This window comes from Pleurodeles waltl, chromosome 3_1 (genome assembly GCF_031143425.1).
Source record: "Pleurodeles waltl isolate 20211129_DDA chromosome 3_1, aPleWal1.hap1.20221129, whole genome shotgun sequence".
NCBI classification, from domain to species: Eukaryota; Metazoa; Chordata; class Amphibia; order Caudata; family Salamandridae; genus Pleurodeles; species Pleurodeles waltl.
Window position 1 is genome coordinate 1995056243 of NC_090440.1, and position 1153433 is coordinate 1996209675.

The 1153433-nt window shown below is 45.5% G+C and overlaps 2 protein-coding genes across 4 annotated transcripts; one reads left to right on the forward strand and one right to left on the reverse strand.

The window, feature by feature from the left end:
- The first annotated feature begins 188639 nt into the window (after positions 1–188639).
- On the forward strand, positions 188640–912231 carry CLTC (clathrin heavy chain). Of its 2 annotated transcripts, XM_069226425.1 has the most exons (33): positions 188640–189192; positions 317925–318132; positions 328785–329053; positions 341799–341960; positions 342446–342559; positions 351367–351540; positions 364926–365123; positions 392648–392848; positions 443477–443629; positions 444651–444773; positions 446532–446669; positions 447202–447366; positions 483095–483275; positions 535236–535399; positions 570807–570932; positions 572422–572564; positions 611728–611962; positions 621954–622076; positions 626557–626702; positions 638902–639085; positions 679863–680055; positions 698367–698524; positions 712577–712741; positions 713211–713318; positions 747591–747758; positions 766747–766896; positions 767084–767215; positions 767355–767465; positions 789455–789625; positions 789951–790172; positions 846754–846774; positions 898187–898262; positions 911178–912231. In XM_069226425.1, exons 1-33 carry the CDS (start codon positions 189151–189153, stop codon positions 911300–911302), a joined length of 5049 nt encoding a protein of 1682 aa, XP_069082526.1. In that variant the 5' UTR covers positions 188640–189150; the 3' UTR covers positions 911303–912231. The 2 variants fall into 2 exon arrangements, with proteins under 2 accessions (XP_069082526.1, XP_069082527.1); XM_069226426.1 differs by lacking the exon at positions 846754–846774 and having other exon boundaries at positions 188649–189192.
- A 151388-nt stretch (positions 912232–1063619) lies between these two features.
- Positions 1063620–1075179, reverse strand: PTRH2 (peptidyl-tRNA hydrolase 2). 2 transcript variants are annotated; one of them, XM_069226427.1, is made up of 2 exons: positions 1075042–1075179; positions 1063620–1064240 (listed from the first exon to the last, which is right to left on the reverse strand). In XM_069226427.1, the coding sequence occupies exon 2, from the start codon at positions 1064217–1064219 to the stop codon at positions 1063701–1063703; it is 519 nt and encodes a 172-aa protein (XP_069082528.1). In that variant the 5' UTR covers positions 1064220–1064240; positions 1075042–1075179; the 3' UTR covers positions 1063620–1063700. The 2 variants fall into 2 exon arrangements, with proteins under 2 accessions (XP_069082528.1, XP_069082529.1); XM_069226428.1 differs by having other exon boundaries at positions 1074988–1075151.
- Between the last annotated feature and the right edge of the window lie 78254 nt (positions 1075180–1153433).

Genomic DNA, 1153433 nt, shown 5'->3' on the forward strand with positions numbered 1-1153433 from the left:
TCTGTTCCCCGTATACAAGAGGAGATGCACTGACCACTCGGTGAACAGCTGAGAGACACCTGCTTTGAAGGCTTCCTTCAAATTTTTTCTGCCTGCCGTCAGAGGCAGTTAGCATGAGGCTCACTGAGGTGTGTAGCGACCCCGCCAGCTTATCATCTCATGCCCGTAAACACTGAAGAGCATCACCCTGAGGCATTCGCCTGCTACCGGCATTCAGTCCCACTGATGTGATCCCGTAAAGCGGGGTTCGGCTTCCTTGATCCTTGATCAGCGCAGATCTAACATATTCAACACTAAGCTGCACCGCCTTAGAGGTACTATCTAAGTGGAAAAGATTCTTGTGACTCTGGTTGACGCCCCCTACTCCTCTCTTAAGTGCTCATGCAGAGGCCTGGAATGGGTCCATGCACCAGGTTTGCTGAAATTGAGCTGTCTATGCGGCATACATAAACTCAATGAGTTTGTGTAGGAGCTACAAACAGCACATGTCTGAAACTTTTCTGCAGCTCAAGTTGTAAATTATAAATTTAGGGGCATATTTATGAGAGGCTTGAGACGGTGTTGCACCACGAATAGTGATGCAAAAGTGGCGTAAACCCAAAGTCATATTTTTAACACGAACACATTTGCAAAAATTCATCATTTTGTAAGTGCTGTGCAAGGCAAAAGCTGTGCCGAAAGCAGATGCGTCATACAACATTTAACATATGCAGTATAGCTGTTGCCCCGCAAATTCCGATGCAAATGTAATGCAGTAGTATTTATTATTTTCACCACTGTGTTACGCATCTCTGGGAAGCACAACACAAGCCTGAAATACACCAGAATTGCTGCACATTGGCAAACTAGGAGTAAGAATTGATGCTGTGGCTGTGGGATAAAAACCTGAACATCACAAAACACTATGGCAAGCTCAACTACGCCATGGAGGTCATCTTTCTACACGTAGGAATAGCGAGGAGACCACCTCAACCACGTAGGCAGTGAAGGAGAAGAGAGTGTGTGTTCCAGGAGCGCATATCCCTCATTGAGCGCAGGGAGGAGGAGATCATAAATTCCATTTGTACCATCCACTGTAAGTGTAGGCCCAATTCACATGTGAATGTCAGTTCCAGGTACACGTTTAAAACCAACAGTACAAAGTACACATATGTCCCAACCATTCATACAGCCTAGGCCCAAACACACACAGTCATCAACTCACACTGACATACTACACGAATGTATGATGGAAGAACTAATGCGATAACCACGCATGCCTGAACAACGCAATCGGGACAATGACTGTGTTGTTTCCATGCATGCTTTTACCACGCATGCCTTTACAACGATTTTTTGTTGTAAAAGAATGCCTAGTAAAGGCATGTGTGGAACGGCATGCATGTTTCTAGCATGCCACCCCCCACCTGCACTAAAAACCAGACCCTGCCCTAAAAATACAACTACCTTTGCCCCCCCACCTGCCCTAAAAACATAAGTACCCTGACCCCCACCCACCCTAAAAATAAAAAACTACCTGACCTCCACCACACCCCCTAAAAACATAATTAACCAACCCCGCCCTAAAAACACAACTACCCTGCCCCCCACCCACCCTAAAAACAATATTACCCCTCCCCCACTAGCCCTAAAAACACTACTACCCGACCCCCATCCACCCTAAAAAACATAACCACCCTGACCACCCACCCTAAAAACATAACAACCCCAACCCCACCCCACCCCTTAAAAAAAAAGGTATCACTCGCCCTAAAAACATAACTACCCGACCCGCCCTGAAAAAACATCTACGCTGAACCCCTCACCTGCCCTAAAACACTACTACCCCGAATGCCCACCCACCCTAAAAACATAAATACCCCAACCCCCGCCCCTTAAAAAAAGGCACCACCCGCCCTAAAAACATAACTACCCAACCCGCCCTAAAAACACAACAACGCTGACCCCTTCACCCGCCCTAAAAACACTTCTTCCCTGACCCATTACCCACCCCAAAAACATAACTACCTCAACCTCCCACCTGCCCTAAAAACACGAGTGCCCCGACCCCCCTCCACCTGCCCTGAAAGCATAATTACCCAAACCCCCACACTAAAAAACATAACTACCCCAAACCCCACCCCAAAAAATGGACCAACTACCTCAGCCCCACTTAGCTAACCGCTTCCTCTCCCGATGCACTCTCCCTTTTCTGTGCCTTAACCACACATGTGCGTTGTTCAGCACATCCATGGTTAAGACAGAGAAAAATCCCTGCATTCTTCCGGCACGCATCATTCCGCTTACGATGCAAACAACATTGTTGTTTCAGACTCGTTGTTCCGGATGTTTCCCATACTAAATCAGTGTCATAGATGAGCAGTTTGTTGCGCAAGATGGCTACAATTCCTATAACTCAGTGCATCATTTTAAAAGTCACAAAGTCAAACAATATTCTATCAAACATGTCATACACCAGTAATTAACAGAGAAAAAATGCAACCAGGGTAAGTTATCACAGTATACTCAGGATCCCAATCTCAATGATGTCACAATCAAGGCATTTAAGTACTGATACACGTACAAGTCAAAATCACATTCATTTGTGTGAATTTCCAAAGTGTTGTGTCCAGATCTGTAGTAGAAAGTTACTAGTATCTACATCAGTTTGCCCTATATAAAAATGGACTACATTGCCACACCTATGTGGCAATCTAAGTTCACCACTAGCTACATAACTATCCATGTTGCATGTTGGGAATTTACTATATGAACTAAGCATATAACCATGCTACAATTTAGTGAACCAATCCAAAGCTGTGTTAATCTCATGTAGGCAAGTAACTAAATCAGAGGTGCCAAAAGGACAAATACATGTGTGAGTGTCAAACATGTCTGCACAGTCACAACCTACATAGGGCTGAATATATGCCAGTGAATCTGATTATTAGTTAGTCACTTTGCACATAAAACAAGTGCAAACAACATAGAGCTGTAAAGAACATCCCAATGTACTTATCAAAGATATCTACTTCCTAAACATGAAAGTCAGCATGTAGGAATGTCCAAAGTATCAAGACATGATCAACATTTGCAATGAGACATAAAAGATAAATGTGTAAACAAATGGTCAACAGTATTTAATACCTATTGTTCAAAACTGTAAGAAATATGTATGAGTTTGCCAGCATGCATAACACACATGGACAGTTATGTTTCTGTAACAATGTGCATAATCCTTTACAGTTGCATTTTTGTACCAGCTGACCAAGGATATGAGTTGTAGCCACTGGTCATGACCCCATTCACCCATCCCCAGATGGAGGCAGAAAAACACTATAAAAGTGCACACAGCAGGACCAGTAATATTAAGGAGAAGCCTTTTTGTGCTCTAAAGTCCAGGTTCAGATGCCTGGATATGTATGGGGGAAGGCTGTTGTACTCTTCCCACCCCCACCCCATAGTCTGCAAAATAGTCCTTGTCTGTGCTATATTCCACATCTGTATTAAAAGAAATGCCCCGGACTTTGAACCAATACATGCAGTAGAAAAGGACGAGGATGAAGACAATAAAGGTGACATCCAGTACACATTGGCAGGTCAGCAGGGACATGACCAGATTGACCAGATTGTGGCTAATCTCTTTAGCTAAACAAATCACCGGATGGTATAAGATAGAAATTATGTCAATTTATCAACATCTAAATAACATTTTGAACTAATTTCATTGTGTTGTCTCTATGGGAAAGTCAATGTAAAAACCAAGTCACTCTCATCTTCCCAACTAGATGCAGTCCTCAACATGTAACAATCATGTTATCTGAGCTGTGGGTCAACATGGGGCCATAACTCAAAAAATAATTAAATCAATGCAGCAACCCAATGTGATGCAGTGTACTGCATTAAAGGGGCAGGGCAGGATTGCCATATATCTACATATTATTGGTCATTTCCTATCCTCACGCAATTCAGCAGTACAGTTCAGCAAAGATAGACGTCTTCCTGACTTCTGCAGCAGCAAAGTGTGTTTCATATGGTAGTCTGTGATTGATGGAACACAAATCTCCCAAAATGTCAGTACCTGAGGTATACCCCTAATTCTGATTTGTCTCACCAACGGACTAGCATGCAGAATGTCAGCACTTTGCAGGAGCAAATGACGCAGATAACATCAAAGATGATTAGTGGCAGTTGTCATGGACAAAGGCCTAGTCTCAGGTGTCAATGTTAAAATGTCATATGTAGAGAAGGCGTACATTTATGGTTGGAGATCCACTAAACACTACACATGTGACTCCTTTCTGGGACAGATTGATGTCAATCAAATATCTTGTCACAGTTGACAAAAAACACATTTACCATGCTTTACACAGCAATGCAAGCAGGGTCTAGGCCCCTAACAGAACACAATAACCAGATGAATTAGCAGTGTCTGGCATTAACCAGAAAACTAAGACAAGGGAGATGTTTGCCAAACATCACATCACCTCAAGCAAACTGAGATGGTAAATGTGTGAAGCTTCCATATTAAAAGTCAAGCACAAATGTATGTGTACATACAGAATCTCATTGAATATGGTGCAATAGAGTTCCATGGTACGAAATTACCCTTGCATGTTAAGAGTACTGTACCCCTGCCCTCAAGAGAGTAGCCAGAAAATGTAAATCCCCTTTCCCCCACTTTGAACCAAAGCTCTAATGGCACTAAGCAAATGAAGCAAGTCATCACAACCCTCCCCAGAAGAGCTCGCTTGTCTCTTCCATCCAGGCATCTATCCATTCATCCTTTCATCCTTTTATCCTTTGATCCACCTGCTGATATCCACAATTTCACCTTTAAATTCTGTCATTCATTCATTCTTTCATCTAGCATTTCTTCTTTCACCATTCTGTCAGTCCACCAGGCCATATCTAAACCTATACATCCTTCACCATGCCTATCTATCTATCTATCTATCTATCTATCTATCTATCTATCTATCTATCTATCTATCTATCTATCTATCTATCTATCTATCAATCTATCTATCTATCTATCTATTTATCTACCTATCTATATTCACCCTTTCATTTATCCATATCTCCAGCCACCCTTTCACTCACCCATCCACCAATCCATCCTTTTACTCACTCACTCACCCACCCATTCATGTTACTTATGAGTCTTTAGCAAGTTGCAGAAAGAAGATGCCCATCAAGCACTCCACCCCTGCTGTAGCTGCTAAAATTAGGGGTTGATGTCGCCCCTGCGTGCGCTGAGTTTAGAACCACATAGTTGTGTGGCTCACCAACTCATGTATATATCCAAAGGGCAACAGGGAATATGCATGTGTGCCTTGACCTAAGCCTATTTTAAGGATTGCCGTCTGTTTGGCCCAGAATAGCCACAAAAACGCCTGTCCTTGTAATACCTGTATGGTACTGCCTTTGCCAGGATTAAGGCAGAGCTAAAGTGGGGATGGCAGTCGGTTGTGTTGTGAACAGTAGTAGTATATATTAGCATTTAATCATGGGGAACTGAAGTTAGGCCTACTTGACCATACACCTCTTCAAAAGGTCTGGTGCTGTGTGTTACACTGACCCCTGCACAACACCAGTTTGTACAGGGAATGTGAACATGACACAAAATGTGCAGAATGCATATGCCTGAGCAAGACATATACAGTGTGCTCATGGATAGTGTGTTTCTGCTGGTACTTTGGGTTCTATGTGGCATACTCTAAAACAGTTCAAAGGTATTGTCGAACTAAACAGTGGTGTTGAATATAGGTATGGTCATGAGGTTCTGCAAGTCACCTTGCTGTGCTACACTGCATGAGAGGGAAATGGCAGGAATGCGCTGCATATAAATATTATTGTATATACCTGCTTTTCCCCCTCCACTAGTGCAGTTTTGGCTACCTAACACCAACTTAGACCCCCTTGCACCATGGTGCAAGGGTGCTTGTTTTGCATCCAAGAATGCTTTCTATGCATGAGGGGCCCCCTTCAAGCAAATTTAGATTCTTGAGAGGCATATTGCTTGAGCTACGTATGCGGCTGGATGCAGCTCACATTGATAAGGAAAGTAATAAGAATATTTACATTAATTACTCCTTGTTACACTTCTCCTGGAGGTGAGGCAGCGCTGTGATTTGTGCTGTGTTGCTTTAATCCTGATTTATGTCGCCACTGAGAGCCACACAAAGTGGCCTTGTCTGCCTTCATGAATCTCTCTTAGGACTTGCGCTGCTATTGCACCACCTTGTGTGGTGCAAGAACAACACTAAGTTGCTTATAAATATGCCCTTAAATGTCACTTACATGAAAGAAAAACAAACCACCCTGCTTCAGCACCTGGACATTGCCATCAGTCACTTTGACCTGAGAAGTGGGGCCACCCCAGTCCAGGAACTATGGAAGTGGTCCTGATGTGTATGATCCAGCAGAAGCCAGGCTTCTACTGTAGATCCAGTGCATTGTTCCTGTTCTGTGGCTCCAAACCCACACATTACCCCTGCTGCGCAACTCCAAATCTGTGCATCGCCATGTAGCGCAGGTCTGAACCCACTTATCGCCCATGTTGCCCAGGTCTGTTTCCGCACATCACCATCATTGCATGCAACTAACAGTACTGCAGAAGTGATACTGTACAGTGTATCCATCACTGCATAGCAATGCATCAGAAAAACCGAAGCAATTGTTGGAAAGGTGCTGGACTCACCCAGGAAATGACGCAATGGGTGTGGGAGGCTGCATACCAGGAAGTGTGGAAGTTAGTTTTACTTTCACTCACAGTCTGTTAGTATGTTGTGGGTGTTGGAGGTGTTTTGGAGCGTGTCTGGTTTTATACAGATTTGGGTCTTGTTGGAGTCTGATCTACCCCTGTCTTGTGTGATTTTTAGACCTTTTGTGTCTTTTAATATTGTATTTGTATTGTTGGGTGTATGTCTTTTAAGGGGTTTTATAAATTAGGGGTAGATATAGTTTTAAGAGGTGTTTCTTCTGGGTTTTGTAAATCATGGAGAGAGGGACATGTTGGGAAGGGCTAGGGGATAAAGCTTTTCAAAGGCAGAGTTGGGTGGGATCCTATGGCTCATTGTCCATTATCTGCCCTGGATGTTGGCCTCTGGGGGTAGACTTAGCCACAACTATCTATCCAAGGACAGGTGGGAGTGTGTGCACTGGCACCTCTCTAAGTACTTTAGCCTGGATCAGCCTGTCATCCAAATAAAACATCGTTGGGCTGATGTGGTGGCATGGGAGGCTGATCTTGTAGACCGGCTTGTACTGAAGATAGGATGCCCAGTAGGTATGTAAGTATTTACCATCTGCATGTACTAATGTAGTTATAGCAGTCATGCAAAACACAACATTTAAGGGACATTACTTGAATTGCTGGATTTTTCACATTGCACCATGCAATGTGCAACATGTGCACTGCAATTAATTAATGTAAAGAAATTAAGCTACCTAAGGGAAGTTTGTGTGCCTCATATTGGCTACATTAAGTCAGCATAAAGCAACACAGTGGCATTAGCTGCATTGCCATAAACTGGCACAAGGGGCTAATCAATGGGTTGTGGGTGACTGTATAAAATGAAAATGCTTGGAATTCTGACCATTTCCTTATTGAACACACATGAATGACCAGGGAATTCTGCCAAAATGCCAGAGCTCCACAATTGATGACTTAGCAGAAAATATATGTTCAATCTCCATTTAGGTTAAATGGTCCATGTGTGCTGCATTGTGCTGCACACGTACACAGTTTAATATTCCTCAGACAAATGTAAATGTGCAAATATGTGGGCCTTACAAGAGAACAAAAAACAAACCTGCTTCCAAGGCATGCATTCTTGCACAAGGTTGAAAGGTACCAAGACTTTCCGCTAGTCAGCACTCCGTGCACCAGTGCCATTAAAAATCTGATATGACCTTTACAATGTCACATACACTGTATACCTGTCCTTTCCCATCACAACACTACTTCCTTCAGCCTAGGGCCTATGGAGTCACCCATGTGTCATCATACAAAGGGGCCTGACATGATGCTGACCAGTATTACTTAAAACAGCTCATGCCTGAGGCATGCTTCAGCATTTGATGATAAATTATGATAAACACCGTTGACCTTCATCATCCAGCTAGCTCAGCCTTGCAAGCTGGCTAGCTGAATCCCATATTAATACAATGTATTCATCTGTGTGTCAAGAGTGTTGGATATATCTGAAACACTGGGATGATATAGTTTTTAACACTGAATTTTGACTGTGTGTAACTGCATTATTTACAATGCAATGTCCAAATATTTTTCTTTTAGGTGGTTATCTCGCATACAACCAGGGTGAGGTGGACAACTTCAGGGACCCCAGTGCTACCAGTTAGTGTAATAAGTATATGTATCCAGCTTTTTGACGTCTGTGTGTGATTTATGTGAATTGTAACATTGTGATGTGTTTTGGGAGGTGTCAGTCACCTACAACCAATTTACAGTCAGTGTGCCAATACAACAGAACTTAGACAGAATTATTTGGAATGAACAAAGAGGCATGCCATTATGAATGAAGGGTCAATGTAAGCAGGCCCACAGCATATAAACATCTTTACATCTGTGGGGATGTTAGAATATCTACAGTATTGATGCTTTTGGCACATGGACAATCATCTGGTGCATACTCTGCAGTTGTTCAACACAAAGAAATGTCTTTGTACCACAAATAGCACAAACATCAGAAATCCTGTTTCAGCTTATGTAGCAGCAAAGTCTATTGAACATTGATAGTCCTCTCTGGGCAGGTTAATGTTGCATATGTCCAGAATTGTGTATGACACAGATGCTGATGTGCAATAATAGTATACATACACTGTTACCAAGTGTGAAAATGAAGGTATCACAAAATAAGAGTAACACAAAATGTATGTCAGTATGCCACATATTTGCCTTCATCATGCAGCATATTATGGTCACGCATTCACTTGACTTCTGCTGCAACATAATTCCAGTGTGACTGACTATAGGTATAGCTAAAGATACCTGGCGTGGAACACTGAAAAAGTTTGCTGACACATACCTGTCCCAGTGGCTGTGTGTCAAATCAAATCCTAATTATAAAATCAAGCAGGACAGTGTCAGCAGGATAGCCATCAAACTCTATTAATTTAGACTATGACAGATGCTGAAAATGTTGTGATAGGGCTAAGTTATTCAAAATCATGGATCTGAGGCATGACAGAAAATAAAAAACACGGCAACATGTGTTTCTGTAAGAAGGTTAGTACATTATCCTACAAACTTTTACAAAATCAAAGTCTCAAACAAACCATTGTATGGCTGTTATAATCCAGCATCAGGGGTATGTGATCCTTCCTGAGAGTAGGTCATATCATCACTAGTTGAAATGGTGTGCCAAAGGAACATGTACACAGCTGCCCAGTGGGCTGGAAGGTTGTAGGCCTGTTACCCTAGGTAACCATGGTGTTGTATAAATCAGTACCAGATTGACTGATTGATGCACATAGTGAGGGTGGATGTCAGGGTTTTGGTCGTATTGTCTGTCAAGTCTTAACTGTAGTCAGCCTTCGGATCTTTGTGCAATGCATATTTTATAAGCACATTCTGCTATTCCAATTGCTGTAAAACCTATGGAGTGTCAGAAGGTCTCAATACATTGATTCAGTCTAATTAACATTGTGTGGCCAGCTAGACAAACAGACTAGTCCACACGTGGATTGGCATTGTAATGCCAAACCAATGACCTCTATATCCCTTTATATCCCATTTCTTGGAGGGATTCATAGAATGCAAGGTATATCGTAATGTTGCTGCACCGTGTAAAAGTTCACATGCAGTAATTCACATACAGGTGGGATACGTTAGACTGGCTAGCACCAACATAATCAACCTACATCAGGGTGCAAGATTCCCTGCATTGTATGCCACATTGTTATTTTACAGGTGAGTGCTCCAGCATGCATACACACACTACTTAGATGCATTGTCTTATTTAAAATGTGTGCAGACAAATGCAGCCCTGGGGGAATGAGTGTATCAAAATATGAGTAAGTAAAAGTCAACATGTTTTTTGTACAAGTGTATACCAGAACCTATATGTTGGATTACAGTCCATTTGCATTAGGCTAAATTGGAGAAATGTACATCAGTAATGATTTGTAGGAGATTAACCACTATCCTTATCCATGATTTGGCTACCTGACACTGAGTAAGTAAAGTCAGCATTGTGTGCTGCATTGTGTGACCCATGATGAGTTATGCAATGCAGAGGCAAACTACTTTGACTGTTTTACCTTGTAAACTTTCTAGTGTGTAAATGAGCAAATTTCAGTCCATTTGCATGATGCAATACCAAAACCTGAAGTTTCAATTTGTGTGCCATGTGTCTAATTTCAAATAAACAAATAAACCTCTGCTCCTTTCTACAGGAATCTAATTTTCTCAACTCCATCAGGCAGGATTCCAGCCAGCCCACTCTACTGAGGCGGTCATCCTCTCAGTCATGGACAACATGCGGGAAGAATCCAACAGAGGCTCTACCCCAACGTTGGTCCTTCGCAGTCTGTCTGCAGCCTTTAATCGGTCGTATCATGGCTGTAGGCCTACAGGACTCAGCTTTAGTCTGGGTCACATAATTTTTAAAGGAGCATTCTCAATCTTTCTGGCTATCTCAATTTAATTCCCCCAGTTGTATCCTATCTTTCTAATCAGTATATTCGACCCCTAGTGCTTTCCTTAAAGAAAACGCAAGTCACAATCTATAACTATGTGGATGACATGCAGCTGCTACTCACCATTTGATAATTCTCTGGAATTCTCAGAAACTTACCAACATACTATGTTGTTCATATGAGATTGGATGAATAGCAACCAACTAAAACTCAACTCTGATAAGACAGAGATTGTTCATCTATAAATTCAACCTGTGGAACTCCTCCATCTGTGCCCTAATGATGTGTACACCCCCACAGCCCAAGAACTCTGTAGAGTGTCTTGGAGTCCTCATCAATAAGAATCTATCCATGAGGCCCCAACTAGGAGCGGTCACGTCTTTTACGGCTGAGTAAAATCAAGAAGATTGTCAAATTCCCTACATTTGAAACCTTGGTTCAGGTTATCTTGGCCCTAATCATCTCCAGGCTAGATTATTCCATCCCTCTATATCTTGGTCTCCCAAAAGACTTAATTCATAGACTTCAACTGGTTCAAAATCAGGCAGCCAGGCTTATTTGTCAACAGCCTAGATGCCCCCACATTACTCCACTGCTGAAGATGCTTCATTGGCTACCAGTAGAGCAACGTTCTATTTTCAAGATAGGCTGTATTATTTTTAAATCCCTTCATGGTAAATACCCTGTTTTTATCTCATTTATACATCCCCTATAGCAACCTAAGATCTGTTAACATGAATCTCCTCTCATTAAAAAAAAGAGATTGGGAGGTTCCAGATTCTCCATTCTTGACCCCCACATTTGGAACTCCCTTCCCCTAGAGCTGAGATCCACCCCCAACTATTTGAGATTTCGGAAACTTCTGAATACTTGGCTTTTCAGACAAGCCTATGAACAAGCTCTGTAAGCTATGTGCTGGTTCTGTTGCCTAGCGCCAAGAAATCTCCCTGTTGTACGAGCACTCTAAAAAACCCAGTAACATAACATAACATATCATCATGAGTGTGGCTCATTAGTCTGATTGATATGGTTACAATAATATTGTGACTACATTTCCATATTGTGCACCTACACTGACGGCGATTGACTCAGTTTGCCATGCTCAAGTAGGAGATGTCTTTGTTCTGAAGGTATAATGTCCCTATCTCTATCTCATCATTTTGAGTTGGCCTGGACAGACACATATGATTGTATAATGTCTGCCTGTTTTCACACATATCATGTACACTTACAGATTGAGCTAAACATTTTTTAACTTACCTCCCTAGATAACATGAAAGCTGACCAGGCAAAAACATTTCAACTACGAAAGGATCGCTACTGCCACATTAGGCACATTTCCAAGGCCTCCACGAAGTTGGGCAAACTGTACAAGAGGGCCAAGGCAGTGGGGTCCTGGAAGTATGACAGACAAGCCCAACAAGCAGCAGCCTGGGTTTCCAACATCACTTCAAGTTTGCAGCATCTGCCAGCCCAACCTCAGGCCACACCAGGAACATCTGCTGCCTCCCAGACACCAACTGCACAGTCCAGGAAACCAAGATGAGCCTGAGGATCTGTCTTCAAATATTTAATCCTCAGGGAACTCAGGAAAATCAATAAGAGGATGGACAACATACAACAGGGGCAGGCCAGTCTGTGAGAACTTGTACTGAACATCCAAGATGCCATGGTACAGGTTTCCAAACTGATGTGACATCTTTCTCTGGACATTACCCTTCCCTTTTTAGGTTGAGCATAGCAGCGCGCAAGTTTGTATGTATCTGGGCTTTTAACCACGCCCACCGCACACCCATCACTATCACTCGTTTGTAGGCTTGCCTTTCAAAAATCTTTCATTTTTATTGGTAAAAGCTTTACGTTTGTCCCTCCTTGGAGCAGTTTGGTTACTGCCTTGGGGACCAACCCTGTTACATCGCTAACTGCACTTTTGCTGATAACTTTGACTGTGAGCGAACTTCTTTTTCCTTCTGTGTCTCTCTTTTGCGAACACACTCACGGCGGCAGTGGCGCTTTGAATCGGCTCACTTATGTAAAGGGGTCAGGTTTTCTCAGCTACGCCTATGTCCTTCCGTTAACGTCACTATGTTTACAATTAATACGTGTGCTCTTTTCTGCCTTGGCAGTTGAAGTTTCCTTATTTACCATCCTCACCCTTCCCTTCACTAACTCTGTTTTAAGAGAAGCAACCTCCGCTCTGCCCCTGTTGTTTCTTATGTTTTGTAATCGTGCCAGGTCCGCACACTTACGCAGAGTTTTGAAAATTGTATTTTGTAAGTTTGCGCCGTTTTTGCGTTAAAAAGCGGCGCAAATGCGGCGCTAAAAAAGTATAAATATGGGCCTAAATGTGCGAACACGGAACACTGAGGCAGAGTAATCCTGAAGCCATCTCAGGCCTCTTCAATCCACTTACAGCCACTCCCTGGCCCTTCAGCTCACTGTTGCAGCTTTCTGCTTTCTCCTATTGTGACGTTTTTTCCTTTTTCTCTTCCTCCATCTTTGCCATATGTGTGTTTTGCTCGCAAGAAATGCGTGAGGCAAAAAAAAGTGCCAGCCCGCAAAAATAAGTGCCGGCCCTCAAAAAACGTGCCGGTGCTCTGCACCGGAAACATCAAGCACGAATTAAGCACTGGGAATAACTTTATATTGCTATGTCTACCTTTCTCCATTAAGCGTGTCCCATATTTGAAAGAAGGCAGCGTGGGAAGAGGTCTCAGGCTTATAGGGAGAAAGGGTGCGAGAGTACCATTTCCCTGTAACCAGGTGGTGGGGCTTCCATTGGTGCAGCACGTGCAGTTGCACCGGGGTCCAGAGGCCAGAGGGGCCCACTGATTATTTCTGTATTTCACTATTTCTCAGCTGAGAGGAGCCCATTTCCTTCCTTGCACTGGTGCACAAGACACACTGGCTACGTCACTGTAACAGATAACGTAGTTAATCGCTGACGTGTCTGCGGTGGTGCTGTCCCATGTGGTGTTAGGTGCAGGCTCCGACGGTCATTCCTCGGCCATCTGGGTTGAAAAGATGCGAGTATGGCCACTCACTGAAGGGCAGTTGTGTCATTTCAGTCGTGTCTCTGGCAACACTTTTTTCTCATTAGCCCAATAAGATAATCAGTACACGTATGAACCAGGCACTTCCCGAGGCACATGTGGGAATTTGCACGTGCTATCTAAAGTGAGCTGGCTGATTCCTTCCGAGACTTGTTTGCAGATCTTGATATGTAGAGCTTATCATCCATAAGGGGAACTAGGGGTGCATGTATAGCAGTTTATTTTTTTTATTCAATTACATTTTTTCCATTGGTAAAATATTCATGGGGGATTTGTCCTAGTTTAACAGCGACAGAGAAGATGCAAGTTTGCAGCAGGAGAAGACTTACGCCTTCTGCCAGCCGTGAGTTGCGCCACCACAGCGTGAAACGCCTAAGTACCCCCAGCCACCCCACCACTACCACCACCCCTCGACCGCCAGGCTTTATAGGGTATGGTGCGCAGTTTGTTCAAAGACCAACTTTATTTATGAAGCTAATTGAACAGTTTTCCGGCTGCAATGTTCTTTCTTTTATGTCGTCTTTAATGCTCACAGAGGGAGCGAGAGTGATTAATCTCATGCTGAATACTCATAAAGCTGTTGTTTAATTTGAGTATTTTTGATTAAAGTGACAGGCGTGTTTGTCTTTGGGCAGGGATTCTCTGTGCTTCCATATATGCCAGTGCTCTAAAAGTCAGAGCAGCGTTTAGTTGTTTTTTCAACTCGGTGGGGCATATTTATACTTGTTTGCGCCGGAATTGCGTCGTTTTTTTTTATGCAAATCCGACGCAAAGCTAACTCCATATTTATACTTTGGCGTTAGACCCGTCTAGCGCCAAAGATCTTGGAGTTAGCGTCATTTTTTAGCGTGGACACCTACCTTGCGTTAATGATATGCAAGGTAGGCGTTCCCGTCTAAAAAATGACTCCAAGGCATGTGCGCCTTATTTAAACTCCCGTGCAAAAATGGCGCACGGGAGTGGGCGGGTCAAAAAAAATGACATCCAGCCGCTTTTGCGTCATTTTTTAGCGCCTGGTCAGGGCAGGCGTTAAGGGACCTGTGGGCTCGGAAGGAGCCCAGAGGTGCCCTCCCATGCCCCCAGGGACACCCCCTGCCACCCTTGCCCACCCCAGGAGGACACCCAAGGATGGAGGGACCCATCCCAGGGAACTTAAGGTAAGTTCAGGTAAGTATTATTATTTTTTTTTTTTGTGGCATAGGGGGGCCTGATTTGTTCCCCCCTACATGCCACTATGCCCAATGACCATGCCCAGGGGACAGAAGTCCCCTGGGCATGGCCATTGGGCAAGGGGGCATGACTCCTGTCTTTGCTAAGACAGGAGTCATGTCAATGGAGGGTTGGAGTAAAAAAAAATGGCGCAAATCGGGTTGAGGCAGATTTTTTGCCTCAGACCGACTTGCCCCATTTTTTGACGCCCAAGCTCCATTTTCCCTACACCGGCGCTGCCTGGTGTGGGTAATTTTTTTTTACGCACACCAGCCAGCTCCGCCGGCTAACGTCATTCCATAAATAAGGCGCCCGCATGGCGCTTTGGAATGGCATTAGCCGGCGTTAACATCTTTGACGCACAACTGCGTTGGTGCAGTTGTGCGTCAAAAAGTATAAATATGGCCCGGTGTCCCTGTGTGACGTATTTCATTGCAGTCGGACTCAGTCATCAAATGTGGTTTCTTTTCCAATATTTCTTTTACAGGAATACAGCATTTCGCATGATCTATTGTGATAAAGACCGGGACAGAAATATCCAGAGCAGTAAAATATATTTTTGTCGTGAGTGAATCTACCTTACCTTTTAGGTCGCCAAATCAATCGCCGATGGGAAGAACACGGGGTTTATTATTACATCTCCCATGGCAAGAAAAGTGCAGTTATGCATTTACAATGCCAGTAGCTCTAACTCACGTAAATGCGAGACCAATTGCATTGTAAATGCTTGTTTATTCTGTTGTACTAGGTCTTCTGTTTTCAGGAATCCACAGCTGGTTTCTTGCAGTCTTGTCTGGGTGTCTTCTTTTTCTTCTTTTCCTCCTTTTGGGTGGTTTGGGGAAAATCCAGTGATTTACTCCTGCTTTCCTGGTCGCTGGGGGATACTGTGTTATTTACCTCTGTGGTTTTCTAGTATTCCCAGCTCCCCTCTACACATTCCACTTACCTAGGTGGGGATCCTGTGTTGGCATTCCATTTTTTAGTATATGGTTTGTGCTCCCCAAGGATCACTATTGGTTATTACTATTTGCACTGTTTTCTAACCTTTTCTATGTCTATTTCTGATTGCTAGTGTATATATTTAGTGTATTACTTAACTCCTGTTGGATGATTGCCCTTCTAGTATTTTGTGGTATTGTGTTCCAAAAATAAAGTGCCTTTATTTTTGTACAACTGAATGTTTTCTTTTATGTGTGTAAGTGCTGTGTGACTACAGTGGTTTTGCATGAGCTTTGCATGTCTCCTAGATAAGCTTTGGCTGCTCATCCACAGCTACATCTAGAGAGCCTGGCTTCTAGACACTGCCTACACTTCACTAGGAGGGGATACCTGGGCCTGGTATAAGGTATAAGCACCTTGGGTACCCACCACTCACCAGGCCAGCTTCCTAAAGCCAGCCTCGCTCTCGCCCCACGAGTCTGCCGCAGCGGAGGTCGCTCCTTCTCATACCTTGCAGCCAAGTCCTGGAAAGCCCTCCACCTCTGAACCGCCCACTCCCTCCCATATTTCAGGAAGAAGCTCAAAGGATAACTTTTCAACAACGAGAGGCTACCAGCATCAAATGCCCCAGTGCCTGGATACCCCTTGGGGTGATAAGCCGCGCTTTACAAATACCGATTGATTGATTGATTGACTGATAGACAGGACACAGACTTTATTTTTGAGTTTTTCTGGGTATCTAAGGGCCCACACATGAGCAGCCAACGCCTATTATTGAACTCCACATGTCATTGGCCACACCACAACCCACCAGAAAACAAACTGGGGAAAACTTAGCTTAATTTTGTACACACATAACACTAACTTCTGCCCCAAAATCGAGAAGCAAAATAGTAAACACTCAAAACTGGTACAGACCCTAAATTCCTAAACTACGGACTTAAGTGAAGGATTCCACTAACCAAGTCCTTGTATTTATGTTGTGGCGAGCGGTTTCTGACCTCAGGTACTACTCAGACTACACATTTCAGTCAGCAGTGGTGGTTCCCAAGAAAGAACACAGCTCGGCCTTTGCATGGCAGAAGTCAGACTAACAGGGTCAGAACTGGTTGGTTCCAAAGAGTGAAGAACACTCATACATTCTGCAGGGTTCCAGATGAGACCCATGCAAGGGATAAACTAAAAGGAAACGCCTAGAGCAAACTGACACCTGAAACATTTTAGAGATGTAATTCGAAAGCACGGCGAATCTTGCTTCCTAGGTGATAGTCTTTTGACACCACTCAGATATCCTGGTCACAGGCATTACGCCTTACACTGGATCTTTGGTTGTTGCCTTTCCCGTGACCCAGTGTGGCTCCACCATCACTGGGTAGGGAGTCCAATAGGTAAGATGTGGAATGGTGTCTGCCTTCTTCCTCTTTTCATACACAGCTGAACAAGGGCGCAACCAGTGGTCAGGTTAAGGGTGTTGCGACACTCTTGTAAAAATAATTAGATGGACCACATCACAAGGTAACCAGGAGCACACACAATTTAGATGGTTTTGTTCAACATATGCATGAATCTTCTCTCTGCCACATCATTTACCTGTGATCTTCTTGGCGTTATAGTGATGTGTCCGATGAATGAAGATTTTAAATAGTCCATAAATTCATGGCTTTAAAAATGCGACCCATTATCAGTCTGATATGCCTGTATAAGACCATGGGTTGCCAAAATCATTTCCACCTTAGGAATGACATCCTAAGCTGATGTGGGTGGAATGATTTAGATCTCACGACATTCTGAACAGTCATCAGTCACTGCAAGGAAATGCCTACCATTAGTAAGGCTGCAAAAGTCAGCACTCTTTCAGATCCATGGAATGTAGGGGATGTACTCTATGAGAAAGAAGAGCAGAGGGGTCAGGATACGAAAGCGAACAGGTTGCACACTCTATTGTTTCTAAATGTTTATCCAGCTTTGAAAACCAAACCTTGCTTCGGATACACACTTTAGTTTTTACCACTCCCTGATGCCCACCACATGGTCAAGCTGCAGTATTCTTGCCATTAATGGTCATGGTTGTGACAAGGTGGGTATGACAAAGTGGTTACAACAGAGCAAAAGTAGATCTTGCTATCCTGCAAGGTCAAAGCAGATATAATGTGCAGATGTTCTAATCTTGCTAAGCGTCGTACGTGGTCTTGCAGCACAGTCTTCTACCCTCTCTTTTGGGTGGCGTAGATAACTAATAGTCATCTGAGGTGGCTGGGTTTCTTGAAATTAGGTCTTGAGTGCCATGACAAATAGGTAGCAGGGCTGAGAGAGCCATGCTTGTAAACAGTGAAAGAGTACTCCAGAGGCTGAAGTATCCACTTCACAATTTATTCCAATAGTTTCCACATGGCACAAGCTGGCACATGCACAAGCTGACACATGCACTACTCTTTTTTTTATAACCAACTTTATTGTTTTAGATCAAAAAGTCACAAAATGGTGCAAACACATTAGACATGTTGAGCAATTTTCGAAGGTCCATGCAGACACATATTTAGATATGCTGTAATACATCTTGTAAAAGGTCGATAACCCATTGAGGTCCCGTCCAACCATAGCCCCCGCACATGATAAAACAGTATAGTAGCATTTACATTCCCACCATGATCATGCAGTCCCCAACCATTTAGACCAAATTTTATCGTTCGGTTCTGGCGCACCAATCCAGTACCCGCCTCCATTGTGACAAGGAGGCAGGAGTGCTCAGCGCCCACCGTGTAGCGATATCTCTGTTAACTATAAGCAGCGCTATGCCCAAAAATGTTTTTTGCGCCTGTGAGCCATTGACTTCCTCCATCACCCCCAGAAGAACCGTCAACGGGGAGGGCTCAAGGCTGAGCTCCAGCACCGCAGAGAGTTCCCCTAGGATTTGAAACCAGTAACGTGTCATGACAAGGCAGGACCAGACTACATGAAAGAAATCAGCAGGTGATTGGGCGCATCTCTTACATTGCAAATTGGATCACAGCCCTGCTCGGTGGAGCCTGTTAGGGGTTAGGTATGCGCTGTGCAAATAATATGTTTGTATTAGGCGTAATCTGGCTGATATGGTGAGAGTATTTGGTGCCATGAATGCATCTCTCCAGTCATCGCCTTCCATCGGCCCAATCCATGTCTCCCTTCAAGAGCTCATGGGCTGGAGAGATGAAGAGGCATTCAGCAATAGGGAGTGATGTATTCGCAACCCCCCCCTGCACCCAGGGCCCCCATCATTATCTTGGCTTCCATGGGGTTAAAGTCAGGTACAGTAGAGTCCCTAGGACTACTGACTGCCAGTGAATGTCTCAGTTGTAGAAATTTGTGGGATTGTGTCTTGGCCAGTGCATATGTTTGTTCGAGTTTCTGTGATAGCAGTCCCAGACACCACCAACTACAGTAAGGCATATAGGCCCTCATTACAACTTCGGTGGTCTTTTGAAAAGACCGCCGAAGCTACGGGCGCCACTATACCGCCAGTGCTGGCGGTATATCTGGCTCCCTATTATGACTTTTCCGCTGGGCCAGCGGAGGGAATCAGCGTTTCACATCAAGCCTGTTGACGGTGTTACCGCCAGCTTACCGCCGGCCGTTAGGATCGTAATGAGGCCCATAGTGTCCCATCTGGAGAATCCCTCTATGGCCACCACTTCCTGCAGCAGTGTCCCCTGCCATTACGGAGTGCATTTGGTGCTCCAGTTCCACTATCCCATATGCTTTTGGGCAGAGCACCATCCGTTAAAGACTTGGCACGTTATCTCTGGAATAGTCCTGGGGATGTAGTTCCCATACAACATACCCATGATACCTAAAAACCCGATCGTTGAGAGCTCTAGGCGGTAGGCCGGGTCATCCCACCCTCCATTAAGCCATTCATTAAAAGTAAGTGTGCATGGCTAAGTGGCAGAATTACAGAATCGTCATGCCTAAGCCACCCTCATAGGTATCTCGCTGATATACATCCCAAGAGATGCGTCACCTGCCATTGTGTCAAATAAATGCATGGGCAGCCACATCCATCTCTCGGAACCACTTGCGGGGGAGTTGAATGGGGAGATTCTGGAGGATGTACTGGAAGTGAAGTAGAACTAACATCTTGTATAAGGCTATATGCCCTGTTATATTCCGAGGCAATGTTTGCCATTGCCCGAGGTCAGTCTTCACTCTCTTGACAATGGGGGTGATATTTAGGGACCATGTCATGGACGGCTCAAGAGCGTCTTTGATTCCCAGGTAAGTGAAGCTGAGGCATCGGATAGGATTATGTGATTGCCAATCTATAGTGTCAGTGGAGCTCGTGAGAGGGATCAAGAGAGATTTCCGATGGTTTACTCAGAGTCCTGTGGCCTCTTCGAAGACCCGGAGTAAATACAGCCATCTGGGACCGCTCACTGCCGGGTGTGATAAATACAGTAACACATTGTCGGCGTAAAGAGCGATGCAGTTCTCCTCTCCTCCAGTCCACCTCCACCCAGTAAGAAAGGCATCTCGATGAATTAGATGTGCTAGGGGTTCTATGGCAAGGGAAAAGAGGAGGGAGAGCAGAGGTCAGCCCTGCTGTGTCCCTCTACCCACTGGGAAGGTCTCTAACAGTACTCCGTTATCGAGAATCCGAGCACTGTTGCACCATACGACGGAAGGTGCTTCCCAGTCCCATTTTCCAGAGAACTGAGTCTAGGTATCCCTAGTCCACTGAATCAAATGCCTTTTCAAAGACTATTAATAGCAAGGCCAAGAGAGAGGAAATGGTCTGTCAGTGTGCCGAAACAACATGCAACCTCCGTAGACAGTGTTGAGTCCCACGGGTGGGCATGAAGCCCCATTGATCATGATGAACCAGATGGTGTAAGACTGTCTTTAGGTGGGTAGCTAAGATAGTGGCATATATTTTTATCTCTCCATTTATTAGTGAAATGGGTCAGTATGCAGCGCCTGATATGGGAGGGGGTTGAGATTTTAGAAGTACTACAATTGTGGCCTGGTCTAGATCATCGGGTAGAGCGCCTTTTTGCAGTGCCTCATTGTAGAGGTCTTGGAGGTGGGGTATCAATATGTCGCTAAATTTAGAGTAATATTCAGCGGGGTAGCCATCCGGGCTATGGGTCTTACCCCACTTCAGGGGCATAATAGCCTCACCCATCACCTTGGGTGATATGGGCTCTTCCAGAGTTCCACTGACCTCTATCGGGAGGCAGAACAGGGAGATATCATGTAAGAGTGGGGCGTCCCATTCAATGGTCGGTCTGGGGACAGGAGTATAGAGAGCAGCGTAGTATTGGGCAAAGGTGGAAGCTATACTCCTACGACTGGTATGAATTGTCCTGGCTGTGTCCCTCACCTCAGGGATCACTCGCCCCGCCAATGGTCCATGGGCCAGGTGGTATAGTAGTTTGCTATTTTTATCTCTGAGCCATATATGCACTTGGGAGGCACACCAAAGCTGCTTCGCCTCTTCGAGGGAGAGAGTCCTGAGCTCCTCTCTTACCAGCTCTGGGGCCTGCTCCCGGCCATTCCAACAGCAGCGTCCAGGCCTCAAGCTGTGTTATGTGTGCTTGCTTCTCTTTTTCTTGTCGGCGCAGGAGAGCCTTAGCGCGACCCCGGATAGCAGCTGTGCTTGCTGCCCATAACCTTATATTGGACTGGACAGTACCCGCATTTTCCCTAAAGCAGTGTTCTATTTCAACTAGGAAACCGGCGGAATAGGCCGCATCTTGTAGAACCCAGCCGTTGAGGTGCCACATTAGCCTCTGGGTGGAGTCCGGGGAGCCCGTTGTTAGGAGTAAGGGGGCATGATCAGAAATACCCCACACAAGTATCTGTGCTTGGGTGAGCTTAGGGAGATCAGCAGCCGGCATAAGGAACATATCTATGCAACTATGTGTGTCATGGGCCACCAAGGTATGAGTATATTGCCGGGAACGAGGGTGCTAAGTGCACCACACATCACACAAACCCAGGCTCAAAAGCCATTTATTAAGAAGAATGGATTGCCTGTGACGGATTTGCAGGGGAGAGCTGGTAGTATCTAATTCGAAATCAAGGACTGCATTCATATTGCCCGCTATGATGGTGGGGCCTGTAAGCATCTGAGCAATTATGTCTGTTAATATAGTAAAGAATAATTTGAGCACCTCCCGTGACTGTCAGACCATGTCTGGCGCACCACCACAGGGTAACTGTGGTGTAGGAGTATTGCAACTCCCCTGGCTCCGTGCGCGAATCCAGCATGGTATACCCAATCAGAGCCGTATCAGGCAAGAAATGGGCAAGAAGTCCCCGTTAGATGTGTTTCCTGAAGGAACAGGATGGAGGGGCGAAAACGCGGTGAGTGTGGTAGAACTGCTGCCCTTTTTATTTTATCCTGGGGTCAGTTGACATTCCACAACATTATGGCACAGGGTGCCGTGGAACTTGGGAAGATAAGAGTGGGGCCCAGGAGAACCGCCAGAGGGAGCATCCCCGAGGCCCAGTGAAGGAACATGTGGTGTGGGTTTGAGCGTGTGCCTGGGTCCCATCAATGTGTAAGTGTTCAGTACCATGTGGCACCAACATAATAAACAAGAAATATCAATAGTCAAATAATAATAAATTCAGGTGTACATCACCCAACAGCCCTCTCCCTACTCTTCCCTCCCCAACTGGAGAAGCATCTGTCAACCTTCAATAACGTCTAACAGTAACTAAGGAGAAGGTAAAAAGAATTAAATGGTATGAGTGGTGGACCCCTCCAAGAAGTAGGATCTTTATGGCTGTCTTGCCCTCTGACACAAGCAGCCATCACCTTGTGGCCCCCAAAGTCAGTCAAATTAGTGGTGTTTGACTCAGTTTCTCTCCCTCAGACGGGGGGGTCCAAGCCGGCCGGATCGGACTGCAAGGCGCGCCTGTATGCTGTGGAGTCAACAGGCTAGGAGAACTGGGACTGGATGATCTTGAGAGCTGTGTTTTTTTTTGCCTCCCTGGGCAGGATCGAGTGCAGGAGCACTTGGACCAGGTGCCTTCTCTTTCGATCACGCCAGGGCCACAGGTCGAGAGATGGCCGGAAGGACCTGCCGCCCCCGGACATGATTGGAGGAGCTGCTCCTCTGTTGCCCATTCCCATGCTGATTCAGGGGTATCAAAGAAGTGGGCTATTCCGGCATGCAGGACCTTAAGGCAGACAGGAAAAAGGAGCATGTATTGCAGATGTAATGCTTTCAATTTCTGTTTAACTTGTTCGTAGGAGCGCCTCTTAGTCTGGACCTCACAGGAGTAGTCCGGAAAAATTAGAATCTTTGAATTTTGGAAGTGCACTCCTTCTTGTCGGTGGATCTCTGTTAGAATGAAGCCTCGGTTGCGGAAGTTGAGGAAATTGGCTAACAGTGCCCTGGGGGAAGCACGGGGGGGGAGGCTTCGCGGTAAGCACTCTATGGGCTCGCTCCACAGTGAACCATGAGGACAGTTTATCGGAGGGTATCCATGTCTTGAGCCATGCTGCAAGGAAATCACCAGTCCGGGAGCCCTCAGCTCCTTCTGGAAAGCCAATGAAGTGCAAATTATTGCATCTTGATCGATTTTCGGCATCTTCTGCCCATCGCTGCAGTTCATGAGTGTGAGTGAGTAAGTAAGTGATTTACTTTAGTCTTTAACTCTCAAATCTCATCCTCTACTGAGGAGACAGGCTCCTCTGTTTCAGTAATACGGGCTGTGGCATTTTTAAGGTCCTACGGTAGCAAAGCCATGTCCACTCTCACCTCCCCAATTTTGTGTTCAACTGCCATCTACGACTCTGCGTTCTCCCTGCCCTGGGCCCCGCCAGTGTGGTATATTTATCTATGCAGGTCTAAGAGGAAGAAGGCAATGCCCATTTCTCCTTCCCCATGGTCAGGCTCATTGGGGCACAGGAACGTGCCCACTGTGGAGCCCTCTGCCTGATGGCAGGTTCACAAGTGGCTGGGGAGGTGCGGAGTCTCTGGGGGTATAATCGTGTTCACTACATCCAGCCGGTTCTGTCTTCCTCTCTGGATTCCTGCACAGAGGTACTGCATCTGCGGGCCCCTTGCACTCAGGAAAGGGGGCAGGATCAAGGCCCCATGGGGTCGACCAACTGTTGTATTTCACTCCTTAATGGCTTCTAGGTCGCCGTCACAACAGCCCTGGTGTAAGGCTGTGAGGGGGAGAGTCCACATGACCTCACTTGCCCACAAGCCCCACAGCGTGTCACCCCCAGCAGCGTGGTTCGACAATATGCTATCTCCAGATGACCACAGGCACCTCTGTTGCATGAACTTTGGCCTCTGTATTTGCTATAGATGGGACAGCGACTCCCGTGCAGAGCCACTGCCCGGGAGTCAGCTCAGTTTCAGCACAGTGGGGCGGGGGGAAGTGACCCCCTGTCATCTCAGGCGACCGGGAAGGTGCGGCTGATCCGGTTCCGCACCATGCAGCTCCAGGGCTGGGGCGAATCCAGTACGTTACATCACTCCGCCAGGGCTCACATCGACAGCCCTCCTTCCTCAGGGGCGCGCACCACCCACAAAACCACCCACAAAGGCCAATTGTATTATTTCACCCCCCAGACCGTTTAATTGTCAGCACAGCAGCCCCGGCGTGAGGCCGCAAGGGAGGAAAACAAAAGGGGGGAGCAGCAGACGTGCACTCACTTGCCCGTGAGTCTCATAGCCCGTCTTCTCCAGCGGTGAGGTTCGTCAATGTGATATCTCCGGACGACCACCGGCACCTCTGTTGCATATGCATATGCTCTGGCCTTCCCCCTCTCCCAACTCCTGAGGCAAAGTCACTGTTCTTCGCTGTAGGCGGTGGGCAGCCAGGAAGGGGCGTCCAGCCCAATCCCACACCATGCAGCTTCAGGGCCGGAGTGCGCCCGGTGCCTCGCAGCACTCCGCCGGGGCTCACATCCACAGTCCCTCATCCTCAGAGGACCTGCACCGCCCACGAAGGCCCGGGCCCACTCCTAGAGTCACCGGTACTCGGCGGTCGGCACAGCTGCAGTTAAGCACAGAGGGCAAGGGCGGCCCACCATCAGTCAGACCAGCAGGCTGCAAACCACTCCAATGTGGTTGCGTCGTCTGCGTTGCCTTGGCAGGATGCCCAACTGCTCCAGATGCAACGAGACAGCATAGCTTGTGGCGTATGACAGAGGGGTCTGGACCACTCTTAGAGTGCAACCGCCATTTTGACGCCCTCCCACATGCACTGCTCTTATAGCTAGATCTGGCAGGAGCAATAACAATTTTACCTCACCACAAAACACTATCAAGAACCAGATGTCATGACTCTAGTCCTGAAGGGCTCTCAAAAGAAAGTGGAATGGGAGTGTGAGAGAGAGAACTGATTCAGAACGTGATGGACAGCAATGCCGAATCAACCCAAACATTCCTACAGGTGAGATTGTCCTTAGAATGGGAAGGAATAACTTATGTGCACTTTCCATAAATTTGCACATTCACTAAATCATCACTCCTCTGGCATCCTGGTCAGCATCTGCTCGCTTCCCTCTGCGCAGCTCCACCTGTTGCTGTTGCTGCTGTGAATCAAACTGAGAGCCTGCCTGACTCTCAGTTCGAGGCCCACCTCCACCCGCAGGCACCCGCCTGCACCTCATCCTTGGTGGCCTAGTGGCCATCTGTCTGCGTGTATCTTTTGCTTTCCGTCATCTATATTTTCTTCCTGTCTCTTTTTCTTTTTCTGTCTAATTTTTCTCTTTTTTCACTTTTTGTGCCTTTCCCTCTCCTGGCGCTCTGTCACTTCCACTGCTCCCCCTACGGCCAGCCCCTCTCACTGCGAATCGTTTTCCCACCCTCCCATCTGACTGGACCCTCCCACCTCCATCCCCTTCTTATGGTGTTCTTAACGGTGGCTGTTGTGCAGCTGCGTGCAGCGCGCGCGCCACCAGCGTGCCATAGGCAAGCCCGTCTGCACCCGTCCAGGCCTGGATAGCGCCCAGCGCCACAAACCCTGGTCCTCTGACCATCCATTGCTACAACTCAGAGACCCTACACCCACCAAACACAGGATGCTCCACCGCCTGCCATCTTGCATCACCCAGAGACACCTGTGGACGTTTCTCCTGATTCTACTACCACCACACCCTCACCCTACACCAAACGCCAGACCCTTCTGCCATTGGACAATCGAACAACCACCCTGAGCGCCTCAACTTCATTCTCCTCAACATACGCTCCCTCCATAAACACGCTGTAGACCTCTGGGACCCGCTAGACTCCACCCGCCCGGACATCTCCTTTCTCACCGAAGTACGGACGAACCCAGCGTCAGCAGTGGACATCACCATCGCCATCCCCAGTGACTACAAACTGCTCCGCATAGACCGGCCCTCTCGGCCAGGAGGCGGCCTGGCCATCATACACAGATCTACCCTCTGTATGGCAACCAAGGCAGAAGAACACTTCCCCCTCATGAGCACCTCCATTCCCAGCTCCACGTCACCACTAAGTCCACCTTCTATGGCACCCTCATCTACAGGCCACCCGGCCCCTGCCCAGCCTTTAGTCACTCAATTGTGGACATCATATCTCCCCACGCGCTCGCCTCCACAAACTACTTTCCCCTCGGCGACCTCAACTACCACATTGACAACTACAAAGCCCACAACACTGCTTCCCTCCTCGAGAACTTCGCCACAACAGGCCTCAAGCAACTGCTCATCCCGCCATCACACATCGCTGGACACACATTCAACCCCATTTTCTCCGCCAGGAACAACATCATTGTCGACAACACCTCCACGCTACACTGGACCAGTCACCACTGCATTAATTTCTCCATCACCACATCTACCGTCCACCTCCACGCCCTCTGCTCCCCATGTAGGAAATGGAACCAGATCACCAAGGAACAGCCCACCAACACGTTCAGCAAGTCACCTCCTCCCCTCGCCACAGATGCAAACATCTCAGCACGGAACTGCCGCCAATGGATCTTTGAATGCGCCAACACCCTAGCACCTCTCCGAACTACCTCACCTAAACACAGCCTCAAGAAGGCCAGCTGGTTGGGGGCATGGCTTTGCAGGGAATGGCATAGGGTGGCGAGCTCCGGTGTGCCTAGCCCCACCTGACCCTCATCCTGCTGCCAAGGCCACAAAGAAATGCCAGGTTTGTGTCCTCACCAGTAAGGAGGACCCTCCAGAGATGGTCAGCACCCGAGAAGCACGGACAAGGAGGAAACTCAGGCTCCGAGCAGCAGCAGCAGGAGAATCCAAAATGGCGGGTGCGAACTGGGCCGCTCCGCAGACCTTGCGCAGCTGAAAAAGAAGCGTGGGAGGAAGGACCCAAGCGAATGAGGTGGCTCACTGGCACTGGGACAGATCTTGGGGGCACAGCAGCGAACAGATACTACATAGAAGTAGAAAGGTGGAGCACCCTGCCCCCATCCGGCCCTGGACGGCTCACGCCGCGATCAAGGTGATCTCACTGTCGCGTGGGCTCTCATTATCCTAAATGAGAATACTGGATTTCTAGGTAGCAGGATCGTTTCTGGTGTGGGGGACTGAGTCTGACCCACTTAGAAGGACCTCTGTCACCCTAAATCCGGTTTTGCTCCAGCTAACTAGCAGTGCCTCATCTCTCCCATGGGGGAGGGATGATTGGGCAGCCGAGCGCATGACATCTTTGGAACTTCTCAGGGAAGTCGTGGTCACTCAGATCCAAACCAATTCTCTCATTTACAGTATGATCTCATATACAAATGACAAAGGCTGTTTGAGTTTTATATATTGTTTCAATAAAACGACTGCATTTTAGATATTAAGGCGTGAGCCACAATAACCAGAACCATACAACACAGTAGGATTGAAATAGTCACGAGGAGAGTGAAACATAAGAATAACGCTATCATGGTGTTAATAAATTCTACTCTCTCTCAGTTAGTTATATTTCGAGCACAGCATGTTAAGCTCCTAACTTGCCTTTTAGATTCCCCGGGAAACCATCAACCCTCATAGATGAGCAAAGACCTGTGATCTGGTTCAGCATCTGCAACGAGGCAGTCAGCGTCTAGTTGTGGTTCCCTGGTCGGAATCTCCCTCTCCCTCGTACTAGGACTAGGAAGTGTTTTTATAACTAACACGCCGGTGTTCTAAGAAACATCCCTACGTAAGAATGTATACTTTCTACGAACCCTAAAGACTAAACTCCTACCACGTCTATCGGCAATGTACCAGACTGTATCCTTGACTGAAGCACAGAGCGAGCAAGAATGTATTGTTTGAGAACTCCGGTGCTGAAGTAAGCTAAACAGTGTGATAGAAGAAAATAAAACAAGACCGTAGAACTGGTTATTTAAAAAATAACAGTACGAAGCTGAATAAAAAGCATATAGAGCAAAGTGCACAGAGGCTCTATGCTGCGAGCAAAGGAATAAAATACATCCAGGGCAAAGTGCATGAAGGCCTACAGCCCAAAGCTAACGCGCAAAGGATACATGAAACTAACCAAACTACACCCTCCCCTTTTCGGTAGCAAGTGGTTCTAATCAAAATGAGAAACAATAATATGCCCCAGATACAAAAACATACAAAATATATTTCAGAGGACATCAAAGCATAAATGTATGTCTAAATTTGTAAGCATGTGACGGTAAAGCCAAATCATTAAAATGTCAATTTCAAAAAATCCAATTCTTAAATGGAAGCCACGGAAAGCAGGAGATCCTCCACCTCGACAGACGTCAACACTGGAAAATCCACGCTAAATACTATCATGGAGCAGGTGTGTTCCAAAGCCCCATAACTATCCAGGGCGGCACCCCGTGCAGGGCCTATGAATGAGACAATACCATCTTCCTCCAGGAAGGGAATCTCATAAACTGCCTCACGAAGCAAACGCAACCGCAGTGCACAAGTCTGGGAATGAGCCCTAATCGGGAACATCAACAGATCAGTATCAACCACTGGGGGGCGCTGCAGTGAGAGACAGAGAGCCAGTGCGTGTTCAAACGAGCACCAAAGGCACCGAAACACGGGCTGCACACAATCCAAAACTGGTCGGAATGACAGAGACCAGTCACACTCCAACTGTCCTAGGAGTGTTGCTCCAAAATGCTGCATCATGCGTTCACGACACAGCTGCGCTGACGGGAGCGCCAATATGGGATCTCGTTGGGTTGGGACAGGCATTGCGGAAGAACAACAGCAACAGCAAAACACCAGCCAACAAAGCCAAAGTAATCGGAAATCCCCCAAAACTGCTTCCGAAAATAGAATGAATAGCCGAAGGTATCAAACCAAATATGGAAGAGAAGGAATGAGTAAAACCAACACCAACAGCTTTGAAAAAATGTGCAATTCCAGCAGTGCTGGACGCATTAAATATACGTCCCACGAGTTCACCAAAGTGGCACGGAAAGTTAGTATTTAATAGGGACTGTATTTCTGCCGATGACCTCGCCACCTGAAGTGTGTAGGTCTCGCGTGCAGATGTAAGGGGCACATGCTTTTGAAACAATAGAGCCTTTAGTCGACTCAACTTGTCGAAATTCACCTTGGAAGTAGCAATGTGAGGCCAGATGTCCGCTACCTCCCTAAATTGAGTGGGGGGAAACAACACATTCCCGCAGCACGTAACGGCCTTGGTGACAACGACTACGTAAACTATTCCGGCATGCATGCCACAACAGGCTTCACTGTTAAGAAGGACGTAGCTGCCGTTTGAAAGCACCTGGAAAATGTTTTTAATTACTGGAACTGGAACTCCCTTAAGATAGCAAGCCAAGTTCGCAACCGAGGCATTACACACCCCATGCAAAGTCAGCTGCTTACAAACCATCGAATGGCTGACAGAAGTTTCGCATTCGCTACCGCTAAGAAAAACCTCCCTCATACCATTAAGACATCTGTATAAAAAGGTAAGCTCCCACACCTCATGTATGTAACTGTCTCCCAACTTCTCATATCTACCCACCGGAAAATGTTTCAAACAAGAAGTGAATTGCAGAGCGGAAATAGGCAAATTTATAACCCTGTGAATCAACCACTCAGCAGACAGAATCTCAGCCACAGTAAAAGGCAACTTCTCCAACTTTTCAATATGTAACATACCATACGTCGCTTCCTTTTTAGCCATCAGCTGTTGTTGACGTGTCAAATTAAAAGAAAAAAATATCTCCCTGGCTCGGATGTGCTGCCACGGAACACGACCTGCCTTTAATGTCTGTAGAGTCCAACCCAACTGCATGATGGACCGCGTTTGACTCTGCCCATGATATAAAGAAGACATATCTGATTTAATAATGTCTATAGCAGAGGAAACAATTTTGTCAATCGTATATACACGGTCGGATAGGGTATGCATTCCATTATCCACAACAGACAATGCCTGTTTTAAATTTTCCTGATCTATTTGCCTCAATCGGGCCGCCGCCTCTTGTTGTGAAAGTTTCCAAATCTCATTGTACACTTCATACAAAAAACGTTTCTTCCGGGGTACTTTTGGACCTGACAAAAAATCTTGCAAGTCAGTATTATTAGACAGTAACTTGAGATGTGACTTAACTGCATCTAGTGTGGATGACTTTAACCATTGTTGACAAAGCTTCCCCACGCTATATGTAGTAATGATATCAGCATGTTCTGTTGATATGTAGCGAGGGTCTGCCCTACCAGTCCTGAACCCCCCGAAGAGGTGTCAAAACGTTAATGACACTCATTAGTGTCTACGGGCCACAATAACCACCCGCCCGGACGTGTAAACGAAGTGTTAAGCGTACCATTCTGGACCCAGTCTGTAAGCTCACTAAACGTGGCATTAACATATTGCTGCCAATTCTTCAATTTGGAAGGGACAGGTATGCTAGGCAAATTCAAGTCTCTAATTGTTGCTAAGCCCAAACAGCTAGTCTGTTGCACAGTGTCATTTAAGAAAATCATTTGGACTGGAATAATACATGCCCTGAACAATGTGTCCCTACCCCGCATTTGCCAGTTCTTCGTTCCCCAGACACTTTTCAAATCAACAGTTTTGGACCAATATTCATACCCCTCAACTGAAAGTTTGGATACAAACAAATTTGAATACAGTAATTTAGTATTAGTCAATAACATTTGCTTATTAGTATGCGGAGTAACCTTAAAATAGTAAGACTTAGCATTCTGTTGATTATGCCCAGAAAAATATGCGAATTTATCATAATAAGTTTTAGAACTCCCCAGCAGAGGAGTCGGGCAATGTTCCCATTGCATATATTCAAATATCGTTTTCGGGCTACTGGCTTTATGAATAAAGTGCTGTCCATAATAATTGTAGCAAAACATATCACCATAACTATCTCTAAATTGGTAAGCATCTTCATTTTCATAGACAGTATAATATTGCAATTCTGTCAACATAGAATCTACTGTCTTCACATCCCAATCATCAGATACAATGCCTGGTATAACGATATCATTCAGTGACAATTTGAGAACATACGGTATTTGAATTATTTCAGTGGGACCATATATATCAAACATTACTCTATCCCACACAATCCCATCCGGAATTGGTACAGCAGAAATTTTCACAAAGGACAAGTCTCTTCGGACCATATGTGACGAAAAATGTGGTTTCAACACCTTCTCCACGGGCTCAATGTCAGATCGTTCAGGAAGAAAATGACCATATATCACCAGAAAAAAAGTAACAACAAACCCCAGCCACAGAAAAAAGTCATCACAGCCATGAAAAGCCACAGATAGTTCCACGGAACAACAAAATATGTATGTTTGAGCCAACACAGGATCTTACGTGGACCCAGGGTTGACGTAGAAGAGGACGAAGAGTCCGACACGGTATCATCAGTGGTGTTGAAACAGCCGGAGGCAGTTCTCGCAAAAGGTGCAACCGTAAACAAAGGAGCAGATTGTGGCTCTCGCCTTGGTACGCTGTAGACCACACTTTCAGTGACCTCAGCAGTACTCATAGCAACTTGATCAAAAGATTCCAAATTATGCGCCGTTAGTGGACCAAGTGCAAGATCAGGTTCCACCCTCCCCAAGCTCGGAGAAGAAATATTGTCGGTGCAAATCACCTGCAGCGGAACTTCGTCCCCAGTAGTGAGAGGGATTCTGGAACTACTTGGCGTCCCTCTTGGTCTGCTGTGCAGAATCGGCCACATGTTGTAACTTGACATTATCAATGGAAACAAAGCGATTTCCTTTGGCCCCTTGCAGCGGTGGCAAAATCACAGTTCTCGTGCCCTGGACCCCCAGCACAGGGACTGGCACTCGATATGAAGGACCAAATTCTTTTTTCACTGCGACCTTTTCACGCACAAGATCCCCAATTCTGGGAATCCAACCAGTAGGCGTTACTGGTTCATCCTTAATTCCTGTGGCGGCAGCACTGGCAGAAGAGTTATCTTCACGGAATTGTTGTAAATCCTGCAAAACAGTGACACGATCGTTTATGTCAAAGGGCGTATCTGCCGTCTCCACACCAGGACCATCTAGATTAGGAACATACATTTGTGTTCCAAACAGGCACTCATATGAAGTACGACCCCCCAGGGACCTTCTAGGCAAGTTATTCAGTGCTCTCTGTACTCCATACAGGTGGGCTAGCCAACTACGACCCGTACCTATAACTCTGGCCGTTAAGGATTGCTTTAAATCGCGATTTAAACGCTCCACGACAGAATTTCCCTCGGGATGAAATGGAGACGAGAACTGGAGTTGGACCCCCAACGAAGCCATGGTGTCCCTGAATGCCTTAGAGGCAAAAGCAGGGCCCTGGTCTGAATGGAATGCCGCAACCGCATATGTATCGACAAAGATGCGCAAATCTTTAATAACAGTTTGAGCGTCAGCCGAGCGCTGTGGCCAGACCCACACAAATCTGGAGCACGAATCTACAGCTACCAAGATATATTTGTATGCACTATCTGGTGTCAGCAGACCACAATGATCCAAGTACACACACTGTAATGGTTTATTCGATATTAGAAGGGGCGTCTGCTGCGGGCATCTAGCCGTAGAAACCTTAATTTGTTGACAAATGTCACAACAAAGTACATACTGTTTTGTCTCTTTATAGAGACCAGGCCAACAGTAACGGGCCTGTAAGAGTGAAATTGTGGCAGCCACGCCAGCATGTGCAGACGCCGCCCCCTAATGAGCTGCAGTGATCAATTGAGGTCGCTCAATGTTATTGGGCACATTACGTACACCAACGCCTGGGATTTTAACTACAGCGTTCAGCATCCCACCCATGCAGTAACTATATTTAGAAGGGAATCCTTTAGGAAATGGCGGGCCATCAGCCATAGCCTTCACGGCAGCCAAAATCTCTGTGTCTGGTTTGGAACTCGAACGAGTCACTGCGGCCAGAGTGGCAATTGCCACTGCCGACTTTGCCGCTTCATCAGCCAAAGCATTTCCAGCTACGTGTATTCCAACGCGCTGGTGTCCAAGTGTATGTACAACATGGACCTTAGGAAGCGTCTCCTTCAGATCCGCAACCTTCCCCCACAGTAATTTGTGTTTAATGGTGTTACCCTTGAAATCTCTGAACCCATTCAACCTCCAGTAATGTAAATATTCATTGAAAGACTGCACACAGTAATATGAATCACAAACAAGCAGTGTAAACTGTGCCGGATCAGCATTTTCCAAGGCCAATATTAGAGCTTTCAGCTCAGCCAACTGTGCCGTACAGTCTCCCAAGGTCTGCGTATACGTATGTTGGGGGCAGAACCTCTTCCCCTCCATATGGCCGCTCACCACCGCACATGCAGCAGAATACTGCTGTTTAGTTCCCACCGCAGGTTGCGCGGAGCCATGAGTGTACATGACCACCTGATATCGATCAATAGGTAACGTACCAGCGGGAACTGGGTATTCCATTTCATATTGGAGAAATTCCTGTGTCTGCAGTTTCGGGTCAAATATGTAATCTACATCAGTGGCTGTCAAAGACGTTGCCCATTGTATCCATCGCAGGTGTAATGCTTTCGAATTAGGAACACTCGCTTTTGTAACAGCCTCTAAGGCTGGAATCGGGGAAACGACAATGATGCGTTGGCCCTGGGCAAGAGGTCGTCCTTTAATCACAGCCATCTGTACAGCAGTGAGAATTTTCTCAGTTTGTGCAAAACGTTGTTCTGCAGCAGAATACAAGTGGGACTTGTATGCTATCGGGACTGTCTCATCCTCATTAAAGGTGACATATGTAAACCCAACGGCCCCAGCTAAAACCCTGATGACCAGATGTGTCTTATTGTCCCGTGTGTGTAAATGCTTTACCGCTAAGAGATCAGTTTGCAAATCTCGAAGAATTTGTTGTATGCTCAATCGTCCAAAATCTACTCGAAAAATTTGGGTGAATCAATTTGTATAATGGTTTTATACGTGTAGCATAATCAGGAATGTAAGTTCTGCCAAAATTGAGAAATCCCAACAATGACTGGAGTTTCTTAATCGTATTAGGAGGTTGCAACCGTGCACATTTTTCCAAAAAGTGTGGCGCTAAGCTCTTGCCCTCATTCGACAGCTCATATCCCAGGAAAATTACGCTGAGGAAGGCAATTTTTGACTTTTGGAAGTTAAATTTGTAGCCAATATCGGCAAATCCCACAACAATGCGGGCTACCCAACTTAAATGTTGTAGTAACTCATTGTCTGTCAGATATATGTCATCAACATATGACAAAGCTTCAGGGTCCAACTCGTGCAGAATTTCAGTTACACGAGCAGAAAATAGTCCTAGGCTATTCTTATACCCCTGAGGCAAACAACAAAACTTTTTCTGAGAGCCAAACGCACTAAAGCTCGTATAGTCCCTACTTTCGGGCGCTATATTCTGGCAGAAGAATCCATTCGAGATATCTAAAGTCGTTTTGTATTTCTTACGTACAATATTATTCATGAGCGCTGCGCTGTGTGAATTTTGTATTGCATATGTGCGTGTATGGCCATTTAAATGTCTGTAGTCCACCACTATCCTATAAGAATGGTCTGGTTTAGCTACAGGAAATAAGGGATTATTCATCGGCGAGACACAGGGTTCAATAACTCCCTGGTACTCCAATTGTGTAAGTATTTTCCTCACCGATGCCCTCGCTTCAAATTTTATAGGATATTGCGGTTGTGGCTGAGGCTCGCCATTAATTGGAATTAAATGGTAAGGTGAATCCCTATCCCACCCCACATGATTTCTATATAAGGTGGGTGCTTGCGCCAGAGCCCATCCGATGCCATAGGACTCCGCGAGTTCTCCCGGAACAAGTGGTGAGAATGAAGGTGTACTCACCTCCTCCCCTACTGGGCAAGCGCGAACAAAGTCTGGGGGCCAATCTTGTTCGGCCAGCAGAATGTCATACAATTTGACCACACGGTCCCAAAAGATGGCGTTTATACTGCGCTCAATGTCCCCTTCTAATTGTAAAGTTACTGTATAAACTCTATCGGGATCAGAGACTCGCATATCTGCTGTTTCAACTTGTATGAAGTCATCAGTTTCTTTCACCTCCAGATGCTCTAGAAGATTCAGGCGAACTATTGTGACCTCGGCCGCACTGTCTAACAGTGCTAGTGCCCATGTCTTGTTCTTCAAGAGAACTCTCTTCTTGTGTGGCATGTCTAACTGAGACCGCCGCCACTTTCTTCTTTTTAAACTGCTGCTTTTGTTGGACCGGTTTCTCTTCCTTCTTGACAGAAACCTCCGATGAGCGTTGCGATTCCTGTCTCGGTTTCACGTACTCTGTTCTCCGCTCTGACCGCCCACCTCTCTCATTTCTCTTTTCCGATGAGTCCTGAAAGGAACGAGATTGGCGTGTATCAGTATATTGATATCTATCAGGCGTCTTCAAGTTATCCCTATTCCTGAGATTATACCTAGCCTGCGGGGTCTCCGGTCGCGGAGATTCTCCCCTATCTTTTTTAGGTGTTTGTTGTTTTTTCTCCCAGCGCTTTTTAGTACCCTCAGGTTGTTGTTGTTTAGTAGTATCCTTACTACCTTTACCCTGAAACTGTGGTTTCTGCAGTCTAGCCCCCAGGCTATCACGACCGATACTTGAATATGTTTCCGCTATTATTTTCGGCAGCTCCCGCTCTTGATTAAGCTGCGGGAGGTCTCGAAGACGCATACGCACCGCTAGTGCCACTGCCTCCCCTTTTAGATTACTCAATATGATGGAAGAAACCGTGGCAAAATTGCCTATCAGTTGCATCCCTAAATCTAAGGCCGGGGCAGCCCCATATTCATCTTGAATTTGTTTGAGCACCTCCAGTAAATTAGCCAATGTCGGTGTACCGTGTGCTGTAGTGTAGAGCGCGGCAAACACCGTGCCCCAGGTATTACAATGATCCACAGTAGGAACCATTCCATACGGCAAACACATCGTCAATATTCTATGTTTATCCTGAGGTCCCGTATGGGGAAATACTGCTTCCAGCGTATTGATTTTTTGTGCCAGCCAAAATGGAGTTTCCTCTCGTTTAGCCGGTTCCTTACCCATAACTGAGTGTACAGTGGCCGGATTGATACCCGGAACCACTGCATGTGGTTGTGCTGGAGCAGCACGCGCTGGGTTTGTGTTAAGTGTCTGCATCACAAATTGAACTAACAGTCTATATGTAGCCGTTAATTCTGTATATAATCGACGAACTTCAGCCACCGCCAATTGAGCAACCGCTGGATGTGGTGTATATGTAGCCAATAAAGGCCAGGTAGGACCATCGTTACTTACTGGACTTAGCCTAACAGGTGCTATGGTATGGGGTAGGGCGCCATCAAGCCAATTAGTATGTTCTTGGTAAGATAGAGGTATTTCTAAATATGCATATGCCCTGTATTGTCCAGGGACATTTGCCAAAGTGTAATCGTGAAATGTGTTTGAATTCCCATCAACTGCTGGAAATATGACCCAAGAATAAAAAAGTTCTGTTCTATAGGCTGCATGGGCGTCCACCACAAACGTAACTGGACCCCCCTGGTTTGTCAAACCATGCGCTAACAGATGTATCGTGAGCGGGTGTCGCATATTAACTGCTATATTCATCACCTGGGGATTCGTCATTATGAAAACAGCGCTAGTCCAGAGAAGGCACACCAATATCGGGGAATTCCTTTCAGAGTTCAAGCTTGAACAACCGACCACAAAACAATAGGATGTACCTATATTGTGGTGGCGGAAAACTTCAGCGCCACGGACGTCTCCGTTAACGGAACTGAGGAGTCAATATATATATGAGACCGAGAGAGTCAGCCGGACCCGAAAATTAGAGCCAGACCAATCGTTGGCGGCGCCATGTCGCGTGGGCTCTCATTATCCTAAATGAGACTACTGGATTTCTAGGTAGGAGGATCGTTCCTGGTGTGGGGGACTGAGTCTGACCCACTTAGAAGGACCTCTGTCACCCTAAATCCGGTTTTGCTCCGGCTAACTAGCAGTGCCTCATCTCTCCCATGGGGGAGGGATGATTGGGCAGCCGAGCGCATGACATCTTTGGAACTTCTCAGGGAAGTCGTGGTCACTCAGATCCAAACCAATTCTCTCATTTACAGTATGATCTCATATAAAAATGACAAAGGCAGTTTGAGTTTTATATATTGTTTTAATAAAACGACTGCATTTTAGATATGAAGGCGTGAGCCGCAATAACCAGAACCATACAACACAGTAGGATTGAAATAGTCACGAGGAGAGTGAAACATAAGAATAACGCTATCATGGTGTTAATAAATTCTACTCTCTCTCAGTTAGTTATATTTCGAGCACAGCATGTTAAGCTCCTAACTTGCCTTTTAGATTCCCTGGGAAACCATCAACCCTCGTACCTGAGCAAAGACCTGTGATCTGGTTCAGCATCTGCAACAAGGCAGTCAGTGTCTAGTTGTGGTTCCCTGGTCGGAATCTCCCTCTCCCTCGTACTAGGACTAGGAAGTGTTTTTATAACTAACACGCCGGTGTTCTAAGAAACGTCCCTACGTAAGAATGTATACTTTCTACGAACCATAAAGACTAAACTCCTACCACGTCTATCGGCAATGTACCAGACTGTATCCTTGACTGAAGCACAGAGCGAGCAAGAATGTATTGTTTGAGAACTCCGGTGCTGAAGTAAGCTAAACAGTGTGATAGAAGAAAATAAAACAAGACCGTAGAACTGGTTATTTGAAAAATAACAGTACGAAGCTGAATAAAAAGCATTTAGAGCAAAGTGCACAGAGGCTCTATGCTGCGAGCAAAGGAATAAAATACATCCAGGGCAAAGTGCATGAAGGCCTAAAGCCCAAAGCTAACGCGCAAAGGATACATGAAACTAACCACACTACAGCACGGGGCGACGAAACAGATGAGGCCTACCCAGCCAGGGGACTTGAGCCGCGCCCCAGGGCCTCTCCTGAGGGGAGAAATGCTGAATGGGCTGAGAGCACTAGCTGCGTGTCCACATAGGATGGCGGCAAGGGCGTGAAGGAGCAGGTGGGGGAGCAGCCCGAGGCAGATAGAGAAGTCACTGCCTGCGAACAACACAGGGGTCCTGTCTGGCAGAGAAGGAGCCAGCGAGGAGGATGGGGACCACGATTGCTGGTCCCGGGGGGATTGCACTGCAGTGGTGAGGCCTGACTCCACAGGCAGGGGGTGAGCAGATGCAGCTAGACCCTACTGGACGAGGGGGGTGGCGAAATGCAGTGTAAGCATGAGCCGGACCCCGGGGACTCCTGCAAACATCTTGACGCCCGGGGAGCTGTGAGGGCGTTGGGCGCAGGACTGCCCAAGATAGCAGCCGGGGCCTAGAAGAGGGCTGGAACAGGGAAGTGGGCACTGGGAGACACAGGGAAAGCACTCAAAGGGCTGACCTTAGGCAGATTGAAGCCACCAGCAGGGAGAACAGTCCAACAAACGGGAGTAATAGTGAGGAAAGCAAGGCCTCTAGCCACTGCCTTGAATGATAAAGCAAAGGTGACCGGCACCACGGCAAGTACAACGATAGTGGCATCTGAGGGACACCCGAGACTCGGTTTTCAGGACCTTAAGAATGTGAAATGGGTAAAGCTCTCAAAAAGAAGAATGGAGACTTGTGGGGTTCCCAACGCATGGGGACCATTGGCAAGGGTTCGGAACAAGTGTTGCCTGCGTCGGCAGGGACGGAGCCCTCAACCCCCACCCATCAAGATGTGTTGCAAGCCATAGCGGCATTGAGGGAGGCCCTGGAGGTCAAAACTGATACGCTAAGACGAACACAGGCGCCTATCAGACAAAGTCACTGAGACTGAAAGGGAGATCTCAGAGACAATACCTACAGTAGCTGCGGTAGGAGGATGAATGGACGCATAGGACCTCGACTACTTGTTCTAGAGAGCAGAGCAGAAGACATGGAAAACAGAATGTGCCGCAACAACATTAGAGTGATAGGACTACCCGAGAAAGTTGAAGGCTCAAACATGGTGCGCTACTTGGAAGAATGGATCAAGAAGGAGGTGGCCTCAGAGGGTCTTTCCCCCTATTTTTCCCTGGGGCGGGCGCATAGTGTGCAAGGTTGCTCCACTTTAAAAATAGAGATTACATTCTACAGTGGGCTCAGACAGGCAGAAACATTGTGGTGGAAAACAGTAAGGTTTCCATATTTCTAGATTTTTCCAGGGAAGTACAGCGCCGGAGAACTGCCTTCACGGCTGGGAAAAGACATCTCCATGCTAAGAGAGAGCCCACCTGATCGCCCCTGCATTAGCCGTCACCAGGTAAGCTTTATAATCATGACAAAGCAGTCTTTTAACCTTCTGTGCTACTTGTTCTCGGGCTTCTATGACTAACTTTTGAAGCTCTGGCACCCCTGGGCAACTCGTGTTCTGCTTTTTCAATGTCATGTAACTCCAGGAACTGGAGATAGTCTATGCAGTTCCCTGCGTTACTCAGACTAGTGACACTCACAGGAGTGCGATTCTTCTCTACCCGGCAGGAAGCATGGGACTGGGCGGAGAGGCAGCACAACCCGAGACCAAGTGATTTACCCCGATCACAAAAGAGGAAGCGCTGCCCTCACTCACGGCGACAGGGGCCAGTTGCACCGACTGGACACCCCATGGAGACAGAAGTGCAGAAAGGATGACAGGAGGCAGTCACTGCAGCTGCATCCCTGGGTGGATCATTGCCAGACCCCAGATCTTCGCTCAGAGACGTAAGTGATGATGGAACTGATTCAGATAGAGATTCGGATGCCTCAGCGCCCTCCAGCTAGACCCTGCTGGTGTTTACCACAGGAACTGCAGATGAGATTATCTAGAAATCTGATCTAGCAATATGGACGAACACCTACCCTGAAAGATATTAAGTCTTAGGAATCGGGTGGGTGCCTGAGAGGCCCGGAACCCTAAGCCACAAACTATTTGTCTTCTTACCCCCCTGCAGACCGCAGCCCGAGCGTTAGAGGGCATGAATATGTTTGATTATGGCTTGTTTGACAGTTTGGGCAAATGGGTCATACCACTTTTCCTGGAGTGTGGGAAGTGGGAAATGTTTGAATCTATTAAGAAGGGGATTGTTCTCTGCCACCTATGCCTGCTGTTAGTTGTGTTAATTATTGGAGGGGCCCCAGTTGGAGGAGGGATCGAACCATTATAGCCACCCGAACATCACTCCCTGTATATCCAATGGCTGATTTACTAGATATTGAAGTACTCATGTGGGATAGTAAGGGGATGCTCACTGTGTAAACGCCATAAGGTATTTTCACACCTCATCAGACGAGGGATTCATATAGCCCTACTACAAGAGACGTATTTAAATGCTAAAGAGGGGAGAGCTCTTCAACATTAATGGCGGGCCATGTTTATTATACTACCTATTCAGCCTATGCCCGGGAGGCCCTTGTATGGATCAAACCAGGAGTACCTTTTCAGCACATCATTTCCATCAGCAATCCGCTGGGGAGGTACGTCATGGTCACAGGAAGGCTAGATGGGCGGGAGGTAGTGATAGGGAGTGTCAATCATGATTTTTGAGGACCCTCCCTGAGAGCCTCGTCTCCCACTTTATAGATTCTGTGCTACTGGGAGGAGAATTCAATTGCATTTCTGACACGACCCTAGATAGATCACATCCCCCTTTACATGACTCCCTGATTAAGCGAACCACTAGGGTATACCAAGACGGGCAACAAGAATGGGGGTTGGTAGACTCATGGCGGACTCAACACTTAGGGAGCAAGGATTACTTCTTCTATTCCCCGTTATATGACCTACATGTGCAGCTGGATACATTTTTGTGTTCCCTAAACATCCATGAATTGACAAGCTTGACTGAATACCTGAGTAGAACAATCTTGGAATATATTCCCTTATTATTAGGACTCAACTGGGTACGACCATGACGCCCGGTCCACACGTGGAGACTCAGGCTGGAACTGTTAGAAGACCAGGTCTTTAGATATGCCATTGCAGCTGACAAACTACCTACTTTGGAGTGAATGAGGGCTTCACAACCTCACGACTCCTGGAGTGGGATGCTTTCAAAGCGGTGATAAGGGGGATATGTATTTTGGCGGCCAAGGGTGTCCAACACATGCTAATACATGACATTGAAAAAGCAGAACACGAGTTGAGGATACTGGAGCAGAGGTGCCCAGAGGAGCCAAAGCTTCAAACGTTAGTCATAGAAGCCCGAGAACAAGTAGCAAAGGAGGTTAAAAGACTGCTTTGTCATGATTATAAAGCTTACCTGGCGAGGGCTAATGCAGGGGGTGACCAAGCGGTCCCTCTCTTAGCATGGCTGGGGAATCCGGCGAAGAGAGGGTCAGTCATAGTTGAGTTAGGTACATCCCTCGGTCAGACGGTCTATAGCCAAGATGCAATTAATCAGGAATTATATACTTATTACTCAGACCTTTACGCAAGCAAAGTTCAACCATTGCTGAAAGACATCCAAGAATTCCTCACTCACCTCACTCTTCCGACGGTATTGAAGCAGCAGTTGGACGCCCTAAGGAAGGCAATCACAATCGCGGAAGTGAAAGCGGCTGTTGCTAGCATAGCGCGAAACAAGACCCCAGGACTAGATGGCCTGCCAGTTGAATTTTATTCTACTTGTATGACAACGCTGGGGCCCCGATTGGTTAGCATGTACGAAGAGGCCAAGATAACGGGACCCTCTCTGCATCAGCGCAAGAAGCCCTTATCATTCCCCTGTTGAAACCCAGATAATCACCCAATGAGGTAGCATCCTACCGACCTCTGTCAATGTTATTGGTGGATTACAAAATCCTTAGCAAAATTACAGCGACACACCTCTTAACCCATATGCCTCACTTGATCCATAGAGATCAAGCAGGATTTATCTCTGGATGACATACGGCCCTCAACAAACGTCAACTACTTTCATTGCTCAGTGACGACTGTTGCGATAAAAAGAGTGCAGTGGTCTTTGCGGGAGATTTTGAGAAACATTTGATAGCTTAGAATGGTCATACCTGTATGAGGTGCTACGCAAATTTGGCCTTGGCGAGCACTTTGGCCCATATTTATACTTTTTGACGCTAAACTGCGCTAACGCAGTTTAGCGTCAAAAAATTTAGCGCCGTCTAACGCCATTCTGAAGCGCCATGCGGGCGCCGTATTTATGGAATGGCGTTAGCCGGCGCTAGCAGACCGGCGCTGCCTGGTGTGCGTGGAAAAAAACCACGTAGACCAGGCAGCGCCGGCGTAGGGGGAAAATGGCGTTAGGGCGTCTTAAAATGGGGCAAGTCAGGTTGAGGCAAAAAAATCGCCTCAACCCGATTTGCGCCATTTTTTTCGACGCCCAGACGCCATTTAAATGACTCCTGTCTTAGTAAAGACAGGAGTCATGCCCCCTTGCCCAATGGCCATGCCCAGGGGACTTCTGTCCCCTGGGCATGGTCATTGGGCATAGTGGCATGTAGGGGGGCACAAATAAGGCCCCCCTATGCCACCAAAAAAAATTAAAAAATATACAAAATTATACTTACCTGAACTTACCTGAATGTCCCTGGGGTGGGTCCCTCCATCCTTGGGTGTCCTCCTGGGGTGGGCAGGGGGGGTCCCTGGGGGCAGGGGAGGGCACCTGTGGGCTCATTTTGAGCCCACAGGCCCCTTAACGCCTACCCTGACCCAGGCGTTAAATAGTGGCGCAAATGCGGGGTTTTTTGACCCGCCAACTCCCGGGCGTGATTTTTGCCCGGGAGTATAAATACGACGCATTTGCGTCGCCGTCATTTTTTTAGACGGGAACGCCTTCCTTGCATCTCATTAACGCAAGGAAGGCGTTCACGCAAAAAAATGACGCTATTTGCCCATACTTTGGCGCTAGACGCGTCTAACGCCAAAGTATAAATATGCCGTTCGTTTTGCGCCAAATTTGCGTCGAAAAAAACGACGCAAATTCGGCGCAAACGGAGTATAAATACGGGCCTTTGTATCCTGGACACGGCTACTTTACACCATACCAAGAGCGAGAATCCGCACTGGAAGCACTATCTTGGGAGATTATCAAGTGGAGCAAGGCACCAGGCAAGAGTGCCCGCTCTCCCCCTTCTCTTTGTCCTTGACAAAGAACCCCTTGCGAGCCTAGCAAGAGCAGGCACTGCCAAGAGGAGCTTGAGAGTGGGAAGGGACACCCATTACATGGCCTTATATGCTGATTATCTCTTGTTATTTCTGGCAAATACAGATGATGCACTTCGGGGAGGGAGATGTCTGCTGGACCGTTTTGGGTCATTATCGGGCCTTCAGGTTAGCTGTCATAAATCCAGTCTATTTCTTATGACAGCTGACCGAGTGGCCCCTCGGGACCTGAGAGGTCTTCAATGGGAACCCCGATGTCTGACATACCTGGAAGTGCATGTATATCATAATAGAGCAGACCTTTTCGAAGGGAATATAGGACGATCATTGCACGGACTGCGCAGTAATACTCCTTTCAGTGGCAGGTCGAGCTGCTCTACTGAAAATTATTGCTCTACCCTGACTACTTTATTTTTTGTCACAATTCGCTATGGATCCCTTGCGTCTTCTTTAAGAATTGAACTCAATAGTTGTATTCCTGTGGGGGACAGGTAGACAACGACTTGCACTTGCAATGCTTCAGAGATCTATGGGAGAAGGAGGACTGGCAGTCCCAGATTTTGAGGCCTATTATTTAGCGGGTCAACTGCAATGGTTGACCCAATAGGTAGCCAGTCACGTGACACCGGACAAGGTGGTAATGCCGTTTACCCCGGATCTCCGGACCTTAGCCAGAGTAGTCATTCGGCTCGGTCCTCCTGCCACGACCTTATCCGCGGAACTGAGGGTACTGTGCGACTGTTGGCTGCAATATCTCCGCAGATCGGGTGGTGCTGTGCCTTATGCCACAGAGATTCCACTACAATTTTTATTTGTATTACCCCATAGTGGTGACTGGAGAAACTTTCTAGCTGGGTAGAGGCGGGAGCAACATCGATGGGAACATTATTTGAGGCCGATGCCCTACTACCATTTGAGGAATTTAGGGCCCAATATGAACTACGCCAGGGGCACTTCCTACTCCATGGAGCAGTCACTGAGGAGATCATTAAACACTGTCGAACGGGACAGGCAGAGCCCCCCCCGAGTATCTGTCAATACCTGACTAGCAGTGCAGTCACACACAAGGCGGTTACACTCCTGTATGGGAGAATGAGAGTGGCTCTTTGCCAAACCCTCATGAACCTTAAACAGAAATGGGAAGAGGACTTGGGTACAGCAATCACAGATGACACCTGGGGGAACATACTGGCCTGGGTCCCTAAAGTCTCTAGAAATGCTAGATTCAGGCTCATTAACATATATGTACTACGCAGAGCATATCTGACACCAGGTAGGTTGCAGAGGCATTTTAATCTGATAGAAGCCATGTGTCCGAAATGTAGAGAAGAGGCAGTAGAGTTTTTTTCATATGTTTTGGACTTGCCCAGGCCTGGGGGAATACTGGACTTCAGTGGTTGATACGCTAACAGAAGTAATTGAGAGAGAAGTCCCATATGACCCCAGATATTGTTTGCTCAGCTGGTATCCTCGCACAGCCGACAGAAAGTGACTAACCAGTTTCAGGACCTATCATTGCTGTTGGCAAAGAGAGAGATAACTAGAGATTGAAAACAGGTGTGAGGCCCCCAGATTGCGACCTGGAAAAGGGAAGTATTGTGATGGGTGAAAGCTGAAAAGGTAGTGAGAGACAGTGAGGTCCAGCGAGGTCAGGGGTTGATGGAGAGAGCTCAGGCCTGGAGCGCCTTAATATATTTTTTAGAGAACTCAAATAATACACTGCTAGACGATGTGCTATTCCCCTCAACACCATGACATGAGTTATATCCCAGTCATGTAGGGGATACATTGTAAACTTTTAATGAGAAGTACATCCAAAGGGCAGGCAGGGGGTAAGGAAAAATATCCACTGGGGCATCCCAAGCAATACCTGACATTGGACACACTAGAAACACGAGAGAGTTGAGACGGCAGGAACATGTGGGGAGGGAGGGGGAGTTAAGAATAGACACTTGATACAAAGAGCAATTAAGCTATGCAAGAACATGAGGGATGGAAATAGGGGTGCAATAAGGGACTATGGAGTGGTACCTCTAACAACAATATTGAAATGTATGCCCCCAAAGTAAGGATGGCATAGCCTAGGCATCCCAAATGGAGATCATGATTGCTGATATAATAAATGAACCTATAATGGTGAAAGTAATGTCATATATGTAAAGCTCTTGAGTGTCTTAACTGTTGGGAAGAAAACCCAATAAAATATGTTTAAAAAAAAAAAAAAGAAGGCCAGCTGGATCTCCCCCAGGCGCTCTTGCAGACGGCTAGAAAAAAGATGGGAAAACAGCAAGTCCCTGGAAGATCTTGCAGCCTTCAAATCCACCATCAATTCCCACCACGTCATCAGATCCACTAGGAAAGCCGCCCAGCAGGACCACATCAGCGCCACTGCACACAACACAAAAGAGCTCTTCATCGTGGTTAAAGAGTTTGCCATACCTCAATCTGAAGCGGCTAACATCCCTCCATCTCAGGTCTTCTGCGAAAGACTAGCCACTTTCTTCCATTGAAAAATCAAGAACATCTACAATAGCTTCAGACCACATGTAGTGAAAATAATTATGTTTGACCATTGACTTTGTGTTTCACCACTGTGAATATTAGTTGTTCAATGTTCATCAGTAGCACATTACATTTTGTATTAAGTTTAGTTGCCTATTGGCTTTAACGTGGCATTAAACATTACATTTTGCATTCAGTTTAGCTGCCTATTGGCTTTATCGTGGCATTAGACATTGCAGTTGAGACATTGCAGATGAGCTGTGTTTTTCCACATGGTTTACTAAGCTTGTGTTTTTCGTATTTTCTCTTACCGAACACAATAGCATGATAAGGAAGCACATATTTTGTGTTTTTCAGCCTTGGGAGAGACAGCCTTGAAAACATAGCCACCTTTCGACGTTGTTTCTTCCAACTCTGATCTACAGTAGCCAGCATGTTTTGAATATAATAAAAAGTGTCCCTGGACAGCAGCGAGGGGGAATTGTCCGAGACTTGAGTCAGGAGTGGACGTCAACTGCCTGGCCTGTCCCATGAGGGTGGAAAATCTCTTTCTCGCAGTTGAACAGGGGTCATCAACTTGCTGGCATGAGAAAGATGACGAGCAGTGATAGGCCCTACGGTGATGAATTTTGACTTTATTCTTTGCTTGACAGTTATGCTATACTATAATCATATATATTTGCTGTGTACACTGCAGTTGAGAATCCTTTTATTGCTGTGACTATTTTTAAACATGTGCCTCCAACCTCCTAATCTCCTTTCTCATGAACCTTGTGGTGAAGTAATAATAAATGTAAGTGCATTCCAGAGATTTTTGTAAGCTTGGTCATTAGTGAAAGCAAAACATTTTGGAGTAGCGTCAGTCTGGGAGTGGAATTGGAGATTGGAAGTGCACGATTTAAAAGTGTAATTTTTGTTTTTGTTGTTTAGAGAATTAAAGGAAGCACCGCAGACCATATTTGAAAATGCATGTGAAGTTAAACTGCCTTATGGTGCTGTGACAAACATGTTTTCTTGTTTATCAGGACTTTCTAAGTTCTGGGATGAGTGCTTGGATAAAACAAAAGTGTTTTCATATTCAGAAAAGGTGCTTTTTGAAAGGAATGATGTCCCTTTTGTTCTTGACAGAAGGGTTTGGATACTTTTGTCTGCTTACAGAAAAATACATGAGAGATGTAAACAGTTAGAACATGAAAATAAGAATTTATGTGAGCAAATTAGCCAGAAAAAATTATTGCAAGATAAAGCTGAAATTTGCAAAGCTGTTATAGGAGAATCTGACTTTCATATTCCAGTAATGAGGAGGTTAAAAAAGGTGGGGCCAATGTGAGCCTCATGAGCAGAACGTAGATCTCCGTGCGTAGAGCAGCCCACAGTTTTTGGCAGGAGTTGAAGTGCATTCTTTAAAAAATTACACTGAGCAAAAAGTTGACAATGTTATATTCAGACCACTTTTGCAAAGTACGATGTGTAAAATTAATTCAGCCAAGACAGAGGTACTGTCACAAATTCTGCAGTTTCTGGGAATTCGGTGGAATCCAGAAAATCGAGAGATGTTGTTACAGGGAAAACAAAAGACTTTAGAGTTTCTTACTATTTGCACTAAGCAAGAGATACTGAGTTTCATGAAATTGTTTGATTTTTGGAAACAGTATAGCCCTCATCTGAGTAAAATCTTAACGCTTTGGTACAAAGTAACTAGGAAAAAACATGAGTTTGAATGGAGTGAGAAGCAGCTGCGTGCTTTTGATTTGGCAAATGAAATAAATCAACAGACTTTAGATTTGTGCGCAGTGCAAGAGGGAAACACTGATTTACATGTAAATCAGAAACAATACCCAACTTAAGTATGTGGCAGAAACAGGGGAGGAGAAGGGTGCCCCTGGGGCTTTGGACTAGAAAACTATCTGACTTTGTGGAGCGCTGTACTCCTTCTGAAAAACAGCTTTTTGGCTTGTTATTGGGCTCTAGTGAATACTGAGCAAATTACATCAAATTATAATGTAATGCTGAAATCTGAAATATCAATTATGCAGTGCGTGATAAGTTCACCTAAATCTCACAGTATAGGACAGGCACAAGAGGCTAGTATCATACTTTGGATCTGGTACATACAAGATAGGGCTCGAGTAGGACCGACAGGCACTGCAGCCCTAAATGAACAGGTGTCACAAGCCCCTTTACAGGATGAGGATAGGGTGCAGGGAGTACAATAGGTAAAAGAGTCACCAGTGAAATTGAGTGCGCCATTTGAACTCTTGTACCCTGAGGATAGAAATCGTGTTTGTCTTACTAATGATTCATTGAAATACGTGGATACTAAAAGACATTGGAAAGCAGTGTTATATAATCCAGTTACTGAAAAGCTGTTGCCTACCACAGGAGAAGGAAAAAGTAGCCAATATACAGAGTTGTACAATGTGTGTCAGACTTTAAAGCAGGAGCTGCCTGAGATGTGTCATTTTTAAACTGATTCTTGGTTCATTGCCAATGGATTAGCCATTTGGCTTTCCACATGGCTTGCGCATAACTGGTTCATTGATTCAAAGGAGATGTGGAGCAAAGAGTTGTGGCAGGAAATTTGGGAAATGTTAAAACAGAGTAAAGTCATAGATGCTCATTGTCCCATTGACTCATTAGAACTCTGGTTCAATTCCCTTGTAGACATCAAAGACAAAAGTGCAGAGGCAGAAGTGTCAACCCAGAATTCTGACTTGGTGGGGATGGCTAAGTGGGCACACCAGAAATGTGGACATCCGGGAGAAAAAGCCACTTACAGGTGGGCAGAGATTAGAGAGATGCACATTCCCCTAGATTTGATAAAAACTGTGATTTTGCAATGTCCTATTTGTCAGCACACACAACAGAGATCCGTCCCACAAATAGTCAAAGATCAGTTGGGGAGAGGAAAGTTACCATGACAGATATGGCAAATTGATCAGGTTTTAGGGGGAGTGATTGCTGCAGATTACCAAGGCGAAATCAAAGTTATTCTGATAACTAGAAGAGAATATGATTCATTCATACAGATTGGAGACAGAAGTGCCCAACTTGTCATAACTGCAGTGAAGGGAGGTTTGGTAAAGAAGGAGCCTGCCCCAGCCCTTCTGACAGTGCAAGAAAAGGGAAGCTGTAGTGCGGCAGATAAAAACCTCAGTGCTAAGGTGTGGGTTGAATCCCCAAATGGCCCTCCAGAGCCTGCAGGAATTATAGCAAAGGGCCCCAATAACATCCTGCTGATTATAAAACAAGGAAAGGAAAAAGGAGAGCACATTTCGGATGACAAATGTTATTTGCAAGAAAAGTCATACTTTTTTCTTTTGCAGATACTACTAGGACTCGCCACTGACCATGAGTGTGCTGTGTGGTTTCCCTTCGGGTGTTTGCGTGTGGGATTGGGGAAGGGACCGCACCCCCAACCTGAACCTGATTGATTAAAGTACAAACCCCATGGATCCATTTTGCGTAACTGCCACCTCCGGTTCAAGTTCTACATGGGATCAATACAGAGTACCATTGCAACTTGTTTGATTACATTCTTCCACTGGAACCAACCCATGGTTGGTTATTATCTGATAACTGCTGCCAGTCTCACTAAGCAACTTTGCCAGTTAGCTGTCTGTTTTTCGTGTGGAAACCTGACTTTCACTTACATTCCAGCAAACCTTTCAGGTGGACTCATGATTAGAACTCATGATGTTTCCATCTAATTCTACACCAACTTGCTATATTAGAGACACTATTCAATCAGTTCAGTATTTTCATTGTAGGTGTATCTGATTTGAAAGGTTTTGAGAGCAATAGGTGTATCCACTTCCATTGCTTTACAGTGATTGCTTTTATCATTACATTATGTTGTTGTATGCAATGCAAACCTGATTTGCTTATAATGATTTTGTTTTTTTTGTTTTTTTCTTTGAAATAAGAGAAAGGTAAACAAAAGTCATTGGTCAGAGAGTGGAGATGTGGTGAAAATAATTATGTTTGACCATTGACTTTGTGTTTCACCACTGTGCATATTAATTGTTCAATGTTCACCAGTAGCACCCAACATTTTGTATTCAGTTTAGCTGCCTATTGGCTTTAATGTGGCATTAGACATTACATTTTGTATTCAGTTTAGCTGCCTATTGGTTTTATCGTGGCGTTAGACATTGCAGTTGAGACATTGCAGATGAGCTGTGTTTTTCCACATGGTAAACTAAGCTTGTGTTTTTCCTAATTTCTCTTACGGAACACGATAGCATGATAAGGAAGCACATATTTTGTGTTTTTCGGCCTTGGGAGAGACGGCCTTGAAAACTTGGCCAACTTTCGACGTTGTTTCTTCCAACTCTGATCTACAGTAGCCAGCATGTTTTGAATATTATAAAAGGTGTCCCTGGGCAGCAGCGAGGGGAATTTTCCAAGACTTCAGTCAGGAGTGGACGTCAACTGCCTGATCTGTCCCGTGAGGGTGGAAAATCTCTTTCTCGCAGTTGAACAGGGGTCATCAACTTGCTGGCATGAGAAAGATGACGAGCAGTGATAGGCCCTACGGTGATGAATTTTGACTTTATTCTTTTCTTGAAAGTTATGCTATAATATAATCATATATATATTTGCTGTGTACATTACAGTTGAGTATCCTTTCATTGCTGTGACTATTTTTAAATGTGTGCCTCCAACCTACTAATCTCCTTTATCAGGAACCTCGTGGTGAAGTAATAATAAATGTAAGTGCATTCCAGCGATTTTTGTCAGCTCGGTCATTAGTGAAAGCAAAACACCCCTAGACCCCCTGAGCCCACCAACAACCCTCAAGCTCAGATCCTCTGAACCTTCACAGATCCTGCACCGCTGGACCACCCTCACCACAGACGAGACCTGCTCCATCATGAGCAGCATCCACTCCGGAGCCCCGACTGATCCCTGTCCTCAGAACATTTTCAAAAAATCCAACACCTCCATCGACCCCGAGCTCCGCCACACTCTCAACTGCTCCATGGAAACGCCTACCTTCCCCAAGGACTGGAAGCATGCCGAGCTCTGCTGCTCCTGAAGAAATCCACGGCCGACCCCCTGGACCTCAAAAACTACAGCTCCATCCTTCTGCTGCCTTTCCCAGCCAAGGTCATTGAAAAGGCCGTCAACGCACACCTCTGCAAACACATTGAGGACAACAACATCCTGGACATCTCCCAATCAGGCTTTAGGAGCAACCACAGCATGGATACCACCCTCCTCGTCGCCACAGATGGCATCTGCTCACTCCTCAACCGTGACCGAACAGTAGCCCTCATCCTGCTGGAACTATTGGCCACCTTCGATACGGTCTCCCATTGCACCCTCTTCTTCAGACTCCACGCTGCTGGCATCCGTGGAAAAGCCATACAATGGATATGCTCCTTCCTGACCGGCAGAACACAGCGAGTCAGACTCTCGCCATACCTGTCAGAACCTATGGAGATCATCTGCAGAGTATCCCAGGGCTCCTCCCTGAGCCCCACACTCTTCAACATTTACCTGGCCCCACTTGCGTCCATCGTCAGGAACCACAGACTGAACATTGCTTCCTATGCCGACGACACCCAGCTGATCATCTCACTTATCAAAAACCCTACAACTGCCAAGAAGTATTTCCACAATGAGATGGAAGCCATTGCCACCTGGATGAAGGAGCGCTGCCTCAAGCTCAACTCTGACAAGACTGAGATCCTCATCCCGAGACCCTCCACATCAGCCTGGGACGACTCCTGGTGGCCTGCTACACTCAGTTCCCACCACAACAAACCGCGCACACAACCAGGGCTTCATCCTGGATTCATCACTCACCATGACATGCTAGGTCAACTCTGTTGCATCCTCTTGTTTCCACACACTCTGACTTCTCTGGAAAATCTTCAAATGGATCCCAAACGACTGCCGCAAGACCATAACCCACGCCCTGGTCTCCAGCAGACTCGACTATGGCAACGCCCTATATGCCGGCACACCCAGAAGAACCTGAAGAAACTACAGCACAACCAAAACGCCTCCGCCGGACTCATATTGGATGTTCCCCGCCGGGAACACATCACCAGACACCTAAGAGACCTCCACTGGCTCCCGTCGAGAAAAGGATCAACTTCAAACTCCTTGTCCATGCACACAAGGTTCTCCATGACCTACGACCCACCTACCTCACCCACCGCATCACCTCCTACTCCACCGCCAGACCTCTCCGCTCCACTCAACAGGCACTAGACACCATACCCCGCATACGGAAGACCTTGGCTGGAGGAAGATCCTTTGCCTACCTTGCGGCAAGGAGCTGGAACACCTTGCCTCTTCACCTCAGGCAGTCACCATCATTACCTCAATTCAGGAAGGACCTTGAGACATGGCTCTTCGATTGAAGCAAAGAGGATAGACCCCCCACTGCACCTTGAAACCCTTACGGGTGAGTAGTGCGCTCTACAAATTCCGATTGATTGACTCCCTAACAGGCAATCAAGGCACATTGATTGGTATGTGGCGTTCCTTTCACTCTCCTTATTTGTATGTTAACAAAGGTTCTGATGAGCCTTTTCAATCCAACGTAAGGTAACAGTGCCTCCTTCCACAGTCCAACCTCCTAAAACCCAGGGCTGGCTTTAGGGGGTGCTTCCCTGGAGAAGCGGCTCTGACCTGTGGGGGGAGAGGGGTAAATGGCTGTGTTGAGCAATAACTTTCAATTTTAAAACACGTGCTGCAGAGTTCCTTGTGCATCCAGGTTTCAGGCAGCAATACAAATGTCAACCTAACTCTTGTGATTATTGTTCCTGCTAGAGAGAGAGATTTTTGTCTAGTGGCAGCTCTAACTTGCCATAAAGTAGCGCAGGGGGTTAATATGCTTGCTGCACAGAACAGATCTGTATTTGTTGCGGACAGCTGAGTGGATTAGTAAAGTCAGCCTTTACCGGTGCTTTAAAACAAATGAAATGTATGAGAGAGGGTCTATGGAGAGATGAGGGGCATCTTTGTCATGTAGTAGTGAGGGAATCCGAGGTGGACGTTATTTGGGGAGGGGGGGGCAAAAAAGACGGTCGCACCAGGTGCCACCAGGACCTAAAGCCGGCCCTGCTAATACCTAGTAGGAAAAACTGCTACTAAAGTCTTTGAACTTGTTTCAAGTCTTTTGAAGATTTCTTCCCTTGCATCTGACAAAGTAAGCGACCTTGCTAGGCTTATCAGTGCGAATTTAGAGCACTCTATTGGTCTGAGTTAGTTCAGCAGCTCGCTCATGCACTCCACAGAGGTTTTCTGATTGCCCTCTTTGATTCTCTTATGTACCTACCATGAGGGCGAAGTGTTGATGCACGACATCTTCCAAGCAACTAACCTTTTCATGACTCCTTGAAGATGCAGGGAAACTTGGAATCTCAGGTGTCATGTAAGTAATCAGTTATCACTAATAAGTCAGATGATTATTGAATGCCTGGCAAAGCAAAGCAACTGAGAATGGGTGTTGTTTAATTAGACTGGCCCACAAAATGGCCACTGAGACTCTAATGCCTAGCTTGGCCACTAATTAACTTTACGTATTTATCATCGAGTTAATGAAAACTGACAGTGCTGAGCAGCAGGCAGCACAAGAATTCCTGATCCCGTGCATTCCTCAGTGCCCAGAAAAAAAAGTCTTGTTTTGCACTGCATTTTGCCACTGGAGGGAATTCCTCCGTGCCTACATTTAGAATGTCAGATTATTTTCTATTTCAACATAGATATGGGTTTTTGTTGGTCTGATGTGGATGCTACCATTTGCTAGGTTAAGTTGGGCACTGCAGTTTTGTGCACAACGAAGACTTTAATGTAGGCATTTCACAAAAAAACTGAAATATGGCTTGGATGCAACTATAGAGTTCGGTGCGGCTACTGACAAGCTGATCGAAGCTCTCCAGTCCTGAAGTCTTCCAGGCCCGTGGTTTCTTATATTATGTTTTTGTAGCTTAAAACACATGCTGTTTGATATGTGCATTCACAGTTACGGTTTCTGCATATGGCAAAACATGCCCTACAGAATTCTGAGCAGCATGGACATCACATTAAAGGCAAGATGTATGTAGTTTAGCGTTTGCGATTTCCTAATAGTGAATCTTAGCGGTTTGCTAATAGAAAACCGCAAACTGAGATACATGACAGCATGATTGACACTGTCATTGATTTGAAATGGGTCGCAAATGGGCCCAACTTATCAATATTCACAAGGCAGGTCACCCATTGTGAATGGCTACAATCACATGGATGGTGGCCTGCTGGGGTCAGCAGACCACTGTGTCTGTGATTGCTTTTTAAATAAAGCAATCTTTTTTTTGTAATGCAGCCCGTTTTCCTTAAAGGAAGAGATGCATTACAAAAAGAAAACTGAAAAGTTTTCTTTTCTTTTTTTGAGAGCAGGCAATGTGGTCCCACCATTGTCCGCTCTTAAAAAATGTTTGCACCCCCATTCACATAGGGGAAGGCATCCTTGGGGACTCCTTCCCGTTTGCGAATGACTTACCACCAACTTGAAGTTGGTGGTAACTGCGAATGTTTTACGGCAGCATTCCCAGTTTCAAAACATCCATTCCCCTGCGACTGCTATTAGGAAGGGACGCCCTTGAAACTCCCCTTCCTAATAGCAAGTTGCAAATCCTATTTTGCGAGTCGGTAATAGGTTACCGACTCGCAAAATAGAGATGGTACATGGCAAAAAGCTTTTTACAGGTCACAAACAGCCTGAGGGGCCGTGCCCTAAATACACTACCCACAGCAAATTTGCATTTGTCAGACTGCGATGTAATTTCTTTGTCTTTCAAAATGCACAGAACTGTGGCCAGAGACCTATCAAGTGTACTGATTTGCTGAAAATGATATGGCCTGGGACCCAACCACCCATTCTCCTCTCTCAGCCTTAGATCAGTAGAACGACTGATCCTCAGTTCCCCACATCATTACTGAGGTAGGTTGCCTCATGCTATGTGCTCCTCTGTGTTAAGTTGCGATGTGTGACACTCCATTTGGGAGTGGTTTCCACTTCGGTTCAGGTTGTGATTCCCCCTGCCTCCAAATGTAAGGTGGTGCCCCCCTGATGTAAGGGCGAGGAAATAAAGATCGGCTTTGGTTTTTGGCGCCTGGCATTTAACCTACTAACATCGTGTCTTGTTGTTTGTTCCCTGCGTTACCGAGCTTCTGTGCAGCCCGGTAATGCAACAAATTGGCAACGAACGTGGGCACCCCCAGCAGCGCCGCAAGGTGTCCCTCTGCCATGGGCATGCATATGCACAGTGGCATCAGCACTGGTGGTGTTTGTGCCTCGCCGATCGGACGCGCCTCACACGCGTCCTGCAACGTAGCGTCTCTTGGCCTGGGGCACAGGAGTGAAGATCCAGGCAGTGGAGCTCAGAGCGTGCTCTAGAGAGGATCGGTGGCCTGTCGCCCGCCCCCCCTGAGCACTAGGCACGCCGAAGAAAAGCACACGGCCTGCCCTGCCGGCAACTGAGAGGGGAACTCGTTCTCCATGCTCTTCTGGCCTGTTGATAGACAGATGTCTGCTAAGCTGCTGCTGCCCCTGAACAACGCAGTAAGTGTATGAAGCACTCACAGCCTCGGGCAGCCTAGAAATTGCACTGTTGGAAGGGCAGTGGGGACCCCGGAGGACTGCACAAGGCCAATCCCTCACCCAGGAGCACTCCCTCAGTCAATTTCACCCATTTCACCACCTGCAGTCTACTCTGAGGTGGGCCAACTTCAAAGAACCTGTGTAATACAGGCAAAGTACGGAGGCCTCAGTCCGAAAGTCCGGCGAATGCTTATTACAGGACAGATCTCAGGGAGAGGCCCTAACATCGCTGGTGCAGCGTAATGTTGGCCATACTGGAGCTGGATCTCTTCATAATTGATGGCCCACCATCGGCCCAGGCAGCTAAGTGGAAAGAATGGGTCGAAAGAATGGAGACATACTTTGCGGCTTTCGCCCTGGACAATGACCGATGCCGTCCCATGCTCTTACATCTGGGAGGAGCGGCCATCCACAAAATCAGCAAGTCCATCACAGAGGACTAAAGTCCTTAAAGAGAGACCTTACCGCCTATTTTGAACCCCCAGCCAACCCGGACTACGAAAGGTTCCTCCTGCGTCAGGCTCGACAGCTTCCTGAGGAGTTGGTGGACATCTTTTACGCAAGATTCCGGGAATTGGCGAGCACCTGCACTGTGCCGAATGTGGAGGATGAGATTCGAGTGCAATTTATCCCAGGTTGTCACTCAGTAACGCTGAGGGAGAATATTCTACAAGTACCGGGGATGTCTATGGCGAACATGCTCACACTGGGGAGATCTAAGGAGCTATCGAAGGTGTGTGCAGCTCATATGGAGGAAGCCTTGAAAAAACAGTAAAAACTGAACCGGTGAACACGGTTAACACCGCCCAAGCGGACCGAAAGAAATCATGGCAGAAGGTGAACGCAGCGAAACGGACCTGCTACATGTGCGGAGGATCATAACCTCATCAAGGACAGTGCCCTGCTCAGGGGAAACGGTGTACGAATTGCAATAAACCAAACCACTTCGCTAAGGTCTGCAGGTCCACCTCCTCCAAGAAGTCAAATCAACCCAAGACAGTGCAGGCCGCACAGATCCACACATCAGACGACGGTGATGGAGATATGGATGACGAGGAATCAGAAGGCACCATTCACGTGATTCATGCCATGGAACCGGGAGACAGTCTCAGGAAACGCATCCCCAAATGCAACATACGAGTAGGGGGCAAGCCAGTTGTCACCCTCATAGACACAGGAGCCTCAATCAACATCATGGCTCTCCAAGTAATGAAGACACTTCAACTTAAACCGATGCTTCGTACCACCACCACAAGACCACACGAGTGTTTGCATATGGGTCATCTACTCCGCTTCCTCTGGCAGGAGTGTTCAGGACTGACATCACACATGAGAATCAGACCGTTAGCACCAACATCTATTTCACCAAGACTGGTGCGGGCATGTTGCTGAGTTGCCGGACGGCCGAGAAGCTGGGTCTGGTGTTCTTTGCATTTAGTTTACATCAAGAAAACATTGAAGGGCTAATAGCAGAACTCTCCCAACTGTTCCAGGCAATTGGATGTTTGAAAGAAAGACTGATACACCTCCACATTGACAAGTCCATACAGCCAGTGGCCCTGAAACATCACAGGGTCGCATTCCATCTGCGCCCCAAAGTAGAGGAAGAGTTGCGAAAACTGGAAGCAGCTGGCATAATTGAGCGAGTGGAGGACCCACACCCTGGGTCTCGCTGACTGTGGTCAACCGGAAGCCCAAACAGCCTGGCGAGGTGAGGATCTGTGTAAACATGAGGTTGCCCAATGCTGCTATTCGTCGTGAGCGCCACCTAACCCCAACCATTGATGACATTGTGGCTGAAGTGAGTAGATCGAGGTGGTTCTCAAAAATGGACATCAGGTCAGGCTACCACCAACTCATGCTCGACCCCGAATCCAGAGCCATCACCATTTTTTCCACACATGGAGGGCTCTGGAGGTATACCCGCCTCAGCTTTGGGATCTCCAGTGCCACAGAGGTGTTTCAGGATACCATACGAGGGGTACTAGCTGGGCTGGAAGGGGTTAACGTAAGTGATGACATATTGGTACATGTCCCTACCATGGAAGGACACTTGGAAAGACTTTGGACCACATTCAAGCGACTCCAAGAGAATGGCTTAACGCTGCACAGAGAAAAGTGAGCGTTTCTACAGACTCACATTGCCTTCTTCAGATATCACTTCTCTGACAAAGGAGTAATGCCAGACCCGGAGAAGGTACATGACATCCAGACGGCGCCTGCTCCAACATCGGTCACCGGCATAAGGAGTTTTCTGGGCATGGTCACGTACTGTGGCAGATTCATTCAGAATCTAGCATCTCTCATGGCACCTCTCCGACAACTGACAAAAAATAACCCTACCTGGGAGTAGGGACCTGCACAGAAAAATGCCTTCCGTGCCACTAAGAATGCATTGTTGATTCAGACCACCTTGAAATACTTTGATCCGGCAAAAGAGTCTGAGCTCTCTGTGGATGCAAGTCTGGTGGGACTTGGGGCCATTCTGTCTCAACGCAGTGAACAAGGGGAATGGGCACCGGTGGCCTATGCCAGTAGAGCTTTGACAGTGACGAAACAACACTAATCCGACATTGAAAAAGAGGCCATAGCGGTCCACTGGGGTTGTCGCCATTTTCACCTCTAACTATATGGCCAGCCTTTCACCGTGGTGACAGATCAGAAACCTCTTGTTCCGCTCTTCAACAGATCCACATCCGCTTCTCCCCCTCGGATAGAAAAGTGGATTCTACAGTTACAAGACTATCAGTTCAAAGTGGTGTATCAACCGAGATCCCAGAATCCCGCAGACTATCTGCCGAGGCATGCCCGATCTGCCTCAGCCCAGGAGAAGGTTGAAGCAGACACTGTGGAGTATTACATTCGTTTGGTGGTTGAGCGATCATAACCATTACCGGTGTCAATGCAGGAGTACACGGAGGCCACTCATGGAGATGAATGCATCCAACTCGCAATAACAGCTGTCCATACAGCGAGGTGGCATGGGATGGTACACAATCTATTAAGATGGACTGAGGAGGCTAGACAAACTTTAGCTACGCTGCATCACGTCTGTCAGGAGCTGTCGGTATGGTCAGAGGGGTGTTTGCTCCAGGAACTGTGACTGGTGGTTCCCCAGTCCTTGCAATTACGGAAAGGGGGTTTCACGCATGCAGCTCACCAAGGCGTGGTCAAGACGAAGGCCCGACTCCACTGCAAAGTATGGTTCCCAGTGCTGGATCAGCAAGTGGAAAGTGTGGTGCGACACTGTCACCTTTGTCAGGTAGTAGGACCATCGAAGCCTCCTGAACCAATCCCTTCCCAGCCAAGGAATCGTGCTAGTGCAGACCTGACGGCAGGCACATGCTGGTGGTCATTGATGACTTCTACAAGTATCCAGAGGGGGAGATACTAGACACCACAACAGCTGGACAGGTCATTCCTCGGATGGAAAAAATAATGGTTATGCATAACATCATTCAGGAACTCAGAATGGACTATGGCCTACTGTTCTACAGTCAAGAGTTTGCGGAGTATCTTGGCATGCATGGTGTTGCCCATTGAAAAATCACTCCCTCCTGGCCTCAAACCAATGGTAAGGCTGGGCATTTCATTTTTTTTGCATGAATCTTTTTATTGTTTATTGATAGTAACAGAACATAATATTGCAGTAATGTCATTACTTATAACAGAAAAGCTCAATAGTCACATATCGTGTGAGGTGCATGAGAATCACTATGGTTGGTATAGTGAAAAATAACTAGACTAGTACGAGGAGCTGGTGTATTGGCTACCAGAACATGTGAACTACATATTACATTCAGTGGTGTCTATGGAGGCTTCAACGTTAATGACTCATGCATTAAATGGTAAACTACATGTGTTCGAGTATAAACCTTAAAGTATTCAGCAACTCTATTGCTCCACTAAATGACAGTGAGAATGACTATGGATTTGTGTGTAAATGCGGATTCTAGGGCAATGTTAAACAAAACAGTAACATGCAACAACAAAGGAATTTAATGGAGTAAAGAGTCCAAAACAAGCAATTCAGTGCCCCCATATGCAAGGAGTTCCCCGGCAAGATTGCGGGTATATCAGCACATAAAGTGATTAACTCGTGTCTAGATATGCAGCACCACCACTGAACCAATCTGGATCGATGTGTTAAAGTGTAATAAATAAGCAAATCGCCAATGACACTTGCAGCACATTGAAAGAAGACTATGGCTGCTGGGCTGCTGTAAGTCATTGAGTTACTGCAATGAGGTCAGTGACCGTTTCCGGAGTATGTAAAGATGTCAACATCGTGTCCCAGCCATCAGAGAGGGGATATTTACGTAGGCCAAGTGTGTCCTCTTGTCTCAGCGCCACCCCCTGAGCTTCCGCCCATGTCAGGAAGGAGCGTTTCCAGGCCAACACAGTTGGTGCTTTGGCAGTCTTCCATCTCCGGGTTATCAGCCTTTTGGCTGTTAAAAGCCCAAGGTCTAGGAATCGGGCGGTAGCCTTGCAGTTCATACTTCTAGGAAATAGGCCTAACAAGCAAGCCTCCCATGTATGTGACAGTGAGTGTGACGTGCATGTCGACAAACAGGCCACAACAACGTCCCAGTAATTATGTAAGAGGGGGCAAGACCATATCATGTGGAGGACATCCGTATTTATGTGTTTGCAAAGGGGACAGGCTGCATCAATGCAGCAGAAGTATCTTTTAATGCGGGCCTGAGTAAGATATGCTCTATGAATAATGTAGGATTGTATAAGTCTGAATCTGGAGTTGCAGGGAATAGTTGTGTGGCTGGACAGGACCGATCTCCATTGCACATCTGTGAAGGGAGTGCCCGAGTCCCCCTCCCATGCAGTGCGCTGTGCACTGTGATCATGCTGTGTGTGAGTCCGAAGTGCGTCTGTGAACCATCTAATCAGATGTCTGCCCTGCCCCATGACCTGTACATATTGTATTAGCAAATGAGTTGGAGGTTCGGTTGTTAGGTCCCCCCATCTACTTGATAATGACCTCAACAACGAGTTATGTAACAGGAACTGTCCCACCGGGAGACACGTTTCAGCCACCAAAGTAGGAAATGGAGTCAGTTTGCCATCGCTATAAAGGACGCCTAGTGTATATAATTCTACAGCATGCCACTGCCGGAGCTCAATGATACATGTGACTACAGGGCCATGAGGTGTACCCAGCATCGCCAAGGCCGGGGCGAACGGGATGGTCCCCTTCGTTGTAGGCACCTGCGGTAACAATGATGGGCCACATTAAGGAAAAGCTCCTCAGGTGGTGCTGAGTGTGTAAATGGATAGAAAAGGTGCGTTAGTCACGCAAGTGTCCAGGGCTCGGAGGTGGTCACCGTGTCGGAGAGATGAAGTTCCGCTAGCCATCGGGACACCCACTGAAGCTGTGAGGCCAAATAGTAATGTTCCAGGTTCGGCACCGGAAGGCCACCGTGCTCCAAAAGTAAGTAAAGTTTTTTCAATGCTACTCTGCAGCGACCCTTATTCCAGATGAACTTGCGTAGTCTGGGTTCCAGTTCCCTAAAAAAACGAACTGGGATATTGAATGGGAGATTGGAGAAATAGTATAATAATCGCAGTAGCACGATCATCTTCAGGAGGGCAACCCGGCCTGCAACAGAAAGCGGCATCGATTGCCAGAAGGTCATTTGGGAGCAGATGGATGTCGCTGCCCTTCCAAGATTTCCATCATATAGATCCTCCTTCCGATGATATATTTGGATGCCTAAATACCGGAACGTCCGTGGCTGCCAAGGGACATCAACTTCAGATAAGGCACAACTCCAGATTCAGAAGTTCCGGGTCTAAGGGAAAAAGGCATGATTTCACCCAGTTGACACGCAGGCCTGAGAGAGTTGCAAAGTGCTGCAGAATAATCCCAATCGCCAAAGTGATATTAGCAATGTCTCTGAAGTACAATAGGAGATCATCAGCATATAGTGATACGGTATGTAAACCGTCACCCAGCGCGATATTCCAGTGGAGGCCCCGGCTGCGAAGTTCTATGGCCAAAGCTCCATCGCTAGGGAGAACAGTAACGGGGAAAGGGGGCAGCCCTGTCTCGTGCCTCTGTGCACTTCAACCCTGTCCAAAATGTTCCCACCCATCTTGACCCGAATCATAGGGCAGGTATATAAAAGTTTAACCATTAGCAAGAAATCTGGGCCAAGGCCAAACCATCGTAAAGCTTCAAAAAGATACAGCTACTCCAGTGAACCAAAGGCCTTTTCCAAGTCAAGGACCAGACACCCCGCTCGCGGCCAGTCTTGTGTTGCGTATCGCATGATACGGAATAGGCGTCTGATATTGTGAGAAGTATCTCTCGCGGGTACAAATCCATTTTGATCAGTATGAACCAGGTCCGAGACCATGGGTGCCAAGCGTGTCGCCAGAACCTTATCTAGAATTTTATCATCAGTTTTGAGCATCACCAGTGGTCTATAGGAGCCAAGTTCCGATGGGTCCCTGCCTGGCTTAGGGAGCGATACCAGCAGCGCCTCTCTTTGCGATACTGACAGAGATGCTACCTGTAAAGATTCCTCGTATGAACGAAGGAGGTGAGGCGCAAGGGTTGCAGAGAAGGTCTTGTAGAAGTCATCCAGAAGGCCATCAGGACCGGGGGTTCTGCCCGCAGATAGAGCATGAATACTGCCCTGGATCTCGGAAAGCGTCAGCGGTTCCTCCAGGTCCTCCAGTTGAGCATCTGTTAAGTAGGGCAGGGTGATTGATAAGAAAAAATCCTCGCAGGCTCGTAGGTCCAGCGGTGCAGCATAGCTGTAGAGTATGCAGTAGTATTGTGTAAACTCAGAATGGATCTCTGAGGGGGTGTAAAGTACACTCCCGGTCATTGAGAAAATCTCCACAACCGTACCCTGGTCTTGCTCCCGCCGGGTCAGCCAAGCTAAAAGCCTGCCCGACTTATCAGCAGAAGCATGTGTCCGCGCCGAGTGAGCCACATAATTTAAGCAGCGTAGGCGCTCTAAGAGTGATATATGTTCAACTCAGATTGATGATAATTGCACCATCCCTGTAGGACTTTGAGTAGCATCCTGCTCAAGTTGCAGCAAAGTCCGTTCCACCTGTGTGAGAGCACTTTCAACAGAGCATCGCAGATTCCACTGCATACCCATGCAATGGCCCCTAACGAAGACCTTAAATGCATCCCACTCAATCAAACTGGAAGACGCTGTGCCTGTGTTATGTTCGAAATATTCGGGGATTGCCCTATCCAACGATGCTCTAAATGCTGCGTCCTCCAGGAGCTCAGGTCAGAGCCTCCAGGTAGGTATACTTGAGGGAGAGGTGTCCCATTCCAGTCGCATTAGATGTGGGTTGTGATCCGAATGAGTACGACCCAAATAATCCATATCCAACACTGCAGGATAAAAATTAGTTGAGCATAGAAGTCTATCAAGACGAACATGCAATTGATGCGGGTGGAGTACTATGAGTAGACTCTGACGGTAGCGCTGCGGTGGCGCCAAATGTCCAACAGGCACCAATTCTGGAGCCAGATGTTTAGCGCGCATGCAGCAACTACAGTAGGCGCCTTGGGCAATGGATGGAAGGATCGGTCCAAGTCGGGATCCAGCACACTATTAAAGTAACCCCCTAATAACCAAGGGTAACCACTCCATCTCGAAAGCTGACTGGACAGGGAGTGGAGGAAGGAGGCTTGATCCGAGTTTGGTGCATATATGGAGCACAACACCAGGGCTCGGCCCGCAATTCGCCGTCGCACCAAGGCATAGCGCCCCTGCTCGTCAAAAATGTGATCCTCTGCTACAAAGTTGGTGCCCTGCCTGATCCAAACCAAAGCACCTCTGGTGTAGGAAGAGTAACCTGTTGCATAGAGCTTTCCCCTCCATCGCTGCTGCAAGCGAATTACCTCGGGCTGTGCCAGATGTGTTTCTTGTAAGAAAGCTATGTGTATTAAGTGTCTTTTGAGATATGAGTATATGGAATATCTGCGCACAGGCGTGTGCATGCCGCGCACATTCCATGTAAGAGCGGAGTATGAGTTCATGGCGGGTCGTGGTAACGAAAGCGACTAAACAGCTGAGTGTCACGTATGTGAGAAGCTCTATAGATAACAGCAGGGCTCCAGCAAATCAGTGAGCTGAGAAGTTCCGGACTCCATTCCAAAACTAACAAAAAAAATACCATAGAGTCAACCCGTAGAGTCAAAACAACAGGTATGACCAACAAGTCTCCACTATTAGGAGAGTGGGGAAGGCCAGGTAAGTTGTAGGTGATCATAAGGTAGAGCAGGTTCCTCGGATAACAAGAATGGAGGGGGGCCAATGGATGTAAAGCGAGTAAATGCATGAGGGATACAGGAGTGTGATACACCCCACAGGGGGCTCCCGCTGGCGCCCAAGGATGTCAAGAACCGTTTCATAGCAGTCAGACTCTCCGTCGGGCCATGAAGTAGGTAGTACAGAAAACATTCCCAATTATAGAAACTGCAACAATTGAGGTGAGAATCATCCAGGAGTGGTATCGGCAGGCAGAGGTTCATATAAAGACGTTAGAGCAGATCATCTGCCGCCTGAGGTGTCACTTCTAGGTGCGCCGGGGATCCCGTCTCGGAGGAATGTTTGAGAAAAGAAGGTTCCTCACTGTTGGACTGTGAGAGTTCAGTCTCCGCTTCTGAAACAACAGGGAGTACATTAATAGCTGCTGCCAACTGCAGCGCGCAGCGACTCTCCTGAATGATCTGTTCCAGATCAGGGACATGCTCCACCTTCCCGGGGCGGCCGTTTGATTTCTGCGGTGTTGTCTATGCGGGAGCAGCGGCCCTGTGTTATTGATGGATCCGTCTCTGGGTCTCGTCCACTGATACGACCAGTAGATTCCAGCCACTCCCATGCCGACCCTGATGTGGTAAAAAAGTGAGACTTGTTCTCTGCTATTATGCAAAGTTTGGCTGGGAATAAGAGGGAGTACGTGAGGACAAGGGCCTGGAGCTTACGTTTTAAAGGCAGATATGAGGCGTGTTCTCTTTGTATAGTCAGCGTATAATCAGGAAACAGCATGACCTGGGCATTGTCCACTCGGATGTGGGGCGACGACCTGACCATCCTGAGGATAATGTCTCTGACTGCATAATGAATTAGACGGAGCAGAAATGGCCGCGGTCCGCTCCTTGGTGGCCGCGCCCTGGTAGGGACCCTATGCGCATGCTCCACCGAAAAGAAAGGAGTCAAGGATCCCTCCTGTACCAGCCCCTGAAGCCAGGATTCAGAGTAGGCGACCGCATCCCGGCCCTCCACACCTTCCAGAAGGCCTATGACCTGAATGTTGTTCCTCCTGGTGCGGCCCTCAGCGTCCTCAACAGGGTATTCCAGCTCACCTATTCGGGTCAGAGCATCCTGCAGCGAAGTCTCCAGTCGAGACATCGTGGGCACCAGCTCACCAAGCCAATCCTCGAGTGTGCATGTTCTGTCTGCTAGTTTGCGGTGGTCCGCATGCAGCAAGGTAAGGTCGCTGGTCACCTTATCTATTTTGCCCTCCAGAAATGCGCGGGCCTGCTCCAAAGAAGTGCCTATGCGCTCCACCGCTGCCAACACAGCGTCCAACTTGTGACTTTCCTGAGGTAGTGCTTTCGATGAGGACTTAATGCCAGTTCTGGAGCGGAGGCGGCCAGCGCCCGCCATATTTGTGGCAAGGAAATTAAGTTTGTTGCTGCAGGGCATCACTGGCACGAGCCAAGGCTCAGCAAATGTGTTGCACGCGTCGTCTGAAGGGAGGACGCGGCAGCATGAGCAGCCCCCACCCCGTCTCGTCTGCGCCACAAGGTAGGTCAAACCGCATACAGACCTGTAGGAGGCGGGCAAGGTGCCCAGTCAACGTAGCACATCTGGGTGCCTCCAGGCAGAAGTAAGTCGTCTGCTCTCCGGTCCACAAAACAATAGTAGGCAGGAGGTCAACAAGGAGTCCCCCCGTGCAGGGCACAGTCATCAACAGGGTCGGGCGTCGGCGCGTGGGCGATAAGCGTAGGCGCAAGATAGGCCCGCTTGCTTGTGCATCAAAAACAGAGGGGCGCAGAAGCACGAGCAGCCTCTCCGCCCAACACAGCACTGTCCCAAAGGGCGTTTGCTCCAGGTGTCTGTGGCGTGCGATCGCGGCAGTACTCGCCGACAGCCTCATGGTGTCTAGGATATGGAGAGGTAGGGCCACGTTCCACTTAGCTTGCACGTAGAGTCACAGCAAGTCCCAGGTCCGTCCCAGATCACCAGAGTGAGTATCAGAGGCGTGCTGGCGTTACCAGGTTAATCAGACATCGAAGCACCAGCTCTACAGCCGACGTCCACCCAAGTGCCGCTGCTGCCACAGGTTGTGCGTGGACGCGGTGCATTCCCCCAGCCGGGCCTGTTCCTCCTGCCTCCTCCAGGGAGGCCGCCGCCGGCAACCCCACACGCGACGCAGCAGCTCCAGCAGAGCTCGCGGTTTGTCTCACCACCGCAGCCGGAGCCGCCGATGAGCCGGAGGTTCCCTTCAGTGGAGTGGGGGGCAGGTGGCGGTCATAAGCCCCCGTGCCGTTATTCGGGCGGATAAACCGGGAATGAGCCGCAGAGCACGATCAGATCGCGCCTGCCATCTTGGCTCGCTAGCCACGCCCCCTCATGAGGCCGAGCATTTCATGGGAACATTGAATAAAGTCTTGAGGATAGTGGTGGCTAAAGCATACAACATTGACTGTGCCCTGTACGCATTCTTGAGGGAGTATCGACTCACACCTTACACCACCACAAAGATATCACCAAGTGCTTTGTGTATGAACAGACAAGTGGAAGACACCATCCTGCAGTGAGACGTTCCAACAGCCCTGCAGCAGCAAGTGAATGAGAGATTGCGTCAGAGTGGATCTGCCAATGACCGAGTGTCAAGAAAGAGGTGGGGGAGAGTATTGCCTCTTCAAGTAGGCGACCAATTGTTGATCAAGAACCAGAGGAAATTTTAGACTCCCATTTGAGCTGATGCCATGGACTGTCGTGAGGATTCAAGGTACCATGGTCACTGCAGCAAAAGGCCAAGAGTATGTGACTCGGAACATTTCATTTTTCAAGCACTATTGATCCGAAGACACTCTTGCAGATTCCAACTCCCCCACACCACCACCTGATTTTGATAGTAGTGAATCAGGGGATGATTGCCTCGACATCCCGGAGTCAGGGCCCCCGACACTCCGAGGTGACTGCCCAGAAGACAACATGACCACTCCAAGAGTCACAACTGATGGACAAGAGGGGGACCGTCAGCCACAAACACTGAGACTGAACAGTACCGCAGAGATAATGGTGAATGTTCCTCTACGGACTAGAGCTGAGAGATACCACCTCAGGCCTCGGTCGGTGCCGTCCAGTAGGCTGCAAGATTTCATATTCATGTAATAAAGTACTATGCTGAAATGTATTGATAGCACTATGGGTGGTCCAGGGATTGGTTAAAGGGATTCCTGTTGTGCGTGGGCAATCACATTTGTTTTTTTTTTAGTTTATAATTCTGTTTTGAGATGTTCATTTTTTGGGAGGTAAAGGAGGAATGTTGCGATGTGGGACACTCCATTTGGGAGGGGTTTCCACTCCGGTTCATGTTGTGATTCCCCCTGCCCCCAAATGTAAGGTGGTGCGCCACTGACGTAAGGAGCGAGGAAATAAAGATCGTCTGTGGTTTTTGGCACCCGGCAGTTAACCTACTAACCTGGTGTCCTGTGGTTTGTTCCCTGCGTTATCGAGCTTCTGTGTGGCCCGGTAACGCAACGCTCTGAACGAATATAGCAGTGTAGATGCATGTTTCATATGACTGCCCATAAGCAGTCCTAAGGGCTGCTGGAATTGGGACAGAGAGTACAAAATACAATTTTCTCTACAGGGGTCAAACTTGATGCTACTGTTTGGCTGATCTGTAGTCCTGACGCGTTCCACTGCTCATTTCACATCAGTGGAGGAGGAGTTGCATAAATGAAATGCAATGCTGGAATAGAGGGGTCTTCTGGGCAGCTAAAGAACCATGTCTACGCTGGAATGTTAATGTGAAGGATTCTGTAGAGTTCAGTGAAGATGAGCTACCCTGCGAATTGTTTGATGACATCCAGCTACTCAACAAATCTCTTAAAACCTCACCTGGAATTGAATTCTTTCATCCAGTGGGAGTGTAAACGTTTCTCAATGATTCTCAGTCTTTTTTATACATCCTTATTGGTTTCCATATATTTCAGTATTGCAGTGGGCATTTAATACGGCAGATATTTGACATTTTCTGCATGATACATCTTAGATGAACTGCATTCTCTGCCTGTAGTATACCTGCAGCATATTTTAGTCTCCAGTCTCTGGTACTAGTGTCAGCCTAGTAGTTGTTAATCCTAACTCCAATGGGATCAAAACAATCAAACGTTAAACCCAGCTTTACCCAGTATTCCTAACAGCAGCCATCTGTATGCTCTGTAGGAGCCTCATCCTCTATGGGTCGGGGGCAGAACAAGCTAAGCACGAGAGGCACTCTGATCAGGTAGGGCGGTGGGACCACCACCCTCAAAACTACTCCGTGTATACCTCAGGGGCCCTGACTCAACCCTGTTATATGGGATATCAAGATTCCAGTTGTGCCGCCAACACCAACTGCTCAACACCTAGAAGTGTCACAAAGTTCAGAGAGATCACCATTACTACTCAAGTTCTAGGAAGCTGGCGACCACCTACCCCTGCAAATCTGCTAGTGGCCATCTTTGCATCCCTTTGTAGTGCTTGGCCGTAGTGCCTCCCCTTCAGCTGTCACCCAGCTTCTCACCTCAGCCTGCAACTTACTATGGTGTGGTCCATGAGGGGATTTCCAGTGACAGGCTATATCCCTATGTGCCACGCCCAGCACTAGAACCAGAAATCTGTTGCCTACTTTTCACTTGGGACGCCTGTTGTACAAGCCAGGGAGGCAAAGTTCTGCTGTACTCAAATGTTCATGGTTTAGGGTGTGTTCCAGATATCTCGTAACATACCACCAAAACAGTGCCACAACCAGGCAACCCCAAACCATGAGAAGGAAGTCTGCGTCAGCTTGTGCACATATAGGGAACCTCAGATTCTCTGTTGCAGCAATATGTTGAGCCACTGAGGTGTGCAGTATGTGTATTGCAAGTAATTCAACTACATTTATTGGAAACTGGTGTTGCACGTTGAGGCATAAGTGTGCTTGAAAATACTGGGCCATTCTTTACCTCGAAAGGGCGTGCATATAATGCCCTCCCCCCTAGTTCTCAAAGTCAGCAAGTTTCCTCTTCTCATAGAGGCACAAGACTAAGGGCCTCATTACAACCTCAGCGGTTTTCTGTGAAGACCGCCGAGGCTGCGGGTGCCAGAATACCACCAGTTCTTGCGGTATTACTGGCTCCCTATTTCGACTTTTCTGCTGGGCCAGCGGACGGTAACAATGTTACCGTCCGCAGGCCCAGTGGAAAAGTCACATCAACATTACTGCCGGCTCGTAATAGAGCCGATGTCAATGATGATGTGCAGCGGGTGCAGTAGCACCCGTCACACATTTCAGTGCCTGAAAATTGGGCAGTGAAATGCACAATGGGACTGTGCCTGGGGGCCCCTGCCCTGCCCATGCCAAGTGCATGGGAAGTGCAGGGGCCCCTAGGGGCACCCCGAGTCCTCTTACCGCCAGCCTTTCCATGGCGGTGTCTACTGCCATGGGCAGGCTGGCGGTAAGGGGAGTCGAAATCCCCAGGGCAGCGCTGCTTGCGGATTATGACCGCCGGGACCGCCATGCCGGTATACCGCCGGTTCCGGCGGTGTTACCACGGCGGTACCGCCACAGTCAAAATGTGGTGTGCAGTACTGCCAGCCTGTTGGCGGTACTACCCCCACAATAGCCCTGGCGGTCACTGACCGCCAGGGTTATAATGAGGGCCTAAATGTTGGCCCTCTCCAAATGTTAGGACAGGTTGGAAGAGTTCATGGGTAGGAGGTTCCGGCTCCAGTGCCTCGTACAAACGACTCACTGCTCTGGTTAACACCCTCTACGCCAATGACTGTGTTCCAGGTATGACGTCTTTGGTCATGAACACCTCCAAGGACTGGAGGGAACTCTCAACGTAACAGTCCCCAATGGTCTCAATCCCCACTTCTGTTAAGGATGATATGCATCTAGCAGTAAAGTAGCCTCCAGCACACCATGGCTTCTCTGGAGCATTGAGGGCTACTTGGCCCGCCCACTGGCAGGCCTCCTTCCAGCATCGAAGTGCTATGCAAAGAAGTTTATGTTGATGGGGCAAGGCTATCCTGACACCCAAAAGCAGAGTCGACAGCACCATACCTTTGTGCAGCTCGCCAAACTCTCCTAGCTCTGCCTGGTTACGTCCTGCCAGCTATTGGACCAGATACTGCAGTTAGGCCATATAGTAATAGAATTCATAGTCAGGAACCCCCAAGTCCCAAACGGTCAAAGGCCTCTGTAATGTATGCAGCAACACCCTTGGGTGGACCCCATCCAAGATCAGCTCTCAAATTAGTACATTGAGGGATCAAAAACAAGTTTTGGGCACCCATATCGAGAGGTTAACAAAGTAATACAGGATGAGCAGGAGTATCAGCATTTTAGTCAGTGCTACACAAGCCTGGTGGGGTGTTGGAGCCTATTGGCCAATACTTTGCTAAGAATTTTGTAATCGAGATTCAGCATTGGTAGCGAATGTTAGAAATGGAGTTCTAGTTGGCAGGGTATGTGCCCTGTCCAAGTAGAGACCACAATCTTAGTCAGGGTAAACCTGTTACACTCCTTAAATTAACCTGTGCTCACCTCCTGGTAGCTTGGCACAGTGCAGGCAGGCTTAACTTAGAAGGCAATGTGTTAACTATTTGTGCATCACATAATTAGAGTAACACAGTGAAAAACACCACAAAAAGACTCAACACCAGTTTAAAAAATAGAGAATATTTATCTGATTAGAATACGACCCAAACAATAGAAATCCAATAAATCAATCAGGCGATGTACATTTCAAAATAATTTAAGTAGAGCAGTTCATATGTCAGGAGGTCATCCACTTACGTAGGTTACCCCCAGGATGTTGGATTAGTGCCCGTGGGCAGTGTTGGAAATGGGACAGCGACTTCCTTGAGCCTCCCACTGCCCCCCGCATGAACGTGAGCAGTAATTGCTCTCAGTAGCCCTCAAGTGGGGAAAACATGAGAGCGCTCCCTTTACGGGAGTTTCAGTAGTCAGGGATCCATGCAGCTGGGTCCTGAGCAAGCCGTTGGGACCTCCAGGTCCAAAATAGGGGAAACAGTGTTGGCGTTATAAGAGGCCCATCTTAATAGGGGAACTACAGCACAGTTCCTCCAGCTGCCTGATTTCTGAGTCCTTGCAGTGCAAATACGGCCTCTCGCAGAGAGACTGCAATGCGGCTCCAACAGGTGATCCCGAATCTTTCTGGCACTCCTCCAGCTGTGGCCGATAGAGGCCGCAGTGTCTGATCCTCGTGCTGCTGCACCGCCCCAGGGCTCAGATGCTCCATCTCCGGGCGGGGCCCGCTCTTCAGGCCCATGACATCAGCAGGGAGGGAGCTCTGACACTGCCTCAGGGAGGTGAGGGTGTCAAACGTTATGATTGTCAATTCCAGCAGGCTTGGGCACCAGGCCTGAGCTCTCTGGTTTTAGTGGGTTGCGGCCCGTGTATAGCAGGGGTGTAGGAGACGCTACATTTCTGAGGGGGGGCAGGGACAGCCTTGGGGACTTTTGATTGACCCTATAGAAAGTTGCAGTTGTCTAAGAGCAGCAGGCCTCGACAGATGTATACAGTCACGTAGTTCTGAAATGCAATAGCAAGAAAGGAGGGCACGTCATCACAGTCTATAAGTATGCTTTATTGTTAATTACATTCTGGAAAGCAATTAGAAAATATGTGAAAAAACCATGATCTTTGCTTCTTTATGCACCAAGCAACAAGGTTGGGAGAGAAAAAAGGGAAGAATAAACAACATTTTCTTAGCGACATTCATAAACCTCAAAAAGCAACTAGATTAATCAGAAACCATGCTTTCTGCTGCAGGTAGTTATAATAAAATACTGACCTTATGTTTGAAAAAACTAATATTTTCTCGTGCCATTCAGTGTGGAGGACACATTATTTTGCTATTGTCTGTATGTCAAATGATTCCATCATCTCTTTATACATGTTGCATATGGCATTATCCAGTCTTTTCTGTAACATAATTGACCGTAACTAAGTTTTCCATTGGTGGAGTCCAATGAAGTTTCTCTCACCCTCAAAGAAGATAGTGGAATAACTAAGATGACCTGTTGTAGACCCTCAACCTATGTTTGAAAAGCTCTATGTCTTGGAAGTATTTTTTCAAATTATGATTGCAAGTTCTGGCCTTGAAGAGTAGTTAAACATACGTGATAATACAGTTAACTGAGGTGAGTAATAGTCAATTTCTTCGTAGAGAGGAACGGTGTCTTGTGTGTGTCTCTGTGCCCATTTTTGAGATTTCAATCCATGCTGTCACTCTCTACAATAAGCCCTCAGTCTTTTAAAAGACAAAGCTGTAATCACTCATTGAATTTTAAAGTGTTTGATTAATGTATCATGCTGTAAGGAAGTCACCATCCCTCTATTAACTCAACTAAACCTTGACTGCCCACAGTTGCTACTCTTTAAGACTGAGCTGTATAAAGGCTTAGTGAATTGGAATTTAGGAGCATCTTAGGCAATGGGACACCAATAAGTATCTGTGGTACTTATCCCCCAATGCAGGATCACTTCGAAACATTTTGCCTTCGCCCCTCCTGTTTTCCAAACCTGATTTTGTTGGCCATTAGGACTCTGTGCACTTTACCACTGATAACCAATAGTAAAGTGCTTGTACTTTCTTCTTTGCACATGGTAAAACTGGATTACTCCCAATTGGCACATTTTATTTACTTATAAGTCCCATGTAAAGTGGTACTACACGTCCCCAAGGTTTGTAAATTAAATGCCACTAGTGGGCCTGCAGCACTTATTGTGCCACCCACATATGTAGTTCTTTCCAAGGTGTGTAGTTTTAAGCTGACATTTCAACCTGGCAAAATAAACCTTCTGCCAGGCATAAACCTTCATTTTTCATTCATGTGTCACCCCTAGGGGTAGACCCTAAACAGCCCATAGGATGGGGTGGAATGTATTTAAAATGTTGGCCATGTGGTTTTACGTTTTACATGTCCTGGTAGTGAAAAACTCTTAAGTTCATTTTTCACTACTGCAAGGCTTGCCTCTCCAATAGGATAACATTGGGTTACCTTGTTACTTTTAATAAGTGATAACTTCAATTAGGAATAGGTAGGAAGCTCAAGTTTGGTGTCTAAAGAATTGTAATTTAAATACATTTTTTAAATGTTAAAGTTGGATTTTAAGCCTCAGTTCTGAACATACCACTTTTAAAAGGTTGGCATTTTCTTGTCCTAACCATTCGGTCTCTGCAGCCTGTGTCACATGACAATGTACTTGGTCTTTGTATATTCCTCCTAGACAGTAAGACAAAGGGGAGTTAGGTGTTGGCAGAATGGGAGGGAAGGAGCTGTTCCCTGGCCCAATTACATTTGGAAGGGGCTGTCTCAGCACACTCACAAATAACTTGACACCAGTCTATTTTCACCCCAGGTCCCTTGGGAGTCTGGCAGGGGAAGGAAGTCAATTCCAGAGCCAGATGAGAGAAGCCTAGAAAGTTCTCCCACTTCAACGTCTGGCACCAGCTATACAGCTATAGATACTGGACCCTCAGGTCAACTCTTCAATACACTCCTGGTACTGTGGAAAACTAAAGGGCTGTCTTGTACTTCAGGGTCCTGCCTTGCTGCTTGAGGCCTACCTTGTTTCTCAGAAGACTGCCCTCCTGCTTGAGACCTGCCTTGTTTCTTGGATGGCTGCCCTGCTGATTGAGGCTTACCTTGTTTCTCTGTGGACTGCCCTGCTGCTTGAGTCCTACCTTGTTCTCCAGAGGTCTGCCCTGTTGGTTGAGGCCTGCCCTGTTCTTGAAAAGACTGCCCTGCATCTTGAGGCCTGCCTTGTTGCTTGAATGAGAGAGGACTACCAGAGTTGCTCTAATGGTCAGGTGGCTGACCTCCTTTTATTGGTTACAGGGACACAACAAGCTCCAGGAGCCTCACTGCACCTGCCAAACTGACCTGCTGAAACTGGCCCTTCCTGGACCTGCCGGTGCCCTACTGGTCTCTGCTGGAATGAGTTCCTGATCCCCAAGAGGTGCCCACTCCAGGTCCTGGACCATTGGCTGGCATTAGTTGAGCTCTTCCTGTGATATCCTGATTCTTTGAACTCTGTGCGCATGACAGGGACTAACCTTGTCCCTGAACCTGTCCCACACTCCATCTTGTTCAGTTTGAATGTATGACTTTGTCCCGGTCTACCAACCAGATAGCCACAGTCAGAGCTGTCTGCTTCTTGGTGCTATTTTTACTTAAACCTGTATAATTGCATATCTCCAGGTCTACTGATAGGATTCTGTCATTTTGGTCTCACTTTATTTATTGCATTTTACTTTGTTTTCTACATTGGTATGGAGTTTGTCTTGTGTTGTGTTTTCACTTCACTACAGTTTGAGTGCTGCATAAATACTTAGGGCAGTGCCTGTGAGTTAATCCTGACTGCCTTTGAGCCAAACTACCAGAAGGTTAAGCACAAGTTAATTTAGTGACTTCTGTTGTTCACCCTGACCAAGACTGTGGTTGTTGCGTGAGAAACGAGTTCACCCCACTCAAACAAAAACCCAATTTCTGACAGTATCCATCATTCAATAACCACTTTGTACCTTAGGCCTCTAGAAGAGGCATGTCAGAGAATGAAAGCACTTAGAAACAATGCTATTAAAATATCCTTGATCAGACCTCCAGTTGGCAAATCACTAGCACTAGCAGACAGAACCACTCCATAAAATGTGGTTGTGTGTGTATGTTTTAGCCAAAGAACTATAATATTTCTAATCCCAGCTTCTCCCTTTTTAATAAAAGTATGATGTAATAAGCACTGCATTAAAATCTGCATAAGACTCCCAAAAGTCGCATTTCTCCACAAGACAAAAACAAAATGCAGTGTGTGTGAGAGATGGGTCATACAAACACATAATGCATAATGCTTGCTCTATGGGACACAATGTACCATATGTCGTGACATGTTTGAAACAATGAGAAATGTGTCACTGGCTTGTGAGATGCTCAGAGAAAATCAGTATAGTAAAATATGCCAAATGAGATGAGGGTGGGTGATGCTAGGTTAATAAGCAAATCTGAGGTCTCCTTTGGAGCCATTACAGGCTTTAATTCATAGAATCATTTGAAGCTTCATGGTGTCAGTTATTCTTTTTTGAAAGGCACTCTAAAATGACTACAGTACAGGGAAGGTTTGCACTAGGTAAAATCCGAACACTTGTGCTAAAAAAAATATTTTTGAAAGCACTGTAAGCAATTAAACATTAAGAGGAAAATTTTTCACTTTTGATGTGGCATAGCACAGTAACCAAAGTTGCTTTCCTGCATCAAGAGGAGAGAGTAGAACAGTACCATATCCACTAAGATAGGACGCCAGTTTTATCTCTCCCTGCACTGCCGCATATTTGTCTGCCTTGCGTCAGTGCACACAGCCATGCACTTTAGTGTACAGGAGTGTTTGTTTGATGTCAAGCATAGGTTTTTGTAGTGTAAGGGTACCCTTCTGAACAAATTCTATGCTTTAACCTAGGTTACTATTTTGACCACTCTATGCATTCTGCAAAGTGCTGTACATATATAATGTTTTAAAGGTTTGGGAAAATAAAACCTTACTCATTATTTATGCCTGCCTCGAGGAGGTGTAAATGTTTGGCACAAAGTCCTATCTACTTTAATAAGGCTTTGCATCAAAAACCATGAATGGTTGTATAGAAATTAGAGGTGGGCGAGCCACTGAAAGCTCAAGCCAGCCTTGTACTGGAAGCTTGGCTCTGGCTCAGCACGAGGTCTTGTTGGGAGCTCGAGCCACTAACAAGCTGAGCATTGGCTTCTCCCTGCCCCCTCCCTCTACCCAGGATATGGCTTTACAGTCAGAGCTGCAGACTGTGGAACTGGGAAACTAGGTTCAAGTCTTGCATTGGCTCAACATCCTGTGATTCTGGGCCAATCACTTAAACTCACCATACCAGTAAACAATACATGTGATCCTCTATAATGTAACTGGTGCTCATTTAAAGCAATCCAATAGCTTTGGGTTGAGTTTGTACCAAGTTTCAAAAACTGCAAAAAAATGCACTAAAAGGTCTAAATAAAGTATTAACATAAGGATGAATAACATTGAATTGAACAATTCTAAAAGAAGCACAGTGGAAATTGTGTGTGTTGTAGATACCCAGAAATATTGAAGACAGGGTAGATAAACAAGAAAGGTTCCCATTTATGGCTCTGGGGGTCAGTAGTAATGGTATACAGACCCAACACAGGTCAAAGATCTTCCCACAAGAAACTATAGCTGGAATATTGAGATACAAGGAACTAGGTGAATCATTGGTGGTAACATAAATATAGTAATAAATGGGATCTGAGACTAAACTAAATGTAGGGAGCATGGCATAGGGACTTTATCCCAGTACAGCAAAGACTGCCCAGTTCCCTTGCTCTTAGTAGATATATGAATAGAAATAGGCACAAACAAGGCAGGCTCGCTATTATCCAGCCATGTGCACAGTCTACACCAGACTGGATGATTTCCCAATTAGCCACATTGAGGGAGAGGGTAGAGGAAATTGGCAGAGGGAACATAACACATATCACAGTCCAGTGCACCTCTTACTGAACCTTGGCAAACAGCTTTGTCCTCAAAGCTTTTGGAAGCTAAACAATGGCTTTTTATGAGATCAACAGGAGCTGCTGAAATTACAGACTATTTGAAGTAGATAAAATAAATACCCTTCTGTTGAAATGGAAAAGCACAATCAGGAGATGTGGACCTTCTGCCTCCACTGAGCATCACACTGTCAGATACCTTGTTACAGAGTTCACACTTGTGATTTGGGGTGAGGGTGATAATGAAGACCTACACCCTCCCTCACCTTTTGTAAGTATCCAAAAGACCATAGCAAGAACTTTGTTTATTGGGATAATAAGACTATTGAAATGATTGGGGAACCGTATCGAAAATCTAAAAGCAAATGCAGTGGCACAGGAGAGGTCCACCATGGTGACTCTCAGATACATATGGATACATGAAGGAGCCAATCAATATTTATGTGCTCTAGCACATTCTAACCGCAGCTGGATTCTATAAGGCACCAGTTCTCAACCTGTGGTCCGGGGACCCCTAGGGGTCCGTGGAGCCTCCTCACGGGGTCAACGACTGCTTAGAAAATTAGATAATATAAAGAGATTTGGTCTCCAGCTTTCACTAATGACTCAGTGGAGAGGTCCCCAGATTCCCATAATGATTCAGTGGGGGTCCCCCAGTTCCAGTAATGATAAAGTGGGGGGTCCACAGAAATCAAAAGGTTGGGAACCACTGCCGAAAGGTGATCGCTAACATCTGCGATCTGCAATCAAGAGGCAGTACAGAGTACTGAGAATACTGAGAATACTGCACTATCAATGTACCTTCCTTAGAGGCAGCATGCAAAGCAGGTGGTCCATTCTATTAATAAACTTACTGATCAAGAAACTGATTTTTAATATTCTTTTGAATTATCTTTTCAGAATGTGTTTAGCGGCTGCATGTTACTTCTCACAGCTCGGCATGACATGTAGTACATTCACTCTCCTGATGGAGGGTAATGAGCTGCCCCAATGCATTAAGATATTAATACATGGGACTGAACTACAGCACCACACCACAAATTATACAAATATTGTTTTATAATGAATTAATTAATACAAAGATGTATACAAGTGTTTTAACTACAATAAAATGAATTGATGCATGCCACTGAAATCATTGGACTATGCAAAGAGGTTTTGTTATAGTAGAATTAACCCCGGCGAGTGTTAGCGAGCTGTGACGGGTCCTCTGCATCAGGATATAAGCAGCGCCAGTGATACACTGGGTATGCAATGCCTAAAAGAAAGAAATATGTGAGCACTACAGGTTATATATGGGTACAGAAGATTAGGTGCCTCTGAGACAGAGTTCATGATCAACGTTGAACTACGTCCTGGCAGGACTGATTGGTATAAAGTCTGCATTGCTGTGGTCTGGGGTTCTCCAATAGAAGTGTTTTTGATTATTCACGTTTGCTCATTTGCTGGCCATGTCATCTTTTTATGCCTTCACTGTACATTGTGAAATTTTATGACGGATTGCAAACAAGAGTCTGCTAATAAATAAAGACTGAACAAAAAGAAAAAGACAATGTCAGACACTGTGACAGATCTTAACCCAGTCGCCATCAGCTGATGAGAGAGCTAAACTTTGCCCTCAAGTCCCAAGCTTCAAGATCAACACACAAAGGCAGAGCTTCTGAAAGTGAGGGCAGTAAAGAGAATCGCAAATGATTTAAGCAACTCGCTTTCTCTTCATTCAGTCATAACCTTTGGCGAAAGCAAGAGGCATTTTTAGTAAGAATATGCTGCAAAGAATGATCAATGGCTTGCTTCAGTGATGTAGGGGATACTGTGTGTAGTGTGGGATTCGCCATGATCTCATTTAAAAAGACTAAGGGCCTCATTACAAAATTGGCGGGCGGCTACTGCCGCCCGCCAATGCGGCAGCACTCCCGCGGTGCCCATTTAGACATCCCCGCTGGGCCTGCGGGCGGAAACCAAGTTTCCGCCCGCCGGCCCAGCGGTGATGTGGGCCCCAACATGGGAGCCGGCTCCAAATGGAGCCTGCGGTGTTGCGGCCGTGCGACGGGTGCAGTTGCACCCGTTGCGCTTTTCACTGTCTGCACAGCAGACAGTGAAAAGCAGCATGGGGCCCTGTCAGGGGGCCCCTGCACTGCCCATGCCAATGGCATGGGCAGTGCAGGGGCCCCAGGGGCCCCACGACTCCCCGTACCGCCAGCCTTTTCCTGGCGGTTCAGACCGGCAGAAAAAGGCTGGCGGTCGGGGAGTCGTAACCCCTGGGCAGCGCCGGGGCTATTGTAGCGGTAAACCACCGGCCCCGGCGGTGCGACCGCGGCGCTACCGCCAGGGTCATAATACGCCGGGAGGCACCGCCAGCCTGTTGGCGGTGCTCCCGTCGTTTTGGCCCTGCGGTTGTAATGCCACCAGGGTCATAATGACCACCTAAGATTGGTCTTGGCTATGAGACTTACTCGTTTAGTCACTGGTTTAGACTTACTGCCTTCGTCCATGTTGTCCAAAATCGGCAAAAATGCCGAAGTTTTACAACATGAAACAAAAGGTCAAAAACGTTGGTTCATTTTTTAGATGCGTGCATGTATCATTATGTAGACGTGCCCTTGCATCATGGTACAGGCACACAACTCTAGCATGAAGTCTGCTCTATTTTTTTTATTTTTATTTAGTGATCCAAGATGGAGCAGGTTGGGGGTGTGTGTAAGGCAAGGAAGGAAAAAAAAGCACACAAGGGAGGGAGCAACAAGGAAGGTATAGGAAAGGCACATGGAGGAAAGAACAACACAGGGGTGAAGAGAGAAGCAAATGGGTAAAAGCAGCACAGAGAACAGAGAGAGAGAAGCACATGGATGAGAGAGAACAACCTAGAGCATGGGGAAGTACACAGGCTAGAGAGAGCAAAACAGGGTATTGAAAAGAGAAGCACTCAAGGATGACAGAAAACACATGTAACCTCATGAAAGGCTTCACCCAAAAAAAAAAAGTAGGTCCTTAAAAGTGAGCAGTGGAAGGACAAAAAAGGCTATGCTCCAGGGGAGGGACAAACACAATATAGTTAAGGAAAGCCATCAAAAAACAAAGCAAGCAAATGAGACTAACAGTAAAACCAGCCAATGGTAAGCAATGGATGGGCTCTAATCCTACTGTGTGTACTTGATAAGCTGACAATAAGGCTCTGTACGTGACGCGAACTGAACGTTATTAGCGAGTTCCAAGTTGCCCAGTTACTCTAGTTCACCAAATGGTGCCCGAAATCAACAGAAAAACAAATGCGTTTTGCGTACTGTATGACTGCAAGTAGGCCTGTGGGGTTAGCCACGTACGTCTACTAAAGAGATTCCCACACATCACCTTTCTCAAAGCATTTAATGGGCTGCGCCAGGCGAGGCGCTGCCTTGCTGAGGTAACTTTGGCTGTGCCTTTGAAATGAATGAACCACAAACCAGGCTTTTGCTTCTGATTCCAAACTTGCGTGCAGCGCTCCGATGTTCTTTGGTCATGTTCGCGCTCTGTAAAACACTTCAAATAAATAAATAAAATAAGTAAAACAACTCAGCATATTTATATGCGAAGTTCCTCTGAGGAGCTTAAAGTACAGTGGAACGTCAGCAACGGCAATGATATAACATCATTCTGTTTAAATATTTTATTAGGGTTTCAGTAACAAGAACAAATCAGCAGAGATACGATCAATGAAAACAAAACGTATGCCGACGACCAAGTCGTGTCTATTATTGCATCCTGCTGAGGTGACAGCCGGCGGGACGCAGGCAGTTTACAGATTACACAATTAATATTAATTCCGAACGTTGTGTCTGTTCATTGACATCTGTCTCTACAACACACGTGTGCCAGTCTCCAACACAAACCCTGAATCTGAGCAGGTATCATACTCTGTGCCAGTTTAGACACTGGCCGGTTGTCATGGCACATTGGGGTCCGTTGCGGAGATAATAGGGGCTCCAGGGGTGCCGTGGCCCAGTCTTGCTTGTCGTTTGTTCTCGAACTTCCCGGCGTGCCACTGCTACCTGGTGTGGCGGGCCAGTAAGGGTGTTTGCATCGTTAATTTCATTGTTTAATTTGCATTTAAGTAGCAAACAGTTTATTTGTAAAAATCGGGCCAAGTACCTTCCATTTTACAATTAAAAGTGCTAGCATTTCAAAATATAAAAGTGCTGCAGTTCATTCTGTTTGAAGGTTTTCTCAGCCTCGAACATTTAGTTTGTCGTGTCAACACATCAGCTCAGGTCTGGTGTGTGCTGGGCCGTCAGTGTCCCAATCCGGGGAGGGAAGCCGGTCAAGGACAAGGGTGCACCAGGTGCAGTTTAGACAGACTTGCTGCTGGTTCTGTATGCTTGGTTCGCCAGATTCTCTGGTGCAAGAAGGGAAGCCAAATTGTTATGTCAGATAAAAAGCATGAATTCAATTAATAATATGCAAAGTGACAGTGCTGGGTCTAGAAGAGTGAAGAATGGGCCTGTGGCTGAGAGAACATTTATGTGATGGCTAATTAATCAGAGTAGAGTGCGACGGCTTTGGAAACCTGCAACTGGATTTTATCTGCAATGCAAAACGTGAGAACACCCTCTCGCAGGCACCCCTCCCACCACTGCTGGTCAAACCCCCCCACTAATATTTAGGTCAGGCCACATGCACTGTCTCGAACAAAAGCATGCTGTATCTACATCTGAGCTTACAGCCCACTCATAGGCTTCCCATTTGCTGGTACCATCGCCACTCTGTTTCTTGTTCTCCCCATTAGAGATGGTCATGCATTTGTCATGCCTCTTCCAGTGTTCAGCCCTTCCTGAGCGCACAGCCGAACTATCTTTAAACCTACGCAGCATCCGTTCTAATGCAGTGTTTTATGTTTAAACCTACGCAGCATCCGTTCTAATGCAGTTTTTGTGTTTAAACCTACGCAGCAGTCGTTCTAGTGCAGTGTTTTATGTTTAAACCTACGCAGCATCCGTTCTAGTGCAGTGTTTTATGTTTAAACCTACGCAGCATCCGTTCTAGTGCAGTGTTTTGGGACTACTTTTTTCTTTAAAAGCGCTTCTGTTAGTACTCGCTCCTGCTCGTGCCGCCGGACGAGGAAGTGCAGCCCCCCCACCTCCAGACGAGGTTCTTGACAGCATTCCCTTCACTTACACTCCTCAAAGTGACTTGAGAGTACTTCGCAGGAGCACTAGTTTTCACTCACTCTCTTGCTCGTGCCGCTGTACGAAGGGCAGCCCCCACCCTTGTCGAGCTTCTTCACAGCATTCTCTTCACTTACACTCCTCAAAGTCACGTGTGTACACATAGCTGGAGGCGAATGAAACCCATATCTTGATGTTCTCCCCTAAGAAATAATCTCGTGCCCCCCTCTCACAGCTATTTTTTTTGCTTTACATCGTTTGGGAACATGTAAAAGTGCAGATGTCTGTGTGCAACAAAGAGGTGTACGGCTGTCTGCCTATGCCGCCGCGCGTGCACAGAAGCTTCCGGGACGACGTGCACAGCTTCATGCACATACTGCTGGAGATATCGGGTGAGTGGCCTGCAGTGTGTGCCGTGGTATCTGCAGACTCCTGTCTCGGAAATGCTTTGCTCCTCTAACATTTCATAATCGACGCACATAACTCCTCCCCCTTCTTTCATCCTCTAGAAGACTGCTTTAGTGCTTACCCTATATTTTTTGCCACGTCGTTGACCCCGCCCCCACTCACCCCACTCCCTCCAATTCAGCGCAGCATCACAGTTGTCATACTTATTTTAATGCACTTTGAGCACTGTATAACAATGATCTATGGGAATGGGACACTCCAGTATTTACGATCAAACCAGGTTTTCAGGCATTGCTCCTTTGCAGACTTTTCACTGGTAATTACATTAACTGATGCTTTGAGTCAACAGTTGGTCACAGCTATCAGGTACAACTCTCTGTTAAACAATACAGCACTCTGTTAAACCCAGTGGAAGATCTTCTGTGGTCATTTCAAAGAGGTGCCTAGGTCTGCACAGATGGCTCTGCTGACATCACAAGTAGTTTCTTGTTCCAGTGCTGAGCATGCTGTTTTGCAATCATCAGGCCACACCTCTTTAACATGACACAATTTCCAGCTTAATGGGAAGGAAAGGTCACATCTCTATTGACACCGTTCTTTGCTCTATTGTGAAGCGCTGGGACACCTCTAGGTAATGTCCACGCTATAGAAAAACGCATAAATAATGCACCTCAAATTAAGTTGTGAGGCCTGGGGCTTATTCTCATTATAGAAGAATTTCCCATTCTCATACCCAACCCAAGGATTCTCCGGTGCTACATGTAGGAAGCTGGCCTGGTGTGTGGTGGACACCTTCGGTGTTGTCACTTTATACCAGGTCCAGGTATCCCCTATTAGTTAAATGTAAGCAGTGTCTTTGAAGCCAGGGCTCTCTAGAGGGAGCTATGGATGAGCAGCCAAAACTTGTCTAGGAGACATGCAAATCTTATGCAACACCACTAGAGTCACACAGCAGCCTATCACACATGAAAGAACCCCACAGTATTACAAAAATAAAGGCACTTTATTATGGTAACCCAACATTAAATTACTTACAGGCAGTCCCCCCAACTAGAGGTAAGTACACACTAGATATTTACACAATAGCAATCAGAAATCAGCATAGAAACAAAAAGCATTGGTAATAGTTAGTGAAAGTAGTGAGGGCCCTAGGGGAGAGACAAACTATATACTATGAAAGTGGAATGTGAGATGCAGTCCCCCGCCCACCGATGTGGAGTTGTTAGAGGGACGCTGGAAGTACTAGGAACCCTCAGAGGTGAGTACCTGAGTGACCCCCAGCAACCAGGAGAGCAGAGGTAAGTACCTGGTTTTCCCAAGGACTAACATGAGGATTTAGAAAAAGGATTATGGAAAACAGGACCAGTCTAGGAGAAACCAGTGGTGGATTCTGAAAGAAGAGGACCTGTTAAAGAAGGGGACAGAGTCCAGTCTATAATGGAGTGTCCACCAGGTCAACGGGGATGAAGAAGACCAGCTGTGGAGTCCAGCAGCTGAAGAGGAGTCCTTGGAACAGTGCTGATGGTGTCCCACGTCAGGTGTTGGGTTGCAGGTAGTCAGTGGTGTTGGAGAACCACCAACAAGCCTGGGCAAATGCAAGAGGAGCAAAAGAAGAGTTGCAAGGCTGAAGAGGACCAGCAAGGCCTAGGGGACTGAACCCAAGGAGGGGAGTTCGGGGGGACCCTCAGCAGCTGAGCAAGCCAACAGAAGCAGTTGCAGCCCCCATAGGCAACACAGTGGCAGCAGGCACAGTAAACCGCAGAAGAGGAGCCCTACGTCGCTGGAGCAGCAGAGAGGAGCCCGTGCTTGGCAGGAAGAAGTGCTGAGGGCCGGGGCTATTTGGAGCCTGAAGATCCCTTGGAGCAGGACACAATAAGCACTGGTAGTCGCAAGATAGCTGTGAACAGAGGCACTGTCCTGCAAGGAGAAGCAAGGACTCACAATCTCCCAAGCTGGACAGGTGGTAGAGTGGACCAAGGGGACCACTCCAGACCACCACCTGTGATGCAGGATCCACGCTCTTCCAGAGGAGAGCAGATCCATGCGGCCAGTTATTGTTGCTGTAGGTGCCTGCAGATGCAGGGGAGTGACTCCTTCACTCCAAGGGAGATTCCTTCTTGCTGCAGGCTGAAGTCTCGCTGACTTCAGAGGACGCACAGCTGGGGCTATGTTGCAGTTGCTGGAAGGAGACAGAGAAACAATGTTGCAAAGTGAAGTTGTCGCCAGAGCTGCAGCTTTGTGGGTTCCTGAAGAGTCCAGTTGCGGTTCCAGTAGCCAGAAGTTGAAGTAAACGATGCAGAGGAGTCCTAGTGGAGTCTTGCATGTTGAATCTGGGGACCCACCCTCAAGGGAGTCACTAAATAGCTCTAACAAGGGGTTTGGTCTCCAAGCAAGGTAACCACCTATTGGGGGGCTGTGACATCACCTGCCTGACCTGGCCACTCATAAGCTCCCAGGGGTCTCTGCACATCTTAGTTTCAAGATGGGAGAATCAAGTGGCCACCTGGAGGAGCTCTGGGCATTACCCCTGGGGTGGTGATGGACAGGGGAGTGGTCACTCGCCTCTCCTTTGTCCATTTTTGTGCCATAGCAGGGGCTAGTGCAAACTGGTTTATGCAAGGAGGGGACCAAATGTGTCCTTCATAGAAAAACAGTTGATTGCGGATGCTACCCTTCCCAAGCCTTGTAACACCTATTTCCAAGGGAGAGAGTGTTGCCTCCCTCTCCCACATGAAATCATTTGTTCTGCCTTCCCCTGCTTGAGCTGGTCAAGCAGCAGGAGTGCAGAAACCTGTCCGAGGGGTGGCAGCAGCGCAGGCTGCCTGAAAAACCCTGGAAGACTGGTAGGAGCAATAATCTATGGAGTCCCCAGAGGGCATGGAATCATACATCCAATAATGGCAACAGTATTGGGGTATTATTCTGATATGTTTGATACCAAACATGCCCAGGTTCGGAGTTACCATTATGTAGCTGGACCCAGGTAGTGACCTGTGTCCAGTACAGGTAAAATGGCTTTCGGCACCTACAGAGTCTGGTACAATGGAACTGGATTTCTCAGGGGTGCCCTCACCCACAGGGCATGCACCCTGCCCTCTGGGCTAGGAGGGCCTACCATAGGGTGACTTACAGTGACCTGGTGAAGTGGCCTGTTGTGAAAGGGTGCATGCACCTTTTCACGCAGGCTTCAATGGCAGGCCTGCAGACACATTTTGTATGGGCTTCCATGGGTGGCACAATACATGCTGCAGCCCATGGGGAAACCCGTTGCCCCAATGCCCTGGGTACCGAAGTACCATATACTAGGGTCTTATAAGGGGGCACCAGTATGCCAATTGTGAAGTGTACAATCCTAGGCAGCCAAATGTAGAGGGAGAGAGCACAATCAGTGGGGTCGTGGTTAGCAGGATCCTGGTGAAAACAGTCTAAGCTTACTGATAGCAGGGAGAAAGAGGGGGTAACCATGCCAAAAATAGGGTACTTTCCTACACAACCCCCCTCCCCAAGAAGAGGACAATAAGACTAACCTTGCTGAGTTGAGTCTTCATTGTCTAAGTGGAAATATCTGGAGAGTCCATCTGCATTGGAGTGGTTACTCCCAGGTCTATGTTCCACTGTACAGTCCATTCCCGGTAGGGATATGGACCACCTCAACACTTTGGGATTCTCACCTTTCATTTGCTTAAGTTATAAGAGGGGCTTGTGGTTGGTCTGAACAAGGAAGTAAGGGCCAGATGTAGTAAAATTCTGAATTGCCACTCGCAAATTGCGAGTGGCAATTCAGAATGTAGGACGGTGTTCCTGACACTATCTGCGAATCGCAAGGGGGTCGCAAAGGCCCACCTCATTAATATTAATGAGGTGAGTCACACTTTGTAACCCCCTTGCGAGTGGCAGCACTCACAGGGATGGTGGCCTGCTGGAGGCAGCAGACCACCATGTCTGTGACTGCTTTTAAATAAAGCAGTTTTTTGTTGTTGTAATGCAGCCCGTTTTCCTTAAAGGAAAATGAGATACATTACAAAACTAAAAAATTAAACGTTTTTGTTTCAATTTTTCAGAGCAGGCGGTGGTCCCTGGGACCACCGCCTGCTCTGAAAAAATTTTGTTCATGCCATTCACAAATGGGAAGGGGTCCCATGGGGACTTCTTCCCTTTTGCGAATGGGTTATCACCAGTGTGACACTGGTGGTAACTGCAATTGTTTTGCAACCGCATTCGTGGTCACAAAACAATACAGCATCGTGTTGCGACTCGCAATTAGGAAGGGGTCATTTGACCCATTCGCTGACAGGCCTTTTCCCCTCCTGTGCCGAGCCTTTCTTTGGCTATTTCGGGCAGTTCAGGCTTAGTCCCTCATAACTTTTTGTCCACATAAGTTACCCACGCCAAATTTGCGTCCTTTTTTTCCAACATCCTAGAGATTCTAGAGGCACCAAGAGTTTGTGGGTTCCCCTGCAGGAGACCAAGAAATTAGTGAAAATACAGCTAAAATTTTCTTTTGTTTTTTAAAAATGGGAAAAAAAGGGCTGCAGAAGAAAGCTTGTGGTTGTTCCCTGGAAACAGCATCAACAAATGGTTTGTGTTGCTAAAATCACCACCTTCCCAGCTTTCAGGAACAGGCAGCCGTAAATCAGAAAATCACATTTTTTAACACAATTTTGGCATTTTACTGGGACATACTAAATTTTTACTATTTTTTGGGATTTCCGTCTCCTTCCAGTTAGTGACAGAAATGGGTGTGAAACCAATGCTGTATCCCAGACACCTAAACATTTCCAAAAAGTAAACAAAATTCTGAATTCAGCAAGGGGTCATTTGTGTAGTTCCTTCAAGGTTTCCTACAGAAAGTAACAGCTAAAATAAAAAATATTGAAATTGGGATGAAAAAAAGAGCCATTTCTGTCCACGTTTTCTTCTAAAAATCTGCTGTGGAGCTGTTGCAGTGACCACAGCAGGGTCCGGACCAGAGCCCAGCACGGTACAGCCGTAGCGGGGTGAGATATGCACCATGTAGGTAGTACGTTTGCACCAGTCTCTGTTTAGAATTCTGAATTCAGCAAGGGGTCATTTGTGTAGTTCCTTCAAGGTTTCCTACAGCTAAAATAAAAAATATTGAAATTGGGATGAAAAAAAGAGCCATTTCTGTCCACGTTTTCTTCTAAAAATCTGCTGTGGAGCTGTTGCAGTGACCACAGCAGGGTCCGGACCAGAGCCCAGCACGGTACAGCCGTAGCGGGGTGAGATATGCACCATGTAGGTAGTACGTTTGCACCAGTCTCTGTTTAGATGAGATAGTTGACAAATTGACATCAGCCCAAGCTGAAGTCTCCAAGTCGTAACCTAGCAGACACTCCACTGGTAGATCAGGGGACACTACAACTTTCTTAGGGCCATTAACCCCGCACCTAAAGTCAACTACTGCAATCGGGTGACACTCAGTGTTGTTGTGAGCATCAGTCACTTGATACGTGTGTTCAAGTAGGTATTGTTCAGGTGACACCAGTTTTTCAGTGACCATGGTGACACTGGCACCTGTGGGCCTCAGCCTCGACACCATTTATCAAGGGATGCTGCCTATACTTATCCATATTAAGGGGACAAGCAGCTAGGGTGGCAAAGTCAATGCCACCTTCAGAGACAAACAGCATCAGTGGTCTCCCTGACTAGCCCAGAGCCCACTACAGTCCCCAAGGTGAGCCCAGCTACACTTTTGGACTGACTACTATTACCACTATTGTTGCTACTGCTAGGGGCACTAGGGGTAGAAGTGGTAGTAGTAGTGGTAGGAGGCTTGGTGCCCTTTTTAGGACAGGTGTTCTCACCTGCCCTATGGCCTTTTTGCTTATAGATGTAGCACCAATGTTTCTTGTAGGCAGAGGAAGAGGATTTAGACCCACCCCAGAAAGTTTTGTGGGCATGAAGACTCTTTTTCCTTTTGTTTGTCCCGACCCTTGTACTGATTCTTACATGAATCCTCCTTCTTGTGGTCAGCCCCATTGTGAGCTTTCCTATCCAACCTGGTGCGGACCCACTTATATGCCTTCTTTCCATATTCTTGGGGAGCTGATCAGAAATGCAATTCTTAAGAATGTGCTCTCTTAAAATCCGATTGTACAAGCCCTGATAGTCACTCACTTTGCTTCCATGCAACTAGCCTTCCAGAGCTTTAACAGAGCAGTCCATGAAATCTATCCTATCCGGGGAGGACTCAGTTTTAGTCTCCCTGAAATTGATTCTATACTGTTCAGTGGTTAACTCAAATCCATCTAAGAGTACAATCTTAAGTGCCTGGTAGTCATCTGCATCTTCTTCTCTGACAGTGAGGAGTTTGTCTCTGCCTTTGTCAGAGAAGAAGAGCCACAAGATTGCAGCCCACTGTCTTTGAGGGACCCTTCGTACTTTACAGGCCCTCTCAAAGGAAACAAACCATCTATGAATGTCATCTCCCACCTTGTAATGTGGGACTATCTTACCCAGGTTCCTATAGTCATAAGAGTCGTCCCTGACTTTGGTGTCCCTGAAGTTGGTATTGCTGCGACCATGGGGAGCTAGCCCCAAATCCTGTATCTCCCTCTCCTCTGCTACGACCTCCTTATCTAGGCCCCTGCTGCAGTCTCAGTTTAGCCTCCTCCAACCTCAGCTTTTTGAGTTCCTTATCTAGAGAATCCTCCCCTAATTTGGAGTGGTGGGTCCCATCAGACACTGACGAGACATGGGTGTTGACAGATGGGGAGGACCCATCCCTTCTCCTGGCGACTCTCTGTACCAATTCCCTAGGAGTAAAAATGGGCCTACTTGAGTGACTCCTCTTTTCACTGCCTAAAGTGTTCCTAACAGGACTGTGGTGATCCCCAGATGTTTACTAACCCTCCTCAGTGTAGCCTAAGTCTACCCTGTCCAGGATTGGAGGGCCAGTTTCCATTTGTTCCTCCTCCTGGCTGCCTTAGTTTTCCTGGTCAGCCTGGAATAGTAACCCCAGAAGTAGACTCTTGTTGGGATTTCCCCCTGTCCTTAGCTTCCTGGAAGCACACATCTCCCTCAACTCATGAAAAGTACAGCTTTCATATTGAGAGTCTGGAACCTGAGTTGTGTTTTCCACTGAAGACATCTTGCTAGAGTGGTGTGGGTGCACCTGACTAATCTAAGCAATTACACTCTCTGAAGAGTTTGTAGAAAGGGCTATGTTAGACCACCAGCTTATACAAACTAGGAGACCAGTGATCCTAATCACTAAGTGCAGTGTGTTTCTAATGACTAGTAGTGGACTTTTCTGTGGAAAGTTACTAGTGACAAAGTTGTAAGGCAATTGCAAGTGTCTTATCCCACCGCTGCACCACCAATGTAGGAAGCTGGCCTGGTGTGTGGTGGACATATATGGTGTTGTCACCTTACGCCAGGTCTAGGTATCCCCTATTAGTGAAGTGTCTAGGAAGCCAGGGCTCTCTAGAGGTAGCTGTGGATGAGCAGCTAAGACTTATCTAGAAGACAGGCAAAGCTTATGCAATACCACTTTAGTCACAGAGCAACTTATCACACATGAAAGAACAACACAGTGGTACAAAAATAAAGGCACTTTATTATGGGAACACAACACTAAATTACTTATAGGCAGGCCCCCCTAACTGGAGGTGAGTACACACTAGATATATATACAATAGCAATCAGAAATTAGCATAGAAACAAGCATTGGCAATAGTTAGTGAAAATAGTGATTGACCTACCAGAGGGCCAAATCATATACTAAGAAAGTGGAATGTGAGGTACAGTCCCCCCACCTAAGGATGCAGAGTTGATAGAGGGGAGCTGGAAGAACTAGGAACCCCAAGAGGTGAGTACCTGAGTGACCCCCATTGACCAGGAGAATAGAGCTGAGCACCTGGTTTTCCCAAGGAGTAACAGCAGGACTATGCAAGAACAGGACCAGTCTAGGATAAACCGGAGGTGGATTATGAAAGAAGAGGACCTGCAAAAGAAGGGAACAGGGTCCAATCTACAATGGAGTGTCCAGTGAGGGGAGGAAATACTACCCACCCTTCTGTGGATGACGAACCAGGTTGACGGGCGTGTAAAAGAGCAGCTGTGGAGCCCAGGAACTGAAGAGGAGTCCTTGGAGTGGTGCAGATGGTGTCCCACGTCAGTTGTCGGGTTTCAGATGGTCAGTGGTGTTGGAGAATCACCAACAAGCCTTGGCAAATGCAAGAGGAGGAAAAGAAGAGTTGCAAGGCTGGAGAGGACCAGCAAGGTGCAGGGGACACAAACCTTAGAGAGGAGTCCAGGGTGACCCTCAGCTGTTGGGAAAGCCAACAGAAGCAGTCACAGTCCCCACAGGCAACCCACCGACAGCAGGCACAATAAGTCACAGTGAGGCCCTATCAGCACATCTGAAGAGGAGTCCCACGTTGCTGAAGCAGCAGAGAGGCGACAGTCCTTGCCTGGAAGAAGTGCTGGGGGCGGGGCTACTCGGAGACTGAAGATCACTTGGAGCCGTAGACAACAAGCCTTGGTAGTTGCAAGAGTCACAATGCACAGGAGCACTGTCCTGCAAGGACAGGCCGGGGCTCACCGTCTCCCAAGTTGGACAACTGGTACACAAGACCAAGGGGACCACTCCAGATCACAACCTGTGATGCATGATCCATGCAGTTCCAGAGGACAGCAGATCCACGCTGCCGGACGTCATTCCTGTAGGTGCCTGCAGATGCAGAGGAGTGACTCCTTCACTCCAAGGGAGATTCCTTCTTGCTTCTTGGTGGAGGCTAACGTCTCGTCAACTCCAGAGGATGCACAGCCAGGGAAATGTTGCAGTTGCTTGAAGGAACCGGAGAAACAATGTTACAAAGTGAAGTCATTACCGGAGTTGCAGCTTTGTCGGTTCCTGAAGAGCCTGGTTGCGGTTTCAGTGGCCAGAAGTCGAAGTAAATGATGCAGACGAGTCCTGGTGGAGTGTTGCATGTCGAATCTGAAGACCCATCTGTAAGGGAGTCCCTAAATAGCCTTTTGGTCAGCTAGCAAGGTGACCATCTATCAGGAGGGGGCTGTAACGTCACCTGGCTGACCTGGCCACTCAGATGCTCCCAGGAGCCTCTGCACATCTTGGTTTCAAGATGGCAGAATCAAGTAGGCACCTGAAGGAGCTCTGTGCACCATCCCTTTGTCCGGTTTTGCACCAGAACAAGGACCGGTTTATGCAAAGAGAGCACTAAATGTGTCTTTCAAAACAAACCGGTGGCTTGTGGAGGCTACTTGCAGCACTGCCCTGGCAGATTACGACCGCAGGGACTGCCATGGCGGTATACCGCCAGTCCCGGCGGTGTTACCGTGGCGGAACCGCCGTGGTCAAAATAAGGTGACTAGTACCGCCAGCCTGTTGGCGGTACTATCGCCACTATAGCCCTGGCGGTCACCGACCACCAGGGTTATAATGAGGGCCTATGTGTCAATATATGTGACAAATCACGTGGTAAACAATGCATCGTAAGAATTGTATAAATCTATTGGCCTTTCCCACTGTTTATCAACAATTTTATCAGAGAAGGTAAACAAAGCCTAAATATTATAATTATAATCTGTGCCCATTGTTAGCTGCACACAGCTTTTTAAGCTAACTACCACAAAATAAATATGTAACATTAAAAATACATCACGGGTAACAGTCTAATATTGTCCTATATTGCTATCCAGGGAGTCTGATGACATCAAAAACTGTGAGACTTAAGGCCAATGTTTCGTACAAGCCAGTGGAACTGGGAAGATGGCAATGTTGGACTGATTTAAACTTTGTGGTTCAGCCACACTTTTCATTTTTTTTTTTGACTATAAGTTTGGTCTACATGGATACACCTGTGGTAGCATATGCGTAACATATAGATCTAAAGTCCGGTATGCTAAATTTCTTGCATTTCTGTCTATAAGGGAAGAAAAGTTGGGCTGGGTTAAAAGGATCTGTTTTCCCATTTTGGCTCCTGCTGCTCATTTAATATTCATGTTTTTCTTTGAATATTGTTAGGGCTGTCCCAGTGTTCCCCAAGGATACCCACATTATAGATTGTGTTTAGGGGCCATGGGTGGAGCCCCAGGGCCCCTGCGACTCTGCCAGCAACCCTGCCAGCATCCACCCTGGGAGTCAGCGGGAACCAGCAATTATTTTATCTTTATTTTTACATTACTGGGGACCGGGGCAAGCACCACCTTCTCAGAGCCTTTACAGCAGGTTCTCTTATCTGCTCCTACAGAGTGGCAGCAATCTGAGTTTCCACACCTGCAAAAGCTTAAGAAGGGAAACACATTTCTGCTCCCATTCAAATGGAGCATTTTTGCATGATTGAGCCGGCTCGAGGGGATGGGTCTCTGGGGCCTTAGGAGGCTAGGGGCGAGATGTCGTGCGCCCCCCTACTCTTTACTAACTATGCCAGGCCCTGGGGTCCCCGGGGTTGTAATCGGCTTGTGGTGGGGGACCACGCTCCCCCCTCCCTTTTCATATGTATGCAAGGTCAGGGGAATGGGGTCCCCGAGGCCATAACTGTCTGGAGACCTCCATCTCCCTAGGCCTTTTTTTGTGCAACCTCCCCCCCCACACCCAAGCCTGTATGGACCCAGGGACCTCATGTCCCAAGGCCATTAAGATTTTTTAAGGGGAGAGAGATGTGCGGCCTACCCTTGTTGGGCCCCAGGGACCCCATTCCCAAGTGCCTCCCCTTTTCTTTTTATAAGGGATATTGGGGCATGTAACACCCCTTCCCTTGGCCTTTAGGTCCCTTAGGACCCCATCCCCCAGGGCCAACATACATTAAGAGGGAAAGGGGCAAGTGGCCCCATACCACTATGGGCCCCAGGGACCCTATCCCCTGGTAACAACCTTTTTTATTAAGAGGAGAGAGCAGAAAGCCCCCCTCTCCAAGTAACTAAGATCCCGAGCAACCATACTCCATGCACTAATTTTCTCACATAATACATCACTTGTGACATGTTCTTTGACACCACTGATAAAGTCACTGCAACCTTTGCAATGACATCAGTGATAGGAAGACTATTCCTGGTGGGGGCTCGAGTTATAGTTATCTTAGTGCATGAGTTTTAGTTACTAGAGATAACTATAACAGTGAATTTCAGTGGTATTTTGAGTTTTAAACGTTAAGTTGTCACTGAAACTTTCACCTAACTATAAAGTCACATTAACCTTTGCGAACACACACACATATATATATTCACTGAAAAAACAAAGGTTAAAGTAACGTTATAGTTAAGTGTGATAAAAGAACCTTAAAAAAAAAAAAACTTAGAATTTCAGTGAAAAAACAAAGGTTAAAGTAATGTTATAGTTAGGTGAAATTGTCAGTCACAACATTAACGTTTTCAACAAAAACAAAAACAAAAATTCACTGGTTATTGTTAGCAGTTAACTATAACTTGTGCCCGCACCATGCACTTCTTATGACCTCACATATAACATCATTCATGACATGTTCTATGACATAATTTCTGACATCACTGATGACATCTCACGCGGACCCCCTCAATAGGCCGACTTCGACCACGGGGACCCCATCTCCCGGGCCCGACACCATACTGAAGGGGGACACGCGGACCCACTTCCTTTGGATCCTATCACAGGGCCCAGTGTAAGAAAAGGTGGGTGCCTGCCCAGGGCATCTACCACACCACACTGGGGCCATTTAGGAGGGAATAGGGTGAGGTCCAAAGCCCCTGTGTCTCCAGCGAAATCCTCGCATCAGTGTGACCCTGCATAGCTCTTGCCCGCAGGGAGAAGCTAATAATGCTGCTCCCTGTGGGTAGGAATAATATTTGGATCTCTTTCCCTGCCTGCATCACTGTGGGCAGGGAAACAGATCTAAAGACCACTCCAAGTGGGCAGGAGCAGTTTTGAAACTCCCACCAGCTGGGAGGGGACTTGGTGTCTCCTCTCTCTTGGGGGGAGATTTAAAAAGGCATCTGCCATGTGAGAGGAAACACAGGTTTCCCTCCTTACACCGCTACGGGCAGAGAAATCACTATGTCCCGGGGATGGGCACCCCAGACATAGCTGCTGAGCCGGCCCTGGTGGTGGGCTCCCAGGTGCCTTTTCAGGCTCAGGAAGGGGCGGGCGCGTGGCCCCCTACCCATACAAAATCAATGTCGGCCGGGAGGAGTAGGCTCCCCGGGGTCTCTTGAGATAAGTGGAGGGCGGGAGAGGGGGTACCCCGCTCCCACCCTATAATAAATAGAAAGATTGCCCAGGGCTGGGCTCCCTAGGGCCTCTAATGGCTCAGGGACGGGGGGAGCTTCCCGACTTCCCATAGAAATTTGTTTTTGCTTTGGGGGTGGGCTTCCCTCTGGAGACTCAGGGAGGGGGGCCACACAGCCCCCCTTTCCTTTATAAACACAGCCCCAAGGGTAGGCTCCCCAGGGCTTTTAATGAATAAAGGCGTCCCAACTGCCATTTTGTTTTCTGATCCGCAAGATTCTTCTTTTTTTTTGGCCCCAGAGAAGTGTCCCTCTGGGTCTCTCCCATTGGGGCTTAGGAGTTCAGGGTATCTTTTTCATTTTTTTTTTAACAACTTCCGGAGTCCCCGAATACTGTAATGGCTGCCAGCAATATTTTCTAATGTTGCTGGCAGGCAATCAGAGCGCACGCTCTCGCAGGAGAGCCTGACTCCTGCAGGATCGGGATGGCCCAAGGGAAATAAAGCTCCCTGGGTCAATCAGAATGCTCTATTTTAAAATTGTAGCTTCCGCGTGAGTCTCTGAGACTCATGCAAGCCCAACTGCCAAAATATACATTTTCAACCCTTAATTTCTCAATACTGAACGTATATACACTAAATCACAAAAAATCACAATCTATGGCTCAAGATCTTCCTTCCAACCACATTTGGTGTAATTCCACTCAGCAGGTTCTGTTGTAACCTGTCTTAAAGAAGTCTATGAAAAATCACTGGGGATTTTGTGCTTCCCTTTTTTTGCTCTGCCCCCTCTCGATGGATCACCCCAAACCTTTCCAGGAAGGAGCTGAGGTGGATGAGCTTTTTGGGGGAACGTTTGGTGAAGAGTTGTCAAACAGGGCCAAAGTTAATAACAAACGAAAAAAGCACTCTTTTTATGGGAAAGCAGACCTGCCTGACTGTAACTACCTAGTGGCGACCACTGTGTGTATATATATATATATATATATATGTATATATATATATATATATATGTATGTATATATATATATATATATATATATATATACACACAAACATATATATATATTATACATATATATATATACACACACACACATATATATATATATATATATATATACACACACACACACATACACATATATGCACACATTACAAACATACACATATATTTGAATTATCAACACAGAAGAAAAAATAAATCTCCCTAATGTGCACTCTACGATTCCACATTTCCAAAGGAATTTATTAATCAGCGACATTCATGAGTGGAAATGGCTGACGCCTTTCAATTAGAACACAACCTTTCTCTTGGCATGAGAATCCAATGATCCTTCCCCTGTCGCTATACCACCAATGATTGACAGTGAAAACGTCACATTAGGCTTCGAACTGCATGTGTTAAATACCAATGCAAAGCCATTTTCCAACAAAAAAATTCACATTAGTACAATGGCCTAGGAAAAATAGATTAGATTTCTTAATAGCAACAAATCAGGTTGTTTTCATCAAAATCATATATAAGATACAAAATAAAAGTCATGCCCAATCAGTCACACTGATAGGAATTGAATTAATCACGAATGGAATGACAGTTTAATGGATTTAATTTGTTATAAGTTCCAATCCTCTAACTTCAGTGTTTGGCACAGAATGCACAGCTATCCATTAAATTACCACATGCCTGGTGCCAATCAGTAAAGCCAATCCAATACTACATGACCACAATCCATTGAAATTCCCGGTAGCTTGCTCCATTAAGTAAATTCCAACCTCCATGGCTATCATGTAAAAGAAAAGCATCTCCTAAGTGGTTTTCATCACTATTAGTGATGTGGAACCCTGGAATTAAAGAGTGACAACCACAAACAAAAATCATATATATACGTAAAATGTACATGGCATCCACTTACTGCATCTAAAATAAGAAAGGGAAGGAAAGAAAAGAAAAGAAAGGTGTACTGACAATTCTTCATCCAAGTTAAGACCATCGAGGGAACTTGATCTTTAAATCTATAATGTATTTGAATTTTAGTCCCCTTAATTGGAGAGTTCGATCTCCACCTCTGGGATCTCTCAGTACCCGATCATGGCCAAATCATCCCAACAAATCACTATTATTGTGATGTTACTTGTCTAGCCACTGGATAATTTTCGTCCATCTTTTTGATGGAACGTAAGTGTTTAAATATTCTTTTTGACATTTGGGGCACTGACAGGTTAGCACATGGACAGTGTAGTCAGAACAGCATGTGAGGAATTTTGAAATGTTCTTGTTTCCCAACTTTGAGGGGTAAATGATATTAATTTCTAGGTAGGTAGGTATCAATTTATAGAAAAGAAGTAAAACAATTACAATAATAAAAGCAAATAACCATAAATAACAGTAAAACAATAAAAGGCTACATCCAGGCAAACACAGTTAAAACAACGGGGGATTAAAATCGGACTTTGACAACAATGAATAAGTACAGTCCGATTTAGATTTAGAACTTGGCGGACAGGTATATCCCATTCGCCGAAATCTATGTCCCATAGGACATAATGGGATTTAGATTTCAAAGGATGAGATATCCTTAACCGTTGTGACGGAGTAACCCTTCTGCAGAGTTCTAAATCTGTCTCTTAATGAACTTTTTAAAAAAAACTTCAGTTTATATGGTAAAACAGATATTAACTCCCCCTTTCATCACCTGTACATTAGCAGCCTTAAAAAAATCACGTGCATACTTATTGCAAAAATATGATAGTGCTGGACAAATTATATGTACCAGCGATTCCACCTCGTAGCCACAGTCTGTACACTTTGGACTTAATGCCTTTAAGTTGCCATGAATCATCAAATCGCAGCAGTGGAATGTACAAGATCTTAAGACTCAAGCAAATATTTTTATATGTGGTTTCAAGGCAAAAGTTAAAAAAGCCTGAGAACTACAGAGGTACGTACCACCTATGTGGAACAAAGTTCAGTGTGATTGTACTTTAAGGAGGCAAACGGGTCACTGAAACGATTGAAACAGTCTTCTTTATAAGCTGCTTATGTGATGGCATGCTCATTGAAGACAGCAGACTCAGAGAAGGAAGGCCATGTTTTGTTATGGAGTTAGTGATATTTTTCTCATTTAAATTCAGGTTTCCAACATGTTTTTGCTTCCATTCAGAGAAGATTAACTCTTTCAGAGTGTTAAATGGAGAATTTGGACAGGCATAGAAATAATTGAAGACAGCACTAGCATGTCATAGAGTAAGTGACATTGGACTGAACTCCAATCTAAATAAACAATGTGGAGTTGCAGATCTAGGTTTTAGCAAAGGTCAGATGATTGGATATACATTTTATTCAAATTACTTATGGAATTTGGTTTCTGCGCTGGGGATGCAAAGAGAAGAACAGGAATTAATCTGGCACGCAGTGCTTTATGTGAAGGAATTATGGCTCTTCTGCCATATAACTGAGCAAACCACATGATCTTATTGGTGATAACAGCTGATCTGGCTCTCTTCTTTGCCATATTTGCATTTCCCATTATCTTAACATCTATGGTGATTCTTAAATAGTCCCATCCAGTTACTTGGTCAATTGGGTTTTCATCCAGTGTCAGTCTTAAATTTTCAGCCTGCACAGTGCGTGCTTGTATGCTGTGCTTGTGAAGTCTTTTGTTCTTAAAAAATGAATCTTAAAAGGGCTTAGAACCCCACCCCTGATTTACCTGAAATTACCATTGGCTTATTGTAACATCGCTTAGGTTTCCTTGCTACTAATTGGCAAGCACATTGTCAACTTTTACTCACGTGTTGTTCCTCTCTCGCTGCTTTGCTGTCCTTGCCTGCTGTGGCTCTTGGACCAATTACAGCTTTCCATCACTAGTGGGGACTGGCCAGTGTCCATCCTCTGACAATTCACGCTGCAGACACTTTTTTAACACTCACCAACATGCACTAAATGCGAGTGTATCTGCGTGCCCTCTCTACCCTCCCTACAGTCTTGCACCCTCTTCCTGGGTAACACCTCTTTTCTTTCCTCAGGTATGCATATACCTGCAGTGCTGAACAAAAACATGGCATCAAAAGAAACCCTAAATAACTAGTTAAAAAGTTAAAAGTTTAAAAGTTAGTGAATGCAAACAGGCTCGTTGTGCACGATTCCTGAAGGCAGATCACATGAAAGGTGTGTAAGAAGTTATTAAGGGCTACGTCATTGTGAGCGAGTTGCCTGTCTATCCCTGCGAAGTTCCAAGTCCATCTTTGTAAAACAGTGGGCTAGTGAGGAACGTACTGTGAGCCCTGTTAGGTAAAATAAAAAGAGCTCCCTGCCAAGGAAATTTTGCCCCTACAAGACATGAAGAAGTGATTGTTTTGCTTTCCTTATCTTATGACTGAGCTAACAAAACTTCTCTGGAATGCACTTCTTAGTTTAAAGAAGACATTTATTATTATTACTTCACCACGAGGTTCCTGAAAGACGAGATTAGTAGGTTGAAAGCACACGTTTAAAAGTAGTTGCAGCAATGAAAGCAAAATATATCAAAGTACTTCTCAATTGCAATGTACACAGCAAATACATGTGATTATATTATAACGTAACTTCAAAGCAAAGAATAAAAGTCAAAATGTCATCGCCGTAGGGCCTATCACTGCTTGTCATCTTTCTCATGCCAGCAAGTTGATGACTCCTGTTCAACTGCGAGAAAGAGATTTTCCACCCAAACGGGAGGTCAGGCAGCTGACGTCCGCTCCTGACTGAAGTCCTGGAAAATTCCCCTTGCTGCTGCCCAGGGACACCGTTAAAAAGCCTGCTAACAGGCCCCTTAATCTAAACATGCTGGCTCAGTGGAGGAACCGAACAAGAGTTTGGAGAGTGGCCAAGTCTCCAAACTTCGCTCGTTTCCAGGCTGGATTGAGAGGTAAACACAAAATATACACTCTCTTATCACGTTTGACACAGCTTGGTCTATCATGTGGAAAAACACAGCTCATCTGCAATGTCTCAACTGCAATGTCGAACTCCACGTTAAAGCCAATAGGCAGCTAAACTGAATACAAAAATGTAATGTCTAATGCCATGTTAAAGCCAATAGGTAGCTAATCTAAATACCAAATGTAATGTCTAATGCCACGTTAAAGCCAATAGGCAGCTAAACTGAATACAGAATGTAATGTGCTACTGATAAACACTGAACAACTAATATGCGCAGTGGTGAAACACAAAGTCATTGGTCAAACACAATTAATGGCATAACAGTGATTTATCTGTTAAGGTCATATTTATTACCTAGAGTTATTTGTAAGATATCCTGATTGTTAAGGCTATGGTGGTGTGAGCCTTTGAAATGATTGCTGTCAAACGAGTATTGTTTAATCAAATCATAAAGAGTTGAATGTAATCACAGGCCGTAAAGCTTCAAGATATTTAACTCTTGGTGGTTGAGATACCACATGACCCCTTGCCTGGATGCGATTGGCAGTCAGCTCTGAAATCCATGATCTGCAAGTAGTAGTAACATTTATCTCCATCAAGGAATTTTATACTTAGTAAGTCACTGGATTTGATCGCATTAAATTCTGTGAAACATTGCAGAAGTTTTAAAAGGTTCTGATGATTTATGTTGTCATGAGCACCTTCTGATGAGTACAAGGGAGAGAAATCCAAAGTAAGAGGGTCCTACAGGTTACTGAGAGGCCAACTGGTGGGGTAACAAGTCACTCAGATATTGGTACAGGAGGTTTTATTTTTGATTGAGTTTCAAGAGGAGATTCATGATGCTCACAACTTTCAGATTGACTAAGTTCAGTATCAGTGATGTTATTTTGCTATTTGATCCTCAAACATCTAACTCTTTGGTTAGGCTGGACCCAAACATGTACCTAGATCTAAAGTGTAGATATACCATTAGTGGCCTGCTTGAATTGTCATGTTAGAGAAGTTTAGAATTAGATGAAATGCTGCTGATACCAGCAGAAGACACTGAAGATGTAGAAAGTAGAATGACAGCAGTCAAGGATAAAGTGGAGCGATCCAAAGATAAATTGTTTGGCTTGACTTGTAAACTTTGGCTTGTCCCAGTTTCACCTGCATTAGGTCTATTTAAGTCAACATATAGATCATGTGCTACCATTTGACCAAATGAAACAGGAAGCTTCTACTAAACTGAGGAAGGTGGTGGTATCCAGAGCTGAGAACAACAGTTCTGGTTTGTTCTACAGATCAAGCATCTGAGGAACTAAAAGACAGAGAAGCAGTTTGAGTTGCATCATCAGTTGTTGATGTACCCTGTGCTGGAAGCTGATTTGGCAAAGAGAGTAAATACTATGGCACCATTTAAAGATGACCTACTGGAGAGAAATTGAGAATTATCTGACAACATCTTTTTTTAAAGTTTTCTCAACTTCCTAAGGTGACATTTGCAGGTGGAGACCATCTGAAGATAACTCTTTCATAGAATCCTGGGGCTGAGCCTTACCAGGTGGCTTCAGACTCACGTATTCTATGAATGAATCCGTATTGTTAGCTAAGCTTAGACCATTTAAATTGGAACTGGGGAGAGAATCCATTACAGTCGATGAGGGGTTGTTACTTCTCATATCCGTTTAAGAAAGATCTGAAAATTGGCCTGACGGAAGAGCAATAGCCAATTTGTGTTTTAAAAGTTATAATACATTTACAATGTTATCAATCCAAAGTAGGTTGTGAAAAAATGGCTTAAAAGATCCCAAGGATTTGCTGATATTGCCTAATAATGATAAGCTTTGCTGCCAGGTCGCTTGCTTTTCATGGTTTTCAATAGTGAGACCTGCTCTGTGAGGATTTCTCTGTACTATCTGGTATGGCTGGGAAGCTCTACCATTCTATACACTTAGAAATACTCTCTTGGGTCCAGTCAGGCACACTTATTTAACCTTAAGCTCAACCATGGGTAGCTGTGGCTGCAAGCAGTAAGGCGTAGCAAAGGAACAATGTGTAGAGCATTTAATAGCATCAAACTACAGAATAAGAAAGTCACATGACACAAAAGAGACAAGACACTGATTTATAAAAATAGAGCCGATTTTTATACATTTGTAGAGACCTTAATCATCAAAACCCACCAGAAGGTTCAGAAGATACAGATTTTAGAAATCATAAACAACTTTTATATCAACCGCAAACAAGCACTGGCCAACAAAAAGTTTGGAAACTTTTGAAAAGTTTGTAAAAGTTAGTATGACAGCTCCGGCCCGAGTTGGGCGACCAATTTCAGCAGGACAGATGTCTAGGGGGCAGAAAGGATACTTTGGACAGTTACCTGGTCACTAGAGCATTTTTAGAGCAAGATCCAACCTTTACAGGATGATAGCCATAGACGACAATGGAGCGATCCTGTTGCTGAGGGGTGCAGGTTCAAAGATGCTCAAGGATGCTCCTGATGCTGTGTGGTTGATAGGGGTGAAGTCCTGTCGAGTCCTCGGTCCACAAGTGAGTGGGGGCGACTCTGTCCCGGGATCTCAAGTCCCCACAAAGTCCTCTTTGCAGAGTTCCAAGGGCTGTTGATGCAGACCTTGCGCTTTTGCAGAACAGTTGTCACGGGGAAAATCTTTGGATTTGTCACCCAAGAGGAACACCAGCCTCCACCAATCAATAGTAACACCCATAATTCCAGCAGACACCTTTTGGCTATCTCTGAATTGTCCTTTAGGGTGCCCAGCGTCTGGTAGCAGCAAAACTTCTGCTGTGGCTACCAGAGTTGCATCTTGGACTCTTTCAGCTTTTATGTCCCCCGTTGCCATTTTGGGGGGCAGTCAACTGATCACTGGAGTCTCTGCTTCAGACTGGGGCTGGGAATCAGCTTTTCTCTGAGCCTGGCATGCAGAACAGGATCCAAACTCCACTAGCCCAAAGTGCAGGAGGTGCAGTCCCTCTGGCGCCGCAGCCTGTCTTTGTGTGCTTCCAAAGGGTGCAAAGTGGTCTTCTTCTTGTCCTTCTTCCAGGTCCAGTGCACTGAAGGTCAACACTCTAGGGGTGCCATATTTATTCCAGGAAAGTGCACTGGGGAAACCACGTGGCCACTAGCCAAAGGGCTACTGGGTCCCCTCCTATCTAGTGATGAAGTTCCTGTGATGTGTGTATCACTCAACTAGCCTGGGCAAACCATGAACTAATCCTTCTGTCCGTTGAACAATTCAAAGGTAATTTCAATAGTAGTGAAATGCGGGGATGAGTGGTAAGTTCAGTTTTCAGTTTTAAGTTCAGTTTTCTTTCTAAGTTCTACTCTCCAATTCCCTCTTTACCCGTCTTGTTAAAATTTCCAACATTCCATCTGTTTCTGAATGACAGGACTAATAGATCTTGTGAACAGTTCATTTTGCCTTGAGAAAATTCTCCATCTCCTTATAAGCTAACTGCCCCCCATTTTCTGTCAATAAGCTCTCATCTTTTCTTTGAAAGAATTGATCTAAGAAATTGCCAGATCAAGTTATTTCACTACCAACAAAGACCTCCGGCCACCGCAAATACATGTCTATAGCTATACATATATGCTAAGAAACTCTTTCAACATACTCATGATCATGGATATTGATCCTGTGATCCTGAGGCACGCCTCTTGCAAACCATTAGAGCATTTCTTGTATTGTGCACTTTATCACTATGTGCACACACTGCCATCACTCTCTCAAATACATTACTGGACATCAAAATCTCCCCTCAAAGTTTCTTTGGTTTTACACATATGCGAGGCCAATCAAGCTTTTACTGATGTTGTTCAGTAGCACTACTTGGGTATCTCTAAAAGTAAACCTCCATGTTCAGACAATTCATATCTCATAAGCTAGGGAATCTAATATCTGTTCTCTCTCTTGCTGCACTCCATCCTTTTCTCACACACCTACTATAACTACAAAACCCTAGTCATTTCAGATACTCATTCTTCTGAAATGCTGCACTATCCATGATAGCACCTGATGCCTTCTTCTGATAAAGGCAACCATTCATGATTCTGGCTTCCATCTTTATTCTCAAACAACATTGATAGTCAGTAGCATTACTGTTAAAAACAGTAATGCACTTCCTTTCAAAACAAAAATCCTGCAAACCTATCATTCCCCTGCAGATTCTGGACAATAACTGATTCAACCCTTTAATAAAATTTCCTTCAGTGGCTTATGATCAATTACAACCTCAAACGATGCACCTCAAACAAAATGCTTAAAGGTCTTAATTATCTAGAAGACAGCAAGAGCCTCTTTTTAGATTGTTGCATAATTCTACTCAAACTCCTTCAACAACATTGCCCCAAATGCAATTGTGTTCATACCACCATCGATTTTCTTCATAACTACAATACCCAAACTCTTCTAACTAACATCTGTAGAAATGTGCCACATTGCTCCCAGTATGCTCCTTAAATTTGGAGCTTGCGTCAAGTCTGATTTTTATTGTACAAAATCTTTGATACAGTGATCTCTCCAACACAATTCAGCCCATTTCATAAGTAGGTTCCTCAGTTTCCCTGTCTTGCTTTCAAAGGTTTCACAAATCTGCTAGAGAATTCTACCATTTCCAGAAACAGGCTGACTTCCTCCTTTTCAATAGTCGTCATTCTCTGTATCACATTTACCAACTTGCCCTGTTTCACTCCATCTATGGTAATCTTGTGGCCAAGATACGTAATCTCTTCCTTGCCCTAGGCACAGTTCTTCACTTCCAAGGTTAAGCCTTTCTCTGTCATGACGGTCAACACTTTTTCTACCCTTCCCTTGAGCTCTTCCTTCCAAAAACCAAAACAGTCTATGATACACTTGCACTTCTTCCATTTTTACCAAACAGACCATTCATGGTGTGCCGAAGTACTGATGCAGCTAACACCAACCTAGATGGCATACATACATACCTGAAGACTCCAGGAGTCACAAAAGGGGCTGGAGCATCTTTGGAATCCTCATTCAAATATGATGATATGCTGAGGTTAGATCCAAATGTAGAGAACATTTCTGCCCTATCTCCTTCATATTTGGAATTGGATATTTATGTAGTACAATACAACCATTCAGCTACCTTTGTGTATACAAAGCCTGACTTCTCCTCGGATTTCCACGCCACAACAACCAAAGCCAAACACTTTGCGGCTTTCACTGGCTCAATTAACCCACCTTTTCCAATCCTCTCTACCTCACATCTAACTGTCTTTCTGCTGTTTATTGGAATATACCTAACCTTGATCACAACCTGTTAGGCACTTTCCTTCTGCCTGAGCTTTGCCCCTTCCTTCAAACATAAGGCAACATCCTTTAACACTTTAAGAACCTGGTCAACAAATTTACTCATTCCAACACTATCACCTGAGCTGGAAGATAGGTGTTCAGACTTAACAGGAATGCCAAGTCCTTCTGATAAACCAGATAGAACACAGACCTTTCCACAGTATGCTTTCTTCAGACAAAAATACACTTTTAGCTCAATTTGTTTACTGCCGTATCCACACAGACTAACATCTGGTGTCTGGAGGGTAAACTTCTCCTTACATTTATTCTCATGAACCTCATCAGACACCTAGGTCAATTGTGCACCTGAGTCCTTCATCACATCTACACAGTCACCAATCAACCTTTCCTAATGTATAGGAAAGCATCTCTTGGGCCCTCTTGAGATAGTGTTTACTTGCAAGAGAATATGATCAGTTCCTTTACTTACTTCCTGCACATTCATCTTCATACTCAATGTCTGCAACACTTGAAGTAATGTTCCCTTTTGTTGCAGTTCCTTCATGTTGCTTTCCAAGCAGGACACTCTTTGGTGTTTTCTATGTTTTTCACAACACCACACCTGAAGTACGTCCTGTTTAGGCTCCCCTTTTCACCACTTTACGTTTTTTGTTTGCAATTCACATCTTGAATACTCAAGCTACAGCTGCTTCTCTCTATCTCCTCCACACACACACAAGACAATGTTCAACACCATTTGCAACTGTCAGACCGCACTCAGATCTATATCATCCTTAAGCCAGAATTCTTCTAACACTTTGTCATTACTGCATTTAAGCATGAGTTGGTTCCTTGTTTTTTCAGCATTTCCCCCAAATATATATGCTTAGGTTAAGGTTCTTACAAAGTTACAAACTTCTCGTTTTCATCTTCACGTTGTTTCCTCATACCAAAATTATATCTTTCAAGGATTGTCCTGACGTTAAGTGAGTAATGTAAGTCAGTCTTCTTAATGCATGTTTCAAAATCATTTAAAAATATCTTTTTGTTAATTTTCAATGGACTTCATTAAGGACTCCCAATGAGTTATCATAGATTCTGCAAAATATAATATTCAATTTAGAATACAATATAAAAAATAGCTGCGTATATGATATAAATACAGGGCTTGATTCACAACTGCATTTTGTACTACGTAAAGTATTTTTACAATAGTACTGTTGTGTAGCCATTTTAGTTATAGCTCCATGCACGTTATTTTAACACACTAGGCCGCTGTGCACTTTAACCTAGATATATTTTATGCGGCTTTGCATTGTTATTTTTACAATAACCATTTTTACGGTCTTGTTTTATTTTCATCTATCTAACTGTTTTTGCCTAGCCCAGCACTGTGTTTTCAAACAAGACATTCTTGATCACTCTGTGCTTCATTCAAGGCTACAGTTTGGTACATTGCCGGTGAACGTGGAAGAAGTTTAGTCTCCAACATTCGTAGAAAATACACATCCTTACGTAGGGGCATTTTCTCAGAACATCAGCTGTGTTATTATAAAAACACTTCCTAGTCCCATTACACGTTAGAGGGAGATTCCAGCAAGGGAGCCATGACTGTATGCTGATTGCTGAATGCTTCACTACAGATGCTAATGCAGACTACAGGCCTTTGCTCAGGTATGAGGGTTGCTGTCTTCCCGGGGAACCTGAAAGGCAGAATTAGAGCTTAACATGCTGTGCTCAAATTATGACTTAGATAGGAAATAATCCATCGATCATAGTGACAACATGATAGCGTTGTTTTTATGCTTCACTCTTCTCGTCACAATTCTAATACTGTCATGATGTGTCGTCCTGGTTAATGCAGCTCACGCCTTGCTATCTAAGATGCAGTCGTTTTATTAAACTTATTATTAAAAAAAATACTGCCTCTGTTTGTCGTTTATACATGAGACTGAATTATAAATGAGAGAACCGGAAGAGACCTGAGTGACCACGACTTCCCTGAGAAGCCTAGTATGTCATGCGCTCGGCTGCCCAATCATCACTATCCCCTGGTAGAGATGAGGCACTGCTGGTTAGCCGGAGCAAAACCCAGATTTAGAGCGACAGGTGTCACCCGCAGTGGGTTAGATTCAGTGTCCCACACAGTGGATGATTCTGCTGCTCAAAATCCAGTAGTCTTATTAGAATAATGAGAGCCTACGCGACAGTACAACTTACTAAAAAATGCAGTTCACCAAGAAGAGTGCTATAGGACAGTGAAAACGGCCTTTGGCTTCTTCACTGTGTAGTGCTGATGCCTCTGCCTCCACCCAGCGTGCCACTGCCATCCTCCAGGCAATGCCTGTAGGAAGGGCTATGTTTTTCTAGCATATGGTCACAATGCATTTCGCCAGGGCCAGATTGGTGAAGCGGGATCTCATCTTATACTTCTTTTGGTACTTACAGATACTGAGGGTGCTTGCCTCCCAAATATACAGAAGAGGGCAGCCTGGGGTTGAGGATATGGCGAATAGGACATCATTCAGAACTGAGCCAGGGTCAGGTATACCATAAGATGTGCTGGAGATCTGCCTCTGGGGCTTGGCACCGGGCGAAGGTGTCAGGGAAGTTGGGGAAATATGGTGCAGTCGCTGTGGCAAAAGGTACACTCTGTGTAGTATACAGAATTGGATCAATTGTAATCTGATGTTACTGGAGATCTTGTACTGTGCGCCAATGCCTTTTGCCATTCCCTGTCATGAAAGGCCCGGTCGAATTCAGCCTTCCAGGTGTGTGTGTGACTTCATATCTCTTGTAAGCCAGGTTATCAGTCTCCTTCCACTAGCTAATATGTGTAGGGTATCTACAGGCCATTCATGGGTGGTTCAAAGGTATCGACCTACCAGCTGTGTCTCAGGACGTTGCTAAGGAGATCATAGGTCAGGAACTGACCCTGGTGGAGTCCATACTGATCCTCCAGTTCTTTGAACGAAAGGAGGTGAACACTGGTGAATAGATGCCCGAGAGATGATAGGTTGGCTTGGTGCCAAGCTCTGAGTGCTCACTTAGAAAGGGGGGCCAGTTCCGTCAGGAAGGCCCAGTAGGGGAATAGAAGGAGCATGGACAGGAGAGCTGTGATTGAGCCAATAACTTCTTTGCCGACAATGTTGTGCCACCTGAACCAGGCACTGAAGTGTTCAGGAAGGCCTAGCTCAAGGGTCCAAGAGTGCCAGAAGTGCCGCCTCACACAAGGGAGGAGTGGCAGCACTGGTATCTGCCAAACTGTAGCATGTCAGCCAATGGGCCAGCCATTGCAGCTGTGCTGCTAGGTAATATAGTTCAAAGTTCGAGGCTCCAAGACCACCCAAATCCGGTGGTAGGTGCACTCTGTGCATGTCACACTGCCAGATAAGATCCCCTAGAGGTTGATGCTATCTCAGTCGGACCCATTGTACCCCAGGGGGACTAAAACACAGAGCACTTCCAACCCGGAAGTCCTCTGGGCAGAGACCAATCTTATTCTGCTTCCGGGTGATGGCAGGCAGAAACAGCAACTTTGCGCCGTCACCTGGCTAAAAAGGGGGGGCAAGACGGATTGAAAGATTCCAACGCGGGAACCGGAGGAGACACCCTTGGCGAGGTGGCAGAAGGAGAGGAAAACGAGGACTACAACAGAGGTGTTCCTGACGACGGCCGTGGCGAGACCAGCGGCGAGGACCTCGGAACCAGCGCTAGGACGGCAGAACAGTGCAGAGGCCTGGGAGGCACTGAGCGCAAACTCCGGCCACGCTCAGGGAAAAGTGGGGCCATCACAGGTGCGTGGGATATACATACGAAAAGTGGGAAGGTGGAGGGGAGAAAGGAAGGAGGGGAGTAAGGACCGTAACAGGGAAGGTCGAGCTACATTTATTTTGGGGTTTTACTTTTTTTTTTATGCATTTTGTTCTTTTGTTTCCATTATTTCCTGCTGTTCTATTTATCAACTAAGTTCCCAGCTTTTGTTTTTTTTCTGTTTAATTTGTTAACACAGGCACTAAGGAATCAAGTGACATATGATGCAGGGAAAGTCGCTTAAAAGACAGTGTATGAACGCGCAAAAAAAAAAAAGAAAGTCATAGGAGAAACAGAGGGAGAGCGATATATATTTGTCATACAGCCGAGATACAAAAGAGAAAGCTACGATCAAGAGAGAGAGGTTGAGAGAAAAAATGACAAAACATACAGTAGACAGAAAGAAAAGGAAAAGAAACGCCCTACAGAGAAGGCCGTGATACCTACGGGAAAAAAGGAAAAGGACAGAGAGCAAGTAGGAGAGAGAGAGAAAACTTAAGATACTAAAAGAGGAGCAGAAAGAGGAAAACAATAAGAGAAAGACAGGTCTCAAACCAGACAGAACATATACTGGAGAGAGAGAGACAGAACAGGAAACAGAGCTAAGAATAGGAAGAGAAAAAAAACAGTCACTAGTAGACCACTTACCACTATCTCTTTCTGTTCTCTTCCCACATGCACCTCCTGTGAGCCCTGCGAAGAGAAGACGACAAGAAGATTATCAGAAGAGTAGTGACCACCTACACTCATAAATCTAAAAGCTCCTTGAAAACCTCTTAACAAAAAAAAACTTTACATATTATCTAACCACAGGCTACTTGTCATCATTGCCCCACCCTGTTACATGTGGTGTCAGAAGTGGGAAACCTTCTCCGGAAGCTCCCACAACGTAAGGGAACGCAATGGAAGAAAAACCCACCCTCGCAGACATGATAGCCCAGCTGGAAGAAGGTCAACGGCACTTTCAATTGGTATGGGAGGAGCAGCTGAAGGATGCCAAGGAAGAAAGGGAGGCACTGCAGACCACCCTGAAGATTCAGGCTACAATCATAGCAAATAATCAATTGGTCCATGAAACCGCCTTGGGAAAACTGACTGAAACCATAGCCCAGACCAAGGTACCTTCTAATGTTCCAAGCAGTGTTCTCCAAAAATATCAGGACAATGAGGACCCTGATTCTTTTTTCACTAATTTCGAGCGTGTGGCCAGCTCCGCCAATTGGCCAACAGACGAATGGGGAGAGTACATAGCCCCACTTCTAACGGGCCATCTCCAGGCAACTTATCAGGCGGTAAATCCGGGAGGCGTAACCCCTCACAACGAAATTAAAAAGGCAATCCTAGAACGGATTAGCTTGGATCAAGAGAGTCATAGTGTCAGGTGTTAGCCACGGCGCCTACATTGCCGATCGGGATAACATAGTCCTTTTGGACTACATATCCCATGACGCCTAGAGGGGAAGAGGTCGCTTAAAAAGCAAGCACATACAGGAAGTAATGTGCGTTATTCGTTTCCTAGAAACCAGTCGGATGGACAACGAGGGCTCTTGCTGTCGGCGTTTCCGAGGTTGAGTTGTTTGCTTAGGAGGTTTAATTCCTCCTCCGGTTTTCCGTGGAGCCTGGGACCTTCCCAATATCAGGGGGAGTGTTGAGTTTATTTTCCCAGGGGAACCTGCCACGAAGGAGAGGTGGTAAGCGGTGAGACGATTTGGTGCCGGAATCCCTCGCCTTTCTTTTTTCAGTTCGACAAGGACACTGGTAACTTCTGAAGCACGGCGGTCTTTTGTTTGAGTTACCAATAAAGCATGATTATCCTTGGGGCCAGAGAACATTATATGTTTGGCTACGACAAGGGGTTAATGTTTATTTTTGCGGGAATTGAACTGCCGGGACGATTTTTCTTTTCAATACGTAATGAAATAACATCGGGTTATTCCTACAAATTGCGTGACTATGACATGGGGCTTAGTGGATTAACTGAGTCATAGAAAGGACTACGAGATATGTTCTTATCATCGTTAATTTTATTCCCTTTCTCTTCGTTTTTGTCTCCTCATTATTTCGTGACTATCTTGTATAAATGTGGGTGTTGAGCAACCCATTAGAGATCATCGGTATTTAATTGTTGGCTTGGGGCGTCCATCTATGATTCAGATGGAGCACAGATAGGTGTTGGACTAGTTCTGCCCTCATGAGTTAGGGGCAGGTACGGTCGTTGGTACTTTAGCGAGACATTGCGAGAGTAGACAGGCAATGTGATATTAACACTGTGTATTCCTCTCTTTACAGATATCCCGTCCCTGCTGTTCCTTCCCCTTCCTTCCCTCACCCGATTACTCCAATGCACCGTGGTTTATATAGGTGACTTGGTGAAGTCAGGAGGCGGACCCTTATTTGCATCGCGCCGAGTCTGAGGAGCATCTACAACGTGACAGAATAACGCACCCACGAATAACGCTCCTCCCGCTCGGTGTGATACAAAGATGGCGTCTATGGATGATGTATTACAGGCGTTAGTAGTAGTGCAACAAGAGTTGGCTAATTCTAGGGTGGAGGCAGCAGCGTTAAAGGAAAAGGTAGAAAGGCTTACTAGGAATCCCTTCGATGCTTCAGCATCCACACCACAGGTAACCGTGAATGTCTCCCCTCCTATCCCTTTGGCCAGCCCGGAACGGTATTCAGGGGACCCCAGGAAAGTTCAGGCCTTTCTAACTCAGTTGTCTCTACAATTCTCTTGTAGACCCGCGTCTTTTCCCTCTAATCTTTCCAGGGTAATGTTCGCTATTTCTTATCTCTCGGGAGACGCAGCCAATTGGGCCGTACCATTAGTCAGGAACGATGACCCCTTGTTATTGGACTGGAATGCCTTTCGGACGGCTTTCAAGAGGGTGTTTGATCATAGAACAACCACTTTTAGTGCTGACAGGGAATTACTGGAGTTGAGACAGGGGAGGTCTGATCTGGTCTCTTATCTCACGACCTTTAATAGATTGGTGGCAGAATCAGGGTGGCCAGAGGAGAAGAGAATGTCTCTCTATTATCAAGGTTTACGAGACGACATGAAGGATATACTCGCTCAAATAGACCCGCAGCCTTCCACTTGTACAGATCTTGTGAATCTTACCCTGAGACTGAATCACAGATTAGCAGAAAGAAGGGGAGAGCGTAGAGCGGGGGATAGGCGACCAGGCATTCCAGAAAGGGAAGTGCGATCTGTTTCTACTCCCAATGATATAGGTGGGGAGCCTATGGACGTGGGAGCCGTTAGGGCACCCTTGTCGAAGTCCGAGAAGGAGAGTAGGAGGGTACAGGGGTTGTGCATGTATTGCGGCAGGAAGGGTCATTATGTAAGAGAGTGTCCCCAGAAACCACGTAAGAGATTCTCCTACTCCCCCACTCAAAAGGCAGCGGTTACGGCAGGAAAAACATCGGAGAAAGAGGAATTGCCCGTTATAGAACCCCAACCGGTGTTACGGTTAACTTCCTTAGCCCTTTTTCCACAGGAGCAAAAGGCGTCCCACCTTTTGTTAGCAGTGGAGCTGGTGTCCAAAGAACGAAAGTTTCCAGTATGGGCGATGATAGACTCCGGAGCCACGGGAAATTTCATAGATGCAGGGGTGGTTAGGAGATTGGGACTTCCTAGCATTCCGAGAAAGGACCCCGAAATAGTGTTGGCGGTTGATGGTACACCGCTGAAATCTGGGCCCCTTACAGAACATACTGAGGACGTTGGGTTGATCTTCAATGGGGTATCTCCGGAACATAAAGAAAGAATTAGACTGGATATAATAGAGGCTCCTCAGTATGAAATTATTTTAGGAATGCCCTGGTTAAGAAAACACAATCCTGTTATAGATTGGCAAACCAAGACGGTTAGTTTTCAGTCCTCGAGGTGTGAGAATAACTGCTTCTTGTATGACGAATCCCCCATGTTAGCATTGGCTCAAGGGTTACAGTTGGCCACAGTGATGGAGAAAACAGTGATATTGCCCTCTGTTTATGCCGAGTTCAAGGATGTGTTCGACGAAGGTCAGGCTGAGACATTGCCACCCCATCGTGTATATGATTGCAAGATAGATCTGATTCCTGGAGCTCTCCTTCCTTCCTGTAGGGTATATGCTCTATCAGACCCAGAAACCAAGCATTTGAGAAAATACTTGGATCACTTCCTGGAGATCGGGTTCATTAGACCATCTTGTTCTCCGGCAGCCTCTCCACTCTTTTTCATAGCTAAAGCTAATAAAGAGTTGAGAACCTGCATCGATTATCGAATGCTGAACAAGAATACAGTGAGGAATAGATACCCTCTTCCTCTCATTCCTGTGTTATTGGAACAGGTGAAAGAGGCGGTAATCTATACAAGGTTGGACCTGAAGGGAGCTTACCATCTGGTCAGAATCCGCGAAGGGGACGAGTGGAAAACGGCGTTCAAAACCCGTTATGGTCTGTTTGAGTACTTGGTAATGCCGTTCGGGTTGTGTAACGCCCCAGCGGCATTCCAGTATTTTCTGAACGATGTTCTCAAGGAATACGTAGACCGTTTCGTGATCGTTTATATAGATGACATTCTGGTGTATTCCACATCCCTGGAGCGCCACTCTGACCATGTTTCCTTAGTACTCCTAGCATTGCGACAGCATAGTCTTTTTTGCAAACTGAGCAAATGCGAGTTCCATGTCCGGAAGGTTGAGTTCTTGGGGGTGGATTTAAGCCCTGAAGGGTTTTGCATGTCGACAAGAAAAATACAGGCTGTTCAGGAGTGGCCAGTACCCACTAGTGTGAGAGACGTGCAATGCTTCCTTGGGTTTTCCAATTACTATAGAAGATTCATCTTTCATTTTTCTCACATTGTGTCACCTATAACAAGGTTACTAAGAAAGGGGGTGTCTTTTGTTTGGTCAGAGGAAGCAGAGGAGGCCTTTTGCTTTTTGAAACAGGCCTTCTGCTCCGCACCTATACTTCAACATCCACAGCCGGATGCCCCTTTTATCGTCGAAGCGGATGCCTCGGATATAGCGATAGGGGCCGTGTTATCACAAAGAAACAAAACCACCGGACAGCTTCATCCTGTTGCGTTTTTATCTAGGAAACTATCGGCTGCGGAACTTAACTATATGGTGGCAGAAAAGGAATTGTTAGCCATAAAAAAGGCATTCCAGGAATGGCGACACTACCTATGGGGAGCTCAACACCCGGTCACGGTATATACTGATCACCGAAATCTGCAGTATATGAAGGAGGCAAGACAACTTACCCAGCGGCAAATGAGGTGGATGCTGTTTTTTTCAGAATACAAGTTTGTGGTGACCTTCCGTCCTGGGGTTGACAATCGCAAGGCAGATTCACTGTCTCGACAAGAGGACGTGAGAACCATCGCTTCAAGACCTGAGGAAGCAATCATCAAACCTGAAAGAGTGCTTTGTGCCCTTCATATCTCCCATTTCTTAGAAAAGGTTTCTAAGCATAAGTCTGCTGCTCAGTGGAAGAAATGGGCGGAGTTAAGTCAGGACCGTACCCTTAAGCATGGAATACCGTTGCAAGGTAATCGTTTGTATTTGCCAACACGTGAACTCCGAGTGCAAGCCTTTAATTGGTGTCATGATGCGGTAACGGCTGGTCATCCTGGTTACACCAAAACGGCGCAAATAGTTCGACGACATTTCAGGTGGGAAGGTTGGGCTAAAGACGTTGCGGCCTGGGTGGCTCGGTGTGAGATATGTGCACGGGCCAAGGGAGAAAACGCGAAGAGCCAGGGCAGACTGATACCTTTGCCCACTCCGGATAAACCGTGGCAAACCATTAGCGTGGATTTTGTGGTAGGATTACCAATGGATCAGGGGTACAACGCTATCATGGTGGTAATCGATAGCCTTACCAAGATGGGTCATTTTCTTCCTTGTAGAAATCTGCCTACAGCCGGTCAAACCGCCCATCTAATTTTGTCTCAAGTGGTGCGGTTACATGGTCTACCGAGAACCATTATTTCGGACAGAGGCCCCCAGTTTGTTGCTAGGTTTTGGCGTATGTGGTGCAAGGTACTGCGCATTGAATCCGCACTGTCCACCAGTTTCCACCCACAAACCGATGGCCAGACGGAGCGCCTCAATCAAACCCTGAAAAAATATCTGAGGTGCTATGCAAAGGACGCTCACGAATCCTGGGTTTCGTTGCTATGGCTGGCAGAACTATCATACAACAATGCTTGGCATAGCTCGATACGAGAATCTCCTTTTCGTGCTAACACGGGGTTCCACGCGGAAATGTTGCCCATAAACATACCTAGGGAAGTCACGGATCAACCTACGGTTCATGCCATGATTAAGAATCTCCAATCCGTGCAAAAGAAGATACGACTCAATCTGGAGAAGGCCAAAAAACAGTATAAAAAGTGGGGTGATGAACATCGGCGTGAGGGGCCGGCATATCAGCCAGGTGATAGAGTGTGGCTTTCCACCAAGTATATACGCTTCAAGATGCGTAGCGTCTTTCATCCTCGTTACATTGGTCCCTATGAGGTGTCACGCCAGATAAACCCTGTGGCTTACCGTCTCAACTTACCTGCTTCCTTAAGGATCCATCCGGTATTTCATTGCAGCCTTTTGAAACCGGCTCTTTCAGCGACCCGGCAGGCGGTGCCTCCGGTGGTCAGAGATGGGCAGCTGGAGTACGAGGTGCGCAGAGTGTTGGATTCCAAACGACGGGGGGGTAAGCTGTGGTACTTGGTTTCATGGAAGGGGTACAATGCTGAGGACGATTCATGGGAGCCGGAAAGCAATGTCCATGCCCCTAGGGCAGTACGGCTGTTTCATGCCCGTCATCCCTCTAAACCTGGTCCTAAGAGGCGCTTTGGAGGCGGGCGTACTGTCAGGTGTTAGCCACGGCGCCTACATTGCCGATCGGGATAACATAGTCCTTTTGGACTACATATCCCATGACGCCTAGAGGGGAAGAGGTCGATTAAAAAGCAAGCACATACAGGAAGTAATGTGCGTTATTCGTTTCCTAGAAACCAGTCGGATGGACAACGAGGGATCTTGCTGTCGGCGTTTCCGAGGTTGAGTTGTTTGCTTAGGAGGTTTAATTCCTCCTCCGGTTTTCCGTGGAGCCTGGGACCTTCCCAATATCAGGGGGAGTGTCGAGTTTATTTTCCCAGGGGAACCTGCCACGAAGGAGAGGTGGTAAGCGGTGAGACGATTTGGTGCCGGAATCCCTCGCCTTTCTTTTTTCAGTTCGACAAGGACACTGGTAACTTCTGAAGCACGGCGGTCTTTTGTTTGAGTTACCAATAAAGCACGATTATCCTTGGGGCCAGAGAACATTATATGTTTGGCTACGACAAGGGGTTAATGTTTATTTTTGCGGGAATTGAACTGCCGGGACGATTTTTCTTTTCAATACGTAATGAAATAACATCGGGTTATTCCTACAAATTGCGTGACTATGACATGGGGCTTAGTGGATTAACTGAGTCATAGAAAGGACTACGAGATATGTTCTTATCATCGTTAATTTTATTCCCTTTCTCTTCGTTTTTGTCTCCTCATTATTTCGTGACTATCTTGTATAAATGTGGGTGTTGAGCAACCCATTAGAGATCATCGGTATTTAATTGTTGGCTTGGGGCGTCCATCTATGATTCAGATGGAGCACAGATAGGTGTTGGACTAGTTCTGCCCTCATGAGTTAGGGGCAGGTACGGTCGTTGGTACTTTAGCGAGACATTGCGAGAGTAGACAGGCAATGTGATATTAACACTGTGTATTCCTCTCTTTACAGATATCCCGTCCCTGCTGTTCCTTCCCCTTCCTTCCCTCACCCGATTACTCCAATGCACCGTGGTTTATATAGGTGACTTGGTGAAGTCAGGAGGCGGACCCTTATTTGCATCGCGCCGAGTCTGAGGAGCATCTACAACGTGACACATAGAGTGAGGTTCTGTCAGACAAAGTGGATGTCGCAGTAAAACCCCTGCACCATATATTATCGGGTATATCACGCAGGAGGAAAATGGCTCCATCCCACTGAGAACACTAAGGATGAGATGTTTGATGCTATCATTCTCGAACAATTTCTGGATGCTCTCCTGACTACCACCCGCAACCATAAGGCTATTGATCTAGCCTGTGCCTTCCATAGGGCTCCCGGTTTCGAGGGGTTCACCCAAAACCCACTTCCTCGGTTCCGCAAGTATCAGCTTCCAAACCAGTCTACCCCCGCCGAATGTCTCTCCGTAGGGGTTATTCCTAACCTCGGTGAAGACATGATTATAGGCACCGACTACAAAGACTTTGCCTACTTATAGGCTAATGCCAATCAGGATCATATGATGCCTGGTGGAAGGAAGCCACTTTTGTTTCCTCCGACATCGAGGAGTCCAGGGACAGACGGAAACTCAGTAAAAAGAAGAAACACGAACAAAAGCAGAGATATCAGAACAAGGGCGACGAATCTACACCATTGACCTCTATTAATCCAACAGCTGTGATGTCCGTAGCAGGTAGCTTCCGACAGGCTCAAAGAGAGGATCCAACTCTGAAACATGCATGGCAAAGTGCATTAGCCCCGGATGGGCCCTCGGTAGGTCCACTGTTCACCGTTACCAATGACTTGTTGTATAGAGAGTGTCAAAACACTCCAGGGAAAAAAACATAGTTAGTAGTTCCCCATTCCTATCGAGAACAAGTGCTCCACTTGGCACACGGAGATAACGGGGAAGGTCACTTAGGGAGAGAAAAAACAGAGGCAGCTATTCTCCAAAGGTTCTATTTGACGGGCATATACGGAGACATTAGAAAACATTGCCAGGTGTGTCCTAAATGTCAACTAATCAATCCATCACCTGATCGTACTGACCCTTTACATCCTTTGCCCGTAATAGAAGTTCAGTTTTCACGGGTAGGACTCGATTTAATGGGACCCCTACCCCCTCCGTAAAGGGGCAGAGATTGGGAAAGGAAATTGCCACTAGTCCTCTACGCGTTTCGAACCCACATACAGTCTTCTACCGGACATAACCCCTTTAAGTTGTTGTTTGGCAGACAGCCACATACCCTACTGGAAATGCTGGCTGAACAATGGGAGGAGTCTGAGGATGAGATAAAGGATGTTCTGTCATATACCAAAGACCTTAGAGACAACTTACATTCCATTTGGGAGGAGGCTCACAAAACCCTGAGAGACGCTCAAGCTAAGCAAAAATCCTATTACGACACCCATAGTACACCCCGTAACCTGACCGTGGGGGATAAAGTGCTGGTACTCCTGCCCACTAGTGAAAATAAACTTTTGGCCCGATGGCAAGGTCCATATACGGTCTTAGAACAAGTCAATCCCACCACATATAAAACTGAGATACCCAGCTGGACGGGCAGGGAGCAAATCTATCACATTAATCTTCTTAAAAAATGGTATGAGAATACTGAGACTCCTGAAGTATTATACGTAACCACCGAAGGCAAACAAGAGATTCCGATGTATCCCGATACAGGAAACACCCAGAGTGACACCCCAATGCCTCAAATTAATAATTCCTTATCCCAAAAACAAAAGAAAAAACTAGAAAACCTAGTCCTCTCTAGCCTAGACGTATTCTCCAAAATTCCAGGCAGAACCCATTTGGTACAATACCCTATACGTATAATTGGGGATAAAGTAGTTCGACAACAACCCTATACAATACCAGAAACCAAATTGCAGGTAGTGGAACAAGAGGTGAAGACTATTTTAGACGCGGGTATAACTGAGCCGTCGTCTAGCCGATGGTGTTCCCCGGTAGTCCTAGTGCCAAAGCCAGACAGCTTTGGCACAGAATCTGGGAGCACCAGATTCTGTATAGACTTTAGGCAGGTAAACACTGTGTCTCACTTTGATTCATACCCAATGCCCCGAATTGATGAACTCTTAGAACGTTTAAGACAGGCTACCTATATGACCACTCCGGACTTGACAGAAGGCTATTGACAAATACCCCTTAGGGTTGAGGACAGGGAGAAAACGGCATTCTCCACCCCCTCAGGACTATATCAGTTTACCATTTTGCCATTCAGTCTTCACGGGGTACCAGCCACCTTCCAACGCCTTATTGATATGATCCTTCGCCCCTTCCAAGAGTATGCCGCTGCATACTTAGACAATATAGTTGTTTATAGTGCTACCTGGGAGGAACACCTTGACCACCTATACCACGTAATTCAGGCATTACGGGCTGCTCACCTTACCGCAAATCCCAAAAAGTGTAGATTGGGACATAATACCATAAAATACCTTGGGTATGTCATAGGGGAAGGAAAGGTTCGACCACAGATCGAAAAGGTACAAGCCATTACCAATCTACCCCTCCCACGCCCAAAAAAAAAGACATCCGAGCCTTGCTGGGCATGGTGGGGTACTATTGTAGGTTTATTCCCCGTTCTTCTACCATTGCGGGCCCCCTCACTGATTTACTGGGGAAAACGAAACCCAATCACCTGGCTTCCCTTTCTACCCAAGAGAGACATCGTTTGAGCATCTCAAATCCCTCGTAACCTCTGAACCAGTACTTCGTTGTCCAGATTTTAACAAACCATTCCTTGTTCAGATTGATGCCTCTGATGTAGGGCTAGGGGCAGTATTATCTCAAGCTGATGAAGAAAGGGTCCTACATCCTGTTGTATACATCAGTCGGAAGCTGTTACCGAGGGAGTACCACTACCCCACCCTGGAAAAAGAGTGCCTGGCTATCAAATGGGCTGTAGAGTCCCTCTGGTATTATTTGGCTGGGTGCCCTTACACTTTGATAACGGATCATGCTCCTCTGACATGGTTGGCTCGCCATAAGGACACAAACGCACGTATCCTCTGGTGGTTCCTTTCACTGCAATGTTTTTCCTTTCAGGTTCTTTATTCCCCAGGATCTTGCCTGCTCAACGCGGACTACCTGTCCTGGTATCTGTTGGACGTGTGGCTCTATCAGCCACTTTCTAGGGGGAGTGACTGTGACGGGCCCACGCTATCTCAGTCAGACCCGTCGAACCCTGGGGGCACTAAAACACAGAGTACTTCCAACCCGGAAGTCCTCCGGGCGGAGACCAATCCTATTCTGCTTCCGGGTGACGGCTGGCAGAAACAGCCACTTTGCGCCGTCACCTGGCTAAAATGGGAGGAGCAAGACGGATTGAAAGATTCCAACGCGGGAACCGGAGGAGACACCCTCGGCGAGGTGGCAGAAGGAGAGGAAAACAAGGACTACAACGGCGGCGTTCCTGACGACGGCCGTGGGGAGACAAGCGGCGAGGACCTCGGAACCAGCGACAGGACGGCAGGACAGTGCAGAGGCCCGGGGGGTCACTAAACGCAAACTCCGGCCACGCTCAGGGAAGAGCGTGGCCATCACGGGTGCATGGGACACACATACGAGAAGTGGGAAGGTGGAGGGGAGAAAGGAAGGAGGGGAGTAAGGACCGTAACAGGGAAGGTCCAGCTACACTTATTTTGGGGTTTTCCTATTTATTGTTTTTTATTTATTTTGTTCTTTTGTTTCCATTATTTCCTGCTGTTCTAGTTATCAACTAAGATCCCAGGTTTGGTTTTTTTTTCTGTTTAACTCATTAAAACAGGCATTAAGGAATCAAGTGACATACGACGCAGGGAAAATCACTTAAAAGACAGGGCAAAACAAAAAAAAGAGTGCAACATTAAGAAAGTCATAGGAGAAACAGAGGGAGAGCGGTATATATTTGTCATACAGCCGAGATACTGAAGAGAAAGGTACAATCAAGAGAGGTCGAGAGAAAAAAATGACATAACAGACAGTAGACAGAAAGAAAAGGAAAACGCCCCACAGAGAAGGCCGCGATACCTACGGGGAAAAAAGGAAAAGGAGAGAGAAGAGAGAGAAAACTTAAGATACGAAAAGAGGAGCAGAAAGAGGAAAAGAAAAGAGGAAGACAGGTCTCAAACCAGACAGAACATATGCAGGAGAGAGAGAGAGACAGAAAAGGAGCAGAGCTAAGAATAGGAAGAGAAAAAAAACAGTCACTAGTAGACCACTTACCACTATATCTTTCTGTTCTCTTCCCACATGCGCCTCCTGTGAGCCCTGCGAAGAGAAGACAACAAGAAGAGGATCAGAAGAGTAGTGACCACTTACACTCATAAATCTAAAAGCTCCTTGAAAAACTCTTAACAAAAATAAACTTTACATATCATCTAACCACGGGCTACTTGTCATCATTGGGCCACCCTGTTACAGGGTGATTGACAGGGAATCACTGGGAGCGTAGTGAAATGGTAAAGCAGGCATGACAGCATAACCATTTTTGCAGAGGCTATGCAGCCTTTTACCGATAAATGGGGGATTCTCCAGAAAGCAACTTGAGCTCGAAGATAGAACAATGTTTTTGTCAAATTACCCATCAGGAGATCTGTGGCAGTATGATAAATGTTGACACCCAGATATCGAGATAAGTGTTCTTCCAATTGTAAGGGCAACTCAACCATCACCAATCGGTAAGAGGGCAGTGCAGGCATTATTTGAAAAACACAACTTTGTCTAGCTCACCCAGACGCCTGACAGATTGGCGAAGGTGGTCAGAAGTTTTGCAAGACTGGAAATGTCCACAGACATATCTCTGATGTAAAACAATACATCATTGGCGTATAGGGAGATTATATGTGTGCTATCAAAGAGGCGTATTCCCTATGGGTTTCCTGTATGGCGAACATGGAGGCTAGTGGGTCAACCACTAAAGCAAAGAGGAACGGGCCAGTGGACATTCCTCATGTGTGCCCCTCCCCACCGAGATAGGCCAGGACACAAGTCCTCCTGTTTGGACCAACACCATGGGCGCATTGTAGAGTAACCTAATGTGTCTAGAATGGCCCCCAAACCCAAAGCAGTGATACACTGCAGAGAAATACTAGCAACTGAGGAAATCAAACGTCTTCTCCAGGTTGAGAACCAAGGCGGCTGCACAGGGCCATTTGAGCTGCTCCCCTTCCACAACCCGGAAGAAGCTTTGAATATTATTTACAGTATTACGACCCAGAATGAATCCACTTTGGTCCACATGAATCAGACGTGAAAGGAATATTTGGATTCTAGAGTCCAGAAACTTGGTGAGGTTATAGTCTGTGCTCAAAATGGATATGGGATGGTATGAAGAGGGGTTTTGGAGATCTGTCTCTGTTTTAGCAGGGAGACTAATAGAGCCTCACTCATAGTTCGTGGGAGGTTATCCGACTCCAATATGGAGTCAAACAATTTGACCTGATGTGGGGCCAAAATGGTTGCCTAGTGCTTATACAATTAGCTTGGAAGTCCATTGGTCCCTGGTGTTTTTCCAGTCGCCATCTCCAAGACTGCCTCCCTGACAAATACCACTGTAATGACAGCATCTATCTTGAGCGCAGAGAGGGTTGAGAAAGAGGTTGCGTCCAAGAATCCTTGTATGTCAGCCTCTGGAGTGTCCAGGGGGTGGGGGGGGGATAACAGAGTGAGACATAGAAGGAGTCAAAGGCCTCGTGAATGTCTTCCTGGGAATATAGGTTGACATCATCTACCCGACGGAGATGTGGTATAGGCGGCTGTTGTGATTCATTCCGAATAAGCCAGGCTGGGTGCTGGCCCAATTTGTCACCCTTTAAATGTGATCTAGCAATGTACACCCTATAATCCAAACAGCAGAAACGCTCCATTAATAGTGCCTCCCGGTGTCAGGGAGGTCCACTGCTCCGGGTCGTCTAGTTCCTCCCTCTCCTTCACCATGTAGGGCTGTTCTGCCTGATGCAGGACTTCCAAGAACCTACTGCATTCCCCGCTGAAAGTGTGGATGCAGGCCCTTCTGAGGACCACCTTATAGATCTCTCATTTGGAGTTTGGGGATAGGGGTAGACCCTTCATAATGCTCAAAGTATTCTGCAGTCTGGTTTGAGATCAGCACAGCAAAGGCGGAGTCCTCCAGGGCAGCAGGCTGCAGTTTCCACAAGGGGATTTGGAAGGGTGTTTTTCCCCACCGGAGGCCCGTCACCAAGGGGTTATTGTCTAATAGCTCCATCCCTAGGTAGTCAGAGGAAGAGATCAAAGAGCAGATTGAGACAGAGCATAACATGCAGCCAAGGCATACATTGAGATCCTGGACAGTGGAGTAGTGTGAGAATAGTCTGCCATGACTGTTGAGATTTTGTCAGGATGTCAGGCTATGGGCTGTAGCTAACTGTTCTGCGTATCTTCAAACTAAGAGGGAACAGGGCTAAAGAAGAATGCAAAGGATGCAGCACTCTTAGTCTGAGTGATGAATTTTTTAAGGCACTTCCCAGGGCTCAAACTAAAGTATACAAAAATATTAACGTGAATGCATCAAAACACGTGCAGCTACTAAAATAATCACGGCAGTGGAATAATAAGCAGAAAAATGCAATATATCAACAATGAATATGTATGCGAAGAATATATATATTTATGCATGCACAGAGTAAAGCTAGATAATTAAGAATTAAAAATGCGTCACCCTATGGAATGAATACAACATCATCCTTGTCTTTGCCAACATCACGCTGTCGAACCCTGGACAGCTGAGACAGGAGAAATTTTCCCCAATCGGACTTCTGAGCAATGTGTCCACTCTCAGAAGTTAGTTTCTTTTGTCTCAGCACCAAGTTTCCCCACCTTTTATACCTTAATCAAACTTAAGAGGAATGTTCTGGTAACCTCCCTCCTCCCTTCGAGTAAGTTGTGAAATTCAAGCGTGGGCTGTACTTGGTCAGTGCTGAAAACACACACAAAAGGATTGGCCAGATCCCAAGGTGTCTTTCCAATACAGAGCTGTACCCTTCTCTGCTATGAACATTCTCATCCTTGTACTCTCTTATCATGGTTTCATCCCCCATGTTATGTTCCATTCCCTGGCAAGACACATTCAATGTAGAGGACAAACTGTGCGAGGAAAAATACCTGCGCCACTGATGTGACAGCATTTGAAGTTAAGCTAAGCACAAAATGGAGTCAGTGGTCAAGATGGAATTGGTGGAATTGGTGGTTAAATACAGGAAGCGTTACATTATTGTAGGGACGGTTCACAGAGAGGTCAAAGACGCAGTTAAAGCCACCTGCCCCATAATTCATGGCAGGTGTGCCCAACAAGCCAGGTGCATTGGCAGGCGGTGGAGAAAGGTCATCTGGTCGAAATCTGGGGGGTAAATGTTGACAATCCGAACGGGTGTGCAAACCAATCTAGCCTCTAGAAGAACAAAGCAGCCTTCTTTGTCTATCTCCTGGGCTAGGACTTGTAGGGGAATACAGGCTCATATACAAATTAGGGCACCTCTAGCATATGGCAAATAACTGGTGGAGTGGACTTGGCCTCTCCAGCACCACTGGAAATGGACAGCCTCTGTACGTGTATTGTGAGATTCTTGCAGGATTCCTATGTCAACCAATCTGCGTTTAAGGTAGGAATGTCTTTCATAGCGGGGGCAGGTGAGTGCATGTCTTGAATATTCCAGATGATCTAAAATGTGAGGGATGAGAGACTTATTACTGGTCGACCGCCTGTATATTCCCATGAGGGTGTAGGAGTCAGAAGACTCATCCAAGGCTAAGGGGCTCCAGGGGTGGGGAGGCAGGGGTGCCGGGAGGGCATGTGGGAAACAATAAAAACCAGTAAATGAGACACCAACAGGGTGTTATTAACAGAACACACTACGGACAACAGGCCCAGAGGGTGCCATCCAAACCTCAACATAACCATCCCAACATCTGGTCTGTGTGCTGTAGGTGGGAGTGTAAGTCTGTAATTGGACTGGGCTCTTAAAAGGAAAAGGTGTTGTTGGTGCTGGGCAGGAAGGTATGGAGAAGGGTCGCAGGTAGAACAGAGGCACCACGGTTCGGGTTTCATTTGGAGGATCAATCTCCAGGTGCTCTCAGGGCTCGTTGTCTATCCGCCTGTCAAATCAGCTGTGTGGCCAGGGCCCTAGAAAGGGCAGCCCCCTCCCTCCTCAGACAGCTTGCAAGGGGGGGGGACGGCCTCATCTGATAGAGTCAAATAATGGCATCCGCAGTCTGTGGGGTCACTTGAGGCAGGGGGCTGAGGCCCCGAGGGGTTGAAGAGGAGGTATTGTCACTGCTCTCACCTCAAGAGGTCCAGAAGGCTCCAGGTGGGAACTGTGAAATCCTGCAACTGTGTCCAGGGTGGAGCACTGGCTCTCTAGGGCCTGGGTTGATGAAGGCATGGCCAACATCACTCACCGCCCTGATGTTCCCCCCCTGGGATAGATACCAGTGCATGCACGGGGACCTCAGGGGCCTTGTCGGGGACCTGCTGGCCCCCGCAGTGGCATCCAGCTCCTCCACCCAACTCCAGACGTCCTCTAGGTCTATAGATTATTTTGGTCATCTGGGATTTTAAGTTTCGCTGGAAAGAGTAGAGCCTAGTCAGACCTAGGTTGCAAAGTCACTGCTTGACTCCTAGGAAAGATGCCCTCCTTCTCTAGACCATCAAGGTGTAGTCCAGAAAGATGAGGATGCAATGATTGTCCTTAATGATGGGGTCTGGTTATCAAGTCCTTTGGACAATTGCAGGGTCCTCCTTATAGTGGAGGACCCTGGCCACCACGGGCCAGGGCGTTGCCCCCAGTGGAGGGCACCGCGTGGGACTCTATAGGCTCACTCCACTGAGAATTATGTGGCACGTTCCTCCTCAGAGAGCAGCTTATGAAGCCAGGAATCCAAGAAGTCTTCTGCTCACTGACCCTCAGTGCCCTCCAACACTCTGATGTCATTGCAGCAGGAGCGGCCCTCCGTCTCCTTCAGGAACTTGACACAGTCACTGAGGTCAGCCACCTGTGAGGGTGGTCAGGGTCTTCTCTGACTGAGTGACTGGTCCAATAGCTTTCGGTGGTCATCATGCAAGTGAGTCAGGTCCTCTGTCACCGAGTCAATCTTGGCTTCAAGAGAGATTCAGGAGGTTTCAGTGGCCTGGAGGATAGCGTTAGGTTTGGCAAATTCCATTGTCTGAGGTGCAGGCTCTGCAGGATTAGGAGAAGGTTGGTCCAGTTTCAGTGATCTGGTGTGCACCAACACAGGAAACAACATGAGGGTCCAGATGCCTACTATTTAGGGGAGGGGTGGTAAATTGCAGTATGGGCCCACTTGCAGCTACCAACACGTGAAGGTGTATATTTTGCATAGCGCAAGAAGACAGTCAGTCCTGGATGTGATCCCAGCTACAAACAGGGGCTCACTTTGCTCAGACAGGGCTGGGCCCTCAACATTAGCCACCCCAGTGAGGTCTGTTGGCAGGGTCTTTGAGGGGACCCACCCTCCTCCAAGGTGGTCTCTGGGGTGGGCGGGGTCATCAAACACTGCCCACTCCCCTCCCCTCCACTCCCGCAGTCTGGGACCCCCACCAGAATCTGGGGCTCCTCACACAGGACAGGGCAGAGGCCATCCAGACTCCTCAGGCACATCGGTCTGCCAAGTGCCCCCCGAGAGGGTCACTGTCCTCAGGAGTGGCCTCTCTGTGCTCCACTACTGGCTGCAGAGATCTAGGGTGTCCCAGGTTCTGGTAGGGATCCAGCCCAATTCCCCTCTAAGGCACACCGGATTGCCAATCACCCCTCCCCCATGAGGGGGAGCCTAACTGCCCCAGGGGGAGGCCGTAGGTCTCCCTTCTAGTTGTGAGCCACAATCGGCCTCCACCACCTCTAGGTCCTCGGCCAGCATAGCTGGTCTCACCCATCCAGGTACAAAGGCTGCACATGCAACACCACCAGTGCTCACATCCCCAGCTCTGGGGCAGGCCACTCACCATCCCATCGGCGCCCGAGGCAGACAGGAGTGAATCCGATCCTGTGTGGGTCCTGCAGCCCTAAACCGCCTGATTCTGGGAGCACTGCAGGCTGCAAGCTCCATCAGCTGCCCCTTTCACTTCCCGGCTGGGACAGCCACTGCTGCAATGGATGCTGCGGGTCCCCTGCATTTGCCAGGGGGCCGACACCCAGGATATTGTCCGACTTTTTATCCTGTAATTAGAGCTCAGCCCTTAGGTGGGTGTCATGTTGGTCAGGCTAGCCAAGCACCCCATCACTCTCATTTATTTGCTTCTCTTTGGTCGGCAAAGTGCTGGCTTCATTTCCTATTTGTGTGTTTGCACCTACCCTGGAGCATCGCTGTTTTCCTTTCCCAGTATCCTTAAACTGCGCACCACTTTCAGAGGTACTTTTTTTCTTTTTACTTGCACCCCCTTATACTCTACCATTTCAGCATTGTTGCTTGTCCCACCTCCCACACTCATCCTGCATTAGTGCTCTGTCACTGGCCATTTCATAGCATTTTTGCTTTCTAACTTTCAGCCGCCCTGCTGTACAACATGGCCAAAAGGAGTTAACAAATACAATAACTCTTGCATAGGTGAGACTTATTAGCTTTGCCAAAGCGTGCTTTTTTATATGCAGTGCTGACAGAGGGTGTCAGCTCAGGAGTTTGTGAATGCCTCCTGGAAGGAATTCAATGGCTCTGTCTTTTAAAGCAGCCACTGTACAAAGCACACACATTCCCGGACTGTACAAATACATTTGGCAGGGATTCTCATTCTGGTTTCTAGAAGCAAATGGTGGTAATGTCTCATGACTTGCATACTCAACTTATGGTCATGGTCAGCTGGACAGGAAGGACCACCTACGCACAAGAGTGGCACGGCCGAGAAGCTTTCCACACACGGAGACCGCAAACAGAACACTGAGATGAGGTTGGGGGGGCCCTGACGGATAGTAATAGAGTCATCAAAAGTGACTTCTTGATTACTGCCTCACAAACCATTCTTCTGATGGTGCATCAATATTATCAGCTTTATTTCTGAACGCATAGCTGCTTGTTTTCTCAGCTCTGATGGCTACATGCAGCAGGCTCGCCGCCAGTTCAGTTACCTTAGCTGATTTACGTATTACTGGTTGCCACATGTCCAGGGAGCACAGAGGTATGTGAGATGGTTGTTTTCTACAGTCTTGCAAAATCAGTTGTTCTATTAAAATCTGTTGCTAGTGAGAGGGGCAGATATTTAAAGTCAGGGATCTCTATGGAGACTGGCAATTTGGAATGAGGGAAAGGTTCAGAGTTCACAGGAGGCAAAACATCTTGCAGTACAAAGGTAACATGACAGCCCTGGGGAAAGTTCATTGTTCATTCACAGAAAGGGTGCAGCACTGGCAGAGCCAGCTTTCTTCACACAACCAAAACAAGGTCAGCTTGGGCAGCAGTGCTGCAAACATCATTCATACAGAACATGCAGAGTATAAACAACTGCAGTGCATGTTTTTTTTGCATCGAAATGTTTCAATCCAGGCAACACAAGTTTCATCCCCCCCCCCCCAAGGAAATGCACAGCACATGTACGTCCAATACAAGTCTTCATTCCTGCACACTTAGGTAGCATAGGCAACCTTTCTGTGCTCCATTCCTTCCAACTCAAAAAGGCATGCAACACTACTAATCGCAGTGCAAATCTTAAACATACAAACAGCCAAAGCTGATTGAAGAAGGCAGTGCACCCTTCCTTAAGCTTTGCTCATTAAAAAAGGGTGCAACAAATCCCAGTACAAGCTTATTTCACACATTAACTCGCACAACATGGGCCACTAAAACATAGGATTCCCTCACAAAATAAAGGTACCGCCTGGCAGTGGAAACCTCCCCCACACAGAGACAGTAGTAGATGCCTCAGCAGGGCCAGGTTCCTCACACACAGAACAGGTACAGAAATGCAGTTCTGCGCCACTTTAATAGAAATGTATTAACAGAGTATTTTCCTTCCAAATTCACTGTAACATGAATGCTAATAGACACTTATTAATGTTGGATTTATAATTTGTGTGTTAGATGTGTTTTATTTGAGTATGTTAATATGATGTTTTACTTCACTTGCATGAGCCAAAGTGAGGACTGTCAGGCACTGTATTTGTGATTGTGCAGAACATTTCTACTCATCTAGTTAATGTGAACCTTTTTTCCATTTTCTGTTTTCATGAGAATGCTAGTTTGGTAATAGATGTCTATTATTCTACGCAAGGTGAGCCTGGGAATTTGCCCTTGAGGAAGACACATTTAGTACTGTGGACTGACAATATATACATTGTTACAGTCTTGCATGGAAGAGTACAGATGGATACCGTTCTCATGACAAACCTGAGAATCAGCACTCAGTTTTCAGTTTGGGTCCCAAAATTGATTTCTGTTGGATGTTACACCCTAAACGTCTTGTGGAACGATGGACTGACGAATCATGTTGGCATATGAACTGTAATATATCTTTCTTCAGCTGGACTGAGAATCAGAATCCTTTCTGCCATTCCGCGTCGTATGCTGAACACATTAGACTCTCAGAGGTACAATCCTCTTTGCCCATGCCCCTTTGAAATGCCTTGCTGAGACTTGGAAATTTTTCTTTAGCTCAAAAAAGAAAACTTTTGACCGAGCTTCTGAAATGTTGATGCCTTCCCTTTTAACTTATTTGCCTATTCTAGTTTGTGACCTGTTGCCCAAGATTTCTTTTTTCCACATTCATTTTGCTCTTTTGTAGAAAAATGCCACTGTTTGCATGTTCACCCCCTACTGGTCACCCCCCACTTTCTGCCTAGTGATGATGCCAGCTTTGATTGGAAGTGTGCTGGGACCCTGCTAACCTGGCCTCAGCACCACTGTTCTTTCCCTAAAACTGTACCTTTGTTTCCACAATTGGCACAGCCCTGGCACACAGTTAAGTCCCTTGTAAAAGGTACCCCTGGTACCAAGGGCCCTGTGGCCAGAGAAGGTCCCTAAGGGTTGCAGCATGTATTATGCCACCCTCACAGACCCCTCATTCAGTGCATGCACGCTGCTTTGCAGCTTGTGTGTGCTAGTGGGGAGAAAAGACAAAGTCGACATGGCACTCCCCTCAGAGTGCCATGCCCACAAACCACTGCCTGTGGCAAAGGTAAGTCACCCCTCCAGGAGGACTTACCGCCCTAAGGCAGGGTGCACTATACCACAGGTGAGGGCATAGCTGCATGAGCACTATGCCCCTACAGTGTCTAAGGCAATTCTTAGACATTGTAAGTGCAGGGTAGCCCTACTGATTATATGGTCTGGGAGTTTGTCATTACAAACTCCACAGCACCATAATGGCTACACTGAATACTGGGCTGTTTGGTGTCAAACTTCTCAGCACAATAAACCCACACTGATGCCAGTGTGGGATTTGAGAAATGCACACAGAGGGAATCTTAGAGGTGCCCGTAGTGCAAGGCTGACCGGTCTGTGCCAGCCTGCCACTTCCAGACGAGTTTCTGACCACATGGGATGAGTGCCTTTGTGCACTCTATGGTCAGAAACAAAGCCTGTCCTGTGTGGAGGTGCTTCACACCTCCCCTGCAGGAACTGTAACACCTGGAGGTGAGCCTCAAAGGCTCATGCCTTTTGTAACAGCACCCCAGGGCATCCCAGCTAGTGGAGATGCCCACCCCTCCAGCCACTGCCCCCACTTTTGGCGGCAAGGCTGGAGGAGATAATGAGAAAAACCAGGAGGAGTCACCCACCAGTCAGGACAGCCCCTAAGGTGTCCTGAGCTGAGGTGACCCCTGCCTTTAAAAATCCTCCATCTTGAGATTGGAGGATTCCCTCAATAGGATTAGGGATGTAACCCCCTCCCCTCAGGGAGGAGGCACAAAGAGGGTGTAGCCACCCGCCAGGACAGTAGCCATTTGCTACTGCCCTCCTGACCTAAAGACACCCCTAAATTCAGTATTTGGGTCGACCCAGAACCCAGGAAATCAGATTCCTGCAACCTACACAAAGAAGAAGGACTGCTGACCTGAAAGCCCTGCAGAGACGACGGAGACGACAACTGACTTGGCCCCAGCCCTACCGGCCTGTCTCCAGACTCAAAGAACCTGCACAGCGACGCATCCGACAGGGACCAGCGACCTCTGAAGCCTCAGAGGACTGCCCTGAACCGAAGGCCCAAGAAACTCCAGAAAACAGCAGCACTGTTCACTTACAGCAAAATTTTTGCAATAAAGAAGCATCATTTAAAGAGCTCACTCTTCCCGCCGGAAGTGTGAGACTTCACCTTCTGCACCCAATGCCCACGGCTCGAGCTCCAGAGAACCAACACTGCAGAGAGGACTCCCAGGCGACTGCGACCTCATGAGTAGCCTGAGACGACCCCCCTGCAACCCCACCAAGCACTGCACCCACAGCCCCCAGGCCCGAACGGAACCAACCTCCAGTGCAGGAGTGATCATCAGGTGACCCTCTGCCTAGCTCAGTCGGTGGCTGGCCCGAAAAGCCCCCCTGTGCCCTGCATGCATCGCTAGAGTGACCCACGGGACCCTCCATTGATTTCTACAGAAAACCCAATACCTACTAAGCACACTGCACCCGGCCGCCCCTGTGCCGCTGAGGGTGTGTTTTGTGTGCCTGTTTGTGTCCCCCCCCTAGTGCTCTACAAAACCCCCTAGTCTGCCCTCCGAAGACGCGGGTACTTACCTGTTGGCAGACTGGAACCGGAGCACCCCTGTTCTCCATAGGCGCCTATGTGTTTTGGGCACTCCTTTGACTTCTGCACCTGACCAGCACTGTGTTGCTGGTGCAGTGAATTTGGGGTTGCCTTGAATCCCCAACAGTGGGCTGCCTATGCCCGGGAAACTGAACTTGTAAGTGCTTTACTTACCTCAGAAGCTTAACCTTACTTACCTCCCCCATGAACTGCTGATTTTTGCACTGTGTCCACTTTTAAAATAGCTTATTGTCATTTTAACCTATACTGTGTATGTTACTGCTCTAATTGAAAGTTCCTTACTTACCTGCTTGGAGTACCTTGCATTTTATGTATTTACTTCAAATCTTGAATCTTGTGTTTCTAAAATAAATTAAGAAACAATATTTTTTCTATATAAAAACTATTGGCCTGGATTTAAGTCTTAAGGTGTGTTTAGGCCAGGAGGGCAGTAGTTAAGTGAGTGTGTGTTCCTCATTTATTGTCTGTGTGTATACAACAAATGCTTAACATTACCCTCTGATAAGCCTACGAGCAATAGAATTATCTAATTTTTCCAGTATCAACCTCTAAGGGGAAACCTTGGACTCTGTGCACACTATCTCTCACTTTGAGATAGTATATACAGAGCCAACTTCCTATAACGCACCTTTCCTCACCCTTCCGCTCCATCCCCTGTGCCCACCCGGCACGTGGACCATGCAGGTTGCGACCCGCAGTTCAACAGGACTCTCAGTAGTGAGGAACTACCTCGCCTGCTACAGACCTAGGTCTGTGTTTCTTTTCCATTTTGTTGTGCCTCAAGCTTCTTATTCCTCTTTTCCCTGTCTCCCCTTCCAACTGTCCCTCCGCTTTCTGTACACGCTCTTTCACCCTTTGTGTTTGCACGCTTGCACTCTTTCCCCACCTCCCACGTATATGTTCTGTCTTTCTCTGCTCTTCCTTTTCCTCTCCTCCTTTGTCTGTCTGGTACTCTCCTGTTCTTCGACAGAGGGTTCCCCCATAGTTCCCCCCACTTCTTGCCTACCCTCTTTCAGCACACACGTGCTCTGCGCTTTGCTCATCCCGCAATAACCCCTCATTTGGTGTACTCCCACATCGGAGGTCATCCGTTCCCTGAACCCGGATCAACTCCGTTCCATAATGGGATCGACGGCCCCACTAACGGTCCTCTCCTGGAACGTTCATGGCATGACGCACTACATCAAACGGCAAAATGTCCTATCTTACCTACGATCCAAACGAGCAGATATTGCCCTCTTACAGGAAACACATCTCTCCCCATCAGAATCAGAGAAACTGAGCAGGGACTGGGTGGGTAGGGCACTCTACAGCGGGACACCGTCAGTGCACGGCGAGTTGCAGGGCTTGGGGCGGAGGTGTGGGGTGGCGATACTCATGCGCCGATCCTTGCGATTTAGGCTCCTTAAGACATGGTGTGATCCAGAGGGACGCTATGTCCTCGCAAGCTTGTACTGGGTTCCTCCACAGTTTGGTCTTGATGAGGGCAATAATGCGGACTGGGCCCTCCTAGGAGACATCCTGTCGGACCACAGTCTGCTGGACCACTGGCGCCTTTCCCACCCATCCGACTGCGAATACACCTTCATTTCCCCAGTCCATGGGACCCAATCCAGACTAGATTACTTCCTTGTCACTCATCGGCTATTGCAGGCGATTAGGGAGTCTGTGATTCTACCGTCCGCCTTGTCTGATCACTCTCCGGTTTTATAGGCCCTGGAGTTGGGGCTGGCCTCCCCTGGTCGTAAGCCTTGGCATCTCCAAACTTCCCGATACCGAATCCCGAAGGGGAAGGAGAAGCTCCGATCCCATGTCACCACCTATCTCCAAGACAACAAGGGCTCAGTCTCTTCGCCTCAGTTACTGTGGGCTGCGGCAAAGGCGACGATCAGAGGGCAGCTCATGAGGGACTCTGCCGTTGCCAACACCAACAGAAAGCTCTGGAAGACTGTATAGCCCAGACTACCCATGACTACACCCTAACCCCCTTTCCGTCTCTCCGCCGCCGATGCCTGGAACAGGACAAATTGGAGCTCAACACCCTCTTCACAACATGTGCTGAATATGCATTACAGCGACTGAGAGGTCATCACTACGTGCATGTAGAGAAGGCAGGTCGACTATTGGCTGCCCAACTCCGTCAACACAAGGCGGCACTGGCCATACCGGCTTTACATAGCATCACCGGCTCGCTCATCATGCAGCTCCAGGCAATCGCTGATGAGTTTGGTCGCTTCTACTAGACCCTCTACACTCCGGAAACAGTAGAGGACCGGGGCAGGTTGTCCACCTTTCTCAAGAAGGTGAATCTACCCTGTCTCCCAGAGGAGGGCAGGGGCCTTCTAGAGGGAGACATCAGTAAGAAGGAGATTCGGCAGGCAACTGCCAACATCCCATAACATAAAGCCCCTGGTGAGGATGGATACCCGACAGAATTTTATAAGTGGACAGGGGCGGACACAGTGGATACCTTATATGAAACCTTCTGCGTGGCTGACCAAACAGGTTCTTTAAATCCTCTATCCAACAAAGCTTCTATAATAGTATTACCCAAACTAGGTAAGGATTCTCTTCTTTCCGGTAGTTACCGTCCCATATCCCTCCTCAATGGAGATGTCAAAATCCTGGCGGGGATCCTAGCGGCTCGTCTTAAGAGGGTCATACCTTCCCAGGTCCATCATACACAGGTCGGGTTTGTACCCGGACGATCTTCAAAGAATCACCTCTGCTCACTACTTCACGCTCTCTGGGTGGCACAAGACTCGCGAGAGGAGGCCCTCACCCTCTCCCTGGACGCTGAGAAGGCATTTGATCGTAAAGAGTGAAGGTACCGCTTCGAAAAACTAAGACAATTTGGCCTCGGGACTAGCTTTATCAATAGGGTGTGTTTGTTGTATGACTCCCCGACAGCAAAGGGCAACTGTGGTGGATTCCTCTCCGACACCTTTTCTGTACGTAGGGGGACCCGTCAGGGCTGTACCCTATCACCATTACTATTTCTATTAGCTGTCGAACCCTTGGCAGCTATGATACGTGGCTCCAGTCTCATCTCCGGAATATCTATCCCTGGTGGTTGCTCCACCATTTATTTATATGCAGATGATATCCTGCTTACCGTCACCGACCTACCTAACTCCCTGCCGGCTCTTCATGCCATACCAGCTGAATTTGAACTTCTCTCAGGCTACCAAATCAATTGGGATAAGAGCGAGGCGTTACCGCTATCCTTAGTAACGATGAGCGCGTCCATTCAAGCCTTCTCTGTGAAATGGAAACAGTCTTGTCTCCAATACCTGGGCATCTACATCAATAAAGAATTAGAAAAAAGGGTGGCTGAGAATCTGGACCGCTGCTCACCAGTATGAAATGAGATTTTGATAAATGGACACACCTGGGCCTTTCTATGTGGAGCAGAGCACAGGCGGTATGCATGGTGACCCTGCCGCGATTCCAGTATGTTCTGGGTATGCTACCTTTACAAATTCTCCTGCCTCTTCTCCGGCAGATAGACTGTCGCATTCGAGCCTTTGTTTCGGGGTCGTTGGGCCCACGGCTGCCCAGAGCTATGTTACTCGCCAGGCGTGAACACTGGGGGCTGAGTCTACCCTCCATGGAACATTACACGCTGGCGCTACACCTTTCACAGCTAACCTACCTGCTACCTAGAGTGAGGGACCTGCCACTTTGGGTGGTGGTGGAAAGGACTGTCTCGCATTCCTCACCGGGATTCCATGTGCTTTATTGTACAGGATCTACTCCCCGTTGTATTGCCAACCCCATGATCAGAGCCATGCGACACTCATGGCGGCAGGCACACCGCTTACTTAAAGTGGACCCGCAGATAAATGACAGAGCCCCACTGTGGGGGAATGGGGTTTTCTCATAAGGAGTCAAACTGTCTTTTGGGAGGAGTGGTGTTCAAAGGGCCTCCTATGGCTTGATCAACTTCTAACCAGGGGCAGACTGAAGTCATTCACAGAACTTAGGGAGGAATTTGATCTTCTGGCACACCACTCGTGGCGTTTTATACAGCTTAAACACTGTTTGGGGAACCCCCCCTGGCGACTCTCTCAATTCCCGATACTTCACCATTTGGAAACCTGGGGATCCCTGCAAGGAATAATATCCAGACTGCACACACTGCTGAATCGTCACCTCTTTTCCCTCCCACTCCTGATCTCCTTTAAGGACAAGTGGCAGGCACGTCTCCAGACGGAATATGAACTAGAGGACTGGGCAGAACTGATTGCGGCCAGAGACCGCGGAGCTAGGGATGCTTGCCTAAAATTCAGTCTTCTCAAGATGTTACACAAGGGATACTGGACCCCCCAGATGTTACGCTCGGCAGGGCTATTACCCCACGCCTCGTGTTGGAGATGCCCCCACATCCGCTGTGATTTGCCAGACACATATCCTGCATGATTGCCCAGCTGTACAACCTTTCTGGCGGATGGTGGGGTGTACCCTTCGGGAAGTGTTACTCCTACTGCCTTTTCTCACCCCCTCTCTCTTACTGTTGCATGACACCAGTGATCTATGCAACCTCTCCTAACCGCAGCAACGCTTATTACACACTGCGCCGGCTACTGCCAAAGTGTGTATCCTCAGGCACTGGCGCGCAGAAACTGTCCCCCCCTCATGGGGAATGGATCTCTGCAATGTATCATGCAATGTATCATGCTGCCTCCCATGAGCAGCTCATTTATGGCCTCCAGGATAAGATGGTTGTGTTTCTCCAAACTTGGACTCCATTTCTCTCTGCGCCTGTTTTGCTTCCACTAATGACCGAGCTGACAAAAATCTCTGGAATGCACTTCTTAGTTTAAAGAAGACATTTATTATTATTTCACCACAAGGTTCCTAAAAAATGAGATTAGTAGGTTGGAGGCCCACGTTTAAAAATAGGCACAGCAATGAAAGGAAAATATATCAAAGTGATTCTCAACTGCAATGTACACAGCAAATATATGTGATTATATTATAGCATAATTGCAAAGTAAAGAATAAAGTCAAAATTCATTACCATAGGGCCGGCCAATGCTCTTCATTTTTTTCATGCCAGCAAGTTGATGACCCCTGTTCAACTGGGAGAAAGAGATATCTACAGGTGTCCTAATTCGAAATACCAGGTGCTGGCATCCCTGTCTGGGACCCGCATAACCACACACCAACACACCAGCACGCTACCCTTCCTTCCTGCTTGGCTCCGGTTGAATGCTGGCATGCGCCTCCATTTGGACATGTCTATGTTTTACCCTGGGTAGGCTACCCCTCCCTACACCCTCCCCCCTCGTTCCCCTCACCCCTTCTGCCACTTCTACTCTCATTAGCTCAGCTTCCTCTCCTTGACCATTCCCTCCCGATTCCGTCCCCCCCTACTTCTCCCCCCTTGGTCACTGTCACTCCCATCAACCTTCCGCTTACACTTCTACTCTCTCTCCTCTCGCCTACCTTCGCTCTCCTTCTTCCTTTTACTTTTACCTTCCTTTCCACTACGAATAATGTCCTGTTATTGCACACCTCTTCTTCTCTGCGGCCCTCGCCTTTCGAAAAACCGAGCTACACTCTGCCACGTACTTTTGACACACCTGGTAGAATATACACCCAGTATCCCTTGTTTAGCACTTACCTCCCTTCCCTCTGATACTCAGTATTTCTGGTGTTTGCACTGCGTCCTGCTCCATCCTCATGCTCACCTCTGCTATCTCTGTCCCCCGCTGCATTGTATTGCGTGCAACCCGCCATCGCTCCCCCTTCCTCCCTCTCTCTCCCATCTCTCCAGCATTTCTCCTTATCTCTTCTCTTCGGTCCGTACGCTACCCACCTATCCCCGCCGTCCCGACCGTCTCTCCCCGCCACCAGCCTGTCCCTTTCGCTTCCGTGGTCCAGCGGAATTGCCCAATCTCCCTGACTGTTTACTCACTCAAAACATCCTCATGTTCCCTTCTTCGCTTACAACCCCGGTGGTGGATACTGGGGTCTGGGAGATCCGAGGGAGAGACAATGAGCGGGGTTATGCCCAGTATACTGGGTCCTTTACATATACTGCCGCTGGGGCATGAGCAGGTACCCAGGTGAGATTCCGCACAATGACCAGTACATCTGTTCTATATTAATAGTTGCACTGTACTCTTGAACCGCACCAATTGTTATTTAGTCCTGTTGGACACTGATACTTTTCAGACTACCTTTTTCTTTACTGTATGTTTGACATTCTCTGCACCAATATGTTAGAATTCACTGTGCGCTTTGTGCCTGTATCGCATTGGACGGAATTTTGGTACAGTGCCACTGATTTTGAATAAAGAATTACAACAACAAAAAATTTACTTGTCAGACAGCCTTTTACACTCCCTTGAAAAACCCGGGCAGTAGCCCTCTCCCAAAATTTCTGCTTAACTAGAGAAACAGCATTAGCTGGAATCATTTTTGGATCATCCAAAAATTGGGGAGACCAAGCTCTGCCCATGTTAATTTCATCTTCCACAACCAGCTAACCTTCTCCAAGAAATTTGCTTGCCTCATTATGGGCCTGATTCTAACTTTGGAGGACGGTGTTAAACCGTCCCAAAAGTGGCGGATATACCACCTACCGTATTACGAGTCCATTATATCCTATGGAACTCGTAATACGGTAGGTGGTATATCCGCCACTTTTAGGACGGTTTAACACCGTCCTCCAAAGTTAGAATCAGGCCCTATGTCCCTTATGCCCTCCCTCTAAGGCTCCAATTCCGCCATCTTCCAGAGGTGGATCTAATAGAGTAGGGCCCTTAAAGCTGCACGATCTGTAATAGTGTGCAGCCCACGATCTAACCTTAAAGGCACCAACGGGGTGCCTCTCTCCATCCCCACAATGTTTCTTAAAAATGATTTTCCTTATCTGCGAGGATATTCAGGATTCTGGAGCACTGCAGTTCTACACCATACAGGGCAGCCCTCCTGACCAGCGCTTTATATATTCCCATTACAGGGTTTAATGGGGGACAATGGGCAGCTTTAGCTTTCTGACCTAGGGCTGCCCCCCCCCGCCCCATGACATACTATAAGAAAACTTTTCCTAATATGGGCATCCCAACCGCCAGAATACATTAATCTTACCCCTAGGTAGTCAATCTCAGTGACTCGTTCTAGGTTGACAAAATTCATGGATATTTTGGCTTTCACCTTTTTCTTCCCATGGTGACAGACCATTAATTTATTTTTTTCTGTATTAACCTCAAGCCCATAGTCTTGACAATACAAGCAGAAATTGTCAACTAAGTTCTGGAGGCCCCCCAAAGTTTTAGCAGGATAAGTGTATCATTCGCATAGAACAACCCTGGTATTTTCCGACCAGCCAGGCTAGGAGAATCAGTCACGCAATTAGTTAGATAGTCAATGCAGTTGTTGATGTACAGGAGGAAAGGGGTAGGGGCCAAAACACATCCTTGCTACACCCCCCTCTCAACAGTACTTGGGTCAGTCAATGCACCACTGTTGCTACATTTGATTAGAGCATATGTAACTTCATGTAAGCAAATAATCAGATTAAGAAGTTCAGATGGAATGTCCAATCTCTTCAACGTGCCCCACAGCTTCCCCCTTGGAACTAAGTTGGAAGCTGCTCGAAGGTCAATAAAAGCAACATACAGATTCCCTCCACCAACATCCACAGTCTTCCATCTGACTGACAAAAATCTCACAACTTGATCTATTGCACTAACTGCGGGTCTGAATCCAGCCTGCAGGCTGGAAATAGCCCCACTGTCCTCAATCCACTACGTCAGACGCTCCAAGATCTGCTCGTCAAAAATCTTTTGACAATTGTCAATCAGACTTATCGGCCAGAAATGTACTAGGATTACCCGTTTGGAACAGAGGGGCTATTACTGCCCCTTTCCAGGCATGGGGAATAGGTGCACCAGCAGCTACTGCATACAGATATCAGGATTAGATTTATAAAGGTTGCCTGGTATTTTATTGAGAGCAAGGCTTTGCCCCATCTCCAGGCCTGTAAGTCAGTCCTCATCAGACAATAAAGATGGAGCCCTCTGTTGGCCATTTCTATAGGGGGATGGACCACCACCTTGGCCTCTGGCAACTGAATATTCCCTAGGGGGTTGCAATCCCACGGGGGGAAGGAACCTAAAGGATCTAGTCATGGGTAAAAAGCTGCAAGTCTAAACAGGGAAGGGCCTCTAAATATTGAACCAGTCTTGCAACAATTCTAAAAGAACTGGCTGACAATTGAGGGTGAATTAAAATGTATCACAATACAGTCCCCCTAACATTGCTTGTGCAACAAGCCCACCCAGGCCACCCTCTTCACCATTAGTATTGTGGATACTAGGGGGTAAGGAAAGTTGGCATTTACATGGAACCACTGTAGAACTTTGCTCTTCAATTCAATGAAAGATTCCATGCTACTTGACTTGGGGCTAGGAACATTTGCAATTACTGCCACCAGAGGACTGGCCTCAGGTGGAAGATGAAGTAGTCCATGCCCTTTTTCGCAACCCCCTACCTCCTTGCTAGGCTTTGCAACCTGACAATTAGCAGCCTCCCGACCACCACTGATCCCTGTATTGTCCCCACCACCACCCACCTTGTTTTGATCTATGCTGTTCTGCTGGCAGTGTTCCATGGCTGGCACAGTAGATAAAGCCCCATGCACCTCAGTAACAGATCCAGGGGAGGGAGGGGAGGTGGTCAGCCTCACAATGAGGCTCTGAGCACACTGTAAAGGGGTAGGAACTCCGGACAACACCCCTGCTGAGGTGGAACTAGACAAGGACAAGGAGTGAAGAAGAGGAGGTTTTGTCAGAAGATCGTGAGTAAGCAATTGTACAACTTTCCCCAAGTTCCCCTCAAAGCCTGTTAGGCGCTTTTCAATTGGGCGGTGTTAGAAATGGGGTCTTTGGTTGACAGTCAGGTTACCCCCTCTTCAAGCAAGGACCCTCACTCTAGTCCGGGTAAAAGAGAATCACCCTCCCCTAACCCCTGCTTACCCCCTTGGTAGCTTGGCAGAGCAGTAGGCTTAACTTCAGAGTGCTAGGTGTAAAGTATTTGTACCAACACTCACAGTAACTCAATGAAAACACTACAAAATGACACAACACCAGTTTAGACAATTTAGGAAATATTTATCTGAACCCAACAAGACCAAAACGACAAAACTCCAACATACACAAGTCAGGTTATGAATTTTTAAAGATGAAACTCAAAAATAACGCTTAGAAACACAAAATGCTTCGATGAGGTGTTAACACGGCGTTGTGACAGAGTCATTCCCAACAAGCCGACACCAGCGGCGCCAGACACGGAGTCGCGTAGACCCCCAAGTACAGTACTTTTGGTGAAGAGTGAAAACAAGTCGATGTGCGAAGTCGGGGATTGCGGCGCCTGTGTGAAACGTTGAATCCGCGCACTTTGTGCGGCGTCAGTCACGACGTGGTGCAGTGACTTCCACGGAGTCGTGGACTTCAGCGGGGCTGCAGCGGTGTCAGTCCTGGCAGAGTCACAGAAATGGTATAAGCAAGAAAATGCTCACTTTCTAAAAGAGGCATTTTCATAAACACAATCTAAAAATCAACTTTACTAAAAGATGTATTTCTAAATTGTGAGCTCAGAGACCCCAAACTCCACATGTCGATCCGCTCCCAAAGGGAATCTACACTTTAATCAGATTTAAAGGTAGCCCCCATGTTAACCTATGAGAGGGACAGGCCTTGCAACAGTGGAAAACGAATTTAGCAATATTTCACTGTCAGGACATATAAAACACATTAATATATGTCCCACCTTAACCATACACTGCACCCTGCCCTTGGGGCTACCTAGGGGTGCCTTACATGTAGGAAAAGAGAAGGTTTAGGCCTGGCATGTGGGTACACTTGCCAAGTCGAATTTACAGTTAAAACTGCACACACAGACACTGCAGTGGCAGGTCTAAGACATGATTACAGAGCCACCTATGTGGGTTGCAAAACCAGTGCTGCAGGCCCACTAGTAGCATTTGATTTACAGGCCCTGGCACCATATGGAGTTTGGGGTCTCTGAACTCACAATTGAAAAATACATATTTTAGTGAAGCTGGTTTTTAGATTGTGAGTTTGAAAATGCCACTTTCAGAAAGTAGGCATTTTCTTGCTTAAACCATTCTGTGAATCTGACTGTTTGTGGATTCCCCGTCTGGGTTAGTTTGACAGATGGGCTGTTGTGAATTCTCTCTAGATAGTGACACAAAGGGGTCTGGGGTGTAGCCTGCATATCCTGATGGGCCATTTGAGCTAGAGTGGGAAGAGGAGTGGTCGCTTACACCTGAAAGGACTGTTCTTGCCCTCAAACAATGCAGTCTCCAACCCCCTGGTGTGCGTCTGGGGCCTGGCCTGGACAAGGAAGGATCTTGCAAACACTTGAGACTTTGCTTTGAAGTTTGCCAATTCAAAGGTAGAACGGGATATAGGAAGAAGACCCAGACTTGTAGAATCTTTCTGGAATCAAGAGGAACCGCTGCCCAGGAGAAGACCTGAAGAGCTGGAAATGGAGTACTGTTCCTTTGCTGGGTTGCTTTTCTAGACTGGCCTACAGTGGCTGTTTCTGCCTGACAAGAGCGCAAGGGGCGAACTTTGCTGTGTGTCTTGCTTGAGAAAGTTCTCCAAGGGCCTGGAGTAGAGCTTGCCTCCTGTTGGAAGTCTCAGGGACACCAAAGACTTCAGTTTCCTCAACCTGCAGCACTGGGAACTATGTATTTTGTGCTGTTCGAGAGGACAAACCACTGCAACACTGCCAACGATGACACTGGCCTGCACCGTGACCTGCTGATGCTGTACGGAGCTGCACTGCCCGCTTCGCACCGCCATCGGATGATGTCATTGAGCCGCTGCTCACACTGCGACGTGTGGACCTCGCACTCCGGCATTGCCTTCGCACCGCAGCCCTGATGCCATCCATGCCAGCACCCCTGACTTCATCAGCCTGGAGTTTGATCCGCAAGGTGTGTGACTTCAAGGGTTTGACGACTCCCGCGCCGACTCCGTAACTGACAACGTAACACCAGCAACGCTGCTCTTCGGAGCTCACCATGGTGATCACGATCCCCTGCAATTCCAAAGGTACGGTTTGCGGGTCTTCCCAACACTGTAGCTGGCCTGAACTATTGGTTTTGTTGATCACAACACCATGATTGATAGCCCCAGGTTGAGCTTTCGACTTTAAGGAACTGTATTTTTTAGTAAATCTTGCAGAATTAAAATATTTATTACTGTATGCTGGATTTTTATCGTATTTGGTCTTGTTTTATATAGATAAATACTGGTTATTTTTCTAAAACTGGTGTGGTGTCCGTTTGTAGTGTCTTCATTTATTACTGTGTGCTATGTGCAAATGCTTTACACATTGCTTCTCAGATAAGCCCGACTGCTCGTGCCAAGATACCGAGGGGGTGAGCAGGGGTTATCTGAATGGGTATCTCCCTTACCCTGACTAGAGTGACGGTCCCTCCTTGGACAGGGTGCAAACCGATTGTCAAGTAGAAACCCCATTTCTTTTTTTCTTTTTTTGATAAAGAAATTTTTATTGATTTGCATAGAAATAAAGCATTGATACATACATGTAACTTGGTGCCAACAGGCACCTAACGGGTGGTCAACCCCAATGTCCCAGACAACACAATAGAACGAGAGTTGTGCGCCGTTTTGTTAGAGTAACCCCATGGATGTCTCTCACCGGTTAGGGGGGAGGGGGAGAGGGGCTCACGCCAATCCTCCCTGGTGTAATGCTGTTCGATAATGTAGGGAGGATTCACACTGCGGCCTCCCACTTCCCCCAAACCCTGTTATATTTGTTCGGGCAACCTCTGGCCTCATACACAAGTTTTTCACATTGTGCACACCAGTCCACCCCTCGCCGCCATTTAGTCAAAGCTGGTGCACCTCTGGCTTTCCAGTCAGCTGCTATATCTCTTTTGGCCACTAGGCATGCCACCCCAAGGAAGATTCGGTACGGTCTCCTCATCCCAATATCTCCCATGACCCCCAGCAGGGAAGGCTTTGGCGCAATCTCTATGTCCTCCTGCAAGACCCCGGAGATTCCCCGCATGACCGCCCTCCAGTAGGCCGCTATGACTGGGCAAGCCCATACCATGTGGTAGAAATCGGTTTCCGGGTTCATACATCGGGGGCAGTCAGCTGTGGACTGAAGACCCGCTCTGTACAGTGTGGTGGGTGTAAGGTAAGCTGTGTGGAGGTAGTAGGTCTGTATCAAACGGAAGCGAGAGGCCATTGTTAAGGTTCGTGGGGCCATCAGTGCCTCCTCCCAGTCCCCGTCTCCCATAGAGCCCATCCATCCCTCCCCCCTCTGGCGAAGCCCCTCCAGGGAACAAGCAGTATTGGCCACCAAGGTGCGATATATCTGGGAGACACCTCCCTTGCCCAGGTTCCCCATCAGTGCCTTAGCATCCATAGGGCTGTACTCAGGTATGTTATCCCCAGCTTGGACGTGTACTAGTAGGGCGTGGCGGAGCTGGAGATATTTGTGAAATTGTGTCTTGTTTAGTGAAAAGAGTTTCTGGAGGTCCTCAAAGGATCGTAAGTGTGACCCGTCCCAAACGTCGCCCAATGTGGAAATACCTATGTTGTCCCATTTCTGGAATCCCTCCAGACCCACCACCTCCACCAAGTGTTTCCTATACCATAGCGGGGTCTGCCGGGTGAGGCGCCCCCACCACCTCGACACCTTCTGGGCCGCTCGCCATCCCAGAAAAATCACCCTGGTCACATCTGGGACCTCCCGGGAAATCGGGCCCCCGTACAGGGCATCAAAGATCCGAGGGTAGCTCAGCATCTGAAGTTCTAGTCGGAACGCCGGATCTGTCCATCCACCCTCCATCCAGTCATTAATCACGAGCAGGTTCATGGCAAGGTGGTAGTAATGGATGTTGGACATGCCTAACCCCCTATCGTAGACATCTCTCTGGCAGGTTTTGAGCACCAGCCGGGGACGGGTGCCATTCCATATGAATTGGCGAGTTGATGAGTCCATCTCCTTGAACCACTTCATGGGGATAGGATGTGGGAAGTTTTGTAATAGGTAAAGGAGCCTGGGAAGGATCATCATCTTATAGAGTGCTATTCTTCCAAGCAGGTTGAGGGGGAGGGTCCTCCAGCGCTGGAGGTCGTTTTTGATTCTTCTAGTTAGTGGTGTGATGTTGAGTTCCCATGCTAGTTCAGGGAGTAGTGAAACGTGTATTCCCAAGTATTTATAACTGTTCCTCCGCACTGGGATGTTTTGTTGCCAGTCCACACAGTCTCTGGAGTGGTGGAAGGGGACCAATAAGGACTTCCTGGGGTTTAGGACCAGCCCTGAGGCCTCCGCAAAAAGGCCCAGAATCTGTAGAATACGGGGGCCACTCTTGGCTGGGTTAGAGATGTACAGTAGGACATCATCTGCGTATAGTGCCACACGGTCCTCTGGGCAAGCAAGCCAGGACAAGCCCTCAATCAGGGGGTCCTCTCGTAGTAGCATCGCTAAGGGCTCTAATATTAGTGCAAAGAGTAGAGGGGATAGTGGGCATCCCTGTAGGGTGCCACGGCCAATGGAGAAAGGGTCAGAGACCACCCCATTCACCTGAACACGAGCCGTCGGATTGGAGTAGAGTAGCCTCACCAGACATCGGAATTTAGGTCCGAGTCCGTTTTTTTGTAGCGTGAACTCAAGGTAGGACCAATCTACCGTGTCGAAGGCTTTTTCAAAGTTGAGTAAAAGCAGAGCCAAAGGGGCACAGGACAGGATCTTGTGGTGCGCCAAGGCCAAATGTAGTCATCTAATGCAGTGCCTAGTGCTGCGGGTGGGCATGAAGCCACATTGGTCAGGATGCACCAGTGTGGGCATTAACTCCCTCAGTCGGGAGGCGAGGATTGAGGACAGGACCTTTATCTCGGTATTTAGAAGTGAGATGGGCCGATATGCCGAACAGTGTCGCGACGGGGGTTGGGTCTTGGGGATCACTACAATTGTAGCCTAATCGATCTCAGAGGGGAAGCGGCCTTGTCGCTCAGCTTCCTTGTACATACTGAGCAGGTGCGGACCCAGAATATCACCGCATTTACTGTATAATTCTGCCGGGAATCCATCCGGCCCTGGGGTCTCGCGTTGGCAATTTCCGCGAGGCTAATCGGCTCATCCAACCTGTTCCTAGCCGCTTGGGAAACTCTGGGAAGAGTTATATCGTTTAGAAGGGGAGACTCCCTTTCAACGGTGGGTCGGGGGTGCTCCGCGTATAAGCGTGGGTAGTAGGAGGCAAAGCTTTGTGCGATTTCAATGGGAGTTTTAGAAAGGGAACCCGAGTCCTCCATGATTTCAGGTATGATTCTATTAGCCAGAGGGTGGGTGGCCAGCCAATGTAGAAGTTTCCCATTCTTGTCCCCCCAGCCATACACTCGGGCAGCTGAGGCCCTCCACATATGCTTCGCTGATTTTAGCACTAGTTGCTTGATTTCTTCTCTAACAATGGTGATCTGCCTCAGGTTAGAGGCCGACGCTGAGGTCGTTTGCTGGTGCTCCAGGTTTAATGCCCTGGCCTCCAATTCAGACACTCGTGAGTTTTGAGCACGTTCACACGAGCGAAGGAGATATTTGGCGTGTCCCCTGAGGGTGGCTTTACAGACAGCCCATATTTTACCTGGAGACCGGACCGATCCCAGGTTCAATTCGAGATATTGAGTAAGATGGTCCCTAACCTCGAGAGTGTAATCGTTGTCTTGCAGGTACCATGCGTTCAGGCGCCACGCCGGGCGCATGGGGAGATCTGCCCCACCCAGCCGGACCCGCACCGGTGCATGGTGTGAGACCCCCCGGGGTAGTATCTCCGCCCCGTGACATTGATGATGTCTAGAGCGGGCATAAAGACGAGGTCAATTCTGGAGTGTGACAGATGGGCGGCCGATGTGTGTGTGTATTGACGTTTCCTAGGATGCCAGGTTCTCCACACCTCACATAGGCCGAGACTCTCGGCCCAATTACCAAGACTCGAGGCCCGGCTGGATCTACCAGCAGTAACATCGCCGGATACGTCCAGTCTGGGGTCGAGAACGGCGTTGAAATCCCCTCCCACCAGGGTGGTTCCCTGGGGGAGTCCCGCAACTACCTGGCAGAGCGAGAGTAAGAAGGTATCAAGCCCCGCTGGGGGGGCGTATGCACATACAAGATTTAGCGGCGATCCATGGAGTAGCCCTGTGACCACTACAAATCTGCCCTGTGCGTCGTCCTACATGGCTGTGATCACCATAGGTAGTGAGCGATGAAGTAGAATGGCCACCCCCCTAGAGCCTCTGGAGAAGCCTGCGTGAAAAACCCTGTCATTTCCTCCTCGCGTGAGCATGGGGCACCTAGACACAAGGAGGTGGGTTTCTTGAAGTAGGACCACTGATGGGGAATATCTACAGAGAGTATTAAATACTGCGGATCTCTTAATCTTGTCTAACAGGCCATTTACATTCCATGAAATTATCTGTGTCAGTGAGGACCAGGCGTGGGTAGTGTGGGTGTTATAATTTGGCGAGTGTTTGCCAGTGGACATAGGGACGACCGTTTCGAACGTAACCATGAAATGTTAAAATAACACAAAAAACGTATCAACACATTACTATCTAACCCCGTATCAAACCTCTCACCCCCCAACCTCCCCCCTCCCCATACTCCCACCCAGGAAGCATCTGTTGCACAAATACCCAACCAGAACAAGACAGCCAGAAGGACTGTCATTGAAGTGGAGTGGTGGACCCCTCCCTTGAGTCGGATCATCTGCAATCAACGGTCAAAAGTAAAGCCGTGTGTAGTAGACATTAAAGAAGCATTGAGTCACTAGTGGGGCTCCCTCAAGGGTCTGCAGGTGCGAATCGGGTGGCTCCGGCCACCCCCCATACACCCCGACAGGAGCCCTGTGTCTTATCTCAGCCGAGCACCGGGGATTGGCTCAGACGATTGTCATCAGCGGCTCGTGCCGAGTCTCGCTCTCCCGTGGACCCGCTGGGGGGCCCCTCCATCTGGGAACCAGTTTCCCCAGCCGTCTCTCTGTCCACAAGAGTGTCTGGGTCTTTTCTCTTCCCCTTCCGAGATCTGGTACGCTTCCGGCTCCTCTGGGGGCTCCCTAAAGGGGGGGGTCCATCGCAGGAGGACTCTCCCACGGGTCTCGGGGGGCCCCTCCTGGCTCCAACGGCCCCCCTCGGTCAGCCAGTCCCACGCTTCTTCCGGGGATTCAAAGAAAAACGCCTTTCCAGCCATAAGGACTTTGAGCCGTGCGGGAAAGAGGAGCATGTATGAGAGTTGCATTGCTCTAAGTTTTTGTTTGACATGCTCATATGACCGGCGACTGGTCTGGACTTCATGGGTGTAGTCTGGGAATATTAAGATCTTATGATTCTCCCATTGAAGATCTTCAGAGCGCCTAGCTTGCTTAAGGATATTGTCTCGATCTTTGAAATTGAGGAAGCGTGCAATCATTGGGCGTTTTGGGCCGCCCGGCGGGGGGTGCAGAGCAAGGGCCCTATGGGCACGTTCAACTGCAAACCAGGGTGAGAGAATTCGATCTGGCATCCAAGTCTTGATCCAACCCTCCAAGAATTCAGAGGGCTTGTTTTCCTCTGCACCCTCCGGGAATCCAATAAAGCGCAGATTGTTGCGTCTTGATCGGTTTTCTGCATCTTCGGCGCGGCGGTGCAGCTCACCGGTTCGAGTCTGCAGCTGGGCCACTTTGGTTCTAAGGTCGGCTAATTCGTCTTCAGTTTGGGAGACCCGGCCCTCCACCTCGGTAATTCGGCTCACTGCATTTCTGAGGTCTTGCCTAATAAGGCCCATGTCCTCTCGGACCTCCCCGATCCTGGTCTCCAAAGCGGACTGCGAGGATTGGATTGCTTGGAGGATGGCACTCACTCCGTCAAGTGCCGGACCCCCATTAGCCACGTCTCCTTCTCCCCTAGGGCCAGCTGGCGTTGTGAACTGGTCGATCTTTTGCTGGGAGGTCGGGGGTTGTTTGTGCGCTCTGTCCTTCCCCATCTTGTCTCAAGGGGCTGGGGTCAACTTGTGTTGTCTTTTGTGGTGATCCCGCTCAAGCTCTGGCACTTGAAGCGCTCTCGTACCGCCGGGGACTCAAGGGGGGGTATCCCAGAAGAGGGCCACCAATGGTCTCAAATCCCCACCCGGAACCGGACCGACAAGCGGGGAAGGGAGGCTCCGGAAGGCCACCCGGACCCACGCAGGACTCCGTCCGGCGCCACCAGTTCAGGATCACCAAGGGTTTCCAACGTCAGGGGCCCCTTCTGCCGGAGGGTAGTCACGTCCGCGTTCCTCTGAGCTCCGGGGGACGACGGCCCACCACTGGTCCCACAAGGGGGGGTCGGTAGATCAGCCCGTCCTTGGCCGTCCACCCGTCGCACCCCCAACGCAGCGGGGGAAAAGATGAAGGAAAGGTGCCCCCTTCCGCCGGCGCCCCACCTGCTTGGTCTGACGCACGGGGATCTAGCTCTTTACTCCCTCAGGACCCGGTGTGCCCCTGATAGGCCCACAATCGTCTCCGTCAGGTCACAGATCTCTTCAGTCGAGGTTGGTGCATGAACTGAGCCTCTCTCTATCGGCCCGGGCCAAGGTCGGCCCCTCGCCCAGAGCACAGCTGCAACAACAATCAGCAGTTGGTCCCGCCGGTAGGGGAATCAGGGCCACCAGACTCACTTTACATTTTTCTCCTTTTTGGTGTCCTTGTATGCTGGGTTTCCACTGGTTTCTCCTCTCTTTTCCCTTTCCTCTCCTCCCCACTCGGGGGAGCCCTCTCGCCTGTCAGGTGTGTCGCCTCGTTCCATTCAACGCGCCGCAGCCCACGTCTGGACCACAGCGCAGGCCTTGATGGATCGGGTCGCCCCTCTGGGGGGTTCCCGCGCCCCCAGTGCCCGGCGTGCTCCCGATGTGCCGCTCACTCCGACCCAAGCGCCGGGGTCCAGCGACCGGAGGCGCGCGCGTCCTCTGCGCGCCCGCCTCGCCGCTCAATTTAAACTGAGGAGTCCTCTCTTCAGGTGGCTCGCGGACCTCTCTTCCCACCCCGGCCCAACCGCCGTGAACCTCCTCACCCGGCGCCTCTGGGTAGGAGGGCAGAGGCAGCCCGGCCGCCGGGAGTCCCTCCTAGCGGATCGACGCCGCGTCGCCCCCCCCCAGTCCACGTGGTGCCGGCTTCTTTCGAGCCGCTTATGGCGTCCCGGATCCCAGACGGCCACACCAGAGGGCCAGAGGCTCAGCTTCAGTCTCGCCGGGGCGCTCCGATCACGGCTGCCATGTTGGTTCTTGGGCCGATCGTGCCGCGACCAGCGCCCGGGGCTTACTCCTCGCCGCCAAACTCCTCGGCAGGATCCGCAGGGATCAGAGAGTCCGCAGGGACAACCAGGGAGGCACCACCAGGATGCAGGACAGCAATTTCTTCAGGTGGATGACAGAGGAGTCCAGAGCACTCTCAGAGTGCGACCGCCATCTTGACGCCCGAAGCCACGCCCTCAGAAACCCCATTTCTAACAGGCAGAGGTGGTCATTCTGACCTCGGCGGTAAAAGGCGCCTACCGCCGGTCAGAAATCCTCCATAATTCCGCCGCGGTCGCGGTAACCCGCCACGGTCATTCTGACCCGCAGCAGCCAAACCTCCGAAAATCCGACAGCCACAACAGACCGCCAGACCAGCGGTCGGCGGAAAAGTGGAGGTAACCAAACCTCCACCGTCACGCCATCAGAAATACGCCCATGCCATTACGACCCACGAATCCACGCGGCGGTCTTTCAAACGCGGTTTTCCATTGGCGGTACACACCGCCGCGGTCAGAATACACACAAACGAACAAAACTCAGCCACATTGGCCGATTTGAATTCCACACACCTGATACACATACACACACCACTCCCACACACACAATACAATATAAAACACACACCCACATCACCCACAAACCCCTTCGACTAAAATCCAAAAAGAAGCACTGAGAGACACAGCAGCGATCACAGAACACCATCACACAGAGGCACACTACACCATCACCCACACAATATCCACACACAAAACAACACACACCACCACACTCAACACACTTAACTACACATACTCCACCCCACACATCATACACACCACTCCATGGCACCCCAAAGACACCCCCGCTTCTCAGACGAAGAACTCAGGGTCATGGTGGAGGAAATCGTTCGGGTAGAGCCCCAGCTCTTCGGCACACAGATCCAATACACCAGCATTGCCCGGAGGACGGAGCTATGGCAGAGGATTGTCGACAGGGTCAACGCTGTGGGACAGCACCCCAGAAATCGGGAAGACATCAGGAAGCGATGGAACGACCTACGGGGGAAGGTGCTTTCCATGGTATCCAGGCACAACATCGCCGTGCAGAAGACTGGCGGAGGACCCCCACCTCAACCCCCACAATTTACAACATGGGAGGAGGAAGTCTTGAACATCCTGCATCCTGACGGCCTCGCAGGAGTCGGCGGAGGAATGGATTCTGGTAAGTTGAAGCTTCAATACTGCTTCCCCCCCACCTGCATGCCAAATCATACCCCAACCCTCACCCCCATCCTCGAACCCCACCCTCACCCCCACCCCCATCCTCACCCCCACCACCATCCTCACCCCCACCACCATCCTCACCCCCACCCCCAGCACACCTATTCCCTGCCAATGTCTCACCATCACAACCCACACATCCCAAAACCTAGGCCTGCATGCGTCCACTAAGCATGGACACCCATCACCAAAGCATGCACAATGCATATACACATCCCCCCCACAAGCCACCCTCACCAAAGCCCCCACACACGAATGCCAGCACTTGGGGACACGGGAACCCACAGATACACCCATATGGCACACATTGAAACTATAACCATACCTCTATACCCCTGCAGGACCCGACCGCCAACACACCGCCACGGAGGGCCCAGAATTCTCCACACCCCCCACCCAAGAGGCCGTCAGCGATGACAGCAGCTCTGTCGACCTGGACACTGATGACCAGCCCGGACCATCGGGGACCTCTGGACAGTCGGTTCCCCTCACACAGGCACAGGCCACTACAGACCCAAACCCCTCTGGGAACACCAGCACAGCTCCCACCCAGCGGGCCCATGCCTCTGTCTCCAGGGCGCGTCAATCTGCGGTGTGTCTACCACTACAGGGCACCCAGGATAACCCACCACCCCAACAACAACAGGGACCTGGGGGCAGTGGTAGTGGGCACACCGGCCAGGGGGCAGAGGCCCAGGGAAACAGGGCAACTCGGAGGGCAGCTGTGCGACAGGGGGGGGACGGGCCCAGGGAACCCACTCTCCACGAGGCCCTCACCACCATCATGGGAGCATACAACCGCTCCCAGGAGACGATGGCGACGGTACTGGCCAGGTTCCAGGAGATCCAGGTACTGCAGGAGGAACACTATCGGGGGTACAGGGAGGACATCAGAGCCCTCACCTCCACCCTGGTTACCATGGTAGGGCTGCTGCAGGAACTCATCAACACCAGGACGGACACTCAACAACAACAAAGGGCCCCTGCCACTAGCCTGGACCAAGAACAGCCAACCACCTCCGCCGGCGCTAGTGGACAGGAGGCCCCCGCACAACAGCAGCCCACCAGACCCCCACCTCCTGCTGGAGAAGAACCACCCCGCAAGAGGGCCCTGAGATCTCGCAAGAAGACAGAGTAGGATGTCAAGACCCCCGCCAGCAAAGGATACCACCTGATGTCATCCCACTGTCCCACATTGTCACCCTGTCCATCCTTGAACTGCCCATGCTCCATCTCTCCACAGGCCTATGGACAATGCACCTGTGTGACTGTTACTCTGGACTCTGCCATGGACATTCCTTCACCATAGCCCCCACCCCCTTGAAACCACCCATCCCATTTTGAGCACTGAAATAAACACCTATTTTGCACAAAACTATCTGGAGTCTGGCTGTGAGTTCAAAATATTGTAATTGACATGACAGTGCAAATATGTCCTTGTACATAGTGAAGTCAACAAACAGCTGCCACAAAGCTGTAGTCCATGGGGAAACGAAGCACAGGACTCGTAGTGGGGACCCCAGATCTGAAATAGGGAGGGAAAAGCCACAACTCAGTCATCATACACTGGGGCAAATAGACAGGCAGCAGAGATGCAGGAGAGTATTTTACATTTACTAAATTATGTTTGAATTGTTACCTGTGTCCTATTGGAAGTACTGTGCAATGATTCTGTCCCTGTTGTCTGTTTCATCCCCGTCGTCTTCCTCCTCTTCACTCTCCACAGGTTCCACAGCTGCCACAACACCACCATCTGGACCATCCTCCTGCAGGAAAGGCACCTGGCGGCGCAAAGCCAGGTTGTGAAGCATGCAGCAGGCCACGATGATGTGACACACCTTCTTAGGTGAGTACATTAGGGATCCACCTGTCATATGCAGGCACCGAAACCTGGCCTTTAGGAGGCCGAAGGTGCGTTCGATCACCCTCCTAGTACGCCCATGGGCCTCATTGTACCGTTCCTCTGCCCTGCTCCGGGGATTCCTTACTGGGGTCAGTAGCCACGACAGGTTGGGGTACCCAGAGTCCCCCAATAGCCATACACGATGTCTCTCTAGCTGTTCCATCACGTAAGGGATGCTGCTATTCCTTAGGATGTAGGCGTCATGCACTGACCCAGGGAATTTGGCATTTACATGCGAGATGTACTGGTCAGCCAAACACACCACCTGGATGTTCATGGAATGGTAACTTTTTCTGTTCCTGTACACCTGCTCCCTGTCTCTTGGGGGAACCAAAGCCACATGGGTCCCATCAATGGCACCAATGACGTTGGGAATATGTCCAAGGGCATAGAAATCACCCTTCACTGTAGCCAATTCGCCCACCTCAGGGAAAAGGATGTAGCTCCTCATGTATTTCATCAGGGCAGACAACACTCTGGATAACACCTTCGAAAACATGGGCTGAGACATCCCAGAAGCAATTCCCACTGTTGTCTGAAATGACCCACTTGCCAAGAAATGGAGTACTGACAGGACCTGCACCAGAGGGGGAATCCCTGTGGGTTGGCGGATGGGGGACATCAGGTCGGGCTCCAGCTGGGCACACAGTTCATGTATAGTGGCACGGTCAAGCCGGTAGGTCAGGATAATGTGGCGTGCTTCCATTGTCGACAGGTCCACCAGCGGCCTGTACACGGGAGGATTCATCCGTCTCCTCGCCAAACCCAGCGGACGGTGCCTAGGAAGGACAACATGGAGCACACAGTCAAGCAACCCACAGGTACGTACTCACAGCTTGCACAGTAAACGATTCTCTATGCAGTGAATGGCGTGTCTGAGTGGCTATGCAAGGCCTAGGCCTGTGTGACGCAGTTGAAATTGAGCCATGTGGACCCTCGAAATGGCGGCTGCCTGACCTGTGAAGTGTGACAATGGGATGTGAGGTCAATGCGCTGGCGTGGCACACCGCGGCGGTCGGCGGTCGAAGACCGCGGCGCGAAGCCGCATTGGTTAACATTGAAGCCTATGGGTTTCAGGAGCCAATGGCGAAGGGCGCCGGCGGTGGCGGTACGCACCGCCGCAGGCGTGACCGCCATTTTCTATCTACTTATTCACTCGCGACTTGAACTTTCACAGGAGAGGACCTATACTGCAAGTGTTGCTGTGACCTCGGTCTGGAAGGGACAATGGCTGCTGCGCCTGGGGAAAGGGCCCCTGCCTTCACTGGAGAAGAGTTGGAGAAACTTGTGGATGGGGTCCTCCCCCAGTATGCGCTACTCTACGGTCCTCCAGACCAACAAGTGAGTTTAATTCAATATGGATTTGGGGCCACTGGCTGGCTTGGGGGCCTGGCGGGGGGCCTGGCGGGGGGCCTGGCGGGGATGGGGGGCATGTTGGGCCTGGCGGGGGGCCTGGCGGGGATGGGGGGCATGTTGGGCCTGGCGGGGGGGCCTGGCGGGGATGGGGGGCATGTTGGGCCTGGCGGGGGGGCCTGGCGGGGGGCCTGGCGGGGATGGGGGGCATGTTGGGCCTGGCGGGGGGGCCTGGCGGGGGACCTGGCGGGGATGGGGGGCATGTTGGGCCTGGCGGGGGGCCTGGCGGGGGGCCTGGCGGGGATGGGGGGCATGTTGGGCCTAGCGGGGGGGCCTGGCGGGGATGGGGGGCATGTTGGGCCTGGCGGGGGGGCCTGGCGGGGGGCCTGGCGGGGATGGGGGGCATGTTGGGCCTGGCGGGGGGGCCTGGCGGGGATGGGGGGCATGTTGGGCCTGGCGGGGGGGCCTGGCGGGGGGCCTGGCGGGGATGGGGGGCATGTTGGGCCTGGCGGGGGGGCCTGGCGGGGGGCCTGGCGGGGATGGGGGGCATGTTGGGCCTGGCGGGGGGCCTGGCGGGGGGCCTGGCGGGGATGGGGGCATGTTGGGCCTGGCGGGGGGGCCTGGCGGGGGGCCTGGCGGGGATGGGGGGCATGTTGGGCCTGGCGGGGGGCCTGGCGGGGATGGGGGACATGTTGGGCCTGGCGGGGGGCATGGCGGGGGGCCTGGCGGGGATGGGGGGCGTTGGGCCACTGGCAACGAAAATGCAGACAAACTTGAACGTGGTATTTCTCCCTCCCTGTACGTGTCACATAGGTCCGCGCCCATGAGAAGATCGGGATTTGGCGTGCCATCGCCAAGGAAGTCCGGACCCTGGGGGTCCACCATCGACGGGGCACCCACTGCCGCAAGAGGTGGGAGGACATCTGCCGCGGGACCAAGAAGACCGCCGAGTCTCTGCTGGGGATGGCCTCCCAACGTAGGCGGGGTGCCTGCCGTCAACTGACCCCCCTGATGTTCCGGATCCTGGCGGTGGCCTACCCTGATTTGGATGGGCGCGTGAGGGCAGCACAGCAGACACAAGGGGGTGAGTACAAGCATAATCTACTCTGTTGTCGCGCAGTGGAGGTGTCTGGGTGGGGGAGGAGGGCTGTGGGTCCCCCTAGGCCAGGGCGATATCTGTAGGCTGGGCACCCCCGTAAGCCCCTGTGTCCCCAGCCACCACCCTCAGTAATGTGCCAGTACAGCCATCCCTGGGCCGTGTCATCCATGGGTGCAGTTGTCAACTCTAGGCGTGTAGGGCATGTTCCACGGAATGCGTAGGGGACCCCAAGTGCGCAACTTAGTGCAGGGGGCATCTGTGTCTGTCATGTCCGCTAACTGTACCGGTGATCCATGTACTCAAAATCTCTTTATTTCTCTCTCCCCCCCCTTTTTGTTTGTCTTTCTGTGCTTGTGTGCATCAGCATCATCAGGCGGAGGAGAAGTGGCATCGGGGCAGGAGGGAGCTGCATCTCACATGGCCCAGGAGGGCCATGCCACAGAGTCTGACTGGACCAGTGAGACGGAGGGCGAGGGGAGCTCCACAACGGGGACGACTGGACCCTGCAGCGACACGGACACGTCCTCGGAAGGGAGCTCCCTTGCGGGGGTGGCACCATCCGTGCCCCCCGCCATTACAGGTACAGCCGCCACCCAGCGCACCATCTCCGCCCTCCCAGCAGCCCCTCAGCGTTCGCCCCGTGCCCGCTCTGCCAGGAAGCCGGGCATCTCCTTCGCCCCAGGCACCTCAGGCCCTGCCCCTGTTACCCCCGCTGCCCTCAGTGAGGAGGTCATTGACCTCCTCCGAACGCTCATTGTTGGGCAGACTACCCTTTTGAATGCCATCCAGGGGGTGGAGAGGGAGGTTCATCGCAGCAATGCGTACCTGGAGGGCATTCATTCGGGTCAGGCTGCCCATCAGCGATCGTTCCAGGCTCTGGCCTCAGCACTGACGGCAGCCATTGTCCCTGTCTCCTGCCTCCCTCTACTAACTCCCTCCTCCCAGTCTCCTGTTCCTCTGCCTGTCCCACCCACACCATCAGACCAGCCTGCACACACCTCAACACCCAAGAGCAGCTCATCCAAACATAAGCACCACAGATCACGCAGACATTCACACAAGCAACATTACGATGCAGACATGCCAACAGTCACTACCACCTCTGTGACCCCCACCTCCTCGTCTCCCTCCTCCCTCCCTGTGACGTCTACACTCACACCTTCATTCACCTCACCATCAGCCAGTGTTTCCATCACCAGCACACCCTCCAGTACAGTCCGCACACGTGCAGTCACCACCCCCACTGCCATTTACACGTCCCCTGTGTCCTCTCCCACTGTGTCTGTCACCCCCTCTTCCACACCACACAAATGCAGCCACCCACCCACCCAACAGCCATCCACCTCACGACAGCCTCCCGCTCCTGCACCTGCACCCAAAGACAGCAAACTTGTCTCGCCTACAACCACATCCTCTCCCTCCACTCCCATACCCACTGTACCTACCACTATCCATTGTCCCAGGAAAATCTATCTCTCTACTGCTACCTTCTTTCCTGACCCTGAGCCCCCCCCTCCTTCTCGTCGGGGTAAGAAGAGCACCTCAGCCACCACCAGCCCTGCAGCCCCCTTGACAAGGTTGCAGGGGTATTGGAGCCCACCAGCCCGCAGGTCTGGATCTTCGCCCAGCAGCAAGGGGACAGCCAGCCCACCCCCTGGGAAGAGGAGCAGAAGGCGGAAGGGCCGCCGCAGGAGCCCGGGTTCTATATCCCCCCAGGACACTAGCCAGCCACCGTCAACAGCCACAGCTCCAAAGGGAGGAAAGGGCCACAGACTCCCGACTAAGGAGGGCAAGGGCAGCAAGGCGGAGAAGTCAGGCAGCAGGCCTGCTCCCCATGGAGGACCCGTCACAGCTGCCCAGGAGGAGCCCGCAACCCCCATAGCCGCTGCCCAGGGAGGAACCGTCACAGCTGCCCAGGGAGAGCCCACCACCCCCATAGCCGCTGCCCAGGGAGGACCCAGCCCAGCTGGCCAGGAGGGCGCCACCACCCACAGCCCAGGTGGGCATTGAAGGAGCACCATCCCCGCTGCCCAGGAGGGCACCACCAGGCAATGAGCAGTTGGCCATAGAATGGCCGCCATCTCCAGCACCGCTCCGCTGGGGACCGCCGTCTCAAGAACCGCTGAACTGGGCCCTTCAAGGCAAGAACCGCTGAACTGGGCCCCGCCGTCTCCAGCACCGCTCCGCTGGGGACCGCCATCTCAAGAACCGCTGAACTGGGCCCTTCAAGGCAAGAACCGCTGAACTGGGCCCTTCAAGGCAAGAACCGCTGAACTGGGCCCTTCAAGGCAAGAACCGCTGAACTGGGCCCCGCCGTCTCCAGCACCGCTCCGCTGGGGACCGCCGTCTCAAGAACCGCTGAACTGGGCCCTTCAAGGCAAGAACCGCTGAACTGGGCCCTTCAAGGCAAGAACCGCTGAACTGGGCCCTTCAAGGCAAGAACCGCTGAACTGGGCCCCGCCGTCTCCAGCACCGCTCCGCTGGGGACCGCCGTCTCAAGAACCGCTGAACTGGGCCCTTCAAGGCAAGAACCGCTGAACTGGGCCCTTCAAGGCAAGAACCGCTGAACTGGGCCCCGCCGTCTCCAGCACCACTCCGCTGGGGACCGCCGTCTCAAGAACCGCTGAACTGGGCCCTTCAAGGCAAGAACCGCTGAACTGGGCCCTTCAAGGCAAGAACCGCTGAACTGGGCCCCGCCGTCTCCAGCACCGCTCCGCTGGGGACCGCCGTCTCAAGAACCGCTGAACTGGGCCCTTCAAGGCAAGAACCGCTGAACTGGGCCCTTCAAGGCAAGAACCGCTGAACTGGGCCCCGCCGTCTCAAGAACCGCTGAACTGGGCCCTTCCAGGCAAGAACCGCTGGCCCTTTGGCAGACGTGGCAGGGCAGGATCTGTCTCGGGCAGGGCTGCAGGATGTCCTCTGGCCAACATGCCTCCTCCAGTGGCAGTGGAGTCTGTTATGGACTGTTTGGACTGTGGCTTTGCACTCCCCAGGATGGCCCAGTGGGCAGGCCACCCACTGTATGGACTGTATGGACTGTGGCTTTGCACTCCCCAGGATGGCCCAGTGGGCAGGCCACCCACGGTATGGACTGTATGGACTGTGGCTTTGCACTCCCCAGGATGGCCCAGTGGGCAGGCCACCCACTGTATGGACTGTATGGATTGTGGCTTTGCACTCCCCAGGATGGCCCAGTGGGCAGGCCACCCACTGTATGGACTGTATGGACTGTGGCTTTGCACTCCCCAGGATGGCCCAGTGGGCAGGCCACCCACGGTATGGACTGTATGGACTGTGGCTTTGCACTCCCCAGGATGGCCCAGTGGGCAGGCCACCCACTGTATGGACTGTATGGACTGTGGCTTTGCACTCCCCATGGACTGTATGGACTGTGGCTTTGCACTCCCCAGGATGGCCCAGTGGGCAGACCACCCACTGTATGGACTGTATGGACTGTGGCTTTGCACTCCCCAGGATGGGCCAGTGGTCATGGAGTCCCCTCGTGGATCTGGCGTCGTGTACTCAAGTGGCTGAGGTGCCCCCCCTTCCCTTCCCCCTGAGGTGCCTGTCCTTTTTTCTTTCTGATGCCCCTGCAGTGTTCTCTCCGTGGAGTTCTTGTCGTGGGACTGGGCCTTGCCCCTTTGCTCAGGACCCCTGTGGTCCACGGACAGTGGTTGGACTACATATAGTAGATGTATATATTTTGTACATAGTTTATTTATTTATTTGGATTACTGCTGTCCATTTTTCAATATATCTGCCCGTTTAAGATCTCTTCTTTTGGTCTTTGCATTATTTCGGAGGGGGGGGTTTGTGGGTTGTGACAGTGATCTGTGGGAATACATTGATGTGTGTGTTGTAGTGGGTGTGGGTGGTTGGGTGTGTGCCGGTAATCTTTTCCCTCCCCTGTGTCGTAGGTGCAGTACTCACCGATGTCTTCCGCGCCGCCGGGCGTGCTCCTGGTACAGGAGCAGGTATAGGAGTGCGGGGATGACCTGTAACTCGGGTTCCATACTGCCGGAATCTCGCGTGGAGTATGTGGAGGTGAGCGTTTTCCCGTTCGTAGTCTGTTTCTGCCGTTTTTTTATCGGCGGTGCTCCCGCCCCGGAAAAGGTGGCGGATTGGTGGGTCGTGATAGGGTGGGCGGTACATTGTCTGCCGCCTGGCTGTTGGCGGTGACCGCCGCGCTGTTTGTTTGTTCCGCCGTGGCGGGCGGAGTGTTAATGCGGCGGGCTGTGTTGGCGGTTCCCGCCAGGGTCAGAATTGCATATTTTGGACCGCCGGCCTGTTGGCGGGTTGGCCGCCGCTTTATCACCGACCGCCAGGGTCAGAATGAGGGCCAGAGTGTCTTATCTTTCTCCTCTACAAGCTGCTCCACCTTCAAGACTGTTTTTGTCCTAAACAGCATCAGCTATCGGGGAATTTGAGAGGTTAACAATCAACCTTTCCTGGAGTCAACTTGCCCTGCACACTGATGGCTAGATAGCAGGATGGATTGAGGCATTGGAGAGGGCAAGGGGGGCGTTAAAGGGGCTGCTGGGGGAGGCTACAGTAGACAGCCATCATTCGGCCGACTGGATCTCCCTTTCTAGGACTCCAATAGCCTTCTGTAGAAACCCATCCAAGGTGTTATTCCCTGATGACTTGTCATGTACTACAGCTGCTTTACATTTTCCCATCTTGCGCAGAGACTGGCCACCACCTACTGTAAACACCGGGCAACTGTATGCGTTAGATGGGTGGCCCAGCCGAGCTTCCTCTGGGCGAAGACGAGCCTGCTCTTGGCCTGCACCTGGCTGGGGTTCGTCCCGTGCTGCGCAGCCGACTACAACTTTTTATGCGCCTCCAGGCGCACTTAGTCCTCGCGGCAAGCATCCCATGTGCAGGCTGTGCTGGAACTGTATCAAGGCCTCCCCAGCTGTTGAGATGTGCGTCCTGAGGTGCTGGGCCGACCGCCCATTTTTATGCGCCTCCAGGAGCTTAGTCTTTGTGACAAGAGTCCCAAGGGCAGGCTGTGCCAGGAAATGTAGTACGGGCTGTATCAAGACCTCCCTCGCTGTTGAGAAGCGCGCCCCGCACTGTGGAGCCGACTGCTCCTTTATATGCACCTCCAGGCTCTTAGTCCTCGCGGCAAGCATCCCAGGCGCAGGCTGTGCCAGGAAATTTAGTACTGGCTGCAACAAGGCCTATCCCACAGTTGAGAAGCGCATCCCACGCTGCGGGGTCCACTTCCCCATTTTATGCACTTAGTCCTTGTGGCAAGCGTCCCAGGGGCAGGCTGTGCCGGGAAATGTAGTATGGGCTGTATCAAGGCCTCCCCCACTGAGAAGTGCGTCCGGCGCTGCGGGTCTGACTGCCCCTTTTTATGTGCCTCCATGTGCTTAGTCCTCATAGCAAGTGTCCCAGGTGGGAAATGTAGTATGAGCTGTATCAAGGCCTCCCCCGCTGTTGAGAAGGGCGTCCCCAAATTCACATTCTATCCACACCTCTATTGGAATACAAAGTTGCTTTGTAAGGTAAGTCGCCAGCAGTTATGCAGGCGTATGGTAGTATGCTGCTTGAAAAAATGTACTTGTGTTTCCTACAACTTCCTCGGATTCTCCTTTTAACAAGTGGTCACAAGCAAGAAGGTACTGACTATCTATCTCAGCACAGGAGTGGTATTATTTTTAAAGAACTCTGGTGGTCATTACAACCCTGGCGGACGGTGGAAAAGGTGCGGTAATACCGCAAACAGGCCGGCGGACATAAAAAGGGAAGTATGACCCCAGCGGAAACCGCCAACAAAGACAGCCACGTTAACACACCACCCGCCACGGCGGTACAGACAAGCAGCGCGGCGGTTACCGCCAACAGACAGGCGGAAGACAATGTACCACCCACACCATTACAACCCGCCAATCCGCCACGTTTTCCGGAGCGGATTCACCGTGGATAAAAACACGGCGGAAACAGCTTTTGCTATGGGAAAACGCTCACCTGAACACATCCCACGAGGAACGACGACTCCATGGACCCGGAACTCCAGATACTCCCTGCCCTTGTCTTTCTGCTCGTTTACGACCAACAGCGACGTAGGCGCAGAAGATACCGGTGAGTACTGCATCTACGACACAGGGGAGGGGGGGGCAAAAGTCAGGGGGATACCCACCAAACACCCCCACCCCCACCCCCGCATATTACAACATACACACCAATGCATTCAAAAATATCACATCAAAAATATCACATTAACAACCCACAATTCCCCCGGAAGAATGAAATCACAAAGCGAATTTCGGTCAAACATTGTAATGTGCCAATATACATGTCATACAAAAATATACAGATATATATCTCTAAATCACTCATAATTATATATACAATACAAGAAGTAGTGCAGATATGTACACAACAATGTCCGTGCACCAACAGTCCAAAAATGCATGGGCGAGGCCCACAATAGATACCTGGCCAAAATCGGAGAGAACACTGCCGGGGCATCAGATAGAAACACTACAGGCACCTCAGGGGGAAGGGAACGGGGGGCACCTCAGCCGGATGACTGCAAAGCCAGATCCACGACGGGGCACCATGCCCACTGTGCCATCCTGGGGAGTGCAAAGCCACAGTCTCTCAAGTAGATGCAGGTCTCCACTGGTTCTGGAGGGGTACTGGTGCCCAGACTGGATGAGTCTCCCCGTGAAAGTTCCTGTCCTGTCACTGTCCCAGCTGCACATGGGATAAGGATGCCTTCATGTGGCGGTACATTCATTCCTACACGGTGCATGCCCTGTTCAGCGGTTCTTTGCCATGGCGGTCTCTGCCCTGTTCAGCGGTGCTTCGACATGGCGGTTCAGGACTGTTCAGCGGTGCTTTGACATGGCGGTTCAGGACTGTTCAGCGGTTCTTTGACATGGCGGTCTCTGCCCTGTTCAGCGGTGCTTTGCCATGGCGGGTCAGGACTGTTCAGCGGTGCTTTGACATGGCGGTCTCTGCCCTGTTCAGCGGTGCTTTGACATGGCCGTCTTTGCCCTGTTCAGCGGTGCTTTGCCATGGCGATCTCTGCCCTGTTCAGCGGTTCTTTGACATGGCGGTCTCTGCCCTGTTCAGCGGTGCTTTGCCATGGCGGGTCAGGACTGTTCAGCGGTGCTTTGACATGGCGGTCTCTGCCCTGTTCAGCGGTGCTTTGCCATGGCGATCTCTGCCCTGTTCAGCGGTTCTTTGACATGGCGGTCTCTGCCCTGTTCAGCGGTGCTTTGCCATGGCGGGTCAGGACTGTTCAGCGGTGCTTTGACATGGCGGTCTCTGCCCTGTTCAGTGGTGCTTTGCCATGGCGGTCTCTGCCCTGTTCAGCGGTGCTTTGACATGGCGGTTCAGGACTGTTCAGCGGTGCTTTGACATGGCGATCTCTGCCCTGTTCAGCGGTGCTTTGCCATGGCGGTCTCTGCCCTGTTCAGCGGTGCTTTGACATGGCGGTTCAGGACTGTTCAGCGGTGCTTTGACATGGAGGTCTCTGCCCTGTTCAGCGGTGCTTTGCCATGGCGGTCTCTGCCCTGTTCAGCAGTGCTTTGACATGGCGGTTCAGGACTGTTCAGCAGTGCTTTGACATAGCGGTCTTTGCCCTGTTCAGCGGTGCTTTGACATGGCGGTTCTGATACTGACATTGGTGTGTGGCATGACGATCTCCACACTGGCCATTGGTGTGTGGCATGACGATCTCCATACTGGACATTGGTGTGTGGCATGACGATCTCCACACTGGACATTGCTGTGTGGCATGACGATCTCCACACTGGACATTGCTGTGTGGCATGACGATCTCTACACTGGGCATTGGTGTGTGGCATGACGATCCCTACAATGGGCATTGGTGTGTGGCATGATGTTCCATCATTGCCCAGCGGGGCTGTGGCATCCTGGTCCCTCCTGGGCTGTGACTCCGGCGGTGGTTTCTGGACCAGTAACAATACTTGTGCCCTCCTGGGCTGTGACTCTGGCGGTGGTCTCCTGACCAGTGACGATACTTGTGACCTCCTGGGCTGTGACTCCGGCGGTGGTTTCTGGACCAGTAACGATACTTTGGCCCTCCTGGGCTGTGACTCTGGCGGTGGTCTCCTGACCAGTAACGATACTTGGGCCCTCCTGGACTGTGACTCCGGCGGTGGTTTCTGGACCAGTAACGATACTTGTGCCCTCCTGGACTGTGACTCTGGTGGTGGTCTCCTGACCAGTGACAATGCTTGTGCCCTTCTGGGCTGTGACTCCGGCGGTGGTTTCTGGACCAGTAACGATACTTAGGCCCTCCTGGGCTGTGACTCCGGCGGTGGTCTCCTGACCAGTAACGATACTTGGGCCCTCCTGGGCTGTGACTCCGGCGGTGGTCTCCTGACCAGTAACGATACTTGGGCCCTCCTGGGCTGTGACTCCGGCGGTGGTCTCTGGACCAGTGATGATGGTGCTGGCGGTTGTGTCTGGACCGCCGGAAATGATGGCACACTTCTCCGCCGTGACACTCACAACAGGCTGGGGAGACTTCCTCTGGACCGTCCCCACCTTCTTTGGAGTAACAGCTGACTCACCAATTGCCTTGGATCCATTTCACTTGTTGTCCCATCAGGAGTCTTGACACGGTCCCGTCGTCCACTCCCCAATTTCAGAGCCTTTACAGGGGGTAGGCTGCCAGTGCCTTGGCTCAGGGTCCTACTGCCTGCCCTGGTGGACGGTTCACTCCAAAAACCTGGAACACGCACCACTGGTACTCGAGGCTTTTTGGCTGAGGCGCTACGACGGGACTGATGAATTGGAGGGGGGGGGGGGTGGTGGCAAAAGGGTTCATTTGACATAGGGACAGTTTCTGACGGACACTGGGATGGGTAGCTGGAGGGGGTCTAGGAGTGGAGGAAGAGGAGGTGGTTGTAGGAGGTGTCACTTTAGGTGTTTGGGTGCAGGTGCAGGTACTGGAGGCTGTCATGAGGTGGATGGATGTTGGGTGAGTGATTGCCGGCGTTTGTGTACTTTGGGAGGGGGCGTCACAGACACACTGGGAGAGGACACAGGGGACGTGTAAATGGCAGTGGAGGTGGTGAGTGTAGGTGAGCGGCTTGTGGTGCTGGGTGTCCTGGTGCGAGTCCTAGTGCCTGTAGATGTGGTGCATGTAGGTGTGTGTGTAGACGAGACTGGGAGGGAGGAGGGAGAAGAGGAGGAGGGGGACACAGTGGAGGCAGTGGATGTTGCTGTGTCTGTATGGGTGTGATGCTTGTGTGAGTGCCTGTGGTGTGTGTGGTGCCTATGTTTGCTTGAGCTACTTTTGGGTGTTGACTTGTGTGCATGCTGGTCTGTAGGTGTGCTTGGGATGGGCTGGGGTACAGGGGACTGGGTCTGGGTGGAGGAAGTTGGAGGGGGGAGGCTGGACACAGGGACAATGGCTGCCATCAGTGCTGAGGCCAGAGATTGCAGGGTTCGCTGAAGGACAGCCTGACCAGAATGAATGCCCTCCAGGAATGCATTACCGTGTTGCAACTCTCGTTCTACACCCTGGATGGCATTCACAATGGTAGACTGCCCAACAGTGAGTGGCCTGAGGAGGTCAATCGCCTCCTCACTGAGGGCAGCAGGGGTGACTGGGGCAGGGCCTGAGGTGTCTGGGGCGAAGGTGATGCCCACCCTCCTGGGTGAGCGGGCACGGGGCAAACGCTGAGGGGCTGCTGGGAGGGCGGTGCTGGTAGGGGAGGTGGTGGCTGTACCTGTAGAAGTGGGGCGCACAGATGGTGCCGCCACCACAGGGGAGCTCCCATCGGCGAACGAGTCTGTGTCGCTGGTTGGTGATCCGGTGGCCGACGTGAAGCTCCCCTTGCCCTCCGTCCCACTGGTGCATTCAGAGTCTGTGGTGTGGCCCTCCATGGCCATGTGGGATGCAGCTCCCTCGTGCTCCGGTGCCACTGTACCTCCGCCTGATGATGCTGATGTACAAAAGGACAGGGAGAGCAGGAAAAGGGGGTGAGAGACAGAAGAAAGAGAGTTTTAGTGCATGGCATACCGCTACCATTGGCAGACAAGACAGACACAGCAGCCCCATGCATAACGCCGTGCTCCTGGCCTCTGCACATGCAATTTCTGGGATATGGCCTACATGGCAATGGTTGACATCTGCGCACATGGATGCCACAGGGGCAACTATACCTCAACTTGCCACTCTTCTGAGGTGGGGTAGAGTGCCACATGGCCTACATTACGGAGGGGCCTTGCCTACCTAACTCGCCCTGGCCTAGGGACACACACAGCCCACCTCCCCCACCCAGACCCCTCCACTGCACGCAAAGTCTGCAGAATTAGGTTGTACTCACCCCCTTGTGTCTGCTGTGATGTCCTTAAGCGCCCATCCAACTCCGGGTAGGCCACCGCCAGGATCCGGAACATCAGGGGGGGTCATGGTGCGACGGGCACCCCTCCCACATTGGGAGGCCATCCCCAGCTGAGCCTCCGCCGTCTTCTTGCTACAGCGGCGAATGCCCTCCCATCTCTTATGGCAGTGGGTGCCCCGTCTCTGGTGGGCCCCCAGGGTCCGGACTTCCTTGGCGATGGCACGCCAAATGTCCCTCTTCTGGTGGGCGCTGACCTGCATGACATGCACAAGGAAAGAGGAACAGTCATTACCAACTGCACCGTCAATGTGAGTGGCCCCCTCCCTACTCTGGCCATGTGGCCCATTCATTCCCATGCATTAATGTTCTATCAACTCTGTCCCCTTCCCTCTTCCACCCAGCCCTGTCCACCCAGGCCTAGCCCATACAACGTGCTCCCTGTGTACTAACCTGTTGGTCTGGAGGACCGTAGAGTAGCATGTACTGGGGGAGGACCCCATCCACAAGTTTCTCCAACTCCTGTGCAGTGAAGGTAGGGGCCCTTTCCCCAGACGCAGCAGCCATCGTCGCTTCCAGACCGAGGTCACAGCAGCACTAGCAGTGTAGGTCCTCTCCTGTTGAAGGTCAGGTATCTAGTGATTGAACAGATAGAAAATGGCGGTGACGTCCGCGGCGGTGCGCATCATCACCGCCGGCGCACCTGTTCATTGGCTTCTGGGACCCATAGGGTCCAATGTTAACCAATGCAGGATTGCGCCGCTGTCTACGACCGCCTACCGTGACGGTGTGCAACGCCAGCGCTGTTACCCCCACAATCCCATTGTCCCAGTTTAGAGGTCAGGCAGCCGCCATTTCAGGGGCCCACATGGCTTCATTTACTACTGCGTCACACATACCGAGGCCTACACTCAACACACATCCAGGAAGGGTTTATTGTCTGGTGTAGTCTTGTGTGTGACTGTGGGTACATACCTGGAGGAATAGTGACTGTTTCTTCGCTGTTGTCCTTCTTAGGCACCGTCAGCTGGGACATATGAGAAGATGGCGGAATCCTCCGGTGTATCGACCGCTGGTGGACCTGTTGACAATGGAAGAGAGACATTTAATCGTCACCTACCGGTTTGACCGTTCCACAATCCAGGAACTATGTACCCAGTTGGAGCCAGACCTGATGTCACCAATCCGCCATCCGACTGGAATCCCCCCTGACGTGCAGGTGCTGTCAGTGCTCCATTTCCTTGCAACTGGGTCTTTTCAGACAACAGTGGCCATGGCATCAGGGATGTCCCAGCCTATGTTTTCCAACGTATTGTCCAGAGTGTTGTCTGCCCTGCTGAAACACGTAAGGAGATACATAATTTTCCCTGAGATGGAGGATTTGCCTACAGTGAAAGGTGACTTCTATGCCCTTGGACATATCCCCAATGTCATAGGTGCCATTGATGGGACCCATGTAGCTCTGGTTCCCCCCCGCAGGAGTGAACAGGTGTACAGGAACAGGAAGAGTTATCATTCAATGAATGTCCAGATGCTCTGTTTGGCAGACCAGTACATCTTGCAGGTAAATGCAATGTTCCCTGGCTCTGTGCATGACGCCTACATCCTGCGGAATAGCAGCATCCCTGATATGATGGGTCAACTCCAGAGGCACCGTGTATGGCTATTGGGGGACTCTGGTTACCCCAACCTTTCCTGGCTACTGACCCCAGTGAGGAATCCCAGGACCAGGGCAGAGGAACGCTACAATGAGGCACATGGGTGGACTAGGAGGGTTATCGAACGCACCTTCGGCCTCCTGAAGGCCAGGTTCAGGTGCCTACATATGACAGGTGGGTCCCTATTCTACTCACCGAAGAAGGTGTGCAACATCATCATCGCCTGCTCCATGCTCCATAATTTGGCATTGCGACGCCAGGTGCCTTTTCTACAGGAGGATGATCCAGATGACCGTGTTGTAGCAGCTGTGGAGCCTGTGGACAGTGATGAAGATGAAGCTGACAACAGGGAGTCAGTCATACAGCAATATTTCCAGTGAAACAGAGGTGAGTACATTTTCAGGTTTCACGTTATTTTAACTTTCACACGTCTACCTCTATCCTGTACCGACATTTCACTCACTATTTGTTAACTGAGTTGTCCCCTTCCATTTCAGTTTCACAAATGTGGTAACCTATGTGTCAACTGCTTGCATCCTTGAAGGGCTAGTGATGTGTGACATTGGTATGTTAGCCTTCCAATGGGTAACCCATTATGACACTGTAATTGATAATACAAAGTTCAAAATCCTAGACTGACTCCATTTTATTTAGTGTTTCAAGGGTGTTTATTTAAGTGCTAGAAAATGAAGAGGGGGTTGTGAAATAGGGATGGGTGATGGTGGAGGAATGTCCATGGCAGAGTCCAGTCTATTAGTCTCACAGGTACATTGCACATCTGGCCATTGGAAGTGGAGCTGGGGCAGTTCCAATTTGGACAGGGTAACAAAGTGGGACAGTGGGGGGACAATCAGGGTGGTCTTATTTCCTGGCGGGGGTCTTGCCATCTTGCTCTGTCCTGTTCCTGGATCTCAGGGCCCGCTTTCGTGGTGGTTGTCCGTCTGCAGGGGATGGGGTGCTGGTGTGGTGGACCTGTGGCGGGGCGTCCTGTCCACTAGCGCCGGCGGAGGTGGTGGGCAGTTCCTCGTCCTGGCTAGTGTCAGGGGCCCCTTGGAGTGCCACGGTGTCCCTCAAAGTCTTTTGAATGTCCGTCAGCACCCCTACGATGGTGCCCAGGGTGGAGCCGATGGTCCTGAGCTCCTCCCTGAACTCCAAATACTGCTCCTCCTGCAGGGTCTCCTGCAACTTGTCCAGAACCGTCGCCATCGTCTCCTGGGAGTGGTGGTATGCTCCCATGATGGAGGAGAGGGCCTCGTGGAGAGTTGGTTCCCTTGGCCTGTCCTCCCTCTGTCGCACAGCAGCCCTCCCAGTTCCCCTATGTTCCTGGGCCTCCGTCCCCTGGACCGTGTGCCCACTACCACTGCCCCCAGGTCCCTGTTGTTGCTGGGGTGTTGGGTTAGTCTGGGTGCCCTGTAGTGGTGGACACACCGCTGATTGACCTGTCCTGGGTAGGGAGGTTTGGGCCCGCTGGGTGGGTGCTGTGCTGGTGTTACCAGATGGTGGAAGTTCGGTGTTGGGCTGTGGCTGGGCAAGGGGAACCGACTGTCCTGAGGCCCACGATGGTCCGGGCTGGTCATCAAGATCCAGTAGGGCAGAGCTGCTCTCGTCACTGTGGGCCTCTTCTGGGGGTGGAGTGGTGTTGTCTTGACCCTCTGGTGTGGTGACGTTCCTTCGGGTTCCCGCGGGGGTATAAGTACATGATTATTGCATGTATGTGTTTCATGGTGTGCAATGGTTGGGTGTGCGTGAACCCCAGTGCAGGCATTCCTGTGTGGGGGCTTGTGTGGTGATGGTTAGGGGGTGTTCTGGGTATGTGCAGTGGGTATGCTTTAGTGATGGGTGTCCATGCTTAGTTGTGTCATGCAGGTCTTGGGGTTGGGATGTGTAGTTGGTGTTATGGGTACATTAGTGAGGAGTTAGGGTGATAGGGGAGGGTGTGAGGGTGGGCGTGTGTGATAGCATGCAGGTAGGGTGGGGGTTATGATAGTGAAGATTTGAATTACCAGTGTCCGTTCCTCGGAACGACTCCTCTGAGGCCCTCAGGATGCAAGATGGACAAGACTTGCTCCTCCCATGTTGTTAGTTGTGGGGGAGGAGGTGGGGGTCCGCCGCCAGTCCGCTGTACCGCGATGTTGTGCCTGGAGACCGTGGAATGCACCTTCCCCCGTAGGTCGTTCCACCTCTTCCTGATGTCCTCCCTATTTCTTGGGTGCTGTCCCACTGCATTGACCCTGTCCACTATTCTTTGCCATAGCTCCATCTTCCTGGCTATGGATGTGTGCTGTACCTGTGAGCCAAATAGCTGTGGCTCTACCCGTAGGATTTCCTCCACCATGACCCTGAGCTCCTCCTCGGAGAAGCCGGGGTGTCTTTGGCGTGACATGGGGTGGTGTGTGTGATGTGTGGGGTGGTGTAGGTGGTGATGAGTGTGGTGAGTGTAGTGGTAGTGGTATGTGGTGTTTTGTGCGTGGATGTTGTGTGGGTGATGGTGTTGTGTGCCTCTGTGTGATGGGGTTCTCTATTCTGTGCTCTCTATCTCGCCTTCTCTCTGAATTTTTGGTTGGAGGCATTTGTGGGTGATGTGGGTGTGTGTTTTATATTGTATTGGTTGTGTGGGTGTGGTGTGTGTATGTGTATCAGGTGTGTGTATTTTGAATTGTCCAATGTGGCGGTGTATTGTAAATGTGTGTGTATTTTGAGCGCGGCGGTGTGTACCGCCAATGGAATACCGCAGTTGAAAGACCGTCGCGTGGATTCGTGGGTCGTAATGGCATGGGCGTGTTTCTGTTGGCGTGGAGGTGGAGGATTTGTTTCTGCATGTTTATCGCTGACCTTTGGTGTGGCGGTATTGTGTGGGTGTCTGATTTTCGGCGGATTCTGTGATGTGTGTCATAATAGCTGTGGCGGTCTACTACCGCCGCGGCAGTGTATTGGCGGTCTTCTGCACGGCAGTAAGCGCCTTATACCGCCAATGTTGTAATGACCCCCTCTGTTTGGATTATATGCCTTTTCATGGAATATTGTTGAAGAAAACTGGGCTCAACTGCAAGTCTGGACTGAAGCAAATGACTGGATTTAACTGAAACTACACTGAGGAAGACTGGGAGATTTACTTTTCAGGATATCAGCAAAAATATTGCGGATGGCTTCAACTAGTAATTTTAGTACTCACAGCATTATTCAAGTGTGCCACAAACTTTTCACATGTACCATCCTCGCACAGCTTCACGGTCTCCAACACACATCAATACTGCCTGCATGTAACGTGTGCTGCCCATACTGTGACGTATCCTGTCACACGACCAATACACATGCTCAGCAGACGCTGGTGAAAGGAGCACTAACACGCAAACACACTGTTGAAGGAACATCACAAAAAACATGTATAAAATAAGTGATGTTACAGTACCTTATACTGCCATACTATAAAATATTTACTGATTTACCAATAAGAAGTTGGAAAAGACTTGTGCTTATCGATTGTGTACATTGGCATCCATCATGCAATTTGATCCCACCAAACCTTTTACAAATGGAGACCCTCCATTGATATGGACACGCTGGAAATGGGAATTTTTACCTACATGACAGCAACTGAGGATGACAAAATGGCCACAGAGAGAAAGGGAGAAAAACATATTTCTACACTGTCTAGGGTCAGACGGCCAAGTGGTGTTCAAAACACTGTCAAAAGTCACATCACTGGAAGGACAAGGAGACCTTGGTGAATTTAAAGAAGCATTAAAAAGCACAATAGTGTAATTTGAGTACAGTGACGTGATGTGGCCCCCTCACCCTACTTGTAGGTTGGTCCCCACAGCTATTGTTATGCTACTGATGGCAGCCACAATAGGAGATATAGGCCCTCATTATGACCCTGGCGGTGGGTGATAAAGTGGCGGTAATACCGCCAACAGGCTGGCGGTAATTACCGCCAAATTATGACCATGGCGGTGATATCTCCGATAGACAGCCAATGTACCACACCAATCGCCAGCGCGGAAACAACAGCCACTACAGTGGTAGCTGCCAACAGCCAGGTGGAATTCAAAGTTCCGCCCACCATATTTTGACCCTGCAAACCGCCACCTTTTCCGGGGCGGTACCAACGGCAACAAAAGCCTGGTAGAAACAGAGCACAGAAGTGGAAGGACTCACCATTGGAGACACAGGGAAGAACCACACTGCCATGGAACCCGAATTGCAAGTCTTCCCGGTGATCTTCTACATTATGCTCCACTTAGAACACAAACGCCGAAGGAGACGACGACGGTGAGTACAGCCTCCTAGCACAAAAGGGAGGGAGGGAGGAAAAGGACAGTGACACAGACACACACCATACACACAACCAGCTGCACTACAAAAACAATTTGACCCCGAAAATCAGCAGAATAATGCAAGGACAACAGGAATTGACAAAAGTGATTGTAATAAGTTCAACATCAAAATTAATAATCGGATTTGGCAATGAAACAGATATGTACACATGTATTAAAAAAGGTACCCTGCCCAGTCCAGAGTTCAAAGGGCTCACATGGCCACAGGGCACAGTCAAAGGCCCAACTCTAATCCTGACCACATCGGGATAGGACACTGCAGGGGCATCAGTATGCAAATGGGCAGACACCTTGGTGGGGGCACCTCAGCCGGATGTGGGAACAAGCTCACTGGTTCTGGAGGGGGCAAAATGCCCATTGCTTTGTCCTGGGGAGTGCAAGGCCACAGTCTCTCAGGTGGGTGTCTTGACCACTGGTTCTGGAGGGGGCAACATGCCCATTGCTCTTTGTCCTGGGGAGTGCAGGGCCACAGTCTCTCAGGTGGGTGTCTTGCCCACTAGTTCTGGAGGGGGCAACATGCCCATTGCTCTTTGTCCTGGGGAGTGCAAGGCCACAGACTCTCAAGTGGGTGTTTTGCCCACTGGTCCTGGAGGGGGCAGCCCGCACAGTAGCCCCTGGAGGGTGTACTACATGGCGTCCGCCGCCGGTGATGGCTGCATGCTGGTCGTGGTTTGGGGGGGGCTCCTGGGCAGCCCCTGCACTCACTGATGGCTACATGCTAGTGGTGGTTGGTGGAGGCTCCTGAGCAGCCCCTGCACTCACTGATGGCTGCATGCTGGTAGTGGTTGGGGGAGGCTCCTGGGCAGCCCCTGCACTCACTGATGGCTGCATGCTGGTGGTGGTTGGGGGAGGCTCTGGGGCAGGCCCTCCACTCACTGATGGCTGCATGCTGTTAGTGGTCTCAGGATGCGTGTTTCTGGTCCAGGGAGGACCTGGCGTAGCAGTTCGGGCTGGACTGTTCCTATGGGGTACAGGGTCAATCTGATTTGCATATGGCTGGGTTCAAACTGGGGTGGCATGGTAAGCAAAAGAACGATGGATTAAACCCAGATCTGTGACTAGGGGTGAGTATTTGCATTGTTCAACACTCCGTCCATCATCCTTTTGTGTTGCTAAAGGGTGGTTGGGGAGGCTCCTGGGCAGCCCCTTCACTCACTGATGGCTGCACATCCACTGCTGGCGGAGCGGGCCCTGTGACAGCTGCTGGTGGTGGCGGTCTTTGCCTGACAGCTTCTGCTGGCATAGAGTGCCTCTTGTCCCCCTGGTCATGGGTTGGGGATCCCTTATCCTTCCTGGCAGGGGTGGATGGGCTCTTACCCCCTCTGCCTGGTGGTGCAGGCTCCTTTCCTTCCCCTTCTTCACAGCTGGTGCGGGCTCCTTCCCCTTCCTCACAGCTCGTGCAGGCTCCTTCCCCTTCCTCACAGCTCGTGCAGGCTCCTTCCCCTTCTTCACAGCTGGTATGGGTTCCTTCCCCTTCCTCACAGCTGGTGCTGGACTCTTCCCTTTCATACCAGGTGGCGCAGGCTTCTTCCCCTTCCTCACAACTGGTGCTGGACTCTTCCCTTTCATCCCAGGTGGTGCTGGCTCCTTCGGTGTTGTTGGTCTGGTATCCCTACCACCACAAGTAGGTGGTGCTACCACTGTCCCCGTGGACTGTTTGGCTGAGGTGCAGGGCTGTGTCCTTGCTACCCTGCCCATACGTGCAGGTCGGGGGAGGGAAGAGGTCAATCTGGGGAAGGCAAAGCTTTTTAGGGATGTTGGGGCGGAAGAAGGGAGGAGTAATGAGAGTGGAGGATGAGGGAGTGTTTGTTGGAGGAGTATGTCTGCTGGATTTGGGTGCAGGTGCATGGGCTGTATGCTGTTGTGAGGTGGATGGCTGTTGGGTGTCTGAGTGCTTGTGTTTGTATCCTTTAGGAGGGGGGACAGACACAGTGGGTGAGGACACAGGGGGCGCATGCGTGGATGTTGTGGAGGTGTCTGCCAGTGAGGTGTGTGTTCTGCTTGGTGTGGTGATGATGATGGCAGTGGATATTGATTTAATGCATTCAGGTGTGAGCGTGGACGTAACTGGGTGGGAGGTGGAGGAGGAGGAGGAGAAGGAAGGGGAGACTGTAGGAAGTTGGCTCTGTATTTACTATCTCAAAGTAAGAGATAGTGTGCACAGAGTCCAAGGGTTCCCCTTAGAGGTAAGATAGTGGCAAAATTAGATAATTCTAATGCTCTATTTTGTAGTAGTGTGGTCGAACAGTTGGGTTATCAGGGGGTAGTGTTAAGCATTTGTTGTACACACACACGCAATAAATGAGGAACACACACTCAAAGACTTAACTCCAGGCCAATAGTTTTTATATAGAAAAATATATTTTCTTAATTTATTTTTAGAACCACAAGTTCAAGATTTGAAGTAACTACATAAATTGCAAGGTACTCCACACAGGTAAGTTAAGAAGTTTGAATTAGAGCAATAGTATATACAGTTTTGGCTAAAATGGCTATGGCTTTTTTAAAAGTGGACACAGCGCAAAAATCAACAGTTCCAGGGGGAGTAAGTAATGGTTAGTTTGTCCGGTAAGTAACACACTTACAAGTTCAAGTTCCTGGGCATAGGCAGCCCACCATTGGGGGTTCAAGGCAACCCCAAAATCACCGCACCAGCAACACAGGGCCGGTGAGGTGCACAGGTCAAAGGAGGGCCCAAAACACATAAGCGCCTATGAAGAACAGGGGTGCTCCGGTTCCAGTCTGCCAGTAGGTAAGTACCGGTGTCCTCGGAGGGCAGACCAGGGGGGTTTTGTAGAGCACTGTGGGGGACACAAGTAGGCACACAAAACACACCCTCAGTGGCACTGGGATGGCGGGGTGCAGTGTGTAAAGCAGACGTCGGGTTGGTAATAGAAATCAATGAAGGCACCCGGGGGTCACTCTAGCGGTGCAGGCAGGGCACAGGGGGGCTTCTCGGGCCAGCCACCAACTGGCCTAGGCAGAGGGTTGGCTGATGGTCACTCCTGCACTAAGGTTCGGTTCCTTCTGGTCCTGGGGGCTGAGGGTGCAGTGCTTGGTCCAGGCGTCGGGTTCCTTGTTACAGGCAGTCGCGGTCAGGGGGAGCCTCTGGATTCTCTCAGCATGCGTCGCTGTAGGGGTCCAGGGGGGTCGTCTCGGGCTACTTACAAGGTTGCAGTCGCCTGGGAGTCCTCCCTGTAGTGTTGGTTCTCTGAAGCTCGAGCCGGGGACGTCAGGTGCAGAGGGTGAAGTCTCAAGCTTCCGGCGGGAAGAGTGAGGTCTTTAAAAGTTGCAAAGTAGTCGCAGGATTTGAACAGAGCTGCTGTTCACAGGAGTTTCTTGGTCCTTTGGTTCAGGGCAGTCCTCTGAGGCTTCAGAGGTCGCTGGCCCCTGTTGGATGCCTCACTGTTGCAGTTTTCTCAGGCAGGGAGGGCTGGGGCCAAAGCAGTTGTTGTCTCCGTCATATCTGCAGGGCTTTCAGGTCAGCAGCCCTTCTTCTTGTTTCAGGTTGCAGCAATCTCCTTTCCTGGGTTCTTGGGTGCCCCTAAATACTGAATTTAGGGGTGCGTTTAGGTCAGGAGGGCAGTAGCCAATGGCTATTGTCCTGGAGGGTGGCTACACCCTCTTTGTGCCTACTTCCTGAGGCACATCCCTAATCCTATTGGGGGAATCCTCCAATCTCAAGATGGAGGATTTCTAAAGGCAGGGGTCATCTCAGCTCAGGGCACCTTATGGGCAGTCCTAACTGGTGGGTGGCGACTCCTTGTTTTTCTCACTAACTCCTCCAGCCTTTCTTCCAAAAGTGGGGGCAGCCACCAACCACAGCACTGAAACCGCCCTCATCTCAGTCACTGACGACATCAGAACCCTGATGGACAACGGTGAAACAGTCGCCCTCATTCTGCTCGACCTCTCGGCTGCCTTTGACACCGTCTATCACTGCACCCTAATCACCCGCCTCCGCTCCACCGGAATCCAAGGCCAGGCCCTGGACTGGATCGCCTCCTTCCTCTCAAACCGTTCCCAAAGAGTTTACCTCCCTCCGTTTCGATCAGAACCCACTGAGATCATCTGCGACGTACCCCAAGGCTCATTACTCAGCCCGACACTCTTCACTGTCTACATGAGCCCCCTCGCCAACATCGTACGCAAGCACGACATCATCATCACCTCCTACGCCGACGACACCCAACTTATACTCTCCCTCACCAAGGACCCCGCCAGCGCCAAGACTAACCTACAAGAGGGTATGAAGGACGTCGCAGATTGGATGAGGCTCATCCGCCTAAAGCTGAACTCTGAAAAAACGGAAGTCCTCATCCCCGGCAACACCCCGTCCGCCTGGGACGACTCCTGGTGGCCCACGGCCCTCGGCACCGCACCGACCCCCACAGACCACGCCCGCAACCTCGGCTTCATCTTGGACCCTCTTCTTACCATGACCAAGCAAGTCAACGCCGTGTCCTCCGCCTGCTTCCTCACCCTCCGCATGCTCCGCAAGATCTTCCGCGGGATCCCCGCCGACACCAGAAAAAACGTGACCCACGCTCTCGTCACGAGCCGCCTGGACTACGGCAACACCCTCTACGCCGGGACCACAGCCAAACTCCAAAATCGCCTGTAACGCATTCAAAACGCCTCGGCCCGCCTCATCCTCGACATACCCCGCAGCAGCCACATCTCCGCACACCTGAGACACCTGCACTGGCTCCCAGTCAGCAAAAGGATCACCTTCCGACTTCTCACCCACGCACACAAAGCCCTCCACGACAAGGGACCGGAATACCTCAACAGACGCCTCAGCTTCTACGTCCCCACCCACCTCCTCCGCTCTTCTGGCCTCGCACTCGCTGCTGTCCCTCGCATCCGCCGCTCCACGGCGGGTGGGAGATCTTTCTCCTTCCTGGCGGCCAAGACCTGGAACTCCCTCCCCACCAGCCTCAGGACCACCCAGGACCACTCCGCTTTCCGGAGACTCCTAAAGACCTCGCTGTTCGAGCAGCGATAACCCCCCCTTTTTCCCCTAGCGCCTTGAGACCCGCACGGGTGAGTAGCGCGCTTTATAAATGTTAATGATTTGATTTGATTTGGCCGGAAGGGCGGGCATTTCCACTAGCTGGGATGCCCAGGGGTGCTGTAACAAAAGGCATGAGCCTTTGTGGCTCACCGCCAGGTGTTACAGTTCCCGCAGGGGGAGGTGAGAAGCACCTCCACCCAGTGCAGGCTTTGTTTCTGTCCTCAGAGAACACAGAGGCTCTCACCCCAGGGGGGCAGAAACTCATCTCAGTGGCAGGCTGGCACAGACCAGTCAGTCCTGCACTGAAGGATTGGGTAACATACAGGGGGCATCTTCTAAGATGCCCTCTGTGAGCATTTTGTAATAAATCCAACACTGGTTTGATACCAAACTTCCCAGTATTCAGTGTAGCCATTATGGAGCTGTAGAGTTCATTTTGACAAACTCCCAGACCATATACTTGATATGGTCACACTGTACTTACAATGTCTAAGAATAGACTTAGACACTGTAGGGGCATATTGCCCATGCAGCTATGCCTTCACCTGTGGTATAGTGCACCATGCATTAGGGCTGCGGTTTCTAGGGTTTATGGTTTTTTCAAAACTCATGCTCTTTGTTCATGATAGTTAATACATAACTCAGAATATATACGTTTATGTTGTGCATTTACATCTTACAGCCTTGAAAAAGTCTTGTAGATGAAACACGTGTTGGCTGGTGCTTTTATAGACTGATGCTATTTGTCCTCTTCATGAACTACTTCAAGGATCAATAAAGAATCACGGAGATTACACATTTGGACTTATGGTGTTTTTCCTCTTCATGTAATTATTAGAAGGAAAATTTAAGGATTACAACTTCATATTTGCACTGAATTCTTATCTCCAACAACCAAAAATATTATGGACTATTATGGTGTGCCCTAGTGTGAATATTATCAGGATTTGAACCTCCTGCTGCAACAACAAGAGATGGTCTTCTGAACAAAACGAAGGACATGGAGGGATGGGAGGGAGAAACTCCTGAAAAGGAAGGGCATATCCTTTCCTCACAATATTTAGAACCCAGGAGTCTGATGTGGCTAACTCATACTCATGGAGAAAAAGACGTAACCTTCCCCCTACAGGAGAAGTGTGACTCAAAATGGGTAGAAAAATAGGGCTGCTTCCCTTATTGTTGTGCCCCAGAGGAAGAGGGTGATGCAGGTTGCTGCTGGGTGGCCCCTCTTGTCTGAACCCTCCCCGCTCTCTAAAGGATCTAAATGGGAAGCTGGCAGGCTGTTGGACTGTGGTCTGGGGCCTCCCACAATAAACGGCTCCACGCCCAAACCCCCTGAATCTCCGAAAGGACCTGAAAGGGGTAGTAGTAGAAGCCTGCAGACCCAAAGACTTCGCTGTGGCCCTACTGTCCTTGAAGCGCTCTAAGGCAGAGTCAGCTTTGGCTCCAAAAAGCTTTTCTCCATCAAAATGCAGGTCCAATAGAGTGGTCTGGACATCTGTAGAAAAGCCAGAAGACCTCAACCACGCATGCCTCCTGGTAGCGATTGAGGTACCCATCGCCCTGGCCACTGAGTCTGTTGAATCCAGACCAGACTGGATAATCTGCTTAGCTGCAGCTTGAGCGTCTGACAGGAGCTCACCAAACTGCCCCTGCATATCCTGCAGTAAGTCTGGAACTACAGCTTTAGCCGTGCCCATCAGGGCGTGTGCATATCTCCCTAACACACAGGCAGCATTTGCCGCTTTTAAGGCCATGCTGCAGGATGAAAAAGTCTTCTTGGCTGACTTCTCCATTCTCTTGGACTCTCTGTCCGAAGGAATAACAGGGAAGGAGCGTGGTGCAGAGTGTGCCAAACATGAGGCCTGGACTACTAGACTCTCCGGAGTCGGATGCTTTGATAAAAATCCCAGATCTCCCGGATCCACCCTATACCGTCTTGCAACAGATCTGTTCACAACTAGCGATGACACAGGCTTTCTCTAAATCTCCAATATAGGCTACATAAGAGCATCATTAATTGGAAGCAAGGGTTCTGCTGAAGCCGAAGAAGGATGCAGGACCTCGGTCAAAATATCTGTTTTAACCTCAGCAGCCAGCAACGGAAGGTCCAAGAAATTTGCCGCCTTCTTGACCACAGAATGGAAAGAGGCCGCTTCCTCTGTAAACTCCCTGGAGATTAAAGATCCCACTCCGGGGAAATGTCCAGCCCACTGGCTGAGTCTAGGCCCTGATAATCCCCCAAGGACTCAGAAATCTCTCCTTCTTCTAGCAGCTGTCTTTGGTACTCTTGTTCTTATAAGAGCCTCAGTCCTCTTCTCCGTGACCTCAACCTGGCCTCCAATCTTGGCGTCGACATTGAGTTAGCAGACGTCGATGACACCGGCTTCCGGATTGAATGACGCGGACCAGGAGATGAAGGATACACACGATCCAATCCAGATCCATTCAGCCCCAGAGCTGATCCCATCGGTGCCGTGAACACCTGAGGTTCCGTCATCGGCGTCGACTGTGTATGAGGCAACATCAACGGCGCCGCAGGCCTATAAGGCGATGTCATGGGCACTGTAGGCCTATGAGGTGAAGTTTTTGGCGCTGAACCGGCATCCTTAGCCGGATAAAAAGGCATGAACAGCTGACTTATAAGGGGCCGGAGAGCCCAATTAGAATGCCAAAGGACCCGTGTGACCAGCCGGTGCACCGGCAGGGGCCATAGCACTGAACATGTTGAACATGGCATTCAAAAATGCCGCCGGATCTGCTCCCGGAGCAGGGAAGGCAGGATACCGCTGATCTTCCTGTGGCACTTCCGCCAGCTGGGCATCAGAATTCTGCGCCCCAGGCGAAAAGCGAGGACTCTTTTGGGGTGCAACCACCTGGAAGACCGATGGTGCCGGAGAAGCCTGAGGGCTTTGAGGCTGTGGAGTCACCGTAGGATAAACCTTCCACATTGCATGACGCCGTCTAGATGGAGACTTGAATCGTGAACGACCTCAAGCCGAACGACGCAGAGAGTTGTGTCAGCGCCGCTTCTTATGCTTCTTCGAAGAGGTACGTGAACATGATCTGCGATGACTTCCATGGCCTTTCTTCGCCTTAGCTAGAAAGAGTTTGGCTTCTTTCTTCTTCAGCGCCTTCGAATTCATGCTTTGGCAGGACACACACTCCTCCACGTCATGCTCCGACATGCGATCCCCGCACTCCCAGCAAGGTTTAAACCCTGACTTTCTAGGAAGAGACATTTTAACCAGAGACAAAAAGGACACCTTTGAAACAGTAACTAGAGCTAGGAGAAAACCGTTAGCGCTGAAGGCACGGAAAAAAGGGAACTGACGTCAGCACGCTGGCGAGGACCTTTTAATGCCACTGTGATGCCAGACGGAGTCGCGTGCGGAGCCGTGCAATTGTGACGTCCTCGTCGACGTGGAGAGCTGGGAAAAAGATTTTCCATTGAATGCTGGCGCATTGGGAGAATTCATTAGGTGAGGAATCCACAGGTAGTTGTATCCATCAGCATGATAGCTAATGTACTCACACCCTTGTGGCTGCTGTGATGCCCTCATGCGCCCATCCAGCTCAGGATAGGCCACTGCCAGTATGCGGGCTATCAGGGGGGTCAGGGTCCGACGGGCACCCCTTCCTTGTTGGAAGGCCATCCCCAGCTAGGCCTCCGCGGTCTTCTGTGCCCAGCGTCTCAGGTCCTCCCACTGTTTCTGACAGTGGGTGCTGTGCCTGCCACAGACCCCCAGGGTCCGCATGTCCTTGGCGATGGCACGCCATATTCCCTTCTTTTGATGGGCGCTGACCTGCAGATGCAATACAGACAGGAGAACACTATTAGACAAACAGTCCAGACTGTCACACAAATGGCTCACCATACCAGTTTCCATCACCACTGGCACACACATAGCTCAGCGCACATGTACACCGCCAAGAAGAAATCTACCCCCCCATACGATGCCTTCACACACAACTCCATGCATTCATGCCATATGCATCGTGGCCTCAGTGTACTCACTGTTTGGTCTGGAGGCCCATACAGCTGTCCGTACTGGGGTAGGACCCCATCCACCAGTCGCTCCAACTCCTCCGAAGTAAAGGCTGGGGCCCTTTCCCCGGTCACACGTGCCATGATAGGTTCCAGGCACAGGTCACAGCAGCACATGCAGTGTAGGTCCTCTCCTATGGAAGGTCAGGAAACAAGTGACGAATGTGAAATAAAATGGCAGTCACATCCGCAATGATGCATTCCGTCACCGCCGGCGTAGATCCCCATTGGCCACTGTACCCCATAGAGCCCGATATAAACCAATGAGGAATTGCACGGCAGTTCATGTCCGCCTACCACCAAGATGAACAATGTTGGCGGCATTACCTCACTTCCACCTGTTCCTCCACACAGGACAGGCAGTCACCATTTCGGGGGGGGGGGGGGGGTGAACAGGCCTATTGATAATTTCTGCGTCACAAGATATATAGGCACATACTTTTAAATTACACTGTCACAAAACATGATTGCATGATGTGGACTACTGTTGTGGTATAGTTGTTCAAATTATGACTGCCTACTCACTCTTGTGTCCCTTATATACATACTGCTGCAGATGAATAGGAGGTGGAGACATACCCCTGTGTGCAGACCCTGGTGGACTTGGCTACACTGGAGGACAGGCACATAATACTCACCTATAGACTAGACAGGGCCACAATCACAGAGCTGTGTGCCCAGTTGGAACCTGACCTGATCTCAGCTATCCGACTGGGATCCCCCCTCTTGTGCAAGTTCTATCAGTGCTCCATTTCCTGGCAATTGGTTCTTTCCAAGTGACAGTGGGATTGGCAGCAGGAATGTGACAGCCAATGTTCTCAATAGTGCTGGCAAGAGTGGTGTCTGCCCGATGAAACACATGTGCAGCTACTTTGCTTTCCCCCAGGTGGAGGGTTTGGCCACTTATGCAATTGGACACATCCCCAATATAATTGGGGCGATTGACGGAACACATATTGCGTTTGTCCCCCTCCTCCCCCCAGCAAAATGAACAGGTATGCAGGAATCGTAAGAGTTTCCACTCCATGAATGTGCATATGGTGTGCCTGGTGGACAAGTACATCTCCCACGTCAATGCTAAGTATCATGGGTCGGTGCGTGATGCCTTTGTCCTAAGGAATAGCAGCATCCCATATGTGATGTCCCAACTACAGAGGCACATGGTGTGGCTAATAGGTGAGCCTTGGTCCCCTCCCAGTGTATGTTGGTGTATGCCTATGCTGTTGGCCAAATAGGATAGTGTGTGGCTAAATGTTGTCCCTCAATATTTGCATGTGACTCGGGTTACCCAAACCTATTGTGGTTGTTGACCCCTGTGAGGAAGGCCAGGACAAGGGCAGAAGAATGTTACAATGAGGCACATGGGTGAATGAGAAGGATCACTGAGAGGACCTTCGGCCTCCTGAAGGCCAGGTTCAGGTGCCTCCATCTAACAGGTGGTCCCTGTGCTACTCACCCAAGGTCTGCCAGATAGTAGTGGCATGCTGCATGTTGCACAACCTGGCCCTCAGACGCCATGTACCTTTTCTGCAGGAGGAGGAGACTGGAGATGCACCTGTGGCAGCAGTGGACCCTGAGGACAGTGAGGATGAGGAGGCAGAGGATGAGGATGTGGACAACAGAACATTAGAGATCCATCAGTACTTCCAATGACACACAGGTGAGACAGTGCAACTTCACATTTCTATAACTATTGGTGTCTTCTGTGTGGCATTGGCATGCTGGCATTACCCACTTATTTCCCCTACTTACTGTTACCTATGGATATTCATTTTACAGATGTTGGTGATATGACAACAATGTCCTGATGTGATCACAACAGCTGGCGACAGGTCATTAATTCTATGCTCACATTATGTACAGTTAATTTGCAATGCTTGTAGCTGTTTCAATCAATACAAATTTAAAACCACATGAAATACTAGTAGTCGAATTTTCCAAGGGTGTTTATTGTAGTACTAAGAAATTGAGGGGAAAGTGCAATGGAATGGGGTGATGATGGAGGACAGGGTATTGTTTCAGTCTGTTTGTAGCACAGGTGCAGTGTCCATGGGGACATAGGAAGCTCGCAATGGCAGTTCAAGGTGGACAAGGTGACTGAGTAGGACACAAGCGGGACAATCAGGAGAGTCTCATTTCCTGTCGGTGGTCTTGGCAAGTGTCTCTGGCTTCTGTCTTGGTCGCAGGGAACATTTGCAGGGTGGTTCACCTTCTGCAGGGGGAGGGATGCTGGTGGCCTGTGGGACCTCTGGCGGGCCTCCTGGCCTCCAGCGACAGTGGAAGTGGAGGGCTGTTCAGATGACTGGCTAGTGGTAGGGGCCCGCTGGTGTGCTGTTGCCTGCCTCATGATGTCGGCCATGTCTGCCAGAACCCCTGCTATGGAGATCAGGGTGGTGTTGATGGCCTGCAAGTCCTCCCTGATGCCTTGATACTGTCCCTCCTGCAGCCACCTGTTCTCCTGCACATTGTCTAGGATCTGGCCCATCGTGTCCTGGGAATGTTGGTAGGCTCCCAGGATCTTGCTGAGTGCCTCCTGGAGAGTTGGTTCTCTGGGCCTGTCCTCCCTCTGGCACACAGATGCAGGTATGGGGGTGATAATTGTTAAATGTTGACTTACCAGTATCCAGTCCTCCGGCAACTCCAGTGAGTCCCTCAGGATGCAGTTTTGCCAGTACCTGCTCCTCCAATGCTGTGAGTTGTGGGAGAGGAGGCGAGGGTCCACCGCCAGTCTTCTGTATGTGTGATGCTATTAATTGTGTTTGACCAATAACTTTGTGTTTCACCACTGCGCATATTAGTTGCTCAGTGTTCACCAGTAGCACCTTTATGTGTTTTGTTCAGTTTAGCTGCCTATTGGCTTTAACATGGCATTAGACATTACATTTGGTATTTAGGTTAGCTGCCTATTGGCTTTGACATGGCATTAGACATTACATTTGATATTTAGGTTAGCTGCCTATTGGCTTTAATGTGGGGTCAGACATTGCAGATGAGCTGTGTTTTTCCAAGCTGTGTTTTTCCACATGGTGGACCAAGCAGTGTTTTTCATACCAGACCTTAGCTGATAAGAGCACGTAGGTTTTGTGTTTACCTCGCAATCCAGTCTGAGAGCGAGTGAGCTCGGGAGAATTGGCCACTCTCCAAAGTTCTTCGGTTCTCACACTGAGTTTGCTCTTAAGGATGACTCTGGGCTACAGCAGGGGTCATTGAATCTGCTTGACTTCAGACAGGAATGGAGACGTCAGTTGCCTGTCTCCCGTTTGGGTAGAAAATCTCTTTCTCGCAGTTGACCGGAGTCATCAACTTGCAGACCCCAGAAAGATGAAGCTGGGCTATAGGCCATACGGTGATGAATTTTGACTTTTATGCTTTGCTTTGAAGTTATGCTATAATATAATCACGTATTTGCTGTGTACATTGCAACTGAGAAGTACTTTGATATATTTTGCTTTCATTGCTGTGACTACTTTTGAACGTGTGCTTCCAATCTACTAATTTCGTCTCTCAAGAACCTTGGGGTGAAGTCATAATAACAATAAATGTCTTCTTTAAACTCAGAAGTGCATTCCAGAGAGGTTCTGTAAGCTCGGTTATGACATAAGAGCAGGAAAGCAGAACAGTATGGCGAGCTGGTGTCTTGCTGCTATGGAATGTACCTTCCCCCGTAGGTCGTTCCACCTCTTCCTGATGTCATCCCTTGTTCTGGGGTGCTGTCCCACGGCATTGACCCTGTCCACGATTCTCCGCCATAGCTCCATCTTCCTTGCTATAGATATCTGCTGTACCTGTGCTCCAAAGAGCTGCAGCTCTACCCTGACAATTGACTCCACCATGACCCTTAACTCCTCCTCAGTGAAATGGGGTTGCCTTTGTGGTGCCATGGGTATTGTGTGATGTGTGTTGGTGAGGGTGAGTTGGGGAATGTGGTGGGCTGTGTGATGTCGAGAGCGTGAGGGCTGTATGGGTGTGAGTGGTGTGTGTGACTAGTTGTCTCTGTGCTCTTCTTCTCAGTCTCCTGGTGGCAACTGTTGTACGTAAGGGGTTGTGGGTAATGTGGGTGTGTGTTTTATAATTGTGTGGGTTTGTGGGTGTGGTGTGTGCATGGGTGTCAGGTATGTGTATTTGGTGTTCTCCAAAGTAGTGTTGTTTTGTATGTGGGTGTCCATTGTGAGCGCGGCGGTATGTACCACCAATGGTTTACTGCCGTTGAATGTCCGCCGTGGTGATTCGTGGGTCATAATGTGATGGGTGTTGTTTTGCTGGTGTAGCAGTATGGGTTTTGGGACTGCCACTTTAGCACTGACCTTTGGTCTGGCGGATTTGTGTATGTGGCTGTATTCTGTCGGATTGGTGTGTGTGTGTCATAATATGGTGAACAGATATTTGCCAGCGTAGCGGTAAGTTGGCAGCCGTCAGTGTGGTAGTAAGCGGGATATACCGCCAATGTCATAATGAGGGCCATAGTTTCTGAAAAGTTTGAGAACATTTCTAAAGAGAAGTGGACAGAGAGCAGAAGGATTTCTGGAAATTATACCATTTTGGAAAGTTTCTGGAGAATTGGAAGTTGAAGGAGGGATTGTTTATGGGAAGGAAATTAGATCAGCTGGCTCTGATGCAGAAAAGAATTGAGTCCAGCTTAAAGCTCAGATAATGGAGAGGTTTCTTCACTATTGCAACATTCAGCTTCTAAGGGGAGCTTTAAATGAATCTCAAGAGTATGGTCAAGTAGAAAGGTTTAACTGAGTTTTGAAGGATAGCATTGTATGGGCTTGTGATTATGGAGTGGAATGAACAAATGTTTTGTGTGAAAATCTATGGTTGCGCCTCAATATGCCCCACAGCACCAATGCAGTGAGACATTCTAAGTTGTTGAAAGGAAGAGATCCAGCATCTAGATCGTGTCCATGGTGATCTAAGAAAAGACAAGGTGAACGTGTGGAGAGAGTTGATAATAAAGTAATTGCAAGGAAGGTTCAAGAAAAACAGGAGAAAGTTAAGGAAGCTTAAGATTTTGAAGTGGAGGGTTAAAAGGGCAAGCTTCATTAAAGTTGATTAACAATTGCCATATTTCCTGGGATATTTTAGGATTGCGTGGGAGGGAGTAATGAAATGCATATGAGCTCTGAATATACTGTAGGTAACCCATGCCCAGCATGTGTGGTAGGAAATATGTTTAGAGGTTTCCACTCAATGAGAATGGTTTTCACAGCTATAGTTAAGATGAGATCTAGAAGGTAAATGTCATTTTTCGGTAAAATAAGAACTGCAGTGGAAAGCCACAGCCTCAAAATCACAGTTGGAAAATCAAGCGTTATAGTGATATTAAATGTGTTTGTAATTTGTGCATTAATAAAGGCTTTATTATGTTTACAGCTGAAGAACATGTGTTCAGCATTGCCTATCTCAACCTTGCAGTCCCTGCACTTGCCTATTTCTGTTAAACACTCTCCGCTTGTATAAAGGCTGTGATGTGGTGATTCAAGATTTGTTCGCCATGTACATGGCTCTGTGATGCTCTTTGTCCTTGATTTTTGTCCCCTCCTTTACTATTTTCTCTCTCACCTTTCCTTTCTTGATCCAGTGTTATAAACACCACCTTCTCACACAACATTCTTAATTCTCAATTGTAAGCTCATTGCCATGTGCATTTTAAATTTTTTTGTAATCTAAATTGTACATTACTCCTTGATTCATTTCTCATCTTTCGTGCTCTGAGATGTTGTTTCCCTATGTTATAAGAGCAAGATGATCGCATTTACTCTCTAAGACTAGTTGCTGTAAATGTAGTTAATGTATTTAATAGTTGGACATATGCGCTTTATTGCTTTATTTCTCTTGCTCCCAGACCATCAAAAGTAGGGCTAGTCACCAGGTTACGAGGACCACTCTAGAGACATCTAGGAATGTTTGAGGGCTGTGACCCCAAACAGCCTGTCCATGACCTTGTCTAGGTTGAGGGGGAGCTCTGTCTGGTAGGGAAGGTTGCTTCAACGCCTGCACATCTCATCATTGATGAGGAAGGAGCGAATTGTTGATGCCGAGTCCTTGAACCAGCTGTTTGGGATTGACAGGGGAAAGTTCTGTAAGATGTAGAGGAATCGTGGGAGTATCATCGTTTTGAAAAGAGCCGCTCTACCAAGCACGTTGAGTGAGAGTTGTGCCCATTTGTGAAGGACAGCCTTCATCCTGGCTATGAGGAAAGATAAGTTCATCCCAGGTCAGAGCGGGTTCAAGTGCTAAGTAGATACATAGGTACTGGAAACTAAGCCGTTTTATAGGGATGAATGTCTGCCAGGACATGACTTTGTGGTCTCCTCGGAGCAGAATCAAGAGGGATTTACTCGTATTTAGCTTAAGGTGAGCGGCTTTCTCATAGAGGGACAGAAGTCGTAGGCAGTACGGCTTGGAGAGGTGGGTTTTTGAGAGGACTAGGAGATTATCATTGGCATATAGAACTATTCTTTCTTAGGATCCTCCCTCCCATCTCCAGCCATGTAGTTGGACATCAAAAGTCACAAGACAGGTGAAGGGCTCAATAGTCAACAGAAATGTGAGAGGAGATAACTGCCAGCCTTGCCAGGCCCCCCATCAAACGAGAGGCGTATCAGACAGGACCCCATTCACTAGCATGTGTGCTCGTGGCTCAGAGTAAAGGAGCTGTATCTGTGGAATCGCAGTACGAAACGTATGTATTTGAGAACCGTATTCAGAAAGGATCAGTCGACAGAGCTGAATGTTTTTTCAAAATCAGACAAACAGGATGGCACAGGGGCCGTGGAGTTCATGCAAGCAGGCCAAGGCTATGTAAAGACGCTGGATATAATGTTGGGTGCTGCAGCAAGGCATAGAGCTGAATTGGTCTGGGTCGACCAGACTACCAAGGACTCCTTACAGCCTATCATCTAGGATATTGATCTTGGTATTTATGAGAGAATGAGGTCTGTGTGCCGTGTAGTGGGAGGCGGGGGTGGATTTGGGGATGCCCACAATGGTTGCAGTATCAAGTTCTGGGAGAGAAGGCTCCTCTGTCGGTTGCTTTCGAGTATAGTGGAAGAAGGTGGGGGAGATGGTACTCCTGAAAGTACTGTAACATTGGATCTAGGCCAGGTGTATTCCTTGTATTGCTTTCTCCACCTCTTTGATGGCGACAGGGGAGTTTAGAGGTGTTCTCGAGGTCATCGAGACGGAAGGGGATGTTTGCTAGAAGGGGTATATATGACTCATAGGGAAGCGTTTCTCCTTTTCCTATGTTTGGTAATGCCCTGATTACTTACCGATAATCCTCATTAATCTCAGTACTGCTCATCCTCGACCCAGTCATAATTCACACCTACCCTACCGATATCGGCCTTTTGTGGTTCTTTTTATTTCAAGATGTGATAAGGTATGGTTAAGTTAATTAATTATAACTTAGCTGGAGAGCTAGTGGGGTGAGCAAGCGTTTGCTGTCCCTGCTAAAACAATTTCTCATTTAGTTATGACTGGGTCGAGGACAGGTAGGGCTAAGGGCAAAGAGGATTACTGGTAAGTAATCAGGGCATTACCAAACACAGGAACAGGAGTCACCAAATGTGGAATTCCTGCGCTGTGTAAGTAAGGCCCACATGCGGCCATGTAATGATGCTTTTGCGTCACTATTAGGATGACCAGATGACTCCATATTACCAGTTCATCAGTTTCCCGTAAGTCATTTTTACATGGGTTACTACTGTTGGCCCAGTGGAGACAAACCAATCTTTACTGACTATCCTGAAGGTACCCGTTTGTTAACTTAAATCCTAGGACAAGAAATAGTGTGACCCAGTGACTCGGACTCACCTGGTCACCCTAACCGCTATGTGCCAAGTGTGCATGCGCTATACCAAAGCCAACCCTATCGGCTTTAATGATGGACCTTGGTGGCCTGCACTGTTTTTTAAGAGGCTAAAAGCTTAATACATTTACAGCCGCCAGACGTCCACAATGACAGTTCTCGGTGAAAACAAGCAGTCTCCTGGAAGTTCAATGTCACACGCACCTTCTTAGAAGTGGAAGACAGACTATGCTCGCTAGCTCAACCTTACATAGCGCTTGTCACATCTTGCCTGACGAATTGACCTTCCCGTCCCCTTTCTATGTTTACACATGCCGGAACTACCTGCCTTTCAACCTACGAACATAGCTTAACAAACGGCAATTAATTGAGAGAGCTCCCTCTCTGGGCGATAAGTAAAATAAAAAAAGCACCATGAATTGCGGGGAGTACAACACTTTGCCCGCAAATAACTGAACCTGCAGTGGGATGTGGGGTGCTTGAAGAAGAGTACAGGGCGTTCGAGAAGGCAGAATCAATGAGCTCCAGCTGTCAAACTAACTCCGCCTACTGCTCACCAAACACAAAAGAAGGACAAGGTGCCAGACCGCTTGTTACTAGCGCAACATGGAACGAAGGGCCAATTTGGACCATTGTTTCTGATGAGCATAGAGCGCGGGACGGGAAAAAAAGGAAAATATGATTTTTATGGCGTTTGTTTTGAAAACGTAATAACAACAAAATATATGTACAGCTGTTGCTCGGACTTTCACAAACAAAAATATAACTTCCAAAACCTTCTATAATTATAATGATAAAACTAAAAATTAGTTAACCTTCCGTTGGTCAGAATACAAACCTGTCTTCGCCTCTAGGTAGTCTATCTTTGCCGCATCAAGGTCCTACTTTTGTTTCATTGTATGTGGTAACTCAGGTGACCAGGAAGCGGTGGGCGGTGCGGTCGGAAATGACGCTAGTGCACTTCTCGCATGATGTGGCAGAAATCAAAGGGCGACATCGGCTCATGTAAAGTAGTTCTTAGTAATAAAAAGCGCTGTTTTATGCAGTAACAGTGAGTATAAGGCGAATGCACTTTAGCACGCCACAGACCGGTCAAGCCTTCTCTATCAGTCGCAGGATCAACTAGTAAACCCCTTCACTCAAAACGAGTCCCGGAGAATCCTTCCGCCACACTTCACTGTCGCTTCCGGATTAGTTGGATAGCAGTTCCGCCATTTGCGGCTTGAGGGGAGGGTCAAGCTGAACTCCACCGGGTCCCCAGGAGGCGCTGGATCGCCCACCGAGCTCCGTATCCCTCCGCTGCGTTTGACAGCAGCTGAGCGCGCCGGCAGCTAGTGACAGGTCCAGAGCGCAACAGACACCGAGTCTGAAGTCTGAGAGAGGTGGGACCGAAGCGACAGAAGGAACCGGAGAGACAGCAGGGCCTTTGGGTAAAGAGGAACCACCACCACCAGCAGCCATGGCCCAGATTTTGCCCATTCGCTTCCAGGAACACCTGCAGGTAGGTGCTAGTAATGGTATTCAGGGGAGACAGAAGTTGGGAGTAGGAACACGATACAGATTCATAACCCATACTGGGGAGTAAAGGATGGCTTCCTGTCGCTGCAGAAGACAGCCGAAGGTATTCATAGTTATGTCACCCTGAGCCATTGAGTAGAGGGTGACATGCAGCGGGGCGGGGGCGAAGGTAATGAGGAAATGGCACAGGTAAAATGCCGTTTGAATGGATGGGCGTGGTACATGGGCTGGTTGGGAGTAGCGAAAATGAACAGTGAGCAAAGGAAGGATTAACAAACCAGGATGACCAGTGTGGCGGAGCGCAGGCTCTAGCTAGCGATAGATATAGTAACTCAAAAGACGTAACGGCTTACAGTAGGACACGGAGTGTTTACCGCTTTATGGCAAGAAAAAGTCGTGGAGGGGAGCGGGCAGCAAGGCAGTGGGGTTGTCAGACGAAATGAACTGGAGAATTCGTGTTTAGGTTATATTGCAGTATAATATAGCGACAGGTGGGAAAATGAAAAGTACAGTTGTTGGTTGGAGAAGTGACCGGCTTGGCCCTCATGTCCTGTTTTATCACTTCAGTACCCGATTGGAAGCGACAGGCAGGTACAGTTAGCAAGGGAACCTCCTGAAGGACACGGTGCGTTGAAAAGGCATAACGTCAAGTTGTTCTGTGGGGCTTAGAGCCCTATCCCGGTGGTAGGTGCATCAATCTTTGTCGTTTGTTCCCAATTCCTAGTTAGCTGGTGGTAGTCTGTGTACAGTACATGGTGTTGCCCGTTTTTCGCCAAGATGACTTTGAATTACTGAAGTAGGACATATGTTGTGCTAATGATGAACACAGTGGTTGCTGTAGCCATTTTTACCTCAGTAATGTGGGATGTGCATGCACAGTTGCCAAAGGCGCTGCATGCTCTTTGGTGTTAGGTTATTGTTCCTCTTAAGTATATTGAGCATAGTTAACTATGGGACAGGGGCAAGCACATACAACCGCTGTTGTTAAATGTAACACTTGGCAACAAAATGCACTGTTCCAAAAAGAAAGTAGGAGAAGGAAGTCCTAATTCTAGGAGCATGAATCCTCACACACCCAAATGAGTGTCATGCTTCATCATCGGAAGTGCTCCTCATCAGACTGGCGCTGCAATGTCTGACGGGCACCCCCTGTGGGGGGGCTCTTTGCCGGAGATCTTTACTCGATGATGCCAAGGCCCCACAAGTGAGCTTGGGAAGAGGAGAAAAAGAAAGAGAGGGTGTTTAAAATTGTCTCTGGACCCAGCACCAAGGGATAACAATTTTATTTAACCATGAAGGGTAGAGGCCAAGACTAAAAAATAATGAGGAGAGTGAAGTGAGTATAATGGTCAGAACACTCTCAACCACATGTAATGGAGAAAAAAGAGGTGGGACACGTGGAACTACCAGACCACCCTTAACAACAGGGTCAACATGTTTCGCGTCTTTAATGGTCCAAAAGGATCCAGCGACGCTTCTTCAGGACCAGGTGGGAATGTACTTCTCCTTCTATACAACTGCAAAAAAACTCCTATATATTAAGACTATCCGGTGACAATATTCCAGTCAATAACAACCGCACACATGTAACTGCACATGAGAGTTAAAACTGTAAAAAAAGAAAGTGTCGGTGATGGTGAAAAATACACACAGTGTTGGTGCAAGTAGTGGCACACTAGTGCATAAAGGTCTGTTGGTTAGCTTACCCTCCCATTGAAGAAACAAGGTTCATGGGACATCTGTGGCCCAATGGCCGGGGGTAAACTATCTAATCTATGAATAAATAAACACAACAAGGTTGTCATTAAGGGCAAACATTTGTCTGATACCCCCAAATTACAGTAAACTGAACAGAGTCTGGCAACAAACAGGACATATTAATCCCTTATAGTAGGGCTGAGTAGAAATCAAAAACCACGCAACATTAAATCAATAGTTTGTAAGGTAAAAAAGGTTAGTCAAGACTAAATCAGCTGCATTGTATAAAAAATGAACCCTCTCTAGTGTGAATGGTTGATTAAGTATACATCGCAATATTACATACTTCCAAGTTATCCTGACGCTCCTGTTTTGATATGTGACCATTTACATACACGTCATCCCGATCATCCACTTCTGGGTTAAAGAGTTTTTCTCCACCATGCTCCGCGTCTTCCATATTCTTACGGGAGCGCGGTCAGGGGTAGGTTCCCTGCCTGAGCGTTGGAGCATTGCAAGTAAGTGGGGGCATACTGTGCCGCTTTTTGGATTGCGTTTAACTATGAGTGACCAGCCCTCTGATAAATCGGGCGCTTCATAGCAACTGCCCCTTTTGCGCGACTATTTTATTTGTGTGGTGCATCATTATACGGGTGTCCCAGTCTCTCTTCGTCTTTTTTTGACCCAAGTAAATGAGGATTCCTCGTTCTTTTTCTCATATGCAGTATAACTAAAAGTATAGTTTACGCCCGGCCATTGGGCCCCAGCTGTCCCATGAAGCTCGTTTCTCCAATGGGAGGGTAAGCTAACCAACAGACCTTTATGCACTAGTGTGCCACTACGTGCACCAACACTGTGTGTACTTGCACCAACACTTTCTTTTTTTACAGTTTTAACTCTCATGTGCAGTTACATGTGTGCGGTTGTTACCTGTGTTCTTTTTTGATTACAGGGCGACAGTTAGGAATAGGACGTTCTAACCACACACAAACATTGTAAGTGACTGGAATATTGTCAACGGATAGTCTTAATATATAGGAGTTTTTTGCAGTTGTATAGAAGGAGAAGTACATTCCCACCTGGTCCTGAAGAAGCGTCGCTGGATCCTTTTGGACCATTAGAGACACGAAACATGTTGACCCTGTTGTTAGGGATGGTCTGGTAGTTCCACATGTCCCACCTCTTCTTTTTTTTTTTTTTTTTTTTTTCTCCATTACATGTGGCTGAGAGTGTTTTGACCATTATACTCACTTCACTCTCCTCATTATTTTTAGTCTTGGCCTCTACCCTTCATGGTTAAATAAAATTGTTATCCCTTGGTGCTGGGTCCAGAGCCAATTTTAAATACCCTCACTATCACTCTTTCTTTTTCTCCTCTTCCCAAGCTCACTTGTGGGGCCTTGGCATCATCAAGTAAAGATCTCCAGCAAAGAGCCCCCCCCACGGAGGATGCACGTCAGACATTGCAGCGCCAGTCTGACGAGGAGCACTTCCGATGATGAAGCATGACACTCATTTGGTTGTGTGAGGATTCTTGCTCCTAGAATTAGGACTTCCTTCTCCTACTTCCTTTTTGGAACAGTGTATTTTGTTGCCAAGTACATTTATATCAGGGAGGTCATACACTGGACCATTATTCCTCCCCATCCCTTCTCTTATTGATCATGAGTTAAATGTAACACAACCGCTCTTGCATAAGTACAGTTTATTAACATTTGCAACAATACCAATTTTGCTATTTTATGATTCAAACATGATGAAAGATCATGCGGTATAATTTTCTAACATTATCAAATGCGTAGTCAGATTATTGTATATTTCTCAAATAGTATATTTATCAAGAAGTTTCCACGCAGTCTTCCTTTGTACAGAAAATGTAGTAATTAATAACCATTGTGTTTTACCACTAAAGTTTATTCCACGTTAAACCAGGGACCAAGACTTTAAACTATATTCATTACGTTTTCAAACCAAGTTTCATTCATAATTTCGTTCTGCCCTCGTTGCAAGGTCACGGTTTCTTTTTGAATGAACAAGTTCTCGTGTAACAAAACAACACGGCATAAACATGTTGAAAAAATTCAAAGGTTGCGGTCCAGTACCAAGACACAGATATAAGGGGGATTGCAGGATATATTACAATAATACATATTGTTTGGTAAAACAGAAGGTGCAGCAGGTCTTGATGAATTTCTAAAATTAGGAACTTGGTATAGAAGAAAGCCTAGCACATGATGCATATTGGGACTGCTCTCTCAACCAGAAGGACTATCAAAGTTAAAGGCGGCTAAGCTCCTAGTCGTCGATGGGCTAGGCAAGGCATATTAGCTACTGAACAATATTTTAATCTCTTTTATACAGCCAGTGTAAATTTACAACCCAGTAATAGATGAGGTTACTTTCCCATTTAAACACCGTTACAGCGCTGCTGATTAAGTGTAAATTTGTATTCTCTCACCTCTTGTGCATTTCCTCCCTTCTGCCGTATGTATGATTCCTAATCTGAACTATTTTATTACCTGTGTCAGACTAAGTTCTATATGTAAAGCCAGACAGGGCATGTGGGTCCTCCGCACACGCTGTCATGTCATAACCGTGCTGATACAGCATCTGTTTTCCGTTCCTGTCAGTTCATGGGTTTTGTGCCCTTACCCTGCCGAATTGATTAAACACAACTGATTAGAACTCTAACTGAGCATCATCGCATTGCTGGTAGTTGAGTCAGAGCACTGTCTTAAACTCGCTGTGCCTCCGAACCTCTTTCATACTTCCTCTAGCTGTGGGAGGAATACAGGCCAACAATTGTATCGTCGTTTGTCCGCATAGTAGGAGCCATTAATCCACATCTTTCTGTACCTCATCAGCTCCTTAGTGCAGTATTCCTACTGGTACTATAATAATTATATAGTGCCTCTCAAAACGCTGCCCTGCCACCCACTTAGAACCCACATTGGGAACACCTACACAATGTCTGTCTATTTACTGTGCTAATTTTCTTACCATCATACAGCTTTCCTTGCACGTTGCTCTCTTGTTAATTATACTAAATGAATGTACCTGGTATTGTTGGGCATTACTCAGTACGATTACATAGCCTACAAACATTCCTCCACACCTCATTGGGTCGAGCCTAGGCAGGGCGCATGAGCTGTCTTTTGACATGTTGTAATCTACTTCTGTGGACTTTAATCTTGCTCATTATTTTCATTCGTTCCTTGGCCTGCCTTTCAAAATTCCTTTGGTTTGTTTGGTGAATGTTTAGGTTTGTCCCGTCTTGAGACTGTTCTGTTACCGCCTTGGAGACTTACCCTGTTACATGGATTATTGCACTTTCGGCCATATACCTTTGTGTCGGTGCACTACTTTTTTTCTTTTGCTTCTCCACTATGTTGTTTCTTCCTCTGGCATCTCTCAATTGCTTTGCGGTGTCTGCGCCCTACAAGGGCTGCAAGCCGAGGGGGAATTCCTTTTTTTTTTATTTGCATTTTTATATAGCACAAACTTAACCGGAAGATAGGAGTGCTTTACTTGAGCAGCAGTTAAATTTTCAGCCCCTTTCCTAAATTCTTCCCAAGTTTAGTAGTTGAAAAATATACAAACTGGCACCTTTTTAAATAGAAGAAAAAACAAAAAGGGAAACCTTCAACACGGCTCGCCCCGGCACAGCAAGAGAACCGATGCTATAATATTCACTGCACTTGGGGAAACTCACCCCATAATGCTTTGTCTGGCTTTCCTTTGAAAAACACATTTTTGCCCATAACTCTGACTGTGGTGGTCCTAGGACAGTGGAAACGCCACCAAAACCTTCAGCACAACTTGATCTTTTCTGTCCAGCTCATCCTCGGGGTCCCCACACTAGGTTGGGGAGGGGCAAAATCATAACCTCTACCACCATTCAATGTCTTTCTAAGCTCTCTCATGACTGGAGGTTGTGCTGTACAGCTGGAAGTAGTTTGTGTTCTAAGGGTCTTATTTGTAATAATATTCTAGTAGGCTGGCAAGGCATGGAAATGTGTAATGCACTATGTCCTGTAGGTGCTGAATATGTGGTTATATTGCAGTGCTCTCTGCCCTTTTCTTTTCGTGTGGTTATGCCCTCTTGGGGCTGACTATATGGTTACATCACCATGTTTCTTCTGAATGCTATTTTTATTGTGCAGTCTAGGGGATGTTTTGACCATTAGTCTCATGCCAAGTGTCTGAAGAAACGCACAAACACAGTTTATTTCTGATAAATATGTAATGTGCTGCATGGCTAAATATTTATAAGGTCCCAAAGGCAAGACCTGTTAGCTATACCAATTCTTGTTTTTTTCCCGTCAGACGCTGAGTTTGCTTCTTTTTTTAAAAATTGTGATGAAACAACCCATCACGTAATAAGGCCTGCCTTTTATTTCGCGGTTCTCACTTGTGAGTAGTGTGTCTAAAAGTGAAAAAACACGTATACTGTTCATCACTTAGTCTAAACAGTGGATTCCAGTTAACTAGCCTTCTGTTAAACCTAGACATGTGGTGAATTATTAGGAGTGATTTTTGGTCTACTCATGAGTATGAGTGCAGACGAACCACACTTTTTCGGTGGGTTTGGGTGGGGCGTCTCCTGTACATGCCTTGCCTTGTGTGAGGTTATGTAGAGCTGTGACGTGGGTGGCACTGTGCTTCAGTCACGGAGCCGTTGCTGGGTAGTGCTGTGTCATTGAAGGGAGTGGTTGGGAGTTCCCTGTCAACCCCCTTTGCCTGTAGGTTCTTGTCATAGATGTTACAGAGCCACTCCTGTTTTTCAAAAGTCGTTCATTTTTCACGTTATTTCCGTAATATGTTGCTTATGAAATGCATGTGGAAGTTACTGTTTAATTGTAGTGTTTTAGAACAATATTACATTTGTTTGTTCAGACTTTATATATTGCTTCTATTCCTTCTGTTAATGTTCCTATTAAGTACTAATACTACTTTTTGGCTAGGAAGCATGCAATGGATTAATTCTATTCTGTATAGTATCTCGGCAGTGACGCAGATGATTTGCCTTTCTCAGTGGCTTTACTGTAAAAGTTGCTATATGATTTGCCACTGGTAAATATGGTGACATTTCGACGAACACACAATTTTTCCATATTCCCACCACCAACTGGGTTTCTTGTTCAAGAATGTTGCATTGATTCCCTTCACAGATCACTCTTATTTGCAAGCAGTGAAAACCCATAGAATTGACTTTCTCCGCTGGCGGTACGGCATTTTCTTGTTTTTCATAATGTTATATATATATATTTTTTTTATATCCGCACATTAGACAACCCTTTTCACCATAAGCATTTCTTTAATTCGTAGTAGTTTTTTCATACGACAGCTCCTGCAGCGTGGGAATTGCTATACGGGTTTTACGTTGCAGATGTAATGAAATCACGCAGGTAGTACAATACCCGTGTGCCTCAGCAAAAGCTCGGAACACCAACCCCGCTATGCATGGTTAAGATTTGTCTAGTGCCGTTTAATGTTTTGAGGAGTACGTTGGAACAGAATAAGATCCTCCTTTATTTAATTGATGCTCAGCGCGTCCATTTTTAGCACTGCACCAGTTTTTTTTCTGGTGGAATTGTGTGTCAAGTGGGGCTGTTGGGACAGCTCGCATCAAGATGTGTGAACCTAGTTAGCACTTTCGTAGGTGTGTTATTTTTTCTGTTTCTAGCATCTTGACATTGCACCCACTATTAATAAAATAGTGTGGCCTTCTTATGGTCTTGTTTTTAAGAAGCATCGCACAACGTTTGAGGCGTTCGATTTGCAGTTCATGATATGATAATTGGTACAATTTTGAATGAAAATATAAAAGACCAAGTACTCTCTATCCTGAAGTACCACTCAAAGCATTTCGGGGGGACTGCTAGTAATCCACCTTTCAAGTTAAAATATTGCAGGTCCTTCGTGCCTGTGAACATAGGCCCATTTAAATCACCAATTGAGGGTTCAGTGTTGGTTAGTGAATTTCGATTTTAAGGCTCCTTGGAACCTTTTCATGAGAGCGGGTCCAAGTCAGCGAAATTAAACTAATTCAGCGACTCTGTTTACCATTCAACTGTGTGTAAGGTAAAAGTTGATTGAAGTGCTTCTGTAATTTATTTTCCTTTACTTAAAGTTAAAAAAGCAGTATATATTTTTTTTAATCCGCAACATATTGATCGTGTTAACGTAAATGAATAGCAAGTTAATAAAACATATGCATTAATCAGTTCTTCACCGGATATTGTGTTCTCCAAAAGTGTTTTTTTTTTTTTTTTTTAAATTAAGGAAGTTGATTGTTGCACCCTTTCAATAACATCGGAGTAGAGTAACTATTGTTTTGTAAATGATACCACTGTGTAACCATCACCAACAAAATCCTTGTTTTTTGTATTTTATTTCCTCTACAATATTGATCGGTAAACCACACACTGATGGCCTAGTGCTAAGTTTTTAAATATGAGGGGCTGTATCGTTCTATCGTTTTCCACTAATTTATTGGTTTTCCATGTTTAAGGACAACTCTTATTCAAGTCACCTTATCACATATGTATTGGGCTAGAGTTTACTTGTAGTGCTTCTTCTGTTAGTTAATTACGTAAGCATAATCTAGTCAGGTAATGGGTGAGATATTCTCCCATGATTATCTAGTTAAATAAGTAAACAAACTTTTTTGTTTTTGTTTTATTCTTCTTGAAAGCACTAATTAAATAACTTACGTTTATGTGAAATGAGCGTTTTTATTTATAATGCCGTGCATCGTTTCACATTTGTGTTCTGATTTTGTAAATATCTTTTGATGCTTACATAACAAGCTTGTTCAGGCATCGTGGGTCACGTATCACAGCATCTCATTAAAGTCTTTAGAATGTCCTGAAGAGATCAGTGTTTACACTGTCTGGATCCCTGCTTTGCTGATCTGGGTGCTGACATAACCTGATTAGTCTGCTCTGTGCAATTACACAAGGTCATTTCCTCCACAGAAATCTCAATGAAAAATACATTGATTGACATGCGTCAATAAATGTGAGCTACCACAGCAGAGTCTGTAGTTTCGAATGGAAAAGCACAAATCATTCTGGTGATAGGAGTTTTTTAAACTATAGCAACGGGCTGCAGAAATTGTGGTTGTCCTGCAAATGTAGTAACATGCCACCAAAGCATCTCTTAGACTTCAGTAAACAGAGTGCTCTAAAATCAGCATAAAACTGCAGCTTTTCTATTGCTATTATGTTAGCACCAAGCACTGCTGCACCTGAATTCTTCTTTTGTTCGTTGCCTGTGATGGGAATTCTACACTAATGGATTCATGAGATTCTCTAATGCCAGTAGCAAAAGGAGGAACTCGCACCTGGTTGCTCTTAAAGTATAACCTGACCTGTTAGCATAAGTGCCACACAGTCCTCTTCTTTCCTGACAAAATGAAAACGCACTGTTCCACATTCCATGTGTACTGTCTCTGGTGTGAAGGACGACGGAAAGGTTGTGTACCTTTGGAATGTTTTGCACCACCTTGTCTTGGTGCATTTGCTAAAGAACTTGTAAAGAAGGGTTCCTGGCCCCTGTCTCTTCAGGGAAATGTTGCAGGCAGTGTAACAGTGAAATTTCTGCCTAATATTTGAGAACTGAAAATCGGGAAGGAGATGGGGAGATGACTCCTTTGCTCCTGGAGAGATTCAGCTTGCTGATACCCGAGCCTATCAGGTCACAGATATGAGGCAGGGATGAGAATTTTGTCGCTGTTGGCATTGCTGCTTATTGTGTGGATGTTCTTGTATTGAGGCATTGTTAAGTAGGCTGTGCTAGAGTCTGACGGGATGCACCCAACCTCCATGGGTTGCATCAAAGATTGTCATGAGCATTTCAGGCTTATAGGATGTTAGAAAGTTCCACCTTGAGACATTGGAACCTCTAAGTCTTAATGGCAAAAGTCAAACATCACAGGAGGAAATGAGGTAGCATTGACTTGTGTACGCCATTATCTTTCAGAGATAGTGTGGTTGATTGCTCTTGTGAACCAAGAAACCAAGACCTCACCAGTTGCAGCAAGTCTTATGTACACAGTTATCAGGCAAAAATCTGATGTGAAGTAGTAATCCAAATAAAAGTGATGTGCAGTAAGGCGGGTGTTGCCACTGCACTTTTTTCAGTAACCCATAACTGGCAATACCCCCATTGAAAGTTTCCCACTCGAACTGTAATTTGGTGATCATAAGTGAAATGACGTACTAGAGGTAATTTTCTTTCATAAGGATAAATTCGACTCTTTATCTGGTGCTAATAAATGAAAAATATAAACAGTGTTTAAATGAGGAAAAATCCGCCCACAAAGACCTCTCTACAAAAGAAAAGTGACTGCAATCCAGAGAACCCAATCTTCCAATTCTAGTTGAAGTTTCTCAAATTCGATAAAGGAATTATACAGTTAGATTGACATTCAAGTATGCATAAGGTAGAATATCTGATTAATCTGAACGCTACAGGTGCCAACCTGTTAATTGTAGTTAAATTGAGCCTTCATATGTGGAACAAGGAAGCATTGCAAATACACAAGGCATTGCGAAAAGTCAGTGATGTTGAAAGAAGTACATTATGGGACTGTTGGCTGGAGTGCATGGAGGTTGATAGCCGGGGTTTAGCTTAAAATGTGTCCCAAAGCTGCCGGATCTTTTCACACTAGTGAAACTGGCCTTTACAAACATATTTGAGTAAATATGAGAGCTGTGGGGAGAGAATAATTACAGTGGTCAAGGTGAAACCACAGATCTCATTTGAGAATAACCGGATTCGTGCCCCCCTCCCCTCCGACTTGAATCCCGAAAGTAAGAGGAAATCTGATGCAGATATTGTGGAATGAGAAGCAGTACTTATTCTGAAAGCGTGAGAGGGTAGACGTGCACTTGATTGGTGCCTGGGAAAGAACACTGGAAAGAGTGGTAACTTCACAGCACCAGGGGCTGGTTATCTGATTTTAATGTCGTCTTGAAGAAACTATTTGAGCAAGGTTGGGTCATCCCCGCAAAAAAACTTGTTAACATGGAGAAAATGCCTGTTAAGTGGGTGCCAATTTTTTTCGAACTCATGAGTTTTCTTTAGTGTTAGGATTTTACTGGGAAGCTTGATTGATGGTAATATTGCACATCTATTTTTAGTTTCTGTAAACGTCTCTTGCTGCCAGAGGAGATATTTAGAAATGACAAGGGAAATATTTTCATCTCTATTTCCCATTTACGTGGACTGTTTTAAAAGATGGCTGAATGTTTTAGACCATGGTACGCTCTGCTTGGTCTGGGGTTTGGATTTTATAACAGTGTATTCATGTTCAAAGAATGCCCGTTGTGATTTCATCCACTTTGTGAAGTTTGTTATCCAGTTGTTTTTGATTATCCTGGTACTTGATTCATACCAAAGAAAACTGAACAAGCATTGACAAAGCCGGAGAAAATCATTAGCTCTGCCTATGTCTTTTCCTCTTGCTGTACAGCATCAAAATAGATGTAAAGGAAAAAAACAATTAAAAAAAAAAAAAAAAAGCACCACGATTTGGCAGCTTGACCGTGTCATATTGTAGGCACGCGCAATTGCTAAACGCATATGTGCACATCTGTTTTTTTTTTTTTTTTTTAAACTATTTTTATTTTATTTTTTTACATTAATTGGGTTGAGTAGAATTGGGATCAGCGAAGTACAGGAGTTGGATGAGACCACAATTAGGCCCTGGCAGCCAATAAAAAGTGCCCACATTTGCAGATCGCACTCTTTCACAACAAACTGCCTGGTTAGGATCATGGAGTTAAGTGTTGGCAAACATTTGCGGTAAAGGCACAGAGTTAAATTGCTTTTCACACTCGCCAGGGCATTTAGATATTTATATTTTTACATTACTTGACAGGGGCCCTCCAATGCTCAGACTTTTGAAAGGTGTATGTCTCTTTTGTATTTTTTTTTCTGCTAACTACGTTCAAATAAAGGCAATTAAGCTAGTATGTAAATGTTTAAAAAAAAAAAAAAAAAGTATAACTTTTCTCAGATACGTGCAGCTTTATATAACAGGAAATTGGCGCACATATATTGAAGTGCTTTACATGAGCACCTGATAACATTACATACTGTCAGATTCATTTTCTGGGCTCATGTAGATTGTGATTTGCCTAGAATCACAGGATGTTGAGCTAATGCTGGGGCTCAAATCTGGTTTCTGTTTCCTAGTGGGATAAGGCCACAATCTCTCCCTGTTGACAGCAGTAATAAATTGATTTATGGCAGGCAAAGGAGATTAGCAGATACTGATTTATCACCTGTTCCGAGCAGGGGAGGAAAACACAAATAACTGAAGAGCCCCCTTGGCCTTCACCAACCCTCCTACAACCTGCTCCAGTACTTTACCCTACCACGGTCCCTGCAAATAAGTGCTAATGGCTTCTTCATCAGTAGCTCCTTGAGGCCTCTGTCACACGTGGAAGGAGCCAAGGGGCAGGAACAACTCGGGCTGTACAAGCCGGAGCAGCCCATTGTTGTTCTACTTTTGACAATGTGTGCATAGGGTGGGGTTCATTTGGATGCAAAGTCTTTAACTACAGCCTTTGACGTTGTGCCAGAGGGGCACCGTAAAACCTGTCCATCATTGGGCCTCAACCACAGGCCATTTGGCCCGTGGCTGATTGGCCTTCTTGCCAATCCAAGGCTGAAGCAGCACATAGGCAAGAGATGGCAGCGTGAGTGGGTTATAAATCACATGAACAAAAGAGCGGAGAGCAGCATGGAGGAGAGTGGGGAGACACGTGCATAAACACACAAGGGAGACAAATGGGAAACACGCACCCTTCCATGGAGTGCTTAAAAAGAAAAGTAGTTCCCAAAACTCGAGCAGTGAAAATATACTACTACTTTGGCCATGCTAAACAACAGGAGGAAGTAAAGCTCATTGAAGCAGTGGGCGGACACTAAGCCCTCCGCAAGCTATCAAAATGTCTAGCAATAAACAACCCATGCACTGTTTTATGTAAGACCTAAAATGTCGTGCAGCAAAAAATTAGAGGACAGATTTTAAGAATGCCGAGGTCGAGAACATGGAGATCAGGAGCTCAACTATCAAGGTCTGACAAATACATATGTAATTCTACACAACGGCCTGTCTTAAAACCCAGCAGGTGAATGAATTCCCATATGAATAATCTCATGAATAAAACAAAAAAATGGGCATTAAACTTCTAAAATACTCTGTATTAATTTTTTTTTAACTATTGTTACCTTTCGGTAGTGTATTGATGATAACTTTTTTTTTTTTTTTTTTTTTTGGGATGGTGCTAATGTAAATGAAAGTAGCATTGCATATTGTATGTTGCACGATTTAAATATGGAGATATTTAACTCCTGTTAGGACCCTTTGCCATACATTCAAAAATATTTCTTGGGTGTATTTGTATATATTGGTATTGACAATATTTTAATATGCTTACTCTGCATTTACCCATTAGAGAGAGATGTAATTCTAGCAGAGCAAGCACTTAGTTCAGTGACCCTAATTGATACTTATGTATTTGTTATATGCATTTTGTGTGTTCCTTACTCGTTTTCAGTTCTCACGCCCCACTGCAATTTGCACATACTTCCAGTTGTGCATACTTCATTTCCATTAGGGGAAATCTGTGTATTGCAGCACCCTTCAACAATGATATTTTCTTAAAATATTTTTTTGCCATACAATAAGTTGTAATTTGTGCAGAGGCACAACAATTTAGTCCTTCACATGTTTCTTCATTAAGGATCTGTTCTCAGTAGTGTATGCCCTTGCTCTGTATTCATAAATACATCAGTGAGGATCCGTTTTCAGCTGTTACATTCTTTCTTCACTCTAGCCTAAAATATTTTGTCCATAGACTATCATTTCTGGAATGTTTTGGTCGAAGTCTCTGTTAACACTCATGTGCACTGATCCAGGTCTATGCACCATATGTCATGGTTTGGGGGAATTCACATTCCTCTATTCCCTTGTTGTGAATATAGAATACAGTTTACTTCGGTATCCGATGAACCACTACTCCAGCATCCATTGACGGCATGTCATAACATCTGCCTAAAATCGGTGTATAATGTACCAGCTCCATATGGTATGTATAGTTAGTATCTCTCATATTTGAGGCAACGGCTATTGGATACTAAAAACATTTTGTGTAATCTACTCCCATTATAATAAGCCCTGCAAAGTCGGCAAGCTGATCTTTGTAGTGCCCTCTCTGGGTGTAGTAAGGCCACACAAGTCTGAATCAGATAGTGGACCAATACCTTTCTCTTATCGTTTTTTCAGGCCAGATTATTGGTAATCAGTGTCTTACAAATCTAAGGCATGGCTCCCTTTGCTCATTGTTCTGCAAGGACTCCACTCTATAGGGCAAATGTACCCAGTCAATGGAATGCACAGTCAAGACGTGGCAAAGCTGAAAACCTCGATATTCCTGTGTTTGCGACCATGAACATCCTTTTCTGCTGCTTGTGATTTCTCCAAGCAGGGGCACACAGATTAGGTCCAGTTGTTGAAATCCTTCTACTTTTACTATTTCTTGCAAACATTTCCCTTTCTGTATAGGGGTTTTCCTTTTGTTCTTATGTTCTTCCATCCTTACATCTGTGGTCACCCCCCAAGTCTGTCACTGCCTTTATAGCAGCTGGCATTGGTGTTTCTAGCTTACCCTTATGTACGTAATATAGACAGGAAATAGAATTTAGGTATTTAATGGTTCCTTGAGTGGGGGAGGACTAGAAATCCAGTAGTATGTTTGGTAGCCAAGTATATACATTATATACCTTCTTGAACAGCGAGGCGAAGGTGAAACTGGGTTTACCACATTGTGTACCAAGCTTCCCGATTCTCCTTCCAGACATTTATAAAAAAAAAAAAAAAAAAAAAAAAGTATTTTTGTAGCCGACTTCTTTTTCAAGGCATTTAAACCCTTCCTGGTTCATGTGAATTCCACACTAGACCACAGGCTGCATCCCCAGTCTGTAACAGTCTGCATTGTGTCTTCTGCCTCCTCCAAGGTGATATTTTCCTCAAGGAGATAGCTCTTCTCATCTGATCGTCTTGAGATTCTAAGTTCTTCTAATAAAGCCCTCTCTTCCTCTCAGACCTTCCCCTCAGATCTTGATATGATGTGGCAGTCTTTGCTCTTTTGTTATCCTGTCCACGAGCTGGCCTTGACTAGACAATGCTATTTATTTCTCTCTCGTGCTCTCTCTTGCCCTAACCAGAATACTTTACACTTTGAAGGTATCACACAGTCTTTTCTTGACACTAATATAGTATGCCCTCCTTTCCTTCCTCGCCCTGCCATGGTATGCCTTGAGCACAGCCACAAGCAGTTGCTTTTGTATGAATTAGAGTAGTGGTTTTCAAACTTTTTAATGTCTCCCACATTCCCCCAAGTGGGGGGGGGGGGGAGGAGAAATCGGGCCCCCTCAGAAATTTTCACAATTATTCTATTAAGTTGGTAATGTTTAAATATGGTTCGGCTTATCTAAACATTGCTTTGAAGTTCTGTTGCTTTTTAAAAAATGCAATCAATTATTTTCTGGTTAAAACAAATCACTGTTATCTTCATAGTGTTTATTTTGGCCAGAGCCTGGCGCCCCCGCTCTGGTATCACTTGGGGCCCGCCCCCCAGTTTGAAGACCCTGAGTTAGAGGATTTCCTAATGTTTCCTCCCACTCTAGGGCGTTGTCTTTTTGAGTTTGGATCTGTTGTAATTTTGCTTTCTTTTTTGCACTTGAAACTGTGTGAGATCACCCTCTAACGATTGTCTTGTAGGTTTCCCCAGTGCTAGTCCTCTCATTCTCAAGGAAGTATTGTGTAGTAGCGTTTCTCAGCAACAAACCTGTATCCCTATCTCAGTTCTCATGCACTAAATCTCTAGTCATTTTTCCTTTGGTGATCACTCAAAAGGCGTGGTGAGTGATCAGATATATGCCCCTTTCAAGGTACTCCAGTTTATAAATGTGCAAAAGAGCAGTATTTGGCATCAAAATATGTTCTCGACTGAAAAACGACCCAGTGATTTCTGAATGGAAGGAGTATTGTCTATCCTGGGAATGCTTAGCCTGGCATATGTTAGGAGCTCCAGAGTTTGTGAATAATAGTAGACCTCTGGATGTGCCAGTATGCCTAGCAGAGCTGATGGAGCTATCGGGTTCTCTGGATATTGTAACACTTAAGCCACCCTTCACAATAAGTGTACTCAGTGGGTTGTCCAGGAGTTCAAATCTAGCTAAAAAGTGTGTAGTGTAATCTGTCCCACTGCCCATTCACTTTCACGTTGAGTATGAACTGGGGCTGCTGGGAGAATCTGTCCACATCTTTGACATTATAAAGGGGAGTTTTGATTGCTAAGAGTGGTCCTTCCCCAGGAGCCCATACTGAAACCAACATAGACAAGTGACCTGTATCTTTGACGCGCCAAAAAGCACAATGTATCATTCATATATTAGAACCCGATCACGCCCACTCTTTTTAATTATGGAACTGTGGCTCGACATTTAACTTTGGCCTTTAATCTATTCACATTTAATGTCAATATGTTAGTCTGGACTATCTCCTCCATCCCCAATGGCCAGGTAGGTATACTTATGTGTCAGCATGGCGCTCTGTGTATAGTGCAAACAACTGTCTCATTGCTTTAATCTCTAGAGCCGTCCTGTGCCTACTTGCCCTGTCCTAAGTGTGAATGTGTCTGCCTAAAAAATACAACCAAAAAAATAAATAGTAAACTGACATAACTGAACAAAGAACCCCTTTTAGCCTCTACTCCAATACTGTAAGGGTCTGTTTGCTGCTCTTCTGGCCGTCACATCCCTCCAGGATTTGTGGCCTGACCTTTGCACCTCGTGTGTGCTTGAATGTATGCATCTATTCCTTTTTAGTGCACAGCCTACCAGACAGTGCAACTGTATGCTTTGCTAAAGACATCTTAGGGACTTTTAGACATTCGCTTGTTGATTACCATTGGCTTTGTAACTTGCTTTCCATTTGCTGGCTTTATTTTCTGTAGGCTCTTCAGGTTCAGTTCGCCCAAATCGTGCTTTCTTTCTCTTTCCATGAACTGGCTTTCTGTCAACAGGCATTTAAATCTTGTTCTTAACTCATCATGTTTGCTGTGCATTCAAAGACCGAGGTCTAACGTCAGGTGCTGTCTTCCAAGGGCGAATTTACTTTTTTATACTTTTCTTTCTCCAGCGTCAAAGGGAGAGGATTTCTGTGATAATCTTGCTAGAAACTCGAGGTACGAAAGAGTTTTTTTTCTTAGCACGTGACCACTTTTAAATAAACTGCAAGTATTTAATAATTTATTGGAATTAGGAAACAAATACTTTAATATAATCAAACCAGGTGATGCAATTTCCACACATTTTCGTCCATGCACTGTATAGTTTTAGTAGTAAAACTGTATGTCTGTGAAAAATGAATGGTCATTTCAGTAGGAAATATTTTGTCTCTAATGTCAGTGTGCCACCACACCATGAATAGCCTGTCCTACGCCACTCTACTTTGCACTACTCCACACCACTACACTCTACTCTGAACCACTTTACACCCCTCCACTCTGCACTCCACTGCACTCACCACCACTCTACGTCGCTGCACTCTACACCACTTCACACAATACCTCTACGCTACCTTGTATCACTCAATTCTATGCCAGTGCACTCTTTGCCACTCTATTCTACATGCACTCTACACCACTCCAGTTTAGGCCATACCTATCTACTCTGCACAACTCCACTCTATGCCACTGTACTCTACGCCACTCTGCAAAACTGCACTCCATGCCAATGCACTCTACACCAATGCACTTTACTTTGTAGCCCTTAATCCTACACTCGAAACCACTGCACTTTACACCACTTTACACTAATTTGTTAGTCTAATTTGTTACTCTGTTCCACTCTACGAAACTGCAGACTACCCTGCATTACTCCACTTTACGCCACTTCACTCTACTCTGAAACAGTCTACACCAGTGGTCCCAATCTTTTGACTTCTGTAGACCCCACTTTATCATTACTGAAACACGAGGACCCCCACTGAATCATTATTGGAATCCAGATACCCACCTTCCCAGGTCATTACTGGAAGCCGGGGACCAAGGCCCAAACATTGTTGATTTGATCTGCAAAACCATTCACAAAAAATACAGAAGAAAGCATTCCATCAAACACATACTCCAAATGATTACCCATTTTATTTAATTTACAAACAAAATGAAAAAAACTTTCATAGGAAGGTTGGAGATTTTTTTTAATACAATTGAAGACACACATCATCCATACTATATTATGTTTGATTCACTTGCACTGTTTCCCCGAATCAATTTGAGGATATTCATTTAATTTTTAGCCTCCAATTTCCTTGACATTTACAGTACATTTAAAAATGTTCAATTGTATATGTATCCATTGTTTTTATGTACACTTTATTAATCTGTTAAGTTAATTTTCTATACAGTCACGGACCCCTTGAGGAGGCTTTGCCGAAACCCAGGGTCCAAGGACCACAGATTGGGAACCACTGATCTAGGCCACTCTACTCTATGCCACTGTACTCTGCACCATTGCAGTCTGTGTTACTTTACTCTGCACCGCTGCAGTCTACGCCACGTTACTCTACCCATGCATCACTGTGTTCTACACTACTGAACTCTACACCACTGCACTCTGGCACTCATCTCTATGCTTCGCCTCTGCGCCCATGCACTCTGCAACACTCTACTCTGCGCCTGTGCAACACTCTGCTCTGGGCCAATGCCCTCTGCAACAATCCACTATACTCTGCCACTCTATGCAACTCCACACTATGCCGCTCTGATACAAGGCTCTCCAGTGCAAGGCACTCTTTGCCATTCCGCTCTACAATACTCTGCTCCACTTTTGGCCGTTCAGCTCACTTTTTTAGCCACGCTAAACTGCAGTCATTCTGGTGAACAACATGGCTAAAACTCATTGTCAAAACCAATAACTCTTACATAGGCAAGAGCTATTGGCTTGCCAGTTCTTGTTAGTTCTCACATTCCAGACAGTACAAGCTGTCTGGTTGCGAAAGAAATATTGTGTACTTACTGTGGGCTTATAAACGGGGCCACTGGAATTATGCAATTGTGCGACTGTGCGAATTTTGCATAAATAGAGATTTGCTGCATTTGCCACATAATCCATCATCTGTCTCATTATCTGCAGATTAAAAAAAATAATAATAATTCTAGCTCAAACAGTTCAAAAGTTACTAAAAGTGCAGTGACGTGTTGTTCCACAGTGAAAGGCCCTTTGCAAAACCAGAGTGTTTACCTTTTTGTTGCTTATTGCTATGTTTGTGTATTAAAGTGGTTCTAACAAGGTGCAACCAATGCCCACAGTGTTATCAAGTAAAAAAAAAAAAAAGTTGAAGTAATGAAGTAATTTTACAAAGTGTGCTGCATTATTTACCTTTTCCTGCAGCATAATTTACTAAACCCTGCTGCGTAATTTGGCCCTCATGCTGCATAATTCCAGTGGCCCTGCTTATAGCCCACGTGTTCCTTACCATTGGGCTTTCTTTTAACTTGACTTCTTGCGTCTTATCCGATGGCTGCCTTCCTCATCTTGTTTGTTCTTCTCTTGGTGCATAGCTTCTATACCATTCTTTGATTGGTTGACTTGTATCTTCCCCTCTGCGCACATTCAGAGAATTCCTGTTTTTTCTTTTTCTTCCAGCACTTCATGAGAGCATGTGTTATGTAGTTCATAATCGCTGTACACACTCCTTGCCCTAATCTGTTCTAATATGTGTTTAGTTGTAGTACACATTCGGTTTCAGTGTTTGATACATGACTAATCTGGTCAAAGTCAAAAGTATACAAATGGGAAAAAAATATATATTTTTTTTTCTTCGAGGTCTGGGCAATGGCGCTGTCTGTAAATCTTAACCTGTACACAACATGCTGTATCGGCTTCGGGATAGTGTCAGTTCCTCCATTTCCTCCATTGTCAAAGGAAATCCTCAGGATTCATCTCTCCAAAATCTTCAGGATCTTCATACTTCACCAACGGTTTCCTGGTTTATTGCCCGTGTTCAGGACTTCTGCTCCGCTTCCCTTGCTCTAGCAATTATTGGACTCATTTACCCTTTGTTTTATGACTCTATTTGATATGCTCGCTCAAGAAAAGAGGGCTGCTTGCAGTCAAGGGTAGACTCTATGGTTTGGAGAGGTTCCCTTATTGGTCTAACTTTTGATTCTGTTTGCTCCCATTGGCTAGCCTGTTGCTAGTCCTTTTGGGAGCTGTAGTTCTTGACTGCTGCTGTTGAAAATAAAGTAAGAAAAGAATGCATAATATTCGCCTCCGTGTCTTTAATAAAATTAAGACTTTCCGTCATAAATTACTAGGAAAATCTATATTTTATGTCCAGACCGGAGGCTCTATTATGCAAGTTTAAAGCTTGTCAACAGCTAACGAAGTTGCAGTTCTAACAGGTTTGCAATAAAAGGTTTTAATAACATTGTCATTTGACCAATCTGCCGACCTGAGAATGTCCTCCAAACTGGAACCCAGGGAGAATGCCTTAGACGCCATCGCTCCCCTAGAAGTTCCCCGATGGGCCTTCCATCGATATTACAGTGGTGCATAGAGATAGCAGATCTATAAAGGTTTATAGTTCGATAAGACTTACCTGTACCCGCTTGAGCAGCTAAGAAATTAATAATTAAGATCAGATCTGCTGAAAAGGGATTGGCTCATTTTCCTACACAGCAGCCTGACCAAAGAGACCAGGCTGATCTGTAAGCTCGTCTTGTACCGGGTGCCCAGGCATTACTAATGAATTCCGAAGCCTCTGTCGAAATAGGGAAGACCTGTTGGGAGAGCCGGAGATCTTCCAGGCTGAAAGGGTTAAAGAGTTGTTGAGAATTAGATTGTGGGGACAACCGGAAAGGTCTAGGAGAAGAGACGGAAACACTGGAAGCAGAATGGGGAAATCTATTGATAGCTTGAGGAGAGGAGAAAATCAGACCTGGGACTGCCAAAAGGGAACTACCAGAGATGCTTTCTGACGCCTGACCTGGACCAGAACTCTGTTGATTAAGATGAAAGGAGGCAAGGCATAGTTGAGCGTCTAGGACCAATCCTGGAGAAAAGCATCCGTAGCGATGGCCAGAGGATCGGAACGCCAGCTGAAGAAGAGTGGAAGTTGAGAATTGAGCCGCGACGCGAAGAGATCTATGTGAAAAGGGCCCCATTTCTTTACGAGGTGTTGGAAAACTGACTGGTGCAGCTTCCATTCGTTGGAGTCCGTGAGATGGCGGAAATGCCAATCTGCAGTGGAATTCAAGGATCCTGGTATGTATTCGGCTAGAAGGGAAAATGTGTGGGACAGACAGAACTCCCAAAGGCTCTTGGCCAGAAGGGGGAGGGGTCTGGATCTGGTGCCTCCAAGATGGTTGATGAATCCTACTGTGGATATGTTGTCCATACGGAGAAAGATGGAGCATTGAACTCTGTTTTTTGTAAAACTTTTGATTGCAAAGGAGCCTGCAAGAAGCTCTAAACAATTTATGTGCAATTTTGACTTCTCTGTGGACCATATAATGCCAGTCGAGATCGAACCACAACGGGCGCCCCAGCCCGTGCAACTTGCATCTGATTCTAACACAAGATCGGACACAGAGGGGAAGATGGATCTGCCGTTCCAGGAATTTCCATTTGCGATTCCTCGTCTAGAGACACAAGGTCGGAAAAGGCCAAGCCTTGTCTAAGATGAAGGATTTTTAGTCGTTGTAGAGCGCGATAGTGGAGCGGCCCCAGGAAGATGGCCTGGATTGAAGAAGAAAGAAGACACACAACCCTCGCGAGGGACCTGAGGGAAATTAGATCTTTTTGAAGCGGAAGAGTCAGTTCTCTTTTGATTGAGGTGATCTTGGAAGAAGGGAGGAGAAGAGAGGCCGAGATAGTTTATTTGAAATCCTAGAAACTCTATTTGTTGGGAAGGAACAACCATAGATTTCTCGTGATTTATAAGAAAACCGAGCTCTGTGAGGAGTGTATTGTTGTATGGAGATGAGAAAGAAGCGAAGCTACGTTCTGGTGCATGATAAGAATGTCGTTGAGATAAATTATAAGTCTGATGCCCAGAGACCTCAGATATGCTACGACAGGTCTCAACAGTTTCGTGAAGCACCAGGGTGCCGACGACAGGCCAAAAGGAAGGGAGGAAAACTGATACGTTTTTGACTTCCATTGGAACTGTAAGAATTTCCTGTGAGCAGGATGAATAGGAATGGTAAGATAAGCGTCCTGCATATCCAATCCGACCAGCCAATTGTATTGAAGAAGAATATCTCTGAGACGGATGATAGTTTCTATCTTGAAATGTCGTTAGACCACAAACTGATTGAACGATTTGAGATTGATTACCAGTCTTAGTTTTTTGTTCTTTTTGTGGACGAAGAAAAGGAAACTGATGAAACCGGAAGAATCGGGGACGCAAGGTTGTATCGTGTTTTTGTCTAGAAATTAATGAATTTCTGAAGAAATGAGAGAGGACATTGCCAGAGAGAATCTTGGTGGGAGGGGAAGATGGGATTGGAAAGGAGGAGAGAGGAGCTTGATTTAGTAATCCTGGACGGTGCTTAGAACCCAAGGGTCTGAAGAAATTGACCTTCACTTTGGAAGGAAATAACGTAACCGGCTCCTACTGGAAGGCCAGAAATTGGCTTACCTTGAGCACTGGTGGATCTAGCGTAGCGGTGTCCACGGTTACGGAAGCCTCTTGATCTTTGTGGGTAAAACTGCGATTTAAATTCCTGACCATAGGTATTGAAGGAATTGGAGGAGCCTCTTGAGCCTTGGTTTCGATATGCCTGGCCGGTAAAGCGGCTCCTTCCTCTACCGGCCCGTGCAAAAACCTGTTGGTTAAAGACCTTTTTTAGCAATTGTTGGGCTTTATCCAAAGAGGAAAAAGTGGAGACATAACGGCTGAGGTCTTTAATGAAAGAATCGCTGAATAGTTTGCCGTCAGCCTGGATGCCGGGGTCCAAAGTGGCTAGGTTAGCTAGCTTAGGGTCCATCTTTAACAGGAGACCCTTCCGTCTCTCATGGATGTTTGCCGATTTAGCGTTTCCCAAGAAGCAGAAGGCTCTTTGAGTCCAAAGAGAGAGATCCGAAGGATCGATCGGAGAATCCTCCAGTCTGGCTGATTCAGCTAAGTCGAAGTCCCACTACATCCAGGAGTTTGTCCTGGCACGTCGTCCAGGCCTTGTCAACCCCTTTACGGGGATCTTTGCCAAATTTTGTGAAAAAAGTTATGAGCGACTGGTCAATAGTCGGAGTAGCAGTTATGTTAGAATCCAATGAAGGTCTAGGGCATTCTGATCTCCGTTTTGATCGTGTTTGCTTGTCCAAAGGAAGACGCAGACTGGATGCTATGTAATCACCTACGTGATCCAATGGAAGCCACTCAGTGGAGTTAGGGTATTGAATCAGTGAAGGATCAAACATCGGGACACCCTCTGAATCGACAACACTGGGTGAGGGATCACTAAGAGAGAATTTGGAACGTTTGGGAGGAGTTGAGGATGGAGGAAAAAAGTCATCAGGATTATCAGAGTGCGACAAATCGTCCATGTCCTCATCAGTGTCCAAAATTTTTGAGACAATCTTTTTTGGCGCGTCAATATGCTTTGATTTAAATTTACATTTTAAATGAGAAGACGAACGTTTTTTAGCAATATTCCTCTCCTTCATAGGAGGCCTAGGAGGAATCAAGTCCTCAGTCTGATGTGAGGCAAGCTCACTGTCCAATTGCGCTCCTTTAACAGGTTTAGTCGCAGTCTGTTTGCGTTTTCTGCCTTCCCCCGCAGAATGGGCCAGAGAATTGGACAACATGGACTTTACAGTATGTTCAATGTTTTTTTACATTTTGTCCATGGATGCTTGTAAAGCATGTTTTACTGATGTCTGAATAAACATTTTCAAATCCTGCTTAAAAACTTCCTCACCCTCACTGATATCAGGCATACTAGGGGAACTGTCAGGATCCATAGATAAGGAATGGAAAAAATAAGATTTAGTCCAAAAAACGAAGAAAAACAGAATAAACGAATAAAATTGGAGGCAATATGCAGAACTGGTCAGGCAGTGGTTAACAGAGCTAACCGCAAGCTTCTCCGGTGAAGAAAACCACTCCCGAGGGCGGGGCAGCACCAGGAAGCTGGCCAAGAGAGAAAGCCGCGCCCCCAGCACTTCGCTGCCAGGCAGAGAGCGCAGCGTGATAAGCCAATCCAATAGAGCGAGGCGCACGTCGCCTGAAGACCGACTAAACAGGAGAGAAAGCCGTCCCCGAGGTCAGAAGTGCAAGACGAACAGCTGGCTGACAGGAATCGGCGTGAAGCGGCCCGATAGAACGCGCGGCAGTTGGAACGTAACATTTGCTCGTGCTAAAATGTACTTAACAGATATTTTCTAGGAATAGGATTTCCTACCCTACTTGAAATTCGTGAAAGCCATAAATCTGCACTAATGCAAGGACGCATACAGTGGGTGCACGTTTGTGTTTTTTTTTTTTATTTATTTATTTTTTTTTATAAAAGAATTGCAGAACTTATTTAGATCAGGCATTAACCAAGACCTTATGTTTTTATTAAAATTCTCTCTTTCTATTGGCTTGCTTCACTGTGAGTGGCAGAATTCTGCTCTTTCATAAGTAGCATATTGGCACAAAAAGTAGTTTTGTTCACTGCCAGGGAATACTGACGCAATTTGTGCTTTCTGGGACCAAAACATTTTTGCTTTTTACAAAACTTTGTTTTGAGAGCTGCCAAGTGCCCATATCATAATAACGTTTCAGAGTGGTATAGCACACTTATTGAAATGTATTCATTAACGCTCTGTCCATATTGCTGCTGAATATGGAAAGAAAATAAGCATTTGGAAAGTCAGTTCTTGTGTTTTAATCTAATACAGACTGTGTAAGCATATTAAAGCCAGTGGGAGTGGACATAGTGGCCTATAATTGTAAACGAGTCTCGTGCAGTTCAGTGCCAGCACTCGCGTGGCTATGGAAGCACACAACCAAGCAGCCAGTGGCATTAGTGGAGAAATTCTCCTCCGGCCTGAGTCAAGACATAATTGACAAAGTCTCAAGCCAGTGGCTAAAAGCGGCTAGTCGAAGAAAGCCAGTTTATTGAAACGCTTAAATCCAAAGCCCACTCCTTACCTACTGTAAGCAATGGTCTCTTTAATTGCTTTATTGTGAAATCCCAGACTTAGACTACTAATGTACTGCTTTACCGGTATGCCTGAAAGAACTTTGCCTGTTCTTTTTTTGTTAGCAAGCAGGCTTCCCTTTGCTTACATTGCATAGCTGTTTCAGATTAGCAACCTTGGATGGTAGACGGTCAGTCATCAATATTTGTGTAGTGTATTTTATTCATGTTTTAAAATATTGCTTTGCCACTACAGCCAGACAGAAAGATGCAGAATTTGATCAAATAATCTGAATTGTTTACCAGTGGTGTTAGATGGATTTTCTGCTGGGAACCATTACATCGTTTGTGTGCATAATATCTTTATGCCCTTTTTACATTAATTACAGCGACAGTGTGCATTAGTTACAATTTGTGCAGACTTCATCGCCTTTAAAATGCATGCTTCTTTAGTGTTAATTGTGTAGTTCACAAATCACCTGAGCTTCTTCGTGCAAGACCAAGGGCGGGTTTGGTGCAGTGTCAGAAAAAGAAATATGTGCACCAAGACAGATAAGAAAACTCATTGTTTGAGGAGCGTGCAGTGTAAATGTTTTTAATTTGTTAGGCTTATCTTTTTATCGGGAGTGCTGCCGTTTGTGAGTGTTAAATTTGCAGACCTCTTCTGCTTTAATATTTCTTTGAGCATGAAGTTTGTGGTTGCCTAGATAACATTGGCATTGCCCTAATAGTGAAAACTTGAGTATAACTTTGCTTACCTAGAAAGTTATAGATGTCTTAGGCTAAGCCACAAGCGAAAGTTAACTGATTAGTGGTGAATTGTGATAGTGAGTTATGTTGGTAGCTGAATCCTTCTCCCATCCAAAACAAATCCATATTTCACAAGTTTGGCGTTAACGCGGATGAACAAGCCATAGTTCTCCTTGTGTTTTTCTTCAGCTTACTTTAAAAAAAGCAATTAGTAGTCACATGTGTAGTGTTAATTGAACTGCAATTTTTGGCCAGTGAAAAGACAAACATGTATTAAGTTTTCACACCACTGTTAAGTCATTCGGTCAAACTTGAACACTAGAATAGTTAACCTCCGACTTTGGAGGTGAGGTGCGTTGAGAAGCCATCTCAGTATTCTGTTGGAAGGCCATCCAGCAAAGGGGTCTTGTTATGGGTCAGGTCATGCCGCCGCCTTAACCTTGGCCACTGTGGTTTGTCCATCAAGTTCTTTGCGTTCAATGGCATTGATGGAGGGTAAGGGCAGAGGGACGAGGAATCGCTCGATTGCTCCAGGGGACGGATCTGGAGGCGCCCTATACAATTCTGAATAGTAATGATTAAACACCTGTAGTATTGCAGATTGGGAGCGTAAGGTGGGACCTGTGCCTGGGGCTGTTTGCATTATTGGGGTGTGTGGTTCTCTTGGCAGGCGAGCCATGCTAATACGCGACCAAGTTTATCACCTAAGGCATGAATTTGGGCTGTGTAGTCGACATAATTATAGCAGTGAAGGTTCTCTGTCAGAGTGGTGTGCTGCGCTTAGAGAGAAAGATCAAGATTATTATTATAGTCTCACCCCAGCAGCCAGGGGATACCCACCCATTGGGCAAAAACTCCAGATAGAGCAACCCAGATCACCACCTGCTCAGTGTTTGGGGGTGTGAATGCAGCCAAGGAGTTTGGGGTCACCATCCAATTGACCCTCCGAAAATATATCTCCCCTCCTTGTCAATAACCATGGTTTGGGTTTGAAGGGGTGTCCCTGGACGAATCCAGAGTAGGGTGCCCTGTGCATAGGTGGAATATGTTGTGCCTAAATCGTACCACTCCATCGTTTACTAAGTTGCTGAAGTTCACTGACTGTGAGATGGGTTTCCTGCAAGAAGCTAATGTGTGCTTGTTTCTGCTTGATGTAGGAGAATACTGAATAGCAACAGTGCAGAGTGCATACCCCTCAAGTTAAGTGTTTAAGGCATCACAACCCTGCAACAGATTCCTAAGGTGTTGTGTGGCTATGCCATGGGGAAGAATGGCTGGGGAGGGCATCCCTTCCTCTGTGTGCGCTCCAACCTGCACAAGGGGAGATGATGCATCGCTCGTGCTGTGGGGGGAAAAACATGTATAGCAAAGAAAGAAACTCTAACAACAAGAGCATACAGCTGGTGGGTGCAGGCCCAACTAGTCACTCGCAAACCAGATTGTGCATAAGGGGGGTTGTGGAGAACGATAGCTGTGTTTCAGAGGGGAGATGAGGGTGGCAGACAGGAAATACATGAAATGGGTCATATTAGCGAGCGGTCCATCTGTGATACGTGGTGGAGTGGGGTGGCAGTGATCCAGTGTCAGATGAGGGTGAGGGGGGAAAAAAGGGGGGGTGGGGGGTAGAGTGGGATCCCTGGCCAGAGGACCCTCTCAATACGGGGAGCAGAGAACAGCCTATCAGCCGGCCACCCCGACCAGTTCTCTAGAATGTGTGCGTTGGGCAGTGGGCATTCGATCATGTCGTCCACTGATCGTGTGAAATATTGGTCAGCGAACAGCTCCATGTTCCCTGAAGAGCCAGAAGCGGTGCTGTCTTTGCTTGTTGCCAAGCTGCAGTCTGTTTCTGATGAGGGTGAGGATTGGCGAATTGCGAGTGCTGCTGCAATGGCTAATTGTTGGTTCTGCCGCAGTTCCTGTTGTGAGGGCACCCGCAAGCTCCCCATCCTGTTTTGTCACATGGACAGTCTCCCCAGTCCCTCGCTGACCTGGATGAGACATATTGTCCCTGTCACGAAGGGGCCCTTCAGGTGGTTTTCTACCCAGTCCCATGCAGATGCAGGCTCTGTTTAAAAAAAAATTAAAAAAAAGTAGGTGAGTTGGTCATGGATGATTTTTAGCGTCGCTGGACAAAGCAGTGAACACTGGATGTGAGGTCCTGGAGATGGTTTTTTACACAGAGAAATTAGTACATTGAAGTTAGGTCGGCATGGTGTAATCGGGGGAAAATCTAAATCCGGCTGTTTTTATATTAGAGTGCAGTGTTGTTTGCCTAGCTGCCTGCACTTTAGAATCTCAGTCATTGTAATGAAGGAGTTTAGCAACTACAGGGCAAGGTGGGCTCCCGGTGGAGACTGGGGGTGGGGCATAGGGGGAAAATGATTGGGCCAGTGTAAAGGACTTCACCCATTCCTCCAGAAACTCTACTATTGAGGGGGACTGCTCAGCCCCCTCAGACAGACCAACAACCCATACATTATTTCATCAAACTCTCTCCCTCAGCATCCTCCGCCCTGTGTTCCAGCTGCTTTACCCTTTCTAGGTGGTCCCACTTGCATTTTTCTTGGTCTGCTAACTGTGACTGTCGTCAATGGAGCGTTCTGTGTCCAAAGCCCTAGTGATCAGTTTCCACTGGTCATCAGGAAGCAGGTCGAGCTCCACTCTAACCTGTTCTATACTGAATTCCACAGAAGGTCTCGATTGCATGAAAGATACAATCCAATTTGTCTGGGGTGTCCTGGGAGTGGATGGGACATGAGGCTGCGGGTGTTGTTCGGTCTAGGTGATAGGCGAGGGGCACCGTGATTGCCCTTTAGTTGGTTTTTGATGGCCCATATCTGTTGGTGGTGGATTGTGGGTGATTGATTGCGGGGAGGAAGGGGAGGAGTGGTTGCCTTTTGTAGGGCAGGTGAGGTTGACTGTAGAAGGTGACAAGCAGTCTGGTTTTCCCCCACTGAGATTATGTTGTCCCTCACCCATCAGTGGCTGGGCCTGATGGATTGGCCCCTGAAACTGGATCCAGTAGCCCCCCTCTGTGCTAGATCCCACTGAGTCTCTCAGGGTCCTGGTGTTGCCAAACGGGCGTGCAAAGTCTTGTATTAAGCTAGTTGTTGCCCTCAACAACTGAGGACGGAGGGCTACCTCCTGTGCCTACAGTGAAATTGCTGCAATGTGGCGAAGGCGCAAGCACTCACCGGACTCATTTATTTGGGGGTGGTAGGGAGTTAGGCCCCGCACAAACCACTGGTCGCTGTCTGTGTCCTCACTGGTCTAGGTGATTACTTCCACTTGGCCTTATGGCGAGCACCTCACGGTGGAGCCCAAAGGTGCTGGCCCTGGTTCAGGTCCCTCAGTTTGCCGTGGGGGAAAGGAGACACCCTGTGACTCTGAGGAGCTGCAGGTGTCAATCAGTGGAGATAGTGGTAAAGGACGGTCACTGCCACTTGTCACTACTGTGTCTTGTGCCGCAGGGGCTCTGCGTGGCCTTGAGGAAACCAAGGGGAGGTCTCCGCGCTGGTAGATGGTGGGCTGTGCCACATCCTGTTCATCTGACATAATTAGTGGACTCCCGGGGGTTAGGAGCTCTGTTTTGCATGCCAACTGCATGCCGGTCAGCCTCCCCGAGGTGCGAGGGCTAATGAGGCAGGTGAGCTTGCGGGCAAGTAGTGGGGGGTCACAGGCCTGTTGATGCACAGTGGTTAACTTGCTGGGATACAGCAGCCCCAGCTGGTCTCCTCAGTCGTCCCCGTCTCCTGGGGGCCACAGCGGCAGTGTGTCCATGGCTGCTGTGGGCCAGGTCAACAGGATTTTGATGGATTGCACTGCCTGCTGGCCCAGAGCTCACTCAACAGCTGTGTGCCATCTTCGTTGGCTAAGCCACGCTCCCCCCCCTTATTAAGGATCTTTGTTCACAAATGCTGCATTTATTGTAAATGAAAGTGTTTCAATCGTGCTGCCATTTTAAAGATTTTTCTCAACATCTGTTTGAGCGTATTACATCTCCGTGCATGCCAAAGGCCATACAAAGAAATCGTGATTGATAGAGATCTAAATGCACTATTTATAGCAAGCACCCGCGTAGCATGTATAGTACTGGTTCCTGCATAGTTATATGGGTGCTAGAAAATGCCACAGGAAGCAATGGAAAAAAACAAAGGAAACTGGAGATAAAAATGTACTAATAAAAAATCAAATCTCCCTCCTTACTCTACTATGTGTAAGATGAAAATATAATCCATGTCCTCTGTAACTAGACACTTGAGTGGCTGGGGCCCACTTGCCACATTCCACATACCCAGATTTCCTTTCATCCAAAACTGATGTATGGGAAACTCCGAAAAACAGCTAATGGGTTTCTGATCGTTAGAGATGCCAACGAAGACTGGTTGAAGCTCTCCTAGCTAGCAGTTCATTTCTCAGAGAAGCTGTAGGTACACGCAAGTTGGCAGTCTCAAATGCCTTAAGTTCTTGATTTCTGTGGACTTTCTTTCTCTCTGCAGTGGATTCACAAGATTTCCAACAAGATTGTCACCTCAGGGCCCTTATGTAGGAAGCTGGACTTCTCTGTGCAAGACCTGATGTTTTAGGGTCACCACCCAGCACATCTGTCCTGAAAAGTTGAGTAATGGGGATACTGTATCCACCCACTCCTGTCAAATGTGGAACCTCTGAATCCTTATCTGTGCAGCTCTGGCCAAATTGTGCAGCATTTCCTCTTACTGTTGCCACCTAGTTAATTATGCAATTCTCTGTGTTAACAAGAACCGCACCATCCTCTTCCAAACAAACTCTGGTCTATGGTGACATCTTGAGTTCAGACTATGTGCCTGTTTCTGTGTGCATCACTTTTACATTTTCTCTTGTGATATCTCAACTTGTGAGACCTTGTATTCTTTGATAGTTGAGCTGAACCTCTGTAATGGTTTCTCTACAGAGTCCAGACTAGTATCTTTCAAACCCTGTTTATCTCCTAAAGTTCCAGTAAATGCTGCAGGTGCAAGACGCATGATGTATACGATTCCCCAACTCACACCAGCAGTAAGGTTTAATAGGCAAACCTAATAATTTTCAGAGCCTCGGGCTGAAACCAGGAATGAAAGTTCTGAGTAACGGCATCAGCATCTTTCCTAATGAAGTGAATAGTAGATAAAGCTGCTATGGCCACACTATCGAATTGAGGTGTGGATTTTAGCCTGAGCCTGTAGCAGCCATTCTGGTGGTGATGTATCCCACTCAAAAGAGCTTTGACTTCGGCTGCTCTGGCATTAAGATGTTGCCTTTTTTCCAAGGTGGCTTTCTCAGTACAGCAGGAGTTGGGCAGCTGCTCTGGGAAAAGGCACAGAAAGATGGAGAAGGGAAGATTTTGGAGACCCTCCCTCTTTCCATGGGAGGTAGTAAAGAGTCTGTGCTCCGTGGGAGAGGCTACGTCAAACCGAACAACCTAAAACAAATAAAGCCAGCTAACACAAAGCATGCAAGTGTGAGTCGCAAAAGGCAAAACCAGTGGTATGCAATGGGTGTAATGCATTTTTAGGTCCGCTTCCAGCATGCCCCCAGTATTTTTGCAACCAGACAGCTGAGCTGTCTGATAGGTTTTAACCTGATAAGGCCAGGAAAAAGGGAGACTTATCTGCGGCACTGTGCTTAATTTCCTCTGGCGAAATCTGAAGAATTAAGTCCACCTTTGGAAGGCCCAAGTGGACTTCTATACCCATTTTTTTAAATCTGGATTGAAGAAGGAAATTTAGAATGGTGACTAGTTCTTTTGTCCTCAAGCAAGTTGCTCCATCCAGATCTGTAGGCCTTATCTAGCATGTTTTTATATTTGGGGTCCAGCTGTCTAGCATGTTTCTGCAGGCTATGTTTAGCCTGTTATGTTCTACACACCTCCTCTGGAATATTTAGTCTGAGTGAGTGCGCTTTACATTGGAAATAAGTAGAGATCTGGATCGCCAATATTGTGGTGAATGACTTCTTATGCTGGTCAGCATGAAATATTACTTTTAAATAGCCTTTGCTTCTTAAACTTTGCACTTCATGAACTAAAATCTGCCTATATCTGCACTGTGTGTTATGTTTCCCACCTGAAAATTATTTTTAGGTTGGGCCTTCGAGACAGCACGCGTTACCTGGCTACAAAATACATATTGTGGGCTTACTAAGAACATGCAGGGGTGTGGAACCCACCATTGCTTACTACTAGTTTCTTTCCTGTTGCTCATTTGCCTGCTTCTTAATAGATTTTTTTTTTTTTTTACAGTTTTATGTTTGTCCCTGCCAAGTACCATAGTCTTCTAAGTCAGGGCATCTACTTTTTTATATTGAGCATAGCACATGCAGGTACTTCTCTTCTCGACATGTTGTAATCTATTCTGTGGGCTTTAACCACGCCCATCACTTTAATTCGTTTCTGGGCCTGCCTTTCAAAAATCCCTTGATGTTGTTGGTAAATGCCTTGAGTGTCCTGCCTTGAGGCTGTTTTGTTACTGCCTTGGAGACTGATCCTGTTACATGGATTATTGCACAATCAGGCATGTACCTTAGTGTGGTGCGCAATTATTATTTTTTTTTTTTTTTTTTTTTTTTTTTATTGTCTCGCCTCTTCGTGCTCATGTCGGTATGTTTCTTCCTCTTCCTTGTTTTCAGGCATCTTGCTGTTTCTTTGCGATGTCTGCTGAGGCTTATTTTTTTAAAACGTGTTTTCAGTTTTATGTAGCACGAACTCGACACAAAGGTATTGGAGTGCTTTTTTTAAAATGTTTTTTTTTTTTTTTACACTTTTATATAACATGAACCCGATGCAAAGGTATAAAGGTATTACCTCGCTTTACATGAGCACCGGTTACATTACGCAAGAACACATTCATTTTTGGTAGTAAGGAGAGATTAAGTGATTTGCCTAGAATCGCAGGATGTTGAGCTGACGCAGCATATCAAACTGTTCCCCAGCTCCAAGTGTTATAGTAAAAACTAAAAAAATAAAAGTTATTGCCAGACCACCCCCACACACACCCCACTAAGATCTCTGGGTGAGAGGATATGGCATAAGGGCCAACCCCTTATGCCATATCCTCTCACCCAGAGATCTTAGTGGGGTGTGTGTGGGGGTGGTCTGGCAATAACTTTTATTTTTTTAGTTTTTACTATAACACTTGGTCATACAGGTTCTGCCATTTCATAGCACTGCAAAACAAGTTACATTACCAAAATAGTTACAATTCATTTGCATCAAACTTGCGGAAATGAAGAGGTGAAGAAGCTATGTCGGGATTTTAATCTGTGACATTCTTGTTCTGTCAAGACCTCTGCAGTGGCTTGAGTAGAGCTTAACACTTGCAATAGCATGTGCTCTAGATAACTTCTTGAGGGTCACCAACCAAGCACGTAGGTTATTTCTAAGAAAGAAGATGGCCAAAGGTGTTGTCTCCTAAATTGGTGAAAAAGGAGTTGTGACTCCAGACCCAAGCCCCTCCTGGCCTCAAGGTCATAGAATAAACAGCTAAGCTTTGGATGTAAATTAGGCCTCTTCAAATAGAGTTCAGTTAGTATAGGCAGCCATTTTCCTAACCCTGTAGCACAAAGAAGCTAACATAAGGGTGCCACAGGTAGAGGAGCAGCATATCATATGGCACAAAAGTTGAGCAAACTATCACTTCCTCCTCTCAGAATTTACTGGTGTCCAGGCTTTGACAATCCCCTCACAGCTACTGTGACCTTGCAGATGCCACTTAATGAAGCGCTGTCTAAAACGTTGCTTGAATAGCACTGCTTCCTGTTTGAAGAGGCCTCCACCTTAAATACCCCCCACAGGCGCAGAGTTCTCTGGGCTCCTGTGTATAATGATACACGCATCGTCTGTCACAGTCCAGTAATGTTTACCTGCTCTCCTCTGTTCCAATCCCAGGCTTCAAACTACTCCACTAGGTTCCCATGCATCATTTAAGGTAAACTCTATGCGTTATTTCTGATTGCTGTGGTTACCAAATACATGAAAAATCAATGTCAAAATATCTTTCTGACTCTATTAAGTGGCCCTTTTCTCACTCCTGGTTCTACGGGTTTTCCTCTCAGTGCTTCACCACGCCTTCCCATGTCTATAAGAATTTACGTGTGTGCGTTTTATATAGATACCCACTCCAAGGACTACATCTCAAGGTCACTCCCGGACATGAAAGTAAAGACTATAGGTAGGAGAGGTTTTAAACAGGAGAACTGTTTCACAAACCGTGGACACCATGCCCAGCCACTGCTTATACTTATGTAACCCAAATGTGTTGTTGTGACTTGATTCTTTTTTGGTATAAGACAGCAAAGAAAGACTAAATATAGATGCTATAACAAGTCCAGATTTGTTGCTGGCACAATATTGACAGGTTATTGTAATATGGCTCGCACTGGGCCACAGTGGAAAGACCCTAGGCAACTTGCAACAATTGGGGTTTTTACATAATTGCATTACATTTTGTTCACATTACAAATATTTGAAGTTTGAGGTCCTGGCATTTAAGTGAGGGTAGCCTGAATATGGGCTCAGGTAGCTCACAGGCCCATTGTGTCCTCAGCAAAGATCTTTGTGGCAGGAAGGATTACATCTTTGATTCCCAGATGGGCTAGCTTGGCCTTTCATCATCCAGGGTGATACCACCAGAGTATTTGAATATGTCGCACCATCCCTGCAAGGAGGAGACTGGCTGTCACTGAACTTCATACACTGAGCGCAGACCACCACTATCCCAGTTAGTGAGAAATTTCAGAACCCAGTAGAAATATATATATATATATATATATATATATATATATATATATATATCTCTATCTATTGATCCTTTCCTTGTCTTGGAGTCATGTCTGTGTGTGATGCCATGTGGTTCCTCATGATTTTATGTCAGCTGGAAGCATGAGAAACTACTCAGGGAATGAGGTGATAAGATCACACTGCTGGTAGGACAATGCCACAAACATGACTGATCACCTACCTTCTGTACTGACTTACATGGTTATAAATGCTTCAACACGTGTATTTGCCTGTCTCATGTACCGTGCATTGGTGTCTTCTCTTCAGCTCACCTATTATCAGGGCCACTGGAATTCTGCAGCAAATGGCTGGCAAAGGTGCGTGACAGAGGTGCCTGAATTATGTGGCTAGAAAGTACATTCAGCTGCTTAATGCTGTGCTTACAGTGGCAACATTATTTGGCTGTTTTCATTTAACCCACAATACGGTCTGAGCAAAGATTTCTCCTTATTAGTACCAGTTTAACGCGTGACCACAAGAGTCGTCAGTGAAAAAGTGACCAGATGACCTCTGCAAGGGATCTGCCTCTCTGCAGAATGACAGTCACAGAACTACATCATTCCAGTGGCCATTCCTCTCACTAACATGCACCAAGAGGAGACACTGCATGCTTAATGTGGACTACATAAATGACGTTATAATTTTATTATGGTATTGCATTAGTTGTATGATGGGGTTATGAAGAACAATCCATCTTTACGACTGCACTACGTATACATGATGCAGTCTAGGTTTCCAACACAGGAATTCATATTTTCTCTAAAGTAATTCATGATTCCTATTTATGCCTTGGAAGGCACTGGGGATTTGTTTCTGGCGCAACATCCGTTTGAGTCAGACTTGGACACATCTACTCTCCGCATCATCACAACATTGATCTGTTTCAGAGCAGTGGTTCACGACATCTTAAATACACACAAATATTTCTGTCATGTGACCAGGCTGTTTCTGGACATCTTCTTTCACTTTGAGAGGTCAGAGCTGAGTCACTGCCTTGGAGGGACATGACTGTCTTAGCTTATTCTCATTGTGTGTTCTATGACTACATACCTGAAGTGCACTAATGCTGTATGCTTTAGATTTGTTGCATTTGAGGATGCACAAGTTCCCCTTCCAAGGGTATATGGTCTAACCAAGCCCTGTGGTGTAAGGACTGCACCATTGGCACAGGTTATTTTGCCTGAGGAGCTGAAAAGTGCATTGCGCGCTGGCCCAGCTGTTCCAATAGAACATCCATTGAATGGCTGGGCCAAATTAATTCTCACACGGTTTGTCCCAGCCTGTAGAGGCACAGACAATCTGAAAACGATTGAGTGGAATGTGCCTCACCATGTCTCAGAATATTGTATGCGATATTACACTTCACACACAGCTGCTTGCCAGCTGGAAAAGGTCTGTGTGATTTCTCATTTACGGCTGTGCCACACAACCAAAGTGTGTCAAAACCGGAAAGGGGACCAAGCGTCAGCATGAGATAACATAAGCCACCACCACTGCGGTGTCCATGTTCACATCGTGGTCTGCAGGTACATTTTGAATGCAAACATTTTCCCAGCGCCTAATTGGGCATCATGAGATTTGTCAGGTGATTTCCTGTGAAGCAGGAAGTTGGGCTTATATGCCCCATAGCACTCATTGTCCGATTCACAGTCATTTGTGTGTATGGTTTCAACTTACTTTTGTAAATGGCTTGATTTACAAAAGTGGAATATGAATTTGAACTTATAACTCCATTTACACATACATAATATAACACTTGTACTATGCAGCATTATCAGCGTAAATCTGCTCTTATGGGTGTGGAGTGTGCTTTCCACGGTGGGGATACCATAGAGAGCTTGTGCACACTGACAAAAATATATGAATTGGTAACTACGCATAAACATTCTCTGCCTGGAAAAAGTTAGAGACTTAACTGTTGTTACAGGAGTAAATCATTTCTCAGTAACAGAATGAGGGGAACATCCCTAAAATTGGTGGCGTTGTAGGAGATGTGGCTTCTCCCAAAGGAAAAACATTTTCCCAGTGGAAAATGGGTGCGGGGTGAAGAGTTAGAAAAGTTAAATGTCCTAGTAATCATTTTTTTCATATGATATTGTTTTCCATGAGCAGTTATGTATGTGTAGCTGCTTTGGATTGTGAGTAGTTCCGAAAAGTTGTGACTGTTACACGCTCCTATGATTACTTCTGGGATTCTTCGTGAATTCCAAAATCAGAATACAATATCTTCCCTTAATGTAAGAGTAAACTTAAGACTGTAGGTTGTCTTAGTGAATGGAGCCATAACTCCAGGCCGGGTGGCAGCCTAGTGCCCCCTCCTCCCTGTGAAAATGTATGTTACTGTTGCACTTCAGTAATTCTAACTTGCTATTTAAAATGAAGCTTGCGATTTGTGGTCAGACTTTCTGTTTGCTTCTGTACACAGAAGTTAGGCCTAATTTGCTAGTTGCATGTCTTGTATAGTGAAACTGGCATCTGTGGCATTGGCTGCAAAGTCATGGCTGCTTCATAGCCTCTTTGGACTGGGTAACTTTTCAGTTCATAGTTCATATGGGCCTAAAGTACTTTTATTTTCAAATATTTTTAACACTGGATTTTTTCTACCTGCTGGAAATGCTTGCTTTGTGCCTCTGTCATCATTCTCCTTGCTCAGAGAGGAGAGCCGTTGGTGACCTCACAAGCTGATAGTGAGTGACCTATTTATAGAACACAAGGTGATACAGAAAGCAGTGCACTACAAAGTAGCCTTTTCATTTTTTATGTTGTGGGTCTTATGTGCTATATACATATTATTATAGGTATACGTTGAGGCTCTCAGAGCACTTTATTTTATTTCATTATAGAACATGCATGTCCATTGAAGGCAGGATCCATGCCCGGTTTGCAGGGTAACCACTATGTAAATAAGTTCCATATAAATTATTTTTACATAATTTATCTTATGTGGGTATCAAGAAACTCTGACATGGTTCTGGACCTTCCTTGGTTTCCCAAGAAAAACATACATTTGAATCCTTTTCATAGCCCGAAGGAAATGTCAGTGAATTAGCCCTGTAGAAGCCTCACTGGGCACCACTGGTCTAGGTGAAAAAACACTCTATTGTCCAAACTGAGGCTTCCCGGACTACTCTGAGTTGTCCAAATGACAAGGCCAAGACTTCAAATCTTGAGTAGCCACTCCAACAGAGATAATTCTCACTTCAGAACCATCAGCCAGTGCACACATGTATGCACCGAAAAGGCACCACCAACACCCAGGAGATTCAGGTACACGTATCTGTTCTACAGAGTCCAGTCCTGAGCCAAGGGCCCTCATGGGAGTATTAACCCAAGGAACTGCTTTAAATGAATACAGAGTACCAGCCCTTCTGTATTTCCATTTAAAACACTGACCCAGGGTCACAGATGTCACATCTCTGGAACCTAGCCTTTTGGCCCATCTACCACTGAAGTTCTGTTTTACCAGTATGCACACATTTGAAGCCTCCAGTTCATTTAAGTTGCCTCCTCTGTTTTTTCTCTTTGTATACATTCAGTGTTTTTAAAAGTTAGGCTGGTATTGCCAATGTACAGGAATAATTTATTTCAAAGTTTAACTCAGAAATATATGGCTACCCCCTTTACTTTGCTCCTAACTCTTTTGACCCCCCTCATTCGCTTGGTTAAATACCACAAAGGTGCCTCTTTGTGGATTGCTTGGTGCTATAAAAGTTTACGTAAACACATTAGAAAGGGTTGCATCTCTAGGGTATCATAGTCCGCCTGCTGGAATGAGGCAAAAACGCTTTCAAGATGGTGGTCTTATCTCTTCTCTCCTGCAGTGATGGACCTGGCATACATCCACTACACTTCAAACCAAAACACATAGGTATAATACTTTGTCATTTACAGTGCCAGTAGCTCTAACTCTCACGAATGCAAGACCTATTGCATTACAAATGCTTGTTCTTTTTGTTTAAGGCACTCCATGAGAGTGCATGTAATTTCCTGCTGTCTCCTTTGTGTGCCTTTTATTCCCCCTCACTTTGTGTGCAGATGCTTCTCTCCCAACACTCCATGTTGCTGTTCAACTGTGTGCTTCTGTTACGCCCATTCCACGAACCTCCGCCCATGTTCTCTTCCGTTTCTCCCTATCCATTGTGTTGCTTCACCCCCCCCCACCCCCCACTCCTGCAACAAGGTCTTCCATTTTTTATTTTTTCAAAAAGCAATCGCCCTCAGTTTTAAGAGTGCTTTTGTGCTACTTAGTAAAATGTACCAATCCATCCCTCAGTGGTAAATAGACAAAACTGTGCCCTTTGAAAGTGCATGTGTTTGGACTGCATGCAGTACTGTTCGACATGGCTAGAAACATTAAAAAGCCAATAGGTCTCTGTATGTTTTAGTAAAACCTGGGAAAACATGTTCAAGATGCAGTATTGATGTTATCAATGCTTGTTTTTTTTTTTAAAAAGAGGATGGCCTGGTGGCTAGAGATTTTTGATCCTTGAAGAACGCTCCTTGGGTTAATGTACCATCCCACCTCTATCCAGAACTGAGCTTGTTCACCTTTCTATTCTCGTTTCTCAGGCTACTGAGAAGGTAAAAGTGTAGGGAGAGGAGTAATGGGTATAAAAGTACTTGACGTTGCCTGCTTGTGTGTACAGGCTAATCAGCTACAAAGTGCTAGAAATTTGGAACATGATACGATTCAATTGCTACCTAGAGGGAGTGGTGGGATCCTCGGTGGTCTGGCATTGACCTGATTTTAGAGGCTATTTAGGTGCAAGGATAAATAAATAGGGTCCTCTGCTGTATCAGGTTCTCATTGTGCACACTTAATCCTTTTCACTCAGTCTGATAAATATGTTAATTGAGACCACTGTTAAATAAAGAAAACCCCCATTTTCACTTTGTTTTTTTAAGGCTTACATTTGCATGTTCAGTGCTATTAGGCTGATTTCTTCTTCGGGTTACTAGCTCATGATTAAGAACCACCACATAAATAGGCGAGATTGAGGCTAAAAACTCACAGAAGACGTTTTCTATCAGCCCGAATTTCGCATGGGGCATCTTCTCCACTCTCGAAAATGTCTCTTCAGAATATTCAAAGGCAAGCCTGTGAATGGTGACTAATTAAATTTGTCATTGATCTATAGATTTTATATTTTGGAATATAAAATCCATTCAAGGTTCATATCGTGTATTTTTTCTTTTTTTTCTTTTTCTGGAACAGTTACAAATGTAATTACCCCCGGTAATCTAGTTGTGATTACTTTGCTTTAAAACTATTATAGAGGTGTATGGACTGTTGTAAAACACATTTTCTTTATTTTGGGACTCATGCTAGCTGTTTCAGCAAATAAAATCTCATGCACGGTTATTAACAGTGTAAAATATTTTTGTAATTTTGGTTAATAACTTGTGAGTTAACTTTGAAACCGACGGCTCCTGGTGGAAGTTTGCGTAAAAGTGCTGATTAGTGCTCACATAGTATAGAAAGGTAATTGCATATTTTGTTTGTATTGGAAGGGTTCGCCAGCCAGTTTTTAAGAATTGCTCCAAGTCTTCCATTCCTCTTCCAAGCTGCCCTCATCCATCCTTCCTTTTTTTTTTTTTTTTTTTTTTTTGGTCGAGTGCACACATGCTCAGACCTGTTGTAAGCTATCTGTGGGCTTTTGACCGTGTCCACCGCACGCCCATCACGATCACTCGTTCCTGGCTTTCCTTTAAAAAATGCTTTATCATTGGTAAATGCTTTACATTTGTTCCTCCTTGGGGTGGTTTTGTTAACGCCTTGAACACTAACCCTGTTACATGGATAATTGCATTTTTGCTGAAAAGTTTGACTGCACACAAACTTCTTTTTCCTTTTGGGTCTCTTTCGCGCTCATGGCGGCCATGGTGCTTTGGATCAGCTCATTTATTTCAACTGTTTCACTTTTCATTTTCAGTTTATGTGGCAAGAAAAGTCCTGTTGGGAATTTATAAAACTAATAGTTCTAACTCAAACAAACGTGGGACCCATTGCAGTGCAAATACTTATTTAATTTCTAGGGGACATAATCATAATTTTCTAATTCCTCCGTTCACAGGGCTGAAGGAGGTGTCCTTTGTGAGCAGACATACCCTGTGTCTCCGCAGGATTCATGAGTTATCATTGCATTTTTGTAGTAAATCAGCCTGAATCCTGCGTAACTTGTCCGGTGTGGGCTGGCTGATTTGCTGTCTTTGGTGGCATACGCTGTTATCAAGTCCCACCACTGATTTAGTTTTGGCTTTATCAAACTTTTGCCGTCAACTTCATTTTCAGCACCTTAATAAAGCTGCACCTCTTTTTCAATAAAGAAACAAAGATATAAGGCAAGATGTCTCAGTGGCTGGTTAAATGCTCACAACTGACATCTGTGACCTGGGTCATGTTTTTGGATCATAGCCAGGTCAACAAAGGTCACCATCCTTATGAGGTCGGTAATTTGAGTAATATACACATTTCTTTTTTTTTTTTTAACCTGCTCCCCCTCCACCCCCACTGTTTTTCTTATATTGAGTCAACATATGTGTATAAATAATTTTTTGGTCTTTTTTTCATGCAAAAGCTAGGTGGGGGATTACATTAATGAAACTCCGTTTTGTTTGTATTTGCAATCAAGAATAGCACGTTATTTACAGCAACTAGAGATGTCAAAATGGTAGTTAAACCTGTGCATTAAAAAAAAAAAACTAATTTAAACACAAAAATTATGTTATAAGGACTAGAAGTGGCGGACAGCTGAGGATTCCCCAAGCTAAAAGAACTTTAGTAGACACACTCCTTTAATCGTTTGAACGCACGCACCTAAGTTAACATTTGCACAAAAAGCTAATCCTTCAAGGTAACAAAAGATAAGAAAGTAGCATCATTTCAAACTTCCATAGATATCCTGCTAGTAAATTCCCTGAACCTCATGCAACATTCATTGAAGTGCTGTTGTGAGGCAAAGTTGACACTTGTGGACATCCTGTTCCTGCTGCACTACACTTCTGAACAGGGCCTTTAGTGCTGCTACTGTTTTAAGATATAACCGTGCCTTACAAAATAAGCCAGTTGTATGTCTTTGATGGCTGCCCTGTTACACCACACAGCTTTTGTCTCCTTTGCATAGGAAAGGAATGGAGATGCCTGGGGCTTGCCCTCTCCCCTTTAGGAAGCTTTCAGGGGGATCTTCACTCCAGCGACCTTCCAGAGTGCTCAATAAGCATGACCATACTAGGCAGCTGTCAGCCACAGGTCATTGAACTACTCTAGGAGTACCCTGGTAGCAGCAACAAAATCCTAGTGATGGGGAAGAGGATACTAATGTAAAGGTTGCATGGACACTATTCTCATTGTCCTCTAAGGCTACTTTTGTCTTGTTTGTAATGTTTTTGAGTTTTGTGATTGTTCTTCCTTGGAAAAACATATCATTGTTAAAGTTTAAAACAAAAAAGAAAACACTGTAAAGCATAGGTAATTGTGGCTGTGAAGGTCAAGTCAAACTGGTATGCAAAGCCAATACTTTCTTCCCTATTCTTAATGAGACAGCTGTATTTGAATGGGTTGTTTGTCTGGGAAACCATTGTTTGCTAGTTGTAAAATACACTTGATTGGAATTTAATGGCCATCTCACAATCCACAATTTTAGTTTGAAAGTTGTATTTGTATCAGTGAGCAAGGACAGAGCGGATTGCAATCCACAATGGGTTGAAACAGGACTGTTTACTGGTGCACCTGTTTTACTGTTCAGAGATCGCCTTAAGCTCCTGAATAAGGTAAGAGGGTTATCCTCCAAGTGCTACAGGAGCCCTATAAATTCCCGTATTTATCCAGACGATTTATTAGTCCTAGAATTTACTCCAAAATGTTTGCTGAAACAACTGGATGCCTTTAATTGTTATAGTAAGGTTAACAGATGGGCAATAAACAGTATTAAAAAACCAAGGTACTCTATTTTTGGCAGGAAAAAGACCACCTTCATGTGGAGAGTGTGACTTTTTAAAAAAGAAAATGTATTCAGAGCTTGCTTTTAAGTAGCATAGAAACTGGGTTAGCTACAGGCTTATGTCAGTTTACCAGGAAATGTTGTGAATTGCGCCAGTTCTCTACCGCAAATTGATGGGGTAAACTTACCTGTATTGGTTTCTGGTGGGGTTTTTTTTGTTGCTGTTCATAGAGCATGCTCCAAATTTTGACATCTGCAACTCTTAGAAAAGTCTTGGGACTTCAACAAACTTTTTGGTTGAAACATTTAGATAGGAATTGGGTATTGGCTTGTTAAACTGACAGATTGAGATTTCAGAAATAAAATGGTAGCCGTTAAAGTATCCTGAGGTCGAGTCCATTGTAGGTAAATGGGATTTATATACCAGTTAAATTGCATCTGCAATAAATTGTAGCTAGATGCTGGTTGGGGGGGGGGGGAGAGAGAATTGAGAGAGAGAGAAAGAGAGAGACTGACCCTGACAGCTAGGACCATATTTTCCATAGACAGAGCATTTTTTGTTTTGCTAATAACTTTGGCGCTGCTTAATGAATCTTCATGAAATTTTCAAAAGGTATACTTTGATCGTTTCATTTGTTGTGTTGAAAGTTTCGGGTGATCCATCAAGCGGGGCTGAGAAAAAGGGGTGTGCCCAAAACACATTTTCCCCATTTTACTTCAATGGGATTGTTCAAATTTTGGAATAAGACTAAAGCCCAAAGCGCTGAACGGAATTACACCAAATTTGGCAAAAAAAACAGGTCTTGGTCCAGAAAGCCTGCTTTTTGTGATTTGGTGTTAATCCCTTCATTAGTTTTAGAGAAATTAGAGTTTAAAAAATCTAGAGATATACAGGGATGCGGATCCTCTGCAGATCCAGCTGTCCCCATGATATTATCGGATTGCCTGCTAACACTTCAAGCAGGAAGTGCTGGCAGCCATCTTGGGATTCAGATTCAGCAGAGTCCCAAGAAAAAAAGGTAGAAAAGGGGTCAGGGTAGGTACCCTAACCCCTTAGCTCTGGTGCAAGGCTAAAAAGCATTTTTTCAAGTCTCTCTCTCTCTCTCCCTCCCCAAGATCTTTGATAAGAATATTTATAGTTACGTTTGAATGTAAAGCAGTCACTTATGGCCTAGTAGTCAATGTCTTGTGCTGTCACTCCGTAGGCTGAAGGTTCAGACCCTAGTATCGCTTGGCAGTGTGTTTATTTTCTAGTGTTTTCACAGTTAAACATGCCTAGTGATGGAACATTGAAGTCTTTTTCCCCTCCATATCTGTGGGTTGAATGTCAAAGCTAAGTCTGGACACCTCACTGTAAGGAGCTACCTCTGGCCTAGTGGTTAAGGTCTCAAACATGGACACTAAAAGTTACAGGTTCTAGTCTAGGTGAGTCTATGGTTATTTCCTGCTTAAGTTTCTTTTCAGCTATAAATATTTGTTACATACTGAAAGGTGATCTCACTTTTTTTTTTTTTTTGTAATTGACAAAAACATTTTTCTTTTCAATTTGTCTGGAAATATCTAATTGTAGGTATCATTTGTCAAAGCCTAAATCACTCTATCTCTTGCTTTCTCCCAGGGTTGGGTGGTTGGGGGGGGGGGGGGGGGTTGCCCGCACAGACTGGCTACATGCCAGGGCCTGCGGCCAACCCCACTTTGGCCATGCGTGGTGCAAGATGGGTTGTTTATTGGGTGTCTGGCCTATGTTCAGCTGCTGCTGTGCGCGGCTGTGGTTGGATTAACGTATAGTAACGAAAATTACTTTTAGTTAAAAACCATAGGAATTCACTGAAAAGAAAAAAGAAAAAAAAACACAAAGGTTTCAGGGATGTTATAGTTAGTAAATAGAATTAAAAAGAAAAAAATAGAAATTCACTTAAACCACAAAGGTTACAGGGACGTTATAGTTAGGCTCACATTTTAATCGTACCAAACCATAGAAATTCACCTATTATAGTTAGTTATCTCAAGTAACAATTACTCAGGCCCTAAGGTAACCATAAGTTGTGCCCTTGCCATGCACTGATACTTGCAGCATAAATTCCGGCACTCATGACATCTTTGATATCATTGATTATATCGATGTAATATTTGCAGCAAAATTTGACAAAAAAACTATGCATTGCAGGGGTGCCAGTTATAGTTATTTTGGGGCAAGAGTTATAGTTACTTGAGATAACTATAACAGGTAAATTTCTATGGTTTTGTACGTTTAATATGTGAGCCTAATTATAGCGTCCCTGTAACCTTTAGTTTTTTTTAAGTGAATAAATATATATGTATGTAATCTAAACTTTGTCAGGCAGTCAGGTCAGATCATAATTTGTGTTGATAACATGAAGTTAGCAGAACAAAAGATAATTTCTTAACTCTGATTTGAACTACAGAGAAGCTAAAAGATCGCTGTAAGAAAAACATAGAGTAGTGCAATATTTATTACACTTGGCCAACTGCCACTTATTTTGATCCAAGGTTTGTTATTCCAGCTGTATAGCCCCCAGAAAATATCTGGGATCTTTATTTACATGTCCCAGGAATGTGCCAAATGAATTGTCACTGTACTCACAGCTGTTATTTTAGGTCGATGTATTTGCTCTGGAGTTTGAAAGGGTTGCCATGTCAGGCGCATTTTTCATTTTCATAAATGAAATTGGTTGATTGTGGCAAATGAATGCTTTTTTTTTTTTTTATAAGATTGTTTTAAGTGTCTGTGTAACTTTTAATCTATGTTCTAACCCAATTTTATGTAATTTAGAATGTGTTTGTATCTGACAAACATTTAATAAAAAATATATTGCACTGATAACACTGCATTCTAAAGCAAGATTCATTTTCGTACACAATTGAATATCCGTACTTTTTATAACTGGTGAACACACTCTTATGTTTCCAGCACAGTGCTTGTAATTTAATTTACAATGCTCTTTTTGTGTCCCTCTGTGTTCTAGAGACCAACTTCTGCTACAATTTGGTAGCGAGAGGCAGTGTTTGCGTCTTGAGGTTGCTGACCTACAGTGACAGTTGAGGGGCAAGAAACAGTAGCTTCTGGCTGCCACTCCAAAGAGATCAGCATCCGCGAAAGAGCCTGGTCTGCTTTTTGAGCTCCGCTGTGTCTTGTGGTTATGCATCCTCCTTGAGTGTATTTAGAAGGGGAAACGGACGGGGCAGTATGTGTGAGAGGTTCGTCCAAGTGTAGTCCGATCTGGCAGCAGTCGACAGGAAAGTCAAAGCGGCATAGATTACAGAATGTAAATGCCCCACTCTGGTGCCGGGTCTTCCTCTGGCATCATCCCCACGGAATGGCAGGGGAAACGGGAAAAAGCTGTCATCAAAATAGTGTTCCTTCGTCATGCAGCTGTCATAGGCAGGTGTATGATACCCAACAGAAGTCTACTGCATGGAACATTTTGTAATGTATTGTCTGAACGTTATTATTTGTTCGTGTCTGCTGTATGTAATGATCAAAGTGATGCGATTTTATAAAGCATGCAATTACCCCAACAGATGCGCTGGCGAAGGGACAGACCGATAAGCAAGTGACAAAGACGTGGCAGAGAAATGTCAGAACATGAATCTTTTGAGTTTATTTTTTGAAATATATATGGTTGGTAGTTCTGCTGTACAAGGGCAGGTAGTTCACAGGTCTGGCAGAAAGATAAGAGAAGATTTTACCTTCTCTCCTGGCTTTCTTGATGAACAGATCGATGACTGATCTAGAGGAGGAATCGAGACGGGACACGGGGGTCTAAACACGAGCGTTAGATGTGAAAGACGTAGATTGAACACCACTCTGTAAGGCAAAGATACTTAAAGGAAAAGTGTTTATTGAAAGAGCCTGTGAAGTTGTCTGAGATGAGAAGAAATCGAGGCCGAAGCAGAGACATGCAGAATCGATATGGCAGGTAAGTGCTGTACCACCTTCGGCCGGTGGGGAAGGTACTAGGTGTTAATTCTTGTAATTGAGACTGGAAGTAATCCGAGTGTGCCACAGTTTTCCTAGCCTCTGTGGGAAGAAGAGGAAGGATGCTACATGTGTTAGCAAAGTCAACTCCAATCGGCCGCAGTCTGTTGCTGTGTATCCGATTGAGGCATGTGAACCTCCTTAGCTAGGCAACTAAAGCTTGCGTTTATTGCTCCCGAGGGGCCACATAACGTGTTACACATTTTAGATAGTCCTGTTCTGTTTTGCCAATAGTACTTTGCAGGCTTGCTTTTTGTGCCCACATTTCTATTTTCAAATGTGAAACTGCACTCCCAAAACGTCCTCATAGCTGACTAAAAAGCAAATGCATAATGAAGGTAACTTTTTTTTTTTTGTCAGCTTTGGAAGGCAACCCTTATTTTTACTTCCCAGCATACATTTCAACATCCCTAAAGATAAGAGGACCGTTCTCTTTTGAAAGTTAGAACTCTATTCCGTGGCTTTATTTCAACTCCTTACGCAAAACGGATTGATCAGAGGGACAGTAAAGGTGATGCTTAACCCTTGCAACATTTCAGTTTTCCATTGTCAGTCTAGCTTCAAAGGAAGTGCTAGACTAGAGTGCTATCCTCTCACACAGTGAGCTCATGGAGGGTGCCTACTGAAGGTGAAAAAAACTTTACAATTATATGTTTTCTTAGGCAGGCGGCCAGATTTGTAAATGAAAAGGTTAGTCCATGCTGCTGCAGTGTGAAGTTACAGGATATAACAACAAAGCATCCTTTAATTGTTTATGCTTAATTTACAGCAGCATAAAATGTTACTTGTCTCAAACGAAGTTTTCAGCTAAGAATTTCGTTAGCATGACTTTCTGTGAATGAGTACTCCAGAAATATAAAGGACAGCCTGGTTCTAAAAGACTTAATGAACTATTCAAATGGTAATGTTTACATATGCACACAACATACCAGTGTTACTGTAAAATTGCATATGAATTGATCATGGTGTTTAAAAATGTGCTTATTTAGTGCTTAGTTTAATAAACCAGGCGGGTCCCTCTAATGCAGTGGTTCCCAACCTTTTGACTTCTGTGGACCACCACTTTATCATTACTGGAACCAGTGGATCCCCTCTGAATCATAATTGGAAACTGAACCACCCCCAACACACTTAGTCATTACTGAAAGTTGGGGACCTAATATGTATAATCTGTTAATATTTTTTAATGTCCTAGGCAGCCGCGGACCCCCTGAGAAGGTTTCGCAGACCCCCAGGGGACCCTGGACTACAGGTTGGGAAACACTGCTCTAATGGGTTGAATGTCTCACATTTGGAATTATCTAGAGCACTCTTCCATAACTGGACACTGCTCCAGTTGCTGCCTTACCAGTAACCTGTTCACTGGTAATGCAATCCCTTATTCTGCTGTACGTAGCTCTTCCCTACAGTCCACTGCCTGTGCTGTACTAGTTCTGTGAGTGAGGGGATGTAGCTCTGATGGCACCCACGCAGTATTGGGTAGGCGTCCGTGGGAAGCTTTCACTGTTACTACAAAGTTATTGGTCCTGTTATGAGGCTGGATTATGGTACTGTAACCTGATAGTGAATGGCCCTTGTGCTGCTGTCTTTGCAGTGCTGGAGCGCTGTCCTGTGTGAGTAATGCTTCCAGCATCTTCCTGAAAAGCATTTTTTTGTACAGAGACAAATTGACTGACTGCGTTTCTCAGTTATTGCTGTTACGTATGTGCGCGCCTTAGTAAAGGCACCTATACAGGCTGGATTTTAATTCAATAAAAGGGGGCTGATCTCAACCCTTCTGTGATATCAATTAGGATTCCACCTGGAAAGTGTTGGAGTGCCTACTGTTCCCTAGAAACAGCACATAGCCGCTTGCAGCTTGTTTTTCGAATTCCTCGTCCATGAATCAATGAGTTAGCATTTAAACCGTGACTCTTGAGTGGCCCACATACAGGCATGATGGGGAACGCTACTATATAACATAGAAGATGCTTCAATTATATTATTTACTCATTTGAAGCATACATAGAAAAAGTGCACAACATTATCCTAATAAGATCACCCACACTTGCTTGTCTTTTCATAGTAGCGAAAAGACACCTGTTGAACACTACAAGATCTGGTTAATGCTATTAGTTCCTGCGTACTGTTTTTGAAAATATTCCAGTATCTTAGTTCTAGGTTATTTGATTCTGCAGCCAAATGAACTCTGTGGTATTGTTCTAAAAAAAAATAGTGAAAAAAACACAAAGCCTAACGGAGGACTAAATTCTTGTCTTTATGAAGACACTGGCTTCGAATGCTTTCAAACTTTCCTTTAGTTATTGGCTTGCTGCTGTATGTACCAATTCATCTTGAGAATGTTTTAGAAATTCTTCAAACATTATAGTAGAGCCTAATGAGACATATGCATTGCTACAACCAACTGACTCTACAAACTCCAGTTATCCAGTTTTTGTTCTGAGAGAATATCGTCTGCTGCTGCGCCGATAAGTGGGCTACACGTCCTTTCTGAATATGTAAGATGCTCCCCACTGGACTGAGGCTCAAGTGAAAGCCCCTCTTTCCCCACACATTTCCTCTTCCTACTATGGCTTTCAAGGCTTGAGGGTGACCATATCCATCCCACCTTGATGTTTATTGGGCCACCATGGAAATTGACTTATTCGGCATCAAAGTACATTGAGGCACATTAGGCAACCTACAATAACTACTTACATTTTTTTTATGCACAGTATGTCCCTGGATCTTACTGGTATGATTTGTGGGTGAGGTTGCCGTGGTAAATATTCTGGATTTAACATACTGTTGCTGTGGATTAGCATGCACATGGACCTACAGTAACTCCCCACAGAAATGAATTGACACAACTGACAACCCTGTCTTTTTGACATTCTGTACCCACTTCCTGTGGGCCTTGAAAAGCCTCCATGATCCAAGATGCAGTGCACGTTTTCCATTGTTTTGTTCTTTCAGCGGTTACCCTGTCTTTGGCTGTTTGTGCAGTGTTCAATTTGCTTATTTTCTAGGTCCACAGATTGATAATTGCAACATTCAAGTATCCATACAAACTAGAGGCAATTTCAAGCATTTTACAGCGTACCCTGCCCATAGTTTGCATTGTCTCGTTTTTAGGTTTTAAATACCAAATGTTAATGTGTTTTCAGCACAAAACAAAACCTCATATGTACGACCCATTAATACCGTTATTGTCATGAAGTATGGATAGGGCCTACAGATAGAAACCGTATTCAGTAGGACCTCTCAAAATATTCTCGAACCTCTGAACATTCCAGAGTACTCCCGCCACCATCCCCATATTTTGACATGTTTAGGCAGCCAGCCTCTGTAAATCTGCTCCTTCATCTTGCTGCACCAGTCTGTGGCAGAACCCCCAGTCCAACGGTTTTGGGGAGAGCCTCTCTTTCCAGCAGTGAGATATATCCTGTTTCGCCAAAAGTGAAAGTTGTGTTCACCACGAGGGCCCGACATCTCCTCCTTGACACCCAATAGTGCAGTTCTAGTGGTCGGGATGAGAGGAGTCTACAGCGCCTGGGTCAGCACTGTTTCAATAGATCTCCAGTATGTCCTTACCACTGGGCAGGACCAGACCATATGAAAGTAATCTCCATTCGACTCTGGACACTGGAAGCAGTCCAGTGATTCAGTGCTACAGGCACCCTAGAGGCATCATGGTGTGTAAATAGTGTCATTAGATGAGGCACAGCCGCAATAAGATAGCAGGAATCCTAGGAGCCTTACGAGCCTGTCAGCCTTACCCAGTGTGCCTCCATACACTTACCTTTTGTGTTTAAGGACAGTTTAGTGTCTGGGGAGGTTCGGACTAATGATTTATAGATTTGGGACTCCACCTTTCCCCAGCTATCCCATCTGCAGCTTGGCCTCAAGTGGGCTGAATTTAGTGGGGATCATGCAGGTCTGGATGGTGGGCTTTGAGTGCATGTCTGAGCTGCAAGGGCTTATGGAACTGTGTGGTAGAAAGGGAGAAAAGATACTTTAGCTCTTGAAATGAGTCCATTGTTGTCCTGTGCCATACATCCCCCAAATGGATGAGCCCAGATCTATCCCATTTGGTGAACCCTTCCAGTTGGGGAGTTACTTGTGTAAGCTTTTTTTATCCCATCCCATCCTGTCATTCGCAACGCTGTCCTCTAGATCTGGAAGACCACTCTGATCCGTTCTGGAAGATCTTGGGATATGGGCACGCCATACAGCTGGTGCATGATATTTTCAACATGCAGGAGAGGGAGAGTTCTGCCTCATAAGCCGGCGGCGGAGGTGTCGCATTGGGATAGATGACTGCCCTGTATTCTTCTCCAAGAAGGATGAGTAAAGACTTTGACAGTTAGTGTGATGTCCTGAGGGCTCCATTTGGGTTCAGGATGCGAAGCATGCATGGTCCGAAGTCTTTATGGTTGGTACGGTATGGAGGGACATTGTCAGCATACAGTTCTATTCTCTTCTCTCCCATTGACCCAGTGCCAGCCTCTTATTTGAGCTTTGCATCTTATAAGTCTGGCCAGGGGCTCTATTACCAGAATGGAGAGGGGGCATCTTTGTTGCATATCCCTCCGGATGGGTAAAGGATGCAGAGAGTGCCCAGTTGACACCCACCTGCAGTAGAGTGTAATAGTTTCACATATTGAAAAGCACGTGGTCTGATTCCCCCACCCTTTCCAACATACTATGGAGAGGACCAGTCAACAGTATTGAATGTCTTCCCAAAGTCTAATGGAAAAACACTCCTAGCTCCTGGAGTTCCCGGTGGCGGGCCAGTGCTAGATTAAGGCGCTGTGGCTTCATGCCATCCCGCAGTGGTCTTGGTGTATCAGGGTAGGAATTATCTAGATAAGCCTGCAGGTGGGGAACATGGCAAAGATATTCAGTTCTGTATTTATGAGCTATATTGGTCTATAGGCGAGGCAACTTTCTGGTGGGTTCCCTGCTTTATGGATAAGCAGAATGGGGCCAGATCCAGCTCCGAAGGAAACTAGGCAAAGGCCACTACCTCAACATAGAGGTTCAACGGGCGATGGGAGGCAGCACCTTGTGGAATTTGCAGTAATATTCAGACAGAAAGCTGTTCGATCTGGGTGTTTTCCCCCAAATTCGTGTTACTAAGGGTGTCTCCAAACTCTTCAGACACGGGAGAGAGAGGTGGGTGGTTTGGGTTGTAGTTCCACCCTCTGTTAGCTTGAAACTGCGGGTGTCGGAAGAGCTGTTACAGTGGGACGGGTTTATTCAGTGGGGGAAATCGGTTGGTGAGCGTACAGCATGCTGTAATAGTTGTCGAATGTTAGCACAACAGCATCTGCTGTAGTGTCAGTGTCATCCATTATCACTAGGACTATCCTACACATCATATCTTTTGTAGTGAGCTGGAAAAGGAGTTTGCCTGGTTTATCTCCATGTTCGTATAGTCACTGAGTGGATGCTTTCCAACATTGGTGGGCCTCACCAAGGGCTAGCTGGCAGAGGCAATGTTTATTTAGTTCAAGTTGATAATGGAAGATGAGCTTTGGGCCTGCAGCATATTGCAATGATCTTGGTTTTAAAGCTTTGTCATAAAGCTCTGCTTCTTCCACTGTTTGGGACAGAGATTGACTTTGGCAACACCTCTGACGGAGGCTTTGACAGCTGCCCGGAGCGTGCATGCTGAATTGACGGATCCCTGATTGATCTTAAAACGCACCTGGATCTTGGAGGCCAGAGCGTGCAGCAAGGTAACTATGCCTAGGTCCATCTCCACCTGAGAAGCTTGTTGGTGTCTGGGACCATCAGAAGCAATCTTCTACTGTGACTGGGGAGGCAGTGCCCGACAAGAAGTTCAGGAAGGATGGCGGCACCACACCGCCGAGATGTACTGCAGGTTAGTGCCGCTTACTGCGGCTGGCAGAAAGCTCAAGAACTAGACACCAGTGGGCCCTACCCCCAGGCCGCCCTTGCTCTTCATCCAGGGTCACTCTGCAAAGGGGTCAGTCTATCCAGGAGCCACGCAGGGTATTACGACCGTATTTAGTCTGGCGATCATTGCTCCGAGGGGCCCCAGGATGGCAGTGGGGGGGCTAATGGCAACACTCACAGGTCCTTGGTGACCCTGGGTCCTTAGGGACTTGCAGGATGGCGGAGGACATATTGGAGGAGCTGTAGCTCACATAAAGAGACCCTGTTATAAGCATTAAACGTGAGGGATATATATCCTGTTGTTGTAAATATGTATGTATATATATATATATATATATATATATATATATATATATATTTTTAGTGTAGATATATAGTTATTTTAAAGATGTACATATTTAATGTCCTTATGCGTTAAAGTAGTACGTTCCACTCACCTTAGAATGTTGGGTCTTTGGATCAACCTGGAGTTTGCCATAGAATGTTGAGATGTGTAGAGCCAGTTGGTTGTGAGGAGTTGAGAAATAAACATCCTTTTTGCTTGAGCTCCCTTGTGTGATTACTACAGTATAACTTTATTTGGCGACGAGGATGGGATGCTGTTGAGATTCATCTACTGAAGAACTGCGCAGGGGCAGTGTGACTCCTCACCCCTGTACCTGATGTTCTGGAGCTATTTTGAGACTATATTGATGCGTTCCTCTGAAGACACTGAGAAGCCCTCCACCTGTGTTACTCAGGCTTTGAGACGTCTATGTTAGGAAGCGGACTTGGTATTTTGGCACAGGTAGTACCGACGCAAGCTGCCAAGCAAATTTTCAAGTTGCTTTCACCGCCACTCGAGATTGGAGCTGGAGCTGGCGCTGGCGCTATTCTATTGAAGGGAGTCACCTGGTAGACGCCGTCACGGAGGCACCACTTGAAACAGTGGTGTGACGGGCAACCTCCGGAGCAGCGTTGATGGTGTAGTGTGGGCACCACATCGGGGGTGCCTCAGGCGGCAGGCTGAGAAGCGGTTTAGGCTGTGGGCTTGGCCTGTTTGGTCAGCTCGACGGCGTTGCACGGTTGCGTGTGGGTGCGACACTCCCTGAGTCTCATCGGAAGGCTGGGTCCTACCCGGACAGCTTGACGGCGTTGTACAATTGCACGCTGGGGTGGAGCTTCCTGGGTCTCATTAAGAAGCTGAAACCGACCTCCTACAACCCCCAGCATTCCTGGTTGACGCACTGTGACGAGCGTCATCAGGAGGCTGTTCCCGATCCTCTAGCACTTCGGCAGCATTTCGTATTGACGAAGGGGACATTCTCCAAGCGTCGTCGAGAGTTAACCCCTGCCTTCCCAGGACGGTATAATCTGCTGTAAAGGGAAGGTGAAGTCCTTTACAGGGAACATTTTTGAGTATCTTTATACTAACGCCAAGCAATATTTTGTTAATTGATCATTTTTATGTTCTTCCTTTTCAAGGGGTTGCGTACTGACTGAATAATTTAAGTGAAGGGACGCAGGAAAGAAAACAAAACATTTTTTTTTTACATTGAAACAATAGGTAATTTATATGTGGATGTATTGAAGAATATCAAGCTAAATGCTTCTGGAATTTAATTATTGTGGATTTTAAAAGGATATATATACACAATAAGTAGATATTGAGTAATAAGGATAACTGGTAGTTGCGGGACATGGCTGCAGCTAGTATTTCTCAACCTCCTCCTTTCTTAAATGATATTGGGGAACCCAGTCTACTATGGAAGGACTGGAGACGTTTGTTTGAACCTTACCTGATAGCGATTGGAGGAGAGAAGTTTTCCCCACTAAGGAAACAACATATTTTACTGCACAATTTAGGAGTACGTGGGCGTAAAGTCCATGACAATTTGACAGATTTTGGGGAGGAGGAGGAGGAGGAGGAGGAGGATGAGGACGAGGAGCTGGATGTGTATGAAGAGACTCTAAAAAAAAATTGGAAGGACATTTTGGTGTAAATGTGGTGTTCGAAAGACATCAATTTTTCAGTAGAGTCCAAGGGAGGGATGAGAGAGTTTCAAGTTATATAGCCAGTCTTAGGGGTCTGGCTGCGACCTGTGACTTTGGTAGCCTTGAAGATTCTCTTATCAGAGACCAATTGGTGAGATGTACCAATAATAGCAAAGTACAGGAGAAACTGTTAATTATAAGCCCTTCCTTGAAAGAAGCTATTGAGGTAGCTAAGAGTATTGAGCAAACAGCAGAATGCATAAGAGCTTTTAAAAATTCCTCCATTGTGGATGAAGTAAAGGAGGTTAGAACTATATCTAACCAAGAAAGCAAGGAACCTAGAGGAATTGAGGAACTCAAAATTCAGGAAATCACTAATAAGAAAAGTACCATTGGGAATTCTAGGAACAGGTGTGGTAATGCGAAACATTTGGCTAACAGCCTGGAATGCCCAGCCCGTAATTGCGTATGCAGAAAATGTGGTAACAAAGGGCATTATGCAAGAGCATGTAAGGGAGAGAAAAATGAGAATTATGGTAGGAAAGTTGTACATAAAGTGGAAGATACTCAAGACAATCATAACAAATTTGTACTACAAGTGAGAGAGGGCAATGAGAACACAGGCATGAAGACCACGTATCCGTCATGTGAAATAAATCTTAATGGAGAACGTGTAAGAGTATATGCGGATTCCTGTTCACCATTTACTTTTATAAACTTCGATACTTTTGAGAGTAAATTCAAGAGTAAGGGATAAGAGTAACAACCAGCGGACATCTGTCCAGGTGGTTACAATAGTGATCCTATACCTCTGAAGGGAATGATGTCCATGCACATAACCTTCAAGGGTAGATCGACTACAGGTAAGGTGTATTTTACCAGCAAGGGCTCAAATTTATTAGGATGGGAGCATCAGCGTGATTTAGGTATACGCTTAGACCCTAACAGGGAGGAACCGGTGTTGCTGGTGGGAAATCCAGAAAATGATTATATTGTATGCAATGAGTTTCCAATCCTTTTCGAGGATAAACTTGGTCGATTAGTAGATTATCAGCACAAAATCATAGTTAAAGAAGGTGCAATTCCAATTGCACATAGGGCCAGGCCTGTACCGCTCATGATGCAAGAACCTCTCAAACAGGAATTGTGCCGTTTAGAGCAGTTAGGAGTTATTGAACCAATTGACAGTGCATTATGGGTTGCTCCGGTTGTGATCACTAAGAAATCTGGGAGTCATGGAATACGTGTTTGTGTAGATCTGAGGGATTTGAACGCTAATATTTGGGTAGAGAGGTTCCCTTTACCAAAAATCAAAGAAATGTTAAGCACAATGGGACCAGCCAAAATATTTAGTGTCTTGGACCTCTTGTCAGCGTATCACCAAGTGGAGCTTCATCCATCTTCACGCTCCCTCACCTCATTTATTTCATCTTTCGGAGCTTACAGGTACCGCTGGATCCCCTTTGGATTGGCCTCTGCTGCGGCTGTGTTCCAAATCATCATGCAGAGTATATTGAAGGATGTGGAACAGTGCTGTGCTTCCAAGATGATGTGTTGATCTATGGTAACAGTAGGCCTGAGCATGATGACACTCTAAGGAGTGTTCTTCGAGCTCTACACAAAGCAGGAATGACAATTAGGAAAGAAAAATTTCAATTTGGGGTGTCATCAGTTGAATATCTGGGTCACAAAATTTCAGAGGAGGGTGTCAAACCTAAAAATGATCTGGTAAGAGCGGTAAAAGAAGCTTTAGCTCCCTCAAACAGACAAGAACTTACATCCTTTCTAGGCCTAGCTGAATATATGGTGACATTTGTACGAAATTTTGCTATAATTACAGCCCCTTTAAGAACACTTTTGAAAAAAGATACTCAATTTGAATGGAGTAGTGAATGCCAACAAGCATTCTGCGACATTAAAGAAGCCATAATTCATTCACCACACTTAGGTTTTTAGTTTAGGATCAAATTTTCCTATGTATCGACAGATGCCAGCGGTCAAGGGTTAGGAGCAATGATATGTCAGAAATCTAATGGGCAGGAAAGAATTGTGGCTTTCGCTTCAAGAGCATTAAATGAAGCAGAAAAAAGATACTCAACCATTGAAAGGGAAACGTTGGCTTGCTTCTGGGCCAGAACTCATTTTAAATTTTTCTTATGGTGTTTACCGTTTGTAATGAAAACAGACCACAAACCTTTGATCAATGTATTCACTACGCAAGGCAGGGAACGTGCTACTCCACGGATAGCCAAATGGTTATTTGGTTTGGAGGGGTATAATTTTAATGTGGAATATGTGCCGGGTGACAAAAACAACATCGCTTATTTCCTGTCCAGATCTACGGGAGGTAACAGAGTAGATGGGAAAGTTGCAGAACAAGAAGAGGATTTGCAAGTGGTTGAATCCATATTATGGATAGATCTTGCTAGCCTCACAAAAAAGGAATGGATAGAGGAAACAGAAAAGGACCAAACATTGCAACTAATCAAGAATAAAATTGTTAATGGGTGGCCCGATAAGGCAAAAGATGTGGAAGAACCTTTAAAGAGTTATTGGAATGTCAGATTTGAACTTCATGTTTCAAATGAGTTGGTAATGAGAGGCGAAAGAATTGTACCTCCTTGTAATCTGTGGACCAAACTGGTGGAACTGGCACATGAGGGACATTTAGGCCGTAGTCTCACGAAAAACAAGCTGCGTGCCACGTACTGGTTCCCCCAGATGGATAGTGAGGTAGAGAGAGTAGTGCGGGTTGTTGGGGATGTGCTGTGAGTGATAAATCTCACCCAACACGTAAGGCTCCACTGTCTCCTGCGAACATTCCTGTGAAGCCATGAAACAAGCTTGGTCTTGACATTTTGGGGCCTATGAGTCACCTAGGGAACAAGGGTCAGTACATGTTTGTCTTAGTTGACTATCATTCACACTGGACTATGTTCAAGATAGTTAGCCAAATAACCACAACCGAAGCCATTAAGTTTCTGACAGAAGCGTTCCTGAGAGAAGGTATCCCAAGCACCTTGGTGACAGATAGTGGAGTACAGTTCACCTCGGACAACATGAAAGAGTTCCTTAAGAAATGGGGAGTGTATCATTTTAGAACAGCGTTGTACAATCCGAAAGCTAACGGTTTAGTTGAAAGAATGAATAGAGTGGTAAAAATGTATTCAAAGAGCCAAAATATCAGGTATGCAAGGCGAAGTAGCACTGAATGAGATGCTGTGGTCATATCATAATACACCGAACTCAGTCACGGGTTTGTCACCTTTCCAATCATTGAAGGGAAGGCAGCCCGGTACCAAATTGAACCCTAATTGGTTAAGAGGTGGTGAACATGTTTGTGAACAAAGAGATGTATCTGCAGAGTGTTTTAAGCGTAAACAAAATAAGTATGTGGAGTGGTACAATAAAAAATTTGGAACCAAAAACAGGTCATGGTATGTGGGTCAATGGGTGAAGGTTCGACTTCCTAGATGTTATCATGGTAGCGGAAGTAAATTTTCTGATCCCATTAAAATCAAAGAAATGCATCGTAATGTAGTTAGACTACAGGATGGTAAAGTATGGAGCATGGATCGCATTGTACCTTACGATGGAGGAGAAGACAGGCGCGGAGAAGAGACTGGAATTATGGACAATGCTAGAGATGTTTCGAATACTTCTCAGAGAAGAGTAAGTTCCCATGACCGAAGATCTCCACTGTGGCAGAGAGACTATGTACTCTTTTCGTAGGGGAAGGAGATATGTTATAAGCATTAAACGTGAGGGAAATATATCCTCTGTTGTTGTAAATATGTGTGTGTGTGTATGTATATATATATATATATATATATATATATATTAGTGTAGATATATAGTTATTTTAAAGATGTACATATTTAATGTCCTTATGTGTTAAAGTAGTACGTCCCACTCACCTTAGAATGTTGGGTCTTTGGATCAACCTGGAGTTTGCCATAGAATGTTGAGATGTGTAGAGCCAGTTGGTTGTGAGGAGTTGAGAAATAAACATCCTTTTTGCTTCAGCTCCCTTGTGTGATTACTACAGACCCCCCACCCCCAAAAAAAAAAAAAAAAGTATTGGCAGAGAGTATACTCTCTGTGGCATATAAATACGTATTAAATATGACAGTTCTATTTAAGTTGATTTGCTTAAGACAGTGGAACTAATGTGTTGTCGTCATCATGTTATCAATAATATTTTTCTTTTTTTTGTGTTTTATAAATTTCCATTTTGCTTCAACATAAGTTTTCTGAAATTAATGCGATACTTTCAAGATGTCGACGTAGTAGATTTTCTGTGTATAATAGAACATTTGTGAAGTATTTCAAGATGGCCGACACGTTTCAATGGTGTTTATTTTGTTTTGTAAGTCCTTTGTTTATGTTTAGTATAGAGACAGTGCAAATGGTTATTTAATGGAATTGTAAAACGCGACTGTTAACCTGTGATCAAGGAGCTTTTGGCTCCGAAACGTGTATTAAAGCGTAATTGGTGGCCAAAGTTTGTGTTGGCAGAGAAATTATTAAAGTGCAATTGGTGCACACTCTAGGTTACAGCTCGTCGGTTTGTCATTCCGAGTTTCTCGGAGTTACGGGACGACGGAATTTTTGGTGTGTACATGTATGTGTGTTTATATGTATGTGTGTGTATATATGTGTATGTGTGTATATGTATGTATATATATATATATATATATATATTATTTTTTTTGTACTTGTTAATTTCAGCTACATTCATAGAACACATCAGTCAGTCTTGTTTCAATAGATATAACCATAGTGTCAAGTTACTCTTAGCATGAACGTGTCCACTTACACTTTTTTTATATTTATTTAAGACCAGAAAGCTGAGTCCTGGCTAATACAGCGCAGAGGAGGTTATGCAGCTCTTCTGTAGGGAGTTCGCCTATCTTTGCATCGATTTCTTCCCAAGCAGCTTTAAATAATGTAAGGGGTGCCTGACTGTAACTATAGAGGCATATCTGGTTACGTGTGTGAGCTAGTGCCCGTTTCTTCTTTCTGAAATTTCTGAACACTGGATATCCTTTGTCCTTGGGCCCGGAAGAGCAGTCTAAGTGCATTCTAGCATTTCTATGCTTTCTGTATCTTGATCTACTTAGAATGTTATCTTCATGTAGATGCATTTCCATATTTGACAGGAAAGATCGAAAGTTTGTGTAAAATAAAATTGTAACATGCTTAAGTTTCTTACATTTCTTCTATGTTGGAGGGTGGGTTCTACCTGTCTTACTGACGCAAGAAGAATACATGTATTTACTGTACTCAAATATGTATTGAAAACCTTAATAAACTTGCTTGAGGCCGACCTGTCCTTGAAAGCAACAAAAGTACAATACACCAAGTAGCACAATCATTAAAACAGTGCTACATGAGTTTGCTGATGTAAGTGTTGTTTTTAAGCATGTTTTATATTTTTCACTTAAGAATCTCTCAGTTAATACATTTATAAGCTGGTTCATTTTGTGACTTGATGCTTATTTTATGCAGTTGATTGGGGCCTGTAGGGTAGGTAAGCAACGATATAAGGAAGGGTGGGGGTCTCTGCCAGGGCTTTGAATTCCGTTGGCCGAACAGAATGCTACTGCTATTGCCAGTGATTTTAAACTAGAACCAAAGTTGATGGTTTGCTGCTTGTATTTGGACCAAAATGACTATTTTGTATGTGCTGACAATCCCTTCTTGAGATTAGTATATTGAACATGTGTTCCACATCATTTAATCGGTGTTGAGCATGTCCGTGGACCAGGGAAATGATTTAAAAAAAACAAAAAAAAACGCATAATTCATTGGCTTATGGCATAATTGTTTTGTATGGTAATGTACTGAATTTAGAGTTGCTTCTTAACCACTTGAAGTGGCAATTTATTACAAGTTTTAATGATAATCAAAACAAACTTCAGACTGTCTGCTGCGTGCCTTAAAGGTAACCTTAGGCTTGAAGTGGAACATTAACAAGCATTGTCCGTGTACCTTAACAAATACTTAATTGTTTCTTCAAGTGAGCAGGGAGCCTGTTTAACTCCAATGCTTTCTTGTATGTGTATGCCTTGAATGAATTTCATTCTTTTATCTTACATGAATTGTCAAAGGTTTTTACAAAGGTAAATAACAGCTGGGTTGACCTTGTCCATGTAAACTGTTATTTTTAAAGAATTGGCGGTATTATGGGAAAACAGGTAGCACAGTACCTTTGGAAGTTGGTTTTACTGGATGACATAATGCTAAGCATTACTGTCCGTTTTAATCCGATCATTATGGAATCAATAGTGTAAAAAAGCAGAGAAAACAAGCTCGGAAAGAGGCACTAGTAGAGAGGTCACCTGCATCAGAGCATTCGGTCTGTTCATACACCGCTAACTGCATGGAAAGAGAAGGGGAGTTCCAGAGGGTGAGAGATAGAGGAATGAATAACTGGCTAAAAAAAAAAGTTTTATGGTGGTTTGACAAGTTGCAGTTAGGCATCCAGTCTTTATTTGCCACGTGTTTACTGTTGAAGTATGTGCTCAACGTGTTATCCACACCTCTGGTGAATAGGACGCATTTGCACCAACCGTCAACAGATACATGTTTTAAGTTTTTTTTTTTCCTTTCTGATAAGGTGGATTTGATCCCCCAAGTTGACCATAAGGTCATGAGTAGCAAGTTGTCTTTACTTGGAGTGGGGGCTAGCGACAGAGAGAATGCACTAAGAGTAATTGAGGGGAAGGTCTGGAGCCCAGTATATCTTTAAGGTTACTTTGGCTGCTCACGTTATGCAAGAATGACTTGAATAGGGTGCAGTCCAGTAACATCCCTAAGGTCTCAGAGTTCATCTGCACATTTCCACCATTTGTCATATTCGATAAGGCTAAGCTTGTGGTATTTAGTTGATATTAGTTAGTATCCAGAATGTTTTATTTGCACATTGTGAGAGCAGGAGCAATTTTTGAGACTCTGAGAGCTGGCAATATTTATTCCATGGGATGACTGAAGTTAGCTTTAAAGGATGTTTTTAAAATAAACCTCATTTTTCCTGTAATTTGAGTAATTATTCTTCTGGTGTTTAGTAATTTGTACATTGTGGCTCCACAGTGACCTCCATGAGTACGTTTCTGTGCCAGATTAGAGGCATTGGACTGGTGAGGTATTGTAATGTTCAAGTGGATGACCTTTTAGTTTTATAAACTTTTTTATTTTTTCTAGGATTTTTTTTTTTTTTTTTAATTAACAACTTTATTCGTTTGGCAGAACAACTTAGAACTCCAAGGTCACATCCGCCCCTCAGAGGCACAACATTATACAAATTCCACATACGTAACATGAGCACGTAATCCATACTGACCGTACTAGCCAGGGACAGGTCGCACCGGAGACACTAAGTCTACAGGTGTGGTAGCTGAGCAGATATCCCATGTCCCTGTCCACTTCCTTAGTTTTATAAACTTGTATGAAGATCGAGGTTGTCAAGGTTGTATTTGGTTTAGAAGGCTGAGAAGGGAATCTGTTCTTTGGAATTGAGTTCTTAGTACATTAATTCCCTTTTTATACACAATTTTCCAGGTATCTTGTTTCTCTAGAATTGTAATCTGTTAATTGTGCCATATTGATGATACAGTTTAATGTGTCCTCATTTTGGCGAATGTTTATGTAGTTTGCGTAGAGTAGTACAATACTGATCATGTTGACAGAGGATACTGTTTTGGAATTATTGGCTTGTAATCCACAACTCAGTGGAAATCCTGTTTTCCCAAAAATGCGGTTTCAGATTTCTGAACGTCCGCTAGATTGAGAGCCTCTGTATGTTTTGAAATCAAAATTTGAGTAATGAGATTCTCTGTGTTCACATAGATTGGTGATTTCAGTAGATTGTCTTTTTTGATAATGTGGCTGATGAGTCTGGTATCGTTGGAGATTAGTCTCTTTTTCGTAAAGTTTATCGAAGTGTTGTATTGAGGATTATGTGAGACATGTTATGTCTGCTTGCTACTATTTTGCATATATTTATCAATCTAGATTGATGAGGGACTTTTTGTCGGGGATGTTTCTTAGGAATTACCACATTGAGGCATGACATTGGGAGGTATTGGTTTTTTAAAAAAAATTTTTTATAGATCTATGCCTTTTCCCTTCCTTGGGAATTACCACTGGGCTGGCATCACCAGGATGTATCCATGGCCAAACGGTATTGTTAAGGGGTTGATGAGTTTACCTTTCCAAGTTTGGTAGAAACTCAGTGGAAGGACATCCATACCAGGTTCCTTCACCAGCTTAAGGGTGCACATGGTTGTCTGGAGTTCAGGCATCTTTAAGAGTCTGTTGAGAAACACCTGTTTTCCAGGGATATTGGTGGGGGTGGTGGTATTGTTTTTGATAGTCTGTGCAGGACTCACAGTTGGGTAGAGAAGTATTGGCGGAGAAGGGTAGGTTATAGAATTGTCCAAACATCTAAATTATGTGTCTCATGCTCGTATAGACTACTCCTAAATCATCCCTAATTGTGCAGCTTTGAACTTTGGGTTTATTGCATTTTGGATAGGTAGCTAGTGTTGTACCTGTTATGTTGCATTCACAGTATTTCGGAGCTATGTTAGCAACAGTTACATGTGATTTTGAGTTTAAGACTATGTAGAATTAGTGGTCTATGAAATGCCAGTTGCTCTTTTTCATCCTTTGACTGCTTAAGAAGATAATTCAGATTAGTCGCCTGATAGTAATCTGCGAAATAGGGGATCCAAAGTTCCCCTATTGCCAATGGTTGGAATGAGATCCTTGCTTGCTACCCTTGCTCTTCTTCCACGCCTTATAAAGCCTAGACCGGCCTTCTGTAGTGTTAGTATTTGTATATTGATCTACATTGGAAATATTAAGAGCTTTCTAGGAAGTTTTTGTTTTTATTAAGCTGATGTGGCCATGCACAGCAGGTGGTTCTGTATTTCCTCTCACATTGGAGGGAAGTAAGCATTATATGTCCTGGTATTGTCGTCACCAGTTGTATTCCTGAAAGTGGAAAGTCTCCAAGCTCTAAGAAATGGGTTGTCCTTTTTTGGGGTGTTAAGTCTTAAACCAGGTGACTGTCATGTTAAGCTTGAACAGCTGAATGAATGAAGCTCCTCCATGGGGGGTGGGCGGGACGCGCGTCATGGTGCAGTGACGTACTGAGTAAGCCATTCTCACCAATATGTAATTTGCAAATAATGAGAGTTTAGATTTGCCTCTATCCACACATTATAGCAATAAAAAAAAAATCCGATTGGAAAGGGGGTGGACCTGGTAGTCTAGTGGTCTTTCTGCATCCCACCCCCCGCTGGGGGCAGATTAGAGGAAGACACCACCAGTCTGCCCCTGATGGGGATAAAAAAGGCTGCTGGGTGATGTCAGTGTGTCATGTGCACCGATTGTCATTACATTGGGGGGAAGAAAATGCCTAAGGCTGCTGGGGAAGCTCTTCCCCCAGCTCCAGAGGCTAAAATAAATAAAAGGAAATCCCACTGGTGCTCGCACCACAGGGTTCTTCTGCCTCTGGCAGCACAAAAGGACTTTGTGGGAGGATAGCACGGAGCCCTCTGACGCACACAAAGGGTAAATGGGTGTACTGACATGGCAGATATAATTTCTGTATTCATCTCCCTACTTAAGAGCAGTGAGTGCTGTCTGTTCAAGTAGTTTGTCTATACCATCCCTCCAGAAGTCTTGGACCTGTAGCTCAGAATCTACATATGTTCTAATAATTCTGCTTCCAGAGGTTTTGAGGAAGAACACTTCCTGACATTTATCACCCTTACGGCACTGACTTCCATTACATCTAAGACTGTAAATGACTTACTAACTTTCAGCAAGCTTTCAAAAGCCCATAGCCTCTGTCGGACCTCTGTCTACCCCTCCATGCTGCAGGATTCCAGACACCTCAAATACATATTTATGACTTGGGCCTGCTGAGGTCGATACTGACTCTATGAACACTTCAACATGTTCCATCTCAGAATATTTTGTATACTGCTCACCCTTCTCAAGAATATCCTTTACTTTAGTCCCCTGTACTAATATCGGTTCATAACGCTCTAAGGCCCATCCCAGTGACTTGTAACATTTATAGAAAAATGCTAAATAAGCGAAAGGCTGGATTAAGATGCTTGATTGTTCAATAAGACATTTTTTCAATCAAGTTAACAAAGCACCATTTTTTTTTCTTTGTGGGTTTGGGTCCATTTTAGGCATGTTAAGTTTGAGACAAATAACTCATTTTTTTTTTTTAGTTTGAAGAACTGACATTTTTCTCAGTGTTTTTAAAGTCTGGGACCTGAAGTTGATAATGGGGGCATATTGTCATCTTCACGGTGTTGGTAGATTTTCAGTCTGGTTGATCTTGGTTCTGAGGAAGGTTATCTTGGTCTCGAAGATGTGGTTCTTTTCTTAAGTGTGTTTTTGTCATAGGGCTTCAAAGATGTTTCATGGGATCTTTATGCCATTTTAGCATTCAGTGATTGTGAGTTTGTCTTTCATTAACACTTCAGTATATAATGTATGGAATATTATTTCTTCAGGGCTAGTAGTGATTTATTTTAAGTTCTATTTGAGCTGTTTTTTTTGCTTAGCTGGCATTTTGGATTTTAAGACCAATTTGAGGTTATTGAGGTTTCTTACTCGAACTTTATTTTTGGTTCAGGTTTATATTTTGGTACATGAAATGGATGAAAGCACAACAAAGTGAACTGGCCAGCCTAATGTTCAACACCTCATCATGAAAAGGATAAGTCCAAGATCTTCCTTCTCAGAAATAATTAGATTTGTGGCTTTAGAGAAAAAGAGACCGTTGTGAAGATGCACTGTCAATTGTGTAACTCTAGTGTAATTTGAAGTCTCCCAAGAAGATCTTTGCAGTGGAACTGGCTCTTTCCACCATAGGTTCTGTCACTCGTTTGATGAACTGAGGATTTTACCAGGAGCGAGATTAGATGGTGTGGAATTTAGTGGGTTTTGTCAGATGTCACTGAGGCAGATAACTATTGCTTCTGATGGTTCTGGTTTATGCAGTCTCTACTGTGAGGTTGTAAAGAGCAGTAGCATTGAAAGAAAGGATCAGTTCTTTGTCTCTATCGGACTTGGGGGGGGGGGGGGGTCTTTTAGGACATAACTTTATTGCTTCATGGGTATAGCCCTTAATAGAAATCCTAGTAAAAAAGGAGGATGAGCAGGCAAGTAAGTGAAGGTTAACGCTTTTTTTAGCTTAGAAATTGTGTTCCTTTTGATTGTACAGGGGGAATGTAACAGCTTTTAATTCTTGAAGAAATCTAGATTTTGTATTATGTTTTGGTTCAGTGATTGTGGCTGATTGGTGGCAGTAGGGATTCAAAATAGATTGGCATGTTTTTCTGAGAGTGGTCAATATCTGTCAGAGTAGTGGTAACAAAGTGTTGCATGTCAATTCAGGATTAGTTAACTAATTTAAGAGAGCATGTTCCAAAAGATGGCCGGTTGTGTGCCTGAAAGACCATGGTTGTCTGAGAAACCTACACAGTAAAGTTAATTGCTACTAGCCAAGCATTGGGAGGGTAGTGGGGTCTGTTTCGTGGATTGGGATCATGGATATCATGTTCTTATGAGATGGCTTGGTTCATCCCCTGGTAATGGACGTTCGAATTTGGATGAGGAAAGAGTTGTATGTTGTAGAATTTCTGGGGGTACCAGGCCCTCTTCAAATCTCAAGCTCTTGGATGTCAGCTTGTGGCCTGTGGTAGAAGTGGATTGCGGTATGGGTTTAAGCATATTCTCCTGCATTGTATGAGAGGAAAGTAGGGTTATCCAGTATAGGGACTTATTGTGGGTGGATAAAGAAAAGTTGGAGGAAATATGGGAGTGATATTGGAGAGTAGAAAGGAGAACAAGTATTGGAGATAATATTTGGTCCATGGAGAGCTCTTTGAATTTACTCTTGAAGAAAGTAAGAAGTTAGTCTTTGGAATTAATCATTTATGAGCATAGATCGAGCGACTGATGGTTTTTTGTTTCTGCTGAGGAACTTTCTTTAACTGTTCAACATTCAGCTCTATTATGAGGACTTTCTCCTTGTGGGGGGTTTGGGAGTGAAGAAACGATCTGTTTTCTAGCGACCCTTTTGGCTACAGTGATAATTCTGAGCTAGACCAGTTTCTGCAAATTATTTCCTAATTTTTTGGTTCAGTTTTTCATGGCAATTTTTGGGAGGCCAGGAGGTGGAAAGGATTTTGTGAGTTTGGCCCGGATGCGTTAAGTATCCTATCGAGACTTTTAAGATTTAGCAAATAGTCTACAACCAGAGTTGTTTTTAATGAACAGCCATTGACTGCTGGGAACTGATGTACTGGCAAAGATGTAGGTCCTAGGACTATGCAAAGTAGTGTTTTGATTCTTCCATGTTGTATCTTGAAAGTGTTTAATGATTTCACGTTGAAATATCAAATATTTAGATCATTTACAGTTTATCGTATGTATTTTATAATTTACTAAATTTACTTATTTGTATTGCATCTGGTTTACCAAGTGACCAGGTGTCTATCATGGCAACGTGCAACCCACCCAGCTTGTCTCACAATTTGAAAGCCAGGTCATTTCTCTGACGTTCTTATGTAATACGGTGTTTGTTATTATGGGACGTTTTTTGATGAGTGAACTGAGTTTCTTGACTTCATAAATCTATCCTTAGCAGGTTCACGTTTGCATATGAAAAAATAATAATCCTGCAAGACATTAATTTTCATAGTGAATAAAACAAGATGCAAAAGACTAATTGTGATTGACACACCACATCTCATCATTTGCTGGAAACATACATAATGTATTTAAAGCCCTGGCATTCAAAATTATATTTTGTAAGCTTTTTTTTTTATTTTTTTTTTTTAATACTAGTGAGGGCCTGGCAGCTTTCACAACGAAAACATTACGAAACAAAACGAGCCCGGCGAAGCCAAAAGAATAACAACCGGCGTCCGACCGATTGACTTTGCCAGTGCTTGGTAACCTCAAGAGTCTGTGCTGTTACTGCTTGTGCTTTGCTCAGAGTACAAACAGTTTAGTTTGAAAGAACGGTTATATCCCCTTAATGTGCCTTGGCTTGAACAGATGAAAATTAAGTATATTTGTTACACCTCCTTAGTGCAGCATTTGAGGACTGTTGTGAGACATACAAGATAGTCATTCATTCTTAAAACATTAAACTGTAAATGGCAAAGTGCTTTTGTAGAGATCATGTAGGACAGGAGAGGGAGTACGATTGTTGCGGGTGTGAGTTTCTGCCGCTCACCGCCCACGACATTTTTGTCGTATTCCTTGAGCGGCCTGTAATTGATTCTGGTGATGTATTTTATTTTGTTGAAGTGGTGACATTTGTGCTGTTCTTGATCTCTTGTATTCCAAAATGTGTGCCATCCATTAGGTCTCGGCCAGACAGCGCATGCGCTATTTTAAAGAGCTGTACTGTGTTGTGTTCAATCTGTGGGCGTCACATGAGTGCTTGCGTTTTCACAAGCTCCGGCTCCAGCGAAGTCACAGCTTGAGGAGCAAAGTGGCGCCTGTCCCTTTCTGTTAGTACGTGAGATGGTTGAACTGGGCACAAATCCGCTATACGTGTCCGCATCACTTTGAATATTTATATTGGTCATGCTCAGTTTATTGGGAATTTCAGTCTGCGCTTTAGTGGGGGATTTTACGAGAACGGGCATCGCTTTTCACAAGTGCATTCAGTCCAATTTCCTGGTGTCCGCCTCTCGTGCTGCGTGCCTTGGAGCCCACTGGTTGTTTCTTGTTGCTTCTATGGCATGCTCTGTTTTGGAGTGCCTCCCGCCGGTATGTTAAGGAGACTCGTATTAAACAATACAGTCCCGACGGCGCTTGTACAACAGCACTAAAGAATGCAGCACGTCAGATTCACCAAGAGAACAGGTTGACTCGGAACCCCGTGTATTGGAAACTGCCAGCTACTTTACACATGCGTGTTGGGTACGCGAACACTGAGGTCCGGCATCGGTGTGATATGATTGGGCTACTGGGATTAGCTAGCTCTCGCTTCTAACTACTTTGGAGCACTCTAAGCAAAGAGCCATAGCGCCGCGGTGGGGAATCTAGGCTGTTTCAACACACACGTGTGCTAATACACAGTAGTACTTTAACCTTTACCTTTCCAGAGAAAGTATTCTTGGTACTGTTCGTTGGCGGTTCTGTGCTTTGGGATATTAAAGCCCCACCCCTTGCCCATACGCGAGCCAATCGGAGTTGCCCCTGAAATTGGAACAAACCGCGATACAGTGGAACTGTTTAGGGAAAATACAAAGTAAGCGCGTTCCCCTTTCTGTATCTTGGTAATGGCATTCCTGCGACCCTGCCTTGTAGATCTCCATCAACAATAGTTGGAGAAACCATGCATTTCAGGAAGTTGAAAGGACCCATTTCAGGGAGTAGAATAGAAACAATTAAGTATGTTTTATTTACATATATTTAGTGTTTTTCTATGCAACACTTATGTATTGCTTTTCTACGCGATTTCCAATGTGTATGTGTTGAATGTATTTAAAAATGTGTGCGCTTCGTCTGGGGTAGAAAGCTATGCACAAATATTACTACAATACAGTATGTTGGCAAATACTCAAGCTTCAGTTGTGAGCATTCAGAAGTTCCACACATTTTTTCATTTTCGTGCATAAAAGCTCTTTCCAATATCTGAGTTCAGAATACAACGCACTCTGGGTCACAGCGCTTTTTCACATGACTTTCAGCCATGCTGAGCAGCAGCTCTGCTGGTAAAACATTGACATTGCCAGTAGCCCTCAGATTGCAGAGACCTACCGGCTTTCCAGTGCTTGTTGTTTAGTTACTGCTTTAGAGTGGCCTTGTGTGCGCACACACTCCCTCTTACTGACGTAAAGCTCATTCAGCAAGTCTCAGCCCCCCCCCCCCCCCCAGGCGAAGAAGCACCCTCGAAGGTGGCGGAGGCAAGTTTTTCGTTTGAGGGACAGAGGCCATGTGCAGGCCTCCTAAATGTCTTTAGTGAGCCGGCATCATGGCCACGTTAGACACCTCCGTTGCGGTTGATTGTTTTTGCGGGGGTACAGACTCGAACCTCCCTCCCCCCCCCCCCCCAACACTCGATAGAGAGACCTGTAATTGTTCCTGTTTCTTATTTCTTATTTTTCCCGGCTTTGGTCTGTTGTACGCCTAGTTTATCCTTATGACACCCCTCAACTTTTTTTGGTAGCTTGTGCTTTAATCTGGTTTTGTGTACTCGTGCTCTTTGTACTGCTCCCGATGCATCCGCATGTCTTTGAAGTGTCATCTTGCTTCTTCGAGATGTGCGTCTGCCATCTTGGCCCAATTGAGATTTGTGGAAGTGTTGTAGAGGTTGTAAGGGTTTGGCATTTGCAGACCTGCCTGACCCATTTGTTTAGGGAGGCAGGATTGCTACTGCTTATAGACATGGCAACAACCGTGAAACGGCTGAGTGATGTTGGCCCTGGACTGCAGGAAACAATGTCCATTCAGTGCATTCGATATTCCTTTCTCTATACCTTCAAACTTTATACTATTTCTCTCTCTTTCATGTCTTTTGATGCAACTAATAATCCATTCTCCAAGTTGGTGATGCAGTACAACGAGAGTAACACATTTTTTACCTCTCATTTGAAACAGTAAGCCACTGTATTCTCATGCTATGTTTGAAGTAGAATGGACTTGGAGGGGTCAGTAGTCTTGTGCTTTGCTTCTGCTTCTTTTCTAGGACAGTCAGTCTGTTAAACTTGCAGAGTCGAGCATGGAATTCTCATTTTATCCACTTTTTAACATCTGTCTGACCTCTCTGACATTATTCACTTTATCTGGGGCCAAGCTGTATTTTACGCTGAACAGATCTGCGGATTTGCTTTCAAGCAATGATTGGGTTGGATGTCTTTGGCCTACCAGCAGGGAAGATGTTCCATGGATGTTTTTAATACCTCCGTAGCTCGCTATGAATTTAGAAGTGAATGTAGTGGACTGAGCCTGTTTTTATGTGCTCTCCCTAATTTGCTAGCATTTCCCCTTCCTTCCATCGTAGATGCATACCCCGGATGGAAAAGCCTATTCAAGGGCGTAGTCTTGCCTTTTCATCCTACGGACCTGTGATTCTGTATTCTGCTTTAGTCTGTGTACATTTTTACGGGTTCGTGGCATGCAAAAAATATACGCTGACTAACGCGGAGTAGATATGCCCGCCTCGCGGGAACCGCCATATGGCCGCTCCGCGGTCGAAAGACCGCGGAGGCCATTCAGGCTTTCCCGCTGGGCTGGCGGGCGACCGCCAGAAGGCCGCCCGCCAGACCCAGCGGGAAACCCCTCCCCACGAGGAAGCCGGCTCCGAATGGAGCCGGCGGAGTGGGTATGTGCGACGGGTGCAGTGGCACCCGTCGCGTATTTCAGTGTCTGCATAGCAGACACTGAAATACATAGTGGGGCCCTCTTACGGGGGCCCCTGCAGTGCCCATGCCATTGGCATGGGCACTGCAGGGGCCCCCAGGGGCCCTGCGGCACCCCCTACCGCCATCCTGTTCCTGGCGGGAGACCCGCCAGGAACAGGATGGCGGTAGGGGGTGTCAGAATCCCCATGGCGGCGGAGCGCGCTCCGCCGCCATGGAGGATTCACACGGGCAGCGGAAAACCGGCGGGAGACCGCCGGTTTTCCGCATCTGACCGCGGCCGAACCGCCGCGGTCAGAATGCCCTGCGGGGCACCGCCGGCCTGTCGGCGGTGCTCCCGCCGACCCTGGCCCCGGCGGTCTCTGACCGCCGGGGTCAGAATGACCCCCTAAATGTCCTTACAGAATCCCTACCATTTTCTAGGAACCGGACATTTTTCTTGTGCCCATGATTTGTGCCATCGTAATCCCTCCGTTCTGAAAACCTGTTTCTGTTGAAATGCAGGTATCGCTGGGACTGATAAGGAGATTGATCAGTAAGATGCTCGGCACCCAGGCTCCGCAATAAACTGCTCCGCATGTTCGAGCTCAAGACTCTCATTACCAAAGAGCTTTGAAACATTCATATTTTTTCCTTTATACTGTCCAGCTTCCCCCCCCCCCCCCATGTTTGTTATATTCTCGGACATCAAGAGGCGATTGCTGGCGCGTGTGTGTGTGTGTGTGTGTGTGTGTGTGTGTGTATGTATATATATATATATATATATATATATATATATATATATATATATATTGTGTGTCACATTCACTTATATAGATTTCCAGCATAATCTTAAACTAAAAAATAGCTTTACAGTATAAACTGTCCGGACGCTGTCATTGAGTGTGCCTAACTTGGGGATTTTGGGGAAGGGAACGATTATCAGAATTATAGATACTTGGATAATGCTCGTAAAATTGAAGAGTGAGAAGTGGTTAGGTATTAGGTGTCCTGTGTCCGGTTGACCTCCTGGAACCTTTTTGTGGATCTTATTCAAACGTAAATTGAGAGTTTGTTTAATTACTTCTGACCATAAAAAAGACTTGCCAAAGTTTGCACCGTTTTGATGTTGACACTATTTGGTTTGTGATTTACCCCTCAAACCTGCTTAAAGTGAGAACTTTTCAAGCTAAGCAGCTAAATGGCTGCTGTGAAGCTTACTAAGCAGGTTTGGGCTGTTCTTAACTATGAGAACAATGCTTTGCATCCTGTTTAGATGCGAAAGTGCATGGCTCGTGCCTAGTCAGCTTTTAATACCCTTCCTCTTGGTAGCGGACAGTCGAAGAAATGTGACAGATTACTTTTGATCCCTTCCAGGAAAGGGTCAGTATTCCTTCTGACTCCGTGGAAAATATGCTGATAAATAGCAGATGCGTTCCAATGGCTAAAAAAACAAACAACCACCAAAAGTCAAATCTTGATCTAATGGGATGTTTAGGATTCATTTGTATCTACTTGACTAAGCCCCTGTTTAGTTGTATCGAAGTAACAAGGTTTCAAAATTCACTTACAATTGTATTGAAATACTCCTCAGATGCAAATCTGACTTAATTCACTTCATTCAACAAAACATTTGTTTTGCTTTTGACATTATTGTATGGTTAACTCTTAAATTGTACATATACAGTGTTGGTTCTTGGACGAATTTGCCCTCATAACCACCTGGCCAAGTGCGGGCAAGTCTTTGAGATACTTACTTGTTTCCCTGGGAAGGGATAGCAAATGAACATTTTAACAGGAGCGAGTTCAATCACCTTCAACTGTGTGCAGTGACTTGCATTGTTAGTTCAAATTGATTCCATGGCACAGTAATATTTTCTTTGTCTTTTGGTTTTACTCCAACAGCCTCAAAACACTTTCTTATCCCATCTCCCTCCATTTTTTAACAGACATGCTTCAAGGTGTCCTTTGCTACAGTTCCACTGTCAACTAAGCAGAGTTTTGTCATTATTATTAGTAGTGCTGCCATACCATGTCCCACCCATTTAACTGACCTGTGTATTTAGAAGTATTCTTAAGTTTTATATCGTGGATAATGCTTGTGGAACCCACACTTTATATGCTGCTGTTCGTATCCTAGCAGTATCTAACAAATGTAATTCCCTGGCACTGGTTCCTCCATGGTAACAATGGTTTCTGTGGCTCGTGCTAAAATTCCATGACGGTTAATAGTGTGAAAGCATTGTTAGTTTTTAATGCTTATCAAGGTCCAGATTTTCCCCTTAAGTTTAAATCTAGTATAACATAAGCAAAATGAGACCATTCATCTGCACCTCTGTTGCTTTTAACGGTCATGAGTGGCCCAACAATATTGAGAGCTTGCTTCTTCAAAGCTATGGTATGGGGTTGCTTGGCATTCATCCACATCATCAATTTCTGAATATGTGGTCAGTGTTGTCAACTTTGGAGCTAGGCTTTGGAGGAGACTTACTTGGAAAACCTCATTACTCATTTATGCTCCCTAATATATCCTACCAAATTTTTCGTTTTAATTTTCCACTCTAATCGGGCATATATATGCTAGTTATGTCCTTTCCAGAAGTGAAGAGAATGGACGGGGGTTCCAGAGACATTTCAACAATATAAGGTGTGGCAGGGCGTGAAAGAGTTAAGGCCTTTTGACTGCCTTACATGTTTAATTAAAGCCTAGAAGGTATGAGCTAAAGTAATTCTTATAAGTACTCGATTTACCCCCCAGCTCCATGCACTTCACAGAATTAAAACCAGCGAAATATGAACGGAGGTATTTTGTAAATCTAATGTTTATTACAGTAACAAAACCGTGATCCAATGCTGGGGCAGCCTATTTTGAAATGGCTTTACCTTACTTTTGTTCGTACAGGAGATGTGTTTTGCTTAAGTCATTCATTTTATAGCTATCTGATCGGTGTAGCGGTTATTATGTATAGTCCTGTGCGCTGCCTTACATTTACTTGAGAGGGCTAGCTTTGCGTAAGAAAGTCTAGATGTAACACAGCAAGTTAGTGTTCAGTCAGTGAAAGGAAACTCCCTGACTTAAGTTGTTCCCTCACCACCTCCAAAGTGGTGTAATTTGGCTCATCATGGACGCATGGATTTAGTGATTAAACAACCTGGGTTTCTAGACTCCCAGTAACCTAAGTTCATGTATCAGCAGTTCAGGGCTTGTTAGGTGATTGGATGTGATAGTGCATAATGCAGCACCTTGCTCACTGGTAGGTGGCATTCTACGACTCAGTGTGGCGTTGTCCGCGCAGGAAGTGACATGTGCAGTGCCTACAAAGGTGCCACCCCTGCGCTATGTCAGTTCTTTTCTTTCTGCGTCAGTAAGCACAGATTCGGACTGAGCTGCCCCAAGTCATTTTTTGACTTTCATTTAATTTTTTTCTCACTTCTGTCCTGGTGTTGCATGGATGTCAATGAGGACGGCTGGACTGAAGCCCTGTAGCACCTGTCACCGACAAATGTTGCTGATGGACCCGCACCTAGTCTGTCTCTAGTGCCTAGAGCACAGCCATGACATCACCTGTTGATTGTCGTGCCATGCACCCAAAGGCTTTGAGAGAGTGATCCCTCTAGCTTCTTGCTGCTCAGCTTGTGACACCGCAACAGTCTAGATCCTGTTCGAGAGGAAGGTCCCAGCTCGGTCACAGAACCATCAATTTTCGTCGCAGTATAAGTTGTCCCATTCCTGTAATTCCCACAAGAAGTTGTTGAGCAAGTCATCGAAGAAGTCTTTGCCTTTGCCCCGTCCTTCAGTCATCTGACGAGGAAGAGTAGATTCTGTAGGCCCTGCTAGGTGGTTGAGCCTGGGCCGAGGTGATGCCTACCTGAGTTTAAGGGAGCCAGAGTGACCCCCACCCACCTTTGAGATGTTTGAGGCCATGCACCTCATATATGAGAGGCCTGTAGGTTAGGAAGGGGCCCCTACTGTTCCTCCGCTGGCAGATTTTCCTTTGGTGGCAGTCTGGCCCATTGGATCCACAGATGGATCTGGACCAGCACTGGTCAAGCCACCTCGACCTTTCCCCAGCACCAGCCTGCTGTCAACGCTCCTGTTTCCCTGCCTATTCTTATGCCCAACTCCGACATGCACCCAAATGGGCATCATCTGACACAGACTGGCGTCATGCCATTCAGGCCGGAGCTTGTTTCCTTTTCCTACACTCAAGGACTTGGGGAGGATTTAGAGGAGCCATGGACCCTGAAGAATACCAGCCGCTGAATCCCACCAAGGACCTCTGTAAGGATTTAGTGGATGCAAGTGTGCTTGACACTTCCCCAGATACTGGCTTGGTCTCTTCTCTTACTGTGGCTATGGAGGAGGGAGCCTCATTTTTTATGGTGGTGAGGGTGGGCGAGGTCCTTGACCTTCAGGTGCCTTCCGTGGTTGTCAAGACAAACATCTTGATGGTGCTTCAGCCTGAAGTCATCCCATCTGAATCGCTTGTCCCATTTAACAAAGCCCTCACAGATTTCCTATTCTGGACCTGGTCCAAGCCCTGCCCAAGGGCTCCTGTGTATTAGACCAATTGCCCGCTGCAATCGCCCCGCCCCAGAGGACCTCAGTTTGCTCAAACAGCACCCCACCCTGGAGAGCTTGTTGGTCCTAGCCTCCACTTCCAGAGTAAATCCTGGCGCATTCCCTACCATCCCACTGGATAGGGAATACAAAAAATGGAAACCAGCTCAATGTTGCTTTTTCTGCCAGTCTGGCACTGCAGTCAGTGAACAGCGCATGCCTTTTGGACAGTCACACGCATTCACGAAGGACTTCAGTTGTGTGTGCGCTGCCTATGGTCCCGGAGGAGGCCAGGGCAATACTGTCCCTAGCTATTGCTGACTGGAAAGACGCAATTAAGTTCACAATTTGATGTGCGCTGGTCACGACGACTCTAAGAGTGGTTTCTTCGGTGGCCTTACTGCGCTACGCCTGGCTTTAGATGACTGGCTTTTCAAAGGATGTCCAGGCTTCGCTTCTGGAAATATCCTTTCATAGCTCCCATCTGTTTTGGAGACGAGGCGGACTCTGTGCTGAAGCGCTTCAAGGAGTAATGGTAAATTTCCATGGCCCCTCACTAACCTCAGTCCGCCTTTCATGGCCACAACTCACCCAGCCACCATGGTGCACAAGCTTCTCAGCCCCTGTGTGGCAGAGGATATGATACCAACAGACCATGTGGCCCAGGCAGTCAGAGTTCAGACCAGTCCACCACTCCCCTGGCAGATGCATCTTTAGTTTGCCTTCTGACCACCATGGGCACCCATTTGGAGGCAGGATACGCCATCACCTGCACCACTGGAGGTCAATAATATCCAAATCCACTGGGATCTCCAGATAGTCTGAAAGGGCAACTCCTGCCCCTCTGTAACTACCTCTCCACCCATGCCACCCACTTGCAAAAGTTGAAAAAGGACCATCCTTCTGTACTCCTCCAGGAAGTGAAGGATCTCTTGGCCAAGGTAGCCACAGAGAGGGTGCTTGCAGCAGAAGTAGGACATGGTAGCTAATCACGCTGCTTTGTTGTCCAATCATCCTATCCTAGACATTCGTCCTCTCAATTTCTTACTGAAAAGAGAAATCCCAAATGGTCACACTTGCTCAAGTCCTGTCTGCCGCGGACCTGGGAGACGTGATTTTAGCATTGGACTTACAGTACGCAAACCACATTCCTGTCCTGCCTCTCCACAAGCGTTACCTGCAGTTCATGGTAGGTTACGAGCACTTTCAGTTCACTGTGGTCCCGTTTGGCCTTAACAGTACCCCTCAGATGTTCACCAAAGTGATGGCGGTGGTTGCAGCTCATCTGTTGAGATCGGGGGTGCCAATCTTTCCCTATCTTGATTGGCTGTTAAAGGCTGGCTCATCCCAGGTAGTCATCTCCTACCTCCTGACTGCAGCAGACCTCCTGCATTCGCTGGGGTTCACTATAAACATGGTTAAGTCACACCTGACCCCTTCTCCAATGCTGCCTTTAATCCTAGTTGTTCTACACATAGTGCAGTTTCAGGCATATCCTCCTGAACGGTGAGTTTAGGATATCAGGCTATGATACCGGTGTTTCAGCTGATATCCAGGGTTTCAGTGAGACGGAGTCAACTGGGCCTCCTGCATGTGACACTTTGCTTTTGGCATATGAAGGCTCTGCAGTGGGACCTGAAGTTCCAGTGGGCGCAGCATTAGGAGAATCTCTCCGACATGATCCAGATCTCGCAGGGCACCACAAAATATCTGCATTAGTGGTTAAAGAACTGCGATTGGGTCAGAAATAGACCCCTCTCACCGCTCCAATCTGATCAGACTGTGATCGATGCGTTACTTGGAGATCAGAGGCCTTTGGTCTCTGGCAGAGTTTGGACTCCACATCACCCTTTTGGATTTTCGAGTTATCCGGCTGGCATTGAAAGCCTTTCTACCCTCCATCAAGGGTATCATCAATACCAATAGCCATTATTGTAGGTGTTCATGAACAATGCCACTGCTATGTGGTACTGCAACAAGCAGGGTGGGGTGGAGCCGTAGACCCTTTGTCAAGATGCCCAGTACCTCTGGACATGGCTGGAATGTCAGGGCATTTCTCAGGTGGTTCAACACCTGGCGCAGCTTTCTTAACTTAAGAGTGGAACAAAGTCAACGATGCTTAACGGTCCGCAAATGGAGTCTCCCTCTGGAGGTGGTGCATTCTTTCAGCATTGGGGGTGAACCTTGGTTAGATATGTTTGCCACAGCTGGGAATGCACCATGTCCGTTTTGCTTGCTGGAGTTTACAAGGTGGCTCTCACTCGGAAACACTTTTGTCTCAAGTGGAGCTCAGGCCTCCTGCACGTCTTTCAGTCCATACCACTCTTGCCCTGGAACAACCAGGCTCGAGTCACCCTGGTGGCACTGATCTGGGCTTGGATGGTTTGGTATCCTGAGCTTTTGAGCATGGCTGTCGGTCCTCTGATCAGACTGCCCTTTCTGTCGGTCCTCTGATCAGACTGCCCTTTTAAGAGGATCGTCTTTTGCAGCAACAACGGGAGGGGGGGGTTCTCCACCTGTACCAGTCAGCCCTCCACTTTCTTGTGTGGCGATTAAGGGGAAACAGTTGACCGCTTTCAACCTTCTGCCTGAAGTCTGTTATCTTGGTAGCTCAGCATCCCTTAACAAGATGCTACATGCCGGCTGTTGGAATTAATTTATGGCATGGTGTGCCGAGAAACAGATCGATCACTTAACTGCTCCCCTATACCAAGTTATTTTGTTTATCCATACTCTGGCCCAGCAGGGCTCTGCATTGGGCATTTCTAAGGGTTATTTATCTGCCATGTGTGCTTTTCTGTGGCTGCCATATCGGCCTTCTCTCCAACTGCCCTATTGTAAATAGGTTCTTTAAAGCACATTTCCCTCATCTCCCTTTGCTATGCATCAGTGGGACTTTAACATGGTTCCTACTTTCTTAATGTTCACTCCCATTGAGCTGCTTCATTCTTGTCCTCTTGGGCTCCTCACCAGGAAGATGGCCTTTCTGGTGGCAATTATATCTTCTGGGAGGGTCAGTGAGCTACAGGCACTGTCCTCAACCTCCCTACATCTAATGTTTCCCAGACAAACTGGTCCTTTAGATTCAAGCATCCTTGCTGAAGGTAGGCACCCGTAGACCAGTCCATCAGGTTTCCTACCTTCAATGCTCTGCCTCTTCCCTCTAAGGAAGATGAGAGACTGCACCCACTGGACCCAAAAAGGGTTTTCGTTCTACCTTGACCGCATAAAACATTTCTGGGTGGACAATCAACTCTTCGTTGGGGTAATTTAGGGCCAAGAAATCAAAGGCTGTGCAGAAATGGGCCTTCCCCAGACGGATTGTGCTCTCCATTAGAATCTGCTACGGATTGGCCAAGAAGCAACTCCTTGTGGGTTATATTCTAAGGTGAGGAATCTGCAGCTATATGTCCCTGTCAGATGAACAAGTTCCCTTCAGTAACACCTTGTTTGGTAGTCTCTCTCTAGCCACAGATTCCTTACTGACTCAGCCATCCTACCTGCACTGTGAATGGATTTCTAGAGATGGGGTTTCCTCTTCCAGGGCCCTCTTGTTACAACCAGTGGTCAGTGTTCATGGCTCTGCACTCCTGGTGTGGAATGGCTTAAAAAGAAACTGCCATAAGGACGCTGGGGTGCACCACTATTTAGGCACCGCGCACGTCATTACACAACTCCACACAGCCAGTTGGATCCAGTCGAATGCCTGAGGATAATTCTAAAATAAGGAATCTGCGGCTAGATAGTCCCTATTAGAAAAGGCATTGCTGTAGGTAATTAACTTGTTCCTTTCATTCATTGGGTGCTTGGGAGAGTTGGAATGCTATGCGGACCTCCAGTTTCATAAGTGTGTGCTTGGATGTTTTACTGTGACTGTCATAAAGATCTATGCAAATGGCTGCGTATATATGCAGGGCCACTGGAGTTATGCAGCAGTCAAGGACCAAATTATGTTGCAAGAAAGGGCAAAGTATGCAGCACCCTTTGTGATAGTATTACTTCATTAATTTGTCATTTTTATGTGGCAACACTGTCTGGGAATTGATTTCTCATTATTAGTACCAATTTAACACCCAAAGACAGCCAGTCAGCCTTTGCGAAGGTCTTCCAGTGCGCAGGGACACGTGTCTCCATGTTTTTAGTAGCTCTTGATCCGTGTCAACGAGAAACAAATTTTGTTTTGTTAAGATATGAAGATACTGCAGAAGGTGGTGGATTACATGACAAATGAAGCAAATCCATAATTGTGAAAAATGCTACGGATGTAGAATTATGTGATTCCAGTGTCCCAGTATGTACATTAAAAAGTAAGCAGAATAGGTCCTTTGTGGTATTTTGCAGATTGCAGCAGGTGATGAGGATCTCCTTGACCTAGTAAGAACAACTCTTACTAGGTCAAGGATGTAATCCCTCCCTTCTAAACAGCAGTTTCAGAAACTCTAATCCGTTCTACTAGTGCTCCCTGCAGACTGTCAGTCCACAGTACCGTGGGCCTCAGTGAGGTTGAGAATGAGAGCTAGTTATTGATTTTCATCATGGGCAATGTAGATTTACCTCGGCTCAGGTTGATATGGTGCTCTTGGGGCTGAATAGTGAACTCCCTTTGCATGACCTTGCTTGGGTAGGTTAAGGTCAGTTATAAACTGATAAATGGATTGATGCTGTGGGCCAGCTAAGTATTTCTTCAGAAACGTATAGATATGAGGCCATGTTATAGAGACCTAGTAATGATTTTGTTCAGCAATGAAGCACTAATCACAGATGTAAAGTGTAGGAAAGTGCCTCTTTTGACATTGTAACTCCATTGTAACAAACACTTGTTTGCCTGGTTTCTGCTCTAATTTTGACTGAAAGTGCACTTGGGTCCCTGCTAAACAGGTCCTCAGTGCCATATCTCTTTCCCTAAAACTGCAGTTCGTTTTTCCCAATTGGCAGACCTTTAGTTCCTACTGTAAGCCCCTAGTACCTAGGGCATGGGGTACTAAGGTGAGGCCACTGAGGGCTGCAGCACAGATTGTGCCACCCTCAGGACCCTCTTACCGAAGTACACACAGTACTGCCTTTGCAGGCTGTCTTGGTACAGACCCAAAATGAAAACCCAACATAGCATATAGCCTGTGTGCCATGTCTCCTAACATTGCATGCAATATATGTAAGTCACCCCTATTGCAGGCCTTCCATCCCTAAAGGCAGGACACATTATATCACATGTGAGGGCATGCGTGCATGAGCAGACCTGCCCCTGCTATGTCTGTGTCGATTCTCAGACATAGTAAGTTAACATTGAAGCCATTTTAAGTACAAGTGCTGGACACTGGTCATTACGAGTTCCCCAGCTACACAATGGCTTCACTGAATATAGGGATGTTTGGTATCAAACATCTCTTATTAAGTCCTCACTGAATCCAGTGATGGATTTATTAATGCATGCACTCAAAAGGCACATTGGAGGTGCCTCCTGCAAAACCTTCCAACTCATAGCATGGGCACTGTCTGGTCAAAATCAGTACAGCCACCTTAAAGTTCTGCCCCCCTGAGGTGAGAGCTAGTGCTCTCAAGGGCTCAGAACAAAGGACTTCTCTGGGCAGAGGTGTGACCTCCCCTCCAAGGCCGGATGGGAATTCCATGTCTGGGAGCTTCAAAGGCCTTGACGCCATTGAAATGTGACCCATCCTCTTCAAATGGTGGAGGAGGTCGACCTTCCAGTTCCAGACCTCACATTTGGGAGCAGAACTGTCTGGAAAAATAAATTGGGAGTGTCCACTTCATGCCAGTCCCACCCCTAAGGCAGACATGCTGAAGTGGACTCTACTTTTTAAATTCCTCCATCTTGCCTAGAAGGAATTAGGCCAATAGGGTTAGGGCTATGCTACTCCCCAAAGGAAGTGGTCAGAGAAAGGGTGTAGTCACCCTAAAGGTGAGTAGCCCATTGGCTACCACCTGACACTCCAGGTAATGCTCCTAAACTGAGAATATAGTAGGCACCTATGGACCCTAGAATCTGAGTCCTGTGACCTAAAAAGAACCGGACCAGTCACCTGCAGAGAAGACTGAAGACTCAGACTAACTTAGCCCCAGCCCCACCGGCCTGTCTGCAGCATTCAAAGAGACCTGCACTAAGAAGACAACCGCCCTGCAGCCCAGCGACCTCCAAAGCCTTTTGAGGACTACCTTCCTTAGAAGAAGACTAAGAACTCCCTTGGACAACGGACCGGTCTACAAGAAACCAGAAGAGGAAGCCTTCCTCAGGAACTGTGAAACTCAACACCAGATGTGACCACTGCACCCAACGCCCCTGGCCTGAGTCAGAGTGGCCCACCTGTCCTGTGAAGGTTCCCCAGCGCTTCTGCCCAAGAGTCCACCATGGGCTGACCTCTTCCAGACTTCTCAGCGATGCATGCAGCCTAATTCTGAGGGATAACACCCCACCCCCGTCTGGTCAGCTGATTCTGACGTCTAAAGACACCCCTGTACCCAGAGCCCCTGGGCCTTGGGGAGCTGAACCAACTGTGTCCCTATGACCCCTGGCATCTCAGCTTAACGGGTCAGCTGTGGGCTGACCCCCCCCGGCCAGATCCTGCAGTACGTTTCTGGAAGCCATCTCCCCCACTGAAGTACACTGGGCACCTGATGCTGTGTTGGCACTCTGCACCCGGCCACCCTGAGTCGCTGAGGGTGAAAATTTGGTGCTAGCTTGTGGCCCCCCTTGTATTTTTCCTCAACATCAAGAGATTGACCCCGCTTTACTCACCTGTGAGCAGCACTACAGCAGATACCCCTTGTCTTCATTGGAAAGCATTGGTCGCCCGACACTGTGTTGGTACTCACACGCCCCTGTGCTGCTAAGGGTGTAAATTTGGTGCTAATCTGTGCCCCCCCCGACAAACCTCCTCCCTTCCCGTTTTGCTTACCTTAACCCACGGAGACCAACTTCTGCCACCGCTGGTACTTAAGCTTGAGCAGCACGGCAACTCACCCCCCCCCCCCCCCAATCTGAACCTTTCCCGTTGCTAGTCTAAATCCCTGAAGACTGGGATCATAAGTCGTGTACTTACCTACAAAACTGCATCTTTCTTTCCTTCCATAGAATAACACTGAGCACTCTGATGTTTCAAAAATCGACAGTGCAGTTTTCAAAGTATTTTTAATTTGAAAACTGCTTACCTTATAACTAAGCTCTTTGGTTGAAAGCATGTGTAAAAGCGACTTATTTTTCTAAAGTCTTGGGTTTATTCTTTGTATGTGTGTCATTTATTGCCACTGTGAGTAAAATGTGCTTAGCACGACTTCCTGATAAATCTAGCTGCTCACTCACACTACCACAAATAGAGCTCTAGACCGAACTATTTCTGCCTCTGCACATCTTTGCGGATCTACTGGACTCTCTGCACAATGTACTTCATGTTAGTACACTAAATGGAGAGCCAGAATCCTACATGAGGTCCATTTGAAGTGCGTCATACTTACTGCAGTGCAGGGTGTTACTAGATAGATTTTTATTTATTTATTGGGCTATACTTAACAACTCTGCCTCAGGATTTATCCGAAAGTCATTGAGACTGAATTGGGACTGATGCATCAATTGGAGTGTAAGGGTAGGTGTTTGACTTTCTGGAGATGCATTTCAGAGTTTGCTGCGTTTGGCAATGTGATCTGTAAAGTTATTTCTAAACCAATAAATACTGTGAACAGAAATGGTTGTGGCCATTTCTGCTGGTTTCATATGCTATTTTATTTCCCTGAGCTGTATTTTAACCCCGGACTTTCCTTTTATTTTTATTAAAAAAAAGTAATAATAATCCCGATTTAAGCTTATTTAATCTGATTCTACCAGAACTAAAGCTCCCTGAGTACATTAGATTGTTAAACAAGGGTCTTGACTAATGGTGTTCCTGGTAACCCTGTTCTCAGTCTGTCACTGTTCCCATGTCGACAAAGATCTTGAAGGTCCTTTCTAATTAATCCCAAAATTAAGCCAGCCCATGAAAAGGATGGTTACATAATAGTGTTTAACCTCTAATAAATGGAGAGCTCTTGTGCCAGCATTGAACTCCATACAACTCATATGGCTACTCGTTCATTGAAACACATAACCAGTAGCAGGCATTAGGGACCTATCCAGCCTTCATTCTGTTCCATTTGAAGATAGTGAGTTCAGATGGTGATTGTGAATTTTAATTTAAGTATTGTTTTCATCATTACTGCAGTATATTCAAATCGGTCTACATTTTTCTGATTTTGAACTCTTCTCTTGGTTCTCAATGATAATACATTGTTAGTGTTAATTGAGGAGCGTAGTGTATTTTTTTTTTTTTTTTCAGTGCTTGCTGGAACAGTGTCACTTCACTTAAACTAGTGGCCATGTTGCATGGCTCTAGTTTTCCTGTATAAACGAAGTGGAATATGTTGAACCTGGCCTTTTCTGCAGGGTTGTCCCAAACTTTGTACCTTCTTCTTCCTCCTCTTTTTTTCCTGGCATGTTTGTTGGCTTTGGATTCTGTGCATTTTACCGTTGCTAACCATTGCTAAAGTGCATATGCTCTCTGTCTAAATTGTAGTGGTGATTGATTTCTGTGTGATTGGCATATTTGATTTACTAGTAAGTCCCTAGTATAGTGCACCAGGTGTGCCCATGGCCTGTAAATCACATGCTACTTGTGGGCCTGCAGCATTGATTGTGCCACCCATGAGTAGCCCTGCCAACATGTCTCAGGCCTGCCATTGCAGTGCCTGTGTGTGCAGTTTTAAACTGCCATTTCGACCTGGAATGTGCACCCACCCAGCAGGCCCAACCCGTCCATTTTACTACATGCAACTCACCCCTAAAGTAGGCCTATAGCAACCCCATGGGCAGGGTGCAGTGTATTTTAAAGGTAGGACATGTACTGGTGTGTTTTACATGTCCTGATAGTGAAATACTGCAAAAATCTGTTTTCAGTACTGTAAGGCCTATCTCGCCCTTAGGGTAACATGGAGGATTGCTGTGAAATATATTTTAAGTATATTTTCCCATTGGGAGCAGATGGAGATAAGGCGTTTGGGGGGTCTCTGAACTCCCAATTTAAAAATGCATCTTTTCGTGAAGTTAATTCCTGAATTATGAGTTTGAAAATGTCACTTTTATAAAGTGATAAAACACAAATTACCCTGACCTAAAAGTAAAAAAAAAAAAAAAAAAAGAAAGCACAAAAAAAGTACAAAAAACCCACTTGGCATTGAAATGCAAGTAAATGAATGTTCTTGATTTATGTATTTATTCACTACTTATTTCATGACATTCTGTGTTATTTTTTGCACTTCAGCACATCTGTAAACCACATTCAAATTATTCAAAAAACCTTATACAAAACTACGACAAACATGAACAAATATTCCTATGACCAGTCTGAAACTAAAACTGCAGAGGTTATAATTACTACAGTTATTTATGCATTCCCTCTTGCTCCTAGTGTCCCTTGGGGGGTCTGAGCCAGTTCTGTTGCAGTAGTCTTTTACAGTTAGTGTCGTTTTTTAGATGTCTGCTATGCTACTTAAATCCAATAAAGAGGGTCCTCCAAATGTATCCGTCGATGCATTTCGAACCTCTTCCTTTTGCGTTCTCCTCAGGAGACCGACTGGTTCAAGTTCTGTGGAATAATAATACATGAAATGTAATAACTTTCCTTCTGTTCTTCAACAGATTCAATAATGCTTCTTTCCCTTTGATTTAGTATATTACCATGTCTTAATGGGATATAACACATGCTATGTATTTTTTTTGCAAGGATTTTTCTCTTTCAGGAGTGGTTCCCGTCTGGCCTCCTTTTGAGATCATATTCTGAAAAGAGGATTATATTATTATAAGACTGAGAACCAATTTAGCCAATGTTATCAGAGAATTAAGTCTTCTAATTGCTTTTTACACTCTTATAAGAACTTACATAGCAATAGCATTCTTACAATGAGCTTATAGCTACTAAATCAATCGCTACTTTGTGTCTTTCTACTGGCATCAATGTTTTTGTTTGCTTGGTACGTTGCCGACGCTTGTGATTGATTTCCAGTGCTTAATTTGTAAATAAAAACGTACCAGTGCTAAAAGCCCTCCTCTTAAACACGCGGCTGATGCAATTCAATGTGGGAACACAGAATACTGAGTCAGCTTAATCATGAAGCCATCTCGAACCTCTTTCATCTATTTAAAGCCACTCCCCGCCCCTTCAACTCACTTGTGCAACTTTCTGCTTTCTCCCATTGGGACACTTTTTCGTTTTTCCCTTCCTCCGTCTTTCCATATGTCTTTTGCCCGCAGCAAATGCTTGAGGCAGAAGAATATGCGCCGGCCCTCAAAATTAAATGCCGGTGCTTCGCACTGGAAACAACCAGCAAAAATTAAGCACTGTTTATTTCCCAAAAACTAGCTCTCCCTTCCAGCTCACAAGGTTGAAACACTGATTAACATGTCTCATCTTAGGTGAAACTTCTTACTTCTTATGAGAACAATGCTGTAAAAATGGCTAATATCTTGGAAGCCTTTCTGTTTTCATGACCATCTGTCTGTGACACGCTTCACTTTTTAAAGGTTAATGCGACGTGGACTGACACGTAATAAAAGCTTACTATTCATGTATTCCGAAGGTATAAAAGCATCATAAATCTTCATACCGTTCCTATTAAATTTGTAACCACTTGAATGTTACAAACTTCATTCAGATCCCATCAGAGCTTGACGTCTCTCCGGTTAATGCTGGTACCAATCTCCTGTGTTTCTCTTTGAAAAATCTTTGAAGGCCTTCAATCAGACCAGAATAGTAGATCGCTCATCGCATTGCACTGGTGCATGCTGGAGGTTGTAGTGCGCTTGTATCCACTAATGAATGCAAAGATGTTAGATCCATTCTCAATTGGCATATGTTTTTAACTATTTTCAGGACCTGGAAAAGGGATTACTCACCAGATTTAACTGGTATGTGCTGTTGATTAAAGTGCTAGGAGTGCGCTATGGATATACAGCCGAAGGCGGCTTTCATTCATTACTGGAAGTCGTGTGAGGGATGACTCATCGCGTCGGCCTGTTGCTTGCTGGTAATTGTAGTGTGCGTGACTACTGAAAATTAAAGGCAGTTTGATGCGTTTTCAATTGCCTGATGCACTTTTCTGTTGCTGTGAATTCGATGCACAACCACTGCTTTCCACATCCTGCTTTCCAAGGGCTTGGACTGAGCTTGCAGCCTGTTAAGAAGTCTCAGGGCCATCATAGACTTCACCTTCCAGAACTGGGGTTCTCTTGCTGAGAGTCCTGACTTGCCAAATTGTGCCAAATCGAGTTTGTGGGCTCTTGTGAGTGAGTTCTGGTGTTACCAAGAAGAAACTAAGTACATAGACTCGAGAGCAACTTCGGAACCAGCACTGCTGTCCAACTCCATGCCGCTGCATCAGAGCCATGGCCTCAGCTCAGTGCCTCGACTGTGACTGACGCCGCAGGTCTGATGTCCCCGCAACACCTCCGAAGTCCCGCCACAGCATGAGTTCTGAGTCCCGTGTCACCGACATCCATGACACCCATTTCTTTTCCAGCACTTGTGGCCCAGTGGTTTGATCGCAGCACTGCAAAGTCGACACCTTGTGTCTTGACCTGTTGGATTGTAAGGAACCAACACCTTGCCACTTAGGCCGCATCACCGCCCCTGCCACTGTACGGAACCTACACCTCACCTCCCCAGTAGCAGTAAGGAACTGATGCCGACCTGGCTCCAGCGATGCTTCACCTGCCCAAGTCCGTGCGATGTCTTTGTTTCCTCATTTTCGAAGGTACTGTATCTGGGGTCTGTGTGACTCTTAACACCCACACTCCCTCGCGAGTGAAGTTGGACCGTTGAGAACGACTTAGTCATGGTGTCGTGCTAGCTGCAGTTGAAGATATTGTGGTTCTAACTGCTGTACTGTGATTTAATCTTTTATTGTTGTTTTGGTCGTATTTTACTCAGATATTGGCCTTTTTTCTAAAGTGGTGTGGAGTACTATTGTGGTGTTTTCACTGTTATACTTTGTGTGTACAAATACTTTATACATTGCATCTGAGAAAAGCCTGTCTGCTCGTGCCAATCTACCAGGAGGGTGAGCAGGGGTTATCTTAGCTCTGTGGCTCCCTCACCCTGACTAGGGCGAGGGTCCCTACATGGACAGGGTGCAAACCACTGCCAACTAAAGACCAAATTTCTAACAGAATGTAAGTGTCGGCAGTAACACTTCACAAATGATAACCTTGGGTTTTCACTTGTGACCTCATTTATGAGTGGTAGAGCCTTATTGACATTATTATGGCCTTCTATTTTTTTTGTGCCTTAGTGACCCCTTGCAAATCGAATGTGATGTGCTTAATCACAAACTTTGTTTTATAGTAAGTATCTGTTTAGCACAGTTTTTTATTTTTTATTTTGGCATATTTTGGTCCCGCTGCAATATTTTGGGTACAACGTGCTTTGCCACAGCAGACGCAGTGTTATTTAATAAAGCAGCAGACCGGTGCAAGCAACCACATACTGGAATTGAATACAAATGCTTGACAGAACAATACTTTTTAAGTATCTCTAATATTTTAAAAACTTGAATTCTAGCTGATACACAGTAAGTAGCACACAAGTTACCCCAAAACACTTAATTGTAGCTCCCGTACACTATTGGAAAAATAGATGCAGGAAATGTCCGTATCGTGGACAGAGGTAATATGTTGGCTAGCAGCAGAGGCAGACTTCTAAAGGTAGCGAATAAGGTGATTTTAGGATTGTTAACATAGTGTTGAATTGAACAGCAAAATCTGAGCCACATTAAGCAGGACTAAAGTTGCAGAGATCAGCCAGTGGGGAAGTGCATATTCATGGGTTCCTGACCTTCGGGTCAAGAACTGCCTGGTCTGATAGAACTAGTGGAATTTGAATTGTCACTTAGGAACAGTGGATGCTTGGATCTTGGCCTTGAGGTGTCAGTTTTATCTTCAATGAAAGCTAAAAGGTAGTGAATCAGTTGGTGAGAAGTGTCCCCTTTGGGAGACCAATTTAAGCTTCTAGCATTAGTTTGCTATAGACCTTTGATGAGTTCACAAACTGAACTGTCAGAATTATGACAAGAGACCACCACAGCCACCTAAAATGAACAATTAAAAAGTTATCACCAAATTATAAATCAGCAAGCTGTGGGGAAACAAGGTATTGAGAAATTGACACTCTGGAAAAATGTGATGTTTCTAGCTAAACAATCTAGAGAATTAATAATTATTGATTAATAAAGCTTGACTGTGTGGTGATTATTTCAACTAATAGAACATGAAGCACTGCACTAATTTGACACCATTGCAAGTCCCTTAATATTGAAACTGGTATTGCAGTTTAAAAAATATATATATTTATATATTTTTAAAATTATTACTAACCCCTAAACTGCTGGGTCTGTTCCCCTGAGCTATTTTTTTGCTATTTGGGGTAGTTTGTGCTTAGGATCCTATAACTTTTTGTCCACATAAACTATCCACGCCATATTTACGTCCTTTTTTCCCCAACATCAGGGATCCAAGAGTTTGTGGGTTCCCCTGGAGGAGTTGTAGAAATTAACCAAGATACTGCTTAAATTTGAGTTTTTTTGGGAAAAGTGCGGAAAAAAGTGCTGCAGATGAAAGCATTTGTTCACCCCTCCCCCCCCTTTGCTAATGGGATTAACACAGGGTTTGCGGTGCTAAAATCACCATCTTTCCAACTTTCAGGAACAGGCAGAACCAAATTTTTCAACACAGATTTGGCATTTTACTGGGACATACCCCATTTTTACTATATTTTGTGCTTTCAGCCTCCTTCCAGTTACTGACAGAAATGGGTGTGAAACCAGTGGTTGATTCTGGACAGCTAATTTTGAATTCAGCAAGTGGTCAATTGTGTAGGTCCTTTAAGGATTTCCTATTTAAAAAAAAAATAAGCAGTTGAATTAAAAATATTGAAATTGAGTTGGAAAAAACCCACAAAAAAACAGCCATTTCTGTCTACGTTGTCTTCTGTAACCTTTTCCAACTATGGCAGATTTTTTAAAGCAATATACAGTTACCTCTGCTGGACCCTTCTGGTTTTGGGGATATATAGGGTTTGTAGGTTAAGAATCCAAGGCACCAAGAACCAATAAATGAGCTGCAAGTTGCAATGGGTTTTCATTGTATACCTGGTATACAGCAATTCTTTTGGTAATGTATAAAGAGTGAAAAATAAGTATTGAGGAAACCTATGTATTTCTGAAATGGGTACCAGATATGGAGTTTATACGCAGTGGTTATTTGCACATCTCTGAATTCGGGGTTAATGCCTTGTAGCATGTGAATTACAGGGCATTTCTCAAAATGACTTCTTTTTTGCACACTGCCTTACATTTGTAAGGCCCAAATGTAGAGAAAGACAATTGGCAATAACAGTTGATCTTCTTCTTTTCTGTGATCCTCCAAGTCTCCTAATAAAAATGGTGCCTCAGTTGTGTGGGTAGGCCTAGTGGCTGCGACAAGAGACGCTCCAAAAAGAAACGTGGCCATATTACCAAAAACAAGTCCGTTTTCATTCGAAAAATGTAAAATGCTTAGCTGTGCGTGTTGACCTCTAGCTCAGCCGGCACCTAGGGAAACCTAGCAGGCCTATACATTTTTTGAAAAGTAGATGCCTAGGGGAATCCAGAATGGGACGATTTGTGGGGCTCATCCGGTTCTGTCACCCAGAATCCTTTGCAAACCTCAATTTGTATATATATAAAAAAAAAAAAACATTTTCCTCACATTTCAGCGATGCAAAGTTCTGGAACCTGAGAGGAGCCACAAACTTCCTTCCACTCAGCATTCCCCCAAGTCTCTCGATTAAAGATGGTACCTCACTTATGTGCCTCACCTGTGTGGATATGCCTAGTGCCCACGACAGGAAACTCCCCAAAACACAACGTGGACACATCACATTTTCCAATGAAAATGGATGCGTTTTTTGCAAAGTGCCTAGCTGGGGATTTTGGCCTCTAGCTCAGCCAGCACCTAGGGAAACCTAGCAAGTTGTCCCAATAAAAATGCTACCCCACTGGTGTGCCTGGGCCTAGTGCCAGTGAGAGGAATGGATCACACAAGGGTCAAAGGTAGAACTTGCATGAGGGCTACTGTTGACCCTGGAGAGATCAATTCCCGACGCAGGCACTAGGCACAGGCAAACAAGTAGGGAAATACTGGGTGGTAGGAATTTTGTGGATCCCCGCAAATTCTTGTAGTTTGTCTCAGAAAAGCAAGGAAAAATAGTGTTTAGAATAGTTTCACATTTGCAGGGTATTCTGGGTAAGAAAACTTGTGGAATCCACACATGCCACACCTCTATGCACTGCCCCGGTTGTCTGGTTTTCAGAAAAGTCTGGATTCAGTAGGTTTCCTTACATGGCCTTGAGCCCAGGACCAAAGACACAGGTGACCATCTAACAAAACCAGGCTGTTTTGGGATAGGACATTTTGATGTCTCCACAATACGTTTTGGGCACTTCCCTGTAAGTCATTTGTCCACCCACACAAGTGATCAATGTTTGTCTCTGGAGACTTCAGGGAATACTGGGTGGTAGAAAATTTGTGGCTGTCTGCAGATTCCAGGACTTTCCCTCAAAGAAATGCAAGAAAAAAATTGTTTTTAAGCAAAGTTTGTGATTTCAAGGGGATTCTGGGTGAAGGAAAACTGATGAGATCCATGCAAGTCCTGCACCCTTGGGCTCCCCTGGTACTAGTATGTTAAAGTTAAACCACCACTCACACTGGTTGGTTATAGCACCTCCAGAAATTCTGGTTTCAAAGCATGAATACTTATCAAAGTATCTGAATATTGAAACCAAGCCTTCTGAAGGCGAGCCATAAAGCCACTTCATGGCACCAACCTCTCAATGGTCCATCCACATGCCATTCACGCACAACACACAACACTTTCATACTGCTGGCCACGGGCCCAATCCCTATCACTGCACTCCCATCACATTCATATGCCACAGAACGGACTAAGACTACATTTTATCATATGTCAAGTAACCGGCTGTTTCTTCCTGAATATTACAGAGGTCATGCGTAGGGAACTTTAATGGCTCCCATGACAGCCACATGAGGCTCAGGCAGATGTCTTTTTCATGCGCCGTTAGTGCCCTCACTGTGCTAAACCCAACTCCTTCCAGTCTGGGGATGCAAGTTGGGGTTTTCAGAGTATGCCTTGTGACGCCTATGCCTTGAACTGAGAGAGCATGTTTGCCTTTGAAACTAAGGCAGACATGCTGGGGTATTTTCGCAAAGTTCCCTAAAGAGAACGTCATAAACTATGAAGCTGGGTAGTGTTTGACACACAGGGTAGTCCATGAGAACGTAGCATCCCAGCCCCGTTATGTGCAGTGCTGTGACTGTAATGCACTTATCATACAGCGTTTGAACATCTACTAAATTCTGTCAGAGGATGAACATGGCAAGTAGGTCAAACACTGACCCATACGTGTCATTGTCCTTTAGTGCCTGTGTGGCACCCCAATGTGTTTTAATCCATAGGGGTAGATGATGTGCATGTGTATTACCTTTACTTTCTGTCTTCTACCTTTGCAATATCCCTGGCAAAGCACACCTACCGTAGGCTTTTCTTACCCTTTAATGTCTCTGTCCTCATCAGTCCTGACTAATCCTGTATAATTACCAAGTGAACCTCTACTAATGCCCTCTGCCATTAGATACTTGAAGCTCAAGAAAACATGTCTTTCATGCGCCATCAGAGCACTTACTGTGCTAAATCCGGCTCCTTCCAGTTTGTGGATGGCAGTTGGGGGTGTTCCAGTATGCCTTGCGATGCCTAATCCTCGAACTGAGTGAGAATATCCACTGTTGAAACTAAGGCAGACATCATGTTGAATGCTACCTAAGGTTTCTAAAGTAAGAAGTCAAACAAATATCCTGTGGGACTCCTTTACCAACACTTCTACTTTTTGCTTTTAAAGTGAAGCTACTAAATGAGTTTGTTCACTTTCAAACAAGTAGAAATGCTGGTTAATATGTCCCACAGGACATTTGTTTGACTTGTTACATTTGCTCTGGTTATTATTGGCAATCATGGTGGTCCTTGCGTAGAATACATAATTTCCATAACAACCACTTCAAAATCAAGTCATGCCTTTAACATTTTGCCACGCAGGATATTCCATGACAATGTGGCATATGTTCTGTCCACTAGTATGTGCAGTGTGGGGACTATAATGCATGTTAATTGAACAGAACACTACCACATTCTGATGGCGGATAATGGTGTCAAGCAGGCCACAAGGAAGTCCATGATTTCCTGAAGTAGATCAACTAAAATTCTGTGGCTCATGGATGTTCTGTATCCATGCACAGCCACTGAAAGGTTTACCCAACGGCAGCTCCGCCTCTGTCGATTTCCGAGAACTTTGCTTTAATATCATACAACATAAAGCAAGTAGGGAAACTGAGGCCTGGATGAGATGGGCACTGGGGACAGTAATAACTACTCTCCTGCCGATTTCCATGCTTCAAGCACACTTTACAGTGACAACATGGACGATCCTTTCTGGGTGTTTTAAGAATGCCATCGGCAAAGTGTCGCTTCTGCAGCCTTGCCACATCCTCCAGAACATATGAAGTGGAGGCTGCTGCTTCTGTAGCAGCATTGAGGCTTTCAATTACAGACATCTGGAAGTTAAGTTAAGACATGAATCTTACTGTGGTTGTCTGACAATAAAAAAATATATGCATTGTATGTTGTCATCTGGATCAGGTGGGTAAACAGTTTCTTGTACCAAGTGAGTTTGACGACGTGCAGTGTATGGTTGAAGAACGTGGTCGTTCTTATCCACTCCGCCCATCTACTTATTGTAATCAAGTTCCCAGGCGGCCATCTGATCCCAAACCGTGATGGGGGAACTGCTCTCATTATGAATTGTAGTGAGCACATATACATCACACCTATCTGAGAACTTTACTGTGAGCAGTTTGGTGGTATGCAACGCAGTACTCTGGGATCTCTGGAGCTTCTTGCTAACAGGCTTCTGCGGGAATCCTTTGCGTTTACAGCTAACTGTACAGCAGGCCACAGTGCCAGCTTTGTAGAGCTCCTGGAACAGCTCTACTCTTGTATAGAAATTGTCCACATAAAGGTTATAACCTTTGAAGGAGTGGCTGAACGAGCTCCCATAAATCTTCCCTTTGCCCCCTATTGTGGGAGGGCAACCTACAGGGATTAGCGTGGAGTTCTTCCCTGTATTCACTCTCAAGCTGTACACATAGCCAGGACAGCCCTCACACAGCATGTACAGCTTGATGCCATAGCAAGCTCTTTTGCTCTTAATGTACTGTCTGAACAGCAGCCACCCTCTGTACAGGATCAAGGGCTCATCGACTTCTATATCCTTTCTAAGAGTATAGATATCTGGAAGCCTGGCAGACAAATGTTCCACGACATGCAGCATTTTGAACAACCTGTCATGGTCTGGATGGTCCTGGGGCAATGCAGCAGAATTGTCATTGAAATGCAGCATGCTCTGCAATAGGAAAAAAATTATCTCTGTTTATTTACTGTGTGAAGATGGTTGTTATCCAAACCGTTTGGGTTGTCCAGTAGGACTACAAGGAGAGTTTCTGCACTAACCCCATTTTGAGCTTAAGGCCCAAAAATATTTTAAACTTGTCCACCGAAGTGGGAGTCCACTGGCGTGCCCTACAACAGTCTTAGAAGACCTCCATGCTTCCTCAGAAATTATTCTGTGCACAAATTTGTTTGCCGCACAACTTGCTGAAGGAAGTCAACATCAAAAAATGGATGGACGTAGTTGTCTAGCAAAAAGTTGGCCATATCGACTTTACATCCAGCGTCACCAGAAAAAGATGGAATTTAGGGCTGAACTAAATTGGGGGGCTGCCAAGGGAGCACTCTAAGCTTGCTGCTGCACGCAGCTAACCTGCTGTTGTCCCGCTGCACAAACTGTGCTTGCAAAGGGACAGCATGACTGTCCTTATCGTCTCCCTCAGAATCCCTAGAAGAGGTGCCGTCTGATGGGACTCCGCCGACTGAAAAATCACTCCCAGATTCTGCTCCATTGTCCTGTCCCTCAGATGCTGTCTCAGTATCTTCTGTTTCAGTCTCTGATCCTACCTCAGAGCTGTCCACCATAACCGGAGTTACGGCTTAAGCAGCAGCCGTCTGAGACGTGATCTCTGCTACTGGCTAAAGTATCCCTCTAAAACACTAACCTACATAGAAGGCAGATAACTTGTCAGCAAAATTACTGGTGTGGGTTTGTGTGCAACAATAAATGTCAGTCATCTTACCTTCGGTTCTTCCTTTAATCAGCAGGTTCTCTAAAGACATAGAAAAAAACAAAAAATGTCACACTATTACTTTAGGTTGCCACATACCCATCATCACAGCCTTTAGTGCTAGTGGCGCCCAGTGCAACAATCTTTTTTTGGTGCATCAGTCCCATGACCGCCTCCTTGTATTCCCTTACTACCATCCAGCAAAAGTGCCATTCATCTCTCCATAACTCCCCCCATCCCCCCCCGACATACATTTTATTTGTTTTTAAGTGCAGGTAACGCTGGCTTTACTAATCCACTCAACTACTCACATATAATACAGATCTGTTATTTGCAGCAGGCATATAAACCTTCTGCACAAACTTTATGGCATCAAAACTGCCACTAGACAAAAGTCTGATTTCTTTCTGTAGAAGGGCATAATCACAAGTTATTGTGACATTTTTATTGCTACTTGGCAGCTGTCTGTGCCTAAAATATACCTAATTTTAATAAATAAAAACTATTAAATATATATATTTAGAGAGAGACGATCACTTTCTTTTAATAATCTGCTTTCCCTGTGGGCTGATTGCCCACAGGAAAATCACTCAAAATCTCACACTCACTCACTCACCTCTGTTTTTTGTTGTTGTTTTTTTTAATTTAATTTTTTATTTATAACACATTTGGTTTTCGTGGGGGCCAATCGCAACCCAAAGTGAAACCAGGTATTAAAAAAAAAAAAAAAAAATACGGGGTCAGCCAGTGACATTTTTTATTTATTTTTTATTTTTATATATATTAGATTTTTTTTAATCTCCTGGGGGACAGATCACCCCCAGGGGAGAAACCCTTATCTTTTACAAAAAATATTGGGGTGGCCACCTTACACAGGGGCACTCCCCTTTCCATTAATGCCTCCCTGGCATCTGAGCAGCCCGTTTTGGCCTTTTTTTCCCCCAACGGAGTGGAGAGAGGAAGCTTACCTGCTCCTCCGATGGGGAAAACTGTGACGCGGTGTGCTGACGTCACAGCTGTGCGGGAGGGAGGTGGGGAGAAACGTAGAAGCTCTTCTGCATCTCCCAAGGGTATTAAAAAAAAAAAAAAAAAAAAAAACAACTAAATTTGGGTGGAGGATTTTTTTAAAGCCCTCCCTGGTGTGTTCCAGAGAGGGTGTGCCACCATTGACCGACACACGTACAAATGGGGTTAAGAAACCATTGTCAATGGTCCAAAACTGTTTTGCCTGCACTAAATAATACATGGTAACCCGTCAGTTAGAATTGTTGTATTAATAATAACCAGGTTTATTTGCCCTTACCGTTCCTAATGACCAGAGCACATACAGGTATACCTGGTGGTATTCTGTTAACCAGGTCAAAGGAGCTAGTGCATTTCGTCTGTGTGCCAGGTTTGGAGCTCACCAGTAACAGACTGGTAGAGATCCTTTTTCCATATAAATGAAATGATGTGGAAACAGTTTGGCAGTTGTTGTAAAATGCAGCATTGGATGAGGCCACCTTGTGCTTGAGCAGGGAGGTTTGGTGTCACCTATCGCATTTCATGACTGTTTTACAATGCTGCTAAAGGACACCATCTTTGGTGAAACCATTTTCACTCTGGTCAGGCATCCAGTGAGGTGAAAGTGGAGCATCTTGTTAAGCAAAGGAGGATTTCACGGTTTAAGCTAGCGTGCCTGAAGTGCAGTTCTTTTGGGTGTCGAGTTGAAGTGCATGGCAATGATGTGTATGTTTTAATAGTTTGTATCTAGAACAGGCATCTTCAGCATTATGGGCAGTAGATTTGTTTTTGGTCTTGCATTTTCTTGCAGTAGTCATGGTCAGACCAGGTAAGTTGCAGGTAAATAGATATGCAGAGGGCTGTGATCTTATGAGATCTGTGGTGTTTCAGCCACTCAGGTTGGGTTGTTAACTATTCTTGTGATGCAGAGGTTGTCCATGTGGTGAACCTCTTCCTGGTCCACACTGGGTTCAGGGGGTTCCTTCCTGCTGAACACCTGTAATGTGGCAGATTGTGTGCTATATAAATTATAACTAACAGTAAAAGATTCATTGGGTCAAGTTGTGCACTTTACCTACACATGTTGGACATTTAAGGTGGGGGAACAAGTTTCTTTAAAAGGGGATTTTGCCTTTAAACAAGTCGGGAAGAATAGGCGATGAAAATGTGTGACAGGCATCCGTAAGTGTAAGAATATACAGCCCAGAGTCTTCCATAGTGTAGTTGATATTGCTATTCTTCAGTACTCGATATTAGATCTGCTTTTGTATGACTGTTCTAATATGTTGTCACTATTAGAGATATTTAAGACGGACTGTTAAAGAATAACTATCATGATGGATTTCGTGGAACTTGGTATGCATTGAATGATTGTCCAAACCAAGTAGTCTTGTACACCGTTCTTGATAGATGATGTCAGAACCAGGGTGTGGATGATGTGGTGGCATTATGATGTCTCAGCACAATAACGTTTTTAAGCAACCATACAAAAGGCAGGCTTATTAGCAATATTGTATTTTCTGACTTTGATACAACGTTGGAACAATTGAACTCTCCAGTGGTTGTCAATGTTTTCTGAATTACAACCAATAATCGATGTGGTCTGAAAATGGTGCTTTCTGCAAATATATCAGTTTGGCTGTATTCTTTAAATATATCCTTGCAAGACCAAATACTGAAGTACATATGTTTTTATGCATGTCTTATCATCCATAGTCTTTTTGCAAGAAATTTACTTTTAAGCCATCAGTGGAGGTAGGAAGTAAGACGATTAGGGGAATGCATCTGCAGATAAATTGTTAGTAGCTTGTGTGAACATGCTGGTGCAAGGTGAGATTATTAGTAGGAGAAGCGACTTGTGTAACAGTTAACTACTTTTTAGCAGCCGATTTTCCTTAAAATGCATTCATTATTAAGAGTCATCTCGGCTTGCTCAATTTTACTTGAACATTTTAAAGTACTTGCTTTTGGCAGCTTGTGCCGTTGGTGGCCAGGATTATTTGAGGTTAAATCTGCCTCCAGTGCAAGTTGCTTAGCTACTGTATACTGCTCGATTCTGTTAACATAACCGGGTAACACCATCTGCCACCAGTTAAACCTTACAGACATTTTCACTTTGTATGTTCAATTTCTTTTAGCTTTTGGTGGTGGCTCGGCTTGCTTAGCGAAACACTGATCACTGAATTGTGGAAAAAAAAAAAAAGTCATACTTGCCGTTTGTGGGCTAGCCATAGGCTTTGTAATGTTCATGTTTTATGTTTGCGTATTGCCTAAAACAGGAGTAGAGAGAGCATTCAGTCTGCAACGCCTCAAATGTGTCCAAAAACAGACTGAAGAATTTGGTAAATTTCACAAAAACAGGAATTTGCTACACCCTATTTTTCTGTCGCATACAGTAGAAATAAAGGTAACGATACCAGTGCTAAGAAGTGACCACTCTGCTGTTGAATCTGATATTCAATGTATCCCAAGTAACTGCAACAGGACGGATTTCAGGAAGTCCACATTGGAGACAATGCTCTCTAATCCAATCTTTAATTAAATAATGCCCAGATGAGATGAAGAAACCGTTCATTAACCAAGATCAGACATACGAGACAAATCATGGTAAACTGTATAACTTTTTCAAATGGGTTAAGACTTGTGGCTCAACACTAAAAGCAAAATAATAAAAGTGCTTTTCAGAATTGCCGGCAACAAATTAAGACTGGAAAAAAAAATCCACTCGTCTGAGCATGTTGTGATGTGCTCTTTCTAATTAAGTTTTCACCGTATTAAAGGACATTTCATCTCCCCTGGTGACCAATCCCAACATTTCTCCCTCGCAGGATTTGTGTAGCAGTTTAGCATCCTTATTTTGATAATTAAATTAATATAATTAGCCTGGACGTTTTAAAAAGTAAAATACCTCCCCCAGATGGTGTGATAATGTAATTTACATTGTATCTACATTATTTTAAAGCAGTCTCTTCTGAATCATTTTTAATAACTATGGAAGCTTCTGGCTCTCTGAAAGATCTACATCATGGTTAAAAAGATATTCTCAAACCTATATTTAGATTTTAAATGTATTATTAAGGTAAAAAGTATGTTTTGTTTATGGAAGACTACAGTGGTGAAACAACGCCTGAAAATATCTTGGGTATTCAAGTTTTTAGTAACTGTCATCCAATATCATTGCTGCTTTTCCTAGGTAAGGCCCTTCATTTTATTGTTGAATCCAAAAGTAATCTTAGTAGTGACCAAACTGAGTTCCACCCAAGAAGAAATGCAGAGCTTGTTGAAGTTCTGTCCTAGATCTGTGTTTAATTGTTGACAGTTGACAAATGGAGGAGAGGGAGCGCTCGAATCTTTCTTGACTTGTTGGCAGCCTTTGAGACCAACAATCATATGATTTGGTCTCAAGATGGATTGCTGACATCTGTATTACCAGCACTTTTTGAAGTGTATTTTATAATTCCTAATAGATTGTAAATAAGTCAAAGCGACACCTCCTTTCTGTGCTGAAACTAGGGGTTCTAATCTTTAGAGTTACTAACTCAGGCTTACCTTCTTTAGACAGACAATTAAGGGCCTTGCTTCAAGGGTGGATGTCATGAAGTTTCTAGTTCCTTTCCAAAATGCCTGCCCACTAGTTGATGTTTGGCAAATGGCAGCTGTCAAGCCGCTTCTGGTTCAGTTCATAATCTTTGTATTGAGATTGAGGCAAACTTAACTTTTTAAATACCAATGTTAAAAATGTTGCTTTTGTCACCTTAATATGCTAAAAACAGTACTTGTGTTCAAAGTTTCTAGACCCAATGGAACTGTACTGTTCCAGTCAAAACTAGATTAAAGAAACATCATTGCTTATTCTCTCCACAAGAGTATTCCGCAGGCTTCCACTGGTTCAAAATAATGCTGCACCACGTATTACCCATAACTTGAAAATAACCTGTAAAACTCCCATCTTGCTCCATTTTCATTGGTTGCCAGTAGAAAAAGTCACTTTTAATTCTGTGGCAATTGTCGATGGTATAGTCCATCAAGGTTTTCTAGTCACCAAATTTTCTCTGGACTCAGGTAGAACCTTACGAATTACTTATTTTCTTTTTAATGTGCCCAGTAGCCACTCGCCATTACGGTAATTTTGCTTTTTTATTTGCGTTGCCAAGGATATGGAAAACTTACTCCAGTCATTGCGTTCTGAGTCTAGTCTCTGTCCGTTCAGGAAACATTTAAAAAAAAAAAAAAAGAAGAAAACCTTTCTTTTTAGTCTTTGCGAGTATGATGCTGAGGTGTTAGGGTTTAAGTAGCTATTTTCAGTGCCACAGGACCTCAGCAAAAGCACACTTTCAAATTATATTACTAACGGGGCTCAGGTGATAGATGCAGCTTCCGTTGTAAGATTCTCCTTTTTAAGAAGTTTAAGATTTTGTTCTTAGGTTACTGTTGAAGATCTCTGAAAAATAAATAATGTATGATTGACTTGAAGAAAGATAATGGCCAGGCAGTGACATCTGAATATGAAAGTATGAGATTTGATTAGCGGTGCACTTCCATTTGAAACTAATCAATCTAGAATGCCTCTTTTAGTGTTTTAATCTGTATTCAGTAGCCTGCATATTTTTGAAAGCCATTCCTTTGTAATTCACTAAGTAGGTGGTCGTTCAGAAAAGAAACCATCAAGGCCCTGGAGTATGTTGCGCGACAAATCCAGTTCAAGCTCAATGTTGACAATGTTTATTTTTTTTTGTTTGTTTCCATATACTTAGTTCTTTGATTTAAGTCCTGGCTTGACATGCCTGTTCCAGTTTCCTATGCCCCTTCTGTGACCACCTTCTATTTTCTCCTTTAACCTTTACATTCTCTTTCACACTTCCCAACCACCTTTATGCGAGTAAAGACCTTCAGTGAGAAAGTTCAGACAAAGACTAACCCATAATAAAATAGAAAAAGATATAGCTCCTTGTACAATTTGAGGCAAAATCCAACTCTTCTTTTTTCGGGCCAGTGTCTAAGCTTTGGCATCCCAACAGTGAAGGCAGACTTCAAGACAAACAGGTCATGCATGTTTTTTTTTTTTTTTTTTTAGGTTGACCAGCCGTGTCAAAATGCACCCAATCCCAGTCTCTGTTATGGCAATGTACAAAGGATAGCAACATCTTTTTCACTTTACTTTGAGTTGATGTTACGTGATGACATAGTATGCACCCACCGAATTTAAGAAAGTCGTGGCCAGTCCTGTACCAGGCACAAGATACAGTCTGTGTGGGAACTCTGTTTTAAACTGGAAGGTTTTAGCTAGCCTGGTTCTAAGCACTGGTTGGCAACCCCAGGCATAATTTAGACTCTTCCTTCGACCTTTCATCTGCTCACCTTTTCTGTCCTTTTCCTTTTTCATTGTGTTATCCTGGCTGTCACTTGTTTTGCTCCCCTTTCTTTCTAGCTCCCCTGCCTCAGCTGTGGACAACAGCCATGGCTTTCCTGCCCAACAGATGCCAGTGACCTTCCTCCTTTGTCAAGCAATCACCAAACTGTCCTCCTCTGTGGTCTTAAATGCTCACAAGTATACCTTGATTGGTATCATTCTTTTCAGTTTTGTGGACTAATCAACTTCAATACTATGCCTCTTCCAGATCTTTAAAATCTTCCACTCAACTGTTACTCAGGATTTCCCCAGTTTGGTGCGCATATTTGGGAGGCTGATTGTAAGGAAATGGCACCCTGTTGCAATTACCTCCGACTTTCTGCCTGATACTGATGCTGACTTGACTGAGAAGTGTGCTGGGACCCTGCTAACCAGGCCCCAGCACCAGTGTTCTTTCACCTAAAATGTACCATTGTCTCCACAATTGGCACAACCCTGGCACCCAGGTAAGACTCTTGTAACTGGTACCCCGGTACCAAGGGCCCTGGTACCAGGGAAGGTCTCTAAAGGCTGCAGCATGTCTTATGCCACCCTAGGGACCCCTCACTCAGCACAGACACACTGCTTGCCAGCTTGTGTGTGCTGGTGGGGAGAAAATGACTAAGTCGACATGGCACTTCCCTCAGGGTGCCATGCCAACCTCACACTGCCTATGGCATAGGTAAGTCACCCCTCTAACAGGCCTTACAGCCCTAAGGCAGGGTGCACTATACCACAGGTGAGGGCATAGGTGCATGAGCACTATGCCCCTACAGTGTCTTAGCAAAACCTTAGACATTGTAAGTGCAGGGTAGCCATAAGAGTATATGGTCTGGGAGTATGTCAGAAATCGAACTCCACAGCTCCATAATGGCTACACTGAATACTGGGAAGTTTGTTATCAAACTTCTCAGAATAATAAACCCACACTGATGCCAGTGTTGGATTTATAAAAAAAATGCACACAGAGGGTATCTTAGTGATGCCCCTTGTATTTTACCCAATTGTTCAGTGCAGGACTGACTGGTCTGTGCCAGCCTGCTGCTGAGAGACGTGTTTCTGACCCCATGTGGTGAGGGCCTTTGTGCTCTCTGAGGACAGAAACAAAAGCCTGCTCTGGGTGGAGGTGCTTCACACCTCCCCCCTGCAGGAACTGTAACACCTAGCAGTGAGCCTCAAAGGCTCAGGCTTCGTGTTACAATGCCCCAGGACACTCCAGCTAGTGGAGATGCCCGCCCCCTGGACACAGCCCCCTGGACACAGCCCCCACTTTTGGCGGCAAGTCCAGGGGAGATAATGAGAAAAACAAGGAGAAGTCACCCACCAGTCAGGACAGCCCCTAAGGTGTCCTGAGCTGAGGTGACCCCTGCCTTTAGAAATCCTCCATCTTGATTTTGGAGGATTCCCCCAATAGGAATAAGGATGTGCCCCCCTCCCCTCAGGGAGGAGGCACAAAGAGGGTGTAGCCACCCTCAAGGACAGTAGCCATTGGCTACTGCCCTCCCAGACCTAAACACACCCCTAAATTCAGTATTTAGGGGCTCCCTAGAACCTAGGAAATCAGTTTCCTGCAACCTAAGACGAAGGACTGCTGACCTGAAAGCCCTGCAGAGAAGACTGAGACACCAACTGCTTTGGCCCCAGCTCTACCGGCCTGTCTCCCCACTTCAAGAAAAACTGCAACGGCGACGCGTTCCACAGGGTCCAGACACCTCTGAAGCCTCAGAGGTCTACCCTGCATCTAAAAGGACAAAGAACTCCAGAGGACAGCGGCTCTGCTCCAAAGAAGAAACATCTTTGCAACAAAGAAGCAAGTTTTAAAGAACACATGTTTCCCGCCGGAAGCGTGAGACTTTGCACTCTGCACCCGACGCCCCCGGCTCGACTTGTGGAGCAACAACACTACAGGGAAGACTCCCCAGCAACTGCGAGTCCTTGAGTAGCCAGAGTTGACCCCCCTGAACCCCTGCAGCGACGCCTGCAGAGGGAATCCAGAGGCTCCCCCTGACCGTGACTGCCTGCTTCTAAGAACCTGACGCCTGGTAAGGACACTGCACCCGCAGCCCCCAGGACCTGAAGGATCCGACCTCCAGTGCAGGAGCGACCCCCAGGTGGCCCTCTCCCTTGCCCAGGTGGTGGCTGCCCCGAGGAGCACCCCCCCGACACCTGTTTGCACTCTGCACCCGGCCGCCCCGTACCATACAAACCCCCCTGGTCTGCCCTCCGAAGACGCGGGTACTTACCTGCTGGCAGACTGGAACCAGGGCACCCCCTTCTCCATTGAAGGCTATGTGTTTTGGGCAACACTTTGACCTCTGCACCTGACCGGCCCTGAGCTGCTGGTGTGGTAACTTTGGGGTTGCCCTGAACCCCCCAACTGTAGGCTACCTTGGATCCAACTTTGAACCCTGTAGGTGGTTTACTTACCTGCAAAACTAACAAACACTTACCTCCCCCAGGAACTGTTGAAAATTGCACTGTGTCCCGTTTTAAAATAGCTTATTGCCATCTGTGTGAAAACTGTGTATGCTATTTTGCTAATTCAAAGTTCCTAAGTGAAATACTTTTCATTTAAAGTATTGTTTGCAAATCTTGAACCTGTGGTTCTTAAAATAAACTAAGAAAATATATTTTTCTATATACAAACCTATTGTCCTGGAATTGTCTGAGTGTGTGTTACCCATTTATTGCCTGTGTGTGTACAACAAATGCTTAACACTACTCTCTGATAAGCCTACTGCTCGACCACACTACCACAAAATAGAGCATTAGAATTATCTCTTTGCCACTATTTTACCTCGAAGGGGAACCCTTGGACTCTGTGCATGCTATTTCTTACTTTTAAATAGTACATACAGAGCCAACTTCCTACACTGATCTTTTACTATTCTAGCCCCTAAAATGTGGTAGGCCCTATCACTATCTATTAAGGTTTCTCTTTTTAGGAAAGGCTTAAAACTTGGCTTTTCCAGTAGTGTTGATCCTCCTCTTCTTCACAGTCTGCAGGAACGTCTTTTGACAGCTGTGCACTTTATAAGTGGCGTGTTCACTCACTCACTCACCCACTGTGAATGTACAGATGTAGCATAGGGTCTGACCTCCAGTAATTAATTTAGCAAGCTACATTATTACAAAATATATTAAAGGTAAGGAATTCTGTTTGTTACATAGCAACAAAAAGCATCCCTTCCAGAATCTGATTATTTTGCTGTTCCCAGCTGAGACAGCAGTTGACTTGGCAGCAAACAGTCAGGAAACTGCTTTCCATATTGGTCAACAAGAGGTCAGCACTAGGTCAACCTCGGAGACAGTCAAAGAAATAGACTAGCAGGTATGAGGTACAAGACTAACCAAGACATAGGGGGTGATTCTAACTCTGGCGGGCGGCGGAGGCCGCCCGCCAGAGTTCCCCCTCCAGAATACCGCACCGCGGTCATTAGACCGCTGCGGGTATTCTGGGTTTTACACTGGGCTGGCGGGCGACCGCCAAAAGGCCGCCCGCCAGCCCAGTGTAAAACAACCTTCCCACGAGGACGCCGGCTCCGAATGGAGGCGGCGGAGTGGGAAGGTGCGACGGGTGCAGTGGCACCCGTCGCGAATTTCTGAAATTAATTGTGGGGCCATCTTACGGGGGCCCCTGCAGTGCCCATGCCATTGGGCCCCACGACACCCCATACCGCCATCCTGTTCCTGGCGGGCGAACCGCCAGGAACAGGATGGCGTTATGGGGTGTCCGCTGCGCCGCCATGGAGGATTCAGATGGGCAGCGGAAAACCGTCGGGAGACCGCCGGTTTTCCACTTCTGACCGCGGCCGAACCGCCGCGGTCAGAATGCCCTGCGGGGCACCGCCAGCCTGTTGGCGGTGCCCCCGTCATTTTAGCCCTGGCGGTCGACGACCGCCAGGGTTAGAATGACCCCCATAATTTTAGGTAAAACTAGAAGGCCAAAGGTTTCCCTCCACGAAAAACATACTTTAATAAAGTGAATAAAATTTAATAAGTCTAACTTAAAAATTTAAGCTGTATCATAGATCTTGAACCCAAGGCTATCTGGTAGTTGAGAGCAATTTTCACGTTGCCAATCCTCCAACATCTACCCATGTGTGATTTGGTGGTGTTTGAACACTTGCACAAAGTATGAACGTCAAAGTTATAAAGTAGGCCCAATTTAAAAAAATCATGCAGTCATTAAATATTGGTCAGCCACTGGTGTATTTTTTGTCATTTTTCAGGTATTCACCAGCATCAATTTACATACATAAACATCTTTTGTATACGATTGTTTCCATAAAGCAGTAGTTAAACAGTAAAAAATATTAATCAAAGAAGTGAGCATTTCTCTTGAAGAGCATTAACACTGTAAAGGAACAGCCATGGGAAGAAAATCTCCACTATTAACCAATGTGCATGGAATAAGTTCATAACCAGGATCTTGTAGGTACAGCCTTAAAAGATGTGTGTGAATACTATTGGCAAGGATGAATACCTTGTTGAGTGAAGTTTCCAAGAAAGCACATCTATGCTGTCCCCTAATAGTGGATGAATAGGTAATAGTTGATAAACACAGCCATCAAAATGTAACTAACGTTGTTGATTACGTGGGGACAGTATGTAGAAATAGTTGTTTAATATAATTAAGGCTAAAGTGAAGTAACAAGGAAGTGAAGAAAGAAATGGCCTTAATGCAGTAGGGGTGCTGTAAAGATACTTAAGTCACTATTGGGTAAAAAATAATAAGTTGTCATGTAGTAAAAGAAAACACAGAAGGGGGTATAGTCCAATTAGTAGAAAGGGAAAGACTTAATCTGTATAATGTGGCAAACAAACGGTTTAGTTTAATTGTATCCTAGGAAAATCATCTGGTCGTCGGAACCACGCCATTGATCATGCAATTCAACGAATAGGTTAGCCAGGTCACTTCTTGTTATAAGTCTGATGGGACCAAGTGGGACGTTCATGATGCGTTTTGAGGAGATATGATTGCAACAAGAAATTAAATGCATGAATATGAAGAGTGCCTAGACAACAAGTGTGTTGCGTATAGTAAGTAGGTTAGCTGAGTATTGCAGCAAAATGTATGAGTTCATCGAGAACTGAAAAGGTAAAGTCGAATTCTATAAGCTAGGGAACAGATATAAATCTGTGAAATAGGTTAGGGTATGGCAAAGGTTAAGACCAAACATTAAGAACAAGAACCATCTCATGAGCTGTGAAGCAGGTGCAGTACATATGGTAGTGTTATTGTCTAGTGTGCCTCCGTGAATTATTAATATATAAGATATATATATATATATATATATATATATATGATGTATAGCTTAAATTTTAACTTGTTTAGGAAAACGACATGCAGTATAAGTAAAAAAGCATATTTGGAGGGGAGGGGAGTGGAGTTGAATCACCATGTGAACCAATGTGGAGAAATGTGATTGTGATAACTTGATTTGTAACTTGATTATATTTAAATTGTGTATTTCTGTATACTGTCCCCAGTTTTTCAGTCATATGTATTTTTCTATGATATTTATTGGAATTACATAGGCTGAACATGACATTACTGTTGAACCATAATGTGTGACTGAAATTGGTAGATCTACAGCATGGCAAGATCATGAAAATAATCCTCAACTTAACCCCCACACCATCACTGTTGTGCAGTGTCTTGTACAGTAACATACAGTAAGTCTGAGCTAGGAGAGATTTCAACTTCCAAATATGTGTTTAGATTGTATACAAAAGCCCATTTCCCAACCTCAGGTCACTGAGGCAGCACCCCAAAAGGCCCCATCGAAGGAGGATCCTTCAAAGAAGGAAATATAGCTGCCCAAGCTCTCAGATTATCTTTGACTTTGAGCTTTCCGTCCGTACTGACATGTTTCATCCGGATTTCCTCTGACGTAACCCTTTCAGAAACATCCATGAACCAATTTCTGTATTTAGGAGGAGCCATACCAAAGCACTTTATAGCTATCCGGTGTTTTGCCAACAGCTGGCTTAATAGGATATATTTCCTGCTAAGTTTCCTGGAGAGGAGAGGATCAGACCTAGGAGCATCTGCTGTACATTCAGGTGTATGTGCCAACCAGCAGCTATGTTGAGGTTGACTAAAACCTCCTGCGAGTGGTAGGTGAGTGGCTGCAGCTGAGCTCCCACAGTGGGGTGGGGAATATAGTGTGTAAGAATTTCATTGATTTTAGTCTGTAATGGGCCCTCTGGAAGAATACTGCACAGTGCCCTATAGATGCACTACACAGCGTCATTCTCTGGTATATGTCACCCAGAGTGTTACACCCTCCATCCTTCCGCCTCTGCACGGCTCTGGAATCTGCATTTTTCCTGAATGGGTATAGAATCCACAGCAGTAAGTCCAGGGCATAAGGGGCACACTGGGCGTCTCTCCTGGGCAGGGTGATCTCTTAATGGGTGCCTTGGGGTGTATACAGACATCTAGGGAGCAACACAATTTTTACAATGTCAATTTTGCCCATGAGGGTTAGCAGAAGGTCCTTCCTGAATCTCACAGATACATGAAGTCCCTCAACCACTCGCTCAGTAATAAGCTCTGGAAAACGATTGCTCATTATGCATAAATAGGATCCCAAAGTTGTGGACGTTATTCAGTTCCACAGGGAAGTCATCCTTCTGGGAGCAGCTCATGCAGAACTCTAGACAGGGATCCCAATGGGAGCAATTCAGATTTAGTCAGATTGATGTGGAGGTCTGAAATCTCCCAGAACTCCTTCACCCTGTTCAGGAGTATGGCACAGAGTGGCTGCCGTAAGTAAATCAAAGTGTTATCTACTTAAACGGAGATCACACTAGTGGTCTCCCTGACTGCGATCCCCACCCCAGGGGCTAATTGCTCTGCGTAATCCCTCCACTATCGACTCAGTCGTGAACGGGAGTGGCAACAAAGAGTAACCCTGCCTTGCCCCCTCTGTAGGTTGAAAGAGTCTGCGACCACCACCCCAAGCGCACCCCAGCACAGGAAGCTGCATAAAGCAGTTGGTCCCTTTGTATGATTGTGGGGCCTATAGTTTACCAGTAATCCTAAGTACTTTCTAGCTGGTCTGTGTACCAGCTCACATCAGGGGCTAATCAACCACATTCTTCAGCCCCGAACTAAGACTGCCCTTTGTCATTCATGGATATTCTGAAGTTTATTTAGGATATGGATAGCTTCAACTTTCTTTTTCCATGGATTGACCTGCTCCTAGCAGACGGTTTCTACCCTGAGCCCACCTCATGCCTCCTGAAAACTGTGAACCATAGGAAACTGCCTTTGCCTGATTGCTTCACTACTCCCACTCTTGGCTGGTCACCTTTTCCATGACAACCCTCATTGAAATCATATTTTCTTTTCAACTATGAATGCCTAATCATTGCAATTTCTGGTTTGTATGCCTATGGATTAGGTTGTCTCATTACTAGTGGCACAATATACTGGACATGGGATGGAATGAACTGTTGAGGCCAGCCAAATAATACCCCATATCTGATGAGCATCTCTACAACTCTCCTCTCGTGAGCTATCTTCAGCCTCTAGATGGACCTTCTGATTGTACTAGTGATAGATATGGAAGTCTGCATTCACCAACATGTGGATGATATGCCCCTAGCTGCAAAATCACACCAAGTCGTAGAGTTTCCTCTGTCGTACCAGCCTTCATTGGTAAGATAGATAAATAGAAGAGGTGCTAAGATGGCCATCTGAGTGAATATGCCCCTGCCCCAAAAACACCATTGAACCAGTGACCATGAAAGGAGGAAGGTGCCCCCCACGACTGTGGGACCGGAGGTACCCATGCTGATCTCTGGGAGGTCAAGGAAAGGCGTGGATCTGGGCCGCAGGCAGAGAGGCGTTGCAGACTGGGGTAGGCTCGGAAGGTGCCAACTGGGGAGCACAGTGAGCTGGTGGCCGCAGAGGACACTACTGCAATGGAGGAGGCAGGGACAGGGTAAAATCACACACAATGCATCTCAGAGCAAGTGGCCAGCTCTGATGCGGACAGGGAGCCTAGAACTAAAGCAGATGGAGTGGGTGAGATCATGGAGCGCACGCTACAAAACTGACTGACCATGAGTGCCGCCTGGAAATGCAAGACGCCAAACTAGTGGACTTGAGGGACAGGTTGCGATGCAATAATATCCACATATTGGGGCTGCCGGAGGTTACAGAGACTGTGCCGGTGAAACAGTTCCTAGAATTCAGATTGCCGACTATCCTGCTGGGCCTTGAGAGTGAGGGAGACCTACAGGTGGACAGAGCGCATAGAACCCCAGGGTAAACCAAAACTAGGTGCACCGCACGCATGCTGATTGCCAGAATGCAGAGATATAAGGACAAAGTGAATGTTCTAGCGGCAGTACCCACACAGGGGACATGGAATACAATGGAAACAGGATCTCCTTCTACCTCGAAGATGGTATAGTAACACAAAAAAAAAGAAAAAGGTCATTTGTGGCGGTCATAAAGAAGCTTTGGGAGCGCGGCTTGGCATATGTGCTACTACCCCTGTCGCAGCTCTGTGTGGACATACAAGGGAAGAGGCATTTTTTCGACCAAGCTGAGGCTAAACAATGTTGAATGGTGTTTGAATACCAGTTGACTGAGCATAGATTGAACATCTGAGCTAACCATGTAACCCAGAACTCAGGGAGCTCTCCTTGTGTGCATGTTCAGCGTGCTATGTTGGAGAAGTTTGTTTGCTGTTACTTAAAGGGATCTGGGTGGACACTGACAGTCAACTGTTGAGGCCAGGTTGGGCCACACGGGGGGTGTTGGGGTGTTGGGGGGTGGAGTTCAGTTAAGTTTTGGGAATTTGAGGATGAAAGTACACAAAATGAGCAGTTACCTCATGATACAGGAAGGGCACCGGACAAGAGAGGATTATATGTTCGCTACATGGGGATGAAAATAATGTTGTGGAATATTAAAGGGCTACAGAATCCAGTCAAGCAACAGATAATATGGCCATATCTGCACAAACAACAAGCAAAGATAGTAATGCTACAGGAAACACACCTATTACCACATAATTTGATCTAAAAGGGGAGGCCAAATATGGCATGCCAGCTTTACCTCGTCATTCAAGGGGTTCTACTGTGGGTGAATACTAGTGTTCCTCTTAAGGCAAACAGGGTATTGAAAACAGCAGATGGTAGCTATATAGAAGTGGTGGGTGAAATTGGTCGCAGTGCACAGTGCTTTTTAATACGTATGTGCTGAATATAGACACACCTGAGTTTTACGAAGGGGTGACACGCCTACTGACACCAACGCCAATTATGATATATGGATGGGGATTGCAACTGTGTATTGAAGAAGGAATTGGATAGCTCGAGACCTGCAACATGACTAGGTAGATCACAAGCGCTATTGGAGGGATTAGATATACTACATCCGGTGGAACTCTGACAGGTAAGATATTGTCAAACATGAGGCTACTCCTTTTACTCCCCACCACACTGGACATTTTCCAGAATAGATTACATGTTCAAACATCCTGAGTAAGTGGCACAGTTCAGGGACATACAGTACCTAGATCACACTTTATCAGACCATGCCCCTCTTGCTGCTGAGCTACAAGGCCTAACTTAAATGACCTCAGTGCCGCAGTTGCGCTTCCAGTCCAGGTCCCTACATGACTAGGTCTACATGGAGGACATCTGGGAAGTAATACGGGAATATCTCCATCTTAACACAGGTACAGCCCAATCTGCGTTCGTACTGTGGAAGGTCTTTATGGTGACCATTAAAGAGAAATGTATGGCTTTGACATATGGGGCGCGAAGGTCACTGTATGACACGGTCACATGACTAGAAAAGCATATAGTAGACATTGATAAGCAGGCCACACATACTGACAAGGTCTAGGAAGTGAGACCCAAACTAAGGGATGAACTGGATGAGGCCAGAGAAACTGTTGAAAGCATGACCATTGTACATACCTGAAAACATGAACAAGGTTCTACTGCTGGTCGGCTACTGGAATGACTGGTTAACAGAGAGAGAGCGCGAGGTGTGGTGGTAGCCCTGAAAGATGAAAATGGTGGGATGCTGACACCCCAGGAGGCGATCCTGAACCTCTTTGCAGAGCTCTGTTTGGAACTCTATGCAAGGTGGGATTGGGGTGCTGAAGCAGAAATGGATTCCATTCTTGACGAGTCACAACTACCCCTGGTTGACCAGGAAATGAAGGCCCAGCTGAGTGCATCACTGGAGGAAGCAGACATTAGATGGACTATATGACATATGAACACCGGGAGGGCACCGGGCAACGATGGACTGATGGTAGAATTCTAACAAACTTATGTAGATCTACTCTGCACGCCACTGGTAGCTATTTATAGGGAAGCATTCGAAACAGGAGTGTTTCCTGCACCATTGAGGGAAGCGCATACAGTGACCTTATCGAAAGATCCTGCTGACTGCTCATCAAACCAACCGCTATCTGTGATTACAGTAGGTGCAGAAATATTGGGGGAAGATTCTGGCCCGGAGATTGGCGAAGATGGCCGAAACAATCTTGTGTACTGACCAGGCAGGATTTGTCCAAAAGCATTTCTCTTCACAGAACAAGCCGTGATGAGAGGGAAGCCGTGTGCTCTAGCTAGCTTGGATGCCCATATGCCATGTGATTCAGTTGACTGGCTGCTCTTGGATAGGACAATGCGCAGATGTGAACTGGGGGGACTATTTACGATGGGTGAAGCTACTGTACACTGACAGCACAGCTAGAGTGAAAGTAGGTCACATAATATCCGGTGCCTGGCAGATAGAGGGGGGGACCCGACAGGGATGTCCACTTTCACCCCTGATATTTGTCATGGTTATTGAACCATTAACACAGATTATACATCAGAGACACGCAGATGTCGGTATTTTGACAGGGGGCAAGAGGGAAGTCATATCGTAGTATGCAGACAACATCATATTGACCCTAGGGAACACGCTGAATAATTCGGCAGTGCTTTGACACTATAGCTGAGGTAGGGGCTCATTGAGGCTTCATCTTAAATGCTGACAAGTCAATGCTTTACCCGATATCTGTGGGCCAGGAAGGGGTTGCGACCACGCACACCATTGAAGTTCAGACCACACCGGTTAAATACTTTAAGGGTATACCTGAGCTCAGACATGCCAAACTTATGAATAAAATGTGGGTAGCTCACTGGTGAGCCTGGTAATTAGATGACTGCAGTTCCCCATGTCACTAATTATCATGCTACTACCCAGAGTTTTATAGGTACTTGCAAAATTACTCAGACTACTTTACTGGGGGACTGGTCAAGCGGGGATAGGTCTAGCTGATTTGAAGCGGCCCTGGGAACGTGGAGGGATTCAGGCCCCAGACTTATGAGCTTATTATTGGGCTTCCCATATATATTGGATGTTAGTAGGTATGGTTGATGTTATCTTTGCAGATGTTGCACAGCCTGATCAGACTAGAATTGTTGCTCTCAACGTTCATAATTTCCTTAAGAATGGTAGGTATTTTGTGATCTTGGTCAAGGTTCGTCCATTGTCATTATTTTTTTTTGTAGTTATTGGAAACTGTCTTTGTTAGAATAAAAGGCAAAATCTTGGCTAATATACTTTGCATTACATTTTATTTGCCCCATACAAGACTGCGTAATTTTCTGTTACAAGGTTGAACCAGAAAAGATTGATTTCTGTGGATGTTCATCCGTTGTAAGTTGTACAGGCTCGCTATTATATCGGTGGCTAAGAGGATTGTTCCTTCTCACTTAGAAAATCACTGCTGAAACCATTTCCATTTAAGTAGCTGTTTTATTCACTGTCTTAAATTTATCAGCACGTACGCTGAGTGACCTGGGTGGGACATTTTTGTACAGTGGTAAATACAAAATTTAGTCTTCACACTTATGTAATTTTCAGTTGCCACAAACTGGCTAAAGTGCCTTTTGTTCTGCTTAGGTGGGAGGGAACGGTTGTGGTTGGGGAGTGGAGGGAATTGTCATTAAACATCCAGCTACTTCAAACTGAAGAGTAACTTGTAGCCTAAGGCAACAGTCGGTTGACACTACTAAAAAAAAAAGCTCCTATTCGGAAGGTAAATGTTAAGAAATGTTCAGATGCCCCAATGGGTGGAATTATTTAATACGTTGATGCGTTTTTTTTCCTATTTTTCACAATGCATTTTTACATATTTCTTCAGTCAATTGATATCAGTTTTTTCTTTTACCTACTTTGTACCTACTTTGTAAGCTAGTGTTAGTAAAGCCAGTAGCTTGAAACTCCTATTATAAAGGTGAGTACTATTAGCATGGCAGGTACTTGTTAATTATAAGCTCTAAAGTCTGCACCCTAAGTTCTGAACCATGGAACTCCTGACAGTGAAACTCGCCATTTCTGCACCAATGTCCTTCTAATTACAGCATTTCTTTTTAATGCAAATAAACATTTTCCTAAGCAGCTGCAGAGGCTTTTATTCCGTTCAGACTAAAGCACATCGTTTACATCAACTCTGCTCCTTCCCACTCGTGTCTTCTCTGACCGTGAACACAAAGGCATTATATAAAGCTCTGCCAGTAATCACCTTGTGATCTTTAAATCAACTAAAGTGATCCACCCTGTTAGCAAACTGGAGGCTATGACTGCTTCCTGTTCCACTGTACACGGGGCAGAGAGGCCAGTAGGCACCAGGGGGTATTTTATTTTGTTTAGGAAAGGGTGGGGGCTGCCCAGAATGGGCACAGCAATCTCTCCCTCTCCCCCATTATAAAATAAAATAGGCCTGCGGGGCACAAAGCCCACTAGACTCCAGGTATCGCAGCAAGACGCTTTTGTATTTAGAAAAGGGCTAGGAGCCCTGTCAACTTCACGTCAGTGTTTTTTATTGGTTTGTGGGCTTGCCTAATAAAATCTGCTTGCTTTCATTAGTCGAAGGCAAGCATACGTCATGCCTTTTCTGGTGGCTAGCCCTCCTCGAGCGCAGCACAGAAAACATGCAAGGCCCGCTGTTTTCCATCAGGCTCGTGGACTTCTTTTTCTCTAATTTACGAGCGCGATCGCGCTTGGCAGAAGTCGAGCGCTTTACATAGTTAATTTCACCTTTTTCGGGTTGTGTACATAAATGCACTTTTGCCCGATAGGTGAAAAGTCGGGTTAGGTGTTTACAACGCGATCAGCTCTAACATGAGCAAACGCGAGACCGTTGCATTGTAAATGCTTGTTTTTGTTTATGAAAGGGTGGGAGCTGCCCACCATGGGTATAGCCATGCCCCCAACCAACATAAATGGGGAACAAAGTCAGTGATTTTATTTTTTATTTTTTTAAAAGAGGGGTTTGGGCTACCCACCATGGGTATGACCATGCCCCTACCTCAAATACCCCTGTCGGGCAGACAGCCCACTAGAAGCCAGAGAAGGGTGGTAGACTGTTAGAGGTATAGGGTGATAGGGAGACAGAGTAAACCTTACAAGAGTGTAATTTTTTTTTTGTGTATTTTTTTTTTCTCTTGTACACTAGGACAAGAGTAATAAACCAATATTTACATATGTAAATACACAGTAAGGAAATATATGTGTAAGGAATATAAGAATCAGTATAACATTTTGAGATTTAAAGTTTAGTTTTGTATAAACAGGCTTCCAAGATTTGTAATATTTGAAGTTAATTTAATTGTGTACTTTTCTAACATTATTTCATTTCCTCAGTATTTCAATGCCTGCAGATAAATAGTTAAGAAAACATTTGCTCATTGTGATAGATACAAGAAAAATAGAGACTTATCTAGGAACTGTGCAATGATTTATGAACATACTAAGTATAGAATAATATACATACACTATGTATATATACACACACATTATATGTATGTATATATATATATATATATGTATGTATATATATATATGCACACACACACATACATTTAACTGCGAGTAAAATATACATTTGTTTAACAGGCTTACATAGTATGTATATATTTGAAGTATTTGTTCCACATGGTTGACTTAATTTTGAATACCTGCTGTAAGAGAGATTACGGAGTGTCTGGACCTGCTTTATTTTGTCGTGCATAAGAGCTACACTTGGTGTGCAGTCCTATTACATTAAATTCCAGATGGATTTATGTTGGAGCCGTGGAGTCTGACAGGTGGAAAAGGCGTTGATTGCGACTGCACTGTGCCTGCTCCAGCCATCTGTTAACCCCTTTGCTGCCAGGCCTTTTCCCATCAGGTGCCAGGCCTTTTTTTGGCTATTAGGGGCATTTTGCGCTCAGGCCCTCATACCTTTTTCTACACATAAGCTACCCATGCCAAATTTGTGTCCTTTTTCCCAACATCATAGAGATTCTAGAGGTGCCCAGACTTTGTGGGTTCCCCTGAAGGAGACCAAGAAATAAGCCCAAAAAACAGTGACAATTTCGTTTTTTATTTTTCTCTTTTTTAAATGGGGGGGGGGTAGGGGGGAGGGCTGCAGAACAAGGTTTGTGTTTTTCGAAAATTGCATCAACAAAGGATTTGCGGTGCTAAAACGACCTCACCAGCTTCCCAGCTTTCAGGAACAGGCAGACTTGAATCAGAAAACCCCATTTTTCAACACAATTTTGGCATTTTACTGGGAAACAGCCCATTTTTACTATTTTTTGTGCTTTCAGCCACTTTCCAGTTAGTGACAGAAATGGGTGTGAAACCAATTCTGGATCCCAACAAACTAAACATTTCTGAAACGTAGACAACATTCTGAATTAAGCAAGGGGTTATTGTGTAGATCCTACAAGGTTTTCCTACAGAAAATAACAGCTGAAATAAAGTATTGAATTTGATGTAAAAAACAACCCAGCCATTTTTCTCCATCTTTTACTCTGAAACGTTCTCCTGTATGTCAGATGTTTTAAAGCAATATACCGTTACATCTGCTGGTCTCTTCTGGTTGCAGGGATATATAGGGCTTGTAGGTTCATCAAGAACCCTAGGTACCCAGAGCCAATAAATGAGCTGCATTTTGCACTCTATGTTCACTCTGTACCGGGTGTACAGCAATTCATTTGATGAAATATAGAGTGAAAAAATAGTATCAAGGAAACCTTTTTATTTCCAAAATGGGCACAAGATTAGGTGTTGAGAAGCATTGGTTATTTGCACATCTCTGAATTCCTGGATGCCCATACTAGAATGTGAATTACAGGGCATTTCTCAAATAGACATCTTTTTTACACACTATCTTACATTTGGAAGGAAAAAATGTGGAGAAAGGCAAGGGGCAGTAACACTTGGTTTGCTATTCTGTGTTTCCCCCCAAGTCTCTCGATATAAGTGGTACCTCTCTTGCGTGGGTAGGCCTAATGCCTAATGCTCGTGACAGGAAACGCAACATGGACACATCACATTTTTACATTGAAATCTAACGTGTTTTTTGCAAAGTGCCTAGCTGTGGAGTTTGGCATCTAGCTCAGCCGGCACCTAAGGAAACCTACCAAACCTGTGCATTTTTTTTAAACTAGACACCTAGGGGAATCCAAGATGGGGTGACTTATGGGGCTCTCACTAGGTTAACTTTTTCCCCACTTTTAGGTGACAAAGTTCTGGAATCTGAGAGGAGCCACACATTTCCTTCCACCCAGCGTTCCCTCAAGTCACCTGCATTTTTGGTCCTGGGCTCAGCAGCCATCTAGGTAAACCTACCAAACACAGACATTTCTGAAAACTAGAAACCCAAGGGAGTCCAGGGAGTTGTGACGTGCGTGGACCCCCAATGTTTTCTTACCCAGAATCCTCAGCAAACCTCAAATTTAGCTTAAAAAATAAATAAAAATCCCCACATTTCTGTGTGGGATCACCACACCTGGACAAATTTCCTACCACCCAACGTTGCCCACAGTCTCTCGGTAAAAACGATACCTCACTTGTGTAGGTGGGCAAGTGCCCTGTGACAGTGAAGAGCCAAAAACATGTCGAAATTGAGGGGGAACCAAAGCGGGTCCAAAAGGGCAGTTTAGAAAAAAAAAAAACATTTTTAGGCTCACAAGTGCAGCAGAATGTTTATAGTATAGATGAGACAATGCTGGGTGGTAGGAATTTTGTGGATTCCTACAGATTCCAGAAGGTTCCATCACAAAAATGTGGGAAAAATGTGTAATTTCCAGCAAAGTTGGAAGTTTGCAGGGCATTGTCGGTAAGAAAATGGTGGGGGGTGCATGTGAAGCACATCACCCTGGATTCGCCTAGATGTTTAGTTTTCAGAGGTGTCTAGGTCTTGTGGATTTTTGTACATGGCAGCGTCCCAAACTCCAAAAAGTGCAGCCCTCACCATTCCAAGTGGGACAATTTTGAGAGTTAGCCAAGCTCTCATGGCCGAAATGTAAAACCAAAACCCAAAATAATCAAATGTCCTCTTGCTTGCCGTGGGATAAGATGTGTTAGTGTGCGGGGGAGAGCTGCAAGACTGTTACCCCCTTCAGTTGGTGTGGGGGCATAACCAGGCCCATACTGGTTGGTAGCCACCACCCCACCGTTTTTTTTTTTGTGTTTTTTTTTTTATTCCATGATTCCCTGGCATCTAGTAGACTTTCTAACCCCCCCCCCCCCCCCCCCCCCCCCAAAAGAACAACTTTGGCCCCACTTATTTGGGGTGGGGGTATGGCCATACCCCCACCCTCTTGTTTTTTTAAAACAAATCTTCCCTGGTCTCTGGTGAGCTTTCTGCCCTCCTTGGGGGCCAACAGTAATGTGCCCCCATGGGGAGTGACCCTTGCCCCCGCCGCCACCCCCCCCCCCCCCAACAAACCACCCCCCCCCCCCCCCATCCCTGGTGCCTAAGTGGTTTGGCCTAAAATAAATTTGCCCCACCAGGGGAGTGACTCTTGCATAAAGGGTCGCTCCCCTTGCGTGAAATTGCCCTATATAATTACAAATCCCTGTTGTCTAGTGGTTCCTGCCCCCCTGTGGGGGCAGATTGGCCTAACAAAAGTAGGCCGATCTGCCTCCAAGGGGAACAGAAATGGCCTATATACAATTTCCCCCCAAGGGGAGCGACCCTTGCCTAAGGGGTTGCTCCCCCTATATAAAATAAAAAAGCATAAAAAAAAATATATCCCTGATGTCTAGTGGGCATTTCTGCTGCCCGATAGCATTGCGATCGGGCCGTATAAATGCAGAGAGAGACATGAAAGGAGAGGAAAAGCCTTTCCTCTCCTTTCATGCCTCTCTCGCCCCCTCCACGTGATCGGAGGAGAAATGCTTTTGCATTTCTCCTCTGATCTGTGCTGAAAGCTGAGCTTCCTTGAGCGGTGCTGCCCAGGACGTAACCGTTACGTCCAGGGCACCCAAGGGGTTAAACAGAGTCTTGAATGCAGTCGTTCTGTAGGCCAGGGTCTGTATCTAAGGCCCATCACATGCTGGAACCACTGAAGGAGATTGTTCTCATCATACAAACCAACAAGCGTCATCTCATTTTGGAATGGGTCGTGCTATTTGCTAACCATGCAAATTCCCTAAGATTCTACATTGACATCAATCTTGAATTCAGTATATTTGGTGCATCCAAGACTGTTTGCATGGCATCAGCTGTCTTTGCTGCTTCAGAGTGAAGCTCTTCATACTAGAAGACAACCTATTTAACCTTCATGGTGGGAACGACCCACCTTATCAAAGGGTTTTGAAACTTTGGCAGGGTGGAGTCAAAGGAGAACCTCGCTGTTTCGTTGCTGCATCTTCTGGAAGTAAGGTAATCAGCGGCTGTACAGGGTATAACGGTTGACCAACATCAAGTTATACACAGACCACGACAAGGCTTGCAGGCTTATCAGTCTGGAATCCAAAAAGGGTAGCCAGGAAAAGACCAGACACCCGGTTCAGCTGCTGCCTACCTCTCTCTCTCCCTTCCGATTGTCTTTTTTTTTTTTTCTTTTTCTCCACTACCTCTGACTGCTCTCCTGACTTGCCAAACTTCAGTCCTCATTCCTTTAACCCTCTGACAAAATTAGACTCTAGTCTGCCCTTGCCATGCTATATTACCTTATGCTTTTCAGTAAATAACTTCTTATAATAGTATCGTTATACTGAATAACTTGATCATAGATTGATAATTCACTCCTTTCCCCTTATTTACTGTACCACACTCAATTGCATTCTAGATAAGTTCTGGCTTAATAAGTGCATATATCGATTTGGGCCCCAGTTTTATTGTGACAGAGCAAGCAATGTCCAGGCCCCTAATCCAAAAGGTAAGGATTAATCTATAGTAGGTATCATATCTCTTTAACCAGCTTGAAATCCATGAACTAGTCTAATTAACCATCACCTTCCAACGATGCTGTACTCTGGGACAGTGTCCTTGTGAGACCACAAGGCCACCTGTAAGCCTCATGCAGCAGTTGTAGTTCCTCTAACTTGGTTGTGCAGCCATCTACATTATATGCAATGTCATGTGTTTGTAGTTGGTTTTGTGTGCAAGTAGGACATCTCTCAGGGACGTTTTGATTCATTTTGTGCTACAACTAACATGAAGTATGTGTTTGTAACTAGTTAAAGTAAGTTACTCAAATGCGACCTTCCCCAAAACTTTTCTTGTGAACCTAGTATCTTTCCTATATGTTGTTTGGCATTTCCATACTGAACTGCTGTTGCAATTGATTTTAGACTGTTTGATGATCCATCACCTTCCTGACAATGATTTTTTCTTTTGACTACGGCACCAGCTGTTATTGGACCATCTTCCCACTTAGTTGTATTGCAGTCTGGGTATTACATTTCTTCATGAGTTCTGCAAAAGTTCTGAGCTTTTCCTTTTATTATTATTATTTTTTTTTAAATAACCAAACAGGATGTTCATCTTATGGCAGCCTTGTGGACCCCACAACATTGAGCTAATTTTCTTGTCTGCCTTCAAAATTTGACTTAACATTAGAGTGGATCAGCTGCATATGGATTGCTATATATCAGTTTTCTACATGATTGTTATAGGAAGTGGTTCTGTAAATACTATATCAAAATGAGGTATAGTGTTCACAGAGCCCAGGGGTTCCAGAGAGGCTTAACAGAGGCAAAAGTAGAAAATACTAATGCATGTTTTGTGCTAGTGTTGTCCAGCAGCTAGGCTTATGAGGGTAGTGCAAGGGGGAGTGATGCACAGGTCCGCACCAAACACACCCTCAGCGGCGGAGGAGCCGGGTGCAGGGTGCAAACACCAAGTCGGGCTCCCAATGCTTTTCAGTAGGGTGGGGGATTCTCCAAAGATGCTGCAAGCTAGGTCCGGTGGGTTGGTTCTGAAAACCAAAGGCTAGACAAGGAGGAGCGCTGCTTGCTGAACGTTGCTGGACCGGTGGTTGGATCCTCCAAGGCCAGGGGGATGCAGGTGCTTTCTCTTGTGGTCAGTGGTGTCGTCTGGATTTAGGCTGTAGGTGTTGTTATTGTGTTGGCCAGGAGGGGTCAACCCAGGATGGAAACTAGAATTGCCTGGAGACCTGCTCTGGACCGGTGGGCCATCTGAACACGGTTGGTGCAGAGTGGGCAGGACTCACAGATTTGGAGCAGTTCTGGAGTCCTTTGATGGAGTTTCTCTCTGGACAGGGCTGCTATCCACGAGAGATCTTGGTCCTATGGGGTGCAGGCAGTCCTGTTGGTGCTTTTAAGAGGTCGCTGGTCCTGCAGGATGAGTCCTTCTTCTTTTTTTTTTTTTTTTTTTTTGTCGCAGGCGCTTCAGAAGCTGGAGAAAAGCTGGTAGGGCTGGGGCCAAATCAGTTGATGTCTTCAGTCTTGTCTGCTGGGGGCCAGTTTAACAGTCCTGTTTCTTCTTGAGGTCTCCAGGAATCTGGTGTGCTGGGTTAAGCGGTGCCCCTAAATACTAGATTTAGGGGCTTTACAGAGATCAGTAGACACTGGCAACTGCCCCTGAGGGTGGCTTCATCCTTCCTGTGCCTACTCCCTTGGTTGGGGGGGGGAAAGGGGGACACATTCCTTACTCTTTTGGTCTTTGTCCTCCATCACAAGATGGAGGGTTCTGCAGGGAGGGGTTCATTTCAGCTCCTGCCTTAGGAGTCGTCCTGGCAGGAGTGCTCACTCCTTATTGTTTTAATTAATTTTCCTGCTGGACTTGCTGCCAGAAGTGGGGCTTTGCCCAGTGGGGGTCGGGGGGGGGGGGCTCTTCACTAGCTGGAGTTCCCTGCAGCACTATAACAGGACACCTGAGCCCTTTGAGGCCCACCACCAAGTGTTGCAGTTCCTGCAGGGGTGGTGTGAAGCACCTCCACCCAGAGCAGGCTTTGTTTCTGCCCTCGGAGAGCACAAAGACCCTCACCCCATGGGGTCAGAAACTTGTCTGCTAGTGGTAGGCTGGCACAGACTAGTCAGCCCTACACCCAAGGGTTGGGTAAAATACATGGGGCATCACTAAGATGCCCTGTGTGTGTTTTTACAATAAATCAAACACTGGCATCATTGTGGGTGTATTGTACTGGTAAGTTTGATATCAAACTTACCAGCCTTCAGTGAAGCCATTATGAAGCTGTGGAGTTCGTTTTTGACAAACTCCCAGCCCATGTACTTAATATGGCCACACTACACTTACAATGTCTAAGAATTGACTTAGATACTGTAGTGGCATATTCTCATGCAGCTATGCCCTCACCTGTGGTATAGTGCACCCTGCCTTAGGGTTGAAAGGCCTGCTAGAGGAGTGATTTACCTATGCCACTTGCACTGTTTTGTAGGCATGGCAACCGGAGAGGGATGCCATGTCGACTTTGTGTGTGTTGGTAGGGAAAAAAAGGCAATCTGCAATGGCAGTGTGCATGTGTTTGGTGATGGGTCCTTTACGGTGGCATAACATATGCTGCAGCCCTAAGGCACCCTCCCTGGCCACAGGGCCCTTGGTACCACTGGTACCTTTTTATAAGGGACTCGTCTGTGTGCCAGAGGTGTGCTAATTATGTAAACAGTGGTACAGTTTTAGGCAAAGAACACTGCTGCTGGGGCCTGGCTAGCAGGATCTGAGCACACTCTCAAGTCAGCATCAATATCAGGCAGAAACGTAGAGGGTCAGAGGGGTGGAGCGTTCCTACACCTGGTCTCAAACCTTGCTGGCTGCAGGTGTTTTGATATAAACTTTAATACACTTTCTGGTTTGGCTAAAGGTGCATCGAATTTCTAAGGGAAAGGTCCATTTCTTTTAGCAGCACCTTATCAGGGATGTTGTTTGGTGTAAAACGTTGGGTTGCACATTGCAGTTGAATAGCCCATTAATTCGGTTCCTGTTTGGATAAACCATATGGGTGTTACATTACACTTTGACTCTGCTTCTCACGTTTGACCAGCACCTGCTGCCTCAAAAGGTGGTTTACAAGCCCAAAGTGACCCATGTGCAGAACATCCATGACATCAATAAAGGATGTGTATCGGTGCTCCTCTGTGCATTGCGCTTACCATCATGGATGTTTCATGAAATAACAAGCAGTTTTTCAGCCGAAGCAGTGTGGTTCTAGAACTCATTAACATAGATAAATGCAAATTTAGAATTGACGAGCTTTGGCAGCAAATGGTGAACCGGGTGCAAGCGGGACTATGAGTTAAGGCCAGATGGTGGAGCCCTCTGATGTACTCCTGTCTTGTTCCAATCATGCCTTTCCAGATGAAGCACAGGAATTAAGTTGGGAGTCTAATGTCCACGTAAGGCGGTCTGCGTGCATCTCCTTGCATGGTTGAGAGACTGCCGCCTTAAATGACGCAGAAAATTGCACATTATGCGACATGCCGTCGTTTTATCAGAGTTTACAATGGAGCAGACTTTGGAAGATGATTGTGTAACCAGCAGTACAGCTCATAGTTAATAACTGAGTAAAGTTAGCTTTGCCCTTTAATGCGCTTTACACTTGCAAATATGCACACAGTCCTTGATTCATTCAAGCAGCAGTTTAGGGACGAACAACACATTATGGCACCGTCAGAAATACATTCCGGGCTTATGTTGAGTCTTTGTACCATTTCTGTGGCCGATATTCACCAACTTCGGTCATCTGGAACGTTTCTGGCGTGCCATAGTAAGACCTTGGACAGTGCACTTCTTACTCTCACTAGTGCAGGCCACACTTGTCTTTTTTTTCTTTTTTTTAAAGGTTTCTTGTCATACCCACAAAACCTTTTAATACGGGGGCTCGAGTTGCCTAAATCTTGACAGGTAATTCTCAGTTAAACATGAACAGAAGTGTACTAGCAACTATCCACTGAATAAAAGACCAACTAAAATTAAGCAATTGTCTCCCCACCCCCCGAGACGCGTTGATTTAGTGGGTTTAATCTCGACAGGATATACTTTGCTAGCTGTCTAAATAGATTGTCTCTTCTTGTGTGTAATAACCGAATTGCAGACTGACTTTTTTGAAAATATTTTTCCCCAGTAGCCTGCCTTTTACTAGGTGCTTTGAACAGGCTTTTAAAAATGCCAGAGAATTGTCTAGCACATAATAATGGAGGTAGTCACTAAAGAGCTGTTCTAGCTGAACCTGGAACCCGTGGTTAAACAATCATGCTTCAAAGTGTCCAGTGTCGTCTTTTTTTTTTTTTTTCTTCAAATTACTTTCCTCATCAACAACTCTTTACAGAACGTGAGTCAGCTGTTAATGGAACCCCAGAATCGACCCTCCCCAACACACCACACCAAGGTGTGCATCCGACAAGTATTTAGTCCAGGAGCTGCTGGACCCTGTCAGTTGGCCCTTTAGACCTGTCTACCCCGTGGGCTCAAGGGGCAATATCCTCATAATCACTGTATTAGTCCCATATATTGTGCAATTGCGCGAACATGCTTTGTAGATAGTCAGTTCTGCTCATTGACACCATTCCATATTTCTTGTCCGCACTGTCGCACTCAGCGGATTCAGGGTCCTCTCCGAGAAGCACTGTTAAACCTGGCTATGACCAGGTGTGCATCTTAAGAGGATATATTTATTCACGTTTCATTTCAGGGCATGTCTAACTTGCAAGTACTGGAGCCTCTGGCTTTCAGCAAGTTTGTATTCCTTATGAAGTTTAGTGAAGGGTGTCATACGTCTGGACCCCCAAGCGTCTCTATTTGGAAAGGACTACCAAGTCCTAGTGCCTATGGCATCCTATATATCTTTGGTCTAAAAGTATAGCAGAGTCCCATAAGGACGCCTTCAATGTTACCTTACCCCGACCCCAGTCCCAACTTCTTGGTTGTCCTCCTTCAAACCCCCATCTGTTGCAGTGCGCATCGGAAGGGCATGCCCTCCCTGTATGAGCTCTCCTTATAACTTCTCTCGCTCAGTGCTTGCTGTCCGAGAATATTAACAGTTCTTATTGGGTGGAAATCCCCCATTCATTCACTATGAGCAACTGAGCCGTTTAGTAATCATCAGGCTGCTCCCATTAAGTGATCGAAAATAGTATTGATTTGTGCAAGTTAATCCGTTTGCCTAAGTACCTCCCAAAGATCAAGTTTTCTTTTATATGGGGATCTGGGAATTCGAGAACCGGGAGGTAGAGCAGCTGATCAACATAAAGGGCGATTGTATCCTCTTAGTCACAGCCCCAGAGAATGCCCCTCAGTTGGGTGTTAATTCTCGCCCAGCATGCTAGGATCTCAATTGCCAAAGCGAAGAGACAGTGGGCAACAGTGCCTGGTTCCCGTAGCCAGTGTACTCTTCCAAGAATGCCCCATTGATCATGAACACAGGGTTGACCTACAGTAATCTCTCCCAGAAGCAGAAGTCTGGGCAGAAATCCACTTTCTTCAAGATGGCCTACTCTTATGGCCACTCGAGGGAGCTGAGCTCTTTTTCTGCATCTAACAATAACACTCTGGGTGCTTGGTAAGCAGGGATATGACAGGATAACCCAAACAGGCTCCTGAGGTTTCTCCCCTTACCAGGAGAAACCTGAAAGGACCAACAACCCTGCCCAGTGGGTTTCTTGTCAGAGGATAAGGAATAAGGTTGGGTTTTGCAGTGTCTGGAATTTAAACTGCCCTTGCTGCTTCAGTCTACTACCTGGACTGGAGTCTGTGGCTTAGTTTGTTTGTGCCTCCCCATGTCTTCTCCAAGTGATACTATGAAGGTGTGTATGTCTCATCTCCTTCAGTCTTGTCTGTAGTATCTGGTACAGTTGGTTCTTTCGACTCTCCTACCTGCCTTCCCCTCCCCAAAGCAAATATTCCCCACCCTAATATCTCATCCTGTGATAAACATCAGCTCTTAAAAATCATAACGTCAACTCTTTTTATGTGCTATGTTTCTACTCTTTATTTGCAGTCAATACTATGCTGTCCAGTGTTAAAGATCTAGAATTTGGTTAATAGTTCAGTTGTTTGCTGCTGGCCTGTTTTTGTAGGTGAACTGTTGCCTACTCAAAGGCTTAATCCACATTCTCTTGTCTGTAGTTGGTCTCCGCCCCTCTTGTCAGTGCCACTTCATTCTGGCCCTTCTCCCCAATGTCTGCTCATTCTGGCACCTCTCCAGATGTGTCCCATAACGCCCCTGTGGTTCCTGAACTCATTGGGCTGCCTGCTGTCTAGCTAGTCCCATGCCTCATTAAGTGCTGAAACAAAACGCATCCTCTCCCTCCTCCAGCATCCTTTACTCAGCAGGGAGGCAAGATCATGGCAAATTGTTCATGTTTGTGCAACCCCCTTTACCTTGTCAAAGGGGTGTATTTGTGCTTTTACACTGCCTGAGTGAAATCTGGGAGGACCATGGTGGTGTGATTTTTGTACAGAAGTGGGCCATGTTGCCTTCGTGTTTGGAGGGTTGTGTCCCCATTCCCAAAGTTGAGCAGCTGTGCTATATTTCAATGGGGCCCGGGTTTTGGTGGGGTCCCTGGTATTTGATGTGCCTACTCCACCACAGACTATGCGGAGACATTGCTAGATTTCACCATGCTCGGGATGAAGCATTCCACATTACTGCTTTATGTCCATTCTGGAAATCCCACCAGGCAAATGTTATTTTGGCGTGATCTCCACACTTGCATCTTCTGCTTGAATGCCCAGGCAGCTGGCCGCTTCCTTGAGTTGGGGTTGGGTGGGTGGACATGCACATTTTGATGGCTTTCTTTACCCATTATAGCACGGTCTCTCATTCCGCAACAAACAACCAGAAGACCTTCCTCTGACGGGGCTGCACAGCACCACCGGCCCAGTCTGGGTTGGATCTCATGGGCATGGCCCTGCACAGATCAGCTGAATTGAATGTTGGGTGACTGCTCCAGGCACTTCATCCCCAGTACCCTTGGGCCATCCATGAGACTGTGGCTGCTAGCTGCCATGTTGAATTGCTGCCTCCTGACAAGACAGGGTTCTGAGCTGTAACTTGGCTCCAGGATATTTTCCATCTGCCGCAAGGTCCCAGTTACTGTTCCTTATGGTGCCTACTGGATTGGCAGCCTCTTACAGGCTAGCCCCCTTAGGAGAAGTCAGATTGTGCCCTGTGAGGTGATGGTGCACAGGTTAAGTTAAGTTCTAAAGTGGGTACTAGCCTCTATCCCTAGTAAGATGGAAACATTGTTTACTAGTCACCAAGCATTTCATTGCAATCCACATGGGCCACCACTTGAGGTACAACTGAGACTCACTTCTGCTAGGAAATGGTTAATCATCAGAGTAGTAGACATGAGCTAGCTACACAGAACATGTCGGCCTGACAGAAAGCAATAGCTGTTAAGAGAAAAGGACTGGTAGACAACTTAGTAGGTAGAAGACTAGTCCTACGTGCATTATGCAATCCTAGGGAAAGCTGCCCAAGCAGAGAGAAAAGTGATCTTCTGAGTACCAGTGAAACAAACCCAGTAAATATCCAGATTTCCTTTCATGGTGACATTGTCCTCTATTCCCATAAACCTCTGGAGGGCAGCTGCAGGTTGATCACTCAATATACGCAGTCTCCAGTGAAAGTGGTACACAAGCACTTACAATTGTCTTTGGGTGACATGCCAATTTCCCAATCACCTGGACATACCGCCCAGGTCCATCCTTGCAAACCTTGGAGGCTATTATTGGAAAGGGTCCACTGATCAAGATGGCCACTCTTCTTGAGTCCCTAGTGAGTCACAAGTGAATGCACAATTTGTGCCTGTGAGGTAAGTTTTCCGTCACAGAAGCAACTCTTCTGGTTGGATGAGGTATGCACACTGTCCAATCAGGAACCACAAGATAAATTCGGATAAGTCAGATACACACTGTAAATTGACCCATGCTCACCCTTTGGTAGCACAAAGAAGGCAGGTCTTAAGAGGTAATGAGTAAAGTATTTGTGCAACACAACACACAGCATAATGAAAACAACTTGCAACTTCATCTGCATTTATTGTAGTTATCCTAGGATCTAAATTACTCATCATGCCACTATATTTTGTCATTTTAATGCAGAGCTTATACCACCCTTAGGTCTTCTAAAAGCCATTTGAAACGCTTCTTATCTGTTTACCAATACTCATTCTTGCAGTTTTACTCCGTTAATTTTTTTGGAATGAAACTTGCTATGTTTTGAGGACACAGGGAAAATCAACACCTTTTCCAAAGCTCTGGAGAGTTTTGCTTCAGGAAAACTAGAATACTGGCATGGAAGAGGGATTGTGGAACATGCCCTGGCTGCCACTGGTTTCCATTCATTTTAGTTTCATCTTTGTGAAGCATGAGTATTGTTGAGTTTTTACAGAAATAAAGGTGCTCACAACTTGTAGGGCCTTGGTCTTTAAGGCATAAAAAGAGGCAATCATTTTACAGTGGAACCAGTTAGCGAAGGGTGGGTGCAAATGGGCAACACATGCTTGCGTGCAGATGTGTATACTCTTAGAAGGGACAAAGATAGTGGAAAATGGTTGTCCACTAGTGGTGCTATGTGTAGAGGATGTGGGCATTTCCACCAATAAAGGTGTATTCCTTACTGGTTTTGGGTGGATTTCAGGTGCTTGTTGCTAAGAGGTCATAGCTTCTGTTCTAGAATGGGAGAACTCACTTTTGCATCTTATTATGACGGTGATGAGCCTAATTAAGAAGGACATTACATTCTATACTAAAGATGTATAAATTGAGAAGGATTACATCTGGGTGTGTTCATTTTAGGAATACTTATCATAAACCGAGATTGGAGTTGGGTAGCACAACATCCCCCAAAGATCTTCCTTTTTCAATAAGGAATGTGGACTTCTGGCCAGTTGAATGGTAGCTCTTTGGTAGTTTTATACTGGTGTCTTTATTAATTGCCGAACCCAGCAGCTCAATTGCATATTTTTGAGTGGAATACCCAAATAGTGGCTTCAGAGCCAGACTGATTATTGGTAGGATTGGGGAAACCATTTGCTTTTACAAAACTATTGGAAGAGGAATGTCCAAAATGAAAATAAGAAATCTGATATTGTCACTTTGAGGTACTACCTGCATAACCTTTTGTCATAGCAGGAGAAAAATAACTGTTGAAGATAGGCTTCCTAAAAATAACCTTTCTGAAATAAAATCTGACCTTTTGCGGTGTCAAACACCCATTTATGTAAATGAAAAATAGATTGAGTTTACTCTGTAGCATGTAGATTGTCATAGTCCATCTAAATTGTTGCATGACGTTCCTTCTACCTGATGCCTCCCACCATGCATAAAACAGTTTAGCTAAAATAATTGTTTGTGATATGCCAGTAGATGCAAGAGGAGAAGACTATATATTGTTAAAATACTGCTGTTGCTTTGAAAGGATATATTGTACCACTGCCAACAAATAAAACACTTGTGTTCTTTGTGCACTATAATATTAAGATGTCTAAGGTTTCATTTTCATTTGGCTTTTGTTTTTGTTTTAGCTCCAGAACCTTGGTATAAACCCATCGAACATTGGCTTTAGCACCCTGACCATGGAATCCGACAAATTCATCTGCATTCGAGAGAAAGTGGGAGAACAAGCACAGGTGGTAATAATTGATATGAATGATCCCACTACCCCTATTAGAAGGCCTATATCAGCTGATAGTGCCATCATGAACCCCGCCAGCAAAGTCATTGCACTAAAAGGTATGAGTACTCTGCTATGAAACTGTATCATGTACATGCTGTGGGCTGAGCCGAAGAAACGAGGCAGGGTTTTAGAAGTCAAATTGTTTAAATAGGTTTGGTTTTTAATGGGTGGGCTTTATTAATGATGAAACATCTTCAACAGTGTACAGAGGTCAAAACTAATTTTTCGTGTGGATCTTTAAAAAGTGGTTGTGAAGAATTATTAATTTTGCGTTGTATGGCACCTTCTGACAGGTTATGTGAATTTTAACTCTGATCAAAATCAAAGATGATTGCACTGCAGATGAAGTGAGTGGCACTAAGCCTTTCTGTTCTTCTACAAGAATATAAAACCCAGGAGTATTAAGTATTTTGTATTTATTTTATTTATTGTTTCAGTTAATTAAAACCATAACAATTTTGCCAAATTGCATGATAAAAACATTCTGATAAAAACTAAAAGAAGATTTTTAATACAGAAAGATTAAATGTAAATTGGTAAGTCAGAAAAAGAGGGAAGGAGAACAATTTTACGTTTTAGTGTCCGTGAAATAAAGAAAAAAGTTGTCTCGCTTAAAAATGGGAGATAGAAGATATACAGGTCCGTAGCAATTCACTTTATTACTGTCCTGGAGCTTAAGAGAAGTCATGGGTACTTATGAGTCTTCCAGGGTGTGCGACTGCTCGACCCACTAGAGCGAAGAACCTGAATATTGCTTTTTTTGCATGACGTGTTTCAATAATTTGACAATCTTACAGTTTAGCTGGAGTTCATGCGGATTGAAGCAGGCTATTATGGCTCCCCTGCAGGTCCTAATAGCTCTGTCGGTGAACATCCTCTTGAGTAGTCTCTTCCGAAGGTCTAACTAACCCAGACAGATGCAGTGTGTGTGTATTAGGTCTTCCTTTTGGCATGCACAGTGCCTACACTGCTGCAAGACGATGTCCTTCCATGACGGAGCATTGGCCAAGGTTGCAGGTGCCTAATAGTATTGTCATGAGATTATGTTGCATGTGCGGTGCAAACGTTGTGAAGAGATAGGCAGCCGGTTCAAGTTTAACATGGTACTCCATGGTCATCCACGCATTTGACTGGGCACTAAATTTGACTTGATCTTCTATGAATTAAAGCATTTAGTGACCTTGGTACTCCCTTTGGAAAATGATTTGTATGTCTGGACTGCCTCCCACAAGTCCTTAAGTCTTAGTTGGATGATCGAAGGTACTTGTTGTAGGCGGAGTACTGGTCATGTTCTAGTGCCTGCCAGAGAGCTTCATTCAATTTGTCTGCTGAGTGACTGATTTTGTACCAAGCTTTAACTTCCTCTGCTCTTGCGGCCAAGTCTTGCCGTACAAGTCCGAATTCAAGGCGGACCTGTGCTGGTAAGGTGGAGTTTGGTAATTTGAAGACTCGTCTGAATACTTTGATCTGTGTTTTGTCTATCAGGAGCATACCCTGACTGTGCATTGCCAATCTTCCGTAGGTTTGTGTGGGAAGCAGTTTGGATGAGATGACTGTTAGCATAGGATGAAGTGATGGACCATGTAGCTGTTTGGCCAGGAGAGAAAAAACGTAAATTAGTGCTGGGACTCTTTGCGCGATGTATCTCTTCTGTTGACTGAAGAAGCCCTGGGAATCTAAAATTACTCTGAGATATTTATAATATGGCACCACCTCTAATGAAACGTTGCTTAAGGCCATCCTTGATCTAGGAGTGCAGCCTACACACATTATTTTTTATTTTGACACATTGATTTCTACCTGGTTGAACTGAATATAATCTGCGAGAATGTTTAGGGATCTTTGAGCCTGACTTTAGTACAGCTGAGCAGTGCCAGATTCTCCACATATAGTAGGTGTGTCAGTGAGAGCCGTCCTGAACGAGGAGGGTGAACATTTCTGGCGTCCAGAGCTGAGGTCAGGTCTGCCATAAATGAGTTGAACAGGTGGGCGGCGAGTACACAGCCTTGTTTTAAGCCGAGGGTTGTGGGGATTTTCCTAGAGAGCCTCGTGCTATCACCGATCTTTATGCATACCCATGTATCTGAATGTAAAGCGATTATTGCTCCAGAGTAGGTCTCTATTCACACGGTTGAAGGCAGCTTTAAAATCGATAAATACAAGATGTAGTTTCCTGTAACAGCGTCTACTCTATCAAAAATGAGGTTATTAAAATGTTTGTCGTAGTACCCACTCCCTTCCTGAAGCCTGTTAGGTTAATTGGAACGATGTTATATTTTTCAGTCCATGTTATTTCAACCAGGAGCAGGGAGGCAAAGTTTGTTGCCTCAACGTCGATAAGAGTGGTCAACCTATGATCACTCGGGCTGTCTCTGTTGCCTCCCTTAAAGAATGAATTGATTATAGAGCCTCACCAGCTCTCAGGGATGCCCCCTCCTAGACTTACTTCCTGGTATAAGAAGGTAAGCACTTCTGACCAGAAGACAGCTTCTTCCCTAAAGATCGCTTTTGGAATTCCATTAGGCCTTGGGGGCTCCTTCACGGGCCGTTAGAAGTGCGCGGTGTGTCCTGTAAGTCGACAAGGTAAATTAAATGTCTCCCTGTTGTCCGGTGATGTGGTTTCCCATCACAGGTGTCCATGGTGGCAATTGCAAGGTTTTTCCATGGGGATCGCACTTTGCTGTGAAAATTGTCTTGAGATGACTCACCCAGGTCTTTTCAGGGATATTAGAGTTGTTTATTAAGTTTCCTCGGATGTTTAGATTGTTGACAATGCGCCAAAATTCCCTGGGATTTTTCCCTTTTACATTGTGTATTAATTTTAGCCAAAAGGCGTTCTCATCTTCAGTCTTGTCTTTGCATTTTTGTCTTGTATACTCTTTCTTTGAGTTATTCAGTTGTTCGCAGAGTAGCTGGTTGCCTGGTCGAGCCTTCAGGTGTCTCGCCAGCTTCCTTTGAGCTTTTTTGAGGAATCAGGCTTGTTTTGAGAGAAGGGCCTGGGTGATTTGACAGATTGGGCGTGATTGGTTGCTAGGAGAATGCATGTCCAGTATTTTCGCTTGGAAGTCTTCCCAGGCATCCGTTATATGTTCATGGTTTTTAAGACTCTCCAACATAAGCAGTTTTGCTGATAAAGATAAGGCTCCTATTGTGGCAGATGACCAGCGTAGTCTCTTTAGGCTTATTAGCTCTATTGAGCCCATTTGTGCTGGGGCAGGTTCATGCACAGTCAAAGAGGACCTTAAGGTCAGTATTTGGTAGGAGTGGTCACCGGAAGTGGTATATTTTATTTGAAATTTCTGTACCAAAGGAATCAGAGGCAATGTCACTAGGGTGTAATCTAAAATAGACCATGAATTAGGCCCGTGGAAGGTGTAGCTTGTCGGGGAGTCACCAATGAATCTCCCGTTTAGTACCCGTATTTTGAGGTATTCCAGTGACGTCACCAATTGTGGTCCCTGCTGATCACGATGAGTAAAGGTCAATGACACATGTTTCGGGCAGTTCCAGTAGAAGTTGTTGGCACCTAGTATTTTGTCTTACTCTTGTGCTTTAATTAAAATAGAGTTAAAGTCTCCTGTCAGAATGATGTCCCAATCAGGTTAGGTCTGGCGGTAGTACGTAATCATTGCGGTTAGCCTTTTTATGCGGCTCGTTTGCGAGAAGAGCCGGGGTGTACTTAGGCATTGACAAGCAGCACCTGTGGCCTGTTGATGGAGGTCCAGTTGCAAAGTTTGAGCACTTGGCATTCTTTGTTTTCTTGTGGCAGCTCTTCTGTCTCCATTTTTAGGGTTAATGAGAAGTAAACTGCTAGACCCCCACTTGGCCTTTCGTGTTGCTTGTGTTTGACTGCGTTTATTTGAAAGGACGTGAAACCAGACCGTGGAAAAACCCGTTGGGACCAGGTTTCCTGGAATGCAATTATATCCATTTTGTGACAGGCTTTAGGTGGGGAGCCTGTTTCCAACAATGATTGAGCACCTGCTATGTTCCAGGATAGAAGCCTTAGATGTTTTTGGTCTGGCCATGCCCATAGTGGCAGTGGTTCTCATGCGAGGCGAGGTGCATTAAGAGTCACCGGCAGCCACTCCCATCTGGCTTCGGCAAGTGCTGTTTGGATTTGAGTTGGGTGATTTCTTTAGTTGCCAAGAAGCGTGGAGGAAACACCTAAGGTGCCCCTCAAGACCATTGTGGGTTTTTCATCCGCTACCATGGGAGTGTTCGAGCTTAAGTGCGGATACGGATATCTGTCCCGCTCCGGCCTGGTTATCGAAATCCCCCAGATCACAAAGTGTGAAGCAAATGCCAGAATATCATCTACTATTTCTGCTGATTCCCAGGTTGTTAGGGTGGCTTCTGGGCAGTTGTCCTTGACTTGTTGAAATTATACAGTTATTAGATCTGTGGAGGACAGGGTATTAAGCTCAGGAATTGCTTTTAGGAGCCTCACTGTTACCTCTATTCAGGATGTCATGGTTCCTTTGAGAGGTGTAGTGTGGTTGAAACCACAGCTTAAGGGGGAATCCTCTTGTGCATTGATGGTAGTGATTGCCTAGGAGATGCATTATGTGCAAGTGCCAAATTTGGTGTTTTGTGGTGCACAAGAGGGCGTGGACGAGGAGTGGAACCTTTTGAGATGAGTGCCCTGTCAGATTTTGCTGGACCTTGAATTAACTGACTTTGATTCCTGTGGAGGGGAGTGACTGTATGCATTGAGGAGTCTTGCCTTTGTGGGGTGACACATTTTTGCACAACTGAGCAGCCTTGGGTACCTTTGTTTACTATTAGCCTACTGTTTGAAGGATGACCAGTTACTTGTTTCGCTGTGTTGGTTCTTGGAGGATCTGTGTTGGCTAGTTGATGCCCTTGGTCAGTGGTGTAGCCTTTTGACCTGGTATTAGTGTGTTGGTCACGTTTCCCCTCTGGGGTGGGAAGGCTGTGTAATATTATTGTGATTGCATCACTTGGCATCGGACGAGAGACTGGATAGGATATATGGGCCTAGAGCGATATTTGTCCCGACTGCGGTCTGTGTTTGGTTGAGTTCTATTGGGCCAGCTTGGTCTGAATGAGATTGTAAGGTAGATCTTGCCCTTTTACGCAGGGGCGGGTTGTTTGTAAATATTATCTTGGTCTCTGATCCTGCGGGTTGAGACTGTACCACGTGGTTTCGCCGGTGTTGCTCGGGATTGGGGGTGAGCTGTTAATTATTTTTGATGCTCTTGCAAACCTGTTGCACCCCAAGCGTGATTGTGGACTGATGACAGCTTATTCTTGATCTTGAGTTGGTTCTTTTTTGGAGAGGGCGGTGTCATCTGATATTGATCCTGTGCAATTCAGATAGCTAATCCCGGCTAAGCGCTTTCCACATGGCTGTTTAAATTGCTGTTGCTGTGTATCACTGCAGTGCATTTAAACTGTAGCCTAGACAGAGTGCGGTGGTTCTCCTGGCAGGAACCTATTTTTGTTATACATTTGGGTGGTGTAAATACATACTTTAGCCCCATATGACAACTTTCAAAGCCAAAAGTGCACTAAACGCACCAGTGGACTTCTAGGGAAATAGACCAGACGGGGACTTCTCATGTGCAGCACATGCATTAGAGAGCAAGCACGGGTACTTAACTGCTTTTTAGTTCTAAACCCTGAAAATCCAGACATGAAAATATTGGAGGATTGTGACAAAAATGGGGACATTTTTTACACCGAACATCAGCTCTTTGATATTTATTGACTTAGATAATGAGGAGGCACTAATAAGCATGCCACATTTTCCTTAAATTCTACCCCACATTCCAGGCATTTGAAAGTGGTACTTCAATAATCCATGAAGCTATCTTGACGCTCCATGATGTTTCCGTGATTCCTCACCTAGCCTTCCACTTTCAGCAGTTGTTGCTCCATCCCTCACAGATGCTCAGCTTCCTGACCAACACTTACTTTTAGAGCTTGCCGACTCCTTTATTGGCTGAAAGGTCTCATCTGTTTTTTTTTTTTTTTTTTTTTTTTTTTTGCATGATTTGAAGTCCTTAAGTAGGTCATGGAGCATATTACCACCTGAGCATGTTGGTGTTCTATCTGCGGCACCGTGGTGCTGGCTTGAATTAAGGTCTGCAGCTGGTGAAAGGGAGAGGTCATAACACAACAAGATTATGGACGGAATGCGGAAACTTCAAACACTCACTCCCTGTCAAAGATCTGGGTTAAATCCATTGTTCTTTTGCTCACCATGCCACCCAAGTTTTGGCCCCAGCCGCATGCAAATCTCTCGACCCAGCTCCCCATGGGAACAGTCCAGTCCGAACTGCCAAGCCTTTTCCTCCCTGGACCGGAAACAAGCATCCTGGGCACGGGTACAGTTGATCATCCCTCAACAGCCAGACTAGCTTGAATCCAATGGCACAGTAAGCCAGGGACCCACATCTGGGCATACCCTGGCCACTTACGGCGAACATAGCAACACATTATGATGTTGGATAGAGTGTTGAAACTTTTCAAACACACCCCCAGTCACAGATCTTGGTTAAATGCATTATTCATTTGGTCACCGTGCCACCCCAGTTTGGACCCAGCCACATGCAAATCATTCTTGACCCTGCTCCCCATGGGAACAATCCAGCCTGAACTGCCAGGTCCTCCATGGACTGGAAGCAGGCATCTTGGGACCGGTTTCGGGGTCCCATGGAGAGCAGGGTCGAGACTGGTTTGCACATAGCTGGTTACAAACTGGGGTTGACGTGGCAAGCAAAATAACAATGGGTTAAACCTTAATCTGTGACTGGGTGAGTGTTTGAAAGGTTTCAACACTCCAGCCATCATTTTATTTTGTGATGATGCTATGTGTGCTCTAAATGGCTAGGGTATGCCCAGACGTGGGTCCCTTGCTTGCTGCACCACTGGATTCAAGCTAGCCTGGTTGATGAGGGGTGATACCCCGAAACCGGTCCCAGGATGCTTGTTTCTTGCCCAGGGAGAACCTGCTTGCCACTTCGGGTTTGACTGAGCCCACGGAGTGCAGGGCTAAGACTGATTTGCATATGGCTGGATCCAAACTGGTGTGACGTGACAAGCAAAATAACAATGGATTAAAACCAGATATGTGACTGCGGGTGAGTGTTTGAAAAGTTTAAACACTCCATCCATCGTTTGTTGTGATCTTGAAAGTGAGAGGTCTAAAGGGCTGAAATTCCAGAACTCACTGGCCTTTAGCAAGTTGAAGGGATTTGACTATCCTGTGCTCAAGTAGTGCTTGCCCACTGTTAACTCTACAGGTGTGGTGTAGGATCTGTGCCGGAGCTCTGATTTAAACATATATCCACCCATGTGCCCTCCATAGTCCATCCGTTGTCTGTCACTTCGTTGTTCAAACAAGCTTAAATGCAGTGGTAGCTATTAAGTAAAAGTTAGTAGCATTGATAGCATTTACTATGGACACGAATCCAAAACCTGAGCCACTTCACTGGCATTGTTTGCACTTTTTTCACACTTAAATCCAGTTGTGTGCACTCTACCACCAGCACAACTAAACACATCTTGTTGAGTCACCTTGCTGGACACACCCACACGTGTCTTATGTGCATGAGGGCTCGTCACCAATGTAGATAATAGGTGTATGAACAAAAAAGGCTTTGGGTTTTGGTGTGCTGCGTGGATAGCTCACAAACTGTGACCTAACAAATTCCATTCCGTGATTGTGGTGTCGTCGTTCTGATATTGCTCAGTTTGGAGCTTTAAAGAGTTTAAACCACGAAGACCCCTGAGTGGCTTTCTGCTTAGTAGCCTTTTACATGGAAGCCAATTATTGATAGTAAATGGTGGCTGGAAAAGCTAATTCAGGCTTGTCCCGTGTAAGCCAGGGGTGTCGGATTTTCAGTAGAACCACCGAATAAGATTGATTTTCGTTTCGGTTAAATGTATGTATACGTAGGTGGAAATTGTTAGTCTGGCAATATCTGTCTCTTGGACCCCCACTGGACTTCCTGCTATCTTCGTTAAACCTTTGGCTGAAGTACCACTGTAGCCTCTCCGCCCAGCTCACTTTAACTGACGAATCCCGCTGCTCAGTCTCTCGAACCTCTGATAAAACGAAACACAAAAAAAAAAAATCTGAGAACACACCTGACAACTGAAAAATAAAATTATTTTCTGGATAAGATTCTTTTTCTTGATCTGATTCGCAATGTGTGGCAAATTAAATGAAAGCTAGAATGTGTGCTGTGTTGCAAGGTTTTAAATTGAGGTTCTAAAAGCTTTTAGGCCGATTGTTTTTCTGTGGTGTTGTGCTTTTGTGTACTCATGAGTTATTTTTCCTTTTTGTTTTCTTTTATGCATGTGTGAGTAGTCTTTTATGCAGCTCTAAACGTGCAACTGATTCTCGTGTCAGTCACTCTGGGCTTCTACTAGCCCCCCTCCCCAGCCTATAGCTTTTAGAATGCCACTTATCATTCTTTTAATTTGTATGGCAGTCCAGTATTTGATTTTTTTTAAATTGCCTTTGTAGATTTAGAAATAATGATGTTTTTTTAATGTTTTGATACTGTTTTGTTGTCTGTCACATTTTTTTAATGCTTTCTTGTGTTTATGCAGATGGTGAGTTACCTCAATATAGGTTGTATTGGTTTTTGTCCTGTTTTATGAAAAGAGAAAGCAATAAAGAGTGCCAAATTGTGGGCGGTGGATATTACAGAGCAATGTAGTGACAGTCACAGATCTGTACCCTACTGGGCATTTTCTGTAAGTAGCAGTGCTGACTGTAAGGGCAACAATTGAAATGGTATTTTTCGTCCTTACACCTCTTAATCTTCGTTGGGAAACTTCATCATTTTTAAAAACAATTTACACGTTTTCTGGAAGTAGACATTTTCATGCAACACGTATTTAAAAAAAAAAAGTTGCATTTGTCCTGCTTCTATAGCTGTATTCATACCTGGATACAGTAGCCATATTGGGTTATCCATTGTGTATATACAGTCTTTGTCACGGAAAGATCTGGCAGTAACAGGACCCGCACTGACGTTTTCTCCTTTTACAATACTTGGTCCGTATGAGTAGATTAATTTAAAGAAAAAAATGTAAACTGCGAAGCGCTATTAAAATGTGTGTGTTGGTATTGTATTTACTTTGAGCTGTGAACGCAGTTAACAGTGCATGCTGCACAAATACGTACTAAGTGCAGTTCAATTGCTTTAAAGGTACTGGTTAAAATGCACTTCATGCTTTTTATAAACAGGACTCCAACTTGTACAATTTCTTTTCAGTCTGGTGGATTCCCCTAGTGTAAATTGCATATTGTTTTGGATGGAAACACGTTTTACCTGTCCAACAAAATCAGTTTCATTACAGCCCAAGGAATATAAATACGGATTTTCCTGCTGTTTTGTAATGTCTTCAGTGCAATACAAGAACTGCATGACCTGCGCTCATTTTAAGGCATAAGATGCTTATGCCCGTGTCCATGTTGTCAGTTTAAAGTTTTCGTTTTGTGATTTTTTATTTTTTTATTTTTTATTTTTTAAATTTATTACAATGCCTCTTTCACATAGTCTTGGACCTGTTAATTACTGCATTAAGCAGTTTCTACAAGTCATCTCATGAACATCGCTAGGCTTCGTTCTAGAAGTGGCTGAAGGCGCACTTGTGAATGTTGAACATTTCGAGTTGAACAGATGGTGTTAGAGGCTTAGGGGAGGGGTGGAGATGTAGTCGGATATCACCAGTAATTATGTAAGCTCAATGTGGCACGTCAAGAGGAGAAATAGAAGTAAAACATAACATGTAATTTTGTGGAATCTTGAGCTTGTTTTTTTTTCTTACACTCAGATGTGAGGTGAAGAATGTACTAACTCCCTTTATTTGCGCTAGCATCATCTATAGATGCAGGAAAGGGGTCAAGTAATTGGCCCTCGAGGGTTACATCACTCAGAAGTGTAAACACTGGAGTAGCAGCATAAGTGCTAATGAGAAACATGGGCCTTTGCATGAGCAGAAGCCCTTGTCCTGTTTTCACAGGTGACTTTGCGTCGCCTAGTACTCTTACCATTCTTCACCTGTCAGCAGTTTCATTAATACGGGTCATACTTCTACCTTCCTATTTTTTGCATTGATTTTCTTAAGACGACATTTCAGCTTATATAATATCATAGTTTGGGGTCGAGTCATTCTTTTAGCCCCAGATATATTTTTTTCTAGCTTCCTTCTACTAAAAAAATCTTAGATTGGGGGCGGTTTCAACACTGAAAGCTTTCTAAATGTTAAACGTATAAGTCGTCAGCTTTTAAGGTAGAACACCATTAGTTCATCAAATGTAGTTGGACCGCTGTTTAATAAAATGCTTCCAGCACAAAACACTATAAATTGGTTCTGTGTTTGCAGAAACCTATTTGCTTTTCAGCCTCTCTAGCGCCATCTATAGAGCACATGCAAGCCTCTTAGCAGCCAGTTTTGTGTTTGGAAAATGGATCTAGTTGATCACTTTTCTTTACTGCTATGTGTTCATGTAAAAGATGCATGGTTGAAGGTGAATCTTAATTTCTACTTTTACATAACAGCTTCCATGTGCGTATTTGTGTAAAACGTAGTAAAATGGTGTCCCCATGCTCAAGCCATCAATCATGAAACTAAGTAATGGTGATGGAGCTTATGAAATAGTAAGGGGCACCTGTGATATTTCAAATATTGTTCTGATTTTCTTTTGCCGTTTAATTTCCAGCCGGGAAAACGCTTCAAATTTTTAACATTGAAATGAAAAGCAAAATGAAGGCCCATACCATGACTGATGATGTCACTTTTTGGAAGTGGATCTCACTTAACACCGTGGCCCTAGTCACTGACAATGCAGTGTATCATTGGAGCATGGAGGGAGAGTCGCAGCCCATCAAAACCTTCGACCGACATTCCAGCCTGGCCGGGTGCCAGATCATTAACTACCGTACCGATGCCAAGCAGAAATGGTTACTTTTAACTGGCATATCTGCCCAGGTAATGCACTGGCAACATGGCTGTGGTGTCTTCCAAAGTGTTGTATTGTCCCATCAATTTATCATATGTTGCATAATGCAGAATGTATTGTATGTTTGTATTATACTGAAGTGCTTTCATCTGTTTCACACCCAGCAGGAATTGACTCACCATCTTGTTAATGATGTACCTCTAGCCACCTTGTCCGTGTCTGACAAGGACCTGCTTGGCCAGTCCCATACTTTGGAGGTCAAAGTGGCCTCTGTAGATAGTCAGCTGAGCAAGAACCCGAGTTAGTATGGATTCCCGGCCAAATACTAAGTTTAAATTCACATTTCCCCTCCCCTCTTACATCTATACCAAGAGGTAATTGAAAAGGGCTGCTTCCCCCTTGAACTAGACATAACCACTATTGACATCTCCACAAGGCAGGAAAGCAACCAAAAGATTGTGCCACATACCGTCCAGTCTTATTGATTGATTGATACCGAACTGAAGATATATACTAAGGTACTTGCCATTAGGGTCCTGTCACTGATTACCACGCTTATATACCCAGACCAATGTGGCTTTATGGTACACTGTAGTAAGAGTCATATTATTCATGTAGTTCATACCGATCTTGCTCACCATCTTATACTCACTGACCATGCCACACTCCTATTTCTTGATTTTGAGAAAGCCTTTCACTTCATAGATTGGTAATTCTTATTCCAAGTCCTCTGTCGAGTGCTTTTGGGCCCTATTTTCACTTATGAAAGTGCTCGATGACCAGGGTCATGCCCAAGTGAGGGTCAGTGGCACTCCCCATTGGCCGAGGAACTAGGCAGGGATGCGCTCTCACTGCTGCTGTTCGCCTTTGTGAGTGAGCCATTGGCTGCATGGATCTGATGTGATGCACACATATGAGATTTGCATTGGCAAGATGGCTTTGAAGACTGCATTGCATTATGACCGGACTCCTCCAGGTACTGCATCCATATAGGGAGGCCTTGGGTCTCTGGATCAATTGGATAAAGTCACACTTTGTCCTCCTCAAGGGCAATAATACGACTGTTGACCGGCAATCCTGCATCACGATTGGTCACCTCAGTGTTCAGTACTTAGGGATCTACATTGCCCTAGAATTTGTGCTAACTTGGAGCCTCAACCTTAACCCTCTAATGGCACAAACTAACTGGGATATGGCCTGGGACAAGCCCCCTACTTAATGTACTTGGGCGAGTGACTGTATTCAAAATGACGGTCCTGCCTAGGCTTATCTGTCCTGCAAAATGTCCCCTGCTCATTCCACACACTTGGCTTGAGAGTTTTCTGGCCAAGATACAAGCCTTCCTTTGGGAGGATAAATAACTCAGGATCACCTTCGACAAATGCACACAATCCACATATGAGGGTGGAATGAGTATAGCAGACCCACATCTCTACTACCTGGCTTCCCAAATCCAAGTGATTCACGACTGGCTATTTGGGGGGGCTAGGAAGACCCTGCAGTTCAACTTGAAGGTGTCCATTTGGCTGGCAACACATTGATGGACTGTTGTATGTGATCCCCCTTTCTAAGTGGCTTCTGGAGGTCACACAAATGCCTGTCTTGTAATGGTGAGCGGGCCCTCGGGTGGATCCAGTGGGATCGTAAACATACACAGGAAACCCTCTTATGGCATGTAATCTGGCTGCTGCAGACAACCAAACTGGTAAGATTTAGTCACTGAGACTTCATCTGCATCTTCAAATTAGGTGATTTGGTGAGAGTTTCACAGATAAAATCATTTCTGGAGCTGCAGGCAGACTTTAGGCCTCATAAGTTCTAATTCTATAAATTCTTACAATTATGCTGTTCTTTAACAACATCAAAACCTCCTCTGACTGCCCTCCCAGGGTACAACCCCCTGGAACCCAAAGTTACTCTTGGTCCTTTAGGTCGGGGAGCCATCTCAACCCTCTATCAGTCTTTGGTAGCCAAATCCCAGACCAGTTTGAAACTCAAAAAACAAAAACAAAAAGTGGGAGAACTGGGTGGGTCCCCTATCAAAAGCAATTGGTGAGATGTAAAGATGGCTGTAAGACAATTAGTCATCTCATTACAATGAAATACCTCCACATCTCATACTTTATTCCTGATGCATTGAGAACATGGATGTGCCTTTTGCATCTGCCTGTATCAGGTATGTTAGTGATGACTCTGGTTTTTAGCATGTGGTTTGGGAATGCCCGAGCATTGCACCCTTTTGAACCAAAATATTATGTACACTCGCCTAGATAATAGCGCACTTGGTTGTTTGTTCTTTGCATTGCCCTACTGGGTATCCTAGATGATGTGGGTGCCCCCAGAGGAGAGCATATGTTCGTGGGCATTGATGTTACCATAGCCATTTGAGCCTATGCGAGACAGCGGGAATCTTATCTAGCTCTTTCTCACGCCGAATGGAGGACCATAATGGACTGGTGCTTCAAAACCGAGAAACTGATCTAATCTGCATGAGGCTGCCCTCATAAACATGGGAAGAATTGGGGAAGGTGGTGGTCTTACTGTAACATACTTGTACCTTGAATAATACGTAATACAGCTCTGTGTCTATCTGATCTGCTCTTGTTCCTTGCTATGACCGCATCATGTCCTTCAAGTTTGAAATCAATAAAATTTGGTTATAAAAAAACAAGATCTCGTGACTGGTGACTATTAAATTTCCTGATTCACATTCACAGGGTAGGAGTAGTACCTCATCACAATAGACAGTCTAGAGGAAAAGGCCACTTAAAAACTGATGCCCTTTCTATATGTTACCGTTAGTTGATGTACCCATGTTCATCCTTCTTGATGCTGTGTGAATGCTCCACAGTTTTGTTTTATCAAGCTGATGCTCATATATTGTGAATACTCGTACATATAATCTTTAAATCAAATTGCCATTGTATTTATTTTATATTTGAGCGCTGCCTTGGACATAGGTACCACATACAGCACTTCTTTCAGAGTTCTAAGTCTGCCTCTGATCACCCAGCCCTACCCCTGTTCCCTTGACTGTGATCACTTTGTGCCCAGACTGAGATGGTGCTTCCAAGAAGACCTCTTTTTTCCACATGAATTTGGTGGGTTGGTCTTTTTTCGTGACCCATAACAACATGTGTACATGGATAGGTCACCCTCTTTTTTATCACTTGTATTGTTGAAGGGGTAAAGTTCTAAAAATAGGGCTGTTCAGTACTCCTCTGTTATTTTCTTTTTTTTGTTTGTTTATTAAATGTGTAAGGGTTTTCACTCTAAACACCAGGCTTCATGATTTAAATCTAAGTTAGTAGGTTGGAGGCCCCTCTCCACATGTTATAATTCTCAATGTGGTGCCAGCTAGCTGCCCATTCTTTTATGGCCTCTTTAACAGGCTGTAATGGCATTTGCTGACTCCAGGCATTAGTCTGGCTTCACGATTACATCTATATTGGGAAAGAGTGCACATGAGTTTCACCCATGAAGATCGAAGTCTCTGCCAGTTAACCCTGAGGGAGGAGAGTGAGCCAATACGACACCCCTGTGGCCTGACAGCAGTCCAGCACCACACACCTCAACCACCCCCTGTCCCCCAAAGTTCACTTTAGTTATCTGCACCTTGGGGGATTGAAGGGGGGGAGTGGAGTATGGCTTGTTCTGGATGCACTTCAGCTTTTAAAGGTGCTATTGCAGTGTGTGCTCTGAGTGGCAGGTCCCCACTTACTATCAACACCACAGTTATTGTCTCTCTGCAGCACGAGACCAAGGGCCTCATTTTCCCCTTGCTCCTCACTTCCATGCCCAGCTCTTTCTCACACAGAGGCCTTGTGCAATGTGCACCTCCATTCTGCTGTTTTGCAGACAGCTTTTGGAATGTCAGAGAGAAGAGCTACAGCAGCTCCATTTTTCTGGAAATGCCACAGCACAGTTCCAGGTATAGCTAAATAATCCTTCATTTACCAGGTACAGTCTCCACTTGTTCTACTGTAAATAACCGAAGTATTTCTGCAGGATACATTGCTCCTGACCAGAAGCAGAGAAACTAGGCAAACTTATTTTGCAGCTACCCACCCAATATACATTCTTTTTTTGACAGTTTGTTGCTCTTGGGAAATGGTTTTACGTGGTGGGTGAGAGAAACCATGGAAAGTAAATGTGAACCTGGAATTGATCCATGCCAGTGGATGTAATTTTCCCCCCCAACTGTTACAGATATTCTAGAGGTACCCAGGGTTGTTGGAATACCAACTTATAGAAAATGTCTTATTTGAAAATAGAAAATAGTTCTATGCATGAAAGATTATTATTTTTTTTTAAATGGCGTCAGTAAAAGGTTTGCTGTGCTAAGATTATAATCTTCCAAACTTTTAGGAACAAACAGTTGTAAAGAAACTGTTTTTTATTGTATATAAATGGTAGTTGAATGTTCTCCTTTATTTTGGTTTTTACCTGCTTTGGTTGTGGTGGAAACAGGTGAAATCCATGGATGAACCAGGAAAACTACTTTAAAAAAAATGTAAAAAGATCTCATTAGACCCAAGCAAGCCAGTAAAAGACATCAACCACATATCATATACTAACACAGAATTATGAATTGTATATGTTTAAACATTTATGTTCCCATCCTCCTGTCTCCTGCTTCTCCAATCATATCGTGTGAGTTAGGATCTTGTGAAAATATTGCCACAAGGTAGTTTGGAGGGTTGGATCACAGAGACCCCCCTCCATTTGCCCCAAAGTTTAGTCCACTTTAATTGACAACTTTGGCTTTCATATATTACTCTCTCTATCCACAAACCTAGGCTAAGAAACGACTGTTGAATTATATTTCGATTGTCTCGTAATATGGAAAATGATCCATTGAGGGATAAAAATAATACCTGTAATATCAAGGGCTCGGACGTCTGACACACTCTTGCAGGAGATCAAACACAGCAATATGGCCAACTTAGCTGATAACTGCTTCCTAGGCAGATAATTATTACTTGGCAGTACCCAAACAAATTAAGTGCTGAATTAACGTCCCACAGGGAAGAATACCTGGGGTAGGGAGGGACCGATCATCTTACTCTCCTCATCAATTTCCTTAACAAAAAATGATGATCCACTGGAAAATCCTGTATGGGGAGATGACCTGCTGATACAGTTGAACAACAAGTATTTACTGACCTGTAAAAGCCATACCTCCGCTCACGATTGCAGCCAAACAATTCACCATAAGAACAACTACGGATGCCATTGGATCAACCACTCTCTGCACGTGCCAATGCACTCATCTTCCCAGCGCAGTCCAGTATCTCTTATTTGTGCCATCTGCTCAGGATTTGGAGAAAAGGTCTTGAGCTTCTGCCGAAAGTCCGCTGACTTTCCATCTAGACCTGTAATCCTCCACACCAGTGGTTCCCAACCTGTGGTCCGGGGACCACTGGGGGTCCGCGAAGCCTTCTCAGGGGGTCCGCAAGAGCAGAGAAAATTAAAAAAATATTAACAAATATTGAGAAATTAGGTCCCCAGCTTTCAGTGATGACTCAGACGGGGGTCCCCGGATTCCCATGATATTTCAGTGGGGGTCCCTGGGTTCCATTAATGTTAAAGTGGGGGTCCACAGAAATCAAAAGGTTGGGAACCACTGCTCCACACCATGAGCAGAAGCTTCCACGCCAGAACCAGATGGTGAGGATTCCCCAGCGGATCCTGCAGAATATCCTGTCTGTGGGTCGATGAATTGGAAAATCCCAAGAAAGTTCCATTGTCACTGGAAACCACACTTGCGAGCTCCAAATTTGCATGATCACCAAGCTCTCTTGTTGCAGTCTGACTTGCGTGACTAATTGCATCAACATTGCAAATGGGAGAAATGCATATCCCTCTTCCATGCTCCAGTTCTGGAGGAAAGTATTAGTTGCTTGCGCCAGCAGATCCGGCCTAGAACTGAAGAATTGGTCTTGCTGATGGTCGAAACGAGAAGCAAAGAGATCCACTGAGAATGGCCTGCAAACTCTTCAGAGAGCTCGAAACACCTCCATTTGCGGTTGCCAAACACTGAGATCCTGAAGACAGCGGGAATGCCAATTGACGACCTCGTTGAATTTCCCTGGAAGGTATTCTTCAGTCACCAAAATGTTAGGATCCAGGCAGTAGTTCCGGAAACTCTTTGTCAGATCTGCCATCATCTTCGACTTAATTGATATATCCGACGTTGTCCATCTTTAGCAACACAGAGCAGCTCGCCCTGTTCTGTGTCGCACAGTGGACTGCGAAAGAGCCTGCCATGTGCTCTAGGCAGTTGATGTGTAGCAACTGCTCTTCAGATGACCATTTTCCTCCTGTGGATACACCACCACAGCTGGCGCCCTAGTCCGACTTGCTGGCATCTGACTCGATCACCATGTCTGGGGCGGGACCGAAAATGGCCCTCCTGTTTCAGGCATCAATGTGCTTCAACCTCAACTGCATTTCAACCCTGGCCTCCTCCGATAGCGGAACCTTTGTCGAATGCGATGCGCCTTCCTGAAGATGTTGCACCTTCAACCGTTGCAGTGTCCTGTAGTGCAGGGGACCTGGGAAGATCACATGAATGAAGGATGCTAACTACACTACCAAACAAGCCAGCTGTCTTAGCGATGTGTGTGAGACCTGGTCATTGTTTTACTGATCTTGTGACGAATATTTGCCTGCCAGGAAGATTAGTGTTGACTCAAGGGAATTGATCATAAACCCCCAAACCTTGTCTGAGCCGGAACCAACCGGGATTTGTTTAGGTTGATCACGAATCCCAGATGCTCCAAGTCCACTGCCATTTAGAGATGGGTGGAGAGAGAAAGAGGACATTGATCCATCAATAGAATTCGTCGAGGTACACTATCGAACAGATGCCCCTGCCATGGTGGAATCCCACCACTGGTTTCAGCACCTCTGTAAACCCCCCAAGGGTGGAAGGTAGGCCGGAAGGCAAGATCTGAAACTCGAACACCTGCTGTTTCCAATTGCACTGTAAAAACCATTGATGTGGCGGGAAGAAAGGAACCATTAGATATTGATCTTTCAGGTCCAAACAGACCAGCCAATCCCCTGGATGCATAAGGTCCCTCAGAAGATGGATTCCCTCCATCTTGAAGTGACGATAAACAAACCAGTGGTTGACCTCCCTGAGATTTAGGACTGGACATTTACACCCATCTCTTTTGTCCACATTTAAAATGTTACTGTCAAAGCTAGATTGTTGCAGCTGTGAAGGCACGATTACCCGTCTTTTGACTACTTCTTTTACCTCCTGATTTACAAGGGCCGCCTGGCTTTCTTTAAAGAACAAAAGCTGGGGAACACACGCTGGAACAGGAATCTCCACGAATTCCACTTGAAAACCTGGTTTGTCTGTAGGACCTACGCATTGGATGTGACCTCCATCCAATTGTCTGCAAACATAGACAATCTTCCCCCTACCTTTAATTGGGAAGAATGGAGAATCCTTACTTTGGTAGATCCACGACCACCTCCTCTGCCACCACAGAAACTTTGGAATCTTCTGGAGGAACAAAAGTTACCGAATCATGTGGTGTCTTGATACTGCCACTGGTGGGAGTCTTGGCCTTTGGGAAGGTGTTGGAGATAAAAAAGGCTGGATGAGCACCACCTACCACGCCTGACCCCAGAAAAAATCTTAGTGTTTTTTTGTGGAGACCTGAGCCTTTTCCAAAGAGTTAAACATAGCAGCGAACTTTCCTAATTATTTAATGAAAGGCATCTCCAAACAAACCCCCTAGTGAAGAAGGGCCCACCTCAGACTGCCAGATCCCCCACTTTGGATCCAGTTTAATCAAAAGTGAATTCCGCCTACTTGCAGAGTGTGCAAAGTTTGCATTGGCCAACAAAATTACTCCTCTCTGGGCCCAAATGGGCAGAGTTTCTGGAGAGATAAGGTCGCCTGACTGCTTGGCTTCCTCAGCCATTTCCCAGATCTTCATGATTGGTCCTGTTGGATCCAATAGCTTGTCTTGACAAGACCGCCATGAGTGATTTATGCCCTTCTTGGGGGTCCCTGATGTATTTTGTTAGTGACCATGCACAAATCTATTTCCAGAGTAACGACCACCTTGCCCTCCAAGAATGGACGTGAGCACTCTCCTCGCACGTGGGCTCTAACCTTATCTAGCGATCTGCGCAGTCGTCCCACCATGTAAGCTGCCACATTTTCTTTTGGGGACCACAAAGCAGACCTAGGATGAAGATGTGCATCTAGATCCACCACTAAGAAATCTGAGGCAGCCAGTGGGACCTTGGGGTTAGAACATTTCAGTCGACAAGGCCTGGAAGGGCCCAAATCCCCCTCCAAATAGCCCTGCAACTCATCTCCCCTGGGAGTGAGAGAAGACGGAACCTGTGGTTCCAGCGCTGGCGTTTGTGGGGTCACTTGCAGGAAGGCCTTTTTTTAGGTGCTTGAACGCATCCAAATCAGCACCCTAATCTGCAGAGTGCTTTGATGCTTGCTGCTGAATCTTGCCATGCCGAGCCTGCTTAATAATGGGAGCAGTAATAACAACTCTTCTGCCACTTTCGTTGACGAGCGCAAACTTTGCATCATCTGCAAAATCAGCCGTTCCCTAGGAGGAAGCCATAAGCCTATTCTCCCTTGGCCTAAGAAATTTTCTTGAAATGCACAAATATACACATTGTTCTGTTTATTTGTTGTACATTGTTTGCCCATGTATAGACGTTCAGTTTGTAGGTGCTCCAAAAAGTGGAAAAGATTGTGAACAGTGACAAGGTGAATAAAGGTGCACTAATGCGATTTACAAGCGAAATAGGCCAACATTGACAATGCAATTTATAGAAAAGTGACTGAAAATGAAAGTATAATTTTCAAGCACTACAATGAATGCCAGTCAACAAATAACTGTGTTGACCCTCTCCCTAAGAATTATTTTGCTGTGTCTTCATCAGGACAAAGATCGTAGCAACCATATTTTTGGTTAACTGGACTCTAGTCATTGGGCTCCCTAAATTCAGGACTCTGTTGTTGATCAGCCTAATGGACAGAGAACAAATATTAATCTATTAACTATGCTCTAGTGTTTTCCAAGAGCCTGTATTTGGACAGAAATACTGGACTCTGTGTGCAGAAGCTCAAACTCTGCATCAGTGATTTGGACTACTTTTTTTTTAATCTGTTGCAGGAATGTGGTCAGCAACGCGCCGATCCTGGTGCCTTACATATTTAACTGAAGTAATGGCTACTGCTGCTACAGCAGTAAGACTATCAATAACGGCCAACTGAAAGTCAAGGAAAGACATCAGTCTTCCCATGTCTAGTGATAGATAACATAGGCAATATATGTTGCCAACTACATCTGGTGGACAACCAACAACTTATACCATATGTGTGAGTTTTATGTAGCGCATAAAATGGTTGACAAATCTGCTCATTTTTGTCATCTCTGATCGTTTACTTGGTGTAATCTTGTATTCAGCTGGACTTGTGCTTTTCTGTGAGCTGAGCTATCTGCTCTCATCCTGAAAACATTAATTTTGTTGCCTTTCTGAGAATTTGATAGCTACCAGTCATTTGCAATGCACTTTTCTGGCCTTTTAGAATATTTTTTTTTACAAACACTCTTGAGGGAATCCTTTACAGTAACTTCTCATTGTATTGCAAGTCACAGTGCCAGCATTGTACAGTTTGCTGAATATCTGAGTTCTTACATAGACGTTGTCCACAAAGGTTATACCTTTTATGAAGAAGTGATTATGCATGCCCCATATAATATTTTCATTAATTCGTGCTGTGAAAAACCATTCTGCATGAATTGTACTGGAATCCTTCCACTTCACACACTCAGGCTGTATACATTACCACTGGTGTTCTCACATAACATGTGCAGCTTGATGTAGTGTGCTGTTATGCATGATAAATACTGCTTGAAAAGCAGCCACTCTTAGTACAGGAACAGTGATTTGTCAACTACTGTTTTTCACAGATGTATACATCTCTGGATACTTGGCAGAGAAATGTTCTACAATACAGACTTTGATCAAGTTGTCATGGTCTTGGATGGTCCTGGGTAGCGCAGCACAGTTGAGATTTAAAGTGCAGCATACACAGCAGAATAAAAAACAGATCTCTGCTCGTGACCGATTTTTAAACTGTTGCTCAAACTGTACAGGTAGCGCAGCATTCCTGTACATTTGATTTGTGCACTTTTCCTACAGGAAGTTTTATCTCCCTGAGTGAAGTGGGAGTCGACCACAAGTGTGACTAAGAATACGTTGCCATGGTGCCGCCATGCTCCCTCAAACTTTGTGGCCCAGAATTATCAAGGAGCTACAATTCCACAGAAAAAAGATTGAAATGGTCAGTGATGACCAAATTTTCAGTATTGAATAAACATCTACAGTATATGTACGAATTTGCATCTGGAAATCCGATAAGGGGCTGCCAATTGAGTACTGTCCCTGTGCATTATGAGGTGCTTGCTGGCACTCTAGATTATTGGGTTACATGGCCATTGTCTTTTAGCAGCATAGATTGTGCTTGCGAAGGGTTATCACAACTGCTGGAAGCCCAATTGTTCCCCTACAAGGTAAGGGAAAACCGTTGAAAATGAGTTATGCCTCCTTGGCGACGGCCTCCCCACCCCCCAAATTCATGGTTTGGGTAAACCCATATTTTTGGAGAAGCTGTTGGGCCATCGTTAATCCTAAGAAAGTTTGGGTAAAAGCAGTTATTGTTATAGTAAACCTCGACACTGAAGGAAAGTACTTTGTGTGAGGATGTGATCCATGTGAAAGGGCAGATTACCCTCAGTCACAGTGAAGGTAGCTAATGGCTAAAGTGGACTGGGCCATTGCTACATGCTATAGGATATAATGAGCCAAATACAAATGTGAATGACCCAATATATCCAAGAAAATACGATTGCTGGCTGGAAGACCTTGTAATTTAGATATTGCTTTTAATCAGTGAAATTAGCTGATGCCTGAACTGGGCTCACCCATTTCCCCATGCTATAGTGTAGCAGAGGTACAGAAATTATGACTGGTAGTTCCAGTGCTCCATGCCCCTTCTCGCAAGTGCTCTCTCTCTCTCTCCCTCCTCCTCCCCCCACCAAAATCCTCAGAGCATGACTCCATGGCAGAAGGGCTCCATTATAAAACCAGCATTTGCAATTCAACGGCTCTCACATTTCACCAAGTTAGAGCTATTAGCGTTGTAAACTCCTAACCGGACTTTTCTTGCCACATTAAATCGAAAAATAAAACGAGCGCAATCACGCTGGGAAATAAAGAGAAAAAGTAGTCCAGAAAACATGGAGCTTCGTATGTTTCCAGTAGTTGGCCGGTGCGCTCGAGGAGGGCTAAACACCAGAAAAGGCTTGACGTAGGCATGCCTTTCACTAATGAAAGCAAGTGTTTTTTAAAAGGCAAGTCCACGAACCAATATAAGGGACTACCATGACATGGGCGTGGTTAGAATCGCAAAGAGAGATTACAGCAGGGGACCGAGCGCTTTACGCTCGCCCCTAAAAAGACTCTCCTTTCCAATGGTGCCCCACATGTCTGCTGGGTTGCTGCCCAGTGGACAGCAGAAAGCCCCTGGGCAGAAGCACAGATAGTAAATTTCCCTTTGATAGGGTGAGAGGTGTTAATCGTTCCTTGCTAGGGGGGCCCTACTTCCCCATATCATGGTGGGGCATATGACATGCTGACGTCTTTGATCGGGGGTGAAAGGGGTCTCTGGCTCGTGTGGAAGCAGTTCATGTGGAAGCAGTCCTGTGTTGGCCCCAGCCAATATTTAAATTGGACGAACACATTTTTGCTGTGGATTTGAATAATTCAGTCATTGAGGACCTGACCTCAGCATCCTGATCCCTGCAGGCATTAATAGATACTTTTTGCATAACGACAATTTCATAAATGAAAACTAACGTTCTGTGTCTGTATGCAGAATTTAAACTATACTCACATCTGTGGCTGAAAATACTCCACAAAAAGCAAAAGGGTTTTAAATCGTATAAGAATTACATTTCTTCTTTTAGCATGTCACGAAAGGGCCACAGAAAGATTCCTCCACTTGTAACCCACTCAAGATACCCAGACCTCCCACCGAGGAAAAAGGCAAATCATTGGGATCCCACTCTTCTTCCTCCACTTTCCACATCGCGTGTTGTCTGCAATCTGTTGGACTTCGAAACGTAATGTGGGGTTGAGATCTCAGTTGATGTTGATCACTTCTTTGAGTACGGACTGCAGTAAGGAGAACTTTGATGTCAATAATCCCCTTCAATTTTGAGTCAAAGGGGTTTCTTGGGATCATCCTCGCATATTAACGGAATGCGTACAGTGAGAAAAGAGCGTTGTTCCTTCACCATTAGGGCTTAACAAGCTAGCCTCACTCACTTGGTCTGTCAGAAATAGACACTCCTTTGCTAGTATATTCCTATATCTTCCTAAAATGACTGGGCACAGGTAGGTGGCAAATGTCTGCCATGCAAGAGGCAAAGTGTTCTATTGGGGAAAATTAATTTAGTAGTCTGTGCTTTCTGATATTGCACTACTTGTACCCTTTGTGTTTAAGTAATGTAAGCCCCTTTAAATATTCCATTCAGTAAATTATTTTTCAGTTATTCTAAATAAAATCCTGATTGTGTTAAAATGTTGTTGACTTGGAGCAAAAAAAAGAAATTAATGTATAGTCCTCAAATAATTATGTACTGTAATTTGTCATAATTGAAACCATGAAATGGCCTGCACTCAATTTAAATTTGTTTTATTTTTATACAGCAAAACCGCGTTGTGGGCGCCATGCAGCTCTATTCTGTAGATCGAAAAGTGTCTCAGCCCATCGAGGGTCATGCCGCAAGCTTTGCGCAGTTCAAGATGGAAGGCAATGCAGAAGAATCAACTCTGTTCTGTTTTGCTGTGCGAGGACAGGCAGGAGGCAAGGTATGTAGTAGTGAAGCAAATGACAGTGAAATGTATATATACTTATATGGCCCAGAAGGTTATATTTTACTCTTATTTGATGCGTCAACTGCCATTATTATATTGTTCAGTTAAACAAAAATACATTTTTGGTCGTCGATAGCTTGCCATTGTAGTGTTAAATGAAAAAATAAATCCTCAGTAACACGAAAATTATACATCTCACTGATGGTTGTACTGATGGGATAGTATTTGCAGCAACATCGGGAGTGTCAGTGGTTAGATATATGGAATAGTGTAGTAGAAACAGGGGCTGTGCAAGCAGAAGGCCTGTACTTTCCATTTATGCTATGGACTTGAGTGAATGTTACCATCTCACCTTGTGATTTGTATTAAGATAACGGTGGGGCTGTTCCTGTCTTTACGGATAAGCAATATCTTTCCCAAAAATGTGTAAAATGTTTTATAGTCTTTCATTCATCTATAATCCTTTTTTTATTCCTTAGTTGCATATAATTGAAGTTGGCACTCCACCTACAGGAAACCAGCCATTCCCTAAGAAAGCAGTGGATGTGTTCTTTCCCCCAGAGGCACAGAATGATTTCCCCGTTGCTATGCAGGTATAGTATACACATTATTACTAAATGGGCTGCTGCTCTTTTCTAAAATAAGTTTGGATTTTATTGTGTGAGGTTTGATTTAAGAGTTTGACGGAGTAGTAAATCCAAGGCTTTTTTTAGCCCTAACCCTCTGTTGGTGAGTAGGCAAAGTAATGCTTGTTGACTTCGTAAGGCGCAAGTAGTCATTTGCTAAGCGACTTGAGGCATTATTCAGTTAGCGGACACATACATATGGCAGTAGACATGCCAGATATCCTCTGTGGATGTGTACAGTCCTGCAGGCTCGTCTGTCAAACACCTAAAATATTTTTTCAAACCTGATTGAAAGTGACACTTTGATGTAAAATAGCAACGAATCAGTGCACACTGCTGACAGCACCTTATTCGCAAGCCTCTAGCCTTCAGTGAAAGCCTCACTACAGTCTGCTGAAAGCTCTACAACTCTTTTCCAATTTCAGGTTGTGCACTATACAAGCGTGGCATGAATGTGTGATTTGCCTTACAAACACTGCACGATTAATTAACATACTGTACTGCGAAGTGCATTCCCCATGAAATGCATTTATATGAAGGAATTGCATACGAACAATCAATACTGATTTAAGCTCTGGATATTGACGTTTTAATTGGCAATCCCCCACTTTAGTACCAGTGATTTGAAGAAAAGTCACTGCTTTTTTTTTTCTCTTGACATTGTCTGCTGAATACAGCAATCTTAAATTGACAGCTTTCCCTTTATAAGTGCAATGTAGAGTATCACTTTAAGTGGAAATAAGGTATGAAGAAGTGTAACAGTGTAAATCGTGAATGAATTGCAAGAAATGGGAGTGTAGAAAAATCGTTCCTTTATAACCTGCAGAATAAAATGTCCCTAATCTGATGCTCCTACCACAGAGATCCTGCAGGTGCTAAAAGCTCGAGCCAGAAGCCCAGCTCTGGCTTGCCTAGGAGTCCTTTTAGACTCTTGAGCCTAACACGGTCCGTGCACAGCCTGAGTCAAGAAATGCAAACACTCACACATTGTCTATTTGCATCTTTTACCCATATATGCCCTTGTAGCCTTTTAGCATCTCACTTTAAAAGACAGTGCGTCGGTGTTGTTGTTGTTTTTTTTTTTTTTTTAAGTTGTAACCGAATGTGGTTGGATGATGTGACACTATGGCCAGAACTGTCGACTTTGGACCTGAGGAACCAGGTTTGAGTCTCAACGTAGCTCAACATCCTGTAATTCTAGGCAAACCACCTAATCTCCCCATGCCTAGAAAATGAATGGTGCCTTGTGTAATGTTACTTGTGCTAATTTGAAGCACTCCAGTATCTTCACGACGAATTTGCCCTGTATAAAATTGCAGAAAAGAAAAAAAAAATTGCAGAAAAGAAAAAAATGTTGATTTTCACAGGCTGTGAAAAGCATCATTGGGCTAAGACTCGAAAGACATCAACACTATCGCACTGCCTTTTAACACGTCTGTCTAAAAGACAGTGCTCCTGTGTTGGTGTTTTTTGAGGTTGTAACAAAGTTGGTTTTCGCAGGCTGTGAAAATCTGCATTTTGCTAACACTGTAAAAACAGCCACCATGAGAAGGAAGGAACTGCCTTTGAGCACATCAAAGACCCTCAGTCCAATACCCTTGGAGGAGGCCTATTTTAATTACATTCCAATCAGTCTGTCCTGCTCATTCTTCAATTGTTGAGGGTCTTGCAGCTGTGGGTTACATTTTCATGGTTCCCGTGCTGATATATTTTTTCTGGGCTTGGCTCGTGCTTAGGCTCTTCGAGCCAAGCCGGACCTCTGGCTCGTCTTGTCCCATGAATTCTTGGGCTCACCCACCTCTTGTTAATGCATAGTGTCACTGTGGAGGACACCCCTTTTCACTGCCTTCTCTGTTTACAAGTAGAAGTTCAGAAAAACCTAGCAGTCTTTGGGTATATTCTTGTGCTGTAGCTATTCTTGGTTTCTACTTAGCTATGTGACTTATTGTAAGGTAATCATCGGAATGTCGTTAAGTGCTTAAGAAATTAAGAAGCCTATCAGCAAGACCACTCTTATAAGTCACAGCCATAAACGTGGGAATTATGGTCATTTTACTTTATGGTTTTTGTATCTCACTATTTGATGCTTATGGATGCCTCAAAGCGATGTACGTGGCTAGGTGGAGGGGGCACCGGAACCACAATGACCTAATTCTTCTAATACAATATTGTGCGCAATGATTGTGAAGTAGCCCCACTGCAGCAATCCTTTGTTTCAGGTCTTTTAATGCTATCCAAAATCATGTTTCTATTAAGAGTACCAGTATTTCAACTCCTTGGTGCAGCAAAGAATGTTTCCATCAAAAGGTAGAACTATAACTATTGATAAAAATGTAGATTTTGTTATTAACACCATTTACATGTCTCCAACATATTCAAACCTGCAAGAGGTCAAAGGGCCTGATGTACGAAATCACGGGTTTGCGATTTCCTAACAGCAAATTCTAGCGATGCGCTATTAGGTAATTGTAAACGACGATGTACTACAGTATATTTGACACTGTTGCAATTCCCAGTGGGTCACAAATGGACCTGCCTCATCAATATTCATAAGGCAGGTTGCAATTTGAAATCCATTGGGAATCTCCTGAAATCACAGGGATGATAGCCTGCTGTGTCTGTGATTCTTTTTCAGCAAAGGTTTTTTTTTTTTTTTTAAATGCAGCCCTTTTTTCTTAAAGAGAAATGGTATGCATTTTAAAAACAAAAATGGAAAGTTTTCTTCATTTTTCAGAAGTAGGCAGTGGTCGGTGGGACCACTGCCTGCTCTTATAAAATGTTTGTGCCTACATTCACAAAGAGAAGGGGTACCTTGGGGCCCCTTCCCGTTTGCGAATGGGTTACCATCTACTTGAAGTAGTTGGTAAACTGCGAATGTTTTGCAACCACATTCCGGTCTCAAAACAGTTCATACATCTCCCTGCAAGTCCCTGTTGGAAGGGAGACCCAATACTGAATTGCTAACTCAATTTGCGATTTGGTAGTAGGTTACTGAATCGAAAAATGGGTTTGGTACATGAGGAAATGCTTTTTAGTGGTCACAAACAGCCCGATTCGCTGTTTGCAACCGCTAAAAGCTTTTGTACATCTGGCTTTTAGTTTATTATGGCTGAATTTATTAACTAGTTCTGTTTAAACGAATTCTGTTTGTTTAACCTAAGAAATTATTAAAATTTTTAAAGGTTTTGTAGCAATATGTTTGATGGCATGTGTTGCTGTAGATACACATGCTTTGCATGAGTTCGCCATCTAGTGTTGGATTCGGAGTGTTACAGGTTTTCTTTTTTCTTCGAAGAATCTTTTTGCGTCACAAGATTGAGTGACTCCTCCTCTCGGTGATAGTGCTCATGGGCATCAAGTCCTTTGTTAGATTGATTTCTCTCCGCTGTCCGGTTCGGATGTGTATTCTTCTCGCTCCAGTATGCCTTAGCTCGGTTTATTTCAAACTCTTCTTTCTTTCCTTCAGCGACGGTATTGTATTTCGATCGCGTATTCTCTGACTAACATGTGAATCTCGAATTTCTGCGTCAGTGGTCAGTTTAACCGCCCTTTGGGGTGCTAGCCCTCATCTCGGGCCTATTACACCACATGGTGTTGAGAAATGCAGGGCTAATGGAATGCACTCAATTTCGATTTTGCCCTCGATGCCATTGAAATTCCTGCACACTGATCCTCACTAGGTGTGTAATCTCTGCTTGTCCCTGGACCACAGGGAAGAAACCTGCGACGGCTGTCTGTCTTTCTGCTCAAAGACCCTACGAGACCGAAGAGCGCGTCGATTAGAGATGCTGTCGAAGACGCCGGATGACACCTGTTAGGGGAAGAGCATGTGCAGTAGGAGATCCACCAAGAAGAATCTTTTTTCCATAGGAGATTCAAACTCAGATGTTCAATCGAAAGCCAGCCTCTTACCTTGGCGCAGCCTGTGAGTACTACCCGAACCTCTATGTAAAGACTTTAAAGAAGCCACTTAAGGCGGTCGTCAATCCATCGCTGCCTTCAGACCATGGTCTGATCCAAAAATTACATTCGGATGCCCCACCTTCAGGCTCTGCACCGAAAATAGCCCGGACAAAACAGACTTTGGCATCAGTCTCCGACTCGACACCTCGTTTGGCCTTGGGATCAAGTCGCACCATCGAGCAGAGTGTTTGGCTCCGAATAAAAACCCATCTACCTCTGTTTGAGTCAAAGGCTTCCGTTCAGCAAAAGGCTCCAGAAGTTTTGGAATTGAAAATCCCACCTTCAAAAGACTCAATTCTTTCCTCGGACTTAACAGTGGAGCCTACCAATGGACACTCATAAGCACCAGCTTCATACCAAAAAAAGAATGGGATGAATTATTGCTTCTTCTCCATTTTCAATTAAGAGGAAACTTACTTTCCAGGAAGCTTTGGGCACATCTCTGCCACCTAGAAGCTTTCCAAAGACATGGCTCCAGAACAATCTAGGCCTTGTCCTCCACACTCTCCTGTACTTCCTCTTACTCCTCCACCTCCACAATCTCCTCTACCTATTGTGGAGTCACAATTCTCTCCACAGGGTTCACCAACCCCTCCGGGAGATGAAATGGAAGGCATTCCACAGGACAAAGACCCTTGGGATTCTTATGATATAGATCCCATACTCCCAAATGACCCTGATTTATTTCCTGCACAGCCTTCACCTCCTGAAGACGCAACATTTTATCAGCAGGTCATAGCATGAGCAGCTGCATATCGTAATGTCCATGTGCATTCTGACCTAATTGAGGAAGATTTTCAATTTGACACACTATCTTCCACCCACAAGGAAAGTCAATTTCTTCCTATGCTACCAGACATGCTTAAACATGCTACAGACATTTTTAAAGAGTCTGTCAGATCTAGAGTAATTACTTCAAGAATTGACAAAAAATACAAGGCAGCTCCTACAGACCCTAAACACATTAGGGCACAATTGCCCCTAGATTCCATTGTGGTTAGTGCAGGATGTAAGTCTGTCGACATTCAGTCAACAGGAGATGCACCTCCTCCTAAGGAAAGTAAAAATTTAGATGCTGCAGGTAAACGGTTAGCAGTAAAAGCAGCCAATCATTGGTGTATCATCAGTTCCCAAACTCTTCTAGCACAATATGATAGGGCCCACTGGGACGAGGTGGAAAACCTTCTCCAGTATCTCCCAGAAGAACGCTGTAAAAGGGGACAGGAGATAGTTTCTGAGGGCCAGACTATTTCCAATTATGCCATTGGGGGGCACCACTGATGCTGCTGATACAGCCGCACGGGGCATTAATACTAGTGTTATTATTAGAAAACATGCTTGGTTAAGATTCTCTGGGTTTAAGCCTGAAATACAATAGGCAGTGCTTAATATGTCTTTTGACAAGGAACATTTATTTGGGCAACAGGTTGACACCACTATAGAAAAAATGAAAAAAAGACTCAGACAGCAAAGGCCATGGGGGGGCCTTGTTCACTAAACCACAAAGGGGTACTTTTCGTCACCCACAATTTAGGGGAGGCTTCAGGAGTGCATCAGCTTAGCCTTGTACCTCCCAAACAAAACAAGGCGCACACTTTTACGACAGAGGTTCCTATAGAGGTACCAATCGTAGAGGAAAGGCGTCCACCTCTAGAGGTTCTGCCTCAAACATATTCCAGTGAGTGGCTACACCTTATGCTGGCCCACACTTCTCCAGTAGGGGGAAGACTGCTCCATTTCTATCCCCAGTGGTCCAGTATCACCACAGATCGATGGGTTCTATCAATTATCCAACATGGTTACTGTCTAGAACTCATTTCCATGCCACCAAATAGTCCCCCTTACACTCAGATGTTTGCATGCCCGTCTCACTCTTAAAGGAAGAAGGCTATGGAACCTTTTCCGCTATCACAGCAAGTGTTAGGTGTATATTCCCTATACTTATACCAAAGAAAGACAGCTCAGTAAGACCAATTCTGCATCTCAGACCTCTCAACCTATACATACTTCCAGGCCATTTTCATGTGGTCACTCTACAAGATGTTATTCCCCTATTATAGCAAAAAGATTACAAGACCGCATTAGATCTCAGAGATGCTTATTTCCACATTCCCATACATCCATCACTTTTGCAAATATCTCAGTTTTGTCATTGCGGGACAACATTATTAATTCAAGGTTCTACCATTCGGGATAACAACCTCTCCCACGGTGTTCCCAAAACGCTTAGAGTTGCTGCATTCTTCAGAAGACAACATATTGATGTTTTACCATACTTGGATGATTGTTAATTGGTATTGGCTTTGATGAGCCAATGTCAGAAACCTATCCAGTACACAGTAAACCTTCAACACACTCTGGGATTTACAATCAACTTTCTCAAGTCCCATCTCCAACCCTTACAGATATAGCCTTGCCTGGGAGCAATTCTCAATACTCACCCAGGGTTGGCACGGATTCAGGCTTTCCAGGCTCTTCTGTCTCAATGACAAGAGAACCATACTTGCACAGTCAGACCAGTGATGCAGCTATTAGGGGTGATGGCTTCCTGCATTACCATTGTTCCTCATGCCAGACTTCACATTCGTCCATTACAGTTGTCTGTCTCGTCAGTGGTCTCAGTCACATGGTCATCTTCAGGATCTAGTGTTGTTGGACCACCAGACTCACTGCTCTTGGAATTCCACCAACCTTTCAAAAGGGTGGCCCTTTCAAGACCCTGTGCCTAAGATCACTCTCACTGCAGATGCATCACAGATACGTTTGGAAGCTCACCTCAGCAACCTCACAATACAAGGCAGATGGTATCCCATGCAACAAACCTATCACATCAACTGCTTGAAGTTGCTGGAAGTCTTTCTAGCACACAAAGCATTTCTGCCATAACTCTCCCACAAAGTGGTTCTAGTCCGTACAGACAACATGACAGCTATGTATTATCTGCAAAAACAGGAGGGGGCATACTCATCTCAATTGTCCCTTCTGGCACAGACAATTTGAAAGTGGGTAGTTCAAATTCACTTTCTGTTACTGACAGAATATCTCCCTGGAATCGTCAATCAATTTGCAGACCTCTGAAAGCAGGACGCAGCCACAATTCTGCAAATGGAAACTTCACCCACAAGTACTTCACCAATACTTTCACATCTGGGGAGCACCAGAAATAGATCTCTTCGCCACAGTAGAAAATTCAAAATGCCAAAGCTTCACGTCCAGATACCCAAACCCTCAGTCCAAGAGCAAAGCTCTATGGATGAATTGGTCAGGGATATATGTTTACGCTTTTCAGTTTCTGGTTCGCAACCTGAGACAGACATAACTCACCATGATCCTTGTAAGCCCCCACATGGGCATGGCAGCCTTGGTACACATCACTATTGGATGTGTCTGTGGTTTCCCACCACAAACTTCCCAGCAGACCAGACCTTCTGGCGCAAAAGTGAGGTCAAATCAGCCATCCAGACCCCAAATCAGACATGTTTCTTTGTTCAGAATTCCTATAATTTAAAGTGTTTTGGAAGGATTTAAGAGGGTAATTCCTCACAGGGTTCCTCCAGTTCCAGTATGAAAGCTTAATATTGTCCTTACTAGACTTACGGGTCCACCATTTGAACCAATGCATTCCTGTTCTTTGCAATTTCTTTCAAGGAAAGTTGCCTTTTTAGTAGCTAACACTTCTCTATGACGTTTGAGTGAATTACAAGCTTTCACTTTAGGAGAACCCTTTTTCCAAATACATAGAGATAGTGTAGTCCTTAGGACAAACCATAAATTTCTCCCAAAAGTAGTTTCACCATTTCACATTAACCAGTCAGTTGAGATACCTGTCTTTTTCCCAAAGCCAGACTCAGTCGTAGAAAGAGCTTTGGACATACTAAATTTTAAACGAGCTCTTATGATTTTCATGGACAGAACTGAAAGTTTTAGAACATCTAAACAGCTTTTTTTTTTTTTTTTTTTTTTTTAGCATTTTCAACTCCTCACAAAGGCAAGCCAATTAAAAAAAATAGGATAGCGAAATGGGTAGTCCATTGTATTCAAACTTGTGATCTCAAAGCTAAAAGACAGTTACCTACAGTTCCTACAGCACACTCTATCACAAATAAAAGGTGCGTCTATGGCCTTTTCAGGAAACAATCCAATAGCAGATATTTGTGAGGCTGCTACTTGGTGTACACCACACACATTTACTAAGCACTATTGTGTAGGTGTTTTAGCTCGCCAACAAGCAGATGTTGGCCAGGCAGTGCCCAGAACACTTTTTAAAGCTACTCCAACTCTTACAGGCTAGCCACTGCTTAATTGGAGGGGACTGCTATACAGTCTATGCAAAGCATGTGTATCTACAGCAACACATGCCATCAGATGAAAAATGTAACTTACCAGTAGACATCTGTTCGTGCGATGTAGTGCTGTAGCTTAATTTGCGCCCTCCTTCCTTCCCGGACGCCTGTAGTCGTAGTAAAATTCTTGTACAAATATTGTACATATGTATATGCAGTGTATGGACATCCTTTTTTATATTCTATCTAGCTAGCTATCAATCTGTCTTCTTGTGACTTGAAAAGATTCTTCAAAGAAAAACAACTTGTAACACTGCGAGCCAAACACTAGAAGGCGGACTCATGCAAAGCATGTAAATCTGCAGCACTGCATGCCATGAACAGATGTCTACTGGGTAAGTAACATTTTCCTTCTGCAATGTGCTGTGGTGTTTTATTGCAACTGCTTCTCTGCCTGTGGAATTTATTTTGTATAGTTACAGTGTTTGTATATTGAATCCAATTTCTAAATGCTTTCTTGCTGCGCAGATAAGTGAAAAGCACGATGTGGTATTCCTGATTACCAAGTATGGCTACATCCACCTGTACGACTTGGAAACGGGAACTTGCATCTACATGAACAGAATAAGTGGAGAAACCATCTTTGTCACTGCACCCCATGAAGCCACAGCAGGAATCATTGGTGTGAATAGAAAAGGACAGGTAAAGCATCGCCGATTGCTGCTCATCTATATGTAGATGCTTTTATTTTCTGTTGGGGCCTCCAGACTATATTTCATCATTGCTTCAGGCATGGCATGTTTAACTTCAGTCACCGACAGTGCTAGCAATTTTACTGAGCACAATAGTTTTTCTTGTTAAGTTTTTGTCACCCTGAATAACTTTAATATTTAATTATTCATCTAACAGTTTTGTTTTTGGCGTGATTTTTCTCTGTTAATATGTTTTATATTTGGTCATAGACTTTCTGACACACTGACCTTTGCATCATGCTATTGAACTGATCCTCTTGAATTTAGCATTTCTATTTGCTTCTTGGTGCAGATATTCTAATCAGTTGGTGCTTTACCTATAAAGACAAAATATTGTTTCTTCCTTTTCTGTTCCCATGCCTACCTAAAATAAAAAAATTAAAATACAAAAAGGAAAAAAAAGCAGATTTGGGTGCTTTCGTTCAGACTATGGTCACACACAGCTTTGATGTCACCAGCTGCGTTTCCTGGTGTTTTTTTTTTTTTTAATGCTAAGAGCTTATCTATTTTACCACTCTCTAAATCAGTGGTACCCAACCTTTTGACTTATGTGGACACCCATGTTAACATCACTGGACCCCAGGGACCCCCACTGAATCATTATTGGAATCCATCCCCCCCAACTGAGTCAGTACTAAAAGCTGAGGACCTAATCTGTTAAGCTTATTTAATTTTTTAAGAAGTTGCGGACCCCATAAGGAGGCTTTGCAGACGACCTCCCCACCCCCAACAGATTGTAACTATTACGAATTGTGGTTCCCAAAGTTGTAAAGAGAATATGGCAGTTGGCAGGTGAATTGTTATTTCATAGAACAAGACGTTTATTAAACAATAAAGAGGCCTTATGTTGCATTCCTTAATGCTCAAAACGTTCTTCATATTTGTGCTAACGTGACTTTGACTAAAATGTTTTCTTTCACAGGGAGCTCCACGAAGTACGTTGCCATTCTTCATGTTGGGGTTTTTTCTTAATCTTGTTGATAACAGAATCTAGTTCATGAAGCCTTTTGTGTAAACGGACAAATGTTTAGAAGATGACAAAATGATACTTGGTGTTAAGGTACATGGCTTAAAGACAGATGCAGATATCTTGACTCAGCATAGCAATATGTAATGGACCGTAAGATGTTTGGGTGAACACTTCCTTCTTGTTGCATGTTACCTTACATTTCATTTTCAATTGTACTACTTAAGGAAGTAATATCTTAGGATAAAGATCTTAATGCAATTCATAGTGAATTGCTGGCTTTGTTTCTTTAGCCTTCAGTTGCATTCCAAAGGACTGGTAAGCATTTCAGTTTTTGAATGTCATCCAAGTGAAGTCCACATAATCGTTGCATATCTGATGCGTACTTCGTAAATGCGTGATACTTTCCATTAAAGTCAGTTTTTCAGCACTGGAGCACATCTGGATTTTACAGTGTAAACTGTTTTCTACAAGATAATTTATTCAGCTATGTAGTGTTTGTTAGGCTCTCAGTTAAAGATTTTTAAGAATGGAGAAAATGCTAACTAATTCTCTAGCTTTATCAGTGTGAAACATCCTTCAATAACAAAGTGATCTTGCTGTAACACTCCTAGAGTTTTTTAACATGTTTGTTTATTAGTATTTCAGTAGGTACATCACCTTAGTCAAAGGATAAATAGAACTGATACAGCCATACAATTGACATGTTCATGACAATTATTGAACAGCTAACAATCACATCTCTCATTTAGTGTGCCTCCCACACTGAGGACTAATCCTCTTCCTACTTCATGTACAAGTGGAACAATTACAGTGTGGGTTGTCGATGGTCCTCCATAAGTAGTGGCGAAAAGTTGCCCCTATTAGCCTCTGACTGTTTGAGGTGGGACTCCTGTAGGAGTGCCACGTGGATCCTCCTCCTCTTCATATAGGTCAGTATATTGTGCCGCTTTAATCCCCATCCCTCGAATGTTCCAGGACATCAATTTACTGTACTGTTATTCAGCATTTTGATTCATGAATTGCAGTGTCCTCTGATCCACTCCTCCCAGTCCGGCCCTCCCAAGCCCCCAAGCAAGCCACACACCTATTGCATATCTGGGCCACAGCAAAACGGAAGAAAGGAACCAAATGCAAGACCATAATCCCGAACCCCAGGACCAGTCCTGCAACGCCCAACAGCCCAAACCGGAGGAAACAAACTTTTACAGTATCATCGGCCCCCTTCTGGGGCAATCCAAAGGTGAATAGAGGAGGTAAGGTGTCCGGAAGCTTCTTATAGTCTGTGAAGCTTGACTGGGCCGACCCTGTCCAGCTGCAAGTCTCCTCACCAGCCAAGGGCCAGTAGCAGAGCGAGGGTAGCCCCACCCCCCCCCCCAACAAATATACCGCTGTCTGGGGTGTTACCCAGGGGAGCTCCTTGTTCTCACTGACCGAGTCAAGATCAGACGTGTCTTCTGTTTCATGGATATCAATGAAATAGATCCTATCTCTGTCTGAGACAGGCGACTCAGTGATGTTGTAATCTGGATCGCTGAGCGTTGTTCCTCGGTTACTTGAAGTTGCGTAGGTCGCCTCAGGCGGTCAGTGACAGATCTATCCTTAGAGCGATGCCGCTTCCGCCAAAGGCCAGCAGCACTTGGCGTACCCCCTGGACAATCAAGTTTGCCTCCTTTGTCGGATTCAAGCCAGTCCCAGGCTTCTTCCGGTGTCTGGCAAAAGTGCATTTTGCTGTCCCATATTACCTTCAGCTTGGAGGGGAAGAGCAGCACGTAGCGGACCTCTTCATCTCGCAATGCCTTCTTCACTGTTAAGTAGGAAGCCCGCTTCACCTATACTGCAGCTGTATAGTCAGGAAACATGTTGACTTTGCTGTTCTCTACTGTAAAAGGGCCTGCCTCCTGTGCTCTCTGTAACAATATGTCCCGGAGACCCTGAAATGCAGCAGTTTTTCCACTTCTGGTCTGGGGGGGATCCGGCCAGGGTATAGGGGGGGGGACCATGTGTGCTCTTTCCAGTGCACAAAATGAGGTGAACTGTTGCTTGCCAAGGATAGTTTTCAACCAGGGTTCCAGAAAGGCCACCTTATTGGCACCCACAGCCTCCCCTGGCAGCCCCACTATGCGTGCATTGTTGCGGCTATGGCCCTCAGCATCCTCTGCTCTGTACTCTAGTCTCTTCAGTGAGGTGGGCTAACTGTGCTTCCCGTGTCCGCTGCTGGGTTCTAAGGCTTGTCACCTTTTCCTCTGTAGTCTTCACTCTGTCCACGAGCTTCTGGTGGTCAGCCCGCAGGTGGCCCAGTTCTGTCGACACCTTCCCGATCTCTTGTCTAAGGGTATTTCTAGAGTCCTCAATTGCTTCCAGTATCTTTTGGAGAGTAGCTTCCATGGGGTGGGGGTATGCAGGTTGGTTTAAAAGCTGCTCCTGCACACCCTGTTCGCTGTCGGGGCTGAGTGGTCTATGCGCCTGGGTCTTAAGGCGTTGCTTCCCCATTATGCTCTGTGGACAGACCCTCAGTTGTCTGGCCGTCCCCTGTGCGGGGCAACTGGTGAGGGACCACCAGTGTTAGTCCCCTCGCCCAGTCCCTTCTCAGCCGCCATCTACCGATGTGTAGTTAAGTGCATTCAGCACATTCCAGGTGGGACCGTTCCTCTCCAGTCCCTGCGCAGTTCTGGGGGGCACTCTGCTCACCGTCACTCAGCAAGCTGGAGGTCCATCAATAGACCAGCACTCATCAAATTCCCCAACCCCCCCCCCAAACAAGACTGCTGCTTCAGGGGCCAAGGCTTCTCTGCTCCTATTTCTGTCTGTGCCTCTTGTTGTCCCCCTCTCACAAGCCCCGGGTGCCAGTCCCAGCAAGGGGCTCCTTAGGTTGACGGCGAGGTAGCTGCGCTCCCCCCAGCTGCCACCGCCTCTAGGGTATCACCCGTGCCGGTCCTCCCGACCACTCCTTTTTCTTCTTTGAGGGCCTCTCTGTCCGCCGGAATCAGATTCTGCCTTTCTGCTGGGCGGAGACGTATAGGCCCTGACGTGCAGGATGCCCGGGCCTCTTCAAGACTCTCTGCGCTAGGGGGCATGATGTCAGACTATGCACGCCAGCCATTTTGCTTTCCAGTCGGCACAGGTTTATTTTCCGCCCATAGATTGTAGAACCGTTTATCCAGCTGGGGGACTCCTCTCCTTGCTCCTGGCTAGGGCGTCAGTGGAGAAGATTCACTTCGGGTCAGACAGGAGCTCTTTTACTCTGCAGCCGCCATCTTTCGCGGTTGGCTCCGCCTCCCAACACTCCTGGAGTTTATGCCTTTTTTTTTTTTTGCATATTAAGCATGCAAAACAAAGCTAACTTTGCAGCTCAAGTACCCAGAAGGTAATTATGATTTGACCTATAGATGATAGTGGACCAAAGAAAATCCATGTATTAATAGTATGTCTATCTTTACCAGATCCAGGTAGACGTAATAAACCCTACACATAGAGGTTATTCATTGGGACAAAGAATACATTTGATATAAGTACTTGTATAAATTAGAATTTTGATGGTATAGCTCAAAATCATGATTTGTTTGCTTGACAATTCAGTGTGGCACTTGTTCACGTGTGAATTCCTTAATTATGGTGCACTGTTGTGCTGTTTACTTGAAGACCAACTGTGCCAAAAAGTGTGAAGCTCTTTGCTTTGAATTTGTAATTATTTCATCACAAAAGACAAGCTTGAATTGAATAATGTATAATGTCCTTTCACAGGGAAGTTACCAGACTTGCTGCTTAACAGGCACATTACAATTGATTTCAAGGTTCTTAAATAACCAAAGCTTTGTCGTGTTCATTTAGTTGAACTACTATTGATTTAGAGGCTTACTATTGACTGTAGGCAAGGTGTCAAAGATCATATTTATTTCCAGGTCATAGGCTTTGGCTGTCTGTGTGATGCATGTTTCTACCCCCAGAATTTTGGAGTTTGATGTAGCGAAATTAAGCTTTTGCTCGTTCATGAAATTACTGTAATTTCCAGCTCTAGACCTTTCTTCCCAATGTGATCCCTACTTGAATCGGACTTCAGTTCCTTGGCTACAGGAAAGAAGAAACAGGTGGCACAGCAGCAGTTGTCCTGAGTGAGATACTTATTTCTCCTTTGTGAAAAAGATGGCCAACTCGTTTCGGCTACGATCTTCGACAGGACCATTGAGTCCATGGGCTAGCTTCTCTATTTAAAGTGAAAGCATGCATATTTAAAACGTCATACCAGTTAAAAACATCTTGAATGCCGGTCACTTGCAGAGATGTTCCTTTTAGTCCCCAATTTTACCCTTTTGATCAGCAATAGCAGGTACCAGAATTATATATCATATGACAATCATGTTATTTCTCATATAAAGTTCAAATGCAACTAGTTGTCACCTGAAAGTGTGCACAATTAAGAACTAGTGCAGATTAAAACTAGGCAATTGAACATTGTCATTGCTACTGTAACGATTGACAAATATCAGTTTTCACATGTAATGATGGCTGGATATTTAAAAATCCTCAGTCAATTACCACATTGAGAAAAATGCTGTTCCCAAAGATCCTGTATTTAAAATGAGGAAAGTGTAATGAATGAATATATACATTGTGTAGAACTGCTCATAAATAGATGTTTGCAGCCAAGGAAAAGTCTAAATATAGCCCATTTTCATTTTAAAAATGCACCCCGTTCTATACAATAGCCATTAAATAAAAGTGAATGGAAAATCTTTCACAAAACGTTTTGAAAGGGAATGAAGGGTAATGTTACTGCAATGCAAAGGGCTCACTGTACCCCTGTATCCCATCATGCCCCACATGTGACAGTTAGGTCAGCTAATTTTTCTGGCTTCTGGAAACATGATCCTGGGATACTGAGCTTTGCTCTGCATTATTGCTATTGGAAAGCATTCAAAACTATTACTGTTTTGTTGTCTTTGAAGACCTAGAGAACATTTTAAAGGATTTTCTGACTGAAAATATTTTTTTCTACTAGCATGCCAGGTTTGTGAGGTGCACTGTTTTTGGAAAGAAAATGTCAGAATCAGAGTCTGTATTGTTTGCAGTCTTGCAAACCAGTGTCTTGAAACCTGTAGCCACTGTAAAGTGTTCTCCTGGTGAACTCTTGAAGACTAAGAAGAAATTGAATTACATAGCCTACAAGAAAGATGTCTGAAATAAAACCCTGGAACTTCTCTGGGGCGGTCATCCAATTAAAGCTCTCGCTTCAAGACTCCCCTTGGGTAGAACCAGGGAGAAGCTTCACCAGAGGAAGAGGTGTCAATCCCAGTTTACATCAAGAAGCCGGTTGCCTGCGTAGGACAGCATACCCATTTGTTTGCCATCGAAAGGTACTTTGTTGAAGATAGGTTTGCACCATCAATCACAAAACTGTGTTAACAATCAACTTTGAAGCATCCATCGATGTTGAACCAGCCTCACATAGGCAACCATCAGTCACGTGCCATTAAAGTCTTGCTCAGTGTTGATTATCATAACTATCAATGTCGACCTGCATTAGTTGCACAGTGGCAAAAAGAACTAAGAAAAAGGGAAGTACCTCTGACATCTGACTTGGAGTACTCTTGAATTATTTCCTTTCCTTTGAGAATGCTTAAGGAGCAATCTGTTCTGTTTTTTTCACCCAGACATGCCAATTCCTCAAGAGCCTTTGTCATCCCCTCGGCTTTCTTGCAAATGTTCCACCAACTCCCAGCTCTGCTCCTGTATCCCACACAGTGCTGCTATCACTCCAAGAAGACATTCAACCAAGGGTCCCAGTAGAAAACGTATCCTGTTCCAGAGGGCAGTTCTGGAAGGTCTTTCAGAGGAAGATCAGTCTCCCACTCCTTCTGTAAATACTACAGTGGGAGTTGATTCATTGCAAAGGAGACTGTCCATCTTTTGCCTTTTTCTCACTCCTGTCATTCTTCCATCTGAGATTACCCTCCAGCATTCTGATTCACCTCCGGCAGGAGTCTCACCAGTAGATGGCCTTACTACATTCAGTGAGGTACTGGTTAGAAGAGCAATGAAGTAGAATATCACAGTGCCCACTCCAACAACTACAGCTTCAGTGATATTCAAGATCCTGCATCACAAAAAGCATCCAAACCTCCCCTTTTGCTGGTTCCTAGATTGCTTGAACCTGCAGTTATTTCTAACACCTGCTTCAACAAAGTCTGTACCATCTACACTTCAAAAAAAAAGTACAAAGCACTTGATCTGAATCTTCTTTTTCTAAGAAGGCATCTGATTGTTTCTGCAGCAAAACAATCACATTTAGTTGCTACTTGTGTTCCATCGGACAAACAATGCAAGATGATGGGTTCAATAGGAAGAAAGGTGCAGACCTGCCGCTACAACAATGAAGTAATTACTTTTCGGAAGATACACCATCTCTCTGGGACTCTCTACAAAGATTTAATGAGACTACCAAAGGAAGACAGGCAGGGTTTTTAAGAAATCCTTAATGAAGGTATGCTCACCTCCAGTCAAATAATTGGTGTAGCAGCAGACATTTAAGACGTGGCTGCTCATAACTACTGTCACTGCATGTGTCTCAGAAGGAATTCATAGTTGAGATTGACTGGTATAAAACCTAAAATTCAGCAGCATATCATGAATTTACTATTCTCATGAAACTCTGTTGGATGACTAGAAGAGTTGCATGAAAACAGAAATGCAGGCAAGAAGTTTGTCTCAAAGAATAAGAGTATGAAAGAAGAAATAAACCATATGGCTAATGCTATCCTCCCCCCCCCCCCCCCACCCCCCCAAAGGGTTCATGCCCCTCAACAGTCACACTACCAAGAACATCAGAAGCAGCCTTACCAATCTCATAAGCCTTTCGGAGGTAGAGGCCAGTAACCATCTGAAACCAGTGGGAAACCCCTGCCATATCACGATTTTCCCCTTCCCTCCTATCCATTAGCCAGTCTGGTGGGAGGATTCATAGTCAAAAGAAAATAAACATCTTGCAACAGAAATATATGGATGAGGTTCACAATCACCAAAAAGTAATTGGGATATATTCCTGTTACTTTCTGGTTTAAAAAACAAAAACAAAACAAAAAAAAAGTCCAAATGAAGAATCCAGACCTATTCTTGATCTCAGAATAATGAACAAGTACATGAACCGATTCAGAATGCTTGCATTCCACCAGATTTATCCTCTATTAGATCAACGGAACTGAAGGTTTGCAATAGACCTTCAGGAAGGACACCTGTTTCCACATTGCTGTAATAAAGCATTGGAAATTCCTACACTTCTAATGGGTATCCACCAACCTCCCATTCGGCCTAAAGTGAGTTTCTTGATTATTGACTAAATGTATGGCTGTTATTGCAACACATCTGAGGAGGCAGAAAATCTTCATCGACCCTTACTTAGACAATTGATTAATAGTAGCTGCATTGTCAGAGGATACCTTGAAGCACTATTTGATTATGACACCCAAGGAAAAGCCTTTGTTTGAATCTTGCTTGGCGACAAACTCCCAGAGATCAACTTATAATTTGACTTCCAAATGCCAGGGCCTCAGACTCTGTTCGTGGCCACATGTCCCTCGTGTTTGATTCCTTCGTGGAGAATGCTCACAATGTACTGGAATTAACACTGTTCCGGTACTGTCCCTGTCCCACCTAAAGTTCTTGTAGACTGACAACCATGAGGTGTTTAACCTGCCTCTTCCCCAACCACAACTTTACTTCGTGCAAGTCCTGCTTAGCCTTCCACTGAAATAAAAAAAAATAAAAAAAAGCTCCAGGACAGGAGGTCAGTGCACCAGAAGATACCATGGCAAATCTCTGACAGTGCCCTCTACATCTTCTGAGAACATACCTTCCTCGACACAGTGGAAGGTGAGATCGTCGGCCCCTCTTGCATTCCACTCCATCAGCCATTGCCAGTCCCAAGGTGACCTTTTTCCTCCAAGTCAGTGGAAGAACAGGAGGTTTACCTCCCCTCAAATTCATCCAGGCTGCGGACAAAAGCCTTGACTAAAACTGAGAGTATTTTATGCATTGAAACCATCACTAAGCCTTCTACAATGCCTTTGAGAATGTCCCTTGTTGTGGCAGAGCTCCCCCACCCAAATTGGATCTGTTGCGCCCCACATCTAAGGTGGAATATTCTTGGCAACACTGTCTTCTGACTCTGGTACGAAGGCTTCAGTGCAGATTACGCTCCTACACACTGGCATTGACCCTTCCTGGTGGTTTAATCCCAAACCCTTTCAAAGCCAAAAACATCCTCCACTCTGAAGTCTTTTTTTTGCCAAAGATTCTATTGGTGTTTCAGACTCCATCAGCCGATGGCTCTGAGTATTTGGAGCAACCAATCTAACATCTGCCCCAGGAGGAACTGGATGCAAGACAACAAATCACTGTTTAATCACCCCAAAGCAGGGAAGACTTCAGCAAAGTTGCTTCTATCAAATCTTACTAAGTCTTTAACTCATAAGAGGAAGATCAGGTTTGTGGAAGAGCTCGCTTCAGAGTCCCCTCCAACTTTGACATGAACAAACCCAACCTTAGGGGCACCTGTCCTCTTATCTACGTTCTACATCTTCCTCTACCTCTCACCAGTGGGATCCCACATTTCTTCTGAGGAAGACAGCCCATTCTAGCCAACTTACCCTTGTTATGCAGCATTCGGCTGGAATGAAGAACTCCAATACTGGGCTGGGGTTGCTTGTGGTTTACTTCGGAGAGAATATGGCTTGGCAGATTAGGCTGGACTGTTCCTGTTGGAGTGGGTGTCAAGACTGATTTGCATGTGGCTGGATCCAAACTGAGGTGGTATGGTGTGTAGAATAATGATGGAGTGGGATGTGGCCCAGAGTTACTAGTAGCTGAGGTAAATGCAAGCATTTTACCCATAACTTTTTGTATACTGCAGTCCACAACTGATACTTACATTTCAAGGCATGAGTGCACCTTCCACAGCACATTGTAGGGACCTACAGGCAAGTTAAATTTGCCAATCAGGAATATTTCAGTTTAACCATGCTTAACTGTAGAGCATGGGCACTTTAAACCCAGGATCTATAAAGTGTGACAAATCACCCATGAGGGTCTCAAGACACTGAATTGTAGGCAAGGGGAGATTAAGTGATCTACCCAGAATCACAGGATGTGGAGCAGACGCAGAGAGACAGACCTGGTTCCTTTAGCTCCAAAGTCGACAGCTTGAACAGTTAGGCCACATCCTCCCCACATTTTGCTGGTAACAACTACTTACCAGACAAAGTACAAATAGTTATGAAGCCAGCAAAAATATGATCCAGCAAAACGGGAAAAATCCAGGGTGACCATGCAGCAAAGATGGATTTCCTCAACCCACCATGTTGCATTAGTCGAACATATGTAACAACATGGTACTTTCTGTTAAAATTGGCATATAATCCTCTCCTCTGTCCACTAGAAGACGCACTACTAAATGTATTGTTTTAGTTTAATCATTTTACCCTTTTTCCAGATTAAAAAAAAAGATCTTAAATATGGATGCTCCCTTGAAGGTAAGTGGTGCCATTTTTAAATGTAGACAGCGTGTGAAAGATAAGTAGCGATGATTAATTTTAGGTATCCATCAGCATTGCTGAGAGCTATGCAGTACCTTCTCAAGAACAGAGTGGTGTTCGCTGGAGTGCGTGTGTTCTCTGGAACTGACCTGCCACTGCAAACCACTCTCCTCAGTACTGCACATCAAAATACAACTCTGTATTTCCCTTGCAGAAAGTCTGTAAAGCCTTCCAGGTGTTGAAAAATAATCAAACAGTAGAATTATACAAAGCTACTAGGTGAGAAGTCAATATAAGATGTAATAGTCCAGTACCAGGAGTATGAGGTGCCCGTTCCTAAGAAGGATTACATATGTCTTATCTTTTGCAGTGCATTAAAAAAATAAAATTGAAACTGCCATACACAAAAGGCACAAATTTTAGCCATTTACATAGTCCTCATGGCTATCAACCAAAACGCAAAGCAGGGGCTCTCCAATTTGAAGAGAGGCTGTCAATTACAAGTTTAGTCTGTGCATCTTGGAAGGCTTGGTGAATCTTCTGTGCATGTAGATGGAAATCATAACCACTGTCTTCCGGTCCATGGTCTTAGGAATTTAGAAGGAGCTCTGAAAACATGGGCTGCATTTCTTAAAAATTCCTCTAGTAAGTAAAAATCGACTGGATGACCAAACCTTGTTAACTGTGTTATTCTGAAGCTGATCTTTTGTTTGCTGCCTTTTGTATACTTTCATCGCCCTCTGTAGATTAGTAATTGAATCTCTACCAAATTGGTGCAATTTGAAAAAGATTAACTGCTGCAGATGCCAACTTATTTACTAAGTCGAGCAGTACTCAGTGATGCTTTCTCTATAAGGTAAAGAATGAAGAAATCCTCTTATCAGAATGGACCGTGTTAAAATGGAAACTCAGCTGATGGTAAAAGTGTCTTCAATTTTGTTTTGACTGGCATTAGAGAAATAATGCAAATGCTGTTCAAGGATCTAGTTCACATGTTCATTCTGCCCATTAGACTCTGGGTGAAATCCAGAAGGTTCTTCATAAATGTGAACTGTATTAGGTGCCTCTATCACAGGCTTCAACAAGCCTATGAGCTACTGGTAGTTCACTGGCTCCTTGCAAGTTGCTGTCCTGTATGCAGCCCAGCCTACTAAATTTGGAGCTTTTGTTTTGTTGAATTAATATATGTATCCTAATCGAAAAGCATATGTTCAGGATGAAAGCATCTGCTCATAAAGTGATGTTTTGAGAAAAATGTATTTCTAAATTATATTTAAAGCTGATATTTTCATGATAAATCCTGTAGTGTTGGGAAGACTTATTACCAATATTAACGTGGCACTAGGGCATTGCAGCTGTGGCTGTCAAGCCTAACTCATGTATAGGCATTCCAAATTGCTAAAGCCTGTTTTTTTTAATTTTTTTAACATTACTGATTTTATTAAGGCTTTACATTACTGGATGCATTGAGGTAGCCTCTGCCAGTAATCCTGCATGGTGTGGCCACTAATGTAAACGTTTTTGAGCTGGGAACTATTTCACCACTAGTAATAGTAGCTCAGGATGATTTTCATTGAACATAAATAATGCTTACGGCAGAAAAGGTTAGAGACTCCTGCTCTATCAAAAATGATTTTACGAGGCAACACATGTAGTAGTTGGTGAATTACGCAGTGGACTAAAATGAGCCATCGAAGTGCATGTGTCAACAGTGACCATATCTGCTGTACACCCTTCTGAGTCAATCTATCAGATTGCCCACTTTTTTTCAGAATGCTTCTAAAACAGCAGAGCAAGTTCTGCATTTTTTAGATGTGAAGATAGCACCCCGGTATCATCTACGACCAGTTAATGATCTTGAAAGTTTTGGACCACTTTGTTGCTTACCTTCCTGGACAGTTGATAGTGAGGGTTTGTTGTAATGAATTACTCACTGCGTTAAGGGTTTTCTTTTTTTTTTTTTTAATTTAAAAGGAACTAAGCTCTTCCACGATGATAAAGAGCCTCTTCAACGTGCATTGAAGCTACATAAGCATTTACTTTGCGTAGTAGATCTCTAGTAAATGTTTGCAAGAATGAGGTTTGTATGTACTTTTTTCTAGCTATTACTGCTTTGATTCGTATTCTGGGCCTGACAAGCAGGTGAATCTGGCATCACATCTGTTTAGGTAGTATCCTTAAATTGTCCCGTAAGCCCTCTGATTCTACAACATTTCTATAATTTGTCACGGTAAAACATTGAATTCAGAATTTTCCATTCATGTTGAGCTCTTTGAGCCCTTACTATCCTACTCCTATAGAGATCAGTCTCCCTGGCACCCTTTTTTTTCAGAGCACTGTTTTTGAATTAGTTTTTCTGGTATGAGAAAATATTAATGATGTACAATCTGGGGAAAAAAAGCCTTTTAAAACAGGAGTTTCTAATGTCTGACGGGCAGGAATTAGTTTAAAATTAAGAATCTGAAAAAGATATTTGCATAAAAACTATTTAAAATCATAAGTAACTTACTATAGTCTTCACTTGTGGGGAAACAAGGAACATTATTATTTCATTTATTAAATCTTTTTAGGCATTGAAACTGTCAAGTGATTGCTGTAACACCTCCCTGTTCTGGGTTTCGTAACGTTTTTCAGTTGTGTTCATTTATCTTTTGAAGTAATACTGATAAACCCACTGGAATTTGTGTTACTTTGTAAATCCTGAAAATAATAAAGTTGTTAGCTCTGTATCAAATGAGATATTTAGGCACAGTCCGCCAATACTAACCAGGATGGTGCCCCTTCTTCCTCAGAGGTGCTGTGAATGGTAAGACGTGTGCTAATCTGTGTTTTACATTTCAGGTGCTGTCGGTCTGTGTCGAAGAAGAGAATATCATCCCATACATCACCAATGTTCTACAAAACCCTGACCTGGCTTTACGCATGGCTGTCCGCAATAACCTTGCAGGGGCAGAGGAGCTTTTTGCCAGAAAATTCAATGCTCTATTTGCCCAGGGAAACTATTCTGAAGCGGCTAAAGTAGCTGCAAATGCACCAAAGGTATTTATTTATAATTCTTACTTGTCAATGTGATGGTAGTCAATACTTTTAGTGTTTTTTTGAGTGCCCAGAATAATTCTGGGAGATTTTGAGGATTGGTATGCTTGGGTGTATTTGTCTCATTTTAGGGAACCTCTTGAATCATGGCTTTATGGATTTTCAGACCTTGATGTGAAGGGGGTTTATGCCTTGGGAGGTAGACATTGATCTTAAAGGTTTGGATGTGTAAACCTTTTTCTTTTATCGTGATTTAAGTTTTCTCCAATTTGAAATGAGGTCGACCTTGCTGCAGTGTGTGTGTGTCATAATTATAAATATGTAAGAGATATACTTTGTGAATCACAAAGGAAGAACCCCATGAAGAGGATCAAGAACTTGAGTATTAGTGCCTAGTGTATTTTCTCAGCATTTTCCATAAATCCGGAAGAGAAGACAAAAACTGAGCCAAATTCAGTTAGCCTTATATGGCCAGTCTAGATTATTGGCAACAATCTATCAGTGTAAACTGTTAACATGTTATTACACATTTAGCATCAGATCTGTCATCTTTCCCATTTGTCTCTTCTCTCTCTGCCGTAGTGGGAGGTGAGGGAATCACTGGCCTGTATTCAGCAGGATCGCCGCCATGGGTTGCATGCTTATATAAACATTTCTGAAAATGTTAAAAATAAGACTGCAAACTGCTCTACAATTTACATCTAAGTGGTAAAATATGTATGAATAGATCTTAGCCAATGGAGATCATAGTCTAATTATGAAATATGTACCTCTCATCCCATGTAACTTTAATAACCACACTGTAAGGACATTTGTACCTTTTTTTTTTTTTTTTTGTCTTTTTTTTTTTTAATGATTTCTCATTCCTGTGGAGAGGTATTAAAATGTGTTGTGTTAAGTTAATGTTGGATTTCCTCTGTTCAGCAAAGCTGATAATACAGTTTATGGTATTTTCCCCCTGGAAAACTATATTATTTGTATGTCCTTCCTCGTGCCCATTCTCAATGTGCGTGCACTTTGACACCTAGTGCTGGGGGAAGAAACTGCTCCTGGTACTTGATACTCCACACCTTTGAACATACAATGAACACTGCTGCTTTATTGTGCCCTCGCAGTTCTTATTACCTGCAGGACAATTAAAAGGTGAGTGAGTACATTATTTAAATGAATTAATCTGTTCAGAAGAGCTGTTGTAATACATTTTATATTATTTAGTTTGGCTTCCTGGAAAACTATACTACAGTTACTTCTGATGAATTCTTCTAACCTCAGGTTCCTCGCCTTGTGTATAATCCCCAGGCGCCATAATTCATCCCAGAAACACTTGAAGTAGTTCTCTTGCGAGCTGCTAGGTGGTGTCATGAGGCTCCGCACTGATGTTGCTTCTCTCCAGAACTACTGAGGTGAGCCGTGTATATGCACCACTCATGCTCTTTGACGTCAGTTCCTTTAATTTTGTGCCTAACACTGACCCAGAGCTTCTCCTATCAAATTTCATCCAGTGCACATGGGAGATGTCACTCTAAAATTACATCGCTTAAACTGTGCAGGGACTGTCACCAACAGATGTCTGTGACTGCCCCTCACAAAGACCATGAGTCCGAAGTCTGTGCCAACTGAACCCAGATGCACCTGAAAGCCATACCAGAATGTGAAGCTAAACTCTACATCGCCAAACACAAGAAGACATTGTGCTGCAACTGGTTAAAATAGAAAGGACTCTCTCTTTCCATATGTCACTTCTGCGGCAGTTCTCATTTCGGTTAAAGACTTTTGCTTTGTATTTGTCTCCGTTTGGAATTCCGCTCATGTCTCTGCATTTGGCTCAGTCTGTGCCCTTTGGACTTGTTTCAAGTTCTGCACCGATTGTGGTGCCTGCTTCAGTGTCATGCCCTTCGCCAGCCCTGCTCATACTGATGAAGATGTTATCAATGTTTACAGATATACAGCCTATTGTGCTATGTGGTTCTAAAATAAAACCACCTTGACCAAAATCATGTCTGGCGCTGACTGACATGCTATCTTTTGGCAGTTCTTTCTGTTTCAGATACCTTGCCCTTACCACATGGTAGGGGCCCAGACTATACATAACTCATTAGGCACAGATTCTGAAAATGACAGTTATGATGACTGGGACAATTATTTTCACCAGTTCGGAGAGGATAACTAGAATGGGGAGTTTCAGTTCGGGATGCCAATGGGCTTGACACTTTGCCTGAAACTGTCCTTGTGTCCCCCTAAGGTCCTTTTAGACAGGAAAGCACCTCTTGCTGTTGTGATAAGAATGACACCTGAATTGTTAGAACTGCAATTGCCAACTATGTAAGTGAAACATTTTTAATTGACTGAAGTGTTTCAGCCTAGTCAGGCTCTCACTGAGCCGCTGTTACCATTTATTGAGGCACTTAAACTGACACCCTTTTTGGCTCCTGGGCTAAGTCCTGTTCAAGGCCTCTCGTTTTAGACGGATCTCCCTGCACCTGGTGATCTCTCTTTTCTAAATTAGCATCCAACTCTGGAAAGTCTAGTGATGCCGACATTCACCAGCAGGGTTAACCTCAATGTCTTTCCTACCACAAAAAAATAGATACATTTAGCAAGAGATTGTTTTTCCTTCATGGGCCTTGCCCTGTGATCCGTAAATGCCAGCTATCAGATCATTTGTTAATCCCATGCCCTATAGTATACAATGGCTCAAGTTTTACCTGTGGTTCCAGTTGACCTTCAGGCTTCTCCTACACAGTCTATGAAGACAACCAAGACGAGGCAACATTTTTTTATATACTCGGGCCCGCAGGCGGCTGATAGTCTGGGACATGCCATGGGTACCAGTGTGGCCTTCCAGCGTCACACCTAAATGAGGCCCAGATGCTTCTTTAGGAACATCTAGTGCAATTTAGTGGACATGCTTTTTGAAGGATCTAGCCTGTTTGGTGACAAAGCCGGCTCATCCTTGAAGTATTTCATTTAGAGCAAAGGCAGAACATGTTCCTTCAGCCCTTCTGCTCTCACATGGCAGTTCATCCAACCATCCTCCAACCCCAGGCTCCTCTTCCCCAAGGCTTCTCAGCCTTTTTGTAGGTGAAGTTGTGGCACTCTGACAATGAGGACAGCAGAGTCCTAATAGTGCTGAACCTCTTTAGTGTCCTTCCTGGCTCATAGTCACCCTGTATCCAGTATTTCCTTGGGGATGGCAAACCATTATGACTGACAAGTGGCTTCTCTAAATTGTCAACTGGGGCTGTGCTCTTCCATTTCTTTCTACAGCACCTTTTTCCACCTACAGGGCGGCTGACAGAAGACCATCTGACTGTTGTATAGCAGGAAATGCAGCCCTTTTGACCAAAGGGGCTATGGAGGGTTTTAGCCTCAGAAGTAGGAACTGGGTGTTAATCTTGATATTTTCTTGTGCCAGAGGATGGAGACCTTCATCTTATTTTAGATCTTCACCCTCTCAACACCTTCCTATGGAAGGGCAAATAGAAAATGCTTACACTAGCCTAGGACCTGTCTACCGTAGATCCTGGAGAATGAATGGTGGTGGCAGCGTACCTGCAGGTGGATTATTTATTTGCGCTCACCTTCTCTGCAGACCCACAGGTGAGGTACTACCTGCTGTTCATGGTTGGCCAAGAGCGTTTTCAGTTTTCAGAGCTCCTCTTTTGGCCTCACCAGTGCCCCTCAGGGTGTTCACAAGTGATGGTGGTGGCCTCAGCCCATCTTTGGTGGTCAGGGTACCAGTCTCCCCCGCCTTTTGGTTGACAGTTGAAGGACTGCTGCCCCCTTGGCCCCAGCAGCTGTCAACTACCACCAGACAGTGGTGAACCTCCTAACATTGTTGCGATGCACTATCAGCATGCTAAAGTCACTTCTATCTCCTTTGCCGATTCTGGCATTCAATGGAGCCACTCTGGATACAGAACAGTTTCATGCCTTTCCCCCATAATAGAGTCCAGAACAATTGGGCTATAATACTGTCTCAGTGCAAATGACTGAGGCAACTGGCATTGCTGACCTCCTACATCCTGTGGTGATTCATACCAGATGGCACATGCAGGTTTGGCAGTGGGACCTAAAATTCCAGTGGGCGCTTTATCAGTCGGTCTGACCCTGTTCAGGTTTTGGAGGAGACTGCAAATGGTTTGTAGTGGTAACCGCTGGACTATGATTGGGTCAGATGCAAGCACCTCTCCTAATTCCACCAAGAGCTGAATAATTCTCAGATTCATTACTGCTAGGTTGGGGAGGCCATCTGGAAGAGACTGAGTCTGGTGTAGACTCAACTCCACATACATTTGTTGGAGCTTAGAGCCATTTGTTTGGTGTTGAAAGCCTTCTTACCCACCACCAATAGATTTGCTTATGCATGAACTCACAAGCAGCACTGTGTGTGAACTCTGGATCCTGTCAGGGGGCCTTGTACCTCTGGAAGTGACGGGACAGGTAAGGCGACCAACCAGGTGGGGATCTTTAAACTCCTGGGTGAACAAACTCAGTAGCAGGCACCTAGTGGATCTTGACTGGCAGTTGCGCCCATTGGTGGTACAGGCAGTCTTTCAGCTGTTTCCAGAACCCTGGCTAGGTCTTTTTTCCGTACCCAAGAACTTGGTGTCAGTACTTCTACACATTGAAGTTTCCAAGGTAGCCTTCTGTCTACAGTGGAGCTCAATACTCCTGTATGCCCTCCCTCCACTTCCAGTCATGCCCAGAGTTCTAAAGATCAAGGCCAAAGTCATCCTAATGGCACCTAATTTGGTCAGGAGAGTGTACTACCAGTACTCCTGGGCATGAGCATCTTTCCTGCGATCAAGCTGCTTCTTTGGAATGATTCTGTCGCAGCAGCAGGGAATGATGTTGCTCCTGGGCTGCACACACTGCATCTCCATGCTTGGAGACTCAGCTGTGACAGTTGACCTTCTTATACTGCATCCTGAGGTCGTTGAGGCCAGATTTATGGCTAGGTGTTTCTCCACAAACAGTATTCCAGCCGCCGGGAGAAACGTATTATTGCGGCGCCTGACAAATCGATCCTTTTACAGGGAAAGTTGCCTGAAGTTTTATTGTTTGTTCTATCCCTAGCCCATCTAGGACTTGCCTTGGGCACGTTTAAGGGCTCCTTGTTGGCTCTTTTGGCCTTCTTGTGGTTGTCTGATTATCCTTCCTTATTCAAATTGCCTCTAAAGATGAGGTTTCCAAAAGGTTTGCAACACTTGTTTCCACCAAAATGCTCCCCTTGGGACTTGAATTCAGTCCTCGTGATTTTGATGTACAACCCTTTTTGAGCTGCTGCACAGTTGTTCCTTTAGACGTCTGACTTTAAAAACTAGACAGTCTTTTTATTTGCCATGACATTGGCTATAGGTGAAGAAGAACAGCTTGCAACACTCTTGACCCCACTCTAGATGGCAGGAGTATGAAGAGCATGTAAATCTACAGCACTACATGCCATGCACAGATGCTTACTGGTAAGTAACATTTTCCTTCCCGTGATTGCTCGAGCAAACTGAGAAATCCTCTCTGACCCGCTCACCTCCTGGTTCTGTGAACTGGACTCTTCTCATTCTAAAAAAGATGTTTAGCTGTCTGTACACTGGTAACACCAGTTTTCTGATGGACTCTATCCCTTAGGGCACAGACAGCATGGAAACCAATTGAGGCCTGCGCAAATGGGTGGCTGTTATATGCAGCGCCTCTCTTCACTTCCAGATTGGAGCGATGTCTGTACCAAGCCAGGCTATGCCACCTAGTGGCATGTGGGTGAATGTCTGAGTTGTCAAACCCAGTCTGACACCTACTGGTTATTCACAAGATGATTAATAAGCGGTTAGTTTATCCATCAGAAAGATTGTTACTGAAGGCAAGTAACTTGGTCATAATACTATAATGTTCTAGTGGTAGAACAGGGAACTTCCACAACAGATTTTAATACAGTGCTCTACTCCAGTACTTAGTGTGTCATACCTGGTGCATAAGCCATATCCTTCTTAAAAGTACATCCTCACAATTCTTATTTACTGAAGTTCTATTTGATTTAAACCAACGGGCGGTGGGGGGGGGGGGGAATTGGAAAGACTGTCATCTCCACTAGCTGGGGTGCCCTGGGGCACTGTAACAAGAGGCCTGAGCCTTTGAAGCTGACCACCAGATGTTACAGTTCCTGTAGGCGGGGGGTGTGAAGCACCTCTACCCGTTGCAGGCTTTGTTTCGTGCCACAGAGCACAAAGGCTCTCATCCCATGTGGTCAAACTCATCTGGAAGTGGCAGGCTGGCACAGACAAGTCAGTCCTGCACTAGACATGTGGCTAAAATACAAGGGGCTTCTCTAAAATGCCTCCTGGGTGCATTTCTCAATAAATCCAACACTGGCATCAGTGCAGGTTTATTGTGCTGGGAAGTTTGATACCAAATTGCCCAGACTTCAGTGAAGCCATTATAGAGCTGTGATGTTTGTAATGACAAACTCCCAGACCATATACTTTATATGGCCTCACTGCACTCATACGTCTAAGAATGGACTTAGACAATGTAGGGGCATATACTGCTCATGCAGCTGTGCCCTCACCTGTGGTATAGTGCACCCTGCCTTAGGGTTGCAAGGCCGGCTAAAGGGGTGACTTGCATATGCCACAGGCAGTGGTTTGTGGGCATGGCACCCTTTCTTTTTCTCCCCACCAGCACACACAAGCTGCAGAGGCAGTGTGCATGTGCTTAGTGAGGAGTCCCCCAGGGTGGCATAATACATGCCGAAGCTCTTGGGGACCTTTCCTGGCCACAGGACCCATGGTGCCATGGGTACTTTTTACAAGGGGCAAAACTGTGTGCCAGGGGCATGCCAATTGTGGGAACAATGGTACACTTTTTGGGAAACCAGGCTGGCGCTGGGGTCTGGTTAGCAGGATCCAAACAGGCTCTCAGTCAAGTCAGCATCAATATCAGGCAAAAAAAAGGGGTGGAGGGGTTTAGTAACCATGCCAAAGGGAGCACTTTCCTACACTAGTGCAAGTAACCCCAGAGAAATCGCACTGCAAGGCAATTTGTTCTGACCAGAAAATGTTTCTGTCCTGGGAAGTGAATGTGTGTGGCTACTATGAGTGTGTTAAGTGAGTCAAATCCTCTCTTACCCTGGGGACTCAGGTTCACTGCCAGGTTGAGCCCAGCTACTTTTCTGAGCCTGAAGGTGTTGACCTGCTGTTGCACTAAACCTTTGATAGTCTTTCATGAGTTCGGTGTTGCAGCCCAGTTGCACCAAAGCTAAACCTAGGTGTGCTTTTTAAATAAAGTCTTATGGTGGGGAATCAGCCTAGCTCCATATGTGGGTAGTCTGTTACGGTCTCCATCTGACATGGTAAGCCTCTTGACACTTTATCCATACCCACGTTGAAGCTGTGCTCTCGTACTGTGCGAGTTGCAAGTTGAGGGGAAAAAGAAAATCGCCACCCACAGAATCCTTGGTTCAAGAAGTGCCTCTTTGTGTTCCCTGACACAGTACCTTTCTCGCCAGAGACACATAGACAAAGTGGGAGCACAGCCTGTAAGGATGTCACCCCTGAAACAAGAAATGCACTGTTCCCAATTTATTCGACTTTGCCACCCTCCTTGCTGCTGCAGTCAATGAAGGGACAGAATTTGTCACTGGTATCACTGCTGCAGGACTTCCAGAAGTGCGGTCCTGTAGTGATGACCTGACTGCAGAAATCTGTTCCTTATGGACTCTCCTCTTGCAGTCCTCCCACAATGGTTGCGGACACCATGACAGGCAGATCAGATTCACTTCACCATTTGGACCATGAACAGGTAGCTTAGGATTTGCAGCCTTTCTGAGCTTCCAGCAATCAATTTTCCGGTTTTCCCTTCATTCTTTCACTGATTGACAACTCAAATGCTTGCACTGCAGTATTTAAGGTTGGGAGCGGTGAGGGAGTAGGGGGCGCCGTAGCTCCTTACTAGCTGCTTTGTCTCAGGTGCTGTTCCTGCATCTCTGGTGGCCCAAGGTACAGTTACACCCTGATCCAGTCTGTGGCCTCCAACACCAGATTCTCTCTCTGGTTCTGACTTTAGTCCTGGGTCCTCCAACTAGGCTGTTGTGGGAATTATTTTTTCCTCCATTCTTCAGAAGCTACCTGGGGTGATTCCTATAGCCTTCCTGTCTGTGCACCTGTATTCGGATGGAATCTGAACTTTTGGAAGGCAAGATATTTAGGTTGTGTCTAAAATGGACAGCGAGTTTATTGTATATAACTGCAGCAACGTAGAAGTACTTATAAGCGTTTCTAAAGTTTCTGATCTTTGCACTTCGCAGGGTTCTACTAAAAGAGTGGGTGATCTGAAATTTGCTCGCAGTAATGGAGGAGGAATTATGGACTGTTCATAGTGGCTGCAGATCTTGAAAAACCATCAGTCCGCCTTCTGTAAGCCAGCTAAATCGCGTCCTCATTGTAAACTTGGCAGAGGTGTCTCAAGATGTGCTGTGTGGGCTTCTGATATTAAAAGATGCATTTTTGGGGGCGTGGCCGAGGAGGTCAAAATGCCGGCTGCACTTTAGAAGTGCTCCCAGACCCCTGCTAAGATCCGTCCACTTTTTTAGCCACTGAAGCACCAAAGTTATCTCAACTGCCTCCCTCTACCACCCTTCAAAGGCTCCAAGTATCGGGCTGAACGTTTTCCAACTTAATCTCCCAGCTGCTGCCTCCTACCAGAAAATCACGCCCTCAATCCAAAATGGCGATCGAAGCCCACTGACTGAGCTGCCAAGAGACGCAGGCTGCCCAGGAGAGGAGCAGCGAGTGAGGAAAAACAAAGAGGGGGGGGTAGGGGTAGGGGTAGCTGCAGACCCTGATCGGAAAGCAGACAGATCGCCATAGAAGGGAGGATTTTCTTTTTTATTTCTTTCCCTTCTCTCCCTCCGGTACTGGCCTGAAATACTGAGGGGGTCGGGCGAGGTGAGGTACCAGTGGGGACGTGGCCAGTGCCACCTGGCTGCCCCTCTCCAATACCATCTATTCGTAAAGCTGTAGTGAATGCACCCCTTGTACCTGCAGAGCCGCTGCGGCCACCCACGATTTTCCTCCTCCTGCGTGTTAGGTGTTGACCGCGTGATCCGTCTGAGCACCTGTGACAACTCAGAAGCCACTGGTGAGAGCAGAGCGTGCAGAGACCAGCTCCAGGTCCGACACTTCATTTCCCGCCAACTTAGGAGTGGCCTCAGAGAGTAGCTTGGCAGTAACTATTCACCACAGCCCCCTGCATAATACACACTCAAAACACGTGGGTGAGATCAGGCCTCCACCACCACCTATCTTCCTAAACATTGCACAGGAAGCCTCCGCTTTAGGTGTGGGAAAGGGACATCTTGATAACCCGCATCGACGAGAGACACAATACTGTCTACATTCACAGTGACTAGCGGACCACTGGGAACCTCAGGACCTTGTGGGACCATGGACATAACCAGGTGAACTCCCATCTGGGACATACTAAAGGAGCCCTAATTCCACACCACCCCATTCGCTCCTGTGCCAGTGTAATACCCAAGTGGGATCAAAGTCAAATACAACATGGTTTGACACAATCACGTCTTACTCCCACACAGGGGACTGCTGCAAAAAGTTTTTAACCTCACAGGTTTAGAGACTTAGCTCAGGAGCGGAGCGATCTTCCCACTGAACCATGAACCGCTGTATCATCAAAATGGGTTTGTTTGGGGGAGTGGGGGTGTTGGTTGTCACTGATTGAAGCGTCCCACCTCCAAACATTGGACTCCACCAGGGACTGATCACCCTTGAGACCCATGACACATAGTAAGGATCACACTGCTATTTGGGGCATCAATAACCTCATTTGTCTGGCTGTCTACGTGATCCATTCATTGAGTTTACCAGTTACTACAGCTCCTTTCATTGTGTCACCTATTCGGGGTTATAAGCCCGCACCCTATGACACATACTATGACATAATCCTCAGATAAGTCCAGCTAGAACCTGAGGTGTCTTCTCCGGGGTACTGCAGAGGAACAAGAGCCTCGAATCCCACAACCTGGCCACTGACCACTACCACATTACTTTGTTCTCAGGCAGAGATGACCCTCAGCTGGCCCAACCACACCGGAGGCACTATCACAGTGAGAAGTAAATCGAAACCCTCAGTAGAGCGGGAGAGACAACATCACGAGCTATGGGCAAAGAGAAAGCCGCCTGATCATCCACCCCCCATTGCACTGTACAATTTACTACAGCCACTAACATGGGAACCCTTGGTGAGACACCAAAAGGGAAATTGCCAACCCCCTTACTACCATCCTCCAAGCAATTCATTCCTTTCAAACATCAGTAGAAACTAAAATAGGCGAAGTGGGAGAATGTGGCACTGCTAGGATCGTAAAGGCTACTCTGATACATCCTGACTAGTGCGGCTTCATGCCGACACAAAGCACACAATGTTGGCTCAGTCACCTCCATGTGGCTCTGGCCCACCGATACCAACTTCATACTGACTTGGTGCTGCTCTTTCTCGATCTTGAGAAAGATTTTGATGCGGTGGACTTGGGACTATCTAGTGGCAGTCCTGACACATGCTGGACTAGGTCCACGCTTTCGTACATTTGTGCAAGCTCTATACACTAACCCCACAGCTAGAGAGCAGATCAATGGCATCCTCTCAGATGCCTTTCCTATTTGGAAGCAGACAGGGTTGCCTCCTCTCACCCCTCCTATTTGTGCTCTTAATCGAACCACTGCCTCACCTGATTAGCTCTGATGCTCAGATTCAGGGTTGAAACTGGGGGAATGGTGGTGAGGGCTGTATTGCGTTGTACAGGCATAAGGTCTTCCTCTACCTAGTCAGCCGGGTAATCATAGGCCCCTGATGTCTCCACATTCTTCACTGCTTCAAGGAAGCCTCAGGTCTCTGCCTGAACCCCTCCAAATCGGTCTTGATGCCCCTGGCCCGTACAAGAGATTACTTTGACTGGCAAACCAATATACCACTTCATAGGCTTAGCTTCAGCTATCTGGGCATCTGGATGACTCTACACCCAGACCTCATCTAGACTCTCAATTTAGAACCACTGGTGAAAAAGAATAAACAAGACCTCACTGAATGGCAATCTCTCCCACTCAATGTGATGGGCCGCATTGTGCTTTATAAAATAATGATTCTACCAAGATTTCTGTGTTCCAAAACACTCTACTCACCATACCCCAGAGATGGTTCCGGCTTAAAGTTTGCACTGCAATATTCTTTTTGTGGCAAGGCACCCTATCCAGACTAGCTCTTAAAACCTGCCAGTGTTAACCATTTGATGGTGGTCTTGGGATGACTAATTTATATCTTTATTACTTAGCCTCCTACTTAGTGGTGGTGCATGAGTGGTATAGTGGTAGCTAGGCAGCTCCTGTATGTAATCTAGATTTATCATTAATGGATTCCCTCAAATTCTATCCATGCTATACGGAGCTCCAATTCCACACACCACCGCTACCATTACCAGCTTGGCCCTATTCTCCTGGAGAGCTGCACTTCGACACATGCAATGGATGAACAAATTGACCAAACAACTCTGGTATGGTATTTGGTGCAGGGAACCTGCACAACTGAAGGGCTTTGACTGATAGGACATTATGTGACTGGGGGACGTACAGTCAGGAATGCACATGAAGTTTTTTCAAGATCTCCAATGCAATTATGCACTCACATCCACCCAATTCTATAAGTACTTACAGTTATGTCATGCCCTCTGTGCTCAAGTTCCCTACACTGACCCCCTTCTTAAATTACACCCACTAGAAGCTAAACTTCTCTTGGGGCAGTGGGTAAAGGGAAACTATCCCAAATCTATTGAACACTCATCACAAATACCCTGGGTAACCTAGATCATCCTAGACCCTGCTAGAAAAACTGGGCAGGACCATTAGAGGAAGAGGACTGGAGAGAGGCCTTAATAACACCTAGAACTGTCACTATTTCCTCCTGCTTGCGACTGATCCAACAGTATTACTTGCATGGTGTCTGTTGGTCATCACAAAGATTACACCGGGCGGGGCTCCTTTCAGAGGCTGGTTGCCATCGATGTAAGATCACTCCAGCAGACTTCTACCACATCTTGGTTATCCCCCAGTTTCAAAGATACAGGTCTGCCATAACCACAGAACTCACCAAGATTTTTGGATGGGAGGTTCCACTGTAGTCTCCATCTTCAGAGTTCCAGAGGTCAGGGGACTCATTTTAAGGACTTTTTCATATATGCCTTAAAGGAGGACAAGTCTGCTTCATCCTGGCACAAGCATTTTGTAGTTGAAATCAATCTTGCACATTGCAGTGAATGACATTGTGAAGAATTTGGCAGATGAGCATGTTACCTTTCAAAAACAGTAATGCTTTATGTTCTTCACTTAATTTATTTGTTTTGGATGGTATTCCTATATATCATTCCAAGTCTTTTAAACCTGTTATTACAAATGTTTTCTAGTCCACAATGAAAAGTGATTTTCCTGCTGTCTGTTTTTTTGTAAATATACACCTGGGTTCCTATTAAATGTTCTCAAGTTATTCCTCCTTGGAGAAGGATTGCATAATGCAGCAGTTGGGTCAAACTCATTTACCCCCAACCTGTTCCATTGCCTGTCTGCATTGGCTGCGATGTATAGGAATGAGAGGCAATGGTCTCCAATAGTAGCCCCACTTCCTTTGGTTGGATTCTCTTTTCCAGAATGTTTGTCCCTATGGGTTTAGGGTTGGTTTAGATCTTGAAGAAGGAGCTACTCCTTAAATCCCATACTGTTGGCCCCTCCTTCCTTCTGTTAAGCTGATTTTCCATTTTGGTACATTCTGAGGAAGTCCCTGCCCACCCCTCCTACCACCACCAATTTTCCTCTGTCAGGCATAGCAGGAATGGTACTGGTTCCCTTTCGCACCATTGACTTGCTGCCATTGAACATGTGGGAACTGTTGTGTTTGTCAGGATCTCCTCAATATTAGTACAGAGTGCTGCAGTGGGGGCATGTAACATGATGTCTGTGCACTTGGGTGTATCCGATATCTGTCCCACTGGCAGACTTGGGTGAGTACAGATGGTACGCCTCTTTCTCTGACGGTTTTGGGAACGTTTTTACTCCACATTCCACAAGATCTGGCAGAAAGAAAGACTGTTTAGTTTTCATATTGTTATACTTCTGTATCTGTACCAATGAAGATCATGGCTACAATGTGTCTTGGTAAGTCTGTGTTGCACAGTGATTGCATGCTGCATGAAAAGGCGTCTAGACACTTTACTTCTCCCAACTGCTGCTAAAGAATTTCCTGAAATTATTCACAGATTTTCTGACCATTTAGCCCCTAACTCAAATATCAGCTTAATGCATTTCTTTGCATCTGTACACTTCATTCTGAACAGTTTGAGCATTCATAGTATTACACAAGGTTGTATATAGTGAGTAGGACTTTGAAAGCTCACCAAGTGCTTTATATTAAAGAAGTTATTTGAACAGGGTCATTTCCTTAACTGCGCTCTTTTAGTAGTTGGCAAGTGTAGGAGAGAGAGCTCTGTACATAGTCAACATAAAGGGCCGCTTGGCTATTAAGAACAGAGCCCTTAAGTGATCTGTACATTGCTCCAGTATCATATCTTTCATAGATTCACATGCTTTAATCATTCCCCCCTGTCGAGATGGGGGTCCCACTGTACTTTAGAAAAGCAGTGCAATGATAAGTATATACTAGGAAGGCCCTAGGCCCTTCAGTTTAGTAGTGTATCATAGTCCTTTTTAAAAAAGAGACCAAACTTACGTTTTAACTGATCATGTTACACCACCCTCTGGAATACTCCTGTGCGAAGCTCTAGTCCCACAGATTTTCCTCAGCAGGTTGTGTAAGCGAGCCTCCACTGAGCTCTGCTCAGTTCTGTGTGTTCCAGACTTGCCCCAGAGTATTTTCAGTGTTTATATCGCTTCCCCCAAAAATATATTTTCAATGGCATGTGTGGCTGTAGATGCACAAGATCTGCATTCTTCAGCCATCTAGTGTTGTGTTCGGATGTGTACAAGTTTTTTTTCTTCAAAGGAGTCGTGAGTCACAAGGTAAAGTGACCCCTCCTCTCCTTGATACTGCACATGGGCATCGACTCCATTGTTTGTTTTCTTTCTGCCATCGGGTTTGGACATGTTCTTCGGTGCTCCGGTTTGAGCCCGTTTTGGGCTCCCTTTGGGACAACTTGCAATCTCATACTCATCGATATTGTTTTCGTTTGCAACCCATTCACATACAGCGAACACAGGAAGCAAATCTCCCTTCATGGGGTCGACAACTTTAATTCGCTCCTTCTGCCTTGCCCTGTTGGGCCTCCATTATTTTAAAGCTCAGTATGCATTAACAATGCACTGCTGATGTAAAGGACACCTTTTCGATTTTATCCCAGGTGTCATTCCAAATATCCCCACGCAGACCTCCACTCAGTTTGCAACTTCTGCTTATCGCCTGATCACAACGAATAAAATTGTGAGGCTAACCATTGTTTTGTTAGAAGAAAACCCTGCAGGATCTTTGGAAATAAATGCGGCAAAAAGAACTAGAAGAGACACCGAACATCTTCGGTCTCCAAGACACTGAGCTGCCGTAAGAGATCCATGAAGCTTCGACAGCAGAAGAGGAGGCCTTATGGATTCCAGATTCAGACTCTGACTCTGAGAATGAAACCAGCGTTCAGACACAAGAAGTTCCATCGGCCCAGCACGCAGTGAGTACAAAGGCCCATATTACACCCGCCAAAAAACATTCAGCTTCGGACGAACATAAGATTACTGGGCCACCACTGCTGTCGGACCATGATCAGCACTGTGCAATTGTCATGGATGCCCCGCCTTCCGACTCAGCACCGAAGACCAAGCCCAAAGACTCCACCCACAAACTGTCTCCGAAGGTTTCGCCATCGATCCAACCAAAGCTGTTTTTGGTCCCAACAACATTGGCGCCTTCCATTTCAACACTGAAACTCAAGTCCTCTTCAGCATCGAAAGTTTCAACACTGATCAAGAATTACTGTTGGCAAGATAAGGAAGAACACACTGGGATGAGATGGAAGATCTTATTCAACCTCTCCCAGAAGAGTTTAAAAAGAAAGGACACCAGCTTGTACAAGAGGGCAAGTTAATATCTAATAACTCTATTAGATGTGCTTCTGATGCTCCAGATACAGCTGCAAGGGGTATAAACACTGTCTTACTACATCAACACGCATGTTTGAGTATATCAGGTTTTAAAACTGAGGTTCAACAAACACTTCTTAATTCCCATTTTGATCAGGAACACCTTTTTGGTCTGGAGGTGGACCACCTGTAAGAGAAAATGAAAAAGGACACTGATGTTGCAAAGTCTGTGGGAGCCCTTCAAACTCCTGGTAATCGAGGTTCCTTTCGCAAACCTGCTTTCAAACATAGTCCTAAGCAGACACCATCCGACTCCTCTGCCTCTTTCCAGCAAGAAATCTCAGCATCCTCTGCTAGAGGATTTTATAGAGGCTCATGTAGGGGAAACAACTCCAATGGTCAAAGAAGAGGTTTCTCCACACGTACCTCCCCTTCAAAGCAATGACTCTCTTCTTATTCCCCCTGATCACACAACACCTGTCAGGATGCCTACAACAATTTTTTGCCAACTGGCAAAACAAAACCGGCCATTGGGCATTGGATATTATCCAACATGTTTATCACCTGGAGCACATCAACACACCTCCAAACATACCACCCAGAAACCACAAACTCTGTGTAGAACATTCACAACTGTTAAATCAATAAGTACAAGCTCTCCTTTAGAAAGGTGCAATAGAGTTAGTTCTCATTCATCAAAAAAGAACAGAGTGTATTCCTTATACCCAAAAAGGATGGCTCCTTTCGTCCAATTCTTGATCTCAGACCATTAAATGATATTCTGTCAGAACACTTTCATATGGTCGCTCTCCAAGATGTAATACCACTGCTACAGCAAGGAAACTTCATTGCTGCTCTAGATCTTAAAGAATGCTTATTTTCACATCCCAATACATCCAGCACACCGGAAATAGCTCAGATTTGTCATACCAGGCAGGCATTACCAGTTCAAGATACTTCCTTTCGGAGTAACAACTACACCTCATGTTTTCACAAAATGCCTCTCAGTAGTCGCAGCACATCTACACAGACAGTGTTCATGTCTTGCCACATCTGGACGATTGGCTTATCAAGTCTAGTTCACTACAGCAGTGTCTTCACCATACACAAACAAACATTCGCCTCCCTCACCACTTAGGTTTTACCATCAACATCCAAAAATCTCACCTCCAACCATCTCAGATACAGCCCTGGCTAGGAGCTGTTTGAAACACTCAGTAAGTTAGCCTACCCCAGTGCTCTCAGGATTCACAATATCGCAACTCTAGAGTCAAATACTCCTCAACCAGCGGATTCTGGTACAAACAGTTCAGAGAATTTTAGGGATAATGGCATTTTGTATTGCAGTAGTGCTATATGCACGACTACACATACGTCTGCTGCAGGAGTGTCTGGCGACTCAATTGTCTCAAGCACAGGGTCAGTTACAAGATCTAGTGTTGGTAAGCAGCTGCATGCACTCTTCTCTGCACTGGTGGAATTCAAAATTTTACAAAATGGTGGCCGTTTCTAGACCCTGTTCCCCAGATCACTCACTGCAGACTCATCCCTCACAGGTTGGGGTGCCCATCTACACAATCTCTCCATACAAGGTCTATGGAACACCGAACATCAAGCTGTACACATCAGTTACTTGGAGCTTCAAGTCATTGATCTAGCACTCAAAGCTTTTCTGGTTCACGGGCAACGCAAGACTGTTAGTCTGGATGGATAATAAATCATGGCTGTTGTATTAGCAGAAACAGGGGGACACACACACTACAGTTAAAGTAAAAGGAAAATTGGTAGAGAATGCCACTGTGCTTGCACAACAGCACAGGTTTCAAAGCAGTGTCCTTATATCAGTCTTGAAGCACATTCAGTAATCAATGTCCAGTGGGTGCCAAACCGTCCGGGCACCTCCCACCATAGGTGTCCACGATCACTGACTGGACGATCGTCAGTGACCATCAAATATGCAACCAGCAGGCGAGGGCACACCAGACCAAGTTCCGTGTGGTTGATCCAAGTAGTCAATCAAGTGGCATCAGTCCAGGAAATAGGTGAGCATGAAATGTCTTGATGAGTGTACAAGTATGGTCAAAATACAGTTCAATGACAACATATGAAAAAAAGAATCCGAAAAACAGCCAACAGCCGACACGTGTTTCGTCTTCTAGACTTTGTCAAGGCTTTGAAATGTGGGTAAAGCAAATGGGAGTTCCACGCAAAATATGCCTGAGTAAAATCTCCAAACAGATCAATGAAGTTTAGCAGAATAAAGGCAGTAACTGGCCATGATAAGCCCGCGATAAGCATCGGGCACGGCTCCATGCTTACCGCGGGCTTATCAATGGAGTTGATGCCCATGCGCAGTATCACCGGGAGGTGGGGTTACTTTATCTTGTGACTCATATAACTTCTTCAAAGAAAAACAACTTGTACAGATCAAATGTCAGCAAGATGACGACAATTAATATTACGACAAGGGGTACTATGCTGCTCAAGAATAATTCCCCCAGCAATATCAAGAGATGTTTTTCTCTTCCTTCATCACAGTTCATGCTAACAGATTACTGAAGGAGTTTTCCACCAACGTTAGGCAGACTCACCCACCTGCAAAGTCTCAACCACTGCAGCCGTCAACCCCTCAGCTCCACAACCATTAGTTCTGCTTTCATCTACAAGGCACACTCTGCAAATTGTTCCTCTCCAGGATCCCTCATCTTCAGACGATGGCAGAGACGAGAGTGATCTGTGTAAGGCTCATACTGAATGGGATGACTGTCTTCAGCCATCATCTCCAACTCTGCCTCCTGTGGATTCTCCTCCTGAGGACATAGGGGGGCTTCCATAACTTTCTAGAAAGTGCAACAAGGAGGCTTGAACTTCCCATGCCTACAAAAGACTGCCTTTTTTCTTTACGATTTTAAGGAGCCCTCCTGCTATGCATCTGGAAAGAAGGCATAAAAACAATGACAAATCTGGCTACAATAGCTGCTGTACTACCACGCCTGGACAAAACAAAATGAGCCCCAGATGATCCTGCATGTCTCACTGGGCATCCCAAACCTGAATCCATAATTACTGAAGCAGCCCAGCGCCATTCCAAAAACCCTTAAGCACCTATTTCAGCACCTCCCAAGAGGATAGGTGCCCTGTTAACATAGTGAAGCGTTTTTCTTCAATATCGGTGCTTGTAGTAAGAGCAGCGAACTCTTTGGCTGGTCTTGGAAGATACAATTGCCACATGTGGTCTGATATTGTCCAATACATAGACAAACTTCCCAATGGTGTAAGGGGCAAAGGCAAAAACGTCTTGCATAATGTGAACACCCTTCATCTGAAATCAGTGATTGTGCCATGGACATTGGTAGTGCTGGTTTCCGACAACTAGCAGGAGCAGCATTTTTAAGACAGGGCTGGCTCATTGCCACCTTCTTTAGGCCAGAGGTTCAAAATAATATCTTAGACCTTCCTTATGATGGCAAAGCCCTCTTTGCCAAACATGTTGATGAAGAGCCTCCCAGGCCGCCAAACAGACACTGACACGGCCAAATTATTGATGACCCTGCAATACGGGAAAATGTATTTTCAAGGTGCTTGGGGAAGAGGAAAACCCTTCTATAGGGAAGCCTACCAGTCCTATTTCTACCCACCATATTCAATAACTTCTCAGACATTTTGTCTCCAGTACTAGCAAAGACAACCACCACAAACAGTGTATACTAGACCACTTCCAAGAGGAAAGCTGGGATGGCAAGGAAAAGATAACGCCCGCCATCAATGACCTGTTACAGGAACCAGCTACTTCCCTATTTCCTGCACCTTGCCTTGGAGGGAGGATAACTCCTTCAACGCTGGCAAGAAATCACAAAAATAAGTTCTTAGACCTTATTCCATTCGGCCATACATTAGAATTTATACAAACACTGCCACCAACTCTGCCCCAAGCCTCTGCAAAAAATATCTGCAAGTTGGTCAAAACCATGCTCCGTAAAAAAAAAAAAGCTATAGAGCGAGTTCCTGTAGCTCAGAAAGGGGAAGGTTTCTATTGCTGTTTCTTCTTGGTCCAAAAGAAGTCAGAGTAGCAGAGACTGATCCTAGACCCGTGAAACCTAAACTCCTATCTCAGGAAACAGTCATTCCACATGGTAACACTGAAGGACATACTGCAGCTTCTAAACCAAGGAGACTATATGTCAGCCCACGATCTCCAAAATGCATATTTTCATGTTCCCATTCACCCAAACACAGTAAATGTCTAAGATTCACAGTAGCCCGCAGCCATAACCAGTTCAAGATGCTCCTGTTTGGCCTAACATCCATCCCTCGCAATTTCACAAAGTGCTTGGCACCTGAAGCGGCCTTTCTGAGAAAACCCAAACATCGGGTGTTTCTTTCTCCTGATGACTGGTTGGTAAAGGACCTTCCTGCCAGGCCGCACAATGATCAGCAACCGCCTACATGTACCTCTTCAGCGAGCTGGGCCGCACACTGAATCCACATGTCAGCTCTTCAACCATCTCACAGAATAAAATTTTTAGGGGCCACACTATATACCCCACAACAGATAGACAACTAAAATTGATAACTCCTATAAAATTGTCATAAAGAAAGTAATTGTCCATTCACCGGTGTAAGTCCCTCCTAGGGATGATGTAATCTTACATTCCTTTAGTGCCAGTCTGCTGTCCGCACATTCATCGGCTGCAAGAGGAATTGGACTGACAATGGATAAAAGCCCCAGGATCTTTCAACGTCCTCATCCAAGTCACTCTAGGGATGATCAATGCCTTATCCTAGTGGACGCAGCAAGCACACTTGTCAATCGGTTTATCTTTTCTGCCTCAGGCTTCTCTTTTGGTCATCACCTTCACCACCCACGCTTCCCTAGAGGGGTTGAGCACTCACCTCCAGGATTTACAAGTCAATTTCAAGACACTTTCTCAACTACTTCTCCAAATCAATCTGCTCGAGCTCAAGTCACTGCATCCAGCCTTGCAGGCTTTTCTTCCCAGGGCAAGAAATTCGGCTGTGATCATTCACACAGACAATACTAAGTGAATTCATTACATCACCAACCAGAGTAGCACAAGATCTCACCAGCTGTCTTAAGAAGCTCAAAATATCTAGGAATGGTCGATCCGTCACAAAGTCAATCTACAAGCTGATCATGTCCCAGGAAAGCAAAATACCATAGCTGACCCACTCTGCAGGCTGACGACCTCTTGCTATGCTTGGGAAATTGATCCGAAAATCCTGGACAACATCTTTCTCTAATGGGGCAGACCGGATCGGGACCTCTTTGCAAAATGCCGGTACTACACAAGCTGGCATCCTTGAGCTGAGTCATGGGGGAATGTTTTCGATCACATGGTTTGGAATCTTTGCCTATGTCTTTCCTCTCACGCCTCACCTCCGAACAGTTTTCATGAAAATGACAGCCGAACCATACAGGATCATTCTCATAGCTCCAACATGGCCAGGCCAATATTGGTTCATTGAGTTACTCCTCCGGTCAGAGAAGCATCATATCCATCTGAAGCCACTACCCTCTCTGACAATGAGCCAGGGTCAAGTTCTGACTCGGATCCCAAGTCACTTCACTTCTGAGCCTGGATCCTGAATTCAACAAATTTGCGCATCTAAGTGTTCCACCAGACTGCAGGGACATCTTAGCTCGAGCAGACAGTACAAATGAGATTTATTGCCTCCAATGGAAACTATTTCGCATTTTTGTGCTACAGTGCTAATGTACACCCACTTTCATCTTCACCAGAAGAAATCCTCGTGTATCTTCTGCACCTGGTACAATCCGGTCTTGCTCATGCGTCCATTAAAGTCCATTTAGCAGCCATTTCCTACTTCACGCAGTCAGCCACATCACCATCATTATGGTCTAGCAGGCTTGTCAAACAATTCCTCTAAGTCTTTTTCGGGGTTTTTGCACCAGTTAGGCCTTCTCCACCTCTTTGGGAATTACATACTCTACTTTCACAGCTAAAGAAAGGCCCCTTTGAGCCCATCCAGAAAGCAGATATTACATTTTTGTCCTGGAAAAAGTGCTACAGAAGAATGCTTGCAAATGACAACAGTGAAGAGTTGGCAATGCTAAAATCACCACCATCCCAGCTTTCAGGAACAGGCAGACTTGAATCAGAAAACCAAAATCTTCAACCCGGTTTTGGCTTTTTGCTGGGACGTATCCTGTTTTCCCTATTTTTTTGTGCTTTTAAACTCCTTCCAGTTAGTGGAAGAAATGGGTGTGAAACCAATGGTGGATCCCGGAAAGCTATACATTTCTGAAAAGTAGGCAGAATTACAAGGCACTGCACAACATAGGACCAGAATACCTCAACCACCGCCTCGCCTTGTACGTACTAAACAGACATCTTCTCTCCTCCTAGCTCCCCCTCGCAACCCTCCCTAAGATCCAGAAAAGCACAGCAGGAAGAAGATCCTTCTCCTACCTGGCAATCTGGACATGGAACACACTACCTCTCAGCTCAGGCAGATCGCATCACTGAAGCAGTTCAGGATGGACCTCAAGAACTGGCTCTTTGACTGAGCAGCACGCACACAAACAGAACCTTGAGATTAGTCACGCTTTACAAATCTTTGATTGATGTATGAAGGGGTCATTTGTGTAGATCATATAAGGTTTTCCTACCAAAAGTAACACTTGAAACAAATATTAAAATTGAGTTGAAAAAACTGCAATTATTTTTCCCCGAGTTTTCATCTATAACTTTCTAAGTATGGCAGATTTTCAAAAGCAATATACTGCCTTGTATGCTGGACTCTTCTGGTTGCGGGGATAAATAGTGCTTGTAGTTTCACCAAGAAGCAGAGATACCCAAAGCCAGTAACTGAGCTGCACCTTGCAATGATTTTTTATTGTATACCATGTATACAGCAATCAGTTTGGTAAAATATAAAGAGTGGAAAAATAGGTATCAGTAAAACCTATATATTTCTGAAATGGACACAATATATGGAGTTTAGAAGCAGTGATGATTTGCACGTCTCTGAATTCGGGGTACCCGTACTAGCATGTGAAGTAGAGGTTATTTCTCAAAATGATTTATTTCTTGCACACTGTCTTAAATTTGGAAGATGCAAATGCAAAAAAAGACAATTGTTAATAACACTTATTCTGCTATTCTGTGTTCCCCAAAGTCTCCTGATTAAAAAATGGTTCCTCACTTGTTTGGGTAGGCCTAGTGCCCCCAACGAGAAATGGCCCACAATGCAACCTGGACACATCACATTTTTCTACTGATAATCGTTTTTTGCAGTGTGCCTAGCTGTGGATTTTGGGCCTTAGCACAGCCGGCACCTAGGGAAACCTAGCTAACCTGTGCTTTTTTAAAAATTAGACATCTAGGGGACTCCAGGACGGGGGTGACTTGTGTGGCCCTCACCAGGTTCTGTTACCTAGAATCCCTTGCAAACCTCAAAATTTGTCGTAAACACATTTTCCTCATTTCTATGATGGAAAGAACTAGAATGAGGGGAGCTACAAACTTCCTTCCACTCAGCATTCCCCTCAAGTCTCCCAATAAAAATGATACCTCACTTGTGTGGGTCGGCCAGTTGCCTGTGACAGGGAAGGCAAAAATGTGTAGAGTTTAAGGGGGTACCAAAGCAAGTCTAAAAGGGCAGTTAAAATTTTTTTTTAGGCTGACTGCCTTGGGCACCCACACAAGTGAGTTATCAGTTTTTATCGGGGGACCAAAGAGTACGCTGGGTGGTAGGAAATGTGTGGTTAATTGCTGTTTCTGGGAAGAATATAGCACAGAAATGCAAGGAAATGTGGTTTTAATTACATTTTGAGGTTTGCAGGCCATTGTGGGTGTGAAAACTTGTTGGGATCCACGAGAGGCGCACCACCCTTTACTCACCCTTGAGTGTCTAGTTTTCAAACATATCTAGAGTTGGTAGATTTTTCCTAAACAAGAAGCTGTCCCAAACACTCAGTGTGAAAGAAATGCCCTTAGGTTTTGTTTAAAAATACCCCTCACCCCCTTACCTAGTTGGTGGCATGCTTCATCTTTGGGGTTCCATCCGAGACACCTAGAGTGTCAGAGATGTGCTTCGACGCCAGATCAGTGGAGCGTTTTTTTTTCATGAGTTGAATTCCCAATTAAGACGAGTAGTGCCATAAAATGGTCTTGTGGCCTCCAACTGTCCTTATAACATATACATGCTGGTTGGATTTAACACTAGGGTGAGTGATGGGTCAGTATATAAAATTTTATTAACAACGATTTCACAAAAAAATAAATGCACTGTTTATAATTGAAACATCAAAAAACTGAACCAGTGGCTCCTAGCTTGTGAACTGTAAAGCCACGACAAAGCACCAGCCTCTCTTCAGGCCATTCACACACCTTTCATATGTGACACAAACAAGACCATTCACACTGCCAGCTGCAGGCCCAGCACATTACACCACTCAGTGATCTTGTTGAAACGCTAACGCATTATCCACAAAATGCAGCATCCAAAGCAGAAGCAAATGCCAATCATGACTCATGGTTGTAGGAAACAGATTTTGCCATCAAGGGACTAGTAGAGCAATATGAAGACAGCAAGAGCTTCCCTATCAAGGCCATCAAACAAGTTAACCCTAAGAACTTCGGCTCATCCAGATTTGTGGGAGTCCACCGGCTAGCTCTAGAGTAGGGCTTAAGTCTGGCACTATTGTCCCTCAAATACTGTTCATCATACAGATTAGTCTGCTCAACCATCTCATCTGAAAATATATTGTCCATAAACAGCTGAAACAAATTTATAGGCAAAACGTTTTCAGTATTCACTCTACACCCTGCAGCACCAGTAAAGACAGGCAATGCCAGCTGCACCATGTTTGGGGCAATCCAGAGTTCTGTTCTTCTAATGAGAAGCCTTGCAGCCCCAGACTGCAGTCCATATGCCTTTTGCTGTACTAGCCATACATCATTGTCCTGTTCTAAAAGTGGATCTTCCTCCGCACTGAGTGGCTTCATCAGATGATTCCTCTCTGACTAAAAACTCACTCCCAGAATCTTGCACTTCCTCCACTGCCTCAGGTGCAGAGGCAGTCTCATAATCCTGCTAAACCGTAATCCTGTGGCCAGCCATAATCCTTATTAATAAAAGTAACTTGTCAAATAAGTCACTAATAGCCAGCACAGTGTAAAATAAATAATAAACATAGCGTGGCTTTAGTGATATCCCACTAGAAACGAAAAGCAAAAAAAATTACCCCCAAGACAACACAAAACACATCGTGCACAAATTCAAGGAGAATTTCACACTGAATAAAATAAAAGCTAAACATGCTGCTATTAAACCATTTACGATTGTAGAGCAGGAATCAAAAAATAAAGGCACAGAGGGAAAGCGCCCCCCCCCGCCCCCCCCACCAAAAAAAAAAAAAAAAAAACACGGAAGCTCTTGCCTTAAGTGTGTTCTTCTCTCAAACACGTGGCATCATCACATCCTCTGCAGCTTCTGAGGATATCGGTGCTCCGTGTGCGCTTATGTCATTGGTTGCCGATGGGGGGGCAGAGGAAGCGCTTCTGTTGCCATCCCTGTTCGGAAGGGTGAAATGGGCGGCCCACGTGGGGAGTGCCAGCACTTCCCCTGTGGGTGGAGGCAAGGATGGAATGGTTCCATCCTCAGCACACGCCCATTGCGGCTGAAGGTGGAACCGTTCCGTCCTCAGCGTGCAAGGGGTTAAACATGATAAATCATAGGATAATGATAAATTTATGTAAGTTATCGCAACAGTTTGACAAAATGTTGGCTAAATAATAGACAGGATGGAGAAATCAGTCATGCACTAGCTGTAATTCCCATTGTCTCTTATGGGGCACAGTACTCTTTCATAAATATAATGATCTAAGTGCATGGATTCAGTCCACCAAGAGATTATCCTCCATGGATTTCAATTATTAGTCCTAAGTACTGAATTATCCTGAGTATGCACGGGATCCCATAACACTTAGAAATATAAATTTGCAAGACTTTTCCTGTGGGACTAACAAGTTCTAAAAGTAAAACAATATATATTTGGCTATACTGGGCACTCATGTACTTCTTTATTAAAAAGCAGCCAAAATCTCAGGGGAAAAAGTCAGTGTAATAAATGTGATTTATCCGCAGAAAAAGGAGAGAGGCTTGTTGAGAAGTTTTATGCTGAAAAATAGTATCTGTAATGTGTATCAAGGAAAATTATAGCTGGTTCAGTTATGCCTGGAACCTAACTAGCATTCTCTGGCACAGCTTTGTTCTCAAAGCCTCTCTAAAACAGAAGCTTTAAGCTGATGGTGTTCACATAGGCACCTAGGGCATTGAGGGACCCCTTGCAAGTATTTCTTAGATGTTCAGTTGGACAGATGTTGGAAGATGGACATGTTATGAGTGTTTGAGACTACCTGTGACTCTAGAAGACCTATGAAAGGTTGAAGTGATTCTAGGTGTACAGACCCATGATGTGCACGATTTTCGTGATCACCTGATCTAGAATGTCGAGAGTGCGGAGGAAGTTGCCTCTGAAAATCTGCTTGGTGTGCAAAAACATTTCAGGGAAGTATGTTTGGCTGTTATATCTCACACAAAGAATTTGCCAGTGTGGTTGGTTGTAGTGCAGCTAGTCCTGTTGGTGTGAATGATTGATGGTTTGAAGGCAATGGTTGTGGAAGTATAACAAGGCGACGACGCCTGTCATGAAGAGCGTTTAGGTGACCTTGGTGAAGCCCATATTGTTGATTGGCAGTGGCAGAGCGTTCCAAAAGTCAACAGACTTCTGATGGTCCCTTATTACTCTACCTTGAGGATGTACTGTGCTTCTGTAATTGGTCACCAGTACACCAAAGTAACAAAATTACTGCTACCCATCTTATTCAGTGTTCTGGGTAATCCACTTTGCCCACTGACGTTAATCCTGCCAATAGAAATAGGTTGACCTTTTCCCAGGTAGTCTTGATATTTCTCCGCAGTCTTTAACCTCAGCTGAGAGTGTAAATGGCAATATGAGTGGATCTGTCAGAAACAGTACAGTCATCTACATATGTGGACCCTAAATGTGGCCCATTGGCCCACCCTAATGCCCCAGACTTTCAGCCAGTTTTCTAAGTTGATATGCTAGCGGTTCAGCAGCAAATGCAAATAGCAATGATGATGGGAGACCATCTCTCTGTGTTCTTTTCTGAAGTACCAAGCTGTCTGATACAGTGTGACCAGTTTTCGCTATGTTGTTCAGCAAGACTATACTATCCACATCTGTGTGAATGTAAACGGCCAAATTTAATGTTGTATCCCATTCCATCCATCATTTGTCTGTCAAAACCTTTACAGGGTACAGCACTGTCAATATGTAGTTAATTTCCATACTTACCAGTTTATGAATGATGGGCATCAAATGCTTTAAGTTGTGTAGAGAGGGACAAATGCAAATTGGTTGCTATTTCTCAAGGACCCAATGATCTTTAGGGGCCTGGCATTCAGTGCTTAGCTGCATATTTTAATGTCAAAAATTACAATTGTTAACCATGTCTCGTTCGCCTTCGTCTGTACTTCTTTTCCCCATTTAATGCACTGACATTTGTTGACTATTGGTAGAGATGGACAAAAATGTAAACCATTCGGAGGGGGAGCCATGATAATTCCTTCAGAGTTGGGATGATGTTGTTAAACCTATTCGGGCTGTGGATCTGCTTTGTGTTAGGATGCCTTTTGGGTGTGCAGTGTGGTCGCAGTGAGATCGCAGAGCAGTTTTGCCTGAGTACAAGTGCGAGGGGACTTAGGTCTAGACTCTTGTTCTGAAGTTTGTTTTAGTCGATAGATTTAACTTTTTTCACAAGATGAAGTGCTATGTTTTCTTGGCTTTTCAGGTGATATATTTGAAGTAGGTGGGATCGTGGTTTGATCAAAGTGATTTTGCATTTAGTGTCGGTTAGGGAGCAAATTTCTACAAGTGTATTTTGAAGAACTGTTTGGATTTATAGTTATTTGGTATCTGGGAACAGAAGGAAGTCTGTCTTTGAGTGAGTTTAAGGTAGGCACTTGACGAATTCTAAATGAGTTTGAGACAGGTTGTGTCAGTATGTTGGGGGCTGGGATTTTCAGGTGGCATTGATATTATATTGATGTATCTTGGTGCTGTTCTCAAAGAACAGGGTGCAAACATTGTGTGTCAGTAAGGTACTTTGGTTGGAGAAGCATTTTTATGCCTCACCTGCAGGTAGCGCGCATGCACTCCTGCTTGGTGACAATCTGTTGTGTATAAAAATGATGCATGTGTCAAATATGAAGACTTTTCTTCATTTTCATCCTGTATTTTCTGGATTTCTTGTGGTTTACTATATTCCTTTTCAGCTTGAGTGACTAGAATTTAAGTTCAATGTGTTTTAACTCCTCTAGGGAATTCTCCGTACACCAGACACAATTCGCCGATTCCAGAGTGTTCCTGCACAACCTGGCCAAACATCTCCCTTGCTGCAGTACTTCGGAATTCTCCTCGACCAGGGCCAGTTGAACAAGTATGAGTCTTTGGAACTATGCCGGCCTGTGCTACAGCAAGGTCGTAAACAGCTGCTGGAAAAATGGCTGAAAGAAGATAAGGTAGTGAAATTATAGTAAAGCTGCTATACTTTTTAAAAAATGTTTATTATACGTTATGTTACTGTCTCCCAGATCTAAATCTCTGCATTATTGAACATTTCAAAGCTTTCACTAAGTTTTGAATGGAGGTTACTGTTACAGCAGAGCTCTAAAAAAAAAAGAAAAAAGAAAAAGCCCCTATGGTGGTGGATGGTGTTATAAGTAAAGGGCATAAGAGGTGCTTGTAGTCCCACGAACAACCTACAAGCAAACTACTAAAGATAATGCAAATTATATCTGCTCCTCAAGAACCAACAAGGGCTAGTTGAATATTTACATATATGCTGCCAGTTACCTAGCACTGTTAAGACATTTAATGATGAGCCAAGGATGTGCTATTTTCGGGGTCTGTCACCACTGCAGTATAACATGCAATTTCAGTCTGAGAAATGTAACCCTGAGTCCTTTCACAAGCTGTTACCAGTACTGTCGTCAATATTGTTTTGAAAAATAACTCCTACCATGGAATTATAACCTTTTGTTGTAATATCCAGTCATTATAACATTAAAAAGTCTGCCAACATATGTCATCAAGGATAGTTTATTTGGTTCCCATCCCTATATGGAAAGATAACAAAGCTAGTTGATTTATCTCTGACACATTAGAGGTGAAACACTTGAAGAAAGGGCTTTGCATTGAATGTCATGGTTGTTGTAATCTGAAGTAGCTGTGTTTACTTTGTATGTATGACCTGTTCATCAGGTCCTGGGGCAAGCACGGATTACTAGACACCATCTGTTCTGGATGCTGTTTGCTACTGGGGCACCTCTTCTGGATAAACACCGTATTCCCTTTATTTTCAGATTGTTAGTAATAAAATGCTTTAGTTAATATTTAAATGCTCAAACAAATGCCTTAGTGTGCTAGAATTAAAACAGCTAATGTATGTTTAGGGTTTACTTGGTAGTTTTGCAGCATGAATCTTTTCTGTATTCACATACTCTGGATTATTCTGCTATCTCATATTTGGGTCTAGAAATGTTCCAATTTTTTGCACATTTTGTGAATCAATCAGATTGAGTCCGTTCCCATTGGTATTGAATGTAAACCCACAATGCCACAATGTGTCAATCTTGGAAACCTTTTTTCTGCTGTTTGGTTCGAAATCAGTATCAGGAGCTCCGGGTCGACAATTCAAAGATGCTTTGGCGTATGGCATGAATTAGGAGTATTAATGATGATTGAAGAGCAATAATGAATGAAGGCAACTTTGAAAAACACAGAATTGTGGAGAGACTCGCATTGAAAACAGAACAGGTTTTTCTAGTTGGACTTTGATTGCAGAAAGCAATGGAGCTTGCAAAAGGTGGGGGGCGGGTATCATTTCTGGTTCTCTTCTGAGTTTTTCGACCAGGATTTGTGGTCACATTGCCATTGTTAATTAATTGGCATAACAAGATTCAACTAAAGAACAATACTGGACAAAAACCCCATGTTGTATGTTTAACTAAATGTAAGGGAGTTACAGAACAAAGCCAAAGGGCAAAAAGCTCAAACTCACCTAGTTGGAGGACAAAATTACACAAAAGGCACCTTAAGATGGCCACCGTTGAATATTCAACTCACTTGCTCTAGTTATTCCCTCTTTCTTTCTCCAATGGAATGTAAGGTGCATGCTGTGCTCGAAGCGGCGCACTTCACTGAAGAAATTCCAGTGAAAAAACTTCATAACTGAGTGTTCATTCTGTTGTTTAGACAGGGTAGTGGCGTAGTTTTAGGAGGTGTGGTTTAGAGCGTCTTGGTGTCCTGAAAACTCAAGTGAATAGCGTTTCCAGGCATAGCTATTTAAGGAAAGTAGTCTCTCTCATTCTGCGCCGACTTTCAGCAAGAAAATGTCTCACCATTGCGTTGACTCACTTGCAATCACTTTGTTTCTGGGCCGTCTCACAACTGTTTGTTCCAGGAGGCATTGTTAAAAACTCTGCCAGACTCTGATAGCAAAGTGTCTCTCCTCACGCGTCAGCTCAGTTTACAACATGCATAATTTCTGGGCCGCTTCTAGCAACTAGAGAGCAGCGTCTCCGAAACGCTTCGTGTTTCTCTCTCTAGCAAGAACTCACCAGACCAACTCCTGACTGAAATTGTTGCCTCATCCAGAAGGTGACTTCAGTAGACACAGTTCTTGGTTACACAAGTATCTCTGTTGGGCTGGTGGGACATAAACACTAGTTAAACTTGTTTCCATAGACAAGTTGAAAGACAAAATTACATGTTTGAAGTGAATTAATTAAGAAAGATTAAGAAGTTATAGAAGAAACGTAAATGAGAACAAATAAGAAAAGCCAAAAGTGTTTTTAAAAGAGTTAACCAAGATAGTGTTTAGTTGCAGTTCATCTCTTTACAACTACATTGCAAGACAAGAAACCAGAAGATCCGGACAAAGGCAGTTTGGAGAGTAGGAGGTTTCAGGAAGGAGCATTGGGATTTAGTTATCATTCTGCTCCCATGTAAGTTGGGTATGTTTACAGTGTCCACCTGGACAACATTTGTAGCTTGTCTTCCATTTCGATTCTGTCCTCGGTGTCACGCAAAATTTCCATACACCAATCAGCACTCTGCATGCAATCTTTTGTCTCCAGACCATAAAAGACTACCATTGCGATGCCTGTAGATATTTTTGATCTAAGCAGACTCTTCGAGCCCTTAGAGCTAGTCGTCTCGAGATGGCATTGAAACCAACAGTAGATGCACCGGACATCTTCGGTGAAGGACATGCCCAAGAAGTTCAGCAGGGGGCAGTCTTTTTCCGTCCAAGACTCCGACTCCGGAGAATAGTCAGATAACTACAGCCACTATGTGCCTGCGGCGCAGTACATGAGTACAACTGCCCCATCACACCACACAAAAATGACTAAAAAGACTCCAGCACTGGTCGTCGATCCTCCACTGCCTTCAGGCCATGGTCAGACTCCAAAAGAAAGTCTGGATGACCAACCTTTGGGTTTTGCACCAAGATATAAGACTGTTGCTCTCTGCTTCGAACGAACTGACTCCCACACCAATCTGAGTCTAGCCGAAAACCTAAAAGCACATCTTCGGAGCTGAAAAGATCAGCACCATCTTCGGAGCTGACACTCTCGGTTCGACCAAAACAAAACATTTCGGAGTCGAAAGCCATGGGTAGTAAAGAAACTACTTCTACCCTGGAGTCCATAGACATTCAACCTATTTTAGAGGTGATGGACACCAGACAAAAAAAAAATACTTATTCAGAAGGACACAAGAAGAATAATTGCCTCCCCTTCAATGTCCTTTAAAAGGAATTTCTCTTTTAGAGACACTTCAAAAGATGCACCTCCATCAAAGAAGGTCTTCAAGCACAAACAGTGAGAGACTTCAACATAGAAACAGCCTTGAACACCACCTTCTCCCGTTCCTCCTTCCTCACCACCTCCATCACCATCACCCACATATGAGGCACAATTATCTCCACATACATCCTCATTTCACCACGTAGGGATAATTTTAGTGATGATCAACAGAACACAGATCCATGAGATTCATATGACTTTGATCCCATTTTACCAAATGACCCTCAGTTATATCCTGCCAGACCCTCACCAGCAAAGGACACCACAGCATATAATCAAGTAGGGGCTAGAGCCACAGCATACCATAATGTGCAAATGCACACTGACCATATAGAGCAGGATTTTCGGTTTGAAACACTGGCATCAACGCATAAGCAATATGAATGTCTTCTTATCCTCCCAAGCATGCTCAGACATGCTTCTGATATCTTTGAAGCGCCTGTTAAAGCTAGGATTATCACTTCTAGAGTGGACAAAAAATATAAACCAGCATGCATCCTCAGACCCTGTTTAGAAGAGCTCAACTACCTCCTGATTCCATTGTAGTTGGTGCAGCGAGAAAAACAGCCAACATTCAGTCCACAGGAGATGCCCTCCTCCCGATAAGGAAAGTAGGAAAATAGATGCAGCTGGGAAAAGGGTGGCCTCACAAGCTGCTAATCACTGGAGGATAGCCAATTCACAAGCTATTTTGGCTAGATATGACCGAGCACACTGGGAGAAAATGGAAGAGCTGTTACAATACCTCCCTCCATAACACCAAAAAAAGAGGACAGCAATTAGTTTATGAAGGGCAAGTAATATCTAACAATGCTGCTAGATCTGCTATGGATTCAGCAGATATAGCAGCTAGATCAGTTAACACCAGTGTGCTTATTAGAAGGCATGCCTGGTTAAAATGTTATTTCAAACCTGAGATACAGCAAGCAGTTTTAAACACGCCTTTTAATAGGCAGCATTTATTTGACCCTGAAGTGGACACAGTAATAGACAAACTCACAAAAGAATCAGAAACAGCTAAAGCTATGGAGGCTTTGTATACCACACATACCAGGGGGAATTTGCGTAGACCCCAATTTAGAGGAAGTTTCAAACCTTCGGCCACAGAAACGCAATCCTCACAATTCTACACTAGAGGATCATTTAGAGGCTCCTAGAGAGGATCCAACGGCACAGGAAGAGGTAAACTCTCCACATCCAGAGGTTCCTCACAATCACAGTGACTTTCTCACCATCCCGACAGAGCACACATCTCCTGGGGCGCATGGGGAGACTGGCAAATTTCTATCCACAATGGCACAACATCACTACAGTGCAGTGGATTCTGTGAATTATCCAACCTGGTTACTGTGTAGAACTCATTTCCACTCCACTGAACATTCCACCTCGTTCACACAAACTAACTCAGGAGCATCTCATAAGGTGCAATAGAGGTGGTACCTATAGCTCAACAAGGGAAAGACGTATATGCTCTATACTTACTTATACCAAAAAAGGATGATACTCTCAGACCCATCCTGGAATCCGACCTCTCAATCAGTACATCCTCTCAGAGCATTTCCATATGGTCACTCTTAAGGATGTCATTCCCCTGTGATAAAACAAGGCAGTATGACAGCATTAGATCTAAAAGATGCTTACTTCCACGTTCCCATGCATCCAGCACATCTCAAATATTTAAGATTTGTGATAGCAGGCAAGCATTACCAGTTCAAAGTGCTACCCTTTGGAGTAACAGCACCAAGGGTATTCACCAAATGCTTTGCAGTGGTTGCAGCATACCTCAGAAGGCAATTCATACATGTCTTTCCCTATCTGGACAACTGGCTCATAAAAGCCAGCACCATTCATACCTGTCAACAGCACACACAATACACAATTAATACCCTACACAGACTAGGGTTCACAATCAATTACAAAAATCTCATCTCCAACCAGCGCAAATACAACCGTGTCTAAGAGCAATTCTGAACACTGTCAGCATTAGCATACCCAAACCCACAGAGAATTCAAGCTTTCCACAATTTCATATCACAGCACAATACAATCAAAGTTACCCAGTAAGGTTTATCATGAAAGTATTTGGAATGATGGCATTGTGCATAGCAAAAGCACCCAATGCACGTCTTAATGTGAGACCCCTAAAACAGTGCCTCTCCCAACATTGGTCTCAGACACAGGGTCCCTTCCACAATATAGTATTGTTGGACCGCTAGACTTACACCACTCTGCAATGGTGGAATCTCACCAACTTATCAAAAGGGCGGACATTTAAGGACCCTGTGCCACTGACCATAATCACCACAGATGCATCAATGACAGGTTGGGGAGCCCATCTCAATAATCTTACTATACAGGGAGAATGGGACTCAGTCCAGCAGACTTACCACATAAATCATTTGGAATTGCTAGCAGTGTTCCTAGCTCTCAAAGTATTCCAGCCACAGATCACACACAAGTGTTAATGAGAACAGACAACATGACTATATTTTATCTGCAAAAACAGGTGTTTTTTTTTTGGGGGGGGGGGGCGCACTCATCCCAATTGTCCCTTCTAGCACAGACAATTTGGAAATGAGCAATTCACAGTCTCATTCAACTACTAGCAGTGTACATCCCAGTGATACACAACCAACTAGCGAACCTCCTAAGCAGGACGCAGCAACAAACACACGAATGGGAGAGTCCCCTCCAAGTAATTCAACGTTACTTTCACATGTAGGGAACACCAGACCTAGACCTTTTCGCAACAAGCAAAAACGCAAAATGCCCAAACGTGGCATCCAAGTACCCACACCCTCAAGCCAAGGGCAATGCTGTATGGATCAGGTGGTCAGGGATATTTGCTTACGCTTACCAAAGGTGTTAGAAGAGTTTTTCCACCTAGAGCTCCACCAGCTTCTGCCTGGAATCTTAACATTGTGCTCACAAGGTTTATGGGTCCACCATTTGAACCCCCATGCCTTGTGGTGCTCTTCAATTACTCTCATGGAAAGTTCCTTTCCTAGTAGCAATTACTAAATAAAGGAGAGTTGGTGAAATTCAAGCATTTACTTTAGAATAACCTTTCTTCCAAATTCACAAATACAAAAGAGTACTTAGGACAAATCTGAAATTCCTACCCAAAGTGCTTTCACCATTTCACATCAGTCAGTGGAATTGCCAGTCTTCTTTCCACAGCCAGTTGCTGAAAGAGCTCTCCACACTTTTGACAACAAAATAGCTCTCCTGTATTATATAGACAGAACAAAAGATTTTAGAAGATCTAAACAACTTATTGTGGCTTTTCAGCTGCCTCATAAGGGTAATCCTATTCCAAAACAAGGATTGGCCAGATGGATAGTAAAGTGTATTCAGACTTGCTATCTTAAAGGTAAAAGTCAACTATTAGTAACTCCTAAAGCACATTCTACTAGAAAGAAAGGAGCTTCAACGGCATTCTTAGGAAGTATACTAGTGGCAGACGTATGCAAAGCAGCCACATGGCCCACACTCACACATTTGCTAAACACTACTGGGGGGATGTGCTATCTTGCCAAAAAGCAAATGTTCAAGCAGTGTTTAAAACACTATTTCAAACTGCTCCAACTCCTACAGGCTAGCCACCGCTTATTTTAGGAGGGGACTGCTTTTCAGTCTATGCAAAGCATGTGTATCTGCAGCTACAAGTGCCATAGGACGGAAAATGTCACTTACCCAGTGTACATCAGTTCATGGCATGTAGTGCTGCAGATTCACCTGCGACCTCCCTCCTCACCCGATACCTGTAGCTGTTGTGGTACTTTCTTATGTAAATATGTGTTCGATGGCATGTGTAGCTGCAGATACACATGCTTTGCACATCCCGCCATCTAGTGTTGGGCTCGGATTGTTACAAGTTGTTTTTCTTAGAAGAAGTCTTTTCGAGTCACGAGATCGAGGGGCTCCTCCCCTTTTGGCTCCATTGCGCATGGGCGTCGACGCCATCTTAGATTGTTTTCTTTCCGCCATCTGGTTCGGACGTGTTCCTTTTCGCTCCGTGTTTCGGTTCGGAAAGATAGTTAGAATCTTGGAAAATTTGACGGTATTGTTTGCGTTCGGTATCTGGTTAGTTACAACAGATCAACACCGAATTTTGAAGAGCTCCGGTCGCCCTTCGGGGTTTTTGATCCCCGTCAGGGCCTGGTCGGCCCGACCACGTGTCTCTTCAAGGCTAATGGAACGGACCCCATTCCGCTTCTGCCCCAAATGTCACAACAAGTATCCTTATACAGATCAGCATCTGGTCTGTAACTTGTGTTTGTCTCCAGAACACAAAGAAGATACTTGTGAAGCCTGTCGAGCGTTTCGGTCGAGGAAGACACTAAGAGACTGAGGAGCGAGAAGACTACAGATGGCGTCGGCACCGACAGGACAAAAACACTTCGAGGAGGAAGAAGAAACCTTCTCCATCGAGGATTCGGACTCGGATGAGGTCGATCCCGAACAGACGCCGAAAACCGTGAGTAAGACGTCGACACACAAAACTCACGGAAAGACCACTAAAGCCCAGGGGACGCCACCGCCAACAGGCCATGGCTTAACCCGGAAAATAGGTGACCGAACATCGGCACGAAAAAGGGCATGCATGTTTCTAAGGCATCCGACTCCGGGCGAGATACCGGCACAGAGCAGACTTGACCCCGAGACAGTGGGTCAGCGCAAGTTCGGCACCGAGAGGGCGGCACCGAAACGAGTCTGCACCGAGAGACCGGAACGCCAAAAATTAAAGTGTCGTCGGAGCCGAAAAGGACTGCCGAAAAAGTTTCCATTCCGAAACATCCGGCCTCGGAACCGAAAACAAGTTCCTACACAGAGGAACAGGGACTGTCCTCACAAATGCAAGGACGTAGGTTCGGACAAGAACTAGAGTCAATGGAGCCAGATTACACTCAGAGAAGGCTCCACATCCAAAAAGACATAGGGAAGATAAGTACTCTTTCCCCCAATTCGGATGAAAAGAAGACTTCTCCGCCACGCTCAACACAGACATCACCGGTAGCCACTCCACCACTGATGCAGTCCCCAACTCATACTGGAATGAGTCAGGATGATCCCGACGCATGGGATCTTTATGATGCGCCAGTATCAGATAACAGCCCAGACTGTTATCCAGCGAGACCGTGGCCACCCGAGGACAGTACAGCCTACATACAGGTGGTGTCAAGAGCAGCGGCGTTTCATAATGTCACCCTGCATGCAGAGCCTATTGAGGATGACTTTTTATTTAACACACTATCCTCCACACATAGCCAATACCAAAGTCTCCCTATGCTACCTGGAATGCTAAAACACTCCAAACAAGTGTTTCAGGAGCCTGTGAAGGGCAGGGCCATAACTCCAAGGGTGGAGAAGAAATACAAGCCACCGCCAACAGACCCTGTATACATCACGCAGCAATTAACACCAGACTGTGGTAGTAGGGGCAGCTCGCAAGAGAGCAAACTCACACATCAGGAGACGCACCACCTCCAGACAAGGAGAGTCGCAAGTTCGATGCTGCGGGGAAAAGGGTTGCAGCACAAGCGGCCAACCAATGGCGCATTGCCAACTCACAGGCATTGCTGGCGAGATATGATAGGGCTCATTGGGACGAAATGCAACATTTCATTGAACACTTACCCAAAGAGTTCCAAAAAAGGGCACAACAGGTGGTAGAGGAAGGACAGAGTATCTCGAACAATCAGATACGCTCCGCATTGGATGCAGCAGATACAGCTGCTAGGACAGTAAATACAGCAGTGACCATAAGGAGACACGCATGGCTGCGTACATCAGGATTCAAGCCGGAAATACAACAAGCCGTGCTGAATATGCCATTTAAGGGACAGCAGTTGTTTGGGCCGAGGTGGACACTGCTATTGAAAAACTTAAAAAGGACACTGATATGGCCAAAGCCATGGGCGCACTCTACTCCCCACAGAGCAGAGGCACATTCCATAAAACACAGTTTTGAGGGGGGTTTGAGGACAAAGCACAGAGCCCTCAACCTCGCAAACAAGGCCCACTTATCAGAGCCAATATCAGCGGGGAAGTTTTCAGGGACAATATAGAGGGGGCCAATTCCAAAAGAGTAGAGGGAAGTTCCAAAGTCCCAAAACTCCTAAAAACAAGCAGTGACTTCCATGTCACAAATCCCCAACACATAACACCTGTGGGGGGGGGGGGAGACTAACCAAGTTCTACAAACATTGGGAGGAAATAACAACAGACACTTGGTTCCTAGCAATTATCCAACATGGTTATTGCATAGAATTTCTCAAATTCCCTCCAAATGTCAAAACAGACAACATGACAACGATGTATTATCTGAACAAACAGGGACCAGGGAAACTCGGAGTGTTACAAGTTGTTTTTCTTCGAAGAAGTCTTTTCGAGTCACGGGACTGAGTGACTCCTCCTTTTCGGCTCCATTCGCATGGGCATCGACTCCATCTTAAATTATTTTCCCGCAGAGGCTAAGGTAGAAGTGATAGAGTGTAAAAGAAAGAGATGACCATGCAATGGAATATAGATGTATATACATATGTGCAAATTTAAATGTAACTTAAACTGCTACAGGCTCCTGGGGAGGAGGGAGGTCGCATGTGAATCTGCAGCGGAACATGCCACGAACAGATGTACTCAGGGTAAGTGACATTTTCTGTTCAATGGCATGTGTAGCTGCAGATACACATGCTATGCATAGACTACAAAGCAGTTCTCCTCCCCTAAGCGGTGGTCAGCCTGTAGGAGTTGAAGTTGTTTGAAATAGTGATCTTAGTACAGCCTGTCTTACTGTGGCTTGTTGTGTTGCTAGCACATCTACACAGTAATGCTTGGTAAATGTATGAGGTGTTGACCAAGTGGCTGCTTTACAGATTTCTGTCATTGGTATATTTCCTAGAAATGCCATTTTTGCTCCTTTGTTCCTAGTGGAATGTGCTTTTGGTGTAATTAACAGCTGTCTTTTAGCCTTTAGGTAACAAGTTTGGATACATTTCACTATCCATCTGGCTATGCCTTGTTTTGATATAGGATACCAGTATGGGGTTTTTGGAATGCGACAAACAACTGTTTAGTTTTCCTAAATGATTTTGTTCTGTTGATGTAATACATTAAAGCTCTCTTAATATCTAATGTATGTAGTGCTCTTTCTACCACTGAGTCTGGCTGTGGGAAGAAGACTGGAAGTTCCACTGTTTGATTTAGGTGAAACTGTGAGATGACTTTAGGTAGAAATTTAGGGTTTGTGCGAAGTACAACCTTATGTTTGTGTACTTGTATAAAGGGTTGTTCAATAGTGAATGCTTGTATTTCACTAACTCTTCGTAATGAAGTGATTGCCACTCAAAATGCTACTTTCCAAGTTAGGAATCGAATCTGACAGGAGTGCATGGGTTCAAAGGGTGGACCCATTAGTCGTGTGAGTACAATGTTAAGATTCCATGAAAGTACTGGTGGGGTTCTTGGCGGTATGATTAGTTTTAGACCCTCCATGAAAGCTTTGGTGACAGGCACTCTAAATAGAGATTTGGTTTGTGTATTTTGCAAATAAGCAGAAATTGCTGTGAGATGTTTCTTAATGGATGAAAAAGCTAAATTAGCTTTTTGTAGGTGGAGTAAATAACCTACAAAAAAAACATCCTTGTTACTCCGAGATACAGGATACCGGGCCACCACTGCCAACAGGCCATAGTTGGCACTGGAAAACAGATTTGGATGCTCTGCCCTTGGCACTGAAATACAAGCCTATGCCGACTACATCGGGTTCAAGCCGACAACCTCTACCTTCGGCATCAACCACTTCTGCTCAGCAGTTGGCACCAACCACTTTGGCATTTTAAGATGTGTTTCATCCAGTTTTGGCATCAGCCGTTTCAGCACCGAAACACAAATCCTGTTTGGTTATGAAAATACTTAAACCGCCACCGAAATCAGAATCGAGTGCATCTGTCGAACTAATACTTTTCAAAATGAAAAAAATTCAGTGCCAAACAGAAGCAAGTTCACATACAGCCTCAAACTGGTCATATTTTGGCAAGGACTGTTATTACAACACCTTCTTCAACACAGTGACAATTTTCTTTTGAAGAGGCCATCAATTTTCCAGTACCTGCTAATAATCAGAGGATTGATAAAGACTCTGGCACTTTTCATCCTCCTATACCAGCCTCTCCTCCACCCCCACCCCGCCGCCTCAACCCTCTCCTCCTCATTTATAAGGTCCATACACACTTTCAGTGAGGAACATGGGACAGGGGATGACACCTTTTGACATAGCTCAACCCTCTGATCCTTGTTCAGCTTATGATGTCGATCCACAACCTGCCAGTGCCCCAGACCTATATCCTGCTGTAGGATGCTGGCTCTGTATGTACTATATCAAAATTAGATTTAGTGTGCATAGAGTCCAGGGGTTCCCCAGAGGCTTAATAGAGGCTAAAGTTAATAGTAGTAATGCTCTCTTTTGTGGTAATGTGGTCGAACAGTTAGGCTTATCAGGGGGGAGTGCAAAGCATTTGTTGTACACGCACAAGCAATAAGAGAAGAACACACTCCATCTCAATGAGTAACTCCAGGTCAATGGTTTTAAATAGCAAAAATACATTTTGTTACTTTATTTCTAGAACCACAACATTCAGTTATAAGTACATTTGTGATTATCAGACATATGTATCAACACCACTTTGTTTCAATTTGGAAAGCTAAACGTTCTTTCAGAAAATAGCAAATATCTGTTTTGAGAGATCACAGTGCAATTTCTAAACCAGTTCCAGGGTGGAAGAAAAGTTAGCACAGTTTCAAGGTAAGTACAAGACCTACAGTTCCAGTGTCCGGTTCTTAGAATGTCCACAGGATGGGGTTCAAGTTAACACCAAACACCCAACAACAACACGGACCGACCGGGTACAGATGGCAAAGTTGAGGTAGATTTAACATGGGCTCCTATGGAGACTGGGGGCACTCTGAATCAAGCCTGCTTGCAGGTAAGTTCCCATGTCTTTGGAGAGCAGACTTAGGGGCATTTAGAGGAGCACCGAGGTTGGCCACAGGTCCGCCCCAAACACACACCCCTCATCGGCACAGGGGCAGCTGGGTGGAGGGTGCAAACACAACTTCTGGCTCCCAATACTTTCCGATAGGGGAGACCCAGGAGATCACAAGTAGGCTATAGGCTGAGTCCAGTAAGACGGATTAGAAAAACCGTAGGCTGGACAAGGAGGGCCACCGGCTGACTGTTCCTTCACCAAAGGTTAGATTCCCTAAGGCCAGGGGGCTGCAGGTGCAGGGATACCTTTTGGGATCAGGAATTTTCATCCGATTCTCTTGCGGTCAGGGGTGTCCTCCGGATTTAGGCTGCAGGTGTCGCTGTGTTGGAGAGGAGGGGTCAACCCAGGGTGGATACTATGTCAGAATCGCCTGGGGACCAGCTGTAGTCTGTTGGGCCTCCTGGACATGGGTCGCGGGTGTTGGGTGCAGAGTGGGCACGACTCTCAGATCTGGGGCAGCCATGGTCTCTTTTGCTGGAGCTTCTTTTTGGAAAGGAGCGTTGTCCACAGAAGCTCTTGGTGCTCTGGAGTGCAGGCAGTCCTCTTGAGACTTTTAAGAGGTCGCTGATCCTGCAGGATGTCGCCTTGTAGCAGAGCTTCAGAAGCTGGAGACAGGCCTGTAGGGCTGGGGCCAAGTCAGTTGGTGTCTTCAGTCTTCTCTGCTGGGGGTCAACTTAGCAGTCCTTATTTCGTCTTGAGGCCGCCAGGAATCTGATGCACGAGGTTCAGGGAAGCACTTAAATCCTGGATTTAAGGGCGTTACAGGGGCCAGAGGGCAGTAGCCCTCTGACTATACCCTTCCATTGTCCACTCCCTTTAGTGAGGGGGGACACAGCCCGTACGTACCCTGTTACTCCCTGTCCTCCAAACCAAGACATAGGGTTTTGCAAGGAGGGGGGGGGGTGTCACTTCAGCTCTTGACACCTTAGGTGTGGTACCAGCTGAAGAGGTGACTCCTTATTGTTCCACTGAACTTGCTGCCAGAAGTGGGGCTTTGTCCAGGGGGCAGGCATCTCCACTAGCTAGAGTGCCCTGGGGCACTGTAACAAGAGAGGCCTGAGCCTTTTTTGAGGCTCACCACCAGATGTTACAGTTCCTGCAGGGGAGGTCTGAAGCACCTCCACCCAGTGCAGGCTTTGTTTCTGGATAGAGAGAGTAGAAAGGCTCTCATCCTGTGTGGTCAGGAACTTGTCTGGAAGTGGCAGGCTGGCACAGACCTGTCAGCCCTATGCTAGAAGTTTGGCTAAATAACAGGGGGCTTCTCTAAGATGCCCTCTGGGTGCATTTTAAAAAAATCCAACACTGGCATCCGTGTGGGTTTATTTTGCTGACAAGTTTGATACCAAACTTCTCAGACTTCAATTATGATGATAAACTCCCCGCCCATATACACAGTATGGCCACCCTGCACTTACAATGTCTAAGAATGAACTTAGACACTGTAGGGGCAAATTGCTTATGCAACTATGCCCTCACTTGTGGTATAGTGCACCCTGCCTTAGGGCTGTAAGGCCTGCCAGAGGGGTGACTTATCTATGCCGCAGGCAGTGGTTTGTGGGCGTGGCACCCTGAGAGGAGTGTCCTTTTCTCCCCAGCAGCATACACAAGCTGCATGGCAATGGGTATGTGCTTGGTGAGGGGTCTTCTTTGATGACATGATACATGCTGCAGCCCTTGGGGACCTTCCCTGGTCACAGGGCCCTTGGTACCTAAAGTACCTTTAACAAGGGACTTAACTGTGCCAATTGTGGGAACAATGATACAGTTTTTGGGAAAGAACACTCTTGCCAAGGCTTGGTTAGGAGGACCCCATCGCACACTATCAAGTCAACACCAATATCAGGCAAAAAGTGGGAGTAACCATGCCAAAAGGGGCACTTTCCTACGCCTGCTAGGCCATCTCCTCCAGATGACACCACCTCTTTCCAAGAGCCTATTGGTAGGGCAGCCACATGCCAACAGGTTCCCTTTGATAAGGAGCCCATAGAGGATGATTTATTTTTATTTGAAACACTTTCTACTTTACATAGGGCGACACAGTACCTCCCTATGCTCAAAGGAATGTTGAGGCATGCAGATGATATTTGAAAAGACCTTGCAAGGGCCCGTATTATTACACCACAGGTAGACAAATATAAAGCTTCACCTTCTGCCCCTATTTTTATCAGAGGACAATTTCCCCCCTATTCATTAGCGTTATCCAGTGCCCATAAAGGGCAAATTCCCAAGCTACTGGTTATGATACTCCTCCTGACAAGGAGAGCAAGGCTTTCGATGTCCCCTGGCAAGCATTTTGCAGCTCTGGCTGCCAATCATTGGCTTATAACCAATACTATGGGAGTCTTGGCAGGTATGATAGTGCCCATTGGGACAAAATGGAGGAGCTCCTCCAGTGCCTCCCAGAGGAGCACTGGAAGAAGGAGTAGGAAACAGTTAATGAGGGGCAGTTCATCTCTAATAACTCTATTAGATGTGCCTTAAACTCTGCGGACACAGCTGCCTGGGGAATCAACACAAGTGTCCTGCTACGTTGTCATGCTTGGTTCAGCATATCAGGCTTTAAACCAGAGATGCAGCAAAATATCTTGAATGTTCCTTTTGAAAAGGAACACCTTTTCAGCCCTCACATTGACCAAGGGCTTGGAAAAAGGGCACTGGTTGAGAAATACATGGGCACACTGCAAACACCTGGTTCCTTTTGCCGTCCATCTTACAAGCCAGGATCCAAAACATCATCTGACCTCTTGTTCTTTAATCAGAGTACAAAGTCATCCGTCCTCTCTTAGAGGCTTCTATAGAGGTACTACAGGGGAAGTAATTCAAAAGAAATGGGCAAAAATGCTTTATCACGTGGCACAGCACCTGCCACAAAACAGTGATGCCATTCTCCTTTGCCCTGACTATCCTTCACCTGTTGGTGGAAGATTGCAAGAATTCTTCCCTATGTGGCAAAACATATCAGATCAATGGGTGTTGGATAGTATCCAATATGATTACTGTCTGGAGCTCCTTTCCACACCTCCAACTTTTCCACCTTGGAGTCACCAAGCCTGCTCAACCAGGAAGTTCAGGCTCTGTTACGCAAAGGCACTATAGAACCCATCCCTACATATCAAAGTTCAGGAGTATACTCCCTGTACTTCCTAATCTCTAAAAAGGACAGATCTTTATGACCAAAATTAGATCTACAACCATTAAATCACTACATCCTGGCACCCTATCAGAGCATTTTCATATGGTCTCCCTCCAGGATGTGATCCCACTTCTCTAACAGAGCGATTTCCTCAACACTAGACATAAAGGACACCTATTTTCACATCTCCAATCAATCAGGGATTTGTAAAGCCCCCCTACTCACCTGTGAGGGTCTCAAGGCATCTCCATACACCAAGCACATCGCATAGACCTCAGATTTGCAGTGTCAGGCAACCACTATCAGTTCAAAGCTCTCCCATTGAGTCACTGCTGCACCTTGCATATTCACAAAGATTCTAGTGCAAGTAGCAGCACATTTGTGCAGACAAAACCTTCATGGCTTTCCATATCTGGATAACTGGGTCATCAAGGGAAGCACTCTCCCACTTTGTCTCCATCGTACCCAAACTACTATAGATTTTCGACATCAACTAGGCTTCACCATCAATTTCCAAAAATCCCACCTTTCGCCCGTGCAGATTCAACCCTATGTCGGGGCTATTCTAAACACCCAGCTGGGATTAGCCTATCCCAAGCAGTACAAGTACAGAATTTTTAAAACACAATCTTTTTCTAACCCAATCAGCAAGTCACAGTAAGAAGTGTTGTGAGACTTCAAGGTACAGTGGCTTCATGCATCGTCATAGTGCTGAATGCACGACTACATATGCGTCCACTGTAGGAATGTGAATGCCTAACACCACAATGGTCTCAGTCACAGGGTCAGCTTTGGTAGACCGCTGCGCCCATCGCTTTTTGCAGTGGTGAAACAAAACCAACCTAGTAAAAGGGCATCCTTTCCTCAACCCTGTGACAACACACGCATCACAGATGGGTTGGGGTGCTCACCGTCCAAGATCACTGGGAATACCAACCAGCGCAGTCTCCACAAACTCCACATCAACGACCTAGAACTTCTCGCTCTTCAAATAGTGTGGGGGGAGGGGTTGTCTGGCATCGGTTAGGTGCAGTCTGGCACTGGGAGCTACGTCACAACATCCACCTACTAGCGGAACACAACAATTTTGCCAGCCTTCTCAGTAGGTTGCTGCAACAAGATTAGAGTGGGAACTCCACTCACAGATCCTACTTCCTTACTTCAAAAGTGGGGGTTTCCAGACATCGAGCTGTTTGCAACGGTGGAAAACTCAAAAAACCCAAACTTCGCCTACAGGTTTCCACACCCTCAATAAAAAGGCAGTTCTCTATGAACTGTTCAGGGATGTTTGCCTACTCTTTTCCGCCCCTCCCTCTTCTTCTCTTTCTGGTTTGGAAGCTCACTTTAATACTAGTGGATCCCACATGGGCTCGACAGTTCTAGGAGGGTGATGAACCAGGGCTATCAGTGGTTCCTCATGAGAAACTTCCCCTCAACCTAGACTTTCTCACTCAGAACCATGGACAGAGTAGGCACCAAAATCCAAAGAACAAAATGTTGCTATCTCTGATCTTTTTATTTTTTATTATTTAAGCTTTGGTTCCAAGTAAACACATTCATATAGCAATTATCACTATAGTTTGAATCATCATCACTGCACATTTTGAACAATATCCACATACATTTACTTCACAGGTCTACTCATGCCAGACAGGTGTCCTTTTGTAGTCTTGGACAGTTAATTGCCTATCATTGCTTAGCCATACCTCTATTCTCTGGTGTGTCTAGCCGATAGTTACATTGTGAATGAATCCTAAATGTCCGTTGGCCTAGAGCTTTGAGGTAGCTCCTCTGAATATATTTCTAGATGGTATCGACTATATGTCAAGACTTTCAGCCATTGAGGCACCTTAGGGGCCATGCGACTGTTCCAGCAGTACGCTACTCTTCTCTTTGCCAGCAAGAAGGATATCGCCGACATTTTTAATGAACTGGTTGCAGCGGTTGGACCAGGCCCAGCAAACACATCTTAGGAATACACTACTTTTTCAGAGATAATTTCTGTGAGGGTCTCGGTCACACATTCCTAAAATTGAAACACCCTCCGCAGCTCCACACCATGTGCATGAACCTACATCTCCTATTCCGCATCTTACACATGCTGCGCTTTCCCTGAGACCATATTTAAATAATTGTAATGGGATGTAACACATGTACTGCTGGTATTAAAAATTAATAATTCTTTTAAGTTATATTTGGGTGTCAGCATCCCCGTCAGTGCGCAACATGATTGCCGCTCGTTGGGCTCAGGGTCATCTAACAGCTTATTCCACTTCTCGTGAGCTAGCTGTTTCTCAGGCTTTGTATCTTTTTTATATAAATATCCCATTGTCTTTAGTCTGTGTTCTTTTAGAAGCACTACTATACCTTTTTCCCTCATCACTCAAAGGTCAGAATGAAATTGTAGTGGCAGGGCTGGGGAATAGAGTGAATTTGTTTGCACTGATTCCTAGAGCTTCCATGCCAATACTGTGCAGTCTACTGCGTTTATTTCATCAGTCAATGGCCTGCGATGAGTTAATTTTGCCGACAATGGGATGGGGTGGGTATCATCTGCTTCAATGGCTAAGTGCGGCATGGATTTTGGTTGCTGTGTCCAGTAATGGGCGAAATGCGCTTGAGCGCACAGGTAATAGAAGTTGGGAGCATTGAAACCGCCTTTGTCATATGGCAACGTGTCCCATTTTATTTGGGTCTGTTTCCCCACCCAGATGAATGATGATGTGTGTGGAGTGTTCTGAAGAATTGCTCTGTTAGTCTGATTGGCATGATAACTAACATGTATAAGAACTTGGGGAGGATGACCATTTTGATAAGGGCTGTTCTATCTGCTAATGATAGTGGATGCCGTGCCCATCTTGTTATCTGCTCCTCAAGTTTTGTGATTGCTATACCATAATTTGACCTGATTACTTGATTTAAGTGCACCCATATCCCTAAGTATTTCACCGGTCTTTGCTCCAATCTAATGGAAGATCTAGTGCATAGAGCTGTGTTGCAGGTGTAAGTGGAAGGATTGTCGATTTGGACCAATTTATACCCAGCCCAGAGTATCTTTCATGCCTTTTATATTCCTGTGTGATGGGCGCCAAGTGGGTCCGCAGTTCCCTCATGTAAAGGACCATGTCATCTGCATAAGATGATACGCCCAGGGGTCGCTGGGTGAAACGTAGGGTTGCCTTATAATACATGGCAGGGGCTCCAGCGTCATGGCAGATAGCATTGGTGAGAGCGGACACCCATGCCTCATACCCCTGGAGATCTGGAATGGTTCAGAGGTATGTCCATTTATGCGTATCTTCGCTAATGGGTCAGTGTAGAGAAGGTTTATCCATTGTAGAAATGTCTGGGGGGACCCTATACGTTGTAATATTGTAAACGGAAACACCCACTCTTTGGAATCAAATGCCTTAGTGGCGTCGAGCAGGACTGCTGTGGTGTGCATGTCAGGGTTCAGCTGATGTAACAGAGCGAGAATGGTGCGTAAATTGTATGAGGTGGAGTGGTGTGGGATACTGCCAGCTTGTTCTGGCAGTATCCTATTAGTGGGAAGCAGCTGTAGGTGCTTAGCTATTATTTTGGCTAATTTTTTTGGTGTCCAGGTTAATTAAGGAAAGTGGTCTGTATGACTAACAGTGTTAAACAGGCTTATCAGGCTTGAGGAGCATAATTAATAAGGCCTCTCTGAGGAAGGGGGGTGTAGCTGTTTCCATATGTATGCCTCCTCATAAACATTGGCTAGGTGTGGAGCTAAAATAACAAATTCTTTGTAGAATTTGTGCGTGATCCCGTCTGTCCCTGGGGCATTCCATTTGGGAGAGAGTTCACAGCCTCGTTAAACTCATCCACTATGAGAGGCTGGGTCAAGAGCTATATCCTCAAGGTTTTATCAGTTTAAGCTGCAGTGGCTGTGCTGCGGCTATTATACAGGTTCTTATAAGTGTTTAAAGGTAGCTAGTATGTCTTTTGTGGTAAAGTAATGCCTACCATCCTCTTCCTGCATATGGTTGATGCACGTGTTCGCCCAGGGTTCCCTTATTTTGGTTGTCAAATGTCTGACCGGCCTCCCGCCCTCACCCGTACGCCCAAGCTACATGTCGCTTTGTGAGGTAGCAGAGTTCCTGCTCCGCTATTTTGATACTTTGTTTAATGGTCACATATTTTGGCTAATAAATGAGGACTAGCAGTGTTTTCATATGGAGTCTCAAGCTCTTTTATATCCTGCTCCGTTTTTGTAGCAGTGTGTGTATATCTCTTAATACTCCTGCCTGTAAACTGATACAGATCCCCTAATGTGGGCCTGCAATGCCTCCCAAAGGATAGCGGTGCTGCTCACAGAGCCAGTGTTGTGCTTAAAATATTTTAGTACAGCTTAATGTAGCTCTTTATTGAACACTGGGTCCTTCAGTGCAGCTGACCGAAACCTCCATGTAAAGGGGGCAGGGACATATGCTGGCAACTGAATCAGCCTCACCGGGGAGTGATTAGACAATATTCTTTGCAAAGGGCATATCTCCCCAGCCCACGTGCTAATCTCTTTGGTTGCTAACCAGTAATCAAGCCAGGGCCATGTGCCGTGGACTGACGAAACCTATCTCCCCTCCCTAATGGGTTGTGCAAGCGCCAAAAGTCCACCAGGCCCCCATCTTCCATTCCGCCTCTCAGGATGCGAGTCAAATGTTTACCCTGCCAATAGCCAGTGCCTGATTTGTCCAGATTAGGATCTAAGTAGGTATTTAAGTCACCTCCTCATAATTTGAGCACCGGCTGCAGCCTATATAGTCTATTCCATACCTCAGTACAGAAGTCCTGGGTCATCTGTTTTCAGACTGTGTTGTCAGTAGGGTGAGTGGTGTATGCAGATCCTGTCTTGCATTATGGTCAGTCTCCCAGCTTCAAGCAAGACACCTTTCTTTATAAGAATCCTCACTTCTTCCGAGTATGAAGAATAGTTGGAGACTATTCTTTTATATGCCCATCTGGATCCTACATTGCCAACTGTGTGCCTGGTAAGGTGAGTCTTTTGCAATACGACAATGTGCACACTGTGCCTGTCTAGATATGAGAGCACCTGTCTTACTTTTCTAGGGTTATTCAGCCCTCGATCATTCCAGGTAAGAAGGACCTGTTGTTCTTACCTATCTTTGATTTGGAGTTCATGTCTGGGCTTATGGTTTGCGCGCCCCTGCATGGTAATACATCTGGTGACAGTCCATGACTGTCAAGTGGTGTATGAACAAAGCTCTTATGCAACCTCCCTGCTGCCCACCCACTTTAGTAGCCAGATTTTGCTAAAGACATCAACATACCTTCAGATTCCTAAATAACAACTTATCACAGATAGAGCAAAAAGAGGCATTTCAAACTGTATCTCTGGTGTGGTCACAAGACTCAATTCCCCCTCCATATAGCTGGAGGTGACTAGTAGTAGTGTGTATTAGGCTTATTCTAACAAGAGGCACAGCAGAGTAATGAATCCAGAGGTCTGTGTTTAAACAAATGCGTATGTCATTTTCTCCCATGTGTCGGAGCAGAGTGAGTTTTTCCCCCTTGTGGTTGAGGGGGAGGCTGCGGATGTAACCCCCATAAAATTACTAACCACTTGTGTGCTATGTCCAGCATATATTGACATGGCAGTATACTTGGAGTGTAGTCCCATTTACTCAGTCCCTTGTGAGTTCCATATTGAACAGTATCTTGATAGTCCCCTCTTCAATGTACTATGGCTCTTGCAGCTCTAAGTCATCTGCTGCCTGATCCCCTCGCTGATCAGTAATGGTCTTCACGTAGTCCCAGGCTTCCTTAGAAGTTGCCACTATTTTGTGTAAGCCCCGGTGTTTGATTCTGAGCCTGTACAACATGGCATACTTGCACTCCATCTTGGTTCAAAGGGCAGGTGCTGTTGAGTTCTTTCTGCCTTCCCCATTACCTGCCTGAGTGCAGTGTGGATATCAGTAGCTGATTGGTATGTAGACCAGTCACTGTGCCCCGGATGAGCTTAAAGCAATAGGACCCTCCTTCCTTCACGGGCTGCCTCTCACGTTGCAACAGTTGACTGGGCCACTTTCCCTGGACACCGTTGGCCACTCCTGATGTACACCTTCATGTCCAGCTCCTTCTTTTGTTTTCAGGCTGCAATCCTCTGCTGCCTCAGGAAATGGGGGAACTTCTCTGGATCTGCTACTTTGTAAGGGACGGAACCCAGTGTCCCTGGTGTTCATATCTACTGCGCTCGCTTGAAACAGCAGTTCGCCAGGGATAGCGTGCACGGCTCTGGCACCCAACTTTCTCCCCCAGTCTGGACAAGTAGGGGAGCTGCCCCTGATGCGGGCTCTGGATCTGGAGGTGCACGAAACCAACACCAGGTTGCAAATTCTCAATAGCGCAGATTTGCTGTTCCTTCTTATGCTGGGATCTCTACATCTTCCAGGGTACCATTTTCATGGCCAGCCTCCGTAGCGCGGCAGCTTGCTGACAGCGAGTTCAGTGCTCCTTGTTTCTCCACTGCACACCTCGATGGCTTAGTTCAGGACTCCTCGACGTGCTGTACCCTTCTGTTATTGTTTCAGCTAGCGATGCCTGCCTTGGGCAATGATCTTGGTCGGACTGCTGTGCGGCTGGGGGTGAGTGTTTTAAAAGTTTCAACACTCCGTCCATCATCCTTTTGTGTTGCTAAAGCTGCCCTAAGTGGGAAGGGTATGCCCAGACGTGGGTCCCCTTACTCACTATGCCACTGGATTCAAGCCAGCCTGGCTGATGAAGGGTGATACCCTGAAACCGGTCCTAGGATGCTTGTTTCCGGTCCAGGGAGGACCTGGCCTGGCAGTTCAGGCTGGACTGTTCCCATGGGGAGCATGGTCTAGACAGATTTGCATATGGCTGGGTCCAAACTGGGGTGGCATGGTGAGCAAAAGTACGATGGATTAAACCCAGATCTGTGACTGGGGGTGAGTGTTTGAAAAGTTTCAACACTCCGTCCATCATCCTTTTGTGTTGCTGACGTGCAAGGCAGATACATGGTCTACACCCCACATATTTACCAAACACCATTGTGTGGATGTATTAGCATGCCAACAAGCTAATGCAGGCAGTGCTACATACATAGGAACCCCCACAGGTTAGCCTCTGCTTATGTGGGACACTGTTTTCTAGTCTGTGCAGATCATGTGTATCTACAGCCACACATACCATCAAATAAAAAAAATGTGTGTACCCACTAAGCATCTGTTTTTGGCATGTAGTGATGTGTAACATACAGATGCTTACTGGGTAAGTAACACGTTCGATGGCATCTGTCGCTGTAGATACGCATGTTCTGCAATAGCTCGCCATCTGGTGTTGGGCCGGAGTGTTACAAGTTGTTTTTCTTCGAAGAAGTCTTTCGAGTCACGGGACCGAGTGACTCCTCCTTTTGTCTCCATTGCGCATGGGCGTCGACTCCATCTTCGATTGTTTTTTTTCCGCCATCGGGTTCGGACGTGTTCCTGTCGCTCCGAGTTTCGGAACGGAAAATTAGCTAATTTCGGAAGATTTTCGTCGGTATTGTTGCGTTCGGGATCGGCGTACTTAGATTCCACACCGCATCGAAGATCGAAGAGCTCCGGTGCCCTTCGGGGTAGTTTTTCGATCCCCCGTCGGGGCCTGGTCGGCCCGACCGCGTGCTGAAGAACGCCGATGGAACGGACCCCGTTCCGTTTCTGCCCCAAATGCCACAATAAATACCCCTACACAGACCAACACTTGGTCTGCAACCTGTGCCTGTCACCTGAGCACAGCGAAGACACCTGCGAGGCCTGTCGTGCGTTCCGGTCCCGAAAAACACTCCGAGACCGTCGAGCCAGAAGACTTCAGATGGCGTCCGCACCGACAGCCCAACGGGAGTTCGAGGAACAGGAAGAGGAAGGTACCTTCTCGATCCAAGACTCAGACTCCGAAGGATTCGACGATACACAAACCGTGAGTAAGACGTCGAAAACCACACAGAGAAACATTTACAAGGCCCAGGGGACGCCACTGCCATCCGGCCATGGCTCCACCCATAAATTCGGTGACCGACCGTCGGCACCGAAAAAGGCCCAAACAGTGCCGAGGTCGTCCGACTCCGGTCGAGACACCGGCACGCAGCCTTCTCGGGACCGAGAAAGTGCTGGAGACAAGCCTCGACACCGAGATGCCGGTGTGGACACGGCTCGACGCCGAGACAGCGGCACCGAAGCAGATCGACGCCGAGAGGTTTCGGCCCCGAAAAAGAAAAAAGTCACCTCGGAGCCGAAAAAACACGCAGACAGGGTTTCGATGCCGAAACAAACTGCAAGCGACCCAGCTTCAGGCTCTTATACAGAAGAGCACTCGCTAACCTCCCAAATGCAAAAGCATAGGTTTGAGGAAGAGCTACAAGCAACTGATGTGGACCATACGCAAAAGCGTATCTGCATACAGCAGGGGACAGGAAAAATAAGCACCCTTCCCCCCATTAGGAGAAAGAGAAGGTTGGAGTTCCAGACTGAACAGACACCACAACCAAAAGTGGTGAAAAGAGTTACCCCACCACCCTCTCCTCCGCCCGTGATTAACGTCTCACCAGCACAAACTCCATCACACTCCCCAGCTCACACCACCATGAGCCAGGGTGACCAAGATCAGGACGCATGGGACCTATACGATGCCCCAGTGTCAGATAACAGTCCGGAGGCATACCCTACGAAGCCATCTCCACCAGAAGACAGCACCGCGTATTCTCAAGTGGTGGCTAGAGCAGCACAATTTCACAACGTAAGCCTCCACTCAGAACAGGTCGAGGATGATTTTTTATTCAACACTCTCTCCTCCACCCACAGCTCATACCAAAGCCTGCCTATGCTCCCTGGTATGCTCCGGCACGCAAAAGACATCTTTAAGGAGCCGGTCAAAAGTAGGGCAATCACACCAAGGGTGGAAAAAAAGTATAAGGCGCCTCCTACAGACCCGGCTTTCATCACTACACAGCTGCCACCAGACTCTGTCGTTGTAGGAGCAGCTAGGAAAAGGGCCAACTCTCACACATCTGGAGATGCACCACCCCCAGATAAAGAAAGCCGCAAGTTCGATGCAGCTGGTAAGAGTCGCAGCACAAGCTGCAAACCAGTGGCGCATCGCGAACTCCCAAGCACTACTTGCGCGCTATGACAGAGCCCACTGGGACGAGATGCAACATCTCATTGAACATCTGCCCAAGGACTTACAAAATAGGGCAAAACAAGTGGTTGAGGAGGGACAGACCATTTCCAACAACCAGATCCGCTCCTCCATGGACGCTGCAGATACAGCTGCATGGACAATTAATACATCTGTAACTATCAGAAGGCATGCATGGCTCCGAACGTCTGGATTTAAACCAGAGATTCAACAAGCAGTTCTCAATATGCCTTTTAATGAAAAAGAACTGTTCGGTCCAGAAGTGGACACAGCGATTGAGAAACTCAAAAAAGATACGGACACTGCCAAAGCCATGGGCGCACTCTACTCCCCGCAGAGCAGAGGGAATTACAGCACATTCCGTAAAACGCCCTTTCGAGGGGGGTTTCGGGGTCAGAGCACACAAGCCAGCACCTCACAAGCAACACCGTCCAGTTACCAGGGACAGTATAGAGGAGGTTTTCGGGGACAATATAGAGGAGGGCAATTCCCTAGAAATAGAGGAAGATTTCAGAGCCCCAAAACCCCTACTACTAAACAGTGACTCACATGTCACTCACCCCCTCCACACAACACCAGTGGGGGGAAGAATAGGTCATTATTACAAAGCATGGGAGGAAATCACTACAGACACTTGGGTTCTAGCAATTATCCAACATGGTTATTGCATAGAATTTCTACAATTCCCTCCAAACATACCACCAAAAGCACAAAATTTAACAACACACCATTCCAATCTCCTGGAGATAGAAGTGCAGGCACTATTGCAAAAGAATGCAATCGAATTAGTGCCAAACACACAAATAAACACAGGAGTTTACTCACTGTACTTTCTGATACCAAAGAAGGACAAAACGCTGAGACCAATCCTAGACCTCAGAGTAGTGAACACTTTCATCAAATCAGACCACTTCCACATGGTCACACTACAAGAAGTATTGCCATTGCTAAAACTACACGACTACATGGCAACTTTAGACCTCAAGGACGCTTATTTCCATATACCAATACACCCATCGCACAGGAAATACCTAAGGTTTGTATTCAAAGGAATACATTACCAATTCAAGGTACTGCCTTTCGGATTAACAACCGCACCAAGAGTCTTTACCAAATGTCTAGCGGTAGTCGCTGAACACATAAGAAGGCAGGAAATACATGTGTTCCCATATTTGGACGACTGGCTAATCAAGGCCCATTCGTTCATAGAGTGCTCAAATCACACAAATCAGATCATACAAACCCTCTTCAAACTCGGGTTCACCGTCAACTTTACAAAATCCAACATTCTGCCGCGCAAGGTACAACAATACCTAGGAGCCATAATAGACACATCAAAGGGAGTAGCCACTCCAAGTCCACAAAGAATTCTAAATTTCAACACCATCATACAACGCATGTATCCAACACAAAAGATACAGGCAAAGATGGTATTACAACTCCTAGGCATGATGTCTTCATGCATAGCCATTGTCCCAAACGCAAGACTGCACATGAGGCCCTTACAACAATGCCTAGCATCACAGTGGTCTCAAGCACAGGGTCATCTTCTAGATCTGGTGTTAATAGACCGCCAAACTTACCTCTCGCTTCTGTGGTGGAACAACATAAATTTAAACAAGGGGCGGCCTTTCCAAGACCCAGTGCCACAATACGTAATAACAACAGATGCTTCCATGACAGGGTGGGGAGCACACCTCGATCAACACAGCATTCAAGGACAATGGAACGTACATCAAACAAAACTGCATATCAATCACCTAGAACTTCTAGCAGTTTTTCAAGCACTAAAAGCTTTCCAACCAATAATAGTTCACAAATACATTCTCGTCAAAACAGACAACATGACAACAATGTATTATCTAAACAAGCAGGGGGGGACGCACTCCACGCAGTTAAGCCTGCTAGCACAAAAGATTTGGCGTTGGGCAATTCACAACCAAATTCGCCTAATAGCACAATTTATACCAGGGATCCAAAATCAACTCGCAGACAATCTCTCTCGAGATCACCAACAGGTCCACGAATGGGAGATTCACCCCCAAATTCTGAACACTTATTTCAAACTCTGGGGAACACCTCAGATAGACTTGTTTGCGACAAGGGAGAACGCAAAATGCCAAAACTTCGCATCCATATACCCACACGAACAATCCCAAGGCAATGCCCTATGGATGAACTGGTCAGGGATATTTGCTTACGCTTTTCCTCCTCTCCCTCTCCTTCCTTACCTGGTAAACAAACTCAGTCAAAGCAAACTCAAACTCATATTGATAGCACCAACTTGGGCAAGGCAACCCTGGTACACAACGCTGCTAGACCTATCAGTGGTACCCTGCATCAAATTGCCCAACAGGCCAGATCTGTTGACACAGCACAACCAAAAGATCAGACACCCAGATCCAGCATCGCTGAATCTAGCAATCTGGCTCCTGAAATCCTAGAATTCGGGCACTTACAACTTACCCAAGAATGTATGGAAGTCATAAAACAAGCCAGAAGGCCATCCACCAGGCACTGCTATGCAAGTAAATGGAAGAGGTTTGTTTGCTACTGCCATATTAATCAAATACAACCATTACACACAACTCCTGAACATGTAGTGGGTTACTTGCTTCACTTACAAAAATCTAACCTGGCTTTCTCTTCCATTAAAATACACCTTGCAGCAATATCTGCATACCTGCAGACTACCTATTCAACTTCCCTATATAAGATACCAGTCATTAAAGCATTCATGGAGGGCCTTAGGAGAATTATACCACCAAGAACACCACCTGTTCCTTCATGGAACCTAAATGTTGTCCTAACTAGACTTATGGGTCCACCTTTTGAACCCATGCACTCCTGCGACATACAGTTCCTAACCTGGAAGGTGGCATTTCTCATCGCCATTACTTCCCTAAGAAGAGTAAGCGAGATTCAGGCGTTTACAATACAGGAACCTTTTATACAACTACACAAAAATAAAGTCGTCCTAAGGACCAATCCTAAATTTTTGCCAAAGGTTATTTCACCGTTCCATCTAAATCAAACAGTGGAACTTCCAGTGTTCTTTCCACAGCCAGATACCGTAGCTGAAAGGGCACTACATACATTAGATGTCAAAAGAGCATTGATGTATTACATTGACAGAACAAAAAACATCAGAAAGACTAAACAACTATTTATTGCATTTCAAAAACCTCATGCAGGAAACCCAATTTCAAAACAAGGTATAGCCAGATGGATAGTTAAATGCATCCAAATCTGCTACCTTAAAGCTAAACGACAGCTGCCCATTACACCAAGGGCACACTCAACCAGAAAGAAAGGTGCTACCATGGCCTTTCTAGGAAACATCCCAATGCAAGAAATATGTAAGGCAGCCACATGGTCTACGCCTCACACATTCACCAAGCACTACTGTGTAGACGTGTTATCCGCACAACAAGCCACAGTAGGTCAAGCCGTATTAAGAACATTATTTCAGACTACTTCCACTCCTACAGGCTGATCCACCGCTTTTGGGGAAATAACTGCTTACTAGTCTATGCAGAACATGCGTATCTACAGCGACAGATGCCATCGAACTGAAAATGTCACTTACCCAGTGTACATCTGTTCGTGGCATCAGTCGCAGTAGATTCGCATGTGCCCACCCGCCTCCCCGGGAGCCTGTAGCAGTTTGGAAGTTACCTTCAATTATTTATATATGTATCATCTCAACCTTAAATAGGTGCATACTTAGTCACTCCATTGCATGGGCACTATTACTACAATTCAACTCCTACCTCACCCTCTGCGGGGAAAAACAATCGAAGATGGAGTCGACGCCCATGCGCAATGGAGACAAAAGGAGGAGTCACTCGGTCCCGTGACTCGAAAGACTTCTTCGAAGAAAAACAACTTGTAACACTCCGGCCCAACACCAGATGGCGAGCTATTGCAGAACATGCGAATCTACTGCGACTGATGCCACGAACAGATGTACACTGGGTAAGTGACATTTTCATTTCCTTTCATGACAGTGCTGCTAGCAATACTGCCTTTTTTCTTTACTCTGAAGTAAGCTTGTACGGACCCCACAGTATATTACAACATGGATTTGGAAATTTTGCGGCTGAAAAATGTACATTTTTCAGCACGTGATTGTGTTTTTTTGTGGCAATTTTGAGCCTTTTTTTTTCCCCCCCGCCATGTGTTATTCATATTCAGGAGTTGTTATTTAGGTTGAAACCAATGGTCTCTAATCTAAATACCTGCCTGGTGCTTATTAGGACACCTTCAATCAGTGCTGGCTTTTTAGGAACAAGTACTTTGTTGTAATTGCACAGTCACATGAGGGCTGAAGTGATTGCGAGAAGAGGATTTTGTAGGATCTGGTTTCACACCTGAAGATAAGGACCCTGGTATTCCATGCTACTGGGGTTTCCTAAAATGGCCTCCTCTGCCTGTCTGGTATTTTGACCATAAGGTTTGGCGAGGGGGACATCAATAGTTTCTTTACAAAGTTCATATCCTTGAATTGCCATATTCTGATTAAACTCCTCTAAATAGCTTTGTTTGTTAGCAGTAATTATGTTTTTCAGGAGTTCTGTAAAATAGAAAACTGAAGGATGGGCCCTGTCCTCACTATTAAAATAAGGAAATTCTTCAAAAAAGTGGAATGACTATCAAAGGGCAGAGACTCACTATGTTCCCACTGTGTACAGTTGTATACCTGTTGGGATTAGCTAGTTTGTATGTAATAGTATACATAATGATGACAACAATAAATGTATTTTTAATTAAGTGCATTTAAATGGCGATCTCCCTTATCCAGGGTTAGATATGCTTGTCAACAGACACCATGCTTTTTGCAGTTTTTGTCCCAGTAATTTGAATTAAAACCAGAAATAGTCACATAATTCACTGATCCGTCTAAAACATTGGGCAATTGCAATGCCTGAGTGGGTCCCATAACCTGATAAGGAACACTTTTTCAAACCATGCCCACGGGCAAAGGATAAGCTGTAATGTTTGCATTTTTCTTGCCTCAGTCATTGGATATCTCTACGTTAAAGTTGTAGTTTGTGAACCACAGGTTGTGATACTATTCTTTAAGGGACATAAGTCTATTAGGTAACAGCAGATCAACAGTTAGCATCATAAGCCAAATTTTGGGAAAAAAAAAAAACTCCTGTGGCAATCCAATCATAGGACCACAGTGGTTTTAAGTACCTGACACAAAACCAATGAAAAGCAAGAAGAGATCGATGGCGTCAGTGCAGATCTCAGATTTATTCTCTTAAAGTGTTGTTTCTCGGAAAGACATCATCTTGATTAATGTTGACTTGTGGGATTTGATAGTAAACCATGGCATTGTTCAAAGCATTTGCAACTGTAGAAACTGGAGCATCAGCTCCTTCGATTGGAATCTGTTGTAAATCTGGGGACACAGTAGGCTCTAATATCCCCGGATGGGAACTCTCTAACAGGTTTTCTGTTTTGTATGGGCCAAACACTCATTTACCAGAGGCTTCTCTCAATCTAGAACACTTTCTTGGGGGAACCCATCTGTCAGCACCTAGCAATACCTTCTCACCTGTTGCAGCTTCAGAATGCTTCAAATGGGATAGCTTGTATCTGCCCTCTTGTATGTTCTGTGAAATATTTGTATTGGCCCTGGTCAATTTTCTTCCACCATCTTCCCAGCATTATGTAGGTCAGACACATAAACAGGTATTCTAAAGAGTGCTTTATGTGGCGTGTGGCCACCCAGCACTAATTTAGGCAAGTTATGTCTTACTCTCTGAACTCTGTATAGTTGATGGTACCACTTAAGTCCTTCAACTCTGCATTCTGGCAGTCAGGGTGTGATTAATTGATCATTTAGATCACTCGATTATTTGATCTAATGGGTTGCTGAATTGCAGATATATTCCCAGAACAGAAATACCTGTAAGCCTTTGAGACGAAGGCACGACCATTGTCTGAATGAAATGTATGATCTGCTCCCATGGCTATAAGGCACTGCAAGCCCTTTTTACTACTCGATCATCAGCATTTGTTTGAGGCCAAACCCACAGGAATTGAGAACATTAACTGATTTCTACCAATATGCATTGATATTGGTTAACCAAATTTATTGGCCCAATATTGTCCAGATATAAAACTACAAAGGGTAGATTAGAGACAGAGATGGGAGAGTCTCCTCTTGTCTTCTAATACACTCTTTATTATGTTGACAAACATTACATTGTCTTATGTATTCTTTGGCTTGTTTAGGTGAGCCTGGCCTCTAGTAGCGTAGCTGTGACAGTGCAACTGTTGTATGTATTCCAGCATGAACAGACGCTAACCCTTCATAAACTGTTTTAATTATGCCTAATCCACACTGCTCCTTAGGAACTACCCTGTCTCGCACTTTGGGTAGGAAAGACACTGGAGCGTTATCTGAATTGAAGGTGGAGTGGTATCTAAGAGAAAGCCTTCTGGTAACATTCCACTTTTAACTGTTGCTTGTATTGCTGCTAGTAGATTTGTGTTCATCTTCATTTGAGATCTGATAATCACTGCTTAACTGCCTGCACCTCAGGATTTGCTTCAATCAGCAGCACAGATCCTTGTGGTGAGAGTCCCATCACGCTGATTGTCCAAAGTGTTGCATGGACCATTTGAAGCATGTCTTGTAAGGCATCTACCTTTCCCCACAGCTGATCATTTTTAATTGCTTTCCCTTTTGAATCTTTGATTCTCTTCATGTGCCAGTTATTTAAATCTACATTGTAACCTTGTACACAGAAGGATTAATCAGACTCTATTAGTGCTGGAACTGACTGATCAACTCCTTGCAATACAAATATCAAAGCATGTTGTATTACGCTGCACCTACAATTTTGGTGTAGATGTGCTGTGGCTTGAATTTGCCATCTGTAATTACAACCTGCATTTCTGTGCAGACTGCTGAGTACTTTATTGCATACCAATCGAGGTTGTGCTCAGCTGTCTGTTTAAAATATGCTGTGACATGACTCAATAGGTGATGCTGGCAGAGTTTGAGGTATCGTTTGTTCATATTGACCAAATGTTTGTATCCGAATACTGATCGCATTCTAATTTTACATCAGCTGCACCCATTGAAGAGGCCACTGCACCCAATCACTCTGTAGTGTGTGGCAAATACGTACACTCAAAGATAAGAAATTTCAATGGGGACTTTAACTTCTTCAATGCATCTGGAGGCTTGTAAGTTACCACATTAAGGAAACCAATAGGGTGGCAGTCCTATGCCCTCCTTGGATAATTCATACCCATGAAAAATCAGACAGTTAATTTTGATGTCAGTATTGTCAGCATCCGGTCCACCACAGTCGGGTGTGTTTAAGTCATCGTCTGTGAGTTAATGTCACTGATGAAAAATAGGGTCCCAGGATAAGGGTTAGAAGATTTCCATAATACGTTGCGAAAATAAACCAGGACTATTCCTATAACCCATGGGTAGTCTCTTCAAGGACTATTACATTTTATCAAAACTGAAGGTGGTTACATAATTTTTTAGGTACTGTGGTGTGACTAAAGTTAATTGGATTTCTGTTTTTTCTGTACCAGGTTTGTCATTGAGGCCAGTGCTGAGAGCGTTTTGGATGATGTATGTACGTTTGTGTTCAGATTTCTATAATCTAAAACTATTCTGTTGACTCTGGTTTTAAAAAAGGAAGAATAGTATTAATTGGGGAATTACAAGGTGCTATAATGCCTTGATATCATAGTTGATTTTATATTGTGCTTTGTTTATGCCTTCATAAGATATTGAGTATCTAGGGCTCACTGTGTAAGGGAATAGCATGTGGACTAGAAAGCTTAACCCACCCCGCTTGGTTTCTGTACCAGGCTGGGACTTGTTTTGCAGCCCACACGCTTGGTTACATTTTCCAGATATTCTTAGTTACTATAATTAAAATGCTACATGTTTCACTTCCTCTCCTCTGGGGGCTTCCCTAATGACTACATGGGGGTAGTCATCCTGTGCTAAAATGATGCCATAAACTTAAGATTAATTTGGCAATATGACTGCTTTAATGGTGTGCGGTTTATAACCCTCAATCTAAATTATAAACTATATCTGGAGGATTTAAGTGTTTGTCTGATGTTTTAACTGGTATGAGTTTGTTAGTTGGACTCCATCACAAACTCCTGGAGAGTGTGATGCACTATCACCTCTGCTATGCTGTCTAGGGGCATCCTTGCACTACTTTTCCACAGGATTATCCGTTGCTTGAATGGTATGCTTCATAGAAAGACCTGACACTTATTTTTTTCTTAAACTGAGTTTTCTCTCTTTACACTGACCTCAATTTCTGGTCCTCATTCACCTTTCTGCTTGCTGTATTATTCTCCTCTTTGGTACTCGGTCCTGAAAATCTTTTAAAAGAACAGTAATCTGAATACGGATACCTTTCTGATTTTCTAATTTCATTGTGTTTCCTCAAATTGTAACCACCCCAGCCAGACATCTGGGCCACCAGAGATCATGTTGATATTGTTTTCGATCGTTCCCCCATATTTTGCATGTCAATGAGTAGCTACACTGATCATCAGACTGCAGCCTGTTAAGGCCTTGCCCTTCGGGGACATCTTTGCCAGGCATCCTCAGTTCTCTAGAGAATGCCCTACTGGGTATGGAACGAACACCCTTCAGGTTCTGCCCTGGCTGGCATGCAAAATATTCACAAACAGACTTTACCAAGTCTGTAACCTGTCTGTCCCCATAACACAGGGAGGCGGATTGCGAGGATTGTCTATCTTTCTGTTCCATGAAAACTTTACAAGGTCATCAGGCACATCATTTCGAAATGTAAAGGAGAAACCTCAAAAACACTCGCAGCATCTTCGGCTTTGAAGAAGTCGATGAACAGTAGGAACAAAACCTGGATGCATCCGCTGCAGAAGATGCGTTCTCCCTGGAGGGCAGTTCCAACTCCCATCTTTAAGTCAATCTGGAGGTGCGAGAAGTTACATTTGCTCAACAGCGAGTACAGCTCTCCCTCTGCCCCAACCCTGTGATGCCCACTTGAAAAAACACACAGCTTCCTCTGATCAAGAGGCCCTTGTTCCACCACTGCCCTCCGGCCATGGTTGGTAGAGAGTAACTGTTTTGGAGGCCCCACTCTTGGTACCAAAACACCAACCAAAGCCGAAGCTTTCGGCATCAAGCACCTCAGTGCTGAGCCAACTAATGGTGCTGAGCTGACTGTCGACGTCTACCCCATCGACTGGAACACAAATATAGCTCAGACCCGAACATTTCAAAGCCGTCTGAAACCTGACTCCGATAGGGCAGTAAAACCTGCCTTTCACAAACTGCGGGTGAAATTGAATGCTAGATAGAAGCAAATACATTATCAGTCTTATACTGGCTGTATTGTCACAAAGACTGCAGCCACCATTCGTCTAGCACCTAAAAGGCAGAAGTCCTTCCAGGAGGCTCTGGATGCTCCACTACCACCTAAACAAAGGAAGAAATCCGACAAAGCAACCAGTCCTTTTTCTGTTCCACCTTCCTCATCGCCATCGCAACCTCCATGACTGCCTCCACCTCCATGACTTTCACAGCCACCACCACCCTTTTCATTGTATCCACCACATTATCTTGAAGGCCCCTAGATATTTCTCTCCAGATATCCACGGTGCAGCGCTTGTCACCTTTGGGAGACCACCACACAGTGACCCTTGAGATGCTTATGATGTAGATGCTCCAGGTAATACGTACTCAGACCTATGCCAGGCCCTCCTGATGGTTCTACAGTTTATCAGGAGCTAATTGCTAGGGCTACAGCTTTTTATGATGTACAACTAGACAAAGAACCTTAAGAGGAGGATTTCCTCTTTGGGACCCTTTCAGCTACACAAAGGTCTAACCAGTACTTACCCATGCTAAAGGTCATGTTGCACCACAGTGAATATATCTTTAATGACCCAGTTAAGGCTAGAGTAATCACACCTAGGAGATATACATCTCCGTAGCCTCCTCCTTCAAGCCTATATATATATATATATATATGTGTTTGATGGCATGTGTAGCTGCAGGGCTCGAAGTGTTACAAGTTGTTCTTCTTAGAAGAAGTATTTTCGGGTCACGGAATCGAGTGACGACTCCTCTTCGGCTCCATTGCGCATGGGCATCGACTCCATGTTAGATTGTTTTCTTTCCGCCATTGTGTTCAGACGTGTTTCATTTTGCTCTGATAGTTCGAATCGGAAAAGTTCTACAACTCGCTAATTCTCACCGGTATTGTTTCGAACGCGTACCATCTCTCATCAACACTTCGGTACCGCCGGGTCAGACATCTTTACTCGCCCTTCGGGGCTCCCGCTGCCAACTCGGGCCTTGTCGGGCCGACCTGCGTGGAAGCCTCATGGACCTGACCCCATTCCGCTTTTGTCCCAAATTTCTCCAAACAGACCAACATCTCGTCTGTAATCTGTCTCTCCCCAGACCATTGGGAGGAAAATTGCGAGGCCTGCAGATCCTTCCGTTCGAAGAAAACTCTCCGAGACAGAAGAGCACGAAGACTCGAGATGGCGTCGAAGAGCACCGAACGTCTCGATGTCATGGAAGAGGAGATTATGCATACCGCAGTCTCCGTCCGAGGGTCCGACTCTGAGCAGGAGTCTGAGGAGGACAGACCGGTCACGGCAGGACAGCACGTGAGTACGCCTGCCCCTGTTCCAGCCAAGCCCAAACATAAGGCCTTGGGAACACCACTGCCGGAAGGGCAATGGCTTGGCCCGTAAAAAGACCTTCGGTGACCAACCAACAACTTTGGCACCGAAAAAGGCCACGCTTTAGGTGCCGAGGCCAACATCCACTCCCAGCCTTTCGATTCCCAAAAAAAACTGCTTCAGGGCCAAAAAGGCCAGTTTATACGGAGGAACATGGACTTTCGAAAGTACTTAAAGCCATAGAATTTCAGAGGAACACACACAGATGGAGGCTATAGATGAAAGGCAAGCCAGAATTCATATTCACAAGGACACTGGCAAAATTAGAACTGCACCGCCTCTGAAGACTAAGAAGAAGCTGGCCTTTCAAGAACAATTGGACACTGCTCAGCCACCAGCTAAAGTGCCAAAGACTAAACAAAAATCTCCACCTCAACAATTTTCTCCTCCTCGTTTTCCTCACCTGCTTGTCTCTCCACCTACTACTCCCACACCTGTACAATCTCCTGTACATTCATTTGATTCACAACAAGACAATGTGGATCCATGGGATCTGTATGATCCAGATAACAGCCCAGACTGCTATCCTTCCAAACCATCACCACCGGAGGATAGCACCGGATATACTCAGGTTTTAGCTAGGGCGGCATCCTACCACAATGTCGCCATGCACACTGAGCCCTTAGAGGATGATTTTCTTTTTAACACATTATCCTCTACACACACTATCAGTCCCTTCCCATGCTTCCAGGCATGTGAAAGCATGCACACCAGATATTTCAAGAGCCAGTCAAGGCCAGGATAATTACTCTGAGTGGAGAAAAAGTGTTAACCACCTCCCTCTGATCCAGCATTCATTACACAACTGCCTCCTGATTCTGTAGTTGTAAGCGTGGCCAGAAAGAGGGCCAACTCCCAGTCATCTGGGGATGCACCCCCACCAGACAAGGAGAGCAGAAAATGTGATGCTGCGGGCAAAAGGGTAGCATCAGACATCATCGCAAGCAGCCAACCAATGGAGGATAGCCAACTCCCAAGCACTATTGGCTAGATATGATAGGGTCCACTGGGATGAGATGAAGGATATCATACATTTCCCCATAGACCAACAAAAAAGGCCACAACAAATAGTCGAGGAAGGGCAGGCTATTACCAATAACGAAATCAGGTCAGCACTAGATTCTGCAGACAGCAGCTAGAACAATTAATACTGCTGTTACTATATGGAGACACGCATGGCTTAGGTCTTCAGGGTTTAAGCCTGAAATTCAACAGGCAGTCCTTAATATGCCATTTAACATAAAACAGCTTTTTGGCCCCGAATTAGACACGGCTATAGAGAAAATGAAAAAAGACTCGGACACCGCTAAAGCCATGGGTGCTTTGTATATGACACAATATAAGGGGCCCTTTCGGAAACCTCAATACAGAGGTGGATTTAGAACACAAACACCTGAGGCATCCACCTCCCAATCAGTCAACCTACCAACCTCAATACCAATGAGGTGGGTTTAAAGGTAATTACAGAGGCCAATACCCCAGAGGCAGGGGAAAATATCAATCAACCAAACAAGCCTCACAGCAGCCAAAACAGTGACTTACTCCATCTCTTCCCAACTCACACCTCACCTGTGGGAGGAAGACTGCAAAGGTTCCACAACAATTGGCTACCCATTACAACGGACAACTGGGTATTATCTATTATCTGCAATGGCTATTGCATAGAATTGGCACAAATTCCCTCAAATATTCCACCAAAACCACACAATCTCTCCACCCAACATATCTCAATGTTGCAAGAAGAAGTAAGATCTCTATTACTCAAACAAGCGATATAGCTTGTGCCGCAAGATCAAATAGGAACAGGGGTTTACTCACTGTACTTCCTTATTCCCAAAAAAGACAGAACCTTGAGACCAATATTAGATCTCAGAACTCTCAATCTTTACATCCTGTCAGAACACTGTCACACAGTAACACTACAGGATGTGGTCCCACTGCTACAGCTGCAATATTTCATGACAATATTAGACCTCAAGGATGCGTATTTTCACTTACCCATCTATCCAGCGCACAGAAAATACCTCAGGTTTGTAGTTCAGGGAAAACATTACAGTTCAAAGTGTTACCCTTCGGGATAACAACAGCTCCCAGAGTATTCACAAAATGCCTGGCAGAAGTAGCTGCCTACCTAAGAAGACAACACATTCATGTCTTCCCATATCTTGACGATTGGTTAATAAAATCCAACAGTCATACACAGTGTCAAAGCCATACACATTATGCGATACAAACCCTACACAGCCTAGGGTTCTCCATAAACTACCAAAAATCCCACCTACAACCTGTGCAAATTTTACAGTATTTAGGAGCCACACTAAATACAGAAACAGCACTTGCAAGCCCAAGTCCACAAAGAATACAAGCATTTCAAAATGTAGTGGCACAAATTCAGCCAGGCCAACGGCACATTGTAAAATTTGTAATAAAACTGATGGGCGTGATGGTAACATGCATCGCTATTGTCCCACATGCAAGATTAAACATGCGGCCTTTACAACAGTGTCTTGCACAGCAATGGTCACAGGCACAGGGTCAACTTTATGATCTAGTGTTGATAGACCGCCAAACACACATTTCGCTTCAGTGGTGGAATTCCACAAATCTAAACAAAGGGCGGCCTTTTCAAGACCCTGGGCCTCAGACCATACTTACAACAGATGCATCAATGATTGGATGGGGGGGGTCACACCTCAACAATCACAACATTCAAGGACAATGGGACGCCGAACACAGTTTCACATAAATCACCTAGAATTGCTAGCCATATTCCTAGCATTCAGAGCTTTGCAGCCTCTTCTGACTCACAAGAACATCCTTATCAAAACAGACAACATGACAACAATGTATTACCTAAACAAACAAGGAGGGACCCATTCATCTAACTGTCCCTCATAGCCCAAAAGATTTGGCAATGGGCAATCCACAACAACATTCACCTGATAGCACAATACATTCCAGGGATACACAACCAATTGACAGATGTTCTCAGCCGAGATCATAAACCTTTTATATAAAATTTATAAAATATTCAACACAGCTCTTTATTTAGAGTCCCTGTTATCAAAGCCTTCATGGAAGGATTAAAACGCATCATACCCCCTAGAACACCTCCAGTGCCTTTGTGGAATCTAAACATAGTGCTCACACGACTCATGGGTCCACCATTTGAACCTATGTACTCATGTCAGATTCAGTACCTAACATGGAAAGTTGCCTTCCTAGTTGCAATTACTGCATTAAGAAGAGTTAGTGAAATCCAAGCTTTCACTATTCAAAAACCGTTCATACAAGTAGTACACAAACAAAGTTGTACCTCGAACAAACCCAAAATTACTCCCAAAAGTTATATCACCGTTTCATATTAATCAAACAGTGGAACTACCAGTCTTCTTCCCACAGCCAGACTCTGTAGCAGAAAGAGCCCTACATACATTAGATATTAAGAGCTTTAATGTATTACATAGATAGAACTAAATCATTTAGGAAAACCAAACAGTAGTTTGCAGCGTTCCAAAAACCAAATACTGGTAAACCTATTTCAAAGCAAGGGTTAGCTAGATGGATAGTAACATGTATCCAAACATGTTACCTAAAAGCTAAAAGGCAGCTATTAGTTACACCTAAAGCACATTCCACACGGAAAAAAGGGGCTACAATGGCTTTTTGGGAAACATACCAGTGGCTGAAATTTGTAAAGCAGCTACTTGGTCAACACAGCATACATTTACCAAGCATTACTGTGTAGATGTGTTAGCAACACAGCAGACCACAGTAGGATAGGCTGTACTAAGAACATTATTTCAAACAACTTAAACTCCTGCAGGCTGACCACTGCTTATGGGAGGTAACACTGCTTTGTAATCTATGCATAGCATGTGTATCTGCAGCTACACATGCCATTGAACGGAAAATGTCACTTACCCAGTGTAAATCTGTCCGTGGCATGTTCTGCTGCAGATTCACATGCGCCCTCCCACCTCCCCGGGAGCCTGTAGCCGTTATAAGTTCAACTTTCACTTGTACATATGTATATGTGTGTGTGTGTGTGTGTGTATGTGTATATATATATATATATATATATATATATATATATATATATATATATATATATATATATATATATATATGTATGTATATGTGTGTATGCATATATATATATATATATATATATATATATATATAGTTTTTAGAGTACAAGTATCACTAGAGTCCCTGCTGATTACATCTGCTCGTAAGTGAGCCAGTTCACATGTCAGCGAAAGGAGCCCCATCGCCCAATGAAGAAAGTAAATGTATCTATGTGGCAGGGAAGCGGGATGCAGCACAATCCAGTAATCACTGGTGCATTGCCAAGTCACGGGTCTGCTTGAACGATACGACCATGCAACACTGGGCTGAGATGAAGGATCTTCTCCGGTATCCCCAGATGAGCTTAAGAAAGCAGTGACAAGAGCTTGTCTCAGACGGCAAGCTCATATGGAATACCTCCAGATGCTGTGTTGGACGTTGCTTATACCGCAGCAAGACGTATCAACACTGGCATTATACTTGCAGCGCATGGCTACGTATTTCAGGTTTCAACCCAGAAGTGCAACAGTGTCTTCATAATGTCCCCTTTGATGAAGAGCATCTCTTCAGTCCATAACGACCAGACCCTAGAGAAAATTAGAACACAGATGGCACAATCAATGGGGGGGCCTCTAGACATTACCCCCAGTGGCTCTTTCTGCTGCTGTGGTTTTCCTGGAGGCTCCGAGGCCTCCAACTCATACCAACGCAGTCAGTCAACCCTCTTCCCCAAGAGGTTACTTTAGAGGCTCATACAGAGGCAATAATGGCAAAAATGCTTCCCCATGGGGTGGAACATCTACCACTAAACAATGACTTCCCTGTACTCCCACATAACCTATTGGTCGAATTCAGGACTTTCTACTCACATGGTGAACAATTACATCAGACCAGTGGGTGTTGGACATTATCCAACATGATTATTGTCTGGAGCTCACTACAACATCCCCCAACATACTTCCTTGCACTCACCAACATCAAACATTACTCGGGCAGGAAATCTAAGTTCTTCTCAAAGGAGCTGTAGAACCCGTCCCTCTTCAACACCAGAGTCAGGCGGTGTATGCCCTGTACTTCCTCATACCCAAAAAAAAACATTCTTTGCGTCCAATCCAAGATCTAAGGCCACTGAACAAATACATCATGTCAGAACACTTTCACATAGTTACTTTGCAAGATGTGATTCCACTCCTTTAACAGGGCGACTTTATGATTACACAAGGTGTAAAAAGCAGATAACGGTGAGGGCATTCATACACCTACTAGGGGCGATGGCCGCCCGTATTGAAATAGTTGCCCATGCCCGCCTACACATGGAATGTCTAGCTTGACAGTGGTCTGTCAGTTAGACGGTCTAGTGTTGATAGACCGCCAAACTCATCACTTTCTGCAATGGTGTAATACCAACAACATGTTTAAGAGGTGGCCTTTTCCCGACCCTGTTCCCTGCATATCTGTCACAGTGGACTCATCACTCAAGGGCTGGGGTGCACATCTGAAGGACCTCACAGTGCAGGTTATATGGGACACAAAACACCAGGATCTCCATATCAACTTCCTTGAGCTTCAGTTTCATCTGGCACTGAAAGCCTTCCTCACCTCATTCACAAGGTTGTCCTAGTCCAGACAGACAACATGAAATCCTTATATCATCTTCAAAAACATGAGGAAACGCGGTCTGTGCAACTACCACAGACTAAAACATTAATCTGCTAGCAGAATATCTCCTAAGCACAAACTGATTGTGCAGACCTGCTCAGCCGGATGCAGCAACAAGTCTACAATTGGGAACTCCACCCACAGGTCCTCCTCCCATACTTTCAGAATTGGGAGTTCCCTCAGATAGACCTTTTTCGTACAGGAGAAAATAAAAATGCCCAAACCACCTCCAGGTTTCCACATCCATTATCCAAGGGCAATGCAAAATAGATGTGTTGGTCAGGGATATTTGCCTACACTTTCCCTCATCTCCTTCCAGTTCTGGTTCAGGAACTCGGGCAAATATCTCTCGCAATGATCTTTGTAGTTCCCACCTAGGCTCGTCATCCCTGGTTCACAACACTAGTAGACCTCTCTGTAGTTGCTCACGAGAAGCTCCCCAACAGGCTGGACCTTCTCACTAGAACCATGGAGTATTCAGGCACCCAGACCCCAAAACGCTCAACTTGGGAATTTAGCCCCTGAGGCCATAGATTGGTTATCTTAGTTTGCCCCCAGAATGAATGAACATTGTTAAAGAAGTTGGTAGACCTACCACTAGAGCTTGCTATGCAGCAGAATGGAAACGATTTGTCTGCTGTTGTCATTCATAACGCATTGACCCTTTCAAAGCCACTGTACAAGACGCTGTCTATTTGCTTCATTTACAAAAGGCTGGGTTAGCCTTTACATCCATAAGATTACAGGTCTGATTTAGTTTGGTGGAGGAGGTTACTCTGTCACCGACATGCTGGATATCCCGTCCGCCTTTGTAGGTCATGGAGACAGTAATATGGCGAACAGAATATCCGTCATGTTTGTGACAGAGTAACCTGTTCGTCAAACTCTAAATCGGGCCCTATATCTTGGTTGCAATGGCTGCCTATGTGTAAAAAAAAAAAAAAAAAAGCCAACCTGTCTTTATTCAAAATACAAGTCATCAAAGCCTTCATGGAGGGGCTCAGAAGAGTTATTCCACCATGGGTTCTACTTGCACCCTCATGGGATCTTAACGTCAGATTTACATGACTTCTGAGCCCTCCATTTGAACCCCATCACAAATTTCCCCTTTAGTTCCTTTCTTGGAAAGTGACATTTTTGGTCACTATCACCTCACTTAGACGTGCTATTGAGGTCCAGGTTTTAACTTTGGAAGAACCTTTCTTCCAACTGCATAGACAGGGTAGTTCTTTGCACCAACCCTAAAGTGGTTTCCCATTTTCACCTCAATCGAGTTACCGTGTTTTTTTTCCCACAAAACCCGGTTCAGTTGCAGAGAGGGCTCTTCACACATTAGGTGTAAAAACGGCCCTTACGGTCTACATTGTTAGAACTAACACTTTCAAGAAAAATAAACAACATATTTGTTGCTTTTTCACCTCCCCATAAAGGAAACTCTATACCAAAAGCAGGCATAGCCAGACGGAGTATTAAGTGTATTCAAGTATGTTCTGCTAAAGATCAGCTTACCGCTCAAATACTGTGGATTTCTGTCAGACCCCTGACTTAGTTTCTTGGACAAGCCCCCTCACCCCTCAACTGCTTTACGCAATCATCACATGCTCAGACCAATTTTTTTTAACTTTTATGTAACAAAACAGTGCCCACCTTGTGACCTGTAATCATGAGTGCTTGTATTTCAAAACAAACAGCTCTAGACTAATTGACCTGATTGTTGTGCCGAACATCAGGCTGTCCTGCAGCCCAGCTCATCACAGAGAAACCTCCACATTATCTTTGGGGCTTTGGTTGTTGAGTCGTGGTCTGTCCAGCTCAGGCCACTGCTCCTAAGTAAAGTATTTTAAGTTTCTGGCTACCACCCAAAATCCTCACCTCTGTTTGGATTGAGCCTGAAAGCTTTTAAAAAAATAAAATAAATAGCCTGTAAATTATGGAATCAATGAACCAGGGGTACCCCTGAAAACCCTCTGGGTGGTATGCTTAACAGGTACAGGCAGGATACATATTTATACAGTAATACCGGTGATGATAGCATCCTGCATTGTGTTGGTTGCAAATGGGTGGTTGCACATACACCCATTACAGGAGTGCTTTGCAGCGACCACAAGAAACTGAGATGATCTAATGTTGGCCTGCTTAATATGAATCCATGGTTTCCAGTGCTCTGATACTCGATTGTCATCACCAGCACTAATGACATGGTGTCATGTTTTTCTAACTTAGAGATTAGCACAGTAGTTGATGTTAATTCAATATGCTTTAAACATTACTGATACCTGCCCCTTAAGCCATTCTCATAGCCTAGGGGGCCCGGAACAGTCTGAATTGTCACACTTATAGCTGTGTGTTATTGCTGTAATTGGCGGGCAGGGGCAAGGAATGGTGCAAGCTGCAGGGACCTCTTGACAAGGGCCCTCACACTTATTTGTTTACAGATTAAGTACTGGTGTTGGTGGAGCCACTATTAAGCACAGATCACTGTGATGGCCCAAAAACTAGGGGAGGAGTTGATTTCAGACCCACACCCGCACAAGACCATCAACACATGCTTATCCCTTGCATGCTAGGGGGCCAGAATGACCAGTCTCACCATGCAAGGGCAGTGGTCTCTGGTGGAAAGGCTTCTAATTAAGACTGTGTTGAAGTTCATGCCAATTCAGTCTCAAACCGAACTTTTCAACAAGGTGTTTCTAATTCAAACTGACAATATTACTACCATGTACAGCATAGAGAAACAAGAGGGGAGTACACATTTTCTACTGTTAACCAACATAGCTCAAACAGTCTGGCCCTGGTCACTAACACAGCATATACCTCGTGGAGCACTTGCTGGCAGCAGACAGTGACTTTGACAATCTCAGAAGGATTCATGAACATACTTGCTAGGGAGAGATGGCCTGAGTTCTCAGCATAGCCTTTCTATGTTGAAACACCTTAATAGTAGATTAGTTTGCTCCTCACATGAATGAAAAAAGCCAAAACCCAGGTACCCGTACTCTGTCTGGGGAAATACTCTGGATATATTGGTCATTTACTTATGCTTTTCCCCTGTTCCAGTGATACCTTATTTAGTCCATAAAATGTCAGACATAAAGGACACTATTTCTAATTGCTCTATCATCGGCATGCTAATCCTTTTGTTAGAGCAGTCAGTCCATCCACACAAGAAACTGCCTTTAGTGTCCAACATGTACTTCCACCACAGAGATACCCCAACCTACAGTCACTCATTCAGGTTATCTGTCCCATATGGTACTTGAAGCTGCCTCAAAATGTATTAAAATTCTTGAAGAAGCTAGAAGATGTTCTCAAGAGCATGTTACACAGCTAAATTAAATGAAATGTTTTAAAGTAGCTTGCAATATAAGTTTTCTGATGGAGGCAGTTACCAGTGAATTACTCACCTTTAGAATTCTCTAAATGCACCAGCATTCGACGGAAAGCTATCCATGTCAACAAGGACGTCACAATGGAATGGCTCCGCACATGACTGACTTCATCGGAGCCAAATGAAGTTCTCGGTGTCGTGCTGATGTTTTCTACCTCTCCAATTGTTACACTGTGTCAATGGAGCTTCTTCGTATGAATATTCTTTGTGCGACAATGTCTTCACCAAAGAAGCTGGGCTTTAAGCCTTGTAGGGAGTGTGGAGGTCATATGTCTGTCAATGACCCGCACGAGAACGGTCTTTGGTGCCAGAGATCTGACCACAATGTCAAGGGATGCTATTCATGCCAGAGTATGAACCCGATGGCACTTAGAGAAGCAAAGCTGTGCCTAGCGAAGGCCAAAAAGGAAAAGCGAGTCCATCGACGATCCAGGCCTCGAGAGGAGTTTTCATTCCATAAATCTTCTCGTTCACATAAGAAGCGATGTTGCCACAGTTACCTGTGTCGCTCATCTCGAGATAGCCCTAGATCTTTGTCACCGGCATTCATGTCACAGCGCTGTTTGACCTGGGTGGTGAGCCCTACCCTTTCACCTCCACAGGTCGACAGATGTCACCAACGCCGTCTTCGGTCAAGATCTCGGCATCTCCCGCAAGTCCTACGATGCAGTTCTCTCCTGTTACTCCACCAGAACAGGAGATTGAGGAGTCCAGTGCGGTCCAGCCTCAACCAGAATATCCGGCCTTTCTGGCTCCTGGTGCAGATCCATCAGCCTTTTGCAATGCTATGTTCAGCTTTTTTAAAAGGGCCATGACCCCTGCTGGTGCGCCTGTGGGCCCCCCCAGGTCCATAGCCTTTAATCTAGGCATCCTGGTGCCATATAGACAGCTCCTTTTATGCCCTTTTTGCCTGTGGTTCCATCACCTTTGGGGATGACGGCGCTGCTGGTGCTGATACTTATTCTGAATAATACTTGTCATTGAGTCATTCAATGCAGACACCGGCGCAACGTATATCCTCGGCGTCAGATCATTCTTTATCGATTCCGAGCTTGGAGTCTAGACTAAGATCGAGAAGAGAGGCATTGAGACTCTTAGAGGAGCAGCAGTAGTTGGAGGAGCATCAGGATTTGGAGGAAGGATAAATCCATTTGCATGTTCATGGTTTTGAATTGATTGGGGTGGCAAGCGGTCTCGACACTTCTCCTGAGTGGGAATTGCTATCTCCTAGAAGCATTCCTCCCGAGCTTACTTCATATCACAGTGTGATCAGGAAGGCTGGTGACCTTTTGGAGCTGCCATTGCCAACACCGGAGATAAAATCCAACAAACTGACTGAGGTTCTCCACTCCAACATCAGAACCTTCGCTACTCTTTAATGAGGCCTTCTTGTAGCCGGTTCTGGATTTCTGGCGGAAACCTGGGTCAACTCCTGCTGTAGCCAAAGTCGTCGCTAAGAAATACAGGGCTGCACCAGGTGGCCTGCAATTCCTCAGCCAACATCAGACACCTGAAAGTCTAGTGGTCCAGGCTTCTTGTTCTGCTAAAACAGCTCTTGGCTTCTTCCCTTATAACTCCTGCAGACAGGGAATCGAAACGCATGGAACAGTCTGCTAAAACTGTGTTTTCGTAATGTAGCATGGCATTGAAATCGCTGAATGCTACATTTGTCTTGGGCAGATACATCCATGCGCTGATAGTCTGCTAAGGGGGTGGTTCCTAAACTACCACAAGATGTGCAAGGAGTTGCTGCAGGACAGTTGGGCAGAGGCTAAGCTATTTATCCAATCGGGCCTGGACACTGCAGACTCTATTCCCAGGGCCATGGGTACATCCGTGGCTAACAGAAGACATGCATGGTGAGTGGTTGTTGAACTTGATGTTCAGTCCGCCTTAATGGACCTCCCTTTTGATGGGTCGAGACAACTGACTCAGCACTACAGAGGTTCAAGGAGAGCTAGGCCACAGGTAAGTCTCTCGTCTCTCACCACTGTCTATAGACCTTTTAGAAGGTTCAGGGGGCTTGGCCACGGGTCCTCCTTTAGTGAAGGCTGTAGTTCCAGGGTCAACAATCTGCCAACACCCTCAACAGGTCCTACAGGGGTCAGGGGAGACTTGTAGCAATGTGGTGCTGCCCAGCAGCCTTCCTCCACTTAATTTTCAGCTGAAAGCCTGTCAGGAAAGCAGCCCTAGTTCTCTTCCCCTTTCAGCAGCATGTGGTGCCTGTAAGGGGGGAAGATTAATTCATTTTCTCCATGAGTGGGAGCCAATAACATGAGCCTCTTGGGTGTTGAGCATTGTAGGACGTTGGTATGCCCTTCCCTTTCTCGAGTTTCCTCCTCCCTTCCCAGCATTCTTTTTGTTCAGAGGATCACCTGCAGTTGCCTCAACAGGAGGTACAAAATCTACTGTTAAATGGTGCAGTGCAGTCGGTTCCTGAGCAGGAAAGGGGTTAGGGGTGTTTAAGATATTCCTGGATCCCCAATAAAGATGATCATTTGAGGCCCATCCTGGACCTGAGGACTTTGAATTGGTTCCTCAAAGACGGGAAGTTCAAAATGCTGACCCTAGCTTGGGTGCTTCTGGCGCTGGACAGGGAAGACTGGGTGGTTTCTAACGACTTGCAGGATGCGTATTTTCACATCCCCATTTTGCAGTTGCGCAGGAAGTATCTCCGGTTCATGATAGGATCTCAGCACTACAAGTTTGTGGTCCTTCCTTTTGGTCTTATTTCCTCACTGAGTCTTCACAAAGGTGAAGCGCATCTCAGAAGGACTGGAATATCGGTATTGGCTCAAAGCCAAGACACCAGAATGGGTACGGCATCATTTTCAGCTGACAATCCAATTGTTGTTCAACCTGGGCTTTTTGTTGAACATGGCCAGATTTCACCTGGAGCCCTCTAAGCTCCTGGTCTAAGGGGCAGTATTGGGCACAACATTAAATCATGCCTACCCCCTCTCAGAGGATTCAGGATATGATTCCAAGGTTTCAGGATGGAGCGGTTGTTCTGGTCCTAAAGGTCCTATGCCTGCTCGGTCTGTTCGCTTCCTGCATTCTGTTGGTCACTCACGCATGTTGGCACATAAGGGCTTTCCAGTGGTGCCTCCGCCAGCAGTGGCTTCAACACAAAGGAGATCTCAGAGTCAATAACAGTCTCCAGAGACCCTGTAGTGGATCTTCAGTTGTGGAGTGTAGACTGCAACCTATCACAGGGGATGCCGTTTTATCTTCCACTTCCGGTGACCACAGTCAGATTGGATTCTTCCACTCTGGGGTGAGGAGCACATCTGGTGAGTCTGTAGATCAAAGGTCTTTGGTCTTCACTGGAACAGATGTTTCACATCAGTCAGTAGTTACGTGCGACACCGCTGCCTCTCAAGGCCTTCCTCCCTTTCATTCGCTGTCAATCAGTTCAAGCCTTGACAGACAACACTACTGCAGTGTGGTACATCAAGAAACAGGGAGTGGTAGGGTTGTATGTTCTCTGCAGAGGCGCTCTACGACTCTGGTCCTGGGCTCAGCACCATTGGATTTGCATAGTAAAAAACCATTTGGCTGCAGTGCTCAATGTACATGCGGACAGTCTCAGCCGTCACTTTTTAGTTGCTCACGAGTGGTGTCCCCATCTGGTTGTGGTTTAATGTCTTTCAGCTGGGGATATGCCTCGGATAGATCTGTATGCCACTCACAAAAATGCGCACTGCCCGCTGTTCTGCAGCCTCCAGTATCTTATACAGGGAGCATTGGGGGGATGCGTTTCAGTTGAGCTGGGGGCTAGAGTTTAAGATGGACAATCATGTCTTTGTTGGTTACGTGGGCAAGATGAAGGGCAAAGCCATTCACAAAAGAATGCTATCAAGGTGGGTCATGCTTTGCATTAAAATGTTATGCACTGGCAGAGAAAAATCCTCCTGAGGGCCTTAGAGCTCATTCTATCAGAGCTAAGTCTACTATTTATGCTTTGTCTAGAGGTGTACCTGTTGTAGATATTTGCAAAGCAGCAACTTGGGCTTCCCTCCACACTTCTGCAAAGCATTACTGTTTGGACTCGGAAGTGAGTAGGGATGGACATTTTGCCTGTTCAGTGCTGCAGGATTTCTTGGTATAGCCAGATGGCACCCACCTCAGAGTGCAGGCCTATGTTGGGATTCTATTCAAAAGGTGAGGAAACCACAGATAGATGTATCCATCAGAAGAACAAGTTACTTATCCTCGGTAATGCTTTTTACTGTATCCACCAGAAAATGTATTACCAAAGGTAAGTAACTTGTTCTTCTAGTACTACCAGTCCAGTACATTGCGTATGACCTGCTTCATTTACAGAAAATAGACTTGGCCTACACTTGCATACGTCTACATCTAGTGGCAACCTCTGCATACCTCCAAACTAATTTTAAAATCCCTGTCATAAAGGCTTTAGTGGAGGGGCCTAAATAGGCAGGACTTCCCACAGTAACCTAGCTCTATCATGGGGTAGTCTCATGGTCCTCAGTAGGTTAATAAGGCCACCTTTACCCAGACCGTATTTCTGCATTTCTATCTCAAAAGAAAGCTTGGCTAGATGGGTTCATGAGTGTATCCAGATGTTATGCTAAAGTCAAATGGACAATGGCTTGCACCCCAAAAGTGCATTCCATGGGCATGAAGGACCCACAATAGAATTCTTTGGAAACATCCTATTAGTAGACACATATAAAGAGTGTCTTTGGTTTTCATCCATACACACATTTATCTAATACCTATATCCTTACATTCATGCTCTCCAAGGAGGAAATGTCAGGCAGATTGTTATAAATATTATAGTTGAAGCACCCTCCTTCTCTGCTTACAAACCACTGCCTTAGGTCTCGGCTATTGATTTTCTGTCTGTGCACAGCATGTGTCATAGAGCATATATTGCATATAAGTGATGTTTTCCGTTTGCAGCGATCTGTGGGCAGGTTGTAGTGATGTAGATTCATGTGTTTCACTCAGCTCTCCAGGTGTGGTATGTGTGATACAGGATGTTCACTGTACAGAGACTTCATAAAGCTTAGAACCTCTAGAACATCCTATCACAATGGGATGTGTATTTTGTGGATCATTGTGAGTTTCAGCAGAGATCTCTAGTCATCATAAAACCCAAAGCACATCCTCCAATAAAATAACATGTAATAATACAAGTCCAATACTATCTGTAGGTGTGTGCACAGCATGTGATTCTTCAGCACTACAAGCTGCAAACAGATTGTTACAGGTAAGCAATATGTTCTTTTCATTGTTTTCCTGGCAAGGTTTACAATAAGCACAGACCAGTCTTTTCATGGATAATAGAAGCTAGCAACTGCTACAACTTTCAGATCAGCCGAGAAATGTTTTTATTTACTTTTAGCTCAAAAATATGCTAAGCCTGGGAAGTAAGAATGGCAGCACAATAACCAGGTCTCGCTCACGTTGTTAGCTGTCATGGGCTGATGCGTAACATTTAGAAGGTTGGTGTGTGCAAAGACTGAGCAAAAATACAGACACCCAAGTTGTCCTTTTGAATAGATCTGTGACCATTACTTTGATAAACTGATAGCCAGGCATGTTGTATAAGATTTTTCAGTGCAGAAGTGATAAGCCAGAATGGAAGCGTTGATGACCTGACACTGGTATAGAAATACGGGCATGAGTGGATTTCTGTCTGTCCTTTAGGTATGAAAGAAGGGAGATCGTTTTATTCTGTAGTTAGTAACGGGTGGAGCCAGTTGGCAGCTACATGTAGAACATGAGGACTAGTAAGGTTTCTGGTTTGATATATTTTAGATCCAGGTGTCTTTGGTGGTTAATATTGAGGTCGAACAAAGGATGCATAGTCCATTGCTGGAACTATACATCTTAGGGTCTGCATGACCGCATGTTCAGGGCTATATGGGAGATTGGATAGAGCAATGTGTTTTTTTCTGAACTATGAAATCTAAGGAGCAATGTAATTGAATTAACATTATCAAACCGTTTGAAAAATTGCCATTATGATTGCTATTAAAATAACACATCAGCTGTTTTACTTATTAATGTGTTTTACTTTTTAGCTGGAGTGCTCAGAAGAATTGGGTGATCTTGTGAAGTCTGTGGATCCCACACTGGCCCTCAGTGTTTATCTGAGGGCCAATGTTCCCAATAAAGTCATCCAATGTTTTGCAGAAACGGGACAAGTCCAGAAGATTGTGCTGTATGCCAAGAAAGTGAGTATGTGATAAAATGTTATCATTTGTTCTGCCTATCCTCAAACAGTCACTGTTGCTTAAAACTACCCTTCAGAGTGTTGTGGAAATAGATTGCATATAGAACAGTGAAGTAATGAGACCTTGATGTATCTCAGCTTTACCTAACAGAGGTGATACAATACAAATGCATCCCACATTTTTGTTGTATATCTACGTATGACCTTTTTGTCGATGACCCATGCAGGTATATTCATGGGTACAGCCCCGTTGTAACTATGAACACATATTCTCCCAATTAATATCTTGTCATATTAGTATTGGCATTACTTATGTGCCACAGGGTTTTGGTATTGCTGCACTAATGTAGATGATGCTGTTATTCATACATCTGTAAGCCTTACATAAGTCACTATCCAAGACGATGAAAGAAATGTCATTTAGAAGCAGTACTCCTCCCTAGCAAAGGAAATACGAAAACCTATCCTTCACTGTTTTATAAATTGACTAGAATGAGCATGAACACTTTCAGACTCTAAGGATGTGTACTGTTGCTTGACAGACTGCGTTTAGGTTATGACCTTTTCCATTTAGGTAATTTGCATGTTTTCCTTGTAGTCTCTGAAGTGGGGAAAACAAAATCACCCCAGTCACATTTTGTGCATCTGCAGCTTATGCCTTATCCCATAATTCTTAACTGAAATCTCTTTTAACAGTAATATTTAGTGAGCTTACTGCATTTGTGTAGATTTGTGTGGGCTAATTTCTATCTTTTCCTTCAAATCATATTAGAAGTCTTTTTTACTCTAATTTGAGAAAATAATTAATTTTATAGTGACATTTTGTTTAAATGTACGATGACCTAGTACAGTTTGTGCATATTCTTTGCTTGACTGGTCCAGTCCTAAATGAAAATTCTTTTAATGTGCATAAACATGTGAATATTAAATTAAAAAAATTCTTAGAATGTTTTCCTGACTTTGACGTGTTTGTGGTACAATGCATGCTGTCTTTTTAAATCACTTACCCTCGTGTTTTGTAGGTGGGATACACACCAGACTGGATTTTCCTTCTCAGGAATGTGATGAGAATCAGCCCAGATCAAGGACAGCAGTTTGCTCAGATGTTGGTTCAGGATGAGGAACCCCTGGCTGATATCACACAAGTAATAGGAAACTTTGTTTTCTTTTTTGGCATACTATGTGACCAATACATGGGCATTTTACTTAACAGTAAACCTAAATTTGTCAACTAATTTGATTTGTATAAATACAGATATATTGTTAAGTGTATGTTCACTGTTTTTTCAAGCTAAATAGCTGTTTTCTAGGTGTTGCAAAACATTAGGCGTTTGGTGCATACCTCCCCTAAGCTAGAAGTTGGATCATTGCACAAAAAACAAATGATCATCAAACGTCCAAATCTGCTTCCAGATCCCAAAATGTTAACACTTGGACCTTATTTGATCTCACATTTACTAATAGGTTGTTTTTGACCAAGGCCTTCCTGGCACATTCTCGGCCTTCTTTTGTGCTCTTTTCCCTGCAGGGTAGCCAAAAAAGACCCCCTCCTTTTAGTTTCCATGGCTCCTGTACTTCAAAGAGGTATCTTGTTTGTTCAAGCACATTCCTCTGCAGTGTCGCATTGCCTTAACCACTCCTGAATCCACCCTAATTCACCAGTTTTTATATGCTTAGTGTACAGCAGTCTAGAGGGCATTTGAACTGCTAAAGGTCAATTGTTGACACACAAGGAATGTTCTCTCCTCCAGCCTTTACTTCCCACTTCATAGTCTTGTGAGAACATGCACTTGTTCGGAAGTAAAGTCATCCAACAATATAATGGGAGGCATATACTTATTGACGCTTATAGAGCTAGAAATAATTATTTGTTGGCACCATGGGTACTTTATGTGTTGTATACTATCTTTCTGACTAGAAAACATTTTACTCTTTGAATGCATTTGTTAACAATGTCATTGGCTATCAGTCATTCTGTAAACAGTCTTAAATTGGCATAACTAAGTGTAAAAGGTGACGTGTTCGTATTGTCTGAAGCAGTAAACAACATTCCTGTTTGGGCCTTTATAATGCAGTTGTTACTTTCTTTGCTGTACATTAATTGCGGTGTGCTTAAAGGTGCAGCAGTGTGTGCTCGAAGGTGCAGCAGAGTCTGAAAGAGTCATAGTCTGAGAACCAGGAGGTGGATATTCTTGTGGGGCTTGCATTTGTGGAATCTGCTCAACTTTAATTTGTCGAAAATGGTGTGAATGGTGGTGAGGAATATCTGGACAGGGGAGTTTGGAGACTATAAATTGGTAGCATAGGATGCAAGTAAAAAAAAAAAAAAAAATTCTGTAGGAGAAAAAAAACTCGAGACCTGACAAAGGAATACATGTGTGCTGTCTGGTTTATCCACACTCCTGAACTAGAAGTATATGAATATGGAAAGACAAATCAGGATCCTGGTGTTCTAGTAAATGACATAAACACCAGTGCTTGGGTTTACTTCTAATTTTACATTGTTGCCCACAGATATGTAAATGGTAGACTTGTTGTTTGACTTAAAGTTTTTCTGTCAAGTCTCCGTTGTTTTGCAAACTTCATTTGAAAACCATTGGGATTTCATCAGTGTCACCAATACACCTATTCTACAGGTCCAACACAATAGTTTATTAAGGCATCCTCTGCCTCAGAACCACTATGGAAGAAATATGTTGCAGTATGTGGCACTATACGAAAACATCAGTGTAACATAAAAGGGCATATTGGGGCATCTTTCTTCTCACAACCTCTCTCCTAAGGCCCTCCCTCTGACTTTGTTTTCCCAGAATGTTGTCCTGAATGGCTGCTGTCTCATCCTCACTTCTTGATTGTCTAATAGTGTAGTGACTTTCTAAACTGGACATGCTTTGTATTTTCAGATTGTTGATGTATTCATGGAGTACAACCTCATTCAGCAGTGCACTGCCTTTTTATTGGATGCTTTGAAACATAATAGGCCCTCAGAGGGCCCACTGCAGACACGCTTGCTTGAGATGAACCTCATGCATGCTCCCCAGGTACGTTGACTACTTTTGATACTGGCCTTGTAATTCTATTGTTCAATTTGGTGCATGCTGTCAGCTTACATAATGTGAAGATTTTCATACCAAATCTCATGGATGTAGACCTATTTGTATCTTCAGTTTTTTGTAGTAGTAGATGTGGTCTAATGGCAAAGTTACCCTGTAAACCTGCTTTCTGATTCTGCATCAGCACGTGACAAGAGAATTGTAAATTAGAATAATGTAGTTATGTGATGTAAAAGTTGCACAATGCAAATACAAATTTTAATTTAAGGTATCTCAGACCTTCACACTACCTCTCCCATTGATGCATGGCACTCGCTTGCATCCCAGCTTAGTGTGCTTTATAAATACTAGTTCTGCAATCTAAATAATTATTCTGATCTTTACAGCTTGCAGCACTGTTTTCAGATGTTATGGACAAGCAGGCTCTCCTCAATAGTGAACTTAAGTGATCCGTAGGTTCCTTCCTTAATTAGAATACGTGTGCTGTTAAAAATTGATTGTTTTGCTGCTTTTATTTTAGGTAGCAGATGCCATTTTGGGAAATCAGATGTTCACGCACTATGACCGTGCTCATATTGCCCAGCTGTGTGAGAAGGCTGGTCTGCTGCAGCGTGCCTTGGAACACTTCACCGACCTATATGACATTAAACGAGCTGTAGTTCACACACATCTTCTTAACCCTGAGGTATGTTCTTTGAAAGTTGTTTGTACTCATCAGCTAAGCAACTTAACATTTAATATTTGATATTTGGAGCATTTACCTCATCTTGATGCTAACCCAGTTTGCATAATCTTGACCACATGCATTTGTTTCTTTATATTGTTTGTATTCAGTATCTGTCCTTTCAGATAATATAGATATGTGCTTAGAAATGGCTGTCATGCTAGTTAGTTGCTGTAGGCAGAATACTGCAGTAGCAGATGGACATTAAAGTATGTTACCAAACAATATTATCAAGCCCTGGCACGTTGGAGGGCTTTTAGCATTATCCTCTTCTCTTTAGTCGCTATATAGCCTTGCAATGAGGCATTTCATCTCTTATAGTGGTTATGGCCTTAATGTGTATTGCTCAGTAGCTGTTATACAAGGGGTCGTGCGGACCGATTCATGTTGTAGCTCAACACTGTCCTTGTTCAGGATTGTGAACTGACTGCTCTGTTCTCAAGTTTGTTTCTAAGTGGGTGGTAGCAGAGATGATCTTATCTCTCTTGTGCTCTTTTTTTTTTTCTAGGATGCGTTGTTAACTTGCATTTACTGTAGTGGTCCAGTGTTGACAGTAAAGTGTCATTTCTTCTGTCCTCATGATGGGCACGTGAGACGCTCTGTGACAAACTCCCTCCAGCAAAACACATCATGTAGGGAATTGTTTTTTAAAAACAGACACTTTTATTCAGTAATCTGTCCAATACTCCTATAAGGATAGAAGCTGAGCATTTTTAAACAGGGACATTGCCGAAGGTCTTTTATCACTATCCAGTGAAACGTGTTCCCTTATCTGACACATTCAACACAATATGGCATACAAACAGAAAAAAGACAAATTCAACCCATCTCCGTCCCACCCTAGCCATGCAGACCATTAATTGCTATTCATAACACGCAAACTTCAAATCTCTCCTTGTATATTTGGAGTCCTCCTACTTCAGTCTGGGGAAAAATGATTGGTATCCCCCAGGTTTGATGTCAAAATGTAGAAAGATGCATAGATTTAAATTTGGATGAGTGCACTGCAGAAGGAATCCCCGCTCAAAGATGAGCATCTGCAGGCCCCTCCAAACAGTATCAAAATCCAGAATTTGTCTCAGTCACATTATTGGCTAATTTCTCCATTGCATGAGGTTCCATAAGCAGGTATACCTTGTAGTGACAGGAGGTGGAGGGATCTTCCCTCTTCCACTGGGGCACTATTGCAATTTTAGTTGCCCCAAAGAATTCCATAAAATTACTCTAACCTAGACTGGTGGTGTAAGGTCTGAGGTCTTGTATTCAACAACACTGTAAAGATATCTCGTGGGATGCGGTATCACAAAATGTTCTGAAGTGCTTTCAAAATTGAAGTCCAGAACTGGACAACCCTGGGACAGTTCCACCACATGTGTTTTGCATCATGTCTTCCTACTTCTTGTATCACAACCTCTCCAGCAGAATAGGCTAGGGTTGGTTTAGAAACTATGCAGTGTAACTGGGTAGCGATACCAGATCAAGAGCAGTTCATAATGTTTTGTTTTTTCCCTCTACAACTGTGTACATTATGGTGTAAATCTTTCCAGATAGTCATCCATTGTGTATCTGAGTTCGACATGCCTGCTCTATCTTGCCACCTGAGTCTGTGTGCTATGAATGTGATTTAAATGTGACCAAGAGAGTGGATAATTGCAAAAAAAGCCCCCCTTTAAAACTGTTGCCTGTCGTACAGACTTCTTAGAGGGCCAAATCTCTGATTGTGGTGTCTTTCCACCAAGCTGTCACCTAGTGGCACAGTTGTATATAATGTAATATTTCCCTTTCTGCTACTTGAAAATCTTTCTTACACTCCTCAAGGGACTTAATCTTGACATTATAAAAATATATTTGGTATAGTTAAGCCTCCCTCTTGTCAGGTAGAGAAGGGGACTGGTTGTGAGGCCGGTTTGAATGACTGATTGATATGGATTGGGGTATGCGGGGAAGGATAGGTAGTCAATTGTTTATCTTGTCCCAGATCTGGAGTAGCGTTGATGTTTGTGTGCTTAGGTATGGTGGTGTTCTCCCTTTGGCTTCCGTATACAGGGTCCACCACTACCCTGTCTGTGGACCCATACTCCTCAGTGACCCTTAACTTCTTAACTGCACAGCCCAATAATAAGACTTAATTTCACGTAATGCTAGACTGGCAAGTCCTTTCTTTCTTTTTTTTTTTTTTTTTTTTTTTTTTTTAAGAAAACCTTAGGGCTTTCCCAGTTCCTCCTAGCACCCAACCCCCCCCCCACTTCATCTACTTCAGTTTGGGAGGAGGGTCAAGTTTAATATCTCAGATTTAAATACATTTACTTTAAAGCCGGAAACTGTCATGTATTCATGTACCAGCTCTTGGTGAGAGAGGAGAGAAGATTTGGGATTGGAGAGCGTTAATAAAAGATGGTCCGCAATCTTTGTTGGTTCTGGCCAAATTATGTCCTCTGTATTTTCTCATCCTCAAGAATGCGTCGAACTGTTATGTTGTTAGCACAAGTCCTGTTCTCATTTATCTTTATGAAAGTGCTGTTGCTTCTGTACATCTGTCTCCAATCCAATTCAGTGACCATGGAGGACTCCCTTAAAGGCGTCCCAAATTATCAACAGCACTTCTCCTTTATCGTGTGTGTGTGTGTGTGTGTGTGTGTGTGGGTTCGGACGTGTTCCTCTTCGCTCCGTATTTCGGTTCGGAAAAGTTAGTTAACTATCGGAAAGGTAGATCAGACAATATAATATATAAACCGTCACTTAATATGTCTTAAGGATATGAGAAAATAATCCTCCCCTTGTTCCTCCAGCCAAATGTCACGATGACCTACGTAGGGAAGTGTTAAGTTCCCGCAGCCGACAACCAGAATTGCCCCCATTAAGAGAATGCTCCTATTTGAGTGACTTGCACCATTCATATTGCTTTCTTGAAATATAGGCCCACTTCTGCCATCTTCTCCAGCGACTTTGTTTCCGGATGATATCCGACTTGCATAAGGCCAGATAGACTGGATTAGAGCACAGAAAGGATGTATTAGGCCATCTTGGGTTATCTGTTTATGACAAGGTAGGAACCCTCCTGCCAGACAGTTGTAAGAGAAAAGAAAAAAAAAAGTTCTTATTTTTAAGTGGTCCAAAATCAAGCAGCCCACCTGCATGTAATAGAGCCTTAGTTTACCCACAGCTTTTTGCTACTAAAAAACAAACTGTGCAGGCTCAAAATAGTATGTATGATGCACCAATCCATTCATGGCTTTACGCTAAAGTTTTTAAATGACTGACTCGAATCAGGATCTATTCTGAATCCCAAGATTCTGTAGAACTCTGCATGGTGGACAGACCCTTTCTATCCTTTCTTTATGGAATCTGCTTCTCACCAACATGAAAACCACAGAAGATTATTTGGGCTTCTGTAAAGCAGTCAAAATTTTGCTTTTGCACACATTTTGAATAGTTTAGATGCATTGTCTTATACATTCTGCTTTAGTTTCAAGAGACCTTTTGTCATTTATAGTACTCGTATCTAGGTAAAATCAAATCAAGGCATGTCTTTTCAAAAACCAACATTACCGGGCAGACACTATCCTTTGACATGACCCTTACGCAGGGCAGGCCTTCCTGATGCCTCTTTTTGACCCTCAGGCTCTGACTCAATATTAGCTCCAGTGGTACGGCACCGGCCAAGCGAGCTCTGCATAGCAGCCCCCCTTGTAAACAGAAACATTTAAAACACCCTGGAAGAGACCATGGTTAGTCTCCACAGGCAAATGCAACATCTTTCAAGTGGATGCTTCTAACCTCGCATTCCTCACCTTTTGAATATTCCCCAAGTGCCCGACTAGATCTGGAAAATCACAGCAATACCAGCAGGTGGAATTGTGAGGCTCCAAGCAGACATTGTTCTGCTCCTAAAGTGTCAGGCGAAGCTGCATATAAGCGCCACCCATGCATCCGGTCTCAGTTCCTTTGTTTCCAGACCACCTAATGTAGATCCTAAGCTAACTCTTGTCTGGCAGTTTTTGGGAAAACTTTCTCAAACGCAGTGTGCAAGGGAAATATCACCCTCAAAAGCAGGCGATCAAACCTTGTAAGGACTGTCATACACACATATCTGACACATTCTCATCAGATTTATATTTGGAGCTTGATGTTGGAACACAACTCCAACTGAAGCGACTGTGCCTTGATGAATCTGAAGGACTGTCGGAACCGTAAGGCTAAGCTCTGCTTCAAGTACCAATAGACTACATACCATGATAGGTTGATAGGAAGGTCTCATTCCTGCAGCACATCTTTGTTTGGTCAAAGTCCTCTGATAAGTCCAAAAAAAAAAAAATAAAGCCCACGAATCTGAAGTGATTTGCTGCCCTTTCCCACTGCTCTCTAACTCCTGAGGAGGCGTAAGGGTGTAAATGTGCCTTTTGCCTTACTTCTGAAATTAATCGTTTTAGGAACCAGTTCTGACTCTTTCTGGGTCCCTTGGCCACACCGTACCAAACAGAAAAGTTTGATGAAGCTATTGTCTGCCTTTTCAACATTCTACTGGCTTCCTCAGGCACACCCCTGGCCCCCACAGTACCAAAGGAATCTCCTCCTGGATCCCTGCCGCTAGCTTGGTATTGACATTTGTCTTGATCCCACAACCTTCACCAGACCCTGGAGTATTGGCACTGATGTAGACACCAGATGATGAAGCTCAAACAGTAATGCTCTAGGACTCCACACTGACTTGGTTTCTACCTCAATTGTGGCCACACACTGATTCAACTGGGCTACAGCCGTCTGACAACCCGGATACATTGCCCCTGCCTTAAAGTAAGGACCAGATCATTCATAGTCTTTTTGGCACAAACTCCGATAAAAACCCTTGTGAATAAGATAATTAATTTCAGCTCTATGCAGGTGACAACTGATATGATAAGCTGCAAGATGCCAGTAGCCTGGATACTTTTCAGCTTCGTCTCCACCTGGGCTGACAACGAATGAACCTTTTCCTGACACTCCCTTAGAGATTTTAAAACAGTACCTGGGAGCACTTCGGGCTTGCCTGGAGAGCAGTGCCTGGCACATGATTACAGATGTCAGTGAACAAACTCCCTTGTCTCAATGCTGGAGTTGCAGTTTGAGAGGTTTCGCTTTTTAGCAACACTGGGGAACACAGCTGCAAATCACCAACATTATCAAATGATGTGCATACTATGTTTCTAGAGGCTGTACTGTTGCCTTGGATAAATGAATTGCATACAAGATTGTATTTAGATCAGTCACAGAAATGGTTCACTGGAGTCCTAAGAGGAATTAAATTACTATCAAATGATGACTGTGATTCTTGATAGGACTTAGCCATAGTTCAATTGATGATTCATTTTTAGGGCATTTCCCATCCATTAGATGTACACTTTATCACTTATGTGGTGATCGGATCTGATTTCTACTAATTAAGTATAAACACCAAACTGAACCAATAACTGGGAATAAAATAATATATGCCTATACCAGTTATGGATGCGTTTCCATGTGAGGAATATTTGCAATAACTATGGCATAATATGCCTTTTTGTATCATTAAAATATAGGAATGCATGTATTTTGTCTGTTAACTTGGTGTCAGCTATGCTTGTTTACTATGCAGTATAATCCTTTTAAAATGGAAATGCTTTCAGGTTGCAAACATCACAGTACAAGGTATGGTGTGACTATAATGGGCACCAAAAATATGTTGCACCAGTAAATACGACAATTTTCGACCCGCTATCGTAAAGTTGAACAGTTTAATTTCCAAAGGGTATGGGAGCCAAATGCATAACTCATTTTTGTATTAACTCTATCGCAATAGCAAAGGGTTCATGCAAGAGCAAAATAAGGTGGTCGGAGCAGATGAATTCCTCGATGGAAATCCAACACACTTTTACATGTGGAAGCAATTAAAGCAGTGGGGAAGTGAATACCAGTATAATTTAATTCTTCTTCGCTCCATTGTTTGCAGCAAGAACCTTAACTTACAGTTCGCATAATGACAATATCTAGCTAACCCGGGCTTCCCTTTATCGATGCAGGGACTTCCAGTTCAATGCAATAAGAAGGCCAAAGCACAGTTGCATTAACAGACTGCTTTATACAAAATAACTTGTGCACAAATCAACAGATAAATAAAATCATAAACGTAAATGGAGTTCAAAAGTTACTATTCACATGAAGTGGGTACAGGGTTGCTGTCACAGTGTATTTTTCATCTGTTCATATGAAGAGCATCTTTAGTGTTATCAGCCCCAAATCGAGTGCTGTTGATCTATTCTTCAGTGCAGGAAAAACATCTGGTAGAGGTGAAAGGCTGAAATGATTTTACACAAAGGTGCAAAGTGTTCGTAACATTTGTTGCTGTAGATGAAAATGCTCTGAATACTTTTGCAGTCTAGTGTTAGGCTCAGATGTTTGCAACTTTTTTTTTTATTATTTTTTTATTTAAGTGGTCTTTCAAGTCACAAGGTATATGGGGAGTCCTTATGCTGGCATTATGTATGGGCACTGACTCCGTGTTAGATTGTTGTTTTCCACTATCTGGTTTTGATTTTGTGACCGGAGCTCCAGGACCGAGGCACCCTTTGACACTTAATCTACTGTCCCTCGTCTTTTTGACACCAATTATATTCTAAAACTATGTACTTCTGCTGACTTGCTACTGAGATCTCTACGTCCAAAGGATCAACAAATTCCCCACAGCTGGGCAATGGGCCAGGCGTCCTTTGCTTGACGTACTCGTTCTCAAAGATGTATAGCTGGTGATGCAAGGGACTCATTTAATGCCACCCATGCTGTAATGTGAAATACTAGTCTGTCTACTTCCAGGTCTGTAATTTGTGTTTGTTGCCACAACACCAAGTATGAGCTTGAAAAAGACTCCTTGGGGACAGATGCTAAGTAGGTCATCAGATGTACAATCAGTCTAGGCTAGACGCAAAAGAAAGTTTTTGGGAAGAACCCCTCCGTGCCGAAGACTTCTAAGCCGATCTCTCGGACAGTTTGACCACCATCCGCCCTCGTCACGAGCCGCCTGGACTACGGCAACACCCTCTACGCCGGGACCACAGCCAAACTCCAAAACCGCCTGCAACGCATCCAAAACGCCTCGGCCCGCCTCATCCTCGACGTACCCCGCAACAGCCACATCTCCGCACACCTGAGACACCTGCATTTGCTCCCAGTCAGCAAAAGGATCACCTTCCGTCTTCTCACCCACGCACACAAAGCCCTCCACAACAAGGGACCGGAATACCTCAACAGACGCCTCAGCTTCTACGTCCCCACCCGCCCCCTCCGCTCCGCTGGCCTCGCACTTGCTGCCGTCCCTCGCACCCGCCGCTCCACGGCGGGTGGGAGATCTTTCTCCTTCCTGGCGGCCAAGACCTGGAACTCCCTCCCCACCAGCCTCAGGACCACCCAGGACCACTCCGCTTTCCGGAGACTCCTAAAGACTTGGCTGTTCGAGCAGCGATAACCCCACCTTTCCCCCCTAGCGCCTTGAGACCCGCACGGGTGAGTAGCGCGCTTTATAAATGTTAATGATTTGATTTGATTTGATCCGTGTTCTGAGGCAGCCTTCTTTTCCAACTCCCACAAGGAGGAGGTACAGTCCAAGCTTGAGATTGCAGGAGCAGGCCATACAGATGGGCAATGCCCTGGGCTGTGAGTATAACCGTCCCTTAACACCAACACCGAGGGGGGACTGGTCATTAACCCCTTTAAGATAAGCCAGTCCTCAAGGCAACATGGCTCCAGCACAGGTTCACCTCAATAGACACCTACAGAACCAGCACCTCAGCATCCACAGGCACAAATCGTATTGCCAAGTCAAAGATCTTAGCCTCCTCTGCACCAAAGCACATACTGGCATCCAAAACACCAATAGGCCCCAAGATGTCACCAAAATCTCACTCTGAGGCACCACTACCCCGATGCTGAATAAGCGATAGCACTCCACTTTGGCACTTAGAGCCACTGGTTCTGAAATGTTCCATTATTCTGAACTTCCAGTCCTTGAACAGCTCCAAACGGCTGTATGAATGCCAAAAGAAACTGTTTGAGGCATGTAAGGCTACAGATGCACATGCTGTGTATACTCCTGCAGTCTATTGTTGGACCCGGATGTGTCCTAGTTATTTTCTTTGAGGAAGTTTTTTGAGCTACGAGGTACTAAGACTCCCCCTGTTGTTGGGAGCGCACATGGGCATCAACTCCATTGTTATATTGTTTTATTTCCGTAGTCTGGTTCTGATGTGTGCTCTTGATCGACACCATCGGGGTGCTGTTGGGCTACCACTGCCTTCAGGCCATTGTGTTATGTGGATCCTATGGGTGTAGTAGGACTGCATATTAGATCAACGAGAACTTCACAATATAGAAACGTAGTCGTCTTATATCATCAGTAAATATTGGTTTGGTTTGTTAGGCTCTCACAGTACCAATCTAAACCTCGAACATGACCAGTCTGATTCCCAAGGAATTTGTGGAAACAGATCTAACCCTCATGTCTTATTTTTGCCTGACCAAGGTATAAAGAAGGATACAAAAATGCATTTTCAGAACATTTATTGAAATCTTGTTCTTGGAAACAAAATGTGGCTGTGATGATTAAGCAGATGAGACACATGGTTGTAATAAGCATTATTAGGATGGTGAAAAATATAAATAATTCAACCATGTTAATTGTTGCTAATGTTACCGTACTCCTATCTGTCACCAATTCTAACCTATAGTATAGTGGTAGTACCCTTTCCTTATCTATTGGGATAGTCTTTCCCCCATATCTTGGTTTTAAGGGTCAGGAAGCTTGTCTGCAGGCTATCTTCCTTCGCAGGATGAAGGTCCGAGTCAGCAGGGCTGCATCTCATTCATAGTTCACAGCGGTTCTGTGGTAACCTTAGTGTGAAGTGCTCCTCTCTGTGCCTAGCATGGATGCCCATTAAATAATAAAACACTGTCCTTATCAGTCCGTGGCAGAGATGCAGAACAGCTTCTTTGTTTTTTCCTAGAATAAACAAGGGCATTGTGTTTGGAATGTGTGACCCTGGAACTAAATGTGCAGACTACAGGGCGACATTGCCTACCAAGAATACATGCGTATGTAGCACATTCTGGCATTAAAGCGAAAATATGTAAAAAGTGACCATTAAAAGAGATGTCAAGCTAAAAAGGAAATCTCAAATGGAGACTTGGTGCCGGCCCTACAACAGTGGTCTGCACTAAAAAACCCTCCAGAAGCAATGTGTGGCATGGCACCTAAGAAATCATCAGTTAGTGCCATCTACTTCAGTGTTCACACAGACTCGTCTGCCCTTAACGTCCCTATTTCATAAAAACACAGGAAGACACAGACAGGACAAGGCCACAAGCCCTATGCCAGTCATTGAGCCACCACCACTCCTTCCATCTCCACCAAGCTTTCTACATCCCTGCCTGGATCACTTCCAGACACCACTCTCATATACACATCAGTGGACACCCCACAGAGATACATGGGTGATTTGGTGGGGGGGGAATGCTCAAGATACACCCACATGGTGATGTCCGAGATCTCATGGACCCTCCAGGGAACACTGAGTCTGATTTGTGCCTAGCCTGCTCATCTACAACTGAGGACTCCACATCTAACCATGAGCTGGTAGCTAGGGCAGCCTCTTCCACAAGGTCTAAATGCATGTCAACCCCATAGAGCACTTCCTTTTTTTGAGACCCTTTCCATCACACACCAGTCCACCCAGTATTTGCTTATGCTCAAGGGCATGCTGCATCGTCCAATCCCTGACCTCTTTCAGGACCCATTCAAAACCAGGGTTGTCACTTCCCAGGTGAATAACAAGTACAAAGCATCACCTACTGACCCCTATCTACATTTGGGTACAATTATCACTCACAAGCTGGTGAACTCTCAAGACACCGTTGACCCCCTCCCCTGGATAAGGACAGTAAACATATTGATACGGCAGGCAAAAGTGTTGCTAATCATTGCCGTATCGCAGACTCAATTGGTTTGTTCTCCCGTTATGACCCCAGCCACTGGGACGAAATGGAGGAGGTCCTCCAAATCTCTCAGATGAACACAGAGGAGAGGGCCTGAGATGGTATCGGAGGGCAAACTTATCTGAAACGCAGCCATTCACTGTGCCCTTAAGGCTGCTTACTCTGCTGTCAGTGTGCCCCTCCGTAGGCATGCTTGGATCCGTATCTCTGGCTTCAAGCCAGAATCCAGCAACACCTGCTCAGCCTTACGTTTGATTGCCAGCTCCCTTTTGGCCTGCAGGTTGACCAAATGCTGGAAAAGATAACGAAAGATACAGGGACTGCAAAGGCTATGGGTGCCCTGCAGACGCTGCTCCTTGTGGGTCCTTTTGCCGCACACCCGATCATGATACCATCTCCTCAGAAGCTTCCACAGCTTTCCAGCTTACACAAGCACAGCTGCTCTCCCCAAGAGGCTAATTTTGGGGTTCCTATAGGGGCAATAACTCTAGGCAAAGGTAGCTACCCTTAGGGTGCCTCCACCACCACTACTAAGGGGGGGTGGTGTCTACAAAGGTTCTTTCCCTTCTGGCAGAATGTCCTCTCTGGTCTATGGGTGATGAATTTTATCCAACGTGGTTATTGCTTGGAGCTTGCTGAGAACTCCCAACATACCACAAACACAGCAGACACTCACCAGAACACCAATATCTACTGAAAGGTGTCACAATGCTCCTCCTCAAAAGTGTCTCAGTGCTCTTCCTAGAGCTCGTCCCACACCATCTGCAGGGTATGAAAGTCTACGCCTTTTTACTTCCTGATTCCTAAGAAAGACTGTTCCCTCTGTCCTATTCTGGACCTCAGCCCTCTCAAGAAATATATCCTATCAGAGCACTGGTCACTCTTCAGGATGTTATTCCTCTGCTCCAGCAAGACTACTTCATTGCCACTCTCGACTTGAACGGGTTCTTCTCCTGTATTTCCAGCAGCGGGGAATTGCCAAAGGTAGACCTCTTTGACCAAAGAAAATGCCTAATGCCCAAGTTTCGCCTCCATGTTCCCGCAGTCCATGGGCATTGCACTATAGATGAATTGGTCGCTTTTCCATCTCCCCCCCCCTCCTATATGTGGTTCAGAGGCTACAGCAGATGTCCCTCACCCTGGTGGCCCCCACAAGGGCATTCCAGCCATGGTTCACTATTTCTATTTGAAATCTGTTCCGCATGAGCGGCTCCCCAACAGGTGGGACCTTCTCAAACAAACCTGGACCCTGTCGCCCAGGGTCCAGGTTTTAGTCTGCTACCTACTTTACTTGCACATGTGTGTTCTAGCCTTTACTTCCATTCGCCTTCACATGGCCACAGTGGCTGCTCATCTACAGAATAGGAAACACATTTTCCTTTTAAGAATACCAGTCATTAAAGCTTTCATGGAGGGCCTAAAGAGGGTTATCCCGCCTCTTGTCCTCCAACCCTGATGTGGAATCTTAACATTGTCTTCACAAAACATATGGGGCCCTCATTTGAGCTTCTCCAATCCTGCCCCTTGGAAAGTGGCACTCCAGTTGCCATTACTTAACTCAGGTGTATTACTGAGCTTTGGTTATTAATACTAGAAGGACCTTTCCTTCAAGCACAGAGATAGTGTTGTCCTCTGCACAAGTCCCAAATTCCTTCTAAAGATGGTCTCCTCATTTCGCCTGAACCAGACCATTGAACTTTCTATCTTCTTTCCATAGTCTGACTCGTTTGTGGAATGGACTCTCCTTACTTTAGATGTAAAGCAAGCACTTATATATTACATAGATGGGATACTACCTTTCTGAAAGATGCAACAACTTTATTGCATTTTCTGAGTCCCATAAATGGGAGTGTTCTATCTAACCCTGGTATAGCCCGGTAGATAGTCAAATATATCCAAACTTGCGACGAGAAAGCCAAATAACCTTTGCCTATTCATTGGAGAGACCACTCTATGTGGGGGAAAGGGGGCCTTAATGGTTTTCCTGGCAAAGCAGTTACAAGGGCCACACCACACACCTTCACAAAACACTTATGTGAATCTTCTCACCTGCCAACAAGCTGACATTGGCCAAGCAGTACTCCGTACACTTTTTCAATTCTCTGTAACACCCATAGGCTAGACTCCGCATTTTTGGTAGCACTGCGTTAGTCTAAGCACAGCATGTGTATCTACAGCCACATGTGCCTCGAATTGAAAATGTTACTTACCATCTAAGCATCTGTTTGTGTCATGTAGTGCTGTAGATTTACATGTGCCACCCTCCTCCCTGGATGCCTGTGGCTGTTGCAGTTAACACTGTTTGCTAGGATTCTCTCTCTTTGGCCCCAAAACTAGCTGGCAGGAGTATGCACAGCATGTGAATCTACAGCACTACATGCTTTGGAAAGATGCATACAGAGTAAATAGCAGTTTTCATTCATCCACAGACTGGGAGGACTAACCACTGCTGAAAGAGGTCAACACCTTACCACTCAAGCGGAAACCAACCTGTGAGGTACATGTTAAAACCAGCTACAGAGCCCTTTATGGACTCTGTCAAACAAAGGGTGGTAACCCCAAGGGTGGAACCTAAGTAAAGGGCCGCCATACCTTGTTATCTGCCATACATCGGGGGGCATGTAGAGCCAGGCTACTTTTTTATATGCAGATTTGTAGAGCTCACTATCACCTATAGGGTATCCTGGCTCTGATTAGGTTTGAGTCTAGCCAAACCTAGGGCCTTGAAACTACTCAAAAAACAGGTTTTCAGCTATGTGTGTAATTCAAGTAGTGAAGTGGAGGCTCTTATGTGTAGTGACAGGTTATTCCATGCTTAAGGGGCGATATAGCAGATGGCTTTATCACCAGATATAGTTTTTCACATGCTTGGCATATGTGAAAGTAGGAGTCTGGATGATCAGAGGTGTCTGGAAGGTTTGTGAAAGCAGATGCGGTTGTTGAGATGATGGGCCAGTTTTATGTAGTGCCTTGAAAATGTGGTTGAAGAGTTTGAATTGTGCCCATTTGTGTATGGGGATCTCATGGAGCTACTTCAGGTGTGGTGAGTGCAGCGTGGGAGGAATACTTCTTGCTGCTGATTTCTGAATGGTCTTCAACCTTTTGGTAAATTTATTGGCAATTGGGCAGGATGTTTCTGTAGACCAGCTAGCTTGTGATGAGTGCATGCATGACGATAATCTGATGGAGACTTCTAGCCTCAGGTTCCTTACCTTAAAATAATCACAGGCATCAGATTGGCTCTTTTAATTTTTAAACAATTCCCCCTTGTGCGCCGGCAGGTGGCATTGTTGGCGTCATCTCTGCCAGAAATGACATGAGTGGTGCCTGTATACATGCCACCCCAGAGTGCTGACCTCATTTCCTTCTTTTCCGCTCAATCGGTATGGTTCTGAATCAATCTTCCCTCAGTCATTTTTGATTGAGTCCTTTTGACCTTTTGTCGAAATCTAATGTGCCTTTAAAAAACAAAAAAAAGAAAAAAACATTTTGATGATGTCCCCAAGGAAAACCACTCGGTTTAAATCTTGTGGTGCCTTTTGGCAGATGTCTGTGACGAATCACCACTTGGTGGGTCTGTGTTTCCTGGAGAGGGACCACGACTCTTCGTCTTGTGCGTAGTGCAAAATCATGGAACCCCAAGGCCATCTGCTAGTGGGTCATGAAGCTCATGGTTGCTCGTCATGCAAATTCGCGTCGCTCCAGGTCCCGTTCATGTGGGAGGTCTTGCAACTTATTCTGGCATGGCCCAAAGAAGCCCAAGAGCTCTTCACCTTCTCCACAAGGGTGCGGAGCCACAATTCCTGACCTCACAGGTGGGCTGGAATCTGGGTGACCCTTGCCCAAATCTGAGATCTTTGAGACTAGTAAGCCTTGTTTTTGAGCAGTCGAATCCCTCTAGAGCACCTCCGGATCCCATGAGTTCAGGTGAGTCTTCGACTGGAGCTCTGACAACATTATTTGTCCTTCTGAAGATCACAATTTCTGTTGTCTTGTTTTTTATCTTCAGACAGTGATTTCAGTCATGTAGGCAATGAACTTGATCCGGGTACTGGGCATCTTGTCCATGAGGGTGAAAATGAGTTGTGTTTCGTCTGATTAGGGAAGGATATTGATATTTTGGAAACGGATGATGCTAGCTGGAGGTATCCAGTATACATTAAAGAGGTTCGGGCTCAGGGAGGATCCTTGTGGATTTCAGCAGATGAGGTTGCAGGCATTCAAGATATATGGTGCCAGGCTGTCCGATTTCTGCCAGTCAGGAAAGAACAGATCCAAGGGACACGTAGTGTATTCCCCTTACTTGGATAATTGTATGATCAAGAACTAAATTGATCTTCAAATGTCTTGTCCATACACAACCCATTCTTTCTCTTTTACATGCCTGAGGCTTTACCATCAATGCTACCAAGACTCATGTGGCCCCCTCTACAGATATAACCTTTTGTAGGGTCAACCCTAATTCAGGAACACGTGAAGCCCACCCCAACCATCAAAGAGTCATGACTTTCCACTCTTTTTCAGCCAAATTGTCCTCTACCAGTCAGAACAGTTATGCATTTTCTCCACATGATTGCCTACTGCATCACCATAACGTCCTCTATTCAAACAGTGCCTTGCAGCAAAATGGTTCCAAGCAGTGGGTCACATGTAGGATCTGGTGTTGGTAAAGGCCAGTGTTCACCCCGCTATGCAGTGGTAGAACAGTCTCTGCAGTGGTGGAACAGCACCAATCTGTTGCAAAGCTGGCCTTTCCAAAACCCTTTACCCTCGGGTCTCCATGGATGCATAACCAGCAGGATAGGGAAACATCTCAATCTCACAGCAGTACAAGCCTTGTGGACCCTGTAACAGCAGGATTACCACATCAACTACATCGTACCCTAGCAATCTTGCTGTCCCTCAAAGCATTCCTCTCACAGATACAGGGCAAGGTACTTTTAGTCTAAAAGGATACAACAGCGACGTATTATCTGCTGAAGCAAGGCACCACCTACTCTTCGCCTCTCCTTCCTCCCAGGGTTTGACAGTGACCTAGCACACATGCTCAGCTGGACAGATTTAGAAGTTCAAGAATAGGATCTCAATCCCCTTTTCCTAAAAGAGCTACTCCAAACACTGGGAACTCCGTAGATTAACCTGTTTGCCACCCCAGACACTGCAAAATGCCAATGTTTCGTATTCAGGTTCCCACACACAATACAATGCACTATGGATGGACTAGTCAGGGATATTTGCTTGCACTTTTCTGCCTATTCCTGTTCCTTCCACTAGGGGGTGCACAAAATGTAACAAACATCCCAAAGGCTCATCCTTGTACCTCCCACCCAGGCCAGACAGCCGAGCTACTCCACCCTACACAAAAAGCTCCCCAATAGTCCGGACCTTCTCACCAGAAACAAGGGTCAGATCAGACATCCAAACCACAAACATGTTAACTACTTGAGATCCTAGAGCTCAGGTACCTAGACCTCCCACAGGAGTGCATGGACATCCTCAAGGAAGCAAGCAGGGTAACTATTCAAGCTTGATGTACTGTATGCAAAAGCACAAGGATCATAAAAATCAGTGGTCCAAGTCCTTATATTCTACCTCCTTCATCCACAACACTCCGGGTTAGCATACACTTTCATTAGACTCCATTTAGCAGCCATAGCCGCTTACATGCATAATAAAAAACACTTCTTGCAGTTTGCATACCAGTCATCATCAAGGCTGTTATAGAGGGCCTAGAGTCATTCCTCCAAGGGTGCCTTATGGCCTTGAATGGAATCTCAACATAGTCCTCACCAGACTTATAGGATCCCTTTTGAGTCATTGCATTCCTGCTTCCTTCAGTTCGTCTCCCGGAAGATTACATTCTTAGTGGCTAGAAGTTCACTCTGATGTATTGGTGAACTGCAAAGCACTTGCATCACAAAATCCCTACATCCAGGTTTTCGACGACAGGGTAGTACTACGAACCCAACCCAAAGTTTCAGCACAAGGGGATTTCCCCCCTTTCATTTCAACCAGACCATAGAACTCAAGGTTTTCTTTAGACGGCCACATTTGGTGGCAAAGAGCCTTCCACACATCTAGAGAGCTCTTGTGCACTGAATTGATAGGACCAAACTCTTTTGTTAGGCAGATCGGCTTTTTGAAATAGGATGACATTTCAGGGTGTTACTAAAGGTTACGAAGGAATGAAAATTGCTAAATGGATAGTCAAGTACATACAGAGCTGTTACCTTGAAGCCAAGTGAGTTTTCCCTGTACCTCCCAGGGGACAATCCACATCCAATGAGGCAACTTCGAAGGCTCGTTCAAAATATTCCACTAGCTGATATCTGTAAGGCAGTTACTTGGTCAACACCACATACATTTACCAAGCACTACTGTATGGCTGTTCTTGATAAACGATAAACTTTAGTTGGTCAGATTGTCCAAAGAACCGTTTTTCGCACACCTGCTTTATCCACACGCTAGCCAATGTTCAAACGGAAGAACAGCTTCACAGTTGATTCAGAGCATGTGTATCTACAGCAACACATGTTATGCATGGGAAATATTATCCTGTTATCTGTTTGGAGCATGTAGTGCTGTATATTCAGACACCAGCCCTCCTCCCCCAGCACATGCGGCTCTGGCTGCAGAACTCTTATCCTTCTTTTTTCTTTTCTATTACTAATTCTCCAGATATGCTTATGTGCACCACTTCCTTCTACCACTCTATACCACTCTTATCCACTGGGCAAACAGTCTAACATGGAGTCGTGGCAGCATAAGGAGGTTTCACCATATATCTTGTGACTCAAAAGACTTCTTGGAAAAATACAAGTTCCAAATATCTGACCCCAAAACTATATAGCAGGTATTTGGAGGGCATGTGAATCTACAGCACTTCACATTATGAACAGTTGCTTACAGGGTATATAACATTTGCCTTCAGTCTCCTTTTTCTTTCCCGTCATAAAATCCATAGATACTGGTGAGTGATTATAAAGCAATAACATTGCAGTTTCTGTTCCTCGAAGTGCCTAATCTTCTTTAAATCCATGAAGGTATCCCCTTATACTACCCATATTCTTGAGAGGGTGGTTAGCAGTCAGTTACCTTGGATATATTGATTGACATTATCTAGTGGACATCTAGCAGTTAAGTGTTTATACTTAGTTTGAAACTAAAAGCATTACTAGTAAGAAATATATATATATGTTCGATGGCATCTGTCGCTGTAGATACGCATGTTCTGCAATAGCTCGCCATCTGGTGTTGGGCCGGAGTGTTACAAGTTGTTTTTCTTCGAAGAAGTCTTTCGAGTCACGGGACCGAGTGACTCCTCCTTTTGTTTCCATTGCGCATGGGCGTCGACTCCATCTTCGATTGTTTTTTTTCCGCCATCGGGTTCGGACGTGTTCCTGTCGCTCCGAGTTTCGGAACGGAAAATTAGCTAATTTCGGAAGATTTTCGTCGGTATTGTTGCGTTCGGGATCGGCGTACTTAGATTCCACACCGCATCGAAGATCGAAGAGCTCCGGTGCCCTTCGGGGTAGTTTTTCGATCCTCCGTCGGGGCCTGGTCGGCCCGACCGCGTGCTGAAGAACGCCGATGGAACGGACCCCGTTCCGTTTCTGCCCCAAATGCCACAATAAATACCCCTACACAGACCAACACTTGGTCTGCAACCTGTGCCTGTCACCTGAGCACAGCGAAGACACCTGCGAGGCCTGTCGTGCGTTCCGGTCCCGAAAAACACTCCGAGACCGTCGAGCCAGAAGACTTCAGATGGCGTCCGCACCGACAGCCCAACGGGAGTTCGAGGAACAGGAAGAGGAAGGTACCTTCTCGATCCAAGACTCAGACTCCGAAGGATTCGACGATACACAAACCGTGAGTAAGACGTTGAAATCCACTCAGAAGAACATTTACAAGGCCCAGGGGACGCCACTGCCACCAGGCCATGGCTCGACCCATAAATTCGGTGACCGATCGTCGGCACCGAAAAAGGCCCAAACAGTGCCGAGATCGTCCGACTCCGGTCGAGACACCGGCACGCAGCCTTCTCGGGACCGAGAAAGTGCTGGAGACAAGCCTCGACACCGAGATGCCGGTGTGGACACGGCTCGACGCCGAGACAGCGGCACCGAAACAGATCGACGCCGAGAGGTTTCGGCCCCGAAAAAGAAAAAAGTCACCTCGGAGCCGAAAAAACACGCAGACAGGGTTTCGATGCCGAAACAAACTGCAAGCGACCCAGCTTCAGGCTCTTATACAGAAGAGCACTCGCTAACCTCCCAAATGCAGAAGCATAGGTTTGAGGAAGAGCTACAAGCAACTGATGTGGACCATACGCAAAAGCGTATCTTCATACAGCAGGGGACAGGAAAAATAAGCACCCTTCCCCCCATTAGGAGAAAGAGAAGGTTGGAGTTCCAGACGGAACAGACACCACAACCAAAAGTGGTGAAAAGAGTTACCCCACCACCCTCTCCTCCGCCCGTGATTAACGTCTCACCAGCACAAACTCCATCACACTCCCCAGCTCACACCACCATGAGCCACGGTGACCAATATCAGGACGCATGGGACCTATACGACGCCCCAGTGTCAGATAACAGTCCGGAGGCATACCCTACAAAGCCATCTCCACCAGAAGACAGCACCGCGTATTCTCAAGTGGTGGCTAGAGCAGCACAATTTCACAACGTAAGCCTCCACTCAGAACAGGTCGAGGATGATTTCTTATTCAACACACTCTCCTCCACCCACAGCTCATACCAAAGCCTGCCTATGCTCCCTGGTATGCTCCGGCACGCAAAAGACATCTTTAAGGAGCCGGTCAAAAGTAGGGCAATCACACCAAGGGTGGAAAAAAAGTATAAGGCGCCTCCTACAGACCCCGCTTTCATCACTACACAGCTGCCACCAGACTCTGTCGTTGTAGGAGCAGCTAGAAAAAGGGCCAACTCTCACACATCTGGAGATGCACCACCCCCAGATAAAGAAAGCCGCAAGTTCGATGCAGCTGGTAAAAGAGTCGCAGCACAAGCTGCAAACCAGTGGCGCATCGCCAACTCCCAGGCACTACTTGCGCGCTATGACAGAGCCCACTGGGACGAGATGCAACATCTCATTGAACATCTGCCCAAGGACTTACAAACTAGGGCAAAACAAGTGGTTGAGGAGGGACAGACCATCTCCAACAACCAGATACGCTCCTCCATGGACGCTGCAGATACAGCTGCACGGACAATTAATACATCTGTAACTATCAGAAGGCATGCATGGCTCCGAACGTCTGGATTTAAACCAGAGATTCAACAAGCAGTTCTCAATATGCCTTTTAATGAAAAAGAACTGTTCGGTCCAGAAGTGGACACAGCGATTGAGAAACTCAAAAAAGATACGGACACTGCCAAAGCCATGGGCGCACTCTACTCCCCGCAGAGCAGAGGGAATTACAGCACATTCCGTAAAACGCCCTTTCGAGGGGGGTTTCGGGGTCAAAGCACACAAGCCAGCACCTCACAAGCCACACCGTCCAGTTACCAGGGACAGTATAGAGGAGGTTTTCGGGGACAATATAGAGGAGGGCAATTCCCTAGAAATAGAGGAAGATTTCAAAGCCCCAAAGCCCCTACTACTAAACAGTGACTCACAGGTCACTCACCCCCTCCACACAACACCAGTGGGGGGAAGAATAGGTCATTATTACAAAGCATGGGAGGAAATCACTCCAGACACTTGGGTTCTAGCAATTATCCAACATGGTTATTGCATAGAATTTCTACAATTCCCTCCAAACATACCACCAAAAGCACAAAATTTAACAACACACCATTCCAATCTCCTGGAGATAGAAGTGCAGGCACTATTGCAAAAGAATGCAATCGAATTAGTGCCAAACACACAAATAAACACAGGAGTTTACTCACTGTACTTTCTGATACCAAAGAAGGACAAAACACTGAGACCAATCCTAGACCTCAGAGTAGTGAACACTTTCATCAAATCGGACCACTTCCACATGGTCACACTACAAGAAGTATTGCCATTGCTAAAACTACACGACTACATGGCAACTTTAGACCTCAAGGATGCTTATTTCCATATACCAATACACCCATCGCACAGGAAATACCTAAGGTTTGTATTCAAAGGAATACATTACCAATTCAAGGTACTGCCTTTCGGATTAACAACCGCACCAAGAGTCTTTACCAAATGTCTAGCGGTAGTCGCTGCACACATAAGAAGGCAGCAAATACATGTGTTCCCATATTTGGACGACTGGCTAATCAAGGCCCATTCGTTCATACAGTGCTCAAATCACACAAATCAGATCATACAAACCCTCTTCAAACTCGGGTTCACCGTCAACTTTACAAAATCCAACATTCTGCCGCGCAAGGTACAACAATACCTAGGAGCCATAATAGACACATCAAAGGGAGTAGCCACTCCAAGTCCACAAAGAATTCTAAATTTCAACACCATCATACAACGCATGTATCCAACACAAAAGATACAGGCAAAGATGGTATTACAACTCCTAGGCATGATGTCATCATGCATAGCCATTGTCCCAAACGCAAGACTGCACATGAGGCCCTTACAACAATGCCTAGCATCACAGTGGTCTCAAGCACAGGGTCACCTTCTAGATCTGGTGTTAATAGACCGCCAAACTTACCTCTCGCTTCTGTGGTGGAACAACATAAATTTAAACAAGGGGCGGCCTTTCCAAGACCCAGTGCCACAATACGTAATAACAACAGATGCTTCCATGACAGGGTGGGGAGCACACCTCGATCAACACAGCATACAAGGACAATGGAACGTACATCAAACAAAACTGCATATCAATCACCTAGAACTTCTAGCAGTTTTTCAAGCACTAAAAGCTTTCCAACCAATAATAGTTCACAAATACATTCTCGTCAAAACAGACAACATGACAACAATGTATTATCTAAACAAGCAGGGGGGGACGCACTCCACGCAGTTAAGCCTGCTAGCACAAAAAATTTGGCATTGGGCAATTCACAACCAAATTCGCCTAATTGCACAGTTTATACCAGGGATCCAAAATCAACTCGCAGACAATCTCTCTCGAGATCACCAACAGGTCCACGAATGGGAAATTCACCCCCAAATTCTGAACACTTATTTCAAACTCTGGGGAACACCTCAGATAGACTTGTTTGCGACAAGGGAGAACGCAAAATGCCAAAACTTCGCATCCAGATACCCACACAAACAATCCCAAGGCAATGCCCTATGGATGAACTGGTCAGGGATATTTGCTTACGCTTTTCCTCCTCTCCCTCTCCTTCCTTACCTGGTAAACAAACTCAGTCAAAGCAAACTCAAACTCATATTGATAGCACCAACTTGGGCTAGGCAACCCTGGTACACAACGCTGCTAGACCTATCAGTGGTACCCTGCATCAAATTGCCCAACAGGCCAGATCTGTTGACACAGCACAACCAAAAGATCAGACACCCAGATCCAGCATCGCTGAATCTAGCAATCTGGCTCCTGAAATCCTAGAATTCGGGCACTTACAACTTACCCAAGAATGTATGGAAGTCATAAAACAAGCCAGAAGGCCATCCACCAGGCACTGCTATGCAAGTAAATGGAAGAGGTTTGTTTGCTACTGCCATATTAATCAAATACAACCATTACACACAACTCCAGAACATGTAGTGGGTTACTTGCTTCACTTACAAAAATCTAACCTAGCTTTCTCTTCCATTAAAATTCACCTTGCAGCAATATCTGCATACCTGCAGACTACCTATTCAACTTCCCTATATAAGATACCAGTCATTAAAGCATTCATGGAGGGCCTTAGGAGAATTATACCACCAAGAACACTACCTGTTCCTTCATGGAACCTAAATGTTGTCCTAACTAGACTTATGGGTCCACCTTTTGAACCCATGCACTCCTGCGACATACAGTTCCTAACCTGGAAGGTGGCATTTCTCATCGCCATTACTTCCCTAAGAAGAGTAAGCGAGATTCAGGCGTTTACAATACAGGAACCTTTTATACAACTACACAAAAATAAAGTCGTCCTAAGGACCAATCCTAAATTTTTGCCAAAGGTTATTTCACCGTTCCATCTAAATCAAACAGTGGAACTTCCAGTGTTCTTTCCACAGCCAGATACCGTAGCTGAAAGGGCACTACATACATTAGATGTCAAAAGAGCATTGATGTATTACATTGACAGAACAAAAAACATCAGAAAGACTAAACAATTCTTTATTGCATTTCAAAAACCTCATGCAGGAAACCCAATTTCAAAACAAGGTATAGCCAGATGGATAGTTAAATGCATCCAAATCTGCTACCTTAAAGCTAAACGACAGCTGCCCATTACACCAAGGGCACACTCAACCAGAAAGAAAGGTGCTACCATGGCCTTTCTAGGAAACATCCCAATGCAAGAAATATGTAAGGCAGCCACATGGTCTACGCCTCACACATTCACCAAGCACTACTGTGTAGACGTGTTATCCGCACAACAAGCCACAGTAGGTCAAGCCGTATTAAGGACATTATTTCAGACTACTTCCACTCCTACAGGCTGATCCACCGCTTTTGGGGAAATAACTGCTTACTAGTCTATGCAGAACATGCGTATCTACAGCGACAGATGCCATCGAACTGAAAATGTCACTTACCCAGTGTACATCTGTTCGTGGCATCAGTCGCAGTAGATTCGCATGTGCCCACCCGCCTCCCCGGGAGCCTGTAGCAGTTTGGAAGTTACCTTCAATTATTTATATATGTATCATCTCAACCTTAAATACGTGCATACTTAGTCACTCCATTGCATGGGCACTATTACTACAATTCAACTCCTACCTCACCCTCTGCGGGGAAAAACAATCGAAGATGGAGTCGACGCCCATGCGCAATGGAAACAAAAGGAGGAGTCACTCGGTCCCGTGACTCGAAAGACTTCTTCGAAGAAAAACAACTTGTAACACTCCGGCCCAACACCAGATGGCGAGCTATTGCAGAACATGCGAATCTACTGCGACTGATGCCACGAACAGATGTACACTGGGTAAGTGACATTTTCAATATATATGTGTATGTGTGTATATATATATATATATATATATATATGTTCGATGGCATGTGTAGCTGCAGATACACATGCTTTGCACATCCCGCCATCTAGTGTTGGGCTCGGAGTGTTACAAGTTGTTTTTCTTCGAAGAAGTCTTTCGAGTCACGAGATCGAGGGACTCCTCCCCTTTCGGCTCCATTGCGCATGGGCGGCGACTTCATCTTAGATTGTTTTTTTTCCGCTATCGGGTTCGGACGTGTTCCTTTTCGCTCCGTGTTTCGGGTCGGAAAGTTAGTTAGAATCTCGGAAAAATTGTCGGTATTGTTTGCGTTCGGTATCGGGTTAGTTACAACAGATCGACACCGACTTTTGAAGAGCTCCGGTGGCCCTTCAGGGTTTTTTCGATTCCCCCGTTGGGGCCTGGTCGGCCCGGCCACGTGTCTCTTCAAGGCTGATGGAACGGACCCTATTCCGCTTCTTCCCAAAATGTCACAACAAGTATCCGTATACAGATCAGCATCTGGTCTGTAACTTGTGTTTGTCTCCAGAGCACAAGGAGGATACTTGTGAAGCATGTCGAGCGTTTCGGTCGAGGGAGACATTAAGAGACCAAAGAGCGAGAAGACTGCAGATGGCGTCGGCGCCGACAGGACAAGGGTGTTTCGAGGAAGAAGAAGAAACCTTCTCCATTCAGGAATCGGACTCAGACAAGCTGGATCCCGAAGAAACGCTGAAAACCGTGAGTAAGACGTCGAAACATAAAACTCACGAGAAGACCACAAAAGCCCAGGGGACGCCACCGCCAACAGGCCATGGCTTAACCCGAAAAATAGGTGACCGATCATCGGTACCGAAAAAGGGCACGCTTGTGTCAAAGTCATCCGACTCCGGTCGAGATACCGGCACACAGCAATCTCGGGCCCGAGACAGCGGCTCCAAGCAAGTTCGGCACCGAGACAGTGGCCCCGAAATGAGTCGGCGCCGAAAATAAAAAAGGTTTCCTCGGAGCCCAAAAAGGCGACCGAAAAGGTTTCGATTCCGAAACATCCAGCCTCGGAACCGAAAACAGGTTCCTACACAGAGGAACAGGGATTGTCCTCCCAAATGCAAGGACATAAGTTCGGAGAAGAACTTGAATCAATGGAGCCAGACTACACTCAAAGGAGGCTCCACATTCAAAAGGACACAGGGAAGATAAGCACTCTTCCCCCAATTAAAATGAAACGAAGACTTGCCTTTCAAGAAAAGGACAAGCAGCCACAGGCAAAGGTGGCAAGACAAACAACTCCGCCACCATCTCCAACACCATCAATGCACACATCACCGGTAGCCACTCCACCACTGATGCAATCCCCGACTCATACTGCAATGAGTCAAGATGATCCCGACGCATGGGAGCTTTATGATGCTCCGGTATCAGATAACAGCCCAGACTGTTACCCTGCGAGGCCGTCACCACCTGAAGACAGTACATCCTACATGCAGGTGGTCTCAAGGGCAGCTGCTTTTCATAACGTCACCTTGCATGCAGAACCAATTGAGGATGACTTTTTGTTTAATACACTATCCTCCACTCATAGCCAATACCAAAGCTTACCTATGCTCCCTGGAATGCTAAAACACTCCAAACAAGTATTTCAGGATCCTGTAAAAGGCAGGGCCATAACTCCAAGGGTGGAGAAGAAGTACAAGCCACCGCCAACAGACCCTGTTTATATTACGCAGCAATTAACACCAGACTCTGTGGTTGTTGGGGCAGCTCGCAAGAGAGCAAACTCTCATACCTCGGGAGACGCTCCACCTCCAGACAAGGAGAGTCGCAAATTCGACGCTACGGGGAAAAGGGTTGCAGCACAAGCAGCAAACCAATGGCGCATTGCCAATTCACAAGCACTTCTGGCAAGATACGATAGAGCTCATTGGGACGAAATGCAGCATTTCATTGAACACTTACCCCAAAAGTTCCAAAAAAGGGCACAACAAGTGGTGGAAGAAGGACAAAGTATCTCAAATAATCAGATACGGTCAGCAATGGATGCAGCAGATACAGCTGCAAGGACAGTAAATACTGCAGTAACAATAAGGAGACACGCATGGTTGCATACGTCAGGATTCAAGCCGGAAATACAACAAGCCGTGCTGAATATGCCTTTTAATGAACAGCAGTTGTTTGGGCCGGAGGTGGACACTGCTATTGAGAAACTTAAAAAAGACACTGATACGGCAAAAGCCATGGGCGCACTCTACTCCCCACAATGCAGAGGCACATTTCACAAAACACAATTTAGAGGATGGTTTCGAGGTCAACCTACAGAAGCCACAACCTCGCAAGCAAGGCCCACCTATCAAGGCCAATATCAGCGGGGAAGTTTTCGGGGGCAATATAGAGGGAGACAATTCCAAAAGAATAGAGGGAAGTTCCAAAGCCCCAAAACTCCTCAAAACAAGCAGTGACTTCCAAGTCACACATCCCCAACACATGACACCTGTGGGGGAGAGACAAAGCAATTTGTACAAACATTGGGAGGAGATAACAACAGACACTTGGGTAATGGCAATTATCCAGCATGGTTATTGCATAGAATTTCTCAAATTCCCTCCAAACGTACCACCGAAAACACACAATATGTCAAAACAACACATGGATCTTCTAGGACTAGAGGTCCAGGCATTGCTACAGAAAGGAGCAATAGAATTAGTACCAATCCAACAGAAAGGAACAGGAGTTTACTCTTTGTACTTTCTCATACCCAAAAAGGACAAAACACTAAGACCTATATTAGATCTAAGAACATTAAATACCTACATCAAATCAGACCACTTTCACATGGTGACATTACAAGACGTAATCCCACTGCTCAAACAACAAGACTACATGACAACACTAGACCTCAAGGATGCATATTTCCATATACCAATACATCCTTCACACAGAAAGTACCTAAGATTTGTATTCCAAAGGGTACACTACCAATTCAAAGTGTTGCCATTCGGAATAACTACTGCGCCAAGAGTCTTTACAAAATGCCTAGCAGTAGTAGCTGCGCATATCAGACATACATGTGTTCCCGTATCTAGACGATTGGTTAATCAAAACCAATACACTAAATCGGTGTTCACAACACACAAAGTACGTCATAGAAACCCTACACAAACTAGGTTTCTCAATCAACTACACAAAGTCACACCTTCAACCGTGTCAGACACAGCAATACTTAGGGGCAACGATCGACACAGCAAGAGCGATTGCCACGCCAAGTCCACAAAGAGTACAAGCATTTCACAATGTAATAAAGGTCATATATCCAAACCAAAGGATACAAGTCAAAATAGTAATGAAACTACTAGGCATGATGTCCTCATGCATAGCCATTATCCCAAATGTAAGGTTGCACATGCAGCCCTTACAACAGTGTCTAGCATCACAATGGTCACAAGCACAGGGTCAACTTCTAGATCTAGTGTTGATAGACCGCCAAACATACACCTTGCGTCAATGGTGGAAAAATATAAATTTAAACCAAGGGCGGCCTTTTCAAGACCCAGTGCCTCAATTAGTAATAACTACAGAGGCCTCCATGATAGGGTGGGGAGCACACCTCAATCAACATAGCATTCAGGGACAATGGAACACTCAGCAAAAACAGTTTCACATAAATCACCTAGAACTATTGGCAGTATTTCTAGCGTTAAAAGCTTTTCAACCAATGATAAGCCACAAACACATTCTTGTCAAAACAGACAACATGACAACGATGTATTACCTAAACAAACAGGGAGGAACACACTCAACACAGTTGTGTCTCCTGACACAGAAAATATGGCATTGGGCGATACACAACCACATTCGCCTAATAGCACAGTTTATTCCAGGAATTCAGAATCAATTAGCAGACAATCTCTCTCGGGATCACCAACAAATCCACAAATGGGAAATTCACCCCCAAATACTACATACGTACTTCCAAATTTGGGGGACACCACAAATAGACCTATTTGCAACAAAAGAAAACGCAAAATGCCAAAGCTTCGCATCCAGGTACCCACAAGATCAGACTCTGGGCAATGCATTATGGATGAGTTGGTCAAAGATATTTGCATACGCTTTTCCCCCTCTCCCACTCATTCCATATCTAGTAAACAAGTTGAGTCAAAACAAACTCAAACTCATACTCATAGCACCAACTTGGGCAAGACAACCTTGGTACACAACACTACTAGACCTCTCAGTAGTACCTCATGTCAAACTACCAAACCGACCAGATCTGTTAACTCAACACAATCAACAGATCAGACACCCCAATCCAGCTTTGCTGAATCTAGCAAATTGGCTCCTGAGGTCTTAGAGTTCGGACACTTGGACCTTACACAAGAATGTATGGAAGTCATAAAACAAGCTAGGAAACCAACCACTAGACATTGCTATGCAAATAAGTGGAAAAGATTTGTTTATTATTGCCATAATAATCAAATTCAACCTTTACATGCATCTGCTAAAGACATCGTAAGCTACTTGCTACATTTGCAAAAGTCAAAACTAGCTTTTTCATCCATTAAGATACATCTTACAGCAATTTCAGCTTACCTGCAAATTACCCACTCAACTTCATTGTTTAGGATACCAGTCATTAAAGCCTTTATGGAAGGCCTAAAAAGAATTATACCACCAAGAACACCACCAGTCCCTTAATGGAACCTCAACATTGTCTTAACACGACTCATGGGGCCACCTTTTGAGCCCATGCACTCATGTGAAATGCAATATTTAACATGGAAAGTTGCATTTCTAATTGCCATCACATCTCTAAGAAGAGTAAGTGAAATACAAGCATTTACCATTCAAGAACCATTTATTCAAATACACAAGCATAAAGTAGTTCTTTGAACAAATCCAAAATTCTTACCAAAAGTCATATCACCGTTCCACTTGAATCAAACAGTAGAACTACCAGTGTTCTTCCCAAAACCAGATTCTGTAGCTGAGAGGGCACTACATACGTTAGACATCAAAAGAGCGTTAATGTACTACATTGACAGAACCAAACAAATTCGGAAAACAAAACAATTATTTGTTGCTTTCCAAAAACCTCATTCAGGAAATCCAATTTCCAAACAAGGCATTGCTAGATGGATAGTTAAATACATTCAAACCTGTCATCTCAAAGCAAAGAGACAACTGCCTATTACACCGAGGGCACACTCCACTACAAAGAAAGGTGCTACCATGGCCTTTCTAGGAAACATTACAATGACTGAAATATGTAAGGCAGCCACATGGTCTACGCCTCATACGTTTACCAAGCACTACTGCGTGGATGTGTTAACAGCACAACAAGCCACAGTAGGACAAGCAGTACTACGAACTTTGTTTCAAACAACTTCAACTTCTACAGGCTGAACCACCGCTTTTGGGGAGATAACTGCTTACTAGTCTATGCAAAGCATGTGGATCTGCAGCTACACATGGCATCGAACATAAAATGTCACTTACCCAGTGTACATCTGTTCGTGGCATGAGACGCTGCAGATTCACATGCGCCCACCCGCCTCCCCGGGAGTCTGTAGCCGTTTCGAAGTTGATCTTGAACATTTGTAAATTTGTAAATATATCACTTTAAACTACATTATGTACATACATGTTTACTCAATTGCATGGGCACTATTTACTATAATACACAACTCCTACCTCACCCTCTGCGGGGAAAACAATCTAAGATGGAGTCGACGCCCATGTGCAATGGAGCCGAAAGGGGAGGAGTCCCTCGATCTCGTGACTCGAAAGACTTCTTCGAAGAAAAACAACTTGTAACACTCCGAGCCCATCACTAGATGGCGGGATGTGCAAAGCATGTGAATCTGCAGCGTCTCATGCCACGAACAGATGTACACTGGGTAAGTGACATTTTCCATATATATATATATATATATATATATATATATATATATATATATATATATATATATATATATATATATATATATATATATATATTCCTCAACTGCCATAGATACTGTTGCCCTTTCAGTACTGCAAAGGCTAAAAGAGGTCTGGGGTTTAGATCATATGTATATACTTATCTAGAAGATCAACCTCTTTAAATCACCTCACCTTCTTCCTCTCAAATGTAGTGTGCAACAGGCTTCCTGGCCTCTGGTCTTTAATATTTACATCCAGCCATTATTCTCATTAATTAATCAGTAGGGCTTGTTATACCCATCCTAATCAGGCAACACCCAAATTGTCGCAGCATGGCAGCTCCGAACAGTAGGAATCTTCAAGTGATTATCTTGAATGTATTAAAACATGGAGTCCTAAAAGTTGGCTGCATGTAAACCAAGATGAGACAAAACTTGTGTATGGTACTTGAGGAACATTGTGGTTTTCAACTTTTCTCCCTGTTTTTGAACAATGTATCAAGCCAGGAGCAAAGGTGAACAATCTTGGCATGTTACTTCAAACAACACCAACTATCTCAAGACCCAAGGGAGCTATATTTATAAAAACATTGTTCATCTGGAAAAAGGGTATAGGATCAATAGGATCTGCCATATTGCCTCACAAGCAACATCTCATTTGTTGGTTGGAGGTCATAATTAATTCACATTTACGTTTTTAAAATGCTCTTTAGGTAGTGATGACAAAGGCCGTATTCCGACACCTCCAGATTGAGCAAAATGCAGAATTCCAGTTAGTCAAAGGGCACTACCCGTGGGCCCATATCGCATGTGCTCAGTTTAATTTACACTTGCTTAAGGAGCTTTGTATCCTTTTCTAGTGTATGTGCAGTCATGCCCCCAAGATCGTTTCTCTATATGTGGACCAAATATTGGTTACTAGTGCTGCCTTTTTCACAGTAACATGATTTTCATTCTTTCTGTTCTTTTTAATATAGCTGCCATTTTTCTTCAGCCATGCTTTGTTTTCCACTTCTAAAGTAGGTTATCACAAGTCCAGTAAGTAGACTGTTCTGTATTAGTGTACTATGTAAGTGTTAACATTCCTAATTTTTAACAGTAAATTGCATTGTAATATGCTGGCCAGAGACTAAATCTTTATCACTTTAAGTATTGTCCGAATCAAAGGCTCAAGCGGTTGCACAAAGGGCACGAAGACCAGCAAGCTCTGCCGTAGAGTTGCAGGAATGCATTTAAATTGATTCAGGGGAAGGGATGTGAGAATATATATTTAATGGAACTGTAGCAAGAAGTTGTGTTTTGTAGTTTAGGGTTGTAGGGATTTCACATCCAATACCACGGCGGGACTGCCTCCAAAGTTAAAACATGAGGTGTGATGGTGATTTTTGCTAAAAAGAGGAATGAGGTCCTGTAGAAACCCATGTTATAAAGTGGACCCACAAACATCTTGTTAGGCAAGGCATGTGATGGTGAAATGTTTATTCAATTTTCCACAGCACATTTAGATTTGTAGAAGCCTGAAAGTGTTGGAAAAAAGATAACCTATATTTTTGTTTGCCACGGGTCCATTCTGCGAGGATGAAAACTTTTTACTGATGGTCAGTAGTTATTATTTTCATACTTAAATGATCTACACTTTCAGAGCGAGCACTTTTGTGAATCATGCTTTACTCTGGTCAGAGATAAGCTGTTGATGTATATCCCCATCAGAGTGCTTGTATCTGACATTTTATGGCCTTAATTGAAGAAAAACCTGTAAATTATGTTTTGCACAGTCCCAGTGCTCTTCTCTAAAGTAGGGTCGTTTTGAAATATTGCCTGGGTTGCATAAACATCCTTTCTACCACTTCAAGGAAAGAAGATACTCCATTTGTATCAGTCTTGCGACATCTGCCCTAGCTGTGATCCTTGCTATTCTGACGAAAGACTCTCTATTCACACACACAAATTCACTTATGTCGCAGAAGAACCAAACTGGACCTCTTCATGGTATTAAAAGAATCAGGACCATGGGTTTGGTGACAAACACCCACCCAATTCTGAGACATAAGTAATTTGACAAACTAAAAATAGAGAACCATATAGAGGTCTCTTGGGTTTCTGTAGAGATGCCAAGCCCTGGCAAGTTCTCCAGATGTCGGCTCCACTGCCCTGTCAGGGTCTCAGAAAGGCGCTTGATTAATTAAACCCTCTATTTCTGCTGGTTTACATGCATTATAAGAATGCAGTCTAAGTAAAAGAACAAGTAAATTGAACTGGGTTGGTGGTGCACTCTTTACAGAATAAATATATGTTTGATGGCATATGTGTCTGTAGATGCACATGCTCTGCATACTTCAGCCATCTAAAAGTGTGCAATTTATTTTTCTTCGAAAAGTCTTTGGAGCCACAAGGTGTAATGAGTGACTCTTCCTCTTGCTGGTAATGCGCATGGGCATCCCACTCCATTGTAGGATTGTTTTCTTCTGCTGTCTGTCCTTGGTTGTGTATTACCGAGCCCAGGATTGAGATTGTATTTGGAACTCTTGTCGTTTGGGATTTGCTCACCTTTGCCAGTGTTATCAGACGTGTTTTTTTCCCCGTCTTCCGTGCTTCTAGACCAAGAAAACATCACCCGTCGGATTGACGTGCTCAAACAGAGGGCCTTTGGGTCACACCCTTCAGGCCGAACATTACTATTCTTTCAAATTAGATAAGGCCCTGCTGATGAAACAGACTCCTTTCTGATTCTGCTCAGGGTGCCACGCAAAATACCTGTGGACTGGCCATCATCAGGTCTGCAATCTGCTTGCCACCGGACCACAGGGAGGAGGACTGCAAGGCCTGGCAATCATTTCAGTCTTTTAAAAAAAAAAAAAAACTACAGGACCAAAGAGCACGTTGCAGGAAAATGCAGAGACAAGAGGTCAAAGACACACCTGATAACTTCCAAGAACAGGATGTCAACCAAGAGGAGGAAGATCTCCATGAAGTCTCTGCGACTGAAAAAGCCTTTTCCATTGAGAGTTCAGACTCTGAGATGGGCCTCGAAATGCAGGATCTCCAGCCAGGTCAGCATACTATGAGAACCAATGTCCCTGTCCTGCCACCTAAAAAAACATCCAAGGGGCAAAGGTGCTTTGCCATATGGCACATCACCTGCCATAAAGCAGTGACTCTCTTCTCCTTATCAATCCACACCTGTTGAGGGACGGTTACAACAGTTCCTTCCTATCTGGCAAAACATATCATTGTACCAGTGATTGTTGGATATTATCCCACATGGTTACTGTCTGGAGCTCATTTCTACATCTCCAAACATTCCATCTCGCACTCAGCCTTTCCATGGAATATCTAACCCTGCTCAAACAGGAATTTCAAGCTCTTACTAAAAGGAGCAACAGAACCCGTCCTTACACATGAAGGGCCAAGAGTATGCTCTGTATACTGCCTCAAAAAGGATGGGTCTTTACACCCAATCTTAGATCTACGACCATTAAATCACTACATCCTGTCAGGGCATTTCCGTATGGTCACTTCAACAAGGCGTTTTCTCTCCGCACTGGACTTAAAGGGTGCCTATATGCACATTCCCATACACCCAGCACATCGCAGATACCTCAGATTTGTGCTGGCAGGCAACCATTACCAGTTCAAGGTCCTTCCATTTGGGTTCACTACTGCACCTCACCTATTCAGAGTGCCTAGCGGTAGTAGCAGCACATCTGTGCAGACAGAACATTCATGTTTTACCACATCTAGAGGACTGACTCATCAAACCATTCTCCCACCATGTCTCCATAACACCCTAACTGCCATCCTTACTACATCGACTAGGCTTCACCATCAGTTTCCAAAAATCTCACCTTCAGCCTCTGCAGACTCAACCGTATCTAGGGGCTATTTGAAACACACACAGCTGGGATTAGACAATCCCAGTGCAGCAAGAATACAGAATTCTCAAACGCAAATATCCTGTGTCCAAGCCAATCAACAAGTCGCAGTCAAAATGATCATGAGACTGCTGAGTATGATGGCTTTGTGCCTTGCCATAGTACTCAATGCATGTCTACACATGTCCACTGCAGGAATGTCTAGCTCAACAGTGGTCTCTATTACAGGCTTGTGGTTGTTAGGGAGGGGTGGGGTGGCAATGTTAAGGGGGGGTTGGTGGACTGGCAGGTACGGGGGTGTCATGGGGACGGGTGGGGGGTGGGAGTGGCAGGGGAGTGGGGAAGGGCATGGGGGGACGCATTCTCCAGTTGTTTCGCCTATTGCAGACAATCTGCCATTGGGCTGTACGTCAAAACATTCATCTGTTGGCGTAATATCTTCCAGGAACACACAACAGTTTTACTGACCTTCTCAGCAATGGGGCATTAAGTCTGAACTCCACCCACAAGTCCTTCTCCCCTACTTCTAAAAGTGAAAATTTCCAGACATGGATCTGTTCGCAACAGCGGATAATGCAAAAGGCCCAAATCTTTGCCTCCAGGTTTGCACACCCCCTATCCAATGCTGTATGGGTGAACTGGCTATATTTGCCTACACTTTTTTGCATCTCCCTCTCCTTCTGTTTCTGGTTTGGAAACTTAGGTTAACATCCCTCAGACTAATACTAGTTACTCTTACATGGGCCCAACAGCCCTGGTTCAGCACCCTCCTTGAACTGAGTAGTTCCTCATGAGAAGCTTCCTGTCATACTCAGAACCATGTACGGATCAGGAACCCAAATAACAAGGAACTAAACCTAGCAGTTTGGCTTCTGAGGTCATAGAGTTAGGCTAGCTTAACTTGTGTGGATGTATGGTCATGCTTAAGTAGGCACTCAAACCCACCTCCAAAGGACGTTATGCTGCAAAATGGTAACATTTTGTTTGCTACTACCATTCAAACCAAATTGTCCCTTTCAAAGTCACAGTGAAAGATATGGTCTCCTACCTACTTCACTTACAAAAGTCAAACTTAACGTGCGCTTCAATACGGTTGCATCTTGCTGCAATACCTGCTTACCTACAAAATGGGCAGCACCTTTCTGTTTTCAAAATTCTGGTCATCAAAGCCTTCGTGGAAGGGATTAAATTAGTGATTCCACCAAGGACTCCTCCCTCCTGTGCCTTTGTGGAATCTTAATGTAGTGTGTACAAAACTTACGGGTCCCCCATTTGATCATCTACACTCAGGCCCTCTTCAGTTTTTAACGTGGAAAGTGGCATTCTTATTCATCATCACTTCACTTGGATATGTTAGCTTATTTAAGGTTAAAGCCTGGAACTCTCTTTCAAATACCCAGAGATAAGGTTGTTCTTCATACCAATCCTAAAATCCTACCTAATGTTGTATCTCATTTCCATCTCAACCAATCTATTGAATTGCCATTATTTCCCCTCACAACCTGACTCTGTTGCAGAGAGAGCTCTTCATACTCTAGATGTTAAGAGTGCTTGGGTTCTACATTGATAGAACTAAAATTTATAGAAAGACTAAACAACTTTTGGTTGCCTTTTCACCACCCCACAAAGTCAACCCTGTATCCAAATCAGACAGAACCATATGGATAGTAAAATGTATCCTAACTTGCTGTGCTAAAGCCAAAAGACCTTTACTTGGTCATCCCAGAGCACACTCCGCTCGTAAAAAGGGGAGCAACCATGGTCTTTTTAGGAAATAGTCCCCTTTTTGACATTTAAAGGAGCTACATGGTCTACACCCCACACATTCACCAAACATTTCACACTAATAAGCCAGTCTAGGTCAGGCAGTGCTATATACACTTCTCCAAACTACAACACCCACAGGTTAGCCACCCACTGCTTTTAGAGGGCACTGCACAGCATGTGTAGCTACAGCCACACATGCCATCAAACGGAAAATGTTACCCAGTAAGCATCTGTTTGTGGCATGTTGTACTGCAGATTCACATGCGCCTCTGCCTAGACCCCTTTGGCAGTTGCAGTTAATTTTGTTCTTAATTTACATTTTTATTTGCATGGATATCTCTTTATTTACACTTATTCTACAATTCATTCGTCCGTCTCCTCTCCCCCCCCCCCCCCCCAGAAAAACAATTGAACGATGGAGGGAGTGATCACCCATGCGCATTACCAGCAAGAGGAGGAATCCCTGTACTACGTGACTTTAAAGACTTTTTGAAGAAAAAAAAACTTGCACACTTTCAGACCCAACACTAAATGGCAGGAGTATGCAGAGCATGTGACTCTACAGCACTTAATGAAACAGATGCTTACTGGGTAAGGAACATTTTTCTTCTTACGTTCTGTTGATGTTCCTTATCAAAAATCTTCTGCAACCTCTATAAAGCTGCTCCTGGGTGAAGTGAGAAAGGAAGAACATATATTGGAGGAAACCTCAAACATTTGAAAAAAATTTAATTACAATCTGAAATGAAAAAGCTTTAGAACACTTAAGTTTCTGAAACCAAATTATATTGCAGTAGTGAGGACAAACTTGAGTAGTTATTAAGGTATTTTTTGGGAAAAAAGTAAGTAAAAGCTTACATTTTCAGCACAAGAAAATGCCTCTCAAGTAAATATCCATTCATTCTTGAGCTTGAAGAAGTGGTGGGCTCTAGTTTGGTACAATAAGGACTTGCCATGCGTAGTTGAAGGGACGGGAATGCAAGACAAATTCTGCTTTGTGACTATAATTATTGCCCTTGCTCTAATATATGCTTACAAATAGTAATGTTTTTTTTTTTTCAGTGGTTAGTGAATTATTTTGGTTCACTGTCTGTTGAGGACTCTCTGGAGTGTTTGCGAGCTATGCTTTCTGCAAATATTCGCCAGAACCTTCAAATCTGTGTCCAGGTGGCTTCAAAATACCATGAGCAACTCTCCACTCAGTCACTGATCGAGCTGTTTGAGTCTTTCAAGAGTTTTGAAGGTAAAGGTTTTTCGTTTGTGTAATCATGTCTATGCTATGTCTTTGGTCTTCTGTCTGTAATGTGACTCGTAACTAGAGGAAGGAGTTTCTGCAGAATTGAGTGTTCCCAATTATATATTTTTAAAATATTTCTTTTGTTTTAAAAAAATAACATAATTTACAGGTTAATTTAAGCTTCCACACCCGCCAACAAGGAGCATGTGATAGCAGTGGAGAAGTGTGGCACAATGGTTAGAGCGGCAGACCCTGATGCAGAGATTTGGCCCGGGACCAGGGTTCAGTTCCCACCTTGGTGGGTCTTGCGCTCAATTCCTTGGACCAATAATTCTCGCCGCGGTGCCTAATCTAATTAATGGGTCCCACTCTGTAACTCTGGGCAATAGCTTGCTTAATCTCCACAACGGCCCTCACAGCGCTTGGATGCCTGGCTTCACCCTGGGGCTGTCCAGGAGTGGGCGCCTCACAGGGAAAAGCCAGGAGGGGTTCCACAGCGGCATGCGTACAGCGCCTTGAGACCCTAACGGGTGAGTAGTGCGCTATAAAAGTGCAAAGTTTTACATTTACATATGTTGCAGTTAATTTTGCATTTTAAATTAGCCACTGGACAATATAAGCAGCTCATATATACAACATATGTTCACTGTGCTCCCCTACATTTCTGTAATCCCTCTCCCCCCCCCCACTTCAATTAGGTTTCCACCAGTTCCTCTGGCTGTGTCTCTCAGAGTTTCTCCATTTCCCTATGAAAGCGTATCTCCACCAACTCACCCCCCACCCCTGTTCAATAGTACACCAATCTGTGGTCGACCCCGCACTCAGCCCGTGCCCTTTTTGCAAATTCCCTTAACCATTGATTCTGAATGGAGTGGGTAACCTGTTTGTCATCCATCTCAAGGCTACACATTTTTTGGCCACAGACAGGCCTAGCTCTATTTTGTTTCCATACATCTTGTGTCGAGCTCGGATTGCCAAACCCATCAAGCACAACTGGATTTTCAGTTGAATTGTCAGCTCAGTCATTTCCGTCAGTGTACTGATCACCTCCTTCCAAAAAACATCCACCCCAGGGCATGTTTACCACATTTGTATATATATTCCCACTGCTATCTTGCACTTAGGGCAATGCTTATGTTTGGTGTGATCCCCTCTATGAAGCCACTGCGGCATGACATAGTCCCTATGCAGACACTTTTAGTGGATCAATTTCAAGCATGCATTATGTGTGCTCAGCATGGGCAGCCACTCCCATTCCATCAGCTCCACCTCCAAATCGTCCTCCCATTGGGACTACAGTATTTACTAACAGGTAGCTATGGCTGGCCACAGCAGTGTGTATAACCGCATTAACAATTTATCCTTGTCCCCTATATTAGGTAGAATTTGGTTTAACATGTCTCTGGTTCCTGATGAAATCCTTCCCATGAAATGTGGGTAGCTGCCGCCAGGCCTCATATGCCAGGAAGCCGCCACCTCGCACACCCCATCTTTTACGAACATCTGCATAACCAACCATCCTGCCATCCACATATACATCCCCTGTGTTCTGTGGTATGGCTCCCCCTTCATTGACTTTCAGAAATGCTGGCAGCAATGGGCTGAGACCTGTACGCCACAGAATCAGATACTGTACATAAGTGTTCGATGGCATGTGTAGGTGCAGATACACATGCTGTGCACATCCCGCCATCTAGTGTTGGGCTCGGAGTGTTACAAGTTGTTTTTCTTCAAAGAAGTCTTTTCTAATCACGAGACTGAGGGACTCCTCCCCTTTCGGCTCCATTGCGCATGGGCGTCGACTCCATCTTAGATTGTTTTCTTTCCGCTATCGGGTTCGGACGTGTTCCTCTTCGCTCTGTGTTTCGGTTCGGAAAGTTAGTTAAATCTCGGAAAATTCAACGGTATTGTTTGCGTTCGATATCGGGTTAGTTAATGCAGATCGACACCGAATTTGGAAGCGCTCTGGTGGCCCTTCGGGGTTTCGATTCCCCGGCGGGGCCTGGTCGGCCCGACCACGTGCGTCTTCAAGGCTAATGGAACGGACCCCATTCCGCTTCTGCCCCGAATGCCACTACAAGTATCCTTACACAGATCAGCATCTGGTCTGTAATTTGTGTTTGTCTCCCGAACACAAAGAAGATACCTGCGAGGCCTGTCGAGCGTTTCGGTCGAGGAAAACGCTAAGAGACCGGAGAGCAAGAAGACTTCAAATGGCGTCGGCGCCGACAGGACACCAAGACGTGGAGGAAGAAGAAACCTTCTCCATCGCGGACTCGGACGAGACCGAACAGGCGCCGAAAACCGTGAGTAAAACACCCATGGCCAAAACTCACGGAAAATACATTAAAGCCCAGGGGACGCCACCGCCAGCAGGCCATGGCTTAACCCGAAAAGTAGGTGACCGACCATCGGCACCAAAAAAGGGCACGCAGGTGTCGAAGTCATCCGACTCCGGTTGAGATACCGGCACAGAACAGGCTCGACACCGAGACACCGGGTCAGAGCAATCTCGACATCGAGAAACCAGCACCAAAAAAGATCGGCACCGAGATATCGGAACACCGAAAGCCAAAAAAGTGTCTTCGAACCGAAAAAGATAATTGAAAAAGTTTCGATACCGAAAAACATCCGGCTTCGGAGCCAAAACCAAGTTCCTACACTGAGGAGCAAGGACTGTCCTCACAATTGCAAGGACACAAATTTGGGCAGGAGCTAGAAGCTGGTGAGCCAGATTACACACAAAGAAGGCTCCACATTCAAAAAGAGACAGGGAAAATAACTCTCCCTCCAATCCGAATGAAAAGGAAACTGTCTTTCCAAGAGAAAGACAAGCAGCCACAAGCAAAGGTGGCAAGACAAGTAACTCCGCCACCATCACCACATCGCTCACCACAGCCATCACCAATGGCCACTCCACCAATGATGCAGTCCCCAACGCATACAGGGATGAGCCAAGATGATTCTGACGCATGGGATCTTTATGATGCGTCTGTATCAGGTAACAGTCCCGACTGCTACCCAGCGAGGCCATCACCACCTGAGGACAGTACTGCTTACACACAGGTGGTGTCCAGAGCAGCCGCATTTCACAATGTCACCCTGCATGCAGAACCGATTGAAGATGACTTTTTGTTTAATACTCTGTCGTCCACACATAGTCAGTACCAGAGTCTCCCTATGTTGCCGGGAATGTTGAAACACTCCAAACAAGTATTTCAAGAGCCTGTGAAAGGCAGGGCCATCACTCCAAGGGTGTGAAAAAAGTACAAATCACCACCAACAGACCCTGTGTACATCACACAGCAATTAACACCGGACTCCGTGGTAGTAGGTGCAGCTTGCAAAAGGGCGAACTCACACACATCGGGAGATGCACCACCACCCGATAAGGAAAGTCGCAAGTTCGACGCAGCGGGGAAACGGGTTGCAGCAAAAGCAGCCAACCAATGGCGCATTGCCAATTCACAGGCCTTGCTATCAAGATACGATAGAGCTCATTGGGACGAAATGCAACACTTCATAGAGCATTTACCCAAAGAGTTCCAGAAGCGTGCGCAACAAGTAATGTAAGAAGGCCAGAGTATCTCTAATAACCAGATACAGTCGGCAATGGATGCAGCAGACACAGCTGCAAGAACTGTAAATACAGCGGTCACCATATGGAGACACACATGGCTACGCACCTCAGGATTCAAGCCAGAAATTCAACAGGCGGTGCTGAATATGCCCTTTAACGGACAGCAGTTGTGTGGGCCGGAAGTGGACACTGCTATCGAGAAACTTAAAAAGGACAGAGATACGGCCAAGGCCATGGGCGCACTCTACTCCCCACAGAGCAGAGGCACATTTCGAAAAACACAGTTTAGAGGGGGGTTTTGAGGACAGAGCACAGAACCCTCAACCTCACAAACAAGGCCCACATACCAGAGCCAGTATCAGAGGGGTAGTTTTCGGGGACAATACTGAGGAGGACAGTTCCCTAAAACTAGAGGAAAGTTCCAAAGTCCCAAGACACCGCAAAATAAACAGTGACCTCATTGTCTCAAATCCCCAACACAACACCAGTGGGTGGGGGATACTCAAATTTTTTTACCAAAACTGGGAGGAAATAACAACAGACACGTGGGTCCTAGCCATTATCCAACATGGTTATTGCATAGAATTCCTACAATTCCCTCCAAATGTCCCACCGAAAACACACAACATGTCCAAACAACACATGGATCTATTACAACTGGAGGTCCAAGCGTTGTTGCAAAAAGAAGCAATCAAACTAGTACCAATTCATCAGAAAGGAACGGGTGTTTACTCCCTGTACTTTCTCATACCCAAAAAAGACAAAACTCTAAGACCCATTTTAGATCTCAGAACCTTAAACATTTACATCAAATCAGATCACTTTCACATGGTGACACTGCAAGACGTGATCCCATTGCTCAAACAACAAGACTACATGACAGCATTAGACCTCAAGGATGCGTATTTCCATATACCCATACATCCTTCCCACAGAAAATACTTAAGGTTTGTAATCCAAGGAGTACATTACCAGTTCAAAGTGTTGCCATTCGGAATAACAACAGCGCCAAGAGTTTTTACAAAATGCCTTGCCGTAGTGGCAGCCCATATCAGAAGACAGCAAATACATGTCTTCCTGTATCTAGACGATTGGTTAATCAAAACCAATACGCTAGAACGGTGTTCACAACACACAAAATACGTTATAGAAACCCTTCACAAGCTAGGGTTCTCACTCAACTACAACAAATCACACCTACAGCCGTGTCAAATACAACAGTACTTAGGAGCAACAATCAACACAAAAAAAGGGATTGCCACTCCAAGTCCACAAAGGGTACAAGCATTCCAAAATGTAATACAGGCCATGCATCCAAACCAAAGGTTCCAGGTAAAATTAGTAATGAAGCTACTAGGCATGATGTCCTCATGCATAGCCATTGTCCCAAACGCAAGATTACACATGCGGCCCTTACAACAGTGCCTAGCGTCACACTGGTCACAAGCACAGGGTCAACTTCAAGATCTAGTGTTGATAGACCGCCAAACATACACCTCGCTTCAATGGTGGAATACTATAAATTTGAACAAAGGGCGGCCTTTCCAATACCCAGTGCCTCAATATGTGATCACAACGGATGCTTCAATGGTAGGGTGGGGAGCACACCTCAACCAACACAGCATCCAAGGACAATGGGACACTCCGCAGAGACAGCTTCATATAAACCACTTAGAACTACTAGCAGTATTTCTAGCATTGAAAGCATTTCAACCACTAATAACCCACAAACACATTCTTGTCAAAACAGACAACATGACAATAATGTATTATCTGAACAAACAAGGAGGGACACACTCAACACAATTGTCTCTTAGCTCAAAAGATATGGCATTGGGCGATTCACAACCACATTTGCCTAAAAGCGCAGTTCATACCAGGGATTCAAAATCAGTTAGCCGACAATCTCTCTTGGGATCACCAACAGATCCACGAATGGGAAATTCATCCCCAAATACTAAAAACGTACTTCCAAAGATGGGGAACACTGCAAATAGACCTATTTGCAACAAAAGACAACGCAAAATGCCAAAACTTCGCATCCAGGTACCCACAAGCTCACTCTCAAGGCAATGGGTTATGGATGAGTTGGTCATGGATATTTGCTTACGCTTTTCCCCCCTCTCCCACTCCTTCCGTATCTAGTAAACAAATTGAGTCAAAACAAACTCAATCATACTAATAGCACCAACTTGGGCATGACAACCTTGGTACACAACACTACTAGACCTGTCAGTAGTGCCTCATATCAAACTGCCAAACATACCAGATCTGTTAACTCAACACAAACAACAGATCAGACACCCGAATCCAGCATCGCTCAATCTAGCAATTTGGCTCCTGAAATCTTAGAATCCGGACACCTAGACCTTACACAAGAATGTATGAAGGTCATAAAACAAGCTAGAAAACCAACCACAAGAAATTGCTACGCAAATAAGTGGAAAAGATTTGTTTATTACTGCCATAATAATCAAATTAAACCATTACACGCATCTGCAAAAAACATCGTAAGCTACCTACTACGCTTACAAAAGTCCAAATTAGCTTTTTCATCCATTTGAATACATCTGACTGCAATTTCAGCTTATCTGCAAATTACGCACTCAACTTCATTATTCAGAATCCCAGTCATAAAAGCATTTATGGAAGGTATGAAAAGGATTATTCCATCAAGAACACCAACAGTTTCCTTCGTGGAACCTTAACATCGTATTTACACGACTCATGGGTCCACCATTTGAACCCATGCACTCATGTGAGATACAGTACTTAACATGGAAAGTAGCCTTTCTAATAGCTATCACATCTCTCAGAAGAGTAAGTGAAATACAAGCATTTACCACACAAGAACCCTTTATACAAATACACAAACATAAAGTGGTTCTACGCACAAATCCAAAGTTCTTACCTAAAGTCATTTCACCGTTCCACTTAAATCAAACAGTAGAACTCCCAGTGTTCTTTCCAGAACCAGATTCTGTAGCTGAGAGAGCATTACATACATTAGACCTCAAAAGGGCATTAATGTACTACATTGATAGAACCAAACAAATTCGCAAAACAAAACAATTGTTTGTTGCTTTCCAAAAACCTCATACAGGGAATGCAATATCCAAACAAGGCATTGCCAGATGGATAGTTAAATGTATTCAAACCTGTTATATAAAAGCAAAAAGAGAACTGCCTATTATACCATGGGCACACTCCACTAGAATGAAAGGTGCCACAATGGCTTTTCTAGGAAAAATTCCAATGACTGAAATATGTAAGGCAGCCACATGGTCTACGCCTCATACATTTACCAAGCATTACTGCGTGGATGTGTTAACACAACAAGCCACAGTAGGACAAGCAGTATTAAGAACATTATTTCAAACAACTTCAACCCCTACAGGCTAAACCAACGCTTTTGGGGAGGTAACTGCTTACTAGTCTATGCACAGCATGTGTATCTGCAGCTACACATGCCATCGAACGGAAAATGTCACTTACCCAGTGTACATCTGTTTGTGGCATGAGACGCTGCAGATTCACATGCGCCCTCCCACCTTCCCGGGAGTCTGTAGCCGTTCGAAGTTGACAAAAAATTAAACTTGTACATTTGTAAATCTGTAAATATATCACTTTTAGTCACATTATGTACATACATACTTACTCCATTGCATGGGCACTATTACTATATACACAACTCCTGCCTCTGCGGGGAAAACAATCTAAGATGGAGTCGACGCCCATGCGCAATGGAGCCGAAAGGGGAGGAGTCCCTCGGTCTTGTAACTCAAAGACTTTTTCGAAGAAAAACTACTTGTAACACTCCGAGCCCAACACTAGATGGTTTGGGGAGGGGGACACAAAACTAACCCTATTTGTCCCTGTCCTCCCAACCTAGATGGATGATTTTGCAAGTGGTGCGTGGGGGCCATCTCAGCTCTGGACCCCTTATGGGAGGTCCCAGATGAAGTGGTCACTACTCCCTGATTTTCCTAATTTTCCCGCTGGACTTGCTGCCAAAAGTGGGGCTTTGTCTGGGGGGGCGGGAATCTCCACTAGCTGGAGTGCCCTGGGGCACTGTAACAAGAGGCCTGAGCCTTTGAGGCTCACTGCCAGGTTACAGGTCCTGCAGGGGGGAGGTGTGAAGCTATCCTGTCAGCGAGAGGCAGGGGTAGTTGCGTCCAGTGGGTGACCTGGGCCTCTAATTTGGTGATCGCCATGCCATAATTTTGCCGGACAACTACTTCAGGATCTCCATGTACCCATATTGCTTGATATTTGACAGACTCTTCCTCGCATTCCAAAGGGTAGTCCAGTGTGAAGGGCTTTGTATTGGGCATTAGGGATATAATAGTGGATTTAGTCCAGTTAATACTGAGTCCAGAATACCATTTGCAGTTGACATATTCACGAATTAGTGGGAACAATTGTTCAGCAGGTTCACAAACGTACTGCACCATATTGTCTGCGTAAAGGAATATGGCCAGAGGGCGCTGACAAAAATGCAATACTGCTTCCTTAGGTTTTTACCTTGTTAAGAATGCCAAGGGCTCTAATGCCAGCCCAAATAGCAGTGAGGATAGGGGACAGCCTTGCTGTGTCCCCCTGTGTATTTTAAGTTGATCTGAAGTAACGGTTTATGCACACTCATGCTACCGGGCTGGCTTATAATCTGACCCAATGTAAAAAGGTCTGCGGTATGCCCATGCGGCAAAGAACCATGAACATGTATGCTCATTGTACGGAATCAGATGCTTTTGCAGTGGACAATAGGACTGCCACAGCTTGTATTGAGGTGTTCACTTGGGGTAGTATCAGAGTGTGCACAAATTGCGAGTTGTGGATCGGGCCCCTTGATCCAGCAGTATCAGCAGATCGAGAAGTGGGTTGCAGTTGTGCCACTAAGATTTTTGCCAGTATCTTGGAGTCTTCATTGATGAGGGATAATGGGTGGTAAGATTGACAGCTGTCTGGTGGTTTGTCAGCCGTCAACAGTGCTATTATCAATGCCTCTAATGGGGAAACTGGTAGGGTCTGTTTTCCATAAGCCTCGATGTACATGAAATGCAGATGTGGGGCTAAAATAGTTATGTATTCCTTATAAAATTCACTCTGGAGGCCATCTGTGCCAGTGGCCTTCCCATTGGGTAATTTCCTTATAGCCTCCTTGATATTGTCTATGGTGATAGGTTGCAATAGGAATTCTCTCTGCCCTGGTGAGAACCCTGTCTGCACTACGTCACCAAGGTATGTTGCTGTCTTACACTTGGACATTGTACAAATGTGTGTAGACATCCACAAAATATTTAAGAATGGTGTATGATGGACATTTTATCCCCTCTTGTGATACTATGCTCACTACATGGTGCTGGGCCCATGATTCCCTTCTTTTTTGTTTTTTTTTGTCACCAGACTACAGCCTGGACTGTCCCCTCCCCATATGTTCTAGAAACCCACTGTTGAGATAAGTATCGTACCTCTTGCATAGTTGTTTCATTGACATATGTAATCTGTTCCCTAATGGCTGCAAGCGTGACAGTGGTGGGCTGTGACTCATATTTCCGTTCCAGGTGCTGTAGCGTGGCCTCGATTGCTCGTAACCTGGATTGGGATAGAAGATTCCTGCTTTAAAACCAATACATACTCCACAAATAGTCACTTTAAATGCTTCCCACAATAGCCCCACCCCTTCTTCTGAGCCCTTGTTTTCCTCAACGTACTGTGTAATCGCTATGTGGACCCCATCTTTAAACACTGGGTTCAAAAGTTCTGCAGCTTTTAGTCACCATTGTGTGTGTCTAGTAATACTGGGGAATGATCACATGGGGGTCTTTGGCAGGTGGTTTACATCAGTTACCCTCACTCGTAGCTAGCCAGTAGTCCATTCTGGACCATGTTTTATGTACTGTGGAGAGAAAGATGCCCTCCCAATTTCTTGGATGGTGGAGTCTCCAGATGTCCATGGATCCATAGTTGGTCATGCCTTTATGAATAGCCTGGGTCACATTCTTACTCTGACAGTCTACTGAGGCAGACCGGTCCAGTGGTGGGTCTAAATAAATGTTGAAATCCCTGCCCCATAGCGTAGCGGATGATTGGAGTGTGTGTAATCAGCCCCATATCGGAGTGTAGAACTCATCTGTATTGGGTCTTTGTGATTACGACTGTGATTGGTGTCCCACCCAGTGTACCCTGGACAATAACATATGTACCCTGATCATCAGCTTCAGAGTGGTTTAATGTGCAGGGGACTCCTTTCTTGACCAGTAGCAGCACCCCTCTAGAATAGCAGGAGTAAGATAAGGCTGTAGAATGGATTTGTAGTGACAGGGATATTCTCTTTCAGGGCCCTAGTTTTCCACACCAGAGGTGTGTGTTCTTCATGGCTACATGCTTCTAGTGTGGGAAGTTGTGAAAAGAAACTGACAGCAATGTGCCTGGCTGGCGCCTATGTAGGTGTCGTGGACATCACGGCACAGATTACAGACGTACTTGGAGCTGAACGACGGCACCTACTGGTGCACAGGTTACTGCTCTCAAAAAATCTTCTGGATCCAGTCTGACACCTGGAGAAGTTCTAAGGGGAGGAATCTGCAGCTAGATATAGTCTCTACAGAAGGTAGCAACTTGTTGATTATGAGTGTGGGGACTTTACAGTCTGATAATCAGCTTGGGTTCAAATTATGTGTTCACTTTATATGTTACTGATTTATTAATAAACTTTGAACTTGAGTCTTAAGCCCTAATAAACCACTAGAAAATAGAATATTTTTGAAACTGCAAATGTCCTAACATTCTGCATTGCCACCTTATTCTGATAAAAACATGAATCCCCATGCCTGGGTGGTCATATTTAATGGGGGAGAAGGAAATAAATGCCATAACCATGTCACACATATACAAATGTGGCATGTCAAAGTGTTTTTTTTTTTTTTTGTCCGTGTGTGTGCTCAGATTGTGCTTTTTTGCCACAGGCTTTTCTTCCTCCACACTATACTGCTGGATAACAAGGTCATATGAGTTGCAGATGGAGAAATAAAAAAAAAAAAAAAAAAAAAAAAAAAATTAATGTTAAGAAGCGGGGGTCCTGGTGTCTCCTTCTGTAAATAACCAAAAATGAGAGCAGGAACAAACGTCCTCATCCTCCCCTAAATCCTTCTGTGCAACAATGCTAGCTGTGGAAGCTGGTCCAACATCTGGGCTATTGTCCACCCCTTCTACATTTCCAGGATGCTGCTATTTTGAGACAACCCACACAACAGCAGCAATTTAAAAAACGTCAATTAAGAATTTGGGTAGAAATTCTGCTGTTGCTTGGCAGAAATTGTACTGAGGCAATCACCCAACACACTGATTGGAACGTTAAATGTTCTGTGATTAACCTTTTCTAGAACCATGTTTGGCACTTGAGGAAAACTACAATCCTCAGACCTTTTTGAATAGCAGAGAGGAGTGGGGTCTCCAGATAGTTGTTACCTCAGGGGCCCAAGTGAGTTATTCTTTCCCAGAATTCCTTGCACACTGGACCTCTCCCTCCCTTTTCTTTTTCTTGGCATTTACATACCATAAAACACACAAATTTAAGCCTAAATTCTCCATGCCTGTGAATGTCATGTTCATTATTTAAAATGGGGTCGAGACGCTAGTAGCTGCATTTATCAGACTTGGTTGTGCAAGCCAGTGTTCATCTTGAGCAGTATCAAATTGGTCTTCCTCTAGACCCTCAATCTATTTTACATTTGGTGATGGCATCTACCTTAAACATGTCCTCTATGATTTTGCGGTATACCTTCTGGCTTTCACAGTAAACTTCTCCTCTGCTTGGTGAAAGTTTGTGATTGGAATGCTGAAATGTCAAGGGTGAAGAAAAGGCGGTGAGGTCTCCTAGTGCTCAGTCTGGTAGTGATTTGCCTTATGTTATTCTTTGTTGTTTTTGCAGCTAAAGAACATCCCAAAGCACCTTGATGGCCACAGATTAACCCAGCAATGTGAACTTTAACATTTCTATTTGTACTTTTTTTCTATCCTTATAGAGATGGCTCTGACAGTCGAAGACAATAAACTTCACTTTCAGAGCTGTGGCCCTGCCCATCCATGAAATATACAGCTTTTGCCAGCTACGTAGATCTGTTCCAATCTAATTTAAGAGATGGTCATTCATAAACCATTCCTGCCAAGGCTTTAACTACATTCCCAGGCATAGAACAGATTGTTCGGACATTTGACAACACTGCTAAAGTTGTTTAGGGAGCTTTTGAGAGTATTCTAATCCAGGAATCTGCTGCGAACAAACAGAATTCAGAGGGACCCTCAGTTTTAAAAAGAGGAAGTAGTTGTTATGGGGTCTTACAGGAAGGGAAAGGACTTGTATGTAGAGGATTTTCTTTGTTGAATGAAAGTGAACAGATTGGGTAGGGACCTTAAATCTGCGAGTAGTCCATTCCAGGGCTGTTCCCTAGCACCTGTATGGGCATACCTCCTTGTGATTTGTGCTTTAATATGGTTAAAGTAGTCAGGTTTGTATTGCTCAGGGTTGTGGAATTTATTAAGATATCTACTTGTCCATGAGACAGGTTTGCTTCTGAAATCTACTTGTCCTATAAAAAAGAAAACATACTTGGGCCTTTGGTGCCATTTGGCGCAGCGAAAAATTATGGCAGCAATCATCATGTAAGAGCTCGGATAATAGCTTCTTTGGTTATAATAGCTTCTTCCAGGGCTACTAGTATAGTAGGGCTTGAATACTTGCAATTTCAATTCCTACTATAGCAATTTCCTTATTTTTCATCCTTCCCACAGATCTACATACTGGGGCTGGAGGAAGAAGCAAGCAATAGTTCCAGGGCTAGAATGCCTTTGAGTCTGCAGACCTAACTTGCACGATTTAAGGATTTTCACCAGCTCCTTTCTAATCTGTTCCCATACTGAGAGAGGTTGGAAATTTCTTGTGAAGTCATGAACGCCACTAATTCAAAGACACATGCAATGGGTGCATTTTTGTGACCTTCTTTAAGAATTGGGTCCCTAATTAGGTCTGGCGTTAACAAAGACATTTTGTTTTTATTCAATTTCTATTTCTCTCTCTATTTATCGGCTGGCTTTATTGTGAGTGACCGCATTCGGCTCTTCTACAAGGTGCATATTGGCACACAAAGTAGTTTTGTTCAGTGCCAGGAACTACTGTGGCAATCAGTGGTATAACAAAACTGGAGGGGGCCTCCCCTTCAAAGAACATGGAGCCACCCGCTCCAGACTCACTCAAGACAGGTGCTGTGCTGAGGCCCCCCAACCCCCCTGATGGGGGCTGCAGGGCCTTTGTTACACCACTGATGGCAATGTGTGCTTCTTGAGACCAAAACTTTTTTCTTTTTGCCAGTGTTTGTTACAATTGTGAGGGCCTGGCAGCTCCCACAACAATAAAGTGGTACAAAAAAACCATGTCAAAACAAGACATTCATTGACGAAACCAAAAGGCTCGCAAAAAAATGTCAGTGCCATTGGCTTTGCCTGTGCTTGTTTTTCATGCTTCCCATAACCTTGTTGAAAATAGCTACACTGATTTTCCAATAGGAATAGTTTTTGGAAATACTAGCATGCATCAATACATTTCACTAAATGATGCTTCAAAGAAACAGCACCTAAAATTTCATAGTAGTGAAACTTTTTTTTCCCCCCTACTTTCATTTTTTCCTCAACATTTCTATTTCAAAAGCAAAGAATCAACACTCTTGCTTACAAGCTTCTGCAGACATTTGCATCTAATCAGAGAGCATTCTGGGAGCATTATACTTAGCCTCATATTGTTAAACGTTTCAAAACGTGTGTCTACTTTTCAGTTTTTTCTTTTACTGGAACCACTGTTAATAGTGTAGTGTGACCTTAAAACGTTGATTTACACTCATCCTAATAATGAAGGCTTCTCATTAATGAACCACAAATACAAGTTCGAACAGCGTTAACATATAGACACTCATATTACCTCAACTGTAGACCGTTTTCTTCACTGTAATCTGGCAGCCAAAGGGTTTGTGCTGCAGGGGGTTGGGCCTACTTGTCCCAAGGACAAAATAAACATGAAAACTTGTTGCCCCTTTGCCCAAAACAATATGTCTCTGGCAATAGGAATTCCACATCCCTGGTTGCTGGACCACAGAGTTCAAATCAGTGTATTTTTCTCCTGGCAGTACAATATTCCTCCCCATCATGGCGAGAATTTTTAATTGTTTTCTGAGCCGTGGAAGTTGGCTTTGAAACCAAGGATGGTGAACTCAGATTTTCTGAGGGAAAAGCAGAGTCTAGCTTTCTAGCCTCTGTTAATTTGCAATTCTTTTGCTAGGAGCTCCTGTGTAGATAATGTTGCAGTACTCCCCAAGTTAATGACCAGTTTGAAGCAATGAAGTAACTGGTGCAGTGGAAATATCTGTTTGATGGCATGTGTTGCTGTACATAACATGCTGTGCATACTCCTGTCATCTGGTGTTGGTTCTGGATGCATGCAAGTTGTTTTTCTTCGAAGTCTCTTGAGTCACAAGGTAAAGTGACTCCTCCTCTCTGTGGTAATGCGCATGGGCACCAACTCCATTATTAGATTGTTTTCTTTCCTCTATTGGGTTCTGACGTTTTCTTTGATGCTCCGGATCGAAACTGGCTTTTTTGGGTCCAATTCAGTCATTTACACCTCAATCCCTTTCTATTTTGTTCTCGATCGCGTTCCCTCCCTATCTTGTCTTTCGAAAATAAGTCACTCGTCGATTCAATGTGCTTCACTCACGTCCTTTGAGCCTCGCCCATCCAGGTCTTCTTTTCTCATCAGTCTCCAACTGCTATGAGCTGCTATTGGAACAGACTCCATTTTGATTTTGTCCTAGGTGCCACACAAAGTATATTCATACCGATCTCCACCATGTTTGTAACTTGTGCCAGTCTCCTAACCACGACAAGAACTGCGAAGCCTATTGATCGTTCTGATCGAAGAAGACGTTGCAGGATCGCAGAGCACATCAAAGCGATGCAGCGTAAGAACCTTGAAGAGACCACCAAAATCTTTGGTTTCCATGGCACCAAACAGTAGGAAGAACAGCTTGCAGCCTCGGAAGACAAAAATACATTTTCTATTCCGGTCTATACTTGGTCTGATTCTGAGCTGCAACTCAGTGTGCAGACTCAAGATCTTCCTTCGGGACAATGAGCAGTAAGTACTGATGCCCCTGTCCAACCCACAAAAAGATTTTGACTGAAATTTCGGCTCCCGGGCCACCACTGCCTTTGGGCCATGGTAGGCACCGACTGGCTGCTCAGGATGCCCAACTCTCAGGCTTGGCACAAAGCCAAGCCGAAGCCACTGTTCCCAGTTGACCAGTCTAGGTGGTGATCCAAACATCTTCCTCATCGGCTCAGAGCGCCTCCACTGCCCCTACTTTGGCTTCGACCACCTTGGTCCCAATCACCTCTGCACTGAACACAGCATCTCTGCACCGGAACCAATATTTGAAACTATGGCTAAAAGATTATGTACCGTAGAAGGTTGAATTTTCTTCTATTTCAGATCTATTCTGGCAAAAGCAGTGCTGTTGGCGCCTACTCCATCCAAACACCAGCTTTTGAAGAGACTATTAAAATACCAACCCCTCCGAAAAAGAAAAAGGACATTGCAACCAGTCCTATACATTCATCTTTGCCTGCTCTGCTTTCACCACCTCTACCTCTGTCACCACCACCTACTTCAACACATCACACATTTAGTGATATAGGTGAGGCTATACCACAATGCCCCCCCCTCCACAGTCTTCTACAAGGGATCAAGGAGTGGGTGACACTATACATCAAACCACCATAGATCCATGGGATACCTATTGTATGAAGCTGGCTCAGTTTATGGTGTATACCTATGGTGTGGCACCCTATACCGAGTCCAGTCAACTGTTGGTGATAGTGAATAGTAGCAAAAGTTCTCTAGGGGTAGCTAAGGCAAGCAGCTGAAGCTTATCCAGGAGCAATGTAAAGCATTTGCAATACCACAGTAGTGAGACAGTAACTCACTCACAAAACAAAGCACACAAGTGTTACAAAATTAAAGGCTACTTTATTGCTGCACTACTACTAGCCTAGCATTGGTATATCTCCCTTTGGAGTTATCTACACACAATATATACACAATATAACCAGCAGAAATAACACAAAATATACAGGGCCCTATTGGGGGGGGAGGGAGGGGCATATATTAAGAAAGTGGAATGCAAAATTGTAAACCCAACCAAGGTAAGTGTGGTAGTTGGCTGGGGCTAGATGAAAACACCAGAGGTAAGTATGATAAGTGTCTCCAGCGACTAGGTGCAAGGGAGATACCCACCCAGTTGTCCCGTAGACTAACACAGGGGGTAGTGGTTAGAGTTCGTGTGATTCAGGACCCTTCCCAGTGGACCCAAGAGGAAAGTTGGAGAGTGCCCCCACCCCAATATACCCAGAAGACAGGAGTACATACACCAAGGACCCGGATGCAGAGGGGAAAAGGAACTCTCACTGAAGTCAATGAAAGCCTTAAATTGTCCCCCTGCTGTTGTGACCCTTGGGCTACGCCGGTGGTACCCAGGGACAGATTCCAAACGTGGAGGACCTATAAAGGAAGGGGACAGAGTCCAGCACTGTTGGAAGTGCCCAGGTGATGCAGGTGGCAATGCCCACCCTCATAGAGGTGAAGTTCCTGCAGGTCGGTGGAGGAAGAAGTACAGCTGCAGGGTCCAGGAGCTGCAGAAGAGCCCAGGAGTTGCCTACCAGATTTGTCTTGATAGTTGCCATATTGCAGGAGGATCTGTGACCAGTGAGGCCACCAACAAGCAGTGGCAAGTGTAGTCAGGAGCTGAAAAGGTATTTGCAGAGTTTTGGAGACCAGCAAGGTCCAGGAGACTCTACCCTTAAAGGGGAAGCAGGGCTGGGCTTCAGCATGCAGGAAGGCCAGCAGAAGTCGTTGGAGCCCCGTGGAGTGACCCACAGGTGATGGACACAGGGAGTCACAAGGAGGAGTTTACGGACAGGAGCTGGTCTTCGAGTTGCAGAGTGCTGGAGGCCGGGGCTTCGTGGCGCCTGAAGAACACCTGGTGGAAGAGTCAACAGGCCTTAGCAAGTGTGACAGTTGCGGTGCACAGGGGTGCCAGTCCAGTGGCAGGAGCAGGGGCCCACAGTTTCCCAAGTTGGTCAGAACACAAGAAGGACCCAGAGGAAGCCACATACTCACTACCTGTAAAGCAGAGCCCTTCGATGTCCGTGGGACAGTAGACTCCACCAGCCGGTTGACGTTGTCTTGGGGGTGACTGCAGATGCAGGGGAGTGACTCCTTCACTCCAAGTGAGATTCCGTAGTGCTTCCAGGTGCAAACCGAGTCCTTGTGACCCTGGAGGATGCACAGCCTTGGATGTTGCAGAGTTCTTGCAGGATACGGAGAAACAGCAGCAGTTCCAGAGGCCAGAAGCAGATGTCTTACAGAGAGTTCCTTGTAGAGTCTTGCTCGACGTATCTGAGGACCCACCCTCGGGGGAGCCCTTAAGTAACCCAAAAAAAAGGGGGTTGGTCACTTTCTGAAGAAGCTCAACTATCAGAGGGGATTAGGGACATAGTCTACCTGGCCTAACCAGTCAGATGCTCCCAGGGGGCCTCTGCACATCTTATTTTGAAGCTGGCAGAATCAAATGACCACCTGGCAGAGTTCTGTGCTCTAGTCACTCCCCTGTCCTTTGTGCAGTTTCGCACTAGAGCAAGAACCAAATGTTCCTGAACTGGTGCAAACCAGACTATGCAAAGAGGACATCAATTGTGCCCTTCAAAGCAGTCTAGTTGTGCTCAGAGGCCACCCCACCCCCAGTCCTTAGACATCTAATACACAGGGGGAGGTGGTCACACCTCCCTCTTGCAGGAAATCCTTTGTTCTGTCACTGACCTGAGCCAGGCTCGCCAGCAGAGGGCAGAACAGTGCCTGGGGTCAGTAGCCGTAAGGCGGAACTGAGGGATCCTCTAAGGAACCCCCAAAGTGCATGGTATTATGCAACTAGCCCTGGAATCTGTGTAGTTGCCTGATTCCAACATATTTGATACCAAACATACCTAGGTTTGGAGAAGTCATTCTGAAGTTGGACCACTCGTGTTGACCAGTGTCCACTACATACCTTAAGATGGCTTCCCCACACTTACAGGGTCCAGGAAATGGGCCTGGGGTCTGCAGGGACACCCTGCTCATGCAGGGGTAACCTCACACTTGGGGACATGCACCCTATCATTGGGCTGAAGGGCCTACCAGAGGGGTGACTGTGTGTGAAGTGCAGTGACCAGGATATTATGCAAACCTTATATTTCTGCTGAAAGGGTGTATGCACCATTTCACACACGCTGCAATGGCAGACCTGCAGACAGTTTGCATGGGCCCCCATGGGTGGCACAATACATGCTGCAGCCGATGGGGAACCCCTGCTGTACCAATGCCCTGGATACCTAAGTACCATATACCAGGGAATTAGATAGGTGCACCAGTATTCCAAATGTGTGTGTGAAAAGTTATCAAACAACCAAATTTAGGGGAGAGGGCACTGGCACTGGGGTCCTGGTTAGCAGGATTCCAATGAACTACAGTCCAAGACATGCTGACACCAGGCAAAAAAGTGTGTGGGGGAGTACTACAACCAGAACCCAGCTTACTACACCTATGCCAATACCTCCCCCCAACCCCCCACCAAGTATAATGAGCCAGACCTCTGTCCACACCAGATGATGCAAACTCATTTCAGGAACTAATAGCCAGGGCAGCTGGTTGCCACCAGGCCCCATTATACAAAGACCCAATAAGAAGAGGACTTACTATTTGGAACACTAAATTCCACTACCAGAGAATGCCAGAGGTTGCTTGCTAAAAGGGATGACCAGACATGCTGAGGAGAAAGCTTCTCGTGGGGCACTACAGAGAGTGTTCCAGATCCAGTAAGGGCACGTATTATTACTCCTTGTGTAGAAAAAAATATATATATATTAAGGCTGCACCCTCAGATCCTCAGTATATTAAGGGCCAGCTTCCTTCAGGCTCAATAGTAGTATTTAATGCCTGCAGGAGGGCTAATTCACAAACATCAGATGCCCCTCCTCCAGACAGAGACCAGACTAATTGATGCGTCAGGTAAAAGAGTAGCAGCTCAGGCAACTAACCACTGGTGCATAGCAAATACTTAAGTGTTAAAGGTGAGATACAACAGAGTCCATTGGGGTCAAATGGAGGAATTATTACAACATCTCCCCCGAAGTGTATAAAGAAAAGGGCAGCAAAATGTTGCGAAGGGTAAATTAATCTTCAACAATTCTATTAAATGTGTCCTTGATGCAGCAAATACAGCAGCCAGGAGCATGAATACAAGTGTTTTATTACGCAGGCATGCCTGGCTACGCATATCCTGCTTTAAGTCAGAAGTGAAACAGACAATCTTAAACACCCCTTTTGACCAACAGCATGTGGACCAAACCATAGAGAAAATGAAGAAAGACAATGAAATTGCCAAATCAGTGGGAGCACTGCAAATTTCAAATACCTGTGGCTCCTTTCAGCACCCTTCATATTAGCATGGCTGTAAAACAACTTCAACAGATGTCTCTACCTTTTCTTATAGGCAACAATATCAAACCTCCCCTTCAAGAGGTTTTTACAGAGGCTCATATAGAGGAAACTATTCAAAAGGAAAAGTCCCCATTCAAACAGTGACTCACTTTCTATTTCTCCAGACCAATGAACACCTGTCTGGATGTCTACAATAGCTTCTCCCAGCTTGGAAAAACATAACAGATCAATGGTTGTTGGGCATTACCCAAACTGGTTATTGCCTGGTGCTCATACAAACACCTCCAAACAAACCACCAAGAAAACACAAACTTTCCATAAAACATCAAGATCTGTTAAAAACAGGAAGTACATGCTCTACTTCACAAAGGAGCTATAGAGCCTGTCCCTCTTCAACAACAAGGGACAGGAGTCTACTACCTATACTTCCTCATCCCCAGAAAAGGCAGCGCTTTGGCCTTGTCTAGATATGAGACTTCTATATCAATACATCCTTTCACAACACGTTCATATGGTAACCCTACAGGATGTGCTCCCTCTGTTACTGTAAGGTGAGTTTGTTTGCACAAGACATAGAAGATGCTTACTTCCGAATTCACCCAGCTCACTACAAATATCGGTTCGTAATACAAGGAAAACATGATCAGTTCACGGTGCTTCCATTCGGAGTTACTTCTGCTCCTTGTGTTTGCACTAAGTGTCTGGCAGTAGTTGCAGCAGTTCTACACACAGACTATTCATGTCTTCCAATACCTCAACGACTGGTTTATCAAAGCAAGTACTTTGACATTATGCCATCAAACCCACACATGCCACTCTTCACCTTCACCTGTTGGGGTTCACAATCAATAAACAGAAGTCACACCTACAGCCCTCACAAGTTTAACTATATTTGGGAGCTATCCTCAACACACAGCTAGGACTAGCTTACCTGATTCCAGTCAGAATTCAGAACATCACAACATTGATAAAAACAGATACATCCCAATCAACATAGAACAGTACGACTCCTCTTAGGAATGATGGCATCTTCCCTTGCAATAGTGCCATACCCGAGACTACACATGCATCCACTTTAGGAATGTCTGGCGAGCCAACGGTCTTGGTCTCTGGGTCAGTTACAACATTTAGTGTTGGTAGACAGCTGCACCTATCAGTCCCTGCAGTAGTGTAAAATATAAAACCTGTCAAAGTGACGGCTGTTTCTCAACCCTGTTCCCCAGATCATTCTCACAGCGGACTCATCCCTCGCAGGATGGGGTGCTCATCTCAATAACCTCACAATCGAGGGGCTTTGGGACTCTGAACAACAAACTCTACACATGAGCTATCTGGAGCTTCAGCTTATCTAGCATAGAAGGCCTTTCTAGTCCACCTAATTGGCAAGATTATATCAGTCCGAACAGACAACACAGCAGCCATGTTTTATATACAAAAACTGGGGAGGGGTTGACACTCTGCAGTTATCACACCTGTCTCGATCGATTTACCTTTGGTCAATTTGTCACCACATTCACCTGTTAGTGGAACACCTTCCAGGCATGGGCAACACTTTTACTGACCTCCTCAGCAGGAGGCAGCAACAAGTTTACAAATGGGAACTCCACGCCCAAATCCTTCTCCCATATTTGTGCAAATGGGGGTTTTCACACACAGACATGTTCCCAACCGCAAACCACGCAAAATGCCCAAACTTCGCCTCCAGGCTCCCACAACCCCTATCCATGGGCAGTTCTCTATGGACGAACTGGTGAGGGATATTTGCCCATGCTTTTACACCTCTCCCTCTCCTTTAGTTTGTGGTTCTCTCCCCCTCCTTCCGTTTGTGGTTCAGAAGCTCAGGAAGATATCTCTCATTCTAGTAGCTCCAACTTGGGATTGACAACCATGGTTTATACCACACTACTCGAACACTCTGTAGTGCCCCACAAGAAGCTTTCCCTCAACCCAGATCTTCTCACTGAGAACAATGGATTAATCAGGCACCCAAATCCAAAAGAACTCAACTTAGTGATTTGGTTCCTGAAGTTATAGTTTGGTTACCTCAGTCTTCTTCAAGAATGTATGTCCATTCTCCATGAAGCACTTAAACCTACAACAAGAGCACATTATGCGCCTAAATGGAAAAGATTTGTTTCCTATTGCTTTAATAAAAATATTGACCCTTTCACTGAAACAGTGCAAAATATTGTTTGTTCTTTACTGGATTTGCACACTTTTGGTCTTACCTCAAGACGAATACATCTAGCAGTAATAGCTGTTTACCTACAAAACAGGCAACATTTATCTTTATTTAAACTACCAGAATTAAGGCATATATGGAAGGCCTTAAAAGAGTAATTCCATCCAGGGTGCCCCCAGCACAATCATTTTCAGGGCTAAAGTTGGGTGCTTGGTCTTCGAAATTGCATCTCAATCTGAATATCATGACTTATTGTGCTGGAACAAATAAAGGTTCAGAGTTATTACACGAGGTGCATCCTTTTAAACCACTTTTTAAACACCTGGGCTCCGCTCATGTAGCCAAGCAGTGATTGCATGCTAAGGTCACACATGTACTCCTAGCTGTGTGGTTTGTGTAATTTGAGTGTTGTAGAGAGGAAGCTCAGGGAGTCCCTTTCGCAAACTTAAACTTTTAGAGAGATCATGATCCTTTCTCAAGATGGTAGTGGTACGAGAACCGCCAAACAGGGGATCCATCCCAGTAATGTCTAGAGATGTAATAGAAGCCCCAAATTCAGGCAGTGCTTGCAATTCTGAATAGTGCTTTCCGTTGCTGTAACTAACTATTTGGACTTCGTAGTTTTTAACTTAAGCTTGTTGATACTGTATTTTATCCATGAATTTACAACAGTCTCGATTTTCCCTTTATTGTTTTTAACTTATTCTCTTGTTTATATTTTGTGATATATTGTTGGATAAAGGGGTCCCCAAATTGTAGCACTTTATTATGGTGACAAACAGCACTCAAACCTTTTCATGTGAAAGCCCCGTTTTGTATCGGTACTTTATGCTATGCAGTAATATGTTAAACTTTTCATGTATGATTTTAATTAACTGTGCCATGATATAATTAAACTTGAAAGAAAGAATAGTATGTACCGGACTACTTTGATGTCTACTACGCATCTGTCACTAAGAAAACAAAACGACGATTCTCTGAGTCTGCATGCTAATTTGGAGATGATTTGAAAATGTCCTGGTGATGAAGGTAAATTAAGCTATTTCAATTGTGTCCTCTATCGCATACAAAATTAATACCCATAATCGAAGTGAACGTAGTTCAGCTTACTTTGCTATTATGTCATCGGAAGATCACAGTGGATTAGTTTTGTGGACATATAAGGCCATTGATGCTGGTGAGAACTCAAAACTTCTGCATTACACAACTATGAGCCATGAGCTATTTTTTTGTGAATAAGAGGGGTCTGAACATGATTGATGAGAAACTTAAGACTGCAGAGATATAGATACTCCACGTTGGGTTTAAAAATAACTTCCACCTCAATGTGAAAACTGGCACATCTGTGTATGCACCTTTGCAGGTGTTAATCATTTCATTGTGATCAAGCGACCAGGGTTTGGGAATATCTAGTATAAATTACTTTGGCGAGTGAGACACCTGTAACCTCACAATAGAGGGATGCTTTGCTGAACCTCATCCTCACAGCTCTCACACTGGACACCATCCTTCAGGGATGGGGAGCCTTTGGAAATGGACTAATGCAGAACTGCTGCAAATCAGTGTGCTGGAGTTCAAAGCAGTGTTTCTACCAGTGCAATCTTAAGAAAAACATCTTCAGGGTAGAATTGTCCCTGTTTTCAACAACAGCATGAGGAGCATGTACTACATTTGGAAACAAGGGAAGATTCATTCTTTAGCGCTGTTTCAGATTTTACTACAAATTTACCTCTTGACAAAGCAAAAGCACGAGTAGCGATTTTGCTGGCCTACTCTGCAGGCATAATCAAAACACAACTGGGAAATAAATCCCCAAACTATAAAACAATGCTTTCAAAACTGAGGTACACCAGACAGCTCTGTTCACTGCAATTAAAAAAAAAAAAAAAAAAAAAAAAGCCAATGCCTTGTATCCGGAGTTCTCCACCCTGGTCCCAAAGAAATGCTTTATGGATAAATTTGGTCATGCACACTTGTGTGCCCTTTTCCAACTCTGTCACGAATACAGAGTGTTGCTCAAAATGTTTAAATTGTCTAAATGATCTTAGTTCCTCTAGCATGGGCCAGATAGGTATGGTACTCAGTTTTTCGAAGTGGCAGTGCACCCACATTGGAAGCTCACAGTATGTCCAGGCTTTCTAACAATTTCCGGAGTCAAATTTACCATCTAATTATAGACACTCAATCTAGCTATTTGGGTCCTGAAATTAGAGATTTTGGGTACCTTACGCTACCAGCTGATCGTGCAAGTATTGTTTTGGAAGTACATCACCCCACTACACAATCATGATATGCAGCAAAGTACAGCTCTTGAACCACTACATGCAAGCTTATTACAGACATTAACTTGAAAAGTAGTGTTCGATGGCATCTGTCGCTGTAGATACGCATGTTTTGCATAGCCCGCCATCTGGTGTTGGGTCGGAGTGTTACAAGTTGTTTTTCTTCGAAGAAGTTTTTCGAGTCACGGGACCGAGTGACTCCTCCTTTTGTCTCCATTGCGCATGGGCGTCGACTCCATCTTCGATTGTTTTTTTTCCGCCATCGGGTTCGGACGTGTTCCTGTCGCTCCGAGTTTCGGAACGGAAAGATAGCTAATTTCAGAAGATTTTCGTCGGTATTGTTGCGTTCGGGATCGGCGTAGTTAGATTCAACACCGCGTCGAAAGATCGAAGAGCTCCGGTGCCCTTCGGGGTAGTTTTTCGATCCCCCGTCGGGGCCTGGTCGGCCCGACCGCGTGCAGAAGAACGCCGATGGAACGGACCCCGTTCCGCTTCTGTCCCAAATGCCACAATAAATACCCCTATAAAGACCAACACTTGGTCTGTAACCTGTGCCTGTCACCTGAGCAGAGTGAAGACACCTGCGAGGCCTGTCGTGCGTTCCGGTCCCGAAAAACACTCCGAGACCGTCGAGCCAGAAGACTTCAGATGGCGTCCGCGCCGACAGCCCACCGAGAGTTCGAGGAACAAGAAGAGGAAGGAACCTTTTCGATCCACGAATCGGATTCCGAAGGATTCGACGATACACAAACTGTGAGTAAGACGTCGAAAACCACTCAGAAGAAGATTTACAAGGCCCAGGGGACGCCACTGCCACCAGGCCATGGCTCGACCCATAAATTCGGTGACCGACCGTCGGCACCGAAAAAGGCCCAAACAGTGCCGAGATCGTCCGACTCCGGTCGAGACACCGGCACGCAGCCTTCTCGGGACCGAGAAAGTGCTGGAGACAAGCATCGACACCGAGATACCGGTGTAGACACGGCTCAACGCCGAGACAGCGGCACCGACGAAGATCGACGCCGAGAGGTTATCGGCCCCGAAAAAGAAAAAAGTCACCTCGGAGCCGAAAAAAGATGCAGACAGGGTTTCGGTGCCAAAACAAACTGCAACCGACCCAGTTTCAGGCTCTTATACAGAAGAGCAATCGCTAACCTCCCAAATGCGAAAGCATAGGTTTGAGGAAGAGCTACAATCAACTGATGTAGACCATACACAAAAGCGTATTTTCATACAGGAGGGGACAGGAAAAATAAGCACCCTTCCCCCTATTAGAAGAAAGAGAAGATTGGAGTTCCAAACTGAACAAACACCACAAACAAAGGTGGTGAAAAAGGTTACTCCACCACCCTCTCCTCCACCTGTAATTAACGTCTCACCAGCACAAACTCCATCACATTCCCTAGCTCACACCACCATGAGCCAGGGTGACCAAGATCAGGATGCATGGGACTTATACGACGCCCCAGTGTCAGATAACAGCCCGGAGGCATACCCTACGAAGCCATCTCCACCAGAGGACAGCACTGCGTATTCTCAAGTGGTGGCTAGAGTAGCACAATTTCACAATGTAAGCCTCCACTCAGAACAGGTCGAGGATGACTTTTTATTCAACACCCTCTCCTACACCCACAGCTCCTACCAAAGCCTGCCTATGCTCCCTGGTATGCTCCGGCACGCAAAAGAAATCTTTAAGGAGCCGGTCAAAAGTAGGGCAATCACACCAAGAGTGGAAAAAAAGTATAAGGCGCCTCCTACAGACCCGGTTTTCATCACTACACAGCTGCCACCAGACTCTGTCGTTGTAGGAGCAGCTAGGAAAAGGGCCAACTCCCACACATCTGGAGATGCACCACCCCCAGATAAAGAAAGCCGCAAGTTCGATGCAGCTGGTAAGAGAGTCGCAGCACAAGCTGCAAACCAGTGGCGCATCGCTAACTCTCAGGCACTACTTGCGCGCTATGACAGAGCCCATTGGGATGAGATGCAACATCTCATTGAACATCTGCCCAAGGACCTACAAAAGAGGGCAAAACAAGTGGTTGAGGAGGGACAGAACATTTCAAACAACCAAATACGCTCCTCCATGGACGCTGCAGATACAGCTGCACGGACAATTAATACATCTGTGACTATCAGAAGGCATGCATGGCTACGAACGTCTGGATTTAAACCAGAGATTCAGCAAGCAGTTCTCAATATGCCTTTTAACGAAAAAGAACTGTTCGGTCCAGAAGTGGACACAGCGATTGAGAAACTCAAAAAGGACACGGACACTGCTAAAGCCATGGGCGCACTCTACTCCCCGCAGAGCAGAGGGAATTACAGCACATTCCGTAAAACACCCTTTAGAGGGGGGTTTCGGGGTCAGGGCACACAAGCCAGCACCTCACAGGAAACACCGTCCAGTTACCAGGGACAGTACAGAGGAGGTTTTCAGGGACAATATAGAGGAGGGCAATTCCCTAGGAATAGGGGAAAATTTCAAAGCCCCAAAACCCCTACTACTAAGCAGTGACTCACATGTCACTCACCCCCTCCACACAACACCAGTGGGGGGAAGAATAGGTCATTATTACAAAGCATGGGAGGAAATCACTACAGACACTTGGGTTCCAGCAATTATCCAACATGGTTATTGCATAGAATTTCTACAATTCCCTCCAAACATACCACCAAAAGCACAAAATTTGACAAAACATCATTCCAATCTCTCCTGGAGATAGAAGTGCAGGCACTATTGCAGAAGAATGCAATCGAATTAGTACCAAACACACAAATAAACACAGGAGTTTACTCACTGTACTTTCTGATACCAAAGAAGGACAAAACGCTGAGACCAATCCTAGACCTCAGAATAGTAAACACATTCATCAAATCAGACCACTTTCACATGGTCACACTACAAGAAGTGTTAGAATTGCTAAAACTACACGACTACATGACAACTTTAGACCTCAAAGACGCGTATTTCCATATACCAATACACCCATCGCACAGGAAATACCTAAGGTTTGTATTCAAAGGAATACATTACCAATTCAAGGTATTGCCTTTCGGATTAACAACCGCACCAAGAGTCTTTACCAAATGTCTAGCAGTAGTCGCTGCACACATCAGAAGGCAGCAAATACATGTGTTCCCATATCTAGACGACTGGCTAATCAAGGCCCATTCGTTAATAGAGTGCTCAAACCACACAAATCAGATCATACAAACCCTCTTCAAACTAGGGTTCACCGTCAACTTCACGAAATCCAACATTCTGCCGTGCAAGGTACAACAATACCTAGGAGCCATAATAGACTCAACAAAAGGAGTAGCCACTCCAAGTCCCCAAAGAATTCAAAATTTCAACAACATCATACAACGCATGTATCCAACACAAAAGATACAAGCAAAGATGATATTACAACTCCTAGACATGATGTCTTCATGCATAGCCATTGTCCCAAACGCAAGACTGCACATGAGGCCCTTACAACAGTGCCTAGCATCACAGTGGTCACAAGCACAGGGTCATCTTCTAGATCTGGTGTTAATAGACCGCCAAACTTACCTCTCGCTTCTATGGTGGAACAACATAAATTTAAACAAAGGGCGGCCTTTCAAAGACCCAGTGCCACAATACGTAATAACAACAGATGCTTCCATGACAGGGTGGGGAGCACACCTCGATCAACACAGCATACAAGGACAATGGAACGTACATCAAACAAAACTGCACATAAATCACCTAGAACTGCTAGCAGTTTTTCAAGCACTAAAAGCTTTCCAACCAATAATAGTTCACAAATACATTCTCGTCAAAACAGACAACATGACAACAATGTATTATCTAAACAAACAAGGGGGGGACACACTCCACGCAGTTAAGCCTGCTAGCACAAAAAATTTGGCGTTGGGCAATTCACAACCAAATTCGCCTAATAGCACAATTTATACCAGGGATTCAGAATCAACTCGCAGACAATCTCTCTCGAGATCACCAACAGGTCCATGAATGGGAAATTCACCCCCAAATTCTGAGCACCTATTTCAAACTCTGGGGAACACCTCAAATAGACTTGTTTGCGACGAAGGAGAACGCAAAATGCCAAAACTTATCATCCAAATACCCACACAAGCAGTCCCAAGGCAATGCCCTATGGATGAACTGGTCAGGGATATTTGCTTACGCTTTTCCTCCTCTCCCTCTCCTTTCTTATCTGGTAAACAAACTCAGTCAAAACAAACTCAAACTCATATTAATAGCACCAACTTGGGCAAGGCAACCCTGGTACACAACGCTGCTAGACCTATCAGTAGTACCCCACATCAAATTGCCCAACAGGCCAGATCTATTGACACAACACAACCAAAAGATCAGACACCCAGATCCAGCATCGCTGAATCTAGCAATTTGGCTCCTGAAATCCTAGAATTCGGGCACTTACAACTTACCCAAGAATGTATGGAAGTCATAAAGCAAGCCAGAAGGCCATCCACCAGGCACTGCTATGCAAGTAAATGGAAGAGGTTTGTTTGCTACTGCCATATTAATCAAATCCAACCATTACACACGACTCCAAAACATGTAGTGGGTTACTTGCTTCACTTACAAAAATCTAACCTGGCTTTCTCTTCCATTAAAATACACCTTGCAGCAATATCTGCATACCTGCAGACTACCTATTCAACTTCCCTATATAGGATACCAGTCATTAAAGCATTTATGGAGGGCCTTAAGAGAATTATACCACCAAGAACACCACCTGTTCCTTCATGGAACCTAAATGTTGTCCTAACTAGACTTATGGGTCCACCTTTTGAACCCATGCACTCCTGCGAAATACAGTTCCTAACCTGGAAGGTTGCATTTCTCATCGCCATTACTTCCCTAAGAAGAGTAAGCGAGATTCAGGCGTTTACAATACAAGAACCTTTTATACAACTACACAAGAATAAGGTCGTCCTAAGGACTAATCCTAAATTTTTACCAAAGGTTATTTCACCGTTCCATCTAAATCAAACAGTGGAACTTCCAGTGTTCTTTCCACAGCCAGATACCGTAGCTGAGAGGGCACTACATACATTAGATGTCAAAAGAGCATTAATGTATTACATTGACAGAACAAAGAACATCAGAAAGACTAAACAACTATTTATTGCATTTCAAAAACCTCATGCAGGAAACCCAATATCAAAACAAGGTATAGCCAGATGGATAGTTAAATGCATCCAAATCTGCTACCTTAAAGCTAAACGACAGCTGCCCATTACACCAAGGGCACACTCAACCAGAAAGAAAGGTGCTACCATGGCCTTTCTAGGAAACATCCCAATGCAAGAAATATGTAAGGCAGCCACATGGTCTACGCCTCACACATTCACCAAGCACTACTGTGTAGACGTGTTATCCGCACAACAAGCCACAGTAGGTCAAGCCGTATTAAGAACATTGTTTCAGACTACTTCCACTCCTACAGGCTGAGCCACCGCTTTTGGGGAGATAACTGCTTACTAGTCTATGCAAAACATGCATATCTACAGCGACAGATGCCATCGAACTGAAAATGTCACTTACCCAGTGTACATCTGTTCGTGGCATCAGTCGCTGTAGATTCGCATGTGCCCACCCGCCTCCCTGGGAGCCTGTAGCAGTTCGGAAGTTACCTTCAACTATTTGTATATATATCATTTCAACCTTAAATAAGTACATACTTAGTCACTCCATTGCATGGGCACTATTACTACAATTCAACTCCTACCTCACCCTCTGCGGGGGAAAAACAATCGAAGATGGAGTCGACGCCCATGCGCAATGGAGACAAAAGGAGGAGTCACTCGGTCCCGTGACTCGAAAGACTTCTTCGAAGAAAAACAACTTGTAACACTCCGGCCCAACACCAGATGGCGAGCTATGCAAAACATGCGAATCTACAGCGACTGATGCCACGAACAGATGTACACTGGGTAAGTGACATTTTCATTTCTTCTTTTAGTAGGTTAACTACATTCACTGTTGGTGGATTAACCTTTCACTTAAGTTTGCAAAGACAAAGGTAGTATTAAGTACACAGATACACTTCTTCCTAAAGAAGTAATTACTATTTTCACCTTAAACAATTGAACTCCCAACATTGTTTTTTAAATCCTGTCTGCCAGAGCACAAATGGCACTACATTCCCCGGATGTCAAATGTGAATTCATGTGTTACACCAACAGAATCAAAACCTCCTTCAAAACAAAGCAGTTTTGTATTTATATTTCATCCGTTCAATTGGGTCAACTCACTTGAAAAGGAGAAAAAGCAAGATGGATTGTGTAACACATTTGGATTTGCTCCACAATCGTGAGCAGGCAAGCTCATGGAAATTTCACAGGTGAGAAATGTACTGCACTGGCTTTTCTGTGCAAAGACCACTAGTGGACATTTTTATAATGTAGCAACAGGTTCTCTGAGCAGGCATCAACCAAGCATTACTCTGTGGACATTCATGTAAGGAAAGAAGACCAAGTGGGCCAAACAGTTCTGAAAACGTGATTCACTTCAGCTTCCTCCACTTCAGCCTTAAGGGAAATGGGGTCTGTTTTTAAGTCGGTGTAGATGGAAATTGTTACTTACAAGTGTTCAGCTTATTGTGTTGTAGATTCAGAAGCATCACCTACCTCCACTACAGTTGGAAAGTAAAGTGCCTATTAGATGGCTTCACTAAACAGTTTATAATTTGTAACTTTGCATGCAGAAGCAGGTGTGCCTATTCCAATGGGGGGGGGGAGATGAATAAGCTTAATTTAAGGTTTAATCTGTATGCTGTAGTTCCATTGCTTTTTGTTGTCATTCTGAAAGTGAGACTCTATCTTTGAAGTAAACCATTTGTAATCTTCTGAACATAATATAAGATGGCACAGTAGTGTAAAATATGTGAATTTACAACACAAACCACAGAGGGTTACAGGTAAGAAACACTTCACTCTGTGTTTCAGGGACATGCCTGAGGTTTGTCTTGTGAGCAGCAGAAACTTTAACTTCGCCTTAAAGTTTTTGTTTCCAGTGGGTTTTTTTTCCTTCTGTTTCATTCACGTCTATTCAATTCTTCCTTGTGTGCAGACTCTTTATGGGTTCAACCCCATAATGCACTGCATCTGCCTGTGCCGAGCAGGACTTGGCCACAAAACCTGGCCTGCTGCAAGGCCCTATAGCACTGCATTTCTTAAGTTTAAATCTGTGTATCTTGTGGCTTGGTTCCTAGATACTGGCAGTGGCTAGTAGAGCCACAGACACTAGAACTGGAGAATGTCTATTTAAGCCGAACCTAGCCATCAACCTTTTTTTTTTTTTTTTTTTTTTCTTTTTCTTTTTCTTTTTATTTCCACCTCAATGAGCTTTTCCTAGATGCCCACCAGATATCTCTACCCCCAAGGATTGCATCCTTATTCAAGATCCTCCATGCAAACTGTGTGTGGAGATGCACCGTATCAGTTGAAAGTGAATCTGCTGCCCACTATCTTTGGACCAACAGGTTCCGGGTGCTGACCCTGCACCAGAGCTTGTGCCACTGAACCCAATGGGAACAGCTTTCAGCTTTGTACCAAACTCTGTGCCACCAAAACAAACTATTTATGGTCTGTTTATTATCATCCACAGTAAGCTCTGAGCACAGGGATGTGCTTGTAACCATGTCATGCACTAGCACCCTTGACCCTAAACCACTTACATTGCATCCTCCCTTACGCCCCATTCTCAGGAAAAAGACCACCAGCTTTGGTACTCTGCACCTTCCGATTCTTTAAACAGACAAATTGAGTCAGTTGCTGGTGTAGACACAGCTGCTTAGAATCTAGTCATACGAGGCTGAAGAAGTCCTTTCAACAGACCTACATTTTTGCTGCACAGGAGCAACAAATAACCAGTTAGCTGTGTGATGTTAAATTTAAGGTGACAGTTATTTTCAGCCTTAAAAAAAATCTTATGTTTATTCCATAGTTTACATCCTTATTAGAATAATAATTTCATCAAGTTCCTTGTTGACACGTTTCAGGCCTTCAAAACAGCATTTCCTCAGGGACTTACAGGACTGCCATTTCAACTAAAGTAGTATCCTACAGTTTCGGCATTCCCCCAACTCTTTTATGCCTATAACCCTCGACCGTTAGTCACATGGTTAAGTAAATTACTCCACTTAAATGTTATCCAACCAAGTTTTGCAAATCTCAGTTTCATATTTAATTTAATATCAGTATGTATTCATTAGTTTGCATATTAATCCCAAATAGTAAAATTTACATCCATGGAAACAGTCTTAAATTAATGAAAAGACACAAGTCTCCACTCATATTTGTTATTCAACACAATGTAGGTATTAGAGTGTTCAATAAATATAGCGTGCAGCGTCTTCTCCTGACAAAAACTCACAATGCTTCATTCCAGTATTCTTGTATTGCACAAACCAGATTATACTGGCAAAAATAGAGATGCACATTTTACATTTATTCTACAAGTATTACAAATCTGACGGTTAATTTAATAATGAACATATATCTACTTCTGTTATGCAGCTATTAGTCTTTGCACTCGGATTGAGCACTTTGTAGTACGAATCCACTATAATGATTTATATTAGGACAGAGTAAGACATGTAAACTGCTGGGGAGCTTTCTGATTGTGAGTTCGGGTTCTTAGAGGCTTAGACTACTTAGATATAACAGGAGACTGCTGGTACAATTCTGTCCCAAGTGGTGGACTCACTTCATGGGATTGTGCAACAGATTTATCTGAGCTGAATTTCTTTCCCATTGCCTGTCCCCTCCCTGATTCCTAGTCTTAATCAGCAGCTATTGGGTTGGAGGAGGGGGGGGTTTTATGTGCGGAAGACTGAAAGTTCGTCGCCCTCTCCTGCCTCCTCACTCGTCCTCCTCTCTTGTTTTGGTGTCCCACCAGAAGAAGCTCCCTAGCAATACTGGCACTGCTTTCATACTAAAGCTAGCATGAAACCAGCATCCCTGGGGCCTGTGCAGTTTCTCCAGCCTAGTTGTATGCACAGCCGGGCTGTAGAAACCTAAGTGTGCATGTGTTTGGACGGCTGTCTTAGGCCGTCCAAGCACACATGGACACTTTGAGCACGTGTTCCTCCTCCTATGAACCAGCCCCGCCCCGCCCCTGCCTGCACTTGCTGGCTGGGCCAGCAGTAGAAAAACAAAACTACATTCAAATATTGTTTTACTTTTCTGCTGCTGGCTCTTAGCTAGTGGGACAAAGCTCCTCCGCCATTGTGGAGGAGCCGCCCCGGTCCTAATAGAGAGCAGCATACCAAATTAAGATGTGGTTGATTTGTTTTTCGCTATGTCATTATGCAAATTGTATGGTGTGTTCTGTTCTCATATGTATTTGTATCTGAAACCTTCAATAAACAGATTTAAAAAAATTATAAATAGACAGATACACCGCTGTCCTTGATTATGTACTTGTAGCCTAAACTTTTTAAAACCTATTTTCGTTTTAACAGATTTCAATCAAAAGTTTCGATATTGCATACTTACTGATCCATGTTATACACATCTTTGTGCACATTCCAGTTAATATACAGTCTGTTCGGGAAGGTACATACTGTCTTTATGCTTGTCTAGTTGCAATAATTTACCTTAAGTCCTCATAATCTACTGGCCTTTGCCATGTACAGGTCAGATGTTAAAAAAACAGCAGTAGGTTCTCCCTAAGCTTGTGGCATTTGTAAGAAATTGGATGTTGTTATGAGTGGCTTCCTACCTCAGGGACTAATCCTAATTACCCTTGTCAGGATGACCCCTTAAGTCACAGAATTAACCTGAGATCAGCCTCCTGGTAGCTATGGTGCAGAGCAGACATCCTTAACTTAGAGCAATGTGTAAAGTATTTATGTAGTAACAAAACACTGACAAAGTTTAAATGCAAACATTTTTAAAAAAATCAAACAATTCGAAAAATAGAGTAAAATTAAATAAAATTACACCAAAATGACAAAAATCTATAAGTGGAACTAGAGATATGAACCTAGGCACCATTTGCCACTGACAGTGATGGATCATAGGTCAGATACACCAACCAGTTTTGTTGTGGCCAGAGATTAACTGCTGACTTCAGTCCTTTAATTCCCGATCCACCATAGAGGGTACACTTCTAAAGAACCTCCCTCAGGGCAGCACTTTGAGACTCATAGGGTTTACGGCAGAGGCCAACAGCAGGGTCTAGTACAGGTCCAGTTGCTTCGTGCCAACTGGGTAATTCCATGAAACCACCTCTTGTAGGTTGTTGTATTTCGGTAGCTTGAAGAGGAGATTAACCTTATGACCCTTGGAGTCCACTTTCTTACCTAGGAGCAAGCCTCGTCCTTCCGGGCTCCTCTCAGACCACATGTCTAGCACTTTTGTTGTGAAATTGGTGCTTGGAGGTGCCAGATTTTGTGGCACTAGCTAGTGGATGGGAATGAATTGTGGGCGCACACTAACCAGTGTGAAAGTGGGGTACAAGTTCCCTGGGCCATCCCTATCCACTTCGGCATGTTCAAACTTTCTGCCACACAAAACCTGGGGGAGGGGGGGGGGGGGGGGGGGTACTGGCATTTGTGTGTGGAATATACTATGGTAACTCTAGTGTCCTCTAACTCCAAAAGCCAGTGTGAGGCAGCCACTTTACCCGCAATAAACACAGAGACAGAATTCTGGTAGGATAAAATCTGGGACAGTGGATAGACAAAACTTGTCTTGGCATTAAGTTCTCTGCCTTTCAGGTGCACCCCAGATGTACCAGATCAACCCAGCAGACCTGTCAAGCAGGATTTGACATTGTAGTGTCAAAACAATGCCCACAACAAGTCTGCATATTCTGTAAAGTTCTATGAGGCTTCTTTGCCCATTCAGGCTAGCCTATTGTTTGCATCCTGGAGGCATTTTACCCCTTTTCCCACCAATTATATTTAAATATTAATCACGTGCTGGGAGAAGCTGGAGTGCAAATGCAAATTAGCCTTTAAGAACTTCACGCTGCAGGTAAAAGGTAACTTTCTAGGTGCTGCTGCTGTTTAATATTTTTTTTTAAGCTGACTTGACCATTCAGTTAGATTGTTTAATTATTTTTCTAGCTAGTCCGACTCCCAAAAATAAAGTATTAGGATCCTAGTCTGTGCTTTTCTACGTAGGATAGCTAGTTCTGCCAAAAAATAGCTTTTGGGTGCTAGCCAATTCAGTTTGATAATCTTTATTCGATTGCATCATCCATATTAGCTAAAAGCTAATACATCATGATTACTAAGCTAAAATATTAAGATATAAACATTATTAAAACTGACAATTAAAATTCATGTATTCCCAAGTGCATTTGTATCTGTAATAGTACAACAAATCTCTGTCCAGAAGATCACATCTGTTCATTAATGAAAAATGCACACCATCAATAAAAGCAGCCTAGTATTGACGTCTTACACTTTACTGCTGATTTTAAAAAGGAGTTGACACTGAGACACATCTGGGCTACCAAGTTGCTGTAAGTACAACACAAATCTTAAACGTTTTAAAATTGGTTTGGGAAACAGAATAAAATAACACCTGTAGAACTTGTTTACAAAAAAAAAAACTGATAAAAGTGCAACAGTGATTGCACAGAGGCCTCATCACAGGGGCAGGCAGGTAAAGTGGTTCCCCATTGATAGGCTTCCCCCTAAAAACATAACCGCCTACTCACAGAACCTACCCCAAGACGAAAGTGATCTTTCCCATCTATTAAGTTCCAGGGCATGATAAAATGCTTGATCTAGCGATGCTAAGGTTACAATATAATCTGGTAAACCTAAATCATTAAAAGTCCTATTTACATAGTGCAACCAAGGAATAAATAGGCCTCTATCAAGCTTAAGACAATCTAATATTACCTCCATTAAAACTTGCCTCAAAGTTGGTCCAAACACTAACCCATAACCGCGGCGGGCTCAGCCTGATCCTTTCAGGAACATAGGGTAGGTTCAGCTTTAAGTGTAAAATAAAATGAGCTAGGCAATGGGAGACAAAAAAGAGATGCCTATAGATAGGATTTTCCTTGGTCTGCAGAGTGGAAGGATTTTGATATCCCCCAAATCTTTGCCGTGCATGGCCACTGGGTCACATTGCTGATTTGCTGATTATAGATTTTTGAAAATGGGAAAACTGAACCCCTAAAAGTGGGCTGTAAAAGATTCAGAATGACTACTGCTGAGCTTCATGCGTGAGAGATTAATCTGAGGCCGAACCCCCCCCCCCTCCCCCTTAACTTCCGAATTGAATATATCCCAGAGATAACCAAAATAGTTCACTAAACTCAAGAATTGACCACTAACTGTTATGGACACCATACTCCTCTTCACGGGCCAGATACTGTAATATATAATTTCCCAAAGTTTTTGCTAAATCAAGGGTGACCCTAAACAAAACAAAAGACCCTACTACGCTGTGCAAAGCTCTTGGAGCCCTGGCTAATAAAGTGGCGTCATCATCATTGTAAAATAACAGCGGTGCCGAGATGTTGATTTTGGGAACATCGTCAGTATCGACACCCAGTTGGAGTAATATATTTTGATGTAGAAAATAAACAAGAAGTGCCAAAATGCACCCATGTCGCACCCAGCAAGCCAGATTTAAAAAAACTACATTTCACCAGTTGGGCCTCAACACACTTTGGCAGTTAAGTTCTCAAGTACAATATATAGGAAAATTACAAGGGTGACCTCTAAGCCCATATCTAACAGCTTACGCCAGAGCTTAGTCCTGTTAACAGAATCAAAAGCTGTGGACAAATCCATGAATACCTAATAGAGAGGACATAGCCTGGCAGTTGTATATTTACCAAGAATCAATTCTACATTCAGACATTGGTCCCCCAGCCCAGGGTGGAAGCCGTATAGAAAAGGAGATAAAATCCTGTTTTGACATGACCAGTCTCTAATATGCTGAAAGATCACCATGCCTATGACCTTTACTGTACTGTTGATGAGGGAAATCGGGCGATAACGTTTGGGCATGTTCTGCTTCCACCTTCTTAAATATAGGGACAATGATCGAAAGCACCCATGACCTTGGGATCTTATGGCAAAAGGAGTTGTTAAATTGACAAACAAGGGGCCTCAAAGATCGATGTTGCTTTTAAAAAGGTCCATGGGACCCTCATCGGCCCCTGGAGCTTTACCTCCCGGGCTTTAATCGAATCCTCAGCTTCGGACAGTATAATTTGCAGAGGAGATCTATCACACAACCTAGCTCTCAATAAGCTAGTTAATGACTTAGATTCCACTACTTGTTAAATGAAGCTAAAATGTGCAACCCATACTGAACCAGGTATGTTACGTGTTAAAAGGGGGGTTTATCGGGGCATCTTTCAGTCGAATTTTGTTGACTGTTTTCGAGAACACTTTATTACAGTTACCCATGGTTGACGCAACAAGCTGTTCCCAATCCTTGTTTAATACTGAGTTCTTCCTGCTCCTAAGCATTAGTTATTTCCTTGCCTCTCGTACTTCCATAGGATTCCTAGGGTTTGAGACAAAAGCCCTTCTCAGAACGACAATTGGCAACATCCAACAAACCACTGGACATTTTGGAGCAGGTATAATTGTTTTCATTGGGAGGCTGTTGATGCTGGCGCACAAAAACTATAGTAATCTGAAAGATCTTCCCCACTTTCCTGAGCTAGGCAGCCCATATAAGGTGATAGATATCCCCAGTGGCCCTCAGAGCGTTGCTAATGTGGCCTAAGAGCTTTGTGCATGTGGTGCTGGGGTACACATGAATCTCACCAACCTGACATGATCATGTAAATCCAAGCAGTAGGAAAACTCCCTTGCTAGTGGATTATGGGCCTGCCAGGAGTCAACCAGGGGCCACTGTGTCTGCCAAAGAACCATACTCTGTCATCTTCACTGCTGGGCCAGAGGGAAGAAGTGTGAGACCAGTCTGCCCCGTCTGTGCATCAGCAACACAGTTAAAGTTCCTTCCTGTGATATAAGGGCTGCACAGCTGGTTAGTTATTAAGGGAGAAAACCCTCAGTCTTGATTAGTTGAATACATATTTAGGAGGGCCAAGTCCATACTGTCCAGTCAAACTCTTACCAACACAAATCTTCCTTCTTTGTCAGTGGTCTTGGTGAAAACTTGGAATGGGACCCATTGTCTAATCCACACAAGAACCATTTTAGCTTCTGTAGAGTGGCTCGTACAAAGTAATTGTCCCATCCACCATGTAACATACTGCTTTCTGCTTGGTTCACATGTTTACTGCAGGAAGGCTACATGAATGCCATTAGTTTTGAGATGTGTGGACTTGGTAGCTTTTGCTCATGTTATTAAAGCCTATAACATTCCACATGATGCTTTTGAATACTCCTGTTGGACTGTGTTATAATAGGACAAGTGGTCACCTAAGGTCCTGTTCCACAGGCAGGAGAATTTGGTAGCCATGTGGTTAATTCGCCTCTGCTGTGTTATTCCCCAGTTGTGTGTTGGCACAACATTCCCAAGTGCGAATGAGATGTAAAACATTTAACTCCTCCCTCCAAACTCCTCCTCCCTAGGACTGAAAGGACAAGTCCCCCTGCACAGAACCTCTGATGAAAACAATTTGCAACTGAAAATTAAAAATACTTCAACATGCCTCTCTCTAGAATGATCAGGTTTACCCATCATCCACAATCTTCCATTGTCTTGCCCGGCCAACCCATTGTCTTTCAGCAATAGTTGAGCTTGTTCGTTGTGAAATTCTTATAACTCTTGTATCCCTCCTAGTGGGGTGGGCGTGGAGTTGTGTGTTGTCCTCCTCCCACTTATCAAACCTGGCAATGCAGTGATCAGTCACAAGTTGTCATTGGCAGTCCGAATTGTCACTTCAGAAGGTATCCCATCTTCAACCTCAGGGAGTGAACTAATTCAGTGTCTGTATCTGCCCGTCATGTCAGCAGTATCTGCTTGTCTAGTCTGTCTCAACCAGTTGTTATTGTGGCTGACACTTCATTGTCTCGGGCTGCTATATCTGGAGTCTCAATGGTTTGTGGGACCTGGCTGGCCTGTGACTACTTTGCAGAGCTCTTGTCTCTCTTGTGATGCTCGCCCTTCTCCAGGCTCATAATTTCTGGCACCTGTCAATCCACTGATCTGTGTGGTGGGTCCATGAAGAAGTGAGTTTTGTTGCCTCGTTTGATTTTTCAGAGTGGCATGGAACAGAAGCATGTACTTGAGGTTCATAATGTGGAGTTGCTGCTTAATTTCAATGAATGATGCTCACTGTTGCTTTACTGCTGCAGTGTAGCCTAGAAACATCATGACTATTATCTGTCGTGCCCCCTTTTCTCTCTGACTTTTTGGTATAAGTGTCTTCATCTTTAAAGTTCAATACCTGGGGCCACAGTGGGTCTTGCTGGCATCCCTGTTGGGTGGGAGCCATTAATACCATACAGTATAAGTTCAAATGTATCAGGTCGATTATCCTGTGAAGCATTCTCGTTGCAGTTTCAGGAAGGAGGCTGTTTTGTTAATTCTTCTTGTTCCCCATCAGTTCTGGCATCCCTAGGTTTAGAATGCCACCCCATCGTGGTGAGGCAAGAGGGGGAAATTGCAGTCATGCAGTGTTCAGAATGGAGTGCCTAGGAAGCTTTAAACAATCGCTAGACCTTTCAAAATGTTCCTAGCAGTAAACTTGAGTTGGCAGCAACTTTGAACAGACCTCCCTTTTTACACCTAGCAGGTTTAGCCAGCCCAGACCTATGGGGTTGTGCAATCGAAGGCTTGCTGATCTTCCTTGAGGCAATGTAGCAGTGTTCACGTCTTACCTCTTTGGTGGTTGCCCTCTCTTGCCACTTTTCTGGATCTTACTACCCTTGTGGTATGGGCCACGTTGTTGTGAGGTTGTCCCCTTCAGTATGTTAATGTTTGCATGGACCATCTTCCCTAAGCAATAGGCCAACAGGGTGACACCTTTCTTTCGGGCATGCCTACCTCAGCACGGCCTTCCATCTCACCTGAGTGTTGTCCCTCAGTTCGTTTTTCTCTAACCAGGTTCAAGGAAGGGGCCCCCTGCCTGTTTACACCCAGGCTATGAAATGCCTCGGCACTCTCCAGACACTTGCTGTATGGCTTCAACTCGTAGCATGGAGTCCTTAGCATCTCTATTGCGCTCACCATCAGAGGCTCGTTTGTTTGGACTGGAAAGCTTCTCCAGTGGTACCGCATGTTGAGTGCTTACGCATATCCAGCCAAACCAATGCTGCTTTTTGTAGGGCTCTGGCGGGTCCTGTGATTTACATTCCAATGCAATGGCCATCCAGTGTATTAAGATGGGCACTGAGGGCTCCAGTCTGCCATCGGAGCCTAGTTTTTTGGGTAGGCCACTCTTGTTGGTTGCTCTGTGTCTGCCATTTTGTCACTGTGGGAGCTTTTCGGTTCGGCAATCAGATCTGTGATCATTTCATATAACACCCATAAATTTGTGGGGTGGTTGTATCACAGGTCTGACTTGGAGTGTCAGTATCTTCTGGCCATCAAGGATGACGTCAACATTGGAATCTCCATGTAGGAGTTACTCCAGCACATATCCTACTGCATCATTAGAGGGTAAACTTATATTTCCAAACAGAAAGGGTGTTGTTTAAGGGAAGAATGGTGCACGAGGTAAATATAGTTTCTTGACTTAAGTTATCACACGGTGCACTCTTAGGGGACCACACCCCTGATTCCCAACTGTGTGGCTAGCCATACAGATAATACTTGATAAACAGGTAAAAGGCACTCGTAAAGTAAACACATATATACCAATGACTACAGGAATTCGTATCTGCTAGAGTCACTATAATTGTCCTTTGAAAAAGAGCACCATACTATGTGTCCTTAGAATTGTGTTGAATATGAACAAAATAACTGAAAAAACAAGGCAGTCTCCAATGCAGTTCCAAAAATTCTTGAACTTTAATAATAGTGTCCAACGCAATCCTTTCCGTTACTCGGCGACACAGCCATGAGTCATAATCTTGATACTTCTTGTTCCAATTAGTAACAATTTAAGCCCTGAAGTCGATGGGGTGTCCCCTGGACGAAACACGTGTTGGCTGTGGGGTTTGATTGGAACAAGAAGTATCAAGATTGCCCTTAAATACTGCCTATAAGAGGTATTTTCAATTAATCTTTTAGGAAGACAAGAGAACACATGCAGATCAAATTGGATGGAATTTCTTTCTTATTGATTGCATGTGGTAAACGAGTTCTACTTCTGTATCCAAAAATGCAATTCCTGCTTTACTTTTTTGTCAGTCTGATTTCAAAAACTCACAATAGTAGTCTATTGCCAGTTCAGTTTAATTCCAAATTATAAATGTCATCAATATAACTGAGCTAAGTACAAATATGATCCACGTAATATTGATCATTCTATCACAGGCATAATTATGTTCCCACCAGCCAATCGTAATTCACCATGGACGGTGTGGACTGAGAGTCTATTGCCACTCTTACACAAGTTTGTAGTAAATTATTTGTTAAAACCAAAATAGTTATGCTTAAGTACAAAATTCATCATGAAAAAAATCATCCTCCCATTTTGTGACTAACCTGGTTTTAAGATCTAACTCCACTGCTTTCTTGCCATCTTCATTGCAGATGTGTGTAGTAGCTGGACACATCCATAGTTACCAGCCACATATTGGTCTTTCATTCAGTTGCCTCTAACTTATTAACAAAATCAGTAGCTTCTTTAAAAATAATAGTGTAAATTAGGGACATGAGGCATGAGAAATTGGTCAATAAAAATGAATCAGTTTTTCAGTTAGATTCCCTATGCTGCTACAGTCAGTTTACTGATGTGGGTCTGGATAGCATATGAATTTTGGGAAACAAATAAATAAAAAGCTGAAATTATCGTTTTTTGATTTACTAAAAAGTTATTCCTGGTTTTTAATATAATTCATACCTCAAGCCCAGGTTCCAGCAAATCTATTCCAGAAATGTAAAAAGAAAATGTAGGGCCCTTTGGTAATTTCCTCTGTGCTTACTTCTCAAGGTGAAAGTTTCAGTGGCTGACAACTTGTAATAGACTAACAGAGTATCCTCCTCTTTCATAGGATTTATTTTTCCAATTTATTAACATAGGCTGTTTCAAGGTTCCAGGCCCTTTCCAATTAACTCTTTGGGGCCCGGCTGACACACTTTTTTAATACAAATAACTCAAAAACCACTAAACTGATTTATGCCACACCACTCAAAGGACCTATTCTAAGTAAGGTTTTAGATTCAGTCCACGTTTGGTATAATAACGTTCTGCAGTTTTTCTTGTGTGCGAAAGCAAACTCCTTATGGGAGTTAAAGTGAAAAATGTAACCTTGCTTTCTCCCAACCCAACCTAAAAACTCTGGTAAAGGTCTTCATGAAACTCAATACTGAAATTTTTCCAGATATGCCGATCCACTGTCACATTTTGTTTAGATTATTCATTCTGCACCAGTGTTACAAAGTGACCACTTGGATTTACCTGCTGGTAACCATCAACTGGAACACTGGTATCCACTGTCCAGCACATATGTACTCTGACACCTAAAGTGCATCCATGGCATGGAAAATGAAATGCCATTTCCGACTGCTGTTCCTATGGTGCCATCCTCTACACTGGCTATGAAACGATGGCTTCTGGTCACCCTGTGAAGCTTGACAACAACAGCTTGAACCACATTGTACCAACCTGTCAAAATCACCCTTTTGACAGGCAGGGAAACCTAATCTTAAATATTAAATTAGTGGCCCACACGCACACCTTGTTTCCCACAAGGAGTAGGGTGCATTATATTTAAGGGTCAAACACACATGGCATTTGAAATGGCATGTCACCCTGTGTCTGAAGCTGCTGGAGGCTTATTTGCATTATATCTCCAGCAACTGCCCAGCTGGTGCTCGCTCGATCTGAATCAGCTGTAAAGGAGGTGTGAAAACTTCTCCTAGGGCAGGAACTGGCCTGGAAGTGAGGAGGCGATTTCTTCCCCTGGCAGTAAGACCTGCTGGGCTGGTCCCTGGAACTTAACTTCAAGCGGACTACCCTGTCACAAGCAAATGTTAGGTGACACTTGGAACCCCCTAGTTTGTCCCCCCTACCTAGACTTGCACTAAACCCCATGGGAGGAAAGCTACCCCTGGACCAGATTTTGAGTCAAAACTGAGGGCACTGCACTTTACCCTGGCCACACCTTTGGGTGGTCACAAAAGCTGCACAAGTGGGAGAAGGGCTTCCCCATATGGGATTTTGAGAGTGTGGGTACTGTGGAATTGTCTGCAGTAAGGTAGACTGGAACTACTGAAAATGGGTGTATTTGTCCCAGGTAATTTGAGCCCCATTGTTTACGGAGTGCCCATGAGTCTGCCCTGACCTACAGCCTAGTGAACCTAATGTTGGACCCTCACCCAGTCTCCCTCAGAACGTTTCTAGACTTGCAGAAAAACAGAAGAGGACTGGATCTGCAGTCTGTGACCAGTGAGGAGCTCTGAAGAACCGGGCTGCGCTCCCTTGCACCCAGGACTAGAAGTCATTTGGCTAACCTTGGTGTGGTCACATGGACACAAAACTGCGAGACCTTTTTCCTACAATTTCCATCTAACCAGTGACAACAAGTACTTGACTGGCAGTTCCATAACATTGAGTACAGTTTCAAATGTATCCCCCACCCCTCCAAAAGGCTTCAACATCTATGAAAAACTGATGAAGTCTCCCTCTGTTTTGGGACTTAAAAAATGTTCTGCCAAAAAACTCAAAAGCTCCAGAGCGTTAGTGAGACCAACCTGCGGCAAGTATCCCACTGACAGTTCCCCAGTGGTGGCTACAATTTCAGAATTCTCCCTGCTGGGAGGTGTTTTCTTCAAAGAAATAACAGTTTATTTTTTACAGTAGGACTTTGAAAATCTTTTTGTTTCTGACTTTCACCAGGGCCAATCCACTTGGATCTAATCAGGGCTCCTTCATAGTCAGCCTCTAATCTCATCTAGGTCCCAATCTACCTTCTCCATAGACTTTTATTGGCTCCTTGTGCGTTTTGGCACTAATTTCACTTAAATCTTTAAAAATTAATATCTCTAGTTTCCCTTATTGGATCTGTCTTTTTGGTCTTATTTTATTTTACCAACAAAGTATTTCTCTTTTAAAATTGTTTGCAGAATATAGTTGTTTGTGACTTTTTCTACTGCATATGCATTGCTTAAATGTTTTACATATTGCTTTTAATTGAAGCTCGCCTGGTTTGTCACGTTACCAGTGAGCACTACTTAATTTTGTTTTAGTGTGACATCTAGCAGGTGGTGACATTCTCCTCTAATGTGGATACTTGCTCACACCAGATAATTCAATTTCCTGCAACCAGGGTTGTAGGCACTTGAAAAAGTTTTGCACTGGAAACTGAAACATTCCATGTTTAAACACAGGCACTATTGCTGATGCTGTAATTTGGTTATATACAGGGGTGTGGAATTTAATTAAATATCTAGTTGTCCATGGGGCAGGTTGCTTCTTAAATCTACTTGTCCGGTCCAAAAAATCTACTTGTCTCTTTGGTGTCATGTAGTGTGTTGACAAGTTATGGCAGCAATCTCATTATGTAAGAGCTCTTATAATAGCCTCGCTGATTATGCCAGGGCTACTACTATAGTAGGGCTTGAATACTTGCGATTTCAATCCGTACTATAACAATGTACTTATTTTGCCACCTTTCCGCAGATCTACATACCGGGACAGGAGGCAGCAGTAAGCAATAGTTCAATAGCTGGAATACCTTTGAGTCATCAAACCTACTAACTTGCATGTTTTAAGGATTTTCACCAGCTCTTTAATCTTTTCCTATAATGAGAAAGGTTGGAAATGTACTCTTGACAATCGCAGAAGAAAGTTCTTCCAGGGTTTGGAAAAAAGTGGTTGGTGGGAAAGTGAACTTGTAAACGCTCAATAGATATTCACCTGAGCACATCTACACATGCAGTTTTGCACGTGCTAAAATACAGTTCACAAATATTTTCTAGGTTTCCATGTCAAAACAAGACAAGCATTGACAAAAAAATAATAATATTAAAGTCGGATCGGTTGGCTATGCCAGTGCTTGTTTATTTTCATGCGTCCCATAATCTTGTTGAAAATGGCTACACTAATTTTCCATTAGGAATATTTTTTGCCAATACTAGAATGCATCAATACATTTTACTAAATGACGCTTCAGAAATAGCACCTAAAGTTTCATAGTAGCGAATCGTTTTTTTTTTTCCCCCTACATTTGTTTCTGAATATATATATTTTTTTTTCAGGCAGTCATCATTCTTGCTTACAAGCTTCTGCAAATATTTGCATCTAATCTGAGCATTCTGGGAGCAATATACTTACTTATCAAATGTGTGTGCATTTTTTTTCATATTTTTTTTTTTTTTTACTTGAACCACTGTCAGTAGTGCAGCCTGACCTAAAAACTTATATTTACAGCGCTCACCCTAATAATGAAGGCTTTTCGTTACTGAACCATAAATACAAGTTTGATTAGCATTAAGTTATGGACCCATTACCTCAACTTATAGACAGTTCCCTTCTCTGTAAACTAGCAGCCAATGGGTTTGTGCTGCAGGCGGTTGGGCCCACTTTGTCCCAAGGACAAAATAAACATGAAAACTGTCCCCGGCGTCGGATGGTAGGAATTCCACATCCCTGTATATAATATATAAATATTTTGGATACATATATATATATATATTCACTGTAAAAATTAAAAGATGCAGGGAGGTTAGTTAGGTTCAGACTTTGCACACACAAAACAATAGAAATTCAGCAGTTACCGGAGGTAACTAGAACTTATGCCTCGTTAGTGCACTGCTTATGACATATTACATCAGTCATGCCATGGTCGGTGGTATCACTTATGGCACCAACGATGACATCATACAGTGAGTTAGTGTTTCATAAAAGCTTCTGACACTGGAAGATATATACTGAGTTACTGCTATTAGTTAAATTACTATTATTTCTGTGCTCCCGAGTGTTATTATTTCTCATATACATCATCTGAACTATAATCCCGTTTTTAAAGCAAGTGTACTATTTGAGTTAACTAGCCTCTACTGTGACACTGTCCCCTGCTTGATGTATGTGTATGGTAGTGCTTTGCAACAGTCTTTAAGTTGTTCGTTGAGATTTCCCCCCAGAGTGATGGCTAAGTATAGTTGTGTTTTGACGTACCGACCACTTTGCTTATACTTCTATTCTTTGTGACGAATAAGTGTAGTAGTAGTTTGCAATAAAGTCACCTGTTCACTGAGTCCTTTCTCTAGGGTGATGGCTCATTGTAGTAGTGGTTTGCAACAGTGTGAACTCTCTGCTGACACTTTCCTCCAGGACAAAGAATAATTTTACTATTGGTTTGTGACAGTGACATGTCCACTAAGACCTCTCTACTGGGTGTGTTGTAATGGTTTGTGGAAAAATGGCATCTGCACTAAAACCTCTTTCCTGACAAATGGTGGTGGTGTGGTTTGCGACAGACTAGCCTATAAGGTTAGATGTCTTACTTTGGCCATTAGTGTTTGGAGTAGTGGTCTAGAAGAGACAGGACTATCCGCTCAGAACTCTATCCTGAATCATAACTGAGTGTAGTAGTTAAGGTTACTGTGAGCTCTCTGCTGTACATCTCTCACTTGTCTCCTTTTCTTACTTTAAACAAATGTGGTATTTTATGAAGTATATTAAAGTTTACATTGCTGGATGATTTTACTGGCCGTGTCATGATTAGATTACAGTGAAGAGAAAGTAATGCGGGTTTGGCCAATATATGTCTAGGAGTGTTTTTAAGTAATCGTGCGGCAGCATTTTGCACAATCTGCAGTCTCCTTATTACATAGCCAGGAGAACTGAGAAAAAGGGAATTGCCATAGTCTAAGCTAGACAATATTAAGGCTTGAACTAGGAGTCTTCTGGCCAGAGAAGATAAGAAATTAAGGATTTTCCTCAAAGTTCTCAATAGGGCGAGGCAAGATGCGGCAAGCTTTTTGGATTGATGGTCCATCGTGAAGGGAGGGTCTAGCCAGAAGACTAAGCTCTTTATATTATCTTCATGGGGCGGAAGATATTTGAAGTCGTCCAAGAATGATGCCAGGGAATTGAAGAGGGTGTAGTTCCCAATGATCATTACTTCCGACTTGTCATCGTTAAGTTTGAGTTTAGACTCTGACATCCATTTAGCTACGTCCGCCAAACCGGATGAGAGATTCGATTGAGCAGTATTTCCAGAATTTATAAGTGACACTACTAACTGAGTATCATCAGCATATGAAATCAAGGAAAGGTAGTGAGGTTCCACAATTTTGGCCAGGGGAGAAAGGTAGATATTAAAAAGAGTAGGGCTCAACGAGGAGCCCTGTGGAGCACCGCAAGTAAGGGAGAACGTGCTGGAGTAAAACGAGCAATCAAGGACTTGAAAGGTTCTGTCTTTCAAAAACGAGGAGAACCAACTCAAAGCAATGCCTTCTATTCCTATGGCAAAGAGTCTTTGAAAAAGGATGTTTTGATCTACAATGTCAGATGCGGCACTGAGATCTTATAAGATGTCTGCCACAATCTAGTATTTGGCGGGCATTTTCCATAACAGCTAGTAGAGCTAAATCCCATTTGAGAGGGCTGCAGGAGTTCATGATCTTCAAGAAAGCTTGTTAGCTGACTATTGATGTGCTTTTCCATTATCTTACACAAAATAGGGAGAAGGGCAATAGGTCTATAGTTGTTCAGCTGCATAGGGTCGAGTTTAGGCTTTTTCAATAGAGGTTTGACAACAGCATGTTTCAAAGGCTGAGGTATCAAACCAGAACTTAAGGATTGATTTAAAATATTTTCCAATATGGAGAGATTATGTTAGAAGCCAAAGCTAATATATGGGGTGGAGCGGGGTCTGGGGGGGTCCTGATTTTATAATATGCAGGTAGTTGGTGACAAGAGCCTCGGTCACAGGCTGAAAAAAAGAAAGTGAGACCATCAGAACTTGAGGGATCCTTATGAGGATTTCGATCTATTTCGTGACCGGGAGTGGAAGGAAAGGAGGAGTAGATGTCAATGATCTTCTTTTGGAAGAAGCTTGCCAAGTTATTACTGTGGGCGTTGGAAGTCTCTGTAGGGACTATCAATAGAAGGGGTAAAAATAAGTGATGTAATGTGAGGTCATAAGCAGTACATTATGGGGGACGTAAGTTATAATTAGCTCAGGTAAATATAACAGCTGGGTTGCTATGGTTTTGTGTGTACAATCTGAACCTAACCATAATGTCCCTGTAACCTTTGGCTTTTTCAGTGAATTCCTACTGTTTTTCAATGCTACTTCCTAACTTTAATGTCCCTGTAACATTTGTATTTTAAGTGAGGTTCCCAGTTTTAATTTAAATTGTACTGCAATTTGACCAAGAAGGTCAGTTTACTAATATACATTTTCACAAGTTTATAAATACATTTTATTCACACATTCACTCTTATTATACAATTTAAAACTAAAAATTAAGGTAAGGGAACTTATGTAGTCCTTCTATAAACCCAATGCAGCATGTATTTCTTCAAATTAATTTTATGAATCAGTGGATTTGATCCCACCCAAAAGCACACATTCAATATTGAAACAAGAACACATTTAATTCAAACATATGCTATTGTAATTTCTAGAAGTGTGGGAGTGGCTGTGTGAAGGGCAGTGTGTGTGTGTGTGTGTGTGTGTGTATGTGAGTGGCTATATGGGCTTGTTAGTGGCTGTGTGGGAATGGTTTTGTGGGTCTGAGATTGGCTGTATGAGTGACTATGGGTGTGTGGCTGTGTGAGTGGCTTTATGGGTGCATGAGTGGAGGTTTGAGTGGTTGTGTGAGTGGATGTGTGGCCATGTGGGTCTGAGTGGGTGTGAGTGGTTTTCAGAGTCAGAGTGGGGTGTGTGTGTGTGAGTGGGTGTTTGGGTGGTTATTTGGGTCTGTGAGTGAGTTTGAATGGCTGTGCAGGTCTGAGTGGTTTTGTGAGTCTGAGTGGGCGTGCATGTGTGGGTCTGGGTGGGTGTGTGGTTTGAGTGTGTAAGTGGGTGTGCGAGTGCATATGGGTGGCTGTCTGGGTCTGAGTGGGTGTGAGCAGTTTTGTAGGTCTAGTGGGCATGCGAGTGGCTGTATGGGGGTGTGAGTGTTTGTGAGTGGCTGTGAGCCTGTGGTTTTGTGGGTGTGCAAGTGACTTTATGGGTGTGGTGGGTGGGTGTGTGTGAAGTAGGTTTGTGGGTCTGTGAATGGATGTATGCGTTATTTAGATGGGGTCTGGATCCTTTTGCTCAAAAAAAAATATTTGGACAATTTGTTTTGTTCTCAAGGGGCCCTTCACAAACCCCACCATCGGTCCACTTGGTTCCGGGGACCCCTACCCTGACCCCTTCTATTACTTCTAAATGCGATTTGCCCCCTCCCCCAGGAAAGGAGTCTCGTTGCACAAATTGAGAGCCTCAACCTTCCCCTCAGATTGCGGTTATCAAATCACTACATTGCTGTTGCCACGTAGCTCGGATGCACTGGATCGTCTCTCTAGATATACATATATATTTTCACTTTAATAACTCCAAAACTACTGAACAGATATTTACACCAAAGTTTTAAAAGGATTTAGCTTTCTGCCAGTTGTGTCTAAAATCCCTATGGGAAATAGCATTGGGAAAATGTGCTTTGGGACCACCCTTATTTTTTCCCCCTCTGCTCCCACTTGATAGATCGCCATGAAACCTTCTAGACAGCAGCTGAAGTGACTGGCAAGCTAGTTTTGAAAAGTATTTGAAGATTTTTGAAATTGCACCAGTTATGAGAAGAACAAAAATGCTATTCCTGTGAAAACTAGGTCCTAACTGCAAGATGTGTGTGTATGTATAGAGACAGACAGACAGACAGACAGACAGACGGGAATAAACTTACTTTAAAGGAAATTTAGGTAGTCCCTTTGTTTCTACACATCATCATTACCTTATCTGGGCAATATCAGTGTATTTGATAGCTTATTTTTCTGCCTATAATGTTCAGTGTAAGTGAGGGTCATTATTTTTAGGATACAGAGGATAAACCTGTGCATAATTCAAAGTAGTCTATATCAAAAATGTAGTAATCCTTTACCAGTGGTGTTAGAGTTTAAGAATAATCTTGAACTCTCAAAATAAGGTATTCTAACTTTTCAATCTGTGAAGACTTTCAAAAACCTTGAATCATAGCATCAAAAGCTTGCACTTTATCCGAGATTAGAGCAATTTCCATCTTTCTTACAAATGCCATCCTCTTCTGTCTGTTGGCTAGTTGACCATCTAGCATGTCTATCAGCTAGTCTGTTTTTTTTGTGGTACATAGTCTAGAATGTTTTTGAACGATTGGCAGATTAAAGGCGATTAGGGGGGAAATTTTTTTTATTTTCTTTGCGTTGCCAGTTATCTTCCCGAAGGTCACTGAGTCCTCAAGTGTCCTTGAACTTGTTAAATTTACTATCCATATCACTCTATATTTTAAATGGTGTGTGTCTGGCAATTTAGTCACAGTATTGTGCAAAAGATGCATAGATCACCAGCACAGCATTTACACATAAAGTTTGCAATGAAAATAGTTAACATGATGTAGGATTACTCGTTCTGACAGGCACCTTTAACCAGATTCCTCTCCTGGCTGCAGATTGAGTTCCGAAACGTACTTTAGCTCCTAGACCCCGGTAGCTCATGCTGCTCTAACCAACTTATGGACATGTTGGCATGGAGCTGCATAGAGGTGACATTGTTGCATGTGATGTCAGTTCCTCTTTTTTTCTGTGCCCTTCGTTGATCTAGTGCTCCACATCTACAAATTTTGCTCTTGCTCAAAGTTTGTGATTTATAATTCTTTAGAAATTGTGCAGGGATATTCCAAAAACAACAGAATTCAAAACGTTTTGCACACTTTGAAAGCAGATGTCGGTCACAGATCCTCTGACTTCTGCTTGTGGTACCTCTGCACCAGACATTAGTTTAAGCATTATGACAAATGATCCTAGGTGCATCCTATGGCCAATAGGAAATGAGAAGCCAAACCTCAACATTGCTGAACACCAGAAACTTCTACTCTCCATCCAGATTGTGTGGCTTGGTAAGTGAAAGCCAAAGTAGAATACCCAGGTGAAAACGGTTTGCAACCATTCGATGAACTGCCAGCATGGATCGAGAAGCCAGATGCCGGCTTCACCTTCTTTAGGCTCAATTCCAAATCCGGAACTGGTGCCCCCAGAGTTTGCCAGGCCATCATTGACTGCTGCAGGTTGAGGCTTTCAAGGAGGTAATGCTGTAGATCTTGACGTTTTATTTCTTTACTCTCTGGGATGCATTCTGGCCACACAAACCTCGCAAGTCCCATACTACTTTACTGCAAGCCTTGCCAATCACTCCTCCAGCTGAACCCAGTTTCAGTGCATGTCCTGGATTCTGGTCCACCTTTGCCTAGAGTTCCCTGATTTTCATGCCACAACATAAGGCAGACCCATTGTGGAGCATAACTAACTAAGGCTCAACCAGTTGTCGAGGATCACTCCTCTCCACTTCAGCACCAGTATTTCTGGAGAACGGAGGCCGCTTTTGGGTCGACCTTTGATTCTCAAGTAAGCTAGGGGGTGAGGGTAGGGAAAAGGGTGGTCATTTTGCCACCATGGTGTTTCAGGACTACCTGGAATAAGTCCACTCCTTAAACCTGCTTCTAAGTCCCGCCTCTAACAGGGGTTATTGATTTGATATTGATTCATATGGTGAGAAATCCGCAGTTAGAAGTAGTTGTGATGAGAATACGTTGCTTACTTTTGGTAATGCTCTGTCTGTTGTATATTCTGCAAGATTCCTCACAGCCACATCCCCCCTCCGGTTCTTTCAGAATTACTTTCACTCATGATAACAAGGTTCCTTGTTAGCATTTGCACACTGTCAGTGCAAACTAGCTTGTCTGTCATGCTCTGCAGCTGAAACCATGGACTAGAGTAGGAGATAACTGAGGCCAACGCGCAGTTGGGTGCCTATATGCTACGCTGTCATCATGTCCAGTGGGGGAACACAGTCACAACAGAGGCCAATTTAACCACCTACAAGCACGCAAAAGCTATTGCAAGATTTTCCCGATCCAGTTTGGTACTTGGGAAGATTCAGAAGACTGAAGTCTGATTAGATAACAGTATCGTTCACAAAGAGAATTACCAAAGGTAACATGTATTTATAATTTAAATGTCCTTGTGTTTCTTATAGAAATTGTTAGCAGCATTTACTTGTCAAAATGAGTTTCATGAGAACTATTGATTTAGGTCTCATTATTTTGATTTCCTCTGTTTTAGGTCTGTTTTATTTCTTGGGATCCATTGTAAACTTCAGCCAGGACCCTGATGTACACTTTAAATACATCCAAGCTGCCTGCAAGACCGGACAAATTAAGGAGGTGGAACGTATTTGCAGAGAAAGCAATTGCTACGATCCTGAGCGTGTGAAGAATTTCCTGAAGGTAAAAATTTAGGCAGCAGTGAAAGCGTGCTACTGGTATATGGTGGTTGCTGGTATGACTTACACAATATACATTTCAACAGTGTTTACGTGCTTTTTGGCATGATAAGATCACAAATTGGTGATTATATCATGCATGTTTACAGAAGTTTCAAAGGATATCCTTCAGTATTTTGGAGCCTGCTGCTGTGCATTCTCTAATTGCAAAGCCAATAAGATATCTAATTCTCCTAGTAAAACTCACAAATGTTCCCTCCCTGTTTATACCCTTTCCTGGCAGGTAATAGTTTTATAAGGGCCACGTTTATTTTAACATTTAGCTAACATTTTGTGAATTCTGGCCATTATCACTGAAAGGCATGTTGTGCATGACTGTGTGATGTGTGTACTTAACACTTTTCCTTCTACTCTTACCCAGCACTTAGTGTTTATCCCAGAGTGTGAGTCTGCACACTACTTTAAGATAGGCCCAAAAGAGTCATATACAGACTTGTAGTAATCTCTTCCCATCTTATTAGTTTAGTTTGTATTTTTACAGTTGTACTCATCATGGACACTCTTAGCTCTAGAGAAAGCAGGTGATCTATCTCAGAACAATAGCAAAGAAACTTACTGTACAACTCAAATGAATGAATTCAGGTTTGTTCCCAAGGAGAATGTCCTGGTGCTCAAAAGAAGAGGTTGTAGCGGGTGGGACTGGTCCAATTGAAAAAGCTTAGTTTTCTAATTTTCCCTTGAAAAGGGAATCTGAGGTATTCAGAACGGGAATCAGAGATATTCAGAATGTAAAGAGGAAGAGAATTCCAATGTCTTGTAGCCAAGTGGCTGCCAGTGCAGCTGCATTTGATGCTTTATGGCGCCACATTGTTGGCTGTAGCAGAGTGGAGAGTGTGTGAAAGAATGTTACGAGGGAAACTTAATACTAAGTTAGATGCTTCTAGTATTTTTGAGGGCCTGATGATCTGAGCATACAGATTTAAAGAGTGAATGTTTGTGAATAGGGACCCAGTGTACTTTCCTGAGAATTATGATACAGATATACAGGGGGTCAGGTCAAAAGATTAAAAGTAAGAAAAGCAGCAGACTTTTGAATTACTTTTAAGCTGAAAATTGTGTGCATGGATATCCAGGTAGAGTGATTTCCTGTAGTCCAGGAGAGGGGCAGTTAGGGACTGGACAACAGTCTTTGGAGAAGGAAGAGAGAGCATTTCTTAGTGTTAGAAATGGAAGTCTCTAGTTGGCAGAGGTGTGCACCTTTGTCCAGGTAGGGACCACAATCCTAGTCAGGGTAAGCCACAAAACAATCCAAATTGTCCGCCCCACTCTCTGGTAGCTTGGCACTGAGAAGTCAGACTTAGAAGGCAATGTGTAAAGTATTTGTGCAATAATTCATATAGCAACACAGTGAAAACACCACAAAAATACATCACACAGGTATAGAAAAATAGGTAATATTTATCTGAATAAAATAAGATAAGAATGACAAAGATCGAATAAGCCCAATTTGAAATATCCCTTTTAAAAGGTTTAAAAGAGTCTCAATCCTTAGAAATTAATAGTTTCTTTATAACAAACAGTACCTGGGATGCGTAAAAAATGACGCACGGAGACCGCAGAGGAGGAGATGTGTGGAAAATAAGTTGTTGGGTCGAATTGTCTGGCGTGGCACAGACTGTTTTATTTCTTTCCACGCTGCATGGGGTTGTGTTGTTTTTCAAGCACGCAGTCTTGGTTCCTCACTGCGATGTGGGGATATTTTGATGCCAAGGGACGATGCGTTGAAAATCCTTGACGCACTGGTAGAAGGAGCAGGTTCTGCATCAACCTGGTAGGTGATGCGTGTTGAAGTTTCCGTCGTAAGGCAGGCGCTGCGTCAAATTTCTCATCATGAAGTCAGTGCTGCATCATTCCAGTCAGTAGTGTGGAGATTTCCCAGCAGCAATGCAGGCTTTGTGACGATTTCCGACGCACAAGGATTTTCTTAAAGAGGTGAAGTCATTGTTGGCCCTAAGACGTCAAACAGGAGGCACGCTCAATCCAAGCCCTTGGAAAGCCCTACTGGCGAAGGGCAGAGTCCTTCCAGCAAAGACAGGAGCGCCAGGCAGCAGGGCAATAAGCAGGAAAACAGTCCTTCAGCAAAGCAGTCCGGATCAGTCCTTTGGGCAGCCAGACAATTTCTCTGACAGAGTCCAGGTGTAGGTCCAGAAGTGTCTGATTTGGTGGGGTCAGAGACCCAGTTTATATAGCCAAAGAGTGGTTTGGAAGTGCACAAGTTCCCCTTTCAGCCCAGTTCTGTCTGCTAGGATCCCCGTGAGGGGGTTAGCAGTCCTTTGTATGAGGGCAGGCCACTGGCCTTTGAAATGTAAGAAAGAACCACTCCACCCTTCCTGATTAGGGAGACCTATTCAGTATGTAGATGACTGCAGATCAGATGTGACTGAGCGTCCTGTGTTTATGGTTGTCTGGGTGAAATGCACAAGGGCGAACTGTCAACCAGCACAGACTAGACGTGGATTGGAGACAGGCTGTAAGGCACAGATGGCAGTAAGTGCAGAGAAATGCGTACTTTCTTAAAGTGGCATTTCTAAAATAGCAATATTAACCCCTTCGCTGTCATGCCCTTTCCCCTCCTGTGCCAAGCCATTTTTTTGGCTATTTGGGGCAGTTCGCACTTAGGCCCTCATAACTTTTTCTCCACACATAAGCTACCCATGCCAAATTTGCGTCTAGTTTTCCCCAACATGCTAGGGATTCTAGAGGTACCCAGATTTTGTGGGTTCCCCTGAAGGAGACCAAGAAATTAGCCAAAATACAGTGTAAATGTCTTTATTTTTTTTTTTTTTTTTTTTTAAGAATTGAAAAAAAGGGCTACAGAAGAAGGCTTATGGTTTTTTCCCTGAAAATGGCCTCAACAAAGGGTTTGCGGTGGTAAAATCACTATCTCCCCAGCTTTCAGGAACACGCAGACCTGGATTAGAAAACCCCATTTTTCAACACAATTTTGACATTTTACTGGGACATACCCCATTTTTACTATTTTTTGTGCTTTCAGCCTCCTTCCAGTTAGTGACAGAAATGGGTGAGAAACCAGTGCTGGATCCCAGAAAGCTAAATATTTCTGGAAAGTAGACAAAATTCTGAATTTAGCAAGAGGTCATTTGTGTAGATCCTACAAGTGGTTCCTACAGAAAATAACAGCTGAAATAAAATAATATTGAAATTGAGGTGAAAAAAACAGCCATTTTTCTCCACGTTTTACTCTGTAACTTTTTCCTGTGATGTCATATTTTTGAAAGCAATATACAGTTACGTCTGCTGGATTCTTCTGGGTGCGGGGATATATAGGGCTTGTAGGTTCACTAAGAACCCTAGGGTACCCAGAGCCAATAAATGAGCTGCACCTTGCAATGGGTTTTCATTCAATACCGGGTATACAGCAATTAATTTGCTGAAATATAAAAAGTGAAAAATAGGTATCAAGAAAACCTTTGTATTTCCAAAATGTCCACAAGATAAGGTGTTGAGAAGCAGTGGTTATTTGCACATCTCTGAATTCCGGGATGCCCATACTAGCATGTGAATTACAGGGCATTTCTCAAGACGTCTTTTTTACACATCGTCTTACATTTGGAAGTAAAAAATGTAGAGACAATCACACTTGTTTTGCTATTCTGTGTTCCCCCAAGTCTCCTGATAAAAATGGTACCTCACTTGTGTGGTTAGGCCAAGCGCCCGCGACAGGATATGCCCCAAAACACAACATGGACACATCACATTTTCCCAAAGAAAACAGAGCTGTTTTTTTGCAAAGTGCCTAGCTGTGGATTTTGGCCTCTAGCTCAGTCTAGCACAGTTTTGAAAACCAGACACCTTGGGGAATCCAAGATGGGGTGACTTGTAGGGCTCTGACCAGGTTCTGTTACCTAGAATCCTTTGTCAACCTCAAAATTTGGTTTAAAAAAATCACTTTTTACTCATTTCGGTGACCGAAAGTTCTGGAATCAGAGAGGAGCCACAAATTTCCTTCCACCCAGTGTTCCCCCAAGTCTCCCAATAAAAATGGTACCTCACTTTTGTGGGTAGGCCTACTGCCCACAAAAGGAAATGCCCCAAAACACTATCTGGACACATCAAAATTATCAAATACAAAACTACCTGTTGTTGCTCGGGGCGCCACCTGCGTTTTTGGTCCTGGGCTCAGCAGCCATCTAGGGAAACCTACCAAACCCAGACATTTCTGAAAACTAGACACCTGAGGAAGTCCAGGGAGGTGTGACTTGCGTGGATCCCCCAATGTTTTCTTACCCAGAACCCTCAAATTTAGCTAAAAAATCTAATTTTCCCACATTTCTGTGTGGGATCACTGCACCGGGACAAATTTTTCCTCTCATTTCGGTGACAGAAAGTTCTGGAATCAGAGAGGAGCCACAAATTTCCTACCACCCAAAGTTCCCCTCAGCTTCCCGGTAAAAATGATACCTCACTTGTGTAGGTGGGCCAAGTGCTTGTGACAGGAATGAGCCAAAAACATGTTGAAATAGAGGGGGTACCAAAGCGGGTCCAAAAGGGCAGTTTGGAAAAAAAAAAATGTTTAGGCTGACAAGTGCAGCAGAATAATTTTTATCAGTATAATAGATGAGACAAGGCTGGGTGGTAGCGATTTTGTGGATTCCTGCAGATTCCGGAAGGTTCCATCACAAAAATGTGGGAAAAATGTGTGATTTCCAGCAAAGTTGGAGGTTTGAAGGGCCTTGTGGGTAAGAATGGTGCAGGGTGCATGTGAAACACACCACCCTGGAATCACCCAGATGTTTAGTTTTCAGATGTCTAGGTCTTGTGGATTTTTCTACATGGCAGCATCCCAAAGTCCATAAAGTGCAGCCCTCACCATTCCAAGTGGTACGATTTTGAGAGTTAGCCAAGCTCTCATGGCCCAAATGTAAAACCAAAACCCAAAAGAATCAAATGTCGTCTTGCTTGCTGTGGGATAAGATGTTTTAGTGTGCGGGGGAGAGCTGAAAGACTGTTACCCCCTTCAGTTGGGGTGGGGGCATAACCAGGCACATAATGGTTGATAGCCAGCACCCCACTATTTTTTCTCTTTTTCATTCCCTGGCATCTAGTAGACCTTCTTCCAAAAAATAGGCCAATCTGGGGGCAGATATGTCCAACAGTAATGTGCCCCCATGGGGAGCAACACTTACCCAAGGGGCTGCCCCCCTAAAGAAAAACACACACACCAATCCCTGGTGCCTAAGTGCTTTCTACCCCCCCCCCCCCCCCCCCCCCCCACGACTTAAAAAAAAAAAAAAAATACAAATAAATGGTCCCTGGTGCCTTGCTAAGGGGTCGCTCCCCTTGCGTGAAATTGGCACAAAAAAAAAAAAGCCCCCGGTGCCTAGTGGTTTCTGCCCCTCTTGGGGGCAAATTGGCCTCACAAAAATCAGCCGATCTGCTCCCAAGGGGGGCAGAAATGGTCTAAATACAATTTGCCCCCCAGGGGAGCGACCCTTGTCTAAGAGGTCGCTCCCCACCTCTTTAAAAAAAAAAAAAAAAAAAAAAAAAAAAACAACCCCCTATTCCCCCCCCCCCCCAAAAATGATCACTGGCGCCTAGAGGCTGATCGACATAATAGGCTTGGGGGGGGGGGGGGAGGCCTTGGAAAAATGTGCCCCCCTGGGGAGCAACCCTTGCCCAAGGGGTCGCTCCCCTGATGCCAATTTCCTTTATACAACAAATCCCTGGTGTCTGGTGGGCATTTCAGAAGCTGGATCGCTTCAAGATCCGGCTTCTGAAATGCGCTGAGAGACTTCAAAGGGAAGGAAATTCCTTTCTTTCCCTTTGAAGCCTCTCAGGCCCCTATCACCATGACCATGATCGGAAGAGAAATGCTCCCTCCGAGCTCCAGGCCGAGGATGTGATGGTTATGTCCTCGGCACAGGAGCACTGTGCCGGTGGACATAACCATTACGTCCCTGGCACAGAAGGGGTTAAATCCAACTTTCACCAGTAAGCAGGATTTTCTATTACCATTCTGGCAATACTAAGCATGGCAAGGCCGCTCCTTCCAGATCATACTCTACCACTCAAAAGTTATGAGGGTAGTCCTAATGCTAGTCTGAGAGGAGGAGGCCTCACAACTGTGGAAAATGACTTTAGGAGTTTTTCACTACCCGGACATGTAAAACACATAGTACATGCCCTGCCTTTTACCTACATAGCACCCTGCCCTATGGGTTACCTAAGGCCTCCCTTAGGGGTGCGCTGTGTGTAGAAGAAGGGGAGTTTAAGGCTTGGTAAGTAGTTTTAAATGCGAAGTCGAAATGACAGTGAAACTGCACACACAGGCCTTACAATGGCAGGCCTAGTGCCAGTGACGGGAACTAATCAAACTAAGGACAATGGAAGCCATAGAATGGGGCCTCCTATTGACGTTGGTTGAATACAGAGATGCAGGACCTTGTGGGTAAGAAAATGGTGTCTCACAGATGTCTAGTTTTCCAAACTGTCTAGGTCTGGTAGGTTTTTCCAGGTGGCAGCCTACCGAAGCCCAAAAAGTGTAGCTCTTCACCATTTCAAGTGCAGTGATCCTGGGAGTTAGCCAAACTCTCCTTTGTAAAAATTCCACCTAAAAATAAGGCCAATCTATCGCCAGGGGGGGAAGGAAACGGCCAAAATAATCCCCAAATTGGGGAGTGACCCTTGCCGAAGGGGCTGCACCCCAGCAAGTGTAATAGCTATATCCCTGGTGTTGTAGGAAAGTACCATCTTTCTTGGCAGGTTACTCCCAGTTTCTGCCTGATTAGCAGTTTGTTTTGACTGTGTCACTGGGATCCTGCTAGTCAGGACCCCAGCGCTTATGGTTTGTGGCCTACATGTCAGTATGTTTAACTGTGTTGTCAGTATGATTGACTGTGTCACTGTAGACCTGCTAATCAGAACTTCAGTGCTTATGCTCGCTCAGTTTCCAAATTTGTCACTATAGTCTAGTGACTACATATTTCACTCCAGATTGGCATACTGGATCCCCCCTGTAAGTCCCTAGTATATGGTACCTAGGTACTCAGGGGTTCCAGGAGATCCTTATAGGCTGCAGCATTTCTTTTGCCGCCCATAAGGAGCTCCTACAAACACTGCTTCAGGACTGCCATTGCAGCCTGAGTGAAATAGTGGAAGCACTATTTCACAGCCGTTTTTCACTGTACCAGGTCACTTATAACTTACCTATATATCTAACCCTCAGACCCTGAAGGCTAGATGCATAGTACCTGTGTGTGAGGGCACCCCTGCATTAGCAGAGATGCCCCCACGTTGTCCAGGCCCCAGTTCCCGGACTTTGAGTGTGGGGACACCATTATAAGTGTGCACTAGATATGTCAATACATATATGTAGCTCCACAATGGTAACCCTGAATATGGCCATGTGAGGGGCCTAAGATTGAGAAATTGTACCCCCAATCTGATTCTGGTATTGGGGGGGCAATTCCATGCTCCCTGGGGGCTCCACCGTGGACCCCCAGTACTGCCAAACCAGCTCTCTGAGGTTTCCACTGCAGCCCCAGCTGCTGCCACCTCACAGGTTTTTGCCATCCTGGGGGTTGAACAGCTCAATCCCCGGAAGGCAGAACAATGCATTTCCTTTGGGACAGGGATGTTACACCTTCTCCCTTTGGAAATAGGTGTTACAGGCATGGGAGGGGTATCCTCCCAGAGCCTCTGGAAATGCTTTGAAGGGCACAAATGGTGCCATTCTTGCATAAGCCAGTCTACACCAGTTCAGGGACCCCCTGTCCCTGCTCTGGAGTCAAACTGGACAAAGGAAAGGGGAGTGACCACTCCCCTGTCCATCACCACCCCATGGGTGGTGCCCAAAGCCCCTCCAAAGTGTCCCTGGGTTCTGCCATCTTGTTTTCAGGATGGTCAGGGATCTCTGGGAGCACCTGAGTGGCCAGTGCCAGCAGGTGGCATCAGAGACCCCTCCTGATAGGTGCTTACCTGGTTAGGTGACAAATCCCCCTCTGTGCCATTTAGGGTCTCTGCTCTGGGTGTTTCCTCAGATTCGGTTTTGCAAGACTACAGCAGGAATTCTCTGCAACCTCTGCTTCACCTTCTACCGTTGAATCGACCTCAAACCTGCTCCAGGAACTCTACAACAGCAACAAAGTATCCAAGAAGGCTACTGCAACTCTGTAACTTCAGCTCCTGCCAGCAACTGCAACAGTTTCCAGGTTGTGCACGCTCCAAGGACTACCTGTCTTTATACTGCACCAGAAGGACCGAAGGAATCTCCTGTGAAGTGACAGTCACTTCACTGCTTCAGCAGGCACCTCTCTGTAGCAATGACTGGTACTCTGGGTCCCCTCTCCTGACGATGAGCGTGGATCCTGGAGCATAGGTGGTGGACCGAAGTGACCCAGACTGTCCAAAGGTCCAACTGTCCAAATTTGGTGGAGGTAAGAGCTTGCCTTCCCGAGCCAGACAGTACCCCTGTGCACCACGTGTTTTGCAGCTCCGAGGGCTTCTGTGCACTTCTCCATGGAATCTTTCTTGCACAGAGTAGCCCAGGTCTCCAGCACTCTGTCCTGCGACGCTCAGCTCCCTGAGTTGTTCTCCTGTGGCGTGGAATCCCTTTGTGTAGTGCTGCGACGACTGCGATTTATGACTCCTTTGTCCCGTGTCCTGGGACTCCTGTGGGTGCTTCCTGGTCTTCTGAGGGCTCTCCAAAGTGCTGAGAGCCCCCTATGTCTCCTTATTCCGAGTTGAGACCCACAGCTGTCATCTTTGGTGCATTTCTGACTTAATCTTCCAACTGGAGAATCCACTTTTGCACCTTCATCCGGGTTAGCAGGGGCTCCTGTTACTCCTGGACTCTGCAGCTGTTCTTGTTATTGGTCTCCGCTCTCCGCAGGTCTTCAGGTCCAGCAATCTATTGTTGGTGTCTTGCAGTCTTGCGTGGTTTTCGCTTAATTCTTTATCACGAGTTCTAGTGTATTCTGAGGAAACTTGCTGTACTTTACTCCTGCTTTCCTTGTCTCTGGGCTGGGGTACTTTACTTACCTTTGGTGTTTTCTTACACCCCCAGCACTCCTCTACACACTACTCTTGCCTAGGTGAGAAACTGAAACTGACATTTGCATTCCACTATTTTAGTATATGGTTTGTGTTCCCTCAGGCCCATTGTAACTTATGGCGATTTTCACTATTTGCACTATTCTATGACTGTTTACTTACCTGATTTTGGTTCCTAGTATTTATTTTATGTATAAAACTTACCTCCTAAGGGTATGCAGCCTCTAAGATATGTTTGGCCTTGTGTCACTAAAATAAAGTACCTTTATTTGTAGTACACGGAGTATTGTCTTTCTTGTGTGTAAGTACTGTGACACTACAGTGGTATTGCAAGAGGTTTGCATGTCTCCTAGTTCAGCCTTGGCTGCTGCACCTATAGCTACCTCTAGACAGCCTGGCTTCTAGACACTGCCTACATTTCACTAATAAGGGATAACTAGACCTGGTATAAGGTGCAAGAACCCTAGGTACCCACTACAAACCAGGCCAGCCTCCTACAGGTGTCTAGTACTATTTTATTCTATCTGGGGACAGATTGGCCTAAACATAAGGCCAGTATTCCCCCAGGAGGGCAGGAAACTGCCAAATTAATGCTCCCCCATCCCAAGCCCGTCAGCAGTGGGTTATGGTAAAATATGATTCTGGCAAGGTAATCTGTCGAACAGACTAAGCTGTGTGTATTTACGGTGTGCATAACAATGCATATAGCCATATGTGCAAGTTGTGGATTAGTGAGAAAACAGAATACCCTGTTCCCTTGGGTGGTTTGAACATTGTGAGTCCACTAAATCCCACCTCACCTGCCAGTCAAAAAACATACAGGCCATTTTAACAATTGGCGTGTCCCACAGGTCTGGGGTGTTGTGTTGGGGTTAGAACGGTTGAAGACAGGGTCCACAGTGCAATTAAAGTCCCCTCCTAATACAATAGAACCTATTAATTGGGGGGAAGGGGGGATGGGGGGGCAGTGTCACCTCAGGAAATCCACCTTGTCCATGTTTGGTGCGTATGTGCTCCCCAGGGTTGTCTCTGCAGCCAAGATGGCCAGTGAACAGGACAAATATGCTAGCTGGATCTATCAGGTGTCCGATATGTTGGAAAGGAACTTATGGATGTATCCATACCCAATTATTACTTCTATATAGCTGGGCAGTTGACTTTTGTTCCACAGTGTTCATTTTGTAAGCCAACAGAGAAACAGGGTATCATTTCTGAGAAAATTGTAATCAGCAGTAGGCTCTAAGGTAGCATGACTACTGCCTGTTTCCAAAAGTCCGGGCCTGTGGTTGTCCTGAGGAATGTTTGGGGGGGTGGGGTGAGGGGATGGGGCAGAGGGAGGGAGGGAGGGAAGTAAGGGGATGGGTGGATTAGGCATGGCCAGTAGTGAATGGAGTAGGAGGTGAGTCCGAGAACTCCAGTCCCCATCCAAGCTCATCCTGCATGGAAACTAAGCCCGTAGCAACACATCCCTGTGTGTCATGACCCCCTGTGTCCTGCAGAGACTCCACAGGAGCAGTTGTACAAATTGTGAGGCAATTTTGACTTTGGTGACGCTCAGACCTGTCTGACCACCATGGGTAAAAACACTCCCAGCCAGAGGCAGGAAACGCTCTGAAAGTGGATGTTGATTGATCAGTCGTAGGAGTCCTTACATGAGCCCCACATTACAGGATATATTGCAGACCATAACTGCCTCGCTTAAGGCCCTTGAAACAAAACAAAAAAAGACACCTTAGTACTGATTGGGGGCTCTTGAAAGACAATCATCATCTCCTCGCCAAACTAGTTACAGCTGCAGAGAGGGACCTCGCCAACATACCCTTTACACTGAATACCGTCAACTCACTACAATGGATCACAACTGAAAATCCTGGAGGCTTGGGCAGAAGACATGGAAAATAGACGAGCCGCAACAACATTGTGGGCCTCCCCAAGAATATTGAGGATAGTGATATGATGTGACATACTTGGAGAGATGACTCTGCACTGGCCCTGTAGGGCGTATCTACATTTTTTGGTCTGGATCAGGCCCATAGAGTACCATCGAGACCCTGTCTCGGGGACCCCTCGAAGATTACTAGTGGTGCATCTGCTCTACAACAAGAACTGTGACTACACCCAGAGGCAAGCCTGCAGAGGGGAGGGGGACTCTCACATACAGAACAGTAGAGTGATGATTTTCCTGGATTTGTCCCTCGAAGTACAGCCTTTGTACAAACAAAGAAAAAGCTGTGATAACGTGGAATCCCATAGTCAATGCAGTTCCCTGCTCACCTGAGTGGTAACCCCTGAGGGTACTAAGTTCTTCCACTCACCACAAGAAACATGGTCCTGGATAGATCAAGTGCCTCGGGCTGGGCCTACTGGACAACCCCAGGCAAAACTGGCAGGGCACCGCCTGCGCTTCCACCAGTAAAGAACCTTGAGCAAAGCAATAACTCTGACTGTAATGGAGGAGCAGCAGGAAAGACAGTGGTGGATGCAGAGGCATCTGCGCGGTTCCCGCTCTGGACCATCCTCTCCACCCAGAAAACTGAGGGAGGGGGTTTGGACTGTGGGTTGGGGTGGGGGCTTTGTTGCTTCCCTGATGGCTTCTTTGTGATTGTTACTGTAATACCATGATACTCCGCCACACCTCGGTATTTGTCTTGATCATCTGTCAGATGGGTACTTTGGCGGCTGGCCTTAGGCTTGGTTGTACTGCACTCTATAGAAACACCCTATGTGTTTAGCTTTGAACTAAAGTTTGGATGGTAGGGGGTCCTACTTTCTTGTCCTTGGGTGTGGGAGTTGGGTGTTGTTTTCTTTGACTGTCTGACTTTCTATACTATGGGAACCTCAGGGTCGGAATCTGTTACTGGACCTGTTGACCCTGTGGGTATGTGTAATCCTTAGGGACTACTGGCCACCACAACAGGGGGGGATACCAGGTAGGACTACACATCTTGCGATCATGGCGAACCCTGCAGCTTGCAGGCTAATTTCCTGGAGCATCCTGGGCATCCATACAGTGTCTAAACGCTATACGTTATTCTCCTATATAAATAGGTGGGGGATCCACATTGCCCTTCTTCAGGAGACACACTTAACAGCCAGAGGCGGGTGGCTCTCCAGCATCGGTGGAGAGGGCACATATTCTATACATCATTTTCTGTCTTTGCTAGAGGAGTACTAATTTAGGTTAGAGCAGTGATTCCGTTCCAGCATATCAAATCTGTAGTTGACCTGGAGGGTGGATATGTGGCAGTTGCTGGTAGACTTCACGGGAGGGACATTAACATAGTGAATATCTATGGATCCAATGTAGATCAAAGTGCATTCCTGGTGAGACTGTCTGCTCATCTAGCCTCTTTCTTAACCCAAACCGCTATAGTTGGCAGGGATTTTAACTGCATTGCTGACCCCAGACTTGATGGTTTCTATCCCCCACTGCACGACTCCCCTACCCATTGTTCAGTCCGAGCGTTCGTAGACTGGCAGGGGAGCTGGAACCTTGCGAACTCCTAACACTGTAGAATCCCCTAAAGCCGAGGCAATTCCTTCTTCTCCCCTTAACACCTAAGCCTTGTTGGTTTTCCTCTGCTTGAACGATGTACATTCCAATATGTGAAATTTCTCACCCGCACCATCTCAGATCATAACCCTCTCCTGTTATATCTGCGCTGGCATAGGAGTTAGCATAGTTTCAAGGTAAGTACAAGACTTACAGTTCCAATCTCCGGGTCTGAGGATGTCCACAGGTTGGTGTTCAAATTAACCCCAAACACCCACCACCAGCAACACGGGCCAGCCGGGTGCAGAGGTCAAAGTTGAGGTTGATTTAACATGGGCTCCTGTGGAAACGGGGGGCACTCGGAACCAGGCCTGCTTGCAGGTAAGTACCTGTGTCTTTGGAGGGCAGACCTGGGGGGTTTAGAGGAGCACTGGGGTGGGAACAGGTCAGCACCAAACACACTCCCTCAGTGGCGCAGGGGCGACCGGGTGCAGCGTGCAAACACAGCGTTGGGCTCCCAATGCTTTCTTAAGGAGGCCCTGGGGGGGTCACAAAGATGCTGCAGGTGAAGTCCAGGAGGGTCGGTTCCAGAAAACCAAAGGCTGGACAAGGAGAAGCCACCTGCTGGATGTTGTTGCACCAAAGGTCCAATTCCCCAAGGCCAGTTGGCTGTGGGTCCAGGGGTACTTTTTGGCGTCGGAAATCTTTGTCCAATTCTATTGTGGTCGGGGCAGTCATCTGGATGCAGACGGCAGGCGTTCTCGTTGGACAGCATGTGTCAACCTAGGGGTGGACACTTGCTCAGAATTGCCTGGGGACCAGCTCTAGTCGGTTGGGCCTCCTGGACTTGGGCCATGGGTGTCGGGCGCAGAGTGAACAGGACTTGTGGATCCAGGGAGGCTCTGGAGTCCTTGGATGGAGTTTCTTCTTGGACTGGGCTGCTCTCCACAGGAGTTCTTCGTCCTCTGGAGTGAAGGCAGTCCTCTTGAGGCTTTTCAGAGGTTGCTGGTCCTGCAGGATGTGTTGCCTTCTTTTAGCAGGGCTTTAGAAGCTTGAGACAGATCGGTGGGGCTTGGGCCAAGTCAGTTTGCATCTTTAGTCTTCTCTGCTGGGGATCAGCGTAGCATTCCTTCTTTGTTCTTTCCTTTTGAGGTACCCAGGACACTGACAAGCTGGGTTCAGGGGAGCCCTTATATATTAGGGTTGTGACACAGTCAGAGGGCAGTAGCCAATGGCTAATGTCCCTGAGGGTGGCTACACCCTTCCTGTGTCCACTCCCTTTGGGAGGGGTACACAGTCCTAACCTTATTGGTCCTTGTCCTCCCAATGAGTTGGTCACTCCTTGTTTTCCCTAATTTTCGTGCCAGACTTGCTGCCAAAAGTGGACTTTGTCCTGGGTGCGGCATCTCCACTAGCAGGAGTGCCCTGGGGCACTGTAACAAGAGACCTGAGACTTTGAGGATTACCGCCAGGTGTTACAGTTCTTGCAGGGTGGAGGTGTGAAGCACCTCCACACAGTGCAGGCTTTGATTATGGCCACAGAGCGCACAAAGGCTCTTACCCCATGTGGTTAGAAACTCGTCTGGAAGCGGCAGGCTGGCACAGACCTGCTAGAGGGGTGACTTACCTTTGCCATAGGCAGTGGTTTGTGGGCATGGCACCCTGAGAGGGGTGCCATATCAACGTTGTCTTTTTCTCCACACCAGCACACACAAGATGCAAAGACAGTGTGCATGTGCTTGGTGAGGGATCCCCCAGGGTGGCATTATGCATGCTGCAGCCCTGGGGACCTTCCCTGACCACAGGGCCCTTGGTAACATAGGTACCTTTTACAAGGGACTTAACTGTGTGCCAGGGGTATGCCACTTGTGGAAGTAATGGGATGGTTTTGGGAAATAACACTGGTGCTGGGGCCTGGTTAGTAGGATCCCGGCACACCCGGTCAAGTCCTCATCAGTATTAGGCAAAAAGTGAGGGGGTAGCCATGCCAAAAGGGGCACTTTCCTTCAGCTGCCTTCCTAGAGTCCCACCTTTAGGTTAAAGCCTGAATCATTAGAAGACTTGTTGTTTAAGGAAGCAATTAGGGAAAACATAGAGGCTTTCTTTGATGATAACACTGTAACTGCCTCCATGTGGAGTGGAATGCATTTAAATCTGTGCTTAGTCGTTGGGTGTCCGGAAACTGCTGCTCCGAGAGTTCACTGAAGCTGAGAAAACACTCCCGGGTGCAGAAATGCAACACCGTGGTCACCAGGAATTACACCAAGCGCTGTTAAAAGCCAAAGAACGAGTTGTAGCTCATATTGAGCCCCTTCGATCTTTTGACTATAGGGCCACCGCGGAGAGGTCTCACGCAGAGCGCAACCGCATCAGATGATTATTGGCATGGTAGCCAAACCCACTAGAAGAGGAATGACCATAGTAGAGTTAACTTCTCCTACAGGAGATGCTCTCTACTCCCACACTGACATTAATAACTTATTTTCACGCAGTTTTACCAGGACTTTTACACGAGTAGGACATGAGGCAGTTTTGCAGGAATTCTATACAACAGTTGCCCTTCTGCACCTTACAGCCGAGGAGGCTGATGGCCTGGGTGCAGACATCTCCCTGCCTGAAATCCTAGGAGTGATTAAGGGATTTGTGAGAGATAAAACTCCAGGATCTAACTAATTCCCTGCTGAGTTCTATGCCACCTATGTTGCGTAGCTCGCCCCTAAACTGGCTGTCGTTTATTAGGCCTCTGGAATCTCTGGCAGTCTACCGCAAACCAACAGGGAGGCCCCTACTGAAACCTGGAAGAGCAGCAACAGATTTCAAGGCCTAGCCGCCGCTCTCAATACTAAATATCAGTTATAAAATTATGAACACAATCTTAGTCAATAGACCGCTCCCACTCATGACAGAATTAATTCACCCTGACCAAGCGGCCTTTATTCCAGGATGAACTACTGCATTCAACGTGAGGCGGCTGGTGAATGTCCTGATCCTGTTGATTGAGAAGGCCTTCAAAATGACTGGAGTGGGATGCCCTATATGGTGTTATGCCACAAATGTGGCTGGGTAGAGTCTTTGTGGACTGGATGTTGTAGGAGGCGGGCTTAGTTGATGGTGTACACCTATGGTGTGGCACCCTATACTGAGTCCCGGCAACCCTTGGTGATAGTGAATAGGTTTCCAGGTGGTAGAATCTCTTTAGGAGTTGCTGAGGCAAGCAGCTAAAGCTTATTCAGGAAGAATGTAAAGCACTTGCAATACCACAGTAGTCAGACAAAAAAGGACCACACAAGTGTTGCAAAAATAAAGGATACTTTATTGCAGCACTACTACTAAACTGATATTGGTATATCTCCCTTTAGAAATAATACATACAATATACAAATGAAATATCCATCGTAAATAGCATAGAAATATGCAGGGCCTTAGGGGAGGGCCAAACCCTATATTAAAAAAGTGGAATGTGAAAGAGTGACTCCAGCCAAAGTAAGTGTGGTGGTTAGCTGGGGGCAGTTAGACACACCAGTACATAGGCTAACACAGAGAGTAGTTGTTGGCGTTTGTTGAACTCAGGACCCTTCCCAGTGGACCCCGAGGAAACCAGCAGGCAAGAGAACAATTGGAGTGTCCCTACCCCAGGATACCCAGAAGACAGAAATACCTACACCAGGGACCCAGATGCAGAGAGCAGAAGGGACTCTCTCCGAAGACTGGATGAAACCCGTGGAACCCAGGGATGGATTCCAGATGTGGAGGACCTGCAAAGGAAGGAGAGTCCTGCACCCTTGGAGGTTCTCAGGTGGTCAAGGTGGCAATGCCCACCCCCCCGAAGGTGACATTCCTGCAAGTCAGTGGAAGAAGTCTAGCTGAGGTGTCTAGGAGCTGCAGGAGATCCCAGGAGTCACCTACGAGTTGTCCCTTGACGGTCGCTGGATTGCAGGAGGATTTGTTACCAGCAAGTTCACCAACAAGCACTGGCAAAATGCAAACCGGAGCAGAAGAGGCCTTTGCAAAGTATTGGGGACCGGCAAAGTCCAAAAAACTCTACCCAGGAGGGGGAGTCCGAGCTGGGAACACTGCATGTCATTTGGCCCGTTAAACCCATACTTCCTGGGACACGGTTGCACAGGTGCTGCCACAGGTCCTGTAGGAGGCCCAGGTCACTCTCTCACAAGCTGTTGCTGATGGGAGAGATGCAGCCAAGTTCACAATACAATGTGGATTGGATACAACTGACTCACTGGGTAGATCAGTTGCATCATCGGTGGCCTTGAAGCGCCACACTTGTTGGAGGACGCCTGGCTTTTCAAGGCAGACAAAGCCGATTCAGTGCTCAAGCGCTTTGAGTCCCAGGCTACTGCCTGATCTTTGGGCATCACAGCTGCCCCTTACCCCTCTTCCCCCCCCGACTGCTTTTTACCCCTTTTGTTGGTATGGAAGGGCACAAAACCGCATCCCTTTCCACCCAGCCACAGTGCCACTCATGATGTTCAGCCTCTGTGTGGCTGGGGATGTGGGATCCAATGTCCTTGTGAATGAGTGTGCCAGCGGTCGGCCCAGTCCACCACCCCTTCCTCTGTAGCCTCCAAACCTTCCTATCTGGCGCTTCCCAATCAGGGGCTAGTCAGTGGCAGAATTTGGCATCAGCTCCCCGCTGGGGATCCATCATGTCAGACAGGTGGGTTTGCAAATAGTCACAAGGGTTTCTCCCACCCCTTCAAGGCTGCCCCTCCATCCATGCCACCATCCTGCGAAAGGGTTATGGAGGATCACCTGGCACTTCTCTGTGAGGCTGTTATGGCTCTCTTGGCCAGGGGAGCCATAGAGAGGGTCTCTGCGCAAGAAGTAGGTTCTGGTGCCAAAGAAGGGCACAAGCCTATGTTCTATCCTATCTCCCCCCCCTCAATCTCTTCCTCAAAAAGGAGAAGTTCAAAATGCTCACTCTGGTCCTAACTGCCCTGGACCCAGGAGACTGGATGGGAGCTTTGGACTTGAAGGGTGCATATTTTCATATTCTTGTCCTGCCTGCTCACAAATGTTACTTGCGGTTCATGGTAGGCCACAAGCATTTTCACTTTACTGTGCTCCCCTTTGGCCTTACCAGAGCTCCTTGGGTGTTCACCAAGGTGAGGGCGGTAGTCGCAGCCCATCTGCTCAGGTCGGGGTTTTCAGTCTTCACCTACCTCGACAGCTGGTTGTTAAAGGCAGCATCATCCCAGGCTGTTGTCTCCCACCACTTGGCTGTGGGAGATCTCTTATGTTCGCTGAGGTTCTCTATAAACCTGCCAAAGTCACACCTGACTCCCTCTCAGGCGCTCCCTTTCATCGGAGCTGTTCTGGACACAGTGCAGTTTCGGGCCTAGTCCAGGATATTCAGGCTAAGATACTGATGTTTCAGCCTCTTTCTTGGATTTCGGTGAGAATGACTCATCCTGCTGAAGATACATGCCGGATGGCTTATGCAAGATTCTGCAGTGGGACCTGAAGTTCTAGTGGGCGCAGCATTAGGGGAATCTCTCTGACATGGTCCAGATCTCGAAGGGAAGTATGCAAGATCTGCAGTGGTGGCTTTTGAACCGCAGTTGGATCAAAGGCAGATCCTTCTCCCTTTCCCAACCAGATCAGACAGTAATGACTGATGCGTCATGCCTGCCCCCTCCCCACCATGAAGTCTGTAACATTATCTTGGCAGCTAGGCATCCCCCTACCAAAACGGTATACCCCTGTTTAAACAAATTTTGGCATGGTGTACAAACAAGTCTTTTGATCTCCTCCACCCCCTTCTGCCGCTCTTTCAGATGTTCTTTTGTTTGTTCTTTCTCTAGCCCAGCAGGGCTCTCCTCTGGGCACCCTCAAGAGTTATTTGTCTGCCATCTCGGCTTTCCTCAACTTGCTTGACCAACCCTCCTTGTTTAAATCTCTCATTGTTGGTAGATTTCTGAAGGTTCTTAACCATATGTTTCCTCCTCCTGCGTTCGTCTTGCCCCAGTGAGATTTGAACTTGGTTCTTACCTTCTTGATGTGTGCTCCTTTTGAGCCACTTCATAATTGTCCACTTTGGCTTCTTCCTTTAAAGACAGCCTTTTCTAGTCACCATCACCTCTGAGTGAGGAGCTCCAGGCCCTTTCCTTGAATCCACCTTTTATTTCCATTCATCCTGACAAGATGGGGTTTCGTATCGGCGCTTCATTTTTACCAAAAGTGGTAATGCCCTTTCATGGAGGCCAGTCCATCACCTTTCCTACTTTTTACGCATCCCCACATTCTTCTAAGGAAGAGAGAATCTACCGCCTGTACCCAAAAATGGCATTTGCATTCTAGCTTAGTCATACTAAAGAGTTCTGGTGGATGATCAACTCTTTGTCCGTTATGTAGGTGCGAAGAAAGGTCCTGCAATGCAATGCAGAAGAGCACCATCTCTAAATGGGTTGTTCTCTGCATTAAACTGTGCTACGCATTGGCTAAGAAGCAACCCCCGGACCAGAACAACAGCTGCAACCACTGCGGTAGCGTGCGGAGTTCCAGTCCTGGACTAGCGTCAGGCAGCAGCGTGGGCATCACTGCACACGCTCCCCAAACACTTCTATGCCTGTCAAGGGCAGCTCAGGGGTGTATGGGACCTTCACGCCAGTGCACCTCAGGCTCAGTCGCTAACAGATCAGGGCCACTTTTTATAGCGTACTTTGGGTCGGGAAGTGAACCTTGCGGTGCAGGATCTTCGCTAACAACAGCTCTACGCTGACCCTTCCCTGGGTTGTGGCCAGGTCCAGGTGGTTCCTACCCGCAAACCATTTCGCGACCCACTGCAGTTGACCAGCCAAATCATAGAATTCAAAGACTGGCACCCCCAGGCCTCCTCCATCGGTAGGTGGACGCAGAGTAGAGAGGGATGTCTGTCGTCCACCATCCCAAAGGAGGATATCTGGGTCTTTAAACCAGCGTGTTGGTACGTTCACTGGTAGGTTAATAAAGAAATATAGTAAGCAGGGCAGCATAATCATTTTTTTACAAGGACACCCCTGCCATCAGGGAGAGTCTAAGGGAGCACCAGAATGTTACACAAGAACGTAGGGACCTGAGCGTATTACCTAGGTTTCCGTCACGGAGATCTCGCAGGTTGTGGAATGTTTGTATCCCCAGGTATTTAAACGTGCGGGGAGACCAGGGGACATCAGGGGTACAGGTGATACAGCGCACAGTGTCCGCAAGCAGTGGGAATACACATGTTTCTCCTTGTTCACTTTAAGGCATGAAGGGCCCCAAACTCCTCAAGTATATTTAAGGCCCAAGTTCATCTGCATACAGCGAGATATGATTGGTGGTGCCCCACAGCACTTCCCTATCACGGCCCTGCGCACGGAACTGAGCGGTGAGGGGTTCAATAGCAATGGCAAATAGGGGGGGAGAGAGGGCAGCTTGCATTGTGCCTCGGAATATTCTGTAGGCTTCTGAGATTGTCTTGCCTGTCCTCACACTTGCCACTGGAAAACTAAATAGTAGCTCCACCCACTTCACCCATTGTTCACCTAGTGCCTTCCTGATAATCACTGCCAGCAGGTAATCCCATCTCAATGAGTTGAATGCTTTCTCTAAGTCAATTGATAGGCGCATGTCATGAGGGACCTGCAGAAGCGAGTACAAACGTCTAAGGTTCAGGGATATGTTGCATGCGGGTATAAAACAATTTTGGTCTTCATGTATCAGTTGGGAGATATGAGGGAGTAGTTGGTTAGCCATGGCTTCTCTCAGTATCTTGAATTCACAGTTCAGCATGGATAGTGGTCAGAAATCATTCACTGAGGTTTATTTTAGATTTAGTTTTGGGCAAGGAGACCACTAGTGCTTCCCTCATTGTCTCCGGGAGAATATCCTTGTACGCTTCCATGTACAGTTCAACCAATTTGGGTGCCAGGATGTCTGCATATAACTTATAGAACTCCATGGGGAGTCCGTCTGTAACGGGTGTTTTGCCTGCTGCCAGTTTTTTAATGGAAGCCTTAGGCCTCCTCTAACAATATTGATTTGCCCTGGGGGAGTGGGGTTTGGGGGGGGGGGATTATGGGTCCCTATCTGCCTGCTCGTGTGTTTGTAGTGGCAGTGTCTGCAATTGTTGTCCCAACGTCTGCGGCAGCTTATCCTCTGGCTGCCTATAAAGTGACGTAGTAAGCTTTAAACACGTCCTTTATGCCCATAAGGGAGTATACACACGTCCCATCAGCCACACGGAGACTTGTTATTGGTATGCCCTCATTTCCAGGGCGCACCAACCAGGCTAGCATTCCACCAGATTTACCCTCCTCCTCATGTATTAAAGCCAGGTACCTCTGATAATTGTTGCAACACAGCCTTTCCAGTATCTCAATATATGCCTCATGTGTATTAAGCAGCTGTTGTTGCACCCCTGGACTTGTGCCTTGTTCATTATCTCTGTCGTGTATCTCCCTCTCTAGGCGGTTTAGGTCGCACTCGAGGGTTTGCCAGATTCCCACTGTCTTTCCCATACAGTGTCCCCGTGTCACTACCTTTAAGGCCTCCCATTCTATACTTCGGGCTGTGGTGGACTCCTTATTGATAATATGTTCCTGAGGGAGTCTTTAAGTCATGTCTTCTAGCACTGCTGGCTGGAGTCTCCACGTAGGGATTGGGGGCCTGTTGCAGCGCCAGGTGAGCAGCAATGGACTGAGGTCTGACAAGGTGTGCCCCAAATATTCGATGTGCATGACCTCGGGCTGAGAGTCTTAGTACATAGCACCCAGTCTATTCTAGTGTGGAGGTGATGAAGGTTCGAAAAATATGAGTAGTCCCTGTCTTTGGGGTGCTGGATTCGCCAGACATCTTCCATGCCCCAGTGGGTTACCCAGTCGGTCAGTCCCTTCGTTGTCTTATGTGCAAAGAGAGAGTGCGCAATCCATTTCTGTGTCAAGAGTGCAATTAAAGTCTCTCCCTCTCACCAGTGACTGCTCCCCTCCGAGAATCTAGCCAATCGTCCTGAGAGGGTGTGCACAAATGGGACGTGATCCTGGTTGGGCACATATACATCCCAAGGTGACATGCCTCTCCCATGCAATCTGCCCTCCATCAAGGTGTATCGGCCGTCCTGATCTATGTCAGTGGCTATGACTTTGAAGGGTTCCCCAGCCCTCACTCATATCAGATGCCCTGTGCAAACGCAGAGTATGTGGTGGCAAATACTTGCCCCTTTCATCTGTAGCATGTGAGCCTCTGGTGCGTTGATATGCGTTTCTTAGAGTAATGCTATCTGGTCCCCTCTTCTCTTCAGATACGCCAGGATCTTGTGGTGTCTAGTGAAGGTTTCAACAAAAAAGAGGGATCAGGATAATTGAAGGTCCAGTGTACGTACTCCCAATACGACTAATCAATGCAAAAAGTACACTGTTCCTAACTCTAGGGTGAACAATTAAAGTTTAGGAGCTAGAGCCCTCACACACCCGAAGGGTGTCATGCTTCATCATCGGGAAGCTCCTCGTCAGACCGGCTGGTGCAATGTCTGACGGGCTCCCCTTTCGGGGGCTCTTTGCCGGAGATCTTTTTATATATGGTGGCTGCCGTTGAATCAAGAAGTTCAGGCACTCAATGTGGCAGGAGAGTGGAAAAAATATTAAGATTGATTAGAGACCCCTAAACTAATCTGTTTACTAGCAATACAAAGGGGTCACGATCATTCAGTGTCTTTAGGGCCTGCCTTTCGATTGTGGAAATATTGATGAAAGGGCGCTTAGGATGTATCGTCGCTACGTCGGTTAAGACCGCTTTCTCAAAGGCTAACACCTCGCATGGGATAGTTGGAGGTGGTGGAGTAAAAGCAGATTTAGGCCTGAGTCCCGAGTCGGTCTGGACACTATCAGATGGTGTATCCGAAAAGTAGAATTGTAATCTAATTTTGCGGAAAAATTGTGAAAGTTCGCAATTTAACCTAAAAAGGTCTTCAGTTGGTGTGGGAACAAAGCCCAGACCTCGATTAAGCACCCTAGTTTCTATCGCAGAGAGTTGTCTGGTAGAAAGATTCACTACTAGGTTCTCGGGGTTGGTTCTTCCCCTGGCTTCTGGTGATCATCTGGGGTTCTTCCATGGCCCATTGAACACCTCTGCCCCGGCCTCTGCCTAAAAAAGGCATGTATGGCAAAAAGGGGCGAGGTTGGTAGAAGGGATAGGGTGGCTGCCATGGTACATGTTGATTAACAGGGTAGGGAGAATAATTGTAGAACGGTGGAGTGGGTGAATTCTGTATTTTAATTTTTCTATTTTTTCTAGGGCGACCTTTTTTGGTTTGAGACTCTTGACGGGACAGTTTACTCAAAATGTAAGTGACTGGTACCTATTTTCTCTCACACACATAATTGGTTAGTGATATCTTTTATATATAGCCAGGAGAAGTCTAGTTTGATTTAGGTCCTGATGAAGCGTTAGAGGATTTTTCACGACCACATTTACGCGAAACATGTTGACCAGACCCTAGGGGTCAGGTGACAATTTCCCAGTACTCCAGGCTTTCAAAGTGGTTGAGCATTATTCTCATTGTCCACTTAATTATGTTTTTAATCTTGATCGTGACCCCTTTGTATTGCTAGTAAACAGATTAGTTTAGGGGTCTCTAATCAATCTTAATATTTTTTCCACTCTCCTGCCACATTGAGTGCCTGACCTTCTTGATTCAACGGCAGCCACCATATATAAAAAGATCTCCGGCAAAGAGCCCCCGAAAGGGGAGCCCGTCAGACATTGCACCAGCCGGTCTGACGAGGAGCTTCCCGATGATGAAGCATGACACCCTTCGGGTGTGTGAGGGCTCTAGCTCCTAAACTTTAATTGTTCACCCTAGAGTTAGGAACAGTGTACTTTTTGCATTGTCTAGTGAAGGTTGCCATAACCCGGGTATTCCATGTTACCAACTTGTAATCAGCCATAATAGTAAATCATGGTCAGAGTGAAGTGCATGTCCTCCCCAATGACAGCGCCACACCATTGCCCTCCCTTGTCCTCTGTCCACCTGGATCTTCGTCAGTACAGCAATATTTGCCCTCACTTTTGTAATTTGTTAACACAGCACCAAAAATCCCCAGTTCCCACTTCCCTAGGCAATCCCACAACCAACAGTTGCCCAGACTTTAAAGGTTAATTTTAACAATTGAAACAGGTCATGTAGTAATCTTGCCATCAGCTGGACATGGTTGCCGGAGCCCGTGGAGTTGGGAATATTTCCCATCAGGGGCTGATTGTAGGATCCATGGTGATGAGATGTATCAGCCCAGTTCGTTCATGTTCTTGGGTGGGTGGGGGTCTGGGGGGGGTAACTATTGGGATCTCGTTCGTATGATAATAGTCTGAGTCAGTGGATGGTGCTTGCCGGTCGGTTTCCTCTCTGCTGGATTCTCCTGTTGGTTTGGTGCTCTGTAACAATGGCACTGCTTTCAGCGCCGCCTTCCTGTCTTTGTCACCTTGTGCCAGGGTCGGCCCAGGTCCCTGTCGGGGGAGGTCCCGTGGCCTCCGGGACCTCCTGCGTTTCCACTGGGTTGGCTTTCCCATTTCAATGTTATCTGTGCCTGCTTTGTAGGTCTCCAGCCAGGCCCACGCCTCCTCTGGTGTTTGGTAGAAGTGTGTGTTGCCGTCCATTATTACCTGCAGTCTGGCTGGGAACAAGAGTGAATACTGGATGCCCTCCTCCTGAATCGCTCATTTCACTTCTGTGTAGGAGGCCCGTCTGGCTTGCACCTCAGCTGTAAGTCTGGGAATAGGGTCATCATTCCGTTATCCACCCTGAAAGGTCCTGCCTCTCTGGCACGTTGCAGCAGTATGTCTCTGTAATGTAATTAGCCCACCACCGTATAGGAGGGCCAGTCCAGGGCCAGCGGTCTCGTCGGCACTCTGTGTGCCCTCTCTAGCACAAAAAAGTGAGTGAACCAGTCAGAGGCCACCTCTGTCCTCATCCACTGCTCCAGGTAGGACACCATGTCAATCCCTTTTGGCAGCCTCTGGAAACCCAATGATGCATGCATTATTTCTTTGATTTTGGCCTTCCGCATCCTCTCAACAGGACCAGTTCAGCAGAGAACCTGCCTAATTCACATTGCAGCGTTGTTTTGGTGTCCTAAATGGCACCAAGGATCTTATCTGCAACTAGAATATGTCTTAACTAATTTTTTCTTGAGTCTCAGATGTGCTTAAAGTAGATTATCAAGGCGTGAGAAAGCTTGAGAACAAAGCTTTGGATCGCAAGAAAAGCAAGCATGAACCTTTAGTTCCATTAAGAAGTGATAATGGTCCAGAACATGGTAGAAGATGCAGCCTGTGCAAATTACTCCATTCTCTTCTTGCCTTTGACCTTGTCTCATTCTACGTTGCCTTTCAACTAGATTTATACTACATGTGTGACGGATTCCCCAGGCAGAGCTTTGTCCTTACCTTTAAGGGACTTTAAGACTGTTCATTTCTGGTCTACACTGTGACTGAACCACAGCCTCATCTTCAGTTGTCAGAATATGGCAAGTTCTCTTTTAGGGAAACTTACTCCTGGCCCGGAGAGACCCTTATTTCTTTTTCTGTAAGCTTGGATATGGAGAGAAGTAGTCTCTCCACAAAACCTATTCCCCCTGTGCACTGATGATCCACATTCCCAATGTATTTACTGTCTTTGCGCTAATCGTAAGACTTCTTGTTATGAAATATCAGAAATTTAGGTCAAAAGTTTTGAAAGAGAGGAGTTTGCCACTTTATTTGCTGGATAAGGAAAAACTCCCTCCTTCCAAAGGAAGTGTCCTTACTTCTGGGGACGATTCTGTGAAAAGTGCCCTTTCAAGCACTTCCGGGAAGGCAATGCAAAGAACACCCTACTCAGTTCCCTGATTTGGATCGATTTTGCTAAAGGGCTAGCAGCCACCTCCTCAAATCTGGGGTATGGAAACACTCAAAAAGAGAAATGTTGTGGCAAACAAACTGTACAAAAACCATATTCCAGTGATGAGCAGCCTCCTAAGAAGGAGGCTCACCGACACAATTACACCAAAGAGGAAAATCTTTATTGATGAAGACTACGCCCTCAATGGCCTTACCAAGAATGACTCTCTAACTGCCGTCGACTTCAAGCCCATTGTTGACGACTGCTTCAGTGATGCTTGTAACATTGACCCAGTCCACACTGACACCATCAATGTCAACATCTATGGCAACAGTTTTTGCTTCACCCTACCTTTTCATCCTTAAAAATGATGGCAACTCTGCCTTGTTGAATTTTGAAATCTGAGCTGTAAGATAATTTCATCAACCTTAAGTCAGACACTGTGCATCCAACACAGTTAGATGTACACTATGTCCCAGATTTTGAGGATGAGATGGTTTAGGAGGCTAATCATCATAATGATTTTCAGGATTTTATGCTTCATGTACACTTTTATGCACCTCGTCGACACAGGAGAGTACCAGTGGTTGTGCAGGTGCCCATAGTTTTTTGGTCTGCATTACAAAAAATGGACACACTACAACGATTGCTACCACATCATGCTGCTGGTCAAATACCTCTACTGATACCTCCACTATTTGCTCATTTATTATCTACACACACTTACCTACATTCGCCTCCACCACCTCTCACCTTTAAGGGAACCATCTCCCAGACCCATCAATAAACCTCTTGTCCCACCAGCTCCTGTGAACAGGGATGATTTGGCTAGTTCTATATTTTTGGATGTTGAGAGGGAGTAGAACTTCAGCAAGACGGAGATACCAATGCAGGGGATGACTTCATCATACCTAAAGGTAACAAGCTGACTAATCCACATTTGCCAAATGATACACCCGCTTTCATGGCTTATTGGAGAGGGCTGCTAAGAAGCTAAACTTGCCAATGCCGCAAATGGAACAGTATTTCATTTATGATCTAAAGGAACACCCAAGAAAATCTGTAAAATCCATACCTACTCTGGATTGTGTTTAATTTAAAGGGCTAAAATTACTGAAGACCTACTACAGTTCTAGCAGTGATACCATATATGGAGAAAAAGTATTACGTCCCAGATTCAGCCTCAGTGTTTCTCATGCCATTTATCCCAAGGCTGGACTCTTTGATTACATCAGCTGCTCATTAAGCCCATTGCTCCATCTCCTTTCCTCGAGGTTAATAGTAGGCATATTGGTAGTCCGAATTAGTTCAATAGCAACAACATACATTAAAGCAGCCAATGCTCTTGCAGATGTGACAGTATATTGTACCATTGCTCAAACTCATCCCATAAGATATAAAAAGGGGCTGCTGAGCTAATCAAGGACGAAATTACACTGGTGGCAGTTATTGATGCAGCAATAGATGTCTCTGATTCAGGTTTTCACCACTTTGCAGGAGCAGCTGTTCCGAAACTGCAAGTCTCGCTCAGAGTTTTAATCTTCTGTCCGGAAGTTAGGTACAAAATACTTGACATGCCCCTCAATGGTCTGACCCTGTTTGGAAAGCAAGTTGAAATTTCTGTCCAAAGTCTGAATTCAGGCACAGAAAAGCCATTTCGAGTTTTGAAGTACTGATCTGGTTTGTCTATTTTTTGTATCTAATGCAGATCCCAACCAATACAGGGGTCAAAGTCGATCGTACAACCCTCAGGGACAGTCTGGTTGTGACCAAGTTTACACCACCAACCATAACCTAAGACAAGGAAATGGAAGGCCATGAAGATGAAAAAAAGATTTTTGCGATTACGCTCCAAGAATCAAAACTTAGCTTGACTCATCATTGTCCTACCCTCCAAATCAATCCTAGAAGATTGTGTGGACAGTTTCCCTTTTTGCTTCTGCGTGGGAGTCCATAGCACCAGACCGATGGGTGCAGAAAATTGTGCATACAGGTCCTGTGCTAGAGTTTATTCATAGAACATGTCTGCCCACCCAAAAGGAGACATCGCCTGTCTCCTTTTGGGTGGGCAGACATGTTCTATGAATAAACTCTAGCACAGGACCTGTATGCACAATTTTTATGTATCAAAAATATACTTTGTTACCTGCTACAAAGATCCTTTTGGTTCTAGAAAAAGTAAGTACTGTTTCAACAGTGTATCACTTTTAAGTATCAAATGCACTTTGTTTGGAATTCACAGATAAAACAGTTTTCAGGTAAGTAATACTGTTCAATTTCAAAAGTAGGCACTTGGTGCAATTTCTTATAGAAAGCAATGCAGTCCTGGGGGAGGAGAAGTAACACAATTTGCAGTTAAGTACTCGATTTATAATCCCAGTCTTCGGGGCAAAGGTGTCCACAGGGCAAAGTTTAGAAAGACGCCAAGGGTTCACCACCAGCAGCACAGGGCTGGCCGAATGCAAATGTCATTGTTGGTGTTGGCTACCCAGTAGAATCCTATGAAGACTGGGGGCACTTAGAAAGGGGGTTGCGCGTGCAGGGGTGCCTTTAGGTGTTGCAAAATCTTCACTGGAGCTGGTTGTGGTCGGGTGGGGGGGGGGGGTGTCCTCTGGATTTAGGCTTCAGGCTTCGTCATGTTGGTCAGGAGAGGTCAACCCAGGATGGACTTGATGTTGTAATCGCCTAGGGGCCCTTCTCTAGACTCAGGCTGTGGGCGTCGGGTGCAGAGTGGGCAGGACTCGCAGTTCCGGAGAGGATGTGGAGTCCCTTTTGGAGGTTTATTTGTGGACAGGGCCACTGCCCTTGGTATATCTTGGTCCTTGGGTAGGGAGGCAGTCCTCTGGGGATTTGTAGAGGTCGCTTGTCCTGCAGGAGTAGTCTTGAAGCTGCAGACAGCCCAGTAGGGCTGGGGCCAAGTCAGTTGTCTTATGGAGTCTTCTCTGCTGGTATGGCTCTTCAGTCCTTCTTTTTTAAGATTGCCAGAAATCTGAAGAGCAGGGTTCAGGGGTGCTCCGAAATACTAGATTTACGGTTGTTAGAGGTTAGAGGGCTGTAGCTAATGGCTACTGTCCCTGAGGGTGGGCTAAACCCTTTCTCTGCCCACTCTGTTTGATGAGGGGGACGCATTCCTAACCCTATTGGCCAACACCCTCCAAAACAAGATGGAGTCTTCTGCCAGGATGGATTTATCTCAACTCTGGGTACCCTGGAGATGGTTGTAGGTGGCGTGGACACTCCTGGTGCTTACTAATTTTCCTGCTGGACCTGCCACCAAAAGTGGGGCCTGGTTCGGGGGACGTGCATCTTGACTAGCTGGAGTGCCCTGAGGCAGCAAAACAAAAGGCAGGAGCCTTTAAGGCTCACCGCCATGTGATACTGGTCCTGCAGGGGGCAGGTGTGAAGTACCACCACCCAGAACAGACTCTTACCCCATGAGGTCAGAAACGTGTCTGTTCGTGGTAGACTGGCACAGACCGGTCAGCCTCATACTAGAGGGTTGGGTGAAATACAGGGGATATCTTTAAGATGCCCCCTGTGTGCATTTTTTAAGTAAATCCAACACTGGCATAAGTGTGGGTTTATTGAGCTGAGAAATTTGATACCAAACCTCCCAGTCTTCTATGAAGCCATCATGGAGCTGTGGAGTTTGTAATGACAAACTCCTAGCCCATATACTCCATATGGCCACGCTGCACTTACAATGTCTAAGAATGGACTTAGACACTAGGGGCATATTGCTCTGGCAGCTATGCCCCTACCTTTTATATAGTGCACCCTGCCTTAGGATTGTAAGGCCTGCTAGAGGGGTGACTTACCTTTGCCCCAGGCAGTGTTTTGTAGGCATGGCACCCAGGGACGGGTGTCATGTCGACTTTCCTTTTTTCGCCCCAACAGCACATAGAAGCTGCAGTGTGCATGTGTTTGGTGAAGGGTCCCTGAGGTTGGCATGATGCATGCTGCATTCCTTAGGGACCCTCCCTGGCCACCAAGCCCTTGGTACCACTGGTACCTTTTACAAGAGACTTAGCTATGTGCCAGGGGCGTGGCAATTGTAGAAGCAATGGTGCAGTTTACAGAAAGAATAGAGGTGCTGGTATCTGGTTAGGAGGATCCCAGCACAGTCAGCCAAGTTAGCATCAGATATCAGGCAAAAAGTAGGGAGGGGTGACCACGCCAAAAGGGGCAATTTCCTACAACAAGGATTTTTAAATGGAGACAAACTCTGGACCTCTGACAATTCAGCAAGATCCTAAAGAAACACTTGTTTCAAGTGATTTAACTTAAAGAGGTCGTCCTGATTACTGAGAAAAGATTTGCCTGGAACTTTAGGATGCATACTTCTGCACACCAGTCCACCGTAAGCACAGAATATACCTCAGCTTTTTAGTGGCAGGACAACATTATCAGTTCAAGGCACTGTTTCTTTCTCAAGCAGCTCTGATCCTCACCAAGTGCCTTTGGAGCTACATATGAAAAACAAAGATTCAGGTCTTGGGAGCGATACTAGAGAGACGTTTAGGAAAAGCATTGCCATCATCAGAAAGAGTGCTGAAGCTTCAGGCAATTCCAACCAATCTACCAGAAAATCACCGTCAGATTGTACATGTGTTTACTGTGCCCAATATCATCCTGCAAAGATCTCATTCCCTTTTGCAGCCTTTTAATAAGACCTGTACAACAAGAACTGGATTTTCAGTGGAAACAAGCCAACAGCTCGTGGGATGACAGTCACAAGATAACTGTAACAAGTACTATTGTGTTGGAGATTCCCTGCAAACCTGAAGGCAGGTCTCTTGTTTCAACTGGAACAAGGGACACGTCCATGGAAGGCTTGGGAGCTCATCTGCAAGAACTATTGACCAGAGGTCTCAGATTGGATATAGAAAAATGTTTTATTTCAGCTTTTTGGAGCACTGTGCCATCAGATTAGGTCTACAAGCATTTTTCTCAAGGTTTGCGGGACAAGCAGCTCTAATCAAAACAGACACACAACATCTATGTTATACATCACCAAACAAGGGGAAACATGGTTCCTACCTCTCCCAAAAGAGACTAAAATACTATGGGACTGGGATATTTTTTTACATGAGCAACATTGCTGTGGAACATATGCCAGGGCATCAAAACTATCAGGCCAGATGCACTCAGTAGGCAACTATCAGAGTTCACAAGGACTGATTACATAATTGATCTCTTTGACACTCCAAGGAACAGGAAATTCAAGTACTTTGGAAGGATACTTTGGCATTCAGAAGCCATTGGCAATGCCCTTTCGATCAGATGGTTCACAATCTTTGCTTAGGCCTTTTTCTCAGTTTACACTGATTTCCAGGCTGTTGCAAAAGGTGAAGACAGAACATTGCCTTCAGTTCCACATTGCAGTGACGTGGCCACGCCAGCACTGGTAGTGCATACCCCTGCAACTGTCAGTACGTCCAGCAATCTCTGAAATCGCAACTGTAAGCACCTTGCCAGACACCACTGAGAACTACGTCACTGTGATCCAAAGTCGGTGAACATAACATGGTACTTGACTGCTTAGAGCTCAAATGTCCCTCAAGACTGCTGTAGCACCAGGACGCTCTCCAGCAACTGCAAAAGCTTACATTGCTAAGTGGAAATGTTTGTGTATGGAGCAAATATTTCGTCCTCTTCAAATTCAACCTCACATGATCTGGTATTCTCACATTTGTTGGATCTACCTAAAAGTGGACTTCAGTATTTACCAATGAGTCCATCGAGTAGCATTATCAGGATTTAGAAGAGCAGAAACTGCATCATCCTCTCCCTTCTACCAGCAAATTACAAAACTATTTCTGAAAGGGCTCTTCAGAGCATTTCCACCTGCATAGTGGAACCAAATACAGTCCTCAATCAGGTAATGCATCCTCCCTTTAAGCTAATTCAGGAGGTGCATTTAAAGTTTGTCTCATGTAAAACAGCACTTCTCCTGCCATTAACATCAGCAAGCAGAAATGCAGGCTTCACTATCCAAGAACCTTTTTCCATTTTACGAAAGACAAAGTTCATTGAGAACCATCCCTAAATTCACACCTAATTTTCACTTGAATGAAAGTCATTCATTCTTTCGGCCCAAACCCATCTACTTCAGCGGAAATATCACTCCATTTACTGAACATAGTCAATGCTTCAGATTGTACACAGACCAGACAGGGAAATAAGGTCAACAGACTACTTGTTCGTGCCCTTTGGACAGCCCTGGAAGAGGTCATCCTCAGTCCAATCAGGGGATAGAACATTCTCAGCTTATATTACCGTCTGCCACAGATAAGCCAGGGAGGAGTGCGAGTCCATTCCAACAGGAGCATTGTGACAACTGCCGCACTCTACTGCCTAGCAAGACATCTGTGCAGCTACCTGGAGGATCAAACATATGTTCATGAAGGACCACTGCTTAGACGTGTACTCTGAAAACGATGCAGCAGTGGAACAGGTAGCCCTTGGTAAACGTTTTAAGGAAAGATAAGCCTGCTTCCCACTATTTTCTTTAATAGTATTACATTCTGATTAAAGCATTTGAATATATGAAAATGCCAATGTGGGAGAATAAATTAGTTACCTGTAACTCCAGTTCTCTGACACTTCTCTCTTCCATGTTTAGAGGCTTATTCTTTACTTACCCTTCTCAATATTGTGCCTTAAAATCTGAGTTTGGAGGACTACGGGGGCCGAGAGTAGGAGACATGACACTTCTCCCCCATATTGCTTGAAGATTAGGTTGCTTCAAGTGAGGTGGATGTGCTACTAAACAAATAGTGTTGTTTGGGCCTGTGAATATTTTAACAGTTATTGCTATTTAAGATTACCAGGGATTCCCAGCCTGACGACGGGAAATGATTCAAGCATGTAACTATAGGAAAGTTTTCCATGTCTGGGAACTGGAGTTACAGGTAAGTAACTTCTTGAAATCAAGGTGGACAAAGTTGGGTAGAAAAAATATTTTTACATCTGTTCTTTAATCTACATATGGGCCAAATGTACAGATTCTAGAATAAGAGCAGTGTTTTACGCAAAGGAATTTGTTGTTAAAAGTTCTAACTTTGCAACATGTCAAGGCTAAAACATGGCTGCTGCCTCAGAGTTAGCGATTAGGCAGGGCTTGCAATCCCACCCCATGCCAAGCATTTGAATGTGTGGTGGCTCTGACCTTTTTGACAGATAGACTTCTATAAGCGTATGATGTGGGGAGTGGCAGCTGTAGTGTTCTTGGGGGGGTGCAGGGGGTGTTGTCAGTTTATTGGTTACCTATACCATAGCGAAATATTTTATTTCCCTGCGAGGCGGCACAACTGAAATTTCAGTTGGGGCCTTGTTAGTTTCCTGAGTTCGCAGAAGGGTCCAGAACAGAATGAGAGATGTAAACCATTTGTGTCTCATACGTTGGAGCTGATATGCGATGCTGGGTCTAGCAAGGGTATGATCTTACGCCTATACACCATGTTAAAGAAGAACAGAATTAGCATGCCTCTCCAAGCATGCAGCTTGTGGGATGCAAATCACCCAGTATGCTTACTGATAGCGAATGGGCCAGGGATTGCACTTTAGAGCAAGATGTGGCCAGCAACTCTAGGTGTAAGTTGGCTCACTTTTATTTTATACACTGCACTTACCTTACACCTAAGAGAAAACATAGACTTTTTCCCACAAGATATGCAGCTTGTCTGAGATGTGATGTGGGATGCCCATCCTTTTTGCATATGATATTGTGTAGGAAACTGGAGGATTACTGGACCTTAGTGGTGGCTCACCTTTGTAAAGTGACAGCCTTAAAGCTTTGCACAACAGTTAAACATTGCCTTCTATGGGTAGATAGCCTGACCAAAGAAGGGTCACACAATTCAAAATAGGTTTCCATTCATGTGATTAGTTTTGGCTAACAGATGAATTGCCTTACATTGGCTTTCCCCAGTAGCTCCTAGATACCAAACCTGGATTGCAGACTTGCATATATGGACTATAGCAGAAGAATGTTGACTGGGTGAGATAAGAGTGGAAGAACATGAACTGGATTTGAGGACCTTGGAGGATATGGCCAATCGCCTGGTGGAAACGCTGAATGATCAAAATGCATCATAGATATCTAAAAAGCTAGCTTATTGGAGTGTGGACGGTCGGCATGAGAGGTTCAGGAGGGGTAGTGTTAGCAGTGCACAAGTGTCAGAATAGAAGATGTAGACTATAAATGTAAATATAAGTGTGTGCTTCTGGATAATAGATGTCCCTTGCCTCGTACTACAAAGTTAATGTCTACCAAATTGATTGTATGATGTACACCATCTGAACTATGGTATCAGATTTATGCTGAGTTTTATTGTATGCTAATATTTCGTTGATAATTGCCAAAATGATGCAGGTTTTTTTTTTTTAAAGGCTAGATGGTTCTTTGATCGTTAAGTAGATGATCATTTCCTACTATGAAATTAATCCTCCCTGAATAAAGTAACTTTGAGAATGTTTTTTTTTTTTTAATGCTTGTTCTACGTGTAAAACAGTAAATCAATTACCTGTATAAATTACGTTAATCCATATATAACTTGCATCAAAGACGATTTATTTTTAGAGGATAAGCATTTGAAATTTTAAATGAGTCTTCCAAACAGAAATCAGTAGTATGTTTTTCCTCACCTGTCTTTGTAGAACTGGTGTTGCACACTAACATGAATAGTAATAATGAATGAATGTATCTCAACAAGTTCCTGATTAAAGCTATTATTTTTTGTGCTGTTCCTTGTGTCTCTGGATTGTGCAGGACCTGTACAAGGTAAATCTCTAGGTACAGGTTTATTCACCTGTGCTTCATTTCTGTAGTATCACCTGGTGTGTAAGAGTATATCCTTTCCACTCCTGGTTTGATAGTTCCCTGTGAATTTCTTCCTTGAAATCAAATTTGTGAATGTGTCTCCACACCTTTTGTGTGGCATCCCACAGAGGCCAGAGACTGCAAGAGTATCTAGCCTAGGTGAAAGAGCTCTGAAGTAAGTGTGTATAAAGAAAAGCTAATCATGTGTGTCTTAACTGTATACAATCTAGGTGTGTCTCACATAGATAAATTACTCTAGGATTGGATTGCTATTAGTTACTTGTTATGTTTGTTGCTGCTGAAAATCCCTCTTAGTTCCATGGTTGAGAACCCTCAGATTTGAAAATTAAAACTGGGCAGACATTTCCCCTTTTTCTGAAGGACTGTCTATTTGACAACTAACTGTAGATTGTTTCATTATCTATGAAAAATGCACATTATTTCCTGTGACCGTCCCTGTTCTTACATTGCACTACTGATGCATACATTTTAGTACGTTGACTGCCTTTGTAATAGTGTTTCCTTTCTTATTGATTAGCCCAATTGTGAATTCATTTGAGTGGGACCAATTTCATGTTGCTGCAGCAAAATCCCAGTTTTTGTTTTTTGTTTTAATAAGTTACCAATTTCGTTTTGGCATGTTTTTTTCTGTTCAATAATAAAATAGTTTTGCTGCGAAAGCAGTCGATTTTGGAGTCTACCATATTCTTCTTACCTTTTCTTGCTTTGATCCTTCATGTGCAATGGCTTGCACAGTCCCCAAAAAACAGTTTGTTTCCTTCCTGTGAATACAGTGGAGTAAAGCAGAATAGACCAATGCTCTTCAGGGTTGATGTCTTTTTGTACTTTCTTTGTACAGTGCACCTACCATACATCATGCTGTATTGAAGCCCAAAGTGTGTTTGTTTATAGTGAGGTGGGACATGGACAAGGCAGATTGGACTGGAATACTTTGCTAGATTGCCAGTTCCATGTATCTTGTGTCATTGACCGTCAGTCACATAGGCTACAAACATTTCTGTAATTGAGGACTTTCACAGTATTGCTTTTAAGGTGCAGACATGCCTGGGATTGTTGCTCTAAAAATATGAAAACATCTGTCTGTTCATGATTTGCAAACACTTGTCGATTACTAAAGCAGTAATTAAAGTTAATTTTTCTCACTGTTGCAGGAAGCTAAACTAACAGACCAGCTCCCTCTGATTATCGTGTGTGATCGCTTTGACTTTGTCCATGACCTGGTGCTGTATTTGTACCGAAACAACCTTCAAAAGTACATTGAAATTTATGTTCAGAAGGTAAGAGTTATGGTCTCTTTGTTTGCAGAGCTTAGAGGAAAAGCTAACAGTTAATGAAAAGTATGATTCACTTAACCCAATATATCTAGTTTTCATCCACACAAATATTTGACTATTTAACTGCAGTTATAAACATTGCTTTCTGTAAAATTAGTGTACTAGTAGTAAAATGATTATTTCATAAACTTCTTATTGCAGAAAGCATAAAGATTCAAAGAAAATTATATTTCCAGTTAATCATGCAGCAAATGATTGCATCCCCTTGACTGAAAAGCGCATGTGCATTACAAACACTACAACATATTGGCATCAGTGTTTTAAAATACCAAATGGAGATTGTGTGCAACCATCTGAAATGCACATATAGTCATCCTAGTTATAAATGCTATCTTGTGCACTTCAGTTTTGTACTAAATCTGAGCCAACAAGGTGACTCATTCAAAAGGAGGTGTCACTCAAGGAAGCATATCCTTAAGGAAGATATTACTGTGGTCTTTTGCAACTTCTAAGTCCACATGATCAAAATGCCTATACAGTATTGCCTCCTATTGCATTCATTCCATGCTTTTACAAAGCAGGTGTGAGTCAATCCCTGTTTATTCCAAATTCAGAAAGAATAGACTTTAGCCTACACTTTAGTCTCTTTATGCAAGGAATACAAGGAAAGTCAGTTTATCCTCTAAAATAATAGCTGCAGAAAGAGAAACTTCCAAATTAACTTTAGGAGTCCACCAGTAAAAACAGTGGTAAGTGCCCAGTCTGAAACCTGGATAAGATTACTCATTCATGGTGAACAAGCTGTTCTAGTTAATATTGACACTTTAAAGATATCTTGTGGCACAGAGAGTTATGACCTAGAGCGGAATTATACATCCAATTTAGGTCTTCACAGATATGTTTCCCCATTATGCTGCTGTAGTTTTAGGTAAACTTCGATTTACCCAATTGTAACGTATTCCCATCATTCAAAATTTGCTGAGTCCGGCCAACCAAGGTAGCAAAAGTGCATGGTTCCATAACTATAAAACCTGCAATCCTTGGTGAAAAATCTTTTCTTCTAGATTAGACATAGACTGGCCAAAATAAAACTATGTATACATCTACAGTATGTGCCACTCACTCAACTCCAAACTCCCATCTTAATAGCAATAAGAACATCACTATGGGGAGACAGCCTGCCTTCCTGAGGAAATCATGCCAAAGCACAGTAAACAGCTTCATGAATTAACAGCCCCAGAGCTCGGACTGCTATAAAGTACCTGTCTTAATTTTTGCAGAAAAAGGTTACAGGTTGTGTGTTGGGGCTAGGTCCCCATTTTCATGCAATAAACTAACAATACCAGTACTTTAATAATTGTAATTGTAGAACTTTAAGGTTGCTTGAATGACCTTACCCTCTGTCTATTAAATTGAAAACTTCGATCAATCAGGTTGTTAATGACTAATTGCGGGTGTATTAAATACTTTTGTTGATCGTTTTACACCCAAGGTCAACCCAAGTCGTCTGCCAGTGGTGATTGGGGGATTGCTTGATGTGGACTGTTCTGAAGATGTCATTAAAAGCCTAATTCTTGTTGTGCGGGGTCAGTTCTCCACGGATGAGCTTGTTGCTGAAGTAGAAAAAAGAAACAGGTTAGTCATCACTCTGTTTTAGTCAGCTGTCTTTGCTTGCTGTTACCTGAATGTCTTGCACAAACCCCAATGTGGCCACTCCTGGTTGACAAGAGCAAAACATTTTCACATTTAGTACAGTATTGTAGCCGGACAAGTTTCTGTTCACAATAAGTTTAAGGTTGGTATCAGTCACGGAAATATCTTGGCAGCTGAGTGAAATTGCACATGGGTGAAATGTCGTCTTACTGATTAGTGATATTGTGATTTCAAAGAAAATGAGTTCATTTTGAGTCAAGTGGAGTTTTGTTTTCTATCCTTCTGCATTTCCCTTTGCCTCAAACAGTCTCCTCTCACCTGACTGGACATATCTATTATATTCTGATTTGAGTGCTTCGTATGCCAGATCTATTTTGTCAGTAAAGTTCATTGTGCTCATACCATGGGGAAAGAATGTTTTAAATTCACTCTGACCTGCTAAACACTAACCTACCTAAACTCCCCATCCTCAAATGTATTTCTACACTGGGGCAAAGTAGTAAAAGAGCATCGCATGTCTGACAAGAATATTTTATCAATTGAATTCTAATAGAAAATATTATCTACTCAGCTATGAAAGTGCTAATCTGTCAAAAACTCTGCAAATTGCTTAAAATCTTGCTAAGTTATTCTGCAAAGCATATAAATATTCAAACATGTTAATGCTAGACATTTCACTAATCCAGTGATCCATAGTAGGATTCTTTTGATTTGTAACATTGTAATTACAAGGAACCTGCTGTGGCTATGGAAATAAAATATTTGACAACCCTGGTGAGTGTACTGATACTGAACAACGAACTCCAAACAAAGCTGAAACAGTCTCAGGATGACTAATCAAGCCAAGCATTTTGATTAAGGCTTGAAAAATCTGATAGCCGAAGTCATGGAGTACTGGACAAGTAAAGTAAGAGGCCAATCCCCTAGAGCATTGGTTTGACACACAAAGCATTAACTCAATGCTGCTAGGTATAGCCTATATAGAGCGCTGAGTGTGTAATATGCTAACCATCTAGAAATGAAAGCCATTTTCTCAATGTTCACTGCTTGAAGAGCTTCATAACCCATATTTGCTATAGTCGGTCATTTGCTTAACATCTACAACCAGTGCTCTTAATGATTTTATTTAAAATGTTTGGGATCGGCAATGAATTTGAAGTCCGTCGTAGAGCTCTGTACCAATTTCCTAGGGCCAGCTTTTTGTTCTTAACTAATACCTTCACCAGCATATGAGAAACCTCATTAGTTTATCTTTCAAAAACTAGTTATTTATAAGAAACTAAAAAAAAAAAAGGGAGATTGAGGACCATTCCTGAGCTGTAGCTCATACTCGGCCCAGGTTCTCAACAACACAAATATATAGCATTAAGGAATAATCTCCTGCCTGAAAAAACGTTTGCCACTTGTCACTATATTATGGACCACTTTAGATCTTTTGGATCTGTTTTTTTACGGTTATTTAGATATTTAAAAAAAAACACAAAAAAAACACTGAAAATCTGTTTCAGATTTTCTTTTTTTGTAGTCATCTGCAACAAAAGAAAATGATCAGGTAACTCACCTGTATGATTAATTTGCACAGTTCAATTTAAAAAGGAGGCTAAATAATAATCCTGTAGCTGACATAATGCTAGGCCCCCACTCCTTATCTAGTTGTAAAACTGCTATAGAGACTGTGGGATGTTTATTCTTTCATGTAAACTTTCACAAGAGGGTGTCAATTTCATGGAATTATAAGGCATAATAACATTAGCATAAAGAAATAAGAATAATGGTTAAATCGATATTTTTTTGCAGTGAAACACATCCAACTAAGTATAACGGGAGAAGAGGCAATCTGTTTACTAAATCCTTGACTTTCCTCAATGTAGTCATATAATTGAGAAGGAACAGATCTATAAAAATTGGAATCTGATAGACTAATAGCCTTATCTGCATATTTCTTATCTTAAAATCCCCAGGAGTCAGACTGGACCTGGAATTTTTTTCATGAGAAGCACCTGTGCGCTTGTAGGTGGCGTTATTTGGCTATGCGTGACCCTTGTGTGTGTTGCCTATAGAGGTGACACCCCAGCGTGCTGTTGTCAGCCTTTTTTTTTTATGCCACTCAGCAAAGATCCTGGAAGAGCTACCCCAGTCTTTTTTGACTGACGTTTTTTCAACTTTTTTTTTTTTCTTCATTACCTTGTCTCCTGGTTCGTCAGGATGTCTGATAGGAAAGCTGGTTTCAAACTATGTGGCACCTGTCATCGACAGATGTTGGTGATGGACCTGCATTTGGTGTGCCTCTCGTTCTGGGAGAACAACCATGATGCCAGGACCTGCGTTGACTACCGTTCTGTGCACCTCAAAGCCTTGAGGGAGTGGTCTGTCAAGCTCTTCATTGGGTGATGCTCAAGACCTCAGTCCCAAGATGCTTTGCCTGGCCACTCCAGACGCTTGTCACAGTTGAAGTTTTCTGGGAACTCTGGTGAGTCCCACAAGAAGAGCGAGAGACTTAAATCTTCAAATTCACCATGTACGAAGTTATCTGACAAAACTAGAGGGTGTTGGCATTCAAGGCCTAGCTCTTTGGTAGAGCTTGCACACCTCCGCACCCCCCAGAGTTTCTGGGAGCAATCCCCACCCAGTTACGAGAATCCCATGAGGCCATGCACCTCCTGTTTGGGTGGCACATTCCTGCTGAAGTGCCTTTGGACTCTGGTGAGGTCCCTACTGGTCCTCCACCAGCAGGTTCGCCACTGGCGCCAGGTTGGGCCCCTTGGGTCAGTTGATGGATCTGGAGCAGCACTCATCAAACCACATCGACCTTCCTGGCACCTTCTCCAGTGCTGATGCCCCACAGCAGCATTATCTAGACCCTGAAAAGGAGCTGGATTGGTGTTGTCCAGCTCTAGTGCTGATTGGGGGCAGACCCCTTATGTCAGTGCCAGTCACTTATTCTTTCCATAGGCCTGGATTTGGGGGTGAATGGGAGGGCTCTGATGAACCTTACAGCTACCAGTACCCCGTAGAAGGCAGAGGACAACTGAAATGAGTAATTGGCATATGCCAGTGGTTTAGACACCTCCCCAGACACTGACTTCATCTCTCCCACTACTCAGCAGGGTGCCTCATTTGCTATGGCGGTGAGTCAGGTGGCTGAGGTCTTGGACTCTGTGGCAAAGTTGACCAACGTTCTTCTGCTGGGAGTCACCCCATCCAAACCTTTACTCCCTTTAAATGAAGCACTTACAGATGTCCTTCTTGGAGCCTGGTCCAAGCTCTGCCCAGGGTCCTCTGTAACTAGGACAATTGCCAGTTGCCATCACCCTTCTCCAGGAGATCCCAATTTCCTCATTTAGCACCCCACCCCTGAAAGCCTGGTAGTCTAGGCCTCCATGTCCTGAGTTTACCTTGGTGCATTTCTTCCACTTCAAAATTGGATACATTTGGTAAGAGATTTTTTTTATTCTGCAACCTAACATTATGGTCATTGAACACCACAATAGCTTTTGGGCGATATACCCACAGTCTTGGGGGAGTCTCGAGCCATGCTGTCACAGGGGCTTGAGATGGCAGAGATGCAGCAGAGTTCACCATCCAATGTGGAATGGATGCGACAGACTCATTGGGTAAAGTAGTGTCATTGTCAGTGGCATTAAGACACCACGCCTGTCTGAGAACCACAGGATTTTCAGGCTTTTCTCATGGACATGTCCTTTGATGGCACTCCGCTCTTCGGCGATATGGCGTACTCAACGCTAGAACACTTAAAGTATAATAGACTACAGCTGGGTCCTTGGGCCTTTTCCTGACCCTTGTCAATCCCAATCTGTCTTCCGTTCCTTTCATGACCAGGAGAGGGGCTTCCAACCACGTCTTTAAACGCAGCTACTCTGGCCAGAAAACCATACAATCTTTTCATGGCTGAGGACGTGGCTCCCACAGGTATGGGACAGACAGCCAGGTGCTGAGCCAGTCCACCACTCACCTGGTAGCCTCCAAACCCCTTTAGTATGCCCTCCAACCATCATGGGCATCTTGTGGGGGAGAGAGTATGTCTGCTCCTGTGTCAAAAACATCCGACCATTGGGTTTTGCACTCGGCCGAAGGAGCTAATCCCGCCTCTTTTTGATCTTGGGAAGGAACAGCAAAACATCTGCAGCAGTTGCTAACGAACTGCGCTTGTGTCAGTGGCAGACTTCTTTTCCGTCACCAAACCGAGCATCACTTCTGGGCTGGACTATCCGGGAGAGTTGGAGGTCAGAGGACTGTTCTCTGGTGGAATCTGGAACCCACATCAACTATTTGAGCTCCGAGCGATCCATCTGGCATTGAAGGCCTTTCTTCGTTCAATCAGGCGAAGGCTGATAGAGGTGTTCATGGAAAATGCAAAAGCCATGTGGTATTGCAACAGACAGAATGGGGTGGGATCTCAGACCCTTAGTCAAGAGGCTGGTGCTTCTGGGCATGGCTTGAACATCAGGGCATATCCCTGGTGGTTCAACACCTGGTGGGCTCTCAGAACTCCAAGGAGGACAAACTCAGCTGTCAATGCTAGTGGATCACGAATGGTGGTGCATGGTTTCTTCCAATAATCAAGAAAGCTTTGGTTGTATCTGCTCACCTCTGTTGAATGCCCAATGTCATCAGTTTTGTGTGCTGGAGTTTTCCAGGTGGCTCTTGGTCTGAGACGCTTTTCGTCTGGAGTGGAGCTAAGGCCTCCTGTACACCTTTCTGCCAGTACCACTCCTTTGTATAGTTCTTAAGAGGAGCAGGATCGTCAAGACCCAGGCCTTTCTTGTGGCTCTGGATTGGGCACAGAAAGTCTGATGTCCTGAATTGCTGATCATAATCATGGGTCCTCTGATCAGGCTGCCTCTTTAGGAGGATCTTCTGTTGCAGCACCAGGGTATGGTTCTGCACCCAAATCTGAAATTGTTTTGCCTTCACGCTTGGAGATTGAGTGGCAACAGTTGAGAGCTTTCAACATTCTGCCCGAAGTCTACAATGTTATTTCAGCAGCCAGGCGTCCCTCCACCAAGATAACAAACACCTGTCCTGTTGTTGGAGAAAGCTTGTGACGTGTTGTACAGATAAACAAGTTGATCTGCTGTCTGCACCCCTTTCCCAATTTCTTTTGTTTATTCTTACTGTAGCCCAGCACGGCTCAGCTTTTGGGCACATTGAAAGGTTATTTGACTGTTGTATCAGCATTTCTGCGGTTGCCAGACCAGCCATCCCTTTTCAAATCCCACATGTAAATAGGTTTCTTAAAGTTCTCCAAAATATGTTCCCACTAGCTCCTTTCATTATGCACAGTTGGACCTCAACGTAGTTTTAAATTTTTTAATGTGTGCTCCCTTAGAGCCAATACAAAACTGCTGTCTCAGGCTCCTTACCATTAAAGCAGCCTTCCTAGTAGCAATAGCATCGGCCCATAGGGTCAGTGAGCTGCAGGCATGCCATTACAGCCTCCATACTTACCATCTATTCAGACAAATTGGTACTTCGCACTAGAGCATCCTTCCTACCAAAGTGGTAACTCCCTTGCTTGTAGGCCAGTCCATCACTTTATCTACCTTTTATGCTCCGCCTCATCCCACTAAAGGAGAGACTCCATCGGATTGACCTGAAAAGAGCGTGATGGATAGTGCTATGCATCAAAATTTGCTGTGTACTGTCCAAAAAGCAATCGCCTGAAAGTTTGCAACCACTGTTAGCTCACAGAGTACCTGTTCTGGATATCTGTTGGGCAGCAAGTTAGGCTTAACCACACATGTTTACGAAGCACTACTTCCTGCGTGGACAGCTAAGCCTGGTGATATGGGTATTGCCCATTTGGTCCTACAGGATTTTCTGGTCTAATCCATATCACAGCCATACCTCTGGGGAGGTATTGCTTGGGTATCTATTCTTAGATGAGGAATCTGCATCTAGAAGTCTCCAGCAGATGAAAAACTTAATTACCTTTGGTAACGCCTTCTCTGGTAGAGAGACTATCTTGCCACATATTCCTTGGTGACCCACCCATTTTCCCAACTCCTCAAACACCTTTCAGAGTAAAGGGTTGGTTCCCTTTCAATGACCCTAGTTTACGCACCAGTGGCTGTACTCTTCATGGCTCTATGCTTCTGCCATGGAAAATCGCAAAAAGAAAGACTTGAGCGCGCTGGGGTGGCACCTATATAGGCACTGCACACGTCACTTTTGACGCAGATGCCACCTACCAGCACGTAGGGGTACTGCTCACAGAGAACTTCCAGATCCGTTCTGATGTCTGGGGATTATTCCTAAATGAGGAATCTGCTGCAAGATATCCTCTACCAGATAAGGAGTTATCAAAGGTAAGTAACTTGTTAGAAAAATTCCTGAATAAATTGCGTGATTAGGTGCCAACTGCTATTGTTGCAAAAATTGAGGAAGATCACGTGCATCTGCCTTTAACAACAAAACCTCTGATTTTGAATGTTTGATCTTATAACCTCCCACTACGGTAAATTCCTGAATTCTATAGAACGTACCTTGAAAATGTTTTCAGCTTTGAGATATAAAATTTCATCTGCAAAAAGCTTTATTTTTGACATTCCCTCTAAAGGGATGATAATTGGTGGCGTGTTGCACAGTTTAACTGCCAAGGACTGGGAAAAAAAAGTAAACAAAAGCGGAGATATTGGACAACCCTGGTGGGTGCCTCTTTATTGCAAACATGCCCATCTCCTTAGCATTTATCAATATCCTAACCCCTGTGGCCTTAAATATTGTGAAGAATTGATCAAAAATTGCTTAGGGAAACCAAACCACTAAAATAGTGAACACATCCCAGTTAAATAAATCATTCAATCTTTTTGAGGTTGATTAAAATTGCCGTTTACGAATTTTGTAGAAAGTCAATTGCCCGGACCAGGTATTGTGCATATTTGCAGATGTACCAGATATAAAACTATTCTGGTCTTTCTAGATAACGTTTTGCACCACAAGTGCTAATCTAGTTACTTTGGTGTAAAGCCCATAATCAGAGTTTAATAGACTGATTGGCCAATATGAGTTAACATTAAGAGGTGGCTGCCTTATCTTTTTTCCAAAGATACCAATGCTTCTGTAAAAGAATTGGGAAAATCTGTCTCCTCCATCATTTGATTAAATAAACCGGTCAACAGTGATAGCAGTTCCGTGGTGAATTCCTTATAAAATTATAGTGGGATACCATTGTTCCCGCTTGCTTTAACATTTACCATTGCTTTCAAAGCTCTCTCAGCCTGGGCCAAATATAGTTTCACTATAACACTACTCTTATGTGTTTCGGCCAATTTAGGGAGCTCAAAAGAGCTCCGATATTGTTTCAATTCTGTTTTGTGACTTGGTCTACCTTCTGTTACAGATACTCACAATGTTGGTAAAATATATATGCCATTTCTTCTTTCTTGTCTGAATCTTGGTGTAGGAAGCTGGCTCTCTATATAGTGTACTAAAATGAAGTGCACTGTGCAGAGTCCAGTGAATCCCCAGTTGGTATTGCATAGGCAAAAGTAGAAATGACTCATGCTCTATTTTGTGATAGTGTGGGCGAGCAGTTAGGCTTATCAGAGGGTAGTGCTAAGCGTTTGTTGTACTCACAGAGGCAATAAATGAGAGGAACACTCAAAGAATAAATCCGAGACCAATTTAGAAAAATTACATTTCTTTTTCATATAGGTTTCAAACCCAAGAACTTCATAATTGGGTAAGTAGAATCTGAAGCAAAAATGCAGTGCAATTTTAGAGTTCTTCAATGTCAACCTATGAGAGGAAAACAAGAATGCAGTTTTGCCGGTAAGTACATGATTTACAAATCCAGTCTTTGGGGTTTTAGGTCAGCACCATACAAGGTTCAAATCAGTGCCAAGAGTGCACCCACAGTGGTGGCCTGGTGCAGAGGTCAAATTCAGAGTTGGTGTCCAATGTTAACCAATGGAGACTGAGGGTGAATGAAGATGCACTGCTCACGGGGGAGTAAAGCAGTGTCCGGGGTCGATCTCCTGGGGTTGAGGTAAGCACAAGAGGGGCACAAGGCAGCAGCACACTTACAATCTCAGCGGCACAGGGGCAGCCGGCTGCAGAGTGCTAGCACATTGTCTGGTGCCCAGTGCAAATCAATGGGGGAAGATCCGTTTTGGAAAAAGGCTTGAGACAGGAAGCTGAACAAAAAAGAAAAACACCCACAGCTGCCCAGGTTAAGTTCTGATACTAGGAGACTTAGGGACACCGACGCTGCAGTTCCCTAAGGCTCCGAGTCTCCGGTTGCCGGGGTGTCTTTTGGTGTCGGGAACAGCTTACTGGGCAGATCGCGGTCAGGGGGAGTCTTCGGTTTGAGGTTGCAGGCTCTGAAGTAGAGTCCGGCAGGGGTCAGCACACTGTGGACTCCGACTCAGAATTGCTGGGGAACCTTCACAGGACCAGTGGGCCACTTGGACTCTGGGCGTGAGGTGCAGAGGTGGGTCCGGAGGCGTGGTTCCTCAGGTCAGAGTTCTTTTTCTTTTAAAGTTGGCTTCTCTAGTAGGGGATTTCCATGTATAGTCATAAGCACTGAATAGTTCTGCGCGCCTGCGGGGACCCCGGAGCACTGATCTGAAATATATTCTTAAGTGCAGATACCAGCCCTTTTGAAAAAGGCCTGTCAAAACCACTTAAGAATAACACTGTGCAGCCTATGTGAACAGCTACACAGGCCACATTGTTGGAAAGAAAGACAGCTGTAGTGTAAATGCACCTTCAAACACACATTTATTCTAGAAATGTAATAAAAAATACATTCTCACACTTTATTTACACCTCCAATGAGAATAAAACAATGCAGGGCAGTGTAGCCCTTAGGCTGCCATTATACAGGATGTAAATAGAGCTGTGCCTTTAAGAAAGTAAAGTCTTCCTGTATCCCATCATGCACAGCAAATGGCAGTTGCATCAGTTCTTTTTTGTAGGCTTGTAACATGACATGAAGAAACAAAACATTTGTTGTAGTACCAACATCGTTATCATTATTGCAACTTTTCCTATGTCAATTCCACCGGGGAGGAGGGAGGGTTGCTTATGACTATCATGGAAATACCCCTACGAGAGAACTGGAGTTACAGGTAAGAAACCATTCCTTCTCTCGTAGGGGATTTCCGTGTATAGTCATAAGCACTGAATAGACTAGCAAGCCCATCCCCCATAACCCCGGTGGAGTAGACAGAATAATACTGAAACCATAAATCATGCAAATAAATTCTTGAGAGAGGCCTGTCCGACCTGCGCATCTGCACTAGCATCTGTATCAAGGCAGTAATGCTTAGTAAAGGTATGGACCGATTTCCAAGTGGGCGCTTTGCATATTTCTGCCAAAGGAATATTTCTCATTAAGGCAGCAGTAGCTGCCTTCCCTCTAGTAGAATGGGCTTTTGGTCTGCCATCAAGAGATTTATTTGCTAACTGATAACAAAAAACTATACATGAAACACTCCACCTGAATAAGGACTGTTTAGACGTGGCCAACCCTGTTCTAAATGGGCCATAGTTAATAAACAGCTGCTGTGATTTACGCAAGTATTTTGCCCTGTCCAAGTAAAATTTTAGAACCCTCTTTACGTCAAGAGAATGCAGGGTTCTCTCTGCAGGGGTAGTTGGATTTTGGAAGAAAGTTGGTAATGAAATGGTTTGATTCACATGAAAGTCTGAAACGACTTTTGGTAAAAATGTTGGATGTGTCCTCATCACTACTTTCGAAGAATGAAAAACCGTGTAGGGATCTTGAGCGCAAAGGGCCTGGATCTCACTGACCCTATGAGCTGATGTGATTGCAACTGCCTGAGTCTCCTCGGAGGTTCTCTCAGGGCAACTCAGTGTGCAAAAAAGAGTACTCACACAGGGCAATCTATTGTGCAGCAGGGGCATCTAAATGCCTTACCACGTCCTTAGTAGCTTCTCACTGTGGCTACCCTACCTGTTTACAATAGTATTGTAACATTGCTGCCTGTGGCATCTCCCTATATGCAGGCATGGGGCAACTCACTGCAAGAGGACCCTGGAACAGGCACGCAAACTATGGCTGAGCCAGGAAACTCACCTTGGAACTTGTTCTCAGGTCCATTTCACCACTGCTTAGCTTCAGTGCTCACCGCCTCTGGGCGCGGCCGGATACAGAGTGCAAAGTAGGGAGGTGGAAAGAGCAATTTAGCAGCCAAATAGACTGGTTCCACTTGACAGCCTATGTCAGATCTGATGAGAATATTATCCTGGGAAAATAAATAATTAAGCTTTTATATTTATTAGATTGTACGAAGAGGACAATAATAAACCTGTTTTCTTATTCACCTGGTTTTGCGATTAACATTGTTCCGTTGCAAAGTCAGACGTTCATTCATTTAATTTGTCCATATATTCTTAATTATGAGAGTTTCTCCATCTCCTTTTTATCATTGTTTTAACAAAATATATATATATATATATATATATATATATATATATATATATATAGCTTTATCTGTATCATAGAATTTTCATTAGTTATAAACTTTAAAATAATCCCCTGCGTGTGAAGGTCCTGGTCGTACAAAGCAGATCCAGCTATTGAAGTGCTAGGTAAGCACAACATCAAAACCAATCACTGATAGAAAGGGCGCCTGAGTAGCGACATTTCTCAAAAACACTGATTTGTAGGGTGACAATACTGTTCTGACACTCAAATGAACTCATGATTTTTCAACTGTCTTGAGACAGCTACACAAACATTGGAGAAGCATTAATTTACTGACCGCCCCTGGTTCAAAATCACTGATCAGCTCTGAGCTGTCCATTCTGTTGGCCCTTGTTAATATTATTAAAAGACTACATTTTACTTATTGATGATTTTACATTTAATTTTGAGGATCTTTTGGACCCCATTAACATTAAGCTTCAGACTGACCTGGAGATTCTAAATCGGACACAGAACAATTGCTGGTCGTACCCATAGTGCTGGCCAAACTCTAGACCTGTTCTCTGATGTAGTCTCTCAGGGTAAACTGTAGATTCTTTTTGGTCAGACCACTTAACATTTTTGGTGACAGAGTTTGGAGGAGCTTAAATTCTCATTTTGTCGAACAAGTTTACTTATCTGAACAGGGAGAAGAAGCCCATTCTACCAGCATGGCAGCTACTCATATCTCCCTTGCATTCTCCAAAGCAATAGGTGTGAGTGCCCCTCTGAAAACTGGCAACTCCTCCACGCGCTTAGCTGTGGCAGAGTTGTTTCTCCTCATTTGAAAAACTGTAAAAGAGAATGTGAGAGGTTGTGGCATTTTACAAAAACAAGGCGGGCAGAGTTTTTTTTATTTTTATTTTTTGTTTTTTTTTAAAACCACACTGATTACACACAGCTTAGACAGGCCCGACTTCTATACTGATCCAAGAGAATTTGAAAAAAGTTGTAACTCTCCCAGAGATCTGTTTAAAATTGTGAAAGAGCTTGCCCACCCTGTTGCAGTCAACCACAATATCATTGTTTTGTGAGCATTTGGCCACAATTTTCAAATATAAAATCACGAAAATCTATTTACTTGTGTTTTGCATCTTTATAGAGCCCGTATTTAATAGAGCTTTACAATAATTCTCTTATTAATGCGGAGTACCTTACAAACTGAACATGCTTTCTGGTGCTGCCACTACCAAAGAAAGCTGGATTCGATATGCACAATTATCACCGTATCACCTGTGTCCCCTACCTTGCTAAGGTTTTTGAGAAGTTGAATAATATCCGGTTTTCACAATATTTGGAAGAGAAGAACGTGCTAGATTTTTATCAGTCAGTGTGTAGAGCAAAGAACATCACTGAAACTGCTCTGCTTGCTGTGACGTACAATATCATGCTTTTGGTGAATTGAAGACAAATCGCCTGTCCCCATCCTTCCGATACACTCTCCCACTATTCACTCTTAAAACAGCTGCATGAGATGTGATTGCACTCAAATGCTCAAGTGGTTTGCTTCCTTTCTGAGCGGGTGTTCCCATTCAATCCATCTTCCTCACTTCAGAGCTAAGCCGATGGTGGTCAATTGTGGTGTCCCCCAGGGCTCTTCATTGAGCTCTTCACTCTTTGATGTATACATGACTCCTTTGGCAAATATTGTTAGTGTGTGGGGGTTTGACATCATACACAGCTGACATTCAGTTAATTGTCTCAATTGTGGAGAACAGTGAAATAAGAGGGCTGCCTAATTACGGTGATTAACTGGATGTAGAGCCACTGATTAAAGCTCAATGGAGACCGAATTTAGAAAATCCTGTTTGGGAAGGCTACTGTCTGGAATGGCTCTTCGTGACTGGATGCTCTGGGACCTGCACCGAGCCTTAAGAAAGCAGATAAGAACTAGGACTTTCTGATCAATGTCTTCCTTTCCATCAAAGAGCAAGTCAACGCAGTCTGCATGAGCTGTTTTGGCCTCATGCGATTACTTAGCAGAATTTTCAGTTGGATTCCTGTCCATTGTTTTAAGACCATCATGCAGACAGTCATCAAAAGTCAGCTTCATTATGGGAATGGCTTGTATGTGGGTATGGCAGACTACCGCTGTATTCTGAGATACGAAGGCCCTATTTTGAAACTTTAAAAAAGTGATCTTGTATAGAACTGCTTCTACAATGATAAAATCTTGGCTCTCGGAGATGATTTGATTGTTGTAATAAAATAATTGAGAGGCTGGTCCCAGTGTGATATCTACCTTATTGAATAAGTGACCTCTAATTTTGTAAAAACAAAAAATAATGTAATGGTTATAGCTGAGAAGGGGCTAGCACAACCATATTGCTGAGGTCTTTAGTCTGGATTAGAGAGCCTTTTTCACCTCAAGACCTCTGTTACTTTTGGTACCAGGTTTACTGGAGTTGACAAGACACATTTTACACTTAGACCACAACAAAAGCTGAAACCGCTATTCTGTTCTGTACAAACCACCTCCATAGGACCGGGAGATCTTAAAACCAGACTGTAAGTCAGACTCCATAGCCGTCATGGCAGTGAGGAGGAGACATATGTTGGCCTGAAACATCAACACGTCCTGCCAAGGAATGGATGTGGCAGGCAAAACAATGTGTGGGACCACTGCAACACTAGGCTGTTAAGACTGGGAAAATATGTGAGTGCTTTACAGTCAAGCACCGAAGAACTTTAAAGCCATCACAGGCAGGGTTTTGACAATGGTTTGGGAAGATCCTTGTTTTGAACCAAGTCATCAGTGTGGTGATTGATTAGATGGAGCTAGCAGCAGCTCACTGCTTGCTATAGTGTCACCCTTTGCCGTCTTCTTGATTATGCCTCATTTCTCTAAAACCTAAACATAGCTTAAGATTTTCAACCTAACATTTCTGGCTCTTATTTGAACAGCACACAAAGGAAGAGATGGTATGGATGAAAAATGAAGCAGACCATAAATGTTGCGGGTCTGAAGGAAAAGTTGTTTTTTAAATCTCAGTACAGACACAACTGCTGTTATTCTTGCCAGAGCATTCAATCCTCATTTGGCCTTAGCAGCAGTGCCAGAGATAACCTTTATAGCAGACAGTCACCAGTGACTCCACATTTACTCCATGTTAGCCGCTCGAGTAGGGGTGTGATATGTCATCTTTTTGTAGAGTGGGGAATAAAACATCACAAATGGCAGGTGCGGACAAATGTCTACTTGCTACAGAGTAGCTGACATGCATAAGGAGGCCTTCATACTGCTGAAGAAACTTGAAATAGAACCACTTCCTACCTGGACACAGAGGGATTAGCATTTGTTTAAGGTAATTTTCTGGTTCAGGAAAATGGTCCGAAGATGGAACGTAGGGCAATCTGATCTGCAGATGGTCAACAAGTGGATCAGAGTGGAACAATGCCAAAATGTTCCTGTATCTCATAACAGGGGCTGGATGTGTGCCGTAGATCTAAAGGAGGCTGACTGAGATGCCAAAAGTGAGAGAGAGAAAAAAAATTGCATAGGAATATTTCACCGCTAGTATGCAGTGCTTCCCTTTGGCCTGAAATTCACTCCTCAACATTTTCCAAATGCATACTAATAGTGTCAGCACATTTGTGACTTCAGAGAGTATTCATTTATCCATATCTGAATGACTGACTTATGAAAGCTAAGTGTTCAAAAAAGTAGCACACAGTTTGCTGGCAATAACTGCACTGTTAATTAGATTAATTTAGCAAATAAAAGGAGAATACCTCAGTCTGGCAGAATTGCCATCTTCTGTTGAAATCTCCCAAAGATACAACCTAACAAATCTCCTTATTACTGGATTCCATGGCCTTTGACATTTCTATTGTCCCAAATGTGAAAATGTGTATCAGAATCTACCCAGCAATGCCAGGAAGATCACTGATCTAAGAGGTAGAATAGCTGGAACTACAGACTCCTCATTTCTATAGTGAAAAAGCAGTTTCTTTCCGGATGATGATAAAAATCGAACCTACAGTAAGGTGTCTCTTTTCAGCAGGTGCTTTCATTCAAACAGTTGTGACAGATTCCTCACTGTGAGTGGGGTCACCTATGAGCTCTCTGAGCTAGGTCTTCGGTTTAAGGAGTGTTGTCATCAATGTCCTGGAATTCAAAGCAGTCCATTTGGCCCTCAAGGCCTTCCTACGATATCTGACTAGCATGATCTTGGGTCAGACCGACTATAGAACAGCATTGCTCTAGTTGAGAAACAAAGGACAAGATTGAGACTTTTGCACTTAGAGGCTCAAACAGTCTAGACATGGTCCTTGCCAATAGGTGTCATTCAGACAACAAACCTACCTGGAGTCCTAAAACCAATAGGCAGATTTTGTAAATACAATTTAACTGTAAATGGGTTCTAAACAAGGGAGCAGAATGGGGCTATCTAAAATGGGTCTGTTCGCCATGTATCAGAACAAAAAATGCCAAGACACTGCATGTAGGCTTACAGAACCAGAGTAACTGGGCAGTGCCCTTTTGATTAACTGGACAAAAACATTACTTTCCTTTCCTCCAATTCCATTAATACCAGCAGTCATCTTGAAACTCTGGAATTGGCAGGCAACATTGATCCTTCATTTCAGCCCTAAATGACCACCCTGCCTTAATTTCTTTGGCATCTGGTATTAAAACCTTTTCAGTTAATCCCGACTCCACTGACTGTAAGGCAGCTGCCAGTACAAGGCATCATGAGTAGGGGAATATCCAAGAGCCTTAGTTGTACACGGTGCTTTTTTAAACTTCTAATGTAAAGCTGCACATTACACATGCAAGGAAGTTTGTGTTCCCCAAACTGTGGGTTTAGACTTACTGGTGTGTCACAAGTCGATTTTTGGTAGGTTGTGAAATTCCAAGAAATAAATGGATAACTTTAAATTCTTTATTTCTCTTGTCACATTTGCTGGACTTCAAAGACTCTGAGGTCAAATGTCAGGCTGTGTCTTCTGACAAATTGTGGTTGATTTTATCAAACAGTGGGCTTGGTGTTTACAAAATCAGGTCACCTTCCAGTCAAAGAAAAGTAAAATGAAATATGTGACTGTCTTGCTTGAAGTACACAGTGTGAAAGGAAAGGGTGTAGCATGCAGTTTCATGCAACACATCTAAATGTAAACATCTATAAATGAACAGTACATATTCCGCAGTCAAAAAAGCAGAAATTAAGCACATTTTTTTGTAATTCTGAAAAGTGATGGAAACAACGTTTTTGATGGGATCAGAATAAATCAAAACTTTGTGATGCACAAATGATATTAACTGAAACCTGATTTCCACGCTCTATCATCTATGTGCAGGATTGTTCTATCATATAGTTTTAACCGTAAAGCAGTCTCTTCGCAAATTTAGAGGCCAATTTAATGGAAAATGTGCGATCTGTAAATTACATTGCTGTACCATCAGCGCTTTAGTTACATAAAAAAAAAAAAAATACCTGTCTGTTGAAGCTAGGTGGATCGCAAAAGTTACTTTTTTTCTAAAAAAATTGGGTTGTGGTTCCTAAAAGTGTGTGTATGTATATGTGTATATATATGTTCGATGGCATGTGCTGCAGATACACATACAATGCATATGTTCGCCATCTAGTGTTGGGCTCGGAGTGTTACAAGTTGTTTTTCTTCGAAGAAGTGTTTTCGAGACACGGATCGAGTGACTCCTCCTCTTCGGGTCCACTGCGCATGGGCATCGACTCCATGTTAGATTGTTTTATTTCCGCCATCAGGTTCGGACGTGTTTCCTTTTGCTCCGATAGTTTGATTCAGAAAACTTTGAAAACGCTTCTTTTTTCGACGGTATTGTATCGATTGCGTTACATCTTCTATCGACACTTCGGTACCATCGGAACAGACATCTTTACTTGCCCTTTGGGGCACGCGCGCCCAACTCTGGCCTCGTCGGGCCAACTGCGTGGAAACGTCATGGATCGGACTCCAAAAAGCACCGAACATCTCAACATCGAAGAGGAAGAAATCATGCCGACCGCAGTCTCTGTTCGAGGATCAGACTCTGACCAGGATTCTGAGGAGGACAGATCGGTCACGGCAGGACAGCACGTGAGTACGCCTGCCCCTGTGTCATCTAAGCCCAAACATAAGGCCTTGCGAATGCCACTGCTGGAAGGCCATGGCTCGACTTGAAAGAAAAGGCTCGGTGACCAACCCACCAGCTCGGCACCGAAAAAGACTACCCCTCCGAAGCCATCGGACTCAAGCCAAAGCGGTCTCCGAACCGAGCAAACATCGCTCTTTCGAGTCAAAATCTCGAAAATCATTTTCGGAGCCGAGACCATCCTCAACCCCAACATTTTCGATACCCAAAAAGCCAGCTTTGGTGCCGAATAAGCCTATTTATACTGAGGAGCATGGACTTTCACAAACACTTAAAGAAAGCCACAAAACTACTGAACAGGAATCACAAATAGAGGCAATGGATGAAAGGCAAGCCAGGATTCATATCGATAAAGAGACTGGCAGAATTTTATCCGCACCTCCTCCAAAACAAAAGAAGAAATTAGCCTTTCAGGAGGAATTGGACACTACACAGCCTCGAGCTAAAGTGCCAAGAACAAAGAAGAGACCTCAACCTCATCAGTTTTCTCCTCCTCAGTCTCCTCCTCAGTCTCCACATTTACATATCTCTCCTACTACCAGTCTTACACCTAGGCAGTCACCATCGCACTGATTTCATTCACAGCAGGACAATGTGGATCCATGGGATCTTTATGATCCAGACCCCATTCCAGACAACCCAGATTGCTATCCCTCTAAACCTTCACCACCAGAGGGTAATACAGGCTACACTCAAGTGATAGCTAGGGCGGCAACATATCACAATGTCACCATGCATACTGAGCCATTAGAGGATGATTTCCTATTTAATACACTCTCCTCCACGCATGCAACATATCAGTCGCTTCCTATGCTGCCTGGTATGCTAAAACATGCTGACCAGATATTTAAAGAGCCAGTAAAAGGAAGGATAATTACTCCTAGAGTGGAGAAAAAATATAATCCACCTCCTTCCGATCTTGTCTATATTACCCAACAGCTACCTCCGGACTCAGTAGTTGTAAGTGCTGCCAGGAAGAGAGCAAGTTTCAGTCATCAGGTGATGCACCCCCACCAGGCAAAGAGAGTAGGAAGTTTGATGCTGCGGGGAAAAGGGTGGCATCTCAGGCAGCCAACCAGTGGGGAATAGCCAACTCTCTGGCATTGTTGGCTAGATATGACAGGGCCCACTGGGGCGAGATGAGATATAATCCAGCATCTCCCCAAGGAACAGCAAAAAAGGGCACAACAGATAGTAGAGGAAGGGCAAGCCATCACTATAATCAGATCAGGTCAGCCCTAGACTCTGCAGATACAGCAGCCAGAACCATCAACACTGCTGTAACCATAAGAAGACATGCATGGCTTAGGTCTTCAGGATTCAAGCCTGAATTCAAACAAGCAGTGCTCAATATGCCATTCATCCAAAAACAACTTTTCAGCCCAGAGGTTGACACTGCAATTGAAAAGATGAAAAAAGATTCAGACACCGCAAAAGCCATGGGTGCACTGTATACCACACAATACAGGGGATCCTTTCGTAAGCCCCAATTTAGAGGTGGATTTAGAGCCCAAACTGCAGAGACATCCACCTCACAGCCAAAGTCGGCCTACCAACCTCAATAACAACGAGGTGGTTTCAAAAACACTTATAGAGGCCAGTACCCCAGAGGCAGGGGAAAATATCAAACATCAAAACAATCCTCACACCAAAATAAGCAGTGACTTGTGCCATTCCTTCCCAATTCACACCTCCCCTGTGGGGGGAAGACTGCAAAAGTTCCACAACAATTGGCTAAACATTACCACAGACAGCTGGGTATTATCAATTATCCACAATGGCTATTGCCTAGAATTGACACAAACTCCACCAAACATTTCACCAAAATCACACAGGCTATCCACAGACCATATCACTCTGTTGCAGGAAGAAGTCAAATCCCTATTACTCAAACAGGCAATAGAAACTGTGCCACAAAATCAAATAGGAACGGGAGTTTACTCACTGTATTTCCTCATTCCCAAAAAGGACGGAACCTTAAGGTCAATATTAGATCTCAGAACTCTCAATCTTTACATCCTGTCAGAACACTTTCACATGGTAACACTACAGGATGTTATCCCACTATTTCAGCAACACGATTTCATGACAACATTAGATCTCAAAGATGTGTATTTTCACATACCCATCCATCCTGCGCACTGAAAATATCTCAGGTTGGTCATTCAAGGAAAGCATTATCAGTTCAAAGTGTTACCCTTCGGAATAACAACAGCTCCGAGGGTATTCACAAAATGCCTAGCGGTAGTTGCAGCCTACCTAAGAAGACAACACATTCATGTCTTTCCATATCTAGACGATTGGCTAATAAAATCAGTCATACACAGTGTCAAAACCATGCGCATTATGTAATACAAACCCTGCACACCCTAGGGTTCTCCATAAAATACCAAGAGTCACAACTACAACCTGCGCAAATTCATCAGTATTTAGGGGCAATACTAAATACTCAAAAAACGCTTGCAAGTCCAAATATGCAAAGAATACAAGCATTTCACAATATATTGGCACAAATACAGACAGGTCAACAGTACACTGTCAAATTCGTGATGAAAATATTGGGCATGATGGCATCCTGTATTGCAATTGTTCCACATGCAAGACTAAACATGCGGCCCTTGCACAACAATGGTCACAAGCACAGGGTCAACTTCAAGATCTAGTGTTGATAGACTGCCAAACATGTGGTGGAATTCCACAAATCTAAACAAAGGGCGGCCATTTCAAGACCCTGTGCCTCAGACCACTCTTAGAACAGATGCATCAGTGATTGGCTGGGGAGCTCACCTCAACAATCACAACATTCAAGGACAATGGGATGCCCAACACAAACAGCTACATATAAATCACTTAGAGCTGTTGGCTGTCTTCCTAGCACTCAAAGCTTTTCAGCCTCTCCTGATTCACAAAAATGTCTTGATCAAAACAGACAACATGACCACCATTTATTATCTAAACAAACAAGGAGGGACACATTTGTCCCAGCTCTCCCTCCTAACTCAAAAAATTTGGAAATGGGCAATACACAACCAAATTCACCTGGTAGCACAGTACATTCCAGGGATACACAACCAATTAGCAGATGGTCGCAGCAGAAATCATCAACAGACACACGAGTGGGAGATTCACCCTCAAGTACTTCAAAAATTCTTTCTTCAATGGGGAACACCAGACATAGATCTGTTCGCCACCAGCGAAAATGCAAAATGCCAAAACTTTGCATCCAGATACCCACGTCCCCTATCAAAGGGATATCTGCTTACGCTTCTCCCCCTCTCCCACTCATTCCATTTCTAGTCGACAAACAGCGTCAAAACATGCTCAATCTGATACCCATAGCGCCAAGGTGGGCACGTCAGCCGCGGTACACAACACTATTAGACCTGTCAGTAGTACCACACGCCAAGCTCCCAAACAGACCAGATCTGTTGACACAAAACAAAGGGCAAATCAGGCACCCAAATCCCAACACACTCAATCTAGCGATTTGGCTCCTGAGGTCATAGAATTTGGTTATCTACAACTACCAACTGAATGTATGGAAGTAATTAATTAAGCAAGCAAGAAAACCCACTACCAAACAGTGCTATGCAAACAAATCGAAAAGATTTGTATATAACTGTCTATCTAAACAAATTGCCCCTCTTTCAGGTATCAATACAAGATATTGTATGCTATTTGCTTCATTTACAAAAATCAAATGTAGCTTTTTCTTCCATAAAAATACCTCACTGCAATTTCCGCATATTTGCAAAATATACAGCACACCTCTTTTTATTTAGAGTTCCTGTTATCAAAGCCTTCATGGAAGGTTTAAAACGCATCATCCCACCTTTCCTAGTCGCAATTACATCATTGCGAAGAGTTAGTGAAATTCAAGCTTTTACAATTGAAGAACCATTCATACAAGTACATAAACATAGTCGTACTACGAACTAATCCTACATTTCTTAAAGTAGTATCACCTTTTCATATCAATCAAACAGTGGAACTACCAGTCTTCTTCCCACAGCCAGATTCCGTGGCAGAAAGAGCTCTACATATATTAGATATTAAAAGAGCTCTAATGTACTACATAGATAGAACAAAACCATACAGAAAAACTAAACAGCTATTTGTAGCTTTTCAAAAATCTCACACTGGTAACCCCATTTCAAAACAAGGTGTAGCAAGATGGATAGTAAAATGCATCCAAACATGTTACTTTAAAGCTAAAAGACAACTCTTAGTTGCACCTTAAGCACATTCCACAAGAAAAAAAAAAAAAGCTACAATAGCTTTCTTAGGACATATACCAATGGCTGAAATATGTAAAGCAGCTACTTGGTCAACACCACATACATTTACTAAACATTATTGTGTAGATATTTTAGCAGCGCAGCAAACCACAGTAGGTCAAGCTGTACTAAGTAAATTATTTTCCTACAGGCTAACAACCGCTTTTATGGGATGAATAACTACTTTCTAGTCTATGCACAGCATTTGTACCTGCAGCTACACATGCCATCGAACGGAAACTGTCACTTATCCAGTGTACATCTGTTTGTGGCATGTTCCGCTGCAGATTGACATGCACCCGCCCACCTCCCCAGAAGCCTGTAGCCGTTTAAGTTAAACAAATAATTGTACGTATATGTGTGTGTGTGTGTGTGTGTGTGTGTGTGTGTGTATATATATATATATATATATATATATATATATATATATGTGTGTTCGATGGCATGCGTAGTTGCAGATACACATGCTGTGCACTGTTCCTGCCATCTAGTGTTGGGCTCGGAGTGTTACAAGTTGTTTTCCTTCGAAGAAGTCTTTTCGAGTCACTGGACTGAGTGACTCCTCCCTTTCGGCTCCATTGCGCATGGGCATCGACTCCATCTTATATTGTTTTCTTTCCGCCATCTGGTTCGGACGTGTTCTTCTTCGCTCCGTGATTTGAATTGGGAAAGTATTAAAATCATCGTTATCATTGTTATTGTTGCGTTCGGGAAAGATCTTCTATCAATACATCGGCACAGACAAGACAACCGCTTCGGTGGCCCTTCGGGGCTTCCGTGCCCAACCGAGGCCTGGTCGGCCTGACCACACCCATCGTCGAAGCCTCATGGACTGGACCCCCTTCCGTTTCTGTCCGACGTGCCACGCTAAGTATCAATACACAGACCAACATCGGGTCTGTAATCTGTGTCTGTCACCGGAGCACAGAGAGGATACTTGCGAGGCCTGCAAGGCCTTTCGGTCGAAAAAGACCTTAACAGATCGGAGGGCGAGGCGCATGCAGATGTCGTCGAAATCGCCGCAACAACTCGACGTCGAAGAGAAGGAGATGGCTGTCTCCATCCAGGGATCGGAATCAAACGACTCCGACGGAGACCGACAGCGGGCCAAAAAGTGAGTACGCCTGCCCCGACCCAACCCCAAAGTCAGCCAAAAAAACAAAAGGCCTCGGGATGCCACTGCCTGAAGGCCATGGCTTGAGCCATAAAAAAAAGCGGTGACCAAGCAACACCTTCAACACCGAAGAAGGCCAAAATCGTGCCGAAGTCTTCCGACTCAAGCCGAGATACCAGCGTTGAAAATAGCCAACATCGCCTTGTCGAAGGCACTAAGCCTTGAAAGAGCCTTTCGGAGCAGAGGCCAACCATCACCATGGGCATTTCGGTGCCGAGAAAACTGGCTTCGGAGCCGAAAAAGACCTCTTATACAGAGGAACATGGGCTCTCCAAACAACTGAAGGAGATGCACAGGTTTGAAGAGGAGCTGGACATTGAAGAGCTTGACCAAACTCAAGCAAGAATACAGATCCATAAGGATACGGGAACAATTCAAACTGCCCCTCCTCTCAAATTTAAGAGAAAGTTGGCTTTTCAACCACAAACGGAGACTGAGACTGATCAGCCAAGAGCTAAAGTGGTTAGAGAGAAATCACCAACTCGCCATTTCTCTCCAGAAATATCGCAACCACATTCGCCACAAAGGACAGGGTCACCAATTGGCACGCCCACTGCACAGTCACCCACACATACTGTGCAAACACAGGATGATGTAGATCCATGGGACCTCTACGATCCCCCTGTCTCGTACAATAGCCCGGAGTGATACCCCTCAAAACCATCTCCACCAGAGGATAGCACCTCCTATACCCAAGTCTTGGCAGGGCTGCGACATTCCATAATGTCAGTATGCATTCGGAACCATTGGAAGATTACTTCCTCTTCAATACCCTGGCTTCCACTCATGTGTCATACGAAAGCCTGCCTATACTATCAGGCATGCTTAAGCATGCACAGCAAGAGTTTCAAGAGCCGGTTATGGGAAGAGCCATCACTCTGAGGGTGGAAAAAAAGTACAAACCACCCTCGTCGGACCCAGTGTTCATTACGCAGCAGCTCCCACCGGACTCTGTAGTGGTTGGTGCCGCAAGGAAACGTGCAAACTTGCAATCATCTGGAGATGCACCACCCCCTGATAAAGAAAGTCGTAAGTTTGACACCGCGGGAAAGAGAGTGGTGTCGCAAGCTGCCAACCAATGGCATATTGCAAATTCGCAGGCCCTCCTCGCTCATTACGACCGAGCTCACTTGGATGAAATGAGTGACCTCATTCAGCATCTACCTAAAGAGTATCAGAAACAGGCTCAACAAGTAGTAGAGGAAAGGGCAAGCCATCTCCAACAATCCGATTCGTTCGGCACTGGATTCCGCGGACACTGCCGCAAGAACTGTAAACACGTCAGTCACAATCAGGAGACATGCTACGAAGCTCAGGATTCAAACCTGAAATACAGCACGCAGTGTTAAACATGGCGTTTAATCAGCAGCAACTGTTTGGGCCGGAAGTGGACACAGCCATCGAAAAGATGAAGAAAGACACTGACACGGCCAAAGCCATGGGCGCGCTCTACTCTTCCCAGTATAGAGGGACATTTAGAAAACCACAATTTAGGGGAGGGTTTAGACAGCAACCTTCAAGCAAAACCCACCTACCAGTCCCAATACCAGAGAGGGGGGTTTCGCGGATCATTCAGGGGACAATTCCCAAGATCAAGGGGAAAGTTTCAGCCTACCAAGCGGGCCCCCAGCAACAAACAGTGACTCCAGTGTCACACTTCCCCAACACACATCACCAGTAGGTGGGAAGATTAACACTTTACCACAAACATTGGTCAGACATAACCACGGACACATGGGTTCTATCAATTATCCAACATGGTTACTGCATAGAGTTCACACATTTCCCTCCAGATATTCCCCCAAGAGTGCCCAAACTGTTGGCACAGCATCTAGACCTGTTACAAATAGAGGTACAAGCACTATTAACAAAACAAGCCGTAGAACTAGTACCTCACCACCAAAAAGGAACAGGGGTTTCCTCCCTATATTTCCTTATTCCCAAAAAAGACAAAACACTACGACCAATTTTAGATCTCAGGACATTAAACCTCCTCATAAAATCATAACATTTCCACATGGTCACACTACAAGATGTAGTTCCCTTACTAAAACATGCCGAATACATGGCAACACTGGATCTAAAAGATGTGTATTTCCATATATCCACCCACCCATCAATCTCACAGAAAATACCTCAGATTTGTCAAACAGGGCAAACAGGGCAAACACTACCAATTCAAGGTACTGCCCTTTGGGATGATAACAGCGCCCAGAGTATTTACAAATGCAGCTCATATAAGGAGACATCACATGCACGTAGTCCCATATCTCGACGATTGGCTAATAAAAGCCAACACTCAACACCAGTATCAAAATTACATGCAGTATGTAATAGATACCCTACACAAACTAGGCTTTTCTATAAATTACCAAAAATCTCACCTGCAACCATCCCAACTACAACAATACTTGGGAGCAACACTCAACACACAAAGAACAATTGCCACTCCAAGCCCACAGCCCATCAAACTATGGTGTCAAACACACAACCAAATCACCAGTACACAGTCAGATTTGTCATGAAACTCCTAGGCATGATGGCGTCATGCATCGCTATTGTCCTAAATGCACGGTTACACATGCGGCCCTTAAAGCAGTGCCTAGCAAAACAATGGACGCAGGCACAGGGTCAACTTCGGGATCTAGTGTTGATAGACCACCAGACACACTTTTCGCTTCAATGGTGGAACCCTGTAAATTTAAACAAAGGGCGGCCATTTCAAGACCCGGTGCCTCACGCCATTCTCACAACAGATGCTTCCATGATTGGGTGGAGAGCACACCTCAACAATCACAATATACAAGAACAATGGGACAATCAACAAAAACAACTACACATAAATCACTTATAACTACTAGCGGTATCCCTAGCACTAAAAGCCTTTCAAACCCCTGCTAGTCCACAAACCCATTCTTCTCAAGACAGACAATATGACAACAGTTTACTATCTAAACAAACGGGGGGGGAATAGTCACAACTATTTCTCCTAGCACAAAAAATTTGGCATTGGACAATTCACAACAACATTCGTCTGATAGCGCAATATATACCAGGCATACACAATCAATTAGCCGACAATCTCAGTCGAGATCACCAGCAAACTCACGAGTGGGAAATACATTCCCAGATTCTACAAGATTACTTCTACCGCTGGGGAACACCAGACATAGATCAGTTTGCAACAAAACAAAACGCTAAATGCCAAAACTTCGCATCCAGGTACCCACACCCTCAGTCCAAGAGCAATGCTCTGTGGATCAATTGGTCAGGGGTATTTGCTTACGCTTTTCCCCCTCTCCCACTCATTCCCTTCCTAGTCAACAAACTGAGTCAAAACAAACTCAAACTAATACTCATATGACCAACGTGGGCTCGCCAACTGTGGTACACCACACTGTTGGACCTCTCAGTAGTACCTCATACTAAACTCCCAAACAGACCAGATCTGTTAACACAACACAAACAACAGATCAGACACCCCAATCCAGCATCGCTCAACCTAGCAATCTGGCTCCTGATGTCTTGGAATTTGGCTATCTAAACCTTTCAAATGAGTGTATGGAAGTCATTAAACAGGCAAGAAAACCGACAACAAGGCATTGTTATGCTAATAAATGGATAAGGTTTGTTTTCTACTGCCAAGCAAACCAAATCACACCGTTAGATGCCTCCATACAAAACATTTTGAGTTATTTACTACACCTACAAAAAGCAAATCTTGCTTTTTCTGCCATCAAAATTCATCTCACTGCAATCTCTGCTTACCTGCAGATTAAGCATACAAAGTCACTTTTTAGAATCCCAGTTATTAAAGCCTTTATGGAAGGACTAAAAAGGATCATACCTCCAAGAACCCCACCAGTACCCTCGTGGAATCTTAATATTGTACTTGCACAACTCATGGGTCCACCTTTTGAACCCATGCAGTCTTGCCAAATCCAATTCTTAACTTGGAAGGTAGCATTTCTAATAACCATCACTTCACTACGAAGAGTTAGCGAAATACAGGCATTCACTATCGAAAAACCATTTATACAAGTACAAAAACATAAAGTGTCTCTCAGCACAAATCTAAAATTTCTGCCAAAAGTCATTTCACAGTTTCATCTAAACCAAACTGTAGAGCTCCCAGTCTTCTTCCCACAGCCAGACTCAGTAGCAGAAAGAGCACTGCATACATTAGACATAAAAAGAGCACTACATAGACAGAACAAAACCATTTCGTAAAACTAAGCAATTGTTTGTTGCTTTCCAAAAACCCCAAGCTGGTAACCCTATATACGAACAGGGCATAGCCAGGTGGATAGCCAAATGCATATAAACCTGTTACCTCAAAGCTAAAAGAGAGTTAACCATTACACCAAAGGCACACTCCACTAGAAAGAAAGGAGAAACAATGGCCTTTCTAGGTAACATACAATGACAGAGATTTGTAAGGCAGCCACTTGGTCTACACCACATACGTTTACCAAACACTACTGTGTAGATATGGTAACAAGCCACAGTAGGACAGGCTGTACTAAGAACATTATTTCAAACGACTTCAACTCCTACAGGCTGACCACCGCTTTAGGGAGGATTACTGCTTTGTAGTCTATGCACAGCATGTGTATCTGCAGCTACACATGCCATCGAACGGAAAATGTCACTTACCTAGTGTACATCTGTTCGTGGCATGTTCGGCTGCAGATTCACATGCGCCCTCCCACCTCCCCGGGAGCCTGTAGCCGTTTAAGTTGCATTAAAAATTGTATATATGTAAATAAACATTCCTTTAGCACAAACTATGTACATACATATCTATTCTATTGCATGGACATCTTTAGTATTCTCATTCTACCACTCCTACCTCACCCTATGTGGGAAAACAATCTAAGATGGAGTCGATGCCCATGCACAATGGAGCCGAAAGGGAGGAGTCACTCGGTCCCGTGACTCAAAAAGACTTCTTCGCAGAAAAACAACTTGTAGCACTCTGAGCCCAACACTAGATGGCAGGAACAGTGCACAGCATGTGAATCTGCAGCGGAACATGCCACGAACAGATGTACACTGGGTAAGTGACATTTTCCGTATACACTAATAAACAGTAGGAGGCATAAAAAGGCTAGAAGTCAGTCTAAAATAGAAATATGCAATAGTAGCCCTAGGGGGAGCCCACACCATATACTAAAAGTGGAATGTGAACCCAGGGCCCCCACCTAGGTAAGTAAATCTTGTATGGGGGAACTCGGAGTACTAGGAAACCACACAGGTAAGTAATGTAGTACACCCCAGCGACCAGGAATGCGGGAGTAAAACACTGTATTTCCCCAAAACCACCCCTGAGGATGAAAAGAAGAAAATGAGGAAACCCAGTACAGCCTGCAAGGAACCAGCAGTGGAAAACCGAATATGAAGAGAGGGAACCAAGTCCAAACCTTCCTAGTCTGACGCTTCCCCACCAGGGACCAAGTCCAGACGTGTCTGTGGAGTCCATGGGGAGTAGGAGATACTAGAGATAGCTGTGGATGAGCAGCCAAGGCTTATCTAGGAGACATGCAAAGCTCATGTAATACCACTAGTGTCACACAGTACTTACAAGAAAGAAAACACTTGGTTGTACAAAAATAAAGGTACTTTATTTTTGGCACACAGTTTTAGAAAATACTAGAGGCGACCCTCCAATAATTATATATATAAATTTTAAATATAGTTTAATATATAAATATAGTTTAATATATAACATTTTAAACAGTAAGAGGCATAAAATGCCTGGAAAACAGTGTAAAATAGCAATAAGCAATAGTATCCCTAGGGGGAGCCAAAACCATATACTAAGAAAATGGAATGTGAACACAGGGCCCCCACCTAGGTAAGTAAATCATGTAGAGGGGAGCCGGGAGTACTAGGAAACCACACAGATAAATAATGCAGTCTGAGCTTCTTTTCTACCGAAAATGATGAACCACTTTCATGTCAGGCAGGCTATCGCCTGTCTTGTACTTTTTGCTCCATCTCATGCCTCTAAGGAGGAAGAGACCATTTCATTTGGACCCCAAGAATACTGTGTTTTTATACTGATTACACCAAAGGACATCGGGTGGATGATCAGCTCTTTGAAGAGTTTTCTCGAGCAAAGGACGGCAAGGCTGTACAGAAACTGGCCATATATTGATGGATTGTTCTCTGTATAAAGATTGGCTAAGCACTGGTGAAAAAGCAGCCTCCTGAGGGCTTACTGTGTCATTCCACCTGAAATAAGACTGCTATCACTGTGTTAGCACACAGAGTACCTGTGCTTGTATATTGATCAAGTGGCTTTCTGGGTGCCTGTCCATACATTTACAGAACAGGACTGCTTTGACAACCAGTTCAGTTGAAGCATTTTGGCTGCTCAGTCCTGCAGGACATTTTGGTACCAGTCAGTTCACAGACCCACTACTTGACGAGGGACTGTTATAGTATCTATTAAGAAGATGAGAATCTGTTAGAGGTATTCGTCAGAAGAACAAATTACTTACCTTCTGTAACTATCTTTCTGGTGGAACTGCAGATTACTCACAGAGCATTGCGCCTCCCTGTTCTGTAAACTAGACTTTTTGTATGGTTACCCACAAGTGTTTCGACTAATGCTGCTGGTTTCCGTCTCTAAGAGTGCACTGAGGCCTACTCATCAGAGTTCAGTGCTAGCGCCCTGATCTTAAAGTCTGTTGAACTGGCTGTACTCAATTGGAAATGGCTAATGTACCAGTCAGTCCCTAGTACATTGTACCCTATTATCCAGGGCATGTAAGGTAGAGGGGTACCCCAAAGCTTGCAGCACTGGTTGTGCCACCCTGGAGGTCCCCAAAGTAAAACAAGTCCTGCAGTCTGCCACTGCAGACTTGGCTGGCCAGTCCACTGCTTTACCTGTACGTTTGTATAAGTCACCCCTCTGGCAGACCTATTGAGTCCAAAGGCATGGTGTGACACATAACACAGGCAGGACAGTAAACACTCAGATAGTTTCTACTGTGGAAAGTCTTGGTTGACCAATTGGCAAGTACAGTGTTACACACTGACCCATCAGCTATGCTAACTCCTGATTGGTGTAACCAGAGTGGCACTCTAAGCTATCAAGCTCCTCATTACATTGAGCCTTATTACAGGGAGTGCAGAATTATTAGGCAAATGAGTATTTTGACCACATCATCCTCTTCATGCATGTTGTCTTACTCCAAGCTGTATAGGCTCGAAAGCCTACTACCAATTAAGCATATTAGGTGATGTGCATCTCTGTAATGAGAAGGGGTGTGGTCTAATGACATCAACACCCTATATCAGGTGTGCATAATTATTAGGCAACTTCCTTTCCTTTGGCAAAATGGGTCAAAAGAAGGACTTGACAGGCTCAGAAAAGTCAAAAATAGAGAGATATCTTGCAGAGGGATGCAGCACTCTTAAAATTGCAAAGCTTCTGAAGCGTGATCATCGAACAATCAAGCGTTTCATTCAAAATAGTCAACAGGGTCGCAAGAAGCGTGTGGGAAAAACCAAGGCGCAAAATAACTGCCCATGAACTGAGAAAAGTCAAGCGTGCAGCTGCCACGATGCCACTTGCCACCAGTTTGGCCATATTTCAGAGCTGCAACATCACTGGAGTGCCCAAAAGCACAAGGTGTGCAATACTCAGAGACATGGCCAAGGTAAGAAAGGCTGAAAGACGACCACCACTGAACAAGACACACAAGCTGAAACGTCAAGACTGGGCCAAGAAATATCTCAAGACTGATTTTTCTAAGGTTTTATGGACTGATGAAATGAGAGTGAGTCTTGATGGGCCAGATGGATGGGCCCGTGGCTGGATTGGTAAAGGGCAGAGAGCTCCAGTCCGACTCAGACGCCAGCAAGGTGGAGGTGGAGTACTGGTTTGGGCTGGTATCATCAAAGATGAGCTTGTGGGGCCTTTTCGGGTTGAGGATGGAGTCAAGCTCAACTCCCAGTCCTACTTCCAGTTCCTGGAAGACACCTTCTTCAAGCAGTGGTACAGGAAGAAGTCTGCATCCTTCAAGAAAAACATGATTTTCATGCAGGACAATGCTCCATCACACGCGTCCAAGTACTCCACAGCGTGGCTGGCAAGAAAGGGTATAAAAGAAGGAAATCTAATGACATGGCCTCCTTGTTCACCTGATCTGAACCCCATTGAGAACCTGTGGTCCATCATCAAATGTGAGATTTACAAGGAGGGAAAACAGTACACCTCTCTGAACAGTGTCTGGGAGGCTGTGGTTGCTGCTGCACGCAATGTTGATGGTGAACAGATCAAAACACTGACAGAATCCATGGATGGCAGGCTTTTGAGTGTCCTTGCTAAGAAAGGTGGCTATATTGGTCACTGATTTGTTTTTGTTTTGTTTTTGAATGTCAGAAATGTATATTTGTGAATGTTGAGATGTTATATTGGTTTCACTGGTAATAATAAATAATTGAAATGGGTATATATTTGTTTTTTGTTAAGTTGCCTAATAATTATGCACAGTAATAGTCACCTGCACACACAGATATCCCCCTAACATAGCTAAAACTAAAAACAAACTAAAAACTACTTCCAAAAATATTCAGCTTTGATATTTATGAGTTTTTTGGGTTCATTGAGAACATGGTTGTTGTTCAATAATAAAATTAATCCTCAAAAATACAACTTGCCTAATAATTCTGCACTCCCTGTATTATCTCAAGTCGAAATTAATGTAACTTGTTTCAGTGGGCAGCTTCTACAAAGCTATCACTTGATTTCCATTAAAACTCCTGTGTTTTGCCAGGCACTCGTGGAGTCTATTCCACAAGATTGCTTTCTGCCCTCCTGGAAAGATGTGTGAAGAACTCTGAGGAAGGAGAACAAATGGGGATTACAGACCAGGGTGGTGTTACCTCCCTCCTGCAGGAACCACTTAATTGTTAGCCCAAAAGGGCTGGTTTCAAAGAGGAAGCTTTCTTTGAAGGGCAGATGTGTCACACTAGAGAGGATAGCTGTCCCATTGATCTGATGGACTTCTAGTTGCAGATTCCTTACCTTAGAATATCCTCCTGGCATCAGTCTGTATCCAGAGATTTTTCTCGAGCAGTACTCCTGTGTGCTGTCAGGTTGCATCGGTTAGCTCCGTGTCTGCCGTCGGCATCGTGCATGACGACGAACGGCCTATTTATGTGCCACCCAGGGATGCTGATGTCTGCTCTTTTCTTACTTCGCTAGCCAGCGCAGATCCAAAGAAGAGGTACCCCCCAGTCACTTTCTGATTCTTCTTTTTCAACTTTTTGTTGAATTTGTTTTGAGTGTTGACAATCCTGGTGCATCGAGATGTCGTCACGTAAGACTGGGTACAGGCCCTGCAGATCCTGTCATCATACGATGTCCATGACTGATCTTCACTTTGTGTACTTGTGGTGTCTGGAGCGCGACCATGACCTGAAGTCATGCTCCGAATGCCAGGCCATGAATCCAGACACTTAGAGGGAGCGGTCCCTAAAGCTCATTGCGGCTGGCCACTCGGCTCCACGTTGCTCTCGATTTCGGTTGAGAGGAAGTTCCAGAGAACGGCTGCAGAGCCCCCATTCTTTATCGTCCTACTGTAAGTCCTGGGGACGGTTGAGTAAGTTGAAGCACAAAAGAAGTTGAAGAAGAACAATCATTTTTCAACTTCACCCAGTCAGTCATCTGACGAGACAAAGTAAAAGAGCATTGTTGTTCCAGGCCTCTGTCGTCTAAGCCTGTTGTGTCTGTGTCTGGGTCAGCTGTGCGCCTCTGAGTTTCCGGGAACCAAAGCTACCCCTGCACAACTCCGTTTTATGAGGCCATGCACCTTGGGTGGTGTCGAACCCATCCTCATTGCTGACTCAAATACAGAGCCAGACTGGCGTTGCTGTTCTGACCTTGACAGGGACCTTGCTCCCTAGATCGGATCCTGACCCTTATACTCTTGGGTTGGGGTATGGTGAGGAGTGGGAGGGGCCGCTGGACCCTTTGAAATACCAGCTGGAAAATCCCAAGGACTGGGAGGTGGACCTGGGTGTGAGGCCAGTGGTCTGGACATTTAAACTGATACTGGCATGCGTTCTCCCCCTACCGTGGCTACAGAGGAGGGAGCATCCTGTCCATGGTGGTGAGGAGAGTGGCCGAGGTCCTGGGCATCGAGCTATGTAGGGAGTACCATATGTGAGACCAAGACCAAGAAACGAAACTTAGAACATATTAGGGCTACCATAAATGTAGAAAGCTATGCCACATCAAAACATATGGATCAAGCAAATAAGTCAATGGGAACTAATGACGTACTATGCAATTGATAAAGTTCCCATAAATGAACGAGGAGGAGATAGAGAAAGTTGAGTCAGTTGGAATCTAGATACATTCTAGAGATTCATTCATTGACCCCTTTGGGATTGATCCAGGACGAGGAGGTATTTGTTCATTTATAAATAAAAGTTCCAACTTGTGTGAATTCAACTCTGGGAACCAGATTATAATGAATGTTTCATATTTTGTATTTTAATATTATACGTCTTTTGGGCTTTTCTAGTTTGACATTGGTGGGGGTTTTGTTAACAAAGTCTCGGTGTTTCAAGAAAATCTGCACACTGGAGGGCCTGAGAAGGCACATGATTTATAAGAATTACATCTAAATTATTTTTTCAAATTGATAGCAATCAATAGCAGGGAAGATAGGTATCAGCGATATAAAGTTTGCAAATATGTTGTGTCAACATTCTGATAAATAAAAAATCATAAATTCAGTATCATAAACATAAAACCATAATATGCAATTTAGCTGAAATATATATGAAATAGTAAAAAAAAAAAAAAAAATTAAAAACTACCATACCCATAATTCATCATAAACTTCAAACAATCACGGATGTTGAATGTAAAGAAAATAGAACAATACTGATGAAAATGTGAATGTTTAGTAATTGGAAATCAGGTATAAACATGGAGCTTGAATACATTTGTTTGTTTTGAAATAATGTTTTTCTTTGATATATAAACACTGAGAAGGGCCACAACAGGAAATGCCTGTGAACAAGGTCATAATGACCGAAACGCGTTGGGCGTTTTCACAATCCTTGTGAATTATTTTGAGTTCAGCATTAAAGCACTTGGAAAATGTAAACCTTTGGAGTGCAGTTTTTCCATTTTCAAAGTTAAGGAAAATAACATTACAATGTATTATATTTATAAATTATGTATATCAGTTATGTATTGTATATTACATTATTATATTTATGATTATTTATTATCCCAGTTTAAGCACAGCATTGTCCTTTGTAATTGTCACATTTCTCTTTTGTTCTAAGTCATTCATTTTTTTTAAACTGACTTTTTTCGGCCTGTGAATATTTGTAAAATATACAATTTGGCCCTTGTACTTCAGTTTGGAGACCCCATAGTCTAAATTCTTAGTTAAAAAAAAAAAAAAAAAGCCTTTTTTTTTTATACATTAGTGTCTAATTTCAGCGCATGACTGCTTCGCCCAAAGCGAAAAGAATGACACAACACACATCTGCATGATGAACTTACCTCAAACATCCAGTTTTTTATGTTTTGAACCTGTTTAAATGCTTTACCCATGTTCCTCTGTGTGAGCCTTTCTGCTCGGTGTCACAGCAACCCAGGGTTGAGCTAGGGATTTGACAGACGAAACTGAAGTGTCCTTAAGTGGTTGGTAAGTGTATTACACTGTGAGGTCGCACCATACAATAGACACCACTTCTTCACAGCGCTTGTAAATTACTCTTCTCATTACTTCAGGAGCAGAGCAAAGTCAGCTTGGAGCTGCTTGACGCTACCTACCAGCACGCAGAAGTAATACTTTAAAGTTTCTGGATCTTGTCTGACACCTGGGGTATATTTGATAGGTGAGGAATCTGAGGTTAGAATAATCACCAGAAGATTGTTGCCATGGGAACTTATTCATTTGGCATTAGGTAACATCAAACAACATTCATCTGTTAATGGAACACTTGCCAGTAGTGGAAAACCCCCAAGTGCCTCATACCTACTTTCGTTGGTGTTGGACGAAAACCATCAAACTGTTTGCCACTCCCGAACAGATGTGCAATGCACTGTGGATAAAATATCTGGCGTATTTGCCTATACTTTTCTAACTTGTTCCTGATCACGTCAGGATGACAATGGGGGTGGCAGGTGTCCATGATCCTCATCCTATTTGCACCACACTGGACAACACAAGCCTTGATTTCAGTACTCCCATAGATGATTTACAATCCCCACAAGAAGCTGTTGCAGAGACTTTACTTTCACCAGGGCCAGCTAGGTCATACACATCCCAAACAGCTGAACCTCCCGAATTGGCACTGTTCCTACAGTTCAGCTACCTCAAACATCCAGAGGAATGCGTACTTAAATTCTCGGAGGCATGCAGTTCCACTACTCATGTCTGTTTCTCATCTAAGAGGAAGAGATTCATGCACTATTTTATCTCCAAACAGGAGTAGGACATTTTCTGTTTGCCTACTGCACCTATACAAATCTTGGCTTTTCCTAGTGTTACATACAATTACACTTGTCTGCAGTCGTAGCATACTTACAAAACTGCTTTTCAAGGTTCTAGTCATTAAGGTCTTCATGGTGAGTCTTAAGAGTGCCTGGGTGTGATCCTGATGTGAGTTTTGGGCCCTTCCTTTGAGCACCTACAGTCATGTGTAATAGTTTCTTTTGGAAGATTGCCTTTCTAGTCGTGATCACCTGCCTCAGACACATTTGAGCTTCAGGCTCTTAAAATGTAGGAATCATTTGTCCTCTATGGGCCACCCATCTTCCCACAACCAGTCTGCAGTGGACAGAACCCTTTACACTCTAGACATTAAGTGGGCACTTGTGTAATATATTTATAGAACTAAGCCTTTCAGGAAGTCCGCGCAACGTTTTGTGGTTTTTGCCATTCCCGCTGGGGTAGCTTCATCTCTAAAGGAAGCATTCCCTGTTTCTCAATAGAGCCCATTCTACACACAAAAAGGGGGCCAACCTAGTTTTTCTGGATAATATACTTTTAACATCTGTCACTTGGTCAACACCATGCACCTTCATCAGGCATTGTTGTGTAGACATTCTAGTGAGTGAAAAGGTTTAAGTTGCCTAGGATGCCCTAAGCATCCTCTTTTAAGCAGAGGAGCTGATGTACAGTGAATGTAGAGCATATGTGTCTATAGCTACACATGCTACAAAGGAAAATTGTTACTTACCCTGTAACCATCTGCTTGTAGTGTTGTAGTTTCATATGCACACACCTATTCTCCAGATTCCAGTGATAACACAGATGTTTCTAAGTCTCCCTATACGATGCTCAGTACACTCTGATACTCCACTTAGACTACTGGCCCACTGAGCAGAAAACAATCTGAAGTGGAGTCATTGTGCTGGTGCATTGTGGACCAAGGATGGAATCATAACCGATCCTGTGGCTCAAACGTCTTGGGGAAGAAAACAAGTTGCAGATGTCCCGGCCCAACACTTGATGGCAGTGGTATGCAGAGCATTTGAATCCACAGCACTACCCAATACAATCAGATGGTTGTAGGATAAGTAGCATTATCCGTATATGTGATAAAGTAAAATGTTTGTGGATCGTACCATTTATGACTTTAATGAAGATACCTGAAATGCACAACCAGTACAATTTTTATATAATCTTTTCTTTTGTGGCATTAGGATACCTGGCCCTGCTGCTAACCAACTTCATTATATCTATTTTAATGACTGTGGAGAGATTGAAATCCTGGTTAATTATCCACTATTTTGAAGCACAGTGCTCCATAGTGTCCAGCAGGTGCTTTATCATGTTGCTGACCTGTGTAAGACTTAATTTTGTGATTCTTTAGACAAGATGAAATATGTCACTGTGATTCCTCAGGAGGTGTTAAAAAGCATGCACAACAGTTTGATATCATTATTGTTAAATGTTTATTCCCCCATTGTATGAATAGTACTTTACTGTCCAACTGTTAAACATTCAAACTAATGTACAAGTTTTTTAAAGTTTCAAGTTTTCTTTTATTTCATGAATTGGAACTCCTAAAAGGTCCACATGTAAAACCAGTTCCTAAAATGACAAAACAACCTAAGAACATACATTTAAAAATTTCACAGACAAATAAAAAAAATATTACAGTTATACAAATACAATGCACACATAATATATCGCTGAAGGGAATCTGAGATTGATCAAGTTATTCACATTATTCAAATTAGCCTCTTGAGTGTAAAACATTAATGTTCGGGGGAAAAAGAGCCATAAAGTGCCTCAAACAGTGCAACATGGAACCCTAGGGAGACTTCTCATAGAGAACCTTCACGTACCATAACATTTTCTACAATAAAACAGTTATGTAACATGAACTTCCAAACCGAAATAATAAAAAAGCAGTCAATACAATCTAAGACAATCGACCCTAAGCAGTAAAAAAGTGAATTAAGAGACACCAAGAAATCTTGTTATAATTCTCCAGTCTGCCCTATGGAATACATTGTCAGACTTCTTATTTATCACCAATACAAAGCAATCAAAAGAGATTTAGAAAAGACTGAACGAACTTTAAAATCCTAAAACAAAAATCATTTGGAGGATTAAAGAGAGCTTCTCCTGCTGACAGCAGAATATTAAAATGCAGGTAAAGGGGTTTGAGCCATTTTTTCCTGGCCGGGGCTAAAGCCGGACAAATGAATAATACATGCTTACAATTCTGCACGCCCAGTTGACAGAGGTCACGATTATTATCAGATCCATCCCATTTAAGAGGCAATCTATCTAATCTCAGCAAAAGGTACAGGCACCTTATCCCATGGTGAAGATTTCAGGCAAGATAGGGCTGTGATTTGTTTAAAAAATTAATGATTCAGTTAACCTGGTCAATCTCTTATTACTACAGAACTGTAAGTCAGAGGAGAAACTTTTCAAACAAGACACTTCTTTTAAAAGAGTTTTAAAAGTAATGGGCAGAGAGGATTGAATCAAATCTGGATTTAGCTAGAACAATTGTAAAGCTAAATTTATAATTTTTAAAAAAAACGATTTTTCTTTCAATCTATTAAAGATTTATGTAAAGGCTAGGTTTCTTAGGGTAGATGCCTTACTGCGGTCTAAACTGTAATCCCTCCTAACCACAGCCACAAGGCCCAGTACAAAGACTTTCTTAATACCAAATTCGAGCCTTGGGGCTGCCACTGAGGCAGAGTTATTACAAAAGGCTAGGCGTCTTAATATCTGCCCTTCCGTCTTATCTAAAAACTTCCATGTGGAAATCTCTGTGCCCTCTAGAGCATACAAGAGTGGCCGGGATCTATCTTTGGTAAACCGTTGGTGGAAATGATGCCGGCTAACTGCTGTAAAAAGTGCAACTAAACCTTGTGCTTGTGATAGACCCTTAGAGGCATTATTGTGCATGTGATCTTGGTCACTGAGTGAAGAGGAGAACATTTCCCCCAAACAAAAGTAAGGTTTTACCCGCTCTAGCTTGTGTTGGCCCAAAGACCTAGAGAAGGTAATTTTCTTATCCAGTTTTTTGACAAGGAAACACATAACTTGAGATTTAGAAGGCAAGACTGTGGATATCCTCCAATTGTAGGTGGAAAACCATCCATATTTTGCCGAAAACTGGGTAGGTCATAGATATATATATATATAAAGAGAATAACAATGGTGCCAACAAACGGCACCAGGTAGAGGAGTGCAAACCCATACTCAAACCTAGCAGGTTTGGGGGGGGGGGCGGGGGTAACCCAGCTCATATAGTTTATTCCATAGTATTTTCCTATCCACTCTATCGAAGGCCGTAGAAAAATCTTTAAACGCTCAATATGCTGTTCCGCACCTTATCTGAATATATTTGTCATTTATCGTATGTAGCAATAAAATATTATCCAAAGTACTATGTTCCCTTCTGAAACCTGCTTGTTCCAGAGGAAGTAGCTCATTATGCTTGACCCAGGAAGTTCAATGTGCTAGAATACTTTTTGCAAATATCTTACCAGACGCATCCAATAATGCAATTTGGCGATAATCTACGGGCAAGGATTTATCACCCTTTTTATATAATCTGGCAATGACACTCCCTGTCCAGGAATCTGAAACTCTGCTTTTTAAGTAGCAGGCACAGAAGACCGGATGAAGGATTTTTGCCCAAAGCAGAGGTTCAAGTTTAATTAAAGCCACAGGACCTCATCAGGTCCCACTGCTCCGGAATTCCTCATTGTCCTAATGAACCCCTCAATTTCGGTCACGGAGGGGGGACCCCAGCTAGTATTTTCACTCCAGTCCATTTCCCATGGCTCTCACCTCATTCAGATTTTGGACAGTTTTAGTTTGTCATTAGCCAGCTTTTATTGAACCTATATTTAATATTCATTTTATGTTATTGAGATTTCTAAGTATGCCGTAGTATGCCATTAGAGCATATTGATCTTGTATTTTCTTTCAGTGTAAAATCTGTGCTTGCATTTTATCCTGAAACGTCGCTTAGTAGAAGGTAGTCCATAACAGCCACAGTAATCTACCCCAAAAATACATTTTTCATTAAAAAGAAATGCTAAGAGGTTAAGTGTCAACTAAGGGAGTGCGGTGGCTTACTTTTCTGTTTAGGCCCCAGGTAAGAGTTTACTCAAGTAAAATTGTAACATTTTGCTGCAATGCTGTAGTGAGTTAGGGCATCCTTTATAGAAGTGTTTGTCACTGTTGCTCTGTTTTATCCCATAGTCTTTATTTGTAAATGAGCTAGGCTAAACCAGGAAATGACTTAATCGACTACATAAGTAGGTCATATCACATACAATAAGACCCAAGAGGAGTGCTTTCCTAAATGAGTGTATGTTCTCCACTGTGAATTAGCATTTTTGTAAAAGCCTGCTAGCAGTTTGTGATGTTATGGTTGTGAGGGGAAGAGAGAAACCAAATAAAAAGAAAATGTTGTGTGTGTGTCTTTATAAGATGTTCATCACATTCAAGGGTTCAGATACAATGTTTTTTTCAAGTATCACACAACCTCTCCCACCCTTCGAAGACCCATCACCATGGTACTTTGGTTGCAAGGTTGTCATTAAATTTGTGTGAAATTCTTTAATTTCAGTGTGTTGTGTTTTTACCATTCAGGTTAAAACTGCTTCTGCCTTGGTTGGAGTCAAGAATCCATGAGGGCTGTGAGGAACCTGCTACCCATAATGCCCTGGCAAAGATCTACATTGATAGCAACAACAACCCAGAGAGATTTTTGCGGGAGAATCCTTATTATGACAGTCGCGTTGTTGGGAAGTACTGCGAGAAGAGAGACCCCCACCTGGCATGTGTGGCTTATGAGCGAGGCCAGTGCGACCTGGAGCTTATTAATGTATGTAGAGCTTTAATAGTGGAAAAACTATTGAGTAGCTCATGTTAGGCCTAAATATATATAAACATATTCTATATAAATAAGTTGTGTGTGTGTGTATATATGTATATATAAATACATTTATTTCTGCTAATACTTTGAAAGCAGAAAAAAGTTGCACACAACGTGTCAGCTTCTTAAAGCAAAAAAAGCTTTATTACAAAATAAACTCAACAAGCATTTTTTAATAGCTGAACTCAGCAAACGTTTCTTAATGGCAACGTGTTTCGACACGAACGTGTCTTCATCACAGCCAAATTTTAAAAAAACAGTGCCCATTTCCTCTTGGCTTTTTAAACTACCCCTGCATAAACATAGAAGAAATACTCTCATCATTATATAACCATTTTTGATCCCACCATATACTTATTGGTATCCTGCTCACAATTCTCCATTTATCTCATTAAATGTTATATGTTCGATGGCATCTGTCGCTGTAGATACACATGGTCTGCATTAGCTCGCCATCTGGTGTTGGGTCGGAGTGTTACAAGTTGTTTTTCTTCGAAGAAGTGTTTTCGAGTCACTGGACCGAGTGGCTCCTCCTTCTGTGCTCATTGCGCATGGGCGTCGACTCCATCTTCGATTGTTTTCTTTCCGCCATCGGGTTCGGACGTGTTCCTGTCGCTCCGAGTTTCGGAACGGAAAGATAGCTGAAAACGGAAGATTTTCGACGGTATCGTTGCGAACCGGTTCGAGATAAACACATACGACAACGCATTGAACATCGAAGCGCTTCGGTGCCCTTCGGGGTAGATTTCGGCACACCGTCGGGGCCTAGTCGGCCCGACCGCGTGGAGAACAACGCCGATGGAACGGACCCCGTTTCGATTCTGCCCTGAATGCCACAACAAAAATCCTTATACGGACCAACACTCGGTCTGTAACCTGTGCCTGTCACCCGAGCACAGCGAAGAATCCTGTGAGGCCTGTCGGGCGTTCCGGTCCCGAAAAACTCTGCGCGACCGTCGAGCAAGAAGACTGCAGATGGCGTCCACGCCAAAAGAGCATCGACAGTTCGAGACAGAAGAGGAACAGGAGGAATCCTTTTCCATCCAGGATTCAGACTCCGACTAACTCGACCATCCAAAAACAGTGAGTAAGACGTCGAGATCAGAAATTAAAAAAGGCAAAAAGGCCCAGGGGACGCCACTGCCAACCGGCCATGGCTCAACCCAAATTCACGGTGACCAACAATCGGCACCGAAAAAGGCCCATTCAGTGTCGAGATCGTCCGACTCCGGTCGAGACACCGGCACGCAGCCTCCTCGGGACCGAGAGAGTGCTAAAGAGAAGCATCGACACCGAGAGTTCGGTGTCGACACGGATCGACGCCGAGACAGTGGCGCCGAAGATCATAGAGGCCAAGATTTTTCGGCACAAAAGAAGAGGAAGGTTACCTCGGAGCCGAAAAAACAAACAACAGGGTTTTCGGAGCCGAAAAAAGCGCCAACAGACCCAGTTTCAGGCTCCTATACTGAAGAACTTTCTATGTCTTCACAAATGAAAAGACACAGATTCGAACAGGAACTGCAATCCACTGAAGTGGATCACACGCAGAAGCGTATCTTTATTCAGCAGGGGACAGGGAAGATCAGTACCCTTCCACCCATCAAAAGAAAGAGAACACTTCAGTTTGTAGCACGAGAGGCTCCTCAGCAACAAACAGCAAAGACGGTAACACCTCCTCCCTCGCCTCCACCTGTAACTCCGGCTTCACCAACTTACACCCCGTCACATTCGCCGGCTCACACCGCCATGAGCCACGACGACCAAGATCAAGACGCGTGGGACTTGTACGATGCACCAGTGTCTGATAACAGCCCAGACACATACCCAACTAGGCCATCACCACCTGAGGACAGCACAGCCTATTCACAAGTGGTGGCTAGAGCAGCTCAGTTCCATAATGTGGAACTACACTCTGAACAAGTAGAGGATGACTTTTTATTTAACACCCTCTCCTCCACCCACAGCTCCTACCAAAGCCTGCCTATGCTCCCAGGCATGCTTCGCCATGCAAAGGAGATCTTCAAAGAGCCAGTCAAAAGCAGGGCAGTAACGCCTAGAGTGGACAAAAAATATAAGGCGCCTCCTACGGACCCTGTATTCATCACCTCTCAGCTGCCACCAGATTCTGTGGTGGTAGGGGCTGCCAGAAAACGGGCAAATTCACACACTTCTGGGGATGCACCTCCCCCAGATAAAGAAAGCAGAAAGTTTGATGCAGCCGGGAAGAGGGTCGCTGTCCAGGCAGCAAACCAGTGGCGCATCGCAAACTCACAAGCGCTGCTAGCGCGATACGACAGAGCCCACTGGGATGAGATGCAGCATCTCATTGAACATCTCCCAAAAGATCTACAAAAAAGAGCAAAACAGGTTGTTGAAGAAGGTCAAAACATTTCCAACAATCAAATACGCTCCTCTATGGATGCAGCAGACACAGCCGCAAGGACCATTAATACGTCGGTTACCATCCGTAGGCACGCATGGCTCAGAACGTCTGGATTGAAGCCAGAAATTCAGCAGGCAGTAATTAACATGCCAGTAAACGAAAAAATGCTGTTCGGTCCGGAGGTCGACACAGCCATAGAAAAGCTCAAAAAGGACACTGACACTGCCAAGGCCATGGGCGCACTCTACTCCCCGCAGAGCAGAGGATCTTATACCACCTTCCGCAAAACACCTTTTAGAGGAGGGTTTCGGGGTCTGGCCACACAAGCCAGTACCTCACAGTCCGCACCGTCCACCTACCAGGGACAGTACAGGGGAGGCTTTCGGGGCCAGTATAGAGGAGGGCAATTCCCTAGGAATAGAGGAAGATTTCAAAGCCCCAAAACCACTACCAACAAGCAGTGACTCACACGTCACTCACCCCCCCCACACAACACCAGTGGGGGGAAGGATAGGTCAATATTACGAAGCATGGGAGGAAATACCTACAGACACATGGGTCCTAGCAATTATCCAACATGGTTATTGCATAGAATTCCTGCAATTCCCTCCAGACATACCACCAAAATCACAAAATTTATCAAAACACCATTCACAGCTTCTAGAGATAGAAGTTCAAGCACTACTGCAAAAAAATGCAATAGAATTAGTACCAAGCACACAAATACAGGAGTTTATTCACTGTACTTCTTGATACCAAAAAAGGACAAAACACTGAGACCAATTCTGGACGTCAGAGTAGTAAACACATTCATCAAATCAGACCACTTTCACATGGTCACACTACAAGAAGTGTTACCATTGCTCAAAAAACACAACTACATGACAACCCTAGACCTCAAAGACGCATATTTCCATATACCAATACATCAATCACACAGAAAATATCTAAGGTTTGTATTCAAAGGAATACATTACCAATTCAAAGTATTGCCTTTCGGTTTAACAACCGCTCCAAGGGTATTCACAAAATGCCTAGCAGTAGTCGCTGCACACATCAGAAGGCAGCAAATACATGTATTCCCGTATCTAGACGACTGGCTAATCAAAACCAGTTCGCTCACACAATGCTCAAACCACACAAATCAAGTCATACAAACCCTCTACAAACTAGGGTTCACCGTCAACTTTGCAAAATCCAACATTCAGCCAAGCAAAGTACAGCAATATCTAGGAGCCATAATAGACACGACAAAAGGAGTAGCAACGCCAACTCCACAAAGAATTCACAATTTCAACAGAGTCATTCAACACATGTCTCCAAATCAAACAATACAAGCAAGAACAATACTACAGCTCCTAGGCATGATGTCCTCATGCATAGCCATTCTCCCAAACGCAAGACTGCACATGAGGCCCTTACAACAATGCCTAGCCTCATGGTGGTCTCAAGCACAGGGTCACCTTCTAGATCTGGTGTTAATAGACCGCCAAACTTACCTCTCGCTTCTATGGTGGAACAGTATAAATTTAAACAAAGGGCGGCCTCTCCAAGACCCAGTGCCACAGTACGTAATAACAACAGATGCTTCCATGATAGGGTGGGGAGCACATCTCAATCAACACACCATAAGAGGACAATGGAACATACATCAAACAAAACTGCATATAAATCATCTAGAATTATTAGCAGTTTTTCAAGCACTAAAAGCTTTCCAACCAATCATAACCCACAAATACATCCTTGTCAAAACAGACAACATGACAACGATGTATTATCTAAACAAACAAGGAGGAACACATTCAACGCAGTTAAGCTTATTAGCTCAAAACATATGGAAGTGGGCAATCCACCATCAAATTCGCCTCATAGCACAGTTTATTCCAGGGATCCAGAATCAACTGGCAGACAATCTCTCTCGAGATCACCAACAAGTCCACGAATGGGAAATCCACCCACAAATTCTGAACACCTACTTCACACTCTGGGGAACACCTCAGATAGACTTATTTGCAACAAAAGAGAACGCAAAATGCCAAAACTTCGCGTCCAGATACCCACACAAGCAATCCCAAGGCAATGCCCTATGGATGAACTGGTCAGGAATATTTGCTTACGCTTTTCCTCCTCTCCCTCTCCTCCCTTATCTAGTGAACAAATTGAGTCAAAACAAACTCAAACTCATTTTAATAGCACCAACGTGGGCAAGACAACCCTGGTACACAACACTGCTAGATCTTTCTGTAGTACCCCACATCAAACTGCCGAACAAACCAGATCTGTTAACGCAACACAACCAACAGATCAGACACCCAGATCCAGCATCGCTGAATCTAGCAATCTGGCTCCTGAAATCCTAGAATTCGGACACTTACAACTTAGCCAAGAGTGTATGGAGGTCATAAAGCAGGCCAGAAGGTCATCCACTAGACACTGCTACGCAAGTAAGTGGAAAAGATTTGTTTGTTACTGCCATCATAATCAGATACAACCACTAGACGCAACTCCAAAACATATAATAAATTACTTGCTCCATTTACAAAAAGCAAGGCTAGCCTTCTCTTCTATTAAAATACACCTTGCAGCAATATCTGCATACCTGCAGACTACCTATTCAACTTCCTTGTATAGGATACCAGTCATCAAAGCATTCATAGAAGGTCTTAAAAGAATTATACCACCGAGAACACCACCTGTTCCTTCATGGAACCTAAACGTGGTCCTAACAAGACTCATGGGCCCACCTTTCGAACCCATGCACTCTTGCGGAATACAATTCCTAACCTGGAAAGTTGCCTTTCTCATCGCCATTACATCTCTGAGAAGAGTAAGTGAAATTCAAGCGTTCACAACACAGGAACCTTTTATACAAATACATAAAAATAAGGTTGTCCTACGACCTAATCCAAAATTTTTACCAAAAGTTATTTCACCGTTCCATCTAAATCAAACGGTAGAACTACCTGTTTTTTTCCCACAGCCAGATTCTGTGGCTGAAAGAGCACTACATACATTAGATGTCAAAAGAGCATTAATGTACTACATTGACAGAACAAAGAACATCAGAAAGACTAAACAGCTATTTATTGCATTCCAAAAACCTCATGCAGGTAACCCAATATCAAAACAAGGTATAGCCAGATGGATTGTTAAATGCATCCAAATCTGCTACCTTAAAGCAAAAAGACAACTGCCCATTACTCCCAGGGCACATTCAACCAGGAAAAAAGGTGCTTCAATGGCCTTTTTAGGAAACATCCCAATGCATGAAATATGTAAGGCAGCCACATGGTCTACGCCTCACACATTCACCAAACACTACTGTATAGATGTGCTATCCGCACAACAAGCCGCAGTAGGTCAAGCTGTATTAAGAACTCTATTTCAGACAACTTCTACTCCTACAGGCTAATCCACCGCTTATGGGGAAATAACTGCTTACTAGTCTATGCAGACCATGTGTATCTACAGCGACAGATGCCATCGAACTGAAAATGTCACTTACCCAGTGTACATCTGTTCGTGGCATCAGTCGCTGAGATTCACATGGGCCCACCCACCTCCCCGGAAGCCTGTAGCAGTTCAGAAGTTACCTTCAATTTTGTACATTTGTATATATATTATTTAAACCTTTAATAGGTACATACTTACACATTTCATTGCGCGGGCACTATTACTATAGTACAACTCCTACCTCACCCTCTGCGGGGAAAACAATCGAAGATGGAGTCGACGCCCATGCGCAATGAGCACAGAAGGAGGAGCCACTCGGTCCAGTGACTCGAAAACACTTCTTCGAAGAAAAACAACTTGTAACACTCCGACCCAACACCAGATGGCGAGCTAATGCAGACCATGTGAATCTCAGCGACTGATGCCACGAACAGATGTACACTGGGTAAGTGACATTTTCATTACATGATATTTACTCTCAGTGAAAAGCAGAAAAAAACAAAAGGAAAAACTATTAATATGTATGAAACCGCTAACAAAAATTTAGTTACACCTCCTTATATTTTCATTTTCACATTAATCCTACATGAATATAAAGCTCCTCGTCCTCGTTCAGTCCCCCTGGTGTCTTGGTCCCCAAAAGTATAATGTACTCGGATTCCCTTACCCTCATATTCTTTTCCCTGTCTCCTCCACAAATATTTCTCTCAATTTCATCAATGCCAAAAAATCTCAAAGTATTAGGATCATGGTTATGCATTTTTGACTAGTGTCTAGCAACTGGGTATGACACATCATAATTTTTAATAGCCCTATAATGCTCCAAGATCCTCCTCTTCACAGGACCAATTGTACTACCTACATATTGCAACCCGCAAGGGCATTGTAAGACATATATGCAATAATCTGACACACAGGAAATGGCTTTGTTCATCGTCCTAATTTCCCCCAAGGCCGTTTTGTACACTTGCTATTACTGCAAGCTTTACATCTACCACATTTATAAAAACCCTTCTGTTGACCAAACCAGCTAATTGCTGACTGAGTCTGTATATTCAAATAGCTATGGACCAAAATGTCACGCAGGGATTTCGCCTTGCGATTTGTAAACTGTGGGTGAGAAGCTACCACCTTTCCCATTACAGGATCATTCTTAACTAAATACCAATTTTTCATTATTACTTTCCAGATTACCGAACTGGCATTATTATAAGTAATCATTCTCGTCTCTGGAATTGTCTCCTCCTGATTGTAAGTTTTCATCAACAAGGTCTCCCGCTTAATTTTAGTTACCTTCTCACTGGCTATGCGTAACACGCGATCTGGATAAAACCTGGCTCACAATCTACTTATCATCCTCCTCTCCTCATCCTTATAGGCCTCTCAGGTACTACAATTCCTTCTCACCCTAAGTAACTCACAATATGGAATATTCCATTTCAAAATAGTGGGGTGATGGCTACTCGCATGCAGGATACTATTACCAGTTGTATCCTTACGGTATAACCTCGTTTGTAATGTATTATCCTGCACTTCCAACATTACATCCAAAAATTCAATTTTTGTTGGATGTATCTTCCTGGTAAATCTCAAATTCCAATTATTAGCAGAAATGTGATCTAGAAATTCCTCCAAATCTCGTTGCGTTCCCTCCCAGATCATAAAAAGAACATCAATATATCTCGTCCACATTAAGACATGTCTAGTCCATCTCTGATTCCCCTCTGTCCATACCTGTGTGGCCTCCCACCACACCATAAAAATTCCAGCATAACTTAGGGCAAAGCAACTCCCCATCGCAGTCCCAACCAGTTGGCGATACCACGTATCCCTGAATAGGAAAAAATTGTTTGGACAGAAGTCCATCATGTCTAGTAGCATCATTGAATGGTTGTATCTGCTCAACGGCCTATCACGGAAAAAGTACCTACATGCTTGAATCTACAAATTATGCTGAATACAAGTATATAAGGATTCCACATCTAAGGTAACCAACAAGTAATGTGGCTCTCAGGGAATCCCTTCAATCTTGGATATAAAATCCATGGTATCCCTGCAGTAAGATGGTCAGGCCATCACATATGGTAAAATAAAAAATCTAAATACATAGACGTACGTTCTAAAAGACTATGGTGGATTATCATGATTTTTGTGGATTTTGGGTAACATATAGAAGCATGGTACAGTGGGCTTTTTAACCAACAAGAATTGTTATTCATCCATACTAAGTAATCCCCTGTCTCTCCAATCAAACAATTTGCTATGATATTGATCTATCGATGTGATATAATGCTGCATTGTAGTCACTTCATAGTTTCCCATATCATTAAGTTGTCTTTTTGCTTCCATGCAATATTTGACATCCCACAGAACCACATTCCCACCCTTATCAGAAGGTTTTATTACAATACTGCGCTCCTCAATAAGCTTTTTAAAGCTAATTTCTGTTCCTGATCTGGATTTGATACATAATCTCCTTTCTTAAATTTGCGCCATATATCCATCAATTCCTTAACAACAACTTCATGGAAGGTGTCAATAGAACCATGTGTGACAGGTGGATTAAATCTGGATTTCAATTTAAAAGGAGTGACTTCTGGTCTGTTTAATTCCAGGTCCAAAGATTCAAGAAAGTCACGTTCATCCATCCCAGAAACATCAACCTCCCCCAAGTCAGCCAAAGTGAATAAACCCTCTGTCACTTATACATAACTCCATAGGAACAGGATTAACAACAGTAGGAGTTAGATCAATTTACTTTCTATATTCCTGTTGCAAAAATAACTTCCTTAATTTCAGTTTGCGTACAAAAAGGAACAAATCAATCCTAGTTCTACAAAAATCAAAATCAGCCGTAGGGCAAAAAGATCAACCTAATTCCAAAAGTGAATGTTCTGCTAAAGTTAATTGATGATCAGACAGATTGATAACCGTGAGAGAGTCCCCCCCACTCATTTCTTTTTTACTTGTCTCATGGGCCTCCCTCGAATAATTGTATCCTTGATTCCTCCAGTTGCCCCTATGTATCCTTGGTCTCCTTTGTTCTTTCCTCCTTTTCCTTTTGGAGGCCGCCCTCGTGCTGATTGATTCCTTTGTTTAAAAAAAAAAAAAAACGGTATTCATCCAATGAAGTAAATTGGGAGAGAATCTTTGACTGACACTACTTGTAATTCATCATAATCTGATGAGTAATTATCAGAACTGGATTCAGATATCACCAATTCTTGTTTCCTTAAAGACCCAAACTGCTTATATCGTTGGATAGCCTGACCAAACATTCGTCCAAAAGTTAATATTCTTCCCTGTGCATAATCTTGCTTATCCCTCAAAAATGTACATCTCTCTCTCTGTTTGATTTCTTCCTCATATTTCTCCAACCGCTTCTCCATCATTACTAGGAAATTAGTTATCACCTCCTGCTCAGGATGTTTATCCAAAACCTCCTTAACTTTAGTCAACTCGTCCGTTAGCTGTTCCAGTTCCAATGACGCATATTTAACTTATAACTTTAACATCGATTTGCAAATCTCAGCCATTAATTTAGACCATTCTTCCAATAGTTTGGGATTCGGGTTCTGGTATGTAGGAGGTAATAAAAATCCTTAATTCCCCAGGGACCCCTCCAACCTCAATATAATTCGCCAATGAAATCACTTCCCAAGTCCTACTGATTTCCTTTTTCAATAATTTCTCATAACTAAGCAATTGCTGTTTAATTGTTTTCACCGGTGATTCCTGCCCTTTAGTTAAACTGCCCAAACTGGTGGTCGAAATATCTGCAGTTTCACCAAACAAATCCTTGGCAGCTTCCAGGCATTTCTCCCCTATTTTACTCATAGCTGAATATCAAGGTTATCCAATAAATCCTCACAAAAACTCACTGAAGACGCAGCCAAAAAAGAAGAAACAAACAAAATAGAAAAAGGAATAAAAATTTTTTTAAAAACGAAGAAGCTATAAAAGACACGTTCCACCCTTCACCAATTAACTCAAGGGTGACACCTCTGCCGTATTTTAAGAAAATACGTCTCAATACCATCATATTCTAAGAAAAATAATATGTGTGTGCACTTATTTCAATTTTCTGTTTCTTTTGTCATTTAGGTATGCAATGAAAATTCATTATTCAAGAGCTTGTCGCGTTACTTAGTTCGTCGCAAAGACCCAGAGTTGTGGGCCAGTGTTCTCCTGGAAAGCAATCCATACAGAAGACCTCTCATAGATCAGGTAGGTTGTTTTTGGTACCATGTTTGATCCAGACATGTAACTTCTCACAACTGCTACTCTACAAAATAGTTTGTAATATACTTCCAGTGCAATGTTGCACTAAAGGATGGAAGTTTGTGTTCGTAGCATGTGTGGCTGTAGATACACATGTCCGGAATATTCCTACCTTCTAGTGTTGTACTTTGATGTTTGCAACTTGTTTTTCTTCGAAGAAGTCTTTTGTCTCAAGGTATAGTGACTCCTCCCTTAGGTGGCAATGCACATGAGTATGGCTCCATTGTTAGATTGTTTGTTCTGCCATCTGGCTTGGGGGCGAGTACTGAGTTGGTTCAGCTTATCGCCAGGCCCACTCAATTGCTTGAGTCCTGTGCTAAGCAACAACTCACTGCAACTGATTCTGGATCTCATTTCTGTTTTCGTGTCTACTCAACGAATACAGAAAGCACATTTTCTCTGTTACTCACTGCTGGGGCCCTCTGCCGTCCTCTCCTGAATCACATCCACGAGAGTGCCAAGTCAGTGATGGAAAAGATGCCCTTTCAATACTGCCCTCAGTGCCATTTCAAGGTTCCCCTAAGAGACTACCATAAAGTCTGCGGTATCTGCTTCTCCGCTGAGCAGGACGAGCAGCAGGACGTCTGGTGGCTTGTCTCTGGCTTTAGAGCAGTTTCTGTTAAACCTAGCATTTGATGGTAAATCTATTTGACCCACAGGTGGATCAAATGATCAAACATCAAAGACACTGACACAGCCAAAGCCCTGGGTGCTCTTCAGACATCAACTCCAAGGGATTGCTTTCAGAGGTCACAGTATAGAGGAGGCAGTAAGACCACCTCCACAGACCCTCATCCTTCTTTTCAGAGACATCATAACCATATCCCCAGCAGGCAAAACGGGTATTCTAGAGGGGGTTACAGGGGCAACAGCATCAGGGGTAGGGGGGAAAAGGGGTTTAGCTAAAGCAGTACCTTCTCGAAGCAGCGACTTCCTTCAAACTCTACTAACCCCAGACACACAACATGTGTTTGTTGGGAGTTAGACTGCAGGAGGGGGGGGGGGGTCCTCCTTGTTTGGAAGAGATCACCTGTAACCATTTGGTTCTCCATCAGAGCATGGCTGATGTCTGGCGCTCACTTCAAACCCACCAAACTTCCACCCTGCAAACATAACCTCTCAGCAGAACACCAGCACCTTCTTTAATAAGAGGGTCAGGTGCTCATTCTCAACGGAGCAACACAAACCGTGCCACTGCATTATCACTTTGAGGTATACTTTCTAATCCCTAAAAAGGACAAGTCTCCAAGGTCCATAGTAGACCTCAGTACCCTCCAAAAGTACACCCTCAGAACATTTCTTCATGATCACTCTGCTGGATGTCATCCCACTGCCTCAGCAAGGCCGCTTCATGCCTGCACTCTTATCTGAAGGACACCTACATCTACATACCCATCCATCCTTCTCACACTACCTATGCTTTGTGGTAAGTGGTTAACATTACTAGTTCAAGGTTTGCCAGTCAGTGTCACAACAGCCCCCACGGTATTAACTAAATGCTAACTGTGGTTGTCACATATAGAAGGGACGGCATTCATGTGTTCCCCTGCCTAGATGATTGACTGATCAAGAGTGCAGGCAAACTGTGTCTCACTCACGCCCAAGCTTCTATATCCCTCTCCAACTGTTTGCGGCTCACCATAAATTGTGAAGTCCCACCGCCAGCCCCTTCAGAGCCAGTCCTTTCTTGGGGCCGTTCTTAATACAATACATTCACCTGCAAGGCTTAACCCAGCCTAGCAAGGGTGCAGCTATTCCAGCAGATACTATCTCTTTCCAGCTAAATAGTCATCTCACAGTAAGAGCAGTTAAGTGCCTGCTTGGGATAATGTCCTCTGGTATAGCAGTTGTCTCCCATGCAAGGCTGTACATGTGTCTGCTCCAGCACAGTGGTAAAAGGCAGAGGTTCACTTCAAGGATCTCATGTTTGTACAGGCCAACACCCATCGCTGTCTGCAGTGGTGGAATAGCAACAATTTGTTCCAGGGTGGGCTCTTCATGGACCAGGTTACGCAGGTGACTGTCACTACAGATGCATCACTTGGGTTGGGTGGCGCATCTTCAACAAGTAACTGCTCAGCGCATGTGGTAACCACAACAAAAGTGTCTCCACATAAATTAACTTTAGCTTCTGGCCATCTATTTGGCTCAGTGCCTTTTTTTCGGGAAGTTTAGCACAAAATAGTCATAAAGACAGACAACATGATTGCTGTGTGTTATCTCCAAAAGCAAGGCAGCACACACAGCAGTTGTCATCACTGATGCAACAAATTTAGCAAGGTAACTTCACCATCAGATACACTGGCAGAGTACCTTCCCGGCGTAATCAACCAATTTACAAACCTGCTCAGCAGGATATGGCAACAAGTCCTCAAGTGGCAACTCCATCCCTAAGTCCTACTCCCGTACTTCAAACTTTGGGGGTTCCTGAGGTCGACTTCACCCAAATGCCAAACTTTTGCCTCTAGGCTCCCACAGTCTGAGCAATTCTTTATGCATAAATTGGCCAGGTGTCTTTGCCTATGCTTGCCCACTCCTCCTGCATGCGGTCTGAAAGCTTCTGTAAACGTCCTTCATTTTTACCGTGGTTGCTTCTAGTTAGGCCAGACAATCCTGGTTCTTGACCCTCCTAAAGATGTCAGTTGCCCCAACCAAGAAGCTTCCCAATAGGCCTTCTAACTCAGAACCTAGGCATAATCAGGCACCCCAAACCCAGACAGCAGTTTGGTTTGCGAGGTATCTCAGATGTATATAGTCAGACGTATGTCGACCCACTGTGCAAGCTTGTTATGCGGCCAAGTAGAAAGCGTTGGTCCATTACTGCATTTCCAAGCACCTGGACCCGTTAAAACCTGCAGTTAAAGAGATCTGCTACATTCTCTGCTAGCAAAAATCAGGCCTTGCTTAAACTTACATGCGTCTCCACTTGGCTGCTATTGTAGCCTATCTGCAGAACAGGCAACACTCTGCTTTAGTCAAGATCCTTTTCATCAAAGTTTTAAATGGAAAGTCTGAACTGAGTTATCCCACCCAGGATACCTTCCCTGTCTGGAACCTGAATGTTTTTCCTTACCAGGCTCATGGGTCCTCCTTCTGAGCCTCTGCATCTGATAGAGACTTCTAGTTGCAGTTTCCTTACCTTAGAATTTCCCTCAAGCGTCAGTCTGGATCTGGATAATTTTTTTCCAGCAGTACACCTGCACGCCGCCTGGTGGCGTCTGTCGACTCAGTGTTCGTCATTAGTGTCATGGTAACCCGAAGTTCCATTCCAAGGCACTTCGACTGCAACCAAACCATTGATCTCCCTGTCTTTTCCTTTAGCCAGACTGTCACAGAGAGGGCTCTTCTCACGCTTGCCGTCAAGTGTTCTCTTATGTACTACATTGACAGGACCAACCCCTTTATATGAAACTCTGCAACGTTTTGTTGCTTTTGCCAAACCTTGCAAAGGGCATGCTCTGTCAAAGGCGGGCATAGCTAGATAGATTTTCAAGTGCTACCCATACCGACTACATAAGGACTAAAAGATGATTGCATGCCTGGTCCAGGTTGGCCCTCCACACAGAAAAAAGTATCCACTATGACTTTCCGTGGGAATATCCCCGTAACTGACATTTGTACGCCAGTTACATGGTTCACTAATCACCTTTGCCAAGCACTAGTGTGTGTGTACGTTAGCACACACCAACAACCTAGAGTTGGTCAAGCTGTTCTAAGAACTTGGTTTTAGTTTTTTTTCAACATCCACCAGCTCACGCCTGCCTAGAAGAGTACTTACTACTTTACAGTCTGTGCAAAGCATGTGCATCTACATGTTACAAACAGAATGTTACCCTGTAAGCATCAGTTTGTAGCATGTTAATCATGTAGATTCATATGCACCCACCCTCCTCCCTGGAAGCCTTTGATTGTTTCTTATGTACACTTCATTTAAACTCTTTGTATATGACTTCTTGCATGGTCACCCCATTTTCCTTTTTTGCTGCGCTATATCTATGCCCACCCACTGTGTGTAAAACAATGGAGTCAGTGCACATGTGCTTTGCCAACAAAGGGAGGAAAGTTGAAATACTACAAAGAAAAAACTTTGCAAACGCCCAAACCCAACTCTAGATGGTAGGAGTATGCACAGCATGTGAATCTACAGCATTACATGCTATGACCAAACACTTACTTAGGATAAGTAACATATTCCTTCATGATGTCATCTCTCTCCCAACCTTTGTGTGTTATTGTCCCAGTCACGTTTTTGACTTTCCAAATCTTCTCCACCTGGTGATAGAAGTCCTAATCGCTCATCTGTGTGTTACACAGACAAGCAATATTTCACAGTTCTGATAACATTTCCTAGAAGTTTGTGGCCTTAAAAAGAATATCATCTTTTCCCCTGTAACCCTTCATTCTGATTTTGTTTTCTTTGCCAAAGGTTGTACAAACTGCTCTCTCTGAAACCCAGGACCCTGAGGAAGTGTCTGTTACAGTGAAAGCCTTTATGACTGCAGATCTGCCCAATGAACTCATAGAACTTCTGGAGAAAATAGTCCTGGACAACTCTGTCTTCAGTGAGCATAGGTATGAGAGAGCTACTGTGGCTGTCATTTCCTCAAAGTCTTGTGTTTACAATATTCAGTTTCTTTATTGTAATTCCCATTGTTATGTAGCCAAAACGTTCTTAAAATAGTGGATTCCAGAAATCCAAAAGATAAGCTGAAATCAATGGACATATCATGGAACTGGTTTTGACAGTAGAAGAGAGAGTACTACTTAGAGTAATATTTCAAGTCCTTAAAGCTGGCTGGATGTCCGAACAGACAACGCTGGTACACAGATTCACTAGCACAAACTTTGTGGGCGTAGTTTCCCCTAGTTATGAGTAAGCAGTTGTCCTTGCCAGTCTGCAAATCATGTCCTTCTGTGTTCATCTTACATAGATATCTTAAAATGAGGGTGAATAGGTGATTAAGAACCCCTCTCAACCCTAGTTTTGGGTAGGCCTTGTAATATGGTGCTCTGACTTAGCTTTGTTCCTGGATTTCAGACATTTGGCTCCCCTCCAGTTCCTCACAGTACCACCAGTCCATCCCTTTCCTAGTTTGCCCCAAGTTTACCTACATTTAGTTGGGTATGCACACTTACCCGTCCCACATGATATTTTCTGTTAGTGTGTGGTTTTTCCCGCTACTTTCTGATGCCCAAAAAGTAGGTGGTTTTTGGCCTTTTCTAGCTCTGTACCCTTTCAACATCTTTAAAGGATGGAGAAATTCAAAATGTTCACCCTGGCCAAGGTTTTGTCTGCCCTTGGAAGGTGGCATTGGACCTGCAGGATGCTTATTTCCATATGCCTGTGCTGCTTCCCCATTGGCTCTACTTGTGATTCTTGGTGGGTGAGGAGCATTTTCAGGTCGCGTTTGCTCCCTCTTGGTCTTACAAATGCCTCCTTTACCATCTAACGTCTGGATGCTGCCTGACAGTGTGATGCCAGAAGTCTCCTCGCCTGTATGCATTTCAGGGGTTCAATTAGCTGGTGATCTCACTTACTGCACATTAACAAGACTTCCTCCACCCTGTTTTGCTCTGATGCAAATGCTTTGTAAAATATTGCCCTGCATTCCAATATTAGCAAGGAACATTTAGAGTACCATTCCAAGTAGAATTGATTTTGTAATGCCCTATTTTTGAACTCCATGGCTTATTTACTTAAGCGCCTGTTGCATATTCAGATGCCGACTGACAAATTGGCTTTCGCCTGCCTATTTTCATCTGAGTCTTGGTGCCTCTCAGTACTACACTGGCTTCTCATAATGGGGAGAATCTTCTTTAAGTTCTTATGTATCGCTTTCATTGCTGTTCCCAAGACTGGCCCTCGCTTCCTTCCAAGGTAATTCAAACTGCACACGCCATTAAGAGCTTTCTGTTCATCAAACACCAGTCTCCTCTGTGTTTCCCAGTTCAGTAAATCCAGGATGGGTGGATGTTATTTTTCAGTCAAAGCAGCACAGCTGTCAGGAGTTGATTGTAGGAAGCTAGGTTCTGGTTCCGGGACAACATGCCAATTCCCCTGCCACAGGGTCCATCTGGCACCTGGACAGGCAGGAAAATTAGCTATGCTGGAGGTGTCACATTTCTAGTCTGGGCATTCCCCTAGGGTGGCCAGCCTGAACTGGACACCACTGAGGAAATTCCACCATCTTGTGTGTGGTGGTATTTAGGACCTCTGGGCAGGGTGATGCCCATTTCCTACAGGAAATGGTCATCTATGGGATGTAGTGACCCAAAGGTAAGTAGCCTATTGACTACTACCCTTCACTCTCCTTAATGCCCCCTAGATTTAGTATTTAGGGGACCCCCTGATATTAGATCCTCACATCTTTGCTGGACACCAAAGGAGTAGACAAGAAGCCTGCTGAATCGGAGAACCGAGGAGTATGACTCAGTTGACGCCAACCCTGCTGGCCTGCCTGCTGCACTCGACTCTTGAGGAGCAACTGACCTGACCTGCCGTTACAGCCTCCAAGAAACTCGGAGAGCTGCCAGTGCCTTGCAAATCGAAAGGAAGAACTCCCATGGAGTAGAGGAGCTGCTCCCCTGCATTCTCAGGCCCCCAAGAAAGAACTGTGAGCACCGGGACCGCCAAAAACCCGATGCCAGATACCATCACGGCACCTGAGCCTAGCAGGAGCTGAAGTGGAACAATGGTGCTGCATGGTCCACAGGCCCTCCAGATACGAAGCCCACCCTGAGTTTCACACTGTGGACTGCGAGCGACCAGGAGACAGAAATCAGATGCCTCAGGACACCTCTGCACCCGTCACCCCAGACAGAGAAGAAGAAAACTAAAGGTGTCCTAAAATTTCCCAGCCTTGTGAGACCTGAGCCTACTTGTTGACTTGGTTGGCCTGGACCCCCAGTCCACGCCTGCAGACTTTCTGCAGGCCCCCCTGCGACTGAGAGGAACTCCAATACCCGACCTGATGCCAGAAGACTCATGCCCTACAGACTGAGGAGGAGTTGGCTGACTGTGTCCCCACGCGCCCGAGGACCTCAAGGGTTGATCTTCCCTGTGGGTTTTGCTGGACTGACCTTCCAGTCCAACCCGGCAGCAACTTTGTGACTGGACCCTTCCCCATTATAGTGAACGGGACACTATACGCCATAACACACCCCTGCACCCAAAGTTTTCCAAGGTGACCTGTTGGTGTGGCCTTGGGCTCTGCCCAGTGCTCACCTTGAGCCTTACAGAACAGTCACATAAGTCACTGTTAAGTGCCCAAATGCAGTACATATTTTTCCCCATTGGATAAAATTACTGCACCCAAAAACTGTCAACTTTTACTTTTAATACCTGTAAAAATTCCTATCTCAAAAAGTACTCATCTGATTCTGGTGAACCTGGTATCAAAAGTTATATAAAATGTGGTACTTTTATAAATTGGTGTTGGATGCGTTTGAGTGTGCGTCACTTACTGTATTAGTGTGTGTCTTACATGCCTAGCACTACCCTCTGATAGTCCTAACTGCTTGACTGCACTACCTGAAAAGAGAGCATTTGGGATGTAATTTGTTCCTCTGTGATATCGCTGGTGATTGCTTTGACTCTTTGCACAGTGTACCTTTTTTTGGTCTCTATATAAAGAGCCAGCTTCCTACATTGATGCCTTCAGGAAATCGCTGAAGGCCTGGTTCTTTAGAGCCTTGTGGTCTGTTGCTTGAATTCGATTTGTCTAGGGATATTGGGGTCTAGCTCCAGGATACTTTGAGGTCATAGTTGCCCTTTATAAACCTTATTCATTTATTTTATTAATTCATGTGGTAGTGCAACAAACATGGCGGGTGGTGGCCATGGACCCTGTGCCAGGAAGCCTTGCACACTAGAAATGACTGGATTGCCAGAGCATCTTTCTGGTAGTGAACTTCTTGGCGGGCTCACTGAATGCCAGGGCAGACAAACTCAGCCATCTGTGCCTAGCAGAACCGCATGGCAGTTACACCCGAAGATGCTGCAAGGTCTCTTCCAAGAATGGAAAGAACCTTGGCTCAATCTGTTCACCACCGCTAGGAACGAGTATTGTCAGTACTTCTGCATGTTGGTATATCCAAGACGTCTCTAAAAGACATGTTCTGCCTCAAGTGAAACTCTGGACTCCTTTATGCCTTTCCGTCAATACCATTTATGCCCTAAGTTATCAAGAAGGTCAGGGCAGACCAGACCCAAGTCATCCTTGTGGAGCCGGTCTGGGCACATAGTATGGTATCCAGAACTCCAGGGCTTGAGCATCTGCCCTCTGACCAGACTGACCCTCCAAGATTATTTGCAGCAGAAAGGTCATGTTCTCCTCCCTGACCTCTGCAACCTGCACTTTAGTGTGTGGAAATTAAGCAGCAGCAGCTAAACACATTTGTCCTCTGGAGGTAGTTGGCGTCGTCTTGGCAGGCACCCCTCAATGAAAACTGAAAATGCCTGTCATTGGGACAAATGTGTAGTTTGGTGTGCCACTTGCCAGATTGATCATCTCCAGGCAAAATTGCCTCTTCTGTTATTTGTCCTGTTTTATCTGGCAAGGCTTTGCTCTGGACACAGTTAAAGGTTGTATTTCGCCTACTCACGGTTCCCTCAATAGCCCCTCTTTATTTAAATCACCAGTTGTATGGTGCTTTTTGAAAAGACATTTCCCCCTTATCCGTTTGTGATGCTTCAATGGGACCTCAAACTTGTCCTTAATTATTTAATGTGTACTCCTTTTGAATCACTCAACAGTTATCCTTTGTGGCCATGTAGCACCTATTTCCAAAGGGAGACGGTGTTGCCTCCCTCTCCCTAAGGAAATCATTTGTTCTGCCTTCCTCTGCCTGAGCTGGTCAAGCAGCAGGAGGGCAGAAACGTGTCTGAGGGGTGGCAGTGGTGTGTGCTGCCCAGAAAACCCCAGAAGACTGCTAGGAGCAATGCTTAAGGTCAGTGAAGGAGCTCCAGAGTGCATGGAATCATAGAACTAATGCTGGCATTAGTATTGGGGTATGATTCTGACATGTTTAATACCAAACATGCCCAGGTTTGGAGTTACCATTATGTAGCTGGCGACAGGAATTGACCTGTGTCCAGTACAGAGTTACAATGGGTTCCCCGCACTCAGGAAGTCCAGGGAAATGGAGCTAGAGTTCGTAGGGGCACCTCTGCTCATGCAGGGGTTCCCTTACACACAGGTACCTGCTCCCTACCCTCTGGGCTAGGAGGACCTGCCATAGGGGTGACTAACAGTGACCCGGTACTGTGGCCTGTAGTGAAAGGGTGCATGTACGTTTTCCAACAGGCTGCAATGGTAGGCTTGCAGACACATTTTGCATGGGCTCCCATTGTTGGCACAATGCATGCTGCAGCCCATGGGGAATCCCTGGTGCCCCAGTGCCCTGGGTACCTATGTACGATATACTACGGACTTACATGGAGGCACCAGTATGCCAACTGTGGGGTGTCCTAAGCAACTGAACTTGGAGGGAGAGCGCACAGTCACTGGGGTCCTGGTTAGCAGGATCCCGATGAACACAGTCAAAACCCACTGACAGCAGGCAAAAAGTGGGAGCAACCATGCCAAAAAGAATTTGCTTTCCTACAGTAATAATGCCAAAAGGGGCACTTTCCTACACAATGCATTAGCACTCTGAGTCCCTGGCCTAGATAAATACCAAGCAGCTATGTGGGCGTCCCTCCACACACACAGGAAGAAACACTGTCTGAACAGTCGAGACTGCCGAAAATGGCACTTTGCCCACTCAGTTCTGCAGGGCTTTCTAGTTTGAGTTTGTTTACAGGTCCACCTCCAACTCGGCACTGCTTTGGTGTCTGTTCAGAAGGTGAGGAATCTGCAGCTAGACATCTGTCATAAGAACAAGTTACTCACCTTTGGTAAGACTCTTTCTGGTAGAGACTAGCCTCAGATTCCTCACCAATCGTTCCTCTTCTGTGATTGGACTCTACCACTCAGTAAGATCGTAAGTCTATTAATATGTGCACAGGCCTGTCAATTTGCCTATGGAGCTCTGTGTGGGCGCGAAAAGTCTCAAAAGAAACTGACGTCTGAATACACGGAAGTGGCACCTATATAAGCATTGCACATCTCTTCTGGAGTTAAATGGCATCAGTATGGAGCCACATGGTGCCAAATTCAGGCATGTATAGATACTAGGGAATAGTTTCCCGATCCAGTCTGACTGTGGAATTCTGAAAAGATGAGGAATCTGTGGCTAGATAGTTTCTACCAGAAAGAGCATTACAGAAATTAAGTAATTATTTTCTTCACGGTTTTACTTTTTTTTCTTTTGCTGATTTGGCTTCCCTCAGCAAAAGTATGGGGAGGAGCCTTAGACAGCAGTTTGCATGCTTGCATATTTTTAGAACACACTGATGGAGACCCATACGAGAATGGAACATTTTTATCATCTTAATATTCAGGCAAGAGGCTGCTTATGATCCTGACTAGCTACAAAGCAAAGGACAAAAAGTTGCAGCAGCTGACTTAGAACCAGCGCCTCTGGCCTACATGCTGATCTTGGCAGATCCTATCCAAAGAAGTCTCGTTCTGCTGCTGAGCCTCAAAGAAACCCAGGAGGACTGCTTTCCATAAAGACTCAAGACTCTCGTGAGCAGCGGCTCTATTTTGCAACAAAGTCTCAAGAAAGGACTCCGCAGCCTCCGGAACAGCAAATTCCCAACACCTGAAGTGACCTCTGCACCTGACTTCCACGACCTGAGGTGAAGTCAACAGTGCCAGTGAGATTTCCCAGCTGTCCAGACTCTGAGTCCAGTGTGGTCTCACCCATCTTGGACTCCCCACAAGCCGCCTGCAACCTCTGCAAACAGGCCCCTCTCCCACAACCTTGTGGTGAGAAAACCTGACACCTACAGCAACCACTGCACCCATTGTCCAGACACCCATTTGAGGTGAGTCAATGGTGCCAGTGACGTCCCCTGACTTCCCTGAGCTCCGGTCCACCCTGGGTCCCCCACATGCTGGACTTCCTGACAATGCCTGCAGCTTCAACATGCAGGACCCTCTGAGCATGAGTGCTCCTGGATGAAGAAACCCGACACCTAAGGACACCCCTCCGTCCGTCCCGTCTGGGCCCTGGAGAAAAGGTCCAAAGGTGCACCTACATCCCTGACCACTCCAAGTCTACAACCTACCTGTTTGTTGTCCCTGACTGGCTTCCAAGCCAGAGCCTGCAGCCTGTCTTCACGTGGACCAAACTCCCATAGGAAACTAGTCTGCATCAGACACCTTACTGCACCCCTGAGTGACCTGCTCGTGTGGTTTTGATCAGTGCCCAGTACTTACTTTAACTCCATGAGATTGGCCTAGTAAGTCGTTGTTAACCCTATGTCTGCTGATCATTGTTTGCCTCCTTAGGTTAACATTGAAAAACTTGGGTGTAAAACATATAAAAAAGAAGCATTATTTTTCTGATTTGGTCTCAGATTGATTCTTTGAGTCTCTTTTATTGCCTCCGTGAGTATAACAAATCCTTAGCACTTCCCTCTGATACGCCTAACTGCTCGCCCAAGTAGATAGCCCATTCTCCTTTTGCCTCTGCAAACCAGTTGGGCTCCACTGGACCCTATGCACAGTGTACTTCTTTTTAGTGTGCCGTATAGAGAGCCAGCTTCCTACACTCATTATTCAGGAACATCCTTTTACTGTAAACTCCAATTATATTTCAATGTTTTACAACTATCCTTCTTGTTTTATTTCTGAGGAAACCTAAATTGTGAAATATATTCCCCTTGGCACATGGTCTTTAATTGCTACTGGCAGTTATGTGGCAATTGACGTTAAAGTATTGTGTTCAATTTGTGACGTTTTGTGAGAAACGGCATTCCTCGAGCCTGTGCTTGCCCTGACATTTTAGCTTGCATACATCACTTGAAGGTGAGATCGAGGTCCATGAACATATTCAGTTGCTTTTTTTTTTTTTCTTACAAATTATGTGAGTGGTGTGGCCATGAAAGTCATTGCCCATGCCTGATGCTAGGCAGGAAAGTTCTTCATACCTAAAAGAAATGCTAATTTGGAATCTTATCCCAGCCTCTACCTCCTATAGTGAGATCTTCAGAACATCTGCGGTAGGTTCCTGGGGAGTGTTTTACCTATTGTACCTTGTTTCTCCTAGAGTGCTGGCAGGCAACTTTACTAGAAGCTTTGTCTCCCCCTCGTTATGCACCCTCACCTTGTACACAGTTGCAGGGTGAGAATTTAGTGGCTGCTAATTCCATTTATAGAATGACAATAATGCTAATGTTTATGTATTCTGATTTGTGTTGTAAACAGAGCACATCAGTTTAAGGAATTGTTGATTAAAAGGGAACATCTTATTAGAGGAGATGGATGAGGGTAAATTTAACTGTCCTTGACTGTGTTTTTTTTAATGTTTTTTAGAAGGTTGTATTCTTGGAACAGGGATTTTTGGTTTTGTTGGTTGTATCTTATTGTGACAAACATAATAGAATCAAATAAAAGGCCACTGGCATCACTTCCTGGTAGGTATGTGATGCCAGTTCATAAGTAAGACACCTGCACTTAACATTGCTGTGCATTGAAGGTTTGTATGGGAAATTCATTGACCTCATGCTTTACTGGATTCCTTTGGGCACTATACCAGACTCTGAACATATAAGATCTTTGAATATTCCAAGGCTCAGTTTAAAAATGGACAATCTTTAGGACAGCTTTTTGATTACATTAGGTGACTGACTATCCCACCACGTTTGTTCCCCAACTTTGGATTTTTCGTTGAGTTACATGCTTAAAGCACCCCAGTCGTCTAGCTGGGAGTCTTGCAGAGTAACTCAAAATGCAATGTAAGTCATAGTCTGGGAAAGCTTCAAACACTGCCCCTTTAGCAGCCTGCTCACCTCATTGAAAAAGAAATGAACTCCAGCTGATGAGGTAAAAGCTGAACCTCCTCTATGACCCAAGAGGTTGCCATATCTGATTTCTGTCACATGTTATGTACTTCAGATAGGTCTGCTATTAGCCATTTATCACAAGAGACTCTTAACCTGCTGATCTGATAGACCTTTCTAGCCTTAGATTCCTTACTTTGGAATTTCCCCTGGCATCAGACTGGATCTGGCAGATTTTCCGTGAGCAGTACCCCTGAATGCCAGTAGGTGGCGTTGATTGGCTCCGCACAGCATTGGTTTCTGAACTCCAAATCCTTTTTGTCCCATTCTAAATCAAGACACTCTGGTAAGGGGCCCAAAAAGCATAAGTCTTGGCCGTCAGCCGACGCAACAAATGAACATCTGCTTTCGAGGTATGGTTCTTCAGAGCATACGCTAGGACTGACTCCGAACTTCCCTGCTTTCCCAGGAGCCTGAGCAAACACGCTCAGCTCAAGGAGTTTTACGAGGCCATGCGCCCTTGTCCTTTAGCGGGTCAATCCCTTTGGAGTGACTTCTGGCCCCGGTGGGTCAGGGAGGTGGCCTTCTCTGGTTCTGTGCTGGCAGCTTCAGCCTCTGCTCTGATGGCCCCCCCCATGGATCCAGTCATGGATCTGGACCGCGCCAGTCGTGCCACTGCAACCTTCCGTGACACTGATGCTCCAGTTGCCTGTGTTTACTGGGATCAGGGCATTGGAGTACCAGGGGATCCCCTGGGCTGCAGCATGTATTATGCCACCCATAGGGAGCCTATGCAAATTGTTCAGCAGGCCTGCTATTGCAGCCTGCATGAAAGGGAACATGCACCCTTTCACTACCAGGTCACTAAAAGTCACCCCTGTGGCAGGTCCTCCTAACCCAGAGGACAGTGTGTGTCCAGCTCCATTTTACTGGACTTTGTGAGTGCGGGATGCCATTTTATATATGTACTGGACATAGATCACTACCTACCCCCCGCCCTCCTCCATTTGAGTAAGTTATGAAATTCAAATGCTGGACGTACCAAGTCAGTGTTGAAAAAGCACATCAGAGACTGGCCACATCTCACTGTGTTTGGAAGACCGAGCTGCACCCTGCTCTATCATAAACATTCTCAGCCTGGTACATTCTTATCAGTATTGCTTCCCCTCCATTATGTTCTTTTCCCTGGTGAGAAAAGCGAAAACAGGTTGTACGCAGAAAAATACCTGCGCCACCAATGTGACGGTGCTTGAACCTCAAAATGGAATCAGTGGTCAGGATGGAGCCGGTAGTTAATTACAGATAGCATTACAGATGCTGTCTGATACAGCATACTGAGGTATTAATACCAGCAACAAGCTATGCCGGCATACTTTGCTCTGAATCTCCAAATTGTGGTCTGAGGTGCAACAAAACATCTAACATGTCTTTTGATGACTTTTATCTCTTTGGTCCTTAGGTTGAAGGAATGCTTAAAAGAATAAAATAGAACACAGACATTGTGAAGTCCATGGATGCCCTCTTGTTCCCTAACCCTATTTCACCTTTCGTAGAAGTCAGTTTGCAGGTGGGCCTGAAGCTCCAGCCTCAGGCCCGAGGCAAACCAATCAGCTTCATCAAAAGTCCTTTTAGGATAACCCAGTAAGCCAATACCTTCACCTGGGTGGTTTCAGGGGCCACAGATGTGCCAAGGGCAGAGGTGGCTCCATTCACAACACTGAAAAAAGTGTACTCTGTCTACTTCCTGATCACCAAAAAAAGACAGCTCCCTCAAACTGATCTGACCTAAGCACTCTTAACGAATACACGCGGTTACATCATTTCTATAGGGTCACACCACAGTATGTCATATTGATGTGCCAACTAATCAATTTCATATTTGCATTGGATCGAAATTAATTCTGCTTCCTCATCCCATCCATCCATTTTACCAACACTACCTCTGCTTTGTGGTAGGTGGACAACACTACCAGTTTGAGTGTGCCCTTTTTAGTCACAATGGCCCCAAATGTGAAGCATCTGTGCAAGAAAACTATTCATGTTTTCCCTTTCTAGACTTCTGGCTAATTGAAGGCTGCTACAAGCAGTGGCTAGCACACGCTCAAAACGTGTTCTTACTCCGCAGGCTAGGGTTCCCCATGAAAGCTTAATAAATCCTGTCTTCAGCTCCACCCTTCCTAGGGTCAGTTTTGAGCGCCGTTGTGGGGAGAACATACCCAACCAAGAAAGGCTGATGGCATTCCAAAGGCTGCTTCCTCATTTTCAGCCAAGAAGTTGTCTCATTGTAAAGAAGTTATTGGGGATGATAACATGCATTATCATAGTGCTGCTTGCCAGGCTGCACATTTGTCCACTTCGAGTACCTTGCAAGACAGTGTTCACAAGATGAGGGCCATTGGGAGAAGCTATTGTTGTTGAAGGGCAAGATTCCATGTACTGTTCTATGGTGAAACAGCAATAGTCTGTTGTTCAGTAGGCCTTTCCTCAACCCTCAGATAACGTAGCCACAGATGCCTCACTTATTGGGTGGGGACCACAACTCAGCCATGTGACAGCACAAGCATCTGGACTCCACAACACCAGGTCTGTCCCATTAACGTCCAGAAGTTACTGGCCATCTCTCTGGCTCTCTGAGCTTTCTTCCTGCTCATCAAAAGTAAAACAATCTTCTTAAAGGTAAACACCGTGGCAGTAGTGTGCTACATCCAATAATGAGGGGAGGGGAGCACCCACTCTCCCAAACTGTTTACACTGACACTGGAGATTTGGGATTGAGCGATTTACAATAGCATACACCTGTTAGTGGAACTCTTTCCAAAGGTGGACAATGATTTTATGGGCCTCCTAAGCAGATTGCATCATCCAAGCCCACAAACGGGAACTGAGCCCACAAGCGCTCTACAGGTACTTCTGCCTGTAGGGCACTATGAGCATCTACCTGAAAATACAGATTGCCAAAACTTTAACTCCAGGTACCCACACCAGTCTATTGGCAATTCATTATGGATGAACTTGTGTGGGTTATTTGCTTATGCTTTTCCTCCTCTCCCACCCTTTCCCTACGTGTTAAAGAAAATTAGGCAATTATCCAGAACTCTCATCCATGTGCCGCCACCTGGGCCTGAAAACGTTGGTACCTCATGCTGCTGGAGATGTCGATATGACCACAGCTGCCTCTGATTCCAGACCTTCTAACTCCGCATCAGGGCCAGCTCAAACACTTGCTTGTGTGTAAGGCAGGAGAGAAATATGGATTGGAATTAGAGATGAATAAGGAGATGGGAAGGTGGTAAGGTTTTTTTTTTTTGGTGGCTACAGTACCAAACAAGTGCAGGCAAATGTATTGAGATTCAGCCGTAGGACCAGTAATGCCATATCCTTAGGGAACCTTCACATTATTGTGCTATCCATGTGTGGGCAGATGCTCTGTAGCCTATCCCATTTGTAAGGGAATTAAAGGTGAAGTATGTTAATGCTGTCTTACTATATTTACAATCCATTAGAGATTAGTGAGAGTGCACGTAATACCTATAATCTAAATGAATAAGATTTTGTTCTGTGTACAGGAAGTTGCACAATCACTGTAGCTAAATGTTATATTTGTGCCCCCTTGAGATGATATCAAAAGTTTATATACAATCAACATTTTCAATGTAGATCTAGATGATGGTTTTTGTGATTGTTTTAGGATGAAGGCAGGATATGTATATATTGAAATGTTATGAAAATGTACATCTTAGAAATCATTTTGACTGAATTGATTCTACTTGCAGCAATTATGTCAATTTCTAGACTTTTTGTGTGTATTTTCATTTTAATGTTTTTTTTTAAATGCCTCTGTGCCCAGTCTCTGCAACAGTGTTCCTCTTTTTAATGCAGGAATCTGCAGAATCTTCTCATTCTCACAGCCATTAAGGCTGACCGGACTCGTGTCATGGAGTACATCAATCGTCTGGATAATTATGATGCCCCTGACATTGCCAATATCGCCATCAGTAACGAGCTGTTTGAGGAGGCTTTTGCTATCTTCAGGAAATTTGATGTTAATACCTCTGCTGTGCAGGTATGAGTCTTTCTAAAGAGGATGTGGCATCTACTGCAGATTTACAATACACTTGTTTTTGGTACATTATTTTGGTATAAATCTGACAACATAATTGGACATTTGCAAAGAATAGACTTAAAGTGATTAAATTCTTGTTCCAATTGCTTCTTCTAATCACAACGTGTGAATTTCTCCTGGTAAACCAACTGGATCTGGAACTTTTTGCAGTGTTTGCATCTGTCCGCCAGTAAGTGGTGCTGTTGACTCCATGACATCTTCTCCCTGCCTCCAGTAGTGATGGCATGGAGCCCTATATAGGTGAAACCCTTGCACGCTGTAGGAAAGTACCATCTTTCTTGGCATGTTACCCCCATTTTTACCTGTATGTCAGTATGTTTTGCCTGTCTCACTGGGATCCTGCCAGTCAGAACCCCAGTGCTCATAGGTTATAGCATAATATGTGGGTCTGTATAGTGCTTAACTGTCTCACTGAGGCTCTGCTAATCAGAACCTCAGTGCTTATGCTCTCTGCTTTTAAATTTGCCACTATAGGCTAGTGACTTCATTTACCAATTTCAATTGGCACACTGGACCCCCCTTATAAGTCCCTAGTATATGGTACCTAGGTACCCAGGGCCTTGGGGTTCCACGGGATCCTTATGGGCTGCAGCATTTCTTTTGCCACCCATAAGGAGCTCAAACAAACCCTTTCACAGGACTGCCACTGCAGCCTGCGTGAAATAACACACATGTTATTTCACAGCCATTTTCACTGAACTTAAGTAACTTAGAAGTCAACTATATGTCTAACCTTCACTTGCTGAAGGTTAGGTGCAAAGTTACTAAGTGGGAGGGCATCCTTGCACTAGCAAAGGTGCCCCCACATAGTTCAGGGCCATTTCCCGGGACTTTGTGAGTGCATGGATGCCATTACACTCGTACCCTACATATAGGTCAATATCTATATGTAGCTTCACAATGGTAACTCTGAATATGGCCATGTAACATGTCTAAGATCATGGAATTGTGCCCCATTCCAAATCTGGTATTGGGGAGCCAATCCCATGCATCCTGGGGGCTCCACTATGGACTCCCAGTACTGCCAAGACAGTCTCTGAGGCTTGCACTGCAGCTACAGCTGCTGCCGCCTCAGACTGGGTTCTGCCCTCCTGGGGTCTGAGCAGCTCAGTCCCAGGAAGGCAGAACAGAGCATTTCCTGTGAGAGCAGGGTGTTACCCCTCTCCCTTTGGAAATAGGTGTTATAGGCTGGGGAGGGGTAGCCTCCCCCCAGCCTCTGGAAATGCTTTGAAGGGCACAGATGGTGCCCTCCTTGCATTAGCCAGTCTACAATGTTTTAGGGACCCCTTGTCCCTTGCACTGGCGCGAAACTGGACAAAGGAAAAGGGAGTGACCACTCCCCTGTCCATCACCATCCTAGGGGTGGTGCCCAGAGCTCCTCCATACTTCACCCATCTTGCTTTGCAAGGTGTTGGGGCACTCTGGAGGGCTCTGAGTGGCCAGTGCCAGCAGGTGACGTCTGAGACCCCTCCTAATGGGTCCTTACCTGATAAGGTAGCCAATCCCCCTCTCAGGGCTATTTAGGGTCTCTCCTGTGGGTTTTCTTCAGATTCTACTTGCAAGTTTCCAGCAGGAATCCTCTGCAACTTACTACTTCATCCTCTGACCTCTGATCAACTGCAGCCTGGTCCAGGAACCGCTGTAACAGCAACAAAGTATCCACAAGGGATATTTTTCTCCTGCAACTAAAGCTCCAGCCTGCAACTGCAACAGTTCCCACGGTGTACACACTCTGAGGACTCCCTGTCTTCACCCTGCACCAGAAGGACCGAAGAATTCTCCCGTGGGGTGACGGAGTCACTCCCCTGCTGACGCTGGCACCTTCCAAGTCGACGATCGGTTCTCTTGGACTCCTCTCACAGCGATGTGCGTGCTCCTTGGAACACAGAGGGTGCACCCCATTGACACAGACTGTTCTGAGGTCCTGCTTTTGCAAATTGGAGGAGGTAAGACCTTGACTTCCCCCAGAACGACAGTACCCCAGTGCACCGCGTCATCTTCACCTCCTGAGGCCTCTGTGCACTATTTGCAAAATTCCTTTGTGTGCAGCCTGGCCCATGCCCCAAAGCACCCTATCCTGTGGCGCTCAACTTGCTGAGTTGATCTCCGGCAGCGTGGGACCTTCCTTTGTAGTGCTGCACCAACTGCATTTTGCACCTCCCATTGCATTCTATAGCATTTCGCATTGTTTGCACCATCCTATGTCTAATTACTTGCCTTATTTTGGTGTCTAGTGTATATATTGTGTATAATACTTACCTCCAGAAGGAGTATTGCCTCTAAGATATATTTGGTACTGTTACCCAAATAAACTACCTTTATTTTGGGTAACACTGAGTATTGTCTTTACTTGTGTATAAGTACTGTGTAACTATCAGTGGTATTGCATGAGCTTTGCATGTCTCCTAGTTCAGCCTAAGCTGTTCTGCTATAGCTACCTCTATCCGGCTAAGCTGCTAGAACACTACTACATTTCACTAATAAGGGATAACTGGGCCTGGTATAAGTTGTAAGTATCCAAGGTTCCCACTACAAACCAGACCAGTCTCCTTCACACGCTGACATCAATTCTTTTATTTCAGCGTCTATTGATGCAGTTCCAAAGGTTCCTCTCAGATGTCTGTTACTAAGCCACAAAGCGTCTGTTGTTTGGGTTCAAAGTGTAGGAAGCTGGCCTGGCGTATGGTGAGCACTTATGGTGTTATGAACTTATACCAGGTCCATGTGTCCCCTATGAGTGAAGTGTAGGCAGCACCTCTAGAGGTAGCTGTGGATGAGCAGCCCGGAGTTATCTAGGAGACATGCAAAGATTATGCAATACCAATATACTCACACAGCACTTGCATACTTGAAAGAACCACACAGTGTTACAAAAATAAAGGTACTTTATTATAGTAACAGAAATACTAGGATACTTGTAGGAAGCTGGCCTGGTGTGTGGTGGGTACCTATGCTACTTACACCTTATACCAGGTCCAGGTATACCCCCCCTCAGTGAAGTGTAGGCAGTGTGTAGAAGCCAGGCTTTCTAGAGATAGCTGTGGATGAGCAGCCAAGGCTGATCTAGGAGACATGCAAAGCTCATGTAATACCACTAGTGTAACACAGTACTTGCAAGAAAGAAAACACTTGGTTGTACAAAAATAAAGGTACTTTATTTTTGGCACACAGTTTTAGAAAATACTAGAGGCGACCCTCCAATAAGAGGTAAGTAATACTATATATATATATATATATATATATATATATATATATATATATATATATATATATATATATATATATATATGTTCGATGGCATGTGTAGCTGCAGATACACATGCTGTGCACATCCTGCCATCTAGTGTTGGGCTCGGAGTGTTACAAGTTGTTTTTCTTCGAAGAAGTCTTTGAGTCACGAGATCGAGGGACTCCTCCCATTTCGGCTCCATTGCGCATGGGCGTCGACTCCATCTTAGATTGGGTTTTTTCCGCCATTGGGTTCGGACGTGTTCCTTTTCGCTCCGTGTTTCGGGTCGGAAAGTTAGTTAGAATCTCGGAAAAATCGTCGGTATTGTTTGCGTTCGGTATCGGGTTAGTTATAACAGATTGACACCGATTTTTGAAGAGCTCCGGTGGCCCTTCGGGGTTTTTTCGATCCCCCGTCGGGGCCTGGTCGGCCCGGCCACGTGTCGCTTCAAGGCTGATGGAACGGACCCCATTCCGCTTCTGCCCAAAATGTCGCAACAAGTATCCGTATACAGATCAGCATCTGGTCTGTAACTTGTGTTTGTCTCCAGAGCACAAGGAAGATACTTGTGAAGCCTGTTGAGCGTTTCGGTCCAGAAAGACGTTAAGGGACCGAAGAGCCAGAAGACTGCAGATGGCGTCGGCGCCGACAGGACAAGGGCGTTTCGAGGAGGAAGAAACTTTCTCCATCCAGGAGTCGGACTCGGACGAGCTCGATCCAGAAGAAACGCCGAAAACCGTGAGTAAGACGTTGAAACATAAAACTCACGAGAAGACCACAAAAGCCCAGGGGACGCCACTGCCAACAGGCCATGGCTTAACCCGAAAAATAGGTGACCGATCATCGGCACCGAAAAAGGGCACGCTGGTGTCGAAGTCGTGCGACTCCGGTCGTGATACCGCCACTCAGCAATCTCGGGCCCGAGACAGCGGCTCCGAGCAAGTTCGGCACCGAGACAGCGGTACCGAAATAAGTCGGCACCGAGAGACCACGACGCCGAAAATAAAAAAGGTTTAATCGGAACCGAAAAAAGCAGCCGAAAAGGTTTCGATACCAAAACATCCGGCCTCGGAACCGAAATCAAGTTCCTACACAGAGGAACAAGGACTGTCCTCACAAATGAAAACACACAGATTTGGACAGGAACTAGAGACAATGGAGCCAGACTACACCCAAAGAAGGCTTCACATCCAAAAAGAAACGGGGAAGATCAGCACTCTCCCTCCTATTGGAATGAAACGCAAACTTGCCTTCCAGGAGAAAGACCAGCAGCCACAGGCAAAAGTGGCTAAACAAGTAAGCCCGCCACCGTCCCCACAACCCTCTCCGCAACCATCACCAGTAGCCACTCCACCAATGATACAATCCCCGACTCATACAGGGATGAGTCAGGACGATCCAGACGTGTGGGATCTTTATGATGCGCTAGTGTCAGATAATAGTCCTGACTGTTATCCAGCTAGACCGTCACCACCAGAAGATACTACAGCCTACGCGCAGGTGGTGTCTAGGGCAGCGGCGTTTCATAATGTCAGCCTACATTCAGAGCCAATTGAAGACGACTTTCTATTCAATACACTGTCGTCCACACACAGCCAGTACCAGAGTCTCCCCATGCTACCTGGAATGCTAAAGCACTCCAAACAAGTGTTTGAGGAGCCTGTAAAAGGAAGGGCCATTACTCCAAGAGTGGAGAAAAAATATAAACCGCCACCAAGTGACCCCGTGTACATCACACAACAGCTAACACCGGACTCAGTAGTAGTAGGGGCAGCTCGCAAGAGGGCGAATTCACACACTTCAGGAGATGCACCACCTCCAGATAAAGAGTCGTAAATTCGACGCAGCAGGAAAAAGAGTGGCGGCACAGGCAGCAAACCAGTGGCGTATTGCAAACTCACAGGCTTTGTTGGCCAGATACTATAGAGCTCATTGGGACGAAATGCAACACTTTATTGAACATTTGCCCGAGGAGTTCCAAAAGGGAGCACAGCAAGTAGTGGAAGAAGGACAGAGTATCTCAAACAATCCGATACGGTCAGCAATAGATGCAGCAGACACAGCTGCCAGAACTGTAAACACAGCAGCAACAATAAGGAGACATGCATGGCTGCGTACATCAGGATTCAAGCCGGAAATACAACAAGCCGTGCTGAATATGCCATTTAACAGACAGCAGTTGTTTGGGCCGGAGGTGGACACTGCCATCGAAAAGCTTAAAGACACAGATACGGCCAAAGCCATGGGCGCACTCTACTCCCCACAGAGCAGAGGCACATTTCGAAAGACACAGTTTCGAGGACGGTTTCGAGGACAAAGCACAGAACCCACAACCAAGGCCCACTTATCAAAGCCAATATCAGCGGGGAAGTTTTCGGGGACAGTATAGAGGGGGACAGTTCCAAAAAAGTGGAGGAAAATTCCAGAGTCCCAAAACTCCACAAAGCAAGCAGTGACTTACAAGTCACAAATCCCCAACACATAACACCTGTGGGGGGTAGTCTAACCAAGTTCTACAAACAATGGGAGGAGATAACAACAGATACTTGGGTCTTAGCAATTATCCAGCATGGTTATTGCATAGAATTTCTCAATTTCCCACCAAATGTCCCATCGAAAAAACACAATATGTCAAAGCAACACATGGATCTTCTACAACTAGAGGTCCAAGCGTTGTTACAAAAACAAGCAATAGAATTAGTACCAATTCATCAGAAAGGAACAGGAGTTTACTCTCTGTACTTTCTCATACCCAAAAAGGACAAAACTCTAAGACCTATACTAGATCTCAGAACGTTAAATACCTACATCAAATCGGATCATTTTCACATGGTGACGTTACAGGACGTCATCCCATTGCTCAAACAGCAAGACTACATGACAACACTAGACCTAAAGGATGCATACTTCCATATACCAATACATCCTTCACACAGAAAGTACCTAAGGTTTGTATTCCAAGGGGTACATTACCAATTCAAAGTGTTGCCATTTGGGATAACAACTGCGCCAAGAGTTTTCACAAAATGCCTGGCAGTGGTAGCGGCGCATATCAGAAGACAGCAAATACACGTCTTCCCGTACCTAGACGATTGGTTAATCAAAACCAACACGAAAAAACGGTGTTCACAACACACAAGGTACGTTATCGAGACCCTCCACAAACTAGGTTTCTCACTCAACTACACAAAGTCGCATATTCAGCCGTGCCAAACACAGCAGTACTTAGGGGCGACAATCGACACAACAAAAGGGGTTGCCACTCCAAGTCCACAAAGAGTACAAGCATTTCACAAGGTAATACAGGTCATGTATCCAAAACAAAGAATACAGGTCAAGATGGTAATGAAACTACTAGGCATGATGTCCTCATGCATAGCCATTGTCCCAAACGCCAGATTGTACATGCGGCCCTTACAACAGTGCCTAGCATCACAATGGTCACAGGGTCAACTTCTAGATCTAGTGTTGATAGACCGCCAAACATATACCTTGCTTCTATGTTGGAACAGCATAAATTTAAACCAAGGGCGGCCTTTCCAAGACCCAGTGCCTCAATACGTAATAACTACGGATGCCTCCATGATAGGGTGGGGAGCTCATCTCAATCAACACAGCATCCAGGGACAATGGGACACTCAGCAAATACAATTTCACATAAATCACTTAGAACTGCTGGCAGTATTTCTAGCGCTGAAAGCATTTCAACCCATAATAAGCCACAAACACATCCTTGTCAAAACAGACAACATGACAACAATGTATTATCTGAACAAACAGGGAGGAACACACTCAACTCAGTTATGTCTCCTAGCACAAAGAATATGGCATTGGGCGATTCACAACCACATTCGCCTAATAGCACTGTTTATTCCAGGGATTCAGAATCAGTTAGCAGACAATCTTTCTCGGGATCACCAACAAATCCACGAATGGGAGATTCACCCCGAAATAATAAAACACTTACATCCAGAGATGGGGAACACCACAAATAGACCTATTTGCAACAAAAGAAAACGCAAAATGCCAAAACTTCGCATCCAGATACCCACAAGATCAGTCTCGGGGCAATGCGTTATGGATGAGTTGGTCAGGGATATTTGCATACGCTTTTCCCCCTCTCCCACTCCTTCCATATCTAGTAAACAAATTGAGTCAAAGCAAACTCAAACTAATAGCACCAACTTGGGCAAGACAACCTTGGTACACAACACTATTCGACCTCTCAGTGGTGCCTCATGTCAAACTACCAAACAAACCAGATCTGTTAACTCAACACAAACAACAGATCAGACACCCAAATCCAGCATCGCTGAATCTAGCAATTTGGCTCCTGAAATCTTAGAATTCGGACACTTAGACCTTACACCGGAATGTATGGAGGTCATAAAACAAGCTAGGAAACCAACCACTAGACATTGCTATGCAAATAAGTGGAAAAGATTTGTTTATTATTGCCACAATAACCAAATCCAACCATTACACGCATCTGCTAAAGACATTGTAAGCTACTTACTACATTTGCAAAAGTCAAAGCTAGCTTTTTCATCCATTAAAATACATCTTACCGCAATTTCAGCTTATCTGCAAATTACACACTCAACTTCTTTATTCAGGATACCAGTCATTAAAGCGTTTATGGAAGGGCTGAAGAGAATTATACCACCAAGAACACCACCAGTTCCTTCATGGAACCTCAATATTGTCTTAACTCGCCTCATGGGTCCACCTTTCGAACCTATGCACTCATGTGAAATGCAATATTTAACATGGAAAGTTGCATTTCTAATTGCTATCACATCTCTAAGAAGAGTAAGTGAGATACAAGCATGTACCATACAAGAACCATTTATTCAAATACACAAGCATAAAGTAGTCTTACGAACAAATCCTAAATTCTTACCAAAAGTCATATCACTGTTCCACTTGAATCAAACAGTATAACTTCGAGTGTTCTTTCCACAGCCAGATTCTGTAGCTGAGAGAGCACTACATACATTAGACATTAAAAGAGCGTTAATGTACTACATTGACAGAACAAAACTAATTTGGAAGACAAAACAATTATTTATTGCTTTCCAAAAACCCCATACAGGAAATCCAATTTCAAAACAAGGCATTGCTAGATGGATAGTTAAGTGCATTCAAACTTGTTATCTTAAAGCTAAAAGAGAACTGCCTATTACACCAAAGGCACACTCGACTAGAAAGAAAGGTGCTACCATGGCCTTTCTAGGAAATATTCCAATGACTGAAATATGTAAGGCAGCAACATGGTCTACGCCTCATACATTTACCAAACACTACTGTGTAGATGTGTTAGCGGTACAACAAGCCACAGTAGGCCAAGCAGTACTACGGACATTGTTTCAAACAACTTCAACTCCTACAGACTGAACCACCGCTTTCTGATGGATACAACTTCCTGTGGATTCCTCACCTAATGAATACTCCCATGGCGCCAGCATTCGACGGAAATCTTCTTCCTAGTCTCTGCACGTCGACGAGGACGTCACTCTAGCCCACGCGACGCCGTCTGACGTCATACAGGCAATAAGAGGTCCTCGACGACGTGCCGGCGTCAGTTCCCTTTTTTCCGTGCTTTCGAAATGGTTATCTTCGAGGGAGCAACTATTACTTTCGTGGTTACAGTGTATTTTTTGCTGCGTAGTCCTTCTCTGCAGTAATAATGTCGCAGAGAAAGTCGGGTTTTAAGCCTTGTCATGAGTGTGGGGGCAAGATGTCAGTTACGGATCCGCACTCCGACTGCCTTTGGTGTTTGAGCTCCGACCACGACATCTCGACTTGCGATTCATGCCAGCACATGAATCCAAAGGCCCTCAAGGAATAAGAGGCTAAGTTGTTTATGGCGAAGTCGAAGAAAGAAAAACATCGCAAGAAGTCTTCTTCGCCAAGGCATCGGCGTCATCGAGACTCCCGGCGCCGTAGAGATTCACGGCGCCATTCAAGCAAGGAGACTCGTTCCAGGTCTTCGGATCGGCGCCGGAGGACTTGGGAGGTCAGTCCCACGGTCACGCCGCATCCGTCGACGCCGTTGCCCTCTCCGGCGTCACCGACTTCACCTGGACAGGCGTCGGTGATTGAAGTGGTGCAGCCTCTGGTGTTGTCTCAGGCGTCGCAGACGTCGAGGCCGGCGTCGGGGTCGCCTCCAATACAGGCACCCCAGTATCCGGCTTTTCCCACCCCTGGAGCCGATAGTACCGCATTCCTAAATGCAATGTATACCATCTTCCAACAGATGGCTCCAGGGGGTGCTCCGGCTGGCCCTTTGGCCTTATCATTGGGTGATCCTGCGCCTCTACGGCCGGCACCCTTTATGCCCTTTCTCCCTTTTGGGAACGTGGGCTCGGCGCCGGTGTCTGCGCCGGTGGCCGCTCCGGTGGCTTCAGAGGGATTGGCCCCGGAGATTTCCATCCCGTCGACGTCGGGATTTCGTCCTGTGACTCCGGTGGGTCCATCAGCTCCGTGTTCTCTACGCCCTGCTCTTTCATCGGCGCCGAAGTTACCTGTGGCGCCGGACGCGGCGTCGGTTGCTTCTGGGGATCGGCGCCGATCTTCGACTTCGGCAGAGGCCATGTCGACTCCGCGTATCGAGCAGAGGCTTCATTCGAGGAGATGTGCTCTCCGTTTATTAGAGGAGCAGGAGTACCAACGAGTCCTGGAGGAAGGAGAACTAGAGGACTCGGGTGATGGACTGCATGGTCTGGATACAGCCAGTCGGCTGGACACTTTCCCTGAGTGGGATCTTTCGTCTCCAGGGGAATACACGGAGGAGGCTGCTTCCTTTCACGCTATGGTACGGAAGGCAGCTAACTTTCTGGACCTACCTTTGCCGGTGGCAGAGGCAAAGCAGAATCTTCTGACAGAGGTGCTACATCCGGCCTCAGCTGCGGCGGAGCCTCTCTTGCCGTTCAATGACGCTTTGCTGGATCCGGTGCTAGAGGTGTGGAAGAGACCAGTATCTTCCCCAGCGGTGCATAGGGCCGTGGCCAGGAGGTATCGAGCTGCACCATCTGACCCTGGTTTTCTTTCTAGACACCCTACACCTGAGAGCTTGGTGGTGCAGGCCTCCTGTTCATCTAAATCAGCGCCTGGTTCTTTCCCGACGGTGCCTGGGGACAGGGACTCGAAGAAGCTGGATGCGCAGTCCAAGACATTTTTTTCGTCCTGCAGTCTGGCGTTGAAGGCCACCAACGCAACTTGTATTCTGGGGAGATATATCCATGCTCTGATGGATGACATTTCCTCATCATTTACGGAGCTTCCCCAGGGTCTTTTGGATGTTGTTTCGGACGCCCAGGCTGCCGCGACCCAGATTATTCAGTCTGGGCTGGACACGACCGACTCGGTGGCCAGAGCAATGGGCACGGCTGTGGTGGCAAGGAGACAGGCCTGGCTCCGTAATTCGGGGTTTTCTGCGGATGTGCAGTCAACCCTATTGGATCTCCCTTTTGATGGGGACAAACTGTTTGGGGCCAAGGCTGATTCGGCCTTGGAGCGATTTAAGGAGAGCAGGGCCACAGCCAAATCGTTAGGACTCCAAGCTCCTTCTTCCTCTGCCTCTTCTAGATTTTTCAGGAGGTTTCGTGGATTTGGGCGTGGCTCTTCCTCCTCCTCCTTTCGGGGGAAATTCCAGCAACCTGCCTCTTCCCATCCCTATAGATCTTTTAGAGGGAGAGGTAGGGCCCGCACCAGAGGAGCCTCTCAGCAGCACTCTGCCTCTTCCTCGTCCTCTGGAGGGGTGCAGCAGGGAAAGCAGTCTTAGGCTTCCACCATTTCCCACTCACTCCTCTCCTGTAGGGGGAAGATTACGGCATTTTCTCCGCAAGTGGAAGACTATTACAACGGACACTTGGGTTCTCAGTATTGTGGGAAAAGGCTACACCCTTCCCTTTCGGGAGTTCCCGCCTCCCCATCCCGCCTCGCCCATCTTATTGTTCAGAAGAACACCTCCTGTTGCTAGAACAGGAGGTACAAGTCCTCCTTTCAAAGGGCGCGGTGGAGTTGGTCCCAGAGCAGGAAAGGGGTCGAGGTTGTTACTCAAGGTATTTCCTGATTCCCAAGAAGGATGGTCGGTTGAGACCAATCCTGGATCTGAGGATCTTGAATTGGTTCCTCAAACAGGAAAAGTTCAAGATGCTGTCCCTAGCTCAGGTGCTTTTGGCGTTGAACAAGGAAGATTGGATGGTGTCTGTCGACTTGCAGGATGCTTACTTTCATATCCCGATACTCAAGTCACACAGGAAGTATCTCCGGTTTGTGGTAGGATCGCAGCACTATCAGTTTGCGGTCCTTCCGTTTGGTCTTACTTCAGCACCTCGAGTCTTCACGAAGGTGATGTTGGTGGTTGCGGCAGAGCTCAGAAGGAAGGGGATAGCAGTATTTCCTTACTTGGACGACTGGTTGATCAAAGCCAAGTCTCCGGAGCTTGTGTCGCATCATCTGCAGTCAACGACTCAGTTGTTGTTCGACCTGGGTTTTTCGGTGAACGAGCCCAAATCTCACCTGGAGCCCTCTCAGCGCCTCCTGTTCATAGGGGCAGTACTGGATACAACATTGGGTCGAGCTTTTCCTCCGCCTCAGCGGATTCAAGATATTCAGGAATTGGTTCCAATGTTTCGAAATGGAGCGGTAGTTCCAGTCCTCAAGGTCCTTCGTCTGCTCGGTCTGTTTGCCTCCTGCATTCTGTTGGTCACGCATGCTCGCTGGCACATGAGGGCTCTTCAGTGGTGCCTCCGAAGGCAGTGGTCTCAACACAAAGGGGATCTAGAGGGTGCTGTCAAGATCTCCAGAGATGCTGCTGTGGACTTGAAGTGGTGGATTGCGAGCAACAATCTTTCACAAGGAAAGCCGTTCGAGCAGTCGCCACCAGTGGCCACGGTCATAACGGATGCTTCCACTCTAGGGTGGGGAGCTCATCTGGGGGATCTGGAGATCAAAGGGCTTTGGCCTCCAGAGGAACAGATGTTTCATATCAATCTGTTAGAGTTACGGGCTGTACGTCTGGCTCTCAAGGCCTTCCTCCCTTCCCTTCGTGGTCAGTCGATACAGGTCCTAACGGACAATACTACCACGATGTGGTACATAAACAAACAGGGAGGAGTAGGGTCGTATCTTCTCTGCAGAGAAGCTCTTCGACTATGGTCCTGGGCAAAGGACCATCAGATTTGCTTGGTAGCAAATCAACTGGCCGGGGTCTTGAATGTACGTGCGGACAGTCTCAGTCGCCAATTCTCGGCAGACCACGAGTGGCGTCTCCATCCAGATCAAGTCCGTTTAATCTTCCAAAGGTGGGGGTTTCCTCGGGTAGATCTGTTTGCCACTCTGGAGAACGCGCATTGTCCGTTATTCTGCAGCCTCCAGTATCCGATGCAGGGAGCGTTGGGGGACGCGTTTCAAATAACCTGGTGCGGCCAGTTGTTTTACGCGTTTCCTCCCATACCCTTGATTCCTCGAGTATTGAGGAAGATTCGCCAAGACCGGGCTCTAGTAATCTTAATAGCTCTGGATTGGCCGAGGAGGGTGTGGTACTCAGACCTTCTCCAACTCTCAATGTGCCCTCCGCTCCGTCTCCCTATCAGGGCAGACCTCCTCTCGCAGTCGCAGGGGCAGGTTTTACACCCCAACCTCCAGAGTCTGCACCTACATGCCTGGAGATTGAACGGGGCAACCTGAGTTCCTTCTCTCTCCCGCCTGATGTAGTGGATGTTATATTAGCGGCCAGGCGACACTCCACTAAATCTATCTACGCTAATAGGTGGTCTAAATTTGTGGTGTGGAGAGAAGCAGACTAATCCCTTACAAGCTCATCTATCGGACGTTTTGTCTTTTGCTCTGTTTCTAGCGCAGAAAGGTTGTGCAGTGGCTACGATTAAGGGTTATTTATCGGCCTTGTCAGCCTTCATATGTCTTCCAGACCAACCATCGTTATTTAAATCCCCTATTGTCAGATTCTTGAAAGGTCTTCTAAATAAATATACTCCAAAACCATTTGTTATGCCGCAATGGGATTTGTCCTTGGTCTTGACTTTCCTTATGGGGTCCCCTTTTGAACCTATGCATTCTTGCCCCTTAAGGTATTTGGTTATAAAAACAGTCTTCCTGGTTGCTATAACATCTGCAAGGAGAGTGAGTGAGTTGCAGGCCTTATCGGTAAAGCCCTCTTATACAACTTTTTATGGGGATAAGGTGGTGTTGAGGACCAAGGCTGCTCTCCTCCCGAAGGTTGTTTCACCTTTCCATTTGGCTCAGACAATTACTTTGTACACGTTCTATCCTCCGCCTCATCCTTCTAAAGAGGAAGAAAGACTGCACCGGCTGGACCCAAAGAGAGCGTTAAGCTTCCTTATTGATAAAATGAAGGATTTCAGGCTGGAGGATCCGCTGTTCATTGGATACGTGGGCACGAGGAGAGGAAAGGCAGTCCACAAGAGAACACTATCCAGGTGGGTTGTTCTTTGCATTAAAATCTGTTACTCTTTGCCAAAGAAGGATCCGCCTGAGGGCATTAGAGCTCATTCCACCAGAGCTAAGTCGGCCACGTCGGCCTTGGCCAGAGGTGTTCCTGTGGTCGACATCTGCAAGGCCGCAACTTGGTCGTCCCTTCACACTTTTGCGAAACATTACTGTTTGGATTCTGAGGTTAGAAGGGACGGCCATTTTGCACGGTCAGTGCTGCAGGATTTCTTGGTTTGACCATTTAGGCACCCGCCACCGGGCGTGGTACTGCTTTGGGACACTATTCATTAGGTGAGGAATCCACAGGTAGTTGTATCCATCAGAAGGACGAGTTACTTACCTTCGGTAACGACTTTTCTGGTGGATACATAAGCTACCTGTGGATTCCTCACGGTCCCACCCACCTCCCCGTTGCCTTTCTGGTCTTACCAAGTAATCCTTGAGTGTGCTCCTCTTGGTCTTCAAGGTTGCAGTAGATGTTGTATATATGGATATTTGTGTATATTTATCTGTATGTATGTATATATATATATATATGTATATATCTTTGTGTATATACATGATTTGCATATATTTGTTGGTTAAAAAAAAAAAAAAGAGAGAGTTATATTTAATTTACAGCTATTCATTGCAATGTTGTGTATTTTACAATGTTATGGTATTTTACCTTGCTCTTTCATTGCATTGGGTTGTTGTTCTCATGCACGTAAAAAATTGTTGGTACTGACGTCGGCACGTCGTCGAGGACCTCTTATTGCCTGTATGACGTCAGACGGCGTCGCGTGGGCTAGAGTGACGTCGACGTGCAGAGACTAGGAAGAAGATTTCCGTCGAATGCTGGCGCCATGGGAGTATTCATTAGGTGAGGAATCCACAGGTAGCTTATGTATCCACCAGAAAAGTTGTTACCGAAGGTAAGTAACTCGTTCTTTGCGCAGATAACTGCTTACTAGTCTATGCACAGCATGTGTATCTGCAGCTACACATGCCATTGAACGGAAAATGTCACTTACCCAGTGTACATCTGTTCGTGGCATTAGTCGCTGCAGAGTCACATGCGCCCACCCGGGAGCCTGTAGCCGTTTCGAAGTTGATCTTGAACATTTGTAAATTTTTAAATATATCACTTTAAACTACATTATGTACATACGTATTCACTCCATTGCATGGGCACTATTACTATAATACACAACTCCTACCTCACCCTCTGCGGGGAAAACAATCTAAGATGGAGTCGACGCCCATGTGCAATGGAGCCGAAATGGGAGGAGTCCCTCGATCTCGTGACTCAAAGACTTCTTCGAAGACAAACAACTTGTAACACTCCGAGCCCAACTAGATGGCGGGATGTGCACAGCATGTGAATCTGCAGCGACTAATGCCACGAACAGATGTACACTGGGTAAGTGACATTTTCCATATATATATATATAATATATTCATTCGATGGCATGTGTAGCTGCAGATACACATACTGTGCATTATCCTGCCATCTAGTGTTGGGCTCGGAGTGTTACAAGTTGTTTTTCGTCAAAAAAGTATTTTCGAGTCACGAGATCGAGGGACTCCTCCCCTTTCGGCTCCATTGCGCATGGGTGTCGACTCCATCTTAGATTGTTTTCTTTCTGCCATCGGGTTCGAATGTGTTCCTCTTCGCTCCGTGTTTCGGTTCAGAAAAGTTAGTTAAATCTCGGAAAATTCGACTGTATTGTTTGCGTTCGGTATCGGGTTAGTAATAGCAGATCAACACCGAAGAAAAGAAGAGCTCCGGTAGCCCTTCGGGGCTTCCATTCCCCGGCGGGGCCTGGTCGGCCCGACCGCGTGCGTCTTCAAGGCTCATGGAAGGGACCCCATTCCGCTTCTGCCCCGAATGCCACAATAAGTATCCTTATACAGACCAGCATTTGGTCTGTGATTTGTGTTTGTCCCCCGAACACAAAGAGGATACCTGCGAGGCCTGTCTGGCATTTCTGTCGAATAAGATGCTACGGGACCGGAGAGCTCGAAGGCTTCGAATGGCGTCTATGCCGGCAGGACACCACGACGTCGAAGAGGAGGAGACTTTCTCCATTCCTGATTCGGACTTGGACGAGGCCGAAAGTGAGCAGCCGGCGAGGCAATAAACCGTGAGTAAAACTGCCCCGGCCAAAACTCACGCAAAAATAATGAAAGCCCAGGGGACGCCACCGCCGGCAGGCCATGGCTTAACCCGTAAGCGCGGTGACCAACCATTGGCACCGAAAAAGGGCACACGCGTGTCGAAGACATCCGACTCCGGTCGAGATACCGGCACAGAGTATACTCGGCACTGAGATATCAGCACCCCGAAACCGAAAAAGGTGGCTTCGGAGCCGAAAAAGACTGCTGAAAAGGTTTTGGTGCCGAAACACCCAGCCTCGGAACCGAAACAGAGCTCCTATTCTGAAGAACAAGGCCTTTCATCACAACTACAAGGCCATAAATTTGGACAAGAATTAGAGATGGGAGAGCCAGACTATACACAAAGAAGGCTCCATATTCAGAATGACACAGGGAAAATAAGAACTCTTCCCCCAATTAAAATGAAACAGAAACTCGCTTTCCAAGAAACAGAAAAACAGCCAAAAGCAAAAGTGGCTAAAGAAAAAAATCCACCATGTTTTTCACCACAGCCATCGTCGCAGCACTCACCGCAACTGTCAACAATTGCAACACCCCCAATGATGCAATCACCAATGCACACATGGATGAGCCAGGATGTCCCAGATGCATGGGATCTATATGATGCACCAGTATCCGACAATAGTCCGGATTGCTACCCGTCAAGACAATCACCACCAGAAGACAGTACTGCTTACATGCAGGTGGTGTCCAGAGCAGCTACTTTTCACAATGTAGCACTGCATGCAGAACCTATAGAGGATGACTTTTTATTCAATACCCTGTCATCAACACATAGCCAATACCAGAGTCTGCCGATGTTCCCAGGCATGTTAAAACACGCAAAACAGGTGTTTCAAGACCCCGTCAAAGGCAGAGCCATTACACCTAGGGTGGAGAAGTACAAACCTCCCCCTACGGACCCTGTGTACATCATGCAACAACTAACACCTGACTCGGTGGTAGTAGGGGCAGCCCGGAAAAGGGCAAACTCACAGACTTCTGGAGATGCACCACCACCCGACAAAGAAAGTCGAAAGTTTGATGCAGCAGGGAAAAGGGTTGCAGCACAGGCAGCCAATCAATGGCGCATTGCCAATTCACAGGCTTTATTGGCAAGATATGACGGGGCTCATTGGGACGAAATGCAGCATTTCATTGAACATCTTCCCAAAGAGTTTCAAAAGCGTGCACAACAAGTGGTGGAGGAGGGCCAAAGTATCTCCAACAACCAGATACGATCGGCTATGGACGCAGCGGACACAGCTGCCAGAAGAGTAAACACAGCGGTCACTATTCGGAGACACGCATGGCTACGCACCTCCGGATTTAAGCCAGAGATCCAGCAGGGTGTGCTTAGTATGCCTTTTAAAGGACAACAGTTGTTTGGGCCGGAGGTGGATACAGCTATAGAAAAGCTAAAGAATGACACGGACACGGCCAAAGCCATGGGCACACTCTACTCACCACAGAGCAGAGGCACCTTTAGAAAGCCACACTTTAGAGGGGGGTTTCAAGCCCAAAGCACAGAACCTTCAACCTCACAGGCCAGACCCACATACTAGGGCCAATACTAAAGAGAAGGCTTTCGTGGACAATATAGAGGTGGACAGTTCCCTAAAACAAGAGGGAAATTCCAAAGCCCAAAAACTCCACAAACTAAACAGTGACTTCAATGTCACAAATCCCCAACACATAACACCAGTGGGGGGGAGACTCACAGATTATTACAAAAATTACGAAGACATAACTACGGACTCATGGGTCCTAGCCATTATCCAACATGGTTATTGCATAGAATTCCTACAATTACCACCAAATGTGCCTCCAAAAGCACACAACATGTCCAAACAGCACTTGGATCTATTACAACTAGAAGTCCAAGCGTTGTTACAGAAAGAGGCAATAGAACTAGTACCCAACCATCAGAAAGGAACAGGTGTTTATTCCCTGTATTTTCTAATACCAAAAAAGGACAAAACACTGAGACCCATCTTAGATCTCAGAACACTAAATCTTTACATCAAATCAGATCACTTTCACATGGTGACACTTCAAGATGTGATTCCCTTGCTCAAACAACAAGACTACATGTCAACATTAGACCTCAAGGATGCTTACTTCCATATACCCATACATCCTTCACACAGGAAATACTTAAGGTTTGTAATCCAAGGAGTACATTACCAATTCAAAGTGTTACCATTCGGAATAACAACAGCACCAAGGGTATTTACAAAATGCCTTGCAGTAGTAGCAGCATATATCAGAAAACAGCACATACACGTATTCCTGTATCTAGACAATTGGTTAATAAAAACCAGCACTCAGAAACAGTGTCTTCAACACACAAAATACGTCATAGAAACCCTTCACAAGCTAGGGTTCTCAATAAATTACCTAAAATCACACTTACAACCGTGTCAAATACAACAATACTTAGGAGCAACAATCAACACAGAAAAAGGGATTGCCACTCCAAGTCTACAAAGGGTACAAGCATTCCAAAACGTAATACAAAGCATGCACCCAAACCAACAGTATCAAGTAAAGTTAGTGATGAAACTTCTAGGCATGATGTCTTCATGCATAGCCATTGTCCCAAACGCAAAATTACACATGCGGCCCTTACAACAGTGCCTAGCGACACAATGGACACAAGCACAGGGTCAACTTCAAGATCTAGTGTTGATAGACTGCCAAACACACACCTTGCTTCAATGGTGGAATCCTATCAATTTAAACACGGGCGGCCTTTCCAGGACCCAGTGCCTCAATACGTGATCACAACAGATGCTTCCATGGTAGGGTGGTTAGCACACCTCAACCAACACAGCATCCAGGGACAATGGGACACTCAACAGAAACACCTTCATATAAATCAGTTAGAACTACTAGCAGTGTTTCTAGCATTGAAAGCATTTCAACCGATATTAGCCCACAAACACATTCTTGTCAAAACAGACAACATGACAACAATGTATTACCTAAACAAACAGGGAGGGACACACTCATCACAGCTGTGTCTCTTAGCACAGAAGATTTGGCATTGGGCGATTCACAATCACATTCGCCTAATAGCACAGTACATCCCAGGAATTCAAAACCAGTTGGCCGACAATCTCAGTCAAGATCACCAACAGACCCACAAATGGGAAATTCATCCCCAGATACTGCAAACTTACTTCCAAAACTGGGGAACACCGCAAATAGACCTATTTGCAACAAAAGCAAACTCAAAATGCCAAAACTTCGCATCCAGGTACCCACACCCTCAATCCAAGGGCAATGCATTATGGATGAGTTGGTCAGGGATATTTGCTTACGCTTTTCCCCCCTCTCCCACTCCTTCCGTATCTATTAAACAAATTGAGTCAAAACAAACTCAAACTAATACTAGTAGCACCGACTTGGGCTCGCCAACCATGGTACACAACACTACTAGACCAGTCAGTACTACCTCATGTCAAACTACCAAACAGACCAGACCTGTTAACTCAAAACAAACAACAGATCAGACACCCGAATCCAGCATCGCTCAATCTAGCAATCTGGCTCCTGAAGTCTTAGAATTTGGACATCTAGACCTTACACAAGAATGTATGGAGGTCATTAAACAAGCTAGGAAACCTACTACAAGACATTGCTACGCAAATAAATGGAAAAGATTTGTTTATTACTGTCATAATAATCAAATTCAACCACTACATGCGTCAACAAAAAACATTGTAAGCTACTTATTACACTTACAAAAATCTAAGCTAGCTTTTTCATCCATTAAAATACATCTCACAGCAATTTCTGCCTATCTGCAAATTACACATTCAACATCACTCTTTAGAATCCCAGTCATAAAAGCATTTATGGAGGGTCTAAAAAGAATCATTCCCGCAAGGACACCACCAGTGCCTTCATGGAATCTCAATATTTTTTCCACAACCAGACTCTGTAGCTGAAAGGGCATTACATACATTAGACATCAAAAGGGCACTAATGTATTACATTGATAGAACCAAACAATTTCGCAAAACAAAACAATTGTTTGTAGCTTTTCAAAAACCTCATGCAGAAAATCCAATATCCAAACAAGGCATTGCCAGATGAATAGTTAAGTGTATTCAAACCTGCTATGTTAAAGCAAAGAGAGAGCTGCCTATTACACCGAAGGCACACTCCACTAGAAAGAAAGGCGCCACCATGGCCTTTCTAGGAAATATACCAATGGCAGAAATCTGTAAGGCAACCACATGGTCTACGCCTCATACATTCACAAAACATTGCTGTGTGGATGTGTTAACAACACAACAAGCCACAGCAGGACAGGCAGTATTACGAACATTATTTCAAACAACTTCAACTCCTACAGGCTAAACCACCGCTTTTGGGGAAATAACTGCATACAGCATGTGTATCTGCAGCTACACATGCCATGGAACGGAAAATGTCACTTACCCAGTGTACATCTGTTCGTGGCATAAGACGCTGCAGATTCACATGCGCCCTCCCACCTCCCCAGGAGCCTGTAGCCGTTATAAGTTGATAAAAATAAACTTGTAAATTTGTAAATATATATCACTTTTAGACACATTATGTACATACATACTTACTCCATTGCATGGGCACTCTTACTATGTACACAACTCCTGCCTCACCCTCTGCGAGGAAAACAATCTAAGATCGAGTCGACGCCCATGTGCAATGGAGCTGAAAGGGGAGGAGTCCCTCGATCTCGTGACTCGAAAAGACTTCTTCGAAGAAAAACAACTTGTAACACTCCGAGCCCAACACTAGATGGCAGGATAATGCACAGCATGTGAATCTGCAGCGTCTCATGCCACGAACAGATGTACACTGGGTAAGTGACATTTTCCATATATATATATATATATATATATATATATATATATATATATGTATGTACATACAATTTTAAACAGTAAGAGGCATAAAAAGCCTGGAAAACAGTGTAAAATAGCAATAAGCAATAGTAGCCCTAGGGGGAGCCCATATACTAAGAAAATGGAATGTGAATCTGCAGCGTCTCATGCCACGAACAGATGTACACTGGGTAAGTGACATTTTCCATATATATATATGTTCGATGGCATGTGTAGCTGCAGATACACATGCTGTGCACAGTCCGCCATCTGGTGTTGGGCTCGGAGTGTTACAAGTTGTTTTTCTTCAAAGAAGTCTTTTTGAGTCACGAGACCGAGGGACTCCTCCCATTTCGACTCCATTGCGCATGGGCGTCGACTCCATCTTAGATTGTTTTTTTTCCGCCATCGGGTTCGGACGTGTTCCTTTTCGCTCCGTGTTTCGGGTCGGAAAGTTAGTTAGAATCTCGGAAAAAAACATCGGTATTGTTTGCGTTCGGTATCGGGTTAGTTAGAACAAATCGACACCGAATTTTGAAGAGCTCCGGTGGCCCTTCGTGGTTTTTTCGATCCCCCGTCGGGTCCTGGTCGGCCCGGCCACGTGCGACTTCAAGGCTGATGGAACGGACCCCATTCCGCTTCTGCCCAAAATGCCATAACAAGTATCCGTATACGGATCAGCATTTGGTCTGTAACTTGTGCTTGTCTCCCGAGCACAAGGAGGATACTTGTGAAGCCTGTCGAGCATTTCGGTCGAGGAAAACATAAAGGGACCGAAGAGCCAGAAGACTGCAGATGGCGTCCACGCCGACAGGACAAGAGCGTTTCGAGGAAGAAGAAGAAGCTTTCTCCATCCACGAGTCGGACTCTGAAGAGCTCGACGCCGAAGAAACGCCGAAAACCGTGAGTAAGACGTCGAAAATCAAGACTCACGAGAAGTCAACAAAAGCCCAGGGAACGCCACCGCCAACAGGCCATGGCTTAACCCGAAAATTAGGTGACCGATCCAAGGCACCGAAAAAGGGCATGCTGGTGTCGAAGTCATCCGACTCCGGTCGAGATACCGCCACACAGCAACCTCGGAGCCGAGACAGCTCCGAGAAGATTCGGCACCGAGACAGCGGCACCGAAGAATTTCGGCCCGAGACACCACGCCGAAAATAAAAAAGGTTTCTTCGGAGCCTAAAAAGACATCCGAAAAAATTTTGGTTCCGAAACATCCAGCGTCGGAGCCGAAAACAGGTTCCTACACAGAGGAACAAGGATTAACCTCCCAAATGCAAAAGCATAGATTCGGAGAGGAACTTGAAGCTGTAGAGCCAGATTATACACAAAGAAGGCTTCACATTCATGAGGACACAGGGAAGATAACCACTCTTCCCCCAATTAAAATAAAAAGAAAACTTGCCTTTCAACAAAAAGACAAGCAGCCACAGGCAAAGGTGGCAAGGAAAACAATTCCACCACTGTCTCCACCACCATCAATGCACGCATCACCAGTAACAACTCCACCACTGATGCACTCCCCAGCTCATACTACAATGAGTCAGGACGATCCCGATGCATGGGACCTTTACGATGCTCCAGTATCGGACAACAGCCCAGATTTGTACCCTGCAAGGCCGTCACCACCTGAAGACAGTACATCTTACACACAGGTGGTCGCAAGGGCAGCTGCTTTTCACAACGTCACCTTGCATTCCGAACCAATTGAGGATGACTTTCTGTTTAACACCCTATCCTCCACCCATAGCCAATACCAAAGCCTACCTATGCTCCCAGGAATGCTAAAACATTCAAAACAAATCTTTCAAGACCCAGTTAAAGGCAGAGCCATAACTCCAAGGGTGGAAAAAAAGTACAAGCCACCGCCAACAGATCCAGTTTATATTACAACGCAATTAACACCAGACTCAGTAGTTGTCGGGGCAGCTCGTAAAAGAGCAAACTCTCATACCTCAGGGGACGCACCACCTCCAGACAAGGAGAGTCGCAAATTTGATGCTGCAGGCAAAAGAGTTGCAGCACAAGCAGCAAACCAATGGCGCATTGCCAATTCACAGGCACTTTTGCCACGTTATGATAGAGCTCATTGGGATGAAATGCAGCATTTCATAGAACACTTACCCAAAGAGTTCCAAAAAAGGGCGCAACAAGTGGTGAAAGAAGGACAAAGTATCGCAAATAATCAGATACGGTCTTCAATGGATGCAGCAGATACGGCTGCAAGGACAGTAAACACTGCAATAAGAAGGCACGCATGGCTGTGTACTTCAGGGTTCAAGCCGGAAATTCAACAAGCCGTGCTAAATATTTCATTTAACGAACAGCAGTTGTTTGGGCCGGAAGTCGACACTGCTATTGAGAAACTCAAGAAAGACACTGATACAGCCAAAGCCATGGGCGCACTCTACTCCCCGCAGAGCAGAGGCACTTTTCGCAAAGCACCTTTCAGGGGAGGGTTTCGAGGTCAACCGACAGAAACCACAACATCATAAGCAAGGCCCACTTACCAAAGCCAATATCAGCGGGGAAGTTTTCGGGGGCAATATAGAGGGGGACAATTCCAGAAAAACAGGGGAAAGTTCCAAAGTCCCAAAACTCCTCAAAATAAGCAGTGACTTACAAGTCACACAACCTCATCACATAACACCTGTGGGGGGGAGACTAAGCCAATTTTACAAACAATGGGAGGAAATAACAACAGACACTTGGGTCTTAGCAATTATCCAGCATGGTTATTGCATAGAATTTCTCCAATTCCCTCCAAACGTCCCACCGAAAACACACAGTATGTCAAAACAACATATAGACCTTCTAGGACTAGAAGTTCAAGCATTGCTACAAAAAGAAGCAATAGAATTAGTACCAAAACTACAGAGAAACACAGGAGTTTACTCACTGTACTTTCTAAAACCCCAAAAAGACAAGAGTCTGAGACCAATATTGGATCTCAGAACATTAAATACCTACATCAAATCAGACCACTTTCACATGGTTACATTACAAGACGTAATCCCACTGCTCAAACGACAAGACTACATGACAACACTAGACCTAAAGGATGCTTACTTCCATATACCAATACATCCTTCACACAGAAAATATCTAAGGTTCGTATTCCAAGGAATACATTACCAATTCGGAATAACAACTGCACCAAGAGTTTTTACAAAATGCCTGGCAGTAGTAGCTGCACATATCAGAAGGCAGCAAATACATGTGTTCCCGTACTTAGACGACTGGTTAATCAAAACCAACACGCTAAAACAGTGTTCACAGCACACAAAATATGTCATACAAATCCTCCACAAACTAGGCTTCTCAATCAACTACGCAAAGTCACACCTTATGCCGTGTCAAACACAGCAATACTTAGGAGCGACAATCAACACAGCAAAAGGGATTGCCACTCCAAGTCCACAAACAGTTCAAACATTTAACAATGTAATACAGACCATGTATCCAAAACAAAAGATACAAGTCAAAATGGTAATGAAACTGCTAGGCATGATGTCTTCATGCATAGCCATTGTCCCAAACGCAAGATTGCACATGCTGCCCTTACAACAGTGCCTAGCATCACAATGGTCACAGGCACAGGGTCAGCTTCTAGATCTGGTGTTGATAGACCGCCAAACATACATCTCGCTTCTATGGTGGAACAGTATAAATTTAAACCAAGGGCGGCCTTTCCAAGACCCAGTGCCACAATACGTTATAACGACAGATGCTTCCATGACAGGGTGGGGAGCACACCTCAATCAACACAGCATCCAAGGACAATGGGACATACATCAAAGACAGTTTCACATAAATCACTTGGAACTGTTAGCGGTATTCCTAGCGCTGAAAGCATTACAGCCCATAATAACACACAAATACATTCTTGTCAAAACAGACAACATGACAACAATGTATTACTTAAACAAACAGGGAGGGACGCACTCGACACTGTTGTGTCTCCTGACACAAAAAATATGGCATTGGGCGATTCACAACCACATTCGCCTAATAGCACAATTTATTCCAGGAATTCAGAACCAGTTAGCAGACAATCTCTCTCGGGATCACCAACAAATCCACGAATGGGAGATTCACCCCCAAATACTAAACACTTACTTTCAAATTTGGGGAACACTGCAAATAGATCTATTTGCAACAAAGGACAACTCAAAATGCCAAAACTTTGCATCCAGGTACCCACAGGATCAATCCCAAGGCAATGCTCTATGGATGAACTGGTCAGGGATATTTGCGTACGCTTTTCCCCCTCTCCCGCTCCTTCCATATCTAGTAAACCGGTTGAGTCAAAACAAACTCAAACTCATACTAATAGCACCATCATGGGCGAGGCAACCTTGGTACACAACACTACTAGACCTTTCAGTAGTACCTCATGTCAAACTACCCAACAGACCAGATCTGTTAACACAACACAAACAACAGATCAGACATCCAAATCCAGCATCGCTGAATCTAGCAATTTGGCTCCTGAGATCCTAGAATTCGGACACTTAGACCTCACACAAGAATGTATGGAGGTCATAAGACAAGCTAGGAAACCTACCACTAGACACTGCTATGCAAATAAGTGGAAAAGATTTGTTTATTACTGCCATAATAATCAAATTCAGCCATTACATGCATCTCCAAAAGATATAGTACAATATTTACTACATTTACAAAAGTCAGATCTAGCTTTCTCTTCCATAAAGATACATTTTACCGCAATATCAGCTTACCTGCAAATCACTCATTCAACTTCATTATTTAGAATACCAGTCATAAAAGCGTTTATAGAAGGCCTAAAGAGAATTATACCACCTAGAACACCACCTGTTCCTTCATGGAACCTCAACATTGTATTGACACGACTCATGGGTCCACCATTTGAACCCATGCATTCTTGTGAAATGCAATACTTAACGTGGAAAGTTGCATTTCTAATTGCCATCAGGTCTCTAAGAGGAGTGAGTGAAATTCAAGCTTTTACCATACAAGAACCATTTATTCAGATACACAAAAATAAAATAGTCCTACGAACAAATCCAAAATTTTTACCAAAGGTAATCTCACCGTTCCACTTGAATCAAACGGTAGAATTACCAGTGTTCTTCCCACAGCCAGATTCTGTATCTGAAAGAGCACTACATACATTAGACATCAAAAGAGCACTAATGTACTACATTGACAGAACAAAACTAATTCGAAAAACAAAACAACTATTTATTGCCTTTCAAAAACCACATACAGGAAACCCAATTTCAAAACAAGGCATTGCTAGATCGATAGTTAAATGCATTCAATCCTGCTATAATAAAGCAAAGAGAGCTGCCTATTACACCAAAGGCACACTCAACCAGTAAGAAAGGTGCTACCATGGCCTTTCTAGGAAATATTCCAATGAACGAAATATGTAAGGCAGCAACATGGTCTACGCCTCATACATTTACCAAGCACTACTGTGTAGATGTGTTAACTGCACAACAAGCCACAGTAGGTCAAGCTGTACTAAGAACATTATTTCAAACTACTTCAACTCCTACAGGCTGAACCACCGCTTTTGGGGAGATAATTGCTTACTAGTCTATGCACAGCATGTGTATCTGCAGCTACACATGCCATCGAACGGAAAATGTCACTTACCCAGTGTACATCTGTTCGTGGCATTAGTCGCTGCAGATTCACATGCGCCCACCCGCCTCCCCGGGAGCCTGTAGCCGTTTAGAAGTAGATCTTGAACATTTGTACATTTGTAAATATATTACTTTAAACTTTAGTATGTACATACGTATTCACTCCATTGCATGGGCACTATTACTAGCATACACAACTCCTACCTCACCCCCTGCGGGGAAAACAATCTAAGATGTAGTCGACGCCCATGCGCAATGGAGTCGAAATGGGAGGAGTCCCTTGGTCTCGTGACTCCAAAAGACTTCTTCGAAGAAAAACAACTTGTAACACTCCGAGCCCAACACCAGATGGCGGACTGTGCACAGCATGTGAATCTGCAGCGACTAATGCCACGAACAGATGTACACTGGGTAAGTGACATTTTCCATATATATATATATATATATATATATATATATATATATATATATACACACACACACACACACACACATACAATTTTAAACAGTAAGAGGCATAAAAAGCCTGAAAAACAGTGTAAAATAGCAATAAGCAATAGTAGCCCTAGGGGGAGCCCATACACTAAGAAAATGGAATGTGAACACAGGGCCCCCACCTAGGTAAGTAAATCATGTAGAGGGGAGCTGGGAGTACTACGAAACCACACAGATAAATAATGCAGTACCCCCCCTAGTGACTGGGAATGCAGGGGAAAAACACTGGGTTCCTCCAACCCCCCCTCCCTCCCCCCCCCAAAAAGGATGAAAAGGAGAAAACACCCAGAACAGCCTGCAAGAAATCAGCATTGGATTAACGAAGATGGAGACCTGTGGAGAGAGGGGACCTAGTCCAGAAGTGCCTGTGGAGTCCAGGGGGAGTAGAAGATACTACCCACCCAGCGGTACCTTTTGGAGTTGTTCAACGAAGAAGGAAGAGGGGTCAGCAATGCAGCACAGAAGCTGGAGAAGAGTTCCTGATGCGTACAAAAGGTGTCCCACGCTGGAAGCTGGATTACAGATGGATGTCGGTGAAGGATTCCTACCAACAAGCCTTGGTAAAGGCAAATTTGCAGTTGGATGAAAAGAGGTGCTGCTGGGGACCAGCAAGGTCCAGGAGGGAGAATCACAGGGGACCCTCCGCATCGCAGAAGGCCCACAGCAGTAGCAGCAGCACCCACAGGTGTCCCACAGGACAGGGACACAGCCCAAGCAGCACAACAGAAGTTGCTCCCACGTCACCTGAGGACCACGCATAGGCCCAGGAGTTGCAGGAGGGGTGCTGGGGGCTGGAGCTACACCTTACATGAAGTTCCCCTTGGAGGTGAAGCAAACAAGACCTTGGCAGCTGCTGTCTTGCGTGGAGTGGAAAGGACTTACCACTGCCAAAGTGCGACAGCTGGTAGAGAGGACCAAGGGAGACTCTCCGGACCACCACCCGTGATGCAGGACCCACGCCACTCAGGATGAGGGGAGATCCACGCAACAGTCGTCGTTGCAGCCAAGTGCCTTTGGTTACAGGGGAGTGATGCCTTCACCCCAAGGGAGATTTCTCCTTGTTGTGCATGCTGAAGACTTGCAGTCTTCTGAGGATGCACAGCTGGGGAAATGTTGCAGAGCTGGCAGGATTTCTGGATACAATGTTGCAGAAGAGTCTACCTCATGGATCTGCAGCCTGTAGGTTCCTGGAAGGTCCAGTCACGGTTCTGGAGGCCATAAATCGAAGCAGAGGTTGCAGAAGAGTCCTGCTGGAATCTTGCAAGCCGAATCTGAGGACCCACCACAGAGGAAGACCCTATATAACCCAAAGAGGAGTCTCAGTCACTTAACCAGGTGACTACCTATCAGAGGGTGCGTCTGACGTCACAAACACTCAGATGCTCCCAGAGTTCTCTGCCAACCTTGGAATCAAGATGGCAGACCCCAGGGAGCCTCTGGAGGAGCTCTGGGCACCACCCCTGGGGTGGTGATGGACAGGGGAGTGGTCACTCCCCTCTCCATTGTCCAGTTTCACACCATAGTAGGACTGGGGGAGTCCCTGAACCGGTGTGGACTCGTTTATGCACAGAGGACACCAAATATGCCCTTCAAAGCAAACCAGTGGCTTGGGGAGGCTACCCCCTCCAAGCAAATCATACCTATTTCCAAAGGGAGAGGGTGTTACCACCCTTTCCCAAAGGAAATCCTTTCTTCTGCCTTCCTGGGCTTGATCAGATCAAGCAGCAGGAAGGCAGAAACCCGTCTGAGGGGTGGCAGCAGCTGGGCTACCCAGAAAACCCTGTAAGACTGGTGGTAGCAATTCTGGGAGTCCTCTAAGGACCCCCCAGAGTGCATGAAATCATATTTCCAATACTTGCTACAGTATTGGGATATGGTTCTGACATGTTTGATACCAAACATGCCCGGTTCAGAGTTACCATTATGTAGCTGGACATAGGTAGTGACCTGTGTCCAGAGCACACATAAAATGGCGTCCCCGCACTTATGAAGTCCAGTTAAATGGGGCTGGAGATTGTGGGGGCACCTTTGCTAGTGCAGGGGTGCCCTCACACACAGCTCCTGCACCCTGCCCTCTAGGCTGAGAGGGCCTACCATAGGGGAGACTTACAGTGACCTGGTGCAGTGACCTGTAGTGAAAACAGGTGCGTGCACCCGGTTCACGCAGACTGCAATGGTAGGCCTGCAGAACCCTTTGCATGGGCTCCCTGTGGGTGGCAGAATAACTGCTGCAGCCCATAGGGATCTCCTGGAACCCCAATGCCCTAGGGATTTATATGGGAGGATCATTATGCCAATTGTGAAAAGAAAAGGTTACTAGCAAGCAAATTTAGAGAAGAGAGCATAATCAAAGGGGTCCTGGTTAGCAGGATCCCAGTGAATACAAAAACACTGACAACAAGCAGAAAATGGGGGTAACCATGCCAAGAAAGACGTCACTTTACTACAATACTGAATAGGAGTCCCTGAACTGGAGGTAAGTAAACCACTATTATATACATATTAGCAATCAGTAAATATCATAGACGCAATAGATATTGGTAAATTCAGTAGCAAATAGTGAGCGCCCCAAGGGAGGGCCAAACCATATACTAAAAAAAGTGGAATGTGAAAAGCTGTCCCCGCCCAAGGAAGTAGAGCTAGTAGAGGGGAGCTGGAGGAACTAGGAACCCCAAAAGGTGAGTACTAGAGTAACTCCAGCAACCAGGAGAGCAGAGGTATCGTTTTTTTCTCAAAACCAACAGGAGGACTTAGAAAAAGGATTGTGCAAGTCCCAACCAAGACTGATGAACCCAAAGCTGGATCCTGACAGGAACGGGACCAATCCAGTTCAAGCTGGAGTGTCTGGTTGTGTCAGGAGCCACTACCCACCCTTCTGTGGATGCAGGACCAGTTTGACAAAGTTCAGCAGTGCAGCACAGGAGCCGAAGAGGAGTCCCAAAAGTGATGCAAGTTATGCCCCACGTCAGTGGTCGAAGAGGATCAGCAAGGTCCAAGGGACTCGACCCAAGGAGAGGAGTCCGAGGTGACCCTCAGCAGCTGGAATAGTCACAAGAGGAGGAGACAGCCCTCACAGGCAACTCACTGGCAGCAGGCATAGGAGTCGCAGTGAGGCCCACTCAGCACACCTGAGTCCCACGTTGCAAGAGCAGCAGGCAGGAGACTTCTTTGCAGGAAGTAGTGCTGGGGGCCGGTGCTACATGGAGCCTGAAGATCCCTTGGAGGAGGAATAAATAAGCCTTGGTAGCTGCAAGAGTCACAGTGCACAGGGCTACTGTCCTGCAAGGAAAGGCAAGGGTTTCCCGTCTCCCAAGTTGGACGGCTGGTAAGAGGACCAAAGGAACCATTCCGGACCATCACCTGTGATGCAGGAACCACGCAGTGCTGGAGTAGAGAAGTTCCACGCATCCGGTCGTCGTTGCAGTTGGTTCCTGTGGATGCAGGGGAGTGATTATCACTCCAAGGGAGATTCTTTCTCACTTCTTGTGCAGGCTGAAGACTTCTCGCCCTCACAGGATGCACAGCCAGGGAAATGTTGCAGTTGCTGGACGGAGTCAGAGAAACAATGTTGCAGAGCAGAGTCGTCGATGAATTTGCAGATTGTTGTTTTTGGAGGGTCCAGTTGCAGCCCCAGAGGCCAGAAGATGAAGTAAACGATGCAGAGGAGTCCTGCAGGAATCTTGCACGTCAAATCTGAGGACCCACCCAAGAGGAGACCCTAAATAGCCCATGAAGCAAGATTGGTCACCTAGCACGTTGACCACAAATCAGGAGGGGGCTGTGACGTCACCTACCTGACCTGGCCACTCAGATGCTACCAGGGGCCTCTGCCCACCTTGGATTCAAGATGGTAGAATCAAGTGGCCACCTGGAGGAGCTCTGGGCACCACCCCTGGGGTGGTAATAGACAGGGTAGTGGTCTCTCCCCTTTCCTTTGTCCAGGTTCGTGCCGGAGTAGGGACCAGGGGGTCCCTGGACTGGTGCAAACCGGTTTATGCAATGAAGGCACTAAATGTGCCCTTCAAAGCTTACTGGTGGCTTTGGGAGGCTACCTGTCCCAAGCCATGTAACACCTATTCCCAAGGGAGAGGGTGTTACCTCCCTGTCCCACAGGAAGTCCTTTGTTCTGCCTTCCTCTGCCTAAGCTGGTCAAGCAGCAGGAGGGCAGAAATCTGTCTGAGGAGTGATAGCGGGCGGGCTGCCCTGAAAACCCCAGAATACTGGTAGGAGCAATGCTGGGGGTCCTCTAATAAGCCCACAGGGTGCATGGAAATACAAGCCAATACTGGGAATAGTATTTGGGTATGATTCAAACATGTTTGATACCAAACATGCCCAGGTTTGGAGCTACCGTTATGTAGCTGGACACAGGTAAACTGGCTTACCCGCCCTTATGAAGTCCAGTGTAATGGAGATGGAGTTCGTAGAGGCACCGCTGCTCATGCAGGGGTGCCCTCACACACAGGTACCTGCACCCTGCCCTCTGGGCTAGGAGGGCCTACCATAGGGGTGACTTACAGTGACCTGGTACAGTGACTTGTAGTGAAAGGGTGCATGTACCTTTTCACGAAGGCTGCAATGACAGGCTTGCAGACACATTTTACATGGGCTCCCATGGGTGGCCCAATACATGCTGCAGCCCATGGGGAACCCCTGGTGCCCCAATGCCCTGGGTGCATTAGTACTATGTATTAGGGGCTTATATGGGAGCACCAGTATGCCAGTTGTGGGGTGTGCAAAGTCCTAAGCAACCAAATTTAGAGGGAGAGAGCACAATCACTGGGGTCCTGGTTAGCAGGATCCCAGAGAAAACAGTCAAAACACACTGACAGCAGGCAAAAAGTGTGGGTAACCATACCAAAAAGAGGGTTCTTTCCTACACCAAGCATGACTCTACATCCTGCAACAAATGCTCCCTGATAAACTAAAAGGCCATCAAGGACTGTGAGTTGGAGCAGTACATAGTTAAATGCAAGAAATGAGGCAGATTCTGCTCCAAATATTGCCTGTTCCTATCAAGTTGTTGCTTCCACTTTCAGGTCACAGTCCTTGTGTAAGTCAAAGTAGAAAGACCAGTCAAGCTATACCTTCAAGATGCCGACATGGGGTTCTACTCCTCCTTGCCACTTCCAATCTAAGGGACAGTCACACAGTCGACACTCAAAGGATCCAATTTCCTTCATACAAAGCTGAGCCTATTCTTTGGCTGTAGCCAATGTACCTGAATTTCCTGGGCCATCAGTGACCCGAAAGCAAAGTATGGCTTTTAAAGAGACTATGCTGGATCTCTTAAGGACAATTCCGAGTCCCTCTGGAGCACCTCTGCCTAGTGGATCTACTAGTGCCCCAGTGAAGCTTCTGATGGTGGGGTGTAATGTACCAACTCTTCCACTTGGCCCTCTAGTTGGCCCTTACCTGTACCAAAGACAAAACCAGTTTTTCATCCAACCCTAACACCGTGTTGGGATAGAAAGCAGATTTTGGCTAGATCCAAGATCATATCTTGTCATGCAAGAAACCTAAGGCACAGCCTGTGATCTGGGGAGATTACTCACAAGCACTGTATCCATGTTAACTACAATAGGTTCACGGCAATTTTTTTTTCCTACATCTGATTCATATGATATCAAAATTCTTTAAAATATTCTTCATAATGGAGGTGATGAAGAGAAGGTGGAAAATTGCTTCCTCTTCACACTGACACGAATCTGTATTTAAAACTACAAAACGCAAGTGGCCTTGGTACATCTTTGTCAGACATTTAGGCTTTCAAATGGGGCCTCCCACTAAGAAGAGTCCCTCTTCTGCAGTGGTAGCCTGCAGAGCTTCAGAGTGTTGGACCTTCAGTTGCTCACTCTGGAATCCAAAGCAGATTTACTGAGTAAGATCTTGCAGCCAGGGCCTTTGATCTTGTAGCCCTTGTCATCTGCTAATGAGGCCTTTGGTAGACTGGCACAAGCCAAGCTCAACAGCATCATTGAGTCGCACTATCTGATAGACTTCTAGTTGCAGATTCCTTACCTTTGAATTTCCCCCAGGTATCAGACTGGATCCGGAGAATTTTATGAGAATACCCCTGCGTGCCGTTAGGTGGCTTCGATCAGCTCTGCGTCTGTTGTCTTTGTTGTCCGCACCGGGTCGGATGTCATGGGTCCTATATAGACGCCACCCAGGCGCGCTGACATCAGTTCTTTTCTTTACATGCTAGCTAGTGCCGATCTGAAAAGAGCTATCCCTCTGTCACTTTTTGACTGGCCTTTTCCACTTTTTGTTGAAGGTTTTCTGAGTTGTCAACTCCTGGTGTAACATAGACGCCACTGTGGAAGAATGGGTTTAAGCACTGCGGTTCCTGTCATAGGGGGATGTCCATAACGGATCCGCACCTTGTGTGTCTTTGGTGCTCGGACCATGACCCGAAATCATGCTTCAAGTGTCTGGGCATGCATCTCAAGGCTTTAGGGGAGGAATCCCTGAAGCTGATGGCGGCCTGACACTCGACTCCACAAATTGAGGTCTTGAGGAAGGTCCCAGGATCGGTTGGAGAGTCCTTCATCATCGTCCCAATCCAAGCCCCTGGGGTGATCGGCGAAGTCGAGGCACAAGAAGTAGAAACCTTCAACTTTTCATCAGACTGACGGGGGAGCGTCAGTGCTCTAGTCCTCATTCTGAGGAACCTGCTTCTCGTCTGATTTCGTGCCTCACGAAGTTTCCGGGAGCTGGTGCGACACCTGCCCAACTCCTAAGAGTTTTACAAGCCATGCGCCTCATTTTTGGGGAGCCCGGCACTGCTGGCGCACCTTCTGGCCTGTGGAGTCTGAACTAGCCCCTTTGGGTACCACAGCTTCGGCCTCAGTGCAGAGGGCCCGCAATGAATCCCGTCCTGGATCTGGGCTGGCATCAGTCGTACCACCTCAACCTTCCCCGACAGCAGTCCAAATGCCAACGCTCCCAGTGCTGCCCACATACTCAGGTGGCCCCATCCCCATTCTCATTGCCAACACAGAGCCAGATGGGCATCGTACGACACAGACTCAGATGCCGGTAGGAGCCTTTCCTCTTATGTCTGATCCTGAGCCCCTTTCTTATGGGCCAGGTTACGGTGAGGAATGGGAGAGGTCGCTGAACCCTTTGCAATACCAGCTCCAAGACCGTATGGACTCCCGTACAAACTTGAGTGAGGCCAGCAGACTGGATACTTCCCCAGATACCGGCATGCTTTCCCCTCCCTCCATGGCTACTGAGGAGGGAGCCTCTTAATCAGTGGTGGTGAGAAGAGGTAGAAAGCGGGCTCTTTATATCATATATCGTGCAGAGTGTCAAGGGGTTCCCTTACCAGTGGCTAGGGCTTGCTCTAGCAATCCCAAGGTGCTCTTTTACGTGGTAGTGTGGTCAAGCAGCCTTAGGCTTATCAGAGAGGAGTGTTACACATTTGCAATACACGCACAGTCAGTAAATGAAACATAACTCTCGAAGGAGATTTACACAAATTTACAAAAATATCAAGTATGTTTATACATGTTTAGGCACTAGAATCAATACGATACGATAAGGTAAGTACTTTTTCAAGAAAAATCTTTACAGTTTTGAAAAGTCGCCAGTACAATTTTTGGAAGCTGCATTGTTATCCTATGGAGAGAAAAACAAGTACTGCATTCAGCTATAGTACAGTGACTTACAGAACCAATCTCCTGAACTTAAAATAATGTGTATTTATAAAGTGCATGTTCACCCAGAAAGGTAGCTTGGTGCTGAATAACAGATGTTTGTTACCCAACTCAGTGGTACTCATTTTATTGACCTCAGAAGGATGAAAGGCTGAGTGGACCCGCCTGGATTTGAACCTGTGACCATGAGGTCGAGCACAGGCCCCTACAGCAGAAGCATTAGTCCACTAAGCCACCAGACCCAGCAAGGTAAGTACTGGGAAAGGATCAGGAACACACCACCAGGTCACACCGAGTTGCACTGGAGTGGCCAGATGTAGAGGTGTAGTATGGTGTTGGGTGCCCAATGTTAGTCAGTGGTGATCGGTCTGGTTGAAAAGAGGCTGCAGGTTTGGACAGGGCATCCATTCGAGGAGAACCAATAGGTGGGTTCAAGTCTTGAGATGCTCGAGGACGGAGGGACACCTTCGGTCCTCTTCTCCACAGGCCAGGGGTGACGGGTGTGGAAGTGTCCTGGGCATCCGGTTTTCTCCTCCAGGTGCACTCACAGTTGAGGGGGCCTTTGGGCAGAGGCTGCAGGCGGTGTTGGTGAGTCCCCAGTGGGCAAGTCCAAGGGGGACTTTGTAGGAAAGTACTGTCTTTTTGGCATGGTTACCCACACTTTCTGCCTGCTATCAGTGTGTTTTGACTGTGTTTACTGGGGGTCCTGCTAACGCCAACCCCTTGACTGTGCTCTCTCCCGCAAAATGTGGTTGTTACTGACTTTACATTTGGCATACTGGTCCCCACATGTAAGTTCCTATCATATGGTGCCTAGGTGCCCAGGGCATTGGGGCATCTGAGGTTCCCCACGGGCTGCAACAAGTATTATGCCACCCATGGGAGCCCATGCAAAATGTCTGCAGGCCTGCCATTGCAGCCTGTGTGAAAAGGTGCATGCACCCTTTCACTACAGGTCACTGCCCCAGGTCACTATAAGTCACCCCTATGGCAGGCCCTCCTAGCCCAGAGGGTAGGGTGCAAGTACCTTGGTGTGAGGGCACCCCTGAATGAGCAGAGGTGCCCCACGAACTCAAGCACAATTTTCCTGGACCTCGTCAATGCAGAGAAGCCATTTTACCCATGTACTGGACAAAGGTCACTGCTTGGTATCAAACATGTCGGAATCGTATCCGAATACTGTTGCCAGTATTGGTTGTATGATTACATGCACTCTGGGGGGGGGGGGGGTTCCTTAGAGGACCCCCAGCTTTGCTCCTACCAGTTTGCAGGGTTTTCCCGGGCAGCCTGTGCTGCTGCCATCCTGTACACAGGTGTCTGGCCTCCTGCTTCTTGAACAGCTCAAGCCTAGGAAAGACAGAACAAAGGATTTCCTTTGGTAGAAGGAGGCACCTCCCTATCCCTTTAGAAATAGGTGTTACATGGCTTGCCACTGGTATGCTTTGATGGGCACATTTGGTGCCCTCCTTGCATTAATTGGTTTGCACCAGTCCCTTCTCTGGCGCGAAACTGGACAATGGAGAGGGGAGTTATCACACCCCTGTCCATCACCACCCCAGTGGTGCCCAGAGCTCCTCGGGGTGGCCACTTGATTCTGCCATCTTGAATCCAAGGTGGGCAGAGGCCCTCTGGGAGTATCTGAGTGGCCAGGTCAGGTAGGTCACGTCCCAGCCCCCTCCTGATATGTGGTCACCCTGCAATACCCCATCCAGGGCTAATTAGTGTCTCCCTCCGGGGTGGGTCATCAGATTCGATGTGCAAGATTCCAGCAAGACTCCTCTGCAACGTTTACTTCAACTTATGGCCACTGGAACCGTAACTGCACTTCACAGGAACCCACAATCTGCAGCTCCAGTGAGGACCTCACCCTGCAACATTGTTTCTCTGGCTTCTACCAGCAACTGCAATATTTCCCCAGCTGTGCATCCTCTGAGGGTGGCAACTCTTCAGGCTGCACCAAGAAGCAAGAAGGAATATCCCTTGGAGTGAAGGAGTCACTCCGCTGCATTCGCAGGCACCAATGTCCGGCTGTGTGGATGATCCTCTCCTGCAACTCTGCGTGGATCCTGCAACACAGGTGGTGGTCTGGAGTGGTCCCCTCAGTCCCCTCTACCAGCTGTCCAACTTGGGAGGTGGTGAGTGTTTGCCTCTCCTTGCAGGACAAGTACCCCTGTGCACTGCGACTCTTGCAGCTACCAAGGCTTGTTGGCTGTTCTTCCAAGGGCTCTTCAGTCTCTATGTAGCCCTTGCCTCCAACACTCCTACCTGGAAAGCACAGTCTCCTTCCAGCTGCTCCAGAAATGTCAGACTCCAGGGGTGCTGAGTTGTCCTAGTGGGTACCTGATCCAAAGCCAGCACCTGGACCCTTGTGAACAGGGCTAATGCCCTCCTGGCCATTGCCCCGCTCCAGAGGACCCAACCTTTGACACAACACCCCACACATGAGAGCTTGGTCATCCAAGCCTCCACTTCCTAGGGTGCGTTCCCTTACCCACCCCTTGGTAGGAAATCCCAAAAATTGGATACACTTAAAGATTTTTTTTTTTTTTTCTTTTTTTTTTTTTTTTATTCCTCCAGCCTAGGATTGCGGTTCGTGAACACCACATGGCTTTTGGCCTGTTACTACCACAAACAATGGTATACCGTTCTGTAAGTGCTGCCACAGGTCCCAGAGGAATTCCGGGCTGTATTCTATCAGGCAGTTGTTGATGGTAGAGACGCAGCAAAGTTCACCATCCGTTGTGGGCTCAACACGACTGACTCACTAGGCAGAGTAGTTTCTTCGATAGTGGGCCTGAGACTCCACTCAGAGAACACCTGGTTGAGGATATCTGCCTTTTCGGGTGACGTCCAGGCTACTTTGATGGACATAACCTTTGATGGCACCAGTCTCTTTAGAGGCAAGGCAGAATCGGCGCTAAAGCACTAAGGATTCTCGTGCTTTAGCCAGGACCTTGGGCCTCGCAGTGGTCCCTCCTCCCTCTATCGGTTCCTTTCACCCCTCTCATGGTTATGGAAGGGGTCTATTTGTTCATTCCCGGCCAGCCGTCTTGCATGCTGCCCAGCCTCTGCATGGCCGAGGATGTGGGGTCCACTGAACTTGTTTATCAAGGAGCCAGTGGTCTGGTCAATCCAAACCGCTGATGGTTTTCAGGGGGCACCTCTATGGTGTATTCTGAGTGCATGTTCCCGGGACAAAAGTAGGTTGTGGTTGCTATTCCCACCACTTTCTTGTGCCCAAAAAGGACAAGGACCTCCGCCCTATCCTAGAACTTCGATCCCTTTAACTCTTCTTGAAGAAGCAGTTCAAAATGCTCACTGTGGCCCTGGACACAGGAGACTGGATGGTAGCCTTGGATTTGCTGGACGCTTATTTTCATATTCCCGTCCTGCTTGCCCACAGACGTTACTTGCGGTTTACTGTAGGCCACAAGAACCTTCCGTTCACTGTGCTCCCCTTTGGTCTTACCAGCGCCCCTCAGGTGTTTCCCAAGGGGATGGCCGTGGCTGCAGCTCATCTGCATAGGTCAGGGTTTTCAGTCTTCCCCTATCTCAACAACTGGCTGTTGAAGGCAGGCTCATTGAAGGCTGTCGTCTCCTCCCTCCAGACTAAGGTGGACCTCCTGCATTTGCTGGGGTTCACTATAAACGTGCCAAAGTCATACCTGACTCCCTTTAAGATGCTCCCTTTCACTAGAGCTGACATGGACAAAGTGCAGTTTCGGGCTTATCCTCCCGAGTGGTGAGTCCAAGATATTCAGGCTATGATACTGATGTTTCAGCCTCTATCCTGGATTTTGGTGAGAATGGCTGAGGCTGTTGGGCGTCATGGCCTCCTGCATTCTGCTGGTGACACGTCCGGTTGAATATGCAGGCTCTGCAGTGGGACTTGAAGTTCCAGTGGGTGCAGAACCATGATAATCTCTCTCCGACAAGGTCCAGAACTCAAAGGGAACTACACAAGATCTTCAGTGGTGGTTAAAGAACTGCAATTGAGTCCGATTACTGTCCCTTCTCCAACCAGATATGACAGTAGTGATAGATGCGTCAATCCAGGGATGGGGCCACCATCTGGGAGAGGCGGAGATCAGAGGCATTTGGTCTCTGGCTGAGTCTGGACTCCCCATCACCCTTTTGAAGCTCTGTGCAATCTGGCTACTATTTCTTCCCTCTGTCAAGGTGGTGCAGGTGTTTACGGGCAACACCACTGCCATGTGCTACTGCAATAAGCAGAGCGAGGTGGGGTCATGGACCCTTTGTCAAGAGACTCTGCCCTCTGGATGTGGCTGGAACAGCAGGTCATATCCCTGGTGGTTCAGCATCAGGAAGGCTTTCTAACCGCCGGAGCGGACAAACTCAACTGAAAATGTCTATAGGATCATGAATGACGTTTCCATCCGGAGGTGGCACAAGGTCTCATTCAGAAGTGGGGAGAATCTTGATCAGATCTGCCTGCCTCCACAGAGAACGTACAACGTCAGTAGTTTTGTTGGTCGGAGTTTCCAAGGCGGCAATTGCTCAGATGCTTTTAGTCGCGAGTGGAATTCAGGCCTCCTTTACACATTTCTGCCCATACCACTTCTGCCCAGAGTTTTCAAGATGATTAAGAATGACCAGGCCCAAGTAATCTTTGTGGCTGGGTACGGAGAATCTAGTATCCTGAGCTATTGAGCATGTCCATCAATCCTCTGGTCAGACTGCCCCTTTGGGAGGGTTTTCTGTTGGAGCAACAGGGGAGGGTTCTGCACCCAAACCTGTCCAGTCTCCATCTTCTTTTGTGAAGATTGAACGGCGACAGTTTATGGCTTTTGACCTTCTGCCTGAAGTCAGTAATGCAATTTTTGCAGCCAGGTGTCCCTCCACCAAAACGGTATACACCTGTCGTTGGAGGAAATCTGTGGCATGTGCACAGACAAGCCTGTTGACCCCCCTTCTGCCCCTCTTTCTCTGAGGTCCTATTGTTTATCCATTCTCTGGCCCAGCAGGGCTCTCCTAAAGGCACGCTCAAAGGTTTTTTTTACTTCTGCATTTGCTTTTTTTTTATATATATATTTTGATTTAAGATCAACCTTCTTTAAGTCTCCTGTTGTACATAGTTTCCTGAAAGGTACTACACATACGTTTCCTCATTCATTATGCTCCAGTGGGGTTTGAATTTGGTTTTGACATTTTTGATGTGTGCTCCTTTAGAGCCTTTCCAAAATTGTCCTTTAAGGCTTTCCACTTGAAAAACAATCTTCCTTGTGGCAGTTACATCTGCCCACAGGTGAGTGAGGTTCAGGTGTTGTCATCAAAGCAGCTCTACCTTTCCATCTATCCTGACAGTGATGCTTCACTCAAGTGCTTCTTTTCTACCAAAAGTGGTTATTTCCTTTCATGTAGGCCAATCCATCACCTTGTCTACTTTGTATGCATTCCCACATCCCTCTAAGGAAGTGGCTGCAAACAATGGTCGGGCAGTGCAGAAGCAGACCATCTCCTGATGAATCACTCTGCATTAGGATCTGCTACGCACTGGCCAAAAAGCAACCACCTGAAGGTTTTCATGCATTTTCTACCCGAGTTACAGCCACGCCCACTGCGTTTACAAATGAAGTGCCAGTCATTGACACCTGCCAGGTGGCAACGTGGGCATCTCTGCTCACGTTTACCAAACACTACTGCCTGGACAGTTGGATCTGTAGGGGATGGCTACGTTGCACGTTCAGTCTTGCAAGACTTTCTAGTATGGTCTTGGTTTGCATACCCACCTCTAGGGATGGTATAGCTTGGGTATCTAGTCAAGGTAAAGAATCTGCAACTGGGCTCTATCATAAGTTACTCTTATCTTGACAATAGAATTAAGCTGCACATGACTGACGAGCCCCAATGAGGGCTAAACCGGCCTTGTTACTTGTGTTCTGGATCAGGAGGGCTTGGCCTTGCAGTTCGAGCTGAACTGTTCCTATTGGAGCAGGGTCCAGTCTGATTTCCATATGGTCAAATTGAGTTGGCATGGTGGGCAAAAGAATGATGGATTGAAATGTTGCTGTAGCCAGTGCTATTGTTTTTGAAAAGGAAGTGTTCTACAGTACCTGAAAATAATTTGCAACATATAGAATGTGGATGTTACTTATAGTACAACACCTTTTCATCATTTCTCTACTATAACTGAAGTAAACTATTTTAATTTACCACTTTACTGTGAATTTTCAGGTACTTATTGAGCACATTGGAAACTTGGATCGAGCATACGAATTTGCCGAGCGCTGCAATGAACCTGCTGTCTGGAGTCAGTTAGCCAAAGCGCAGCTGCAGAAGGGTATGGTGAAAGAAGCCATTGACTCATATATCAAAGCAGATGATCCTTCATCCTACATGGAGGTGGTTCAGGCTGCCAATACCAGTGGTACGTCTTTTGTGTTCTACTTCTTGTTCTGTCTGTAAACTCCACTGCCTGGTGCACTGTTTTGTAACCTACAAACCCATAATTCAGGTGCTGGATACTGTGGAATTTCCAAGGCACACTGTAGTAATGTGAAATCAGCCAAATTAACTTTTATGGACTTTCATTTCTCACTGGTATGCATGTATATTTTTAATGTTATATGTTGCTTTAACAGAATTTTTTTTTTTTTTTTTTACTAAGAGGATGCATGAGGCCCAGCAGCTTCGGAGTCTGTCTCACCAAAACCCAGGATAGAGGCCAAAACTTTTAAATCATAACCTGAATATCCTGGACTCGCTGCTCTTGAGGATAGGTCCGAAACTGCACTGTGTCTGGAACAGCTCCAATGAAAGGGAGCTTCTGAAAGGGAGTCAGGTGTGACTCTGGCACGTTTATAGTGAACCCAAGTGAATGAAGGAGGTTTGCCGTAGTCTGAAGGTGGGTGACATCAGCCTGGGGCGAAAGAGTCTTCAACAGCCAGTTGTCAAAGTAGGGGAAGACTGAAACCCCTGACCTGCGCAGATGAGCTGCGACCGCCGCCATTACCTTGGTGAACATCGGTGGGGTGCTGGTGAAGCTGAAGGGGAGCACTGTAAACTGAAAGTGCTTGTGGCCCATCTTGAACCACAGGTAATGCCTTTGGGCAGGCAGGATGGGGATATGGAAATATGCATCCTGCAAGTCCAACGCTACCATCCAGTCTCCTTGGTCTAGGGAAGACAAGACCGACCTGAGCCAGAGTGAGCATTTTGAATTTCTACTATTTGCGGAAGAGATTAACGTCACGCAAATCCAGAATAGGGTGAAGGCCTTTGTTCTTCGTGGGTATCAAAGTAGCGGGAGTAACAACCACTGCCTACTTCTGATATCGGGACCTTCTATATGGCTTTCTTGGCAAAGAGAGCTGCAACTTCCTTGCAGAGGAAAACCAAGCGATCCTTGTAGGAAGCTGGCCTGGTGTGTGGTGAGTACCTATTGTATTATCACCTTGTACCAGATCCAGGTATCCCCTATTAGTGAGGTGTAGTCAGTATCTAGGAAGCCAGGCTCGCTATAGAGGTAGCTGTGGATGAGCAGCCAAGGCTGATCTAGGAGACATGCAGATCTCATGCAATACCACTTAGTCACACAGCACTTACACACATAAAAGAACCACACAGTGTTACAAGAATAAAGGTACTTTATTTTAGTGACCCAAATACTATATAGGCAATATTCGGTTAGCAGGTGAGTTAACACACTATTATATACACCTTAGTTTTTAGGAATGAGCATAGAAAGCAATAGAAAACAGTGCAAAACAATAGGCAAAAGTGACCCAAGGGGGAGCGCAAACCATATACTAAAAAAAATGGAATGCAAATGATGGACACCCACCCAGGTAAGTGGAATCTGTAGAGGGGAGCTGGTGGAACAAGGAACACCAAGAGGTAAGTACTAGAGTGCCCTCCAGCGACCAGGAGAGAAGAGGTGTAAGAACCTGTTTTTTCAAAAAATCAGAGAAACTTTGTGAATAGACTGTGCAAGACCTTAGCAAGCTTCAAGAAACAGAAGATGGATCCAGACAGAAGAGGACCTGCAAAGGAAGGGGACCAAGTCCAGTTCCAGTTGGAATGTCCGGTTGGGGCAGGAGCCACTACCCACCCTTCTGGAGATGGAGGACTAGGCTGACGGTGGAGGCCAGGAGTCAGCTATGCAGTACAGGAGGCGAAGAGGAGTTCCAGGAGTGATGCAGTTGATGTCCCAGGTCGGAAGAAGAGTTGCAGTCTGTCAGTGGTGTGGAGAAACCACCAACAAGCATTGTCAAAGGCAACAGTTACATAAGATTTGCAGAGCTACCATGGACCAGGACGGTCTGAGGGGACTCAACCCAATTATGGGAGTCTCTGGTGTCCTCTAGCAGTTGGGACAGCATAGGCAAATCACAGGCAGCAGGCACAGGAGTTGCAGTGAGGCCCACTCAGCACACCTGGAAAGGAGCCCATGAGTTGCAGGGAATAGTGCTGGAGGCTGGGGCTACACGGAGCCTCAAGATCTCTCAGATGAAGAGCCAACAAGCCTTGGTAGCTGCAAGAGGTGCGGTGCACCGGGGTACCTTTCTGCAAGCAGAGCTAAAGACTCACCACCTCCAAAGTCGGACAGCTGGTAGAGGGGACCACTCAGGACCACCACCTGTGTTGCAGGATTCATGCAGTGTTGCCAGAGAGAGAATTCACATGGCCGTTTGTCCTTGCAGCTGATGCCTGCGGTTGCAGGGGAGTGACCCCTTCACTCCAAGGGAGATTCCTTCTTGCTTCTTGGGGAAGACTCAAGACTTGCTGCCATGAGAGGATGGACAGCCGGGGAAATGTTGCAGTTGCTGGAAGGAGCCAGAGAAACCTGCAGCATGCAGGGCAAAGTCATTGCTGGAGCTACAGTTTGTATGTTCCTGTGAAGTCCAGTTGCGGTTCCAGTAGCCAGAAGTTGAAGTAAACATTGCGGAAGAGTCCTGCTGGAATCTTGCAAGTCGAATCTGAGGACCCACCCCAGAGAGAGACCCTAAATAGCCCTGGAAGGGGGATTGGTCACCTAACCAGGTGACCACCAATCAGGAGGGGGCTGTGACGTCACCTGCCAGATCTGGCCACTCAGATGCTCCCAGAGGCCTCTGTCCACCTTGGATTCAAGATGGAAGAATCAATTGGCCATCTGGAGGAGCTCTGGGCACCAAACCTGGGGTGGTAATGGACAGGGGAGTGGTCACTCCCCTTTCTATTGTCCGAGTCTATGCCAGAGCAGGGACTTGGAGGTCCCTGAACTGGCACAGACTGGTTTATGCAAGTAGGGCACCAAATGTGCTCTTCAAAGCATACCACTGGCTTGGGGAGGCTACTCCTCCCAATATAGGTAACACCTATTTCCAAAGACAGAAAGGGTGTTGTCTCCCTCTCCCAAAGGAAATCCTTTGTTCTGCCTTACTGTGCTTGAGCTGTTCAAGCAGCAGGAGGGCAGAAACCCGTCTGAGAGATGGCAGCAGCATGGACTGCCTGGAAAACCCCAGAAAGCTGGCTGGAGCAGTGCTGGATGTCCTCTAATTAGCCCCTAGAGTGCGTGGAATCATGAAACCAATACTGGCAACAGTATTGGGGTATGATTCCGACATGTTCGATACCAAACATGCCCAGGTTCGGAGTTATCATTATCTATCTGGACATAGGTAGTGACCTATGTTTAGTACACTGGTAAAATGGCATACCCGCACTCACGAAGTCTAGGAAAATGGAGCTGGAGCTCGTGGGGGCACCTCTGTTCATGCAGGGGTGCCCTCTCACAGGTACCTGCACCCTGTCTTCTGGGCTAGGAGGGCCTACAATAGGGGTGACGTATAGTGACCTGGTGCAGTGACCTGTAGTGAAAGGGTGTATGCACCTTTTCATGCAGGCTGCAATGGCAGGCCTGCAGAAACATTTTACATGGGCTCCCATGGGTGGCATAATACATGCTGCAGCCCATGGGGAACCCCTGGTGCCCCAATGCCCCTGGGCACCATATACTAGGGACTTCGAAAGGGGCACCAGTATACCAAATGTGGGGTGTGTGTTCCAAGCAACCAAATTTAAAGGGAGAGAGCACATTCCCTGGGCCCTGGTTAGCACGATCCCAGTGAACAGTCAAAACATACTGACAACAGGCAAAAAGTGGGGGTAACCATGCCAAAAAGAGGGTACTTTACTACAGTCCTCCACCAGAAGGGGAGAGAATAGCCCTTCAGTGTGATCTTCAAGAACCATTTGTCGGATGTTATGGACTGCCAGTGAGGGAGATGAAATGTAATCCTCCCTCGAATGGACGTACATGGTCTTGCAGAATAACTCTAGGAGAGCTTGGACGTTGTGGAGATGGGTGGGATGGATGGTGGACAACTTCTGGCCAGACCCTCTGGGTCAGAGGGCACAACGACTGTGTTCCTGTGCGAGATGTTGGCCTGGTGGATGACGGTGGCTGGTCTATGGATGAAGTGGTATCTCGCCTCTTTTGGAGCCTCGCAAGGGGTTGCCGAGAGGCCCAAGGACTTGACTGTAGCCAGGGAGTCCTTGAAGTGGTCCAGCGCAGAGTCCGCCTTTTCCCCCAAAACGGTGGGTCCCATCAAAGGGCATGTCCATAAGGTTTGCCTGGAGGTATCCTGAAAAGCCAGAGTTACGTAGCCAGTCGCGACGTCAAAGGGCCACTGTTGAGGAAATCCCCCTGCCCAGCGCGTCCGTCTTGTCCAAGCCACACCTAATTGTAAACTTTGCTGCATCTCTCCCATCTTTGACAGCCTGTGAGTGTGTCCCGCATGTCTTCTGGGACCTGAGGCAGCACCTGCGCCACTGTATCTCATAAAGTATGGGAAAAATGACCCAATAGGCAAGAGGTGTTTACCAAACTCAATGCTAGGCTGGAGGAAGAAAACATCATCTTCCCTAATCAGTCCAGCCTCTTGGATTCCCTATCCGGGGAAGCAGAAGGGAAGACGCCATGAGAAGTGGAGGCTTGGACCGCCAAGCTCTCCCAGGTGGGGTGTTGCATGAGGAAGCCAGGGTCACCCAGAGTTGGCCATGGCGGTGACCTATTCTGTATACAGGCACCCCTGTGCTGGGTTTGGACCACATCCCCAGTAGGATCTCAGTGAGGACTTCATTAAAGGGCAACGTTGGTTCTGATGTGGAAACCCACAGCTGATGCACCTCTGTTAGTCCTGACCGGCACCGTTGGCAGATCTAAGTCCAGCACCTCTGCTGCCCTACAGATTGCATACGATGCCCCCTCCTCCGAAGCCACAGTAAGAGGTGAGAGCATGCCAGTATCTGGAGAAGTGTCCAGTCCACTGGCCTCTCCTAGCTCCTAATACCAGTCCAAGGGTTCTAATTAAGACTCTAGAGGGTCCTGAGACCCCACCCATTCCTCACCAGTTCCTGGCTGTTTGTAGAAATGGTCAGGCAATTATCTGGCACCGGTGGGCGCCGTCAGCACCAGACCCGGCTCTGCATCATTGTAATGAGAATGGGGCTTGTGGCATCATCTGGAGCGACGCCGGAGGAGGTAGACTGTGTGGATCCAGCGTTGTTCCGGGTCAGATATCAGATCCAAGGGACCCAAACTGTGCCAAAGCCGCCGGCGTGGAACCTGATTGGGGGCCTTTGATGACACTGAGGCCCGAAGGTGCACCGGCAGGGCCAGCCCGCTCACACGATGCACATGGCCTCATAAAACTCTTAAAGTTGAGCGGGGATTTCTCAGAGTCCCAGAAAGTGGGGGAGGAGTCTGAGTCAGCACTGGCAATCGTTCAGTGGAACTGTGCCTAGATCATTAACTTTCCCGACTAGCCTCATCTACTAAAGGGCAAGGTGAAGTTGAAGTCCACTTGGAATTCTTCTTTTTGTGCCTCCTACCGACTGTCCGGAGGACCTCGAGTTGGCCGAAGAGAACTTAGGGCTCCTGGAGCGATCCTGCGACCTTCCTGACCTCCGAGGAGTTGTGCCCGCCGATGTCAACTGCTGGGCCACAATTAGCTTCAGGGACTGCTCCCTGAAAGCTTTCGGAGCCATGGCCCAGCAGTCAGAACACGACTTGGAGTCGTGTTCCTGGTCTAGGCACCAGAGACGTACCTGGTGGGAGCCTGTCAGTCTGTCTCTGGCAGGATGTGTTGGCAGGCGCCACACTGCTTGAACCCAGTCTTCCTCGATGTCCTACTGCACAGATGAAAAATGTCTCAACAAAAAGGTTGAAAAAGGCCTGTCAAAAAAGACATAGGGTAGTTCTATTCCGGATCTGTGCTTCAACCCGTGCAGAAGGAAAAGTACTGATGTATGCATGCCTGGGTGGGACCTTTATAGGTGACCGTGATGTCACAGACTGCTCCAACGCCACGTGGATCCAAACGAGGCCACCAGACTGCATGCATGGGCATTGCTCTGCAAAAGTTCCAGATTCCGAGCTGACGCCAGGAAATTCCAAAGGTAAGGAATCTGCAGCTAGAAGTCTCTATCAAATTTTGGAGGGCTATGAATGCTAGAATATGGATGCAGATTGGTTCTCATGGATAGTTGGTTCTACTGGACAGTTCTCCGTTCAGTTTACTCATGTAGTATTGCCCATTGGTTTCAGGCTCTAACTAGAACATTTTACAGTACTTCCAAATGGACATCTGACAGTGCGTGAATGGAACTGCATTATCTCCATATAAGCACTGCCTGTGGCATTTTAGTTTTTCTGCACCACAAATGCTAGAAATGAAATGTTTTCTTAACCCTAAATATAGTTATCTAGTATTGGATCTTTCATAAATTCACATGCTTGAGTCATCACCGTTGTCGAAGTGGAAGTCCCACGGTATACTATCAGAGCATTAAGTAAAAATTTCCATAGGCTATAATGCTAGCAAATTCACACATATACCCTATCCATGTCCTTTTGTAAAAAGAACCAAACTTGACTCATGACCAATCAGGCTCCAGCACCCTCTAGAATATTCCCCAAAGAGGCTCATTCCCTTAGAATTTCTACCGCACGTTGTGTGACGGGAGTCTCCCTGAGCTCTGCTCAGTTTTTTTCCTCTCAAGGAAGATTTTTTTCTTCAGAAAAATGTCTGATTCTTCCAGAAAAGGCCTTTTCTCCCCTTGTAAGACCTGTGGCAAGAAAAGGCTACATGTGAATGACCCACATAAAGACTGCTTATATTGCTTACATTCTGAGCATCAGGTAAAGGATTGTAAAATATGCTGCACCTTCTTTTTTAAGACCCTTAGAGACAGGGAAGGAAGACTGTTAATCTGGTTGCAGGCTAAATCTTGTACTTCTGGTGAGGAGAGTGATTCAGTAAGGCCTCATAAAAGGTCCAGATCTGCGGACCTAGGGCAGGCTGAAAAATCTAGAAAATACCACAAGAAGCACCATAAGGAGGCTTCCAAGGACATTCAAAGTTCAGTTTCATCTGAGCCATCCTCTGTTCATCGCAAATTGGAGTCCTGTCACCGTTCTCCTTCATCAGAACCTTCCACTTCTAGAAAGATGTCTCTTAAATTCAAATCGACTACACTACAGACAACGACAGTTTCCACAACTACTCTCTCTATCGTCTCGTAGACGACAGTCATCAACTGCGACCACGTTGACGTCTGTGGTAAAGGCTCCTATTCCTTCTGTTAGTCGCAGGTAAGTCACATTAGTCATTGGAGCCGCCGACGAAAGCGGCTCTAGAAAAGACCTCGTCATTGAAAGGTACGTCGACGAGAACATAGACAACAAGGGCACCGTCATCGACACCATCGTCGACGGGACCATCGTTGTCGACACCATCGACAATGCCACTTGTTACTATGACCCAGGGCAGCATGATCCCCATTTCCTCTGAATCTCCCGATCTTCATGCTACAGTGAAAATTACCACAATGTCAGAGTCTACTGTTTATCCGGCAGATACATCGCCTAGTAAGGTAACAGCCTTACTTACTAGTCATCTGCTAGACTGGGAAGAATCAGATGAAGGACCCTTTGGTTATGCGCACAGTCCATCCCAGTTGCATGTCAAGTATCAGGAAGATGAGGATGAATACGAGTAACAGTTCCAATCTTATTATTCTCATCACAGACAATATTATGAGCCGTTGCAGCTGCCAGGAAACACTGTCCAAATGCCTGCTTCTCTGAATCAAGATTTGTAGTCTATGTTGCAAGACTATAGGAGAAGGTTCCCAACTGCAGCTGAGATGCAGCCGCCTCTCCCTTCCTCTCCTGTTACACTAAGGAGTATACCTCCACCTCCAGCAACGCCCAGGCTTACACCACAGTATACAATAGCCGCTCCTCCTAGAGATGACATCTCCTCTTCAGAGGATGAAAGAGAAGAAGGGGAGATTGCAATGCCCCAGCATCCGAACGATGAATGGGATGATTATTTAGCTGCCACTCCATCGCCACCTCCTCCTTGTCTATCAGATCCTCCACCGGAGGATATAGGTCGTTTTCATAACTTAATGGATAGGGCGGCCACAAAGTTTCATTTACCAACCTCCGTCTCAATCGGAATGCTTCTCCATGGCTTCAAGGAACAGGCAAGAAAGTCTGTGAGGGCAATTCCAATCATAGACTTCATTTGGAGTGAAGGCATTAAAATCAAGGAGAATCCAGCTACTGTTCCACCGGTTCCACAAAAGCTGGATAAAAAATACACGGCGAGACAGGACTCTCCAGCGTACTTAACAGGTCATCCTAAAGCAGACTCGGTCATTTCCCAAGCCGCCCAGTGGCGTTCTAAGAATCCGTAGACGCCTATATCTACTCCTCCAGATAAAGAGGGCAGACACCTAGACAACGTTGGCAAGAGATTCTCGGGCATGTCGGCTAGAACTGTCCGTGCAGCCAACTCTTAAGCGATTTTGGGTTGCTATGATCGCCAGATGTGGTCTGACATGAATGCTTTCTTAGAGCTCATTCCTGAGAACAAGCAACCTGAGGCACAGAAAATTCTGCAGGAAGGAGAACGGATCTCAGAAGAGATCATAGACTGCGCTCTAGACATAGCCTCCACAGGTTTCCGTCAGCTTGCAGGAGCAGCGGTTATGCGCCGCCAGGAATGGTTGAAAGCAACATCTTTCAGGACAGAAGTCCAGTCTTGGATATTAGATATGCCCTATGATGGAGAGTCTCTCTTCGGCAAACAAATAGATGAGGCCCTACAGGCCATCAAAACTGACACAGATGCTGCTCGTTCTCTGGGGACCTTGCAGTATAGCAAACAGCCCTTTCGGGGAGCAAGAGGTAGGGGTTTCTCTACGTTTCTTGTTTCCCACCATAGACAGTACCAGCAGCCCCAATATAGACCGGCCTCCCAGCAGACTTACAGGCAACCATCCATGGCCTCCTACGCCAGACAAGGTGGGAGAAGGAAACAGCTCTCAAACCCAGGATCAACCCCGCAAATGATCATTATTGGGCACCGGCTATGATCCCACAGTTTCCACAATTCCATCAGGTGGGAGCGAATATCTAGAACTACTTTCAGAATTGGAAAGACATAACATCGGACAAATGGGTGCTGGTTATATTGGCTCAAGGTCATATGCTAGAGTTTGTACAAAAACCTCCACACCATCCGCCAGGAAAATCGCATCCACTTCATCTTTACTTGCTGCTACAAGAGGTTTTCCTAATGCTCTCAAAAGGGGCAATAGAGGAGGTCCCTGTGCACCACAGGGGACTAGGATTCTATTCCCGGTCTTTCTAATAAGGAAAAAGTTGGGGGAATGGAGACCAATCCTAGACCTCAGAAAATTGAACAAGTTTCTAAAGAAACAATCCTTTTGTATGATCACACTGTCGGATATCCTACACCTGCTTAACACTGGAGATCACATCACTGTTAGAGCTCCAGGATGCCTATTTCTATATACCGATTCATGTAAAGCATTACAAATATCTCCGCTTCATTGTGGCCGGGGCCCATTACCAATTCAAGGTCCTTCAATTCAGCTTTAAGTCCACGCCAAGAATCTCCACAAAATGTCTCGCTCCGATAGCAGCTTTCCTCCACAACAGGGGTTTTCAAGTCTTCCCATATCTGGCTGACTGGCTAATAAAAGTTCCTACTTCACAGCTGGCGTCCAAAGCTACTGTCTCCTACCTAGGATTATGTCGCAATCTAGGTCTAACAGTGAACTTCCAAAAATAGTTAATTCTGCTGACACGCAGAATAGTCTTTAGGTGCGGAACTCGACACCATCAAGAGCAAGGCTTCTCTCTCAAGGGTGCAACAACATAACACCGGCCAACATGGCTATCAAGGTTGCAAGAAGGAAGTCTGTTTCAGTTCGAACGTTCAAGTCACTCCTAGTCATGATTTCCTCATTGATCACCCTAGTCTACCTAGCAAGGTTAAAAATGAGACCTTTACAGGAGGAATTGCAGCAACGAGGATTCAATCAATATTATACCAAGGATGGTCGAGACTCTGCAGTGGTGGTCCCAGACCGACCATCTCTCTTAGAGATTGACCTTTCTGACTCCTAGATCTGTTTGCCACCAATCAGAACACCAAATGCCAATTTTACACCAGTCGGTACCCGCTCCCAGTGTCGTGGGTGAATGCCCTTTCGATGCGATGGTCCGGGATCTTTGCATGTGCTTTTCCCCACTTTCCATTGATTCCCAGGCTTCTGATGAAATCAGAGGGTTGCAAGCTAATGAGCTAATACTCATAGCACCCAAGTGACCCAGACAATACTGTTACACAGAACTCCTTCTCCTATCAGTGGCCAATCCCTTGCGTCTTCCCAGCAAGCACAACCTTCTAAGGAAGAGTCAAGGTCAGATATTCCATCCAGATCCAGCATCTCTCCAATTGCACGCCTGGCTCCTGAATTCCGTGAGTTTCAGGGCATGAGCATCGACAAAGAATGCAAAGTAATTTTGTCTGGGCATGGTCTGACAGTACAAACAGGACTTAAAAGCTCAAATGGAAGAGGTTTTGTATCTGGTGCCATCAAAACAATTTGCATACGTTAAGTCTTGCCAGAGCAAATTATATCATACCTTCTCACTCTGTCAAAGGCTGGGCTTGGTCATGCATCTGTTAAAGTCCATTTGGCTGCTGTTAGAAATGGGGTTTTTGGTTGGCAGTCAGGTTACCCTCTGTCCAAGCAAGAATCCTAACTCTAGTCAGGGTAAGTCGCACACAATCCAAAATTATCCTGTGCCCACTCTCTGGTAGCTTGGCACGAGCAGTCAGGCTTAACTTAGAAGGCAATGTGTAAAGTATTTGTGCAATAAATCATACAATAACACAATATAGCACCACACAAATACACCACACAGTGTTTAGAAAAATATATAATATTTATCTGGATATTTGCAGGTCAAAACGAATAAAGATGCATATGAAAGTGTAGAGCTATCACTGAAAAGTGATATAAAGTGTCTTAAGTCGTTAAAAAACAAACCAAGTCTCTTTCAAGCACAAAGTACCTGGTTTAAAGTGGAAAATCTCTGCAAAGGGCCGCAGAAGAAGAGATACGTGGAAAAATGTTGTGTGTCGATTCCTCCCCAGCACACACGGACTTGCGTCGTTATTTTTCACGCGGGGAAGTCAGGCGTCGTTTTCCGGCGCGCAGACAGTCTCTTTCTATGGTTCGCGGGATTACTAGATGTCCCGGGGTCTGTGCGTGGAATCCTAGGCTTATTTTCCGGCTGCGCGTCGTTCCGATGGGTTGTGCGTGGAATCTTCTCCCTCACGGCAGGCGTCACGTCGATTTCCTTTCGGGAGTCGGGTGACGTTTGTCCATGCGAGGCCGTGCTCCAAAGTTCCGGTCGCACCGCAGACGTAGAGCGGCATCTTTCAGGATCGACGTGTGGCGAATTTTTCACCGCAGAGCAAACTGTGCGTAGAATTTTTCACCGCATAAGGCGTCCAAATGAAAAAGAGAAGTCTTTTTGGTCCTGAGACTTCAGAGAACAGGAGGCAAGCTCTAGCCAGGCCCTTGGAGAGCACTTCAGCAGCAGGACAAGAGTTCAGCAAGGCAGCAGGGCAACAGCAAGGCAGCAGTCCTTTGTAGAAAGCAGTCAGGTGAGTCCTTTAGGCAGCCAGGCAGTTCTTCTTGGCAGGATGCAGGTTCTGGTTCAGGTTTCTTCTCCAGCAAGTGTCTGAGGTGGTAGGGCAAAGACCCTGTTTTATACCCAAATGTGCCTTTGAAGTGGGGGAGACTTCAAAGAGTGGCTAAGAAGTGCACCAGGTCTCCTTTCAGTTCAATCCTGTCTGCCAGGGTCCCAGTAGGGGGTGTGGCAGTCCTTTGTGTGAGGGCAGGCCCTCCACCCTCCCAGCCCAGGAAGATTCATTCAAAATGCAGATGTATGCAAGTGAGGCTGAGTACCCTGTGTTTGGGGTGTGTCTGAGTGAATGCACAAGGAGCTGTCAACCAGGCCCAGCCAAACGTGGATTGTAAGGCATAGAAAGATTTAAGTCCAAAGAAATGCTCACTTTCTAAAAGTGGCATTTCCAGAATAGTAATATTAAATCCAACTTCACCAGTCCGCAGGATTTGGTATTACCATTCTGGCCATACTAAATATGACCTTCCTACTCCTTTCAGATCAGCAGCTACCACTTCAATACTGTATGAGGGCAGCCCCAATGTTAGCCTATGAAGGGAGCAGGCCTCACAGTAGTGCAAAAACTAATTTAGGAGTTTTACACTACCAGGACATGTAAACTACACAGGTACATGTCCTGCCTTTCACCCACACAGCACCCTGCTCTAGGGGTTACCTAGGGCACACATTAGAGGTGACTTATATGTGGAGAAAGGGGAGGTTTAGGCTTGGCAAGTACTTTTAAATGCCAAGTCGAGTTGACAGTGAAACTGCACACACAGGCCTTGCAATGGCAGGCCTGAGACAAGGTAAAGGGGCCACTTAAGTGGGTGGCACAACCAGTGCTGCAGGCCCACTAGTAGCATTTAATCTACAGGCCCTAGGCACATATAGTGCACATTACTAGGGACTTATAAGTAAATAAAATAGTCCAATCAGGTATGATCCAATGTTACCATGTTTAAAGGGAGAGAGCATATGCACTTTAGCACTGGTTAGCAGTGATAAAGTGCGCAAAGTCTAAAAGTCAGCAAAAACAGTGTCCAAAAAGTGGAGGGAGGCAGGCAAAAAGTTAGGGGTGACCACCCTAAGGCTGTCAGGTCTAACAGCTGCCATATAATTTTAGAGACGCTTTGCTGATACGCCCTCCCTTGGTTCATCCAGACAAATCAAACAGCTTATGAAGGGTCTGTTTCGCACTTTCCCTCCAGTGCGACCACCTCCACCCCAATGGCATTTAAATGTAGTTCTTTCACAATTAATGAAAGCTCCGTTTGAACCTATTCACAGAGTACAGTTGAAATACATGACATGGAAGGTAGCAACTCTGCTGGCTCTTACATCCACAAGAAGAGTTGGTGATATACAGGCCTTTACCATTAAAGAGCCCTGTCTTATGTTTTCAGATGACTTTGTCCTTCAAACAAACCCGAGATATATCCCTAAGGTGCCTTCATCTTTTCATTTGAATGAAGCAGTGATATTGAAAACATTCTTCCCGAATCCATCAACGGTGGTGAAGAGGACTCTCCACACTCTGGCTATCAAAAGATGCTTGAAGTTCTACCTTCAGAGTACTAAACAGCTTCGGAAGACAGACCAGCTCTTAGTCTCATATGCCCAAGGCCGCCAGGGCACAGGAGTCACTAAGGCTATTAGCTTGTTGGATTGCATCCACCATCCAGTTTTGCCACGCAAAGGCGGGAAAACCATCAACTAACTGCTGAAAGCACATTCTACAAGGGCAATTTCCACTTTGGCTGCTCTATTTCAAGGGATCGCTGTGGACAAGATATGTCAGGCTGCAACGTGGAAGACTACACACTCTTTCGCGCAGCATTACTGTCTGGAATCAACGCAAAGAGCTGATTCTCTGGTTGGGCAGGCGGTCCTGCATCATCTTTTATTGAGGTGAGATTTTTCCTTGAATGAGCATACCTAATTCTATATACAATAAGTTAACAATTCCAATGGCATGTTGTACTTTATATGCATAGTGATATATGTGTGTATGTGTATATGTATATGTGTATATATATATATATATATATATATATATATATATATATATATATATATATATTGAAAAAGGCTTCCACAGAGAAGACACACACTCAGGAATTTGCAAAAACTAACAGTATTTATTCACACAACGCGTTTCGGCTGACAAGCAGCCTTGTTCACGTGTGCGTCTTCTCTGTGGAAGCCTTTTTCAATTTTTTTTATTTTTTATAAATAACCCGAGTGCTCTGCTGGTTATGACGCACCACCCCTCTTGGGCCTCCAGGAGCCCGGTTGTGAGCATTTCTTGTTGAAAATATATAGATATAGATATAGATATGTTAGATCTATATTTAAAAGGATTACAATGCTCGCACCCACCATCCACTGCGGGCATAAGTTATTATATGTACTGCTGGCTGTTCAGATTCAAGCATGTGAATTTATGAAAGATCCAATACTGGATAAGAAAACAAGGGCCACATGTACCAAAGGATTTGACCCATTCTGTGTCTATGGGAAAAAGCTTTCGTACATATGGTCCCAAGTTACTTACCTGTAACTACAGTTATCCAGTTTCTTTCATAAATTGACATGCGACCCACCCTTCTCCCCTTTTGAGGCTCACATTTACCTTCCATAACATACTCTTCACTCAAGTGCTAGAAAATCTGAGAGAATGAGACTCTTTGGGGAATATTCTAGAGGGTGCTGGAGCCTTATTGGTCATGAGTCAAGTTTGGTTATTTTTACAAAAGGACATGGATATGCTATATGTGTGAATTTACTAGCATTAGAGCCTATGGATGTTTTTACTTACTGCTCTTATAGTATACTGTGGGACTCCCACTTCAACGGCAGGGATGATTCAAGCATGTGAATTTATGAAAGATACCAATACTATACTGGATAACTGTAGTTACAGGTAAGTAACTTTTTTTCCTTCTCTGGCAAAAGAATCCTCGTCAATGACGACTGGTTGAAAAATGTCTGCTGGTCCAGCGAGCTTCCCTCTGCAGATGATTAACATACTCCACTGCCTGCATCCCCTGCATCTTGTACCCAGCTATAAATGTGTGATATCTGCTCTTACAACAAGGTGCCAGTAATAGTGGGCATAAGGGTTGTTCCTACTCGGAATTTGCAGAAGTTCTGTTTTCAGGTTGAGAAGTGTACTCTGGCAATCTGGCCACTGTCAAACAAGGTAATAGTTATTGTCCTGGCTGCCAGTTCAAGTAAGTAGAAAAGTTCCTTCATTTGGTACCGTTCTAAAGATAAAATGAACCTTAAGAAATTTAAATGTACCTTCTTCCATGCAAGGTAATGACTTGAAGTAGATATATAATGTGCTTAATGGATAGCTTTACTTTTCACTCCTCGCCACTGTAGGAAGCTGGCCTGGTGTGTGTTGGACACCTATGGTGTTGGCCCTTCATACCAGGCCCAGGCAACCCCTATTCATGAAGTGTATGCAATGTCTAGGAAGCCGGTGTTCTCTAAAGGTAGCTGTGGATGAGCAGCCAAGACTTATCTAGGATGCATGCAAAGCTTATGCAGTACCACTATAGTGACCCAGTAAGTTGTCACACTTGAAAGAACCACATAGTTGACTGATGTTTGTACTTTATTAGGGTAACACAACACTAGATTACTTATAGGCAGTTCCCCCCCCCCCAATTGGAGGTAAGTACACACTAGTTATATACACAAAAGCAATCAGAACTTAGCATAGAAAGAACAAGCATTAGCAATACTTTGTGAAAATAGTAAGGGCCCTAGGGGAGGACCAAACCATATGCTAAGAAAGTGAAATGTGAAGTGAAGTCCCCCACCCCAAGGATATGGAGTTGTTAGAGGGGAGTTGGAAGAACTAGGAACCCCAAGCGGTGAGTACCTGAGTAGCCCATAAGCAAGCAGGAGAGCAGAAGTAAGTACCTGGTCTTCCCAAGGACTAACAGGAGGACTTAGAAAAGGGATAGTGCAAGAACAGGACCAGTCTAGAGGAAATCAGTGGTTGATTCTGAAAGAAGAGGACCTGCAAAAGAAGGGGACAGAGTCCAGTCCGCAATGGAGTGTCAATTGGGGGTGGTAGCTACTACACACCCTTCAGTGGATGAAGAGCCAGGCAAATGGGGAAAGACCAGCTGTGGAGCCCAGGAGCTGAAGAGGAATCCTTGGAGCGGTGCAGATGTGTCCCATGTTGGTTGTCTGGTTACAGTTGGTCAATGGTGTTGCCGAACCACCAACTAGCCATGGCAAATGCAAGAGGAGCAAAAGAAGAGAGTCTGAAGAAGACCAGCAAGGCCCAGGGGACTTGACCCTTGAAGGGGAGTCCGGTGTGACCTTCAGCAGTCGGGAGAACCAACAGAAGCAGTTGCAGCCCCCACAGACAACGCACTGGCAGCAGGCACAGTAAATCGCAGTGAAGCCAAGTCAGTACACCTGAAGAGAAGTCCCACATTGCTTGAACAGCAGAGAGGAGACTCAGCTTGGCAGGAAGAAGTGCTGGGGGGTGGGGCTACTCGAAGCCTGAAGATCAGGAGCAGGAGACAGCAAGCTTTGGTAGTTGCAAGAGTCGCATGCATATGGGTACTGTCCTGCTAGGAGAGGCAAAGGCTCATAGTCTCCCAGGTTGGACTGCTGGCAGAGAGGACCACTCCAGACCACCACCTGTGATGCAGCATCTACACGGTTCCAGAGGAGAACAGATCCACGCAGCCAGATGAAGTTGCTTTGGTGCCTGTAGTTGCATGGGGGTGACTCTTTCACTCCAAGGGAGATTCAGTCTTGCTTCTTGGTGCAGGCTGAAGTCTTGCAGACTCCAGAGGATGCACAGTCAGGGAAATTGCTGTTGCTGTAAGGAGCTGGAGAAACAATGTTGCAAAGCGAAGTTGTCGCTGCTGTTGCAGTCTTGTTAGTTCCTGAAGAGTCCAGTTGTGGTTCCAGTGGCCAGAAGTCGAAGTAAACAATGCAGAGGAGTCCTGATGGAGTCTTGCACATCTAATCTGGAGATTCACTTGCAAGAGAGTCCCTAAATAGCCCTGAAAGGGGAATTGGTCACCTAGCAAGATGACCACCAATCAGGAGGGGTGTGTGACGTCACCTGCCTGACCTGGTCACTCAGATGCTCCCAGAGGTTTCTGCACATCTTGGTTTCAAGATGGCAGAATCAAGTGGCCACCTGGAGGAGGACTGGGCACCACCCCTGGGGTGGTGATGGACAGGGGAGTAGTCACCCCCCTTTCCGCCATCCAGTTTCGCACCAGAACAGGGACAAGGGGGTCCGTGGACTGGTGCAAACCAGTATATGCAAGGAGAACACCAAATGAGCCCTTCAAAGCAAACAGGTGGCTTGGGGAGGCCACCCCTTCCAAACCACCTATTTCCAAAGGGAGAGGGTGTTGTCTCCTTCTCCCAGAGGAAATCCTTTGTTCTGCCTTCATGGGCTTGAGCTGTATGTAGGATGGCCTCAGAGTGCATGGAATCATACAACCAATGCTGGCAACAGTATTGGGGTATGATTATGACTTGTTTGACACGAAACATGCCAAAGTACACTTACAAAGTCCAGTCCAGTGGAACTGGAGTTTGCAGGGGCACCTCTGCTCTGCCAGGGGTGCCCTCACACACAGGGACCTGCACCCTGCCCTCTGGTCTAGGAGGACCTACTACTGGGGTGACTTACGGTGACCTGATGCAATGACCTGTGGTGAAAGGGTGCATGCACCTTTTCATGCAGGCTGCAATGGCAGGTCTGCAGACACATTTTGCATGGGCTCCCATGGGTGGCACAATACATGCTGCAGCCCCTGGGGTACGCCTGGTGCCCGAAGTCCTGGGTACCGAAGTACCATATACTAGGGACTTATAAGGGGGCACCAGTATGCCAATTGTGAAATGTAGAAAGTCCTGGGTGACTACATTTAGAGGGAGAGAGCACAATCACTGGGGTCCTGGTTAGCAGGATTCCAGTGAAAAACGTTTAAGCATACTGATAGCAGGCAAAAAGTGGGGGTAACCATGCCAAAAAGAGAATTATCTTACAGCCCGTACAAGGCTTTGTAAATGGCTCCCGTCCATTGGTACTGAAACCAATGGATAGTTTTGATTAAAATATGCCTTTAATTATGATAGCAAAGAAAAGTAATGTAGTCTTCACTATTATCCTCCTATACATTATCTGAGAGCAACAGTAATGTTATGCAGCAGAAATGGAGGTTTATATTGGGAAGCAGAAGCCTAATTCTGATTAAGTGCAACAGTGGGGTATTGCCTAATGAGAGTATTTTTTGGGGGGGTCATTTCTCTGATAAGGCTATTTAAAGAACTTCGGCATCACAGCACACAACTGTTGCTGTTGTTTACCATGCATTAACTCTTCTTTGTGGGAACCTTTTGGACTGTGGATTAGGGTAGAACATATGAAACTAAATCTGTGGAGCTACCAAGGTAATTAGGCTGCTGTATTTTTCATTATACCCAACCAATTTTACAGTGTGTTAGGAAACTAATTTTTGTGGCAGTCACCGCAGCTCTGGACAAGAATGGTGCCAAACTTGTTAGATATGTTGTGTAGACGAAACAGTGACAGTCTTCAACGGGACTCTGTTAAACATTTGTTTTTATATTAGTCTGCCAAACTCATTCTGTCAAAATCATTTCCCCATAAGGAAACTGGGAAGAGTTGGTGAAATACCTGCAGATGGCACGGAAAAAGGCCAGAGAATCATATGTAGAAACTGAATTAATCTTTGCTCTTGCAAAGACAAACAGGCTTGCAGAGCTGGAAGAATTTATCAATGGCCCAAACAATGCCCACATTCAACAAGTGAGTATAAACTGCACAGTAACCAGTACTCTAGAAGTTGATATTTGCCTTCAAAGACTAATGTCTTCAAACATGGAATTGTTTATTTGCATGTAATCCTCTATAATCAGTCGCCCTCAAATAAACTTCCCAAAGAATGTAGCTTTACTATTTAAGGCAGCAATTTTGCAAATTGCAGGTGATGATGAGATTCATGTGGCATCACTATGATGCGTCACCTGTCCTTTTTAAACACTGGGTTTAACTTTGCAAACCATGTGCTAAATTGGACAGTTCAAAGAAATGCACTTTCTGATTTCGGCAGTTGTATTGATTTATTGGCAGCATTTAAAATGAAACAGTTGATTGGCTCTTTGTCTTGCAACTGGAAGTTGTCCGGCTCTTTGTCTTGCAACTGGAAGTTGTCCATATAAATCAAGCAAGTCCTACTCTATTCTTGTCGATAGATATGTTCGATGGCATGTGTAGCTGCAGATGCACATGCTTTTCATAGTCTGCCATCTAGTGTTGGGCTCGGAGTGTTACAAGTTGTTTTTCTTCGCAGAAGCTTTTTCAAGTCACAAGATCGAGGGACTCCTCTTGGTGATAGTGCGCATGGGCGTTAAGTCCTTTGTTATGTTTTCTTTCCACCGCCTGGTTCGGACGTGTTTTCTCTTGATCCGGTGAAGTTCGATTCGGAAATTCTAAAGTTATTCTAATCTTTCTATAATATCGTCGGTATTGTTTGTGATCGTGTTTCCAACTATACTCGATCCCATTTAGACCGTCGGGTCAGTTTTGTTTTCTGACCCTTACAAGGGCATCGCCCTTTAAGGTCCTGCTTCCATGTGAGTCTGATGGAACGAACTCTGTTTCGATTCTGTCCTCTGTGTCATACGAAATTTCCATACACCGGTCAGCACTCAGTGTGCTATCTTCGCCTATCTCCATAACATCAAGAAGACAATTGCTACACCTGTAGATCTTTCTGATCTAAGAAGACTCTTAGGGACCGTAGAACTCGTTGTCTTGAAATGGCATTGAAACCAACAGAAGACACACCGGACATCTTCGGTGAAGAACATGCCCAAGGTTCGGCACGGGGCAGTCTTTTCCGTCCAAGACTCTGATTCCGGAGAACAATCAGATGACTACAGTCACTACGTGCCTGCGGTGCAGTACGTGAGTACATCTACCCATCACAACACACAAAAATTACAAAAAAGAATCCAACTCTGGTTGTCGATCCTCCACTGCCGACAGGTCATGGTGGGATTCGAAAACAAAGTCCGAATGACCAACCTTCGGGTTTGGCGCAGAGATTTAAGACTGAGGTGCACTCTGCTTTGACCAAACAGACTCCTACACCAATTTCAGAGTCGAGCCAAAAAAAAAATAATAATAATTTCGGTGCCAAAAAGAATGACACCACCTTCGGAACCGACACTTTCGGTTCGACCAAAACAAGAAATTTGGGAGTCAAAAGCTAAGGGTAGTGAAGAAACTACTTCTACTCAGGAGTCCATAGACATTCAACCTATTCTAGAGGTGACTGACGCCAAACAAAGAATAATACTTATTCAGAAGGGCACAGGAAGAATAATTGCTTCCCCTCCAATGTCCTTTAAAATGAATTTCTCTTTTAGAGACACTTCAAAAGATGCACCTCCATCAAAGAAGGTCTTCAACCACAAACAGGGAGAGGCTTCAACGCAGAAACAGCCTTGTCCACCACCCTCTCCTGTTCCTCCTTCCACACCACTTCCACCACCATCACACACATATGAGGCACCATTATCACCACATCCTCAATTTCGCCACATGGAGATAATTTTAGTGATGATCAACAGGACACAGATCCATGGGACACATATGACTCTGATCACATATTACCAAATGACCCTTAGTTATATTGTGCCAGACTCTCACCACCAGAGGACACTACAGCATATAATCAAGTAGTGGCTAGAGCTGCAGCATACCATAATGTGCAAATGCACACTGACCACATAGAGCAGGATTTTCTGTTTGACACACTAGCATCAACACATAAGCAGTATGAATGTCTTCCTATGCTCCCAGGCATGCTCAGACATGCTTCTGATATCTTTCAAGAGCCTGTTAAAGGATCATCACTCCTAGAGTGGACAAGAAATACAAACCAGAACCCTCAAACCCTATGTTTTATAAGAGCTCAACTACCTCTTGATTCCATTGTAGTTGGTGCAGTGAGGAAAAAGGGCCAACAGCCAGTCCACAGGAGATGCCCCTCCTCTTGATAAGGAAAGCAGGAAAATAGATGCAACTGGGAAAAGGGTGGCCTCACAAGTTGCAAATCACTGGATGATAGCCAATTCACAAGCTCTTTCAGCTAGATATGACAGAGCACACTGGGTACAAAATGGAAGAGCTGTACAATACCTCCCTCCAGAACACCACAAAAGAGGACAGCAAATAGTGAAGGGCAAGCAATATCTAACAATATTAGATCTGCTATGGATGCAGCTGGTACAGCAGCTGGATCAGTTAACACAAGTGTGCTTATTTGGAGACATGCCTGGTTGAGATGTTCAGGTTTCAAACCTGAGATACAACAGGCAGTTTTAAACATGCTGTTTGATAAGCACCATTTATTTGACCCTGAAGTGGACACATTAATAGACAAACTCACAAAAGAATCAGGAATAGCTAAAGCCATGGGGGCTTTGTGTACCACACCCACCAGGGGGAATTTTCGTTGACCACAATTTAGAGGAAGTTTCAAACCTTCAGCCACAGAAACACCATCCACCCATCAAAAACAATCCTCACAATTCTACACTAGAGGATAATTTAGAGGTTCCCATAGAGGATCTAACAGTAGAGGTAGAGGGAAACCGTCCACATCCGGAGGTTCCTCACAATCTAACAAACAGTGACTTTCTCACCATCCCCACAGAGCACATATCTCCTGTGGGTGGGAAGACTGGTAAATTACTACCCACAATGGCACAACATCACTACAGATCAATGGGTTCTGTCAATTATCCAACATGGTTACTGTCTAGAACTCACTTCCACTCCACCAAACATTCCACCTCGTTCACACAAATTAAATCAATAGTATCTCATTCTATTAAAACAAGAATTACAATCACTTCTATTGAAAGGTGCAATAGAAGTGGTACCTATAAGCTCAACAAGGGGAAGGAGTATATTCTCTATACTTTCTTACATCAAAAAAGAATTGTACTCTCAGACCAATTCTAGGTCTCAGACCTCTCAATCAGTACATTCTCTCAGAGCATTTCAACATGGTTACTCTTCTGGATGTCATTCCCCTGTTACAAAAACAGGATAACATGATAGCATTAGATCTAAAAGATGTTTGCGTCCACATTCCTGCACATCGCAAATACCTAAGATGTGTGATAGCAGGCAAGCATTACCAGTTCAAAGTGCTACCTTTTGGAGTAACAGCACCAAAGGGTGTTCCCCAAATGCCTCGCAGTGGTTGCAGCATACCTCAGAAGGTAACATATACATGTCTCCCTATCTGGAGGACTGGCTCATAAAAGCCAGCACCACTCAAACCTCTCAACAGCATACACAATTGATACCCTACACAGTCTAGGGTTCACAATCAATTACCAAAAATCTCATCTCCAACCAGCGCAAATACAACCATATCTGGGAGCAATTCTGAACACTCAATCAGGATTAGTGTACCCAATGTACGTCTAAACATGAGACCCCTGCAGCAGTGTCTTTCACAACGTTGGTCTCAGGCACAGGGTCAACTTCACGATCTAGTCTTGTTGGACCGCCAGACTTACAACTCTCTGCAATGGTGGTATTATACCAACTTATCAAAAGGGTGGCCATTTCAGGACCCTGTGCCACAGACAATCACCACAGATGCATCAATGACAGTTGGGGAGCCCATCTCAACAATCTTAAGATACAGGGTGAATGGGACACAGTCCAGCAGACTTACCACATAAACCACTTGGAATTGCTGGCAGTGTTCTTAGCACTCAAAGCATTCCAGCCACAGATCACATGCAAAGCAGTGTTAATAAGGAAAGACTACGTGACAACAATGTATTATCTGCAGAAACAGGGGGGGGGACACATCTCAATTGTCAGTTTTAGCACAGACAATTTGGAAGTGGACAATTTACAATCGCATTCACCTATTAACAGAGATTATCCCAGGGAAACGCAACCAACTAGCAGACCTCTCAAGCAGGACGCAGCAACAAATACACGAATGGAAGATTTACCCACAAAAAATTCACCAGTACTTTCATATGTGGGGAACACCAAACATAAGCCTTTTCGCGACAAGCGAAAACCCAAAATGCCCAAACTTCGCATCTAGGTACCCACACCCTTGATCCAAGGGCAATTCTCTATGGATCAATTGGTCAGGGATATCTGCTTCCGCTTCCCCCCTCTCCCACTAATTCCGTTTCTGGTCAACAAGGTCCATCACACTTACGTCACTGTAATACGCAGCTCCCACGTGGGCACGTCAACACTGGTACACAACAGTATTGGATATATCTGTAGTACCACATCACAAGCTCCCAAAGAGACCAGACCCATTGACTCAAAACAAAGGTCAAATCAGGCGTCCCAATCCCAGTATGCTCAACCTGGCTATTTGGCTCCTGAATTCAGAGTTTGGCTATCTACAGCTTCCATCAGAATGTGTTGACATTCTAAAGGAAGCACGTAAACCTACAACCAGGCAATGCTGTGCAGCTAAATGGACACGTTTTGTATATTACTGTCAACCCAAAAAATTGATCCATTTAAAGCGTCCATACAAGATATTGTATGTTATTTGCTTTACTTACAAAAAGCTAATCCTGCATATTCATCCATTAAAATTCATTTAACAGCAGTATCAGCCTACCTCCAAAACATACAGCATAGCTCTCAGTTTCGAATTCCTGTCATAAAAGCTTTTATAGAAGGCCTTAAAAGAGTTATTCCACCTAGAGCTCCACCAGCTCCTGCCTGGAATCTTAACATTGTGCTGACAAGGTTTATGGGTCCACCATTTGAACCCATGCATTATTGCGCTTTTCACTTTCTCTCATGGAAAGTTGCTTTCCTCGTAGCAATTACTTCCTTAAGGAGAGTAAGTGAAATTAAAGCATTCACTTTAGAAGAACCCTTATTCCAAATTCACAAACACAAAATAGTACTTAAGACAAATGCAAAGTTTCTACCCAAAGTGGTTTAACCATTTCACATTAATCAGTCAGTGGCATTGCCAGTCTTCTTTCCACAGCCAGATTCAGTTGCTGAAAGAGCTCTCCACATTCTTGATCTCAAAAGAGCTCTCATATATTATATAGACGGAACAAAAGATTTTAGAAAATCTAAACAACTTTTTTTTGGCTCTTCATCAGCCTCGTAAAGGTAATCCTATTTCAAAACAAGGATTGGCAGATGGATAGTAAGTGAATTCAAACTTGCTATCTTAAAGCTATAAATTACATTCTACTTGAAAGAAAAGAACTTCAATGGCATTCCTAGGAAATATACCAATGGCAGACATATGCAAAGCAGCCACATGGTCCACACCACATACATTTACTAAACACTACTGTGTGGATGTGCTATCTCGCCAACAAGCCAATGTTGGTCAAACAGTGCTTAAAACACTATTTCAAACTGCTCCAACTTCTACAGGCTAGCCACCACTTACTTTAGGAAGGGACTGCTTTTCAGTCTATGCAAAGCATGTGTATCTTCAGCTACACATGACATCGAACAGAAAATGTCACTTTCCCAATGTACATCTGTTCATGGCATGTAGTGCTGCAGATTCACATGCACCCTACCTGCTCCCCGGAAGCCTGTAGCCGTTGTGGTATTTTCTTATGTAAATATGTATATACATTGCATGGACCTCTTCTTTACTTACTATATATATGTACATATAGAATTCTTCACTCCTTACTTCACCCTCCTGCAGGAAGGAAAAAAATAATCTAACAAAGGACCCAATGTCCATGTGCACTATCACCGAGAGGAGTCACCACTCGATCTCGTGACTCGAAAAAGCTTATTTGAAGAAAAATAACTTGTAACACTCAGAGCCTAACACTAGATGGCGGACTATACAAAGCATGTGAATCTGCAGCACTACATGCCACGAACAGATGTACACTGGGTATGTGATATTTTCCATATGTATGTGTGTATGTTTGATGAAGTGTGACTGTAGATGCACGTGCCCTGCATATTCCTGCCATCTAGTATTGAATCCGGAGTGTTGCAAGTTGATTTTCTTCGAAGAAGCATTTTCAAGTCGTGGGATTGAGTTACTCCTCCTTCTCAGTGATACTGTGAATGGGCGTAGACTCCTTTGTTTTCTCTCTGCAGTCGGGTTTCAACATGTCTTTTCGACTTTGTCGTGTTTCGACTCACTCTGGTTCAATATCTTTCCTTCCGTCTTCTCATTATCAATGGTATTGTTTCTTGATCGCATATTCCCATGTTCGCATTCAACTCCACTTGTCGGTCCGGGTAACAACCGCCTGCCCTCTGGGATGACATCACCAGTTTCAAGCCTACCTCACCCTGTGGCACCAAAGAGTATGCTGAGCTGATGGAACCAGACGTATTTTCTTTTCTGTCCTCAGGGCCTCTTGAAATTCCCCCACACTGACCAGCATATTGTGTGTAAGCTGTGCCTCCCCCTGATCACCAAGAAGCTACCTGCGACGCCTGTAAATCCTTCCGGTCGAAGAAGACCCTTAGGGACCAAAGAGCTTGTCGGTTGGAGATGGTGCAGAAAACTCTGGACGACACCTTGGACATTTTTGGGGAGGATCATGCCCAGGAGGTGCCAGAACAAGAGGAGGCCTTCGCCATCAGAGACTCTGACATACAGTCAGATATCTAAAGCCATGAGATAACATCAGCACAACCTGGGAGTACCATTGCCCCTTCTGCACAACCTAAGTCTGTTAAAAAGCCCCTTTCAGAGGTCACTTGACCGCCACTGCCACCAGGTGATGGTCGGATCCGAAAAACTGTTTTGCCTGCCCAGCTCTCCAGCTTGGCTCCATAAATAGCCAAGACCAAAACAGTCTTCGACTTTGACCTCCAGCCCTTAGTCCGAATTTTAGCTCCACATACTTCTTGTAGTGACCCGAGCAGCTGCTACCTTCACCTCGATGTCGAGCAAATTGCACCAACCGAAAACTTTAGTGCCAAAAACTACAGAGTCAAGATCTTCGGAGCAGAAGCACTCTAGCCAGTCCCAAGCTACACCTTCACCTGTGAAACCCATTTTGGATACTATGGACGCTCAACAGCGCTGCCTCCATATCCAGGAGGGTCCAAGGTGCATTACTGCTTCCCGACCCCCCCACCAACCCCCACCACCCTTGTACCTTTCAAGAGGAAATTCTTTCCAAGAAGCTTTGGACACTTCTCCACCATTAGTGAAGGTTACCAAGGGCAAAGCTTCCTCCACACCTACCAAGTCTTCTCCACCTCTTCCTCCTCCACCTTCTCCAACCTCTGCTTCTCGTCCACCTCCCACCCCTCCTCATTCACCTCCCTCAACTACTGCAGGAGATTTTACACTTCAGGGATCCCCTGTATACACTGGGGAAGATTTGGGTGGGACACAGCAGGACCCAGATCCATGGGACAAATATGACCCTGATCCCATGTTGACCAGCGACCCAGATTTGTACCCCACACAACCCTCCCCACCAGAGAATAGCACATTTTATCAACAGGTAGTAGCTTGTGCAGCGCCTTCCCTACTGCTGAGCTACATAGGGACCTAGTGGAACAGGACCTTCTGTTCGATACCTTACAACCACACACAGGGATATACAGTTTCTCCCCATGTCCCCTGGCATGCTCAGTCACGCGGATGAATTTTAAGGAACCTGTCCTTTCTAGGGTTATCACCCCTGGAGTAGATAAGAAAAATGTCAGCTCCAAGTGACCCGCTATATATCTGGTCCCTGGCTATAGAGTAGTCACCACTGCAGGGAAAAGGACCAAATAGTCAGGCCACAGGGAATTGTCCTTCTCCAGGTAAGAATAATACAAAGCTGGATGTGCCAACAAAAGGGTGGCTGCCCAGGCACTCAGTCATTGGGGTATCATCAATTCTCAGGCATTGGTAGCGAGATAGGACCAGGCTCTCTGGGATGTGGGGGAGGAGCTCCTCCAATTCCTCCCAGATGAGCACCACGAAACAGCACAGCAGATTGCTGCAGAAGTGTAAACATTCACAAATAATACAGATAATTCCATCCGCTGTTGCCTAGATGCTGCAGACACAGCTGCACACGGTATTAACACTAGTGTATTAATAAGGAGGCACACATGGCTTCAATGCTCTGGGTTCAAACCAGAGGTCCAGCAGGCAGTCCCTATTATGACCTTCAACAAGGAGAGCATCCTTTCACCCTTCAAGTGTACTCCACCCTTGAGAAGCAAAAAAAAAGATAGACACCCCAAAAGCCATGGGTGCTTTTCAGTTCCCTCACAAAGGGGCACTTTTCGTCACATTCAGAGGTGGTTACAAATCTACAGCTTGTAAGCCGTCTAGTGTCCAAACAGCCTTCAGCCTCATATTCTAAGGGTTTCTTCAGGGGAGCCTATAGAGGCAATAACAATCGATGCAGAGGTAACAGCAGCACCGCCTGAGGCTCTAACTCCACTGCAAAACAGTGACTACCTCTGTCTCCCCCCCCACCCACTCCACATCTGTCAGGGGACGACTTCCCACTTTTCATCCAGAATGGGTCAACGTCACCACGGAGCAATGGGTCCTTTCCATTATCCAACATGGTTATTGTCTGGAGCTCATTATCACTTCTCCAAACATTCCCCCTCGCTCTCCCACACTATCCAAAGTGCATCTCACACTCCTCAAACAAGAAATTCAATCCCTTTGTCTCAAAGGGGCCATCAAGTCTGTTCCCTTACAACAAGAATCAGAGGTACGTACATTATTCTTTCTTATCCTAAAAAAGATGGCTCTTAGGCCTTTTCTGGACCTCAGATCATTAAACCACTGCATACTCTCAGAACACTTTTATATGGTTACTCTTCAAGACATTATTCCGCTTCTTCAACAAGGTGACTTTGACGCCCCTTTATCTGAGACGCCTACTTCCATATCCCTATCCACCCTGCACACCAAAAATACCTGTTATTTGTGGTGGCAGGCACACATTAGAAGTTCAGAGTTCTGCCTTTCAGGGTCTTCAGTGCGCACACAGTCTTCACAGAGTGCTTAGCAGTAGTCACCGCACACCTCAGAAGACAAAACATACATGTGTTGCCTTACTTAGACCACTGGCTCATCAAAGTCAGTACCCTACAACAGTGCCAACATCACACTCAGAGGACAGTCAGCCAGCTTCAAATGTTGGTGTTCACTATCAACTTTGTCGAATCCCTTATACAACCTTTTCAGATACAGCCCTATCTAGGAGCTGTTCTTGATGAATAGTTAGAGTTAGCATATCCCAACCCGGCTCATGTTCAAAGTTTTCAGTCTCTGCTCCTCCGGTTTCAGGAGAACTGTACAAACACAGTCAGGATTATCATGCACCTGTTAGGGATGATGGCATCCTGCATTGCCATTGTTCCCCATGCCAGACTCCACATGCGTCCCCTACAGCAGTGACTGTCTCATCAGTGGTCTCTGTCACAGGGTCACCTGGAGGATCTAGTGCTGTTAGGCCGTCGTATTCACCGTGCTCTGCAATGGTGGACACCACCACCCTGTTTAAAGGGCAGCCTTTTTTGGGTCTGTGCCTCAGGTGATTCTGACCACAGATGCATCACTGACTGGTTGGGGCACTCGCCTTCAATACCTCACCATACAGGGCTTCTGGGATCTCTGCCACCAATTCCTGCATTTCAGCTACCTAAAGCTTCAGGCAATCTTTCTAATTCTGAAAAGTATTTCTCAGTCACCTGGCTCACAAGGTTGTCTTAGTCCGCACTGACAACTTAACAGCAATATGCTATCTACAGAAATGGGGGGAGGGGGAGGCACAGTAGTTCTAATTGTCACAACTCACTCAGACAATTTGGAAGTAAGTCTCCACCACCACATTCACCTGGTGGCAGATTATCTCCCAGGAATGGATGACGACATTGCTGACCTGCTCAGCAGGATGCAGTAACAAGTCCACGAATGGGAAATCCGCCTACAAATTTTTCAAAAATACTTCTTAAGGTGGGAAACTCCTCAGACATTTTCACCACAGCAGATAATGTGAAATGCCCAAGCTTCTCCTCCAGGTATCCACACCCTCTATCCAAGGGCAAGGTTCTATGGATGAACTGGTCGGGGACATTTGCTTACTTTTCCACCTCTCCCTCTCATTCCAATTGTGGTTCAGAAGATCAGGCAGACATCACTCCCCATGATCCTGGTAGCTCCCACTTGGGCGTGTCAACCATGGTTCACCACACTTCCGGACCTCTCAGTAGTTTCCCACGAGAAGCTGCCCAACCAGAAGCTCTCACTCAAAATTAAGGACAGATCAGACATACAGACCCCAAGTCACTCAATCTTGTGATATGGCTCTCCAGTCAGAGTTTAGTTACTTAGGATTACCTGTGGAATGTATGGACATTCTCAGGGAAGCTCATAGACCCACAACCAGAGCAAGTTATGCTGCAAAATGGTGATGTTTTGTATGCTACTGCCAACCAAAATGTATTAATCCCATTAAAACTACTGTGCAATACATTGTTTATTTGCTACACATATAGAAAGCAAATTTAGCTTACACTTCCATTCATTTACATCTGGCGGCTGTAGCTGCATATCTACAGTACAGACAACATACTTCCTTGTTCAGAATTCCAGTCATTAAAGCTTTCATGGAAAGCCTTTAAAAGGGTTGTTCCACCCAGAGTGCCTCAGGCACCATCCTGGAACCTCAGTATTGTGTTTACCAGGCTCATGGGGCCTCCTTTTGAGCCTCTTCATTCATGCCCTCTTCAGTATCTTTCTTGGAAAGTGGCATTCTTAGTTGCTATCACATCACTCAGAGGTGTTAGTGAGCTCCAGGCCCTAACCGTGGAAGAACCTTTATCCCAGATCCATGGAGACAAGTTGGTCCTTTGCACAAACCTGAAGTTCCTTTCTAAAGTTGTTTCCCAATTCCATATCAACCAATCCATTGAACTACCAGTCTTCTTTCCGAAGCCTGACTCAGTTGCAGAAAGTGCTCTACTCACTTTAGATGTTAAATGAGCACTTATGTGTTTCATTGACAGAACCAACAATTTTAGGAAAACTAAACTGACCTTTGTAGCTTTTTCACTAACTCACAAAGGCAGTCCAATATCCAAAAACAGCATAGTTAGATGGCTAGTAAAGTATATACAAACTTGCTATACTAAAGCAAAGAGACATTTACCTGTTACTCCTAGAGCACATTCTACAAGGACAAATGGAGCCACTATGGCTTTCCTTGGAAACATACCTATAGCTGACATTTGTAAGACAGGCACATGGTCTATTGAACCTCCTAGCATGTCAACAAGCCAATGTAGGTCAAGCTGTGCTACAAACACTTTTCCAGTCAACTGCAACTCCCACAGGCTAGCCACCCCTTCAGTGGAGGAACTGCATTACAGTCTATGCAGGTCATGTGTATCTACACCGACACATGCCATCGAAAATGTTACTTATCCAGTAAGCATCTGTTTGTTGCATGTAGTGCTGTAGATTTACATGTGCCCTCCCTCATCCCCGGACACCTGTGCTCGTTTCATTTACTTTATACTTGTATGTAGTTATATTTGCATGAACATCTTTCTGTATTCTTCCTCTACACTCCTTTTCTAACTCGCCTGCGGGAAAACAGTCTAACAAAGGGGTCGATGCCCATGCGCAGTATCACCGAGAAGGAGGAGTCACTTGATTCCGTGACTCGAACGCTTTGAAGCAAAACAACTTGCAACACTCCAGAACCAAGACTAGATGGCAGGAGTATGCAGGGCATGTGAATCTGCAACACTACATGCCACGAACAGACGCTCACTGGGTAACATTTATTTATATATAGATAGATAGATCATAGATATGTTTTTACCATGGCAGTGAAAATAAATATGGCCTGATAAAACATACTATTTAGAGCAGCTGTACTGATGAGCACAGATTTATTACTACAGTGCAAAGGGCCATATTCAAGCTTATTAGCACAGTACAGAAATCCAGGCATAAAAAACACTTTACTGCCTCAAACATTGCAAATAATTTACACAGGGAAACAACCCTTGATACTTATGAGGTATTTTAAAGGTGCTTTTACCATATTGCACAAATGCAAAACATGAATTCTGGTTTTGGTTAAATGCGTTGTTAAAACCAGACATACGTGAAAATAGCAAGTTATAAGGCATATATTTACATGTGGGGTGTATAAGCTTTTTATTACCATTGCTAACCATCAGCTGGGCACTGACTCACTCAAGTCTTCGCTTCTCATAAGTCATGATGCCCCTCCCCACCGTCAACAGTGGTACAGAAATGAAATACTACAATCTGTGCATTTGCATACCCACATTATTTCTCAAAGTAATAAGTATATGCATAGTTTCCTGCACTATTCTGAACACCATTATTTTAAACCAATGAGGTTACTGTCCTTAAAATGGAAGTGTCCTGTCAATGGTGATATATATTTTTTATTATTGAGGCTGTTAATTTTCTTGGACTTATTTCTTAATAAATCTTTTGGATTCTCACCACCACACACCTTATGATTTGCCATTCACCCTTCTCCCATAATCTCCCCAAAATCCCTTTCAGCTGTCACCCTCAGTAATTCCTTCACCCACTCATTTTTTTAATCTTCTCTGAATTGTGTGACCAGGAGCCATTGAGTACTTGTGTAGAATATATTATAACCAATAGATGAAGACTTACATTTGTTTATTACACTCTGACCAGTTAGGATCTTTTTGTTCAAGAAGTATAAATGGTGGTTGTAAAATACAGTCTTCATTATGGCACTTTCTGTTAATACTTTTCAGTCCAAGCACCACGTGGAATTTAGAATAGTGAAAAGTAATGTTGCTTGGAATTCCAAGGTCCTTGTAATGTAGGTTGCAGTATTATTCTGTCCTAGGACATCATATTACGTGTTTTTTAAGGATGATTGCTGCAGTTTGTGTTTAATCAAGTCAACTCGTTGACCCCAGAGTGTTAGCTTTGTTTAAACTCTTCTGTAGTACTTTTGACAGTGTATTACATGACGCAGATCTTTTCTCAGAGACCTATTGGAGGCTTATGGGGACGTGTCCCTCCCCTTTGGAACTGGCCTTTAGACAAGTTTGAGTAGTGATATTTTGTCTCCCTGCACAGTAGTTACCACCTTCTCTATACAAAATGGTAATTCAGCATCAAAGCATGTGGTATTAATGTGCAGGGAACATTTTTCTTTGTCACCATTGCTAGAAGAGCAGACAACTGGAGGGAGGAGATTAAGAAACTAGAGTTAGAAACATGAGTTTAGAATCATTGCCTGTAATGAAGGGATTGATATCGCACAACTGTGCCATCATTCACCAGAATGCAAGAAATACATGTTGATTTGTGACCAAGAGAACAATTTGTATGGTGTGGCAGTTGACTTCTATTTTTCCACTGTAGAGGCTCCCCATGAAATGTGTGGCAGTTGTTAATACTGGCAGTGGAAATGGGTTTTATGCACACTTGCGTGGCACTAATCTCTATTCAGGATTAAAATTTTTATTGATAACTGTATTCTCCCAAAATCCCAAATCGAGGTGACCTTTATTAAAATGCTGCAATTTAGGAATCTAGCATAGTAGTAAAATAAACTACATGACTCCCAGAGCTTCACCAGCAGTAACAAGCATAAGATTAGTTACTTTAACGGATCTGATATACTGAACCCTATGTCTGGTTGATTCGGATTCACCCTGCCATCATTTAGATGATGAGGAGTGTAGTGTTTAAATTTAAGGAAAAGCTAATTGTGGTATAGCTGAGTTTTCATCTTTGTCTTTTGCTTTTTTTCACCCCGTAAAAATGTTTAGGTTGGTGATCGCTGCTATGATGAGAAAATGTATGATGCTGCAAAGCTGCTATACAACAATGTTTCCAACTTTGGGCGCTTGGCTTCCACACTGGTGCATCTCGGAGAATACCAAGCTGCTGTAGACGGAGCCCGGAAAGCCAACAGCACCCGCACATGGAAAGAGGTGAATGAAACTGCAGAAATTTACGTTGGATTATTGTTGATCTTGTGCATGAAGCAGTGTAGTCTTTGCAGAAGTGGGAACCAATCCACAAAACTGATTTCTTCACATCTGGTTTGCGAGACATGAACATTCAAATCAGTTGCATTTATCATTAAAGAATTAGCCTAACAAATTCTTACTTTCAGGTTGGTGTTTTTGGCAGAATATGATAGTCTTCCTTCTTTGTCCAAGCTTGTGGCACCTTTGATTAGGTCAGATGGACCATATTTTTTTTTAAGGATTCAATCTTTGTAAGAAACATTAGCTTGAAGATTACCATGCTAAAGAAAAGTTAAATTTATTATTTGATAGATGTCTAACATTAAAATTTTCATCACTTTAGTAGGTGTTTCAGTATGAAGAATTGCTACACTTAGGCAGGCTAACTGTTACAGATGTTACTAACATTACCACAATGTCTCCTAAACAGGTCTGTTTTGCTTGTGTCGATGGCAAAGAGTTCCGTCTGGCCCAGATGTGTGGTCTCCATATTGTGGTGCATGCAGATGAACTGGAGGAACTTATTAACTATTATCAGGTAAGGGGGTCTAAGTCGAGGAAACCACCATTTCAGGTTGTATGTGTACGAATAGCTAAACCATACAGAGACAATTAAGTATTTTCGTGAGCAGATGCTACCGGACAGAGGGGTGTCTTCTAGCAGTTTGGTTAAGGTGCCAAGCTCTTTGTGGTTTGTTCTTATTTGATTGAATGAAGGCTGCCTAAACAATTGGAATGCTTCCAGGTTGTAGAAACATGTATCCACATGTCTAGTGCTACTCTTTTTCAAATGGGTTGTATACAAATATTTGATTTCCATGTGGCATAATTGTTCTTCATCTTGGGATCTTCACTAATGTGTGGGTACTTGAAGCATTTTTACAATAAATTTTTTTACTGTATGAGGCAGTATTTTATTTATATATGCTTACACATGTATGCACCACTATTGTATTAACCAATAATGCTAAACTAGGTGGTTGAAGCGATTTCCTGAATCTTTTTAAAGGACAGAAGTAAAGAAAATAAGTTTAAGTGAGATCTGGAGTAGTTCATACGTTTGACCTTGCACCTTTAATGTTCCCAGCAGCCTCCATATCTCTTCATACTGGAAACTGCTTCTGTTCTTTTCTTCAGCTCTGCCATTGTCACAATTTTTTGATAGAAAATTGTTTGCCATCTGACATTTTACCAGCAGTTGTGTAGAGACTGCTGAATGTGCTGCTCTGGATCCCATTGTTCGAACTGGAGGTGACTCATGATTGTTCACCACATCCCACAATGCAACAAGAAAAGACCCCACCTTTTTTTTCTCCACCATTGTGTTCTGATGCACTTTTGAAAGCTCCTGGACTGTCATGTTATTGAAGGCAGTCATTCGACTCCAAGCACCAAAATTTCTTGAAGAAAGAAATGAGGGCCTTTAGGACAGGAGTCGACCAGAACATATCAATGGAAGGTCTTACGAGAATGACTCTTGGCAGGGGTGGGTTATGTAGAACCCTACCTGCGTTGCTGCCTTTAGGGCAGCAGCAAGTTCCTTGTGGTAAGCCCGATATTGAGTCTGCAAGCTTGACTTACCTAAGGTACCACGAAGAATGAAATAGTTCAGCTCACCAGGCCTCTAAAAACAAAAAGGCCATCTGTTCTAGGAGGGAACATTGGTGAGTGCCCTAGAGCGCGGGGCCGGAGCCGGCCATTGCTAAGATAGTGGCATGGGCAAAGAGAAATTTGGTGCCTTTGCTGATGGTTGTGAATTGAATGAGGCAGCAGGGTCATTCCTTTTGTGCTCACCGTTAAGTAGATGGATGAGCAGCTACTGGCCCTCGAACATAAACATCCCTAGACCTCCCCTAGCTCACTTAAATTGCTGATAGCTTAGTTGCCGCACGCAGATTATGGTTTTGTTGATGTTATCAGAGATCACAGGGTGAAGGGAGGGCACGGAAGGGGGTTAAAAAAATCACCTGCAGTATGATAAAGGTGGTCTAAAACCACTTTAAACTGACAAATCGGACAGAAACAAACAGGCAGGAAGAAGGACAAGACTGGAACAAGATGAGAAAGGACGCTGCTGTTGGCATTACCTTAATGCACATGGCTCCATGCACCCCACAGAATATTGGCACCCTGGGCCAGGGCCCAGCTTGCCCATGCTAAAGGCCAGCCCTGGCTGGGGCTCTCAGGAGACAGTGACTGAGTTTGGGATAAAAGAAACCTATTCATCAAGAGAAACTGGAGATCCTCTGAGAGGTACGGAGTACACAGTACCCATTCTCAGAGTACTCCAGCTTTGGAGAGGGTCCATCTCCAGGGCCACAATGAAGCCCACAACCAGGACTGCACCTAGAGTTCCACCATCAACACCAGCCAATGATCTTCCTTCTGAGCTTCGACTCAAAGTGAAGCCTCAACTCAAGGGTAAACAATGGCTTTGGGACAGCCACGCTAAGAGCCCAAATTCTCACCAGGAGAGGCCTCAACAGTCTGCATAGACTACTGTTCCCAAACCATCTCTGCCCTAAATGCCTGTCTTTGATATAAAGACTCATCACCATCAGCCTGTTGAGCCTCACATCTTGGCACTGAGATATGGGCACACCGTGGTACCTGGATAAGAGGCCCACAGAGTCGGAAAGATGCCACTGAGCAGTTGCACTAACAGTCAGTATCTTGCCAGCTGCTCTGAGCTTCTGGGTTTCCTTGCCTGGAGGAGGGCCATTCCCAAGTGCCCTGGGCAAAGGCCATCTTGTTAGCTGCATGAATTACAGAAGTCACGTTGTACATGGTCCCCATTACATATAGGATCCGCTGGTGCCGCTATAGATTTTACTGGTTCTTTGAAACTCTCAGTGAGCACTTTTTCATGCTTTTGAGCATCAACAAGAACTGCACAGAGCGCTCTTTTTCAGACAGTCTCGAACACAAAGTTATGTTCTACCACGTGAAATTTAGGATTGTTAGTTGCTCTATGGATAATCAAATGATATGTGGTGGTGCCAACTGGTGGGGGAAGTCTTTAATGGGTAGGGTACTAAAGATGGATCTTCCTAGGGGTTCTTTGCTCTATTCATGCCAAAGGCTGTCTCCATCGTCCTTAGGGAGCAGCTCCTCAAAGATATGGAAGATCCCCGACAGGCTTGGGTATGAATCTGTGTTTACTGATTGTAGTAGAGAGAGACCGCACAGGTGTAGGAAGCTGGCTCTGTATATACAATATCAGAATGCGATATAGTGTGCACAGAGTCCAGGGGTTCCCCAGAGGCTTAACAGAGGCTAACCTAGATAATACCTATGCTCTTTTGTGGTAGTGTGGTCGAGCAGTTAGGCTTATCAGAGGGTAGTGCAAAGCATTTGTTGTAGGCACACAGACAATAGTAGAAGCACACGCTCTTTGACAACTCCAGAACAATTTTTTTTATGTATAACAAAAATATATTTTCTGAAAGTTCCTGGGTGGAAGAAATGTTGGTTCGATTTGCAGGTAAGTACAAAACACAGTTTCAGTCTCTGGGTTTTATGAAGTCCACCGGTTGGGATTCAAGAAAACCCCAAACACCCACCACCAGCAACAATGGGCTGGGAGGGTGCAAAGGTCAAAGATGAGCAATTTTAATGTGGGCTCCTGTGGAGACAGGGGGTACTCTGAATCAGGTCTGCCTGCAGATAAGTACCTGCAACTCGGAGGGCAGACCAAGGGGATTGCAGGAGCGCTGGAGGGACCAAACAAACACCGTCAGCGGCACAGGGGTGGCCGGGTGAAAACAGGACATCGGGTTTCCAATGTTGGTCTATGAGGGGACCTGAGGGTCACTCAGAGGCTGCAGGTGGGTGTCTCTGGCACACCACCAGGAGCACAGGGAGGAGGGCCACCCGATGAATGCTGCTGCACCGGAGGGCGGGTTCTCCAAGGCCTGGGAGCTGTGGGTGCAGTGTGTCTTTAGGTGTCGGAAATCTTTGTCCGGAGCTTCGCAGTCAGGGGGGGTCCTCAGGATTCCCCCTGCAGGCGTTGTTGTGGAGAGGTGGAGAGATCAACCCAGGGTGGGCACTTGCTCGCAATCGCCTGGGGACCCTCTCTAGCGGGATAGACCACCTGGACACAGGCCTTGGGCGTCTGGTCCAGAGTGGTCAGGACGGATAAGTTACTTACCTGTAAATCCTAGTTCTCTTCCAGGGGTATCCTCATCAGTCATAAACATTGAATATTCCCGCCCTTGTGCGGGGACCCCGGAGCATATATAAAATACACACATATAAAGTATGAAATATGCACGAAAAATATATAAATAGCATTTTTAGTAGACATATTTTTCATACTAAACTCATATATACATGTGTAAAACAGCAATGCAGGCTATAATCATAAACAGGCTAACATGCTTTATTTCTATGAAGTTTTTTTTCTTTTTTTTTGATCTTTATAAAATTACAATAGAGAATAAATATCTACCCAAGCCCCAAAACTGGGCTTAGGGAAATAAGCAGTAGTAATCCCTAGAGAAAAAAACAATGGAGCATTTTTAGCCAATAGGCTGCATGCAGGTTAACACAGGAGAACCATAAAAACTTTGGCACTGTGCCTTTAAGACCCTGAGCACCTCCAGTATCCCACCATGCCTCAGGGGTGAAGGAGAGGTGACAGTTGGCTCACAGTTATGTCAGTACTTTTTTACGGTGACAATCTGTGTAGCCGATTCGAAAGATAGTCTGTCCTGCACTTCTAGGAGACGTGCGTCCGGGAAAGAGGGTGGGTTGTTTATGACTTTGATGAGGATACCCCTGGAAGAGAACTAGGATTTACAGGTAAGTAACTTATCCTTCTCTTCCAGGGGATCCTCATCAATAGTCATAAACATTGAATAGATTAGAAAGCCCATCCCTAAACTCTGCGGACTGTCCAATAGAAGTACAGGAATAGATATGTATCATGCAAACAAAATTTCTCAGCGAGGCTTGCCCCACTTGGGCGTCTGCTCTTGCATCTGAGTCCAAACAGTAATGTCTAGTAAATGTATGTACAGACTTCCATGTAGCAGCCTTACAAATTTCAGATATTGGAACATTGTTAAGGAGGGCAGCAGTAGCCGCTTTTCCCCTTGTGGAATGCGCTTTAGGTCTAGCAAGTAGTTGTTTGTTAGCCAACTGGTAAGCATTAACAATACAAGAAACTATCCATCTTGATATTGTTCGTTTAGATGCTGCCTCTCCTGTCCTCAAATGACCATAATTTACAAACAAGTGGTTGGAATTTCTAATCAATTTTGTTTTATCCAAGTAAAATTTTAGCACTCTTTTCAGATCTAGGGAGTGCAACGCTTTCTCCGCCGGAGTCTCCGGATTGGGGAAGAAAGTAGGTAGAGAAATAGTCTGATTGATGTGGAATTCAGACACCACATTCGGAAGGAATGATGGGCGAGTTCGCAGAACTACTCTATTGTCATGAAAGACTGTGTACGGTTCTTTGGAAGACAAAGCCGGAATTTCACTGACCCTCCTCGCGGAAGTAATGGCTACCAAAAAAGCCACCTTCCACGTAAGGTGTTGCAAAGAGGCTTTATGTATAGGTTCAAAAGGAGGGCCCATAAGTTTTGACAGTACTATGTTTAGTTCCCATGGAGGGGAAGGTCTCCGAATGGGCGGAAAAACTTTTTTCAAACCTTCCAAGAAATCCTTGACTACTGGTTTCGTAAAGAAGGATTCCTGAGAAGGTGACTTACGATAGGCTGTAATGGCAGACAAATGTACCTTCATAGATGATACCTGCAGACCGGACTTTGCCAGATGGAATAAGTAAGACAATATGACGTCCTCCTGAGCCCGTATGGGATTCTGACCTTGCTGACAGCACCATATGTAGAACCTCTTCCACTTAAACGCGTAAGAACGCCGCGTGGAAGGTCGTCTGGACTCTTTCAAGATGTTCATGCACTCCTGCGAGAGCCCTAGGTGCCCATACTGCAGGAATTCAGGAGCCATGCTGTCAAGCTCAGAGAGGGTAGGTTGGGATGCAGAACCCTGCCCTCCATCCTGCTCAGAAGATCCGGTCTGCACGGCAGCCTCCTGTGAGGTTGTTCCGATAGGTCGAGGAGATCTGTGTACCAGAATTGACGGGGCCATTGCGGAGCTATGAGAATCATTCTGGTGCTGGATCTGTAAAGTTTGTTGATCACTGCCGGTATGAGGGGAATCGGTGGAAAAGCATAGAGAAATATCCCTGACCAGTCGATCAACAGGGCATTCCCTTGAGATCCCGGACGGTAGAACCTGGATGCGAAGTCTGGGCATTTCTTGTTTACCTCGTCTGCGAAGAGATCCAATTGAGGTCGACCCCATTGAGCGAAGATGTCTTCGACGACTTCGCCGTGTAGGACCCAATCGTGTGCGTCCTCTAGGTGTCTGCTCAGGAAATCTGCTTCCACGTTTTGTTGACCTGGTATGTGAACCACTGTAAGCGACATTCCTCTGGCCAGGAGCCAATGCCAGATTGTTTGTGACTCCCGAGATAGGGGTAGGGATCTCGTTCCCCCCTGTCTGTTCAAATAATACATTGTGGTTGTATTGTCTGTTTGTATTAGGAGAGATTTCCCCCGAATCGATGGAGCAAAAGACTTGAGAGCCAGATGGACCGCTCTGAGCTCTAGCAGATTGATGTGGTACTTCCTTTTGTTTTCGGACCACAGGCCCTGAGCTTGAAGGGGACCTAGATGAGCACCCCATCCCTGAAGAGACGCATCCGTTACCAGAGTGTCGGATGGAATTACCTGGTGAAACGGAGCCCCTACTGACAGGTGAGGTCTGTGCATCCACCATTGCAATGACTGACGTGCTGCTATCGGCAGCCGCACTCTGTCCTCCCAGCGACCTGTCCTTTGGTTCCAGTTGTTCTCCAACGCCTCTTGGAGGGGCCTCATATGCAGCCTGGCATTTTGGACAATGAAAATGCATGATGCCATGGAGCCCAGCAGAGATGTCACCTGACGGGGGCCGTAGGTGCGTTGGATTTTAACAGGTCTTGACACTTTTTCTTTTTTGATAATAGTCGTTCCTCCGAAGGATACACTCTTTGGAGCTTTGTGTTTAGTATGGCTCCCAGGTAGTGGAGGTTCTGTGTTGGAATCAAGGTGGACTTTTTGGTAATTGACTTGAAGACCTAGAGACTCGAAAACCTTGAGCACTATGTCCCGATGGGCTCTCGCCTGATCCAGAGAGGAAGCTTTCAGTAGCCAGTCGTCTAGGTATGGGTAGATGAAGATTTTTTGTTTTCGAAGATGTGCCACTACCACTGCCACACATTTCGAGAAGACGCGGGGGGCAGATTTCAGGCCGAATGGTAGCACTTTGAACTGATAGTGCTGTGAGGCTATCTGGAAGTGCAGGAATTTCCAATGCTTGGGAACTATCGGGATGTGAAAGTATGCATCCTGTAGGTCGATGGAGCACATCCAGTCTCCCTGATGTAGCTGAGGGAAAATCTGGTGAAGAGCCAGCATCCTGAACTTTTGCTTTCGTATGTACTTGTTCAGAAGCCGTAAGTCCAGAATCGGTCTGAAAACGCCCTCTCGGCATTTTTTCGCCACCAGAATTAAACCCCCTTTCCTCTGTGCGCAAGTGGAACTTTTTCTATTGCCTTCTTTCGTAAAAGGGCAAGATCCTCTTTGCGCAATAGGTTGACGTGAGATGGATTGCATTTGGCTGGCGGCAAGTGCGGTGGAGGTTGTCTGAAGAGAAGAGAGTAGCCATTTTCGACAATGTTGAGCACCCATTTGTCTTTTGTGATAGAGTGCCACTCGTGAAGAAAATCTGTGATACTTCCCCCCCAACGGAGTGGTGCACAGTGTTGAGGGCAGCGGGTTCTCATTGCTTGGCCGGCGCTTTTGGTGTGGACTGTTGAGGTCTACTTGACCCTCGTTCCCTTGTGGCCTTACGAGCCTGAAAAAGAGGGCGTCCCTGCCTTTGCTGTGGCCTCTGGGACCAGTGAGGGGTTTGAACCCTCTGCTGGAAAGGGCGCCTGTCATAAGGCCTATACCTCCTCCTGAAGTCCTTCTTCCTTTCCAGGCCTACTGCCCTCATGGTGTCCACTTCAGTCTTCATGCGCGCCATTTCTTCGTCCGTATGGGTACCAAACAGCAAGTTCCCGTTGAATGGAAGATTTAGGATGCGCTGTTGTGCTTCCTGTTTTAAACCAGTTAGTCTCAACCAGGAAGACCTTCTTGCACAGATTCCATGTGCGTACCCATGTGCAGCTAAGTCTGCCCCATCTGCCGCTGTGCTGATGACTTGGTTGGATACCAGACATCCCTCTTGCAGGATCTCTTGGAAGTCCTGTCTGTCTTCCCTAGGAAATTTTTCTGTGAACCTGTTGAGAGAGTCCCACAGAGAACGGTCGTATCTGCCTAGGAGTGCAGCCGCGCTGGAGACCTTCATTGCAGATGCCGCCGTGCCGCACATTTTTCTCCCCAGGGAGTCTAGATGTCTGCTCTCTTTGTCCGGTGGGACCGTGGAGGATGATGCCACTGAGTGAGTTTTTCGGGCTGCGGCCAGTATTACGGAGTCCGGCGGCGGATCCGTTCTTAGGAATAAAGGATCTTGTTCAGGCGCTTTATATTTTTTCAAAATCCTAGCAGGAGCAGATTTGAGTGTGGCTGGCGCCAAAAAAGTGTCCATGGTTGGCTGCAACAGACCAGGCACTAGCGGCAGTAGCTTTTTCGAAACCGCTCTATGTTGTAGAGTCTCAAAAATGACTTCTGTGCTCCCCTGAAAAGTACCTCATTAAAAGTAGTGATGTCATCCACTGGTGAGACTCTGGCTGGTGGAGAATCTGTTAAGGTGGGGGGGAGTATCGTCCGACAGATGACCCTGACGATGACCAAGAGGGCGATCTTCTGTGTCCTGATCGTGACCTAGATCATCGCTGGGAATGTGACCTGCTGCAAGACGCTGTAACAGAGCGCCCAGGCCTCGTGGTCGGTTGGCGAGAAGCAGAACGAGCCCGTCCTGCCCGCGCTGTCGGTGATGGTGTTCTCGGGAGAGAGGCAGTAGGAGAGTACATCCGTGAATACTGCGAATCCGGGGAGGCCGCTGGTCTGTTAAGGCTCTCCAACCATCTTGGCGACAAATTGATGGGTGAAACCTGCCCCGATGATGCCGCTCTTGAACTAGATGAATCACTCCTTTATGGAGACCACAGGAGATGGAGCGGCCTTATCTGCTGGCGGAAGTCGATGTTCTACTCCCTGCAAGACAGGTAAAACCTGTGTCGACGTCGACAGCTGTACTGACATCGAAGGGAGCGCCGCCGGTTGTTCTTACCTCGACGTTGAGTGCCTCGACGTCGAATGGCGATCTCTGGACCTCGACCTGCTCGCCGTCGTGTGCCTCGACATGGAGCGGTGGGTGACCGACGGCGGATGTTGCTCTCGCCGCCGTGGCGATTTCGACGTCTTGTCTCTTGACGTGGCGATTTCGATGTCGTCTCTCTTGACGTTGAGGGGTGCGAGGCCTTCACCTCCGAACGGGCGCGCCGGCGATGACTCGACGTCGATCGGCGGGCTGCCGTCGACAGAGATATGCCCCTGCGATGGCCATGTTCTCTCGACGTCATATCCTTCGCCGTCGGGCGGGTCGCCGTCGACGGCGATCTATGACGGTGAGATGGTGGCAGCGACGATGTCGACGGGGAACAAACAGGTACTTTCCTACCTGCTGACGTCGACCTAGCCATTCTCTCCTGAGAGTGGCTTGTTGGCTGCCTGGGAAGCGAAGAGGATGATGTTTTCTGCCTCTCGTGAAGCCCATGAAGCCTGATCTTTTCTCTGTCCTTCAGAGTCCTCTTTGACATGTTCTTGCAGTGTTTGCAAGTGTCAGGGCAGTGACTCTGAGCAGGCATACAATACAAAGTGTGTGGATCTGACTGGGCCGCCTTCTTCCCACAGGAAGGGCATTTGACAAAAAGGGAAGGCATTTTTCTGTCAGGAAAAAACTGCCAAACTCAGACAATGATGTTAGATGTCGAGTAAAATAGGAAAAAATGCTGTTTTAAAGTATTTTTCTGAGAAAAACTGAGAGCTCAATGCTCCAGGATCCTCTCAGAAGAAGCCGTAAAAAAGAACTGACCTAACTGTGAACCAACTGTCACCTCTCCTTCACCCCTGAGGCATGGTGGGATACTGGAGGTGCTCAGGGTCTTAAAGGCACGGTGCCAAAGTTTTTATGGTTCTCCTTTGTTAACCTGCATGCAGCCTATTGGCTAAGAATGCTCCATTGTTTTTCAATGTAGTTTTTTCTCTTTTTTTCTCTAGGGATTACTACTGCTTATTTCCCTAAGCCCAGTTTTGGGGCTTGGGTAGATATTTATTCTCTATTGTAATTTTATAAAGATCAAAAAAAAAAAAAAAACTTCATTGAAATAAAGCATTTTAGCCTGTTTATGATTATAGCCTGCATTGCTGTTTTACACATGTATATATGAGTTTAGTATGAAAAATATGTGTACTAAAAATGCTATATATATATTTTTTGTGCATATTTCATACTTTATATGTGTGTATTTTATAAATGCTCCGGGGTCCCCGCACAAGGGCGGGAATATTCAATGTTTATGACTATTGATGAGGATCCCCTGGAAGAGAATCACGCCTCCGGAGTGAGGCGGGAGTCCTTAGTTGTTGGATTTTCTTGGACAGGGCTGCTGTCCTCTGGAGTTCTTGGTCCGTTTGGGTGCAAGGCAGTCCTCTGGAGCGGAGCAGAGGTCGCTGGGCCCGCTGGACGCATCATTGTTCTGTAGCAGGTTCTTTGAAGCAGGAGACAGAACGGTAGGGCAGGGGCCAAAGTAGTTGTCTTCCTTCTTCCCTGCTGGGGGTTTCAGCTAAGTAGTCCTTCTTGTAGGTCGCCAGGTATCTGACGACTTGGGTTCAGGGTGGCTCTTAAATCCTAGATTTAGGGGTGTTTTAGGGGTCAGACGACAGTAGCCAATGGCTACTTTCCCCGAGGGTGGCTACACCCTCCTTGTGCCCACTCCATTTGGGGAGGGAAGCACAACCCTAATCCTATTGGTCCCTGACTTCCAAACCAAGATGGAGGATTCTACAGGGAGGGAGTCACCTCAGCTCTGGACACCTTAGGGGTGGTCCTGGCTGGAGTGGTCACTCCTCCCTGCTTTCCTTAATTTTCCCACCGGACTTGTCAAAAAGTGGGGCTTTGTCTTGGGGGGGGGGGGGTGCAACTCCACTAGCTGGAGAGCTCAGTGGGTCTGTAATCCGAGGCTTGAGCCTTTGAGGCTCACCGCCAGGTGTTACAGTTCCTATGGGGGGAGGTGTGAAGCACCTCCACCCAGCATAGGCTTTGTTTAGACTGCAGAGTGCACAAAGGCACTCACCCCGTGTGGTCAGAAACTTGTCTGAAAGTGGCAGGCTGGCACAGAACAGTCAGTCCTACACTAGCAGTTTTGCTAACATACAGGGGGCATCTCTAGGATGCCCTCTGTGTGTATTTTACAATATATCCCACACTGGCATTAGTGGGGGTTTATTGTGCTGAGAGGTTTGATACCAAACTTACCAGTATTCAGTGAAGCCATTATGGAGCTGGGGAGTTCGTAATGACAAACTCCCAGCCTTTATATGGCCACACTGCACTTATAATGTCTAAGAATGGACTTAAACAGGGGCATTTTGCTCATGCAATGCAACTATGCCCTCATCTGTGGTATAGTGCATCCTGCATTAGGACTGTAACGCCTGCTAGAGGGGTTACTTACCTATGCCACAGGCAGTGGTTTGTGGGCATGGCACCCTGAGAGGAGTGCCATGTCGACTGTCTTTTGTTCCCCACCAGCACATGCAGGCTGCATAGGCAGTGTACGTACTTGGTCCCCCAGAGTGGCACAATACATGCTGCAGCCCTTCTCTTCCCTTCCCTGGCCACAGGGCCCTTGGTACCAGGGGGACCATTTACAAGGGACTTCACTATGTGCCAGGTTTGTGCCAATTGTGGAAACAAAGGTACCGTTTTTGGGGAAAGAACACTGGTGTTGGGGGTCCTGGTTAGCAGGATCCCAGCACACATTCAATCAAAGTGGGCATCAACACTAGGCAAAACGTGTGGGGTAACCATGCCAACAGTGGCACTTTACTACAAAAAGGTGATTGTGCTGGTGTGCTACTGTTTCTCGGTGTGTGATTTTTAGAAAGAGAAGGATCTACGTTTATCCAAAAAAGCCTGCACCAGTAATCTCCATTTATTTGGATGTGTAATGCCACATGGTGTTTTTGTGGACGACATGCCAGAATGAAACCTGTGAAGGTTTGATGTATAGCTTCCTCTGTTTGATGTTAGGTTGGTCTCCTGTCTCACGGGGCATCAGAGAGTGTGTCGATGCTGGTTTTAAAGCACCACTGGACAAAATGAAGCAGCTTTTCAAAGATCTGCCAGAAGCGTATTAAAAAGATGTAAAGAGTTAGTACTTGAGGGAATGCTAACATAACATGAACTATGGATACGAGTAAGACTGCTTCCAGAAAGATTAACACCAGCATTCAGCTGCATGGACATGCATGCCTTAGAGTCTTTGATTTTCGTCCTCTAGTACAACATCTATTTGTGTCTCAGGTGGCTTCTGATAGGAAAAAACAATGATGACAGGCACCTCCAACACAGTGTTGTACATCCCCCTTCCGTGGCTATGGAGGAGAGAGCTTCATATTCACTGGTGGTGAGGAGAGCAGCCGAAGTCCTGGACATCAAGCTGCTTTCGGTGTCAGTCAGGACTACCCTTCTGACAGCGTTGCTTCAGCCTGGGGATTCCTCCCTGACCCCCTGCTTCCCTTTAATGACACCCTTACAGATGTCCTACTGGGTTCCTGGTCCAAACCCAGCACAGACAATTGCCCGCCGTCATCGCCCTGCACTTGGTTATCCAAGCCTCAAACTCCTGCACCCCCGGATGGAGAATCTAAGAGGCAGGACACACTTGGGAAGAAGATGTTTTCTTCCACCAGCCTAGCATTGTGGTCAGTGAACACTGCTTGCCTTTGGGGCTGTTCTTCCCACATACTATGGAATACAGTTGCTCAAGTGCTGCCACAGTTCACGGAGGAGGCCTGGGCTGTACTTTCCCAAGCAGTTGCTGATTGGAGAGACACAGCAAATCTGATGTGGACTGGACACTGGACTGGTTGACGAAGTCTGGCTTTTCGGGGGATGTCCAAGCTAATCTTATGGACATGCCCTTTGAAAAGCGGACTAGGCGCTAAAGTGCTTCAAGAATTATCATGCTACTGCCAGCTCCTTGGTGCTGCTGCCCCCTAACTCTGCTTTTTGCCATGAAAGCGGCAGATCTGTTTTCCTCCAGCCACCTTGCCACACATACGGCCCAGCCTCTGCGTGGCCAGGGATGTAGGATCCACTGCTCTTGTGGATCAGGGAGCCAGCGGTTTGGCTAGTCCACACTGCCCACCCCACCCCTTGCATGTACCTGCTAACCTTCCTAGTCTGACAATTCCCCACCAAGGACCAGTCTGAAGCTGAATTCACCATCACCTGTTCCACTGGCAGTACATCACGTCAGACAGATGGGTTTTACAGATAATCTGAAGGGGCTGCTCCATCCCCATCAAGACTGCCCCTCCATCCTATGATTGGGTGTCTGAGGATCGCTTGCCACTTCAAGAGGAAGTTAAAGCTGCCTTGGCCATACATTCCACCATCCTATGATCAGGTGTCGGAAGATGGCTTGCCACTTATCCTCGAAGTTACAGCTGCCTTGGCCAAGGGTGCCATAGAGAGGGTTCCTGTGCCAGAAGTAGGTTGTGGTTACTATTCCAGCTACTTTCTGTTACCCAAAAAGTACAAGATCTGATGCTCTAGCTTAAACATCCAGTCCCTTTGTTAAGAAGAAGCTCAGAATGCTCACTCTGGCTCAGGTTCTGTCTGTCCTGGACCCAGGATAGTGGATGGTAACGTTAGATTTGCAGGACGTGTATTTCCATATCCCCGTCCTGCCTGCCCACAGATGTTACTTGTGGTTCACAGTAAGCCATGAGCACTTTGTTCATTGTGCTCCCCTTTGGCCTTACCAGCTCCCCTCAGGTGTTCACCAAGGTGATGGCGGTGGTCACAGCTCATCTGCGCAGATCAGGGGTTTCAGTCTCCCCCTATCTCGACAACCGGCTGTTGAGGGCTCGCCCCAGGCTGTCTTCCCCCCTCCAGACTATGGCGGACCTCCTGCATTCGCTAGAGTTCACTATAAACATGCCGAGTTCACTATAAACATGCCAAAGTCACACCTCACTCGCTCTCAGATGCTCTTTCATCAGAGCTGTTCTGGACACAGTGTAGTTTCGAGCTTATCCTCCGAGCGGCGAATCCAGGATATTCAAGCTATGATACCGATGTTTAGGCCTCTAATCTGGATTTCAGTGAAAATGACGGCGAGGCTGCTAGACCTCATGGCCTCCTGCTGGTGACACATGCCAGGTGGCCTATGTGGGCTCTGCAGTAGGATTTGATGTTCCAGTGGGCGCAGCATCAGGAGAATCTCTTCGACAAGGCCCAGATCTCAGAGGAACTAAACCTTCTGTGGTGGAAGGAACTGCGATTGGGTCAGAGGCAGATTCCTCTCCCTTCCCTATTAGATCTGGCAGAAGTGACAGATGTGTTGCTCCTGTGATGGGGTGGCCACCTGGGAAAGGCGGATCTCAAAAGCATTTAATTTCCGGCAGAGACCAGACTCCACATCAACCTGTTGGAATTCCAGGTGATCAGACAAGCATTGAAAGCATTTCATCCCCCTCTCAAAGGGAAAGTAGTGCAGGTGTTCAAGGACAACACCACCGCCATGTGGTATTGCAACAAATAGGGCGGGTGGGGCTGTGGACCCTTTGGCATGAGGCTCTGCATCGCTGGACATTGCTGGAACAGGGCATTTCCCTGGTGGTTCATCATCTAGCGGGCTGTCTGAACATCAAAGCAGACTAACTCAGCCGAACAATGTTTAGGCGATCACAAATGGTGTCTCCATCTGGAGGTGGCCCAAGGTCTCTTTCAGCAGTGGTGAGAGCCTTGGTTAGATCTGTTCGCCTCCACAGATAGCTTGGATTGTCAGCAGTATGATGCGTTGGAGTTTCCAGGGTGGCAATCGTTTGGCTGCGCTTTTAGTCTCGAGTGGAACGCAGGCCTTGTATACGTCTTTTCGCCCATACTACTTATACCCAGAGTTCTCAAGAAGATCAAGAATGACTGGCACCAGGTAATCCTTGTGACTACAGACTGGGCACGTAGAGTCTGGTATTCTGAGGTACTAAGCATGGCCATCGATCCTCAGATTAGACTGCCCCTTTGGAAGGATCTTCTGTGGCAGCAGCAGGGGAGGGTTCTCCACCCAAACCTGTCCAGTCTCTGCCTTCTTGTGTGGAGATTGAGCGGTGGCAGTTGACAGCTTTTGACCTTCCGCCCGAAGTCTGTAATGTAATCTTGGCAGCTGTCCCTCTACCAAAATGTTATGTGCCTGTCGTTGGTAGAATTTTGTGGCATGGTGCTCAGACAAGTCTGTTGACCCACTCATTCTGACCCTCTTTCAGGGGTTGTTTATAATTTCTTTGGCTCAACAGGGCTCTGCTATGGGCAATTTCAAACGTTTTGTCTGCAGTCTGCGTCAAGGTTGCCAGATCAACCTTGTTTAAATCCCCTATTGTAAATAGGTTCCTTAAAGGCCGTTCTCGTGTTACCTCCATCCCCATTCCTTATGACCCAAGGGATTTAAAAATGGTTTTCACATTTTTGATGTACGCTCCTGTTGAGCCTCTCCACACTTGTCCCATCAGGCTACTAACTTTGAAAACTGCCTTCCTTGTGGCCATTATATCTGCCCGCAGGGTGAGTGAGCTACAGGCATTGTCATCTAAACCACCATACCTTTCCATCCATTCTGATAAAGTGGTGCTTCGCACTTGGGCCTCCTTTTTTGCCAAAAGTGGTTACTCCCTTTGTACGTAGGCCAATCCATTACCTTGCCTACATTTTACGCACCCCTGTATCCTTTTAAGTAAAAGGAGAGACTCCACCATCTGGACCCAAAAAGAGCGTTGGCATTCTATCGTGATAATACAAAAAAGTTCTGGGTGGATGATCAACTCTTTGTTGGTTATGTGGGTGCGAAGAAAGGTTGGACAGTGTCGAACAGAACAATCTACAGATGGGTTGTACTCTGCATTAAAATGTGCTACACACTAGCTAAGAAACAATCCCCTGAGAGCTTGCATTCTATTAGAGCCAAGGCTGCAACCACTGCATTAGCATGCAGGGTTCCAGTTCTTGACATTTGTTAGGCGACACAGTGAGCTTGAAATACTGCCTGGACAGTAAAGTCCGTGGGGATGGGCACTTAACTATATTAGATGCAATGATTTGGGTCGTGGCTCACAATAAGTGTGCCATGTTGTGTTTTCACACATGGCTTGCACCATGACATGAAGTCTGCAATGGCAGCCTGTGTGCAATCTGTCGGGGATCCCTAGGAGTGGCTCTGTAGATGCTGCACCCCTTAGGGACCCTCTTAAGTACTCAGGCCCTAGGTGCCTGGGGTACCATTTACTTGGGACTTGATGGTACCAAAGTGTATGCCAATTGCTTACGATTAGACCTTGTTTTTAGGGAAAGAGCACTGGCACTGGGCACCTGGTTAACAGGAACCAAGTGCACCTTCAGTCGAAAAACCTCAGTACCAGTGGGTAGGAAGATGGCTCTCTATATGGCGCACCATGCAGAGGCCACTGAATCCCCAATTGCTCTATCTTGTGGTAGTGTGGGCGAGCAGTTAGGCTTATCAGATAAGCATTAGTTGTACTCACAGAGGTAATACATGAGGCACACTCACAGAATATCTCCGAGACCACTTTAGATAAATAACATTCTTTTTATATATACTTTAAACCCAAGAACTTCATTCTAAGGTAAGGACGTTTTCAAGTACTTGATTTTTTAAACTAAAAATAATGACACAGTGCAATTTCAGAGTGCTTCAATGTTAACCTATGGGAATAAAACACAGCAAACAAGCACTTATTGACAAGTCAAGGGACCAATCTTGTAGGCTTAAGGTAAGTACTGGGCAAGGGTCAGGACCACACCAACAGGTCACTGGGCAGCTGGGTGCAGTATGCGTCGGGTGCCCTATGTATTTCAATTGAGGTTGGTCGCCGTGCATTTTGGCTGCAGACTCCGCCTGGCGGACCAGTCGGGGGCAACCAACAGGTAGGTCACAAATGTGGGGTTCTCAGAGGCATAGGTACATCTTTGGTCCTCTTCACCAGGGGCGCCGAATGTAGGGCTGTCCTTTGGCATTGGGTTTCCTTGTCCTGGAGCTCTCGTGGTTTGGGGGATGGGCGGAGGTTTCTGTGGTCTGAGGCTCCAAGCGTCGTTGTGGAGTCCAGGAGGGTTGAAACCACAGTGGACTCAAGCTCATGGGAGCCGGGGGATGATGTTGACATCCGGGGTCCTCTTTAAGTTTGGCGAGCAGCAACAGGTGCAGTGGTTGCTTTAGGTGTAGTAGCTGCATGCAGGAGGACGGGACCCGCATGCAGAGGCTGCAGGTAACTTCCAAGAGTCCAGAAGGGGTGAAACCAGGATGGACAAACCATATACTTTAAAAAAAAAAAAAAAAAGGTAACACACACCACCCCCCACAGCGAGGAAACTGTTGCAAAGCTGGCAGGAACTCTGGATACAATGTTGCAGAAGAGTCTTCCTTGTGGGTCTGCAGCTTGGAGGTTCCTGTCCAGTCGTGGTTCCGGAGGCCAGAAGTTGAAGTAAAGGTTGCAGAGGAGTCCTGCTGGATTCTTGCAAGCTGAATCTGAGGACCCACCCAAGAGAGAGACCCTAAATAGCCCTGAAAGGGGGATTGGTCACCTAACCATGTAAGCACCTAACAGGCGGGGACTCCGATGTCACCTGTCTGGCCTAGCCACTCTGATGCTCCCAGAGTTCCCTGCAACCTTAGAATCAAGATGGCTAAGCCCATGGACCCTCTGTAGGAGCTCTGGCCACCACCTCTGGGGTGATGGACAGGGGAGTGGTCACTCCCCTTTCAATTGTCCAGTTTCACGTCAGGCTACCCCCCCCCCCCCCCCCCCCCCCCCCCCCAAGCAAGTCACACTAATTTCCAAAGGGAGGGGGTGTTAACTCCCTCTCCCAACGGACATCCTTTTTCTGCCTTCCTGGGCTTGATCAGATCAAGCAGCAGGAGGGCAGAAACCTGTCTGTGGGGTGGCAGCAGCTGGGCTGCCCGAGAAACCCTGTAAGACTGATGGTAGGAGGGGGTCCTCTAAAAAGCCCCCAGAGTGCATGGAATCATACTTCAAATACTTGCAATGGTATTGGGGTATGATTCTGACATGTTTGCCACCAAACATGCCAAGGTGTGGAAGATACTAGTATGTAGCTGGACACAGTTAGTGACCTATGTCCAGTACATGTATAAAATGGTGTCCCCACACTTACGAAGTCCAGAAAAACAGTGCTGGAGTTTGTGGGGGGCACCTCTGCTAGTGCAGGGGTGCCCTCACACACTTCAACTCATCAGCCTTAGGAGTGGGACTGGCATGAAGTGGGCACAGCTCCTAATCTACCTTGTTTTCCTGCCTGTTCTACCACCAACCACAAGTTGCCTGTTGCCGGTATAGGTTGTGTGATTCCATGCTCTCTGGGGGCTTATTAGAGAACCCCCAGTATTGCTCCTACCAGTCTTCTGGGGTTTCCGGGCTACCCGTGCTGCTGCCACCCCTCAGACAGGTTTCTGCCCTCCTGCTGCTTGACCTCAGGAACGGTGACTGGATGCTCCAGCAAGCTGCAGCTCCACGAGGAAGACTCTTCTGCAACACTGTATCCGGAACGCCAGCCAGCTTTGCAACGTTTCCCTGGCTGTGCATCCTAAGAAGACTGCAACTCTTCAGCCTGCACAAGAAGAAAGAAATCTACTTTGGGGTGAAGGTATCACTCCCCTGTAACTACAGGTACTTGGCTGCATCGACAGACGGCTGCGTGGAGCTCTCCTCATCCTGAGTGGTGTGGGTCCTGCATCACGGATGGTGGTCCAGAGAGTCTCCCTTGGTCCTTTCTAGCAGCTGTCGCACTTTGGTGGTGGTATGTCCTTTCCACTCCACGCAAAGCAGAACCCCGTGCACTGCATCCTTTACAGCGGCCAAGGCTTGTTGCTTCTCTTCCAAGGGAAACTTCAGGGAATGTGTAGCTCCCACACCCCCTCCTGCAAATTCTGGACCTCTCCATGATCCTCTGGTGACGTGGGAGCAACTTCTGTGGTGGTGTGTGGGCTGCTTCTGGGACTTCTGTGTCCCTGCCCTGTGGGACACCTGTGGGTGCTGCCTCTGCTCCTGTGGGACTTCTGTGATGCAGAGGGTCCCCTGTGACTCCCCCCTCTTGGGTAGAGTCCTCCTGGACCTTGCTGGTCCCCGGCAGCACCTCTTTTCCTCCAACCGCGAGTTTGCCTTTGCCAAGGCTTGTTGGTGGAAATCCTTCACCAACACCCATCTGCAATCCAGCTTCCAGCGTTAGACACCTTTTGCACAGATTAGGAACTCTTCTCCAGCTTCTATGCTGCAGTGCTGACCTGTTTTCCTTATTTTTCGACCAACTCCAAAAGGTACCTCTGGGTGGGTAGTATCTTCTACTCCCCCCTGGACTCCACAGACACTTCTGGACTTGGTCCCCTCTCTCCACAGTTCTCCATCTTTGGTTTTTCACTGCTGGTTCCTTGCAGGCTGTTCTGGGTGTCTTCTTCTTTTCATCCTTTGGGGTGGGTTTGGGGAAATCCAGTGTTTTACTCATGCATTCCTGGTCACTGGGCGGGCACTACATTACTTACCTCTGTGGTTTCCTAGTACTCCCAGCTCCCCTCTTCACGATTTACTTGCCCAGGTGGGGGCCCTGTGTTCGCATTCCACTTTCTTAGTAAATGGTTTGGCCTCCCCCTTGGGCTACTATTGCATATTGCAATTTTACACTATTTTCTAATCTTTTTATGCCTCTTACTGTGTGTGTGTGTGTGTGTGTGTGTGTGTGTGTGTGTGTGTGTGTGTGTGTGTGTGTGTGTGTGTATATGTATGTATATATCGTGAATTTACTTACCTCCTATTGGAGGGTTGCCTCTACTATTTTCTGATGGTGTTACAAAAATGAAGTACCTTTATTTTTGTACAACCAAGTGTTTTCTTACTTGTGTGTAAGTACTGTGTGACTGTAGTGTTATTGCATGAGCTTTGCTTGTCTCCTAAATGAGCCTTGGCTGCTCCACAGCTACCTCTAGAAAGCCTGGCTTCTAGACACTGCCTACACTTCACTGAGAGGGGATACCTGTACCTGGTATAAGGTGTAAGTACCATAGGTTCCCACCACACACCAGGCCAGCTTCCTACAGACATGACTGGTGGCAATACACTTACTGGGCTGCAGAACAAAGAAGCCGATAGGCAAACACACAGAAGAGAGCTTAAACCACAACTAGTGGAGATAATCTTTCAGAAATGGGACTGCACATCAATCTCTTTGCAAACCAAGAGAACACAAATCATCCAAGCTTTGCATCCAGGTACCCACAGTTGGTCAATCTACCAATATTTTTTGCTCCCGTCACCCCTCAAATGAAGAGTAGAGGCTAAACAGATTGGAAGCCAAAAGGATTTTAAGTTTTCACATTGATCACAGCAAGAACTATTTAATGGATGATCAGTTCTTTGTGGAGCTTTCTAGAACAAAGAATGGGAAGGCTGTGAAGTAGAGAACGTGTCCAGGTAGATAGTCCTCTGCATCAAGAACTGCTCTGTACTGGCCTAGAAGCAACCTTTAGAGGGCCTGAGCCCCTTTTCAACAGGGACAGGCTATTAATACTGCACTGGCCCAATGGTAACTGTTCTTGATTTCTTCCTGGCTGCGATGATGTGGACATCTGTGCATACATTCACAAAGCAGCACTGCCTTGACAGCCAGGTCCAGTGTGAGAGGCATTTCATCATTTGGCTCTACAAGACATTTTAGTCTGAGCCCATTCCACAGGCTCTCCTCCTTTGGAAGGGTACTGCTGTAACAACTATTTTAATGTGAGGAATCTCTATCAAAAGAACAAGTGACTTATCTTCGCAATAATCTTTCCAGTGCATACTCTAATTAACCGCAGATTTCTCACTGCACTCCTATTTCCTGTATTGTGCGAAGCGGCCTCTTTTAACATCTAAAAAAGGCATAAGACCGTGATCAGCACACTGTTAATTATTCCTGCTCTGCTTCGATGGCCCAGGGGAAGAGGGAAAGAGACAAACTGACATCAGAAGCAAGGTTGGTACTTGTATGCAGCACCACCTGTCGCCAGTTGGGAGCACTGACAATTCTCAATATCCAGTCTAGTTCCTAACGATCTTCTAAGGTGAGGCATCTGCAATGAAAGTATTCACCACAAAGAGCAATATTAAAGGTAAGTAGCTTGTTCACTAGAGAATGGTTAGAAGCCAATATAACTGGGTGTCACCACAACATGTATTAAAATTGATCTTGCATTGTCAATGAAATGAAACCTTAGTTTCATGTATATTTTTAGCACAACAGTTGCTCTCCCAAAGCAAATGTCATGGGCTCATCCTCTCGATGGTCTGTCTATTTACCTGTATAATTTAAAAAGTGCAGACATGCACCCCAAAATATAAACTCCAAGTAAAGCCTCTTGTGCGCTGTTGGAAAGAACAACAAAAGGAAGTAAGCACTGAATTGGCCTGGTTGGATTATGGCATATAGCCAGGTGTTAAGCTGTTTCCTGAAACTATTCCTCAGCTCTTGAGACCTAAGAGTGGTAAGATATTTCACAATTTAAGACCCATTAATTGTCGCAGTATTCTGCCCCGGACTCAAAATCTAAATCTGGGAATTACACATTTTTTAAATTGGATTTCAACTTGCTAAAGTGTTGGGTAAGACATTTCTGCTTTTCTTGGTGGAAGACTCAAGGCAAGATGCAGCGTATTTTAAAATGTATTTTTTTCAGGATAGAAAGCCAGTGTAGTTTTTGAGGTTTTCTTGAATTGGACTCAAATTTCAGAAGATTAAAAATATATCCAGCAGTAGTGCTTTGAACATGCTGAAGACAAGTTAAGTATTTCTTGTGTAGGCCTAGATAAATGACACTGCTGTGATTTATACAAGAGTGGATACATGCATTTGAAGTTGTAGCCCTGTGAGAAAAGAATTGAAAAGAAAAACATCTTCAGAAAGTTTTTAGATAAAACAGGATTTTGGAACAGTTTTAGAACAGATTTCTAAAAAAGTAATGAAACTGATGCTGATTTGTGACCTCATGTGCTAAATTGGTATCATTCAGATTAAGGCAATACGTACTTCATGAAGCAGATAGGTTGGTGTACACAGATTGAAAAGCAGTGGTGAAAGGGAAAATTCCAACACAGGGTGTGCTTGTGTAGAACTACAATTAAAACGTCACAACTGAATAAGTTTGGTTTAATCAGGCAACTGAGCAGGGCCAGACGGTTGAAGATATCAAAGTCTGCCAACAGTTCTAACCAAAGCAAAGCATCAACATGTCAACAATTGGCGATCAGTTGGTCCAGTGATGAATCAGCCTCTAATTGTCCACTGAATTTGGTTCAAAAGGCAGTTTTACAGACAATTTCCCTCCATGAAAAATATTACTTGAAATATTATTGCCCTTAATAAATTTAGCAAATTGAAAGGGAGCAAAGAGATTGGTATAAAATTAGCAGAATTAGATAGATCTAACGTTTACTCCAGTATTGGAACTTTGATAGATTCACATGCTTGAATAATTCCCCGTCATTGAGATGGGAGTCCCTCACTACCTTAAAATGGAAATGTAATGTCTAACATTGTGTATGAAGTCCCTGGCCCGTCACATTTGTAACCTATCTTAATCAATTTAAAAAAGAGACCAAAGATAGGTTTCAGCCATTCAGGCTGTTTTACCCTCTAGAACTTATCATGTGAGAAGCTCCAGTTCCTCAAATTTTCTATCGCACCTCGTGCTAGGGAGTCTCCTCTGAGCTCTGCTCAGCTATAGCTTTTTACAGTTAGTCCTGGGAAATGTTTCCTGAATTCCTGTGCTTTTCTCTTACACCAAACTAGTCTTGTCGGGTAAGGAGAAGGAAAGTTTATTCAAGGTCTGCACAACCTGTGGCAAAAAGAGGCTTTACTTCGAGGATCCTCAGACTGCATCTACTGTCTTTATCCTGACCATTCAGTTAAGGATTGCAAGGTATGTCAAACATTTTTCAACAATACCTTTAAGGACAAAGAAGGAAGGCTGCTGATTTGGCTCCAGAAGCTAAAACCTAGAAAAGAGCCTATCTGGCTCTGAAAGTGAGGACTCATCTACATCTTCAAGAAAATCACAAAAAAGAGAGAGATGATCTCATGCTCCCTCCTCTAGTGAGCAGCCAAAGAAAGCCTAAAAAAGGACCACCTATGTGTCTTTCAACGGTCGCCGTCCTTCCAAATTTCTTCAGAGCCATGCACCTTCTGAGAAACCTAAGGAAAAGAAACAACTGTTTACCTACTCAGAAAGAAATGTCATCAGTTGAACCTTCTACACCACCTCCTATGGTTCAAAACTTTAAAAAACAAAAAAGAAACCCTTTCTCTGTACCACCCTCTGACAGACTGTTGAGCATTCCACTGTCGGCGAGAGCCTTGTCAACAACAAACACATTTACAGCAGTGTCTGACGGCAACTGCAAAGCACTGTCTCTACGCTACACTATGCACTGCTTCTTCCTTTATGACAACCTTGCCGGAGGCATTCACAGCTAGACTGTTGACGTTGAAGATTTCCCTCACCTAGTCGTCTACAACATCGACAATCCTGCCATCAGCAGCTATCCCACCGACGACGATTTCATCGATGGAACAGACAGTTTTCATAACGTCAATCCTGGCTACCTCGTCAATGACCTCATAGACGACACCATTGACGAGGGAAAAAACAGAGAAATCTGAAGACAAACTATCTGACCCCATCTCACACTTTCCAAGCAAAATAACTCCTCTGATACCGACACATCTGCTGGATGAGGAGCATTCAGAGGAGGGAGGACTCTTTGGTGTGGCGCACAGCCCATCTGAACAGCATGTAAAATGCTAAGAGAAACAAGTGCATGATGCAGAAGGTAATGATCCACAAGGATAGTGTGCTTTTCATGAGCAATATTAAGAGGAAATGGTTCCTGTACCTGGGTCACTCATCTCAAACCTACAATTCAGGCTCGCTGACTAAAAAAACAAACAAAACATTTTCCACCTACGCCTGCATTTACCCAACAAGTCACTACACCAGCAGGGTCCCCTACTATACAACCTTCTACTCCAAGGTGTAGGCCATTACCATTGCCTGAGTCTGTAAGGCACACACCTCAGACAGCCCTTCTTCGGGACCCGGTAACTTTCAATGACGACAGGGAGGAAGGAGAGTTTTGAGACAACGTGGAATGGTATGATTACCTCATACCCACACCATCCTTTCCTTCTCTGTCAGTGGATTCCCCACCTGGATACATTGGGGAAATACCATAATAGAAAGGGTGACAAACTGTTTTCTCTTCCCATGGCCCTTAAGCGGACGGACTGCTTTCTCTGAGATTTTAAAGAGCCATTTCAGAAGAGCATAAGATCTGTGCCCATCTTCAACCACATCTGGGAAGGTGGTCTTAAAATTGAGAAAACCCAGCCATAGTCACTGCTGTTCTGCAGCATCTGGACAAAACGGATATGGCTCCAGAGGATGCTCCAGCCTGTTTAATTGGCCAACCTAAACCGAATTCAGTTATCACCCAAGCAGCTGAACGTAGATCAAAAAAAACCTTCTACCACAGTATCTGTGCCCCTGGACAAGGAGGGTAGGCACCTGGACAATATTGGGAAGCACTTCTCAATGTCACCGCTTACTGTTTGGGTGGCAGATTCTCTGGCTGTTATTGGCAGGTAAGATGGACAACTTTAGGCTCCCATAGCACCATTTCTAGACCCTTTGCCAGAAAACACCAAAGCTGAGACAAAGAAGGTCCTGCTGGAAGGTGAACGTGCTTAAGCAGAGGTGATAGATTGTGCCATGGATATTGCCACAACAACTTTTTGACAGTTTGCAGGAGCTGCTGTACTTAGAAGGCAAGGCTGGCTCAAATCAACCTAGTTCAGATCGGAAGTACAGAACAAGAGTTTGGATCTTCCATTTGATGGGGAGGATCTATTTGGCAAACATGTTGACAAAGCCCTTCAAACTTTTAAAACAGACATGTATACAGCTAACTCCCGTGGAGCTCTCCAATTAAGAAAGCACCCATTTCGTGGTGCCAGATGGTGAGTTTCAGCAAAACCGATTTCCCTCCTACCCTCAATTTTGTTCGCAATACCCTCAAAAACGGCCACCGCAGGCAGCCTTAAAACAGACCCAGCGGTCCACAAAAAGTGGAAGGAATGGCCCCTAATTCTAGACCTCAGAGCTTTAAACACACATCTGTCATTCCATATGGTAACAGTACAAGATAACCTTCTCCTAAATCCTGGAGATTATAGGTCCACTCTCGACCTTCAAGATGCGTATTTTCACATCTCAATTCATCCGTCCCACAGAAAATTCATAAGGTTTAAGGTAGTGGGCAGTCGCTACCAGTTCATTTCTTCCTTTTGGCCTGAAGTCAGCCCCCAGGATATTCATGAAGTGCCTTGCCCCAGTTGCAGCTTTCTTAAGAAAAAAAAAACATCCAGTGCTCCTGTATTTGGGTGGTTGGTTAGTCAAGGCTCCTTTCAGGCAAGCAGCGCAAAGATCAACAGCAGCATGACTGTCCTTGTTCAATGAATTTGGTCTCATGCTGAACAGGAGTCATTATTTCAATCCTCAAGGCAAAGCCGATTCCGAGTCTTTCAGTACGCATATACAAGTTTCTCTTGAGAATTATGCCATCTTTAAACCCAATCTGCAGACTACAGATGCAAACCCTCTAGGAGAAATTGGATAGCCAGTGGATACAGGCTACGGACTCCTTCAACGAAACCATCAGGGTACCCCAGCCATGATAAGGGCTTTATCTGTGGACTCGGACCGATTGACAGGTGCGGGTGATGTCTTTCCTCAGCCCATCCTCTCCATTGGTCATCACTGCAGATGCTTCCCTTGAAGGATGGGGAGCATACCTTCAGGGCCTACAAGTCAGTGGTGTAGGAAGCTGACTCTGTATATACTATACCAAAATGAGGTATAGTGTGCACAGTCCAGTTAATCCACAAAGGCTTAACAGAGGCTAAAGTAGATAATACCAATTTCTCTCTTTTGTGGTAGTGTGGTCGCACTGTTAAGCCTATCAGAGTGTGGTACAAATAATTTTTTGTACACACAGTCAAGGAACGAGGCACACACGCAAAGACTAACTCCAGGTCAGTTTTCTTTATATAGCAAAAACATATTTTGTTACTTTATTTCTATAATTAAAAGATCTTTGTTGCAGGTAAGTACAGTTCTAAGTTGGGATCAAGCATGTGTATCAACTGTACTTAGTTTAGGTTTTGCAAATAAAACAGTTTACAAGTATGTAACACTTTTCAATTTTAAAAGTTGACATTGTAATTTGTCATAGGAACCAGTGCAGACCTAGGCGAGAAAAGTATTTGCACAGTTAACAGATAAGTACTCGGCTTAAGATCCCAGTCTTTGGGGCTTAGGATGTCCACAGATCAAAGTTCAAGTTGACCCCAAAAGTGCACCACAAGCAAAACCGGGCCGGCTGGGTGCAGAGTTCAAAGTTGGCATTGGGTTTTCAGTGGACTCCTATGAGGACTGGGGGCACTCTGAGAGAAACAGGTTCCAGGTTAGTACCTGCAACTACAAGGCACAGATCTGGGGGGTTTAGGTCAGCACCAGGGGGCCGCAGGTTATCACCAAACACACAATCTCAGCATCACAGGGGGAGCTGGGTTCAGGGTGCAAACACAGCATCCGTGGGGGGGCCTAATGCTTTTCAATGGGGGATCCCCGGGGCTCACAAAGATGCTGCAGGCTGGGTGCGGGGAGTCTGTTGCAGAAAACCAAAGATTGAACAAGGAGGAGAGGGGCCCGCTGGATGTTTGCTGGACCGTCTTTCAGAATCCCCAAAGCCAGGGTGCTGCAGGTGCAGGGGCACTTTGGGCATTGTGAGTTTGTCACATCCGGTCAGTGTCCGAGAAGTCCTCCAGATTTAGGCTGCAGACTTTGTCATGTTGGCCAGGAGGGGTCCACCCAGGGTGGACTTGACGTTAGAATCGCATAGGGACCTTCTCTATGGGGCTCGCGGATCCAGGGCGGTACTGGAATCCTTTTGAAGGGTTTCTTCTGTACGGAGCCACTGTCCTCTGCAGTTCTTGGTCCTCTGCTTTGCAAGCAGTCCTCTAGGGGTTTGTGGACTGGGTTTGAGCACCCAGGTTGCTGGTCCTGCAGGATGCATCACCGTTTCGTAGCAGGAGTCTTGAAGCTGCAGACAGGTCGGTAGGGCTTTGGGCTAGGTCAGTTGTTGTCTGAAGTCTTCACTGCTTGGGTTGGCTCTTCAGTCCTTCTTTCTTCTTTGAGGTTGCCATGAATCTGAAGAGCAAGGTTCAGGAGTGCCCCTAAATACTAGATTTAGGTGTGTTACAGAGGGCAGTAGCCAATGGCTAATGACCCTGAGGGTGGGTACCTCCCTCCCCTTTGGGGAGGAGTGCACATTCCTATCCCTATTGGTGACTCTCCTCCCAAACAAGATGGAGGATTCTGCAAGAAGGTGGTCACTTCGGCTCTGGACACCCTAAAGTTGGTCCTATCTGAAGTGGTCACTCCTCCTTGTTTTTCCTTAATGTTCCCGCTGGACCTGCTGCCAAAAGCGGGGCTTAATCTGGGGAGTGGGTATCTCACTAGTTAGAATGTCCTGGGGCCCTGTAACAGGAGGCCTGAGCCTTTGAGGCTCACCGCCAAGTGTTACAGTTCCTGCAGGGATGAGGTGTGAAGCACCTCCACCCAGGGCAGGCTTTGTTCCTGGCCCCAGAGAGCACACAGGCTCACCCCAGGGGGGGGGGGGGGGGGGGGGGGGTCAGAAACTTGCCTTAGTGGCAGGCTGGCACAGACCGATCAACCCTACACTAGAGGGTTGGGTAGAATGCAGGGGCCATGTCTAAGATGCCCTCTGTGTGCATTTTACAATAACTCCAAAACTGTCATCAGTGTGGGTTTCTTGTGCTGAGAAGTTTGACACCAAACTTCCCAGTCTTCAGTGAAGCCATTATGGAACTGTGGAGTTTGTAATGACAAACTCCCAGCCCATGTACTTAGACACTGTAAGGGCATATTGCTCATGCAGCTATGCCCTCACCTATGGTGTAGTGCCCCCTGCCTTAGGGCTGTAAGGGCTGCTAGATGGTGGTGACTTACAAATGACACAGGCAGTGGTTTGGGGGCATGGCACCCTGGGAGAGATGCCATGTCAACTTTACCTTTTTCTCCCCATCAACACACAGTCTGCAATGGCAGTGTGCATGTGTGTGGTCCCTTAGGGTGGCGCAATACATGCTGCAGCCCTTAGGGACCCTCCTTAGCCATAGAGCCCCTAGTACCTTTAACAAGGGACTTAGCTGTGTGCCAGGGGTGTGCCAATTGTGGAATCAATGGTACAGCTTAGGGGAAGAACACTGGTGCTTGGGCCTGGTTAGCATAATCCCAGCACACACAGAGTCAAGTTAGCATCAATATCAGGCAAAACGTGTGTGTGTGGGGGGGGGGGGATGGGGGGGCTATGCCATAAGGGGAACTTTCCTACAAGCAGAAAGTGGAAAAATCCTTGCGAGTGCTACAACATAAATCTCATCAACCTCAAGGCAGTACACCTGGCCTTACAAGCTTTTTTTAATGACACCACCTTTCCTCTTGATGATGAACAAGAGTCAAGTGCTACACCCATATCCCAAATCTCTTCACTTGTCAGATTGGCTCCTGACCAGAATGAATTCACCCATTTAAACATCTCTTCTGACTGCAGAGATATACTCGCCCGAGCTGATAGCACAAACAAAACCTTTTGCCATAAATGAAAGATTTTGCATATGGTGACAACAAGTGCAGATCCATCCGCTCTCATCACTACCTGAACAGATCCCTCCATATCTATTATATTTAGCACAATCTGGATAAGCTCATGCTTTCATCAAGGTACATCTGGCGGCTATATCCTGGTTTAGGTGATCGGACAAATCACCTTCACTATGCTCTGTTAGAATTATTAAACACTTCCTCAAGGTTTGGTTTAGAGTGTTCCCACCAGTCGGACCCCCTCCGCAATCCTGGCAGCTGAACAGTGTTATTACAATTAATGAAGCACCTGTTTGAGCCCCTTCACAGGGCAGATTTAAAGTTCCTCTCCTGGAAATTCGCTGCTCTTGTGGTCCTCACCTCAGCAAGATCCAAGTCTCACTATTCAAGACCTTTCCAACAATTTCAGGAACATAAAGGGATCCTTCACACAAACACCATGTTTATCCACAAAGTCCCTTCGGACTTTCATAACAAACAACTAGTTATTCTAAATGTGTTCTTTCCAAACACGACCACGCCAGCTGAACAAGCTCTTCATTCTCTAGGCATCAAGAGATGCCTCAAATTTTATCTTGTCAAAACCAGAAGATTTAGAAAATCTACCCTGTTTGTAGCATTCAGCACTCCAATAAGGGGTCATTCTCTTTTCAAACAAGGTATAGCTAGATGAATATCCAGTGCAATTCACTTCCTACAGCAGGAAAATCATTAGTCATCAGCTCATGCTCAGTCGACTAGAGATGGATCGACTTCAGACACTCTTTGCTGGTGTGCCTCTTCAGGACATTTGCAGAGCAGACGCATGGAAAAATATGCACACCTTTACAAAGTATTACTTCTTAGATTGGGTGCCTCAAGGAGATGTGGCTGTGGGTCAAGCGGTGAGCTATTTTTTGTTTCTTTTTCCCACCATCCAAGTATTAACTCTGCAAATTCGTATTATTCAATACTGTATGATGTTCCAGCATATGAGTAAACACATCATTTATGGTATATGTCAGATTCTAATTCCTTTCACAAACTTAATAGAGTTCAGTATATTTATATACGGTTACATTTTTTATATGTACACCTAAGCAGTGTGCTTCCCTACTGCTGCCTACTCTGATTCAAGCATGTGAATCTATGAAAGTCTCTATACTGGAGTAAGAAAATAAGTTACTTACCTGTAACTGTAGTTCTCTGGTATTGGAAACTTTCATGCATTCACATGTGACAACCCCCTCCCTGGGAAGGTCACCGCTCTCTCTTTAACTATGGTTGTCCTGCACTTGTTCTTCGGAAAATCTGAGGGGCAGGAATTTCTCACAGGAGTGTTCTAGGGGGTAATGAAGTCTGATTGGCTGAAACCTGTCTTTGGGTTCTTTTTTTTATTTTTATTTTTTCTTATTTTTTTATGTTGACTAAGTTGTTAGACATGAAGGGCTGACGGCCTTCATACACTGTTAGACATTACATTGCTATTTTAAGGTACCGGGGGACTCCATCAACAACATTGGGAATGATTCAAGCATGTGAATCTAGGAAAGATCCCAATTCGGGAGAACTACAGTTACAGGTAAGTCATTTTCTTCTTTAGAAGGTGTGTAACAATAGCAGTTTTAAGATGCAGTGGAAAGCTACCTGATCCAAGAGAAACTTAAGGCAAACAAAAGGGATGAAGATTTTAAACACCCTGCCATGGCAGATGCCTAAAGGAGTAGCAGAACGTTTCCTATTGGTCGAAAAGGAATTGGACTTTAGAGAAGCAGTATAGAAATATGTTGGAAAGCTTGCATGAATGGGCCAGGAGGAATCCACAATCCGATTAGTACAATTTAACAAGAACTGTGACAAAGTTTCAATAATCCTGGGCAGGGAGAAACCTCCTTAGTTAAATCACAGTGTTGGTCAAATTTTATGAATAGTTTTGCTAAGCTCTTTACATGCTCTTTTTCATGAGCAGACTTCTTGATGTATATTTCCTCTTAGTAGCTCTGACGAAGTGATTATAGTTATGCAACTAGACATAGGTGTAAGTCGCCTTGCCCTTATCATAAAAAAAAACTAATTTATTTTTTAAATTATAGAAATATGATCTCAGCTCCTTAAGAGAGGAAAGAACCATTTACCAGTTAGGTTATCTTTTCACTGCTTTGATTCTCAACAGGGATCAATTTGTCCAGGGCACGCCTTATAAACCCATTACATTGGTGCAAGAGCTCTGGGGAAATTGGGTAACATCATTCCCTTCCCCTCTACATTAAGATGTTGTTCACTGATTTCAGTCAGCTTGATGCCAGACCGATTATTCCAGGCTTTTATCTTAAGTGGCTTATCAGTGGTCAAGGTCTGGAGAGTCTGGTGACCCCTTAGGAAAAAGGTAATTAGATACTCAGTTTTACAATGCTGAAGAAGTAGGAATATCTACTTTTTCTTTATCTGAGAAGGTTATCAGATTGATTATGTGGCTATCAAAATCCATGGACCAATGATAAACCCTTAAGTCAAAAGTTTACATAGAATTGGCCAAAGCCTTACACTGACACGAGTGGATCATCAGCCCATATATTAAAATCGCCTAAAAGCGTCATTTCATCAAATTGGAGTGGCTAGTTGAATATAAACTCTGAACTGAAGCCATTTAAAATTTCGCAGGGAGTTTTGGTTGCAATACTAAAGATTAAAACCTATTGTAGACTGATTACTTTTATTGAAAACATAGATGAACACCTTTATATTGTTGACATTGGTTTAGTGGAATATCATCATGAATACTATGCATGATTTCCCGTTTGTTCCACCCACTTTTTCTACCCTCTCTTGTTTCAACAACGTATATGTAGTATATACAAGATCTTTATCAGACCACCTGGATTTCATAATGGCAAGTATTTGAAAACTTTAATTAAGGAATGCATTCTAAATGCTGCTTATCACTGCAGAGCCACTGTTCAACAAGGTGGCAGACAAAGGTCTTTTCATGAGGACTCAAGTGAGGACCAATAGGAAAACTGGATACTTTGCTAAGGGTTACCTAATGGAATATGTTTTCTTGCTTTACTGTGGAGTGAACTGGTTCTGTTAAGTATGAAGTGTAGTGTGCCTAGTAGTTCTTCTGATTAACAATATTGTGACTGAGCTCAGGGTTCACAAGGGATTGTTTTGGGCGTGGCTGTGCAGTTGTCGCCCTATGTGGCTCCTGGCAGCTGACATTGCTGCATGTCCACCAAGAGGAGAAATATTCTACATCTACCTCAAACCAGGTCAGGCAAAGAGAGTGGACAAAGAAAGCAGTACTGCAGCAGGCATCATTAAAATAGAAAAGAGGAACTAATAAAAACACATACCAGACAACCCTTGAAAATATTACAAGAAAAATATATTGCAGAAAACTGCCCCTTGTTCTTTCTCTAAACTGTACCATTGCTTCCACAATTGGCACACCTCTGGCACACAGCTAAGTCCCTTGTAAAAGGTACCAGTGGTACCAAAGGCCCTGTGGTCAGAGGGTCCCTAAAGGCTGCAGCGTGTATTGTGCCACCCTAAGGAACCCCACACCAAACACATTCACATTGCCATTGCACATTGTGTGTGTTGGCGGGAAGAAAAAGGTAAGGTCGACATGGCATGCCTCGCTGGGTGCCATGCCCACAAACCTCTACCTGTGACATAGGTAAGTCACCCATCTAGCAGGTCTTACAGCCCTAGGGCAGGGTGCAGTACACCACAGGTGAGGGCATAACTGCGTGAACAATATGCCCCTACAGTGTCTAAGTCCATTCCTAGACATTGTAAGTGCAGTGTAGCCATATTGTACATGTGCTGGGAGGTTTTCATTATGAACTCCACAGCTCCATGGTGGCTTCACTGAAGACTGGGAAGTTTATCAAACGTCTCAGCTCAATAAACCCACACTGATGCCAGTGTTGGACTTGTTATAAAATGCACACAGAAGGCATCTTGGAGATGCCCCCCCTGAAATTCACCCCTCTCTCTATTGTGTGGCTGACCCTGTCTATGCCAGCGTTCCACTACCAGACACATTTCTGACTACATGGGGTGAAAGCCTTTGTGCTCTCAGGAGTTACGGACAAAGCCTGCTCTTGATGGAGATGCGTCACGTCACCTATCCATCCCCCTTTCCACCCCCACTGTAATTAGATCAACACTTTTTACACAGCCCCAGGGCTCTCCAGCCAGTGGAGATGAATCCTCCCCTCTCTCCCTCCAAAGCAAGGCCCAGTTTTGGCAGCAGGACAGGCGGGAAAATGTGTAAAGACGAGGAGTGTCCACCCCAGCTGGGACCTCCCCCATGGTGCTCAGAGCTGAGGCGAACCCCTCTCTGCAGAATCCTCCATCTTGGTTTGGAGGGAAATAGTCAATAGGGTTAGGAATGTCCCCCCACCTCCTCTCCCCAAAGGGAATAGGCGCAGGAAGAGTGTAGCCACCCTAAGGGTCAGTAGCCATTGGCTACTGCCCTCTGACCCCCATAACACCCCTGAATTTACCTTTTAGGGGCACCCCTAAACCTTGCTCTTCAGATTCCTGGTAACCTAAAAGAGGACTGAAGAGACACATCAGAATTGAAGACTCCAGGCTGCAACTGACTTTCCCCAGCCCTGCCGGCCTATTTTCAGCTTCAGGACTCCTGCTACAAGAAGACAACTCATCCTGCAGGACCAGCGACCTCTTCAAATCCTCAGAGTCCTGACTGCCTTCCCTAAAGAAAGGATCTCCAGAGGACAGTCCCCAAAGCAACCTATGACAAGCACTCCAGAGCCCTCTTTATCCGCAAGTCCTGCCCACTCTGCACCCGATGCTCAGGGCCTGAGTCCATGTGGCCCATCTGACCATAGAGAGTCCCCAGGCAATTCCAACCTCGAGTCCACCCTGAGCTGATCCCTCATGGTCAGATCACTACCACGACTCCTGTATTACCTTCACTGAAAATTGCACTAAGTGTCTATTTTTGATGTTGAAAAGTATTATCTGAAAACTGTTTTAACTGTGAATTACAAAGTGCATTTGATACTTGAAAATGATTCATTCTTGAAACTGTTCTTACCTGCAGCAAAGATCCTTTTGGTTCTAGAAATAAAGCAACAAAGTATATTTTTTATTACGTAAAACATTGAACTGGAGTTAGTCTTTGCGTGTGAGATATATTTATTTCCTGTGTGTGTACAGCAAATGCTTAGCACTACCCTCTGATAAGCCTAACTGCTTGACCACACTACTCCTGGACTCTGTGCACACTATAACTCACTTTGGTATAGTATATACAGAGCCAGCTTCCTACATATATCGTGCGTAAAGAAAACAAAATTACAATAAGAAATGAATTAGAGATCCAGGTACCACCTGCAAATAAACTCTTTGATAAGCTTAAAAGACAGAAGTTGGCTATAGGTAATGACCAGTTCAAGTGCAAATATAGATCAGATGCCCCGGAACCACAGTGTACCCTGTTGCAGGGCCAGCAGGAACTGTAGATGTGCCAAGTATGTTCATCTGTGTACCCCCAAAAATAAATATATATATATATATTTATTTATTCATTGATGCCTGCTGACAACCAAGTTTTATATTATCTAGCTTTTATTGTTGAATAATCTTTACTGTTTTGTTATGAAATGTTTCTTAATGACATGTTGATGTGCTTTGTTCTACTGTGTTGTGTTTTACCACAAACTGTTTTATATATATTTCATTTTCCTTTAGGATCGGGGTTACTTTGAGGAGCTAATAACAATGTTGGAAGCAGCCCTGGGACTTGAACGTGCCCATATGGGAATGTTTACAGAACTGGCTATCCTCTATTCCAAATTCAAACCACAGAAAATGAGGGAACACCTGGAGCTGTTTTGGTCTAGAGTGAATATTCCCAAGGTGAGCTCTTATGTGTTTTTTGCGTTGTCTCAAGTGCTTCTATAACTGAAGAAGTGAAACTACTTTGTATTCAGGGATGCTGGCTTAAGTTGGAATCTTTTTTCATTGTATTTATTTTACCAATACCTAATGTAGTTGCTGTTTTCTGGCACTGATACTCATCAAACCTTTATACTCAGATGGATTGCTCTCCATTCATTCTGACTTTTTTCTCCCCAGGATTGGTACTGACAGTTTAGCAATCTATATTGTGCCTCGTCTCTTCTGAGGTTACCAGTTCCTGACAAAACATTGCCTGACAAAACCCTGCCTGTTGAAAAGTGGGGAAAAAAAAGTCGCTTAGACAAGATGTGAACTGAAGAAAACCAAATGTAGACTTTATAAATTGTCGACTTTACAGGAAAAAGTCCTCTCACCTATGAGCAGATCTGTTCCAGAGGCAAAAAATACAAGGGATCATGGAAGAGGCTGACTTTAGGACCTAGATAGCATAAAATTGTTGGTAAATCATTAAAGACATAGGGGCAAGGTTAGATGGATGGATTGATAGACAGATACATCTATAGATAAATAAATACATGCATACATAGATAAACTTAGATATTTTTAGAGATATATAGTTGCTAGAGGTATATATAGATACACACCTAGATACATATATAGTATCAGCCATGGAAAGGCATTCTATATTAGAAAGGCTTTTTTATATTAGAAAGGCATTATAATGGTTCATTATAGCCACTTAGAAATGTCATTAACTATGAAAAATATGTGAATAAGTATTAGTCAAGCTAGTTCATTTGAGACTGTGTGCCCTGGTTTCTGTCTAGATCCGTGGTTCTTAACCTGTGGTCCAGGGATTCCTGAAGTTCTGCAATGCCAAGTCGGTGTCTCCAACTGCTTAGAATGTTAAATAATTTTAAAAAGTTAATAAAGTGCTTAAAAATAAAGAAGCAAAATGTAAAACTGAAAATTATGATGGCATGTATCTGCAGATTGTTCACATTTTGAATATTCAAGGCGCCAGTCAGTGTCCAGTAACTTTACGCCAATAACTTGCGCTGTTGGGGAGCGCCAGCCCAAGTCACCCTACCATGCGGCAACGCATAATGTCATTGGCACTAGAAAACACTCCTGGCTGCGTGCTGGCGCCAGTTCCCTTTTCTCTATGCCTTTGATGTGTTACAGGCTGATTCTCCTCAGGAAAAGGCAATCATTACTCGACAGTAATTCGTATTGAGATGCAGTTGTCATTAGAATGTCTCAACTGAAACGATCTGGTTTCAAACTAAGCATAGTTTGTGATGGTCTAATATCTATCACGAACGCTCACAAAATCTGCATCTGGTGCCTGGTTTCGGATCACAGTGTCAACATTTGCTGATCCTGTCAAGTTGCATCCCAAGAATCTGTTGTAAATGAAGTTGAAGATGTTTATGCCCAGGGCTCAAGCTCGAGGGGCAGATCCATCAGCCTTTCTGAATGCTGTGTTCTGTGTGTATATTATGGCTATGATCTCTACTTGTGTGCCTTTTGGCCCCATTGGTCCTCAGTCCTATACCTTATGTGGTATGCAGACACTATTCACTCCTTTCTACCCAGTGCCATAGGTCTCTTAGGCGAATCCGCTCCTAACACCAGCATCTATGGGATCCACGCTGAAGTTCTCTCAGCCTGTCTCCTTTGGCACCAAATCAAACGTCTCTTATGCTCCACAGTCTACGCCATTGGCCCCGTAGGACATTCCACCAGCTCAGCGTCCACCAACAGACACACAATCTGTGTCCCCTCCATTTCACCCTTTCTCGCTGCCCCCATCAAAGCCTCATTCGACTTTCCCAAGATGCCTCAAAGGAAGATGTAGGAAGCTGGCCTGGTTTGTGGTGGACACCTATGGTGTTGGCACCTTATACCAACTCCAGGCAACCCCTATTAGTGAATGAAGACAGTGTCTAGGAAACTAGGGCTCTCCTCTCTAGCAGTAGCTGTGGATGAGCAGCCTGTCTTATCTAGGAGGAGTGAGTGCAAAGCACTTGCAATACCAAAGCAGTCAAACAGTTGCTTATCACACCTGAAAGGAGCCACACAGTGTTGTAAAAATAAAGGTTCTTTTTTACAGTAACTCTGAAATAGATTACTTGTAGGCAGTCCACCCCCTCCCCCCCCCAACCGGCGGTAAGTACACACTGTTCGATGTCATGTGTTGCTGCAGATACCCATGCTTTGCATAAGACCGCCAACTAGTTTTGGGCTCGGAGTGTTAAAAGTTGTTTTTCTTCTATGAAGCTTTTTCGAGTCACAAGATCGAGACACTCCTTATCTCGGTGATAGTGCGCATGGGCATTGAGTCCTTTGTTGAATTGTTTTCTTTCCGCCGTCTGGTTCGGACGTGTTTCCTCTCGCTCCGGTAGATCTCAGTTCGGCACTATCTAAACTTCTCTCTTCTTTCTATAAACTTCAGTATAGTTCTTGATTGCTTTTTCTAACTGAGATTCGATCCGATAGTAATCGTCGGGGTCGAATAAAGGCCCTTTCGGGCAACTGCACCCTTCTTGGGCCTACGTAGACTCGTGGTTGTCCAACAATGTCAGGCTGATAGCACGGACTCCGTTTCGCTTTTGCCCTCGGTGTCACGCCAAGTTCCCATACAGCGACCAACACTCGGTGTGCAACCTCTGTCTTTCTCCGGATCACAGAGAAGAAAGCTGTGAAGCGTGTTGATCCTTCCGCGTGAAGAAAACTCTTAGGGATCGAAGAGCAGGTCGATTAGAGATGGCCTCCAAGTTGTCGAAACAAACACCCAACATTTTCAGAGAAGAACATGCTCAAGCTGCAGTTTTCATTGCAGACTGATTTGGAACGAGATTCGGATGGGTACAGCCAATTGCTTGCTGGAGCGCAGTGCATGAATACATCAGCCCCTTCACATCATTCAAAGACAACTAAAAAGACTCCAACACTGGTTTTGGGTCCACCGCTGCGTGCCAGCCATGGTCGGGCCCCAAAAAAAAAAAACGCATGTAGATGACCAACCATCGGGTTCGGTACAGAAAATTAAGACCAAAGTGCATTCGGTGCTGACCGAACAGTGTGCAACACCTGTTTCGGGATGAAGTCGAAAAGCAGAGCCTTCCACCTTGGAGCCGCAAAAAACTGCCATCGATTTTGGAGCGGACATTCTCGGCCCAAGTAAAACATTCGGTCTCCAGACTTTCGGAGCTGAAACCTGTGGGTGGAAAATATGCTCCGACAACTGAGGAGTTTTCGGAAATAAGGCCCATATTAGAAATAATGGACGCTAAACAGCGCTAAATCCATATACACAAAGACGCCTGAAGGATTACTGCTTTTCTCCTCCGGCAACAAAGAGAAAGTTATCTTTCCAAGAGACTATTGAAGCTGGGCCTCCACCTGCTAAAATATTTAAGCAGAAGGATAACCCAAAGGCACTAAAATAGCCTTCACCACCACATTTTCCTTTACTTACTACTTCTCCACCACCAGATACTCCACCGCCTTCACCTATACAATTTCCCAACAATCCCCTATATCTACACATGGGGATGATTTAGGTGACATTCATCACAACGTAGATCCATGAGATTTATGATTCAGATCCCATACCTTCCAGTGATCCTGATTCATAACCAGCTAGGCTATCTCTACCTGAAGACACCACTGCTTACAATCAGGTCATAGCTAGGGCAGTTGCATATCACAATGTGCAGTTGCATACAGATCCTATTGAGGATGATTTTTTATTCAACACTATACAGCATCCACTCACAAGGAGTATCATTGTCTACCCATGCTCCCAGGCATGCTTAAACATGCAGACAGCATTTTCAAGGAGCCAATGGAGGTTAGAGTTATCATACCAAGGGTAGACAAAAAGTACAAACCTGCACCTTCAGATCCACTTTTCATTACCCCCCAACAATTGCCACCGAACTCTGTAGTTGTCAGTGCAGCAAGGAACATGGCAAATATACCTTCCACCAAAAAAGGGCACAACAGATATTTACTGAGAGGCAGGCTGTATCTAATAACCAAATTAGATCTGCCTTAGATGCAGCAGATACAGCAGCAAGAGGTATCAACACCAGTGTGATTATTAGAAGGCACGTGTGGTTAAGAACTTCAGGGTTCAAACCAGAAATGCAACAGGCAGTACTCAATTTGCATTTTGATAAGCAACACTTATTTGGCCCAGAAGTAGATTCCACCAAAGAAAAACGGAAAAAAGAGAATGATACAGTTAATGCTATGGATGCCCTTTACATAACCCCTACTCGGGGAACTTTTTCGTAGGCCCCAGTTCAGAGGTGGTTTTTAAACCATCACTCTCCGAGCCGTCCACACCCCGACAGACACCAGGACAACAGTTTTACATTAATCTTTTAGAGGCTCTTACAAAGGAAATAACTTTAGAGGTAAGTCCACCGCCACAAGAGGTTCCTCCACCTCAACCGAACAATGACTTTCTGCACATCCCCACACAGCATACATCTCCTGTGGGTTGAAGACTGGGAAATACAGTGGCACAACATTACAACAGATCAATAGGTGCTGTCAATTATCCAGAATAGTTATTGCCTAGAACTCTTTTCTACTCCACCAAACATTCGCCCTCGCTCACACAAGCTTTCTCTGGAGCACCTACATTTGTTAAAACAGGAAGTACACGCACTTCTACTCAAAGGTTCAATAGAGATCGTACCTATATCCCAACAAGGGGCAGGAGTATATTCTTTATACTTCCTCATTCCAAAAAAGGATGGTACTCTCAGACCCCTCAATCAGTACATCCTATCAGAGCATTTCAACATGGTCACTCTTTAGGGCGTCATTCCCCTGCTACAAAAACAAGACTACATGACCGCATTAGATCCAAAAGATGCTTACTTCCACATTCCCATACATCCAGCACATTGCAAATGTCTAAGCTTTGTGATAGCTGGCAAGCAGTACCACTTCAAAGTACTACCCTTTGGAGTAATAACAGCACCAAGGGTATTCACCACACGCCTGGCAGTGGTTGCAACATACCTCAGAAGGCAACATATACATGTCTTTACTTATCTGTACGACTAGCTCATAAAAGCCAGCACCATTCAAACCTGTTAACAGCACACACAGTGATACACAATCTAGGGTTCACAATCAATTGCCAGAAATCTCATCTGCAACCAACCCAAATACAGCCATATCTGGCAGCAATTCTGAACACTCAATCAGCATTAGCGTACCCAAACCCACTGAAAATTCAAGCTTTCCACAATCTCATATCTCAACTACCATACAATCACACTTACACAGTAAGGTTTATCATGAAACTTTTGGGAATGATGGCATTGTGCATAACAATAGTACCCAATGCATGTCTGCACATGAGACCCCTACAACCATGTCTCTCACACCAGTGGTCTCAGGGTCAACTTCATGATCTAGTGTTGTTGGACTGCCAAACCTACAGCTCTCTGCAATGGTGGAATCACACCAACTTATCAATGATAGGTTGGGGAGCCCATCTCAACAACTCTGTTGTCACTTCCTGCACAGACAATTTGGAAATGGACAATTCACGATCACAATCAACTACTAGCGGAGTGTATCCCGGGGATACACAACCAATTACTGGACCTCTTAAGCAGGACGCGGCAATGGAAGATTCACCCTCAAGTGATTCAACAATACTTCCACAAGTTGGGAACCCCAGACATAGACCTGTTCGCAACAATCAAAAACGCAAAATGCCCAAACTTTGCATCCAGGTACCCAAACCCTCGATCTGAGAGCAATGCTGTATGGATCAATTGGTCTGGGATATTTGCTTATGCTTTTCCTCCTCTCCCACTAGTTCCATTTCTTGTCAATAAAATCCATCACACCTCCTTCACTATGATATTCATAGCTCCTATGTGGGCATGTCAACACTGGTACACAACTCTGTTGGATCTGTCTGTGGTTCCTCATCACAAGCTTCCAAACAGACCGGACCTATTAACTCAGAACAGAGGTCAAATCAGGCATCCCAGTCCCAGTATGCTCAATGTGGCTATTTGGCTCCTCGGGTCATAGAGTTTGGATATCTACAACTTCCAACAGAATGTATGGACTTTCTAAAAGAAGCACGCAAACCTACAACCAGACAGTGCTATGCAGCTAAATGGAAATGCTTTGTATATTACTGTCAACCAAAAAACATTGATCCACTTAAAGCATCAGTACAGGATACTGACTGTTGTTTACTTCATTTACAAAAAGCAGATCTTGCATACTCATTTATTAAAATTCATTTAACAGCAATAGCTGCTTACCTCCAAAACAGACAGCGTACTTCTCTGTTTAGAATCGCTGTTATAAAAGCTTTTATGGAATGCCTTAAATGAATTACTCCACCTAGAGCTCTACCACCTCCTGCCTGGAATCTTAACATCGTGCTCACAATGCTTATGGGTCCGCCATTTGAACCCAGGCATTCTTGCACTCTTCAATTCCTCTAATGGAAGGTTACTTTCCTAGTAGCAATTACTTCCTTAAGAAGAGTTAGTGAAATTCAAGAATTCACTGTAGAAGAACCTTTCTTCCAAATTCACAAAACTAAAATCGGACAAACACAAAAATCCTACCTAAAGTAGTTTCACCATTTCACATCAATCAGTCAGTGGAATTGCCAGTCTTCTTGCCACAGCCAGATGCAGTTGCTGAAAGAGCTCTTGACGTCAAAAAAGCTCTCTTGTATTATGTAGATAGAACAAAAGATTTCAGAAAATCTAAACTTTTTGTGGCTTTTCAACAACCTCATAAGAGTAATCCTATTTCAAAACAAGGTTTAGCCAGATGAATTGTAAAGTGTATTCAGACTTACGATCTTAAAGCTAAAAGACAGCTATTAGTAACTCATAAAGCACATTCTGCTAGAAAGCAGCTTCAGTGGCATTCTTAGGAAATATACCAATGGTAGATATTTGCAAAACAACCACATAGTCCACACCACACACATTTACTAAACACTACTGTGTGGATGTGCTATGTTGCCAACAAGCAAATGTTGGTCAAGCAGTGCTTAAAACACTATTTCAAACTACTCCAACTCCTACAGGCTAGCCACCGCCTATTTTGGGAGGGACTGCTTTTCAGTCTATGCAAAGCATGTGTATCTGTAGCTACACACGCCGTCAAAAGGAAAATTTTACTTACCCGGTAGACATCTGTTCGTGGCATGTAGTGCTGCAGATTCACATGCACCCTCCCTCCTCCTTGGAAGCCTGTAGTCGTAGTACTTCCTTTATGTAAATATGTGTTCGGTAGCATGTGTAGCTGCAGATACACATGCTGTGCATTATCCTGCCATCTAGTGTTGGCCTCTGAGTGTTACAAGTTGTTTTTCTTCGAAGAATTCTTTTCGAGTCACAAGACCGAGTGACTCCTCCCTTTCGGCTCCATTGCACATGTGCGTCGACTCCATCTTAGATTGTTTCTTTCCGCCACCGGGTTCGGACGTGTTCCTCTTCGCTCCGTATTTCAAATTGGGTAAGTTAGCTAAATTATTGAAAATTCAACTATATTGTTATCGTTCGGTACCTGGTTACTGTTAGTGTATTGGCACAGACATCAAGAGCACTCCGGCGGCCCTTCGGGGTTTCCACTCTTCACTGAGGCCTGGTCGGCCCGACCACACCCGTCGTCCCAGACTAATGGACCGGACCCCCTTCCGTTTCTGTCCTAAGTGTCATTCGAAGTATCCTTGTACAGACCAGCACCCCGGGTCTGTAATCTGTGTTTATCACCTGAACACAGAGGATACTTGCGAAGCTTGCAGAGCGTTCCGATCGGAAAAAGTCCTTGAGGAATCGGCGCGCAAGGAGACTACAAATGGCGTAGAAACCGAAAGAACAGCTCGACGTCGGAGAGGAGGAAAGCATCTCCATCCAGGGGACGGACTCGGATGAATCCGAAAGTGAACGACCCTCGACGGTGCAACAAACCGTGAGTAAACCTGCCCTGTCCAAAACTCAGGGTCACACCAAAACATTTAAGGCCATGGGGACGCCACTGCCAGCAGGCAATGGCTCAACCAACCGAAAGGAAGGTGACCAAACATTGGCACCGAAAAAGGCCAAAGAATTGCCGAAGACTTCTGACTCCGGTCGAGATTCCAGCACCGAACGATCTCGACACAGAGTTTGATTCGCCCAATATCTTCGGAACCGAAAAAGACTGTAACAGAAACCTCTGTACCGAAAAAGGCGGCCTCTGGGCCGAGAAGAAGCTCTTATACTGAAGAGCAAGGACTTTCCAGCCAATTCAAGGAAAGACATCGATTCGAGCAGGAGTTAGGTATGGAAGAACCTGACCATACACAAAGGAGGTTACATATCCAGAAAGAGACTGGAAAAATACAAACTTTACCTCCACTCAAATCAAAAAGGAAACTTGCATTTCAGGAGACAGAAATGCAGCCTAAGGCAAAAGTGGTTAGAGACAAATCCCCACCACCAAGGTTCTCACCACAACCGTCCCCACCGCACTCACCACAACTGTCACCAGTGGGAACACCTATAATGCAGTCACCCACACATACTGGGATGACACAGGATGATGCTGATGCATGGGACTTATATGATGCACCAGTATCGGATAGCAGTCAGGATTGTTATCCAACAAAGCCATCCCCACCAGAAGACAGTACTGCATATACGCAGGTACTATCCAAGGCAGCTCTGTTCCACAACGTAGCAATGCACACAGAGCCAGTGGAGGATGATTTCCTATTTAACACTCTGGCATCCACCCACGCTTCCTATCAGAGTCTGCCAATGCTCCCGGGCATGCTCAAGCACACGAAACAGGTCTTCCAGGAGCCTGTAAAGGGAAGGGCTATCACGTCTAGAGTTGAGAAGAAGTACAAACCTCCCCCAACAGATCCTGTGTTCATAACACAACAACTTACACCGGACTCAGTGGTTATAGAGGTGGCAAGAAAAAGAGCAAACTCTCAATCGTCAGGAGACGCTCCACCGCCTGACAAAGAAAGCAGAAAATCTGACGCAGCAGGCAAGCGAGTGGCAGCACAATCAGCCAATCAATGGCGGATTGCAAATTCGCAAGTCCTGCTTGCACGCTACGACAGGGCACACTGGGACGAGATGCAACACATCATACAGCACTTGCCCAAGGAACACCAAAAACATGCCCAGCATGTAGTGGAAGAAGGACAGGCCATATCTACCAATCAAATAAGGTCCGCACTAGACACGGCAGCACAAACTGTCAACACAGCGGTAACCATTCGCAGACATGCACAGCTGAGAAGTTCTGGATTCAAGCCAGAGATTCAGCAAGCGGTGTTGAATATGCCGTTTAATCAACAACAGTTGTTTGGGCCTGAAGTCGACACAGCCATTGAGAAATTGAAAAAAGACACTGACACAGCTAAAGCCATGGGCGCGCTCTATTCCCCACAAGTCAGAGGCACCTTTAGAAAACCCCTGTTCAGAGGGGGTTTTTGGCAACAGACATCTGAGCCTTCCACCTCTCAAACCAGACCCACCTATCAGGCACAATACCAAAGGGGAGGGTTTTGTGGTTCCTATAAGAGGACAATTCCCAAGAGGAAGGGGAAAGTTCCAAACAACCAAACCAAGCCAGACCAAACAGTGACTTCAATGTCACAACACCCCAACACTTGTCACCATTGGGGGGGAGGCTAACCACATACTACCAAAACTGGACACATATTACCACAGACGCATGGGGCTTATCAATTATCCAACATGGTTATTGCATAGAATTCACAAATTTCCCACCAGATGTGCCACCCAAAACGCACTATCTGTCCCAACAACACTTTGACCTATTACAAATAGAGGTCCAAGCACTACTACAAAAACAAGCAATAGAGCTCGTACCCAATCATCAGAAAGGAACAGGCGTCTACTCACTATATTTTTCCAAAAAAGGACAAAACGTTAAGAACTATCTTAGATCTCAGAACACTGAATCTCTTCATCAAATCAGACCACTCTCACATGGTAACACTTCAAGACGTAGTTCCCTTATTAAAAAAAGGAGGAATACATGACAACATTGGATCTCAAGGATGCGTATTTCCACATACCCATCCATCCTTCTCACAGAAAATACTTAAGGTTTGTAATGCACGGCATACACTATCAATTCAAAGTGCTACCATTTGGAATAACAACAGCCCCAAGGGTAATCACAAAATGCCTTGTAGTAGTAGCCGCTCACATAAGGAGACAACACATGCACGTATTCCCATATTTAGACGACTGGCTAATAAAAACCAACACTCAACAACAGTGTCTTCTTCACACGCAATAAGTCATAGAAACTCTACACAAACTGGGGTTCTCTAAATTACCAGAAATCACCATCCCAAATACAACAATACTTGGGAGCAACACTCAACACACAAAGGGCAATTGCCACTCCAAGTCCACAAAGAGTCCAATCGTTCCAAAATGTAAGATCAAGCATACAATCAAACCAACACTACACGGTAAGGTTTGTAATGAAACTTCTAGGCATGATGTCCTGATGCATAGCCATTGTCCCAAATGCAAGATTACACATGCGGCCCTTACAACAGTGCCTAGCAAAACAATGGACACAATCGCAGGGTCAACTTCAAGATCTAGTGTTGATAGACCGCCAAACACACTCCGCGCTTCGATAGTGGAACCCTATAAATTTAAACAAAGGGTGGCCATTCCAAGACCCAGTGCCTCAAGCTGTTATCACAACAGATGCTTCCATGATGGAGTGGGGAGCACACCTCAACAATCACAGCATACAGGGTCAATGGGACAATCAACAAAAACAACTTCACATAAATCATTTGGAACTGCTAGCGGTTTTTCTAGCATTAAAAGCATTTTAACCACTAGTAGCCCACAAACACATCCTTGTCAAAACGGACAACATGACAACAATGTATTATCTCAACAAACAAGGGGGGACACACTTGTCACAACTGTGTCTTTTAGCAAAAAAGATTTGGTATTTGGGCAATTCACAACCACATACGCCCAATACATACCAGGCATCCAGAATCAGTTAGCCGACAATCTCAGTCGAGATCACCAGCAAACTCACGAATGGGAAATACATCCCCAGATCCGACAGGATCACTTCCACCGCTGGGGAACACCAAACATAGACTTATTCGCAACAAAAGAAAACGCAAAATGCCCACACCCTCAGTCCAAGGGCAATGCACTATGGATCAGTTGGTCAGGGATATTTGCTTACACTTTTCCCCCTCTCCCACTCATTCCTTATCTGGTCAACAAACTAAGTCAAAACAAACTCAAACTAATACTCATAGCACCAACCTGGGCTCGCCAACCGTGGTACACAACACTGTTGGACTTATCAGTAGTACCCCACATCAAACTACCAAACATACCAGATCTGTTAACACAACACAAACAACAGATCAGACACCCGAATCCAGCATCGCTCAATATAGCAATCTGGCTCCGGAAGTCTTAGAATTCTGACATTTAAATCTTACACAAGAGTGTATGGAGGTCATTAAACAAGCGAGAAAACCTACAACAAGACATTGTTACACAAACAAGTGGAAAAGATTTTTTTGCTACTGCCACACTAATCAAATTCAACCACTACATGCCTCCACAAAGGACATTGTAAGCTATTTATTACACTTACAAAAGTCTAATTTAGCATTCTCTTACATTAAAATCCATCTCACTGCAATATCTGCAGATTACACATACAACATCACTTTTTAGAATCCCAGTCATTAAAGCATTTATGAAGGGACTAAAAAGAATCATACCCTCAAGGACACCACCAGTACCTTTGTGGAACCTTAATATTGTATTAACACGACTCATGGGCCCACCGTTCGAACCCATGCATTCTTGTCAAATGCAATATCTGACTTGGAAAGTAGCCTTTCTAATAGCTATCACATCACTTAGAAGAGTAAGTGAAATACAAGCATTTACAATTCAAGAACCCTTTATACAAATACATAAACATAAAGTGGTTCTCCGTACCAATCCAAAATTCTTACCAAAGGTCATATCACCATTCCACCTAAACCAAACTGTGGAACTCCCAGTCTTCTTTCCGCAACCAGACTCAGTAGCTGAAAGGGCCTTGCGTACATTAGACATAAAAATAGCATTAATGTATTACATTGACAGAACTAAATAATTTCGTAAAACAAAACAATTGTTTGTAGCTTTGCAAAAACCTCGTGCAGGTAATCCTATATCCTAACAAGGCATCGCCAGATGGATAGTTAAATGTTTTCAAACTTGCTATATTAAAGCAAAAAGAGAATTACCTATTGCACCAAGAGCACATTCCACTAGAAAGAAAGGCGCCACAATGGCTTTTCTTTGGAATATACCTATGACAGAAATTTGTAAGGCAGCCACCTGGTCTACGCCTCATACATTTACTAAGCATTACTGTGTAGATGTGTTAGCAACGCAACAAGCCACAGTAGGACAGGCTGTATTAAGAATATTATTTCAGACAACTTCAACTCCTACAGGCTAAACCACCGCTTTTTGGGGAGATTACTGCTTGGTAGTCTATGCACAGCATGTGTATCTGCAGCTACACATGCCACTGAACGGAAAATGTCACTTACCCAGAGTACATCTGTTCGTGGCAAGAGACGCTGCAGATTCACATGCGCCCTCCCACCTCCCCGGTAGCCTGTAGCCGTTTTTAGTTGAATGAAAATTGTAAATATGTAAATAAATATTATTTTAATAGACATTAGGTACATACATAACTACTCCATTGCATGGGCACCTCTAGTATACTCACAACTCCTACCCCACCCTCTGCGGGGAAAACAATCTAAGATGGAGTCGACGCCCTTGCGCAATGGAGCCGAAAGGGAGGAGTCACTCGGTCTCATGACTCGAAAAGACTTCTTCAAAGAAAAACAACTTGTAACACTCAGAGCCCAACACTAGAGGGCAGGATAATGCACAGCATGTGAATCTCCAGCATCTCATGCCACGAACAGATGTACACTGGGTAAGTGACATTTTCCATATACACTACATGGCCATCTTATTTTCTTCCTACGGGAAAACAATTTAACAAAGGACTCTATGCCCATGCGCACGATCACCGAGAGGAGTCACCACTTGATCTTGTGACTAGAAATAACTTTTTTGAAGAAAAACCACTTGTAACACTAAGAGCCCAACACTAGATGGCAGACTTATGCAAAGCATATGAATCTGTAGCACTATATGCCACAAACAGATGTCTACTGGGTAAGTAACATTTTCCATATATATTAGCAATCAGAAATTAGCATAGAAAACAAGCATTGGCAAGAATTGTAGAAAATAGCTAGGGCCCTAGGGGAGGGCCAACCCATATGCTAAAGGAATAGTTAGAAGGGAGCTGGGAGTCCCCAGAGTGCATTGAATAATACATCCAATTCTGACAACCGTATTGGGGTATGATTCGGACATGTTTGACAACAAACATGCCCAAGTTCGGAGTTAGCAGTATGTAGCTGGACCACACGGGTAAAATGGCTTCCCCGCACTTAAGAAGTTCAGTGAATTAGAACTGGAGTTCATAGGGGCACCTACTTGTGCAGGGGTGCCCTCACACACAGGGACCTGCAACCTGCCCTTTGGGCTTAAGGGCTTAACATAGGGCTGACTTAGTGACCCAGTGTAGTGATCCGTGTAAAAGGGTGCATGCACCTTTTCACGGAGGCTGCAATGGCAGGCCTGCAGACACATTTTGCATGGGTACCCATGGGTAGCATAATACATGATGCAGCCCATGGGGGACCCCTGGTGTCCCAATGCCCTGCATACCGAAGTACCATATACTAGGGACTTGTAAGGCAACACCAGTATGCCAATTGTGGTGTGCACAAAGCTCCAAGGTAACCAAATTTGGAGGGAGAGAGCACAATCACTGTAGTCCTGGTTAGCAGGATCCCAGTGAAAACAGTCTAAGCACACTGATAGCACGCAAAAAGTGAGGAGTAACCATACCAAAAAGAGGGTACTTTCCTACAGAAGACACAGAGGCTTTTAGTGGATGAAAGGTTTTTCATGGATGAAGTTGATCCTCAAGACAATTAATATGAAGATAATAACCAGTCAGATCTAGACCTGCTATACTAGCATCTGAAAGTTGCTGAACACATCTTCAAAATGGGAGCTACTATCTTCCTCAGGCATTCCTCCACCATAAGTCACCTACTATCATGCAATGATCAGGAAAGTTAGTTATGTTGGACTTAAAACTACCATTAACAGGTGTAAAGTCTAACATCCGGACAGAGGTCCTTCATTCCTCCACTCATACCTCTAAGCCTCTTCTCCCATTCAATGAGGCTCTCACTGACCTTATTTTGGTGATATGGAAGAAATGAACTGTCTCTACTGCGGTTTCTAGGTCAGTCATTAGAAGGTATAAGCCAGGACCGGGAGACCCTACCTTCCTTTCTGCCCATGCATCTCCTGGAAGTTTAGTGGTTCAAGCTTCATGCGCTTTGAAGATGACCCCCCAGGATCATTCACATCTACCCAGGCAGATACGAATTCAGAGAAGATGCACAAAAAAAAAAAAATCTTCTCGGCAGGCAGCATGGTATTAAAATCTCTCAGCACCACTCGCTTCCTGGGAAGATATTCAAGCTTTGCTAGACTCTTCCCTAGCTCTTGCCCCAAGATTGTCAGAAGATCTAAGAGGATGTTTCTCAGAATGATTACAGATGGGCAAACGTCAGCCATGCTAGTCATCCAGTCAGGCCTGGACACAGCTGATTTAGTGGCCAGAGCTGTGTAGAAATGGGGTATGCCCTACCCATCCAAGAACTGCTGTATCCTGTACCTCACTGCTTGGAGACTCTCCTGAACCATTTGAAATTTATTCAACAAGAAGTCAGATCTCTTCTACGCAAGGGTGAAGTAGAATTGGTTCCAGTGCAGGAAAACAATCAGGGATGCTACTCCAGGTGTTCCCTGCATTCCAAAAAGCATTGTGGTCTACGTCTGATCCTAGAGCACATGATTTTGAAACTTTTTCTCAAAAAAGGAAAAATTCTGAATGCTGCCTTTAGCTCAGATCCTGCTTGCGCTAAACACAGATTACTGGATGCTGTCTGTTCATTTGCAGGATGTCTATTTCCACATTCCTATCCTCCAATCACACAAGGATATATTTCCACTTCCAATTTGGATCTGACCACTATCAGTTCGCAGTCCTTCTGTTTGGCTACACTTCACTGTCAGCGAGCCTTTACCAAGGTGATAGAAGTGATAGCAGTTTACCCCTGAAGAGACAATTGACATTCTTCCTTACCTTACCTGGCTGCCCAAGGCTACGGATACTTAATTGGTGTCTTGCCACTTACAGGAGACAACTCAGCTGTTGTACGACGTCAGCTTTTTGATCAATTAGGTCAGGTCTCACCTGGGGCCCTCTGAGTATACTCTTCATAGGGGCAGTAATGGATACCACATCAAATTGAGCTATCCCACCATTTTAGAGGGTTTAAGACTTTAATGCTACGATTACGATGTTTCTGAATGGAACAATCATTCCATTTCTAATGATCTTTCACCTGGTAGGTCTTCTAGCCTCCTGCATTCTGTTGGTCACATATTCACACTGGTGCATGAGGACCCTCCAATGGTGTGTCCGCAGACAGTGATATCAACACAGTGGAGAACTTCAAGCATGCATCATGATCTCAGCCAGTGGTTGTAGCTCAACGGAGATCTCAAGCGTGCATCAAGATCTCAAAGGACGCTCAGCAGGTCTAAATTGGTGGAGTATGAGTAGCATCCTGTCTCAAGGGAGACCATTTCACACTCTTCTGCTGATGGCCACAGAGATCACAAATGCCTCCACCCTAGGATGGGTAGCTCATCTTGGAGGAACAGCAAATAAAAGACCTCTAGTCTCCAGAAGAAATAATGTTACACATCAGTTTGTTGGAATTGCGGGTGAGATGTCTGGCTCTCAAGACCTTCCTCCATTCCCTTCCTGGTCCTTTCACGGTCTGTCTGTCCAAGTCTTAATGGACAGCGCAATCTTGATATGGTACATCAGCAAGTAGGGAGGACTGGTGTCACCTCTTCTCTGCAGAGAAGCTCTACATCTCTGGTCCTGGGATTAATACCATCACATTTGGATGGTACCAAATCGCCTAGCAGAGAGTTCTCAACGTGCAAGCCAACAGTTCAGCTGGTGTCATCTGGCTCACCACAAGTGGCTCCTTCACCCAGAGGTGGTCCAGGACATCTTCCAACTATAGGTGATTCCTCATTTCGATCAATTTGCCTCTCATGAGAACGCTCATTGTCTGCAATTCTGTGCTTTCCTTTATCCAGTCCAGGGAGCATTTGGGGATGTTTCATCTAAGGTGGACTGCTTCACTCCTGTTTACGTTTCCCCATACCCTTTATAAATCAAGTGATGAAAATTGCCTAGAATAGGCCCAAGTAATCATAATCACCCCAGACTGGCCTTGAAGGGTGTTCTATGAAGACCCTGTTCACTTCTCCCAGTACCCTCCACTGAGTGTCCCTCACAGGGTAGGCTTCCTGTCTGTCACAGGGGCAGATTCTGCATTCAACCTCCAGGACCTACATGCCTGGAGATTGAGCGGGGCAGCCTGAATTCATTCTCTTTATCCCCTGAAGCAGTGGACATAATTCTATCCTCTTTATGTCTCCACCAAGACTGTTTATTCTAGCAGATGAGTCAAATTGGTCAAACGGGGTGCAGACAAGTTCTTCGATGTCCTCAAGGCTCATTTGTCTAAGATTCTCAGTTTTACCCTTTATTTCGCCAACCAGAGCTGTTCAGTTGCAACAGGCAAAGGTTATATGCTAGCCTTGATGGCTTTTCTGCATTTATGTAGGGAAATTGCAGGCTGCTTGTCTTGCTGCAGACAAAAGTGAAAACACAACATGGCACACAGCCTGTGTGCCATGTCCCCTAGCACTGAATGCAATATATGTAAGCCAGCCCTACAGCAGGCCTTACAACCCTAAGGCAGGGTACATTATATTACAAATGAGGGCATATCTGCTCTTGCAGATATGCCCCTGCTATGTCTTTGTCAATCCTCAGACATAGTAAGTGGCCAGGTAAGCCATTTTAAATTCATGTGCTGGACACTGGTCAATATTAGTTCCCCACCTACATGATGGCTTCACTGAAGATAGGGATGTTTGGTATCAAACATATTTTATTGATAAGCCCACACTGATTCCAGTGATGGATTTATCTGATAGAGACTTCTAGTTGCAGATTCCTTACCTTAGAATTTCCCCCAGGCGTCAGTCTGGATCCAGTGATTTTTCATGAGCAGTACCCCAGTGCATCATAAGGTGGCGTCGGTCGGCTCCGTGTCAGTAGTCGCCATTATGCACGCCAGATATGATGTTGCGGAACCTATAGAGGCACCACCTCGATGTGCTAACGTCTGTTCTTTTTTTTTTCTTCCATGCCAGTCAAGCGCAAATCTGAAGAGCTGCTCCCAGTCACCTTTTGACTGATCTTTTTCAACGTTTTGTCAAATATGTTTGGGTGTTATCACGCCTGGTGTGTCAAGATGTTGTCATGCACAACTGGGTTCAAGCCTTGTGAATCCGGTCATCGGATGATGTCCATGACAGTTCAGCACCTCGTGTGTGGTGTTTGGAGGGCTACCATGACCCTAAGTTGAGCTCAGAGTGCCAGGCCATCCAAAAGCTTTGGGGGAGCTGTTCTTAAAGCTACTTGTGGCCCGACACTCCACGTCACTCCTGATCTCGGTCGAGAGTAAGGTCCTGAGAACGGTCGCATAGCCTCTATTTCTTCATGGTTCCACTCCTTGGGATGTGAATCTGCAACTAGAGTATGTCTCTACCAGATAAGATGTTACTGAAGTATATATATTCACTATTGTATATCAAGGTACAATACTCTGTGGCAGAGAAGGACCCGCATGAGGGTATTTGCGCTCATTTTACCAGAGCCAAATCCTTTACTTCTGCCCTAACTAAGGGGATTTCTCTAGCAGACATCTGCAAAACAGCAACTTTGTCCTCCCTTCACACTTTTGCAAAGCATTATTTTTTAGATTCTGAAGTGAGGAGGGACAGTCACTTTGCCATCCCACTTCTTTAGTTGTCTTGGTGTAGCAAGACATGCTACCTCCCCTGGGTGTGATACTGCTTAAGCTTTATGGCTCCAGTTGCATTACACGGTGATGCATGCAAGGCAGACTTGAAGTTGGAGCCACCCCCCCCCCCCCCCCCCCCCCCCCCAAGTGGCATTGGAGAGCTATTAGAGGTAAGCTTCTCGATCTAGTCTGGCTCCTGGTATGCTCAGGTGGTGAGGAATCTGCAGGTAGATCACATATTCACCAGAAAAAGCATTGCCGCCGGTAAATAACTTGTTCTTTTAAAATGCTCTGGAAATGTGAATGAATTTGAAATTGGAGCCTAAAATTTAAATTGGTATCAAATCACCCAAGTAAGTGCACTGCATCAAACAGAATATTATATGGATGATGGGTGTCCTCAATTGAGTTTAGAAAAACATCACATTTCACTAGAAAATTAGTTTTTTATATTTTTTCATGAATTAAATGCTGTGTATTTAATTTAGGAATGCCTACGTCATTGACGGAGGGGCGGGGTCCTCAGATTCCAGTAGAAATAAAGCATGGTTTACAGAAGTCAAAAGGTTAAGAACCGCTGGTCCAGATCACTCAGAACTGCTCTTTCTGACTTGCTGACTGCCCCTTCCACCACAACTTTAATATTTATTATGTGAGGCTCTTGCTTCCTTTGATTCATGCTAGCAGTGCTTTCTTTGATTTACTATCTCGTTGAGTGCCACCTTCTGTGTAATATTTCACTTGAGTGTATTATCATTACAGATTTATGGTAAACTCATGTTTTTTAAAAATGATGTATTGCATATGCAGGTTCTACGAGCAGCAGAACAAGCTCATCTCTGGGCTGAGCTGGTGTTTCTGTATGACAAGTACGAAGAGTATGACAATGCCATTATCACCATGATGAATCATCCAACAGATGCATGGAAAGAAGGACAGTTTAAAGATATCATCACCAAGGTAGTGTTTGATTCACAGGTAGCCACTCTTGTCTAACAGCTTGTGCAAACCTCATTTACATTAGATTTTTGCTGATTTGTACATATAAGACAAACTAAAGGGTTAGATATTATCTGTTGCTTTACACATAGACTGTTAGTGCCCTTTCTGTGTATTGTCAATTGATATTTGCTGTCTTCTTTTGCAGGTGGCCAATGTTGAGCTGTATTATAGGGCAATTCAGTTTTACCTGGAATTCAAACCTCTGTTACTCAATGATCTTCTTATGGTGCTCTCCCCTCGATTGGATCACAGCCGTGCAGTCAACTACTTCAGTAAGGTAATTAAGCAAGCAATCAACCACAAAATTAAAATGAATGCATCTTGAAAACAGTTTGAGGTAGTGATAATTTGGCAGTTTGGTAAGAGTCGCTAGTTATATGTTTTTGTTTTCAACACAACTTTTCTTTCCATTTTAGGTTAAGCAGCTGCCATTGGTTAAACCATACTTGCGATCAGTCCAGAACCACAACAACAAATCTGTTAATGAGTCTCTCAATAATCTCTTCATAACTGAAGAAGATTACCAGGTAAGAGGTAGAGATAACCTGATAGTAATGAGAACCGGGTATGAAGTGTTTACATCATGCAGAGCTTTTCTTTTGTTACTCTTCTACCCATCTTCTTTATGTTTCCATCTTCTTGAAATGTAGAGCGTGACTTCAAGAGGTAAAAACAGATTTTGGTTGCAGTCCTTGACATTGGTGCTTTGAAAGTGACAATTTTGTGTATGTTTCTAACAAACTAAATTTGCAATGGCCTTTATCTCTTCGTCGATGTTTACGTTGTGCCTATATATAGGATTACCTTTTGTGGAAATTGTAGGAAAGTGCCTTTTTTGACACACACCTCTCTCTCTTTTTCTTTCTTTTTTTGGTGTAGTTTTGACTGAAAGTTCACTTGGTTCCTGATAACCAGTGCCAGAGCTCTTTCCCAAAACTGCATAGTTGTTTTGCACAGTTGGCACACGTTAGCACCCACATGGTATCCCTGGTGCCTGGGGTTCTAAGGAAGGGTTCCCGAGGGGTGCAGCACCAGTACAGCCACCACAAGGGACCTCTCACCAAACCCACACAGTGCTACCATTGCAGACTTGGGTGTGTTGGTGCAGGTCAAAATTGAAAACATGACCTGTCGTACTCCCCTGTGTGCCAGATCCCCTACCACTGCATGGTCAAGTCACCCCTAAGGCAAGGTGCACACTGACACATGTAAGGGCATATGTGCATGAGCACATATGCCCCTGCTTTCTTCCTGACGATTCTTAGACATAGTAAGTGAACAGGGAAGCCATTTTAAATGCATGTACTGGACACTAGTCACTATGAGTTCCCCAGCTACATGATGGTTTCTCTAAATATAGGGCTGTTTGGTATCAAGCATCTCAGAATAAAACATCCTCACTGTTGCCAGTGAGGGATTTATTAGTAACTGCACCCAGAGGGCACCTTAGAGGTCACCCCTGAAAACCAAACCAGCTAATAGTGGGTTGACTGACTGGTCCTTACCAGTTAACTACCACAAAAGAAAGCGTTAGTCCTGTCTGCTTTTGCCAGTGCAAACCAATTGGGGATTGTAGGAAAGTGCCACTGTTTGCCCTAAGACAGGGTGCACTATTCCACAGGTGAGGGCATAGCTGCATGAGCGATATGCCCCTACAGTGTCTAAGTCCATTCTTAGAAATTGTAAGTGCAGTGTAGCTATATTGAGTATATGGTCTGGGAGTTTGTCACTACGAACTCCACAGCACCATAATGGCTTCACTGACTACTGGGAAGTTTGGTATCACACTTTTCAGCACAATAAACCCGTGCTGATGCCAGTGTGGGATTTATTGAAAAATGCACACAGAGGGCATCTGCTAGTGTAGGACTGGCCGGTCTGTGCCAGCCTGCCACTTTCAGACGAGTTTCTGACCACATGGGGTGAGTGCCTTTGTGGCCAGAAACAAAACCTGTCGTGGTTGGAAGTGCTTCACATCTCCCCCTGCAGAAACTGTAACACCTGGCGGTGAGCCTCAAAGGCTCACGTTACAGTGCCCCAGGGCACTCCAGATAGTGGAGATGGCCGCCCCCAGGACAAAGCCCCACTTTTGGTGGCAAGTCTGGCGGGAAAATTAGGGAAACCAGGAGGAGTGACCACCCCAGCCAGGACCACCCCTAAGGTGTCCAAAGCTGAGGTGACCCCCTCCCTGCAGAATCCTCTGTCTTGGTTTGGAGGACAGGGACCAATAGGGATAGGAATGTGCCTCCCTCCCCAAAGGGAGTGGGCTGAAGAAGGGTGTAGCCACACTCGGGGATAATAGCCATTGGCTACTGCCCGCTGACCCCTAACACAAACTTAAATCTAGGATTTAAGGGCCTTCCTGAACCCAGCTCACCAGATTCCTGGCGACCTACAAGAAGAACTGCTAAGCTGAAACCCCCAGCAGAGAAGAAGGAAGACAACCGGCCTGTCTCCTGCTTCAAAAAACCTGCAAAACGACCAGTGTCGCATCCAGCTGGACCAGCGACCTCTGACAACTCCAGAGGACTGCCCTGCACCTAAAAGGACCAAGAACTCCCGAGGAGAGCGGCTCTGTCTAAAGAAAACCTACAACCAAGGACTCTCACCTCACTCCAGATGCGTGAGTCTTGACCCCTGTGCACCTGTTGCCCACGGCCCGTGTCCAGGTGGTCCATCCAGCAAGAGAGGGTCCACAGGTGATTACTAGCAAGTGCTCTGTCTGGGTTGACCCCTCCACGACGACGCCTGCTGAGGGAATCCCGAGGACCCACCTAACCGTGAGCTCTGGACAAAGATATCAGACGCCTAAAGGACACACTGCACTCGCAGCCCCCAGGCCTTGGAGAAACTGACCCCCAGTGCAGTATTGACCAGCAGGTGGCCCTCTTCCCTGTCCAGCTGGTGGTTTGCCCCAGAAGCCCCCCAGGACCTTGCCTGCAGCCTCAGAGAGACCCCTGGGGTCCCCTCATACAGTTGCATTGAAAACCTGACGCCCGGGTTGCACCCTGCACCCAGCCGTCCTAGTGCTGCTGAGGGTGCATGTTTGGAGTCTACTTGGGGCCCCTCCAGTGCTCTCTTGAACCCCCCCGGTCTGCCCTCAGAAACTGCGGCTACTTACCTGCCAGCAGACCAAGTTCCAAGTGCCCCCTGTCTCCATGGGAGCCCACATTAATTTGGTTTCTCTTCGGGCTCTGCACCCGACTGGCCCTGTGTTGCTGGTGGTGGGTGTTTAGGGTTAACTTGAACCCCACCAACGACGGACTGTGTAAATCCCGGAGATAAGAACTGTAACTTGAATACTTACCTGGAAAACTGTACTATCTTCTCTTCCCCCCGGAACTGTTGAAAATTGCAGTGTCCACTTTTAAATAGCTTTTTGCCATTTTAAGAAAAACTGTGTACATTGTTAATTCTATTCAAAGTCCTGATCATATATTTGCAAAGTACATTTTATTTTATGTACTTACCTGCAAACTGAATCTTGTGGTTCTAGAAATAAATTAACAAGACTTATTTTTCTATATAAAATCCTGTTGGTCTGGAGTTAAGTCATTGTGTGTGTGTTTCTTCTATTGCTTGTGTGTGTGTACAGCAAATGACCTACACTATCCTTTGATAAGCCTAACTGCTCGACCACACTACCACAAAAGAGAGCATTAGTATTATCTACGTTAACCTCTGGGGAACCCCTGGACTGTGTACACTATATCTCATTTTGATATAGTATATACAGAGCCAGCTTCCGACAATTATCAAAATCTCCCTTCCTTTAGAAAAACCATTAAAATACTCCCTTCAATCAGATGCTCCCTTCAATCAGCAAGAGTCTCTCCCACTCTTGCTTGGAGGGCCAACGATCTGATTTTTATTGATACACACAGGATGTGTATATGGACTGCAGCTGCTCCACCCACAGCATGAACCTTCAAACCTACAAGAAAACAAGACTGTTCTTGCTCTTTATGGCCATTCTGTGCCCCCCAACCCCCCCGCCCCAATCCACTTTCAAACACCTTCACCAATTAAACAGTCTATTGTAACACATATGCATACCCTTCTAAATAAATGAAGCACACACTCAATGAACAACTCCAGGCCAATTGTTTATTTATCTTTATATATAATCTATTTTGTCACTTTATTTCTAGAACCGCAAGTTTCAAGTTGCAAGTAAGTAATTTGCCAATAAGTATCCAACATATGTACCAATACCACCTTTCTTCAATTTGTCAAGTTTTACGTTTTTTAAATAAATAAATAACAATCTCTTATAAAAGTTGACAGTGCAATTTCCAGAAAGGTTCTAGCGGGGGGGAGAAAAGTTATCACAGTTACAAGGTAAGTACAAGACTTAGAGTACCAGTCTCCGGGGGTTATGATGTCCACAGGTGGGGGTTCAGGTTAACCCCAAACACCTATCACCAGCAACACGGGGCCGGCTGAGTACAGAGGTCTAAGTTGAGGTCGATATAACATGGTCTCCTATGGAGACAGGTGACACTCAAAACCAGGCCTGCTTGCAGTTAAGTATCCGTGTCTTTGGAGAGCAGACCTGGGGGGTTTAGAGGAGCATGAGGGAGGGGTGCACATGTCAGCACCAAGCACACACCCTCAGTGGCCGAGGGACGGCAGGGTGGAAACACAGCATCCAGCTCCCAACGCTTTCCTACAGAGGGACCCCGGGGGTCACACAGATGCTGCAGGTGAAGTCCAGGGGGTCGGTTCCGGGAAGCCAAAGGCTGGTCAAGGAAGGGGCCGCCTGCTGGACTTTGCTGCACCGAAGGTCAGATTCCCCAAAGCCAGGGGGCTGTGGCTGCAGGGGTTCCTTTTGGCATCTGGAATCTTCGTCCAGATTTGTCACGGTCAGGAGGGTCCTCTGGATTCAGGCTGCAGGTGTCGTGTTGGACAGGAGGGGTCAACCTAGGTTGGGCACTTGCTCAGAATTGCCTGAGGACCAGCTATAGTCGGTTGGGCCACCTGGACACGGGTCGCAGGCATCTGGTGCAGAGTGAACAGGACTCGCGGATCCGGGGGGGGCTCTGGAGTTTTTAGATGGTTTCTTCTTGGACAGGGCTGCTGTCCACTGGAGTTCTTGCTCCTCTAGGGATACAGGTAGTCCTCTTGAGGCTTTTCAGAGGTCGCTGGCCCTGCAAGATGTGTTGCCTTCTTTTAGCAGGCTTTAGAAGCTGCAGACAGGCCCGTCATGCTTCGGCCAAGTCAGTTTGCACCTTCAATCTTCTCTGCTGGGGATCAGTGTAGCAGCCCTTCTTTTAACTTGTGAGGTTGTCAGGAATCTGAGGAGCTAGGTTCCGGAGAGCTCTTAAATCCTGGATTTAGGGGCATTAAAAGGGTCAGGGGGCAGTAGCCAATGGCTACTGTCCCTGAGGGTGGATACACCCTTCCTGTGTCCACTCCCTTTGGGGAAGGGGACAAGACCTAACCCTTTGGTCCCTGTCCTCCAAACCAAGATGGAAGATTTTGCAAGGAGGGAGTCACTTCAGCTCTGGACACCTTAGAGGTGGTCCTAGCTAAGGTGATCACTTCTTGTTTTCCTTAATTTTCCTGCTGAACTTGCCGCCAAAAGTGGGGCTTTGTCTGAGGGGGGTTGGGGGGGGGGGGGGGGCATCTCGACTAGCTGGAGTGCCCTGGGGCACTGTAACAAGAGGTCTGAACGTTTGAGGCTCACCACCAGGTGTTACAGTTCCTGCGGGGGGAGGTGTGAAGCACCTCCACCCAGTGCAGGCTTTGTTTCTGGCCACCAAGAGCACAAAGGCTCTCATCCCATGTGGTCAGAAACTCATCTGGAAGTGGCATGCTGGCACAGACTGGTCAGTCCTGCTTTAGCAGTTTGGATAACATACAGGGGGAATCTATAAGATGCCCTCTGAGTGCATTTTTCAATAAATCCATCACTGCGGGTTTATTTTGATGAGAAGTTTGATATCCAGTATTCAGTGAAGCCATTAGGGAGCTGTGGAGTTTGTGTTGGCAAACTCCCACCCCATGTACTCAATATGGCCACACTGCACTTACAATATCTAAGAATGGACGTAGACACTGTAGGGGCATATTGTTCATGCAACTATGCCCTCACCTGTGGTGTAGTGCTCTCTGCTTTAGGGCTGTAAGGCCTGCTAGAGGGATGACTTACCTATGCCACAGTCAGTGGTTTGTGTATCATGGCACCTTCAAAGGGGTGCCATGTCGACTTTGACTTTTTCTCCCCACCAGCACACACAAGCTGCAAAGGCAATGTGCATCTGCTTGGTGAGGGGTCCCCCAGGGTGGCATAATACATGCTGCAGCCCTTGGGGACCTTCCTTGGCCACAGGGCCCTTGGTACCATGGGTACCTTTTACAAGGGACTTAATTGTGTGCCAGGGGTGTGCCAATTGTGTAAGAAATGGTACAGTTTTGAGAAAGAACACTGGTGCTGGGGCCTGGTTAGCAGGGTCCTAGCACACTTGGTCAAGTCAGCATCGATATCAGGCAAAAGATGGGGGGTGTAACCATGCCAAAAGGGGCACTTTACTACATTAATATAATCGTATGGAGATACAGTAGTCGAGGAAGAGGCTAAATGAGATAGAAGGGTCAAGATAGTCATCCCAGAAGTTATTTGTATGGGATTGGACTTTGGTATGGTGATCAGTAGAGGCAAGAAAAAAGAGTAACTGCTAGGGTAAAATTGTGTAAGCATCCTCTGCCCATACAAGAAGAATCCTCTCAGAGCCATTAGGAGAATGCCATCACCTGCAGTGTTTCACAAACCTTCATGTAATAACTTTGATTTATACACCTCTGTTAATCTTTAAAATATGTTAACGAGTGTTTGCAAAGAATCTTTACAGTTTGGAACAGAAGCGGGCCGACCCTGCTACATTTTGTTTTTTTTGTATATTTAGTGATTTTCACATATTTAGATTCAAGTAGTAGAATACAATATAGTGTTACGTTGTTACAAATTATCAAAATAAGTGTTGTCTTGACATATAGAGAAAAAAAAAACCAATAAATTCACACATTGCCGTGGTGTATTTCCTATTTGATATGTAAGTTATTGAATATATAAACATACACATTTTATGTTAACGAAGCTGTAAACTGTATCAGAAAATCAAAAATAATTAATAACATATATTGAAAGAGAAAATAGAAAGAGAAAAAAGAGAAGATTAACAATCACCATGCATGCATTAAAATATATATTTGTCGTAATGTGTCATGTGTATAGTAAGGACCAAATCGTAGTGTGAATATCAAGTGTTGAAAGTCGGGCCCAAGTCCGCTTTCGTGCTGTTATCTAGACATGTGTATAAACATATAGTGGCTGTGTGTATTTATCAGGGAGGGCCGCCCAGTTCACGGTGGATAAAGGTTGTTTTTTGCTTCCACCTTCAAAACCAATGACTCCCAATATTCCGCCCCTGAATTTGTTATGCCCTGTGCCCCGAGCCACCGTAGATGATGAGCTTCTGCCTTAGACCATAACAAAAGGTCTTTCAACCATTGCAATACGGACGGGGGGCCTGGGACCTCCATGCCATGGATATCCTGCGTTTAAATAGCACAAATGCTAAATATATGAACCTGTGAAGGTATTTGTCTTTTTTGTGTATTTTGGTTTGAATGCTTAACAGGCAAGAGGACGGTGTCGCAGGTGGGGTATAATCTGTTATTTCCGTAATTGTTACAATGATTGTGTGCCAGACAGCCCATAAATTCGGGCAATCCCATACCATGTGATAAAATCCCACTGGGGATGTAGCACATTTCAGGCAAACTGGTTCATGTGTTTGGTACATACGATTGAGATGTTGGGGGTCTAAGTATGCTTGATGTATATAATTAAATTGAGTGAATCTAAATCTGGCATTGCGAGAGATCTCCTTTACTGAGCGCAATGCTAAGTTCCACTCTGGTATTGTCAGTGAATTTGATAGCACCGTATTCCATTTTTCGTATGTTGTTTGTTAGTAGGGTGCTAGTGGCTCTCCATATAGCGTCCCAACCCAGCGCAATAGGCAAGGAGCAAATCCCATTTTTTCCAGACAAGCAAATTGAAAGTCCCATCCTAGTGTATCAAAGGCCTTCTCTAATCTAAAGAGACCGCTACACGATGCATATCCTCCGTCAGTGTATTGTGTATTAAATGTAGGTGACGTCTATTTATAAATGTGGTGCGACCTGGTATAAAGCCTGACTACTCATAGTGTACCAAAGAATGCATTACAGGTAGCAGGCGGTTAGCAAGTATCTTACCTAGGATTTTGCAGACTAGGTTGAGTAATGATAAAGGGTGGTAGGATCTTACATCAGTCGTATCGCTCCCTGGTTTAGGTAGCACTACAATAAGAGCCTCCCGCAAGGAGCGTGGCAGGGAGCCCTGTTGAAATGCCTCTTGGTAGACTTCTAACAATCGTAGAGAGAGGGTGGTGGGATATGTGGCATAGTATTCAATGGGCAAGCCATCAGTGCCTGGTGTCTTGCCACGCGCCATCTGTTTGACCGTGGCCGTGATTTCATCTAATGGTATGGGTTCTTCTATAATATTGCGTTGTGTATCCGTCAATTTAGGAAGGTATTCCTCATTCAAAAAGCAACATGCTCTCTCTGTGTTCAAATCAGCTGGACGTTCATAGAGCCGTTGGTAGTAAGTGCGAAAAGCGTTGTTTATTGCGAGCTGTGAGGTAGCTATATGTCCATCTGGCAACAGGATGGCCAATGCCGGTGTTCTATGGTTTACCTCTCGGAGGAGCCAGGCAAGCGCCTTACCCGATCGATCTCCCTGAGCATGTTGTAAGGCCATGCGTGTGCGATAATCATAGTGACTTAAAGTGGATTCTGTTTCTTGTCTACGTCGTCTGAGTTGACGTAATTGTGTAGGGGTCCCAGAGGGTTCCGTAGCATGAATTTCTTCTTGATGTAAGTCATGCTTAATCTTAATAATGTCACGAGTTAATTGCTGTCTTACTCCCCAAGTTGTAGCCATACAGTGCCCACGAATTACCACTTTGTGTTTCCCATTCGGTTGCACGGGAAGAAGCAGTGTCAGCGTTTGTTAGGAAATATTGCCGAATAGTGTCAGACAGTGATTCACGGAACGGAGGGTCTAGCAAGGCCTCTGTTTGCAGGAACCAGGTGGGTATAGCGAGCCGCCTTGTCCCCCAAGACATAAGTGCTGTTAGTGGGTTATGGTCAGTGTGTTTTTGCGAGATATTCTGTGTGGTGGTACTAAATAAAATATCTATCCTGGTATGAAGGTCGTGTACCGGGGAATAAAATGAATATTCACGATCTTGTGGGTGATTCAATCGCCATACATCAACTAATCCCATGTGTGTACTCCAGGTTCAGAAATGACGAGTATTTCTTAGACAGGGGGCTGCCGATATTGGGGGATGAGATTGGTCTAGTTGAGGATCCATAATACAATTGAAATCTCCGCCCCAGATCATAGGAGCAAGTGGGTCATTGAACAGGGCAGGTGTGAGGGAATCTAGAAAGGGGATCTGATTAGTGTTTGGAGCATAGACAGCCGCTAGGTTAATGGGTGTGCCATCTAGCCTGCCCTCCAGTATCACATATCTACCTTCCTTATCTATTATCTGAGAAGTGAGGGCAAAGGGAATGCCAGGAGCTAGCCATACTAGAACACCTTTGGTGAATGCTGACGTAGCAGTGCCATATACTTGACCTCCCCAGTGATATCTTACTTTTGATAATTCAGCTTTCGTGGGATGCGTTTCTTGAAGCAGTGCAATATGTACCTTATGACATTTGAGATATGAGTGTATTTTATATCGTTTAGTGTACATTGCCATACCTCTGACATTCCAGGTCAGGACTCTATATTGTGGGGTCTGGGTCGGCCGTTTTGTATGAGACACCATTCATTAATTTTTAAGCAAGGTACTACAGACAATATATCACATTTGCGCACAACACTTTCAAGGACATGCATATGCATGAGCAGCTGAGAGGATATGGTCCAATATTTCGCGCTACGATGGTGTTCAAAGTTGCATATTAATGAGCATGGTGAGACATATAAAGAACTAAGAGGAAAAAACTCCAACAATAAAAACAACTCCCGTTCCGCAACTATATGTTGTGCCGCCCATTGTGCGCTGTTGATATCACAATGAGCTTTATTCGGCCAACAGACCATCAAAGCAATACAATACAAAGATAAATAAACATCATAAATAAAACAGTACAAATCTGCCATGAACCTATATGTAAAAGTAAAAACCCTGATTGCCCAGTCTTAAAAATCAGTTAAGATCATTTTTTATATAAAAATTACATATACGCCATGCTGCTGCTACTAAAAACCTGCTTACTGCATAAATTAACACATTTGAATTGTGACTTTTTAAGATCCTCAGAGCTAAGGCACATTTCCTTATCTTCAATTCCCGGCAGATTTTACGGATCCGTTTATACCTTGGGACTAAGTATGCAGGACAGAAAAACATAAAATGTTCTACTGTTTCGGGGGAATTGCCACACACAGGGCAAATTTCAGAAGTGGTATTGGATCCCCATCTGCTCGTCAGGGTCTTCAATGGTAATGTCCCAAAACGGAATCTGGCATACAGTCCTTTACCTAGTAAGTCAGGTATTATGTCTAGGTATGATTCGAACTCTGGGTACTATTTAAAATCAATAAAAAGATTAGTTAGACGGCCATGGGATTTGTGAGAAATTATAATTGTTCCGTATATAGGACCAGTAAACACCCTTCAATACTTTTACATGGGATTTCTCAAGTTGGTGAGGATTCTCCCATAAGTCTCCCAATCCCAATGTACGAAACCAACTAGATACATGTTTAATCCATGGGGTGGAGGTAGAATTTGAAAATTTTAGCAATTCTAGAAGTGAAGTCTTACATACGACCAATTCAGGGACTATCCATAGCCTCACCCAATACAACAGAGGTCGTAAAGTAATTAGGTCGGCCATTTGTTTTAGTCCTAAATCTAGAAACAAGGGGATTAATGGGGTGCTAGTAGGGCACGCACATATGGCCCTTGCAAAGCTATTCTCAATTTTGTTTATTCTACTACTATCAGAGATGCCCCAGATCTCTGCACCATAGGCAGCAGCTCCCTGCGCCTTGGCCACATAGATCTTAATTGCTGGGGATACAGCTTTGGCCATCGTGCTCCTATAGAGGCGCAGTATGGATGCTGCCCGATGTTGCAAGGGCCCAGCACTCTTGCTAACCTGTTCTTCCTAATGGAGTGAATCTGTAAGCCTTACACCCAAGTAATCAATGGAACTAATCTGATCCAAGGTAACACCATCTAATCTTATAGTACATTTCTTCCGAAAACCAGAGCGAAACACCATCAATTTAGTTTTCTTCAAGTTCAACTCTAGACCAGAGTTCCAACAAAATAGATTAAATTTGTCCACAAGAATTTGTAGGCCCATAGGGGTTTTTGAGATGAGTAGGGAGTCATCTGCAAAAAGAATAGGAATTTTCTGGTTGTCTAAGGTAGGAGCATCATTCTGACATGCCCTTAATTCTTGCACCACCTCGTTAATAAATAGGGAGAACAGGAGTGGTGCTAGCACACAACCCTGTCGGACACCCCTTTTAATGGGGAATTTATTAGTCAACTCACCTTGGTTGCCCCATCTCACTTGCGCGTATGTGTCTTCATGCATGCGTTTCAATAAGTGAGTTATATTAGCTGGTATCCCTATTTTGTATAGCACTTCCCACAGCTTTTCTCTTGGGACCAAATCAAAAGCAGATCGCAAATCAACAAAGGTAACATATAAGGTTTGCTTTGCCAAGACTACATATTTCCAATGTAGCACTGCCAACCTAAAAGCCTGATCTACCGTACTTATTCTAGGCCGGAACCCGGCCTGGAGCGGAGACAGAATCTGATGTTCCATGACCCAACTCGATAGTCTATCTAAGAGCTGTTTGGCAAAGATTTTTTGCATGTTATCAATTAGACTAATCGGTCTATAGTTGGTTGGGAGATTTGCGTTACCCTTTTTGTAGATGGGGATGATTTCGGCACCCTTCCATGTCCCAGGGATCTGTCCTCCTTCTGTGATTTTATTCGACAGTAAGTTGATATACCAGGTCCATATAGATGGCTCTGATCTATAAAGATCGCCTGGGATTTTGTCTGGTCCTGGGGCTTTACCAGGTTTCAAGGAGTTGATAGCATCGGCAGTTTCTTCTAGGGTAAAACAAATGTGATCCTTGGGGTCATATAGACTCCTGTCTAAAGAAGAGATAACAAGCTTAGCATTTGACGAAGTGAGGGGATCTAGTCCCACGTCACTATCAGGAGCCCCAGGAATGGTAGTTTTCTCGTAAAGGAAAGAGGAGTGCTCCACCCAACTTTCAGGTTGGATATGGTTCCTTAGGCTAGACCTGCCTCCTTTCTCACGTTTAGTCAACAGTTCCCAGAACAGCATGTTATTATTAGTTTTCGTGGCATCCAACAACTCCTGCCAAATAGAATCTTCCCAGGATTTCTTAGATTGTAAGATAGTCTTCTTATACATCTAGCTTGTTGGATCGCCCCCGGGGTCCCATCCTTAATAGCCTTTTTTAGCCCGGACTTGGCCCTCGTACATGAATCGTTGAACCATCTATTATTAGTCGAAACCCCACATTGCGGTCTTACCATAACCTTTTTGTAAAAAATACTTTGGAGTTTGACAGTCATGTTTTCATGAATGCCGAGAATTGGAATAGCCTTAGGATCATGGTCTTCATAGGCGGACAAATTATCAATAAACATTTGGTAGATCTTGCATAACAAATAGGGATTCAACAACACTTTTGGCCACCCAACCTTCGTATAAGCATTGTTCAAAATAGGGGAAGGGACCATTGTGAATTTCGTGTTCAAGGTTCTACCAAAAATATTCCCAGAGAGGGTGAGTAACAGGGGGTAGTGGTCGCTCTCACACCTGGAATCCACCCTCATGTCTCTCAATAAGGGCCAAAGTCGCACATCCACTAGGAAATAATCGATAACACTAGTCAGAGAACCTCGTTGGAATGTAGGTGCAAGGTTTAAATCAGAAGGAGTACGACCATTACAGGCCCTAAGGCCAAACTTTAAGCATAGTGAGGCTAACTGGACTGGAACTCGAGAACGTGGGCAAGGGATGTCACTATTCAATTGTGCAATCCCCCATAGTTCGTCCTCCTCCACGGTTAAGTCACTAAAAAGCACAGAGGGTTCAAAAGTACAATTTACATCCCCAGCTATAATTAAATAAGAGTTGTTTTGTATAGTATCTAGGAAATCAGAGAGTAGAGTTAAAATGTGTGATTCTGATCCTCGAGAAACCGATCGAGCATATACATTAATAAAAATTACATTAAAATTCTGTTGGAAGGAAATTTGTAAACCCATCAAATCAACACAATAAAATTTTAAAACCTTATAATCACATTGAAGTTTTGAGTTTAAAAGAATTAAAAGTCCCCCTTTTGCACGTCCTGTTGCTTTCTCTGATGGCTGTGCAGGGATATTAAAAGAAAGGAACCTATCTATACTAGTTCAACCCTCAACCCAGGTTTCTTGAAAGAGACACACGTTTTGGGTCTTTATATAAGTGACCCAGTCTATATCGTCCAGTTTCCTAGCAAGGCCAGCTAGATTCCAAGTCATTATGGATAGGCCAATAGTGTTTGTTTCAATACCATAGGTTGTGGGAGAAGCATCCTCGAGGTTCTACTCATTAGTAATAATCTCATCAGGGCTATTCGTTTGGGATTCCTCTAGGTAGTCCCTGGTAAGAGCTTTCTGGGCAGAAGACAGTCATACAGAACCATGGTGCGTAAATTCACCTTGCTCCAGGGGATACCTCCTATTGGTATGGGCAATATGACCAGACACAGGGGCCTGCTTTGGAGACTAACATAATCCTCTTTTTTGCCCCTTGTGCTGGTGCATGCGTACAACAGTCAATTAGTTGGTCTGCCGTGGTTTTATCCAAAAACTCAATTGAGATTACATCGAAGTTTGACCCAGAGGGACTCCATCTTTTGGTTTTTAAGATGTCCGAACGTATAACTGAAAGGCATTCCTGTCGATAACGTAGCCAGTGGGTAACCTTATTAATCCGAGACTCTTGGTCCTCAACAGACCTTGGTGGCAACTTTGGGACATTAGTTAAAAAGAGAATGTTGCCTCCGTGCCTAGGGCCTGTACTTTTTAAAGGCATGTCTAAGGTGCTACGAACTCCTTGGGAGGGGATGATACAGATTGGATCATTAATCAGGGGGGGAGGTGGGCAGCCTATTGGTATTAGGGGGAGTACAATCCATCGTACCTAAAATATTGGTAGTGATATTGTTCCTCTTGGGTAGATGGCTATTCAATGGGGCAAGGGGGCGACCGGTAACATCAACACCATTCGCCGCAGTAGTTCCCTCAAAGAAGGTACTATTGCATCCTAGTTGCTTACTTTTAGGTCTGACTATATGGGGGATTAGATTAACCTCTGCGGCACCCATATGAGGTCCAGTACTTCGGGAATAGTTGGTTGGTCCCCCATGTGCATTAGTGTTGGATGGAATTAGTTTGGCCGCCAGGGTTCCTCCTTCCCCGGCTGCCTCTGACACTTGACATTTGCATCTCGATAATTGTGCCATTTTCCCCTGGAGGAATTTGGTTAGCTGCAGTACCAAATTCCTAACTTCATCTACTCTTTGAAGAATTAGAGGCAAGTTGACTTCGCTAGCAGCCGGTTCAAAACGAGTAGTGTTGATAAGAGGTCAGATAGCAGCCTCGATGACTGGCTCGGCTGTGAGATGATCATGGGCCCCAATCAGATCGCCCTCCTCAGTCAAGAGCTCAAAGCGATTTCTACACGGGAGGTTAGGGACCAGCCTTATCTCAGGGCTCAGTGGGAAGGGTATGTGTTCTATTTCCTCTGCGTGAGGTGTCTCCTGGGTGGGTGAAAAATGAGTGGTACTACTATAGGCCACAATTCCCTGTTGAGTAGGGGGAGTAGTAATAGTCAGTTTTTCTGCTCCATTGATCAATTTTCCAGAGTCAACAGTTTGGCCCTTCTTTCTCTTATTAAAGAACTCTTGGATCCTTTTAGGTTGGGGCAGAGGCTTCTTTAGGGGCAGAGTTTCATGGGTAACTAATTCGCTATTGAGAATGGGCTCCACCTCCTCAAATAATAGATCTATCTCGTCGAGTGATTTCGGGCCGCCTCGTGCTGTCTTATTGGCTAGTTTCCTGGGACGCTTTTTCTGGTTTTTAATGTCATCCAGTGGTGCCGGCAGATCAACGGCTTTCCTTTTCCCCATGATTTTATTAATTAACAGTGGTAGCCAAAAATAAGAGATAGGATAGTAGTCTTACTTGGGGTGAGGTTGGAAACTTCCTTTAAAGGGACTGGTCCCGTCCCGGCCTCAGTCGGGCGAAGACGGGCCCGTCTTGGCCCGGGCGTGTCTCTTTATGCCCGCCAAAGAGGAGGAAAAGTCAGAAGGGGAGTCCCGTTCCCCCGGCAACGCAAACGCCAGAGCTGGAGGTGCTGGGTCCGTAGAAAGCCGCGTCCCGCGGGGCGCGTCTCTTTATGCCCTCCAAGGAAGAGGAAAAGCCGGAAGGGGAGTTCCGTTCCCCCGGCAACGCAGACGCTGGAGCTGGAGGCGCTGGGTCCGTAGAAAGCCGCGTCCCGCGGGGGGCGCTTCTCTTTATGCCCTCCAAGGAAGAGAAAAAGCCGGAAGGGGAGTCCCATTCCCCCGGCAACGCAGACGCTGGAGGCGCTGGGTCCGTAGAAAGCCACGTCCCGCGGGGGCGCGTCTCTTTATGCCCGCCAAGGAAGAGGAAAAGCCGGAAGGGGAGTCCCGTTCCCCCGGCAACGCAGACGCTGGAGCTGGATGCGATGGGTCCGTAGCAAGCCGCGTCCCGCGGGGGGCGTGTCTCTTTATGCCCACCAAGGAAGAGGAAAAGCCGGAAGGGGAGTCCCGTTCCCCCGGCAACGCAGACGCTGGAGGCGCTGTGTCCGTAGAAAGCCAATGTGCGCTAACCAGTAACAAATAACAAGTGTCTCTGTGTCTCAATGAACAACGCATCCAAAGGAACATCATGGTGGGTTAGTGACGAGTTTTAGTGAAAATATACACTGGTACGGGGCCCTTGATGGTTGATGCAACAAAGGAGAAAGGATCAAGTTAAGTAGTGTTCACGAGGATGTCCAGGTGTTCTACGGTGAGATATATAGATGGCGGTAAAGTACAATATTCGCATAGCTTGTTATTGACTGTCAAATAATGTCATCCACTGAGCCAGGTGTAATATGTGAGGCTTTATTGCTGCCAGTCTCCGAGATCTCAGAACCAGTGTCCGATCCTGATGTTTGTGCGTGCTCCGAGCAAAGAGTGTTGAAGGGGTTCTTACAGCAGCGTGTGGCTGCCGCTACTGCTCGATCATGTTCCGCCTCCACCTATTCCTGGTTTGGGCAGGAGCTAGCTGGTTTTCTGCGACGTCGTCTCAGCTTCGGGGTGATCCATGCGTCCGCCTTGTTCTCCTCCTCCGGTGCCACCAGCATGCCCTTGCCGTGAAGCAAGGTCCATACGTCTTCGGGTGATTGGAAAATATGCGTTGTCTCTTGGTCTATGATCTTAAGTTTTGCTGGATAAAGAAGAACATATTTGGTTTGTAGAGCGTGGAATCGTTGTTTAACCGCCATGAATGACCCCCTTTTCCGTTGCACTTCCATTGTGTAATCTGGATATGCCGCTATTGATGTGTCTTCGAAGTGCCAAGGCCCTTTGGTGCGGAATAATTGTAGGATCAAGTCCCGATCGCAGAAATTCAGGAGGCGAGCTATGAGAGGGCGTGGAGGGGTATTCGGTGGGCCATCTCGATGGAGAACAGAGGTGGGAAGTCTTCATGGAGCACCGTGGATCTGAGCCATTTTTCCAGAAACAATTCTGCATTAGGTAGTTCAGAGCGCTCAGGAAATCCAATGAAACGGATGTTGTTTTGTCTCGAGCTGCCTTCCGCATCTTCAGCTCTGCGGTGAAGGACATCGAGTTCCTCTTGCATGGATGCTATTTGCGTTTGTATTGATTGAAAAGTTGGTGGTACAGTCTGAGTGATTGCTTCCGCCTGAGTAACCCGCTGTACAATACAAAAGGGTGAAGGAGCAGGAATGGAAAGGCAGGAAAATAGCATCTGAGGTCGGATTAAAGCAGCATGAGGTGAAATCAAAACAACGCAGGCATGCCATCCTATACCCTGACCTTAAATAGCACCAACAGAGAGCCTCTGAACAAATCTGTGGGTCTTGGCTGTTATTCTTTTACAAATTAAACAATGCACCATGGACTAGCCTCATTGGAGCCCTTACTTCAATTTAATGAAACCTTCACTGACACCTTTGTGGGCACTCGGGCTAAGCCTCGCTCTGGACTAACAGTGAAGAGAAGGGTGGTCAAATATCATAAACTGGCATCTGGCAACCCAGACCTTTGTATGCAGCATCCTACTTAAGAGTTTGGTGGTCCAGAGTTCCACCAGCAAAGTGAATTATAATGAATTACTCACCAGTCTGCCAAACAGGGATTTAAAAAGGAATGAGGCACTCTGGAAGTGAATGTTCTCTTCAGTCAGTTTCGCACTGAGATCAGCCAGTGCTGTGTTCCTATTAGGCAGTTAAGTGCACACCCCCTGGGACGTGGCCAACAAGATATTGCCATCAGTCATAGAGAAGTTCAAGGACTCCTTGACTCAAACCTTTCAGTTCTGCCAGGATGCAGCCAAATAGGGAATTTGGGCTGGCCTGGTGCTCTGTTGCCATGTTTGGATGCAAGCCACAGGCTTTTCTAGGGGTGTGAGAATTGCTTATGGATGTGCCTTTGATAGGTCCTGCCTTTTTGATGAAAGGACTGATTCTGCCCACGAATGCTTTACGGAAAGAAGCGCCATGCCACCTTGGGCCATTCCAACTCTGTCAGACATTTCCCTCATTTGTTTAAACCCTTTTGACGATATTGTAGGCAGTTGGCACATAGATATGGTCAGGTCCTGCCACTTCTGCACCAGTCACTCTAGTCCTTTCATGGATAAGGGATCAAGAAGACTAAGCAGATCACTAGGGCCAATGTTTTTCTCAGCCCCCTTCACCTTCACCTGCACCTTCAGCCCCCAGTCTGCTCGAGTTTGCCATTGATGGCCCATGACCACCCTGAGGGAGACATGATCAAAGACTTCCTTGCCAGTACCATTCTGTCACAGTTGACAAATGGGACCCCCAAATCATCCAGCAGGGTTATGCCCTCCAGTTGTTTTTTTTTTTTAAAGTATTTATTTATTTATTTATTTTTTTGACCCACCGCATCTTCCTCCCACATCAGGGTGGCTTTGAGGTGCAGCTGTCCATCTTGCTGCAAGAGGTGCAGCCTCTCTTAACCAAAGGAGTAATTGAGAGTTTGTTGACTTCGGAGGTGGGGACGGATTGTTACTCCTTCTGTTTCCTTGTGTTAAGAGTGACCAAGGCCTTCGCCTAGTTCAGATCTTCACAATAAATGCCTTCCGATGGAAGGACAAATTCAAAATGCTTATGCTGGCCCAAGTTCTGTCTGCCCTGAATGCGGAAGAGCGAATGCTAGCTTTGGTGTCGCAGGATGTGTACTTTTATGTGCCCATCCTGCACTCTCAGACATTAACTGCCATCTTCAGAGGTTGGAAATACCAGTTTTCCCCCTACCTTGATGACTGGCTGTTGAAGGTGGGCTTGCCAGAGGCAATCGCAGACTGTCTCCAGATGTCAGCCAACCTCCTGACAGAAATGGGGTTCTCGATCAGTGTGCCCGACACTGACACAGATCCAGTGCTGATTGGTATCACACCTTCTGAGCCAAAGCCAGTCCCTTTTTCCTTTGAAAGGCCTGGATAGGGTGACAATTGGGAGGGCTCAGAAGTCCCTTATACCATCACCCCCTTGGTGACACAGAGGACAACTAGTATGAGGAACAGGCGGATGCCAGTGATTTGGACACCTCACCTGGCCTGGTCTATCCCTCTACCCTGGCCATGGAAGAGGGTGCCTCATTCATGATGGTAGTGCGGAGGGCAGCTGAGGTATTAGACCTTTTGTTATCCACAGTGGCAGTCAAGACGAACATCATAACTGAGGTGCTTCAGCTGAGAGTTGCCCCTTCTGAGCCCCTACTCCTGTTCAATAAAGCCCTTACAGATGTTCTACCCGAGACCTAGTCAAAGCCCTGTCCAGTGCTCCTGTGTACATGACCATTGGTTGTTGCCATTGCCCATCTCCTGCGCACCCCGGTTTCCTCACCCAGCACCCCAACCGGGGAGAGCTTGGTGGTCCAAGCCTCCACTTCAAGGACCAATCCCTATATGTTCCTTACCGCTCCACCGGATAGGGGATCCAAAAAGATGGATACTTTCAGTAAGAGGATTTTCTCAGCCGCCAGCCTAGTACTGAGGTCTGTGAACAATGTGTGCCTTTTGGGCCAATACCAACACACTGTGTCGGATTCGGATGCCCAAGTGCTGCCTGTAGTCTCAGAAGCGGTCCAAGCCATACCCTCTCAAGCAGTTGCTGATGGGTGAGATGCAGCAAAGTTCACCATCTGTTGTAGGCTTGACATGACCAACTAGCTGGGCAGAGCGATTTCATTGTAAATGGCACTGAGACACCACGTCTGGCTGAGACCCACTGGCTTCTTAGGGAATGTCCAAGCTTTGCTCATAGACATGCCCTTTGACAGCTCTCACCTCTTTGAAGAGAAACCAGACTCTGCACTGGAGCACTTTAATGATAGCAGAGCCGTGGCCATGTCCTTCAGCCCATGCATGGCCCTTTGCCAACCCCGGTCGTCTTTTTGCTCCTTACATGGCTATGTAAAGGACTACCAACCACTTCCTTTCCTGCCCAGTCGCCAACAGGCTTCTCAGCCTTATCTTGGCCATTAATGCAGTTCACACAGATCATGTGGGACCACCAGCCGAAGACAAGGGTCAGTCCACCACCCCCCCAGCTGCAGCTTCCGAACTCCTTTAGTTTGCCCTTATGCAAGCACACCCACCAAGTGGGGGCAGGATTTGCCATTATCTGCTTCAGTATGGAAGTCTGTAATGTCAGACAAGTGGGGTTTGCTAATTGTCCAGCGGGGATGTTCCATCCACTTTCTAGAAACCCCTCCAACCATGCCACCCACTTACAACTGGCTGACAGAGGACCATCTCTCCTTGCTCCATCAGGAAGTTTTAGTTTAAGGAGCCATTGAGAGGGTGCCGGCATCAGAAGTGGATTGTGGTTGCTGTACTTGCTACTTTCTGATGCTCAAAAAGGATGGATGACTTCATCATATCCTAGACTTGTGCCTTCTCAACTTCTTCCTGAAAAAAGAAGTAAAAAATGCTCACCCGAACTTGGTCCTATCTGCCCTGAAGACTTGATGGTGCTTTTTGACCTGCAGGATGTATATTTTCACATCCCCACATAAGCTCTACCTGTAGTTCACAGTGGGGCAAGAGCACTTTGTTTGGTGTGCTCCCCCTTGGCCTCACCACCACCCATAGGGTGTTTGTGAAAGCCATGGCAGTGGTTGCAGCACATCTGTGGCAGTCAGGGGTTCCAGTCATCCTCTTCCTCGACAATTGGCTGTTGAAGGCGGCTTGCGCTCAGGCAGTCCCACCTCTAGATTATAGCGGAGCTCTTGCATTCGCTAGGATTCACTATCAGCATGCAGAAGTCACACCTGACTACCTCTCAGGCACTCCCTTTCATCTGGGCCGTTTTGAACACAGTGCTTTTTTTGGCCTATCCTCCTGAACAGCGAGTCCAGGATATTTAAGCTATGATTCTGATGCTTCAACCTCTATCCTGTATTTCGGCAAGACTGACTCTGAGGCTGTTGAGTCTCGTGACCTCCTGCATCCTTCTTGTGACACAGACCTGAACTGGTGGCTGACAAACAGCAAATGGGTGAGTGGCAGACCCTGCTCCTTTCTCCAACCAGAGCTGACGGAAGTGACAGATGTGTCACTCCTGGGCTGTGCCATTCCATCTGGGAGAGGTGGAGATCACAGGACTAGGGTTTCTGGCTGAGTCTGAGCTTTACCTCAACCATCTGGAGCTCTGGGCAATCTGGTTGGCATTCTTCCTTCGATCAAGGGAAGGCTAGTGCGGCCATGTGGTACTACAATGAACAGGGCAGGGTAGGGTTGTGAACCCTTTGTCAAGTGGCTCTGCACCTCTGGACATAGTTGTAACATCAGGGCATTTCCCTGGTGGTTCAACGCCTGACGGGCTCTCTGAACGCCAGGGCTGATTAACTCCGCTTTTGATTCCTAGTGGAGCATGAGTGTCATCTCCATCCAGAGGTCATGCAAGATCTCTTTCGAGAGCGGGAAAGACTGTTAGTTCTGTTCACCCCCTTCAATAACCCGCAATGTCAGCTGTTTTTTGTGCTGGAGTTCCAAGGTGGTTCTCGTTGGGAGAAACATTTTGTCTCAAGTAGAACTCTAGCTTCCTGTACGCCTTTCTGCCAGTACCACTCCTACTCAGAGTTCTGAAGAAGATCAGGAACAACTGCACTCAAGTCATTCTTCTGGCCCTAGATAGAGTTTGGTAACCTGATCAAGCTGCCCCTTCTGGAGGATCTTCTGTCACAGCAACAGGAGAGTGTTTTGCACCGGAAGCTGCACACCCTCCACCTCCATGCATGTAGAGTGAGCACCCCTTCAAAATTCTGTGATGTTATTCTGGAAGCCAGGTGTCTTTCCACCAAGACTGTATATGCCAGATTTTGGGACAAATTTTTGACATGGTGTGCATCCAGAAACATTGACTGAACCCCAGCCACTGCACCTTTATTTCAAGTTCACCTATTTGGTCTTTCTCTGGCTCAGCTAGGTTCTGTCCTGAGCACTTTTAAAGGTTATCTGTCTGCCGTTTTGGCATTCCTCATTAAAGTCACCTGTTGTGACTAGATTCCTGAAAGGACTCCAAAGCATGCTCCTCCCCAAAGCCATTCTTCATGCCCCAGTCCAATATTAGCCTGGTCCTTACCTTCCTTTTGTGCGTGCCTTTTAAGCTGCTACTTAACTCCCCACTTCACTTACTATCAAATCTCCTATTCTAGTGGCTATAATTTTGGCCAGGCCCCCTCGGTGCACCCTCCTTATACCACTTTTTACTAAGACAATCTGCCACTTTTCTTTTCTTTATCCTTCTTTTGTAATGCCACATGTTGGAGGTGGGTATATGGCTAAAATACCACTGAAGAGATTTAAACCATAAAAAGCTAATAATACCTTTATTTCTCTCACACTGTCAACCACCTATGCCTTGGTTGTTGAGCTTAAAGTGACTTTTGTAGACTTGACAGCTTACTTTGTTAGTAAAATCATTTATATATTTAACCAAGTATCTTAGTACAGTGTTGTGCAAATTCTCCATATCTTATTTGCTCTTTGTTTGCAATATCTTGTTCAGTTTGTGATAGTTTTCTCTTCTTTAAAAGGCTCTTCGCACATCCATAGATGCGTATGATAACTTTGACAACATCTCCCTGGCTCAACGTTTGGAGAAACATGAATTGATTGAATTTCGAAGAATTGCAGCATACCTTTTCAAAGGCAACAATCGCTGGAAACAGAGTGTGGAACTCTGTAAGAAAGATCGACTATATAAGGTAAACTTTGACACATCGTTTTTGTGATTTGTAGCAGTTGTGATCCAGAGATACAGAATGGTTGTCCAAACCAGTGCCTGGAGAATTATGTGTTTGGATATAGACCATTTATTTACTGATAGGTCTAGGTTTTGGAAGGATTCACTGTTCAGGTTATTCCCCCAAAGAGTGGAGTTTCTAAAAGGGCATTTCTTGCTGAATAATTATTGCTTTAAAATAGGTGTTCTGGGCACTAGAGTTCAAGCTGTACCATCCCCAAGAATGTGCCAACTTGTGTGGTATATTTGTTCTTGAGAATGTGTATAATGTAATTATCCTTTTACAGGATGCTATGCAATACGCATCTGAGTCGAAGGACACCGAACTCGCAGAGGAACTACTACAATGGTTTTTGCTGGAAGAGAAGAGAGAATGTTTTGCAGCATGTCTCTTTACGTGTTACGATCTTCTCCGACCTGATGTTGTCTTGGAAACTGCATGGAGGCACAATATCATGGACTTTGCAATGCCCTATTTCATTCAGGTTATGAGAGAGTACTTGTCCAAGGTAAGTCTTTCGTATAATATTCTGAAGATTAAGTAGTATTTGCTTGGGCATGCTTTAAACATCTTTTTATTGGAAAGTGGCTGAATGAAGTATTTAATTGTTGTAGCATGTTATTTGTTTTGTTTACATTTTCAGTTTTTCATATTCTCATCTCATTGCCCACCACTGCACTCTAGTTTCGCTTAGGGGGATATGCCATCCACAATCTATAACTCAAATAATGAATTTGAAGGCTTTTCCAGCAGTGTTTGTTTCAATGCATAGTGCACTAGGACACTGGCCTTGTTCCTATAAAATGTGCCCACTAAATTGATGTTTTTCAGTGGAACCAAATTGTCTAGGAAACAATTCGTGAACATTGTGGTTGGAGGAGAGGCTGTATTCATGGTTTAAGCTTGTGCTCTGTTCTCACAAATTCAGTTGAGCTCCTTATTAGTTAACCGATTTCTGTAAGGAATCCCTAGCTTATCCTTGGTAGGTTGGTACAGGCAGCAAGCTCTTCATCATGAAACTGCATGTGATAAAGCAACACCAAAATAACATTATAGTTGATCAGTAAACAAGTTAAAGATCTTCAAGGCAGTATTATGGAAAGAAATGTGTAATGATCACTATGGCACAAATTAATTAACTATGATGTTGATATCCAAAATAAATGAATTATCTTTGAATCTAAAGGCAATCTTTAAAAAACATAAACAGAACATTTAGATTGCTGTGATGGCCCAGAAGGTGCAGCAATACATTGATTCTTTGGCACTGAAGTAAAGTGTTGCCACTAGGGAATGTTTTAAAGAAATTCATTTTTAGAAATTATTTTGTCCCTCAAGAGTTTCTCAGCTCATAGTAGCAAATGTGGCAAAATGTCCAGATCTTTCAAGCTAGGCTGCTGTTTTTTGCTGCAGGAAAACTCCACAACTATACGGAAAGATGTATGACTTGTTCCCTGATGCCCTAAAGTTTGCAAACATTTATGAAAGTATTCTTGAACTCTAACCCACAGACAGATTCAAGTGGTTAAATGGGTCCACAGACAATATTCATGCTACTTAATTGCTGATTTCTTCCAGGCAAACCCAGTTTTGTCTGGTCTTGTGTACTTAGGCATTCATTCAGTTTACCAGTGAAATCCAAACAGTAGGCCTGCTCTTAGTCACAACCTTGACTGCTTTTTTACTGTGGTTCAGGGAGAGGCCAGCTTACCTAGCCTTTGGAGCAACTTTAATGTCTAGCTGTTGAAAGCAAATCTAGAGGCATCTTTCCCTTACCATAAGCCCCCCATTACCAGGTAAATGAGAATTATTTCAGTTAGTTGACTTTTTTTTTCTTGTGTTCCACTTTACTCTGTCCCATAACCCTCAGAAGTGCAGTTTCAACAGTTTCTAAAGCTTGTATTCGACTGTGATTGGCAAATGTCCCATATCTCAGCTAAAAGGCCTGCCCATTCTCTGCCTAAATGTTATTACTCTGAAACCACTTCCTGTCTCACAAAAAGTGCCTCACTGTAAATACAATCCTCAACAGTTTCCCAAAATGGCAACTCTAATCCCTTCTTAGACTTTGTGCTCTTTCCCAACTACTCACAAAGCTAGCTCACGCGGGTGCAGCCAGAGAATCGCATAAAAAAACACTCCTTCCGAAATATGCTTCAACACAATTTGGACTCGGCCTCTCCCAAGTCTGCAAAAAAAAAAAAAGGTATCATGAGACCTGTTAACAGGCAGCTACGAATTGTAATGATAGTAAAGCATTAATAGGGACAACACTTTGAAGTAGATCTGCTGATCACCTCTCACCAGTGCAGTAGCTTTGGCTAGAGGGGAGGGAATAAGCTACCAGTGAATGAATACCCTTTATTGTAGGGTTAATTTAAAACAACACAATAAATAAAGCCATGTTGGTTTTTATCTTGGACTTTCAACATTGGTGCATTTAGAATTTCCAGATTTAAACTTGAATACGCAATAAATATACAGAAGATAGAAGTATTCTGTTTTAGGTATTTTATCAGACCAAACTCAGCATGGGGGCAGGCCTTTACCTTATGACAAAGCTAGACACAATGAACGTAAATGATGCCTGTTCTACTAAGAAGTATTTAAAAAAAAAAAATAGCATCCCCAAATGATTGAGAATTGTAAAAAGATAACTATGGTCTCTATCTTTCCATATCATCAGTCTAGCGTATAGCAATCATTTAAAATTTGCAGCATGAAGAGGTTTGAAATTTAGGCATGGGCAAATTAAAACATTCTCTTTGTAGGGCAAGAGAGAGTAGTCTATTACAATGTATTTCCATGAACCCTATCTGAAACCAGTGTATTAAGTTAGAATTTGATCTCCATTTGTGAAGATCTTCCAAAATTAAGAAAACAAAATATTTTGCCTCTACGTCCAAAATGAATAGGAGTCTATAGGAGTCTATAATTTGATAAATAGCGTTGGTTTCCTTTTTTGTGGCTAGGTTGAATTTAAGACCCTTGCTAAGATGTTGGTATTGTAGCTGACAGAGCAGCTTTCTAAGGCCCAGGTCAATTCTTCCTGCCAAAAAGTAGGTTTTGTTCTTTAAAAATAGTTGCTGGAATCCCATTCGGTCTTGGGGCAGCATCTTTCAGGTCTTTGGCAGCAATCTTTAGTAGATGTTATTTACTTGCCCAGCATGAGGGCTGTCCGTCAGAGTTGTGCTTTTTTGAGAAGTCAAGATGGTCTTCTTTACTCTGGTGGTTAATAGTAATGGGCATTTTGATTAGAAATGTGTGTCTGTGTGTGTGTGTGTGTGTGTGTGTGTGTATATATATATATTTATTTTTGATGGCATGTGTAGCTGCAGATACACATGCTGTGCATACGTCTGCCATCTAGTGTTGGGCTCGAAGTGTTACAAGTTGTGTTTCTTCGAAGAAGTGTTTGAGTCACGGGATCGAGTGACTCCTCCTCTTCGGCTACATTGCGCATGGCCATCGACTCCATGTTAGATTGTTTTCTTTCTGCCATCGGGTTCGGGCATGTTTCCTTTCGCTCTGATAGTTCGATTCGGAAAACTGAAACTCTTTATTTCTCATCGGTATTGTTTAGATCACGTTACACCTTCTATTGACACTTCGGCACCGTCGGATCAAACATCTTTACTCACCCTTTGGGGCGCCTGGGCCCAACTTGGGCCCGTCGGGCCGACCGCGTGGAAGCCTCATGCACCGGACTCCATTCCGATTCTGTCCTCGGTGCCACGCTAAATTCCCTTATACAGACCAACACCTCGTCTGTAATCTGTGTCTTTCCCCTGACCATTGGGAAGAAAATTGCAAGGCCTGCAGATCCTTCTGGTCCAAGAAGATGCTCCGAGACACAAGAGCACGGAGTCTTGAGATGGCATCCAAAAGCACCAAACATCTCGACGTCGAAGAGGAAGAGATCATGCAGACTGCTGTCTCCGTTCGAGGATCGGACTCTGAGCAGGAATCTGAGGAGGACAGACCGGTCACGGCAGGACAGCACGTGAATACGCCTGCCCCTGTACCCCCCAAGCCGAAACATAAGGCCTTGGGGACGCCACTGTCTGAAGGCCATGGCTCAACCCGAAAAAAGACTTTCGGTGACCAACCCACAAGTTCGGCACCGAAAAAGGCCACTCCTCCGAAGCCATCAGACTCGAGTCGAAGCTCCGTTTCTGAACCTAGCATACACCGCTCTTCCGAGTTTCAGAACTGAGACCATCTTCGACTCCATCTTTTTCGATCCCGAAAAAGCCAGTTTTGGAGACGAAAAAAACTAGCTTACGCTGAGGAGCATGGACTCTCAAAAGCACTTAAAGAAAGCCAGAAATCTACTGAGGAGGACTCACAGCAGCCTATCATAGAACAAATGGATGAAAGGCAAGCCAGGATTCATATCCACAAAGAAACTGGCAGAATTTTAACTGCACCTCCTCCAAAACTATAGAGCAAATTAGCCTTTCAGGAGGAATTGGACACTGCACAGCCTCCAGCTAAAGTGCCAAGAACAAAGGAGAGACCTCCACCTCCTCAATTTTCTCGTTCTCAGTCTCCTCCTCTCTCTCCACATCTCTCCTCCTACCAGCCCTACACCTATGCAATCACCGTCAGATTCATTTGATTCACAGCACGACAATATAGATCCATGGGATCTTTATGATCCAGATCCCATTCCCGATAACGACCCAGACTGCTACCCCTCAAAGCCTTCACCCCATGAAGATAGTACAGGGTATAATCAAGTACTAGCTAGGGCTGCAGCATACTATAGTGTCACCATGCATACCGAACAGTTGGAGGACGATTTTTTATTTAATACACTCTCCTCCATGCACACAACATACCAGTCGCTCCCTATGCTCCCAGGCATGCTACAATATGCTGATCAAATTGTTTGCGAGCCTGTCAAAGCAAGAATAATAACTCCCAGGGTATAGAAGAAATACAAGCCACCTCCCTCTGATCCTGTGTATATAACTCAGCAACCCCCTCCAGACTCAGTAGTAGTAAGCGCTGCTAGGAAGAGGGCAAATTTCCAGTCGTCAGGTGATGCACCTCCACCAGACAAAGAGATTAGAAAATTTGATGCTGCAGGGAAGAGAGTGGCATCCCAGGCAGCTAACCAATGGAGAATAGCCAACTCACAGGCTTTGTTGGCTAGATACGATAGGGCATATTGGGATGAGATGAAAGATATAATTCAGCATCTCTCCCCAAGGAACATCAAAAGAGGGCACAGCAGATATTAGAGGAAGGGCAAGCCATCTCCAGTAACCAAATTAGGTCTGCCCTAGACTCAGCAGACACAGCTGCCAGGAGCGTCAACACTGCTGTAACAATCAGGAGGCACGCATGGCTCAGGTCCTCCGGGTTCAAACCTGAAATTCAACAAGTGGTGTTGAATATGCCGTTCAATAAAAACCAACTTTTCGGGCCAGAGGTGGACACTGCAATTGAAAAACTGCATAAAGACTCAGACACCGCAAAGGCCATGGGTGCGCTATACACCACACAATACAGGGGGTCCCTTCGGAAACCACAGTTTAGAGGTGGATTTAGGCCCCAGAGTGCAGAGCCGTCCACATTACAGCCAAAATCACCCTACCAACCTCAATATCAAAAAGGTAGTTTCAGAGGTTATAGAGGCCAGTACCCCAGAGGCAGGGGAAAAATATCAGACATCAAAACAAGCCTCACAAGGTAAACAGGGACTTGTACCATTCCTTTCCAATTCACACCTCCCCTGTGGGGGGAAGACTGCAAACGTTCCACAATTGGCTAAACATTACTGGGTATTATCAATTATCTGCAATGGCTATTGCCTAGAATTGATACGAACTCCTTCAAACATTCCACCAAAACCACACCGGATATCCACAGACCGTATCACTCTGTTACAGGAAGAGGTCAACTCTCTATTACTCAAACAAGCAATAGAACACGTGCCACAAAATCAAGTAGGAACGGAAGTTTACTCACTGTATTTCCTCATTCCCAAAAAGGATGACACCTTAAGGCCAATATTAGATCTCAGAACCCTCAATCTTTACATTCTGTTAGAACACTTTCACCTGGTAACACTACAGGATGTTATCCCACTACTTCAGCAACCCGATTTCATGGCAAAATTAGACCTCAAAGATGCGTATTTTTACATACCCATCCCTCCTGCTCACAGAAAATATCTCAGGTTTGTCATTCAAGGAAAGCATTATCAGTTCAAAGTGTTACCCTTTGGAATAACAACAGCTTCAAGGGTATTCACAAAGTGCCCAGCGGTAGTCGCAGCCTACCTAAGAAGACAACACATACATATCTAGACGATTGGCTAATAAAATCAAACAGTCATACGCAGTGTCAAAACCATGCGCTTTGTGTAATACAAACCCTGCACACGCTAGGGTTCTCAATAAACTACCACAAGTCACAACTACAGCCTGCGCAAATACAACAGTATTTAGGGGCAATGCTAAATACTCAAAAAGCGCTTGCAAGTCCAGATACGCAGAGAATACAAGCATTCCACAATATATTAGCACAAATACAGATGGGTCAACAATACACTGTCAAATTTGTCATGAGACTATTAGGTATGGTGGCATCATGTATTGCAATTGTTCCATATGCAAGACTCAACATGCGGCCCTTGCAACAGTGCCTTGCACAACAATGGTCACAAGCACAGGGTCAACTTCAAGATCTAGTGTTGATAGACCGCCAAACATACATGTCCCTTCAGTGGTGGAATTCCACAAATCTAAACAAAGGGCAGCCGTTTCAAGACCCTGTGCCTCAGACCATAGTTACAACAGATGCATCAATGATTGGCTGGGGAGCTAATCTCAACAATCACAACATTCAAGGACTATGGGATTCATAACACAAACAGCTACACATAAATCACTTAGCGCTATTAGCTGTCTTCCTAGCACTCAAAGCTTTTCAGCCTCTCCTTATTCACAAGAATGTCCTGATCAAAACAGACAACATGACCACCATGTATTACCTAAACAAACCAGGAGGGACACATTCGTCCCAATTCTCCGTCCTAACTTAAAAAAATTGGAAATGGGCAATACACAATCAAATTCACCTGGTAGCACAATACATTCCAGGGATACACAACCAGCTAGCGGATGTTCTCAGCAGAAATCATCAACAGACACATGAGTGGGAGATTCACCCTCAAGTACTTCAAAAATACTTTCAACAATGGGGAACACCAGACATAGATCTGTTCACCACCAGCGGAAATGCAAAATGCCAAACCTTCGCATCCAGATACCCACATCCCCTATCCAAGGGCAATGCTTTATGGATGAATTGGTCAGGGATATTTTCTTAGCTTTTTCCCCTCTCCCGCTCATTCCATTTCTAGTCAGCAAATTGCGTCAAAACACGCTCTATCTGATACTCATAGTGCCAATGTGGGCACATCAGCCATGGTACACAACACTACTAGACCTGCCAGTAGTACCACACTCCAAGCTCCCAAACAGACCAGATCTGTTGACACAAAACAAAGGGCAAATCAGGCACCCAAATCCCAACACACTCAATCTAGCGATTTGGCTCCTGAGATCATAGAATTTGGGTATTTACAACTACCAACTGAATGTATGGAAGCAAGCAAGAAAACCCACTACCAGACGCACTAACAAATGGAAAAGGTTTGTATATTACTGTCAGTCTAAACAAATTGCCCCTCTTTCAGCATCAATACAAGATATTGTATGTTATTTGCGTAATTTGCAAAAATCTAATTTAGCATTCTCTTCCATAAAAATACACCTCACTGCAATTTCTGCATATTTGGAAAATATACAGTGCACATCTCTTTATATAAGAGTACCTGTTATCAAAGCCTTTATGGAAGGCTCAAAACGCATCATTCCACCCAGAACACCTCCAGTTCCTTCTTGGAATTTAAACATATTGCTTACGCAACTTATGGGCCCACCATTTAAACCTATGCTCTCATGTCAACTGCAATTTTTAACATGGAAAGTTGCCTTCCTAGTCGCAATTACATCATTGCGAAGTTAGTGAAATTCAAACTTTCATTTTTGAAGAACCATTCATGCAGGTACACAAACATAAAGTTGTACTACGAACTAACCCTAAATTTCTTCCTAAAGTAGTATCACCTTTTCATATCAATCAAACAGTGGAACTACCAGTCTTCTTCCCACAACCAGCCTCTGTAGCAGAAAGAGCTCTACATACATTAGACATTTAAAGAGCTCTAATATACTACATAGATAGAACAAAACCATTTAGGAAAACTAAACAGCGATTTGTAGCTTTTCAAAAACCTCATACTGGTAACCCCATTTCGAAACAAGGTTTAGCAAGATGGATAGTAAAATGCATCCAAACATGTTACCTTAAAGCTAAAAGACAACTCTTAGTTGCTCCTAAAGCACATTCCACAAGGAAGAAAGGTGCTACCATGGCCTTCTTAGGAAATATACCAATGGCTGAAATATGTAAAGCAGCTACTTAGTCAACACCACATACATTTACTAAACACTATTGTGTAGATGTTTTAGCAACACAACAAGCCACAGTAGGTCAAGCTGTACTCAGAACATTATTTCAGACAACTTCAACTCCTACAGGCTAACCACCGCTTTTATGGGAGGACAAAATGCTTTCTAGTCTATGCACAGCATGTGTATCTGCAGCTACACATGCCATTGAACGGAAAATGTCACTTACCCAGTGTACATCTGTTTGTGGCCTGTTCCGCTCAGATTCGCATGCACCCTCCCACCTCCCCGGAAGCCTGTAGTTGTTTAAGTTAACACATTTGTACATATTTATATATATATATTTACCATTCCATTAGCATGGACATCTCTTTTCTTTATACTCTATCACTCCTACCTTACCCTCTGCGTGAAAACAATCTAACATTGAGTCGATGCCCATGTGCAATGGGGCCGAAGAGGCGGAGTCACTCGATCCCATGACTCAAAAACACTTCTTCGAAGAAAAACAACTTGTAACACTCCGAGCCCAACACTAGATGGCAGACGTATGCCCATATATATATCCTACTGGCAGTCACCAGTAAGTAGTTATGGTTAGGCTTGTGTTTCCATAGAAAAAGCGTTTTTTAACTTGCCTATATCTTTAGCGCCATTTGCTGAATCTTCAAGAAATTTTCCCAGAAAAGTGTGTTGATTCTTGTTTGGCACAGATATTTGGGGGATGAACCATCAAGGGGTGGACAAGGCAAGGGTTGTCAAAAAAAAGTCCCTTACCGATGTAAGTTCCCGCAGGAGTTTCGAAAGCAACTAAAGCCGGAACCGCTGGATGGAATTGCGCCAAATTAGGCATAAAGGTAGCTTTTGGTACACAGATTACGCTTTATTTGGTGTAAACGTGTTCATAAGTTTAACAGAAATGAAAAGAAATCCATATATGTTTATCTAGGGCTGTGGATCCTCCTCAACCACTTTGCAAATAATAAGAGCACATGCAGAGATCTGCAGAGCTCTGGTTGGCTGCCAACACTTCAGCCAGGAAGTGTTAGCAGCTGTCTTGGGACTCGGCTGTAGCAGAGACCCTAAAAAAGAAAAGGGGCCAGGGTAGGGACGCCCTGACCCCTTAGCTTTGGTGCTGGCCCCCGCTAGGTTTTTTTTTTTTTTTTTTTTTTTTTAAAGCGTGGTCTCCCATAATTTGTTTTTCTAAAGCCCCTCGGTGGGCCAGGTCCTGCGGGCATGTCAAAATAAAACACTCTGGTTCCAGCCCTTTGGAGCTGTCAAACAGCTCTCACTTGCTGAAAGAGGAGGTTTCCTCTGTTTCCATTCCTGCAGAGATGCGGGCAGGGAAACAGAGAAAACAATTGCTCTCACAGAGAGGGAGTTGCATGTTTAGAAGCTCCCTCTGTGATAGCAATGCCAGCTCCCGCAGGAAGCGTGGAGAAGGCTGGGACTGCAGGGGCATTTAGGCTCCCCCGCTGGTCCCCAACGGTGGTGACTGAGTGCCCTGGGGGGTACCCAGTTGACATGGCCGGGCCCAGGCGTGTATTAACAACGTTAAGGCTGGGGCATGGGATACCTGGGCTAAGATCGGCCCAGGGAGAGGATCCGTGCAGCCTCCTTACCCACCCCTCTATCCTGACTGAGATCAACCTGGGGAAGTGGGCTGCATGGCCCCTCTCCTCACAAAAAAATACATTAAGCCTGGACCCGGGGCCAAGATTGTCCAGGGGCCCGCTTTCCCCACACTGGCCATTCACCTAACGAGTTAGCACTTACTAAGTAACCAGTAGAAAGTGCTCCCTCTTACACCTACTCTCACAGCCACTCTCACACCCAGAGACACCCTTTCACTCCCAAAGAGACAGTCCCTCCAACCAACCAACCAACTTCTCCCACACATGGCCAAATGCTGTGCACAGTGTGGGGTTTGATAGTTATAGGGGGGTGGCTGCAGGGCCTGCCTGCAGGTCAGACCCTGTGGTCAAATCCTGCCACTCATGGCTGAAACCCCCTGCCCCGCTGCTCCCCACTTGAATTTATAAGCTTGTCCACATTTGGTCGTAAGATCTTCAGAGTAGGGTTTGTGTATAGTTTTAGTGTTATCAATTTCTGTGTAATTGTTTTTGTTATACATAGTTTAGCAAACTCTGGCTCCAAGAAGTTAACGTTAAGAATGTCTGTTTGACTGAGTTGTTCTGACAAAAATTACAAGACCTGCTTGCCTGTCCATTTGAAATAGTTTTACAGCAGTGTTGTGATGGACATTGTAGCCAGGAAGAAGAGGCTCTTTCATTTTCCAAGAGCCTTGCAAACATATGATGTCTGATGCAGTATAGTGGTTAATTGTGTCATCCAGGGATGTGGGCTTATTCCAGTCTGCTATGCTTCATGATCTAAGCCTCCAGTATAAACTGAGTCAGAATTTAGACAGGAATGTGTCAATCTTACAGGAATACTTATGTCAGGGTAGCAAGTTGCAATCAAACATGATAACTTTTTTATCCTCATTAAACTACATACTGCACAAATTACAGTTTTTAAGCAAAGTTAGTAAACAAATAGGTTTTAGACAAGATTGTTGCTTTAAAACAGGTTCCTACACAAAACATAGTTCTAAGCCCATTGCAGCTTTCTCATTACAATTATTTTATAACTCTCAGCTAGCCTTGACTATGTAACAATCCTAATATGCAGTATAAGTTCACAATGTATGGCGAAACATATAGGTGCCACTACAGTTGACCCTAGCAACCTTAGTATGCTCATGTGCTCGGTTTCTAGTCCTAGACACCTTTCAGATTCCCTAAGCTGTAATATTTTGCTTCTAAAATTGCTAGCATTATTCCCTATGTTCTTCTTGCCCTTGCTTACCCCAGTGTATTTGACAGAGCTGGGCTCACAAGACGCACAGTTGCTTCAGGACATACATTGTAAATTTATACTGCATAAAAGGATTGTTACATAATCATGTAACCTGTATAACCTCTAATATACAGCCTTGAAAGGCCCTAGGCCTGCACACTGCAAAAGGGGTGAAACAGGTTGGCTGGTTCAATTTCTCAAGAAAAAAAGGGCAATAAATTATTTTTGATCTTTATTGAATATTGGAGATTTCTATAATTGAAAGAACTTGTAGTATTATCGTACGGTCTACCGTACAGATCTCAAAGTTTTCTATGTGTAGTTGGAGTACACTTTCTACACAGCCTTAAATCTGGTATCTGACCTTTACAATAAATCTGATTTTATAGTTAAAGTCTTGTTTTATTATCGGCATATTTATAATTGCATGGCAAGTACACAGAGCAACTAAAGAGGCGATCCAACACCTCAGGATTTGCTTAATGTGTATAACAGTAAAAAACCACCTCCCCCCTCCCTCCTCAAGGAGCACTCATAACCAGCTTTCAAAGACAAAACACATGATCTATTGATATAAAACCCTTTTAGTATCTCCTGTGATCTGTCGGGCAGGGACATCTGTTAGCAGTGGAAACATTAAGTATTTAGGCAAAGTCAACTCCTGAAACTCTGGAGAGATAAGATCAAGGTGCCAGAGTTCACTAAAGGAATCACCCTGAATAGTGAGAACCAGGGTGAGCTTCTCCATACCCAGCTCATGCCACAACCGGTGAAGTCACCCTAGGTAAGTAGGAAGGGTACCAGTGCCTCAGTGTGCAAGGATGTTTGGATGGCTGCTCCCAATGCCAAGCCAATCTGTCAGCCCTTTCAAGATTTGAGCTGGTAAGTAAGGGCAGTGGGAAGTCTCAGGATGACTTAGGTGGGAAATCGGGGAAGCTGTATGTCTACATCGTTCAGGACCCCCTCCCAGTAATGTGTTAAGTTTAGGGCATTACCAGAGCAAATGTACCAACAACCCAGGGCATCCACAGTGCCGCCAACATTGGGGCTGTGAGTGGGGTTACACTTGGGAAGTCGTATTGGGGTAAGGTACTAGTTTATAGTGATTTTGGTTGCTGTCTTTATGCTGGCCATATTCCGTACTGTGTCCCACGCCCTGTAGTATATCTTGTCTCATTCTGTGCCCCGTGTTCTTGGATGGAGTGGGGGTGTTTTGTAGGATGCTGTACAGTTCAGTGATGAGACCTTTTTCAGTAGTTTCTATCAGGAGTCATTGTTTAAAAAACGTGAGCGGTCTTTGTGCTCCCCCTTGCATTGTTGGTTGCATCACCCAGTGTCGGATCTGCAGGTATCACATTCTCACCGCCTCCGTGAGTGCATAGACAGCCTGTAGGTGTTCAGATGAGAGTGGGCCTTCCTTGTCAAAGAAGTGTCCGATTGAGCAACACCTGGCACTCAGCTATTCACTAAATGGAACTGTCTGCCTTGCAACACGGTCCTGGACCTTTAGTACTGTACTTTTGACCGGTGAAGAGGTCCCATGGTTTCTGCGAACGAGTCAGGAACAGAATCTTACAAAGGGGGCTACCTGTGATCACTCAATCATAAATAGCCACTGCTTTTTGGACCACTGTACTATGTAGCTGAGTTGAGTGGCGTGGAAATATTGTAGGAGGTTTGGGATCACCAGTTCTCCTGGTGATGGGAAATGGAATTCGCCCTCTAGAGATTGAAGCATGCCTTATAATTGGGGGGGGGGGGGGGTTTGATCAGCAAGGCTTTGAAAATAAATAATATACTCGGGAGCACTGTCATTTTCAGTGCGGCAAAATAGCTTAGCCAGGAGAGTGAATGAAGCTTCCACTGTGCCAGGTCAAGTTTGAGGTGCTGGAGAAGTGTTTGATAATTGAGAGACGTCTCTCAATTATCAAAGTTGGGGCAAGTTGTATTCTCGGATATGGGATGGAGATGGGCTGTCATTTTATTGGATATCGGCGCACAAGTTGTGTTACCCCTTCTGAGGGGACTAAAAGATTAAGGGCCCTAAGCTTCTGGATATGAATCCAGAAGCCCGAAGTATTACCAAAGGCCTCTGTCTCAGCTACAAAGGGTGGGAGAGGTTCCTACGCATTGTCGAAGGCAACAGTAATATTGCGGGTATATAGGGCCAGAGTGTCCATCTTCCTGCCTGAAAGTGACACCCATAATGCTTGGATTGTCCCTAACCTGTTGGGCAAAGGGCTTCATATAGAGGGCAAATAACAGAGGCGAAAGAGACCACCCCTGCCTTGCTCCTCAACGTATATCAAATGGGACACGAGATCCGGCCATTAACCCATACTGTCACTCTGGGCTGACTAGTTGCTGAGGATCCAAGATCGAAATCAGTGGCCAAAGTAGGTAAGGTCCGCCTCCAAGTATGGTCAATGCATCCAGTCAAACGCTTTCTCTGTGTATATGGCAAGGAGCATGATTTCCCATTTGAAAAGCTTGGCTTTATCGAGCAGATATAAATTTCACTTTGTATTTTTACTGTATTGCCTGTGCGGGACAAAGCCCGCTTGGTCTAGGTCAAACAGCCCTGGCATGATTGGATTTATTCGGGATGTCAGTATACAGCCAAATATCAACGTTTAGGAGAGATATTGACCTGTAGGACCCTCATTGTTGGGAAATTATCCCTGGTTTGGGAAGAGCGACTATTGATGCCTCTATCATAGAACGTGGGACTGAGCCAGATACAGTTATTGCATTAAAGAGGTGAGTCAGAATGGGCACCAGAATCGAACAAAGCATTTTATAAAATATAGCAGAGAAACCCTCCTGCCAGGAGATTTAAGAGGCTTCAGTCATGCGATGTCAGATATATCCTCTTCTATTTTTTATCAGGTGATCTAGTGACTCCACCTGCTCTGCAGTCATTCGCGCAGTGCAGACGCCTCTCAGGTGTGCCTCTAGATCTTCTGCCATGGAAGTTTGTCGGGAATGGAGATTTTAATAGAATCAGCAAAAGGCAGATGCGATAGAAGCATCCCTCACAATTGTAGTGCCATCTTGCGCTCAGAGGGATTCCACCCCCGACATCTGTCTTTGGGCTTGGAGCCAGTTAGCCAGCAAGTGCCCACACTTTTTCCCCTCCTACATAAAAAGAGTGGCGAAACCTAAGTAGAGCGTACTCTTCCCTATCTTGGTCCAAACCGCAGGTTGAGTTGTAGCTGCCTCCAGACACGGGGGCGCACCTGTGCGTTTATGTATCCTTTCCAGCTCCAGCACCTGTTTGCGAAGCAGCTCTTTTCCTGGCAAAGTTTATCAGCCATAGAGCTATCTGTAAGCTGCTCCCTCTTTTCCTGCCGAAGTTTATCGGCTGCAGAGATATCTGTAAGCTCTCCCTGTATTACTGCTTTAAAGGCCTCCCAAAGGAGGGAGATAGAGGTGTCAGAGGTTTCATACAATTCTAGGTAGCATGTGATGTCTTGAGTGAGTTGATCCACCACTTTAGGCCTCTGTGGGACAGTTTCTCTCAGTCTCCATGGCCGAAAGGCCCTTTGCAGGAGTGGGAGCGCAAGATGAAGAGAAACTGGCAGGGTCTGAAAGGCAGTGGGGTTCTATTTCAACATCTTGGAATAAATTCTGAATTTCTACGGTCCCTAGAAAGTGGTCCAATTGGGCATATGTCTTATGAGCATGGGAATAGAATGTATAGTCGTGGGTCTGAGGATGCCATAAGTCTCTGTGCCCCATTTCCTGCATCCATCAGACCCTCTCAGTAAAAGTGGCCCCCGGTCCCCCCAAACCTGTATGCCAGTCTGTCCAGGTCATTATGAAATACCACATTCAGGTCTCCCCACAGTAGCACTTGCTTATCTTGATGGAACATCACCTCTGCCAATGCCCATCACCCCCACAAATGCCCATCAGAGGAATCTTTCCTACCACAAGAGAATAGCCCCCACATGTACCTTGTATGCCAACAGTCGCCCCCTGACCTCTGTCAGTTTGTCCACCACTATCCCCCAGAATGAGCGTGAGGCTAGTAGTGACTCTCCAGCTGTCTTCGTATAAGCTAAGGAAAAGTATTGGTGTTGGTATGCCCGGGATCCAAGTCTATGGCAGACCCCAGGGAGTAAGTGTCTCCTGCAATAGGCATAGGCCCACTCCTGTTTGCTCTAAGTAGAAGAGAATCGCTCTGCGCTTGGTCAGATTATTTAACCCCTTAACATTAAGGGTGACAACTTCTAACTTGTGTGGTACAGGGGGACAGTTGCTGTGCTTGGGGAAACATCCGTCTTAAGGGTCTCCCTCTTTGCATGTTTAAAGGCGCCTCTTTTTCAGGGGAGGCAAATTGCGTTGTCCATCTATCATGGAATGTGTTCCCAGAGGTGGAGTGTGCTTCTATCCCAACATTCAGATTAAAACCCCACCATAACCAGAACAAAACATGAACAAATGTGCAAAGCCATCAGTGTCCAGCATCATCTGAGGGTATTTTGACAGAGGGATCCGTAGCTTCCCATAGACTCATGTTTCTTCACCCCTGTCCCCTTCCCCAATCCCCAACAAACCCCGCGCCTTAGACCCAAGGTCTCTCCCCTAGGCATCTGAACAGCGATCCAGTGGGATCTCACAAGTCGGACTCTCCAGACAGTGTATCCAGCACCACATGATGTTCTTTTGCATTAGTCTCAGGGACCAGTCGTGGTCATTTGGGGAGATCCACCATTTAGAGCATTTTTTAAATCTGCACTCCCGGTTGGCAGTGTGCTGAGTGTCGTCTGAGGATCTTTCGATTTGCAGAGCTTTCCCAGCCTCCGTCAATGATCTGTGCTGGTGGCGAAAGATAATGCAGAAGGGGTGTCCCCAGAAGTATGTTATTCCTTTATCGCGGGGAAGAGTTGTGACTGAACAGAATGCTCTCCTTTTTTGCAGAGTAATGGCCGACTGGTCTTCTTCCAGGACCAAAGTGTGTCCTCTCAAGTTTAGGGGGTTCAAGTGTCTGGCTTTGTGGATGATCTGCACTTTGAGTTGAAAATCGTGGACGCAAACCAGAATGTCAGCTGGGCAAGAGTTCAGCATGTGTGAGACCAACCCTGTGGACCCTGTCGAACTGGATATCCTTTTCCGGTGCTGTGTCTAAGATCTGGAGAAACAGGGCCTTGACGTAAGCTACGTTGTCAATCCCTCCCGCATTAGTTGGGGTTCCGCGTATACGTATATTGTTCCGTCAAGAACAATACTCTAGATCTTCTACATGGTCTTGTAAGTCAGTCTACTGTTTGCAGAGCCATATGGCCTGTTGGAGCTGTTCAGTTTCTTCGTCCTGGGTAGTCTTGTGGTGCTATAGGGTGGAAACCCTATCGTCCATCTCAGCTACCTTGCAACAGACAACTTTCAGGTCCTGCAGGAGGTCTTTCATCACCATCTGCAAGTCTTCCTGGAGGGAGGTGCAAAGGGTCTCTAGAAATGTGCAGGTGAATTGACTCTTGCTGCCATCTCAATTAGCCTGACATTCTTGGTTGAAGGGGGTAGATCCATCCCTTGCCTTGCCTCCGAAAGGTTTGGATAACATCTCCTTCAAGGTATGGTCTTTCTTAGTAATAGCCTTTCCATGTCATACCTTCACCTACGGCAGTGGCTACTGGGTTTCATGGACACCCCCCCCACCACCTTAAGAGTGCCATCAAGGGGGAGAGGTGGGGCGCTACTTGGACTAGTGCCTGGGGGACTAGACCCCGAGCTGGTGTCTCCGCTAATGCCTCTCCGATGGCTCTCGGCTCCGGGAGACTAATGAACAGCAGTTTTCGCTCTTGCTGCACCTCCTGTGTCAACTCTGAAGCCTCGTTACTACAAGCGCAGGCAGCTAGTCCTTAGGCACCTGATCTTGGTGATAGCCAGCAAGTTGAACCATGGCAGGGGAAGTGGGTAGCAGTTTGTTGCTCACTTTCAGCAGTATCTGCTCTGGCTTCTGAGAGCAATAGGTCAGACCACCTGCTTCCCCTGGATCTACCAACGCAAATTCCACAGTCATCCTTGCCTTTGCAGTGCTTATGGTCCCTAGGGGCAGTGTACAGGCCTGGTTCACTACAATGCTGTGCGGAGCCCCCCAGGCTGGCAGGAGTCGGAATGAAGGCTGCTGATATTTGTGCATGGGATTGGTAGAAGACGAGCACGTCTTACATTGAGTCTGTCGGCACTGAATGCAGACATGCTAAGAAGTTGTTCATACCTCACCCAGGCATGTTGTGCCAGGAAAAGCCAGGGTTGGTTCAGGTCCTTGCGGTCCTAGCAGCAGGTGCGTGGTCCTGAAGGCTCTACAGGCAAGGGGCCCAGTCTTCCGCAGTGAGCTCTTAATGGTCCGTGGTGGGTGGGAATACAGGCTCCTCAAAGTGTGCCAGTTCCGGGGCCCGCAGCGGCTGAGAGCAGGATCCACGGCACCACTTGTGGGCCAAGTACTCAGACGCGCAGCTTGCCATAGGCCTGGGCCACACGCTCCGACTCGGTCTCTGGAGTCTCAGCTCTGGTGTGGTTCATGATCTCCAAGTCACCTCTAGTCTTCTAGAGTGCAGGGCACTCACCACTCAGAGCGCCAGCTCTCCATCCCTCGTTAGCAGGATGTTTCTTTCACACCCTGGGTGTCTCCAGTGGCTCCAGCTGTCGCCATCTTAGCTCTGCAGGTCTGCCTCACTACATATCTGTCCTCCACCTCACTTCATCTTAGGACCTGGTGGAGCAGATTTCTTGGCTCCCTGAAATGTCGTCACACTAATTTAGAGCGTCATGGGGCTTGATCAGGACTGTCCAGCAAGTGTTTAGACAGGACTCGCGGGAGGCAGAAGGCCGAGAAAGCACGTCCTACCCACCTGCCATCTTAGCCACACCTCCATAAAACATGTTTATTTAATTGCAAAGGTGTTTGTTTGGGAAGGGTGTGCTATTTGGGAGCTGGTTAGCACACCTCAACTGACCACACATCAAACTTCCTATTGTTCATCGTCAAAAATCAAGAGTTTTAAGGAGAAATTGGACTAAGATGAATTAATGAAGAATAAAAAAAGGAAATCGGCTGTGCAGCTTGGTCCTTATTTTAAGACTGCTGCAGAGCTTGGTTGCAAGAGTTCATATGCTTTGATGATTGCATGTGTTTATGCAGCTGAGCGAGGACTGTTTGAAGGCAGTGGATGGATGAGGGCTGGTTTAAAAAAGTGCCCCTTTGCAGGAATCAGTTTCATTGTATATGTGACACCCAGAAAAGGTGTTGTTTTGGCAGCAACAAAGTTGTATCTGTTGAGGTAGATTAGTATATAGGTGGTGACGACTGGAGTGTATGTCTTGTGGTTTGGAGCCTGGCAGGTGCTGTTGTGGCTAAAGGGCTCATGTAGGTGCATCAGCATAGACATGTTAGTGACAGATTGATGTGTTTGTGGCTGGCAGGTATTGGTTGGTGAGCGTTTCCAGTGATACGGCTGCAACACTGTACTTATGCCATTGTTGATGTCTAGGTTGTCGCTGTTGATGGTGTGCGGAATGCAGATGTCACTGAATTACTCGAGCGGGAGTGCTGATGTTGGCTGCTGTGCAATACGGTTTATTACTGACATGTAATGTCATTGACTGTGGAGTTATCAAATCACGCTTGGTGACTGGGGGAATGTATGCTTGTTTCTTGAAGGTCATTTTTTTCTCAGATCAAGGATTGACCTTCTAGAAAAAACACAATTTAAGCATAGCAGCAGTTTTGCATTTTTTATCTCTCATAAAGCCACATGCTTTGCATCATTGTGCCGCACCTTGATTGTGGCCAAATGGTGTCCTGTATTTCTAAAAAGTGAGTTTAATGGGTATTTGTGTGCAAGTGAATCCACCCCAGCGCCATCTTGGAAAGTTTTGTCATGATCTGTCAACTGGGGGTCGAGAAAAGGGGGGTGGGTGTCCCCAAAACATAAAATACCCATGCTTTTTTCATGAACTTCTTCAGATATGGCTAGAGCAAAACAAAAACTGCTGAACGGAGTTACATCTAATTTGGCAGGAAGCTAGATCTTGGTCCGCACATTGTGCTTTTAGTGATTTGGTGTAAATCCGTTAAGTAGTTTTTGTGAAACTAAGGGTAAAAAATAATTGTATATTTGGACGGTTGGGCTAGCAAGAGTTCTGCAAGCCTCCCACAAGAGCGCAAATTTAAAAATGGAGGCCTGTTATTGGTTGAGAGGCCAGTTTTTCCCCATGAACCTTCACGCTCCTGCTGAAGCGAACTCCGGTGAACGCTCTGATTGGCTGGCTGTTGGAATGTTAGGAATGAAATTGCTGCCATTACTGTTTACTGTGGAAAAGTTTTAAGTGGTGTGGAAATGAAGTAAAAAAGCTATAGAAGTGCGCAGCAGAAAGGCATGCTGTCCCCTTAGATTTAGAAAGGAGGTGTTTAAGGGCTAAATACTAGGAAGAAAATAAATGTTGTTAGAAATGGGTTGTTGGTTGGCTAGGGTCTGCCCCTAAGGCAGGCAGAACTCACCAGGTGAGTAAGTTACACACCAAAGAGAACCTGTGCTCACCCTGTGGTAGCTTGGTGCAGAGCAGGCAGGCTGATCCTCAGAGGTCATGTGTAAAGTGTTTGCACAACACAGTCACACCAGTGACACAATAAATTACACCACAAAAGGACACTACACAGGATTATATAAAAATACCTTTCAATATTGTATATATCAGACCAAAACAACATATCCATATGTACTATGCATAGCATCTCATCACTGAAGTGGTACTCATTATTCTGGGTACGCAGTGATCAACAGGGACATAAATCACAACCTCAGTGAATACTAAGGACACAATAATGCAACAGTAAGACACAAGAATCATCGCCTGTTAAACGAAATGCATGGAAATTATAAACAAACACCTGAGTCACCACTTTAGGGTGAGTTGATCCACCATTTTAGGCCTCTGTAGGACAGTTTCTCTGTCTCCATGGCCGAAAGGCCCTTTGCAGTGGTGGGAGCGCAAGATGAAGAGAAACTGGCATGGTCTGAAAGGCAGTGAGGTTCTATTTCAACTTCTTGGAATAAATTCTGAATTTCTATGGTCCTTAGAAAGTGGTCCAATTGGGCATATGTCTTGTGTACATGGGAATAGAATATATAGTCGTGGGTCTGAGGATGCCATAGGTCTCTGAGACCCATTTCCGGCACTCATCAGACCCTTCTAGTAGAAATTGCCCCGATTTCTCTCCTCCCCGCATCCCCCAAACCTGTATGCCGTTCTGTCCTGGTCATAATGAAATACCAGATTTCTGACTGGGGTAAGGCTTACTTTGAGGCAGGACGGGACCTCCATTGAGGGCCTGCCTGGCAAACACTGCATGAGCCACCCTATGGTCCAGGTGGATGGTCCATAATAATTCTGGGTGGACTTAGACAACTCAATCCTTGGGCGCTGGATCCTCTGCACATCTACCTAGAGGAATACGACAAGTTCTGGCAGGAAGCCCAGCTACCCCCTGCTGGTGATCGGGGTCTCTGTTGCAAAATCAGGATAATTACCAACTGTGGACCTCTCAAGCACGAGAGCAGGGAGTGTTAACACTCCTCTATGCCCACCTCACCCTGGCCTGGAACAAGGCTGAATACTGGTGCACAGAGTCCAGGACTGGATGAGGCTGTGGTGAGGAGGGGTAATTGGGGAGTGGGGAGGTTTTGGATTGGGATAGGCGGAGTCTAGTGTTGCCTGGCAGCGGGCACAATCGGTCCAAACTGCTTCCCCAACTAGTGCCTGCCCAGGACAATAGGGAGGGCAGATGCTGCTCTCCCAGTTGCGCAACTTAAGGGATCTTCCCTTCTCCCGACTTGGAGGGCGGCTGCAGATCCGGCTGGCACTGCATTTTGAAGGGGGATCCTTGGCATACCAGGCTGCCGTGTCTAAAGCAGGCAGCCTGCACGTTCTGAGCGTGTTTAGGGGCAGGTGGTTGCTGGTGCTGCGGCAGCAGTGCACAAACAGCAAAGTCTGGTTCTCCGGGCCTGCCGGCCAGTCCCTCCCAGTACTTGGTCCAAAATCACTGCTTCAGCACTATGGCACCAGTCCCATACCTCTGCCAGCCTGGCACCTGAGAGCAAGCAGCACTGCGAGTTTTTGGATGAGGGTGGGTTTGCTGGTCTCAGTGTCTTACGGCATTAGCGGTTCCTCCTAGTAGCCCAACAGAACCTGCGGACCCCTGACTCGGGGAGCAGCTGGCACAGGGCAACAAGCAGAAAAGCTTCTTTATGCTACCCAGCATCGGCAGGTAGGAGGGCAGCCACAGAAGAGCAGTTCAGATCAGTCATTTGAGCAGTCCAGCAGACCTTCTGGCAAAGGTTCAGTCCCAAAAGTGCTCTCCCTATCGTGGGTCGAGAGCCCTTGTACTTATACTCCAGATACCCAGCTTCTAGAAGGTGGGAGAAGTTTCCAGCCAGATCGGACCAGTTCCAAACTTTTCCCTTCTCTCTGGCTCCAGGCATCAGTAGGGCTTAAACCAGCCTTTTGTGTGAGAGCAGGACACAGCCTATTCAAGTGTAAAGTGTGTCCCACCTCCCTCTCTTTCAGCCCAGGAAGACCATCAGTATGTAGATGAATGCAGATGTAGCCCTATCACACCTAACAATCCCTGAAGGCTTGCTGTTTGGTGAGTACGCACAAAGTGGAGCTGTCACCCCACCTTAGACATGGATTGGAGTCATGCTGCAAAGCACCAGAGTTGTAAACCCATATAATTGCCCACTTTCTTAAAGTGCCATTTCCAAAATAGTAATGTAAAATCCACCTACACCAGTAAGCAGGACTTCTCACTTCTATTCCAAACATACCAAACATGCCCACGCTACTCCTTACAGATCAGAAATTACCACTTAGATATATATATATATATATATATATGTATATATATATAAGGGAATTCCCAATGCAGAAAGGGCCATTTTCCACAAAGGTATACTGTTTTTAACTACTTTTTATGATCTTGCGAGAATCTTGTTGCGGGATCGTGAATAGTAAAACAGATTAGATGCGTTCTGATTACACTCAGTTTGTAGGAATCCATTTTATGGACCTTTTTTTCTGAGAGGAAGTGTGTAAGAGATAAGTACTGCGATAAGTAGATGGTTAATTCCTATTTTCCAAAAAAGTTATGATCTTGTGAGGCTCGTGGAATCACTCACAGTTGAAAGGAGTAGGTAATCTTTGAAAAGACTGTAGTGTGCACACTTGCTACTGTAGGAAGTATAACTGAGGAGGGTGCTTGTCAGAGTGTACTATTTATGCCCATCGGCTTTGTAGGAGTTGTGAGCAGAGTATAGTCTCTTCCCACACCCTACTATGCACATCCATTGTCAGAGAGATTGGTGTTAGCAGAGAGGGCAGACCCTGAACAGAGTATACTGAGCACACCTGTCATCCAAGAGAGGTCTCAGCAGAGACGCTGGTCTCTCTCCACACACCCTACTATGTACCCTGTCATCTGAGACAGTTGTGTCTAAAGCGGCCAGCCCAATATGAACACCCGTCATCTGACACAGGTGTCTCACTGGAGAGGCCAGTTTTTCTCCACACATCCTACTATACATACCTCTCATCTGAGAGAGAAGTCTGGAAGGAGAGGGTAGTCCATGTACACACCTGAATATGTACACCTGTCATCTGAGAGAGCAAACGTAGAGAGGCAGTCTCTCTCCACACACTCTACTACACAAACTTGTCATCTGAGAGGTCTGGGAGGGGAGGGCAGCCCATGCAGACACCCTGCTACATGCACCTTTCATGTAAGAGAGAGAGGTCTGGGGGAAGAGACCAGTCCCATCACATCCATCATCCAAGAAAGGCGTCTCAACAAGAGAGGCTAGTTCTTCCATACACACTACTGCATGCACCTGTTATCTGAGAAGGTCTGTGTGGAGAGGCTAGTCTCTCGCCACACCCTACACACCTGTCTTGTAAGAGAGAGGTCTTAGTGAAGAGGATACTCCATCCCACATGCTATTCCTTTACAACTTTGTTGCGATTATGCAATACTCTCACAAGAGTTGCTTACAGGCTCAAGAGAGTGAAGCTTGTTGCATGGACGTGCGGTCTCATGAGCCAGACAGGAAGTACAGCCCCCACATAGTTCACACAGGGGATTGGAGTTTCCTCTCTCGCAATCATCTCGGGAGAGCCATACGTTTGCAAGCAAAATAATTAATGCAATATACATACTGTACTGACTTTATTATTAAAGATTAGCGTTTAATAACTGACAAGATGAAAGAACTCTTTACAACAGATTAGAACAAAATTTGTAACTCTGCTCTTGCAAGAGACTCGAGATCGTAATCTTACACCTTAAAAATGTATGTATGTAGTGAAAACAGTTCACAGTATTGAAAAACTGATCATTGTCTTTTTGAAATATAAATGATTATGTAAAGATGTATACAAAGACTATGTAAAGTATTCCAAGAATAATTCTGAATATGTTACAAAAACGAAGACTACGAGTATTCTTAGCACAAATATTGTTGGAGTAGTTAGTTTCTAAGTATTTATAAATATATTTTTATTTTTTTTAAAACTAGAAATGCATTGAAGGTAAATAAAGGTTAAAATAGTGTTATAGTTGGGTGTAATAAAATGTGTTTTCGATTTAAAACCCCTTAGAAATTCACTGAAAAAACAAAGGTTAAAGTTCCATTATAGTTAGGTGAGTTTATCAGGGACAATGTTAACATTTTTAACTAACTACAACTTGCGCACCCACCATGCACTACTTATGACCTGACATATAAAATCACTCATGACCTGTTCTATGACATCAATGATGTCATCCAAGCTTCATTTCCTCACATATTGCTGTATAAATTGCTATGGCTTTGCACGTAATATAGTTCACAATCAACCACAGTTGTATTGGGAAACCCTCATTGAGTAGGGATGAGGAATATCTACACAACTGTTCAGAGAAAGCCAGTTCCAGAACAGGTAGCCCAACTACGAACAGGTTTTATCTGTATCAAACCCCTGACACATACTGAACATACATTAATAAATGAAGTTGATATCAGTAGAGGACTGAGTCCTGTAAACGGTTTACTCTACGGGGAGAGTTCTCTCTGTACCACTGTGCTTGCAAACAGTGAAACCCTCTTCAGAAATACACCACAGAGTATTGAACATAATCTAAGAACAATATACATGCAGTGCAACAGTTGTCAAGAAGACTGTTTGCTAAAAAATAAACAAGATCTGAAAATGCTAAAGATCATACTACCTGCACCCTTCATACTATGGTGAAAACTTTACCGATAGCCCTTCTTCGGAAGCAAAACACACATGCATACATAGGTTACATTTTAAGTATAAATTATTATGCTGATATGATTCTCTCTAATAATTTGAGGCTGCTTTCAAAAGTTTGTATCTACTATGTGGACTCTTTCTTCTGTTGGAAATTTTTCTGCAGAACCAAAAAGTTGTGTGGAGCATAAGAAATACAAGTCAACTGTTGCTCGCACACAGTTACTAATGAATATAAACATTTATAACATGTTCAATACCTCTATACCGCTATGGTGCATTAGGCGAACTCGTGTTTTGTAAACACTTGCACCATTTAGCTACACCCAAGCTGTATACAATTACATAGAATTAATGTGTTGTGTATAAAAATAAAAAAACGAGCACACTCATTGGATGATGTCACCAGTGGTGTCATAAATGTTATAGAATGTCATGTGGGGTCATAAGCAGTGCATGGCGATGGCTCAATTTATAGCTAGTTCTGCTAGCTATAGCTGGTGATTTTCTGTGTTTTTCTTAACTCAACACGTTAACGTTGTCACTGGGAAATTCACCTTACTATGAAGTTACTTTAATCTGTTTTCTTTTCAGTTAATTCATATATATATATATATATATATATATATATATATATATATATATTAATTCACTTAAAAACCCAAAGGTTACAGGGATGTTATAGTTAGGGTCACATTTTAAACATACAAAACCATAGAAATTCACCTGTTATAGTTAGTTATCTCAAGTAACAACTCGTGTCCTAAGGTAACTATAACTCACGCTCACAGAGGTTGGTGGGGTGGGGGGTTTGGATGCCCATTGCCGGGCAGTCCCCTTCTCCCCAGTACTCATAATATCAATTGGCGGTCCCCCGGGGCTGCAGGGAGCTGCGAGGCACCCTGCATTAACTTAATTTAAAGCCCCAGGGAGATGGCAGCACCTGGGCCTGCAGCTGGGCGTATGAGTTTAGCCCCAGGGAGGGGGTGGTCCCCCCACATTCAGTATTTTAATGTCCGTGGGATCTGGCCCACCCAGGGGCTGTGAGCCCACACTTGTGTTTTTTAAAATGGTCAGGGTGTCCCTACACTGGCCCCTTTTTTTCTTTTTTTTTAAATCTTTTTTTTCTGGGACTCAGCTGAAGCCGGGTCCCAAGATGGCTGCCAACACTTCTTTGTGGAAGTGTTGGCAGCCAATCAGATCTCAGTATGAGATCGGGAGAGTTTGCGGAGTCTTACATACAAATCTGGTTTATCTTTAATTTCTCAAACTACTGAACGGATTTACACCAAATAACAGAAAGGTCGCTTTCTGGCCCAAGAGTCCACTTTCTGCCAAATGTGGTGCAATTCCATCATGTGGTTCGGGCATTATTCCTGTTCAGAGTCCCTATGGAAGACTGCATGGAGAAAGTGTTTTGGGACCCCCCGCTTGACGGATCACTCCGTAACTTTCAAGGCAGACGATGAAGTGGGCCAAAGTTATTAGCAAAACACACATATTCTCACACACACACACACACACACACACAGTCACTCACACAGTCACACACACACACACACACATTCATTCACACACTCATTCATTCACAGAAAATAAAGGTTAAAGTGACCTTATAGGAAATTATTGTTAACTTAAGTGACTATAACATGTGCCCTCGCCATGAACATTATCACTCATGTAGTTTCCGGTGTCATCAGTGATGTTATTAATGATGTCACAGAACATGCCATGAGTGATGTAATGAATATGGTCTTAAGCAGTGCATGGCAAGGGCAAGAGCCAATCTCTCCCTTCTCGGTTGGAGGGCAGCATGGTCAGATCTCACATGTGCTGGCAATGTCTGTGGTCTTTTCCAGCCCCTGCCAGGCACGGGTCCTGTCACAGGTCCCCTCCACCTATAGCGTGCCATCTGTTCAAACTGGAGCAGGAATACCCAAGGACGAGTTCAAAAGGAACATCAACAAGATAAGTGATTCCCTACTGCAGTCATGTAGTGGATTGTGCCTTCATTGTTCTGATTCACAGTCCGCCACCTCAATCTTGTTCACATTGGTTGCTTTCAGTGCAACATACTTAAGTCCTCATTCACCAGGCTGCAGAGAGTGGATCCCGCATCATGTGGGTATGCTTAATGCCATGATTTAGTTCACGTTTGACTCCTGTGCATTTTGCTGCTTTTTCACTGAGTACCTCAAAATCAACTCTTGCCAAAGAATTGAACACAGGTCTTTTAAATTGTATGATTCCACCTATTGATTCGACCCCAATCAAACCTTCAGCACCTCTCAGTGTTTATTTAGTTTGCTAAGAATATAAGATTATAGCTTCATGATCACTTTAAACTTACATTGTGAATCGTCATCATAAGGCTTTTGCAGCATGAACCTCAGGTTTCCTTATAAATTGGATGATTTCATTTATAATGACAAACTGCTATCTGCAACTGAGTAAAATAAGCCTTTGTATAGTCATTTGATTAACAATTAAGGACATGAATGAATCTGAGCCCTAAGGGCATGTAAATTAAAGCAATTATTTGTTACTTAGGTGGCTGTCTTCACTTAGTTGACCTTTTTAGATTTCATGGATATGGTCCTGAATCACAACTTGATACCTAAAAAGAATAAACCCCTTCCTTGTAAGCCCTTGCTTTGGGCCACAGTAGCTAAAAGAACTCCTGTTCCACCTAGTTAAATCTGCAGTGACCCCACCTAAAGATAACTTCACAACTTTGCTAGACACTGCTGTTTAGATTTTGACTCCTGTACAGACACTTTGGTGGACCAAGCTTCTCTGCACAATCAGCTTGCTTAATTTAATCCTCAGTGGTCTCTTTCTGCATTTCCTGGTTCTCCTTCCACATGGTATGCAGATGAGCTGATTCTCTGACATTAACATTTAAGAAGACTTCTTGATGGGGGAGAAAAAGCTCTCTTTCAGAGAATCTCTTTTGATATTTGTATGCATTGAGTAGTTTTGAGCACATTTTACAAAAGATATGAATGTAACACTTTTTCTAGAAAAGCCAGTTTTTAAACTAAATAAAATTTGTAATGAAAGACATTATAAAGACAACATTTAACACTTTATTTTTCAAGGTAGCTATGTAATTCAAGAAAGACCATTAAATGTACGTGACCAGAAGAACTGTTTCACCACATTTTCTTTAAGTAAATAGGTCAGAGTAAGCTTTTTGGGCTCAGCCTTTTGAATGTAGGTAAAACAGCTACTGCTTCTTTCAGGAGAAACACTGCCAGTATACAATCATGCCAGTTCAGTGGCAGTTGCTCTAGTATTTGTTTTCAGCACCACAAGTCATGATATTGAAACATTGAGTTGCCCCTTTTTGGATTTTCTTGTTACAAAAAAACTTTATAAACCAATAAAAAAAAGACACTTGGCATCTTCTAAGACTTGTAGCACTTTTCACAATGACACCGCTTTTTGCCATAAGCCAATCATGTGGCAGAAAGAGGCAGAGAAAGACACTTATGCCATTGACTGCCTTCCCTTCCTGGCTCACATCGCCATGAGGAGTGAGACTTTTGTGTAAAGAAATGCCCAGGAGGACTGGAGGACAGAGAAGATCAGACTCCGTGTACGACCTCATGCCAGAAATTCATCTGAGGCAGATCCCAGGAGCATTGAGAAGGGACTTCTTGTGCCTCCCTTTTAATCCGGTCTCTGCATACTCCCGCAGAGGTTGATCCTTCTATGGGACACTGTTCATAGGTTACACAGACACTCCCAGTCATTGTCCAGGTTAACAAGCACAGGCACAGTAACTACTCTTGGGGTACAGGGTAGGATTGCTGTCATGCCACTCAAGATATAGACATTGACCAAAGACCATTTCAGCATCAAAGCATTGAATGTCAAATTCAGCTTTCCATTTCTCGTTTTCAGGTTCAACAATCTCAAGGATAGGTGTGTGCTGGCAACCTTAGACTGAGTACTCAAGAGCTTACTCTCGTACCAGAACAATCACTCCTACTCAAGAGCTTACTCTCGTACCAGAACAATCACTCCTTTGATAGAGTATCTCTGCCACAATATACTTTGACACCATGTCATACACCTGCTCCAACCACTTAACCTCAATCACTGCTTCCTGCTGGATCAGTCAGACTGGTTTCTGCACCTCCATTCGTGATTATAATCGCTTCTGTACTGCTCCCCAGTTACCAGTACCTGTGCAGTGTTTTCCAGCTTCACCTCCCACAAGCTGTGTGCAGATGTCTTCAACCATGTCACCAAGTACACTGTTATGCCTCCTAGAAGGTCTCCCTCACCGCAGAGGCACCACTCATGGCAAAATTCCAGATATTCTTAAAGATCTCCTACTCCTGCCATAGACTGCATCCCTAATAGCCATTGCTTTTGTACTCCTTTAGGAATGAGTGCCCTGCTAGTACTACAGCTTCATTACGTTCGATTAGAATGTCCCCTTGTACACGGACTGAATCTGCTCTAGCAAATGTTTTTTTCATTCATGACGTTAACAGAATGCATGAGTTTTTCATCAGAGTACTGATGAATATTCCATTGCCAATACCACCAGCTAATGCATGTGTTATTTTTTTAACTCTAGATTGCAGGAATTCCTTTCATCTGATGTTTTCATTAGTTCCAGGTCTTCTCTGGTGGATTTGTTCCTGGCACCAGCTTCTGCAAAATCTGCCCCACCATGCCTTCAAAATAAGTATCATTCTGAGCAGGACATTCTTTTCTTGAGCAAGAGCCCTTCTCCTGATTTGTTCTTTTGTATCTGCTGTAATGAAATGTTATTCAACTGCTTCTCCTTTCACTGCCACCAGAATGGGAGAGTAAGTAGCTAGGTTTGGTAGGTCTCAAAGTATGGAGCACTATTATTAAATCCAAGAAAGATACTAATGCCAAATGGTCTTGCTTGAGCATTGTGACTGATCCCTGCTGGAATTTCTGCAAAAATTTACAAGTTATCTTTCGGGAAAGCAAATTAAAAGACTTTATTCTTAGAAAAGATTAGGACTGTGTTGAACGAAGGTATCCGTGCAGAAGAGGATTCCTTAGATTTGACAGCTCGTGGCTACTGTCATGGTTTAGCTTTGGGGCGTTCTCTTGAGCTTCAAGTTTGAAATATGAAGCCCAGCAAATTACTTCCTTACTCGGGTTTTACCCATTCTAATGGATACTTTTTACCACAGACTCCTTACCCACTTGAATTATCCCAGGCTCCAACATGGTACATTAATGTTTCCTAACAATTCCTTCGTCATACTGATAAGTGGTGCCTGTGGACTCCACAACAGCTTCACTGCCTTTGGAAGAGACGGTGCCACCCTAGCATGCTAGATTCCATCAATTTCTTTCTTGACTCTTCAATGCAAACTGGATCCCTGTCCCAATTTGTCAGTACTATGCCATGACTACAGAAAGCATATAAAGGCTACAGAACAGCATGTCTGTCTGTGGTGATGAGCGTCTAAAGACAATCTGAAGTCTTGAAATGGCTTCCTCATGCACTCGAAGGCCATCAGGGAGCAGGAAATGAAACTGTATATTGTAGTGCACAATAAGTGAGATGGGTCATGCTTCAACAGCTGTCTCAGTCCCACTCCAATTTGCAGGACTGCTCCACCTAACAGTTCAGGTCCCAATCCCATTCACATGTGTGGAACATGATGAACAAGCCTTGCCATAAATGCAAGATGTCCAAGCAGGAATTGTATGCATCCAATCACACCTGCTGAGGGAGAAATCAAGTAGGTGACACTCAAAGCACTTAAATCAGCCCTCTATTGTCGGACTCTGAGCTAGTCCTGGCATACCTAAATTCCCCTGGCTTTTTTGACCATGCAGCAGATAGTGGCATTCAGGGAGACCATTCTGCAACATTTCCAGAAAATGCCAGTTCTTTAGGGCCTTCGCAATCTGTGGAATCGCAGAGGCCCCAGCCATTTGAAATTCCTGTCCCTGTTGTGCTTGTGCTTGGCTTCCTACAAGCCCTAGCCCATGGACCTTACTCTGGTGTCTTCCTCAGAACCAATGGTACCTCCTCCATATCTGACCCAGATCCAGTCCTCTTTTTAACACATCCAGGGCTCTATTTCGCTTCATAGATTGCCAGTGTCTTTAATGCGTTCACGGAGGCAGACTTAGACTCCTCATCCAAGGCCTCCCATGAAGGATAGTGCCTCTTTTTGAAATAGTCAGAAAGGAAGAATCTTCAGCTACTAACTGTAAAAACTTAGGCAAGTCTGCAGATAGAGTTCTCGAAGACTTGAGCAAGCTACTTCAGATCCCTTGCTACGGAAGTTTTGACAGATGTTGATGGACACCTGCTCTAAGCCTGGCTCTGCTGCCGCCTCCCTGTAAGCCACTCTGTGGCTATACTCCATAGACTAGCCCTTGGAAACGTGCCTTTACTGACCCAGCACCAGTCTCCTTAAGGTATAGTGGTGCAAAATTAATTTCAGAGCATTCCCCACTGCTCCACAAGCTAGGTAATCGAAGCATATTCATGCATTCAGGAAAATAATATTTTCTGGCAATTTGGCTTTGAGGTCCCTGAATGATTTCTTCCTGCTGGGAGTCTACACACACATGCCCTTGATCAGTTAAATCTTGCCAGCCATTTTCCCCTGAAGTCAGGAACTCTTTGCTCAAATGATTCTCTGTGGGCAGGATGCAGTACATTTTGTGTTGAGAGCTGGTCTGAACAAAATGGACTGTGTAGGTTGTACCATGGGTACCAGTGTGATGTACGCCAGAGATTTTTCTGGGGTCTCGGAAGCATCCCTTTTGGATGTGCCATTTGATTGATAATTTCAGGCTTTTTGAGCAAACATATTTGCAAGAGCAGAACTAGCCTCAGTAGCTAAACAAAGGGATGATAGGAGGCTGGATGCCAGCAAGGAATCCAGACCTCTCGCATTAGCTAAATCAAGCAACCAACCAGCCTGGGAAAGCAGAATGTTGCTGAGCTGAGAAAGTCCAGGCCCCTCCGATGGCAGAATAGAGTGAGACTCAGCTAATGTCAGTGAAGGGATATACAACTCTAACGGCACTGCTCCTGGTGTCTGTGTCAACGTTCATCAAAGCAGAGAGGGAGAGACCTCAGAGGGTGCCTCATCTGTCTCTGAGACAACAATAGAGGCGTCGAGTGCAGTCGCAGGTGCCACCACTGCCGAAGACTAAGTCTGAGGAACCAAGCGCAGTCGTGGGATCCGTGGGTGACTGAATCGGTGTGGATCTGAAGTCGAAGTCCGGGGGATGAAGCCGCCGGTGAGCACCCTGTCGGTGCACCCACCCCCTCCTTAGTGCCCGAAGGCTCTCCAGAGGAAGGAGACAACTAAAAAACAGGATGCATAATAGTCCCGCATCTGTGCCAGAGTAGCCCCAGTGCCAGGATAAGGTGTAAGGGATAGGGTCGACTCCTGCACAGACTTGTCCTCAGAAGATCTGGGGGAGTCGTGCGGGGGCAGTGAAGCCGAAGGAGGACGCAACTTCGATTGTGAACAACGCTTACCTTTTAGACGTTGCCGGAACTGTAGATGTCGAGAAGTTGTATGTGGTCGACTCCGAGAACGGTCTCTAGGATGAGAAGTGAAAGAGGAAGGACTACGGCACCTCTAAGAGTTCTGTGAAGGCTGCGACACCCATGCCGCCAGGAGCTTCATCTGCTGCTCTCGCAATGCCTTAGGCCTCAGTTGTTGACAAGCGTCTCAGTCGGTGTTGTAGTTGGTGCCCAGGCACCACATGTAAACAGAGTGAGGGTCTGTGACCGACATCTGTCGAGCACAGGACCCATATGGCTTAAAGGCAGTAGGCATATACACTGTTCCAAGACGAAAAAAACATGAAACGGGAAGGCTAAAAATGGCCAGAGGAAACTGCTTTTTCCACATCTGCATTGTTGTGCGGAAAAGAAGTAACTGATGTCAGTGTATCGGAGGAGGGTCTATATGGACTCTGTCGACCTCATATCCGGAGACGATGTCACTACGGAGTCACCCGATGCACTTTACTGACACGCAGAGGTACTGCTGAAGAAAGGTTTTCCAGATCCAGTCTCACTCCTGGGGGAGAATTCTAAGATAAGGAATCTGCGGCTAGTTGTCTCTATCAGATACAGAATCCGGTAATAAAGATTCTGAAGAGTGGACCTCTTGGCATTGCTGCAAGGAACCGTTTGTCACCCAGACGCCTCTACTCTCAACCTAGCAATTTGGCTCCTGAATACATAGAATTTGGTCTTATTTAGCTTCCACTAGAAGGAGAGGAAATTATTTAGGAAGCAAGAGAGCCTATTACTCACAAATGTTACACAGCAAAGTGGAAGCACTTGATGGTGCAGTCAAGAATATATATGTAGGAAAATGTAGCAATTTAGGTTAGTCAGGTGTCTAATGTACCTACTAAACTCAAACCTTTTGTGTCTCGCTAAGAGTACACTTATCTGCTATAGACTTGTACCTTAAATGAGACGAAGTCAAAAGTATTTTCAAAACTCCTGTCATCAGAATGTTCTTACCGCCTCCAGTGTAGAATCTAAATGTAGTTCCTACAGGATTAGTGAACTACTACACAAGACAACTCTAAAACTCCCCACATTTAAGACCGCCTTCCTTACATCAATCAGCAGTCTTCATAGAGTAAGTGAAAATCAAGCTCTGACTATTTAGGAACCATACTTTCAAGTAAATAAAGGTTCGATGGCATCTGTCGCTGTAGATACGCATGTTTTGCATAGCTCGCCATCTGGTGTTGGGCCGGAGTGTTACAAGTTGTTTTTCTTCGAAGAAGTCTTTCGAGTCACGGGACCGAGTGACTCCTCCTTTTGTCTCCATTGCGCATGGGCGTCGACTCCATCTTCGATTGTTTTTTTTCCGCCATCGGGTTCGGACGTGTTCCTGTCGCTCCGAGTTTCGGAACGGAAAGATAGCTAATTTCGGAAGATTTTCGTCGGTATTGTTGCGTTCGGGATGGGCGTAGTTAGATTCAACACCGCGTCGAAAGATCGAAGAGCTCCGGTGCCCTTCGGGGTAGTTTTTCGATCCCCCGTCGGGGCCTGGTCGGCCCGACCGCGTGCAGAAGAACGCCGATGGAACGGACCCCGTTCCGCTTCTGTCCCAAATGCCACAATAAATACCCCTATACAGACCAACACTTGGTCTGTAACCTGTGCCTGTCACCTGAGCACAGTGAAGACACCTGCGAGGCCTGTCGTGCGTTCCGGTCCCGAAAAACACTCCGAGACCGTTGAGCCAGAAGACTTCAGATGGCGTCCGCGCCGACAGCCCACCGAGAGTTCGAGGAACAAGAAGAGGAAGGAACCTTTTCGATCCACGAATCGGACTCCGAAGGATTCGACGATACACAAACCGTGAGTAAGACGTCGAAAACCACTCAGAAGAAGATTTACAAGGCCCAGGGGACGCCACTGCCACCAGGCCATGGCTCGACCCATAAATTCGGTGACCGACCGTCGGCACCGAAAAAGGCCCAAACAGTGCCGAGATCGTCCGACTCCGGTCGAGACACCGGCACGCAGCCTTCTCGGGATCGAGAAAGTGCTGGAGACAAGCATCGACACCGAGATACCGGTGTAGACACGGCTCGACGCCGAGACAGCGGCACCGACTAAGATCGACGCCGAGAGGTTTCGGCCCCGAAAAAGAAAAAAGTCACCTCGGAGCCGAAAAAAGATGCAGACAGGGTTTCGGTGCCAAAACAAACTGCAACCGACCCAGTTTCAGGCTCTTATACAGAAGAGCAATCGCTAACCTCCCAAATGCGAAAGCATAGGTTTAAGGAAGAGCTACAATCAACTGATGTAGACCATACGCAAAAGCGTATTTTCATACAGGAGGGGACAGGAAAAATAAGCACCCTTCCCCCTATTAGAAGAAAGAGAAGATTGGAGTTCCAAACTGAACAAACACCACAAACAAAGGTGGCGAAAAAGGTTACTCCACCACCCTCTCCTCCACCTGTAATTAACGTCTCACCAGCACAAACTCCATCACATTCCCCAGCTCACACCACCATGAGCCAGGGTGACCAAGATCAGGACGCATGGGACTTATACGACGCCCCAGTGTCAGATAACAGCCCGGAGGCATACCCTACGAAGCCATCTCCACCAGAGGACAGCACTGCGTATTCCCAAGTGGTGACTAGAGCAGCACAATTTCACAATGTAAGCCTCCACTCAGAACAGGTTGAGGATGACTTTTTATTCAACACCCTCTCCTCCACCCACAGCTCCTACCAAAGCCTGCCTATGCTCCCTGGTATGCTCCGGCATGCAAAAGAAATCTTTAAGGAGCCGGTCAAAAGTAGGGCAATCGCACCAAGAGTGGAAAAAAAGTATAAGGCGCCTCCTACAGACCCGGTTTTCATCACTACACAGCTGCCACCAGACTCTGTCGTTGTAGGGGCAGCTAGGAAAAGGGCCAACTCCCACACATCTGGAGATGCACCACCCCCAGATAAAGAAAGCCGCAAGTTCGATGCAGCTGGTAAGAGAGTCGCAGCACAAGCTGCAAACCAGTGGCGCATCGCTAACTCTCAGGCACTACTTGCGCGCTATGACAGAGCCCATTGGGATGAGATGCAACATCTCATTGAACATCTGCCCAACGACCTACAAAAGAGGGCAAAACAAGTGGTTGAGGAGGGACAGAACATTTCAAACAACCAAATACGCTCCTCCATGGATGCTGCAGATACAGCTGCACGGACAATTAATACATCTGTAACTATCAGAAGGCATGCATGGCTACGAACGTCTGGATTTAAACCAGAGATTCAGCAAGCAGTTCTCAATATGCCTTTTAACGAAAAAGAACTGTTCGGTCCAGAAGTGGACACAGCGATTGAGAAACTCAAAAAGGACACGGACACTGCTAAAGCCATGGGCGCACTCTACTCCCCGCAGAGCAGAGGGAATTACAGCACATTCCGTAAAACACCCTTTAGAGGGGGGTTTCGGGGTCAGGGCACACAAGCCAGCACCTCACAGGCAACACCGTCCAGTTACCAGGGACAGTACAGAGGAGGTTTTCGGGGACAATATAGAGGAGGGCAATTCCCTAGGAATAGGGGAAAATTTCAAAGCCCCAAAACCCCTACTACTAAGCAGTGACTCACATGTCACTCACCCCCTCCACACAACACCAGTGGGGGGAAGAATAGGTCATTATTACAAAGCATGGGAGGAAATCACTACAGACACTTGGGTTCTAGCAATTATCCAACATGGTTATTGCATAGAATTTCTACAATTCCCTCCAAACATACCACCAAAAGCACAAAATTTGACAAAACATCATTCCAATCTCCTGGAGATAGAAGTGCAGGCACTATTGCAGAAGAATGCAATCGAATTAGTACCAAACACACAAATAAACACAGGAGTTTACTCACTGTACTTTCTGATACCAAAGAAGGACAAAACGCTGAGACCAATCCTAGACCTCAGAATAGTAAACACATTCATCAAATCAGACCACTTTCACATGGTCACACTACAAGAAGTGTTACCATTGCTAAAACTACACGACTACATGACAATTTTAGACCTCAAAGACGCGTATTTCCATAAACCAATACACCCATCGCACAGGAAATACCTAAGGTTTGTATTCAAAGGAATACATTACCAATTCAAGGTATTGCCTTTCGGATTAACAACCGCACCAAGAGTCTTTACCAAATGTCTAGCAGTAGTCGCTGCACACATCAGAAGGCAGCAAATACATGTGTTCCCATATCTAGACGACTGGCTAATCAAGGCCCATTCGTTAATAGAGTGCTCAAACCACACAAATCAGATCATACAAACCCTCTTCAAACTAGGGTTCACCGTCAACTTCACGAAATCCAACATTCTGCCGTGCAAGGTACAACAATACCTAGGAGCCATAATAGACTCAACAAAAGGAGTAGCCACTCCAAGTCCCCAAAGAATTCAAAATTTCAACAACATCATACAACGCATGTATCCAACACAAAAGATACAAGCAAAGATGATATTACAACTCCTAGGCATGATGTCTTCATGCATAGCCATTGTCCCAAACGCAAGACTGCACATGAGGCCCTTACAACAGTGCCTAGCATCACAGTGGTCACAAGCACAGGGTCATCTTCTAGATCTGGTGTTAATAGACCGCCAAACTTACCTCTCGCTTCTATGGTGGAACAACATAAATTTAAACAAAGGGCGGCCTTTCCAAGACCCAGTGCCACAATACGTAATAACAACAGATGCTTCCATGACAGGGTGGGGAGCACACCTCGATCAACACAGCATACAAGGACAATGGAACGTACATCAAACAAAACTGCACATAAATCACCTAGAACTGCTAGCAGTTTTTCAAGCACTAAAAGCTTTCCAACCAATAATAGTTCACAAATACATTCTTGTCAAAACAGACAACATGACAACAATGTATTATCTAAACAAACAAGGGGGGACACACTCCACGCAGTTAAGCCTGCTAGCACAAAAAATTTGGCGTTGGGCAATTCACAACCAAATTCGCCTAATAGCACAATTTATACTAGGGATTCAGAATCAACTCGCAGACAATCTCTCTCGAGATCACCAACAGGTCCACGAATGGGAAATTCACCCCCAAATTCTGAACACCTATTTCAAACTCTGGGGAACACCTCAAATAGACTTGTTTGCGACGAAGGAGAACGCAAAATGCCAAAACTTCGCATCCAGATACCCACACAAGCAGTCCCAAGGCAATGCCCTATGGATGAACTGGTCAGGGATATTTGCTTACGCTTTTCCTCCTCTCCCTCTCCTTCCTTATCTGGTAAACAAACTCAGTCAAAACAAACTCAAACTCATATTAATAGCACCAACTTGGGCAAGGCAACCCTGGTACACAACGCTGCTAGACCTATCAGTAGTACCCCACATCGAATTGCCCAACAGGCCAGATCTATTGACACAACACAACCAAAAAATCAGACACCCAGATCCAGCATCGCTGAATCTAGCAATTTGGCTCCTGAAATCCTAGAATTCGGGCACTTACAACTTACCCAAGAATGTATGGAAGTCATAAAGCAAGCCAGAAGGCCATCCACCAGGCACTGCTATGCAAGTAAATGGAAGAGGTTTGTTTGCTACTGCCATATTAATCAAATCCAACCATTACACACGACTCCAAAACATGTAGTGGGTTACTTGCTTCACTTACAAAAATCTAACCTGGCTTTCTCTTCCATTAAAATACACCTTGCAGCAATATCTGCATACCTGCAGACTACCTATTCAACTTCCCTATATAGGATACCAATCATTAAAGCATTCATGGAGGGCCTTAAGAGAATTATACCACCAAGAACACCACCTGTTCCTTCATGGAACCTAAATGTTGTCCTAACTAGACTTATGGGTCCACCTTTTGAACCCATGCACTCCTGCGAAATACAGTTCCTAACCTGGAAGGTTGCATTTCTCATCGCCATTACTTCCCTAAGAAGAGTAAGCGAGATTCAGGCTTTTACAATACAAGAACCTTTTATACAACTACACAAGAATAAGGTCGTCCTAAGGACTAATCCTAAATTTTTACCAAAGGTTATTTCACCGTTCCATCTAAATCAAACAGTGGAACTTCCAGTGTTCTTTCCACAGCCAGATACCGTAGCTGAGAGGGCACTACATACATTAGATGTCAAAAGAGCATTAATGTATTACATTGACAGAACAAAGAACATCAGAAAGACTAAACAACTATTTATTGCATTTCAAAAACCTCATGCAGGAAACCCAATATCAAAACAAGTTATAGCCAGATGGATAGTTAAATGCATCCAAATCTGCTACCTTAAAGCTAAACGACAGCTGCCCATTACACCAAGGGCACACTCAACCAGAAAGAAAGGTGCTACCATGGCCTTTCTAGGAAACATCCCAATGCAAGAAATATGTAAGGCAGCCACATGGTCTACGCCTCACACATTCACCAAGCACTACTGTGTAGACGTGTTATCCGCACAACAAGCCACAGTAGGTCAAGCCGTATTAAGAACATTGTTTCAGACTACTTCCACTCCTACAGGCTGAGCCACCGCTTTTGGGGAGATAACTGCTTACTAGTCTATGCAAAACATGCGTATCTACAGCGACAGATGCCATCGAACTGAAAATGTCACTTACCCAGTGTACATCTGTTCGTGGCATCATTCGCTGTAGATTCGCATGTGCCCACCCGCCTCCCCGGGAGCCTGTAGCAGTTCGGAAGTTACCTTCAACTATTTGTATATATATCATTTCAACCTTAAATAAGTACATACTTAGTCACTCCATTGCATGGGCACTATTACTACAATTCAACTCCTACCTCACCCTCTGCGGGGGAAAAACAATCGAAGATGGAGTCGACGCCCATGCGCAATGGAGACAAAAGGAGGAGTCACTCGGTCCCGTGTCTCGAAAGACTTCTTCGAAGAAAAACAACTTGTAACACTCCGGCCCAACACCAGATGGCGAGCTATGCAAAACATGCGAATCTACAGCGACTGATGCCACGAACAGATGTACACTGGGTAAGTGACATTTTCATTATTATCTATTGTAAAGTTGTTTCACGTTAATCAACTCTTTAACTTACATGCCATTTTAAAATAACTCAAAATGCAAAGTGAAAGCATTAGATGTTAGGAGAGCAGACATATTATTTACAAAAGCAATAAAAAAAGTGAGCAATTCTTTGTCGCACATGCTGCAAAAACAAAAGAAACCTAATTATTCAAAGGAATGATAGCAAGATAGATATTCCAAACTGTTCAGGTATATTATTCTTTATCAATTGGAGTTGTATGGAAAACTGAAAGCATATTTCACAGGGAGCAAAGGAGGCGCAAAAGCTTTGACAGGTAATATCTAACTGCATGTCCTTCCATACGCATATTTACTAAATGCTGCTGCACTGATATACAGTCAGAGATAGAGGCATAGAATGCACATAAGCATCTACCCACACTTCATATGTGTAGTGGTAGCTTAGTAATAAGATCAGCTATCCAAGTGCTGTACTTTAACACAGCCTTATTCTAGTGAAAAGGATTCCATCCATCTTACATCTCTTTACTCTTCTCAACAGCTTTACTAGATCCATTCAGTGGTTTACCAATAAAGATCCTAAGAACTGCTGAATGTTAAGGACATGATGCAGCAGAGTTCCAAGAAAGAGTCCAAGATGTCACCCATTTCTTCATCTACAGCTGATTGATACTGCTTACAAATCAATGCATGTAAATCTGTAACACATGCAGTGCATTATCCTGCCATCTAGTCTTGGACTTGGAGTGTTGCAACTTGTTTTCTTCGAGAAGTGTTTTCGAGTCACTGGATTGAGTAGCTCCTCCTTCTCGGTGATACTGTCCATGGGCATAGAGTTCTTTGTTAGATTGTTTTTTTTTCTCCGTCATCTGGTTCGGATGTGTTTCTGCTCGTTCCGTATTCACTCCGACCAGTTCGAGACAGTCTTCCTGTCTTTACTTTCCATGGACGGTATTGGAAGTTGATCGTGTTTTCTTTATCATAATCTGGATTGAGTCAGGTCAAACATGATCCACATGCCCTTTGGGGCAGGCCTTGCCCGGTCCCAGGCCTATCTCCATGTGGTCGAAAAAATGAGACCATGATGGAACGGATGCCGTTTAGATTCTGTCCTCTATGCCACGCCAAATTTCCACACATGGATCATAATCAAGTGTGTAACCTCTGCCTTTCCCCAGACCACAATGAAGCCACCTATGATGCATGTCCATTGTTTCAGTCCAAGAAAACACTTCGGGACCAAAGAGCTTGCAGACTGGAAATGGCACACTCTATGCAAAACCACACTGATATTTTCGGGGATGAACACGCATAGGAGGAGCTGGAGCAAAAAGGGGCATTCTCCGTCGAAGACTCGGACTCAGACCTACAATCCAACATAGAGAGCCAGGACATAATTTTGGCACAAGTTGTGAGTAAAAATATATATATTTTTTAAAACCTACCCCTCCTCTTCCCATAAAGACAGTAAAGAAGCTCACAAAAGAGGTCCAGTGACCACCACTGCCATCAGGCTATGGTTAGTCACAGAAGCTTGATTTGGTTGCCCCTGGCTCAGCTCTGAAATCCGGAAAGACTTTGGCTGAGTCTTCACAATCAACCTCTATTCCTTTGGTCTGACCAAAAACATACAAGGCTTCGGAGCCGAAAACTTTGGAACGGACTACTTCAGTGCCCACAACTTCGGCACTGAAAACTTCCGCACCAAGCGGGAGTACATTTGTCCCTTCGGAATTGAACAGTTTATGGCATAAAAGTTTGGTGCCGAAAACAGCTGACCTTGACCATTCTTCTGCTTCATTATTTCTAGTTGAACTGATTTTAGAAACTATGGCAACTCAGCAGCATAAAATTCAAGTTGAAAAAGGCACAAGCAGAATTGTGGCTTCTCCCACCATTCCTGTAAAGAAGAAGCTCTTTCAAGCGGATCTCAACACCTCACCTCCTCCTAAAAAGCCACATAAGGGAAGCTTCTACGTCTGCAGCAGTGCCTCCTCTCCCAGCTCTGCTGCCATCTCCCTCACTGCCACCTCCTCTTTCTCCTCTACCACAGTTCTCAAGTTGGTGGGCATTACACACCACAGGGTTCACCTGTATGTGGTAGGGAAAATCTAGGGAATGTTCCACAAGACCTTGACCCCTGGGATACTTATTATATGGATTTTATTATAGATACATACCCAGCTCTCTGTCCTGCCCCTCCACTCTAGAGGACACCACTGCTTATCAGCAAGTAATTGCTAGGGCTGCTGCCTATCATAATGTGCAATTACACAAGGATCCAATAGAAGAAGACTTTCTATTTGATACCCTCACTACAACACACAGGCACATACAATTCGTCCCTGTGTTGCCAAGAATGCTTCAATGTGTCCTGTCCAAGACATTTTTAAAGAGCCTATGTGTTCCTGTATAATTACTCCGCACGAAGCTAAAAAATATAAGGCAGCTCCATCTGACCCAATATTCACCCTGTCACAAGTCCCTCCAGATTCCATTGTCACTACCACATCCAGGAAAAGAGTAAATAGCCATTTTACTGGAGATTCTCCTTCTCCAAAGAAAGAAAGTAAAAACAAAATTGCAGCAGGAAAAAGGTTTCCTGGCGCATTGCTAATTCCCAGGCATTGTTTGCAAGATATGATGGGACACTGTGGGACAAAATGAGACCTTCCTCAACACCTCCCAGACATAAAAAATTGTCTCTGAAGGTCAGACAATTGCGAATAATTCAATTATATGTGCACTGGATGCAGCAGACACAGCCGGACAAGGGGTCAATATCAGTATCCTCCTTAGGAGACATGCCTAGTTAAGGTGTTCTTATTTGAAACCAGAAGAAATACAAGCTGTCCTCGATATGCCCTTTGATGGGGAGCACCTATTTGGGTCCTAGGGTGACTCCACCCTTGGAAAACTAAAAAAATAAAAAAGACACCAACACAGCTAAATCCATGGGTGCTTTACGAAATCAAATAAACCAGGAGGGGGGTCATCTCTCAATGTAGAGGGGTGGCTACAGAGGAGCCACATCCTCTAATCATGCCAACTCACAGCAGCACCGAGCCTCTTTCTCCTACTCTAGAGGGTTTTTTACAGGAATATATATAGGCTCTAATGGCAGAGGAAAACCACCAACACTCGTAGTTCACCCTCCGCAGCCAAACATTGACTACCTCCTTATTCCACTCCAGAAGGGGGTGTTTTCAATTTTACCAACAATGGATAGAGATAACATTGGACCAATGGGTCCTATCCTTTATAAAGCATGGTTATTGTCTAGAACTTGCATCAACACCCTCAAACATTTCACCTCGCAGACACAAAATGTCAACAGAACATCTCACTCTTTTAAAAGAAGAGGTACAATCTCTACTGTTAAAAGAAGCAATCGAATCTGTTCCCATACAATATCAAGGAACAGGAGTGTACTCTCTACATTCTCGTTCCAAAAAAGACAGCACTCTCATGCCTATTTTGGGTCTCAGACTGTTAAATCAATATATATTGTCAGATCATTTTCACATGGTTACCCTTCCAGATATAATTCAGTTGCTAAAAAAAAAGGCGACTTCATAGCCGATCTAGATCTGAAGTACGCCTACTTTCACATTCCAGTTCATCCTGCACACCTCAAATATCTAAGATTTGTAGTGGCAAGACAACATTATCAGTTCAAAGTTCTACCTTTCGGAGTCACAACCGCTTTCAGGGTATTCACCAAGTGTCTAGCATTAGTTGCTGCACATCTCAGAAGGCATCACATACACATATTTCCATACTTTGACGATTGGCTGATAAGAGCCAACACTAAGTTAATGCCATTCTCTGACTCAAACAACACTAAACCTTCTTCACAAATTAGGGTTTACAATAAACACCCTAAAATCACACCTACAGCCTCTCTAGATTCAAACGTATCTAGGATCTATACTCGGCACACAATTGTTGCTCGCTTACCCCCAATCCAACACGTGTCCACAATTTTCGAGAAAACAGGTCAATCAAATGTACACAGTCAAAACATTGATGCGACTCCTAAGTATGATGGCATTGCTATTGTCCCTCATGCCAGACTTTCTTTGCGTCCCCTACAACAATGTGTCTCGCCAATGGTCACAAGTTCAGGGTCATCTTCAGAATCTAGTGTTGGTAGTTAGTACAGCTTACATCGCTCTCCTATAGTGAAATACCACCAATCTCATCAAAGTTCAGCCTTTTCAAGACCCTGGTCCCCAAATAGTTCTGACCTCTGATTCCTTCCTTACAGGATGCGGAACTCGTCTCAACAACCTCACAGTGCGGAGATCATGGGGCTCCAGTCACCAGACTATACACATCAATGTTTTGGAACTTCAATCAGTCTTTCTAGCCCTGAAAGTTTCTGCCTCATTGCACTAATCTGTTGTGATTCGCACAGAGAACACGACCGCAATGTATTATTCACAAGAACGGGGGACACACAAGTTCTCTCCAGTTGTCTCAGCTAGCGCAAACAATCTGGGGGTGGGCTCATCACCACATTCATCTTCTGGCAGAATACCGCCCAGGGACAGACGACTTTACAGACCTGCTAAGCAGGATGCATCAACAAGCCCATGAATGGGAACTCCACCCAGTAGTCCTTCAAAATTTCTTTCAAAAGTGGGGAACATCTCACATAGACCTATTCGCCACAGCAGAAAACTCAAAATGCCAAACCTTCGCATCCAGGTACTACCACCCCCAGTCCAAGGGCATAGTCCTGTGGATCAACTGGTCAAGGATAATTTCTTACACTTTTCCACCTCTCTCTCATATTCCATTCCTGGTGTTCAAACTCAAACTTCTCTCAAAATGATCCTGGTAGCACCCACATGGGCTTGCCAGACTTGGCTTTCAGCTCTGCTGGATCTTTCCCTAGTACCTCACAAGAGAATACCCAACAGACCAGATCGTCTCATACATAATCTACAACAGATAAGACATCTGTATCCCAATTCACTCAACCTTGAGATATGGCTTCTCAAGTCATAGAATTCAGTTCCCTGCAGTGTGTGGACATTCTAAAACAGGCATGTAGACCAGCAGCTAGAGCCTGTTATGCAGCAAAATGGAAACATTTTGCCTGTTACACTCAATCTAAACACAATGATCCACCGATACCATCAGTGCAAGATAGTATTTATTTGCTTCACCTGCAAAAAGCAAATCTGGCTTACACGTCAATTTGGTTGCACTTAGCTGCAATTGCAGCCTATTTACAAAATAGACAACATACTTCAATATTCAAAATAAGTCATTAAAGCTTTCATGGAAGGTCCTAAACCCTTCGCTGCAAAAAATGGGGAAAAGGGCTGCATAAGAAAGCTTGTGATTTTTCCCTGAAAATTGCATCAACAAAAGGTTTGCGGTGCTAAAATCACCATCTTCCCAGGTTTCAGGAACAGGCAGACTTGAATCAGAAAACCACATTTTCCACACATTTTTGGCATTTTACTGGGACATACTCCATTTTTACTACTTTTTTGTGTTCTCAGCCTCCTTCCAGTTAGTGACAGAAATGGGTGTGAAAACAATGCTGGATCCCAGACAGCTAAACGTTTCTGAAAAGTAGACAAAATTCTGAATTCAGCAAAGGGTTATTTGTGTAGATTCTACAAGTTTTTCCTACAGAAAGTAACAACTGAAATAAAAATATTGAAAATGAGGTGAAAAAAACAGCCATTTCTCTCCACGTTTTACTCTAACTTTTTCCTGCAATGTCATATTTTCAAAAGCAATATACCGTTACACCTGCTAGACTCTTGTGGTTGCGGGGATATATAGGGTTTGTAGGTTCATCAAGAATCCTAGCTTCCCAGAGCCAATAAAAGAGCTGCACTTTACAATGGGTTTTCATTGTATGCCGGGTATACAGCAATTCATTTGGTGAAATATAAAGAGTGAAAAATAGGTATCCAGGAAACCTTTGTATTTCCAAAATGGGCACAAGATAAGGTGTTGAAGCAGTGGTTATTTGCACATCTCTGAATTCCGGGGTCCTCATGCTAGAATGTGAATTACAGGGCATTTCTGAAATAGACGTCTTTGTACACACGGTCTTACATTTGGAAGGAAAAAATGTAGAGAAAGACAAGGGGCAATAACACTTGTTCTTCTATACCCCCGCTCTCCCCCAAAATCTCCCAATAAAAATGGTACCTGTCTTGTATGGGTAGGCCTAATGCCCGCAACAGGAAACACAAACTGGACACATCACATTTTTACATAAAAATTTTACTTGTTTTTTGGAAAATGCCTAGCTGTGGATTTTGGCCTCTAACTCAGCAGGCACCTAGGGAAGCCTACCAAACCTGTGCACTTTTTAAAACTAGACACCCAGGGGAATCCAGGATGGGGTGACTTGTAGGGCTCTCACCAGGTTCCGTTACCCAGAATCTTTCGCAAACCTCACAATTTGGCAAAAAAAACACTTTTTCCTCACATTTCGTGATAGAAAGTTCTGGAATCTGAGGGAAGCCACAAATTTCCTTCCACCCAGCATTCCCTGAAGTCTCCCGATTAAAAAAAAAAAAAAAAAAAAAAAAAAAAAATGGTACCTCACGTGTGTGGGTAGGCCTAGTGCCTGCGACAGGAAATGCCCCAAAACACAACCTGGACACACATTTTCCCAAAGAAGACTGACCTGTTTTTTTGCAAAGTGCCTAGCTGTGGATTTTGGCCTCTCATCCGGCACCTAGGGAAACCTATCTAACCTATATATTTTTTTAAACTAGACACCTAGGGGAATTCAGAATGGGGTGACTTGTGGGGCTCTCGCCAGGTTCTGTTCTCTAGAATCTTTCACAAACCTCACAATTTGGCAAAAAAAACACTTTTTCCTCACATTTCGATGATGGAAAGTTCTGGAATCTGAGGGGAGCCACAAACCTCCTTCTATTCAGGATTCCCCCAGGTCTCCTGATAAAAATGGTTCCTCAGTTGTGTGGGTTGAGCCAGTGCCCACGTTAGGAAATGCCCTGAATCATAATGTGAACACATCAAAATGATCTATTACAAAACTACCTGTTTTTGCAAGGGGGTGGTGAACACCTGCGTTTTTGGTCCCAGGTGCGGTGGTCATCTGGGAAACCTACCAAACCCAGACATTTTGTAAAACTAGACACCTGGAAGAGTCCAGGGAGGTGTGGCTTGCATGGATCCCCCAACATTTTCTTACCCAGACTCCTCTGCAAACCTCAAGTATAGCAAAAACAAAATCACATTTTCCACACTTTTCTTTGTAGGATCACTGTGCCGGTACACATTTCCTACCACCCAATGTTCCCCTCGGTATGCCGATAAAAATGATACCCACTTAGGTGGGTGGTCCAGGTGCCTGCAGCAGGAAAAGGCCAAAAACGTGTAGAGATTGAGGAGATAGCACAGCGAGTTGATAAGCACAATTACTTTATACAGTTTTTAGTCTGACTCTGCTTCGGGAACCCACACAAGTGAGGTATCATTTTACTTGGGAGACTGAGGGTAACGCTGCGTGGTAGGAAATCTGTGCGGACGCAGTGATCCTACAAAGAAAAGTGAGGAAAATCTGCCTGAAGCAAATTTTGAGGTTTGCATGGAGTATTTTGAGGTTTGCAGGGAGTATGGGATTACAGCAGAGCAGGTCCTTTTATTTTTACCATACATACTGGTTGGATTTGACACAAGGATGAGTGATGGTTCAGTAGATCAAATCTTATTAACAAGATATCTCACAAAAATGAAATGCACTGTTAATAACTGAAAGGCAAAACAATTGAACCAGTGACTCACAGCTCGTGAGCTGTAAAGCCGCGACAAGGCATCAGCTGCTTTACAGTCCGTTCACACACCTTTCATGCATGACATGCACAAGACCATTCATGCTGTGGGCCCAGCACATTACAACACTTGCATCAACAGACAGCGCATTCAAGAGCCCATCACTTTCATACGCCCACATGCCTGACATAGCAATCACACCAGCTGATGGGAGTCTGTGGACTGGCGTTTGGCTAGCAGTGTGTTGCAGTGGCCAACAGCAAGTCACTATTTACACCCCCAGCCAAGCGCCACTCCACGCACACCGCCAGCCAAGCGCCACTCTACGCACACCATCACTTTTTTTTAAACAACAAAGAAAGCACTAACTAATTTTAAATCAGTACAAAACTACAAACACAAAAGCTCTAACTAAATACTTGACAGTAATGCCAACCATGAAACTGAAGATATGAAAATGTAAAACAGGCAGTTTACGTTCACAGTAGTTCCCAAAAATTATTTTGGGTATGGTAACTCCTGAAACAGCCTGCCACACACAGCCCAGGCTTTGAAAGACAATCGGGCACAGATTCTACATTTCTTAGCAGGAAAGTCTTTTTTGGGAGTGGGAAGAAACTGATCAGAAAAGTGGCAATCTTTCAATCTAGCCACGTCCTCCACCACTGCTACTCTAGGAATTGTTGTATGTTCCACCACAACAAGGCTCTCTAACACTGACTCCTGAAATTTAACACATTTCATCCTTTACTCAGGGGAACAATCCTTGAACACAATAAAAGCATTAAAAGTTGCTAAATTAAACAAATGTATGGCCAACTTTTTATACCAAACGTAAGACTTACGAACAGCAGTGTAAGGTTCCAACCTCTGATCTATTCTATCAACACCACCCATGTGCTTATTGTAGTCTAAAATGCACACAGGTTTGCGCACTTCAGCAGCCTGACCCCCAAACAGTCACAGGTGAAGTACTCTCATCATGGATGGTAGTTAGCATGTAGATATCCCTTATGTCTGCAAATTTCAGAGCTAGCAGCTTATTCCGCAAGGCACTACACTGTCCCCTCAAGTTTTTTTTTTTTTTTTTTTTTTTTTTTTTTTTTTTTTTTACAGACAAGCTCCCTTGGATAGCCTTTCGGTTAGTACGAATTGTGCCACAAGCAACAGTGTCCACTCTGAACAATTCCTTGAACAACTGCACTCCAGTGTAGACGTTATCTACGTACAAATGGTGACCTTTGTTAAACAGTCATCTACCAAGTGCCCACACAAATTTCTCATAGTGGGCAGACAACCAGGGTGGGGGTGGGGGCGGGGGGGTTCAATACTATAATTCCTACTAGTGTAGACCCAGAAATTATAAACATATCCTGTACTACTTTCAGACAGCATATACATTTTAATTCCAAACCGTGCCCTCTTGCTAGGTATGTACTGCCTAAAAACCAAATGACCTGTGAACAGGACCAAAGACTCGTTAACAGATATTTCTTTCCCTGGAACATAGACCTCTGAAAACCGATCTACAAAATGATCAAGGATAGGCCTAATCTTAAAAAGACTGTCATAATCAGGGTGATCTTGTGGCAAGGCTAAAGCATTGTCAGCAAAATGCAGCATCTTAAGAAGAAGCAAATCCAGATTAAGAGCCATGGTTGCAGGAAGTATAGCCGTTGTCATCAAGGGACTAGTAGACCACTGAGATGCCAGTGACTGCTTTCTTATCAATCCCATCAAAGAAGTCAAACCTAAGAACTTTTTCATCTCTTCCAGATTTGTGGGAATCCACTGGGTAGCTCTAGACTGTGGCCTAAGTCTGGCAGCGTTGTCCCTTAAATACTGCTTCGCATACAAATTAGTCTGCTCAACAATCTCTTCCAAAATTACGTTGTCCATAAACAGCTGAAAGAAATTGACAGGCTAAAAGTTTTCTGCCTTCACTCTACACCCTGGGAGACCATTAAAGGCAGGCAACTCTGGCTGTTCCATGTTTGGGGCAACCCACAGTTCAGGTCTTCCAAGGGGAAACCTTTCAGCCCCAGGCTGATGCACTATTGGCACATCTGTGTCCTCTAAAACAGGCCCTTCATCTGCACTGAGTGGCTTCCTCATCAGAAGATTCCTCTCGGTCAGAAAATTCACTGTCAGAATCTCTCTTCCTCCTCTTCCTAAGATACAGTCAGTCTCATAATCGTGATCAGAAGGCGACTAAAAAAGCATACCAACAACCTGCCCACCGGTCACCCTGCGGCTAGCCATGATCCTTTCTAAGAAAGTAACTTGACAAATGCGCCAACAACAACCAACACTGTCTAAAATAATTAATAAACAAAGTGTGGCTTTATCACAGAGTTATTTACCCAAAAACTATACCACTCACTTGCCTGAAAAAGCTAGACTCGCCAGCAACTACTCTGCGCAGACACAGCAATCACCCATGATATCCCACTAAAAAGAAAATAATTTTAGACATAAGACAACACAAATATAATCGTGCACAAATCTAAGGACAATTTCACACACAATCTTGCGTTTAGTGCACCGCCTACAAATGTCATTAATGCATGGCAACAATACTCCTTTGAGGTAAATTATGTTGTCTTACCTAAAACATGCAACTACGCAGACCGCAGGTCAACCACTGCCAAAACCGCATGGAGTCACAGCAAAGGGAAGCAAAAGCTTTGAACTAGAACAAAAAGGAGAAATAAATTGTTATAATCACAAATGCAAATAGTTCGCCGGTTGACAAACACCTCCCACCAAGCATTTAGAAATGTTCCCTGATGTCTAGTGGTTTCTGCCCCCAAGAGGGCACTACAGGTCACTGCACCAGGTCACTAAGTCACTCCTATGGCAGGCCCTTCTAGCCCAGAGGGCAGGTATCTGTGTGTGAGAGCACCCTTGCATGAGCAGAGGTGCCCCTACGAAATCCAGCTCCATTTTCCTGGACTTGGTAAGTGCGGGAAAGCCATTTTACCCATGTGCTAGTCGCAGATCACTACCTGTGTCTAGCTACATAATGGTAACTCCGAACCTGGGCATGCTTGGTATCAAACATGTCGGAATCATTCCCCAGTACTATAGCCAATATTGGTTGTATGATTCCATGCACTCTGGGGCCTCCATAGAGGACCCCAACCTTGCTCCTACCAGTCTTCTTGGGTTTGCCAGGCAGCCTGCGCTGCTGCCACCCTACAGACAGATTTCTGCCGTACTGCTGTTTGACCAGCTCAAGCAGAGGAAGGCAGAACAAAGGATTTCCTTTGGGAGAGGGAGGCAACACCCTCTCCATTTGGAAATAGGTGTTACATGGCTTGGAAGGGGTAGCCTCTCCAAGCCACTGGTATGCTTTGAAGGAAACATTTGGTGCCCTCCTTGCATCAACCAGTGTGCACCAGTCCAGGGACCACCAGTCACTGTTCTGGCGCCAAACTGGACAATGGAAATGAGTAACTACTCCATTGTCCATCACCACCTCAGGGTGGTGTCCAGAGCTCCTCTAGGTGGCCTCTTGATTCTGCCATCGGGAATCCAAGGTGGGCAGAGGCCCCTGAGAGCATCTGAGTGGCCAGGTCAGGCAGGTGACATCACAGCCCCCTCCTGATAGGTGGTCACCCTGCTAGGTGACCAATTCCCCCCTTCCTGGACTATTTATGGTCTCAGTCCGAGATGCCTCTTCAGATTCGATGTGCTGTATTCCTGTAGGACTCCTCTGCATCATTTACTTCATCTCCTGGCCACCGGGATTGCAACTGGGCCCTCCAGGAACTGACAATCTAACTCCAGCAACGACTTCGCTCTGCAACATTGTTTCTCTGGCTCCTTCCAGCAACTGCAAGATTTCCCTGGCTGTGCATCCTCTGAGGGCGACGAGTTTTCAGCCTGCACAAGAAGCAAGATAAATCTCCCTTGGAGTGAAGGAGTCACTCCCCTGCATCCGCAGGCACCAACTGCAAAAACAACCTCTCTCCTCTGGATCTGGTGGGTCCTGCATCACAGGTGGTGGTCTGGAGTGGTCCCCTTGGTCCTCTCTACCAGCTATCCAACTTGGGAGACTGTAAGCCCTTGCCTCTCCTTGCAGGACAGTACCTCCTGTGCACCATGACTCTTGCAGCTACTAAGGCTCGTTTGTTCCTCCTCCAAGGGATCTTCAAGCTCCATGTAACCCCAGCCTCCAGCACTCTTCCTGCAAAGCACTCTCCTGCCTGCTGCTCCAGCGTCTTGGGACTCCTCTACAGGTGTGCTGAGTGGGCCTCACTGCAGCTCCTGTGCCTGCTGCCTGTGGGTCGCCTTTGGGGGCTGCCTCCTCTTCTTGTGACTCTCCCAGCTGCTGAGGGTCACCGCGGACTCCCCTCCTTGGGTAGGGTCCCCTGGGCCTTACTGCTCCTCTTCAGCCTTGCAAAACCTTCTTAGTCAACTCTTTGCCAAGGCTTACTGTTGGTTTTCCAGCACCACTGACCGACTGGATCATGACTGCCGACATGGGACATCACTTGCATTACTTCTGGGACTCCTCTTCTGCTCCTGGTCCTACATCCATAGAATGGTGGGTAGTGGCTCCCGCCACTGCCAGACACCATCTCAAACTGGATTTGGTCCCCTTCTTTTACAGGATCCACCTTTGGTTTCTTCCAGTCTTGTCTGGGTCTTGCACAGTCCTTTTCCAAAGTTCTCCTGTGGGTTTGGGGAAAACAAGGTACTTACCTCTTCTCTCCTGGTTGCTGGGTGGCACCCTGGTATTTACCTTTTGTAGTTCCTAGTTCCTCCAGCTCCTCTCTACTGATTCAGTTTCCTTTGGTGGGGGACTGCCTCCATATTCCAATAGGAAATAGTGAAGGCCTTTAGGCCTTCACTATTTCCTATTGTTTTACTATTTGCTATTGCTTTCTATGCTTATCACTGACTTCTAATGTATATATAATAGTGTTTACTCACCTCCTAGTAGAGCATTGCCTATAGAGTATTTTAGTACTTGTGTTATTATAATAAAGTACATTTATTTTTGTAACACTGTGTGGTTCTTTCATGTGTATAAGTGCCGTGTGATTCTAGTGGTATTGCATAAGCTTTGCATGTTGCCTGGATTAGTCTTGGCTGCTTATCCACAGCTACCTCTAGAGAGCCCCGGCTTCCTAGACACTGTCTAAAACTCACTAAAAGGGGATACCTGGAGTTGGTATAAGGTGATAACACCATACATGCTCATCACACACCAGGCCAGCTTCCTACACCAGTCCTTGAGCTTTTTAATATATTTGTCTTTTATATTCTTTGTCCCTCTTTTAAAAGTACTTTTCCTGTTGAAAGGTGAATATCTCACATCTTTTGCTGTTTGAAATGTATATCGAGCAACAGCAACCCAATTGTCAAACCTTTATCAAAGAAGCTGTAAGCCATTCCTGAAAATCTGGCCAGCCTTTCTCTTTATTTCTTGCTTCTATCATGAGGTAAACAAAAGTTTTTCTAAAATATTGATTACAGTTATCCATGCTGTATAGATATTTAAGATTTGGTTCGAGGGGAATTCTGGTGTGTATGACAGTCATGAATTAAGACTTTCTGTCCCAGATAAAAGAGAAATAAATATTCTCTCCTTCCTGCGTGAAGATTTGAACAGCTCTATGCCAGACATCAGCAGCACTGCCTCAGATGCCTTCATGTGATACTGGCATACACGGCGAAGCTTACTGAGACTCTTGCCTTAATGCTGCCAGACATCGAAAATACCTTTTGATACTTTACATTGGCCCTTTATGATCCAGGCCCTTGACAAAATGAACTTTAGAACCCACAGAATGACCTTTACAGCCCACTTTCTGAAATCTGTTGTAACCTATGTTGCCCCATGGTTGCAAATGAGGATTAAAGGTCACCTACCGTCTCAATTTCCAACGAGAGAGGCCCTCTATGTGCCGCAGTAATAGAACCATTGGCAGAGTATTTGCAAGATTTTCATTGCACAGAGCAAGACAGGAAGAAATGTTCACGAAGATAGGGTGTCCTCCACGCACACAGTTATTGTATGTTCAACACATTGATAGAGCCCTCCCGAGGCTTATTGAGATGCATATTTATAGAGATGCATCAGGTCAGAATATACTGGGGTAACTCTACATATGTCCACATCATATAGTGCATAGTTAGCAATAAACCAGCAGAAGGGTTGGGGACCTGAATGTCAACCGTCTGTCAGACTTGAAGCAAGAATGTAAAACTTGGACCTCCCTTTATTTTTCCATAATAAGTAGAGGAGCGCTATTCAGTATTATTTCCTTACCCCGGTTTTTGTGTACTTTGCAGCACCACCTCTTTATTATCACTTACTTTCTTTGGGGTATTGCAGTCCTTGATTAGCAGTTTCCTATGGGGTGGTAAATTCCCACAAGTCTTTTTTTGCAAAGTGCAGACAATCCCCATATAAGGCAGGCCTGTGGTGGGCAGACATTAACTGTATTACCTGGCCTCCCAGTTCAAACTGTCAACAACCTCTCTTCAGCATAGAAATGACCTGTTCACCAGACAAACTATTACAAACCTATGGATTGCTCGTGCTGCTACATGGGGAAGCAGTTCCATAGAGGTCAAAATGGTCGCTCTTTGATTGGGAGGGAAAAGTATGTTGAAGATATGTAGTTCCTTAATAGTTAATTCCTGTGATCATCTACTGGAGTTTAGAACCAAATGGGGGCGAAGACCTGGGAAAAATAGAGGAGGATGATTGGATTGAAGCGAAAATGGCCCAGAGTACCTTAGCAATATCCTTCTGTCCCAGACTCATTCAGTTTTTATAGGTACTACTATAACCCATAGAGACTCTGGCAATGGGTAACACACCAGATCGTAATTGCCGGAGATTCCGATCTACCCAGGACAGTTATTTCTACATGGTCTAGGACTGCCCAGTAATAGCACGCTATAGCACAAGATATGGTGACACCCTGAGGTAAGTAGTGGGACAAACACAGGAACTAGACCTCAAGATGATGCTGTTGGGAATCATGCAATGGAAGTGGAAGGATGACTTAAGGAATGCAAGAACGTTGTCTTTTTACCAGTTGATTGACAAGAGAGACATGGCACTCCACTGGCGATCAGATGAAGCTCTCACACTAGGGCTGTAGACTAGAGGCTTGGACAACTGTGGAAAAGCAGAAGAGATGGTGTATAAGCACCAGTGCTGCCTAAAGAAGCACGGGTGTCAAAGATGGGACTATTTTTATATTTGAATTTAAAGTTCGAAGAGCAGACCGCATAGTACAGAAGCCAATTGCCCCATTGTATGGATTCACATCTAGAAACTAAATGTCAGTGGTTGTCTTTCTTGACCAAAGCGGTAACGTTGATTTCATTGCCTGAATCTGTTTATGAATATACAATCAATAAAAAATTTCTAAAAAGGAAGATAATGAAATACGAGTCTTGGTAATAAAAAAAACACATTGTTACATAAAGTGCTATGGACAGGGATCCCGTGGAGACCCTGATTTAATAACCTAAGGGCTAACACTATAGAGTTGACTGTCTGATGTAGAAGCAAGCTTGCCGAAATGGTGGAGATGTGCGTAGTATTGTAAAGAGTCTTTACTTAGCAATCTAATGTTAACTGTCTAGAATCCCTAAGTTTATCACAGTACTTCTCATAGCTGTCGTAATGGCAGTGCTGGTGTTGACAGACTTGGGAAAATTCAATTAAAATGTGAAAGATTTTGTTTTGCAGCTACATGGGTCTATGGCTTAAGGGCTTCCAAAATACAGCCATAATCAAGACTTTTGCCTCTTTGGATAACCTGGCACTGGGTGCATATGCCACTCGCTACATTATTTTGCCAACAGTCATTGTAGCTGCTTCTACGCCAGGGAAAACTCATGGCTGTGTGTTTGCTCTGCGGTATTTCCTAGTATTTTTCATAGGAAACACCATTTCCAGCTCTTATTAAGCCAACAAATGTCTTATTGTAATCCAATGTGCAAACCATACCAGTTTCAGAAAGAGGATGTGCATACATCCTTCCACTTCTGCAACTGTAGTGTATTCCAGTTCCTGCTCTGGGTTCCAAGGGAGGGCCTGAACCCTGTTATTAATCGTGTTAAGTACAATTATCTCAAAACATGTTCCTGCATCATATCTGAGGACCAGCTTGCGGACTAAAAACAGGTGAATAAGGTAAAGGGCCGAATGGCAGATGGTATCGCTGGCAGAGGTAAATGTGAAATCCTCACAATCTTTAGCCAAAGAAAATGTTAAATCTAGATTATTATTCCTGCTGGGACCTCCTAATGCCAAGGAATAAAAGCTTGGAAAATGTTTCCACAAAATTACAGCTTTTTAGCTGAGTCACTTCTTGCTTGGACAGTTTTTGGATAAAACATATTGATGATTATGTTCAGTGAACAAATGCTGGGGTCAGATTGTAGGGCCCTTCTGATAACTATTTATCTTTTGATGTTTGTCAGATAAAATTGTAGCCTGGTCGATATATCTGCAATGTGTGTGGATGGTGGAGGATCTGTGTGAGAGTAAATAATGTGCCTATTCGCATTGTACAGTGTTCTCGGAAAGCATGGCTTTAATGCAGCCAACTAGTGCTATTTTACTACCACATGACATTCTTGGTTCATGTCTGCATGCAAGTTAAGGCTTGTTTCAGGATATTTTGGCCATGTGTTTTTGAGGCTATATTTAATCATTTTTGTTAGAATGCATCAGACTCCTTGATTTAAGTCTGTTAAAGCAGACCTCTGCAAAGCTTAAAGTACTCCTTTACACCTGGTACTGCTGGGCAAACATGTCCCATTGTTAATACAGACAGCTTCATAAATATTTATGCACGCATTGTTTCTTTTTTTTTTCTTTTGTCATTGGCTTATAATTTGTAATGACAAATATTCAGTGTGAATACTAGTTTACGTCCAGTCCATATGTGTGGATGAGTTGCTCTTTCACAACACAAGTAGAAGCAAAGTAATATGTGAAAGGTAAACACATGGCCTAAAATTCATAGTACACAAAATAATGTGAAATGATTGTCTTCTCCCCTTCACCATTTATTCAACCTTCAGCCCTGTAACATAACCTGCCATATTGAAGCTCTTCTCTGGCCTGGTTTTGGTCTGAGTCATAATTCAATCTGGAGACTAGAACGAAAGGAATGTGTATCTCACCTCCAGGTTCTAGCACTTCCTTGTCTCCTAATCCTTCTAATTCATGCGAGTACTACTGCAAAAGGGGGTAATGTGTAATGCTGAATAACCAACTTGTCACCCAGAGGAATTTAGTGTGTTGCGTAACATGGAGATCATCAGATTTGATAGAGGTAACTTTTGATGTGGATGGAATGAGAACAAGGTGAATAATCTCAGCATGGGCAGTTCAGAAGACAATGAATTTAAATTAGCTAGGTAAGGCTAACTGTGCTAGAACACGTGAAAGAACCCCAAGCACAGTATGCACTATAAACAACAATCATCCTTTACTTAGTTGAATGAGCCAGAGAGATACATTTAAAGGAATAATTTCATTCTCATGTAAACAGTTAAATGATTTCCATTTAGGAAACAGCTATTCGGGAGGGTTGTAACTCCATAAACAGAAAATTTAGAAATTCACACAGTCCATACAGTATTATTCCATTGTCTGAAAAGACATGTATGTATAGAATAGTCCAGAAAAATCAGCCTGATTGCAAAAAGAAAAGGGAGGTAAAAAGACCATACAAGAAAAGAAAGCTATCAATAGTGATTCTTAGCTATCTGTTCGCTGATAATTTTCCATCAAGAAAAGACTAAATAACGGGGGTTTAAGTCTAAAGCACATAAGGCATTTCCACACAATACTCCATAGATGAAGCTAAATTTAAGCATTTGCCTACATTTGTTCTAGAACCTGTTTGCATAGATTTTAATCTGCCATATTTTCTACATGTTGTGTATCCTCTTTGTTTGCATTTTTCTTTCCTGTGTCTTTTGAAATTGATTTCTTCCCTAACGCTTGTGTTGCAGATTCTGCCTTCTTTTAATGCTAAATGTGGAATTTGATTTTTCTAAGCTGCACCCTCTGAATTCCTTTTCAGGTTGATGCAATAAAGGAAAAGGTGAAAGCTGATTCTTGTTTTCCATTTTTATCTGGAGGACTGTCTAAAAATAAAATCTGCATGAGTTTTTTTTTCCTTTCTTTACGCTGCTGCTTTTTCTCCCCTTTAAACTAAATCTCACTAAAAGGCTATGCTAGCCCTTAAAACATAACCATGATAGTTAGAACCATAGGTTGTTAGTCGAATTGTTCACTACTAATCAGCTAATACTGGAGCAGGAAGGTTAGAAAGCTAATCAGCTGGTGGGTCACAGTCTTGTAGGGTCTGATAAATCTACCTCATGCAAAGTAAAGTGACTTTTGGCTAATAATGCCTAATTTGTGCTGATTGGCAGGTAGTATAATGAACAGCATGAGTGGAAGTTGGCAGAGCATCAGGGGAATTTCATTATTTGGTTTAGTTGGAGGTGCTTCACTTGTTCCAAAATTTTAGATCAAAAAGGCAAGTGTTGGTTACACATCCTATGTTTCAAACCCCAATTTCCATGGTGATCCCAGTTTGCATATGTATTTACAAGATAATGCTGAATCGTCTGAAATATATGTAAATTACCTCAAGAAAAGCAGAACTCAAAAACTGATTGCTTTGATAGTATGCACCACACTACAAAAAATACTATGGGGAGACCGCTTTATGGTTCTTCCAAACCTATGAAGCTGGGGATGCAAGTGTTAACGTCAGTGTTGCCACTGACTGCTCCTCTACCTAAATTCTCCAACTTTTGCAGTACAGCTTTCTAAACCAATCCTAGTACAATAACATGAGCTGTTTTTCACCTTTAGACTCTCATATATTGTTTTACAACTCACTTCCTTCAAGAATCTCATGTTGGAATTTTAAGACAGTCTTGATCCTTGATCTGCCCTTTTAATGGGATCGCCAAGAGGAAAGACACAATCCTGCACAGCAGTCAAATGTTTGCAGCCCTGAACTTTCTGATAAAATGGTTAATGTGGTAGTATAACTATTGTATTTTAAAACTTTTGTTTTACTTCTTTTGTTTTACCGTCTTGAGATATTCTCTGTCTGTGTATCAGACTGTGACCCAGCTTCTGATCTCTTTCTCTCAGTTCTTACTAATGTGTTTTGCTGAAACCATGCAGCCTAGAAGCTAGCTGCACCAGTAGTGATGTTCCTCTCGTTTCTTCAGGTCTCAGTTCCTATGGTGCTCCTATGTCCCTACATTGACTGTAACATGCATATTTGTCTTGTTTGTTTCTTAGGAAATTACTAATCAAGCACATTAGTAAAAAGTTATGGTGCTTGATAATCTGAACATACACAATAACAGCATTTGGCACTAGGTATCGCACCACAAGGCCAGACTACTCTGCATCCTATTGTGCATTTAGGCTTTCAGATGAGAATGCATTGTTGCCTTTTCTAGATCACCTATTTACTGTTTATGTAAAGAATATTGTGGCACCAGTTCAGATTTTCTATCTTCGCTGGATCTTGTAGTTCTCAGAAATCATATGCTGGTAAAGTCAGATTAACAAATATTGTCAGTTAATATACTTCCTTACCTTGGCCTCTCTCTTGCAACAGCAGGTAATAGTGCTTATTATACCAGTTTGTGATGGTTCTTTTAGTGGGCTGTCTATGATATGTACTGAAACCTTGCTAGGATTAATTGTGCAGCCAATAAAAGAAAGCAATTCTCTTGTAGGCGATCTCCATTGAAAGTCATAAGCAATAAATAGTCCGCCCATGTGCGGGGACTTAAAAGCAGTTTTTTCAAATACATCTTAAATGTAGATGTTCACTTTTCTTTTTGGAAGGCCCACCGAGTCACTTAAGAAAGAAAAATATTATGCAGCCATAGGAGTAGGCTACAGTGGCCCAGTTCTTCATCTTGTTAAAAAAAAGGTCCCGGAGAACTGTACGTGCATATAATAATTTTTTTCACAAACCCTTTTTAATAGAGTATAGAGATGGGGAGTAGTACAGTGTAGCCCATAGGCTAAATTTATAAGAGTTAAAAACCAAGGCTGTGCCTTTAAGAACCTAAGGACCCCCAGTATCCAATCATGCTCAGCAGGTGGCAGTTGCTACAGTTCTTTTTTCCGGCTCCTGCTGACAAGGACTTTGGACCACTGAACTCTGCCTTTTTAGGCTTGTTCTATACAAAATTCACCTGTGAATTTTTGTGACAACTACTTTATTCTACATTTTTCATCTCTCCCTTGCATTTTCTGCAATTTTATGACAATAATACGTGGTATTTTGTCATTTAAAATGCCATCTTTGACAAATGACCTGCCTGTGGGAGAAAGAATGCCAAAACAGATCCTGATGACGTCTGTATTTGTCTACCAGCATGTTCCTGAAGATTGTCATCACTGCAGGAAGTTTCCTAGGTGAACCCTGAGAGAGAGGGGGCGAAGATTAACCTTGATGGCACAGAAGAACGGTGCAGGTAGCAGACACAGTCTGAAGGTGGGCCTACGGAGCGAGGAAAGGGTCGGGCCTCTACCATGGATCTGTCATCTAACTCTGATGGACGTGGAAGGTCCAAACAGAGGTTTCCAGCCCAAAAATGACTTTATTCCCCATCAACATCTTGGCCATTGACGTCAAGGTATGGCACTGACGTGCTCGCCACCAAGGGCTGGATCGATGTCAAAGAGAAGGAGATTGAGGTCAAGACATGGCAGGTCGACATCGAAGATTCACACGCCGTCGACACGTAGTCGGAGAACGCTATAGAGGAGCAGGTCGACTTCGAGACGGTCTTATTGACCGAGGATGTGACGGAGATCAACATCAAAGAACAGATCAATGTTGAGACATCACAGGAGGTCAAGGAGCATATTGACATCTAGGACACACCAGAGGAAGAGGCAACGCATTTCTTCACTATCGGGATCTGAGTATTCTAGGATATTATCTCCATCTTCACCTCTAGGGTTCCCAGACACTCCTTCACCACCACTTCTGCTGCCTTCAGCGCCAGTCCTACCAGTGCAAACACCTCCTATGGAACCACCTCGTCAAAGATCACATTCCAGAACGCTCCATAGTTGACACCATATGCGCCATATATCATGCCATTCGTCATGAAGGCAATCTTATCGGTGCCATCGATCACATAGATCAAGGTCTTGATCACGGTCTCAACATAATTCCAGATACACGTCCTCCACTTTTGCAGGACACGATTTGCATACCCTTACAGAGTCCATCACCTACAGTCTCCCCAGTGGATATTATTACCACCTTTCACGAGGTCTTAATGAGAGGAGTGGCAAAATTAAATATCCAAATGTCGGTGCCTTTGAAATCAATGATATTGGAGACGCTTCACCAACGCACAGCATCCTTCCTTTAGTACCAGGCCTTCTGGAAACAGCAATGGATCTGTTTGACTCCTGCCTCAGCCAAGTCTGCTCTGTCGAGGCTGCAAAAGGAGGACAGACCTCCTGACCTGGATCACTCTTCCTCCGTTCAGATCCTCCTCCAGACTGCGTAGTCCTACTGGCAGCAAAAAAAATACTATGCAACTACTCCTGCCTCTTCAGTGCCTCCAGATAGCAAGAAGTTGGATTCTGTGGGCTGCCAAGAAAGTGGCACAGCTGAAACTTCCATGAAAGCAGCAAGTGCAGCTGCCCATCTCAGCATATACAATAGGGCATTGTGGAAATCTATCCAGAAGCTTGTCGAAGATCTGCCCAGGGACATACAGGAGGATTTTTTTGGAAGTGGGTAGCAAGGGTTTGATGGTCTCAAACCAGATAATCAGTGCAGCTGCTGATTCCTCTGTACGAGTGGCACACAAATATTGCAGTGTAGTGGCTCTGGGCAAACATACGTGGCTCCGTCTCACATCTCTGAAACCAGAGTCACAACAGCGGATTAACAGTCTGCTCTTGTCAAGTTCTGCCCTCGTTTGTCAGCCACACAGATGACGAAATGGCTCGGATGAAATCCAAAATGGACACTGTTAAGGCGGTTGGCCTAGAAAGGCCCAAGGAACAGAGAAAATAATTTATGCCTTACCAGAGGTCTCAGAGGGCTCAACCCCTGAATGGGATCAAGAGTGACAACAACAGCAATGACCCTATACGTAGCAACAAAGGCGGCCTAGTGGAAGACCCTCACAACAACCAGCACAAGCTGGAAAGCCTACAACAGGTAAAAAAAACTTGAATACTTCCTTCCCCCTTCTTTGTTACCCACGCCGGTAGGGGGGAAGTATTTTGCACTTTGTGGCAGAGTGGCAAAAAAATAATACAGCTGGATATTGATTGTTCGTCATGGATACTGTCTCAGCTTCACAAGTCGTTCTCCGACTGTACTACCAAAATCATCCAATCACCATCTGAAGATGCTGAGATCAGAAGTCAACATCTTGCTTCAGAAAAATGCAGTGAAGGCTGTTCCTTACTATCAGTGGGGAACAAGCATTTATTCCAGATATTTTCTGGTACAGAAAAAAGGCAAGAATGAATTCAGACCCATTCTGTACTTGAAATTCACCAACATATTGATTCAATGAGAAGTTCTTGATGCTGACCTTGAATTAGATCAATCCCTGACCACACCAGGGAGATTGGCTCTGCTCCATCGACCTCCAAGATAAGTATTTTCACATATCAATTGCAAGAAAACCTCAGTAATTCTTGAGGTTTGTGGTGGGGCAGGATCACTATAAGCATCTAATATTTCCATTTGACCTACACTCGGCACCCAGAACATTCTCGAAGTGCATGGCAGCCGTGGCTGCTCACCTTAGAAAACACTGTCTTCGTCTAGCCATACCTAGGCTATTGGCTAATAAAGGCATCAACTTTTCAAGAAGCCCAGCTTCATTTCAACTGGACATGCAATCTCCTCAAACAATTGAGGCTTCATGTCAAACACAGCAAGTCACAACCAATCCCGATACACACCTTCTATTATTTGGGAGCCTTCATCAACATCGTTCAAGCAAAAGTGTGTCCTTTGGAGGAGGTAGCTAATCAATCCTTCAGAGATGTCTGTCTCATGAAAGACTCTCATTCCAAGGTGAGGATGGTCTCATCCCTCCTCTACTCGATGGCCTCCTGCATCTTCTTCACTCCGAATGCATGTCTCCACATGCGGCCTCTCAAAGAATGCCTTGAGGACCAGTGGGATCAACTTACAGGCAATTGGAAAGACAGGATCGAACTGTCCCTTCATGCAAAACATTCTCTGAAACCGTGGTGCTCCCCTGCCAGTCTGCTTCAAGAATGCCTTTTCATCAACAGGTTCTTCTCAGAATATACTGACTGATGCATCACTACTGGGGTGGGGAGCCCACATGGATCATCTGGAAGTTCAAGGCATCTGGTCTCGGAAAGAAATTACATCACATAAACTTCCTCAAGCTCCAGGCGCTTCATCTATCTCTCAAAGCCTTGCGTCTGCCATCAAGTCACAGATTTTGCTTGTTAAGACTGACAATACTCCCACCATGCACTACCACAACAAGTGTGGGGGGGAGGGAGGGGGACGAGATTTGGGCCATTGTCGCTAGAAGCCCAGAAAATATGAAACATTTTGATCGCCTGAAACCATGAATCACAGCGACACACCTTCTAGGTGTGCATATGCCCTCAGAGTTCTGCAAGCAACGCATGACTGGGTCTTGCACGAGGACGTCGTTCAGCAGATCTTTGAACTGTGGGACACTCCAACCATCAACTTGTTTGCCACAGCAGAAAACAAAAAATACTGCAGCTTCGCCTCAAGGTACAACCAACCAGGGACGCTGGCGAATACCCTTTGGATCGCCTGTCCGGAAAATTTATTTAATTGTCTTTTCACCAATTTCCCTGATACCAGCAGTCCTCATCAAGCAGTCCCACTCGAGGGCCAAGATGATCCTCACAGCTCTGGAGTGGCCACGTCAGTGGTTCACGGACCTGCTACACTGGTCACAGCATCCACAACTCAAGCTGCGATGCAGACCAGACCTGCTAACAAAGTGCGGTGGCCAAATGGTTCGCCCCAATCTCTCATCTTTGAATTTGGCTGCATGGCTCCTGAGCTAGTGCAGTATGGACATTTGAACCTGCCACATGACTGCATTGAGATTATAAAAGAGGCTGAGCGGCCATCCATCCGGTCAGCATATGCCTTGAAGTGGAAGAGATTTTGCATCTGGTGTTTCTCCAAGTACGTAGACCCATCGACTTGCCAAGGAGATGTAATAAGTATGGAAGAATTACATCTGGCAAAATCTGACTTGCAAATCTTACACAAAAGTTCACTTGACAGCTCTTACTGCCTATACAAAATGTTCTTCACAAACCTCTATTTTCAAAATCCCTGTAATAAAAGCTTTTTTTTTTTTTTTTTGAAAGGCTAAAGAAAATTTTCCCTCCGGTTAGACGTCCTTCACCTCCTTGGGAGCTCAATATAGTTCTTTTACGACTCATTCAAGACCCATTTGTGCCAATTCATAAGGTATCCTTACAACTTGGAAAACTGCTTTTCTTGTCTCAATATCAGCACGCCAGAGTTAGCAAGATCCTAACATTATGTTCTCACGAACCATACACTATTTCAGGTGGTCATGAGGGCTCACCCGAAATTCCTACCCAAGGGTATTTGGATTTCTATGTGAACAAAAACATTTCATTGCTCACATTCTTTCATAGTCCCTCTACTCCAGCCGAGAGAACACTTTATTCTCTAGATGGAAGGAGGGTTTCAAAGTTTTACCTTGAAAAAACCCAAGACATCTGCAGATCGCGCCAATTATTTATTAATTCTGGCCGAGTAGGTACAGGGCTAGCCACTTATAAAAGTCAGTTTTGAAATGGATTATATCTTGCATCCTGTTAGGCTATCAGAAAGCTAATAAGACACTCAGCTACACCGAAAGCTCACTCCACTAATGGTAAAGCAGCTCCGCTGCTTTAATGAGGAATATTTGCAGAGCAACTACATGAAGGTCTGTTCACACATTCACCAAGCATTACTGCCTGACTGATGCAAAGGCAGCTGCCCAAGTAGGACATGCCTCCCTCAGGAAACTGTTTGTCTTGATGGTTCCCTTCTTCCTGCATTTTCCACCAGTCTTAATAGGGATGGGCTTGCTATTCTATTCGGTGCTTATGACTATAAATAGAGATCCCCTACAAGAGAAGGAATAGTTTCTTACCTGTAACTCCAGTTTTCTCATAGAGAAATCTTTGACGTCATAAGCAACCCTTCCTCCTCCCTGGTGAACTAGACAGAGGTAACCTATACATCAGTCACATCGCCTCCAAAAGAACTGAAGCAACTGTCACCCTCTCAGCATGACAGGGTACTGGGGGACGCTAGGTTCTTAAAGACACAGCCTCTGTTTTTAACTCTTATAATGACAGCCTATGGGGCTACACTGGCCTGCTCTCCATCTCTATGCTCTATTAAAAAAGGGTTTGTAAAAGAAATGTATGCTGTTTTACAGAAGCATCATGCATTAAAATGCATATACAGTTCTCCTGGCCCCTTTTTAACTTCAAGATGAAGAATTGGGCCACTGTAGCCTACTCCTATAGGCTGCATAATATTTTTCTTAAGTGAAACTGCAGGCTTTATGGAGTAAAGATAAACATCTACACTTTAGAAGATATACTTGGAAAAAGTACTCCGGGGTCCCCTCACGTTGGTAGAACTATTCATTGCTTGACTTCAGTGGTTCTCAGTAAGTTTTGGAATCGTATTTTGATGACGTGTTGTTACAGAGAACAGTGAACCTTTGCTTAGAACTGCAAAAGCCGATCATATAGAGTACATGGCCAATCTCAACTGCTTATGCTCACAATGTACCTTTACGGCACATGACTGCTGATACAACCCTCCCAATTTCACCTTTCTTTTTCAAATGATTTAAAGTGTCTGAAAAATCATATCTAAGCAATTGAAAGTTAGTTGTGCCTCCACGATGGTCATTGGAAAACAAATGTTGCATTTTCCATATTGGGATCTTCAGCATATTAGATCTGTTTCCTTGAGTAGAGCAGGGTCCTGGAATGTTTTGTACATCATTAGATTATTCAAAAACTAAAATCTCAAGCATTTTTAAGAACACTTTAAAAACTGGTAATGACTGCAGAGTGGAAAAGTGATTTAGCCCCTATAACAGTGCCACCAAGTTAGTGCCCATTCTACTCAGCCACAGCAGTGTCTCAGCATTTGTTCTGCTTCATGTGAGAAAATGCCTTAGCAATATCAGCTAAAGTTTAACTATTTTCCACATAACCCATCCAGTACGAGGCTGGTGTGGCTGTAGGTGCTTCATGCTGTGCATACCCCTGCCATCTAGTGTTGGTCCTGGATGTGAGCAAGTTGTTTTTCTTCAAAGAAGTCTTTCGAGTCACGAGGTACTTTGACACCTCCTCTTGTTGGTAATGGGCATGGTCAGTGGCTGCATTGTTGGATTGTTTTTTTTTCTGCAGTTGAGTTTGAATGTGTGCTCAACACGGTTACGGTGCTCTTTTTGGTCCACTGGTTCCTTCCCTCAGTCGGAATCTCAGTTGATCATGGCTCCTTTTCTTTCTCTGCCTGGGGTTGACGTTTGTGACTTTGCTTCAGTGGGGTTCAGGCTGACCGCCTCCCTCAAGGGCCTCACCTTTCTGGGCATACTCCCATCTGTGTCACATCTCTTCACCATGACGATGATGGAACGGACGCCATTCCATTTTTGTCCTTGTTGCCACTCAAAGTATCCTTGCAACAGTTTCCATCAGGTCTACAATTTGTGTCTTTTGCCTGAACACAGCGAGACTGCTTGCAGCGTGTGCTGCTGCTTCCGCTTCAAAAAGACCTATAGAGACCGTCGGGCTTGGCGTCTTGAGATGTTGCGTAGGAGCAGAAATGACACCCCAAACCTGTTTGGCCCAGAGGACATTGAGGGGGATCACCATCCGCAGCCCTCAGCTGCAGGCTAGGAAGTCTTTTCCCTCCTGGACAGTTCCAACTCTAATATGGAGATCGAGGACCTGCCTCAGCATGACCACACCTGCACCAGCTCAGCCATTGGTTCCGAAACCCTCCATATCAACCAGCAAGTCAGACCACAGCTCTCAACACGTTGAACAGATTCTCCACATACTTCAAGAGGAGATCGAAGCTTGGCAAAGACACGTGATCATCCATCCTCATTCAAGCCAGATCCTTGCCCGCCCTTCGGGGGTCTGCATCTGCTAAACCTTCCAAATACCAGCTGTCCTTAAGGAGGCCCTTGGACATTCCAATGCCACCGAAGCAGCACAAGAAGGCAGACAAGTCTACTAGCCCCTACCCTTCACACATCACCCCACTCTCTTACTCAACCTTCACCTTCCCTGCCTGCTTCTACAGGGGATCCCCTTGACATTACACCTCAGGGGTCACTTCTCATTGCGACACAGGTGGTCATAGGGTAATGCAACACATTTGACACTTCTCTGTAGGGCAACCCATGGGACTCCTACGATGTAGACCCACCAGGGGATGCACACTTTCCCACCGGACCATTCCATGTTTTATCTGGAACTTATTGGTAGGGCTGCCTCCTTCCATAAGGTGGATCTTCACACAGAACCTTTGGAAGAGGACTTTCTTCTTGAAACCTTCTCCACACACCGCTCTTTTGAAACTCTCTCCTCCAAGCATGCTTGAAAAAATTTCTGTTTGTGTATCAGGCTGCGACCCACCTTCTGATCTCTCTCTCAGTTCTTACTAATGTGTTTTGCTGAAACCAAGCACCCTAGAGGCTAGTTGCCCCAGTCCCGGTTCTTTTACCTTCCCATGCCTAAAGGCATACTCCGCCATTCGACCAACATATTTCAAGAACCGGTCTGCGGTAAGGTCATAACTCCCAGGATGGACAACATGTACAAGGCCTTCCCTTTGGCTTCATGCCAGAGCTTCAGCCGGACATGCTTCAAATGCCATTTGGTTGTCAGCATCTGTTCGGTCCGCAGGTATACCAAACATTAGACATTTTCTTTAAAAAGATACGGCGACCGCAAGTGCCCTCTCCCAGAGGCTATGTAAGGGGATCCTACACAGGCAACAATTCTAAAGGCAGAGTTTAAGTTGGCTCTCCCAAAGGAGCTGCTGCACAACACCAATCAGGGGAAGTCTTCAATGATTCTTCCAACCCCCTTGACTGAGCATCACCTCCGACCACTGGGTGTTGGTCATTAGGCAACATGGATATTGTCTGGAACTCATTCCCACACTTCCCACCAGTCCACCTCGCAAAAACATTCTCCCTGGAACACCAAAGATTATTCAGAGAAGAGGTCCAAGCACCACTTCTCTTAGGGGCTATAGAACCAATTCCCCATCATCACCAGGGCACACTGGAGTATGCTTGCTGTACTTCCTAATTCCCAAGGACAAGTCAGTCTAGCCCATTCTGGACCCCAGGCCTCTCAATGAATACATCGCTCACTACTTTCATGTGGATACTCTTGAGGATGTTATTCTGCTTCTGCAACAAGGCAACTTCATGACCACTCTTTACCTGAAAGATTCCTATACCATCACCAAATCCCACCTACAACCGCTCCCTGCCTACCGGCAATTGTCAACTCAAGTTGACGACATGACCCATCCAAACCCAGCCAGAATCCAGTCCTTTCCAACACAAATCCCACTTTTCCAACCAAACAGGTCTTGGTCTGGACAGTCATTTGCCTCCTGAGTATGATACCTTGATATATTGCTGTAGTACCCCATGCCAAACTGCACGTGTCCGTTGCAGGAATGCCTGGTGCAACAGTGGTCGCAAGCGGAGGGTCATTGGGGAGATCTAGTGTTGATTGGTCCCTGTAGGAAAGTGCCCCTTTTGGCAAAGGAGGTGGTCATAAAAAGGGTGTAGTCACCCTAAAGGTGAGAAGACCATTGGCTGCCACCTGGCACTACCTGTAACGTCTCTAAATCCAGTATTTAGGTGGCAACCATAAACCCTAGAATCAGATTCCTGCAACCTAAGAAGAACCGGACTTGTCGCCAGCAGTGAAGACTGAAGACGGCTACTGACTTGGCCCCAGCCCTATCGGCCTGTCTGCAGCCTTCAAAGAAACCTGCACCCAGAAGACTGTCCTGCAGCCCAGTGACCTCCAAAACCTTGGGAGGACTGCCTTTCTTTGAAAAAGACCAATAACTCCCATGAACAGCAGACCTGTCCAGAAGAAACCATCTTTAAAAAAGAGGAAGCCTGCCTGAGTAACCGTGGAACCGGACACCATAAGTGACCACTGCACTCGACGCCCCTGGCCCGAGTTCAAGTGGCTCACCTGTCCAGTGAAAGTCCCCCAGTGCTTCCGACCAAGATTCCATCGTGCGATGACCCCGGCCGGACTCCCCAGTGATGCCTGCAGCCTAAATCTGCGGGATCCCCCTGACCACGACCTGTCTGGTGAGCTGATTCTGATGTCTAAAGACACCCCTGCACCTGGAGTCCCTCTGCTTCGGGAGCTGAACCGACGGTGTCACTATGACCCCTGTCATCTCAACTTATCTGGGCAGCTGTGGAGTTGACCCCTACCGGACAGCGCTTGCAATCTGGAAGCCATCTCCTCCATTGAAATACACTGGGTGTCCGACATTGTACAGGCACGCTGCACCCAGCCACCTGAGCTGCTGTGTAAGTGTGGTACTAACTTGTGCCCTCTCCCCACTTGCACTTACCTCAGAGCCAGGAGAGCAACCTCTGACCCCGCTTTACTCACCTGTGAGCAGCACTGCAGCAGAAACCCCCATCTCCATTGGAAAGCATTGGGCGCCAGACACCGTGTTGGCACTCTGTAGCTGGGACCTCCACAAGTGCTCACCCCAACCCCCAGAGACCAACCTCTACCTCCGATGGTACTTACTTGTGAGCAGTGTGTCAGCTTCCCCCACATCCCCTCAGCTTCCATTGACTAACATTGGGCACTGACCTCAACTTTAACCTCTGCACCTAGCCACCCCGTGCCGCTGTGGGTGCACCTTGGATACCAATCTGAACCTTTCCTAGCCAATGCTAACCTAAACCACTGAAGACTGGGACTGTAAGTTGTGTACTTACCTGTGAAACTGCATCTTTGTTTCCCTCCATTGGTTAACATTGAAGACTCTGAAAATTGCACTGTTGATTTTTGAAGCTACAACGTATTAATAGAAACACACACTCTTGCTTCTCTCTGCAGTGGTGGAGCAACAACAACCTGTTGCAGGTGCAGCCTTTTCTCAGCTCAGTTCCTTGGAGGACCATTTCAACAGACACCTCCCATACATGGTGGGGCGTGCACTTAAAGGATCTGACTGTCCGAGGCCAGTGGGAACTCAAACACCAGGGCCTCCATATCAACTACCTGGAACTTTTAGCCATTCACCTAGTGTTGAAGGGTTTCCTATCTCAATTGACGAGACTGTTCTTGTCCGCATGGACACATGACAGCCATGTATTATCTTCAAAAGAAGAGTCACCTGGTCTCCCTAACTCTTGCAGTTAACTAAAAGTATTTCCACCGCAAAGTCCACCTACTCTCAGAATACCTTCCAGGAACGGACAACAACCTTGCCAACCTCCGCAGCTGTATGCAGCAACAAGTCCATGAGTGGGATCTCCCCTAACAGTTCCTCCACCAGTACTTCCAGTGTTGGGGATATAGAAATAGTCCCCTCAGCAGAGAACACAATATGCCCAAGCTTCACCTCCAGGTACCACACCCACATTCTAAAGCCAATGCACTAAGAATGAGTTAGTCATGTGCCTGTGCTTTTCTTCCTCCAACACTGCTCCATTTGCGGTTCAGAGGCTCCAACAGACATCTCTCACCCTCATCCTGGTGGCTCCCACATGGGCCCGCCAGCCTTGGTTGACAACTCTACTCGAACTCTCTGGTTCCTCATGAGAGGCTCCCCAACAAGCTGGACCGTCTCACGCAGAACCATGGACAAATCAGGCACTCTGATCCTGGGTCTCTCAATCTTGCAATCTGGATCCTGAAGTCATCAAATTTGAATACCTTAATCTTCCACCTGAATGCATGAGCATTCTCAGAGAAGCATGCACACTTACCACCAGGTCCTGCAATGCAGCCAGGTGGAAGAGGTTCATCCGCTATTATCACTCAAAACACATTGAACCCTGGAAGGTCACAGTGCAGGACATTGCCTGCTATCTGCTTCATTTGCCGACTTCCAGCTTAGCATTCACCTCCATGTGCCAAGCCTAGGATCCGTGGCCACCTACCTTCAGAATAGACAACACCTCTCTCTTTTTGCAATTCATCATCAAAGCTTTAATGGAGGAGCTCAAAAGGGTCATTACCCCTCGGGTTCCACCAGCTCCGACATGGAATCTCAACGTTGTACTGACAAGACTCATTGGTCCTAAGCTTGAGCCCCTCCACTCCTGCCCCCTCCAGTTCCCTTCAGTTCCTTTCTTGGAATGTGGCATTCTTAGTTGCTATAACTTTAGTCTGATAGACACTTCTAGTTGCAGATTCCTTACATTAGAATTTTCTCCAGGTGTCATTCTGGATCCGGAGCTTTTTCTCAAGCAGTACCTCTGTGCGCCAACAGGTGGCATCGGTCACCTCTTCATTAGTTAGCGTTGTGTGTGCTAAAAATGTTACAGGACCTATATAGGCACCACCCCGGTGGGCTGACGTCTTTTTCTTTCCGCGCCACCCAGCGCTGATACAAAGAAGAAATACCCCTCAGTCACTTTTTGACTTATCTTTTTTTATGTTTGTCGAAGGTTTTTGACTGTCTGCACTCCTGGTGTGTTGAGATTTTGTCATGCAAGACCGATTTCAACCCCTGTCATCGGGTGATCTCCGTGATGGATCTGCACCTCATGTGCTTGTGTCTGGAGTGCGACCATGACCCGAAGTTGTTCTACGAGTGCCGAATAAACCCAAAACCTTAGAGGGAGTGGTCCCTAAACATCATTGCAGCCTGGTGCTCAGCTCTGCTTGCTGGTGACACACCAGATGGCATACGCAGGCTCTGCAGTGAGACATGAAGTTCCAGTGGTCGCAGCATCAGGGGAATCTCTCTGACATGGTCCAGATCTCAAGGGAAACTGCGCAAGATCTGCAGTGGTGGCTTACATACCACGATTGGGTCAGAGGCAGATCCCTCTCCCTTCCCAAACAAGATCTGACAGTAGTGACAGTCACTCCTGGGATGGGGTGGCCACATAAGGGAGGCAGAGATCAGAGGCATCTAGTCTCCACATCAATCTTCTGGAGCTCAGGGTTATCAGACTGGTATTTAAAACTTTCCTTCCCTCTCTCAAGGGGAAAGTAGTGCAGGTGTTCACAGACAGCACAACCACCACGTGGTATTGTAACAAGCAGGGCGGGTGGGGTCGTGGACCCTTAGTCAAGAGGCTCTACGCCTCCAGACATGGCTGGAACTTCAGAGCATTTCTCCTGGTGGTTCAACATCTTGCGGGCTCTCTGAATGCCAGAGTGGATGAACGAATGGCGTCTCCATCCGGAGGTGGTGCATGGTCTCTTTCAGCAGTGAAGAGAGCCTTGGTTAGATCTGTTTGCCTCTGCAGAAAACACACACTATCAGCAGTTTTCCATGTTGGAGTTTCAAAGGCATTCGCTGGGCAACGCTTTTCCTCATGAGTGGAGTTCATTGCTCCTGAACGCCTTTCTGCCCATACCATTTCTGCCTAGAGTAATCCTTGTGGCTCTTGGCTAGGCACGAAGAGTCCGGTATGCCAAGCTGTTGCACATGGTCATCGATCAGTCTGCCCCTTCGGGGGAGGGTTCTCCTCCTGAATCTGTCCAGCTTCTGCTTTCTTGCGTGGAGATTGAGCGGTGGCAGTTGACAGCTTTGGACCTTCTTCGTAAAGTCTGTAACAACATCATGGAAGCCAGGCATCCCTCCACCAAAAAGGTATATGCCTCTCATTGGAGGAAATTTGTGGCATGGTGCACAGACCAGTCTGTTGATTACCCCTCCTCCCCCCCTGTCCCTCTCTCTGAGATCCTTTTCTACAAACTTACTTTGGCCCAGCAGGGCTCTGCCTTGGGCACCCTCAAAGGTTATCTGTCTGCTGTCATTTTTTAGATTACCTGATCAGCCGTCTAGGTTTAAGTCTCCAGTTGTTAATAGGTTCCTTGAGAGCCAAAACCACATGTTTCCTCCATATCCTTTCATCATGCTGCAATGGAATTTACATTTGGTTCTGTCCTTCCTAACAAGGGCTTCTTTCCTCCCTAAAGTGGTTATGTCCTTTCATGTACGCCAATCCATCACTATGCCTACCATTTACCTACCCCCACACCCTTCTAAGGGAGAGGAGTGGCTTCACTAGCTGGACCCTAAAAGAGCGTTGACGTTCTACCTTGATCGTATCAAAGTTTCGGGTGGATGATCCTCTTTTTTTGGGGGTATGTAGGTGCAAAGAAAGGTCAGGCAGTGCAAAAGAGAACCATCTCCAAATGGGTCGTTCTCTGCATTGAAATGTGCTACATTTTGGCTAAAAAGCAACCCCTGGAGGGTTTGCTTGCTCATTCTACCATACCGACAGCTGCAACCACTGCTTCAGCATGCAGAGTTCCAGTCCCGGACATCTGTTAGGCGGGAACGAGAGCATCCTTGCACATGTTTACCAAATACTACTGCCTGGATAGTCATGCACGAAGCAACTGGTACTTTGCTCATTCTGTCCTGCAGCACTTCCTAGCATGATCTTCGTACACAGACCCTCCTTCGCGGATGATTTTGCTTGGGTATCTATTCGAAGGTGAGGAATCTAAAACTAGAAGTCTTTGTCAGATGAACTTGCCTTCGGTAAGGCCATATCTGGTAGAGAATTATTCTAGTTGCAGATTCCTTACCGACCCACCCATCCTCCGTGCTCTGCAAACTGATTTCTAGGGAGAGGGACTTCCCTTTCAGGATCGTAGTTTTGACGCACCAGTGATCAGTGTTCACAACTCCACGCTTCTGGTACGGGAAGTCGTAAAAAGAAACTGACGTCAACTCACCGGGGTCGTGCCTATATTGGTCCAGCGACATCATATCTGGGGCTCACAATGCCAACGACAGATGCAGAGCTGCCTGACGCCACCTGATGGCACTGCTCAAGAATCTCCATATCCAGACCTGGGGGAAATTCTAAGGTGAGGGATCTGCAACTAGAATGTGTTTACCAGATAAGGCATCACCAAAGGTAAGTAACTTGTTCCTCAGGAGTGTTAATGAGCTACAGGCATTAACCTTAGAAGAACCTTTATTCCTAGTTCATAGGGATAGGTTTGTCCTTCGCACCAAACCCAAATTCCTCCCTCGGTTGCCTCCCAGTTCCAACTTAATTGATTTAACTCTGTTTTTTTTCCACAACCTAACTCAGTTGCATATCAGGCTGTTCATACCTTAGATGTCAAATGAGCCCTCATTTACTAAATTGATCAAAATAAACCATTTTGGAAAACACAGCAACTTTGTTGCTTCTAAAGGAAAGGCTCTGTCTAAATGGGGCATTGCAAGATAGATTGTGAAATGCTTCCAGACATGCTCTGCCCATTCCTCCCAGAGCCCGCTCCACTTTGAAAAAAGGAGCCTCTATGGCCTTATAGGGACACATTCCAATAGCCGATATGCAAAACAGCTATCTGGTTCACACCACACACTTTTATAAACCATTGCTGTTTGAATGTGCTAGCAAGCTAATGCTGTCCAGGCAGTACGCCGTACACTTTTTCAACATACTAAAACGCCCACAGACTAGCCACCACTTTTAGAAGACTACGTTCCACTTTATGCACAGCATGTGTATCTACAGCCACACATGCCTCGAACAGAATGTTGCTTACCTTGTAAGCATCTGTATGTGGCATGTAATGCTGTAGATTCACACGCGCCCAACCTCCGCCCCAGATACCTGTGGCCATTGCTGTCTCTTTTCCCTATCTTGCATGGTCATCTTTCTACCCAAAGCTTAACTTCACATTCGATCCTCACCCGCCTTGCAGGAAAACAAAAGCACCTCACCGGTGTTCAACCGGAAGCACAGGAGCACATGTTCGAACTCAGTGGCGGAAAGAAAATAATCCAGCAATGGAGCAGATGGCCATGTGCATTACCAACAAGAGCAGATGTGTCAGTACCTTGTGATGACTTCTTAAATGAAAAACAACTTACACACACCCATGCCAAACACTAGACTGCTGGAATATGCACAGCATGTGTTTTCAAAGTCTGACGTGTCACGAACAGATGGCTAGTGGGTAAGTGACACATTCCTTTCCCTCAACACATCTATGCATCACAGTGCTGTGCAGTCTTGCCTGCTCTTGGAAGCCTTTTTCTTGTGGTTTGTCCTTTAACCAAACTGTCTTGTCTTCTATGGGGAAAAAAGTTTTCTGAACGTCCATTTTGTTTGAGCGCTCTGTTAGTTTCTCCTCAAAGCTCATGGTACCTGTTTTCAAGAATATCTCTAAAGTGGTACACGTGGTGCCATGGTATTTAAGGAAAATGGGATTGCTAAATGCCCTGTTTGCAGCATGTGCTGTAGTTCACCTTCTATTTATGTTTCTACCATCTGGTGCTTGGGTATGAATATGTACAAGTTGTTTACTTTAAGGATGTAACTTTCATTTTAAAAAATGACTCATAATCACCTATTGGAACCCCACAATTCTTTGGCACGCACACTCCAGTTTGAATTTTTTTCCTCCATCTGGTTGGGAGCTAAAGTATGGTGCTCAATTTTTAAAGCTATCAAAACTTTAAAAAAAAAAAAAAAAAAAAAAAAAAGATACGCAACAACAAAGATTAGATAATACCCAGACACAGCTCCACAGTTGTAGTGTGTTGGACTTTGCTTCAGCTGCAAAAGACATTGAATCGATGCATTGATAGCCATTGAATCCAGAAGACTTTTAGTAGTGTTTTATGTAGTATGAGAATCACACTTTACTGTGTGGAGATGGAAACCATAACATTTCAATTTTGTCTTTGATGTAATAGCAATCCAGTTGGTATCTGATAAGTAATATGTGCTTTCTTGCAGTTCATGGCGAGGAAAGTTGTTTCACTCGTCAGCATGTGAAATGTAACCGTATCATCAGATTGCTCTTGATCATTGGTTGGCTTACTGTGCTGTCATAAGATGCAGTAACTTTGCAGGCGTATGAGGATTGCTATATTGAGGAGAACTCCAGTAGTTCTTCAGGTGTAACAAACCTAGGGGAACAAGCAAATTTTTCAGATGATCCGGGATCCCTGCAATAATGAACGACACAAAAACAAAACCACAGAGGGACCAAGACCTTGCATTTGATTGTAAAACAATCACCTTTTGCATACAAGGTACAGTCAGATTGTATGCCTTGGTAGGCTAACTCAAATTCTCTGCTTGAGGGTTCTCTGACCGCCTGCTTCAAAACGAGGAAGTATGCCCCAGAAGGTAACTTTGATGCTAAATTCCAGATGTGAAGGCAAGCTCTGTGTAAGTGCTGACTGAGTTTGTTCGACAAAACATTCTCTCCCTTAAAAGTGCCTTAGGGCAAAAATTAAGTTTAGTTGGTACAGTAACATGATGACTCGGCAGATAGAACTTGAAACAAGCACATTTGTGTAGACCCCAAAACAGGCTATATTGTTGCAGGACCTCAGAAAGATGTAGTTAAACCCATGGCAAGCCAGAGAGTTCATCACAGAGGCTACTACTTTCTGACGAGTGGTACCTAGTGAAAAGTAGCATTTGAAGAGGTTATTTTTCCAAAGATTTGTCTATCACATTCCTTAAGGCTAAATTGACCAGACAGGCAGTCCCCTGTCCCTGGCACTTGCACCACAGGAAACATAACTGCATTTACCACTTACAAGAGGACTGGGTCAACCATGTAACGATCTTAACTGATAGACTTTTCTAGTTGCAGATTCCTTACCTTATAAGTATCCAAAGGCACACTGGATCAGGAAGATTTCTCATGAATAGTATCCCTACATGCAGATAGGTGGTGTCGTTCGGCTTCATCTGATGTCATCTTCTCTGGAAATGACCTTGTGGTGCCTATATAGGAGCCACCAGGCACGCTGACATCAGTTCATTTCTTTCTGTGCCAGTTTCGCACAGATCTGGAGAAAAGCTACATCTGGTCATTTTTTGACTAACTTTTTTTAGGCATTTTGTCGACTCTTTATAAAATAATTTCCTCCTGGTGTGGTAGGGATGTGATATGCCCTGATGTGATCCAGAAATGCCAGCTTCAAGCCCTGTTACGCCTGTTCCCGTTTGATGTCAGTGACAGACCCGCATCTTGTATGCCTCTGGTGCCTCAAGCGCAAACACGACCTGAAAGCCTACTCCAATTGCCGTGCCATGAACCCAAATGCTTAGAGGGAGCGATCCCTGAAGCTTCTGGCAGCTCAATGTGTGACGCAGTGACGATCCAGACCCCTATCAAGAGGAAAGTCCCGGGAGTGGTTGCAGAGCGCAAGACCTTCATCACACTCAGTCGTCAGACCACTTGGTTAAGTCCTACCAATACAGTAAAAAGAAGTCAAAGAGATCTTCGACTTCACCTTGTCTGTCGGCCGACGAGAGAGCATTGTGCATAGAGGCCTGACTCTGCAGTTGAGTCAGCGCCTGGCCCGTCTCTGTTCCTCCCCTAGATCTGTAGCGAAGCCTGCCCAAGTGAAAGAAATCTGTGAGGCCATGTGCCTCATAGTTGGGCGTTCCATTCCCTTTGCTGCGCCATCGAACCCCTAGGGCTCAGAAGGGGCCCCTTCTGCTTCTGTGTCTGAGCCTCAGGCCTTGAGGCCAGTAGGGCCCCTTGGAGTCCTTCCAGGATCAACGTTGGTCATACCATGTCGACCTTCCCCAGCATCAGTCCCAATGCCAATGCTCCTGACGCCTCAGTCCTTATTCCATACTCTGACATGGAGTCGGAGTGGCATTGACTGACACTACGTTTGGCTCCATGTGGAGCCATATCCTCCAGGCCAGAGCCTCAGCCCTATTCCTACAGGCTAGGACTCAGGGAGGATTGGGAGGGGTCGCTGGACCCTAACATGGACTGGTGTGAGGACCTGGGTGAAGCAAATGGACTGGCTATTTCTCCAGATACTGGTATGTTTTTCCTGCAGCTACTGAGTAGGGCGTGACTTTGCAGTGGTGGTGCAGAGGGCAGCAGAAGTCCTGAACCTCAAGCCTACCCTCTTTGGCAATCGAGACTAACATCTTGATGAAGGTGCTGCAACCAGGACTGTCCCACACAACTGCTACTCCCATTCATCGAAATCCTCGCTGAAGTCATACTGGGGACATGGTCCAAACCCAGCACAAGGGCTCCTGTGAATAGGATGATTGCCCACTGCCCCTGCCAAGCTCCAGGGGACCAAACTTTCTTACCCAACACCCTACCCCAGAGAGCATGGTGGTCCAAGCCTCTATGTCCCATCTAAATCCTAGTGCATTCCCTACTGCACCCCTGGACAGAGAATCCAGGAGGCTGGATGATTTGGGAAATAAGTTTTCTTCCACCAGCCTGGCATTGCAGTCCGTGAACACCACATGCCTTTTGGGTTGCTTCGCCCACGTCTTGTAGGACACAGTTGAGCAGGTGCTGCCAGCTGTCCCATAGGAGGCCCCAGCCCATACCCTCTGTTGCCAATGGGAGATTTAACGCAAAGTTTACCATATGTTGTAGACTTGACACGACTGACTCACTGGACAGAGCGATTTTATAGACTGTGGCCTTAAGGCGCAATGTCTGGTTGAGGATGACTGGCTTTTCTGGGGATGTCCAATCAACTTTGATGCCCATGCCCTTTAATGGCTCCTGTCTCTTCAGAGATGAGGCGGATTCTGCACTGGAGCGGTTTAAGGACAATCTGGCTATGGCCAGGTCCTTGGGCCTTTCCATGGCTCCTCATCACCCTCAATCTGCCTTTTGCGGCCACGGAAAGGTCCTCCAGCTGTGCATTTACCCTCATAGCCACCTTGCTGTACATGCTTCCCAGTCTCTGCTTGGCTGAGGGCATGGTATCCACAGAGCTTGTGGGTCGGGCAGCCAGCGGTCAGGTCAGTCCACCACACCCCCGGCAGCCGCAGCCTCCAAGCCCTCTTAATCTGCCCTGATAACCATCATGGGCATCTAATTTGCGGCAGGATTTGCCATCATCTGCCCCATTGGCAGTCTATAACATTGGACAGGTGTGTGTTGCAGATCATCCGAAGGAGCTGCTCCCTCCCCTTCACGGCGATACCCTTCTCCCATGCCACCATCTTAAGACAGGTTGCAGGAGGATGACCTTTTCCCTTCTCTGCATGGAAGTCACAGCTCTCTTGGCCAAGGGAGCCATGGAAAGAAAGGGTGCTGATGCTTGAAGCGGGTCGTGGTAGCTATTCCCACTAGGTTCTGGTGCCAAAAAAGGACAGAGGACTATGTCCTATTCTAGACCTACACCCTCTGAATTACTTCCTCAAAAAGAAGTTCAAAATGCTAATGATAGCTCAGGTCCTGTGTGCCCTGGACCCAGAAGGCTGGATGATAATGTTACATTTTCAGGACGCCTGTCCACATTTGTGTCCTGCCAGCTCACAGGCGTTAGCTGCGTTTCAAGGTAGCCAAGAGCATCCTCAGTTCACTGTGCTCCCTTTTGGCCTCACTGGCACCCTTTGGGTGTTTACCAAGGTGATGTCAATGGTTGCAGCTCATCTGCGGGGATTGGGGGTGCCAGTCTTCGGCTAACTCGACAACTGGGTGTTGAATACCATGTCTTTAATAGATGTTAAAGTTTTCTGCAGGTTAAAACGTTTTTAAACTGGGTAAATAGTATTCTTTTAGTTCTGGACAGTGGTTCAGTTAAGACCTCCTCCTCCTGTTCTGTGGCCATCATGACCCCATTCTGAAATGCAGCCCACTGAATTACAGAATAGCAGGCTAAAGGTTCATCTTGGTGTGACACTTTACTGTGATAATGTTCTACAGGTTCCTCTTTATCTGACTGAAAATGTATTCCAAGGTATTAGGAATGCAAAATTAACAAGTTACTCACCTTTTGTAATGCCTTGCTGTGAAGTGACGTTTGTGATGCCTATATAGGTGCCACTCATGCGCTGATGTCCGTTTCTTTTTGCGGCTTTCCATGCCGGGAGCAAGGAGCTACGTGGCATTGGGGGTGCTTATATAAGCTCCACCATCAGTGCCGATCCGGATTGTGTTTCCCTCAATCACTTTTTGACTGACTTTCAACATTTATGTCGACTTCGATGTGCCTTTCTTCTACCCTTTTTTGGGTATGTCTCAAAAAATGCTACTGGTTTTAAATCTTGTGATGCCTGGCAAATGCCTGTGGCGGATTTCCCCCCTGTACCCACCTCTCCTTTTGTGTTCCTGTGGTGCATGGGGAAGGACCACAACTCTAAGGCTTGCCCTGAATGTGAACCATAAACACGAAGGCCATCTGTGAGCGGGCCATGAAGCTTTTGGCAGCTCGACTTGCAATGCCACACTACTCCAGGTCCCATTTGCGAGGGAGGTCCTGGAACCTCTGAGTCACTACCACCAGTCATCGCAGTATCCCAGACTTCAGGAAAGTCCCATAAGAAGTCCAAGACGTTGAAGCCTTCTTCATCTTCCATGCACCAGTCTCATTCATCAGACAAGGTGTGAACAGTGCTGCAAGTCCTGGCCTTGATCTCTGGTCATGTCTGTGGAGCGGGAGCCTGAGCCTGCGTCTGCTCCGCTCTTCCCTTAGTTTCCCAAAGCCAGAGCAATCCTAGTCCAGTTTTGAAACCACAATCCTAATTTTGGTTGGTTAGGCCCCATTGTTGAGCCTTGGGGCCCCATGGGCTCCTAAGGTATTCCAAAAGGGTTTGCGCCGGTAGGTTTGCACTCTGTGCCAATCAAATCCTCAGGATCTGTTGGTGAATCCGGATCAGCCCCTATTTTGCATCCGCCTCTGAAACTGTTCTGTGGCATTCCAAGCTGGACCGGTGTTGCGTGACGTTGGTTCCAGTGGCAACGAGGCCCACACAGCTGGAATTGTAGATGGAGCTCTATTTTCCTGAAGGACCCACTGATGAACAGGAATAAAGAGGATCTTGTGATTACTCTGACCCCTTAGGAGAGCCCATGGGGAGCTAGTACGAGAACCTATCTGATGCCAGTGGTATGGATACTTCACAAGACACAAGTGGTCTTTTTCCTCCCTATGGAGAAAGAGGCCTCTTTTGTGATGGTGTTCTGGAGGGCGTCTGAGGTCCATGGTAGAGGTCAAGACCATAGTCTTGACGGAGGTGCTTCAACCAGGGGTGTCCCCTCAGTGCCCTACTTGCCTTCAATGAAGCCCTCACTGATGTCCTGCTCAGGATCTGGGCCAAGCACTACACAGGCACTCCTGAACACAAGACCATTGCCCACCGCCCCACTCCTAGGGCACAGCCTTCCTCACCCAGCATCCCACCCCTGAGAGCCTGGTGGTCCAGGCTTCAACTGGTCCAGGCTTCAACCTCCAATATTAATCTGGCATGTTCCCTACCAAACCACCGTATGGGAAATCCAAGAGACTTGGACACCTTTTTGGAAGAGAGTTTTTCTTCCACCAGCCCTGCACTGCGGTCTGTGAACACTGCATGCTTTTTGGGCCAGTATTCCCATACTGGATGAGATTTGGTTACACAGGTTTTGCCTATGATCTCAGAGGCAGCCTCAAGCCATACTCTCCCAAGCTGTTGCTGAGGGTAGATAGCAGCGAAGCTGACAATCAAATGGGGGTTTCATACGATCGACGGGCTGGACAGAGCCATTGTTTTCACAGTAGCACACCAATATCGCAGCTGGCTGAGAGCAAATAGGTTTTCGGGGGAGGTCCAGATATCCCTTATGAACATGCCTTTCAATGGCACTAGTCTTTTTTTGGCAACAGAGCGGATTCAGTACTTGAGCATTTGAAAGAGAGTACGGCCACTGCTAGGTTATTGGGGCTCACTTTCGTTCCTTCCGTGGCTATGGTAGGGGCTATAAGCTATGTCCTTCCCTCCTAGCCACCACAGCCAGCAGGCACCGCAGTCCTTTTGTTGCCATCAACGGAGCTCCCACCAGCCTTGTGAGAACCAAGGCCAGAGGTCTAATCAGTCCACTCCTACCTTTGCCACCAGCTCCTGATAAAGGATCACCTTTTGTTCTTGCAACAGAAGTACTGGCTCTTCAGGCTAAAGGAACCTTCGAGAGGGTGCTAGCATCAGAAGTAGGTCATTATTGCTATTACTGCTACTTTCTGGTGCCGAAAAATGGTGGAAGCCCCCGGCCGATACTGGACCTACTTACACCCTCTCAACTACATGATAAATGAAACATTCAAGATGCTTATTCTGGCTCAAGCTCTGCCTGCCCTTGACCTTGGAGACTGGATGTGGGCTCATTCCACCAGAGCCAAAGGTTCAACCACTGCGGTAGCTGGTGGAGCCCCAGTCCAGGACATCGTCAGGCAGCTACGTGGGCATCGCTGCACACCGCTGCCGAGCATTACTGCTGGTACAATCATGTTCGATAAGATGGTCATTTTGCCCATTCGGTCCTCCAGAACTTAACACAGTCCACAGGACCTCCTTCTGGGAAAGATTTTGTTGGTATCTATTCTAAGGTAAGGAATCTGCAGCTAGAAGTCTCTATCAAATGAAGTTACTTGCCTTCAGTAATGCCTTGTCTGGTTGAAACTCTACATAGCTGCAGATTCCTTACCAACCCTCCTTCCCATCCTTCCTGCTCTGCAAACTGTAAATTTCACCCCTAAGAGATCCTTCAGGACCTCACTTTGGAACACTGGTCACATAATCTCAATATGACTCAATGCTTCTGATGCAGAAAACAGTGCTGAAACTGAGGTCAGCGTGCTGGGAGTGGTGCCTATATATGCACTGTTCACGTCACTTCAGATGCCGGCAGACAACACCTCCTACCAACAAGCAAGGGGACTGCTCAAAAACGTTCCAGATCCAGCTTGACACCTAGGGAATATTCTAAATTAAGGAATCTTTGGCTAGATTGCCTCTACCAAATAAAGCATCACTGAAGGTAACTTAGTTGTTTGTTATCTTCTTCATAAAATCCTGTCTGTCTACTCCTGTGATGGCAGTTGGTTGATGATGCTGTCAATAGAGCTCCAAAACAGAACAGAGCTTGTTGGGCTTAAAAAGAGAGGTTTTGCCAAGAGAAGTAACTGTGCAGGGTCACATTTTCCAGTTCTGCCTCTGCTTATGTTTTAATAAACCTTATTTAAAAAAAAATCAAGTTAGATTTGTGATTTTAATCATATTTAATGGATACATTTTCTCGCAGGTTCCTCATCTTGAACTCTTGTCAGTCCCCAGGCTACCCCTAAACTGCTGGGGATATGTGAGATGCCATCACCATTCATAGTGAAGAGGGTCTAAAAAGAAATCCATGCCACCAGCTCCTTCTTTTCTGCACCTTACATGCATGGAATCCTAAGCATATCAATTTTTTTGACTAAAATGTTCTCATTTTCATCTCGGATCTATGGCTTTACCAGAAGCCTCTGGATTTCAGCCCTATTCCAAGTGTAGAAATCAGATGTACATGTCTCATTTTATGTCAGTGTTGTCTGGGTGTGCAGCTGTCTGAAACCATGAGGTTTGCGGCCCTTAAACACCTTTAAATGATTTAATTAGCGGGAGGACAAGAGATTTATAGCTTCGCATAGCCATGTGAAAGTCAGTGTCTTGGTCTACGAGGCAAAACTATTCTAGAGCTTCTCATACAGAAAGGAGGAGACTCAAAGTGGAAACCTCAGTACCCATCTTGAGAACTTGCTCCCATGATATCCATATCTGATAGAGACTTTTAGTTTTAGGTTCCTTAATATAGAATTTCCCCCTGGCGTCCGTCTGGATCCAGAGATTTTTCTTTGAGCAGTACCACTGCGTGCTGTCAGGTGTCATCTGTTGACTCCACATCTGTCGTTGGCATCCTGGTCGCCAGATATGACATCGCAGGTTGTATATAGGCACCACCCAACGCGCTGATGTAAATTCATTACTTTCCGCTCCAGCCTATGCACAGATCTAAAGAGAGCTACCCCTAAAGTTACTTTTTCACTGGACTTTCGAATTTTGTCACCTGCACTGCTGGCACACAATCATGTCAGACAGGAGGGTTTTTCCTGCTCCCTTCCCTACCTCTCCATCCATGCCACCAACCTACAATTGGATGATGTAGGATCACCTGGCACTTCTCTGCGGGGAGGTTACCACTCTCTTGGCCAAGGGAGCCATAGAGAGGGTCCAGGTACCAAAAGTTGGTTGTGGTTGTTATTCCAGCTACTTTCTATTGCCCTAAAGGACAAGGGCCTCCGCCCTATCCTAGACCTCTGGTCCCTCAATCTTTTCCTCAAAAAGGAGAAGTTCAAAATGCTTACTCTGGCTCAGGTCCTTTCTGCCCTGGACCCAGGAGCCTGGAGGTAGCGTTGGACTTGCAGGGTGCATATCCATATCCCCATCCCCATCCTGCCCTGCCCACAGACGTTACTTGCAGTTTGTGGTAGGTTATGAACATTTTCAATTTACAGTGCTCCTCTTTGGCCTTATCAGTGCCCTTCTGGTGTTCACGAAAGTGGAGGCGGGGTCGCAGATGAGCTGCACAGGTTAGGGGTTTCAGTGTTCCCCTACCTCGATAACTGGCTGTTGAAGGTGGGCTCGCCCCACGCTGTCTCCCACCTCCAGACTACGTCGGAGTTCCTGCATTCGCTGAGGTTCACTATAAATGTGCTGAAATCACACCTGACTCCCTCTCAGACGCTCCTTTTTCATCAGAGCTGGTCTGAGCACAGTGCAGTTTTGAATCTATCCTCCTGAGCGGCAAGTCCAGGATTTTCAGGCTATGATATCGATGTTTCAGACTCTATCCTGGACTTCGGTGAGAATGACTGAGGCTACTGGGTCTCATGGCCTACTACATCTTGCTGGCTTAACTTGCCAGATGGCATATGCGGGCTCTGCAGTGGGACCTAAAGTTCCAGTGGATGCAGCATCAGAGGAATCTCAATCTCGGAGGGGACTGTGCAAGATCTGCATGGTGGCATTTGAACCACGAATGGGTCAGACACAGATCTCTCTCCCTTCCCCAACCAGATCTAACAGTAGTGACAGATGCGTCACACCTGGGATGGGGTGGCCACATGGGAGAGGCAGAGATTAGAGGCGTCTGGTCTCCGGCGAAGTCCGAGGTCCATATAATTCTTTTGGAGCTCAGGGCGATCAGCTAGCATAGAAAGTGTTCCTTCCCTCTCTCAAAGGGAAAGTGGTGCAGGTGTTCACAGACAACATCACTGCCATGTGGTACTGCAACAAGCAGGGCGCAGTGGGATCGTGAACCCTTTATCAGGAGGCTCTGCACTTCTGGACATGGCTTAAACATCAGGGCATATTCCTGGTGGTTTAACATCTGGCGGGCTTGCTGAAAGCCATAGCGGGCGAGCTCTGCCAACAATGCCTGGTCAGTCACGAATGGTGTCTCCATTCGGAGGTGGCACAAGGTCTCTTCAGCATTGGAGAGAACCTTGGTTAGATCTGTTCGCCTCTGCAGAGAATGCGCAATGTCAGCTGTTTTGGACGCTGGAGTTGAGAAGTCAGCACTCCATCAGCAACACTTTATCTTGAGTGGAGCAGTAGGAAGCTGGCCTGGTGTGTGGTGAGCACCTATGGTATTATCACCTTATTCAAGGTGTCCCCTATTAGTGAATTGTAGGCAGTGTCTAGGAAGCCAGGGCTCTCTAGAGATAGATGTGGATGAGCAGCCAAGGCTTATCTAGGAGACATGCAAAGATTATACAATACCAATGTAGTCACACAGCACTTACACACATGAAATAACAACACAGTGTTATAAAAATTAAAGGTACTTTATTATGGTAACACCACTACAAAAATACTGAATAGGCAATCCCCAAACTTGGAGGTAAGTAAACACACTATTGTATACACATCAGCAATCAATAAATAGCATAGAAAGAAATAGGCATTGGTAAAAGCAGTAGCAAATCGGGAGGGCCCTAGGGAAGCGCCAAACCATATATTAAAACAATGGAATGAGAGTCCGTCCCCCACCCAAGGAAGTGGAATCAGTAGAAGGGAGCTAGAGGAACTAGGGACCCCAAGAGGTGAGTACCAGAGTTACCCCTAGCGACCAAAAGCTGAGGTGAATACCAGAGTGACCCCTAGCGACCAAAAGCTGATGTAAGTACCTGGTTTTCCCCAAAACCAGCAGGGGGACTGTGGAATAGGATTATGCAAGACCCTACCAAGACTGGAGGAACTCTGAGGTGGATCCTGACAGAAGAGGACTTGCAAAGGAAGGGGACCAAGTCCAGTTCGAGTTGGAGTGTCTGGTGATTGTAGGAGCCACTACCCACCCGTCTGTAGATGCAGGACCAGGTCAACGGTGGACAAAGAAGGTCAGCAGTGCAGCACAGGAGCCAAAGAGGAGTCCCAGAAGGGATGCAAATGATGTCCTACATAGGCGGTTGAGATGAAGTTGGCCCGTGGTACTGGAAAACCACCAACAAGCCTTGGCAAATGCTAGAGTCAGAGAAGGTGGTTTGCTAAGCTGAAGAGGAACAGCAAGGTCCAGATGACCCTCAGCAGCTGGAAGAGTCACAAGACGAGGAGGCAGCCTCCACAGGCAACCCACTAACAGCAGGCACAGGATTTGAAGTGAGGCCCACTCAGCGCACCTGGAGGAGTGTCCCACGTCACTGGAGCAGAAGGCAGAAGACTATGCTCTGCAGGAAGAAGTGATGGAGGCCGAGGCTACACGGAGCCGGAGGATCCCTTGGAGGAGGAACAAACAAGCCTTGGTAGCTGCAACAGTCGCAGTGCACAGGGGTACTGTCCTCCAAGGAGAGACCATGGCTCACAATCTCCCAAGTTGGACAGCTGGTAGAGAAGACCAAGGGGATCACTCCAGACCACCACCTGTGATGCAGGATCCACGCAGCTCTGAAGGAGAGAAGATCCATGCAGCAGGTAGTCGTTGCAGTTGGTGCCTGCGGATGCAGGGGAGTGACTCCTTCACTCGTAGGGAGATTCCTTCTTACTTCTTGGGCAGGCTGAAGACTCATCGCCCTCGGAGGATGCACAGCTTGGAGAAATGTTTCAGTTGCTAGAAGCAGCCAAAGGAACAATGTTGCAGAGTGGATTCATTGCTGTAGTTGCAGATTGTCAGTTCCTGGAGGGTCCAGTTGCAGTCCCAGTGGTCAGAAGAGGAAGTAAACGATGCAGAGGAGTCTTGCTGGAATCCTGCAAGTCGAATCTGAGGACCCACCCAAGAGCGAGATCCTAAATATCCCACGAAGGGGGATTGGTCACCTAGCAGGGTGACCACCTATCAGGAGGGGGCTGTGATGTCGCCTACCTGACTTGGCCACTGAGATGCTCCCAGTTGTCTCTGCCCACCTTGGATTCAAAATGGCAAAATCAAGTGGCCAACTGGAGGAGCTCTGAGCACCACCCTAGGTGCTGGACAAGGGAGTGATCACTCCCCTTTCTTTTGTTCAGTTTCACGCCAGAGCAGGGACCAAGGGTCCCTGGACTGGTGCAACCCGGTTTTTGCGAGGAGGGCACCAAATGTGCCCTTCAAAACATGCCGATGACTTGTGAACGCTACCCCTACCAAGCCATGTAACACCTATTTCCAAGGGAGAGGGTGTTCCCTCCTTCTCCCACACGAAATATTTTGTTCTGCCTTCCTCTGCTGGAGCTGGTCAAGCAGCAGGAGGGCAGAAGCCTGTCTGAATGGTGGCAGCAGTGCGGGCTGCCCGGAAAACCCCAAAAGACTGGTAGGAGAACTGCTGTGGGTTCTCTATGGAGCCTCCAGAGTGCATGGAATCATACAACCAATACTGGCAACAGTATAGGGGTGTGATTCAGACATGTTTGATCTCAAACATGTCCAGGTTCGGAATTACTGTTATGTAGCTGGACACAGGTAGTCCAGTACACGGGTAAAATACACGGGTAAAATGGCTTCCCGCACTTAAAAAATCCAGTGTAATAGAGCTGGAGTTTATGGAGGCACCTCTGCTCATGCAGTGGTGCTCTCACACACTGGTACCTGCACCCTGCCTTTTGGGCTAGGAGGGCTTACCATAGCGTGACTTAGTGACCTGGTACAGTGACCTGTAGTGAAAGGGTGCATGCACCTTTTCACCAGGGCTGCAGCGGCAGGCCTGCAGACACATTTTACATGGGCTCCCATCGGTGACACAATACATGCTGCAGCCCATGTGGAACCCCTGGTGCCCCAATGCCCTGGGTACCTAGGTATTATATCCTAGGGGCTTATATGGAGGCACCAGTATGCCAGTTGTGGGGTGTGTAAAGTCCTAAGCAACCAAATTTAGAGGCAGAGAGTTCAATACTGGTTAGCAGGATCCCAGTAAAACCAGTCAAAACACTGACAGCAGGCAAAAAGTGGGGGTAACCAGGCCAAAAAGAGGGTACTTTCCTACAGAGCTCAGGCCTCCTTTACGCCAGTACCACTTTTGCCCAGAGTTTTGAAGATCAAGAATGACCAAGCCCAAGTCATTCTTGTGGCTCTGGATTGGGCACAAAGGGTTTGGTATCCCGAACTCATTAGCATGGCTAGCGATCCTCTGATCAGACTGCCCCTTAGGGAGGATCTTCTGTCATAGCAGCAGGAAACGATTTACCACCCAAACCTGTCCAGTCTCTGCCTTCTTGCGTGGAGATTGAGCAGCAGCAGTTTGACAGCTTTTGACCTTCTGCCTGAAATCTGCAATGTTATCTTGTCAGACAGGCGTCCCTACACCAAACTGTATACATCTGTTGTTAGAACAAATTTGAGCATGGTGTACAGACAAGTCTGTTGACCCCCTCTCCACCCCTCTTTCTGAGGTCCTTTTGTTTGTTCTTTCTCTAGCCCAGCAGGTCTCTGCTCTGGGCACCCTCGAGGATTATGTCTGTTTATTTACATCTCCCAATGTTGGAAGATTTCTAAAGGGTCTTACTCATCTGTTTCCTCCTTCTTTCCTAATGCCTCTATAGGATGTGTGCTCCTTTTGAACCACTTCACAACTGCCCACTTCGGCTTCTTATTCTGGAGATGGCCTTCCTTGTAGCCATCACCTCTGCCTGCAGAGTGAGTGAGCTGCAGGCTCTTTCCTTGAAGCCACCTTTCATCTCCATCCATCTTGACAAGGTGGTGCTTAGGAAAGCAGTTTGTTGGAATAATTATAGGCTATAATGTCAGTAACCCTTAATCGTATAGCCTGTGTCCTTTTGAAAAAAGAAGCAAACTTGACCTATGACCAATCAGGTGCCAGGACCCTCTAGAATACTCCCAAGAGAAGCTTTTTCCCTCAGAATCTTTACCGCACGTCATGTGAAGGGAGTCTCCCAGGGCTCTGCTTAGTTTTTTCCTTTCAAAGCTACTTTCTACATTTAAAGATGTTAGATACTTCTAGCCCCTGCAAGTCCTGTGGCAAAAAAGTCTACATGTTGATGATCCTCACAAGGACTGCTTTTACAGCCTATATGCCAAACATCAAGTGAAGTACTGCAAGATCTGTCGCACCCTTCTCCTGTAAGACTCTGAGGGACAGGAAAGGAAGACTTCTTTTGTGGTTACAAGTGAAGTCCTGTAATTCAGGGGAGGACCGTGATACAGCTTCAAAACCCCAGAAAAAGTCAAAACCTGACCAGGGGCATTCTGAGGAAAGCAGGAAAACTCATAAAACTCCTCATAAGGACCTTTCAAGGGGTAAAACTCACCTGGTCTCCTCAGGGTTAGCCTACTCACAGCTGTCTGCTCCATATCTGAAGAACAAGGAGACTTGTCATCGTTCTCCTTCCTCTGAACCATTGACATCAAGAAAGGCATCGCTACAGTTTGTTGTCAACAACACTACCATTGATGCTGTTGACGCCAACCAAGGCATCCACTCACACCACTGTATTGTCAACAGGGCCATTGTCGTCACTGACATCACCACCAGTGAAAAAAACTTCCGTCAATGATGATGCCTATGGAACCATCAACAAAGACTTGTGCGCCATCTACGACCCATCTGTCGTCAAAGCCATTGTCTGTGATCACACTATTGAGAAGACCATTGTCGACACCACCAATGTCAAAACCGTCAACAACGACACTGTTGACAGTGCCACTGACGACATAATTTACTTCAAAAGAGACAGTGCCACAATACACTGTTGCTGCCACCTCTGCAGACTCTCCTGAACTTTGTACCACGATCAGAGTTACTAAAGTCACAAAAACTACCTTTCATCCTAACGACACCTCTTCTAGCAAGTTATCAACATTACTACCAAGTCATCTCTTGGACTGGGAAGAATCTGATGCTGGACTACTTGGGGACTCGCACAGTCCATCGCAGTTGCACATCAAATACCAAGATGATGATGATGATGACTATGACCAGTCGGAAAATGAGGCCTATTATACCCCTCATGGAAGACTTTACAAGCCATTCCAATATCCCCCCAACCACGCAATACTGTGCAGATGCCTGCATGCCTAGTTTAATATCTTCAGTCCATGCTTCAGGACTACAAGCCAACGTTTCTAGATTCAACTCCAGACCAATCACAACAATCTTCGCAGCCGCAACCTACCTCTCTGGCTACACCAAAAAACATGCCTCTGCCTCCAACAACTAGGTTCACACCAGTTTCTACGATAGCAGTGCATTCCCAGAGAGGATACCTCCTCAGTGGAGAAGAGGGAGAAATCATTATCTTTCGACATTTTAATGATTAGTTGGATGATTACTTAGCCCCTACGCCATCGCCACCACCTCCTCACCCATCGAACTCCCCACCTGAGGATAACGGAGGGTTTCATTATTTAATGGATAAGACTGCCACTCATTTTAATTTGCCACCATCAGTCTTACACACTGATTGTTCTCTCCGCAACGTTAAGGTGCAAGCAAGAAGTCTGTAAGGGTTATCCCCATTATTTATTAAATTTGGAGCAAGGGCTTAAAAGATAACGAAGAATCCCTCTACAGTGTCACTAATACCACCTCGTCTGGATAAAAAATATAAAGCTACTGATGATTCTCCGGCCTGTGTAATAGGCCATTCAAAGCCAGACTCTGTTGTCTCCCAAGCTGCCCAACGGAGCTCTAAGAATCTGTCCATTCTTATTTTGGCTCTGCTAGATAAAGAAGGCAGGCATCTGGACTATGTAGGGAAGAGGTTCTCCCTGATGTCATCCATCACCGACCGTGCAGCCAATACCATAGCAATTTTAGGACATAACCGCCAGATGTGGTCTGATATGAGTAGTTTCATTGATCTCGTACCAGAAGATAACCCAGGGGGAGAAAAATCTTACAGGATGACGAATGCACTTCTGCAGAAATTGACTGCGCAGCCTTTAGCCAACTTGCCTGGGCAGCGATTTTGCGCGGCCAGAGTTCATTTAAGGATACTGCTTTTTGAACGGATACTGGATATGGCCTGCGGTATCGAAACGCTGTTTGACAAACATATAGATGATGCTTTGTTAGCTATTAAGAAAGACACGGATACTGCCCGCTCTCTTGGCACACTGCAATATAAAAGACCACCCTTTCGGAGACAGAGGTTTCTCTTCATTTAGAGGTGGTTACCAGAGAGAGCACTAGCCACAATTGCAATAAAGGCCTCCTTATCACCAGGCCTACCGTCAACCACCCACAGTGGCCTATTACAAACAAGGTGGCAGAAGGAAACAGCCCTCCCCTCCCTCATCCCAACCAAAGTGGGTGCGAACATTTCAAATTACCCGTATCAATGGGAGAAGATAACATCGGACAAATGAGTGTTAGATATAGTGACTTCCGGTCATACACTGGAGTTTGTGCACAAACCTCCAAACCCTCCTCCGTCAAAGGCGCCCTCACCTCATCTTCACTTATTAAAAAGGAAGAATTTAAAATGCTCTGCAAGGGTAAAATAGAAAAAGTTGTCACGCATTAGAGAGGACTAGGTTTCTACTCCCTGTTTTTCCTAGTAAAAAAGTCAGAAGAATGGAGGCCTATTCTAGATCTCAGGTAGTTAAACACATTTCTGCACAAACAATCCTTTTGTATAACTGTCAGATATCCTCCACCTTCTGAACAGTAGGGATTACATGACATTGCTGGATCTCCAGGATGCCTATTTTCACATACGTATTAACCCCAGGCATCACAAATACCTTTGCTCTACCATAGCCGGCACCCATTACTAGTTCAAAGTTCTCCCTTTGACTGAAGCCAGCTCCCACGATTTTCACAGTGTCTTGCATCAGTGGCGGCTGCTCTTCGCAAGCTAGGCTTTCAGATTTCCCCTTACTTAGATGACTGGCTACTAAAAGCACCAAAACCGCAGCAGGCCTCTCAAGTGAGCAATGCCTGCCTTGCGTTATTTCACAATCTGGAACCAACGTGGAATCACCAAAATTCATCCACCATTCCAACGTGCAAGATGATCTTCTACGGTACAAAACTCGACACAGTCAAGAACAAAGCTTACCTCTCAGAAGAAAGACAACAAAAGCTATCCAATCTAGCTCTCACAATAGCCCCAAAAAAGTTTGTTTGTGAGAATCTTCAATTTGCTCCTGGGGATGATTTCCTCTACAATAAACCTAGTGCCCTAGTGCAGCTGAAGATGAGCCACTCCTAGAGGAACTTCAGCGTTAATGGATCCTGTCTCAAGGGTCCATCGAGGAATTGATCAGTGTCACTCCAGGAATGGTACAAGCATTACAGTGGTAGACTTGAATCGATCACATTTCTCAGGATTAATGTTCCTTACCCCAAGTCCAGATTTCATCATCACAACAGACACCTCGCTAGAGGGCTGGGGTGGTCATTTGCAAGACTTGCATCCAGTGAAAGTGGTCCAACTGTCAGAAATAGATGTATATCAATCTCTTTGGGTTACAGGCAGTTTTTCTCATGCGCCATACCTTCCTCCCTTGGATATCATGCTCATCTGTGCTGGTCCATACGAACAACACAACCACCATGTATTATATCAACAAACAGGGAGGAACACAATCCCTATCCCTTTCACAAGAAGCTCAAGCTCTCTGGGATTGGCTCACGCTGCACAGGATCTTTGAGAGCAGACCACATGTCTGGCATCAACAACGTTCTCATTCTAATGTAATAGGATTTACAATATGCAGTTACCTAATAGGTGTCCCGGCGTTGTCACTGATAATCAATGGAGTATTAGAATTCAAGAGGTTTTTAAAGCTTTCTAGAAAAGCAGTAACTAATTAACTGATAGTAGCTTAACGTTCAGAGTTACCACAGTGACTGAAAAGGCACTGCTGTCCATTTGTGATCGTCAACCACCTGAATTCGAGCATCAGCGAGCCTAAGATTTAGACCAGGGCAGCAGTGTTGGGACGTTTACTGCAAATAGAGTGTTCAAACCCCACACACACAGCCTTAAAAATGACATGATTGGCAACAGGCCTCCAGTGCAAACATTTTAAAAAAGAGGATGCTGAAGAAATGCCTGAGACTCTAGAACCCAAGGCAAGCGGCAAGATTATGAATGTGTTAAAGATGTTACAGAAGACAAGCAGGCTATCTAGGAAAAAAGAATTACAGTAGTACAGGCGACTAGGAATAGTTGCTTGGACCACCAATAGGCAAGTGAGAGTAGGAAGAAACAAGAAAAAGGTACAGTAGCATGACACATGTTGAGGAATGTTTGAGCTGATCAGAGAGCAGTAACTCCTGATCAAAAATGAATCCCGGAATTCGAACACAGAAACCTGGATCAAGGCAAAGAACTGAGTTTTACAGAGGCTGACCAGAAGTTTCCTAGTAGAACTGACAGGAGACTTGCCTCGTCAGAATTAAATTTGAGAGGATTACTACTCAACCACTACTATCCTGCAATTGTGAAAGCTGTAGGTAGTGTTGAGAGTGTTGTCATCCAAAAGGAAATTAGTATTTGTGTCATCTGTGTAACACACGAACCTGATACTGAAAAAGCGGATTAACAAAGACTGTGGACCAACATAAAGATTGAAATGCCCTCTCTTCTTGCTGTAGCATGCCAATTAGTCTTTAAAACAGATCTGTGAGTTTATTTTGCTCAATGTTCTTCCATCCTGGCTGTAGAGTTGGAGAAAACCAGGCGAAACTGACATCTGGTTCATGCCTTTAATGACCCGCTTTGTCAATTGCAGTGATGGTCTTGAATGTTTGCGTCTGGGGCTAGCGCCATCTGACTCCAATTATAGAGAATTGCTAAAAAAAAAAAAAAAAAAAAACTTTCTTATACAACTATAGATGAGTAGGTTTCATTAAAAGAAATCTGTTAAAAGATCCATATCCATCAGAAAGAACATTATAAAAGGTGTAAGAAACTCGTTCTTTTATTTTTCCTGCTTCAACCAGCATGAGTGCATTTTCAAAATCTATAAACTCTGCCGTGGATTTGGTTTCTGTCTACCCTTATTGCATTTCCATACTCTTTTTGGGCTTGTGGTTGGAAAATCTGCACCATGCTGGTATCTGTTCTCTCAAATTGGACACGTTTTTGTCAGCGATGAGCATTCTGCTAGGTATGCTTCTCTTCGTGTTCCCTATAGGTCGTTGGCTCGCCTACTTAAAACACAGGCAGTGAAATGTTGACAGCGGCCCAACACCTGTAAAAAGATGTATTATCTTTTCTATCGTTGTAATAAATTTAAGTGATCCCAGTGTTTTAAAAAACAATTTGAAATGGGTGATCTAGAGAAGGCAAACTTACACTCTGGCTGTAATATTTTGTTCTTTCAGAAATGTATGCAACTTCCTTGGTCACCATATGAATGTGCATGCTAACCTGAGGAAACGCACTGTGTGAACCGCCCTCTAATTAGTGGGTGCTGAGTTAGGAGGTGGCGTGAAGGTTTGAGTGAAAAATATATACATGAACTGCAGTGTTTGCTTTGTTAAACTCAGCATGTACAAATCCTTGCACTTGCATCGCACGATGTCTGAAGCTAAGAAAGCATTGCTGTGGGCTGCGTGTTTTATTTCTTTGTGTGGAGTGACCTTTGGCAACAGCCATCTTCAGATTTCACTTACTGCTTCAGTTCTTTTTTTTTTTTTTTTTTTCTTTTTCAGGCACATGCATTTTTATAAAAGTGAATAGCATGTTATATTCCATTTCTTCTGCAGCTTATTGCAGACTCCCTGGAAAAAGCCTTTTATGACCGTTTTGCTACGTCACTATTTACTAGCCGATGGTACAGGGGAACTGAATTCATAAATATCTGGAGAATTGGTGTAATGTTTAACTCGTATTTGTAATAAGAACCCCAGAAATCATTAAGCTGCATTTACATGCAGCGTTTTTCCTCCGGTTATGGCCTATAATATCTTGCAGTTTCCTGAAATCGAAGGATGATTCCCTTAACTATCCTTTCCTTGTTCTTGCTGCCACAAATTACCCTTTTCAGTAGTGGGGTCCCTTACATGTAGCCTTTTCTCGTTCGGATATGACTTGGTAGTTCAATTTAAGTGGTATGTCTACATATTTAAAAGTAATTTTCTTGTTGGCAGTGCATTCAGAGCCACAGCATAAATATCGCAAGCATGAGGAGTCTAGAAGCTATAAAACATTCACCCAAGCCACTAAGGGAACGGTGTAAAGCCACTTCCATATCCCACTGCCTGCGTTCTTGAACTTTTACTTAAAACCTGACTGCTTGTTCAAGAAGTCGATGGCCGAAAATGTCGTTCCAATGTGCTGGCAAAGGGATTCTATTGGCATTTTGCGAAGTTTGAGACCCTTCCATCAAAATGTTTGATTGTGACAGAGTTCGAAGTTGTATTAGGGAAAGAATGCCTGTAATTTACTCCTCTTTAGCAAGTATAATCAGATCTGGTCACCCTCGGTTTTGGTTCAAAAGTACACAGTTGCAAAATTTGTTCCTATGATCTTACATAATGGAAGAGCTCTGTCGTGTAGCAGCCATCTCCTTCATCATCTCTGATGACAATCCAAAACGGATTTTTATGTTCAGAGATAAATGCCCGGGGTGTTCTTACTTTTCACGGTCCTGAGTCTATTCTCTTCTATTTAGGAGGAGTCATTTGCATTTTAAGTAATTTGTTGCAGCAACAAGGCCATTCTAGCCTTGAAGTACACCCAGTCTTCGACTTTAAGGACTGCGGCCACTTTTTATCATTCATGATTTTGTTTCAACTCAATGGCAAACCACATTCACTAATAGATTTTATTTTGCAGTTGTTCTCAAGGTTGCCGTCCTTGGGCTTCAGCATTGGCTACCTTTATTTCTCATGGAATTATGATTGTATTTTAAAACTTTAGTACCCTAGATTGGGGCTTTTTAAGAATACTTCAGAATTACTCTCTAGAAAACGAGTAACTCTATAATTATTTTACTAGATTATTATTGAAGATGCAAAGTATACTTAGTAGGGTTGCACATAGTTCTTTTACCTATTTTTTTGGTTAAGGAGCTAGTTGACACCATTAACAGCATTTAACTTGTACTTTCATATAAATAATTTCATTGTCTGTGAAAGCTTCACAGAGGTGCATCGTTTTCAGATTCTTCTGCAATTTCAGTTTGCTCTGTTGTAGCCCGAGTGCTGGGTTCAGTTTGTTCCTTGCACCTAGGCCTATTATCACTGTCTACCTTTGTTTCAGTAGTACGTTGGGGTAATATTCTACCACACCTTCTGTTAGTTTTGTTCTTTCTGTATATGGAACCTCAAGACAGCTAGGCCTTGTGGATTATACAAAGCATCTAAAGTTTAAAATGGGAAACTGACAGAAGAGTAAGTTCTATAAAGAGAAAGTGATCCATTCATTTTATGCTTCTGACTACTAGTCCTTGACAACTTGGAATTTAAATAGTTGCTGCTGTTCTAGTAAATGTTTTGAACTGATGTGTTTTTTAAAGGTTTTAAGTAAGGCAGCACCATTGCACAGAGCAGATCTTTGCTGAAGTGAAATTGGCAGAGTTTACACTTTCTCCAAAATTATTTGAAGAGAGCAATGTTATGTGTCTTCATTGCCACCAGTTACTTCTGAAAGATTTTTGAGAGAGCTATCTGATATAGGATTCTAGCTGCAGATTCCTTACCCTTGAATTCTCCTCAGGCGTCAGACTGGATCCAGAAGATATTCGTGACCAGTACCCCTGCGCACCAGTAGGTGGCGTTGATTGGTTCCACATCTGTTGTCTGCATCGTCCACACCAGAGATAAAATTGCGGGTCTTATATAGGCGCCACCATCCATTCTTTTCTTTCCACACCAGCCAGTGCTGATCCGTAGAGGCATACTCCTCAGTCAGTATTTGGCTGGCCTTTTTATACTTTTTGTTGAGTCGTTTTGAGAGATTACTCTCCTGGTGTGTCCTGGATGTCTTCTAGAAAAACAGGATTCCAGCCCTGTGGATCCCGTCATTGGGCGATGGCAGTGACAGATTCGCATCTAGTGTGTCTTTGGTGTCTAGAGCCCTTCCCTGACCTGAAGTCGTGCGCTGAGTGACGGGCCATTCATCCGAGGGCTTTGAGGGAGTGATGCCTAAAGATGATGGCAGCCTGGCACGCGCCTCCACGCAAGTTGAGGTCTCTGTCGAGAGGAAGGTCCCTGGACCATTTGCTAAGTCCTCGTCATCCCACTCAGTTCTCTGGAAGATCAGGTAAGTCGAGGCATACGAAAAAATCCTAGAAGTTAAAGTGCTCTAAGACTTCTCGGCTGGCGAGACACGGGAGCGTCAATGCTCTAGGCCTCGTTCTGAGGAACGTGTGCCTAGGCCAACCCTGCACCTCCCGAGTTTCTCAGAGCTGGAGCAACCCCTGCCCAATTCTGTGAATTTTATGAGGCCATGCGCCACATTTTTGGGCAGCCCAATCCTGCTGTATCGTCTTCGGGCCCTGTGGGGTATGATGGGACTCCATCAGGTTCCATGGCGAAGGCCCCGGCACTGAGAGGCTCCCAGGGATCCAGTCCTGGATCTGGACTGGTACCGGTCGTGTCACCTCGACTTCGCGAACGCTCCTGGGGCGCAGTCTGCACCATTGGGTGGCACCATCCCCATTGTAATTCTTGACTCCAACATGAAGCCGGATTGGCATTGTATGACGCTGGTATGAGCCTTGCCTGCTCATTCGGATCCTTAGTCCTTTTCCTAAGGACTAGGCTTAGGGGATGAATGTGAAGGGTCACTGGACCCTTTAGAATAAGTTATGTGAAGAAATGGACTAGTGTGAAGACTTGGGTGAAGGTAGCGGAGTGGACACTCCTCCAGATATGGGCATGCTTTCTCACCTTACCGTGGCAATGGCGGTGGGAGCTTCTTACGCTATGGTGGTGAGGATGGCAGCTGAGGTCATAGACCTTAACCTGCCCTCAGTGGCTGTCAAGACTAACCTCTTGACAGAGGTGCTGCAACTAGGAGCTTCCACCTCAGAACCTCTAGTACCTTTCAGTGACGCCCTCACTGATGTCCTACTAGGTACTTGGTCAAAACACAGCACGGGGACTCCTGTGAACTGGATGATTGCCCACTGCCTTCATCCGCTCGCACAAAAAAGGGAATCCAAAAGGTTGAACTCACTTAGGAAGAGGATTATTGCGGTCTGTGAACGCCCTTGTAGGCCGTTATTCCCACACACTGGGGGATAAGGTTGCGCAGTGCTGCCACAGAATCCATAGGAGGCCCCATCTGTACTTTCTGTGGCTGTTGCCAATAGGAGAGAGACATGCCAAATTTCACAATTCGTTGCGGACTTGACACGACCGACTTGCTAGGTAGATTGGTTTCTTTGACAGTGGCACTTCGAAGAACCTGCCCTTTGAGGTCTCTACAGAGGCACGGCAGACTCCGCGCTCGAGTGCTTCAAGAATTCCCAGTTTATGGCCAGGTCCTTGGGCTTCACGGAGGCCCCTCCTCCCCCTCAGTCTGCCTTTCATGGCTACAGAAGGAGTCTCCAACCATGCCAATTCCTGCCCAGCCACTGTCCCACGCAGACTGTCCAGCCTCTGCGTGGCCAAGAGGGGCAGGGCCCTCTGACCTCGTGGGTCAGGTGGCCAGCAATCTGGTCAGCCTGCCTCCTAACCCTCCTAGTCTGCCTCCCTCTTCTCCCCCTTCTCCCCCCCCCCCCCCCCCCCCCTCCAAAAACAAGTTGGAGGCAGGATTCTTCTTCACCTGCCCCACTGGCAATCCATCACATCAAATATTCAGAAGAGGCTAATCCCTCCCCTTCAAGAATACCCCTCCATCCATGCCACCATCCTACGATTGGATGACGGAGGATCATTTGTCCCTTCTCTACAAGGAAGTTGCGGCTCTCTTGGTGAAGGGAGCCATAAAGAGGGTTCCAGTTGTACAAGTAGGATGTGGTTGCTATTCACGCTACTTTCTGGTCTCCAAAAAGGATAAGGGTCTCTGCCCTATCCTAGACCTTGGATCCCTCAATTTCTTCCTCAAGAAGTTGTTCAAGATGCTCACGTTGGATCAGGTTTCGTCTGCCCTGGACTCAGGAGACTGGATGGTAGCGTTGGTTTTGCTGGGTGCTTTTTTTTCATATCCCTGTCCTGCCTGCCCACTGACATTACTTGAAGTTCACGGTGGGCTACAAGCACACTCAGTTCACCGCCCTCCCTTTTGGCTTTACCAGCACCCCTCAGGTATTTGTGAAGGTGGTGGTTGCAGCTTATCTGTAGAGATCGGGGGCCTGATTATAGGTTCCTCAAGGGTCCTACACATCCTTTTCCTCCATTCCCATTCATTATGCCCCAATGTGATCTGAATTTGGTTCTGACTTTTTTGACGTGCACTTCTTTTGAGCCTCTCCACAATTGTCCTCTCGGGCTTCTCAAGTTGAAAACATCCTTCCTTGTGTCTATTACGTCTATCTGCAGGGTGTGTGTGCTGCAGGCATTGTCACCTAAGCTGCCCTACCTTTCTATCTATCCTGACAGTGATGCTTCGCACTATGGACTCTTTTCTGCCTAAAGTGGTGGCCAGTCTTGCACCGTGCCTACTTATTATACACCCCTATGTCCTTCTAAGGAAGAGGCGAGACTCCACCTCCTGGACCCAAAAAAGATCATTGGCGTTCTACCTTGATTGTAAAGAATTCCGGGTGGATGACCAATTCATTGGAGGGTATGTGGCTGCAAAGAAAGTTTGTGAAGTGCAGCGATGGACCATCTCTAGATGGGTTGCACTCTGCATTAAGATCTACTACGCACTGGTTTCTTTGTCTTCTTTTTGGACAGGTCCACTGTCAACATGAGTTTCTTGGTCCTCGGTGATGCAGGCAGTCCCCTGGAGGCTTTTCAGGGGTCGCTGGTACTGTAGGACGCGTTGCTTCTTTTCTTGCAGCTTTTCGAAGTGGGAGACGGGCGGGTAGGGCTGGGGCCGAGTCAGTTGGTGTCCCCTCCTCTTCTCTGCTGGGTTTTCAGCTCAGCAGTCCTTCTTTCTTGAGGTCATCAAGAATCTGAAGAGCTGGGTTCAGGGTCGCCCCTAAATACTAAAATTAGGCGCGTGTTAGGGTCAGAGGGCAGTAGCCAATGGCTACTGTCCCGGAGGGTGACTACACCCTCCTTGTGCCCACTCTCTCTGGGGAGAGGGGCACATCCCTATCCCTATTGCCAAGATGGAGGATTTCTTAAGGAAGGGGTCACTTCACCTCTGGACACCTTAGGGGGTGGTCCTGGCTAAGGGGGGGACTCCTTGTTTTTCTCATTGGCCCTCCGGACTTGATGCAAAAAATGGGGGTTCGTCCGGGGGGGCGGGCATCTCCACTAGCTGGAGTGCCCTTGGGCACTGCAACACCAGGCTTGAGCCTTTGAGGCTCACCACCAGGTGTTAGTTCCTGCAGGGGGAGGTGTGAAGCACCTCCACGCAGGACAGGCTTTGTTTCTGACCACAGACTGCACAAAGGCACTCACCCCATGTGGTCAGAAACTCATCTGGAAGTGGCAGGCTGACACAGACCGGTCAGCCCTGCACTAGCAGTTGGACTAACAAACAAGGGGCATCTCTTAAGATGCCCTCTGTGTGCATTTTTCAATAAATCCCACACTGGCATCAGTGTGGGTTTATTGTGCTGAGAAGTTTAATACCAAAGTATTCAATGTAGCCATTATGGTGCTGTGGCATTCGTAGTGACAGACTCCCAGACCATATACTCAATACTGTTCCTTTGATGTTGACCTTTTGCAGTAGTCCTTTACTTAATGTACTTAGTAAATTATTAGGAACTGCCCTATCTGATTGTTTTGTTTTGGTTAGAAATAGGGCAGTAGTTTGATTTGATTCTTAACATAGTCTTATAATCATACTATGTGGTAGTGACACAATGATCTTCAGTAAAGCTCCCAGACAGTCTTCTTAAAAATGCTTAATTGTACTTATTTCAGTAGTAGGACCTCAAACATGTTTTCACTTATTTGTGTCAGCCTTATGGAGCTAGGAGGAAAGTAGATGAACGCCATGATTGGGACAAGCTGCCACCTTTGTCTTGCTGGAGTCGAACATATCAAGGCTCAGAACTGGATTCATACTATCTAGGTTGCAAGGAGATCAGTGCTGCTAAATTCCACTTAGATATACGTCTAGCCTGCTTTCAGTGTGGTAAACAGAGTATCTGAAGGCAACATTGTTGATCAATTTCTATTTCACTGTTTACTTAAGCACATTTTTTTATTGGAAAAATATGGCCTCAGTCAAGATGTCAATGGAATCTGCCTGTACTGGCAGACTAAATTGTGAGGGCATATAATGCATTGGTTTCTTTTTCCCCTGCTTTAGTTATGTTTGTGCTCTTATAATCCATCACAAATCTTTAGTCTTATAGCATGGAATAGCAACAGTTCATGATAAGTGAAAGAAGAATATATTGGGCAGACAAAATAGCTTAAGCACCAATTAAGTTTGCAAAACACATCTGTTAAAATGACTGTTCATTCATAAACTATGGCGTCTCTTTAGTCAAGGCATTCAGATGCATACATAGGGGGAAGGCCATGCCTGCTTTTTTTTTTTTTTTTTTTTTTTTTTTGCAGCCTAGTTTGCTGCTTATCAGTGGGACTTGACTTGAATACAAAGCACTTTGCTGTGCTACTTATTACTTTTATACATATCCACACTCCTTTAAGGATTAGAATGGATAGCTGCTGCCCAGCGTTGCGGACTGTACTAACTACAGGGAGTGCAGAATTATTAGGCAAATGAGTATTTTGACCACATCATCCTCTTTATGCATGTTGTCTTACTCCAAGCTGTATAGGCTCGAAAGCCTACTACCAATTAAGCATATTAGGTGATGTGCATCTCTGTAATGAGAAGGGGTGTGGTCTAATGACATCAACACCCTATATCAGGTGTGCATAATTATTAGGCAACTTCCTTTCCTTTGGCAAAATGGGTCAAAAGAAGGACTTGACAGGCTCAGAAAAGTCAAAAATAGTGAGATATCTTGCAAAGGGATGCAGCACTCTTAAAATTGCAAAGCTTCTGAAGCGTGATCATCGAACAATCAAGCGTTTCATTCAAAATAGTCAACAGGGTCGCAAGAAGCGTGTGGAAAAACCAAGGCGCAAAATAACTGCCCATGAACTGAGAAAAGTCAAGCGTGCAGCTGCCACGATGCCACTTGCCACCAGTTTGGCCATATTTCAGAGCTGCAACATCACTGGAGTGCCCAAAAGCACAAGGTGTGCAATACTCAGAGACATGGCCAAGGTAAGAAAGGCTGAAAGACGACCACCACTGAACAAGACACACAAGCTGAAACGTCAAGACTGGGCCAAGAAATATCTCAAGACTGATTTTTCTAAGGTTTTATGGACTGATGAAATGAGAGTGAGTCTTGATGGGCCAGATGGATGGGCCCGTGGCTGGATTGGTAAAGGGCAGAGAGCTCCAGTCCGACTCAGACGCCAGCAAGGTGGAGGTGGAGTACTGGTTTGGGCTGGTATCATCAAAGATGAGCTTGTGGGGCCTTTTCGGGTTGAGGATGGAGTCAAGCTCAACTCCCAGTCCTACTGCCAGTTCCTGGAAGACACCTTCTTCAAGCAGTGGTACAGGAAGAAGTCTGCATCCTTCAAGAAAAAACATGATTTTCATGCAGGACAATGCTCCATCACACGCGTACAAGTACTCCACAGCGTGGCTGGCAAGAAAGGGTATAAAAGAAGGAAATCTAATGACATGGCCTCCTTGTTCACCTGATCTGAACCCCATTGAGAACCTGTGGTCCATCATCAAATGTGAGATTTACAAGGAGGGAAAACAGTACACCTCTCTGAACAGTGTCTGGGAGGCTGTGGTTGCTGCTGCACGCAATGTTGATGGTGAACAGATCAAAACACTGACAGAATCCATGGATGGCAGGCTTTTGAGTGTCCTTGCAAAGAAAGGTGGCTATATTGGTCACTGATTTGTTTTTGTTTTGTTTTTGAATGTCAGAAATGTATATTTGTGAATGTTGAGATGTTATATTGGTTTCACTGGTAATAATAAATAATTGAAATGGGTAAATATTTTTTTTTGTTAAGTTGCCTAATAATTATGCACAGTGATAGTCACCTGCACACACAGATATCCCCCTAACATAGCTAAAACTAAAAACAAACTAAAAACTACTTCCAAAAATATTCAGCTTTGATATTAATGAGTTTTTTGGGTTAATTGAGAACATGGTTGTTGTTCAATAATAAAATTAATCCTCAAAAATACAACTTGCCTAATAATTCTGCACTCCCTGTATATTTGGCTGCTATAGAATCTCCCAATGACTAACTTCTGAACGTTCTGAGACATGGTAAACTTTGATGCAGGAAGCCTCTTGTGCTGTAATTTATACAGTTTGCTGAAAATGAGCAGGAGATTTTAGGATGTCGAAAATGTTTCTGGCTGTGCTCGCATGGTTAATAGACTGTTGTAGGATATGGAAATCAAATATTCTCAGACTACTGGTGTGACTAAAATTGGAGAAATCTCAGTCCAAAGGTAGAGATTTGCATCCATGTTAATTTTACACAAGGTAGACATTTGTTTTTTGTAATATATGTATATATATATTTTGTTTTTTAACAAATATTGTAGGTTTGACAACCTGGCTTGTTTTTGTTGTTGTTTTTTTTAACATGTTAATAGTAAAAACTAACGAATTTTGGAAAGCATTTTTATGATGAAAATGTGGACTAGAACCACTATTGTGTCTGCAGTGACAGTGCAGTGAAGTAGCTGGTGTATACGGTTTTGTTTATGGCTTGCGCAGAAGGGACTTGGGTATAAATCACCTTTTCCTTTCTGTTTTGTAATTTATTTGTTCACTGTTAGCGACTTTATCCTGTGAGTTGTCCTGTGCATTAAGGAAATCCTCATTCTAACTTAAAGCAATGCTGAGAGACCGTGAAATAGAAAACTGTTGTTCATAATGTGTTAAATTTAGTTGTGCAGGATAATAAATAAAAGGTAGCACATGAAAAGGATCCTGTACCTTTGTAACCTCAGGAGTCTAACTCCATCCTGCAGGCTCTGAAACCTTCTTGGGCTTTAGATAGGCTGTGTTCGCTGCAGAACATAAACCTATTCATTGGTGAATACCATATATTTCTAAGTTTTCAAAGTGTTGCTCCTGTGTGCAAAACATCCCTCTGTTGAATGGCACTGTAGTAGGGCAGATGGTTGTCATCTCTTGATCTTTTTGTTAAAGCAGGTTGTCCTAATTCATCTGATAGAAATCTGCAGCTAGATGTCGTACTTTAGAATCCGTCCCAGGCATGAGCCTGGAAACTTTTTTCCCCATAGCATGTATGCGTGTGGGAAGAAGGCGTTGTGGGACTCCATATCTGCGTCGTTCACTGAATGTGACGTCAGCAGAGTCCATATAATGCCAGCGCAGTTCCTTCTTTACTGCGCTTGCACTGCGGATCCGGTAACAGTAGTGGTGCCGTTGTGGCGCACCTTGACGTTTTCAACATCTGGAACAGTGTGCTTTTTCCATGTCTTCGGGGTTCAAACCCTGTGGGTGCTGTGGATGACAGATGTTGGCTTCGGACCCCCACGTCGATTTGTATGTGGTGCATGGGCGAGCACCATGATGCCAAAGAGTGCAACTCCTGTCATCAAGTTTGGCCTAAGGCTCGGTGGGAGCGTTGAATGAAGCTTCTGGCTGTGCTGATGTCGGAGCCTGGTCTTCCTGTCGACCAAGGTCTCCTTGTCGAACTGATGTCCGTTCACGGGCACATTCAAGGAGTCTTTCTCATGGCCGCCATTCTCCATCGACATGAAGAGGTAAGTCTCGATGCAAGCAGTCGTAGTTACAAAAGTTGCCAACTTCACTGCATACGACCTTCCACCATTTCTCGTTTGGGGAAATGAGGTCGGAGTCTACTCCGCGTCTCCCTCCCTTTCCAGGGGAGGGGCGACTCTTGACCAAATTTGTGAATATTACGCTTCCCTTCACGCCGTCTTTGGTGAATCACCTTCCTCTGGAGTACCTGTGGGTCCCAAGAAGGTGAGAAGTGCCTTGACTGTGTCCACGTCAGCGGGTTTGTCCTCTGCTTCTGTTAAGCCTTCAGCAGCAGTTGACAAAGCTGTTACTGCACCGGTGCACAGCCCTTTGGGGCTTCCACCTTCGGTGCTGGTATCCGATCAGCCGACTCTGGCGTTTCCGCTGGCAGCGCCAATCAGTGTTGGATCCCTCACTCCTTCTGAAGTTGAAATTGATGCCACCTTTCATCTCCATCCATCCTGACAAGGTGGTGCTTTGTACCAGGGCCTCCTTGCTCTCTAAAGTGATCACACCCTTTCACATAGGGTAATCTACCACTTTGCCATCTTTTTACGCACTCCAACATTCTTCTCATGAAGAGGAGAAGACTCCACCATCTGGATCCAAAAAGAGCATTGGCATTGTACCTCAACTGTACATAAGATTTCCGGGTGGACGATCAGCTCTTTGTAGGTTATGTGGGTGCGAAGAAAAAACAGGCAGTGCAGAAGCAGACCATCTCTCAGTGGGTTGTCCTCTGCATCAGGATGTGCTATGCTTTGACGCAAAAGCAACTCCTTGAGGGTTTGCTTTCTCGTTCCACCAGAGCAACTGCTGCAGCCACAGCATTGGCATGCAGAGTTCCATTCCTGGACGTCTTCCAGGCAGCAACTTGAACTTCTCTGCACACGTTCACAAAGCTTTACTGCCTTGATAGTCAGGTCTGCAGAGATGACTACTTTGGCCATTCGGTCCTGCAGCACATTTCAGTCTGAGCTTGGTTCGCAGCCCACCGCTAAGAAGATACTGCTTGGGTATCTATTCTAAGATAAGAAATCTGTAACTAGAAGTCTCTATTAGATGAACAAGTTACTTACCTTCAGTATCAAATTATCTGGTAGAGACCTATTCTAGTTGCAGATACCTTACCGGCCCACCTATCCTTCCTGCTTTGTGAACTGATTTCTAGGAACAGAGACTCCCTTTTCAGGGCCTAGTTCTGGTACACCAATATCAGTGTTCTTCACGCTGCGGGTGTGGAAAGTCATGAAAAGAAACTGAAGTCAGCCCGCAGGGGTGGCTCCTTTATACGTCCGCAACGTCATCACAGCTAACACAATCTCAGTGATGCATGCAGAGTCAACCAGTGCACCTAATGGCGCGCAAAGGAACTGCTTGAATACAAATCTCCGGATCCAGTCTGACACGTGGGGGAAATTCTAAGGTTAGGAATCTGCAACTAGAATGTCTCTACCAGATCATTTATTACCAAAGGTAAGTAAAGGTCAGTAACGGTTGCCAAATGTGGTTGAAATTGAGTAGGATGATACCAGTAATATGTAAACTGGGCCCAGTAGTAAAGTTCCATATCAGGCATGCACATCCCTCCCGGTTGGAGGGCAAAGTAAACACTTCCCAGGGCACTGTAGGTTATCGCACCCCCCAAAGCCAGTCTGATACGTTTTAAACACTGTCTAGCAAAGAACATTTGGGTCAGTAGGATTGAAATGTTTGTGAATAAATATAAAAATTTAGGAGGGATGGCCATTTTAGCTATGGCAGTCCTGCCTGCCATGGATAGAGGAAGTCTGATCCAAGTTCATACGTGCTCCACGAGCCTCAGAGTTCTAGCATAGGTTTCACAACAGAGGGCGCCAAGTTCACTATTGACTCAGATTTGCATGATGTCAATTTTAACTTCATCCTGTTGCTTGTCCCAGGGTATGTTGTGGCACATTTGCAGGGGACTAGACCTGCTACCACAGGTGTGCTCCCTCTTCCGTACTCCCTTTTATGCTTCAATATGAGGTCATGCCTCATTATCGAAGTGCCAATGAAGTAGTGATTTGATATCTCTCTGGTGAGGTATTGGTCACAGATTTTGCATGTGCCTGTCAGTGCATTTGTTTTCTTCTCACCCATTGGAAGCGTGAAAATGCTCAAACATCAGTCTCGTTGCTTCCTCTTCTGCCGTGCCAAACTACTGCATTCTCCTCCTTCTGGGCAGCTGCCCCTAATGGTTTTGTAAGATTTGGCTGGTGGTTCAGTGAGAATCTGTATCACCGTCTCAGATCTTCTGCTTCACCTGAAAAGGCTTTCTAAAAGCGTTCTGAGATACTGGGTTAGTCAAGTCAGACCCTGCAAAATTGTACATGGATACTAGGACTCACCAAATGAAATTTTGTATGTAGCTAATATTCATTTTTATGATCTGGGTTAACAGCGCAGCAGTCGCCAGATAATGTGAGAATCAACAGGAGTTTTTTTTTTTTTTTATCTGCCTACATATTGGGAGCCGAAGTACATGTTTTAATTGGGCAGAAGTTGTGTGCTTCCATCAAAAAAGTACTTACAGTACCCACTTATTTCTCTATATGCTAATATTTTTTAGTCATTCTACAACCTGCAGTGGCTTTCTTAATCATTCTAGTTTGCTCCACGGCCTCAGGCTTTTGTTGCAGGCTTCCAGTGATCAATTGGCGCTAAAAGCTCCCTGTACCAATGGGGAGGCCTTTAGTTTTACATTTTTAGTGTGCGGACTGAGTGCTCTGGCCTCCGCAGCCTAAACAGCCACCCTAGCACCTTTTTAACGTTAATTTCTCAAAAACTATTGAATGGATTTTCACCAAACCAACAAAAGCACACTTTGTGAGTGAAGTTATACGCTTATGTCGATTTTGGTATAAATCCATTTAGCAGCTGTTACTTTAGATCTGAGCAAACATGGGAAAACACATTGGCCCTCATTTTAACCCTGGCTTTTTTTTTACCGCCAGGGTTAATGTGGCGGTATCACTGCCAACAGGCTGGTGGTGTACACCGGCACATTATGAGTGTGGCAGATTGGCCACAGCCAACCCACCACATCACCACTCATACTGCCATGGCGGTATGACCTGCCAAGCTGGAGTTGTGCATCTCCGGTGGTCCACACATGACCGCCATCGGTATAATGAGCCGGCCTACTACCATGGTTTTTGCAGCGGTATCACCGCCACGAAAACAATGGCGGTAGGGCTACCGGTGACAGGGAATTGTTTCCCTGTCACCGGTAGAAGGCTCCCCCCGCCCCACCCCCCCTGGAATCACACTGCCCCCGCAATCATGCACACATACACCACGCATGCTCCCATGCACCACTACATCCATACACGCATTCACTCTCATCCATACATGCATTCATTCACTCATCCATACACACATTCACTCATATTCACTCATCCACATACGCATGCACTCACACATGCTCACACACACTGACATGCACTCACGTAACATACATACACGCATTCACTCACAAGCATACAACCATGCATGCACCACAACTCACAGAAGCACACACACATTCATTCATTCACACCCAATAAACCTCCTACACCCCCCGACAGACGCCCAACTTACCTTGTCCGGCAGGGAACGGGAAGGGGCGCTGCTACCGCCAGCAGCGGGACACTGCCAGGCCGTCTTTTTGATACAGCTAGCGGTGTCCTACTGATTGGGGGGGGAGGGGGGCAGGTGGTAGCACCGCCCAGGTGACTCGATCGTCAGCATGGATACTGCTGGATTTCCACCCTTATTGTGGTGGAAAGATTGCAGTAGCCATATTACGGTGGTGGAGGACCGCCAGCACTGGCGGTCTTCTATCGCCCGTGGCTCAGGAATTTGTCGATGTCATAATGAGGGCCATTGTATTTGGTCCCTGCCACTCTAACGTGTGTTTAGGCTCCATTTAAAAATTCTTTGAGCCACTGAATTATCTTACAATAGTAACTTAATCATGTTCTAGTTGCACCGTGTACAGTTGGATTTAAATCTGTAGCACACTAAGCAACGTTTATCTTAAAAACATAAGGTATTTTTAAATGTAAACTTTTTAGTATGTTTTCATCCTTTTTGCATTAATGTACAAGCAATTAAGTTTATGGAAGGGTTTTTAACACATTTTTTCTTTCCAGGTGGATAAGCTCGATGCCTCTGAATCACTAAGGAAAGAGGAGGAGCAAGCAACAGAGACGCAACCCATTGTCTACGGTAAGCTTAAATACGAAATACTGCCTGGGTGCGCTCAGTTACTTTTGCTACACACTCAGTCAATCAGCTCAAAAATGAAATGTGACTGGATTGCAAAAGATTAAACATGCTAAAATACCTTGTATCAAACTAGTAACTCAGAAACCTGTAAATGGACCTTTCGTCAAGCAGAAAGATTTTAGTGTTTTTAAAGCATCATACAGAGGGAGTTTTTCCATAAAAGACATAGGATTCGATGCACCATTGTAACAGATGGCTCAAGACTCTTTACAGTGATTTCATACTGTGAAGCAATTAATTTACAGGGGTGTGGAAGGTATAAATAATGTATGGTATCTGATAGAGACTTCTAGTTGCAGATTACTTACCTTAGAATTCCCTGATGTCCGCTTCGAATCCGGAATCTTTTTGCTGAGCCTGCGCGCGTCAGGTGGCGTCATTTGGTTCCACATGCGTCATCCGGCTCCGCGTGGCTTGGTCAGTGTTGTTGGAGCAGTCTGTGACATCACGGTCATATATGTAGACGCCACCTCGGCGTGCATACGTCAGTTCTTTTCCTTCCACGCCGGTTAAGCACAGGTCCAGGATCGAGCTACCCTTTTCCTTTTTTGGCAAGCCTTTTTTCGATATTTTATTAAGGATTTTTGTCTGTGCGAGGATGCCCTCTAGGAAGACTGGGTTCAAGCCGTGCGGCGCCTGTCATCACGCAATGTCGGTGATGGACCCCCATGAGGTATGTCTCTGGTGCCTCAACAAGGACCACGACTCTAAATCGTGCTCCATCTTCCAGGCCCTGGCCCGAAAGCTTTGAGGGAGCGGTCCCTAAAGCTCATGGTGGCCCGGCAGTTGACTTCAGTCGGCGCAACTCCTCGGAGGTCACGGTCCTGCTCAGAGGAGGTCGCGGAACGGTTCCAGGAGCCCCAAGTCCTTTTCGTCCCATTCGAGGTCCTCAGGGCACTCGGGGAAGGGGTACAAATAGAAGAAAACCAAGCAGACTTTGAATCCACCATGCCCGTCAGCCGTCAAGGCGTCTCAGGAACGTCGACGTTCTGAGCACGGTTCCACGAAGTCATTACTTTGGCAGACTTCGCGCCTCCTCGCCCTTTCCGGGAGCCAGAGCAACCCCTGCTGAAATAAGACTTTTAGGAGGCCAGGCACCTTGTTTTTTTGACGGGCTGCCCCCACTGGTGGGTCTTAGGACCCATTGGATTCGATGCCAGTGGCTTCGACCTCTGCGCCATTGGGGGCCCAAGGATCCCATAGTGGATCCAGACTGTCGTCAGGTTCTCAGTCGGCCTACCCCGGCTCCGGACCCGATGTCGACACTCCCACCAGCGCCCACTGGTGGTGGTAGCCCCATCCTGAGCCGGAACGATGTCGTATGGCGCCGATTCTGACTTAGACGGTGCCGACTAGGCCCAGATCAGTGCATGAGGCTTATTTTGAACAGCCATGCACAGGTGAGGGCTGGGAGGGGTATGAGGATCCTTTAGAATATGGATTGGAGCAGGGTTGGTATGAGGATCTAGGGAAAGCCTGTGGACTGGTTACTTCTCCAGATGCTGGCATGCTCTCACCTCCTTCTGTGGCTAGGAAGGAGGGGACATCCTATGCCATGGTGGTGCGTAGGGCAGCTGAGGTCTTGGACCTGGAGTTGCCTACGATGTCAATCAAGACTTATCCCCTGACAGAGGTTCTTCAGCCAGGGTTTGCTACATCTGAGCTGTTGTTATCCTTCAATGAAGCCCCTACAAATCTCCTACTAGGGGCTTGGCCCAAACCCAGCACAGGGGCTCCTGTAAATAGGACAATCGGCCGCCGCCATTGCCCAGCTCCAAACGACCCTGGTTTCCTCACCCAAGCCCCCACCTCGGAGAGCTTGGTGGTCCAAGCCTCCACTTCCCGTGGTGCCTTCCTTTCCGCTCCCCTGAATAGGGAATCCAAGAGGCTGGACCAACTTGGAAAGAAGAAGTTTTCTTCCTCCAGCCTGGCATTGAGGTCAGTAAACACCTCTTGTCTATTGGGCTGTTTTTCCCATACTTTATGGGATATGGTGGCACAAATGCTGCCTCAGGGGGCTTACACGATACACTCACCCAGGCTGTCAAGGATGGGAGAGATGCAGCCAAGTTTACCATCAGGTGTGGTTTGGATACAACCGACTCGCTGGGCAGGGTGATTTCTTCGACAGTTGCCCTCCGACACCACGCCTCGCTGCGTAACACTGGTGTCTCGGGGGATGTCCATTCAAACTTGATGGACATGCCTTTCAGTGGCTCACGCCTTTTTGGTGAGAAGGCAGACTCTGCCCTTGAGAGATTCCAGGATTCTCTGGCTACGGCGAGATCCTTGGGCCTCTCAGCGCCTGTTCGCCAGCACTCTGCCTGTCGCCCCTTTTGAGCCTTAGGGAGGGCTGCGGTACCACACCAGCCACTGGTTAGCCACTGTCCTCCGGCTTCAAAGCATCTCGTGCGAGGACAAGGTCGTGGTACCATCAGACCCAGAGGGTCTAGCCAGTGGTCGGCCACCACCCAGCCCCCCTCTTCCGCAACACCCAAGCCCTTCTAGAATGGTTCTGCAAGATCATGTCCGTCTAGTTTGTGGGATGATTACATTTTGTCTCCGTCACTGGTGGTCCATAACATTGGACAAATGGGTCTTGCAGATCATTCAGAAGGGCGATTCCCTCCCCTTCCAGTCTTTCCCTCCCTCTATCCCTCCGGTAAAAGAACGGCTGATGGAGGATCATTTGATTTTGTCCGCCAGGAAGTTACGGCTCTCTTGGCCAAGGGAGCCATAGAAAGGGTCCTGAGGTCAGAAGTAGGCAGTGGTTGTTATTCACGCTACTTTCTGATCCCAAAAAAGAACAAGGGTCTTCGCCCTATTTTGGATTTAAGGGATGTCAATCTCTTCCTCAAAAAGGAGAAATTCAAGATGCTCACTGTTGCTCAGGTCTTGTCTGCCCTAAACCAAGGAGACTGGATGGTAGCATTGGACTTGCAGAATGCGTATTTTCACATCCCCATCCTGCCCGCCCACAGGCGTTACTTGTGGTTCAAGGTGGGCCATGAGCACTTTCAGTTTACCGCTCTACCCTTCGGTCTCACCAGTGCCCCTTGGGTGTTCTCCAAGGTGATGGCGGTGGTGACAGCTCATCTGCGGAGGTTAGGGATTTCAGTCTTCCCCTACCTCGATGACGGTTTGTTGAAGGCTCCCACGCACCAGGCTCTCGTCACCCACCTTCAGAATACAGCAGACCTCCTGCATTCGCCGGGATTCACTATAAACATACCAAAGTCACACCTGACTCCTTCTCTGAAGCTCCCTTTCATCGGACCTGTTCTGGACACAGTGCAGTTTCAGGCCTGTCCTCCTGAGCAACGAGTCCAGGATATTCAGGTTATGATTCTGACATTTCGGCTCCTATCCTGTATTTCAGTGAGGCAGACCCACGTTGCGCCAGAGGTGGCGCAAGGTCTATTTTAGCAGTGGAGAGAGCCTTGGTTAGATCTGTTCGCCTCCACAGAGAAGCGCAATGTCAGCAGTATTGCGCGTTGGAGTTTCTAAGGCAGCAATCGCTTGGCAATGCTTTTTGCCTCCTATACGCATTTCATCCCATACCACTTCTGCCCAGAGTTCTCAAGAAGATCAAGAATGACTGGGCCCAAGTCATCTTAGTGGCTCCGGATTGGGCACAGTCTAATATCCCGAGCTTCTCAAAATTAACATCACTCCTCCAATCAGGCTGCCCCTTCGAGAGGACCTTCTGTCGCAGCAGCAGGGGACGGTCCTCCACCTGAACCTGTCAACTCTGCACCTTCATGCGTGGAGATTAAGCAGCAACAGGTGATGGCTTTTGACCCTCTTCCCGAAGTCTGTAAGGCTATTTTGGCAACCAGGCTGTTGGAAATGATTTGTATATTATTATACAGAAAGGTCTATTGACCCTCTTTCTAACATTCTTCTCTTCATTCTGTCTCTAGCCCAGCAGGTTTCTACCTTAGGGACTCTAAAGGGATATCTTTCTGCCTTATCAGCATTTCTTCAGCTGCCTGATCAGCCTTCTCTGTTTAAATCCCCCATTGTACATAGATTCCTCCAAGGGCTTGTACATATGTTCCCCCAACGCCCTTTTTATGCCTCATTGGGACTTAAATCTTGTCCTCACATTCTCTTGTGTGCTCCCTTCAAACCTTTGCACAACTGTCCCCTCCGGCTGCTCACCATCAAGACAGCCTTCTTAGTGGCAATAACATCTGCCAGGAGGGTGAGTGAGATGCAAGCCCTGTCATCCAAGCCACTGCATCTCACTATCCATCCAGATAAAGTGGTTCTCAGAACTCGTGCCTCTTTCCTCCCCAAGGTGGTGACCCCATTTCATCTGGGTCAAAACATCAGCCTGCCCACCTTCTTTGCTCAATCGCATCCCTCTAAAGAGGAGGAGCAACTCCATCGACTGGACCCAAAAAGAGTGTCGTCGTTCTACCTTAACCGCACAAAAGTGTTCCTGGTGGATGACCAACTCTTTGTGGGGTACGTTGGAGCAAAGAAGGGTCAGGCAGTGCAGAAGCTAACTATTTCGAGCTGAGTTGTTCTCTGAATTAAGATATGCTACACATCGGCCAGGAACCAGCCTCCTCATGCTACCTGGGACAAAGCTGCTACCACTGCGCTAGCTCAAGGCGTACCAGTCCTGGAGATCTGTCAGGTGGCATTGTGGCCGTCTTTGCACACGTCTGCAAAACATTACTGCCTGGACAGTCCGGTACGAAGGGACTTGTACTTTTCATGTTCAGTCCTACAGGTCTTTTTAGTGTAAGGAGTACTATCCTCAGCCCACCGCCAGGAGGTTATGACTTGGGTATCTATTCAAAGGTAAGGAATCTGCAGCTAGAAGTCTCTGTCAGATGAACAAGTTACTTACCTTCGGTAACGCATTATCTGGTAGAGACTCTATCTTGCTGCAGATTCCTTGCAACCACCCATGCCTCCCCGCTCTGCGGATATGACTAGTAGGGTTAGGGTTTATCCCTTTTCAGGGCCCTAGTTTTGCACAGACAAATGTTGGTTCTATCCATGACTGCGCATCTGGCTTGGAGGTTTTGTGGATAAAAGAACTGACATACACGTGTTGAGGTGGCGTCTATATAGATGACAGTGACGTCACAGATGGCTCCAGTGATGCTAACGAAGCCACGCAGAGCTCTGACTCACACGGAACCGAACTACGCCACCCGACTGCGCACGCAGGGTATTGCTCAGCAAAAAGATTCCAGATTCGAAGCTGATGCCAGGGAATTCAAAGCTAAGGAATCTACAGCTAGATAGAGTCTCTACCAGAAAATGCGTTACCGAAGGTAAGTAACTTGTTCTTCTTGCGAGTGCTGACATGCTATGTTGTAGAATAAAAGCATTACATGTTCATCTCCTCTACTAGATGATGCACATTCTGAGTTTGTAATCACGAAACAGCTGACACCACTCTTACATTAATTCAAGTATTGAAGTGCATAATGTTTGTGAGGATTTTGTAAATCAGCCGGCCTAGCATCATCCTTATGTTTTCGGTTTGGTTACCTGGCATAATCATGGGCAGGTGCAGACCTTATGAAATGCAGTTTTAAACAACAATGTCATAGAATTACAATAGTTCCTAGATTATTGTTGCTTTATAAAGCAATTTCAAATAAAGTAATGAGTCAAACAGAGAATGTAAAATTTATTTTTCTGCACTGTAAGTTATTTTTGAGGGCTGGTGTCTAATTTGATTGCCTTTCCCCTCTCCGATCTGGCAAGTAAGATGTGACAATCCCTACCTTTTTGTTGAGTTATAAAATTAAGAGCAGACTGGGATAGTGATGTTTTTTTTTTTAACCACTTTTCTAAAGCAGATACAAAGGGAAGTGCAATCTTGATATAGTTTTATATACTATAGAAAACTCTGTCAACTCTACTGCTATAGTCAGACAGTCAGTATTAATAGTTTCTGAGGGGACCATTTATGGTAACTCAACATTCTAATGAATATGTGCTGAACCATTTTATCTCCTTTGTCGACCACCACCCAGAGTTGGTTGAGCAAATACTTTTTGTTTTAAGCGTAGGGTATACATACAGAAACACAGATATTTCCTTCTTTCGGATGTCCACTGACTTTGAACCGAGCTGATATTCAGTACCAATGTAGAATTCAACCCATACGAAGTGCGCTGGAGTGCATAAAGCTGAAAAACATCCAAGGTCACTGACCACATCAAGGAAACTGATGGTGCCCCATCAAAGTTGGGGATAATTTCAGCTTACCTGGAAGAGTGGAATTCTATTACACTGGACCATGGGTCCTCACCCTACTGAAGCATGGACACACTCTAGAATTCATCCAAAAGTCTCCCCACACTTCTCCAAGCAGAGCAACGTACCGACATCTGCAGCAGCTTTAAGGCAAAATACATTTTATAATGTAGGAAGGAGCTCGAACTTGTTTCAACATCATAGCGAAATCAAGGATTCTAGTTTTTTCTTCTTAGGGAAAATTCTGGCTAGTGGAGACCATCTTCGGCAGCTAAACAAAAACAAATACCTCAAAAACACAATTAGTATGTGTGGTGTCCATTCTAGAGATTCTTCATCTGATGGAAGTAGAAATTAACAATCCTGTAACTGTACAACACTTATTTCCATGTCCCCATTCATTGAAAGTATCTACATACCAAGTGGCTGGCTACCAGTACCTCAAGAGAAAGTTGTCAAATGGTCCCTTTTTTTGAATGTCTGGTTGATTAAAAAAAAAAAAAAAAAATAGATGCAGCATCCACAATGATCGGCTGGGATTTTCACTCAACGATGATCTGGTCTATCGTGGAGTGAGTCTGCACTATTTACAGCAGTCTTAGCAGGAAGTTCATCTTTAGCAATGTGAACCTTCCAAACTATTTGTAGCTGACTCCCCAAAGGTGTAAGTCCTTATAGAGGGTGTGCTGCAAGATGTGGGGGAACATTACATCCGTAGAGGTTTACCATGCGTTAGGTCCATAAATACCAAGATACTTTAGGCCCCTGTGACCGAGCATACTTTAGAGATGTAGGGCCAATTTACCCAATCAAAGACGTTCTCTGCATCTAGCAAGAGAAGTACCATCTGTGTGAGATCTTTCCGCTGCTGCTATGACGGTAAGTGCCCATCTGGTGTTGTCTCTAGTGTGACAATCTTTGAGAAACCCTGCTTGCTGAGGGGCTAGGAGGCTGGGTCATATTGTGTGCAGGGGTGGGACCAGTTTTTGAGGCAAAGATCTTTACAGTAGTGTTGACCAGAGCAATCGGTTGATATGATTGACATTCAGCTGGGCCTTTTCCTGGTTTCAGTAAGAACGTAATTTGCGATTGAAACATCTTGTCTGTGACAGTGCCTTGATCTAGTATGCCATTAAAGGCCTTTGTGAGTGGGTTAGTTAACAAAAGCTTTGTAAAAGGAAGCCGGGAAGGCATCAGGCCCGGCGTTTTTCTGCTCCGTATTCTGGTTATGGCAGCTCAAACATACTCTACGTTATTCTTCCCCCATGCGGAGGAAGCTATCTCTATCTATGGTTGGGCAGTAGTAGCGAAGCTCAATCATCTTGAGTACCACATAACAATGCCTCCTCAGTGAGGAGAGTTCCATAATAGGGGGTGAACCATTTTAAGATGTCCGGTGTAGTGCCTTGTGCATCCCTAATTTTGTGGATGTGATTTCATGTGTAGGGGCCTGACGAAGCTTATATGCTAGTAATCAATTTGCTTCGTCTTCTTTCTCATAGTAACTTTGTGGTATGAGGGTGTGTCTGTGTGTGCGTGTGTCAAATATATATATATATATATATATATATATATATATATATGTGTGTGTGTGTGTGTTCAAGTAGAAGTTGTAATCCTCTGGTGGGTAGGGTTTGGTTGGGGGGGTAGGGGGGGAACCGGAGGAAAATCACTTTTGAAGTCCCCTCCCAATATCAAGTAGTCTTTAGACAGATGGGCTGTAGTCAGGAGGAAGTCAACATGAAACTCCTGTCTTCATTAGGCACATATACTGAGCAGATGGTCAAGGAAAGGCCCTCTATTTTACCTCCAGTGCACATCCATTGCCTTTTCTTGTCCACCAGCTTTGTATCTAGGTCGGAGAATAACCCTCTCCTAATAAGTATGGCTGTGTCTTTCATTTTTGATGTATTGGTGGCATAGAATTGGGAGGAGAACCAGTAGGAGCACAACTCGAGGAGGTGGGTCTCCTGAAGGATCATTATGTCCGTGTTTTTATGTTTGAGCCATTGGAGCAATGACCTCCGTTTAATCTCAGAGTTAATACCGTGGATATTTAATGTTACAATTGTGATGTGCGACATGACTGGGTATCAGGTCTCTTAAGGATTGATGGGAGAGTGGGATGGGAGGGGGGGCGTTGAAGGTTATCATCATGAAAAACTCCCACTTCCCTGGGATGCTTGTAGTGTAAGCAAAGTTTGCAAATGTTGCATGGATAGTGGTGAAACACACCTCGACGAGCCAGTGCGAGTGTGTACTCAACCAACAATAGAAGAAAAAATCAAAACTTAACCTGCCAAAAATCAAAAATAGAATAACTGAGAAAGAAATCTGATAAACCATCTCAGTCCAAACCTGCGGGCAAACTGGGGTAGCTCCAGTTGGACTATGCAGAGCCCCGCTTACTCTTTATAGATTTTTATGGAACCCTTCAATAGTCTGTTGGTTCCAGACACTTAACACTAGCCTGTCTGACAGGAGTGTCCTTACTAAAGCCAGGGACCTAACCTGGCTTTAGTTTGTCGCCATGGCAGGGAGCAATGTTAGGCAGCGTCATCTAGGAGTCTGAGAAGAAGGACATAGTCAGTTCTGTCCTGCAGCCTCCCCAATGTCTGTTCACTGCGAGCTTTACTTGTACTGGGTGTGTGCCAAGACCCCTGGAGACACGTCTAGGGTTAGGTTCCTTCATTGCTTGAAAGCCCATTGCTGGAATCCTGAGAACACCCTGTGGGTGCAGTCCAGGCATATCAGAATGTGGATCCTGCAAAAGATGATGGAATAAGACTTGGGCATGGTCTTCTAGGTCATTGGAGAAAAAATCATTTGAAACGCTCCTGATCAGTATGTCATTTTGGCGTGAGCGATTTTCAAGGTCTTCTGTTTTATCTGCTAGCTCCTGATGTTGTGTTTCCAGGGTAGCCATTAGCTGGGCGAGGCCTTCTGTATGTTAGCCGCTCCCCATTTAGTCAATGCAGGTTTCTGCCTTTTGTATGGAGAGATCTAGTTCTGAGATTGTCTTGACGCTAGGAAGTCATGTCCTCGTGGAATTCTTGTAGTAACTCTTGGATGTCCGTTCTAGCTGTTGGCGCTTGAGTGCCAGGATCATGTGTAGGAGTAGAATTACTGTAACAGGGTATGCCAGGACTCTTGTGTCCTTCAACCGTCTCCGTTCTCTGCCGCTGGAGCATCTCTTTAATGATGGATGTCTTGGCTACCTTGGATTTCGAGGTGGCCTTTTCAGCCTTGGCACCCTGCAATTTGGGCCAATCCGATTGTTTATGAAACTGGCTGTGGAGTCTGGAAAAATATAGTACCACGTTTCAGGTGCAGGGATGTTCCTACTGAGAGCCACCTCATGGCAGAAGTAGCCAAGAGAGGCCCCAAGGGTTGTCACATGGGGGTTGGAGGACTGCATTGGGGGTCCCTATCAAGGGCTGCAGCTGGAGCAGGGAGGACCCACACTAAGACTGATATGGAGGGTGGGGCCAGCCGGAGGGTGGGTGGCTGGAGCGACTGTCCCACCCGGGAAGGTCGGCCAGCAGTTCAACTGAGGCCTGCAGAAATCCTCCTTGTGTGGAGTGTGAGGTTGATTGTGCAGTGGGTGCCCACAAGGGACCACCCAAACGAGCGCTATAAGGATATACCAGCAGAATGGCTGCTCCTCACCTCTTCATTGTCCTCATGCCCAGTAGCCAAACTTCAGCCACACCCTTCAGTGCCAGAGACCCAGATGCTTACCTCAGGGCACCCCTTGGGCCTGTTGCCACTGTTTGTCATGGCCTCACCCTTCAGCAGCTGCGCTTCAGTCACCTTACTCACTCAAGGCCCCCTTAAAGCTCGCAATTTGTCATGGCTGCCATCTTGGCTGACATGATGTGCTCTCTGTTGCGGCTGTGTCCACTCCTCTGCTGACAGGTCGTAAGCCCGGCGAGAGCTCACAGTGCTCCTAGAGGGGTGTGGGTGGATTCTCCCACCAAGCTGTTGTACCAACATCGAGGATTCGCCCATTTATTTAAATGGGTGGGAACCTCTTTTGTGGAGCTGAGGTGGAACCTTTCGTGCTCGTTCGGTGCCCTGACCATGCCTCAATTTTATTGTTTTAAATTGGAAGGAAACTGGCACATATGTGTTTTTAATTAGGGAACCAGCTACGCATGTGTCCTTAAAACGTTTAAGGTACCAGACAGATAATACTGTCAGTGAACTACATTGAGAATATGCTTCCAATCCTACCGTATTGTGACGGTATACACACTGGAGGAATATAAGAGCCCCATGAATTAAAAGTAATGGAGTCACTATACTACTATCTTTATCTATCAGCCATTAATTTCTCAGTGAAGGGGCACATTTTTCACTATAGTTCTGAACATTATTTGACAATTTAAAAAAATAATACCAACCCACATTGAAAAAGTAATATCTGAAGACTGTGATGGTGACTACAGCCTAATGCTCAACTTTAAATCCTACTTCACAGTCCTTTACCTATGAGCTGGAGGTTAGAAAACTGATTTAGCAAGAAATGTTTTAGTAAATACTACTCCCTCAGTTTTTTGTTAAATTTTCTAACTGGAATCCGGCATCCTGAAAAAACTTTGAAGCTGACAAGGCAATGGATGGCATCACTTACGTTACAAGTAAATCTATTGCATGCAACGCCAAATAAAGATGATGAGAGGATAAATGATGCTACCCCACTTAAGTCCCTACAGTCCCATTATCATACACCAGGTGCCGGGCCTCTGAAATGCTGGGAGTAATGTACCCAGATCACTCAAGTTTTGTGTTTTTGTTGTTTTTTTAAAATATTTTTCATATTGGTCTTTTTCTTGGTTTGCATATTTATAATTCTTCTCACTATGAGTAAGCGATCTCAGATTTTGAAAGCTGCAGCAAAAACGTTGTTAAAGGCCAGTGCCCATGACCACTAAACGTGGTACCTGAGTATTGATAATGACAGATAGGATTATGATGCTTGTATGAGCACAACCTCGAAGGCTCACCAGTCTAGTTATATTCGTTTTACACCTTGCTGCAGTCTTTTGAGTGATGGTGGTCCAAGTAAAACCATTTGTTGGGAGTCAACAAGTTGAAATTAAGCAGTCAAGCCACAAATTCCTTTCTGCCCCATTCTGTACTACGTCGGTGAGCTGCAATGTCATATTGGTCATTGGCTGTAGTATTGTTTAAGTTTTGGTACTGGGGCTAATGGCATCAGACTTTCAGCTAAATCAGAATGTGAAAATTATTGGCGAATAATAGAAAACAGTGTCAATGGATCAGTTTCAGTACCACTCGATTGGTTTCAAATGTAGGCTCATGTTAAGACCTTGACTCCAGATTTTGAGACAATGGCTATTTATGAATTGCACTATTTGTAGAACTTAGTGCTTCCTACCAATACTGTTGAATAAATATATCTTGACCTACATAAATATGGTCAGAACCATGACAGTTTATTGCATCAAAACCTAGAGAATGTGACATTTTATGCCTTGTCAGCCAAGTGTATGGTGAAGTCTCAAGTTACGAGCTGCAAAAACAATGGTGTCAAGTTTGCTCCACATCGTCAAGGACAACGCTTCAGGAGTTATTTTTCTGTCTCAGTTAAATTGAACCAGTTAATGTGGCATCCCCTATTTCAGACACATCTGATGATCTTAGTGACCATTATTCTTTGTACTAAACTTTGCCATCTGTTCATGCTCAAGGTACCCAGATCCGTTCCTCCGTAGTTATCCCACAAGGTAGCTCATGATTTGTAACATTCCACTAAGCTAGTTGGTCCTTTTAGTTCATTAAATTCACCACAACTTCACTCTCTTCGCAATCCATTTCTTACCATCTCTCATTAGACACTGGCCCACCCGCTCTGCTTGCAAACCTAGCACTGCTGTACTACCTAAAATGTCCACTTCCCTCTCCTTTTCCATACAATGATTCAAATTGCTCTGCCTAGTTTTTTAGCCATTCAAAAGGCCCTCAGGAACCCTTTCTTCCACCTTGTGAGATCCATTATTTCTTGTGAGCCTGTTCTAGACATCAGTTGTACATAGTTTGATAATTCAAGGTCTATCTACCATCAAACAGCATTCTAGCTGTCCTTCACTGGCAAACGCCTTACTGTTACCCTTCTTATGTAACCTATATGCATTATACACAAAAGTGATCCATCACTTTTTTGTATATCTTAGTGTGTCGCCCTAAGTGGGACAGGCTTGCCCAGATGTGGTTCTGTGCACACTGTCACTGGAACAAAGCTATACTTGACTGACAAGCCCTTATTAGGGCAGAACTGGTCCTTGATTGATTGAGTTCCAGTTAAGGATCGACATGGCCTGTCAGTTCGGGCTGGACTGTTACCATTGGGGCAGGGGCAGAACTAATTTGCATATGGATGGGTCCAAACTGAGGTGGCATGACGTGCAAAATTACGATGGACTGGGATGAGGGCCGAATAATTTACCAGTGGGTGAGATTAAATAATACAGTTCACTTATCACTTTTTTGTGTACCTACATGCAGGATTACGGTTTGAAGTGTTAACAAATAAATCTACTGTGTGACTGTTTTGTCAGCATTAATTCCACCCTCATTTATTTGTTTGTTTTTCCATAGGCCAGCCACAGCTGATGCTGACAGCAGGTCCCAGTGTTGCAGTCCCCCCACAGGCAGCTTTCGGCTATGGATACACTGCACCCCCCTATGGGCAGCCTCAGCCTGGCTTTGGCTACAGCATGTGAGGACGGAAGTCATTGCCTCTAACCTGGCGAATTTTGTTACTGAATCTCCACCGTCCCTTCCCACTGCTCAATTCACAACAGGGAAAAAGCAACTAAGTTTTGCTTTGTGTTCTTATCCCCTTTGTTCCATGAAGGACTACTTTTTTTGTACTACAAATTATTTGGATCACATCCCATTAATTGTTTTTATTTTCACATTCCAGGTCACGTATAGAATTAAACTGTTATTTTTCAGGGGATTAGTTTGAACGAATTTGTTTCAGTGGGCTTTGTATTTTATTTTTGGCAGGACTGCTTCTTAACCTTTTAAACAGCCTGTTGTGAAGAATCTGATTTGCACTCTGTAGTGTTCAGAAAACTATATTGAATCTCTTACATTCAGTGTATATGAGCAGCTAAATCACCGTCTTACCTAAATGCATATACGTCGCATTGTATATTAAGGAAAAAAGCTAAAACAAAGAGGTTTCTATTTCCACAGGCAAAACCGTTGATGGCCAGATACGAAAACACTAATCTGCACGGTTAGGGTCGTGTAGCTCTGATAAGTCACATGCGTTCCGATGGCCCTACATGATTTGAATGAATTCCAAATCTCAGTTGAATCTATGCAGGCCTTCCATCACGCATCCGGAAAATGCTAAGTGTTTTGTTCACTCCATGTGTAACAGATGACCGTCTGTTGTGCTGTATCCTGTGCTTTTTTTGTGGGACCATTCCGTTCGGGAGCACGGAAAGCACCATCCAGTCTGTATTTACTGACCCTCCCCTCTTCCCGAGGTTTGTGTATGTTGGATATTGTGGTGTGTTAGGTCACTGTTTTGAGTGTACAGATGAAAGAATTCAAATTGAAAACAAAATGCTGTTCAGTTTGTGCAGTTGACTCAAATTTAAAATAAAATACCGGACTGTGAACATACACAATACAACAGCTGTTTCAATTATGTGTTTTTCTTGACATGGAAGTGACAGAACCTGGTAAGGAGTGATGCAAATCTGCATGGTGATGAATTTGTTTCCTGCTATGAATGGGGCATATAATGTTGGCACTCCAGGTATACTCCCAATGGACCTCTGTAACATCTTCACTTCTTTCTTCTCGCTTTGAAAAGTTATCTTCCACTGCACCCATGATTTTGTATTTGTCATATCTTAACAGTATATTTGCCAATTTGAGATTTGTGACTTGTATCTTCAAAGTATGTTGTTTTTATTTTGGTGCATTAATAAGTCACTACACATCTGGTTAAGTTTCCCACTTGTGTTGGCTAGTATCCTTAATTGATTATTCCAGTCCTCAACTGATTGCAATTTTCATTTTAGCATTTTACTATTTGCATAGTCCTCCATTTGCCATTCTAGTGGACATTGCTGGGTGTTGCATGCTTTAAGCACTTACGAAAAGCAAATTGTAGGTCATAATACCCACTTTACGAATATAGCTCACAGATAAGAATATTACTGCAGTGACTACGAATCGTGAGTCAACTAGATTCGTTATGCAGCACTTGCTGGCCTCATTCTTTTTCCCAACTTATAGGCACTCTTACAAGAGGATTACAGTGCATTACTATGCTTGCTTATTTACTTTGGTAAGTTCAAGATAAATTTGCAGCCTTCTTCAATCAAAGGTTTGTATATATATATATATATGATAGAGACTTCTAGCTACAGATTCTTTACCTTTGAATTCTCCCCAGACATCAGACTGGATCTGGAAGATTTATTTTAGCAGTATACTTGCACGCCTGTAGGTGGCGTCGATCGGCTTCACATCCGGTGTTGTCTGTGCTGGAAATTAAGGCGCCACCCAGATACACCAACATCATTTATTTTCTTACCGTGCCAGCCAGCACTCATCCGAAGATTGCTACCTCTCAGTCGCCTTTTGACTGGGGTTTTTTCCCGACTTTTTGTCTAACTCTTTTTTTTTTTTTTTTTAGAACTTTCTCCCAGTGTGTCAAGGAATATCTTATAGAAAGACTAGTTCAAGTCCTGTGGTTCCTGTCATCAGTCGTTGTCAGTGATGGATATGCACCTCGTGTGCTTGTGGTGCCTGGAGTGCAACTTTGACTCAGAGTGCTGGGCCATGCATCCGAAGACTTTGAGGGAGCAGTCCCTAAAGCTGATGGTGGCCTGGCACGCAACTCTGTGGAGATAGAGTGGAAGTTCCTGAGACTGGTTGCGTAGGCCAGAGTAGTCTTCATCCTACTCAGTCATCAGGGCGATCAGGTAAGTTAAGGCATAAGAAAACAAGTAAGAAGTCGACAGTGCAGCGTCATCGTTCTAGGCCTCGTTCTTCGGAACCTGGGCCAACACTGCACCTCCCCGAATTTCTAAAGCTAGAGCAACCGCTACCCAACTCAAACTTCTATGATGACATGAGCCTCTTTCATGGGCAGTCCAACCCTGCTGGAGCACCTAAGGGCCCTGCAGGGTCAGAGGGTACCCCATTGGGTTCCTCACCAGCTGCTTCGGCCTCAGCGCTGATGGGCTCCCAATGATGCAGTCTTAGATCCGGTTCAGTTGCAGTAGTGCCACCTCAACATTCCCCAGTGCCAGTCCCAATGTAGACTCTGCCGGCACCACCATCCCCTTTGTCATCCCAGACTCCGACATAGAGCCGGATGGGCGACTCCCTAGACGGACTCCAGCACCAACAGGAGCTTTGCCTCCTCGTTCTGATCCTGAGCCTATTACACTGGGCTAGGCCTCTGGATGAATGGGAGGGGTCTCTAGACTCTTTTGAATACTAGCCATACAAAGGAGAAATGGACTGACATAAGGACCTGGGTGAAGCCGGAGGACTGGACACACTTCCAGATATTGGCATGCTTTCTCCCCCTACCGTGGCTACGGAGGAAAAAGCTTCTTATGCAGTGGTGGTAAGGAAGGCAGCTGAGGTTCTGGATCTTCAGCTACCCTTGGTGGCCGTCAAGACTAATCTCTTGACAGAGGTGCTGCAGCCAGGAACTTCCACCTCCGAAACCCTGCTCTCATTCAGTGATGCCCTTACTGATGTCCTTCTTGGTCCAAATTCAGCACAGGGTCTCCTGTGACTAGGATGATTGCCCGCCGATATAACCCTCACATGGGGACACAAGTTTCCTAATGTAACACTCCACCCCTGAGAGCTTGGTGGTCCAAACCTCTACTTCCCAGGGCACATTCCCTACCACTCCCCAGGATAGGGAATCCAAAAGGTTGGATTCGTTTGGGAAGATGTTTTCTTCCACCAGCCTTACATTGCGGTCAGTGAACACTGCATGCCTTTTAGGCCGTTATTCCCACACGTTGTGGGATACGTTGTGCAAGTGCTGCCACAGGTACTAGAGGAATCCAAACACAAACAGTTGTTCTACGGGGAGAAAAACTTCAATAAAGATAGTACGGTGGTGAGATATGTAACAAAATAACTTTAGGAAACATTGTTTTTCAAGAAGACACATGTATGATACTTCTGTATCCATAAGAACATACATCATTTTATTAATACACACACACCATCCCCCCCACCCCTTTGTAGGATATGACCAGACTGATCCGTACAAATAACACAAAACAGATAGGTGCTCCAAGTGACAACAGAGTAAAAAATTGTGCCACAACAAATGACGAAAAACATATGTGAGGCAATGAGCATATACAATGTTGGCAAAATGCGAAAGGTCAACTTCCAGCACGGATCTCCAAAGAAACAATTAAAGAAATGTTTGAATGTTCCTAGTATCCCAGGTAATAAGGACTTTTTGGACCAAGAAAAGTCAGCGTTTCGACCCTACTTTCATTGACTATGCCGGGGTCTTCCTCAGGATCAACAAAAATGGTAAACACCTATAAACAAAATGTGACAAATCAGTCTCCTAGGGACATGCTCACCAAATTCTCAATGATAATCCAAAATACTTTACCAGTCCAGACTTAATCTGGATAACAGTACCAAGTATTGTCTCTCACAATCACTTTGTGTCTGGAAAAGAAACAGACAGTCCCATACCATTAATAATAGGGACTGTGAACCTCCAGTTTGCAAGAGCAAGAAGCATGTGCAAGAAATCATAAGAAATCACATAAGAATTGAGAGCGAGGTGTACTGTTTGGTACAGGAGCAAGAGGCATATAGTGCACAATGGCCTGAGAAAACCAGTATACACCATGAAAATATGTTCTGGGATAGGCATATTGTAAGAGTCCATTAGATGGAGCCTAGAATAAAGTAGATGCATGCTCAGTGAGAAAACGAGTGGAAAGCCAAGCAAGTGTGCATGCATCACATTGTAAAACTCAAAATCATGCCACTGCACAATCCTATCTAAAGTGCACCCGGGCTACCATGTGTGTCAATGCGTGAAAGAACAGATGCACCAGCGTGTACAGGCCTACTAAGGACAATAATATATGTGTATTGATCAGTATGTCTATTGAGTTGAAAAGTTGAAGGCAAGCCAGAAATAAAGGTAAGTCCAAAGGGACTCAGTAGCCCTAGCTGAAATGGTCAAGAGGTGTAACAAACGGGACAGACATGGCTTTCCACTGACCCTATGGCAACAACCAATGCTGGTATCTCACACCAAATCACAATCACACAACATCAAATGAATCACTAACCACTGTTGCTCCGTAAAATCCTCCTAATGTGCTCCAACAACAGTGAATACACACCGCAAATCAAAGGGCAGCAAGTTCCTACCTTGCCCTAGTTGCACCTGCATCCATCCATCAAAGTGAGACGCCAGGGCCGGTGAGAAAAACAGGTTTAGGTGTTTGCGTGCAGTCCCAGAGGAGGCCCAGGCTGCACTCTCTCAAGCTGTTGGTGATGAGAGGGACGCAGCAAAGTTCACGATCCATTATGGACTAGACACGACTGACTTGCTAGGTAGAGTGGTTTCTAGAACTGTGGCCCTGAGGCGCAACTCCTGGCTGAGGACATCTTGCATTTAGGGGAAGTCCCAGCTTCTCTGATGGACATGTCAGACTCTATGCTAGAGTGTTTCAAGGATTCTCATGGTGGCTTCTAACCTTCCGAGTCTGCCTTTTGTTCCTTTTGTGCCAATTTCCATCCAGCCACGTGCTATGCATGCTGCCCAGCCTCTGCATGGCTGATGATGTAGGGCCCACTCTACTCAGGTGGCACGCAGTCTAGTCAGTCTTGACCGCGCCTCCCACCCCCTCTCCTCCTCCTCCTCCTTGCAGCAACCTCTAAATCCTCCTAGTCTGCCTCTCCCCCACCAAGGACCATTTGGTGCCCGGTTTCACCATCACCTACCCCTCTGGCAATCCATCACTTCAGATGATAGGTTTTCTAGGTAGTCCGAAGAGGCTACTCCTTCACTCATTCCCCTTCGAGACAAACCCTCCATCCATGCCACCATCTTAAGACTGGATGAAGGAGGATCAATTGTACATTCTCTGTGAGGAAGTTGAGGCTCTGTTGGCCAAGCGAGCCATAGAGATGGTTCCAGTGCTAGAAGCAGGTTGTGTTTGATAGTCCCGCTACTTTCTGGGGTCCAAAAATTACAAGGATCTTTGCTGTATCCTAGACTTGCATGCCACAATCTCTTCCTCAAGAAGGAACAGTTCAAGATACTCACGTTGGCTCAGGTCTGGTCTTCCCTGGACCCAGGAGACTGGATGGTAGCATTGGACTTAGACATTACTTTCAGTTCACCGTGCCCCACTTTGGCCTTACCAGAGACCCTTGGGTGTTCACGAAGGTGATGGTGGAGGTTGCAGCTCATCTGTGGAGATCAGGGGTATCAGTCTTCCCCTATCTGAACGACTGGCTGTTAAAGGCAACCTCTGACCTCCAGGCTGCAATGGGCCTCCTGCATTCACTGGGACTCACTATAAAAGTGCCGAAGTCACACCTGACGTTCTCTCAAACGCTCCCTTTCATTGGAACTATTATGAACAAAGTGCAGTTTCGGGCCTATCCTCCTGAGCGGCGAGTCCATGATATTCAGGCTATGATACCGATGTTTCAGTCTTTGTCCTTTTTTCCGCAAGAATGACAGAGGCTGCTGGGCCTCATGGCCTCCTGGCCTCCTGCATCGTTCTGGTGACACATGCCAGATGGCTTATGCTGGCTCTGCAGTGGGACCTGAAGTTCAGCTTCAGGGGAACCTATGGGACATGGTCCATATCTCGGAAGGAACTGCAAACTATCTGTAGTGATGGTTAATGACCTGCAGTTGATCCAGAGGCAGATCCCTATCCCTTCCCCAGCTAGATCTGACAGTTGTGACAGATACACCACTCTTGGGATAGGGTGCCCATCTGTGAGAGGTGGAGATCAGAGGAATCTGGACTCTGGCAAAAGCGGACTGCACATCAGCATGCTGGAGCTTCGTGGAATCCGACTGGCATTGAAAGCCTTCCTTCCCTCTATCAAGGGAAAGATGATGCAGGTGTTTGTGGACGATACCACCGCTATGTGGTACGGCAACAATGGAGCAGGATGGGGTCGTGGACCCTTTGTCAGGAGGCTCTCTGCCTCTAGACGTGGCTGGCACATCAGGGCATCTCTCTCGTGGTTCAGCATCTGACAGGCTCTCGGAACATCAGAGCGGATGAACGCAGCTGAAAATGCCTAGCGGATCACAAATGGCATCTCTATACATAGGTGGTGCAAGGTCTCTTTCAGCAATGTGGAGAGCCTTGGTTAGATCTGTTTGCTTCAGCCGAGAACACGCAATGTAAGCAGTTTTGTGCGCTGGAGTTTCAAATGCTGCAACCACTCACGATTTTCGTTTTGAGTGGAATTCAAGCCTCCTTTATACCTTTCCGCACATACCCAGAGTTCTCAAGACCAGGAACGACAAGGCCTCAGTCATCCTTATGGCTCTGGTCGGGGCACAGAGTCTGGTATCCCCAGCTGTTGAGCTTATCCATCGAGCCTCTGGGCAGACTGTCCCTTCAGGAGGATCTTCTGTCACAGCAGCAGAGGAGGGTTCGTCATCTGAACCTGTCCACTCGCCGCCTTCTTGTGTGGAGATTGAGTGGTGACTGTTGATTGCTTTTGACCTCCCCCCTGGAGTCAGTAACATAATCTTGGCAGCCAGGGGTCCTTCCACCAAAACGATTTATGCCTGTCATTGGAAGACATTTGTGGCATGGTGCACAGACAAGTCTGTTGACCCCCTTTCTGCCCTTCTCTGAGGTTGTATTGTTCATTCTTCCCCTGCCCAGTAGGGCTGTGATTTGGGCACTCTTAAGGGATTTGTCTATTTCTGCTTTTTGTTTTTGCTGTTGCCTGACCAACGCTCCTTGTTTAAGTCTCCTATTGTACATAGGTCTCTAAAAGGTCTTAAACATCTTTTTCCTCCTTCCTCATTCATAATGCCCCAATGGGATCTGAATTTGGTTCCAACATTTTGATGTGTGGCTCCGTTGGAGCCCCTCCACAATTGTCCTCTCAGGCTTCTCACATTGAAAATAGCATTCCTTGAGCCGATTACATCTGCCCTCAGAGTGGGTGAGGTGTAGGCCTTACTTAAGCCACCCTACCTTTCTATCCTGGCAAAGTGGTGCTTCTCACTAGGGCCTCTTTTCTGCCAAGTGGTCACGCCTTTTCACGTAGGCCGATCCATCACCTTGCCTACTTTTTATGTACCCCCACATCCTTCCAAGGAAGAGGAGGGATCCAGCGCCTAGACCTAAAAAGAGCATTGGTGTTCTACTTTGATTGTACATGAGCTCGGGTGGATGAACAACTCTTTGTAGGGTACATAGGTGCAAAAAATAGTCAGGCAGTGAAGAAGTGGACCATCACCAGATGGGCCGTACTCTGCATTAAGATCTGCTACGCAATGGCCAAAAAACAACCCCCAGAGGGTTTGTGTGCACATTCTACCAGAGCTAAAGCTTCGACCAATGCGTTAGCATGCGGGGTTCCCGTCCTGGACATCCATCAGACAGTAACATGTGCATCTCTGCACATGTTTGCCAAACACTGCTGCCTGGACAGTCCGATCCGAAGGGACGGACACTTTGCCGTTTCGGTCCTGCAGGACTTTCTTGTTTGAAATTTGTTCACAGACCCACCTTCGGGACGGTATTGCTTTGGTTTCTATTCAAAGGTAAGGAATCTGCAGCTAGAATTCAGATGTACAAGTTACTTACCTTTTGGTAATGCCTTATCTGGTAGAAACTACATGTAGCTGCAGATTCTTTACCAACCGATTCATCCTCCCTGCTGTGCGAACAGATTTCTAGGGGCAGGGACTTGCCTTTCAGGGCTTTAGTTTTCACACACCAGTGGCCAGTGTTCTTTATGGCTTTGTGCTTCTGACATGGAGAGTCATTAAAAGAAACTGACGTCAGTGCACCTGGATGGCGCCTATAGAGGAACTACGAGCCTATTAAAGCCACCTACTGCCCCACAGTGGTAATGCTGAGGAAAATCTTCCGGATCCAGTCTGATGCATGGGGAGAATTCACAGGTGAGGAATCTGCATTTAGGTATAGTCTCTACCAGATAAGGCGTTACCGAATTCAAGTAACTTGCTCTTTTAGCCTTATACTCCACTGTCTGATCTGTATTTTTTTTTTAAACACTTTATCTTAAAAATATTTCCAATAGGTTTGTCACCCTAAAACCCTACTTTAAGCTGTGTATAATTAGACATGTCTCTATAATTGACCAGCACAGAGTTTGCTTCTTACGTTTGTATTGCACTGCGGTTTCTCCAAAGCCAACTTTATGTGAAGCACAGTGAAGAAACCAGTTACAAAAAAGTACGACGTGGCTTATCTAACTGCACTCACAACTTTTTCCCCGATCCAAATGTGCAAGCATTGCTAACTTAAAATTCGGGAAGGGTGTTTAAACCTGGACACTCTGGTCACTTAGAAGTTTGTAGAGTTTATAGGATCATGTTACTGTAAAATACCGTACTTCTTGTCTGTAAGCACTAAATAATTAAACCTGTTATCGCACCATACGGAAGTACTTTTGAGAGTAAATGAACTAGTCGCATTACGACAAAGTACTGATTTTTCAATTATATTTGTGTATCATAAGAAAAGTACAACAGAGGTACGCAAGATATAATCCTTGTTGACAAAGTGAATATTTATCAAATGAAACTTCAGAAGCATTGAAGTGTTAAAACCATTCAAGCTGTTGTGTACATATTAACATTCTGATAAGCGATGTTCCAATGGTTTTGTATCGTACGTCCTTTGGTCAAAGAATCCGTTAAGCCAATGTCTTGGGTGGATGATGGATCCCGATGTGATAATGGAAAACAGGAAGCGATTATTGCAAACACTTTTGGAATGAAAGAATCTCCTCGGGGACTATTGCTTCACTGCTATCCCTCAAGATGTGGAAACATACTCTGTCAATAAATCCAACCTGACCCTCAAATCATGGTTCATGTCTAAAATAACAGCAATTTGTGTAGGCCATTTTGTGGACTATTTGTTAAATGCTTTTTATTTGCAGTTTCAAACTATTTCACCTCCCAATCAGGTATTTCATTCACATCCTAGCAGGTTGTTAAAGGGAAGTGTTTGATAACCATTCACTGTCCAAGATTCAATAGCTCCTGCAAAGGTTTTGTGCTCATCTGACACACTTTAGCCCAAGTCACAGACGACTGTCAAAGAACCTCAAATCCTATGTTCTCCACTGTTTATTCACTATTGAGAAGGGAAGTGCTTAGAACATATCCTCACCAGTTCCCCTTTTTCCTGTTTTTCATGTGCTCCTTAACCTCTATTAATGAGTCCTCGCCCATGTGTTTTTTTTTTTTCCTTTCAGTATATGGTTTTCTCTTCTGCTTTCAGTTTGGGCAGCATATGTCTTAGCGCTCTAGATTTAAGGTGAGCATGTAAGGCTACCTGCCATTTGTAGCAGCTGACTTGCTTAATATCTGCTTCTCCTGTTTGGGCAACAGTCCTCTGGCATGCGTCTGAGCTCTGTTTGCTACCAATAGTAGGTGGTCTGGCATGCATGTAGTGCAAGACCAACCCTGTCGTATAGAAGACACTTTATTTCACCATTAAGAAATGGGGCTACATTGTTCATGCAGGATTTAAAAAAGCAAGTTCAGTGTGGAGCACTCTACCTTACAGTGATGCAGCCTTTTTGGGGTCCTACTTCTGTCCTGTGGTCTCTAACATAGCCATCGAATCTGATCGCCAAGGTATTTAAAAAAGGGACCAGGAGCAGAGGCTCTACGGCACCGTTACTCACCCACTCTTGCATCTCCATTTCATTGTCTAGTCGAATCTCATTACCCATCTGAGCAGAGAAATCATGCGCTGCCTTTGCACTGTGGAATCAACTCATTTGTATCAAGCAATCAAGCCCACCTTTCTAACCATGTATTTGTCAAGAGACCCATTCTCAGGCCTCACCAAAAACTTAAAGAATGTTGCACCAGGACCCTTGTGCCTGCTGTCTGCTCACGCTGTTGCAGTGCCAACCTGACAACGCTTGACGTCATACACAACACCTCCCCTGTGGGTAAGACTAGCTCCTCACTGCGCAAGTGGTTTTAGTGAGAGATACATTCATTGATGCCGCAAGCACTCGGTCTCCAGCAAAAGAATTGGCTTGTTCCAAGACCGTGAATGGCTATTAAGCCACTTTTCTTTGAAATAAATAACTTGGTGGGAGGTGGTGGTGTGTGTCAGATCTATGGACACAAAATAGTTTTAGAAAAACTGTTCACACGCAAGATCTGGAACAGTTATGGACCCAAGAGAGTATAACACCACCCCCCTTTATTAGGTACTAAATCTTAGGAGTGTTGAATTTTCATCTTCTGATCCCTCAGCAGGTGCAGAAATTCCCACAGCCAGTCTTTTTCAGACTCTTTACCTTAAGCGTTCCCCTCCAGCTGTCACTCTTACTTGTGACATTAGACTTCATGGGAAGCAGATGGGGCCATCTTTTTCTGTAGCATCTGAACTCCTTGTATGTAGAACAGCTATGTTTGTTTTTTAGTTTGTCAGTATATTCAATCTGCCCCATTTCGTTCAGCCCCCAATAACAGTGTGAAGTCTTTTGTTAGTTCAGGCTGTTTCTATATTACTTAAATTCCAAGCTGGAAGCCGGGAAGACTGCTCTGGCTCCTTTTGAAACCACTTATCTTTCTATCCTTCTGTGGCAGGTACAGCTGCCAGCACCTGACAGTTCACTTCTCATCACAAACACCTACCTTCTGTCTTTCCAGCATCAATGGTGCCATACCAGCACCCAGACTGCCCTTACAGGGCCATTGCATTGTCTTAGCCTCCATTTAATCTATGCCCAGGGGTGGCACCTAAACTAGTAGTAATTCTCGGTGCTGGCAAATACCCTTGACATTTTGTCTAGCAAGTCCAGGTGCTTTTACCAGGGATCTAAGGAAGGTATCTCCTTTTGCTTCTAGAAGTCTCCACGCCTCCAACAATGCCAGTGCTTGTTAACAAATACTGGGAACCTAGAGACAGGAGACAGTCTCATCTTTCTCTCTGGGAACTCCGTCTGTTGTCGCTGCAGTACCTCTGATGGGCAAGGCAACTGGTGGCAAAGGAAAAACGTATCTAGTCCTAAAATAAGAAATTATACTAGTGTAGGAGGCTCTCTGCCTGGCCAACACTGTCCTGGCATGCTCGAGGCTATATGTTTGGCAGAGGTTCTGTAGTTGCTTTTCCTTGCCCTCAGACTATGCTTGTAGGGAATATAAGATCATGCTCAGCCCAGGCAAGGAAGCAGCTCATTGATATAGCCAGCGTCCAGTGTTATACAAGCCAATCTGATAGGGAGAACTATCTGATAGAGACTTCTATCTGAAGATTCCTTACCTTTGAATTATCCCCAGGTGTCAGCTTGGACCAGGAAGATAATTCATGAGCAGTACCCCTGCTTGCCGGTATTTGACATTTATTGGCTCCTTGTCTACCATTGACATTGTCTGCACAGGAATTGACATTGCAGTGCCAATAGAGGTGCCACCCAGGCATAATGACGGCAGTTCTTTTCTTTCCATGCCAACCGGCGCTGAACCAAGAGAAAAGTTACCCCTCTGTTGTTTTTTCACTGAACTCTCAACTTTTTGTGAAATAATTTGAATTTACCTCCTGGTGTTGAGGATCTCATCACGCAAGACCGGTTTTAAACCCTGTGGATCCTGTCATTGGTTGATGTCGATGAAGGCTCTGCACCTTGTCTGTGGTATTTGGAGCACAGCTATGAACAAAAATCATGCTCAGAGTGCCGAGCCACGCATCCAAAGTCTGAGTGAGCAGTCCCTAAAGCTGATGGCGGCCAGGCATGCAACTCCACGCAGGTCAAGGTCCTGGTTGAGGAGAAGGTGCTGGAACTGGTGGTTGTGGGAAAATACCCTCTTTTTGGCATGGTTACCCCCACTTTTTGCCTGCTGTCAGTGTGTTTTGACTGTGTTCACTGGGATCCTGCTAACCAGGACCCGAGTGACTCTGCTTTCTCCCTCTAAATGTGTTTGCTTGGGACTTCACACACCCACATTTTGCATACTGGTGCCCCCATATAAGTCCCTAATATATGGTACCCAGGGCATTGGGGCACCAGGGGTTCCCTATGGGCTGCAGCATGTATTATGCTACCCCTGGGATCCCATGTCAAATGTGTCTGCAGACCTGCCATTGCAGCCTGCATGAACAGGGACACGCACCCTTTCACTTCCGGTCTCTGTAAGTCACCCCTATGGTATGCCTAGCTGAGAGGACAGAGTGCAGGTACCTGTGTGTGGTGCCCCTACAACCTCCAGCTCAATTTTCCTGAACTTCGTAAGTGCGGGAAGTTCCTGAACTTCGTAAGTGAGGGAAAGTGTCCAGCCACATAATGGTAACTCTGAACCTGGGCATGTTTGGTGTAAAACATGTCAGAACCATACTCTAATACTGCTGCCAGTATTGGTTGTATGAGTCCTTGCACTCTGGGGGCTCCTTAGAGGACCCCCAGCATTTCTCCTACCACTTGGCAGGGTTTTGCAGGCAGCCCACGTTGCTGCCATCCTACAGACCGGTTTCTGCCCTCCTGCTGCTTGACCAACTCAAGCCCAGGAAGCCAGAAAAAAGGATTTTCTTTGGGAGAGGGAGACAATACCCTGTTCTTTTGGAAATAGACGTTACATGGCTTGGGAGGGGTAGCCTCCTCAAGCCACTGGTAGGCTTTGAAGGGCACTTTTGGTGCCCTCCTTACATAAACCAGTTTGCACCAGTCAAGGGACCCCAGTCCCTGCTCTGGTGTGAAACTAGACAGTGGAAAGGGGACTAACCACTCCCCCTGTCCATCACCACCCCAGGGGTGGTGCCCAGAGCTCCTCCAGGTGGCCACTTGATTCTGCCATCTTGATCTAAGATTGGCCGAGGCCTCTGGGAGCATCTGAGTGGCCAGGACAAGCAGGTGACATCACAGCCCCCTCCTGATAGGTGGTCACCCTGCTAAGTGACCAATCCCCCTTCCTGAGCTATTTAGGGTCTCCCTCTTGGGTGTGTCCTCGAATTCAACATGCAAGATTCCAGCAGGATTCCTCTGCATCGCTTACTACACCTTCTGGCCACTGGAACTGCAACTGGACCCCCCAGAAACCAACAATCTGCATCCACAGTGACGTCTCTGCTTGCAACATTGTTTCCACGGCTCCTTCCAGCAGCGGTAACATTTCCTCGGCTGTGCATCCTCGGAGGCGATGAGTCTTCAGTCTGCACAAGAAGCAAGAAGGAATCTCCCTTAGAGTGAAGGAGTCACTCCCCTGTATCCGCAGGCACCAACTGCAATGACGACCGGCTACATTGATCTCTCTATGGATGCATGGATCCTGCATCACAGGTGGTCGTCTGGAGTGGTTATTTTGGTCCTCTCTACCAGCTGTCCAACTTGGGAGATGGTAAGCCCTTGCCTCCACGCAGGACGGTATCCCCATGCGTCTCTTGCAGCTACCAAGGCTTGTTGGCATCTCCTCCAAGGGAGCTTCAGCCTCTGTGTAGCCCCAGCCCCCAGCACTCTTCCCTGCGATGCACAGCCCTCTGCGTGCTTCTTCAGCAATGTGGGACCCCTTTCTAGATGTGCTGCCCGGGCCTCACCGTGACTCCTGTGCTTGCTGCCTCCTCTTCCTGCAACTCTCCTCACTGCTGAGTGTCACCCGGGATACCCCTCCATGGGTTGAGTCCCCCGGGGCCTTGCTGGTCCCCGGCAGCTCCGCATTTCTTCTCTGATATTTTCCTTTGCCAAGGCTTGTTGGTGTTTTTTCCACACCACTGGCTGACTGCAATCCTTTTTCCAGAATGGGACGTCGACTGCATCACTTCAGGGAACTCTTCAGCTGCACTGCTGACTGTCTGTTCGACCTGGTCCCGTGTTCACAGACTGGTGAGTAGTGTCTCCTGTCACAATCAGACACTGCACGGTGAACTGGGTCCCCTTCCTTTACAGGTCGTCTTCTACCAGGATCCACCTTTGGTTTCTTGCAGTCTTATCTGGGTCTTGCAAAATCTTCTTCTGAAGTCGTTTTGGTGGTTTTTGTGGAGAACCAGGTACTTACCTCTTTTCTCCTGGTTGCTGGGGGGGCACTCTGGCACTTACCATTTGGGGTACCTAGTTCCTCCAGCTCCCCTCTACCAATTCCACTTCTTTGGGTGGGGGCCTGACTTTAGCATTCCACTTTCTTAGTATATGGTTTGTTCCCCCCCCCCCAACTCCCCTCACCCCTCCCCATCCCCCGCTGCCCCTCCCTAACCGGGGCCTTCAGTACTTACTATTGTTTTCACTGTTTTTTTAATTGCCTTTTATGCTAATTCCTGATTTCTAATGTTTACATAATGGTGTATTTACTTACCTCCAGTTGGGGTATTGTGCTTTTTAGTATTTTAGTACTTGCGTTACTATAATAAAATACCTTTATTTTCGTAACACTTTCTAGTTGTTTCATGTGTGTAAGTGCTGTGTGACTGTAGTGGTATTGCATAAGCTTTTCACGTCTCCTAGATGAGTCGTGGCTGCTCATCCACAGCTACTTCTAGAGAGCCTGGCTTCCTAGACACTGACTACACATCACTAATAGGTGATACCTGGTATAAGGTCATAACACCATAGGTGCTCACCACTCACCAGGCCAGCTTCCTACAGTTGTGGAGTCCAAAGTCATTGTCATCCCACTCAAAGTCCTCGCGACAATCGGGTCAGTTGAGACGGAAGAAGAGGAGCAAGAAATCAAAGTGCTCTTCGACTTCTCGTCTGTCAGCCGACTCGACGAGGGAGCGTCTGCATTCTAGGTCTTGTTCTCTTGTTCTTATGAACCTGCCCCTTGGCTAGCTCTGCACCTCCACAACTTTCCTGGAGCCGGAGCGACCAGTGCCCACCTGAAGGAGTTCTATGAGGCCATGCACCTCGTTTTTGGGCAGTACAACTCCTATTGGCATGCCTTTGGGCCCCAGGGAGTCGGGGGCGGCAATCTGGTTTTACGCTGACAGCTATGGCCTCTACTCCAATGGATTCCTGAGGACAAATGCCGGTCATACCATTTCAACCAAATCCGGCTCTAGTCCCGATGCCAACACTCTTGGCACCCACTGACGGTGCCGTCCCCATTGTCATTCCTGACTCTGACACGGAGCCAAATGGGTGTCACCAAAAGCAGACCCCAATGCTTACAGGAGCTGTGGCTCCTAGATCTGAAGTCTGTTGGGGAAGACTGGGAAGGGGCATTGGATCCTTTAGAATACCAGCCCTGCAAAGAGGAAATGTACTGGCGTGAGGATTTGGGACTGGACACGTCTCCAGACACTGGTATGCTTTCTCCCTTCTACCGTGGCTAAGGAGGAAGGAACTTCTTACGTAATGGTTGTGAGAAGGATGGCTGAAGTCCTGGACCTTCAGCTGTCCTCGATGGCAGTCAAGACTAATCTCTTGACAGAGGTGCTGTAACTGGGAGCTTCCACATCCGAACCCCTGCTCCCATTCATGATGCCCTGACAGACGTCCTTTAGGGTACCTGGTCCCAACCCAGCAGAGGGGCTCCTGTGGATTGGATGATTGTATGCCACCATTGCCCAGCACCTGGGGACCCAAACCTTCCTCACTCAACACCCCACCCCTGCGAGCTTGGTGGTCCTAGCCTAAACTACCCATGGCGCATATCCTACCACTCCCCCCAGATAGGGAATTCAAGAAGCTGGACTCATTTGGGAAGATGTTTTCTGCTGCTAGCCTGGCCTTGCAGTCTGAACACCACATGCCTTTTAGGTAATTATTACCACACTCTGTGGGACACAGTTGCGCAAGTGCTGCCAGTGGTCCCGGAGGAGGCCGGGGATGTCCTCAGGCTCTTGGCGACACTAGAGAGGCAGCAAAATTCACAATTCTTTGTGGACTTGACAAGATCAATTCACTCAGCAGAGCAGTTTCCACAACAATGGCCTTAAGGCCCTGCTGTTCCTCTAACACAAAATTGGCTTTCGAAGGATCAATCGATAAATATCACTTGGTGCAATTAAACATGAATTATTATTGTCCTAACATATATATATATATATATATATATATATATATATATATATATATAATTTATTTTATTATTACAGTGTACACTCTGTGCAGTATTGACCACTTGCCACTCTAGAAACATCTCTGGAACAAATACCTAAACATCACCTATAGTCTCTAAAACCATTCTATCAAGTACATAGCCTTTATGCGTTACTTATTTAACGGCAGTAGTTCATCTCCATTTCAAACAAAACTGGTCTGTCTATCCAGGTAGCCCATTAGGCTAAACTCAGTTGCGCTGTCTATTGCTGTTTACATTGTAGAACCAATAGTGGAATCTGACACTGTCCATATATCAGTAAATAATAAAGACTCTTGGTATGATGCGTTTTGGCCTACTTAATTCTGGCTTCTTCAGGACCCATAAGGTGCATGTATCCCTTGTGTCAAAAACAAAAACTGTCCGCTTAGGTGCTGTGATTGTCCCTTAGTTATGGACATAGACCCAACACCTCTGCGTGTTTTGTATTCTTATAAATATTTTCCTAATGTTTCCTTGTATGTCACCCAGTCCATTGTGCACTCTGTGGAGACCGAAAAATTCAATAACCCCCTTTATTAAGCCAATGCAGAGAAAAGGTGGTACTAATTGCGAAAAAACTTTGCCGCAAGCAATCATGAGACGGGTCTGTCAGTGAGGGAAAATCTCCCTTCTCAGGGTAGCATGCTGCCCAACGCGGACCTGTTGCAGGTTTTTTTTTTTTTAAAAGGTCCTGCCGTGTCGCCCTGCTGACGACGTCTGACTTTTCGGGGGATGTCCAAGCTTCCCTTAAGGACATGCCCTTCGATAGCACCCGCTCTTCGGAGACAAAGAAGATTCAGCACTCAAGTGCTTCAAAGATTCTCTGGCTACGGCCATGTCCTTGGGCTTCGCAGAGCCTCTTCTCGCCCACCCCCCTCCCAATCTGCCTTTTCACTCTTTTCATGGCTACAGAGGGGGATTTCAACTGTGCCACTTCCTGCCCAGCTACTGTGCCTAGCATGCTGCCCAGCCTCTGCGTGGATGAGGGTGCGTCAGGTCAGGTGGCCAGCGGTCTGTTAGTCCACCCCTCCCCCCCCCCATATCTAAAGGAGCCTCTAAACCCTCTTAGTCTGCCTCTTTACCATCACAAGCATCCAGTTGGCAGCAGGATTCACCATCTTCTGCCCCTCTGCAGTCCATAACATTGGACAGGTGGGTTTAGCAAATTGTCCAAAGGAGCTCCTCCCTCCTCTTCAAGACTTCCCCTCCATCCATGCCACCATCTCACAACTGAATAACAGGATCATCTGTCCCTTCCATGCGATGAAGTCTCAGCTCTCTTGGCCAATGGAGCCATAGAGAGGGATCTAGTGCCAGATGTACGCTGTGGTTGTTATTCCAGCTAAGGACAAGGGTCTTTGCCCTATTTTAGAGTTATGAGCCATCAATCGCTTCCTCAAGAAGTAGAAATTCAAAATGCTCACATTGGCTCAGGTCTTGTCTGCCCTGGACCCAGGAGAATGTTTGGCAGGGTTGGACCTTCCAAGATGCTTATTTCCACATCCCAGTCTTGCCTGCCCACAGACGTTAACTGCGGTTCACGGTTGGTCACAAGCACTTTCAGTTAACTGCGTTTCCCTTTAGTCTTACCAGCACCCCTCGGTGTTCATCAAGGTGGTTGCGTCTCATCTGCGGAGATCAGGGGTGTCAATCTTCCCCTATCTCAATGACAGGCTGTTGAAGACGGCCTCACCCCAAGCTGTCCTGTCCCACCTCCAGACTTCAGTAAACCTCCTTCATAGGATGGGATCCACTATAAACGTGCCAAAGTCACACCAGACTCTCTGACATGCCCATTCATTTGAGTTGTTCTAGGCACTGTGAAGTTTTGGGCTTATCCTCCAGAGCGACGAGTCCAGAATATTCAGACTATGATACTGATGTTTCAGCCGGTATCCTGGAATTCAATGAGATCAACTGAGGCTACCGGGTCTCGTGCCTTCCTGCATCCTGCTGGTGATACATGCTAGATAGCATATGGAGGCTCTCCAGTGGGACCGGAAGTTTTAGCGAGCGCAGTATTAAGGGAATCTCTCCGACAAGGTCAAGATCTCAAAGGGGACTACGAAAGATCTGCATTGGTGGTTAACCAGTCTTGATTGGGTCAGGTGCATCTGGTCTCTGGCGTAAACATGGCTTCACATCAACATGCTGGAGCTCTGTGTGATCCGGCTGGCATTGAAAGCCTTTCTTTCCTCTTATCAAGGAAATGTTGGTGCAGGTGTTCAGACAACCCCACTGCCATGTGGTATTGCATCAAGCAGAGCCGGCTGGGATTGTAAGCCCTTTGTCAAGATGCTTTGCTCTCTGAACATGGCTGGGCCTTCAGGGCATATCCCTGGTGGTTCAACATCCACCCTATCTTTCTATCCATCGGTCCTGACTGAATGGTGCTTTGCTCTAGGACCTCTTATTTGCCAAAAGTGGTCAAACATTTTCATGTAAGCCAATCCATTATCTTGCCTACCTTTTGTTGACCCCCACATCCTTCTAAGTATGAAGAGAGACCCAAAAGAGTGGTGTTCTACTTTGATTGTGCAAGAGAGTTCTGGGTGGATGACCAACTCTTTGTAGGGTATGTGGGTGTGAAGAAAGGTCTGCCAGTGTAGAAGCGGACCATCTCTAGATGGGTTGTACTCTGTATTAAGATCTGCTGTGCACTGGTAAAAAAGCAACGCCCTGAGGCGTTGCGCTCCCATGCTACCTGAGCTAAAGCTGAGACCACTACATAGCACATGGGGTTCCAGTCCTAGACATCTGTCAGGCAGCAACGAGGGCATCTCTGCACACTTTTACCAAACACGATACCTGGACAGTCTGGTCCGTGGGGACGGGCACTTTGCCTATTTGGTCCTGCAGGACTTACTAGTTTGAACTTGGTTCGCAGACCCACCTCCAGGGATAGTATTGCTTAAGTATCTATTCAAAGATAAGGAATCTGCAGGTAGAAGTCTCTATCCGATGGGCAAGTTACTTACCTTCAGTAACACCTTATCTGGTAGACACAATAGCTGCACATTCCTTCCCGACCCACCCATCCTCCCCACTCTGCGAAATGATGTCTAGGGGTGTGGGCTCCCCTTTCAGGGTCTTAGTTTTGACACACCAGTAGCGGTGTTCTCCATGGTTCTGTGCTTCTGGCTTGGAAATTCGTGAAAAGAAACTGATGGCGGGCCTATATAGAACCTACATTGGAATTTTCAGTGTATGCAATGACAGACGCAGAGCCGATCGACTCCACCTACTGGCACGCAGGGTTATTGCTCACAAAAAATCTTCAAGATCCAGTCTGATGCCTGGGGATAATTCAAAAGCAAGGAATCACCAGCCAGATAGTCTCTACCAGATAAGGTGTTACCAATGGTGGAATAACAACATGTTGAATGGGAAGTCTTTTCTTGACACTGTTCTTCACATAATTGTCATGAAGGATGCATTACTTGCGGGATGGGGTGCACATCTGAAGGACCTCCCAATACAGGGTAACTGGGGCGCCAAACTCCAAGGTCGCCTTCTCAAGCTGCTCATCTAGCCTTGAAAGCATTCTTACCTCCCCTCATTCACAAGGTTGTCCTAGTCCGGACGGACAATGTGACAGCCGTATACTAATTACAAAAATGGGGGGAGACATGGTCTCTGCAGCGCTATCACAAACATTTGGAGATGGGCATTACATAACAATATTCATCTGTTAGCAGAATATCTCCCATGCACGAACAGTGACCTGCTCAGCAGGATGCAGCAACAAGTCCATGAGTGGGAACTCTACCCACAAGTCCTCTTACCATACTTCTGGAAACAGGGGTTCCCTCAGACCTATGCAAAATGCTGAAACTTCACCCCCAGGTTCCCACACCTACTGCGGAGAGCAGCTCAGGCTTATCAAGGAGGAGTGTAAAACACTCCAATACCGCAGTAGTCAGTCAGTGATCGTCACACAAGAATCAGCTGAGGTGTTGCTAAAATATTATTATTTATTTCAACACTACTACTAAACAAATGTTGGTATATCTCCACTTGGAGAAATCTACACACATGGGGGTGGGGGCAAACCATATGCTGAGAAAGTGGTATAGAGATGGAGGTGCCCAACCAAGGTAATTTTTAGAATCCTAAGGGCTGGGGAAGTAAGGAATTAACAAAGGTAAGTATAAGAAATCCAATGGCATCCGGGTGCAGAGGAGTTATCAAGCCAGGTGTCCCATAGGCTAACACAGGACCATCACAGTTGGAATTTTCAGGATTCAGGACCTTTCCCGGAGGACCCAGAGGAAACCAGTTGGCACAAGGAAGGAAGGTTGGATAGTGCCCCCACCCGTGGATACCCAGAGGATTGGAGTACCTACACCAGGGAGCTCAGGTGCATAGGGGTAATGTGACATTGGAAAGCCTTCTTGGATTCAATGGGAGCCTTGGCTGTCCAGCTGTCATCTTGACTCATGGACCAGGTCGGAGGAACCAAAAGGTGCATTCTTGCCATGAAGAACCTGAAAAAGAAGGGGACAGTGTCCAGACTACTTCTACCTTCTGGAGGTTAAGTTCCTGCATGCCGATGAAGGATGAAGCCCAGCTGCAGAGTCCAGGGGATGCAGGTAGATCCTTGAAGTCACCCACAAGCTGTCCCACTTTGGATTGCAGGATGGTCAGTGATCAGCAGGACTACCAACAAGCATTTGCCAATGCAAGAAGAAGTTTCAGTATGTTTACTGGATTTTGGGGACCAGCAAGGTCCAGGAGACTTGACCCTTGGGGGCGAGTCAGGGCTGGCCCTCAGCACACAGGAGAGCTGACACAGGTAGTCGCAGGGAGGCTTCAGCAGCAGAACAATACAGAAATCCCACGGCACAGGAGTTGCAGAGTGGAATTGGAGTTGCAGACTGCTGGAGGCTGGGGCTTCTTGGAGCTTGAAGATCTCCTGGAGGAAGAGTCAACAAGCCCCAGTAAGACAACAGACGTGGTGCATTGGGGTTCTGTTCAAGTGGCTGCAGCAAGGGCCCACCATCTCCCAAGTTGGTCAGAAGACAAGTTGGACCCAGAGAGGATCACAGAACCACCACCTGTGTTACAGAGCCTTTTAGTGTCCGTGGGACAGCAGGATCCACCACCTGGTCGTTGTCCTCTTAAGGTGCCTGTGGATGGCGAGGATTGACTCATTCACTCCAAGGGAGATTCCTTCTTGTTTCTTGGGTGCAGAGTCCTTGTGACCCTGGAGAATGCACAGCTACGGATGTTGCAGAAATCTTGCAGTAGCTGGAGAAACAATGTTGCAGTGGGAGCCCTCCCAACTGAATACAGTCTTGTTTCATTCTCAAAAGCAGACCAACAGCGGTTCCAGAGGCCGGGAGCAGAAGATGTCTTGCAGAGAGTTCCTTGTAGAGTCTTGCTCGACTAACTGAGGACCCTCCCTCGGAGGAGCCCTTAACTGTAAAAGGAGGGTTGGTCACTATCTGCAGTGACCTATCTGAGGTGGTCAGGGATGTCATCTACCTGGCCTAACCAGTTGGATGCTCCAAGGGGCCTCTGCACATCTTGTTTCCAAGATGGCAGAATCCAACGGCCACCTGGCGGAGATCTGTGCACCCCCCTAAGATAGGAGCTGGACATGGGGGGTGGTCACTCCCCTGTCCCTTGTGTGGTTTCGAACCAGAGAAGGAAACGGGGGTACCTGCACTAGTGCACACCGGTTTATGCAAGGAGGGCAGCAAATGTGCCCTTCAAAGCAGTGTTGTGGCACTCAGAGGCCCCCTGAGCCCAGATACACCCATTTCAAAGGGAGAGGTGGTCACACCTCTACCCTACAGTAAATCCTTTGTTCTGCCTTCCCCTGCTTGAGTTAGGTTCAGCAGCAGGAGGGCAGAACAGTGGCAGGGGTCTGCAGCAGCGCAGGCTAGCAGGCAGACCGTTCAAGGCTAAACAGGCAGATCTGGGGGACCATGTAAGGAACCTCCAGAGTACATGCTACAGGGATGGGGAATTCATATCACCCGACGCCTGAACCATGTTGATTTTTCCGACTGGCAAGATTTAATGTCTATTTTGATGGACAAGTAGCCATTAAGTCAGTAAATAGTATTCAAATTGTGGGACCTCGGGCTTTCTGTCAGTATTCCAGATTTATGTGAGCCCCTTAGAACCTTTGGAGGCCTCTAATCTGCCTGTGAGCACTGAACTGTGCTTCCCTCCCCCGCGACGCGATCATATTACCACTCCAGGCAGAGGAACAATCTGTAGCCCCGCTCCCTTTAAACATTTGTTTATGCACTCTGCATTGAAACAGTGGGCTGGTAAACACTGGCCTTTGACTGTGCCCCCCCACCCACCCTCACCAAGAAATGGAGCAAGTGGCTGCCTCGCCGGAGCGCTACCAAACGCACCCGAGGGGACTGAGGTATCAATGGCTGCAGCGTGCATCCTCCCTTCACACCTGCTCTTAATTAGTGCTTCTTTGTATCGTGTGCATAGGAAACTAGAATTGTGCTCTTATGTTTTTGTAACTGCACGCTGATGTCTATGGAAGCAAGATAAAGTAGTATCAATAGAAACTGTTTGCCCTGCTGCTTGTCCATGTTTTACTGTGTCTTTTTTTAGTGTAGCGCATACAACAGTCGTGGCCTAATCCTATGCTCCAATGCTTGTGTAAACACTTAAAATTACAATAATTAAGGAATATGTTGAAAACCCGAGCAAAAAGTGCAGCTGAGATTTGCACGATTTCCTCTATTTGACCTTGTCTGCACCATTGTTGTTCATTCTGTGACGCCGGTTGTAAAAGCTGCGGCGATAGTGTGGGGCGACAGTGAGTAACTACACTTTTTGCCACCATGTTTTAGTGAAGCTTGACAGAAACCGTTTTCCCTGTACAAGCAGCTAGCTGATTGTCCTACCAGAGCATGTTATAGGAAGCAGAAGAGAAATGTCTGTCCTTTGGGAACAGCATTCATGCACTGTCGTTTTTACTTTGTTGCTACATTGTTCATCTGAAGGCGGGTGGTAGATGAGTGTTTTGTGGCATTTAAGTGCTCCTATTCCTTGGTACCTGAGGGTGCATGAACTTGTCAATAAATATCAGTTTGTCCTGTCGCATAATTAAAGAAATTTATCAGATTAACATTTTTCCACTTTGGAATGTCACGGGAGCCATGGGCAGTGACTTAAGCATGCTAGCGAATAGACACGCACAGATATAGACACACACACCCTGCAAACAGGCAATGATTGATGCACAAATGGAAAGATAAGTGCAAATGCATAAATGTAAGTATACACAATCATGCAAGTGTGCACCCAAAACACAGGCATACAAGTGCAGAAAGGACTGAACAGAGACATCACATAAACAAACGCAAATACAAACAGCAGTGGTGCCGAGCTGGCTGGGGGCTGACAGATGGGAGCTGTCATTAACAGAGGCCGGTGGGGAGGCCCGGGACAGTTGTGAACTGTAACTTTAAATATCTGGTTACAGAACACGCCGTAGACACGTCTGGCCTGTTTCTAAGCGCTTGTGGTTTTCAGGAGACCTAAGGCACATGGAGTTCAGCTTGTTTCATCCATGCCTGTTCTTTTAGGAGGCGTGTGTGAGATGCCCGAATTTGAGATATAACAGCGTGCAAGAGGCATCATCTTAAAGGAAGAGGTCTCTGTGGGTGATGTACACGGTCAGACTGGGACAGATAATAGACCCTGGCAACAAAATAAAAGTGGCACCCATTAGTGATTTCTAAAACTAGGAAAGTGACCCATGTTCGCAAATTGGGGCAGCTTTGAACTTGTAAAGAGACACTAAGGCCCTCATTACAAGGCTTGCAGTCTGATGACTGCCAGCCTCGCTGTGACAGTCTTACTGCTGCCAAATCATCGGTAAAGACTGCAGAATTACAAGTTGTGGGGTTTGGCAGATGTCAAACTGCCACAAAGCTGCCTGGCCCGCCGGTACGGTCGAACAGACACGGTCGTCGGTGAGCTCCTCCAGCCCTGTGGCAGTTGTCTGCCTGCCGTCCGGAGTACAAGGCTGCAAACCGCCAGGCTTTCTGTGGCAGTCACCGTGCCAGGAAAACCCTGGCAGTAACGCACCCGGTGACAGGAATCCCCATTCCGTCGCCGGCAAACACCGCCCCACACTTACACCCATCCAACCGTACACATCCATTCTAACACCCTAACCTGCTCTCACACTGACATACACACACCCCCACTCTCACATAGGCACCCCCTGCAAACATTCACACTCCCACCCCCTCTGTAAATATCCACACCCTTTCACAAACGCATACATTCACATACACACCCCTCTGCATACGCATACATTCACACACACCCACTCACTCGCAGACTTGCCCACATGCACCCCCATTCGCATGCATCCTAATACACACACTTACTCGCACCCCGACACACCCCCTCCGCATACATGCAGAGACACCCGCCAAAAACACGCATACATCCAGACACCCCCACTCGCTCGCTCACAAACACGCACTCGGACACCTTCGTTTGCACACATACACGCACTCAGACCCTCCATTTGTACACATACACACGTACACCCAACACTCCCCCTCACCCCTCCCCCTTCAGATAATCAACCTACCTTTTCCGGCGAGCTGGTCATGTGTGAGGGCAAGGGTCCTGGCAGTTTTGCACAGCCAGCAAGACTCCACCAATCAGTATTATTTCTCGTAATACGGCGGGCGGAGTCTGCTGGAGTGATGGTGATGCAACCGCCTCTTCAACTCCGTCGGCCAGGCCAACTCTGTCAGAATTCTGCCCATTAATGGGCGGAAGGCCAAACTCCAAATATGGCAGTGAGCATACCGCCAGCACTGGCAGTATGCTGGCTGCCGAGGCTTCAGCGGTCTCTGAAAAAGATCGTTGAAGTCATTATGAGGGCCTAAGTGTCTTGTGAGATGTGAAAAACAGCCTGGCTTTCCACAGACAAAGTTTTTTTAATACCAGGGAAATTGATAGTAAAACCACCTGGCAGACCGCAAAACTGTGCCCACAAACATTCAAAATACTGGCCCACATGCTGACCTATCAGACCAGCCCATCGGGCTCTGCCTGATTGCCCTGCAGGCTAGTCAGACCCTGGAGACACATGGGAATGTACACATGACACTGGCCTGTTTGAACACATGGGTCCAGAGCGTCACACTGAAATATATTAAATGTTCAAGTACTCTCTAATACTGACTTGTTCCAGGGAAGTGTGTGTGCGCTCTCTAGTTAAAAGCATTGCTCCTATGCGGAGATGTGCTGGTTCCCTCCCTTCGCAAATTAAATAAATTAAGGTACTTCATACCTGCACCTTTAAATCACTGCATGAGTCCAGGTGTCAAATGTGGGCCCAGATCTGCAATAAGATCTATGTAAAAGTGCATTATGCGCTTATCTGATAAATGTGGAAGGCTTGCATTTCCTATAGAAAACGTAGATGTGTGTGTGATATGTGTTCTGGTTTTGTTTGTATGTCATGCTCAGTTCTCATGGTATGTTTTAGGTCCCTTCATGTGGTATGAAGGTTTGTGATAATTGAATTGAGAGCTGTAGTGTGGTATGACACAGGACATTGATTTATAAGTGGTGTACCTGATACGGGTCTGAGTGTGAGGCTTCAGTCACTGGTTTACAAGGGTCATGCATCTGGCACTTGGATCTGTAGGACTGTCAATTAAGTGTGCTTGGGGGTAGGTTGTTTGAGTCACGTCTGACTGAAGCCTTTGTGCCTGACATAAATCACTTGTTTAGAAGGGCCTCTCTCATCTTGGTATAGATATATTACAGTTTTACAAAGTAATGGAAGGAAATTATAACATTTTTTCTCTTGATCTAGGGGACTTGGATTTTACTAAAATTACACACATCATATTCTTATAGGGGTTTTCAGACAGCCCTTTCATTCACTGAGCGGCTGTTGTGTTATTAACATTTCTCTTCTGCCTGCTACAACATGGAGCAGTGGATCAACCCACTTCAGCAAGGGCTTAGGGAACCCACTTTGGCAGCTACGGCAGGGGTGTGGGGCTCTCTATATGGGCCGCCTCTGTCTGCAACTAGAAGACAAAATCTCATAAATAACACTAAGGAATACAGAGTCGCTAGAAAACAAAAGATGAGTAAATAGAAAAAGGAAAGAAGGAGAAAATATTTAATATACGGAAGGGTGAAGGTGTTGCATTCGCTCTCATTATCCTAAATGAGACTACTGGATTTCTATGCAGCAGGATCGATCACGGTGTGGGGGACTGAGTCTGACCCACGTGTAAGGAACTCTGTCACCCTAAATCCGGTTCTTGCTCCGGCTAACTAGCAGTGCCTCATTTCTCCCAAGGGGAAGAGATGATTAGGCAGCCGAGCGCATGACATCTTTGGAACTTCTCAGGGAAGTCGTGGTCACTCAGATCCAAACCAACTCTCTCATTTACAGTATGATCTCATACAAATGACAAAGGCAGTATAAGTTTTATATAATGTTTTAATAAAACAACTGCATTTTAGATATTAAGGCATGAACCGCAATAACCAGAATCATACAACACAGTAGGATTGAAATAGTCACCAGGAGAGTAAAACATAAGAACAACGCTATCATGGTGTCTAATAGTTTCTACTCTCCCTTTGCTTGTTCTTTTTCGAGCACAGCATGTTAAGCTTCTAACTTGCCTTTCTGAATCACTAGGGAGACATCAGCCCTCATACCTGAGCAAAGGCCTGTGATCTTGGTTCAGCATCTGTAACGAGGCAGTCAGCGTCTAGTTGTGGTTCCCTATTCGGAATCCCCCTCTTGCGTGTGTTGGGACAAGGAAGTGTTTTTATAACTAACATGTCAGCGTGATCACAAAAATTTCCCAACGCAGGAATGCCAAAGACTAAACTCCTACCACGTCTATCGGCAATGTACCAGGCTGTATCCTTGACTGAAGCACAGAGTGAACAAGAATGTGTTATGGAGAACTCCAGTGCTGAAGTAGGCTAAACAGTGTGATATGAATATAAAACAAGACCGTAGAACTGGCTATTTGAAAAATAACAGTACGAAGCCTAATAAAAAGCATTTAGAGCAAAGTGCACAGAGGCTCTAAGCTGCAAGCAAATGAATAAAATACATCCAGGGCAAAGTGCACAAAGGCCTTAAGCCTGAAGCTAATGCGCAAAGGATACGTAAAACTAACCACACTACAAAGGAAAGGATAAAGGAATAAATGTGAGGATGAATGAGTGAATGGTGGATAGACAGGTGAAAGTGTGTTCCAGTAGATAGATGGGTGTATTGGTCTGTCATTCCCATTTTGCGAGCAAGGGGCAATGGGTCAGCATTCTTAAGTCTATAGTTAGTCACTTTCAGTGACTACATTTTTCTCTTTCATAAGGTGTACATCCACATTCAAGGAGTTCCTTTTAGTTCCAGTTTTGCCTGATGTTGAATGTTGGACACATTGGAAGTGAGCAGATGGCACATTTCAGTTGTATTAGTCCCTGTCTCTTTCCAGTACTATTTAACATTCGCCTTGAAGTGGACTGCTGCTATTTCATGAGATTTCTAGACTCTGTTCAACATTGTTCCTTAATAAACTTTGCCTAGGAAAAAAACACATTTTGTGGTGTTTAATTTGCAGCAGTTTTATTTAAATATAGGTGGATTGTAATGTAGTTTTATTATCTTTTATTATGCTAAGGAACCTGTTTCCTTCCATCCATTCGTCTTTCTTTCCTTTTTGCCTTCCTTCTTTATTTTTAGCCTCCCCATTTTTTCCCTTTTTGGCCTCTTTCCTTTCTTATTTACCTTCTTTCATTCTTTCTTTTGTTCTCTTTTTTGTTTTTGCCTTATTCAATTTTCCTTTCTTGTTTTCTTTCTGTTCATTATTTCCTTTATTTCTTTTATCGATCTTTCTTAAGCCGTCCATTATGCATAATTTCTAAAACAAAAAACAAAAAAATATATATATTTTTTTTTTTAAGGTAACGTGGATGGTAGATTTGAATCCCATTTTAGGTAAGCTTGTCCTTTTCCAAAGCTCAAATCCTTGTTCTTAGTATAAATATTTTCTTGGCTTCTAGGTCTACTGTGCAGCCAGTGTAGCACCAGACTCCGTGCATTCACAACTTGGCAGGGAACAGAATCACTACGAACTGTAGCAGCATAAAGCTTCATTGCAGCAGGCTGCCTCACAGGTTAGATGGGTATCCAGCAAAACCAGGGCTTTGGCAACCATGCAACAACACCTGCAGACAGTGGTTCTACACGTGGGACAGATTGCAGGTGGGAGTGATGATTCTGCTGCTAAGGCAAAAAAGTACCTCTCAATTGTAACTAGCTTTACATTTATATAAAAATAAAAATAAACCTTTACAGCCTAAGAGGTGTTCTGAAGCTAGTGTCTCAGCTTTCAGAATTCTTTCAGTCTAATGAACTGCTTTTATTGCATGTTCCACCTGCTGTAGAGGTGTGCATTGACCATAGTAGGCCTTAAGAGTGAGTTGGGTGAATACATGTAGCAGTTTAAAAAAAACTGTACCACCCTGAAGAAAATAAGTTTGGAAGCATTTTTGTGGATGGCTGGGAAATAGTTATCAGGCTTCTGTCCATCAGCAGCAGCAATGCAAAGTGACAGTGAGCTCATTGACAGTGTAGTTCAGTACATTGATGAGAAGTTTGCAAATTTTAATTGCATGCCAGTTTAAGGATTTCAGGCATTTGACTATACGCTATGGGCAGAAAGTAGAGATGAACTGTGTAAATATGGGCTCTCTGATATTGAGGCAATTGTTCAACATTTTGAAGTACTTTTCACCAAGGAGAAGCGGCTGGAAATTGTAGAGGAGTTTTGTTGACTTAAAACCCACATGAAAAGCTTTCAGACCAAAGGCATTCCTGTATTGCCTGCATACCCCTCTCTGTTAGTGACAAAACCTTCTACGTTAATTGATATATTAAAGCTTGTGGAGATGATGTTCATATTTAGTGTCTATAGCAGTAGCTGAATGTGTGTTTTCTGCAATTAATATCTTTAAGAACCCACTAAGAACACAGTTAAATCAAGATGTTCTCCAAGATCCAATGCGTCTTAAAATAGAAGGGCCCAACTTTGAGGAATATGACCTCAGCAGAGCTATTGATCTCTGGCTTACAACAAGCGGCCATAAGAGGCCACATCTATCATAACTATTGAAGTATTATCACTACGAGTCTTATTCCCTGCCTCTTGTGCTGCAGCTTGCTGCCTCAAGCTCTCCTGTGTGGGACAAGTCTGTTGTTCCCTACTGAATTCCTCCATGGCTGGCCCCCCTGCACCCAAGAGTTCAGCTGTGTCAGCTTGCAGCTTCTCTGGTGTAGGTTCCCCCCAAGGAGTGGATTATTTTTCCTTTGGAGTTGAATCCTCGCTGGAGCAGGGATTTCTTTCTTACCCTTCCTGCTCTTGGGCCATTGTTCAGGCTCTAAGGATCCTTGCTCTTTTTGCTTCTTTGCCTGTGCTCTTGTGAGGGCAAATATATGTGCTGGGATGCCCAGCATTGCTGCATGGGACTCCAGTTCCACTTCAGCCCAAGCTGAAGTCTCCAAGTCATTCCTTAGTAGACACTTCACAGGTAGGTCTGATGATACCACAACTTTCTTAGGGCCAGTAACACCCCCCCACTCCCCACCCCCCCCCCCCCCCACCCCCAGCTGAAATCAATAACGGTCAGGGGTGGCACAAAGTATTACTATGAGCATCAGTCACTTGGTACATGTGACCTAGTAGGTGTCGTTCAGGAGACACCAGTTTTTCAGTCACTTTTCTGGCACCTGTGTCACTGTAGGCCTCTGCCTCTGCACCATTTATCAAGGGATGCTGCCTGTACTTACCTATGTTAAGGAGACAGGCAGCAAGGGTGGCAAAGTCAATGTCCCCATCAGAGACTAGCACTGCTTCCGTGGTCTCTCTAGTCATCCCAGACCCCACACAGTCCCTAAGGTGAGCCCAGCTGTACTCTTGGACTGAGTGGGGTTAGTAGTGGTGGAGGGCTTGGTGCCTTTCTTAGGACAGGAGCTGTCTCCTGGCATATGGCTTTTGTTTTTAAAAATATAGCACCAAGGCTTTTTAAAATTAGAGGAAGAGGTTTGGTTCCCACCCCTAGAGGAGTTTTGTGGGACTGATGAAGACTCTTGATTTTTCTTTGTCCCCACTCTTATCCTGATGCTTACCTGCTTCCTTCTTTTTGTGGTCACCCCCTCTGTGTGAGTCTTCCTACTCACCCTGCTCCAGACTCACCTGTCTGCCTTCTTTCCCAATTCTTGGAAAGAGGTCGGACCAGAGTCCACCAGGTATTGATGTAGCTGATCAGATGCAGTTATTCAAAATGTGCCTTAGAATTAGGTTATACAAGCCCTGATAATCACTAACCTTGCTCCCATGCAACCAGCCTTCCAGGGCCTTTACAGAGCAGTCCACAAAATCTATCCAATCTTGGGGAGCTCTTTCCTGGTCTCTCTAATCCTGATCCTATAATATTTAGTAGTCAGACGAAACGCATTTAACAGTGCTGTTTTTAAAACTGTAATTGTTTGCATCTTCTCTGACAATGAGGAGCCTGTCCCTACCCTTGTCAAAGAAGGGGAGCCACACAATTGCTGCCCACTGCCTTTGGGGTACCCTCTGTACCTTATAGGCCCTCTCCAAAGCAGTGAACCACTTGTAGATGTCATCACCCACCTTGTATGGTGGGACTACTTTGTTTACGTTTCTAGAGTCAAGATTCCTCCCTGACCCTGGTGTCCTTGAAACTGAAACTGCTGCCACCATGGGGTGCTAGCCCAATACCCCGCCTTTCTCTCTACACTGCCAAGACCTCCCTGTCTAGGGCTAGCTATTGCTGCTGCAGCCTCAGCTTGGCCTCCTCCAGCATCAGTTGCCTGAGTTCCCTATCTAGGGAATCCTCCCCTGAAGTGGAGTAGTGGGTTACCTCAAATACAGAGTAAACATGAGAATGGGCAGAGGAGGATGTGTTTCTTTTTTCAGGAACCCTCTGTACCAGCCCACTAGGGACAAAGGTGGGCCTGCTTGTACGACACCCCTTTCCACTATCTGTAGTGCTTCTAACAGGGCTGTGATAGTTCCCAGGTTCTTCCTGATCGTCCCTGGGTACTTCCTGACCTTCCTCAGTGTCTGGATCTGCTCTTTCTAGTACTGGGGGATCAAATTCTGCTTCTTCCTCCTCCTGGTTGCCAGCATGGTCCTGGGCAGCCTGGAGAAGTAGGCCTAGAAGCAGACTTTTATTGGGATTTCTCCCTGCCTTTAGTTTTCTCTCAGGACACATATCCCTCAACTCTTGGAAAGCTAGACCCACATGCTGTGAGTCCAAGGCCTGAGAGGTGTGCTCTATAGAAGACATGATGTCTGACTGGAGTGGACTAGGTGACCCTAACTACTATGCTCCCAAAGACGTTTAGAGAAAGGGCTGTGCTTGACCCCTACCTTACCCAAACTTAGGAGACTAGATCCCTGACACTAAGGTCCGTATTTATACTTTTTTTGCGCCGCATTTGCGTCGTTTTTTGACGCAAAAACGGCGCAAACTTGCAAAATACCATTGTATTTTGTAGGTTTGCGCAGTTTTGCGTCAAAAAGCGGCGCAAATGCGGCGCTAAAAAAAGTATAAATACGGCCCTAAGTGCACTGTGTTCCTATTAGCAAATGGTCTTTTCTGTGAAAAGTACCTAGTGATAAAGTGGTAAGGCAATTGTAAGTACTTATCCCACTGCTGCCACCAAACCATATACTAAGAAAGTGGAATGCAAAAGTCGGGCCCCCACTCAAGGAAGTAGAATTTGTAGAGGGGAGCTGGGGGAACTAGAAACCCCAAAAGGTAAGTACCTGAGTGCCCCCCAGTGGCCAGGAGAAAAGAGGTAAGTACTAGGTCCCCCCCTCCCCCCAAACCCACCAAAGGGACTTCCGAAGTGGATTTTGCAAGACCCAGACAAGACTGCAAGGAACAAAGGTGGATCCTGGTAGAAAAAGACCTGTGAAAGTAGGAAACCAAGACCAGTTCATGTTGGAGTGCCCAGTCGTGGCAGGAGCCACTACCGACCCGGCTTGGGGGAGCAGGACCAGGTCGACGGTGAATGAAGTCAGTCAGCAGTGCAGCACTGGAGCAACTGAGGACTTCCTGAAGTGATGTAGTCCTCGTCCCACACCGGAAGAAAGATTGCAGTCGGTCAGTGGAGTGCAAAAACCACCAACAAGCCTTGGCAAGGGCAAATGTGGTTGGAGAAGAAATGTGGCGCTGACTGGGACCAGCAAGGTCCAGAAGGACTCAACCCACAGAGGGGAGTCTCAGGTGACCCTCAGCAGTGAGGAGAGTTGCAAGTAGAGGAGGCAGCCCCCACAGACAGAAAGCCAGGAGTCGCGGCGAGGCCCATCCAGCACACCTACAAAGGAGTCCCACATCACTGGAGAAGCACGCAGAGGGCTTGGCATCGCAAAGACAGGGACTGGGGCTACCCGGAGCCTGACGATCCCTTGGAGGAGATAACAACAAGCCATGCTAGCTGCAAGAGACAGGGTGAAAGGGGGTACTGTCATGCATGGGGAGGCAAGGGCTTACCATCTCCCAAGTTGGACAGCTGGTAGAGAGGACCAAGGGAACCACTCCAGACCACCACCCGTGATGCTGGATCCACACAGCTCTGGAGGAGAGGAGATCCACGCAGCCGGTGGTCATTGCAGTTGGTGCCTGCGGATGCAGGGGAGTGACACCTTCACTCCAAGGGAGATTCCTTCTTGTGCAGACTGAATACTCATCGCCCTCAGAGGATGCACAGCCGGGGAAATGTTGCAGTTGCTGGAAGGTGCCGGAGAAATAATTTTGCAGTGTTGTTGCTGTAGATGCAGATTGTCGGTTCCTGGAGGGTCCAGTTGCAGTTCCAGTGGCCAGAAGGTGAAGTACACATTGCAGATGAATCCTGCTGGAATCTTGCATGACGAAGCAGAGGACTCACCCAAGAGGGAGACCCTAAATAACCCAAAAGGGGAGATTGGTCACCTAGCAGGGTGATCACCTATCAGGAGGGGGCTGTGATGTCACCTGCCTGTCCTGGCCACTCCGATGCTCCCAGAGGCATCTGTTCATCTTAGATCAAGATTGCAGAATCAAGTGGCCCGTGGAGGGGCTCTGGGCACCACCTGTAGTGTGGTGATGGACAGGGATGTGGTTACTTCCCTTTCCATTGTCCATTTTTGTGCCAGACCAGGAACCAGGTGTCCCTGGACTGGTGCAAACTGGTTTATGCAAGGAGGTTACCTAATGTGCCCTTCAAAGCATACCAGTGGCTTGGGGGGTGCTACCCCTCCCAAGCCATGTAACACCTATTTCCAAAGGCAGAGGGTGTTGTCTCCCTCTCCCAAAGGAAATCATTTGTTCTGCCTTGCTAGGCTTGAGCTGGTCAAGCAGCAGGAGGGCAGAAACCTGTCTGTAGGATGGCAGCAGCGCAGGCTGTCTGGGACAACCCTGTAAACTGGTAGGAGCAAAGTTGGGGGTCATCCTCTAAGGGGCCCCCACAGTGCATGGGAATCATACAACCAATACTGGCAACAGTATGGGGGTATGATTCCGACATGTTTGATACCAAACATACCCAGGTTTGGAGTTACCATTATGTAGCTGGACACAGGTAGTGAGTGACCTGTGTCCAGTACACCGGTAAAATGGCTTCCCCGCACTTGGGAAGTCCAGGAAAATGGAGCTGGAGTTTGTAGGGGTACGTCTGCTCATGCAGGAGTGCCCTCACACACACATACTTGCACACTGCCCTCTGGGATAGGAGGGCCTGCCATAGGGGTGACTTACAGTGATCTGTTGCAGTGACCAGTAGTAAAAGGGTGCATGTACCTTTTCACGCAGGCTGCAATGGCAGGCCTGTAGACACATTTTGCATGGGCTTCTATGGGTGGCACAATACCTGCTGCAGCCCATGGAGAACTCCTGGTGCCTCAATGCCCTGGGTACCTAGGTACCATATACTAGGGACATACATGGGGGCAGCAGTATGCCAATTGTGGGGTGTACAAAGTCAGGAACAACCAAATTTAGGGGGAGAGAGCACAGTCAGTGGGGTCCTAGTTAGCAGGATCCCAGTGAACACTGTCAAAAACACTGACAGCAGGCAAAAAGTGGGCGTAACCATGCCAAAAATAGGGTACTTTCCTACACATGCCCCTTTCAGTTCCTTTCTTGGAAAGTGGTATTTTTAGTCACGCATCTTCTCAATGTTCACCTTTGGAAATTAGAATATTTCTTCAATTTTGACCCCCCCTCTCTCTGAAACATTGGGAGGGCTAACAAGGTAGGAGTCTTGATTGAAAGTGTCTCTATCATTGATTGTAATCACACAGTTCCCTGATACCTATAACTTACATGTGATACAAGCCAGTCCCCTTACGGTTAAAGATCTGAAATGTTAAGATACATTGATGAACAGCGATTCAAAATTGTGATCATTCTCCATAGCACAATCTTCAAATCCTTTTCCCAAACTTGTGCTTTCTAGCTTGTAGCTTTCAGGTTTGATGTTTTCCATGGCATTTTAGGAGTCTTCAGATTCCCAGGTTGTGGTCTGCTTTCTGCTTGTAGGTTTTTGTTAAGGGAATTAAAGTACTGTGTAAAGGCAAGCAATGCAATCAGACTTTTTTGTTACATAGTCTGCTGAGTATTTGTTTTCCTTTGAAGTCTGGGTGAGTGCAGGTTGAGTGGAATGTCTGTGTGAGTGTGGCACGAGTCGAGTCGAGTTTGTGAGTGAGAGTAGTGTGTGATAGCAAGGTGAGCAATGTATTATGTGTGTGACATACAAGGCATCCATGAAAAACTCAGGTCTTTAGGTAGTTCTGGTGAGGCTTTTCTGTTTCAGCTGAGGCTCCCTACACCCCCCAGTCAGTGCTCCACTCCTCTTACTGCTCCCATGGTGATTTTGGCACCTGCTCCCATCCGTACTTAGCATGCTTGGCCTGGTCCCAGTGGCAGCCCAGCAGCCGGTAGTCTTATTTTACGACTCGCCCACATCCTCATGGGCTGCCCATTGTGTCTGCTGTGACTCTCAGCTCTCACTCCTTCAATTTGTTTGCTTGGCCCACAGGTAAGATGTGTTGTCTGGCAAGGTCTGCAGCAGGTGCATGGTGATAATTTGCCTGGGGGGGGTTGGCTGATTGATGGCACAGTAGCACACTAGATAACAGAGGAAGGTGAAAGGGAGCAGCCAATGCAGTGCTGCCCCCTGACCTCTTGGCCTCATCAGCTGCCTCACCAGATGCAAGGCTCCTGTTATAGAGAATGGAGAAAAGGGATAAGACCTACCCATGCTAATGCAAGCATTAGCAGAAAAGTGTAGAAATGTACATGATAAAGGAAAAAAACAGTCCCACGCTGTTTACTGTGCCAGAATGAAGAACAGGATTAGAGCTGGGCCTTTGAGGAAGCCAGACACAAAGTAGATGGAGGAATATAATTAGTAAACACAGCACACATGGAGAGTCACAGCATGCTCCATAGGCACTCAGTGCAAGGGCACGCCTCTGAGAAAATATGTAGATACAATAGTTCAAAGTAGACACACAGGAACTCGATAAGCAAGTGGTTAGGCACTGCAGAAAGGTAGACGTGTAGGGAGGAGGGCATTGCTAGGCTTCAAAGCACAAGACAGTTGAGGACCCTGCTAGTGCAGAGTATGTGAGAATGTATCAATAATGTGCTCTTGAGTCATTCTGTAACATGTGGTTAGATGTTTTTGCAGAAACTTGCTTCTTTCTGAAATTATAAGAGAACAATGTGATTGAGCAAGCACTTGATTTAGTATGCTAACAAGATGAATAAGACATTGTAGTTTTCAGACTTTATAAGACACAGCCTGTAATGTTGCACGTTGAGTTCAGTTTCTGTTTCCATGGAGCTGGCTGAACTCCCAGCTGTGTTTTGATAAACCCTAAACTATACTGCCAAAAGAAGTTGTGTTGTCTTTTTGTTTCTCAACATTTGGAGTAGCCACCAAGGAGCCTACCTCACCTTGCCAGTCTGCGGCCGAGGGAGACGCCACCTGCCCTTACTCATTAGAGTACTGCACAGATAAATCAGGCAAGCAGACATTGATTTAAAACTAAAGCCTGCCTATTCAAAACGGCAGGGATCCCAAAAGTTGCCTTTAAAAGGGTGAGGAAAGGTCAGACTTTGAAGTCTAGAAAAACTGAGGGGCATATTTTTACTGTTTGCATCGAATTAGTGTTTTTTTTCTTTTTTTTTTTACTCTAATTCGGTGCAAAACTAACTCCATATTTATACTTTGGTGCTACACCCGTCTAGTGCCAAATTTATGGAGTTAGTCATTTTTTGGAAGTGGAAACCTTCCTTGCTTTAATGAGATGCAAGGTAGGCGTTCCCGTGCAAAAAATGACTCTATGGCCTTAATGCCATATTTATATTCCCGCGCAAAAAAGGGTGCACGGGCGAAAGGAGGGGTCAAAAAAATGGGGGCAAAGCTTGCTTTGCCCCATTTGTTAACGCCTGGGTCAGGGCAGGCGTTAGGGGACCTGTGGGCCTATTTTCGTGGTGGAATAAGCCCACAGGTGCCCGCCCCAGGGACTCCCCCACCCACACCAGAGGGACAGCGGAGGATGGGGGACTCCATCCCCGGTAAGTACAGGAAAGTAGTTTATTTTATTTTTTAAATTGCCGTCGGGAGCCCTGAAATGGGCCCCCCTACATGGCACTGGGTGCATTTTCCATGCCCAGGGGACCCTGGTCCCCTGTGCTGGCCATTGAGGTGGTGGGCATGACTCCTGTCTTTTCGAAGACAGAAATCATGTAGTATGGATGGTTTTGCGTCAGAAAATTACTCTAGGTAGATTAGTTTTTTTTTTTTTTTTTTTTCTTTTTTTTAACTCTAACCTGCCTAATTTCATTTTTGGGTGCAAAAACCCCTTCTTCCGTACTGCCAGCCCAACATGACTAAAGTCATTTTTTTGCCGCTAGCCTACCTTTTGCACCAGCTTGCACCATTCCATAAATATGGTGCCCGGCTGGTGCACAGAAATGGTGCAAGCCGGTGCTAAACTTTTTGGTGCAAAACTGAGTTGCCAGCAGGCCTTACACTGAATAAGTCAGAAGCCCGGCTCCCAAATTCCAAGATTTAAGATATCTGGAAGGTGTTTTAAAGGAAGAGCAAACTAGGCTAAGGCATCAGTTGAAGAGTCTGATGTTTAGGTAAGGGGACAACCAGATGGTGTCAATTGACTTTGCCCTGAGCACGGTCAGACCCTTAGTTGCGAACACGAAAAGCGCATTAGTTGCAAGTAGATATCCTTCCATGAATAAGGAGGATGACAAAGTGTAGGTGGATATCCCTTTGTGAATAAGGAAGGTGTCCTTAGGTGTACAGTGTTTCATAATCATAAGGGGCAAAACATAGAGAAGAGGCGGGGTTCCCTGCCGGTTGTCATACAGTCTAATATAAGCAAGCAAGCAAGGAAGACAGACAGCCAGATCTTTGCAATATCTTTGCTATTCCAATAGAAACTGCGAAAGTGTCCTGGAAGTGGGGAAACATTATCTCAGATAAAAATATGGGGAACCAAGGGAAGTCTAAAGATTAATATTAATTCTCTATGAGTGAGACTGGTGATTCACTGTGGCAGGTAACAGATGATATTGAATTAAAATTAATATTTTAATGGGCCCATTGGGAACCCCCTTGTCCATGTAACACCCCTTGGTTTGAAATAAGTCATCTATCATATTAAGGGCCCTCCTTGATGTATTTCTTTCTCATAGACATTCATGATTCAGGAGTTTAACAAATGATTGGGAGAACACATTCCTGAGCACCGCAAATAGTCATTTATATTCACGATAATATTGTGAAAGTATTGCGTTACACACCCTAGCAATAAGTATGGTTGATGTTCACTGATTTGGTCTCACGACTATATGTAAAGTCAGGTAACACTGCATGAGATCAACACATGTTCACCACTGCCGTTGGTTAGCGATATTCCTAAAATACAAATATATCAGTAAAGGAGACAAGGTTCAAAAGGGGCATAGTCAGTGAGCAAACAAATAAGGGTCTAAAAGCGGCACTTCGACTACACATAGGAAACACATATTCAAAAGATAATGGAGACCCTCCCCCCCCCAAAAAAAAAAAAACCTCTGGAACACATGATTAAAAACTTTGACTTCAGACAAGAGGATGCAAAAGTACTGTAAACAATGGTACAAAGGTATTGAGAGCCATGCTCAGCCATGGCCAAAGGAAGGGACATTCGACGAAGATATAACTGAACATACATTGACTTACATTCACTCTAAGTATAAAAGACAGAAAAGGGAAGCTACTGTGTTGTTATGGCAGGTATTCTGTGTTAGAAAAATCGGAAGCCAAGAATACCCGAACAGGCAATAACACAGCCCCCAGAGAAGCCCTCGCCTTGTGGTCTTTATCCCCTTCTGCAGGGTACCAGGATCCTGTTAGAGTTGTGCCTAAAGAGGAGAGACAGAGATCACAGCTAAACAAGGCAACCTTGGATCCCACCCCTACAACTCCGAAGAGACACTCATAAATGAATTTCAGCACACTGTGAGACAGGCCAAACAAATTAGAAGTCCTGCTCCCCTTCAGACAATGGACTATGGGACATTTTGTTCTTGGGCTGTGAGACACTTCTGCAGGGACTCTGAGAGAGGCAGCTGAGGAATGGATAAGAGAAGGAGGAGGATTGGGAAGAGACAGAGATCCCACAATATAATGAACCCTGAATGAGTTACAAGAGATATTGGGGGCAGATGAAGATGGGAAGTGGGAAGAAAGGCCTAACGGGTGCAGATGAATAGGAAACTAACTGAAGACAATATAATTTCTGCCTACATCCTATGCCTGAGTTACTATTAGCAGTGAGAGACACCTCAGACATGAGGAAGTCTATCCTAAAAATGAGTAGGTCAGATTTAACACCCATGGAGATAATAGAACAAAAGTAGGGTAGTTCATATTGCCAGCCCTTCTCGGATGAATTGGCAAGTTGGACTAAAAAGAAGGGGAGAAACCATTGACCCAACAAGGGTCTTTTCAACCCTTTGACTTAGCAATTACCGAAGATTGTATACATCAGGGACAAGCCAGACTGGGACTACCCCTATATTCAAGAGTACCTTGCGGTCTGGGAGGACTATGCTATAGACAACCCAACTGGAGTGATCCAAAGTAATAGACCAGACCGGAGGTTAAGCCCGCGACCAGTAAATCCTCGACCAATAACTCAGTTACCCTTTATTTTCAAATGTGGGCAAGTACCCACATATGTACCATGGCCTCAAATGGATAAACAGCATTTAAAGAGGGCACTGTCCCTGGTAATTGAGGAAGCAGGAAAATGGATAGGATGCTTTGATGAAAAACACACTGCCGGAGTGAACCTCGCCTTGGGCGATGTTAGAAGATTGCTAAGTTCTCTGGTAGGAGACAAATTGCCCACGGATATACAAACAAGCCTAGATGGAGTGATGGGAATAGAGGCCAAGCCATGGTCAGAAATACAAGCCCATATAATACATCATTTCAAGCAACAACAAGAGAAGGAAAAGGAGAGGACAGAATAGGCAGAGAGGGACACAGCTAATTTTCTGCAACAGAAACTTAGGAAACCAAGTAAAGAAGGGCACGTGTAGCGGCACTACAGATGGCTGTCACTACACAGGTGTCGGCACCAGGAGGGCAGCCAGCAAGTACCATGGGAAAGAGACAAATACGTTTTTCGGGGGATCAAAGGCCAGAGAGGAGGAGGAGGATATAGGATAGGACAACAGTGTTATTATTGTGGCAATATGGGTCATTTTATAAGGGAATGTAGAACAAAAAAGAACAATGAGCAAACACAGGATTGTATCACCTCGCAGAGGCTGATGAGGCTGCAACAGATTCAATGGGATCCCCAACAATAAATAACAAAGGGACTGCCGCATTCCCCTCGTGTTGAGTGGACTGCACCACAGGTGCAAATACGACAGACTATACACCAGGTTGTCAGAAATACTAAAGGAGGACCAACACAGGTCCAGATGGGAGGAGTGACGGTGCAAGGAGGAGGTCCCTTTTATGCACAACCCCAAATGTCTGGAGGGACACCAACCACCATTATACCCAATGAAAGAGCACACAGACAACCACTACGTGTCCAATATTATTGGTAACCCACAGGTCAGATGATGAGCCCGCTGTGACGGTAACCATAGAAGCTTGTCCCTATAGTTTTTTAATTGAGGCTGCGGCCGCCAAATTGTGTATAAGAGAAGGAACACTACCACTTTCTCACAAGTCAATCGACACACAGGTTTTCTGGAACTGTCAGGAGGATTCCTTTTACTGAATGAGTGAGCATGACTGTAGGAGGTATGTAAATTGAAGGACCATTGTAATATTTCTCACAGGCACCGGTCATCTTTCTCGGAAGGGACCTAATGAGTAAGTGGATTATGTCTATCTCTTTTTTCTAAGATTGGTCGATGGTATGTCACACACCTGGTATCACACCAGGTACGGTATTGTCACTTATCGCTCATGAGGATTTTGAACAACAGGTCGGAGCAATTCCTATTGACGCAGAAGCCTGTTTGCGTGGCATATATGTTTTGATAGCACACACCAGCACTACAGGGGGAACACAGTACAGATACCAAAAGAACTATTGTGCAGGCACTGGCATGGTGTTTGAAATACTAGCCCTTGAAGTAAGACCATATTACAAAGTGTTGAGAGCATTTGATAGGAGACAAGAAATGTGAGTTCAGTAGTATTATGGGCCTACGGGTTAAATTGAGAGAGACAGATGAAGAAATGTTTGATAGCCCGCCAACTAAGACGGTGTTTGAAATGGACATTACCCTCGGAGTACAGCTGCAGTAAGGGACAGTGCCAAAACATGCACAAAACAGCTCACTGAGAGAAAAGGATTTAGCGATGGTACCAGAGGTTCCGTGGACAAAGGGAGCACATGACATGGGACTTATCAAAGGAGTTGAACTTGTGAAAATAACAGTGAAACGCAAGGCAGTACTGACCGAGGTATGTCAATATCATTTGTTCAAAGAAGCAGAAGAAGGCATCTCTACCACAATACAGGCATTACTTGAACAGGGAGTAATATATGAGAGAACATCACCATGTAACACCCAGATGTTTCTAATAAAGAAAGCTAAGGGGGGAATTTGGAGGATGATTCAAGATTTCTGCCCTTGAACAATATAGTAATACCAGAGTTTACAGTGCTACCAGACCTGTCAGCCATACTTACAAACAGTCCTACAGATGCCACCCACTTTTCGGTGATTGATATGAAAAATGCATGCTTCAACATTCCATTGCACCCAGATAGTCTGTATTTAACCAAGTTTACGTACAAACTCAATATTGCTATAGAAGTCTCCCTCAAGGCTATTGTGAGTCTCTGAGTATCTTCAACTGGAAATTGAAAAAGGATTTATCAAATGTTAAATGCAAAAGTACCCTTTTACAGTACGTGGATGGAATTCTGGCATGCAGTCCCACTGAAAACATTTGCAGAGATGACACTTGGGCCCATGTTTATACTCTGTTTGCCCTAAATTAGCGTCATTTTTTTTTTTTACGCTAGTTCAGCACAAACCTTACTCCATATTTATACTCTGGCGCTAGACACGTCTAGCGCCAAAGTTATGGAGTTAATGCCATTTTCTGGATGTGAAAACCTACCTTGCGTCAATGAGCTGCAAGGTAGGCGTTCTCGTCCAGAAAAGGACGATATGCCCTTTGCGCCATATTTATCCCACGTGCTAAAATCCAGGACAGGGGATAGGGGCCTTAAATAATGGTGCTAAGCTGGCTTAGCGCCATTATTTAACGCCTGGGTTGGGCAGGTGTAAGGGGACCTGTAGGCATATTTCCATGGTCAGAGACCATAGAAAGTGCCCACAGGTGCCCTTCCCTGGCCCCAGGGACACCCACCGCCTACACCAAAGGGACACCACAGGATGGGGGACCCATCCCAGATAAGTCAAGGTAAGTATATATATTTCTTTCTATTATCCCGCTCGGGCCCTGACTTGGGGCCCCCTGCACGACGCTGGCACCAATGGCCATGCCCAGGGGACATTCATCCCCTGGGCATGGCCATTGGGGTGGTGGGCATGGCTCCTGTCTTCACTAAGACAGGAGCCTTGTCCTTGGGGGTTGTGCACCAGAAAATGGCGCTACACTGCTTAGAGGCAACTTTTTTGCCTCTAAACAGTGTAGTGCCATAATTCGGCACACAAGCCCCAGTTTCCCCTATGCCACCCCCGTCCTGTTAGCGTCCTTTCCAAGTACGCTAACAGGGCATTATCCCCGGCTGGTGCCATTCCATAAATATGGCGCCCGGCCGGCGTCTTGGAATGGCGCTATCCGGCGCTATACTTTTTCACCCAAAACTGCACTTTTGGGTGGAAAAGTATAAATCTGGCCCTTGGTCTCCTTTGCACAGTGGCAGAAAAGGGATACAAAGTAAACAAAGACAAATTACAATATGTGCAGCCAGATGTTCACTATTTAGGACAGATAATATCCAAACATGGGAGGAGGGTGACACCTGACAGAGCAGAAAGTATCAGAAACATGCCCAAGCCCGCCACCACAAAAAACAATGCTGCAGTTTCTAGCATTCTGCAGTTATTACATGAGACAGTGGGTATTTGATCACGCCACCTTGACTGCACCACTTCTGACCACTCTAAAAGAGTCCTATACCAATGAGAAGAAAATAAACTGGACTACAAAAGGGAGACAGCATTTTGAGAGCTAAAGAAATCAATCACAAACGCTTCAGTGTTAGGTACACCTTACTGCAGCAAAAGATTTTGCCTCTTCTGTCATTGCAATGGAATGACAATCACAGCAGTACTGACAAAAACATCCATGTGACACAAACCAATTTCCTACTACAGTGGGCTGCTAGATCCCATCATGAAAGGTCTCTACCTCATGTGAGGAGCATTTGCAGTTCAGAAATGCACCACCATAGTAATAGGATCACCGTTGACACTGTATGTACAGCATGTGGTATTTGCTATCTCACAAAGAGGCAAGAGCCTACTCACACCTAAGAGGGCATCTAGATATGAAGTAATACACTTAGGCCCATATTTATACTTTTTTAGCACCGTATTTGCATCATTTTTTGATGCAAAAACACTGCAAACTTGCAAAATACAATTGTATTTTGTAAGTTTGCACCGTTTTTGCATCAAATGTGGTGCTAAAATAGTATAAATATGGGCCTTAGTACAGTACCATCATTACAAGTGGTTCGCTGTAACACAGTTAATCCAGCAACTTCCTATGCACACCCAGTTACTGACGATTAACAAGTACATGTGTGTGCTAATTACATACCAGATGAAGAAAGTAAGGTAGAAGACTCCATCCCAGGCAGCATCTGCTCTTTGTTGATTGATCCTCTTTCATAGATCAGGAAACTGGGATAAGACATTCTGGAGCAGCAAATGTAAGAACTCAACATCAGAGATCGTCTGATGCACTAAATACCACTGCCTACTAATTTTTCAGCACAGGCTGCAGAATTATTGGCCATTATTGACGTATTGCAGCAAGCTGAGAGACTAGAGGTCACCATTTACTCAGATTCAGCATATGTCACCACCACTGTATATTCTAGCATCTACAGATGGGAAAATAGAGGATTTCTTAAATCTGATTGGTCCCCAGTAATGCACAAAGATTTATTGGCACAATTAATAAAAGCTCTAACTTTTCCATCTAAAGCAGCAGTGATAAAGTGTGCAGCACATACCAATCAGCAAAACCTTATCTCCAGGGGTGACACACTGGCAGATTGGGCAGCAAAGGAAGCAGCTAGAGCATCCCTAAATTATAATGAATATGATGACCACATTAGGCATGATAACAAGCAGGCAACCTTGATGCTACTGAACGACCACCCCCACATACAGAGACAGCAAAGTTACATCTGCACAAATTGCAAGACCCAGCACTACTGTCTCATGAAAGGGACCTGTGGGAACAGCGAGTCTGCATTCAATGACCAACAGATTTCATTTACAGGCAAGAGAGCACATGCAAGCTAGTCATGCCATAAGCCCTGTTATACAAAGCTCTAGGGAAACTACATTTCCCAGCACACATTGCAAAGGAGTGTCTTCTTGTTATATAACAGACAGATTGGTTTATTCCACAACTAAATGAAATGATCACTATGTACGTTACAGAAGCCCACATTGAAAGTGATCACCTAAACAACACCACTCACAACAGGTCCATTTTAAAATTTACATTTAGACTTTGTTGACATGATTGAAAGATGTAACAATTATATCTTTTAGTAATTGTCCATTTTCATGATGGATTGAGGCAGGCTTAAGCAGCAGCCATTTTTTTTTATTAAAGGAAGTAATACCCAGGTGGGAAATTCCAGAAGTTTTACGCTCAGATAATCGAATACACTTTGTTAATGCAATGGTCCAGGCCATTTGCACCTACCCAGAAATAAAACATAAGTTGTCATCTGTTTGCCACCCCCAAAGTAACGGTATAGTGGAACACATCAAAGGCCTCATAAAAAATAAAGGGCCTGATTTATATTTTATTAGCGCTGCATTTGTGTCATTTTTTTACGCAAAAGCAGCGCAAACTTACAAAATTCTATTATATTTTGTAAGTTTGTGCCACTTTTGCGTCAAAAAATGACCCAAATGCAGCACTTAAAAAGTATAAATCAGGCCCAAAATAAGCAAACTGTGTGCTATGTTGAAAAAGAAGAGGTTGTGTTGCCTATCTCTAGCTTTGTACACCTTCAGAAATCAGCCAGGAAACGACCACCATTTGACTCCCATCACATAGTGACAAGACGACCCATGCCTATACCCTTAATGAGAAGACAGTTGCCCATAAAACATCTGAGGTTTTGGGGGATGAAATTAGTTATCCATCTCAGTTAATGAAGGTTGCCAAGTTTTTCTCTAAACAGGTATTGCGAAAGGAGAAGTGCACCACCACAGCCCAGCAGACCAGTCCAATACCTAGTGGCCAACAAGTGTACATCGCAATGTCATACAGAAATGGAGGGACATGAAATTCAAAGGTCCCTGCTCAGTGACAGAGTTCTACCAGCACAGTGAAAGTGGAGGCAGAAAACAATGGATATACCTGTCTGATGCTCGTCTGGACCCTGCTTTGTGCCAGCTATTGCCATCACTGGAGGGAGAACCATAGGTGTGAAGAGAGAAACAAGAGTAACAACCTCTCCCTTTAAAGCGAGAGTGGAGTATTTTTTTTACTCTGCTAGGGGACAGTTATGTATTTCTGTTTCGTTTTTGTTTTTATGTCTTCTTATGCTGGCGGCTGCATTGCAATGCTATTTTAACTCATGTATTGCACTAGCAACATAACACGCGCTTGCAGAGAGCATTACCCAAGCACAGAAATATATTCCATAGTATTCATGCTAGCTTGTTAGATAATATGTGGTACCAGCATATGACGGAGATAGGTGCACAGAATTCTAATTAATCGTGTTTTTTTTGTTCAATGATTCCACATGACACCAACTCACACGTTATACTTGTCCAAAGAGGTACCTCTGAATATTACTGTGTCTATTACACCTTTTGCTTTGCAGAATACAAGCACAGATACAGCCCCTGCAGGTAAAACAGAGAACATTCCTAGTAAACACCACACAATATGAGAAAGAGCAGATATAATGAACCTACTAACAGAACACAAAGAACTAGCAGTGAAGTTAGATATGAGGGTCAAAACAGGAACCATGAGGTACAATTATGAAATGTGGGAAGCTAAAATATTGCAACATGGAATTTTAGGGTTACCCTGACTTACACTTTTCTGTAAGAATTACTTCACCACACCTCTGACCCACAATTGTCAAGAGAGGCCATAATTCTGACTAAATGGATCAGTATAAGTTCATGGTCACTGACACCATGGCTCCACATTTGGACGCTGGGCCCTTTCTTTATCGAGGGGAAACCAGAGTGACAATAGCATACAACAGAAGTGTCAGGCAGTGTGGGAACATATCTAAATTAACTTGGGTAGAAACGCCTACAACTCTTCGAGCAGTTAGAAAACCAATTCTTTTTTTTCTTTGGTTCAGGGGGGAATAGAACAGTCCCAGTGGTGAACAACATTAGTTGTAATACCACAATGTATAATGCTGACATGCAATGGGGCACCTCCAGTCTAATGGACTACTACTGGCATTGCAGCGAGTGGCTATATATATATGTGACTTCCTTCATGTTTGAGTGGTCTCTGTTCTTTAGTCACTGTCCACGCCCCCTCCCGGGTGATTCCAGGAGTGGACATTTCAAAGCTACATGACCATCCCATGAGCCATCCAACTATTTTGCTGCACCATCATCGGAGAAAGAGAGCTTTCGATTTTTTATTTTTTGCAGTACAACCTGGAATGACAAAACCACAGGAGCACAGGTTGTTTGACGATGCCCAGTTGTCCTTTGGAAGCGTCCTTCCGTTTGTTCAAGCAAGAGCGACTGCTTGTTGGTTGCAAATAACTCACTGGAAACTCATCAAGGCAATCAACAAGGTGGTGAGACCACAGCCAAGCTTCAGAGAAAACTCCAGCGCATCCAGAACACTGCCGCACGTCTCATCCTCAACCTCCCTCGCCACAAGCACATCTCCGCCCACCTCAGATCCCTACACTGGCTGCCCATCAACAAAAGGTTTGTCTTCAAAATCCTAATCCACGCTCACAAAGCCCTCCACGACACCGGACCAGCCTACCTCAACAAACAAATCAACTTCCACATCCCAACACGCCAGATGCGCTCCGCCGACCTCGCAACAGTCCCCCGCATCCAACGCACCACCTCCGGCAGCAGATCCTTCTCCCACCTCGCTGCCAAAACCTGGAACTTCCTCCCCACCGACCTACACAAGACCCAGGACCTCCTAACTTTCAGAAAGCGCCTCAAAACATGGCTCTTCGAGCAGTAACACCCCCTGCCCACCCTACCGCGTGAGTAGCGCACTTAAGAAATAATTTGATTGATTGATTGAAATGTACTTGCCTGTAACTTGAATTTAGTGGTTCTACAAATAAAGTAACAAAATATATTTTTGCTATATAAAAACCATTGGCCTGGAGTTAGTCATTGATTGTGTGGTTCATTTATTGTCTGTGTGTGTGTGTGTAAAACAAATGCTTAGCACTACCCTCTAATAAGCCTAACTGCTCGACCACAATACCGCAAAATAAAGAATTAGTATTATCTACTTTATTCTCTGTTCAGCCTCTGGGGAACCCCGGGACTCTGTGCACACTATATCTCATTTTGATATAGTATATTCAGATCCAACTTCCGACAGTAGCACTTCTGAAGCAGTGGCTGTGTGAGCTGGTATTGTTTTTAGAACAGTCAAAATGGGGAGCACCCTGTCTTCCATTCCAGCATTTGTGACCCCAAGGCATCATGGTAAATGCAGTCATTAGCACAAATTTGAACAGAGTTTTGAAAGTTTTTCACCATAAGTTGGTGCGGCGAGTGCCGTATCTTCGGACACGTGTTTCTGGCTATTTGGCCGTCATCAGCGAAGAGCAACGTGTAGCTGGCGGGGTTGCTTGAAATGCCGCCTTGAAAGTATTCACAGGTTTAAGTACCACTCAAGAAGGCGCACAGGTGCTTCACCCGAGCTCGTCAGCTCAGAGGCTCACGGGAGCCTTAATTACAACAGTCAAAATGGGGAGCACCCTGTCTTCCATTCCAGCATTTGTGACCCCAAGGCATCATGGTAAATGCAGTCATTAGCACAAATTTGAACAGAGTTTTGAAAGTTTTTCACCATAAGTTGGTGCGGCGAGTGCCGTATCTTCGGACACGTGTTTCTGGCTATTTGGCCGTCATCAGCGAAGAGCAACGTGTAGCTGGCGGGGTTGCTTGAAATGCCGCCTTGAAAGTATTCACAGGTTTAAGTACCACTCAAGAAGGCGCACAGGTGCTTCACCCGAGCTCGTCAGCTCAGAGGCTCACGGGAGCCTTAATTACAACAGTCAAAATGGGGAGCACCCTGTCTTCCATTCCAGCATTTGTGACCCCAAGGCATCATGGTAAATGCAGTCATTAGCACAAATTTGAACAGAGTTTTGAAAGTTTTTCACCATAAGTTGGTGCGGCGAGTGCCGTATCTTCGGACACGTGTTTCTGGCTATTTGGCCGTCATCAGCGAAGAGCAACGTGTAGCTGGCGGGGTTGCTTGAAATGCCGCCTTGAAAGTATTCACAGGTTTAAGTACCACTCAAGAAGGCGCACAGGTGCTTCACCCGAGCTCGTCAGCTCAGAGGCTCACGGGAGCCTTAATTACAACAGTCAAAATGGGGAGCACCCTGTCTTCCATTCCAGCATTTGTGACCCCAAGGCATCATGGTAAATGCAGTCATTAGCACAAATTTGAACAGAGTTTTGAAAGTTTTTCACCATAAGTTGGTGCGGCGAGTGCCATATCTTCGGACACGTGTTTCTGGCTATTTGGCCGTCATCAGCGAAGAGCAACGTGTAGCTGGCGGGGTTGCTTGAAATGCCGCCTTGAAAGTATTCACAGGTTTAAGTACCACTCAAGAAGGCACACAGGTGCTTCACCCGAAGCACAAATTTGAACAGAGTTTTGAAAGTTTTTCACCATAAGTTGGTGCGGCGAGTGCCGTATCTTCGGACACGTGTTTCTGGCTATTTGGCCGTCATCAGCGAAGAGCAACGTGTAGCTGGCGGGGTTGCTTGAAATGCCGCCTTGAAAGTATTCACAGGATTAAGTACCACTCAAGAAGGCGCACAGGCACTCGCCGCACCAACTTATGGTGAAAAGCTTTCAAAACTCTATTCAAATTCGTGCTAATGACTGCATTTACCATGATGCCTTGGGGTCACAAATGCTGGAATGGAAGACAGGGTGCTCCCCATTTTGACTGTTGTAATTAAGGCTCCCGTGAGCCTCTGAGCTGACGAGCTCGGGTGAAGCACCTGTGCGCCTTCTTGAGTGGTACTTAAACCTGTGAATACTTTCAAGGCGGCATTTCAAGCAACCCCACCAGCTACACGTTGCTCTTCGCTGATGGCGGCCAAATAGCCAGAAACACGTGTCCGAAGATACGGCACTCGCCGCACCAACTTATGGTGAAAAACTTTCAAAACTCTATTCAAATTTGTGCTAATGACTGCATTTACCATGATGCCTTGGGGTCACAAATGCTGGAATGGAAGACAGGGTTCTCCCCATTTTGACTGTTGTAATTAAGGCTCCCGTGAGCCTCTGAGCTGACGAGCTCGGGTGAAGCACCTGTGCGCCTTCTTGAGTGGTACTTAAACCTGTGAATACTTTCAAGGCGGCATTTCAAGCAACCCCGCCAGCTACACGTTGCTCTTCGCTGATGACGGCCAAATAGCCAGAAACACGTGTCCGAAGATACGGCACTCGCCGCACCAACTTATGGTGAAAAACTTTCAAAGCTCTATTCAAATTCGTGCTAATGACTGCATTTACCATGATGCCTTGGGGTCACAAATGCTGGAATGGAAGACAGGGTGCTCCCCATTTTGACTGTTGTAATTAAGGCTCCCGTGAGCCTCTGAGCTGACGAGCTCGGGTGAAGCACCTGTGCGCCTTCTTGAATGGTACTTAAACCTGTGAATACTTTCAAGGCGGCATTTCAAGCAACCCCGCCAGCTACACGTTGCTCTTCGCTGATGACGGCCAAATAGCCAGAAACACGTGTCCGAAGATACGGCACTCGCCGCACCAACTTATGGTGAAAAACTTTCAAAACTCTATTCAAATTCGTGCTAATGACTGCATTTACCATGATGCCTTGGGGTCACAAATGCTGGAATGGAAGATGTTGTAATTAAGGCTCCCGTGAGCCTCTGAGCTGACGAGCTCGGGTGAAGCACCTGTGCGCCTTCTTGAGTGGTACTTAAACCTGTGAATACTTTCAAGGCGGCATTTCAAGCAACCCCGCCAGCTACACGTTGCTCTTCGCTGATGACGGCCAAATAGCCAGAAACACGTGTCCGAAGATACGGCACTCGCCGCACCAACTTATGGTGAAAAACTTTCAAAACTCTATTCAAATTCGTGCTAATGACTGCATTTACCATGATGCCTTGGGGTCACAAATGCTGGAATGGAAGACAGGGTGCTCCCCATTTTGACTGTTGTAATTAAGGCTCCCGTGAGCCTCTGAGCTGACGAGCTCGGGTGAAGCACCTGTGCGCCTTCTTGAGTGGTACTTAAACCTGTGAATACTTTCAAGGCGGCATTTCAAGCAACCCCGCCAGCTACACGTTGCTCTTCGCTGATGACGGCCAAATAGCCAGAAACACGTGTCCGAAGATACGGCACTCGCCGCACCAACTTATGGTGAAAAACTTTCAAAACTCTATTCAAATTCGTGCTAATGACTGCATTTACCATGATGCCTTGGGGTCACAAATGCTGGAATGGAAGACAGGGTGCTCCCCATTTTGACTGTTGTAATTAAGGCTCCCGTGAGCCTCTGAGCTGACGAGCTCGGGTGAAGCACCTGTGCGCCTTCTTGAGTGGTACTTAAACCTGTGAATACTTTCAAGGCGGCATTTCAAGCAACCCCGCCAGCTACACGTTGCTCTTCGCTGATGACGGCCAAATAGCCAGAAACACGTGTCCGAAGATACGGCACTCGCCGCACCAACTTATGGTGAAAAACTTTCAAAACTCTATTCAAATTCGTGCTAATGACTGCATTTACCATGATGCCTTGGGGTCACAAATGCTGGAATGGAAGACAGGGTGCTCCCCATTTTGACTGTTGTAATTAAGGCTCCCGTGAGCCTCTGAGCTGACGAGCTCGGGTGAAGCACCTGTGCGCCTTCTTGAGTGGTACTTAAACCTGTGAATACTTTCAAGGCGGCATTTCAAGCAACCCCGCCAGCTACACGTTGCTCTTCGCTGATGACGGCCAAATAGCCAGAAACACGTGTCCGAAGATACGGCACTCGCCGCACCAACTTATGGTGAAAACCTTTCAAAACTCTATTCAAATTCGTGCTAATGACTGCATTTACCATGATGCCTTGGGGTCACAAATGCTGGAATGGAAGACAGGGTGCTCCCCATTTTGACTGTTGTAATTAAGGCTCCTGTGTTCGAAGATACGGCACTCGCCGCACCAACTTATGGTGAAAAACTTTCAAAACTCTATTCAAATTCGTGCTAATGACTGCATTTACCATGATGCCTTGGGGTCACAAATGCTGGAATGGAAGACAGGGTGCTCCCCATTTTGACTGTTGTAATTAAGGCTCCCGTGTCCGAAGATACGGCACTCGCCGCACCAACTTATGGTGAAAAACTTTCAAAACTCTATTCAAATTTGTGCTAATGACTGCATTTACCATGATGCCTTGGGGTCACAAATGCTGGAATGGAAGACAGGGTGCTCCCCATTTTGACTGTTATTGTTTTTAGCACTTCAAAATGTGTCTTTATGGCTCCTTTTGTCAGTAAACCTAGCTTTTCTCTAGGAAGCAACAACAGTAAAAGCTGTCAAAAGCTAGTCTGGTCACCAGAGCTCAGCGGAAATAGCCCGTAGCAGCTAACAGATATCTAGGAATCATCTGAGTGGTCCTTTTATTTGCTATCAATGCTAATTTGATTTGCCAGTAATGTTAATCATGACTAAGGTTCCCGGTTTTATGGTATTTATTATTTTTTTACATTTCTGTCTTTATTTAGCCACACTTACTTTTTGCCTATCTTATTTGTATTTATCCATATTTATGTTGTGTTTTGAGAATAAAAGGAGCCATTAAATGGTATATTTCCACATTTATTAAACTGACAAGCATGCACTCCTGCTTTGATGCCTAGTGTGTTTTAACTACTTGAACTGTCAAATATAACAAAACACTGCACCCACAGATAAATATGAACATTATATACAAATATATGCTAGCATATACATGTATTTAAGGAAATGTCATCCTGTTTTATAACTACACATGCTTGTACCTGCTCATCTGTGGCCCTGGAAGTCATGGAGCGCTACTCACAAGAATCACAATTTTCTGTATTTTTCCACTTTCAAAAATAAATACGGACAGGAAACACATTGTTTTCTGTATATGTTTATCTGTAAAAATCAGTAAAAATTGAAAACCGGGAGCCTTAATCATGACCATGAGTAGGCAAAGGAAGTTTTCCACCAGAGGCTGTGAAGACAAATTTCATAACAAATCGCTCTGCAAAAGCAATTGGTCTCTGTGGTCCAAGTAAAAACAAAAATGGAGTTCCTGATGGGTCACCTGTGGGAGCAATCCAACCAGCAATGCTCCAACCTGCATTGCTGAACTTCCAAGGTCAACAGTTGACAGACCTACACCTTCACCACAGATTGGGCTTCTCCCTTCTCTTCAGCAGACACCTATAACCCCAAAATCTATTTTGAGATTACTCCAGAAATCAGCTCTGACGTGGTAGACAGCCAAATGGTACCATCTCCCACTTTCCCGGCTCTCTAACCTCTTTTAGAGTTTTCTTGAAACTATACTGGACTCTCAAACCAACAGTGACTCCCCTGTCACAGCTGCTCTCAAGCCAATTGATCCAACGGCAGGACTTTTCCAAATCCCTTGATTTTATCATTACAGCTCTAACACAGAAATCCCATAATATGGAAGTCCATGTGGACCTCCTACAAGCCATGGCATTGGTAATCATTGATCTGATAAAGACTTCTAGCCACAGATTCCTTATCTTAGAATAATTCCCAGTCTTCAGACTGGATATGTAATTTGTGAACAGTAACCGTGCATGCCTGTAAGTGACGTTGTTCAGCTCCACGTCCGCTATGCAAGAAGTGACATGCGCAGTGCCTGCATAGAGGACACTCCAGCGGACTGACATTGCTTCTTTCCTTCCTGGGCCAGATAGCACTGATCCAGTCAGAGTTACCCTCAGTCTTTTTTTGACTGGCTTTTTGCAACTTTTGTCATCACTTTTCTGAGAGCTTTTCTCTCCTGTTGTGACAGGACATCCCCTATGAAACTGGCTGGTTTCAAAGAGCCTGTCATAGGCAGATGTCTGTGACAGACTCACACTTGATGTGCTTATGGTGCTTGGAAAGGGACTATTACTACAATGACCTGCGAGGACTGCCACACCAGCATCCAAAGGTGCTGAGGGAGTGATCCCTCAAGCTCCTCACCGACCAGTGGTCGACTCCGTGATGCTCAAGATTTCGGTCACATGGAAGGTCCCAGCACCATTCGTAGAGCTGCACTCTATGATCATCAACTCATTCAAAGTTGTCGGGTAAGTCCCAAAAACAAAAAAGATCAAAGACGTCAAAGCAGACTTTGAGAGACACAGTGGAGTCTTCTGACAAGGCGCAGAAGCGTCGGGACTCTAGGCCACGCGCTTCAGCAGACCCTGAATCGGGGCCTGCTCTGCACTGCCCTCACTGAGCCGGAGTGACCCCCACCCAGCTCAAAATATTTTAAAAGGCCACGCACCTCGTATTCGGTCAGCCCGGCCCCTCTGGAGCATTTTTGGGCCCCACGGGCTCAGGAGAGGCCCCCCACTGGATTCCAGCTGGTGGTTTAGCCCCCAGCACCTGCTGGGCCCCATGAATCCTATGTTAGATCAGGAACAGAACTGCCAGCGAGACGGAGACCTTCCTCAGCGCCAGCTCCAGTGTCAACACCTCAACACCCTCAGTGCCATCCATGTCCCACAGCTACGCCATCCCCATCGAAATTCCCATTGTATTTCCCAACTCCAACACAGAGCTGGATGGGTGTTGTCCAACTTGGACCATGCTTTACAGAACACAGACAGTGCCTTTTACATTTGACAGAGGGGGGAGACAAATGGAAGAGGTCTGAGGACCCTTATGGATGCCACCATCCCCTAGATGGGAATGAGGACAACTGGTCTGGTCTCTCCTCATACCGTAGCTATGGAGGAGGGAGCATCTTTCACTATGGTGGTATGTAGGGTAGCTGAGGTTTTGGACCTTTGGCTACACACAGTGGCAATCAAGACAAACGTGCTTCGGTCCGGAATCCTGTGCATAGGACAATTGCCCGCCGCCATCACTCCACACCAGGACAGCCTACTTTCTTTACTTGGCACCCCACCCTGGAGAGCTTAGAGCTCCAAGCCTTCGCATTTAGGATCAACCCAGCACATTCCCTACCATTCCACTTGATAGGGAATCTAAGAGGCTGGATACCTTTGGTAAGAGAATGTTCACTTCAGCCAGCCTTGCGCTGTGGTCAGTAAACACTGCATGCTTTTTGGGCTAATATTCCTGTACAGTGTGGGATTTTGTTGCACAAGTGCTGCCTATGGTCTCGGAGGAGGCCTAAGCCATACTCTCCCAAGCTATTGCGAATGGGAGAGACAGAGCACAGTTCACCATATGATGTGGATTGGACACGACAGACTCGAGGGGTAGAGCAATTTCATAATTGGTGGCCTTTCAGCGCCACTCCTAGCTGAGAAACTTTGGCTTCTCTGGGGAGGTCCAAACCTGGTTCAGACACAGGTCCCCAGTTGCAAAAAGAAGCACTGGGTTAGCCTGCTCCATCCAATCCCACAGCTTTTCTCATGCCGAAAACAGCATGAGAGAAGCTGCAGGATTAGTTAGGTTTGCGTTGGCGTCTGCAGCCGCCTCAAAGGTAGAGCAGTGCATACGGGAGACAGACATTCATGACCAGTTGGCTGCAGACTGAAATTCAGGAAACAAAGCCTAAATGGCATGAGGTAAGATTTAAAACTAAACATGGGGATCAGAAAATTGCAGGCACTCTCAGCACACCCTCCCTACACCACCACCTTCCCAGACTGGTTTTCTGGACATGTGCCTCCTTCCTTCCATGTAGTCTAGAACATCACCCTGTCTGCTTTCTTTGCTCTGTCTCACCCCTCCGAAGAGGAGGAGAGACTCCACCACCTGGACTCTTCGTGCGGTACGAAAGAGCTAAAAAGAAACAAGGTGGACCTGATGAATAGTACTCTGCATCAAGATATGCTACGCACTAGGTAACCCCTTGAGGGTTTATATGCTCATTCTGCCAGAGTTAAGGCTGTGACTACTGCGTTAGCCTGTGGAGTCCCTGTCCTGGCCATCTGTCAGGCAGCAACATGGGCATCTTTGCACACTTTTACCAAACACTACTGTCTGGACAGTCAGGTCTGTTGTGACAAGCATTTCACCCATTTGGTCCTGAGGGACATTCTGGTTTAAATTGGCTGTGCAGACCAGGGAGGCATTGCTTGGGTATTCATTCTAAGGTAAGCAAACTGCAGCTAGGGGTCTCTATCAGATGAACAAGCGTTTTACCTTTGGTAATGCCTTATGTGGAAGAGACTCTTATCTAGCCACCTATTCCTCACTGACCCTTCCATCCTCCCTTCTCTGCGAGCCTATTGCAGTGTAAGGGACACCCTTTTCAGGGCCTTAGTTTTTCACACCAGTGATCAGTTCTCATCATGGCTCCTCGCTCCTAGAATTGAACGTCACAAAAGTAACTGATGTCCCTTCTGCATCGAACAACACGCAGGGGTACTGTTCAAAAACCTCCGGATCCAGTCTGACACCTGGGCATTATTCTAAGGTAAGGAATCTGCAGCTAGATAGTCTCTACCAGATAAGGTGTTACCGAAGGTAAGTAACTTGTTCAATTAGACAAGTAGTGACAATATCCAATACCCTCAGCCACCGGGTCCTTAATCTGAAGGTCCTTTTCTCTGAAGATCTGTGCATCGCTGTTTTGGATAAACTTCAGACTTTGCATCAGTTAATATAAACTTTGATGAAGATCCTAAGACATCACAGCCTCCCCATAAACTAAGCAAGACAGTCCAGTGTTATTCTATTCTGCTGCTGACCTCGTATAGTGAAGTCACCAAACTACAGAGAGCCAAGTGATGTATGCCACGAAACAAATCTCCACAAGCTGTTATCCTTAGAAAGCAAGTAAAATGTACAAGTTCAAGGACTGTAGAGCAAACACGTTACCAAATCCACCTAGTGACTGTGCAGTCATTGGCAATGATGAAATAGTAGCAGAGGACCAGCAGAGTACTTCTACCAAGTCAAAGGGGGTCATTCTGACCCTGGCAGTCATCGACCGCCAGAGTCGACGACCACGGAAGCACCGCCAACAGGCTGGTGGTGCTTCCCAGCCCATTCTGACCGCGGCTGTAAAGCCGCAGTCAGAAAAGGGGATCCGGCGGTTTCCCGCCGGAATACCCCTGGCTGGGCTGAATCTCCATGGCGACGCTGCTTGCAGCGCCGCCATGGAGATTCCGACCCCCTTCCCGCCATCCTGTTTCTGGCGGTTTTCACCGCCAGGAACAGGATGGCGGGAACGGGTGTCCTGGGGCCCCTGGGGGCCCCTGCACTGCCCATGCCACTGGCATGGGCAGTGCAGGGGCCCCCTAACAGGGCCCCAGCAGGATTTTCACTGTCTGCTTTGCAGACAGTGAAAATCGCGACGGGTGCAACTGCACCCGTCGCACCCTTGAAACCCCGCCGGCTTCATTCGGAGCCGGCTTCATTGTTGCAGGGCCTTTCCCGCTGGGCCGGCGGGCGATCTTTTGGCGGTCGCCCGCCGGCCCAGCGGGAAAGTCGAAATGACCCCCGCGGTCTTTCGACGGGGTTACTTTGGCGGGCGGCGTCCGCCGCCTGCCAAAGTCAGAATGACCCCCAAAGTCTTCTACCAGTCCAATTTCGCCATCACTGACTGGAACCCTAAATAACCAGCCCAAATAAAAACTCCAAACTCATAACTCTGGACAAATTTAGAATTTACAGGGTTGTTCTCGCCAAAAAGAATTGTAAAAAGCTAAACAAACAAAATAACAAACAAAATAACTAATTATTTGAGTGAAGCTACATCTAACAGAATCAGTCCTGCATTCAGAACCTATTACCAGGTCCTGAATGCATGCCTCCTAATTCTGACAAACCACATAGAGCACTGCCAGAGGTTCTGACCAGTTTCTACTGATCCACATTGGAAAGCAAACACTCCCCTGCAGGCACAGCAAAGGCTATAGTACGGAGCAATATAACAGGGCCTCAAACCACAATTGGGCGATACACTGACCATTGTTTTCGAAGACTTACAAGAAGTAAAATATCAAAGATCAATTGTTCCAGACAAAGAGATAACCCAGAGCAAGTCACTTGCTGATCTGGCCCCTGTAAGCTGAACTCTCTAGAGCTTCCCCAGAGCAGGCAGTCTGTATGTGATAAACTTCTAGCTGCAGATTCCTTAGCTTAGAATTTCACCAGGTGTCAGACTGGGTCTGGAAGATTTTTTTAAGAGCAGTACACCTGCGTGCTGGTAGGTGGCGCTGTTCAGCTCCGCATTCATTGTAGGCATTGTCTGTGCTGGAAATGACATCCGCGGCACCAATATGGTCGACAGCCCCATCAATTCTCTTCTTTCCACGCCAGCCAGCGCAGATCCAGAGAAGAGCTAACCCTTTTTGACTGAACTTTTTCTTTGGCATTTTGTTGGCTTGTTTTTGAGGTTATCCCCCTGGTGTGGCAGGGATGTCATCTAAGAAGGCCAGCTTCAAGCCCTGCAGCACCTGTCATCGACCGATGTCGGTGACAGACTAGCACCTTGATTGGCTTTGGTGCCTCTAGCACAACCATGACCCCAGGTCGTGCTCTGCCTGCCGCGCCATGAACACGATGGCTGTGAGGGAGAGATCCCTCAAGCTTCTGGCAGCTTGGCATGCAACTCTGTGACGTTCAAGGTCCTGGTCAAGAGAAGGTCTCTGGAGCGGACGCAGACTCTGAGATCCTCGCCACACTCCAAATCGTCTGGCCACTCTGGTAAGACTTTTCACAAGAAGTCATTGAAGAAGTCTTGGACTTCTCCAAGTCTGTCGGCTCATGAGACCAGGGAGCATCTGCATTAGAGTTCCGTCCCATCTCCCAGCATCGAGGCCTTTAAACCCTCCTACCCCAAATTTGCCCTCATACCATCAGGGGCATCCCGTTAGCTGCAGGACTCATCATCATCTGTTCCACTGGCAGTCCATAACACGAGACATGCCACCATGTTATGATAGGCAGATGGAGGATCATCTATCCCTTCTCTGCTGGGAAGCCATGGCTCCCTTGGCCAAGGGAGCCATAGCGAGAGTGCTGATGCCAGAAGTGGGTTGTGGTTGCTATTCCTGCTGTTTCTGGTACCAAAAAGAATGGAGGCCTTCATCCTATCCTAGACCAACACCCCCTCAACTACTTCCTCAAGAAGAAGTTGATAATGCTCATGTTAGATCAGGTCCTGCCTGCCCTGGATCCAGGACACTGGATTGTAGTGCAGGGCTTGCAGGACACATATTTCCACATTACCATCCTACCGCCCCACAGGTATTACCTGTGGTTTACGTTAGGCCAAGAGCATTTTCAGTTTGCAGTGCTCCCTTACCACCTTACCAGCTCTCGTGGTCACCAAAGTGATGGGGGTGATTGCAGTTAATCTGCGAAGATAAGGGGTGTCAGTCTTCCCCTACCTCGACGACTGGCTGTTAAAGGCAGGCTCTGCCTAGACTGTGGTCTCCTACCTCGAGACCACAGTGGACCGCCTGCATTTGCTGGGATTCACTATCAACATGGCAAAGTCACACCTAACTCCCTCTCAGATGCTCCCTTTCATCGCAGCTGTTCAAGACACAATGCAGTTTCAGGCGTATCCTCCCAAGCGGTTGAGTCCAGGATATTCAAGTATGATACTGATGTTTCAGTCTCTATCTGAATATCAATAAGACAGACTTTGAGGTTGTTGAGACTTATGGTCTGCTGCATCCTTGCTGGTAACATGTACATTGGTGTATGAGGGCTCTACAGTGAGACATGAAGTTCCAATGTGCACAGAATCAGGGGAATCTCTCCAACATGGTCCAGATAGCAGAAGGAACTGTGAAGGATCTGCAGTGGTGACTGATGCACCACGGTTGGGTCAGTAGCAGATCCCTCCCCCTACCAGAGCTAACAGTAGTAACAGATGCCTCATGCCTGGGATGGAACAGCCACCTGGGAGAGATGGAGATCAGAGGGCTCTGGTGGAATCTGGACTCCACATTAACATGTTGGAGATCCCTACGATCTGACTGGCATTGGCTTGGCATGGGAAGACTAGTGCAGGTGTTCACAGACAACACCACTGCTGTGTGGTACTGAAACAAACATGGCAGGGTTGGTTACCCTTTGTCAAGAGCCTCTGCATTTCTGGACATCAGGGCACAGGGATGTGGAATTCCTATCGCTAGATAGCGGGGACATATTGTTTGGGGTCAAGGGCAACAAGTTTTCATGTTTATTTTGTCCTTGGGACAAGTAGGCCCAACCCCCTGCAGGACAAACCCTTTGGCTGCCAGTTTACAGAGAAGAGAACCTTCTGCAGTTGAGGTAATATGAGTGTCCGTAAGTTAATGCTTTTCGAACTTGTATTTGTGGTTCATTAATGAAAAGCCTTAATTATTAGGATGAGTGTTGTAAATAAATGTGTTAAGGTCACACTGCACTACTAACAGTGGTTCCAGTAAAAAAAAGAAAACAGAAAAGTGTACACAAGTTTTGAAAAGTTTAACAATATGAGGCTAAGTATAATGCTCCCAGAATGGTCTCTGATTAGATGCAAATATTTTCAGAAACTTGTAAGCAAGAGTGATGATTCTTTGCTTTCAAAATACAAATGTTGGGGAAAAAATGCAAGTGGGAATAAAACGTTTCACTACTATTAAATTTTACGTGCTGTTTCTTTGAAGCGTCATTTAGTAAAATGTATTGATGCATGCTAGTATTTCCAAAAAATATTCCTATTGGAAAATCAGTATAGCCATTTTCAATAAGATTATGGGAAGCATGAAAATAAACAAGCACTGGCAATCGATCTGACATTGTGAGTTTTTTGGGTTCGTCAATGAGTGTCCTGTTTTGACATGGTTTTTTGTACCACTCTATTGTTGTGGGAGCTGCCAGGCCATCACCATTGTAACAAACACTGGCAAAAAGAAAATAAGGTTTTGTTCTCAAGAAGCACACATTGCCATCAGTGGTATAACAAAGGCCCTGTGGTCCCCATCCAGGGCGGCCCTCAGCACAGCACCTGCCCTGAGTGAGTCTGGAGCGCTGGGCTCCATGTTCTTTGCAGGGGAGCCCCCTCCAGTTTTGTTACGCCTCTGATTGCCATAGTAGTTCCTGCCACTGAACAAAACTACTTTGTGTGCCAATATTCTCCTTGTGGAAGAGCAGAATGCAATCACTCATAGTAAAGCCAGCCAATAAATAGAGAGAGATCTAGATGTTTAATAAAAACAAAATGTCTTTGTTAATGCCAGACCTAATTAGGACCCAATTCTTAAAGAAAGTCACAAAAGTGCACCCATTGTATATGTCTTTGAATTAGTGGCTTTCATGACTTCACAAGAAATGTCTAACCTTTCTCAGTATGGGAACAGATTAGAAAAGAGCTGGTGAAAATCCTTAAATCGCACAAGTTAGTAGGTCTGCACACTCAAAGGCATTCCAGCCCTGGAACTACTGCTTACTGCTTCCCCCAGCCCCAGTATGTAGATCTGCGGAAAGGTGGCAAAATAAGGAAACTGCTATAGTAGGAATTGAAATTGCAAGTATTTAAGTCCTACTATACTAGTAGCCCAGGCATAATCAGAGCTCTTACATAATGAGATTGCTGCCATAATTTGTCGTCGCACTATACGGCACCAAAGGGACAAGTAGATTTTTTTGATAGGACAAGTAGATTTCAGAAGCAACCTGCCTCATGGACAAGTAGATATTTTAATAAATTCCACAAACCTGGGGCCTATCCCTGGTGGCTCAACACCTGGTGGGTTCTCTGAATGTCAGGGTGGATGAACTCAGGCGCAGATGCCTATTGAATCACGTCTCCAAAAGAGGTGGTGCAAGATCGCTTTCAGCAGTGGGGAGGGCCTTGGTTAGATCTGTTCACCTCTGCAGAGACTGTGCAATGTCAGCGGTTTTGTAGGCTGGAGTGTCCAAGGGGGCTGTAGCTCGAAGCTTTTCATCTCGAGTGGAGCGCAGGCCTCCTGTATGCTGTTCCGCCCATACCACTCCTGCCAGAGTTCTCAAGAAGATCAAGAACGACAGGGCTCAAGTTATCCTCATACACAGCACTAAAAACTGGGCATCCGGTAGACGGTCATGCAACCTGCATAACTATGGCCGTGGACTCCATCAACATTGTGGACAATCAGCCTTTTAAAAAAAAATATATATATACTTTCAAGATACATTGATAACTCCTGGCAGACTCAAATTCTAGTCAGCTTCACTTTTAATAATAATTATTTATATCAATCCAGCTACTACATCAAAGAAGTAAACACTGGTGAGAATTCTACAACTTAGCAAGTTAAAGTCCTCTCATGTTGCAACTGATGTATTCATAACATGATTTTAATATGAACCTATTACAAGACAGCTTGAATGATGAGACAACAATTTAGGTCTCGATACAAATAATTCTGGAGTGCATCTTCCCATGTCAAAAAGCCTCTTGTTTTTTGCAGGAACTTTACATAAAATCTTTGTGTTCTACGGACCCAATGTCTGTGGGAGATTCCAATCCAGCTGTTTTCACCAGAATGCCAAAATCTAGCGCAAAAATACTACACTACATATTTGCCGACTTATGTCAAGAACTTCAAAATCCCCCAATTTTTTTAAAGCCATCATTTTGCTCTTAGTGTGACCTTGGCTACTGAACTCTCTCATCCCACCAAACACACAAATCTTTGCTAACTGGCATGGAGCAAATAGCTGAAAACAGGACATAAGCCGGGACATAAGCCACACTGACACACTAGCAGAATGGAGCCACACACTTGAAATACTTAACTGGTACTACAAACTGGTTTTCATTTCCAAACTGTCTGGCTAGGCAATGTTTAGGTGAAGAAAGAGATCATGCCACTCTATGGAGTACCATCACTACACACCTAATCACCTTTAACAAAGCCAACGACCAAAAACCTAGTTAAGGATAAAACAAATTAGCAACCATAACACCTAGTTCTCTTCTTCGCTAAGACAAAAAAGAAAAGAACTTAGCCTACGACACAAAGCTGCACAAAATAGACATTAGGATATCGGAAGCATTACAAGCCTGCAGAAATGAGTATAAAAACCTGGGGGAGGCAAAACGCACACAATAGGATACATAATGGCTCGCTCTACTAGACATCTATAGAAGAAACGTTTCCAGGAATTTCTGTGCTCACATAAACTATGCATTCAGCAAAAGTAATTAAACCAAACTACAGCATACCATCAACGACTTGGGAATCACACGCCCCTTCCCTGTACACCCCAATCGCAGGAACCAAACAAACATTAGCTGTCCGCTTTTGAGAAAAAGAGGACATGAACTCCTCATCACTGACCTGGCGTTCAAGACAATTGGTGACCACGGTAATCAGAAAGGGCAGATCAGAAAGAGCTCCAGATCATGATGGCCTTCCTGCAAAATTACATAAACTGGGCATTGACTTTTTAGAATGTCTAGCTTTAGCCATTTTACAATGGCTGTTACACCACTGAGCTTGATCCCATCGTCTTGGCAGGGTTAATCCTCTGCCCATTACACAAAAGGCTCACGCACACTTCTGGCCAACTTCAGACTTATGGCTCTGCTGGACACAAATGCAAAGATTTGCTCGAATCTGGTACTGAAAGATCTTAAAATCTGGGCAGAGGAGCGTGATTTAATCCCTTTCTGCCAAACAGGCGTCAGTGACAGAGACAGCACTCTGGACAATACAATGAGATAATCAGTGCTAGCTACTGCATAAGGTCAGATAGCGATGCACCTTCATATGGTAAAAAGTCCGTTCAGAATCTCCAAAGGTCCATTTCTGCTTTTATTTCTTATCAAAACTTTACATGGTTTAAAATGTTCAATGGTTACAGCCAAAGACTCAACCGACGAGTTCGTTTACATCCGTAAACTTTTTCAGGGCGTTCAAATCAACTACAGTTTAACGAGAAAACCACCCAATTGCTTGTATATCCTCATCTGTGGAGTCACAATAGTGCCTCAATATGTGCCAGTGTCAGCATCCCCACAGGGAGAGGGACAAACAGAGTAAATTGCTGGCCTGACTGACTGTTAGCAAATATCAGCACATCCCAGTTCTGGCGCCAATATCATAATGGCCTCAACGCAGCACTGTTAAAGCACCTGCAGTCGACATATAGTAGAGGGGACCAGGGATCCCCAGATTGCCTGAGATGTTATCTTGATACCAGTTTTCTTGAGGTTCAGTGACTCACAGGGAGCAACTGGAAGGGGACCTCATGCTGAAGGACCTAAGGGAAGCACTGCAATTGATGCCAACACCCAGAGTGACTGGCAGTGATGGTTTCCTGCAGATTCATAGCACACGTCTACCCCCCCAATGCATGGAAAAATGACTGAAGACTCTACGGGAGGCACTCCACAGTGGGGGCTGCCCTCCACTATGGGGGAGGGTGTCATATGCATGATGTTGAAGCCTGAAGGGGAGTCTCTAAGGGCCCCACTTTTTTATCGTCCATTGACCATGATCAACTCTAACTCAAAAAAACTTTGGCCACTAGACCAAACTAGGTAACTGGGGGGCCTTGTGCACAAAGAACAGTGTGGCATCATCCCTGGCTGCAACACGGCAATGAACATACTGCGCCTCACACACTTCTCTCTGTGGCAGATGGAAATGAAGAGATGGCTCTAGTAGCCATGGACATGGAAATGGCTTTCAATACCCTCAATTGGGCTCATCTGTAGGAGGTCATCAATTGCACTGGTTTCAGACCGACTCTCTGTAAATGATTACGACTTATATTCATGGAACCCACTGCCAGAAAGCGCACAGGTAAGCTCATCTCAGACAGTTGGAGAGTCAAGCAGAGGACTCTTCAGGGGTGTCCTCTCTCCCCATTATTATTTGCGTTGGCAGTTGAGCCTCTGGCGATTTGGCTCAGCTTGGAGATGGAAGAATGGGGGATTGTTGTGGAGGTGGTCTCTCACCTAGTCTCTCTCTACCACAGTGATGTTATTTGACCTTTGTATCCATATTCCTACTAGTATCCCTCATGGAGAGTTCTGGATGGGTCTTGGGTTTGTGGATGACCACCCAGAACAACCTTCTCTTCCCTCTGGGGCTCCTGGCATCTTGACCTCCATTCAGGTTGCCGGATTTGGCCTTTAAATTGGAAAGAGACAGATTTCGATACTTAGGCATTTTGGTGGCCCATTTGTTGGAGTAATAGTAATACTACAATATGGGTTGAGGTCTCCAGACTATGATTGGGTTCTGGACCTCAATTCCCTGGTCTTTCATGGGTCAGGTGGCAATAGCAAAAATGATGGTTCTCCCTCGCTGCCTATACGTATTGTCTTACTCCCTCTGAATATACCCACATTCAAGATGTTGAATAGTTTACTAGTAACTCTGATCTGGGAGGGGAGGAAAGGTTGGGTGACCCTAGCCCTATTGGGAAAAAAAAGATGTGGAGGATAGAGGTCTAGGGCTCCTAGATCTGGAGGCTTATTACTGTGTGGCCCATATTCAGCATTCAGCCAGATATGTCATGGGGAGCATAACTAGAAATGATTGTTGAAGGGAACTCCCTTCTGGAGTTGCTCATGAGGGGCAGTTGTGTCCCAAAAGAGTGCACATGCATTCTAAGACAGACTAGTCTTGTTTAGGAGCAGATTATGAAGCATATTCTCTGGAGATGTCCCTACACTAGAGACCTAAGCTTAGGGCCCCAACAACCTTTCATACACATCACTGAGGTAATGGCATTGTTCTGTGGGGAGAGAGGAGCTGTGACACCTTATAGGACTTACACCCCAGAGAAACATTCCTCTCATTCCAAGACACTCAGGCGGTGTCCTGAGTGATTCCTGGACGCATCATGCAATATGCCAAATTAGCAGGAACAACAAGAGGGTTCTGGACTGGGTTCCCAGCTGCTCCCGCGCCCTTGAGGATACTTGAGGCCGTATTTCAACTGAACACGTCCCGTCACACAATCACATATATGCATAAAGATGGCAATGCGACTGAACAGTCCCAAAAAGGTGACCAAGGGCGCCTGTGGGAAACAGACATTTTGGACCAGCTAAATGACAGGACCTGGGATACTGCCTGTGCTTAGGTATGTGACACAAGATTCAAACTGACAGAATGTAACTTCATCCACCGAACATACTTTATGCCAGTAGTTCTAAGCAAAATACATCTCAGAAGATCAACCTCCTGCCCCAGGTGTCGGACAGATTGGGCCTCCTTTCTCCACCTAGCATGGGAGTGCCCTCTACTATACCTATGCTAGGAAAGGATGTCCTTCACTTTGGTGGCGGTCACAGGCATACCACTAGAATTGGGACACCTGTGGGGCCTACTAGGGATGATCCCCAGGATGGAAGGGAGAAAGATGCAGGAGAGGTCCTTGGATTGACATTGATGTAGGCAGGGAGGTGTGTGTTGTTGTGGTGGATGGGTTCCGGGGCCCCTGGTAGCTCCCTGTGGCGCAGGGTTATTGTGGAGTAGTCAATAGCGGCGGCGAAGTACATTAAACTAGTCAGAAGGGGAGATAGGCTGAAGTACGACCTGCAGACCTTGGGGGGAAGCTTATCGATCGGTTTGTGAGGGAAAGGATCCGCGTGTGGGATCTCCTACATGAGGGTGGCCGCTGGAAAGGTCCTAAACACATTTTGCGCAGACACAGGGTACTGATCTGAGAAGATGACCGGAATATTGACGACTCGATGTATGTTGCTTTCTCACTGGATCGGGATCGGGTGAAGATTCCGGAGGTACTTGCGCACAAATCAGGCAGGATTGTGATTCTCGAAATAGATATTCTTTGTACGCTATGGCAGCTCCGCTTCTTTTAAATCTTCATGTAACATATCTAATCCGGTCTACTTAACAAGTGAGCCTGTCCTCCAAAACTTGGCGAGAAATCAGTCCACTTGTAATGTCGCTTAAGACCCAGTAATATTTGACTCGACGAGCATAGGTCTGTAAGACGATTTAGACCAACTTGACTCATACTGACAAGCAATCAACTCACTATTAACTATGACAAGTCGAACTTCCTACACACTGTCAATAGGATGTGTATGGAAAGCGATTGCTATTTGAAATCAAATCAGCATTTCCTTATAAGTACCTAAGCTTATGGTTCAACAGCAATGGCTCCCATCCAGAAGAAAAAAATAAAATCTAAAGAAAGCAATTTATGTTCTACGCCTTCTAAAAGCCCGCCCACAACCTATCAGTCCCTTTGCTAAAACCATTGTATAATCTATTCCATGCCTAGTTTATACCCTAATCACGCTACGGGCGGAAAGCATTCCACGCCTCTGATTAGACAACTGGACAATGCCAAATTCTAACTTTTTCCAAAGCTATTCACTCTACCACGGGGTAGTAACCCAGCCAAAAAATGTGGCTGGAATTCAACTTGCTGCACGCAGGCCAAGGAAGGTTCGCTGAGAACTCGTTTATGGGCAGAATTAGTGACTCTCTAGCACTCAACTGAAAAAATCACATTACAAGATCTTCACAGAGCAATCATAGGATTGGGACAAGGCTTCCTCCTGGTTCCAATTCAAACGATTAGTAACAAGAATAACACGTGCTTTTGTCATTGACAACTCATCCTGCAGCACTTTAAACTGTGTCAACATTCTACTCAAGCCATATGCTCAAAATCAATTTACGACCATATCTGGCTGAGCTGACAAAAATGAGATCTGTCAGGAGCAAGATTTGGTCTATTCGATCTGGGGGAACGCCGCAAAAATGGAAAATATCCCCACTTGTCCAGCAGCTGCAGCTTCAGTCCATGTTGGAAGGAATCTCTGGCCGCCTCATCTGCTGTTGTCCAAGGTTTGCGCCCGATCGCTCGAGACTCTAACCGACATCTTTCAGACGCCTAAACATCAGACTTTGCTCACAGGCAGTAAAGTAATGTGCTAATCCATCGGACATGGAGTTGGCCAGTGGTTTTATGAACATTTTAAAAGTAATTCTTTCCAAACTAGCACTTTAAGCCTAAAGTCAGAATATATGTGAACTGCACCATTTAAATTCAACATTTTAACAAACGATTGTTTTATGTCTCCACGAAAATCACAAGTTGACTCTCGTAACATCAAAAATCTAAATGTAGAACGCCTAAATGAAGTGCTCTGGCATACTGACCCAGCCCTTGTGCAAATCTCCGTCTTTTAACCTATGATCATCTAGGGTGACCACCTGGCATTGAGGCAAATTCTGGACAGGACAGTAAAAAATTCAGGACAAAGGGTCAAAATTCAGGACAAAAATTCAGGACAAAGGGTCAAAATTCAGGACAAAAATAAAAAGAACAAACGTCAGTTTTACAGACACCCAAGAGAGGCCATGTCTCACTATGTTATCAGTGCATTTATTTACTCTTTTTTAACATAGCACTATTTATTCACTGTGGACCTTTTGTGATTGCCTCCTGGTATGCTACATTCAGGTGTCACATTACGTCCTTGTTCAGTAGTAAATTAATTCCCTTCACGGCAAGGCCATCACCCCTACCCAAATCTACCCGATCTTTCCTGCAGAGAAAGTAACAGCAACATTTTTATTATGTTTCTGAACATTTCAAAACCCCTGGCAAACAGTTTGGGAAACATTAAGGTAATTAACCTTATGCTAGTTTAAACAAATTGAACAAAAACATCTGGCTTACCCCAACCGCCCATGGACTTTCAACCTAATTTTTTTTAAAGAGGCAGGGCAGATGGTGTGGATGACAGTCTCACACCTAATGACAGGATGTGATGTACCCATAACTTGTCTGTAGTCTCACTGCACTAGAGTGTATGTTTGGGACTCTACGTTTATCTCAGAAATGGGAGCCCGGACTACCAATCAAAGATAATAAAAGAGTAGGATGAAATAGAGATCAAATGGGAGATCCACGGCAAGTAATTCAAAGGGTTGTTGCTAACAACTGGATAAATAAAGAAGAGAAGAACAAGGTGGGACAATTCCTAAAATCAGACAAGATGGGTCCACCAAGACTATTTGAAGGTATTGGGTACCTGGGGAGTTGTCTGCACACAGGAGCGAAACAGAAGGGGCACTGTCAAGTGGTTGAACAATCAACACCCATCCACCTTCGCAAACTCTTCTGGTGCAATGGTTCGCTGTTAGTGCTTGTGAAGGGTGAACAGGGGCCAGACCCCTTGCAAGGTTGTGCAAGGGAATTGCCCGCTTAGTCCATGTCTTTATATGGTTTTGAAATTGAGCAAAAGCCAAACTAGAGATCTGAGTTATCCCTAAGTGTCAAGTACACATAGAATCTTCAAAATATTTGGGATGTAAATTGCACAAACAAAATTTACAAATGTTCAAATTTAATTAGTGTTTCTTTAACATATGACACTGTTTTCGCCTTCATACACAATTAGATCTCAGATTGAACTGGGAGCCAGTTACCTTTTGATAACTAGTGATTAATATCTACCATTCTTACACTGATTTCCAGGATGAAAATCTCGGCAGAGCGAACGGTCCCTCCAAGCCCAGTTTGCTTTTTGGTCTTCTCTTCTGCTTTATGTAGAGGCCATGTGGCACTAGCGAAGATGGTGTGCTACCCCAATGATAGTATTATTTTGCAAACCTTCCCCTGCTCGTCCTTCATTCCTTCTTCAGACAGGCCACACATCTGATTTGGTCGCTGCGGCGCCATCGGGAGCTCTTTCCACTCTAAAGCTGTGACTGCGGGTGGATTAGATCTTCTGGACTTAGAATTCTTTTTATTCAGCTGCAGATGTCCAATGGGTGGCTCACTGGCTTTCTGTCCACCTTCTTGCATGAGATGGGGTTTACCAGTAAAGACTTTTAAGGAAGGCTTAATGCACTGCTCATCGTTTCCTACTGACCATTCTATGGATCACCATCCAGGGTTATCATGCATGGCTTTCTCTTGCCTTGCCAGAACCTGTAAACTCACTGACACGAAGAAACCCTATGCTCCTGCACTACCTTTGTTAAGCCTTCCCACTCGCACAGGATGGCTGTGCTCAGAGCAACTCCATCAGTGGCATGTTGCAGGTGTCTTAAAATTTGGCACTTTGTTTCTGAACAGTGAGCTACTAAATTTCCAAACCCTTGTGGCAGACTACCATCTTCACCCCGGTCAACTCCTTACTTACAACCACCTTAAATAATCATTAAATGCCCTATTTCATGTCTGTTACCTAGCACTAACCCTACAAGAGGCGTGCCAGAAGCTCTGTACCTTAGGAAATGGTGGCAAACTGATAGAATGGGTGTACAGACCTATCCTGCAACATGGAAACCACTCCAGGTCTTCTTGTCATACTACCTGGGTGATTGATGTAGCCAAACCTCTGCAAGATATGGACTAAAATACTGGACTTTCCCCACAAGGTATCCCACAGCTGCCACTTTAAGTAAATTCATAGTGCTTCCTTGTGAATGCATTCTGCCCGTTGCTTGCCATTGGCCTTGTGGTTTGTAACTCACAATTTGTTGCTTTCAATTTGCTGGCTTTATTTGTTTTAGGCTATGCAGCTTGAATTCGTCCCTTCCTGTGCCAAAACCTTATTTACAGTATCCTGCCGAGTGCTCCCTTTCTGTAAACAGGCCTGTAAATCTTGTTCTTATCTTATCATATTTGCTGTGCATTCAAAGAACAAAGTCAAATGTCAGGCTATGTCTTCGGTGGGAACTTAGTGTTTACTTTCCTTTCTCTGACTTCAAAGTGAGAGGATTTATGCAACAATCTTGCTGTATACTGGGGTTAGGAAAGAGTTTTTTCTATCACATGACAACATTTAAATAGACTTCAGAATATATTAGAAGTACAAATCAAGCACATTTTTGTTAATTCGGAACTGTGCTGGAAACAAATACCTTTACATGATTAAAACAAATCATTGCATTAGGTGATGCAATTTCCACACATCATCGTCTGTGCACAATATAGTTTGATTTGAAAAACTGTATATCTGTGCAAATGTAATGGTCATTTCAATCAAAAATGTGTTGTCTGTAATGGCAGTGTGTTACCACACCAAGCATGCTCCACTCCACTCTGCTCGGCACCACCCCACACCACTTCACCCTACTCTGTATCACTCCACTTTACGCCACTCCATGCCATTGTTCTCTTCTCCATTCGGAACCACTCCACATTATGCCACTGCTCTATATGCTACTTCACACTATGCCTCTCTACTCTGTACTACTCTCCTCTAAGCCACCGCACTTTGCGCCTCTCTACACCACTGCACTCTGCTCGTCTGCATGCCATACCACTCCAGTCTAGGCAACACCAATCTAATCCGCACAACTCCGCTCTCTGCCACTCTGCAACGCTGCACTGTACGCCACTGCACTCTAAGCTAATACACTCTATGCTAATGCACTTTACTCTGTAACACTCAACTCTATGCCTCTGCACTCTACATCAATACACTGTACATCATTCTAATCTACTCTGCACCTCTGCACTCTATGCCACAGCACTCTACACTACTTTACTCTATGCCATCACACTCTATGCCACTTTATGCAACTCCACTCTAACCTGCACTTCTCCACTCTAAGCCACCTCACTCTACTGTGAAATAATCTACTTTATGCCACTGCACTCTGTGCCACTGCATTCTATGCCACTGCACTCTACCCCGCACCTCTCCACTCTATGCAACTGCACTCTACTCTGAAACAATCTATTCTACGCCACTGTACTCTATACCACTCTGACCACTGCACTCTAGTTCAATGCACTCTACACCACTGCAAGCTGACACTCTGCAACACGGCTCTGGCCGCCACTATACTCTACACCACTCTGCTCTGTACTACTGCATTTTGCACCAATATACTCTATTCCACTGCATTCTATGCCACTCTACTCTGCCCAATGCCACTCTATACAACTGCACTCTACACCAGTGCACTCTAAACAACTGCACTGCCCTTTACTCTGCACCACTGTACTCTATGCCACTGTTCTCTGTACCACTCTACACCACTGCACTGACACTCTACTCTGCAAATCTGCACTCTACACCACTCTACTCTATGCCACTGCACTCTAGGCACTATACTCTACTCTACACCGCTCTACAATACTCCACTCTGCACCACTCTACACCACTACACTCTATGCCACGAGTCTACTCTGCACTCTATCACACTGCACCACTCTGCATTACTGCACTCTCTTCTACTCTATTGTATGCCACTCTACTCCACTGCACTCTATGTAACTCTACCCCATGCCACTCTATGCCACTGCACTCTGCGCCAATGCACTCTAAACAACTGCACTGTACGCCACTGCCCTCTATTCTGTACCACTGTACTCTACGCCACTGCTCTGTGCCACTCTACATCACTGCACTGACACTCTACTCTGCAGTGTTGCACTCTCCACCACCGTACTATACACCAATGTACTATGTACTACTGCATTCTATGCCACTGCACTCTATGCCACTCTACTCTGCATCACTCCACTCTACAGCACTTTGCCCTACTCTGCACCACTCTCCACCACTGCACTCCCTGCAACGTGAGTCTACTCTGCAATCTATGCCACTGCACCACTCTACACTACTGCTCTCTCTGCTACTCTATTGTATGCCACTGCACTCTGTGCCACTCTACTCTGTCCCATGCCACTGCACTCTAAACCACTGCACTCTACGCTAACGCACTCTAAACAACTGCACTGTACCCCACTGCACTGTACTTTGCACTACTGGGCTCTACGCCACTGCTCCTATGCTACTCTACTCCACTCCACACCACTATGCCACTAGCTTTAAGCCATGCTGAACAGCAGCTACTCTGGTGTATAACATGGCTAATGGCTAAAACACATTAGCAAAGCCAATAACTCTTTCGTAGATGAGACCTATTGGCTTTGCCAATGTTTGTTAGTACTATGAGGTACCGAGGTACCTGAAAGAACTGTGAAAAATACAATTACATCATAATAAAGGCTGCTACAAAATGCGCAAATACATTTCGGTTAAATTAAAAAAAAAGTGCTTTTCAAATACAGATTTGAATAATATACAGTTTATACCTAGTGATAAAAAAATGTATAACACTCCCTTAAAACCACACACTCCACAGCTCACCTTGGAACACCATTACAATACCTCTCTGAAAGAAATATCTTTGCCACCAGAAAACTTCAAGTGACTCCTTTTAGTAAAGTCAATGCAGGTTTTCAAGCCCCTTTGTATTTGCAGATTTACCAGTTGCCCACATTTGCATGTCTTTAGGGAAGGAGACCCCCTGGCCAGAAGGCCTTTTCTTATCTGTCTGCCCCTCCCTCTCTCAGAGCACAGGAGACCCCCTGCCTTCCAGCCCAGCTGGGGAAACTCCTCTGCCCGTAATTTCGCCCTGCCTCCGTTGCCCTTTAGGTGAAAGGCTAAAATTACGGACAAATGCCGTCCGTTAAAGCTTTCATCACGGACAACGGACAGCAGGGCGAAATTACGGACAGTCCGTGAAATTTACGGACGGGTGGTCACCCTATCTAATAATGATTTTAACCGTGTTACATTTTGTAATGTTTTTATAACTATACAATAAACCTATTTGATTTGAGGAATTTAGGTTATTTCCTGAAGTGGGGTAAAATGGTTTCTGACATCAAGCTGTATGATACTCAAGTTCACAATCGAGCCACAACAATGGAGAAAGACCAATCTCTGGTGGTCACTCATTTTGCCTTCGTAACGATAAGTAGCAGATGATTTTTGGACCATAAAATGTGGGCAAGACAACAAGGCTTCAATGTCGCTGCTAGGAAGCCAAGAGACTTCTCATAACCTTGTGAATAATGACAAGGGCTCTGAAAAGAACTCTAGAGCGCCCAGGCTGTGACGAAAGAGACCGAAGATCTGGCGTGATGTGGTCTCACTACTATGTATGCAGGCAGCACCATTTTGGAACAATTGTGGGCATTGAAAGATCTTTGCCAGGGCTGTTAAATAGAACTGCCATACTCAAGTCTGGATTGGACCAAAGTATTAATTACTGCCCCCTAATGGTTAAAGTCATTGAACCTCAAGATTTTCCTGAAAAGCCATATTTGAGGAAAACGGGTGTTTGATACTTCCCCACCCTGACGTTCAAAGGTAAATGGGCATCTGTGAGGACCCCAAACCATGGGCAAACTTTGGTGGAACCAGAGTAGAACTCATTACTGCTGGCCACAAGGTATTCGTCCAGGAGGCAGAATCTCAGACTTGGCAGGATTTTATTTAAGGCATTTGGTGGACATACACCAGTATATAATCCATCATTATCCAACAATCTACGGCTGTCTAGCGCTAAAAGCACAACCACTTCATTGAGGTGCTCAGGCCGGAAACCCGCTTGTCAAATCTCAAACAGGCCTTTTGGTTCTGCAAAGGATTGCAGCTGTGTTAAGACCAGTTTTTCTAGCCTCTCCCCCAAAAATGACAGATCTGAAAATTACTAAACGTTATTCCAGTATGTTGCGGCCTGAGAAGCTCTCTGTAGCAGTGGTTTAACTACTGCCGGTTTCCACTCTTCATTGAAAATACAAAGGTATTTAACCTGTTAAAAATGGTGAACAGTTCAACCTTAAATACTGAAAAAAAGAGCTTCATACATTTGGTGTGACAAATATCTTTATGGGAACCAGAAGGATGGCTACCCCTAATAGTTACAGCTTCTAAACCATGACGGAGTTCAAAGCTTCCAAGCCTGTGTTGAACTGATGTATAACAGATCCTTTAGGTAAATTAGCCTCTGATGGTGTGTTCTCAGAAAAACTACTGTTCTCTTTGTCAAACATCATGTCAACAAAGTACTGTGAAATATCATCACACAACTTTTGGGAAGGTAGCACATTGCATTGTGAGGCCTGAGCGAACTGGAGCCCATCTATTATATCAATCAATCAATCAATCAATCAAATCAAATCAAATGGAATCTTGAAAAGACTGGGGGCCTGTTTACTATGATATGTGAATAAAGACTTTTTCCAACCTTGATTTTTCTTGTGTATAGTAGGGTCGAGGCGTCCTCCTTGAGCCTGTCTCCCCCGCCACATCAGTCTATCCTCTCTCTGGCTATCGTAGAGGCTTCCAATATTTCCATCAAGCTCAGCCTGCCTGCCCAACAAACCCAACAGCCATAATGTGGCAGAGGCCATGGTACCCAAGGACAAGCACAAAAGGGGCAGCATGCATCACAGTCATCAGCGTCTCCAGCTGCTGCAACCTCAAACCACTTTAGTGTGTCCCTCGAGGCACAGAACCACCTTTCGAAAACAAAAAACCTATAATTTTTCCGCCAGGGTGGCAGGTAATCAATTTGCACAAGTGGGCTCTACTGATTGTACAATGGGGTACGCCCTACCATTTCCTGTTCTTTTGCTGCACCCTCCCCTCAGGATGCTTATTTTCCCATCCCCATCTTGAAGGTCCACATGCACTATCTGCAGTTCATGCTAGGAAAGCCCCATTTTCAATTTGCAGTACTCTCCCTTTTACCCTTCCAGATGTTCATAAAAGTAATGGTTGCAGTATATCTTCAGAAAGCAGTGGTTCCAGTCTTCCTCCACCTCAATGACTGGCTGTTGAAGACAGCCTTGATCCAGGCAGTTGTCACCTACCTCCATACTACAGTAAACCCCTATTCTTTGGGGTTTACTGTAAACATGTTGAAGTCACACCTGACTTCTTTGCAATTGCTCCTCTTCATCAGAGCAATTCTGGACACAGTGCAGTTTCGTGTCTTACCCTTGGAAAGGAGAGTCCACAACGTCTGGGCTATGTTCACGATGCTTCAACCTCTGTCCTCGATCTCAGTGGGGTTGACTCTGAAGCTCGTGACTCTGAGGCTGCTAAGACTGAAGGCTTTCTGAATTCTGTTGGTCAAGCATGGAAGGTAGCATATGTGGGCTCTGTAGGGGATCTGGTCTCATTGAGCACAGCATCAGAGTGACCCCTCTGATTACATCAAGATTTTGGAGGAGACTGCAATAGAGCTGCAATTGGGTCAGCAGCAAACCCCTCTCTACCACTCCCACAGCTATCTGTGTTGAGTTGGGGTGGCCACCGGTGGGAGATGGAGATCAGAGACATCTGGCTGTGGTGGAGTCCCTGATCACATCAACCTTCTGGAACAGTGGATGGGGCTGTGGAACCTATTCCAAGAGGCAATATGCCTCTAAAAATGGCTGTAACATCAGGGGATTTTCCTGGCGGTACACCACCTGGTGGGAGCTCTAAATGCTATGGTAGACAAACTCAGCCACATATCCTTAGCAAATCACAAATGACAATTAAATCTGGAGTTGGCGAAGGTCTCTTCTGTAGGAAGGGGGAACCTTGGCTCAATTTTTTTTGCCACTGCAAAGAATGAGCAATGTCATCACTTGCACATTGGAGTTTCCAAGGCATCTCTCTCGGAGACATGTTCTGCCTAGAGTGGAACTCTGAATCCTTGTATGCCTTTTCACCTGACACCGTTCCCCAGTTCTGAAGATCATCAGAAATGACTGCGCCCAAGTCATCCTAGTGGCACCGGATTGGGCACAGAGAGTGTGCTATCCCAAGCTCTTGGGCATGAGCACCTGGCCTTTGGTCAGTCTATCACCTTGGGAGGATCTTCTATAGAAACAACAGGGAAGGTTCCGCACCCAGGCCAGCACAATCTTTACAACCATGCTTGCAGATTGAACAACAACAGTTGACTCTATTCAACCTCCCTCCTGAGGTTGTAGATATCATCTTTGCAGTGAGGTGCCCCTTGAAAAAAATCAGTATATGCCTTCCATCGAGACAAGTATGTGGCTTCTGTGTATACTTGACAGAGTGACCTATTTCTAGCCAGGTTATTTGAAGTATTGCATTTTATGCTGTTCCTAGCCCAGCAAATTACCCATTACAATGCATTTTTGAAGGGTTTGCAACAGTTGTTTCCACCCTTTCTCTTTATAATGCTCCAGTGTGACCTTAACTTGGTCATCACCTTCCTGATGTTTGCTGCTTTTCACTACAGCTTCTTACAAACAAGACAATGCTCCATAGCGTCGTAACATCGGTGTGACAGGTGAGTGACCTGCAAGTCTTATCAGTCAACCCGCCTTATCCTACTCTCTTTCCAGACAAGGTGGTCCAGAGAACTTGAGCTTAATTTCTTCCAAAATCAGTGACTGATTTTTAAGTTGGGCTCTACCAGCGTTCCTCTTTCCGTTTCACCCTTCTAAAGAGGAGGAGAGACCCCACTGGCTGATTTCTAAAAGGTTTTTTGGGTTTTACGTGAATCGTGCTCAGCTGTTTGTAGGATTTGTTGGATCAAAGCAGGACAAGGCATTACAGAGGAGAATCATCTCCCAGTGGATCATTCTCTGCACTAAAATATGCTTTGCATTGCCCAAGAAACAGCCTCCAGAAGAACTGCGGGCTCATTCCAACAAAGCCACTATGTTGGCATGCAGAGTGCTTGTTCTGAATATTTGTTAAGCTGCTCTATGTGTGTCACTTCATGCGTTCACAAAGCACAACTGTCTGGACTGCTAGGTCTGTTAAGGGAGGCATTTTGCCGACTCATTCCTGCAGGACATTTTGGTTTCAATCGGTTCGTGGGCTCGCCACCCGGGAGGTACTGCTTTGGTGAGGAATCAGAGGTTAGAAGTATCTATCAGAAGAACAAGTTACTTTCCTTCGGCAACACTCTTTCAGGGAGATATTCTGCCTGAACTGTGAACTGGGTCTTTTCCACCCAAAAGTGTCCCATGTATAGAAATCTGCACACTAGCCAAATACAATTTACTGCTGGGCTCTGCGCTTAGAGATAGAGACAGTCCAGAAATCTACTGATGTTAGCGCGCAAGTGGCACTTGTATATGGTTCCACAAATCGCTTCCTGAAGAGAACTATGTCAACTCTGAGCCACACAATGTCACCTAACAGTAAGCAGGGGAACTGCTTTAAAAGTTTCCTGATCCAGTCCGACGCCTAGTAGATATTCAAAAGGTGACGAATCTGCAAATAGATAGTTTATCTACAAGAAAGAGCAGTACCGAAGTAAGAAACTTGGGCCCTCATTACAACCCTGGCGGTTGGCGGAGAAGCAGCGGTCTTACCGCCAACAGGCTGGCGGTAAATTTTTTGGAATTATGACCATGGCGGTTACCGCCATGGTCATCCGCCCCTTCTCTGATCCAACCGCCAGGGCGGAGACGCCCGCTGGGCTGCAGACCAGGGTCTCCAGCCCGGCGGTCATCACAATACCGCCGGCGGTATCATGACCCGGCTGACCGCCATGGATTTCATGGGGTTAGGAACCGCCATGAAATCCATGGCAGTGAGCATTATCAGTGCCAGGGAATTCCTTCCCTGCCACTAATAGGGGGCTCCCCCACCCCCACCCCAAGTCCTTCCCCTACACCCTCCACCACCCCGCCACCCCCAAAGATGGCAGGACCCCCCTCCCCACCCCTACCCCCAACATTACATTACACATTCACACCCGACAAGCACGCAGGCACCACCAACACACATACCCGCACACACACTAACATACATGGCAACAGCCACACACACAGTCATACGCACACACCCACATTCAGACATACTCGCACACATCCATACAAACATACAGACACGCACTTATTTCCAAACACACAACACCCCGCATGCATGCACGCACTGACACTCCCCCTCTACATACACACACGCACACCCCCATGCACCCACACATCACACAACTCCCCACCCCCTAACGGACGATCAACTTACCTGGTCCGTTGATCCTCCAGGAGGGGACGGGATCCATGGGGGCAGCTCCGCCGTCAGCACCCCGTCAACAGAACACCGCCACGCCAAATCACAGGACGTGATTCGGTGGGCGGTGTTCTGTTGACGGGGCGGTGGAGGTGGAGCTACCTCCACTTCCCCGCCGTCCGCCAGTATGGCTGCTGGCGGCTCTCCGTCCGGTAAAGGACGGAGGGCTGCCAGCGGTCATAATGCGCCGAGCGGAAAACCGCATGCACTGGCGGTCTTCAGCGCGGCGGTCCCTTGGCGGTCTTGTAAAAAGACCGCCGAGGTTGTAATGACCACCTTGGTCTTTTGCACATAAACATGTTGGAAATCTGAAATGTCTATCTTGACAAACAGGAAAACATATGCGATTGTGATTGCCAATAAATCTGTTTTGATACAGGAACAAGTATGATGTGCCTCATGAGGATGCTGGGAGAAATGTCACTAATCCTCCAGGTTGAGCCTCTGCAGTCAAGTGCAACTTGGTTACAGTAGCCACTGAATGCAACAACCTAATCTGTGCATACCCTTGGACACTTAAGGTGTTACATCAAACAACATTATCGGTCTTGGAAACATTGTATTCTAGTTCAGAGGGATTGTGGCTTGCCAGTTGGGAGTGGACTGTTGCTTTTTGAAAAGGACCAAGACTGGTTTGCATATGGGAGAATCTAATCTGAAGTGTCATTCTGAGCAATTAAAACATGGGTTGGAATGCTATCCCGAGCGACTTCCAGTGGTCAGAGGTTTTGTGAGCATTTCTCTCATCACCTTTTGTCTGTTTGAACTAATGCCTCCTCTATACGATGTAGCAGTTGTTTTCTTATTTATCATGTGTATCACGAACATCCCAGTACATATACTAAAGTTCTTAATTATATTTATGCTAATATATATAGGCCCGTATTTATACTTTTTTGCGCCGAATTTGCGTCGTTTTTTGACGCAAAAACGGTGCAAACTTGCAAAATACCATTGTATTTTGTATGTTTGCGCCGTTTTGCGTCAAAAAGCGGCGCAAATGCGGCGCTAAAAAAAGTATAAATACGGGCCATAGTTACCTTGTTCCTGAATGTTCTTAAATCACTTTCCTTGCTTCTGCCTTTTCTTTTTCTTTTGAATTTTGGAATGGCGGGCCCACACACCCATAAAAAAGACACCTCAATTAGGGATCTGCCTACTAAGCCACTAGGGAAAAAAGTAGACCAGCATGAGGAAGCCACCCTGCTGGTGCCCCCAGCTACAGATGGCGAGGCCACAGGAGCAACCGATGGCGCAGAGCCCGTTACACGTGCCTTCCTGGAGACCCTCTTTGGAGCTCTACGTGTGGATATCGCAACACTTAAACAGGACATTACATCAAATATCAAGGGCCCCACAATAGAAATGAATGAACTGGGGGATCAAGTATCTGGCCTTGAACAAATGAGGCATGCGCAGGGAGAAGAACTGGATGTCCATTGCCGCGAAATACTGGTCTTGCAAGGCAAAAACGCAGAACTGCGATACCAGATGGAAGATCTTGAAAATAGACCTAGGAGGGCCAACATTAGAATCAAGGGATTCCCATTGCAAGCAGCCGGAGTGAACCTGGAGGACTATGTGTGTAAACTCTTTCATCATATCATGCCAGAGCTTGCACCCATAGGCATCGTCCTAGACAGAACCCATAGGGAGGGGAGACCTGCTGCATTCCGTGGTCAACCCCAAGACATTTTAACTTGTCTCCACTATTACTTACAAAAAGAAACCACAATAGCAGCAGTGAGGGACAGCATCCACATAGACTCTGGTCTGGTTATATCAAGATCTCTCATCGATCACTCTGTAACGTTACCTCCAATTACAACCTGCAACAGAATTTCTACAAAAGAAGGATGTGCGCTACCGCTAGGGTCACCCTTTCTGCTTTACATTCGTCCCGGACAATGAGACATGCAGCTGGCGCACCTTGGAAGAGGCACAGGCAATCCTACCCATCATCAAACAATAGAACGATGACTGGCACATTCGCAGAAGCCGAGACCCTCATTATCGCTGACATCCTTCACACGCTCTACAAGGAAGAAGAAGGTGAAAATGGTCGGGCCAACTGAAATGGAGAGTTGGAGTGAAAGGACAGCCCTTCTTCATCAGCTGAATCCCTGGGATCAGGCTACCGACCTAGAAAACGACTGAGAAATGATCACCTGATCATGACTGCACAGAAGACCCTAACACTGGAACAACCTACCACCCTCCAGGCTCCAAGTAAAGACAGATCATCTGGGCCCATCTCCATTGTTCGAGAAGGACATATACTGATGGCAGGGCGTCTTACCCCTTGGAGGCAATCCCCACTCTGATTGTGATGCCTCGACATGGACCCCAACCTGCTGGTTTGACGCGGTGCTGGGAAAGACCGCATTTGTTCTATTCCCTCTTTCTCTGTTTGGCAATCTATGCTATCTCTTTGTTTCATTTTTCCTACCTATTATGTACAGTGATAATTAGTTGGTGTATTAAATCTATCCATGGGATGCTAGTTGGCAATTTCCAGACAACCCATGGTCTACCTCACAAGCATACATTTCCATACTGATTCCCCAATGATACACATTATCTGTTATCCGGGGGCTTAACATGCCCGCAAAACGTTTAGCATTTTTGTCTTTGATCCGAGACTCCAAATGTGATATTTGTCTGTTACAGGAAACTCACCTCTTACAAGCAGATTGGAAACATTTAAGGTCCAAGTGGTTTGATCAACAACGCTTTTCCTCTGGCACAGGGAAAAAAGCTAGAGTAGCTATTCTTTTGGCCTCCCACTTCCCAGGCAAAGTGGTTCAGACACAGGCTGATATCTCTGGCAGGCTCTTGTCACTTCGCATCACATTACGACAGCACATCTTCACACTCGGTACTCTCTATGCGCCCAATGAACACCAGGAGGCTTTTATTCTAGAAGCCTTGGGTAAGATGATGGCCACTACAGATAAGGACATATTAATTGGAGGAGATTTTAATTTAGTTCCCAATACGGGATTGGACAGTGTAGGAAGCTGGCCTGGTGTGTGGTGAGCACCTATGGTATTATTACCTTAAACCAGGTCCAGGTATCCCTTAAGACTTATCTAGGAGACATGCAAAGCTTGTGCAATACCACTGTAGTCACACAGCACTTATACACATGAAAGAACCACACAGTGTTACAAAAATAAAGGTACTTTAGTATGGTAACACAAATACTAAAATACTGTATGGGCAATACTCTACTAGCAGGTGAGTAAACACAATATTATATACACATTAGAAGTCGGGAATTGGCATAGAAAGCAATCGAAAGGTAAGTACCAGGTTGCCCCCCCCAGCAACCAAGAGAAAAGAGGTAAGTACCTGGTTTTTCCCCAAACCCACAGGTAAACTTTGTAAAAGGACTGCGCAAGACCCAAGCAGGACTCGAAGAAACAGAAGATGGAAACCTGACAGAAGAGGGCCAGGACCTGCAAATGAAGGGGACCAAGTCCAGTTTGAGTTGGAGTGTCTAGTTGGGGCAGGAGCCACTACCCACCCTTTGGGAGATGCAGAACCAGGTCGATGGTGAAGACCAGGAGTCAGCTATGCAGCACAGGAGCAGTCGATTTCCCACTTCAGAAGAAGAGTTTCAGTAAATCAGTGGTGTGGAGCAACCACCAACAAGCGTTGGTAAAGGCAAGAGTTGCAGCAGAAGAGTTGCAGAGCTTTCAGGGATCAGGAAGGTCCAGGGAGACTCAACCCAAGGAGGGGCGTCCCAGGTGACACTCAGCAGTGAGGAAAGTCAGAAGTCGAGGATGAGGCGCCCATAGGCAACTCACAGGCAGCAGGCACAGGAGTCGCAGTGAGGTCCACTCAGCACACCTGGAAAGGAGTCCCATGTCACCAGAGCAGCAGGCAGGAGACTGTGCTTTGCAGGGAAGAGTGCTGGATGCCGGGGCTACAAGGAGCTTGAAGATCAATTGGAGGACGAGCCAACAAGCCTTGGTAGCTGCAAGAGTCGCAGTGTACAGGGTTACATTCCTGCAAGGACAGGCAATGGCTTACCATCTCCAAAGTTGCACACCAGGTAGAGAGGACCAAAGGGACTACTCCAGACCACCACCTATGATGCAGGATCCACACATTTCCAGAGGAGAGAGGATCCACGCAGCTGGTCGTCATTGCAGTTGGTGCCTCCGGATGCGGGGAAGTGACTCCTTCACTCCAAGGGAGATTCCTTCATGCTTCTTGTGCAGGCTGAAGACTTGTTGCCCTCAGAGGATGCACAGCCAGGGAAATGCTGCAGTTGCTAAAAGGAGCCGGAGAAACAATGCTTCAAAACGGAGTCATCCCTGGAGTTGCAGATTGTCGGTCCCTGGAGGGTCCAGTTGCAGTCCCGGTGGCCAGAAGTTTAAGTAAATGATGCAGAGGAGTCCTGCTGGAATTGTGCATGTCGAATCTGAGGACCCACCCAAGAAGGAGACCCTAAATAGCCCAGTAAGGGGGATTGGTCACCTAGCAGGGTGACCACCTATCAGGAGGGGGCTGTGACATCACCTGTCTGACCTGGCCACTCAGATGTTCCCAGGGGCCTCTGCCCACCTTGGATTCAAAATAACAGAATCAAGTGGCCACCTGGAGGAGCTCTGGGTATCACCCTTGGGGTACTGATGGACAGGGGAGTGGTCAGTCCCCTTTCTATTGTCCAGTTTCGTGCCAGAGCAGGGACCAGGGGTCCCTGCACTGGTGCAAACCGGTTTATGCAAGGAGGGCACCAAATGTGCTCTTCAAAGCATACCGGTAGCTACCCGTCCCTAGCCATGTAACACCTATTTCCAAATGGAGAGGGTGTTGCTTCCCACTCCCAAAGGAAATCCTTTGTTCTGCCTTCCTGGGCTTGAGATGGCCAAGCAGCAGGAGGGCAGAAACCTGTCTGTAGGATGGCAGCAGCGTGGGCTGCCCGTGAAAACCCTGCAAACTCCTCTAAGGAGCCCTCAGAGAGCACGGAATCATACAACCAATATTGGCAACAGTATTGGGGTATGATTCTGACATTTTTGATACCAAACATGCCCAGGTTCGGAGTTACCATTATGTAGCTGAACATAGGTAGTTACCTGTGTCCAATATATGCGTAAAATGACTTCCCTGCACTTAGGGGCATATTTATACCCCACTTGCACCAAATTTGCGTACTTGTTTTGAAGCAAATTCAGCGAAAAACTAACTCCTGCACCCTGCCCTCTGGGCTAGGAGGGCCTGCCATAGGTTTGACTTAGTGACCTGGTGCAGTGACCTGTAGTGAAAAGGTGCATGCACCTTTTCACACAGGCTGCAATGGCAGGCCTGCAGACACATTTTGCATGGGCTCCCATGGGTGGCATAATACATGCTGCAGCCCATGGGGAACCCCTGTTACCCCAATGCCCTGGGTACCTAGGTACCATATACTAGAGACTAAGGGCCACATGTAGGTAGCTTTTTGCACGTCGCAAACAGCTAATTTTGTGCACAAAGCACAACGTGATGCACAAACACAGTTTTGCGATTCGGTAACCTGGTTCCCAAATCGCAAAACGGGTTTGCGACTCGCAATTAGGAAGGGTGTTCCCTTCCTAATTGCGACTCGCAGTGTAATGTAGGATTGTTTTGTGACTGCGAACGCGGTCGCAAACCAATCTCATTTTGCACCCATTTTAAATGGGGGGTAACCCATTTGCAAAAGGGAAGGGGTTCCCATGGGACCCCTTTCCCTTTGTGAATGTCAGTGAAAACATGTTTTCAGAGCAGGCAGTAGTCCTATGGACCACTGCCTGCTCTGAAAAAATGAAACGGAAACGTTTCATTTTTGGTTTTTGTAGTGCATCTCGTTTTCCTTTAAGGAAAACGGGCTGCATTACAAAAAAAGAAAAAACTGCTTTATTGAAAAGCAGTCACAGACTTGGTGGTCTGGTGTCCGCAGCAGGCCACCATCCCTGTGAGGGGCGCCATTCGCAAGTGGGTCGCAAATTGCGACCCAGCTCATGATTATCATGAGGTGGGCATTTGCAACCCCCTTGCGAATCGCAGATGGTGTCAGGGACACCATCCTACATTCGGATTTGACTCGCAATTTGCAGGCCCCAAATCTGAAAGTTGCTACATGTGGTCCCAAGACTCCTGGGCATGAAGGTTAGTCCTCAGAATTCTATAAACTATTTGCTAACCAACTGGCCCCTATACTCCCTCGCCTATATACCTCCTTCAGCACTACGGGCTCCCTTACAGAATCCATAAAACTCGCCACTATCACAGTTTTGCCCAAACCAGGTAAGAACCCACTACACTGCTCCTCTTATCGACCGATTTTATTAATAAATGTGGATGCCAAGATATTCACCTGTATCCTGGTGAATCGATTAGCCCCTCACATGCAGGGCATTATCGATCCAGATCAAGCCGGATTTATCCTGAGCACAACTGTGGTGATGACACAAAATGCATATGCACCTGGTGGCTAAGACTCAATGATCCCAAATACCAGCATTGTTGTTATCAACTGACACCAAGAAGGCATTGGATCAGGTGTATTGGCCTGTTGGTTTGCAGTGCTGCGGAGGGTAGGCATGGGCGGGCGGTTCATCAGATAGATACAGTGCAGTTACAATGGCCCTAAGGCGGTGGTCCAGGTAAATGGACTAACATCCTCCCCCGTTCAGGTTGCTCAGGGCACCAGACAAGGCTGCCCATTATCCCCACTACTACACTATACTGCACTATACATGGAGCCCTTTGCTGAGCGTATTCGTATAAACCCCCTTAATAACTGGCATCTATGGGGAGGACAAGAACACAAGCTAGCAGTTTACCCAGACGACATCATGGTGACCTTGATGCATCCCCTTCAGTCTTTGCCTCTGCTGATGGAAGAGTTGGAGGCTTTCGGAAAGGCCTCTGGGTTTAAGTTGAACTTGCAAAAATCTCAGATTCGAAACCTGACAGTCTCGGCGGCAAAGCAAGTTATTCTATAGCGCTGCTTCCCCTTCACCTGGGCGATACAGGGAGTGATGTATTTGGGACTCCGCATCTACTTCACCATGGTTCAAACTGCAGTATCTAACTATGACACCTTCCTGCCGAGAGCACGTGCGCACCTTAACGCCTAGAGGGCCTATGCTCTCTCCTGGCTGAGCCACATTGCAGCAGTTAAGATGACCTTGTTACCTAGGATCTTATACGTCATGTAGACATTGCCCCTATCCCCTCCTCCCCACGTGCTGACCAAATAGTGGCACATAGAGGACTACATTTGGGAAGGGAAAAAAGCATGCATAGCCAAGAAGCAGACTTACCTACCTCCAGAGATGGGTGGTTTGGGAGATCGCTCATCTTACACATTATTATCAGGTCGCTCAACTAAGATACTTAATGGAGTGGACTAGACCCCTCACAGAAAAACACTGGTGCTTCATAAATCAAGCTGTCACAGGCATACACATATGGAAGATACTGTGGCCACCTAAGAACCATAGACCACCAGGAGTTTGTATCTCCCCCATTTAAAGAGCCACAATGGGAGTCTGGGACAAAGTACAGATGAGTAGGAATCTCTCTACCCAAATCTCTCCCCTTGCTCCAATCATAGGTAATCCGGACTTTCCCCCTGCATATCAGGTTCATAGTTATATGTTGTGGCAGCAGGCCAACTGTAAGAGGATTGGTGACTTGTTTGATGAATCCGGTTTTCTAACCTTCGCTCAGATCCAACAACAATATGGTATCCCTGAAAACATCCTATGGCAGCATTTGGCCATATGCCATTGGGTTACTCAGCCCTCCATTAAGCCACACGCAAACCGTTCCCTATTCCCATTTGAGAAATGGCTACTGACTAGAGGTTCCAACAAACGCATACTCTCAGACATTTATGCTTTTCTCAACACTATTCAAGCCCCACCTACATCCTCAGCACAGCGACATTAGGAGAGGGAATGCAAATGTACCTCCACACCTAGGGAGTGGTCTGATATCTGCAAACAGGCTAACTCATCAGCACGAAGCACCTCGGGTAAAGAGATGCTACTTAAGGTGGCACACTATTGGTACTATACACCGGTGTGAGTGGCCCGGTGGAAGAGGGATGGAGATGCTCACTGCTGGTGGGGATGCACTCAGGAGGGTACACTGACACATCTCCTTCGGAGATGTCCGAAACTTGACTGCTGCAGGTCTCAAGTTTTGGACGCTGTTGGCAAAATGTGTAACATAACGCTCCCTAGGTTTCTGAGCTATATTCTTCTAGGCTTTCTGGATGTTTTAAACTACCCCTTCAAATCGCTGCGGGAATGGGCCATCATACTGGCCATTTGAGCAGCTAAGCAAGTTTTGTTAAAGCGACGGGGAACTAACACTATACCTACACACTTATGTTGCTTATATAGATTCTGGGAATTAATAAGCATGGAGAAGCTGACGGCCACAGTTGAGCAGAGATTGCCCCAATTTGATAAAACATGGGGGCCTTCTTTGCCATACCTCTCACAAGAATTTGTGGAACATACCTGCCCCGCTTACTTACGGGTTTTCTGCCTCACACCAACAGATTCAGTACCGGCTTTATTTCACATATTGCAGAGGAGGACTCTGGCTGGATCCACATCACGCTTTACGTCCCAGCTTCATCGCTTTAGATGCCTACTCAGCAGAATACCTTATATTTATGTCTCTTTAACTATATACATTCCTTTCCTTTATTGTTCCTCACTGGCCAGAGGTTGTCGGAAAGAGTTTTGCATTGTTTCCTAATTATTGTAAAATCAATAAAATCAATAAAAAGATTCAAACCTAAAAGAATCATTTTGAATAAGTACTTCTCAGTGAGGTGCTGTTATGGGTCATATAAATGTAAAAGCTTCCACACATTGAAGAAATATATTTTTGGGAATTTCTAAGAGACTTTGGGCCTGATTTAGATTTTGGCAGTGTTAGAAATGGGGTTTCTAGTTGGCAGTGATTTGCACCCTGTCCGTGTAGGGATCCTCACTCGAATCAGTGTAGGGAAGTAACACAGCTAAGATAACCCCTGCTTGCCCCCTTTGTAGCTTGATACGAGCAGTCAGGCTTATCTCAGAGGCAATGTGTAAAGAATTTTACACATACACACAATAACACAATCAAAACACCACAAAAGTACTCCATACCAGTTTAGAAACGTAGCCAATGTTTATCTGTGTAAAACAAGACCAAAATGACAAACATCCAACATTTTCAAGTAAAGATACGAATTTTCAAAGATTAAGGCCCTCATTTCAACCCTGGCAGTAAATGCGGCCTACCGCCGTGCCGACGGCCGCCAACATACCGTAACCGCGGCGGAAATCCGCAATGGGTATTATGACCCACACAGAGAAATCCGCCACTATACAGACACCAACACAAGTCCGCCACACCAAAGGGCAGTGATAAACTGGCGGCACCAAAACCCACATCATTAGGCCAACAGGAATATGCCCACAGTGTCAAGGCCCACGGATCACTGTGGCAGTCTTTCAACCGCTGTAAACCATTGGCGGTACACACCGCCGCACTCATAATACACACACACTTACAAAACTCCACCACATTGAACAATTCAAAATACACACACCTGACACCCATAGACCCACCACACCCACACACCCACACCACATTACCCATAACCCTTTATGACCCCAAGGATTTGACAACTGATAGAGAGACAAGCTAGGAGCACCCACTCAATCAGAGGCACAGAACACCATCACCCATACACCATCCACGGACCTCACACCACACACCATAACACATCACCCCACACATCAACCCACACATCCTCACACCTATCACTCACACCACATCCATGGCACCCCAGGTTTTCTGAGGAGGAGCTAAGGGTCATGGTGGAGGAAATCATCCGGGTAGAGCCACAGCTATTCGTATCACAGGTGCAGCAGACATCCATTGCAAGAAAGATGGAGCTATGGCGGAGAGTTGTGGACAGGGTCAACGCCGTGGGACAGCACCCCAGAACAAGGGATGACATCAGGAAGAGGTGGAACGACCTACGGGGGAAGGTGCTTTCCGTGGTTGCAAGACACCAGATAGCTGTACAGAGGACTGGCGGTGGACCCCCACCTCCTCCCCCATAACTAATAACATGGAAGGAGCAAGTCTTGGCAATCATGCATCCTAAGGGCCTCGCAGGAGTAGCAGGAGGACTGGACTCTGATAAGTCAAATCTTTACTACTAAATCCCCCACCCTACCTGCATGCCACCACAAACGCTTACCCCTACCTTCACCCCTATCACTCCACCACCTCACATATACCCCACCATCACAACCCACCCATCCCAATACCAAGCCCTGCATGCAACACCTATGCATGGAGACCCATCAAAAACCTGCATGGACACCCATCACCACAGCATGTCCATCACAGAGATTCACCTAGCCCACAAAACCACCACAAGCACAAGGCCAAGCTGACAGGGAAATCACAATCATACAGGGAAACACACCCATGCACAAGACGGCACACGCAGATACATTGATGCTGCATTTGTATCCCCACAGGACCCCTACTCAACGTCACGGAGAGGAGGTGCCAGCTACAACCAGTCCACGCCCTGAAGAGGCCCACAGTGATGACAGCAGCTCTGCACGCCTGGATCAGGGTGACCAACCTGGCCCATCAGGGACCTCCGGACAGTCGGTTCACCTGCCACAGTCCCAACCCACCACAGAGCCTCCCCCCTCAGGAAACACCAGCACAGCGCCCACCCAGCGGGCCCATCCCTCTGTCCCCAGGATACATCAATCAGCAGTGTGTCCACCACTACAGGGACCCCAGGCAACCCTACATACACAGGAAGATCAGGGAGCTGGGGTCAGTGGCAGTGGGCACACGGTTCAGGGGACAGAGGTACAAGACAACATGGAAGCTGGTAGGACTGCTGTGCGACAGGGGGAGGACAGGCCCAGGGAACCCACTCTCCACGAGGCTCTCTCCAACATCCTGGGAGCATACCACCATTCCCAGGAGACCATGGGCCAGATACTGGCCAAGCTGCAGGAGGGACAGTACCTAGGGATCAGGGATGACCTAACAAACATCTACACCATCCTGGTCACCATTGCAGGGGTGCTGGGTGACATGGCCAAGACCATGAGGGAGACAGTGGCACAACAACGGGCTCCTAACACTAGCCACACAGATGAACAGCCCTCCACCTCTACCAGCGCGAGTGGACAGGAGGCATACGCCTCAGGACCAACAGGCCACCAGCACCCCACCCCCTGCAGAAGGAGAACCTGACCGCAAATGGTCCCTCGGATCCGGGCCGAAGACAGGGAACATTGCCAAGACCCCGCGAGGAAATAAGACTCTCCTGATTGTCACCCTTCTGTCCCACTATGTAACCCTGTCCACCTTGAACTGCCATCACTCCCCTTCCTATGCCCCCTTGGACAATGCATCTTTGATACCAAGAGACTGGACTCTAACTGGACCTTCCTCCACCATCACCCCTGCCCATTGCACATCACCCTCTACTTGTGAGCACTGAAATAAACACCCTTGGATCAAATACAAGTACGGAGTCTATCAATTGATTGCAATATGTAATAGGTTAACAAGCTGTCAACATTTCATTCCATATGTCCAGTTATATATACATTGGTATGACCTGTAGTGGGCAGCAGTACACATAGCAGGAACCAGAGTGGGGCACAGTGGTCTGAAAATAGACATGGCAAAGGGTAAAGTCAGTTGCCAGAAACACAGGGTAAGAGGATGTCTTGTACAATGTCCAACAGTTAACTGAAATGTAATATGAACGTACAATGTCTTACCTGTGTGTCACTGGAAGTATTGCAGAATAATGCTGCTCCTGTTGTCAACATCGTCTTCCTCCTCTTTCTCACTGTCCACAGGCTCCACCACTGCCACAAGACCATCTCCAGGCTCATCCTTCTGCAGAAAAGGCACCTGGCATCTCAAGTCCAGGTTGTGCAACATGCAACAGGCAATGATGATCTGGCACACCTTCTTGGGTGAGTAGTACAGGGATCCACCAGTCAGATGGAGGCACTGGAATCTGGCCTTCAGGAGGCCGAAGGTCCATTCGATAATCCTCCTTGTACGCCCATGTGCCTCATTGTAATGTTCCTCTGCCCTTGACCTGGCATTCCTCACTGGTGTCAGTAGCCATGAGAGGTTGGGGTAACCAGAGTCACCTGAAAATATCGAGGGATACCCGTTTGACACACACTAACCCTTAGGGACAACCCCATACCCAGACACCTACTCATACTGTGTGGGGACCTTGGGCTCACCTATTAGCCACACCCGGTGCCTCTAGAGTTGGCCCATCACATATGGGATGCTGCTATTCCTCAAGATAAAGGCGTCATGGACAGAGCCAGGGTATTTGGCATTCACATGGGAGATGTACTGGTCTGCCAAACACAACATCTGCACATTTAGAGAGTGATAGCTTTTTCTGTTCCTGAAAACTTGCTCATTTCTCCGGGAGGGGGACAAACGCCACATGTGTACCATCAATGTCACCTATGATGTTGGGGATATGTCCCAGGGCATAAAAGTCAGCTTTCACTGTGGCCAAATCCTACACCTGGGGGGACATGATGTAGCTGCGCATGTGTTTCAGCAGGGCTGACAACACTGGTCAACACGTTAGAGAACATTGGCTGAGACATCCCTGATGCCATGGCCACTGTTGTTTGGAAAGAACCACTTGCCAGGAAATGGAGCACTGACAGGACTTGAACTAGAGGGGGGATAACAGTGGGCTGCCAGATAGCTGACATCAGGTCTGGCTCCAATTGGGCCCACAGTTCCTTGATTGTGGCTCGATCAAGTCTGTAGGTAATGATAATGTGTCTGACCTCCATTGTTGCAAGGTCCACCAGGGGTCTGTAAACTGGAGGATGCTGCCATCTCATATGCAGCCTCAGCGGTTGGAGCCTATGGAAAAGAATGGTGAGCAGAGGGTCACATTCCCACATCTATTACACTAATGCTGTTTTTTTTTTTTAACTTTACAGAAACAGGAGTTGGAGAAACTGGTGGATGGGGTCCTACCCCAGTACACATTACTCTACGGTCCTCCAGACAAACAGGTGAGTACACTGTGAGCATGAGGCGTGGGCCATGAATGTATGGAGTGCTGTGGATGTAAGCCACATGTTGGGGGGTGCTGAGGCGTCCTGGCCAGAGTGCAGCATGTAAGGTGGTCATTGTATGTGCGTCAGGGGATGGGTGGGAACTGGTGGTCAATGAGTCTGACGGTCTGGACAGGTGAATAATTCCCTTTTCTACTGTCTTTTCCCTCCAGGTCAGCGCCCACCAGAAAAAGGGTATTTGGCGTGCCATCGCAAAGGAGGTGCAGACCCTGGTGTTTTTTCGGAGCACCCACTGACGCAAGAGATGAGAGGACCTGCGCGGCTGGTCAAAGAAGACGGCGGAGGTCCAGCAGGGGCTGGCCTCCCAACGAGGAAGGGGTGCCCGTCGCACCATGACCCCCCTGATGTTTCGCATCCTGGTGGTGGCGTATCCGGAGTTGGATGGGCGCTTGAGGGCATCACAGCAGACACAAGGGGGTGAGTACAGATTCTGAAAGCGGACTTTGCGCACGTTAGGAGGTACCTGGGTGGGGGATATGGGCTCTGAGTGCCCCTAGGCCATGGCGATCATGGCAGGGTAGGTTCCTTGTTGGGCAGGCTCTGGCGCACTCCTACCCCAATAGTGCAAGTGGCTATCTACTACTGGGCAGCGTCCTGTGGGTTTCTGGTGTGCAGATGCTGGCGTTAGAGACTGTCTTAGGAAATGGGTGGGCATGGCTTAATGCATAGAGCTGCTCCCTGTGTGTTGTGTACGTCAACGTAGTGGTGTTGCTGGCATTGACCAAGTGTATTCTCTGTCTCTTCCCCCCCTTTTTGTTTTGTCACCCTGTCCTTGTGTGCATTAGCATCATCTGGCAGAGGAGCAGAGGCACCGGCGACGGAAGGAGCTGCATCCCACATGGGCCTGGAGACCAAATTCTCAGAGGGTGATGGCACCAGTGGGACGGAGGGCGAGGGGAGCACCACGACGGGGACAGGAGGGGAGACCACAGACAGCGGCGACTCCTCAAATGGAAGCTCCCTGGCTGTGGCAGACACCTCTGTGCCCAACCGAACAACAGGTACAGCCGCCACCTCCCATCCAGTACTGCCCTCCCATCAGCCCCTCAGCGTGTTTCCCGTGCCTGCTCACCCAGGAGGGTGGGCATCTTCTTCGCCCCAGGCACCTCAGGCCCTGCCCCAGTCAGCCCTGCTGCCCTCAGTGAGGAGGCTATTGACCTCCTGAGATCCCTCTCTGTTGGGCAGTCAACCATACTGAATGCCATCCAGGGTGTTGAGAGGCATTTGCAACAAACAAATGCATACTTGGAGGGCATTCACTCTGGCATGGCGGCCCAACAGAGAGCATTTCAGGCTCTGGTCTCAGCACTGATGGCAACACTTGTCCCTGTGTCTAGCCTCACCCCTCCAACTTCCTCTACCCAGACCCAATTCCCTCAACCCCAGCCTATCCCAAGCACACCTTCAGACCAGCAGTTACCCAAATCACCACACAAAAGTGGCTCAGGAAAACATAAGCATCACACTTCATCTCACAGGCACTCACACAAGCACCATACCCATGCAGACACACCAACATCCACTGCCTCCACTGTGTCCCCCTCCTCCTCCACTTCCCTCCCAGTAGCGTCTACACTCACACCTGCATGCACTACATCTTCATCCACTACCTCCATCACCAGCACGCCCATCACAACACGCCCCACACGAGCAGTCACCAACCCCACAACCATGCACACGTCCCCTGTGTCCTCTCCCAGTGTGTCTGTGACTCTTCCTCCCAAAGTACACAAATGCAAGCACCCACCCAAAAGCCATCCACCTCACAACAGCATCCAGCCCATGCACCTTCACCCAAACTCAGCAGACAAAACACCTCCCACAACCACTCCCTCTTCCTCCACTCCCAAACCCTCTCCAGCTTCCCGTCCCAGTGTGTCTAAAACACTTTTCCTGGCAAACATTGACCTGTTCCCTACCCCCCACCCATTCCTTCCCCTCAGGCCAGGGTGTCCAGATCCCAGGCAAGCACCTCAGCCACCAAGTTGGCGTCCGCTGTGTTACCTGCAACTTCCAGAGGATCAAAGGGGGCAGCCGGCAGGCCAGGCACTGTGCCACCGACCCCTGCAAAGGACCAAACCATTCCACCACCTGCCAAGGTGAAGATGGGGCCAGCATGCAGCAAGGAGCATGACCCACCCAGCACAGCCTCCTCCAAAACTCCAGCTGCCAGAGCCAAAGTCCCAGCAGCATCTGCCAAGGTGAGGAAGGGGCAAAAAAGCCAAGGCAAGGCACTTCAGGCCTCGGAGGCTCCAGGTGAGGGCCTGGTGTCCACCATCCGAACCGACAGCCCCGCCACCTGTACCGCAGCCAGCACCGCCACAATCACTGCCACCTGCACCGCCACCTGCCCCGCCGCTGCCACCACTACTGTCAGCACCAGCATCCCCAGTGAGCAGCCATCCGAGGCTGCAGGAGATGGGCTGGTGACTCCCTCCACCACTGGCAGCACCAGCACCTGCACCACGGACAGCACCCCCAGCATCCCCGCCTAAACCACTACCGCAGGCACCGCCACCTACACCGCTGACAGCAGGACCACTACCAGCAGCAGCAGCCCCAGTGTGCGTCCGTCCGAGGCTGCAGGAGACGGCCGGGAGCCTCCCACCACCACTGGAAACACCCCCACCAGCACCGGCACTACCACCAGTTTGCAGCCTTAGTCGTCGAAGGATGGAGTCTGGCCCTGCCTCCATGGAGTATCATGCTACCTCATCAATGCAAATCTCGTGCCTCAGACACCCAGCTGAGGGAATGTGAACTGCCACACCCAAGTGTTGCATCACTGGGCCCAAAGCCCCCTCTAGAACCAGTGGAGAACTGCATCCACTCACCCTATCCTTGGTAGGATGAAGCACACTGGGCACAAGGCCCACTCCAGAACCAGTGGAGATCTGCATCCACTCACCCATTCCTTGGCAGGATGAAGCACATTGGGCACAAAGCCCCCTCCAGAACCAGTGGAGAACTGCATCCACTCTCCCTATCCTTGGCAGGATGAAGCACACTGGGCACAAGGCCCACTCCAGAACCAGTGGGGAAGCCATCCACTTAAAAGACTTGAGAGACTGTGGCTTTGCACTCCCCAGGACCAAGCAGTGGGCATGGAGCCCCCTCGAGGAGCAGTGGCATTATTCCATCTTCCGGCTGAGGTCCCCCCCTTCCCTGTCCCCCTGAGGTGCCTGTGTATTTTCGACCTGATGCCCCTGCAGTGTTCTCTCCATATTGAGGCAGGAGTCAATTGTGGGCTTGGCCCATGATTTTTGGCCCAGTGGGCCACGGACATTTGCAAAGGACAGTGTATGGCCTTCTGTACATATTGTAAATATTTGTATATACTGTTTTTCTATTCGTTACGTATATCTGCATATTTCCAAAATATCACTTATTTAACTCAATTCCTTTTCTCCTTGTGTTCTCCCAGGGGATAACAGGGTGTATATGTACTGTTGTTGCATGTGTTTGTGTGTATGGTGTTTTGGGTGAGGGTGGGGGTGTTGCGTGTTTGTGTGTCACTCTCTTTTTCCTCCCCCCGTCCCCTGTGTGTTAGGTGAAGTACTCACTGAGGTCGTCGCCGCCACCTTTGATATTCCTCGTGTATGAGGAGGTAGATCAGCATCGACAGGGCCTGCAGCTCGGGCTCCTGGCGTCCTGGTTCTTTGTTGAGTGTCGAGCGGTGAGTGGTTTCCCTTCCATAGACTGTTTCCGCCGTGCTTTTGATGGCGTTGGTACTGCCCCGGAAAAGCTGGCGGATTGTGATTTGGTGGGTGGTACATTGTCCTCCGCCTGTCTGTTGGCGGTGACCTCTGCGGTGTTTGTTGCTACTGCCGTGGCGGTCGGAGTGTTAAAGTTGCTGTCTGTGTTGGCGGTTTCCGCTGTGGTCGTAATACCATTTTTTTTTTTACCTCCTGCCTGTTGGTGGTATTACTGCCGCTTTAACACCAACCACCAGGGTTGTAATGAGGGCCTAAATCTTAGTATAGCGCTTAGAAACACAGAGCTCCAACTGGGGCTATCACGGCATCTTGACGGAGTCGTTTCCAACAGTCTGACATCACTCGCAAGAGAGTGCGGGCCACTCACCAAGTTGCAGGGACCCCAGGTACAGTACCTTTGAAAACTATGAGGAAACAAAGTCGTTGCATGGAGTCAGGGAGGTAAGGGGTCGCTGGAGCTGGTGCTGACTCGGTTCCTTACTACTACTGGGAATGTGAGCCGTTGGTTTCTTACTGATAGGCAGGGGAGGTGAGGCATTGGTTCCTTACGGTTGCAGGGCATGTAATGTGACGTGGGTGGGGAGGCATGGGTTCCTTACAACCCAGTGGGGTCGATGAATCCAGCAGCTAAAGATGCAAGGCGTCAACATTGCGGTGTCACAATCACACCAAAAGGTCACAGGTGCTGTGGTGGAGTCGGGTGTCATGGGCGTTGGTGACAAGCATTCAGAACTCATGCTGTGGCAGAACTTTTGAGGCACTGCTGCAGCATCGAGCATGCGGGGTCGGTCGTGGTCATTGCACTCATTGGGGACCACAGCACTGGTGAATGCAGTAGTGCGGAGTCAGACAGCGGCACCAGTTCCAAAGTTGCCCTGGAATCAATGTACTTAGGCCCTGATTTATACTTTTTGACGCTAAACTGCGCTAACGCAGTTCAGCACCAAAAAGTATAGCGCCGGCTAGCACCATTCCAAGACACCGGGCGGGCGTCTAATTTATGGAACTGTGCAATCCGGCGCAAAGGGTGGGCTAACGTCATGGAGAATTACATTAGCCGGGTGGTGGTATGGGAGAAGGGGGTTTTGCACCAAAAAAATCCCGTTAGGCTGGTTAGAGTCTAAAAAGATGACTAAACCAGCCTAGCATCATTTCTTGATGCTAAACCTACCATACCACATGACTCCTGTCTTACAAAAGACAGGAGTCATGCCCACCACCCCAAAGGCCAGCACAGGGGACAAGGGTCCCCTGGGCATGGTCATTGCACCCAGTGCCATGTATGGGGGCCCATTTCAGGGCCCCCAATGGCACTTAAAAAAAAACAAAAAAAAAAAATACTTACCTCTACTTACCTGGGATGGGATCCCCCATCCTCTGCTGCCCCTCTGGTGTGGGTGGGGGTGTCCTTGGGGGCTGGGGAGGGCACCTGTGGACTTATTCCATGGTGTTCGACCAAGGAAATAGGCCCACAGATTCCCAAACACCTGTCTTGACCCATGCGTTAAATAATGGCACTAAGCAAGCTTAGCGCCAATATTTAGGCCCGCCTACCTCCTGTGGACCACTTTTGCACGGGAGGATAAATACGGCGCATGGGGCTTAGAGTCATTTTTGCCCGGGAAAGCCTACCTTGCATCTCATTGACACAAGGTAGTTTTCCGCAGGCAAAAAATAACTTTAACTCCAATATTTTGACGCTAGACAGGTCTAGCGTCAAAATATAAATATGGAGTTAAGTTTGCACTGAAATAGCGTAAAATAATTACGCCATTTCAGTGCAAACAGAGTATAAATATGCCCCTTGGTTTCTTGTTGGTTCCACCAGAACTCACTCCCAAGGGCCCAGGAACTGGATTTGGCACCACTCGGCAAGTCAGGACTCTATGCAAGAAACCCCAGGTGCTGAAATATGAAGTCTTTGATTTCCCTGAGACTTCTTAACAGGAGGAAAGCTCAGTCTAAGCCCTAGGAGAAACTTTGGAAGCAGGATGTACAAAGCAATGTTCAGTCCTTTCACTCCCAGGACATAAGCAGCAGCCAGCCAACACAGCAAAGCAACAGCCATACTGCCAGCCCCTTCCACAGCATTGAGAAATTCTTCCTGGCAGAATGTCCTCAGTCCAGAAGGATTTTTTGTGGTCTCAGAGGTCCAGTACTTATACCCATTTCTGTCTCTGAAGTAGGCAAACTTCAAAAAGAAGTCTTTGTAGTGCACAAGACGCTGCCTTTCCTACCTTGGCCCCAGACACACTCCGGGTGGGGTTGGGGGGGACTAGTTTGTGGAAGGACAGGCACTTCTTTATTCAGATGCAAGTGTTCGCTCCTTCTACCACTCTAGCCCTAGCTCAGGAAGACTCATCAGGATATGCAGGGCTCACCTCACCTCCCTTTGTGAGTCTGTCTAGAGTGAATACACATCCTGATCCAGACATGTATGCCACAGACAGGCAGTGGCACAGAATGATTAAGCAAGAAAATGCCCACTTTCTAAAAGTGGCATTTTCAAATGTTACAGTTCAAAAACCAACTTCACTATAAGATGTATTTTTAAATTGTGAGTTCAGAGACCCCAAACTCTATAGCTCTATTTGCTCCCAATGGGAAATCACACTTACAATAGTGAAAACCGAATTTATCAGTACTATCAGGACATCTAAAACACATCAGTACATGTTCTACCATTTAAATACACTGCACCCTGCCCATGGGGCTGCCTTGGGCCTAAATTAGGGGTGACATACATGTAGTAAAAGGGAAGGTTTGGGCCTGGCAAGTGGGTACACTTGCAAGGTCAAAATGGCAGTTTAATACAGCACCCACAGACACTGCAGTGGCAGGTCTTAGACTTGGTTACAGGGCAACTCATGTAGATGGCACAATCAGTGCTACATGCCCACTAATAGCATTTGATTTACAGGCCCTGGGCACACACAGTGCACTTTACTAGGGACTTACCTAGCAAATCGAATGGCCATTCATAGATAAACCAATTGCCAATACATTTTAGACAGAGAGCATATGCACTTTAGCACTGGTTAGCAGTGGTAAAGTGCCAAGAGCCCTAAAACCATAAAAAAACAGGTATGAAAAAATAGGAGGAAGAAGACAAAACGTTTGGGGATAACCCTGCAAAAAGACCCATGTCCAACACAACACCCTTCCAGCCTAAAGCCGGGGAAGAGCAATCTATACCCTGATGGACTTCCCTGCTTCAGGCGATAAAATACAGACCCTGGCCCGCAACAGTAGGTGCACGTTCCAGTTCTATGCCTTTCTGAACACAGTTAGATTCCTCTGTCCAAAATCTCAGGGCCCACTAAGCTAACCCATTGAGAATGCTTCTCCTCACCTGTGAACCCCATCTGTGCAGCACCTAAACCTTACTTTGCTCACAGATGTATCCCAGTAGGCAGATAATACCACCATGGCCAACATAGTGGTGTGGCCCAGTCCACCCACGGGGTATGACTTCTGTCCCCAAGCTAAAGGCAACTCTGTCTACAAATACAGCAACCCATAGTGGGCCAGGCCTCAGCCCTTCCCGGGCACTCAAACCTCTTTGTTTTCTGGAGCGGTAGCCCCAGGTGATGTGCACATTTCCCTCTCACCAGTTCATGAGTGGTATTATGAGACTGCTACTCAAGCCCAGGGTCTGTACCCTTAGGCTGGAAAGGAGTCAGGGGCGAGTCCTTCCTCCTCCTGACTCCCTTTCTGGGGCTATGTACCTTCCATTTGGGGTGCAGTACCCCCAGAATCCAGATCTGTCAGGGTGCTTATGGCACCCGTCCTGCATAATTCTCCCACCAGTTCAGGAGTTCTACCCTGCAACTGGTTCCCCAACCTAGGGTCTGTACCCCTAGGCTGAGCATGTGCCTGGACTTCCAGAGGAGTACAACCCACTCTCCCTCCAAGGGAAACACATTCTGCATGTGTTGTGGGACAGTCTGCCCGGTGCCGGTCTTGTTACCCCTGTCCAACTGACTGAGCGTCGAGTCTTCCCAGGCCACAAGTGGCGTCACCAGGATCATCCCTGGGGTGCTCTGACTTCAGAGCGGGCAACCCCTGACCCACTGGTCCTTCCACTGGAGAGGAAACACTGCTATCAGCTCTGGAGGTAGCTCTTCCACCATTCTGACTGGTCCCCGGCGCCAGAGATGATGCTGGTTCCTCTAGCCATCCCAGGTGCAGAATTTGTTCCTCCTCCTATACAACATAATTCTAATTCTCTTTGTGCCCACCATCCTCTCTGGCTGCCAACTAGGCCCTCAACACCTTTTGCAGCTCCTCCTTCCTAGTAAGCCCTTTGTTGTAAAGGCTCTCGTTATAGTAACAAGACACCTGGACTCAGGTGGCAGCACCACCGGGCGCAGGAGACTGAGCCTGATCCAGCCCCATGTGACAGCTGTCGGCCTAACCCTTCTGGCTAGCTAGCAGCATCTCACCAGTATCCAAGAGTAAAATGTGATTTGTGGCAGTCCTTAGTATGTCATCTGGATTTCTCAGGGAAATCGTGGAGGAACAGATCTTACCCATTTCTCTCAGTCACATGTCTCACCCATACAAAGGCAAACAGAAGCAGGACTAGTTTCAATAAGTTTTATTGAATCAACTGCATTCTATGTGAAAAGGCATGTTTTGCGATTATAAGGATGCTAAAACATAAAAAAGCAAGGCAGTGCCAAGAAAATTGAAACAGGAAAAATCCCACCATACTTTCACAACATTGGTTCTAAGATCCCTACCTGCACTACTAAGGTTCTCCACAAGAGCATGGCAACGTAAGCCCTAATCTGCCCATCAAGCCCCCGGGAAGAACTCCAACCCTCATCACTGTGACTGTAGGTAAAGAAGGGGTCTGTTGGTCTAATGCGAATTCTCCCACATGGAAGGAGAGACTGTCAGATCTCAGCAGAAACTGCAAAGGCAATGTGCAGTGTACGATGGCAGCTGCTTGGAATTCCCCTCTATCATTTTGGTGACAGTGAGGTGTTTTATAATAAAAACATCTTGTTGTCTGAGAAAACTGCCCTGACGGGACGACTTGCATATTTCTGTGTATAAGAGCTGGCAACATGATGAACGCTTTGCACCAGCAATAATTTGTAACATCACGTATAACCTCAAATGAGGCACAGAATGAAAATGTTGTGCAGGGAAGAGAGGAACAGAAGTCTGTGTAAAAGGAAATCCAATACGATAATAAAAACATCTCCACTAAAATAAGACTTCAGCTAAAATAATAGAGAAATAAAAATGCATCCCTCGGAATGAAAGGGCACAAGCTGCAGGCCTATGCTAAAATAACGTACCCGTGCAATAGCTAAAGTAACCTCCCCATTCATGGTTCATAATGTATAGGTCCCTAACAAAGCCAAAAGCAAAACTGACATTTCTACATCTATAACTTTACAATAAATTCTAAAAATGCACACAATGGAATGTCTATATCGACAGGCAAAATAGGGCCAAATGACAATAGGTCAGCAATTATCATGGTCCTTTAGAAAATCCCCAATTTCATCAAATTTAATAGCATCCAAGAAAGACCCCATTTCAGCAGATGTTAATGTAACCAATTTGTTGGCAAGGAAGGTGAGAGAGCACTAATGTTCCATTGCCTCAGTTCCAGCTGAGGCAGCAGCATATGGTGCAGTGCCAGGTGTTGTAGCACCAAGAGTCACTTGGTCCTCAAAGGGAGACTCATGGGAAGCTTCCTGCAACAAAAGTAATCCCTATGTGCATGCCTGGTAATGACTTCTCAATGAGAACATCAACAGATCAGCGCTCAAAGAAGGTATGCGCTGTGTACCAAGACACACTTCCGATGCATGTTTAAAAGGGCACCACAAACACTGAAGGACAGGCTGCACACAGTTCAAAACCAGTTAAAATAACAGAGACCAGTTGCACTCCAGTTCTTCCAGGAGTTGTGCTTAAAAATACTGCATCATGCGTTCACAACGCAGTTGGGCTGGTGGAAGTGCCATCAGTTCTCCTGGTTGTGAGGGGGCAGCCACTGCAAAGAAAGAATAGCAACAGCAAAATGCCACCAATTAATGCCAAAGTAATGGGAAATCCCCCGAAAACACTAACAAATGTAGACGAAAAGGTGCTGACAAAACTGGAACAAACTGCCTTAAAGAAGAATGGTATGTGATCAAGAGAACAATAGCAAGAAGTACGACTCAGGAACATGCGCAATCAATATGCAGATCATGCACACAGCCGGGACCATACAGAGGCTGGGCATCAGATTTGAGTGGGAACCCAGCAAATGATATGTTAGAGACTAATATTGGAAACTGTTGCGGCCTGTATAATTGCATGAATAAGTGTATGTGTATACAATTAAAAGAACTGATTATGTACACCAATAAAATGTTAATACATTTTTTTTTTTTTTAAAACAGCCTTAAAGAAATGTACAACCCTAGTGGTGTTCGAGGCATTAAATATTCACCCAATTAATTCACCGAAATGTTTAGGAAAGTTAATATTTAAAAAGGACTGTATCTCTGCAGATGACCTCACCACTTGGAGCGCATAGGTCTCGCGGGCAGATGTAAGCACAACGTGTTTTTGAAACAAAAGAGCTTTCAGTCTGCTTAGCTTGTCAAAATTTGCATTTGAAGCAGCAATATGAGGCCATATCTCTGCTACTTTCGTCCTTTGTGTTGGAGGAAAAAGCACATTATCGCAAAAGGTGACAATTTGGGAGACTGAAACGACAGAAACAATTCTGGCTCGCGTTCCACAGCAGTTCTTTTTGTTCAGAACTACATGGCTCCCATTTAAGAGCACCTGGAACGCTGGACGAATCAAAGGTGTAGTAAGCTGGCTCTGTATATACTATAACAAAATGACATATAGTGTGCACAGAGTCCAGGGGTTCCCCAGAAGCTTAACAGAGGCTAAAGTAGATAATACAAACGCTCTCATGTGTGGGAGTGAAGTTAGGCTTATCAGAGGGTAGTGCAAAGCATTTGTTGTACACACAGACAAGAAATGAGGCACACACTCAATGACAAACTCCAAACCAATTGTTTTTATATAACAAAAATACATTTTGTTAGTTTATTACTAGTACCAGACGAACGTTGCAGGTAACTACAGTTGTATCATGCATATCTATTACATGTACTTTATTTTTTCAGATAAAGCAGTTTACAAGTAAGCAACACTTTTCTATTTCAATAGTTGACACAGTGCAATTTTTCATAGGAGTCAATAGAATCCTGTGTGTGCGGGGGGAGAGTGTTAATACAGTTATCAAGTACACAAATTACAATTCCAGACTTTGGGGGTTAGGCTGTCCACAGGTCAAAGTTTAAGCTGACCCCAAAAGTGCACCACCAGCAAAACATGGCAGAGGTCAAAGTTGGCATGGGGTTTGCAGTGGAATCCTATGAGGACTGGGGGTGCTCGGTAGAAAGCATATTGCAGGTTAGTACCCGTGGTTCCAGGACACAGGCCAGGGGGGTTTGCATCAGCACCAGGGGGAGGGGGCACAGGATCACACCAAACACAAACCCTCAGCAGCACGAAGGGGTCGGGTGCAGGGTGCTAACACAGAGCTGGGTGCCCAATGATTTTCAATAGGGGGATCCCAGGGGTCACAAACGATGCTGCAGGCTGGGTCCAGGGGGTCGGTTTCGGGAAATCAAACACTGGACAGGCAGGAGAGGTGACAGATGGACGTTACTGGACCATTGGTCGGATTCACCAAGGCCAGAGGTGGCAGTTGCAGGGCGTCTCCTCGGGCGTAGGGAAACTTCGCCTGATCCGGTCGTGGTTGTGGGTGGGAGGGGGGATTTGCTCTGGATTCAGGCTGCAGACGTCATTGTGTTGGCCAGGAGGGGCACACCGAGGGTGGACTTGAGGTCGGAATTGCCTGGGGACCTTCTCTGGACCGGTGGGCCACCTGGACTAGGGCCGTGGGCATCGGGTGCAGAGTGGGGAGGGCTTGCAGATACAGAGGGGTTCTGGAGTCCTTTTTGGACATTTCTTCTGGACTGGGTCGCTGTCCTCTGGCGTTCTTGGTCCTCTGCTGGGCAGGCAGTCCTCTGAGGATTTGTAGAGGTCGCTGGTCCTGCAGGATGCATCGCCTTCTTGACGCAGGGGTGTTTGAAGCTGCAGACAGACCAGTAGGGCTAGGACCAAGTCAGTTGTCATCTGGAGTCTTCACTGCCAGGGTCTGCTTAGCAGTCCTTCTTATTTAAGTCACCAGGAATCTGGTGAGTAAGGTTCAGAGGGGCCCCTAAATACTTGATTTGGGCGCATTACAGGGGTCAGAGGGCAGTAATGGCTACTGTCCCTGAGGGTAGCTACACCCTTCCTATTCCCACTCCCTTTGGGAAGGGGGGCACATTCCTAACCCTATTGGTCCCTATCTTCCAAAACAAAATGGAGGATTCTGCAAGGAGGTCGTCACTTCAGCTCGGGACACTTAAGGGGTGGTCCCAGATGAAGTGGTCACTCCTCCATGTTTTTCCTAATTTGCCCGCCTGACCTGCCTCCAAAAGTGGGGCTTGGTCCGGGGGGCAGGCATTTCCACTAGCTAGAGTGCCCTGGAGTACTGTAACAGGAGGCCAGAGCCTTTGAGGCTAACTGCCAAGTGTTACAGTTACTGCAGGGAGGAGGTCTGAAGCACCTTCACCCTGAGCAAGCTTTGATTCTGACCACAGAGAGCACAAAGGCTCTCACCCCATGGGGTCAGAAACCTGTATGTTAGTGGCTGGCTGGCACAGACTGGTCAGTCCTGCACTAAAAGGTTGGGTAAAATACAGGGGGCATCTCTTACCAGTCTTCAGTGAAGCCATCATGGAGCTGTGGAGTTCGTAATGACAAACTCCCAGCCCAGGTACTCAATATTGCCACATTGCACTTACAATGTCTACGAATGGACTTAGACACTGTAGTGTCATATTGCTCATGCAGCTATGCCCTCACCTGTGGTATAGTGCACCCTGCCTTAGGGCTGTAAGGCCTGCTAGAAGGGTGACTTACCTATGTCACAAGCAATGGTTTGTGGGCATGGCACCCTGAGAGGGATGCCATGTCCACTTTACCTTTTTCTCCCCAGAAGCACACACAATCTGCAATGGCAGTGTGCATGTGTCTGGTGAGGGGTCCCTTAAGGTGGCACAATACATGCTGAAGCCCTTAGGGACCCTCCCTGGTCACAGAGCCCTTGGTACCACTAGTACATTTGACAAGGTACTTAACTATGTGCCAGGGTTGTGCCACATGTGGAAACAATGGTACTGTTTAGGGAAATAACAATGGTGCTGGGACTTGGTTAGCAGGATCCCAGCATACACTCAGTCACGTTAGCATCAATATCAGGCAAAAAGTCTGGGTAACCATGCCAAAAGGGGCACTTTCCTACAAAAGGGACAGGAACTCCCTTCAGATAACAGGCTAAATTTGCTACTGAAGCATTTCATGATCAGTGCAAGGACAGCTGTTTACAATTCATTGAGGGGCTCACAGATGTCTCTCACTCGCTTCCGCTAAAAAAGACCTCTTTCAAGCCATTGAAACATTTGTACGAGAGGGGCAGCTCCCACAACTCATGAATGTAACTATCTCATTGCCTTTCATATCTGCCTACAGGAACGTGCTTCAAGCACGAAGTGAATTGAATTGTGGAAATAAGAAGATTAATAATCCCATGAACTAAGCAGACAGCAGGTGGTATTTCTGCCACAGTAAAAGGCTTCTTTTCTAACTTTTTGACGCTAAGCATGATGTAATTTGCTTCTTTCTTAGCCCTTATTTGATGCTGTCACGTTAAATTAAATGCAGTAAACAGGTCTTTCGAGGTAACATATTGCCATGGTACGCATCCACTTTTTAGGACTTGTAACGTCCAACCTAACTATATAATGGACCTTAGATGACTTTGTATATGTTGTAAAGATGACAAGCCGTTTTGTATAATGTCGATCTCAGAAGAAATTATGTTGAGGGTGTATATTCAGTTGGACAAGGTGTTCATTCCATTATCTACAACAGCTAATGCTTCTGTAAGTTTTCCTGATCTATTTGTCTTAACTGGGCTGCAGCTTCTATTTGGGAAAATTTCCAAATTTCATTATATATTGCATATTGGAAGCACTTTTTTTGTTGTTTTCTGGGACTTGACAGGAAATTGTGTAGATCTGTGTCTTCTGATAGGAGACTGAGGTGTTCTTTTACGGCTTCTAGGGAGAAAGATTTCAACCAATGTTGGCATCATTTCCCTACGCTATAAGTGGTGACGATATCAGCGTGTTGTGATGATATATAACTAGGGTCAGGTCAGCTTGCTCTAAAACCACCTGTAGAGTTTACAAAATGTACATGACAACCATCTGTGTCCATTGGCCACAATAACAACCAGTCAGGACCTGAAAGTGTTGTGTTAAATATTCCTTTCGGATAGAGACAACTAGCCACAGATTCCTTACCTTAGAATTCTCTCTAGGTGCCAGACTGTACCTAAAAAAAAAATCCCAGCAGTACCTCTGCGCGTTGGTAGAGGGTGTTGTGCGACTCCACATCAACGTCATCCTCCGGATATGACATCAACGAAGTCCATATAGTCCCTCCCCCAATGTGCTGACGTCAGTTTCTTTTTTTCCGCGCAGCAACGCAGATTTGGAGAAGTGGTTACCTCTGGCCATGTTTTTGGCCTTCCCTCTCAGCCGTTTTCATTGTTGGAACAGTGTTTATGCCTTCTGGCTTTAAGCCTTGTGGGTCCTGTGCTCGACAAATGTCGGTCATGGACCCCCAATCTGTTTGTATGTGGTGAAAGGGAGAGTCGCCCAAAATACAGAACACACATTCCCAGGAACACCCAAGAGGAACCCTGAGGAGAGGTAAAATAGAACTGGGAGACACCTAGAGTCAGTCAACAGAAGGCACGAAAGGTGTGCCATATGTCTGACATACAATGGTTAAAAGATGAGGTCGGGAAGATACATGCTGAGACACCAACACGCACAGAGATAGGTGTAAAGACACGGATGTGGTCATACATATGATATTTATAGATCTGCAGGGGGTCATGGGAACACAGGTGACGATATAAAAAAAGAGACATAGACCTATGAAGCAGAAATGAGACATAGGTATACATGTGTGTGTGTGTGTGAGTGTGTGTGTGTATATGTGTATATATATATATATATATATTTATATATATATATATATATATATCTGCGTGTGTGTGTGTATACATATATATATATATATATATATATCTCGTAGGAAAAAGAAAGTTGCGCAACAGCACAGGAGTAAAATAAAAGAGGGCAGAGATAAAGTAAACCCCTGAAGAAAGAAAAGCCAGCCAAACAGGAAAATCAGTGCTAGTGGACTAAAAGTAAAAAGAGGTGGTTGCTAAAACCACCCGCTCATAGAAAGCAACAGAAACCTTGTGGTACATGAAAAAGACCAACACGAAGCATACAAATGCCGCATAAGTACAAGCCAACCACAGAAGGGTAAGGCAATAGCGATGACAATCCAGCAGATAGAAAAACAATAGTTGAAGAAAGAACTGAAGAAAAAGTGGCAGAATCCCGGAGGAACAGGCAGAGAATAAGAAAGCAAGCCATATGTGGATCCAATAATGAAATATTCTGAAATATAAGGTATATTATACCTTGACCCTCAGTAGGGGGTCTGAATACTGGCCCTGCAGAAGTTTGCAAGGTCAAATGGGAATGGCCATATCCGTGGACAACAATCCTAAACATAAAAACAATATGAGGTAGGAAGGAGGAAATATCCGATGGAAGGAAGAAATATGATTACTGTCTTGCAGCTGACAGAAAGCAAATGCTAGGATTAGAATCCTACATAAAAAGCACCGAAATGTAGGAGTCAAAAAGATGATGGCAGCACACAGAAGGGGGAAGATTCTCAGGAAGAGAAAGAAACCCGTAACGGGACAGGAACGTAAAAATAGGGACTTATAAAAAAGTGGATGATATCCCAGGCCTACTGGAGCAGGACAGGGGAAACAAGAAATAGGCATATTAACAGTGCAGAAGGAATAGCCAAGAGTCGTTCCAGGAGACAACCTTTGTCCTGGCCATTGTGTAGTCATGAAGCACTAGGTATTGCCACTGAGGAATAGCTCCGTACCCGAAAGCAATAAGTTCATACACATATGGGAAATATAAAAGAAATTAAACGAGGGAAATCTTTTCAGACACACCTGGAATAGAACCCTCCCTTCTCAGTGTGAGGATCTGCGACCTGTGTGTGTGTGTGTGTGTGTGTGTTTGTGTGTGTATATATATCACCTCCATGACTGGACCGAAAGGTCAGAAGGAGGATGAAAATGTCCAGGATGAAGATTTATAAGATGAATGTGGTAAAAGGCCATAGAATAATAAATAGAAACAATTCAAAGGTGAAAATTTAGTGGTCCATAAAGGCGACAGATTATGATCCCCACTCGTAGCACATAATAGCCAGAAGAGGGGTAGGTGGAAACAAAGAGGTACCAACATCCTCAACGGGAGCAGACCATGGAAAAGCATCAGAAAACCAAGTCCCTCTACAGCAATGGAAGAGGACACTGGTGAAAAAACAACAGAAGAACCCTGAGTGATACTAGGGTCATTATACTGCTCCCAGAAGGAGCACTGAGCAAGGTCCTAGTACGGAATAGATATTAATAAAAGAACAGCCAAAAGCCTATCCCAATTGCCCTGAAGAGCTGGGACTGGAAACAAGTCCGATACGAGGCAGAACCTCGTAGAGAGCAAAATCTCTTAGACGAACAGCCTATCAGCAGAGTACAACAGAAAAACCCCTGTAGGAGGTATAAGAACCAGAAACCAGTCCACCAAAGTGGGGTTAATAAACAGAACATCTGCAACCCAGGAGCACGAGCCCAAGTACTAGAAAATGATCAGAAGAAAAGCATCTGCGAAGAGCAGGAACACCACACTGGGTTTCACATTATAATCAAGAAGCATATAAGCGCAATGGCATCGGGAAAAAGGTGCAACAGGAAAAAATGCAACTGCCCCTGAACAAGGCACCAAACCAGAAGACGACTCTGGAAAATGAAGAGGACTTAAAACTGAGTCCCACCATGAGCATCTCTAAAGTGGCGTAAGGCCAAGTCGACATGGGCACCAAAAATGGAGGTGCCATCAAAAGGCATATAAAGTGAAGATGCTTGCACCACTTCTGAGAAATTGGAAGAACGTAACCATGCCCTTCGTCGCAGCGCTACCGAAGAAGCCATAATCCTTCCAACAGAATCTGTGGCATCCATATCACATCTAACACTGAGCTTGGCAGCCTGCTGGCCATCTTGTACAAAGGATGTTAGAGCTAGGCAGCCTGCTGACCATCTTGTACAAAGGATGTTAGAGCTAGTCTAGCCTTGACAGGTAGAGAAGGGGAAATGCGATCCACTGAGTCCTACAAAACGTGAGAGAAGCAAGCAAGAACACAGGATATGTTGGTTGAACGCAAGCCAGAACTAGTTGAAGCTAAAATCTGCCTACCAGAAGCATCCAGCTGTCTGGCTTCTCACCCTGGCGGAACAGGAGGAACCTGCGTAAAACTGGCATCCAAAGCAGTTTGTACCACAAAACTTAGAGTAGTTGAATGCCGCTGGAGGCATGACGGATCCTCCAGGGCTGGCATGTGTCTATGCGAGATAGAGAGCTCCACATGGAAGCCTGATATTGGCTGGGTCCAAACTACCAAAAGGAAATCATAAAGAGCCTCACAAAAAGGAAGGACCAGCTCCACAGAAGACTGGTCAGGATGTAAGTTATCAAGCAAAGGGTTCGTGGACAAGAGCACAGTAGGAAGCTGTAAATGTAACATTTCTGACACATGCTTTAACATGTCTGCAAAAGCAGAACCAGCCTCTGAAGCCAACTCAGGGGATGATAGGAGGCTGGAAGCCGGTGGGGAGTCTAGACGGCTAGCATTGGTTAAGTCAACTAACCAATCAGATTGAGGGAGTGGAATGTTGGAATTGGGAGGCCGAGAATGGAAACCAGGCCCCTCCAGTGGAAGAACTGGAGGGGGAACCTCAGAAGACAGAAGAGTGGCCAACTTCAACGGCGCCGTTCACGGCATCGGAATAGACGTTGAACGACGTCGGGATGGAGACACTTCGACATCGGAAGGGGCGTTGTCCGACTCCGGGGATAGAATAATCTGGGCATTGAGCATAGCCGCAGGCGCCACCACTTCCGAAGTCGGTAAGGTAGAAATGGATGCCAAAATCATGTTGGAAAAAGAGGAGACAGGCGCAGAAGGTCGAAGCCATGGGAGGCTGTGCATCAGCACCGATCCGACTCTGGAGTTGGAGTCGAGGGGCCCAACAGGCACCAAGGATGAAGCCGCCAGTGAGGACCGCGTCAGACCACCTGCTTAGGGCCCTGAGGCACTCCAGAGGGAGAAGTAGGCCCAAAAACAGCATGCAAAGAAGAGTAATAGTCCCACATCTGAGCCAGAGTCGCCCTGTCGCTGGGATAAAGTGGGAGGCACGGGCAGACTCCTGCGCAGACTCGTCCTCAGAGGAACGGGAGGAGCCACGCAGGGCAGTGAAGCCGAAGGGGGACGCGTCTTCGACCGAGGGCGATGCTTATCTTGATACATCGCAGGCTCTGTAGAATTCGAAGGAGCCATATGCGAACGACTCCAGGAACAGTCAGAAGGATGAGTCATAGAAGGAGGACAACGATGCCTATGAGAATCCTGGAAGACTGCAACACCCGTGCCATCAGGAGCTTCACCCGCCTTTCCGCCAATGCATTAGGCCTCAACTGTTGACAGGCATTGTAATCGTCAGCTTCTTTCTTCTTGCGGGTTTTGCCTACGCATCCTGGTGGGAGCAGCATATTTGCATTGCTTCCCCTTTTTTCATATCCTCTGGTTACCCCTTGAACGGTGTACCATTCCTATTGTCTCTGTGACCATTAGGGGTGCTTTTGCACCTTACTCCTTCAGCTTCTATTTTGGAGCACTCCATGTTATTTCCCTGTTGTTGATCTCTACCAACAGATTCATTTTCATTGCCATACGCTCTGCCCCGAGTGGCATTTAGTCATTTCTTACACTATTCTGTGCCCACTCTCTTTGGTTGACATGAATTGTTCTTCTTCTCACCTAGTCTTGCTCTTGTCTGGTCTACTACTCCTTCAGTTTGACCATTAATTTATTGCAAGACTTAGGTAAGATGTGTTTGCAGACCCTCCTCATAGATTGATACTGCTTTGGTATTTAATTCAAAGGTAAGGAATCTGTGGCTAGTTGTTTTTATCAGATGAACAAGCTACTTACCTTCGGAAATGCTTTACCTGATAAAGACATAGAGTAGCCGCAGATTCCTTACCGACCCACCCATCCTCCCCTTTCTGCGAACTGTTTTATCTTACTTCATCCTTGCTTTCTTGGCATTCTTTTGCCATGCTTTTTAATTTGGTAGTTGTACATTGAAATTCACATCTACCTCTGTTGCCATACACTGTTCCATTGCCAGTTTCTATAGTGGCTTCACTTTGTTAAAGCAGAAACTGACGTCCAGCGCGTTGGGCGGGGACTATATGGACTCTGTCAACGTCATATCAGGAGGATGACGTTGATATGGAGTCGCATGACGCCCTCTACCGACGCACAGAGGTACTGCTGGAAAAATCTTTCTGGATCTAGTCTGACACCTGGGGAGAATTCTAAGGTAAGGAATCTACAGCTGGTCTATGTCTCTACCAGATAAGGAGTTACCAAAGGTAAGTAACTTGTTCTTCTGGATCCACCTGCCGAGCTGTTCTTCAGTGACATTTATTTTCTGCTAATTTTTAAATTTAGCTGGTGAGGGAATACTGGTCGCATTCATCTCCTTTACGTTTGCCAAGCCTAAACAACTAGTTTGCTGTATGGTGTCATTTAGAAAAATAAATTGCAACAGAATACGGCATGCTCTAAACAAAGCTTCCCTTCCTTGTAATTTCCAAAATTTTGTTCCCCAAACACTTTTTAAGTCAATCGACCTTAACCAATATTCATAGCCTTCTATCGCCAACTGGGAAACAAAGCAATCAGAAATAATCAATCTGGTATCTGTTACCAGGTATTTTGCAGTTTCAGAGGGGATAATTTCAAATAATACAACTCAGCAGATGTTACATTGTGCCCAGTATAATATGCAACATTTTCCATATATGTTTTAGAACTTCCCACTGATGGGGTAGGGCAATGTTTCCATTGCGTGTTATTATAAACATATCTCAGGGTTCTAAATCTATGTATGAAATGATGACCAGAATGATTGCAACAGAACATATTGCCATAATTAGCAGTTGTTTGATAAACATTTTTACTTTAAGATACAGTATAATATTCAAGCTCAAAAAGCATAGAATCAACTATTTTTACATCCCAATCTTCAGGTACTACTCCAGGTGTTTTAATATAATCTATTGAAACTTTAAACACATATGGTATTTGAAGAACGTCCGTCGGCCCAAAGACATCACAGGTTACTTTATGCCAAACAGTCCCATCAGGAATAGGTGTAGCTTAAATGTTCACTAGGGGCAAGTCGCACCGGACCTTATGTGATGAAAAAAAAAAGTGGTTTTAGGACCTTCTCCACCAGTTCGATGACAAAACCAATCTGGAGAAGAAAGGCAAGCACAGTTAATCGAACCCACAAATAGTTCCATGGACGAATCAGATAATAATGCCAATATTTATACTTTTTTAGTGCTGCATTTGCGTCATTTTTTTACGCAAAAGTGGCGCAAACTTACAAAATTCAATTATATTTTGGAGGTTTGCGCCACTTTTGCATAAAAAAATGACGCAAATGCGGTGCTAAAAAAGTATAAATATGGACCAAGTAGATACAGGTACTGCAAAAGACGTAGAAGAATCAGTGAAGGAATCATTGATGTCAGCAATATCCAGAAGCAGTTCATGCAAACAGTGGAGTCAACGTCAAAAAGGTAGAACTGACAGATGTGTCCCTTGGTGATTCATGAATAACACTGGTCAGAATTGTGGATGTTGCTTGTCGCAGACAAAGTTACTGGTACTAATAAAAGATCATTTTCCACCCTTTTCAAGCTTGGGAAGTGTCAGCATTGGTGGCTAAAACTTGTACAGGTACATCCTGGTTTATAGTGAGAGGGTTTCGGGAACTACCCAGGAGTCCTCTATGTCTGCTGTGTAGGATCGGCCACATGATGTAGCTTGACATAGTTGATCGAGACAAAGCGGTTTCCTTTAGAACCAGGCAGCGGTGGTAAGATAGCAGTTCTGGTACCGTGTATTCCCAGGACTGGAACTGGTGCTCTACATGAAGGGCCAAATTCTTTTTTACAGCAACTTTTTCTCGCCCTAGATCCCCAACTTTTGCAATCCAGCTGGTAGGTGTTATTGGTGCATCCCTTATTCCCAAGGTGTTGGCACATGCAGATGAGTTTTCATCACGGAACTGTTGTAAGTCCAGCAAGACAGTGACATGTTAATTTATGTCAAAAGGTGTGTCTGCCGCCACAGCAACAGAGCCATCAGGATTGGGGACATACATAGGTACGCCAAACAGAATCTTTTATGGGGTGCACCCTCTCAGGGATCTTCTCGGCAGAATATTAAGTGTTCTCTGGACTCCATACAGGCAGTTAAACCAACTACGACCTATACCTAATACTCTTGTTGTTAAGGCTTGCTTTAAGTCTCGTTTTCTTCCCTCCACTATACTGTTACCCTTGGGATGATAGGAAGACGAATAATGCAATTGGACCCCCAACATCACTGTTGTGTCCCTGAATGCCCTTGAGGCAAAAGCAGGGCCCTGGTCTGAATGAAATGCCGCAACTGCATATGCCCTGATAAAGACGTGCAAATCTTCAATAACAGTTCGAGTGTTAGCTGATCACTGTGGCCATACCCATAGGAATCTTGAATAAGAGTAGAGTACAGGTTTTTGCAAAAAAGAAATAGTAGCTGCCACAACTGCATGGGCAGGAGCAACTCCCTCATGCGCCACTTTTATTAACTGTAGCCTCTGCTCCTGGTTGGGGAATCACACGATCAGCAACTCCTGGTATTGTTGCAAAGGCAATGCTCTGTGCACTTATGTGGTAGGAATATTTGCCGGGATACGCCTTTAGTAAGGGCTTGCTATCTGCTGAGGCTTTCACAGCAGCCAGTGTTTCACCATCCAACCTCGTTCTGAAACAGCAATTGCAGCAACAGAAGCTATGGCTACTGCTGATTTGGCTGCTTCATCAGCCAAGGTATTGCCTACAACGTGTATCCCTACACGTTGATGACCCATGGTATCGACTACAAGGGCACCGGGTAGCATCTCTTTCAGATCCTCTACTTTCTCCACCAGTAATCTGTGTTTGATGGCGTTCCCTTTTTGCAGATATTCATTAAAGGACTGGATACAATAGTACGAATCACACACTATTAGTGTTAGCTGTTCCAGATCCGTATGTTCCAGTGCTGATAGCAGAGCCTTGAGCTCTGCCAATTGTGCAGTGCAGTCCCCTACGGTCTGTGTGTAAGTGTTCTGAGGAAGGAATTTGCCATCCTTCATGACACCACTCACAACTGCACAGGCTGCGGTGTACTGTTGTTTTGTGCCTACCACCGGTTCTGCTGAACCATCAGTATAAATTAGTGTTTATATTGATAAAGAGGCAAGATATTTGCTGGTATTGGCTATTCAAGCTCAAATTGAGGGAATTCTTGAGACTGAAGTTTTAGGTCAAAAACAATAATCTAAATACAAAGGGGAGGGGGGACCGGGAGGTTCTTATGGTCCAGTGTACAGTCTCCCACTTAAAGTAATTTAAACAAAGGTACACTGTTCCAACGTACTATAACATATGCCACTGTGATGCTTGAGGGCTCTTGCTCCTGAGACATCAGGTCTCCTAGTATGTTATAGTACGTTGGAACAGTGTACCTTTGTTTAAATTACAAAAACAATAATCTACATTAGTGGCAGTCAGAGACATTGCCCATTGTAGCCAATGTAGATGTAGAACTTTAGCATTTTGGATGCTGGCTTTTGTTACAGCCTTGAGGGCTGGTATGGGGGTTACAACAATAATGTGTTTCCACTGGGCCAGAGGTCTCTCTTGTATGACAGCCATCTGAACAGCAGTGAGAATCTTTTCTGTGGGAGAAAAGCATTGTTTAGCTGTGGAGTATAGGTGTGATTTGTATGCTATAAGTACGGTATCACCTTCATTGAATGTTACATAGGCGAATCCGTTGGCACCGGCAATTACTCTGATGACCAAATATGTATTATCATCATGTTTAAGTGTTTTGCTTCGAGCATGTCCTGCTGCAAAGCTCTTAAAATGCATTTGTGTTTGACTATCCAATATTTACTTGAAAGGTCGAGGTGTATTAAATCATACAATGGTTTAATGTGTTGTGCATAGTCTGAAATGTAAGTTCTGCCAAAATTGAAAAAGCCCAATAATGATTGCAGCTTTTTAATGGTATTTGGTGGTTGTAATTGTGCACATTCCTTCATCAGATAATTTGTATCCCAAAAACAAGACACTGAGAAACGCACTTTTAGTTTTCTTGAAATTTAACTTATAATCTATTTTGGCAACTCCCAGAACAATGCTGGATACCCGTCTTAAATGTTCCAAGAGATCATCATCCGTAGGGTAGATAGATTCTATACAGGACAACGTCTCGGGGTCAGTCATGTGTAGAATGGATGTTACACATGCTGAGAACGGTCCAGGACTGTTCTTATATTACTGTGGGAGCCTACAAAATTTTCTTTGTGAGCCTAAACACTAAATGCTGTTAAATCCATGCTTTCAAGCTCTATATTTTGGCAAAAAACCCCATTGGAGATATCCAGGGTTGTTTTGTATTTTTTGCGCACTAAATTGTTTATTAGAGCAGTGTGCATTTTGGATAGCAAATGTGTGTACGACTATTTAAGTGTCTGTAATCTTATACTATTCTATAGTAATGGTCCGGCTTAGCTACAGGAAACAAGGGGTCATTCATTGGTGAGACACAGGGCTCTATTACACCCTGGTATTCAAGTTGTGTGAGTATTTCTCTCACAGGTGCTTTAGCCTCATGGTTAATGTGATGTTGAGGTTGAGGCTGCGGTTGTGATCTAATAGGTATTATGTGGGATAGAGAGTCTCTGTCCTACCCCACATGGTTGCAACATAGCGCGGGGGCTTGTGTCAGTGCTCAATCTATTCCTTAAGCTTCCTCTAATTCCCTAGGAACAGGAGGTGAGAAAGAAAGCATAATAACTTCTTCCCCAAACAGAAGATTGCAGGTAAATTCTGGTGGGCAATCCGTTTCTGCCAATAGGCTATCATAGCACAGTGTAAATATTTCCCAGAATATTACTTTAATTGTACACTCTATGTCTTTGAGTTGCAATTTCAATTTGTAAATGCTGTTGGGGAGGGACATGCATGTCTGCAGTTTTGACTTCTATGTAGTCATCAGTTGCTGTTGCATCCAGAACCCCTTGAAGATTCTGCAAACTATTGTGACCTCTGCTGTGCTATCTATAGCCGACTCAGTGCCCACTTTCTGTTCTTCATTAAGGCTCTCAACATGCGTGGCATCTCGGGCTGAAATAGCGGCCACCTTTTTCTTTTTAAATTGTTGTTTCTGTTGGGGAGGTTTCTCTTCCTCTTTTATGGAAGTTTCAGCCAAGCATTGTGAATCTTTTCTTTGTTTCACTTACTTGTTTTGTTGTTCTGAGCGCCCACCTGTCTTACTCCGTTTACGCCGTGAGACCCGAAAGGAACGAGATTGATGTTTATCGGTATATTGATATCTATATGGAGTTTAGAAACTATCCCTATTTCTCAGGTTATTTTGTTTATCCGAGGTCTCTGGACACAGAGATTCTCCTCTCTGTTTTACATTATCTTTATTTTGTTTTTGTTTATCCCAGCGTTTTTTTAAGAACCTTCCATTGTTTGCTTGGTAGAATCCTTATTGGATTTACCTTGTAGTTGTGGTTTATTCTGTCTGGATCCGAAACTTTCCCGACCTATAGTAGAATAGGTCTCAGCAATAATCTTAGGCAGCTCGCGTTCCTGATCCTGTACCAGAATACCCCGGAGCTGCATGCAGACTGCAAAAGCTACTGGTTCCTCTTTAATGTTACTTAATATTATCGAGGACACAGTGACAAAGTTGTCCATTAATTGCATCCACAAGGGCAGCCCCGTATTCATCTTGAATCTGTTTTAACACTTCCGGAAGATTTGCAAGTGTCGGTGTACCATGTGCAGTAGTGTATAGTGCAGCAAATACTGCACCCCATGAGGCACAGTTGTCCACTGAAGGAACCATCCCGAACGGCAAGCACATTGTGAGAATTCTATATTTATCTAGGGGTCCCGTATGGGTAAACATAGCTTCCAAAGCGTTTTTTTTTTGTGCTACCCAAAACAGAATTTCTTCAAGTTTGGTGGGTACTTTACCCATAACCAAATGTACTATTGTAGGATTGATGCATGCCGTAACCATATGCGGTTGCGCTAGGGCAGCCCTTTGGGGGCAATATTTAATGTTTGCATTACAAACTGTATTAAGAGTCTGTATACTTGTACTAAATCATTATATAGGTGGCACACTTCTGCTACCACCCTTGTGTTAGCATTTGGGTGTGGTGTATATGTGGCCAGCTGTGGCCATGTAGAGCCTTCATTGCTTAAAGGACCTTTTCTAACAGAGTACCACATGTGGTCGGGTGCCATCAAGCCAATGTTGATAAGATAAAGGTATGTCTAAATATGAATAAGGTCTGTATTGTGCTGTGTAGTGATTAAATACATGTTGTTCCCATCCACTACTGGAAAGTTAGCCCAAGAATGAAAAGAAAATCTGTTCTATATGCTGCTTTTGCCTCAATTACAAATGTATCTGCTCCTCCCTCCTCTGTGAGTCAATTATTTACTAAATAATTTGTGAGGGGGAGCCTCATGTTTGCTGCAATTACAACCCATTGGGGTTCCACCATATTTCAATATTGTATAGTTCAGAGATAAGGACACCAACTGGGGATTTGATCCTTTTAAAGGTTCAAACTTGAACAACCTACAGTCAAAATAGGTACTGCCTATCTTAGCTGAGGATGACATCCCTGATACCATCGACGTCTCTGTACAACGTAATTAGGGTGTCTTCAGCATCTAGTGAGACAGAGGTACTTGGGACATCTGTAACTCAATGCCTAACCAACGTTGGAGGCACCATGTCGTAAAGACTCTTGTTATAGTAACAAGACTGCTGGATATGAGTGGCAGCACTACTCGGTGCGGGAGTCTGTGTGTGGTCCTGTGCCGTGTGACAGCTGTCAGCCTAACCCTTCCGGCCAGCTAGCAGCACCTCACCAGTACCCAAGAGCAAAAGGTGATTTGTGGCAGTCCTTAACATGTCATCTGGATTTCTCAGGGAAATCGTGGTGGAACAGATCCTACCCCTTTCTCTCAGTCATGTATGTCTCACATATACAAAGGCAAACAGAAGCAGGGTTAGGTTCAATATGTTTTATTGAATGAACTGCATTCTATGTAAAAAGGCATGTATTGAGATTATAAGGATGATAAAACAAAATAAAAGCAAGACAGTGAGAAGAAAGGTGAAACATAGGAAAAGTCCTAATAATGGTTCTAAAATCCCTACCTGCACTACTAAGGTTCTCTGCAAGATTATGGTAGTATAAGCCCTAATCTGCCCATCAGGCCCCCCTGGAGAACCCCATCCCCGTGAATGTAGGTAAAGAAGAGGTCTGTTGGTCAACTGCGAATTCTCCCACATGAAGGGAGAGACTGTGTTAGGTCTCAGCAGAAACTGCAAAGGCTACATGCAGTGTACAATGGCAACTGGTTTGAATTCCCCTCTATCGTGCAGGGGCCAGTGAGATGTTTTATAATAAAACATCTGGTGCTCTGAGAAAACTGCCCCGACGTGACAACACATTTTAGAGATGGTGACATGAAGAACACATTGCAACAGCAATAATTTGTAACTTATCATGTATAACCTTGAATAAAGCACAGAATTAAAATGTTGTGCAGAGAAAAGAATAACAGAAGTCTGTGTAAAAGGGCTAGCCGATAAGATAATAAAAACACCTCCACTAAAATAAGGCTTCTGCTAAAATAACAGAGAAATAAAAGTGCATGCCTCAGAGTGTAAAGGCACAAGCTGCAGGCCTAGGCTAAAATAATTACCTGTGTAATAGCTAAAGTAACCTTCCAACACCTTTAAAAGGACATTTGAACTTCCTGCAGAACATTTTGAGCTGAGGCACCACATAGGTTTCCAACCTCTCCTCCTCTAACACCAACGGCCTGACTTATACTTTTTAAGCACCGCACTTGTGTCATTTTTTTATGCAAAAGCAGCGCAAACTTACAAAATGTAATTATATTTTGGAAGTTTGTGCCGCTTTTGCGTAAACAAATGACGTAAGTGCGGTGCTAAAAAAGTATGCATCAGGCCCCAAATCTGCAGCTACAGCTGATGGCTTACCAGACTGAGAGATTATTGTGGCCAAAACTCAACAGCTGCAAAAACAGAAAGAGAAAGATTGTATGCTGGTATGTAATGGTCTGCGATATGGAAGTACTGTACACCAATCACTGTAGGTCAGGTACTAATACAGGTCCTATCCTGACCGCTGACCACCAATGTTAGAAATGGGATGTCTAGTAGGCAGTGGTTTGCACCCTGTCCAAGTAGGTATCCTCACTCTAGTCAGGGTAATGGAGTCACACAGCTAAGATAACCCAGCTCATCCCCTTGGTAGTTTGGCACAAGCGGTCAGACTTATCTCATAGGTGATATGTAAAGTATTTGTGTATACACACACACACACAGTAACACAGTGAAACACCACAAAAGTATTCCACATCAGTTTAGAAAAATAGCCAATATTTATTTGAGTAAAACAAAACCAAAACAACAAAAATCCAACATTCACAAGTAAAGATAAAAAGTTTCAAAGATTAAATCTTCCTGTAGAGCTTAGAAACACAATTGCTCCAAATGGGGCTATCATGGCGTCTTGACATAGTTGTTTGAAACAGTCCAATGCCACTTGCGAGGGAGAGCAGGGCAGTCACAGAGTTACACGGACCCCACGTACAGTACCTTTGAAAATGATGAGGAAACAAAGATGTTGCATGGAGTCAGGGAGGTGAGATGTCGCTGGAGCCAGTGCAGAGTTGGTTCCTTACTGCTACCAGGGAGGTGAGCGTTGATTCCTTACTGATAGGCATGGGAGGTTAGGCATCGGTTTCTCACAGTTGCAGGGGAGGTGATGTGCCTTCGGTGGCGAGGCGCTGGTTCCTTATGACATGGCGGGTTGATGAATCCAGCAGGTCAAGATGCGAGGCATCGACTTCATGGTGTCATGATAACACCACGGGCCACAGGTGCTGCGGCAAAGTTGGGTGTTACTGGGGTTGGTGTCATCTTGGCCTAGACGTGTATTCCACAGACAGGCAGAGGCACAGAATGGTTAAACAAGAAAATGCCTACTTTCTATAAGTGGCATTTTCAATCTTACAATTTAAAAAACAACTTCACCAAAAGATGTATTTTTAAATTGTCAGCTTAGAGACCCCAAACTCCACATCTCTATCTGCTCCAAATGGGAAATTACCCTTAAATGATATTTCAAAGTAATCCCCAACCTACGGGAGCGATAGGCAATCCCATGCTATTGTATGGGAGAGACAGGCCTTGCAACAGTAAAAACCAAATTTAGCAGTATTTCACTATCAGGGCATGTAAAACACACCAGTACATGTCCTACCTTTTAAATTACACTGCACTCTGCCCTGGGGTCTGCCTTGTGCCTGCCTTAGGGGTGACTTACATGTAGTAAAAGGGAAGGTTTGGCCTGGCAAGTGGGTGCACTTGCAAGGTCGAAATGGCAGTTTAAAACTGCACTGACAGACACTGCAGTGGAAGGTCTGAGACATGTTTACAGGGCTACTCATGTAGGTGGCACAATCAGTGCTGCAGGCCCACTAGTAGCATTTGATTTACAGGTCCTGGGCACACATAGTTCACTTTACTAGGCACTTACTAGTATATCAAATATGTCAGTCATGGATAAACCAATCACCAATACATTTTGGACAAAGAGCATATGCACGCACTGGTAAAGTGCCAAGAGTCCTAAAGCCAACAAAAACAGGTCAGAAAAAATAGGAGGAAAAAGGCAAAAGGTTTTGGATAACCCTGCAAAAAGTGCCAGGTCCAACAGGTGGTAATGGTCCCGCTGTTGAATTTTTGACTGAAAACCCGTCTGCCACCATATCAGTCTGTCCTCCATATTTAGATGTTGGCGGCCCCACAACCAAAAGTCCCCCTTCGAACTGCTGTTTCTGCCAAGAAACACTGCCTGCATCAATGGCAGGAGTGGCAAAGTGGCAAAGTGGATGCCGGCGTTACCCCAACCACCCTTTACGGTGTGCAGATATGGATATTCCTTACAGCCAAGAACAAAAAGTGCCAGTCCGACCTCTGTCTGAGTTGGTGAATTGGGGAGGGGGGAAACGGTGGCAAGGGTTGGAAACTCATCTTTTTTCCCCCATTGCATCCCCTGTCTTCGACTGGACTACACCTGCTGTTCTGCCGCCACCAACACACGGAGAAAACACAACCCCCCTGAGGCTGGACTCGAAGGTAGAGATGCTGAATCGCCAGGATACGTTGGGTGGGCACTACAAGGGAGGTCTGGACCACAGCAGGCATATACATGTCAGAGTAATCTTTTTAAATTACTGTGTCTTGCATTCGTGGGGTACCCCATGGTGTCACACATGGCGGGGGACACACTTGGCAACATGCACATTATACACATACACAACTGTCATTGTGATGTGATAATTCAGTGCAAAATGAATGCTGACACCACAATGACGCTACACTCACACTGGACAACGGTGTCCATGTGTGTGCATTGCATGGGAACCTGTTCGGGTAGGTTTGTGCCATCAGTTGTGTGTGCGAGTCAGTATGTGTGTGTGGGCTGTTTAAGGTGGGGGGAGCTGGAGTGGGTTATTTGGTTGTGTCTGTACGTGTGTCACTTGCATGTGAGACCAATGTTGTGTATGCTGTGTTGCCGTGTGACACATTCAGGTGAGTGTTGTTGTTGTGAGCAGACAATGTCATGATGTGTGTCAGTTTGTTTGTGTAGCTGAGTGTGTAGTTGTGTTCGTTGTTGTGTTGTGTGTAGATTCTGTGTCTATGGTGTGTGTATGTTGCGGCATAGATCTATGTCAATGTGTGTTTCCAGCATGTATGGGTTGTGTTGGAATGGCAATGGGTTATTGTGTGAATGTGTTGTTTAGTGTGAAGTGCAGTGGTACACATATGGCTAAGGGACAGTGTGTGTGTGTCACCTCTTTCCTTAGCCCCTGCCATTGTACGAAGTCCATCGGGTCCCGCCTCCATCTCCCTACGTCAGCAATCCCTCACCAGTCAATCTGCTTGCATAGCTGTAACATCTAAATAAGGCTTGACGGTCTTCTCTGGGCCGCCATTGACGCGGCATGGCGATAACAGCGCCAAGATCTAATCAGCCCTTTTATCATATTTTACATGATGTTTGTTGTATGATTTACATTGCAAACATTTTCAGGGCTCTGCTCATGCACCTGCTCTAAGAGCCAAGCTAGACCCTTGGCTCAGCTCTGGCTCAGTTCTCCCTGTTAATTTGTTGGCTCACGCAACTCTACACAATCCCATGGGGTAGACAAAAACACTCTTTGTTTCTTGCATATATGTGAGAGACTGTTCTGGATTCTGCAGAATCTTTTATCGGGCAAGTTTGGGAACACTAGGTCAGTGGTTCCCAACCTGTGGTCCGGGGACCCCTGGGGGTCCGCGAAGCCTTCTCAGGGGGTCCGCGAGAGCTTGGAAAATTAAAAAATATTAACAAATATTGACAAATTAGATCCCCAGCTTCCAGTAATGACTCAGATGGGGGTCCCCGGATTCCCATGATGATTCAGTGGGGGTCCTTGGGTTCCATTATTGTTAAAGTGGGGGTCCACAGGAATCAAAAGGTTGGGAACCACTGCACTAGGTGACAGGAATTTTGTGTATATATACAGATTCTGGATGTTTCCATCACGTGAGGAAAATGTGTGATTTTAGGTAAAGTTAGAAATTTGCATACAGCTTTGTGTGTATTAAAACTTCATATGATCTACACAGTGCACACCACCCTTGACTACACTGGGTGTCTAGTTTTCAAAAATGTCTAGGTTTGGTGGGTTTTCCTCGGTGGCAGCTGAGTCGGGACCCAAATACCAGAGCTACCCCTATTGCCGATTTTTCTACATTGTGTTTTGGGCCTTTTTTGTTGCAGGTGCTAGGCCTTGCCACAAAAGTGGGGTATCATTTTATCTGGAGAAATGTGGGAACGCTGGGTGGCAGGAATTTTGTATCACTGCAGATTACAGAAGCTTCCACCACACAAATGTGAACAAAATGTGTGACTTTAGGTAAAGTCTGAGGTTTGCAGGGCTTTGTGCGTAAGAAAACATCTTGAGATGCATGCAGGTCACAACACCCTGGACTCCCCAGGTTGTCTAGTTTTCAAAAATGTCTGGATTTAGTAGATTTCCCCAGGTAAATGGCCAAGCACAGGCCTGAACAGTGCAGCCATTCAGCCTGGCAAGTAAAAGAAAATATGGATTTACCTCCACTCTGCCATTCTGTCAGTCAAAACTACTCTCAAAAGATTTCAAATTTGCTCTTGTTTGCCATGGGAATGGGAAAGCACCGTTCCCCAGGTATGTACAAAGGCTACTAAGGCATTTTTGGGGTTGGGGCCACCCCGTATCTTTTTTCTACTATAAAAATAATATTCCTGGTGTACATTGGGCCTTCCTCCTCCTCCCATCCCAATGGCAGAGTTGTTATAAATCTCCCCAATCAACTCCTTGGGCTGCAGAAAGGTTGCTGGGCATATTCTGGGGTGGGGTACAACCCAATGCCTGACGGGAAGTCACCCATCCCCCCCCCCTTTTGTTTTTCTGGATAATTTTTTATTTGGTGGTTTAATGGGCTTTTACCCCGGGGGGCAAGTTGGGGACAAACAGCCACTATATTGAGGGAAGGGGGCCAGAAAGACTGATATTGCCAGGGGTGTAAGGAAGCGCAGGCTCAAAGCTGGAGGGGCTGCCCCGCATCCCAAAAAATAGTGCTGTTTTGATTCTCTGGTGTCTGGTAGAATTTTTGCTCTCCCCTCTTAGGGAACAAGGGCATTTATGAAGGTCTGCAAGAGTTCTACGTGTGTAATTTCTGTGAAGGAGTCTAGACAATTCCCTATCTGCAACATAGATTTAGATGAAGCAGACATAACAATGGGATCGTTAATGATGGAGTCACAGATGGTAGAAGTTCAGGAATAATGAGAGTGCTTTTCGAAGAGTGGTGGAATTACGAATCCTTTCAGAAAAGGAGGACACCTAGTGAGCTTTAATTTTTGTCTTTATATATAAGCATTATCTGAGATGCAGTTGTTTCTTCTTTATTTCCTGCTGGCTCTCTGAACTTCAAATGTTTTAGCACATCTAAATTCAAGGATTATTTCTGTTTTGCATGTATAGAGTTTTGTTCTCGGATTGGCAATCTTTCATCCAGAGTATTAAGGATTGCGGAGTTGAAATGACGAATCAGAATGCAAGTTTGGAATCTATTAGTGGTACACCTTTTGGTCCCACAGATTTATAAATTCTGAGGCAACTTTGTCTAGTTGTTCTTGCTGGTCGATGGCAAATTTATGTGGCATGTAATTCCAGAGTAGTCAGGCCATATTTTGTGCACTGGAATAAGATCGGCAGAAGAAAAAGGAAACCTATCAAATGGCCTGCAATGCGAATAAGCTCCTGGTTTAGTAATTGGAGATTTAGGGTAACCGTGTTATTTCTGAAATTAGTATGTTGTCCGAGGAGGAATCGAAACATAGTTTTAACTCCCCCCATCCCCAAGAATAATAATTGCCAAATTTTCCTTTCTGTTGCATCTTCTTTACTGGTCTTCAGGTGTATCTCTTGACCAGCCCATTATTCACAATTGAGGTTTTGATGACATCACATTTTCTCAAACGGAATCCGTGCAAAATAGATATTCTTTTTTCCCCTGTGCATTTGCTTATTCTACTCCAGCTCTAGTTTATTTCCCACCTATGGGATTCCAGCTCACTTCTTTGCATTTCAGTTTACTTCTTTTGTTAAATCATTTTTTTCATCTTTCAAATATTCTTTTAAAAAAAACGTATTCCATTTTCCTCCTTGACACTGGTGTTTTCTCATTTCAAATAATTGCTTCACCTTGTAAGTGAACTTGCCTAAATACGTTACAGTCCCTTCAGAAACATGTGTCGGCCTTTTGTTTTCCCTTTTCTCCTCAGTCATCTACTTCCTCCTATAGGCCTCAGCTTCTGTAGTTATAGTTTCCTATACAATGTAAATGTTGTTCTGTATTGTCTTTAAATGTCATCATCACAGCAGCCCCCCCCCCCCCCAATTTGCAGTATGCCGAAGACATAGTGGTGATGGACCATACAAGGCAGGCCTACAGCAGTGCTTAATTTGTGCTTGTTGTTTCTGGTGCTGAGCACCGGCACTTATTTTTGAGGGCGGGGCTTATTATTCTGCCTCAAGCATTTGCTGCGAGCAAAAGACACATATGGAAAAGAAGGAGGAAGAGAAAAACGAAAAAGCGTCACAAAGGGAGAAAGCAGAAAGCTGCCAGAGTCAGTGGAAGGGACAGGGAGTGGCTGTAAAGGGATTGAAGGGGCCCGTGATGGCTTCAGGATTATGCTACCTCAGTACTTTGTGTTCCCACATTTAATTGAAGCAGGATGGCTTTTTTTATTTGCAAATTAAGCACTGGCCTGCAGTGGACACTCAGTGCACTCCACAGGTATAACAGTGGCAACAAACAAAGTAAATAAAGATAAAACAAAAAAGTAATCATCTTTGGCAAATATTTGCAAAAAAACATGCACGCTGGCTGCTTGAGGAGCTACAAATCACCACAACAACTAGATCTACCTATTTAGATTTTTCAGAAGGGGCTAAATCAACTGCCATTTAAAGCATCTAAAATTCATGGGACCTGGTGTAGTTTATGGTCTAAAGCAACTAAACAGCAGCCTAAAGAGCTCCACAGCAGAACCAATCCTAAGAGTACTAGAAGCCACATATTACCATCAGTACACTATGGCCACCAAGCCTTCCCAGGTGTGCTGGCTCCACTTCTGGATTCCATCCAATGTGCAGCGTATAAGAAAATCCTGAATATACAGCAACACTTGCGAAGGATGAGGCTTAGATCAGAGTTAGGCCTTGCAAGTCAAGAATTATAATATTATGTCAGGATTAAACATGCACCAGAGAACTCCCTAAAGGGCCAGCTTCAAGCAGCAACGGATGTGGCCAAGAACCAGTGGCACCACTATCTTGCTCAAGAGATTAAAAACGTACACATTGAAGGCAGCAGGCTCATGCAAAGACATTCCATTCTCAGTCTGGGAAAAAAAGTGTGAACGCAGAAGTAAAAAACATCCCATTAGAGCAAGACATGCATTACCTATGCAGTTCTACAGTGAGGAAAGTACTTAATCATTCTCACACAGCAGGGGAAGCATAGCCCTACCTGCACAAAGCATTAGGTACCCATGCCTAAAACCACATCAACTGAGGCACCCAAATCTCACTCTAAGGCACATTCATCTATTCCTGAATCCTTGCCTGCTGCACTGTTAACCAATCCAGACTGTTCTGCATACATATACCATCATACACTGAACGTATTAACCTTTTTTTTTATACATAGTCGTTGCACTGTTAATATATAATTATGTGATTTATTTTTAAATACGCTGTGACCGGTAATGATTTTAAACAACTGAAATGAAATACACGTTAGCAGGTTTCGATCCGGTTTTAAACACTAAAATTCCTGATGTTAATTGAGAATAAACTAAAACTGTATGAGCGGCTAGCCATGAGATCCTGCATGAGTCTGGGTCGTTAGATTAAGAAACGCTGCTCTCACCTATTTTTCCACTCTAATGCGGTGGTTGCCAACCTTTTGACTTCTGTGGACCCCTACTTTATTGTTACTGGAACCGGGGGAGCCCCAGTGAATCATTATTGGAATCCAGGGACTCACAAGTCCCTCCTCCCCCCTTCATCAACACTATCGATGATTTGAAACGCAAAACCATACACATAAAAATACAAAAATAAGCGCTAATCAAACACATACACAAATGATAGTACACTTTAATTTGCAAACAAAAATACATTTTAAAAATATTAATTTTAATAGGAGGGTTGGAGCTTTTCTAAATTCAACTGAAGCCCACATTGTCCATTCTACATTTTGTTTGATGCACCTGCGCAGCTCCCACAAACCAATGAGGGTACCGACTTACTTTTTAACTTCCAAATCAAAATCCTTTGACATTTACAGTGCGTTTTAAAATGTAATTGTACATCGAGATACTTTATCTATATACACTTTATTAATCTGTTAATTTTCTAAGCAGTCGGACCTCAGGTTGGGAACCACTGCTCTAATGCTTTCTGGCTTTAGTCACCATTCTTGGCACGCTTTGTTAGGGCACGTGCTTTGCAATTCAAGGTCTGTATGTTTCATTAGGTAATTATTTTAAGTAAATCGATCATGCCTAAAATAAACAACCTTTAAATGTTATCGTTTGCCTACCCCATGTCTGTCCTCGATTCCCCCATATATCCACATCTGCTGTTTGCTTTTTTAAGCTTGCTGTCTACACCCATTCTTCCTTATTTGTCGTTCCTTTTCACCTTTCAGGCTACTGGCCTCTTGGCTATGGAATCGACACTGTTTATCTGTCAGACCTGCCTCTTCCTTGTCCTCATTTAAAGTTCTTGTTTAAAAAAAAAAAAAAAAAAACTTTCTGTTATCGGAGTTAGCCTGCCTATTGTTACAGTTTCCTTTTCGTTGACGTTTTAGCTTTCATTTGTGTATGATCAAATTACCTACTATACAGGCTCCATATAAATCAAATACCTACCTACTGCGTGCAAGTTCAATTTGTAGCATTTTCTCGCTTGTCTTTGGGACTTACAATGACACCTCAGACTTATTTTCTTTTCTTTATTTAAAGAAGCAGCTTGATGCCATTTTAACAAGTTTATTTTCATATTCCGCATAGGTAGGCTGCACCACAATGGGGTTTCAAATTACTTTGGGTAGTGTACACAAATTATGTGTGACTTAATAGCACCCTTGAAATGAAATAACCACCTCAGTTAGACCACCCTCCTAGCAACTCCTACTTCTGCAGTAGGATACATGGAGGCCAGTCCCTATTACCGTCCGGTTTGTGCACATTTCATTAGATTTTGAAACATGTATCAACAGTACACGTGGAACAGTGGCGCTGAAGGTCGGTGCTAGGACAGTGGTGGTGATGGTGAGAGGGGTGGTGTAATTGTGGTAATTGTGTTGGTGTTGATAGTAACGAGGCACGACATTCTCAAGATGTCAAAATATTATGCATTGGCACTACATAACCCTTCGGTAAACATGACCCTGTATGGTCACAGCCAGGCACCCAGCATTGACCAGGAATGAGCAGCCATGTTCTGGGCGTGGCAGCGCAGAAGACGAGACCACTTTGTGTCACAGTAACAAAGATGGCGGGTAGAGTAGGAGCTGGGACCACTGTGAGCAGCAGAGAAGGGCTCACAATCAGGGCAGGGCATAACAGGACTAGGACGGTTAAAAGGCACAGACTAAGAGAATGTGGTACAGCAGCATACAAAGTACTAAAGTGTGAATGAAACAACAGAGCAGTGGCTGAATGAAACTACAACAGAGCAGGGCTGAGCGAGGCGGATCCAAAGCCTCTTTGCCTTTGTGGTAATACTAATGTGATGCATTCATTTTCAAGTTTACATTAGGCTTTCGACAAGCTAAAGCTGTGTCTAGGCCAGACCTAAAAATTGTCCTCTTCATCCTCAGGTAAAAGGCTTGGTGTTTGCAGAAAATGGGGCGCAAAAGGCATGTCACCAAAGAGGCAGTGGTAGTCCACCTACCTTGCTAAGAAGATCATCTCTATCTGAATGATTGGACACTAAAATAAAAGTTCCACTTGTGCAGCCACAACAGCATCTAGGGAAAGTAGTATCTCCTTGGCTTTTTCAACCAACAAGACAATCTTCTTCATGCAGTCCACAGGACACAAAAATATTTTGAATGTTCAGCCTCTGGAAGGGGCGAAGAACATTCAGACAAGGTTTAATATTTTTCCTCCCAAGCCAGTTCAGACAGCAAGGCTGGTGTTATCCCTATTAGCTAGGTGTCATAACTTCCTGTATTTTCCTGGTATGAGAAGCTTATCTGAGAATGTGTTCACTACGAGGGGCTTTCCAGAGACAGTGGAATCAGTTTTACAGTCATTTAGACGACTTAGTAAACATTCGTTTGCCATGCCATTTTATGTCTACCTAAGTTGGTGAGCTCATTCATACAACATTCTTCACAGAAGCCAATCAATCCCCACGGCTTCCAGTAACAATTAGGGGCTTCTTTCAAATATGTACCTGTAATGAGAGATGATTGATCGAGGCAACCTGTACTCATATAAGTTACCTGAGGTGTAGCAGGGTCAACTTAGCTCTCCAACAATCCACGATCACTGTAGAATGACTATGGAAATATGACTACAATGTTTTACCTCGTATATAAAACGGTAGGAGGGTTTTGTCTGCTCTGCAGGAGTCAAAAGTGCTGTGGATCTCTCCCATCAACCGAGACATGGGTAGCAACTCCACTAGCAGGTTGCCACAATAAAAAAGCAGAGGTTCATAGCTACATACCACGAGTGGGAGATTATATGAGATGTAATTTAGATGATCTTTTGAAATTGTCCTCTTTCACAGATATTCCCTTTTGCTACACAGACCGCAAAAAATGCCTCAGCCCATTGTTCAATAGATTTATGTAGAAGAATGGGTTGCACTGTCAATTCAGTAGCATTAAAGTCTTCCTTTTTGGCAGCTGCCCTGTTTTGGCCTCACAGAAACTTTGTTTGGCAACTTAACTGTCAACATAGATGATGAGGCTACAAAGTTATCCCTGGAAAATAAAAGAATAAGAGAGGGTGGTGGTAGCTAGAGCATACACATCTGGATATAACCTGCTCAGAGCTAGCGCTCACAGTTTACACATTGTTTGAAGTCATTGCTGCTAGTAACCCTAACAGTGCATGTATCACTGCACTGGTCTACCAACCCCTAGGATAAAACCCTGCGTTCCTGGATAAATAAGTCATAGTATCTCCCCACTTGCAAATGCTAACCAAGGAAACAGTGATCCTAGTTTATTTAAATTTCTCGATCCAGCAAAAGACTTCCTCAATAACGTGGAGGCCCTAGGATTCAAAGGGTGAACAACCCTACTCATTTAGCTGGCCACGCTACTGACCTTGTGTTCAGTCACAAACTCATAACTTGCAAGTTACTGATCCAACCACAACCCTTTTTCCTGCTGTGCAAATAACCCACCACCAGCCCTAATCAGTCATTATCAAAGCACCAGCACAGAATAGTTGACGGAAACTTACAATTCCATCAAACTATACCATTTGAACCCAGATCACCATGATACATTATGGGGCGAGCTGTGATGCAATCCATTAACCTCTCTCGAAAAGCTGGCTCCAGCCAAAACCAGAAAACATAACTGAGCATTTCATTTACTGATAAGTGGTGCAGTGAAGAACTTGTGAAGTTGAAACAACGCAGTTGCAACCTGGAACGGAAATTCATTAATCAAGTTTGTTAAATAAGCTGTTCAGTAAGAAGCACAAAAAAGCCCACAACACTTCCTCCAGGAGAGCCGAAAAGGTCCATTCTGAAAAAGCCACCCATGAGTCCTCCAATCAAACGAGCAAGATTTTCAGCATCACACTAAACCAGGAGCGAGCAAGATTTTCAGCATCACGCTAAACCAGGAGCCGTAAAGAACAGCCCTTGTACATGACCACATTAAAAACTGTAAATCAACCTCTAACTTGCACCGTCATGTGATAATTCTAAGAACTTTTGCAAAAGTATTACCTCTTCCATGATCTCCACTCGGGATCTGGAGCTGCCAGGAGAAGTTCTCAGAAGGATTTGGATCCTTTTCAATTTGGTAATCCTAAATATACCTTAATTCACTCTGATTTTAAGAGAAAAGTTCCTGTTTTGACGCTGTTAAATGTTATGTAACCTCAAATAAGTAGGGTCTTGAGAGACGGCGGGTGTATAGTGTCGAGTATACAGTGCTCACAGTAAGCCTGTCTCTGGCAGGATACCCCATCACACCGCATAACTTTCCTCTCACATACCTGCAAGATCACTCCATTCAATGCCACATTGCTGCATACGTCACAGGCACACACTTCATTATTGTCTATCATGCTATACAACCCCAAATTTGACAAACCAGCACAGCTTTCACCAATCTAGTTACATCTGTAAAGCTTCACAGATGCAACTAGATATTTGAAATATTGGTGAAAGGCCATAGCTGTTATTATTGTTACTTTTGAGCCACAAGGGCTCCAAGTTCATCCCAAATCGATCATGCTGAAATGAACTTTGGTTTTGGATTTATGCTATCTGATAGAGACTTTTAGCTATAGATTCCTTACCTTTGAATTCCCTGGCGTCAGCTTAGAATCCGGAATCTTTTGCTGAGCACTACCCTGCACGCACCGTCGGGTGGCGTTGTTTGGTTCTGCGTACGTCGTCCGGCTCCACGTAGCTTCATCAGTGTTGTTGGCGCCGTCTGTGAAGTCATGGTCATCTATATAGACGCCACCTCGGCACGCGTACGTCTGTTCTTGTCCTTCCGTGCCGGTTAAGCGCAGGTCCGGGATCAAGCTACCCTTTGCCTTTTTTGGCAAGCCTTTTTTAGATATTTTATCTAAGATTGTTGTCGTCTGTGCGAGGATGTCCTCTAGGAAGACAGGGTTCACGCCGTGCAGCGCCTGTCATCGTGCGATGTCGGTGACGGACCCCCATGAGATATGTCTCTAGTGCCTCGACAGGGACCACGACTCAAAGTCGTGCTCCAACTGCCCGGGCCATGGCCCCGAATGCTTTGAGGGAGCGGTCCCTAAGGCTCATGGCGCCGCGGCAGTCGACTTTGGTTGGCGCGACTCCTCGGAGGTCACAGTCCCGCTCAAGGAGGAGGTCGCGGACCCGCTCTAGGAACCCCAAATCCTTTTAGTCCCATTTGAGGTCCTCGGGGCACTCGAGGAAGAGGCACAAAAAAAAAAAAAAAAGTCGTCGTCCAAGAGAACTTCGCGATGTCCTTCGAGGCATCTTGGGAATATCAACGTTCAGAGCACGGTTCTGCGGAGCCGTTGCTAGGGCCAACTTTGCACCTCCCCCGCTTTCCGGGAGCCGGTGCGACCCCTGCTCAAATAAAGGACTTTTACGAAGCCATGTGCCTCGTTTTTGAGCGGGCTGCCCCCGTGGGTGTGTCTTCGGACCCTGTGGGGTCAGCAGGGGCCCCCATCGGGTTTAACACCAGCGGCTTCAGCGCCGTTGGGCACCCCAGGATCCGATAGCGGATCCAGACTGGCACCGGGTTCTTAAAGTCAGCCTCCTCCAGCGCTGGGCCTGACGTCGACGCTCCCTTCACCACTGGCGCCCACTGGTGGTGGTAGCCCCATCCTCACTCCTGATGAACTGGAACAATGTTGTACGACGCCGATTCTGACGGCACCAACTAGGCCCAGATCAGTGCCTGAGGCTTATTGTAAGCAGCCAGGCACAGGTGAGGAGTGGGAGGGGTCTGAAGACCCTTTAGAATATGGATTGGAGCAGGAGCAGGACTGGTATGAGGATCTAGGGGAAGCCAGTGGACTGGATACTTCTCCAGATGCTGGCATGCTCTCACCTCCTTCTGTGGCTACGGAGGAGGGGGCATCTTATGCCATGGTGGTGCGTAGGGCAGCTGATGTCTTGGACCTAGACTTGCCTACGGTGCCAGTCAGGACTAATCTCCTGACAGAGGTGCTTCAGCCAGGGGTTGCTACATCAGAGCCGATGTTACCCTTCAACAAAGCCCTTACAGATGTCCTACTGGGGACTTGGTCCAAACACAGCACAGGGGCTCCTGTGAATAGGACAATGGGCCGCCGCCATCAACCAGCTCCAAACGACCCTAGTTTCCTCACCGAACAACCCACCCAGGAGAGCTTGGTGGTCGAAGCCTCCATTTCCTGTGGTGCCTTTCCTTCCGCTCCCTCAGATAGGGAATCCAAGAGGCTGGTCCAACTTGGGAAGAAGAAGTTTTCTTCCTCCAGCCTGGCATTGAGGTCGGTAAACACCTCTTGCCTATTAGGCCATTTTTCCCATACTTTATCAGATACAGTGGCACAGGTGCTGCCCAAGGTCCCGGAGGGTGTACGGGACAATCTCACCCAGACTGTCAAGGGTGGGATAGATGCAGCAAGTTTACCATCAGGTGTGGTTTGGACACGACCGACTCGCTGGGCAGGGCAATTTCTTCGACAGTGGCCCTCCGATGCCACGTCTGGCTGCGTAATACTTGATTCTGCGGGGATGTCCAGTCGAACTTGATGGACATGCCTTTCGATGGCTCACGCCTTTTTGGCAAGAAGGCAGACTCTGCGCTTGAGAGATTCAATGATTCTCAAGCTATGGCCAGATCTTGGGCCTCTCGGTGCCTGTTCACCAGCAGTCTGCCTATTGCCCCTTTTGAGGCTTTGGGAGGGGTGCGGTACCACGCCAACCACAATCCTCCAGCTTCACAGCATTTTGTGCGCGAGGTCGTGGTCCCTTCAGACCCAGAGGGTGGCCACCACCCAGCCCCCCATCTTCTGTAACGCCCAAGCACTCCTAGTAGGGTTCTGCAAGACCATGCCCATCCAGTTGGAGGGAGGATTCAATTTCATCTCCCTTACTGGCGGTTCATAACATCAGACAAATGGGTGTTGCAGATCATACAGAAGGGCTATTCCTTCTCCTTCCAGTCTTTCCCTCCCTCTATCCCTCCGGAAAAAAAAACGGCTGATGGAGGATCATTTGAATTGCTCCGCGAGGAAGTTACGCTCTCTTGGCCAAGGAAGGAATAGAAAGGGCCCGATGTCAGAAGTAGGCAGTGGTTGTTATTCCCGCTACTTTATGATCCCAAAAAAGAACAAGGGTCTTGGCCCTATTTTGGATTTAAGGGACATCAATTTCTTCCTCAAAAAGGAGAAATTCAAGATGCTCACTCTTGCTCAGGCTTTGTCTACCCTAGACCAAGGAGACTGGATAGTAGCATTGGACTTGCAGGATGCGTATTTTCACATCCCCATCCTGCCTGCCCACAGGCGTTACTTGCGGTTCAAGGTGGGCCACGAGCACTTTCAGTTTACCGTGCTCCCTTTCGGTCTCACCAGTGCCCCTCGGGTGTCCACCAAGGTGATGGCAGGTCATCTACGAAGGTTAGGGATTTCAGTCTTCCCCTACCTCGACGAATGGTTGTTGAAGGCTCCTATGCCCCAGGCTCTCGTCACTCACCTTCAGACTACGGTGGACCTCCTGAATTCACTGGGGTTCACTATAAATGTTGCAAAGTCACACCTGACTCCCTCTCAGACGCTCCCTTTCATTGGAGCTGTTCTGGACACGGTGCATTTTCAGGACTATCCTTCCGAGCAGCGAGTCCAGGATTTTCAGGTTATGATACCGATATTTTGGCCTCCATCCTGGATTTTGGTGAGACAGACTGAGGCTGTTGGGACTCATGGCCTCCTGCATCCTGTTAGTCAAACATGCCAGATGGTATATGAGGGCTCTGCAATGGGACCTTAAGTTCCAGTGGGCACAGCATCAGGGAAACCTTACCGACACAGTTCAGATCTCAGAGGGAACTGCAAAAGATCTGCAGTGGTGGTTAGTGAACTGCAATTGGGTCAAATGCAGACTCCTCTCCCTTCCCCAACCAGATCTCACAGTCGTGACAGATGCGTCACTTCTGGGATGGGGTGGTCACCTGGGAGAGGCAGAGATCAGGGGTCTCTGGCGGAATCCGGGCTCACTGGAGCTCCGGGTGATCTGGCTAGCATTACTTCCTGTTGTGAAAGGGAAGATAGTGCAGGTGTTCAACACAACACCACTGCAATGTAGTACTGCAACAAGCAGGGCGGGCGGTGTGGGGGTCACGGACCCTTTGTTAAGATGCTCTGCGTCTCTGGACATGGCTGTAACAACAGGGCATAACTCTGGTGGTTCACACCTGGTTCAACACCTGGCAGGTTCTCTGAACACCAGGGCAGACAAGCTCAGCTGTCGGCGCCTAGCGGATCACAAATGATATCTCCATCCGGAGGTGGCGCAAGGAATCTTTTAGCAGTGGGGAGAGCCTTGGTTAGATCTGTTCGCCTCCGCAGAGAACGTGCAATGTCAGCAGTATTGCGCGTTGCAGTTTCCAAGGCGGCAATCGCTCGGCGACACTTTTCGTTGCGAGTGGATTTCAGGCCTCCTATACGCATTTCCGCCTTTACAACTTCTGCCCAGAGTTCTCAAGAAAATCAAGAACGACCAGGCCCAAGTCATCTTAGTGGCTCCGGATTGGGCACGAAGAGTCTGGTATCCCGAGCTTCTCAAAATGAGCATCAATCCTCCGTTCAGGCTTCCCCTTCGAGAGGATCTTCTGTCGCCGCAGCATGGGAGGGCTCTCCTCCCGAACCTGTCAACTCTGCGACTCCATGCGTGGAGATTGAGCAGCAGCAGTTAATGGCTTTTGACCTTCCTCCCGATGTATGTAAGGTTATTTTGGCAGCCAGGCGTCCCTCCACTAAAACGGTATACACCTGCCGTTGGAAACGTTTTGTATATTATTGTACAGAAAGGTCTATTGACCTTCTTTCTGCTTCTCTTTCTGACATTCTTCTTTTCATTCTGTCTCCAGCCCAGCAGCGTTATACTTTAGGGACTCTGAAGGGTTATCTTTCTGCTTTATCGGTATTTCTTCGGCTGCCTGACCAGCCTTCTTTGTTAAAATCTCCAATTGTACATCGATTCCTTAAAGGGCTTGTACATATGTTTCCCCCCTATGCCCTTTATTATGTCTCAATGGGACCTAATTCTTGTCCTCAAATTTCTCATGCTTGCTCCCTTCGAGCCTTTGCACAACTGTCCTCTCCAGCTGCTCACCATCAAGACAGCCTTCTTAGTGGCAATAACATCGTTCAGGCGGGTGAGTGAGATGCAAGACCTGTCATCTGTATCTCACTATCCATCCAGATAAAGTGTTTTTCAGAACTCGTGCCTCTTTCCTCCCAAAGGTGGTGACTCCATTTCATCTGGGTCAGAACATCACCCTGCCCACCCTCTTTGCTCCACCGCATCCATCTAAAGAGTAGGAGCGACTCCATCAACTGGACCCAAAAAGAGCGTTGTTGTAGTACCCTGACCGCACAAAAGAGTTCCGGGTGGATGACCAACTCTTTGGGGGGTATGTTGGAGCAAAGAAGGGTCGGGCACTGCAGAGGCAAACCATTTCGCACTGGGTCGTTCTCTGAATTAAGATATGCTACGCACTGGGAAAGAAGCAGCCTCCTGAGGGCCTGCAAACTCATTCTACCAGGGGCAAAGCTGCTACCACTGTGCTAGCTCGAGGTGTACCAGTCCCGGAGATCTGTGAGGCGGCAACATGGGCGTCTTTGTACACGTTTGCGAAACATTACTGCCTGGTCAGTCAGGTACGAAGGGACAGGTACTTTGCCCGTTCAGTCCTACAGGACTTTTTAGTGTAAAGGTGTACTATCCGCAGCCCACCGCCAGGAGGTTATAGCTTGGGTATCTATTCAAAAGTAAGGTATCTGCAGCTAGAAGTCTCTATCAGATGAACAAGCTACTTACCTTCGGTAACGCATTATCTGGTAGAGACTCTATCTAGCTGCAGATTCCTTACACCCACCCAAGCCTCCCCGCTCTGCGGATATGATTAGCAGGGTTAGGGTTAATACCTTTTCAGGGCCCTAGTTTTGCACAGACAAATGTTTGTTCTATTTATGACTGCGCTTCTGCCGTGGAAGTTTGGTGGATAAATGAACTGACATACACATGCCGTGGTGGCGTCTATATAGACGACCGTGATGTCACAGGCGGTTCCAATGACGCTGACGAAGCCACACGGAGCCGAACGACGCCACCCAATGGCGTGCGCAGGGCATTGCTCAGCAAAAAGATTCCGGATTCGAAGCTGAGGCCAGGGAATTCAAAGGTAAGGAATCTGCAGCTAGATAGAGTCTCTACCAGATAATGCTTTACCGAAGGTAAGTAACTTGTCCGTTAGGATGATTAATCACAGACTGTGTGAAAGACTACAGAAAATTCAATTGTTCGCACGCATACATATTGACTTCTCTATGTATTATCTCAAAACATGAGGGTGGTGGAATATTGGAGGGGTATATTTCTGGAACCATCACTGACATCCGCCATGAAGAAGTGACTGGGTCGTGAAACATGAGTTGGCTGTAGGTGTTGTTCTGAAACCTGAAGATGGTTTGAAAATAAAATAATATATGTTTAGACCCTCTGGTGGACTTTTTTTTTTTTTTTTTTAACTGTTTTTATTAAGTTTTAAAAGTTGAAACCAACAAAAACATACAGTACAGAGCAGGTTATAGCAAGACAGCATATTAGCATTGCATAACAGTACCAGAGGGCTGTTTTCAACAGAGTTTAAGTCATGAGAGAGTCACAACCACTGTACAAACATTACCCTCTATACCACCATCTCAACCCAAATAATCATGAGACCAGACATTAAACAGCTTATGCAAATCGGAACGTGTCAAAACCATAGTCGGCCGTCACTTGTTCAGAGGATGCGATCTGTCTCCCCACCTCCCTCATCCTCCGCCTGCTTATACAGCTTATGTCCTCCCCACCAGTAAACCGTTCCAAGAAGGTTCCCCAAGTCGCTACATCAGTGAGTGCCCTCTCATCTCTTTGTGTCAAGCGCATATGCTGCTCCTCGGCTACCCCCTTTCCAGTAAATCCCGTATCCAGTTGGAGATCATCGGGTTCCGGGAGCACATCCAACCGACTGCTACCCTATGCTTGGCCAGCGCCAGCGGTAGCTGTGCCAATTTATATGGAATGCTCTGACCACGCAGCTTCCACACCACACCCAAGAGACAGGTCATCGGCGTTGCCTCTAACCCCAATCCCGTGGCCTCCTTAATCCCTGCTGCCACTTCCTGCCAAAAGTCATATACTGCCATGCAAGTCCAGGCCAGGTATAGGAAGAAAAGACTAAACCTACCACACCTATGGCAGCATGGTTGACGGGGTGTGAGATACAATCTATGTACAAAGTTAAAATGGAACAACTTAAACCTATTGTTACACGACACCGTGCGCACTAAAGGCAAAGACAAATCCCAGTCAGCATCTGCTATGGGTCCCCCCAGGTCACACTCCCAAGCCCTGCCTCCCACATTTATCACACCTGGTTGATCCTCCCGAAGGGCTTCATAAAACCGAGTAATCGAGTGCGTCCCATCACCCCAGTTAATCAGACTGTTTAGCACAGAGGAGGCCCCAGGGGCGACCGGAAAACCACTCCAGATCTCACGTGCCACATTCACAATTTTTGCATATTTCAGAAATTGACGAGGGCCCAGATCAAACAAATCCTGAGTGTAGGAAGTTGGCTCTGTATATACTATCTCAAAGTAAGAGATACAGTCCAGAGGTTGATAGTGGCAAAATTAGATAATACTAATGCTCTATTTTGTGGTAGCGTGGTCGAGCAGTAGGCTTATCAGTGGGTAGTGTTAAGCATTTGTTGTACACACACAGGCAATAAATGAGGAACACACACTCAAAGACTTAACTCCAGGCCAATAGTTTTTATATAGAAAAATATATTTTCTTCATTTATTTTAGAACCACAAGATTTAGGATTTGAGCTAAGTACATAAACTGAAAGGTACTTCACACAGGTAAGTATAGAACTTTGATTTAAAACAGTAGTACACACAGTTTAGGTTAAAATGGCAATAAGCTATTTTAAAAGTGGACAAAGTGAATAAATCAACAGTTCCTCTGTGAGGTAAGTTTGGTTAGGTTTCTCAGGTAAGTAAAGCACTTACACAGTCAGTCTCCTGGGAATAGGCAGCCCACCGCTGGGGGTTCAATGCAACCCCAACGTCACCGTACCAGCAACACAGGGTCGGTCAGGTGCAGAGGTCAAAGGAGGGCCCAAAACACATAGGCACCTATGGATAACAGGGGTGCTCCGGTTCCAGTCTGCTAGCAGAGCTCTCGAACACTTGGGAGATCAGCAGGGGCACGAGGCAGGGATGCCCGCTCTCACCTCTCCTGTTTGCTCTGGCGGAGGAGCCACTAGCAATATGGGTCAGAGAGGGGTTGGAGCCGTGGGGGTTCCAGGTGGGATGGTCCACACATGTAATTTCCCTCTATGTGGATGATGCTTTGGTTTATGTACGGGATCCTCGTGTTTCAGTGATGATGCAGAGGTTGGATGTTTTTGGGGCTCTCTCTGGTCTCAAAGTCAACAGGAAGAAGTCGCTCCTGTTCCCCTTGAGGTCCTTTAGCGGGGTTCTGCAGGCTGATCTACCTAGAGCAGGACTCAGATGGGAGGTTGAGAGTTTCTGGTATCTGGGTATATGGGTCACCCACTCTATGGCTGCGCATGATAAACACAATATTAAGCGAGTAGTTGCCGGCCTGGAACGCTCGGTCTCCTTTTGAAAAAGGTTACCTCTCTCTGTGATGGGCAGGACTGTGGTGGCAAAGATGGTGTTCTTGCCATGGTGTTTATACTTGGTCCAGAAGTCTTTGTATCCGTTGGCTGCCCGGCTCTTTCGTCGTTTGGATAGTCTGCTGATCTCTTTGGTGTGGGCTGGTCGACAAAGTAGGGTGGCTCTGTCGGTGTTGCAGAGGGATCTTGAGGGGGAGGGTAGGCGATTCCTAACATCATACACTACTATTACACAGCACACTTGCAATATGCTGCCAAGTGGATGACCGATACTGATAACTGGGAGAAGAGGTATGCATGAATGTGCGATGGGCAGTCATTAGTGCATATATTGATGCCAGAGGGTAGGTCTGACCCTGGGGCGCCCTACCTGCTCAAGACCACTGCTGGGATTCAGGAGCAGGTAGTTAAACATGCACTCCAATGAGCCCCTTTTGATAGGGAGCTGAAGTTATGGGACTTGGCCCCATTTCAGGATATGGAGAAGTTAATGACAGTAGAGGCTTGGAGACTAGGAGGATGTGAGGTGGCTGGGGATCTTTATCCCAATGGACAGTTTCTCTCTTTTACTGATGCTCAGTTTAAGGAAGTGACTTCCTTGGCATGGTTGCCCCCTGACTTTTTGCCTTTTGTTGATGCCAGTTATGATTGAAAGTGTGCTGGGACCCTGCTAACCAGGCCCCAGCACCAGTGTTCTTTCCCTAATCTGTACCTTTTTTCTCGCAATTGGCACAGCCCTGGCACACAGATAAGTCCCTTGTAAATGGTACCCATGGTACTAAGGGCCCTGTTGCCAGTGAAGGTCTCTAAGGGCTGCAGCATGTCTTATGCCACCTTGGGGACCCCTCACTCAGCACATGCACACTGCCTCCCATCTTGTGTGTGCTGGTGGGGAGAAAATGACTAAGTCGACATGGCACTCCCCTCAGAGTGCCATGCCCAACCTCACACTGCCTGTGGCATAGGTAAGTCACCCTCTAGCAGGCCTTACAGCCCTAAGGCAGGGTGCACTATACCACAGGTGAAGGCATAAGTGCATAAGCACTATGCCCCTACAGTGTCTAAGCAAAACCTTAGGCATTGTAAGTGCAGGGTAGCCTTTAAGAGTATATGGTCTGGGAGTCTGTCAAACACAAACTCCACAGTTCCATAATGACTACACTGAAACCTGGGAAGTTTGGTATCAAACTGCTCAGCATAATTAATGCACACTGATGCCAGTGTGAGATTTATTGTAAAATACACCCAGAGGGCATCTTAGAGATGCCCCCTGAATACCAGTACGACTCGTAGTGCCAGGCTGACCAGTTTCTGCCAGCCTGCCACAACCAGACAAGTTTCTGGCCACATGGGGTGAGTGCCTTTGTCACGCAGTAGCCAGGAACAAAGCCTGTACTGGGTGGAAGTGCTTCCCACCTCCCCCTGCAGGAACTGTAACACCTGGCGGTGAGCCTCAAAGGCTCATGCCTTTTGTTACAGCACCCCAGAGCATCCCCGCCCCTCCGGCCACTGCCCCAACTTTTGGTGGCAAGGCTGGAGGATATAATGAGGAAAACAAGGAGGAGTCACCCACCAGTCAGGACAGCCCCTAAGGTGTCCTGAGCTGAGGTGACCTCTGCCTTAAGAAATCCTCCATCTTGGTTTTGGAGGATTCCCCCAATAGGAATAGGGATGTGCCACCCTCCCCTCAGGGAGGAGGCACAAAGAGGGTGTAGCCACCCTTCAGGGCAGTAGCCATTGGCTACTGACCCCCAGACCTAAACACACCCCTAAATTCAGTATTTGGGGGCGACCCTGAACCCAGGAAATCAGATTCCTGCAACCTGAAGAAAGAAGGACTGCTGACCTGAAAGCCCCGCAGAGACAATGGAGACAACAACTGACTTGGCCCTAGCCCTACCGGCATGTCGCCAGACTCAAGGAACCTGCATAGCAACGCATCCAGAGGGACCAGTGACCTCTGAGGACTCAGAGGACTGACCTGCACCTTTAAGACCAAGAACCTTCCCGAGGATAGCGGCTCTGTACAAAAACTACAAAACATCAACAAGAAACCAACCTTAGAGAGACTCTTACTTCCCGCCAGAAGCGTGAGTCTTCACACTCTGCCCCCGGCTCGAGTTTGGAGAAACTAACACTGCAGAGAGGACTCCCAGGCGACTCCAACAATGTGGACACCATGAGTCGACCTCCCTACAACCCCACAGCGACGCCTGCAGAGAGGATCCAGAGGCTCCTCCTGACTGCAACAAAGAACAGTGGCTGTGTACAATGTTCACACCCCATATGTATAGTATAATCAAGACAACGCAGTCAATATGTTACTAGGAAGTAACTTAATGGGTGTCCAACTGGTAAGCATCCAGCCACCAAGAATGCAGATAGCATCATATGAAAATTATATGATGCTGGAAAGTTCATAAGTATGTACCAGGGCACACCACGTACATCCAGTTAGCTTCCGTGTGTATCAATGAAGATTCCAATTAAAAAATGATGTGTATTAGAGTTTATTGTTCATCCAAAATGTTCCATAAGATAGTATCCATCATACATCAAGAGAAACAACAGCCAACACGTGTTTCGTCAACATGACTTCCTCAAGGCAATAGAAAATGAGTTTCCAACCATCACATGTTTCGAAGAAGTGAATTCGAATGCACCAAGGCGTCCTATTGGTGAAATTCTTAAGATCATTGGGTAAGAGTCAGGTAGATTTAAATGAAACAGACACAACCATGATAAGGCAATGGATTTCCATATGGAACATTTTGGATGAACAATAAATGCTACTACACATCATTTTCGAATTGGAATCTTCATCGATACACACGGAAACTAATTGGATGTAGATGGTGTGCCCTGGTACATACTTATAAGATCCTCTTGGCTGCGACTGCCTGGTAACAAAGGAACCAGAAGCCTGGACCAAGCACTGCACCTGCAGCCCCCAGGACCGAGAGGAACCACCTTCCAGTCTATGAGCGACTAGCAGGCGGCCCTCTTCCTACCTCAGTTTGTGGCTGGCCTGAGAAGTCCCCCTGTGCCCTGTCTGCATTGCCAGAGTGACCCCGGGGTCCCTCCATTGCTTTCAACGCAAAAACCGACACCTACTTTGCACACTGCACCCGGCCACCCTTGTGCTGCTGAGGGTGTGTTTTGTGTGCTGGTGTGTCCCCCCCCCCCCCCCCCAAGTGCTCTACAAAACGCCCCTGGCCTGCTCCTCGAGGACATAGGTACTCACCTGCTAGCAGACTGGAACTGTAGCACCCCTGTTCTCCATAGGTGCCTATGTGTTTTGGGTTTCCTTTGACCTCTGGACCTGACCGGCCCTGTATTGCTGGTGCTGTGGCTTTAGGGTTGCCTTGAACCCCCAACAGTGGGCTGCCTATGGCCAGGAGACTGACTGTGTAAGTGCTTTACTTACCTGAGAAACTAACGTTTACTTACCTCCCCCAGGAACTGTTGATTTTTGCACTGAGTTCACTTTTATAATAGCTTATTGCCATTTATCCAAAACTGTGTGAACTAATGTTTTAAATCAAAGTTCTATACTTACCTGTGTGAAGTATCTTGCAATTTATGTACTTACCTCAAATTTGAATCTTGTGGTTCTGAAAATAAATTAAGAAAATATATTTTTATATATAAAAACCTATTGGCCTAGAGTTAAGTCTTTGAGTCTGTGTTCCTCAATTATTGCCGGTGTGTGTACAACAAATGCTAAACACTACCCTCTGATAAGCCTACTGCTCAACCACCCTGCCACAAAATAGAGCATTCGTATTAACTAAATTTGCCACTATCAACCTCCAAGGGGAACCCCTTGGACTCACTTTGAGATAGTATATACAGAGCCAACTTCCTACATTGGTGGATCTGCAGTGGGGTCTAAGACTTTGCATTTGCTGGACTACTCAGCCAATACCTGATCACACAACTAAAATTTCAAAGATTGTCATTAGAAATTGATTTTTGCAATTTGACTATTTTTCTGAATTTTTAAAGGTCCTGCTAGGGCCTTGTGTAAGTCCCTGTTAGCATTTCTTTTTAAGTTTAAAAGTTTGTAAAAGTTAGGATTTAAGTTCTAGAAGTAGTTTTTAGATTCTCAAAAAGTAATCCCAACTTTTAGAGTGATGAGTCACACAGATGAGACCATGATGGAACTCAACCTCACACCTTACCTGCATCTAGGGATGTCAGAGTTAAGGTCTCTCTGTAAGATAAAAAAGATAAAGACTGGGTCCAACCCTACCAAGATAAAGCTCCAGGAGCTCTTGGCAGAGTTCACAAGGGACCACCTCTCGGAGTTGGAGGATACTCCTTCAGATGGGGAAATTAGTGAACAGGAGGATGAGCTCCCCCCTCCTGCCCTAAAAAGGGGAGACAAGGTTCCTAGAACCCAGACTCCAAAAATCATAGTCAGAGAGCCTGGTTCTTCCACAGAGGAGTCCAGTGCCTCTGTGAGCATTGAAGACAACCTCAATGAAGAGGACATCCTGTTAGCTAGGATGGCCAAGAGATTGGCTTTGGAGAAGCAGCTCCTAGCCATAGAAAGGGAAAGAAAAGAAATGGGTTTAAGTCCCATAAATGGTGGCAGCAACTTAAATAGGGACAGAGAGAATACTGACATCCTTAAAATCCCCAAAGGGATTGTAACTAAATATGAAGATGGTGATGACATCACCAAGTGGTACACAGCTTTTGCGAGGGCTTGTGCAAACAGAAACGTAAGCAGATCTCACTAGGGAGCTCTCCTTTGAGAAATGTTCACTGGAAAGTGTAGAGATAGACTCCTCACACACTCTGGTAAAGATTCAGAATCTTATGACCTCATGAAGACTACCCTGATTGAGGGCTTTGGATTCTCAACTGAGGAGTACAGGATTAGGTTCAGAGGGGCTCATAAATCCTCGAGCCAGACCAGGGTTGATTTTGTTGACTTCTCAGTCAAAACACTAGATGGTTGGATAACTGGCAGTGGTGTAAGTGATTATGATGGGCTGTATAATATATTTATGAAAGAACATCTGTTAAGTAATTGCTTCAATGACAAACTACATCAACATCTGGTAAACCTAGGTTCAATTTCTCCCCAAGAATTGGGAAAGAAGGCAGACCACTGGGTCAAGACTAGGATGACCAAGACCTCCACAGGGGGTGACCAAAAGAAAGGGGTCACAAAGCCTCCCCAGGGGAAGAGTGGTGAGCGCTCCCCCCGTGGGCCGGGTCCAGGGGGAGGCGGTTACGTTCGTGGTGCCTGAGCGCTGCGCCACCGGACGTAACCACTTCGTCCGCGGCACCCGAGGGGTTAAAGACTTTCAATCCAGAATTGCATTACTTAAGCTCGAATGACAAGTCTAAAAACAGCCAGGTTCAATTGGCAGCCATTTTGCCATCCTGAAAGTGTCCAGTAAAGTCTGTAAACTACTTTCTGTTGCACCATTCTTACGCGGCATTCCAGCTTCAATGAACAGTACCACTGTAAGTTGTAATGTGCACAGCTTCAGTCAGTTCTGTACCTAAATCCTGTTTTCGTTGGTGTGTCATGTGACTATTTGATACCTAAAACCTTACTGCAGTGAATCCTTCAAGCGGCATTCTGGAAGTAAAGAACACTCAGGAGAGAATGGCACATAGATATGTGTTAGGGCATCAGCACAGAAGTGTATGGGTTCTGGAATAGTGGCCAGTGCTATGGAGGCAGGGAAATAAGTGCCCTTCTTTTTGCCAGAGTTAAGTCTAAGCAACCAGGATACAGTACAATACTGATGTAGATGCAAGTCATAAAGTGGAGGCAGAATGAAGATTTTCAGCACACACAGGCAATGAATGAGGAACACACACTCAAAGACTTAACTCCAGGCCAATAGGTTTTTATACAGAAAAATATATTTTCTTAATTTATTTTCAGAACCACAAGATTCAAATTTGACAAATTGCAAGGTATTTCACACAGGTAAGTATAGAACTTTGGTTTAAAACAGTAGTACACACAGTTTTGGTTAAAATGGCAAATAGCTATTTTAAAAGTGGATACTGCAAAAATCAACAGTTCCTGGGGGAGGTAAGTGAACGTTAGTTTTTCAGGTAAGTAAAGCACTTACACAGGCAGTCTCCTGGGCATAGGCAACCCACTGTTGGGGGTTCAAGGCAACCCCAAAGCCACAGCACCAGCAAAACAGGGCCGGTCAGGTGCAGAGGTCAAAGGAGGGCCCAAAACACATAGGTGCCCATGGAGAACAGTAGTGCTCCGGTTCCAGTCTGCTAGCAGGTAAGTACCTGCGTCCTCGGGGAGCAGAACAGGGGGGTTTTGTAGAGCCCTGTGGGGGGACACACATCAGCACACAAAACACACCCTCAGCGGCAAAGGGGCGGCCGGGTGCAGTGTGCAAAGTAGGTGTCAGGTTTTGCGTTGAAAGCAATGAAGGGACCTGGGGGTCGCTTTGGTGATGCAGGCAGGGCACAGGGGGACTTCTCGGGCCAGCTACCGACTGGGGTAGGATGAGGGCCACCTGCTGGTCACTCCTGCACTGGTAGGTGGTTCCTCTCTGTCCTGGGGGCTGCAGGTAATGTGTTTGGCCCAGGCGTCGTGTTCCTTGGTTACCAGGCAGTCGTGGTCAGGGGGAAGTCTCTGGATCCTGGTGTTGCTTGGGTTGCAGGGAGGTCGACTCAGGGTGTCCACATCGTTGGAGTCGCTTGGGAGTCCTCTCTGCAGTGCTGGTTTCTCCAAACTCGAGCCGGGGGGCGTCGGGTGCAGAGTGTGAAGACTCACGCTTCTGGCGGGAAGTCAGAGTCCCTTTAAAGTTGGTTTCTTGTTGCTGTTTTGTAGTTGTTTCTGGATGGAGCTACTGTCCTTGGGAGGTTCTTGGTCCTTTAGGTGCAGGTCAGTCCTCAGAGATCGCTGGTCCCTCTGGATGCGTCGCTGTGCAGGTTGTTTTGAGTCTGGAGACAGGCCGGTAGGGCTAGGGCCAAGTCAGTTGTTGTCTCCATCGTCTCTGCAGGGCTTTCAGGTCAGCAGTCCTTCTTTCTTCATGTTGCGGGAATCTGATTTCTTGGGTTCCGGGTCGCCCCTAAATGGTGAATATAGGGGTGTGTTTAGGTCTGGGGGGCAGTAGCCAGTGGCTACTGCCCTGGAGGGTGGCTACACCCTCCGAGTCTCCTCCCTGAGGGGAGGGGGGGCACATCCCTATTCCTATTGGGGGAATCCTCCAAAACCAAGATGGAGGATTTCTCAAGGCAGGGATCACCTCAGCTCAGGACACCTTAGGGGCTGTCCTGACTCGTGGGCGGCGACTCCTTGTTTTTCTCATTATCTCCTCTGGACTTGCCGCCAAAAGTAGGGGCTGTGTCCGGAGGGGCAGGCATCTCCCTGGGGGGGGGGGGGGGAGAAGCACCTCCACCCAGTGCAGGCTTTGTTCCTGGCCACAGAGTGACAAAGGCACTCACCCCATGTGGCCAGAAACTCATCTGGTTGTGGTAGGCTGGCAGGAACTGGTCAGCCTAACACTAGGAATTGGACTGGTATACATGGGACATCTGTAAGATGCCCTTTGGGTGCATTTTTCAATAAATCCCACACTGGCATCAACGTGCATTTATTGTGCTGAGAAGTTTGATACCAAACTTCCCAGATTTCAGTGTAGCCATTATGGAACTGTAAAGTACGTAACTGACGGACTCCCACACCATATACTCTTTATGGCTACCCTGTACTTACAGTGTCTAAGGTTTGCCTTAGACATTGTAGGGGCATAGTGCTCATGCAAATATGCCCTCACCTGTGGTATAGTGCACCCTGCCTTAGGGCTGCAAGGCCTGCTAGAGGGGTGTCTTACCTATGCCACAGGCAGTGAGTTAAGTCGACTTAGTCATTTTCTCCCCACCAGCACACACAAGCTGTGAGGCAGTGTGCATGTGCTGAGTGAGGGGTCCCCAGGGTGGAATAAGACATGCTTCAGCCCTTATAGATCTTCCCTAGCCACAGGGCCCTTGGTACCAGGGGTACCAGTTACAAGGGACTTATCTGTGTGCCAGGGCTGTGCCAATTGTGGGAACAAAGGTACAGTTTAGGGAAAGAACACTGGTGCTGGGGCCTGGTTAGCAGGTTCCCAGCACGCTTTCAATCATAACTGGCATCAACAAAAGGCAAAAAGGCAGGGGGTAACCATGCCAAAGGAGGCATTTCCCTACACAACCCCCCTCCCCCCAAACAAAAGAAGATGAGACTAACCTTTCCCAAGAGAGTCTTCATTTTCTAAGTGGAAGAACCTGGAAACGCCATCAGCATTGGCATGGGCAGTCCCAGGTCTGTGTTCCACTACAAAGTCCACCAGGGAAGATTTTTTTTTCCCAAAATAAGAGGGTGAGGGTATGGCCATATCCCCACCCCAAATAAATAGGGCCAAAGTTGTTCTGCCCACCAGTGGGCAGATGGGCCAATTACCCCCGATCCACACCCCAGGTGTGGGGGGAATGGGAGGGAGCAGAAAGTCTACTAGATGCCAGGGAATAAAAAATAAAAAAATAGTGTGGTGGTGGTGGCTACCAACCAGTATCGGCATTGTTATGCCCCCACCCCAACTGAAGGGGGTAACAGTCTTTCACCTCTCACCCCGCACACTAAAACCTCTTATCCCACGGCAAGCAAGAGGACATTTGATTATTTTGGGTTTTACATGTGGGTAATGAGAGCTTGGCTAACTCTCAAAACCGTCCCACTTGGAATGGTGAGGGCTGCACTTTTTGGACTTTGGGACGCTACCATGTAGAAAAATTTACAAGACCTAGACAAATCTGAAAACTAAACTTCTGGGTGAGTCCAGGATGGTGTGCTTCACATGCACCCCACACCATTTTTTTACCCACAATGCCCTGCAAACCTCCAACTTTGGTAGAAATCACACATTTTTTCCACATTTTTGTGATGGAACCGTGTGGAATCTGCAGTAATCCACAAAATTCCTACCACCCAGCTAGGTCTCATCTATGCAGATAAAAAGTCTGCCCCACTTGTGAGCCTAAAAATGTTTTTTTTTCAAACTGCCCTTTTGGACCCGCTTTGGTTCCCCTTCAATTTTGACATGTTTTTGGCTCTTCCCCGTCACCGGCACTTGGCCCACCTACACACGAGGTATAATTTTTACCGGGAGACTGAGGGGAACGTTGGGTGGTAGGATATTTGTCCCGATGCGGTGATCCCACACAGAAATGTGGGAAAATGTGATTTTTTTTATTTTTTAGCTAAATTAGGTTTGCTGAGGATTCTGTGTAAGAAAACACTGGGGGATCCACACAAGTCACACCTCTCTGGACTCCCTCGGATGTCTAGTTTTCAGAAATGTCGGGGTTTGGTGAGTTTCCCTATATGGCTCCTAAGCTCAGGAACGGAGGTGCTCCTCCCTCCCCCCAAAATAACAGGTTGTTTTGTATTTGATAATTTTGATGTGTCAAGATAGTGTTTTGGGGCATTTCCTGTCGTGGGTGCTAGGCCTACCCACGCAAGTGAGGTACCAATTTTATTGGGAGACTTGGAAGAATGCTGGGTGAAAGGAAATTTGTGGCTCCTCCCAGATTCCAGAACTTTCGGTCACCAAAATGTGAGGAAAAAGTGTTTTTTTGCCACATTTTGAGGTTTGCAAAGGATTCTGTGTAACAGAACCTGGTGAGAGCCCCACAAGTCACTCCATCCTGGATTCCCCTAGGTGTCTAGTTTTCAAAAATGCACGTTTGGAGGGTTCCCTAGGAGCCGGCTGAGCTAGAGGCCAAAATCCACATCTAGGTACTTTCCAAAAAACACATCAGATTTCAATGTAAAAATTTGATGTGTCTTTGTTGCGTTTCCTGTTGCGAGCATTAGGCCTACCCATGCAAGTGAGGTACCATTTTTTAATCGGGAGACTTGGGGGATCACAGAATAGCAAATCAAGTGTTACCGCCCCTTGTTTTTCTCCACATTTTTTCCTTCCAAATGTAAGACAGTTTGTAAAAATAATCTATTTGAAAAATGCCCTGTAATTCACATGCTTGTATGGGGATCCCAGAATTCAGAGATGTGAAAATAACCACTGCTTCTCAACACCTTATCTTGTGCCCATTCTGGAAATACAAAGGTTTTCATGATACCTATGTTTCACTCTTTAGATTTCACCAAATGAATTGCTGTATACCCAGTATAGAATGAAAACCCATTGCAAGGTGCAGCTCATTTATTGGCTTTGGGTACCTAAGGTTCTTGATGAACCTACAGGCCCTATATATGCGCGCTTCCAGAAGAGTCCAGCAGACGTAACGGTATATTGCTTTAAAAAATCTGACATCGCAGGAAAAAGTTATAGAGTAAAACATGGAGAAAAATGTCTATTTTTTTCACTTCAATTTCAATTTTTGTTTTTTATTTCAGCTGTTATTTTCTGTAGGACACCCTTGTAGGATCTACACAAATTACCCCTTGCTAAATTCAGAATTTTGTCTACTTTTCAGAAATGTTTAGATTTCTGGGATGCAGCATTGGTTTCACACCCATTTCTGTCACTAAATGGAAGGAGGCTGAAAGCAGAAAAAAATAGTAAAATTGGGGTATGTCCCAGTAAAATGCCAAAATGGTGTTGAAAAATGTGGTTTTCTGATTCAAGTCTGCCTGTTCCTGAAAGCTGGGAAGATGGTGATTTTAGCTCCGCAAACCTGTTGTTGCCACTTTCAGGGAAACAAAACACAAGCCTTCTACAGCTCTTTTCCCCCATTTTTGTTTAAAAAAACGAAATTTTTGCTGTATTTTGGCTAATTTCTTGGTCGCCTTCAGGGGAACCCACATACTCTGGGTTCCTCTAGAATCCCTAGGATGTTGGAAAATAAGGACGCAAATATGGCGTGGATAGCTTATGTGGACATAAAGTTATGAGGGCCTAAGTGCGAACTGCCCCAAATAGCCAAAAAAAGGCCTTGCACCTGAGGGGGAAAAGGCCTGGCAGCGAAGGGGTTAAGGATTGGAATTGATACCTGGGAAGGAGTTGGAAATTCCCCTGTATCTATTACTGCTTCATGTTACAAAAATGAAGTTTGCCCTTCTACACCATAGAAAAGATAGCTTGTGTGTGCACAATTAATTGTGAGAAAACATACTATGGAAGTCTAGCATAACATCAATGATGGAAAACGGGATTTAGATCAGACTGTGCATACAAGTTGGGAAAAGCCAAGTATTATAAGAAGCGACAAATAGCAAAAGCATAGCGATATACGGCTTACCAACTAATGAGCAATATGCATGAACTAAGTGTTCTCTCCATCTTAATCTAGTTGTCTCTATCTTTAAAGAAAATACAGCTAACTTGATAATAAACCACATAAAAGAGGAGTTTACCAATTGCTATATAAATGTATTTTTGCATTCTAAATGGAACTACTGAAAAATATAATTAAAAAATATTTTTAGAGAATAATTACTAAAGCAGTCCTCCCTTTCTTGTGCAATCACTCTGGTCATGAGCAGGGTTGATTAAAGCACCTGTAATCTAGTTATTTTGACACTCGTCATCAGACATGTTTGACACACAAACCTTTCAGACATGCAACCGCTCTCATCTACTGACATCCGCTCTTCATGAAGCACCAAGCCCTCTTAAAAATCATTCACCGTGGTCATAAAGGTGGTCTACTTCAAAGCCTCAACCTATCTCACTCAATATCCAGTTAGATAAACTTTTACCTATAATCGTCCAACCTAAAATTAAACCTCCTTTATAAACCAGTTTAAACCCATCTGGCTCTAAAACAAGTTTAGATCTTTTTTAGAGGAAATGTCCCCTTGAAAAGCTGCAGGCAACCACTTTTTTCCAACCATTCAAGTTAACCAGAAAAACAGACTGACAACCAACTTACTGGTCTATATCCTCTACAGTGCCTCGTCTGGGAACTTATCGTTTGAAAATGGTTTCATATTTAATGTACTCTGCATGTGTAGTCACTTGTTTCACTCACAATCTCACAATGCCTTAACCTACTTCTATGTGCATCTACCCTACATAATGCTGTTTTTTGCGGTCTTATTTAATTAACTGAATTTTCAGACAAAAGGTTACTCAATCCAATAAATGCCAAACTACCCCCACTTCAAAGGATCCAATTAAGTTGCTGGCCTGGTCATGTCATTTTGAATGTTTGGGAGGGTGTGGATACACCAGTTGGACATGGTCAGGTAAGACACTGTTGCTGTAGCCTGGGTTAAAGGTGAAGAGCACTGAGGTAATTGATTCTCTGTGGAATGGGGAGATATGGTAAAGGATGATAGTCAGAGTTTTAGCATACTAGTGGGTGCATTTGTTACTAACAAGAAGGAAGACATTGCTTAGTAAGGTGGTGGAGCAAGCAACAATTATGGGTGGGAATAAGGATTGTGTACAGACCCTGCTTGTATTACAGAAGACTAAGATTTCAGTTTTGTGATCTGGTTCTGTTGAATGGAGGGGCTCATCTTGGCGAAAGGAATGGCGAGAAGGACTAGTCATGTTAACTGACTCATAGTACAGCAGGAGGTACTATTGAAGAAAACGTTTAGGTAACTCATTTGCCCTGCAGGTCAGAAAGAAGGTAGGGCCTTTTGTTAGCAGTAGCTGATGTGTGGTAGTTCAGGAGGACATCATGGCTGACTTATCAAATACAATATACCGGGGTTTGTGGGATGAATTTAAGATTCCATTTTGGAGTTAGGCTTAGACCGATTGCTTTAAATCCAGAAGCAGGTCAAAGAGGTGTTAAGATTTTTGGGACAAATAATCGCTTTACTGGGCTGCAAAGCAGAGAACTGGGGCACGTTATCCACAAACACAATTTCAGACTTGGCAGAAGAAGATTATCTGCAATAAAGAATAGAATTGTGCGCATGTGGGTACAAAAATACAGCTGAAACCCATATAAATTAAAGAATTCACCAGTACAGTTAAGTATCAAAACATTTTACAAAATAAAAGGTAAAATGTATATGCAACAGAGATTCTATCTCAAAACAACTTCCAATTTCAGACAGAAGTAGAAATGTGGTTAGATTTTATTTGTAATTCATATATATCATTTTCTAGTTTGCACCTATTTGACGGTCCTTTTTAAAGGATCAGTACAACTTTAAATGTCCAGTCACTTGATCAACCAGATCTGCAGGTCCAGGGCCTACACCTAAAACAGTTCGAGATCCAGGTGCTATTTGAGTACGCCCAGCATCCTGGATTAAGCTCACAGGTAATCCAACTTCTTTGGCATGACAGAGCAGCTGAACGAGTACCTCCTCGTCTGGTGCCTTAACCACAACCTTGGGTTGCCCACAATACTCCCACTGCTTCAAAAGCTCTGGATTTCTTTTCATGACTTGCTTGTAGGCAGAAACTGCGGCATGGGCGCATTGGGCAGCCACTTTACCCTTTCCCATTTTCAGGTCGTTACGGACCACCAGAACCATTTTGAACTCCCCAGTTTCCCCCATGATACTTGGTTCATCTGCTTGATTGTTGGTACAGAGAGGTCTTTTGTTTCTTGGGAAAATGCTGAAACGTCCACGAAGACTCCAGCCCAAGCACAGGCCACAGGTTACACCAGCAACTACAGTCAGTGTTCCAGAATTATACAAATAATCCATTGTAATTGGTTTGTGGGTGATCTAAAAAAAAGTAAAAACAAAATTAAACATGCCATTTTCATGTGTCTCTCACGAGAACATTCCACTTAATTGGTCCTGACTTCCGTGTGAATAACTGAGGACTTGTCCTATTTTTTGTAAAAGGATACCCTCCAGACCCTTTAATATCACAGCAGTGTAAAATCTACAAAACCACTTAAAACTAAATATCACTAAAGGGCCGGAAAAAAATTATCTTCTAGAAACTCAACACCCATGCATCTTTTTCATCCAAGCACACAACAGTAAGATCAGCAAAAACCACAAGATCTCTACAGACAAACCTAGACAGCCCACTTTCCGAACATACAGTATGAGTACTTAATATTACAAAAACAGAAGTAGAAAGCAAACAATTTCAATAATGTTCGACATCTATGTAAAAAAAAAAAAATACCACAGTACGTATCAACACCATCAAGACCCAAACAGTACAACCTAAGACAGAACAATTTCTATCACATGCCTACAGATTAGTTTTTCTACTCCCTCAGATTACATCCTACCATAACATTCCAAAAGAACCACATGAAACTAACCTGATGAATAGTTATGATTACTGTCCCTCCTGCCTTTCTATCTGAATTATATCCTTCTTACAACCCATTTTCTGCAAGCCTTAGTGCCTTTGAGTTTACCCCACACCCTTTGACCTGCCTATCACCTTACTTGCTACTAAAGTAACCATACCCCTCCATACAGATCATATATTCCCCATCTAAATAATCATTCCTGCAATGCCAAAACCTTTTTAACCTATTTACTCTTCCCGGTCACAAAAATCACTGTATTCTAACAGATTCTTGCTATCTCACAATATCTAACTTCCTTCACTCCACTTAATTACCCCTTCTTCCACTTGCATTAACTTTAATAATTACACCAAACCCTTATTACCTTAAAACATCACCATTACTTGGTTTCCTTAGAGCACAAGACTAACACAACAGCCAACAAATCTACAATGATAATTAAAAAACATTGAAGTAACCAATAACTTTGGGCTTATAGCACTTCTGCAACTCGTCATGGATAGTAAGTGATATACAAACGCAATTACAATAAAATGTAGAACTTTCTTCTGTCAAAATTTTTATTTTATCTCTAAAACCATCTCAGACGTAACACAAAACATTTTAAAGCAAGCTCAAGCAACTAGAGAACACTGTGATAAAATAACATTGTATAAATATACAAAACCAACAACTCCTAATAAAGTGAAACCCATTTACAGTTAAAATAAATGTCTCACACACAGAGGATGGCAACCTATCTTAAACAGTGATATAGTAAATAGCTTAAGGTTGCTTAATGGAGCCCTGCGCCACATATAGAAGGGAGGGAAGAGGACAGCAGGAGGAAAGGGTATTAAGCAGGAGCCTGGCACATAGAATGATCTGCAAAAAACGCACAGAACACACTGGCTGGAACAGCTATAGCGCATATTGACCCCAACCTCAGACATCTGGTCGGGCTGACTGAAGGTGGGAGAAGGAAAGGTTTGAAAGTGTGAAAAAGAGCCAGGGATTAAAGTAGAGAACCGTAGTGTGTACAAGATAAATATTGAGGTTGGGCATGTGCAGTGGCAGTGATAGTATGCAGGAGAGAAAATAAGGGGAGGTTGGATAAGAAATACCTGTGATTGCCTATAAGAGCCTGGCAAAGAGTTTAAAGTTGTGGGAGCATGGCGGAGGTGTGGAGGGGTGGGGGAGGAGAAAAGAAAGAAGGAGTAAGCAAATATGTAAATGAGAAAGTATCAGGTGGATGTATGGCTGTCTGCGATACTGTGTTTTTCAAACGGCAAAGTAAACATTTCGCACACGAGCAGGTGGCTATGTACTTGCCAGAACATCAACCTTCAGGGTAAGATGGTACCAAGACACATATGAAAAAAAGAAAACTGCGGTGTATATGAAGAGTCCTGATCTGTCCTTACTTGGTTGTAAGTTCAGGCAATGTTATGGACCGAGTGATAAGTGAAGCTGGCCTGAATTAGAAAGTCAGTCTGAATTTTACGACTGAGTAGGAGCCGAATCGGCTGGGAGAGAAAGAATAGGGACCCTTCTGTTTCAGCACCACTGAGATATGAAGGCATGCTGCTGCTGGCTGCTTACAATACATGTGTTCTGGATCCTGGGAGAAGGCAAACGTTGTGTAGAGAGCAGGAGCGCAAGGGTTGGCTCATGTGCCACACCCATCAAGTTCAGAAAAATCGAGGGAGCCCTCGAAGGTGTAACGACGGTTCCTCCAGAAGGAGGCCGAGGGGTTAAGATTTTATTATTTTTTTACATCTACTTTTGGGGCGTATACACGCTTTACTGGGATGCAAAGCAAAGAACTGGGGCAAATTTGTCTCCAACAGTAAAACTGCCTACTTCCTAGGGCAACCATGACTCTGCATGGGGGTCCTTCCCATATAAATAAATGTATCTCTTGAAGAACCGAGCCGCTGCACATTTCTACTAAAACATTAAGTATTACTGAATTGATCTTTTTGGTCCTTCTCCAAAATCAAAAACATAGGAAGCACAACCATTTGGTATTGTGCTTCCTGCGTTTATTTTAATAGGTTCGCAGTTAGTAACACAGCATAATTAACTGCAAGTTCTGAAGAGGGATTGTGCAAACAGATTTAATGGAAAAGCAGAGTAGCAAAACAAAGTGTACATCCCAGGCAAACAAAGCAAAACAGTTAATCCCTTTCTAAACATTCAAAATCCGCATGGGATGTACACCACTTTTTCCCTTTCAAACACCTGTTAAAGACATTATTGGCACATAACAGCGTTGTTATTGAACTCCCCGGAATCATTCTCTTGGTGAGACAAAATCATTAGCGCCACTACTTTAACCAAACTAGATCATCCTACAACCGACAGCAAGCAGTAGAGCCATCTGTCAAAAGAAAAGCAGATCTGGGGCCCGGTGTACAACACAATTTTGCAGTTGCAAAAGGCAAATTTCATCTTTTGCAACACACAATGGCCTTTTCCAATGTACCATCCCTATTTTGTGAGCTGGAATGCAAATACTGACTCGCAGAATAGGGACCGCGACCCGCATTTAGGAAGGGGAGTTCCAACGGTGTCCCTTCTTAACTGCGAGTCCCAGTGGCATGTATGATTGTTTAGTGCACACAACTGCGGTCGTAAAACAATTTAATGATCATCAATTTCAAATTGGTGCTAACCCATTCCCTCGGGACCGCTTCCCTTTTGTGAATGGAAGCGAAAATATTTTTTCAGTTCACAGACCAATGCCTAGTCTGAAAAAATTAAAATAAAACTTTTCATTTTTTTGTTTGAAATGTATCTCGTTTTCCTTTAAGGAAAACTGCCTGTATTTTTTTTTTTAAACTGCTTTATTTCAAAAGCAGTCACAGACATGGTGGTCTGCTGTCCCCAGCAGGCCACCATCCCTGTGAGTGCGGCCATTCCCATTGGGGAAAGGGGTTGCAAATTGTGACCTACCTCATGAGTATTGATCAGGTATTTCACTTGAGACCCTACTGGGAATCATAAACAATGTAATTGACACTGTTGTACATTTGATTTTGCGACTCACCAATGAATTGCAAATTGTGAGTCACAAAATATACAGTCGTACGTATGGCTCCTGGTCTTCTAAGCGTATTGCAGAAATGCTCAATAGGTCGCTCTACACAACCAGTTCCACACCCGGACACATTCTCTGCTTTCTGCTATCCTTCATCCCCTTGCTAACCACAGACACCTCATGCGGCCCCAACCAGGTTCACATCACTGCTGCTACTTAGTCCTCTCCTCAGGACGCTCTACCAAATCGGCACCACTTCGTCCCTCTGAATTCAAACATGACCTCAAGTTCCATCTGCTTAACATTGAATGACCAGAACAGAAAAACCAATTTGCCGCCCTCTGCCACCAGCAAAAAAAATACATACATACCGCTAGTTCTATACTGGGTATGTGTACAAGCCTACTAACAAGTAATGTTAACCTCTTACCTACTCAATTCATTGGAGAAAGTACAGGAGTGTAGATGGTTGTACATGTATTCTAAGCTAATATTTCCTGTGCTAAATACAGCACTTCTTTAAGAAGTAGTACAATCTTCTAGCTCAGGGAGGAAAAAAAAATACGCTGATCGAGGGGATTGTCAACACACAAGTTTTTACTGAGTTTCCCACGTTCAAGCAACATTTCGAAAAACAGGATTGTCAAATGTATTAGCCATATTTTCCTAATTTAATCCTTTACGGCTTGATCCATTACCATGACTCGCATAAGCTAAACATTCACGCCAACTCAATTTTACATAAAAAATTGCAGTAAATTTGTTGAATGAGAGCTTAACAAGAATAAATAAATAAAAATGTGTACTGCACTAATGAATTATTTCAGGCTGTGTCAATTACTAACATCATATATATATTTGTTTATTTGCTCGTATTTCTAATCACATAATCTCTATATTGTCCAACCGATTTCCTCATGTTTGTTTTTATGTCCAATACATTCCAATGTCTCCAGCCTGTTGTTGGTATTATTATTCACTTCCACGGCGCACAATCTCACATTATTATAGCATTGCAGTGCAGAATATGGTTTTCTCAGTCTCTCCGTCGAACACTAGGATCCGATTCAGTTTTGTGGAAGTATGAAGTGTGAGTCTAGAGGGGTGTATCAAAGTGCTTATCTATTTCTTCTGAAGGCATGCTATCTGTGTGGCTATTTCCATTATTTAAATGTATCCAACCCTCATACTTGAGCTACAGTGATGATTCAGAGCCCTGCTGCTTTTGCAAAGTGCCACCAACTTCTCTCTGCTCCAGGTAGGTGCTCCAGCTAGGCTGAGAGTCTTGAGGGAGCCACTGCTGGTTCCATTTTCCTAAAATATATACAACTTTACACATAACCAGAACATGTGAATGTACCAGCCTTTACCAGCCTTTACCACTTCAACCTTTCCCTTTTTCATGTGTTTTAGTCACAACTATTTTACTCTCCGTCCCAAGCTTTTAATATGTTCTGTTTAAAGCTGCAAATGATTTTTCTCGACCATGCAGCTCTGACATCTTTAGGTCACTCATCTATAATTGATACCTATTCAGTTTCCCCTGTCACTTTCAGCTACTCTTGCCTCTCAGACTTCAATCCTCCATTAATCTAGAAAAATAGTCCTTTTCTCTCATCCAAGTGTCAATTACAGTTCCTAATACCTTGTTTCTTTCATTTGCTAGATGCCAGTTTCTAAAAGTCAGACTATGTTGCATCCACCAGAATGCCACCCCAGTAGCTTCAAAGCCAGAGGGATTATGTTCTTCTTGTGGCTTGTGCCATCTATGCGCCCTTTGGCAAAGGTTTCCACTTCTTTAAGCATCCCCTTAGCTGTAGGTACTTTCAGTAATGTATTTTTCTCAAAGGGTATTCTCTTGAGCTCGTCAAAGGATTTTACCACCTCCTGCTCAAAAAGGCCTGATATTATTCAGGCCATTCGTGTTCCAACTACTCTACCATATCATGTAAACTGCCACACTGTGACAAGCCCATTTAAGATTATATCCCAAGTCTGAGAGTTTAATTGCAGATGGTGTCATTACCAGGGCAGAAAGAATCTGCAACAGTTATCCCTGCTTCTTCCAAATGCCATCATTACACTGTTCTGTAAGGCATTTGCCACTACTTCTGCATTTGAGGCACGCACACTATCCCGCTCAAATCTAAGAACCTCCTAGACAACCCACATTTTTTTTCTGGCTTATGAAGCTGGGCTGCCCTACCATGCAGACTTGCACCTTTGAATCCAGCTTGATAAGACATTCTGTTTTGTGCGTCTCCCTTTGAGCTTATAAAATGTGCTTTGGTCTCCTAACATGATTGTCCAAGTGACGTCTGGAAACGGCCTGAAATTCGGAGAAAAAAAAATATTTAGGGCGTCATCAGCATAGGGGTGAGGTGAGAAACCAAATGGAAAAATTAGATCATCACAGAGGTGGGTTATGGTGGAGTCTAAAGAGCAAGATGCTATCCAAGAACTGAACTTTGTCAGATGCTCTATGGGAGAGATATGCACAGAGATGTGTTTGAGACCTTCGCGACAGGAAAAAGAGGAGTTGGGGTTAAACAAAGAGTGCATTACACCATGGATGAAAGTGAATGACGGGCGGAAAGTAGTACCCAGGAGTAGGCTGTGTGATTGTTGTAGATCTCCTGGCGGCAGATTGGCTGTGAAAGGAACTCTGTAGTACTCTGGCTATTGCATCAACGAGTTTGTGAATGAAACGGATGGTCAGTTAATGCTGAGGCAACTGAGAAGAGGCTGGGAAGGAGGTGAGGTGAGTCATCATACCCCAGTGGATCAAAAATATTCATTAATAACCATTACCAGCTTCAAGCATATTTGTAGAGCACAAGTTCATCCCACCCCAAAAAAGGTCCCTTGGTGTTATTGACAGATTCAGTGTTACCCAACTCAGTGGTAAATGTACTCATTTTATTGACCGTAGAAAGATGAAAGGCTAAGTACATTCACTAAACCTCTGACCAAGAGACCAAACACAGATTCCCGGACTGGATGAATTTAGTCCACTGAACAACGCCCTTAGCTCACGAGACAGCTGTCACTACCCTAAAAAGCCCAAAGACAAAGTTAAGAAAATGTGCAGTAGTAGCACGCTGGTACCATTTACGGTCAATACAAACACAACCTAAAAGCAGCTAAAGGCTCACACCCAGCCAGGGCCTGAAAGATATCCAAGTCGTCTCAAACAAAAGCACAGCACGCTTGTTATGCCTAGAAAGAGTAAGGCGACACAGAAAGTGCCAACATTTGACTGATGACTGAACAAAAACAGAGAGCTCATGGGTGCCATGATGTGTAATAAGTAGTTATAGAATTCACAACACATCTTATGGCGCTGTATTCCAGAAATTAACTAAATGCTTGTTTTTGTTGGGTTTTTTTTTCATTGCTGTTTGATGCTACATGTTTAAAATCTGCTGTTTTAAAATGAGAATCAAAATGTTTTGGTCATTCCCTTCACTTTCAAAATATTTTTTAAGTTTCCCTGATATCCTATTTGACTCATTTCTTGGCACCAGTGTTGGGAATCAAGGGCTATGGGTCACCTTTGGGAACGGAGGACTTGTGACCTAACGGCCAGAGTTGCCGACCTTGGAACTGGTGAACCTGGTTCGGGTCCCAGTGTCGACTCAACATCTGGGGATTAAGGCAATCTTTCGGTGCCTAAAAACAAAAAACAAAAAAACCCACTTGAAATGCAATAGGTCTCGCATTTGCTTGAGTTAGAGCTATTAGCATTGTAAATCCATAACTGGACTTTTCTTGCCACATAAATTGGTCCACCTTGTCTCATAATTTCGTCTTTCCTGCCATATAATTCCAGTGGCCCTGAATATAACTAAAGCACTTACATTTACCTTCTTCCTCTAGCAGCAGCAAACAAACAAAAACAAAAAAAAATGAAAATGTTGTCATTTAGCATCCTAATTTAAATCTGCCATGCTAACGCTAATAGAATACCACTTTCACCACCCCACCATCAGAGTTGCTGGCTAGCTAACAATTCCCCAAAGAGAGACAAGATAGCCACAGAGGAGAAATAAACTAGAAGGGTCACCCAAACAAAGAGTGTTCAAACAGTCGTAGGGTAATAAGGATGTTGAGTTGTCCTGAATTATGGTTATAAGGGGAGATGGTTCAGTATAGGGAGGAAAGGAATGATGGTGTTAAAAGGTTTGGATATAAAGGGGTTCGGAGTATTGGTGTTTTGCAGGAAACCACGGAGAAGGCGATCCGGAGCGATCGTCGAGACAGGGTGGTGAAAAAGACTGTTGTGGCCATACATCTACCTAGAGGTGAGAATAGAAGGGAAGGATTAGAAAAAAGGAAAATGTTTCAAGGGGTATGGGCTGAAATAAGGACAAAAGCTGTGGGGAAGGATATGGGGATTCAAGCGGTCATTGGGGAAGAATGTAATATTGGAAAGGACAGTTCAAAACAACAAGGATCAGGTATTGTAGAGGATGCAGGTAAGTCGGCCTCGCTTCAAGAGGGTAAAAGTCAGGCCCAAGATATTAGTTTGGGGAATGAGGAGAACGTTGGAAGTGTGAAGAACAAAAAGCTACCTTACATGGGAGTGTCAATGCCTTTGAGGACGCATCTCACTCAAAATATGAAGGAAAAAATGTGTAAAGGAGAATTAGTTGACTTTTTAAACTACTCCATAGGGAAGTGCAAGCAAAGGAGGGCTCAAATGAAGAAGAGTGGGAATTAGCACGTAGCCCAGAAGTACCTACCACCATAGAGAATTGTACTTCGGCCTTTTTGATATATGTGAGAGTTTATTGTGAGCATTATCCATAAAGGTGTGTGGCTTTGTTTAACTACATAGACATTGTGAGAAGATCCCAAATGGATTATGGTGGTTTCGGTTGGTTTAGGTACGATGAGGAGTTTACAGCAAGGATGGCTATTTATCCTGACAAGGAGTGGGGAGGGATCGATAATGAATCATGGATGCAGTGGCTTAGGACTGCTAGGAATGCATCAGTAAAGCATACCGCTAGAGGTCTGCAGCTACAGTATAAGCCCTTTCAAGTCACTCCACCTAATATGGGGTGGGGAATTTGCAAAGAGGACATCTGCCTCAGAACAGAGCATTCTGCCCCGCCCACCCGCACTCCCATTGGAGGTTTCCCTCCCTCCTCCCAGCTGCCACTCCCTCCCACCTCCCCTCTTATGCCGGCCGCAGCGTGGATGCACCAAGACCGTGCCCAGCGCCAGACCCCCTGCCCAACACGCCTCACTGAACACCTTTACACTGCCAACAAACTCCACGCCCTTAATCCAGGGCGCTTCTCCATCTGCTTCCAGTCCACACCGACGCGCACCAAAGGACCCTTCTCCTGCAAAGCCTGCAATTTCATCTGCAACCTAACCTCCAAACTCCAAATGAAAACAGACAACCGCCTAAGATGCATCCTACTTAACACCCACAAACAATTGAACTCTGGGACCTGCTGACCACATACTCGCCTGACGTCACATTCCTCACCGAAACCTGGATGAATTTGGTCTCTGAACCAGACTTAGCCATAGCCATACCAGAAAACTACAAGATCACCAGAAGAGACTGAATCAACAGACCAGGAGAAGGAATCGCCATAGTCCACAAAAACACCATAAGAGTCTCCACCAACTCCCACGACACCATCAACTTCGCCAAGCACTTCCACTTCAAAATCCACATCAACGCCAACAGCACACGCAGAGGAACACTGGTCTACAGACCCCTTGGACCCAGACCGCAGTTCTGCAACGACATCGCTGACGCCATCAGCTCCCAAGCCCTCGCCTCTACAGACTACATCCTCCTCAGTGACCTACACTTCCACCTAGAAAATAACAACGATATCAACACCACCAACCTAAACCAACGACCTCACCAACTTCGGCCTCAAGCAACTCGTCACTTCACCCACCCACTCCGCAGGCCACACACTCGACCCCATCTTCTCAGCCAGCAACCACGTCTCTTTCAGCCACACCACCGAAGTCAGCTGGACAGACCACCGCTACATCGACTTCTCCTACCAGAAACCAGTCACTCACCACCACCACACACAACCGTCCCGATGCAACTGGAGCAAAATATAAACGGATCAACTGATCTCCACTCTCGCCCGGGCCCCACCCCCTAGGACCCCAGACCCCAACACAGCCACCACCAACCTGCATCGCTGGATAGAAGATTGCGCCAGCACCCTCGCACCGCTCAAAAAAAAACCAAACACCTTCCACAGAATCAAGACCAGCTGGTTCACCCCAGAACTACAGGAATCTAAACGGCTATGTCACAGAATGGAAAAAACCTGGCACCCTGACCCTACCAACTCCAACCACATCGCTTTCAAGGATGCCCTACGCAAACATCACCAACTGATCTGCACCACCAAAAGGACCCACTTCAAAAACCGCATTGACGCCAACGCTCACAACAGTAAAGAGCTCTTCGGCATCATCAATGAGCTCCCCAGGACCTGCTCCAAGTTCACAACCAATGCACGTCAGTACTGATTTTCCTTTAATTACGTTTTTTTTAATAATTCGGCGATGGATGGGTAAGCACATCATTTCAGCGCCTCATACACCCAAGAAAAACAGTCTTGACTGCAGCAATGATTTGGCCTCGACTCAGGCACGGAAAGCAAATCATGGCATCGTAAACGAAGAGTGGCTCAAGGCAGTGGAGAAAGCCCCATGCGCCTTTAAACTAATATTCCGTGGTCGAACCGTTGAGGCGCTGGGAACGGTAGCAGGGTCTACGGCCCCAAGGAGCTGCCCCGCTCTCTGAACGATTACGATTCACGAACTATCTGAGCCACCTCAACTAACTACCAGGTTCTTTTAATTATTTACTATTGGTTCGGAAGAGGTAAGCAGGTCGGCCGGCGGTTAAATTAAGTTGCAGTGATAGCACTTTGTCCCATCCGACCATTTAGAAAACAACGTTACATTCAGGGTAGGCATAATGCAAACCAGGCGAATAAACATTAACACCCACTTATAGCACTTAGTTGCCAGGGCTAATACGTGAATGGGATTAAGCACACCATCACTTAAAAAAAAATAACGAGCAGTAGCTTCCAAAACGAGACCATAGACGTGTCTCTGTTTCCAGTACACTGATCCAGTTAAGGAGGTGGGATAGGGGCATAAAACTCACCAGCACAGTCACCGATCTCCGGTAACACAAAGCTCTCATCGGGCCATCACTCACCAAACTGAGGCGGTTCACTGCAGGCGGTCGGCAGCACGTCTGTACGCTGGTGTCACCGGCGGCCCGGACCGCCCCTTCCTTCCGGCGTTCCGTTGGTCGAAGCTCCCACTCTGTTGTGTGCGCATGCGTATCATTGCTCGCGTGCGTACAACGCTGTTTGACGTTTTACTTGTTTTCAGCAGCTCCTTTGGCCCGTACTAGTGCCTTATTGCGATTGATCAGAGGACTGTCGTAAGCTGCAGCGGCTGCTCCTGTGCGAGGCTCTCTCTTATCACCGACGCCCGCGGCGCTACAGTCCCGCTACCCTGCCCCAGATGGCTGCCAGGGATAGGCCTCAGCCTTGGTCCACCCAGGCTCACCCGGACCTGCGGTGCCCCTCTCCCGGCAGTGCGTGCGGACGCCCCATGACAGGACTTATTTGGACCGCGCGGTTCTTGGGGTCGCGCCTCCGGTGAGGGCAGTGCTCTCTCCCGCTGCAGTGCTGAGTGGTATAGGGCCTTGAGGGTGAGGGGTGAAGGTCTGAACCCTCCGAGGGCTGAGTTCCTGACTTATATTTGTAGGGGCCTGGAGGTTGCAGGGTCGAGGTTTGAACCCGCTATTGCAAAGTAGAGTCCTTGACGGTGAGGGGTGGAGTGTTGAACACCCTGTAGTAGAGGCCACAGGGAGCTCTCATTTGTTTTTTCTGTGTTGCATAGGCTCCTGACTTTAACCCTCGTCTAACCTTCCTCCTCTCTCAATTACCTGGCACCCTCTGCCCACACACTCCCAAAGGCCCCTCACCAAAAAAGTTGGCACTGCCGTAAAGTAGCCTAGCTTTGATGATCTAGAGGAGTTGGGGGTGGTGGCTGAGTTGTTTGTGTTCAGAGACTACTCATAGCTCTGATGATATCTACCATTTTACCTTTACATGTCATCAATTAATTCCTTTATCCATCAGCCTTTCCCTATTGTTTTTGCTCATCCGTCCACCCATCCATCTCCAAACCTATCCATTTCAGCCATCCATTCATCAACTGATCCATCCTTCTACGCACCCATCAACCCACCCTTCCACGCCATCCATCTATCCACCCTCCCTTTCACTCACCCAGCCACCCATCCTTTCACTCATCCTTCCATCTATTCAGCCACCTTTCCACCCGTCCATTTTCCGCTCATCTGTCCAACTACCCCTTCACTCATCCTTCCTTTCGCTCACTAATCCATCCACCCTGTAACCCGTCCATCTATCTATTCACTCTTTCCTTCATCAATCCATCCATTGTCCATCCACCATAGTTTTCATTCATCCATCCTTTCACCCATCTAGCCAGCTACACTTCTGCTCACTCATTCATCCTTTCACTCACTCGCCCACCCATCCTTTCACATTATGAGCCTTTGTCTGCGAAGCTGCAGACAATAGAGGCACATCAAGAGCTCCACCAAATGTAGCTGCTAAAGTGCGGGATTCACAATGCCCCTGTCCAAACCCGTCCATCAAACTCATCCATCAAACTCATCCATCCCTCCATCCTTTTACTCCTCCATCCATCCTCTTTTTCACTTTTATATTCACCCTTTCTCTCATCCATCCAACCACCTTTTCACTCAACTATCCACCTGTCAAAGCTATCCATCTATCTTTTTACCCATCCTTCCAGCAACTCCTCAACTCTGCCATCTATTCACCCTTACACCCTTGTTCTCATCCATCCACCCTTGCACCTTAATTATGAGCCTTTGTCTGCGGTCATGCAGACAGAAGAGGCCCATCAAGAACTCCACAGCTGCGATAGCTGCTTCAGCGGCGTGTTCACGATGCCCCTGGTGCAGGAACAAAGTGAGACATGAAAGGCCCAGTGTAAGGACATAAATGGTGATGGGCCTGAGGCAAGGATGAAATCCCCATGGGGAAAGTAAGGAGCTTTACTGTAAGCCCTGGATGAGATAGGATCTTAGAGAGGCCTAGGAGAGTGGGTCAGGGTTGGCAGAGGGAAGGGAGCATATACAGGCCCTGAGTGTGACATAAGGTATACAGGAAAGGCAAGCTGCATGAGAAAGGAAAACAGAGCGATTTATTGTGCCCTAGAGGCGAGGGTGAGAGGTCTTGGGATGTATGAGGCCCAAGGGTGAGCATACAATAAAAGTCCAGGATTACAGGAGTCAAGTCAGAGCAGGGGCCAGAGGCAGATAAGCCAACCTTTTACATGCCAATATTGTGGGTGTTATGGAGCTGCAGAATCTTGATGTGCACCACCTGTTCGAAGTAAATGAAAGGATCAGGGGAGGTCCCAAAACCATAGAGAAAGCAAAAAAGCCTCTTACCTGATAGTGCTGTGGATGTTCTGTCCGGAGCTGCAACTTCAAGCTCTGCTCCATCATGTTGTTCTGCTCTGGGGAAATTAAAGTGCAGGCCCCAGCTTTTGCACTGACCCTTTCACTGCCAATAAACTACTCAGAGCAACTTGGGCTCCCACTTTGAAATTCTAAGGGGAGAGTTCCGTGAGCTGGACAGAATCTTGATAGAGCTGGTATGCAGGGTAAGCGATATCAGGTCAGCCTGGCCACCCTAAAGAGAGAATGGGCTGAGGGTGGGATTAGAGGTCCCGGACCTGTACTACTTAACAACCCAGCTCCAACATGCTATCTCCTGGTTAGACGGGGAATAGAACTGGGAGAGATGCCTCATAGAAGGATTGCATGAGGGACACCAATTAGGTGAACTCTTGTTGCTGGGAGCAGGAATACCCAAGCACTTACCACATTTAGTAAGCCTTATGGGTCGGATCTGGGATTGAACAGTAAGAACAGTCCAGAAACAAGTCCCTTCGCCTTAGAGTTAGATATATGAATAATCCCTCAGTTCAGGCGGATAGCCCAAGTGATGACAACAGATAAATGGCAGGAGGAGAGCTGCATAATGTTGGCAGATTTATACCCTGAGGGCTGCTTTGTGTCCTTCCAGGAGGCAAAAACAAGCTTTCACTTATGAGGGGAGCAATTTCTTCAATATGCCAAAATATCCACCATGGCCCGTCAACTATGGCCTACATTCCCTAAAGCACCGGATCCAACCTGCTCTTTGACCACACTCTTGGATATGGTGGGGGAAGACATTTTATTACACACATATATTGTGCTCTTTGAACTGACAGACACCAAAAGCCATTGAGAATTGAGCAGGTGTGGCAGCAGTACAGTATAGAACAGATTTCTCCCCAAGACTGGATGGAAAAAAATACACAAGGGGGTCCATAGGACGGCCACATCAGCCAGATTTAAACAACTCCAGTATAACCTTATCCATATGACATATCTTTCCCCACAACGCCTCTGCCGGATTTGCCCCTCTAGACCTGGCTCCTGTCCTAGATGCAGCACCGCAGGGGTGAACTTTGTCCATATGGTCTGGTACTGCTCAAAAATATCAGCATTTTGGATACAGATCTTAGCACAACTAAAATTGGTGATGGGATGGGATGTTTCTCTAACCATTACAGTCTGTGTACTAGGACAACTGCTGTTCAACCCCAAAGAAAAATCACTAGACCGTATAAGATCTTGGGCTTAGTTGTGGCTAAACGATGCATTGCCATACGCTGGATCAGCCCTCACCCCTGACAGCTGTAGACTGGAGAAAGCATTTATTGGAATGGGCAGGTGCAGAGGAGGCACACATGAGAAAAACCAGGACGGATGCGAGGGCAGGGGAGGTACTGAAAGCCTGGGCGGCCATGACCCAAACACTATTACATCTCGACCCACAGGAAGACCACACCACAATTAGTTCTGGTTAATGCATAGACTACCTATAAGATCTAATTAGATTTTCATATATCAAGGTTTACACAGAACTAATGACTGAACCTCAGAGTGGAGAAAAAAGGAGATGCAATTCCAACAACACACACAGTAACGGGGACGCAGGCAGAAGGAAGCTGCATCTTTAATATAGAAGAAGAGACTCGATCTGGGCGATTAAGTTTAATGGTTATTACAATGTCTTGAAAGAATGTTATCAATACCATAATGCGATCTTTCTTATCTGTCATTGTTCCGGACATATTGTATGTAACAACTTTATAAATGACAATAAAGAAATACAAAAAAAAAAAAAGAACTACTCAGAGCAATTTATTAACTGGCTGTGACCAACATGGTTGAATAGCTGTGTGGATCGGATTACCATAAGCTACTGATACCCGTTTTACAGCCCAGGGGCCACATGTAGCCATCAGACCCTTCCTTGAGGCCCTCCTTGTGAGCATTCCATTACTGTTTGAAGCCTGAACCAGTAAAAGCAGCCACTTTTATGTCAGATTGTTTCCCGGTTACATTATCGAAATGTAAACATACAATTCAGTACACCCAAAGGGCACTGCAGAAACGTACAGAAGGGGAAAGTAACACATTTATAAGGCAATTTAGCATATGATATTAGTGTTTTAGAAAGTAAGTCATACTTATTTCAGGATTGTTTTTCTATGTGAACTTTTCTCAGCGTATTTTATCTTGTTTGTAAAACATACAAAGAAGAATAGGAAATAAAATAAACTGAAATGTTTACTTTTAAGTAGATTTCAGAAGAAAGCATACACTTGTTGTTTTCAATCTTATTTTGCCTCCATGATTGTTTCTGCAATTCCCCTCGCCCCCCACCAATGCGGCCTCCTGTCAAACCCTAAAACTTTACCTATGCCCCCTTAGTAAATATTTGTGAGTACCCCTGCCTTAAATCTGTCTACTTGTCATTTGGACAAAATGAAATTAAAGCCTCTTGCACATGTAAGAAATCTAGATGTCGCTGGCATCAGGAGATACAAATTCCCCAAACGTGCTGTAGCATATCAGAAAGGGAGATTACCCTGTTAACCCTTACTTGGCCCAAGGGTCTTTGTACTAATTCTGGATATATCTGAGGATCAATAGGTCAAAGTTAATTTTTTGTAGAATTTGGAAAATGAAAAGATGGGTACTAGGTTGAACGCCTTCTCACAGTTGATAAGAATTAAAGCAGAGGCCTCCAAGAACATATTTGCTCTGGCCTGTGCTACATGTAAACGGTGAATACAGTAACAGGAATTGCAATCAGGCATGAAGCCATATTAATCCCCATGAACGAGCATTCGCGCCACCCTAATTACTCTGTTGGGCAAAACTTTTTATGAGGAATTTGAATTCCATATTAGTCAAATTGACCCTTAGGAGGAACACTCCTGAGGATCCTTGCTGGGTTTGTGAAAGATTGCTATTGTGGTACCATGCAAGTAATACAGCAACACCCTGTCCGCCCTGCCTCCTCGTAAAGCATCAATAAGTGTAGGGAGACCAGTGAGGAGTATTCTTTAAAAAACTCAATGGGGAGTCCATTGGAGTCAGGAGTCTTACCTGTCTGAGTGGGGGAATAACTGGTTTGATCTCAGCTAAGATTGGAGTATCCAGTTCATCTCTCTGTATCAGGTCTAGTGTATTGGTGATCAGGTCTGTAGCTAGGTTGGACTTGTAAACCAGGAGGATCCGAGGCTCATAAGGTTGACTGTAGTGGGTCGCAAAGGTTTCTGCGAACGTGCTGGCCTCCGAAACCAATTTCTAGTCACTGCCATGGATGTGAGAGTTTATGGGTGTTCTGGCTCATGAGTCATCAGCCAAAACAGTAGTTTACTGGCTTTGTCCTATCTCACAGATCCTATTTTGGGAAGTATCCCAAAGCCTGACTGTGTTCAAAAGTAGTTTGATGCAGCACCAATGTGGCTGCTGCCAGCCTTCTGAGAGTCTCATCGTCTGTGACTGGGATGCCTGTTACTCAAGGGGTGAAACTTCTGCTACCTGGGCTATGAGCATGCAACTGCACCCTTGCTTTATCCCCTGCGTTAAGATATCTAATCCGCTCATACATGACCACTGTGAATGCCTCGCAGATTACTGCCACTGACTTTACAGAGCCAGTATTAATTTGTAAAGTACGATGCAATCTAGTCAGCAGGCATCTCCACAAAGTTGTAGTCAGTCAGCCACCAGCCATTAAAGCCACCCGCAGCCCAGTAGGATGTCCGCAGAGGTGCAGTTCCACTAGGGAGTGATCTGATAAACACAGGGCGAATCTTCACCTGTGGAACTGTATCCATGTCCGTGGCAGACATGAAAAAAAGTCTACATGAGAATGAGGAGTGTGAGAAAAAGGTGTATTACCGCTTTTCTTGATGCCACTTTCTCCAGACATCTCTGTGACTGCCTAGATACGAGGCAGGTTGGTCTGTTTGTTGTCATCATACATCAAGCTTGGGGGGTCAATACCTGCTGTAAAGACTCTACTGAATATTGTCCTGCCTCGAGCATCATCTGCTTGCTGTTCAAGCAGTGTCATTTTTTGCAAGAGCCAGGCAAAGTCTGATTTGAGGGAACGCAGATCATCTGCTGAAGAAATCTAGGTTTCCATCCAGCGATGCGATCTACCACATTGCGTTGGGTCTTGTTGAAGAAGACACCTTCACACCAAGTCTGTCTTTCCCTCAAGGGGATAACACTCTCCAGTTTGTAAGTAGGAAGATGTAAGAATATTTAAACATGTGAAATCATTTACAAAAATAGCTCTTTATCATTCTGAGTTGGATGGCAAGTTGAACAATTTAATAGTCATTAAGGGGTCACTTCAGCTTGCCATATATTGAGATTTGTGTTAGAGGAAGGCTCTGAAGGCTTCTCTTCTGTCATGTAGAACAACTAGTAATTCAGTTTCTTCTACACTTCTTTTTAACTTTTGAGAAGCAGCAAACCTGACCCCCATGGTGGTTGAGTAATAAGTGTGGCATATCCAATAAAATGATTGCCACTAAGTTGGAGTACAGAGACAGCCAAAGGGATGAAACAACTTTCAACTGCTTTGGGAAGATCAGTGGGTTAGAGCTAAGTTGACCACATAATCATGGAAAGGTATTGACATATAATCCTCTTGCAACTATTGAGATACTAAATGCCCTTAACATGTACTGCTGCAAATGTGGATGGGGTTACCCCTGCAAGGGAGGTACCAGGAGTCACTCCCATACACAGACTGGCCTGCGGCATAAATGTTCCATCCCTGAGCACACTACTGAACCTGTGGAAGACAGAAGAAGGATCACACATGCTATTGTCCCTTGCGAGTAAAACTGTTAGGGCTGAATCTACTCTGACTTGTACAGAGGACAGTGAAATGGATCCCAAGGGTCAATTGGCTGACCTCCTGTTAAGCTGCATGGACTCTTGCAGCTGCAAGAAGCCAAATTTCCTGAAGGAGCCCAGCTAACCAGTTTCAACTGGACCTGCATTTGACTTTGGACCCTACTGGTGGCTTCCGTGGAGCACTTCTTGACCTCCAGGTGCTGTTCCTGAGGTCCTTGAACCCTTGGCAGATGTCAAAATGTACTCCTCCTGCCCAACCCTAAAACCTTCAACTTAAAAACTTTTGAGGATTTTTGCCTGGATGTTGTACTGGGAACTGTTGTACTGAGAACAATCTGCCAAGCCAATCTGCAGAGGGTGCATCGCTTGTAGATATGACTTCACCACAGCTCCTCCTAAAAGTCTTCTCCACAGCAGCAAAGCCGATTAAGTGTGCCCGATCCCGTTCGGCATCCAACGATGTAGAATCCTCTCCGGCTGTAGAATGCCGCCTTGTACCGCTGAAGGAATCAGACTTCCTGAAAATAGTCTAGTCCACAGGTAGAAATCTTCACCGGAACCAATGTAGAGCAGCATCCAGTCGATGCTGACAGTTTCTTAGGTGTGAAATCTGGACTTTTCCCACCTTTCACTACTTCACCAAGACCTTGTCCTTTGTCACCCTGTCTCCGGATCCAGCCGGTTGCCCTGACTCCACGAGGACTCTACCTTTTCTGAATGTTTCTGAGTTCTAAGCACTTTTTTTTACTGACTTCTGAGTCATTTACATCAGCAGTTCTTGACGCGTGGCCATGGGGAACTGCAGCGCATACGCTGGGAGTCCACGACTGCTCAGAAAAGTAAAAAATATTAACAGTTTAGTAAAGTATATAAATAAAGAAGACATGTAAAATTGAACATTTTGAAACATTCTGTAAATATGAAGGAATTTGAAATTGGAGTTTGAATATTAAGTTGGTATCCTCATATTGTTTCACGGGAGCAGTACAAATGCTTCAAACAGAATATAGGGCCTTATTTACAAGAAATGATGCATCGCTGTGTTGCGTCAGCGATGTATCAAATTAACTTGTGCTGCGGTACAACAGAATCCTATGCCATGGATGTGTCATGTTTACAAAACCATGCACCATATCATTAGGATACAGGCTGTGTTAAAAAAAAAGACGTCAGTTTGTGCTGTCATGGGGAAATTGCTGCAAAAGTGATGTAGGGCTGACTTGCGGCACATAAAGTGACGCAATTCAATGCTGTGTCACTTTTGAGTGCGGAACACGCCCCAAAAAAATGCACCAAAAAAAGATGCTGCTTCGTTTGGAAAATAAAATGGCACACTTCACAGAAGTGCCTTGGAGCAGGGAGCAGAAACAAGGAGAACAACCCCTGCACAATCCAGGATGTCCAGAGAGACTTCTAGAGGAAGAGGAAGTGCAACTTTATTGAGTAGGAGAATGATACCTTGATCACTGAGATGACAGAGCACCAAAATCAGTGTTTGTCACCTCAAAATTGCCACTAGGGAGGAAAGAGGCAATTTGGCAGTCCATAGTGGAGGTCAACAGTGTGGGACAAGCGAAGAGGACCATCACCGACTGCAAGAAATGCTGGCATGATTGTAAGTGCTGGACATGGGAGAAACTGGCCAACAACCTGAAGGCAGCAGTGTAGATTGGAGGAGGAAGCCCTTCACCCCAGGAGGAGCTTGATGCCTTGGAGGAGCGGGTGGCAGCTGTCATTCCAGACAAGTTGGTGGCTGCAGTCCCAGAACACGACAGTGCAGCACACAAGGAACAACCACAGACATAGGGTAAATATTAAAAAGAGGCATTGTGGGCAAAAAGGCCATGTTATTCAGTGCAGCTAGCTGTGTCTGAGCACTCCATTGTGCTGTCAGCAGGGCAAAGTGAAGGGATCTGGATCATGGCCTGTTAAATGACACAAATGTCAATCAAATATTTATAGAGCACCTCAAATTACCCGTAAGGGTCTTGAGGCGCTGGAGCTATATGCTGCTGCGTGGAGGTATGAACATTCTAACATCCAGGTTTTTAGTACTCCTCTGAATCACTGGAGCAACGCACGGTCCTGAGGTGCAAGGGGAGGTTGTTCCAAGCCTTGACTCCAGGGTATGAGAAGAAGCATCCTCTGCTGTTGGCTGGGCGGCTCCGTTGGGGGGTTTGCCAGGGAGAGGGAAGCTGATTGGAGGTGTCTGATTGGTTGGTGGAAGGTCAGACATTTGTTGATGTATGCTGGTCCTTTGTTGTGCAAGACTTTGTAGGCGTGGGTCAACATCTTTGACTGGCATCTCTTCTGAATTGGGAGCCGGTAATTTTTCGAGATGGGGGTTTGATGTGGATCCTTCTGTGGGGGGTCAAGTATGAGTCTTGCTGCTGAGTTCTGTATAGTCTATAGTTTCTTCAGAATGCGTGCTGTGATTTCTATGTAGAGTGTGTTTCCATAGTCCAGTCTGCTTGTGATGAGGGCCTGCGTGACGGTCCTTCTGGTGTCTCGTAAGAGCCACCTGAAGATCTTGCGAAGCATGTGAAGGGAGTGGAAAGAGGCAGATGAGTGCGTCAACTTTCTTCTTCATGTATAGCTTCCTATCCAGGATGATAACGAGGTTGTGGGCATGTTTTTTTGGGGCACGGGTGTGCCAAGCTCTGTGGGCCACCAGTGTCAGTCCGTGGCGAGGTGTTGTTCTGAAAGATGAGGACTTCTGTTTTTTCTGTGTTGAGTTTGAGACAGTTGTCCTTCATCTAGTCCGCTACAGTCATCATGCATCTGTGGAAATAATCTTTTGTGATGGAGGGATCTTAGGACAGTGAGAGGATGAGCTGTGTATCATCGGTGTAGGAGATCATGTTGAGTCTGTGTTATCTGACGGTGACGGCCGGGGTGGTCATGTAAGTGTTGAAAAGCATTGGGCTGAGGTACGATCCTTTAAGGACTCCACAGATGATCTTCTAGGCTCTGAGGTAAACAGTGGAGACTGATTCTTTGGGTTCTGTCAATGAGGTACGAGGCAATCCGCTTGAGGGGGTTTCCTTGAATCCCGATGTGGTGGAGTTTGTTGACCAGGATGTGGTGAGCGATGGTGTCAAACGCAGCAGACAGGTCCAGGAGGATGAGGGATGCTTTTTCCCCACGGTCCAGGGGGGCTCTGATGTTATCTGTGGCTGCAATCAGGGCTCTCTCAGTGCTATGGTTATCTCAAAACCTTGATTAGGAGGGATCCAGTAGGTTGTGGTCTTCTAGGTGTTGGAGCAGTTGGTGGTTGATTGCTTTCTTGAGGGCTTTTGCTGGATAGGGGAGCAGAGAGAAGGGCTGGTAGTTCTTCAATTCGGCTGGGTCAGTGGATTTTTTTTGATGAGGGGCCTCACTTCAGCCTGTTTCCAGACCTTCGGGAAGGAGCCCGCGGTGATGGAGGTATTCAGGACCTTCCTGAGCTTGTCGCAGATTGTCTTGCTTCAGAGGTTGAAGACATGGTGGGGGCAAGAGTCTGTGGGTGCTCCTTGAGTGTACGGAGTTCATGATGAGATAGTGTCTTGTGTGGTGAGGAGCTCCCAGTGGGTGAGAAGGTGATCAGGGTTCATGCTTGAGCATGGTAGCTGGTTGATGCTCTCTGCGGTGGAGGATTGGCATTCAAAGTTTTTGTAGCTAGTCAAGATCTTGTCGTGAAAGAAGTCAACAAGGTTGTCGCACAGTTCCTGTGAGGGAGTGGTGTCATTCTTGGTGGCTGCCTGATTGGTGAACTCCTTCACAATAGCGAATAGTTCTTTGCTGTGGTTTGTGCTGGCTTTGATGCAGTTTGCTAATGGGTTCTTGGTTTCTTTCAGGAGGTGGTGGAACTGGTTAAGGATGGTCCTGAGGGCAATGTGGGCTACTGTGTTTTTTGCTGATGCGTCACTTCTTATCAAGTTTTCAAAAGTTGTATTTGGAGGAGTACAGTTCCTCAGTGAACCAGCTTGCTCTTTTGCTTTGTTCTCTGTCCATGGCTGTATTGGTGGAGACGATGGCGTTGGTGCATTCTGTCATCCACTGGGAGAAGCTCTTTCAGTCACAATGCCCAGTTACATGTTGCACAGCTCAGTCAGGCTCTGTCACGTTTATCCATTACATGTGTGAAGTGCAGTAACTGTCAAGGTTCTTCTTTGTATACTGGCATGTGTAGTGGATTGTACAACATCAGTCACCAGATCTACAAGTTCCACAATACAAAGTAAAAACATGGGGGCCCCATCACAAGGTAAGTTGTGCAGGGCAGCGCTGATAGTCACCTTGCTGTGCTGCCCTGTGCTACATGGAAAGGGGAGGAATAGGCTGTACCTACAAGATAACATGCATGCCTGCCTCTCCCACTGTGCTGGCGCACACTGGGCTGCCTAGCGCTAACCCAAGCATCCTTGCACTATGCTGCAAGGAGGACTTTGTTGCAGACAGGATTGTCCCTGTGCATGAAGGTAGATAATGGTATATACTCTGCTCCGCTGGTGTCACCAAAAGTGACATGCTGGAGGCAGAAGCTGCATGATAATATGCCCCATGGACTGAAACAACACATCATGCATGGACACCTGAACCCTATACAACCAGACGGTGACAATGCAGGCCACTTTGCACTGTGAGGCCTGTGTATTACATGGGCCTATAAAGACAAATATGTACTGTAAAGGAAACCAAGAGCATGTGCTTGTCAGAGGATAAACAGCTCACCTGCGGGGCGGGGAGGGGTCGCAGGTAGCGTATGAGAAGCATCAACACGTATATTAACTGGCATAGCACACAGCTGTTGTGATAAGCATGGTGAGACCACACAAGTGTCAGTTGCCATGGTAGGGCCCACCAGAACCCACACCAGGTACTAAATATGAATGGGTCAGGGTTTATGCAAGTGATGCACATCAGAGGACCATGTGTGTTGAAATCAAAGCTGAGGTGTGTCCCTGGTGGGCCCATGGTTGTGCAGTGCATTATAAGTGCTGGCTGAATAGGTTGAACTGTGACTGTGTCTGAATGAGGAGACATTGCTTAGCAAGGAGGTCAGAATGGATAGGTGTACTGCAAGCTAGCCAGACCAATACACATGCACTGTTGAGTCTGCCAGTGTCACACCTGTGTTGCAGCTGGGAAGGGATGACAGAGATGATCCCATTGGGATACAACGTCCTACATGTGATGTGGTCCTGGGTGAGAAAGGAGCATGTGGCAAGAGGGAGTCTGGATGGAAATTGTCTTACCATGCTACATATGTCTCAGCGGGAGGATGTGAAATAGGGATATGTCAAGGCACAGGAGGAGCTAGTCTGCCACCACAAAGGGCAGAGTCAGACTGATGTGGATGTGCCCAGTCATGTTGCAAACCTGGGTAGATACATGTCACCAATTTGAGCACTACTGCAATGTGGGGTACAGCTTGACCCATAGCCCTCAATAACAGCCAGTCATGTCAGTCCATTGGATATGGTCACACATAGTGTTGGTGTTGTAGGCACATGAGAGTCAATGTATGATCTGGGTACCATCAGTTTGTGGTATTAAGTTGAGCCCCTGGCACAAAATGAGTAGTGGCACAGGGGGCATGTACAAGTGAGCGGGCCTGAGTCAAATGATGTGTTATACTGTGCAGATACCCAACTCTGGCAATATCAACTGGGGTGAGTGTCAGTGCTAGCAACCTGCCTAGTGTGACAGTGTGCATACCCTCGGATTTGGTACACGGTGCCCACTGTCCTCAATCATTAAGCCAAAAGTGTATCCAACCAAATCAGATGAGGAGACAGAAATTGGAAATATATGGTAAGTACATGCCCTCACACATTCCTGCAGTGTAGCAAGCTTGTCTGGTATGTAGTGTTGTGCAGGATAAGTGTTACAAAATTATTCCTTGACCACATGAATGCACAATGTGCATGCAAGACAGCACAGCAAGGCAGAGTGCCATAGTGGACAGTGTGAAACACAGATGGCAGGAGCATCTCACATTTATGGCCAAACACATATCACCAGCACAGGAGCAGTGGGCTGAATACTGGCCACGGGAAATGCAGTTACCCTGGTGATTAGGTGCAATCTGAACAGTAATGCTGTCAATATATTAAAACACAATCACTGTAGGCATCATGAAAAACAATGCAAATCACCTTGGCAGATGTTGACCTAACCTCTTATCATATGTCCAGGAATGGTAGGCCCAGTGACCTGTGTTCCAATATGTGCCATTAGTCAAAAAGCGTGCCTTGCTACACAGGGGTTGTATGAAGAATGCAGAGATACTGCCATATGAAAGGCAACTACAGTGCAACTTGGACTCCCTACCTCATGTAACTAAGTGACTGACATCCTACGCATCAATGTTGTATTGAAATTGAAATATTAGCAAGTCTGAGAGTCAGATTACTCATGTTAACATATAACGTAGGAACCTATTAACATTTCTTTCTCTCACTGCAGAGGATGTACATACACCTCCTGAGCAACGGCCTCTCTCTGATGGCGATCTGGTTGAGGATGACAGTCAGCCAACCCTTGACCAAGACACCCTTTGGCAAATCCTGGCCTCCTTTGACACACCATCTTCTGTTGTGGGAAGGGCTGACAGCATTGTGGGGTCTCCAGACGATCCACCCATCACTCAACAGGCACCACCTGCGAGCCTACACCCAGCCCTGGACTCTGAGGAGCCCCCAAGTAGAATTCCAACACCGTGTGGTAGGAGTCCAGCAGGAGATGCTAGATGTGGTGCGGGTGGGGATGGAGACCATGGTGGGCACCCTAGAGGCAGTCCATAGGTGCCTCAGTCCCAGTAAGGACACATCAACCACTATTCAGGGCACCCTATCCTCCACTCTGTGGACCCCTACAGTCCCTGGCTTATATCGCTGGTGTCATGAGGCAAAGGCATGAACAACTGCCTGGCCAAAGTGACACCAGCAAGGTTGCCAAAAAGGTGGTGGCAATCCGCAAATCCTGGATTCCATGGAGCGGAGACAGGACACATACATCGCCACAATGGGTGCCTACCCCTGCAATCTTTGGGGCGGTGCTGGCAAACTAGCAGGCCTTCTCAGCACAGTGCTACCTCACTTGCTGGCACAGATAAATGCTGCTGCGGACTGGGGGAATCTACATCTTTAGACCCTGATTTGGGTGTGCCTCTGTCATCTCGAGCACCTACAACAATCCCTTAACGAGAAGCACCACTCACATCAGAGGAGGATGTGGACTCTACCTCTTTCCAGCGTAAAACTGACTGGTAGCATTTTCCTGTGCCAAATTGCCAGTTTATCCTTTGCCCACTGCTGATGACTATGCCAGTATACTTCCCAACTGGTACTGTCCTCAATTTGCTGTCCCACCTGTTGATCTCACCCATTTGTGCACTGTCAATGCAGCCTATCGTCCTTATTGGCAATTTGTTAACTTTCTTCCTCAATGAAACACTCCTCTCCTCCACATGTCACATGCAATGTATCACCCATGGACTCTGTCTGGACATTCAATGGCTCAAACAAACTTATGGGGTTGTAGCTCTAATAACTGTGCCGGTGAGCCTAGAAATTGTTGCACATGTAAATTAATGCACTAAATTCAACTTGTCTGTTGCATGTCTGTTGGAGTCTGGACTAGGTAGAACATGGTGGATTGTGTGAGGCAAAGACACCAACTACTCCCCAACGGGATGTGTGTAATAGAGCCATCGACAAAGCTCCACAGGCCGGGGGGAATATATTTGGCGAACCCTGTATGTGTAGACTACCAAGTAGTGACTCAAGGTCACCAACATGAATTGCAACACCTAGCATACAGTCAAGGTGAATTAAGTCACAGCAGTGGTGGTGTGTCTATCCATGGATACTAGCCAGCAAACAACACTGCTTTGACAAGCAAATGATGCAAGGGTGAGTGTGCTGTTCCTTTGGAAACCATACAGCTATTAAAAAAGATATATATATATATATATATATATATATATACACATACATACATACATAGGGAGATCACTTTTGTCAATGCGTGTGTGGTTTCCTTGGGGGCTGCGATCGGCCCCCAGGAAAACCCCACCTACATATAAAAGTGATCTCTTTATATATATATATAAATATATATATATATATATAGATATATATATATATATATATATATATTCGCCACCAGTTCTCTTGCAGTTGCAGATTGCGTCTTCAAAGCAATACATATACTTCAACTGATGTGTTTCTACTTTAGCTTTTAGGAAGCAATAAAAAAGTCAACTAACTTGTGATTATGTTTCTGCTAGAAAAGGATATGACTTTTGTCTAGTGGCAGTTTTGATGCCATAAAGTAGCGCAGAAGGTTCATATGCCTACTGCAAAGATCAAATCTGTATTTTATGTGTATTAGTAATGCCAGACATTACCTGCACTATAATACAAATCTAATGTATGTGCGAGGGGGGCTATGGAGAGATGAAGGGCACTTTTGCTGGGTGGTAGTGAGGGGATCCGAGGAGGAGGTCATGGGAGTGGGAGCACCAATAATGATTGTTGGACTTGGCGCCAGACGCGCTGAAGACTGTGACGATTGGTATGATTGGTATGTGACAAGGTGAAGAAATAGTGTGTCTTTCTTGCTTTTTTGAGTATCTTGAGAGAACGTGCTGATTGAGGAAAGAAGCAAAGGTAAGGTGACCTTTACTGCTGCATGCATCACACACATACCCACCAGCAATTTTGTGACTGTCTACGTAGGTTAGTGTTTTAGAGCAACAGTTTAGCCAGTAGCAGAGATGGCGTCTCATAGGATGACTGCTGCTCAAGCCCTAACTCGGGTTATAGATGACAGCTCTGATGTAAGATCAGAGAGTGAGACAGCAAATACTGAGACAGCATCTGAGGGATAGGGCAATGGCGCAGAGTCTGGGAGTGATTTTTCAGTCTGAGGAGTCCCATCCGATACCTCCTCTTGCAGTGATTCTGAGGGAGGTGATGAGGACAGTCCTGCTGTCCCTTCGCAAGCAATCTATGCAGCAGGACAATAGCGGGTCAGCCCAACCCAGAGAGCAGGTGCATGCAGTGGCAAGCACAGAGAGGGTGCTCTCTTGGGAGCTCCCCAATTTAGTTCAGCCACAAATTCCACTGCCCAAATTGTATTGTGGAGACATCAAAATTATCTATCACAAAACAACCTGGTTTTGTAAGGCAGACATCTGCGTTTTTGGTCCTGGGCTTGGCGGCCATATAGGGAAACCTACCAAACCCAGACATTTCTGGAAACTAGGTGTGGCTTGTGTGGATTTCTCAAAAATGTCTTATCCAGCATACCCTGCAAAGGTGAAATGTTGAATAAAAACTCCACTTTTTCTTGCATTTCTATCACACAAACTACAGGAATATGCTGGGATCCACAGAATTCCTACCACCCGTGTTTCCCCCACCTGTCCTGATAAAAACACTACCCCATTTGAGTGCCTGCACCTAGTGCCTGCGTCAGGAATGGATCACCCAAGGGTCAACAGTTGCCCTTTTGTAAGGACTATAATTGACTGTTGTGTGGTCTTTTCCCGACACGGACACTAGGCCTACCCACACAAGTGAGGTACCATTTTTATCAGGAGACTTGGGGGAATGCTGGGTGGAAGGAAATTTGCGGCTCCTCTCAGATGCCAGAACTTTCCAGCACCGAAATGTGAGGAAAAAGTGTTTTGTTTGGCCAAAGTTTGAGGTTTGCAAAGGATTCTGGGTTCCCCTAGGTGTTTAGTCTTTAAAAATGGACAGGTTTGCTAGGTTTCCCTAGGTGCTGGCTGAGCCAGAGACCAAAATCCACAGCTAGGCACTTTCCAAAAAAACAAGTCAGATTTCAATGTAAAAATGTGATGGGTCCATGTTGCGTTTCCTGTTGTGGGCACTAGGCCTATCCATACAAGTGAGGAATCATTTTTACCGGGAGACTTGGGGGAACACAGAATAGAAGAACAAGCGTTATTGCCCCTTGTCTTTCTCTACATTTTTTCCTTCCAAATGTAAGACAGTGTGTTATAAAGAAGTCTATTTGATAAATGCCCTGTAATTCACATGCGATTATGGGGTCCCCAGAATTAAGAGATGTGCAAATAACCACTGCTTTTCATCACCTTATCTTGTGCCCATTTTGGAAATACAAAGGTTTCTTTAATACGTATTTTTCACTCTTTAGATTTCACCAAATGAATTGCTGTATACCCGATATATAATGAAAACCCATTGCAAGGTGCAGCTCATTTATTGGCTCTGGGTACCTAGGGTTCTTGATGAACCTACAAGCCTTATATATCCCCGAAACCAGAAAAGTCCAGCAGACATAACAGTATATTGCTTTCAAAAATCTGCCATAGCTGGAAAAAGTTATAGAAGAAAACATGGCGGGAAATGGCTCTTTTTGCACCTCAATTTCAATATATTTTTAATTTAGCTGTTACTTTCTGTAGAAAAACCTTAACGGATCCCTTCAAATGATCCCTTGCTGAATTCAGAATTTTGTCTACTTTTTAGAAATGGTTAGCTGTCCGGGATCCAGCATTGGTTTCATACCCATTTCTGTGACTAACTGGAAGGAGGCTGAAAGCACAAAAAATAGTAAAAATGGGGTATGTCCCAGTGAAATGCCAAAATTGTGTTGAAAAATGTTTTTTTTTTTATTCAAGCCTGCCTGCTCCTAAAAGCTGGGAAGATGGTGATTTTAGCACCACAAACCCTTTGTTGATGCCATTTTCAGGGGGTAAAAACACACGCTTTCTTCTGCAGCCCTTTCCCCCCATTTATTTCTGAAAAAACAACATTTTAGTTGTATTTTGGCTAATTTCTTGGTCTCCTCCAAGGGAACCCACAAACTCAGGGTACCTTTTGAATCCCTAGGATGTTGGAAAAAAGCTTATGCGTGTGTGTTTGTGTGTGTGTGTAGGGAGGGCATCAGCCAAGGGGTCAAAAAACAACTTTACCAAAAGATGTATTTTTAAATTATGAGTTCAGCAACACCAAACTCCATATTTCTGTCTGCTCCCAAAGGGAAACTTCACTTAAAAGATATTTAAAGGTAGCCCCCATGTTGACCTATGAGAGGGACAGGCCTTGCAACAGTGAAAAACACATTTAGCAATATTTTACTGTCAGGACATATAAAACACATTACTATATGTCCTACCTTAACCACACACTACACCCTGTACTTGGGGCTACCTAGGGCCTACCTTAGGGATGCCTTACATGTATAGAAAGGGAAGGGTTGGGCCTGGCAAGTGGGTACACTTGCCAGGTCGAATTAGCAGGTTAAAACTGCACACCCAGACACTGCAGTGGCAGGTCTGAGCCATGTCTACAGGGCTACTCATGTGGGTGGCACAACCAATGCTGCAGGCCCACTAGTAGTGTTTGATTTACAGGGCCTGGAGACCTCTAGTGCACTTTAATAGGGACTTACTAGTAAATCAAATATGCCAATCACTGAAAAGCCAATCACACATAATTTACACAGGGAGCACTTGCCCTTTAGCACTGGTCATCAGTGGTAAAGTGCCCTGAATAACAAAAACAGCAAAAACAGAGTCAAACACACAGTCAAAACATGGGAAGCAGAGGCAAAAAAGACAATGGAGACCACGCCAAGAATGCCAGGTCCAACAGACAGCATAAGTGAGGCCTTCAATTACATTACCATGTGTGGAATGCTGACATCTGGGCCAGCTACATTTACTCATTCTGTCTTCACTGATTTGTGAATCCTCACATCCTGTCTGGACTAGCCATACAAACTGTACATAGAATGCAATGTGGACAAGTACAATAGCAAGGTGCGTCTGACATGCACTGGGAAGGTTAACCATCCCAAGCCATGTTCACCTATAAACCTGCATCCATATACTTTAAATTACTATGGCATTTTGGCTATGGCTTCTGTCACCGCATCTATCATGCGGGACTGCATAGATTGACAATACATTCACCTTGGCATTAGTCAGAAGCTAATGCACATGCCACTTTGACATATTTTATATATGATGTACCATGTCTGGAAGAAATTATTCCATTTGAATGAAAACATTTCCTAGCTTTTGTAACGTTAAGCCTCAGTTCTATTAAGGTCACTTTATTTAACAGCAGTCTTACTCAAGAACAAACTACCTTTACCAATAACCTTAGCGGAAAGCAGAATAACAGATCAGAATAAAAGATCAACCAGTCATAGAACAGTCCTCATAGTAATAGTCCTTTAACACTGTTCATGCCCTCTCTTTCCTCGCTGCTCCCAGCAGTCAGACGTTAAGTGCTTTGATTCTCTACTTATTTTGTGGTATTTTGGCAGCATTCTTTTGTGATGGCTTTTCCAAAGCAACACCCATGGGTCTTCACATGCATGATTTTATTTTGTTATGTTTAACTGAAGATTTCCTTTTAGGGTGACTATAGGAGCGCTCTCCAACGCTCTTCACACAGTGGGTATTTCAGATATCAACCCTTATGGCAGCAGTGGTGACCGCCAGCCACTAGAGTGTGCTTGCAGGACAGCGAGACGGTCCTCCAGTCCCGCAAGCATTGCACGCTTCGTTCGTTTACAATGGAGGAGCTGCCCAATGTGTCACGGATCCTTGGCCACATTTCCATCGTCCAGACAGGCTGGAAGCCTGACACCCATGCAAACGGGTCTGTTGTGTTTTTCTGTCCCTTATGGGAGAGCCCCTTGTGCAGTGACCACCACGCCAGTCCAGGGCATGACGTGTGGTTGGATGGTGGGGTGTTATGTAAAGTTTAACCCCGTAGGCCATTATTTTACAGGTCTGATATATCCTGCCAGTGTCCTTGGGTTCTTGAGTAAGACTGCTGTTAAATAAAGTGAAGAAAGAAGAACATAATCCGAGCCTCCCTTCCTGACAGAGAACTGGGATGCCTATTAAACATGTAATTGCAGACATTATCCAACATCACACACAATCCTTGCACAATACAGTAACCACTCATGTGACACTCACTGGTAGCATCCGGATCCTTGAAGCTGTCCACCTTAGCCGTAGTGTAGGGTTCTAGTCCACCTACAAGACATAAACATGGTACATTGCAGTGTGAATGTATAACACATATACTGTGGACATGAAAAAGCACAGTGCATAGAATTAGCAATTGTCTATGTAAGTTCATATGTTGAACATGAAGCATAAGGCACAGTTGACATGGCTTAATGATACATATAGGTAAGGCAGGTTGAAGTATACACAGATATGATATGCCTAATCATGAATCTGGTGCCCAGACTGCAGAACAAATGCATCAGTATTTATGAAATGGCACAAGGGTACCTGCCTTTCATGAGTCTTTAAACCTAATGGTTTGACATACCACACTCTGCAGGGTATTCAGTTAGCGGTGCCTCTCTCATATCTTTATGTGCCCATGACAAAGCTATACACATCCGACAGTAGCCATGCTTGTTCCTTGTCTTCACTGAGCTCAGTACCCGTGAACGCTCACAGTAAATAGACATTGTCCATCCATGCCCTGTACAGGCACAATGAGAAAATAGCAAAATCTGTATGAGAAATGTTTATATATGTCCCAGTTAATCTGGCAGACATTTGGAAAAAAATACGTAGGAGTGGGTTTACCTGTAACATACATTGGGCCTCAATTACAAGATTGTCTCCGTCCTTTCAATCATATCTATTAGCCAATAGAAAGCCACCCTACGTGATTTGGCATGGCTTCATAGATTTGGAGTAGGGCAATATGTACCCCAAAGCACTGTGTATCCTTAGTCTACATCAATGAAGCATTCCATGTGCATTGCAGTGGCTTTTTTCAAAGCAACACTCATGGGTCTTGACACATTCCCAAATTTACAAGAATCTGTAAACCTGGATTTACAAGAATCTGTACACCTGGGAAGGTGTCATAACTGCATGCCTCCCCAGGGGACTTGTAACAAGGAGGAACATCTTTATTTCTCATTTTGTTTTTTAGATTTGTTTGTGTGGCACATTCTGAACACATTCTGAAGAAAAAGGAAAATGCTTGTTTTTGTGCAGGAAGGTGTTCCTCCCTGCATAAAAGCAATTGTGCCAACAACGCAGACCACGATGCACCATGGTGTAAGGGTGCCTACATTTTACGAAAGGCACCAATTTGTGCACCTGCACACGGAGAAAGGACCATAATGCCCTGTATGTCATTAATACAGGTCAGTCCTGCCCTTCGTTTTGACACAGGGCAGGGTAGCAAGAACCCCTGCTGAACTGCTGTGCACCAAAAATTAGAAATGAGGCTGAAAGAGTTTGTCACATACATTTGTGTGTCAGTAATGACCTGGAATGTCCAGTGACAACACTACCTGCACAGTGCTGGTGGGGCAAGAAGCACTTCTGGGGCTGGCATACACCACCTGGTCTGTGTGGGTTAATCCCAGCATAGTGTTAAAATGCCTCTGTGGCATGCTTCTTAGGCATGGCATTTTGATCCTAAAATATATGTGACCCACAGAGCCAATGGATAAAAGTTATATATTTGCGAAGGAGACAAAGCTATGAACCTACAAGCATGTGTGCACTTACCAACAGCTCCATCCACTTCAACTCAAAGATGATCAAGGAGCCCAGTGATGCTTCAGTTGATGGATCATGCATTCAAACTTGAAGATTCGTTGCATGTGCTGCCGCACCTTCTCCCACTATGCCTTCCTGTCCTGGGTTGGGCAACGTAAAGCACTGCATTCCTTGACTCCACATCATGGTGTTGCATGTGCCTTGCAGTGGGTGTTGACATGCAACACCCATGTAGTTTGACATAGACCCAGGTTATCAGACTCAGGTAAACCTGGTACAGCCCAAAAAACTTACACATCCCCAGAAAAGGGATAACAAGGAGGAATTTTAAACATCTCCTTTGCTTTTCAGATTCCATGTGTATTGCACCCGGCAGCACACATACAACATGCAAAAATAAGTCCAAGGATGTGCAAGAAAGTGCAGAGAGAAGTATCATGCAACTTGACATCAGATTAGGTGAAGGTATAGACCTTTTCTGCAGCACCAGGTTTACATCCGTAAGTTTACATGAGTCATCCTGAATATCCATGGATGTTGCCTGGCAAAACCTCCCCCACAAGGCCCCTGCTGCACACCAATGGCACAGAGTAAACCAAGACAGCCTACTGAGGTGCCTTCATTTACTCATTAGCTATGAGGCCTGGATGAGCTACACTGGGTGACTTAGCATTGCCTGATGGATATGGATAAGAGTCTTGTGCCACCTGAGGTCCAAAAGTAGTGGGACACCAGCAGCGCAAGCCTGTGGTACATAGACCCTTATCTTTATACATTGCTATCCTAGGGTTTCTTGTGGATGCATTACCCACTCAGGGAGTGACACACACTGGCTATGCCTGCCATTCTACCATGTATGTGGCATCCAGAGGACAGATTGACTGTCTAGATTTTCAATGGATGTGTTTAGGCATAAATGGCACATGTTGATGTGTACATATGAACAGTTACTAGAGTCATTATCAATGACCACCATAACATGTTGTATTACGCGAACATCTGCTGTATGGACTTGGGTCTGGGAGGATGTGGCATGTGCACAGTGCCAATGCATATTAGTGTTTGCCTCAAATCTTTGTCTATATTTTGGTGATCAAGATGCCAGCTTTTGTAGCCAAAACTATCTGATTTATTCCAAGGAGGTATATGTTTGCTATTGGCGTGCATCACGGCATGTTTCTATACTGAGGGGTTACATGAACTTTTGATGTGGGTATGCATTCACAAAAGATGGTCACCTGGCATTTACTGACACAGTCTGCCACTAGGACTTGGAATGCATCAGTGCATGGTACCTTGGCTGGATTCACCTTGCATTTAGTCATTACTTCTGGGCAAATGTTTCATACACTGACTCTTTGTGTTGTGTTTTTACAATCACACAAAAATTTTGTTATAGGAGTGAACCCATTGTTTGTATCTGAGTGCCACACACCAACATGGTAAGATATATTCCAGCTTGTTCCAGTTGCATCTTTGCCTTGTGGGGCCAAGTGTGGCAGCATTGGTCCTAGGTAGCCAATATTGCACTAGCACAGTTGACTATTTCGCATTTATATGTGTGATGTGAGATGTCACAATGGATTTAATATGTGCGTGCAGACATTGATGTAGCATATGTAGACTGTAAGGATTGGACTGTGTTCCTGTGCACATACTACATGCCTCGGTTCACCGTCATCAAACTATGAGTTAACACAAGTATGAGGCTGTACAAATGTCTAGCTTTACAAAGCACACACTATTTACTTTAGTAGACCATTATGAATGTGTTTGGAAGTCTGACGGTCATGACACTGCAACAGAACACATCATAATCTATCCAAACTGCAATCTTTTTTTAGTCTGTCTTACCAACGGACCTGCATTTGGCACAGGTTGTTGGCATGCACACATTGTTGGATTTACAGCGCTGTTTGTTACACATTACTTCATGCCTTTGTTGTGTGCCAATTACTAGCATGTGTGTTGTGAGTGTTTTGATGTTGAAGTAAGATTGTTTACATATTGGTAATGTTCATAAATTAACTGACATTTTATTACACTTTTTTTCATGTAGTCAGTTTATTTCTGATCCCTTGATGTGACTCATGCATCAGCAAACAAATTCGGAACAATTTGGACTCTCTGCTGTGTCACAGGAATTGCAGGTACATTTTGGTGTTGCCACTCATCTTCCTCATCATCCTCCGGGCCTTCATGGGGCTTGGTTCCATCGTCCCAAGGGATATTGGTCCGCACATATATGTTGTGCAAAATGCAGCACACAAGTATGATCTCACAGGAGTAGAGTAATCTCCCCCCCAGACATGTCAAGACTGCAAAAGCGTGACTTAAGGTCTCCAAATATCCGCTCCACTACGGACCGGATCCTGCTAAATGCATGATTGTAGCTCTGCTGGCCTGCCATCTTGGGATGTGCATATAGGGTCATGACACACGGCTGCAGACCATATCCTTGGTCAGCTGAAAAGACAGGAGGGGAACAATCAGTCAATGGTCATGATGGTTGATGTGCCCACATTCATGTACATTCTGTTATGTGTCCTGAATGACTCATACACTTTTCAATCAGTATGCAACGTACACTGACATTGTTTGGCATATATGCAGTTTCATTTTTGGGATGACTGACTGTCAAGCACTAACCTGTTTGTCCCACAGAGACACTATGTTGACCAAGCTGCTTGTTCCAAATTCTACCTAAAAGTGTGCCACTGCAACGCCCCGTGGGAAAGGGGATGGATGAGAGAAGAAGAGAGACACTGAAGTCGCAGGGCTGTATCCGAACGCCTAGTGATGGTTCCTGAAGAGCTGGTCTTTACTCTGATAAATTACACATCAGTCAGATAACTAATATTTTATAACCCATGTATATGCTACTGTTAAACTATGATGCGCAAGCTAGGTGTGCCTATTGAAGTCCCCTTTCCCACTTCTGATGGCTCTCCTTCTCTCTAGGAATTTTTGGAAACAGTGTGGATTACCTGTCATTAAATGAGATTCTTGAACCTCCTATACTGTCTATAGCTACTCCCACTGTGATCCTAGATTAGTCCCTCATCACCTCAATTAAGCCTACCTAGATGTTCCTTGATGTTCAGTGGATATCCTACATGTTTCACCTTGATGAGATTTCCCAAGATTCTGATTCACTCGACTCATAGACATTTATATAGGCAACAATAACAAGAACAAACTTTCAGGGAATTAGATTCTCCAGATATCATGGGTTAATCATTGTACTGTGCTAGTATTGGGAGGAATGCAATTTAGTGTTTAAATCACACTGAAAACATAGGGTTAATATGAAGGATTACGGTTCATGTTGTATTGCTATGAAAACATAGGGTTAATCAATAGCATTCAACTTCATGAACAACCAGCTTATCACTGTTACATCACAGTGTAATTTTGAGCATGGCAAAGATAAGCTTCAAATTAGTTTAAGCGCCAAACACAGAATGTTCTGCATCACCAGCAACAATTTGAAATAATGCAAATGCCACGCTGAACTCAGCAATAATAACCGTATTCACAGTACATCGTATCGCTAACAATAATAGTAATGCCACATTAAACTTAGTGATAATAAACGTATTCACAGTATATCGTTTTCATGATAATTGTTCAATGGAAACTTCTTTCTGTGGTACAGTGCAAGCAACTACAATAAGTGTTATAGCATGACAAGCAGCAAACATCCCAATGACCTTAAAACCCAAACATGTGCCCTTTTAGGCACATTGCATCCTGGAACATTTGGTTAACAAGTTTCAAGACAGCAAGTATCAAGTTTTAGCAATAAATGTTTTTAAATAACGCACAGGGAGTTACCGCCTTTTTAAGGGTTAATTCCTTCGGTCTCTTCTTCTTCCAGAAGCAGCCTCCAAGATGCTGGACAGAACAGAACATGAAGAACAAAAGCAGAGGAGCAAAGATTCCTTCTCTACAGCCGGTAACCTTTACAGCAAGCAATTCACTAAGGCCGGGTCTGGGTAAAATATCTGCTGCATCCAGCCACACCCAGTCTGAGTCATAGGGAGCCACAGCCCAGTCTCAGTCATAGGGATGCTGGAGGCTTGTGCAACACATGTTCCTAAACAAGTATTGGTCCCTAACAAGCATTAGTTCCAACAAGCACTGGTCTCTGCAAACGAGCATTTGTCTCTGTAAACAGGCATTGGTCCCTGCAAAGGCAAAATGATCAACTCAGAAGTTTTTTACTGGAGCATTTTCGGGTTTGCAGGCCTGACACCAACACTATACCACACTATACTACACATACAAGTATACTGGCCTGTGTGATACACTTACTACTTGTAGTACTTGGGAGTGCCAATGCCATGAACCTGGTGAATCGTTCCTAGTATGGAGAGTCAGTTAGCTATTGAGGAGACACTTCTCACACTCCTCTATTATGTTTGTTTAGGAGTACTTTCGGCATTTCTTAAGTAATACATGTCAGATTTTACAAAAGTTAGCCATTCACACATATTTGGATGTGACAGTAGTAGACAAAGTGTTCATTAGCTACTGCCATGGAGATATTAGGGAGTGCATGTCTTTGTGGGACATGATAGCCTACACAGGGCAGGGCACATTGTTGATAGTACACAAGGGGGAGCGAACGGTTGGACTCTTGCGTTGTAAGGTGCAACTGGTAATCAGAACGGCTCTGCCTCACTGACTGAGGACATTATACGAAATATATTTCAACATAATGCCATTTACCTGGGTTTGCAGACAACACTGGCAGACAATGGGCATTATTGCACCACGACAGACATGTTATGTAGGAATCTGACTCAGTATATGGTGTACATCTATAGGTGAGGCACGCATGACTGAGTCCAGGCAACACTTAGTGATAGTGTAGGTGGATCTAGATAACCAGAGCTCTCATAAGGGTAGATGTGGAGAGCAGCTGAGGCTTATCCAGGAGGGTGTAAAGCAGTTGCACACAGGTCAGTCAGTGATGTACACACAGGAAAGAACCAAACCAGTGTGAGAAAAATAGGTTATATTTATTGTAACACACACTCCAGAACTAACTTTGGTATATCTCCTAACCGGAGATATGAACATACAAAAATATACTTAGCAACAGGTAAGTAAAGGAATAAAATAACGTGAGCTCCTATCAGGAAGGCATACCATATACTAAAAAAAGTGCAATGTGAAAATCACTCTCAACCCACATTACCACCCAAGGACCCTTAGGACTGGGAAAGTACTAAAACCCCAAAGGTAAGAAGATAGGACTCCTCAGTCGCCTGTGCTCAGAGTTTTAATCCCGGTTCAGTATCCATAGTATACCATGTGGAAGTCATCGTTGGAGTTTTCGCGTTTTGGGACCCTTCCCAGAGGACCCTGAGGAAACACTTTGGGACAAGGTAGGTTGGATAGTGCCCCCACCGGTGGATACCCAGAACAGTAGAATACCTACACCAGGGAGCCCAGGTGCATAGAGGTGAAGTTGTATCAGAACCTCCTGTTGAAGTCAACGGGGACCTCAGTTGTCCAGCTGCTGTTGTGACCCATGGACCAGGTCGGTGGAACCCAGGCATGGATTCCTGAAGAAGAGGGCCTACAGAAAGAGGGGACAGAGTGCAGACCACTCAGAGGTCCCCAGGCGGTGCGGGAGGGCAATGCCCACCCTTCTTGGAATTGCTTTCCTGTTGGATGGTGGGCGAAGAAGTGCAGCTGTGGAGTCCAGGCAATGCAAGAAGATCCCAGGAGTATTCCACAAGCTGTCACACATGGGTCATCGAATAGCAGAAGTGTCAGTGGTCAGCGGGACCATTAAGAAGCCTTGGCAAATGCAGGGAAGTGTTGTACGGAGTTTGCAGGATTTTTGGGGACCAGCAAGGTCTAGTGTCCCAACCTCGCAGGTGGGTCAGGGCCAGCCCTCAGCATGCAGGAGATCCAGAAGGAATCAATTTGACCCCCAGCAGAACCCTCTGGCAGCAAGCACAGTGAGTCACAAAGAGGCCTCAATAGCACAGCAAAGCGGTATGCCCACATCGCAGGAGTTGCAGAGAGGACATTGTTCTTGGAGCTGGAAAGTGCTGGAAGCCAGGGCTTCTTGGACCTAGGAGGTCTTCAGACTTAAGAGCCAACAAACGTTGGCAACGACAAGCAGATACGGTGCACAGGGGTACTAGCCAAACAACACCAGCAAGGGACCACAGATTTCCCAGTTGCATGGAAGATAGGTCAGATCTCTGGAGAGCCACAGAACCACCACCTGTGTTGCAAAGCCTTGAAGTGTCCATGGGACAGCAGTACCCACAAGCCAGTCATCGTTGACGTGCCTGCAGATGCAGGGGATTGACTCCTTCACTCCAAGGGAGATTCCTTCTTGCTTTCTTAAGTGCAGGCACAGTCCCTGTGACTCCAGAGGATACATGGCCATGTGTTTGCAGAGGTCTTTGCAGAACTTGGAAACAAATTTACAGTAGGAGCCCTCCTACTGGTTACAGTGTTGCTCTTGTTTCCAGCGAAGAACAACAGCGGTTCCGGTGTCCAGGTTGCAGAAGTGTCTTGCATAGGAGACTTGTAGATGATTCCTGAAGTCTTGAAGAGAAATCTAGGGTCCCACTATCAGGGGATCCCCTAAGTATCCCAGGAAGGGGGTTGGACACTTACTGCAGAGACCCACCTATCAGACTTGTTCAGAAACGTAACCCAGCTGGACTAACCAGTCAGATGCTCCCAGGGGCCTTTGCTCATCTTATTTCCAAGATGACAGAATCAAGTGGCCACCTAGCAGTGCTCTGTGCACCTCCCCAGGGGAGTAGCTGGACAGTAGGGTGGTCACTCCTTTGTCCTTTGTGTGATTTCACGCCAGAGCGGGAACCAGTGGTTTCTGCAGTGGTGCAAACCGGTTTATGTAAGGAGGGCACCAAATGTGCCCTTCAAAGCAGTCTGATGGTGCTTGGAAGTGATCACACCTCTATCTTACAGGAGATCCTTTGTTCTGCCTTCCCCTGCCCGAGTTAAGCTCAGCAGCAGGAGGGCAGAACAGTGTCTGTGGTCAGCCGCAGCACGGGCTGTCATGCATACCCTGCAAGGCTGTAGAGGCAGACTTTGGGGGATCCCCTGGGTAGCCCCTAGAATACATAGTATCATGCAGCTAGCACTGGAATAGGTGTAGTTGCATGATTTCAACATGTTTGATACCAAACATGCCTGTGTTCTGTGAAGCCATTATGTAGTTGGACAACCTGTGTTGACCAGTGTCCACTACATACCTTGGCTTCCTCGTACTTACAAAGCCCAGAAAATTGGGTCTAGGGTTTGCATGGCACCTCTGCGCCTGCAGAGGTGCCCTCACACTTAGAACCATGCAACCTGCCCTATGGGCTGAAAGACCTACCTAAGGGGTGACTTATAGGGTCAAAGTGCAGTGACCATGATGTAAGGCAAACCTTATATCTGGGTTTAAAGGTGCATGCACCATTTCACACAGACTGCAATGGCAGGCCTGTAGCCACAGTTTGCATGAGCCCCATGGGTGGCACAATACATGCTGCAGCCCATGGGGACCCCTGGTGTACTAATGCCCTAGGTACCCAAGTACCATTTACTAGGGACTTACTTGAGTGTGCACCAGTATGCCAATTGTGAGGTGTAAAAGTTACTTACCAACTCAATGTGGGGAGAGAGCACTGACACGGGGGTCCTAATTAGCCGGATTCCAGTGTACTACAGTCTAAACATAGTCACCAGGCAAAAGGTGGTGATAACTATGCCAAAAAGGTGATACTTTCCTACATATTATATGAATGGTGAATGTGTAGCCGCCTCTTCTATGAGCTGTACATTGTACATGAGGGTCTACCTTACTGCACAGTCTGAACCATTTGAAGACTGATAGAGTAGGTTTGTGTGACACAAAATGGAGCCCACATAGTATGGCAGGTGTTTATATATGATGACTAATATAATTTTACATGGTACACATGAACTGGGGAAGGGTAAATATTTGATACTTTCTCAGTGTCACAGGTACTGGTTACATGACATGACCAGGTTACATTGCCTCATGACCGGGGGGGGGGGTTACCTGTAGACACAAACACACAGACAATAGGAAATGGAGTCCCTTCCTTCGACATGGTATTGTGACACAGCATTTTATATAGTGTTGCATTTCTGAGGCTCTTTCCACCATTTCGGAACACACACAGGGCCTCAATTACGGGTTATTGCCACAGGGGAGCACAGGGAGTCACTTAGTTGCGTTGCTCTGCATCACTAATGAAAGGGCGGGAATGTGCCATATTAATAAAATATATGGTGCATTGGTGTTCCTTCTACAGGCGCAAGATCACAGATTGCTGAATAATGGCAACACATGCTCCCTTACAGCATGGTGCAGGTGTCTGCATTGTGAGCTCCATTGTTTTTATGCAGGAAGGGGCACCTTCCTGCACAAGAGCTTACAATGGAGGCTTTTTCCTCTTTATATTTGTGGTGCAGAGTGCTGCAGAAATCTTGGAATGTGCTAAAACCCATTGGTGTTGCGTGGGAAAACCCTACACAAGGCCTATGGAACACATACTTGACGTAGGGGAAGGTAATGTTGCACTTTTTCAGAAGGAGGCAGGAGGCGGACCATAGGGCAGGAGCCCTTTAAACTTGGATCGCGCTCCCGCTGTCACGGGAAGCGCGTTTTCGGAAGGAGGCAGGAGGCGGACCACAGGGCAGGAGCCCTTTAAACTTGGATCGCGCTCCCGCTGTCGCGGGAAGCGCGTTTTCGGAAGGAGGCAGGAGGCGGACCATAGGGCAGGAGCTCTTTAAACTTGGATCGCACTCCCGCTGTCACGGGACGCGCGCAGGCGGCGCCTGGGCCAAGGGCGGGCCCGTCCTTCGCCCGTCAGTGCCCGGAAGAGGCTGGGCTGGGCCACCCCCCTGAGAACTCACTTGGAACTTCTGGATCAGGCTCATCGGACTCTTAAGAGGTACTGCATTTTTCTCTCCTGTGATTGCTCTTTCATAACCCCCCTTTTTTGGGTTTCACGGCTCAGGAGGTCCTAAGCAACTGGCATCTAAGCAAGATCCGCTAAGAGAGCAGTTCCATTTATCTAATTACTATTTTCACACTGACACTACTTCCCTGTATTTTACTCATATCGGCTTAGATTGGCGTTTTGCCCCATTATTACTTGCAAGACGATGGGTAAAAGAAAGACCACCACACCTGGGGCCGATGGGGCACATGCTATGCCCGTCCAATCATCAATAACTAGCTACTTATCTTCAGTTATTGGGGCCATTGAAACTGAAATTGTCCAAGTGGAAGAAAGAATTGGGGTGGCAAATAATTTGACCCAAAGAACCTCTTTAGAACCTACGACTTATATACAGTCCGCAGTCTTTCCAATTGCTCCCCGTGAGTTTATTTTGCCTCTGCCTGAAGATGACGTTAATGCTTTGCATTCTTTACAGCCCTTTAACATAGCTAACAACGAACATTTAGCTGACACTCCCCCTCCCCCCAAAAAAAGGAAAGCTGGAGGATTCCGTAAGCGTAATAAGTTACTTAAACACACAACGAAGGTTAAGGAACGTATTTCCACACCAACGGATATCCCGGCCGACCCTTTTCCAAAGGAAATCTCAATATTGGGCGATCTAGGCTCAGACCACAGGATTCTAAGAGATAATCATTCGACCAATTTAGACTCAATCCTCAAACCTTTTTTTTCGGCTTTAGAGGAGAAGCTAACATTACTTATTGATTCCAAATTTGAGCAGTTACAAGAAACTATTTTTAAATATCTGCCTCAGCAGCCCACTCTAAAATCTAGTTCAAACTCCCCTCCCTCTACTCCGAAATTGGTGTCTAATCTCAATGCTTCTCAGCAGGCTAACCGTCTAATGAACTGTAACCAACTCCCGTCCCATCGCATACCTACCCGCAATCCCCATGAAGACTTATTAACTGATTCCCTGTCTACTCTGGCTGGTGGCGCGATTGACTTACCGAGGCCTGAAACTGCTTCTAAACCTAGATCTTCCACTAGCACAAAGGAGGTTCTACAGCTTCCTCCGGATAGCTTGCCATATGTTTTAGTTTTAGCAAACGTTCCACCTCTTGATTGCGCTCAGAAGGAAGATACTCATGCGCTAATAAGGAAATGTGCACATTGGATGAGCCAAAAACTTAGACATCAAGATGATTTAAATAATAGAATAATTATGGCTAGAAGGGTGAAGTGGTTAGGCTTGTCTAAAAAAGCATATGAAGGCGATTGCATAGTGATTAATTTTGCAAATTCTCATTGTGTTAATCATTTGTTGGCGTCTCTACCATCGAGTCCAAAAGGGGAAGGTGGAATTAAAGTCTATCCATTAAGCTTTTTCTACAGGCCCACTTTACCACTTCCTCCTACGAGGGCTTTCCATGGTAAAAATATTCTAACAAAGGCACCTGTACAGAACCCCACTCTTGGCTCTGGGGTTACTCAAAATCACTCTTCCCTTGACGCAATTGATTGACAATTGGAGGGTTCGGGGCTCACAAATGAATATTCACAGGAACCAGAGCTGATGGGAGTGCATACACTTTTGCAATCACCCATAGGGCCTGACGAGTTAGTTAGCTTTCCACATCTTACAACAGACACGGCCATAATCAAGGAGTCTGGGAAAAAGCCCCAGCAAAGTAACGCATTGTTATCCTTAATTAGTTGGAATATTGCTGGGTTGCGTTCTAAAGTTGAAAATTTGGAATGGCTGGAATTATATCCACATTTGACATCATTTGTTTTCAAGAAACTTGGCTTACGGCACCCTTCCATTTAGACGGCTACTACTCCGTATCTCAGCCAGCTACTCCATCTAGAGCAGGCAGAGCAAGTGGTGGCCTTCTGGTACTTGTGTCATTATTACTCCCAAAAATTGAGGTTTCATTGATTTGGTCTTCTGCTTTTTTTTTGGTAGTTTTATTATCAATATCCGGACGAAAATATATTTTACTCTTAAACTTTTATAATAACATTCCAAGTGCTGCTCTGCCAGGAAGTCTCGAAGAGCTTACAGACCAACTAGACTCAGCCGGGAAACTTCAGGACAGGGAATTTGATACGATCTGGGTTGGAGATTTTAATGTTCAGTTATGCAAGCATGAATTACCTCATTTATGTGGTGCCGCTATAGAAGGCAGAGAGTCACTCACTCATTTTATTCACTCTAATTTAGGAAATGCCTTGAACACTCTCATTTATAAATTTGATCTTGCTTTTGCAAGGGATATGGCAAACAGTCAGATAAGAGAAACACCTACGTATACTGGAAGTATTAACGGCAGTATTATTGATTTTATTCTGATTAACTCCTCACTTTAACGTTCAATAGCGCATTTCAAAATTAAATCTCACTGTGCTAGTGACCATAACCATTTGAGTATAAAATTATCCTTTAAAACTAGAGTAATCTTACCTAGGATTGCATATAAAGGGAAAGAGGTGTTCAAAAGAAATTCTGGCCCTCGCATAAGGTGGGAGAGAGTAAACTCTAACACTTTCCATACGAACCTTATTACTCAAAACAAGGCTGACATAAACACTTGCTTGTCCCTGCAACCCACTCCATTCCACCTTATAAATGCCTTTGAATCTTTAAGCTGTGCTATTTCTCGGGCACTGTTGTGTGCCCAACATCCCAAAGGTGTAAAACCTCAACGGTGGTTCAACTCTGCCTGTACGGCTGCCCATAGAGATCTAAAGTTAGCGATCAAAACCATTCCATGTAATCGGGATTTAATTAAACAGGCCAGGGGCCGATATAAATCAGTCCTAGAAGAGAGAAAGAATGAAATACGCACTAGCGCTTGGGAAGACCTTATGGCAGCGACGGAACTACGGGATCCCTCTCAATTTTGGAAGGTGGTTAATCACCCATATTTTTCAGGAAAGGAAAACAGGGAAGATGACTGTTTGATACCAGAGGGGGTTTGGGTAGACCATTTTTCATCTGTATTTCAATCTGCAAATAATCCCAATGACGGAGGGGAGGTATGTGGCCCCCCACGTTTGGCTACTCCAATTCCAGTTAAGAGCACCATTTTACTTGAGGCACATGAGATCAGTGCAGCAATAACTAAAATGAAACTAAGGAAAGCTCCTGGCCCTGATGGGATACTGGTGGATCTATTTAAATCTCTACCTGATCTATGGGTTCCATTAATCACAAACGTTCTGAACAGTGCTATTCAAAGCGCTATTCCCTCCTCATGGTTAATGGCAATTATCGTTCCGATTTTCAAAAAGGGTAACAGGCTTGACCCCTTCTGCTACAGACCCATTTCTTTAATAGACTCCACGGCAAAGATACTGGGGAGTGTCATCCTGACCCGGCTCGAGGATTGGGTTGTAAGGTCAAACATTTTATCGCCAATTCAATATGGGTTTAGGCCTGGATTACGCACAGTGTACCAGGCCCTAAATTTACATCTTATCCTCAGTAAATATGTAATTGCCAAAAGGGAACCTATCCTTTTAGCATTCATAGATCTGTCTAGTGCATTTGATATGGTGAACAGAGCAAAACTGTGGGACATAATGGATACAATGGGGATTGAGCAAGATTTGTTCATTTTGATCAAACGCTTATACTCTGACCTCCATATTTTAATTCAGTTTGGACAACACAGTGAAAGGTCCCATCCCCTTGTTTCCACTCGAGGTGTTAGACAGGGCTGCACACTGGCAACTTTCCTGTTTTTACTGTACATAAATGGCTTGCATAATTGTTTGGTCCAAAATGGTAAGGATTTCCCAAGGATGAGTTTTAGACAATTGCTAATTTTATTATATGCCGATGATGCTGTTTTAATTGCCTGTACGGCCAATGGTCTACAGACTCTCTTGGATCTTTTTTTAACACACACACGAGAGCTGGATTTGAAAGTCAATTTAAAAAAATCACATGTTATGACCTGCGGTCCTAAAAATACTCGTACCAGATGTTTTAGAATGGGGGGAATACCCTGACAAAGGTAAAAGACTTTTGCTATCTAGGTCTGTATCTAAGTTCCACTCTGTCTTGGAAATCCCATTTGAATTTTAAGCTTCAACAACTGGCAAGAAATGTTGAGGCAATCTTTCGCTTTGCCCGCAGATTAGGGCATAGACCGGTCCACCAGATCCTCACGCTCTACAACTCTAAATGTGTTTCGGCGGCGACTTATGGGGGTGGCCTTTGGGGATATACCAGTCCAAGCACTTTACAGCTTGCAGAGAATAAATTCCTTCATCGGTTACTTATGGTACCTAAGAACATAGCGAACATTTTATGCCATGAGGAACTGGGAATCCGCTACATTACAGATTTGATAGATATTGCCCCACTTTTGCTATGGATAAAAGTATGGTCAAATCCGGCGGCTACTTTAACACATGATTGTGTAAAAGATTGTTTCTCATTATCAAACTGTAACAAAATTCCATGGCTAAATTTTGTTCACAATGGCTTCCGAAACTTGGATTTGGAGTATATGTATTTTAAACCAGAGCTCCTGCCAGCTAATGCGAAAGAAATTGTTAAACTTCGACATAAAGAGCATGTTATGAATCTTAGATACCAAGTGGCAGAGAAATTGAGCTCTTTTAATTCATATATACAAATTCTATCATCAGACTTGTTAGAACCTTATTTTGTTTGGTTCCCGACCCCTTCTTTATACTCTTTAGTTGTATCTTTTAGATTTAATTTGATCCATTTTAGAGTGGCGTTCCCGATAAAATGTGTGTGGGAAAAAACTCTACCCCCATGCCCTTGTGATAACTTTTCAAAACAAAGCACTTGCCACTTTATTTTATTTTGTAAACTTTATTCAGTTCCCAGGAAATCCTTTTTATTACCCATTTTGCGCAACTTGCACACTTCTTCCTACAAAGAAGGATTGATTGGCATCCAAAGCCTCTCATCCAAACAAATCTGCATTTCTAGTCTTAGTTTTATTAAATCCGCTATCACCATTAGAAATCGATATGAACTGGTAATGTGACTATTTATTAAGCGAAATTAGGCATTGTCCTATTACTATTTTGTCTTATTATTATATACGTTTTTATAAGTATTTATTATCTTACTGTTTTAGTAAGCTTGGGTGGTAAGCTTAGATTTAATAGACTTACTTTTAATGAATGTCATAAGTACTGTATTTTATGATGATTTTTATGTATGCATGTTTACTTTTATGGCTAATCGCCGAATAAAGTTATTTTGACTGACTGACTGACTGACTGACACTGCATTGTCCATATCTATGAGGCCATGCATATGCACGCAGGGTGACTTGGTGTTGCCTCACAGCCATGACTGAGAGACATGCTGTACCAGAGTGTCATGGAAATAGACGCTCCAGCATCACAGGCCTCTTGTACATGAGGCCCACAGTGGTTTAGCAGGTCTCAAGATGTCTGACTTGGAGGGTTGTATTGCTGTGCCATGTGGTATGGTGCAAGTATGAGGCCAACACCTGCTTCGTATGAATTGTCTCATTCGCATTACACAAATAGACTATTTTTTCCAAAATATTTTCCTGTCATGAGGCTGGTAATGTGCTTCAGATGTACTTACCAACCAGTAGGCCATTCCCATATCTCCCATTCTGGAAGCGCTCGTTTATGATGGAATGTCTATAGATGTATGCATCATGAGCACTGCCCGGGTATTTTGCCAGCACATTGATGAATATCCCCAGATGGTCCACTATTGCCTGCACATTGACTGAATGTGTGCTTCCGATTGCTGTACATGTAGGAGGTAGTAGGTAATAGCAGAAGGCACCAGTTGCACATGAATGCAGTTCATCCCCCCCAATACATGTGGAAATCCAGCAATAGCGTATAAGCCCCGCTTGTTTTCAATTTGTTTCTGCTGGGTGTTGAGGAACATGAGGTACTGCCACACTGGCTATGGTGGTTTGGAATGAGCCAAATGTCAGCATGTGGAGTACTGCCATCAGCTTTGCCTGCAGAGGGATATTGGTGCACCTCTAAGATGCTGTCTGCAGCCTTTATGCAGTCTGGTGCAGGAGCTGGACAATGGACTCCCTCCTGAGCCTGTAATAGGAGATGACCTCCTCCTCCCTGAGGTCAATGAGGTAGTCCTCTGCCGGTATGTCTGCTCCCTTCTGCGCTGCCACCGTGGTGATCGTGGTGTTCGTCTTCTTCTTACTCTGAGGTGCAGCATAAGTAGCTCCATGACATAGCTGAGCTTGCCAAAGTGCTTTGGGTATGTTCTGCTTATGTACCGGTGCTAATGTGGCATTATAACGCCTTAATGCTTCCCTTCCTGCCTGCATTCTGCCCGGCCCAGACCGGGACTCTAATTAAGACTGCATGGTCGACTGGCATCTCAGCAGCAGTATCGGAAGCCGTCGGCATATTCATGGAGGAAGGCAAGTGTGGCTCCCCCTCATCGAAGGAATACACTGGACTGCCCCTTACGGGCCGCCATCAAAACAGATGCCACTTTGACCCCTGCCCTCCTCCCTTAGATCCAGAGAGCGGCATTGGTGTTGCAGGCTGGGCAGCCATTACGGGAGAGGGTGGGTCCTCCTCACATATCACCCTCCATTTCTCTGCCCGACTCGGTTGAGTCTTGAAAAAGGGACTTGAATATCAGGTCCCCAGGTAGGCAGCAGAGATGAGTCAGGGCGACCCGGAACCCGTAATAAGCCTCAGTAACAGTTGTGCCTCACATGGGATATCACGGGGGCCGGCGGCGGTGTTGCTTTTCCTCTGCTGAATACTTTTGATGTTGTGGGGCTCCCCTTCAGACCTCAGTGGGGTGAAGTATTCATTTTGACAGACTGGAAATCCAGCTGGGACCCTGGAGGAGACCAGCTGCTGAGACCAAAGAGGTGTGAGGTGGTGGTCAGATTCTCACAGTGGGCCCTTGACCCTTCCTCAAATATTGTGAAGGGTCTGGACCTGCCTTCTTGCCTGCTGCCATTCCATGACTAGAATTGTTGGGAACTCACCTCTCCTGCAACCATCAAAATCAGGCTAGTGTCCACTATTAGTCTGATTGCCTAGCAGCTCTAGGAGGATGACCCCTCTGAAGTTGATTGAGCCCGCTCTGGCTTCAGGGCTTGACCCATCTGGACCTTGAGCCTCGGCGATCTCTGGACCCTTTATCTCACTTGTACACTTGTCCTCTGTAGTTGAGGGAGTACATTTGCACTGACCACTTAATCAGTACCCGTCCCGAAGCAAGATCTTCCATGTTGCCCACCCTGCTGCAACTTCCTATTGCTTAAAGTATCTACTTCACAGCTACAACATCTCTGCAACAAGAGCTCCGATGCCGCGACACCAGCTTCTTGTGCTGCCACAGACCTGTAGCAAGTAGGCCAAGTCTCCATCACAGAAAGTACGGTGCACGACGTGGGCCAACCACTATGGGCAAAGACAAATCTACATGTCCGATGACCTCCCAAACCTGAATGAAACAATACACCACTGGTTCTGCATCTGGACAACTTGGAGGCTCTGGTACAGAAAAGCTTTCTTCCTCAGACGTGACCTGGCAACAATCCTTCAAGCTATTCACACTTCACAAACCACTGTAGAGGCCAAGATTAGGGAAGTGTGCATAGATATTGCACTGCTCTGTCAAGACCTCTGTAACGGCATCACCAGTATCGTTGAAGCCGAATTCTGGATATCTAAGGTGGAAGATGTTGCCATCCTCAAACCTCAGGTTTTCAGCCTTCTTATGCACACAAAGGATCTCTACCACCGTGCTGAAGATGCGGAGAACAGATCTCGGTGCAAAAATATGCATGTGATTGGCATCCCTGAAGACTCAGAACCGGCACAATTCGCTGACTATCTTGAATCTTGGTTCAAATCCTGCATGTCGCCAGACCAACTGTCATCCTGGTTCTCGATAGACCAGGCACACAGTGCACTGTCTCCCAAGCCTGCCCCCTATAGCACGCCTACTAGACCGGTAATTGCTCGCATCCTCATTTTCAGAGACAGAGATGCCCTCCTTAGAGAGGCCCGTTCCAGGAAAGACCTCTGCTGTTGTGATGCCAAGGTACTCCTTTCAGTAACAATGTCGTTCCTACTTGGAGGTCAAGCAGAAGCTTAGGGCGATGGGGTTTCAATATCAGCTCCTTTTTCCCTTCAGACTCCGGGTAATCCATCACAACAAATCACATTTTTTCGAAACCCCAGAATCTGGCAGGTCATGGCTTACGGAGGAATGCCTGCTGCGTGCTCAGGCAAGGAACCCCCCCTCAAAGGTCCTGAAAGCAGATACTGGTCGGTAATGAACAGGCACCCAAACCAAGAAGGTATCGTACCCTCTCAAAGAAGGGGCGTCACACTCACCGTTCTAACTCCTCATCGCAATCACCCAGGCCGAGGTCAAGCCCCGTTGTCCCTGCATCCTTCCCAGACCTCCGGAGATGAAGACCACAATCCGGAACACAGAATCCCCCTGGTTGCTGCTTCATCATTACCTATTGACGAACCCGCGGATACAGACCTCTCTCAATGTCCGGCTCTGTGAAACAAGCTAGATAATATAAAGGGGCACAGAGGCACACATACTTATGCATTCCTTGTAACATTCTGATGGCTACCACTGTTCCTTAACTATGGAGGGATCTACACTCCAGTCCCTTTTTTCCCCATATTTTTTGTACCTGTGTTCTTTGCAGTTGGGTGACAGATGCTTCTTAGGTGGAAGTATGGGGTAGGATGTGAGTTCGGGGGTTGGGACTCCATACAATGTTAACATTCTTTTTGTTCGTTTTGAATGACTGTTTAAGTTTCAATGCAGCTTGACACATAACTGCATCATACCCAACATAGCACAAACTGAGAAACTGTCCCTCATACTACATGACAGGCACATGCATCATTCTCTACTCACTAGGGGGTGGCCTACCTGCACTCACCCTGCTCTCTTCTAGGCATTACATTTACTGACATGACACTATTTCTAATTTTGTCCTGGTCTTTTAGATCAAGTGAAGCATGCAGCCATCCTCAGCTTTGCCCATCAACACCTCCTGAGGTTTTATTCCTCCAAGAGACACATCTCAGGGGTAACCACTGCTCCTTTCTGGCACATAATGGATCCAAAAGGGTCTTTTACTCGGGTTACTCACACTGCACGCGGGGGTGGCTGTTTTGCTGAAATGTTCCTTCCCTCTGACAGTCTTAAGAGAGGTCTGGGACCTACAAGATCGCTTCCTGGCAATCACAGCTATTCTAGAAGGCCAAACCGTAAATCTAGTGAGTGTTTACACCCCTTTTTGGATCCTCTGCACCTTTCTTAATGATCTGTCAAAGATCTTGGCCCTCCTGCATGGACTAACTATACTTGTGGTGATTTTAATGCAGTCCCTGACCAGGGGATTGACAGCACTGGGCCCCCAATTGTGCCAAGGAGCTCTGGGGCTCATCGACTTACTGACTGGGCCACCACTCTTGGTCTATGTGATGCATGGAGGGTTTGGAACCCTCGGCGTCGCCAATTCATACATACCTTGGAAGCTCACCACACTCGCACGTATAGACCATATCAATATGCGTGCTCCTGACTGTCACGGCATCTCTCAAGTTCAAATTCTTCCTGTGGTATATAGGACCATGTCCCCCTGCTCCCTCACCTTGGCTCCCCCCTGAATGGTTTACGCCCCATGTGGCATCTCAATGCTAGGTATCATCAAGACAAAGCCTTTGTTCAGGCCCTGGACACCAAACTCCAAGCCTACTTCCACACAAACGAAGGCTCCATTCTTCTGCTGGCACCCTTTGAGCTGCCGGGAAGGTAACTATGAGGGGAACTGCTCGGGGACACATCCAGGTACAAAAGTCTGCCTGTTCTCTTCATATTACTCAGCTGGAGGCTTGTGCCCTCTGATTAGAAGAAAGATTTATGACGGGACGGCATGATGACACATCCCACCAACTGAATCTCCTGTATGAATTGATGTCTTCAATCCTTGGAAGCTGCCAAGCAGCTGTGGCATGCCACAACAGCCAGAGTCAATCGCTGGGGGGACAAGAATGAGAAACTACTACATTGGCTGGCCTCCCGACACCAGGCGTGAAGACTTGTGTCCGAAATTGTTGGTGAGCAGGGTAACACTATCCACACCCTCCCCGACATAGCACAAGCATTTGCCAGTTACTACCATCATCTATACACGGCCATCCCTGAGAGAGACATGGACTCTTGTTCTCAGTTTCTTGATGAGATACACCTCCTCTGACTGTCCAGAGCTGAGGTTCGTAAGTTGGACAAAACATTTACAGCTGAGGAATCAAGTGCAGCACTTTCAACTGAGGCCCCTGGGAAAACCCCAGGACCTGACGGCTTCTCGCCAGAATATTATACAACATTCCGGGAACACCTGAATCCCCATCTCCTGGCCTTTTACAAGGAGATGGAATGGAAGGGTACCTTACCCCAGATATAGATACTGCCATGACTGTGGTGCTCCCAAAAACAAACCTCTGTCAACAATTTGTGCTGATTACCATCCTATATCTCTCATCAGTGGGGAGGTTAAAATATTTTGTAACAATGCTTGCTACCCGGCTCAAGCAAGTCCTCCCCACACTGATACTCTCTGATCAGTGCAGCTTCATGCCGCACAAGGCACTATATCCAGAGACTTCATGTGGCTCTGGACCACCATCATCTCCTGCCTCCTGACTTAGCCTTGCTTTTTATTGACTTTACAAAGGCATATGATACCTTGGACTGGGGCTATCTTTGGGCCATGCTGTTGCATGCCGGGTTCCGGCCCCGCTTTTGGAGAATGGTCCAAATTCTTTATTCTACCCCTTCAGCACGGGTCCAGATATAGCCTTTTTGCAGGGTTATTCCCAAACGTTTTGCTTTTTTTCGCCTAATTTTATCTAATATGTTTTTTGTTGGCTGTAGGTCTCTGGGAACCTTACCACTGATGATCTGTGCTAAAGTGCAAGTGCTCTCTATCTAAATTGTATTATTGATTGGTTTATCCATGATTGGCATATTTGATTTGCTAGTCAGTCCCTAGTATAGTGGACCCTGTATTCTCAGACCCTGTAAATCAAATGCTACAAGTGGGCCTGCAGCACTGATTGTGCCACCCACAGGAGTAACCCTGGAAACAAGTCTCAGATCTGCCACCGGTAGTGGGGAGGGGTAAACGTTCCCTTTTACTACATGTAAGTCACCCCCAAGGTAGGCCCGAGGCACCCCTATGTGCAGGGTGCAGAGTATTTAAAAGGTAGGACATGTACTAGTGTGTTTTACAGTCATATAAGTAAAACACTGCTAAACTCGGTGTTCACTATTGCAAGGCCTATCGCACCCATAGGTTAACATGGGGATTGCCTTGAAATATCTTTTAAGTGTAATTTCCCATTGGGTGCAGATGGAAATATGGAGTTTGGGGTCTCTGAACTCACAATTTAAAAATACATCCAAGTTGGTTTTTAGATTGTGAGTTTGAAAATGCCACTTTTAGAAAGTGGACATTTTCTTGCTTAACCATTCTGTACCTCTGCCCGTCTGTGGAATACACGTCTGGGACAGGATGACAGTTGGGCTGTTTGTGAATTCACTCTAGACAGTCACACAAAGGGAGCTGAGGTGTGCCCTGCATATCCTGATGGGTCCTCCTAGGCAAAGTGAAGGTGGGAGCTGACACTTGCACCTTAATAGGGTTATACCTGTCCATACACAAAGCAGTCTCCAACCCCCTGGAGTATGTCTGGGGCAAGGGCAGGAAAGACAGAGTCTTGTACACTACAAAGACTTTCCTTTGAAGTTTGCCTACTTCAGAGGCACAAATGAATGTAAGTATTGGGCCTCTGAGACCACAACTTCAGAACACTTCTGAACTGAGGACATTCTGCCAGGAGGAAGAAGAGCTGGATGCTATAGGAGGAACTGCTACTCTTCCTGTTGCTTGGCTTTGCTGGCCTGCTGCTTTCCTGGGAGTGAAAGGACTAGATTCTGCTTTCTACGTCCTGCTTTCCGAGGTTCTCCAAGGATTTGCACTGAGCTTGCCTCCTGTGAGAAGTCTCAGGGACATCAAAGACTTCATCTGCCAGTGCCTTGTCTCTTCTGCTGAGAGTCCTGGCTTGCTAAGTGGTGCCAAATCCAGTCCCTGGGCTCTTGGTAGTGGAGACTGGTATCCCGAGGAAGAAAATCTAAACAACTGATCGCCATGGCTGAAACTTGATGCATCACCTGGCTTGCGGAAGAAATATCAATGCAGTGCCTGTCTTGCGGCTGAGGAATTGATGCAGCGTCTGGCTTGCAGTGGAAGGATCGACGTAACACCTGTAGGACTGATGTAGCGCCTGTTCCACCGTGGCTCTATCATCACAGTGCATCTGGATTTTCCCATGCATCACCCCTGGGCATCATTTTCGCATCGACTCCGCACCGTAGCAAGGAAGAGAGCCTGCGTGACCGGAAACCGACGCATCACCTCTCCTGCGAGGAGAGAATCAATGCATCACCTCCCCCGCCAGAAAGGAACTGATGCATCACCTCCCCTGCGCAGTAAGGAACCTACACATCACCTTGTTTTCCGGCACCTCACCTCCTCTGCAGCCTGCATCGTCTTTGTGTTTGACACATCCCAGGTACTGTGTGTTCAAAAGAGACAACCGTTGATACCTTTTGATTAAGACTCTTTGCAACTTTTTAAAAGTGATATATTTGCTTGTGTATGTTGGATTTGTGTCATTTTGGTCTTGTTTTAGTCAGATAAATATTGGTTGTTTTTCTAAACTGGCGTAGAGTCTTTTTGTAGTGTTTTCACTGTGTTATTGTGTGTGTACAAATACTTTGCATCTGAGATAAGCCTGACTGCTCATGCCAAGCTACCAAGGGGGTGAGCAGGGGTTATCTTAGTTGTGTTGCTCCCTTACCCTGACTAGAGTGGGGTCTCTCTTGGACAGGGTGCAAACCACTACCAACTAGAGACCCCATTTCTAACAGGCATTCTCTCCTGGGATTTCCCATCAGCTGGGGTACCAGGCAGGGTTTCCCCTATATCCCTTAATGTTTGCGTTAGCAATTGAGCCATTGCCGTGCCTCATCAGTGGCAATGCTCAGATACGAGGATGGAGACGGAGTGAGGGTCATGAGTACCGCATAGCCTTATATGCAGATGATGTCCTTCTATACCTTATAGATACTGCAATGAGTGTTCCACGTTGTCTCCGCATCCTTCAATACTTCGGCCTCAGGACTCCAGATTAATTCCTCCAAATTGGTGTTGGTGGCCCTGGCCCCTACTCATGACTGCTTTGACTAGCAAGACACCATTCTCATCCATCATCTTAGTTTTAAATACCTGGGCATTTTGCTGGCCTTGCATCCCCATCTTACCTAGTCCCTCAATCTTGAGCCTCTGGCTTTATACCTCTCAGCTATCCACAACTGGTTTAATGGGGGTAGTCGGACCTCATCTATAGGCTGGAGCTGTCATTTTTGGGATTCTCTCAAATACTAGCCATGCTTTACATTTCCCCGATCCCAAGGGAAGCACCGCCTTTGACTAAGATGGCTTTTTGGGCTTGAAGAACGGCTCTACGCCACACCCAATGGAATCTAACACTCACATAGCAAACACCCCTCTGGCATGGCACCTGACTGTGGGAGGCTGCGTCATTGCAGTGCTTTGGGCGGCGGGACCTTAGTGGTATTTCCCAATTAGGCGACGTATGGTCAGGATGTAGGAAAGTGCCCCTTTTGGCATGCTTACCCCCACACTATTGATACTAATGTAACTGAGTGTGTGCTTCCCAGGACCCAGCACCAGTGCTTTTCCCCTAAACTGTACCATTGTTTCCACAATTGGCACACCCCTGGCACACAGCTAAGTCCCTTGTAAAAGGTACCAGTGGTACCAAGGGCTCTGTGCTCAGGGAGGATCCCTAAGGGCTGCAACATGTATTGTGCCACCCTAGGGGACCCCTCACCAAACACATGCACACTGTCATTGCAGAATGTGTGTGCTGGTGGGGAGAAAAAGATAAAGTCGACATGGCACCCCTTCCAGGGTGACATGCCCACAAACCACTGCCTGTGGCATAGGTAAGTCACCCCTCTAGCAGCCCTTACATCTCTAAGGCAGGGTGCACTATACTACAGGTGAGGGTATAGCTGCATGAGCAATATGCCCCTACAGTGACTACGACCATTCTTAGACATTGTAAGTGTAGTGAGGCCGTATTAAGTACATGGGCTGGGAGTTTGTCATTACGAACTCCACAGCTCCATGATGGTTTCACTGAAGACTGGGAAGTTTGTTATCAAACTTCTCAGCACAATAAACCCACACTGATGCCAGTGTTGGATTTATTGTAAAATGCACACAGAGGGCATCTTAGAGATGCCCCCGTATTTTACCCAAACCTTTAGTACAGGAATGACCAGTCTGTGCCAGCCTGCCACTAACAGACAAGTTTCAGGTACAGAAACAAAGCCTGCACTAGGTGGAAGTGCTTCACACCTCCCCCCTGCAGGAACTGTAACACTTGGCAGTGAGCCTCAAAGGCTCAGGCCTCAGGTTACAGTGGCCCAGGGCACTCCAGCTAGTGGAGATGCCCGCCCCCTGGACCAGGCCTTACTTTTGGCAGCAGGTCCGGCAGGAAAATTACGTAAAACAAGGAGGAGTGACCACTGCAGCTAGGACCACCCCATAGGTGTCCAGAGCTGAAGTGACCCCGTCCTTGCAGAATCCTCCATCTTGGTTTGGAGGAGAGGGAACAATAGGTATAGGAATGTGCCTCCCTCCCCAAAGAGAGTGAGCACAGGAAAGGTGTAGCCACCCTCAGGGACAGTAGCCATTGGCTACTGTCCTCTGACCCCTGTAACACCCCTAAATCTAGTATTTAGGGGCACCCCTGAACCTTACTCACCAGATTCCTGGCAACCTCAAGAAAGAAGAAAGAAGGACCGAAAAGCCGACCCCAGCAGTGAAGTCTCCAGACAATAACTGACTTGGCCACAGCTCTACCGACCTGTCTGCAGCTTCAAGACTCCTGCTCCAAAAAGGTGATGCATCCTGCATGACCAGTGACACCTCCAAACCTACAGAGTACTGCCTGCCCAGCAGAGGACCAAGAACTCCTCAGGACAGTGGCCCTGTCCAGAAGAAAATTCCAAATAGGACTCTAGAACTGCCCGGGATGTACAAGCCCTCCCCACTCTGCACCCAACACCCACGGCCAGAGTCCAGGTGGCTCACCAGTCCAAAGAAGGTCCCCAGGCAATTCTGACATCAAGTCCACCTTGGGTTTTACCCCTCCTGGCCAATATGATGACGCCTGCAGCCTCAATCCAGAGGACCCCCCTGACTGCGACCGGATCCAACGAAGATTCCCGCAGCCCCTAGGCCTCGGAGAATCGGACCGACGGTCCAGCAACATCCAGTGGGTGCCTTTCCTGCTTGTCAAGCCTTTGGTTTCCTGGAACCAATCCCCTGGACCCAGCCTGCAGGATCTTTTGTGGCCCATAGAGTCCCCCCATTGAAAAGCTTTGGGTGCCCAGCTCTGTGTTTGCACCATGCACCCGGACGCCCCTGTGCCTCTGAGGATGTGTGTTTGGTATGGATCTATGGCCTCCTGGTGTTGACCTAAACACCCCAGGCCTGTGTCCTGGAACTGCGGGTACTTACCTACAATCTACTTTCTACCAAGCACACCCATTCCTCATAGGATTTCATTGAAAGCCCAATGGCAAATTTGACCTCTGCACCCAGCTGGCCCTGTGTTGCTGGTGGTGCAGCTTTGGGGTCAGCCTAAACTTTGACCTGTGGACATCATAACCCCTGGAGACTGTAATCGTAAGTCATTTACTTACCTGTTAATTGTGCTAACACTTTCCCCCCTGGACTCTATTGACACGTATGAAAAATTGCACTGTCTCAACTTTTGAAATTGAAAAGTGTTACTTATTTGTAAACTGCTTTATCTGCAAAAAGCAAACAAAATACATTTGATACATTTGTTTGATACCTATTTACAACTGTGCTTACCTGCAACACAAATCTTCTAGTTCTAGTAATAAAGTAACAAAATATATTTTGGCTATATATAAACAATTGGCATGGAGATAGTCATTGAGCGTGTGCCTCATTTCTTGACTGTGTGTGTACAACAAATACTTTGCACTTCCCTCTGATAAGCCTAACTGCTGGATCACACTACCACAAAAGATAACATTAGTATTATCTACTTTAGCTTCTGTCGAGCCTCTGGGGAACCCGGGGACTCATTTTGGTATATTATATACAGATCCAGCTTCCTACCGGGGACACATACGCAGTCCTTTCAAGTACTTCAGACTACTTTTGCCCTTTCTAATACACAATTTTACAAGTTCATTCCCATGTCTATCAATCCAACCCCCACCCAACCATTCTGTATTCAGCCCATTTAAAACTAAGCTCCTCATGTGTGCCTTGGGCAAAGGAGGAGTCTCCAAGATATATCGTACACTGATCATCAACGACTCAGCACGTTAGTCCACCTTACAGCACAATGGGAGAACTGGATAGGTCCCTCAAGGATGGGGACTGGAGAGATGCACATTATGGCTTCCAGGACCATCACCATCTCTTCTAAATTGCGCCTGATTCAAACATACTACTTATATAGCGCTTACCTTCCCCCAGCTAGATGACACCATTGGATCCTCCTTTCTGAACCTGTCTATCTCCGTTGTCGTGATGCCCCTGTCAACTTCTTTCATGTGTTTTGGATATGTCCTAAAATCCATGATTTCTGGGCCACAGTAATGGGGGAGCTTACTGAGGGGCTGGGTGGGAGGTCCCCCTTGATGCTGCTTGGAGTCCTCAAGGGCTCTGTAGGCACGAGGGTGGATAAAATACTTCTGGGCACGGCTCTTATGATTGCCAAACATGACATTGCCACTTACTGGCAAAATTCTACTTCACCCACTCTTCCCCAGTGGTGACGGGGGTGGATTGGTGCTCTCAACAAGAGAGGATAGTCTACGAAGCTCGAGGTTGCCCCTGCTAACATGGCTGAGTGTGGGGGAAAACGGCTTGGCCAACTAGCCTATGAACTTGCTTGAAGGTAGCGAAGTAATGTCACTTTCGTGTTATGGCTGAGTTACTTGACTATTTATGTTGTATTTGAATGCTGTGTCCTTTCCATCTACATGTTGCTTATGTGTCTTATTGTACCTTTTGTGCAAAATCCAATAAAACTTGTTTATCAAAAAACAATAAAATGTTAATATTTCTATACTGGTTTATGAATTAAAATATTTCATCATTGTGTATTTGTTTGATGAATGCTTGTTTCTGTGTTTTTCTGTATTATTTTGAGGTTCATATAATCAAGATTGCTTAAGCCGGAGTCCCTGACTTCAAATGATGACTTACTGGATGTCCCTGGATTCCAATAAAGATTTATTGGGAGGCTCTGGATTCCAATACACTTTTTCTTAAGTTACTCCTGTCTGCTCTGTGTCATGGGTTTAAATTACTAAACTCTTTACTGGACCTAACAAGAATAGTGACATATTTACATGTGGTGAACTACCATCCACTACAACGAACAATCCACTTTCTCACACTACTTAAAGTATTGTGACACCTATTGCAAGGTACAAAAGCACTAAATGTACAGATATGGTGAAATGTTTTTCATTATTTTGTTCCATAGTTTGTCATTTGCAATGAATCATTGTAAAAGTGGTATAATCCATGCAAGTCACACCTTACTCTATACCCTTGTCAGGACCTAAAGATCCTGGACATCCTTAAGGATTGCGAGTCACTTCTAACCAACATGGCCACAGTGGTTCAGACTCATCCTCAAGTCTTCTGCTCACCTCAAGGACTCATGGGTTCTGAGCATCCTAACCATTTGCGGTTCTTACTTCCTATAAGTTGGTGGATACTGCTCAGATCTCCGAGGCTCCAGCTCACTCTCAGGTGCCTTTGGACTCCAGCTCATTTTCTGGTCACCTGATTTCCATGGGCGGAGTGGATAAGAACGACATACAATGTGAGTCTTAAAACTAACACTTGGTACAAGAAACTGTTTACCCACCTGATCCAGATGACAACATACAATGCATATGCTGTTTATCATCAGCCAACCACAGCACGTCTCATGTTCTTCCTTGACTTTCAGTTGTCTGTCACTAAAACTCTTCCTGCTACCAAAGCAGCAGCCTCACTTCGTATGTCTGGAGGATGCAGCAATGCTGCAGGAGTGACACTTTGCTGACTGCATTCCTGAAACACCTAAAAAGGCTTGACCATATCATCATTGTAAAGTCTGTTCTAAGCAGGGAAATAGGCAGGAGAGTCATGTTTAATGTCCCCAGTGCCCATCTCAGCCAGTACTGTGTTTTCGTACTTGCTTTATGTTGAATCACACTGACATGAAGTGTTTGGAAATTGACTGAGGTGGAGCTTTCATTAGGGAAATCTTTCAATGGCTGTGCATAGATAGTTACCTTCCAGGGGCCACTACTTTGCTAGGCAAGCCTCCTGCAGAATTTTAGTTCCTCTACTTGAGGAAATCATGAACTTTATATGGCCTGCTCAACACCTTTATCCACTGTCAGAACGTGGTAGATGTTCTGTTCGTTGACAAAGAAGTGCATTATAGTCCCCACACTGCACATAATGGTGGACTGAACATATGTCACAGACTACAGGGTGGCAGAATTTTAAAGGATTGACTAGATTTTGAAGGGCTTTTTAGCAAATACCACACAAGGACCCTCCTGATTGCCCACGAGAACCAGACTAACAGCAATAAGTCAAACAAATGTCCTGCTGGACTTTATCAATAATATTTCTACTTGCTTTGAAATCGTGCAAACTCAATTAGTATCTTGTATCATAACCAATGTTTTTAAAAAAGGGTGCAGGACACTATCTTGTGTGATGATTGTTTCACATACTTAGTAAAAGATGTGAAAAAAATCATCATACAAAATATTGTGTCCACTATCCTTTTTCAATAATATTGGGTATGAAGTTAGTAATTGAGTTTTCACACTTTCAAAGCAACAGTCAAAGTGACAGGGAGATGATTTGTTGCTGGAGTGCGTTAAGGACAGTCACACTATGGCCAAGCCCCTGGGCCTTTCTATGGCCTTAACTTATTCTCGATCCACCTGATGTGGCTGTGGAAGGGGCTTCCAGCTGCGCTAATTCCCTCCCAGCCACTGCACCATGCGTGCTCCTGAGCCTCTGTGTGGTTCAGGGTACATACCCACAGATCTCGTGGGTTTGGCAAACAGCGGACTGGTCTGTCTGCCACCCCCTGACAGCTTCAGCCTCCAAATCCTCCTAATCTGTCCTCTTAACACCATGGGCATCTAATTGGTGGTAGGCTCTCTGAATCCCAGGGCAGTCTAACTTAGCCGTCAATGCCTAGTGGATCACGAATGGTGTCTCCACCCAGAGGTGACACAAGGTCTCTCAACAGTGGGGAGAGCCTTGGTTAGATCTGTTTGTCTCTGCCAAGAATGCACAATGTCAGCATTTTTACGCAATGGAATTTGCAAAACGGCTTTTGCTCAGAAATGCTTTTCGTCTCAAGTGGAGCACAGGCCTCCTGTGTGCCTTTTCCCCCATAACACTCCTGCCCAGAGTTATCAAGAATGACCGGGGGCAAGTCCACCTGCCCGAAGAGTGAGTGAGATGCAGGCCTTGTCATCTAAGCCGCCTTACCTCTCAATCTGTCCTGACAAATTGGTACTTCGTTGAACATCTTCCTTTCTACCGAAACTGGTCACTCCATTTCACGTAGGCCAATCGATCATACTGCTTACTTTTTACGGTCCTCCACATCCCTCTAAAGAAGAGAAGCGAATCCGCCCTCTGGATAAAAGAAAAAAAGCATTGTCATTGTACCTTCACCGCACATGAAAGTTCCTTGTGGATGATCTACTTTTTGTGGGGTACGTTGGTGCAAAGAAAGGTCGGGCCGTCAGAAGCAGACCATTTCCAGATGGTTGTGCTCTGCATTAAGATCTTTAACACATTACCCAAGAAGCAACATCCTGAAGCAAGCCTTGAGAAATCTACTACCTACTTGCTATGGCGAGCCAGTTTTCATCAGGACCACCTATTTTTAGAGCCTACTCGCTTGTTCTGGCGAGCAATAAACATGCTTTTAAATCTTGTTTTTATCTTGTTTCATTTGCTCTGCATTTAGAGACAGAGCTCAAAAGTCAGTTTGTCTTGCTTCATTTACTTACGTGAGTGAATTACGTGAGTGAATTACGTGAAAATCGTGCCATGCTACAAGTGTGAAATGATCCTGTAAGATGTAAGGCTTTTTTTTCTAACACAGCATTGAAATAGTTAATAAGTAAATTGTACACACATTTCAAAATGTAGTTCAGTAGTTATGAAGGCACATTTTTGTAATTGTTTGTGGTGAATAAAAGATTTTTAGAGGATGAACACAAATCCAAACACTTTACTTGGTGAAGTGCAAATGATGATTTTTTGTGAAACTCAATTCTCAAACATTTTTTATGTGCTCTATAAATATGGTTTTATCAGTAAACCTGCATGTTAGTGGGAAGGTTTGTGGCCATTTCAATGGAAAATGTGCTCTCTGTAAATGACAGTGCACCACCACGTTATGCTTTAATAACATATTTATTATAATTGAGATTTTAAGCATGAATTAAGAAATATTACTGCCCTGTCCTAATGGCAATGCTATTAGTGAACTAAGGGGGTCATTCTGACCTTGGCGGACGGCGGAGGCCGTCCGCCAAGGTACCGCCGTCAGAACACCGCACCGTGGTCGAAAGACCGCGGCGGTGATTCTGACATTTGCCCTGGGCTGGCGGGCGGCCGCCAAAAGACCGCCCGCCAGCCCAGGGCAAATCAACCTTCCCACTAGGATGCCGGCTCAGAATTGAGCCGGCGGAGTGGGAAGGTGCGACGGGTGCAGTTGCACCCGTCGCGTATTTCAGTGTCTGCTGGGCAGACACTGAAATACTTTTTGGGGCCCTCTTACGGGGGCCCCTGCCGTGCCCATGCCAATGGCATGGGCACGGCAGGGGCCCCCAGGGGCCTCGCGGCACCCCCTACCGCCATCCTGTTCATGGCGGGAGAGCCGCCATGAACAGGATGGCGGTAGGGGGTGTCAGAATCCCCATGGCATGGAGGATTCAGACGGGCAGCGGAAAGTCGGCGGTACACCGCCGACTTTCCGTTTCTGGCCGCGGCTGAACCGCCGCGGTCAGAATGCCCAGCGGTGCACCGCCAGCCTGTTGGCGGTGCTACCGCCGACCTCCGCCATGGCGGTAATTACCGCCATGGTCAGAATGACCCCCTAAGTCCTGTGCACCCTTATGTGGGCCAGATTTTTATTATGAATGGAGAAAATGTTTAGTCTAATAAATCAAAAAAGTTATTTTGCACAACAGAAATGCTGAACTCGTATACTGAAGGTGCTCTCATATGTGATAATGAAGAAAAAGGCGAAACCATAAAATAAAATATTTGGCTACGATCACACAATTTGATACCAGTATACGGATCGACTTCATTACAGTTAGGTCGTACAGATTATTCAGTTTACTAGACCTGCAGGCCTAGTAACATTCTTATGATTTTTCGAGGCCTGTGAAGGTTTGAGAGATCATTCCAGCAGATCTAAAGCTGCTTCCACTGTGTTAGCACGCACAGTTTGGTACTGAATATCTGCTAAGCAACAACATGGCAGGTCCAGAGGGATGGGCATTTTGCTCATTCTGTCCTGCAGGACTTCCTCCTTTGAAATTGGTCCACCCAGGATGGTATTGCTTGGGTATCGATTCTAAAGTTAGGAATCTGCGGCTAGCATAATTCTCACCTCCAGTCGGGACATAGAATATAAAATTTCCTAGCTTTAGTAATGGAAAGTTTCAGTTCTGTAAGGGCACGGAAGCAAGGATTATCATCACCTGCAGCAATAGGCTTCTGTCCTCCTGGTGACAGAGGTGATGGAGAATACAGTTGGGATTTTCCTAAGGTATAGGTATGACTATGCTGCTGTTATAAGATGTTTGAAGATTGTATCCGAGAATATAAGGTGACATTGCTATTTGATTTATCTGCTTGCCCTCCACTTAAAACCTATATTGGTTCTGGATAGAAGAGTTACAAGGTTATTTTCTCTTCTAGCAAATTATGGTTCCAAATAGGAATGAACACAAAGGAACTGACTGCTTTGATTGCACAAAGGAAGAGGTGGCACAAACGTGGACAATGGACTATGTTGTTAACTCTAAGAGCTTGATTGGTTATGTGGATTACTCCTTCCCTAAAGTTTCTGGGAAAGGAAGTAGTTGTTTTCTGATTGTTAAGACTGATGATTAATAAAGTGGACAAAGGAAATGCATAATGCTTGCCTCGGTCCTTACATTGAATCATGGTTATTAATTTCAATAATTATCAAAAGTAAATGTGCTTTGCTAATGTGTCCCTCATTAGTGCTGTCTTATTTCTAGTATTCTTTAGTGAAGGCTACCTACCCAACTGCAGCTTCAATAATTTTTTTAAAATCCAATTTGTATTGCTTTTTTAATATCACAGTTGTATGTCACATCTATGCAAATTACATATTACATTAGTAGAATCAGTAATCCCACCGCATAACCACTAATAACATAGTATCACATCAGTATCAGCAGGAGTCCTTGTATCAGTCCTTACAAACAAAAACAAATAGCAATATTGGAAAAAACAAGTCTTGTGGTGGTGTTAACTCACATTATGCCATCTCAGGCAATTGCTGCAAACATTGAGAATCAAGTGACCTCCATAGAGCTTTAATGGCCACCAGGAAACTACATGGGGGACATTAGAAGGTGTCGTAGAAGGGTGTTGTCACTCACCCATGAACAGGCAGGGAGGGCTTATGACCGGGAGGAGTGGGGCCGGGAGAGAAGGAGTATGTCCCCTACTGGGGTTGGTACCTGGTAACGACTTCTAGTTGCAGATTCATTAACTGTGAATTTCTCAAAGTCTGGATCCAGAGATTTTTCTCGAGCAGTACCCCTGCATGCTGTTAGGTGGTGTCAGTCAGCTCTGCGTCCATCGTCGGTGTCGTGCGTGCCGGAATGACGTTGCAGGACCTATATAGGTGGCACCCTGGTGCGCTGACGTCAGTTCTTTTCTTTCTGCACCAGCCAAGCGCAGATATGAAGAAGAGCTACCCTCAGTCACTTCTTGACTGATCTTTTTTTGATGTTTTGTCAAAGATTTTTGAGTGTTTTCACTCCTGGTGTATTGAGATGTTGCCACGCAAAACTGGGTTCAAGCCCTGCTGACCCTCTCATTGGGCGAATGACATGACGGATCCACACCGCGTGTGTTTGTGGTGTTTGGAGTGCAACCACAACCCAAAGTCAGTGTCCGAGTGCTGGGTCATGAATCCGAAAGCTTTGAGGGAGTGGTCCCTAAAGCTTATTGCGGCCCGGTGCTCGGCTCTGCGTCAGGTTCCGGGAACGGTCGCAGAGCCTCCATTCTTCATCGTTCCACTCCAAGTCCTCAGGATGGTTGGGTAAGTTGAGGCACAAAAAGAAGTAGAAGAAAAGCAAACATTCTTTGACTTCACCTCGGCTGTCAGCCAACGCAACAGGGGATAAGGAGCATCATCGCTCCAGGCCTCCATCCTCGGAGCCTGCCTCTCAGCCGACTCTGCGCCTTACAGAGTTTCAAGGAGCTAGTGTGACCAATGCCCAACTCTGCAAGTTCTATTAGGCCATGTGCCTCATATTTCGTCAGTCTGACTCCGCTGGATTGCGTTCAAACCCCACTGAGTCAGTAGGGTTCTGTGCATGCGGCTTTGGCCCCAGCTCCAGGGGGGCACCCATAGATCCATTCCTGGATCCGAATCAGCATGGGTCATGCCAACTCGACCTTCTCTGATGACAGTTCCAATGTCAGCACTCCTGATGGCGCCTGTGCCCACGGTTGGCGTTAACCCAATTCTCATTGCCGACTCCAATACGGAGCTAGACCAGCATTGCACAATGGCGAGTGTGACTTTGACAAGGAGTTTGGTCCCTAGGTCGGATCCTGACCCTTATTCCCTTGGGTTGGGGTACGGTGAGGATTGGGAGGAGTCGCTGGACCATTTGGAATAACAGCTTGAAGATCCCATGTACTCACAGACAACCTGGGTGGGACTAGTGCTCTGGACACTTCCCCTGACACTGGCATGCTTTCTTCCCCTACCGTGGCTACAAAGGGGGTAACGTCCTACTCCATGGTGGTGCAGAGAGCAGGTGAGGGTTTGGGCCTTGAGCTGCCCTCTGTGGCAGTCAGGACAGAGGTGCTTCAGCCAGGGGGTTTTATTTCTGAACATCTTTTGCTCTTTATTGAAGCCCTCACTGATGTCCTGCTGGGGACTGAGTCTAAACCCAACATAGGAATGTAGGAGGCTGGCTCAGTATATGGTGTACACCTATAGGTGATGCACCCTGCACTGGGTCCAGACAATCCTTAGTGATAGCATGTATCCACAATGTCCTGTTTGGGAGGTTTGAGAGATTGCTCCCATCCCTCCTTCACAAGACAAAGAGGACCCCTAACTAGATGTCCAAACAGAAGTTCAAATGGCCTGTAGCTCACTTCCTTCTGATGAACTTCTCTGTAGGCAAATAGAAGGCAGGGTAGTAGAACATTCCTGAGTTTTCCAGTGAGTCCCATAATCATACCTTTAAGGGCCTTGTTGAATCATTCAACTAACCCATCACCTTGTGGATAATAAGGGTGGTGAATTTATAAGTTACACCTCACTCCTTCCACATTGCTTTCAGGTAGCCAGACATGAAGTTTGCACCCATGACTGACACCACCTCCTTAGGAAAACCCACCCTGGAAAAGATTCCTAAGAGGGCCTTGGCCACTGAAGGAGCTGTAGTGGTCCTAAGGAGAATGGCTTCTTAGTACTTGGTGGCATGGTCCACACCATCAGAATAAATCTGTTCCCAGAAACTGTGACAAACAATGTCAATCCTCACCCTCTCAAAGGGAACCCCAACCACTGGTAGTGAGATTAAGGGGGCCTTTGTAGTGCTCTGCCGTGCCAGGCCAAAACTCCTCTGGGGCAGTTTCCTCACAAGGGGCAAGATCATCTCCCTGAGGAGACTGATCCTCACTTGAAGTCTTGGGGGAGGATACGTTTTTACCCTTCCTACCTCTCTTCTTGGGAACTGCCTGGGCTATTGTTCCAGGTTCCACTGTTCCTTGTTCTCCCTGTTTTTTGACCTGTGTTCTAGTTGCCACAAACACACTCTCTGGGAAGCCCAGCATGGCTGCATGGGCCTGCAACTCCAATTCAGCCCAGGCTGAAGTCTCCAAATCATTGCCCATAAGACACTCTACAGGAACAGATGACAACATCACAACCTTTTTAGGGCCAGTAGCCCCCAACCCATCTGAAGTTATCCACTGCCATGGGGTGGCACTTAGTGATGTTTTCTGCGTAGGTTACTTGGTAAGTATGTCCAAGTAGGATTTGCTCAGGTGACACCAGTTTTCCAGTCACCATAGTGGCACTTGCACCCGTGTCCTTGTAAGCCTCTGCCTCAATACCATTAGTAAGGGCTTGTTGCCTGTATTTCCTCATATTAGGAGGCCAGGCAGCCAAAGTGGCAAGGTCAATGCTACCCTCTGATACCAGGAAGGTTCCATTGATTTCTCTGATTAGGCCAGAGTACCCAAGGTGAATCCAGCTACACCCTTGGTTGTGGTACTACTACTAGTGCTACTGCTAGGGGCAATATTAGTATTACTGGTGCTTTTCATAGGACAACTGGGGCCAGATGTCCTATGGCCTTTTGTTTTACATGCAAAGCACCAAGGTTTCTTACCAGAGGAAGAGGAGGATTTGGACCCATCCCCAGTAAAAGAGGTTTGTGGGCCTGAAGAGGACTCTTTCTTTTTGTCTTTAGAGTTCTCACCATCATTCTCTTGGGATTTAGAAGTATTACCTTTGTTCTGATTACCCCAACTATACGTTTTCTTAGTCACCCTGGTGTGGACCTAGTTGTCTGCCTTCTTTCCAATTATCGGGAAGAGGTCAGCTCGGAGTCCACCAGATATTGGTGCAGTTTGTCAGACACATAGTTATTAAGGATGTGCTCTCTCTTGATCAGATTGTACAGCCTTTCATAGTCATGCACATTACTACCATGTAACAAGCCTTCCAGAGCCTTTACTGCATAGTCTACAAAACCAACCCAGTCTTGGGAGGACTCTTTCTGAGTTTCTCTGAACTTAATTCTATATTCCTCAGTAGTAAGCCCAAACTCATCAATCAGTGCCTCCTTCAAGATCTGATAGTTGTCTGCATCCTCTTTCCTGACTGACAAACGTTTGTCTCTGCATTTTTCAGCACAGGAGAGCCACATAATAGCTGCTTACTATTTCTGAGGGACTTTTTAGGACTTTAAAGATTGTCTCTAGAGCAACTGATCCACTTGTGGATATCATCCCCAGACTTGTAAGGAGGGGGGGTGCTATCCTGCTGAGAGTCCTGGAGTCAAAGTTTTCCTCCCTGACCCTGAAGTTTCTAGTGCTGCCACCATGAAGTTCTAACCCAAAATTCTTCCTTTCCCTCTCCACCTCTAGAGCTTCCCTCTCAAGGTCAGCTGATCCCTCTTCAACCTGAGCTTAGCCTTCTCAAGGTTGAGCAAGTGGTAACCCCTATCTAAAGCTAACTCCTTTGAGTTATTAGAATGGGTGGACTCAGCAGAGGATGCTGAGGAGAATGAAGATAAAGATGAGGAGGGTCTATTCATCCTGTTAATCCTTTTTACCAGCCCACAGTGAGAAAAAGTGGATCTACCTTTGTGGACCCCTTCTGTACTATCAGCACCTCCCTCTACAGGCCTAGGGTTGTCCGAAAGGATCTCTTTTAAGTCCTTTTAGATATGTTCAGAGTGAGAGCCTGAAGTACCAGGTACTTTCTTCTCCAACTCTGAAGAGTCATCCCTCACACCTTGGTCTCCCAGCTCTTCAGGATGCTGGAGGTCATACTGAATGAACATCTCTAGGAGATGAGGTTTAGTAAGGTGACTACCTGTCTTCAGCTTCCTTGCTCCAAACAGGGTCCCAAGTTAGTGGAACTTAAGGCCACTGTACCTAGACCCCCCGAGTCTGGTCAGCTCCATCAATTGAAGACATGGTGCTAGTGTAGTGTAAGTTTATCTACCTGCCTTAGTGTTCTAAACTTTTCAAAAAGATTATGGATAGGGCTATGCTAGACCCTTATTAAACCCAGTCCAAAACAATTTAGAAAAATACCAATTGTTACCAGTACAGTATGTACCTAAGTCAGTAGCGGGTTTCTTGTGGAAACTCACCTATGACCAAGTGGTAAAACAATGCAAGTCTTTATTCCACCTCTGCCACCAATGTAGGAGGCTGGCCCAGTATGTGGTGTACACCTATAGGTGAGGCATCCTGTATTGAGTCCAGGCAACCCTTGGTGATAGTGTTTATTGGTTCCTGATAACCAAAGCTCTCAGGAGCTAGGTGTGGAGAGCAGCTAAGGCTTATTGAGGAGGGTGTAAAGCAAATGCAAATACCACAATAGTCAGTCAGTAAGTTACACACCAGAAAGAACCACACCACGTGTTAGAAAAATAGTATTAATTATTCACACACAAAGGCACTAAACTAACTTTGGTATATCTCCTAACTGGAGATATGCACATACAAAAAGATACTTAGAACAAGCAGGTAAAAACATATAATAACATGTGCCCCTATGAGGGGTCAAAACCATATCCTAAGAAAATGGGATGTGGGAGTCACACCTAACCAGGACTACTATGTAAGGACCTTAATGACTAGGGAAGGACCAAGACACCAAAGGTAAGTAATAGGGATTCCCCAAGTGCCCATATGCTGAGGTGTTACTTAGGTGGGTGTCCCATGGGATAACATAGGCAAGTTGTAGTTAGAGTTTTCGTGTTCCAGGACTCTTCGCAGAGGACCCCGAGGAAACCCATTGGAACAAGGAAGGTTCAAGAGTGTCCCAACCCGTGGATACCCAGAGGAATGGAATATCTGCACCAGGGAGCCCAGGTGCATAGGGGTGAAATTGTGTTGGAACCTCTCATTGAAGTCAATGGGGACCTCGGCTGTCCAGCTGCTGTAGTGGCCCTTGGACCAGGTCAGTGGAACCCAGACATAGATTCCAGACAAGAAGTACCTGAAAAAGAGGGGACAGAGTCGAGACCACCCGGAGATGCCCAGGGGTGCAGGACGGCAATGCCCACCCTTCTTCGAGATTATTTTCTGTATGAGAAGGGGCAGCTGCGGTGTCCAGGCGAGGCAGGGAGATCCCAGAAGCTGTCCACGAGCTGTTCCATGCTGGTCATCGGATTGTAGAGGGATCAGTAGTCGGCAGGACCACCAACAAACCTTGGCAAATGCAAGAGACGCTTTGCACGAAGTGTTGCAGAATTGGGGACCAGCAAGGTCCAAGGAACTCAACCTTTGCAGGTAAGTCAGGGCCAGTCCTCAGAAAGCAAGTCAGCCAGGAGGAATTGTCTGGGATCCCAGGAGGAACCCCTGGCACCATGTACAGGAGTCACAAGGGGGTCTCAGTGGCACAGTAAAGTTGGATGCCCACGTCGCAGAGGTTGCAGAGAGGATGCCGTTCTTGGTGCTGCAGGATGCTGGAGGCTTGGGCTTCTTGGTTATAGGAGGTCTTCAGACTGAAGAGCCAACAAGCCTTAACAATAACAGAAGGTCCACAGGGGTTCCATCCAAGTAGCTCCAATGAGGGACCACAGTCTTCCTAGTTTCAAAGAAGATATGTTAGACCTCTGGAGAGCCACAGAACCACTGGATGAGTTATATAGCCTTAAAGAGTCTGTGGGACATCAGGAGCCACAAACCAGTCATTGATATTGAAGTGCCTCTGGATGCAGGGGAGTGACTCCTTCACTCCAAGGGAGATTCCTTCTGGATGTCCTTAGTGCAGGCAGGGTCTTTGTGACTCTGGAGGATGCAGAGCCACGGAAGTTGCAGAGTCCTTGCATACCCAGAGACAAAGTTGCAGTAGGAGCCCTCCTACCAGCTGCAGGCTTGTCTTGGTTCCTGGTAAACTCCAGTCCAGCAGCAGTTCCAGTGCCCAGATCGCAGAAGTGTCTTGCAGAAGTGTCTTGCAGATGAATCTAGGGTCCCATCCTCAGAGGAGCCCTTAAGTAACCCAGAAAGGGGTTGGACAGCTTCTGCAGTGACCCACCTATCAGGGGGGTCAGGGACGCTACTCTGGTAGACTGACCAGTCAGCTACTCCCAGGGCCCTCTGCTCATCTTATTTCCAAGATGGCAGAACCGAGTGGCCACCTGGCAGAGCTCTGGGTGCCTCCCTAGGGGAGGAGCTGGACAGGGGGTGGTCACTCTCGTGTCCTTTGTGTGGTTTCATGTCGGAGTTGGAGCCGGGTGTTCCTGCACTGGCATAAACCGGTTGATGCAAGGAGGGCACCAAACATGCACATCAAAGCAGTCTGGTGGCGCTCTGAAGCACCCGAACCCTAGCCCAGTTGCACTTATTTACAAAGAAGAGGTGATCACACTTCTCTGCTACAGGAAACCTATTGTCCAGCCTCCCTCCGCCCGAGTTAAGCTCAGCAGCAGGAGGACAGAACAGTGTCTGGAGTTGGCAGCACCACTGGCTTGCATGCAGACCCGGGAGGGCTGGAAAGGCAGACATGGGGATCGTCTAAGGAACCCCCAAAGTACATGGTATCATGCAGCTAGCAGTGGAATTGGTGTAGTTGCATGCTTGATACCAAACATGCCTGGGTTTGGGGAAGCCATTATGTAGTTGGACATCTTGTTATGACCAGTGTCATAACAAGTAAAATACCTTAAGATGGCTTCCCCGCACTTAATAAGCCCAGCAAATGGAATCTGGGGTTTGTAGGTGTACCTCTGCTCATGCAGGGGTACCCTCACACCTAGATCCAGGTACCCTGCCCTTGGGCTGAAGGGCCTACTTTAGGGGTAACTTATAGGGTCAAAGTGCGGTGACCACGATATAAGGTGAACCTTATAACTGAGGTGAAAGACACATGCACCATTTCATGCAGGCTGCAATGGCAGGCCTGAAGACACAATTTGCATGGGCTCCCATAGGTGGCACAATACATGCTGCAGCCCATGTGGGGTCCCTGGTGTACCAATGTCCTGGGTACCCAAGTACCATATATTAGGGACTTACAGGGGTACACCAGTATGCCAATTGTGGGGTGTAAATTACTTTCTAAACCAAATTTAGGGGAGGTAACACTGACACTGGGGTCCTGGTTAGCAGGATCCCACTGTACTACAGTCAAAACACACTGACACTCATCAAAAAGTAGGGGTAACAATGTCAGAAAGATCCTACTTTCCTACATGAGGCTCCTGTGAACAAGACTATTGCTCGCCACCATAGACCAGTTCCAAATGACCCAGTGTTCCTAATGCAACATCCAACCCCTCAGAGCTTGGTTATCCAAGCCTCTATGTCCCCGGGTGCATGACCTTCTGCACCCCTGGATAGGGAATCCAAGAGGCTGGATCAACTTGAGAAGAAGATGTTCTCTTCCTCCAGCCTAGCATTGCGGTCTGTGAACACTGCATGCCTTTTGGGACACGGTTGTGCAAATGCTGCCACAGGTCCTGGAAAAGGCCAGGGCCATTCTCTATCAAGGGTCAGGGCCATTGTCTTTCAGGCTGTTGCTGACAGGAGAGATGAAGTTCACAATCAGATGTGTGCTGGATCCGACTGACTCACTAGGTAGATTGGCTGCATCAGCGGTGGCCTTAAGACGCTATGCTTGGTTTTTCGGGGGATGTCCAATCCACCCTTTTGGACATGCCCTTTGATGGCACATATCTCTTTGGACTCAAACTGATTCGGCGCTTGAGCGCTCTAAGGAGTTCCAGACTATGTCCATCTCCTTGGGTCTCACATCTGCCCCTTGCTCTCCTCAGTATGCTTTTCACCCTTTTTGTGGCTACGAAGGGGTGCCAAATCATGCCTATTCCCCTCCTGCCACCGTTCTGCACATGCTGCCCAGCCTCTGCATGGCCGGGGATGTGGAATCCAGTGTCCTTGTGGATCAGGAAGCCAACAGTCTAGCCAGTCTACAAGCACCAAACCCCACAGCAGCTTCCAAGTCTGCCTAGTCTGACACTTCCCAACCAGGGTCCAGTCAGAGGCAGGATTCATCATCACCTACCCTGCTGGCAGTCCATCACATCAGGCAGGTGGGTTTTGCAAATAGCCCGAAAGGGCTTCTCCCTCCCCTTTGAGACTACCCCTCCATCCATACCACCCTCCTACGATCAGATGATGGAGCATCGCATGGCAATTCTCCGTGAGGAGGTTACAGCTCTCTTGGCCAAGGAAGCCATAGAGAAGGTCCCTGTGCCAGAAGTAGGTTGTGGTTGTTATTCCGCTACTTTTTGGTGCCCATAAAGGACAAGAACATCCACTCTATCCTAGACCTTTGGTCCCTCAATCTCTTTCTCAAGAAGAGTTCAAAATGCTCACTCTGGCTCAGGTTCTATCTACCCTGGACCCAGGACACTGGATGGTAGTGTTGGACTTGCACAACACCTATTTCCATATTTCCGCCCTGCCTGCCCACAGATGTAACGGATATTCAGGCTGTGATACTGGTGTGTCAGCCTCTATCCTGGATTTCGGTGAGAATGACTCTGAGGCTCCTGGGCTCATGGCCTCCTGCATCCTGTTGGTGACACATGGCAGGTGGCATATATTGGCTCTACAGTGGGACCTTAAGTTCCAGTAGGTGCAGCATCAGGTGAATCTCTCCGACATGGTCCAGATCTCATAGGGTATTACGCAAAATATGCAGTGGTGGCTTCTGAACTGCGATTGGGTCAGAGGTAGATCCTTCTCCCTTCCCCGACCAGATCTGACAGTATTGACAGATGCATCACTCCTGGGATGGGGTGGCCACATGGGAGAGATGGAGATCAGAGGTGTCTGGTCTCCGGTGGAGTCCAGGCTCCACATCAACCTTTTGGAGCTCAGGGTGATCAGACTGGCATTGAAAGCGTTCCTACCCTCTCTCAAAGGGAAAGTAGTGCAGGTGTTCAAGGACAACAACACTGCCATGTGGTACTGTAACAAGCAGGGTGGGGTGGGGTTGTGGACCCTTTGTCAGGAGGCTCTGTGCCTCTGGACATGGCTGGAACATCAGGACATTTCCCTGGTAGTTCAACACCTGGTGGGCTCTCTGAATGCCAGAGAAGACGAACTCAGCCAACAATACCTAGTCAATCACAAATGGCGACTCCATCCGAAGGTGATGCAAGGACTCTTTCAGCAGTCGGGAGAGCCTTGGTTAGATCTGTTCGCCTCCGCAGAGAACGCTCAATGTCAGCAGTTTTGTACGTTGGAGTTTCCAAGGCGGCACTCGCTTGATGATGCTTTTCATCTTGAGTGGAGCTCAGGCCTCCTATACCCCTTTCCGCTCATACCACTTCTGCCCAGGGTTCTCAAGAAGATCAAGAATGACTAATCCTTGTGGCTCCGGATTGGGCACAAAGAGTCTGGTATCCCGAGCTATTGAGCATGGCCATCGATCCTCCGATCAGGCTGTCCCTTCGGTAGGATCTTCTGTCACAGCAACAGGGGATGGTTCTCCATCTGAACCTGTCCAGTCTCCGCCTTCTTGTGTGGAGATTCGGTGGCGGCAGTTGACAACTTTTGACCTTCCACCTGAAGTCTGTAACTTTATCTTGGCAGCCAGTCACCTCTCCACCAAAATGTTATACACTTGTCATTGGAATACATTTGTGGCATGGTGTACAGACAAGTCTGCAGACCCCTTCTCTGTCCCTCTTTCTGAGGTCCTTCTGTTTACACTTTATTTGGCTCAGCAGGGGTCTGCTTTGGGCACCCTCAAAGGCTATTTGTCTGCTGTCTCTGCATTTCTGAGATTTCCTGATCAACCGTCTTTGTTTAAGTCCCCTATAGTTAGTAAGTTCCTTGAGGGTCTTACCCATATGTTTCCTTCTTCACCATTGGGCTTCGCTGCACACGTTCACTAAACACTACTGCCTGGACAGTCAGGTATGAAGGGACAGGTACTTTGCCCGTTCGGGCCTGCAGGACATTTTGGTGTGATCTTGGTTCGCAGACCCATCTCTGGGTATGGTTGTGCTTGGATATCTATTCATGGGTAGTCTACAACTAGAAGTCTATATCAGATAAACAAGTTACTTACCTTTGGTAATGCTTATATGGTAGAGACATATTCTAGTTGCCGATTCCTTATTGACCCACCCATCCTCCCCACACTGTGAACTGATTCTAGGAACAGGGACTTCCCTTTCAGGGCCTAGTGACCCCAGTGGTCAGTGTTTTTCATGGGTCCACGTTTCTGGCACGGAAAAACTGACATCAACGTGCTGGGGTGGTGCCTATATAGGTGCTGCAACATCATATACAGCGCGCAAGATGCAGCCGATGGATGTGGAGCCAACCAACGCCACTTAACGGCGCGCAGGGGTACTGCTCATGAAAAATCTCCAGATCCAGACTGACGCCGGGGGGAAATTCACAGGTAAGGAATCTGCAACTAGAACATGTCTCCAAGTGCCCAACTGTTCTTTATGTACTTCTGTAAGTTAAGTAATAGAGCTTCCCAGTACGCAGCTATGGGGTGTTTGCACAGTCCGTGTGTTTCTTCCCTCCTGAGCGCCACTGCCTCCGCCCGCCCCCACTTAAGAATCGCCGCACACCAGTAGGCTATATCTGTCAAAACCTGGGATTTCCAGAACATAGGAATTACTCTACACGCTATCAGCAATGCTAGGTCTATGAATGAGTTCGGAACTTTATCTGTTTTTGAGAGCCTGAACAATCCCAACAGTGCAACTTCAATCATGCACACATCCATCCCCAGTGCCAAATCTATTTCCCACAAAACTGCAGTCGTTTTTCCTGATTGGAAAACCTTTAGCTATGACTGTAAGCCCATAATAAATGATACCCCTAGTAACAAGGGCCTGGAGTACTGAAGGAAGGCCCATGAGGGATGCAGCACAAATTGTGCCATGCTTAGGGACCCTCTCACCAAGTCTGCACAGTGCTACCATTGCACACTGCATGTCTTGGTGCCAAACTATAATGAAAACAATGACATGGCACACAGCCTGTGTACCATGTCGCCTAACACAGCATGTAATGTATGTAAGTCACCCCTCTGGCAGGCCTTATAACCCTAAGACAGGGTGCATTATATTACATGTGAGGGCATAACTGCATGAGCAGATATGCCCCTGTTATGTCTTTTATTGAATCTCAGACATAGCAAGTGACCAGTGAAGCCATTTTAAGTACATGTTGTCAAGAGAAGCTTCTTCCTCGGGATCTGTTTGAAGATTGCTTGTTCCACCTCCAGGCAACTGCAACTCAGATGCTATTTAAGAGCTGAGTATTGGAGAGGCCAGATGAGGGAAAGGGTGTTGGGTGGGGAACTACGGGGAGGGAGATCTGCAAAGGAAAAGTTAGCACAGACACAAGGACAACATACAACACATAGGATACTCAGCTTGTTACGCGAGCCAGGATTTTCTATACAATATTTAAAGCAAATAGTGATCTTATCCAAATTACTTTATAACCACAGTATTTAGTTCAGAATCTCACTCTAAGTTACATACCCCAAGTTGTATGCTGCATTCAGGAGAAAAACGAGCTAAACAACTGCTCAACAAGGAACTCCCAGTTAAACTCACTGAGAGAAGAAGATTCTCTGCTTAAGGATCGCTGTGTGCTGGGATCACTATGTCCATCATTACAACCCTGGCGGTTGGTGATAAAGCGGCGGTAACACCGCCAACAGGCCGGCGGTAAAAAAATCAGAATCATGACCACGGCGGAAACCGCCAACCCAAACAGCCACTTTAACACACCGACCGCCGCAGCGGTAGCAACAAACACCTCGGCGGTAACCGCCAACAGCCAGGCAGAAGACAATGTAACACCCACTGCATTACAACACGCCTAACTGCCACCTTTTCCAGGGCGGTACCAATGCCATCAAAAGCACAGCGGAAACACTACTCTAAAGGGAAACAACTCACCTCTCGACACTCAAGGAAGAACCACGACGCCATGTAGCCTGAGCTGCACATCTTCCCAATGCTGGTGTACCTTCTCATACACCAGGAACAAGAACGCTGGTGAAGACGACCATGGTGAGTACTGCACCTAGCACACAAGGGAGGGGCGGAGGAAAAAGAGAGTGACAAACGCATGCAACATGCTACACCCCCACCCTCACCCCCAACACTATACACACAAACAGATGCAAAAACATTACATATACACCCCGTAACCCTCAGGAATAACGCAACGACAAAAGGAATGGAGTAAAATTAGTGTAATAGTAAAGTCTTAGTAAAATATATACTTAAATCAAGAAACAGTATGTACAATATATACAAAAGGAGGGACAATACCCACTCCAAAATGCCAGTGGCCCACTGGGCCAAAACACATAGGCCTTGGCCACACTTGGCTCCTGCCTCAATACGGAGAGGACACTGAAGGGGCATCAGGTCCAAAACACACAGGCACCTCAGGGGGACAGGGAACGGACCTCAGCCGGAAGATGGTACAACGCCACTGGCCTGGAGGGGGCTCCATGCCCACTGCTTGCTCCTGGGGAGTACAAAGCCACAGTCTATCAGGTGGGTGGTTTGCCCACTGCTTAGTCCTGGGGATGCTTGGTCCTGGGGAGTGCAAGGCCACAGTCGCTCAAGTGGGTGGTTTGCCCACTGCTTGGTCCTGGGGAGTGCAAGGCCACAGTCTCTCAAGTGGGTGGTTTGCCCACTGCTTGGTCCTGGGGAGAGCAAAGCCACAGTCTCTCAAGCGGGTGATTTGCCCACTGCTTGGTCCTGGGGAGTGCAAGGCCACAGTCTCTAAAGTGGATGGCTTCTTCCACTGGTTCTGGAGGGGGCATTGTGCCTAGTGTGCTTCATCCTGGCAAGGAGGGGTTAAGTGGATGGCTTCTTCCATTGGTTCTGAAGGGGGCCTTGTGCCCAGTGTGCTTCATCCTGGCAAGGAGGGGCTGAGTGGATGCCATCTTCCACTGGTTCTGGAGGGGGCCTTGTGCCCAGTGTGCTTCATCCTGGATGGGGCAAGGACACAGTCTCTCACCTGTACGTCACACAGACAGATGTTGCAGGGGCCAGGACGCACTGCAGCCCATGTGGTCACCACTACACACTGCTCGCCGGCGGTGACGGCTGCTCAGTGGATGCCAGTTGCGCTGCAGGGGGTGGTGCTGGCAGTGGTGGTGGTAGCCTCCAGGCCTTAATCCGCAGGCTCGGATGGCTGCCCACTGGAGCTGCTGCTGCTGGCAGTGCATGTGGCGGTGCTGGACGCAGTGCAGGTGGTGGTGCTGGACGTGGTGCAAGTGGCGTCCTGACAGTGGTGGTGGTAGCCTCCAGGCCTTCACCTGCAGCCTCGGACGGCTGAAGTGCCATGGCTGGTGTTGTATGCCCCTTCCTGCCCCTGGCAGATGGTGGTGCCTCCTTGCTTCTGACAGCAGGTGTCTTTTTCTTGCTGGCTGGTGGTGCCTCCTTCCCTCTGCTGGCTGGTGTCCCCTTCTTGCCCTTGCTAGGTGGCGGACCCTTCTTGGCCTTGGCAGGTGGTGCTGGCACACTGGCTGGGCTAACGGGTGCCTCCTTGGAGCCTCTCACACCTGCAGGTGCTGGGCTGGGTTCTGGCCACCCTGGTCCGAAGTGAAGGACGTGGGGTGAGGGGGAGGGGTAGGGAATAAGTCAATGTCGGCGAGGAAAAGCATCTTAGGGACACGAGCGGGAAGAGGGTGAAGGTTTGGGAGTGGAGGAGTGGTTGTAGGAGGTGTCAGTCTGCTGTGTTTGGGTGCATGGGCTGGATGCTGTTGTGAGGTGGATGGCTGTAGGGTGTCTGTGCGCTTGTGTTTGTGTACTTTGGGAGGAGGGGGTCACAGACACAGTGGGAAAGGACACAGGGGACGCGTGCATGGATGTGGGGTGGTGACTGCCACGGAGGGCCGTGTAGTGATAGGCGTGCTAGTGATGGAGGTAGTGCATGCAGGTGTGAGTGGAGTGAGTAGAAATGCTACTGGGAGGGAGGTGAATGACGAGGAGGAGGGGGACACAGTGGAGGCAGTGGATGTTGGTGTGTCTGCATGTGGATGGTGCTTGTGTGAGTGCTTGTGAGATGAAGTGTGGTGCTTGTGTTTGCCTGAGCCACTTCTGTGTGTTGATTTGGGTGATTGCTGGTCTGAAGGTGTGCTTGGGATAGGCTGGGGTTGAGGGAATTGGGACTGGGTAGAGGAAGTTGAAGGGGGAGGCTGGAGACAGGGAAAATGGCTGCCATAAGTGCATTGGCCAGAGCCTGGAATGCTCTCTGTTGGGCCGCCACGCCAGAGTGAATGCCCTCCAGGTATGCATTTGTTTGTTGCAAATACCCTGCTACACCCTGGATGGCATTCGGTATGGTTGACTGCCCAACAGAGAGGGATCTCAGGAGGTCAATAGCCTCCTCACTGAGGGCAGCAGGGCTGACTGGGGCAGGGCCTGAGATGCTTGGGGCGAAGGGAATGCCAACCCTCCTGGGTGAAACGGGAAACTCGCTGAGGTGCTGCTGGGAGGGCGGTGCTGGTATGGGGGGTGGTGGCTGTACCTGTAGTTGGGGTGGGCACAGAGGTGTCCGCCACCGCCAGGGAGCTTCCATCAAAGGAGGTATCATTTTCAGAACTGTCCCCTCCTGTCTCTGTCGTGGTGCTCCCCTCACCCTCCGTCCCATTGGTGCCCTCACCGTCGGTGGATTCGGCCTCCAGGCCCATGTGGGGTGCAGCTTCCTCCGTCGCCGGTGCCTCTGTTCCTCCACCTGATGATGCTAATGCACACAAGGACAGGGTGACAAAACAAAAAGGGGGGCGGAGAGACAGAGGATACACTTGGTCAATGCCAGCAACAACACTACCATTGGTGCACACAACTCACAGGGAACAGCCCTATGCACTAGGCCATGCATTACCAGTTACAATGCTAGTCACCAGCCCCTGGGGTACAATGCCTAACGCCATTAGCTGCACACCTCAAACCCACAGGACCCTGCCCAGTAGTAGATGCCCACTAACAATATTGGGGTTGGAGTGCATCTGAGCTTGCCCATCATTGAACATACCCTGCCATGTTCGACCTGGCCTAGGGGCACCCACAGCCCACATCCCCCACCCAGGTAATACATTAACACGCGCAAAGTCATGATTCAGAATCTGTACTCACCCCCTTGTGGCTACTGTGATGCCTTCAAGCACCCATCCAACTCCGGATAGGCCACGATGCAGAATATCAGAGGAGTCAGGGTATGACAGGCACCCCTTCCTCAGTGGAATGCCAGCCCCAGCTGGGCCTCCGAAGTCTTCCTTGCCCAGCAGCGCAGGTCCTCCCACCATTTGCGGCAGTGGGTTCTCTGCCTGTCAAAGACCCCCAGGGTCCGCACCTCTTTGGCGATGGCACGCCAAATACCCTTTTTCTGATGGACGCTGACCTGCAGAAAAAATACAGCAGAAAAGGTATTAGTCATACCATCTGGACTGTTATACTCATGGCCCAACACATCCCCCCCATCCCCTTATGCACATACATTGACCATTGTACATACAGCACTCTGCCAGGGACCCCTCAGACCCCCCCACGTGAGGCTTACACACACACAGCAATCCATACATTCATGGCCCACGCATCATGCTCACAGTGTACTCACCTGTTTGTCTGGAGGATCATAGAGTAAAGGGTACTGGGGTAGGACCCCATCCACCAGTCTCTCCAACTCCTCCGAAGTGAAGGCATGGGCCCTTTCCCCAGACATTCGAGCCTTTGTCGCTTCCAGACACAGGTCACAGCAGCACTTACAGTGTAGGTCCTCTATTGTTGAAGGTCAAGTAGCAAGTGAGTGCACAGATAGAAAATGGCGGTCAAGTCCGCGGCGGTGCGTACCATCACCGCCGGCGTACATCGCTATTGGCTCCTGGAACCCATAGGGCCCAATGATAACCAATGCGGTGTTGTGCGGCAGTCACCGACCGCCGTCCGCAATGGCGCACAACGCCAGCGGAATTACCTCATTTCCACTTGTCCCTCCTCACAGGTAAGGCAGACGCTATTTCAGGGGGGCACAGGCCATGGCACCTAACTGCGTCACAGCAGACATTGGCACATCAACTGACTTTAGAGTTCACATACTGTTTCTGTGAAGGAAAAAAAGCATATTACGGTTGAAATATGTTTGAATATGACCATCTGCTCACCGTTTTTCACCGTAGAGGTCAACCACTGAGGATCAAATCATTAACATTTAACATTTATAAAGCGCGCTGAACTCTGAAAAAACGGAAGTCCTCATTCTCGGCAACACCCCGTCTGCCTGGGCCGACTCCTGGTGGCCCACGGCCCTCGGCACAGCACCGACCCCCACAGACCACGCCCGCAACCTCGGCTTCATCTTGGACCCTCTTCTCACCAAGACCAAGCAAGTCAACGCCGTGTCCTCCGCCTGCTTCCTCACCCTCTGCATGCTCCGCAAGATCTTCCGCTGGATCCCTGCCGACATTAGAAAAACCGTGACCCACGCCCTCGTCACGAGCTGCCTGGACTAAGGCAACACCCTCTACGCTGGGACCACAGCCAAACTCCAAAATTGCCTGCAACGCACTCAAAACGCCTCGGCCCGCCTCATCCTCGACGTACCCCGCAACAGCCACATCTCCGCACACCTGAGACACCTGCATTGGCTCCCAGTCAGCAAAAGGATCACCTTTTGACTTCTCACCCACGCACACAAAGCCCTCCACAACAAGGGACCGGAATACCTCAACCGACGCCTCAGCTTCTACGTCCCCACCCGCCTCCTCCGTTCCTCTGGCCTCGCACTCACTTCTGTCCCTCGCATCCGCCGCTCCATGGCGGGTGGGAGATCTTTCTCCTTCCTGGCGGCCAAGACCTGGAACTCCCTCCCCACCAGCCTCAGGACCACCCAGGACCACTCCGCTTTCCGGAGACTCCTAAAAACCTGGCTTTTCGAGCAGCAGTAACCCCCTCTTTCCCCTAGCGCCTTGAGACCCGCACGGGTGAGTAGCGCGCTTTATAAATGTTAATGATTTGATTTGATCACCGGCACGAAACACAAGCACTGGTGGGATCATTCGCAGCGAGAGATATCAGGACGCTTTCCTTCTCTGCATTTTTAATGCATTTTTTCTCTTACACCTTTTATATTTTTTATAAGTATATTTGATAGTGTTATCTGAATTTTGTAATGATTTTAATTAATTGCAAGAGAATTAATTATCTATCTGTCCATCCATGACTGCAGAACAACAAAGTGCAAGTGATGAAAAGAAGTACAATCGTTTTCGCAGGGCTTTAAGTGCGCCGGGTCCTGCCGGTGCTCAGCATTACTAGTTTTAAAAAGAGGAGATTTAAACGGGTCCCTATCGGGCTCTGTTTTTTATTCGATGCCCTGACAATACCAGCTGGTGAGGAGGCCTAGCTAACGAACCACATCTAGTAACACATCTGCCAGTCGCACCTTCACCTCCTTCACAAGAACATCAAATGAGGTGTGCTGATGTGAGTGTCAAACTGAGACAATTTTACTTTAAAGAAAACAAGCTGTGCAAAGCATGAGCCAGGATTTGGCAAGTTTCACGTATGTCATACACTAATATATGTAGCACGTAGGAGAGATTCATGTGTGGGCATTCACTGTCAGTGTGTCCTGTTCGTTCATTGCCTGGCACTGCCACGGCTCAAAGGCGGGCAGGTAAGCTTGGAGTGTGTCGTGGCCCACCGCACACGTATCAATCAGAGGGAGGCTTGTCTTCAATACGCAGCACACTGATGAACGCGTGTCTTTTTTTATAGCAATTACGCAAAATGTTAAGGAAATATCAGGATTTAAAGCACTGACTAACAATAGCCCCTGCAGTCCCCGCGGTGCTGAGCGAGCTCCAGGGGGCTCCTTCGGCACAGTACAGAGGACACCGGCAAGAGGCCCTTAGCCTGAGAGGTCTTGACTGGGGGAGGAGGCGGTGGGGGTGGCGCGTACGTTGCAGCCCCCCCAATTTCGTTACACACCTGAACTACAGCTGGATAAGCTTCCCCTCGGATCACCCTTGCCTTCTGCCTGCAAATATTTGTGTCCTACAGGGATGTGCCTGATGGGTCAGGATTAGAATGTAAATGTAAATTATGCAACAAATATTACGTTTGAATTTGATAGAATGTCTTCAAATTTTTTTTTAAAGTGTGTTTCTTTAACACAGAGGAGCGTTTTAATTTAGTGCATCACTTTATATCACTGTATTGAGAGGCGTTTATTAAAAGAGTTTTTAAACATGCAATGACAAACATTCTTGCCGCGCTCTGATAAGAATGCGATTAGTGAACCCAAGTCAGTGTACCCTATATTTTTGCCTTTTTGGCCTACGTTAATAAATGGCGAAAACAGTGCCCTCTACAAAATACTTTTATTATATATTCAATTGTGTTCGTTTTTAAAGCACAGTAAATGATGACCTTACAGTGCACCAGAATAAGGCAATCTTTATTGGGGCTCTTCAATGATTCCCTCACCATCACCCTCTAGCAGCGCCTCTCATCTCTCCATAGCCCCTCTCTCACATGTATTTCTTTTGTTTTGTAGCTTCTCTTACCAGCGTAGGGTGCTAGAGCATTTTACATCGCACACACATAAAGAGACAATAAATCATATGTGTGTAAATCAGTATATAGAAAATGTTACATAAGACAAAGGGAACTACAACGTGTAGGATTCAGGTGTCATTCATACTGGTCGGCATTTTGTAAGGATGCTTGCTTTGGGGAATCATAAACTCAGGATTCAGAACATAACACAGTGGTTAGGGTTGATTTTACTAATAACAATTTATTTCTACCCAAACAAACCCTTTTAAACAAAATTAGGATAATCAAAGACTAGGAAAAAACATAACATTCTAACCTGTGTCATGCAGTTTAAATGCAGACCTTTGATGGCAGTACATAGCTCACTGTGCTAGATTATGACTGAAACTTATTAACTGCACAGTAACAAAAGGACCTCTGTTACAAAAGCAGTATAGCACGGTAGCATAATTCTTAGCCTGGGTACCCGCCAATGACTAGACCACACATTAAGCTGTAAATCACACGTCTCTATTCTTCTGAGTGTAGCTTTGAACTCCAACATCCTAAACCAAGTTTTCATTACATTCTATTTTAGCAATTATGTCACACTGATAAAGAGTCCTTTTCAAGCCAAAAGGGTTCTGTCCTAAAATATTCAAGACGCTACATCTTCCCCTCCTTTAAATGAAAAATGACAATTTCTTTTTTATAAAATCAGCAGACATACACACATATAGAAACATGTACAACTATATCCCCCTAATCAGTTTTCAGGTGCGTTGATCATACAACCCAATCTGGTTAGTGGAAGTTGGAAGCTGTCAACTTCAGTGCCAAAGACTTAGGGGAGGTGAAGAAATAACATTAGTTACTGAATTTTCAGGCTCAGTCTTTCTTTCACCATTTTGAGTTGAAGACCGCTGAGTCACAGGCCTGAAGTGAGAAAAGTCTCTGGAGGTAGACTTCCCAGGGCGCTAGGCAGTCACCATGCGTCCCTTGCTGGACACCTCTTGGAAAGGTTCAGCATCATATGGAGCATAAGATTTTCTTTTGCACATCTGTCGGGCGAATACCCAGTCACCTTTTTTGAAATGTGATGTCTTTTGCATGTTGCCTCTTATCAGCGTAAGCTTTCATTTTCTGCTCGTTAACCAAGTCCCTTGTGAAAATTATTTTCTCACTCTGGTCTCTTTTGATGGCCCAGTTAGGTAATTTGGTTGTCATTACTCTACTGAACATCAGAGTAGCAGGACTTTCACCTGTGGTCGACTGGGGTGTTGAACTATAAGCTCTTAGGGTAGAATTTAGTACTGTTTTCAAACTGAACTTTTCAAGAGTTGCACGCTGTACTGCTTTCTTTAGTTTGCTCATAAAATGCTCAAAAAGTTAATTTGCCTGTGGCCATAAAAGTGTACTCTTTTTAAGCTTTATGTTCTGATGCTCCAGGAACTCTTTGAATTCTTGACTGTTAAAGGGTGGGCCATTATCGGACTTCACAATGGCTGGAATGCCCCATGCCGCAAAGATGTCATAAATCGTTTCAATGACTTGTTCATGAGTCGTAGATAAGAAATCTTCAACCAACGGGAAACATGAGTATTTATTTACAGTCACCATTGGGTGATGTCCAATATTAAGTAGACCAAAGATGTTGACGGCTATTCTCTCCCATAAATGTTTAAGGAGTACTGACATGTTGAGAACATGTTGAGTAGGACTAGTAGAAAGGCAGCTGCACGCATGACAGGCCTTGAGTTCTTTTTAAACTCCTTTCTCTTAAGTATGGAAACCAAACCCGGTCTTTGAGAGATCTTTTTGTGGCAACAATACCACAATGTCCTTTGTGAGTTTCTTTAATTACTTTCTGTTACAGACTCTCCGGGATCAGGATTCTTAACCCTTGCAGCATAACTCCTTCCTGAGTTATGGACAATTAATCTTTGATATTTTTGTATATTTGATATTGACCATCTTTTGTGAGAGGTTGAGTGTGTTTGTTCCACCACTGATATGTAATTATGTTTTTTGAATTCAGCATGTCACTATCATGGCTTGTGGCAGTGATAATCTAGAGTAATGACATATCAGCTGGTGTATTTGACTTGGCAATGACAATGTAGGCTTCAGGCCATCTGGCATAGTACAGTGACTGTATATAGGCACTCCTGAAAAGTAGTCAGCAGGATTCTCATCCTTTCCTGCATGATGCACAATTGTATAATCATACTCCTGCAACTGTAGTCCCCAGTGTCCAATGTGAGGAGACATCTTGCCTTTTGGATTGCCAAAAATAGTAAATAGAGTTTGATGATCAATTACCATTCTGAAAGGCTTTCCGTACAGGAACATGTGGAAATGTTCAGAAGCCCATACCATGGCTAAACTTTCTTTCTCAAGTTGTGAGTAAGCATGTTCTATTTGGGAAAAACTTCTGCTAGCATAGGCCATATATATGTCTTCTGGCATTTGGTTGTCCACTATGCTGTGCAAGGATAGCACCTAACCCGACCTGGCTAGCATTTACTACAATATCTGTATGAAGCTTTGGACTGAAGTATGCCATTTCAGTAGCATTTTCAATGGTGTGTTTGATTCTCTTGAAACTTATCTCACATTTCTGTGACCATTGAAATGAAACATTTTTCTTTGTCAACTCTCGTAATGGAGCACTAACAGTGGCAAAGTCTTGCATGTATCTTGAACAATAAATGGCCAAGCCAAGAAAAAATTGTCCCACTGAAACGTCTTGCAGGGGATCAGCATTTGACAGAGCTTGTACTTTTGCATGATCAGGTGTCGTACCCCCATCAGACAAGATACGGCCAAGGAATATCAGTTTTGTCTTGTTGAACTCACACTTGTCTGCATTCAAAGTCAGTCCTGCATCACTGAGTAAATTACATACTTGCATGCGTGCACTATTGTGCTCCTTCTGTGTAGCTCTGAAAACTAATATGTCATTGCTATATTTGAACATATTCACAACAGGCTGCATGACACGTCTAATGACGTCTTGAAAAGGTTCTGCAGCTGATGACACACCAAAACTAAGGGCAAGATTTAGAGCTTGGTGGACGTGTTACTTGGTCACAACCTTGACGAATATCCTGTCTGCCATATTAGGATCTCCATAGGCTACAATGGTATTGTAACACGGCGGAGGGGATATCATCACAAACTCTAAATCAGGCCCTAAGTCATTTGTATCAAAATAAACCAACATGTGTTGAAAAGGTTGTAATGTACCTGTAACTTTCTTCAAGTTCCAACTGATGATAACCTTTATTTAAATCAAGGGGAGAAAAGATCTTTGCACCATTCAATTTAATTATCATGTCAGCAGTGTGTGGACCTGGATGTTGTTCTCGTTCAATCACCTTGTTTGCCTGATGCATGTCAATGCAGATGCATACTGTCCTTTTCATGCTGTACCACTTTGGGAGAAACCCATGGTTTTGGACTAGTGAAACGCTCAATAATGTCATGTTTCAGTAACGATTCAAGTTATTCTTCGCCAACTTCTTGTAAATGATAAGCAATTTGTCTGTCTCTGAGCATCAGGACGGACATCTTCATTAATAAGCAGTTTTATTTTCATAGTCTTAAGATTTTCTAAACCATGAAACAACATGAAATTGACTTACTATTCATGGGGAACATTTGTGTTATAATTCACAGAAATCATCCCCATATCAGCAGCTGTGTTGAAACTAAGTAAAGAGGCATTTGACGCTGCACCTTGAAGCACATGGATCGGTGCATGTACCTTTTTTTTCTTGTGTTTCATTTTTGCTACAAATGAACCTTGACTTTTTATGGGTGTATACACTTTGGTCTTCGATGGTGTGACCCGCGGTAATGGAGATAGTTCATTGTATTTCTGTACAGGCATTATGTTTATCGATGCACCACTGGGGATAATGAAAGGTATTGAACAACCATTTACTTTCAATGTAATCTTTGGACAGTGTTTGTAGGACTTTGCTGCTTTGGCATGTCGACTTTTCTTGTACTGACATTTTTCTTCACATGCGACCAGTCCAACATGCGCACGTTTCTCTGAAGTAAACATTGACATGGCACAGTCACTTTCTTCATTTTCCTATGATATTGAAACAGAACTGTTTAACAATGATTTAGATGACAATTGACTCAGTTGAGTATCAAGTTGCATCATCTGATGTCACCGCTTGAGTGAGCATCAAATGTTGCTTCTGGAATGTTTAGGTGGCCGTTTTGTCTTCGCCCCATGATGCAGTTACTTTTTCCTTCGCTCTACACATCGTCACAAAATGGATCTCTTTCCCGCAGCTTTTAAATATCTGTCCAAGGGCAGGACAAGTTCCTTCATGTGGAAACGAAAATCCACATCAAAAACACAACCTCCTTTTAGACGGAGACATCACTTTGTGTCCTTCAGTCTTTTGCTTCAGATTACTTTTCATAATCATGACTGACTCGCTCTGGGCACCTCCGGCCTCCATGTCAGCAGCTTGTCTCTCAGCACGTTCTTCAGCTCTGGCAGCAATCAGTACTCACTCCAGACTAAGAGTTTCTGTCAGCATTCATCGTCTGAATGGATCGGACAAGCATCTATCAATAACTCTAAAACTCATAGCTTCTCCGTCATTAAATTAATTGAACTTACAGTATTTGATGAGTGGATTGCCACAAATTCACCAATAGTTTCACCAACTCTTTGATGTTCTTGGCTGAAAACGTGTTGTTCGTAATCAATGTTTGGTACTGGATTGAACTTGAGATTCAAAGCATTTTTAATAGGAAGGTACATGACTTCTTTATTAGTTCTCTGCATCTTCTTCATAGCTTCTTTCACATCATCACCAGCAAGATTTTTGAGATATTTCATCATTTTCCCGTTATCAGCCTCTTGAAGTGTGTCAAAAGAATCCTCAGAAGTCTCTATCCAAGCAGTCTATCTATTGCCAATATATTGCTTTTTGCAGTATCGAAGGGTGGTGGTGGCATCAGGAAGGCAGCAGCATTGTAAACTAGTGTGGACTTTACTGACATAGAGAACAGCGGGTACTCTAATGCTGTTTGATGATTATGTATAGGCAAACTTTCTTCAAAGTCTTTTGACGTGAGCCTCATGATTGTCTTTCACGTTAATTGTAACTGTGTCTTCTTTCTCGGCTGCCATCATCAAAATTTCACAAATCCAACAGCTGCCTTTAACTCTTTGCTATTTGACAACCTATGAAGTTATTCTGAGTCCCACTCAGCAGCCTGGTGGGCAGCTGCTTTGTGTAGGGACAGCTATGTAAGCACCACCCTGAGCACTTCTCCTCGAGCCACGCTTTCGAATGTTGTAGTACGATGACTTTCTTTAGCAGGCTCAGTAAGTTGTTTATTTCCTCCTTTCTACACGTCAGTTTGCATTTTCTGACACCTGGTTGATCTTTGCCTTGCAGCGCATTTGTAAACCAGGTTGAATGCGCCTTTAACGCTAATACTCAGTACAATATATAACTTTTTGTGTGGCAGTACGGTACCTTTTAGTATGGTCTTGGTCCTACCTTCTTGACCAACAATGCGTGGACTTCCCAGTGTTGGAAATGGCCCATTCTGCAGGGTTATCCCCTAATGTTTTGCCTTTCTCCTCCTATTTTTCTGACCCTCTTTTTGTTGGCTTTAGGACTCTGGGCACCTTACCACTGCTAATCGGTGCTAAAGTGCATGTGCTTTTTCTCCTACAACGTGGTATAATTGGCTTACACCTGTGTGGCTTATTTAATTTATCTGTAAGTCCCTCGTAGAGTGGTATAACATATACCTAGGGTCTGTAAAATAAATGCTTCTAGTGGGCCTGCAGCACAGATTGCGCCACCCACAGAAGTAGCCTTTCAAACCTGTCTCGGACCTACAACTGCAGGTTCTACATATGCAGTTTTTTGCCACATGACTTGGCAAGTCAAACTACTTGATAAGGCCTAAATTCCCT

Coding starts and splice junctions, on each gene's coding strand:
- CLTC (XM_069226425.1), top strand. CDS start 189,151: ATGGCCCAGATTTTGCCCATTCGCTTCCAGGAACACCTGCAG. Junction 351,541..364,925: donor GTGTGAATAGAAAAGGACAG/GTAAAGCATCGC, acceptor TTTACATTTCAG/GTGCTGTCGGTCTGTGTCGA. Junction 713,319..747,590: donor AACTTATTAACTATTATCAG/GTAAGGGGGTCT, acceptor ATTTTCCTTTAG/GATCGGGGTTACTTTGAGGA.
- PTRH2 (XM_069226428.1), bottom strand. CDS start 1,075,026: ATGAGAGCTTTGTGTTACCGGAGATCGGTGACTGTGCTG. Junction 1,064,241..1,074,987: donor GGAGATCGGTGACTGTGCTG/GTGAGTTTTATG, acceptor ACTTTTTTTTAG/ATCACCCACAAACCAATTAC.